This window comes from Typopeltis vanoorti, chromosome 4 (genome assembly GCF_054136105.1).
Source record: "Typopeltis vanoorti isolate ZY-2024b chromosome 4, IOZ_Tvanoo_1.0, whole genome shotgun sequence".
In the NCBI taxonomy this organism is placed as follows: domain Eukaryota; kingdom Metazoa; phylum Arthropoda; class Arachnida; order Uropygi; family Thelyphonidae; genus Typopeltis; species Typopeltis vanoorti.
The window spans coordinates 15,728,962-16,749,528 of NC_143552.1; the positions used below are offsets into that span (position 1 = coordinate 15,728,962).

Sequence of the window (1,020,567 nt, forward strand, 5' to 3'; positions counted from 1 at the left end):
AGGCAAAACGCAAATGTGATTCAAAATGGCAATGACCATAATATCCCAATTGCGCAATCTGTGAGTGCAACAAGAGGATCTTGCTATTTGAGCTGAGGATCTCGTGATAATAGTCACCCAGATTTTTGGTAGATCGAAGCAATCAAATTTCTTTAGATTAGGCAAGTGTTGTATAGCTGACAGATTCTGTATGGTGGAGCCGAGGTTTTTTTTTTATTTTTATTTTTTTTTATTTATTTATTTATATATATATATCTCATACAGATCCCAATTATCTTACATGTTCGGAATTTTGGCTGTTCTTCCGGATTGACCGAAATATATAAATTTGAAGGAGCAAAGAATATTGGAGAAATCAGGATGATCATGACAAAGGAGATATTTTGGTAAACATATGTCAGTAGCCAATTCAATTGGTAAAACATGAAAGGATAAGTAAATTTTTGTTGATTTCTTGAACGGGGAAAACGATTAGCTAAAAAGTGTCAGTCACATGTTGCATTTTTTTGTTTATTTGCCAAAGTTTTAACACCAGCATAATACTGAGAGAAGTAATAGCATCGTAGGTAGGGGATATACCTACTATTTTGAGTAAGTGTGCTGTAGACTATAAAGAATAAAGAACTATTGAATAGCTAGATAACTTGAGTGCAAGAAAAGGCAGACAACAGATTTCCTTTTTCAAAGGTAAAATGGATCTTGGCTGTTCTAATGCTTAAAATGTTTCTAGCATATCCAAGCCAAGTGAAAGTGGAGTTTTCAAAGTATTCCATGAACTTATTCGTGATGGAAAGAGAGAGAGAGAGAGAGACTTTAGTTTCTTTGCAGGTTTTTCATACCAAGTAAAATAACGAAAAAGTGAATATGAGTAATGCAGATTAGCGATTAGTGACATAGAAAAGGAATCAAGTTCTGTGGTTTCTTTTATTGGACATTTTTACCAAAAATGGAGGCTAAATGAAGCACACCATAATATCGATATCTTTCAGGGTTATGTCAATCAAGCAAGAATTGAAGTAGTGCACAGTTGTTAACGTGGGAGGAAGTGTCGACAGTAATGAGAGAGTCCTTATCAGTGGTACACCCAGAGGGGGGGGGAAGGGCCCCTGGCACCCTCAAAGAAAAAGAAAAAAACACTAGAAAATTTTCAAAAAATCTTTTCCTATTTAAAATTCATTTTGTTATTTATATTGTGTCTTGTCTTCTATTTCTATACTACTTCTGAATTAGCGATCATTGCAGACGCTCAGTCATAGGTCGTATGCGATGCATAGTGTGTATTCTCAAATCGTCTACTCAACCTCGTCACCCAACCCCAAGATTAAATTCCAAATGCGTCACTGGCCCTTATGCTGAGCTATTGACCTGTTTATAAGTGGGGAATAAATACAGTCGACTATGGATGATTTCAACAGTGTGTTCAAGTTTATTTGCCTTTGATAATCAATCCATAAATTCGCGTGTCTAAGATTATATGGCTTCACTTTTTGAATAGTTTCTTGTGGGCAGGATATAACAATATCTAATACATGGAGGAAGTGGATTAGCATCCACTTCCTCCATGTGTTCAGACAACGACCAAGCATAGTCGAAACGGACCGCACCCCGTCAACCCCCTTTTCCCCCCTCTAAAAATCAGTTGCGCCACTCTGACTTTAGCCCCGATTTTGAATACGACAGAACTGACTGGTTTCTCAAATCTCAGGTGTTAATCAATAGAAATATAGCCAAACTTACTTGTATAAGACGTGAATCGGTATTCCTAAGACAGCCTGTCAGGACCCAGATCGCCGTCGTATGAGAAGGCTAGAATGGACAAAGAGAACTTCTCCTGTGCAATAATTGACCAAAGCATTTAATCTAGGTTGTTTCCGACCATATCTCATCGAACTATGCGCAGAGAATTAAAGAGGATTGATATTAGCAGTTGCAGGCCTATACAAAAATCACTGATTTCTGCCAAGAACAGGAAAGTTCGTCTACAGTGTAGTCGGGAACATCGTGACTGGACACTGAAACATTGGCGGTAGTCCAATAATGCAATCAACCCATTTGCCTTGTAAACACAATCAAGTTTTCTGAAGGAGGGGTCGTGCTTTAGGGAATGTTGTGTTGGTAAGGAACGGGTCACTGATATTTCTATAAGGTCAGGTGTCCTCCAAGAAATATCTAAACATTGTTTGCTAATCAAGTCTATCTTGTAATGTTGACTTTTTATACAGCAGGTAAGGGTTGTTTCATGAACGACAATGCTATTGTTTATAGAGCAGGAATTGTTCAGTAAACAAGATAACAATTTCCACCGTATTCTATGGCTACCACAAGGCCTTTTCTGAACCCTGTTCATTGAGAATGTATGGCGCATGTTAAAAAAACGGTCTTGAAGCAAAGTTTTACTCCATCAAATCAACCATCACAGATAAAGGACTGTCTGATGAATGCCTGCTCCGCTGTAGACGTATATGCAACCCAACACCTTGTGGAATCTATGTCAAAGTGATTGTGTTGTGATTCGGACTAAAGAAGAGCCAACAGGGAAGTAAATAAAAGTTTCTAATCGAGTGGCCGGTATGTGTACATTCGCTATAGCAAACCACGAAATTCTGGCCTACTCAGCTGAGAACCGACATAATCATAGATTAAGTTACTCAAAACATGCTAAATCACAAACCTAATGTTAAATTTGAACATATATTCCAATTGTGTTCTGAGGGTTTTTTGCATTTCCAAATCAATTGAAACTTTTTTCCTCAAACGTCTGGGATATTCTTATTTTCAATAATTATAAAATCATTAGATTATTAAGTATTATTCAATTAATATGAGGTGTTTTTTTACATCACTTATGTTCTGTTATTTTCAGATTTAAATATTTGGAACTTCTTTTATCAAAAAAGAAAAAAAATCAGCTAATGCCTTTTTATACCCGTATATAGGGAGTAAGTTTAGCCCATCTAACTTTTTGGAGACTGAGTGGTCAGTTCAATCTCCACTAGCAGCCAATCAGAGATAGCTGGCCCAAGGCTATCACTAATTCAGTGGCACACAGTGAAGAGAGAAGGCTTAACAAGTGCCGCCATCTCGTGGTCCCTAACCCTGACACAATATATTTAATATCTGAAATAATGTGGGTTCTACGGTCGATTTTCTTGAGTTTACGTAACGAAAAACCCGAGTTTCCGGGAGAAAAAATCCGCTTGCCGTGCCACAGATTGACTAACTTGGAAACCAGTCAAAAAATGGCTTAGAAAAATTTCCTCTAGTCGACGACTAGATTCGCAACAAAGACTTCCTAGGTGCGATCAAGCGCCGTGGTGTGCAAACGCCACATCCAATGACTACACAAGCTCTGGCTACTTCTTTTAAGAGAATAATTATTATTATTATTCATATATTCTTGTGTATGTATGTATGTGTTTCTAGTGAGCTGTGTGTCATAAACTCGTCCCATTCCTTTCGAAATCATTGGTAGAGCTTAGGTTAGCTATTGTTAACAGCAGCTGGTGACAGACTCCCCCCACCCTTCATGAAGTTTGTTAAGCTAAAGAAGCTCTGGCTGCTTGCTCCCTTTCAGGGGAAAAAAGGAGTTATAAGTTTCATTTCAATTTTATACAGATTTGACAGTACTCACAAAAAAAAGCAATAGAGTTAGCAAAATTATTTTGCTAACTCTATTGCTTGCAAAACCTGCTTTGCAAACGCTATTCTACAATATGCTATGAAATATTTCCCGAACATCTAGAAGTTTTGTCTTTTAAGAAACAGTAAAAACAAAGCTGTTTCAAAGAAGTGGCGTAATTGAAATGAGAGGAATATCAGAAATTTGTTTGGTAGATTTTATGCTGTAAGGTAAATGGATATTGAACATCAGCTGGCACTATTCTTGTGTGTTCAAAGAAAAGATTGGAATAATTTGCAGCTTGTGTAAAATTGGTGATTTTTATCTCTTTTATTGTGATGTTCCGTTAGATAATTAATATCTTATGGTATATTAGAGTAGATTATTCTGTTTTTAGTGTATTTAGTGTTTTATAACACATTTTTGTCAAGATATTGCTATAATAAATATAGTTTAAAGTTGCGCCAACAATGCACAAGAAACGTAACGCAAAAATGAGTCGAGAACAAGAAGGCTTGCCTCGCTGTAGATTATTGAAGATATTGAGGAGGTTATTGAAAATGACTTGACTTCCAAAATAGGGAAATTAAAGCAGATTATTAGAAATGCTGCCCGGGAATTACATAAAGTCGAAAGGCATTTAAATGAACATAAGGAGGAAAAGAAAAGTAAGTAGAAAATAAGAAACAACGAAGCACAGAATCAGGTAAGTCGGTAAGTAGCGAAAATCAGCTAACTTTGTAAGCAGAAGGATGTTATTTGGTATGCCGACTATCATAAAACATGCTATTGATGAGCCATTGATAACTTCTAGTTTTCCAGTAGCAAAAATTAAAAATTTAAAGCAAGGAATTGAAAAACAGAAAAGAAAGGTACATGAGATCATAATTGTAGTAGGTAACTAGCGATAAGTTCAGTATGAGAAGGGACATGAAATGTTTACTGGAAGAGGTGAGAGTGAAGAGTGAGAAAGTGAAAAATAGCAAGTATAATATCTCGATACCTTAAAATTGAATGAATTAAGAAGAAGGGATAGGATGGCAAACGATCCCATGCATAGGCTGTGTAAAGGAATGCGAGCTTTAGGATGTGTGGTGTGAGTTTGAGGGAAGATTAGATTTATATAAGTGGGACTGCCTACACCTGAATCCGTTTGGCATCAGGAGACTTAAAAAACTAATAACTATTATGAGATCTAACAAAAAGAGTCAGAGAAACTAAATTGTAATGGGAGGAATGGTTAGCATGTGTGTGTAAAAACGACAGTGTTAGGTAACTGTGTTAATGAAGGAAATGGGCATCATCATGGGAATAAATACGAGGAGAGAAAGGTTTCGACTTTGTGTTCATCCCGTTCAGATAACTTGAATCCAGTTAGTGTTAAGGCCTATGATTGTAGTACCCATAATAGTATTTCATGTGGCAGTAAATTTAAAGCCATGTGGTGCGAGGTGGAATCTAACAACATCAATTGAATAGTGAGATGTTATTACAGATCTGGTGGATCGGTTGCTACTGATGAATAAATGCATCTCCAAATATAGAGGATGGGCACCAATAGAGTAATCATAATGAGAGCATGGGCCAATTAAGCCGACTGGGAGGTCCTATCAGTAAAATTTAGAGTGCCGATAACATTATTTTTTATATCGGGAAAATTTGACGGCATTTCTTTTGCAGCCTGATGTATGTGTGTGCGGCAGTAGAGAATTTGTCTTTACCGTCTATTAAAAGTAGTAGAAACTGTTCCAATTGATCATCGAAATGCGTAATAATATCTAAATCGTTCTTATAGAAATCTTTTAATTTTTCCACATAATTCTGGGTCCCTGGTCAGACACCGGTTGATCCCCCTCTGAATGGAAGACTTTAATTATCCAAATATTGATTGGCTAGTGGTAAAATTTCATAAGAAGAATAAAACTGAAGTTATTGAGCTGTTGCAAGACAACGTCTTCAAGCAGCATGTGACAGAAAGAACTCGAAGTCACTGAGTGTTAGATTTGATTATAGTGTAAGAGGGTGTTTTAGTTAAAGACAATTATTCTGCCTCCAATGGTGACAGTGATCATGCGGTATTCACTTGGGAAGTGACTAAGTTTATAAATGTTCCATTCAGAAAAGGTCAAATGCATAAATCAGGAAATTAGGACCAACTGAAGAGTATTTCAATTCAAGTGAATGGTATCGGTTGTGGGATGGGATGAATATCGATAGTGTGCGGAAAGCATTTAAAAAATACTTAGATGATGATGATGATGATGCGAGAGTTCGAAGAATAAATAAGGTAGGAGTCAAATGGATGCGTAATCTTATTAAGCAAGAGATTCGTAAGAAACGAATGATAAGTAAGGAATACCGTATGCATAAGGATGATGTGCGATATGAAAATTACAAGCAGCAGGCTAGAATAGTCACAACTATTTTACATAAAGCTAAGTCTGAGTATGAAAATGAAATTGGCTCTGTGAGCTAAAAACAACCCATAAGAATTCTATCCTTATGCTGTAAGTAAAAGAAAAAAGAATATGAAAGAATAAATCTTCTGAATGCAGATTGTGTGAGTGTGACAAATGCAAAAGAAGTTGTTCAACTAATGAGTGCCAGTCTTGCTAAAAGCTATCAACTGGTGCATGCAACATTGAGTTCACTGCTCTATCTCTTCACTGAAGGGAAGAAACTCAAGTGTAAGGATGAGGTATTAGAGCTGTTGCACAAACTGAATAAGAATTCAGTAATAGGGACTGATGGGATATCAACACCCGTTCTAAAAGAGTGTTCAGCTAAACTGGATATTCCTTCGACAAGGCTATATAACTTAAGTCTTAGAACAGGGATGAAAACAGAAAGAATGCATGGTAATCCCATTACTGAATGGTGGGTCAAAGACCGATGTATCCATCTATCCACCAATTTGTATCTCAGGAGTAATAATGGTGAAGATTTTGGAAAAATTGGTTGGGTCTTGCAATCAGAAATAGATTGATAGTGAATCTCTACTTTGCAATGAACAGCAGGAGTATATTAAGGGAATGTCATATTTTAGTAATTTGCTCACATTCTCTAATAATGTTACCACTGAACTAAACAACGAGAATACATACACCATGATACTTTTGGATTTTGTTAAGGATTTTGACAGAATACAGCATGGTAGATTGTTGCGTTAATTGAAGAATATTGGTTTGGATTATAGAATATTAGCGTGGATAAGAGGATGGCTGACTAATAGATATCAAAAAGTGGTATATGGGGCATGTGAATTTGCAAAATTTAAGGTAACCAGTCTTGTACCACATGGATCAGTGCTTGGTCCACTGTTACTCAATCTATACATTAAGCTATGATATTGGGAATGACTTAACAAGCGACATATAGCTATTTGCTGATGATACAAAGATTGGTAAGGTAATCAGGTATGCTGCTGATCCGCAGTACTTGCAGAATGATTTGAATAGGCTGGAGTTGTGGGCATGAAAAATGGATGTTAGTTCAATATCAGTAAATGTAAAGTCATTGACTTCGGCGTGATTAGATATTCAATGTCGTATTATATTGGTGGGATTATGCTAGAAGAAACTGATGAGGCTATGGATCTTGGAGTGTTAGTACATAGGAAGTTGAAGTTCAGGGACCATGTGGCAAAGCTTGCAAACACAACACAAAAGATAATTGCAATGATGAAACTATATTTCACATGTAACGATAAGGATGTAATTTTGTTTCTTTACAAAGCCTTGATAAAACCTCACTTGGACTCTTGTGCGCATGTCAGGTCTCCAGGTTTCCATTGTGATTCTGACACAGTGGAGAGAGTGCAAAGGAGAGTGTTAAAATGATATCACGATTGTGGAATACTGATTATAAAGACAGATTGAGAATTTGTAGACTGCAGACACTAGCAAACATGCGAAAAATGGATGATATTATTGTCTTTCATACTTTTGAAAGGATCATACAGACTTTCAGTTGATGTATGGAGGCCACATACTACACGCACCAACTATCATACTTATTTTATTGATGGTGATGAACGGACAAGAGGGCCTCCTTGGAAGATAAGAATGAATGCCGCTAATAATGTGTGTTGAAACTTAACGTGACAAAATGTAAGGTTATGCATTTTGGGGTGAAAAGATTAGCAGCAGTATACCACATTGGTGGAACTGTACTCCAGCAGATTGATGAGGCCAGGGACTTGGGAGTGTTGGTGGATAGGGATACGAAGTTTAGGGGGCACATTGCAAAAGTAGCTAAATCAGCTCATCAACTCACTTGGTTGTTGAAAAATACCTTAACGAGCAGACACAAGCAAGTTATTCTACCTCTTTACCGAGCCTTGATAAGACCTCATCTCGATTACTGTACCCAGATTGGGTCACCTCGGTTTCTTCTTGATGGGGAGGAGGTGGAGAGGATCCAGAGGTGAGTGACTAAGATGATAGTCGGTCTATGGAATGAACCATATGAGAACAGGTTGAAGATTTGGTTGCAGAAATTAGTTGATAGGCAGAAGAGGGGAGATATAATTGAGACGTTCAAATTGCTAAAGGGTTTCTATAGGATTAATTCAGAAGATATTTGTGAGATCAGGACTGGTGGTGGGAGAACAAGGGGACACCTATGGAAGCTGGGCAAGAGTGTGGTTAGCAGGGGTGTTAGAGTTGGGTTCTTTGCTTTTAGAGTGGTAAATGAGTGGAATAAGTTTCCAGAGTCTGTTGTGGGTGCTATGACAGTGAGTGAGTTCAAGGGAAGGTATGATAGATACTGTGAGAATGTCGTATAGTTGTGTGGACATGATGTTTAGGCCCTCCCTCGATGAGTCTAAGGACTCTCTGGAGTCGCCCGTAATAATAATAATAATAATAATAATAAATAAACGGTTTGAGGCTAGGGTTGTTGTTTGGATGTTGTTTGTGCAAAGCAGTGTAAATGATTTCAAGAATAAGTATGATAGCTGGTGTGTAGTAGTATGTCCTCCTTCGATGAGTTCCTGACTCCCTGTAAGTCTCTCTTAATAATAATAATAATAATAATAATAATAATAATAATAAAGTGTGGATTTCAGTTTTGTAGAATGGATTTAGAGGGACTTTTTTATTTTGAAAGTTCACTAGAAATGCTCGAAGTGCATTCTAAGTTAGACTGGTCATGAGAGGTTATAAAATTTTCGTAAAGTACAGAGTCTCAAGTGCTATGTAAAGTCCTGTGAGAAATAGTGTCATGATAAAAATCGAAAAACAAAATAAATAAAATGTATGATAAAATATATGTGTTCATTCCAAGAATGGTTTGGCTTTTAAATTGTGTTTAAAAGGCTAATTTAAAACATTAGCAATAGTATTATGATCTGGAAAGCTATATGATACTTGCAAGTAATAAGATAGGATTGTGTGTTCATCCTCGACGTTTATAAGGTATTCCTGCGTTTACGACATCTGATAGTCAAAATTTCAAGACACTGTTTAAGATGTGTGTTGAAACTTTTAATTAATACGCCCTACATTTGTTGAATGAAGGAGAGGAAGGAAACTATGAATAGGAATTTTGGATGCAATTGGTACTTTTAGAGGGAAGGGTGTGAATGAAAGTTTACAGAGTCCTGGGTATTCTGACGCTGGTCTGAACATCTGTCGAGAGGAAGCCACTACGATGCATTAAACGAGAACCTGCAATTCTTTTGACAGGGTGGATCAACTATCATATGTTTGGCACCCCCTATGATAGTCTCATAGCAGGTCTTTCTACAGTATGAGATCAAATGTCTTGTTAAGAGCCATAACAAGAGTTTCTCTACTGACTTGTGTCTCCTGTAAGGTAATGTTGGCGATTTGTTGTGGATCAAATATGGTGAAATACATATTATTGGCTCAGAGGTGGTGAAAAATTTGGCTACTGATGGATTGTGATGAACGGTCTGTCATTGACCTGTACATCCTTTTTTTATTGGTCTGAATATATAGGCTTACGTCCAACTTTAGGATAGATTCCATAGGAAAGCAGAAGAATGTTAAGACAATATCGGATTGATGTTAATTTTGGAGCACAAATTTTGACCACTAGTAGGAAAATACCATTCGAACCAGGAGACATGTTTGTTTACAAGTTATTTGGACATTTTTTCCATAATTTTTTCGTTATTTAAGATTTCAGAAGTCAGTTTTATCTTTGTGATAAGTTTCAACGTTTTCAAATGAAATACTGCTTGAAGGTTTTTATTTAAGTTTATGTCTATATAGCCATAAACTTAAATACATCATTTCTGTGTAGAAATGGTGTTTGATTCTATAACCCTGGTCAGGCAAAAAAAAAAAAAAACATGATAAGTTTGATTTTTATTGTCGACTAGAGCAGCGCTTCCCAAACTGGGGCCGTTAGTTTTTTTTTGACGGGGTCGTGAAATAGTGAAAAAACAAATATAAAATGTTTTAAGACTAACGGTGCCATGTCGAATGTGTAAGATGCTAAAATGTAATATTTGCATTTGTTTTGCAATATTCGCTGTGTATGTTTTGTATTGAATGTAAATACAATAAATATTATAATAATATATGTATGTATTACGATTTTTTTTTTTCGATGGGGACGTGAAATTTTTTAATTTTTCCAAAGGGGGCCTTTACATCCATTAGTTTGGGAAGCACTGGACTAGAGTAGAGTCGATTATTGGTACAAATAAGTGTCCCCCTTTTGGAAACCCGAGTTTTAATCTCCACAGCTCAAGAAATATCGACTGATGTATTCATACTAATTAAGAGAATAATATATACCGTTCAGAGCTAAAAAAACATGAGATGGCGGTACTTGTCTGCAATATTGAGTTCTTGAATGCTCATCAATATTTGACTGCTAAAGATGAAGGTTGACTGCTCACCGACCTCTCCTCAAACCAAGGGCTAAATGGCCTCGGTTATTCCCTCTGGGGAATAAAAGGTGTTAGATTATTATATTTATTTATTTTATATATATATATATATATATATATATATATTTTTTTTTTTTTCTAAAAACCTTGGTATTTCAGGGTCTAGCTACTCACTGAGGAGGCCTCAAAAAAGGTTGAAACCGGTCTGGGTAGTGACCCCCCCCACCACCCATAATGTATAACAGTATACATATCTTATTGAGATGTGTTTTAGGAAATACTAAGAATAATTATCAGAGCTTTACCCACCTTTACAATGAGTTGCCCTGGTGTTGTAACATCTTTAGACTTGAACTTTGTTTCAGGTGCAAACTTAATTGTTTGCATACTTGGGATTAGGAGTTAAAATAACCAAGTCTATAAAATTACTTGGTTATCCTTATATATATATATATATATATATACAGGGTGTTCGGGATAAATTTGACATATTTATAATTAATTATATTTTTCCGTAAGTTACATGTATTAACACACACTTCTCTTCATTTAAAAGTTTGGACCCTTCTTCATTCATATACAAGATGTCAGAAAGGATGGATAGCTGGAACCCACCTGAATCATGGAAGAGAATAACTTGTATCATGATGATTCGTGCCCGCCATCAAAATAAGGATATTACGACTGCTGCCCAATGCTCCCTGAATACAGTAAAAACAATCAGGCATGAACTAGAGACTTGCAATGGTGACTACGAGGATGTAGCAAGAAGAAAGATCCCTAGCAGACGATCTGATTGCGTTCGTACAGCAGAATTCCTCGCAAATCTGCAGGAACAGGTGTTGAAGAACCCTGGCATTGGAATTCGGGCTTTGTTCGTGGAGTTGCTAACTGTAGTCAAGCCCTGGATAACAAGGGTAGCCAATGGTAGGCCGTATGTATGGCAGCAGGATTCAGCCCCTTGCCACACCTCTGGGAAAAGTCAAAAATGGTTGTCTGAAAATTTCTACGACTTCACCAGTCCAAATGTTTGGCCTCCAAACTCCCCAGACTTTAACCCATGGATTATTTTGTATGGGGCGCAGTTGAAAAAGACACCAATCGCACTTCCAGTAATACAAAAGCCCAGTTAATGGATAAAATTAAAACAGTTTTTGCGGCCCTTCCCAGGGAGACTGTAGCATCAGCTTGTTCGAGGTTCCGAAGCAGAATTGAAGCTGTGATCGATGCTAATGGTGGTTATTTTGAGTAAATCTTGTTGATAGTATTGTAATTAACTCTGCCTGTAATGTTTTTTTGTCAATTCATTAAATTTAATAGATACAAAGAAGATTTTCTTTTTCCTTACGAAACTGTCAAATTTATCCCGAACACCCTGTATATATATATATATATATTTATATATATATATAAAATTACTTGGTATCCTTGGTATATATATATATATATATATATATATATATATATATATATATACCAAGGATACCAAGTAATTTTATAAACTTGGTTTTTTTTACTCCTTCTCGCAAGTAAGCAAAACAGTTAAGTTTGTGCCTGAACGTAGTTCATGTCTAAAGGTAGTGCAACACCAGGGCAACTCGTTGTAAAGGTGGGTAAAGCTCTGATAATTATTCTTAGTATTTCCCATAATGTAAAACACATCTCAATAAGATATGTATACTGTTATACATTATGGGTGGGGGGGGGTCACTACCCAGACCGGTTTCAACTTTTTTTGAGGCCTCCTCAGTGAGCAGCTAGACCCTGAAATACCAAGGTTTTTAGAAATATATATATATATATATAATAAATATAATACTCTAACACCTTTTATTACCCGAAGGGAATAACCGAGGACATTTAACCCTAGGTTTGTTTTTAATAAAAATCTCTGGAGGAGATTTTTATTAAAAATAAAAACACCTTTTTGCAACTTGTATAGGTAAAGGTGATAAGGCTCCGTATTACTAAAACCTTGGTATTTAGGGTCTAGCTACTCACTGAAGTGACCTCAATAAAGGTTGAAACCGGTCTGTGTAGTGACCCCACCCATAATGCATTGCAGTATACATCTTCTAGTGAGATGTGCTTTACATTATGGGAAAATACTAAGAATAGTGATCAGAGCTTTACCCACTTTTACAATGAGTTGCCCTGGTGTTGTAACATCTTTAGACTTGAACTTTGTTTCAGGTGCAAACTTAATTGTTTGCATACTTGGGATTAGGAGTTAAAATAACCAAGTCTATAAAATTATTTAGTTATCCTAATATACAATATCCCCAAGTTAAAAAATTTATTATATATATATATATTATTATTATTATTATTATTATTATTATTATTTTCGGGCTACTTCAGGGAGTCCTTAGACTCATCGAGGGAGGCCCTAAACATCATGTCCACACAACTATATGACATTCTCACAGTATCTATCATACCTTGCCTTGAACTTGCTCACTATCATAGCACCCACAACAGACTCTGGCAGCTTATTCGACCCATTTACCACTCTAAAAGTAAAGAACCCAGCTCTAACACCACTGCTAACTGCACTCTTGCCCACCTTCCATAGGTGTCCCCTAGTTCTCCCACCACCACCACCAGTCCTGATCTCAAAAATATCTTCTGAATTAATCTTATAGAATACTTTTAGCAATTTGAATGTCTCAATCACATCTCCCCTTTTCCGCCTATCAACCAGTTTCTGCTACCCACAAATCATCAACCTGTTCTCATATCTTAGTCACTCGCCTCTGGATCCTCTCCACCTCCTCCCCATCAAGAAGAAACCGAGGTGACCAAATCTGGGCACAGTAATCAAGATGAGGTCTTATCAAGGCTCGGTAGAGAGGAACCATAACTTGCTTGTCTCTGCTCGTTAAGGTATTTTTCAACAACCAAGTGAGTTGATGAGCTGATTTAGCTACTTTCGCAATGTGCCCCCTAAACTTCATCTCCCTATCCACCAACACTCCCAAGTCCTCATCAATCTCTTGGAGTACAGTTCCACCCATGTGGAACTGTACTCCAAGTCATTAATGTCATGCGCTTCCATCTCAGTATGGTATCGCTGATTGTTCATCCTGAACGGCCCAATTTATCAACAATTTGCCGAAAAAAATAGATCTGCAACATGGCATCTCATCACAATGCCTCTTTCAAACTCCATCAGTTCCCTTCTCTCAACATTTCACCAGGACGCAGTTGCACTGACTTGGTACGATGCACGTTGCCCGTCGCATGGGGTGTTTGTTGTCTTCATATAAAATCTGAATAGTGTTTAAATTTCAGTGACTTTTGTATTTTCTGGCCTTGGGTAAATGCTTTTTTTATTTATTTTTATTTTATTTTTTTAGCGAGCTAGTTTTATGCGTGATCCTATATCTTCGTTTAAGAGAGTTGGCAACATTAATGAAAATAACTTTCGGCACTTGGTGGGAGCTTTAAATTTAATTTTCTTGGTCTGCTGTTGCCATTTCGTATCATTAAGTTTCTGTGCATCTCATGAATCATAAGCATAGTAACATATTTTTCTCATTCTTCAATTGCCATTTTATTATTAAGAAAATGTATCTACTCTGTTATTGAGATCGACAGTGAAAAATGGAGTCTTCAGATAATTCCACGGATCGGAAGTTTATAAACTTTACTGAACTTACAAATATTTTGATTGGTCCAAATAAAATGGCGAGAGAAAATATAATAATTCCGCCATTTATAATTCCACACAAAATAAAATCAAGGGAGGAGGTTATGGTCGAGGCAGCTTTCGAAAGCTGTGCTTTTAAAACTGCTATGAGTTGTGTTTTGGGTAAGTACGTATATACACACATAAATACAGTTAACCCTTGACATTATTAATCCACTTTTCTTCCCTGGCATAAGAAGAATTCATTTCGCCATGTACAGGTTATTTTTCACGGAAAGGGAAAATATACCCCAGTCAAATTTTATATGGAATTTCTAGAAAACCGACACGCAAACGCAGTCTGCCTGTTTTGCAGATGATGTGTTGTCTATTTGGTCTAGGCACATCAACATACATTTTTAGCGCATTAAGAATATACAAAACTTTATTTCACTATAGAAAAAGAAACTGCTTTTTTCTTCCTAGATACACTAGTTCATGACTATCAAATACGTAATACTCCTTTTTTTTTTAATTTAAAAAAAATACCAAGGAACTTATATAAACATTCATTGTTTATATAAGTTTATATATTTGCTACAGAACTCAGTTATTTTTGTGACATGTTTTTTCTCCTATAATTACACAACAAAATTATTTGCATCCCCTATATATATGGAGTATGTCTAAAAAGATAAATATAATTCTCATTCCATTTTCAAACTACACATTCAGCTAGCAGCCATCATTCTCTGAAAGATCAGCTTCATCACTTCCTGGCACATATAAGGTTCCTTAAGACAAGATCTGAACATCCACATTGGAGAATAAGAAAATTATATTCACAATCTGTATGGCAATTCAGAACTGGCAAACAATGCTTTGGGATAATCCTTCATACAGGACTGAATAGAAGACAACTATGCTGCAAAGAAGTCACCCTAGGTTTGAGAAACTGCTGTTAGAATGAGCATCAGCTATAAAACATTCACACTAACATCAATTAGAGTGGCTGCATTAATTTTTCATCTAAGCCCACATTTTTAGCTTGACTTCAATAAATATCTGAATTATAGAATTATTTTTATCTGGCTGCTAGAGGGCACATTGATGGGATGTTAGGTTATATGCAGTAATACTTTGAATTATTTCTACAGCACTAATTCAATATTATATTTTACTGCAGTTGTAATTTGTGCTCAGAAGATGGTAGTTTGCAATTTAGTGAAATATTAGTAACTCAGTGAATTATTTAATTTGTTCCTCTAGTGTTGTTTATATAACTGAGGACTTCTTAATTTCATTGCTACAAAAATAATACAGTATTATCACATTTTTCATAAAAAATCTATTCTCATAAACCTCCTGTTTCAAATATTTGTTAAAAAATCCTTGTAATAGTTATTCATAGTCCACTTTATACTTACTAAACAGCCAATTCTTCATTCATCCTTTCTTCCTTTGAACAATGTATATATGTTAAGAAAACTATATACTATATTGCCTGTTTAAATGCTTGATGTTATCAGTCTTTTTTTTTTTTTTTTTAATCATAATCATCCATATATCCATGATGCAAGTATATTATATTTTCTTTCTTTCTTTCTTTATTTTTTTACATGACTCTTATTCCTTGAAAGTTTGTAAACCTGTAATACAGTAGCACTGCGAACTTATGATCTTTTTTGTATTTCATAATCCAGAAACCTTGCTCTGGAAACTGTGATCATTATCACCATTCTTTTGCCATATTGCCCACTGTCACACAATCTGTTTCTATATAACCACATCATGGTTTCTAATTTTGTTTTACACATCATTTTACCCATGTCTGTAAATCTTGGTAAGGCAGCTCCTGCCCATTCTATTTTCTTTTGGAGTGTCATTTCCTGTGCAAGTCACAGTTAAGCTTATATTTAGCTGGTTCTCCATCTGATTCTGACTAAGGATGGGTAGTCATATATATAACCATCATATATCCATGATGCAAGTATATTATATTTTCTTTCTTTATTTATTTTTTTACATGACTCTTATTCCTTGAAAGTTTGTAAACCTGTAATACAGTAGCACTGCGAACTTATGATCTTTTTTGTATTTCATAATCCAGAAACCTTGCTCTGGAAACTGTGATCATTATCACCATTCTTTTGCCATATTGCCCACTGTCACACAATCTGTTTCTATATAACCACATCATGATTTCTAATTTTGTATTACACATCATTTTACCCATGTCTGTAAATCTTGGTAAGGCAGCTCCTGCCCATTCTATTTTCTTTTGGAGTGTCATTTCCTGTGCAAGTCACAGTTAAGCTTATATTTAGCTGGTTCTCCATCTGATTCTGACTAAGGATGGGTAGTCATATATAGAGGCATTATCTTTTTTTGATTGTATTCTGTCCTATGCACTACTACTGCTTTCCCTTTCTTTGACATAAAGTAATTTTTGTATTGTGTGAAATCGAAGGGCTTGAAGTTCTACTGAAGAAATGGTTGAATTTAATTTACATTATTCAGTATAAGCACATCAATCCATAATTTGTTGATATTATCATTAGAAAGGCCCAGAATATGTGTTATTTGCTACATGTGAAGTCTTGTCAAGTATTATTGAGTGGTGGAGACAGAGTTGTAGAGTAGATGCTCTCCCTCGATGAGTCTTTGGACTCCCTGGAGGTGTCGAGTAATAATAATAATAAATAATAATAATTACTATTATCATTGTTATTATTATTACCATTACACCGGTATCTCCATGAAGTCAGAAGACTCATGAAAGGCCTACACCAACCATGATTCATACAGCACCCATCTCTCACAGCACTCACAACTACTTCTGGCAATCCATTCTACCCACTCACCTCTAAAAAAAAAAAATAAATAAATCTTGTCCATACACCCTTAATAACTATGCTCTTAAACAACTCAAGGGTTGATCCCCCAGTTCTCTCCGTTCATCATGTATTGAAAATTTTATTTTTTGTTAATCCTATAGATCCCTTTAGTAAATTACAAGTTTCTCTCATGTCCTCTCTTTTCTTGTCAATCACACTTGGTACCTTACACACCTTCAGTCTATCCATATAGGGAGCATTCCATAAACCTGTTACTAGCTTGGCCATTCATTTCTGGATCTTCTCCACTACCTCTTGATCCCCAAGAAACTCGGGTGACCAAATCAGGTGCACAGTAGTCGAGATGCAGCCAAATCATAGCGTTATAAAGAGTGATGATAAGAGATGATGAGCTATTTTGCCAACTTTTGCATGGCCTCTGAACTTCAACTCTGTCCATCATCACCACCAGATCCCTAGCCTCATCTGTTTTTTGCAATCTATTGTAGTACCATGAATGTGATACACAATTTGTAATCTTTTCATCTCATGAAAAAGTGCTTCTCATTAAGCACATAACCTTACATTTTGCAACATTAAATTGCAACATTATTCTTTACCCACATTGCCAATTTTTTAAAATCATCCTGCAGTATGATTTAAATAAATTGGCAGTCTAAGAAATATGTATCACCTTTATCAGCTGTTGCCCTTCCCGGCTTTGCATCACCAGCAAACAAATGTATATGTCCCCCTTAAATCATTCCCTATATTTTTAATATACAAATTAAAGCATAGTGGCTTTAATTAAAATTAAAGCATAGTGGCATGTGTGTGTCTAAAGCATAGTGGCCCTAGTATACTAAACCTTGGGGCATTCCACTAGTCACCCTCATTCTCCTAGATTCCACTCCACCATATACTACTCTCTGGTGTGTGTGTGTGTCTATCAGTCTCCTCCTCTCCCATGCCTCCAGCATCTTCACATCCATCCATTCCTATTTACTTCAGTTTATGTAATAGTTTTCATGCAGTGATATGTGAAATGCCTTTGCAAAGGGCAGCAATATCATGTTATAGCCATTTCCTATATGATTCTGTCAACCTATTATAAAATATGAGTAAATTACTAAGGCAGATCTACCTTTTACAAAGCCATGCTACCCACACACAGTATATTATATTCCTATCCACTCATTCCTGGATTTTACCTGTAACCAACTTTTCCAATACTTGAACCAGTATGTCTGAGATATTAATTGATCTGTAATTTGCTATTTTTGTCTTGGATTCACCTTTATCTAATGTTAATAACTTTAACTATCTTATCCTCTTTTCATCCCCTTGTCACTGTGACAGAGCTAAAACTTAAACAATTTTGCCAGAGGCACTGCAAGTTCTGTTGCACCTTATCATAGCACATGGGCCGACATGCCATCCATTCCACATGTATTCATATTGATATTTTTCAATATGCTGAGCATCTTACAATTATAAATCTATCTCACTTCTCACATCAATGTTTCATCAGCAACTGCAAAATATCAGGGGTGTCTCATCTACCTGGATGAGACACCCCTGCAAAACAATCACCCAGCAACTCAGCCATCTCTTTTGTCTCCATCACCTCCCCACTCTCCACCATTGACAATGATATTCCCATAATCATTTTCCCTCCACTTACTACATAGCATAAAAAGCTTCCTTCTTTGGACTTATCCTAGCATGCCCAACCAATTTTCTACTCACAATCTGATTTACCCTTCCTTACCATACCCTACAAGTTGCTCTTTGCTCAGTTCTTCTCTGGGCATGTCTATCACCCTTTTCTTCATATTCCCCACACAATGTTTTCTTTTTTTGCAGCTCCTGCTTTATGTTGGTTTATCCTCCTGACCCTGGGTATACAGTCAAGGTATACCAGCTTGAGTTTTACATGAAGCAGTTAGGGAATTGTCAATGCCATGCCTTTGACCATATTGTTTAATCTAAGTCTCAGCTCTAGGTTAGTCCTAAGGTGGTGGAAAGAGGGGAAAATTACATGAAGGAGGCTCCAATACTGATGCAAATTACTTACCTTATCAGCATATCAAGAGTTGCCAAAGTATTGGAGAAATTGAAGCAAAATACAGGAATGGACAGATGGAAATTGGATACTGTATGGGGGGGGGGATCACATTTTATAATACAGTGACATTTGAGTTGGATAAAGGTAATGTTTACAGTGATATTGCTGGACTTTATAAAGGCCTTTGATGGGATACCCCCTGAAATTCTAATAATTAAACTGCAGCACATGGGGATGGATGTGAGGTTGGTGAGATGGATAGGAGGGTGGCTGATGGAGAGATATCAGAGAGCAGTTTATTCAAGAGTCCAAAAGAAGGCCTGGACTAGTGGCATGCTGCATGGTTCTGTTCTTGGACTGCTACTGTTTAATTTGTTTACTAACGATATAGGAAAGGATCTGAGAGGAACTGTTCAGTTATTTGCCTATGATGCAAAGTTGGGTAGAGCAATAGTTAATACAGCTGATGTCACAATTTTGCAGGATGATTTAGATAGATTAGCAGACTGGGTAAAGGAGAATGGATATCAGTTTAATGTAGCAAAGTGTAAGGTTATGCATTTTGGGTAAAAAGATTGCCAGTTGTATACCACATCGGCAGAACTGTGCTCCAGGAAATTGACGAAGCCAGAGACTTGGGAGTGTTAGTGGATAGGGAGTTAAAAGTTTAGGGGTACAAAGTGGAAGGAACGAGGTCATTTTGGTTTAGTTATTTGTAACTGCAGGGAAGAGACTTGTCGAGTTTTATGCAGAGAAATCTTTGTTTGTTGCTAACACCTGCTTTAAACAGCACAAATGGAGATTGTATGCAGGGATATCACCTGATAGAAAATACAGAAATCAAAGTGACTATATAATTGGACAAAGACGATGGAGAAGTGCAATTCAGTCTGTCAAGACTTTTCCAGGTGCGGACTGTGGAACAGGCCATGAATTATTAGTGGCTAAGATACATATGAAATTACGGAAACTGAAAACATCACAAATGTCGATCAGATATGATTTTGGAAACATACCGGCTGAATACAATATTAGTATACAGAACAGATTCAACGCACTCAATTTGATGAAAGAGAACCAAATGAAATATGGGAAGAGATTAAAGATATAATTAAAACAGAAGCAAAGATGAATATTTCAAGTTTGTAAGAAGATAAAGTTTAAATGGCTGTCAGTAGATGCCATCAAAACTACTCAGGAAAGGAGGAAAATGAAGGCCACAGGATATTTGCAGGAAGTTCGGCATTTGAATGCAGAGTTTCAACGACAAGTCAGAAGAGACAAGGAAAAATACTTTAACCAGGAATGCCAACAAATAGAAGACCAAAACAGGAAAGGAAAAACAAGAGATCATTTCAAAAAGATCAGGGAACTGACAGGCAATTTAGTGTCAAGGTGACATTTTTGAAAAGTAAACACAAAGGATATTTTATAGAAGCTGCAGACATCAAAGAAAGATGGAAAAAGTAGAAGCCCTTTACAAAAAGGACTCCAAAATTGCTGAGAAATTTGAAGAACAGGATTATACACAGGAGCCAGGTATGGAGATACGACTGGAGAGTGAAGTGAGGTGGACACTGCAACAGCTATCCAGTAAGAAAGCACCAGGAAGGGATGGAATACCTATTGAGTTGTTCAAAGCCCTGGGAGAAGAGGCAGTTAAAATTTTAACAGCTCTATGTCAACAAATTTGGATCACAACTACATGGCCTAGGGAATGGAAAAAATCAGTTCATATACCTTTATTGAAGAAAGGCGATGCAAGAGAGTGTGAAAATTACAGAACAATAGCACTGATTTCTCATGCAAGTAAAGTCTTACTTATCATTCAGAAAAGAAGAACCATTCATGAAGAGCGAAATGCCTATTCATCTGGCATTTCGAAAAGGCAGACGAACAAGAGATCAGATCGCCAATGTGAGATGGATAATAGAAAGAGCACAAGAATATCAAAGTATGTCTATCTTTGTTTCCTTGATTATAGTAAGGCTTTTGATTCTGTAGATCATGTGAAACTGTGGAATATGTAAAAACAATGGGAGTACCAGAGCATTTCATTATCCTTCTGAGGAATCATTATAATAAGCTACTGTCTGAACAGATCTTGGAGAAACTGAATATTTCACAATAGGTTAAGAGGTGTGACAAGAATGTATTTTATCTTCATACATGTTTAACTTGTACAGCGAATACATTTTAAGAATAGCAGGGCTGGAGGAGTCTTCAGTTGGAATTAAAATTGGAAGAAATCTTAATAATTTGAGGTATGCAGATGATACCACCAAATGCATAAATGCAAAGAAGATTTGGAAGAACTTATTATGAAAGTTAAAGAAAAAAGTGCTAAATATGGCCTTAAACTTAACCTCAAAAAGACAAAAGTTATGGCAACATGTAAACTTAATGATTTTGAAGTAGATGGGGAGAAAATGGAGGAAGTTAACAGTTTTGTGTCCCTATGATCCCGAATTGATAAAGATGGATATTGTACTGAAGAAGTTAGAAGAAGATTATTACTCGGAAAGAAAGCAATGACAAATTTAAGCAAGATCTTTAAAGATAAAGCTATTAACCTCGCAACAAAAATCAGAATCATGAAAGCAATGGTATTCCCTGTGGTATTGTATGGATGTGAAAGTTGGACCCTGAGAAAGAGTGAAACGCTTACTAAGAATACCATGGACTGCAAAGCAAACCAATAAATCAGTGATAGACAGAATGAAGCCAGATTGCTCCCTCAAAGCTATGATCATCAAGCAAAAATTGTCATACTTTGGAATATTATACGAGCAAATGACAGTCTGGAGAAGATGATGATGCTTGCTAAAGTTGATAGAAGAAGAGGAAGACCAAGAATTAGATGGGTGGATGGAGTTAAAGAATCAACTGGAATGCACCTGGAAATTCTGAAAGATATGGCCAGGGGAAGATTTGAACAGAGAGTGTATGTTCATAGAATCACCAGGAGTCGAAAACGACTCGATGGAACATAATAACAACAACACGTTATGGTACAATGCAGTTAGATCATGTTGACTGGACATCACCTGATTATATGAAGTCCTTGTTAGTTTTGTTAGGGAAGATACGTGAACAGTTGAAAAGTTATATATTGGAATAGCCTCAGCAAAATTGATAAGTATCATCAGCGTAAGAAGCAAAGTGGGCTAGCAGAAGAATAGCAAACACCATGTTTGCATAACTGGTTTTTTAAGACTAAGATGATAAAAACAGATGAGGTCATTCTAAATAATTATAAAATCACGTTTTAAGATACTAAGTTGGACATTGTTGGACACTTTAACGATAGGTAGAAAATAAATTCCAGACATAGAATTATTTTGGGAAAATTTGAAAAAAAGGATAAAGCAAAATAAAGGAATATAAAGGAAAATAGTAAGCACCTGCTAGATTTTGTGCTCAGGATACAGGCTGGTCATTATCATTACTAACACCATTTACATGGGATAGAAGACGTACATAAAGTTTCATCGATTAAATTATTGTTGAGACTGATTTCTTAAAATTGGCCCAACATAAGGTGTATGAGATTTGAAAGAGTAAGTGATCACCACCTAGTGTTGAGTAGGAGAAAAAAATAATTCATCTTAATATTTAAGGGTGGAATGTTAAGCTGTATAACTGAGAGGAGGCCTCCACATCGCCTTTAAAGGAATGCGAAGAACCGACCAGGGCTTCTGACCTAATGTCCAGTCCTCACCTTCTCGCAGTGTACCCTGTTGGGTATCTACCTGGATACTGAACAAACGAGGATGGGCTGGCAATTTGGGATTTAGCCGACCAAATTGTAATTCTTATTGGTTTAAACCAAATTATAAAATGATGGTACAACATGACAAAATTTCATGCCCGGTTAAACAAGGCCCCCCCCCCATTGTTTTCACCAGGGAACCAGGGTGAACAGTGAAAAGTCAGCTATTGGAACAAATCTGAAAAAACACCCCACCTTAACATCACCAGAGTTAAAGATCGGTACTATCAACATAAGAAGCCTGAATGGCAAAGAAATGGAGCTAGCTGAGGAATTAGATAAGTACCAGATCGACATAATAGGGGTGACTGAAACCAAAAACACAAAAACTGGTGAGATCTTTCTGAGCAATAAATACAAAATGTTATATTCAGGCAATGACAATCAAGGAAAAGGAGTAGCCATTGTATTCAACACTAAATACAAGGCTAATCTTCTTGAATGGTAGGCAGTCTCAAATAGAGTGATGTGGACAAATATCAGAATGGGGAACTGGACAATGAGACTTATTTGTGCCTATGGTCCCACAGAATGTTCTATTAAGGTAGAAATGGAGGAATTTTTTAATGCTTTAGAGAAAGCATCTGACACAATGAAAAAGGAAAAGTTGGTCCTTGTTGGGGTTCTAAATAGCAGAGTAGGAAATGATTGTCAGGCATACAAAAATATATTGGGAAAATTTGGAGAAAAGAGCAAAGCTAATAATAATGGCAAATATTTGTTGGATTTCTGCTCAGGACATGGACTGGTTATTACTAACACTATGTTCCATCATAAAAATGTGCACAAATTCACATAGAGAGAAGAGGCAAGAAATAAGAAAAGTCTCATTGACTATATTATTATGCAGGACACCAGAGTGTACTGAGGATTTGAAATTGAAAGTGATCACTATTTAGTCTTGAGGAGGATAAAATTGAATTTTATATCGAAAAGAATAACATGTAAGAAAGTTTTAAAGCGAATAAAAGTTGAGCAGATCTCAGATGTGAACTGTAGACTAAAATACACAAAGAATATTGAAGAAAAAATGAAAGAATTTGAAAACAAGAACCAAACCTTGGAGATTCAGTGGCAAACTTTGAAGAAAACCCTGATTGATTCAGCCAGAGAAGCATGTGGTGAGGTTGTCTGCAAGGATAGAAAAATCAGAACTCCATGGTGGACACAGGAAGTTAAAGAGGCAGCGAAGGAAAAGAAGAAAGCATATCAAAAGTTCCTGGCAAATAAGTCAGCTTGTGCTCTTAGAGAATACAGAGACAAATGTAAGAAAGCTAAACACTGTAAAACTAGCTAAACAAATGTCATGGATAGACTGGTAAGAACATAGAAAATAAATATCAAGAAGGTGGCAAAATATTTTGGAGGTTATTGAAGAAGCTTAGAAATGGAAGAAAGAGTACCATAAAAGGAGTTAGAGATGATATAGGTGACATGAAAATGGGGAAAAAAGATATCCTTGAAGTATGGAGTAATTACTTCGAGAAATTGCTAAATGAAACAAGCACAGTGGTAAAAAACACTCAACAGACACACAGTCAGGAATACATATCCATACTTATTATTTGACACCTCCAGGGAGTCCAAAGACTCATGAAGTAGAAAAAGCCATCAAAGGCTTAAAATGTGAAAAGGCAGCAGGAGTAGATGATATTCGACCAGAAATGCTGAAGTATGGTGGTATAAAAGTCTTGCAGTGTCTGCACTGCATAGTTCAGAAGGCCTGGACAGAGGGACGAATTCCCGATGATTGGAGTAGAGCTCTCATAGTACCCATATATAAAATGGGAAAGAAAACTGAATGTGAGAATTACAGAGGTATTTCCTTACTGAGTGTTTCCTGGTAAGATATATGCAAGTATACTTGAGAAACGGTTGAGAAGAATTGTAGAAGAAAAGCTTGGTGAAGAACAAGCTGGATTCCGGCCAAATAGAGGCTGTCAGGATCAGATCTTCACTGTACGATAAATAGTGGAGAATTGTTAGATACTAAATGAAGAAATCTTGGAAAGAAATCATTCATTTGGAATCTAACATATAAAACTTGCTGACAAAGAGAAATACCTGCACATCAGCTGTAATTAAAAGTGAAACTTCTTCACTTTATGTAAAATTTGTATTCTTTATTTCAAGTGCCTTATATTTAAGCTGATGTGATTATATAAAGATTTCATTTTTAAGTATGTCTAAAAAGAGAGATAATGTGATTTAAATTTAAGCCTCATGTGTAAAATTTGTTGTGAGTCATCTAAAATGTTGCTAAGTAATAATTCCTGGAAGGCATAAAGCTACACGTGTACATCGTAACGCTAGCGGCTATAGCTTACTTGGAAAATTATGTTGCCACGTATTCTGTGAATCCAAGTATAACAGCGTTGTAAAAGTGAAGGATGAACCCAAAGGGGTGAAAAGATAAGGGCCGTGTGCAAAAAAGGAGACTGAGAAAAGAGGGCGCTCTATAGAAGAATATAAGGGGTTGAGCCCGTATCCGAAGACTCTCTCTGGTCATAACGTTTTCCTGTTTTGGTGGTTCGGAAGTTAGCGGGCAGTTTCGCATAATTGGGGGGGGTGAAGTCTGTGATAAGATGTCGGACTGCGAGCATTCTTAAAATGAAGTAGGATTCTATGCAAAGCTGAAGGTAAAAATTCCAGTCCTAGCAGAATCAAGCCGTCACTGAAAAGTCCCATTGAGTTGTTCCTATGTGGGCGTATGGACTGCCAATAGATGAGAAGTATCCAGACATACATGTGGTGCAGAACGATGCAGAAAAAGCTCAGTAAGGTGCAATTACTCTAATTTTGTGAGAAAGTTCATTAGAAGAGAGAAGATTGTTTACAAATGTGAAATTAAGAACTGTATTCTAAAGAACTCTGTGGGCAGTCTCTATTTAGAAAGTTAACCTCCTTTCAGAGTAAGAAGAATTGTTCGGAAGAGATCGTTTGTAATTTTGTATGTGATAGGATTAACTTGATGCGATAAGAATGGTAGAATTTAGTATCTCAGTAACGTTAGAATGTTTGTTAGTTTTCTCTTGCGAGTAATACTACTGAAAGGTATTTAGCTTAACTTCATATCATTTGCTATCTATCCCAATATGTAGTTACTGTGTTATAAGATTTAATTAATTTAGAAAGTGTTAACCTCTTAATTCGAGTTTTATTTAGTATTGAGCATAATTGAGTGTATGAATTTTGTATTGTGTTTTAGATATTCCAATAAACATGTCATATTTACCTGAACCTGAGTCATGCCTGATATGATTCCAACTTACCACTTATAAAAATAGAACCTATATTGGCAGGAAGGATTTAGAGAGTGAATATAAATATAGATTTTGGTCACGACTGCAATAATCTGAATCTATACAGTAGTTTAAATAAGATATTGTGTAAGAAAGCTAAGAATCTAGTATTGTCTCCCTGAGTAAGGATCTTTTCTACTATAGGATACTGGCTGGTGCAGCAAAATATAAATTTGCCAGTATCCAAAGAGGAAACAATCCTAGATATAAGATTAAAGTAAAAGAAGAAAGAATAAATAATGAAAGGTAAATATATAACAATAGAGCAGCTGGTAGGATTTTGATTGTTTAAGGTTTTAGGTAAGAAAGGATAGATATAAGTAAACAACTAATTAAGCATAAATCATGTATAAAACAACATTTTAACAAAATCATGGGAATATAACAAAGACCACTATTTGAGTTTTGTAGATCTGGAAAAGACATATGATGAGGTGCCAAGAGAGAAGCTATTCAATACGCTACAGTTATATGGTGCCAATTTAGCATTATATCAAGCAATACCTAGTCTTTATTTGAGTTGTAAGTCAGCAATTAGGATTGAAGTACAGGAAGGTGGTTTAGTGTTAAATCTGGTGTGAGACAAGAATGTACATTATCCCCTCTGTTATTCATTATCTATGTGGATCACATTATGAAGGAAAGTGGTATTAAACATGATATCAAAATTGGAGATGGTAATGTCATCTCTTTGCTTTATGCAGACAATGTTATACTTCTAAATAAATCCACTACGAGTCTGCAAGATTCCTTGACTAAATTGAATAACTGTTGTAATAGATATGGTATGAAGTCAGCAATAAAAAGACAAAGACAATGAAAATGGGCAGAATCATTGAAAATGTCAACTGCATTGTGAACGGTGAACCTGTGGAACAAGTAAAACATTTCACCTACTTAGGCACGATTTTTAGTGAAGATGGTAAACTAAATATGGAAATAGACAACAGAATCAATAAAGCTGGTATAGTAGGAAGTCAATTGAATAAATTCATATGGAATAAGAGAGAAATTAGCCAGAACACTAAATTAGCTGTATATCTGAGAGCTGGGTCAGAAGTAAAACACTTCTAACCCAGTAAAAGTAAAAGTATTAAAAAAAAATTGTTTGCTAATTGAAATTAACAGGCTAAAAACCCTATTATATTAACCTACCCATACTGGCCACTGAATTACAAACTTTTTTTTAATACTGTGTTGGACCTCCTTCACCCTGATGTGGCAAAAAGTTTTGCAGTGGTTGCACTACATAATTCAGAGGATCTGGTCAGAAGATCAAATTCCAGATGATTGGAGTAGAGTTCTCATAGTTCCCATCCATAAGAAATGCAATAAAGCTGAATGTGGGAATTGAGGACTACTAAGTGTCCCGGGTAAGATTTATGCAAGCATACTTGAAAAGAGGTAAAAATTGTGGAAGAAAAACTTGTAGAAGAACAAGCTGGGTTCAGGCCAAATAAAAGTTGTCAAGATCAGATTTTTCACTTTAATACAGATAGTTGAGAAATCGTGCGAATATGACAAGGAATATGAAAAGATTTGTAGATCTGGAAAAGGTATATGACAAGAGTACCTAGAGAGAAGCTATTCTATTCAATTCATTGTACTGTATAATGTTCCATTTATCCCATTCATGTGGGTTAAATGGAACATTATACAGTACAATGCAATACATAGTTTATATTTAAGTTGTCAGTCAGCAGTTAAAATTGAAGGAAATACAGGAAGATGGTTTGATGTAAAATCAGATGTAACACAAGCATACACATTTATCTCCACTCTTACTCATCATCTATATGGATTAAATTATGAAAAAAAAAAAGTGGCATTAAAGCAGTTAGTGGAATTGGAGATATCAAACTTGGCTCTTTATTTTATGCAGACAATGTTGCACTCCTAAACACATCCAGTACAAATCTCCAGAATTCTCTAACTAAATTGGATAACAGCTGTAACAAATTTGGCATGAAAATTAGCAATAAAAAGACCAAAATTATCAAAATAATAATGCAAATACTATTACTAATAATAATAGCAAATACCTGTTGGATTTCTGCTCAGGACATGGACTTAAATCAGTCTACTATCAGTGGTTTACAAAGTGTTTGCAAAAGTTTTAGCTCATAAGCTTTGTACGACTCTAGACCTAGCACAACCAAAAGAACAGGCAGGCTTTTGAAGTGGCTTTAGTGCAATGGACTATACTCAAGTGGTTATTACTAACACAATGTTTCAACATGACATAAAAATGTGCACAAATTCACATAGATGGGTATGAAAGCATATCCCCTAGGTGGCAGATGGGGGAAACCTTGACTACCACCTGTTGGACATCAGGGCAGCTCTGAATATATATAATTAAGAGCCGTGGACCAGTGGTTTTGGGACTGGCGATCCCATGTGAAAATATTGCCATTCACCAACCCGCACTGCACCAGCGTGATGAATCTATGGTCTAACCTTTCAAGATGAATCAAACAGAAATAAATTGATAAAATAGCCCTCATTCCCCAGAGGCCAGATTGTTACTACCTATGGCAGCAGGCAGTTAAACATGAAGGTAGAGGATGCTAAGAATCCCTGGATAACCAGATCATGCTACCATTGGAAACTAGACCTTGGAACTTTAAACTATAGGACTCTGAGCAATGAAGCACGGCTAACTTAAGAGCTAAAGCAACTAAAATGGGACATTCTCGGACTGTGTGAAGTTAAACATAATGGTGAAGAAATTTTTCAATTAAGAAATTGAGACATACTATATTATAGAAGCCAAGATAAGGAAAGAATCATGTATTCATGATCACCAAAAAAAAAAATCGAAGAACAGCATAATAGAATTTGACAGTATATCTGATCAAATAGCAAGTGTTGTTGTTCAGATCTCAAAAAGATACACTCTTAAGATCATCCAAGTCTATGCACAAATAATAAGTCATACTGACGAAGAAATTGTAGCCTTCTATCATGATGTATCCTAACTCTACAATAAAAGAAAACATCATTTCAGAATTATAATGAGAGAATTGAATGCTAGAATTGATATACAACAGATGAAAACTCAATGGGAAATTTTGGATATGGCATGAGAAACGATAGAGGAACAAGGTTAATAGAATTTGCAGAAAAAGAAAACCTGTACATCATGAATTCCTTTTTCAATAAAAAAAAAAAAAAAACACGTAGGAACTGGACATGGAAAAGTCCAATTGGAAAAACTAGTGAAATTGACTTTATCCTCAGCAATAAGAAAAACATCTTTCAAGACTGCTCTGTTATAAACACCTTCAACATTGGAAGTGATCATCGTAATGGTACACAGTAAAATCCAAATAAACTGCCAAAAAGAAAGAAGAAAGATGTTTTGAAGATCAAAGCAAAACATTGATGTACACAAACTCAACATTAAAAAAAAGATATATTCCAATATGAACTAAACAATAGATTTAAAAATCTTATTATAGATGACAATGCTGCTGATCCATCAGAAAGTAATGACATTATTACCCAAAACCTTTTACAATGCTCACTTGAAATAGCTGGTACCACAGAACAGAAACAAGCCAAAATATCTGAAGAAATGAAACAATCAAATAATCTACAGAATAAAATTGAATTGTGCAAAACGATCAGAAAACGTATCACAGAAGAAACAAGAAAATTCAATTGTTAATTCATACAACAAACAATTGAAAACAATCATAGTCTCAGAAAAAACCAAGCAGCAATATATAGATAGTTGCAGTCAAACTACAAGATGGGACTGTAACCAGAGATAAAGATGAATTAAATGAAGAAGACAACTACGAAACAACTGAAGTACCACAGATTCTACCAGAAGTTATATGGAGCATCCAAAGCTTGCAAAATGGGAATGCTGCAGGTGAGGATGGAGTTATAGTTGAACTTCTAAAAACAGGTTGAGAAATAATGTACAAACTCTTATCAAAACTATTTACTTTATGCCTCAAGAAAAATGATGTACCAAGAACATGAAAGAAGGCTACGCTAATTCTGATACATAAAAAAAAAACGTGAGGTAGAAGACGATGAACTACCAACCTATCAGTCTACTATCAGTGGTTTACAAAGTGTTTACAAAAGTCTTAGCTCATAGGCTTTGTATGACTCTAGACCTAGCACAACCAAAAGAACAGGCACGCTTTCGAAGTGGCTTTAGTGCAATGGACCATACTCAAGTAGATTATTGAACGATGTAATGAATATTAGTGACCATTATGTCTTGGTTTTATTGGTTATGAGAAAGCGCCTTTGATTCGCTAAAAACTTGTGCAATACTTAAAGCATTACCAACAAGTGGAAGAGCAATAAGTCAGAATCATCAAATCAGCATAAACCAATGACACAGCAGCAATTAATTTCAATAGAAACATCTGTAGTGGAAATACAGAGAAGTATAAAACAGGGTGACACAATCTCTCCAAAATTATTCACAGCATGCCTAGAAGAAATGTTCAAACTTCTGGATTTGGAAGGGAAAGGTCTGAAAATAAATGAAAGATATTTAAGCCATTTACGCTTTGCAGATGATATAGTTATCTTTACTTCAACTGCGCATGAATTACAGACTCGTATCCATGAACTCCAAATTGCTAGCAAAACAGCTGGCCTAAAGAAAATTCGAGTTATGTTCAATAGCTATGTTCAACCAGAAATAATAAAAATCAATAATGAGGAAATTAAACAAGCAGACCATTATCTATGCTTAGGACAACAGATATCAATGGAACAAAATATCATGGACGAAATTAAAAGACGCACGATACTTGGGTGGAAAGCATTTGGAAAATTACATTCAGTAATCAGAAGCCAACTACCATTATGCCTGAAGAGAAAAGTTTTTAACCAATGTATTCTTTTTCCTATATTGACATAGGCTGCGAAACATGGACACTAAATGCAAAGAAAATTCAGAAATTAAGAACAACACAATTTAGTATGGAAAGAAGTATGCTTGGTATCACAAGACTGGATCACAAAAGGAATATGTGGATAAACCAAACCAAACCAAAGTCTGACATCATAGGAAAAGTGAGACATCTGAAGTGGCATTGAGCTGGGCATATTGCTCGAAGACAAGATCAACGATGGACAAAAGAAATACTGGATTGTATTTCATAAGAGGAAAAAAACCCACGATGCCGCCCTAAATCACAGTGGATTGATGATATCATCGGAGTTGCAGGAGTGACATGGAAATGGAGAGCCATGGATGGACAGTTTTGGAGTAATCTTCGAAAGGCCTTCATCTAGCAGTAGATCAACAATGGCTGATAATTATGATAACTTGAAGTAGAAAAAAGCCATCAAAAGCCTGAAATGTGGAAAGGCAGCTGGAATAGATGATATTTGATCAGAAATGCTCAAGTATGGAGGTATAAAAGTCTTACAGTGGCTGCACTAGTTCAGAAGGAACAAATTCCAGATGATTGGAGTAGAGCTCTCATAGTACCATATATAAAAAGGGAAATAAAACTGAATGTCAGAATTACAGAGGTATTTCCCTACTGAGTGTTCCTGGTATGCAAGTATACTTGAGAAATGGTTGAGAAGGGTCAAACCAAATTAAAGATCTGTATTTAAATTGTGTAGATCTGGAAAAGGCATATGACAAGGTGCCAAGAGAAAAGTTATTCAAAAAGCTACAGTTGTATGATGTCAATGTAGCATTATATCAAGCAATACTTAGTCTTTATTTGAGTTGTATGTCAGCAGTTAGAATTGAAGGAAGTACAGGAAGATGGTTTAATGTTAAATCTGTTGTCCTACAAGGATGTACATTATCCCCTCTGTTATTCATTATCTATATGGATCACATTTTGAAGGAAAGTAGTATTAAACCTGATATCAAAATTGGAGATGTTAATCTCAGCTCTTTACTTTATGCAGATGATGTTATACTTCTAAATAAATCTGATACAAGTCTGCATGATTCTCTGACTAAATTGAATAACTGTTGTAACAGATTTGGTATAAAGGCCAGTAATAACAAGACAAAGAAGATGAAAATAGGCAGAAGCATTAAAAATATCAACTGCATTGTGGTTGGAGGACAAATATAAAACAGGTAAAACATTTCAGCTACTTAGGCATGATTTTTAGTGAAGATGGTAAATTAAATATGGAAATAGACAACACAATCAACAAGGCTGGTATGGTGGGAAGTCAACTGAATAAATTTATATGGAATAAGAGAGAAATTAGTCAAAACACTAAATTAGCTGTATACAAGACAATGTTCAAACCAATTTTAACTTATGCATCTGAGAGCTGGGTTAGAAATAAAACACTTGACCAAAGACTAGAGACCACAGATATGAGAGTCCTGAGAAAAATTATGGCATGTACAGATGGCATCAATAGCAATATTATATTAAAAACGAGGATATTAGGAATGAACTTCACATTGTTAGCATCCAGGAATGTGTTAGCAGTGCTAATCTCAGGTGGTATGGTCACTTAAACAGAATGGGAGAGGAAAGATTAGCAAAACAAGTGTTCTCTGCCAGGTTGGCAGGAAAAAGACTCACATGAAGACCAACATGCAGGTGGAATGATACAGTAAAAAGTGCCTTAGAAGACAGAAATATAAGATCCGATAATGTTGGAATCTTGACAGGTAACAGATTGACTTGGAGGAAAATTGTAGATAGGAAGTTAGTAATGATGTAAGTTTTTCATGTAATGTAGTGCTATCATATCCTATACATCCTTTGAAAGTACGTCAGGAATTTGATAATGAACTATCAAAATCGGCAGGAATGTACAAAACCTGAGTTGTATTCAGAATGGAAAGAATATAATCATAATCAGCTAATGCATTTTATTCCCTTATAGGGAGTAGGCAAAGCATTTTAACTCTATCTGGCTTTTTGGAAATAGAGTGGGCAGTTCAATCTCCACCAACAGCCAATCAGAGATAGCTGTACCATGACTGTCAGTAATTATTGGCAGCAACCGATAAAGAGATGGGCAAACAAGTGCTGTCATCTCTTGGTACCAAACCCTAACAGGATGTGTTACTGTCTGAAATAATGTGGATTCTATGGTCAATCTTGAGTTTGCAAGACAAAAAAAAATCAGAGTTTCCAGGAGAAAAAAAACTGTTTGCCTGTCCCAGAGTTCAACTAACTTGGGAACTGTCCAAAAAAAGGCTTAGGAAAAGTTCCTCCAGTCGACAACCAGACTTGAACTTGAGTCTATCTTCAGGTGGCTTAGTGCAGAGGATGCCTGCACCACTTCCACTAAGCTACACAGGCCCAGGAAAACCTATAGAACAAATAAAATAGTTAATCTATTTAGGCACAGTTTTTAGGGAGGATGACAAATTAAATTTTGAAATAGTCAACAGAATAAGCAAAGATTGTATGGTTGGGTTTCAGTGGAATACATTTATGTGGAATAAGAGAGAAATTAGCCAACACACTAAACTTATAATATAGAAGATGGCCTTCAAATTTAAATTATGGATCTGAGAGTTGGTTTAGAAATAAAACACTTGATCAGAGATTAGAAACCACAGATATGAGAGTTTGAGAAAGATTAGGGGAGTGCAGTAGCATCAGTGGCAGAATCATATTAAAAATTAATACAGTAGGATGGAACTTCATATTGTTTGCATTCAAGAATGTATGAGAAAAGCTAATCTGAGGTTGTATGATCACTTAAACTGAATGGAAGAGAAAAGATTAGCAAAACAGGTGTTTCGTGCCAAGATAGTAAAAAGACTCAGAGGAACATCAAAGTCAAACTCTCTGCCTACCGTTGGTGCAGAACGAGGTGTATCATGACTCGTCAGACCACATGACTTTTCTGGTCTTCCAGTGTCCAATCACGGTGTTCCTGACGCCAGTATAGACAAACACTCTAGTTCTTGGCAGAAACCAATGATTTCCATATAGGCATGTGACTGCCAATACCAATCCTCTTCAATTTCCTGCGCATAGTGATATGGTCAGTTCTGTTTTTCTGTACAAATTATGATGATGATCTCATTCCTGACAGACTGTTTTAGGGCCACAGTTACACCTCTTACACAAATAACTTGGATTATTATTCCACTGATTAAACACCTGCGATATCTCATGGTTTTGAGAAACCAATCAGCTCTGTTATTTTCAAAATCATAGCTCCAGCCAAACAGGTACCCACAATCTAACTCTGAAAGATCCTTTGTTTTCCCATTGTGATCAACACTATTAATGATTACTGAACAGCAACATTCTTAAGTTGTTGCCTAGAATACGTGTTACATTATTATTATTATTATTATTATTACCACGGGCTACTCCAGGAGTCCTTAGACTCATCGAGGGAGGCCCTAAACATCATGTTCACACAGCTGTTCAGCATTCTCACAGTATCTATCATACCTTGCCTTGAACTCGCTCACTCTCATAGCACCCACAACAGACTCTGGCAGCTTATTCCACTCATTTACCACTCTAAAAGTAAAGAACCCAGCTCTAACACCCCTGCTAATCACGCTCTTGCCCAGCTTCCATGGGTGTCCCCTAGTTCTCCCACCACCAGTCCTGATCTCAAAAATATCATCTGAATTAATCCTATAGAATCCTTTTAGCAATTTGAATGTCTCAATCATATCTCCCCTTTTTCGCCTATCAACTAGTTTCTGCAACCCACAAATCTTCAACCTGTTCTCATATGGTGCATTCCATAGACCTGCTATCATCTTAGTTACTCCCCTCTGGATCCTTTCAACCTCCTCCCCATCAAGAAGGAACCGAGGTGACCAAATCTGGGCACAGTAGTCGAGATGAGGTCTTATCAGGGCTCGGTACAGAGGTACAATAACTTGTTTTTCTCTGCTCGTCAAGGTATTTTTCAACAACCAAGTGAGTAAATCGTGAGAAAAGTTATTTTGCATGGGAAAGTTATTTTGCATATACACTGCTAAGTGATGTTTACTTTCATGTGCATAAAGGTTTCTAATTCAGTGGCCGTGTTCTACCAGATACACTGCTTGGAAAGAAGTCAGTGGATACCTCCCATGAGCAAGGTGCACCATGCCATGTAATGGATCACATGTTTGTAGCCAGTATAAATTGGGATGTTATGATGCTCCCAAGCCATTGCAGCTGTGTCCAGGTGAAATAACTGCAAGAATGGAACTGACAGTTTGAAAGAGGCATTTTGATAGAATGCCATGTTGCATACCTATCTGAAAAATTGCTGACAAATTGGGCCATCTCAAATTGACAATCAGTGATACCATACTGAGATGAAATTGCAGTGGACAACCCACGACTCTCACTAAATTTGACCATACTGCTATGAAGGATAATATGTAAAAACCACCATTTGTTGGCTGACATGTTGAATGCGGAATTTTGGGCATCGACTAAAACATGAATTTGCAGAAATTCATTCAGAACCAAGGCTCACAACATGAGTTTCCATGGTAAGATTGCAATATGCAAGTCTCACATTACTGCAACCACATTCAGAGTCATCTTCCATGATACAAAGAGCATGTATAATAGGACGTGGAAGCTTAGAGAGCTGTGTTTATAAAGCAACGAATCATGTTACATCCTCTACCAAGCAGATGGATGGATGTGGTTCTGGTTGATGTCTAGTGAACATGTCTTACCAAAGTGTGTAACCCTCAACTATGAAATTTGGAAGTGACGGTATATTGATATGGTCCTGTTTTTCCTAGTTTGGCCTCGGACCTCTGTTTGTTTTGTGGTGCCATGAATATTGAACTCCGAGAGGTATCTGAACAATCTGTACGATGCAGTGCTTCCTAGGTGGCATTTCTGTGGAAATGACCACTGTCTCTTTCAGCAAGAAATACACCTTGTTATAAGGCTGCTGTTGTAATTGCATTGTTTGTGGGAATGAATGTCATCACACTTGACTGGTTTCCACAGAGTGCTGATATCGACCCTATTGAATATCTGTGAGATGAACTGGAGCATCGGGTTGAGGTCAAGGGACATCTGCCCCGTAACAGTCCAGGAGCTCATTACATGCCTACACAAAGAATGGTCCAGAATTCCCATTGATCACTATTGGTGCTTTTGGAAAGTATGCTTTGTAGGATTGCTTCAGTTATTAAAGCGCAGTCCTACATCTTATTAAGGTGATGCTATGACAGTTTGTTCCTCACCCTTGACTTCTTTTCAAGTAGTGTATATGGGATTCCATGTATTCACAACACTAGTACTACTTCATTCAATTGTTAATAGTGTAAATAATAGACTTACAATCTTGTCAGACAGTTAGAAAAATTATCCATTTCTTCATAGGCTCATCCTTACTTTCAAAAGTACTTATACACTTTGATATCTTGTCTTTTTACTTTTGTGCCACTAAAAGAAGGAAAAGTTTTGCATCCATCATCTGTACTTGTTGAAATGGTTTGGAAGCTTAGAATGAGGTTTGGTCAGACTACACATGGAATGATAATTATTATTCGTGACACCTCCAAGGAGTCCGAAGACTCATCGCGGGAGGACACCTATTGTACAACTCTCTGTCTCCACCTCTACCACCAATCATCAACATCAGCACCATCTACTGGCCACTACCACCACCACCACAGCTAGTATTTTTTTTGTCTGTAAATTGCGTGTGTTCTAAAGGGCTGATTTGTCTGTATGCGGGATGAAAAACCCGAGTTTCCGGGAGAAAAAACCTTGCTACCTCTGTATGAGATCGGCTAACTCACCAAGTCTAGTGACTCCATGTAGTAATGGAGGTAGTAATGTTGATGTTAATGATTGCCCACTTTGCTAAGATATATCAACGAGGTGTATGTAACATGGTGTGCAGTGCTACTGCTACATTGGATGAAAAGTTGGAAGTTCATGAAAATGAGGTTGAGGAGCTCTTGCATAACCTGGATAAGACTTTGTCAAATAGGGACAGATGGAATGTTCAGCTGAATTGGCTAGGCCTTTTACATGTTTGTATAACTTGAGTCTCAGCTCAGGAATGATACCACAGGAATGGAAGGAATGTATGATAGTTCCATTGTACAAGGGTGGGGCAAAAACTGATGTGTCTAACTACTGACCTAGCAGTATCTCTGGTGTGGTAGTGAAGATTTTTGAGAAGTTGGTAAGAACTTGCATACAGAAATGGGTAGACAAACAAGCTATACTCTGCAAGGAGCAGCATGGATTTACTACAGGAAGGTCATCATGTTTTAGTAATTTTTTTTTTTTTTTTGAGTGTTATGGCCGAGTTGGATAAAGGGAATGAATACACTATTCCCTTTATGTTGGTTTTTTCTAAGGCATTTGATGGCATACCACATGAAAGGCTGTTGCATAAACTGGAGAATATGGGATTGGAATATAAACTCTTGGCTTGGAACAGGGGATGGTTGATAGACAGATATCAAAAAAGTGGTATACAGTGGGTGTGAATCTACTAGATTTAAGGTATCAGTGGTGTACCTATGGGTTCAGTCCTTGGGCCATTATTGTTCCATTGGAACATTAATGACATCAGGCAGGGTCTAACATCAGATGTGCAATTGTTTGCCAATGATGCAAAAATAGGCAGGGCAATTGGGGTGCTACTGATATTCAGCACTTACAAAATGATTTGAATAGGCTGGAAATTTGGGCAAATGAAAATGGCTGTCAGTTTAATTTTAGCAAGTGTAAAGTTATGCACTTTGGCTTGATGAGATTTTTAGTCGCATATTATATTAGTGGAGTTATTATGCTGCAAGAAACTGAGGCGGTAATGGATCTTGGCATATTGGTGGATAGGAATTTGAAGTTCAGATATCACATGTATTAGCAAAAGTTGCAAATACAAATCAGAGGATAATGAAGATTTATTTTCTTGATCCTGATAATTAGTAGTAATATTTTTGGTTTATCGATCAAGTGTTGATCAATTTTATTAACTTAACCAACTAGTTTTGCCAAACTTTAACTGTTGGCATCTTCAGGACACTTACGTATAGGCTGAAACAATCTCACAATTATGTGTAACTATAAAACTGACAAGAATAACTGTAAAAACCTGACTAGAATAATTACAAATAAAATAGTATCGAACGTGCGTGAAACACGTATCGTGTGTACAAGATTAGCTAGCTTAGATTAGATTGGCTATGTCAAAAACAACAGACAGGACATTTCTGGCCTATCGTCTCATTTCTTTGCAATTAATCATGTCATTGAGTGGGACAAAAGTTGTTCTCCTTACTTAGAGGAAGATTACCATTCCAGAATTTTCAAAGAAGCAGCCACAGTCGCCTGTTCTACCGTCAACCTTAACAGAAATCAAGGCCTAATACTCCCAGAAATATGGAAAATCCTAATCAAATTTTTAAAAACAAAAGAAATGAACTTTAATACAAACTACAGAAAGTTCCTTAGCAACAGCTAGCTAATCTTGTACACGCGATACGTGTTTCACACATGTTCGATACTATTTTATTTGTAATTATTCTAGTCAGTTTTTTACAGTTATTCTTGTCAGTTTTATAGTTACACATAATTGTGAGATTGTTTCAGCCTATATGTAAGTACTCTGAAGATGCCAACAGTTAAAGTTTGGCGAAACTAGTTGGTTAAGTTAATAAAATTGATCAACACTTGATCTATAAACCAAATATTATTACTAAATCAGAGGATAATTGCGATGTTGAAGCAAACCTTGACATCTAAGGATAATGAAGTCATTTTACCTCTTTATATGGCTCTGATAAGATCACGCCTGGATTATTGTGCACAGATTTGGTCTTCCAGATTCCAAGGGGATAAAGAAGCGGTGGAAAAGGTGGGGAGAGAACACATGGGGGCATCCATGGAAGTTAAGTTTGTTCACAGTCAAGAAAGGGATAAGAGCTAGGTTTATCTCTCTCTCACAGAGCAGTGAGTGAGTGGAATAATTTAGCTTTAGAGGTAGTGAGCGCATCTAGTGTGAATGAATTTAAGGGAAGGTATTACAGCTGGTTTGGGTGATTTATAGCTTCCTCGATGAGTTCTTGACTTCCTGGAGGTCTCAGATGATGATGATAATAATAAGCCACACGACAGCACACACCCAACCTATATGGGCACTCAATACCACTGAATATGAAGTCTATACTTTAATGGTCGATCAGACAAAGCTCACTTATAACTTAATCTGTATTTAAATGACTGCATGAATTTAAATTGCTACTCTATTCTATGCCTATAAGGCTATTTTTCTGCTGGCACAGATGATTATAGTCAACATTTTAGCCATGAGATGATTGAAAATTTTGCTGAATAATCTATCAGTTGAATTATTAGTACTTACAATAGCTATAATTACAAACCTAACACAGTTTCATATTTTTGAATGATATAACATTGTAAGGACATTCTTTACCATTGCAGGTTTTGGACTGGGTGGAGCTATTGGTCTGTTTTCAGCAAGTGTGGATCCTAATCTCTCTGCTCTGAGACCAGAACAACAGCAGCAGCAGACTGTAAGAGAGGTCCTGAGAGAAATGAAAACTAGGACTTTGTCTCATGCTAAAAACTTTGCACTCATAGGGGCTGTGTTTGCTGCTACTGAATGTGTAATTGAAAGTGTATGTCAGCATTTGTGCATTGTCGTTTTTATGCTTTGCTTGCAGTTTGCCATATTTAAAGATTTAACTTAATATGTTTTGTAAATGTTTGAGCTAAGTTTTTGTCACATATCAAAGATAAACATTTAATTCATTATACAGTGTGCACACACACACACATGCATGCGTGCTTTGTTGACAAAAGTATTTGGACACCTGGTTGTGGTCCAAAAAATGTGTTTTAATTGCATTTCTAGTACCGAGTGAGATGAGACCAAGTGAGGCCTGAATGATAGGGCATGGTTTCAATTAATTTCTGATATATCTCAATTAAATGATATTTCAAATAACCTGAAAGGGAATATTCAGTTGTTTCCGGATGATGCAAAATTAGGTGGAGTAATAGTTAATCAAGGCGATGTGGAGAGCTTACAGGATAATTTAAATAGGCTGTCAGTATGGGCAAAAGATAATGTGTGTGTCATGTGGAGAAATGTAAAGTTATGTATTTTGGGAAAAATAGTTACAAGCTGTGTATCACATTAATGGCACTGTACTCCAGGAAATAGATGAAGCTAGAGATTTAGGGTGGTGGTAGACAGAGGATTAAAGTTTAGAGGACATATTGCTAAGATAGCATATAAGATTACTTGGAAATAGAACACATTAACAAGTAGAAATAAGGAAGTTGTTATTCCTCTTTATAAGGCCTTGATACACCCACATCTAGTCTGGTCTCCTGGATTTCTTGGGGCGAAGAAGCTGTGCTGAGGATTCAGAGACGAGTGATCAAAATGTTGAGTGGCCTGTGGAATGTTCCCTCTGAGGATAGATTGAAGGTGTGTGGATTGCAGAAGTTGGTTGATAGGAGAAAAAAGAGGGGATACGATAGAAACATTTAAGTTGCTTAAAGGGTTTTATAGGATTGATGCAAGGGAAAATGTTTCAGCACTTGGCTGGAGGGGCCAGAATAAGAGATCATCCCTGGAAATTGAATAAAAGTGTGGTGTGAGTGCTTTGTCTGTTAAGTGGTTCAAGGAGAGGTATGATATATTGTGTGGATAGATTCAGTCTCCCACGATGAGTCTTTGGACCCCATGGAGGTTCCCGTATTATTATTATATCCAGCATCTTCAGAGCACAAGAACAATTTGTCACAGTACACAAAACAACAATTTGGTATAATAGTGGGACTAGTTTAAAAAAAAAGTGTAACAGACATCACAAGGAATTAAGTCCTAATTTGGTGCCATCTATGTTGAAAAAAGAGAAAAGACAAGTATTAATTAGATATTAAAATGACTGTCTCCCATATTTTTGGTAAATTTATGCAGCCATAATTGTTGAGGTTTGGAGTATGTTTTAAAGCTGCTGTTGATTCCAAAAACAAACTCTCTGATTTATAATGACTTCTGTGTATCATTTTTGTTTTCTTCCATTTGATTCTGTGTGAAGGAGTATTCAAGACATAGCCTGCTAGACCCGACTTGCCATAACAACAGTGCCAGATGTATTTTTTTATGTTCACCAAGGTGAATGTCAACAGTTCTTCCTGTCTGTGCTTAGTAAGCCAGATCACAAGAACCAGGGCACTTCATCAACTCCTGGATGTGATAAAGAAGACAGTTTGTTCTTAGGTGGATGGATGAGAGTTTCCAATTTGACATATGGTTTAAATATGGTGCATAGCCGATATTTATCTTTATTTATCTATATGAACATATTGGATGGTAACAGTTTTGCTGTAGTCTTGTGTGATAGGCAATGGAGGAGATATGGAGAAATTTTTTTATCACATCCAGGAGTTTACGAAGTGACCTGGCTTACTATGGACAAACCACACTGGTTAAATTTACCAAATATCTGGGAGACAGTCATTTTATGATCTAATTAATACTTGTCTTCTCTTTTTTTTTCCAACATAAATGGTCCAAATTATGACTTTAGTTCCTTGTGTTGTCCATTATAATTTTTTTTTTAAACTAATCCCACTGTTATACCAAATTATTGTTGTTTTGTGTGCTGTGACAAACTGTTCTTGTGCTCTGAAGATGCTGGATATTATACTAGCAAAATATCAGCTAATAAGTTTTCATAGTTAATAAATATTAATATTATATAATATTGTATAAATATTAATTATTTTATTATCGTTCTGTGTTGTAATTGATACCATGAAAAATAAACTAACATGTATTGCCAACACATAAGCCTTTCCACTCATTTTATTTTTTACATGGTACTTGAAACCATGCTTTAGCAACCAAACATCGAACTTTTTCAAGCCTCCAATAAGCATGACATGACTGTTTTCTCACACCAGGCAGGGAAATTCATCTCCCACACTTGTATCATGAATGGGCTATGGATTTATTTATTTTTATCAATTTTATATTTTTTTTGTATTTTTAAAATTTATTTTGTACCTGGTCCTGTGCTCTAGACCAAACATGGAGTCTAACTCTTTCAAGCCACTTTGAGCTTCCAGTGAGCATAAGTGTTCTCCCACTGGGCAATGAAATTCATCTCTCATCTAAAGACAATCTCAAATATCAATTCCGTGATGGGATTTGAACCTGCAGCCTGTAGAGAGCAGATATGCTAACTGCTTGGCCAACCAAACTGGTAAGAAGGTACTGTGATACTTTATATGATACATTATAGGAGGTAACATAGTTTTGTGAAGGGTAGGGTAGGTCTTACTGCAGGAATTATTTTACTTTTTATAATAAAATGTTGTATAGAAACAGAAATATACTGATCCTGTACCTCTCCTATTTCATCTTTGTTACTGAAGTGTGCCTGCGTGCACACATTTAATACCAGTGTATTTATTTATTCATGTGGCATTTCCTCACTTTTCTCCTCCGTTCCTATTGGGGCGAGTTGAGCCCCCCTCATGGGGGTTAAGTATTTATGTCTGTAGATTCGTGTGTGTTCACAGGGTTGGTTTGCCTGTTCTGGGGGACGAAAAACCCGAGTTTCTGGGTGAAAAAACTCCCTATCTCTGTATGAGACCGGCTAACTTTATCTGGTTTCAAAAGAAACCAGACAAAGGTCCCTCACGTCAAGGACGGGAATCAAACCCAGGTCTTTCCAACCAAAGGGCTTCATCTATACCAACTGAGCTATGGAGGCTCAACAACCTTAAAAAAAAATACCAGTATATCAATCCCTGAAGATGCCGATTTAATGTTGGCAAAATATACGAAGAAATAATTAAATATTTTAATTTTTGTTGTCTATGTTGTTAATTTCCTTAAACAGTATGATGCTGGAGAATCAGTGTATAAGCCTAAACACTAGGAGCATCAGTGAATAAATTCAAGGAGAGGCATGATAGGTGTTGTGTTAACAATAATTACAGTGGGTCTTCAATGTCTTTGACTCCATGGAGGTGACATATAATAATATGATCTGCTCTTTCTCAAATTTACCTTGCTTCACTTCTTCCTGGCAAAATTTCCTTCCTGGCTTTTCTGGCTTCTCACTGACCTCTTTAATTTTTTTTTTATCGCTGAATCTTCACAGACCAAGCTGGAAGGGGGAAGCTGAACTGTTTATTCAGTTTATCCTGTCTTGTCAAGTGTCATTTCCATCCATGACCTTGACTGTTATGGATCTCTACCTGAGATCTAAAATGTGCAATAAAAAGATAAGATGCTTGAGGCTCTAATCTCTTTCATCTTAGAGTTAGGATACTATGTCTGTAAATGCATGCATTCATGGGGCCAGTTTTGCCTGTTTTGAGGGACGAAAAACCTAAGTTTCCAGGAGCAAAAACCCTCCACCTCTGTAGGACTAACTGATTCACCATTTAATTGAAAATACCTAATAAAGGTTATTCTTTTCATAGATAGGTCTTTCCAACGAAAGGGCTCATCTATAACAACTGAGCTATGAAGGCTCACTATTGGCTATCAGTAATTATCTAACACAGAAGTATAACATCATCTGCATAAAGTAAAGAGTAAAGATTAACATCTCCAATTTTGATATCAGGTTTAATACCACTTTCCTTCATAATGTGATCCATATAGATAATAAATAACAGAGATAATGAGGGATAATGATGTACATCATTGTCTGACACCAGATTTAACATAAAACTATCTTCATGTACTTCAATTCTAACTGCTGACTTACAACTCAAATAAAGACTAAGTATTACTTGATATAATGCTCCAATGACACCATACAACTGTACCGTTTTGAATAACTTTTCTCTTGGCACCTTAACATATTCCTTTTCCAGATCTACAAAACTTAAATACAGATCTTTGTTATATTTCCATGATTTTTCAACTATTTGTTGTCAAGTGAAAATCTGAGCCTGATAGCCTCTATTTGGTCTGAATACAGCTGGTTCTTCACCAGGCTTCCCTTCCACAGCCCTTCTCAACTGTTTCTCAAGTATACTTGCATAAATCTTACCAGGAACACTCAGTATGGAAATACCTCTGTAATTCTCACGTTCAGTTTTATTTCCCTTTTTATATATGGGTACTTTGAGAGCTCTACTCCAATCATCTGGAATTCGTCCTTCTGAACTATGCAGTGCAGCCACTGTAAGACTTTTATACCTCCATACTTCAGCATTTCTTGTCGAATATCATAAACTCCTGCTGCCTTTCCACATTTCAGGCTTTGATGGCTTTTTCTACTTCAAGTATGGATATGTATTCCTCATTACATGCTTGTTGAGTGTTTTTTACTACAGTGCTGTCACTGATTTTTTGAAGTAATTACTCCATACATCAAGCATATTTTCTTCACCAGTTTTCATATCACCTTTATCATTTCTAATTCCTTTTAAAGCATTCTTTCCTCAATTTCAGAGCTTTTTCAACAACCTTCAGAATATCTTGCCACATTCTTGATATTTATTTTCTATGTTCTTACCAGCCTTTCCATGACATTTGTTTAGCTAGTTTTACACAGTGTTTAGCTTTCTTACATTTGTCTCTGTATTCTCTAAGAGTACAAGCTGACTTATTTGCCAGGAACATTTGATATGCTTTCTTCTTTTCCTTCACTGCCTTTTTAACTTCCTGTGTCCACCATGGATTTCTGATTTTGCTATCCTTGCAGACAACCTCACCACATGCCTCTCTGACTGAATCAATCAATGTTTTCTTGAGAGCTTGCCACTGAATCTCCAAGGTTTGATTCCTGTTCTCAAACTCTTTCATTTTTCTTGAATAATGTTTGTATATTTCAGTCTACAGTTCACATCTGAGAGCTGCTCAACTTTTATTCGCTTTAAAACTTTCTTACATATTCTTCTTTTCAATATGAAATTCAATTTTATTCTGCTCAAGACTAAATGGTGATCACTTCCAATTTCAAATCCTCTGTAGAGGATTTGAAATTTTAGTGTAGGATTCACATTATATGAATCCTACACTAAAATTTCAGGTTGGTCAAGTGGTAAGTATATCTGCTCCTTCATCCAACAGACTGCAGGTTGAAATCCCATTGTGGCCATGGATGTTTGTGATTGTCTCTAGTTGGGAGATGAATTTCATCATCCAGTGTCAGACCATACTTCTCTTGTTTTTGAAGGCCTTAAGTTGCTTGAGAAAGGTTTCCATGTCTGATCTCTAGAGTAGGATTCCAGATTATGTACAAAAATAAATAAAAATATAAAATATATAGAGTTAATAAAAATTGAAAAAAAAAAAAGCACGTTTAGTTTTTTCTATTTTGATATCATGATACCCAATGTACTACAGAAATTTTGTGAGTGGTATCCCCCCCCCCCACAAATCCTGCTCTGGAGACCAAACATGGAATGTTTTAGGCTTCAGTAAATAGAATGGTGGTCTGTATGACCATACCACTCATTGGGATTCATCTAGCACCTAAAGATAATATTTGCAAACATCTGCAATGAGATTCGAACCTACAAGCCTGTTGGTTGGAGAATGGAAGCATTATCTATTTGGTCAACCACACCATCAGTATTCTCTATTACATTCAGTTTAGATGATAGACATGGTTTGATTATGATCATTGTTTTGTAAACAAGCATTTTATGAGTTAGGTGAAGTGTTATTTATATTGCCTACATAATGCAATTGGAAGAATGCCAGTATATTGCATTCTTGATTGGAAAAGGCCTAAGTTTGATTCTTGTTCTTGTCATCACAAGAGGAATCTTTATATGGACTTTTCATTTGAAGGTGAGTTAGCCGATCTCATATGGAGGTAGCAGGGTTTCCCCCCCCCTCCTGGAAACTCAAGTCTTTCATCCTGCATACAGCAAATTGGCCTTCAGAACACATGCAATTTAAAGACAAAAAATGCTGTTGTGGTGGTGGTGATGGGCAGTTGATGATAGTTGTGTGTAGTAGAATTAAGTAGTAGGGGAGATGGTTAGATGTGTGTAGCAGAGTGGAGTAGAGTGCCCTCCTGCAATGAGTCTTTGGAGGTGCCACGTAATAATAATATTTTTTTTTTTTTTTTTTTTTTTTTTTTTTTTTTTTTTTTTTTACAGCATAGGGCAAAGAATGACTGGAAAAATGGAACACTTGCCGGAGCAGTTACTGGTGGTCTCATAGGACTCAGAGGTAACAACATTTAATACATAAAATACGATATCATGCTTTGTTTGTTTAATGCACTTTTCAGACCATTTAGAATTATAGTACAGTAAAATGATATAGTATCTAGCCACTTGTAAGCAACTTAGTATTCCATTTGTACTCCAGACTAATTGTGAGTATGCTACCATTGTCTGATACCTTGTAATACTTTATTCCAATAAGTAAATACTATAGTATTTACTTATTGGAATATGTCCAAGAAACTGTTGACAAAGTGTTTCTGGGTATTTGAGAAATAATTATTACCCTATATGTCGGCATATAAGATGACTCTCAAATACCACAGAAAACCCCTCTAAATCATGGGTCGTCCTATACGGCGAGTATAAAAGGGAAGCTTAATTTCTTGGATGAACATTTAAGTAGTTTATTCATTATATCGCCTGGTCGCATGCTCCACACACGTTATTTATCCATAATTTCACACCATTTTCGTCCATCCATCCTTTTTTGTGAAAATGTACAAAAACACCTGAAGGAAATTTTATCTTAGGTTTAGTTTTACGTTTGAAGATGATCATTGGTTTTAACTTGGTTCCATCAGTCAAACATGACAACACAACTGTAAACTTTGTTTTTTCATGACCTGTACTTCGAACTAGCACACTCTTACTACCTTTAGACTCCACTATTTCTAATATTTGACAATAGAAATTTATGTCCTTGTCTCAACTGAATAATAAATTTATGTAAACTGGTAAGTTTATGGTTAAGATCTGCTGGTAGTTTTTGAGCAATTTTCGTTTTTGTCATATTCAATCTTTTCGGAATCAACCGGATTCAATCTTTTCCATTTTAGTGCATATGCTCTAATCATATTTCTTGTAACAAGATAACCATTCTGCCCTTGTTCGAATACCCATTCTGCAATGTGATTTTCCATTTGTGGCCATCGGTTGATCAGCGTTCTCATCGCACATTTTTTGTTTGGCAATGTTTTTTAAAATACCTTCGTTCTTCCTCCATTCTCTTACCATCTTCTCGGTTATGTCAAACTTTTTTGCAGCAGCACAGTTATTAGTTTGCTTTGCCATTTCAATTACCCTTATTTTCAATCAAGCTTCATACTTTCTTCATTTTGTTGCTGGTTTCATGATTTTAAATGATAACAATTTTAATAATTCTAAAATTAAAAAAAAAAATGCAAAATTAATAATTAAAATTGGGGCTAATCACTTTTAATTAGGGTAATTTGTGTAAATACTAAATCTATACTATACAAAAAAATAACGGATATGCATAGATATAAAAATAACAGATATAACAACAATACCTAACGTTGCATTAATACAAGAAAGAAGAAATTGGGGGGGGGGTCGTCTTATACAACCAACATAAGCTTAAAATCTAAAACTAGCCTAAAATTTAGGCCTCGTCTTATATGCCAGTTGTCCTATATGCCGACATATACGGTAATTTTGACAGTACTTCTTGAAATAAGGCTGCCACCTTGAAGTTTTGCTGTGCAATCATATTGTGATTACATAGCGAAACTTGAAGGTGGTAGTGGCCAACAAATAGTTCTGAATGGTATTTCTGAAGACTGTTCACCCCTCCCCCTTTTTTTTTAAATATTTCGTGTAAATATTTCACAGAAAAAAAATTTCACATGTAAAAGAAACTCGTTAACAATGAAGTAAAGTGGATGGAAATTTACAAGAATACGAGGGGTGACTAAAAAGTTCTGATAAACATCTAGAATAAAAAATATTAAAGCAACTGATATAACCACTATCTTAAAACTCTTTAACCCCAATGTTTCATCAAATTGTAATATTTTGTTCTTTTTCTTTTAATATATATATTTATATAAGAAGATATGTCAAGTTCTTCATGGTGATTATCACAACTTTTCAGCACACCCTTGTATGTTTATTAATCCAGCCTCGATTTAATTACCTAACTATTCAGTAATCGAGTCCTTGAGTAAGTAGATCAGACATTGAAAAAATAAATAAAAAATCCCACCATTCCATCTGTTGTATAAAATTATTTTTCAATTTACTGAAGATAAGATTCTAAAAGGTTTCATCTGCTAAAAAAAAATTAGAAGAGAGAATGGAAGACGTTACAATGTGAATACATGGGTAGAATCTTTGTTTTATGCTTATTGGCTTCTGATTGTTCAGTATTGTGTCCTAGTTAGCCAGGTATTCATTATCTGAGTTCCTGTAGTCTCTACAAAAGTTATCATAACATAAAAATATCAACTAATGAATTGACCAACACCAATTTATGACATGGGAAGCCACTAGTGGCAATTATAGAAAGATGGTTATCCTATGGTCTGCAGCAAGATAAGTTAATTTTATATTTATTGTGTGACGATACTGTGTAATTTTTAGATTGAGTGTTGATGTGTGATATTAATGTGGTGTTTGATTAAATATTTCAGACAGCATTATTTTTAAATTCTTTGTTTCTTGTTTAGTACTTTGGAACAAAATGGCAGTGAAAGAGAAATCTTTGCAGAGGTCAGTATGAAAGACAAAGTGAATGATATTGATTTTTCAAGAATGGTATAATGCCATGAGTGTTTAATGTGTGCATGAGAAGATATTGTTGATGTTTATGTCAAGGGATTGAATAGAGAAAGCAGCAAATGTGGGTATGCATGAAGTACGAATGCTGATGGACCATGAGGCTTGTTTGAATCAGAGTAGGGGACATGGCACCATAAATGAAATGGATGGTGAGGAAGATTGTGAGAATATTAAAGTGTGTGAAACTTGATGGTGAAGATAAGAGTGTGACTGACCATAAGAAAGTGTGCAAGAATGATAAAGAGAAACAGAGTGCAAATAACAATAAGATGAGTGCGGCTGACACCAAAAAAGCATGTGTAACTGACCGTAAGATAGTGAGAGAGAATGATATAAAAAAAATGATGCAAGATTTGAAAGCCAAGTTGGTGAAGCTGAGGCAAGAGATGAAGCAGATGTAGAGTGAAATGAAGAGAACTGTAGACTGTGTATGGAAGAGTGAAGAAGATTGAAATGAATGATGTACAAATGAAAGAGGTAAACATAAGACTCACAAGGCATTGTATGGGGGTTTGATTATTAGAGGTGTGGTGAACAAGAAGATGCACAAGGTTTGTTTTCAGGGAGGTAGAATGAGTAGAGTAATTGAAGTATTGGATATACAGAGTAAGCAAGCAGAAGAGTTGGTAGTTGTAGGGGGAACAATTGACTTGATTGGATATCAGGAGGTTATTGAGAAGAATAATATAATAGTGTGATGGAAAAGTAGTCAGTGTGTTTCTCAGGTATGACAGTGATGAGTTGAGGTGGAGAGCAAGGATTATGAATGATAATTAGCAGAAATGTGTGAAGAGAAAGGAGTGTAGTTTGAATGTGTGGGATGAGTTTGAAAGATGAATGGAATTGTATGAGTGATGGACTTGGTGTGGGAGTACAAGTAAGAAAGAAATGATGTAGAATTGCAAAAGGGCGAGGAAGGAGGGATTGAAGTAGTGCTTGTGAATGGAGAAGTGGTAGTATGAGTGTAGAAAATGAGAGAGCAAATTTGCAAAATAGACAGGGAAACGGAGGGGGGAGGCAGTGTGAGAAAGGTAGCCGATGGAGGAAGTGAATGTTTGAGTAAACAAAAGAAAGGAATGGGATGTAAGGGAAACAGTTGGGTTTGAAGAGGTACTGGGATGGGTAATGAGAGAGAGAGGAATGGCTCGAGGAAGGCATGGAGAAGTCGCACATAATAAATGGTATCAATGAAATTTGTTATAGATTCAGAAATGAACTGTTATGTTTATACATGAATGCTAGAAGTATCACAAGGGAAATGAAATGGTTGCATTGATTGAGTTTGTTCACCCAAACATTGTTGGAATAAGTGAGATGTGGTTGGATGAGGACAGCATCCACAGGAATAGAAATAGAAGGGTATACTTCTTGTGAATATAGAAAAAGTAAAAAAAGGAGGTGGAGTGCTGTTGATGATAGAAAAGAAGATATATACATGCAAAAAGATGCAGTTGGGGAAAATAGTGGCAGTGGTGTTGAGGCAGTGTGGTGTGAGATAGAGGTGAATAGAATGAAATACTTGTTCAGATGTTGCTATAGACCTGATAATGTGGAAGGTAGTGACCATGAAATGTGTAAGCAAGTTAGCCAAGCAAATAGGAAAAGGGTGATCATTATGAGTGATTTTAATTATGACAATATAGATTTGAATGATGAGATAGCACCTGGAAAATCAGATGTCAAATCGCCCTCTAAATATATTCCAAGGGTCAGAAAGTTACCATATTTTCTGGTGTATAAGGCGCACTTTTTTACCTTAAAAATTCATCTTAAAATGGGGTGCGTCTTATATAATGAAGGTAAAGATTGTTTCCTCTTTTCAAAGTCATACGCACTCCCTTTCATGTTCCAAGATCTTTGTAGGCGGTTAATGGTGCAATCAAATTGATGCGTGACCTTCACGTGACTTCTAGCATGTCATTGGCTAAGAACGGGGAGTCCCTATTCAAGTTTCATAATATCTTATCCGAGTAATCAGTTACCGATGTTTATCAGTATTGAGTTGACGTGTTGAGATATTTTGTGTTCAGTTTGATATTTCCCCAAAGAAAGAGAAGAAATTAATGATGATAGAGAAGAGTCAGATGACAGTGACATGGGTTTTGCAGGTTTCTGAAAGGTCAGTTTACTATTAAAAATTACCTATTATTTTATCCATTTTTTTTAAAAATCATACTGTAGGAGCCTGTGTAGCTCAGTGGATGTGGCGTTTGCATACCACAGCGCTTGGCCACACGAAGGAAGATTTGATTTCGAGTTTAGTCAGCGACTAGAGGAAATTTTTCTAAGCCTTTTTTCGACTGGTTCCCCGAGTTAGTTGATCTCTGGCACGGGCAAGCAGGTTTTCCCTCCTGTAAACTCAAGAAAATTGACCGTAGAACCTACATTATTTCAGACATTAAATACGAGTGTTAGGGTTAGGGACCACTAGATGGCAGCACCTGTAGAGCCGTCTCTCTTCACTGTGTGCCGCTTAATTAGTGATAGCCTTGGGTCAGCTATCTCTGATTGGGTACCAGTGGAGATTGAACTGCCCACTCAGTCTCCGAAAGTTAGATAGGGCTTAAAATGGCCTCACCTACTCCCTATATATACAGGAATAAGAAGGCGTTAGCTGATTTTTTTTTTTTTTAATACTTTAAAGTTTAGGTTTTTTCCAGAAAATTGTATTAAATTTCTTGGGTGTGTCTTATACACCGGAAAATACGGTAAATAAAGTAAGTGTGAAATTGATGAAGAATTAAGCATACAATACAGAGGAGGTAACATAAGATGAGTGGTAATAATTTGTTCTTTGAGGAGTACAAAGAATAGGCAAGAAGGGTGAATAGGTTGGTAAGGATGGAAAGGTGCAGTATGAGCAGGTTGTTAGCTAATGAAGCCAAAAAAACTACTAGGGAGTTCTTTGATATGTAGCTAGCAGAAAAAGAGAATGATTAAAGAAAAAGATAAGAGGATAACTGCTGTGGCAGATATAGTTAAGATATTAAATGAGCAATTTATAAAAGTATCCTTGTTAATATTAATATTAACAAGGATATTAATGTTAATATCCTTATTAACTTGATGTTAATAAAGCTGTGAGACTTGATGATACATCACCATGTTTTGAGGGAATGTGTCAGGGAATGGACCTCTGTCTTGGCATATTTGCATAACATGAGTCTTACATTGGGTCTAAGTCCCGAAGGAGTAGAAGGAAGATTATACTTCTTCCTACGAGAGATGGCAGAACTCAAGCTTCAATTATAGACCAATCTGTGTGCCACATATTGTGGTTAAAGTGCTAGAGTGGTTAGTGAGAACTGGGATCCAGAATTGGGTTGACAACAGTGGTATTCTCTTTGATGGACAGATAGATTTGCTAAAGGAAAGTCATGCTTTTACTAATCTGCTTGCTTGTTATAATAAGGTGATTTGTAGCTAGGATTTTATAAAGGCTTTTGATAGATTGCTACATGATAAGATGATGAGGTTGGATATTAGATTAGTGCATTGGATTGGAGATTGGTTGTTTGTTAGATATCAGCAAGTTGTGTATGGGGAAGCAATATCCCAGAAGAGGAAAGTCATTAGTGGTGTGCCTCAAGGATCTGTTTTAGAACCATTACTATTTAACCTACATGTCAGCAAGATGGAGAAGATTTGCATGGGGATATTCAGTTGTTCCCAGATGATGCAAATTTCAGAAGAATTATGAGCAGTAAAGCAGATATTGTGGCTTTACATGTGAACTTGATTGGGCATGGGAGTGTGGGATTGCCAGTTCAGTGATGCATGGTGTAAGGTTTTAAAATTTGAAAAACAAAGATGGGATGTTGAGTGCACACTTGGTGGGAATGTATTGAATGAGGTGGAGGAAAGAAGAGATCTGGGTGTGATGGTAGATAGGAGATAAAATTTAGAGCACACATCGCTAAATTGTGACGATTCTCTCTCTTCGATCTCCTCATGTCTGAGGACTCGTGACCTTCCTGATGATGCTTAACCATTTCTTTCTCCCCTGTGCTTCTCTTATCAATTGTTCTAGTTTAAGTCTGTGATTTTTGATATTTGGTCAAGCCATCGGTTGGGAGGGGGTCTCATGTTTTCTTTTTCCACACAGTTTATCTTGGATGATTATTTTTTCCAGGCAGTTGCTTTCCCTTTTTGCATATGTGTCCAAAATATTGCACAATTCTCTTGTCAATTATGTTTGTCAGTGTTGTGTGGATATTCAGTTCTTCTAGGATACTTTTGTTTGTTCGTTTTTCTGTCCAAGACACTTAATAATCTTCTCCAGCACCAGAGCTGAAACACCTCAATTCTTTTTCTATCATCTTTTGTCATTGTCCAAGACTCAGAAGCATAGAGAAAGATCGAAAAGACTAAGGTTTCTATAAGCTTAATTTTGGTCTTTTTGAAGATGTGCATGTCTTTCCAGATCTTAGTTAAAGCAGTCATCGCTTTCTTAGATAGTGTTATTCTTCTTCTTATCTCTTATTTTGTAATCATCACTCCAAGGTAGTTGAAATTGTTGACAATTTCAATTCCTTCTATGTCTATCTCTTTTGCGTTGTTTAAAATCATTATTTTGGTTTTATCTTTATTTATTCGTAAACCATGGCTTAAGCTTTCCCATTCTAATTGATTTAGGATGAATTTTAATTCCTGTTTGTTTGTGGCTGTTATCACTGTGTCATCTGCATATCATAGGTTAGTGATTGTTCAGCCACCTGTTTTCATTCCACTTCTCTAGAGATGTGTTCATTATAATTTTGCTGTAAAGGTTGAATAGTAATGATGAGAGCATTCATCCTTGTCTTGATCAAATTGGAATGCAGGGGAGACATTGAGTTTTCAATTCTTACTGTTGCTTGATTTCCTTGATATAAGTTCTTTATGAGGGTTACTATACTCTTTTTCAGGTTATCTTGGAAGTAGCGGAATAAGCTACATTTCTGGCTTTTCTTACTATTCGTACTATAAGCTCACGCTGTATAAAATAGTTCCTTAAATTTTTGACGTTATCACATCGTGCAGTATTTTGTATATAATTATTTTATTACTTCCTTGCTGATGCTAGAATTATATGTTTCATACCATTAAATTGTTACATGGAACTTATTTTTGGAAAGTGCAGTTATCTGTCACAAGGTCTCCTACGACCACTGACTCTGGGTTTTGCCAATCTGTTGTTTCCTTTTTTCAATTAATTCTAGGGTTTCTTTTGTAATCCATGGACTACTATTCTTCTTTTTTATTAGGATGTTTTTAGCCTTAGGTTTTACAATGGTTTGTTTTAGGTGTGTCCAGTATGATTCTTTGCTTTGTACTTTAGGTGTGATTTTTTTTTTGTTTCTTGAGCTCTGATTCAATGTTCATTGTAAATTTGTTGTCCATTTGTGAAAAGTCATATCTTTTGTTGCTGTTATTCTTGTTTGCTTTCAGATGGATCTTTAGATTAGAAATTAATAATCGGTGGTCTTATTCACAGTCTACACCTAGCAGTGTTTTGATGTTATTGATTAATGTCCTCCATCTTCTGTTGATTAAAATGTAGTCAATTTGATTTTTACATCGATTCCCAGGCATTACCCATGTGTGATCTCCTCTTGTGCTGTTTGTACATAGTGTTAGTGATTGCTAATTCCCTTTCAATGCAGAACTCCAATAGTTTTCCTCCTTGTTTGTTTCTAATCCCAGTCCGTATTTTCCAATGATTCTATTTAAGTGATCATCCTTGGCATTGAAGTCTCCTAGAACTATTCGAATATCCTTTCTTGGTAAATAAAATAAAACTAGAGGTAATAAAATTATTACCTCTAGTTTTATTTAGGTCTTTGTAGAATTTCTCACTTACATCATCTTCTGCATTTGATGTGGGTGCATTGTTGGGATTGGGTTGTTGTTTAATCTTACTGTTATAATTCTGTCGTTGACTGGGTTGTACTTTTACTGCTCTACTTATGTTTTTATTAACAATGATGGCAACTCCCTTTTTGCTGTTATGGTCTGGCCCGGAGGGAAAAACCTTGTTTCCCGTATGACAACACAATAAATTCTGGCAATGATGTGGAGGATGTTGACTCGTAGAAGTAGATTCTGGTTCCATTGTGTAAGGCCTTGATTAGGCCACATGTGAACTACTCTCTACAGATTTGGTCATCTGGTTTTCAAAGGATGAAGCGATATTAGAAACAATTATCACAATTAATTTTATTATATAATAAAATTAATAATTTATTGAGTTACTAATATTTCACTGAATTTCGAACAAGTATCTTCAGAGCACAAAGTTACAAATCTGTACAGTTAGATTGTTGCAAAAACAATTTATATCGTAACTTAAAAGAACTGATGTCTTATTAAGATGTCTTCCAAGGACTGGATAAAAAAATGAAATTTATTCAAGCTAAATAGGCCATAGAATGGCTGTCTCTTAGACTAACAAACAAGAATAAAGGCAAGATACAAGAATATAATTTTCTGTAATAGGCCACCATCCAACCCTGCAATTTGGCATCCTTAAAACTCTTTGCGCACAGAGTCAGGATTATTTTTTCTGATGACAGACCCCTTTGTAATCTGTTCTTCAAAGGATAGCTTCATCTTCTTGCACATCCTGGGGGTGTATAATATTCCTCATGCCTGCAATGCAGCCTACTTTGGACAGACTGGTTGATCTGTTAATGTCTTCAATAACATAAAAACTACATTCACAATCATCTTCAAGTCAGGACTAGCAAATCATACATAGATAGAAATCATGTGCTACATAGAAGCCACTATAGGTGTGCGAGACTATTTTTAGAATCAGTATCAGCCATGAAACACTCCCCAACTTCAATTAGTATGGTTGCTTTAATTTCTCTAAGAGTTGGGAGACAGTCATTTTTGGACGACATTTAGCCTAACTTCTCTGAATAAACTGTTTTTTTTAAAAATCTGGCCTCTAGAGGACACTTTGACAAGACATTAGTTACAATTTGAATTGTTTCTGCAAGAACCTAATTGAATGCTGTGTGTCTTAGCAGAGTTGTAATTTTTGCTCCAAAGATGCTAGTTATAAATCCAGCAAAATATTAATAACTCAATAAATTTTGTTCCTCTGCTGTTGTTTAAAATGTAAAGCATGATTATAAATAACCACTATCATCCTATCATTACATTTAATGTATTCAGTCCCCAATTTGAACATCCCTCTGCACTCAACACTAGTATATAACTATGTCCATTGCATTAAAATATTTGTCACTCACTTGTGTAATGTCCCTATCTTATGATTTTTGTTAGTTTGTTTTACAAACTGCCTTCATCTATATTCTCCTAACTTCTACTTTCAAGTCATCACCAAATTTTCCACTAATATCAGAGTTATTGTTCCCCATAGTATCCCTAGTATTTGTATTTTAACTGCGCCCTTTGGGATATTTAGTTTAAGATATTTTATACATAAACAGAGAAAAGGAACTCAAATATCTGAAAGTGTAACTATTGCAGTCGTGACACTATTTCTTGCTACTCAACATTAATTCCCCGCATGGTTAGGCTCGAATGTTTCTAAGCGGTGCATTGGATAAGCAATATCAGACAACTTTTTTTATCATTAAACAAAAGGTTTATTATTTCTCTAAACATGGTACATATCAAAATACTCAACTAAATTACTTACACACTAAAATTAGCTTAATACAAGTAGTTGGGCTATGATTTAACAAAAGTTACTACGATCATGCCGCCACAAAATTTCATACAAAACATGAATTCACTTAACATGGAAAAATTAGATCACCACACATTATTAGATTATTCAACTTCAAGTACACAAACAAAATCATTAACTACTCTAGCACATAGTTATGACAAATTCCGATTCTCTACACATCACACTAGGCATTCAATTCCTCAGGCTACTTGATTACTCAATTCACACTAATCAAACTCAATATTAATAAAACCATTTACTTCATTAACACACAACTATGTCATTAACTTTCCTTTTACAAAGTAGTAGGCACTCAATATTCTTAGGACAATTAAATATTCACAAATTATCAACACTAGCTAGTTTACTTTTAACACTCTATCAAATTCTAAAGTCCTATTATAATTTCTCCCTAATCACTTTAACAGTTCCGTACTATGACAATGGTACCTATCACAAACAACTTTTAGTTAACATAAGACAAAGTTCACAATACCTTTAGCTTCACTTACGGGCCTTTACCTTCTACTGAACGGACTTGCTTGCATAACTTCTTTGCAATTCAGGGCTGTATGAACATCTGCGCCGCCGGCTGTACTATCCGAAACGAGGACATCGATATTTTCACAGCTTCCTATGACGCTATGGCATATTTCGCTTTCTACATAGGAATACGGGAATAGCTTTCCCGCTCACCTTCGTTTCCTTGTTGTGGCATGAGGATATAAGCCATATCTCTCCACTCAGGAACACCGTGAAATCCGCTAGAAAACCAAACTCAAACCACTGCGACTATCCAAACATTTCTTCTCCTCTCTGGCAAAAGGGCAAAAAGCCTCAAGCCTCCTTGACTATCTAAACGTCTTCCCCAAAAACCACAAGAGCCTACTCTCCCAAAGACAAGCCGAGGGGGGGGGGGTTACCAACCCTTTTATAGCTGCTCCCCTAACGGCGCCCTCTCTTACTTCTTTCTCCCGCCTCCTACTAGTTTTCCATCTATTTACCAATTGGATAGCATTTGGCCGCCATACGTCATTTTGATCGGCAACTCGTAACGAAGTTTCTATCCGGGTATAGGCCCTAAGCGATATTCCGTTATTTTTCTTGTTAGCCTCTATCTTAACCCCCTTTTAAACCTTTTCTCAGAATTCTACTTAATGCTTAATCTGTAGCCTCTTACATAGCGTATTTCATGACTCATTCTTTTATACTTATGGACTTAACTCTTTCATTCTTAATCGCATTACTATATCAATTCTTAGTTAGCTACTTAATTAATACAAATTCCTTGTTTAGTCATAATACATCTTAATACATTCTTTTCTTTTGTTATCTTGACTAAACAATAGACCTTTACATTTTAATCAAGTTATACTGGATGCAAGAATATTAAATTATTCTTTTCATGCTGGGGTTTTCATTTATGTTATCTGTTTTTCATGTTACACCATGATAATTGAGAATACTATATTCTCAAGATATCAGGTGTAACACTTGTTCATTGACTCTCAGCTGTTGTAAGTATATTTAATATTTGTTGCTTTCAGACAGAAATATTTTCAGAACAGAGTACGATGAGAAAACACTATGATTTGATGCAAAAATGTAAATGTTATGGTTCTGACATCCAGTTATTATTATGCAGACTTTTGCAGCAAGTCAAGGGCTCATCAAGAAAGAAGTACTTCTTCCAGATTCCACACTACCTAAAAAACCTACCATATTTAAAAATATTAAGTGAAAATGCTCTCATAACATCCATGGGATAGCCCACTCCACACACACTTGTTACACACCACAAGAACCCTAACCACAACCTTGCTCAGCTTCTGCAGATGATCCCCATAGCTCATCCTCCTTCACATGCACACACACCTCTCATGAGCTGTAAAATCATGTACACATTTCTGTACCTGTCAAGAATTTGATTATGATGAGATTCTTCATTTACTATGGTCTCTTTTCCATCTGTTATTGAAACTTTGAAGATCATGACCCTCTGCACATTTCCATAGGCCAAAAGAAGTTTTAAAATTTTTTGCATAATCTGGAAATCCTGCTTTTGAAATCAAACATCAAACTTTTTAAAGTGACTTCAGGCCTCCAGTAACCAGGATGGTGGTATCACACTGGGCAATGAAATTTGTTGCCACTTAAAGATCTAATTTCATGATGGGATTCAAACTCAGAGCCAGATGGTTGGGGAGTGGGTACATGAACCTCTTGGCCAGTCATGCTCTCAATATTTTAATGCATCTTTTAATAAATATGCTATTTTTAATATTTAATATTATTAAAATATTTTGATATTTTAATGTTCTTTCTCTCTTCTCCCTTAGCTGGTGTGAAGGCAGGATTGATAGGTGCTGCAGGATTTGCTGCATTTTCAACAGTAATTGACTATTACCTTCGATGACAATATACTTTCAGTGCACTGATCAAGACATATCCTGGTTTCCACATGTTGATTAGTGAACATATAGAAAAATTATTGTACATGTATAACTGCAGTTATTCACTGAGATGATAAATAAATGTTTAGTCATATGGAGAATTTAGATTTATAAATAAATAAATTTAATACATTTTATATATTAGTCAGAAGCAACATTCAAAAGTAAATGGTTCAGGAAAAATGAGATCCAAAAATAATTCAGAATAGTTAATGCCTGCTAAATTAATCTTAACAAACAACATTTGCCAAAACTATTAGAAAATATGTTTAAGTAAATAGAAACCTGCCTGACTAAGTGAAACGGCAAGTCTAGCCTCAAGTAAACTGATCATTAATAAGTATCCAAGGAAAAAGAGATAAAGTTTTCACTAAAAGCAGTGATAATCTTGTCTTTTTCCTTGAGTATTTATTAATGATCAGTTTACTTAAGGCTATACTTGCTGTTTCCATTTAGTTAGTCAGGCAGAACTATTAAAAAAAGACAAACAACTTGTCAAGATGTAAAATTGAATATGTTGACCTGAATAACTTCATAAAAAGAGAGATCAGAAAGGACGTGTGGAATACTAACACTGCATTAATAAGGGAACTAGTATTAGCTTAAAAATAGCAAAAGAGAGAATGTCTACTGGAAAAAGATGGATGAAACAACTAAAAAAAAATGGAAAAGGAGAACTCACAAACAGTGAAAAATTCTTAAAATTAGCAATTTCTATAAAAGTTTTTCTAATTCCAACCAACATCCTTGTGTCACCACAGGACTGAAATGATAATACAGAAACTCTCCTGTGATCAACAGTAGAGAAATTGAAAATGCTATATGCAAGATGAAAAATGGAAAACTCCTAGTGAAGACAAGAATGTTGAACTGTTAGAATTTTGTTTAATGGACAAACCTAGGTGTTTGAATGTTATTCATAACTTATTTTAACAGTATTAACAAAACCAATAATAACCTCCATAGCTCAGTCGGTATAGACGAAGCCCTTTGGTCAGAAAGATCTGGGTTCGATTCCCATCTATGACATGAGGAACCTTTATATGGTCTCTTTAGACTAAAAGTGAGTTAGCTGGTCTTATATGGAGGTAGAGGGGTTTTTTCTCCCAAAAACTCGGGTTTTCGTCCTTCAAAACAGGCAAACCAGCCCTACGAACACACACGGATCTACAGTCAAAAATACATCATTGGAGGGCACAACCTCAACCAGTTCTAAGGGATGGATGAGAAAAACTGGGGGGAACCCCCGTACGACAATAAAACCAACAAACTAATAATTAGTAAACATAAAAATTGATGTTTATTAACTGGCTTATATTTTTTCTGGATTTCAAAACAACATCTTCAGAGCACAAAACATGTTATTGTTTACATACATGCAACAATGAGTAAGAGAAACAATTCAAATTGTAATGGACAAAAGATTGCAAGTCCTAATTTGGTGCCTTCTGATGTAAAAAAAGTAGTAGTAGTAGTATTTATAGCTATGTTGGAGTTGATCTTAAGATAAGTTTTCCAAATTTTTGGCAAATTAATGCAATCATACTTGTTCAGGCTAGGAGAATTCTTCATAGTCGTGGTTGATTCTAAAAATATTATTTCTCGCCTGTAACGACTTATAAATAGCACATTAGTTTTCTTCCATCTAATCCTGTGTGTTCAAAACATGGCTTGCCATAATAATGGTAGCAAATGTATTTTATTTATTTATTTTTATTTTATTTTTTCTTCAAGGCAGATGGTAACAGATCTTGTCAGCCTATAGTAGGCCAAGTCACAGGCACAAGGAACTTCATACTCTCCAGGATATGGAGTTTATCCTTAGGAGAGCAGATCAGAGTTGCTAATTTAACATGCTGTTGAATGTGGTGCATAGGCTATGTTTCATTAGTACTTTGTCTATCTTTTCTGATGTAGAAATAGGAATAATGATGCTTTATTTTTGTGTGTTAGGGGAGGGAGAAATAATGAGGCTATGTAGTATTTTATCTATTTTGTAGGAATTCTAGCCATTGGCCAAGAAAGCATGGATGAAACAACTAAAAAATGGAAAACCCACAAACAGAATTCTTAAAATTAGTAAGTAATTTCTATAAGAAAGCTTTTCTACCTCCAACAACTTCTTTGTACAACCACAGGACTAAAACGATAATACAGGAACTGTCCTGATTAACAGTAGAGAAATTGAGAATGCGATATGCGAGATGGATTAGATGTAAGAAAACCAATGCGCTATTTAAAAGTTGTTACAGGTCAGAAAGATTATTTTTAGAGTTAACTGTGCTGAAGAATTCTCCTAACCTGGACAAATATGGTTGCATTAATTTGCCAAAAATTTGGGAGATATCTTAAGATCAACTCCTACAGAGCTGTAATACTTTTTTTTTTACGACATTAGATGGCACCAAATTAGGATTTTATAGATCTTTTGTTCATTACAGTTTGAATTGTTTCTGCTTACTTATTGTTGCGTGTAACAATAAGTAAGTAAACTACATGCTGTTTTATGCTCTGAAGATGCTGGTTTGAAATCTAGCAAAATGTCAACCACTTTAATAAACATATTTTTTATAAATTAGTTCATTGGTGTTGTTAATACTTTTAAAATAAGTTATTATTATTTTTATGACACCTCAAGGGTGTCCAAAGAATCATCAAGGGTGGGCACCTACTCTACAATGAACCGCAACTACCATCATCATCTACCAACCAATGCCATCTACTGCCTGCTACCACTAGTATTTTCAGACAATCACAAACATCCATGCCCATGGCAGGATTAGAACCTGCAGCCTTTTGGCTGGAGAGCCAATATGCCAGCCATCCAGGCTGGCAAGAGAAAATAACCTAAGAATGTTGATTCTTAGGTTATTTCAATGCCCAGCAGATTTGAACTCAGGTCCTCCACTTTAGAATTTCTCCCTATTCTGGTTAAACTTTGAATCAAAACTTTGAATTTTTGGCTAAATCAAAAATGAGCAAAGACATTGTAATTGAAATAAATCCCTCCCCCCAAAACTTATCTCAACAAAATGCCAAACTAAGCACAATATATGAAACATACCAGAAACCATAAAAGCACTTTTGCATCTGTTTTACCAACATAAATGACATACATCACTTAGACTTCTTGATCAGGCCTTATACTCTTGGCAGAAATCCAAACTTCAATTACATAAACTCAGTTCACCTTCAATGTTTAAATTATATACCTCCATAATCCTTTTGCTACATCGGCAGCACATGTTCCTTTAAGATCTGGCACTGCTTGCCAGAGAATGCCTATGTTAGAATTCTCTGGCTTTAAGGTTTCTTTTCTTCATTTTGCAGTCCACTTATCCAAACAGTGAAGCATCTTCTTTTTTCATGACTTAAATGTCTACAACTAGCATTTCTTTCTAACACCACTGAATAAGCTGGATGAGATGCCAAAGTTTTTGACCTACTAAAAATTTTATACATCAATGTACCCAAATTCATGATAATGCTTTCCACCCTCTGAATATCCTTCTTTAACTAGTTCTCTTTTACAGTACTGTAAAGGACCTCTCTTCTCAGTAACTCAAATCACAATCTTGTGCAAGTTTTCTCTAGCATAGAATTCCCTCCCTTCAACCACTCTCAATGTTGTGTCCTATTTCGTCACAAAGATAGTATTAAGTAGGATGAGCTCTATGCAATAGAACTTGTTTTAAATTACAAAAGATTGCAGTGCTATCAAAGGTGCATTATATATACAGATTCAGGAAGCTCTCTACAAGCAATAAGATGCCTGGAGCTGCAAAACATCTAGGGCTTTTTCATATCATACATATCCACTCTCAGTTATGGAACCTATATTTGGATGTGCGCTTCTGTTGGATTCCAAGCCACATTAGGATTAAGGAAAGTGAGGCTGCAGATAGTGTAACCAGGTTAGCTCTTTCCTTGAGCTTTCACCATCTGCCTGGCCTCTACATCAATTACAGGCAGAAACTATTATCCCCATGACAGTCATTGTGGAAGAGAGACCAGTAACAAGCTTCATCAAATCAAGCCTGAAATCAAATTATGGCAGTCTAGTCTATATTGGAACAGTAAAGAGGAAGTAAAGCTCGAATCTACATAGGTCATAGTCATCTTGTAAACTACATGCTACTGAGGGGCACAAAACTTGCACCTGCCTATGTGCAAGTTTTTTGTGGTACCAGACTAACCGTCATTCACATTTTAATTGACTGCCCTCATTTCATCGGTGAATGTAGTCGCTATTTTAGCCATATTCATAATCTGAACAGCTTACACTTAGGCATATTTTATGATTTATCAAGTGTTTCTTTTATTTTTAAATTTTCACAGAACATGAATATTTATCACTATATATAGATTGTGTATATATTATTTTTATTTATAAGATGTGGTTATTGTATTGTATATATAGGCTTTTAATTCCTGGTTGGTTTTATCTATGTGTTTTATGAACTTCTTGGTTTCTTTACATGCTTCATACTATTCCTTTATTTATAAGTAATGATTACCTTGTGTACTACTCCTGCAGTATCTTACCCATCCTTGCACCACTAAACCAAATTTATTTCATATTGTTACTTTGTTTTTCATGACATATTTAAAACAGCTTTATCTCCAAAATTAGAGTTTTTTTTTTTTATAAAAAATATTTCAAAAAAAAATTTACATACCACACATACACATTTATCTCTAATTTTTTTGATGAGTTCTTCAAATTGTAGTTTTAGTCTAAGTGGTATGTTCTGGTCATGTGCTTTTTTTTCTCATCATCATCATCAAATTCCTGCCATGTACCCTCAAGGGGTGTACAGGATATGATAGTACTACATGAAAAATTTACATCATTACTAACTTCCTATCTACAATTTTCCTCCAAATCAGTCTGTTACTTGTCAAGACTCCAACATTACCAGATCTTACATTTCTATCGTCTAAGGCACTTTGTACCGTATCAATCTATCTATATCTTGGTCTTCCTCTGGGTCGTTTTCCTGCCAACCTGGCAGAGAACACTTGTTTTGCTAATCTTTCCTCGCCCATTCTGTTTAAGTGACCATACCACCTGAGATTAGCTCTGCTAACGCATTCCTGGATGCTGACAATATCAAGTTCTTTCCTAATATTCTCATTTTTAATATGATATTGCCATTGATGCCATCTGTTCACGCCTCTAATCTTTCTCAGGACTCTCATATCTGCGGTGTCTAGTCTTTGGTCAAGTGTTTTACTTCTAACCCAGCTCTCAGATCCATAAGTTAAAACTGGTTTGAACACTGTCTTGTATACAGCTAATTTAGTGTTCCAACTAATTTCTCTCTTATTCCATATTAATTTATTCAATTGACTTCCTACCATACCAGCTTTGTTGATTCTGTTGTCTATTTCCATATTCAATTTACCATCTTCATTAAAAATCATGCCTAACTTGTTCCACGGGTTCTTCATTCACAACATAGTTGACATTTTCAATGATTCTGCCTATTTTCATTGTCTTTGTCTTTTTATTGCTGACCTTCATACTATATCTATTACAACAGTTATTCAATTTAGTCAGAGAATCTTGCAGACTTGTAGCAGATTTATTTAGAAGTATAACATCATCTGCATAAAGCAAAGAGCTGACATTAACATCTCCAATTTTGATATCATGTTTAATACCACTTTCCTTCATAATGTGATCCATATAGATAATGAATAACAGAGGGGATAATGTACATCCTTGTCTCACACCAGATTTAACATTAAACGATCTTCCTGTACTTCCTTCAATTCTAACTGCTGACTTACAACTCAAATAAAGACTAAGTATAGCTTGCTATAATGCCCCATTGACACCATATAACTGTAGGGTATTGAATAGCTTCTCTCTTGGCACCTTGTCATATGCCTTTTCCAAATCGACAAAACTTAAATACAGATCTTTGTTATAGTCCCATGATTTCTTCACTATTTGTCGTAAAGTGAAGATCTGATCCTGACAGCCTCTATTTGACCTGAATCCAGTTTATTCTTCACCAAGCTTTTCTTCCACAATTCTTCTCAACCGTTTCTCAAGTATACTTGCATATATCTTACCAGGAACACTCAATAGGGATATACCTCTGTAATTCTTACATTCAGTTTTATTTCCCTTTTGATATATAGTTACTATGAGAGCTCTACTCCAATCATTGGGAATTCGTCCTTCTGTCCAGGCATTCTGAACTATGCAGTGCAGCCACTGTAAGACTTTTATACCACCATACTTCAGCATTTCTGGTCGAATATCATCTACTCCTGCTGTCTTTCCACATTTCAAGCCTTTGATGGCTTTTTATACTTCAAGTATGGATATGTATTCCTGACTGCATGCCTGGCCAGTGTTTTTTTATCACTGTGCTATCATCACTGCTTGTTTCATTTAGCAATTTTTTTGAAGTAATTACTCCATACGGCAAGGATATCTTTTTCTCCCGTTTTCATTTCACCTTTATCATCTCTAATTCCTTTTACAGCACTCTTTCCTCCAGAATATTTTGCCACCTTCTTGATATTTATTTTCTATGTTCTTGCCAAATTCCTCCCATGACTTTTGTTTAGCTAGTTTTACACACTGTTTAGCTTTCTTACATTTGTCTAAGAGCACAAGTTGACTTATTTGCCAGGAACTTTTGATATGCTTTCTTCTTTTCCTTCACTACCTCTTTAACTTCCTGAGTCCACCAGGAGTTCTAATTTTTCTATCCTTGCAGACAACTTCACCACATGCCTCTCTAGCTGAATCAGTCAGGGTTTTCTTCAAGGCTTGCCACTGAATCTCCAAGATTTGATTCCTGTTCTCAAACTCTTTCATTTTTTCTTCAATAATCTTTGTGTGTTTTAGTCTACAGTTCAAATCTGAGAGCTGCTCAACTTTTATTCGCCTTAAAACTTTCTTACATGTCATTCTTTTCAATATGAAATTCAATTTTATCCGGCTGAAGACTAAATAGTGATCGCTTCCAATTTCAAATCCTCGGTACACTCTGGTGTCCTGCACCAGGGAGAAAACATCGCTATCAACAATAACATAGTCAAGGAGACTTTTCTTATTCCTTGTCTCCATGTGAATTTGTGCACATTTTTATGTTGGAACATGGTGTTAGTAATAACCAGTCCATGTCCTGAGCAGAAATCCAACAAATATTTGCCATTATTATTAGCTTTGCTCTTTTCTCCAAATTTTCCCAAAATATTTTTGTATGTCTGACAATCACTTCCTACTCTGCTATTTAGATCACCAACAAGGACCAACTTTTACTTTATTTCATTGTGTCAGTAGCTTTCTGTAGAGCCTCAAAAAATTCCTCCACTTCTACCTTTGTAGAATATTCTGTGGGACCATAGGCACAAATAAGTCTCATTGTCCAGTTCTCCCATTCTGATATTTGCCCAAATCACTCTACTTGACACTGCCTGCCATTCAAGAAGATGAGACTCGTATTTTGTGTTTCTTTGTCTTTTAATTCTTGTTTTTATCATTTATTTTATGCCTTGCTAAGTGTTTCAGGTAATATTTAAGCATTCATACTTGAGAGAAATCTAAGAACAATGTAGGTTCAGGCTAGGGGTTGTCAGGATCACATTTTTGCTTTAAGATAGTTGAGATATCATGGGAATATAAACAAAGATTTGTATTTTAGATTTTGTCTGTGCGGTTAGGCTAGTGGTTATGCGCTTCGCAACCATATGCCTGGTAAAGGAGTGTCCTGGGCTCGATTCTCGTTGCGGACATGAGGAGCTTAAGGATCTTCCTCTGCCATAGCCAATTTAGCCGGTCTTGGGTGTGGACAGCAGGGTTTTTCTCCCCAGTTTATCTGGGGTTTTTTCTCCTGCAAACAGGCAAACTGGCCCTTTGAACACAGATTACAGTCAGGAATACTTAAGACCCAGCAATAGGCCTGATTCGTCAGGCCTATGCCGGTCCTGAGTCCGGGTAAAATTTGGGGGGACTGAGATGGTAGTGTACTTCCCCGTAAAAGGGGCCTCACAGCCGTTATATCATCATACGAATAAAAAAAATTAAAAAATTTAGATTTTATAGACTTGGGAGAGGTCATCTGTATGAGAAAAGCTGTTCAAAACAGTGCAATTATATGGGATACATAACATTATACAGAGCAACACTTAGTCAGCATTTTAATTGAAGGGTGTATAATACAGTGTATGCTATTTGCAATGTTACCCACACATTATCAAGGAAAGTGCATCAAACCCAATAATCTAATCTGAAATATTCAACTAGTTCTTTCTTTACTTTATGTAGATGGTGTTATACTTAAAGAAATATTTAATTACCACAATGGATGTTAAATTTTTGGCTTCACTGCTATAAGAAGTTTTTATTGTTGATTTTCATACTTAAAAACATGCAAACATTAGCATATAGAATAAATTAAATATTCAACTCAATTATTTAGACACCAATTTTAGTAAAGATGGCAAATAAAAACTGGAAATGGATAATAGCATAAACAGCATTAGTAAGGTTGGGAAGCAATTGAATAAATCTATACAAAATATGAGAGAAAAATCAGCCCAAACACGTTTAACTTGAAAAATGTAAACCAGTCTAAACCTTTTTAACTTGGGAATCTGTGAATTGGTTTAGAATTTTTTTTTTTTTTTTTGATCAGCTGCTTTCAGCTGATCAAAAAAAACTAGGCCACAGATATGAGATTCTGGGGAAATCAAGAGAATGATTAGATAGCATGAATGGTAGAATTATTTAAAATGAAGGTATCAGAAAGGAACGTGGCATTATTGCAAATAGAGCTAATGTAAGGCAGTATGGACACTTAAACGGAATGAGAGAAGAAAGTTAAGAAAACAAGTATTTGATGGCAGGAGAAAGACTGAAGATAAAGATACAATCGAGGTAGATTGATGAAGTTAATGCCTTAAAAAAGGTTAAAACATGTAGGAATCCTGACAAAGATTAATTTGGAAGAACATTGTTGATAGGTAGCTAGCAACAATGTAAACTTAATTGCATAGTACTATTAATAGTATCTTGTACTCCACTTACTCATGAATTTAATGATCATGACTTTCAAAATTAATCCTCTGATTATTCCAAAAATATTATTTTAAAGGTATATTTTTTTTCTATGTATTTAAGAATTAATATAAGCAAAAGTTGGTTTGGATGAGAATGGAATGCTCATTATCTTAGTAGCACGATTCTTTTTGATTTCAAGTTTATAAAGTTCATATTGATTATCAGAAACATAGTAGTTCAATGTTTTTAAATAAAATTTATATCATTTTTTTTTGGGGGGGGGGGAATAGACTAATTGTAGAAAAATAGACTAATTGTAGTTTAGAATGAGCTATCTTTCATTTATGTGTTTATATAGCCATCATATAAGTTTAACTTGCTGTTTTGTTTTCTTGTTAACCTTATCCAGCTATAGTACTAAAGATAGCCAGGAAATTGGTAGAAAAGATGCTTAAAAAATTGTAAAAAATCACATAGTATTATCTTACATTTTGTTTGTTATTTTATTCATTATCAAGAACCTTGGTTCTGATGCCATCTTTATATGATTCTTCCATTGCATTCTATTTTGTGCAAGATGACTCAGTTTCAATCATCCCAAACAGCAGTATTTTTATTTTCCTCTCATTGTTCATTCTACATATATGGCCAAAGAGACATAGTTTCCTTTTGATTAATTTCTGGATCAGGTTTTCTTTTGGTTGTATTTGTCTGTAGATTTTCTCATTGTTCACTTTCTGGATCCAGTTTATTCTCAAGATCTTTCTATAGCACTTCCTCTCAAATGCTAATATCCTCCTTTCAGATTCTCTCAGGAGTACCCAGGCCTCACATCCATAGAGCATGCTGCTGAAGATACAGGTTTCTACATTGTGCAGTTTAGTTTGCATCTTTATAGCTAGGCTCTTCCATATTATGTCCATGGCTTTTAAAATAGTTGCTTTGTGACTATTCTAATTTTTATCTCTTTTTTTGGGGGGTCCAAGTCATATGGCATCCAAGATATGTGAAGTGTTCCACATTTTCCAGTTGAAATCTGTCTATGGTAACTCTATTCAGTAACTGCTGTTATCCAAATATCATTGTTTTAGTTTTTTCAAAGTTGACATTTAGTCCTTATTGGGTCTCCTTGTATTTGGTTGCCTTTCATTGGTTTGCCTTGACTAGTGGTAAACCAATCTCCAGTCGCACCTGCTATCCTGATTTTTGCTTGTGCTTGGCTGTTTATATCTTTCAGCAGGTGGATCAATTTATTGTCCACACCATAGGATTCCAAGACAGCCCATGTTTTATTTTGGTCAATATTATCAAATGCTTTTTGGAAGTCCACAAAACAGCAGTATATCTTTTTGTTCTTTCTTCAAGCTTTCTCTACTATTAGTCTTAGTGCGAGTATTTGTACTTCGGTCTTTTTGAAATCTGGCTTGCTCATCAGGAAGATGTGCCTCCATATGACCCTTCAGGCATTCTGTTAGTATTTTCATCAGTACTTTGCCAAGATGACTCATTAATGCAATAGTTCTGTAATTGGTGCATTCTAAAGCACTGCCTTTCTTATGAAGAACAACCAAGACCGATTTTTTTCCACTCTTCGGGGCATACCCTGATCTCCATATTTCATTACATAGCTTATGTATTTCTTTTACAACTGACTCTCCTCCATATTTTAGCATCTCGCCTATTATGTTGTCATCTCCAGAACTCTTGTTGTTCTTGAGATGTTTTATAGCCTTATTCACCTCCTTTTCCAAGATGCCATTTTCAGAGATCTCTGCTGGTGGAGAAATTGCTTTTAGCTCTTTGATTACTTCTGTTGCAGTATTTAGTTGATTTTTATATAGTTCACTGCAATATCTTGTCCATCTATGTATGATTTCGGTCTTGTCCATCAATACTTTACCATCTTCATCTTTGACCTACTGATCTTGTTTGCCACTTGCTATTGGCATTTCTTATAAGTCTGTAGACCTCTCTAGTTTTGTGTTCTCCATAGTACTTGTTCAATGTCTTTGCACTGGTCCTCCAACTATTTGGCTTTATCAGATCTTGCTGCTTTATGTACTTCATTGCATTTTTGAAGGTATAACTCATCTGCTGCCTCTGAATTATCTCTTTTCTCTTGAACCAATTTTAGGGTTTCCTGAGTTATTCATTTCTTGTTGATCTTTTCTCTTTCAGGAATTACTTTCTCTACTGCTTTTTTTAGCACTGTAGTCAGTCATTCTGCTCTTGTATTTATATATTGTTTTTCACTTGGGGACCTTAAGCTTAGTTTCCAATATGTTCTGATATGCTGTTCTTAGCCTGTCTTCATTTAGTATTGAGATGTCTCTAGCTTTTTGGAACTTTCCTTTGTACTTCTGTTTCAGTTTTAGTCTTATATTCGCAATCACTAAGTTGTGGTCTGAATCAATATCAGTTCCTTGTAATGATCTGCACTATTGAACTGAGGTTCTCCATTTCTGGTCTATTAATATCAGATCAATCATATTCTTGTGCTTGCCATCGAAGGAGCGCTATGTCCATTTTCGACAATCTTTTTGTTGGAATTTGGTATTGCAAATCATCAGATTGTTATCCATGGCAAATTCCAGATGCATCTTTCCACATTCATTTCTTTCTCCATATCCAAATTTTCCCATAACCTTTTGCCATCCTGTGTTATTTTTGCCAACCTTTACATTCCAGTCTCCTCCAATGATGAGTATACCCTGTTTCAGCACCTCATCAATTTTAGTTGTAGATCCCTGTAAAATCTCTCAATGTTTTCATCTGCACTCTCTGCAGTGGGCGCATATATTTGAATGGTCGTGATATTAAATGGTTGGGCACTAAATTGGCTGTTCCCATATTTTGTCCATGGCTTTTAAAATAGTTGTTGCTCCAGCTATTCTAATTTTTATCTCTTTTTTGGGGTCAAAATCATGCGTCATGTGGCATCCAAGATATGTGAAGTGTTCCACATTTTCCAGCTGAAATCTGCAACCATTATTCTTTCACTAACTGGTTTCTATCCTATCATTGGCTGATAGGCCTTGTTACTTAGCAGAAACCTATTCCTACTTCATGCTTACTTTCATTTTCTGACCAGAGAACTCTTCCACCATTTGATTCTTCTGACAATGTCCATCTCATTTCTGAAATATCCAATATATCACATCTGTATTTCTTCATTTCTTCTTGAAGCATCTGCTATTTTCCAGTTGCCCAGAGTGTATGGACATTCTATGTGCCAATTGATATTGCATGAGTTTGATTTTTTTTGTCTTTTATTATTATTTTGTCTGTTATTTTATTATGTGTAGGATTTATTTAGAATATAGAAAGGTAAGAGCTGACAATCTTGGAGACTTTGAGCAGTCTGAAAGGAAACTAATAATGAAATCCTAAATTGCAATAAATTTAGTATCTTGCATGTTCCTTGAGGATATATGTCATGAAATGAATTGAACAAAGTTGAAATACCATTTTGCAGGATAAAGAGCTTTGTAGTATTTCTTTTTTCATTTTCTTTTCTATGAAGCTTCCAGCCCTTAACCCAAATTAACAGTTTGGTTAAGGATCAGGGAAACTCTTAGCAGCAGCCAATGCATTGATTGTTTTATTTCACTGTTATTACAATTTTATAAACTTGTGACTCTGCTTGTGGACAGACACAGCTTCTTCTATCATGATCAGAATCTATGTATCCTCCAGGGATATGTATATATATATAAGATATTATGATAGTACTACATGAAAAGGTTGTATCATTACCAGATTCCTATCTCACTACATCTGTTAATCATTTTCTATTTCTCGGTCTCTAGAAACAGGTTCTTTATGACATCTTGCATTCATGTCATAAAGAACAAGTAACTTGCAAAATGTTAAGGAGGGGGGGAGCAATGTGTGAAAGCAAAAGGATGGCATTTTATGTCAGGCTAAAATAAATCTGTTGCAGTTATCATCATCAGATACCTTCAAGGAGACAAAGACTTATCAAGAGAGGCCATACATCACCAAAAAAATTGTCATATACCATGTATTAACCTCACTTGCACTCTCAGGTAAACCATTTCACTCACTCACTGCTCTGTTAGAGAAAAATCTAGTTGTATCCATTTCTTAACTGCACTCATACTTTCTGCAAGTGTCCCATTTCCTCTCTCCACTTTCTATCATCATGTACATTACGATAGTACTACATGAAAAGGTTGCATCATTACCAGCTTCCTATTGATAATTTCTGTTATGTCATTATTCCAATATTGTCAAATTTTGGTCTTCTAAGGCACATTTTACTAAATCAACTCACCTAGATCTTGAGCTTACTCTTGCCATCCTGTTTTTGTTGTTTTTTTTAATTGTTTTGCTAACACTCTTCTATTTTGTTTAAGGGACTATGTCACCTGAGATATACTCTGCTCACACATTTCTGAATGCACCCATTAAGTTTTCCCAATAATCTCATTTTTAATATGATTTTCCTACTGAAGACCACCTCTGTGGTTTTCAGTGAAGTGTTTTGTTTCTAACAAAGTTCTCAGTTGCATAAGTTACAACTGCTTTGAATGCTGCCTTTATATATATTGCTAGTTTAGTGTTTTGACTAATTTCTTTTTTATAACATATAAATTTATTCAGCTGACTTCCTACCATACTAACATTGCTAATTCTGTTATTTATTTTCATATTCAAATTGCTATCGTCACTAAAAAATTGTGCCTAAATAGCCGAAATGTTTTACTTGTTCTGTAAGATATGTACCCATACAGAATGCAGTTGCATTTTTAATGTCCCTTTGTATTTTTATGGAGTGCTTAAGGGCCAAAGCTGTATAACTAAGAGGAGACCTCCACATAGCCTTTAAAGGGAACTCAAACACAGAAAAGGACCAGTCAATTAGATGTATATCAGATGTGGGCCATATTCAGTATTATTCTCTGAAACAAAACATAAACTAAAAAAAGAAAGGCTCTAACAAAGGCCCTTTTGTTGCTGGGCCTTTACATAAGTCTTAAACAGTTACATCACCATTTAAATTTATAACCATTTTTATTTTTAAATTTTAAAAATACAAGTTCAATTACATTTTATTCATACTTTAAGAAAATTATTTAAATACATAATTTTGACTTACAAAAGTAAAGATTTTTATCTACGAGTCCTTTTTAATTTGATTTTGTCCTGAAACCTGACATCTTTTCCTCTGTACTAACATGCCAATATCTGCTTTTTTGTTTCGTGTTGCAGTATGAAGTATTGCATTTAATCTACAATCTTTTATCTGTGAGCGGAACTTTGACTTATTAAGTTTCATAATTGAAAATAATTGCTCACATACATGGGTGCTTCCAAAGATTGACAACATTTTTGCACAATAAATTTTATATTTGGGATATTTACTGCTGAGGTATTTATAAAAATTTGGTATGCCAACTTTGTTATATTTATTTTTTAGTTCAGTATTGCACTGGAGTTAAATTACTTCCATTTGTAATTCTTCGTCAACATTTTCAATATTAATTAAAAAGGTGAACTGAATAATAATAATTCATTTTCAAACTGGTTGAAATCAGGAAATCTTTTTTCAAATTCCATTTTTCAATTTGAGGAATGTACGTTTCAGCATCATTATTATTTCGAGAAATCGATTTAAGTGTAGGAAAGTTGGCTAAATTATTCTTTGCCAAAGGTAGTTTTTCCAGAAATGACTTAATTGAATTATACATATGATATATCAACTGTTCACTTCCTTGCAGAGCAGTATTCAAAGTGTTTTTGTGATCAAACAGAGTGTGCACCAGTTGATCTTTTGATTGTAGCCACGTATTTAGGTCATTCATATACAGTGGCGGCTCGTGGCTTGAAATCGTGGGGGTGCTGCAAGTTTTGAAATATACATGCACATGAAAAAATATTGTTTATTATTGATAAAATTATGCAGTTTGGTATAATTTAAAATTACTTAAAAATAAAATATATTCTTCTTAGTCATTTTTCTACTTAATGTCCTGTTTGTCCAAAATATAAGCTAAGGCACTCACTCACTCTGAACCTGGTAAACACCAAGGAGAGAAGAAAGGGACCATTCAGCTTCTTTGCACCAATCTTCATCGGTGAGCTGAGGGAATCAGTTTTCCTTTGGATGAAGTAAACATGTCAAATTCTTTTAAGAGTTAAAAAAAAATCTTTTTAAAATGATGCCACGACTAAGCCACCTAACCTCCGTATAATATAGCAGACTGCTGTATTGTGATTCATCCAACAAAGCATTGAATTGATGATTCAAGGCATGAGAGCATATTCAGTTTACTGTTTTAATTACTAGACTCATGACATGTTCCATCTTTAGTTTTTTAGCATAAAGTGACTCCTGGTGTATTATGCAATGAAACAATTTAAGTTTGTCCTTGCACAACATTTCCCTTTTCATTTGAAGTTTGTAACAAGTCTGGCATTAACACCAATCATAGCAGGAGCCCCATCTGTAGTCACGCTTGCTATTTTGACCAGTCTGCATGAACATTTTCAAGACTTTTCTGAATACACAAATATAAGTCATTTCCTGTTGTTGTTCCTGACGTAGGCACTATATCTAATAGTTCTTCAGTCACATTCATGTCGTCATCAGTGCCATGAATAAATATTGTTAACTGGGAAGTATTTATAATGTCTGTACATTCATCAGCTGCAATGGAAAACACTACAAAACTTTATTTTTTTCACGCAATATATCTTGGAAGTTCTCTGCTATATCTTCAACATGCTCCGCAGCTGTATTTCCTCATGTTAGAGGTTTAATGGAATATTAACAGCACTGAGAAAGGATTAAACTGTATTTCCTGATAGGCTTATACTTTGAAATACTTGTTTTTTTCCCAGACATATGATTTCGACTGCAGTTAATATACAATTTTTAATAAATTCTGCATCAGTAAAAGGTTTCGAAGCCCGAGCAATTTTTTCATTTATGACGTAACTACATTTAACAGCAGCATCACTTGTTGTGATAACATTTGAAAATATCCTCTGGATACAGTTCATTTTTTAAATCTTTAAGTTTGTCATCATGCATCTTTTCTGTATATTTATCACAGTTCTTATGGTTTGTTTCATAATGTCATTTTAGATTATATTCTTTCACCAGAGCGACACTTTGTCTACATATCAAACATGTTTTGCACAAAGAAATATGCCTTCTCCCATTTTTTTTTTTTTTTTTTGAAAAGTTCTGCCTTCTTGATCTGTGTTTCTTTTTTTAACTTTAAATTCAGACATTGTTATAGGGCAAAAAAAAATAAGTTATTGAGGTAACTTTTTATTAATACACTATAATATTACAATGGTAACCTGTAACTTATTGACATTGTATCATGTGGCTTAAAATGGCTGCGTGACAAGTAACTTCCATTCAGTGTTGCCAACATTTAATGATAGAAGCATGGTGGAAAGAATTATAGTAATAAGTTTTACTTTTGTTTAAAGCTGTCATCAGATATTTAGAAGTTTCAATTTTTTATGTTTTTATTTCTAAAAATCAATGTTTCTAACATCCTGTAGAGAATGTTAGAAACATGAAACATTGATTTTTAGAAAAGAAACCATTAAGGTCGCATGCTAGATACAGCCCGCAAGCTGCCAGTTTACAACCCCTGCTCTAAATTAAAGGAATGCGGAGAACCAACCAGGACTTCTGACATAATGTCCAATCCTCACTTTCCCATGGTGCACCCTGTTACGTATCTTCCTGGATACTGAATGAACAAGGATGGGCTGGCAATTTGGGATTTAGCCGATCAAATTTTATTCTTATTGGCTTAAACCAAAATATAAAATAATGGTACAACATGACAGAATTTCATGCTGGCTGGGGCTTCACCCAGTTAAGCAAGCCCCCCCCCGTTTTGTTTTTGCCAGGGAACCAGGGCAAACAGCTTAAAGTCAGCTACTGGAACAAATCTTAAAACATTCACACCCCAAGTCAACATAAGAAGCCTGAATGGCAAAGAAATAGAGCAAGCTGAGGAATTATATAACTGAATTGAGGCAGCCAGATTGACATAACAAGGGTGACTGAAACAATAAAGACAAAAACTGGTGAGATCTTTCTGAGCAATAAATATAAAATGTTATATTCAGGCAATTACAATCAAGGAAAAGGAGTGGCCATAGTATTCAACACTAAATACAAGGCTAATCTTCTTGAATGGCAGGCAGTCTCAAGTAGAGTGATGTGGGCAAATATCAGAATGGGGAACTGGACAATGACACTTATTTGTGCCAATCGTCCCACAGAAAGTTCTACTGAGGTAGGAGTGTTGGAATTTTTTGAGGCTTTAGAGAAAGCAACTGACACAATGAAAAAGGAAAAGTTGGTCCTTGTTGTGGATCTAAATAGCAGAGTAGGAAATGATTGTCAGACATACAAAAATATTTTGGGAAACTTTGGAGAAAAGAGCAAAGCTAATAATAATGACAAATACCTGTTGGATTTCTGCTCAGGACATTGACTGGTTACTAATAAAACATAAAAATGTGCACAAATTCACATAGAGAGAAGAGGCAAGGAATAAGAAAAGTCTCACTGACTATGTTATTGTTGATAGTGATGTTTTCTCCCTGATGCAGGATACCAGAGTGTACAGAGGATTTGAAATTGGAAGTGATCACTATTTAATCTTTAGCAAGATAAAATTTAATTTCATATTGAAAAGAACAACATATAAAAAGTTTTAAAGCGAATAAAAGTTGAGCAGTTCTCGGATATGAACTATAGTTTGAGAGCAGGAACCAAACCTTGGAGACCCAGTGGCAAACCCTGAAGAACACACTGATTGAGGCAGCCAGGGAGGCATTTGGTGAGGTTGTCTGCAAGGATAGAAAAATCAGAACTCCTTGGTGGACACAGGAAGTTAAGGAGGCAGTGAAGGAAAAGAAGAAAGCATATCAAAAGTTCCTGTCAAATAAGTCAGCTTGTGGTCTTAGAGAATATAGCGACAAATGAAAGAAAGCTAAATACTGTGTAAAACTAGCTAAAGAAAAGTCATGGGAAGGCTTTGGTAAGAACATAGAAAATAAATATCAAGAAGGTAGCAAAATATTTTGGAGGTTGTTGAAGAAGCTCAGAAATAGAGAAAAAAGTGATGTAAAAGGAATTAGAGATGATAAAGGTGACATGAAAACTGGAGAAAAAGATATCCTTGAAGTATGGAGTAATTACTTTGAAAAATTGCTGAATGAAACAAGTAGTGATAGCACGGTGCTAAAAAACACTCAAGAGGCATGCAGTCATGAATGCATATCCATACTTGAAGTACAAAAAGCCCTCAAAGGTCTATAATGTAGAAAGGCAGCAGGAGTAGATAATATTTAACCAGAAATGCTGAAGTATGGTGGTATAAGAGTCTTACAGTGGCTGCACTGCATAGTTCAGAATGCCTGGACAGAGGGACGAATTCCCAATGATTGGAGTAGAGCTCTCATAGCACCCACATATATATATATATATATATATATCTACTGCATTGTGAATGGAAAACTTATAGAACAAGTGAAACATTTCAGCTACTTAGGCACGATTTTTAGTGAAGATGGTAAATTAAATATGAAAATAGACAACACAATCAACAAAGCTGGTATGGTGGGAAGTCAACTGAATAAATTTATACGGAATAAGAGAGAAATTAGTCAAAACACTAAGCTGTATATAAGACAGTGTTCAAACCAATTTTAACTTATGGATCTGAGAGCTGGGTCAGAAATAAAACACTTGACCAAAGACTAGGGACCACAGATATGAGAGTCTCCTGAGAAAGATTAGGGGTATGAACAGATGGCATTAATGGCAATATCTTATTGAAAATGAAAGAACTTGACATTGTCAGCATACAGGATGCATTACCTATCAAGACTCCCACATTACCAGATTTATCTTATATTGGTCTTTTTCCTGCCAACCTGGCAGAGAACACATTTTGCTAATCTTTCCTCGCCCATTCTGTTTAAATGACCTTACCAGCTGAGATTAGCTCAGCTGGTAAGGTTTACCTCTGAGTTGTATTTACAGTTTTTGCTGTGTGACCTTTGAACTTCTTATTCACTAATTGTGTAAGTGTATATCAGTAACATTTCCGATTGTCTTACCTATCTTGCATCATTAATAACAATGGAGTATCTGTTGTCAGGTCCTTCCTAATATCATTAATATATATTATTATTATTGCATGGGCACCTCCATGGAGTCTCAAGACTCATTGTGGGAGACCAAACTATCCACACAATATCTATCATACCTCTCCTTGAAACCAATAACAGACAAAGTGCTCATAACTGACTCAGGCACTCCATTCCATTTATTCACCACTTTCCAAATGATAAATGCAGTCCTCATGCTCTTGACAGCCCCACACTTCCCAAATTCCAGGGATGACATTTTGTTCTGCCATTTTAGCCAAGTGCTGAATTATTTTTCCTGCATGAATCCTATAAAATCCTTATTATTAGCAAAAATTTGAAAAAAATAATAAATTATCTTTTTGCAGCATTATGAAGCAACATTGTTCACACCTTCTCTCACCACTCTGGTGTGCTTACACCAGAGTGGTGAGAGAAGGCAGAGTTCTTGTTGATAGTCAGTTGATGTTTGGTTCTTCATTTGTACAGCCTTGGCACATCTTTTGGAGAAGCAGGGCTTACTTAGGAGATGGGAATTTAATGTGGAATATGTGTTTCCATTTCAGAGAGGATAACTTCAGGATGCATTCAGTGCATATGCTTGGAAAGCAACAGTCCAACCATGGAAATCAGGCATAGAAATCTTGGAGGTCATCCTCACTTGGCATTCTTATAATGCCAGATGACTCTTGGTTGAGAATGGCTGTGTGGATGTTGCTTGGTTGGGGAAGAGATAAGCATAAGGTTGTGGTCTTAATTGCCTATCTCCTAAGGGAGATAGGCAATTAAGATTAAGAAATAGGCAATTAATTGCCTATCTCCTAAGGGAGATAGGCAATTAAGACCAATGCTGACAGTATATTTCTAAGGACCACTAGTGAGGAAGAGGGTCCAGAGTGTTTGGGATTATCTGGTACTCTGGGCTGGTGAACAATTTGTATAATGTCATCTACCTGTTTGGTTTGTGCAATTGGATAAGGAAAGCTAGTTGGTAATGTCTACATTGAAATCGACAAGGAAGATAATCTCACTATTAGGAAAGTTGTATTGAAGGAGTTCTGAGTGGTGTTGGTGGCATTGGGAGAGCAATATAGACAGCATATGAATTTGACAGAGTGGGGCAGAGAGATTTTCAGCCAAAGTAGATCAGGAGATTCTAAATTGAATGCTGTCTGGCATAGTATGTCAAAGTGAGCATATGCACAAGCACAGTCCTTGAGCCAAAGAGTGTGTATTTGGGGAAGTTCAGATGAGTAGTGCTTGGAAAGTCTGAAATGTGGGGTTTTGCAGACTGGAAGTGGACACTGTTGAGGTTGCCCAATCACCTTCATTACCGCTTACCACACATATCTGCTCTGTCTCAACTATCCTGCTCACATCCTGATCTATTCCATTTCTATGCTAATCATTCCCATTCACTACTACTCCCAACATCCACTCTCCCTATGCCATCATGTTTCCCTGTCCACCCAGGGTCCCCAATTTTCCCATTCTCTCATCGCATCTCTTACACTACTACTGGCAAGCACTTCAGTCTCTTCAATGCCACTCTCCTGATCTTTCACTTCACTTCTTACTTCAGTTGTCTTGCTTTCATCACAGGCTGCATCTAGCAATGCTTTCTCCATTTCACTCACTCGAAAGCCATTCAAATACAATCTGCCATGTCTATATAATTCCATTCTTCTCTCAAATACATGCTATACATTCACTAATTGTATTCCCTTCTCTTCACATAGCTTTACCAGCTTACCATTCATGATTCTGGCTTTCCATCTCAACTCATCGTTGTCATACCTTGGCAACATACTGATACTGTTATCATTCACTCTCCTAAGTAACCTGATATCCACCTTTACATTCACCTTATGTCGACTTAAATCATTTGTCCCTAAAACTACCATTAATTCTCTTGCTCATTTCCTCCTTGCATCCAAAGCATGAATTACCCTGCTAATTCTCCCTCATGGATAGTAGACTTTTATGGATTTTCTCATTAATCAATCCTTTAACAATGGAATCTCCATACTGTTATTCTTGAATGACTTGTCACCTCTTTTATCCTTTTTTCTTTTTCACTAAATGTCTAATATCACACTTTGCATATTCCTGATTTTATTTTGAATAATTCTTCAAATCTTGCATTCTGGCAATTTTACTCCATTGCTCATGTAGTCTCACTACCTCTGTTTCTGCCACACCTTATTTCCTTTTGTTCCCTTATCACTTACTTTTGCTTTATGCTTTTTCACCCTCTCAGTCTTATTAGCTTTCATTTACTGTTCAATCTCTCCATAAACACATCTTTCACATTTCGCCACATATACATGTTGCATTCATGACATCGAACCATTTTTTTAAAAACTGGCATTGTTAACAGCATTTGATTTTTGCATCACTTGTAGCTTACCCCAGTATACCTCATGTGTATACTGCTATTGTGTTCCATTCAAGGCAAGATCAAAAAATGCAGTAGCAAACCACGAGGCCAGTAATCATGCAGACATACTACGTTATCAAAAATAAACAATAGTATACTAAAATGCAAGCAATATCACCAATTATTACACAAAATAGCATATCTTTTCTGTAGCTCTTTACCAACATTAAGCATTTCGCATCTGCTCCAAAATGAATACCAAGTGAAGTTTTGCTTTTATGAGCCTAAGCAATAAAATCAAACACTGCACTGTTTAACTGCCTTGAAGTTTTCATTTCTCTTTTTAACTGATATGGTTTTACTTTATGTTGTGTGTGTGTGTGTGTGTGTGTGTGTGTGGGACTCACTGTATGCACATCTCAGTATAGAGATTTGAAAATATCACAGTGCTGAGAAAAACAACTACAGTTGTGTAGTGTGAACTGCTTACAAGGTTGGTATATACTCTGCATTCATATAGCTGAAATAGTTGAAACAAATTACATTTCTTGACCTATGATAGCATGTTGCTTGATTCAGTTCAAAAAGTATATGTGAAAATCAAAGCAGAAAGTACTTAACCAACTTCTTCAGATTAAATGCTACACTAAAGTAAAATAAATATTTTTGGTCATAGTGTGATGTCTGATCTGCTTGAGAAGAATAAAAAAATAAACTTTATAGTGATCATTTTATTATAAATGAAATAACTGAACATTTTTCACAAACAACCTTATTTTGCATAAGGTGATGTAGTGACTAGTTGCAAACTTGAAGCTGATAAATTTTGAGCTGTACAATAATATCATTCATTACCTTTCTATATTTCAAAATTTTATAACTTTTTGAAGTGTACACATCTAAATATAAAAATTATATTTAAGTGCATTTAGTAACAAGTCCATTTTAGCTTTAAAATATCTTTTGATAAAACTTTATATTGAATCATTCAACATGTTATAAAAGCTCAAAGCACCATATCTATTGAAACATCATTAAATATGTATCTGCCTTATTAACAATATAAGCACATAATTGAAGAGCCCATTTCACAATTCGAAGCTGATGAACAGGTACTACAGATTTATTTATTAATTTTTTTATTATTATTAAATAATTAAAAATGGCACCATAAAATATTAAGGCACTTCACAGCCAAAATGGCACAGAGCATATATACCTGTAAAAACTCAACAAACATTAAGTACCACAAAATAAAAAAAATATATCACAATTATTTTGGTGAAAAAATAATGCTTAGTGAAAGTGGTGGTGTGGGGTTTAAAGACAAAAACAGGAATTGGCTTTTTTTTCTCATTCATTAAAAACATAAATATGGTTGTCTTAATGGCAATATGAAGAATAAAGTATGGCAGTCTTCTTCTTCCATTATGGAAACACAGCAATCTAAAATAAAGAACAAGCAACTATTAATGCTAGCAGAATTAATATTTCATTAGGAATAATAATGTTTGCATGATAAACCATTTGGGGAGGGGAGGGGGGTTAGCCAAGTAATTCTTGAGTTACTTCAATAAGAAGTAAGGCACCAAAGAGCTTATGCTTTAACATTTTCATGCTGGGCAGTGTCTGCCATTTGTAAATTGCTGACGGGAACTAGCTTTAGTGTATGTATGCTGCTTCCTTGTTGAGCAGTCTCATTTTCAAATTGCAACTTTTTCAGTAGAATATATATTCTGTGCTGAACATGGACTAGTTATTACTAACATCATGTTCCAACATAAAAATGTGCACAAATTCATATGGAGAGAAGATAAAAGAAATAAGTCTCATTGACTATGTTATAGTTGATAGTGATATTTTTCAAGTGGTTCAAAACACAAGAGTATATAGAGGATTTGAAATAGGAAGTGATGACTATTTTGTTTTGAGCAAGATAAAATTGAATATTGAAAAGAGTGTGTGTGTGTAAGGAAGCTTCAAACAAATCCAAGTTTGAGCACCTTTTGGAGGTGAACTGTAGACTTAGATACACAAACATCATTGAAGAAAAAAATGAAAGAGTTTGAAAACAAGAATCAAACCTTGGAGATTCAGTGGCAAACCCTGAAGAAAACATTGATTCAGTCAGAGAGGCATGTGGTGAGGTTGTCTGTAAGGATAGAAAAATCAGAACTCCATGGTGGACTCAGGAAGTTAAAGAGGCAGTAAAAGAAAAGAAAAAAGCATATAGAAAGTTCCTAGCAAGTAAGTCAGCTTGTGCTCTTATACAGAGAAGCACTGTGTAAAACTGGGTAAAAAAAGTTATGGGAAGTCTTTGGTAAGAATATAGAAAATAAATATCAGGAAGGCAGCTATTGAAAAAGCACTGTAAAAGGAATCAGAGATGATAAAGGTGACATGAAAACTGAAGAATAAAGATATTCTAGATATCTGGAGTCACTTTGAAAACTGCTAGATGAAACAAGCAATATCAGCAGGGTGGTAGAAAACTCGATAGAAATGCAGTCAGGAACACATATCCATACTTGAAGAAAAAAAAAAGGAATCAAAAAGCTGAAATGTGGAAAGGCAGATGTAGATGAAATTCAACCAGAAATGCTCAGATATGGAGGTATAAAAGTTTTACAGTGGCTGTATTGCAGAATTCCAAGTCTCAATGTGTGAATCTCTGTAATTCTCACAAGAAATGTGAGAATTACAGAGGTATTTCCCTGCTGAGTGTTCCTGGTAAGATTTATGCAAATATACTTGAGAAACAGCTAAGAAAAATTGTGGAAGGGAAGCTTGAAGAACAAGCTGGATGCAGTAGAGGTTGTCAGGATCAGATTTTAACTTTCAGACCAACAGTTGAGAAATCTTGGGCATATAACAAGAATGTGTATTTGTTTTGTTGATCTAGAAAAGGCAAGGGTGCAAGTTATCTCCACGGATCACATAATGGAGGAAAGTCTGTATTAAATCTTAGTATTAAATCTGATATCAAAATTGGCAGTGTTAATCTTTACTTTATGCAGATGATGCTATACTTCTGAATACATCCAATGTAAGTCTGCAAGATTCCTTGACTAAACTGAATAACTGTTGTAATAAATCAATGAACATAGGCAGAAACATTGCAAACACAACTGTATTCTGAATGGTGAACTTATAGAACAAGTAAAACATTTCAGTTATTTAGGCACAATTTTTAGTGAAGATGGTAAATGAAATATGGAAATAGACAATAGAATTAGTAAAGCCAGTATGGCAGGAAGTCAGCTGAATAAAGTTATGTGGAATAAGAAAGAATTAGGCAAAACACTGTAAAAATAAATTTTAACTTATAGATCTGGGTTAGAAATAGAACACTTGATCAAAGACTGTAGACCTCTGATATGGTGATATGGAAGTTCCAAGAAAGATCAGTGGAGTGAACGGTATCAATGGCAGTATCATATTAGATATTAGGAAAGAACTTACCATGATTAGCATTCAGGAATGTGTTATGTAGAGCAAATCTCAGGTCATATGATCACTTAAACAGAACTGGAGAAGAAAGATAAGCAAAACAGTTGTTCTTTGCCAGGAAAAAGCCCCAGAGGAAGACCAAGATGTAGTCTTAGTCTTCCTCTGGGGCTTTTCCTGGCAAAGAACAATTATCGTCATCATCAAATTCCTGCCATGTACCCTCAAGGGGGGGGGTGTACAGGATATGATAGTACAACATGAAAAATTTACATCATTACTAACTTCCTATCTACAATTTTCCTCCAAATCAGTCTGTTACTTGTCAAGACTCCAACATTATCAAGTAGGATCTGTATTAAATACAGATCTTTGTTATATTCCCATGATTTCTCAATTATTTGTCGTAACATGAAGATCTGATCCTGACAGCCCTCTTATATTAAGATCTTATATTTCTATCATCTAAGGCACTTTGTACCGTATCAATCTGCCTATATCTTGGTCTTCCTCTGGGTCATTTTCCTGAAAACCTGGCAGAGAACACCTCTTTTGCTAATCTTTCTTCCCCCATTCTGTTTAAGTGACCATACCACCTGAGGTAGGTCTGCTAACACATTCCTGGAGACTGACAATGTCAAGTTCTTTCCTAATATCCTTGTTTTTAATATGATATTGCCATTGATGTCATCTGTTCACACCTCTAATCTTTCTCAGGACTGCGGTCTCTATTTTTTGGTCAAGTGATTTATTTCTGACCTAGCTCTCAGATCCATAAGTTAAAACTGGTTTGAATTGTATACAGCTAATTTAGTGTTCTAACTAATTTCTCTCTTATTCCATATGTATTATTCTCTTATTCCATATTCAATTGATTTCCTGCCATACCAGCTTTGTTGATTCTGTTGTCTATTTCCATATTTAATTTACTATCTCTACTAAAAATCGTGCCTAAGTAGCTGAAATGTTTTACTTGTTTCACAGGTTCTCAGTTCCCAACACAATTGACATTTTCAACGATTCTGCCTATTTTCATTGTCTTTGTCTTTTTATTGCTGACCTTCATACCATATCTATTACAACAGTTATTCAATTTAGTCAGGGAATCTTGCAGATTTATTTAGAAGTATAACATCGTCCGCATAAAGCAAAGAGCTGATATTAACATCTCCAATTTTGATATCATGTTTAATAGCACTTTCCTTCAGAATGTGATCCACATAGATAATGAATAACATAGGGGATAATGTACATTCTTGTCTCACACCAGATTTAACATTAAACCACCTTCCTGTACTTACTTCAATTCTAATTGCTGACTTACAACTCAAATAAAGACTAAGTATTGCTTGATATAATGCTAAATTGGCACCACCTGTAGCGTATTGAATAGCTTCTCTCTTGGCACCTTGTCATATGCCTTTTCCAGATTGATAAAACTTAAATACAGATCTAAACTAAATGGTGATTACTTCCAATTTCAAATCCTCTGCACACTCTAGTGTCCTGCACCAGAGAGAGAAAACATCACTATCAACAATAACATAGTCAATGAGACTTTTCTTATTCCTTGTCTCCATGTGAATTTGTGCACATTTTTATGTTGGAACATGGTGTTAGTAATAACCAGTCCATGTCCTGAGCAGAAATCTAACAGATATTTGCCATTATTATTTTAGCTTTGCTCTTTTCTCCAAATTTTCCCAAAATATTTTTGTATATCTCACAATAATTTCCTACCCTGCTATTTAGATCCCCAACAAGAACCAACTTTTCCTTTTTCATTGTGTCATTTGCTTTTTCTAAAGCCTTAAAAAATTCCTCCACTTTTACCTTAGTAGAACCTTCTGTGGGACCATATGCTGAAATACATCTCATTGTCCAGTTTCCCATTCTCATATTTGCCCACATCACTCTACTTGAGACTGCCTGCCATTCAAAGATTAGCCTGGTATTTAGTGTTGAATACTATGGCTACTCCTCTTTTTCCTCGATTGTCATTGCCTGAATATAACATTTTGTATTTATTGCTCAGAAAGATCTCACTAGTTTTTGTCTTTTTTGTTTCAGTCACCCCTATTATGTCGATCTGGTACTTATCTAATTCTTCAACTAGCTTCATTTTTTTGCCATTCAGGCTTCTTATGTTGATAGTACCAATCTTTAACTCTGGTGATGTTGGCTTGGGGGGGGGGGGTTAAGATTTGTTCCAGTAGCTGACTTTTTGCTGTTCATCCTGGTTCCCTGGCGAAAACAACAGGGGCCTTGTTTAAATGGGACGCCACAGTCGGCATGAAATTTTGTCATGTTGTACCATCATTTTGTATTTCGGTTTAAGCCAATAAGAATACAATTCTTAGAACAATTGTTTTGCTAAAAGGCAAAGGACAATTGTTTTGCTAATCGTTCTTCCCCACCGGATTGAATATAGTAAAAAGTTCCTTAAAAGATAGAAATATAAGATCTGATAATGTTGGAGCTTTTTACAGATATGATTAATTTGGAGGAAAATTGCCGATTTGGAAGTTAGTAACGGTGTAACTATCATAATTAGCCTTGTACACCTTGAGGATATATATCAGGAATTCAATGATATATACAGGTATCTGTTGATTAATGTTATTAATTAATCCCTCAATGTTATTGCATTCATCCATGATCGATTACTGTATTAATAATTCGTTTTATGTGGTACTCTTTTAGAAAAGATAAAAAATGAATGCAACATAAATGTTTAATAAATGCTCGTACCTACATTAGTTACTGCAATTTTTTTTATCAAAAAAAGTTAGTCGTTTGAACAATTTTAGTTTTTTTTTCTCATCAGCATAAATTCTACGATAAAAAGCAAAATGATTTTCTAGACCGTGGCAAAGCATTCTTCGATTAACATCTGAATCTGTATCCGTTACTTGCTACTTAAGCGATTCTAAACTGCAAAATATTCCATCCAGTTACCAATTATACATTTGGTTTAATGATTTATCCAAGTGTAGGCAAACAAAGTTTGCGCCTGAAGTATTTTCAGGACTGGAGCAACTTGTAAAGGTGATATAAGTTCTCATCACTTGCCTTAGTATCTCCTTGCAGACATGTATAATGCTATGCATTAAGGGAAGGGCCATTACAATGCATAGCATTATACATGTCTAAAAGGAGATGTGCATGGGAGATATCCAAGTGTATGTTTGCCCTACACTTGGATAAAGGATTAAATCAAATGGTAGCATAGCCAAGTGAAAATTCCATCCAGTTCTTTGATTTTTATTTCCTTTGGAATCTCATCTTCACATTCAATTTGTTCGTTGTCTTCATATGCATGTTCAATTTCAGGAAGATCATTGTCACTGAAATCTTTTGAATTTGAATCTAATAATTCTTAACATCTTCTGCATCAAAACCAAGGTCTTCACTCACGTTCACAGGATTTTGAAAACCACCTAAATCTAGCGCATTCTGGCAAAAGGATTTTCCAAATGGCTCTCATGCAGCTAGAAGACACTTGCTCCCACGAGTCGAATTTTTCCAAAATTCTTGGAGCGTAATCGCATTTTCTCCCGTCTTTGGGAATACCATTTTAAAAAAATAAGCTTTGCAATGACGTATTTGATGGAAAAAAGAAACGTTTCACATTCTCACATAGATCATTAAGAGAATTTGGATGACCAGATGCATTATCAAAAGCTATTTAACTTCTCTTGCAATAAGCTTCAACTGCTGGACAAAAATAAGACTTAAACCAATCTTCACATAGGCTTTGGATAACCCAAGCCTTCTGATTCGCCCACCAAATTACATGTAAATAGTTCTTGTTACATCCTTTTAAAGCCCTTGGGTTCTGAGTTCAATAGACAAGCTGCAGTTTCAATTTAAAATTTCCATTAGCATTCCCTCCAAGCATAACAGTTAAGCGATCTTGTGATACTTTATACCCAGGCCGCTTCTTTTTTTTGATATAAAAGTTCTAGATGGCATTTTTTTCCAACAGAGGCCAGTTTCATCTACATTGAAAATTTGGCTGTAATCATAATCATTTTCTTCGATAATTTTCTGCAGCATCTTCATCGGCACTTGCAGCTTCACCTGTTATTTTCACTTTAGTCCAGCCCTAGATTTAAAATTTTAACACCAGCCTTTGCTAGCTGTGAATTTTGAACTGTCGTCTTTATATTTAGTCCTTTAAGTCTTGAAAAGAGGCTTAGAGCTTTGGCCATGATATATTATAGGCACTAATTGGAATTCTCTTTTGATTACAGTCTTCCAGTCAAATAATCAACAGATCTTCCATTTCAACCATTATAGCACTTCGATTATGTGTGTATTGCATACTTGCAGATGTAGATACAACTTTTCCTTGCTCGCAATACTCATCAGCTTTGGATAAAATAGTTTGTTTTGTAGACTCGTTAAAACCAAATTCGCTTGCAATCTTACTTTTGCTTTCACCATGTTTATCTTTTAATTATATAAAGTTTTCTTTCCTCCTCTTTTTTCACTTAATGATCCAGTTGTGGGATAGCTCTTATTCTTTGACATAATTAATGGACTGTGAAATTTACGAAGAACGTAATTTGTAAATATATCCGAACAATTGGAGCTTGTATTACACCCACTCTTATGATTAATGGGAGGAATCACACCATCATGCTCACAACTTTCTTTCTCTCGGCCAGGAAACACTCCTCGAGCTTTGCATATTTTTGCATTGTAAATTTAAGTTGCATCAATTAAATCTCCTCAATTAATTTAGCTGCATTAATCAAAATCCCATGTCAAGCAAGGGATACCTGTATATACATTGAGCAATTTCTGTATTATAAACAGCTGTTCTATGTATTTTCTTGAATCAAAAATTTAAAAGAGGGCGTTAGGATAAATGTGTATAGTTCTATAACAAATCTGTTTTGCTTGCATGCATGCAGCAGAAAGTCTGTGGGAGGAAAGTGTTTTTTTCCTTTATGAGTGTCATTTCACTTGTCATTGTATGTCTATATACTCTGTTTAGTGATAAACAATGCTACTTGTTTTTGTTGCTTCTGCAGTATAGCATCTGTTGAGGTTGGAAAGTTTTTCATGGTACAGGAACTTTTTTATTCCATCTTCTGAAACAAATGTAGTAAAACTATCTATTCCTGAATAAAAATGAATACTTCTATGCATAAGTATTCATTTATATTTATTTTGTTAATCTACAACAAAAATACCAGCATATGTGAGATATTTATTATTGATAAGACAGAAATGCCACTGACAAAAAAAAAGTGATGAATGCAAGATCCCCCAAAATGTGGAGAATTCTGATAATAATCAGATATTAAGTAAATAGTACTGCATAAAATGTATACTGATCCTCAGTAAACAAACAAAAAAATCTTAGAAAATGAAGTGAAATCAATTCACATGTATTCCTACAATGCCTTCACCTGATCAAAATTATTAATTCATTGGATTAGTCAGTCCCTATAGTTATTTACTGAACTGCCGCATGTATACACAGATGTGTATTTATATTTTGCAAATAAATCTCTTTCCTCCACCTGTAAGTTTTTTATTTATGCCATCATAAATTCACTTATGCATGTCTAGAATTTATAGGATCACTTGTTATTTGCCAGTAAAGAAAGTATTTCTACTCCCACTTCCACATTCCTTTGCATTTCCTATTCTTGATTTATTAATGATAGTTCACATATTTACAAAATTGAGGAATTCACATATACCAACCAAATATCGTATTCCTATTCATTATTGTTTTATAATATATCCTAAAACAAACATAGTCACCTCCCTCATCCCATGCAGAGTGGTTAAAAAACCATTATGATGCATAACATGTCTGCTAAAACACAAGCATGAAATTTCTGAAGGACACAGTATTTTTTCTCATCACATCAGATAGTTAGGTTGATGGCAAGAGGATTACGTCCGCCCTGACATGAACATGTTAACAAATATTTCTATACACTCTTCTTTCTCTTCCAGACAATTCCTCTTTGGTAGTGTTAAATTTAGATCTTTCTGAAAAATTAGTGCTATGAGTGATAATTTGCTAGTAACTGCTGACGAATGCACTGCATACACTAGTTCAGTCATATCTTTTATACAATTCCAGACTGGCACCCATAATTCCCCTCTTTCTGCAGAAGTAGCAGCTGATCAACACCCACACATACAGGTAATGGACAAAAAAATGGAAATAGGTTATTGCTAGTTGCAATGTAGTATCTACAATGAACCAAACACAGATGCAGTTGATATGCAAATATGCTCCCAACATTCCTAGGGACATGTGTATAAATGAAAACAGAGGCCTGCCACCATTTATTGCATGTTAGAATGGAATCCAGAGAGGACCTCAGTGATTTTGAAAGGGGTGCGATTGTTGGAGCCACGCTGCAGATGTACCTGTGACCATAACAGCTGAAATTGTACATGTTAGTCAAGGAACATCTCTAAGGTTATGTTAGCAAGGCAGTTGACAGGATAAACATCATCAGTGAAATAAAATAGTGGATGATAGCGCTTACTGCAAGAGGGGAGACATTCAAGCATTAGTGCACTGTACCACAAAAAATAGGCAGGCTACTAGTGAGCAATTGTGTGAAAAATTCAACACCAGTCATGAAAAACCCATTTCAACAAAAACTCTGCTGACTGGGAACTACACAGAGCTGAATGCCACAGTCGGGTTGCCTTACACTAGCCTTTGATCATTCCCATCAACACGTGTCGTCACGTCCAATGGTGCAAAGATCACGGGCAGTGGACTACACAACAATGGAGGGATGTGATGTGGTCCAGTGAATCCACGTTCACACTTTTTTGCTGCTAACAAATGAATACGGTCAAAGGAAGCTTATCAGCGAGAGTGCTCATTTCCAACTGTGAAAGGTTTTGGTGGTTCCGTACTGGTCTGGGATGCATTGTCATGGCATGGGTCCACTTGTTGTACAAGGGTGGTCTGAAAAGTTCTCGGCCTAACAATGAAAAAACGAATTTATAATTTCAAAATTATTTTTATTTTTCAACATAACCTCCCTTAAGATTAATACATTTATTCCAGCGCCCTGTAGTGGTTCTCAGTAAGATCTGTGAAATACCCCTCTACAGCTGCAATCACCTCTTGATTCTAAGAAAAATACTGTTCAGTGAGGAAGAGGTTTAGTTTTGGGAAGAGATAGAAGTCAGAGGGAGCCAAATCTGGGGAATAAGGTGGATGTTCCAACAATTCATAGTGCAAATCCCTTAATTTTCCCATTGCCAAAACACCGTTGTGGTGTGGGCAGGTGCATTGTCCTGATGAAAGATGATTTTTTTCTTTTGAAAACCAGTTCTTTTCTCAAAAATTTTTTCGTCTAGTCTGGTTTAAAAGATCGGAATAATTATTATTCTGGTTATTGTTTTACTCTTTTCAAGATAATAAACAAAATGCCTTTAGCATCCCAAAACACCAATGCCATGACCTTTCCTTCTGATGGAACTGACTTCGTCTTCTTTGGCACTGAACAACTGGCTTCTGTCCACTGTTTTGACTGCTGTTTGGATTCTGGTGGTTAATGGTGAATCCAAGTCTCATCCATAATAATAAATCGACACACAAAATCAGTTTTATTCTTGTTAAAACGCTCCAAGCACTTCAGAGATTTTCATGCGAGTGTGTTTTTGATCTGCTGTGAGCAAGTGCAGCATCCATCTTGCACAAAGCTTTTTCATTTGCAATTCTTGATGCAAAATATATCCTACGCGTTCTTTTGAAATACCTCTAGTCTCAGCAATTTCATGCACTTTGACTCGACGGTCATCCAATACGTTGTTGATCAAGTGTCGTGCACTTGATCAACGAGATCTGGTGTTGTTACACTTTTTGGACATCCTTCACGTGCATCATCTTCAAGGCTGGTATGGCGCCACGTTTAAACTCGGCAGCCCATTTCTTAACTGTCGAAAACGAAGGATAAGAATGCCTTAAACTTTTATGAACTTTGAATTTCTTTTGGCATTAAACCTTCTTTTACAAAGAATTTTATAACTGCATGATACTCAATTTTATCCATTTCAAGGGATACAGACAATACTTTTGCTTCAGACAGCTGTATAAAACAAACTACTTGATAGAATGACTTGCAATTTCACATAGACTTATGACAGATGTACCAACTTAGGAAAAAAAATCTTGCCAATAGTGTTGCCATCATCTACAGTCGAGGCCGAGAACTTTTCAGACCACCTCTGTAGAGTGGCAGATGATTTGCAAAATTATGAGACCACCACCTTGCTTGTTAGAGTCTTCAAGTGGTTTGAAAAAAGTAATCTTTAGGTACCAGCGTTCCTGATTATCTAAACTGACAATACAAAATGTCCCATTTCCAATATGTTAACCTCTAAAATTCAAGTCATGAAAAGTTGTTTGGAAACTATTAACTGTTTCTGATTTATTTTTGACCACTGATTTCAAATATCTCTTCCATTTTTCTCTATCACATAAGGATTTTTCACAAAATGGATCTCAATATTACATAAAATAACTTTAAAATGTATTATATTAAGAAAAATAACAGTATTTAAAATTTTCCGTAAACATTTTTGGAATGAAAGTATTCTAAAAATTTTTTTAAATTAAAGTAATTAAAGATTAATCTTTAGTATATACTTTATATTTCGTTGTGGTGTCTTTTTCTTTTTCCTTCAAAGCTTCTTTTTGAACTTTTTCTGTGAAATTCTTTTCCCGGGTTGTCTCTGTGCAACATCCAGCAATAGTCCACCATCATGTTGCCATTCCACCTGCCCTGATACTTTCTTTCCGTTTCCTTGATGTCTTGGTGGAATCGGTCTCCTTGCTCTTCACTGACAGTTCCCAGATTCTCAGGAAAGTAGTCTAAATGAGAGTTGAGAAAGTACACTTTTAAGCTCATGGAGCATCCCAAATCCTTGAATTTCTGTAGCATGTCTTCCACAATCATTTTATAGTTGGGGTCCTTGTGACTAAAAATTTGGTCACCACCTCTTTCAAAGCTTTCCACTTCTTTTTCAAGTTGCCATTTTTTCTTCAAACAGTTTATCCTTCATAAGTTTTCTGATGTCGGGACTGATAAAAATCCTTCTTTCAATTTTGCTGTAGATAATCCTGGAAATTTTGCACAGATGTATTTAAAACACTCTTCTTCTCTTGACAAAGTCTTGACAAATTGCTTCATCAATCCCAGCTTTATGTGAAGCGGGGGTAAAAGGATTTTTTCCCCGAGCAACCAAAGTTTCGTGCAACACATTTCTACTTCCAGGTTCTAATGTGACTCTTTCTGGCCATTACTTCTTGATCCAATGTTGCTCTCGATCTTAGCTGTCCCACTCACACAAAAAGTATGGGTATTTGGTGTATCCTCTTTGTTGTCCCAAAATCAAAAGCCATTACAAACACCATTTAAAACACAGTTAAACGAATTTTAATGCGTGACATCAACACTATTACACAACACTACGTAAAAACATTAAAAAAACCGCAAACACACTAACTTAAAAAATATGCCCTCTTTCAAAAATATGATAACCTTAGTAGTCAATGACTAAAGTTCAACTAAAGAATCACACAAGAAAATGTGTCTCTGACAACAGGAAAATCATCCATTATCTCGGCGAATCAGATTCAAAGTAGCCACCCGCACTTTTATCTGCATTCCTCCCTCTCTCCCTTAAGAATGAGAAGTTTCGTGGAAATTTCTTTATTTACCATATCTTCATGATAACTAATATTTAAGGAATTGACAGCGTATACTAGAAATATAGATTAAATAAACTTTAATATATACTTTCCGATATTTCGGCGAACGTCACGTTGCCATCTTCTTGGGAACTTACTACAAAGACACGTGCACACAAGTACTAATAACAGCAAATGAGACTGAAGCTAGCGTTTTCCTAAAGTCCTGATGGTGCCCCCTGGCAGGCTATATTGGTAGTTCTTGGCCTTTGGGCTGAAGTTCTTCTGATAAAAGTTTCCCAAATTTGGGGCAGTTTCATGCATCCAAATTTGTTGAGGTTTGGCATGTTCCTAAGGGCCGAGGCTGATTCCATGAATAGTCTTTCATACTTGAACTTGCTGGTGTATTACTGTGGCTTTCTTCCATCTTATTCTGTGGCGAGTATCCAGAGCGTGGTCTGCAAGCCCAGAGTGGCTGTACTGGTGAAATCGGATGTAATCCTTGTGTTCTGAGATTCTGATATTTGCTGTCCTGCCTGTTTGGCCAAAGTAGGACAGTTTACAGCTGCAAGGGACCTGGTACACACCAGGTAGGTCTAGGGGAAGTGGTTAGTCTTTGGTGGAGCGGATAAGGGATGCCAGTTTTCTATGTGGTCTGTAACAAGTGGTCAAGTCATGTTTTTTTAAAATTTTATTGATTTAAAAAAAAAAAAAAAAAATCAATAAAATCCTAAAAAAACATGACTTGACCACTTGTTACAGACCACATAGAAAACTGGCATCCCTTATCCGCTCCACCAAAGACCAACCACTTCCCCTAGACCTACCTGGTGTGTACCAGGTCCCTTGCAGCTGTAAACTGTCCTACTTTGGCCAAACAGGCAGGACAGCAAATATCAGAATCTCAGAACACAAGGATTACATCCGATTTCACCAGTACAGCCACTCTGGGCTTGCAGACCACGCTCTGGATACTCGCCACAGAATAAGATGGAAGAAAGCCACAGTAATACACCGCAGCAAGTTCAAGTATGAAAGACTATTCATGGAATCAGCCTCGGCCCTTAGGAACATGCCAAACCTCAACAAATTTGGATGCATGAAACTGCCCCAAATTTGGGAAACTTTTATCAGAAGAACTTCAGCCCAAAGGCCAAGAACTACCAATATAGCCCGCCAGGGGGCACCATCAGGACTTTAGGAAAACGCTAGCTTCCTAGCTTCAGTCTCATTTGCTGTTATTAGTACTTGTGTGCACGTGTCTTTGTAGTAAGTTCCCAAGAAGATGGCAACGTGACGTTCACCGAAATATCGGAAAGTATATATTAAAGTTTATTTAATCTATATTTCTAGTATATGCTGTCAATTCCTTAAATATTAGTTATCATGTTTAACCAGCGTATAAGCCTCTCAACAAGAATACCATATCTTCAAAAAAGCATTTTACAACTAATTAGCTGTAAATAAAGGAGAATGAAAATAAATACCACTGCACTGAATTTAAATCCAAATACTACTAATAAAAATGATAAAATTGGTGGGTGATGAAATTTTTTTATTATTAATATTAATACACCTAAAAATCTATAAGAATCAATTATTACTTTTCAGACAACTTTTCCATCGCAGGCCTGTGTTATTATATATATATATATTATTATTATTATTATTTCAATTAAAGAAACAAATATATATGTCACAACTTCAGCTGTCCAGGAAGCAGGGAAGTGGTCTAACACTGGTTGATGAAATTCATGCTTTAATATACTTTCACACCACTTAACCATTGCTATGAAAATACTAACAGAACGCCTGAAGGGTCATATGGAGGCACATTTTCCATTTTCCTGATGAGCAAGCCGGATTTCGAAAAGATTGAAGTACAGTGCAACAAATATTCGCACTAAGACTAATAGCAGAGAAAGCTTGAAGAAAGAACAAAAACATATACTGCTGTTCTGTGGACTTCCAAAAAGCATTTGATAATATTGACCAAAATATAACATGGGCTGTCTTGGAATCCTATGGTGTAGACAATAAATTGATCTGCCTGCTGAAAGATATGAACAGCCAAGCACAAGCAAAAATCAGAATAGCAGGTGAGACAGGAGATTGGTTTGCCACTAGTCAAGGCACAAGACAAGGGGACCCAATATCACCACACATCTAGGAAGAACACTGGATAAGATTTAAAGAAGAAGGTGGAGGCATTTAAATAAATGGCATGAGAATAAACTACCTCTGCTTTGCAGATGACATCGTCCTGATTGAAGAAGACACAACAAGGCTGGAACAGACATTGCAAACACTATACACAGAAAGAAAAGATATGGACTAAATGTCAACTTTGAAAAAACTAAAACAATGATTATTATTTTTACAGCTATTTTAGCCTGGTTTCGTTTTGGAGTGTCCCTTATTTTAAATACATTGGCTTTTTACTCAAGAATTCATAGGGTATTTTAAGGGTAAATATATGCAGACTAATAGAGGAAGAAATTTTGCACATACTTGGATCAGGATGTCTTCATTCTCCATACTTCTGCTGTTTAGGCTGTTGAAGGGGGGGGGGGTGTTTGAGGCAAAGTGGGAAGATTAATTTGAAAACCCGGGTTTTTTTTTAATAATATATATATATAATTGAAATTAAGATTTACTCGGGATGTATACATCTATAAAAATAAATTTAACTGACTAGAACCCGAGAAAGTATAACAAAAACCTTTAATAAATCACGACTAGTTTCATCGGTGCTCTGACTTCTTCAGGTGAGAAAGAAAAAACATAAGACTTATAAAAATAACAAGGTAAAAAACAGGGACTTTCCAGCTTAATAAAAAGAAGTAGAATAGTAACAGTCATATTTGAATAGGTGACCGTGTGCTAACGTTGGCCTGAGTTGAATGTGTGCAACAGCTAATTTTAGAGTGCCAGTACTGGATTACTGCACTATGGGAATCAGGCAAATTGTAGCTTAGATTGTTGTTCAAGTGTGAAGGGTCCAGAACTATTTCTTTTGATTCGATAATTCTTCTTTCAAATTCATCCTTGCATATATATAAATTAGTAGTGCGTTCCCAATCAACTTGGTGTGGCCGTTCTTCAAGGTTAGAGTTTGCCGAGAAGAGGACATGACTGGAAAGGGCACTCGCTCAATATATTATATATAGGTATGTATATATATGTATGTGTGTGTATATATATATATATATATACACACACACACACACATATATACTTCGATTAACGCAGTTAATTAATCCCTCGATGTTACCGCTTATATCAAAATCACATTAATCAAGTCTAATAATCAATGGTAAAAATTACAATTCGTCCATGATCGATTACTGTATTAATAATTCATTTTATATGGTACTCTTTTAGGAAAGATAAAAAATGAATGCAAAGTAAATGTTTAATAAATACTTGTACCTGCATTATTTACTAATTTTTTTATCAAAAGAAGTTATCAAGATTGTTTGAACAGTTTTAGTTTTTTTCTTATCGCCATAAATTCTACGATAACAAGCAAAATTACTCTCCAGACCTTGGCAAACAAGCAATAAGACATAAAGAAAAACACTGCAAATATAATACATGATGGTACAAATTAAGTGGATATTGAATCCAACATTATTTCATAGCTCAATATTGAAACTACAAGAGTTTCTTGCCGAATATATAGAAACTAAAAGTTTCAACAGATGCAAGCATAAACAACCTTATGGGCAACTCGTAGTAAAGGTGGAGTAAGCTCCAGATCACTTTCCTTAGTATTTTCCATAATGTAAAGCGCATCTCCTAGAGGACATGTATGATAAATAAGCCTTTGGCTCTCTATTTCAGTAATACATGATGGTTTATTTATTTTCAGTTACAATCTAGAAATCATTGAACAAAGAATAATAATAAAAAAAAAACTAAACCATACTATACTGACATCGGGGGTCGCGGTATCTCTCAGATACAATTTACTGTCAAATATCACAAACCTTTACATAATGTGTTAAACAAAACTGACAGCAAAAAAAAAGTGTGGAATATCACTCGTAATATATGAATGCACAGCTACTCGTGACCTCCAAGCTATACATGAATTGTGTAAGAATATTTATATTAAACATTTTGCATGTATCTGTCAGATCAGCTGCGAGCTCTGCACGGTTAAAGGCGTGTTAATCAAAACTCTTGCTGCGTACATCAAGGGATTGCCGCAATTAATTTCAGCGCATTAATCAAATCCCGCATTAAGCAAGGGATACCTGTATATATATTATTATTATATTTAAGGGCGCTACTTTGGGGAAGGGGAAGAGTAGACCCTTCCCCAAAGTAGCGTCCTTAAATATAATAATAATAATATATATATATATATATATGTATTATTTAAAAAAAAACCGGGTTTTCTAATTAATCTCCCCATCTTGTCTCAAACGCTCCCCCATGTTTCCTCCCCCCAACAGCCTAAACAGCAGAAGTATGGAGAACGAAGACATCCTGACATCCAAACAAGGTATGTGCAAAATTTCTTCCTTTATTAGTCTGCATATATTTATCCTTAAAATACACTTATAATATCCTATGAATTCTTGAGTAAAAAGCCAGTGTATTTAAAATAAGGGACACTCCTAAACGAAAACAGGCTAAAGTAGCTGTAAAAATAATAGTTTTTAAGAGAAGTAACATGGGAATTTCCAGAAATAATACCTAAAACAATGATATTCAGATAACAGGAGTTACTGAACAGAGTTACGATAGACAGATTTCAACTGGAAAATGTGGAACACTTCACATATCATGGATGCCACATGATGCATGACTTGGACCCCAAAAAAGATATAAAAATTAGAATAGCCAGAGCAACAACTATTTTAAAAGCCATGGACATAATATGGAAGAGCCTAGCTATAAAGATGCAAACTAAACTGTGCATTGTAAAAACCTGTATCTTCAGCAGCATGCTCTATGGATATGAGGCCTGGGTACTCCTGGGAGAATCTGAAAGGAGGATATTAGCATTTGAGAGGAAGTGCTATAGAAAGATCTTGAGAATAAGCTGAATCCAGAAAGTGAACAATGAGAAAATCTACAGACAAATACAACCAAAAGAAAATCTGATCCAGAAAATAATCAAAAAGAAACTACGTCTCTTTGGCCATATATATAGAATGAATGATGAGAAGAAAAGAAAAATGCTGCTGTTTGGGATGACTGAAAGAAAGAACAAAAAAGGAAGACCAAACAGTGAATGGGGAGATGACATTGTCCAATGGTGCAGAAACTCTATACACAAACTGAGTCATCGTGCACAAAATAGAATGCAATGGAAGAATCATATCAAGATGGCATCAGACACCTACAGGCATTGGATCCATAGTTGTTGATGATGATGAACCATTGCTCATCTTGGCTAAAAATGAAATAACTAATTATCACCTGCATGGAAACTTATACATGGACAAATATCATTGAAAAATTCAAGGGATCGTGATATTTTTTTGTTAATAATTTGCCTTTAAATAAATTGGCAGCATGTGTAAAGGATAATGGGCATCACATTAATGTGACAAAGTTTGACTTTGAAATATTAAATACTGTTAGGGGTAATGGTAGACAGGAAGTTGAAGTCATCAAAGGAAACATCAGTAGTTTCTGGATCCTTACAAAGAGGGAACATAATAGAAGCTTAAAAGCTGAGTTACTAAATGGTTTCTATGATATTGAAAATTTTTTTAATACGTAACAAGCAGCGATAGAACAAGGGATCACCCCTGAAAGTTGTATAAGAGAGTGGTTAGTAAAGTTTAGAATTTTGCTTGAAGAGTTGCGAATGAATGAAAGTGCCAGATGTTGTTCTGAGTGCTGCAATAGTGAATGAGATTAAGAAGAGATAAAATATATGCATAATAGTGTGAACCTCTAGCAATGACTCTTCCAATGCCATAGAAATATCCGTGTATTAATAGCAATAATAAAACAATGAAATCTTAAGTAAATACAGGAATAAATATCAATCACCATATCATCAAATTCCTCATGTCTACTCTCAGGGAGTAAACATCATAAATTCATACCCTCTCTTGTTTTGTTTAAGTGACCATACCACCTAAAGATAGTTCTGTTGCCACAGTACTGAATGCTAACAATATCAAGTTAGCATTCAGTATTAAGTGCTATTTGTTTACTCCCCTCATCTTTCTCAGCACCCTCATGTCTATAGTTCCTAGTCTTATAATGTGTTTCCTTTCTTTGAATACTGCTCTTGTACAAGTAGTGTAGTGTTTTGACTAATTTCTTTCTTATTCTGTAAAATGTATTCATTTGACTTCCCCCCATACAGCTTTGCTAATTGTTCACTAAAAATTGTCCTAAATAGCTGTGTTTTCATACCAAATTTATTACAGCTGTTATTCAGTTTAGTTAGAGACTCCTGCAGACTTGTACTGGATTTATTTAGGAATATAAGTGAGGTCTTGATAAGACCTCACTTGGACTATTGTGCAGAGGTCTAGTTTAAGTTGTAATTCTGATGCAAAGGAGAGTATTAAAATGATATCAGTATTGTGAAATACTGATTATAAGGACAGATTGAGAATTTATAAACTGCAGACACTAGCAAACAGGAGAAAGAGGGGTGATAGTGTCTGCAGTCTACAAATCTGGAATTTTTTATTTTATGGAGGGTGGGAAAAGGCATCCTTGAAGCTGCGAATGAATGCTGCTAAGAAGGAGGTGAGATCTAGATTTTTCTCTCATAGTGTGGTATATGATTGGAATAGATTGCCATTGGATATTGTGTGTACAAGCAATGTGAATGAATTCAAGAATAAGTTTGATAGCTGGTGTGTGTTGTAGTATGTGGCCTCCCTCGGTGAGTCCCTGGCACCGGGAGGTCTCTCTTAATAACAACATAATATGCATAAAGTAAAGAGATGAGATTTGCTATCTCCAATTTTGATATCAAGTTCAATGTCACTTTCCTTCGTAATGTGATCTAAAGTGGAGAAAATTTCACACTTGCTTCATACCTGATTTATCATCAAACCATCTTCCTGTACCTCCCTTCAATTCTAAATATTGCTTGATATAATAAACGTACCATTTACATCACATAATTGGTGCATTTGAAATAGCTTTTCGCTTGGCACCTTGTTATGCCTCTACCAGAGCTACAAAAATCTGATCCTAACAACCTTTATTTAGCCTGAACCTAGCTTGTTCTTCTCCAGGTTTCTCTTCACAATATTTCTTAGCCTTTTCTCAAGAGCACCCAGTAGGATAATTTCTTGTAATTCTCACATTGTTTTATTTCCCTTTTTATAGTTGGGTACCATGAGAGCTAATCTCAGGTAGTGTGGTCACTTAAACAGAATGGGAGAGGAAAGATTAGCAAAACAAGTTTTTTCTGCCAGGTTTTGGCAGGAAAAAGACACAGGAAGACCAAGTATAGGTGGATTGATACAGTAAAAATTGCCTTAGAAGACAGAAATATAAGATCTGATAATGTTGGGGACTTGATCTGGAGGCCAAATCAATTTGCTCCAGATTGATTTGGAGGAAAATTGTAGATAGGAAGTTAGTGGTGATGTAAGTTTTTCATGTAGTACTATGATATCCTGTACCCCCCCCCCCCTAGAGGGTACATGTCAGGAATTTGATGATGATGACTATGAGAATTCTACTCCAATCACTTGGAATTCAAACCCTCTGACCAGGCCTTTTGAATTGTGTAACTTTCATAGCTCCATATTTGAGCACCTTTGATTGAATATCATCTACTCCAGCTGCCTTTCTCATTTCAGCTTTTTGATATCTTTTCCCAAGTGTTGATAATATACTACTTGATTCATTTAGCAAACTTTCAAAGTAATAATTCCAGACATTCTAGAATATCTTCAGTTTTTATGTCTCCTTTCTCATCGAGTTTTTTTACAGCACCCTTTCTTCCATTTCTAAGCTAATATCCTTCCCATTCAGTTACTGATACCAGTGAATTAAAGATAGTATTCTGCTAAGTTTGTCAGAATTTCTAGCATTGTATTTCCTCTGTTTTCACCAAAATCTTTTAATTCATTTTGCACATTGCTTTACTTTCTTACATTTTTCTTTGTATTCTCTCAGAGCACATGCTGACTTACTTTCTAGGAACTTTTGCTATGCTTTCTTCTTTTTCTTGACTGGCTCTTTAATTTCATGAGTTTTACTGAAGAGTGCTGATTTGCAAACACTTCACCATGTGTCTCTCTGGCTGAATGAAGGGCTGCCAACAAATTTCATACCAACAACGTTTCATTCTTGTTTTTAAAATCTTTCATTTTTTTCTTGAGTGATATTTGTGTATTTAAGTCTAGAGTTCATGTCTGAAAGTGGCACAACTTGGATTCTCTATAAAACTTTCTTACACACTTTTCTTTTTAATCCAACATATTAAATTTTTTCTGTTGTAAACTAAATGATGCTTAATTAAGAAGTTCGATCAAATTATTTCGGTTTTGTGACCACATTTTTATTAAAAAAGACTGTTTTTTAAAACTAAACAAGTACTAAAAAACAAACCTGACAAGTTTTGTTAGTTTGTCAGACTAACATCTTCAGGAGTAAAGATAACTAACCGTTTAAAGCACAAACTATAAGAAATTACGAAAAAAAACAAGTTCATTTGTTGATATTATGAACTTCAAAAAAGTTCGTTAAAAAACCGAATACCAGATCTATAAAACCGTTAATATGTGTTATAGTTCGCCCACTGTTTGTAGGTCTCTCCTTGTCATTTTGCCAAGAATAGTCGATTCATGCTGAAGGGGAGAAAGAAATGAAGGATGTACGAATTGGTCGCCAACATGCGAAATCACATGCTTTCTTGTCTGTCGCTGTACTAATACTAGCTTGATTTTTGTTGTCACTTTTTTGCATTTTTTTTTATTATTAATTTGTATGATGGATCCAGTACAGTCAACAAGTTCTGTTGTTAAACGTTTCAGTAGCTCTTGCAAAAGAATATTGAATAATGTGCTGACATTCTGTGAAAAAGAATCGTCAGAAAGCTGTCTCCTTGTTCCCCTTTCTCAAGTCATGAAACGTGCAATTGCGGGCATGTCGGGGTCAACTGTTAAAAGAATTCGTAGGGTATCAAAAGGTGAAGGTAAGCCAAAATTTAAATCTCCTAAAAAAAAAGCGCCAGAGAAAGAAAACCATCAAAACCGTAGCTTTGAATGATTTTGATGTAGATGTTATAAGAACTAATCACGAATTTTACATGGTCGAGAAAAGAGTGCCAACTATTCCGAAATTGATTCCTGTGCTTAAAGAAAAAATTAATTTTCCTTGGAAAAGAGAAACTTTAAGGAAAATACTTCATGAAATCGGATTTTGTTTTAAAAAGTCCCAGAATAAAAGGAAACTTATCATGGAATGAGGTGACATTGTTTTATCTAGAAATGCAGTATTTGAGAGCAATAAGACGTTTCAGGGAGGAGAAAAGACTGATTGTGTATCTAGATGAAACTTGGATTGATAGTAATTTAACTTATGGAAAATGTTGACAGGCTAAAGAAGAACGTGGAGTGCTACAAACCGGAAATGCCTCGCGGCTCATAATAATTTTGTGTGCGGGTGGAGAAATGGGTTTTTTATCGAATTCAACTACTAGAGATTACCATGGGAAAATGAATTCTACAATCTTCGAAAAGTGGGCAGAAGAAAAACTGATTCCAAACCTTTCTAAAAATGCTGTTGTTATAATTGATAACGCTTCATATCACTCTATTCGATTAAACAAAGTTCCAAATTGGTCTAATAAGCAAGTTCTTATAGATTGGCTCTCTGCAAATAACATTCCCCAGATATGTGAAAAATTGAATTGCTTAATTTGGTCAAAAGAAACTCGCCCACAACTAAACTATTTAAATTTGACACGATGCTCAAAGAGCATGGATTTCTAGCTTTGAGGCTACCACCATATCATTGCGATATTAATGCTATTGAGTATGTTTGGGTAGAAGTGCAAAGTTTCATTTGCCATCGCAACTTAACTGGGGATATTGGGACAGAGATGGAATTATTGAAGAATTATGCGAACCTTTGATGATCAGTTTAAGTGAAAGTGATGGCGATTCGGACACCGATTCAGATGACTCTGAAGATTAAAAGGATTTGATAATGGTATTTTTTTCCAACTTTGTTAAAAGAGTCAAAACAAGTCATAAATAATTAATCGGTTTAGGACATTAAAGTGTCGCAGTTCTCTCAACTGTAAGTTTAGAATATCTAAGTTCATTTGAAAAAATTTCTGTTTTTCTGTATAATTATTTTTATTTTATAGAAAACTTTCTTAAAAATAAACTTAGTTAAATTTTTGTTTTATGCTATACCTTTTTTAATTTTGTAAATACTCTAAGTACATTTTTTCAACTGTTATACAAGCAAAATAGTTACACTTTAAAAACAGCAATGTTCGTAAAAGAAAAGCTAAATTTTCCGACCTGTAATAATAAACAAACTCATCCCAGAAGACAGATTGATTACCCTATTATCAGAATGGATTCTCCTTTTTCTGAACATGCGCAGAAGCGTTGAGGAATCTCTAATCGGTGGGCGAACTATGGCTGGAAAAGCTATTTGATGTCGCGTTCACTTTCACTCTGTCCGAGGTCTGAACTGGGTAAATTTTTGATAAACACTGACCAAACAGTCTTTAATAAAAATATGGTCACAAAACCGAAATAACTTGATTAAATGATGCTTATCTTCTATTGCAAATTCTCTTGATAACTAATATTTAAGGAATTGACAGCGTATACTAGAAATATAGATTAAATAAACTTTAATATATACTTTCCGATATTTCGGCGAATGTCACGTTGCCATCTTCTTGGGAACTTACTACATAGACACGTGCACACAAGTACTAATAACAGCAAATGAGACTGAAGCTAGGAAACTAGCATTTCCTAAAGTCCTGATGGTGCCCCCTGGCGGGCTATATTGGTAGTTCTTGGCCTTTGGGCTGAAGTTCTGATAAAAGTTTCCCAAATTTGGGGCAGTTTCATGCATCCAAATTTGTTGAGGTTTGGCATGTTCCTAAGGGCCGAGGTTGATTCCATGAATAGTCTTTCATACTTGAACTTGCTGCGGTGTATTACTGTGGCTTTCTTCCATCTTATTCTGTGGCGAGTATCCAGAGCGTGGTCTGCAAGCCCAGATACTTGCCACAGAATAAGATGGAAGAAAGCCACAGTAATACACCGCAGCAAGTTCAAGTATGAAAGACTATTCATGGAATCAACCTCGGCCCTTAGGAACATGCCAAACCTCAACAAATTTGGATGCATGAAACTGCCCCAAATTTGGGAAACTTTTATCAGAACTTCAGCCCAAAGGCCAAGAACTACCAATATAGCCCGCCAGGGGGCACCATCAGGACTTTAGGAAACACTAGCTTCCTAGCTTCAGTCTCATTTGCTGTTATTAGTACTTGTGTGCACGTGTCTATGTAGTAAGTTCCCAAGAAGATGGCAACGTGACGTTCGCCGAAATATCGGAAAGTATATATTAAAGTTTATTTAATCTATATTTCTAGTATACGCTGTCAATTCCTTAAATATTAGTTATCATGTTTAACCAGCGTATAAGCCTCTCAACAAGAAAAATGCAAATTCTCTGTATGCTCTTTTGTCCTGTACCAGCATGAAGATATCACTATTAATGGTATTTCTTGTATCTTCTCGTGGTAGTAATAACTATCCCATTTTCTGAACAGAAATCCAGCAGGTACTTACCATTGTTGATTAGCTTTACTCTTTTCCCTTAGTTTCCCTAAAATATTTCTCTCTCTGATGATAATTTCCTACTCAGCTGTTTAGATCTTCAACAAGGACCAATCAGCATATAACATTAAATATAGTGCTTTTTTGATCGTACAGAATTCTGAGTTCTGTATATGATTACAGAACTCAGAAGATCCACAAAAAAGATCTGTATCATATCTAAGTACTGAATGATACAATTTAAATTTCATTCAAGAAAATTAAAACTGATATTCTGGGGTATCCCAGAATATCTCATGAAAACTAAAACAGTGATTAAAAACCACACCCTAGAAAAAGTAACAGATTTAATATTCAGGATGTTATACCACATTTGATATTGATAATGACGCAAGTATTAAAGTTTCCAAGAATTCTGCAATAAAAGTTCAACTCTATTAGGTAATGTTAATACCAACAATATTACATGATTCAGAAAGTTAGAATGAGAGAGAAAAAAAAAAATACACAGGCCAAAATTAAATTTTTAAGAGCAATGGATAAAATAAAAAAATTTATTACAGTGAAATGGACAGCTGTCCAAAGAAGTAATTAAATATAAATCCAAAGAGAAAAGTAAAAGGTTTGGGAAAATAATAAAAGCATAATCCTTTAGATGCAGAGTCATCTGAATCGGTGTCCAAATCGCCATCATTAGATAAATTAGACAAACATGGATATTTGAAGCACTTCAGACCTGCAATCAGCAGGATGGTGGTTTCACACTGGACAGTAAAATTTATCTATCACCTAAAGGCATTCACAAAACATCTTATTGCTGGTTGGAGAGCAGATACTCTAATCATTCAGCATGTTATATTGCAATATTAAGATGCATGTTATATGCTGCTAGCCATGTTGGCTAGCAGCATATAACATGCATCTTAATATTGCTTTCTTCTTACATGTAATTAAAAAAAAAAAAAAATAATAATAAATGGAGGTACAAAAAGAATAAACACTTACCACTATCAAATGACCATTTTTTCCTTTGGAAATAATTGGTTCCATTCCAGAACTAAAATCTATCATTCCTTGTTTCCCACTGGCTAAGTAATGAGAAATGCTGCAAAATATGATGTTACTATAACTACATGAATACATACTTAATTTTTAAGATTAGATAATTCTTTTTGAAACAGTGTTAACAGAAATTTGTAAAATCTGATTTCTGGTTATCTATTTAATTAAAACACATACGGCATATTATATGTATACACAGATTAATTAAGAATAAAGAACATAATATCTTCTATATTAGTTTTAAAGTATCACTTCTACTCTAACACTAATAAGTTAACAAACCTGATCACTACTACATGAGAGAATGTTTGGAGGAACATTGGAGTGCTGTTGACATGCACAATTTTTAGCATTGTCAGCAAGTGTTTTAAGCAGTTAGCTTAGTGAGTACAAAATGGGCAATTATAATGGGAGATTTCAATTATGATAATACATACTTATTAAATTACTTAAGGAATTTACAACATACAAATGATATAAATTAAAATTAAACTTTAATCTATATTACAATATTTCGGTAACGTCACATTGTCATTTTCACAGGAACTTAAAATAAAGACACGTGCACGCAGGCACTACACACAGTAACTGAGGATGAAGCATCAAGCTGTTGTTTCTCCTAAAAGTCCTGATGGTGCGGGCTATGTACGTATTCTCTGCCATTGGGCTGAAGGTCTTCTGATGTAAGTCTCCCAAATCTGTGGCAGTCTCATGCAACTAAATTTGTTGAGGTTTGGCATGTTTCTTAGGGTTGAGGCTGATTCCATGAATAGCCTTTCAAATTTGAATTTACTACGGTGTATTACCGTGGCCTTCCTCCACCGTATTCTGTGGCGGGTATTCAGAGTATCATTTGTAAATTCCTTAAGTAATTTAATAAGCATGTATAACCAACGTCTAAGCCTTTCTACAAGATAATATAGACTGGAAGGAGGAATTAAAGAAAATAGAGTGAATTTTTAGAGTTTCTGAAAGATCTTATAATAATGCCATAATTAATGATAATGGCCTTTATCCCCATTCAACCCCAAGTTCAACAAATTGTACTCCAGCTTCATACTCTGCTTATACCAAAGCATGCAACATATGTAAACCAGCCATCAACAGATCCAAATCAGGCTTTATAAAGGCAAATAGCAGAATTTTTTTTCTTTCTACTTTCTCCATTATTTTGGTGAGGTCCATCAATAGCCAACTTTTCCACTACTTAGGGACCCATCAATTAATCAGTAGTGATTACCAATATGGATTCCACCATTCAAGATTCACAGTTTATCTCATAGCTTACATCACCCACCACCATGATGGAAAAGTGTCATGGAGAGGTTTGTAGAAACTTGTGTTACGGTTCTTGACATTTCCACAACTTTCGACCATGTCTGCAATTGAAGCCTACTAAACACATTGTCTCATCCCTTGTTCTCCCTGCCACCCTCTGTAATTGGGTAGCTAGCTTTCTCTTTAGTCATTCTTTGCAAGTCATGGTAGATGGCTCCCTCTCTTCAAGCTTCACCAGCTGGAGTGTCTCAAGGCTCTATCCTATCACCTATCTCCTGTAGATAAACTACTGATTTACAATCGCCACTAATTCTATCCACAGCTTTGCAGACAATACACTTCACTCATCCTACTGATTACAAGATCATCTACAACTAGTGCCTTAAACATTGATCTAGATATTATTTTTCAATGGGGTGAAGACAATCTTGTCAATGTCACCAAAATACAGTCTTGCTTTTTTTTTCTCGCAAAAGAGAGTGCAAAACATGGTCAATTGTCAATGAATCCTCTCCACCACTTCCTCATCCCCAAAAAAAACTCGTGCAACCAATCATTAGTGATCAAGATGCAGCTGTATCGCAACTTTACAAAGAGGGATAACAGACTGAATGTGTATGTTATAAAGTAATCAGGCAGAACTTTTAACTATATCGAAATCCCAAATCTTCCCATGCTAAGAATACTGCTCGTGTTTGATGCGGTGCACCTAAAACTTCTGTTAAAATCCTTGATGCTGTCCAGAGGCAAGTAATTAGGTTCATAGACAATCCCTTTATTACAGATTCACTTCAATCTCTATCTCACAGACGTTTCAGCACTCTCTATTCCACAGGTACTTCAATGGAGCATAAGATTTCACATCTTATGCTCCACTGAACTGGCAACCATCATTCCTCCACTTTCTGTTGCATCTCTTAATACAAGAGCAACAGCTGCTCAGCATTCCTTTACTGTGCACCTGCAAACACACCAAACCTGCTTCTCCTCTATCTGGACCTTCCTCATGAAGTATTGCCAAACAACTACAACCCTTCAAAAAAAAAAAAACTTTTATCACAGTCCTCATTTGCACCCCACATGGCACTGATGTTATAAGTCCCTCGACCTCTTGTATGGAATCAATTAAAAAAAAAAAAAGTGCATACATTCTTAAGGCCCAACATGCCCAAAGTGGCTTTCATAACTGTAATTTTAGGATTAAGTGGTTTTAGCCTTATACCTAAATATATATCCTTTTGTGTAAGTTGTGTGTGTTCTCCTGGCTGGTTTGCCTGATTGCAGGATGATAATCCTAAGTTTCCTTCTGTATGAAACCAGCTAACTTAAACTGAAAAGCCTTCATAAAGGATTTTCACATCTTATGTGGGATTTCCACACCCAGGCCTTTCTGACCAAATGGTTTCAATGAAACTGATTGACTGAGCTATTACAGAGGTTCTAGATAAATATCTCGGGTAACATATAATGGAAGAATCAAAGGAATCAGGCATTCTAGACTTGTGTGGCATCAGAGAATTGCAAAAAGAGTGGAGTGATTGCATGATCTCACTAGAGATGTGCACAAAATGTTGGAGATACTCCCAAACAATTAATATTGTTTGGGAGCATAAAGGAAATTAATTTCATTTGGGAGCTAGTCAAGCAGCAAGAGTCAGTAGAACTAATTGGTAGTGAAGGTCAGAATATATGCTCAAATCTTGGAATGCATTCCAAGGTTTGAGCATAAATCTTGAATAATGTGAAAAATCAAGACATTTAGTTGTTATAAAAGAAATGTTAAGGACAAAATAGAAGACTGAAAGTAACTAGATGTTTTAAAGGAACATGCAGTAAACATTTCTATTTTTACTATCCGCTGATATTACATTCTATATTACATCATCAAGAAAATAATGTTGATAATATTAAAAATTCACCATCAAGGTCAAGCTGTTTTATGTGTTAGAGTCAGGCTATACAAGCAGAATGACGAAGTGATAATGGGTAGTCCTATTTCACCAGCTTTGGCTGATTATTTTATGGAACATCTGAGAAGTCAACCATTTTCCTTCAACCTTGTGGATATCTTCACAGTTTGGTCCTACTCAAAGAGAGAATTGCAACATTTCTGAATACTTTAATAATCAATATTTCCACAGGCAGTATTCAATTCTCTGTTTACAGAAAACCTTCCTTTATGGTAGATAGATACATCCATCCATCTTCCCCATCACGTGATAAGGTTATCAAAATTCTTACACAGCGCCCATGCAATCTGTTCTTATTCCCATCTGTGTTAGAAGAAATAAATAAAAATCTCCTTACAATTAATGGATTCAACCAAGCCACTAAGTTATTGATAGAAAACATCCTCCAACTAGACTACAATCTGATGTAAAAAGAGTTTCCATACCCCCTACCTTAAAGGAACAACCAGCACAGGTTCTTTGCAGCCTTCCATCTCTGTATTTCGAAGTGCAGAACTTTACATTTAGCTGTTTTAGGGGCACTTGTGCTGTAATAATGAGAGCTATATATGCAGACATAACTGAAACAAGAAAATAAAGTAAAAACTTTTATTTGCCAAATATTTTAAACCTGAGAATAACAGGTCATCTTCAGTAGAAAACTAATAGTATACACAAGGTAGGAAGTTAACATTCTTTCAAAAAACAATACCAGTCCCGTGATGGTATAAAGAGCAACCTATGAACACAGCATGGGACTAACACCAACCTGAAACAACCACTGAATCTTCTGATCTAGAATGCTCCTACTCCACTGATGCCAATCAAAAATTCAAATGTTTATTTAAAGAGAGTGTTGAAGCCCTACTGTAAAAATAATCATATTAAAAATTCTGAATATTTTTACGTATTAATTTTGCTTGTTAGTTTTTGTTTTCATACACGCAGTGTCTGCACTTGTGATGTGCTCGTTACGAAAATATTATGTTAGAAGTAATATGTAAAGAAGTAAAAATATTGAAGTACTTACTTAATTGATTATTTGTATTATTTATAAGAAAGTTTGTTGTATTTTTAAATGTTGAATTTTGTGTTTATGAAAGACTTTCTTCAGCGCTGGTGGATACAGCGAGTCAGCCATATTTTTACAATGCGTAGTTTCTGACGTTGTTGAAGTGCGCATGCTCCCGGAGTGAACTTGATGTTTGATTGACAGCTGACAAGAAAGCGTTGCGTATCCAAGTTACAGTGGTAAACAAGAGAGCGTTCGGAAAGTTTTTTAGAACACTGGCCGAGGAATATTCAAGTTGGGAGGAACTTGATTTTTTTGTGTGCGGCAGTCAAAAGGAAATTTCATATTATATTCCGAAAAAGGAATAGTGGAAATAATATGTTTCAAGAAGGAATAAGTACAGAAGAAAAAGGAAATCTTGAAACTAAGTTTTTATAGACTGGCCGAGGAATATTCAAGTTGGGAGGAACTTGATTTTTTGTGTGCGGCAGTTAAAAGGAAATTTCATATTGTATTCCGAAAAAGGAATAGTGGAAATAATATGTTTCAAGAAGGAATAAGTACAGAAGAAAAAGGAAATCTTGAAACTAAGTTTTTATAAACTGGCCGAGGAATATTCAAGTTGGAAGGAACTTGATTTTTTGTGTGCGGCAGTCAAAAGGAAATTTCATATTGTATTCCGAAAAAGGAATAGTGGAAATAATATGTTTCAAGAAGGAATAAGTAAAGAAAAGGGAAATCTTGAAACTAAGTTTTTATAAACTGGCCAAGATATATTCAAGTAGGAAGGAACTTGATTTTGTTTTGTGTGAGGCAGTAAAAAGGAATTTTAAAGGGATCCTAAAAAAATGAAGTACAGAACCTTGTAACTTCTGGAAAGAGCCTTAACAGGAAGAGAATAAGACTATGAACATTTTTTTTGTGATTGTAAAAAAAAAAGGTGTTTTGTCTTAAGAGTAAGTTTATATTTTTTTAATAAGGCCTTGGATCCATATAATCTGTAATTGTAGTTATGTATTTTTACTAGAAGTGTATATATATTGTTTTAAGTTTTATTAAATGTGTTTATTTTGTACTTGGTGTTGAGTCAATGATTAGCTGGATTCTGAAAAAGTGAGTTAAAGTCATTGCACCAATTGGAGTGAACTCTTTGTGCAAATATAATAACATATAGGGACACTCGGAGTCAAAAATAAAAATAATTGTTAGTAAATGAAATATTATTTATAATACACATTATAAATAAAAAATGGCGCAGCCTATATAGGATAAATTCATTAACTATTAACAATGGCGCAGTCGACAGGATAAATAAATTCATTAAATATTAACAATGCCGCAGTCGACGACAGGATAATTGGTTATGACTAAACTATTTTAGAATCCAAAAGGCAAATCTTGACTCAAATCAAAAAAAAAAAATGGCTACAGAAAATAGTAATATTAGTAGTAAAGTTCCTTCAGTTAATGATGAAGAATTTTTTAAGTTAATAAATCCAACCTTAGTAATACCTTCTTTCTCAGGTGATAGTAGTGAAAGCATAGAAACATTTTTTAGGTATGCAGAAAAAATTAAAGATTTAGGAAATTGGTCAGATTTTCACTTGTTAATTTTACTTCGTAATAAATTGTTGGGAAAAGCCAAAACATTTTTAAATACATCTCCTTTACTAAGAGATACTGACAATTATGCAACCTTTAAAAGTTTGCTAATATCAGAATTTTCAAATGTAAGAGAATTAGGGCCAAACATTTGGAAGATTCAACAGTGTATCCAAGGTAATAAGGAATCTGTTTCTGAATATTATCATAGATTGTGGACCATTGCTCATGGATTTAATATTTCATCTGAAGAGAAATCCTCTTTAGAATGGTTGCTCTTTAATCAATTTAGGCTTGGCCTCAAGGATAATTTAAAAGAAACAGCGTATAAGAAAAAAGTTAGAAACCTTGAACAATGTTTTGAGCTTGTTAAAGAAAAGGAAGAAAGATTAAGAGATATTTTTCATTCCTCAAGCAATAAGCAAGTAAATTGTTTTCAGCATAATCAAACTCATTCTTCTAGCATTGTGGGTACTGATAAAATGAGAGAAGAAAAGCTTCAAAAGGGTAAAGCTGAAAATAAAAAGAAAAAGTCTAAGGAAACTTCTGTGAATTTTACTAAAGATATTCCAGAATCTGATTCCAGGGTAAAATTACATGATTTGGAAAAATATGAGGAACTGAAAACATTTCTGAGTGAAGAAATAGAAAGACAACAGAGACCCATAGTACAAGGACAGGAACTTCTATTTAAGATGATGTCGGATTTAACAATATCCAAAAATCTTACAGATAATCAATCTTTTTCTTGTAAATCTGATAGCATTAACAGGAATAAAGCATCTCATAGGAGATACATTCCAAAATGTTTTAGATGCAATAAACAGGGTCATTTTGCTAAAGATTGTTATGTTAGAGATAGATCTTGTTTTCAAAATAAGAAATCAGAGAATAAAAGTAAATCTGGAATTAGTTATTATTCCAATATTATACTGGCAAGGACAGAAATGTCAAACTATTCACTAAACATGGGTAAAGCCAAAGACAGCTATAACCATAAAAGAAAGTTTGATGTAGCATTAGCTCCTTATGCTAATGAAAGTAATCCTTTAACAGTATTACAAGGATTTATTGAAGATGTACCTTGTGATATCTTACTTGACACAGGTGCACACATTTCACTCATTTCTTATAGCTTATTTAACAAAATTAAATCTCTAATTCCAAATGATATTTCAGTTTTAAGCAATCCAATTAAGTTAAAAGGAATATTTGAATCTGAAATTTCAGCTTATAAGCAAATCAATGTCTTTATTTCAATTCCTTGTTTTCCATTGAAAGTTTCTCATTCATTAATTGTTCTTCCAGAATCTTCAAATCCAAATGTACAAATAATATTTGGAATTGATTTTCTGAAACGTCATGGGTTTGTGTGTAATTTTGTTGATAATACAGTATCATTGTGTGGAATAGAATGCTGTTTGGATAGGAAATCAGGTGACAGTGGAAATTTAGAGCAGTCTCCTGAAGTTTTTCTAGATACTAGTGATAGTAATCAAGTATTTAATATTGAAACTCTAAAGAATAAGGATCCTAGTATACAAATTTGGGAAAAGGATAAGATTATCCAAGCTCAGAAGGATGATCTCATACTAAAAACTATTTATGAAGCAGTATTGAAAGAGGAAACTCAACTAGATACATTTTTGAATCTGGATAACTTGTATTTAGATAAAGATGGGTTACTCTTATCTAGACAAATGGAAGATGGAAAGTTGAAGGTGAAAATATTGGCACCAACTGAAATGATTCCTTGGATTATGTATACTTTCCATGATTCTGACTTAGCAGGACACCAAGGGTTTTCTAGAACTTTGGAAAGGATAAAGGATCGTTACATCTGGAAAGGTATGAAGAGTGATATACTCACGTATGTCAAGTCATGCCATAAGTGCCAAATAAGATCCCCTTTTAGAGGAAAAGCTCCTTTACAACCATTTCCAATTCCAACTAGACCATTTCAAGCTGTTGCTATTGATGTAGTAGGTCCTCTACCAATTACTAAAAAAGGAAATAGGTATATTCTAGTAGTCATAGACATGCTAACTAGATTTCCTGAAGCAGTATCAATGAAAGACCAATCTGCAAAAACTATTGCAAGAAAGTTTTTGAATATGATAGTTTGTAGATATGGAACTCCTCAGACCTTACTTTCAGATCAAGGAGCAAATTTCACATCTGAACTATTATTACAGTTATGTAAATTGCTTAATGTTAAGAAGATTTTTACAACACCTTATCATCCGCAATGTAATGGTATGTGTGAAAGACTAAATAGAAACATAAAGCAAATACTTTCAAAGTTGGCAAACACCAAAATGAATGATTGGGATACACATATCTCTCAAACATTATTTGCATGTAGGTCTGCTTTTCATTCTGCTATCAAAGAAAAACCATCTTTTGCATTATATGGTTTTGATCCAGTTTTTCCTAATGAACTTGTTTCAGTTATTCCAAATACAGGATACAGTGATATAAATGAATATTTAGAATTAGTAATAGATAAGTTTTCCACTACTCATAGACTAGTAGGTGAGATAAGTAAATTAAGTGCTCAGAAAACTAGACAATATATAAATCGCTTTAGAAATTATAAATCATTTGTACCAGGTGATTTGGTATTGTTAGATGATAAATCTAGTATTAAAAGAGTTGGGAAATTAGGAAAGAAAGCCTTAGGTCCATTTAGAATTTTAGACAATTTTTCTCCTGTGAATTTTAGAATTCAAGATGTCAATAATCCTAGTAAAATTTTAAATGTACATTCTGATAGATTAAAAAGGTACTTTTTGGGGAATAAAAATTTAGTTACTTTAGGTGATAATATGAATAACATATTGAAGGATGAATGTAGTTTTCCTAATACTAATTGTGAATCTTATTCAAAGTTAAATGATAGAAAAGGGAATAGATCTAATATTCATAATTCAAATATGCAGCGAAAGAAAAAATTAAACTTTGGTAAAGTGAACCAAAATACAAGAAATTTTAGAAATCCTAAGACACATGTTTCAGATGATGTACAATGTAGGAATAATGATAATCAAATTGATTCTAATATTGATGAAAGTATAGCGGAATTTCATAGGTTGATAAATATAGGATTAAATAAGAAAAGGGAAGTTAAAGATACCTCAAATTTAGTTAGTAAGGATAAGAAATCCCAGAAACTTTTAGAATCACAAAAACCTGTAGAAACTGATTCTGATGGTAAAGTGAACCAAAATACAAGAAATTTTAGAAATCCTAAGACACATGTTTCAGATGATGTACAATGTAGGAATAATGATAATCAAATTGATTCTAATATTGATGAAAGTATAGCGGAATTTCATAGGTTGATAAATATAGGATTAAATAAGAAAAGGGAAGTTAAAGATACCTCAAATTTAGTTAGTAAGGATAAGAAATCCCAGAAACTTTTAGAATCACAAAAACCTGTAGAAACTGATTCTGATAGTGATGATTCTATAGATTTAGGACATCATTCAAGTAGTTTAAATGAAGTGTTTGAAAGGTATAAAAATGAAATTTTTAAGTATACTAATTTGGAAGAAGAAAGTTCAGAATTATCTCTAGTGTCAGATGATTCTGAAACTAGTGATTCAGAAGATATACATAATGATTAGATAATTAGATTAGAACTTAAAATATAACGATCTAGAAATAAATATTAAAAGTTTGTTTAGACGTAGGTTAAATATAAAAAATTTTTTTTAAAAAAAAATTTTTTTCACAGAAAAATGAAACTGATGTAAAAATAATCATATTAAAAATTCTGAATATTTTTACGTATTAATTTTGCTTGTTAGTTTTTGTTTTCATACACGCAGTGTCTGCACTTGTGATGTGCTCGTTACGAAAATATTATGTTAGAAGTAATATGTAAAGAAGTAAAAATATTGAAGTACTTACTTAATTGATTATTTGTATTATTTATAAGAAAGTTTGTTGTATTTTTAAATGTTGAATTTTGTGTTTATGAAAGACTTTCTTCAGCGCTGGTGGATACAGCGAGTCAGCCATATTTTTACAATGCGTAGTTTCTGACGTTGTTGAAGTGCGCATGCTCCCGGAGTGAACTTGATGTTTGATTGACAGCTGACAAGAAAGCGTTGCGTATCCAAGTTACAGTGGTAAACAAGAGAGTGTTCGGAAAGTTTTTTAGAACACTGGCCGAGGAATATTCAAGTTGGGAGGAACTTGATTTTTTTGTGTGCGGCAGTCAAAAGGAAATTTCATATTATATTCCGAAAAAGGAATAGTGGAAATAATATGTTTCAAGAAGGAATAAGTACAGAAGAAAAAGGAAATCTTGAAACTAAGTTTTTATAGACTGGCCGAGGAATATTCAAGTTGGGAGGAACTTGATTTTTTGTGTGCGGCAGTTAAAAGGAAATTTCATATTGTATTCCGAAAAAGGAATAGTGGAAATAATATGTTTCAAGAAGGAATAAGTACAGAAGAAAAAGGAAATCTTGAAACTAAGTTTTTATAAACTGGCCGAGGAATATTCAAGTTGGAAGGAACTTGATTTTTTGTGTGCGGCAGTCAAAAGGAAATTTCATATTGTATTCCGAAAAAGGAATAGTGGAAATAATATGTTTCAAGAAGGAATAAGTAAAGAAAAGGGAAATCTTGAAACTAAGTTTTTATAAACTGGCCAAGATATATTCAAGTAGGAAGGAACTTGATTTTGTTTTGTGTGAGGCAGTAAAAAGGAATTTTAAAGGGATCCTAAAAAAATGAAGTACAGAACCTTGTAACTTCTGGAAAGAGCCTTAACAGGAAGAGAATAAGACTATGAACATTTTTTTTGTGATTGTAAAAAAAAAAGGTGTTTTGTCTTAAGAGTAAGTTTATATTTTTTTAATAAGGCCTTGGATCCATATAATCTGTAATTGTAGTTATGTATTTTTACTAGAAGTGTATATATATTGTTTTAAGTTTTATTAAATGTGTTTATTTTGTACTTGGTGTTGAGTCAATGATTAGCTGGATTCTGAAAAAGTGAGTTAAAGTCATTGCACCAATTGGAGTGAACTCTTTGTGCAAATATAATAACATATAGGGACACTCGGAGTCAAAAATAAAAATAATTGTTAGTAAATGAAATATTATTTATAATACACATTATAAATAAAAAATGGCGCAGCCTATATAGGATAAATTCATTAACTATTAACAATGGCGCAGTCGACAGGATAAATAAATTCATTAAATATTAACACTACTACATAATCCTAATTTAAATTGGAGGGAATGCCTCTCCTTACCAAAAAAATCTGGAAAAGTCTCATTCTTATCAGCCTCAGCCATTAATAGTGTCCCCCCCCCCCATCTATATATCAATTTCTACACCTTATCCATAATATAGCTACATCTTAGCTATATTATTCACATGGCTCATACTGCTTTTTAAATAGTCCATTTAACATTAATGGTCTACCATCTATAACTAGCCTGCCACTGAAAATTACTTAATATTCTGAGGTTGAAATATTTGGCAAATCAAAGTTTTTACTTTATTTGTTTAATTATTTTTATTTATTTTTTTTTTTGTTTGTATCTACACAAACAACACTCTCATCCTTACATTTAGCCATGCACTGTTATTTAACTTGTATATAAATGACTCCATAAACTGATTTGAGAAGAGAGAGACAAATATTTCTTTGCTGATGATACTAAGGAGAGAGAATTATCAGAAGTGCTGTCCTTCATTTATCTGACTAAACTGCAATTATTTCAAATCATCCTGAAGGACAACCACATCAGCACTATTTCTGATAATTCTCTCTGCTTAGTATTGTCAGCAAAGAAATCTTTGTCTCTCTCTCTTATCAAATAAGTTTATATAGTCATTTATGTACAGGTTAAATAACAGTACACCAAGCACTGGTTTGCAGTATTCCACTTGTCACCATTCTCCTTTCAAATAATGTTTCATGGGTGGGAACCACATAAAAACGTTTCGTATATAACTCTTTTGATATCTTTCTCTCAACTAGTCATCTCTCCAATCTTCAGTAATTACTCAGTTATTACAGTAATCACACTAATAAACCAATTTGCTGGACAGATAATTGAAAATATGATTAACAATTACATAGTGCTGTAATTACATAGAAATTATCTGGTACATCAAACCCATTAAAGGATTGTTTATCTAAGAACTTGGTTATTTCATGTCATATGGAATGTTGGGATACTTTTTTTTTTTTTTTTTGCCTTACTTCAAAATATCAACTTCTGAGGATGAAAACATTAATATTTAAATCAAATATTTTCCTTTCAATTTTTTTTTTAATATTAATCCTGTGCACGAGAGTTTGTTCAACTTATGTAGTATATTTGTACCATAATAATAATAATAAACTATATACCGACCTTGTGTGTGTATATATGTCCATAATTACATGCATGTGAAGTATTCATTCAAGTCAATATAACTTTTAGATATAGACATAATATAGATATGAAGTGTACATTTTTAATGATTTATCCATGTAGCTGATTGAGTGGTTAATAGATTTTGATGAGAAAAATATTTAGTAGAGGAGATCTTGTTGCCGCATAATCAGAGATATAAGAGTTTTGCATCTCTTAGAACTATAAAGAAAATATCTCAGGTTTAATGGAACACTGTGGCCCAACAACTACCTCACTAAATTGAAAATGCCAAGAAATCATATTCTTGTTTAATCCTTTCAAGTGTAAGCAAAGTTTGTATGTGAAGTATCTTCACAACCAGCTACTTGTAAATAGGGGCTAATGACTTCACGTTATTTCGGTGTGTATAATAATATGCATTATGGGAAGGGCCGCTACTGAGACCTGTTTTGAACCTTATTGGGGTACTGTTGAAGTGCTGGGATACCTGAGTAATGTACAACATCACTCTGATCTCACTTAGTGACCCTAAAGGATCACTACCAAACTCATCACTCCTGACCTGAATTACTCCAAAACAGGAAACTCAGCAGTGGCTCTGTACAGTAACACACAAAAACCTGCTACCAAGCAGGCCCAAAGATAAACATTATTAAACTGAGGTAAAGTGCAGAGTTAACTTTCCAAAAACTGAGTGATCTACAAGATCACTCTAATTATATAGTGAAACCTGTGTAGCATTCATAACTAAGCATTCACACGTAAACCACAGTAATTAAATTTTTAATAAATAAATATTTCGTCCTAAATATCTTAGGACATCATCAGTACAGTTATTACAAACAATACTAGGAATAACATACAGTTAGAGCACATGCTTATAATAGAATCCAACATGCAGTAACTTGTTATAGAAGTAAATTAAAATATAACTGATAAAATCGGATATAATTAGAAATAAAATAAAATACATAATTTTATTTTATAAAATTGAGGATGACAATTTCTCAGACTTTAGGGATAGTAAGAACATCATTACAGTTTAAATTGGGTCTGTGATGTAAGGCTTCAGCACTTTCTTTATATAAACTCTCATGTTTATATAAGGATCTATGTAATGATCTTGGTATTTTTCCATTGGATCCTATGGTTTGGGTTTTCAACTCCATGTTGTGCAAGGCCAGATTTGTGTAGTTTGATAAGAAGGATACGGTCTTGATTTTCAAAGATGTGTTTATTAATAGATCTTCCTGTCTGTCCATAGTAAGACATTTTACAGGAACATGGAACTTCATAAACGCCAGGTAGCATCAAAAGTGAGAGTTTGTCTTTAGGAGAAGGTAGCAAATTGTAGATCTGGTTGATTGGTTTGTAGGTAGCAGCAAGTTTGTATTTCTTCATAATTTTTGAGAGACATTCGAAGATGCCTTTGACATATGGTATGGGAGTCCTACGGGCTTGTTCTTGTCTAGGTTAATGCATAGGGAAGTGGCTGAGGATATTTTGAGTTGTTTTTGGATTGTATCCATTTAGTATGGCTGTATTTTTGATGGAGGAACAAAATCTGTGCGCTCTGGATTAAACCAAGAATTGAAAATCGTCAAAAATGCAGCCACATTAAATGGATACAATCCAAAAAAAAAAAAAAAAAACCAACTCAAAAAATCATCAGCCACTTCCCTATGCATCAAGCTAGACAAGAACAAGCCCATAGGACTCCCATACCATATGTCAAAGGCATCTCGGAACATCTGTCAAAAATTATGAAGAAATACAAACTTGCCGCTACCTACAAACCAATCAACCAAATCTACAATTTGCTACCTTCTCCTAAAAATAAACTCTCACCTTTGATGCTACCTGACATTCACGAAGTTCCATGTTCCTGTAAGATGTCTTACTATGGACAGACAGGAAGATCTATTAGTAAAGGCATCTCTGAACATCAAGACAATATCTGTCTTATCAAATCGCACAACACTGAGTTGAAAACCCAAACCATAGGATCCAATGGAAAAACACCAAACATAGATACTTATACAAACATGAGCGCTTATATAAAGAAAGAGCTGAAGCCTGACGTCACAGATCAAATGTAAACTGTAATGATGTTCTTACTATCTGTAAAGTCTGAAAAATTGTCATCCTCAATTGTATAAAATAAATTTATGCATGTTATTTTATTTTAATTCAATAACAAGCTACTGCACACATAGTGGGATTCCATTGTAAGCATGTGCTCTAACTGTACATTATTCCTAGTACTGTTTCTAATAACTGTACTCATGATGTCCTAAGAAACTTAGGAGGAAATATTTACTTATCATCATCATCATGCTTGTTGAGGAGTTAGGCCTGGAGTGGCCTGTTCCGACCTTAGAAGTCATCGTTGAATCTCTTAAGAGGACATCCTGGTTTTCTTTTCCCCTAATGGTTTGTAATTTAAATTTAAGACTTGTTTTGGGGGACCATGTATCCTCTAAGGAGTGCATTCCCTGGGTGGGATAGGGGAGCCAGCCATATATGAGGGTGGTCTGAAAAGTTCTTGGCTTCGACCATAGATGGCAATACTATCAGCAAGATTTTTTTCCCTAAGTTGATACATCTGTCATAAGTATACATTTGAAATTGCAAGTCATTTTATCAAGTAGTTGTATATACAGCATTTTATACAGCGTTTTATACAGCTGTCTGAAGCAAAAGTTTTGTCTGTATCCCTTGAAATGGATAAAATTGAGTATTGTGCGTTTATAAAATTCTTTGTAAAAGAAGGTTTAACGCCAAAAGAAATTCATTCGAACTTCATAAAAGTTTATGGGCACTCTTCTTCGTTTTCTACAATTAAGAAATGGGCTGCCGAGTTTAAACATGGCCATACCAGCCTTGAAGATGATCTATGTGAAGGACTTCCAAAAAAGTGTAACAACACCAGAAATCATTGATCAAGTGCATGACATGGTATGACTGGCGAGTCAAAGTGTGTGAAATTGCTGATACTATAGGCATTTCAAAAGAACGTGTAGGAATATATTTTGCATGAAGAATTGCAAATGAAAAAACTTTGCGCAAGATGGGTGCCGCATTTGCTCACAGCAGATCAAAAACGCACTTGCATGAAAATCTCTGAACAGTGCTTGGAACGTTTTAACAATAATAAAACTGAGTTTGTGTGTCGATTTATTACTATGGATGAAACTTGGATTCACCTTTACACACCAGAATCTAAACAGCAGTCAAAAAACAGAAGCCAGTTGTTCAGCACCAAAGAAGACAAAAGTTGGTTCCATCAGCAGGAAAGGTCATGCCATCGGTGTTTTGGGTTGCTAAAGGCATTTTGTTTATTAATTACCTTGAAAAGGGTAAAACAATAACTGGGGAATATTCTTCTGATCTTTTAACCAGATAAAAGAAAAAATTCACGAGAAAAGATCCGGTTTACAGAAGAAAAAAAATCATCTTTCATCAGGACAATGCACCTGCCCAGAAAGGTGTTTTGGCAATGGGAAAATTAAGGGATCTGTACTATGAATTGTTGGACCATCCACCCTATTCCCCAGATTTGGCTCCCTCTAACTTCTATCTCTTCCCAAAACTAAAACTCTTCCTCGCTATTCAGCGTTTTTCTTCAAATCAAGAGGTGATTGCAGCTTCGAGGGATATTTCGCAGATCTTACTGAGAACCACTACAGGGATGGGATAATGGCACTGGAGCATCACTGGAATAAATGTATTAATCTTAAGGGAGATTATGTTGAAAAATAAAAATAATTTGGAAATTATAAATTTGTTTTTCCATTGTTAGGCCAAGAACTTTTCAGATTATCCTCATATATATATACACCTGGTCGCCGACTTACGACCACAAAAAAAAAAAAAAAAAAAAGAATAAATTAATAATAAACCAGGCAGCTGCGTGTACGATAACTATGGGATACGATAGTTATATAGTTATTGTACGATAACTATCTCTCACATACACTCAGTCACTTTCACGCATCTGTTGTGTGTGGTGTATTAATTAAAATTCTACTGAAATACTACCATAAAATGTCTAGTAAAAGGAAAATGCTTTCATCTACTGATACGCCAGCTAAGAAGTCAAGGAAACTATTGATTTAGAGTGTAAAATGAAAGTTATCCAGAAGTATGAAGGCAGAAAGAAAGTGAATACGATAGCATGTGACTTGAATCGACGATACTTAAGGACAAAGAAAGAATTTGGGAAGCTGTGAAAGGTTCCACACCTATGAAGTCTATAATTTTAACCAAACAACAACAGGGACCCATCCATGAAATGGAGAAATTGTTGTTTATGTGGATGGAAGATTTAATACAGAAAAATTCACCCATGAGCCTTTGCACAGTGCAAGTGAAGGCTAGAAGTCTGTTTCAGAGTTTAAAATTATGCGCCGGAGATGATTACACAGAAGATTTTCGGGCTATTACTGGATGGTTTAAGCGTTTTAAAAAAAGATTTGCTTTGTATAATGTACGTGTCACAGGAGAAGCAGGAAGTGCAGATGAAGCCCAAAAATGTGTTGATAGTTTCGACTCTTTAATCAAAGAAGAAGGTTAACTACCGGAACAAATATTTAATGTAGATGAAACCGGCTTGCAATGGAAACGCATGCCTAATTGTATGTACATACACCAAGAAGCAAAAAGGATGCCAGGATTCAAAGCTTTTAAGGATCTGTTGACGTTGTTGCTTGGTGGGAATGCTGCAGGTTTTAAGCTGAAGCCTTTTCTCATTTATCGTTCTGAAAACCCTCGTGCATTTAAGCACATCAACAAGCACACACTGCCTGTTTACTACCGTTCAAACCCTAAAGCTTGGATGACTCTTGAAAAGGGTAAAACAAAAACCGGGGAATATTCTTCTGATCTTTTAACCAGACTAGATGAAAAAATTCACGAGAAAAGATCCGGTTTGCAGAAAAAAAAAAAATCATCTTTCATCAGGACAATGCATCTGCCCAGAAAGGTGTTTTGGCAATAGGAAAATTAAGGGATCTGTACTATGAATTGTTGGACCATCCACCCTATTCCCCAGATTTGGCTCCCTATAACTTCTATCTCATTCTATCTACTGCACTGTTCGAAGACTGGTTCATGAACTGCTTTATTCCCCAGGCTCGTGAATGTTATGCAGAGAGAGGTATCCCTTTTAAGATTTTATTGATTATGAACAATGCCTCTGGCCACCATCCTCATCTGGACGACCTTCAACATGATGTTAGAGTGGTTTTTATGCCACCTAACACAACCGTTCTCATTTAACCCATGGATCAGGGTGTGTGGCTTTCATAACTGTAATTTTAGGATTAAGTGGTTTTAGCCTTATACCTAAATATATATCCTTTTGTGTAAGTTGTGTGTGTTCTCCTGGCTGGTTTGCCTGATTGCAGGATGATAAGTTCTCATTTAACCCATGGATCAGGGTGTTATTTCAGCATTCAAGGCTCACTACCTCAGAACGACATTCGCACAAGCCATCGGAGCGATAGATTCTGATGCTGATTTATCTTTGGGAGACTTGGAAGCAGTACAACATTCTTCAGTGTATCAAGAATATTTCGACTGCATGGGAATGTGTAACAAAGAATTGTATGTCGGGAATTTGGAAAAGTGTCTAAAATGTTATGTGAATACATTTGAAGGATTTGAAAAAGGAGAGGAACTGGAAGTGATTACAGAAAAAGATAGTTAAACTTGCAAAAAATCTTAAATTAGAATGTGAAATAGAAGACATAGAGAAGTTGCTAGATTGTGAAGAGTTGAAGAGATTTCGGATGAAGAGTTGATTGAATTGCAAGCACAGAGAGTGTCAGAAGAAAAAGCAAGAGAGGAAGAAGAGGAGCCAGAAAAGATTCACTGCAAAGAGTTTATCAGATTCTTTTTCGCAACTGAATAAAGCTCTAGCCAGTTTCGAAGCAATGGACCCTAATGTCGAACAATTCACAAAGGGTGGACGTATCATTCAAGATGCTGTGCGTTGTTATCGTGAGATATATGAAGAAAAAAAAAAAAACTGTTCAAACAAAGCTCAGCATGTTCCTCATCAAGAGAACATCTCCTACCTCAACCCAAGAACATGACCCTGACGATCCACAACCCAGCACAAGCAAAGATTAAAAATCGATTTTGTAAATTTCATTTGTATTAATTTTTACATTAATTTTAGATTGTATTTTTGTGTTTACTGTACAGTATGTACAGTATTATTTTTCACATTATGTACAATACACATAATTATAAATTTAAAAGATTATAAAAATAAATTATAAAGATGATAAAAAGATTAAAGAATACTGTTAATAAATATATGGCCGACATACGACCAGATCGACTTACGACCTGTCAGCCAGAACGGAAGTCGGTTGTAAGTCGACGACCAAGTGTATGTGTGTAAATATATATATATATATATATATATATATATATATATATATATATATATATATGGTGGGGTGTTCCAAATAAATTGAATAAGGACTTGTAGATCAACAGGGCCATAAGGGGCAATCATCTTGATTGTAAAGGAAATGGCACTCTCATGGTCCCCTAGCTGTATCTAGAGGAAGAAGAGGATAGCCAACTCTTCTTATTTTATGACCCTTATGCTATTAAGAGTGCTCGAGAGCTATGAGGTCTTTCCATTTCTGACTAATATCTATGGCTCGTCTATAAACTATTCTACTATAATCTACTCCTTCCCTTTCAATATATCCTATTCCTCCTATGGGCTTAAATTTGGAAGCAGGCCAGTTCAGAAGCTTAGCAGCCCTACCACTGGACTATCCATCACCAGGCTAGTAATCTGACATGGAGAACATTAATCTACTTTTGAGCCAACAGAAAAAGGTAATATTTACTTATTAAAAATTTAATTACTGTGGTTTACGTGTGAATGTTTATTTAAGATCACTCTAAATCTCAATGAATGAGTCAAAAGGATCACTACTAAACTCGTGAAACTACTATTGGTAGCTCTACTCAGTGAAAGGCAAAAACCTGTTATCAAGCAGTACTGCTGTCCTTCCTGAAATCAAGCCCCAAAACAACATTATTAAACGTAATGAGTGGGAGCCAGACCCAAAAGAGGTAGAAAGGCTGAAGTAATTCAGAAGTCATATTTCCCATATACAAGTAGTGAAAACGGATACCGCCATATTACTAAAATATTCGGGATTACAGCTGGATGTACTAAGTTTTTTCACTTGGTTATAAAATTACATGAAAAATGCCAAGAAATTATATCCTTTATCCAAGTTTAAGCAAACAAAGTTTGCATGTGAAGTACCTTTATAACTTGTAGCCAGCAAAGTTTGGTTGATTGGTAGAGCCTCTGCTACTAATGGCTCACAAAAAGTTAACCCCTTAATGTACCAATTAAAAATCAGAAAGTGGTCGTTTTTCTGCCAATTTTTTGGGCGAGGGTGATTTGATGGATCAAATTCATCATTATTTGAAAAATAATGATGAATTTGTGCAAACGCAAACGAAATAGCCAATACACGGCGTTGGCAACTTTTCTCGGCTGAAAGGAAATAGGCACAAGATTGTCTAGCGTCTATATTTGGTTGTATTTATATGTGAAACTAAAATTCAAAATCAATTTTGGTGCAATAAACAAAAGACGTGTCACAGACGTCTTTGTATGTTAAGGGGTTAAGCAAGTTTGAACGCGGTTAGTAGTTGGAAGGACTCGCAAAAAGTTAAGCAAATTTGAGCGCGGTTAGTAGTTGGAAGGGATTCAATCGTTCGATGCTGTTGTAACACTTTCCGTCGACGAGTCTTTCGACTCGTTGGAGGTGTAACATAATAATAAGAAAATATAAAGACTAATGACTTCATATTAATGCAAAGCACACATCCTTTTGGATGTGTATAAAGCTTTGCATTATGAGAAGCAGGGCTCCAGAAATATGACTTAAATCTACCAGCCACAAAAAAAGTTTACTTGCCTATGCCAGACTCACTTTTCACAATATGCTTAGTCACATGATCTGGTCTTTGACTTGTCTCTACAAGATAACTGTATTTTTCAAGCAAAGCATTAAAAAGAATTTTTATTATGTAACATTTTCAAGCATTTAATTACATTAAGCTAATCCTTGTTGTTAGCTGTGAAAATAAGGGCAGTACTGTATTATGATAGCACACCTACTACTAGGCGTTGATAAAGGTGTTCATAATTTCCAGTTTATTTTGTTAATGAAATTATATTGTGAGAAAAATAAAACTAATTAAAAAAAAATTGATAGATTGTCTATTATGTATGCCATACTTAGAGTATATACGTGTAAGGTTAATATTGAATTAAATGAATGCATTGATTATTCTTGATATGAAAAACTTACTTGGTTTCTCACACACTTAAAATGTACAATATTTACCATTTTCAAATAAAGCACTGTAACTAGAACACATAATGATGGCTCATTTTTCTCTCTTCGTGACTGAAACATAAAAAAGTACGATGCGTAGTAGAGCATGCATGGAGTGAAAAAAACACTATAATGCTGCTGTGAGAGAACGAGATTTTGGAACTTGATAGCAGATAATGAAGTCTTTCATACAGAAAGAAAAAAAAGTTTAAAAGTTATCAATTGTTTGACATGAAATGTTGACAAAACAACCATTGGGAGAGAAGATATAGCAGGTTGAGGCTTTAATGACTGTTTGTTTTTTCATAGTCTTTCATATTAAAAATAAAAATAAAATAAAGTTCTGAACCTCAAAGGAGATAAAAGGATGGAAGAAAATGAAGATGATTTGCTTACATTATGACTTCTAGAGAAAAACTAGCAATTAAAATTGCATGTGTTTTTGTGGTTCTTTAAAGGGAATGCTGTAGTGTTCAAATTAAGGATTTCAGATACAGAAGTATTATTTCCAACTCTCTGGAAATAAAACTTCCTTAATAAATTCATTGACAGATAGCAGTGATCAAATAACTTGACGGCAAATTAGATGATGTTTTTAAATGAAACAAAAAAAAGTTTAAATTATACAAAGAAAATAATATATTTTGAATGCATTTAGAACAAGGCAGAAAATTCACCCACCACTTATCTCTGATAACTCACATCTATGGTGAGTGGATTTCTGGAGCCTATGAGAGATGGTGGAGAAAAAGCCTCAGCTCTTTTATATCATCATGTAGCTGATAGTTATCCTTTTTCATCAATCTCGTTAGCTGAACAACCAAAAGACCAATTTAAACAAATTCAGAGATGACTGGTACCCAGGTGGTTAGCTTTTGTAAGTTAACCACCTTGAGTTGGGCTTTCTCTTCCTGGGATTGCTTTCTAGTTCCCTGCAGTTGTTGATAAGACCACAGTGAAATAAGAGGATGAAACCATTTTAAAAACCTCTCATAATAAAAATAGGCAGAATTTTTATCTCCCTTGGTGAATATTGCATAATGTGAGTGGTCTACACCACCAAGCCAAAAATATGGTATTACTTAGAATGTTTTTTTCATAATACAAAAAATTGTTGGACTCAACAATAAAATTTCCGTAATGCAATATTGTGAAGCATTTGTGTCACATTGCTGGTTTTCAAATCCATATTATATCCTAACTTTCCATAAATGATATTTTAACACATTAATTATAAAAATCAAAATTTTGGCAAGAGTGTGGTTAGCAAGGATGTTAGAGCTAGGTTTTTTACTCGGAGAGTGGTGAATGAGTGGAATAAGCTGCCAGAGTCTGTTGTGGGTGCCATGACTCTGAATGAGTTCAAAGCGAAGTATGATAGATACTGTGTGAATGTTGAATAGTTGTTCTTGACATGATATTAGGGCCTCTCTCGATGAGTCTAAGGACTCCTTGGAGTTGTCAGTAATAATAATAATAAAATTTTCTTCCCACTGCAGACACATGACACACACTGTGTGTGTGTAGGAGGGGGGGGATTGCAAAAAAATAACCTGTTTTGTTCTAAGTAATGGAATGCCCAACACATAACAACATGATCTGTTCCAAATATCTAGGACAAGAGGGCAGCTGTAGAATAACGTTTTACTGTTTCCAATCTGTAACAGCTGTTACAGATTGGTGGATCTCCAATGTTCAAGTACCTCCATTTGATGGCATTTACATCCATTTCTCAAGCCAGATCCCTCCTGTTGGGATATCCTTGGAACTTTAGTAAGTTATTAAACAGTGTTATTGTTAGCACCCAACTGTGAAAGTTCGTGGCAGAAAAGATTAAAGATTTCCTTATATCAAGTTGTATTGTTATTATTGGAAAGAATATCAATCCCAGAAAGCTGTAGCAAATCTTAGAGTAAAGCAGAAAATGTTCCTGAATACTACATTCAGGAACAATCTTAGTTCTTGGTCCATTGTAATCATTTATTCCAAACAGCAAGAGATGAAAACAAAAGTAGTACTGGAGAATGTCTCATGTGTGATTAGTTTGCAATAGTTTACAGATTTTTGAAACTGTTTTGCTTAAAAACAGAATTTTTACAATGGAAGCCAAAAGCCTCCATGCTTCTTTGACAGTTGAAGTTCCTTTTTAATTTCTAGGTATTATCTGGACAAAAAAATTGTTCAGGTTTACTATATAATTTTTTCTTCAGCTTCCATAATGTCTGTAATATTTATTATATAAGGGGTGGGGGCTGAAAAGTTCTGATAAACATCTAGAACAAAAATGATATTAAACCAACTAATATAAACCAGAAGAAAGAACATATCTTAAAACCCTTTAACCCCTCATGTTTCATCAAATTGTAATAACTTGTTCTTTTAGGATATGTCAGAGGTTTTGAAGAAATTCAAAGAAACAGAGGTGCAGGCATCATCTAGTTTTTCGTGCTGAAGAAAGTCTGCAACTGAGATTCACCAAATTGTGTGAGACTTTAGGGGATTGTCCCCCAGCATATTCAATGGCTGCCAGATGGGTGGCCAAGTAAAACTGGGCATCCTGGGACTACAGATGACCCCCAGATCACAAAGACCTTCCACAGCAATCACACCTAAAACATTGATGCAGCATGCCATGATCCTTGATGATAGATGAATACCAGCCAAAAACATTGCAAGACTCTGGGGATATCCAGGAAACGAGTTGGGGTTATCCATCAACACCTGGACATGTAGAAGCTCTCAGCAAAGTGGGTTCCCAAATATTTGAATGCTGACCAAAACAGAGAACGTGTGCTGTCATCTCAAGGAATTTTGGGTCACTTTGAGAAATCAAATGCGAATTTTTTGGTTCATATTGTGACTTGATGAAACATGGCTTCATCACTATGACCCAGAGACCAAACAAAAATGAATGGAGTGGAGACACAAAGGTTCTCCACTGTCAAAGAAGTTCCGAACTCAAAAGTCAGAGAGAGGGTTCTTTTCAATGTCTTTTGGGACATTTGGTATAATCCTTGCCAAGTACCTAAAAAAAAGTGAAACTGTTACAGCAACAGTTTATTCAACAGCTCTAAAGGAAATGGAGGTACTAAAGGAAAAATGTTGTGGAAAACTGAGCAGAGGCATGTCGCTTTTGCAGGACAATGAGCCTGCTCACACCACTCATGAAACCCAACAAACAATACACAACTTGGGCTTTCAATGTCTGCTCACCCACCATAGTTGCCAAACCTGGTCCCATCTGATTATTTCCTATTCCCAAATTTAAAGAAACACTTGAAAGGAACAAAATTTACCACAGAATCTCATACAAATCTTTTTTTTTTTTTGCTGCAGAACAACCTACACCTACCAGTTCACAGTTTTTGTCCTTTGCCACTACAAGCGTGCAAACTGGAAGGACGTCTATGACTTCTATTCCTCCTTCCCATGGCCCAACTACTGCTTCAGTTCTTCTGATCCAAACACCAGCTCAGACTGAAAAACAGAAATCATCCTCACAGGAATGAAGGCTTTCATCCCCTATTCCACTCCAAATTCTCAGCCAACATCTAAGCCTTGTTCTCAAAAAAGTGTGCCGATTCTGTAAACGAAAAAATCCCTGCTTACCACAATTGGCTCAAGACCAAAACTCCACCTACCCTCTCCCTATACTGCAGCCCACAGCAGTTGCAAAAGAAATATCACTAAGTCTAAGTCAGACTTTGAAAGAGGGAAATACTGCAAACTCACCTTTTCATGACCATGACCATGGCAGTCGCTCCTTTTGGTCTCTTGTCAAGGTTAGCCCACCTAGATTTCCATTACTTTCACATCCACATAGTACTGTAGTCACTTCACCAAAAGACAATGCCAACTTACTTGCATCACTCTTCCCTTCCAATTCCTGCATTGATGTCCTGGGCAAAGTTCCCTCCACTCCATAAAGAATGGCTCCCTTCTCGTCTCCCATAGTCTTCCAACAAACAGAAATCCAAAGAATCTTAAATAACCTAAATACAAACAAGGCATCTGGTCCATCAGGACCAGATTCCTTGTTAAAAAATTGCGCCACCTATCCTGCATTGCCTCTTCAATCTATCCTATTCAACTAGCATCTACCTGACAACATAGAAACAGGAAATTTACCACAACCAGCCTATCCCAAAAAAAGGTGATAAAAGTCAACCAATAAATCACTGTCCAACTGCTCTCACTTCTGTTCTCTCAAAAATTATGGAGAAGGTCATCAACAACCAACTCTTGAACCACTTAGAGACATACCAACTAATCAGTGACCAGCAATATGGATTCTGCCACTCGTGATCTATAGCTGATTTTCTTGCTTTCACCACCCACCTATGGACTCAGGCCATGGAGAAATTTGGGGAAACTCACGTGGTTGCCCTTGATATTTCAAAGGCATTTGATCGGGTTTGGCACAGGGACCTACTCACCAAACTGCCATCCTATGCCAACATTCTCACAGGTCGCTCACTATGTGTCATGGTGGATGGCTTACTTTCCTCAGATTTCCTCACCAATGCAGGAGTACTCCAGGGTTCTGATCTTTCACCCACCCTCTCTCTCCCTCTTCTATGACCTGCTCTAACAGACTTCCAATCCTATTCATAACTTTGCTGACAATGGTACACTCCATTCCTCCTTTTCATTTGACAAACCTGTTAGTGCTTAAGTATTAGAATCCTCAACCTCTATCATGACCAGGGACCTGAACTCAGATTTCCTAGCTATATTCCAGTGGGGCAAGGACAACCTTGTAAACTTCAATGTCACCAAAACTTAGTTCTGTCTGATCTCTAACAAGAAAGAACTTGCATTCTCTCCATTAGCTTCAGTAATACTGAGATATTACTCATGACCAAACACGATCAGATCTCTCTTCTTGCACTGACTTGCACCTCCGATCTTTCCTGGCACAACCATATTTCAACTATAGCTTCTGCAGCAGCCAAAAAAACTTGGTGTACTTTTTCTCACAGGACACTACTTCATACCTAACTCTATACAAAACCCAAATCCACTCAGCCATGGCATATTGCTTCCATATTTGGGATGGTGCTCCAAAATCCTCTCTAAGATTGCTAGATTCTATCAAAAAGAAGGCAATCCAGCTAATTAACAATCCCTCTCTCAGACACTTTCAGTTTCTGCCTTGTGTCTCTTCTACAGATACTTTCATGAACAGTGCACTGCTGACTTAGCCACTATTATTCCTTCGCTCTCTTCCAAAATTATTAAAAGAATAGCCACTGCTAACCAACACATCCTTTTACAGTCCATCTTAAAACTCACCGAACCAACTTCACTGCCTCCTCTTTTATTCCATGTACTTCCATCCTTTGGAACAGTCTTCCCCACTCTGCCTTCACCAAATCTCACCAAACAACACAGTCTCAAGACTCCTAATAATAAATCTATCGAGATGCAAGTTATCCACCTTATATAAATCCTTCTTTCCATCAAAAAATAACTCCACACCATTCCTCCTGCACAATGACTCATTTGCAATCATCTCTCCAAGCACCTCTGTAGCGCAATTGGAAGAATGACGGTACATTGCGCCCTTCGATTGGAAGAGGCCTAAGTTCGATTCTTGTCGCGACAGGAGGAATCTTTATCTGGTCGATTTCAATAGAAGGTGAGTTAGCCGATCTCGTACGGAGGTAGCAGGGTTTTTTCTCCTGGAAACTCGGGTTTTTCATCCCGCATACATACAAATCGGCCCTTCAGAACACACGCAATTTACAGACAAAAATTACTAGTTCGGGTGGTGTTGGAGGTGGGTGGTAGATGGCGTTGATGGAGATGATTCGTAGTAGAGGTTAGGTGTAGAGACAGTTGTAGATGTCCTCCCGCGATGAGTCTTCGGACTCCTTGGAGGTATCAGGAATAATAATAATAATCTCAGCTCACCTCTATCATACTGTGACAACATACAACTTTTAATAAATTTAGTTTAATCCTTTATCCAAATGTGAGCAAACAAAGTTTGCACCTGAAAGTATCTTCAGAACTGGGGTAAGGTGGTACAACACCGGGCAACTCGTTGCAAAGGTGGAGCAAGCTAACATCACCCCTATCTCAGTATCTCCCATAATGCAAAACACATCTCCTTGTGGATATGTATAATGTTATACATTAAGGGAAGGGCCACTACCCAGACTAGCTTCGACCTTTATTGAGGTCTCTTCAGTGGGAGCCAGGCCCAAATGGAGATACTAGGCAGAAGCATTAGCAAGGTTATCTCTACCTATAGGAGTTGCCAAACGGTGTGCCACCTTTTTATTAAATTACTCTGGATTTTAGAGAAAGATGTTTAAAGTTTATTTTTCATTTGGTTAGACTATAATAAATTTAGTTTAATCCTTTATCCAAATGTGAGCAAACCTGAAAGTATCTTCAAGACTGGGGTAAGGTGGTACAACACTGAAGAGACCTCGATAAAGGTCGAAACTAGTCTGGGTAGTGGCCCTTCCCTTAATGTATAACATTATACATATCCACAAGGAGATGTGTTTTGCATTATGGGAGATACTGAGATATGAGTGATGTTAGCTTGCGCCACCTTTGCAATGAGTTGCCCAGTGTTGTACCACCTTACCCCAGTCCTGAAGATACTTTCAGGCACAAACTTTGTTTGCTCACATTTGGATAAAGGATTAAACTAAATTTATTATAGTACAACCAAGTGAAAAATAAACTTTCGACATATTTCTCTAAATCCAGAGTAATTTAATAAAAAGGTGGCTCACCATTTGGCAACTCCTATCGGTAGAGATGACCTTGCTAATGCTTCTGCCTGGTATCTCCACTTGGGCCTGGCTCCCATTGAAGAGACCTCAATAAAGGTCGAAACTAGTCTTGGTAGTGGCCCTTCCCTTAATGTATAACATTATACATATCCGCAAGGAGATGTGTTTTGCATTACGGGAGATACCAAGATAGGAGTGATGTTAGCTTGCTCCACCTTTGCAACGAGTTGCCCGGTGTTGTACCACCTTACCCCAGTCCTGAAGATACTTTCAGGTGCAAACTTTGTTTGCTCACATTTGGATAAAGGATTAAACTAAATTTATTATAGTCTAACCAAGTGAAAAATAAACTTTCAATACAACTTTTACTTTCTCGCGTGCACTGGCAACTCTTTCATATCTTCTTTCATACCACCTGCTAAGTCATTTGTACAAGCCAAAACAAACATCTTTTTCACCTTAACTCTCTGTATCCTTTATTTAGCTTCAGGAAAACATGATTTCATCACATTCTCCTCAAGGACTCCTTGTATCAATGAATCACCATACAAAATCTTTATTTTTCACACTTTCACACTTTGCTTCCTCTCCCCTTTCTTTTTACTTCTGTGTCATACTATCTACCAGGCATTTCTCCAACCACTCAATCTACATTTTGTTCTGTGAAGAACTCCATGTAAGTGAGCTATCCTTTTTCATGACTATCTGGTAATTCTCTTCATTTTCCACTGCGCTGTTTATACAGCCACTCACTTATACTGCTATTGATGGATTCACCATAACTCATTTGAATCCATCAGTTGTCATCAATCTATCTCAATGGCTTTAACAGGCGTTTAAGGCCCACAACCCTCCAAGCATGCTTGCATTTCGTAACCGAAATACGAGGATAGAATGGTCACCTCTGTGCCTCGAAGTATTCCTGGCTGTATCCCTGTGTGTTCACGGGACTAGTTCACCTGCTTGTGGGATGAAAAACGCCAGATAAACTGGTGGAAAAAACCCTGCTGTCCACACCCAAGACCGGCTAACTTGGCTATGGCTGAGGAAGATCCTTCAGCTCCTCACATCGTTGATGGGAATCAAACCTAGAACACTCCTTCCCCAGTCACATGGTTGCGAAGTGCAAAGTCACTAGGCTAACTGGGCAGACAGTTGTCATCAATGCTTTTTCAAAACATGCAGCTAGTAAATTGATCTTTTATTGTAATTGCATCATCATCAAATTCCTGATATGTACTCTTGGGAGGGGAGGGAGTACAGGATATTATACCGCATGAAACTTTTGCATCAATACTAACTTTCTATCAATAATTTTCCCCCACATTAATCTGTTATCTGTCAAGACTCCAATGTCACAATACTGAAGTTTTGACAGACAACAAATTGTAATTTTATGTGTTAGAAATAGACAATCCTGTAATTGTCCATGCTGATTTTCTTCTGATTTAAAAAAAAAAAAAAAAGACAAAATAAGAATTATCTAGGGCATCAAAATATTAATGGGATGAACAATCATGTTTATCAATCTGAATTTCCAATAACTGTGCTTGCATGTAAACAAATATAAAGGTTATAATCAGACTGTTTTAATAACCAGTTTTTGTAATTAAGTTACTTGTATAACTCAGACATTAGATTACTCATATAACATAACTCAGAGGATTTCTGCAATATTGAGAAGGACATTGATCATAAGACTAGGTGTTTCCATTAAATAAAGCTTTCATCTAACATCTGGACTGCTCAGATCTAGTCAATGGAATTTGGAGTTGATAAGGAAACCTTAGAAAGGGTGCAGAGGCAGGTAACAAAAGTGATTTTAGCACTGTGGAATGTTAGCTATGAGGATAAACTGAATTCACCTGCATAGCACAGAAAAAGAGACAAAAGGGATGATATTGAGATATTTAAGCTGTTGAGAAGTATTTATTAAATGGCCATAGGAGAGATTTTTCAAATAGTAGAAGGGACTATCCCTAGAAGATGCACAAGGTAGAAAGGAATAAGTTTTTTTTTTTTCTTAAATATCCCCTTTACATTAAATGCATTTCCAGAATATGTTGTGAATGAGCATAAGGTGCAATGTGAAATATGAAATACTGTTGAACCTCTCATATAAAAACAGCTAAAGAAACTGAAAACAATGCAATGAAACATGGAAAGAGTGATTTGGGGAATAACAGATAGATAAAAATAATAATAATTGGATAAGGAAGCAAATAAAGGTAATAGACACTGCATCAGTAATAAAAAGCAACAAACAGTGCTGGACAGGACGTGATGAGAATGTCTGACCACTGATGGATACCAAGAACCAGTTATTGGATAACCAGGTAGACAGTGGTAAGAGATGATGATATAAAAAATGTTATGGACATTTATGGTGGAGAGATGCATTTGTCCAGCAGTGGACTGAGGAATTGATGATAAAATGTAAGTGCTACTGGCTGAGTAGAAACTTCGTAATTCTGTGAAGTCCATGGAGGTTTGTTGTAAAATAGTGAACTGAACTACCAGAGGTAGGAGGAGTAAGAATATACTTAGATGCAGCACCTTAGTGTACTAGTTTGACAATACAATGATTCGTGATAAGTGACAATTTCCTTGGGATATATATTACTGCCCTGCATGATATATAGGACAGTTGCAAGTATTCAGAACGTATTCATTTCATTACAGTGAAATGAATACATTCTGAATAAATAGAAGGAAAGAAGGAAAAACATTTTATACAACAGAAAAACTGGTTAACTCTGAACACATACAGAACATCTAACACCCATGTTATTATACTGGTAGCTCAACAGAGTGAAGGACTCCTCATGTGATGCCCATTCTACATAATATCAGCTATTTACATCAATCGCTAGTGCCTCCATAGCTCAATCAGTATAGACAAAGCCCTTTGGTTGGAAATACCTGGGTTCGATTCCCATCCATGAAATGAGGAACCTTTATCTGGTGTCTTTCAACTAAAGGGGGAGCTAGCTGAGCTCATATAGAGGTTGAGGGTTTTTTTACCTAGAAACACGGGTTTTTCGTCCCTCAGAACAGGCAAACCGGCTCGTGAACACACACACACACACATCTACAGTTATAAAATACATACTTAATCCCTGATTAGGAGGGTTCAACCAGTCCTAAGGGACAGTCGAGGAACTCCCGCACGAATAAATAAATAATCACTTATTTAAATTTTAGGTGACAGTAAGAAGTTTCAGGGGATAACTCATATAGTTCACAATGCCTGTCATATATCTGCTTAAACTCATTCCCTGATGCTACATCTCTCTCTCTCTCTGACAAACACTTGCTCACTAGCTGCAAGGAGAAAAATTTGCTTTCTACTTTCTGTTGCTTCCATAAATGACCTATGATTATTACTCGTTCTATTATGTATTAATAAAAGTCTTCCTTATCTATCCTTATAAAATCTCCTTGTCAACTTATATATCTGTATCATATCACTTGGTGGGATGTTGTTATAGACCAGGTAATGTAGATGGTGGTGATAATGAAATGTACAATCAAATTAGCAAAGTAAATTAGAAAAGGGTGATCATTATGGGTGATTTTAATTATGGCAATATAGACTGGAATGATGAGATAGCAACTGGCAGTAAAGAAAATGAGTTTCTTGAGTTTTTGAGGGATAACTACCTCAGACAGTATGTAAGAGAGGGCACACGAGGATTGAGGGTCTTGGATTTGGTCATCTCATCAGAGGATGTAATTGTAAATGAGGTGTCAAATCATCCATTGGTGAGAGTGACCATGAGGTGATTACCTGGGTGGTTGCCAGCAGTGCGAGGACCTCTGTGAGAAAAGGGTATATGTGGAACTACAAGGGGGATGATTATGAAGAGCTCAGGAGACAGCTTGCGGGTGTAGCGTGGAATGAGGAGCTGGAAAAGATATCAATGCAGCATGGGGGATTTTCAAAAACTGTTTAGTAGATGCAATGTCTAAATGTATTCCAAGGGTGAGAAGGTTAAATAAGGTGGGTGTGAGATGGATGAATAATGAGATTAAGCATCCGATACAGAGAAAAAGGGCATTGTGGAGGCAGCATAAGAGAAGTGGAAATAACCAATTCCATGAGGTTTACAAAGACCACGCAAGGAGGGTGACTTGGTTGGTGAGGGTAGCTAAAGAGAGGTATGAACAGCAGTTGGCTAATGAAGCCAAAAAGAATCCTAAGGAGTTCTTTCGATATGTAGCCAGCAAAAGAAAGAATAATTATGAAAGGATTACATTGATTGGAGAAAATGGTATAAAGACAGCTGATGCAGAATGTGTGGTGGAGATACTTAATGAGCAGTTCATAAAGATCTTTCAATCTTGTGAATGTGACTTCATGGAGAGATTGAGAGCAGGTGATGATGGGGAGGAGAGACTGACTGTAAGTGAGCAAGAGGTGTTTGGGGAGTTGAGTAAACTAGATGTAAAAAAGGCTGTGGGACTTGATAATATATCACCGCATATTCTGAAAGAATGTGCTAGGGAGTTGACATCTGCATTGACATATTTTTTTAATATGAGTCTTGCACTCGGTCAAGTTCCTAAGGAGTGGAAGGAGGGCAAGATTGTGCCACTTCATAAAGGAGGTGATCAAACTCAAGCATCAAACTATAGGCCTATCTGTGTGTCAGGTGTTATGGTTAAGTTGTTGGAGAAGTTTGTGAGAACTAGGATCCAGAGTTGGGTTGATAATAATGGTATTATCTTTGATGGACAGCATGGATTTGCTAAAGGGAGGTCATGTTTTAGTAATCTACTTACTTATTACAATAAAGTGACTGCTTCCTTGGACAGAGGAAAAGGATACACAGTAATATACTTGGGTATTTCGCAAAGGATTTTGATAGAGTATCTCATGATAGGTTGACAGTCAAACTAGAGCAGATGGGGTTGGATATTAGATTGGTACATTGGATTGGAGACTGGCTATCTGATAGGTATCAACAAGTTGTGTATGGGGGAGCGATATTCAGGAAAAGGAAAGTCACTAGTGGAGTGCCTCAGGGATCTGTTTTAGGTCCATTGCTGTTTAACTTGTATATTAATGATATAGGTGAAGATTTGGATGGAGATATTCAGTTGTTTGCAGATGATGTAAAGTTGGGACAAACCATGAAGTGTAGTGAAGATGTTGTGGCCTTACAGGAAGACTTAAATAGATTGAGTGATTGGGCACAGAAATGGGGATATGAATTCAATGTTGCAAAATGTAAGGTTTTAAAATTTGGAAAACAAAGATGGGATGCAGAATTTATGCTTGGTGAGAATATATTGTTGGAGGTAGAGGAAATAAGAGATCTGGGGATGATAGTGGATAAGGATCTAAAATTTAGGGGACACATCGCCAAAATTGTGAAGCCAACACAAAGCCTTCTGGGAATGATGCGGAGGACACTGACGTGTAGAAGTAGGGAGATTCTTGTTCCATTGTATAAGGCTTTGATTAGGCCACACATGGACTATTGTGCCCAGATTTGGTCAACTGGTTTTTCAGAAGGATGAAGAGATGTTGGAAAGGGTCCAAAGGAGACTGACTAAGGTAGTTTCTGACCTGTGGAATGTCGAGTATGAGGAAAGCTTGAGAAGATGTAATTTGCAGAGTCTGGTGGACAGGAGGAAGAGGGGGAGATATGATAGAGACCTACAAGTTGGTAAGGGGTTGTTATAGGATCAATGCTGGAGAAGTTTTACAGAGAGTAGTGGGAGATTAGGGGAGAACCAGAGGTCATCCCTGGAAACTGTATAAAAAGGTTGTGAATAGGGGAGTGAGAGGCAGGTTTTTTTCGTGCAGAGTTGTGAATGATTGGAATGCCTTGCCTGAGAATGTGGTGGCTGCAAAGAGTTTGAATGTGTTTAAAACACGGTATGATGAGCTGTGTGTGTGATAAAAGGACCTCCCAGATGAGTCTTTGACTCCATGAGGTCTTGGGGTGGTAATAATAATAATATCACAAGGTAACTAACAATGATTCTAATAGTTACCCCTGTTGCTTTTTTTTTTTTTATGAAAGCAAAATATGGTGAAAGTGGTGTTAAAATGTTAATATCTGATACAACTAAACATTAATAAAAAAAAATGGAAACTAAAAATTAGTTTTTTTTTTCCTTTCTTTCCTCCTATGTATTCAGAATATATTAATTTCACTGAAATAATTCTTGCAACTGTTTCCAATAAAATAGGTGATGCTTTCAAAGTAGATATATATTATCTAGAAATTAGATGGTGGAGAAAAAGCATGGAGACTGAAAAGGCAAATTATTTGTGAATTTAAATTTGTGCAGTAGAAAAATTTATTAAAAATTTGCAATGCTATGAAAATTTATTACAGTGATACACATCATTCACATTTTGTATCCTTTCTATACATACCAGCCATGAATTAGGAACCTTTATGCAGTTGTATGTAAATGTCACTTATGCAGTGTATATGCAAAATACTTGGTCACATATATCACCACTTCTTCTAGGCAACTATAGGATGCTGCTGGTCAGTAATCATCAATAGTGTTGATCACAATGGGGAAAAACAAAGGATCTTTTGGAGTATGATAAAGGGTTTATTGTGGATGCCCATTTGGCTGGAGTCATGATTTTGAAAACAGCAGGGCTGATTGGTTTCTCAAAAGGTGAGATATTCCATGTGTTTAATTAGTGAGAAAATAACCCATATTCTTGATTGAGAGCTGTAACCGTAGTCCTAAGACAGTCTGTCAGAAACAAAATCACTATGGTCCAGGGGTGACTAACTATGCATCCTTTTGGAGCCAAAATAATTCTAGTAAGACTAAGAAGAGCCACAACCTTTGACCAATGCGATGGTATGGGAGTAAGTGAGTGTACGCATGGCGAGATGGGGGATGCAGAAGCTATGCCTGTCCGCCACAACATGTTAGTTGCACTTCCGGTGCTCATCTATCGGCATCATTCAATATATTGTTGCATGAGCCCATTGACAGTGCTTGTTATCATCAACAGAAGTTTTAAGTCAGAGTGGGAAGAGGAGTTTCTTTTTGTAAAACGACAAAGTAAACCAATGTATGCCATATGCCAAATAACACTTGCGCAATTCAAAGCCAGCAATCTCAAGCATCATAATGGCATGCATCACAGTAATTTTAGTAAAGAATTTCCTCTTGGCTCTGATCTGAGACAAACTAAACTTTCAACTTGGATGAGAGAACTGAGCCTTATAGTTGGATGGTGAGAGTAGGAAGCCGTCCACCATCATACATAGTGTGCATCCAGACAGAAAGCTGGCAATCCATCTGCAGAAGTCCTGAGACAGTCCAAATGATGGGAGTTTGCTTAGTAAGCCTTTGTGCCAGACCCGTCAAAGGCTTTAGAGATATCAAGTGCAACCACTTGGGATTCACCAAATTTCTCCATGGCATTTGTCCAGAGATGGGTGATATACGAGAACAGGTCACCTGTTGATTGGCATCGATGTAATTCGTACTGGTGATCGCTTAATAGCTGGGTACCTTTAAGGTAGAGTAGGAGTTAAGAATTGATGGTTTCTCCATCACTTTAGATAGGACTGAGGTGAGTGAGATAGGGCAGTAGTTAGATGGCAAAGATTTGTCACCCTTTTTAGGAATGAGTTGAATATAGGCCAATTTCCAGGCTTTAGTACAATATTGCAATTTCCATGATATTGCAACTGAACCATCTGGATATGATATTAGTGGGAATAGTGTAGGGCAAAAGTTACAAGCAAAAAAATTTAGAGATATCAAGTGCAACCACTTGGGATTCACCAAATTTCTCCATGGCATTTGTCCAGAGATGGGTGATATATGAGAACAGGTCACCTGTTGATTGGCATCGATGCAATTCGTACTGGTGATCGCTTAATAGCTGGGTACCTTTAAGGTAGAGTAGGAGTTAAGAATTGATGGTTTCTCCGTCACTTTAGATAGGACTGAGGCGAGTGAGATAGGGCAGTAGTTAGATGGCAAAGATTTGTCACCTTTTTTAGGAATGAGTTGAATATAGGCCAATTTCCAGGCTATGGTACGATATTGCAATTTCCATGATATTGCAATTGAGCCATCTGGGTATGATTTTAGTGGGAATAGTGTAGGGCAAAAGTTACAACCAATTAGTTGGCAAGAGACCAAAAGGCATGGCTGCCATTTGGACAGGCTGCAAGTTTCCTGATTTTTGCATTCAAATTCTGTTTTGGAAGCATTGATAATTTTCTTGCATCTGTTTCGGGCTTCAGTATAGGCATTGAAGGAGCATGGAGTTCTTGATTTGAGCCAGTTGTGGTATGCCTGATTTTTCATTTGTACAGCCTTGGCACATCTTTTGGAGAACAGAGTTTAGATCCAGTTTTTAAATTTGAACACATAATGAAAGTAGTTCTAAGAATTGTCAATTTTATTCGTTCAAGTGCTAAACACAGACAATTCAAAAGCTTTCTCGACGAGTTGAATTGCGATGTACCATAGGTTTGATTAGTAAGGTGGCTCTCGGTTCGGAATGTATTAAACAATTTTTTTTTGTTGCTGTTAGATCCAATCTAACAGTTTCTTAAAGAGGAGAAAAGTTTCCCTCATCTTTGAGATGAGGGAAAACATTGGTGAAAAATGCCATGTCTAATAACCATTGAGACATGGCATTTTTCACCAATGTTTTCCAGCATCTACAGATATTAAACGTTTCACTTTAAGGGAAAGAAAAACTAATAATCGATCTCGCACAGACCATGCTAAGCTTCCAAAGCAAACTGCAACTTTTCCAGAGAGACTTAGAAAATAAAACTTTCAATCACTTCGTTTGTCTGAAGAAAATACTGACAAATTTGGCAGGAGTGGAATTAGCAACAGGATCTTATGTTAGCAAATTAAATGATCTGGCAGAATAACCCAGCAACCGATTTTGCGACCTTTGAGAACTAAAGTCAACATTCGCTTTTTTTGGAAAATCCTTTCCTCGCGAATGTGCTTGAGAGCAGTTTCCTATTTCAAAACTAATTGTGATGGATGCAAAAGCTCCAGTTTGCAGCTGCAGAACTAGAGCTTTTGGAATTTCAAGAGGACAAAGGACTGAAGCTAGTGAAGTAAAGTGGATATTCCGTAATTGAGTTTTGAAAGCAAGTTCAGGACCAATGGTATCCAACACTTAAGCAATGTGCCAGAAAACTGCTCTCCATTTTTGGGACTACGTACTCCTGTGAAGTGCTATATTCGACTCTTAAATTTATTAAATCTAAATATAGATCTGTTTTAAATGATGAACACTTGAACGAGCTTGTAAGAATTGCTTTTACTAATTATACATTTAATTTTAAGGACTTTACTAAGAAATGGATACAAGGAAGGCCTCTACTATTAAATAAGTAACTGAAATTATTTTGTTTTGACTTTAAAATTATTTTAATTGTTTAAAGTAAACTTCATTTAATATGTTTCGAATTAAACTGTTTATTGCAGTAATTTTTATTAACCCTGTTTTTTTCTCTCTCTCTTCTCTCTTTTTTTTTTTATTTGTTCCTCTTTTTGTTGTCTCCTCTTCTCTTTTTGTTTATTTTTTCTCAGTACAGTGTGAAGAGTCATGTGACACATAGACACAAGTCGCATGTGGCTCATGAGCCATGTTGTGGCCACCCCTGCTATAGTCTGTGAAGGCTTATACAGACAAAGAGAGCTTCAGGGGCAGCAATTGACTGAAGCATTTAATGAAGGCTATTCCCGATCCACATCTCAGTGAACTATGTGCAGGGAATTGAAGAGGATCAGTATTGGCAATTGCATGTCTATATGGAAACCACTGATTTCTACAAAGTTTCTAATTCAGTGGCCAGTATGTGCTTGCTCAAACGCATGCACACACACACTTGAATTCATTACCAATTTTTAAAAAATTAATGAGATGTCTCAATCTGCATCAATATCTTAAAAAAAAAAAAAGAGCAATCAACATACAAAAAAAAGTAACGTATCAATGAAATTTATTTTTCAGAATTCTAAATAAACATACAGTTGGTATCACAGGTATAAACACATTTTCAATAGAAGTAAATAGGCCATGTCTGGCTGTTTTCAAAAGAATTTTAGGGTGGCATAATTTATATGTAACATGCCATCTTTGAAAAATAAATTATTGACAAATTTTATTTTCAAATCAAACAAAACATTAACATACCAAAAACAGGAGAGTATTACATTCAATAATATAAGCTTAAATGAAATAGAAAATATTTCAACATCATGCCAAAACTTATTGCAATATAGTTTAATAAAGCACTTCTAATACAAGAATGGAAATTAAAAACAAATAGTGTTTAAAAAAAGTGGGGAGGGGGTGAAGAGCTGTACTTATCAGCATTTTTTCCTTAAATAACTACATGCACTAAAGAAGTGATCTCACCTGATGAGAGATCATTTCACCTCTGGTGGTGAAACATAATATAATTGCCTCACGCTAGAAATCGCGGGAGCTGGATTGTACAATGATGGTAGCATATGAAGGTAGTGATTTGAGTGATATTTACAAACTGAATGGAGTGGATGTCCTATATAAGGATTAGACAATACAGTTCTCCTGTTCTAGAGACCAAAAACCATAAGGTATATTTTCAAGCTAATTCAGGCTGCCAATAAGCAGGGCAGAGACTTCACAACATGCAGTCAGAGAAGCACCACTTAAAGACTTACACAAACAGTTTTATCATAATGGGATTTAAACTATTCTAGAAAATTATAAATCTAAACAAAAATAACAAAAATAACTAATCTAAACAATTACAAACAAAAATGGATAGAATGTGTAAACCGAATGGCCAACACCTGATTGTCCTAAACAAATACTAAAATATAAGCCAATTGGAAAGGGAAGGCAGGGTAGACCACAAAAAAGAATACGGGATGGATGAGACTAGAACAGACCAATATGTTCTATTCCCATAATTAGCATTATGACGATTATGATGGATTTAAACTCACAGCCTTTTGGCTAGAGCAGATACACTCTCCTCACAAGCAAACTAAACTGGCAATGAGACAGCAGAATCATTCATTGATGTTATTAGTGAATTTAGAGAAGAAATTAGCAAAGAGGATGGCGGAACTAGCTATCAAAAATATGAAAGCTGGAAAAGCAATATGTAATGATGGGATTTATACCAAGATGATAAAGAGCATGAGCAGAGTAAGGACTGAAACAATGCTGAGATTAAGCAATCAAATTTGGGCTATTGGACTAGGTGAAGGCAATCTTTATACCAATCCATAAAAAAGGAAGCACTAAGAAATGTAAAAAGTATAGAATAGAACAACAGCATTAATCTCAAATGCAAGTAAAATCATACTCTATATTACGAAAGAAAGAATTAATAATCACTTGAAAGCTCATATATTTTAAGATCAGGTTGGATTTATTAAGGGATGAGGTACAAGAGATCACATCTCTAATCTCAGACACGTTATTAAGAAATGAAGAGAATTCAATAGCCCTATTTACTCATGCTTGATTGACTATAGCAATGCCTCCATTCAACTGATGTGGGAAATAGTGTCTAAGTCTGGCTTTCCCCAACATCTTATCCAGTTAATAAGTCAACTCTACAACAATAACCAAACTGCAGTAAGGACTGATAGCATGTTATCAGATTGGTTCTGTTTACACAAAAGGAGTAAGATGTTGAAAGTTTATTTTCCGCTTGGTTAGAGTATAATAAATTTAGTTTAATCCTTTATCCAAGTGTGAGCAAACAAAGTTTGCACCTGAAAGTATCTTCAGGACTGGGGTAAGGTGGTACAACACTAGGCAACTCCTTGCAAAAGTGGAGCAAACTACCAACACTCCCATCTCAGTATCTCCCTTAATGCAAAACACATCTCCTTGCGGATATGTCTAATGTTATGCATTAAGGGAAGGGCCACTACCCAGACTAGTTTCGACCTTTATTGAGGTCTCTTCAATGGGAGCCAGGCTCAAGTGGAGACAAGTGGAGATACAAGGCAGAAGCATTAGCAAGGTCATCTCCACTGATAGGAGTTGCCAAATGGTGTGCCACCCTTTTTTTAATAAATTACTCTGGATTTAGAGAAAGATGTTGAAAGTTTATTTTTCACTTGGTTAAAGTATAATAAATTTAGTTTAATCCTTTATCCAAGTGTGAGCAAACAAAGTTTGTGCCTGAAAGTATCCTCAGGACTGGGGTAAGGTGGTACAACACCAGGGCAACTCCTTGCAAAGGTGGAGCAAGCTACCAACACTCCCATCTCAGTATCTCCCATAATGCAAAACACATCTCCTTGCGGATATGTCTAATGTTATGCATTAAGGGAAGGGCCACTACCCAGACTAGTTTCGACCTTTATTGAGGTCTCTTCAGTGGGAGCCAGGCCCAAGTGGAGATACCAGGCAGAAGCATTAGCAAGATCATCTCCACCCATTATTAAAAAAGGGTGGCAACTCTTATGGGTTTGGCAACTCCTTTTGGGTGGAGCCTTCTGCCTGGTATCTCCACTTGGGCCTGGCTCCCACTGAAGAGACCTCAATAAAGGTCGAAACTAGTCTGGGTAGTGGCCCTTCCCTTAATGCATAACATTAGACATATCCGCAAGGAAATGTGTTTTGCATTATGGGAGATACTGAGATGGGAGTGTTGGTAGCTTGCTCCACCTTTGCAAGGAGTTTCCCTGGTGTTGTACCACCTTACCCCAATCCTGAAGATACTTTCAGGTGCAAACTTTGTTTGCTCACACTTGGATAAAGGATTAAACTAAATTTATTATACAAAAGGAGTAAGGCAAGGTTGTATTCTTCAATCTCTATGGCGAGGACATCAAGAAATCTCTGGATGACAAGAATAAAGGGCATGCTGAAACGGAGCTCAAGAATCAATAATTTAAGATATGATGACAAAATACTAATAACAGAAAATGAAAAAGACATGAATGAACTCCTTAGAAGAAAGGATAGCAAAGCTTGACATACAGCCTCAAGGTTAACATTAATAAAACACAGCTGATGTTCTTAGATAGGGATCATAATGAAAATACTTCAGAACTGCTTACTAACATAGATAAGGTTGATCATTTTACCTATCTGGGCTCATTGCTCTCTGCTAATGGGAGTCATATGGAGGAAGAAATAAGACAGATTACAAAGGGAAGATCTGCAATAATACACCAAGATCTGGATGAAAAGAATAATATATATATATTAAGTACTAATACTTAAGTACTAGTACTAATGTCGCAGGTAGATGTCTAGTGCCTTCCAACACAAGGATCAGACTGGTCAGGATTATTGGTTTTTCTGTAATTCTTTATGGCTAAGAGTGTTGAACACTGAACGAGGAAATTCAGAAGAGCAGTGCTTTTTAAATGTGTGCCTGGAGAAGGGTGCTTTGAGTTCATTGAACAGAGGAATAAATCAACCTGTGGATCTGAGATCACTGAAATTTTGAAATGGGTATCAGCAACATGATGGAGAGAAGAATCCTCTCTGGACACGTCAAGAAAAGAGGGAAAGAACATTGAAAAACCCCTTATGCAGGGAAAGATGCCAAGATCAAATTCCTCTTCTTACTGGACTATGGTTGGAAGATAGACATCGGGTCACAAACTCAGCCATGGAAAGATTGAATAAGAGAAAAGTGAAAAAAAGTTTTTTCATTTAAAACAGGGTCTTCAACGCATGGCCCGCCAGCCATTTTGAAAAAATGGCTACTTAACATTAACACGCAATTAAATAAAAAATAATTTCAATGAAGCCCAATGAAAATGGCTACTTAACATTAACATGCAATTAAATAAAAAATAATTTCAATGAAGCCCGTGGGCCACTAAGCTATACTGCGGTATTTAGAATTGTAAGATGCTTTCCAGATTCAAAGGAATGCTGTGCATTTGATACTTTACATAAAATCCTATAAAAATAAATATTAATCTTAATATTAATAGACATCTACCTGCGACATTAGTACTAGTACTTAAGTACTAGTACTAATGTCACAGGTAGATGTCTAGTGCCTTCCAGATACATCTCGAAGGTTCTTGATACTTCGTTATTTTCATATAAATACAAGAGGATCTCATCCACAGTCAGTCAGGAACGGTGTGATATTCATGTATAAGCGCAGGCAGGTTCGTCGTGTCAGCCATAGCCTATTGTGATTTTATATTGCCAGACTTTTTTCATTAATGTGAGACATATTCAGTGGATAATAACCATTACATGGCCATTTTGGATCATTTTTTGGGTTCACCTTCCATCACTATGGCGTCTACGAGTATAAAGCGTAAATCAAGTAATTCTTGTTGGATTTTTAATGAAAAGTGGACCAATTTGTACTTTTTTGTGCCGATTGACGATAAGCCAGTGTCAATATCAAAAGAATACAATATAAAACGACACTATGAGACAAAGCATGCATTCAATTTCGATCACCTTCAAGGGCGGCTTTGTGTGGACAAAGTGAACCATCTCCAAATTGATTTAAAATGCCAGCAGGGTATGTTTAAAAGGCAGAGGGAAGAGAGCAAAGCGTGCATCAAAGTAAGTTATGTAATAGCTGAAAAATTGCTAAAAAATCAAAAGCCTTCTTGGACAGCGAGTTTGTGAAAGAGTGTCTCTCATCGCTGCTGGGGATATTCTATGCTCAAATAATAAGGAAGGGGTTAAAAAACCAAGTTTGTCTGGAGGTAACTAGCACAACATCTCAAAGAACTTGCCAATGACATTGAAGGAACTTTATAAAAACGGTCGTCTGAATTTATGTCATATTCACTTGCTTTAGATGAGAGCACAGATGTGAAGGATACAGCACAACTGGCTATCTTTTTCCGTGGCACTGATCAACAATTCAATGTGACAGAAGAATAGCACTCGTACCTATGAAGGGAACGACAAAAGACACTGATATTCTTGAAGCCGCCAAAAAATGCTCCAGCGTTTCGACCTCAGCTTAACCAACCTCAAGGATGTGGTGACTGATGGTGCCCCTGCTATGGTGGGAAAGAACCGGAACTAGAAGGAAAAGATTTCATCCATTACCACTGTTTAATTCACCAAGAGAATTTGTGTGCAAAAACTATTGGATTTGAGAATGTCATGAAAGTTATTGCGACTGTCGTCAACATTATTAGGGCAAAAGGATTGAATCATCATCAATTCCAAGAGTTTTTGACCAAAGAGTGCGAAACGGATCACAGCGATGTGGTTTATTACAATGATGTGCGTTGATTGAACAGAGGAAAGGTTGTTAAACGAGTCTTTGACTTAAGGAGCGAAATACAGCAGTTCATGCAAACCAAGGAGAATCCAATTGTGGAATTTAATGATCCGAAGTGGATGACAGACTTTGCCTTTGTGACCGACATCTCATTGCATGTGAATGACCTAAATACGCGGCTACAATCCAAAGATCAACTGGTGCACACTCTGTTTGATCACATCAAAGCTTTTGTGGCCATTTGAGAGGCACAACTCCAAAAAAAGACTTCTCATTTTCAGCTTCTCGCTAAGTCCAATTGTCTGTCTCTTGTCTGTACACTACAAAATTAGCCATGTTGTGAAGTGAGTTCGAAGAGAGATTTAGTGATTTTCGTAACCAACAGTCTTCTTTAGATTTATTTTCAATGCCATTCAGTGTCAATGCTGCCGAAATGCCATGCTCAGTATAAATGGAGCTGCTTGAACTCCAAAACAACTCTTCTTTAAGAGAAAAATTATTCAATGTGCCCTTGCTTACATTTTACAAAAGACTACATTTCTGAGGATGCATTCCCTAATCTTTGCCGGCATGCTTTGAAGATGTACGCTTTGTTAGGAAGCACATACGTATGTGAGCAGTTCTTCTCCAGAATGAAGCATGTGAAGTCCACGACAAGAACTCAGATTACGGACTAACATCTCGAGAACACTCTGCGAATAGAGACTTCCAACATTGATGCCAACATCGACAAGCTGATCACGGAAAAACATTGCCAAGTTGCCTATTGACATTGTAAAAAATGAATGTTTTCTTCATTAAATTATCTTTTTTTTTTCAAGTATTGATTGTATTTACTTATCATGAACCAGACTCCTACCTATGCTCTTAAAGCTGAGTTTGTTTATTTTTATAGGATTTTATGTAAAATATCAAATGCACAGCATTCCTTATGAATCTGGAAAGCATCTCACAATTCTAAATACTGCAGTATAGTGGTCCATACTGTCTGAAAGGTTGAATACCTCTGATTTAAAACAAAACAAAAACAACAAAAAAAAAAAACTTACCATCCTGATCGTTCCACCGTCACCAAATTTTTATTGCCAGTGGCCATTATTATTTTCACTATAGCTTCCACTAAGTTTTGACCACAATCCAAGATTAAGTCACCCTATTAAAAAAAATGATATATATATATATATATATATATATATATATATATATATAAACACACACACACACACAGTAACCCTCAATTACCCTTAATGGGGAGAAAGCAATTTCCCAGTTGGATAAGTGAAGGTTGGGATAAATGACAGCACAACATTCTGCTATATCAGAAATTGGTTGACACACTAAACCATTCAGGGGTTAGTTAAGTAAAGATTTGTTCACCATTTGAATGTCAAATAACTCAGAGATTACTGTGTGTGTGTAACGTGCATCTCTCAGGTGGTGGATGAAGGAAAGGTTGCTTCAGATAAATAAACTTATTACTGTGGTTATGTGTGTCAATGAGTGTTGGACCATTCTGTGGACCGAGCACATCTGCAATCCTATCACTTCTTGCAGTAACTTCAATCCAAAATCCTAATATGATGGTACCTTATAACGAATTTTATGCTGCATTGTGCAAAATAAAGCTGCATTCAGGCCTTGGGGAAAGTGTCCTGTTTTTGAGAAGTATATCACAGTCTCAATAGAGGTCAGTGTTATTACCAGCAATGAAAAATACAGAAGATACACAGGATTATGTTGAGTATGTTAACAGTCCTAATATGGGCATGGATGTTTGTGATTGGCTTTGGGTGAGAGATGAATTTCATTGGCTGACGAAACTCCTACCCTCTTACTGGATGCCGAAGTGGCTTAAAAAAGTTTCATATTTGGTTTCTAGAGCAGAGTTTCTGGACTATGTAAAAAAGAAATTTTAAAAAAAAATATATATATACAGGTAATTCTCTTTTTACATGGCATTTTTTTTACATTGATTTCGAAATAACAGTTTAGAAAACAAAAGCAATTCTATTTTTGCACAGTATATTTTGATTTAACACAGTTCAAATGGTGCTTATTTTTAAAATTTCTGTTTGAATTCAGTTCTGTTAAAAAGGTATTTCCATTATAATTATCATTTCCTAGAACGGTATATATGTACTTAAACTTGAATTTTGGCCCCCCCCCCCCTTGATGTTTTAAATATCAGGGAATATTCTATGCTACAGAATGTAGACAACTGTGGCGACAACAAAAAAATCAATTTTTGTAATCACGATTCCCCGAAGTTAAGCCGTTATATGATTATCCATTATATTCACTTGTCATTGGTTCCTGGTAGCAGAAGGGTGCTATGCTGATTCCTCGAAGTTAAGTTGCCCTTTCATGAGATGTCTGCCTATATAAAGCTGCTTGGAAGGAGTTAAGCTGTTTGCTAAACAATCATTTCTTGTTTACAATTCGAAATGTTTACACAAATTGTGTTTAGTTCATGAAAGTTCTGTTTGTGCAATAGAGTTATATGGGTATGTATTAAATTTTGAAGAAGGTAAAAACCCTAGTGATGTGGATAGAAGATTGCTCACAAAAAAGGAATACCTTTAGATGGAAATGTCATCAAACAGATTCAGGAAAAGGAGCCAACAAGATCAAACAACAATTGTGATTTTTCTGCAAGTACAGGTTGGCTTACAAAATTTCTCAAAATATACCCGCTTCATAATGTAAAAATAAAAGGAGAAGCTACATCTGCAGATGAGCTGGCAGCTAGGGAATTCCTTTCAAAACTGTCAAAAAATTATTGAAAATGGTGGCTACACTCCTGATCAAGTTTGGAACGCAGATGAGACCAGCCTTTGTTGGAAAAAAATGCCAAGTAGAACTTATGTAGCAAAATCACAAACGTATTGGTGGCTTTAAAAGCAGCTAAGGATTGTATGACTATTATTTCACAGCAGTGCTTCAGGAGATCCTATATTTAAACCATTACTCATTAATCGATCTCTAAGACTGTGGGCAATGAAAGGTGTGGATTTTAACATGTTACCAATTCACTGGAAGACAAACAAAAAAGGTTGGGTTACAAAATAAATTTTTAATAAATGGTTCCAGAATCGATGTTTTGTTCCAGAAGTGAAACGCTATTTGATGGAAAAAAATCTGGACTTTAAAGTTTTATTGATTATAGACAATGCACCTGGCATCCTGTTTTAGAACATCCGAACATAGAATTTTGTTTCCTGCCGCCTAATACAAACTTACTACGTAAGAATATTTCAATACATTTTGGATAAACTAGATAAGGATATAGGTATTATTTCTGGGAAAATTCCCATGTTACTCCTCTTAAAAACTATTATTTTTATGGCTATTTTTGCCTGTTTTCGTTTAGAAGTGTCCCTTATTTTAAAAACATTGGCTTTTTACTCAAGAATTCTTAGGGCATTATAGGTGTATTTTAAAGATAAATATATGCAGACTAATAGAGGAAGAAATTTTGCACATACCTTGTTTGGATATTAGGTTGTCTTCGTTCTGCATATACTTCTGCTGTTAGGCTGTTAAAAGGGAAGGGGGGGGGTTAGGAAACATGGGGAGGGTTGAGGTAAGGTGGGAAATTAATTTGAAAACCCGGTTTTTTTAAAAAATAATATACAGGTAGTCCTCGACTTACGACGCCCAAAAATTATTATTAAAAATTCTCTAATTTAACTTTGCTGCCAGCATATACATACATATATCACATTGCTTTTGTATACGCATCACCGTATTTGACAATTTTAGGAAACAACAAGAAGATAAATATGGTGAGCATACATTTAACTCTAGTAAAAGTTGGTTTTATCGATTCAAAAGCCAATTTTACTTAGATAACATACGAATAACGGCAGAAGCTGCTAGTTCTGATTTTAAAACTGCCGAAATTTTCAAGAAAAATCTGAAAACGATGATAAAAGATGAAGGCTATTTGTTAGAGCAGATTTTTAACGTAGATGAAACTGGACTGTTCTGGAAAAGAATGCCAGAACGAACTTACATTCACAGAGAAGCTACATCGGCGCCTGGTTTTAAGGCATTTAAAGATAGGGTTACGCTTCTTTTTGGAGGAAATGCTGCTGGTTTTAAATTAAAACCATTTCTTGTTTACCGTTCACAAAACCGCAAAGCTTTGAAAAACATTGACAAGAATAAATTGCTGGTTTACTACAGGAGTAATCCTAAGGCTTGGATGACAATTGTTTTATTCGAAGACTAGTTCTTAAATTGTTTTATTCCACAAGTACGAAGTACGTGCCTACTGTCTTGAAAAAAACATCCCTTTTAAAATTCTATTGCTGCTTGACAATGCTCCAGGACATCCTCTTCACATCGGCGATTTGAATGAAAATATAAATGTGATGTATCTACCGCCCAATACAACAGCTGTGATTCAACCTATGGATCAATGTCCGATTGCTACCTTCAAGGCATATTATCTGAAAACTACATTTTCTCAAGCAATAGCAGCAATGGACAATGATGCTACAATATTATGCGATTTTTGGAAAAATTACGATATTAACAAATGTATCCGGAACTTAATGGAAGGAAGTATCGGAACAATATATGCAAGGAAGAGGAATTTGGAAGAAGTTACTACTGCAGGAGACACTCGAAGAGTACAATGAGCTTACTATGTTAGAACATATTGGTAAGAAATTGTTGAAATTGCAATAAAATGATCTAGAAATCAATATTATCGATATAGATGGTGAACTGACTGATCAAGACTTGATTTTCCGAAATGTAAGACTTGTAGCAGAAGAAAGGAATAATGCGGAAGATGAAGAAGAGAAATCATTAAAAAATTTTACTGTAAAAGGATTGGTTGAAATATTTTCTAAACTAAATCAAGGACTTCAGCTACTCGAAAATATGGATCAAGACACCGATCGCTTCGCCAAAGCAAATTCAAGAAGCAGTCAGATATTATCGCGAAATGCATGAAGAAGAAAAGGGGAAAAAAAAACAACAGACAACATTAACCAATTTTCTGATTAAAAAAACTACTCCTGATCACGAGAAATAACCATATCGTCCAAATGAGTTACAGTAACTCACCTGTTTAATTAAAGACATCGTTAATAAGTTTTCTGTTTATGATAACTAAAAAAGGAAACTAGATTTATTAAGGGGGGGGGGAGTAGATATACAGTCCTTAGGGAGGCAGTTGAATGTAAGAATAAATATAATATGCCCGAGCAAATAAGGACAACAAATCAGATTGGGATAGTTAATATAAGGCATCAAGGTAGGGTTGGGGCTAATGGGGGTCTTAAATTCATGTACACTATTGTTAGGAGTATTAGGAACAAGAAGGAAGAGTTTTGGGCCATGGTTGGCACTTCCAGGCCACAGGTTATTGGTATTAGTGAAACATGGCTGACTGTAGATGATATAGCTAGTGGGATTGAATGTGATGGGTATAGTGTGTTCAGGAATGACAGGGAGAATAAAATGGGGGGGAGGAGTATTGTTAATGATAGCTGATGAGCTGCAGCCAAGGAGAATAGAAGTTGAATTGCAGGATAGAGAAAAGAGCACATTTGAGGCCATTTGGTGTGAGATTGTGGCTAGCAGAATTAAATATACAATTGGGTGCTGCTATAGACCAGGTGATGGAAAATATGGTGGTGACAGTATGCACAGCAAATAGAAGAAATGAGTGGAAGGAGGGTGATTATTATGGGAGATTTCAACTATGGTTGCATTGATTGGAGTGGGGAGAGGACACACGAGAGGAAGGAATTGGATTTTATGCGCTTATTAAGGGATAACTATCTGCGACAGCATGTAATGGAAAATACTAGGGGTCAGAGAGTGCTTGACCTAGTAATTACATCTGAGGATTTGGCTGTAACAAATATGACCACATTGCCACCAATCGGTGAGAGTGATCATAGGGTCTTGACTTGGGAGGTGGCTAAAGGTGTAGAATTTTCAATTAAGACAGGGTACATGTGGAATTATTGGGCTGGAAAGTATGACGAGCTCAGGAGTTTGATTGGTTCAGTGCCATGGCAGGTACAACTGCAAGGACTAGAAGTCGAAAAAAAAAAACTATGGAGGGAATGTAAGGAGAAAGGTGACCGGCAGGCACACGAACGGTATAAAGCGCAGGCCAGAAGGGTAACAAGTGTGGTAAGAAAAGCAAAAAAGGATTACGAAAGAACATTGGCCATGCAGGTTAAAGAGAATCCTAAACAGTTTTTTAGATATGTAGCAAGTAAAAGGAAAAATGTATATGGCAGAATGATTTTAAAGAATGCTGATGGTAGGGAGGTAACTGAATCAGTTGATACAGTTGAGTTACTGAGTGAGCACTTTGCAAGAATATATCATCCAGGTGGTGACATTGCAGAAATGAATGTACCAGTAGATTATACGGGAATTGTGGTGAATGAAGTGGAAGTGAATAGTCTATTGCATAACATCAATGTCAATACATCTGTGGGATTGGATGGTATACCAGCTCGTGTTGTACGAGAAGCAGCTAAACAATTGTCAGTACCCTTGACCATTTTGTTCAATTTGAGTCTCGGGTCTGGGTTAGTCCCGAGGGGATGGAAAGAGGGGAAAATAGTTCCACTGCATAAAGGTGGTTCCAAGACTGCTGTTGTAAATTATCGACCGATTAGCATATCAGGAATCATTGTCAAGGTCTTAGAGAAATTAGTCAAGAAAAGAATACAGGATTGGATAGATGAAAATGGGATATTGTATGGGGAACAACATGGTTTTGTGAAGGGCAGATCATGCCTCAGCAACTTGCTCACGTTTTATAACACAGTGAAGGCTGAACTGGATAGGGGTAATGGGTTTACAGTAATACTACTGGACCTTGCCAAGGCTTTTGATAGGATACCACATAGAACCCTAATCAGTAAACTGGAGCAGATGGGGATAGATATAGGGTTGGTGAGATGGATAGGAGGGTGATTGAAGGAGAGATACCAGAGAGTGGTTTATTCAGGAGTGGAGTCTAAAAGACTGCTTGTGACTAGTGGAGTGCCACAGGGCTCTGTTCTTGGACCACTGCTTTTCAATTTGTTCATCAATAATATAGGAAAGGATTTGAGAGAAAGTGTTCACTTGTTTGCTGATGATGCAAAGTTGGGTAGAGCAATTATGAGTGCACAGGATGTCAAAATTTTACAGGATGATTTGGATAGTTTGGAGGACTGGGCTAGGAAAAATGGATGTCAGTTTGGTGTGCCAAAGTGTAGGGTTATGCACTTTGGGGTGAAAAGAATAGCAGCAGTGTATCGCATTGGTGGAGCCGTACTCGAGGAGATTGATGAGGCCAGAGATTTGGGAGTGTTGGTGGATAGGGAATTGAGGTTTAGGGGGCACATTGCAAAAGTGACTAAAACAGCTCACCAAATCACTTGGCTTCTGAGAAATACTTTAACATGCAGAGACAAACAAGTTGTTGTTCCTGTGTATCGAGCCTTGATGGGATCCCATCTGGACTACTGTGCCCAGTTATGAGCACCAGGGTTTCTTCGTGATGGGGAGGAGGGGTGGAGAGGATCCAGAGACGAGTGACCAAGATGATAGCAGGTCTGTGGAATGAACCTTATGAGAATAGGTTGAAGATTTGTGGGTTGCAGAAATTGGTCGATATTCGAAGGAGGGGGTGATATGATTGAGACATTCAAATTACTGAAAGGTTTCTATAAGATTGATCCAGAAGATATTTTTGAAAATATGACTGGTGGTGGGAGGACTAGGGACCATGAATGGAAGCTGGGCAAGAGCGTGGTGTTAGAGCTAGGTTTTTTATGTGGAGAGTAGTGAATGAGTGGAATAAGCTTCCAGAGTCTGTTGTGGGTGCTACAACAGTGAATGAGTTCAAGGCAAGGTATGATAGATACTGTGTGAATGTTGAATAGTTGTTCTTGACATGATGTTAGGGCCTCCCTCAATGAGTCTGTCGACTCCTTGGAGTTGCCCGGAACAATAATAATAATAACTAATATTTAAAGGAATTTCAAAAATGCACCATTTTTGATATGTGTTTATGTATTTATATGTATATGTGCTAATAAATAATTTATAAATGTTTATGTAAGTTTATATATTTTTAACCGTTTAAAGATAAACAGAAACCTAATTTATGAAAATATAACCGAAATCAAACAAATCAAGAATTTAAAAAAAGTCCTCGACTTATGACGGAGATGTTGGAATGGAACTCCGTCGTAAGTCGAGGCCTGTAAAAAACCAGGTTTATATTTAAAATAGCTTGGTATCTTTAACATTATTATACCCAAGGTAAAAAACATTCCACATATATATACATATATATATACATATACATACATACATAATATATAAAATTACTTGGTAACCCTAATATACAGTATCCCCAAGTTAAAAAATTAATTACATATACATACATATATATATATATATATATATATATATACATTACTATTATTATGGGCAACTCCAGGGAGTCCTTAGACTCATCGAGGGAGGCCCTAAACATCATGTCCAGACAAATGTATGACATTCTCACAGTATCTATCATACCTTGCCTTGAACTCACTCACCATCATAGCACCCACAACAGACTCTGGCAGCTTATTCCACTCATTTACCTCTTTAAAAGTAAAGAACCCAGCTCTAATACCCCTGCTAACCACACTCTTATCCAGCTTCCATAGGTGTCCCCCTAGTTCTCTCACCACCAGTCCTGATCTCAAATATATCCAATCATATCTCCCCTTTTCTGCCTATCAACTAATTTCTGCAACCCACAAATCTTCAACCTGTTCTCATATGGTTCATTCCATAGACCTGCTATCATCTTAGTCACTCACCTCTGGATCCTCTCTACCTCCTCCCCATCAAGAAGGAATCTAGGTGACCCAATCTGGGCACAGTAATCGAGATGAGGTCTTATCAAGGCTTGGTAAAGAGGTAGAATAATTTGCTTGTCTCTGCTCGTTAAGGTATTTTTCAACAACCAAGTGAGTTGATTAGCTGATTTAGCTACTTTTGCAATGTGCCCCCAAAACTTCGTATCCCTATCCACCAACACTCCCAAGTCCCTGGCCTCATCAATCTCCTGGAGTACAGTTCCATCAATGTGGTATACTGCTGCTAATCTTTTCACCCCAAAATGCATAACCTTACACATTTTGTCACATTAAACTGACATCCATTCTCCTTAGCCCAGAACTCCAATCTATCCAAGTCATCCTGCAAGATTTTGACATCTTCTGCATTCACTATTGCCCTACCCAACTTTGCATCATCAATGAACAAATTAAACAGCAGTGGTCTAAGAACAGAACCCTGCAGCACACCACTAGTCACAGGCCATCTTTTGGACTCTACTCCTGAATGAACTACTCTTTGATATCTCTCTATCAACCACCCACCTATCCATCTCACCAACCCTATATGTATTCCCATAGGTTGTAGTTTACGGATTAGAATTCCATGTGGAATCCTGTCAAATGCCTTAGCCAGGTTCAGCAGTATCACTGTAAACCCATTACCCTTATCCAGTTCAGCCGTCACTGTGTTATAAAACGTGAGCAAGTTACTGAGGGATGATCTACACTTCAATAAGCCATGCTGTCCTCCATACAGTATCTCATATTCATCAATCGATTCCTGTATTTTTCCCTTGACTACTTTTTCCAAGACAGTGACAACGACTCCTGATATGCTGACGGTCGGTAATTTCCAGCCGTAGGCTTGGATCCTCCTTTAGGCAGTGGAACTATTTTCCCCTCTTTCCACACCTTTGGGACTAAACCAGACCCGAGACTCAGATTAAACAACATAGTCAAGGCAGTGATAATTCTTTAGCTGCTTCACGCAAGACCTGTGCTGGAATACCATCCAATCCCAAAGATGTATTCACATTAAGGTTCTGTAATAGACTATTCACCTCCACTTCATTCATCACAATTCCCATATAAACTAATGGTTCATTAGTTTATACGGGAATTGTGATATATATGTACATACATACACACACACACACAAACAAACATATATATACACACACACACATACACATACATATATATACACACATACACATATATACATACACACGCATATATACAGGGTGTTCGGGATAAATTTGACAGTTTCGTAAGGAAAAAGAAAATCTTCTTTGTATCTATTAAATTTAATGAATTGACAAAAAAACATTACAGGCAGAGTTAATTACAATACTATAAACAAGATTTACTCAAAATAACCACCATTAGCATCGATCACAGCTTCAATTCTGCTTCGGAACCTCGAACAAGCTGATGCTACAGTCTCCCTGGGAAGGGCCGCAAAAACTGTTTTAATTTTATCCATTAACTCGGCTTTTGTATTACTGGAAGTGCGATTGGTGTCTTTTTCAACTGCGCCCCATACAAAATAATCCATGGGGTTAAGGTCTGGGGAGTTTGGAGGCCAAACATTTGGACTGGTGAAGTCGTAGAAATTTTCAGACAACCATGTTTGACTTTTCCCAGAGGTGTGGCAAGGGGCCGAATCCTGCTGCCATACATACGGCCTACCATTGGCTACCCTTGTTATCCAGGGCATGACTACAGTTAGCAACTCCACGAACAAAGCCCGAATTCCAATGCCAGGGTTCTTCAACACCTGTTCCTGCAGATTTGCGAGGAATTCTGCTGTACGAACGCAATCAGATCGTCTGCTAGGGATCTTTCTTCTTGCTACATCCTCGTAGTCACCATTGCAAGTTTCTAGTTCATGCCTGATTGTTTTTACTGTATTCAGGGAGCATTGGGCAGCAGTCGTAATATCCTTATTTTGATGGCGGGCACGAATCATCATGATACAAGTTATTCTCTTCCATGATTCAGGTGGGTTCCAGCTATCCATCCTTTCTGACATCTTGTATATGAATGAAGAAGGGTCCAAACTTTTAAATGAAGAGAAGTGTGTGTTAATACATGTAACTTACGGAAAAATATAATTAATTATAAATATGTCAAATTTATCCCGAACACCCTGTATATACATACACACAGATATATATATATATACATACACATACATATATATATACATACACATACATATATATATACATACACATACATATATACACATACATATATATACATACATATATATATATATACATACATATATACACATACATATATATATATACGCATACATATACATACACATACATATATATATACATACACATACATATATATATACATACACATACATATATATATACATACACATACATATATATATATACATACACATACATATATACATACATACACATACACATATATATATACATACACATACATATATACATACATACACATACACATATATATATACATACACATACATATATACATACATACACATACACATATATATATATACACATACATATATATATATATACACATACATATATATATATATACACATACATATATATATATATATATATACACATACATATATATATATATACACATACATATATATATATATACACAGGTATATATATATATACATACACAGGTATATATATATACACATACATATATATATATACACATACATATATATATATATACATACACATACATATATATATACATACACATACATATATATATACATACACATACATATATATATATACATACACATACATATATATACATACATACACATACATATATATACACATACACATACATATATATATATATACATACACATACATATATATATATATACATACACATACATATATATATACATACACAGATATATATATATACATACACATATATATATATATATACATACACATATATATATATATACATACACATACATATATATATACATACACATACATATATATATACATACACAGATATATATATATACATACACATACATATATATATACATACACATACATATATATATACACAGATATATATATATACATACACATACATACATACATATATATATATACACAGATATATATATATACATACACATACATACATATATATATATACACAGATATATATATATACATACACATACATACATATATATATATACACAGATATATATATATATATATACATACACATACATACATATATATATATACACAGATATATATATATATATACATACACATACATATATATATATACACAGATATATATATATATACATACACATACATACATATATATATATATATACACAGATATATATATATACATACACATACATATGTGGTGATCAGCTTTTACTCGGTCGTTGTACATTAGAAAAAAAATAAATAAAATAAAATAAAAAAAAATAAAAATATTATATTTAAAAAATATAATATCAGGACCTTCTTCACCACACTTCCTAAAATCTGTTCTCTAATCAGCCATTCAAAACCTACTCATCACAACCTTAAGTACCTTGGAGTATATAAATTGTGGTGCGATTGCAATATCCCATACTTTGGATAAACAAACGAATCTATAGAACAACGTATAGAAGAGCATAAGAGAGATATCTCTTACAAAAGATCTCATGCAACTGCATTATCTAGTCATGTTCTTTTTTCAAATAATCCTAATGATGACCAACAAAGCCACTCCGTTTGCTGGAATAGATCAGAAAATATTTTTCGCTGGGATGATGAGTTTGAGAGGAAAATTGTAGAATCAAGGGAAATCCTGCTGAACCCGGTCCACTTAAACAACAATTTAAGTTATAACATCCCAGATAGCCATGCTGCAGTTGTTCAATATTGGTGTTCACGTGAACCTGCACACACAATTGCAATAAACAATGGCACGCCAGTTGGCACAACTTGAAAAAATACAACGTTTTTATGTATTAGATTTATATTGAGATGTTCGAGGAAAGCTATTAGGGATTCATGTCCATGGCTCCAAACAATGAAGACATCATCCACATAACGTTTCCAAACTTTCATCAACTGTAATATCAAGGATATTACAGTTGATGAAAATGACATCATGGATAGCTTGGACATAACTTCTTTGTTCACTAATGTCCCAACAGATGAAGTCCTAACATTACTCAAGGACAAGTTTTCCAAAAAAATGTTAGTCTTGTTTACACATTGCATCAGGTCCGGTTACTTCAAATTTCAAGATAATATATACAAACAAAATCATGGACTGGCTATGGGTAATCCTTTATCTCCGGTTCTTGCAAATATTTACTTAGAAGATTTTGAAACCAAGGCTATCTCTTCCTTTATTTTAACACCTAAAGTTTGGAAACGTTATGTGGATGATGTCTTCATTGTTTGGAGCCATGGACATGAATCCCTTATGGCTTTCCTCGAACATCTCAATAGCCGACATCAAAGTATTAAGTTTACTGTTGAGCTTGAAACGGATAATTCCTTGCCTTTTATGGATGTCAAACTGACTCGCTCTTCTGGTAAACTAAAAATATCGATATATAGAAAACACACACATACCAACAGATATCTGCACAGTCAGTCCCATCATTTCCCTCCTCATAAGCTTGGAATAATTTCCACCTTGGGACATAGAGCCCGTTCTCTTCTTGATGATCCAAATGAACTGCTTACAGAAATAAACCATCTGAAAACTTCTTTCGAAGTTAATGGATATTATAAGAAAATCATTAACAAATTCCTTCTTAATCCTCCTAGACATCACCTCAGAAGAAACAAATAGATTCAAAAGCAATATATCTATTCCTTACATAAGTACTGTTTCACATAAATTAGCAAAAGTTCTAAAAAAATACAATATCAGAACCTTGTTCACTCCACTTCCAAAGATCCGTTCCTTAATTAGCCACCCAAAACCTTGTCATCAACTCAAATACCCTGGCATATATAAAATATTATGTGACTGCGATATTCCTTATTTCAGGCAGACAGACAAATCTGTCAAAATGCGTATGGAAGAACACATGAGAGATATTACTTACAAGAGACAGCGAGCAAGTGCATTATCAGGTCATATCCTTTTCTCGGCTAATCCTAATGATGATAACCAAAGTCACAAAATCTGCTGGGAAAAATCTACAAACATCTTCCGTTGCAGTGACGAAATAGAGAGAAAAATTGTGGAACCGAGAGAAATCATCTTCAATCCTGTTCATCTAAATAACAACTTAAGCTACAACCTCCCAGACAGTCATTCAGCTGTAATCATGTACTGGCATTCACGTGATGCAGCAAGCACGCACTCTCCCAACAATGCAACAAATGAAAGAACAGCTTCGTTCTTTCATTCAACGTTCCCAACAACGTTGTCATGCTAATTATGTATAAAGACTGTCTATGTTGTTCATAGTCTTTTAACCCTCAATGTTTAGTGTTTTTTCTTTTATAATGTCACCTGAAGAAGGCTGTTACAGGCCGAAACTAGTAGTGTGTTTATATTAAAACCTTTTTAATTAAATCTCGGTTCTAGTCATTCAATTTTTTCATAAAACTATGTATGTATGTATATATGTATAGATATATATGTATGTATATATATGTATGTTAGGATAACCAAGTAATTTTATAAACTTGGTTATTTTAAAAAATTTATTACATATATGTATGTATATATATATGTATGTCATGATATATAGATATATGTATCTATATATATATATATATATATAGATATATGTATATAGTGACCCCACACATTATGCGTGGGGTCACTACCTCATCTCACTAAGAGATGTATTGAACTATACATCTCTTAGTGAGATGTGCTTTACATTATGGAAAATACTAAGAATAGTGATCAGAGCTTTAACCACCTTTATAATGAGTTGCCCTGGTGTTGCACCACCTTTAGACTTGAACTACGTTCAGGCGCAAACTTAACTGTTTGCTTACTTGGGATTAGGAGTAAAATAACCAAGTTTATAAAATTACTTGGTAACCCTAATATACATACATATATATATATACATGTGATCATAGGCTTCTACTCGGTTGTTGTGATACATTTTTAAATATAGATTTAATGACTTAAAAAACCGAGATAACTTATAAAGATTTTAATGAGAAAAATACAACTAGTTTCGGCTTATAACAGCCTTCAGGTATTCATAACGGAAGAGAATAGTAATAAACATTGAAGTATCTAAAAAACTGGAAACGTATTTTTTCAAGTTGTTCTAACAGGCATGCCATTGTTTATTGTAAGTGTGCATGCAGGCTCACGTGAACGCCAATATTGAATAACTGCAGCATGGCTATCTGGGATGTTATAACTCAAATTGTTGTTTAAATGGACAGGATTCAGCAGGATTTCCCTTGATTCTACAAGTTTTCATTCAAACTCATCATCACAGCATAAAATATTTTCTGATCTATCCCAGCAAACGGAGTGGCTTTGTTGATCATCATTAGGTTTGTTTGAAAAAAGAACATGACTGGATAATGCAGTTGCATGTGATCTTTTGTAAGAGATGTCTCTCTTATGCTCTTCTATACATTGCTCAATAGATTCGTTAGTTTGTCCAAAATAAGGGATATTGCAATCGCACCATAATTTATATACACCTGGATATTTTAGATTGTGATGAGTAGGCTTTGGATGGCTGATTAGAGAACGGATTTTAAAAAGTGTGGTGAAGAACGTCCTGATGTTGTATTTTTTAAAGACTTTAGCTAATTTGTTAGAGACTGTGCTAATGTATGGGATGGAGATGCTACCTTTAAAATTAATAGTTTTTGTTGTGCACTGCTTAGGAGGATCCAGAAGAAATTTCTTAATCGTTTTGTCAGAGTATCCATTTTGTTTAAAGATAAGAGAGAGGTGATTTATTTCTTTTTGTAGTTCATCTGGTTCATTCAAGAGAGCATGCTCTGTGTCCTAAGGTAGATATAGTTCCAAGTTTTTGTGGTGGAAAATGATGAAAAAGATTATGCAGATATCTATTGGTATGAGTAGGTTTTCTGTATATAGAGATTTTTAAACTTTCAGAGCATCGTGTAAGCATGACATCCAGGAAAGGTAAGGAGTTATTATTTTCTAGATCAGCAGTAAATTTTATATTAGGATGTTAGATGTTAAGATGATGAAGAAAATCTATGAGAGGTGTGTGCCTGTGATTCCAAATAATAAAAATATCATCAACAAATCGTTTCCAAACTTTTGGTTTAAATGAGAAGGAAGATATGGCTTTCGTTTCAAAATTTTCAAGGAAGATGTTAGCTAGAACTGGAGACAAAGGATTGCCCATTGCCAGGGTTTGTTTTTGTTGGTAAATGGAGTCCTGATATCTGAAGTAACCAGAATGAATGCAATGTTTTAATAAAGCAAACATTTTTTTGGATAATTTGTCCTTTAGTAATGTAAGTATACCTCGTCTGTAGGAACGTTAATAAATAAAGATATAATGTCAAAACTTGCTAGAATGTCATTTTCATTGATGGGAATATCTTTTATATGAGAAACAAAATCTGTGGTGTTTTTGATGAAACATGAAGATTTATTGGAGAAACACTCAAGGTACTTTGCTAGATATTTGGAAAGTTTATACGTAGGTGAATCAATTCCTTCCACAGTTGGGCGAAGAGGGATGTTTTCTTTATGTATCTTGGGAACTTCATAGATACGTGGGATAAGAGAATTACAAAACCATACAAACAACTTGTTAAAGACTACGAGTGAACTTCCTCATAATGTTTGCCTCTCTTTACACTCTCTACATCCTCTTATCCCATGCATCTATGGAGTTCCCAAGATACTGATAAAGAAAACATCCCTCTTCGCCCAATTGTGGAATGAATTGATTCACCTATGTATAAACTTTCCAAAGTCATTCAATTCTTTATAAAAATATATATATGTATATATACATATACATATATCTATACATACATATACATATACAAGTTGCCTTGACTTGCACTACGTGCAGGCGCAAACTTTATTATTATTATTATTATTAAACAAGACCTCATGGAGTCAAAGACTCATCTAGGAGGTCCTTTTATCTCACACACATCTCATCATACCGCGTCTTAAACACATTCAAACTCCTTGCAGACACCACACTCTCAGGCAAGGCATTCCAATCACTCACAACTCTGCACGAAAAAAACCTGCCTCTCACTCCCCTACTCACACCCTCTTTATACAGTTTCCAGGGATGACCTCTGGTTCTCCCCTGATCTCCCACTATTCTCTGTAGAACTTCTCCACCATTGATCCTATAACAACCCCCTTACCAACTTGTAGGTCTCTATCATATCTCCCCTCTTCCTTCTCTCCACTAGACTCTGCAAATTACATCTTTTCAATCTTTCCTCATACTTGACATTCCAGAGGTCAGAAACTACCTTAGTCAGTGTCGCCTTTGGACCCTTTCCAACATCTCTTCATCCTTCTGAAAACCAGGTGACCAAATCTGGGCACAATAGTCCATGTGTGGCCTAATCAAAGCCTTATACAATGGAACAAGAATCTCCCTACTTCTACACGTCAGTGTCCTCCGCATCATTCCCAGAAGTCTTTGTGTTGTCTTCACAATTTTGGCGATGTGTCCCCTAAATTTTAGATTCTTATCCACTATCACCCCCAGATCGTTTATTTCCTCTACTTCCAACAATATATTCTCACCAAGCATAAATTCTGCATCCCATCTTTGTTTTCCAAATTTTAAAACCTTACATTTTGCAACATTGAACTCACATCCCCATTTGCTTACCCAATCACTCAATTTATTCAAGTCTTCTTGCAAGGCCACAACATCTTCACTACTCTTTATGGTTCGTCCCAACTTTGCATCATCTGCAAACAACTGAATATCTCCATCCAAATCTTCACCTATATCATTAATATACAAGTTAAATAGTAATGGCCCTAAAACAGATCCCTGAGGCACTCTACTAGTGACTTTTCTTTTCCTGGATATTGCACCCCCATACACAACTTGTTGATACCTATCAGATAGCCAGTCTCCAATCCAATGCACTAATCTAATATCCAACCCCATCTGCTCTAGTTTGACTGTCAACTTATCATGAGGTACTCTATCAAAAGCTTTTGCGAAATCCAAGTATATTACTGTGTATCCTTCTCCTCTGTCCAAGGAAGCAGTCACTTTATTGTAATATGTAAGTAGATTACTAAAACATGACCTCCCTTTAGCAAATCCATGCTGTCCATCAAAGATTATACCATTGGTGTCAACCCAACTCTGGATCCTAGTTCTCACAAGCTTATCCAACAACTTAACCACAACACCTGACACACAGATAGGCCTATAGTTTGATGCTTGAGTTCGATCACCTCCTTTATGAAGTGGCACACTTGACTGACTTATACATATATATATATATGTATAAGTCAGTCAAGCCTGTTTGCTTACTTCGGAAATGGAGTAAAAAAAAACAGGTTTATATTTAAAATAGCTTGGTATCTTTAACATATATACATATATTTCACAGAATAAATTTTAAATGACTTTAAACTGAGATAAAATATTAAATTTTAATGATAATGATACTAGTTTCAGCCTTTTACAGCCTTCTTCAGGTATCCACTAAAGATAGAACGCAGTAATAAAAAATTGAAGTTACAAAAAACTGAGAATTACAGTTTAATATAATATAAGTTTAATTTAAAATATGGATGGATCCACAATAGCCTCCATTTTAATATCTGATTTATGACAAATTGAAACATTTCAGCTCAAAAAATAATAAGTGATATATTTATTTGTACAAAAACATGTTGTAATAATTCTTCTGGAACTGGTGTTCCTTTCTTAAAACTAATAAATTTATTTGCCAAAAATTCATACTGGGAAATTTCTTTGCTGTGATTATTTTTCGCGAATTGTTTCTTCACTGTATTCATTTTAAGTTTTCTGTCGAAATGACACACATATTAAAAAGAAATGCATATTATAGAATACGTTTAAAAATATAATTTTTTTCTGTAGTATTTATTACATTTTATTTAGTTTTATATTATTTTTTTTGTTATGCATAAAGTTAAATTAAATATGTACAACACATCTCACTAGAAGATATAATGTATACTGTTATACATTATGGGTGGGGGGTCACTACCTAGACCGGTTTCAACCTTTTTTGAGGTCTCCTCAGTGAGTAGCTAGACCCTGAAACACCAAGATTTTTACTAATACAGAGCCTTATCAACTTTACCTATACAAGTTGCTACAAGGTGCTTTTACTTTGAATAAGAAACTCTGGATGAGATAAAGATGTGAAAATTTTTTTCCCTTGGGGATAATATATATTAAGGATACCAAGTAATTTTATAAACTTGGTTTTTTTTACTCCTTCTCCCAAGTAAGCAAAATAGAAATTTGCCGATGACGACAGCACGATCGAAACGGCTCGTACCCCGTTAGCCCTCTCCCCCGCCCGTTTCCCATAAAACCTTTCCCCAAAGAAGCCCTTAAATATATAAAATATATATATTATTTTTAAAAATACCTGGGTTTTCAAATTAATTTACCACCTTGCCTCAATCCCCCCCCCCTCCACTTTTAACAGCCTAACAGCAGAAGTATGCAGAACGAAGACAACCTGACATCCAAACAAGATATGTGCAAAATTTCTTCCTCTACTAGTCTGCATATATTTATCTTTAACATACACCTATAATGCCCTAAGAATTCTTAAGTAAAAAGCCAATGTTTTTAAAATAAGGGACACTTGTAAACGAAAACAGGCAAAAATAGCCGTAAAAATAATAGATAAGGATAATTTACTGACAGTTATTGATATATGGAAGAAATTTTCTATTTTGGATTGCATCAATCTTGCTAAGTTGGCATTAACAGAACTGAAACCATCAACTTTAACACGTTCGCTGCCACGCTACTTCGGCATAGTCTGTTCCCGTACGCCGAGCAATTTCACTTCTTCAAGGTCAGTACGATAATCTCGTTGCCGGTAGTAAGCGTCATACGAGTATACTCATAGCTGGCTTGTGTGGCTTGTTTACCAACTACAAGTATACTCGTAGTTGGCAGCAAATGTGTTAAATGCATGCTGAAAGCTATTTGGCCAGAATGTGTGATAAAGAAAAACTTGTACCTTTGCATACAACTGAATATCCCAATATCATCAGATTAACACATGCAGTTGGTGGAGAAGGATTTATGATTTTTCATCTGCAGATATTGAAGAATTGATGGTTGACAAGGCTGTTAGTGATGGCGAAATAACAGAAGTTGTCCTTGAGAATCTCGATGAAAAAGAAAAAGTGATGATGATGATGAAAAGATTCCACTCACTGCAGGATTAATTAAAGAAGGGCTTCAAATGACTATAAAAGTGCATAGTCATTTTCTTACACCTGATCCAAATACTGAACAAGGTAAACAGTTAAATATGAACTGAAATCATGTATGGTGCAATATGAAGAATTATACAAAGATCTAGTCAAAGCAGGATCTCAACGATTAATTACAGAGTTCGTGGTAAAAAAAAAATCAACCTTCAGAATTATTGGAAGTGAATGCTAATTTAGTTCCTTTTACTGAAGAAAACATTTGGCCATTGCAGTATGAACAGGACAGCCAAAGCATTAATTTAATTAAATCACTTCCATCACTTTCAAGTGATGGAAGTGATTTAATTCCAGTCTCGCACAAAAGAATGTGGCTATTGTCAGAAAGTGACGGTGAATAAAATTTAACTAATAACCATATGAGTGAGTGTATTTGGGCCTTTTCGAATTTCTGTTTTAATAGTGGCACACTATTTTCTTTAAGAAAGATACATATGTATATACTTTGAATAAGTATTTAAAATAAAAAATATTCCATTAAAATTAAATAGAGTTTTATTCAATGATTTTCATATATTTTGTTTGAAAATAACTTCAAATTGTTCATATCAGGTTTTCACATCTTGAACCATTCTATTTTTTCATATGCACTGTATTCTTTTTTACATGGTTTTTCTGGAACCAATCCACCGCATAAATCGAGAATTGTGCCTGTGTGTGCGTGTGTATGTGTGTATAAATTGAAGACTTAGTGGAGCTGTTGTTTTAAAGATAAAATAAAAATTATATTAAAACTTTTGTGACTCACTTGCACAAACATTCAAAAACTTAACACAATTGGTCAAATCCATTTTGACATTAAGTGCAAATTACATGCAAAGGTAGAAGTTAACATTTCAGTCAGAATCAGACCAGTGGCGTATTTAGGTATATCCTGCCCCTAGGCCCACAGAAAGTGCTGCCCGCCAATATTTAATGAACATGTTGATTTACGTGCATAACCTATTTATATCGTAAATTCATAATATAAATATAATTACAAAAATGAGAGCCCGGAAATTTCCGCCCCTCTTCAAAATTTGCCGCTCTAGGCCAAGGCCTATACAATTGGTCAAATGGTGCAAAGAAGAGTTACAAAGATAATATCAGGATTATGGAATGTAGCTTACGAGGATAGAATGAGAGTACGTGGGTTGTAGAAACTGGAGAAAACTTGGCTAATTTTACTATTGAAACTCCAAGCATGTCTTCCACATTAATCAAATACAGAACACAGTTATAACGAATTCCACAGGACTGCATATATTTGTTCGTAATAACCGTTATTCGTTATATCCAAGAAGGTCATAATTTGAGCGAATTAAAAATGTTTTCAGATTTTTCTCAGCATAGGTATATTGGGTAACATAAATACATATGTGCATACATACATACATATAAAGAACAAAAATTTATTTTTAAAACTTCACATTTTTACATAAAAAATCATCAAGCGTGCTTTGCTTTGCACAAGACGCATATTTCATACGTTTGAAATTGTTCCTTATACTACTAAGATGCTTGAATGTGTCGTCTGAACTTACAGATCGCAATTCCATAAATCTTGTTAAAATATTATTATTATTATTATTATTACGGGTATCTCCATGGAGTCAGTAGACTCATCGCGGGAGACCCAAACTAGCAAAACAATATCTGTCATATCTCTTCTTGAATTCATTTACAGATGAAGAGCTCACAACAAAGTCAGGCAATGAATTCCACTCATTCACCACCCTCCAGGCAAAAAACCTTGTTCTGACACCTTTGTTAACCACACTCTTCTTTAATTTCCAGAGATGACCTCTTGTTCTTCCATCACTATCACACAGCTGAAACATTTCCCCTGCATCAATCCTATAAAAACCTTTTAGTAATTTGAATGTTTCTATCATATCCCCTCTTCTTCGCCTATCAACCAATCTCTGCAATCCACAAGCTCTCAATCTATCAACGTAGGGAACATTTTTTATATCACTCACCAACTTGGTCACTCTTCTCTGAACCCTCTCCACAGCCTCCTCATCTCCAAGGAATCCAGGTGACCAGACCTGAGCACAGTAATCCAAATGTGGAAGTATCAATGCTTTATAAAGGGGAATAATAACCTCTTTATCTCTGGATGTAAAGCACTTTCTGCTTCACACCAGGTAACGATTTTCTCATCATTGCTATTTTCTTCCTCGGAGTCACTACTACTATTATCTTCTTCTGGTGTATGAGAGATTTGTTTTAAGATGTCAGCGTCTGTCGGTATACCCGAAGTTGCGACGCCATTATCATGTCTATAAAATTATCAATCTCTGTGCACGTTTCAAAATTGTTCAAGTTTTGCACTTTTAACCACACTGATAATGGTAAGTTATCCTCTTCATCTTCTTCAGATTCGCACTCGTATTCCGCAAGACCAGCTTTCTTAAGTTTTGTATCGTAGACGATGACACCAAATTCCAAGCATCACTCATGAAACGTATTGCATTAAGTACACCGATCTTCGAGTCGTAAGCATAAGCATTTTCTGTGGATTTTTCTCTGCGTTCTATCAGTTCCAAGACTAACAGACGGCGAAAATGGGATTTAAAACATCTAATTACGCCTTGATCAAGTGGTTGCAAGACAGATGTCACATTCGGTGGCAAAAAACAAGTTTTATGTTTGTTAAATTAGCCACTACAGGATGGGCAGGACAGTTGTCTATCAATAACAAAATTTTCTAGTTTTCACTGCGAAGATTTTTATCCCACTTGCGCATTTCATTTACAAAAATTGAAGATGTCATCCAGGCCTTCTTATTCGCTGTATAATCAACGGGAAGTTTCTTTATGTTTTTAAAGCATCCAGGCTTTGCCGATTTTCCAATTACAAGAAGCTTTCTTTTATCGCTACTGGTCATGTTCACACAAACTAAAACTGTGAGTCTATTTTTGATAAGTTTTCCGCCAATGCACTTTTCATTTTTAAATTGAAAAGTTTTATCGGGCGTTACATTATAAAAAACCCCCTGCTTCGTCTGCATTATAAATGTTGTTGTATCCATACCTTCGTTTGATGTCTGGCCATACATTCTTGATCCAGTCAGAAACAACGTTTTTGTCAATGGACAACGCCTCACCACTTACTTTTGCATAGACAATATTGTTTCTGTTCTTAAAGCGATCACTCCACCCATTGTTGCATTTAAAATCGCTATAACCAAGTTGAACAGCAAATTTTTCAGCTTGAACTTTCAAAATTGGTCCACTAATAAGTAAGCCAGCGGTTCTTTGCACTTTAAACCACGAAAGAAGTGTCTGGTCAATGTCACTTTTATTACACTTTCTAAGTTTTTTACACTTCGATAAATTGTTTTCAAAAGTTTTCATAGTCAACTCGCGATTCTTCCTAATTGTTGATATTGTAGATGGGGACAAACCATACTTCTTTGCTACTGTCAGATTTGATTGGCCACTTTCCACCTCCCATATAATTTCTACTTTTTCGGAAACTGATGAAATTTTCCGTTTGACTTCCGACATTTTTCCACAACCAGAAAATGCATACGTACGAAATGTCAGCAAAGGAACGACTAACGTGTATTATTTGTTCGTTATTCCCATGAAACGAATTCGTAATAAACATGAAATACATGCATTAAATCAAATGTAAGTCAAATATACCTTCAAAATTATTCGTTATAAACGTGAATTCGCTGTAACCGTTATAACCGAGTTCTACTGTATTTTGAGTTAATAAAAGTTCTCTGAGAGAAATAGCAGCAACAAATCTCCTTGCACACAATTACATAAGAAACGACAACTCATACCTCTATCTTCAACATATGCCTTATTACAAGGATATTCTGTTTTTATTTATAGTACCAGAAACATTAATATTTATTTCCTAAGTTTGAACTATCCACAATGAAATAGGATACAACTATGTTGTTCTTGTGTTTTTACTTGGCAGCCATTAATTTCATAAAGACAAAGAGAGGCTTTCTTTCCAAGCTTCAATCACAAACAAAATTCACATAGTAAAGGTACATTAACTTCTCAATAGTTTAAAAAAATAAGGAATCCACTGAAAATCACCATCTGTTCCTTATATAAATAAAAGCTGTGAAAATGGTGCAAAGAAGAGTTATAAAGATAATATCGGGATTATGTAATGTAGCTTACAAGACAGAGTATGTCGGCTGCAGAAACTGGAGATGCAATGAAGATAAAGTTTCTTTTCCACTTGATGTTGGTTTCAAGTAGTCAGCATAAAAAACGTCTACAGGCATTTTAATTCCAACAAGGCATGTAAATCTTGCCAATCTTGTTATTCCTGAAAAGAACTGTTCCAATCCATGACAAACTGTGAGGTGCAGTTAGGCTTCATGGCCTCACAAGTTGTAAAGAGTGCAACAGTTGGCCTGAGGGTGTAATCTGGAGGAACATAATCCCTGTAGTGAGGGACTATTGGAATTTGCTCATGATAAAAGATTTTGCTACTAATACCTGCTTCCAGATCCACTCACGATATCTGGTTCTTTGACCTATCAACCAAATGACAGGTCACCAGACTGATTATATCATAGAACCTCTGTGGCAGAAGACACGCATCTGCTAGTAAGGGCAAAGTAAGACTGACTAAAGCCTTCCAAAGTCAGCCTAATCTCACTAGACTGGATATCAGCTTAATCCCCAGAGTTTACAGAAGAAACTTGAAAAAGTTGGATTTTATTTCGAAAACTAACAAGGAGACCACACCTGAAATGCTCTGAGAAGGAATCAAGGTTATAATAGAGGGATGCAGCCAAGAAACATCTAGGCCCAGTTTAGAAGAATCAGAGACCAATGAATCTCAAAATCAACATAGGATCTGTTCAAAAGGAGTACATTGGAGAAAGAGACATGGGGACTAAAGAACATAAGAGATCATATAGAAAAGTCAGAAAACACATCAGGCAAAACAAGCACAAACATTATGCCAGGAAATGTGAAACGAGAGTTGCAGATAAGGAGGCACAATTACAAAAGGATGTTTCGGTTAGTTTGTGACCTTAGGTCAAACTGAATGTCATTAAGGAGAGGAATGGAGTAGTACTAATAGAAGATCAAAAACAAATGGAAAGAATGAGGAATTATGCAGCGGAGAGGATGAGGACAAATTTTGAGAAATCCCTTCCCTATAAAATCTCCAGTTAAAACCACCTCCACTTAGGCATGATGTTGAAAGGGTAGTTGAGGATCTTAATAACAATAAGACCTACGAGGAGATGGAATACAGGCAGAATTAATTAAGTCAAGGTTGAGGAATGAGAAGGTTTCAGAAAATGCAAGAGTACCTAAAACAAAGATCACATTCATTGAGAACAATGCTGATCATTGTTCTCAATGATCTGCCTAAGGCAAAAGAAGTATAGAGAGTTTACACTTCTTTTAGTAATGCACTTCATAGACCTCAAAAGCTTTCAACTGTGCTCAGCATGTGAAATTCTGGAAGGTAATGAAAATAACAGGTTTCCTCAACACATTATTAGATTGATTTTGTATGGGAATTTGTATGGTGACCAAGGAAGCCACAGTAAAAACCGGTGTTGGATTAACTGATTGGCTTCAGGTAGACAAGGATGCCTACTTTCTCCTTACCAATTCAGTATCCAGGACATAATGCATATATATAGAAGTGGATGACTAGAAACAGTAATTACAATAGGCAGCATATGAATCAGCAATTTGAGATATGTTGATATAGTTTGTCTGTAATAAGTAGGTTGAATCTTGAGAGAGTTAGTGAGATCAGCAAGAAAGCAGAGGACTCAACCCAAGATAAAGATTATGATTTTTGAAGGAAATTTAGACAGGAAATTTCCACAGGAAGGACCTTGAGAAACAAGGGTACATTAATGGAGAAATAAGTGAGGAAGTCAGCAAATTTGAGTATCTAGGATCCATTATATGGGGTGCCTAAGGGTCAAAGCTGTATAACTGAGAGGAGACCTCCACATAGCGTTTAAAGGAATGCGGAGAACCGACCAGGGCTTCTGACCTAATGTCCAATCCTCACCTTCTTGTGGTGTGCCCTGATGGGTATCTACTTGGATACTGAACGAACGAGGATGGGCTGACAATTTGGGATTTAGCTGACCAAATTCTATTCTTATTGGTTAAACCAAAATAAAAAATTATGGTACAACATGACAAAATTTCATGCAGGCTGGGGCGTCGCCTGGTTAAACAAGGCCCCTGTTGTTTTTGCCAGGGAACCAGGGCGAACAGTGAAAAGTCAGCTACTGGAACAAATCTGAAAATAAACCCCAACTCAACATCACCAGAGTTAAAGATCAGTACTATCAACATACGCCTGAATGGCAAAGAAATGGAGCCAGCTGAGGAATTAGATAAGTACTAGATCGACATAATAGGGGTGACTGAAACAAAAAAGACAAAAACTGGTGAGATCTTCCTGAGCAATAAATACAAAATGTTATATTCAGGCAATGACGATAAAGGAAAAGAAGGAGTAGCCATAGTATACAACACAAAATACGAAGCTAATCTTCTTGAATGGCAGTCAGTCTCAAGTAGAGTAATGTGGGCAAATATGAGAATGGGAAACTGGACAATGAGACGTATTTCAGCATATGGTCCCACAGAAGGTTCTACTAAGGTAAAAGTGGAGGAATTTTTTAAGGCTTTAGAAAAAGCAAATGACACAATGAAAAAGGAAAAGTTGGTTCTTGTTGGGGATCTAAATAGCAGGGTAGGAAATGATTGTGAGATATACAAAAATATTTTGTGAAAATTTGGAGAAAAGAGCAAAGCTAATAATAATGACAAATACCTGTTGGACTTCTGCTCAAGACATGGACTGGTTATTACTAACACCATGTTCGAACATAAAAATGTGCACAAATTCACATGGAGAGAAGAGGCAAGGAATAAGAAAAGTCTCATTGACTATGTTATTTAGTGATGTTTTCTCTCTGGTGCAGGAGGACAGAGTGTACAGAGGATTTGAAATTGGAAGTGATCACTATTTAGTCTTGAGCAGGATAAAATTGAATTTCATATTGAAAAGAATAACATGTAAGAAAGTTTTAAAGTGAATAAAAGTTGAGCAGCTCTCAGATGTGAACTGTAGACTAAAGATTTTTTACACAAAGATTTTTTTTTGAAGAAAAAATGAAAGAGTTTGAGAACAGGAATCAAACCCTGGAGATTCAGTGGCAAACTGAAGAAAACCTGGATTGATTTTTTCTGCCAGAGAGGCACGTGGTGAAGTTGTCTGCAAGGATAAAAAAATCAGAACTCCCTGGTGGACTCAGGAAGTTAAAGAGGCAGTGAAGGAAAAGAAGAAAGCATATCAAAAGTTCCTGGCAAATAAGTCAGCTTGTGCTCTTAGAGAATACAGAGACAAATGCAAGAAAGCTAAACAGTGTGTAAAACTAGCTAAACAAAAGTCATGGGAGGACTTTGGCAAGAAAATTAGAAAATAAATATCAAGAAGGTGGTAAGATATTCTGGAGGCTGTTGAAGAAGCTTAGAAATGGAGGAAAGAGTGCTGTAAAAGGAGTTAGAAATGATAAAGGTGACATGAAAATGGGAGAAAAAGATATCCTTGAAGTATGGAGTAATTACTTTGAAAAAGTGCAAAATGAAACAAGAGTGATCGCACAGTGGTAAAAAACACTCAACAGGCTACAGTCAGGAATACATATCCATACTTGAAGTATAAAAAGCCATCAAAGATATCAAAGCCATCATAAATATCAAGAAGGTAGTAAGATATTCTGGAGATTGTTGAAGAAGCTTAGAAATGGAGGAAAGAGTACTATAAAAGGAGTTAGAGATAATAAAGGTGACATGAAAATGGAGAAAAAGATATCCTTGAAGTATGGAGTAATTCAAAAAAATTGCTAAATGAAACAAGCAGTGATAGCATAGTGGCAAAAAACACTCAAAAGGCACAGTCAGGAATACATATCCATACTTGAAGTAGAAAAAGCCATCAAAGGCTTGAAATGTGGAAAGGCAGCAGATGTAGATGATATTCGACCAGAAATGCTGAAGTATGGTGGTATAAGAGTCTTACAGTGGCTGCACTGCATAGTTCAGAAGGCCTGGACAGAGGGACGAATTCCCGATGATTGAAGTAGAGCTCTCAGAGTACCCATATATAAAAAGGGAAATAAAACTGAATGTGAGAATTACAGAGGTATTTCCCTACTGAGTATTCCTGGCAAGATTTATGCAAGTATACTTGAGAAATGGTTGAGAAGAATTGTGGAAGAAAAGCTTGGTGAAGAACAAGCTGGATTCATGCCAAATAGAGGCTGTCAGGATCAGATCTTCACTTTACGATAAATAGTTGAGAAAACATGGGAATATAACAAAGATCTGTATTTAAGTTTTGTCGATTTGGAAAAGGCATATGACAAGGTGCCAAGCGAGAAGCTATTCAATATGCTACAGTTATATGGTGTCAATTTAGCATTATATCAAGTACAAGAAGGTGGTTTAATGTTAAATCTGGTGTGAGACAAGGATGTACATTATCCCCTCTGTTATTCATTATCTATATGGATCACATTATGAAGGAAAGTGCTATTAAACATGATATCAAAATTAGAGATGTTAATGTCAGCTCTTTGCTTTATGCAGATGATGTTATACTTCTAAATAAATCTGCTACACGTCTGCAAGATTCTCTGACTAAATTGAATAACTGTTGTAATAGATATGGTATGAAGGTCAGCAATAAAAAGACAAACACAATGAAAATAGGCAGAATCATTGATAATGTCAACTGTGTTGTGAATGGAGAACCTGTGGAACAAGTAAAACATTTCAGCTACTTAGGCACGATTTTTAGTGAAGATGGTAAATTAAATATAGAAATAAACAACAGAATCGGCAAAGCTGGTATGGTAGGAAGTCAATTGAATAAATTAATATGGAATAAGAGAGAAATTAGTTGGAACACTAAATTAGCTGTATACAAGACAGTGTTCAAACCAGTTTTAACTTATGGATCTGAGAGCTGGGTCAGAAGTAAAATACTTGACCAAAGACTAGACACCACAGATATGAGAGTCCTGAGAAAGATGATAGGTGTGAACAGATGGCATCAATGGCAATAACATATTAAAAATGAGGATATTAGGAAAGAACTCTGCTAACGCATTCCTGGATGCATTAGCAGAGCTAATCTCAGGTGGTATGGTCACTTAAACAGAATGGGCGGAGAAAGATTAGCAAAACAAGTGTTCTCTGCCAGGTTGGCAGGAAAACGACCCAGAGGAAGACCAAGATATAGGTGGATTGATATGGTACAAAGTGCCTTAGACAATAGAAATATAAGATCTGATAATGTTGGAGTCATGACAAGTAACAGACTGATTTGGAGGAAAATTGTAGATAGGAAGTTAGTAATGATGTAATTTTTTTCATGTAGTACTATAATATCCTGTGTACCCCTTGAGGGCACATGGCAGGAATTTGATGACGATGATGAGGAGGATCCATTATCAATATAGTGTAACATTCATAACATTGAAAGCTTTTCCACTTGATTAAACTATATTATAATATATGCCAGCAAAGGTTGGTCGATTGGTAGAGCCTCTGCTACTAATGGCTCACAAAAAGTTAAGCAAATTTGAGCACGGTTAGTAGTTGGAAGGGGATCAATCATTTGATGCTGTTAGCACACTCTCCCTCAATGAGTCCCTGGAGGTGTCATATATTTTTTTTTTTTTTAATTGTTCTTTCATATTATCATAGGTCAGTCCTATGATAATACAGTAAATATGTTAGGGCATTATTCAGGATTACAGGCTAAAATTAAGGAACGCAATAAATATTATATGCCATGTGTAGGACATTCCTTGAACCTTGTAAGTGTTCATGCAGTAAATAGTACCTTAAATGTCACCATTTATTTTGATTTTGTTCACAATCTTTACAATTTCTTTTCATCTTTGCCTTATCGTTGGGCAATAATGGTTTCGCATTCGGGATCTCAGCTTAAAGCAGTAAAGCAATTGTCAAGAACTCGGTGGTCTGCACATGCAATAAGTGCTATATACGAAGGTTATGAAGAAATCAGATCAAGTTTGGATGATTTGGGAGGGAGTCGGGAATCATCAGAAACATGGCTTACAGCTCAGGGTTTAAGAGACAAACTAGACAAACTAGAAACAATTTTCTGACTATTTTTTGGAATGACATAGTAAAATGATTTAACAGTGTGAGCCAAGTCCTTCAGAAAGAAAGCATGAACTTATCTACTTCTATGAAATTGCTTAAGTCCTTAAAGGCATTTGTAATTGAGAAAAGAAACTGTTTTGAAGACTATGAATCCCAAGCGAAAGAAAAGTCATTGGATAAGAACCAGGATTTGTATAAACGAATAAAACAATCCAGCAGCACCTAACATTTGTAGATGGTGGTAGAAACACAGACGACTCAGAACATGCAACTTAAGGGCAGCAGGAAATTTAGAGCGGACACATACTTACCCATCATAGATTCCTCGGTAACTAGTTTGGATATGCGAGAAAAGCAGTACGAAGAAATATTTAATAAATTTGGCTTCTTAGAAACTCTTCATACTTTAGATGATCAACTCACTGTGATAAAGCCAACTTCTATAGCGAAGACCTTACTTCTACAGAACTATTCATGGAATGTCTCCACTTTAGGTCACACATGATGATGGATATAGAATCAGTAAAGAAAGCAAACGTAGGTGATAAGACTTTAACCACAAATGAAGACTGTGTTACCATAAATACTAATGCCTGCGGTGAACATTCATTTTCTAAAATTTACTAAACAATGAATTAAGAAACAGCATGGCACAGTCACGATTAAACCACCTAAGTTTAATGAGCATTGAACACGAGATTTTACAAAATATTAACTTTGATAACTAATACATGATTTTGCCACATTAAAATAAAGAAAAGTCACTTTATAATGTTAGTTATGTTATGGATGTGGGTGGGAAGGAGTGAATTGTTGTGTTATTTTTGTTTTGAATATCGCCTTCACATCCACCAATGGAATTACTTGGGACTTCAAAATCGATGAGTATCTTATTATTATTACTGAACATTAGGAAATGTGATAGAAGGCCTCACATTTCTCTTTCTGCCGGGAGCCCAAGAAGGTATTGATTCAGCCCTGGTAAGACCTGATCAACTAATAGAACTTTGTGAAATGTAAATACGAGAAAGCATTGTATCTGCTGAAAATTAATCTATTGGATTTTCAATTTTAGCTGATGAAACCACAGATATTGCTGGAATAGAGCAGCTTTCACTTGGCATTAGCTTTGTTGATGAAAATAAATCTACGTAAATCAACGTAAATATAAGGGAAGAATTCTTAGGATTTACAAAACTCTATGATATGGATTCAAAAAGTATTAGTTCTGCTATTAAATTTTAAATAAATGTACGGAATATGGTTTGGACATGAACAAATTAATTGGACAAGGATACGATGGCTGTGCAAGTATGGCAGGAAAGGAAGCTGGTGTTTAAGCCCAGATAAAAAATATATATCCAAAAGCCAACGTACATTGTGCTTCTCACAGATTAAACCTAGTTGTGAATGACTTAAACATTGTACCAGAAGTTCACCAGACAATAGGAATTATAAAAAATTGATAGCAAAATTTTTTAGAGAAAGTCCAAAATGAAGAGCCATCATGCCAACAATTCCTATACTTTCAGAAACCAGATGGACTTCGAAATATCAAAGTATATCAGTTTTTTTCAAAGAATTTTCAACTCATTTTCAATAAATTAGAAGAAATGTCTATGAACTGGACAAGATCAACACATCAAGAAGCATATCATGTAGTACTTCAATGTTTATTATTTGTTTAAATATAATATCAAAATATTCTGCTATTCTTGAACCAATAACCCAGTGTTTCTCAACCTTTTTTTTGGATCATACCCCACATCAACGTCTCAAATATTTTGATGCCCCCTTCTAGCATAATAGTCAGACAAATTCTGATAAAGTATAATATAAACACGTACATTTTCTAATTGCCCTCAAAATATTCAAATTGCCCCCCTGTGGGGCATATGCCCCACATTGAGAAACACTGCAATAACCCAAACATTACAAGCCATAGATGTAGATTTACTAGCCGCTCACCAACATATTGAGGATTTACTTAAAATATTTGCATTTCATAGGGAAAAATCTGAAGAAAGCTTGAAGAGATTTATAAACTTTTGCTAGATATGGCTGAAAAATTAACAATAAAAATAGATGCAATTATCCTGGAATCACACCTGAAGACTATTATAGGCAATCAATATTTATTCCATACTTAGATTCTTTAATTTCATCCTTAAAATCAAGATTTTCCTCGGATAACGAAATAGCACTTTCAGTATTTCAGTTTCATCCCAAGGTTATTCTAAAAATAGATAAAATAAAGTTCCAAAACAACGTCAAAAGAGTAAGCGAAAAATGCAATTTACAATTTAGAAATAGAAGCAACAACGTGGTATGAAAAATGGACAAATTTTCCTTCGACTGTTATTCCCCAAACTTTACCAGAAGTTTTGGAACATTGTGACTATTTCCCTTCTATTAATTTAGCAATAACTAGTGGTATGACATTACCTGTTATGACCTTTATCATTGAAAGAATTTTCAGCACCTCGAGATATCTGAAAACATGGTTAAGGTCCAACATCTCAAAAACTCACTTATCAGGTTTATGTATGATAAGTGTGCACAAGAGGAAACTAGAAGAGGAAGTGGTAAATAAGAAATTTACTGAAAATGTCATCAATAGTTTTGCAAGCGATAGATGAAGAATTCAATTTTATAAGATATGTGATTATTAAAATTATTATTATCTATCTATCTATCTATCTATCTATCTATCTATCTATGCTGTATATACCCAAAAATGAGAAACCAGTTAACAATACTACCAACCCTAGCAGATCAGAAAATCAGAAGCAGCAAACAGCCAACCCCAAAAAAAACAGAGCATTCCTAACAAACAAGAAAAGTCTCAAGGAAACAACTCTCAGTCAAATACCGAGGAGACAAAATCAAGTAGCATTAACAAACCCCAAATTTCAGAACTTATACCAACATCGATTAAAAGTAATCCTAGAGAAAAAGAAACAGAAAACAGACAACTACCCATCTAAAAAAGATAAAAATAATGAAGAGGAGCAAGAAACAAAAGCGGAAAAACGGCCAAAGAAGAACCAGCACAGCTGCAACAGAGAATCATTGCTTCCAAACATTCCAGAACCCTCCCAACAGCCTGTAGATGGGAATGAAGAGATTGAGTTTCTTGAGTCCTCAGATGATGAAGAGGAAACTGGAAATGCAGGTCTTCCTCACATTGAGGGCCCACTAACAAATGAGCTGCTTCAGAGCTTTCTTAAGAAAGTTTGAGGCTCTTCACAAAAAATGCTGACACATGTGACTACACCGCCAACATCAGTGGCCTTATCATCCAGCTGTAAAAATTAAGAACCATTCTGGCAGACAAAAGAGGAAGAAAAATCTCAGGAAAGGAATATACTACCTGATCACCAGGCTTGAATCCCAGCGACAGGGTAACTATTCGCAAAGTGAGGATTACTCTGCCAAACTAAACCATAAAATGAGCACCTCAGTAAACCTCTCACTAAATGCTAGAGGATGTGCCACACCACTGAAAAACAGGCTCATCCTGCAGCATAACTTTTTCTGGAGGTTACTCAACAATACCAAGCAGCCTCAGGAGCCAAACTAAATGCACATAAAACCACAGGACTGTGGTGTGGCAAATGGACAAACCGAACCGATTCTCCAATGTCTGGTCACTGGTCTGCAGCAGGAAACAAGTACCTTGGGATTTACCTAGGAAACACACCCTCTTATTTGGATAAGAACTGGGAAACACTAATTAAACATTTCAAGCAAGGGCAGGCGGGTCTCTTTTTATGCGGTACATATGTTCCAAAGAAAACTTATAAAAACTTATAAAAAATCACACAAAACAGGCCTAAACTTATGTTGAAAAATCAGGGACATGTTCCACAATTTTCTGAAACTGCATAAAAACCGAAGCAATGAATTATTATTATTATTATTATTCCGGGCAACTCCAAGGAGTCGACAGACTCATCGAGGGAGGCCCTAACATCATGTCAAGAACAACTATTCGACATTCACACAGTATCTATCATACCTTGCCTTGAACTCATTCACGGTAATAGCACCCACAACAGACTCTGGCAGCTTATTCCACTCATTCACCACTCTCCAAGTAAAAAACCTAGCTCTAACACCCTTGTTAACCACATTCTTGCCCAGCTTCCATGCATGGCCCCTAGTCCTCCCACCACCAGTCCTATTTTCAAAAATATCTTCTGGATTAATCTTATAGAAACCCTTCAGTAATTTGAATGGCTCAATCATATCACCCCTTTTCCGCCTATCGATCAATTTTTGCAACCCACAAATCATCAACCTATTCTCATAAGGTTCATTCCACAGACCTGCTATCATCTTGGTCACTGGTCTCTGGATCTTCTCCACCTCCTCCCCATCCTTAAGAAACCCTGGCACCCATATCTGGGCACAGTACTCCAGATGGGGTCTTATCAAGGCTCGATACAGAGGAACAATAACTTGTTTGTCTCTGCATGTTAAAGTATTTTTCAGAAGGCAAGTGATTTGATGAGCTGATTTAGCCACTTTTGCAATGTGCCTCCTAAACTTAAATTCCCTATCTACCAACACTCCCAAATCCCTGGCCTCATCAATCTCCTGGAGTACAGTTCTACCAATGTGATATACTGCTGCTATTCTTTTCATCCCAAAATGCATAACCTTACACTTTGCCACATTAAATTGACATCCATTTTTCCTAGCCCAGACCTCCAAACTATCCAAATCATCCTGTAAAATTTTGACATCCTGTGCACTCACAATTGCTCTACCCAACTTTGCATCATCAGCAAACAAGTGAACACTTCCTTTCAGATCCTTTCCTATATCATTGATGAACAAATTGAAAAGTAGTGATCCAAGAACAGAGCCCTGCGGCACACCACTAGTCACAGGCCGTCTTTTGGACTCTACTCCTGAATAAACCACTCTCTGGTATTTCTCCATCAACCACCCTCCTATCCATCTCACCAACCCTATATCCATCCCCATCTGCTCCAGTTTACTGATTAGGGTTCTATGTGGTATCCTGTCAAAGGCCTTGGCAAGGTCCAGTAGAATCACTGTAAACCCATTACCCTTATCCAGTTCAGCCATCACTATGTTATAAAATGTGAGCAAGCTACTGAGGCATGATCTACCCTTCACAAAGCCATGTTGTCCCCATAAAATATCCCATTTTCATCTATCCAATCCTGTATTCTTTTCTTGACTAATTTCTCTAAGACCTTGACAATGATTCTTGATATGCTAATCCGGTTGGTAATTTACAACAGCAGTCTTGGAACCTCCTTTATGCAGTGGAACTATTTTCTCATCTTTCCACCCCCTCGGGACTAACCCAGACCCGAGACTCAAATTAAACAAAATGGTCAAGGGAACTGACAATTCTTTAGCCACTTCTCGTATCACACAAGCTGGTATACCATCCAATCCCACAGATGTATTGACATTGAGGTTATGCAATGGACTACTCACCTCCACTTCATTCACTACAATTCCTGTATAATCTATTGGTTCATTCATTTCTGCAATGTCACCACATGGATGATATATTCTTGCAAAGTGCTCACTCAGTAACTCAACTATATCAACTGATTCAGTTACCTCCCTACCATCGGCATTCTTTAAAATCATTCTACCATATACATTTTTCCTTTTACTTGCAACATATCGAAAAAACTGTTTAATTAAAATAAACCTAAAATCGCATTAAAAAAGTTTATGAAAATTCAGGAAAATAAGAATGCCTAAGGTTGTTTTAAAGCTTTATTCATTTAATTGTATTGAAAAGTAACATTTTTATTTTAGTTTTTAACATTCTGTCATTACAATTATGGTTGCAATTAGACAATATTCGGCAACGTTTGCTAACTGGTGCAAAATCACTTTCATCACCAGAATCAAATGAAAGCACACCAGATCTGTATGGTAAAGGCAATGGTTCTTCACAAAGAGAATTAGCTTCACCCTCATACTGTGCTGATTTTTTTCTTCTGACAATGTAAGCAGTGATTAAACTTTGCGATTAAACAAATTTTTTATACAGCTCACGATATCCAGAGTTCTTCAGCTCACGTTGGAATTTAAAGGCTTGTTCAGAATTTGTGTCATTAACAAGAAAATGATTTTCCCATTTTTTGCACAGTGCAACACCTTCTCGAATTATATTTGCAGTGAGGGGGACAGGTTTTTCTTCAGCTTCACTATCATTTTCTGGATCTTCGACGATATCTAAAGTTAATCAATATCCAATAATATCATCGTCACTTAAGGCATTATCCACAAGCAATTCATCTACATTGTTCTGGCTAAATGTATCAAAACCTTCTCCACCAATTTCATGTGTCAATGTAATGATTTCATCTGATAATGTAGATGTTTGCATGGTTGCACTGTTTACAATACATCCATGGCATGTACATCCTTGTCTCACACCAGATTTAACATTAAACCATCTTCCTGTACTTCCTTCAATTCTAAGTGCTGACTTACAACTCAAATAAAGATTAAGTATTGCTTCATATAATAGCCCATCGACTCCATATAACTGTAGCGTATTGAATAGCTTCTCTCTTGGGACCTTGTCGTATGCCTTTTTCATATCAACAAAAATTAAATATAGATCTTTGTTATATTCCCATGCTTTCTCAACTAACTGTTGTAAAGTGAAGATTTGATCCTGACAGCCTCTATTTGGCCTGAATCCAGCTTGTTCTTCACCAAGCTTTTCTTCCACAATTCTTCTCAACTGTTTCTCAGGTATACTGGCATAAATCTTGCCTGGAACACTTAGTAGGGAAATACATCTGTAATTCTCACATTCAGTTTTATTTCCCATTTTATACATGGGTTATGAGAGCTCTACTCCAATCATCATCAGGAATTCGTCCCACTCTCCAGGCCTTCTGAACTATGCAGTGCAGCCGCTCTAAGACTTTTATACGACCATACTTCAGCATTTATGATCGAATATCATCTACATCTGCTACCTTTCCACATTTCAAGCCTTTGATGGCTTTTTATACTTCAAGTATGGATATGTATTCCTGACTGTATGCCTGTTGAGTGTTTTTTACCACTGTGCGATCACTCTTGTTTCATTTTGCACTTTTTCAAAGTAATTACTCCATACTTCAAGGATATCTTTTTCTCCCATTTTCATGTCACCTTTATCATTTCTAACTCCTTTTACAGCACTCTTTCCTCCATTTCTAAGCTTCTTCAACAGCCTCCAGAATATCTTACCACCTTCTTGATATTTATTTTCTAATTTTCTTGCCAAAGTCCTCCCATGACTTTTATCTAGTTTTACACAGTGTTTAGCTTTCTTGCATTTGTCTCTGTATTCTCTAAGAGCACAAGCTGACTTATTTGCCAGGAACTTTTGATATGCTTTCTTCTTTTCCTTCACTGCCTCTTTAACTTCCTGTGCCCACCATGGAGTTCTGATTTTTCTATCCTTGCAGACAACCTCACCAGATGCCTCTCTGGCAGAATAAATCAATCACGGTTTTCTTCAACGTTTGCCACTGAATCTCCAAGGTTTGGTTCTTGTTCTCAAATTCTTTCATTTTTTTCTTCAATAATCTTTGTGTATTTTAGTCTACAGTTCACATCTGAGAGCTGCTCAACTTTTATTCACTTTAAAACTTTCTTACATGTCATTGTTTTCAATATGAAATTGAATTTTATCCAACTCAAGACTAAATAGTGATCGCTTCCGATTTCAAATCTCTGTACACTCTGGTGTCCTGCTCCAGGGAGAAAACACCACTATCAACAATAACATAGTCAATGAGACTTTTCTTATTCCTTGCCTCTTCTCTCCAAATGTGCACATTTGGAGGTCACAAAACTATGCACAAATGTGAATTTGTGCACATTTTTATGTTGGAACATGGTGTTAGTAATAACCACTCCATGTTCTGAGCAGAAATCCAACAAGTATTTGACATTTTTATTAGCTTTGCTCTTTTCTCCAAATTTTCCCAAAATATTTTTGTATGTCTGACAATCATTTCCTACTCTGCTTTTTTGATCCTCAACAAGGACCAACTTTTCCTTTTTCATTGTGTCAGTAGCTTTCTCTAGAGCCACAAAAAATTCCTCCACTTCTACCTTAGTAGCGCCTTGTGTGGGACCATAGGCACAAATAAGTCTCATTGTACAGTTCCCCATTCTGATATTTGCCCACATCACTCTATTTGAGACTGCCTGCCATTCAAGAAGATTAGCCTTGTATTTAGTTCAAAAGATATATTTCGGTGATTACACCAAATTTTTTATTATTCAGTTATACAAAATACTGAAATAATAGTTCCCGACAAGTTTCGTAAATCATAGTATTTACATCTTCAGGGGGTAAATTGTATAACTTAAAGTTTAATAATACAAATATAATATAATGCAAATCATAACCATCTGGCTATTCATAAAACTCAAATAACAGAATGCAGATATAAAACGTTATTGACGTTGAACAATACTGGACGATGTCACGTGTTCTTCTTCTCGTTCATACAGTCCAAGCTCAGATTGAGGTAGATTTTTTATTAGAGCTGACCACACTTGATGGAGAATTAAACCTTGATTTTTATTGCTTTGGGTTTGGTTTTTTAGCATATTAGCAGCTTCTTTAAATTTTCTTATATAACTGTTGTTTTCTATGTATGACATCGTCGTTTTTTGCCAGAGTACATCGTGTCCAATGGAAGTGGTATGGAAAGCAAGACCCATTTTTTTTCTCTTTTGTATTGTACGTCTTTTTGGTGTTCAGCCATGCATATTTCTCCAGATCTTCCTGTCTGTCCTACATAGCAAATCCCGCAAGAGCAATGGATTTTGTAGACTCCTGGTTTTTTAAGAGGATGATGAGGTGGTTTTGGTGGATGTAGGAATGTTGAGATTTTTTCCATAAATACAAATAATTTTCCATGAATACTATGGCTACTCCTTCTTTTCCTTGATTGTCATTGCCTGAATATAACATTTTATATTTATTGCTGAGAAATATCTCACCAGTTTTTGTCTTTTTTTGTTTTAGTCACCCCTATTATGTCGATCTGGTACTTATCTTCAGATAGCTCCATTTTTTTGCCATTCAGGCTTCTTATGTTGATAGTACCGATCTTTAACTCTGGTGATGTGGAGTTGGGGTGTGCTTTTAGATTTGTTCCAGTAGCTAACTTTTCACTGTTCGCCCTGGTTCCGTGGTGAAAACAACAGGGCTTTGTTTAACTGGGCGAAGCCCCAGCCGGGATGAAATTTTGTCATGTTGTACCATCATTTTGTATATTGGTTTAAGCCAATAAGAATACAATTTGGTCGGCTAAATCCCAAATTTCCAGCCCATCCTTGTTTGTTCAGTATCCAGGTAGATACCCAACAGGGTACACCACGAGAAGGTGAGGATTGGACATTAAGTCAGAAGCCCTGGTCGGTTCTCCGCATTCCTTTAAAGGCTATGCGGAAGTCTCCTCTCAGTTATATAGCTCTGACCCTTAAGCACCCCATTTAAAAGTGTACTTTAAATTTATTAATTTAAAAGTTTTATTAATTGTCAACAATTAATAAAACTTTAAAATCGAGAGTTTTTTTGCTTCATGTATGTTTCTACTTCTGGTACAAAGCAATTATTGAACCATTCAGTAAATACAGCAGTTGTTACCCAGGGCTTTGTATTAGCCATCCAATGTTGTACAGGCAGCTGTTTTAGATCTTTGTCTTTTAGAGCATGTGGTCTTAGAAATCGATTTACTAGGAGGGGTTTCAACATTTGATCTCCTGATGCATTGCTACAAAAGTAACAACGTTACTCGATCTTTGCTTCTTCAAACCCACTTGCTTTTTCCTCAGACTTTGCGATGTAAGTTCAACGAGGCATTTTCTTCCAAAACAATCCTGTTTTGTCAGCGTTAAACACTTGATCGGGACAATATCCAGAATCTTCAATAATTTTGACTAACTTCTCTTGAAAATTTTTGGCTGCTTCTTCATCTGCTGCTGCAACCTTGCCTGTGATCTTCACGTTATGAAGTGCATTCCTTTTTAAAAACCCGGTTTACCATCCTTTGCTAGCCCAAAATTCTTTATCAGCCTGGGACGCGGAAGTAGATAGCTCCAATTGCTCCATCTGTTCATAAAAACAGAAGAGCTTTTTGTTTAATTAAATAACCACTTATAGGAATTCTTCAATCCAAATTACGAGCGCTCGTTCCATGTTTTCTAATATGATGAGTACGATGATAATTTGGCACTTAGTTTTGTGCCAGAAATGACAGATTTTCTTATTGTGACTTCATTCTTTTTAATTGGTCTTATAGTAGATTCACTATAATGACCTTGCTTTAACCACCCATACAGAAAAAATATATCAAAACTATATGCTTCATATCCATATTATTTCTATAATATCCAAAATGTTATATTAACTTCAATGGACACTTTGTATTCATGTAATTATTGATGTATATAACAGTCAAGGCTGGTACAGTGGTTAAAGATTGAATGTGGAACTTTATAAAGTCAACTGAGTTTTCCAGTCATGCAGGTTGGTGAGCTCAGCACACTGAATGATGAAATTCATCTCACACTTAAAGATGTTCACAAAAGATTTATGTCCATGACAATATTCTAATCTGCAGCCTGTTAGTTGCAGAGTGGGTAAGCTAACTCAGTCAACTAGGCTGTCAATTTTGTAATTTTTGTAATTAACACAAATCCATTTTGATTTAATTAAAAAAGCTAACTGAAGTTTGCTATCTTTAGAATGTTTCAGCAGTCCCTGCTTTTAATGGATTAACTTTGCAACTGTTCTGTATAAAATAGCTATGACTTTTTCTACTATTTATTATTTTTTAATATTCATAATAAATATTAAACAAGTCAATGCATTTATTTCAATAGAGCAATCTGTATACATATATTATGTGTGTATACAAATCTAATTAAATTTACTAATATAATTGCAAATTAAGATTGAGTCTTACTTTGTCCTTTTTAAGTTCGTTTGGTATTCTGATAATCACTAAGCCATCGGTTAAATTACTCACAGAAATGCCTGAAAATTTGAAAATTTAATAATCAAAAATGTAAAGAAACCATTTGTAAACATGCATATGTACATACACACATGCACACAACACAAAGATTTAGGCATTTCAGAAATACTTAGTCTACACACAGTCAGTATGTTCAAACAATTGGATCTGAAATCATAAATTTAAAAAAGAAATCCTAGTCTAAAGATTTTTGGATTTTGAAACTCAGTATTTGTCAGTGAGAAAGCAGAGAAATTATGTACTACACATAATTTTCAATGCAATTTCTTTGGCAGCTGAGTGACATTTATACTAATAATTATTGACTTTGTGCTGCAAAAACAGTTTTCAAAAATGAAAAATGTGTAAAATCTACTATAAAACTCTCATATTTGGACCTTTTATTTTATTTTTATAAAACTTTCTTATGTTATGTCTACCCATGAAAAGTTGTAAACCTATAGTACATTAGTACTGTAGGTGGTCTAAGGATTTTTTTGTATTTTTTAAATTCATTTTTTACCTTATCTGGAAAACCTGCTCTAGAGAACAAAACGTTTTTCAAGCCCTTCAACCCTCCAATAATTGGGATGGTGGTCTTGAATTAATTAAATTCATCTACCACCTAAAAATTCAACAGCATTCAAACATGCAACCTGTTGAATAGCAGATACATTAGCCACTCATCCAATAAACATCATATAACTTCAAATTTGAGATATAATAATATGTATAATAGATAAGTTATAAGCTTCAAAATGCAAATTAAAATCACTACAAAAGTTTCAATAAAATGTGGTATTAGAAAAGAAAAAAATAATAAAAATACTTATAACGGGATGTGCCGAAGGCTTAGGTGTCAATGATCAGTCTTTTCATACTTAACAATATAAACACAATACCAAAGAACAAAATAAATGAAATTATCAATAAAAAATTTGATTTATTTTAAAGCTGCTAATATTTTACTAGATTTGAAATCAAATTCTTCAGAGCACAAAAATACTTCCATTGTTGTTCACAAAGGCACTCAATCAGATAATCTGCAAAAACAATTCAGATTGTATCAGAAAAAGAAATGATGTCCTTTGGAGCAAGACAAGGAAGTTTTTTCACAGTTATGTTACAGATAGTCTTAAAATGACTGCCTCTCAAATTTTTGGTAAATTAATGCACAGTCCATTAACATCAAGCACTTCCCTAACTTATTAAAGTTAGAAGAGTGCTTGGTGATTATGCTTACTTTAAAAATAGTTTTTACAATTTGCAATTTTCCATTTAATCCTGTGTGAAGGTGGGGGATATATCCAAAGCATCGTCAGCTAGTCCTGATTTATCATAATGATGACTAATTGCACATGTAGCTTTTATACTCTTCAAGACAGATGTTAACAGATTTTTCTATCTATTTATCTTGGCTTCTCATAGTAATAATCCCAAATGCAGTTATATGTTCTAAAGAGTAGTTGTTGTGAACAGATTTTCCTGTCAATTGATAATGTAGACCAAGTTACAGGCAAATGGGAGGAGTTATACTGGAGGAAGTAGGGGGGACAAGAGATCTGGGGTTGATGATTGATAGAAACCTGAAATTTAGGGGACATATTGCAAAGGTGGTTAAGGTAACACAGAGGATTGCTGCAATAATGAGAAGAACATTGACCTGCAGAGATAAAAGGGTTATCATTCCGTTGTATAAGACTCTGATCAGACCACACTTGGACTATTGTTCTCAGATTTGATCCCCAGGATTTGAAGGGGATACATTAACTGTGGAAAGGGTACAAAGGTGGATAACAAAGATGGTTTCAGGACTGTACAATGATAGTTATGAGGATTGGCTGAGGGAATGTGGACTGCAGAGTTTGGTGGATAGAAGAAGGAGAGGTGATAAGATTGAGACTTTTAAACTGTTGAGAGGTGGTTACAGGGTTGACACTGGGGAGTTCTTTCGCTTTGTTGAACAGTGGGAAGGAGTGATGACAAGAGGCCATCCCTTGAAGTTACAAAAGGAAACTGTGAGCAAGAGGGTGAGGAGTAGTTTCTTTGCATGGAGGGTGGTTGAACCATGGAATGCATTGCCTGATGGAGTGGAGAGAGCGAGAACAGTCAATGAGTTCAAGGATTGGTATGATAGACTTTGTGTTTCTTAGGGGGCGGGGACCTCCCCTTGATGATTCTTGATAGACTTTGTGTTTCTTAAGAAGGACCTCCACGATGAGTCTTTCGACTCCATGGAGGCCTGAATAATAATAATAATAATTTAAAAAAATAATTTTACACAATGTATTTTAGGTTATTAGGAATTATTAAGTATTTAGAATTATTAAGCATTAGAAAGTATTAGCATATTAGGAGGATAAATGCAATGAATGATGTGAGCTGTTAAAAGAAAAGTATTAGTAGTAATGAAAGATATGTGTTTATTTCATGACAATACTGGTATTTAAGTCTGCACTGTTCGAATTGAACGATTTTTTCTTTTTTTTGGTATAATTGTGTGGTATTTGTTTGGTATTTAGTTTGTCCAAAGTAGGCCAAAGTGCAGTTACAAGGAACTTTATACACTAAAGTATGTGTAAGAGGATAAAGTTGATCTTTAGGAAAATGGATAAAGGTAGCTAACTGCATAAGTAGTTAAAAAGTGACATGAGATCATATTTGTAGAGAACTTTAGCTATCTTATCTGACTCATGCTCAATATATATGATTAGAATAGTTTTGCTGTGACCCTGTGTGCTGGTTGTAGGAGGGATGGGGTGAATGTAGCATCTTGTTTTACATGGGTTATAGCCATTGGCTAAAAAAGTGTTAGGAATGTTGCTGAACTCGATTTTAAGGAATGTGTCATTTGAACAAATAGCCCTGGCTCGGTAAGTGTTTGAAGGATGCTATACTATTGGGATTACTGTATGTAGCTACCTTCCCTTATTGATTTAAAAATCAAGATGCAAGTGAAAGACATTATAATAATAAATAATGTAAGAAGTCACTTACACATATGTATTACTTATTTCTATAGAATTTTTTGCTATGTTTCATGACCGTTTTTGATGCAATAAAATAAGAAGAGACAAACATAAGAATGACTTGTCATCTTTAACTTATCATATAGTATAATCAAGTGAAAACTGTTTCAATAACTAGTCTAATCCAGAGTATTTTAGTAATAAAGTGTGACACCTTTTGATTACTTGTATATGGGAAATATATGGCTTTTGCATTACTTCAGCAATTTTATCTTTTTCTGGGTCTGGCTCCCATTGATGAGACTGCAATAAAGGTAGAAACCTGTCTGGGTGGTGGCCCTTCTAGTAATGCATAGTCTTTACACAGTCTTTACAGTAAGGATATGTGCCTTGCATTGGAATACTAAGGCAGTTGATGTGAAGTCATTAGCCTCTATATACAAGTAGCCCAGTATTGAATTTATTTACATCACACGCAAACTTTGTTTGCTTACACATGGATAAAGGATGAAATCAAGAATATAATTTCTTGGCATCTTTAACTTTAAGGGTGGTCTGAAAAGTTCTCGGCCTAACAATGAAAAAAAATGTATAATTTCAAAATTATTTTTATTTTTTGACGTAATCTCCCTTAAGACTAATACATTTATTCCAGCAATGCTCCAGCGCCATTATCCCGTCCCTGTAGTGGTTCTCGGTAAGATCTGGAAAATACCCCTCTACAGCTGCAATCACCTCTTGATTCAAAGAAAAACGCTGACCAGCAAGGAAGAGTTTTAGTTTTGGGAAGCGATAGAAGTCAGAGGGAGCCAAATCTGGGGAATAGGGTACATGTTCCAACAATTCAGAGTGTAGATCCCTTAATTTTCACATTGCCAAAACACTTTTGTGGGTAGGTGCACTGTTCTGATGAAAGATGATTTTTTTCTTCTGCAAAAGAGTCTTTTCTCAAGAATGTTTTTGTCTAGTCTGGTTAAAATATCGGAATAATATTCCCCAATTATTGTTTTACCCTTTTCAAGATAATTAATAAACAAAATGTCTTTAACATCCCAAAACACCGATGCCATGACCTTTCATGCTGATGGAGCTGACTTTGTCTTCTTTGGTGCTGAACAACCGGCTTCTGTCCAATGTTTTGACTGCTGTTTGGATTCTGGTGTGTAATGGTGAATCCAAGTCTCATCCATAATAATAAATCAACGCACAAAATCAGTTTTATTCTTGTTAAAATGCTCCAAGCACTGTTCAGAGATTTTCATGCGTGTGTTTTTGATTTGCTGTGAGCAAGTGCCACACCCATCTTGCGCAAAGCTTTTTCATTTGCAATTTTTCATGCAAAATATATCCTACGCGTTCCTTTGAAAGGCCTATAGTTTCAGCAATTTCATGCATATTGACTCGCCAGTCATCCAATACCATATCATGCACTTGATCAATGATTTCTGGTGTTGTTACACTTTTTTGATGTCCTTCAAGTGGATTATCTTCAAGGCTGGTACGTCAATGTTTAAACTCGGCAGCCCATTTCTTAATTGTTGAAAATGAAGGAGAAGAGTGCCCATAAACTTTTATGAACTTCGAATGAATTTCTTTTGGCGTTAAACCTTCTTTTACAAAGAATTTTATAACCACACGATACTTAATTTAACCATTTCAAGGGATACAGACAACACTTTTGCTTCAGACAGCTGTATGAAACAAACTACTTGATAGAATGACTAAATTTAACACACGTGAACCACAGTAGTAGGTTTTTTATTATGTAAATATTTCATCCTAGATATCTTAGGATATCATCAGTACAGTATGGCAATACTAGGAATGACAAAAAGAAAGGGCGCGTACATACAAAGGAATCCAAATTGCGTGCAGTGGTGCGTTGTGGCCCCTGAACTTAAATTAAAATTTAATTGAATTAAATAACTTAAATTAAATTAAAATTAATTACAGTTAAGTTATTATTTTACACAATTTTGTATGACAATTTCCCATACTTTAGTGATGGTAAGAACATCATTGCAGTTTAGATTTGGTCTGTGGAGGATTAGTTTAGATTAGGGCTTCAGCACTTTCTTTATATAAATGTTCATAATTATATGAAGATCTGTGTAGAAGTTTTGTCCTTTTTCAAATGGATCTTGTGGTTTGGGTTTTCAACTCCGTGTTGAGCGAGGCCTGATTTATTCGGTTTGATGAGGTGGATCTGGTCTTGATGTTCCGAAATGCATTTAAAAACTGATCTGCCTGTCTGTCCAAAATAAGAGAGTTTACAGGAGCATGGAACCTCGTATGCACCAGGTAGTAGCATAGATGAAAGTTTGTCTTTAGGCGAGGGTAACAAGTTTTGGATCTGGTTGATGGGTTTGTAGGTGGCAGCAAGATTGTATTTCTTCATAATTTTGAGAGCCGTTTGGAGATGCCTTTGATATAAGGTATGGGAATCCTATGGGGTTGTTCTTGTCTAGGTTGAAATGCGGAGAAATTGCTGATGATTTTTTGAGTTGTTTTGAGATTGTAACCATTTAGAGTGGCTATGTTTATAATTTAACTGTAATTAATTTTAATTCAATTTAATTTTAATTTAAGTTCAGGCTGCAACGCACCACTGCATGCAATTTGGATTCCTTTGTATGTACGCGCCCTTTCTTTTTGTCATTCCTAGTATTGCCATACTGTACTGATGATGTCCTAAGATACCTAGGACGAAATATTTACGTAATAAAAAACCTACTACTGTGGTTCACGTGTGTTAAATTTAGTCATGAATTCTCCACAGGTTTCTCCATATAATCATACTAGATAGAATAACTTGCGATTTCACATGGATGCTTATGACAGATGTATCAACTTAGAAAAAAAAAAAAATCTTGCCGATAGTGTTGCCATCTATGGTTGAGGCCAAGAACTTTTCAGACCATCCTTGTATAGTAAAAATGAACAACAATTAAATTGAAAGCACATGATATTATATGCACTTTGACTGCAGGAGGTTAACTCCATTTTCAATAATAGATATAAGGATAATTTAAAATAAATAAAAAATTAAATATAAAATATTTTAAATTTAAATAATTAATTAGTTTTTTTATGAAATACACGAATAGTGAGTATTAGTTAGGATAACTTCCAAAATTGAGATGGTTTAATGCAATATTTAAATAATGCATTTACATAGATCATCATCAATTTCCTAATAAATACCACCCCCAAGGAGTGTATTCAGGTTACTATGACTGCACTAAAATTAGTGATTTTTATCTGTTTTATTGTGTTTTTCCTTGAAAATTAGTGTAGATTTGTTAGTGTACTTTATGTTTTATAACATATTTTTGTAAAGATATTTCAATAATCAATAAAGCTTAAAATAGTGCCAAAAATGCATAGGTTATTGGAGATATTGAGGAGACCTCAAGGGGGGGCTCACTTTAGTGAGTATGGGCATGGCAAACCCGAGGTACCTGATGCTGGACCATGCCTTACTTCATGTAATATATATCTGTTATATTATTCTGTAGATTGGTCCCTCCCCTTCTTTCTTTGCTTCTTCCCCCTGATGCTATTAGAGTATTCGAGGGCTAGGGGTGAGTCTTTCCTATCTTGCTAAGTCATTTCATCTTATGCAGCCGCCGAAGGAGGCAAGCTAGTCTCAATAGGTGCCGGTCCTAAGCCCGGATAAATGCGAGGGATGATGTCAGGAAGGGCATCCGGTCGGAAAACTTCAATGCCAGCTCAAACTATGATTATGAGTCAAAGAGAAAATGATATAACGGCTAGGGCGTACCCCTTAAGCGACATGCAGCCACATCGCCCTACAGCTGCGAGAAATGGACGAGGGCTACCGCATCAAGGGCGGGTGCGGTTAAAGAAGCGAGCCCAGCAGGTGGACAGGATGTTGCGAGTGGGAACACTGACTGTTGGAAGCATGACTGGAAGGGGAAGAGAGGTGGCAGACATGATGAGGAAGAGGAAGTTGGACATTTTATGTGTGCAGGAGACAAGGTGGAAGGGGGGAAAGGCAAAGGAACTGGGAGATGGATATAAATTGTTCTACTCTGGAGCGAATAACGAGGGAAGAAATGGTGTAGGAATTGTGGTGTGGGGCAGAATGAAGGGTGAAGTACTGGACGTACGTAGAAGGAATGACAGGATCATGCGAATGAAATTGGGTCTTGGAAAAGAGCGGGTGGTCGTATTATGTGTATTTGCCCCGCAAGTTGGTTGTACAGCAGAGGAAAAAGATGGGTTCTGGAACGTGTTAGATGAAGAAATGAGGGAATTGGAAGAAAATGAGATGGTGATTGTCAGAGGAGACTTGAACGGACATATAGGAAGACAGAATAGAGACTGTGAAAGGGTGCATGGAGGCCACGGAGTGGGAATGATGAACCAGGAAGGAGACAGGGTTGTGGACTTTGCAGTAGCGTTTGATCTGGCAATTGTGAACTAGTTTTTTCTACAAGAGGAAAGAACATTTGATAACATTTAGGAGTGGTAACAACAGCTCACAAATTGACTACATTTTGACTAGAAGAAAACATCTTAAGGTTGTGACAAATTGTAAAGTAATTCCAACAGATCAAGTAGCACAACAAGCTGTGCGCAGACTTTAAAATAAGATCAAAGATAAGAACTTCTGGATGCCGTGGGATGAAGACAATTAAGTGGTTTCGCTTAAAAGAGGAGTGTGAGGAATCGTTTTAGGGAGAGGGTGTTAGAGAGGATTTCGGATGGACTGGAAAGTGTACAGGATTGGTGGAAACATAATTCAAACATAATCCTGAGCTGTGCAATCGAGGTGCTTGGTGAGACATCTGGAAAGTTTAGAGAGCAGAAGGAGGGTTGGTGGTGGAATGATGATGTACAAGTGGCAGTGACAGCTAAGAGGAAGGCAAAGCAGAAGTGGGATGAGTCAAGAGTGGAAGAGGACAGAGAGGTGTACAAAGAGAGAAAGCAAGAAGCCAAGAGAGTTGTGGCACAGGCGAAGGCCATGGCATATCAAGATCTGTATGATCAATTAGAAACAAAGGAAGGGCAGAGAAAAATTTACCAACTAGCGAAATGTAGAAATAAAGCAGCAAAGGACATCTTATATGTGAGGCAGATCAAAGATGCTGAAGGAAGAGTATTATGGAGGGATGTGGACATCAGAAACAGTTGGAAAATATACTTTGAGGGGCTTTTGAATGAGGAAAATGCAAGGACTCTCAGAGGAGATGGGCAGCCTTCTGAGGGGATGGTGCAGAACATCAGTAGAGTGGAAGTGACGGAGGCCATGAAGAGGATGAGGAATGGAAAATCGGTGGGCCCGACAGAATTCCAGTGGAGGCATGGAAGGCACTGGGGGAAGAGGGAATTGACCTGCTGTGGGACCTGTTCATGAAAGTTTGCCAACAGGAAAATATACCTGAGGAATGGAGGGAGAGTACTCTTGTCCCCATCTACAAGGGTAAAGGGGATGCACAAGACTGTAAAAATTACAGAGGAATAAAGTTGATGTCCCACACAATGAAGATCCTAGAAAGGGTACTTGATGGTAGATTGAGGAATGAGGTGGAGATTGCAAAGGAACAATTTGGATTCATGCCTGGTAGATCAACAACAGATGCTATCTTTGGGTTACGGCAGATGATGGAAAAATATCGAGAGAAACAAAGGGAGCTACATCTGGTGTTTATTGATCTGGAGAAAGCATACAATGGAGTGCCAAGGCAAGAAGTCTGGAGGTGTCTGAGAGAGAAGAAGGTGCCGGAGAAATATGTCAGGTTGGTGTGGGAAATGTACAGAAATGTGAAGACAAGGGTTCGGACCTGTTTGGGACAGACAGAAAGTTTTTAAGTAACAGTTGGCTTGCATCAAGGGTCAGCATTAAGTCCGTTTCTGTTTAATATTGTGATGGAGGTGGTAACAGAGGAGGTGAGAGAAGATGTGCCTTGGACAATGTTGTATGCAGATGACATCTTGTTGTGTGTAGATTCAAGAGAAGAAGCGGGAACTAAACTGGAAAGATGAAGAAAAGTACTGGAAGAGAGAGGTATGAGACTGAGCAGAAGTAAGACAGAGTATATGTGTTGCGCAGTCGGCGGCGGCCAGGAGACAGATCTGGAGCTGGAAGGAAATGTCATCAGGAAGGTGAGAGACTTTAGATACTTAGGTTCAACAGTGGAAGAAGATGGAGGAGCTGAGAAGGAAGTGGGATGCAGGATACAAGTGGGTTGGAGGAACTGGAGGGAGATGGCTGGAGTGTTATGCGATAAGAGGGTGCCGATCAATCTGAAAGGCAAAATTTATAGGACAGTAGTGAGGCCAGCTATGACATATGCTATAGAAACTTTAGCCCTGAGGAAAAATAACATCAGCAGGATGGAGGTAGCAGAGATGAGAATGCTTAGGTGGATGTGCGGTGTGTCCAGAAAGGATTGTCTGAAAAATGACTATGTCAGGGGAACAGTGAAAGTTACGAACTTAGGAGCAAAAATACAGGAGGCAAGGTTGAGATGGTTTGGTCATGTGATGAGGAGGGAGGACGAATATGTGGGAAGAAGGGTCATGCAGATGGATGTGCAAGGAAGGCGGAAGCATGGGCGGCCAAAGAAGAGATGGAGGGAGCTGGTAGAAGAGGACTTGAAGATGAAGAACTTGGATGTGGTGACAGCCCAAGACAGGAAGGTGTGGAGGAGACTCATTACAAACAGTGACCCCACTTAAGTGGGAGAAGCTGCAGAAGAAGAAGAAGATTGGAGATATTGAGGAGGTTATTGAAAATGAATTAACCTCCAAAATAGTGAAATTAAATCAAATTATCACAGAGACTATGCAGGAATTATGAAGGTGAATAGTCTATTACAAAACCTCAACGTCAATACATCTGCGGGATTGGATGGTATACCAGCTCGTGTCGTATGTGAAGCGGCTAAAGAATTGTCAGTGCCCTTGACCATTTTCTTTAATTTGAGTCTCGGGTCAGGGTTAGTCCCAAGGGGGTGGAAAAAGGGGAAAATAGTTCCACTGCACAAAGGAGGTTCCAAGAATGCTGTTGTAAATCACCGACCGATCAGCATATCAGGAATCGTTGTCAAGGTCTTGGAGAAAATAGCCAAGAGGAAAATACACGATTGGATAGATGAAAATGGGATACTGTATGTGGGACAGCATAGTTTTGTGAAGGGTAGATCATGCCTCAGTAACTTACGTTTTATAATACAGTGACGGCTGAACTGGATAAGGGTAATGCGTTTACAGTGATTCTACTGGACCATGCTAAGGCCTTTGACAGGATTCCACATGGAATTCTAATCAGAAAACTGCAGCATATGGGGATGAACATAGGGTTGGTGAGATGGATAGGAGGGTGTTTGATGGTGAGATATCAGAGACTGATTTATTCAGGAGTAGAGTCCAAAAGACAGCCTGTGACTAGGGTGTGCCACAGGGTTCTGTTCTTGGACCACTACTGTTAAATTTGTTCATTAATGATATAGGAAAGGATCTGAGAGGAACTGTTCATTTGTTTTGCTGATGATGCAAAGTTACATCTGTGGGATTGGATGGTATACCAGCTCGTGTCGTATGTGAAGCAGCTAAAGAATTGTCAGTGCCCTTGATCATTTTGTTTAATTTGAGTCTCGGGTCTGGATTAGTCCCAAGGGGGTGGAAAGAGGGGAAAATAGTTCCACTGCATAAAGGTGGTTCCAAGACTGCTGTTGTAAATCACCGACTGATCAGCATATCAGGAATCGTTGTCAAGGTCTTGGAGAAAATAGCCAAGAGGAAATTACAGGATTGGATAGATGAAAATGGGATCCTGTATGTGGGACAGCATAGTTTTGTGAAGGGTAGATCATGCCTCAGTAACTTACTCACGTTTTATAACACAGCGACGGCTGAACTGGATAAGGGTAATGGGTTTACAGTGATTCTACTGGACCTTGCTAAGGCCTTTGACAGGATACCACATGGAATTCTAATCAGTAAACTGCAGCATATGGGATGACTATAGGGTTGGTGAGATGGATAGGAGGGTGTTTGATGGAGAGATATCAAAGAGTAGTTTATTCAGGAGTAGAGTCCAAAAGACGGCCTGTGACTAGTGGTGTGCTGCAGGGTTCTGTTCTTGGACCACTACTGTTAAATTTGTTCATTAACGATATAGGAAAGGATCTGAGAGGCACTATTCATTTGTTTGCTGATGATGCAAAGTTGGGTAGAGCAATAGTGAGTGCACAGGATGTCAAAATTTTGCAGGATGATTTGGATAGGCTAAGAAAAATGGATGTCAATTTAATGTGCCAAAATGTAAGGTTATGCATTTTGGGGTGAAAAGATTAGCATTGGTAGAACTGTACTCCAGGAGATTGACGAGGCCAGGAATTTGGGAGTGTTGGTAGGTAGGGAGTTGAAGTTTAGGGGGCACATTGCAAAAGTGGCTAAATCAGCTCATCAAATCACTTGGTTGCTGAAAAATACTTTAACAAGCAGAGACAAACAGGTTATTGTTCCTCTGTATTGAGCCTTGATAAGACCCCGTCTAGACTACTGTGCCCAGATATGGGTGCCAGGGTTTCTTATAGATGGGGAGGAGGTGGAGAGGATCCAGAGACGAGTGACCAAGATGATCACAGGTCTATGGAATGAACCTTATGAGAACAGGTTGAAGGGTTGCAGAAATTGGTTGACAGGCGGAAAAGGGGTGATATGATTGAGACATTCAAATTACTGAAGGGTTTCTATAAGATTAATTCAGAAGATATTTTTGAGAATAGGATTGGTGGTGGGAGGACTAGGGGCCATACATGGAAGCTGGGCAAGAATGTGGTTAGCAAGGGTGTTAGAGTTAGGTTTTTTACTTGGAAAGTGGTGAATGAGTGGAATAAGCTGCCAGAGTCTGTTGTGGGTGCCAAAACTCTAAATGAGTTCAAGGCGAAGTATGATAGATACTGTGTGAATGTCGAATAGTTGTTTTCTTGACATGATGTTAAGGCCTCCCTCGATGAGTCTATGGACTCCTTGGAGTTGCCCATAATAATAATAATAATAATTACAGAAAGTTGAGAGATGTTTGAATGAACATAGGGAGGAAAGAAAATCAAGCAGAAAAATAAGAAGCAACAGAGCACAGAACCAGGTAATTCAGTAACATTGTTTGTAAAAAGAAGGATGTTATTTGGTATGGTGACTATCATTAAACATGAGGTTGATGAGCAGGTTATAACTTCGTGTTTTGTAGAAGCAAAAATTAAAGATATAATGCAAGAAATTCAAAGACAGAAAAGAAAAGTAGATGAGATCATAATTGTAGTAGGTACTAATGACTTAACTAGTGATTAGTTCAGTATGAGAGAGAGGACATAAAAGGATTGTTGGAAGAGGTGAGAATTAAGAGTGAGGAAGTGAAAATAGTAAGTATATTACTTCTTCCTAATTCATTAAAAATTCATTAAAAATCATAGCCCTAAAAATTTGCCATTATTAGGGCTATGATGGCAAATTATTCTATGTGCAGGCTGCGTAGAAGGAATGGATGTGTGAATTTTTGGATGTGTGGAGTGAGTTTAGGGGAAGATTAGATTTTTTTAAGAGGGACAGCCTACATTTGAATGCATCTGGTATCAGGAGTCTTGGAAAACTAATAATTGGTATGAGACCTAACAGAGAGTCAGAGTAACTAAATTATAAATGGAAGGAATTGTGAGAATATGAGTCTAAAAGTGGCAGTGTTATATAATTGTGCTAATGATAGGAATGGGCATTATCTTAGAAATGACTATGAGGAGAGAATGATTTTGACTTTGTATTCATCTGGTTCGGACCCATCAAACATGTGAAAAGATGTCTATAATTATTAGGGCACTAGAGAAGAATAGATATCTGCAAGTTGTTCAACTGTGTCATGCAGACTGTAGACAAGAGTATACAAAAGAACATGCAGTTAGATTATTATGTCTATACACGAATGCTAGGAGTATCGGAAACAAAGGGGTAGAGTTTTTGTTGCCTTGGTGAATATGTTTGGACCTCAGATTGTAAGCATTAATGAGACCTAGCTATCAGAATCAGACATACTGACAGGTCTAACAGGTATTGAGTGCAGAGGGTATAGTATTTTTAGGAAGGATAGACAGGATAGGAAAGGAGGGGGTGGGCTGCTGCTAATGATATCAAATGTTTTGAATCCAGTTAGAGTTGAGACCTATGACTACAACACTGGTAACAACTTTTCATATGGCAGTGAGTTTGAAGCCATCTGCTGTGAACTGGAGTCTAACAAGATTAAATATACAGTGGAGTGTTGGAACAGACCTGGTGGATTGGATGCTAGTGATGAAGAAATGCATCAACAAATAAATACGATAGATGCAGTGCAAAAAGAGTAATCATAACGGGGGACTCTAATTATCCGAACATTGATTGGGTAGGTATGAAATATCATGAGAACAATGAAACTGAATTTACTAAGCTGTTGCAAGACAACTTCCTCGAGAAGCATGTGACAGAAGGAACTGTGGTCAAACAGTGTCAGGTTTGATTATAGTGTCAAAGGGTAGCTATTCTGCCTCTAGTTGGTGACAATGTTCATGCAGTATTCAATTGGGAAGAGACTAAGTTTATGAATGTTCCATTCAGAAAAGGTTACATGCTGAACTACAAAGCTGAATAGGAAGAGTATCGAGAGTGCATGGGAAGCATTTAAAAAATACTTGAATGATGCAATATCAGAATGTGTCCCGAGAATTCAAAGAATAAATAGATGAAGAGTCAAATAGACGTGTAATCTTATTAAGCAAGATATTCGTAAGAAATGGATGATGTGGAAGGAATACCATATGCATAAGGATGTCCATTATGCAAATTATAAGCAGCAGGCTAGAATAGTAGTCACAACTGTTGTAGAGAAACTAACTCTGAGTACAAAAAGAAACTGGCTCTGCAAGCTGAAAACAACCCACAAGAATTCTATCAATATGCTTGCAAGTAAAGGAAAGATGAATATGAAAGAATAACTCTTCTGAATGCAGATAGTGTGAAGGTGACAGATACAGAAGAGGTTGTCCAACTAACGAGTCCCCATTTTGCTAAAAGCTATCAATCTAGTGTAAGCAACATTGAATTCACTGCTATCTTTTCACTGAACGAAGAAACTCAGGTGTATGAAGAGGAGGTATATTAGAGCTGTTGCACAAACTGAATATCAATTGAGCAATAGGGACTGATGGAATATCAGCATGGGTGCTAAAAGAGTGTTCACCTGAACTGGCTATTCCTTTAACCAGGCTATATAATTTCAGTCTTTAGAACAGGGGAGATTCTGCAGGAATGGAAAGAATGTATCAGTGGCAGCCCGTGAAGTGGGGGGTGCTGCCTATACAAAATAATTTTTAAAAAAATGTTTTTTTTCCTAATCAGTAACCAATTTATTAATAATAAATAAATCTACAGATTTATTTATTAATAAATTGGTTACTAATTAAGAAAAAATAATTTTTTAAAAAATTATTTTGTATAGGCAGCACCCCCATTTAAAATTCCACTGGCCGCCACTGGAATGTATGGTAATCCCATTGCACAAGAGTGGTCCAAAGACCAATGTATCCATCTATTGGTATCTCAGAAGTAGTGGTGAAGATTTTTGAAAAATTGGTCAGGGCTAGCAATCAGAAATGGACTGAGAGTGAATCTCTACTTTGCAATGAACAGCAGGGGTTTACTAAGGGAAGGTCATGTTTTAGCAACTTGCTCACATTTTCCAATAATGTTACCACTGAACTAGACACGGGGAATGGATATACCATGATACTTTTGGATTTTGCTAAGGCTTTTGACAGAAACCAGCATAAAAGACTGTTGTATAAATTAGACAATATGGGTTTGGATTATAAAATATTAGCGTGGATAAGAGGATGGCTGACTGACAGATATCAAAAAGTGGTATATGGAGATGTGAATCTACAAGATTTAAGGTAACTAGTAGTGTACCACAAGGATCAGTGCTTGGTCCAATGTTATTCATTCTGTAAATTAATGATATTTGGAAGGATTTGACAGGCAACATATAGGTATTTGCTGATGATGCAAAGATAGGTGGGGTAATCAAGAATGCTGCGAATATGCAGTACTTGCAGAATGATTTGAATAGGCTGGAATTGAACTGACATCCAGGAAAACTGGATGTCAGTTCAATGTCAATAAATGAAAAGTCATGCACATTGGCTTGATTAGATATCCAATATCATATTATATTGGTGAGATTATGCTGAAAGAAACTGATCAGGCTAGGGATCTTGAAGTGTTATTAGATAGCAAGTTGAAGTTCAGAGGCCATGTAGCAAAGATTGCAAATGCAACTCAAAAGATAGTTGCAATGCTGAAACAAACTTTCACATGTAAAGATAAGGATGTCATTTTGCCTCTTTATGAGGTCTTGATAAGACCTCACTTGGACTATTGTGCACAGGTCTGGTCTCCAGGTTTCCATTGAGATTCTAATACAGTGGCGAGAGTGCAAAGGAGAGTGTTAACAATGATATCAGGATTGTGGAATACTGATTATGAAGATAGATTGAGAATTTGTAGACTGTAGATATCAGCCAATAGATTTATACTTACAAACTTCTGAAAGGGTTACAGGATTTCAATTGATGGAATTTTTCATTTTATGGTGGGTGGAGAAAGGACAAGAGAGCATCCTTGGAAGCTGAGAATGAATGCTGCTAAGAAGGAGGTGAGGGTTAGGATTTTTCTCTCATAGGGTGGTGTGTGATTGGAATGGCTTGCTATTGGATAGTGTGTGCAAGCAGTGGAATGAAATCAAGAATAAGTATACAGCTGGCGCATGTAGTATGTAGCCTCCCTTGATGAGTCCCTAACTTCCTGGAGGTTTCTCTTAATAATAATTACTTGTGAGCACTCCAATATTGTCATCCACATGTTTTTTTTCCAATTCTTCTGCAAATTTGATTTCCTTACCATCAATACTCCTTATATTGATGGTTCCTATTTTCAGTTCTTTTGATATTGGGTTTATTCTCCTTTTTTTTAGATGTCGAGTTGGAGCTTCTTCCAGTAGCTGACTTTTCACTGTTTTGTCCTGGTTCCCTGATGAAAACAGTGTGAGCCTTGTTTAACCAGTCAATGCCCCAGGCTGGCATGAAATCTTATCATATTGTACAATCATATGCATTTGTGGTTCAAGCCAATAGATAATACAATTTGGTCAGCTAAGTCCCAAATTGCTAGCCTGTTCTTGTTCGTTCAGTATCCAGTTGGTTCTCCACACTCCTGATAGGTGATGTGGAGGTCTCCTCCCAGTTATTTGGTTTTGACACCCTTAAGTGACAATTTACATAGATGACTTTCGTAATATTATTATAATTACCTTCCTGTGTGGGTTTCTCTAAATGGTAAGTGATAATGAGACATTAGGAAGTCTTGTCACTAGTGCATCTAGAAAAGGGAGACAACTATTATTAATCATTTCTCTATGGTAAAATTGATTTTTGGATGCCAGCTGTTGAGATGTGCTAAATATTTATTCAATGTGCCTGGGCCATGTGACAAACACATCGTCATCAACAACATAGTGCAGCCAGACTATTGGTTTAAGTTGATTTTGAAAATGTTCCATGTAGATGGAACATTTTCAATATCCCATCTAGTTCTTTATATATTTTTCCTTTCCATAAGAAGTAACCCAGAATAAATGTTTAATTTTCATAATTAAATTATATAATAGGACTTAAGGTCCAGAGGCTCTGCCAGAGGTACACTAATGAATAGTGCAGTAATGTGAAGGTTCACTATGATGTCAGAATCTGCAATGGTTAAATTTTTTATTAAAGTTTTAAAGTGCAGTGATTTTTTTTTATATATAAGAGGGAGAGTTGCTTGTGAGGAGGAAAATGATTTGTGTAAATGTTTGGCCAGTTTGTAGGTGGTGCTGTCAACTATTCGATGAAGGGGGTGTATATTTATGAATTTTAGTGACATTATATATCCTGGGTGTTTGACCTGAACGTTTTTTTGGGCCAAGATGAACTTTTTAATAGTTTATATATGTTTTTCTTTGAGATATCATAGAATCCCAGCCTGATAGAGGCATTCTTAAGGAGATGATTCATTTTTCTAGATGATACATTTTTAGCACATCACAATAGTCAAATTATAATTAAAAAAATAATATTCAGTGTTTTGACCTCTGTATTGAGGTCTTCATCAGGAAAACATAGATATGTACAGGACACAAGCTATATGACACTCACAAAAGATGAATCTAAATGCTTTGTTAATCGCTTACCCTAGCCTGACCTCTGAAAAAATAATAAATTAAATTATAAGTAAAGTAATTATTCCAACACGTGTGTTTTTGTGTCTATAAATTATTCACTATGAATGCTAACCACCGTGTAACCTTAAAAGAAAGAATTGATAAAATACTACATGCACCCCGCCATCCCTCCTACAACCAACACACAGGATCATGGCAGAACTATTTCAATCCAGCATAATAAGCATACATCAGAAAAGAAAACAAAATTTTTCTATAAATATGATCTCCATGTCACTTTTAAACCACTTGTGCAGTTAGTAAGCTACCTTCATTCACTTTCGTAAAGATCAGCTTGATGAAGCACTCCATGCCAACCTTGATATGAGTATGGTTGCATTAATTTGCCAAAGATCAGGAAGACAGTCATTCTGAGACCAGATAGCCTGACTTCAAATTAACTACATGGTTAACTGGCCTGTAGAGGGCAAACTGTTAAGACAATAGTTCTATGTCAGTCGCAATTTGAACTGTTTGTAATGTTTTAGTGTAATGCCTGTGTGCTTGTTATAGTCATAATTAATTTTTGGGTGGGTGGATGATGCTGGTTAGAAAACCAGAAAAATATTAGTAAGCTCAAAATTTATTTTTTCATCTCTTGGTGTTGTTTATACTGTGAAGTACTAATACTGATTTCCTTATTCTATTGTGTATATTTAATTTTCTATCATCATTAGTTGACAGCCCAAATAGCTGAAATATTTTATGTTTTATAGGTTCTCCACTGTGAATACATATGTTTACCATGTTTTCGCCTATTTCATTTTTTTGTCTTTTTATTGCTGATGATCGTGTGGACAGTTAAAATATATACCGTTAAAATATATACCGGACAGTTAAAATAAAATGTATATATTTAAAATAATAAACAACATATTGCTGATGATGTTAATGAATGGGATTTGCTTTCTGATAGATAGACAGTTTTATATGGAGAAGTATCATGGAATATGAGCATACAAAAGTGAAGTACCACAGTGATCAGTGCTGTTTGATCTTTATGTCAATAGGAAATGTGGAAGGTGGTGGTGAAGAAATATGTAAACAACTTGGGCTATTTTACATGGGATGGGTGATCATTATAGGTGATTTTAATTATGGTAATATAGATTGTAATGAAGAGATATTTAGGAATAAGGAAAATGAATTGTTTGAGTTCTTGCCAGACAACTATCTTAGGCAACATGTAAAGGAGGACAAGGAAGGATCGAGAGTTTTAGATCTGATAATTTTATCAGAGGATATGATAGTCAGTGGAATGTTGCACTTCCATCCAGTTGGTGAGGGTGATCATGAAATGATCACCAGGGTTGTGACTAGCCATATGAATACTTCGCTTAGGAAAGGATATATGTGGAATTACAAGGCCAGTGATTATGAAAAGCTTAGGAGACAGCTTGGAGCTATAGGATGGAGTGAGGAGTTGAGCAGTAGGGAAATAAATCCTGCATGGGAACTGACAAATAAATAAGGTAATGAATGAATGAAGGAATTAAGCATTAAATCTGGAAGAAGGAGGCACTTTGGAGGTGGCATTAGATGAATAATGGTAATAATCAGTTGCACAAAGAGTAGCCCAGGAGAGAAGACTTAGTTGGCAAGAACAGCAAAATTGCAGTATGAGCAGAAATTAGCAAACCAGGGCAAGAAAAACCCTTGGGAGTGTTTTTGATATGTACAAGTAGAAAGAACAATGATTATGGCAAGTTTATGTTAATGAATGAAAGTGGGAGTTGGTGACTGCAGAAGAGAACATAGTCTAGGTACTGTGTGAACAATTCATCATGGTGTTTCATCCTCAATGTGAAATCAGAAGCTCACATGTAGAAATGAAATGAGCTAGCAAGAGGTATATGAGGAGTTAACACGTTCGCTGCCACGCTACTTCGGCATATTCTGTTCCCGTACGCCTAGCAATTTCACTTCTTCAAGGTCAGTACGGTAATCTCATTGCCGGCGGTAAGCGTCATACGAGTATACTCGTAGTTGGCTTGTACAGAGCATATACTATCTATGAGAATACACAGTTTTGATGCTAGCTCCACAAGCCAAGCATTTTCACTTCTTCAAGGTCAGTACAGTAATCTTGTTCCCGGCGGTAAGCATCATACGAGTATACTCGTAGCTGGCTTATGTAGCTGGTTTACCAACTACGAGTACACTCATAGTTGGCAGCAAACGTGTTAAGTAAGCTAGATGCCAATAAGGCTATAGAACTTGATGAGGTATCACCAGGAATCTTAACAAGTCTTGCAACAGAAAGAGTTCCAAAGAAGCGGAAGGAAAGTAAAAGTGTTCCATTTCACAAAAGTAGTGAATATTTGTTGGTATTTGTAGCCTTAACCTTCAAGACTAAGGCTACAAATCATAGGTTAATATATATATCTGGAGTTGCAGTTAAGGTTTTGGAGAGGTTGGTGGGAGCTTGGATACAGAAGTAGGTTGATACTGGCAGTATTCTCTGTTCTTGTCAGCATGTGTTTAAGAGGGAGATGATTTACCAACTTACTTATGTACTATAACAAGGTGATGAATGTACCGAACAAGAGAAATGCATATACAGTGCTATACTTTTTTTTGTAAGGGTTTTAATAGATTACCACAAGTTGGTAACTAAATTAGAGCAGATGGGATTGATGGTGAAATGGATAGGTGACTGGCTGTCAAATAGGTATTAGTGAGTTGTATATGGGGGGTGTGAAATCCCAGAAGGAATTTGAGGGGCCTGTTTTGGAGCTACCATGGTTTAACTGGAGACATACAGCTGTTTGCAATGATGCAAAATTCAGGAGAACAATGAGGAATCAAGCAGATGTTGCCTTACAAGAGGAATTGAATAGATTGTATGAGTGGGTAAATCAGCAGAACTGTCAGCTCAATGTTACAAAGTATGCATTTGATGGGGAAAATTTGGAAGAGGCTGAGAAGACAAGGGAACTGGTAGTGGTGGACAAGGACCTGAACTTTAGAGGTCACACTGCACAAGTTGTGAAGGCATCACATTAGATTATGTCAAAGATACGGAGGATCTTAACATGCAGAAATAAAGAGATTATGGTTCCATTGTATAAGACCCTGATCAGGCCTCATATGAATTATTGTGCACAAATTTGGTCTCTTTGGTTTCGTGGTGATGAGAATAAATTAGAAAGGGTTCAGAGAAGACTGACTAAGGTGGTAACTGGTCTTTGGAATGTGGGATATGAAGACAGATTGAGAGAATGAAGTTTGCAAAGCATCATGAATAGGTAGCAGTTCCATTTATAAATGTTTGATTAGACCATCTCTGGATTTCTGTGTTCAGATCTATCACTGGTATTTGAAGGGGATGAAATAACTTTTAAGAGGGTGCATAGTAAAAATAATATTGGAACTGTACAATGTCAGTTATGAGGACAGTCTAACGGCATAGAACTACAGAATTTGATAGAGAGAAAATGGAGGAATATGGTTGAGATTTAAGCTTTTGAACAATTATTAACTGATCGACACTTATCCCTGTAAGTTTTCTGGGCAGAAGTTGCAAAAGGAAGTAGTGAGTAAGAGGACAAGAAGTTATTTGCATGGAGAGTAATAAGAGAATGGAATCCATTGTCTGAGATAGTGGTAAAAGTGCAAAGTGTCAATGAGGTTATGGAGTGGTATGACAGACTATATTCTCTAGCACTGATCTCCCAAAATGAGTCTTATTGACTGCATGGTGATCAGGAAAATAATAATCTTCCTACCAAATCTGTTACAACAATTATAGTTCTAGTCAAAGAATCCTGAAGACAGGCACTGGGTTTATGCAGATGATGTTATAGTCTTAAAATAAAGCAAAGAGCAAATATTTTCAATTTTGATATCAGGTTTGATGCTACTTATCTTCAGATGTGATCCATATGGATGATGAAGATGGTGTACATTTTGTTTTACATCTGATTTTACATCAAAACTAGCTTTAATTTTATGACCTTACAAAGTAAATATACTGTATATAATGTTTCCTTTACCCATATAATTGTAGCATTTTTAAAAGCTGTTTCAATTTGCATTTTGTCATTTGCCTTTTTTTTTTTTTTTTTTGTTCCATATGCAGAAAACTTAAAATATAAATCTATGGTATATTCCTGTGGTTTCTCAAGTTTTTGTCTTAAAATGAAAATATCACGATGAGATTTTTGCTTTAAGACAATTTAAGAACAGACTAACTTCTACTTTGTCTGTTCTTTTCCAACTTCATATTCACAATTTTTCATAACAGCTTCAAAGTATGCTTTCATAAATCTTAGCTAGAACACTCAATAGAGAAATTCTCAGTAATTCTCACATTGTTTTATTGTCCTTTTTTACAGATGCATTTGATGAAAGCTCTACTCTGATTACAATAAATTTGACCTTCAGATCATGCTTCTGAGTTATGCACTGTGGCTGCAGCCAATGTAAAATTTTTATACCATCATATTTGAGCATTTTTACTGAAATATCATCTACTCCAGTCATTTTTCCACATTTCAGATATCTGATGACTTTTTATATCTCAAATACTGATATGTACTCTTGATCATATTCCTCTTGAAGATTTTCTACTATTGTTCTGTTATGCTTATTTTATATAACAGTTTTTCAAAGTGAAAAGTTATTTTCACTTGTTTAAAAAGTAAATTATGCAACACAAAAAATTATATTCTTGTTTTATTCCTTCACCCAAGCAAAAAATACTATCAACACAACTAGGCTACCTATATTTAAACTTTGTGAAAAAAGCTTTCTATAACAATTCAAAGTATTTTAAATAATATTCTGATAGGCCATTTGGTTGTTTGTATAAAATATGACTTCTGCATTGATTTAGCTTTTAGTATCTCCACGATGCAACCACAATAAAGATCAAAACTAGTCTGAACAGTGTGACCCATCCCATAAAGCATATCAATATAACTGAAAGGAAGTGTGCTGTGATATATGGGATACTGAGGAAACTGATATGAAGTGAAGAGACTCTATACAGAAGTATTCTAGTTGTGAATGTACTTCATGTGAAATGTTTGTTTGATTATGTTTGGATAGGGGATTAAAACAAGAACATAATTTGTATAGAATATTTATTTATCCTTCAAAATGCCTCCATGGAGTCAAAAGACGATGAGTCTTTTGACTCCATGGAGGCCTGAATAATAATAATAATAATAATAAGTGGTGTGCAAATTCTAGAAGTGATTGAACTTGAAAGTGTGTGTGAAGCATTGGCTGTTAATTGATCTTTCCTATTGCAATAGAAAAGGTTTCAAAGGAATAGACAATATCACTGCAAAAGGGCATTTCCAAGTGCATGCTCAATGTCAGCATAACACATAGATGATGAAAGTTTATGTCTAGTGTACATGCCACATGTAAACTATTTATTGAACAGTTTAAGTAGATAGTACACTAACTGGGCTTTGCAACAAACAAACTAACACTAACATTAATACAGAATATTTGAAACAGACTAATAATGTTGTGTCTGTGTGATTCATATTGTATTATAATGTGACTAGAAATGTGATGTTTAGAATGTCTAAGATCTGCATATGCCAGGTTTTTGATGAAAGATGGCCATACCTGTCTGCTTGGTTAAGTGGTTAGAACAGCTTTTCTCCAGCCAACAGGATGTGGGTTCATATCCTGCTCTGGCTGATTATCTTTGTGTATGAGATGACTTTCATTGCCCTATGTGACATCACCTCTCCACTTATTAGAGGACTGATGTGGCTTGATAAAGTTCATGATTATGTTTGATCTCAAGAGCATGGTTTCCAGATTATGTAAAAAATAAATAAAGACATAATTAATAAAACAAGAAAAAACCTTGATACTAATGTACTTCAAGTTTACAACCTTTCATGGTTGAGAGAGTGACATAAAAAAACTGTTGTAGAATCATACTTTGTTTTTTGTTATACTGATTAGGATTTTTTAACATTTCCATTGATTCTTTGATGGTCTGACAAAGAAATTGTGATTAATGTTAGCCATTTCTGTAGGGTGCTTTTGTTGATGATTTGTCTCTGTTTAAGTGCTGCTAGTCCTGATTTTTTTTTTCTTTTTTTTTCCTTTCCTTCCTTCACATCTTCTCAAGTATATCCTTCCAAATGAAGAAGAGGAATCATCAACAACAGCAAAACTATGAATAGGATTTTAAGTTAGAGAATTTCATTGATGCTTAAGAGGAAGAGTGTAAGTGAGAGTACAGAATACTAAGCTACTGCAGAATTGATAAAGAAATCTGATGAGAACAAGCCATCCACCATGACATGCAGTGAATCACCAGAAAGGAAGCTGTCATTGCCAAATACAATCGTATGCCTTGGAAATATGAAAAGTAACCACTTTTGTTTCTCCAAACTTTTCTGTCGACTGTGTGTACCCAAAGGTAGGCAAGGCTAACAAGAAAGTCTATTGAAAAAAGTGATCTGCAGAATCCATATTGGTAATAATTAATTAAATGATGGATCTCCAAGTAGTGAAGAAGCTGGTTGTTGATGACCTTCTCCATCACTTTGAGAGTACTGAGGGGAGGCATAGGACATGAGAGAAACATAAATGATGCCAGATGTTAGATTAAAGGAAGATGACAGTGACAGCTTATATTGGTGATACAAGATGGGTGTTAATTGGAGAGTGCAAGTTTTGAGCACATCTGGAGGAATACCACTTGGACTTAGGAAGCTTATTATTATCAAGACTAATGAGGATTTTTCTGGTATCCTTCTGGAAAAAGATATGGGAAGGCCTGCTATGACTAGTTTAGGAGGTAATATTGTAGGAAGTAATTCACTTTAGTTGTCTGTGAAGAAAGGATTGATGTCAAGAAGTCAACCTTATCTTTGGGTGATGTTAACACAGTGTGATCAGGATGCAAGAGAGGTGTAAACCAGAAAGAGCAGAAGTTATGCCCACCTTAGCACAGGAGCAGAAGCTTCAACTGCCAGTTCAGCAGGAGGTAAGCTTATTGCATTTGACTCATACAAAGTATGGTTTAGTTTTTTTGGTGATTTTATTACACTTGTTTTGAGCTGTAATGTAATCTGAACGAGAAATTATGAGTTTTTGACTTGAGCGAATTGACTATATGCTGAATATTTTCTGATAGTGATCATTAATGATAACAATATATTGAATATTTTATCATAGACTGCAAAGGATAAATTTTTAGAGAACCAAAACTTGGATAAAAGACAGGGGTTTGCAATGAAGTGGGAATGAAGCCCTTATTTAATTGAGAATTGCTTCAGTTATTTAGTCAGTGCAGGGTTTGGATTGGGAGAGCAGAAACAGTAATCCCACCATGGAAAAGAAGTAGGAATTTTAGAGGTCATGCCACTTAGCAAAGTTGTAGTGCCATCTGGTATGAGGCTGAGATTGGCTGGAAGGAGGTCAATCTATAGAATGACAATCTTATGGTCAAAATTTCTAAGAGGAGAGCAAACATCTAATTTGTATTTGGAGAGAGAGAACTTGTTAAACAAATGTCCAGAATGTTGGAAGAATGATGAGGATTATCTGGTATTTTTGGTTTGCCAGTGAAAAGAGTTAGATCAAGAATGGTAGCAACGATTCAGCTTCCCTTCTGGCTTGATCTGTAAAATTAGAGAATGGGAGCTAGTCTGTGTTGTGAACATAATGGTCTTCTAGGAAGATAACCTCACAGTTTGGGTAATTAGAATGTAAAATCAATTTTTAGAGATAAGTAGTCAAAAAGTACAGGTTGTCTGAATTATGGAAGCAATAAAGTGAGATAAAGGAAATGCTGTACAAGAGTAGATTGAAATGATTAAAATATAATGAAACTAGGGATTCCAGGTTTGATAATTTTTTAATGAGGAATGTCTGAATTGAAAAAATAAGAAAAAGAAAAAAAGAAAGCACTCGTTCCTCCTTTTTAATAGAAGGCATCATATAAGATGTAGTTATGATAGCTGAGGTGGATTGCAGTCTTCGAGGATGTCATTAAGCATTCAGTTAGGAATAATAGAGCAGCAGGTTTTGATGCATGTAAATGGTGATGTACATCCTTTCTTTTAGTGTTAAATGGTGATCAGCATTTATTTTATAAATTATGGATTTTACAACTGTGTTATAAATAATTTTATTATCTCGACGTTTCGATCTTCATATCAAGATCATCATCTGGAGCATACACAATTATACTATACAAGCTGTGTTACATTGCAAACTGCAAGCTAGAGAAACAAAGATTTGATCACATGTTATTCTACTGGCATGACCTCTAGTGATCTTGATATGAAGTTATAATCAAGCTAGAATTTAAATAAACATTCTTTCTTACAGATAGTTTTCTTTCAGTAACAGTGATGTCCTATTTTTAGTATTACAACTGTCATTTCTGATTTTTAAAAAAATTCTTTATAAATTACAACATGAATCAACATTCTTTTTTACAGATTTCTTCCTTAACAGTGATGTCCTATTTTTAGTATTACAATTGTTATTTTTGATTTAGGATCCTGGATTTTCTACAGTCCTGTTTATAGTTGTTCTTAGAGAGGAAGGATTCGTGGGACGAATATATGCCTTCCATACGTATGGGATTTTTAGACCATCATTATTGTTCAGATTGGGGTGGTTGATAACGATTTCACAGGCTTCCTTAAATTTGCGTTCATACCATGTTTTGGTGTGATGTAGATAACTAGTGCTTTTCCAGTCAATTCTATGTAGGGTGTTCAGGGCATGATCAGAAAGGTTCAGAAAGGATCTTCACCATAATTATTATATTTAATGTGTTGTTTATGTTCTTTTTGTCTGATGGGAATTGTGCATCCTGTTTCTCCTATATATGGTATGTTACAGGTGCAATAGATACGGTATACTCCAGGGTGGGCTAGCAGAGGGAGTGGATGTCTTTGGATGAGTTGAGTAAGCTTTTTAATTTTGCAGGAGGATTAAAGGTGGCTTTGAGGTTATATTTTTGCAGTACTCTGTTTATTTTGTCTGATGTCCCTTTAATGTAGGAAATGGTTATAGTTTTATTGTAATCTGGTTTGTCTTTGTTTTTTATTGAGGTTTTGTAGAGAATTTTGTTAATAGTGTTTTGGCTGTACCCATTTTTTGGAAAGTATTGCTGATCACTTTAAATTTGTCTTTCAGTGCCTGTTCACTGGAGCAAATCTTCAGAGCCCTGTTTTTTAGAGTAATGATGACACCTAGTTTTTGTGTTGGGTGGTGGTAGGAGTTTATGTGTATATATTGGCCAGTATGTGTCGGTTTCTGGTAAACTGTGAAGGAAAGATTGCCAGTAGGAAGATGTGTGACAAGTGTATCTAGAAATGGAAATGTGTTCTGTTTTTCAATCTCATTTGTGAACTGTATGCGTTTGTGTTGTTTGTTTAGGTGGCTAAGGAATGTGTCTAGTGTCTGGCGGCCATGAGACCAGATCGCAAAAACATCTTCAACGTATCTAAGCCAGACTTTGGGTGTTAAAGAGGAGGAACCTAAAGCAAGGTGCTCAAACCATTCCATATAAAAGTTATGAATAGGGGAGGATAATGGCGAGCCCATGGCTGTGCTTTCTACCTACAAAAAGGTAGAAGTTCTCATGGCCGCCAGACACTAGACACATTCCTTAGCCACCTAAACAAACAACACAAACGCATACAGTTCACCACTGAGATTGAAAAACAGAACACACTTCCATTTCTAGATACACTTGTATCTAGAAACTTCCTACGAGCAATCTTTCCTTCACTGTTTACCGGAAACCGACACATACTGGCCAATATATACACATAAATTCCTACCACCACCCAACACAAAAACTAGGTGTCATCAATACTCTAAAAAACAGGGCTATGAAGATTTGTTCCAGTGAACAGGCACTAAAAGACGAATTTAAAGTAATCAGCAATACTTTCCAAAAAATGGGTACAGCCAAAACACTATTAACAATAAAACTATAACCATTCCCTACATTAAAGGGACATCAGACAAAATAAACAGAGTACTACAAAAATATAACCTCAAAGCCACCTTTAAACCTCCTGCAAAATTAAAAAGCTTACTCAACTCATCCAAAGACATCCACTCCCTCCGCTGGCCCACCCTGGAGTATACCGTATTTGGATTTTGGTTATAAATTTTGGCCAGCTAGCATATAATGGAGCCTCCATAGCTCATGACATACTTACGGCCGTGATCTGAAACATTTGCGGCCTAACAATGAAAAAACGAATTTATAATTTCAAAATTATTTTTATTTTTCAACATAATCTCTCTTAAGACTAATACATTTATTCTAGCGATGCTCCAGTGCCATAATCGTGTCCTTGTAGTGGTTCTCAGTAAGAGCTGCAAAATATCCCTCTACAGCTGTAATCACCTCTTGATTCGAAGAAAAATGCTGACCAGCAAGGAAGAGTTTTAGTTTTGGGAAAAGACAAAAATCAGAGAGAGACAAATCTGAGAAATAGCGGATGTTCCCACAATTCATAGTGCAGATCCCTTAATTTTCCCACTGCCAAAACACCTTTGTGGGCAGGTGCATTATCCTGATGAAAGACGCTTTTTTTCTTCTGCAAATCGGGTCTTTTCTCTCAAATTTTTTCGTCTAGTCAGGTTAAAAGATCGGAATAATATTCCCCGGTTATTGTTTTACCATTTTCAAGATAATTAATAAACAAAATGCCTTTAGCATCCCAAAACACCGATGCCATGACCTTTCCTGCTGTTGGAACTGACTTTGTCTTCTTTGGCGCTGAACAACCGGCTTCTGTCCACTGTTTTGACTGCTGCTTGGATTCTGGTGTGTAATGGTGAATCCAAGTCTCATCCATAGTAATAAATTGATGCACGAAATCAGTTTTATTCTTGTTAAAATGCTCCAAGCACTGTTCATAGATTTTCATGCAAGGGCACCCATCTTGTGCAAAGCATTTTCATTTGCAATCTTCATACAAAATATATCCTACATGTTCTTTTGAAATGCCTATATTTTCAGCAATTTCACACACTTTGACTTGCTAGCTATCCAATACCATATCATGCACTTGATCAATTATTTCTGGCATTGTTACACTTTTTGGGCATCCTTCACGTGGATCATCTTCAAGGCTTGTATGGCCACGTTTAAACTCGGCAGCCCATTTCTTAATTGTTGAAAACATAGAAGACGAGTGCCCATAAACTTTTATGAACTTCGAATGAATTTCTTTTGGCGTTAAACCTTCTTTTACAAAGAATTTTATAACTGCATGATACTCAATTTTATTCATTTCAAGGGATACAGACTTTTGCTTCAGACAGCTGTATAAAACAAACTATTTGATAAAATGACTTGCAATTTCACATGGATGCTTATGACAGAAGTACCAACTTAGAAAAAAAAATTCTTCCCGATAGTGTTGCCATCTATGTTTGAGGCTGAGAACTTTTCAGACCACCCTCGTAGTTGGTGTTTTAACAGAGCCCTTTAGTTGGGAATCAATCACCCTGGACTGAAATCTACCCTTTAGTTTCATCCAAGGTGAGTTAGCCAGTCTCATATGGTGGTGGAGGGTTTTTTCCTCCCTGAAGGTCGTTTTTTTTCATTCCTCAAAAACAGGCAAACAAGCCCCCCCCCCACACACACACATCTACAGACAGAATATTACTGGACAAGGAAGGCAATGTGAAACCACCTTGTTTCATAATAATTCCATAGGAATGACGCATTGCTATCCCACCAACTATTGGGTTTGATGAAAAACACAGAGGACTTGCAATGATATACATTAATGAATTTTCCTAACATTCTACTTTTCCAACTCTGTTTTTCTGAATTTTTTTTTTCTTTCTAAGACAACCTTTTTTTTTTTAAATTAAATATTTAATTTTAAAAACTATTTTGATTGGTGCAATGGCGTTACCGGTATATTATTTCTGATATATTTATTTATTTATTCATATGGAGTTTCCTCCCTTTTCTTCCCTGTCCCTATTGGGGTGAGTTGAGCCCCCTCATGGGGGGTTAAGTATTTATGGCTGTAGATCCATTTTTTCACAGGTCCGGTTTACCTGCTTGCGGAATGAAAAACCTCAGATAAACTGGTGAAAAAAAACCCTGCTGTCCATGCCCAAGACCAGCTAGCTTGGCTATGGCTGAGGAAGATCCTTCAGCTCCTCACGTCGGCGACGGGAATCAAACCCAGGACACCCCTTCCCCAGGCATATGGATGCAAAGCGCATTGCCACTAGGCTAACGGCACAGACATTTCTGATATATATATATATATATATATATATAAAATAATAATAAAAAAATAAAATAATAAAGCACATCCGCAAGGGGATGTGCTTTACATTAAGGGAAAAATACTAAGGAAAGTGATCAGAGCTTAATCCACCTTTACCACGAGTTGCACTACCATGAGTTTAATCAGACTTGTACTACGTGCAAGCGAGCGCAAACTGTTTTAATTTAAAACAATCTTCCTAAAAATAATAATAAAAATAAATGTAAAAACACTTTTTAATAAGGGATTAAATGTGATTTGGCTTTTTATATAGTAGTTGCAAACATCGGGGAAAAACAGCAACAATGATTTCTAGAGTGATGCACTGCACTCTTTTAGTGATACACTGCAGTAGCAAAATCCTTCTCATCTAATAAATAAATGGCTTTGTTTGTTAGTATGAGGATTCTAGATCTTAGTTTATATCCATGATGGTCATATTTGGTAACCTGAACAGAGTAACTGTAATGTCGTTACACTCATAGTTAACCATGAGCCACATCGTGGTAGTCAACCTCCTAGATAGGAGACGATACATGAATGGAATGGCAGTAGCAAAATAATGAAAAGCAAGGAAAGAAGCCTGTAGTTGCAAGTTGTTTGAATGTTGAATTTCATATAACTTACAATTCACAATAGGATTAGTTACTTTAGGTTTTAAGATAAGTAACAGTTCATATAAATTTGAATGTCACTATATAATTTAATTACATAGCTTCATTTGAAGCTTTCACTAAATATGAACAAACAACTACAGGAAAATAATAACATATTTACAAAATATGCTATAATAACAAAATTTGTAACCAGAAATATTATCCAAAAACTTAGTTTGTACAGTCTTCTAATTATTTCTCATTTTACCTATTAGATCCTTTAGTGATAAACAGTGTTTCAGTTTAAAATCCTTCTCATCTAATAAATAAATGGCTTTGTTTGTTAGCATGAGAATTCTAGGTCTTGGTTTATATCCATGACGGTCATATTTGGTAACCTGAACAGAGTACTGTAAAACAAGAAAATAAAAAAAGCACTAAGCCTAATGCAATGTAATCAAACCTTTTATTATAAATGTAGATATCAAAATTTGAATAATTGTATACTCATGTTACATCATATAATTTATTAATTTATTATAAAGAGCTTTTTTTTTTACAACTCATTTTTGCTATGGGCTAACTAGCAGCCTCTGTCAATTAATAATTAGGCTTTTTTTCTTTCTTTCTTTTTTTTTTTTTTTACAAATTACTTTCTCATGCATTTGTTCAACCTAATTGTTGAGGAATGGCTTTTAATTAAAAACTAATTAAATCATTATAATGAACAAGCAACTTCAAATGCTATTTTAAGTATTTGCCACAGTAGTAACTATGTCTTGGAACTTACAGTATGCTGTATTCAACTGTAGCAAGAAAGTCAATCACCTAGATATACATAGGTTTCCATAAATTCAGTAAAAAAGAGAAAAATTACAATAACTCAAAACTGTATGAAGAATTTTTATGCAATTTGGTGAGAAGCAGTATATGAAAGGAGCACCAGCAAAAATTGTAATAGTTTAATTCAAGAGATCAAAATAAGATTGTCAGAATGCCTCAGTAAGAAGGTCACTGGTCACATCAATACAGTGCTCACCATGATATTTCATGCTCTTTATAATGATGTCCAGGAGATCAGTTGGCAATAACAACTATTGCTCTTGCAAAGCTCTCCTAAATCCCTCAAGGTTTTGGGAAAGAAAGTTGAGACCTACAACTTGTCAACCTAGAGCATCCCAGACATGCTCAAATAGGATTAAGGTCAGGAGACCTGGCTGGCAAGTCCATACATATGATAGCCCCTTCTTAAAGATATTGGTCCACGAGCTTCACTTGATGAGAATGAGCATTATCATCTTCTAGAAAGTTTTTTAACTTGGGTATATTATGTATTCAAGATACCAAGTAATTTTATATAAACTTGGTTTTTAATCCTATTTCCCAAGTGAGCAAACAGACAAGTAAGTCAAGTTTGCGCTTGCACGTAGTGCAAGTCTGAGGCAACTCATGGTAGTGCCACTCCTATGAGTTGCCTCAGACTTGCACTACGTGCAAGTGCAAATTTGACTTACTTGTCTGTTTGCTCACTTGGGAAATAGGATTAAAAACCAAGGTTATATAAAATTACTTGGTATCTTGAATACAAAATATACCCAAGTTAAAAAAACTTTTTACATCTAAATCTCATCCTGAGATTTTTTTTAATAAGATCAAAGCACCTTATGGCAACTTGTTTAGGTAAAATTCATAAGAAGCTCTGCATTACTTCACCCTTAGCATTGTCAGGTCTGGCTCCCACTGACGAGACCTCAATAAAGGTCAAAACGGTATGGGTAGTGACCATTGCCTTTAATGCATAGCATCATACATCTCTGCAAGAGGATGTGTTTTAAGGGAAAAATACTAAGGAAAGTGATCAGAGTGTAATCCACCTTTACCAAAAGTTGCACTACCATGAGTTGCCTTAGACTTGCACTACATGCAAGCGCAAACTTGACTTACTTGTCTGTTTGCTCACTTGGGAAATAGGATTAAAAACCAGGTTTATATAAAATTGCTTGGTATCTTGAATACATTATCTTGTAGGATAAATGTCTTCCCTGCTGTACCTATATATGGACAAACATAAGTCAAGGACTTCATCTCTATACTAAGGCAAGTGATGTGAAGCCAGTCCACCTTTGCCACGAGTTGTCCCAGTCCTGAAGATACTTCAGGTGCAAACTTTGTTTGCTTACACTTGGATAAAGGATTAAACTAAATATATAATTTATTATTCATCTCTATAAGCATTCATGGTACCATTAAGAAGAAGATACAAGTCAGGTGCATCCACTCAGCAAGATGCTTCCAAAAACCTTCCCGCTACCTCCATGATAAGTATCTCTTTCATGGATACCAGAGGGATGAAAATGTGTTCCTAGTTTTCTCCAGATCAGAGCAGGACTGGTATTGCTTTGTAGAGAGAACTAGGAACGCATGGTGGAGATAGTGTGATGGTTTGGGGGAGGCATTTCATTGAATGGATGCACTGACTTCCATGTGGTTCCTAGAAGAACTACTGAATGCTGCAAGTTATAGAGACGAGGTCCTCCTGGACTCCTATATGCATCCATATGTGGGTACAATGGGGGGGGGGGGCAGACATTTATCCTACAGGACAATAATGCTCATCCTCATCAAGTGAAGCTTGTGGACCAATATCTTTAAGGAGGAGGCTACTATATGTATGAACTGGACAGCCAAGTCTCCTGCCATTAATCCTACTGAGCACATGTCTAGGATGCTCTACGCAGAAATGTTGCTGTTCTCAACCACCCTCCCCAAAACCTTGAGGGATTTAGGGGAGTTTGCAAGCTGTAATAGTTATACAGGGTGTTCGGGATAAATTTGACAGTTTCGTAAGGAAAAAGAAAATCTTCTTTGTATCTATTAAATTTAATGAATTGACAAAAAAACATTACAGGCAGAGTTAATTACAATACTATCAACAAGATTTACTCAAAATAACCACCATTAGCATCGATCACAGCTTCAATTCTGCTTCGGAACCTCGAACAAGCTGATGCTACAGTCTCCCTGGGAAGGGCCGCAAAAACTGTTTTAATTTTATCCATTAACTGGGCTTTTGTATTACTGGAAGTGCGATTGGTGTCTTTTTCAACTGCACCCCATACAAAATAATCCATGGGGTTAAGGTCTGGGGAGTTTGGAGGCCAAACATTTGGACTGGTGAAGTCGTAGAAATTTTCAGACAACCATGTTTGACTTTTCCCAGAGGTGTGGCAAGGGGCCGAATCCTGCTGCCATACATACGGCCTACCATTGGCTACCCTTGTTATCCAGGGCATGACTACAGTTAGCAACTCCACGAACAAAGCCCGAATTCCAATGCCAGGGTTCTTCAACACCTGTTCCTGCAGATTTGCGAGGAATTCTGCTGTACGAACGCAATCAGATCGTCTGCTAGGGATCTTTCTTCTTGCTACATCCTCGTAGTCACCATTGCAAGTCTCTAGTTCATGCCTGATTGTTTTTACTGTATTCAGGGAGCATTGGGCAGCAGTCGTAATATCCTTATTTTGATGGCGGGCACGAATCATCATGATACAAGTTATTCTCTTCCATGATTCAGGTGGGTTCCAGCTATCCATCCTTTCTGACATCTTGTATATGAATGAAGAAGGGTCCAAACTTTTAAATGAAGAGAAGTGTGTGTTAATACATGTAACTTACGGAAAAATATAATTAATTATAAATATGTCAAATTTATCCCGAACACCCTGTATGACTAACTGATCTCCTGAACATCATTATAAACAGCACGAAACATTATTCTGAGTGCTGTACTGTTGTGAAAGATGATTACATTTGTTAGCAAGGCATTTTGACAATCTCATGTTGACCTCTTGATTCTGACCATTATCTTCATATACCAATTTGTTACTGAATTACAATTTCTTTGGGTGTTTCTTTCATTTTACATAAAAATTCATCATACAGTTTTTGAGTTAGTGATTTTTCTCTTGTTTTCTTAATTTATGGAAACCACTGTATTTCAACTTTTACTTTGGTCTCCTTTAGCAGCAAGGCAAATCTTTGACCATACTGCAAGTTAAAACTAGAAGTTCTCTGCCAGTAAAATGTACAATACTAAGTAGTATAGATGATGGAATGTGTGGTGTAGTATACCTTCCAATAGTGACTCCTTGGAGGTGTCACATATTAACAATATTTAACTATACCCTGGATTTGATGTAATAGTGGTTTAAGTTTTTTACCTGGTTCAGTAGCATATTATATTCAACAAGAAGGGTGATATTAGTGGGTGATGATAGCATAGTGACCATGACACAGAGGATAAAGTGTATTCATAAATAATTTATGCTACATTCTCTGTGCTAGTCATGGGTAGTTTGTCAGCATATGGCATGATGGTGTGAATGCTGATAAGCAACACTCACAAAGGAGGCAAATACTATAGAACACAGAAATAAAAGACCCAACGTCCTCTCACAGTTCAACTTCAAATCCAATAAACCAATTTCTCATTTCTCTGTTTCTGCCCTTTGTGATAGTATTCCTCACATAATGTTCCCTAACAGCTTCTAGCTGTTCAAGAAAAACAATGAGATAGGAAATGAGAATAGATTCACTTTTTTCTTCAGGAAATGACAACATAATCAATATTATTAATTATAAAAACTTTAATTAATTATCATTATCATTATTATAAGACCTCCATGGAGTCAAAAGACTCATCGTGGGAGGTCCTTTCTAAGAAACACATCTATCAAGACTCATCGAGGGAGGTCCCTCCTAGGAAACACAAAGTCTATCATACCACTCCTAAATGCATTGACCGTTCCCGCTCTCACCACTCTATCAGGCAATGCATTCATGGTTCAACCACCCTCCATGCAAAGAAACCACTTCTCGCCCTCTTTTTCACAGTTTACTTTCGTAACTTCCAGGGATGGCCCCTTATCATGATTCCTTCCCGCTGTTCAACCAAGCGAAAGAACTCCCCAGTGTCACCCCTGTAACCACCTCTCAACAGTTTAAAAGTCTCAATCATATCACCTCTCCTTCTATCCAAACTCTGCAGTCCACACTCCCTCAGTCGATCCTCATAACTAACATTGTACAGTCCTGACACCATCTTTGTTATCTGCCTTTGTACCCTTTCCACAGTTAATTTATCCCCTTCAAATCCTGGGGACCAGATCTGAGAACAATGTTCTAAGTGTGGTCTGATCAGAGTCTTATACAATGGAATAATAACCATTTTATCTCTGCATGTCAGTGTCCTTCTCATTATTGCAGCAATCCTCTGTGTTACCTTCACCACCTTTGCAATATGTCCCCCTAAATTTCAGGTTTCTATCAATCATCAGCGCCAGATCTCTTGTCTCTCCTACTTTCTCCAGTATAGCTCCTCCCATAGAGTAAGCAGCATCCCATCGATGTGTCCCAAAGCTCAAGACCTTACATTTTGCTGCATTAAACTGACATCCCCATTCATTTGCCCATCTATCTAGCTTATTCAAATCTTCTTGCAGAGCTACCACATCTGCACTATTACTAATAACCCTTCCCAGCTTCACATGATCTGCAAACAACTGAATATCCCCTTGCAATCCATGGACAATGTCATTGATATAAAGGTTAAACAATATAGGTCCCAGTACTGAGCCCTGTGGAACCCCACTTGTAAGCTTCTGCCTCTTTGATATTGCTCCACCATACACAACTCTCTGATACCTATCAGACCAGACAGCCAATCCTGAATCCAGTTGACCAATCTGACATCCAGACCCATGTGCTGCAAATTGAATATCAGCTTGTTATGTGGCGCCCTGTCAAATGCCTTTGCTGAGTCCAGGAAAATGGCAGTATATGCCTTTCCCTCATCTAATGCTCTTGTAACTTTCCATTCCATGGGCACCTTCCCCGCAGCCAGACTTTCATTGAAAATCCAGGCCAAAGGCAATGTCAGTTCCTTAGCACATTCTCTCAAAACTCGTAGTGAAATACAAGTTTTGAGAGAATTTTTGAATGAACCAGTCTCACAGCTTTACTAACATCCAGAGTACTCAGTATGTGGAACACACTCTCCTCCTGCACCTCTAAACCTCGAATCTGCCCTATCCCTCTAGTATTCAAATTGATCCTCCAGGATGAAATACTCCAAGAAAGTGTTTATTAAAGAATTTCACTATGTTCTCTGCATCAGTCACTCTATTCCCATTTTTATCCCACAATGTCATTCTTCCACAGTCATTTCTCCTCCTACTGGCCACATAGCTAAAAAATTCCCTAGGATTTTCTTTGGATCTTAGGGCCAATCTCCTCTCATATTCTAGTTTCATCTTCCTTATCATACTAGTCACTCTCCTGGCCTGTGTGTTATATTCTTCATGTATCTTCTCTTCACCTGTCTCCTTATATTTCTTCCATAGCCTCTTTTTCGCATGCAGTTCCTGTTTAATATTATTTGTCATCAACTTTATTCCAAATTGTGTCCTCTTCTTCACTCGTGGAATACAGCTTACCATTGCTGCTAACAAATATTCCTTCACAATTTCCCAAGCACTAATGATATCCTGAATAAGCTCCTGTCTCTTTGATACTCCTGCATGTCTATTCATTTTCCAAGTCAAAACCATATGGTCACTCTCTCCAACTGGTGGGAGAGATGTCATCTCAGTTATTATCAACTCTTCTGATGCTATAACCAAATCCAAAACTCTTGAACCTTTTGTTTCCTCTGTTACATGTTGCCTAAGACATTTGTCCCTCAAGAATTCTAGAAATTCCATTCCCCTATTGCTACATGCATCTTCCTCTCTTCAATTTATACTACTGTAGTTAAAATCTTCCATTACAATCATTCTTCTTGCACTTGCCAAACTTAACCGTCTAAACATCTCCTGGTCCTCATCCTCTGTGCTCCTGGGTCTGTAGCAACACCCCACTAAATATCCTGTCTTGCTTACCTCTACCTCACACCATATGCTCTCAAAATCATTTGTCTCACTTCCTTCCAAAGCCTCCACTCTTAGAGGACATAGGTCGACACTTATAAGCAGTACCCCACCACCACCACGCTTTCCTCTCCTATATCCTGACGAAAAATGCTTGTTTTGACAAAACTAGATTTACTTATGCACTACTTTATTTGACAGCATTTTTTTTTAGTGAAGGACACTTTTACTAATATATAATGCAGCATGTGCAGTGTATAAATTAATTTAAGTAAGACAATAGACTATTACTCACAAGCATCTTTTCATCAGGAGGTTTCACAGACATCTCAAAAACTTCTTTTCTTAAATGTTCTTGTTCAGGATCTAATTTTTTAAAAAAAAAATGTAGAACATTAAAAGTCCAAGATTATAAGTAGTTAATGAACATTTTCTAATAAACATACACCCTCTTTAAGTTTATGTTACAATTTTAACTGAGGAGAAAAAAAAGATAACAGCATGTTTTGAAAAATTCTTGCTAACTTCAACTCTACAACACCAGGAGAAGTGGAGTATTTATTGCAGGATAAGAAGTATAAAAATACTTCATCCCCTGTATTCATGGAATAGACAAAGCTGATAATGAGAAATTTCTTTTTTTTTTTTTATTAACAAAATTAATTTAAATGAGACAAAAGCTCTTGGAGTTGACCTCTTGTGCCGATTCATCTAAATTTTGCTCATAGTCTAAAACTGTTTAAAACACATACAATGCAGAGGTATATTGAGAATGGACACTATGAACGAAAAAGACCAGACCTTGAACAGATTTCAAGAAATTAGAAAAACGTAATTTACCATCATCATCCAATTTGTGATATATACTCTACAGGGATATAAAGGACACTAAGATAACTTTATATTATTAATAGCTTCTTATCAACAGTTTCTTTAAAGTTTTTATGCCAGGACTCCAACACTGTCAGGTTGATATTGTGTTCTCAGTTACTACTAATTTCATTAGGCCATTTAAATCTTGGTCATCCTCTGGGGTGACCAAGATTTAGATGGATTTTTTTCTACAAACACGACATCAAATGTCTGTTTCATTAACCTTTTCTCTCCCATTCTGTTCACATGACCATGTCATCTCTGATTAGCTCTGCTTACAAATTCTTGAATGTAATAATTCAAGATCCATCTTTATATGGATCAGATAAATGAGATTAACACTATGGTCAGATAGTGTTAATCTCATTTGGAGGTAGCATAGTTTTTTCTATATAAACTCAAGTTTTTTCATCTTACAGAAATACGCAAATCAGCCAGAGAACACATGTAATAAACAGACAAAAATGCTATGTAGCAGCTGGTAGACGTTAATGGAACAGCAGATGGTGATTCGTGATGGTGAATAGTGTACATTCTGTAATATAAAATGTCATCCTGCAATGAACACCTCTATGGAGTCCTTCTTGTACTCCATAGAGGTGTTGTGTCATAATAATAACAACAACAACAACTTACTTAGCCGGCTTATTTCAAATGGTCTGGGAACACTTGCTTGATAACTTTGCTTTTTATCCTTAAACAACTCCTCAGCTAAAACCTTCTGAGTAAGCTGCAAAACATTAAAACATTTCAGCAAAACATTTTGATACAAATAATTATATTATTTACAACATTTCCATGGAGTAGAGAGATCCAAATCAACCATCATACACACAAATCCTATCATACCTCTCCATGAAGGAACTCACAACCAATTCTGGCAATCCATTCCACTCATTCACTTCTCCATGCAAAAAATATGGTCTGCACACTCCCACTAACCACACTCTTACACTACTTCCATGGATGGCCCCTAGTTCTCTGACTAATTGTCATATCATATATTGAAAAATTTCACTTGCATAAATTTCATAAAATCCCTATAACATCTTAAAAGTTTCTATCATCTATCATGTCCCCTCTATCAACTAAACTTTGTAACCCACAAACCGTCAACCTATCCTCTCAGGAAGTATTCCACAGACCTTCACCATCGTGGTCACTAATCACTGAATCTTTTTGACCATCTCCTGGTCCCCAAAGAAACTCAGGTGACCAAACGTGTGCAGTAGTCAAGATGTGGCCAAATCATAGCCTTATAAAGAGGGATAACTTCCTTATCTTTACTTGCTAGCATGCTTTTCAACATCAGTAATTCATTGAGCTATTTTACCAACTTTTGCAATATGCCCTCTGAACTTTAGCTCTTTGTCCACCATTATCCCCAAGTCCCTGGCCTCATTAATTACCTGCAGGCCAACAACATCAATATGATACACTATATGCAACCTTTTCAACCAGAAGGGCATAACCTTACATTTTCCAACATTAAATCGACAATCATTATCCTTTGCCCACAATGCCAGTTTATTTAAACCATCCTGCAGGATATCTACATCATTGTTATCAACTATTGTTCTCCCCAGTTTTGCATCATCAGCAAACAACCGAATATCCCCTCCTAAATCTTTCCCAATGTCATTGATATACAAAGTAAAGAGAAGTGCCCTAGTACCAAAGCCCGAAGTACTCCACTAGTCACCATCATTCTTCTCGACTCCACTCCATGATATACTACTCTATGGTGGCTGTCCGTCAGCCATCCACCTATCCATACTACTGGCCTCATATCCATTCCCATACTATCCAGTTCTTGTAATAGTTTTCTGCGTGGTATTATATCAAATGCCTTGACAAAGTCTAGCAGTATCCATTACCTTTATAGAATTCTGCTGTCACTTTATTATAAAATGTGAATAAGCTAAGACAGAACCTACCCTTTACAAAGCCATGCTTCCCACTATAGAGTATTACATCTCTATCCACCCACTGTTGTATTTTACCTTTCACCAACATTTCCAATACTTTAACAAGTATTGGAAAAAAAAAAACTTTAACAAGCACTCCTGATATATTAATTCATCTGTAGTTTACTACCTCTGTCTCAGAGCCACCTTTATGCATTGGTACTATCTTACCCTCTTTCCACTCCCTTTGAACCCAGCCAATGCTTAGATTAAATTAGAACTTAGATTAAACAATTTTGTCAGAGGCAATGCCAATTCTCTTGCACATTCACATTGTATATGGACTGATATGTGTCCAGTCCAACTGCTGTGTTCACATCAGTATTTTTTAATGTGCTGAACACCTCTGTTCATCTACTTGAATGTTGATCTGCATCTCTGTAACATCAGCAGCTGTAAAATCACTACCTGGATGATACATCTTTGGGAAAAATCACTCAGCAACTCAGCTATTTCTTTTGGTTCAGTCACCTTCCTACCATGAGCACTGTTTAATGTCATTCCACCATAGTCATTTTTCTTCTTACTCGCTATATAATGAAAAAACTCTTTTGGATTTACTTTGGCCTGTTTGGCTAATTCTCTCTCATAGTCTGATTTGGCCTTCCTTACCAGTAGTCACCCTTCATACTTGCACTTTGTACTGCTCGTGAGTATGCTGATCACTTTTTTCTTTGTATTTTCTCCACAGTGTTTTCTTTTCTTTTTTTTTTTTTGCATTCTTGCTTTATATCCCTACTCATCCACTTAATTCCAACTTGGTTTATCCTGCTGGCCTTGGGTATGCAGTCTGATACTGCTACTGTCATGCAATCTCTGACCACTTGCCATGCACTACTGACATTCTTGCCTTGTAGCTTCTCACTGTTTCAAGATGACTCCTGAGTCTCTCATAATCACCAACCTTGTAGTTGAGCAAAAAGCCCCTTCTTGACAGAGAACTCTACGTATTTGGCTACTTCCTAGAACAAGACCACATGGTCACTCTCCCCAATTGGAGGCAGAGTGTCTACCCTGGTTATTGATACATCTTCTGATGCTACTATCAGATCCAACACTCTCAAACTCCTTGTTTCCTCTATAACATGTTGTTTCATGTAATTATCCCATAGCAACTGTATAAATCCCATTTCCATCTTGCCGTGCCCCCATTTCCTCCCTCCAATTGATGTTCCTATAGTTAAAGTCTCCTATAATAATTGTTCGGCCTACAGTCATTGTGCTGATTTGATGATACATGGAATCTACATCTTCCTGTAGACCCACAGGTCTATAGCAGTAGCAACAATGTATTTTGCCCTATTTGTCTCTATCTCACACCAGACAGCCTCAAACGAACCATATCCATCAGACCTAATATCCTCTTTAAATTCTAATTTTGTCGGTTGTAATTCTGCAGCTATCATCAGCAATACCCTACCTCATCCCTGAAAATGCAATACCCTTTACATTCTATTCCTGTAACTATATCATTTTTCAGTCAACCAGGTCTCACTGATGCCTATAATTTTTGGCCAAGTTGAGCTTAATGATGTCAAAAACTCCTCATTCCTGACATTTCCAGCATTCGTGTACATGCATTTTGATGTCCCTTTGTGCCCACAGTTACCCTTTTGTAATGTCATTACTAACCCATTTAAACTGGAGACCTGTGATATCCTTATCAGCATTGCATAATCATTACTGTACATTTGCGAGTGGTCAGACATATGCTTGATTTCTCATCCTTCCTTATATCTCTAGTTTTGCACTACCACATTCTCACTAAATAACACTTTCTCCAAACATCCAACTCCAAAACCATTTAAATGTAGTCCATCAGGCATATATGATACAAGTCCTTTTGTTTTTCAAATTCACCCCATACATCAATAAACTGCACAATCATCTCATTGACTCATTGGCAATCATGTCCTTTCTTCTAAGTCCTATCCTATCATACCGAGGCAGGAGACTCACAGTCATTACTTTCTTGCTCTTCAATTTCACTAACAGCTTTTTCATATATTCTCTCATTGCATATTTATCACCTTTCAAATCATTTGTGCAGCCAATATAATCAACTTGTTCGCTCCATTCTTCTGCATACTTACAGCATCACTAACATCCTTTATCATCACATATGGAAATCAAGTTTTCGTCACTTTCTCATTAAGTACACCTTCTATCATCCTCGTGCAATACTATCTATTTTCTCCCATTCTATTGCACTTTTATGCTTTTCCCATTCACTCTTTCTTTCATGCTCTGTTCTTCCATACCACACGCCAATCATTTCTCCATTCACTCCACTAACGTATTGTCCTGTATAAGCTTGTAATTGCTTTCCATGCTAACATCTCATGATCCATGTTACTTTCAAACACTTCCTTCAAACTCTCATTCATATTTTGTGCACTATCACTCACTGTTTCCACTACATTCTCCACAACACGTTGACAATCTTGCCTAGTATCCTTATTATCAGTCACTTCATTCTTTCACAACTTTCATTTTCTTATATTCAATTACAAAACATTTCCGACAAATATTTTCTCTGACAAAAATATTATCTTTACTTGTTGCCATTACATCATAATGGCAACAAGTTTTATGATGTAGTTAGTTTTTACTTTTTCACATTTAAGAATAGTCAAAGTTTCATGATTATTACAAACACTCAACAAACTGATATAGTATAATTCGGTATAAGATACATAATGATATGTTTACAAAAAAATCAAACAAAAAAGGATTTTAAATTATAATAACAGAATTAACTTGAGTAAATTATTCTTTATTCGTAGAATTTTCATCTGAGTATCATAGGCATCATCAGTACAGGTACTAAGGCTAATTAAACAATAACTGTTATTTTCACAAAGTGCCACCGAAGTAGCTAAGGTTAAATTTCCTAAATTTATTTAAAAAAAAAATTTTTTTTTTCCAATATATATAAATAGATATATATATATATATATATATATATATATATATATATGTGTGTGTGTATACAATTACAAGTTAGGAAAGATTTGCTGATTTATAGAGTACTATCTTCCACAAGGAGGAAAGACATAGACCATCAGATCTGTTTAGGTTAGGGGAGTGAAGTAACGTTTCACATGTTTCTTTGTTTCTTTGAAAAGTCATTCACAAAAGCCGTTCCATTAGGAACTGACTTTTGTGAATGACTTTCGTCTTGTTCCACCGAACTCTATGTCTTGTGTTGATGGCATGCTCTGCAAGTCCAGGCTGTTCAGGTTCAAGATACTGGATGTACGACTTATGTTCTTCTAACTGGATCAGAGCAGATCTTCCTATTTGTCCGAAATATGATAACCCACAAGAGCAGGGAATCTGGTAAACACCTGAATAGCTGAGATGAGGGAGCTTGTCCTTTGGAGACATGAGGAATATGGATTTTTTTCTGACGGGTCAAAAGGCCACACAAATATTTAGTTGTTTTAACACTTTAGCTATGTGTTCGCTAATGCCTTGTACATAGGGGATAGGTATACATGTAGGTTCTTCTGTATTTGAAGAGGATGCTGGAGCACAACTACTTAAAACTCTTTTTATGAAGGAATTCTTATAACTATTGGATATGAAGAAGGAATTAATATATTGTAATTCTTTTTGTAATAGTTCTTCTGAAGAACAAAAGGAGTGGGCTCTATGAACTAGTGTTTTTATGGTACCTGCCTTTTGACTAGGATGGTGATGTGATTTAGCATGGATGTACTGGCCTGTTTGAGTCTCCTTCCTACAGACTGTGAATTGTAGGTTACCATCTGGTTGGCAAGGAATTAAGAGGTCTAGGTTAATTCACAGTCTATAGAAAGGAGACTCATACAGGCCAGTACATCCATGCTGAATCACATCACCATCCCAGTCAAAAGTCAGGTACCATAAAAACACTAGTTCATAGAGCCCACTCCTTTTGTTCTTCAGAAGAACTATTACAAAAAGAATTACAATATATTAATTCCTTCTTCATATCCAATAGTTATAAGAATTCCTTCATAAAAAGAGTTTTAAGTAGTCGTGCTCCAGCATCCTCTTCAAATACAGAAGAACCTACACGTATACCTATCCCCTATGTACAAAGCATTAGCAAACACATAGCTAAAGTGTTAAAACAACTAAATATTTGTGTGGCCTTTTGACCCGTCAGAAAAATATCTACATTCCTCATGTCTCCAAAGGACAAGCTCTCACATCTCAGCTATCCAGGTGTCTACCAGATTCCCTGCTCTTGTGGGTTATCATATTTCGGACAAATAGGAAGATCTGCTCTGATCCGGTTAGAAGAACATAAGTCGTACATCCAGTACCTTGAACGGTCTGGACTTGTAGAGCATGCCATCAACACAAGACATAGAGTTCAGTGGAACAAGACAAAAGTCATTCACAAAAGTCAGTTCCTAATGGAACGGCTTTACAACGAAACATGTGAAACGTTACTTCACTCCCCTAACCTAAACAGATCCGATGGTCTATGTCTTTCCCCCCTTGTGGGAGATAGTACTCTATAAATCAGCAAATCTTTCCTAACTTGTATACATACATATATATTTATATATATTAAAAAAAAAAAAGAAAAAAACATTTTTATTTTTTTTTAAAAATAAATTTAGGAAATTTAACCTTAGCTACTTGGCACTTTGCGAATATAACAGTTATTGTTTAATTAGACTTTGTACTTGTACTGATGATGCCTGTGATACTCAGGCGAAAATTCTACAAATAAAGAATAATTTACGTGAGTTTATTCCGTTATTATAATAGTAAGTAATGTGTCTACTCACGGTATTTCCTTACTGAAAAAGAATTTTAAAGTTGTTGAAATATTTTAAAAACTACTGCATTATTGGTGATTAACCAGTATTCAGTGATGAGTAACACACACACACACACACACACACACACACACACACACACACACACACACACACACAGAGAGAGAGAGAGAGAGAGCAAGTTTACATAACAATTTTATATTTATAATTAAATTGTGTGAAACATGATACCGTATTTTCCATAAGAGCATAAACAAATTGTGGAAAGTAGTAAATTAGAAAGTTGAAAATATTAACATCATAAGTTTGAAGCAAAGGTTTCAGATGATATGTGAGGGGAGGATACCATTAATGACAGTCAATACAAAGTATTGCATACCATGTTTATGTAACAACCCTATATTATTATTATTATTATTATTATTGAGGCCTCCATGGAGTCAAAAGACTCATTGTGGGAGGTCTTTCCTAGGACCTCCAACCACCCTCCATGCAAAGAAACCATTTCTCACCCTCTTGCTCACAACTTCCTTTTGTAACTTCCAGGGATGGCTCCTTATCATCGCTCCTTCCTGCTGTCCCACCAAGCAAAAACTCCCCATTGTCAACCCTGTAACCACCTCTCAACAGTTTAAAAGTCTCAATCATAATCACCTCTCCTTCTTCTATCTACCAAACTCTGCAGTCCACATTCCGTCAGCCGATCCTCGTAACTAACATTGTAAAGTCTTGAAACCATTTTTGTTATCTGCTTCTGTACCCTTTCCAGTTAATTTATCCCCTTCAAATCCTGAGGACCAAATTTGAGAACAATAGTCCAAGTGTGGACTATTGTTCAAGTCCAACAATGGAATGACAACTCTTATCTTTGCAGGTCAGCGTCCTTCTCAGTATTACAGCAATCCTCTGGGTTACCTTTACCACCTTTGTAATATGTTCCCTGAATTTCAGTTTTATATTAATCATCATCCCCAGATCTCTTGTCTCCCCTACTTCCTCCAGTACAGCTCCTCCAATCAAGTATGCAGCCTCCCATTGATGGTTCCCAAACTTCAAGACTTTACATTTTGCTGCATTAAACCGACATCCCCCATTCATTCGCCAATCTGCCTAGTTTATGCAAATTCTCTTGCAGGACTGCCACATCTGCACTATTATTACTGAAGGGTTATTACTAATAACCCTTCCCAGCTTCACATCATCTGTAAACAACTGAATATCCCCCTGCAATCCACTAACAATGTCATTGATATAAAGGTTAAACAATACAGGTCCCAGTACTGAGCCTTTCTTCCAATTCTTCAAGAATTTTTCCCATTGGAAGACTTTTATTAAACAGCCAAGTTAATGGCAGAGTCAGTTCTACAGCACATTCTCTTAAAATACATGACAAAATTCCATTGAGTCTCCCACCTTACTGACACATAGCATATGCAGTATTCGGAATACATTCAATCTCCTCTTCATTCACTTCTAACACTTCACAACTTCTTATCTCTCTAAGAATAAAGTTTGCTATACCAGGATGGAACTCTAATAACGTGATCATTAAAAACTTCAACACCCAAATTCCATCTATATCCCAGCAAGGTAATCAATACATCCATAATAATTTTTTCCTCCTACTTTCAAAAAAAAAAAAAAAAACGTTTAAATTGCAGCACTAGTTTTCTCTCATATTCTAATTTTTCTCTCCTTACAATATTAGTCACTTTCCATGCCAGAGGAAATACTTACTCTTACAGGATGCAACAGAGGAGTAATGTGTCAGCTGCATGAATTCATTGTAACCCCCTAATCAGGGAACTCTACCTGTCCTAAGGGACGGATGGGTTGAAGAAAGAAAGAATACAGATATCCATTATGGGAAAGGTTACTATTCAGACCAGTTTCAACCTTTACTGTGGTCCCACCAGTGGAAGCTAAATCCACAGAGATACTGAGAGTTAAATGCAGGTTGTATTTACCATAACATTTTGAATGAGACTTTTTTTGCTTGGTCCAAAAGTAAATTACACTAGATAAGAAATCATATTCCTGTTTTAAAAGAGCAACACACGAAGCCTAGTTTCAGTAAAAAAATATACTCATATTCTTATTTTAATCCTTTACCCAAGCATAAGCAAACAAAAGTTTACATGTGAAGTTACTTATACAAGTAGCTCTATATATCGAGACTAGCTTCACATAAAATTGCATCAAATTTGAAGTCAACAGCTCTGTATACAAGCAACTTAATCATGAAGATATTTCATATGCATACTTGTTTTTTTATGCTTGAACTCGTAAGAAGGAGCAGAAACTGTAGTTCATAAAAGGAAAGTGTTTGAAACTTTAAATATATTTTGTGTTAATAAGGTTGTGGGAGTGGATGAGATATTAAGGGAATGTGCAAAGGAGTTAGTCATGCCCTTGTTGTTCAGCAGCAGTAGTTGTTCTGGTAATGGTCACAGTTCCTGAATGGGGGGAGGGGGGAAATAGTGCCACTGAATAAGGAAGCACCCCAGTCAATGGTGACAGTTTATCAGACATAGTGGTGAAGAGCATGAAGAAGCTGAGAGACAGAAATACAAAATTAGGTTAATGAAAAACTGACTCTTTTCAGAAAGCAGCATGGTATCGGCAATGAGAGATCTTATTTTAGTCACACCAATACATCTTATATGGGTGTAATAATCACACTGGAGAGAAGAGATGCATAAACAGTTATTTTTCTGGAATTTGGAAGGCATTTAATAGAATACTACATCATAAACTATTGTTGAAATGGGGGGGATCAACAAGCAGCTTGGATATGGGGTTGGATGGTTGGTTGATAGTAGCCAGCAGTTGTGCATGGGGGGGGCACAGAATGTTCAGAGTGAAAGGGAAACATCTAGAGTATTATACGGTTCTTTTCTAAGGTTGCTGTTGTTTAATATATATAAGATCTCTCAAATAGCTCAAAATGTGAGAGGAGATATTGCCAATAATGTCAAATTAGGGACAATAAAAGCAGAAAGATGTCTTGTTCTTTTTCTTGCTACAAGATTTGACTACATTTATTAATTCAGGCAAACAAATAGGGGATTTCTGTTCAATGTTACTAGTGTGAAGTTGAGCATGTTAGTCAAAGAAGATGATATGAGATGTACTGTATGTATGGACTTTTATTTCAGCAAGGGATCTGGATGTTGGTGAATAGTGAATTGAATTTCAGAGAATATGCTGTAAACATCACTCAGAAAATTGCTGCCATTATACAAAGGGCATGGGTAAGTAGAGATAAGGTGAGATAGTGGCTATATCAGTACTTCATAAACAGTAGCTACTGCTTATAAAGCACTCATCAGGCCACATCTGGAATTTTCCATGCATATCTAGTTACTTGGATATCTAGGTGATAAGGAAATATTAGAGACTCTAGCAATGAGTGAAAAAAAAAAGACTGGAATGCTGAATATGAGGACAGATTGAATGAATGTGCTCTGCAGTACTAGGCAAAGGAAAAAGATTGCTAATGACTGAAACATCAAGATGGTAAGAGAAGCCTATACTTCTGAATTATTGGGATAATAGGTGATGGGAGAAGGAGAGCATCCCTGAACGTTAAGAGCCACATGAGTGCAAAGTAGATTTTTTACAAGAAGACCTGGAAACAATGCTATTATACTTCAATTCTATATAAAATGGTAGATCAAACTCACACACACACACACACACACACACACACACACACACACACACACACACACACACACACACACACACACAGAGAGAGAGAGAGACACATATAATGCACTATTATGATATCAACTCTGCTTGAAAAAATATGAAATTGCAATATGCTGTCAATCAACTCAAAATTAGAAGCATATACTTGACATAAGATACAAATATAATTAAATGATATTATGATAGCTAATAACAAAAGGATTCAAAATGTCATATTTTACAAAGCTACATCTGTGAATAAACAACTACATCTACTAATATGCTGTTATAAAATCTGTTCTATTTTTTTTTCTTCTTTTTTTTGACATATAACAATAATATAGTCACCTGGAATTTCTTTTCTGGACTAATAGTTTTAACATATTTTCGTACTAGCCATGTTCTGTGCATACCACGCAGCAGACCTGATACCTAGAGGAATTACATAAAAAAAAAATGATGTTACATATATGTTACAATGATTTGAAAGGTGAGAAATATGCAATGAGAGAAGATATGAAAGTGTTGTTAAAAGAAGCAAAAATGAAGAGTAAGAAAGTAAAGATTGTGAGTCTGTTGCCTTGGTATGATAGGATGGAATTAGGAAGGGCCATGATTGTCAATAAAAAGATTATGTAGGAGGAATGGTGTGCAGTCTTTTATTATTATTATTGCACTCTACATGGAGTCGGCAGACTCGTTGTGGGAGGTTCATTCACCTGACAACATAGCAAATCTTAAAATCCTTAACACTCCTTGCATAAACAATACATTCTGGTAATATGTTCCATTCACTGACAATTCTCTATGTAAAAAAATCTACTCCTTAGATCCTCTTCACCACACTCTTACATAACTTCCAGGAATGACCTCTGGTTTTTCTTCTCTTGCCTTCTACTCTTTTTATAATCTCATTTGGATTAATCAGATAAAATCCTCTCACTAACTTAAGTGCCTATCATATCACCTCTCTTCCTCCTATCCACTAAACTCTGCGAATCGCATTTTTTTCAACCTCTCTCCATAGCCAGCATTCCAAAATTCTAATATTATCTTAGTTACTCATCTCTGGACCCTCTCCAACATTTCCACATCATACTGAAAACCAGGTCACTAGATTTGAGCACAATAGTCCAAGTGTGATCTAACCAGTGCTTTATACAGTGGTACAACCACTTCCTTATCGCTATATGATAGAGTACTTCTCATAGCAGCACTACAATGTGCAGCCTTTGCAACACTAGCAATATGTCCTCTAAACTTCAGTCTACAGTCAACCACCACTCCCAAATCTTGAATCTCATCCACTTCCTGCAGTACAGAACTGTCGACATAGTACACAGCCTTATATTTCTGCGCTCCAAAATGCAACACCTTGCACTTCTTAATAATAAAACTACAACCCCACTCCTTTTGTCCAAGTCTATTCAAATCATCTGAAGAGAATTAACATCAGCAGTGCTACTTATAATTCTCTCCAACTTTACATCATGAGCAAACAACTGAAGATCCCCAATCAGTCCACATGATATACTGTTTACAAACAATTTAAATATCAGCAGCCCAAGAACAGAACCTGGGGCACACCACTGGTTACCCTCCTTGTTTGAGACACTGCTTCATTATACACAACCTGCTGGTATTTGTTCAGAAAGCCAATCTCTCATCTAACCAATATACTATCTATTCCCATCCTCTGCAACTTGTACACCAACTCACCATGCAGTAATCTAACAAACACTTTTGCAAAGTCCAAGAATATCACTGTATATAATTCTCCCTTATCTAACACACTCATTCCCTTATCATAAAACGCAAGTAAATTACTAAAACAGGACTTATTCTTTACAAATCCATGCTGACCATCATAAAGAATGCTATGTCCATCAACCCAATCCCATATTCTATTCCTAACCAATCTTTCCAACACCTTCACCACAATCGCAGTTATATAGATGGTTTATAATTGGAAACTTCTGTCCTAGACAGAATGTGGAGTAAATTTGATGGACCTAAGGATGTGTATATGACTGATGGACTGCATTTAAACGGTTATGGAATTAGGTGCTTGGAGAAAGTGTTGTTCAGTGAGAGTTTGGAAGTGCAAAACCAGGGAAACTATTATTCAGGGGAAAGTAATCAAGCATGTGTCTAGCCACCCTTGGGATAGATAAATATGAGTGCAGAAATGACTATGAAGAGCAGAGTGCAGTTTTCCAGATTTCTAATCAGAATGGGCAGGTACATGACATTATGTAAGGGTAACTGTGGGCCCAATGGGGATGTCGAAATGCATGTACATGAATGCCCAAAGCATCAGAAATGAAGGAGAGGAATTTTTAGCATTGGTCAGCTCAACTTGGCCAAAAATTATTGGCATCAGCAAGACCTGGTTGTCAGAGAATGATTTCATTACAGATGTAATGAATATTGTATTTTCAGAGAAGATAGAAGACAGGAGGAGGGGTATTATTAATGACAGCTGAAGAACTTCAACCAACAAAAATATAAGTTAAGGAAGATTGTAGATCTGATGGAAATAGTTCATTTGAGGCTGTCTGGTATGAGATAGAGGCCAATAGGTCATAATATATTGTTGGTTGCTTCTATAGACCTGGGAGTCCAGAAGAAAATGTGGACAACATGTATCAGCAGATTAGTACAATAAGTGAGCCGAGCAATTATCATGGAAGACTTCAACTATGGTGATATAAATTGGAAGGAAGAAAGAGCACATGACAAAATGGAAATGGAATTTATACAGTTACTGAGGTAAAGTTACCTGAAACAGCATGTGATGGAAGGAACCAGGGGGATGAGAGTGTTGGAGCTGGTAATAGCATCAGAAAACTGATTTATAACTGCAGTAGCAACTCTACTTCCTATCGGAGAAAGTAATCATGCAGTTTTATCATGGGAAGTTGCTCAACATGTGTAAATTTCAGTCAAGAAAGGGTTTATGCAGAACTACAAAGCTGGTGATTATAGCAAACTTAGAAGGCATTTGGAGCAGTCCCATGGCATAAGAAACAGGATGGAATGTACATCATTAGTGCATAGGAAGTGGTCAAGGATTGTTTGAGCAAGGCATTATCAGAGTGCATACCCAGGGTCAGGTGGATAAATCGAGTAGGGATTAAGTGGATAAGTAGAAATAAAAAGCAGGCGCTGCAAAAAAAAAAAAAAAAGAAAGCACTGTAGAAACAATATAAATGACAAGTGATCAGCATGCCCATGAACAGTATAAAACAAAAGCAAGAAGAGTAACTAGTATGGTAAAGAAGACTAAAGCATATTTTGAGACAAAATTAGCTAAGCAGGCCAAACTAAATCCAAAAGAGTTTTTTCATTATGTAGCAAGTAAGAGAAAGAATAATTATGGAAAGATAACTTTACTCAATGCTGATGGTAGGAAAGTGACAGAAGCAGAAGAAATAGTTCAGTTACCAAGTGATCACTTTGCATGGGTATATCATCCAGGTGGTGACTTTGCAGTTACTGAGATGACAGAGACGGATGTGAGCATTGAAGTAGATGAACTGAAGGTACTCAGTGTATTGAAACATATCAATGTGAATATAGCAGTGGGCCTGGATGGTATGTCTGCTCGTGTGCTACAACAGCGTGCAAGTAAATTGGCAGTGCCTCTGACAAAGTTGTTTAATCTAAGTTTCATCTCTGGCAAGGTTCCAAGGAATTGGAAAAAGTGTAAGATAGTTCCAATATATAAAGGTGGCTCCAAATTACAGACCAATTAGCATCTCTGAAGTGGTGGGTAAAGTATTGGAAAAGTTGGTTAAAAGTCAAATTCAGGAATGGGTGTGGGGGTGGAGACATGGCTTTGTAAAAGGTAGGTCCTGCCTGAGTAATTTACCCATGTTTTATAATAAGGTGACAGCAAAAGTGGATAAAGGAAATCGCTACACCATGATACTGCTGAAAGGCATTTGACAGAATACCACATGGAAAACTATTACCTAAGTTGGAGTGAATGGGAATGGTTATGACATTGGTGGCATGGACAGGGAGATGGCTGATAGACATCAAAGGATGGTGTATGGTGGAGTGAAATCAAGGCAAATGAGGGCAACTAGTGGAGTGCCCCAGGGCTCTGTACGAGGACCACTACTCTTTAATTTGTATATTAATGATATAGCAAAAGATTTGATGGGGGACATTCAGTTATTTGCTGATGATGCAAAATTAGGGAGGACAATAATTTATAAACGAGATGTAGATATTTTACAAGATCATTTACATAAATTTGCAGTGTGGGTAAAGGACAATGGTTGTCAAGTCAATGTTGTGAAATGTAAAATGCACTTTGGGATGAAATTGGATTTACATCCCAAATCCAATTTCATCCAATTGGATGAAATTGGATTTGGGATTACACACTTCGTATCATATTGATGGTACTAGTTTATAGGAAATTGATGAAGCTAGGGATCCTGGTTTGATGGTGGATAGAGATTTGAAATTCAGAGGACATATTGCAAGGGTTGGCAGAATAGATTGGAGGATTACTCGGATGCTGAAGAGCACATTGAAAAGTAAAGATAGGGAGGTTATTATCCTTCTTCATAAGGCTATGATTATGCTACATGTTGACTACTGTGCACAGATCTGATCACCTGCACTTCTTGGGGAGTGGGAGGTAGTGGAGAAGATTCAGAGACAAGTGATCAAGCTGGTGACAGGTCTGTGGAATGTTCCTAATGAGGATGTGTGTGGGTTGTAGAGTTTAGCAGAGAGGTGGAGGAGAGGGCTATGATAGAAACTTATAAGTTACTAAAGGGACACTATAAGATTGACCCAGAAGAAATATTTCAATACATGGTGAGTGGGCAGAAAACAAGGGGTCACACTTGGAATCTGTCCAAGAGTGTGGTTAGTTAGGGTGTGCAAACTAGGTTATTTTCACGGAGAGTGGTGAATGAGTGGCATGGATTACTAGAGGTGGTTGTATGTACTCCAACAGTGAATAGGTTTAAGGAGATGAATGATAGGTATTCTGTTAATAGATAGAATGGGTTTACTGTGATGAGTCTTTTGACTCATCACAGCCCATATAAATTTTTTTTATTGATCTCAGAAATATTTATATATATATATATACAATAATCATCTTAAGTAGCATTCCAACATGTTATTTTACAAAGTACAGCAACTAAATGCTGCAGATTATGGTTCATTTTCCACATTAAATTTCTATAAAAAAAATTCAATAATTTTTATTATTGTATTTATACATAATATACAATCATAATTAAAATTATGATTGTATATTATGTGTTTACAAAACATAGTGTTATGTTTTTGTTTTTTTTTAACAATGAAATTCAAAAAAATTTTCCTTTTTTTTTATATAATATATTAATAATAGTTACAGTAGTTGGTAATTTATAGCCACGGTTGAATAAGATTACATTTTTACAGTATTTATTCAATAACAATAAATTATATATATTTACAATTTTTGCTTTAATGTGTTTATGTGCTGTAACTACAGCACTTAAATGTAATAAGTGGATTTTTCTTTTCTTTGTGTTGATCTTGGTTGTGATGTGTCTCAGCTTGCATCCTCAAAGCTTTTTAGTAAACTTATCTCACGATGCTACCAGTTAGTTATCGTTTATTGGTTTGATTGCTGTTTTGGAAGTATGGTGATGTTTGATAGGTCTGCTATTCACTACAACCATAGGATGAGAAATTCATTCATATATGCATACACACACACACACAACAATAATTTGGAATGTCATGATATGTCAATGAACTGGAAAGCCTGAACTAATATACTATGTTCCCATTAAGTTTTTAAAGTGTGTAGGGTGCATATTTCTTGTTCATAGTATGTCCTTAAGGTTCTTTTCAGGCAACTGTAGTTTGTAAGGTTCCTGTATTCAAAAGTGTAGAAGCTTCGAGTGGCCTTTCCGTAGTGATTATTATATTGATATATGATATAAATAGTTGTCTGAGGTCTTGTTATACGGTATGTATTTCTGGCTGTCCTGTAGTTGGCATTAAAATAACATTTTAGCATAGCTGCATAGTGACGTAAGTGTTTTGCTGTTACTATTTTGTGTTCTGACATCGCAGTGTATATAAAGCCAGTATTGTTTCTTTGTTCCCAAAAGATCAGTTTTATCATTAATGTAATGATATTAATCTTTTAGTTTGTAGTGTGCACAGAACACATACGTTGTTATAGCGTATCTTAGTATATTTTGGCATAGTCAAAGAAAATTCCAAGGTATTGTATTGTTTCAACCTGAGTGATGGTAGTGGTTTTATTGTTCTGTGTGATTTTTTATGTTGGAGATGGATGTTGGATAGTTATATGTACATATATTATCAACTGCTTGAGTCAGTGGATTTCTATATATCATTAATTTTGTCTTGTCAGAGTTTAGGTGTATACCATGCTGTGTATTATTATGGATGGATATTATAGTTGTATTGTCTGCATATTCGAAGATCTTGCCTCTGAGAGGTAGCTGCTTAATATCGTGCATATAATGTTGAATAGAGTTAGGGAGAGAACAGCTCCCTGTGGCACTCCATAGGTTACTGGTAGCACACTACTGTGGTTTGACCCAATATGTGTGATATATTTTCTATTTTGAAGGTAGTTTCTAAATCACCTGTGCAAAGGCCCATCTATTCCAACATGTCTTAGTTTTTCTAATAAGGTTTGAATGTGTGAATGTGTCAAATGCTTTAGTCAAATCGATAAAGACTATCATGAATTTTTTTTTTTTTTTTTTATCTAACGTGGTATTAATTACATCTGTAACATCTTCCAAGAGAGATGTTGTTCCCTTAATTTTTCTGAAAATCATATTGTGCTTTGGGGATAATATGAAAGTTCTCTGTATATGTTAATTTACGCTCCATAATTTGATTGATAATTGGTAGTGTTGCTATGGGTCTGTAATTGCTAATTAAATTTCTTTTTCCATGTTTGAATATGGGTGTGATTATGGCTAACATACTTGGTATTTGTCAAGTTTTAAATATTTTATTTATTACTTTTAGAAGGATAGGGCCTAGGTTAATTGCATGTTGCTTGATATCCTTAGGGCTTATACCATCGATTCCTGGGCCTTTGTTTGGTTTGATTTGTTGCATTACAGAGAGAAGTTCTGCTTCTTTTATGGTTGGGAATCATGTCTGTTCTGTTTGTGGTTCAAGTGGAGGATCACGTTTTGTGATTCGAGGCATATTTCTCTGTAGTTCTAGGATGGAATCTACAAAGTATCGGTTAAAATCATTTGCTAGTTGTTCGATAGATTTAGCATCTTTCACGAAGATGTGTTTTATGGTTTCAGAGTCAGTAGTATTGGGAGTACAGTCTAGCATCTCATTGATCAGATACCTGGCTTGTTTCATGTTATTTTCTGTGGTGGTTACGTTGTCTCTGTAGTAGTTTCTTTTTGCATTTCTTATTTGCATTGTTAGGCAATTCCTTGTTATCTTATACTTGGTTTTTAAAGCTGCATTATTTGGATGTAATTAATTGTTTCCATAAGATGTCCTTTCTGTGTATATCTAGGATTATGTTTTGCGTTATCTAAGGAATCTTTGCTTGTTCTTGAATGAATTCTGACTTTCTTTGCAGCTTTCTTATATATTTCATCCAGTGAGAGTTTAATGTTGTGGTATAAGGTATCGTTGAATCTGGTGATGCCACGTTTCCAGTTGATTTTTCTTATTTCGTGGGTGACTATTTCTTCATCTATTATTGTTTTGTGTTGCTTTTCATACTTGGAGCATTACATGGATATTGTCTTAATGTGCAGGTTTAGGCAATGCAGGCCGTGAAGCAATGGCCTGCTACTTTGCACTTTATGACTGCTGCAGTGTAACTATTTGGTGGTGCCCGAATGTTTATATCATCTAAGAGAAGCAGTGATAGCATGCATTTTGGACTATTTCTTCTCTAGTATATGATGTTATGGTTGGTATTAGGTTATACATAGAGTATCTAGGTATTGTACAGTGTTGTTATGGTTTTCATTCACAAAAATCTTTATTGAAGATTTACTTTCATGAAACAATTATTAATTTATTAAAATTTATTTATTTATTTATTCTTGAATTATTTGTTGTTTATAATTCTATTTATACATCACTTCACAGAATGATTACAGTTGCAACACTTGTACAGTTTTTATTTACACAAAACAAATAGTGACATTTATAACAATGTATGTTAGCTACAGTATTTGCAGCTAAGTTGCATCCCCCCCCCCACTCATTTCCAAGATTCATGCATTATGAATTGAAATAAACAGTTAAGAAACGTGTATTTGCTAAGCTCTCTGTGTAAAATGTGGCTAAAACAGTAGTAATTATAGTTATCCTTATAATTATTTTCGATATTCAGTGGCTGAATATCAGAAATAATTATGATGTGCACTTTCTTTTGAAAAATTGAAGAAAGAAAGAACAGTTGTAAATAATATTTCACTCTGACACGATCTCTCACTGAAAAAATAAAGTACTAAATATTTTTATTTGTATTATTATTTGGTATTTTTTGCAATAGAAAAATAAAAATCACTGCACTTTGAAAGATACATATCATCATCACGAACCATGGGCTCACTGCCCGTTGGTGCCTGATGCCTCCTTCACTATCTTCTTCCATCTTTCTTTGTCCAGTGCACAGTGTCACAGTTTCTGTACACCCATTCCACACCAGTCCTTTATGTCATCTATCCATGCTCTGTATTGTCTACCTTTAACTCTTCTGTTTACACCACCCATAATACTAACATGAATGTCTTTATCTTCCAGTCGTCACTCATTCTGCAGATGTGTTCCAAATAATTGCAGCTTCTGTTGTATAATCTTCTGCATTAGATTCTTCTTTGGTTGTATCTTCAATAGAGCTCTTCATTTGTAATTTTCTGTACTCATCCTATTAGAATATTCCTGTAACAAGTTCTTTCAAATGCCAAAATTATTTTTCTTGATTCCTTCTTTATCACCCATGTTTCAGATCCATACAGTACACCGTAAAAGATGTATATTTCCAGCACTCTTAGTTTTGTTTACAGGCTGATCAATTTACTTTTCCAGATGTTATCCATGGCCTTCAGATTTGTTCTTCCCTTTGCAATCCTAATCTTTATTTCTTTTTTACAGTCCAAATCATGTGTCATTTTACTTCCCAAATATGTGAATTGTTCTACATTTTCTATATCAATTCCATCTTTTGTATCTCTTGTATCTTTTGTTTCATGTTCTTCTCGCCAAATACCATTGTCTTTGTTTTTTCCAAGTTCATAACAAGTCCAAATCTCTTTCCTTCCTCATTTAACAATTTCAATGTTTGTTTGTAGTTCTCTTTCATCTTCTTCGATAATAACAATGTCATCTGCAAATCTCAGATTGTTAATTCTCATCCCATGTACTGATATTCCTTTTGCATCTTCCTTCATTTTATCCATTGCTCTTTCTAAATGTGCAATGAAAATACTTGGTGATATTGGATCCCCCCTGTCTAGTACCTCTGCTTCTTCTAAACCATTTCCCCAAATCATTACCTATTCTAACTGCTGCAACTGCATTCTTATATATATCTTTTAATATAGCAATTAGATACTGTCTATTCGATACTGTCAAATGCCTTCTGAAAATCAACAAAGCAAGTATATATGTTTTTGTTTTTTCTCCTAGCTTTCTCTGCTATTAACCGCATTGTCAAAATCTGTTGAATTGTACTTCTATCTTTCCTAAATTCTGCTTGCTTGTCTGCAAGATATGCTTCCAATTGTGTTCTCAATCTTTCTGTCAGTATCATCATCACCTTACCAAGATGACTTGTCAAAGCAATTGTTCTATGATTTTTACATTCTAGCTTATTTCCTTTCTTGTATAATGTCACTAATATCACTTTCATTCACTCCTCTGGCATTTTCCCTTCTTTCCATACCATATTACATAGTGGGTGCATTTCTGTAACCATACTTTCGTCACAATATTTAATCATTTCTCCAGTGATGTTATCATTACCAGGACTCTTATTGTGTTTTAGCCATCTTATTTCTACCTCTCCTCTTAAAATGTCCATATTATACTCATTACCTGGTGGTGATATCTGCTTCAATTCTTCAATCAGTTTCCCAATGCTATCTAAATCTAGTTTTTCTTCATATAACTCACTACAGTATCTTGTCCACTGCTGTACAATTTTATCTTTATTCATCAATACTTTGCCTTTTTCATCTTTAATTGTGGTCTATTTTGATTGCCAGCTTCTATTAATAGTTCTAATCATTTTGTACACCTCCCTAGTTTTATGCTCACCATAGTGCTGTTCTATATTATTGCATTGGGCTTCTAACCATTTCATCTTATTCATTCTGACTGCTTTTTTCACCTTATTACACTTTCTTCTATATTGCTCTTCTATTTGTTCTGATGTATCCTTTCTTATCTTCAACATTCTCTTCTCCTATACTAACTTCAATGTTTCTTGTCTAATCCACCAGTTCTAATCCACACTTTTTAGTTTCTCTTCTAACACTGTTCTGTACGTTGGAAGTTTATTTTCCACTTGGTTAGACTATAATAAATTTAGTTTAATCCTTTATTCAAGTGTATGCAAACAAAGTTTGCACCTGAAGTATCTTCAGGACTGAGGCAACTCATAGTAAAGTAGACCAAGCTCTCATCACTCCTTGTCTCAGTATCTCCCATAATGCAAAGCATATCTCCTTGCAGACATGTATAATGCTATGCATTAAAGGAAGGGCCACTACCCAGACCGGTATCGACCTTTATTCAAGTCTCGTCAGTGAGAGCAGACCCAGAAGAGGTGATACTAAATTTATTATAGTCTAACCAAGTGGAAAATAAACTTCCAACATCTTTCTCTAAATCCAGAGTAATTTAATAATAAGGTGGAACATCTTTTGGCAACTCGTATAAGTAAATATGACCTCTCAATTGCTCCTACCTTAGTATCACCTCTTCTGGGCCTGGCTCCCACTGACGAGACCTCAATAAAGGTCGAAACCTGTCTGGGTAGTGGCCCTTCCCTTAATGCATAGCATTATACATGTCCTCAAGGAGATGTGCTTTGCATTATGGGATACTAAGGAAAATGATGTGAAGTCAGTCCACCTTTGCCACGAGTTGTCCCAGTCCTGAAGAGACTTCAGGCATAAATTTTGTTTGCTTACACTTGGATAAAGGATTAAACTAAACATGCAATTTATAGTCTAACCAAGTGAAAAAACTTCCAACATGGACTGCAAAAATATTAACAGAAAGAATAAGGAAACTAATAGAAGAAAATCTGGAAGATGAGCAAACAGGATTTAGAAGAGAAAGTGTACTGTGCACCAAATATTAATGTTAAGATTGATTGTGGAAAAAACTCCACATAAAAATAAAAATGTTTATACGTGTTTTGTTAATTTCCAGAAAACATTTGACAGTACAATCAAAAAGTGACATGATCTGTATTCAAATCTTATGGAGTGGAGAGAAACGTAATATGTCTCTTGCAGAATATCAATAACAATGCAGAGACTACTGTGAGAAATAGGACAATGTTTCCAGATAGCAAGAGGCACGAGACAAGAAGATATGATATCTCAAAGCATCTTTTATCATGCTTTTGGGAAAAAAAAAACAATGGATGTAATAAAGGGATACTATAAGGGAAATTTCAATTCAATATATGAAAATAAACAATTTGTGATTTGCAGATGACAGTCGTTACCAAAGAAGATGAAGAAGAACTAGAAAGAACAGTGCTGAAGCTAAGTGAAGAAAGAAAGAGATATGGATTGATAATGAAAGTCAATAAAACAAAAATAATGACATTTGGAGAGAAGAAGATGGAAAAGCAAATAGAGGTCAATGATAAAAAGCTGGAAGAGGTTAAGAATTTCACATACCTAGTACATGATGCATGATTTTAACTATAAAAAAGAGATAAGATCTCAGATAATAAAAGCTAAAGTGAACTACAGGCAATGGACAAGATATGGAAAAGTAAATCAGTGATCCTTCCCATAAAGCTGAGACTGCTGGAGACATGCATATTCCCAAGTGCTCTATGGCTATGAGACATGGATAATAATCAACAAATCTGTGAGTTGAATGTTGGCTTTCAAAAGAACATGTTATGGAAAGATTCAATGCATTAGATGGTTGCAAAAGGTAACAAATGAACTGTATCGCAAAATAAACTGCAAAGAAAAATCTAATGCAGAAAATAATTCAAAGGAAACTACAATTTTTTGGACATATCTGCAGAATGGATAATAATAGAAAGATCAAAACCTTGATGCTTGGCAGGATCTAAGCAATTACAGTAGAATCTCTCTTAACCGGCAACAATGGGATTTCGCCAATTCCGGATACTAGATTTTGCTGGATAATTGAATATATATTTCGAGAACCTACCTGTTCATGTTTTGTGATGCCATCTGTAGAAATTGCAGCATGCAAAATTTGTTAGTTATGCTTTTCAATCCGCCGGCCATAATTAAATAAATAACATCAAAAATCATGTGGATTTTTTTTAAATTTAAAACACATACACATAATTTTATATTTCACAACATCAAATTTAAACAGCATTTAAAAATTACAGTAAGCATTATCACATGAAAGTTGTTGTGAATTTCTTAGTGTGACGACATAACATAACTTCATATGTCTGCCTGCTTACAAGATTGTCACCAGAGTTTTAAAAATTCACTGTGTATACAATGAGGTTTCATAACATCATGTGCTAACATAGTGAACATTGCTCGCAAATCATATGAAAGTCTGCAATCCTTCGTCAGCTTCATATAACTTTCTATGTAACTTTTTTGGTCTGCATGCCATTGTCCTCATCTTCATCCTCCTCCTCATCATCATCTTTATCCTTTCCCAGAAATGTGAGAACATTTCTCTTACGTTTTGTGGGAGTAACCATAGCAACACCATGTGGGCTAGGACTAGGAGTGTACACATATGAATGCAGCTTGTTGGCGCGAGTTCTGGCTGCACAACATACAAAACAACCCAAGTGATCTCTCTCAGCCAATGAGTTGCTGGGAGTATTGTGTGAAGCATGTGTTCAGGAGTTGTGTGCCCCATGTGGCTCAGCTATACATACAACAGTGTTGCCAGAACCCAAGCCCATTGCATATTTTTCTTATCTCATAGGCTTAAATTTTGGGTTTAAATTTAGGCCTTCGAAAATGCTGTTGTTTTGGTATTGCTGGATAATTGGGTGCCTGTTACAAGAGAATTTACTGTATAACTCCCCATAAAAAGCCCATTAAATCAACCTGTTAAATTAGCAAACTCTCTTACCTCTTGACAAGCACGAGGGGAAGGGGGCCATGACTTGTCCAAAACATTCTGAGGCAAATTTTGAGAAAGACGTCTTAGATATTCAGCTTTTAAATACCATATGAACTAAAAGATAAGAAGTTATCATTAAAATATAATAATAATAATATTGGAAATTCAGTTTATTACAGTGATCTCTCAATTATCCAGTTATTGTTATTAAATTTGTTGAATTTAATTTAATCGGTTTAAAGAATGGTTGGATGTGCATTGCACACAATGCACATCCAATCATGCTTGAAACTGATTCAATGTGTCTACATTCACAACACACTCAGGCAATGCATTCCACTCACCAACCGCTCTCCATGCAAAGAACCTGCTCCTCACTCCCGCACTCACACCCTTATTATACAGTTTCCAACAATGGCCTCTTGTTCTACTCCCCTCTCTCATTCTCTGAAAAATCTCTTCCATATCAGCCTAATAACAACTATTGACTAGTTATATGTCTCAATTATATCCCCCACCTTTCCTCTTATTTGCAAGGCTTTAAATTTACATTCTCTCGCTGTCCTCATACTTCACATTCTAAAGGCCAATGACAACCTTTGTGAATCTTCTTTAGACCTTTTCCAACATATTCTCGTCATCATGAAAACCCAGTGATCGACATGAGGCCTGACCAAGGCCTCATGCAATGGCATCATAACCTCTTTATTTCTGTATGTCAGGGTCATATTGGGAAACCAATCTGATAGTCTATTAACTGAAAGTATAGTTAAGCAAGCATTGTAACATATTACTCTTCCTTACATGCTTATCCATTCAAGGAATTCACTGAATGGAATGGTTCACTGGTTGATGGTTTGGCTATTTGAGAGATGAATAAATGGGAGACACCAATGGATGGATTCAATAGATTCATTGCAGAATGATCCACTTAACCATTAATATTTACAATACCCTGAGATATAACTAAAACTACACAAGCATTACTCTTGGTCTTCAGGCATATCTAAGACTTTTTTTTAAGTCCTGGACCTTTTGATCTTAAAACAATAGTGGTTAAACAGTACTGTTTTAAGATCAAAAGGCCCAGGACTTAAAATAGTCTTAGATATACAGATTTATAAAGCCTTCCACAAACCTGAAACTTATATAAATTATTAGGATATCCATCATTATCATTTGTTATTAATGTCATTACTAAGAACTCATTGAAAATCCATATATGGATGTATGTATTAATTTATGAAGAATTTATTTCTTAGCAAAGATCTTTAAAAATTGCCAAATTGATGTTTTTAATGTAACAAGAGTTCAACAAGCAGAGGATGTACAGCATACTTTGGAACTATACTCACTTTACACTGGTGTTCTGAGGTTCTATGCTAGTTTATGAAGTCACAAAAATTAAAAATATATTTAATACTCAATTTAATATACTTAATATTTAATAAGGGCCCTTAGAAATCAACATAATTTAAATAAATGCAGATGCAAGAAACTTCCCAAAATTTGGGAAACATTAATCCTCTGAGATTCCATTTTACAACCTAGGCTTCCTACAGATGCTTAGAGGGGATATCCCACCTAGTTAGGACTGCACCTAGTTACATCTATGTGGTTCATTTAGATTTGTATCCTTTGTGTGTAACTAGGTGGGGTGCCCTCTGTGGCTGTCTACAGGGAGTACAAAAGTAACTTGTGTTACTTTGTACTCCCCGAAGAAGTCTCTATGACTGAGATGAAATACTGGAAGAATTAAAATAGTTTTAATCCTTTCTCAGTTCTGTTAACATGCCATTAACCCTCCAGCATGATTTAAAATTCTAACAAAAAAAATTACCAGTGCCTCCAAGCCCATCCAAAAAAATAACGTGGTTAATCTATCCACATTGAATCATGTACCAACCAAAGATTACGTTAATCAGATCGAGTGTGGAATCTACAAACTTCTCACCAGTGAGGCTTGATGTAGCCAATATGCTATCACAGGCAAAACCTCCTGCAAGCAACCTATCCAACAGAGAATATATAGCCCTTCTACATCTAAGAAATAACAAACAAATAATAATCCTGAAAGCAAACAAGGGCAATGCTACTGTCATTTTAAACTAATACAGATTATAATAAAAAAAATGACCACACTTCTTAAAGACCAATCCACCTACTGCCTACTAAATTATGACCCCACCTACATACAGATCACAACCATCCACAGACTGCTAAAAATGTTACTTCTTGGCTAGCAGATGTGATCAACCAACTAAAATCCCACAATTCCACTCCCTATATTTATGGAATTCCAAAAATCCTTAAAGAGGAAGTATCTTTATGCTCAATTGTAGATAGTATAGACTCACCCACCTACAAACTAGCTAAACATTTGAAAAGAATGCCATAAATTCCTACCCCTTAAACCTACTATTTGAGTATGCTATGTGGATAATGTGTTACAATTTGGCCACGGGGCTGAGGCACCTTACATCTATGCTAAATTCCATTTGAACAGCTAACATCCAAGGATCCAACTCACAACAGAAATAGTAACAACAGTCTGTCCTTTCTAGACACCCTAGTTACAAGACAACCAAACATATCTCCGACCTTCACAGTTTACACACACCCACACACACACACACACACACACAGAGGTAAATACATCTATCAACAGTAACATCATCCCCCTTCCCAACAATTTGAAACTATAAAACCCTTAGTCCACTGGACAAAATTAATTTGCTCAGATAATATTGCACTCAACACAGACCACACCTCCCACCAAATAAAAAAGAATTTCAACACCACGACCCACACTTCTCCTCTCCCCTTTTCAAACACAGATTGCAGCAAATTGATCACCATCCCCTATATTTGTCATCTCAGAAAAGGAGGCCAAGATCTTATAAAAGCACAATCTTGTGACCACTTATAAACCACACAAAAAGCTAGCAACCATTATCCACTCCCCCAAAGACCAACTACAAAATCTGAATTTACCTGGAGTGTAGCAGGCACCCTGCAGCTGCAACCTTTCATATTATGGACAAACAGGTAGGGCAGCCAACATCTGTATATCTGAGAACCAGGATTACATACAATTCCACCACTACAGCCACTTAGGATTAGCAGACAATACCCTGGATACCTGGCACAGGATCCATTGAAAAAAAAGCCACCTTACTCCACTGAAGCGAATTTAAATTTGAGAGGCTTTTCCTCAAATCTGCTGTAGCCATTACCAAAAGTTACAGAAAGCTAGAGACATCTCAAAACTAAATGAAGACAGGCTAAGAACAGCATATCAGAACATATTGGAAACTAAGCTTAAGACCCAAGTGAAAAATACAATATAAACACAAGAGCAGAACGACTGACTACAATGCTAAAAAAAGCAGTAGAGGAAGTAATTACTGAAAGAGATCAACAAGAAATGGATAACTCAGGAAACCCTAAAATTGGTACAAAGAAAAGAGATCTGAAACTTAAAAGAGATAATTCAGAGGCAGCAGATGAGTTATACTGTCAAAAATGCAATGAAGTACGGGAAGCAGCAAGATCTGATAAAGCCAAATGGTTGGAGGACCAGTGCAAAGACATTGAACAGTACTATGGAGAACACAAAACTAGAGAGGTATACAAACTTATAAGAAATGTCAATAGGAAGTGGCAAACAAGATCAGTAGCAATCAAAGATGAAAATGGTAACGTATTGATGGACAAGACAGAAATCATACACAGATGGACAAGATATTGCAGTGAACTATATAAAAATCAACTAAATGATACTGCAACTAAATTGCAGTATCTTCAAAGAACTAAATTTTAGTTCTTTGAAGTAATCAAAGAACTAAAAGCAATCTCTCAATCAGCAGAGATCTTTGAAAATGACATCTTGGAAGAGGAGGTGAATAAGGCTATAAAACATCTCAAGAATAACAAGAGTCCTGGAAATGACAACATAACAGGCGAGATGCTAAAATATGGGGGAGAATCAGTTGCAAAAGAAATACATATGCTATGTTATGTAATGAAATATGGAGATCAGGGTATGCCCCCGAAGAGTGGAAAAAATTGATCTTGGTTGTTCTTCATAAGAAAGGCAGTGCTTTAGAATGCACCAATTACAGAACTATTGCATTAATGAGTCATCTTGGCAAAGTTCTGATGAAAATACTAACAGAACGCCTGAAGGGGCATATGGAGGCACATCTTCTGGATGAGCAAGCTGGATTTCGACAAGATCGAAGTACAGTGCAACAAATACTCGCACTAAGACTAATAGCAGAGAAAGCTCGAAGAAAGAACAAAAAGATATGTTGCTGTTTCGTGGACTTCCAAAAAGCATTTGATAATATTGACCAAAATATAACATGGGCTGTCTTGGAATCCTATGGTGTGGACAATAAATTGATCCGCCTGCTGAAAGATATAACCAGCCAAGCACAAGCAAAAATCAGAATAGCAGATGAGACTAGAGATTGGTTTGCCACTAGTCAAGACAGAAGACAAGGGGACCCAATATCACAAATCATCTTCATCACACATCTGGGAAGAACACTAGATAAGATTAAAGAAGAAGGTGGAGGCATTTCAATAAATGACATGAGAATAAACTACCTCTGCTTTGCAGATGACATCGTCCTGATTGAAGAAGATGCAGAAAGGCTGGAACAGACACTGCAAACACTATACACAGAAGGAAAACGATATGGACTAAATGTCAATTTGAAAAAACTAAAACAATGATATTCGGACAATAGGAGTTACTGAACAGAGCTACAATAGACAGATTTCAACTGGAAAATGTGGAACACTTCACATATCTTGGATGCCACATGACGCATGACTTCATCCCAAAAAAGAGATAAAAATTAGAATAGCCAGAGCAACAACTATTTTAAAAGCCATGGACAAAATATGGACGAGCCGAGCTATAAAGATGCAAACTAAACTGTGCATTGTAGAAACCTGTATCTTCAGCAGCATGCTCTATGGATGTGAGGCCTGGGTACTTCTGAGAGAATCTGAAAGGAGGATATTGGCATTTGAGAGGAAGTGCTATAGAGAGATCTTGAGAATAAGCTGGACACAGAAAGTTAACAATGAGGAAATCTACAGACGAATACAAACAAAAGAAAACCTGATCCAGAAAATAATCAAAAGGAAACTACGTCTATTTGGCCATATATGTAGAATGAATGATGAGAGAAAATTAAAAACGTTGCTGTTTGGAATGATTGAAAGAAAGAACAAAAGAGGAAGACTAAACAGAGAATGGGGCAATGACATCATCAAATGGTGCGAAACTCTACACAAATTGAGTCATCTTGCACAAAACAGAATGCAATGGAAGAATCATATCAAGATGGAAGCAGACACCTATGGGCATTGGACCCATGATTGTTGTTGATGTTGATGCTGTAGCCCTTACCAAATATCCCAACCTAAACAAATATGATTGTATCAAACTGTTTCTCATATGGGAAACCCTCATTGGCAGACAGTCAGCCCAACAGTCAAGAACATCCAACCAAAGCCAATAGGTGGTGTATTTATAGGACTTTAGGTCTTCATGTGACTCTCCTGTTCCATCTTTGTTACTGAAGTGTGACTGTGTGCATGTGTTTAATACCAGTGCATTAATTCCTGAAGTTGCTCATTTAACTTCGGCAAAGTGTAGGAAGCAATACTTAAATATTTTTAGTTATTATCAAGTCTACATTGTTAATTTCCTTAAACAATACATGATGCTTATCTCAGAGTGAACCCACTGTCTACATTTCACGCACATACACATATTCCTACTCCTCACCTGCAACACACATATCACGTGTATAGCAAGCTACAAAATCCTCTACTATGCTATGAATAAAGTTACAAGAGCAATAGAGGAAGGAAAGGTATATACTGCCATTTTCTTGGATTTGGCGAAGGCATTTGACAGGGTGCCACATGATAAGCTGATATTTAAGTTGCAGCACATGGGTTTGGATGTCAGGTTGGTCAACTGGATTCAGGATTGGCTGTCCGATAGGTATCAGAGAGTTGTGTATGGTGGAGCAGTTTCAAGGAGGCAGAGGGTTACGTGGGGGCCTACAGGGCTCGGTACTGGGACCTATATTGTCAATGGATTGCAGTGGGATATTCAGTTGTTTATGGATGACTGTGAAGCTGGGAAGGGTTATTAGTAATAGTGCAGATGTGGTAGCCCTGCAAGAGGATTTGAATAAGCTAGACAGATGGAGGTTTCAGTTTAATGCAGCAAAATGTAAGGTCTTGAGCTTTGGGACACATCGATGGGATGCTGCATACTCTATGGGAGGAGATATACTGGAGGAAGTAGGGGAAACAAGAAATATGGAGTTGATGATTGATAGATACCTGAAATTTAAGGAACATATTGCAAAGGTGGTGAAGGTAACACAAAGGACACTGACCTGCAGAGATAAAACAGTTATAATTCCGTTGTATAAAACTCTGATCAGACCACACTTAGACTATTGTTTTCAGATTTGGTCCCCAGGATTTGAAGGGGATAAATTAACTGTGGAAAGGGTACAGAAGCAGATAACAAAGACAGTTTCAGGAATATACAATGTTAGTTATGAGGATCGGCTGAGGGAATGTGGACTGCAGAGTTTGGTGGATAGAAGAGGGAGAGGTGATATGATTGAGACTTTTAAACTGTTGAAAGGCAGTTACAGGATTGACAATGGGAAGTTCTGTCACTTGGTTGAACAGCGGGAAGGAGTGATGACAAGGGGGCCATCCCTGGAAGTTACAAATGGAAACTGAGAGCAAGAGGGTGAGGAGTGGTTTCTTTGCATGGAGGGTGGTTGAACCGTGGAATGCATTGCCTGATAAAGTCGTTAGAGCGAGAATGGTCAATGAGTTTAAGGAGTGGACACATTTTGTGTTTCCTAGGAAGGACCTCCTGCGATGAGTCTTTTGACTCCTTGGAAGCCTAAATAATAATAATAATAATAGTCTTTAAATGGTGATGGGTTGGGTGACAATGTATTAGATGTGGTGGTCGGCATGTTAAATATGACAGAAATGGATACAATATAGAGACAATAATATCGTAACAAAAGACCATACCAATTATGTAAAAACTGTCAATTTCAATAGCACAATCTAAAAAAAAAAAAACAGTATTGGTAATGAAATAAACATGATAAACCCTTACTACTGATACTTTTTTTTTTTTAACAGCTCATGTCAACCAACTACACATTCTGTATAATTTCTATTAAATAAACTGTTCCTTTTTTTCCCCAATCTCTTTTATTAACTCAGTTGATATTCCATCACATCTCATTTTTACCATCAGATAGTTATTTTACTGCATTTACTATTTTTTCTTTAAATATACCATAATTTTTGGCCTTATAAGACATGCTTTTTAGTACCTCAAATTTATCTGAAAATTAGGATGCATCCTATAAGCCAAATGTGTCTTATAAACTGGTGTGTCTTATACACCGATGTGTTTTTTTTTTTTAATGCATGCACAGTTACAGTGCATCATGGCTTGTCAGTAATGTGTGATCAGTTTGAATAGTTGCACCGTTGTTAATGGTCACACATTTAAACTAGTAATCAATACATTATTATTATATTTAATTTTTTTTAAATAACCCATGGATTCTACAATGCACAGACATAGCTATATGATTGTGTTTAAGCATAGTGTGATTGAGTACACAAAAATAAATGGCAATAGGGTAGCATAGCAGCACTTTGGGCCTCCACCTACTGAAACTTGGAGGAAACAAGACCAGCAATTAATAGAAGCAAATTCTAAAAAACACAATCTCTGCAGAAAACTGGCAAAATAGCCAGAAACTGAAAACGAATTAAACACTTGGATAATAGATCAAAGAAGATCGGGTTGCTGCATATCTACAAAAATGATTATTCAATGAGCAAAATTATTGGCAACAGAAAGAAATAGCATCAATTTTACATAGTTGCCATCATGGTGCTTTAGATTTATGAAGAGAAATGATTTATGCATACGTGCATATTATGTCTTAGATTTTTAATGATTTGATGACTTTTTAAGAATATTTGTTCTTTTATCTAATAAACAGATAATACATGTATTACAATTTAAAATTAAAAAAAATAATATTTACATGAAAATCTTATACTGCGAAGATTTTTTTCACCCAAAAAATGTGACATGAAAAGTGTGATGTGTCCAATACAATGGTGTGTCTTATAAGGCAAAAAATATGGTATTTGGTGTTGCCAGAACAATGGCAGTCAGTAGAATACTGAAACAAAGATAAGTTTTATTTTTTTAGAATATTTTCGAAGAACTGTAAGCATTTCACCAAAAAACTGATTTAATTTGTGATACTGAAAGTGAATGTATATTAATTATCAAGATTGCTAGTAGGATTTGTAGTGAATTTTGTAAATAATAGTTAACAAAAGGTAGTAAGAGCATGGCACAACAGTTGAGTGTATTTAGCAGAGTAGACTTTACTAAGATAATTTGTTATTGAGAGTGTAGTATATATGCATAGGAGAATGTGGCAGATGTGTTTGTTGAGAGAATAAACAACAGAAGTGGGAGAATGAGGGTCTGCAGAAAGTGTAATACATGGACTACAGTGATTTCAATGAAAATTGTAAACAGGAAGTGAAGAATACCAAGCAAAAGGTAAAAGGCAGTGATGGGTGTAAGACAGAATGATAGCCAGAAGAATGAGAGTGAGAATATGAGTGCAGAGAATGTGATAGTGAATACAGAAATTACTGAAAAAGGAAAAGCGAGCATAAATGTGGAAGTGAATGTGAGTCTGACTGATGAAGCAAGAGCTCACATGACCAAGAATGGAAGAAAGACTAACTAATGGAGAAATAGCAGGAAATATTGACGGAATGTAAGAATTGAAAGGCAAGATGTGATGCCAGATGAAATGCAAGAATGACATGAATGAGAAATTAGATGTATGATGGAAGATTGTGAAAGGATAAAATGAAAGACTGTGGAGAAAAATAAGTGGGAAACTCAAGAGTAGTAATATATGGAGATTCTATAATATGCGGCATGGTGGATGAGAGGGTGCATCTGTTTTCCTCCTGGAAGAATGAACAGGGTGATTGAGGTGCTGAATATAAAAAGTGAGCATGTGAGAGAATTAGTGGTTATTATGGTTGGAACAAATGATTTTGGTTAGGTATAGAGAGAGAGAGAATATGAGGAGATTATTGAGTGATGAGTTGCTGTAGAAAGTAAAGATCTTGAATGGGATGTTAGCAGAAACATGTGAAGAGAAAGGAGTGCAGTTTGTGAATGTGTGGGATGAATATGAGTATTGAATTGAACTGTTTAAGAGTGATGGACTGCATCTGAAAGGTTTTGGAGAGAGTCATCTAAAAAGGCTGCTGCTGCCGGGAGGAAGTATAATGAGTGATGCAAGAACGGCATCGGTAGAGGTCAGAAACAACATAAATGAGCAGCAGAATGGACTTGGGAGACTGATGTGATTGTGAATGCAGATGAGCATGTGAGAACCGGAATGCAAGTTGAACAGGGAAGCAGGGTGGGCCAGGGAGACAGTGTAAGGAGAGTGGATTCTGAAAGCAGTAATGAATGTATATATGAGGATGGTCAGCATCGGAATGGAATGGCCTGGAATACATGGAGGATAGTTAGGTCTTTGGGAGGCGAAGGGATTATGGAACAAAGGATGAGCAGGCAGGAACAAGGGTATAAAAGTCACAGATGAGGGCCAGCATGGGTAGAACTGATTATAGACTAATAATTGAATTGTTATACTTATTTATGAATGCCAGGAGTATCAGAAATAACAGAGATGACACTGTCACATTGATGAGTTAATTTCTCCTATAATAGTTGGAATAATTATAACATGGTTGGATGAGAATGATATCATGATGGGAATAGAAATGGAAGAATATGATGTTTTTTTTTTTTGTATAGATGAAGGGCAAAAAGGGAGGGAGGAGTCACTGTGTCATTGCTGGTGTAGGTGTCCTCCCTCAATGAGCCTTTGGACTCCCTGGAAGTGTCATGTAATAATAATAATAATGATGACTGCTGGGGAATTGTGTACACACAAGGTTGAGATACAAGGGAAAAAAAGTGACAGTATTTTGAAAGTTGATAGAATGAGATATTTAGTTGGGTGTTGCAACAGGCCAGGGAATGTGAAGGGTAGAGACAAAGACATGTACTAAGCCAAGTCTATGCTTAGTAAGCAAAGGCTTGGCTTACTAAGCAAGCAAAGGATGATCATTATGGGTGATTTCAGTTAGGGCAGTATTGATTGGAATGAAGATAGCATTAGGGATTAAGGAGAATGAATTTCTAGAATTTTTAAGGGACAACAATCTTAAGCAATATGTAGTGGAGGGCACACAAGAGTTAAGAGTTTTAGATCTGGTTATATCATCAGAGAATGTTATTGTGAATGGAGTGTGTGATCATCTCTCGGTTGATGAGAGTGACAAGGAAGTGATTGCCTGAGTCATAGCCAGTCATATCAGAACTTCTATGAAGAAGAGAGATATGTGGAACCACAAGGCTGGTGATTATAAAAGGCTTAGGAGATAACTGGGAGCTATAGCATGGAAAGAGAAGTTAAGTGGAAAGGAGACGGATACTGCTTGGGCACTGATCAGCGCTATTGAAGAGCTGCAAAGTCTGAGTGTATTCCAGAGGTGAAAAGGATAAATAAGGTAGGAGTAAATTTGATAAATGAAGAGATTAAGCATAAAATCTGGAAGAAGGCACTATGGAGGCAACACAGATGAATGTTTGTAATAATCAGTTACATTTGACTTGGTTGGTAAAGACAGCAAAAGTGCATCATGAGAAGAAATTAGCCAATTGAGCTAAGAAAAATCCTAGTGAGCTCTTTCAATGTGTGGCAAGTAGAAGAAAAAATGACTATGGAAGAATGACGCTAGTGGACGATACTGGCAGATTGGTAACTGATAAAGAGTATATAGTTGATGTATTCAATGAGCAGTTTATCAGCATATTTCATCCTTTTGAAGGCAACATCATGAGAAGCTTGAGTGTAGAGAATATAGCAAAGGAGGGGTTGATGGTGAATGAGCAGGAAGTATATGAGGAATTAAGTAAACTTGATGCTACTGAGGCAGGAGGCTTTGAAAGTATATCATCACATGTCTTAAAGCAATGCTCCAACAAAGGAATTAATTTCACCTGTTTAATGTGGATCTTGCAGCAAGGCAAGTCCCAAAGGAATGAAAAGTGGGAAAAATCATTCCACTTCACATAGAGGAGACAAGACTAAAGCTACAAATTACAAGTAGATTTGTGAGTTGTGAGTCTGGAGTTGTTGTTAAGATGTTAGAGAACTTGTTGAGGACTAGGATTCAGAAATAGGTTAATAATAGCAGTATTATTTATGATGGTCAGCATAGTTTTGTTATGTGGAGGTCATGATTTAGAAATCTGCTTACAAGGTGACAAATTCACTGAATAAAAGATACGCATTTAGTGAATGCAATAGTTGGATTTTTCAAAGGCTATTGATAGACTGCCACAAGTTGGTGAGTAAATTGAAACATATTAGATAACAAACTACTCAGTGAGTTAGATAACTAATTGGCTGTCAGATAGATATCAGTATATTAGATATAGGCGAGTAGTCTCCCAAAAGATTTTTTTTCGTTTTTGGGATTTTGATTTGATTTTTATGGCACAAAGACATCAAAGGTCATACTGCATCACAATACAGGTTACAGCAGTACCTATGATAAACAGTTAGTAAAACAATCACAAACATCCATTCCCTGGGCAGGATTTGAACCAACAACCTCTTGGCTGAGAGCAGATATGCTAACTACTCACCCAACCAGGCCAGCGAGGAAGCTACTAGTGTATTGCCACTGGGATCTGTTTTGGGACCATAACTGTTTATCTTGTACACATTAATGGGATTGGGACTGGCTTAACTGGAGATATGAAGCTCTTTGACAATGATGTAAAGTTGGGAAGAAGTTTGAAAAGAAGAGCAGATGTGGCCTTGCAGGATTAAGCCTGGGCAAGTGAGTGGAGATATCAGTTTAACGTTGCAAAGTGCAAGTTCTTGAAATTTGGTAGGTAAGGTTGGGATGAAGGGTATACAATTTAATGGGGAATTTTAAAGGGAAATGAGAGATCTGGGAGTAATGGTGAACAGAGAGGAAGTTTCCTTTATAGTCCACATTGTAAAAATTGTTAGAACATTCCAACAGATTACAGTAAGGAGGAGGAGGACACTGATGAAGAAGCAAAGCGGTTATGGTAATGTCAGATACAAGGACAGACTGAGAGAATGCAACTTGCAGAGCCTTGTGAATAGAAGGAGAGGAGATATGATTGAGATATAATGAGGGGTTGTTATCAGATTAATGTGAAAGAGATTTTTCATAGAGTAGAGGGAGACAAGGATAGAACAAGAGACAATCCCTGGATATGCAATTGTAATATAGTTTAAAGAAGTAATATGGTATTGACAGAAGAAAAATAAGCAATATAGTATTCTAATAAGGAATATGGAATGAAGTAATATAGTATTGGGGAAAGCTTATTTTAACAATTCATAGCATGAATTTGCTTAGTGTAATTATATATTTGAACATTTTATATAATTTTCTATAATGGGAGCAAAAGAATGTAGAGACTGGTATTATTAATATAAGGTGGGATTGTAGATGTACAGTGTTAGCAGAAGCTTTGAATGATAGTGCACGAAGTGCGAATGTTAGTTCAAAGGAAGTGGTTGAAAGTAATAATGCAGATGGTGAGACCTCGTGTGACTCGAGTAACAGTTGATGTGTGGTACAGAACAATGGAGAATAAAAGAAAGAGTAAATGTGAAAAGCATAAAAGTGCAAGAAACTGAGAAAAAAGAGATAGTATCATATAGCAATTCAATGATAAGAGGTATACTTAATAAGAAAGTGATGAAAGCATGTTTTCCATGTGCAAAGATAAATGATGTTAGTAAGCATGCAAAAGAAAGAAGCATATGGGTTAATTGTTTTGGTAGGCACAAATTATTTGAAAGATGAGAAATATGCAATGAGAGAAGATATGAAAAAATTGTTAGAAGAACAAAAATGAAGAGTAAGAAAGTAAAGATTGTGAGTCTGCTGCCTTGGTATGATAGGACAGAACTGAGAAGAATGGCAATGATTGTCAATGAGAACATTGTGCATCAGGAATGGTGTGCAGTTTTTTTTATGTATGGGGCGAGTTTGATGGACGAAAGGAGATATATATGGCGGACTGACTGCATTTTAATGATTTTGTTGTTTGATGTGTGGAGAAAGTGTTGTTTAGTGAGAGTGTGGTAGTGCAAAACCAAAGAAACTAAAGATATCGGGGAGGACGAAATCAAGCACATGTCTGGACACCCATATGATAAATGAGCATGTGTATACATTAATGATTATGCAATGCTGAATGGGATTCACAGATTTCTGATTTGAATGGATTGGTAATGATATTACAGAAGGGTACAAAGGATGTTGAAATGCATGTACACAAATGCAAGAAGTATCAGAAATGAGGATGTGGAGATTTTGGCATTGGTCAGCTCGACTTAGCCAAAAATTATAGGCAGTGAGACCTGGTTGACTGAAAATGATATAGCTGCATGGACAGAATGTAAAGGGTATTGTATTTTCAAGGAGAATAGAGAGAACAGGACAGGATGTGAGGTATTGCTGATGATAGCCAGAGAATTACAACCAACAAAATTAGAGGATTTTTAGGTCTCAGGTAGATGGTTCGTTTGAGGCTGTCTAGTGTCAGATAAGAGGAAAATAGGACAAAATATGTTGTTAGGTCTCCAAAATATGGTTGTTAGACCAGGAAGTCCACAAGAAGATACAGATGCCATCTATCGGCAGATTAGCACAATGAGTGGAGGCTAAACAATTATGATGGGAGGCTTTAACTATGGGGACATTGATAGGAGGGAGGAAAGGGGACATGGCAAGATGGAAGTGGAATTTATACAGTTGCTAAGGAATAATTACATGAAACAACATATTATAGAGGGAACAAGGGGTTTGAGAGTGTTGGATCTGATAATAGCATCAGAAAATATGTCTACCTTGATTATGGATATATTCATACATTCTTCCTCCAGTTTGGGCTAGTAACCATTTGGTCTTTTTCTGGGAAGTTGCCAAAGATGTAGAATTATATGTTATATGTTAATATGTTATAATAATAGGGGTTTATGAGAGACTCAGGAGTCATCTTGGAACAGAGCCAAGGCTTAAGAAGCTACAAGGAAAGAATGTCAGTAGTGCATGTCAAGTACTCAGAGACTGCTTGAGAGTAGCAGTATCAGACCACAAATCCAAGATCAAGAGGATAAATCAAGTTGAAATTAAATGGACGAGTAGAGATATAAAACAAGAGTTGCAAAAATATGGTGGGCGAAATATAAAGAAAAAATTGATCAGCATACTTATGAGAAGTACAAAGTGGAAGCAAGAAGGTGACTAGTATGACAAGAAATGCCAAATCAGACTATGAGAAAGAATTAGCTAAACAGGCCAAAGTAAACCCAAAAGAGTTTTTTTCGTTATGTAGTAAGTAAGAGAAAAAATGACCATGGTAGGATGATTTTAAACAGTACCCATGGTAGGAAGGTGACTGAGCCCAAAATAAAAATAGTTGAGTTGCTGAGTGATCATTTTGTACAATATATCATCCAAGTGGAGATTTTACAATTACTGATGTTACAGAGAGACATATCAAAATTGAGGTAGATGAACAGGTGTTTAGCATATCAAAAAATAAGAATGTAAGATGAAGCAGTGAGACTGGAAAAATATGAATATCAGCCTGTGTATTGCATAAGTGAGCAAAAGAATTGGCATTGCCCCTGATGAAATTGTTCAATCTAAGTCTCATCTCTGGCAGAGTTCCATGGGAGTGGAAAGAGGATAAGATAATACCATTGCATAAAGGTTGCTCCAACATAGAGGTAGCAAACTACAGACCAATTAATATATCATGAGTGGTTGTTCAAGTATTGGAAAAGTTGCTGAAAGGTAAAATACAACAGTGGGTAGATAGGGATGCAATACTCTTTAGTGGGCAGCATGGTTTTGTAAAGGGTAAGTCTTAACTTACTTAACTTCCTGTCTTAACTTATTCACATTTTATAATAAAGCGACAGCTGAATGGGATAAAAGTAATGGCTACAGTATGATATTGCTTGACTTTGCCAAGGCATTTGATAGAATAACACATGGAAAATTATTACAGTAGCTGAGCAAATGGGAATGGATATGATGCTAATAGCATGGATGGGGGGGATGTAAAACTGGGGAGAGCAATAGTTGATAAAGGTGATTTAGATATCCTGCAAGATGATTTAAATAAATTGGCACTGTGGGCAGAGGATAATGATCATCAATTTAATGTGGCAAAATGTAAGGTTATGCACTTCGGGTTGAAAAGGTTGCATATGGTGTCACATATTGATGGTATTGGATTGCAGGAAATTGATGCTGCTAGAGACTTGAGATAATTGTGGACAGAGTTGAAGTTCAGAGGGCATATTGCAAAAGTTGGTAAAATATCTCTAAGGACTACTTGGCTGTTGAAAAACACAATAACAAGATAGAGAAGTTATTATCCTTCTTTATAAGGGATAATAACTTCTCTATCTTGTTATTGTGTTTTGGCTACATCTTGACTACTGTGCACAGATTTGGTCACCTGGGGACCAGAAGGTGGTAGAGAGAATTCAGAGATGAGTGACAAGATGGTGACAGGTCTGTGAAACCTTCACAGACCTGTTTGTGAAACCCACAAACCTTCAACCCATCCCTATGAGGATGGGTTGAAGGTTTGTGGGTTTCAAAGTTTAGTTGACAGGCATGGTAGAAACTTTCAAGATATTACAGATTGGTCGATTGGTAGAGCCTCTGCTACTAATGGCTCGCAAAAAGTTAAGCAAGTTGAGCGTGGTTAGTAGTTGGAAGGGGAACAGCATCGTTCGTTTGCCACACTCTCCCTCGATGAGTCTTTGAACTCCTTGGAGGTGTCACATAATAATAATAAAATAATAAATAAATATTAAAGGGATTTTATAAAATTGATGCAAATGAAATTTTTCAATATGTGACAAATAGGGAATAAGGATTAACCAACCTATTCTGTACGGTTTCGATTACAAATGCCTACATGGAGAAGTGTGAGTCTATGCATGAGTATAAACCAACAACAATGACAGGTAGTCAGAGAACTAGGGGCCATCCATGGAAGTTGTTTAAGAGTTTGGTTGGTAGAGATGTGTGGACTGGATTTTTTGCATGAAAAGTGGTGAGTGAGTGGAATGGATTGCCAGAATTGGTTGTGAGTATCCTGATAGTGAATGGATTCAAGGAAACCATGATGAGTTTCTGGACTCCATCGAGATGCCATAAAATAATAATAATAATAACGAGGGTGTGAGCATGGGAGTGAGAAGCAGGTTCTTTGTATGGAGAGCGATTGGTTAGTGGAATGCATTGTCTGAAAGTGCAGAGAGTGCAGAATTTGTGAATGGTTTTAAGGCACCTTTCAATGATCTTTCTGGATGAGAGAATATGGACCTTCTGCATGAATCCTTTTGACTCCACAGATGTTAATAATAATAATAACATCTGAATTATTTGAATTAACTCTGATCACAGATTTGCCTGGTCTATGGTCATTATACAGTTCTGTTAGATAATCTTTCCCTCTTTTTGTATCTTCTCTTCTGAATTTATAATAACATTGTTCTTCTTATATTTTATCTGTTGTTTGTTATTTTCTTTTGGTTATTAAGATATTTTATTTTTTGACTAACTCTACAATTTTATTTTCTTTATCTAATTTCTCTACTTGTGAGCAACTATTACTGATCTATCTATGTTTTTCCCTCTGCATTTATTTTTTTTGTCTATCTAATCTTTTATATTCTTCATTTCTATTCAGGTTACTTTCACAGGTTCTACTTTTATCCATTAATATATTAGTATATTTTCTGTCATCCATGGTTTTTTTTCAATTTACTCTTTTTCTGGTACACTTTTCTGTTACAGTTAATACTGCTTCTTTTATGCTGAACCATTTGTTGGGGGTCTTCTTTCTTTTTCAATATACTATGCTGTCTCATTTTGAAATAAAGTCTTGGTGTTACCATTAATTAATATAGCTGTATTCCACTTGAATGATTTAAATCTTTTAGTTTTCTTTTTTAAAAGTATATTTATTGTTTGTAGTTATCACAAGCCTGTGGTCTGATCCACAGTCAGAAATTGGAATAACTTATGCTTTTCTTATTCTGTTTCTATATCTCTGATTGATCATTATAAAAATCAATTTGTTTAGTGTATGTAATGTACTTTTTTTCTTTTTGTTCATAGAAGACGTTTGTGATTATCAATTTATGTTTAAAACAAAACTGAGTACATCTATCACCTCTATCATTTCTTATGCCATATCCATATAGGCCTACAACAGAACACATTCTTTTCTTTTCAATTTTGGCACTCCAGTCTTCCATAATGATTATCTTTCACTTTTCTAATATCCCAGATAGCTTCCTCTATTTTATGAAAAAAATTCTTCAATTTCCTCATAATCTTTAGCTGTGGTTGATGTATAAATCTGTAAAATCATCAGTAGCTTTGGTTTTGTTTCTATGAAAATGAATATTATTCTTTCAGATTTTCTATTAATATTAATAACTGAATATGATAATTCTTTTTCTATAATGAATATAACTCCTTTTCTAGACACTTCCTCCACTTCCCATAACTTCATATTCCTTTTCATTTTGAAGAGCAGTTAAAAAATTTCATATCACCTTTCAGAATGTCTCTGAAAACCCAAGTTTTTTAATATCTGATAGTTTCATTGCTCTACATACATTTGCTACATTTCAAGGTTGGGTGAATTCTCTCACATTCCATGTACAAATTTTAATACCCTGTTTATATCTATTATTTTTAACTTTCTTGGTTTCTACAGTAATCCATTTCTCACTTTCAGGCTGACAGGTTCCTAGATAGTGCTGAAGGCCAGTCAGATCATGTGCAAATTCTCCTTTCATCTCTGATCTATCATGATTAAACATTATTATTATTATTATTACGGGTATCTCCATGGAGTCAGTAGACTCATCGCGGGAGACCCAAACTAGCAAAACAATATCTGTCATATCTCTTCTTGAATTCATTTACAGACGAAGAGCTCACAACTAAGTCAGGCAATGAATTCCACTCATTCACCACCCTCCAGGCAAAAAACCTTGTTCTGACACCTTTGTTAACCACACTCTTCTTTAATTTCCAGAGATGACCTCTTGTTTTTCCATCACTATCACACAGTTGAAACATTTCCCCTGCATCAATCCTATAAAAACCTTTTAGTAATTTGAATGTTTCTATCATATCACCTCTTCTTCGCCTATCAACCAATCTCTGCAATCCACAAGCTCTCAATCTATCAATGTAGGGAGTATTTTTTATATCACTCACCAACTTGGTCACTCTTCTCTGAACCCTCTCCACAGCCTCCTGATCTCCAAGGAATCCAGGTGACCAGACCTGAGCACAGTAATCCAAATGTGGAAGTATCAATGCTTTATAAAGGGGAATAATAACCTCTTTATCTCTGGATGTCAGTGTGTTCCTCAACAACCAAGTAATCCTATGTGCAATCTTGGACACCTTAGCAATGTGTCCTCTGAACTTCATCTCCCTATCTACCAATACCCCTAAGTCCCTAGCCTCATCAATCTCTTGGAGTACCTTTCCATCGATGTAGTACACAGCTGGTAATCTTTTAATCCCAAAATGCATGACTTTACACTTTTCCACATTGAACTGACATCCATTTTCTTTTGCCCATTTTACCAGCTTATTTAAATCCTCCTGCAAACTTTCAACATCAGCTTGATTTTTTATTGCACTACACAACTTTGCATCATCAGCAAACAACTGAATATCTCCCTTTAAGCCATTTCCTATATCATTTATATACAAATTAAACAACATTGGCCCAAGCACAGAGCCCTGAGGTACACCACTGGTCACCTGCCTCATTCTGGACTCGGCTCCTCCATACACCACCTTATGGTATCTCTCCCTGAGCCATTCTCCTATCCATATCACCAATTTAATATCCATTCCCATCTGCTCCAATTTGCGTAACAGTGTTCTATGGGGTATCCTGTCAAAAGCCTTAGCAAAATCCAGAAGTACCACTGTGTAGCCAGTTCCTTTGTCCAACTTGGATGTTATTCTATTATGAATAGTTAATAGATTGCTAAGGCAGGATCTACCTTTAACAAAACCATGTTGGCCTCTATAGAGTATCATATCCTGATCCACCCATTCTTGAATTTTGTCTTTAACCAACTTTTCCAATACTTTTACCACTACTCCTGAGATGGTGATTGGTCTGTAATTCAATACCGCAGTTTTAGAGCCACCCTTATGCAAAGGAACCACTTTGCCTAACTTCCACTCCCTAGGGACCATACCAGAGTTCAAACTTAAATTAAATATCCAGGTAAGAGGGGTTGACAATTCATTTGCACATTCACGCAACACCCGAGCTGATATTCCATCTAAGCCTACCGCAGTGTTTGCATTTAAGTTTTGCAATATATTTAATACCTCTGATTCTTTAGCTTCAATTCTCACATTGCTATAGGTATAGAGATATCCTCACTTGGGTGATAGACTTTTGAGAAGTGATCACTCAGTAACTCGACTATTACATCTGATTTTGTCACCTCAATACCATCAGCACCCACTAAGGTTATCCTTCCGAAGTCATTCTTCCTCTTACTTGCCACATAGCGGAAGAACTCTTTGGGATTACCCTTGATCTCTTTGGCTAAGGTCTTCTCATAATATGATTTAGCTTTTCTTACTATGCTGGTAACCTTCCTAGCTTGAGCCTTGTACTGCTCATGGGTGTCCTGATCGCCCTTCTCCTTGTAAATTCTCCATAACATTTTCTTTTTTTGCAGTTCAAGCTTGATACTACTGCTCATCCATCTAATGCCTGCCTTGTTTGACCTCCTGACCATAGGGACACAATCTGATATTGCTTTCCTCAGATACCCGCTGATTTTATCCCAAGCACTGCTAACATCTTTCCCTTGCAATATGTTTTGCCATGGGATGGCTGCAAGCTCACTCCGAAGCTTGTTATAATTGCCTAACCTGTAGTTCCGTACATACCCCTTCTTAATAGAAAAATCCACAGATTTTGCAACCTCCCAAGTCAATACCACATGATCGCTTTCACCAACTGGAGGTAACGAGGACACCTTACTTATGCATATAACCTCTGAACCAATAACCAGGTCCAACACTCTCACACCACGTGTCCCTTCAGTTACGTGCTGTTTCAAGTAATTATCTCGTAGAAGATGTATGAACTCCATTTCCTTTTTGCTACATGATATTTCCTCCTTCCAATTTATATCACCATAATTAAAATCCCCCATAATAATCACTAAGCCTTCACTCATTGCACTAAGTTGCTGATGCATGAATTCAATATCTTCCCCCGTACTCCCTGGCCTATAGCAGCATCCAACTCTATATTTGGTTGCGTTGGTCACTATTTCGCACCAGACTGCCTCAAATGAACTCTCATTCACATGTCTATCATCATGATATACTACTTTCTTTGGCTGCAACACATCGGCTATCATCAACAGTACTCCTCCTCCTGTTCTATCTTCTCTATCCTCCCTGAAAATATTGTACCCTTCACATTCAATTCCAGTGACCACATCTTCATTAGGGCTGGTCCTGAATATATATCATTTTTTATTTATGATTTTTTGTGCATGGTGTGTGTGTGTGTGTACTGACCATGTGCAGTTTTTTCTACATGGTATATTGTGTCTCTTTAACAACAATATTAACAATGTTACAAGCAAAATTAAAATATATAGTAGAAAGCAAACTTTATTAGCAACTAAAAACTAAAGAAAAAACAATTACACGTCACTACTATGCTAGTCTTTAATGCAAATGGAATCAAGTCACTATTTTGGCCATTATAAAGAAGATAGAAAGAGACCTAAGAGACAAGTCTATTGACAAATGTACGAATGTGGTTGAACAGTGGGAAGGAGTGATGACAAGAGGCCATCCCTAGAAGTTACGAAAGGAAACCGTGAGCAAGAGGGTGAGGAGTGGTTTCTTTGCATGTAGGGTGGGTGAACCATGGAATGCATTGCCTGATGGAGTGGTGAGAGCGAGAACAGTCAATCAGTTTAAGGAGTGGTATGATAGACTTTGTGTTTCTTGGGGGGAGGGGGGAGACCTCCCCCTCGATGAGTCTTGATAGACTTTCTGTTTCTTAGGAAGGACCTCCCACGATGAGTCTTTTGACTCCATGGAGGCCTGAATAATAATAATAATAATAATAAATAATAATGTTATAGACAAAACATGTATAATAGACAAGCAAATGTTATACACAAATTTACATGTTTTGCTATTTTTTACATGTTTTGCTTTTTGTATATAACAAAAAGCAAAACATGTAAAATATACAGCATGTGTGTATGTGGGTATGTGGGGAGGAGGAAGTAAAGCTAGATAATAATCTAGTAAGTTTGTGAAGAACATCAGAAGAATAGAAAGGATGTGTTCTCATTGACACATATAAAAATACAAGAAAGAATGATAGTATTTTACATTGCCAATCAAAATATGCAATTAACTGACTGTTCTCACCCATCTCATATATCACTTAACTACATTTTGAAAGGTTTATGAAATCAGCTGAGTTATTCCTAGAGTACACCACAACAAAAATGTTGATTTTGGATAATGTATTTACACCCTGTAACTGTAGAAACATGGGCTACATGAGCCATAGCAACAAGGAAATTGACAATAAATCTGGCATTTGCTGTAAGTGAATATCAGTGGCATTATGAAATCTGATTTGAAAAATAATGTTTCAAAATTAATTAAACACTTTCAACATTTATTATTTAGTAACTGGGTTTCACATGAATATATAGTATACTGGATATTTTTAAGAGTACAACACTATATTTTTTGGGTCGTTTACAAATTGGTTCAGAGTTACATACTCATATATAACCTAGTTACTGAGCAATAAATATTTGGAAGTGTGCAATTCAGTTTTAAATACCCTGTATATCAATGACCTTCTCCAGCTAACTATAAATCCATTTTGCCACTTTTCTTATGAAAGTACCTTTTCTCTTTTGGCAAACCTTGCTCTATGCACACATCAAAAACTTTTAGAATATCAACTTCTATAATCCTGAATATGAATACATATCTCCAAGTCACTCTTCAATGGGGTTCTGATAACCTTGTTGATTTCAACTCAATAAAACTTAATTCTGTCTTAAAAAGAATTAACTCCTTTCTTGCAGTCTTACTTTGCCAATACTCAAATTAAGATGACAAGTGATGAACTTTCTCTTCTTGAGATAGCTCTAGCCCACTATCTTGGCATACACAAGGGAAATACGAGGGTGGTCTGAAAAGTTCTTGGCCTCGACCATAGATGGCAACACTATTGGCAAATTTGTTTTTTTTCCTAAGTTGATACATCTGTTATAAGTATCCATGTGAAATTTAAAGTCATTCTATCAAGTAGTTTGTTTTATACAGTTGTCTGAAGCAAAACTGTTGTCTGTATCCCTTGAAATGGATAAAATTGAGTATCGTGCGGTTATAAAATTCTTCGAAAAATAAGGTCTAACACCAAAAGAAATTCATTCGAAGTTCATAAAAGTTTATGGGCACTCTTCTTCTTCGTTTTTGACAATTAAGAAATGGGCTGCTGAGTTTAAACATGGCTGTACCAACCTTGAAGATTGTCCACGTGAAGGACATCCAGAAAGTGTAACAACACCAGAAATCATTCATGAAGTGCACGATATGGTAATGGATGACCGACGAGTCAAATTACATGAAATTGCTGAGACTATAGGCATTTCAAAAGAACGTGTAGGATATATTTTGCGTGAAGAATTACAAATGAAAAAGCTTTGTGCAAGATGGGTGCCGCGCTTGATCACAGCAGATCAAAAACGCACTCGCATGAAAATCTCTGAACAGGGCTTGGAGCGTGTTAACAAGAATAAAATTGATTTTGTGCATTGATTTATTACTATGGATGAGATTCACCATTACACAACAGAATCCAAACAGCAGTCAAAACAGTGGACAGAAGTCGATTGTTCAGCACCAAAGAAGACAAAGTCTGTTCCATCAGCAGGAAAGGTCATGGCATCGGTGTTTTGGGATGCTAAAGGCATTTTGTTTATTAATTACCTTGAAAAGGGTAACACAATAACCAGGGAATAATATTCCAATCTTTTAACCAGACTAGACGAAAAAATTTGTGAAAAAAGACCAGGTTTGCAGAAAAAAAAAAATCATCTTTGATCAGGACAATGCACCTGCCCACACAGGTGTTTTGGCAAGAAAAATTAAGGGATCTACACTATGAATTGTTGGAACATCTATCCTATTCCCCAGATTTGGCTCCCTCTGACTTTTATCTCTCCCCAAAACTAAAACTCTTCCTCACTGGTCAGCGTTTTTCTTCAAATCAAGATGTGATTGCAGCTGTAGAGATCTATTTTGCAGATCTTACTGAAAACCACTACAGGGACAGGATAATAGTGCTGGAGCATCGCTGGAATAAATGTATCAGTCTTAAGGGAGATTATGTTGCAAAATAAAAATAATTTTGAAATTATAAATTCGTTTTTTCATTGTTAGGCCAAGAACTTTTAGGCCATCATGAAAGCATTTCTCTACTCTACCTCTTAAAATTATAAATAACTGACTACTCCTCATGAGGTGGTGGTCCTAAGAGCTTCCTAAAAATACTATCTTCATTCACAGATCTATTTCAGTTGAACTTTCTACAAATATTTTCATGGTCATTGTTTAAATGTTTCATCAGAATTGTAAATGATAATCCTCCCCCCCCCCTTATCCATTCCTTTAATTCATTCATTTCATTCATCTGTGCCATCTTTGATCTGAAGATTGTGGCCATAGCTCTCCACTTCTATCTTGTGCACCTCTAAACATCTAGTTGTACTTTGATCTGTTGACTTCAGATGGTTCAGTTGTCTGTACTTTTTTCCACATAATACTGTCTTAATTGACTCTTCTTCTTCCTTGTAATTTTCCTGTGGGATCACTGTAGGTCCCTCCTTCCATCAATAGAAGGCAAACAGTTCAGTCTCCTGCAACATATGGCCTGAGAAAAAAATATAAGTTGAGATATTAATTATTAGTGATATATTACAATTTTACAGTAAACTTTAGTCTGGTTTGGTTGTAACTGAGTGTGGTGTGTCTGCGTTTGGAAGTTATTGAGTTTGAAGTACTTTTTCAGTATATTACTTAGTGTGTTCTTTGTGTATTGTACATTTTCATTCTTTCAATTATGGCAGCTACCATATCTCCATTTACTGATTTGTTATTGCCCAGCCTGCCACTATTTAAAGATCACATTTTGCAAAGTATAATACAGGATTTTATATCATGCTTTGCAAGTGGCATGTAGACTTCCCATAATTTAAAAATGTAGCGGGTAAAATAAGAGGGAGTGCATGTTTGCATGTAATGTAGACAGTGGGAGGAATTGGGTTATATTGATATAAGGATCTCAGGTTTTGGTAGCAGCCATGATACTAAGGAGATGTGTGCTTGCCAGGAAAGAGTTATGAGTAGCATGATCAAGAAGAAGGAAAACAAGCATCAGATAGTGTTAGATAGTGTGACTGGAGATATGAAGGATGGTGCTGACTGTTTCAGTGAATCTTGAGTCAAGATATAATGTGTAGGAGTTAACATTTACATTAGAAAACTAGAAAGGCTGATTGATGTGAGATGAACAAGAAGTGTGAGAGAAAGTTATGGGAATGATGGGAGAGAGAGAGAGAGAGAATGGGCAAATCAAGGAACAAGAAGGAATGAGAGAAAGTATAGGAGCAAGGGAAAGTGAGATGAGAGGAAGACAGATGGTAAGGTGGGGGGGGGGGGAAGCAAGGAGGGAGAATGTGAAGGAGAGAGAGTGAGTGAGGGATGCAGGTGAGCAAGGAATGAATGGATCTGTGAAGGGAGATATATAGAGATTTACTAATCCGTGGTGTGCAGAATAGACGTTAGAGGAATGCCTGCCTGGAGGAATGACAGAGAGTACATATATAGCAATAAAGCATGATGAGAATGTATATGATAAGAAAGCGATGGTTGGTAAAAATGACCTGAGAGGTCATGTGAATAAATTGTCAAGAGATCCGAGATTTCCTAACTTAGTTTTAGGAACTGTGCAATGGAAAAGTATGAGAGGAAAGATAGTGAGTATTTTATCCAGATATAATGATGCAGAGTTGAGGAGAGCAGCAATAATGAATGGTAATGGCAAGGTTATGTCGAAAAAGAGGTCCGGAATATGTGTATGCCTGGAGTGCATTTGAGGATAGAAGAGAGTGTATGCAAGAGATGGACTGTATTTGAACATAGAAGGCATAGATGTATGGAGGGATTGTTGTTCTTGAGGCAAGCGAGAGAATTAGGACATGGAAACTAGAGATGCCAGTGACAGGAGAAGTTGACAAGAAAATGCATATCTTGCAAAGTTTCAAGGGGAAAGGAATTTATGTGGAATTAAATAGCAAGCAACTATAATAATCTACAAATCAGCTTAGGAAAGTTCCATGTCTAGAAGAATTGCAAGGGAGAGATGTCAGCAATGCATGGGGGCTAGTGAAGAAATATTTATTGACTGAAATGGCAAATTGCATATCTCAAGTGAAAAAGATAAAACAATTTGGTGTAAAGTGGATGACTAATGAAACAAACATGAACTGTAGATGAAAAAGAGGTTGTGAGCAGTTGCATCAGGAATATAAAATCAGGCCAAGAAAGCAACTAGTATAGTAAGGAAGACAAAATGGAATATTAGGAAAGATTAACTCTACAATCCAAGAAAAATCCCAAGGAATTCTTTCATTTGGCCAGTAGGAGGAGAAATGACTATGGACAAATGACCCTATTAGATGGAAAAGGAGGTAAAGTGACCAGTGCAGATGATATAGTGGAGCTGTTCAATGATCAGTTTCTATTGGGTAATTTCATCCTGGTAAAATGGGTTTTATTTTGGAGTAATGGGAAGGACAATGCTTAGAAGTGCATGAAGAGAATGAGTTTCAAATACTCTGGAGGTCAATGAGGCAGTGGAATTGAATGGGATTTCACCATGTGGTTTTATATAATGTGTGTAGGAGTTAACATTAACATTGGCCCAGCTGTTCAATGAAAGCCTAACTACTGGGAAAGTGCCCAAGTGGAAGGAGGGTAAGATAGTGCTCTTACACAAGGATAGTGATAAAATGCAGATATCAAACTACAGACCAGTTTGTATTTCTTCTGTGGTTAAGATTTTGAAGAAATTAGTAAGGGATCATATACTGAATGGGGAAGGGTATGGGGGGGTAATTTTATCTGTAGAAGTCAGCATGGATTTGTTAACGAGTGCTCTTGTTTCAGCAGACTGCTTACCTTTTACAATAAAGTGACAGGAGAAGTTGACAAGAAAATGCATATCTTGCCTTTTTTTTTTATTTTTATTTTGCAAAGGCATAAGGTACCACATGATATGTTGATATTTAAGTTGCAACACATGGGTTAGATATCAGATTAGTGAAGTGGATTGAAATTGGCTATCTGATATATATCAGAAGATTGTGTGGGAGAGCTGTATCCAGGAAGAGGGAGGTCACAAGTGGGATTCCACAGGGATTAGTACTGGGAGCTTTGCTTTTTTAACCTTTATGATGCTATAACTGGGTTGAAAGAAGATATTCGATTTGCAGATCACATGAAGCTTCAGAGAGTTTTTAGTAACAGTGCTGATGTTTTGGTTCTTCAAGAGGATTTGAATAAGCTGAAAGGTGGGAGATCAATTAAATGCAGCTAAATGAAAGGAATTAAAATTTGGGATTCAGAAATAGGACACTGCATATTCTATTGGTCAATCTCTACTAGAGGAAGTGGATGAAGTAAGAGATGTTGTGGTGATTGTCAATAAAAATTTGAAGTTTAGGGTACATATTGCAAAGGTAATCTAGAGGACTGCTGCAATACTAAGACAGATTTTAGAGACAAAAGAGTGCTGATTCCATTGTATAAAGCCCTGATCAGGCCATATGTGAACTACTGTACCCAGATCTGGTCCCTGAGATTTGAAGAGGACAAATTAACCCTGGAGAGGGTCCTGTTCTGTCAAAGTGTCATTCAGGAGGTTGACTAATATGGGTCTCTATTTCATATATAGGTTCTTCTCATCATAGATGGGATGTGAACCTAGGTCTTTCCAACCAAAGCTCATGTACACAACTGAGCTACAGAGGCTATCCTGGAGAGGGTAGTAAAATGGCAGATAACCAAGATAATATCAGAATTCTAGATTGTTAGTTATGAGAATAAACTGAGGGCATGGAAACTGCAGAGATTGGTGAATAGAAAATGAAGGGGTGACATGACTGAGACATTTAAACTGTTGAGAGTTATTTACAGGATTGACACAGGGGGAGATTTTTCAAATAGCAGAACAAGGAAGAGAGACCATCCCTGTAAGATCCAAAAGGAGGTGATGAGTGGTAGGGTAAGAAATGGCAATTCATTGCTGATAGAGTTGTGATGGTGAATGGGTTTCAGGATTGGTATGATAGACTGTGTTGTCCAAGTCTTGACCGAGGAGTTATTAACTTCATGGTGGTTCAGAATAATTATAATAATTAATGTTCAACATAATTAACATTTAATAATTAATGTTCAACAATTAACATTTAATAATTAATGTTTAGCATAATTAACATTTAATAATAATTACTATAGAATATGTCAATATATAAATGACTACTTGTTCTGTGGATGACCTTTTTCAAGTTACATTTAGGTTTTTATCCATCCCTTTAACTTGTAATTATGGCTATCTTTGTTTTCTGTATTTATTTTTACACTGAATTTATCATGTCTCTATTAGATTACTAATTTTACTTTGCAGATCCTTTCTTTTTTGTGTTTCTATTTCTTGCATGACCTTTTCTGAGAGAATCTCACACAACAGTGGTGATAATACACATTCTTCTCAGACCCCTCTTTTAACATCTGTTCATTGTAAATATAACCAGAAATAATAAAAATCAATAATGATGTAATTAAAAAAGTAGATTATTACATATACTTAGGACAACAGATATCAGTGGAACAAAATATCATGGACAAAATTAAAAGACACACGATGCTTGGGTGGAAAGCATTCTCTCTCTCTCTCTCTCTCTCTCTATGTTCACTGGACATCTACAGATGCCGTATGGTCACTCCGATGCTCGGTGATGTTCCACACCAGGCCTCGCCATGTAGTCCTGTTGTTTGCTTTTCTGGCAGCCTGAACTCTCTGAAGATCAGTCATTCCACACACGCCATCCATCCATCTCATTGATGGTCTACCCCTGCCTCTTTTTCCAGGAACTTTACCTTCTATTACTGTTCTGAGAAGTCCTCCTTCCATCCTTTCTATGTGTCCAAAATATTTTAACTTTCTTCTGTCAATATCCTTAAGGAGCCTTAAAGTTCTACTAATCTTTTCTAACACCCATTCATTTGTACGCCTTTCAGTATATGATATCCTCAACAGCCTTCTGTAACACAACATCTCAAAAGCAGATATCCGTTTCTTATCTGACTTCTTTAGGTTCCAAGTCTCGCATCCATAAGTCGCTGTTGGAAAAACAACTGCCTCTAAAATCCTCAACTTTGTTCCCATGGAGATAGATCCATCCTTCCAGATTTTAGACAGGTCTCTGATTGTTGTTTTAGCCATTCCTAACCTTTTTCTGACATCTTCTGAACAGCAATTCTTCACATTAATAATGGATCCCAGGTACTCGAACTTGCTGACTTCCTCAATTCTTTCTCCATTAAGATACACTTGTTTCTCAAGAGCTTCTCTGTTTGTTTTTCCTTTGAGAACCATGATCTTTGTCTTGCTAGAATTGAGTTGAAGTCCTCTGTTATTACTGATCTTGTTAACTTTGTCAAAAATTAGTCCTAGTTCTTTCATGTCATTACAAAGGAGTACTGTATCATCAGCGTACCTCAGATTACTGATCAATCTACCTCCTATCGTAATTCCTGTCCTGAGCTCATCCAATGCTTCACGCATGACGTCCTCTGCATATATACTAAACGAGTGAGGAGAAAGTAAACATCCTTGTCTAACTCCTTTTCTAACTTGAAGCCAGTCAGTCAATCCAACACCTGTTCTTACTGTGGCTTCTTGCTCCTTATACAAGTTGGCTATCAACCTGATAGTGTGTTGAGGAAAACCCATTCTTTTCATTACTTCCCACAGTTTCACATGCTCAACACAGTCAAAAGCTTTAGAGTAGTCTAAGGAGCACATTACCAGAGGGAGTCTGAATTCTTTATATTTTTCTATGATCTGTCTAAGGCAAAGGATCTGATCTCTGGTGCCCCTACCTTTCCTTAAACCTGCTTGTTCCTCGGGCATCTCTGCCTCAACTTTGGCCTCAATCCTATTATTCAATCCTCAATCCTAATCCTATTGGAAAGCATTTGGAAAATTATATTCAATATTCAAAAGTCAACTACTATTATGCCTGAAGAGAAAGGTTTTTAACCAATGTATTCTTCATAAATTGACATAAAGCTGTAAAACATGGACACTAAATGCAGAGGAAATTCATAAATTAAGAACAACACAATTTAGTATGGAAAGAAGTATGCATGGAGTCAAAAGGCTGGATCACAAAAGGAATACGTGGATAAGAAATGAAACCAAAGTCTCTGACATCAAAGGAAGAGTGAAACATCTGAAGTGGCAATGGGCTGGGCATACTGCTCAAAGACAAGATCAATGATAGACAAAAAGAGTACTGGATTGGATTCCATGCACGATCAACCTAAATCACGGTGGATTGATGATCAGATTGACATGGGAAAGGAGAGCCATGGACAGACAGTTTTGGAGTAATCTTGGAAAGATCTTCATCCAGCAGTGGATTAACAATGGCTGCTGCTGATGATGATGATATATATATTATTATTATCTTTTAACTCCAGTCTAATGTTTTCTAAAATTCTAATAAGTTTATTATTATTATTATTAGACACCTCCAGGGAGTCCAAAGACTTATCGAGAGAGGGCACCTGCTCTACAACTCTGTCACTGCCACTCAATCCACCGACTGATCGCAACTATACCAACGCCATCTACTGCCAACCACCACCACTAGTATTTCCAAAGGCAATCACAAACATCCATGCCCACGTCGGAATTCAACCCCGCAGCCAGGCTGGTAAAATAATAAAATAATTTATTAAATACTATATTATATACATAATGTGAAAACCTTATAATCATTGTCATGACAAAATTAGTAATCAATAGTATGAACATTGCGATCATCGGGAGTTCTACAATATTCTGTAACCAGTTTTGTTCCATGAATCGTAAAATCCAGTAGACTACCAGCTGCCAGGTTACTCGCAGCAGAAAAAGACTGTAAAGGATAAATGCTAGTTTCTTGAAATAATGCCACAATGGATTTTCGTGAGATTCTTTGTAATCATAGCCACTATGAACTGCTTCAAGCATGTTAACTAACCTTAAGAAAACCTCTTGAATGGACCCTAAGCATTTCCAGTGCACATATCGATTATTTTGCTGTCCTTTTTTATAATGGAACTTATTTCCTGGTGCTTTTAGAAGACCTTTTTATGAAATTGCTTGGATCATTTGCTTAGTTGCTATTGTTGATGTAATTTTTTAAACTAATTTCTTCTTCTTCAACACTTTGTTTCACTTGCAGTAGACCCCATCTACTTACTGTTCTTGACAGCTGGTTAACATCACTTCATGGACGTGATGCATAGTCATTAATTTTCAAGTTTTGTGATCCAATTTGTCCAGATCTTTTTTTTTTTTTTCAATCTACAATGCACTCTGTATTGGATCACTGATATAGCCCAAGAGTTCATGTCTGAATTGTGTTCAGTCCATTAAGTTTTCTTCAAAGTCATTTGTTTCTTCTTTTGCAGAAATTGCTTTTATGTATTTCTCATGATCAAAATTAAAATTTAATAATGTTGGAGGTTTAATGGATTTTTTACAACACTCAGAAAGGATTAAAAAGAATTTAATACTTCTTATATTTCTTAATTTTCCTAGTTTTTCCTCATTTAATAGATAAAAATTGCACATTTATTCCAGCCAAATATTTTGATGCCCTGTCTGAAAACATGAACCATGTTCAGTAATGAGTATTTGCTGTGCTGATTTTCCATATAACTTCATTATCCATATACTGCAGGTGGGAAATTTTAATATTTTTTTTTAGGAATTTCATATCGACATTTTGCTTTCTTCAAAATCATAAAGAAAGGTATCCAAGAAGCATGGAACAAGGTAAGGGAATTGTTATAAACAACATTCAGCAGAAACATGGAATTTGAAGACATCCTAGTATCAAAACAAGGTATGTACAAATTTTTCCTCCTCTTTTATTCTGCAATAATTGCCTTCAATACTCACCCATAATGTCCTAAAATATATATATAATTTTTTTTTAATAAAAATAGCCAATGTGTCTAAAATAAGGGACACTTCTAAACAAAAATAGGCTATAATAGCCATAATATTAATAATAGTGTTTAAGAGGAGTAGCATGAGAATTTTCCCAGAAACAATACATAATACTTAAGTTTGTTTTTCATCTTTTTGTATTCTGAAGATCATTTTATCAATAAGGATCTAGTCTTCTGTTCCTAAAGATTTTTTAAAATTGCCCTTTTGTGTTCAATCAGATAAATTTTATTATCTCATAAGTAATGGTATATAGAATTTGCTATGTTTGCAGTGAACAGCTTAAGCATTGGCTATGTTATTGGATGATAGTTACTTGGGTCACACACTCTTATCCTTATCTTTCATGAATAGAAATGTATGCTCAGATATCATCCAGTCTTCAGTTGAGCCTGACTTAAACAAATAATTAAATTATAATAAATTTAGTTTAATCCTTTATCCCAGTGAGAGCAAACAAAGTTTACGCCTGAAAATATCTTCAGGACTGAATATAGTGTTGTACTATCTTACCTGGGTAAGTAGTACAACACCAGGCAACTCGTAGCAAAGGTGGAGCAAGATACCAACACTCCTATCCCAGTATCTCCCATAATGCATAACACCCGGTGTTGTACTACTTACCCAGGTAAGTTAGTACAACACTATATTCAATCCTGAAGATATTTTCAGGCGCAAACTTTGTTTGCTCTCACTGGGATAAAGGATTAAACTAAATTTATTATAGTCTAACCTAGTGAAAAATAAACTTTCAACATCTTTCTCTAAATCCAGAGTAATTTAATAAAAAAAGGTAGCAAACCTTTTGGCAACTCCTATAGGTAAAAATGACCTTGCTACTGCTTCTGCCTGGTATCTCCAATCTCCAACTCTGGGCCTGGCTCCCACTGAAGAGACCTCAATAAAGGTCAAAACTAGTCTGGGTAGTGGCCAATCCCTTAATGCAAAACAGTATACATATCCACAAGGAGATGTGTTATGCATTATGGGAGATACTAGGATAGGATTGTTGGTAGCTTGCTCCACCTTTGCTATGAGTTGCCTGGTGTTGTACTACTTACCCAGGTAAGATAGTACAACACTATATATTCAGTCCTGAAGATATTTTCAGGTGCAAACTTTGTTTGCTCTCACTGGGATAAAGAATTAAACTAAATTTATTATAATCTAACCTAGTGAAAAATAAACTTTCAAATAATTAAATTGTTTTGTCATTTGTCCATGTAGGCTGAGTAGATGATTTAACTAAAATCCATAATTCATCTTTGCCTGGGATACTCCAGTTTTATTTTAATTTCTAGCATGTGCACCGACCCTTTATTTTTCCAGTAATAATGACATTTTGTACTTGTTTTTGTTTCATTTCTGTTTCTTTAATCCATGAGGTATTATGTTCAATAGGATTGCCCCGGAATTCGAAAATTCAAGGGTTTCTTTTTTTTTCTGATGTTTGCATTTGTATTTCCCTGTAAAGATTGAAAGAAGTGATGCTTGTTCAGTGTTCTGAACAAGCTTGTTCCTGATCTCCATGGAGTCACAAAACTTATTGTGGGAGATAAATGCTAGATATCCCAAAGTTTATCATACTACTCCTTAAACTCATCCATCACTTGCACCTTCACCACCCTCTCAAGCACCGCACCCCATGCTCCCACAATTCTCCATGAAAAATATCTACCCTCTTTCTCACCACTTTACTCATCACCTGTTTCTGCACCTCCCAGGGATGACTCCTGGTCCTTCCTTTTCCTGCTTCTACCTTCTGTTATGAAAATTCTTCCCATTGTCAATCCATAATAATCTTTCAACTCTTAAATGTCTCAATCATATTAATGAGAGAAGGAGTGTAAAATGCTTATATGAAAATCTATGAAAAGCAGAAGCCCTGTTTTTGTGCAGCAACTGATCTTTCATATAGCACAAGGAGATTTAATATCGTATCACTGGTGTTTGTCCACTTTTCTTAATCTATTGTTCCTTGGCTATTCTTTTATTTATTAGATTTTGACATCTATCCAATATTATTCTAAGAAATAATTTCAGAGCATTGCTTACTAAACTAACTGCTCTGCATTCAGGACATCTCAGTGAGTTTGGCTTTTCTTGTACTGGACTGATTACTGAGTTTTTCATAATTTATTCAATCACATACTCAATTTTTGTTAATTAGATGACATCATATCCACGGTTTTTAAAAATTTCATTTGTAACTAAACTTGGAACTGGTATTTTATTTTTTTAAAAGTTTTTTGTGGTGGTTTTCTTGCTTTTTCAATTAATATCAAAGGGCCATCTGTTCTATATCAATACTTGTTTTCAGGTCTTCTCTATTATCTGAATATAGTTCTTTAATATATTTCTCCCAGTCTCATAGGATCTATGTGTACAAACAATACATATTTTTACTGCCCCCACCCCCTTTTCACTTTTTATACATTTCAGTTGTTTTTTTCTTTTGTGAGTTCCTTTATCTTATTGCATTTTTCAAAATAATGGTGACTGGCTTTAATTTCTTGACATATAATAAATAAAGATTAATAGTTGGGGTTACAGGGTATGAGGCATTTTGACTAAGTGTCTTCTTTGAAGCTATTCACGCTTGCTTCCTTTACCTCACATTGGTTATTTTCTATATTAATTTAGAAACTTTGGAGCTCGTGGGCACTTTGCCCATGAGCTTCAAAGAAGACACTTAGTCAAAACGGCTTATACCCTGTAACCCCAACTATTAATCTTTATTTATTATATTTTATCTTTCTCCTTTTTCTAAAAAAAAAAAAATTTGTACTTCATCCTTGATACAAGGCTATTATGAAATTACTATATGTATATTTCGGCTTCTAATTCACACATCTTCAATTTCCACAGTTTTAGTTCCCACATATCTTTATCTCCATATCCACCCACTCTGCTTTCTTTTTTGAGGGAAAAAAAAAAAAGCCCTAATGTATTTATCCAAATGACAGCAATAAATGGTAATAGTCCATTCTAAAGGCCTAAAGTTCAGTTATATAATTTCTATCAATACATTTTTGCCAGCCTGGTTGGCTGAGTGGTTAGCGTATCCACTTTGCAGCCAAAAGGCTGTGGGTTCGAATACTACCGTGGGCATGGATGTTTGCGATTGTCTGTGAAAATACCAGAGGTTGGCGGTAGATTGCATTGGTGTAGTTGCAGTTTGTTGGTAGTGGTGAATTGAGTGATGGAGAGAGAGAGTTGTAGAGTAGGTGCCCTCTCTCGATGAGCCTTGGACTCCCTGTGTCATGTAATAATATTTCTGATGTTGGAAGTTTCCCCCCCCCACTTGGTTAGACTATAAATTATTTAGTTCAATCCTTTATCCAAGTGTAAGCAAACAAAGTTTGCACCTGAAGTATCTTCAGGACTAGGACAACTTGTAGCAAAGGTGGACTAAGTTCTCATCACTTTCCTTAGTAACCCATAATGCAAAGCACATCTCCTTTCAGATGTATAATGCTATGCATTATGGGAAGGGGTCACTACCCAGACCGGTTTCGACCTTTATTGAGATCTCTTCAGTGGGAGCCAGATCCAGAGGTGATACCAAGGTTGAAGTAATGCAGAACTCATATTTCCATATGCCAGTTGCCAAAAGGTGTCACACCTTAATATTAAATTACTCTGGATTAAAGAAAGATGTTGGAAGTTTTTTTTTTCCACTTGGTTAGACTATAAATTATATATTTAGTTTAATCCTTTATCCAAGTGTAAGCAAACGAAGTTTGCACCTGAAGTATCTTCAAGACTGGGGCAACTCGTGGCAAAGGTGGACTAAGTTCTCATCGCTTTCCTTAGTATTCCATAATGCAAAGCAATCTCCTTGCAGACATGTATAATGCTATCCTAGCCTTTTGCTGTAGCGTGAAAAACATAAGTTCATAGAGGTCTATAACTTGACATGTATCTCATATCTCACTTTTCCTTTAAGTGCACTACTGTGGCTGGAATAATGTGAGGTAGGTTTCCAGGTCATTCCACGGAGGATGTGTATAATATGACTAACATGCTTTTGTCTCATTATAGGAGGGAATCATTATTCCTTGCTATACTACATTTAGTGCTCATCTGTTCTTATGGAGAATTTATTTGCCACTTCCACTGATCATGCCTTTCCCGGTTTAAATTTAATTATTGTTCAGGGTCCCTCTTTGCCTTCATAGCTACTGTAGCTACTTGGGCTCACAAAGTTCCCTCACCTCATAAAGCAATCCCATGCATGCATCGTCCATCTCCCATAACATGAATGTACTGAACTAGGCTAAAGTGGATACTCTCTCTCTCTCTCTCTTGTGAATCTGTTAAAATACATTGTGACCATTAACTCCTTTGTAGTTAAACTCCAAACTCTCAGAACAATTTAATTCTTCTTACTTATTCAATAATTCATTCCTTCTAATATTTGTCTTTAGGAACAATTCTCCTTCTAATGTATTTCCTTTAATTTCCTTTAAACAAGAATACAATCTGCAGTTCTTGAAATCCAAAATTAACAAGTTCCTCACAGACTTTCTGCCCACCAATGGTATTAAATTTTAATATCCCTCTTGCACGTGAGAGGCTACAAAGTTTCTAGCAAATCAATACAACGTGGGGGTAGGGGTCAATAGAAAAGTAAATTTCACTAAAAGTTTCCAGTAATAATTCAAAAACACAAAACAGGAACTGATAAAAATTGAACTCCTTTATGAAAGGACCTACTGATTTTGTTTTTCAGAAAAATCAAATTGAATAGATACTTACATATTTGTTTTCTTCATTTTCTGGTTGATTTCTATAGATAAATCCCTTAATAAACCTAAAATACACATGATAATAAAACTATACTTCAAAGAGTTATAATTTTAAAAAAATAGTAATGTGACTACTAGTATTTCTAACACTGTATACATAAAATGTTGCCAAACTCTGTTCAATAGTTAAGAAGCATATTATCATTCACTGCTCAGTATAATAGAAAAGCTGTACATAATCATATAGATAACTCACTCGCTTTAACAAAACATGGACACACTCCAACCAAAACAGCACAGGACGAATTCATCCTACTTTAAATGACATTCACTATAACATACATTAGAAGGAAAATTATCACTTAAAACAGCACATGATGGAGGGTGAAAGATGACCGAGTGTGCTAAGTCTGGTGAAAGCATCAGAGAACTTTTCCCCAACCAAAGTAGTCATTTTGACTCTGATATGGGAGAGTGATCAAGTATTCCTGATTTGGTTAGTGGCCAAGTACATTTTAGAGAATTTTCAGGTAAGATAGGAAATATGTGGAATTGCAGAGTGAATGATTAGGACTAGCAGAATACAGTCTGGAGCAATATCATATCAAAATTATTAGTAACATATGAGTAAAGGGAAGCTGAATCAGAATGTATACTCAGAGTTAGGAGGAAAAATCAGGTGGGAGTTAAATCGATAAATAGCATTACTAAATGGGAGCTATAAAAAGAAGAAACTGTTGTCAAAGGAATATAAAGAGAAATGTGATAAACAATCTCATGAATAACACACACAAAAAAAAAATAGAGACAAAGTAACTGGGATAGTAGAGAGAGAGAGAGAGAGGAATTAGTATGTGTGAAAAAAATTTCAGGTAAGAGAAAATTCCAAGGAATTATTTTGTCACAGGGTAAGCAGATGGGGAAGAATGATTATGGAATGACAGTATTAATGATGCAGATGGTGAGAGAGTGGGAGCAGCAGGGCAGATAACTGAATTACTAAGTGAGTGATCACTTTAAGATGGGGAATCAACAGGCTGAACATCAGAACATAACATGGGTGACTGATGTGATGGGGATAGTTGTCAGAGGGAAGAAAGCTGAAGGTAGACAGAGAAAATGTAGATGGAATATGAAATATAAAGCTGTGATATGGATGAAAGCATGGCTAAAGGATAATGGACAACCACTGGACACTGGCCTGGCATACTGCCATGCAGAATCAAGAGAATGGAAGTGGCTACTGATGTGTCATGTAATCGGTAAGTCATTATTGATATTGTAAACTCCTGGGGACTACTCCATTGTTTGCTGATAATAGGCTGGGGAAGGACAATAAACATACATAATGTAGAGATCTACTAGAAGTGCTTGAATGGACTGATATTGTGAGCAAAGAAGAATGGTTAATAGTTCAATATTGCAAAGTGTAATGTTTTGTACTTTGAGTGGAAAAGATTACAATACTGACAGAATCATGATACAAAAGAACTGATGAGGATGATGAAAGGAGGCATGGATTTAGGATTTGTTAAGGACATGCTGCAAAAGGATAGCATTGCAGTTTAACTGCTTGACTAAGTTTTTTAAGTCTAACTTCTTGAGTACATAGTTTTTATTCTTTGGTCCTTGAAGACTTTTAAATATTGCGAGTGTGAGCAAAAGATAATGGTTAGAAGTTCATCATCTGAACAATTTAGGTATAGGCTTTTTATGTCCTGTCCCTGCTCTACATGAGGTTGATCTTTCCATGTTAATCTTGGACGTCCATGGTCTCTTCTTCCTGTAGATTTATATTCTAGTGCTAGTTTAGGAATCATATTGTTATTCATTCTTTCTATGTGGTGCAGCCAATTTTGCTGGTATTTCTTGTATGTACTTGTTCCCTTATTTCTGTGTTTTTGTTTTTATCAAGTAAGCCCCAGGAGAGGCCTTAGAAACTTCAACTGTGCTGCTTCCGATCTTTGTATGTTTTTTTGTTTTAGAATTCAGGTTTCACTTCCAAATTCGACAGGTGTTTTAAAGCTCAAATCATGTAATCTTAGTTGGGTTTCTTTAGTCATTTATTTTCCAAAATTTCTTTTAATTATGCCATTCATTCTATTGTAAATTTGTAGTCTTTCTTCCAATTGTGAATCAGTATTGATTTGTGAGATTATATTTCCTAAGTATTTGAATTCTGTAACTTGTTCTATTATTTTATAGTTAAGCATAATTTTGACTTTTTTGAATGGTGTTTCCACACATTGTCATAGGTTTTGTTTCAGAGATTTTCATTTAAAATCTTTTTGCTATTTTATTTAGGTGGTTAGCTGCAATTTGGAGTTTATCTTCTGAATTTGAAATTAGTACTTGATCATCTGCATAAAGTATTGTATTTAGCTGTATATTATTGTTAGTTTAATTCCATCTTTGACAGTTGTTTTCTTGTTCTTTTAGGATTCTGCTTATATAAATGTTGAATAGAATTGGGGATAAGCCACAGCCCAGCCTTGTCTCACTCCTTTATTTATGGTTATAGGTTCTGATAATGTTCCATCTGAAAATTTGATGTAAATTTTTGTTTCTTTGTATTGCTTTAATTTAAAATCAAGAAACTCTTTCTAGTCCATGAATGAATGCTCTTCAGCTGCCTTACCATCAGCACCTGGCATGTGGAGAGAACACTGGTCCAACAATCTTCCAACAAATGACTTCCTGGTTGAAGATCCCTGTGCTCTACAGCCTGGTTTTGTCCTTCCTAGAAAGATTTGGTCATCTATCAACAGGATCAGAACCAGGGCAGATGTGGCTATCTACTACATAAATGGAGACTGTCAGACCACCCTTATTGTGATTGCTCTCACATTTCCCAGACGATTACTCATATCGTGAATGACTGCCCAAGGTACCAATTTCATGGTAGTGGCATCCAGGAAATCCATGAGGTGATGGATTGTTATCATATCCGCTCTCTAGCCAAACGGCTGTGGGTTCGAATCCCACCATGGGAATGGATGTTTGTGATAGTCTGTGAAAATACTAGTGGTGGTAGGCAGTAGATGGCACTGGTGTAGATGATGATGGAGATGGAGAGATGTAGAGCAGGTGCCCTCCCTTGATGAGTCTTAGGACTCCCTGGAGGAGTCGTGTAATAATAGTAATAATATATATTTATTATTTTTATTATTTATTTATTTATTATTATTTTTATGAAGAGGGGTAAAGGAAGTTGAAATAGTTGCAAGATGCATTTCGAAGTGCTCTGTCAGTGAATAAGTTTAAAGGAAAGACACAGCATGTATTGTATGAACAATGGTTAATATATACCTATTGCAATGAATCTTTAGATACTATGAAGATTTCCATATGATGATAAAGGTTGAGAACTGATTACATGTCTAACTGACAAAAGAAACTGGGAAATGGAACAGAAGCATCATTAGAAATATGCCTTTCCTTTAGTGTTACACGGTGATCAGCATTCATTTCAGACAAATTATGGAGACCACAATCATGTTATAATAAATTTAGTTTAATCCTTTATCCTTTATCTTCAGGACTGGGGTAAAGTGGTGCAACACCGGGCGAATCCTTGCAAAGGTGGAGCAAGATACCAACACCCCCATCTCAGTATCTCCCATAATGCAAAACATATCTCCTTGTGGATATGTATAATGTTATGCATTAAGGGAAGGGCCACTACCCAGACTAGTTTCGACCTTTATTGAGGTCTCTTCAGTGGGAGCCAGGCCCAAGTGGAGATACTAAGGCAGAAGCATTAGCAAGGTCATCTCCTCCTATAGGAGCTGCCAAATGGTGTGCCACTTGGGCCTGGCTCCCACTGAAGAGACCTCAATAAAGGTCAAAACTAGTCTGGGTAGTGGCCCTTCCCTTAATGCATAGCATTATACATATCCACAAGGAGATGTGTTTTGCATTATGGGAGATACTGAGATAGGAGTTTTGGTAGCTTGCTCCACCTTTGCTACGAGTTGCCTGGTGTTGTACTACCTACCCAGGTAAGATAGTACAACACTATATTCAGTCCTGAAGATATTTTCAGGCATAAACTTTGTTTGCTCTCACTGGGATAAAGGATTAAACTAAATTTATTATAATTTAATTATTTGTTTAAGTCAGGCTCAACTGAAGACTGGATGGACCAGTGGAGGAGTGGATCCTTGGATGAGTTGAGAAAGTTCTTTAATTTTGCAGGAGGTTTAAAGGTGGCTTTAAGGTTGTATTTCTGTAGTATTCTGTTCATTTTATCTGATATTTCTTTAATGTATGGGATGGTTACAGTTTTATTGTAGTCTAGTTTATTTTTGTTTTTAGGTGAGGTCATGTGAAGAATTTTGTTGATAGTATTTTGGCTGTAGCCATTTTTTTGAAAGTTATTGCTGATGACTTTTAATTTATCTTTAAGTACTTGTTCACTGGAGCAACTCTTCGAAGTCTTGTTTTTTAGTGCGTTAATGACACCTATTTTTTGTGTTGGGTGGTGGTAGTCTATGTGTATATATTGGTCAGTATGTAGGCTTCCAGTAAACAGTATGGTTATATGAACCTTTATCTGGTCTCTTTTGAAATGAAGGTGAGTTAGCCAGTCTCATATGGAGGTAGGGGTTTTTTTCACCTGGAAATGCAGGTTTTTCATCTTCAAGAACAGGCAAACTGGCCTGTGAACACACGCATCTACAGACATAGGACACATTGGGAGGCACAGCGCTAACCACCTTATTGTCAACATGGTAACAGTTAAATGAATACTTAAACGTGTGGACAGACTTATGTGTTCGTCGAACATGTTGTTTATTATTTTAACGGTATAACAGAACACAGAAACTAAGTAAATAATTAATTTATTAACTTGATGCTGATATTTCGCTGGTATTATAACCAGCATCTTCAGAGCACAAAAACACTGTTTGTCACAATACGCGAGACTAAAACAACATGGTGTACTTAAACAAAATTGTAGCAGCAACACAAAGACTAGAGTCCTGATTTTGGCGCCCTCTATCTGAAAAAAAAAAACAAAAAAAAAACGCTATCATATATTACTAGAGTCCTAGAAAAGTGCTAGTTTTTTCTTAATATGACTGTCTCCCAGATCTTCGGCAAGTTAATACAGCCATATTTGTTGACAAAACACTAAACAAAATACTAAACACTCCTAAGAAACCCCTCCCACCATCCACCACAGAGAACTACAACAAAACAGTCACCATCCCTTACATTAAAGGCACATCCGAAAAGATCTCAAGAATTCTCAATAAACATAAACTACGCACTACATTCAGACCATGTAGCAAATTAGCCACCCTCATCCGCTCACCCAGGGACAGCATTCCTCCTTTATCACATCCAGGAGTCTACCAAGTACCCTGCTCATGCAATCAAGCCTACTACGGTCAAACAGGAAGAACTGTGAATATCCGCATCAGCGAACATAAACGATACGTCCAGAATTATCATTATGGGAAGTCGGGCCTAGCAGACCATGCTCTGGATACTCCTGCACACAGGATCAACTGGAAAAACACAAAAGTACTACACAGAAACCCATATAAATCAGAGAGATTGTTCTTAGAGGCGACAGAAGCCCTAAAAGACACTCCAAATCTCAACAAATATGGCTGTATTAACTTGCCGAAGATCTGGGAGACAGTCATATTAAGAAAAAACTAGCACTTTTCTAGGACTCTAGTAATATATGATAGCGTTTTTTTTTTTTTTTTTTTTTTTCAGATAGAGGGCGCCAAAATCAGGACTCTAGTCTTTGTGTTGCTGCTACAATTTTGTTTAAGTACACCATGTTGTTTTAGTCTCGCATATTGTGACAAACAGTGTTTTTGTGCTCTGAAGATGCTGGTTATAATACCAGCGAAATATCAGCATCAAGTTAATAAATTAATTATTTACTTAGTTTCTGTGTTCTATTATACCGTTAAAATAATAAACAACAAGTTAAATGAATAGAAAATCTTTGACACTGCAAGGTAAAGAGGATGGAAAGAATAAGAATATTGGTCAGTATATGTAGGTAGGCTTCTGGTAAACATTGAAGGAAAGACTGCCAGAAGGAAGATGTGGGACAAGTGTATCTAGAAAAGGAAGTGTGCTTTCAATCTCAATTGTGAATTGTATGCATTTGTGTTGTTTTGTTTAGGTGGCTGATGAACGTGTCTAAGGTCTGGCAGCAATGGGACTAGATAGCGAAAACACTGTAAACATATCTAAGCCAGACTTTGGGTTTTAAAGGAGAGGAATCTAGAGCACATTGCTCAAAAGCTTCCATATAAAAGTTAGCAATTGGTGGTGATAATGGTGAGCCCATGGCTGTGCCTTCTTTTTTAGGTTGTTTTACCACAAAAATAGCCAGAACATAGTATATGTACTGGGACCAGGAACAAAGAGTGCTGTGATATCTGGAGGGAATTTGTCCTGTAACAGGAGAATTGTGTCATTAATTAGAAGAACAGTTGTGAAGAGGGAAGAGATCTCAAAACTGACTAATAAGTCACTTTTTTCCAGTGTGATGTCTTTGATTTGGTTTAAAAAGTGTTGTGTGTTTTTAATATATGAAGGGAATGACCTACCAACTCCTTGAGTGTTGAATGCTAGTTTCTTGGCTATATTGTAATTGGGGCTATCTATACCTTCAACTATTGGCCGGAGCAGTATGTTGTGCTTGTAAATCTTTGGTACATGGTAATTTCTCAGAGAACGAGCATAGTGCGGAAGTAATTTTTTAACTGTATCTTTGGGCTGAGAAGTGACTGATTTAAGTAACTCTTCTGTTTTTTTTTTTTTTTTTAATTTGGTTGGTTGGGTAATAGTTAACAAGTTGATAGGTGCTGTTGTTCGAGACTAATTGATTCAATTTTACTAAACATGTTGTTCGGATTAAAATAATTTTGGCACTGCCTTTATCAGCTCTAGTGATTACGATGTCTGAATTTGATTTTAGTGATTTCACAGCTGCCAATTCAGATTTGGTTAGGTTGCTAGTTATTGATTTCGTATTATTTAAATTTATTTTATCAGCTATGGTGGTTGGGAGAAATCCTAAGTTTCTTTCAATATGGTATATAAAATCTAGTTTGTTAATCGTCCTGGGTGCCACAGCAACCCAAAACCAGCATCTAATGTCTGGGACCAGATGTTTTTGCTATCTAGTCCCATGGTTATCAGACATTAGACACTTTCCTCAGCCACCTAAACAAAACAACACAAATGCATACAATTCACAATTGAGATTGAAAGGCAGAACAGACTTCCTTTTCTAGATACACTTGTCACACACCTTTCTTCTGGCAGTCTTTCCTTCACTGTTCACCAGAAGCCTATATATACACACATAAACTCCTGCCACCACCCATTTTTAGGGCTTTGAAAATTTGTTCCAATGAACAAGCACATAAAGATGAATTAAAAGTTATCAGCAATACCTTTCTAAAAAAATTGCTATAGCCAAAATACTATCAACACAGTTCTTCACAAGACCTGACCTAAAAACAAAAATAAACGAGACTACAATAAAACTACAACCATTTCATACATTAAAGGGATATCAGATAAAATAAACAGAATACTACAGAAATATGACCTTAAAGCCAGCTTTCAATCTCCTACAAAATTAAGGAACTTTCTCGACTCATCCAATGAGACCTCCTCCACTGGTCCATCCTGCAGTATACTGTATTCATTGCAAATGTAATTTATCCTATATAGGGGAAACAGGAGGCGCAACTTCTATCCAAAAAAGGAACATAAATGGCACATTAAATTTAATAACTATGATAAAGTCGGTCTTTCTGTTCATGCCCTGAATACTCTGCATAGAATTGACTGGAAAGGCACCTGTTGTTTACAACACACCAAATCATGATATGAACATAAATTTAAGGAGGCCTGTGAAATTCTTATCAACCACCCTAATCTTAACAGTAACGATGGTCTAAAAATCCCAAGAATATGGAAGGCACATATTCTACCCGCATAACCTTTCTGCCTAAGAGTCAATTATAAATAGGACTATAAGTAATCCAGGATCTTAACTCTAATATAACAACTCTTGAGGACATCACTTTTACTCTAATAAAACTATCTATGTGAAATTGTTCTCTTATGTTGTCATAAACAGAATATATTTTTGATGTATTTATTTTATTTATTTATTTTTTTAACTACAGGTCAGGTGCAGTAGAGCAACTGTTGATCAAATCATTGTCTCTTTGGCATACTGTATGAAATGTAATATAGCTTGTCTCTGCATATGTGTATAATCCAGATGATGACCTTAATATGAAGGTTGAAACTTCAGGAAATTAAAATAATTATTTCTAACATGTTGAAAGTTTATTTTTCACTTGGTTAAACTATAATAAATTTAGTTTAATCCTTTATCCAAGTATGAGCAAACAAAGTTTGCGTCTGAAAATATCTTCAGGACTGAGATAAGGTAGTACAACACCGGGCAACTCGCAGCAAAGGTGGATCAAGCTCTCAATTCCTTGTCTCAGTATCTCCCATAATGCACAGCACATCTCCTTGCAGACATGTTTTCTCTAAATCCAGAGTAATTTAATAATAAGGTGGCACACCTTTTGGCAACTCCTATAGGTAAGGATGGCCTCTCCTATTGCTTCTGCCTTAGTATCTCCACTCTGGGCCTCGCTCCACTGACGAGACCTCAATAAAGGTCGAAATTTGTTATGGCTCTTATTTAATTTTGTGAGAGAACCCTGAGGACTTGCACAAGGTGTGTTCAGGAGTACATTAGCATCTGCATAAAGCAAAGAGCTAAGAGTTTGATAAATTCAATTCTAATATCAGATTTTACTTACTATTATAATATGATCTATATAGATGAATAACAGTGGATATTCCTGTGTTTCCTTCAATACTAACTACTGACACACAACTTAAATACAGACTATGCATTGCTCCATATAATGTTCCATTTCTCTGCATATAATTGTAGTATTTTGAAAAGGTTTCTTTGATCACCTTGTTGCATGCCCTTTCAAGATCTACAAAACTTAAATATAGATCCTAGTAATATTCACATGATTTCTGAACTATCTGCTATTAAGTGAAAATCTCATCTCCACAACTTCAATTAGCCAAAACACTGCATGTTCCTCTCAAAAGTTTCTCTTCCACAATTTTTCTCAATCTGTTTTCAAATATTACTATTATTATTATTATTCAGACCTCCATGGAGTCAAAAGACTCATCGTGGGAGGTCCTTCCTAAGAAACACAAATTCTATCATGACTCATCGCAGCAGGTCCCTCCTAGGAAGCACAAAATCTATCATACCACTCCTTAAACTCATTGACCGTTCTCGCTCTCACCACTATCAGGCAATGCATTCCATGGTTCAACTACCCTCCATGCAAAGAAACCACTCCTCGCCCTCTTGCTGACTTTTTCCTTTCATAACTTCAAGGGATTGCCCCTTGTAATCACCCCTTCCCGCTGTTCAACCAAGCAAAAGAACTCCCCAGTGTCAACCCTATAACCACCTCTCAACAGTTAAAAAGTCTCGATCATATCACCTCTCCTTCTTCTATCCACCAAACTCTGCAGTCCATATTCCCTCAGCTGATCCTCATAACTAACATTGTACAGTCCTGAAACCATCTTTGTCATCCGTCTTTGTACCCTTTCCACAGTTAATTTACCCCCTTCAAATCATGGGGACCAAATCTGAGAACAATAGTCTAAGTGTGGTCTGATCAGAGTCTTATACAACGGAATGATAACTCTTTTATCTCTGCAGGTCAGTGTCCTTCTCATTATTGCAGCAATCCTCTGTGTTGCCTTCACCACCTTTGCAATATGTCCCCTAAACTTCAGGTTTCTGTCAATCATCAACCACAGATCTCTTGTCTCCCCTAGTTCCTCCAGTATAACTCCTCCCATAGAGTATGCAGCATCCCATCGATGTTTCCCAAACCTTAAGACCTTATATTTTGCTGCATTAAACTGAAACACCCATTCATTTGCCCATCTATCTAGCTTATTCAAATCCTCTTGCAGGGCTACCACATCTGCACTATTACTAATAATCCTTCCCAGCTTCACATCATCTGCAAACAACTGAATATCCCCCTGCAATGACAATATCATTGATATAAAGGTTAAACAATATAGGTCCCAGTATCGAGCCCTGTTGTAACTACTTATAACCCTCTGCCTCCTTGAAACTGCTCCACCATACACAATTCTCTCATACGTATTGGACAGCCAATCCTGAATCCAGTTGACCAACCTGACATCCAGGCCCACGTGCTGCAACTTAAATATCAGCTTATCATGTGGCATCGTGTCAAATGCCTTCACTAAGTCCAAGAAAATGGCAGTATATGCCTTTCCCTCATCTACTGCTCTTGTAACTTTATTATAAATGGCTAGCATATTGCTAAAACAAGAGCGCCCCTTCACAAATCCATGTTGACTCTCACAGATAACATTACCCTCATCTGCCCAATGTTGTATACGGTCCTTCACTACTTTCTCCAAGATCTTAACAACTACTGATGACATATAAACTGGCCTACACATATACACACATACACTTCCAGTCTGCTACAGCCCTTATGCAATGGCACTATCTTACCTTCCTTCCATTCCCTGGGCACCTTTCCCGCAGCCAGACTTTCATTGAAAAGCCAGGTTAAAGGCACTGTCAGTTCCCTAGCACATTCTCTCAAAACTCATGGTGAAATACCATCCAGTCCCAAAACTTTACTGACATCCAGATTACTCAGTATCTGAAGCACTCTCTCCTCCCGTACCTCTAAACCTCGAACCAGCCCTATCCCTCTAGCATTAAAATTTATTCCTCCAAGATGAAATACTCCAATAAAGTGTTCATTGAACATATCATAATAAGTAAGTAGATTACTAATATGACCTTCTTTTAGCAAATCCATACCATCCATCAAAGATAATACCATTGTTGTCAACCCAATTCTGGATCATGATTCTCGCGAGTCTTTCCAACACTTTAACCACAACACACCTGACACAGAAATTGGCTTATAATTTGATGCTTGAATTCTGTCACCTTCTTTATGAAATGGTACAATCTCGCCTTCCTTCCACTCCTTTGGAACTTGACCCAATGTAAGACTCATATTAAACAAATATGTCAAGAAAAATGTCAACTCCCTAGCACATTCCTTCAAAATTATGTGATAATATAACAGGAAGTCCCACAAACTTTGTTAATATCAATTTTGCTTAATACCCCATATACCTCTTCCTCACTTATAGTCATTCTTTCCTCCTCATCATCCACTGCTCTCAAACTCTCCATGATGTCACATTCACAAGGATGAAAGATCTTTATCCTTATGAACTGCTTATTAAATATTTCAACTGTATCCTCCATAGCATTTGTGGTATTTATACCATTTTTTCCAATCAATGCAATCCTACCATAATCGTTCTTATTTTTGCAGGCTACACATCGAAAAAACTTCCTGGAATTTTTTTGACTTCACTGGCTAACTGCTGCTCATACTGAACATTTGCTACCCTTACCAACTAAATCACCCTCCTTGCCTGTGTATTCCTCATGGAATTGATTATTACCACTCCACTTATGTTGCCTCCATAATGGCTTTTTTCTTTGTATTGCATGCTTAATCTCTTCATTCATCCACTTCACACCTACTATTTAATCATTTAACCTTTGGAATACATCTAGACATTGCTTGTACAGGATAGTTCTTGAATGTCACCCAAGCAGCACTTATCTCCTTTCCACCCAACTCCTCATTCCATGCTACAGTTCCAAGCTGTCTCTCGAGTTTCTCATAATCACCAACTGTATAGTTCCACATATACCCGTTCCTCACAGAAATGCTCACATTGCAGACAGCCACTCAAGTAATCACTTCAAGGTCACTCTCATCAACTGGAGAAAGATCTGATGCATCATGGTCTACAGTTCCACCCAACTCCTCATTCCATGCTACAGTTCCAAGCTGTCTCTCGAGTTTCTCATAATCACCAACTGTATAGTTCCACATATACCCGTTCCTCACAGAAATGCTCACATTGCTGACAGCCACTCAAGTAATCACTTCAAGGTCACTCTCATCAACTGGAGAAAGATCTGATACATCATTTATAATAACATCTTCTGATGAGATGATCAAATTCAAGACCCCCAATCATCATGTGCTATGTGCTGCATACTGACTGAGGTAGTTGTCCCTCAAAAACCTGAGAAACTCATTTTTTTTTTACTTCCAGTTGCTATCTCATCATCCCAGTCTATATTGTTGTAATTAAAATCACTCAATGATCACCTCCTTTTACCATTTGTTTATACATTTCCTAATCACTACCCTCCATATTACCAGGTCTCTATCTCACACCGTACTGCCTCAAAACCATTACCACTATTTCTCCCTTGCATCTCTACTTTATGTGGACATAATTCTTTTTCTATCATCAATAGCACTTCACCTCCAGTTTTACCTTTTCTTATCTTCATGAAATAGCCTCCCTAGCTCAGTCGGTATAGATGAAGCCCTTTTGTCAGAAAGACCTAGGTTTCATTCCCATCCAAGATGTGAGGAACCTTTATCTGGTCTCTTTCGATGAAAGATTAGTTAGCCGGTCTCGTACAGAGGTAGGTGGTTTTGTCATTTGGAAACTCGGGATTTTTGTTCCTCAGAACAGGCAAACTGGCCTAGTGAACACAATCTACAGATATAGGACACTCTGGGAGGCATAGGGCTAACCACCTTATCCTTGAATTATGGTTGAGAAGTCCAAGAATAGTGGGTTGTGAGCACTTAAGTGCCTGTTAGAACCACTAATGAATGAATGAATGAATGATTGAAGCATAGGGCTAACCACCTTATCCTTGAATTACGGTTGAGAAGTCCAAGAATACTGAGGTCATGAACACTTAAGTGCCTGTTAGAACCACTGATTGATGAATGAATGAATGAATCTTCACAAAATACATCATACCCTTCCATCTCTATTCCTGTCATCCTCATCCAACCAAATCTCACTTTTTCCAGCAATTTTTGAGTGAACAAACTCAATCAATGCAACCATTTCATTTCTCTTGTTTCTGATATTTCTAGTATTTGTATACAAACATAACAGCTAATTCCTGGATTTATAACAAGTTTCACTGATACCACTTATCAATGTGATTTCTCTATACTTTTCTCGAGCCATTTCTTTATCTCCTTACTCATCCCAGAACCCTCTTCAAATCCAACTATTTTCTCTACATCCTAGATTATCTCCTTCCCTTTTTGTCTACACACACATTCACATCCTTTTGGAGCATCAACCTTTCTCATGCTGTTTTCCTCTGTCCGTCTTCCTGTTTCCCTGTTTATCTTGTACACTTATTCTCTCATTCTCTACACCAGTGTTTCTCAAACTTTTTTTGACTACGGAACACTTCACAAATCCTGAAATTTTCACGGAACACCTTGGTTATTTTGTAATGTATAAATTAATAATTAACTGGAATTTAGCTGATTTTTTATTATTAATCAATAATTCATAATTAATTATTAATTAATTAAACATCATTTAAACCACAATTAAATTAATTTGTGCTGACAAATTAATTTAAAAATGACAAATTACAGAACTTCTCGCGGAACACCTATTCGCCTTCCACGGAACACCAGTAAAGAACCATTGCTCTACACTCATGCTACCTAGTTCTTCATTCATAAGTACCACTTCAATCTCTCTTCCTTACTCTCCTGCTCTTTCACATAACTTCTTACTTGTTCAGATTCATTTTCTGCACTCATTATTCTCCCAGCAGCAGCAGCCGTCTCTCCAAATGCAGTCCATCACACTCTTATAGAATTCAATTCTTCCTTCAAAAACTACACACATTAACAAATTGCACTACTTTCTCTTCACACATTTCTGCTAACATATTATTCATATTCTTACTCTCCACCTAATCTCATCACTGTCATACCTGAGCAACACACTCACCACCTTTCCTATCACACTATTATATTTTATCCCTCTCAACAACCTCCTTATATCCAATCTCAAATTCTCCTTGTTCCCAGTCAAGTCATTTGTTCCTCCTACCATTACCAAGCTCCTTTTCTTGCTTAGTCCTCATATCCAATGCTTCAATCACTCTATTCATTTACCCCCAGGAAAACAAACCTTATGCATCTTCTTGTTTACCACACCTCTACCAACATCATTTGTGTTAGTCTTCTTCCCTCTTCCATACATATCTACAATTCTCTTCATTTCACTCTGCACCCACCTCATCTCTCGCTTCATCTTCACCAACTTCAAATCTTGCATCCTTTTTTTTTTGCTATCATTCACTGTTACTATTTAATCACAAGTCACACACACATTTGTTCACCGTCAATCCCGCTCATCACCTTATCATTAACTGCACTCTGTTTTTCAACGCCATTATTACCCACTTTATCATTAATTTCAGTGTTTAATATCATATAAATTATCACCTGGTTTATCATAAATTGAACTTTTTTTTGCATCATTGGCATTGTAACTGCCATGACAGTTACAACAGCATGTTCACTACTCATATTTAAGCAAGTCTTGTGGTTGATCAGAATATCACATTTCCTATATACCTACACTCATTCTTTTCTCTTATTCAGCCTCTCTACATAAATATCTGGGAGATCTTCCCATGCATACATATTACATTTTACAGCACCGTACCATTTTTGAGAAATCTATGCAGTCTACTTTTGCCTTTCACTGCCATGTTGTATCAGTGTGCTAAGTTTAACAATTTTGTAAACAAACTTAAACAAACCAGGCCACACACTACAAACACACAACTTCTACTGCAACTCTTACACATAAACACACACTTAGGTATTTATAATTAATTAGTTTAAAAAAAAAACTTCTTTCATATCATAAAACATTCCTGGAATGTTACAAATGGAAGTTGTGAGCAAGAAGATGAGAATTGATTTATTTTATTTTATTTATTTATTTATTTTTTGCATGGAGAGTGGTTGAACTGTAGGATGAATTGCATAGGGTAATGTGAGCACAAAAAGTGAATGACTTTAAGGTGTAATATGATAGACTGTGTTTAAGAAGGGCGTTGTGCAATGAGTCTCGTGACTTTGTGGAGGGCCTGAAAAATAATAACAATAATATGGTCACTCCAAAGTAAAGTCTGGTAAGCATTTTGAAAATATCTGGGATAAAAAAGGATTGTATCAAATGTAAATGGCATGATAATATTCTTACGAATAATGGTGGTTCTACAAGTTGCTAAAACATATTACAGGTGAGCATAAAGCTATCACTTTATACAACAGAAACTATTGCTTCATCAAACATGATAATTATCATACTTTATTTGTCCCACAAAAATGGCAATAGATTTTATAACAAATTAGTAATAATGACTACCTCCCATTGTCATTAGTGAATGGAAGTAATTTTAAAAGTTTAAGGAGGGTTTTAACCTCCAGGTTATAATCTGCCATGTACGAACAACAGAATCCCAAAAAAGGATGAAAGAAAGAATTAATATACATTCTCAAAGGATAAACTTGTGCCATCACTGCTGGTCGCTGGACTATAGGAATAAATGAATGGATCCTTTACCATAAAAGACTAGTGATCAAAGTCCATTTGAAAACTTACATAATTGAAACCAAAAAAAGTACTTGACGACACTAAAGTCTAATATTGAGCATGACCTTTTGTATTATGTTGTTGTGTCGAAAAAAAATGATGAGTTGCTTTTTTTCCCACCCAACATTAAGTTATCTCAGAAGGAGTGGATAAGGACATGCTTATGCCTCTGGATGGGAAATGTACTGACTAATGTCCCAAGAATATGTAAATATCCAAGTGTGTAAGCTCTGAACAGTGTTAAAATAACCCATGAGTTTAATAGAGAATAGTTGTAAATGAATTAGAATATAAAATCATGTATAAATTGCCAAGTAAATATGTATAAGCTAGAGCATGTTTTAAACCATGTAAAAACAGTCCGTGGTCACGGCGTCCAATCGGCAGTCGCCATATGCGTGACGACACCGCCGAGTGAGGGAGCTGTTCTGAGGTATAAAGGTTTCGGCGGGGATTCAAATCGCTCTCTTGTCTCCGGGTTTCGTCGGCACCTAGTTTCCTGTTGGAGAGCTGTGTAGAGCTTGCCGCCACGTATAGCAAGAATCCCCCCCCCCCCCCTTGCTATGTATGCTACGTGGGCCAAGGCTGCAACTACAATATATTCAGATCCATAAGAAGAAAGAGCCACTGATGAGATCCACATCAGTGTTCAAATCTGTGTATGAGTGTTTTTCGGTTCATGTGGAAACAAAGGAATAGCAAGACCGCCATCAGTGAAGATACTGTAAGCAGACCAGAATATCCAGTTCAAGGCAAGAACGGTAAGTGTAAGATTTTCTTATGTTAAACGTTGGATTAAAGTAACTGTGGGGTAAGGAAGCAGAGGTTAAGGAAACATGCTATTTCCGTGTGGTGCTATAAGAACAGTCTGCGATTCGGACACTTTTGTCTGCGGTTGAGAAGAAAGCATATTAGGCTCCAGGCAAACAGGACGCCGAGGCCCGAACTGTTTGTGTGATTTAGGAACAGTAATATTATATGGTCAGAACGTAATTAAATGTTAGCTAAAAATTTTTGGAGGAAGGATTAAGTGAGAATAAGAAGTATTACTTTAGAGAAGTTCATGTCAGAATTATTGAGTTGTCTTGTGTATATATGCAATATTACATGTGTGATAATATTAGGTAACTTAGTTATAAGAGTCTGAGAACAGACGTATAGAAGTGAGAAATTTATGTCAAGTAAGGGACTATAACATAGAAGTTTTGGATGTAATTAATTAAGTAAAGGGAACCCAGGCTCTTTTAAGATTAAGGATTTGATTAACATGTATACTTGTCTTTGTGCCATAATAAATGTGTTTCTTTATATACAATCAAATGAGTTTGTCATCTTTTCTGCAAATTGAGCTACCGTTTGAAAACTTACATACCGTGCATTAAGGGGGAAACCAATAGTGGTATAAGAATCGGGACCACGACTGCATGCCTCATGATCCCTACATTTTCTTTAAGTATTCTTGGATAATGTATCAGAGTTTAGTTGCCGGCTGGCGAAGTCTTTAATCAATACAAATTTGTCGGCAAACGAATATCTGATATTAAGTGATACAAAAAATTTATGTTAACTGTAAAGTTAAAGTAAAGACAGTTAGAGATATAACAATAAGGCAGTCACATAGTCACACAGACAAAAGACAATATATAAAACTAAGAACCGAGAATATAACAATGTAAATAAATACAAAAGGTCATGCACAATTTATGTATTGTTGGTGCTGCTGAAATGTGACATTGATAGAAGGGAGAAGATGATAAATAGAATGGCATTTCCAGCAGCAGTCAGTTCTCTCTAACTAGATATAAAGCTCATTTTGAAAATCCACCAAAGTTCAAAGGCAATCAAGATCAAGAAGTTTAGAGGATTTTTAGTTGCAACTTTAGCATTAACTGAGAGATAACAACCAAATATTATTATTAAAAACTATCCTACAAGATGGAATTCCACTTACTGCATGCTTTCAAGGTAATGAATTAAGAAAAGCTGTTGTAGATGCAAGAAAACTAGTGAATCTTTGTTGCCCTGTCTTATGCTGATGGAAGTTGTCACAACAGCTCTTTCCTCATAAAAACAAGCATCTCTTTCTATGCTCTATGGCATTATCTTTGGATTTAATAACATTTTAAGAGTAGGCTGACGATAATTCTCTTGTTAGAAAAGATCAAAGAAGTGAATCTGTCCAAAGTTGAATAATAAGTGCAAAATAAATAGCAAATTCTGTACTAGTATACCTATCCTGTATTTAGATCCCCATTTCAAATTTTTACTGTTTCTCAAATTCTGAACAAAGAAATACTGTTTTTGTTGAAATAAGAAACAAACTTTCATTTAGTGTTTCTGATAACATTGTCTCTGCTACCATGAAAAGGAAGATTTAATAGGAAGCATGAGTGGAGAAAATGGAATTTCATCATACAGTAAGTAATCACTATATGAGGAAATACAGTGATCATGTAGTTATTTTTTTTTCCATAGGCAGGACTCATTATAACTAAATTAAGAGAAAGATCACCATCCCCAAAGCACAGCTGAGGCTACTTATTCTTGAAAAATAATGATTTTGAGTTAGATAATTGATTTGGATAATTTCTTCCATTACATGACTAGATTTATTTTTCTTTCTTGACTTTGGATAATGATTTTATTTTATTATTATTACCACCGCAAGACCTCATGGAATCAAAGACTCATCTGGGAGGTCCTTTTATCACACACACAGCTCATCATACCGTGTTTTAAACACATTCAAACTCTTTGCAGACACCACATTCTCAGGCAAGGCATTCCAATCATTCACAACTCTGCATGAAAAAAAACCTGCCTCTCACTCCCCTACTCACACCCTCTTTATGCAGTTTCCAGGGATGACCTCTGGTTCTCCCCTGATCTCCCACTATTCTCTGTAAAACTCCTCCAGTGCATTGATCCTATAACAACCCCTTACCAACTTGTAGGTCTCTATCATATCTCCCCTCTTCCTCCTGTCCACCAGACTCTGCAAATTACATCTCCATCTTTCCTCATACTCAACATTCCAGAAGTCAGAAACTACCTTAGTCAGTCTCCTTTGGACCCTTTCCAACATCTCTTCATCCTTCTGAAAACCCAGTAACCAAATATGGGCACAATAGTCCATGTGTGGCACAAATCTTGTTCCTTATACAACGGAACAAGAATCTCCCTACTTCTACATGTCAGTGTCCTCCACATCATTCCCAGAAGCCTTTGTGTTGTCTTCACAATTTTGGCGATGTGTCCCCTAAATTTTAGATCCTTATCCACTATCACCCCCAGATCTCTTATTTCCTCTACCTCCAACAATATATTCTCACCAAGCATAAATTCTGCATCCCATCTTTGTTTTCCAAATTTTAAAACCTTACATTTTGCAACATTGAATTCATATCCCCATTTCCTTGCTCAATCACTCAATCTATTCAAGTCTTCCTGTAAGGCCACAACATCTTCACTACACTTTATGGTTCGTCCCAACTTTGCATCATCTGCAAACAACTGATTATCTCCATCCAAATCTTCACCTATATCATTAACATACAAGTTAAACAGTAATGGGCCTAAAACAGACCCCTGAAGCACTCCACTAGTGACTTTCCTTTTTCTGGATATCGCTCCCCCATACACAACTGTTGATACCTATCAGATAGCCAGTCTCCAGTCCAATGCACCATTTTTCTCTGACTAAATTGAAAAATGCTGTAATAAATTAATGTTTGAAGTTTAATGGAGTGAAACAGCACTAGGAGGGGATTAAAAAAAGTATTTAATTCTTCCAATACTTCGTCTCAGTTAGAGAGACATCATTAGGTAATGCAATATGAAACTTGTAACACACACACACACACACACACACACACACACACACACACACACACACACAAAGGCATCACAAATCTAAGCGAAACATGCGGCTGAAAGACTATAGTCCTAACTAGGTGGGATGCCCTCTACAGACACATGTGGGTAGCATAGGATGTAAACTGGGATCTCAAAGTAGTGTTTCCCATATTTTGGGAAGTTTTATGCAACCATATTTATTCAAATTAGGCTGATTTAAGAACAGCAGCAGAGTCTAAAAATAGTCTTTCTTCTTAATTTACTGTGATGGAGCATGGTGGTCTTTTTTTCCAATTGATTCTGTGAGCCATATCCAAAGCATGGTCTGCAAGGCTAGATTGACCATAGTCATAACTGCAGATGAATTTTTATGTTCTTGCAGGAACATAGAACTCTATAGAGGTATGGGAATGCTAGAAGACGAGAGGATGGAAACAGTAGGAGACACGGAATGAGAGAGGGATATGGAAGTGCTAGAAGTGGAGAAAATGGAAACAGTAGGAGAGAGGGAATGAGAGAGATGTATGGGAGTGCTAGAAGAGGGGAGAATGGAAACAGTAGATATGGGAATGCTAGAAGAGAGAATAGCAGTAGAGGAGAGGGAATGAGAGAGACCTATGGGAATGAAAGAAGAGAAGAGAATGGAAACAATAGGAGAGAGAGAGAATGGTAAGAGGTATAATGTATGGTGACTCAATGATCCGTGGTGTTCAAGATAGGATGCGTGAGGAGTGTTTGCCAGGAGGAACAATAGAAAGGGTGGCTATGGCAATTAAGAGAGGTGAAAGGGTCGATGAGATGATTGTGATGGTAGGAACAAATGACCTGAGTGGTAATGTAAGTCTGGCAGCGAGAGATATGAGATTTTTGCTTGAGGCTGTACGGAAGAAGACAGAGAGAGGAAAAATAGTGTGCATGTTGCCTAGGTATGATAATGATGAGCTGAGCAGAAGAGCTGTGATATTGAATGGTATAATAGCGAGAATGTGTGACAAGAGAGGACTGGTATATGTGGATGTTTGGAGTGCGTTTGAGGAAAGAGAGGAATTGTATGCGAGAGACATAGGCATCTGGAGAGATTGCAGTTCTGAATGAGTCAGTGTGTCCCAGGAAGGATAATAGCAGGGGTGGCCTCTTGTGGGAACGGATACTTGGGAGTAGGGAGACTATGTCAGGTAACACTGAGCCCAGTGGAGTCTAGAAGGGATAATGCTGGGTATAGAAACAATGGTATTTATATGCTTTATATTAATGCCAGGAGTAAGGGAGAGGAATTGGTGGCACAAATAGCATCAGCCTGGCCAAAAATTATTGGGATCATTGAGATGTGGTTGACAGAAGGGGATATAATAACAGGAATAGAAGTCGCTGAGTATAGCATTTATCGTTGGATAGGAGGAGAAAGTGTGGTAGTGGGGTACTGCTTATGATAAGTGATGACCTATGTCCTCTAAGAGTGGAGGCTTTGGAAGGAAGTGAGACAAATGATTTTGAGAGCATATGGTATGAGGTAGAGGTAGGCAAGGAGGGATATTTAGTGGGGTGTTGCTACAGACCCAGGAGCACTGAGGATGGGGACCAGGAGATGTTTAGACAGCTAAGTTTGGCAAGTGCAAGAAGAATGATTGTTATGGGAGATTTTAACTACAGTAGTATAAATTGAAGAGAGGAAGATGCATGTAGCAATAGGGGAATGGAATTTCTAGAATTCTTGAGGGACAAATGTCTTAGGCAACATGTAACAGAGGAAACAAAAGGTTCAAGAGTTTTGGATTTGGTTATAGCATCAGAAGAGTTGATAATAACTGAGATGACATCTCTCTCCCACCAGTTGGAGAGAGAGTGACCATATGGTTTTGACTTGGAAAATGAATAGACATGCAGGAGTATCAAAGAGACAGGAACTTATGTGGAATTATAATGCAGGTAATTATAATAGTCTTAGACGTCAACTTCGGGAAGTTTCATGGAGGGAGGAATTGGAAGGCCGGGATGTCATTAGTGCGTGGGAAATTGTGAAAGAATATTTGTTAGCAGCAATGGTAACTTGTATACCACGAGTGAAGAAGAGAACACATTTTGGAGTAAAGTGGATGACAAACAATATTAAACAGGAATTGCATGTGATAAAGAGGCTATGGAAGAGATATAAGGAGACAGGTGAAAAGAGGCTATGGAAGAGATATAAGGAGACAGGTGAAAAGAGGATGCATGAAGAATATAAAGCCAGAAGAGTAACTAGTGTGGTAAGGAAAGCGAAACTGGAATATGAGAGGAGATTGGCCCTAAGATCCAAAGAAAATCCTAGGGAATTTTTTAGCTATGTGGCCAGTAGGAGAAGAAATGACTGTGGAAGAATGATATTGTGGGATAAAAATGGGAATAGAGTGACTGATGCAGAGGACATAGTGGAATTGTTCAATGACCACTTTATTGGTGTATTTCATCCTGGAGGAGTCAGTTTTAATGCTAAAGAGATAGGGCAGGTTCGAGGTTTAGAGGTGAAGGACAAGAACATATTCCAAATACTGAGTACTGTGGATGTCAGTAATGCTCTGGGACTGGATGGTATTTCACCATGTGTTTTGAGGGAATGTGCTAAGGAACTGACAGCTCCTTTGACCTGGCTTTTCAGTGAAAGCCTGGCTACAGGAAAGGTGCCCAGTGAATGGAAGGAAGGTAAGATAGTGCCATTGCATAGGGTAGTAACAGACTGGAAGTGTCTAATTATAGACCAGTCTGTGTGCCATCAGTAGTTGTTAAGCTCTTGGAGAAAGTAGTGAGGGACCGTATACAGCACTGGGCAGATGAGGGTAATGTTATCTGTGAGAGTCAACATGGATTTGTGAAAGGGTGCTCTTGTTTTAGCAATATGCTAGCCTTTTATAATAAAGTAGTTACAAGAACATTAGATAAGGGGAAAGGCATATATTGCAATATTCTTAGACTTAGCAAAGGCATTTGACAGGGTGCCACATGATAAGCTGATATTTAAGTTGCAGCACATGAGTCTGGATGTCAGATTGGTCAACTGGATTCAGGATTGGCTGTCTGATAGGTATCAGAGAGTTGTGTATGGTGGAGCAGTTTCCAGGAGGCAGAGGGTTACAAGTGGGGTCCCACAGGGCTCAGTACTAGGACCTATATTGTTTAACCTTTATATCAATGACATTGCCAGTGAATTGCAAGGGGATATTCAGCTGTTTGCAGATGATGCGAAGCTGGGAAGGATTATTAGTAATAGCGCAGATGTGGTAGCCCTGCAAGAGGATTTAAATAAGCTAGATAGATGGGCAAATGAATGGGTGTTTCAGTTTAATGCAGCAAAATATAAGGTCTTAAGGTTTGGGAAACATCGATGGGATGCTGCATACTCTATGGGAGGAGTTATACTGGAGGAAGTAGGGGAGACAAGAGATCTGGGGTTGATGATTGATAGAAACCTGAAGTTTAGGGGACATATTGCAAAGGTGGTGAAGGTAACACAGAGGATTGCTGCTATTATGAGAAGGACACTGACCTGCAGAGATAAGAGGGTTATCATTCCGTTGTATAAGTCTCTGATCAGACCACACTTGGACTATTGTTCTCAGATTTGGTACCCAACATTTGAAGGGGATAAATTAACTGTGGAAAGGATACAAAGACGGATGACAAAGATGGTTTCAGGACTGTACAAGGATAGTTATGAGGATCGGCTGAGGGAATGTGGACTGCAGAGTTTGGTGGATAGAAGGAGAGGTGATATGATTGAGACTTTTAAACTGTTGAGAGGTGGTTACAGGGTTGACACTTGGGAGTTCTTTCACTTGGTTGAACAGCAGGAAGGAGTGACGACAAGAGGCCATCCCTGGAAGTTATGAAAGGAAACTGTGAGCAAGAGGGTGAGGAGTGGTTTCTTTGCATGGAAGGTGGTTGAGCTGTGGAATGCAATGCCTGATAGAGTGGTGAGGGCGAGAACGGTCAATGAGTTTAAGGAGTGGTATGATAGACTTTGTGTTTCTTAGGGGTGACCTCCCCTCGATGAGTCTTGACAGACTTTATGTTCTTAGGAAGGACCTCCCACGATGAGTCTTTTGACTCCATGGAGGCCTGAATAATAATAACAAATATCAGTAAGTTGTAAAGTCTCATTGAGAGGTACGTTCGTGAATAGTGATTCTATCAAAGCTCACCATAAGATCAGCAGGTTGTATGGAGACATTTTTTAATTTGTCCAAGAAAGCTGCCGAGTTTTTTTAAAAAAGAACAAGAATTGCCTATATGTGATTTCAATAGGTTTGCTAAATATTTGGCTATGCAGTAAGTAGGTGAATGAATACAGTCTACAATCAGAAGGAGAGGAATGTCTTTTTTATGGATCTTAGGTAGACCCTAAAACCTAGGAGTTCTTGCAAAATGTGTTTTTAACTTTTCTATAGTGTCTGCATCTAAACTTATAACTTCGTCTAGAAGGGAATTTAATTTCTTAAGTTGCTTGTTTGATCCTAATAACTAACATTAATTTTTTTTTTTTTTAATTAAGGCAAATAGTGATATTTATGAAGTTAAATCCTAAGAAACCACTGGATACCACATTTATCTAAAGATCTGTTTAGTATGATATTAAAAATTAATTTTTTTTGGATCATAATATAAATTATATAATTATTTTAGAATCACTTTTATGATTAACCTTTTCTTTGATGAAGCATAACACTAATAGCGATTTAACATCATGTGGCTCGTACCATTTTGAATAACTCATTTGTTTGCATTCTACCTCGTAAAATGTGTACCACTGATGATAGTTTGTTAGTTTCAAACTAAAATATTTATCAGTATATTTAGTAAATATTACTTCTTGTGTTTGCGTGTAAATAATTTTAGATTAGCTAACAATTACAACATGACACTGAATCCTTTCTTGACCAAGTATGAAGAAGGAAAAGAAATGAGCAGTAATTTTATTTCTTGCCAAAGCTGAGAATACTTGCATTGCATATTTGGCCAAAATCCTTCATACCCACACTGCTGAAATTGTACTTGAGCTTCAAAGTCCTTTTTTAAGTCAATAAATTCTTCACACAAATTAGGATGAACAGAAGTGGCATCAGAAAGAAATGCATTTATGATCGAATTATGTATTTTAAGGTCATCCAAGTCATTGAATCTGGTCATCAAGTCTTCTTTCAGTGTCAGAAGATGGAAACAAAAACAATCCAAATCTGTATATTATCTAATATTAAATCATCACCTATTATTTGTAGACTTGGGAAGTGAAGAAAATCTCGTCTTGCTTGTAGAATGTTAATTTGCTGATAAAAGCATTTGTCATTCTTGAAGGCTTCATTCCTTCATTTGTGAAAGTTTTTTCACATATTAAGTACACTGGTAAATGCTCATTATTTATAGACAGAATAACAGCATATTTTAAATATTCACTTTAATACTGATGACACTTTCTTTTTTTTTTTTTCACTCATTTTAATTAGGTACAGTGTTATACAATATCAACGAAGTGCTCCACATGATATCACAGGCTACACTAGATGTATTTATTTTCAATATACACCCTCTGTCCAAAAAGAAACTGAACTTATGATAGAAAATAAAACACAGCACAATTATAATTATTCAAATAATTGACTTCAATCAATATACTCTCCCTCAGCTTTAATACAGCATTTGGCACGGTCAATTAATTCGTTAAATTAGTTTTTTATATTGGTTTTTGGGATACTGTTGAGAGTCCTGGTTACTGCCGTTTGAATGTTTTCAATGGTGTCGTATTGCTTTCCTTTCATTGGCAAATGAAGCCGGGGAAAGAGAAAGAAGTCACAGGGTGCTAAATCAGGTGAATATGGCGAGTGATCCAACACACAAACTTAGTTTTTGCTCAAAAACTGTCTCACAATGTTCGAAGGATGAGATGGTCCATTATCGTGCAAAAGTGATCAGCTGCCTGCATCACGATATTCATGCTGTATGCGACGAATTCTCGCTATCAATCACTTCAAAACTTCGAGATAAAACTCACCATTGACTATTTGGCCAGGTGAAACAAATTCTTTGTGGATAATGCCCTTGGAATCATAAAAACAAATCAGCATTGTCTTTACTTCTGACTTCTCCAAGTGACTTTTTTTCAGATGCCCCTCTTCTGGTGGTCTCTACTCAGCACTCTGGTGCTTTGTTTCGGGCTTATACTCAAAACGTTTTGTCACCAGTAACAATCGTTTTAAGGAAGTTTGGGTCCTTACGAGCAGTTTTAACAAGGTCCTTGCAGTGTTCAATTGGATAAATTTTTTTGGTCGTCGGTCAATTTGTGGGGAACAAATCGCGAATTCAATTTACGTAGGCCCAAACTCTCGGTCAAAATGTTGTGCACAGTTGATTTCGGAATCCCCAATTCATCTTCAATCAATCGCACAGCCAATTTCGGGTTCTCTTTGATGAAATCGTGCACTTTATGGATGTTAACTTCGTTCAGTCCAGTTTTGGATGGCCCAACTTTTCATCGTCCTCAAGTGTCTCATGACCACTTTGAAATCGCTTAAACCACTCGTAAACTTGAGTACAGGATAAGCATTCATCACCGTATGCTTTTTTGAAGCATTTGATGCGTTTTGGTAAAACTTTTACCAAGTTTAACACAAAAGTCAATCGCAGCCCTCTGTTTGAAACTCATTTTTCGACCGTTTGTCAAAGCACACTGTCACTCTTGGCACTATAACTCAGCTTCTAATGAAACAAATGTCATAAACAGTTGAGACAACACTAATGAAGGTTGCAGCTTTCAACAACAAAAAGATACAACAGGTGGCGCCACTAGTTTCTTCTATTTTCAAAAAGTTTGGTTTCTTTTTGGACAGAGGATGTAGAAAATTCAGACCAAAAAGTAGCCCAATTACTTACCTTTCAATGTAAAACTTCTAAAAAATAAGTAGCGAATAAATTTGAAGAGTATTGCTAGACATACAATATTCTGAAGAGTGTTGCCAAACACAATATAAACAGGAATGCTAGAATTTTTTTAAAAATGGAATGAAATGGAAAAAAATTGATTTTTTTTGCTTTTATTATATTAGTAGTATTATAATGCTTATTCCCCCCCCCCAGTGTTCACAGCATCCCCAGGAGGTGCTACTGCCCAGGTTAAAAACCACTGCTTTAGATGTTGCTTTTGGGCCAGCCTATGAAAACAAGTGGTTATCATCTGCAGAAAGTCAGCAACAGGTTGTGATTTTGAAACTCACAGTCTGTGAAAGTCTTGACATGGCAGATGAATTATCATTTGATATAGCACACCCACTGCTGTTCACTGGAGACCTGAAATGGTATGAAATAGACTATGTTTGGTTTCTTGGGTAGAGCATCAGATTACATTATTTGCCTACCCGTGATACTATGCAATGGAGACTGCAATGAAAAGAATATGTTATAAATTTTCTGAAATGATATAAAAAGACTAAGTTTGGTTTCTAGAGCAGGATTTTCATGTCATATAATCTGGACAACTTATGGCAGCACTTCCCAAACTGTGAGCCGTGGCCCCCTTGGGGGTCATAAGTTTTGTTGAGGGGGCCGTGAAATAATGAAAACAAATTTAAAATGTTTTAAGACTAAGTAGTTTTTTTTTTTTTTTAAATCTTAAAAGAAACGTATTTAATTTTTATTATTTTTTATTTCTTTTTTGTTATTTTTTATATTTTAATGGAAAAAAAATCACACATTGGTGTTGGTTCACAAATTTTGCTTCCTGCATATTTCAGCACTTAATGAATATTAGTAAATATATGCTGATTCATATAAGTTTCATGTCAAAGATATTGATAAGAAGCACAAAAAAGATTACAAATGCAAAATATTGAATATAAATTGTATTGAATATAAATACAATATATATTATAATAATATATGTCTGTATTAGGATTTTTTTTCAATGGAGGGGCCGTGAAATATTTTAATTTTTTCGAAGGGGGCCTTGGCATCCATAAGTTTGGGAAGCACTGACCTATGGTATGATATTCTAGATTTCTAGAATATCACACCATGGTTAGCCCAGATTAAATTTAATGGGTGATGTGCCATAAAACATGATCCAGATTGATGTCAGCCTAGATCATGCCTCATTCATGCTTAGATTGAGTATATAACAAACATAATAAATAGTTATAATTGGTTTCAATTCTGTAAATCTAGTATGTATAACTTACCTTCGAATAACTGTAACTGCCCACTTTCTTCTCTCAAACAACTTCAATGCTAAATAGCGCCTCCAGTAACAAGCAATTGTGGTCACTAAAATAAATAAATAAGAATATATATATATTCTTGTACACACACACACACACACACACATATATATGCAAATATATATAAAATAATACAAGTTTGCCAGCTTGGTTGGTTGAGTGATTACCATACCTCCTGTAACGATAAGCCAGCGATTTAAAATCCTGCACTGATGTTTGGAACTGTCTTTAAGTGGGAAATGAATTTCATCACACTGTGTAAAGCCACTGGTCCACTTACTAGAGTTGTAAGTGACAGGTAGAAATTCTGTGTTTGCTTTCTAGAGCAAAATTTCCAGATTATGTAAAATAAATTTAAAAATACAATAAATAAATACTTTTTAAAAAAAAAAAATCCTTAACCCACCGAAGGTACCACAGGTGTGAAACCTCTCATGGATGGTAGTCACATAAAAAAGAAAATGCAAAACAATAACACTCTTCACATTGATTGTATTCAGAACCATAAGGACTCTACAATTTCAACACAAATTTCTCTTAGTTTTCATCTTCAAGAACAAAGAAATACAACAAAAATATATAAACAGAGAAATAATTATTAGCTGTACATAGTGATGGTTTTTGCCAGCAAAGGTTGGTCGACTGGTAGAGCCTCTGCTACTAATGGCTCACGCAAAAAGTTAAGCAAGCTTGGGAGCAGTTGGAAGGGGGAGCCAATCATTCGATGCTGTTGGCACACTCTCTCTCGATGAGTCTTTGGGCTCCCTGGAGGTGTCAAATAATAATAATAATAGTTATTCCAACATCGAATTGTCTTCAAACATGAATAAATGTAAAGTTCGTTTCTATAATGTTACTTTTAAACTCTAGATATCAAAACAGATACTCTTCAGCAAGTAGCAATCATAAATAAGAAGTTGGCTATAGGCAATCATAAAATAAAGAATTTTTCATAACAGTGTTCTTGTATAGTGAGACACCCTACCATAAAACAATAGAACTTAGAGCTTAGCCTCTTTTTTTTTTTTTTTTTTTGTTATATATATTGCAGACAAATCTTTAAGGAGCTAGTTTTTATCATTAAAATTGTCTGCCAATGAAATAGTAAATTTTAATAGCAATTGTTGAAAGTTTTTTCACTTCTTGGTTATACTATAAATTAAAGATACCAAGAAATTATATTCTTGGATTCGTTCTTTATCCAAGTGTAAGCAAATAAAGTTTGCACGTGAAGTAACTTCACAACTGAGCTACTTGTATATAGAGGCTAATATTTCATAATGCCTTAGTATTTCATAATGCAATGCACATATCCTTACATATTATGCATTATGGGAAGGGCCACTACCCAGACCGGTTTCGACCTTTACTGAGGTCATATCAGTGGAAGCCAGACCCAGAAGTGATACCAAGGTTGAAGTAATACAGAAGTCACATTTCCACATAAAAGTAGTTCCATAATGCATTACGGGATGCTATGGCAACTGATGTGAAGTCATTAGTCTCTATATACAAGTACACCAGTTGTGAAGTTACTCCATGTGAAAACTATGTTTGCTTACACTTGGATAAAGGATGAAACCAAGAATATAATTTCTTGGCATCTTTAATTTATTTTAATAGCTATTGTAAATACCACATTCCATTAGATTCCAACAAACTACAGAGGAATTTTATTATTATTTTTATTATCCTTTGTGGGATCACTGGTCATCACCAGTGACCCCACAAAGAATTCAAGAACTCACCAAGGGAGACCAAACATCATCCATACTAGATATCATACTTTCTCTTAAACTCATTCACACTAGACTAGATGCACCCACGACTCCAACAGGAAACTGTTACACTCATTAACTGCTCTGAAAATGAAAAATCTAGCTCTCATCCCCTTTCTTAACTGTACACAATCTTAACTTTTCCTCTCCCCACCTTCCATATAATAAAAATTTCATCAATCAATATTTTATAACATCCTTTCAGAAGTTCGGATGCAAACCCATTTTGCACTGTTTTCACAGTGCAAAGATGGGGTTTACAAATGTAAGAAACCAAATCTTGAACCCTACAGACCAAATCTGCACACAGTAGTATGGCTGTGTTCACATCAAGGCCAAAACAATAAAGTGACTTCTTTATCCTTACATGTCAATGTTCATTTCAGCATTACAATTAACATCTTAATTGTATTTGCAATTTCTGGTCTCTGACTTTTGAACTTTACTTCCTATCTAACAAATTTCCAAGATCCCTAGTTTCCTCAGTTTTTTGAAGCATAATCATCAATGTAATATGTATTTGAGATCTCTCAGGCCAAAGTGCATAATGTTACACTTATTAACTCTGAACTAGTCATTATCATTTATGCACAGCTTCAGCCTGTTCAAATCATTTGGTAGGTTATGTATAAGCATAGATTCCCTGATTGCCATAGCAAACAATTGAAAATAACTGACAGTTATTTTCATTATCTGACAAAAAGCAAATGTATAACTGCATAGCAAGAGTTAAGCAAGTAAATAGAGTAGGAGTGAAATGGATGAACAGTGAAATCAAGCAAGCTGTGTTGGAAAAGAAATGGCTATGGAGGAGGTGCTAGACAGTTGGTTGGTGTGATTGGATCCATGAGATTATAAAGTGCAGGCTAGGAAAGTGACAAGCATGGTAAAGAAAGAAAATGTGCAGTATGAGAGGAGGTTGGCTGGTCAGGCCAAAGTTAACGCAAGGGAATTTTTCTGGTATATTGCAAGAAACAGAAAGAATAATCATGGCAGGGTGACACTGGTAGACATTCATGGCAGCAGAATAACAGTTGCAAAGGATATAGTAGAATTATTGAACGAGCACTTCATCAGTGTATATCATACTGGTGTAAATGATTGCAGTGCAATATATATAGAAGGGAGGAAAGTATTAGAAGAATTGGAAATGAAAGAATCAGAAGTGTATCAGGTGTTGATTGGATTAGATGTTAATAAAGCTGTGAGAATGGATGACATATCACCACATATTCTTAAGGAATGTGCACAACAGTGGACTATGCCCTTGATCTGGTTATTTAATGAAAGTCTTGCAGTGGGTAGGGTTTCTAAAGAGTAGAAAGAAGGCAAAATAGTACCACTCCAGAAACATAGTTCTAGGACAGACGTTTCCAATTATACACCACTCTGTATAATTGCAGTTGTGGTCAAGGTGGTGGAGAGATTGGTTAGGAATAAAATACAGGATTATGTAGATGGACATAGCATACATTATGATGGTCAGCATGGATTTGTATAGGGGTAGGTCCTGTTTTAGCAATTTACTTGCATTTTATGATAGGGTAATGAGTATGTTAGATAAGGGAGAATCATATAGAGTGATATTCTTGGACTTTGCAAAAGCATTTCATTACCGCATAATAAGTTGGTGTGATAGCACTACATGAAAACTTGGCACCATTACTGACTTCTGATCAACAATTTTCCTCCAGATTAATCTGTTATCTGTCAAGATTACAATATTATTAGATCTTATATTTCTGTCTTTTAAGGTGCTCTTTAATGTATCAATCCATATACAACTTGGTCATACTCTGGGTCTTTTCCCTGCCAACTGACCAAGAACAATTCTTTCCTCTCATATTCTGTTTAAGTGACCATACCACCTGAGATTAGCTCTACTAACACATTCCTGAATGCTAATAATGGCAAGTTCTTTCCTAATATCCTCATTTTTAATGTACTACTGCCATTGATGCCATTTGTTCACTCCACTAATCTTTCTCAGAAATCTGATATGAGAAGTCTCCAGTCCTTGATGAAGTGTTTTATTTCTAACCCGGCTCTCAGAACCATAAATTAAAATGTTTTGAACACCACTTTGTGTTTTGATTAATGTCTTTCTTATCTCATATAAATTTATTCAGTTCACTTCCTATCATACCAGCTTTATTAATCTACTATCATCTACTAATTTACCATCTTCACCAAAAATTGTACCTAAATTGATGTTTTCAATGTTTCTGCTTATTTTTATTGTCTTTGTTTTTTTATTGCTGATTTTCATACCAAATTTATTACAACAGTTATTCAATTTAGTCAGGGAATCTTGTAGACTTGTACTGGATATATTCAGAAGTACAGGTAACATGATCGTTAGGTTCCTAAAAAATGCTGTGTTGTGCGAATTCGTGTTATACGAAATAAAGAACTAGTACAAAAAAAACAGGGTTATGTTCCAAAAGTTAAAAAAACTATACTATTTTCTTTTTATAACTAAGAGAAATATATGTTTATTAAAACAATAATTGATCAAAAGTATTACATAAAGTTACATAATTACATAATGTTTTCTTTGTCATCACTACTAAGCACTATTAAAAGAGGGCGTTTTCTCTCTGGCAAAATGTCCTCATCTTCTGAGCTTTCTTCAGCATCATCTTGAGTTCAATGCTCTACTTTTTTGCAAAAATGTTATTTTCGATTGTTTGTTTGTTTTTAGCTGAGAGATTATCTTTATAATTCATTGTAAATTCTCTCTTAAATTTTGTGCTTCTTTTAAAAAGCTTCTTTTTTAAATCATCTTCATTTAGAAAATATAACTCCAATTATTCTTTCTTTATGCTTTTTAGGGTAAAATGTTTCACTTCATCGTTTCCATCTGTGCTATCATCCTCTGAATTAATTTGGTTTATCCCAGATGCCATTTCCACCAAATTTGCTTCATCAGTCTTTTCTTCCACCAGTAATTCTAAATATCTTCGACATTCATATCGTCAAAACCATCCTCTCCTAGAGACTTAGCAAGTTCTATTATTACATCCATTCTGTTTTCTGCTGGCTCGATTAGATTTTCGCTTTGAACTGACTCTGGCCATATATTTTTTTTCCAATAGGCATTTAACGTTGTCGGTTTTATTTCTTTGATGGATGAAGTTATGAGATTAATACAGTCCAAAATTGTAAAATGTTTCCATGCCTCCATAGATTCGTCGTCGACTTTATTCAAAACCCATTGCAACGATTTCCTGATGCAATTAGTTTTAAATGTAGCTATAATTCGCTGATCTAACAGTTGAAGTAATGAACTTGTATTTGGTGGTAAAAAATTATTTTGACATTTGGGTGATTTAAATCTTTTAGATGGCTGGGTGCATTATCCAATATCAGCAGAACTTTAAAATCTAGATTTTTCTGCTTTAAGTAGTTTTCCACACTTTGTACAAAACAGTTTAGAATCCATTTTTTAAATAAATCAGTAGTTACCCAAGCTTTCTTATTTGCAGTGGTAAAGCACTCTTATTTAGGTTTTTCATTGCACGAGGATTGAGGGATTTATAAACTAACATGGGTTTTACCATGTGATCACCTGAAGCGTTACTGCACATAAGTAATGTTACACGGTCTTTTGATGCTTTAAAACCTGGTGCAACTTTTTCATTTTTTGAAATAAATGTTCTCTTGAGCATTTTTTTCCACCAATGGCTCATCTCGTCGGTATTAAAAATGTGATGTGTTGTATATCCACCCTGTTCAATAATTTTTTGCAATTCCTTTGGATAAGTTTTGGCAGCTTCATTATCAGCTGAAGTTATCAGTGCTTTCCCCTTGTGTTTTTATGTTTTGTAATAAAAAGAGTTTTCAAAAATGGCTGAAACCAATCTTTGCTAGCAACAAAGTTGGGGTGGTTAATAGATTCGCCATTTTCTTTTAAGTAGTTGTAAATTTTTAAAGTTTCATGTTTAATAATATTGGTGTCCAGTGGGATCCATTTTTTGGAGCAGTCATCAATCCAAATACTAAGAGCTTTTTCCATTTTTTCAAGTATTGGTGCTATGGGATGAGCTGTCATATTTGCGGAGATGGAACAACCTGCAGCAACGGAAGCTCTAATTTTCTATTCATTTTTCTTTATGGTCCGGATTGTTACTTCATTTAAATCCAAGATTTTTGCAACATATGGTACTTTTTCCACCTTTTTAAGATGATCCAAAATCTGTATTTTTAATTCTAGCAAGATGAAATCTCTTTTAAGGGGTAATTTTTTTTTTTACTTCTGGCAGACATTGTTCAGGGCTACAAATTAATTCACAAAAAAGAAATATTTAACACTTCTTTAAAAAAGGTTCAATAATACATACAAATAATACAAGCAAAAAAAATAGTACCAAGAAGAAAACTGTGAAAGTCTTAAAATATGTTTAATACTTCACGAACAAAATGAATTTAAAATTCTAAAATTCTGTACACAAATCTGACATGACATACATGCTTGAATGAAAAATATCAAATGAGATGGTGCTTGCTGTTAAAAGCTCTCATCGTGTCCTGTGTTGTACAGGGATTTCTCCAATTCTCGAACCATGTTAGAGCGAGAATATGTTGCAGGAATGCAGTGTTATATGAGAGTTCCTGTATTACATCATCTGCATAAAGTACAGAGCTAAGATTAACATCACCAGTTTTGATATCAGATTTAATACCACTTTCCTTTACAATGTGATCTATATAGATAATGAATAATAATAGAGATAACATGCACCCTTGTTGTACACCTGATTTAACATCGAATCATCTTCTTATACTTCCTTTAATTCTAACTGCTGACTTACAGCTTAAATAGACATTATGTACTGCTTAATATAATGTCCCATTGACACCATATAACTGTAGCGTTTTGAATAGCTTTTCTCTTGGCACCTTGTCATATGCCTTTTCCAGATCAACAAAACTTAAATGCAAATCCTTGCTATATTCCCAAGATTTCACTTTAAGACCAATAGTTATTGGTCTTAAAGTGAAAATCTGATCCAGATAACTTCTATTTAGCTTGAATCCAGTTTGTTCACCAAGCTTCAATTCCACAATTTTTCATACTCAAGTATACTTGCATAAATCTTACTAGGAACTCTCAACAGGAAAATACCTCTGTAATTCTCACATTCAGTTTTATTTCCTTTTTTATAGATGAGCACCACGAGAGCTCTGATACAATCATCTGAAATTTGACCCTCTGACCCCACCTTCACAATTTTGTGATGCAGTCACTGTAAAAGTCTTATACATCCATATTTGAGCATTTCTGGTCAAATTTTAACTACTTTGGCTGTCTTTCCACATTTCAGGTTTTTAATGACTTTTTCTACTTCAAATATGGATATGTATTCCTGTTGGGAGTTTTCTACATCATGCTGACACTGCTTGTTTCATTTCACCATCTTTCAAAATAATTACTCCAGACACTAGAATGCCTTTAATTTCAGTTTTCAGATCACCTTTATCATTGGATTCTTTTTCAGTACTTTTTTTATCCATTTCTAAGGTTTTTCAATAGTCTCCAGACTATTTTGCTACCTTCCTGATATTTATTTTGTATGTTCTTACTTCCCATGACTTTTGTTTAACAAGTTTTACACAGTGCTTTGCTTTCTTACATTTTTCTCTATATTCTCCAAGAGCATAAGCTGACTTACTTGCCAGGAACTTCTGATGCACTTTCTTCTTTTCCGTCACTGCCTCTTTAACTTCCCGAGTCCACTATGGAGTTCTGATTTTTCTATCTTAACAGACAACCTCACCAAATGCTTCTCCAGCTGAATCAATCAATGTTTTCTTCAGGATTTGCCAATGAATCTCCAAGGTTTAGTTCTTGTTTTCAAACTTTTTCATTTTTTCTTCAGTGATGTTTGTGTATTTCTGAAAGCTGAAAAGCTGCTCAATCTTGATTTGTTTTAAAACTTTCTTAAACACTCTTCCTTTCAATATGAAATTCAATTTTATTCTGCTCAAAACTAAATAGTGATCACTTCCTATTTCAAATCTTCTGTATACTCTTGTCCTGGACCAGTGGAAAAACATTGCAGTCAACTATACCTTAGTCAGGGATCATTTTCCTATTTCTTGCATCTTCTCTCCATGTGAATTTGTGCACATTTTTATGTTGGAACATGGTGTTAGTAATAACTAATACATGTCCTGAACAGAAATCCAGCAGGCATTTGTTGTTATCATTAGTATCACACACACACTATTCCTGTGAAAATAAAGGAATGCCTCTCCTTTATCTTCTGTGATGCTCACAGTTACTGATATGGTATGAAAATAAAGTTGAGGTGATTTCTGGAGGTCTTCAAGAGAATTAAAGTTCAGCTAAGCGAGAATCATTTTAACAAGCAACTGACTGAAATGGCAAAGATATAATTTCTGGTTGAGTATAAAACAGTATCAATCTTTAGACCAAACAGATGCAAAGGAATATTGTATCAATTAACACAGTTGCTTGCATTATAGAAATAATGTTCTAGCATCAATGACTAGGGATGCCAAAAATAATTAAATGACTCATCTTTTTAAAGTTTAAGGCAGTAAACTCTTTACACTGTTGAGTTCTATATCTTCCCAACAAAAAATCTTGCAAAAAATAATCGTATTTTGGAGCAGAATTCAAGCATGAAATAAAATTTCAAAATGAATGAATGGAATTACAATGAATTCCCTCCCACTTCTTACAAAACCTACTTACCTGCCTACAAACCTAGCACATGGAAATAAACCCTGCAATTTCATTACATATTAGCAGCTTCCATATTGTCACTCCATTACCCAGTGATGAGTCACACAAATTCTTGCCAGGTAGCTGTATTCTAAACTTTTCTTGAACCATCAGCTGTCTGAAGACTCATTCACTCTTGAAACTAGGACAAGAGCAAACTCCATCTCACTGAGAGTCAGTCATCTTCCCCGTTCCCAGGTACACTATCTTCAATCTTCAATTCAAAATTGTTCCACCATGAAGGTGATGATAAGGCTGTGGCTTTAAATTATAGGCCAATCTATATATCTGGAGTTCTGGTGGAGGTACGAGAGAGAGAGAGAGAGAGAGAGAGAGAGATTGGCCTATAATTTAAAGCTTTAGGCCTTATCACCATCTTTATGCAGTTCCACTGCATAAAGATGGTGATAAGGCCTATGGCTTTAAAATAGAGAAATGGGTTGAAATTGGCATAAAAACGGAGAAATGGGTTGATAACAGCAGTATGCTCTGTGGTTATCATCATGGGTTTGTTAAGGGGAGATCATATTTTACTAACTTACTTATGTACAAGGTGACAAATACATTGGACAAGGGGAGATGCATATGCAGTGGTGTGCTTGGATTTTGCAAAAGCTTTTCATAGGCTTCCACATTACAAACTATTAAATAAACTGAAAAAGATGGGATTGAATAACAGACTTCTGAGATGGGTCAGTGACTGGTTGTCAGATAGTTATCAGAAAGTTGTATAAGGGTGGTGCAGCGTCCCATAAGAGAAAGGTCACTAGTGGTGTACTGCAGGGGTCGGTTTTGGGACCATTGTTGTTCAATTTGTATGTTAATAATATTGGGATGGGTTTAACTAGTGATATGCAGCTGTTTGCAGATGATGCAAAATTGGGGAGAGCAATGCAGAGTCAATCAGATATTATGGCCTTGTGAGGAGGACTTGAATAGATTGCATGAATGGGCAGATAAGTGGAACTATCAGCTCAATGTTATAAAGTGTAAGGTTTTGAAATCTAGATGTGGTGCACAAGGACCTACAATTCAGGGGCCACATTGCACAAGTTGTGAAAACATCACGTTGGATAATGGCAATGATGTAGAGGATCCTGACATACAGAAATAAAGAGGTTATGATGCCATTGTATGAGGCCTTGATCAGGCCTCATATGAATTATGCACAGATCTGGTCACTGGGTTTTCATGATGACAAGGATATGTTGGAAAGAGTCTAGAGAAGACTCTTTCCAACATATCTTTTTCACAAAGGTTATCATTGGTCTTTGGAGTACGAGGACAGCAAGAGAATGTAAATTCAAAGTGTCGTGAATAGGAGGAAGGGAGGAGATATAATTGAGACATATAAGCTAGTCAAGGGTTGTTATCAGGTTGATATGGAAGAGATTTTTCATAGAATGAGAGAGGGGAGTAGAACAAGAGGCCATCACTGGAAACTGTATAAAGAGGGTGAGAGCAGAGGAGTGAGGAGCATGTTCTTTGCATGGAGAGTGGTTGGTGAGTAAAATGCATTGCCTGAGTGTGTTGTGAATGTAGGCACATTGAATCATTTTAAGGCACAGTTGGATGAGCATTGTGTGCAATAGTGTGTACCTCCCACGTTGAGTCTGACTCCATGGAGGTCAGATGTTAATAATAATAATTACTGTTTGAGATCCTTCTTCCATTCTTTTCATATATTCAAAAGTACCTCAGATTTCAATCTGTCAATGCTCTTAGGGAGTCTTAAAGCTGTGCATATTCTCTCAAGGGCCAATCTCTTATAAAATCTCAATGTATATGAGATTTAATCAACTATAATACCACATCTCAAAAGCAGCTATCATTTTCCTATCAGACATAAGTTCCACATGCATAAGTTGATACTGAAAAACCAGCTGCATTCAGAATGCTTAGATCTATTCCTGTAATCTTGGATCTATCCTTTCATACTAACTGTTTTACTATTGCCTAGTTTCTTGATCTTAATTCACTGTTAATCTTCCTCTGATATCTTCTGAACAGCAATTTTTCACACTGATGATAGATCTAGATACTCATAGTTGCCAACGCTCTCAAAAGAGCATTGACAACTATGAGGGAGACTTGTTTGGCAAAGTAGGCTAGTCATTCTCTGACTAGAAGTCCTTCAATAATCATAAGCCTCATCTTATTAAGGCTGAGTTTATATCCTGTGCTCTTGCTAATCTCATTAACTCTTTAAAGGATTTGCTCTTCTCTGTCACTATAGATGAGCTGTATCATTAATGTATCTAAGATTGAAACCCATCTCTACCACCTATTGTAATCTTTAGTTCATCATGTCACAATGCCCACAGTACAGATACTGAACAGATGAGGAGAAAGTGGTTACCCTTGTCTAACTCCCTTGCCTACCCAAATCCAACCATTTAAATCCTGTTCTTAAAAAGAGGAAAGCCCATTAATTTCATTATTTCCCATAATTTCACATGCTAATCACAGTCAAAAGCTATTAAATTGTTTACGAAGCACATCGAAGTCTAAATTCTGTATACTTCTTGATGATTTGCTCAATACAAAAAGGATCTGATCTCTGATACTCTTATCTTTCAGGAACCTTCCTTGTTTCTCAGACATCTCACCCTCAACTTTGGCTTCAATGTTATCCAGAATAATCTTTAGAAGAATCTTGTTTCCATGAGAGATTAAACTAGTCTATACTTCTCTCCAGGCATGTGTAGCCCTATGGAAATGGCCTCTGCATTCATAGTGTTAGGTTTCCAGAAGAAATTTGATCCCATTTGTCTCTAAATTTGATCCTATTTGCTGAGAGTAACTTTTTCTAAGCTTTTCTTTTTCAGGTTCCAAAGTTTGTTGATCTCTGGCACATGCAAGTAGTTATTATTTTTTCTCCCAGTATCACCAGTTTTCTTGTCCCAACTCAAGAAAATTAACTGTAGAACTCACACTATTGTAGACAATAATATATTTATAGTGTTAGGGATTATGAGATAGAGGTACTTGTCTTCCATACTCTCTTCCTTGGATGCCAAGCCAATTAAACTGATAGTCTTGGATAAGTGGTTAAGGATAAAGATGGACTTTACCCAAATTCCAAAAGTTAGTAAGTTAGGACTAAATGGTTTCATCTACTCCTTTTGGGAAATAAAAAAAAAAGAAAAAAAAGCATTAGCTGATTCTTTTAAATGGATGGTTCTTGCCATCCTTCATATCTTGCTTAGAGTGCAGTAGCATGAATTCAAGTTTTCTGGTTTCTAGGCCATGCTTCTGTTTCTGACAGTCACTCCAAAAATCTCCTGTGGGCTTGGTCTATATTCCACTTACACCCAAGGCCTTACTGTTATTAAAATTCTTAATAGTTGTTTAAATTTCAAGCCTAAGTAAGAGTGGTTCCAATTCAAGATTCCCCTAGGGAGGAGGTTTATTCCTAATTTCCTTTGTTCCTTCCCTCTCTCTCTTTCCTGTACAGCTCCTCATGGTACTCCTTCCCCACAGATGGAAAAAAGTACTGTGAGTATTGTTCACTTCCTCACAATATTCTCTCCATATCTTTTTGGTCTCTGGTTCAGAATTCCATTAGCATTATTCTCTTCTTGGGTAACAGTACTAATGATTAACATGGAATTTGGGAATAAATTTGTGTTTAAGCTCTCAAACATTTCAAAACATTCTCTTGTAATCTGTCTACTCATCTCATATTTCTTAGCATGACATTTGTCCTTAATATTTGTCTTGCCTGATGTGTTTCCTGAATTCAGTTATAAATTTCAATTCATATGTTTCTTTACCCACTTCCTGTAAGTGGGCCAAAATATTTCTAGGCTATATCCGTATTATGTCTAACTCTCTTCCATAGTATTTCAGGCATGTTCTTCTATCAGTCTCCAAATGAGCATCCAACTTTTTTTTTCCCTCCCATGAACCCTCTAGGCAATTTCTCTCACTCAGGTATTCATTCTATTGGGATGGAACTCCCTTGGGAGGTTTCAGAATATTAGTCCTATTTAGCTCTTGCTACTTAATGGTTGTACCACAATCTACTTCCAGGCAAATACATCAAACATGCTTGTCTTTTATCACTGCAGTCCTGGGAAGTAATCAATCTAGTGTCAGAGACCATCAGTTTTGAAAGTCAGTGTAAGTCAGTCATTGGTACTGCTGGAAGATTAGCAGTAACCAATTAGTTAGTCTGAGCATGGGTGTTACTTTCCCCCTAAACAAAACCTGCCAGACCTCTAGAATGTAAGAGAACATCATTCCTCTACAGGCAGGCCAAAACACTAACTTTTCATAGAATTCCTCATTTTCTTCATCAGGCCAATAAAAATACCAGTAAAATACAGTTTAATCCCATTAAAAATAAATACTAAGGTAAACTTGCCAAGAAATTATATTCTTGTTTAATCCTTTATCCAAGAGTAAGCAAAGTTTGCACATGAAGTAACTTCACAACAAGACCACTTGTATATAGAAGCTGATGACTTCACATCAATTGTCTTAATATCCCATAATACAGAGAATACTTCCTTTTAGATGTGCATAATGCTATACAATATGGGAAGAGCCACTACCCAGACTGATTTCGACTATTATTGAGGTAAAAAAGTAAAACCATGTTCATCATAGGCCTAGAATACTTAATAAGGGGGCAAGAGAGCCTGACAGTATTAAGAGAAGAAAAGACAGATGACCTGACTACTACTACTACTTCTTTAGTATTCTGCAATTGAGCAGATTCTTCTTTTAGTAGCAGAAACTTTCCTTCCACTCTCTTCTGTTCTGAGCCTTCTCTTTCAAGGTTGTATACCTGTCTCCATTGAGCATATCATCTAGCATTGTTTTCCTTACTCTTCCTCTGGGTCTTTTTCCATCTATTTTTCTTTCGATGGCATCTCTGATGATTCCATTCCCTCTCAGAATATGTCTGATCCAGTTTCCCTTGCTTCTTTTTATCCTCCTTAACAGACTTCTTTCTTTCTTCTGCTGCTCTTTTTAAGACCTCTTCATTAGTTATTTTATCTGTCCATTTGATTTTTTTCCATCCTTCTCCAAATCCACATCTCAAAGCTTTCCAAAATCTTAATTTCTTCTTCCACACATAACATTTTATTAGTCTTTTCTTTTGGTTTCTATCCATTTTACTTCTGAATAAATTCCATTTTCTATTAAAGGCATCTCTTCCCATCACTATTCTTGCTTTTATGTCACTTTTGCATCTTCCATCACTGCTAATAACACTTCCTAGATATTTAAATGTCTTTACTTGATTCAATTTTCCCCCATTTATTCTGATATCCATATTGCCTCTTTCCTTGCTATTTTCATCACTTTTGTTTTTCTGATGTTAATTTTCATTCCATAATTGATACAGGATTCCAGTAATCTGTTCAACAGATGTTGTAGTCCTGAATATACTTGACTACTATGGGAAGGGAAAAAAAAAAACGGCCCCAGTTCTTTTATATCAACATGTAGTTCAAACAAAGACTATCCTTTTTCACCGGTCTCATGAAACTGAATAACCAAAAGATCAAATGAAACTAAACTAAACTTTGGAAATGACTGGTATCCAGCTGGTTAACATTATCTAAGTTAACTGCCTTGAGTTGGCCTTCTCTGCCTGCGATTGCTCTCCAGTCATTCATACAGTTGACCATAAGTCCACAGCGAACTAAGAGGATGGAACTATTTTAAAAAACCCTCTCATAATAAAAATAGACAGAATTTTATCTCCCATTAGCAAATATTGCATAATATGGATGGTCTAAAAAAGTGGAAGGTCCAAAAAGTTGCTATCTTCTAGAATGTTTCTTTTTAAATAGCAATATTTAAAAAGCTGAATCTGAATCTCATAAACACCAGCTAAAAATTGAGATGACAGTTTGTCTTTTATAGATGGTAACAGATGAGAAATTTTGTTAGTAGAAAAATGTGGGAATATGGTGATACTTTACTTTTACCTAATCCTCCCTCTTCTACCTTTTAACGGTGTTGAGGTTATTCTTAAGCTTTGCTACTAAGGAATATGGATACTTCTTCAAAATTCTACCAATAGGTTCAGAGATGCCAGAAATATAAGGGATTAGAACCCTGCAGTCTCTTGAAGCATCCTTAAGTGTTGGAACATAGGAGTCAATTATCTGGTGGATTTGATGAGAGTTGTAACCTTTAATTCCATTAAAGTTTTGAAAGTGAGAAGTTCCTGTTGTAAGCCTGAAGGAGAGAAGCACACATTCCAACACCTAAGGATGCTTCAGACTGAAGGGTTCTAATCCCATATATTTCTGGCATCTCTGAACCCATTGGTAGAATTTTGAAGAAATATCACCATATTCCCTGGTTGCAAAGCCTAAGAATTACCTGGACACTGTTAAAAGATAAAAGAGGGAGGATTAAGTAAAAGTAAAGTATCACCATATTCCCACATTTTTCTATCAAAAAAATTTCTCATCTGTTACCATCTATAAAAGACAAACTCTCATCTCTATTTTTAGGTGGTGTTTACTAGATCCTTTGTAAATGTAATTTGACATACTTTGGGCAGAATTAATGAACATCAATACCACATGGAATATGTGAAACCTCAAAAGTCTGATCTACCACAGAATAGGATTGACATAACACAGTAACCTGTGGGATGAAGCTTGTCTTCTCCATAGAATCAATTTTAAATATGAAAACTTTTTCAAAGAAAGTTGCGAAGCCCTTTTACATTGACCTAACCTGAATTGGAGTGATCATCTCTCTCTACCAAAAGTTAGGGAGATTCTCATATTATGTAAACATCAAAAACAGTTTTAATGATATTTATTAATATTAATTTCTAGCATGCAGCAACCATTTTTAATTGTTAAATCAATTGTTGTAAGTACCTTGTATTCCTATTCTTTTATTTACTTGTTGTTTCTACACACTGATGATGTAGCGCTATTTTTGGTATGAAATCTCTTTACTTTCATTAAAATTTATTACTGTGGTGATTGTGTAAATTTTTGTTTTGTAGTTATGCCACAGGTACCATTCAAAGATTAGACTATGGGAGATTAGATGGGATATTAGGACATGTTATAGAATAATAATACTCTATGGAGCAGTATGCCATTCCATAGGGAAGACCCTAAAGCAGTAATTAATTAGCCTTCTATAATAAAGTAACAGTTGAGTGAGACAAAGGAAATGGCTATACCATGACAGTTCTGGACTTTGCATACATTTGACAGGATAATGCAATGTAATATTATTGGGGTACCCTCCCATGGAGTCAGACTTGTGGGAGGCTCACGCAACCAGCAATGAACTTTGAAATTATATACACTCCCTGCATTCACAATGTACTCTGGCAATGCATTCTACTTACCACTAAATCTCCACATAAATAAAAAATCTACTCCTCACACCTTTCTTCACCACATCTTTATACAACTTCCAGGGATGGCCTCTCGTTCTTCCCATCTTAATGTCTACTCTTTTTATAATTCTTTTTGTATTAATCTGGTAGAATCCCTTAACTAACTTGAAGGTCTCTATCATATCTCTACTTTCTCCTCCTATCCACAAAAATATGTAATCCACATTCCTTCAAATGCTCTGCATAACCAGCACTCCAGAGTCCCAATATCACTTCATTTTTGGATCCTCTCTAGTGTTTCCACATCACAATGAAAATTAGGCAACTAAAATGTAACTTTTATCATATCGGCATGGTTGACTATTACATGGTAGACATATATCAGCATGGTAGACATAGTAGACTACTGTCTACCATCACCCAAAGATCACAAATCTCATCCAATTCCTGAAATACAGCTCCACCAATACAGTACAGTACACAGCTTTATATCTCTGCACCCAAAAGTGTAATACCTTGCATGTATTAAAACTATAAGCTGAAGCACATGGCAGGTGATTATGAGAGGTGGTAGGGAAAAGTGTTTTTAAGCGGTGTATAGTGTGAATTCTTTTGTGAATTGTGTTGCATTTTTTTCTCAGTAACACAAGTGCTATTTAGTGGTTCTACTTTTGGAGTTTTGTTGGATTACCGAGAAGGCAAGGTCACTAAATAACACTTGTGTTACTGTGATTTTATTTATTTATATATATATCTGTGAAACAGTGTTCATATATATATTTTTAGCGATTAGTTTAGTAGTTACGTAATCAGCAGTAAGGAATGATGGAAAGCGCAACTGCAATTACAAATGGCGTGTCATCGAGTCCTCCACCATTTAAGAACTCTATTATATAATATAATAAAGGACTTTGTGGTATGCAGTGATTGCGGCATGTACGCTTTGCGGGAGTTGGATATGTGGGTGAGAGAAGGGGGAGTGTGTATATGTGCAAAATGCAGAGAGTCAGAGAAAATTAATGAACTAGATATATCGATAACTGACCTAGTTGCTTCAGGGACAGGAAATAAATATCAGGAGACAAGTAGTGTGATAGGATAGAATGACGAGCGAAGTATGAATGAGAAAATAAGAGTTGGGAGAGTGGAAGGCTTGAGTTAAGGAGATGGTTTTGATTGGGTAAATGAATGGCGAGTAAGAGTGATTAACTTGCAGAGAGGGATAGATGAGCTGAAAGAGGAGGTGGAATATCTTGTGAACAAGATGAGAAGTATGAAAGATGAGATTAGGAGAATGAAAGAGATGTATGCAAGGCAAATCAGAGTAGGAGTAAGAGAAAGTTTGGGGAATGATAGAAGAGAAGAGAATAGAAGCAGTAGGAGAGAGGGAATGAGAGAGGGGTTTGGGAATGATAGAAGAGGAGAGAATGGGAACAGTAGAAGGGAGGGAATCAGAGAGAGTTATGGTAATAACAGAAGAAGAGAGAATAGGATGAATAGGATAAGTTGAAGAGAGGGAATGAGAGAGAGTTATGAGAATGATAGAAGAGGAGAGAGGGAATGGTAAGAGATGTAATGTATGGTGATTCAATGATCCATGGTGTGCAAGATAGGATGCGTGAGGAATGTCTGCCTGGAGGAAAAATAGAAAGTGTGGCCATGGCAATTAAAAGGGGTGAAAGGGTAGATGAGATGATTGTAATGGTAGGAACAAATGACTGGAGAGGTAACGTAAATTGGGCAGCGAGAGATATGAGATTTCTGCTCAAGGTAGTACGAAAGATGATGCAGAGAGGAAAGATAGTGTGCATATTGCCATGGTATGATTGTGACGAGCTCAGCAGAAAAGCAGTAATGTTGAATAACATAATAGCTAGAATGTGTCACAATGTCACAAGAGAGGATTGGAATATGTGGATACTTGGAGAGCGTTTGAGGACAGAGAGGAATTGTATGCAAGAGACCACTTGCGTTTGAATGAGGAAGTGAGGAAGCACGTAGGCATCTGGAGAGATTGCTGTTTGGAATGAGTCAGTCTGTCAATGCAGGGAAACTAGAATGTCCGAAGTGGATGGTAGCAGGGGTGGCTTCTTGTGGGAATGGGTACTTGGGAAAACATGGATAACATTAGGTAACGCTGAGCCCAATGGAGTCTAGAAGGGATAATGCTGGGTATAGAAACAGTGGCATTTTTATGCTTTATACTAATGCCAGGAGTATCCGGAATAAAGGAGAGGAATTGGTAGAGCTGATAGCATCAGCCTGGCCAAAGATTATTGGGATCACCAAGACATGGTTGACAGAAGAGGATATAATAACAGGAATAGAAGCAGCAGGGTACAGCATTTTTCGGCAGGATAGAAAGGGAAAGCGTGGTGGTGGAGTGCTGCTTATGATAAGTGACAACTTATGTCCTCTAAGAGTGGAGGCTTTGGAAGGCAGTGACACTAGTGATTTTGAAAGCATATGGTGTGAGGTAGAGATAGGCAAGATGGGATATTTAGTGGGGTGTTGCTACAAACCAAGGAGCACAGAGGTTGGGAACCAGGAGATGTTTAAACAGTTGAGCTTGGCAAGTGCAAGAAGAATGATTGTTATGGGAGATTTTAACTACAGCAGTATAAACTAGGGAGAGGAAGATGCATATAGCAATAAGGAAATAGAATTTCTAGAATTCTTGAGGGACAAATATCTTAGGCAACATGTAATAGAGGGAACAAGAGTTTCAAGAGTTTTGGATTTAGACATAGCATTAGAAGAGTTAATAATAACTGAGATGACATCTCTCCCACAGTTGGAGAGAGTGACCATGTGGTTTCGACTTGGAAGATGAAGGACATGCAGGAGTATCAAAGAGACAGGAACATATGTGGAATTACAGGCAGGTGTTCATAATAGTCTTAGACATCAACTTGGAGAAGTTTAATGGAGGGAGGAAGTGGAAGGATGGGATATCATCAGAGCTTGGGAAATTGTGAAGGAATATTTGTTAGCAGCAAGAGTAAGTTGTATTCCACAAGAAGAAGGGGATACAATTTTGCGTAAAGTGGATGACAAACAATACTAAACAGGAGCTGCATGTGAAATAGAGGCAATGGAAGAGATATAAGGAGACAGGTGAAGACTAGATACATGAAGAATATAAGACACAGGCCAGGAGAGTGACTAGTATGGTATGGAAGACGAAACTGGAATATGAGAAGAGATTGGCCCTAAGATCCAAAGAAAATCCTAGGGAATTTTTTTAGCTATGTGGCCAATAGGAGGAGAAATGATTCTGGAAGAATGACATTGTGGGATAAAAATGGGAATAGAGTGACTAATGTAGAGGACATAGTGGAATTGTTCAATGAACACTTTATTGGTGTATTTCATCATGGAGGAGTAAATTTTAATACTAGAGGGATAGGGCTGGTTTGAGGTTTAGAGGTGCAGGAGGAGAGTGTGTTCCAAATACTGAGTACTCTGGAATGTAAGTAAAGCTGTGGGACTGGATGGTATTTCACCACGAGTTTTGAGAGAATGTGCTAAGGAACTGATAGCTCCTTTGACCTGGCTTTTCAATGAAAGTCTGGCTATGGGAAAGGTGGCTGGGGAATGGAAGGAAGGAAGATAGTGCCATTGCTTAAGGGCGGTAACAGACTGGAAGTGTCTAATTATAGGCCAGTCTGTGTATCATCAGTAGTTGTTAAGATCTTGGAGAAAGTAGTGAGGGACCGTACACAACATTGAGCAGATGACGGTAATGTTATCTGTGAGAGTCGACATGGATTTGTGATGGGGCGCTTTTGTTTCAGTAATATGCTAGCCTTTTATAATAAAGTTACAAGAACATTACACGAGGAAAACGCATATACTACCATTTTCTTGGATTTAGCGACGGCATTTGACAGGGTGCCACATGATAAGCTGTTATTTAAGTTGCAGCACATGGGTTTGGATGTCAGGTTGGATTCAGGATTGGCTGTCCAATAGGTATCAGAGAGTTGTATGGTGGGGCAGTGTCAAGGAGGCTGAGGGTTACAAGTGGGGTCTCACAGGGCTCAGTACTGGGACCCACATTGTTTAACCTTAATATCAATGACATTGTCATTGCAGAGGGATATTCAGTTGTTTGCAGATGATGTGAAGCTGGGGAGGGTTATTAGTAATAGTGCAGATGTGGTAGTCATGAAAGAGGATTTGAATAAGCTACACAGATGGGCAAATGAATGGGGATGTCGGTTTAATGCAGCAAAATGAGCTTTGGGACACATCGATGGGATGCTGCATACTCTGTAGGAGGAGTTAAACTGGAGGAAAATAGGGGAGACAAGAGATCTGGGGTTGATGATTGATAGAAACCTGAAATTTAGGGGGACATATTGCAAATGTGGTGAAGGCAACACAGAGGATTGCTGCAATAATGAGAACGACACTGACCTGCAGAGATAAAATGATTATTATTCGGTTGTATAAGACCCTGGTCAGACGACACTTAAACTATTGTTCTCAGATTTGGTCCCCAAGATTTGAAGTGGATAAATTAACTGTGGAAAGGGTACAGAGGCGGATAACAAAGTTTCAGGACTGTACAATGTTAGTTATGAGGATCGGCTGAGAGAATGTGGACTGCAGAGTTTGGTGGATAGAAGAAGGAGAGGTGATATGATTGAGACTTTTAAACTCTTGAGAGGTGGTTATATGGTTGACACTGGGGAGTTTTTTCGCTTGGTTGAACAGCAGGAAGAAATCATGACAAGGGGCCATCCCTGGAAGTTACGAAAGTAAACTGTGAGTAAGAAGGTGAGGAGTGGTTTCTTTGCATGGAGGGTGGTTGAACCTTGAATGCATTGCCTGAGTGGTGAGAGCGAGAATGGTTAATGAGTTTAAGCAGTGGTATGATAGACTTTGTTTTTCCTAGGAGGTACCTCCCACGATGAGTCTTGATAGACTTGTGTTTCCCAGGAAGGATGTCTCGTGATGAGTGTTTTGACTGTTTGGAGGCCTAAATAATAATAATAATCCGACTCGTTTGTCCAAGCTAGAAGTATACAACGATGGAAGGTAAAAGATCCAAAAGACGGCCCAGAATTAGATGGATAGACAAAATAAAAGAGGACCTGAAAACCAAATCACAGCAAGCAACACCAAACTAGACAGAATTGTTCGGACTCTCCCGGGAGAGATAGAAGTGGAAAGAGTTCATTCAGCCTCATCATCATCATCCACGTGGATGATGGAAGAGAGAAGAAGAAGTATATTCAAATCTTCCTGTAGAGAATTAACATCAGCAATACAACTGATAATTCTACCTAATGTTGTATCATCAGCGAACATTTGAATAACCCCCAGTGAATTCACATGAAATATTAACAAATAAGTAGCACAGAAGAGGCACAAGAAGAGAACCCTGAGTCATGCCACCTTCTTTTTCTAACATACAGCTCCATCATACACAACTTGCTGGTATCTTTCAGAAGGCCTATCCTTTTGAAGCCAACCAATCCCATCTTCTGCAGTTTATTATTATTATTATTATTATTCAGGCCTCCATGGAGTCAAAAGGCTCATCATGGGAGGTCCTTCCTAAGAACATAAAGTCTGTCAAGACTCATCGAAGGGAGGTCCCCCCCCCCTAAGAAACACAAAGTCTATCATAGCACTCCTTAAACTCATTGACCATTCCCGCTCTCACCACTCCATCAGGCAATGCATTCCACAGTTCAACCACCCTCCAACTTTTATTTGCTTTAAGACTTTCTTATATGTTCTTCTTTTCGATATGAAATTCAATTTTATTCTACTCAAGACTAAATGGTGATCGTTTCCAATTTCAAATCCTCTGTACACTCTAATGTCCTGCATCAGAGAGAAAACATCATTATCAACAATAACATAGTCAATGAGACTTTTCTTATTCCTTGTCTCATCTCTCCATGTGAATTCGTGCATATTTTTATGTTGGAACATTGTGTCAGTAATAACCAGTCCATGTCCTGAGCAGAAATCCAACAAGTATTTGCCATTATTATCAGATTTGCTCTTTTCTCCAAATTTTCCAAAAATATTTTTGTATGTTTGATTCATTTCCTACTCTGCTATTTAGATCCCTAACAAGGACCAACTTTTTCTTTTTCACTGTGTCAGTTGCTTTCTCTAAAGCCTCAAAACATTTCTCCACTTCTACCTTAGTAGAACCTTTGTGGGATCACAGGCACAAATAAGTCTCATTGTTCAGTTCCCCATTCTGATATTTGCCCACATCACTCTACCTGACATTGCCTGCCATAAGGAATACTAAAGCTAATCCTTCTTTCCCTTGATTTTCTTTGCCTGAATATACCATTTTGTATTTAATGCTGAAGATCTCACCAGTTTTTGTCTTTTTTGTTTCCATCACCCCTATTATGTTGATCTGGTACTTATCCAATTCCTCAGCTAGCTCCATAAAAATAAACAAACAATAAAAATGGAGATAAAAGCAAGAACTATCAATTAGTATAATTTTATTTATTTTTATTTAGTCATCTAAATACAAAATGAAATTAGACATTCACTTAAATATATATTACTTCAAAAATTTAATGTTCAAAAATTAAGTGTCTGTGCCACAGGATAATCTGTGGTAATATTGCAAATCTGATTTTGCAAAAATCAGTTTTTGCTTAAAAGATATTGCACTGCACTTAATTTTTTCCAGACAGCTTGTTCACACCAACAGTTAATATGAAAAATTTTGAACATGAAATTACTCTTTTGACATAAGACTAATAAGTGTTTTCAATGTTACCTGCTTTTCTTATTTCCTGGTAATGTTTTTCCTGAATATAACGTCGAAAATATGCTTGGATTTTTGTAGCTAGGAGAGAAAGATAAAAGCTGATTATGTAAATTTTTATTAAAAATTCATGAAACTAACTATCATTATCATACTATCATATTTGAACATATGTACATAGAGCAAAATACAGAATTTTGGAGAACTTCACAAGTCTTTTATAAAGATTAAAAGATTACTGAGGGGGGAATTGTGAGCTCAGTGGATAGACGGATATTTCCACGATTTTTTTAAGCTGAAGAGTAAATCATATATAAAGTGATTCCACACCACAGCCATAAATTCATGGTTAAGAATTTAGGAAAACAAATCACATCATCATCATCAAATTCCTGCCAATGTGCCCTCAAGGGGTGTACAGGATATGATAGTACTACATGAAAAATTTACATCATCACTAACTTCCTATCTACAATTTTTCCTCCAAATCAGTTTGTTACTTGTAAAGACTCCAACATTATCAGATCTTATATTTCTATCATCTAAGGCACTTTTTACCGTATCAATCCACCTATATCTTGGTCGTCCTCTGGGTCGTTTTCCTGCCAACCTGGCAGAGAACACTTGTTTTGCTATCTTTCCTCGCCCATTCTGTTTAGGTGACCATATCACCTGAGATTAGCTCTGCCAACGCATTCCTGGATGCTGACAATGTCAAGTTCTTTCCTAATATCCTCGTTTTCAATATGATATTGCCATTGATGCCATCTGTTCATGCCCCTGATCCTCTAAGGACTCTCATATCTGCAGTCTCTAGTCTTTGATCAAGTGTTTTACTTTGACCCAGCTCTCAGATCTATAAGTTAAAACTGGTTTGAACACTATCTTGTATACAGCTAATTTAGCATTCCGACTAATTTCTCTCTTATTCCATATGAATAAGAGAGAAATTAGTTCTCTCTTATTATTGTTGATTCTGTTGTCTATTTCCATATTTAATTTAATATCTTCGCTAAAAATCGTGCCTAAGTAGCTGAAATGTTTTACTTGTTCCACAGTTCTCCATTCACAATGCAGTTGATTTTTTCAATGCCTCTGCTTATTTTCATTATCTTTGTCTTGTTATTGCTGACCTTCATACCATATCTATTACAACAGTTATTCAATTTAGTCAGGGAATCTTGTAGATTTGTAGCAGATTTATTTAGAAGTATAACATCATCTGCATAAAGCAAAGAGCTGACGTTAACATCTCCAATTTTGATATCTGGTTTAATAACACTTTCCTTCATAATGTGATCCATATAGATAACAGAGGAGATAATGTACATACTTGTTTGACACCAGATTTAACATTAAACCATCTTCCTGTAATTGCTTCCATTCTAACTGCTGACTTACAACTCAAATAAAAAGTATTGATCCATATAATGTACCATTGACACCATATAACTGTAGCATATTGAATAGCTTCTCTCTCTCTCTCTCTCTCTCTCTCTTGACACCTTGTCATATGCCTTTTCCAGATCTACAAAACTTAAATACAGATCTTTGTTATATTCCCATGATTTCTCAATTATTTGTCATAAAATGAAGATCTGATCCTGACAGCCTCTATTTGGCCTGAATCCAGCTTGATCTTCACCAAGCTTTTCTTCCACAATCCTTCTCAACTGTTTCTCAAGTATACTTGCATAAATCTTGTCAGGAACACTCAGTAGGGAAATAGCTCTGTAATTTTCATATTGTTTTATTTCTTTTTTTATATATGGGTAGTATGAGAGCTCTAATCCAATAATCAGGAATTTGTCCCTCTGGCCAGGCGTTTTGAACTATGCAGTGCAGCCACTGTAAGACTTTTATACCTCCATGCTTCAGCATTTCTGGTCGAATATCATCTACTCCTGCTGCCTTTCCACATTTCAAGCCTTTGATGGCTTTTTCTTCAAGTATGGATATGTATTCCTGAATGTATGCCTTTTGAGTGTTTTTCACCACAGTGCTACACTGCTTGTTTCATTTAGCAATTTTTTGAAGTAATTACTCCATACTTCAAGGATACCTTTTTCTCCAGTTTTCATGTCACCTTTATAATCTCTAATTCCTTTTACAACACTCTTTCCTCCATTTCTGAGCTTCTTCAACAACCTCCAGAATATCTTGCCACATTCTTGATATGTATTTTCTATGTTCTTACCAAAGTCTTCCCATGACTTTTCTTTAGCTAGTTTTACACAGTGTTTAGCTTTCTTACATTTGTCTCTGTATTCTCTAAGAGCACAAGCTGACTTATTTGAGAGGAACTTTTGATATGCTTTCTTCTTTTCCTTCACTGCCTCTTTAACTACCTGAGTCCACCATATAGTTCTGATTTTTCTATCCCTGCAGACAACCTCATCACATGCCTCTCTGGCTGAATCAATCAATGTTTTCTTCAAAGCTTGCCGCTGAATCTCCAAGGTTTGATTCCTGTTCTCAAACTCTTTCATTTTTTCTTCAATAACCTTTGTGTGTTTTAGTCTACAGTTCACATCTGAGAGCTGTTCAACTTTTATTCACTTTAAAACTTTCTTAAATGTTCTGCTTTTCAAAATGAAATTCAATTTTATCCTGCTCTAGACTAAATAGTGATCACTTCCAATTTCAAATCCTCTGTACACTCTGGCGTCCTGTCTGGAAGCAAATCACGTGTTAAAATAATTACTTTATTTAATATTAGGAAAGTAATATGTGACATTTCAACCTCTTTATTGAGGTCATCATCATCAGAAAAATACATATGTGTAAGGAGCAAGCTACATGCTACTGCACTTTACAAAGGTAAAATGAATCTAAGCTGCTTATTTTATCTAGTCTGACCTCTAGTGGAAAAAAAAAGTTAATAAATTAAAAAAATAAATAAAATAATATACAGTTTAAAAAAAAAAGTAAATATAAAAATAATTTAAAAACAGAACTACATTAAGCATTTCTAAAGTCTTCTCATATTGAGATATCCTTTTGGATTTGTTCCGGTGCTGTAAGGGTTGCAGATGGGTTCTCCACTTTCTTGGAATGATTAGTCCGTCATTTTTATCCGATATTTTCACCTTTGGCCCTGGGACCAAAGGTGAAAATATCATCGACATATCTGAGCCAGACTTTGGGCTTTCGGTTGGCCGAATTTAGAGCTTGTTTCTCAAAGTCTTCCATATAAAAGTTAGCTATTGGGGGAGGGGGGTAGTGAGCCCATGGCCGTACCTTCTTTCTGCAGGTAAAAATTGGCCCTACAGCCACAAAACATTAAACACATTCCTTTGCCACCTGAACAAACAACACAAACGTATCCAATTCACCATTGAAATCGAAAATAACAACTCTCTTCCTTTTCTAGACACATTCATCACACATCTTCCCTCAGGCTGCCTCTCCTTCTCAGTCTACCGCAAACCTACACACACACAGGTGAGTACATATACAAAAATTCATACTACCACTCAACACAAAAACTAGGAATCATAAGCACCCTCAAACACAGAGCACTAACTATCTGCTCGAATGAACAAGCTCTAAACCAAGAATTCGAAATCATTAACCATACATTTGTAAAAAATGGCTATAATAAAAAAAAAAAAATTCACAAGATCCTCCGTACTTATTTATGCTTATTAAATTACTTAAGGAATTTACAACGCACAAATGATCCCACCAACTCACAAATTAGAAAACTCCACAGGCTCCTTAAGAAGGTCACTTCTTGATCTGTAGAAGTCACCAACAAATTAAAACCGTTTACCCCCCCCCCCCCGCATATACGGACTCCCAAAAATACATAAAGAAAATGTGCCATTACATCCCATAGTGGATGGCATTGATTCCCCCACATACAAATTAGCTAAACGTTTGGCCAAAGTGCTCACACACTACAGTGGCAACACACCATCACACACATAAAAAACTCAGCCCATTTCAAAGCCAGCATAGAAAACCTTACACTCCAACATACTGACATAACAGTCAGTTTTGACGTCTCCTCCTTATTCACAAATGTCCCACTCAAAGAAACCTTAGAGCTAATCCATGCTAAATTTCCTCCTGATATCTCAGCCCTATTTCAGTTCACTATGAACTCAGGCTATTTCGTTTGGCAAGAAAAATCTACAAACAAATAGAGGGGACAGCCATGGGTTCACCACTCTCCCCTCCCTTGGCCAACTTTTTTATGAAGACTTTTGAAGAGAAAGCTTTAAACTTTGCCCCACAAAAACCAACATATGGCTTCGCTACATTGATGATGTGTTCGCTATTTGGCCACATGACTCTGATACACTCCTGTCCTTCCTACCACACCTAAACAACCAACACCCCAGAATCAAGTTCACCCTGGAAAAGGAGAAAAATAACAGTCTCCCTTTCTTAGACACACTAGTCATCCGACAGCCTGATGGAACCTTAGTTTTCTCAGTTTATAGAAAACCCACCCATACAGGCAGATACATTCACCAACAATCTACCCCCCTTCCCCCTCACAACAATATGGAGATATTAAGACACTACACAACAGGGCTAAACTTATCTGTACAAATGACAATGCCCTAACCACAGAACTAAACCACATTCTCAACATTCTCAGCCAATGGCTACCCACCCCAAAAAACCCAAAAAATATTGACACCAGTTAACCACAACTCCCCCTCACAACAAGGCTTATTCTAAATCCATCACCATTCCCTACATCCGAGGCACCTCAGAAAAAATTACCAAAATCCTAAAAAAACATAACTTGACCTCTTGTTACAGACCATATAAAAATTGGCATCCCTTATCTGCTCCACTAAAGACCAGCCACCTCCCTTAGATCTACCTGGTATATACCAGGTCCCTTGCAGCTATAAGCTGTACTACTTTGGCCAAACAGGCAGGACAGCGAATATCAGAATTTCAGAACACAAGGACTACATCCATTTTCACCAGTACAGCCACTCTGGTCTTGCAAACTATGCTCTGGATACTCGCCACAGAATATGGTGGAAGAAAGCCATAATACACCATAGTAAATTCAAATTTGAAAGGCTATTCATGGAATCAGCCTCAGCTCTAAGAAACATGCCAAACCTCAACAAATTTGGTTGCATGAGACTGCCCCAAATTTAGGAGACTTACATCAGAAGACCTTCAGCCTGACGGCCGAAAATATGTACATAGCCCGCTAGGGGGCACCATCAGGACTTTTAGGAGAGACAACAGCTTCCTGCTTCATCCTCAATTACTGTGTGTAGTGCCTGCGTGCACATGTCTTTATTTTAAGTTCCTGTGAAAATGGCAACGCGACGTTGCCGAAATATTGGAATATAGATTAAAGTTTAATTTTAATTTATATCATTTGTACGTTGTAAATTCCTTAAGTAATTTAATACGCATGTATAACCAACGTCTAAGCCTTTCTATTAGAATGAAAGATCCTCCATAACAATACAACTAAAAACAAAAAAAATTATAAGAATGCCATAGCCATACCATATGTTTGAGGTATCTCAGACAAAATAGACAGAACACTACATAAATACAACATCAAGACCATAAACACAACATAAATACAACATTCGAACCCCCGACAAAATTAAGAAATCTACTCAGCTTCCACACCTGGCCCACCCAGGGATTTACAAAATCCAATGTACATACAAGCCTATCAGACCACTCACTCCAAACATACCATAGAATTGACTGGAAAAGTGCCAAGTCCCTATACTGCACCAAAACCTAGTTTGAGAGAAAACTTAAAGAAGCCTGTGAAATGCTAAAACACAATCCAAACCTGAACAAAAATGACGGACTAATCATTCCAAGAATGTGGAGGATCCATTCGGAGTGCGAATTTTTACCTACAGAAAGAAGGTACGGCCATGGGCTCACCACTTTCCTCTCCAATAACTAACTTTTACATAGAAGACTTTGAGCAACGAGCTCTAAATTTGGCCAACCTAAAGCCCAAAGTCTGGCTCAGATATGTAGATGATATTTTCACTTTTGGTCCCATGGCCAAAGGCGAAAATGACAGACTAATCATTCCAAGAATGTGGAGGACCAATCTGCAATCCTTATAGCACCAGAAAAAGTCCAAAAGGATATCTCAATACGAGAGGACTTTAGAAATGTTTAATGTAGTTCTGTTTTTAAATTATTTTTATATTTACTTTTTTTTTAAACTGTATTTTATTTTATTAATTCTTTTAATTTATTAACTTTTTTTTTCCACTAGAGGTCAGGTTAGATAAAATAAGCAGTTTAGATTCATTTTACCTTTGTAAAGTGCAGTAGCATGTAGCTTGCTCCTTATACATATGTATTTTTCTGATGATGACCTCAATACAGAGGTCAAAACATCACGCTACTTTCTTAATATTAAGTAAAGTAATTATTTTAATACGTGCGTTTTGTTTCCCTAAATTTTTAACCATAAATGCTGACCAGCCTGTAACCTGAAAAGAAAAAAAAAAAAAAACACAGCCATAAAGGTTACAGAGGAATTTAACACCTTAATAATAATGAAAAGGCCTCACTAAATACAAACATGAGGGAACCTCACATTTCCAAAATATAGTGAGAAAATTAGGAAAGCATACTGCATATAATGGCATTGTATCCATGATGCTAAATGTAGTAGCACATAGACAACGAGATTGCAGTGGAAGAGAGTATTCTCCCAAACAGTTATATAAAGGGTCATTCATGAAAATTAGCTTTTTTTTTATACTATTTCCAGAAAGTTCATGAGATAATCATCATTTAGTATTTTGTCAGTCATTTCTACAACAATGTATGTGGTACCCAGGATTTCTCTTGCTTTTCATAGATGAGGTCATGTTCACTTGAGAAGGCATTTTCAATTATCACAACAATCACATCTGAACCAATAAATATCCACATAATGCTAATACAATTCTCCATCGATGAGGGGAAAGAGGGTGGAGGGGAGAGGTGATAAATCTGTCACTTCAGTGCCTCTAGAAGATAATTCTGTCTTTTTTCTTGTAATAAGGACTTATTTTTCAACTTAGTTAACAATCATTAACAGTCAAGAATAGATCTCTCTCTCTTCTTGGACTGACACTTAATTCTAGGCTTTCCTGGCACAAACCACAGAACATTTGTGCCAGAAAAGTGGCCTTCAAAAAACTTGCCATTCTTTTTACTTGGAACATTACTTGTTAAAATCTGCACAACCTTAGAATACACTCACATCTGGAGTGGTGCACCAAAATCTTCTTAAATACCCTTGATACTGTCCAAAAGAGCTATCAAAGACACACACTCTCTCTCTCTCTCTCTCTCTCTCTCTCTCTCTCTCTCCAGCCACTCTCACAGACAGTCTGTTTCCATATTGTGTGTTTTATATAGATATTCTCATTAGCATTATTCAGCAGAACTGATATCTATATATCCTAAATTTCTTCATCTGTCCAAAAGATCAATTCTGCTAATCCACTGAAAGTTTTACTCCACTCATCCTTCATTCCATCCACTTCTGTTCTCCAAAAGAGCCTTCTCCATAGACTACAACCTTCCGCCTTTTCAAAAAGATCTACAGATTTCCTCTCTCAGCCCCTGCTTGCTTGTGATCCCACAGCAAATCCCAATTTGCTGTGGGATTCATTACATTTTTTGTGATGCTAAATTACTTAGCCAGGTCAAGTCTAATACAGGGGAAGATGAGAATTAAGATAGCTCATTCATCACCACAAACATCGGCCAGTTGACTCAGTGGTGTAGCTAGAGCTGTTGCCGCCCGGGGCAGTCCCTGAGTTTGCCACCCCCTCTCAATACACACCAAAAAGACTAGAAAAAGTCAAAACGACGTATAGGGAAATAAATTAAAACACTGTGTTTATTTTTGAAGTAAAACTTTAATTTCAACATTCTAAAATGTTATTTTTCTTGCTTATCAGTTAGCAAAATCGTCAATGACACTGGCGAAGTCTATTTCATAGTAATGTAGGTAATTCTTAATCAATTTTATTTAGAAAAACTCCTCTCACAACTAGCAACACTTACAGCAATTGTGAGGAATATTCGCGGTGGTATTGCAATATTTGGAAATGAGCTCTCGAGACTATTTTAGAAGGTTCAATGTGCCACCCGGGATGGACTGCCCCCTCCCTAGCTACGCCACTGAGTTGACTGGTTTAAAGTAATAGGCTTATATAAACCAAATGAAGTGTAAAGAAAAAGAGGTAGATTTAGAAAACAACTCCAGAAATATATCATTGCAGTTTTGAACACTGGAAATTGTAGGACACAAAGAGATATCCACAATGTAGCTCAAGGAAAGGATAGTGTGTCAAAGAATCAGCCAGACTGTAATGTAATATTAAATATCAAGCAAACTATATATCTGTATATAATTACATTTGTTGCACTGTATTATCCTATTTAAAACAGATGTTGGAAATGAACTAATTATGATAGTGATGCAGTAAAAAGTTATTTTAGTTTGATAATTTAGTTTGAAAAATGTTGTATATATTTAAATTAAATTATATGCAGAAATTCTTACCTAAGTCATGTTTTTTGTGCTGGAAAGCATCTTCAGTTTCAAAAAGGGTCTTTGGAAATCGAATAAAAAGTTTCGTTCTGTAATTATAAGCAAATATTTAAAATATTACAAAAGTGAAATTTTATCATAAACTGCTTATTAATATGCTGTGTATTAATATTCCTTTATTGATGTCAGTTTTTAAGATGAAATTAATAAATGCTAGCTGTTGTTGTTTTACTTTATAATTCAACTTGAAGGTTTTTTATAATTTTTTTTCTTAAATTCAGTGATACACCCTTGAGTGTGACATCTGGTTAGTCAAAGAGATAGTATAAGATTTTCCAACCCACAGGCTATCAATGCAAATATCACTGCAGTCATGGATGTGTAAACATGTTTAAAACAGGTTTAACAATTAAAACATAGGTTTTAAACAATTTAAACTATTAAATCTGTGTTTCTTTCTTTCTTTCTTTTTTTTTTTTTTTTTATGTTGGACCCATATACGAGAGGTTGGCTGGTCAACCTATAGTACGTTAGTACCATATATGGGTAGTGGGTTGGGAAAGGAAACACTTGTTTACATTTGATTTAACAGCCTGTGTTGTATTCCTTGGGAAATACATCAGGAGGAAGACTGTTCCATAGCAGTAGCAGGGATGAAGGAGGAGGAGGAGGAGGAAAAGAAACTTGTTCTGTGTGTTTCAAGGTGTACTGTGAAAGGATGTTGGGCAGCAGCTGTATGTGTTCCAATGGGCTTAGTACAGAGTGGGGGAATTATTGATGCTGTTGCAGATGAACATTTCCCATGGAAATATTTATAGAATATATAAGTTGCATAGACCAAATGTCTATGTGAGAGTTAGGGAAGTGAGTTAGTAAGAGATGGGCCATTTATCAGTCTAATTGCTCTCCTCTGTATTGAGTCAAGAATTTTGAGGGAGCTTTTAGGAGCACCACTCCAAATGTGAGAGCAGTATTAAATAGCTGGGTGGATTTGTGATTTGTATAAGGTTAACAGCTGTTTAGAGGTGAAGTAACATCTTGAGCGAAAGAGAAAACCTAGTTTTTTGGAAGCTGAGGATGCAATGGTTGTGATATGTTTATGCCAGGAGAGGCTTGATGTCAGGGTAATTCCGAGAAGAGAAATCTCATCTTGTCTGGGAATTTGAGTGTTATCAAAAATAATGCTGGAGGGAAATGGTTATTTTTTTATGAGAAATAAGACAGAACTGGGTTTTACTAGCATTGAAGTTGACGAGGTTATCTGAGCCCAATGGAGGATAGCTTAAAGGTCAGAATTAACGGCAGTGGTGGTTGATGCTCTGTGGGTTGAAGTGAGTTGTGTAGAGTAGGGTTTGTCAAATAAAAGGGAGGAGTGCAATGTGCTGTCATCTGCAAAACTGTGTATTGGGTTGGAGGTCAACTGAAGTAGGTCATTGATATACAGAAGGAAGAGGGTCAGTGAGAGAACTGAACCTTGTGGGACCCCAGCATTAGTTGGATGGTGAGAGGATAGGGAGCCGTCTACCATCACACATAGTGTGCATCAAGACAGGAAGCTGCCAATCCATCTGCAGAAGTCCTGAGACAGTCCAAATGACGGGAGTTTGCTTAGTAAGCCTTTGTGCCAGATCAGGTCAAAGGCTTTAGAGATATCAAGTGCAACCACTTGGGCTTCACCAAATTTATCCATGGCATTTGAACAGCGATGGGTGATATATGAGAGTAGATTTCCTGTTGATCGGCATCAACGGAATCCGTACTGGTGGTCACATAATAGCTGGGTACCTTAAAGGTAGAACAGGAGCTGAGAGTTGATGGTTTTCTCCATCATTTTGGATAGGACTGAAGTGAGTGAGTGAGATAGGGCAGTAGTTAGATGGCAGTGATTTGTCACCCTTTTTAGGAATCGGTTGAATATAGGCCAGTTTCCAGGCTTTGGTATATATGTGCACAAACCTTCAGGACAATTGGAGGAATGCCATCAGGGCCAGGAGACTGTTTTTATGTCTAATTTAGACAACAGGTTTATGATCTCTTTTTGGCAAAAAGATACAGGGGCACTGTATGTTGGGCAGTTGGAATGACTGAAGGGCATTTGCTATTCCCGGTTATGTGTGCATTAGAGGTAAAGTGTGAAGCCAGAAGGTTAGTTTTTTCTGTGGGTGATGTTGCAATTGAGCCATCTAGGTATGATAGGGGTGGGAATAGTGTAGGGCAAAAGTTATGACCAATTGCCTTGGCAAGAGGATTCCCTACTCTTTCATTTAGATTCACAACAAGGACCAACTTTTCATTTTTCATTGTGTCAGTTGCTTTTTCTAAAGCCTCAAAAAATTCCTCCACTTCTACCTTAATAGAACCTTCTGTGGGACCATATGCACAAATAAGTTTTATTGTCCAGTTCCTCATTCTGATATTTGCCCACATCACTCTACTTGAAACTGCCCACCATTCAAGAAGATTAGCCTCATATTTAGTGTTGAATATTATGGCTACTTCTTCTTTTTCTTGATTATCATTGCCTGAATATAGCATTTTATATTTATTGCTCAAAAAGATCTCACCAATTTTTGTATTTTTTGTTTCAGTCACCCTATTATGTTGATCTGGTACTTATCCAATTCCTCAGCTAGCTCCATTTCTTTTCCATTCAGGCTTCTTATGTCGACAGTACCGATCTTGAACTCTGGTGATGTTGAGTTTGGGTGTGTTTTAGGATTTGTTCCAGTAGCTGACTTTTCACTGTTCACTCTGGTTTCCTGGAAAAAACAAAGTGGCCTTGTTTAACTAGGAGATGCCCCAGCCAGAATGAAATTCTGTCATTATTATTATTATTATTCCTGATACCTCCAAGGAGTCCGAAGACTCATCGTGGGAGGATACCTACAACAGTCTTAACCACTACATCGCACTTCTACTACGAATCATCTCCATCAACGCCATCTATTGCCCACCACAACTAGTATTTTTTGTCTGTAAATTGTGTGTGTTCTGAAGGGCTGATTTGTCTGTATGTGGGATGAAAAACCCGAGTTTCCGGGAGAAAAAACCCTGCTACCTCCGTATGAGATCGGCTAACTCACCTTCGATTGAAATCATCCAGATAAAGATTCCTCCCATCGTGACGAGAATCGAACTTAGGCCTATTCCAAGTTGTACCATCATGTTGTACCATCATCACAACATGACTAATTCATAGTCATGTTGTACCATCATCACAACATGACTAATTCATGGTCATGTTGTACCATCATTTTATATTTTGGTTTAAGCCAATAAGAATACACTTTGGTCAGCTAAATCCAAAACTGCCACCCCATCCTCGTTTGTTTAGTATCCAGGTAGATACCTAACAAAGTGCACCAAGAGAAGGTGAGATTTGGACATTAGGTCAAAAAGAAGCCCTGGTTGTTTCTCTGCATTCCTTTAAAGGCTATGTGGAGGTTCCTATATACAGCTTTGACCCTTAAGCACCCCACATTATTTATATTACAATTTAAATTCATTAGGAGTTGGTAATTTTTACTGACTGACTCAACGACTCCAATTCCATAACTCTGATTTGCACAATGTTCACACAAATCATGTTCTCCTACATGGATGCCCTTATGGAAAATGAACCAGGCTGACTGGAATACTTTTTCCCATCTTGCAAAATTTAATGCTCATACAGTCAGTCTAACACCTATGAAGCAGTAATGTAAGAAACTGCATTGTCCTGGCAGCAACAAAAACATCATTATGATTTCAACTCTATCCACAGCCTTGCTGGAACCAAGAATGCCAGACAGCCAAAAAATCTCAACACAGAGCGTGAGACATATTTTGTAGATACCCCACCATATCAAACTAAATAGCTTCTAAATGTGTTCAGGCCAAAGCATATTATTATTATTATTATTATGTGACACCTCCATGGAGTCCAAAGGCTCATTAAGGGAGGGTACCTACTCTACAACTCTCCATCTCCACCACTGAATCCAAACCGAATCATCTACACCAATACCATCTACTGGCCACCACTACCACTAGTATTTTCACAGACAATCACAAACATCAATGCTCATGGTGCAATTCGAACCCGCAGCTTTTTGGCTGGAGAGCAGATAAGCTAACCACTTGGCCAACCAGGCTGGCTAATGAGACCTAAAAATACTTCCTAACATGAGCCAATGCTACTGAAGAAGTCGGCTACTTCATCTAACCATCACTTTAGATCTTGGATCTAATTTACTTCATCAATTAATCAAACAACCAGAGCAAAAATTGTATGGGATAAAATCCAGAAAAATGAAAGGTAGATATGGACATGCTGTTTGTCTATCTTAGACCATAATCGATGTGTTGTTGCTGATCCCAAAGCTATTGTTGACACTTCGGGAGAAAATTCTGCCAGAATCTCATCAACAGCTTCACTGAAACAGCTATTATCGGGAATTTTAATAAAATTCCCGATAATGCTAACTCTAAGCTGAAAAATTCTATGTTTTTGTCTACTTAAGCATTTTTAGAACACATCTCCTGAATTTTAATGTATTTCTATTGATAACTGTTTTCAATTTGCATGAATCTTTTTTCTACATGCACACATTAAAGGGGGGAAAAAACACATAAATCATGACCACACTGACTTTTTAATGATACTTGTGACACAGTAATAATTATTAGGTGTTCACAAGAATAAAGAATAATACTTTCACAGGAATAAACAATAAAAATAAATAATAATAATTATCTGTTCTACCTTCACTTTGTGATTATGTGGATGCACTGATAGCCTGCTAATTTCATGCTGAAATATTTGCAATAATAATAATTATTCTTTATTTTTGTGGATATGTATGCATAATGATCATGACTGCACTGTATCTTTGGATTCTGCTTTAATTCTTCAATAGCTATGCACTGCTTACAAATGATGTATCCTCCTCAGTACTTTGTTATGCTTCACATACTCTTTTACATGTGAATGATCTGTTATGTGAAAATTATCACATGTAACTATTTTCTCAGTTTCTAATTCTTCATTTCAGTCAACCAAGTATCAAATCATTTTTAGTCAAACACTATACAAACGCAATATGTATGTATGATATACAATCAAGCACAGTGCTATGATGTGGATAATCAAAATAAACATTATTATTATGGCAAATGTATCTCCATGGAGTTTGAAAACATCATCAAAGGCCATTTACACAATACCTGTGATGTGGTCCTTCAACACCTCTGACAAAGTATTCACAACATGCTCTGACAACCAATGCTACTCATCTACCACTCTCTTTCTAAGCAAAAAAAATCTAGTCATTGGACCTTCCTAACCATTATACTTAAACAATTTCCAGGGATGACCCCTTGTTCTGTCTCCTCTAGCCAAGTACTGAAAAATTTCGCCTCCATCAATCATTTTAAAACTTTTCAGTCATTTATGAATCTCATACATTTCTGTCATATCTTTTTCAGTATCAACCAACTTCTGCAAACAACAAACCCTCAATCTATTCCCACCAAGAGCCTTCCCCAGATCACTCACCATCATGGTTGCTTACTACTGGATCCTCTCTATGATTTTCACATCCAAGAAACCTAAGTAACTAGAATAAATCATTATAATTTCTTATCTTTTTCTTCTTGAGTATTCTGCAATTGAGCATGTTCTTCTCTTAGTAGAAAAAACTTTTCTTCCACTCTCTTCTGTTCTGAACCGTCTCATTCAAGGTTGTGTACCTATCTCCGTTCATTATGTCATCTAGCATTGTTTTCCTTACTCTTCCTGTGAGTCTTTTTCCATCTATTTTTACTTCAATTGCATCTCTGATGATTCCATTCCCTCAGAATATGTCTGATCCAGTTTCCCTTTCTTCTTTTTCTCCTCCTTAACAGACTTCTTTCTTTATCTACTCCTTTTAAGACCTCTTCATTATTTTATCTGTCCATTTGATTTTTTCCATCCTTCTCCAAATCCACACCTCAAAGCTTTCCAAAATCTTAATTTCTTCTTTCTTCAATGTCCAAGTTTCAGATGCACAGAGGGCAACACTCCACACAACATTTTATTAGTCTTTTATTTAGGTTTCTATCCATTTTACTTCTGAATAAATTTCATTTTCTATTAAAGGCATCTCTTCCAATCACTATTCTTGCTTTTATGTCACTTTTACATCTTCCATCAATAACACTTCCTAGATATTTGAATGTCTTTATTTGATTCAATTTTCCCCCCATTTATTCTGATATCCATATTTGCCTCTTTCCTTGCTATTTTCATTACCTTTGTTTTTCTGATGTTAATTTTCATTCCATAATTGATACAGGATTAAAGTAATCTGTTCAACAGATGTTGTAGTCCTGTTTCAGTATTTGATAATAATGCCTTGTCATTTGTGTATCTTATTGCAAATATCTGTCTACCTCCAATCTATATTCCTTCTTCCGAATTCTCTAGTGCTTCTTTTAACACTGCATCAGAATACATGTTAAACAAAATTGGTGACAGAGAACAGCCTTGTCTTACTCCTCGTCCAATGATACCTGGTTCTGTTGTACCATATATGTCTCTCACAATGGCAGTTTGTCCCATATATAGTGAAATAATTAGCCTTCTGTCTTTCCAATCTATACCAATCTTTTCCATTACTTCCAACATCTTATCCCATTTTACAAAGTCAAAAGCTTTTTCAAAATCTATATAACAGATATTAACTTCTTTATTCACTTTCAGACTTCTTTCACTTACTATTCTTAACAGTCCAATCGCATCTCTTGTTCCCCTACCCTTCCTAAAACCAAACTGATCTTCTCCAAGAAATTCTTCCACCTTAGATGCAATTTTCATTACTTTTCTTTGGTACAGGTATAAATATTAAGGTCATAAAATCTTTTGGTAGTTCTCCTTTGTTATAAATTAAATTTATTATTTTGTTTATTTCTTCAGTTCCTTTCTTCTGAACTTGTTTCAGAAATTCTGCAGGTATTTCATCTATTCCTTCTGCCTTTCCACATTTCAGTTCTTTAATGGCCATTTCTACTTCTGTCTTCAAAATCTCTGGGCCTAGATCATCTTCATTTACCTTTTTTATATCTTCTAATGGCAACTCATTTGGTCTATTTTCCTTGTCATATAGATCTTCAATGTATTCCTTCCATCGCATTAGGATTTTATCTTCTTCAATTATGATTTCTCCATTCTTATTTTCTATGCCTCTAACTCGAATTCCATTTCTCTTGTGATTCATGCTTCTTGCATTTTCATACAAAAGATCATACCTTCCCACTCTCTCATAATTTTCCATTTCTTCACATTGATTTTTAAGCCAATCTTCTCTACTTCTTTCTGCTTCCCTTCTCAATTTGTCATTCAAGATTCTGTATTGCATTTCTTATATATTTTATAATTATAACTAACTAGATAAATTAGACATAGAAGATCATGTACTTAAGATTATAAAAATGATTTACACCAAACAGAAAATGCAGCTGTTTAACTCTGAGACTTTCACCAAATCTATTCAATATCTATAGTGAGACAGTGATGAAAAACATAAAACAGGAATTAGTATCAATGGTATAAAATACAACAATCTTAGATATGCTGATGATACCATTCTAATAGCAGAAAACAGAAACAAATTAGTCAAATTACGTCAGCTACTAATTGAAGAAGGTAAAGAATTTGGATTAGATATTAATGCAAAAAAAACCCCAAATTTGTGAAAATCTCAAAAGAAAGCAGATCCGTGCCAGAAATATTCATAAACAATATGAAAACTGAACCTACAACAGAATACAAATATTTAGGCACCTACTTTGCTGCAGATGGAAAGCAAGATAAAGAAATAAAAATAAGAACAGCCATAGCAAAAGATGCATTCTGGAAAAATAAAGATCTGCACAGAAGTTCTGTGAGTATCGAGACAAAGAAAAGAATGATAAGAACATTAGTGTGGCCAATTTTCACATATGGAAGTGAGACCTGGATATTCAAGAAGAGAGTAAGGCAACAGATAATGGCCTTTGAAATGTGGTGCTATAGGAGAGCTCTGAAAATCCCATGGACAGAACATGTGACAAATACAGATGTCCTACAAAGAATGAGAACACAGAGAGATCTTTACAGGAAATTACAGGAAATGATCTAGAGAAAGGTGAGATTGGCAGGACATGTACTGAGAGGTTCAGCAGGGCAGAGGATATTAACAGTTTTAGAAGGAAAAATTATGGGAAAAGCATCAAGAGGCAAAAAACAAAGGACATGGCTTGAAGATATAAGACCATGGACAAGATCACATGGCTATGCAGAAACAAAAAGGAAAGCCACCAACAGAGAGAACTGGAAGGACATGGTGCTGCACCCCTCTAACTGAGGAAGCTACATGAAGAAGAAGAATTATAACTAATTCATGGAATATAGTTAACCATTTGTTAACCAATTGTTAAACATTTTTGCTGTTCTTTCTATTTATAGTATTATTTGACAATATTTGTCTCTCAATCTCCAGCCTTTATTTTCATATAATTTTCTCTCTCTCTCTTCTTCCTCTTCAGTTCATAGCAGGTTAAGTTCTTCAAAGAAAAAATTTCACCATTTCTTTCCGTCTCCTGTCTTTTTTTTGTGTAGTTCTGTTATGGAGTTTAAGTGGGTGCTTTCTTTTATGCTGTCAATCCATCTTTTTCTTGATCTTCCTCTGCTGGGATATCCTTCAATTCTGCCATTTAATAATAAATCTGGTAGTCTTTCTACGGTTCATTTTTGAAACATGTCCAAACTAGCTTAGTTGGCTATTTTTCAGTGTTGTAATTATTGTTTCCTTGAAGTTAAGTTCTTCTTAATGAGTTTATCCATTTCTTTTTTTTTCTTAGGACCTAGCATTCTGAGCCATAAAGTATTGTGGGAATTATCACCGTTTTATATAGCTTTAGTTTGAGTTCTTTACTTAATCTTTTATTGTTCTAAATTTTTCTAATTTGCTCATTGTTATCCACCCATTACTGATTCTATGTTTCATGGTTTTGAAATAATTAAGAGATCACTGGGCCTAGGTAATTGAATTTTTTTTTTTACTTATTCTATATTATTGTCTCCTATTTTCACATTTGGTAAAATGTCATCATTTCATGATGACATAGCGATAACTACGTCATCAGCATACTTTAAATGTGTCATATTTCTTCCATTTACAGTTATGCCTTAGCACATCTGTAGTGCTTCATCTACTACTTCTTTTAGGTATAAGTTAAATAAATATGGTGACAATGGGCATCCTTACGTAACTCCTTTCTTAATTGCAATTTGGTCTGTTTGTGTATTTTTTTATATTACTACTACTTGTGTTTCTGAATAACAGTTCTTAATATAATTTAATAGGTATTTGTCAAACCCTCTATTTTCTAGAATTTTAATGAGTTTACTTTTGTTTATTGAGTCAAAGGCTTGTTTCAAATTCAAATAAAGCAGCAGTCGTTTTTTACTTTTGTCTCTTCATAAGATCTGCTAGTCTGTTTAATACGAAAATTGCATCTATTGTGCTGAATCTCATTTGATCTCCTTCCATTAGCTCTTCACAGGAATTTTTAACTCTGTTTTGAATAATAAGTATTATATTACATTGCAACTCCAAGGAGTCCTTAAACTCATCGAGGAGGCCCTAAACATCATGTCAAGAACAACTATTCAACATCCACACAGTATCTACCACACTTTGCCTTGAACTCATTCACAGTCATGGCACCCACAACAGACTCTGGCAGCTTATTCCACTCATTCACCAGTCTCCAAATAAAAAACCTAGTTCTAACACCATTGCTAACCACACTCTTGCCCAGTTTCCATGGATGGTCCCTAGTCCTCCCACCACCAGTCCTGTTCTGAAAAATATCCTCTGAATTAATCTTATAGAAACCCTTCAGTAATTTGAATGTCTCAATCATATCACCCCTTTTCTGCCTTTCAACCAATTTCTGCAACCCACAAATCTTCAACCTGTTCTCATAAGGTTCATTCCATAGACCTGCTATCATCTTGGTCACTCGCCTGTGGATCCTCTCCACCAAGAAGAAACCCTGGTGTCCAGATCTGGGCACAATAGTCAAGATGGGGTCATATCAAGGCTCAATACAGAGGAACAATAACGTGCTTGTCTCTGCTCGTCAAAGTATTCTTTAGTAACCAAGTGATGAGCTGATTTAGCCACTTTTGCAATGTGCCCCCTACTTCAACTCCTTATCCACCAACACTCCCAAATCCCTAGCCTCATCAATCTCCTGAAGTACAGTTCCACCAATGTGGTATATTGCTGCTAATCTTTTCACCCCAAAATGCATAACCTTACACTTTGCCACTTTAAATTGACATCCATTCTTAGCCCAGTCCTCCGATCTATCCAAATCATCCTGCAAAATTTTGACATCATGTGCATTCACTATTGCTCTACCCAACTTTGCATCATCAGCAAACAAATGAACAGTTCCTCTCAGATCCTTTCCTATATCGGTAATGAACTAATTAAATAGTAGTGGTCAAAGAACAGAACCCTGTGACACACCACTAGTCACAGGCCATCTTTTGGACTCTACTCCTGAATAAACTACTCTCTGATATCTCTACATCAACCACTTTCCTATCCATCCCACCAACCCTATATCCATCCCCATAATACTGATAAACATTTTATAACAGTGACTTAGAAGGATAATGGGCTTGTAATTAGTGCAAGATTGGCATCTCCTTTTTTGTGGATGGGTATGATTTGACCTGTTCTCTAGTCAGTTGGTATATTTCCTTCCTTTAGTAATTCGCTGAAGAGTTTTCTTAAGTAATGTATTGTGCTTTCCCCTTCCTTTTTCCAGAAATTCTTTTTGAATACTTCTATGAGTGGTGCTTTATTATTATTATCATCATTCAGGCCTCCACAGAGTCAAAAGACTCATCGTGGGAGGTCCTTTCTAAGAGACACAAGTCTATCAAAACTCATTGAGGGAGGTCCCTCCAAGGAAACACAAAGTCTATCATACCACTCCTTAAATGCATTGACCATTCTCACTCTCACCACTCCATCAGGCAATGCATTCCATGGTTCAACCACCCTCCATGCAAAAAAACCACTCCTCACCCTCTTTCTCACAGTTTCCTTTTGAAACTTCTAGGGATGGCCCCTTGTCATGACTCCTTCCTACTGTTCAACCAAGCGAAAGAACTCCCCAGTGTCAACCCTGTAACCACCTCTCAACAGTTTAAAAGTCTCAATCATATCACCCCTCCTCCTTCTATCCACCAAACTCTGCAGTTCACACTCCCTCATCTGATCCTCATAACTAACATTGTACAGTCCCGACACCATCTTTGTTATCTGCCTTTGTACCCTTTCCACAGTTAATTTATCCCCTTCAAATCCTGGGGACCAGATCTGAGAACAATAGTATAAGTATCATCTGATCAGAGTCTTATATAAAGGAATGATAACCATTTTATCTCTGCAAGTCAGTGTCCTTCTCATTATTGCAGCAATCTTCTGCGTTACCTTCACTACCTTTGCAATATGTCCCCTAAATTTCAGGTTTCTGTCAATCATCAAACCCAGATCTCTTGTTTCTCCTCCTTCCTCCAGTTTAATTCCTCCCATAGAGTATGCAGCATCCCATCAATGTTTCCCAAACCTCAAGGCCTTACATTTTGCTGCATTAAACTGAAATCTCCATTCATTTGCCCATCAATCTAGCTTATTCAAATCCTCTTGCAGGGCTACCACATCTGCACTATTACTAATAACACTTCCCAGCTTCACATAAAGTGGTGCTTCGCATAAGAGTGGTGCTTTATCATTTTTCATTTGTTTGATTGCTCTATTTATTTGTTCATTCAGAATATCTTTTCTGTCAGAAGTTACTTCTGGGTGAAGGACATCTTGATCTATACTTTCTTCAGCTGCAAATGTCTCTTTAAAGGGATTAGTCCATATGCCTTTTATTGTTTCACTGCTCCTTGTAGATCCATCTTTTTGTGATATTAAAACTGAGTTGGGTGAGTATGTTCTAGTTATTTCATTTCTAGTTACTTCTTCAGACATTCCTACTTTTTCTTCTAAATATGTGGTTTTTGCTCAAGTGCATTTTTTGTCTATTTCATTTTTCATATTTTTGTATAGTATTCTGTTTTCTTCATTATCTTCTTTTGAAAGGTTAATTTTTGATGTTTTTTTCTTTCCCATAAATCCATAATCTCTGGTGTAATCTAATATTTGTTTGAAAGTTTTTTCACTTGGTTATACTATAAGTTAAAGATGCCAAGAAATTATATTCTTGGTTTCTTCCTTTATCCAAGTGTAAGCAAAAAAAGTTTGAGTGTGAAGATACTTCATGACTGGGCTACTTATATATAGAGGCTAATGACTTAACATCAATTGCCTTAGTATCCCATAATGCAAAGCATAAATCCTTACAGACATCATGCTATGCATTATGGAAAGGGTCACTATTCAGACCGGTTTTGACCTTTATTGAGGTCTCATAAGTGGGAGCTAGACCCAGAAGTGATACCAAGGGTGAAGTAATGCAGAAGTTATGTTTCCATACACAAGTAGCCAAAAGGTGTCACACCTTATTACTAAAACACTCTGTCTGCATCTGCAAGAATATGTGCTTTCATTATGGGACAATAAGGCAATTGATGTAAAGTCATTAGCCTCTATATATAAGTAGCCCAGTCATGGAGTGACTTCACATGCAGACTTTGTTTGCTTACACTTGGATAAAGGATGAAACCAAGAATATAATTTCTTGACAACATTAATTTATAGCATAATCCAGTGAAAAAACTTTCAACATCTATCTCTAGTCCAGAGATAGATGTTGAAAGCAAACAGAGTTTTTAGTAATAAGGTTTGATGACTTTTGGATACTTATATATGGAAATATGACTTCTGCATTACTACAACCTTGGTATCACTTCTGGGTCCTCCAACTGACGAGATCTCAGCTTTCGGCAAGATAAGTACTTTGTTTTTCTTTAATTGCTTTTCACTTTGATTTTGTTTTACTGGTGCCAGTGGTGGTTTCATCCCCACTAGCACTGGCTATTTTTTTTTTTTTTAAATATTAAAATTGTTGGTAGTTCAGCTAATATCTACATAATGGGATTACTTTTAGAGGTATATGGCTGCCATTTTATAATAGCTCAAATAAAGCATTTGCTGGTGGTGTCGAATTATTCTGTATCATGGGATTATTTAATTCCCAGTCTTATGACTGAAAGGCTTTTTTTTTCTTACAATCAAATGCAGAGGTTATAGTCTTTTTCATACTTGAGATAATGGTACCAGTTCCTCCAAGGGTGCAAACTCTAGGAATTGAAATTCCCAGATATGAAGAAGCGAGACGGGTAATTAAGGTTTTATAAGAGATCGTCTATGCAAACAAGATTTACTCTTTTACCCCTTAAGGTGGAGGGAAATATTTAATTGTAGTTAAAGATGTGGAAACGAGGAACAAACTATTACAGCATTTTACTTTTGAAGGCAGCACAGTTATTCCTATAATGGTCGAGAGCCAGGTAAAAACAATAAAAATCAAAAGCTTTCCAATGAAATATATAGAGAACAATAATGAAATTCTTATACAGACATTTTCGAGATGGGGTAAGATTAGTAATATATGAAAGGGTTTACAAGTGAAGATCCAAATTGGTTTTCTGGTGATGTCACCTTCACAATAGATATGAAGGTGCCCATACCAAATTTTGTCAACATCAGTACAATCTGAGTTATGGTAAACTATCTCGGAGTACAATGGCTATGCCTGTGTTGTTGTCGGTCATATGATCACTTGGATGGTAACTGCCCCAAATCTAAATATTTAAACTGCATGGAGATTGGACATATCGCTAATGGGTGGCTCAAACCTTGTCAGAAATGCGAAAGTTCTGAACACCACGTTAACACCTGTCCTTTTAGAACCATATATATTAGAAAGGCATAATGAAAAGTTCCCAGATCTTCAGTCTAGTAAAGATGGCACTTTTAAACAAACTATACTAGGTAAAATCACAAAAAGTGTGCAACCATCAGCTAGAAATTAGGTCCAAAATTCCAGATCTGCAGGAGCAACTTTCCCAGTCAAATACTGATGGAACATCAGATCAAATTATCAATAATGAACCTAATATAACTGAACAGGTACAAAATGAAATGCAAAAACATGCAAGTGTTCTACAAGGAGAAACTGGAGAAGAAACAGAAAAGCAAGTAAGACAACTGAAGGAACTTAATATGCAGACAAGATCATCAAAAGGAAAGATGAATTAATAAAAAAAAAGTGAAGATAAACAAAAAAAAAATTAAAAAGAGGGACACATCTAAAAGAAAATGTAATAAAAAAATGTAAAGATGGAGAAGGCTGTGGATCATTAAATGAAAACTCTTCAGGCTCAGAAGATTTTATGGATTATGAAGAACCAACTCATGCTATAAAGAGAAAGCAAGAGATACAATTAAAGAAAATATAATAAAGTTTGCTCATTCAAAGTTTTCTCAGTGGAAAAAAAAAAAAAAGGGGTGCTTAAGGGTCAAAGCTGTATAACTGAGAGGAGACCTCCACATAGCCTTTAAAGGAATGCGGAGAACTGACCAGGGCTTCTGACCTAATGTCCAATCCTCACCTTCTCGTGGTGCACCCTGTTGGGTATCTACTATGATACTGAACGAACAAGGATGGGCTGACAATTTGGGATTTAGCCGACCAAATTGTATTCTTATTGGTTAAACCAAAATAAAAAATGATGGTACAACATGACAAAATTTCATGCCAGCTGGGGCGTCGCCCGGTTAAACAAGGCCCCCGTTGCTTTCGCCAGGGAACCAGGGCGAACAGCGAAAAGTCAGCTACTGGAACAAATCTGAAAACAAACCCCAATTCAACATCACCAGAGTTAAAGATAGCTACTATCAACGTAAGAAGCCTGAATGGCAAAGAAATGGAGCTAGCTGAGGAATTAGATAAGTACCAGATTGACATAATAGGGGTGACTGAAACAAAAAAGACCAAAACTGGTGAGATCTTTCTGAGCAATAAATACAAAATGTTATATTCAGGCAATGACAGTCAAGGAAAAGGAGGAGTAGCCATAGTATTCAACACAAAATACGAGGCTAATCTTCTTGAATGGCAGTCAGTCTCAAGTAGAGTAATGTGGGCAAATATGAGAATGGGGAACTGGACAATGAGACTTATTTGTGCCTATGGTCCCACAGAAGGTTCTACTAAGGTAGAAGTGGAGGAATTTTTTGAGGCTTTAGAAAAAGCAACTGACACAATGAAAAAGGAAAAGTTGGTCCTTGTTGGGGATCTAAATAGTAGAGTAAAAAATGATTGTGAGACATATAAAAATATTTTGGGAAAATTTGGAGAAAAGAGCAAAGCTAATAATAATGGCAAATATCTGTTGGATTTCTGCTCAGGACATGGACTGGTTATTACTAACACCATGTTCCAACATAAAAATGTGCACAAATTCACATGGAGAGAAGAGGCTAGGAATAAGAAAAGTCTCATTGACTATGTTATTGTTGATAGTGATGTTTTCTCCCTGGTGCAGGACACCAGAGTGTACAGAGGATTTGAAATTGGAAGTGATCACTATTTAGTCTTGAGCAGGATAAAATTGAATTTCATATTGAAAAGAATAACATGTAAGAAAGTTTTAAAGCGAATAAAAGTTGAGCAGCTCTCAGATGTGAACTGTAGACTAAAATTCAGAAAGATTATTGAAAAGAAAATGAAAGAGTTTGAGAACAGGAATCAAACCTTGGAGATTCAGTGGCAAACTCTGAAGGAAACATTGATTGATTCTGCCAGAGAGGCATGTGGTGAGGTTGTGTGCAAGGATAAAAAAATCAGAACTCCCTGGTGGACACAGGAAGTTAAAGAGGCAGTGAAGGAAAAGAAGAAAGCATATCAAAAGTTCCTGGCAAATAAGTCAGCTTTTAATCTTACAGAATACAGAGACAAATGTAAGAAAGCTAAACAGTGTGTAAAACTAGCTAAACAAAAGTCATGGGAGGACTTTGGCAAGAATATAGAAAATAAATATCAAGAAGGTGGCAAAATATTCTGGAGGTTGTTGAAGAAGCTTAGGAATGGAGGAAAGAGTGCTGTAAAAGGAATTAGAGATGATGAAGGTGAAATGAAAACAGGAGAAAAAGATATCCTTGAAGTATGGAGTAATTACTTTGAAAAACTGCTAAATGAAACAAGCAGTGATGACAGCACAGTGATAAAAAACACAGACCAGGCATGCAGTCAGGAATACATATCCATACTTGAAGTAGAAAAAGCCATCAAAGGCTTGAAATGTGGAAAGGCAGCAGGAGTAGATGATATTCGACCAGAAATGCTGAAGTATGGTGGTATAAGAGTCTTACAGTGGCTACACTGCACAGTTCAGAAAGCCTGGACAGAGGGACGAATTCCCGATGATTGGAGTAGAGCTCTCATAGTACCCATATATAAAAAGGGAAATAAAACTGAATGTGAGAATTACAGAGGTATTTCCCTACTGAGTGTTCCTGGCAAGATGTATGCAAGCATACTTGAGAAACGGTTGAGAAGAATTGTGGAAGAAAAGCTTGGGGAAGAACAAGCTGGATTCAGGCCAAATAGAGGCTGTCAGGATCAGATCTTCACTTTACGACAAATAGTCGAGAAAGCATGGGAATATAACAAAGATCTGTATTTAAGTTTTGTCGATTTGGAAAAGGCATATGACAAGGTGCCAAGAGAGAAGCTATTCAATACGCTGCAGTTATATGGTGTCAATGGGGCATTATATCAAGCAATACTTAGTCTTTATTTGCGTTGTGAGTCAGCAGTTAGAATTGAAGGAAGTAGAGGAAGATGGTTTAATGTTAAATCTGGTGTGAGACAAGGATGTACATTATCCCCTCTGTTATTCATTATCTATATGGATCACATTATGAAGGAATGTGGTATTAAACCTGATATCAAAATTGGAGATGTTAATGTCAGCTCTTTGCTTTATACAGATGATGTTATACTTCTAAATAAATCCGCTACAAGTCTGCAAGATTCTCTGACTAAATTGAATAGCTGCTGTAATAGATATGGTATGAAGGTCAGCAATAAAAAGACAAAGACAATGAAAATAGGCAGAATCATTGAAAATGTCAACTGTGTTGTGAATGAAGAACCTGTGGAACAAGTAAAACATTTCAGCTACTTAGGCACAATTTTTACTGAAGATGGTAAACTAAATATAGAAATAGACAACAGAATCAGCAAAGCTGGTATGGTGGGAAGTCAATTGAATAAATTCATATGGAATAAGAAAGAAATTAGTCAGAACACTAAATTAGCTGTATACAAGACTGTGTTCAAACCAATTTTAACTTATGGATCTGAAAGCTGGGTCAGAAGTAAAACACTTGACCAAAGACTAGAGACCGCAGATATGAGAGTCCTGAGAAAGATTAGAGGCGTGAACAGATGGCATCAATGGCAATATCATATTAAAAATGAGGATATTAGGAAAGAATTTGACATTGTCAGCATCCAGGAATGCGTTAGCAGAGCTAATCTCAGATGGTATGGTCACTTAAATAGAATGGGAGAGGAAAGATTAGCAAAACAAGTGTTCTCTGCCAGGTTGGCAGGAAAACGACCAAGAGGAAGACCAAGATATAGGTGGATTGATACGGTACAAAGTGCCTTAGACGATAGAAATATAAGATCTGATAATGTTGGAGTCTTGACAAGTAACAGACTGATTTGGAGGAAAATTGTAGATAGGAAGTTAGTAATGATGTAATTTTTTCATGTAGTACTGTCATATCCTGTACACCCCTTGAGGGTACATGGCAGGAATTTGATGATGATGATGATGAAAAAAAAAAAAAAAAAACAGCTTTCAAGTCAAGAACGATAGGCATGAAATTGAAATAATGGAAAGCAACTGTAAAAAAAACTGGAAAACAATTTACAAGAACCAGGTTACACAATTGCTCCTTCACAGATTGAAGACCTTATCGGGTTCATCCAAAATTTAGAAGTTAAAGACTTATCAGTGACACTTCATTAATCATAGCATCTCCTTTCTGCACTGTCTCACTAAATGTACAAGGATTCCGCAGGCAAATTAAACAAGAAACTGTATGGAAACTTATGCTATGCCATAATATCAGATTTTTGTTTCTCCAAGAAACATACTTCTGCAGATAATATTCTTTCCCCCCTCCTTGGGTTTTTTTAATATTCTTTCCCCCCTCAAGATTCTTTCTTCTGCATCCAAAGGGATGCAGAAGAAAGAATCTTGACAACAGACTGGAAATACAGTGAATGTGTAATAAGGTTTATAAATGTTTATGCTCCATCCAATGGAATAGTTTGACGAAAATTCTTCCAGGAATTGGAGTCATATTAATATGGTGTCCATTACCATCACAACAGCCAGATACTGGAATTGTATTGAAAACTCCACATTAGACAAAATAGGAGGACACCCCAGGAGTGGAAAAGTAGGATATGCACAGTTAAAAACATGTCTCGACAATGATCAACTAGTAGACATATGGAGGATTCGTAATCCTAATCCTCCAGGTATGCATACATGATTCAAGGTATTGGTACTCGTATTGATCGAATTCATATCTTTTTTCACTCATAAATAGGTCTTAAAATTCTGCTATTTAAGCAGTGCAGCTTCTAAAATCCATAAAACATTGCAGACTGATCCCATATGTGCAGACCTTCTCTGATACTACTTCGGTTTTCATCTTCCCCTGTTTGGAGTAAATGATTATACAGGTCCAAAAGCTGAGATTGTTCCTGAATACTACACCACTCTGTGCTTAACTCTAAGACTGCTAAAACACTCTGGAATTGGCATTATCTGATAATTCAGATAAAACATCTTGACATCAACATGTCAGATCATAATCCAGTTCTACTTAAGTTCCACTGCATGGAAAAAGTAGAGATCTCTTCTGGATCATGGAGACTTTCACCAAATTTTCCATAATCTTTTCAACTAAATTCCAGACCCTCTCAAATTGGAATAATGTTACCTGGAATTGGGATACGTGGTTAAAATTCGAAGTAGCAGTAAAGCAGAATATGATGGCATGGGGAAAGGTACAGGTGTTCCTAAAAAGGAAAAAGTTGAAAGACCTGTATAAAGATAGAAGCTGGTTCGTAACAAACCAATGCAATGGTATAGAATGTGGCAACATTATTAAAAGCATTAATATAGAGATAGAACGGGAAAGGTAGAAACAAGTAGAAGAAAAGCCCTTCAGCTGCATTCTTCAACAGACAATTAACAAAATTTTGCAAAGAAAGGACTATCACTCAAATCTGAGTTGATGGAGAAGACATGTCCACCACCACTCAAGACCTCCTTGACTCCTTTCAAAAACACTACAAAATTCTGTATGAAGACAATAGTACTGTTGGAAATTACAACTCTTGGAACATTAATGACTTTCCTGTTCACATCCAAGATGGGCTTGACAGACCCATTACAGTATCTGAAGTTACCACAGCCTATAAAGAATGCCAGACAAGAAAATCACCAGGACTTGATGGTCTAGGGATAGAACTTTACCGCAAGGCCTGGAATTTTATTCTTCCCATTCTATATACACTATTTAATTACTTTCTCTCATCAGGACACACAACAAGTGAATTTTTAGCAAGCCATACTGTCCTCATTCCTAAACCTAATAGAGATCACACCTTAATCAGCAACTGGAGACCTATTTCTCTATCTAATACTAACTACAAGATATTTTTCTGCATTATCAATAACAGGCTCAAAGTGGGAATGAGATACATAATTAAAAGCACGCAGGTGTATGGAGTACCAGGTTGAGCAGTAGAATTTCATCTATTTCTGCTGTGTGATCTAATCTGCTTAGTTAACACGAAAAAGAAATCGACGGCAGTGCTATCCGTAGACCTTACTCAAGCATTTGATAATGTCCGGCATCCATTTCTATTCCACATCCTCCAGCAAATTGGTGTAGGTAAAAAACTGCTATCCATTATCAAAAGAGCTTATGCCAATTCAACCACCTGCCTCCTAGTTAATGAGTTCCTGTCAGACCCAGTAAAAATTTGAAAAGGAGTCAAGTAAGGTTGCCCTCTCAGTTCACAGCTCTTTGCATTGTTTCTTGAACATTTCTTACAGGAAGTCAACAATACACAGTTGACTTTATAGTTAAAGGAATAACAGTTCCTTCAACTATAAAGGAAAATAAGGTATTAGCATATGCTGATGATGTAGTGAGAACTTTGAACGATAATGATTCCATATATATATTTTTTGGTATTTTGGAAAAATTCAGCAAAAGCAGTGGATTAATTATTAATGCAGACAAGAACAAGACAAAATTTAAAGTTTATGGAAAGTGGGATTTTGGAAGCATTCCTTTTGGACTAACCCCCTAAGAGAGAAACCCCTCATTATATTGGAATTCCCTTCTCCACTTACCCAATATTACAGGTCCAAGAACTTATATACAAGAACTTTGAAATGTTAGAAGACTGGAAAATAGGGCCACTCTCCTTTTCTTCTAAAGCTATAGTACTCAAAACCATAATCTTTCCTGACAACTTGTACATAATAAATATTACAGACATCACAGAAGCTGAAGAAAAGCAATTATATAGTAAACGACTGCAATTTTTTTGGTCCAGCCAATACCAAGAAGTTCAAAAGGAATTTCTTCAACTATCAAAGAAGCATGGAGGATTTGAACTTCCAGTCTTAAAATTCTGCTATTTAAGCAATACAGCTTCTAAAATCCATAAAACATTGCAGACTGATCCCATATGTGCAGACCTTCTCTGATACTACTTCGGTTTTCATCTTCCCTTGTTTGGAGTAAATGATTATACAGGTCCAAAAGCTGAGATTGTTCCTGAATACTACACCACTCTGTACTTAACTCTAAGACTGCTAAAACACTCTGGAATTGGCATTCTTTCCATTAAAAAAAGTAAAATTTGGTATAAAGAAATATTTTATTTCGTTCGCCGCGAAGTTCCACAGTTAGGTTATGGACAACAATATTTTGTTTCATAACTCGATGAATTTACAAGGGTACCTTAACAGGAGGGATCTCACTTGGAGAATTGTATATGGCTGCCTTCAAGTCAATGCCATCAGATGGAGGTATGTTAACATTGGAGATCCAATCTGTGACATCTGTTATCGATATTTGGAATTTGTTATTGCATATTTGGAACAGATTATGTAATGTGTTGGGCATTCCATTACTTACCACACAGCAGTTTTTATTTTTTCAATAACCACTGCCTGTCAGCAATGGGAAGAGAATTTTGATTTTTATAATTAATGAATTAAAATACCATTTATGAAAGGTTAGAAAGAAACATGGAGTTTGAAATCAGCAATATGACATAAATGATTTATAATATTGTACTGGGGAAATTTTAATGTTCAGTCAGATGATTTTTGTATTTAGAAAGAAGCATTCTAGGAGATATCAAATTTCTGGCTAAATGGTATAGACCAACCATATTATGCAATATTCACCAAGGGGAGATAAAATTCTGTCTATTTTTGCTATGAGAGGTTTTTTAAATAGTTCCAAACTCTTAATTCAATGTGGTCTTATAGTCAATTGCAGGGATGACTGTAGAGCAATCCCAGGCAGAGAAGGCCAACTCAAGGCAGTTAGCCAAGATGGGGTTAACCACCTGGGTATTCCACTTTAGTTTCAATTGGTCTTTTGGTTGTTCATCTATATGAGATTGGTAAAAAAGGAAAACTGATAGCCTTTGGCTATATCAGGGTTTCTCAAACTGTGTTCTGCGGAAGGTGAATAGGTGTTCTGCGAGAAGTTCTGGAATTTGTCATTTTAGTTTTCTAAGCATTTTTCATGAATAAATATTTTATAGTAAAAATATTCTGAGGAGAATAATATTCGTGAATATGTCAAAAAGCTCAGACCCAGAACATCTAATAACATCTGTGAATTGTTAATTTTCACACATCGAAACCTTTCAACATTTGGGAAAGGGAATGCCGGTGTTTATGATGGGTCATAAAAATTGCCTGCAAGCCCATTACAACAACTGGTGTCATATCCTCAGTTCTCAAAACTGAAGGAAATGAGTGTAGCAAATGTCAGTGACCAAGCAGCATATTTTTAAACATGGAAATATTCATGAATTATCATTAATTTTCACACATTGAAATCTTTCAACAATCAGGAAAGAGAATACTGCCGTTTATGACTGATCATAAAAATTGCCTGCAAGCCAATTACAACAATGGGCAGCGTGTTCTCAAAACTGAAGGAAATAACATCTGCGTTGCAAATGTCAGTGACCAATCAGCAAGGAAGTATAAAGAAAATTTTTCCACTGAAATCGAGTGCCGTGATTTTTTTAAAAGTAATAGGAATACAGAGTTAAAATCTAATATGAATAAGAGACAATGCACTTTGTTTAATTTTGGGATTAAGAAATCTCTTATTGAAGGTGTTTGTGATGGAACAGATAGTGAGTCATCCACCTCAAGCCTATAAAGATCTCCAGGATGTACAAAAGGAGGGGAAAACTACCAGCACACAAGAGAAATAGTCTGCATTCACCCGTAAGTACTTATAATATTATAAATATATTTGGTGATTTATAAATATCAGAATGGAATATGTCAATGAAAATTAGCACAAATTAATTTAATGATGTTTGCCTGAAGAAACTACAACATGCTACAAGATTTCATTAGTCCGGTGATTGATAACTAATTTAAATGTAATTTATATTTGTCAACATGCCAGACCATATACATAAGCGTACTAATACTCTTTATGATTATGCCATAATTAATTATTAATACTTATGTTAATATATGAACTTTAAAAATTTTTGAAAGGTATTTACAAGTAAATTTGTTGGGACCGGGCCCTCGGAAAAAAAAAAAAACAGCTAACGCCTTTTTATTCCAGTATATAGGGAGTAGGCGAGGTGGCTTTTAAAAAAGAATTCTTCTTACTCTTTTTAACGAATTTTATAATTAATATCTGATTTATTTCGAACTGTTTAATTTTTGTTACTGAACATTTTATCAAATCATTCTTATTACAATTGCTTTTACATTACTTGATATGGTTTAGTACTTTTCTTACAAGTATTGTTACAATTCATATTTACTTTTGTGTGTTGCAGTCTTTTTTTACTATTTTGCATTATTCATTTACTTTTATATTATTCGACATTTCTTATTTATAATCTTATTGTTTTTCATACTAAAGTTACTTTTACAACACAATTCTATTTAATAAATTAAAGACTTAATTCTGTATGTTAGTCAAGTAAATAATAGTTTAATATCTGACATGTTTCACTGACTAATATCTGTCAGCATTTTCAAGGATACACTGGTAAGCAATGGAAAGTAACAAAAACTAGGAAACTAACTGGCAATTCTAAAAATTATATAAAGTTATCACTGTGTGTGATACAATACGCATGTTGCAAGTACAACGTTTTATTTGTTGAGGTATTTATTGTAATTTTCATGAAAGTTCATTTCTTTTTGGTTAAATGATCTGATTAGAGTTTTCCATATAATCTGGTAGGATTAGGCCTTGATTCTTATTTAAGTTACCTGTTGAACGGGCGACTGTAGCAGCTTCTTTGAATGTTCTGGAATGGTAGTTCTCTTCTATGTAGGGCATATGACTCATATCCCATTCAATATTATGGTTGGTAGAGGCGAAGTGGGAAGAAAGGCCTGATATATCTTGTCTGTTATTCTTTATAGCCTCAAAACTTCTAGATGTCTGTCTGATGTAATTGATACCGTATGAACAGGGTATGCTGTAAACTCCATAGTTTGTAGAAAGGATGGCTATCTTTCAGAGATCTTATAAACTTTTGAATGGTCTCAATAGGTTTGAATGTTACTCTGATATTATATGGTTTTAGAAGAGCTAATTTTTTGGATATGGCACTAACAAATGTAATTGTTATAGAGCTGATGTATTGGGTTTCATCTCGTTGTCTTTGTGGTATGTCATTAAAGAGAATCTTGTTGATGATCCTTGTAGGGTAGCCATTTAGGGATAGATCTCTGGATATTTTTATTAATTCTTCTTGTAAGTCACCAGGGTCTGTGGTACACTGTATAGCTCTTCTTTTGAGCATATGGATAATGCTGAGTTTCTGGAATATGTGGTGAGACGAGTCGAAATGGAAGTAGCGTCCAGTGTTAGTAGGTTTTCTATATACTGACAGGTTTATGCTATTGTCAGTTTGTTTTTTAATAAGGACGTCTAGGAATGGAAGTTTATTATCTTTTTTCTAGTTCCAATGTGAACTTGATAGTGTTGTGGAAGCAATTAATTTTGTTTAGATAATCTATTAGTTCTTCACTTTTGTGATTCCAAATGATGAAGATGTCATCAACATACCTGAATCATGTGGTTGGTTTAGGGGTAATTTGGGATAAAATTTGAGTTTCCAAATTTTCCAAGAATAGGTCGGCACAAGAAGGAGAGAGAGAGAGAGGGCTACCCATGGCTAATCCAGTGAGTTGTTTTGTAGTAGGTTTTTTGCCATGTAAAATAATTCAAAGTTAAACAATGCTTGAACAACTTGGTGACATTTGGTGGGAACAAGTTTTCTAAGATGTCGATGACTTCTGAAACTGGGATATTTGTGAATAGAGATGTGACATCCATCCACCAATTACTATATCCAAGAAATTAAAAAACACCCGTATCTCTGAAGATAATATTATGGCTAGCCTGGATGTATTGTATTACGCACTGTGATAATTTAAATAACTTTCATGGTACTTCCATTTTGGTCTGTTCTTAGATGACTCTTGCTCTTTGATATAAGCTTTTGTCGGTTAGTTTCCTAGTTTTTGTTACTTTCCATTGCTTATCAGTGTATCCTTAAAAATGCAGACACATATTAGTCAGTGAAACATGTCGGATATTAAACTATTATTTACTTGACTAACATACAGAATTAAGCCTTTAATTTATTAATACTAGTGGTCAAGAAAAAGGTCATAATAACAATTCTATTTGTTTTTATTATAGCTCTGACAAATATTGGAATTTGAATATTATTGAAAAAATACCCATGGATTCTTGTTTAAAGACAGGAACTTTAACACAAGGAGGAGCAAATACTTCTGCTGACACATCTACTCGTATGATTGGAGAAGATATGGAATTGCAAACTATGGTTTCTTCAAAAGCTAATATTAAAGAGCAAGAGTCATCTGAGAACAGACCAAAATGGAAGTACCATGAAAGTTATTTAAATTATGGATTTACGTGTAATGGCAATACACATGCTCCTGATGCAATGTGTGTTTTATGTAATAAAATACTAGTAAACAGTTCTTTGGCTCCAGCTAAACTTCGTAGGCACTTCGAAACAAAACACACTGATTACAAAGGAAAAGATATACATTTTTTTAAGAGACGACGTGACTCGCTAGAAAAATCTAAACTTCAAATCGCTACAATTGCTACAACTGAAAATGCAACGGAGGCGTCTTTTCGCGTGAGTTACCGCATTGCACTTCATGGTGAAGCTCATACAATTGGGAGACACTCATTAAGCCTTGTGTGAAAGACATTGTATCATGCATGTTAAACGAGCAGGTTGCTAAAAAAATAGATGCAGTACAATTATCAAATGATACTGTTTCACGCTGCATCAAAGATCTTTCTGCTGACATAGAAAAAGAGCTAATTCATCAACTTAGACTTTGCAGTGAATATTCATTGCAAATGGATGAATCTACAGATGTCGCAGGCTCGCTGTATTACTAGTGTTTGTTCGTTACATATTTCATAAAAGTATTGAAGAAGATTTACTCATGTGCGAATATCTACAAAAAAAAACTACCGGAGAAGATATATTCAACTGTATTAATAATTACATTACAAAACAGGAAATCAGTTGGGAGAAGTGTACCGATATTTGTACAGATGGTACTCAAGCAATGGTAGGAAAGATGAAGGGAGTTGTAACACATATCCTGCAAGTAGCTATAAGAGGCACCAAAAGTCATTGTGTTTTGCATAGACAAGCACTAGTAACAAAAAGAATCCCTATATATTTAAAAACTATTTTAGATGAAGCCGTAAAAATGATCAACTATGTAAAATCTCGACCACTTCAATCCAGATTATTTAAAATTTTGTGCGATGAAATGGGTAGTGCACATAACGCACTTTTATTACATACTGAAGTGAGATGGCTATCCAGAGGAAAAGCATTATTGAGGCTTTTTGAACTTTGTAGTGAGTTAATGGTCTTCTTGATGTCACATAATTTAGGACAAAATTTTACTGAATTATTAAGAAATTCTTCGTAAGAGTCTTGCATATCTGGCAGATATTTTTACAAAGTGCAATGAAATTAACTTATCATTACAAGGAAAGAATATTACAATTTTTAATACAAGAGATATAATTTCAACTTTTGATAGGAAGTTGCAATTCTGGATTTTTACAGTTGAACAGAATAATTTTGATTGTTTTCCCACCTTGCATGAATTTTTGACTGAAATAAATTCTAAAGTAAATGAAGAAGTATCTAATGTAATGTTTGTAAAGTATCTAATGTAAAGAAGTATCTAATGTAATCTAATGTTTTTCCTAGAAAAACACAGTATCCTATTTTCCTAGAAAAACACAGTATCCTATTTTCCTAGAAAAACACATTTTCTAGGAAATGTGTTTTTACATTATGGAAAATACCAAGAATAGCGATCAGAACTTCCCCACCTTTGCAATGAGTTGCCCGTGTTTGTACTACGTTCTAGGACTACTTGCATTTGGCTCATGCTAGTATTCGCCGATACTTTTATAGTTTTTTATACTATATTCGGCATGAAACTCTCTGATTCCAATCTTCGAGTTTCTTATTCGGTTTAAAAACAATGTGGGATCTAATATCCCCTTAATTAAAAAAAAATGATGGTTTAATTGTTGTTTAATTATTAATTACTTATTAATTAATTATCAATCATTGATAATTAAATATCAATTATTAATTAACAATAAAATAAGCTAAATTACCAATTAATTATTAATTAATACATTACAAAATAACCAAGGTGTTCCGTGAACATTTCAGGATTTGTGAAGTGTTCCATCGTAGAAAAAGTTTGAGAAACCCTGGGCTATATGATGATATAAAAGAGCTGAGGCCTTATCTCTCTCATGCTATCTATCTGTCTTTCTTTCTTTCTCCTAATACTATCAGCAACCCTTTACTTTTTCACCTCAATAAAGGTCAAAACTGGTCTGGGTAGTGACTCTTCCCATAATGCATAGTATTATACATGGATATATGTGAAGTGACTGTTCTTGCAGTATCCTATAATCTTCAGGATAATTGGATACTAAGTCAACTACTGTGAAGTTATGTTAAAGATACCAAGCAATTTTAAACCTGGTTTTACTCCATTTTTCCCAAGTAAGCAAACAGACAAAATGTCAAGCCTGCGCCTGCAATTGATGCAAGACTAGCTGATCCCACAGGTAGTGCAAGACCAAGGCAACTCGTGGTAAAGGTGGAGCAAGCTCTGATCACTAATCTTAATATTTACCCTTAATGCCAAAACACATCTCCAAGAAGGGGATGTATGATGCTTTGTATTAAACATTCTACTTTCTACTGTGAAGTGATTAGCCTCTATATACATTAGTAGCCCAGCTGTGAAGTGACTTCACACACAAACTTTGTTTCTTACTCTTGGATAAAGGATGAAAGCAAGAATATAATTTCTTGGCTTCTTCAATTTATAATCCAATCTTTATTTGCTCTTGTCTGGTATCCTAAATGCTTTTCTGCACTTTAGGATCTATCATTTTACCATATAATTAAAAAAAAAAAAAAACATAATTTTACCTCACTGAAATTTCCATGTGCTTGTCTATTTCCAAGGTCCAGACTCCATGATTCCTCTTTCAACACACACACACACACACACACACACACACACACACACACACATATATAAATATATAAGAAAAAAAGAGACCACTTTATGTATAACAATATTCTCTGATATCCACAAATCTAACATTACCATCTAATCTCCACAATTATTCATCACGTTCCTTTAACACATACAGTGGTATCATATCCAGTTTTACCATCTTATTTAACATCGCAATTCTCCCCCCCCCTTTTTATAATTCTAATATGTGTTCAAAATCTTTCTTTCATTTGCTTCATATTATCTTCTGTGAAGCACTGCTAGATTTTACCTTTGATTTCATCAACAGTTAGTTGATATCTCATTTCTTTAGTTATTTTGAACCAAAGCAACTCAACCAAAAAATAAATACAAGAAACATGAACCTCCTGAAAATATTAGCACATTCATTCTCATTTCAAAATCATAAAAAATGAAAAACATCTTTTTAAATTTGTGTATACGTTAAAGATATCTTGAGGAATGAATTGCAGTATTTTTCAATAGATAACGCGCACCCCCAACATTTTCATTACTCCTTTTGATGTATAGATAACACACATGCGCCAACAAGCGGTACAGTTAGGAAGTACAGACAAAGGACAGAGGAATTCTTTAAAAGCACGTTGCTAGTTGCAGTGGTCGATTATTCCGTACATCCTGTTTTAAAATATTTCATAAAGTAAATCATTATTTGTTTATATTTTGTTATTAGATCTGAATTACCCATGGAAGACAAAAGTACTTCTCGGATAAAATCCTGCACAGCGCAGTTCAAGCTTTAACTGGTAGAAGTAGCAAAGGAAAAAGGGAATCATGAAGCTGGTAGATTGTTCAGTGTTGGGGAAAGTAGTGTTCGTGAATGGTGAAAGGCTGAAACAGTCCTGAAATGTTTACATACGAGGAAACGTGATATGAGGTTTAGAAGGTGCTTGTGGCCAACCATAGGAAAAAAACTGTTTGATTGGGTTGTTAGTAAAAGGCTAAAGGTATGAGAATATCTACTGTCCGTGTGTTGCAGGAATCAAAAAGAATTGGCAAAATGATAATATAAAGTATTTCAAGGCCTACCCATCTTTGGTTTTTCGTGATCTGTTGTAGCAACTGAAACCTCTTTTTCTCCCTTCAGATTCACAGTCCTAGAACTAGCCATGTCAAAACTTACGAGACCGCATTCATATTCTCAAAGTGACAAGCATCAACCCCACACAAGTTTTCTCTCAGAACAAATGTCGTGCAACTGGGAAGCAAAAGTAGCTAAATTTCGTTTGTTTCTGAGAGAAAACTTGTATGGGGGTTGATCCTTGTCACTTTGGGAATATGGATGAGGTTCCCGTAAGTTTTGACATGCCTAGTTCTAGGACTGTGAATCTGAAGAGAGAAAAAGAGGTTTCAGTTGCTACAACAGGGCACAAAAGGTCTAACTTTACTGTGGTTCTCTGTGTAACTGCAGATGGTTACAAACTGCCACCAATGGTGATTTTCAAAAGAAACTGTTACAAAAGGTTGTGATTCCAAAGATATTATTGTTACTGCTAATGATAAAGGTTGGATAAATTCTGAGGTTATAAAATTTTGGTTGGAGAATGTGTGGTGAAAGAGAAAAATGACATTTTTCAACCCAAAATCTTTGTTAGTGTTGGATTCGTGTAGGGCACACGACAGCAGAAGTTAAAACAATTGTAAGTATTCAAAATTGGCCATCATTCCAGGTGATTTAACAAAAAAGACTCCAACCCCTTGATCTTGCAGTAAATAAACCATTCAAAGATGCGGGCTAAGTGGGAAGACTGCATGATGAATGGCATTCATGAATATAAGAAAACAGGGCAGATGAAAAGAACATCATATAAAGATATAGTTATGTGGATTGTAGAAAGTTGGACTGCTGTAAGAGAAAACTGTGTTAGAATTGGTTTCATTAAAGCACAAGGGAATGCAGTGGTGTCCAGTGACAATGTTTATGAAGCTGAAGAAATACCAAATGAAATTTTTAATGCAATTGATTCTTTCAATATTGAGTCTGATGAAGAATTTTTTGGATTTGAATAGTGCAATGTTCAATAAATATCAAGTAATACTTCTATCTTAGTTTTCCTATTAGATTTGATTTACCTCTCATATCTTTTAATTGTATACCGCGCATGTTCATTTTTAACGAATTTAGACTTTTTTGTATAGATAATGCACACGTTATCTAACGAAAAATACGGTATATTTGGTCTTTTATCCTTAGACAAAAAGAGAAGATGGAGTGAACTAAGAATAGCATACAATACAATAAATAATTCATTCCAATTTAAACTCATTTTATTTAAAATCATATTCTATCGTTTTAAATTGCATGTGGTCTACAAATAAGGCTTTTATTTTAGTGAATATTAGCAGTTTAAGTAATTATTTTTGGTCATATCTTGCTTATTTTAGACTGTAATGTTGAGTGTATGCATGTGTTTGGGAAACTTAATATGGTATATTGTTTAGAAAGAATAGACAACAGAGTCAACAAAGCTGGTATGGTAGGAAGTCAATTGAATAAATTTATATGGAATAAGAGAGAAATTAGTCAAAACACTAAATTAGTTGACCAAAGACTAGAGACCACAGATATGACAGTCCTGAGAAAGATTAGGGGTGTAAACAGATGGCATCAATGGCAATACCATATTAAAAACGAGGATATTAGGAAAGAACTTAATATCATTAGCATCCAGGAATGTGTTAGCACAGCTAATCTCAGATGGTATGGTCACTTAAACAGAATGGGAGAGGAAAGACTAGCAAAACAAGTGTTCTTTGTCAGGTTGGCAGAAAAAAGACCCAGAGGAAGACCAAAATATAGGTGGATTGATACAGTAAAAAATGCCTTAGAAGATAGAAATATAAGATCTGATAATGTTGAAGTCTTGACAGGTAAGATATTATTATTATACCATTAAACAAGACCTCATGGAGTCAAAGACTCATCTGGGAGGTCCTTTTATCGCACACACATCTCATCATACCACGTCTTAAACACATTCAAACTCCTTGCAGACACCACACTCTCAGGCAAGGCATTCCAATCACTCACAACTCTGCACGAAAAAAACCTGCCCCTCACTCCCCTACTCACACCCTCTTTATACAGTTTCCAGGGATGACCTCTGGTTCTCCCCTGATCTCCCACTATTCTCTGTAGAACTTCTCCACCATTGATCCAATAACAACCCCTTACCAACTTGTAGGTCTCTATCATATCTCCCCTCTTCCTTTCCTCCACTAGACTCTGCAAATTACATCTTTTCAATCTTTCCTCATACTCGACATTCCAGAGGTCAGAAACTACCTTAGTCAGTCGCCTTTGGACCCTTTCCAACATCTCTTCATCCTTCTGAAAAGTGACCAAATCTGGGCACAATAGTCCATGTGTGGCCTAATCAAAGCCTTATACAATGGAACAAGAATCTCCCTACTTTTACACGTCAGTGTCCTCCGCATCATTCCCAGAAGTCTTTGTGTTGTCTTCACAATTTTGGCGATGTGTCCCCTAAATTTTAGATGCTTATCCACTATCACCCCCAGATCTCTTATTTCCTCTACTTCCAACAATATATTCTCACCAAGCATAAATTCTGAATCCCATCTTTGTTTTCCAAATTTTAAAACCTTACATTTTGCAACATTGAACTCACATCCCCATTTGCTTGCCCAATCACTCAATTTATTCAAGTCTTCTTGCAAGGCCACAACATCTTCACTACTCTTTATGGTTCATCCCAACTTTGCATCATCTGCAAACAACTGAATATCTCCATCCAAATCTTCGCCAATATCATTAATATACAAGTTAAATAGTAATGGCCCTAAAACAGATCCCTAAGGCACTCCACTAGTGACTTTCCTTTTCCTGGATATTGCACCCCCATACACAACTTGTTGATACCTATCAGATAGCCAGTCTCCAATCCAATGCACTAATCTAATATCCAACCCCATCTGCTCTAGTTTGACTGTCAACTTATCATGAGGTACTCTATCAAAAGCTTTTGTGAAATCCAAGTATATTAGTGTGTATCCTTCTCCTCTGTCCAAGGAAGCAGTCACTTTATTGTAATATGTAAGTAGATTACTAAAACATGACCTCCCTTTAGCAAATCCATGCTGTTCATCAAAGATTATACCATTGTTGTCAACCCAACTCTGGATCCTAGTTCTCCCAAGCTTCTCCAACAAATTAACCACAACACCTGACACACAGATAGGCCTATAGTTTGATGCTTGAGTTCGATCACCTCCTTTATGAAGTGGCACAATCTTGCCCTCCTTCCACTCTTTAGGAACTTGACCAAGTGCAAGAATCGTATTAAAAAAATATGTCAAGGCAGGTGTCAACTCTCTGGCACATTCCTTTAGAATACGTGGTGATATATTATCAAGTCCCACAGCCTTATTTACATCTAGTTTACTCAACTCCCCAAACACCTCTTGCTCACTTACAGCCAGTCTCTCCTCCTCATCATCAACTGCTCTTAATCTCTCCATGAAGTCACATTCACAAGATTGAAAGATCTTTATGAACTGCTCATTAAGTATCTCCACCACGCATTCTGCAACAGCTGTCTTTATACCATTTCCTCCAATCAATGTCATCCTTCCATAATCATTCTTTCTTTTGATGGCTACATATCGAAAGAACTCCCTAGGATTCTTTTTGGCTTCATTAGCTAACTGCTGTTCATACCTCTCTTTAGCTACTCTCACCAACCAAGTCACCCTCCTTGCCTGGTCTTTGTAGACCTCATGAAATTGGTTACTTCCACTTCTCTTATGAGAAGTGACCTTTTTCTCTGTATTGCATCCAAGTATATTACTGTGTATCCTTCTCCTCTGTCCAAGGAAGCAGTCACTTTATTGTAATCAGTAAGTAGACTACTAAAACATGACCTACCTTTAGCAAATCCATGCTGTCCATCAAAGATTATACCATTGTTGTCAACCCAACTCTGGATCCTAGTTCTCACAAGATATTGTTTTGGAAGAAAATTGTAGATAGGAAGTTAATAATGGTGTAAGTTTTTCATGCAGTACTATCATATCCTGTACACCCCTTGAGGATACATATCAGGAATTTGATGATGATGATGATGGTTTAGTGGCAACGACGAGAATGGACTTAATATATACCTAATGAAATATATTTAATTGGAATAAGAAGTTTAGAGAAAGTGTTGTTTATTGTAAATTTGGAAGTGCAAAACCAGGGAATGTAGAGATATTAGGGGAGGGATGCAATCAAGCATGTGAGTCTGGCCACTCCTGTGATAAACGAGTGTATAGAAATGAATATGCAATTCTGAATGTGATTTCACAGGTTTTCAATTCGAATGGATTGGTAATGACATTACACAAGGCTAATTGTGGGTACAAGGGATGATGAAATGCATGTACACAAATGCAAGAAGTATAAGGAATAAGGGAGAGGAATTTTTGGCATTGGTCAGCTCAACTTGGCCAAAAATTATAGACATCAGTGAGATGTAGTCAACAGAAAATGGGGATAGAATATAAAGGACATTGTATTTTCAGGGAAGACAGATGGAACAGGACAGGAAAGTGGGGTATTGCTGATGGTAGCTGTAGAATTACAGCTGCAGCATTACAACTAACAAAATTAGAAGTTAAAGAGGATATTAGGTCTGAGTGAAATGGTTCATTTGAGGCTGTCTGATGTGAGGCAAATAAGACAAAAGTTGGGTGCTGCTATAGACCAAGGGATCTAAAGGAAGATGTAGATGGCATGTATCAGCACACAATGAGTATAGGCTGAACAATTATTATGGAAGACTTTAACTACAAGGACATATAGATTGGAGGGAGGAAAAGGGACATAGCAAAATTAGTTGCTAGGATAATTATATGAAACAACATATTATAGAGAGGACAAGGGTTTTGAAAATGTTGGATGTGATAATAGCATCAGAAGATATATCCATAACCAAGGTGGACACTCTTCCTCCAGCTGTGGAGGGTAACCATGCAGTCTTGTTCTGGGAAGTTGCCAAACAAATAGAATTCTCTGTGAAGAAAGGGTTTATGTTCAACTATAAAGCTAGTAAAATTATGTCAGACTTAGGAATGATCTTGGAGCAGTGGCATAGTTTGAGAGGCTAGAAGGAAAGAATGTCAGTAGTGCAGGGCATGTGGTCAGAGATTGTTTGAGAGAAGTATCAGACTGCATACCCAAGGTCAGGAGGATAAACCAAGATGGAATTAAGTAGATGAGTAGAAATATAAAGCAAGAACTGGAGAAAAAGAAAATACTACGAGGGAATATGAAGAAAAAGGTGATCAACCTTCTCATGAGCAGTGTAAAGGGCAAACAAAAAGGGTAACCAGTTTGGTAAAAAAGGCCAAATCAGATTATGAGAGAAAATTGGCTATGCAGGACAAAGTAAACCCGAAAGAATTTTTTTGTTATGTAGCAAGTAAGAGGGGAAAATGACTTGAAACAATGCTCATGGTAGGAAGATGACTAAATGAAAAGAAGTAGTTGAATTGCTGAGTGATCATTTTGCAAAGGCATATCATCTAGGTGGTGATTTTGCAGTTTCTGATATTACAGAGATGCATATAAACATTGAGGTAGATGAACAGATGGTGTTCAGCATATTAAAAAATATAAATGGGAACACAGCAATGGGGCTGGATTGAATATCAGGCTGTGTACTATGTGAATGTGCAAGAGAAATGGCATTGCCTCTGATGAAGTCATTCAATCCAACTCTCAGCTCTGGCAGGATTCCTAGGGAGTGGAAAGAGTGCTAAGAAAGAGTGGTAAGATAGTGCCATTTCATAAATGTGGCCCCAAGACAAAGGTAACAAACTACAGCCCAATTAACATATCAATTAACATTGATCACATTATGAAGGAAATCAATATAGATTTAAATAACAGTGGAGATAATGTACACCCTTGTTGCACGCCTGACTTAACATCAAGCCATCTTTCTGTACCTCCTTCAATTCTAACTGCTGAAGTATTGGAAAAGTTAGTTAAAGGTAAAATCCAACAGTGGGTGGATAGAGATGTAATATTTACAAAGCTACCCTTTACAGATTTCACACATCTGATAAAAAAAATACTGCATGGAAAACTATTACAAAAGTTGGAGCAAATGGGAATGGATATGAAACTAGTAGCATGGATGGATGGATGGGGGGGGGGGGGGCACCAGACAGACACCAGAGAGTAGTATATAGTGGAATGGAATCTAGGAGAACGAGGGTGATTAGTGGAGTATCTTAAGGTTCTGTACTAAGGTCACTATTCTTTAATTTGTATATCAATGATATATAGGGAAAGATTTAAAGGGAATTCAATTGTTTCCTGATGTAAAACTGGGGAGACCAACAGTTGATAAAAGTAATGTAGATATCCTGCAGGATGATTTAAATAAATTGGCATTGTGGACAATTTAATGTTGCAAAATGTAAACTTATTCACTTCAGGTTGAAAAGGTTGCATATCATATTGACAGTACCAGACTGCAGGAAATTTATGAGGCTAAGGACTTGGGGATAACAATGGACAGAAAATTGAAGTTCAGAGGGCATATTGCAAAAGTTGGTAAAACAGCTCAAAGGATTAATTGGATGTCGAAAAACATGCTAACAAGTAAAGATAAGGAAGTTATTATCCCTTTCTGTAAGGCTATGATTCGGCCACATCTTGACTACTGTGCACAGATTTGGTCACTTGGGTTTCTTGGGGACCAGGAGGTGGTAGAGGAATTCATATATGAGTGAATAAGCTGGTAACAGGTCTGTGGAATGTTCCCTATGAGGATAGGTTGAAGGTGTGTGTGTGGGTTATAAAGTTTAGTTGTTAGGCAGAAAAGAGGAGATATGACATAAACTTAAGATATTAAATGGGTTTTATAAAATTGATACAAAGGAAATTTTTCTGTTATGTGACATATAGAGAACTAGTGGCCATCCATGACAGTTGTGTGGGGGTGTGGTTAGTAGGAGTATGCAAATTAGATTTTTTGCACAGAGTGGTGAATGAATGGAATGGATCGCCAGAATTATTTGCGAGTTCCCTGACAGTGAATGACTTTAAGGAGAGGTATAATAGGTTTTGTGTGTATAATGGTTTGGATTCCACAATGAGTCTCTGGACTCCATGGAGATACCATATAACAATAATAATATTCTAAACACTTACTTTCCCATCCTATAATCATCACGTTGATAGCCAATGTATTTAACTAACTCAGAAACACCATCTTTTGCACTACCCAGATAGCGAGGCCATGTTGCTGGACAAAGACATTTATATCTTTTTAGAAAGACTTCATATGGTCTACGGTATGCAAAACCAGCACGCCGAACCCTTAAGTTTTCCATTAGTCCCAAGTATTTGACTTGATGTCCAACTATTTTAGCATCAAAAATTGCTATATGTGAAAACAAAAAAAAGTACATTAATCAATTAAATAAATTATTTGTAAATATCTTGTAAATGTGAAAAAAAATACTGTGTTTAAAAATGCAGGCTGGATTAATTAATTAGTTAAAATCAAGGGTTAAAATAAATCCATTAAGATGTAAGAAATTCATTTTTAAGTCATTAAAGACTGTGGGAATGATTTGGGAAATTTGAGGGAAGAAGAGCAAAAGTGCAAAACAACTATGGCATAAAACCAGAAAGCATGACTATCCCCCCCCCCCCCCCCCAGCACACTCTAGGTGACTTCCACCAGCGAAGGATTTTGTAAACCTTAGTATACATACCATGGGTGTACTAAGGATTTTTATCTATTTTTATTAATTTTATATTTATGATAGAGGGCTGAAAAGTTCTGATAAACGATTAGAACAAAAATGATATTAAAGCAACTGATATAACCACAAGAAAGTACATTTAAAACCCTTTAACCACCATGTTTCATCAAATTGTAATAATTTGTTCTTTTTCTTTTAGAATATATAAGAAGACATGTCAGTTCTTTTATAGTGATTATCTTTTCCACATACCCTCATACTTTGTATTTTTTACACTGTCCAGAAATCTTACTCCAGAAACCAACAGTGGAAATTTTTCAAGCCACATCTGGCTTCCAATAAGCAGGCTAGTGGTCTCACACCAAGTGTTGAAATTAATCTCTCTCAAACCTGCAGCCTGTTGGTTAGAATATAGATATACTAATCTCTTGGTCAACCAAACTGGCATTTGAAAATGATTCAAGTCTCCTGTAATTGGCCCTTTCAAATTCAGTCCGCAGTGCAGACTGAATTTGAAATATTTGTAACTACTGGTAGCTTTAGTATATACAAAAAAAGATGGGCATTTCAAAAGAACGCCAATTACAATACAACTGATTCTTCTATTGTACAGCCTTGGCACACTTCTTGGAGAAACAAAACTTAGATATGGGATGATTTTAAAGTAGAACGAAGAATATTTCTATATAAATTATTTGGACAACTAACAGACTGATGATGCACAATATGCAACCTCTCCAAGTCAGCTCAATCCAGCCTTCTCAAGATGTGACATGTTTCCTCCATATGGAATCTGGCAACACAGAGTAGTTCTACTGTCACAGGATTCCTGATTGGAGGGAAGTGCTGGCAACATCTGCTAAGCGGTAGACAACATTCATCAGATGATGAAAACCTAAAGCTGCTTATTTGAGACCTGAAGCTCATGCTATAGTTCAGTGGTAGTGAACCTTTTTATGTGAGCATGCCAAAAATTTACAAATAATATTTATCGAGTTGATGACGTGTTGGGCAGTTTTTAATAGGGGAAAAATTAATAGAAAATTAATTGCACAATTTCATTGAGACAAGTTTAAAAATTAACATAGAATTTCATAAAAATGAACTCATAATTTGACATACACATCGTCGTATACAAATCAATATCAATATCGATCTATCAATTTATTAATATGATTTTTGCTGTTGTACATTCGATACCAAATGTTTTATATCAAGTTCATATTTTGTCACTTTCAGTAATACACATGCCGAACTAGATTCATCAGTCAATTTATTTCTTAAACTGTCTCTTATAAAATTGATTTCGGAAAATAATAACTAACAAGCATATATAGATGAGAAAATTGACAATATAGTCATCACTAGTTTTTTTAAACAACTAAAGGTGGCAGGAATGCCATTCAAAGTTCTCATTATTTCCTATATGCATTCTTTTTAATTGAGCCCAATAATCGATCATTATCAATTGTTTATAAGTAATTTCTCAAATCGACAAACTTTTGTTTCCATATAGATTGAAAATCGATTGATTGAAATGAATTGAAAATCGATCAATTGAATTTCTATATCTTCCAAATTCAGCCAGTCGAAAATCCCCAAACTCAGTTTATCCACTAATGTTGTGTCTGGTTGCAAAATAAATTTCAATGTCTCTGCAAATTGCCTGACCTGTGTAAATCTTGAAGAAAATTCGTTTATTATCGATTGAATAACTGTAGAAAACTTTGTCAATTTAACTTGATCTGTTTTTCATGAGTTTTTTTTTTGTATTTGGAAAATATTGGACAGCCCAAACGGATAATGAAATGGAAAAAAAGGACTATGAAATGGATATGGATCGGAACAGTAAATATAAGAAGCATCAATCACAAGACCAAAGTGGATACAGACATCATGATCAGCAATAAATGGAAAAACAAAATTGAATCATATAACTGGATCTCTGAAAGAATAATAATAACGGCTAGACTTAAATAAGAAATTTATTACAATCATAGGAATATGTGCACCTAAAGTAGGAAAAAAATCTGAAACAGAAGAATTCTATAAAAACCTCCAAAGAGTAATTCAAAACATAAATAAACAAGATTACTTAATCATTGCAGGCCACTTCACTGCTAGAATTGAATAAAATCCATTTAAAGATTTAATAGGTAATCAAGGAAAAAACACCATAAATAACAATGGAAGAAAACTCAGGAAATTTGTGGCCTATAATAACTTGAAAATCACCAACAGCTTCCTTAAACATAAAGATATGCATAAATATACTGTTGTGTCAGAAATAACTGGCCCACTATCAGTCAGCCATTTGTTTCAGACCCAAAATAAAAAAATAGTGACTTACGATAAAAACATGCTTATGCTCTCAAGAGGGGAAAAGAAGTAATAAATAAATTGTAATCAAAAGGTATATCAACTTAATTAATAATATTGTTGTAAAGTAGTCCAAATACTATTTTAGAATCATGCCCAATATGGGAAAATTATTCTGAACAAATAAGAATCGTATGTTAACCAATCAATGGAAGGTCAAATCACTACGTAATAGTCCACAATGACACAGCAGAAAACCCGTATAGTCATCCGGTAACCCTTGCCATAACAGTTCCGTCAAGAGAGGCATCAAGAAAAGGATATGACATCATCGATACCTGACTAATCAGAGATAGCTAAGTGAGTGACGAAGGGATGGTGCTCGCGGATGAGATATAAGGAGCGGCATGCACTTCAAACTCTCTTGTTCCTGCATTTTTCCTGTGATTCTGTTCAAAGGCCATGAGGGCTGAGGAAGCTTGTCCCCGGTATCCAGCAACTTTCCACGTTGCTGTGGGACCAGATGTGCACAAGACGTCCGACACAACATCGGGAGACCAGCAGACAGAGCCATTGGTGAATCTGCTGCCAATGTGAGGATGGCGAACGGGATCCTTTGAGAAGAAAGGAAAGAGATAGACAGCGGAGCGACAAGGGAATCTTGCCACGTCTGAGGAAAACCCGGAACTGAAGTTAAGGAACCACTTCACTAAGGAAAATAGCTGGTAAGGTGAATATCTTTTACCTTATATATATCAAGTATTGTAGAACCAGAAGTTTAATCAAAAGAAGGCGGCTGGAAAAACAAAGAGACACAGGGACTGAAGAATACAAGAGATTACATAGAGAAATCAGAAGGGCCATCAAGCAGCACAAGGAAAAGTTCTATACTAATAAATGTGAAGAAATAGAGTTCCAGATGAGAAGGCATAATTATAAAAGGATGTTTTATTTAGTTCGTGACTTAAAGCACAAGTTTAAGCCTAAATTGAATGTCATCAAAGACAGGAATGGATCATTACTAACAGAAGAGTTGGAAATCAAAAACAGATGGAAAGAATACTGTGAGGAACTGTACAGCATAGTGGATAAAGAAAATGTGGAGTCCTCACACCAAGAATATTTTGATTTGGAACCTCCTCCACTTAGGCATGAAGTTGAAAGAGCAGTTAAGCTAAACAGCAATAAGGCCCCAGGTGCAGATGAAATCCCAGCAGAGTTAATTAAGGCCACAGGGGATGGAGGGATAAGAGTGTTTCATAGATTGATTACAAGGATATGGGAGACAGGATCATGGCTTAGAGACTGGAAGAAGTCAGTTTTCATACCACTACACAAGAAAGGTGATAAGAAGGCATGCAAGAATTATAGAACTATTAGTTTGATATCTCATGCAAGCAAAATTTTATTAAAGATCATGCTAAATAGGATTGAGGCCAAAGTTGAGGCAGAGATGCCCGAGGAACAAGCAGGTTTTAGGAAAGGTAGGGGCACCAGAGATCAGATCCTTTGCCTTAGACAGATCATAGAAAAATATAAAGAATTCAGACTCCCTCTGGTAATGTGCTCCTTAGACTACTCTAAAGCTTTTGACTGTGTTGAGCATGTGAAACTGTGGGAAGTAATGAAAAGAATGGGTTTTCCTCAACACACTATCAGGTTGATAGCCAACTTGTATAAGGAGCAAGAAGCCACAGTAAGAACAGGCGTTGGATTGACTGACTGGCTTCAAGTTAGAAAAGGAGTTAGACAAGGATGTTTACTTTCTCCTCACTCATTTAGTATATATGCAGAGGACATCATGCGTGAAGCAATGGATGAGCTCAGGACAGGAATTACGATAGGAGGTAGATTGATCAGTAATCTGAGGTACGCTGATGATACAGTACTCCTTTGTAATGACATGGAAGAACTAGGACTAATTTTTGACAAAGTTAACAAGATCAGTAATAACAGAGGACTTCAACTCAATTCTAGCAAGACAAAGATCATGGTTCTCAAAGGAAAAACAAACAGAGAAGCTCTTGAGAAACAAGTGTATCTTAATGGAGAAAGAATTGAGGAAGTCAGCAAGTTCGAGTACCTGGGATCCATTATTAATGTGAAGAATTGCTGTTCAGAAGATGTCAGAAAAAGGTTAGGAATGGCTAAAACAACAATCAGAGACCTGTCTAAAATCTGGAAGGATGGATCTATCTCCATGGGAACAAAGTTGAGGATTTTAGAGGCAGTTGTTTTTCCAACAGCGACTTATGGATGCGAGACTTGGAACCTAAAGAAGTCAGATAAGAAACGGATATCTGCTTTTGAGATGTTGTGTTACAGAAGGCTGTTGAGGATATCATATACTGAAAGGCGTACAAATGAATGGGTGTTAGAAAAGATTAGTAGAACTTTAAGGCTCCTCAAGGATATTGACAGAAGAAAGTTAAAATATTTTGGACACATACAAAGGATGGAAGGAGGACTTCTCAGAACAGTAACAGAAGGTAAAGTTCCTGAAAAAAGAGGCAGGGGTAGACCATCAATGAGATGGATGGATGGCGTGTGTGGAATGACTGATCTTCAGAGAGTTCAGGCTGCCAGAAAAGCAAACAACAGGACTACATGGCGAGGCCTGGTGTGGAACATCATCGAGCATCGGAGTGACCATACGGCATCTGTAGATGCCCAGTGAACATAGAGAGAGAGTAGAACCAGAGGAAAAGAAATGAAGGAGAACTTTAAGCATAGCTCTGCTCGACCCATCTAATTGATCCGTTTTGGACTAATCGTCTGTGACAAGCCCTTCCTGTTGTAGCTTAAACTTTTGTGTAAGAGAGACACTATAGTAGGACAGTTATGAGATGATTCATTATATGTAATAAATGTGTGAAGTCACTGTTCTTTATATTAAGCCTATAACTTGTATAAGTTTTACAGCAAAGAGTTTTTAACTAGGATAATAATTGATAAATTGAGTGAACATATCATGTGTATCTAGCTAACATTTTATTACCAAAATTTGCATAACCACTAGAGTATCACTTAATACTAATGACAAGGACAGAAATAAGATTGATTAACTGATGCTCTTGGAATATAATCATATGTGCCTGTGTGTTGAGAAATATGTGAGAGTGATTTTAACGCTTAGAATTGAGTGAGTTTATTACAGTAGCATGAGTATTTGCTCATGACCTTATTTTCTATATTGTTATTACATGATTTCTGTATATGATTTTTAGTTCAATTAAATGTATTCTTTTAAATCAAAGCTTGTGAGTTCTGTTGTTTGAGACTGAATTACCACTTAGAAAAGTTCGGCCACGTGTAAGTGTGGGACATTTTATGCAAGGTAGAAAGGGGAGCCACGACTGCACACCACGTGATCCGTATGCTCAATCAAATTATCGAGATAATAAGCAGAGTAAACCTTAGTATTGACTATTAGTATATCGACTATGCCAGCCAGTAAACTAGTTACTGGCTGGCATAGTCGATCCTAAAATTTTGTCAGGGACTGATTTCTGGTACACGTGACTTAAGATATAAAACTAAAGTAAAGAAAAATAACAGAAGGTAGAAAAAAGGGAAAAGTTTTAATTAAAGAGGAACTAGCGACGATACAATGGCGCAGTGACGTTACAATACATGGAAAGCCAGAGGATATAAAAGCATCATTGACTATATAATAGTGAGGGAAAAACTAAAGAAGTTGGTAAGAAATTTCAGAGTATACAATATTGACTCAGACCACCATTTATTAATCAGTACTATTATGATCCCAAACCAGAAAAATATTATTATTATTATTATTATTATTATTCTGGCCTCCATGGAGTCAAAAGACTCATCGCAGGAGATCCTTCCTAGTAAACAAAAAGTTTATCAAGACACATCTGGGAGGTCCCTCCAAAAAGTCTATCATACCACTCCTTAAACTCATTGACCATTCTCGCTCTAACCACTTTATCAGGCAATGCATTCCACGGTTCAACCACCCTCCATGCAAAGAAACCACTCCTCACCCTCCTGCTCACAGTTTCCTTTTGTAACTTCCAGGGATGGTCCCTTGTCATCACTCCTTCCCACTGTCAACCAAGCAAAAAAAAGAACTCCCCAGTGTCAATCCTGTAACCACCTCTCAACAGTTTAAAAGTCTTAATCATAATCACCCCTCCTTCTATCCACCAAACTCTGCAGTTCACACTCTCTCAGCCGATCCTTATAAGTAACATTGTACAGTCCTGAAACCATCTTTGTACCTCTTCCATAGTTAATTTATCCCCTTCAAATCCTGGTGACTAAATCTGAGAACAATAGTCTAAGTGTGGTCTGATCAGGGTCTTATACAACGGAATGAACTCTTATCTCTGCAGGTCAGCATCCTTCTCATTATTGCAGCAATCCTCTGTATTACCTTCACCACCTTTGCAATATGACCCCTGAATTTCAGGTTTCTATCAATTATCGACCCCAGATCTCTTGTCTCCCCTACTTCCTCCAGTATAGCTCCTCCCATAGATGTGTCCCATAAGCAGCATCCCATCGATGTGTCCCAAACCTCAAAACCTTACACTTTGCTGCATTAAACTGAAATACCCATTCATTTGCCCAACTGTCTAGCTTATTCAAATCCTCTTTCATGACTACCACATCTGCACTATTACTAATAACCCTCCCCAGCTTCACATCATCTGCAAACAACTGAATATCCCTCTGCAATGACAATGTCATTGATATAAAGGTTAAACAATGTGGGTCCCAGTACTGAGCCCTGTGAGACCCCACTTGTAACCTTCTGCCTCCTTGAAACTGCCCCACCATACAACTCTCTGATACCTATTGGACAGCCAATCCTGAATCCAACCTGACATCCAAACCCATGTGCTGCAACTTAAATATCAGCTTATCATGTGGCACCCTGTCAAATGCCGTCGCTAAATCCAAGAAAATGGTAGTATATGCGTTTTCCTCATGTAATGTTCTTGTAACTTTATTATAAAAGGCTAGCATATTACTGAAACAAAAGCGCCCCATCACAAATCCATGTCGACTCTCACAGATAATATTAACTTCTTCTTCTTCCCAATGCTGTATACAGTCCCTCACTAATTTCTCCAAGATCTTAACAACTACAGATTACACAAACTGGCCTGTAATTAGACACTTCCACTCTGCTACAGCCCTCATGCAATGGCACTATCATACCATCCGTCCATTCCATGGGCACCTTTCCCGCAGCCAGACTTTCACTGAAAAGCCAGGTCAGAGCAGCTGTCAGTTCTCTTGCACATTCCCTCAAAACTCATGGTGAAATACCATCTAGTCCCACAGCTTTACTGACATCCAGAGTATTCAGTATTTGGAACACACTCTCCTCCTGCACCTCTAAACCTCGAACCTGCCCTATCCCTCTAGTATTAAAATCTACTCCTCCAGGATGAAATACTCCAATAAAGTGTTCGTTGAACAATTCCACTATGTCCTCTATTCCCATTTTTATCACACAATATCATTCTTTCACAATCATTTCTCCTTCTACTGGCCACATAGCTAAAAAATTCCCTAGCATTTTCTTTGGATCTTAGGCCAATCTCTTCTCATATTCCAGTTTTGCCTTCCTTACCATACTAGTCACTCTCCTGGGCTGTGTCTTATATTCTTCATGCATCTGGTCTTCACCTGTCTCCTTATATTTCTTCCATAGCCTCTTTTTCACATGCAGTTCCTGTTTAATATTGTTTGTCATCCACTTTACACCAAATTGTGTCCTCTTCTTCACTTGTGGAATACAGCTTACTCTTGCTGCTAACAAATATTCCTTCACAATTTCCCAAGCACTAATGCTATTACAGCCTTCCAATTCCTCCCTCCATGAAACTTCCCCAAGTTGATATCTAAGACTATTATAATCACCTGCCTTATAATTCCACATATGTTTCCGTCTCTTTGATACTCCTGCATGTCTATTCATCTTCCAAGTCAAAACCACATGGTCACTCTCTCCAACTGGTGGGAGAGATGTCATCTCAGTTATTATCAACTCTTCTGATGCTATGTCCAAATCCAAAACTCTTGTTCCCTCTATTACATGTTGCCTAAGATATTTGTCGCTCAAGAATTCTAGAAATTCCATTCCCTTATTGCTACATGCATCTTCCTCTCCCCCAATTTATATTTCTGTAGTTAAAATCTCCCATAACAATCATTCTTCTTGCACTTGCCAAGCTCAACTGTTTAAACATCTCCTGGTGCCCATCCTCAGTGCTCCTTGGTTTGTAGCAACACCCCATTTAATATCCCGTCATGCCTATCTCTACCTCACACCATATGCTTTCAAAACCATTAGTGTCACTGCCTTCCAAAGCCTCCACTCTTAGAGGACATAAGTCGTCACTTATCATAAGCAGCACTCCACCACCACGCTTTCCCTTTCTATCCTGCCGAAAAACGCTGTACCCTGCTGCTTCTATTCCTGTTATTATATCCTCTTCTGTCAACCATGTCTTGGTGATCCCAATAATCTTTGGCCAGGCTGATGCTATCAACTATACCAATTCCTCTCCTTTATTCCGGATACTCCTGGCATTAGTATAAAGTATAAAAATGCCACTGTTTCTATACCCAGCATTATCCCCTCTAGACTCTGCTGGGCTCAGCGTTACATGATGTCGTCCCCGTTCTCCCAAGTACCCATTCCCACAAGAGGCTACCCCTGCTACCATCCAACCTGGGTATTCTAGTTTCCCTGTATTGACACACCGAATCGTTCAGAACAGCAATCTCTCCAGATGACTACGTCCTTTCTCATTCATATGCAAGCGGTCTCTCGCATACAATTCTTTTCTGTCCTCAAACACCCTCCAAGAATCCACATATTTCAATCCTCTCTTCTGACATATTCTAGCTATTATGTTATTCAATATTACTGCTATTCTGCTCAGCTCATCACTCTCATACCTGGGCAACATGCACATTATCTGCATCTTCTTTCGTACAACCTCAAGCAAGAATCTCATATCTATCACCACCCAATTTACATTACCTCTCAAGTCATTTGTTCCTACCATTACAATCATCTCATCCACCCTTTCACCCCTCTTAATTGCCACAGCCACACTTTCTATCATTCCTCCAGGCAAACACTCCCCACGCTTCCTATCTTGCACACCATGGATCATTGAGTTCCCATACATTACACCTCTTACCACCCTGTTCCTCGATTGCTCACATTAATCCCTCACTTTCTCCTCTAACACTTTCTCTCTGTGTTCTCCCTACTTACCTGCCTTCCTGACAAATAGAAACAATACAAGAACACAAAAACAAAAACATGACCAATTTAAGATAGAACTGTTACGGCAAGACAGTATCAGAGAACTATATCCAAGATTTACAAATCATACAAAGAAAATAAATGAAGATACAGATATAGAAAATGAATGGCAAAACATTAAAAACAAAACTGCAAAGGAAAAGGAAAGAACTAAGAACCTGGAACCCAGAAATAGAATATTTAATAAGAAAGAAAAAAGAAATCTACCTTAAATGGTTAAATAACAAAACCATAGGAAATGAAATAGAATATAAAAGAATCAGAGCAATAACAAGAAGAGAAACCAGGAAAATCAGAAGACAAGACTGGGAAAAATTTGTATCAAGATTAGAGCATGACATAAATGCCTGAACTAAAGAGCTATAAAATCATAAAATAAATGACTCAAGAAACAAAGGATAATCTACAATTAGAAGCCCCCCCCCCCCTCCACAAAAGAATGGACCAATCACTACATCCAGTTTCTAAACAATAATAATCAAATTGAAATAAAACAAGTAATATATCAAGAAACAAATGAAGAACCAATACAGTTAAATCAGTGCTTCCCAAACTGTGGGCCGTAAGTTTTGTTGAGGGGGGACATGAAATAATAAAAACAAATTTAAAATGTTTTAAGCCTAAGTAGATTTTTTTTAATCTTAAAAGAAACGTATTTAATTTTTATTATTTCTTTTTTGTTCTTTTTTATATTTTAATGGAAAAAATCACACACTGGTGTTGGTTCACAAATTGTTTCTTGTATATTTTGCCGATTAATGAATATTAGTAAATATATGCTTATTCATATAAGTTTCATTTCGAAAGTATTGATAAGAATCACAGAAAAAATTACAAATGCAAAATCTTGATATAAATACAATAAATATTACAATAATATATGTCTATATTATAATTATTTTTTTGATGGAGCAGTGAAATATTATTTTTTTGATGGAGCAGTGAAATATCAGACTGTTGGGCCACGTGACTGACTGACATCATGCGTTTGAAACATGTACGATGCTCACACCAAATGTACAATACAATTCCTTATCAAATGCATAAGTTTGGGAAGCACTGAGTTAAATGATCTAAAGAAAATATTGGAAAAACTAAAAAATAGAAAAGCTACAGATGGAAGATGGAATAAATTCAGAACTATACAAATACAGCTCTAAACCATTTCAATTACGATTAATTAAATTCCTAAACAGAATATGGGAAGAAGGAAACATCCCACAAGAATGGAAGACAGCAATAGTCAAACAGTGTTGCCAATTTAGCTCTTTTGGAGCTAGATCTAGCTCTCTTTTTTTATTCCCTAGCTCCAAAAATTTTAATCTAGCACCTAGCTCCTTCAGAACTAGTTTCAGCTCTTTTTAGTTGTTTTTATAACTTACTGTTAAAGAATGACGGAGACGACAGACAGAGAGAAATGGAAAAGAGCTGCTCATCTGCTTCAACCCTCTTGCTAGAGGATGCTACCAGATGATGACTGTTAAAGAAATTGTTTTAAAACTTTTCCAGATGTTCGCATTTGATAAGGAATTGTATTGTACATTTGGTGTGAGCATCGTACATGTTTCAAACGCATGATGTCAGTCAGTCACGTGGCCCAACAGTCTGCCATTTTGTCACCTTAAAGTTGATAGCACTGCTACAAGTTAGTCTTTGCACAGTGTTCTGGTTGGTAGTTATGATAGCAAGTGGGAAGTTTTCAAAGACCGACTGTAATTCGTTGCAGTAAAGAGTTGTATACTTTCTTCAAAAATGAGCAAAAAGAAAAATATAGCTTACAAACAAAAATTTAGGAGGGAGTGGTTGCAAATGGAAATGTTTAGTAAATGGTTGTCTGAAGTTCCTGGTGATGCTACAAAAGGCCACTGTAAGTTTTGCAGATGAGATATAGCTGCTAAATATTGTCAGCTTGCAAAGCATAGCGAAACTAAGAAACATCTTGCTGCAGTTCCATATAAGGCTGTTCCTATTACAAATATGCTTGTGAAAAAGTCTCATGAGACTGCGAACTTTGAAGATAGGTTAGCATTATTTCTTTGTTGTCACTCATCATTCAACAGTTGCGATCATCTAGTAGATCTTTGCAAAAATATCATCCCAGACAGTCAAATTATGCCAAAGGTAAAAATGCACCAAACTAAGTGCTCTGCAATTGTAAAGAATATTCAAACTGAGCATTTTGAAGAAGATCTAATTGCGGACATTGGAGATGAAAATTTCAGCTTGCTAATAAACGAATCGAATGATATCACAGTGAATAACATTTCAGGAATGGCCATCATTTATTATAGCAAGAAATTCAACAAAATTATGCATACATTTATGAGCATGGTGGTTCTAGAAAAGTGTGACGCTAGTGGTATGTGGCTGCATGGAAAAAAGAGCTCTTGACTAAGAAACTAGACATTAAAAATATCATTGCAATTGGTACAGAAAACAACAGTATTATGGTTGGTGTCAATAATGGCGTTTATGAACAGCTGAAGGCATATATTCCCTCTTTAATTTTAATTAGATGTGTATGCCATTCATGACAACTGGCAATGTCTCACACTTGTGCAGAATCTCTCCAAAATTAGAATTTTTAGTTGCCGAAACGTATAAGTGGTTTTCACATTCTTCTTCAAGACAAGAAGCATATAAAGAGCTGTGTCAAACTATCAATGAAAATGATGCTCCTCTGAAAATATAAGCAATTGTGCAACAAGGTGGTTCTCCAATGAACCTGCAATAGACGGAATTCTCAGCCAGTGGTTGGAATTAAAAATTCACTTCGAAGTCATGAGTATGACTGAGAAATATTACAAAGTTCAAATTTTGTGGGATATGTACAAAGATGAAAGGAATCTGTTGTACCTTTTATTTTTGTCCTGTTCTAGTTCAAGTTCAGAAAGTTAACAAAATTTTCGAATCTAACAGTGCAGATAAGATGAGATTATTTGAAGACCTTTCTTGTTCGATTCGCTCTATTGCTAATATGTCACTGTTACCATCATCCACAGTCGACCCTCTAGAGTCAGAGATTGATGACTATTTGGATCCCAATCCAAATCTTGGTTACAGATTTGAAAGAAAAATTTCAGAGTTAATGATACAAAAGAAAATAACGTAAAATGATGAGCGAAATCTTAGAAGTAGAGCAAGATAGTTTCTTCTTGGTCTCTTCAAACAGCTTAAGCAAAGGTTGCCTAAAAACTTGAATATTTTAAGAATGATGTCTTCTTTTTCTGTTGACAGTACCCTAAAACATATAAAAGAACCTGTTATTACTCCCATCTTAGAAATAATGCTGAAAACAGAAAAAGATGTTGCTGCTGCTGAATACCAGAACAATACTATCCACTTAAATAAATGGACAAATATAGAAAACACTGAGCTATTCCGGACTGAAGTACAAGAATATAAAGATGCATCTGGAATGAATCAATTTAAAGAAATTGCTCAGTGTGCAATAAATTTATTAATGTTCATTTTTGGTCTAAGCTGTTAAAACTGAGAGCTTTTATTGTTAAAAGACCATAAGATTTACTGATTACAAATACAAAAAGCTAACAAGTTTCACTAGCCACTGTCTAGCATTTTCAACGCTGTACTGGTGTGAAAACAAATGCATCAAGTTACATGAAAACATACACTTTAGTAACTGTTAGGCCGTTACATTTGATAATTCATGTTTGATGGTGTGCATGCATTCGAAGGCTTCAGTCAGAATCGGGTACATGACCACGTATTGTGTAGTTTTTTGCGTATTGTAGTTCTGTTGAGCTGAGAGAATTGATGAGATATTTTCATATGTCTTTAAGAATAGCACCTTGATTTCTATTTAAATTATTGCCTGTGCGTAATACCACAGCTGCTTCTTTTAAAGTTCAAATGTATCTGTTGTCATTCTCGATGTAAGGCATAGAACTGTTTTTCCAATCAATAACGTGATTTGATGTTGAGAAATGATGAGCTAAACCAGATGTGATGATTCTATTGTGATTGACATCCTCCACATTTTTTTTTTCACACCAGTAAGGAACATGTGGGGGATGTCAATCAGATGTGATGATTCTATTGTGATTGACATCCTCCACATTTTTTTTTTCACACCAGTAAGGAACATGTGGGGGATGTCAATCACAATAGAATCATCACATCTGGTATAGCTCATCATTTCTCAACATTAAATCACGTTATAGAATGGAAAAACAGGTCTATGCCTTACATCGAGAATGACTACAGACACAGAACTTTCAAAGAAGCAGCAGTGGTGCTACGCACAGGCAATAATTTAAATAGAAATCAAGGTGCTATTCTTAAAGACATATGGAAATATCTCATCGATTCTCTCAGCTCAACAGAATTACAATATACGAAAAACTACACAACATGTGGTCATGTACCAGATTCTGACTGACTGAAGCATTCGAACGCATGCACGCCATCAAACACGAATTATCAAATGTAACGGCCTAACAGTGTATGTTTTCATGTAACTTGATGCATTTGTTTTCACACTAGTACAGCCTTGAAAATGCTAGACAGTGGCTAGTGAAACTTGTTGGCTCTTTGTATTTGTAATCATTAAATCTTATAGTCTTTTAACAATAAAAGTTCTCAAATTTATTAATACTGCCAAATTCTAATGCGGAAATTGAACGAATTTTTAGTTCCATGAATGTAGTTAAAACTAAATTAAGAAACAAGATGGAGTTGCCAATGCTGACAGCTATTTTGTCAGTCAAGTATGGCCTGAGGAGTAACAACAAGTGCTACAGACTATCATTTACCAGCATCTACACTGAGTAATATTGGAACAATGACCACATATAATAAAGCTGAAAATCTAAATGAAAACATGGGTGAATTAAGCACAGAAGACCACATGGAAGATGTATTTAGCCACTTATATGCAAGTATCACTTCAACTTGAATAAAGTAAGTAACTTAAAAGTATCAGCTACTACTTTTAAAATTTTAACTCCTTTTTTAGCTTTTTTTTTTTTTTTTTTTTTTTAAGATTTAGCTGTGTTTAGTAATTTTCATTTGGCAACACTAGTCATAAACATATTCAAAAAAGGAAACAGAAAGGGTTGCAGAAACTACAGAGGAATATCCTTATTAAATACATGCTATAAAATATATCTAAATATAATTAAAAGTAAATTAACGCCATGGGCTGAGGAAATTTTTGGAGAAGAACAGTGCGGCTTTAAGAAAGGAAGATCTTACACAGATCCCACATTAAACAAATTATAGAAAAAAGAATACAATTTAACCTGCCAACATATATGGCCTTCTTAGATTATGAGAAAACATATGATCAAATCAACAGAACAATATTAATCAATATACTGAAAGAACTGAAAGCTCCGCCTCAAACCACAAAATCAATAGCAAATATAATGGAAGAAAGCTAAAATTAAAATTAATAATGAAACAACCAAAAAATTAAAACCAATAAAGGTCTCATTCAAGGAAGTGGATTATCACCAATGCTCTTCAATATATATATATATTGAAAACATTTAAAGAGAATGGAGGGAAAACAAAATCATAGGAATTAAAATAGGAAATAAAGAATTAACCAGCCTATTGTATGCTGACAATCAAGTTATTTTTGCTGAAAATGAAGACCAATTACAGAAAAATCTACACGTATTGAACAAAATAATAGAATAGTATGACATGAAGATCTCATTAAATAAATCAAAATCAATAGCATTTCATAGTAAAGAAATTAAAAGATGCAGTCATCCACAAGAAAGTAATAGAACAAGTGAACAAATTTAAATATCTAGCAAATTACATAAGCTCCATTGGAGAAATCGACATTGCATATAAAAGGCAAAAATTCCTAGCAGTCATTGGAACTTTGAACAGACATTTCAATAAACAGATGTCCAGAACAACCCAAATAAACTATATAAAATAATAGCCAAACCAATTCTGAAATATGGCAGTGAAACATGGACTTGAGGAGAACAAGATAAAAGACAAGTGGAAGCTGCAGAAATGAAATTCCTAAGACCACTTGCAGGCTATAAAAGAAGAGACAAGATAAGAAACAAAGAAATAAGAAAACAGTTATCCATAATTAACATAACAGACAACATCACAAACTATAGAATGAGCTGGAAAAAACACATAGAAAGAATGAATGAGGACAGTTGGCCAAATACTGCCTGGAAATATAAACCAAAGAGACACAGATCAAGAGGAAGACCCAGGAGGAAATGGGCAGAGGACTTTTTAAATCCTTGGAAACGTTACAGGCAAACAATTGCCTAATAAGGGAAGCCAAGAAGATGAGCAAAATATTGGATGTTATTGGAAATAACGTCACGATTGAAAATTTGTAATTTAACTTCAAATGCTTTGATTAAATCAAACATGGAAATAACTGTCTTGTTAATTCCTTGCAGTTTAATTTAATTCATTTAAATGTAAACACAGATCAGTAAAAAAAACATTAATTAATTCCATGTTCATTAATTTATTGTGTTTTTCAATGATTTTCTCATTATGTAAAAAAAAAAATAAACATTCACCAAATCTTGGAAGAACTTTCCCACAACTTAACCATCGGACATTGTTGTACAGAAGTAAACCATTGTACACTGAATTTACCTCACTTAATAATTCTATAAATTTTCGTTTATTTAAAGCATGTGCCGAATAAAATTGACCAATTTTGCTACAAAGCTCATAATATCTTCCAGTGGCTTGAAACTAGCCTTTGAGCATAAAACTTGCTGATGTATAATGCAATTAAAACCCAGAAGTGAATGTCCAATATGTTCGGTAAATAAATTGACAAAATTATTTTCCTCTCCAGTCATACTGCGAGCACCATCAGTAGTTACTGATACAATTTTGGAGAGCGATCTATATCACTTTCAGCAAGTACATTTACAACTGCGTTGCAAATATCTATTCCTTTTGTTGTTGTTGCTAATGATGTTGAACTAATCAATTCTTCTTTGATATTATTCCCAACACAATAACGAATAAAAATTGCTAAATGAGCTGATCCAATTATGTCAGTACTGACATAATTGGATCAGCTCATAATTCGATCTCGTCAAGACAAAGAGAAATCAAACCAGAAGATTTTATATCTATTTTTTGCTGATGAGCTATATTTTTAGCTATTTCCAAGATTCTATCTTTCACCGTGTTTCTAGCCAAAGGCATATCTTGGAATAATAATTCAAAAATCTAAAATCTTCAAAGAGAACTGGTATGCATTTTAACCATGCATATTTTATATATTCCCCATCACTAAAAAGGTTTCCCATGTTTGGCAATTACGTTTGAGGCAAAAAAACTAGCAGCAGTTATATTTGAATGACTACCGATAAATTTCACTGGGGTTGTAGACTGAATATTTCTATTTTTAATTACCCAAGCAATAAATTCTTTCTGTTCATCCTTGTTTGTCTCAAGGAGAGATTTATGGTTTGTCTCATAATGCTGTTTTACTGATGATGTTCTGCATACAACTGTCCCGGAACATAAAACACATATTGCTTTACTGTCTTTGTTAATCATGCAATACTCTTCAGTCCACAAACTTTGGAACTCTTTGCTGCTTGATCGTGATAATTTTCGTTTTTTATTTTCACCAGCCATGTTAAGTAGAACTGGAACAAAATAATTCAAAACTGAAATCAATGCATTTTTTATAGTTTCAAAAAAAATCACGTGACATGAAATGCATAATGAACGCACGTGCGATTAGAGAGGGGAAGAGTCCGGGAATCCTAAGGATCAGTGGCTCTCAATTCCTTCTCTATAAGAGGTGGCCCGATCTCATCAAACTTACTCAAATACTTTTCCAATTTTTTTTAAAGGTCATACATTAAACTGACATAAGTATTAATAATTAATTATGGCATAGTCATAAAAAGTATTAGTACACTGATGTATATGGTGTGGCATGTTGAAAAATATAAGAGTACGTTTAAATTAGTTACCGATCACTGGACTAATGAAATCTTGTAGCATATTGTAGTTTCCTCAGGCCAACATCATTTAATTAATTTGACTAATTTAACTAATTTTCATTGATATATCCATTCTGATCACCAAAAATTTATAATATTATTCAGTGTAAAATTTATTATTGTATTATTAAACTGATTTTAATGATGTTGGTTTGAAAAAAAAAAAAGAAAAAAAAACGGTAGTGAGAAAAATATTTATGCATTGTAACTCACCACAGAAGTCAGCTGAGCAGGGGAAAACAGCATAAGGATGTCAACTTGTCAGCAAAATGCTTACCGTATTTACTGGAATATAACTTGCTCTCGCGTATAACTCACACCCCTGATTTTACTTTACGAAAGAAGAAATTTAAAAATTTTGCATATACCTCGCACACGAAAAATGCTTAAACATGTTCTCGTCGAAGTGATAGTAACTCGCTCCTGGCAGTTAACAACACACCCTCCCCAACAGCCATTATACTGCAGATGCAGGAAAAACAAGTAGTTTTATTCATCCCTGAATAAGGTACAGAGGCTTTTGCAGTCTGTGTCATATAATTTTCAAACAAAAGTGCAATTAGAGAGACAGCTGGAATAAAAACAGCACTAACTAATGAATCACATGTTGTCTATCACAGGAACTATGCTGTATAGACTCAAGCAAAACCATATATTGCACCGGAAACACAGTATCTAACTAACAACTACTGTCCAATTTTTCAATTACACGAAATAAGTTTTTGTTTTATTACCTTCGAAATTCTCAATGTCATTATGACGGATTACAAAGGTTAACTTCAAATAAAATTCTACCACGAATTGAAACATGCCATACGTGTTGAGTTTGCCTGCCAGCTCAAATGCAAACAAGCAGCAATAAAATTCAACCAAGGGTTGGAACTTTGTGTGAATTGAGCCCCCGGTAATGAGAAGTTCCATCAGAACGATAAACAACACCCTGTCGTGAATATGTTAAAACTAAGAAATATATAGTGAATGTTGTTATGACAGTTTCAGATGTTATGGAATTCGGTTGAAGAGAATTAGTATTTCAACTCGACAACTGTCAGCTGCCTTGTATTTGGGTAATGTGATCTTTTGTTAATACCGAACCAATCATATGCATGTCTTCATTACTGCTTTATTTTTTCTGGCCTACTGTCTGTTTCGGGCTATGCTTTCACTTCTCATTGGTCATTGATGAAGGATTGTTCATTATGTATTTCAAGTCTTGTAAATTACTGGTAATTTTTGCTTGAAATAACGGGGAAGAAGATGACGATGTTTAGGTTTCCGAAAATCCCTGCATATATCTCTCACCACAAATTTTTAGCTTTAATTATGGAGAAAAAAGTGAGAATAATATTCGAATAAATACTGTATTATCACATACACATGCCAAATATGTATATAGGCAAAGTATGTAATTTAATAAATAAAAATGTATGAATCTCTCAATTCTAAACACTAGTTCCAACACTAATTAATATTCTGAATTTAAAAACGCAGCACTTTAACACAGCAATTATAAGTTATTTAAAAAGTTAACTTAGTTTTTTTACTACAACTGAGTTTTTGAAAGTTTCATTAGGCTAGTGATACTTTTGTTGCTGTTTTCTGTCCGTTTATTAATTCTGGGATTAATTGAAGTGATAGCAAAACGGAGGCAGTCAGAAAGTTGCAGGAGGTTCCTCTGTTTCGTTATAAGTACAGTCATGACAGAAAACGTAGTTTCATAAAGATATGTAGTGGAAAAAGAAAGAAGAAATTTCATTTGTACATGTTTTGTTCATAAAGTATTACAAAATAAAGATTTATTGTTACATAGACCATATATTTATAACGTACTTAAGCTCTTACAAATTGCCTACCGGTTTCGCTAGTAACTGACTAGCTTTCTCAAGGCTTACATAGTACAAAAAAAGGTAAATGCAAAAAAGGTTTAAAAATACAAAGAACTGTTAGTACCTGTTAGGTAGCTAGGGTGACACGTTCGCGTGACATAACTACTCAGCATCATGAACACGCGTTACATGCAAATGAGTAATATGATTATTTGCTTACTGTAGCTCTGTTGAACTGAGGGAGTTAATTAGATTTTTCCAGGTATCGTTCAGAATGGCCCCTTGATTTCTGTTTAGGTTACTTGCTGTACGTAGTACAATTGCCGCTTCTTTAAATACACGATGTCTGTAATCCTCGTCTACGTAGGGCATGGAGCTGTTATTCCAGTCTATAGTGTGGTTCGAAGTTGAAAAGTGATGTGCCAATCCTGAGGTGATCGTTCTGTTGTGATTAACATCGCCCACATGTTCTTTCTGTCTTATTTCCAGGCTTCTCGAAGTCTGTCCAATGTAGGAAAGGCCGCACGTGCATGGAATATTATACACACCTCGATATTTATAAAATGGCACACTGTCTTTAGGAGATCTTAGGTTGGTTTAAATACATCAGGGTTGTATTTAAACCAACAAATAGATCTTCGGAGAGGATTTTGTACGTGAGGATTTTGTACGTGGAACTGGTGAGGATTTTGTACGTGGAACTGTCAGATAGTAAGTCGTTTAACTTGTTGGTTTAAATACAACCCTGATGTTATGTGTCTTTAACAATCTTGCAATTTTTGTGGAAGTTGAACCTATAAAGGGGATGACTGCTGTTGAGATTTGCTGGGCAACTGTTCTTTCTTGTTGGTTATCTTTGTATAGAAATTTGTTGATGATGTGTCTAAGATAACCATTTTGTGATAGAGTTGTAGCTATTTGAGACAGTTCTGTTTGAACTTCTTCCTCGTCAGAGATAAATTTTCTAGCTCGATTTCTTAACATGTGGATGATGCTGTGTTTCTGTGACCTATGATGGTTAGAAGAGTAATGTAGATATCTTCCAGTGTCCGTAGGTTTTTTGTAAATCGACAGTTTGATACTGTTTCCTTGTCTTTTTACTAGTAAGTCCAAGAAGTGTAGCTGTTCGTTATTTTCTACTTCTAGAGTAAATTTTATTTTATTGTGGAGTGCATTGATTCTGTTAACAAACATATGTAGGCTTTCTAAGTTGTCTTTCCATATGATGAAGATGTCATCCACATATCTCCACCATATAGAAGGTTTAGGAGTAATGCTGGTGAATATTTCATCTTCAAATTTCTCCATGAAAAGGTCTGCACATGGTGGTGACAGAGGGCTGCTCATGGCTAGGCCTTCTAATTGTTTGAATATCTTTGTTAACTTTGAAAAAATTTGATTGTAGGCAATGCTTGAACATCTTTGTGATATCTGCAGGAAAGAGATCTTTGATAATGTTCATTACTTCTTCTACTGGTACATTCGTGAACAAGGACACTACATCTAGGCTGGCCATTATGTCTGTTTGTGTAATTTTTATGTTTTTTAGTTTGTTCACAAAGTGTTGAGAATTTTTTAAGTAGGATTCTGTTTGTCTCATTTTTCCTTTAAGTAAATTCGCTAGGTGCTTAGCCAATAGGTACGTTGGGGAGGACCTGCCATCCACAATCGGACGAAGTGGCACTTCTTCTTTATGCACTTTAGGCGCCCCATACAGTCTAGGAGTGATGGGATGTGAGGATTTAAGTTTTCATTTTAGTTCTTCAGGCCAAGTATTCATGTTATGGATCAGGAAGTTTGTTTCATTGTGGTTCTTCGTTGTAGGATCTCTGGTGAGGATTTTGTACGTGGAACTGTCAGATAGTAAGTCGTTTAACTTCTTAATGTAGTCTTTTGAGTTAAGGATAACGGTGGCATTCCCCTTGTCTGCTTTCATAATTATTATTTCTTTGTTCTTCCTTAAGTCCCCAATAGCTTTCCTATCATGTGGAGTGGTATTCAGTTGTGTTTGTTTTGCTGTTGCTAGGATGATAGCACTTTTGAATCTAATGTCGTTGGCTACACCTTGTGGTAGTGGGTAGAGACTTTTTTCAATTCCACACATAAAGTCCATTTTTGGGATGTAATTAGGAGTGATAGAAAAGTTAAAACCTTTTTTTAGAATCTCCGATTCATGTTTCGAAAGGCAGTGATTCGACAGGTTGAAGATCACTTTGTTAACTGGGAGGCCATTGTGTGTCTAGTATTTTTTCTTGTACAGTTCATTAAATTTTCTAATTTGTTTGGCTTTATTGAACTGGAAAGTTTTCTCGTAGCTCTGTTCTAACATGTGGTCTATATAATTCCAGGTCGTATAATCAAGACTGTTGGAAATGTCATCAAAATATTCGCGGCAATTAATATCATTTATATTCAATTCGTACCTGATGTGTTGGATTCTTTCTCTGAGTAGTGCCAATGATGCCCTGTGGTAAATTCTTCTGGCTTGTATGGATTTAATATGCCCGTTGATTATAAGAAATTTAGGGATGATAGAGAAATCCCTACACCTTTTTAGGAAAGTTAAGTGGTTGAATAGCTTGGCCTTTCTGCATTTTTCCTTTTCTAAGCACCGAACTTTGTGTTTCATTAGACTATTTAAATTGTACATGTTTTGGTCATAAAGTATTACAAAATAAAGATTTATTGTTACATAGACCATATATTTATAACGTACTTAAGCTCTTACAAATTGCCTACCGGTTTCGCTAGTAACTGACTAGCTTTCTCAAGGCTTGCACAGTACAAAAAAAGGTAAATGCAAAAAAGGTTTAAAAATACAAAGAATGTGTCACCCTAGCTACCTGTTAGGTAGCTAGGGTGACACGTTCGCGTGACATAACTACTCAGCATCATGAACACGCGTTACATGCAAACGCGTAATATGATTATTTGCGTACTGTAGCTCTGTTGAACTGAGGGCGTTAATTAGATTTTTCCAGGTATCGTTCAGAATGGACCCTTGATTTCTGTTTAGGTTACTTCTCGTATGTAGTACAACTGCCGCCTCTTTAAAAGACCTTCTTTGTAAGAGCTTAAGTACGTTATATTACCCCAACGTACCTATTGGCTAAGCACCTAGCGAATTTACTTAAAGGAAAAATGAGACAAACAGAGTCCTACTTAAAAAATTCTCAACACTTTGTGGACAAACTAAAAAACATAAAAATTACACAAACAGACATAATGGCCAGCCTAGATGTAGTGTCCTTGTTCATGAATGTACCAGTAGAAGAAGTAATGAACATTATCAAAGATCTGTTTCCTGCAGATATCACAAAGATGTTCAAGCATTGCCTACAATCAAATTTTTTCAAAGTTAACAACAAGATATACAAACAATTAGAAGGCCTAGCCATGGGCAGCCCTCTGTCGCCACCATGTGCAGACCTTTTCATGGAGAAATTTGAAGATGAAATATTCACCAGCATTACTCCTAAACCTTCTATATGTGGAGATATGTGGATGACATCTTCATCATATAGAAAGACAACTTAGAAAGCCTACATATGTTTGTTAACAGAATCAATGCACTCCACAATAAAATAAAATTTACTCTAGAAGTAGAAAATAACGAACAGCTACACTTCTTGGACTTACTAGTAAAAAGACAAGGAAACAGTATCAAACTGTCGATTTACAAAAAACCTACGGACACTGGAAGATATCTACATTACTCTTCTAACCATCATAGGTCACAGAAACACAGCATCATCCACATGTTAAGAAATCGAGCTAGAAAATTTATCTCTGACGAGGAAGAAGTTCAAACAGAACTGTCTCAAATAGCTACAACTCTATCACAAAATGGTTATCCTAGACACATCATCAACAAATTTCTATACAAAGATAACCAACAAGAAAGAACAGTCGCCCAGCAAATCTCAACAGCAGTCATCCCCTTTATAGGCTCAACTTCCACAAAAATTGCAAGATTGTTAAAGACACATAACATCAGGGTTGTATTTAAACCAACAAATAGCATAAGACAGGTCCTAAGATCTCCTAAAGACAGTGTGCCATTTTATAAATATCGAGGTGTGTATAATATTCCATGCACGTGCAGCCTTTCCTACACTGGACAGACTTCGAGAAGCCTGGAAATAAGACAGAAAGAACATGTAGGCGATGTTAATCACAACAGAACGATCACCTCAGGATTGGCACATCACTTTTCAACTTCGAACCACACTATAGACTGGAATAACAGTCTCCATGCCCTACGTAGACGAGGATTACAGACATCGTGTATTTAAAGAAGCGGCAATTGTACTACGTACAGCAAGTAATCTAAACAGAAATCAAGGGGCCATTCTGAACGATACCTGGAAAAATCTAATTAACTCCCTCAGTTCAACAGAGCTACAGTACGCAAATAATCATATTACGCATTTGCATGTAACGCGTGTTCATGATGCTGAGTAGTTATGTCACATGAACGCGTCACCCTAGCTACCTAACAGGTACTAACGGTTCTTTGTATTTTTAAACTTTTTTGCATTTACCTTTTTTTGTACTATTGCAAGCCTTGAGCTAGTCAGTTACTAGCAAAACCGGTAGGCAATTTGTAAGAGCTTAAGTACGTTATAAATATATGGTCTATGTAACAATAAATCTTTATTTTGTAAGAAATTTCATTGATATTTCATGTAAATCTGGATATTCATTTTTCATTCTTATCCAGAATTTCGAATTACTTATAGAATTAAAAGTACTTTCCAGTCCTATGTTAGATGATAATTCAATATGTTCAAAGGTTTCTTCATGGGAAAGGGCTGTCTCTTTGTGTTCAACAAAGGGATTCACATATTTTGCCTCTGGGGATCCTCATGCTAAAGATAATACTTTTCAAACGACAACAATATCTTCCAGTGGGCTGCAATAATATCTGAAACTGAATTCTGTGAATGAATAGAAATCACCTGCTTCTATAATATAATCCGAGTATGACTGAAACATTTCATTATTTCTTTCTGAAATTATATTAAATCAGAGTTTAAGTTTCTTTTTGAACGATTCAATCTTGTTCCAAGCACTAAATTTTGTTGTATCTGGACCCTGAAGTTTAAATTCCACTCGTTTATGTAAGAAAATATACTGTTGAGATATGCCAGCCTGGCTACCCATTTCTTATCCTGGAAATAGTGGGACAGGCCATTTTTCTTATCAATTAGAAACAGCTCCACTTCCTTTCAGAGTTCATATAACCTCTCGAGAACTTCACCACAGGACAGCGAACAAACTTCCAAATGTTAAAAGATTTCGATGTCTGAAAATTCCCAATTACTCATGAATACTTCCCTGTTTAAAAATATGTGGCTTTGTCACTGACATTTCCTACATAGATGTTATTTAGGCATTCTGGGTGTGAGCTTTTTGATAATACATTCACGAATATTATTCTCCTCAGAACATTTCCACTATAAAATATTTATTCATGAAAAATGCTTAGAAAACTGAGATGACAAATTTTAGAAGAACCTCTATAGATTAGGCAATGCTTGAACACGGCCCGGTATAATTAATGATAGGGTCCAGCAGTTGAGAAACTCTGATCTACAATGAGTTGACTGACGCAAAGAAAAATTGTATTTGTTCACAGCCCACTGTAGGAAGAAGGCCTGGCAGATATGACAAATACGACCGCCATGTTACTCTTAATATTATATATTTAGAAGCCACGTGCTTTGAAAAAGTTGCAGCTGGTGACTTTTCATATGCTAAAAATATTAAAAATAATAAATTTGAGTTAATTAATAAGCTTTTAAATAATGAAAAGTTTTGGCGACTAAACATGATTTTTTATATCATCTGAGTCATGTCATTATGCCTCTCAGCCATTGGGTAGAGGTTCTTAACATCTGTAGTTTTTTCAGCTGCTGGACCTTGTTCCTACAGTAGGCTTTGTGTTTGTTGGTTAGTTTCTTTCATGTAAAACAAAATTTAACTTGTATGTATTGTGACAATTAAAAAAAAAGTTGAATAATTTATAAGCATATAAAAGGATATCATCTATAAGTCATTGACGTGCTAGCAAAATTCTCAGAAGTGCCACCTCTGGCACGTGTGTCATAGGTTCGGCATCTAGGCTATAGTCGATTCCTAAAGCAGGGATTCTTTCTCACATATGATACCCTTTGAGGACACGATAAATATCTAAAGCCTCCTAAATGTTTGATGGTACAGCAGTTAATCAGTTCTGCAGGTTGGATGCCAGATAGCATACAGGATGAGCCTGGTAAGCCATGTTTAGGTGACTTCCTGATCAGCCAGTACATAATCCTGCTGCACTCTACTCTATCAGATCATGCCAGGAAGAAGACCATGTTTAAGAGAATAAGAGAAAAGGAACATTCACCGGGAGTAGATAAATTCATACACATTCCATGTATAAAGAGTGTATCCAGTCTCCATGCCATAATGTGGCCATGATAGTGCTTCCTTTGCATTTTCTCTGCTCTTTTTCTCTTCATCTCTTAAAAAACTATCACGACAATAAACTCAGATATAGTATCTGCATTTAAAAACAAACTTCTCTCAAAAATTATTTTCTTCGGCATCTCGGTGGAGTCAATGACTCATCATCATGGGAGGCTAATGGGAGACTCAACATCAACCGTTGATGTTGAGTCTTCTTGCCTATCATACTTCTCCTTGAACTCATTCTCCAATAAAGAACTTGCAACATCTCTGACATCCCATTATAATCATTCAAAACTCATGAAGCGAACAACCATCTAATCCTCACACTCTTACATAATTTCGGGAATGACCCATTGCACTCTTGCTTCCCATCATACATTGAAAAAATTCTGTTAATCCCATATACCTTATTTTCTGCTTATCAATTTCTCTTTGTAAACCATAGATGTTCAATCTGTCCTCAAAGAAAATATTTCACAGACCTGTCACAATTTTATGTACTTATTTTAGAATCCTCCCCATCATCTTCTCATCTCCAAGATATCCAGACAATCAGATGTTGCCTCATTAAAGCTTTACAAAGTGGAATAACAACTCCCCTATCTCTTTCTACAAGTAAGTGGGTTCTTCAAGATTCAAGTAATCTGATTAGCTATACTGGCAATCTTTGTAATATGTGCTATAAACTTCAGCTGTCCACATCACTTCCCCAAATGGGATTGACACAAATTTTTTTCAATGTATGACAGGAAGTGAGAGTGCAATGGGTCATCCCTGGAATTATGTAACAGTGTTGTTATCACTGTGAGGATTAGATGGTTGTTTGCTTCATGAGTCATCATCATCAATTTCCTGTAATTCAGTTCCATTAAAGTAGTAAGTAGCTTGTGATCTCTTCTTTCCAAAGTGTATTACCTTACCCTTTGCTCATATTAACAGCCTTTAAGCTCAGTTTTTGATCATGCAGAATTTCCATGTCATCTTCATTGACTATTGTTCTTGCTCTTCACTGTTTTGCATCATCAGCAAATACCTAGATATTTTCTCTTAAATCAAGTTTTATATCACTGATGTACAAATTAAATAACAGCTGTCCAAATACAAGGCCTGCAGTACTTTTGTCAGTACAGCTGTCCAAATACAGGGCCATTAGTCACTAATCTTTACCTGGAATCAATTCCCCCATATACTACTCTCATATCTATCAGCCACTTCTCATCCATAATCATCAGATTTATATCCAACTCCCATTGTGCCCCAGTTTATAGAGCTCCAATCTTATCAAATACTTTGCAAAGTCCACCAATATTATTTCTTGTATAGCAATTTCACTTATCCAACTCCACAGTAAATTTATTATTAAAAAAGTGAGCATATTCTAAAATAATTTAACCACCATTCCTAAAATGCTGACTGGTCTGTGTACTTTGCTACCTCTGTCTTGGAGGCTGCTTTATGCAATGGTACAATGTTGCTCTCTTTCCAATCCCTTGGCACCTTAGCAGATATTAGAGTTACATTAAACACTTAATCAGAAGAGATTCCAATTCCCTTACACAATGTCATAATACATGGGTTGATATCTCACCTAAAGCCATTGGCATATATTAGCATTAAGATTGTGTGATATCCTAAGGACTTCCAATTAATTTCTCCAACTATTCTCACATCAGTAAACGTCACATCTGACAATGCAGTATCTCGCCTGGATGGTACATGCATCTTTGCAAAATGATCACTCAGTCACACTTAACTATTTCTTATGCTTCTGTTACCTGCAAACCATCAGCCATTCTTAAAGTTATCCTTCCATAGTCATTTTCCTTTTACTCACCACACAGCAAAGGAAGATAGTTTTTGATCTGCTCAGCTAGCCTCCTGTCATAATTTGTTTTTGCCTCCCTTATCACACTAGTCAAACCCTCTTTCCCGTGTCTTGTACTGCTCATGACTTGCAAATCACTTCTTTCTTTACATTCCCTGTGCCAAATTGGTTTGAAAGTACCAGTTCTCATCTGATCACTGAAGTTAAGCAAAACTGAGCCCAGTTAGTACATGCGAGGGTGATAACCTGGGAACCCTGGGTGCTGCTGGCACAACAATTTTTGTTTTGAACTATTCAGTTGTTTGCTTATTATGCAAAAGAAAGAGCAATAATTAATACAGATGTTAAAATTTTGCAGGATGATTTGGATAGACTAGTGATCAGGGCAAAGGATAATAGATGTCAATTTAAGGTGGCAAAGTGTAAGGTTTGAAAAGATTACCAGCTGTGTACCACATTGATGGAACTGTACTGCAAGAAATTGATGAAGCCAGAAATTTGGGGATGCTAGTGGTTAAAGTTCAGAGGGCATATTGCAGAAGTGGCTAAAGCAGCTCATCAGGACATTGAGAAGACAAATTACTGAAGGATTCTTACAAGATTATACAGAAGAACATTTTCAGAACAGGACTGGTGGAGGAAGAACTAGGGCCCATCCTGAAACTGAGCAAGAGTGTAGTTAGCAAGGGTGTCAGGACTAGATTTTTTGCTTGGAGTGTGGTGAATGAGTGAAATAGGTTGCCTGAGCTGCTGTGGGGGTACGATTACTGTGAATGAGTTCAAAGCAAAGTATGGCAGTACAAATGTTGGATCCTTGGCATGATGTTTAGAGCCTCCCTTGACAAATCTAAGAGCTCCATGGAGTAGCCCATAATAATAATAAAACTCCTGCTTAATGATGCTATTTATCCACCAAAATCCTACCTGATTTATCCTACTGACTCTAGGTAAAGTCCGATACTACTTTCTTCAAACACTCCTGGACCATCATCTGTGTGCTGCTAACACTTTTCTGTCTCCTCTCCAAATTCTTATTGCCTTGCTTCTGCTCTAAGCTGATCCCTCAGTTTACCATAATCACCTGCTTTGTAATTCCACATATATCCCTATTTAACAGAAAATTTTGTATGCCTGTCACTCTCCCAGGTCAAAACCAAATGAGTGCTTCCCAAAAATGGAGGCAGTGTAGTTACATTGGTTATTGCTAAGTTCTCTGAGGCTATGATCTGAGTACTCTTAAACCTCAATGTTTCATCTAATACATGTTGTCTCAGATAGTCATCTCTTAGTAGCTATATAGATTCCATTTCCTTCCTTCACTTTGATGATTCATCCTTCCAATCTATGTCCACATAGTTGAAGTTACCACAATAATTACTTGTCCTGCACTCAGTGCCCCCTCCCTGTCAGCCTACAGCAGCAACAAATATATATTTCACCCTGTTGACCTATATCTCGCATCACATGACCTAAAATATACTGCCCTCTGCATCAGCATCTTCATGCTGAACTACTCATTTTGGCTTCACTTCTGCATTCCTTTCTAAAATTCCTGTTCTAAAAAACTCCTATTTCCCCAATCCTGTTCTTTTCTTTGACCATACCATACCCATTGTATTCTATCTCTTATGTCTTCTATGACTCTTATGACATATCCTTCTCCATCAACCAAGTCTCACTAATGCTTATAACCTTTGGTGAAGATGAACTAATCAAATACCAAAAACTCCTCCTCTTTGTTCTCAATGCTTCTGGTATTAATATGCATAAACAGCAGTAGCTCCTTTGGCTGCCAACCTATACCTATCATTCAGCATCATTTGATCATTATTCCACTTACTCACATCATGGTTGCCTGCACTCAAGCTTGTTATTGGCAACCCCTAAAAAACTCCTATTTCTCCGACTCTACATCTCCAACCTCTTAATGAACAACACTTTCTCAATATGCCTAACTCCAAATCAATTCAAATGTAAACCATCAGCCTTATATAAGTCCTCTCATCCATCAAAATCATTACACATCATTCCTCCTTCACAACCTATGCTTGCCTCATTTGTAATAAAATCTCTTTTTCTACATTTGTTCTCTATCATACCATGGCAGTAAACACATAGTCTTCACTCTCACTCTTCTCATTTGTCTGTGCCAGTAACGCTTTCATGGCTTCTTCCATACCACAATTATTGCCTGAAAGATCATTTTTACTTGCCAACATATCGTCTGTTTTACTACCCCCCCCCACAACCTCATCCTAAAAGATTCACTAACATTCTTAATCTCTGGCACAGGAAAACATAATATGGTCCTATTCTTATGATGGAATGTTCATACAAAACTCTCTTCTTCCACTTCTTGTTTTGATCGTTCATATTCTTCCTTCACCTCCCTTGCACCTTCTCATACTTCTCTGCCATACTACTTGCCAGGAATTTCTTCAGCTGTTCACTCTGTTTTGTCCTGTGTAGGCCTTCACATAAGCCTCCTCTCTCTTTCATAACTACCTAACCAGTCTCCTTATCTTTTTACCTTTTTCTTTCATACTATCAAGTCCTACCTAATTTCACCATCACTTGCTTCCACCACCTTACTTTTAACAACAATCACAATGACATGCTCACTCACATTTTTCTGCATTTTGTCATTCAATCCTTTGCTGCCATGCTTCTTATTCTCTCCACAATTCCTACATATGTGCTCACCAGTGTTCCTTTCTTTCGACAAGTCTTTCACACTTTGAAAAACAAACACACTGTCTAGTGTGTATAGTGAACAAAATCTCACAGAGTGAATTTGCATACCATTCTTCTGGTATGCTCATAATAAAATTATATATATACATTTTACGCTGCTTGGAAAGAAGTCAACGGATACCACAGTGCGAGGAACAAACAGCCATGGCACCCACCTTAATAAGATGCAGGAACTTCACTGCGATGACTGCAGCAATCCTATGGGGCATACTTTCCACAAGCATATGATAGTGATAAATGGAAATTTTGGATCATTCTTCCTGTAGGCACATAATGAGGTCCTGGACTGTTGTGGGGCAGATGTCCCTTGACCTCACCCAATGCACCAGTTTATCCCAGATGTTCAATGGAATTAATATCAGAGCTCTGTAGAGACCAGTCCAGTGTGGTGACATTCATGTCCACAAGCCATGCAGTTATAGCAGCAGCCTTATGACATGGTGCATTGCCTTGCTGAAAGAGGTAATACTCAGTTCCACAGAAATGCCACAAAGCAGGAAGCATTGCATTATCCAGAATGTTCAGACATGTCTCAGACCTCAATGTTCGTGGCAATACAGAGGTCTGAGGCCAAATCAAGAAAAATAGGACCTTACTATCACACCGTCATCTTCAAATTTCATAGCTGGGTTATGCACTTTGGTAAGCAACGTTCACCAGGTAACTGCAACACCCACACCCATCCATCTGCTCGGTAGAGGGTGTAGCATGATTTGATGCTCCATAACATAGCTTTCTAAGCTTCCATGTACCACTGTGCATGCTATTTCCATCACTGAAGACAACGCTGCATGTTGGCTCAGGTAATGTGCAACTTGCATGTTGTGGTTCCATTATGGAAATCCATGTTGTGAGCCTCAATTCTGAATGTTTTTGTGCAGATTCATGTTTCACTTAATGCCTGGAATTCTGCATTCAATTTGCCAGCTGACAAATGGCAGTTTTTACATATTATCCTTTGCGGCACCCTACAGTCATATTCGGTAAGTGTGGTGGGTCAACTGCAAGTGCCACTATGAGTAGTACTTGCAGTTGACTCCCTGCACTTCCATCTCAGTATGGTATCACTGATTGTTGACCTGGGGTGGGCCAATTTGTTAACAATTTGCTGAAAAGATAGGCCCACATGGAATCCTATCACAATGCCTCTTTCGAACTCCATCAGTTCCCTTATTGCAGCCATTTCACTTGGACACAGTTGCACTGACTCAGGACCATCATATTTCTCCAATTTATACCAGCTGCAAACACGACTTGTTACATGGCATGATGCACCTAGCCCATAGGAGTGTCCACTGATTTCTTTCAAAGGTGTGTGTGTGTGAAATTATATTCTTGTTTTAATCCTTTACTCAAACATAAGCAAACAAAGAGACTATTGACTGAATCACATCAGTTGCCTATATATGGCATAATGCATGTCACAATTCCTTTTGTGTACATTGCTAGGCATTATGGAAAGAGTCACTACCCAACTTAGTTTCAACTTTTGTTGAGATCCCATCAAATGCCAGAGGTATCAGAAATAAGGGGGATGAAACGGTTTCAGTGATTGAGTGTATTTGCTCCAAAATCATTGGAAAATCAAAGTGAAAAATTTCCATTCCCATGACGATCATATCGTAATGGGAATGGAAATAGTTAACAGAAAGTTAACAGGAAGTTAACTTTCTGTTGACGTGGAAGACATATTTAGTTGGTGTTGCTATAGGCCAGGTGATGTGGAGAGTGGTGATGAAGAAATGTATAAACAACTTGGATTAGTAAACAAAGAAAGGGCAATTATTATGGGTGATTTTAATTATGTCAGTATAGATAGGAATGAAGAAATAACATTTGGAGATGAGGAAAATGAATTTCTTGAGTTCTTGAGAGATAACTATCTCAGACAGCATGTAAAGGAGGGCAAGCAAGAATCAAGAGTTTTAGACCTGATCATATCGTCAGAGAATACAATTGCAAGTAGAGGTTTCACACTTTCCTCCAGCTGGTGAGAGGATCATGAAGTGATCATCTGGGTAGAGGCTAGCCATATATGGACTTCTGTGAGGAAAGGATATATGTGGAATTATAAGGCTGGTGATTATGACAAGCTCAGGAGACAGCTTGGAGCTACAGCATGGAATGATGAGGTGAGCAGTAAGGAAATAAATGTTGCTTGGGAAGTGACAAAAAATATATATAACAACATCAATGTGTGAATGTATTCCAAAGGCCAAAAGGCTGAATAAGGTAGGTGTAAAATGGATGAATGAGGGACTTAAGCATGAAATCTGTGAGAGGTACTTTGAATTCAAAGTACCTTCTGGTAATAATCAATTAATGGTGGTAATAATAATAATGGTAATAATCAATTTCATGAAGAGTATAAAGAACAAGCCAGGAGAGTGACTCAAGTTAGTAAGGAAAACAAAAGTGCAGTATGAGCACGAATTGGGAAATAAGGTGAAGAAAAACCCTAGAGAGTTTTTTTTAGATATGTGGCAAGTAGAAGGAAGAATGATCGTGGTAAGATGATGTTAATGAATGAAAATGGAAGAATGGTAACTGCTGCAGAAGACATTGTTGAGGTATTCAGTGATCAATTTATAAGGGTGTTTCATCCTGATCAGGATGTGAATTATGAGGAACTTAAAAGTGTAGAGCACATAGGAGAGTATAGCTTAATTGTGAGTGAGCAGCAGGTATTTCAGGAAATAAATAACCTTGATGACAATAAGGTGATAGGATTTGATGACATATCACTTCATGTCTTAAGGGAATAGTCCAGGAAATTGGCAGTAGCATTGGCATGTTTGTTTAATAAGAGTCTTACAACAGCACAGGAACATTTTGCCTTCTTTCCAAGGGAGAAAGAAAGCAAAATTATTCCACTGCATAAAGGTGGTGATAAGGCTGTGGTTTCAAATTATAGGCCAATCTGTATATCTGGAATTGTGGTGAAAAGTACTAGAGAGATTAATGAGAAGTAGGATAGAATATGATTGAAAACAGCAGTATTCTTTGTGGTTATCAGCCTGTGTTTGTTAAGGGAAAATCATGTTTTACTAACTTACTTGTGTACTCTTAACAAGGTGACAAGTACCTTGTACAGGGGAGATGCATATACAGTACTTGGATTTTGCAAAAATCTAAGTACACCACTTGGAATTTTGATAGGTTCCAACAAGACAAACTATTAAATAAATTTAAACAGATGGGACTGCATAGCAGACTTCTGAGTTGTATCAGTGACTGGCTGTCAATTAGGTATCAGAAAGTTGTATATGAAGGTGCATTATTCTGTAAGAGGAAGGTCACTATTGGTGTACCGCAGGGGTCAGTTTTAGGACCATTATTGTTCAATTTGTATAGTGATGATATTGGAATGGGTTTAACTAGGGATATGCAGCTGTTTGCAGATGATGCAAAATTGGGGAGAGCAATGCAGAGTTAAGCAGTGTTGTGTCCTTGCAAAGAGAATCTGAGTAGATCGCATGAATGGGCAGTTAAGTGGAACTATCAATTCAATGTTGCAAAGTGTAAGGTTTTGAAATTTGGTAAGCAACGATGCAATGCATAGTATACTCTTGGTGGGGAAACTTTAAAGGAGGTAGAGGAAATGAGAGATCTGGGAGTGGTGGTGGACAAGTACACGAAATTCAGGGGCCATATTACACAAGTTATGAAGACATCACATTGGATAATGGCAATGATATGGAGGACTCTGACATAAAGAGGTTATGATGCCATTGTATAAAGCTTGATCAGGCCTCGTATGGATTATTATGCACAGATCTAGTCACCAGGTTTTCATGATGACAAGGATATGTTGGAGAGAGTCCAGAGAAGATTCACAAAGGTTGTCTGTGGTCTTTAGAATGTGGAGAACGAGGATAGATTGAGAGAATGTGAATTGCAAAATAATGCATGAATAGGAGGAAGAGTGGGGAGAGGGAATATGATTGAGACATAAGCTAGTCAGAGGATGTTATCAGGTTGGCATGGAAGAGATTTTTCACAGAATGAGAGAGAGGAGGGGGGGGGGAACAAGAGGCAATTGCTGGAAACTGTATAAAGAGGGTGAGAGCAGAGGAGTGAGGAACACATTCTTTGATTGGAGAGTGGTTGGTGAGTGGAATGCAGTGCCTGATTATGTTGTGAATGTAGACACACTGAATCATTTTAAGGCATGGTTGGATAAGCATTGTATGCAATACTGAGTACCTCCCATGATGAGTCTCTGACTCCATGGAAGTCAGATGTTAATAATAATAATAATAATAATAATTTCAGGTAGTGTGCATCAAAAATCTTCCTCAAAATGCTTAATGTTATCCAGATAAAAGGCAATCTGTTTAAAAATGACTCCCTCTCTCTCTCTCTCTCTTAGAGACTCACTCATAACTTTCTCCAAGATATTCTATTTCTGACTAATGCCTTTTCATGGGCAGCATGTTAAACTAGACAATCATTTCTCCATTTCTTTAAGTTAATAAAAACACAAGTAACTCTGAGAAATATCTATACATACTTCAAATTTACCAAAGTTAAGGTCGTCCTTCACTTTTCATGAGGTGGATGTGGTCCAAGGCACTAGAATGCTCTGTTCCCCTATTGGTTGAGGGGAACCTTACATTGATCCTAATTGTTTGGGGGCCCCTAGCTAGTGCACCTGTTAAGTATGGCCCTGACCAAAGCAACTTCTCATCCTCCTCCATCATTTCATCAGCTTCTGTTCTTTGAAAGAGAATTCCTCACATGGTTTTCCCCCCCAAAGGCAATCATCATCTTGAAATTCTTCAAGAAGCACATCAAGGTCTTGATTAAGGAGAAATCCTTAATAACTTACCCAAATTAATAACACATAGAACTAGGCATGTCGTATGTATGTTGCACAGTCTAGTATAGGTTTTGCTTTTCATGTTGATAAAAATCTAAACTAATTTCCGGTAAAATAAAAACAATGATATATGAAAATATGACAACAGATGTTAAATACATATATACAGTACCTGGCTGCTTAAAATCATTTGGATAAAATCTCTTAGAGACTCACTCATAACTTTCTCCAAGATATTCTATTTCTGACTAATGCCTTTTCATGGGCAGCATGTTAAACTAGACAATCATTTCTCCATTTCTTTAAGTTAATAAAAACACAAGTAACTCTGAGAAATATCTATACATACTTCAAATTTACCAAAGTTAAGGTCGTCCTTCACTTTTCATGAGGTGGATGTGGTCCAAGGCACTAGAATGCTCTGTTCCCCTATTGGTTGAGGGGAACCTTACATTGATCCTAATTGTTTGGGGGCCCCTAGCTAGTGCACCTGTTAAGTATGGCCCTGACCAAAGCAACTTCTCATCCTCCTCCATCATTTCATCAGCTTCTGTTCTTTGAAAGAGAATTCCTCACATGGTTTTCCCCCCCAAAGGCAATCATCATCTTGAAATTCTTCAAGAAGCACATCAAGGTCTTGATTAAGGAGAAATCCTTAATAACTTACCCAAATTAATAACACATAGAACTAGGCATGTCGTATGTATGTTGCACAGTCTAGTATAGGTTTTGCTTTTCATGTTGATAAAAATCTAAACTAATTTCCGGTAAAATAAAAACAATGATATATGAAAATATGACAACAGATGTTAAATACATATATACAGTACCTGGCTGCTTAAAATCATTTGGATAAAATCTCTTAGAGACTCACTCATAACTTTCTCCAAGATATTCTATTTCTGACTAATGCCTTTTCATGGGCAGCATGTTAAACTAGACAATCATTTCTCCATTTCTTTAAGTTAATAAAAACACGAGTAACTCTGAGAAATATCTATACATACTTCAAATTTACCAAAGTTAAGGTCGTCCTTACTTTTCATGAGGTGGATGTGGTCTTCCCCTATTGGTTGGGGGGATTCTTACATTGATCCTAATTGTTTTGGGGCACCTAGCTAGTGCACCTGTTAAGTATGGCCCTGACCAAAGCAACTTCTCATCCTCCTCCATCATTTCATCAGCTTCTGTTCTTTGAAAGAGAATTCCTCACATGGTTTTCCCCCCCAAAGGCAATCATCATCTTGAAATTCTTCAAGAAGCACATCAAGTTCTTGATTAAGGAGAAATCCTTAATAACTTACCCAAATTAATAACACATAGAACTAGGCATGTCGTATGTATGTTGCACAGTCTAGTATAGGTTTTGCTTTTCATGTTGATAAAAATCTAAACTAATTTCAGATAAAATAAAAACAATGATATATGAAAATATGACAACAGATGTTAAATACATATATACAGTACCTGGCTGCTTAAAATCATTTGGCTTGATACAGCGAATATACCATGGTTCTTTGGACATAAGAATTTCCATTAACTGGGAAAGACTATTTTTAAACTGAGTTCCTGCCTGCAAAAAAAAAAATAAATAAATAAAATAAATATATGTATACAAAATGTATTTCTTTAAATCTTGACATATGGCTAGAAGATAGGCAACCCAAACAACAGGCCGAGTTTAAATCCCAAGCATGAATGTTTTGTGCATGTCATAAGGTGGCTCAAACAATTTTCACTGCTTGGGCTTTTCACTACACTACTGTTTTATTGGACACCTGAACAGATTTAAAAAAAATATATCATTTGGTCTTTTAGAGCTGTGTTCCCAGATTATTTAATACGAAACTTATCTATAGTAATCAAATGTAGAACAGGTATACAAATGCTTGTTGACAGGAGGAAAAACCCTGCCACCTCTGCATGAGACCGGCCACCTCACCTCCAGTTATGAAGTCCTGATAAAGTTTCTTTGCATCCCACATGGGAATTCCAATCCCTGTCTTTCCTACCAAAAGGGCTTCTTCTATACCGAATGAGCTATGAGGGCTCCCTTTAATGTTCAGCAGAACAAAATACTAAATTTTTATATCACATAGTTTAAGCTATATAATAATTACTATTACAACTAATAATAATAATTATTATATGGGTATCTCAATGGAGTCAGAATACTCATTATTATACTCACGCTAATCATTATTTACACAATACCTATCATACCTTTCCTTAAATTCATTCACTGTCAGGGTACTCACAAATACTTCAGGCAGTTCATGCAAGTCAAATATCACTCTCTAAGCAAAAAAAAAAGCCAACATAATAACCACACTCTTATATAACTTTGAAGAGTGGCCACTTGTTCTCCCCCCCCTACTCTTCATATATTGAAAAATTTCATCTTAAAGATTCCCTTTAGAAACTTAAGTTCCTAATCATGTCTCCTCTCTTCTGCCTGCCAGCTAAACTCTGCAACACACACACATTCAATCTATTCTTATAAGGAGCATTCCACATATCAGTCACCAGGTTGGCCTGAGTGACTGATATGTGGTGAAGAGGATCCAGGTTTCTGGATCCTCTTCACCACCTCCTGATCTCCTAAAAAACCCAAGTGACCAAATTTGTACACAGTAGTCATAACGCAGTCAAATCATAGCCTTATAAAGAGGGATAATATCTTCTTATCTTTGCTTGTTAACATGTTCTTCAACATACAAGTAATCCTTTGACATAGTTTGTCAACTTTTGCATGCTACAGAACTTCGACTATCTGTCCACCATCACCACAAAAACCTAGTCTCATCATTTTCTACTACCATAATATGATCCTGAAGAGAGTAAAACATTTCACAATGCTAAATTGACAACCATTATCCTTAGCTTACATTGGTAATTTATTTATTATTATTATTCAGGCCTTCATGGAGTCAAAAGACTCATTGTGGGAGGTCCTTCCTAAGAACATAAAGTCTGTCAAGACTCATCGAGGGGAGGTTCACCCCCCCCTAAGAAACACAAAGTCTATCATACCACTCCTTAAACTCACTGACCGTTCTCGCCCTCACCACTCTATCAGGTAATGCATTCCACGGCTCAACCACCCTCATCATCCATCAGGATATCTACATCTTTATCAACTATTGCCATCTCCAGGTTCGCATCATCAGCAAACAATGAAATTACCCCTCATTAATATACAAATTGAGTAGTGACTCTAGTACTGAGCTCTGAAGCATTCCAATAGTCTCCCTTATTCACCTAGATTCCACTCCACCATATACTACTTTCTGGTGTAAGACAGACAGAGACCAGAAAGTATCATACAGTGGAGTGATATCTAAGCAAAATATTCCACCATCCAAGCCAATAGCTTCATATCCATTCCCATCTGCTCCAACTTTTTTTTACTAGTTTTCCATGCAATATTTTGTCAAACGCCTTTAAAAGGTCTAGTAACATTTCTGTGTAGTAATTTCCTTTATCCAATTCCATTATCACTTTATTATAAAAATGTAAAACAAATTACTGAGGCAAGATTTACCTTTTTAAAACCAGGCTTTCCTGAAAACATTATCATACTCCTATCAAACTCATTCCTGAAATTTACCTTTAACCAACTTTTCCAATATTTTAACCACCATTCCTGAGATATTAATTGGTCTGTAAGTTAACAATGCCAAGAAATTATATTCCCGAATTCGTGTAAGCAAATAAAGTTTGTGCATGAAGTAACTTCATGACTAGGCTGATTGTATATGGAGGCTAATGACTGACTGTAAGGATATGCGCTTTGCATTATGGGATATTAAAGCGATTGATGTGAGGTCTTTAGCTCTTGTATACAAGCAGCCTAGTAGTGAAGTTACTTCACATGCAAACTTTGCTTAAACTTGGATAAAGGATGTAATTAAGAATATAATTTCTTGGCATCTTTAACGTGTAGTATAACCAAGTGAAAAAACTTTCAATAACTAGTCTAATCCAGAATATTTTAGTAATAAGGTGTGACACCTTTTCATTACTTGTACATAGGAAATACATGATTTCTGCATTGCTTCAACCTTGGTAGCTCTTCTGGATCTAGCTCCCACTGATGAGCCCTTAATAAAGGTTGAATAAGGAAACTTATGCTATACCATAATATCAGGTTTTTGTTTCTCCAAGAAACATATCTGCAGATATAAAGATATAAACATTTTTACAGATAACTATCCACTTCTTTGGAAAATTTTACAGGACTGGAGTTCTTATTCTTGCCCCCCCCCCCACACACACACACTCCTTGGGTCATTCTGTAATATCCAAAGGGATACAGAAGAGAGAATCTTGACAATAGATTGCAAGTACTGTGGATGTGTAATAAGGTTTTTGTTTCTCCAAGAAACATATCTGCAGATATAAAGATATAAACATTTTTACAGATGACTATCCACTTCTTTCTTATTGGAGCTTTGGAAGATTTTACAGGACTGGAGTTCTTATTCTTGCCCCCCCCCCCCCCAACGCACTCCTTGGATCATTCTGTAATATCCAAAGGGATTCAGAAGAGAGAATCTTGACAATAGATTGCAAGTACTGTGGATGTGTAATAAGGTTTATAAATGTTTATGCTCCATCTAATGGAACAGTTCAATGAAAATTCTTCCAGGAATTGCAGCCATATTTATACAGTGCCCATTACATTATAACATCTGGAAACTAGAATTGTATTGAAAACCAAACATTCAACAAAATAGGAGGACATCCCCAGGAGTGGAAAAGTGGGATATGCACAGTTAAAAACATATCTCAACAATGCTCAACTAGTAGATATATGGAGGATTTGCAATCCTCATCTCCAGGCATACACGAATCAAGGTATTAGTACCGGTCTTGATTGATTTTACATTTCTTCTTCCCTTATAAATAGGATAATTCAGATGATGCATCATGACATCAACATTTCTGATCATAATCCAGTTCTACTTAAATTCTACTGCATGAACAAGCAGAGATCAGTTCTGGACTATGGAGACCTCTACCAAATGTTCTGTTGATCGTTTCCAAATTCCAAACTTCCTGTTCGAATTGGAATAATGTTATCTGGAACTGGGATATGTGGTTAAAATTCAAACAAGCAGTAAAACAGAATATGATTGAATGGGGAAAGGAACAGGCATTCCTGAAAAGAAAAATGTTGAAAGACCTGTATAAAGAGAGAAGCTGGTTTGTAGCAAACTAACACAATGATATAGAATGCATCAACATCATTAAAAACATTAACATAAAGATAGAGGTGGAAAGGCAGAAACAAGTAGAAGAAAGAAATTTTGAAATAAGAATACAGCACTTAGCAGATAGCCCTCCAGTTGCATTCTTCAATAGACAATTCACTAAATTCCATAAAGAAAGGACCATCACTCAAATTTGCATTGATGGTGAAGACATGTCCACCACTCAAGAGATCCTCGACTCCTTTCAAAAACCCTACAAAAATCTGTTTGAAGACAACAGTACTGTGGGATATTTTAACTCTTGGAACATTAATGGCTTTCCTGTTCATATCCAAGATGGGCTTGACAGACCCATTACAGTATCTGAAGTTACCACAGCCTATAAAGAATGATAGTCAAGAAAATTCCCAAGACCTGATAGTCTAGGAATAGAACTTCACTGTGAGACCTGGGATTTTATTCTTCCCATTTTAGTTATACTGTTTAATTCTTTTCTCTCGTCAGGACATATACCAAGTGAATTTGTAGCAAGTCATACCATCCTTATTCCCAAATCTAATACAGATCACATCTTAATCAGCAGCTGTAGACCTATTTCTTTATTGCATATTGACTACAAGATATTTTTCTGCATAATTAATAACAGGCTCAAAGTAGGAAAGATACATAACTAAAAGCACATGTGTATGGAGTTCCAGGCTGAGCAGTAAAATTTAATGTTTCTGCTACATGATCTGCTCCACTTAGTTAATACAAAAAAGAAGCTAATGGCAGCTATCAGGAGACCTTACTCAAGCATTTGATAATGTCCCACATCACTTTCTGTTCCATATCTATCCTCTGTTCCACAACTACCTGCCTCCTAACAGTTCCTTCAACTATGGAGGAAAATAAGGTATTAGCATATGCCGATGATGTAGTGGACACGTTTAAGGATAAAAGACTTCCATGTACATATAACATAATTCCGTATACATCGTTTTGGTATTTTGGAAAAATTCAGCAAGATCAGTGGATTAACTGCTAATGCAGATGAGACAAAGTTAAAAGTTTTTGGAAAGTGGGATCTTGGAGGATTCATTTAGGACTAATCCCTAAAAGAGAACCCCTCATTATACATGGAATTCTCTTCTCCACTTATCCAATATTTCCAGTTCAAAAACTTATATACAAGAACATTGAAACCTTAGAAGACTGGGTCAAATTGAGTCACTTTGTTTTTTTTTCTAAAAGCCATAGAACTAAAAACCATACATTTCCATGCTCATTGTACATAATAATTATTACAGCCATCACAGAAGCTGAAGGGCAATTACATAATAAGCCTGTGCAATTTTTTTGGTCCAGCCAATACCAAGAAATTTAAAAGGAATTTCTTCAGCTATCAAAGAAGTATGGAGGATTTGGACCTCCAGTCTTAAGATACTACTATTTAAGCAATACAGCTTCAAAGGTCTATAGAATGTTGCAGACCTTCTCCAGTACTACCTGGGTTTTCATCTACCCCTGTTTGGAGTAAATGATTATAAAGGTCCAAAAAGCTGAGATTGTTCATGTTCTGTACTTAACTCTAAGATTGCTACAACATTCTGGCATTGACATTCTTTCCACTGATAAAAGTAAAATTTGGTATAAAGAAATCTATAATCTCTTTCTCTGCAAACTTCCACAGTTAGATACCGACAACAACACTTTGTTATATAACTTACTGAAGTTCAAGATACCCCTAACAGGTGAGATCTTGCTTGGAGAATTACATATGGTCGCCTTCCAGTCAATACCATCAAATGAAGGTACGTTAACATTGGAGATCCAATCTGTGACATCTATTACCAATTGGAAATCGTAGAACATGCATTCTACAGCTGCCCTCTTGCCTTGCATATTTGGAACAGATTCTGTAATGTGTTGGGCATTCCATTACTTACCACAGAGCAGTTTTTATTTTTTTCAATAACCACTGCCTGTCAGCAATGGGAAGAGAATTTTGATTTTTATAATTAATGAATTAAAATACCATTTATGAAAGGTTAGAAAGAAACATGGAGTTTGAAATCTGCAATATGACATAAATGATTTATAATATTGTACTGTGGAATTTTTAGAAAGAAGAAGAATTCTAGGTGCTATCAAATTTCTGGCTAGATGGTGTAGACCAGCGTTCTTCAATCTTTTTACACCTGCGGACCGGGAAAAATAGGAGAAATATTTCGCGGACCGGCTGATGGCTAAGACAAAAACATAAACCAATGTAGTTAGTATTTTATTTATTAAATCCAATGTTACGAAATTACAATTTTTAGCTAGTGCGACATCTTCTGCTGCTTAGAGGTTAGAAAATTTGATATACATGGCTGGAGCATTATTTCTGAGAGGAGAAGAAATTTTTGGCGGACTGCAGGAAATTTCCACGGACCAGTGCCAGTTTACGGACCACAGGTTGAAGAACAAGGGTGTAGACCACCCACATTATGCAATATTCACCAGGGGGATATAAACTTCTGTCTATTTTTACTATGTGAAGTTTTTTAAATGGTTCGATCCTTTTAGTTCAATAGGGTCGTATGGTCAATTGCATGCATGACTGGAGAGCAATCTCAGGCAGAGAAGGCCAACTAAGGAAAAACTGATAGCTTTAGCTATATGATGATATAAAAGAGCTGAGGCCTTTTCTCTATTTCTCATACTATCTATCTGTTTTTTCTTTCTCCTAATACCATCAGGCTCTCTCTTGCACCCCTATACTAACTACTCTAGGCCTATGATGAGCACCCCTTTACTTTTTTTACCTCAATTCTTCTTCTTCTTCTTCTGCAGCTTCTCCCACTTAAGTGGGGTCACTGTTTGTTATGAGTCTCCTCCACACCTTCCTGTCTTGGGCTGTCACCACATCCAAGTTCTTCATCTTCAAGTCCTCTTCTACCAGCTCCCTCCATCTCTTCTTTGGCCGCCCACGCTTCCGCCTTCCTTGCACATCCATTTGCATGACCCTTCTTCCCACATATTCGTCCTCCCTCCTCATCACATGACCAAACCATCTCAACCTTGCCTCCTGTATTTTCGCTCCTAAGTTCGTAACTTTCACTGTTTCCCTGACATAGTCATTTCTCAGATGATCCTTTCTGGTCACACCGCACATCCACCTAAGCATTCTCATCTCTGCTACTTCCATCCTGCTAATGTTATTTTTCCTCAGGGCCACAGTTTCTATAGCATATGTCATAGCTGGCCTCACTACTGTCCTATAAATTTTGCCTTTCAGATTGATCGGCACCCTCTTATCGCATAACACTCCAGCCATCTCTCTCCAGTTCCTCCAACCTGCTTGTATCCTGCATCCCACTTCCTTCTCACCTCCTCCATCTTCTTCCACCGTCGAACCTAAGTATCTAAAATCTCTCACCTTCCTGATGACATTTCCTTCCAGCTCCAGGTCTGTTTCCTGGCCACCGCCCACTGCGCAACACATATACTCTGTCTTACTTCTGCTCAGTCTCATACCTCTCTCTTCCAGTACTTTTCTCCATCTTTCCAGTTTAGTTTCCGCTTCTTCTCTTGAATCTACACACAGAAAGATGTCATCTGCATACAACATTGTCCAAGGTGCATCTTCTCTCACCTCCTCTGTTACCACCTCCATCACAATATTAAACAGAAACGGACTTAATGCTGACCCTTGATGCAAGCCAACTGTTACTTGAAAACTTTCTGTCTGTCCCAAACAGGTCCGAACACTTGTCTTCACATTTCTGTACATTTCCTGCACCAACCTGACATATTTCTCTGGCACCTTCTTCTCCCTCAGACACCTCCAGACTTCTTGCCTTGGCACTCTATCGTATGCTTTCTCCAGATCAATAAATACCAGATGTAGCTCCCTTTGTTTCTCTCGATATTTTTCCATCATCTGTCGTAACCCAAAGATAGCATCTGTTGTTGATCTACCAGGCATGAAGCCAAATTGTTCCTTTGCAATCTCCACCTCCTCCCTCAATCTACCATCAAGAACCCTTTCTAGGATCTTCATTGTGTGGGACATCAACTTTATTCCTCTGTAATTTTTACAGTCTTGTGCATCCCCTTTACTCTTGTAGATGGGAACAAGAGTACTCTCCCTCCATTCCTCGGGTATATTTTCCTGTTGGCAAACTTTCATAAACAGGTCCCACAACAGGTCAATTCCCTCTTCCCCCAGTGCCTTCCATGCCTCCACTGGAATTCTGTCAGGGCCCACCGCTTTTCCATTCCTCATCCTCTTCATCGCCTCCTTCACTTCCATTCTACTGATGTTCTGCATCATCCCCTCAGAAGGCTGCCCATCTCCTCTGTGAGTCCTTGCATTTTCCTCATTCAGAAGTCCCTCAAAGTATATTTTCCATCTGTTTCTTATGTCCACATCCTTCCATAATACTCTTCCTTCAGCATCTTTGATCTGCCTCACATGTAAGATGTCCTTAGTTGCTTTATTTCTACATTTCGCTAGTTGGTAAATTTTTCTCTGTCCTTCCTTTGTTTCTAATTGATCATACAGATCTTGCTATGCCATGGCCTTCGCCTGTGCCACAACTCTCTTGGCTTCTTGCTTTCGCTCTTTGTACACCTCTCTGTCCTCTTCCACTCTTGACTCATCCCACTTCTGCTTTGCCTTCCTCTTAGCTGTCACTGCCACTTGTACATCAATATTCCACCACCAACCCTCCTTCTGCTCTCTAATCTTTCCAGATGTCTCACCAAGCACCTCGATTGCACAGCTCAGGATTACTTTTGAATTATGTTTCCACCAATCTTGTACACTTTCCAGTCCATCCGAAATCCTCTCTAACACTCTCTCCCTAAAACGATTCCTCACACTCTCTTCTTTTAAGCGAAACCACTTAATTGTCTTCATCCCATGGCAACCAGAAGTTCTTATCTGCGATCTTAATTTAAAGTCTGCGCACAGCAGTCGGTGTTGTTGTGCTACTTGATCTGTTGGAATTACCTTACAATTTGTCACAACCTTAAGATGTTTTCTTCTAGTCAAAATGTAGTCAATTTGTGAGCTGTTGTTACCACTTCTAAATGTTATCAAATGTTCTTCCCTCTTAAAGAAAAACGAGTTCACAATTGCCAGATCAAACGCTATTGCAAAGTCCACAACCCTCTCTCCTTCCTGGTTCATCATTCCCACTCCGTGGCCACCATGCACCCTTTCACAGTCTCTATTCTGTCTTCCTATGTGCCCGTTCAAGTCTCCTCCGACAATCACCATCTCATTCCCTTGCTACCTTACAAAGCTTGGATTTAGATTAAACAACTTCAGAAGCAATGAGATTTCTCTTGCACATTCTCATAGCACATAAGCTGATATGCCATCCAATCCCACTGCTGTATTCACATTAATTTTTTCAATATGCTGAACATCTCCAGCAGTCAACTCCCTCAATTCTTGCATCTGTCTTTGTCACATCTGCAACTGTGAAGTTGCCACCTCAATGATACACCCATGCAAAATGATCTTTATATTCCTTTATGTTTTCACTTTTTTTACCTCAATAAAGGTTGAAATAAGTCATGTGCCTTGCATTATGGGATACCAAGGCAATTGATGTGAAGTCATTAGCTTCTATATACAAATAGTCCAGTCATGCAGTTACTTCATGCACAACTTTGTTTGCTTACACTTGGATAAAGGATGAAACGAAGACCAGAATTTCTTGGTATCTTTAACTTATAGTATAACCAAGTGAAAAAACTTTCAATAATTTGTCTGTAATCAGCTAATTCTGTCTTTTGTCACCTTTAATGTAATGGAACTATCTTATCCTTTAACCTCTTTACATTCCCTTGTTACCTTACAAAGCTTGGATTTAGATTAAACAACTTCAGAAGCAATGAGATTTCTCTTGCACATTCTCATAGCACATAAGCTGATATGCCATCCAATCCCACTGCTGTATTCACATTAATTTTTTCAATATGCTGAACATCTCCAGCAGTCAACTCCCTCAATTCTTGCATCTGTCTTTGTCACATCTGCAACTGTGAAGTTGCCACCTCAATGATACACCCATGCAAAATGATCTTTATATTCCTTTATGTTTTCATTTTTTTCAGCTCCTGTTTTATATCACTACTCATCCATCTGATCCCTGACCACTTCCGACACACTACTTGCATTCTTTCCTTGTAGCATTAATTTATATCATGTAAATTAATGAAATCCTTAGTATTTTGTTTATGACTGCATTACAATAAAGAAGTCATTTTCATAATCATTTATTTCATAATCATAAAATGAATTGCCAGTCTCCATGAAAAATACTCACTTCTTAGTTACTACTACTTTTTACAAGTTTTATGGATGACCCTTGTTACTGTTTTCCTTTCCCTCTTCTACCATACAAAAAATCTCAAAGTGTTAATCTTCATGTCTCAATCATATTCCTCTCTCCCATCTATACACATAACTCTGTAGTATGCAAACCTTCAGTCTATCTTCATGACCAATATTGTATAGTCCTGATATCATTTTTATTACTCATCTCAAACCTTCTCCAAGGTTATTTCATCCCTTTCAAATTCTAGTGATCAGATCTGAACACAGTTATTCAGATGTGCTGAGATCAAAGCTTTATACAATGGAACCACTACACTTCTATCTCTTGTGGTCAATGTCCTCCCTCAATAATGCAGTGATTCTTTAGGTTGTCTTCACAACCTCTGCAATGTGTCCTCTGAACTTCAAATTTCGATCTGCAATCATTCCACAAGCCCTTGCTTCTTCCAGCATAACTCAACTAAATGAGTGTGAAGACTCCCATCTTTGGATCCCAAATTTCAAGAATTAAATTTAGCTGGATTAAACTGCTATCCTCATTCATTTACCCATCTTTATGTAAAACTTATTCAAATCTTCCTGAAGAGCCATAACATCTGTACTATTGCTAATATCTCTCTCAAGTTTTACATCATTTGCAAACAACTGAATATCTCCCTCTAGTTCAGTAACAATATCATTGAGATAGAGAATGAATACTAACAATTCCAGAACTGAACCCTGTGTAACTCGACTTGTAAACGTTCTACTTCACCGCATCTCTGATATCTATCAGAAAGCTAGTTATCAAATCAATTATCAACCAACCAGTTATTAATCCACAAATTTGATATCTAAATCCATATGTTCCAAATCAAATGCCAACTTGCTATGCAGCACATGCATTAAATGCCATTAAAAAATCCAAAAATATCACAATGTATGCCTTATTGCTCATTAGTCTATTATAAAAGGCAACCAGATTACTAAAACAAGATTGCTCCTTAATTAATCCATACTAGCCTGCATAAATGATATTGCCTCCCTTCATCTGTTCAATTCTGTATATGAGTTCTTAGTAATGTTTCTAAAATCTTAAGAACTATAGAAGAAACACAACATGTTCTATAGGTTGATATCTCCATTCTACCACTACCCTTCTTCCATTAACTGCAAACTTAGCACAGTTTCTTCCTCTCGACAGTGACTACTGAAATACAATTAAATGATTGTTTTTTTTCCTTTTCTTTGAAAACAAAAAAAAAAATAATAATAATACATGTGCACCCTTTTTTTTGAGTAAAATAATATATCTCCTTTCACAGTTCCCTTTTTCTATATGCTTGGAACACAAAGATCATTTTAAAGTACTCCTTTCTTCTTTTCCTTTCCCACCCTTGAGTACAAAAAAAAAAAAAAATCATCTCTTTCTTGTTCAAAATATTTAACAAGTTTGCTGCTTAATGTATCAAAAGGAACTGTCCATTACTTCATGAGAAACTATACAATTCTTCTTATCGCTTTCATCTACACGCCAACTTAGCTTCCTTTGCAAGAAATTCATCTGTTAATTTTTTAATTTTGGAAGAACTGTCGCTTCCCTCATAATCATCTTTTCCAGATTTTTTTTCTCCACTTAAACATCCTTTCCATTAAACTATATTTCACTTTCACACTTCCAACTTTCTGAACCTATTTTAATCAGCAGCTGCTCTTTTTACTCTCTCCCTATATCAACTTCCTATTCAGAAATGCAAATTTAGCACAAGCACACTACTATCTGGTGCAGCAAAACAAAAACAAATTCATTACTCGTTGTGCAAAAAAAAAAGACTACAGTTCTTTACTGGCATGAAATCTCATAAAAAGTTTTTTTTTTTTTTTTAATATTTTTCTCTCTCCAGTTTTTTTAATATTTTACAAAAATGAAATAACATTCATGATGAGATCCTTTTATTATTAAATATCGCAATTAAACAGTTTGAAAAAGGCCGTAACTATAAAGATTTCTCTCATAAAAATCATTACTCCAGAAATTTCTGGTTACAAGAAATAGCACATTAGCTTTTACATTTAGAGAAATGTTTACATATATAATACAACTAACCATTTTCCACCATTTTTTTTCTAAATTGGCCATTGCTAAATTTTTTTAAAAATGTAAGATAATCTGATATCACTAAACAGCAGATGTCCTACATCTTAACTATCTCTCCCATGCACTATTAATTTCTCTTTCTGCAAATTCTTTTATCCATTCTTTCAAATTCTTTCATTCTGAGTCTATTATAGTTGTCTGTCTTATAATTCCTCATGAAGTTCTTCTGCACACCTAATTCATCCTTCAAGTCAGGATAGCATTGGTCATTTTCACCAACTTGGGGACAAGTATGACATTTCAGTCATAATCAAATCCTCCGATGCTATAACCAATTCCTAAACTCTTGATATCCCATCTTCCTTCCACCACATGCTGCATAAGACAGTTGTTTCTCAAGAAAACCAAAAATTCAGTTTTCCTTTAGTACTATATGCTGCTTCCTCTGTCCAGTTCATAATGCTGTAGTTGAATTCCCCATAAAGATCATGATAAATATATTGTACTATTTACTTCGACAAATATATTCTACTATTTACTTCTATCTCACACTATACACCCTCAAAACCACTAGCATCATTTCCCCTTTGATTCTCTACCCTGCGAGGACATAATTCATCTTGTACCATGAGTAATACTCCATCACCCAATTTAGATGCCTCATCCTGCCGAAATATGCTATATCCTTCAATTTCAATCCGTGTCACAATGTTCTTCCTCAGTTTAAGTTTCACTGATACCAACAGTCTATGCAGAGTCTAACTCAATTTAGAGAAAGATGTTGAAAGTTTATTTTTCACTTGGTTAGACTATAATAAATTTAGTTTAATCCTTTATCCAAGTGTGAGCAAACAAAGTTTGCAACTGAAAATATCTTCAGGACTGAGGTAAGGTAGTACAACACCGGGCAACTCGCAGCAAAGGTGAATCAAGCTCTCAACTCCTTGTCTTAGTATCTCCCATAATGCACAGCACATCTCCTTGTGGACATGTATACTGCTATGCATTAAGGGGGGGGCACTACCCATACCGGTTTCGACCTTTATTGAGGTCTTGTCAGTGGGAGCCAGGCCCAGAGTGGACAAGGAGTTGAGAGCTTGATCCATCTTTGCTGCGAGTTGCACGGTGTTATACTATCTTACCTCGGTCCTGAAGATATTTTCAGGCGCAAACTTTGTTTGCTCACACTTGGATAAAGGATTAAACCAAATTTATTATAGTCTAACCAAGTGAAAAATAAACTTTCAACATCTTTCTCTAAATCCAAAGTAATTTAATAATAAGGTGGCACACCTTTTGGCAACCCCTATAGGTAAGGATGAACCTCTCCTATTGCTTCTGCCTTAGTATCTCCACTCTGGGCTTGGTTCCTGCTGACGAGACCTCAATAAAGATCGAAACTGGTATGGGTAGTGCCCTCCCCCTTAATGCATAGCAGTATAGTATACGTGTCTGCAAGAAGATGTGCTGTGCATTATGGGAGATACTAAGACAAGGAGTTGAAAGCTTGATCCACCTTTCCTGCAAGGTGCCCGGTGTTGTACTACCTTACCTCAGTCCTGAAGATATTTTCAGGTGTAAACTTTGTTTGCTCACACTTGGATAAAGGATTAAACTAAATTTATTATAGTGTAACTCAATAAATGACACAATCTCATTCCCTTTGCACAGCATTCCTAATGCACCTGGTATTTGTATACAGAAAAACCAGTGCACTGCCAGTATTTACATAGCTATTACTACTCTTTCCAATTAGCTCCACAATATGGTATACAAGCACACTACCCTTTCATTTCTCAAGTTATTGTCCTCAGAAGAAGCATCCCTGCTAAGTTCCAACTGTAGTTTCCCTGCCCTAACAAACTCACTTGCCCAGCAAACAACAGTCTTTCCAAATGCCTGCATCTATGTATGATCAAATGTAATCTGATCATACAAAGATGCAGTTACCCTCAATTACACTAGGTATCTACATATTTCAGACCTCTTTTCCTTCACTTCTTACTATGACTGTTCATTATCATTGCTCTTCTTCTATACTCCACTCCACATTATCGTATCAAGGTGGCCTACCAGCTATCTTCGCTCTCATATATTTCTGTTCACAACCCCTAGCACTAATCTCAAATCTCTCACTACATGATTCACACTACCACTCATACCAACCATCACTATTATCTCTCCTATGTTTTCACATCACTATTACTATCACTACACTATCATTGCTCCAAGCAAGCACTGCTTTTGCACTCCACTCTGCACATCCTGAATCATTGAGTTTCCATACATAACACTCCAAACAGCTTCATTCATTCTTCTTTCACTGTCATCCCTGATGCTTTATGCTTCTACCCTCACTCTTTTCTCTCCCACTCTCTCCCTCTCTTGACATTCTCTATTTCCTCTCTTTCCCTGCCTATCCCAAATTTTTCCCAAAAATTTCCATATTCTTGCATTAAGATCTCACAGTTGAACCAACTTTTCATTTTTCTTTATGTCAGATGCTTTCTATAATGACAAAAAATAATGACTTCTTCACATAGCATTAAATGGCGGAAGACATCAATATTACATATAAAGCTGCTATAGGTATCTGAGAGACTATTTTTAGAGTCAGCATTAGCTATGAAATACTCCTCAAACATCAACAACTATGGCTGCATTAATTTATCAAAGATCTGGGAGACAGTCATTATGAGATCAGATAGCTGACTTCTCCAAATTAACTTTGTAGTTTTCCAGTCCATAGAGGACACCAGGTTAGGATTAGTTCTGTTTCAGTTACAATTTGAACTGTTTCTAATGATTTAGCTTAGTGCCTGTATGCTTGCCACAGTTATATTCTGAAGAAAGCTGGGTAGAAAACCAGTGAAATATTAGTAAATTCAATAATTTTTTTTCTCCCTCTTTTGGTGTTGTTTTTTTACACTGAAGAACTATTATGAATAATCAACACCACCTAAGTCTTTCTATACATATATTATGAATGACCCAAAAAATTCATTCACTTCTTCCTTAGTAGAACTTTCTGTGGGACCAAATAAGTCTCTCACTGCCCAATTCATAATTTCAATATCTGCCTACATCACTACACTTGAAACTGTCTGCTACTCGAGTAGATTGTCCTCATGTTTAGTGTGGAATATTATAGCTATTCCTTCCAATCCATGATCATTATTGCTTGAGTATAACATCTTAACATCTTGTATCTGCTATTTAGAAGAATCTCACCTGTTTGTCTTCTTTGCTTTGGTAATACTAGTTATTTTTGACTTGGCACTTCTCTAATTCTTCTGCTAGTTCCACTTCTTTTTCATAGTACCTCTTCTGTTGATGGTGCCCATCTTGAATTCTGCTAGTGATGAGCCAGATTTTGTTTCAGAAGCAGACGCTGCGTTGTTTGTAATGGTTAACAAACAAAAACAGTGTGGACTTGTTTAACCAGCTGATGATATCTGATAAAACAAAAACAACCTTTAGCAGGAACTATATAACCTATGACCTTATTACAGGTCAGTTCTCAAGCAGAATCCTAAGTTATTTTCTAAAAAGTGTAAATTGTGATTTTCTTTACCTTCTTTTCTTACCTTTAGTGACATATAACTTCCTATGTAAGATGAGATTTCCCCATTTGAATTTTAGCCTCCATTCTTTTGAGACATATTGTTACACATACATATAACTTCCTCAATGCAGAAAAAAACCAGGATTTCTCTTTTTCTCTAAATTTTAGAGAGACATGAGGATAAATCATCTAGAAATGAGGCATGACTCCATGAAAGTGTGTAGAATAATACTGACAATAGGCATTTTCACAGTAAAATTTTACAGAATAAAATCCTATTGAGAACAAAAATATTTCAACAATTCAATTATATTTTGTCTTGTGACTCTATGGAGGTAGTGAATAATTTTGTATGAAAAATCCTACCTTATATCATAGCAACTGGGATTACTATTACAAAAAACACTAGTTAAAAGTAATACATAGTCATAAAAACTGTTGTATGCCTCCATTAAGAGAATACACAAGGTCTCTATCAATTTTGGTAAATATAAATTACTTACAAAAGGTAACTGATTATATTTTGGCCAAAATAACCAAAAACTAGCATCAAATGAGAAAAAAAAATAATAATAAAATAATAATAAAGCGTATATCACAATGTGTGTGTGTGTGTATATATATCAGGCATTTTAAATCTGATATATGCCCCATCATAACATAAAAAAATAGCATGAATGCTTATAACAGAAATTTTTTCAGAACGACTATGTATACTTGATAATTTAAAAGAGGGCAATTGGTTACATATCTAATTTTGATGTATCACAAAATGCAAGTTAACTGATTTATGTATTATTTGATTTAATTATTAAAAAGCTATCAGGAACATAGTTGAAAATATAATTATCAAGTCAATATTAATACACTGATTACTTAAATTATATTATTTTTTAAATTAAAAAAATGAACTTACAGTATCTGGTCTTTTCTTGCTATTTAATTCACTCACAGGAAACGTGGCCTTTATAATAACATTTGTAGAATTTGACATTGCCTGAAAGAGTAATGTGTCATGAAATTAAAATATAACTGAACAATTTTTTTTTTTAATTTGGTAAATTAATAAAATTAACTGATTTTCCAAATATTTTTATATTAGTATATAATTTTAAATCTATGAAGTTGCATTCTTCAACAGACATAAAAGCTACGTAGAGTTACAGTTTTAACTTGCTAATAGTTAAGGTTTTAACAATATTCTAAAACATAACTCTTAGAAAGATTGACCCTGAAGGACCAATTTCAGAAAAAATTTCTTAGTAGAATTAAAAGCATAAAGCCATATGCTGTCGTTGTAAATAATTATCAGAATTACGTCCATAAATAGTTAAATTTTATTTTGAGATCCATCTTGGAATCCTAAAAATAAAAATATAAAAATTTATAATGTTATGTTGAACTAATGCATTCTCTGCTCATCTACAATCTTAACAGCCTATTCCAGTTCTCCTTAGAGACGCTCAATCATACATCATCTGTAGCCACGTACCATCTCCATCCCAACCATCATATCAACTCTTAGATAAGTAGAAAGACAGAACTTTGTCATAACCCACCTACTAAGCAGTTTTAATGCTTGAACTTAAAACCAACAAATCACTTGTTCATTTTTTGTTGCTTGCATTTTCTATAAATATTTCCAGTCACTCTTCATCAGAAATGGCATCAGTATCTCACTCTCCTCTAAATCTGTTAGAAAGCATAAAGTCACTACTCAATACTCCTTCCTAGTTCAACTTCAAACTCACTGAACATACTTTCTTCTTTTTCTTCTTCATTCATTCATTACTTTAACTGGAACAATCTTTCATCTTATGTATTTTAGGTTCCCACTTACAATTTGCAAGTTCCCAAATTAACTTTGTTTCTTGGCTTAAACTTTGGCCAATCCCCAGTACTAATGTATTAAGAGCTGAACTAACCACAATCTCATATATGTGTGATTACCATAAAATCTAAGCACTTGAATTGAAGGATGGATAACACGACAGTCTGATGTTAAAATAAGACCATATTCACATCCTTGTAAAGATTAGGTAATGCTTGATAATTCTTAGGGATAAGTTTAAGGGCATGTTTCATAGCAAATGCTTACCTAAAATTAAACCTTCAAATATACAGCAGCTTCTATATAGTACTGCTGCTTTGTTCTATTTAATCCTTAGTGAAAGGATGTGCATATGTGATCTGCTAGTCCTGACTAGCTGTAATGAAGAGCAGTTATATTTTTCATGTTCTTCAAAAGGAATACTAACAGTTCTTCCTTTCTGTCCCTATTAAGCCAAGTTACACATTTTATACACTCTTAAAAGTGATAAATTGATGTAGTTTGCCTTTAGGAAAATAAAGATTGCTAGATTAACCCTTAGTAAGGGAATACCGTGAGTAGACATATAAATACAAAATTAATAACGGAAAATCTCACGTAAAAAGATTTTTTAATAGTATAATTTTCGCCTGTGTGTCACAGGCATCTTCAGTACATGTTAAGCTCAAATTAAACAATAACTGACAATTCCAAAACGCACCACCTAAGTAACTAGTGTAAGATAACTAAAAAGGTCAATAAAATTTCCTAAAAACTATATATATATATAATAAAAAGTTAGGAAAGATTAGCTGATCTGTAAGAAAGATGTAAACCATCGGATCTGTTTAAGTTAGGAGAGTGAAGAAAAGTTTCACATGTTTCTTTATAAAGCCGTTCTATGAGGAACCGACTTTTGTGAAGGACTCTTGTCTTTTTTCCGATGAACTTATGTCTGGTTAAGATGGCATGTTCTGGAAGTCCAGACTTGCAGAACATGCCATCTTAACCAGACATGAGTTCATCGGAAAAAAGACAAGAGTCCTTCACAAAAGTCGGTTCCTCATAGAACGGCTTTATAAAGAAACATGTGAAACTTTTCTTCACTCTCCTAACTTAAACAGATCCGATGGTTTACGTCTTTCCCCTTTATGGGAGATAGTACTTTACAGATCAGCTAATCTTTCCTAACTTTTTATTGTATATATAGTGTTTTTTTTTTTTTTTTTTAGTTATCTTACACTAGCTACTTAGGTGGCGCTTTTTTGGAATTGTCAGTTATTGTTTAATTTGAGCTTAACATGTACTGAAGATGCCTGTAACACACAGGCGAAAATTATACTATTAAAAAAATTTTTTACGTGAGATTTTCTGTCATTAATTTTGTATTTATATGTCTACTCATGGTATTCCCTTACTAAGAGTTATTGCAAGACTTTACAAAGAGTCTATTTCCAAACAATCTGCTAGATATGGTAAACGTTTTGGTAAAGAAGGCTAAATGCATTAACAGAATAATCTTCCTAAAGCGATGTAAGATGGCACAGGTTATTCCTACCTGTTGTAAAATAAAAGAAGTTTTCAGGTCTCCAAAAGCTCATCGGATCTATGTAAAAGCTAGTAAGTCTCTTTAAATTATCAGCTACATGAAGCTAAAAAGTCTCTAGCCCGCTTAAATAGAGAAATTACGGTCATCAAGAAGGCTCTAGAATCTGTTTTAACGGTTGAAATTTTTAACACTATATTACGTATATCTTCGAATTCTTACCTAAAGGTCTTTAATGATTCTCGTGATAAGTTAAAACATAAGTGTAAATCTCTGGTCAGCCTATCTAGACCCAGTAATAATGTTATTGATACAGATAAAGTAATTATCAATGTTTCTGGAAGTCCTCTAACAGACAGTGAACGTTTTGTTTTATCAAAAGGTTATGATTTCGCCGTTGCTCCTAATAAGATTCCCCTTATGGATTTTTTTCACAACATAGACAGAGGTATTCGATCTTATCTCAAAAAACAGCCAACAGGTTACGTTTTAAATGTGCGAAAATTCTCTTTAATGGCAAGCCTCCTCGTAATAATCTTTCTTACGCTGAATTTAAAGCATTGAAATCACTGAAGAATAACAATAATTTAATTACTACGAAATCTGATAAAGGGAAGGCTGTAATTCAAGATAGGAAGGAATATGAGAGAAAAATGTCCCTATTACACCGCGACTATTCAACTTATAGGCCTCTTACATCGGATCCTACTGGGAGTCAATTGAATAGACTTAATTCTCTTATAGATAATGTATCGACTTGGAATGAAGATCAAAAGAAAAAAACTTAGAACCTTCTTCAGTCATCCACTATATTGTGTGGTCTTCTGAAAGTTCATAAACCAGGCATTCCATTGAGGCCAGTTGTAGATTGTATAGGTTATTCCGCTTACTTCTTCTTGTTCTTCTACGCGTTATTCCCGCTTCCTGTGCAGGGTCCGCATGTCATTTAGATGCGACTTCTTGTTAGTACTACTCCCAACCGACCGGTCGCTTGGTCTGCCGCTGGGGGGGGGTGATATATTTTTGACTGTAGAGGCGTATGTTCACGGGGCCGGTTTGCCTGCTTGCGGGATGAAAAACGCCAGATAAACTGGCGGAAAAAACCCTACTGACCTCACCCAAGACTGGCTAACTTGGCTATGCCTGAGGAAGATCCTCAAATTCCTCACGTCTAGAACGGGAATCGAACCTGGAACACTCCTTCCCCAGGCATATGGTTGCGAAGCGCAAAGCCACTAGGCTAACCGCGCGGTTATAGGTTGTTCCGCTTACAAAATTTCAAAATTTTTATCAAATTTACTCACTTCCTCAACTAGAAGAACTGATACTTACATAAAAAATACTTTAGATTTCAAAAATAAAATTTCAGATCTTCATTTGGATGTTTCTGATATCATGATCAGTTTAGATGTTGTTTCTTTATTTACAAATGATCCTTTATCTGAAAGTATTGAATTACTGCAACAGGAATTTCCTTCAGACATTGTAAAAATATTTGATTTTGTAATACATTCTAGCTATTTTCCCTTTAAAAATAAGTTGTATCAACAAATTGAAGGAACAGCAATGGGAAATCCTCTTTCTCCTGCTATCTCCAACTTCTTTATGGAACATTTTGAAAAAACGCATCTTTGACAACATTTCTCCCAGACCTACTCGTTGGTTCAGATATGTCGATGACATTTTTGCTATTTGGAATGGCTCTTCTTCATCAGAAGAAGTTTTTCATTTAAGTTAAATTCATTTAACTCACTAAGTTAAATGCACTCATCCAAGAATCCAGTTACCCTAGAAATAGAATCAAATAAGCAGTAAGCCTTTTTAGATCTTCTAATTCTTTGCCAACCAGATGGTAACCTACATTTCTCAGTCTATAGAAAGAAGACTCATACTGGCCATTATATCCAAGCTGAATCTCATCACCATCCCAGTCAAAAGGCAGGAACTATTAAAACACTGGTTCATCGGGGCCAACTCCTTTTGTTCTTCAGACAATCTCTTACAGAAAGAACTGCAATATAGTACTTCTTCCTTTCTATCAAATGGATATAAGAATTCCTTCCTCAAAAGAGCTCTGAGTAGTTTTAATATGTCTTCCTCTTCAAACACATAAGAAAAAATGCACATTCCTATCCCTTATGTACACAGCATTAGTAAACGTATAGCAAAAGTTTTAAAACCACTGAATATTTTTGTTGCCTTTCGACCGGTCAGAAGAAAAATCTCCACCTTTCTCACTTCTCCTAAGGACAAGCTTTGATCCAGGTGTCTACCAGATTCCTTGCTCTTGTGGATTATCTTATTTCGGACAAACAGGAAGATCTGCCTCTATTCGACTAGAAGAACACCATTCAGTACCTTAAACCTGAACAGTCTGGACACTTGCAGAATATGCCATCTTAACCAGACATAAGTTCATTGGAAAAAAGACAAGAGTCCTTCACAAAAGTAGGTTCCTCATAGAACGGCTTTATAAAGAAACAAGTGAAACTTTACTCCACTCTCCTAACTTAAACAGATCCGATGGTTTACATCTATCCCCTTTATGGGAGATAGTCTTTACAAAACAGCTAATCTTTCCTAACTTTTTATTGTATATATAGATTTTTTTTTTTTTTTGGTTAGAAAATTTTATTGACCTTTTTAGTTATCTTACACTAGCTACATAGGTGGCGCTTTTTGGAATTGTCAGTTATTGTTTAATTTGAGCTTAACATGTACTGAAGATGCCTGTGACACACAGCCGAAAATTATACTATTAAAAAATCTTTTTACGTGAGATTTTCCGTCATTAATTTTGTATTTAGATTGCTAGTTTGATATCTGGTTTAAAAGTAGTGTGAAGATTTTGCAGTATGTTTTTTGTGTTTTATACTTTTTATGTTTGTTTATCTTTTCAATACCATATTTTCAGCTATATAGGTGAGAAAATTGTTGCTATCATGGGGGAAGATATGTTTTATCTATAGTCTGTATTTTGTTCATTGGCTAAAGAATATGTTATATTTACATGAGTTTAGACTGGAGCAGCTTTAGTCTGCCATAACACTATGTTATATGATATTGCATGATGGGCTGAATGATGAGATTGTTTTAGTATCTTCCATATTTATATTAACCCTGGGGAAGTTGCGGTCGTAAAAATAGGTCGTGTGTATCTGAGAGATACATTCATTACTAGTATGTGCTAAACTGCGATAAAACTTAAATAAAAAAAAAACACTGCAAATATAATACATGATGGTTTATTTATTTTCAGTTACAATCTAGAAATTATTGAACAAAGAAACAAAGGAAAAAAACAACAACTCAACCAATACTATACTGACATTGGTTCGCGATATCTCTCAGATACAATTTATGGATCAGAGCGCTGGGTAAGAAGTAAAACACTTGACCAAAGAATAGCGACTGCAGATATGAGAGTCTTGAGAAGGATTGGAGGCATGAACAGATGGCATCAATGGCAATATCATATTAAAAACGAGGATATTAGGAAAGAACTTGACATTGTTAGCATCCAGGAATGTGTTAGCAGAACTAATCTCAGGTGGTATGGTCACTTAAACAGAATGGGAGAGGAAAGATTAGCAAAACAAGTGTTCGCTGTCAGGTTGGCAGGAAAAACACCCAGAGGAAGAACAAGATATAGGTGGATTGATACAGTAAAAAGTGCCTTTGAAGATAGAAATATAAGATCTGATAATGTTGGAGTCTTCACAGGTAACAATTGATTTGGAGGAAAATTGTAGATAGGAAGTTAGTGGTGATGTAAGTTTTTCATGTAGTACTATCATAATATCCTGTACACCTCTTGAGAGTAAGTGTCAGAAATTTGATGATGATGATGATGGTAAAAAAAAATTAATTATAAAGTAGATACATGTGATGAGCCTCTGCTGCTTCAGTATAGACGAAGCTGTTTGGTTGGAAAGACCTGCATTCGATTCCTGGCAGTGATATGAGGAACCTTTATCTGGTCTCTTTCGACTAAAGGTGAGTTAGCTGATCTCATATGGAAGTAGGCAGTTCTTTTTCACCCAGAAATCAGGTTTTTCATCCCCCAGAAAAAGAAAACCGGCTCTGTGAACACATTCATCTACAGACATAAGGACACACAGGGAGGCCAGCTAAGGAACCTCAATCGTTCATGAAAAGCTTAAGACAAGACAAGATGCATGTGGTGTAGGAGTGAGAAACACAAACATATCTCTCACAAAGAGAGTATCCACTCTCATTTGTGATCTCGATAGTATCCCATATATACCACTATACTCCTTCAGGCATGTTTTGGCAAAGCTAGTGGCAACAGGAAAATTTGTGCACTGTTTGAGAAGTTTCTGGTGCATTGCCATCAGGTTCACATGCCACTCAGCTGCTCCTATTAACTAAGGAGCCAGTACCTTCTCAGATGGAGAATGTACCAGCTCCCTAGTTAACTAGGGAGCAAAAACCATTATAAAAATTGCACTTACAACAGTGAACTAACAAAAACTATTGAAAAAAGCTCCATAAGTACAATGCTATTCTAAAGAAATTTCACTGTGGCAAAGCTATCCACTATAACAAACATTTCCTGTGATCTTTATGAGTTTAGTATAGTAATAGACAGTCAACATATTTGGCATGCCCATGTAGAGCACTGTCCATAAGATGTATGAAAAGGAAAAGACAAAACTCAAAGGCCCTGATATGGACACAAAACACAGCAGCATCTCCTCCTCCTATACAAAAATAGTGATGCTTTGCAAGAAAATGAATGTTATCTTCAATCCAGGGGTATGGTTGGCATATCCTCCAACTAGGAAAGGTATGATTATAAGGGTGACTATTCATCTAGTTTTCCAGAGTCCTGTTTATAGAAACTAGCAACGCTATGGTAAAGAGTAACTGGCCTCGGTTAGAAAAAGTGTGGTGTGCATCATTCACGCTATATTAATGGCTTAATGTTTTCCAGTTTTAACTTTTCAACCTTCACATCAAACAGTTAGTGTTTATTAATGTTTTGCAAGCTGATAACTACATTCTTTTTTCGTCCAGATGATTGACTAGAAACTATGTTAACCGGGAACAAACAGTAACATGCAAAACACACATACACAACTAGATTAGCTATTGATGAAAGTTTGATTTATATGGATCTGAACTAAAGTGACTTAATATTCAGCCATTTTCATTTTATTTGCACATGTAACTTGATGTTACAGGCTAAGGGATATTGAAGAAAGTCTGGAAAAACTACTATTGGGCAAGAGTGAGCCAAACCAATGGCTCATCCTCCAAATGATGTTTATGCAATCTGCCAAAAATTCAGCCTCTTTGTTGCTAATCTCTTGTGCTGAATGGATGTCAAACAAAGTGCTCTTGTGTTTTGTTCATTGGGAATTTGTTTTGATAGTATTCTATATAAATTTAATTAAGAGAAGCCTAGAACTGTGTACATTTAATTGTCAATTATTATTATTAGTGCAGTAGAATTATTGGTATATTAATAAAATATTAGTTGTATACTGTAATAATCAGAACTTGCAATATTTATGAATATCAGAGCTTAATGGAATTTTAATATAAACTGAATTTAATAAATTAATAATAACACATAAAGTGATAATGCTACTGGCAGTGAAAAAAAAAAAAAAAACTGTACCAGAATATTCATAACACCGGATCAACAGCTAGATGCGATAAAGCAAGATGAAAGCAGTGCAATACTTTATTACACTGGTACCTTATGTATCATCAGGTACAAAAAAAGAAAAAATCAACAAAGCATTAAATCAGGTACATCATTATATGCTTTTAATTCCACATGCATGGGGTGAATATAATGGAAAGAACATAAAATTGTTGGCAAATACAGCAGAAACTTTACCAAAAGCATAAAATGTTCCATCACCCTAGGTTTGGCATCAGCAAAGGCGAAAAGCATCAGGAAAGGCTACATCATTTCTGTGTGTGTGTGTGTGTGTGTGTGTGTGGCTTCCACTCGCAAAAGGTTTTTGTAAACCTAAAAAATACTATCTCATCAAAAATATCCAGACATCTGGCCTGGTTGGCAGAGTAGATAGCATATCCACTCTCCAGCCAAAAGGCTGCAGGTTCGAATCCTGCCTTGGGCATGGATGTTTGTGATTGACTGTGAAAATACTGATGGTGGGCAGTAGATGCCATTGGTGTAGTTGCGGTTTGTTGTTGGTAGATGAGTGGTGGAGACAAAGTTGTAGAGGAGGTGCCTTCTCTCGGTGAGTTTTTGGACTCCCTGGAGGTGTCATATAATAATAATCCCTTTGTAGTAATAGTGGATATGGATATATATATATATATATATACATACATGCATACATACATACATACAGGTATACCTCGATTAACACGGTTAATTAATCCCTCAATGTTACCGTGTATATCAAAATCGCGTTAATCAAGTCTAATAATCAATGGTAAAAATTACAATTCATCCATGATCGATTACTGTATTAATAATTCGTTTTATATGGTACTCTTTTAGGAAAGATAAAAAATGAATGCAAATTAATGGTTAATAAATACTTGTACTTACATTATTTACCGCAATTTATCAAAAGAAGTTATCAAGAGTCGTTTGAACAGTTTTAGTTTTTTTCTTATCAGCATAAATTCTACGATAACAAGCAAAATGACTCTCCAGACTTCGGCAAATAAGCAATAAAACAAAGAAAAAATACTGCAAATATAATACATGATGGTACAAATTAAGTGGATATTGAATCCAACATTATTTCATAGCCGAATATAGAAACTACAAGAGTTTCGTGCCGAATATATAGAAACTAAACGTTTTGGTGGATGCAAGCATAAGCAACCTTATGGGCAACTCGTAGTAAAGGCAGAGTAAGCTCCAGATCACTTTCCTTAGTAGTTTTCATAATGTAAAGCACATCTCCTAGAGGACATCTATGATATGATAAATAATCTTTTGGCTCTCTATTTCTGTAATACATGATGGTTTATTTATTTTCAGTTACAATCTAGAAATTATTGAACAAAGAATTAAAAAAAAAAAAAAAAAAAAAAAAAAACTAAACCATACTATACTGACATTGGAGGTCGCGGTATCTGATGGATGAACCTAGGTTTGGCAGATGTCAGGAGGGAAACGATCAAACCAGTCTCTTGAACACACATATTTACAGATAGGAAACAATTATCAGACAAGAAAGAAAATAGTAAACCATGTTGTTCTACAATTATCCCCTAGTAACATTGCTTTGCTATCCCACCAACCATTAGGTTGATGAGAGAAGATGATGAGGAGAATAATAATAACCATTATTATTACTGAAAATAAAGAGCCAAAAGGCTTCACTTCAGCGATGCAAAATTATTCAAATTAAGTGGATATTGAATCCAACATTATTTTAAAGCCGAATAGAGAAACTACAAGAGTTTCATGCCAAATATAGAAACAATAAAAGTGTCGGTGGATCCAAGCTTAAGCAAGCCTTTCATGACAAGGGCAACTCGTGGTAAAGGTGGAGTAAGTTCTGATCACATTCAAGTAGTTCCCATAATGTAAAGCATATCTCCTTGCAGACATGTATGATGCTATGCATTGTTCCACTCAGTAACAGGCTCACTCTGCCACTGAGAAGAACTCTCAGCATTGTCTCTACCCCATGGCAAGCTCACCCCACCACCAAACAGAGCTACTCATTTGCTCATATGTCATCTGAGGTGTAACAGCAACAGCCGTGCCTCAGTTAACTTCATGGTAATGAACTGCCATTCATTACCCCCCACACACACACACACAGCCAGGACCTGCATGACAGCAACAGCCGAGCCTCAGGGTCTCATCAGTGGATAGGTAGACCCAGATGTAAATACCCAGGTTGAAGTGATGCAGAAGTTATATTTTATTATACGAAAGGTCTGTCATGAAAGATTTGCTTACGCTTGGATTTGCTGAAACTTTTATAGTTTCTATATTTGGTACGAAACTCTTGTAGTTTCTCTATTCAGCTTTGATGTTGGATTCAATATCGACTAAATCTGAATAATTTTGCATCGCCGAAGTGAAGCCTTTTGGCTCTTTATTTTCAGTAATTCTTGGTGCCTTTTGTGATGTGACACCTGTTGCCAACTTGTATGGTAAAGTATAACTTCTGCATCACTTCAACCTAGGTATTTACATCTGGGTCTACCTATCCACTGATGAGACCTCAACAACGGTCAAAACCAGTCTGGGTTGTGACCCCCCCCCCCCTCCATAATGTATAGCATCATACATGTCTGCAAGGAGATGTGCTTTACATTATGGGAAATACTAAGAAAAGTGATCAGAGCTTACTCCAACTTTACCACGAGTTGCCCCTGTCATGAAAGGTTTGCTTACACTTGGAACCGCCGAAACTTTCATGGTTTCTATATTCAGCACGAAACTCTTGTAGTTTCTTTATTCAGCATTATTATTACTACTATACTACTAACAATAATAATAAAACACCTACTATTAATAATAATTGGTAATAATAGTAGTAACAGGTGCCTTTAATTAGGAATGTAAGGTTTCCATGCAATAAATTATCCATGTCGATGATAAAGATTTTTACATAATCTTTTCAAGATTACGTAAAACCCGCAAAATACACAAAACACATAATGACTGAAAGAAATATCTCTAAAAAAAAAAAAGAGAGAGAAAGAGGGGGAGAGAAAATTACCACACATCTAACATATACTCGTATAAAGGGTATGACATCATGCTAAGCTTCAATTGCATCACAAGTGAATCTAATAAAAATTACAGTTCTTTTTATTAAATACACTTCTCATCTTATAATTCATTTTTCAATGAACTGTTCATTCGACGATTTGTAGTTTCAAATTGTGACTTTTCGATGAATTGCATTTTCAAGAAACTGCCTTTCAATTAATTTTTTTTTTTAATTTTTTTTATTAACTGTTGTTCAATGAACTGTCTTTCAATTTATGGTTTATTTCATTAATTGTTTTTTCAATAAATTGCCTTTTGGTAAATTGTCGCCCAACTTACGTTTTGCAGATGATATCGATCTTCTGCCAAAAAAGTAAAGAAGAATTAGAAGAGATAACCAGCCGCATTTTCAGAACATTAAAAAAATATGGATTATACATAAACCTGCAAAAAACAAAAACAGTGATAACCTCAAAATCAGACACTGAACCCTTAAAGATACAAATCGACAATAAACAATTTGAGAATGTAAACAAGTTCACTTATTTTCTGAATAGGAAGCATGCTGATTCAAGATGGTCGCTCCAAAACTAACATTAAATACCGAATTGCTAAGGCAACTGTGGTCCTACAAAAGTTAAAACCATTGTGGAGCGATAACAGAATGGCAATGACAACCAGATTAAGACTAATTGACACTTTGGTGAATTCTATCCTCTTGTATGGTTGTGAGGCCTGGACTTTATTGAGAGAAGATGAGAGGAGACTCCTGCCTTTTAAAATGAAAACTTACAGAAGACTCTTGAAAATTCTCTATACTGCTCACGAAAACAATGAAAATGTTAAACTGATTAATTTAATAGATGGGAAAAAAAGAGAAAATATTCTGACAGTCACCAGAAGAAGACAGATGAAATGGTTCGGACATGTGGCGAGGGCTAATGGCTTTCCAAAGCAAACACTAGAAGGAATCGTTCCGGGATCAAGAGTTAGGGGCCAACCTCTATTAAAATGGACTGACAACATCAAAAAATGACAAATTCCTGCCTTTCTCAACTGATATCAAGAACAAGAGACTGAGATGATTGGAGCAGGATAACAAAGAACATCATCAACTAGCCATGAATGACCCAACGGTCCATTTAGGACTATGGGAGAAAAGAAGAAATTGTCGTCCAATAAATTGTCTTTCAATAAATTATTTTTGGTGAATTTCTGAATACCCTTATAGCAGCAAAGGATGGACCAATGTCATCCTTAATGCCTTTTATGAGAGTTAGAGTTGGGATGAGCAGGCATCCAGATATTTTTGATCAGAGAGTGTGCATTCATACTGTGTATGAGCTAAGGATTTTTTCCTTTCTATTTTTTTATTTTTTTAATTTTTACTTTTTAAGTAGTCTGGAAACCTTGCTCTACAGACTACATATGAAAAATTTTTAAGCCACTTCAGTCTCCCAATAAGTGGAGCAATGGTCTCACAAAATGTGATAAAATTCACCCCCCCCCACTGCCCAAAGACAATCATAAATATCTATGCCCAGGGCAGGATTCAAAACCTGTAATCTGTTGATTGGAGAGCAAATGTGCTAACCATTCAGCCAACTAAACCAGCAATATCTGCAGATAATGACCTGCAGAAGAACTAAAGACAATTATTGAAGAAGACAACTACATGGCAGATCAAATCTTTAGTCTGGATGAGATCTATCTCTTCTGAAAACAAATGCTAAACTGTACCTATTCTATGCAACAAGACACACCATGTTTTCAGAGCCACTAAAGATGGCTGAAAAATCCAATAAGAAAATCCACAGGTGCTTAAGATACAACAACAGATACAACAAAATTTTCCTACCAATCTAGGTTTAAACATCAAGATGTAGATGACAATGATAAAATAAAGTAATGGAATGAGATATTATTTTAGGGAAAAAATTATGTAACATTTGTAGAATTTTTGGCTAGGTTTCCTCACATATATTCTTCACATGATAACATATATTGTCACGTGCTTGCAATTTTTAAGTATTGTGTTGAAAAGAGATAAATTGTATTTATCTCTTTTCAACTGTATCAACAATGGCTAAGAAACCTAGCTGAAAATTCTACAAACATTAAATAATTTTTGTAAGTGTCATTTGTAAACAATAAATAATGTAAGTGTCATTCCTTAACTTTATAATTTTATTACCAAGTCTATATGAAAATATGATAAGTGAATATGAAAGGATGGATAACAAATGAAATGTTCATAAATTGTTTTAGTAAAGTGATGCATGCAGAATGTTCTCTGCATAAATGGAAAGAACTGATTTCCAAATGCTCTTTTGTCCTGAGTACTATTATAAGTCATCAGTGATACATAAAATATTTGAATGAAACATCAAACTTGTTTTTCTACCACCAATAACTTCACTCCTGCAGCCACTGGATAAAGGAGCAATTAAGACAAATTATGTGCAGTCTGTTATGGCTGATACCATAAGTGAGGAATACTGAATGACAAATTTTGAAAGGCATTAATAATTACAGATGCACTTTCATTAATCAAGACTACACAGAATGAAATTCCACAGCAATGAATTTTCAAAAGGTATATGGAAGGATCTGTGTTCTCAATTCTTTCTATAACACAATGGGCACAGCCATTGGCTTAGATGAAGTCAATGAAAATAAACTTTTCTTGACTCAACAGAACTGAGCAATGAAGAATTGTTGGAGATGATTACCATGGAAGAAGCAGAAACGATCACACCAGCAAGCAACATTATCAACTTAATGGTACAATGAATAGAAATCTTCCAACTTCTTGAATTCCACCATATGATTTTGGAAGATGATGATGATTCCAATATGGATAGAAGCATTCTGATTAGGAGAAAAATATTGGAATATGCTAAACTATGCCAAGAAATCTGCCCTGGAAAGAAAAAATAACAACTCTAGACTACTTCAAGAAGTCATCCTCTTCTATTCTACCTGTTTCAAAAGATGAGAAGTCTCCCAGATAATTAATCTTGAAACACATGCAACTGATTCACCATCCCTCACTTCTTATTGAATTAGAAGTTCATGAAGATAAACAATGATCCTGTACCTGGGGAGGTTCCCACTCTCAGATATCAAAAAATTCATATAGGTTTCATTGTTTTTTGCAGGCAATTAATAATAATAATTTTCAATATTAATTTAATTGTATGTATTTTATAATTAAATAGCTCAATAAAAGTTGTGTATTAAATGTAGTTTGTAAACTTTCTGAATAGCACAATGTTTCCCCACTACTTTACATGCATTGGAGTGAGAAAAATCTGTTCTATTTATGTATTTTAAATTATGCAAGGATCTTCAGACTACACACATTGCATGCATAGTGGATCTAGTGTGTATATATGCACATGCACACAGTGTGCTGTAAAGGTCTAATATAGTGAACTACTCTTGCATTTCAAAAACTGTCACAAAGATTGCTGATAGGTAGTGGAGATCTGCTCAGCCACCTTGGTGAGTATTTACATGAACAGATGCTACTAAGTAGAATATACTGTAGCACAATACAAAGTGTTTTATCATTAAACATGTAGAATGCAAATGTCAAACACACCAAAAGTATCTCACTTTTGCTTATCTTACTAATGTGAGCAAGACAAAAAAACCGAACATTACAGAATCTAATGAATCAGTTTAAAAAGATTACAGCAACAGATGGAAACTCAACATCCCTATGAGCACCCATTTTGACAATAATTTGTAGATGGATTTCTGCCAGTATTACAGTTTACAGTAATCAGCTCACATTAGAACATAGCAATGAATAGATTTATTACCACTGAATTCATTTATTCAACCTCCTTAAATTTTACTGCGCTGGTACAAAAGCAAGCCTCCATAGCTCAGTTGGTATACAGACAAGTCCCCCCTTTAGTTGGAAAGACCCAGGTTTGAAGCCTGTCTATGATGTGAGGAACCTTAATGAGGTCTTTTCAATCAAGTGGTGAGTTAGCTGGTCTAATACAGAGAAATACAGAAACTTGGGATTTTCCTCTCTCAGAAGAGGCAAACTCGCCCAAGGGAACATATAGTTCTATTTTAAAATTAAAGATGCCAAGAAATCATATTCTTAGTTTAATCCTTTATCAAAGTATAAGCAAACAAAGTTTGTATGTTAGAATTTCTATGTAGAATAATAGAATTTCTTGGCATCTTTATAACCAACAGAAAAAACTTCCAATAATAGATCCACTGTCAATAAATTCCTTACCCTTATGCAGGGCCAGCTCAGATATTGTTTTTTCATGCCTCAGACCAAGACTGCACTCAGAGGGGCCCTGCACTTTCAAATTTCTAAGAAAATTTGATAATAGAATTTTTGATGTTTCAGAGATGTATTGATATGGGAAATATTTTAGTATATAACTATGTGTATTTAATGTTTGTAAATTATGTTTAATAAAATTATATGATTTTTTGATAAAAAATTTCCTTTTTGCAAATATTTTGGGACCCCACTAATAATTTTTTCCCGAGGCCCACAAAACCTCCAGCCGGCCCTGCTCTTATGGGATACAACAGAGGAGTGATGCAACAGTTGCATTAATTCATTAATCCCTAAATCAGTGGATTCTACTTCGTAAGAGACAGATGGGTTGTAGAAGTACAGAAGAACAATTTACAAAACTTGTTTTCGATGTAATTTTTGAATTACAAATAAGCATTCAGTGCTAAAAGTTCTATATCCTTATGATGAAGATATTGGTGTTGTTATATGATACCAATGACAAATTATCAGTAAAAATACTATTTTAAGTACTGAATGATGTTACTATTATGATAAATCCTAAAATTTGCTTTAAAATGAACCAAAGAAAGTTCAAAGCAATTTATGTTTCATGCAGGAATTGTTTCAATGTCAGAATAACACCTTTATTAAAAACCGATATGATAAAAGAATGTCACTAAAATGAAATTACCTTTTTCAAATCTCTAAAAAGTAGATCATTATTTTTGTCCAAAAATCCTAGAAAAAATTTAAAAAAAAAAGTGATCAGCTTTAAAAAATTGTTAAATGATCATTATCTTGTACATTATTAATAATAATAATAATCTGGTTTTTGGTGTACACCCTCAAGGGATATACACCAGATATTATGATAGGCTAATACAATGTTTCATTTCATGATTAGTTTACTATTAACAACTTACCAATTGGTTAATTATTTGTCAGGTCTCTGATTTGATCAATTCTTATATTCTGATCTTCTAAAACACTTCTAACCAAATCAATCTGCTCATATCTTGGGCTTTTTATTCTCATTTTGCTTCAAAGATTTGTTTTACTAACCTCTCATCCTTAGTTTTATTTAATTATCATTATGCACACACATATTAATCATTATATGCACACATGCACACACACACACACAATGTTACTTATTACAACCAGGGGTGACTGTTGCTCATCCCCCATCATATACTAAAAAATTTCTGTATCCATCCTATAGAGCTCTTTTGGAAGCTACTTATATTTCTAAGATTCCTCCTACATACACACACACACACACACACTTTTTTTTTCTGTCTATCAATTAAATTTTAAAGCCAACAAACCTTCAAATTTATCCTAATTGAGTATTTCACATACCTGTGATCACTTGCTTATGGATTCTCTGCAAGAATCCCAGACACCAAGTTTATGCCCAGTCCATATGTGGTCAATACAAGTCTTCTTGCATATACATTATAATGCATAAACTTCAATTCCATGTCTACAATTACCTCTAAATCCCTTTACTCAAATTTCCTGCTATGCAATCTCATCAGTATAATGCATGACTTGTAACTCTTTCACTAATGAAGTATTAATTATACACTATGCCATACTGAACTCATGATTATCAAAAATTATTATCTATTTAAATCAGCTTGCATCTACATCACTTATTAATTATTGCTCTTCCTAGTTAGTTTAGTATCATAAACAAATGACTGGGTATTCCCCTCAAATCATTAATATAAAAAATTAAATAAAACAAACCTAAGAATAGAATTCAGTCTGTAACAAGCCACTGGTTGTTTATTTTCTCCATGATTCTATTCCTGGGCCTAAAAAAACATTCTTCCTCTTTGAAATAGCCAAGAGAGATTACAATTACCTCTAGTGATAAACCTCAGAAACCTAAAATGCTAATGGATCTGACATTCTAGGAATCACAGTTTGGAGTATGCCAAACTTTAGTGAAATGCAGTCAGTTTATAACCAAATCCTTTGCCTACACTTTCATGTGGGCAGAAATTTCAAGCTGGAAGAAATTATCATCTATTTATGTGAATCCTATACATGAAAGGCCATTATACTACAGCAGTCAAGTAGTAGTAGTAATAATAATCTTGAAATTTCTAGAGACCACACATGAAGCCACTGAAGCCACTTCATGCCTACAGTAAGCATGGCAGTAGTCTCAATACCACAAAATGAAATTCATTTACCACCTGTAGGCAGGTGGTAAATGAAGTAATGTAGGCAGGGACTGAAGTTTAGTATCCATACCTCTTAGAGGAATACCAAAACTTTGCACAATGGAGGCATGAAATATCCAAAAACCATGTTTAGATTCCAGAGCAAAAGCTAAGTTTACTTTCTCCCCATTTCTTGCAGTTATTCTGTAGACTAGCTATAGTATACTATACACATCCAATAGCAATGGTTTAGGATATTTCAGCCAGAAAATAAACTTGCTGACATTAATCTGCCAGGAAGGATTCCAAGTATCAAATGAAGGACACTATTGAGGTCACAAGATGCAGAGGAGCTGGGTGAAATTCTCATGTATCTGGCTTAGTAAGGAACACATTGCTGTACATTCCATCTCTACCCCCCCCCCAATCTCAACTTAAAATGTAACTACAAAAAAAGTCAAGCAAACAGGATCAGTCTACATGCAGATGAAGAAAAACTTCCCAATGCCTTCTGGTATCACTTTGCTGACATGCTGATTTCCATTCTTCAATCTACAAAATCACACTTATTTTCTTACTAAACTTACATTTCAGCCTCTTCAAGAACTACTCAGAGTTTCAAACTTAGAATCTTCTCCTTTTGATCTCTGAAATCTCTCACTTTGTCCTATCTTATCAAGTTCATTTGTAGTCTTTATCACTCTAATAAAGCTGGCAATCATTCTAAACCTGGTGACTTTTGTTTTTTCAATTGCTGATTTTTTACAGTTCAACTTTCTTAATAGTAAAATTACCTACAGCTTGAAGATTTTAACATTCATCACACAAAAATAACTGGCTTTCATTTTCTAACTACATTAATTAATGTTTGTTTAGTGACAGAGATACAGAGAAATTTGTATTTACAATGATTTTGCACAAACTATATGCCTACCATAATACTAGATAACACTGATATTATGGTAGGCTTGGGACACATCAATGGGACGCTGCATACTCTACTGGAAGAGCTATACTGGAAGTAGGGGAGAAAAGAGATCTCGAGTTGATGATTGATAGAAACCTGAAATTTAGGAGACATATTGCAAAGTTGGTGAAGGGCTAGAACATTTAAATCGAATGGACAACAGCAGACTACCAAAAATATTAAACAGATACAAAATAAGTGGAAAAAGAAGAATCAGAAGACCAAGAAAGCGATGGCATGAGACCGGAACAGGCCACTTGGCCTAAATTCCATGTTAGAAAGAAGAAGAAGAAGAAATTAACTGTGGAAAGGGTACAAAGACGGATAACAAAGATGGTTTCAGGACTGTACAATGTTGTTAGTTATGAGGATCGGCTGGTGGATAGAAGGAGAGATGATATTATTATTATTATTATTATTACCCTATGACCTCATGGAGTCAAAGATTCATCTGGGAGGTCCTTTTATCACATACTGATTGAGACATTTAAGCTGTTGAGAGGTGGTTACAGGGTGACACTGGGGAGTTCTTTTGCTTGGTTGAACAGTGAGGAGTGACGACAAAGGGGCCATCCCTGGAAGTTACGAAAGGAAACTGTGAGCAAGAGGGTGAGGAGTGGTTTCCTTGCATGGAGGGTGGTTGAACCATGGAATGCACTGCCTGATTGGGTGGTGAGAGTGAGAATGGTCAATGAGTTTAACACTTTCATTGCCAAGCTGAAAATTGGAATTTCGTGTGGTGGCCAAATTTTTTTCCTTTTTTTATTTAGTTAGCGACGCCCACGCGATAACGCGTGATCGGCCATTCGGTGAGGCCTCGCATAACGCGATATCGCGTGATTGGCAATGAACATGTTAAGGAGTGGTATGATAGACTTTGTGTTTTCTAAAAGGAACCTCCCACGATGAGTCTTGATAGACTGTGTTTCCTAGGAAGGACCTCCCACGATGAGTCTTTTGACTCCATGGAGGCCTGAATAATAATAATATCTCTTAAAATCTCCAAACAATTCAGATCACTTACTCTCTAGTGACACTTCTAAGTATGCTGAGAATGCTGTCCTATAGACAACTGAGACCATAATCTAGTGTGTTGCTTTTTCCCCATGGGACAACAATCACACAGTTGTTCACATCATTATGTTTTCTAGCATTTTCTATTATATATAAAAAAAAGTGAATGACTTTTTTTTTTCCCTTTCATGTCTATGTTTCAGTCTGTTTGTTTTCAGTCTTCTGATAGAATATTTGCACTGAACATAGCTGCAGCAATTCCTATAGAAAGCAATTCTTGTACTGATACAAATGATGTGAAGTCAGAAGCTTCTATATACAAGTAGCTTAGTTGTGAAGATACTTCATAATCAAACTTTGTTTGCTTAAGATTAGATAAAGGATTAAAACAATATAATTTCTTGTCCTGGATAATTTAAGAAGTAATTCTTACTGGTACAGAAATACTTATTCTCCATTCCTCTTTAAAATCACATTCTTTACCTATGCCTTGGTTTTTAAAGTTGGTCAAGGCTATAGAAGAGAGGAAATGGTATATTATTATTAATTATTATTAACACTAGACCTCTATGAAGTCAAAAGACTCATTGCAGGAGGCAAAACCCAATAAACTGTGCTTTAAACTCATTCAATGTATCTGCATTCACCACAGTGTCAGGCAATGCATTCCACTCACCAAAGTGAGTGGAAGGCAATGCAAAGAACCTACTCCTTATGCCCCTGCTTACCCTACCCCTCCTTACAGAGCTTCAAGGAATGTCCTCTTGTTCTACCCCATTTCCCATTCTATGAAAAATTTCTTCCACATTAAAATGATAACAACCCTTTATTAACTTAAATGGCATAAACCCTTTATTAACTTTAGGCATAAAGATTATATGGAGTTCTAGGTTATATAATAGTGTGTAGTGTTCGTGCAAGCTCCTGATAAGATAAGTATTATTTTCAGTTATTGTTGATAAAATTACTTAATATTGCGTAGTTGTGTTTGCCTTGCGTATTTTAGTGCGTCTGTTTGTGTGTTTTTGGTGTGTTATAACTTATTATTTGATAAAACACGTTGCAAATAATTATGGCACCTGTACGAAGGAAAATGGCGGCCAGTAATGATGGTTTGCCATCTTTATCAAAGAACGGTAATATAAAAGAAATGAGTCAGTGTACTAGCTGTGAAATGTAAGCTTTGCGGAGTGTGGTCGGAGTGTGGATAGATGATAATAAAGGATTGAATGTGTGTAGAAAATGTAGGGAGAATGAGGAATTGAAGTGTATTTCGGATCGTGAGTGCGATTTTTTTGTCAAACCTCAGAATGAAGAAAATAGCGATATGACAAGAAACGGCAAGGTTGTACATGAGAATTATGAGAGTGTGAATGTAGAAAGTGTGAATGATAGTATTAATGGTTTCTCAGAGAATAAAAAAGATGAGATAGATGCATTGAGTGAGATCGCGTTGTTGAATGGTGCGATAGAAATGGCAAAACAGCAGCTAGAGTGCATGAACAAAAGTCGACTGAATGAACCAACCAATAATAAAAGGTATGACAGGAAAAATAGACATATGAATGTGAACATGAACAAAATGAAGGATAGAGTGCTGTATGGAGACTCGTTAGTACGAGGTGTGTTAGTAGAGGATTTGACAAAATCGTACCAACCTGGTGCGACCATGAAGGATGTAACTGAGTCTATTAGAGAGCAAAAGGAAAGGGTGAAAGAAATGATTGTTGTGGCAGGTACGAATGATTTGAAAGGAGATAAAATGGAAATGATAGAAGACCTGAATGAATTGTTTGAGGTAGCAAGAGAATAGAGTGAGAGAGTTAGAATGATTCCTTTCTTTTAGGCTTGCACGGTGATCAGAATGCATTTTTGGAAATTATGGAGACAACTACCATGTTTGAATAAAAACTTTAGTTTAATATTACTAAAATTTTACAATTTGATGTTTCGACCTTTATGTCAAGGTCATCTTCTGGAGTGTACAAATATACACAAGAAACAAGCTATACTACAATCATGCTGGTTCGTTAAAGTCACTCACTAACCGCTACCAATTGTTGGCCTGACCTCTGGTGAAAAAAAAATAATAATTTTTTTTTTTTTTTTTTTCACCAGAGGTCAGGCCAACAATTATCACCAGAAAAAAAAAATATTTTTTTTTTTTTTTTTTTTTCACCAGAGGTCAGGCCAACAATTGTGGTAGCGGTTAGTGAGTGTCTTTAACGAAACAGTATGACTGTAGTATAGCTTGTTTCTTGTGTATATTTGTACGCTCCAGAAGATGACCTTGACATAAAGGTCGAAACGTCGAATTGTAAAATTTTAGTAATATTAAACTAAAGTTTTTATTCAAACACGGTAGTTGTCTCCATAATTTCCAAAAATGCAGTTAGAATGATTAGTCTTTTGCCACGGCATGACAGTGAAATGTTTAAAAGGAGGGCCAAAATTGCGAATGACTTTATGCGTGGGTTATGTATGACGAGTGGTGTAGAATTTGTGGACGTGTGGAGTGAGTTTGATGGGCGAAAGGATCTATATAAGATGGATGGCTTGCATTTGAATGGTTACGATGTAAGAAGACTTGAGAAAGTGTTGCTGAATGTAGTGGATGTGCAAATTCAGGGAAACTAGATTTGTTAAGGATGGGGGGGAGTAGTTATACAGTCCTTAGGGAGGCAGTTGAATGTAAGAATGAATATAATATGCTATAGCAAATAAGGACAACAAACCAGAGTGGGATAGTTAATATGAGGCATCAAGGTAGGATTGGGGCTAATGGGGATCTTAAATTCATGTACACTAATACTAGGAGTATTAGGAACAAGAAGGAAGAGTTTTTGGCCATGGTTGGCACTTCCAGACCACAGGTTATTGGAATTAGTGAAACATGGCTGACTGTAGATGATATAGCTAGTGGGATTGAATGTGATGAGTATAGTGTGTTCAGGAATGACAAAGAGAATAAAATTGGGGGAGGAGTATTGTTGATGATAGCTACAGCCAAGGAGAATAGAAGTTGAATTGCAGGATAGAGAAAAGAGCACATTTGAGGTCATTTGGTGTGAGATTGTGGCTAGCAGAACTAAATATACAATTGGGTGCTGCTATAGACCAGGTGATGGAAAAGATGGTGGTGACAGTATGCACAAGCAAATAGAAGAAATGAGTGGAAGGAGGGTGATTATTATGGGCGATTTCAACTATGGTCGTATTGATTGGAGTGAGGAGAGGACACACGGGAGGAAGGAATTGGATTTTATGCGGTTATTAAGGGTTAACTATCTGCGACAACATGTAATGGAAAATACTAGGGGTCAGAGAGTGCTTGACCTAGTAATTACATCTGAGGATTTGGCTGTAACAAATATGACCACATTGCCACCAATCGGTGAGAGTGATCATAGGGTCTTGACTTGGGAGGTGGCTAAAGGTGTAGAATTTTCAATTAAGACAGGGTACATGTGGAATTATCGGGCTGGAAAGCATGACAAGCTTAGCAGTTTGATTGGCTCAGTGCCATGGCATGTACAACTGCAAGGACTAGAAGTTGATAGTGCATGGGAGGTAGTTAAGAAGTGCTTTCATGAAGCAATGGCTGACTGTATACCTAGAGTCCGAATCATAAATCAAGTAGGGGTTAAATGGATGAATAACACCATTAAGCTTGAGCTGCAAAAAAAGAAACAACTATGGAGGGAATTTAAGGAGAAAGGTGACCGGCAGGCACATGAACGGTATAAAGTGCAGGCCAGAAGGGTGACGAGTGTGGTGAGAAAAGTAAAAAAGGATTACGAAAGAACATTGGCCATGCAGGCTAAAGAGAATCCTAAACAGTTTTTTAGATATGTAGCAAGTAAAAGGAAAAATGTACATAGCAGAATGATTTTAAAGAATGCCGATGGTAGGGAGGTAACTGAATCAGTTGAGATAGTTGAGTTACTAAGTGAACACTTTGCAAGAATATATCATCCAGGTGGTGACATTGCAGAAATGAATAAACCAGTAGATTATACGGGAATTGTGGTGAATGAAGTGGAGGTGAGTAGTCTATTGCATAACCTCAATGTCAATACATCTGTGGGATTGGATGGTAACATAAAGATATGGTACGTGCACTAAGGAACTAACAAAGCAAATGAGGAAGAAAGTAAGAAACTAATTTTGTTCCTAAAGTCCTAATGGTGCCCTCTTGTGGGCTGATTTGGTAGTCTTGGCAGTTGGGCTGAAGTTCTCATAATGAAAGTCTCCCAAATTTGGGGCAGTTTCATGCACCCAAATTTGTTGAGGTTAGGAACGTTTTTTAGAGCTGCTGGAGATTCTTTGAATAATCTTTCGTATTTAAACTTGCTGCAATGTGCCTTAAAGCCTGAAGCACTCACCGCACTTTCACGTGGTCACAATTTCGCCCTAGCTCCTAAAAGGATATCGCAACCTGCCTAACCATATCGCCAACAACGTGAGACTGGATGTAGTCGGTGTTCTCACTAAAGCCAAACCTCCAAAATCCAACTTATCCAAAAACGAATATACAGCCCTACAAGAATTAAAAAACAACAAAAAAATAGTAATCACCAAAGCTGATAGGGAAGCGCCACTGTGGTACTCAATCAAAAAGACTACAAAGGTAAGCTAAATTCTTTAATACGAGACCATACTACTTACCTCCCCATTGAATATAATCCAACCAGCTCTCAGATTAGAACTATCCACAGACTCCTTAAGAAAGTCACTTCTTGGCCTGTGGAAGTCACCAACAAACTTAAACCTTATAACTCTAGACCCCTCCGATTATATGGACTCCCAAAAATACATAAACAAAATGTGCCATTGCGTCCCATAGTGGATGGCATTGATTCCCCCACATATAAATTAGCCAAACATTTAGCCAAAACGCTCACACACAACACTGGCAACACACCATCACACATAAAAAACTCGGCCCACTTTAAAGCCAGTATAGAAAACCTCACACTCCAACACACTGACATAATGGTCAGTTTTGACGTCTCCTCCCTATTCACTAATGTCCCACTCAAAGAAACCCTTGAGCTCATCTAAGCCAAGTTTCCTCCCGATATCTCAGCCCTATTTCAGTTCACAATGAACTCAGGCTATTTCATTTGGCAAGGAAAGTTCTACAAACAGATAGAGGGGACAGCCATGGGTTCACCACTTTCCCCACCCTTGGCCAATTTCTTTATGGAGACATTTGAAGAGAAAGCCTTAAACTCCGCCCCACAAAAACCCACTATTTGGTTTCGTTATGTGGATGATGTGTTTGCTATTTGGCCACATGGCTCAGACACACTCCACTCCTTCCTAACACACTTAAACAACCAACATCCCAGAGTCCAGTTCACCTTAGAAAAAGAGGAAAACAACACCCTCCCCTTCCTAGACACTTTAATCACCCGCCAGCTTGATGGATCTTTGGTTTTCTCTGTTTACAGAAAACCCACCCACACTGGCAGATACATTCACCAGCAATCCCACCACCCCCCCTCACAACAATATGGGGTGATAAAAACACTATATAACAGGGCAAAATTAATCTGCTCAGATGACAAGGCCCTGACTTTGGAACTAAACCACATCCTCAACACTTTCTTAGCCAATGGCTATAACCCCAAAAAAATCCAAAAAATACTAAAACCTGTAAACCACAACCCCCCTTACCCCCTCCACAATAAAGACTACACCAAGTCTATCACTATCCCCTGCATCCAGGGCACCTCTGAAAAAATAACTAATATCCTCAAAAAATATGACCTTACTTCCTGTTACAGACCGTATAAAAAGTTGGCATCCCTTATCCGCTCTACCAAAGACCAACCACTTCCCCTAGACCTACCTGGTGTATACCAGGTCCCTTGCAGCTGCAAATTGTCCTACTTTGGCCAAACAGGCAGAACAACAAATATCAGGATTTCAGAACACCAAGACTACATCTGGTTTCACCAGTACAGCTGCTCTGGGCTGGCAGACCATGCCTTAGATACCCACCATAAAATTCGTTGGAAGAAAACAAAAATAATCCATCGCAGCAAGTTTAAATACGAAAGATTATTCAAAGAATCTTCAGCAGCTCTAAAAAACGTTCCTAACCTCAACAAATTTGGGTGCATGAAACTGCCCCAAATTTGGGAGACTTTCATTATGAGAACTTCAGCCCAACTGCCAAGACTACCAAATCAGCCCGCAAGAGGGCACCATTAGGACTTTAGGAACAAAATTAGTTTCTTTCTTCCTCATTTGCTTTGTTAGTTCCTTAGTGCACGTACCATATCTTTATGTTCCTGAAGATGGCAATGTGACATTGCCGAAATATAGAAGTGATTCATTAAAGTTATCTTTAATTAATATACTTTACATGCGTTGTTAATTCCGTAAATTAATTACCAGTTGTTGTTCCTCTGTATCGAGCCTCGATAAGTCCCCATCTGGACTTCTGTGCTCAGTTATGGGCACCAGGGTTTCTTCGTGATGGGGAGGAAGTGGAGAGGGTCCAGAGACGAGTGACCAAGATGATAGCAGGTCTATGGAATAAACCTTATGAGAATAGGTTGAAGATTTGTGGGTTGCAGAAATTGGACGATAGGCGAAGGAGGGGTGATATGATTGAGACATTCAAATTACTGAAGGGTTTTTATAAGATTGATCCAGAAGATATTTTTGAAAATATGACTGGTGGTGGGAGGACTAGGGGCCATGCATGGAAGCTGGGCAAGAGCGTGGTTGACAAGGGTGTTAGAGCTAGGTTTTTTACTTGGAGAGTGGTGAATGAGTGGAATAAGCTTCCAGAGTCTGTTGTGGGTGCTACGACTGTGAATGAGTTCAAGGCAAGATATGATAGATACTGTGTGAATGTTGAATAGTTGTTCCAGACATGATGTTAGGGCCTCCCTCGATAAGTCTGTCAACTCCTTGGAGTTTCCCGGAACAATAATAATAATAAAAATGTCTCAATCGTATTCCTTCTCTTTCTGATGATATATTGGAAATGGTCTGGAGGGGACTGACTAAGATCATAACTGGTCTTTGGGATGTGAGGACAGATTGAAAGGATGCAGTTCTCACATCCTAAAGACCAGTTATGATCTTAGTCAGTCTCCTCCAGACCGTTTCCAATATATCATCATCAACATGAAAACCAGGGGAATAAATCTGTGCCCTATAATCCATATGAGCCTGATTAAGGCCTTATACAATGGAAACAGAACCTCTTTATTTCTGCACATTAAGAATCTGCATCATTGCCATAATCTGATATGATGTCTTCACAATGTGACATCTGTACTTCAGATACCTGTCCACCATCACTCCAAGATCTCTTGTCTCCTCAACTTTCTCCAAAATTTCTGCACCGAGTGTATGCCTAACATCTGATCGTTGCTAACCAAATTTTAGAATGGTACACTTTGCAACATTGAATTGATAGTTGCATACTGTTGCTCAATCATGCAACCTATTCAAATCCTCATATAAGGCCTCAATATCATCTGCTTGATTCCTCATCACTCTCCCCAATTTTACATCATTTTGCAGGGAGTTGAACAGGGGATACGAGATAAATACAACAGTCATTTTACCAATCAGTTGTATATTATCAATTAAACCCATCCCAATATCATTAATATACAAATTAAATAACAATGGGTCCAAAACAGACCCATGTGGCACACCACTAATGACTTTCCTCTTTCAAGATAGTGCCCCTCATACATAACTTACTGATATCTATATGATAGCCAATCACCTATCCAACTCACTAGTCTGTTATCCAATCCCATCTGCTTCATTTAATAACCAACTTGTGGTATGGCAATCTGTCAAAAGCATTTGCAAAATCAAAGTATACCACGGTATATGCACTTCCCTTATCCAATGCATTCGTCACCTTCTTATAGTACATAAGGAAGTTGGTAAAACATGATCTCCTTCTAACAAACCCATGTTGACAAGCACAAAGAATACCACTGTAATCAATCCACTTTTGTATCCTATCTCTCACCAACATCTCCAATACTTTAACTACTACTCCAGATATACAGATTGGCCTATAATTTGTTGTCTTAGCCTTATCACTGCCTTTGTGGAGTCCAACAATTTTGCCTTCCTTCCATTCCTTTGGGACTTATGCTGTTGCAAGACTTGTTAAACAGGTAGGCCAAGGCTGATGCCAACTCCCTGCAACATTCCCTTAAGACATGAAACGTGGTGATATGTCAACAAGTCCTATTGCCTTCCTTATTGGCATCTAGCTTACTTAACTCATATATTGAACCATCTCTTGCTTGCTCAGAATTGAGTCTTCTCTCATTTTGTTCTCTACACTTCAGTTTCTTAATTCACACTGAGGATGAAAGTGTGAATGAAGTTTGATGAAGTGTTCACTGAATACCTCTACTATGTCCTCTGCAGCAGTCACAAATCTCCCATTGTTATCAATTAGCATCATCTTACCATAATCATTCTTTCTATTGTACTTGTCACATATTGAAAAACTCATGAAGGTTTTTCTTGGCATGATTTGCCATCTTCATACTGCACTTTTGTAGTCCTTACCAACTGAGTCACTCTACTGGCCCCCTCTTCATACTCTTTGTGTAACTGATTATGACCATTACTCATCTTGTGCTTCTTTCAAAGTGCCTTGTTCCAGATTTCATGCTCCATGATCCCCTCATTCATCCATTTTACACATACCTTATTCAGCCTTTTGACCTTGGAAATACACATAATTACCCATGCTATCATCAGCAGCACTTTTCCCTCCCTTCTTGTCCTTTCTATCCTTGCAAAACACACTGTTCCATTCCATTTCAGTCAAGATATCATCTTCGTTCAACTTTGTTCCACTTATTCCAACAATTTTTGGTTGAATAAAGTGAATCAGTGAAATAATTTCATCTCCCTTATTTCTGACACTCCTGGCATTTATAAACAAACATAGCAGTTCATAATAATTCTCCTAATAATCATAGGTTTATAACCAGTCCTACCAAAGCTACTTGTTGGTTGTGATTTCCCCACCATACCTGCCCTTGTTCAATCATCTTTATCACCACTTAACGCATATATCTGCTCAGTTTCAACTACCTCACTTACATCCAGTTATATTTCAAATTCTATGCTGATCATCCCCATACTTACATTCACTACTACTTCCAGCATTCACTCTCCCTTTACCATGTCTCTCTGTATACCTGGGTTTCTCCCGTTTCCCTGTTCTTTTGCATTCCCTTTCTTTCTTCATCTCTCACACTATCACTGCTTATATTGCCAAGCACTTCAGTCTCTTCCATACCACTCTCCTGATCTTTTGCTTGATTGATCTTCCAGATCAAAGAACGAGGGATACGAGGCAAATACAACAGTTGTTTTACCTATTAAGAAATATTTGTACTTTCATTAAAATTTATTATTGTGGTGATCATGTAATTTTGTTATTTTATAGTTATGCCACAGGGACCTTTAAAGATTAGACTTATTATCCTTCATGGGAGAAGAATTTGCAACACTAAAAGGACAAGGTAAGCATCATGCTCACAATGTCGCAATAAGAAAGTTATTTCTACATTTTCTAGATTCAGTTGCCTGGAGTCTATTCAGTTGCCTGGAGCTCATGCAATTTATACTTGAGTAAATTTTTCCTTGGTACAGAACCAAATTCAAGCAGCTAAGAAAGATTAAGTATCTAATATTCAGTCCATTTTATATCTTGAAAGAAGGATTTTAGCTACTATGGAATCACTGGATATCATTCTATGTGTTTCAAAACAATCATTAACCTACTCTTATGAAAGACATTCATACAGACTGATACAAAAATATGAATCATTACATCATAACAAAAAATTTATTGCTGACAACACTCCTACTAGTAAATGGTTATTAACATTACTGTATGCCTGTTGTCTGATGCTGAGATTAGTGTGTTAGCTGGCCATGATTTTCCTGCCACACCTAAATCCATTCTGTATCTTGATTTTTTGCATAATATCGAATGCTATCTGTCAGAACTTTCAAGTGAGGATACTAATGAACTATGCTTTGAAGTTGCTGCTTCACTCTTTAGATGCAAATTACCTCTGTGTAATTTATCTTTTACTGAATTCTGTGCACTACTTTTATTAAAACAAAAGAACCATATATCTATTTCAAAAGATAAAGGAAAAGCTGTAGTGGTGCTGTAGTGGTAATGGATAAGGCTGACTATGAGAGAAAAATAGACTGCTTTTTACAGTATATCTCCATCTATCAAGAAATTAGCAAATAATTCTACCAAAACACAGTTTAAGTAATTAAATCAGCTCCTTGATAAACTGTTAGCTGAGATCAAAATACTTTGAATAAGTAGGCACTCATTTTAAAAAGACTCCTCATTTATATAGTCTACCTAACATTCATAAAGAAAGTTGTCTAGTATGACTCATTGTGAATTGTATGGACTTTCCAACATATAGAATTGGTAGTTTCAGGATAGTACTGGAAGAGAGGTATAAGACTGAGCAGAGGTAAAACAGAGTATATGTGTTGCAAAATGGATGGCAGCCAGGAGACAGATCTGGAGCTGGAAGGAAATGTTATCAAGAAGGTCACTGAATTCAGATACTTAGATTCAACAGTGAAACAGGATGGAGAGGTTGAGAAGGAAGTGGGATGCAGGATACAAGCAGGATGGAGGAACTGGAGAAAGATGGCTGGAGTGCTATGCGATAAGAGGGTGCCGATCAATCTAAAAGGCAAAATCTACAGGATAGTAGTGAGACAACTATGACGTATGCTATGGAAACTATAGCCCTGAGGAAAAATAACATCAGCAGAATGGAGGTAGCAGAGATGAGAATGCTTAGGTGGATGTGCAGTGTGACCAGAAAGGATCATCTGAGAAATGATTATTAAGGGGAACAGTGAAAGTTATGAACTTAGGAGCAAAGATACAGGAGGCAAAGTTGAGATAGTTTGGTCATGTGATGAGGAGGAAGGAAGAGTATGTGGAAAGAAAGGTCATGCAGATGGAAGAGATGGTGGAAGAGGACTTGAGGTGAAGAACTTGGATGTGGTTACAGCATAAGACAGGAGGATGTGGAGGAGACTCACTATAAACAGTGACCCTACTTAAGTGGGACAAGCTGCAGAAGAAGAATTGCTAGTTTTTTTTCACATTTATTAACTGTCCATATTAGACAATCCAAATCATTCATAAACAATTCCACAAAATTTCATGAAAAAGTCAAGGATATTCAAATGCAAGAGTCAGATATGTTAGTTTTGACACTGTTTCTTTATTTTCCAACATTTCATTATCTGACACTATTAGTTTACTATATGATGATTTCCCTCCTGCTGTTGTGAAGATTTCTGAATTTGTTATATAATAAGGATATTTCAGCTGGAAAAACAAGATTTATAAACAGATTGAAGGCACTGTCACAGGTCTGTCTCCAACTTTGGCAAACTATTTTTTGAACCATCTGAAATATACCTTCTTCTCATCCATTCATTCCCAACCTTCTCTTTGATTTTGTTACACTGATGATATTTTTGTTGTCTGGCCTTGTTCTGAAAATGAACTTACCACTTTCCTACATTGGATTAACAGCCTTCACCAATGCATTCAATTCACCATAAAAAAAGAAAATGTGAGTAGTTTGCCATTCTTGGATATCCTTCTTACATGCACAGCCTCTAGAACTTTGTCAACTAGTGTTTATTAGATACCCATCTTTACTGCCAGATACATTTATGTCTGCTCATCACACCTCTCAAAAAATTTATGTTATCAAGTCATTAATTAATATGATAGAGCACTTAAATTGTGCTCCTCTCCTTCAAGCTTACAACAAGAACTTCTCATTATCAAAACTACCAGAATTAAAGGGTTACAACCCTTTAATTCCAATTTAAATCCAACAGATAATTGACTCCTATGCTCTAACACCTAAGGATGCTTGAACAGACAGCTGGATCCCAATCCTTTATATTTCTGGTATCTATGAACCTATTGGTAGAATTCTGAAGTACCACCTTATTCCCACATATTTTCCTATCAACAAAATTTCTCATCTGTTATCATCTACAAAAGAAAAACTGTCACCTTTTTCTTTAGCTGATGTTTACCAGATCCCTTCTGAATATAATTTGTCATACTTTTGAGCAGACAGGCTGTTCTGTGGAAAAGAGAATAAATGAACAAAGTACTGTTATTTTCAGTATGAAATATTTGTACTTTCATTAAAGTTTGTTACCATGGTTATCATGTAATTTTGTTGTTTTATAGTTATGCCACAAGAACCATTAAAGATTAGACTTGTAAAGCTAACTGATTTTGCATTTGTACATAATATTGGTTTGGCAATGTGTTTGGACTAATATGTAGTTTCCATATAAGTGTGCATGTTATTAAACTTGAATAAACAACAGTTAGACATTTCTGTTGTTTATTTTATTATTTTTGGAAATCTTTTATATCTTGATTTTTTCTATTGATAATTCACATACCGTATTTCAATTTTTATATTTTCTGAGGACCAGTGGTTTTTTTAAGGACTGGTCTGGGCTCTGGACCACACTTTGGGAAATGTTGATGTAGGACATTAAAAAAAAAAGTAAACAAAACAAGAGTTGGTAAGCTGAACAGTTTTTACAATGAAAGTAAAAGTTTATTTTTCACTTGGTTAAAATATAATAAATTTAGTTTAATCTTTTATCCAAGTGTGAGCAAACAAAGTTTGCACCTGAAAGTATCTTCAGGACTGGGGTAAGGTAGTGCAACACCAGGACGACTCCTTGCAAAGGTGGAGCAAGCTACTAACACCCTATCTCAGTATCTCCCATAATGCAAAACACATCTCCTTGCGGATATGTCTAATGTCATGCATTAAGGGAAGGGCCACTACCCAGACTAGTTTCGACCTTTATTGAGGTCTCTTCAGTAGGAGCCAGGCCCAAGTGGAGCTATAAGAGATATAGGTAGAGATGACTTTACTAATGCTTCTGGCTGGTATCTCCACTTGGGCCTGGCTCCCACTGAGGAGACCTCAATAAAGGTCGAAACTAGTCTGGGTAGTGGTCCTTCCCTTAATGCATGACATTAGACTTATCCGCAAGGAGATGTGTTTTGCATTATGGGAGATACTGAGATATTGAGAAAATGAAGGCATATTATAAAAGCAACATGTAATACACAAGAGCAACAGTTAAGCATAGCAAAGTCAAATTGAGCCATCAACTTAGTTTGACCAGAGTCTGCTAATTTGTGATAAGTCATTACAATTTAAGGAATATTTATCATAGTTTCTACAGATTTTTTCAGAGGCCTCTCAGACTTAAACTTCTATCTAGCTAATCTTCTACATACCTTATTGGTCATTAAATATAGACTAATCTGCCAGTTGCAGAGTCATTATAAGTGTTCATATCATTTCAACGGAAGTAAGAGTTCATAACTTTCATAAAGTTTTCATGTTGGAAGAATTTGTTTTAAAGATTTTATTGATTCCAACATAGCCTTCCTACAAGTTTTAGATATGGAAGAAGATGAAATGAAAAATTTTAATAAGAAAGTAATTATTTCAATAAATACATGCCATGCTGCTGTAAAACATACTGAAAGTACAGGAGATAGGAGTAAATAAATATTTACCTTCTACTTTGTAGGTCACATCTCCAGCATAATGCACCAGTCTAAATTCCTATTTAAATTAAATAGAAAAAATAAGTTTTATTCAGATCTTTGAATGAAAACTGAAATATTTTCATGTTTGTTATGACAGTTCAAGTTGGATTACTAATCAACTAATGAAAAGTACTAAAATTAATAAGTCGTTTATTTAAGCTAGGCCCAAACATTTTTGAATTTTCAAAATGAGTCTTCAAAATTACTTATGCTTAAACCTGAAGCACGGTGTTTTCTTTACGTTCTTGAGGGGATTCAAATCAGGATCTTCCAAGCCAAGGACATCATCGAAACTGACTGAGCTATGGAGGTTCTTATTCTATAGATATCATCTTGCCTTGCATGTTTGGAGGAACATACTATGTAGAGTGCTAGGCATTCAATTACTCACAAAGAAGATTTTTTTTAATCATCCACTAGTTAGTAGATAAAAAAAATTGATAACTGTAATTAATAATTAAATATTAATTATACATAAACAAAAATTAATTAAACAAATCATTTATGGAAAGTTAGCGAAAACAACTTGGATTTGAAAACCAGCAATGTAACATATAAATGCTGCATTATAGAAATTCCAGTGTTCAGTCCATTAATGTTTAAACTTAAAAGTATCTAAAGAGATACCAGATTTTAGGTGAGGCACCGCAAGCTGCCATGTCATGCAATATTCAACAAAAGGAAATAAAATTCTGTCTATACTTAACATGAATGGTTCTTACATTGTCCTGTACTCTTATTTCACCATGACCTTATAGTTTATGGTTAGCCACAGGGATGACTGAGGAACAATCCCTGGGCAAATTCAAACAAAAGGTGGTTATTTTAATAATTGCTAACCACCTGGACATCCATAGATTTTGATAACAATTTGTTGCTTAGTCATTCAACTGCATGATTTTCTGGTAAAAAGAAAAACAGCCTCTGGCTGCATGATGATATAAAGGCGCCAAGGCCTTTTCTATACCTATTATCAATATATTTCTTTTTTCCCCATCATATTACCTGGCTTTTTTGTCTATATATTACTACCTATATTACAACCCCTTATGTTTTTTCATCTCAACAAAGAACTTCCTATAATCTGTGGCATTGTACATGTCCAAAAGGGTGCATGCTATGTATTACTGGATATAAGGACAACTTCATGTTAACCCCAAATGTCAATACATATAAATAGCCCCAACTTTTTTATATATGACTCTTGGCCACAAAAGATTATAAACTAATACATCAGTACCATGGGTGGAATAAAGATTTGTTTTCTATTTTTTATATGAAAAGGTTCTGGTTCCATTATATAAGGCCTGGATCAGGACTCATATGGATTACAGTGCACAGATTTAATCCCCTGGTTTTCAATGTGATAAGGATACATTAGAAAGGGTTCAGAGAAGCCTGACTAAGATGGAAACTGGTTTTGGGGGTATAGAATATGAAGACGGGGTGCTTAAGGGTCAAAGCTGTATAACTGAGAGGAGATCTCCACATAGCCTTTAAAGGAAAGTGGAGAACCGACCAGGACTTCTGACCTAATGTCCAATCCTCACCTTCTCGTGGTGCACCATGTTGGATATCTACCTGGATACTGAACGAATGAGGATGGGCTGGCAATTTGGGATTTAGCCGAACAAATTGTATTCTTATTGGCTTAAACCAATAGACAAAATGATGGTACAACCTGACAAAATTTCATGCCAGCTGAGGCGTCGCCCGGTTACACAAGGCCCCCGTTGTTTTCACCAGGGAACCAGGGTGAACAGTAAAAAGTCAGCTACTGGAACAATTCTGAAAGTACACCCCAACTGAACATCACCAGAGTTAAAGATCAGTACTATCAACATAAGAAACCTGAATGGCAAAGAAATGGAGCTAGCTGAGGAATTAGATAATTACCAGATCGATATAATAGGGGTGACTGAAACAAAAAAGACAAAACCTGGTGAAATCTTTCTGAGCAATAAATATAAAATGTTATATTCAGGCAATAACAATCAAGGAAGAGAGGTAGCAATAGTATTCAACACAAAATACGAGGCTAATCTTCTTAAATGGCAGCAATCTCAAGTAGAGTGATGTGGGCAATTTCAGAATGGGGAATAGGACAATGAGACTTATTTGTGCCTATGGTCCCACAGAAGGTTCTACTAAGGTAGAAGTGGAGGAATTTTATGATGCTTTAGAAAAAGCTACTGACACGATGAAAAGGGAAAAGTTGGTCCTTGTTGGGGATCTAAATAGCAGAGTAGGAAGTGATTGTCAGACATACAAAAATGTTTTGGGAAAATTTGGAGAAAAGAGCAAAGCTAACAATAATGGCAAACATTTGTTGGATTTCTGCTGCGGACATGGACTGGTTATTACTAACACAATGTTCCAACATAAAAATGTGCACAGATTCACATGGAGAGAAGAGGCAAAGAATAAGAAAAGTCTCATTGACTATGTTATTGTTGATAGTGATGTTTTCTCCCTGGTGTACAGAGTGCAGGACACCAGAGTGTACAGAGGATTTGAAATTGGAAGTGATCACTATTTAGTCTTGCGCAGGATAAAACTGAATTTCATATTGAAAAGAATAACATGTAAGAAAGTTTTAAAGCGAATAAAAATTGATCAACTCTCAGATGTCAACTGTAGACTAAAATACACAAAGCTTATTGAAGAAAAAATGAAAGAGTTTGAGAACAGGAACCAAACCTTGGAGATTCAGTGGCAAGCCTTAAAGAAAACCCTGATTGATTCAGCCAGAGAGCATGTGGGGGAGATTGTCTGCAAGGATAGAAAAATCAGAACTCCATGGTAGACACAGGAAGTTAAAGGTGATGGCATCGATGGCAATATCATATAAAAAACGAGGATATTAGGAAATTATATCAAACGTTCCTGGCAAATAGGTTAGCTTGTGCTCTTAGAGAATACAAAGACAAATGTTAGAAACCTAAACACTGTGTAAAACTAGCTAAACAAAAGTCATGGGAGGACTTTGGAAAGAACATAGAAAATAAATATCAAGAAGGTGGCAAAATATTCTAGAGGTTGTTGAAGAAGTAGACTAAAAAAGGAGAAAAAGATATCCTTGAAGTATGGAGTAACTATTTCGAAAAATTGCTAAATGAAACAAGCAGTGATAGCACAGCGGTAAAAATCACTCAATAGGCACACAGTCAGGAATACATATCCATACTGGAAGTAGAATAAGCCATCAAAGGCTTGAAATTTTGAAAGGCAGCAGGAGTAGATGATATTTGACCAGAAATGCTGAAGTATGGTGGTATAAAAGTCTTACAGTCGCTGCACTGCATAGTTCAAAAGGCCTGGACAGAAGGGCAAATTCCCAATGATTGGAGTAGAGCTCTCATAGTACCCATATACAAAATGTGAGAATTACAGAGATATTTCCCTACCGAGTGTTCCTGGCAAGATTTATGAAAGTATTCTTGAGAAACGGTTGAGAAGAATTGTGGAAAAAAAGCTTGGTAAAGAACAAGCTGGATTCAGGCCAAATAGAGGCTGTCAGGATCAGATCTTCACTTTATGACAAATAGTTGAGAAAGCATGGAAATATAACAAAGATCTGTATTTAAGTTTTGTCGATCTGGAAAAGGCACATGACAAGGTGTCGAGAGAGAGAGAGAGAGAAGCTATTCAATATGCTACAGTTATATGGTGTCAATGGGGCATTGTATGGAGCAATACTTTTTATTTGAGTTGTAAGTCAGCAGTTAGAATTGAAGCAATTACAGTTACAGGAAGATGGTTTAATGTTAAATCTGGTGTGAAACAAGAATGTACATTATCCCCTCTGTTATTCATTATCTATATGGATCACATTATGAAAGAAAGTGGTATTAAAAATGATATCAGAATTAGAGATGTTAATGTCAGCTCTTTGCTTTATGCAGACGATGTTATACTTCTAAATAAATCTGCTACAAGTTTGCAAGATTCCTTGACTAAATTAAATAACTCTTGTAATAGATATGATATGAAGGTCAGCAATAAAAAGACAAAGACAATAAAATAAGTAGAATCGTTGAAAATGTCAATTGCGTTGTGAACGGAGAACCTGTGGAACAAGTAAAACATTTCAGCTACTTAGGCACGATTTTTAGTGAAGATGGTAAATTAAATATGAAAATAGATAACAGAATCATCAAAGCTGGTATGGTAGGAAGTCAACTGAATAAATTCATATGGAATAAGAGACAAATTAGTCGGAACACTAAATTAGCTATATACAAGACAGTGTTCAAACCATAATAAATTTAGTTTAATCCTTTATCCCAGTGAGAGCAAACAAAGTTTTGCGCCTGAAAATATCTTCAGGACTGAATATGGTGTTGTACTATCTTACCTGGGTAAGTAGTACAAAACCAGGCAACTTGTAGCAAAGGTGGAGCAAGATACCAACACTTCTATCCCAGAATCTCCCATAATGCAAAACACATCCCCTTGTGGATATGTATAATATTATGCATTAAGGGATTGGCCACTACCCAGACTAGTTTTGACCTTTATTGAGGTCACTTCAGTGGGAGCCAGGCCCAGAGTTGCCTGGTATCTCCAACTCTTAGTGAAGATGGTAAATTACTTACTTACCCTTGGAGATACCAGGCAACTCGGGGCCTGGCTCCCACTGAAGAGACCTCAATAAAGGTCGAAACTAGTCTGGGTAGTGGCCAACCCCAGGATTTGAAGGGGATAAATTAACTATGGTAAGGGTACAAAGGCAGATAACAAAGATAGTTTCAGGAATGTACAATGTTAGTTATGAGGATTGGCTGAGGGAATGTGGACTGTGGAGTTTGGTGGATAGAAGAAGGAGAGGTGATATGATTGAGATTTTTAAACTATTGAGAGGTGGTCACAGGGTTGACACTGGGGAGTTCTTTCACTTGGTTGAACAGTGGAAAGGAGTGATGACAAGAGGCCATCCCTGGAAGTTGCGAAAGGAAACTGTGAGCAAGAGTGTGAGGAGTGGTTTCTTTGCATGGAGGGTGGTTGAACCATGGAATGCCTTGCCTGATAGAGTGGTGAGAGAGAACGGTCAATGAGTTTAAGGAGTGGTATGATAGACTTTGTGTTTCCTAGGAGGGACCTCCCATGATGAGTTTGATAGACTGTGTTTCCTAGGAAGGACCTCCGGCGATGTCTTTTGAGTCCATGGATGCCTGAATAATAATAAGCTATGAATAGAGTGGTTAATGTTCATTTCTTCTTATGTAACAAGCATAAATAATAATTGTATGTGATCTTACATAATAGGTCAGTGTTTTCCAAACTTTCACTACTGGCATACTGCTTTTAAAATTTAAGTAAGACTGGCATACCCCCCCCCTCCCCACATCTTAGTCAAAGGAAATTTGGGAGAAGTTATAATATTTCGTTCAAAGATGAATAATTATAAAGATATATATATATATAAATGGATGGAACACATTGAAAGAATGAAAACAGAAAGATTACCAAAACAAGCCTTTAATTACAAACCATTAGGAAAAAGAAAACCAGGACATCCTCTTAAGAGATTCAACAATGACTTCTAATGCCGGAACAGGCCACTTTAGGCCTAAATCCTTGCCAAGCATGATGATGATTATAATTGTTATTATTGCAATCATCATCATCATCAGAACTCCATGGAATCAAGAGACTCCTTGCAGAAGGTCTCACTCTCACATGCACAGCTCATCAAACCTTGACTTAAATGCATTCAATGTCTTTGCACTCACCACACTTTCAGGCAATGCATTCAAATCATCCCACCACCACCACTCTCCATTCAAATAATCTACTTCTTACCCCCTTGCTCCCATCTTCGTTATACAGCTTTCAGTGATGGCCTCTTGTTCTCCCCCTATCTCCAGACATTCTATGAAAAATCTCAACCATGTTAATCTGGTAATTATTCCTTCCAATTACCCACTCTCCATTCAAATATTCAAATAATCTACTCCTCACTTCCTTGCTCACATCCTCGTCATACAGCTTCCAGTGATGGCCTCTTGTTCTTCCCCTGTCTCCAGACACTATGAAAAATCTCATCCACATTAATCTGGTAATTATTCCTTACCATCCTATATGCCTTGATCACGTTCTCTCTCTCTCTCTCTCCTCCTTCTATCTGCTATGCTCTGAAATTTGATTTCTCTCAATCTGTTCTCATACTCCACATTCCAGAAAACAGAAACCGCCTTAGTCAATCATCTCTGAACCCTTTCCAACAACTCATCCTTTTGAAAACCAGACAGCAAATCTGTGCACAGTAATCCATATTTGGCCTGATCAAAGCCTTGTACAATGTAATCACAACATCCTTACTTCTAGATGACAGTGTTCTCTACATCATTGCCATAATATGCTGTTTGTCCTATCTCTGAACTTTCAAGATCTTTCATCTCTTCCGCCTCCAGTAAGATATCCCCACCAATCATATACTCTGCATCTCATCTTTGCTTCCCAAATTTTAAAACCTTACACTCTGTGACATTAAACTGACATCACCACACACTTGACCATTCAGACAGTCTATTTAAGTCCTCTTGCAAGGTTATAAGCTCTGCTCTACTTCTCATAACTCTCTCCAATTTTGCATCATCTGCAAACAGCTGTATATCACCATTTAAGCTCTTTCCAATGTCATTTACATACAAAATAAACAACAATAGCCCTAAAACAGATCCTCAGGGCACGCCACTACTGACTTTCCTCTTTTGGGTAATCATCCCCCCCCCCCCATACACAACCTGCTGATACCTATCAGACAGCCAATCATTAATTCAACGTACTAATCTACCATCCAACTGCACCCATTTTAGGTTAATTACCAGCTTGTCACATGGTAATCTATTGAAGTCCTTTGCAAAATCTAAATATACTACTGTATATGTATTCCCCTTGTTCAATGTATTCATCACGTCGTTATAATAAGTAAGCAGATTGCAAAAACACAGTCTTCCTTTAGCAAACCCATGCTTCCATTAAAGAGAATTCTGCTACTCTCGACCCAGTTTTAAATCCTTGTTCTCAGTAGCTTCTCCAACACTTTGAACACAACTCCAGACAAACAGAATGGCCTATAATTCAAAGCCTTAGTCTTATCACTCCCTTTATGAAGCAGAACAATTTTGCCCTCTTTTCACTCCTTTGGAAACTGGCCAATCTAAGACTCATGTTAAAAAGATAAGTTAAAGCTGTTGTTAACTTCTTGGAACATTAAGATATGTGGTGATATGCCATCAAGTCTCATGGACCTTTTGGCATCATTATGTTACATTCACAAGTATTTTATCCTTGTGATTATGTTACAATCACAAGGATGGAATACTTTAATGCATTGCTCATTCAACATCTTTACTATATCTTCTTCACTGCTTATCATTCTCCTATAATCATTCCTTCTCTGACCACATATTGAAAAAACTCCCTAGGATATTTTTTAGCCTCATTTGGAGGCTAAAAGTGGACTAAATCAGAGACTCATAGTGGACTAAATCAGCCTAATTTTCTCTCTTTCTCTCTCTCTCTCTCTGTGTTGAAAGTATCTATGATTTTTAATGAAGTTTCTGAGATGTCTCAGAGCCTTACACTGATCCAAGATTTGGACTGTGTACGCAGTTACTCAAAGGAAATTAACATTTGGTCAAAGCACACACTTTTTTTGGATGCCTGAAATAATTTAGAACTGTGTTTTAGAAGGATATTCAAAGTGGCTAAGTTATATCTTTCGTCACCACTGGAAATGGTGAGGGGGAGAGAGAATGACTGATCTGATCTGGCTACAAGTTCATATATAGTTTTCAATACATTTCATTATTAGCTGGTTGGGACTGATAAAATCAGTTAAAATACTTTATTATTGTGAAAGAATAATAAAATTTGGTAGTACAGTGTTGTATCAATTTTAAATTTACATTGGATTATATCAAAAAAAAAGTAAAATGTCACAGAAAAATAACCAGAGAGGCTTAAGTACATCATTTTAACTTATATTTGCTTAAATCATCATAAAAAAATTAAAGTACAATTATCAAAATATAAAAATTTTCATTAACTTACATCTCTTGCTAAAGTTTTTTTTGTTTTATTATCAACTAATCTGTGAGTAAGAAAATGTGGATGGCATCCTACAATTTCTTCTAATTTAGAAAGAAAGGTAATGTCAGTGGCATCCCCTGGTCTTAAGCATTCTTCATCCTGCATTAATAAACCTTTTATAAAACTCATAATTTTCTTTTAAACTTAATAAATGATAATTAATTATTGAAAACAGTAATTAAAAAACTATGGTATACATTTGATATAATCACAAAAAAAGCACACAAAAAAATGAAAGTTACAGTTTTGTACACTATAGAGTACAAAACCATCGAAATTATATTTGGTTAAAGTATATACTTTTAACAATAAACAGTAAAGATAAGGTTTGGCATCCACTGAATTCCAGACTTCTTATTCATATATCTTTTTTTTTAAAGGTAAATCTACCTATACAGCACAGGGCATCCAATTCTTTTAGCCTATGGCTACATTATCTATACAGTCAATGCTGTGGCACAACTGGTTAGCATCCAGTAATCATGAGACAGTACTTGGATTTGCATATTATTCAGTTCAAGCTTTAGTGGAAAAATTTCTTTCTTTTAAGGTTACATGGTGATCAGCATTCATATTTATCAATTTAGGGACACAAAAACACACATGTTGAACAGATTATTTTATTAATTACTAATAAAATAAAACTTGACATTTCGACCCCCGTATTGAGGTCATCATCTGAAGAATACAAGCGTATAAGGAACCAAGCTACATGCTCTAGCCCTGTATACCGGTAAACTAAATCTACATAGTTAATTAATCCTTTTCCCTAGCCTGCCTTCTAGTGATAAAAAAAAAAATAAATAAATAAAATAAATAAATAGAACTACAAGGATTATTTTATTAGTAATTAATAAAATAATCTGTTCAACACGTGTGCTATTGTGTCCCTAAATTTATAAATATGAATTTATTGGGAAAATGGCTATTTGTTTGGTGACTCCACAGTGCAGTCAGAAGAACAATGGGACATGTGCACTTCTAGTGAAAAAGACTCGGGTTCGATTCTTATGACGATGTGAGGAGTCTTTATATGGGCTTTTTAGATAAAGGCGAGATAGCCATAGTAGGGTTTCTTCTCCTGGAAAATTGAGTTTTTCCTTCTGAAAAATAGGCAAATTGGCCATAAAACATATGCAATGAAAAGAAAAAGAAATACTGCATAGGATGAGGTATTGCAAATGGTAGTTATGTACTGTGGATGATGGATTGTGTAAAAAGAGTGCAGTATTGTGTAATGCAGAATGGTCTTCTATGATGAGTCCTACAGCTTTATAAAGGCGTCATATAATCAGTAGTGTAGGTAGGTTTTTGATGCTCTTAGTAAATTCAAAGCTACACATTTTTGTGTATGAAAATTTTGATAATTAGTAAAACATGATGTCAATGGCATCCTCCTGACATCATATCTTTGGCAACAATCCTAATGCCGTAATATTCCTATACTACTGCATGCAATAACAGTAATCATCAATTACACATAAGCTGCAAATTGTCATATTATTGTATGTTTATTGTTACTAAAATGATCACACAATTTATTACTATTATGATATGGCATAATGAGACTTTGCAAGATATTGAATGCAATGGTCAACTTTTATAGATGGAAATATGGGACAAAACGTAAGATGAGTATCTTATGAGCAGAGCTTTTTTTTTTATTTTATTTATTTAGAAGATTAGATATTTATTACAACTTTCAGCTTTTTTCCATCAATGGAAAAGCATGTCTTACAACATATGGACATCCATACTGATGTTTCATAAAAGGCTTATATAAAGGTTAAACTGATTTTTGAAGCCTGATTTTAATTTCTTTGACACAATACAGTACAAGTCCTGCAATTTTCCCATTTAGTTTTAATCAATGGAAAAATTGATTAAAATTCAAAATTTCTTACTTGAACTAATCATTTCAAGAAGAAGCAAACTAAATATAATACTGTTGAAAGTTTTTCACTTGGTTATATTATAAATTAAAGATACCAAGAAATCATATACTTGGTTTAATCCATTATCCAAGTGTAAGCAAACAAAGTTTGCGCCTGAAGTATCTTTCAGGACTGGGGCAACTCGTGAGTTGCCCCAGTGCTGAAAGATACCCAGGACACCTCCAAGGAGCCAGGCCCAGGACTCTTTGGAGGTGTCCTGGGACTGGCTCCCAGTGAAGAGACCTCAAGTGAAGAGACCAAAACTAGTCTGGGTAGTGGCCCTTTCCTTAATGCATAACATTATACATATTCACAAAGAGATGTGTTTTGCATTATGGGAGATACTGAGGTAGGAGTGATGTTAGCTTGGTCCACCTTTGCTACGAGTTGCCCAGTGTTGTACTATCTTACCCCAGTCCTGAAGATATTTTCAGGTGCAAACTTTGTTTGCTCACACTTGGATAAAGGATTAAATTAAATTTATTATAGTCTAACAAGTGAAAAATAAACTTTCAACATCTTTCTCTAAATCCAGAGTAATTTATTAAAAAGATGGCACACCTTTTGGCAACTCCTATAGGTAAAGATGACCTCGCTATTGCTTCTGCCTGGTATCTTCACTTCTGAGCCTGACTCCCACTGAAGAGACTTCAATAAAGGTCGAAACTAGTCTGGGTAGTGGCCCTTTCCTTAATGCATAACATTATACATATCTGCAAGGAGATGTGTTTTGCATTATGGGAGATACTGAGGTAGGAGTGATGTTAGCTTGGTCCCCCTTTGCTATGAGTTGCCTGGTGTTGTACTACCTTACCCCAGTCCTGAAGATATTTTCAGGCGCAAACTTTGTTTGCTCACACTTGGATAAAGGATTAAACTAAATTTATTATTGTTAAAATTATTACTTTTAGCTCAATATTACACAGGCAATGGTTAACTACCTCTTCTTTTTTAACCTTTTAATGTTTTCATTATGGTAAAATTATGAGTATTAAACCATGTAGGAGTCTGAGTCATTTTAATTTCTATGTTTCAATCTTCATATGAAGTCACCGTATCTGAGTAAAGATGTATGCATACATATACAGAGGAACAAGTTACATTATACTTCACATAGTATGTCAAAGCACTACTAATTTGGAAAACTTTTGTCCTATTAGTCTGAATGCTGGTGAAAGAAACACTCAAACACAAATGCCATAGTCCTGTTTAGCAGATGGGTAAAAAAACCAACAAACAGCAGAGTTCTTTCAATGTTGGCTAGCAGAAGCCAGAATAATTATTGATAGATGCTGAAAGTTTTTATGCTTGGATACAAAGCATAATATACTCAACAAAGCATAAGCAAACCCAAGAATAAGCAAAGCTTGCAAGTGATGTATCTCCACCACTAGTTTACTTGTATCCAGAGACTTCTGACTTTACTTCACTGTTGGAATGCAAAGCACACTTCCTTTCAGGTGTATATATTGCAATGCATTATGGAAGGGTCACTAAACAGATTTGTTACAGCTTTTATTGAGGTATCATCAGCTGGAATTAAACTCAGGAAGATACTAAGGCAAAAAAAATGCAGGTCAGTTATTTACTTTCCACAGTGTCACCATATTATTAAAATACTTAGATCGGAGATAACTGAAGAAAGTTTATTTTACTCGGATGCAAAGTATACTATACGGATATTAAAGTTTATTCTATGTTGCTGTTGGTTGAGTGGGCCTCCCAAAATGAGTCTACTGACTCCATGGAGCTTACCAAAATAATAATAATTAAATACAAATGTAAAAAATATACATTATTTATGATTATATTTGTTAGCAGCAACAGTAGGCTCTATTCCACGAGTGAAGAAGTGGCAACAATTTGGTGAAAAGTGGATGACAAACAATATCAAACAGGAACTGCAGTTGAAAAAGAGATTATGGAAGAGATATAAGGAGAGAGGTGAAGGGCAGATACACAAAGAATATAAGACGCAGGCCAGGAGAGTGACCAGTATGGTAAGAAAGACAAAACTGGAATATAAGAAGAGATTGCACTAAGATCCAAAGAAAATCCTAAGGGATTTTTTAGCTATGTGGCCAGTAAGAGGAGAAATGATTGTGGAAGAACGACATTGTGGGATAAAAACAGGAATAGAGTGACTGATGCAGAGGACGTAGTGGAGTTGTTCAATGAGCACTTTATTGGAATATTTCATCCTGGGGAAGAAGGTTTTAATACTAGATAAACTGAGCAGATTCAGGGTTTAGATGTGCAAGAGGAGAGTGTGTTTCAAATACTGAGTACTCTGGATACAGGAAAGCTGTGGGACTGGATGGTATTTCACAAGGGATTTTGAGATAATGTGCTAAAGAACTGACAGCTCCATTGATCTGGGTCTTCAATAAAAGTCTGACTGTGGGAAAGGTACTCAAAGAATGGAAGGGAGGTAAGATAGTGCTGCTGCACAAGGGTGGTAGCAGACTGGAAGTCTAATTATAGGCCAGTTTGTGTGTCATCAATAGTTGATAAGGTCTTGGAGAAATTAGTAAGGGACTATATAAAGTGTTGGGTAGATGAGGGTAATGTTATCTGTGAGAATCAACATGGATTTGTTAAGGGCACTCTTGTTTTAGTAATATGATTGTCTTTTATAATAAAGTGACAAGAGCAGTTGATGAGGGGAGAGGCATATACTGCTATTTTTTTAGATTTTGCAAAGGCATTTGGCAGGTTGCCACATGATAAGTTGATATTAAGTTGCAGCACATGGGTTTAGATGTCAGGTTAGTCAACTGGATTCAGGATTGGCTGTCTGATAGGTATCCGAGAGTTGTGTATTGTGGGGCAACATCAAGGAATCAGAAGGTTACAAGTGGTGTTCCACAGGGCTCAGTACTGGGACCTGTATTGCTCAACCTTTATATCAATGACATTATCAATGGATTGCAAGGGGACATCCAGTTGTTTGCAGATGATGTGAAGCTGGGAAGTGTTATCAGTAATAGTGTACATGTGGCATTCCTGCAAGAGGATTTGAATAAACTAGACACATGGGCAAATGAATGGGGTTGTTGGTTCAATGCAGCAAAATGAAAAGTTTTGAAGTTTAGGAACCATCGATAGGAGGATGCATACTAGAATGGAGGAGCTATACTGGAGGACGTAGGGGGAGACAAGAGATTTGGGGGTGATGATTGATAGAAAACTGAAATTCATGGAGCATATTGCAAAGGTGGTGAAGGTAACACAGATGACTGCTGCAATACTGAGAAGGACGTTGACCTACAGAGATAAAAGAGTTATCATTCAATTGTATAAGACTCTGACAGACCAAATTTAGACTATTGTTCTCAGATTTGGTTCCCAGGATTTGAAGGGGATAAATTAACTGTGGAAAGGGTACAGAGGCAAATAACAAAGATGGTTTCAGGACTGAACAATGTCAGTTACTAGGGTCAATTGAGGGAATGTGGACTGCAGAGCTTGGTGGATAGAAGAAGGAGAAGTGATATGATCGAGACTTTTAAATTGCTGAGAGGCAGTTACAGGATAGACATTGGGAAGTTCTTTCACTTGGTCGAACAGCGGAAAGGAGTGATGAAAAGGGGCCATTCCTGGAAGTTACAAAAGAAGGCTGTGAGCAAGAAGTTTCTTTGCATGAAGGGTGGTTGATCTGTGGAATGCATTGCCTGAGATAGTGGTTTGAGCAGGAACAGTCAATGGGTTCAAGGAGCGATATGATAAACTTTGTCTTTCCAAAAAACGACCTCCCACGATGAGTCTTTTGACTCCATGGAGGCCTGAATAGTAATAATAATTTAGTAATCAAAATCATCATGAACTTCAAGGATATAGGCTTGTTATGGTGGCTTGTCCTCAAAAGCCATCAGTAACTCTTCATGAAAGTCATAAGGGTTGAAGATGTGCAAACAATAGGCTCCCTTGATCAACTGCAACTCCTCCTTCTAGGAGTATGAGTTATTGTTCCAAAAGATGCTCTGCAACCATGTAATGCCAGTATAACATCTTAAGTTGGACAAAATGCCAACTGTATACCCAATTCCTCCTAAGAGTTTAAAATTCAGAGGAAGGAAAATCCAGAAGTCTTACGTTAACAGCCCAACTATTAAGCTACCAATTAAAAGACTAATATGACATGGGCAATTTTATGTTACATTTAAGTCAATAAAGAATAAAATTCAAATGGACTCTTGAAATTATTAATTAATGACAAGAATACAATTTAAAAGAAATGTATAGTATACTTTGTAACCAATTAAAAGACCTTTCAACACTTGTCTGATATCCAGAGTATTTTAATAATATGGTGACTTATTTTTCACGGTATTAACAACACCACAAACACTTTTAATAACAAAGATGTTTTATTAACGCTTATATTTCGCTGATTTTCAACTCAGCATCATCAGAGCACAACACACATGTAAACACGACAGTGAGTGAGTGAAACAATATAATTGCAAAAGACAAAAGATCTAAAGTCCTATTTTTGGCGCCCTCTAACAAAAAAAAAAAAAAAAACAGCAGTTATCCAGGAGTTTTTCTTAGGATAACCATCTCCCAAATTTTTGGCAAATTAATGCAACCATATTTGTTAAGGTTGGGAGAATTCTTCAAAGCCATTGCTGACTCAAAAAATAATCTTTCAGATCTATAACGACTCCTAAATACCACATTCGTTTTCCTCCATCTAATCCTGTGTGAAGGAGTGTCCAAAGCGTGGTCTGCCAGTCCCGACTTGCCATAGTAATAGTAGCGAATGTATCTTTCATGTTCTTCCAGGCGGATGTTCACTGATCTTCCTGTTTGCCCATAATACTCGGCCACGCTACCTTGTAGCGTGGCCGAGTGGTCTAAGGCGCTGGTTTTAGGCACCAGTCTCAATGAGGCGTGGGTTCGAATCCCACCGCTGCCAAAGTTTTTTGGGTATAGAAACAATGGCATTTATATGCTGTATACTAATGCCAGGAGTATCCGGAATAAGGGAGAGGAATTGGTGGCGCAGATAGCATCAGCCTGGCCAAAAATTATTGCGATCACTGAGACGTGGTTGACAGAAGGGGATATAAAAACAGAAATAGAAGTCGCTGGGTATAGCATTTTTCGCCAGGATAGGAGGGGAAAGCGTGGTGGTGGGGTGCTGCTTATGATAAGTGATGACCTATGTCCTCTAAGAGTGGAGAATTTGGAAGGTAGTGAGACAAATGATTTTGAGAGCGTATGGTGTGAGGTAGAGGTAGGCAAGACAGGATATTTAGTGGGGTGTTGCTACAGACCCAGGAGCACAGAGGATGGGGACCAGGAGATGTTTAGACAGCTAAGTTTGGCAAGTGCAAGAAGAATGATTGTTATGAGAGATTTTAACTTCAGTAGTATAACTTGGAGAGAGGAAGATGCATGTAACAATAGGGGAATGGAATTTCTAGAATTCTTGAGGGACAAATGTCTTAGGCAACATGTAACAGAGGGAACAAGAGGTTCAAAAATTTTGGATTTGGTTATAGCATCAGAAGAGTTGATAATAACTGAGTTGACGTCTCTCCCACCAGTTGGAGAGAGTGACCATATGGTTTTGACTTGGAAAATGAATAGACATGCAGGAGTATCAAAGAGACGGGAACTTATGTGGAATTATAAGGCAGGTGATTATAATAGTCTTAGACGTCAACTTCGGGAAGTTTCATGGAGGGAGGAATTGGAAGGCAGGGATATCACCAGTGCGTGGGAAATTGTGAAAGAATATTTGTTATCAGCAATGGTAAGTTGTATACCACGAGTGAAGAAGAGGGCGCAATTTGGAGTAAAGTGGATGACAAGCAATATTAAACAGGAATTGCATGCGAAAAAGAGGCTATGGAAGAGATATAAGGAGACAGGTGAAGAGATGCATGAGGAATATAAGACACAGGCCAGAAAAGTGACTCGTGTGGTAAGGAAAGCGAAACTGGAATATGAGAGGAGATTGGCTCTAAGATCCAAAGAAAATCCTAGGGAATTTTTTAGCTATGTGGCCAGTAGGAGGAGAAATGACTGTGGAAGAATGATATTGTGGGATAAAAATGGGAATAGAGTGACTGATGCAGAGGACATAGTGGAATTGTTCAATGAACACTTTATTGGAGTATTTCATCCTAGAGGAGTCAGTTTTAATGCTAGAGGGATAGGACTGGTACGAGGTCTGGAGGTACAGGAGGAGAGTGTGTTTCAGATACTGAGTACTCTGGATGTCAGTAAAGCTGTGGGACTGGATGGTATTTCGCCACGAGTTTTGAGAGAATGTGCTAGGGAATTGACAATACCTTTAACGTGGCTTTTCAATGAAAGTCTGGCCTTGGCAAAGGTGCCCAGGGAATGGAAGGAAGGTAAGATAGTGCCATTGCATAAGAGTGGTAACAGACTGGAAGTGTCTAATTATAGGCCAGTCTGTGTGTCATCAGTAGTTGTTAAGATCTTGGAGAAAGTAGTGAGGGACCGTGTACAGCATTGGGCAGATGAGGGTAATGTTATCTGTGAGAATCAACATGGATTTGTGAAAGGACGCTCTTGTTTTAGCAATATCCTAGCCTTTCATAATAAAGTTACAAGAGCATTAGATGAGGGAAAGGCATATACTGCAATTTTCTTAGACTTGGCGAAGGCATTTGACAGGGTGCCACATGATAAGCTGATATTTAAGTTGCAGAACATGGGTCTGGATGTCAGATTGGTCAACTGGATTCAGGATTGGCTGTCTGATAGGTATCAGAGAGTTGTGTATGGAGGAGCAGTTTCCAGGAGGCAGAGGGTTACAAGTGGGGTCCCACAGGGCTCAGTACTAGGACCTATATTGTTTAACCTTTATATCAATGACATAGCCAGTGGATTGCAGGGGGATATTCAGTTGTTTGCGGATGATGCGAAGCTTGGAAGGATTATTAGTAATAGTGCAGATGTGGTAGCCCTGCAAGAGGATTTAAATAAGCTAGATAGATGGGCAAATGAATGGGGGGTGTCAGTTTAATGCAGCAAAATGTAAGGTCCTGAGGTTTGGGAAACATCGATGGGATGCTACATACTCTATGGGAGGAGTTATACTGGAGGAAGTAGGGGAGACAAGAGATCTGGGATTGATGATTGATAGAAACCTGAAGTTTAGGGGACATATTGCAAAGGTGGTGAAGGTAACACAGAGGATTGCTGCTATTATGAGAAGGACACTGACCTGCAGAGATAAGAGGGTTATCATTCCGTTGTATAAGTCTCTGATCAGACCACACTTGGACTATTGTTCTCAGATTTGGTCCCCAGGATTTGAAGGGGATAAATTAACTGTGGAAAGGATACAAAGACGGATGACAAAGATGGTTTCAGGACTGTACAAGGATAGTTATGAGGATCGGCTGAGAGAATGTGGACTGCAGAGTTTGGTGGATAGAAGAAGGAGAGGTGATATGATTGAGACTTTTAAACTGTTGAGAGGTGGTTACAGGGTTGACACTGGGGAGTTCTTTTGCTTGGTTGATCAGCGGGAAGGAGTGATGACAAGAGGCCATCCCTGGAAGTTACGAAAGGAAACTGTGAGCAAGAGGGTAAGGAGTGGTTTCTTTGTGTGGAGGGTGGTTGAGCCGTGGAATGCATTGCCTGATGGAGTGGTGGGAGCGAGAACGGTCAGTGGGTTTAAGGAGTGGTATGATAAACTTTGTGTTTCTCAGGGGGGGACCTCCCCTCGATGAGTCTTGACAGACTTTGTGTCTTAGAAAGGACCTCCCTCGATGAGTCTTTTGACTCCTTGGAGGCCTGAATAATAATAATAATAATAATAATAGGCCAAATCACAGTCACACAAAACTTCATACACTCCTGGTTGTGCTAAAGGGTGAAGTTTATCCTTAGGCGAGCGGATCAGAGTTGCCAGCTTGACATGAGGTTTGAAAGTGGTGCGAAGGCCGTGTTTCAACAATACTTTGGCTATCTTTTCCGATGTACCTCTGATATAGGGAATAGAAATGGTCATGTTGTGTTCTTGTGTATTAGGGGAGGGCAGAGTAATGGGCCTATGTAGTATTTTATCTATTTTGTAGGGATTGTAGCCGTTGGCTAAGAACGTATGGCACAGGTATTGGAGTTCAGTGGTCAGAGCTGTATCGTTAGAACAAATGGCTCTGGCTCTGTGTGTAAGTGTTTTTAAAATGCCGTACTGTTGGACTGGATGATGATGTGGTTATTTATGTAGGTATCTTCCTGTGTGTGTAGGCTTTCTGTAAATAGAAAAAGATAATGCACCATCTGAAAGGCGGGTGACTAATGTGTCAAGAAATGGTAAACAGTTATTTGATTCTTTTTCTACTGTGAAGTGAATTTTGGGGTGTTGGCTGTTTAGGTAGGTGACAAAAGCATCCATAGTGTCTTGTCCATGGGGCCAGATGTCAAACACATCATCTACATAGCGTAACCACACTTGTGGCTTGTATGTAGCTGTGGTAAGTACTTTGTTTTCAAAGTGTTCCATGTAAAAATTTGCTAAGGGAGGAGAGAGGGGGGAACCCATAGCACTACCATTAATCTGTTTATAGAATTTCCCCCCCCATTTAAAGTAACCTGCATTCATGGTAAATAGAAATAATTCAAAAATATCTGGGGGAAATTTAGACTTGATTAAATCAAGAGTGTCTATAAGTGGTACATTGGTAAATAAGGAGGTGACATCGAAACTAACCATTATGTCTGAATCTTTTAGGATTAGATTTTTAACCAGTGTTTTGAAATGGATTGAATTTTTTACAAAAGTAGAGGAGTTGCCAGTATGGGGGGCAAGCGACTTGGCTAAATGCCGGGCCAGTTTATATGTGGGACTATCTATGCTATCAACTATGGGGCGTAGGGGAATATTAGTTTTGTGGATTTTTGGTAATCCATAAATACGGGGTGGTTTAACATGAATTTGTTTTATTTTCTTGATGATTTCTTTGGGCCATTATGTCACTTTTTTCAGTAATTTTCGGACTTTTTTCTTTTGAGACATCGTAGGGTCTCGATGTATAATTTGATATGTGGAACTGTCACATATGAGATCTTGCATTTTTCTGTTATACTCTTCTTTATTCATGATAACTGTTGCATTTCCTTTATTGGCTTTTGTAATAATAATATTTTTATTATTACTTTATTATTACTTTTATTATTAAACCACCCCGTATTTATGGATTACCAAAAATCCATAAATACGGGGCACCCTGTCAAACGCCTTTGCAAAATCCAAAAAAATGGCAGTATGTGCCTTTCCCTCATCAACTGCTCTTGTCACTTTATTATAAAAGACAATCATATTACTAAAACAAGAGTGCCCTTAACAAATCCATGTTGATTCTCACAGATAACATTACTCTCATCTACCCCAACACTTTATATAGTCCCTCACTAATTTCTCCAAGACCCTAACAACTACTGACGACACACAAACAGGCATATAATTAGACACCTCCAGTCTGATACCACCCTTATGTAGCGGCACTATCTTACCTTCCTTCCATTCCCTGGGTACCTTTCCTTCAGCCAGACTTTTATTGAAAAGCCAGGTCAACAGTAGATTCTATAATTCAGTAGAATATGTAATGCAAATGTGCTGCATTTCGTTACGAGTCATGACTCGTGAGTGAATGTAGCGATATTATTATTAAGTGAGACCTCCAGGGAGTCAGGGACTCCCTGGAGGTCTCACTTAATAATATTGCACCAGCTATCATACTTATTCTTGAATTCATTCATACTGCTTGCACTCACAACATCCAATGGTAATCCATTTCAATCACGCACCACCCTATGAGAGAAAAATCTAGCTCTCACCCCCTTCTTAGTGGCATTCATTCTCAGCTTCCAAAAATGTCCTTTTCCCACCTTCCATAAACTGAAAAATTCCATCAATTGAAATCCTGTATGACGCTTTCAGAAGTTTGTAAGTCTCAATTCTCCTGTTTGTTAGTGTCTACAAATTCTCAATCTGTCTTCATAATCAGTATTCCATAATCCTGATATCATTTTTAACACTCTCCTTTGTACTCTCTCCAATATAAGTATATTGGAGACATAAGAATCACAACAGAAACCAGGAGACAAGATTTGTGCATAACAGTCTAACTGAGGCCTTATCAAGGCCTTGTAAAGACGCAAAATAACATCCTTATCTTTACATGTGAATGTTCGCTTCAGCATTGCAATTATCTTTTGAGTTGTATTTGCAATCTTTGCTACATGGCCCCTGAACTTCACCTTCCTATCTACTACACTCAAGGTTCCATAGCTTCATCAATTTCTTCAAGCATAATCCCACCAATATAATACGACATTGGATATCTATTCACACCGACGTGAATGATTTTACATTTACCGACATTGAACTGACATCCATTTTCCCATGCCCACAATTCTAGCCGATTCAAATCATTCTGCAAGCAATGCATACCAGCAGCATTCCTGATTATCCTATCTAGATTTGCATCATCAGCAAATAGCTGTAATTCGCTTGTCAAATCTTTCTCAATATCATTCATGCATAGATTGAATAACAATGAACCAAGTGCTGATCCTTGTGGTACACTACTTGTTACCTTAAATCAGGGGTCTTCAACGCATGGCCCTGTGGGATACAGGTGGCCCATGGAGCTCTTTGCTGTGGCCCACCGGCCATTTTGAAAAAATAACTACTTAACATTAGAACGCGATTAAATAAAAAATAATTTCAATGAAGCCTGTAGGCCACTAAACTATACTGCAGTATTTAGAACTGTAAGATGCTTTCCAGATTCACAAGGAACACTGTGCATTTGATACATTACATAAAATCCTATAAAAATAAATATTAAATAGACATGCTTCTTCAGCCATCTACCAGCGCCAAGCAGTACTTAAGTACTAGTACTAACGTCGCAGGTAGATGGCTGAAGAAGTGGTTCCTTCGAGTGTGCTGTCTAGTGCCTTCCAGATACATCTCGAAGGTTCTCGATACTTCGTTATTTTCATATGAACAAGAGGATCTCATCCACAGTCAGTCGTGAACAGTGTGATATTCGTGTATAAGCGCACACAGGTTTGTCATGTCAGCCATAGCCTATTGTGGTTTTATATTGCCAAACTTTTTTCATTAGTGTGAGACATATTCAGTAGATAATAACCGTTACACAGCCATTTTGGATCATTTTTTGGGTTCACCTTCCATTACTATGGCGAGTAAAAAGCATAAATCAAGTGATTCTTGTCTGGGTTTTAATAAAAAGTGGACCAATTTGTACTTTTTTGTGCCGATCGATGATAAGCCAGTGTGTTTAATTTGTTGCGAGTCAGTGTCAGTATCAGTATCAAAAGAATACAATATAAAACGACACTATGAGACAAAGCATGCATCCAATTTCAATCACCTTGTGGACAAAGCGAACCGTCTCTAAATTGATTTAAAATGCCAGCAGGGTATGTTTAAAAGGCAGAGGGAAGAGAGCGAAGTGTGCATCAAAGTAAGTTATGTAATAGCTGAAAAAATTACTAAAAAATCAAAAGCCTTCTTGGACGGCGAGTTACTGAAAAAGCATCTCATCGCTGCTGGGGATATTTTGTGCTCAAATAATAAGGAAGTGTTTAAAAAAACCGAGTTTGTCTGGGGTAACTGTAGCACGTCTCGAAGAACTTGCCAATGACATTGAAGGAACTTTAAAAAAAATGGTGGTCCGAATTTACATCATATTCACTTGCTTTAGATGAGAGCACAGATGTGAAGGATACAGCACAACTGACTATCTTTGTCCGTGGCATTGATCAACAATTCAATGTGACAGAAGAACTGCTAGTGCTCATACCTATGAAGGGAACGATGAAAGGCACTGATATTCTTGAAGCTGCCAAGAAATCGTTCCAGTGTTTCAACTTCAGCTTAACCAACCTCAAGGGTGTGATAACTCATGGTGCCCCTGCTATGATGGGAAACAACAAAGGGTTTGTTGAGCTGCTATGGAAAGAACCGAAATTAGAAGGAAAAGATTTCGTCCATTACCACTGCTTAATTCACCAGGAAAATTCGTGCACGAAAACTAATAAATTTCAGAATGTCACAAAAGTTATTGTGACTATTGTCAACATTATTAGGGCAAGAGGATTGAATCATCGTCTATTCCAAGAGTTTTTGACCAAGAGTGCAAAGTGGATTATGACGATGCGGTTTATTATGGTGATGTGAGTTGGTTGAGCAGAGGAAAAGTTCTTAAAAGAGTTTTTGATTTAAAGAGCAAAATACAGCAGTTCATGCAAACCAAGGGGAATCCGATTGTGGAATTTAATGATCCGAAGTGGATGACAGACATCGTCTTTGTGACTGATATCTCGTTGCATATGAATGACCTAAATATGCAGCTACAATCCAAAGATCAACTGGTGCATACTCTGTTTGACCACATCAACGCTTTTGTGGCCAATCTCAAACTTTGGGAGGCATAATTTGCCAAAAAGGACTTAGCTCATTTTCAGCTTCTTGCTGAGTCCAACTATTCGTCTCTTGATGAATATGCTACAAAATTAGCCATGTTGCGAAGTGAGTTCGAAGAGAGATTTAGTGATTTTTGTAACCAACAGTCTTCTTTAGATTTATTTTCAATGCCATTCAGTGTCAAGGCTGCCAAAAGGCCAGGATCAGTACAAATGGAGCTGCTTGAACTCCAAAACAACTCTTCTTTGAGAGAAAAATTATTCAATGTGCTCTTGTTTACATTTTACAAAGACTACATTTCTGAAGATGCATCCCCTAGTCTTTGCCAGCATGCTTTGAAGATATATGCTTTGTTAGGAAGCACATACTTATGTGAGCAGTTCTTCTCCAGAATGAAATATGTAAAGTCCAAGACAAGAACTCAGATTACGGACCAACATCTCGAGAATACTCTGTGCATAGCGACTTCCAACATTGATGCCAATATTGAGAAGCTGGTCAAAGAAAAACATTGCCAAGTTGCCCATTGGCATCGTAAAAAATGAATGTTTTCTTCATTAAATTGCCATTTTTCAAGTACTGAGTATATTAACTTATCATGAACCGACCCTTACCTAAACTCTTAAAGTTGAGTTTGTTTATTTTTATAGGATTTTATGTAAAGTATCAAATGCACAGCATTCCTTGTGAATCCAGAAAGCATCCTAGAATTCTAAATACCACAGTATATCTTGGTGGCCCGCAGGCTTCATTGAAATTTTTAATGCGTCCCACATTGTCCGAAAGGTTCAAGACCCCTGCCTTAAATCTTGCAGACTAACATCCCTAGTATACCACTTTTTGATATCTGTCAATCAGCCATCCTCTTATCCACACTAATATTCTATAATCCAAACCCATATTTTCCAATTTATACAACAGTCTACCATGCTGTATACCAAAAGCCTTAGCAAAGTCCAAAAGTATCATGGTGTATCCATTCCCCTTGTCAAGTTCAATGGTGACATTGTTATATAATGTGAGCAAGTTGCTAAAACATGACCTTCCCTTAGTAAACCCATGTTGCTCATTGCAAAGCAGAGATTCACTGTCAACCCATTTCTGAATGCAAGCTCTAACCAAATTTTCCAAAATCTTCACCCACTACTCCTGAGATACTAATTGGTCGATAGTCGGATACATCCATCTTTGCACCACCCTTGTGCAATGGAATTATCATACATTCTTTCCATTCCTGCAGAATCTTCCCTGTTCTGAGATTGATATTAAACAGCCTGGTCAAAGGAATAGCCAGTTCAGCTGAACACTCTTTTAGCACATATGCTGATATCCCATCAGTCCCTAGTGCTGAATTCTTATTCAATTTGTGCAACAGCTCTAATACCTTGTCATCATACACCTGAGTTTCTTCATCCAGTGAAGAGGTAGCAATAAGCTCAATGTCACGTACACCAGGTTGATAGCTTTTAACAAAATGGACACTCATTAGTTGAACAACCTCTTCTCTATCTGTAACACTCATGCCATCTGCAAGTAGAAGAGTTATTCTTTCATATTTATTCTTTCTTTTACTTGCAACATGATATTGATAGAATTCTTGTGGGTTGTCTTTAGCACCCAGAGTCAGTTTCTTTTCATATTTGGAATTTGCTTGCCATACTACAGTTGAGACTATTCTAGCCTGCTGATTATAGTTTTCATAATGCACATCATCCTTATGCACATGGTATTCCTTCCACATCATCCATTTCTTACGAATCTCTTGCTTAATAAGATTATACATCCATTTGACTAGTACCCTATTTGTTCTTCAAACTCTTGGGACACACTCTAATATTGCATCATTTAAGTATTGTTTAAATGCTTCCCATGTACTGCTGATATTTTTCCCATCCATCAACCATTCCCATTCCACTGAACTTAGTATACTTCTCAGTTGGTCATAATTTTCTGCTTTGTAGTTCAGCATGTAACCTTTTCTGAATGAAACATTCATAAACTTAGTCACTTCCCAAGTGAGTACTGCATGATCACTGTCACCAAAGCAGAATAGTTATATCTTTAACTGAAACACACTCTGACACTATAATCAAATCTAGCACTCTTTGACCTCGAGTTCCTTCTGTCACATGCTGCTTGAGGAAGTTGTCCTGCAACAGCTCAATAAATGTATTTTCATTCTTCTTATGAGATTCCACTGCTATCCAATCAATATTTCGATAATTAAAGTCTCTCATTATGATTACTCTTTTCGCTCTACTGGACAAGGAAAATGCATCTGCAGTGACATATTTAAATTTTGCCAAAGGCTTTTAATAGGTTGCCATCCACAAGTTGCTCACTAAACTGAAGTAGACTGGACCGGATGATGGACTAGCGAGTTGGATAAGTGAATGGCTCATAATAGGTATCAGCAAGTTGTGTATTGAGGGGGGGGGGGGAATAACTCTCTTGAAAGAGGAAACACACTACGGTGTGCTTCAGTGGCTTTGTATATTAATAATATTGGGATAAGTTTAACTAGTCATATAGAACTGTTTGCAGATGAGTGTGAGTGATGAGGAATCAAGCAGATGTGGCCCTTACAGGAGGACTTGAATAGATTGCATGTGCGGGCAACAGTATTGACCTGTCAATTCAATGTTGCAAAGTATAATGTTCTAAAATTTGGTAGGGATGAATTTGCAACAGGATGCAAAGTATACACTTCTCAGGGAAATTTTAGAAGTTCAGGACAAGAGACCATGGAGTGGTGGTGGTGGACAAAGATCTCCAGTTGAGAGGTCACACTGCACAAGTTGCGAAGACATCACATCAGATTATGGAAATGATGCAGAGGACCTTAACTTGTAGAAATAAAGAAGTTCTGGTTCCATAAGTCTTGATCAGGCCTTGTATTAATTACTGGGCATAAATTTGATCCCCCGGTTTTCATAGTGATGAGGATATATTGGAAAGGATCCGGAGAAGACTGACCAAGATCATAACTGGCCTTTGGGATATGAGGACAGATAGAGGGAATGCATTCTGAAAACCTTGTAAATAAGAGAAAGAGAGGGGATATGATTTAGACATTTAAGTTGGTAAAGGGTTGTTATCATGTTAATTTGGGAGAATATTTTTGTAGATGGGAGAAGGGGATAGAAAAAGAGGACATACTCAGAAGCTGTATAAGGTGTGAGTAGGGGAATCACTAGTAGGTTCTCTGTGTGGAGTGATTGGTGAGTGGAATGTATTTCCTGACATTGTGGTGAATTCAGATATATTGAAAGCTTAATTCACAGTTTGTTGGGCTTTGTGTGTAACAGTGTTTACCTCCTGCAATGTAACTTGAGTTTGCCTCATTGCAATCTTTGACTCTGTGGAAGTGTAGTGTTAATAATAGCAAATCTGATCATAACCTTGTTCATGTCTCCTTTTCTATAGATGGCTGTTCTCTCAGACAATCTCACTCAAATATTCTGTAGCACTACAAAAGTGCCAAATTGAATGACCTTTGGAATTTCTATACCTTGTTCCAAGGTGAGATCTTTCTAAGTGATAACTACAATATATTACATTCAGTCAATGACAAACATATTAACTATATTATAGTATTCAGCACTAAATATGAATGGCATATTTAGTGCTGAATTCCTCTTCTTGAACATTCTTTTTGAATGGCAGTGGGACCATGAGACTTATTTGTGCTTATAGTCTCACAAAAGGTTCTATCAAGAAAGAAATGGATGAATTTTTTGAGGTATTAGAGAAGAGAGCTAACACAATGAAAAAGTTGGTCCTTGTTGGAGATCTAAACAGCAGAGTAGGAGATGATTACCAGACATATAGAAATGTTTGGGGAAAATTTGGAGAAAAGCACAAAGCTAATAATAATGGTAAATGTCCTGAACAGAAATCTGCAGGATTTCTGTTCAGGACATGGATTAGTTATTAATAACACAATATTCCAGCATAAAAAGTGCAGAAATTCACATGAAGAGAAGATGAAAGAAATAAGAAAAGTCTCACAGACTATGTTATAGTTTATTGCGATGTTTTCCCACTGGTTCAGGACACAAGAGTATACAGAAGATTTGAAATAGCAAGTGATCACTATTTAGTTTTGAGAAGGATGAATTTGAATTTCATATTGAAAAGAAGAGCGTGTAAAAAAGTTTTAAAATGAGCCAAGGTTAAGCTGCTTTTAGCAGTGAACTGTAGACTCAAATACACAAATGTCATTGAAGAAAACAAGAACCAAATCTTGAAGATTCAGTGGCAAATCCTGAAGAAAACATTGATTTATTCAGCCAGAGAAGCATGTAGTGAGGTTGTCTATAAGGATAGAAAAATTAGAACTTCATAGCGGACTCATATTAACAGTTCCTGGCAAAGAAGTCTGCTTGTACTCTTAGAGAATATAGAGACAAAATGTAAGAAAGCTAAACACAGTGTAAAACTAGCCGAACAAAAGTCTTTGGTAAGAACATAGAAAATAAATATCAGGAAGGTAGCAAAATATCCTGGTGGCTGTTGAAAAAAAAGTTCAGAAATGGAGGAAAGAGTGCTGTAAAAGGAATTCGAGATGATAAAGGGGACATGAACACTGAAGATAAAGATATTCTAAATGGCTAGAGTAATTATTTTGAAAGATAGTGAAATGAAACAAGGTGATGGTAGAAAACTCCCAACAGGAATACATATCCATACCTGAAGTAGAGAAAGCCATCAAAAACCTGAAATGTGGAAAGGCAGCTAGAGTAGATGAAATTCGGCCAGAAACACTCAATTATAAAAGAAACAGTGGTTGTATTGCATAATTCAGAAGGCCTGGTCAGAGGGTCAAATTCCAGATGGGAGTAAAGAACTCAGAGTACCCATCTATAAAAATGAAAATAACACCAAATGTGAGAATTACAGAGCTATTTCCTACTCAGTGTCCCTCTTAAGATTTATGCAAATATACTTGAGAAATGGAAAAGAAAACTTGTGGAAGGGAAGCTTGGTGAATAACAATTGGCATTCATGCCAAAGAGGTTGTCAGGATCAGATTTTGACTTTCAGACAAATAGCTGAGAAATCTTGGGGATTGACATATGCCAAGAGGAAAGCTCATTAAAATGTAAGTTATATAGCGTAACTGGGACATTATATCAAGCAATACATAGTATCTATTTAAGCTGTAAGTCAGTAGTTAGAATTGAAGGAGGTACAGGAAGATGGTTTGAAGTAAAACAAGATGTGTAACAAGAGTGCACATTACCTCCACTGTTCCTCATTATTTATAAGGATCACATTATGAAGGAAAGTGGTATTAAATCTGATATCAAAAATGGTGAAGTTAATCATAGCTCTTTACTTTATGCAGATTATGTTATATTTCTGAATAAATTGAACAAGTCTGCAAGATTCCTGACTAAATTGAATAACTGTTGTAATAAATTTGGTATGAAAATAAGCAATAAAAAGACAAAGACAATGAAAATAGATAGAAACATTGAAAACATCAGCTGTATTCTGAATGGTGAACCTATAGAACAACGAAAATATTTCAACTATTTAGGCACAATTTTTAGTGAAGATGGTAAATTAAATATGGAAATAGACAACAGAATTAGTAAAGCTGGTAGGTAGGAAGTCAGCTGAATAAATTTATATGGAATAAGAAAGAAATTAGTCAAAACACTAAATTAGCTATATACAAGACAGTGTTCAAACTAATTTTAACTTATGGATTCAAGAGTTAGGTTAGAAACAAAACACTTAGTTCTGAGTTCTGAAAAATATTAGTGGAGTGAACAGATGGCATCAAAAATAGTCTCCATGACATATAACAAATTCTATATATCATGTTTGTTTGTTTTGTGTAAAGGGATGCCCAAAGCATGGTTCTACAAGTCCTGACCTGCCATAACAATGGTAGCAAATGCATTCCTTATGTTCTTCAAGGCAGATGTTGAAGGAGATTCCTGTCTGTGCACAGTAAGCCAAGTCACATGAAACTTCATACACTCCAGGATGTTCTAGAGCAGTGGGTCTTAACCTTTTTAGTGATCAGCACCCCCTTAAATCTAAAAATAAGTTCTCACACCCCCTTGAAAAACGTGTTTCCATTTCTTTATTTAAGAAATTACATCTATTGCAAGATAATTTATTTATTGAAAAATAAACACATACATTTACATATACATACAAAACAATATCTCAATTTTTAATGGCTATGTTGTTGTTGTTTATTCGCGTAAGTCATCACTTGCATTTAAGCGATTTCTGGCTTTTGTTTTTAAGTGCAAAAGTGATGAAAATCCCATTTCACACAGATAGGTGGTGGCAAATGGTAAAAGTGTCTGCAATGCTGCTTTTGCCAGCTGTGGATAAGGTTTTCTAACTGTGTACACCAGAATTGGTCAAACAATAACTTTTATTCATCTTTTAGTAAATAGCTGTCGTCCATCAAAAGTATGTTGTACGATCTGCTCTGTGAAGCCATTGAGATGTACAAACCGTTTGATGTCAAGATATTCTTATTGCCTGAGTGAGCAACATATGGCACTCTGTCATATCATCTACCTAAAAACTTACTATTTTTCCATATTCTCTAAAATGTTACTACATGTGAATGTTAATTTAGATGCAATAAGGTAACTGCAATTTTGAGGAATTTTTAATATCATCAGCTTGATTTAAATTGTTTTTGAAATTGATTGTGCCAACCTCAATGACTTGACATACAGAAACATAAGACATGATAATTAATAAATAGCATAAAAAAGATTTAAATTACACATATACTTTATTAGTATAAAATTTCGCCATACAGGCATATTCCTGTATGTCTGTCCAGAACCCATGCCAAATCTGTATCATAAGGATGGCTTAGGATGGTTTCCATAGAACCATACAACAGTCTGTCAATCAGGAAAAAAATAAAATCAAATGTTGGACTTTACATTCATCCTCTTTCATACCATCATAATTTTCAAAAACCTGGCAGCATTAAGACTTTAGTCCATTAAGAACACTCTTTTTGCTAACTAAATTGCTGCTCCCAAGAAATAAATCACATCAAGTCCACCTTCCTTACTAATGGCTTTACCAAATCATATGTTAACAAGATAATTATAGTTTCCTTGTCATCTGCTTCTCATCGCATCACAGTAGTGATATAGATGTGGTCTAACGTGTCATCATGCCTTATGTTAAAGGTTCTCAGAAAATATAGCCAAACTACTTAGATCCATTGACCTACAAATGTGTCCTTCCATCCTATCAACAAGATATCTACTTTTCTGGGCTCAGCTAAAGATAAACTTCTGCCTTTAGCCCACCCTGGAGTGTATCAAATTTCTTGAAAGTGTAGATTATCATATTTTGGCCAAAAAGTGGATCTGTAGCAGCGTGTTCCAAGTGCTCCAATATGCAAAAAAAGGATTTGCAGAGCATGCTGTCACCACCAGACACCTAGTTCTTTAAAGAAAGTTAAGGTTCTCCATAAAAGTAAAAATCTCTTGATATGTTTATACAAAGAGAGTAATGAGACCTTACTACATCAACCGAATATAAACAGAAATGATAGACTTAAAAATTATCCCACTTTTGGGAAATAGTCTTCTTCACAAATTCCAAAATTAATGTAAATTTAATTACAGTTATATCTTGGTTAACGTTACCTCTGATAACAAAGCCTCAATATAAGGAAGCCCACAATTTCAAGCCCCATTTTATGTAAAAATATTAAAATTTTAAGGTCAATGCCCAGCAATCATCTGAATGGCAAACAACGGCAACTCGTCACGTACTCCCAAGCTGTGGGTGTGTCTGTTTTAACAGTTTTGCACGTCATGTGTGTAATTTAGTCATTGCTTACATTTTGCAGGGCGTGTTTCAGTGTGGTGCATTGCAATAAATGGTGTATGTTCTTTGATAGCATTATTGTAGATTTTGTAAATATTAATATTTAGATAAAATGTCAGAATCAAGGAAAAGAAAAGCAATTTGTTTAGAAACAAAAAATACATATCGTGCAACGTGTTGAAAAGGGTGAAAGAAAATCTGATGTAGCACATTCTTTAGGATTAATGCAGTCAACTTTAACAACCATACTTAGTCAATCAAAAAATATAAAACAGTCTGCTCAGAATCGTACAGATGTTATAGCAGCCAAAGTCCAATTTTAGAAAAAAATGGAGAAAATGTTGTTTGTAGACAGATGATATGTCACAACGTCATATGCCTTTAACTCAAATGGTGATTCAAGAAAAAGCATTATTTTTGTTTAATCACCTGAAATTTAAGCAAACTGAAGAAACTGCGGAAAATTTTGAAGCTTCTCATGGTTTGGTTTCAGAAATTTAAAAAACAGGTCAGAATTCATAGTGTTAAATTATCAGGAAAAGATGCAAATGCAGATGTTGAAGCTGCGAATAAGTTTCAAGAAAAACTAAAGGAAATAACTGAACATGAAAATTTTTCACCAAATTTGGTGTTCAATGTTGACAAAAGCAGTTTGTTCTGGAAATGGCTACCATCAAAAAGCTTCATTTCTATCGAAGAAAAATCAGCAGCTGGGTTCAAAGCAGCCAAAGACCGTTTAACGTTACTCTTTGGATCAAATGCCTATGACGATTTTAAATTAAAATTGTTATTACTTTACCATTTGGAAAATCCGAGGGCATTAAAAGGTAACATAAAAATGAATTTACCTGTAATATGGAAAGCTAACAGAAATGAGTGGATTACCAAGGAGTTATTTACTGATTGATTTGTTAACCATTTTTGTCTAGAAGTGAAACAATATTGCCAAAGAAATCATTTTGAAGAAAAAGCTCTTTTGTTGTTGGACAATGCTTCAAGACATCCTACTGATCTTAATAGTACCATGCAAACACAATTTCCCTGATTCAACCAATGGATCAGGGAGTAATAGCAACATTTAAAGCTTATTATCTGGTGGTACGTTAAGCAATTTAATTGAACTAGAAGATAAAGAGTAAATGTCAATTAAAACTTTTTGGAAAAACTACCATTAAAGGCACAATTGAAAACATTAATAGCTCTTGGAGCACTCGGAAATTCTTAAATGGAGTTTGGTGCAAATTACAGCCAGAAGTTGTACTAGAAGAAGAAAATACCATTCAAGAGATTAGAAATGAAGTTATCCAGATGGTTCAATCAATAGGTTTCGAAAATTTCAATGAAGAGGATGTAAGAAATTTATTAAATGCAGAATATGGTTTTTTAGTGGAAGATTTAGAAAAACTTGTTAGCAATGAAGCCAAAGAAAATGAAGACGAAATTAAAGAAGTTCCTACCAAAAAAGTGTTAGCAACCAAAGATTTAAAAAGGTGCTTGAATGACATTGAAAATGTTTTAAATTTTTTCCGTGAAAATGATCCTGATTTAGGAAGAAGTGTTAATATCGGAAGATACAACCAAAGGAGAATCTAATGCAGAAGATTATAAAATGGAAGCTGCAATTATTTGGACACATCTGCAGAATGAGTAAAGACCGGAAGATAAAGACATTCATGTTTGGTATTATGGATGGTGTAAACAGAAGAGGTAGACCATACAGAGAATGGATAGATGACATAAAGGACTGGTGTGGAATGGATGTGCAGAAACTGCGACACTGTGCACTGGACAAAGAAAAGTGAAAGAAGATAGTGAAGGAGGCATCGGACACCAACGGGCAGTGAGCCCATGGTTCGTGATGATGATCGGTGTTAAATGCAATAAATCCATATAAGCAATTGTTAAATGAAAGAGAAAAAAAGCATAATCAACTTTAGATTCGTATTTCAAAATGTCATGATGTAATATTGACTTTTTATTTAATAAAGTTTTTCTTTTTTCAAAAAAAAAAGTCATTTTCTTTATGTACAAAACATCCCTATTATGGCCATAGTATTTTTACTTCTGAGAACGAAGTTTCGCTTAACAAAGTAATTTCATGTAATGCAACCACTTTGTTAATCGAGGTATGACTGTACATTTATTTATTTATTATTAAATTTTGTTAAAGTTATTTTTACTAGAACCTTAATTATAAGTAGATCGTGATACTCATACATCATGTATGAACAGTTCACGTGCATCATTATTGAATATACCAGTTTCTGTTCTTATTGTGAAATTTCAAAGTCATACTGAAGTGATTGACACCAAGGCAAAAATTTTATCATGATAAAAATATATGTGAAAGTTAAATCAGTTTTATGTTATTTATTAATTACCCAAAGATAAGGTTGCAGCGATTTTGTTTTCTCCACTTTCTATCCTTTATATAATCTGCATTTTAGTTTCTAACCATACTGCTTTACATTTTCTTGATCTACTGGAAAACTTAATATTATTTTATAAAAAGTAATAAAATAACTACATACAAGAAAAAAAATATGTAGAAATGTACCTATGGTGTGCACTGTATCGATGACCATCAAATACTTCTCTGCATAACATTATTATTATTATTTCGGGCAACTCCAAGGAGTCAACAGACTCATCGAGGGAGGCCCTAACATCATGTCAAGAACAACTATTCGACATTCACACAGTATCTATCATACCTCGCCTTGAACTCGTTCACAGTCATAGCACCCACAACAGACTCTGGCAGCTTATTCCACTCATTCATCACTCTCCAAGTACAAAACATAGTTCTAACACCCTTGCTAACCACATTCTTGCCCAGCTTCCATGTATGGCCCCCTAGTCCTCCAACCACCAGTCCTATTCTCAAAAATATCTTCTGAATTAATCTTATAGAAACCCTTCAGTAATTTGAATGTTTCAATCATATCACCCCTTTTTCTGCCAATCAACCAATTTTTGCAACCCACAAATCTTCAACCTGTTCTCACAAGGTTCATTCCATAGACCTGCTATCATATTTGTCACTCGTCTCTGGATCCTCTCCACCTCCTCCCCATCAAGAAGAAACCCTGGCGCCCATATCTGGGCATAGTAGTCTAGATTGGGTCTTATCAAGGCTCAATACAGAGGAACAATAACTTGTTTGTCTCTGCTTGTTAAAGTATTTTTCAGCAACCAAGTGATTTGATGAGCTGATTTAGCCACTTTTGCGATGTGCCCCCTAAACTTCAACTCCCTATCCACCAACACTCCCAAATCCCTGGCCTCATCAATCTCCTGGAGTACGGTTCCACCAATGTGATATACTGCTGCTAATCTTTTCACCCCAAAATGCATAACCTTACATTTTACCACATTAAATCGACATCCATTTTCCTTAGCCCAGTCCTCCAAACTATCCAAATCATCTTGCAAAATTTTGACATTCTGCGTACTCACTATTGCTCTACCCAACTTTGCATCATCAGCAAACAAGTGAACATTTCCTCTCAGATCCTTTCCTATATCGTTAATGAACAAACTGAAAAGTAGTGGTCCAAGAACAGAACCCTATAGCACACCACTAGTCACAGGCCATCTTTTGGACTCTACTCCTGAATAAACTACTCTCTGATATCTCTCCATCAACCACCATCCTATCCATCTCACCAACCCTATATCCATCCCCATATGCTGCAGTTTACTGATTAGAATTCCATGGTATCCTGTCAAAAGCCTTAGCAAGGTGCAGTAGAAGCATTGTAAACCCATTACCCTTATCCAGTTCAGCCATCACTGTGTTATAAAACATGAGCAAGTTACTGAACCATGATCAACCCTTCACAAAACCATGCTATCCCCCATACAGTATCCCATTTTCATCTATCCAATCCTGTATTTTCCTCTTGACTACTTTCTCCAAGACCTTGACAACGATTCCTGATATGCTGATCGGTCCGTAATTTACAACAACAGTCTTGGAACTTCCTTTATGCAGTGGAACTATTTTCCCCTCTTTCCACCCCCCTCGGGACTAACCCAGACCCGAGACTCAAATTAAACAAAATGGTCGAGGGCACTGACAATTCTTTAGCCGCTTCAAGTACGACACACGAGCTGGTATACCATCCAATCCCACAGATGTATTGACATTGAGGTTTTGTAATAGACTACTCACCTCCACTTCATTCACCACAATTCCCATATAATCTATTGGTTCATTCATTCCTGCAATGTCACCACCTGGATGATATATTCTTGCAAAGTGCTCGCTCAGTAATACATCATATACATTTTTTTTTTCTTTTACTTGCAACATATTGAAAAAAATGTTTCTTTTTTTACAGCTCAAGCTTAATGGTGTTATTCATTCATTTAACCCCTACTTGATTTATTATTCGGACTCTAGGTATACAGTCAGCCATTGCCTCGTGCAAACACTTCCTAACCGCCTCCCATGCACTATCAACATCTAGCCCTTGCAGTTTTACATGCCATGGCACTGAACCAATCAAACTCCTAAGCTTGTCATACCTACCAGCCTGATAATTCTACATGTACCCTGTCTTAAATGAAAATTCTACACCTTTAGCCACCTCCCAAGTCAAGACCCTATGATCACTCTCACCAATTGGTGACAACGTGGTCATATTCGTTACAGCCAAATTCTCAGATGCAATTACTAGGTCAAGCACTCTCACATTCCTGGTATTTTCCATTACATGTTATTGCAGATAGTTATCCCTTAATAAATGCATAAAATCCAATTCCTTCCCCCCGTGTGTCCTCTCCTCCTTCCAATCAATATTACCATAGTTGAAATCTCCCATAATAATTACCCTCCTTCCACTCATTTCTTCTATTTGCATATGCATACTATCTCTACCATCTATTCCATCACCTGGTCTATAGCAGCACCCAACTGTATATTTTGTTCTGCTAGTTTCAATATCACACCAAATAGCCTCAAATGTGCTCTTTTCTCTATCCTGCAGTTCCACTTCTATTCTCCTTGGCTGTAGCTCATCAGCTATCATCAATAACACTCGTCCCCCAATTTTATTCTCCCTGTCACTCCTGAACACACCATACCCCTCACATTCAATCCCACTAGCTATATTATCTTCTGTCAGCCATGTTTCACTAATGCCAATAACCTGTGGCCTGGAAGTGCCAACCAAGGCCAAAAATTCTTCCTTCTTGTTCCTAATACTTCTGGCATTAGTATACATGAATTGCAGAAGCCCATTTGTCCCATCCTTATTTTGATGCCTCATACTAACTATCCCCATTCTGATTCGTAGTCTTTCGTACTCGCTTGGGCATATTACATACATCCATACACTCAACTGTCTCCCTAAAGTCCGCATATCTACTCTACCCCCTTAATAACTCTAGTTTCCCTGATTCTGCACATCCACTTCCACTGCATTCGACAACACCTTTTCAAGTCTCCATACACCAAATCCATTCAAATGTAAACCATCCATCTTATATAAATCCTTTCGCCCATCGAACTGACTCCACACATCCACAAATTCCACACGACTCTCCTGCCTAATTCATGCATAAAGTCATTTGCAATTATGGCCCTCCTTCTATACTCTTCACTGTCATACTGTGGAAACAGACTCACCATCCTAACTCTCTCACTTTTCTCTTTTGCTACCTCAAACAATTCCTTCACATCCTCACTCATAGCCATTTTGTCTCCTTTCAAATCATTTGTACCTGCTACCTCACACCAAATAGCCTCAAATGTGCTCTTTTCTCTATCCTGCAGTTCCACTTCTATTCTCCTTGGCTGTAGCTCATCAGCTATCATTAATAACACTTTGCATCTTCCTCTCTTCAAGGATTAGGCACTTGTCTGTTCTAGCTTCACTGGTCCTCTCTCTCTCTCTCTCCCCACCCTTTAGTCTGTATTTATCCATCTCTTTTGATATCTGATATCTTTCCATCCAAAATAGATGCTCCTCTTTCCATTTTTCTCCATATTCCTTGATTTCAGTAAAATTATGGAGGCTACAACCGTGTTAGGAATAATTACCATGTTAGGAATATAATCCTAGATTGCTTACAGTCCTAATTATAATTAACCCATATACCAAAAGGTTAACTGGGTAGAATATGTGCCATCCATATTCTTTGGATTTTTAAACCACCATTATTTTGAAGATTAGGGTTGGTTGATAAGAATTTCACAGGCCTCCCTAAATTTACGCTCATACCACGTTTTGGTGTGATGTATAATAAAATTAGTTTAATCCTTTTTCCAAGTGTGAGCAAACAAAGTTTGCGCTGAAAGTATCTTCAGGACTGAGGTAAGGTGGTACAACACCAGGACAACTCGTTGCAAAGGTGGAGCAAGAACGAACTCTCCTATCTCAGTATCTCCTATAATGCAAAACACATCTCCTTGCGGATATGTCTAATGTTATGCATTAAGGGAAGGGCCACTACCCGGACTAGTTTCGACCTTTATTGAGGTCTCTTCAGTAGGAGCCAGGCCCAAGTGAAGATACTAGGCAGAAGCATTAGCAGATCCAGCTAATGCTTCTGCCTTAATGCATAACATTAGACATATCCGCAAGGAGATGTGTTTTGCATTATAGGAGATACTGAGATAGGAGAGTTGGTAGCTTGCTCCACCTTTGCAACGAGTTGCCCTGGTGTTGTACCACCTTACCCCAGTCCTGAAGATACTTTCAGGCACAAACTTTGTTTGCTCACACTTGGAAAAAGGATTAAACTAATTTTATTATACTCTAATCAAGTGAAAAATAAACTTTCAACATCAAAAAAATTGGTGTGATGTAAACAACAGGTGTCTCTTTCCAGTCAATTCAGGGCATGATCAGAAAGGCCAGATTACCATAGTTATTAAATTTAATATGCTGATTATGTTCTTTTTTTTTTTTTCCTGATAGGAATTGTGTGTCCTGTTTCCCCTATATATTGCAAATTACAGGTGTAATGAATATGGTATACTCCAGGGTGGGAGAGCAGAGGAAGTGGATCCTTGGATGAGTTGAATAAGTTCTTTAATTTTGCAGCAGGTTTTTAAAGGTGGAATTAAGGTTGTATTTCTGTAGTATTCTGTTTATTTTATCTGATATACCTTTAATGTATATCAGATAAAATAGTTTATTTTTGTTAAGTGATGTCTTGTGAAGAATTTTGTTGATAGTATTTTGCTGTAGACATTTTTCAGAAAGCTATTGATAATTTTTAATTCATCTTTAAGTGCTTATTCACTGGAGCAAATCTTCAATGTCCTGTTTTTTTGTGTGTTAATGATACCTAGTGTTGGATGTAAATCTGGCCTTTTTGATCATGTACTGAATACTCTATATAGAATTGACTGCAAAGGCACCTGTAGTTTACATCACACCAAAACGTGGTGTGAGCATAAATATAAGGAAGCCTGTGAAATTCTTACCAACCAACCACCATAATCTTAACAATAATGATGGTCTAAAAATCCCAAGAATATGGATGGTACATATTCTACCCACTTAACCTTTAGGTATAAGAGCTAATTATAATTAGAAATGTATGTAATCACTGTGTAACACTAAAGGAAAGGACTCTATATTCCTCGATTTTTTTTTTTTTTTTGTTTACATTGTAAATATCTAGCACTCTTCTGATGTCTTAATTTTTTATATGGTCTTGATTTTCTGCATTCTTTAACTGCTCTTAAAAATCTGATTTCTTTCTGCAGACCATATTTTACTTTCTACTTTCTTTTTTAACAGTCCATGTTTCTGAAACATATAATAGAGTAAAAATGATCATTAATTTATAAAATTTCAGTTGAGTTTGTCTGTTTTTCTGTTTTTTTTTCATTCAATGTCCTTTTAATTGTTCCACAGATTTCTGAATTTTTTTTATTTTTTCATCTATATCTTTATCTTTTAGATATGTTATTATGCAGCTAAATAATTAACCTATGTCAAGTGTTCTATTATTTTATTTTTAATAACTATTTGTGATGTAACATGATTTCAACCTTTAGATCTTATTCCTCTGCCATTCCAAGTACACTCGGGTCTCTTTTTATGCGTATCTTTTTTATGCGGTTTTGAAGTTGTGCAGTGCATAACTTCAAAGCTTATGTACCATAGTACATAATGAACAGCATGTTGCAGCACATTCTGGCATAACATAAGTAACGTGTAAGCAGTGAGTGTCCGTGAAGTTTAATTTTGCATGTGAATAAGTGTTTGTCTTTTCATTATCGTAAGTCTAAATTTTACTAATTTATATTTTAAAGATTTAATTTGGCCCAATGGAGGAAAAAAAAACCAAAGAAAAGCAATTTCTTTGGAAATGAAAATTACAATTTTAGATTGCTTAGCAAAAGGAGAGAGGGATCTATGGCAATTGGTAAACATTTTAATTTAGGCGAATCTACTATAAGAGCAATTAAAAAGAATGAAGTTGCAATAAGAAAATCTGTCATTTCTGGCACAAAACTAAGTGCCAAATTATCATTGTACTCAAGAGATGCTTTATTAGAAAAAACGGAAAACGAGCACTCTCAATTTGGATTGAAGAATTAACTCAAGAACAATTCCTATAAGTGGTTATTTAATTAAACAAAAAGCTCTTTGCTTTTATGAACAGATGAAGCAATTGGAGCCATCGACTTCCACTCCCAGGCTGATAAAGAATTTTTAGCTAGCAAAGGATGGCTGACCAGGTTTTTAAAAAGAATGCACTTCACAGTGTGAAGATTACATGTGAGGTTGCAGCAGCAGATGAAGAAGCAGCCAAAAATTTTCCAAAAGAAGTTAGCCAAAATTATTGAAGATGGTGGATATTGTCCCAATCAAGTGTTTAACGCTGATGAAACAGGATTGTTCTGGAAGAAAATGCCTAGTCGAACTTGCATCACAAAGTCTGAGAAAAAAGCAATGGGTTTAAAGCAAGCAAAGATCAAGTAACATTGTTACTTTGTAGCAATACATCAGGAGATGGAATGTCGAAACCCTCCTAGTAAATCGATCTCTAAGACCACATGCTCTAAAAGGCAAAGCTCTTAAACAGCTGCCAGTATAATGGATGGCTAATACAGAAGCCTGGGTAACAACTGCTGTATTTACTGAATGCTGCAATAATTGCTTTGTACCAGAAGCAGAAACACATATGAAGCAAAAAGCTCTCGATTTTAAAGTTTTATTAATTGTTGACAATGCACCAAGTCATCCGCATTTAGAACATCCAAATGTGGAGGTAGTTTTTTCCACCCAATACAACAAGCATTATTCAGCCATTAGATCAAGGCATAATTGCTACTTTTAAAAAATATTAGGTTTAGCACACTTTTCAATTTATATTGGATAAACTAGAAAATGAATCATTAACAGTAATTGATGTTTGGAAAAAATTTTCTATTTTGGACTGCTTAAATCATGTTGCATCTGTTATCGCTGAAATAAGACCACAAACTTTAAATGCCTACTGGAAAGCAGCTTGGCCTGAATATGTTGCAAACATTGCAACCATTCAAACATCTACCTTATCAGCTGAAATCATTACTTTGGTACATGAAATTGGTGGAGAAGGTTTTGATACATTTAGCCAGAATGATGTAGACGTATTGCTTGTGAATAATGACTTAAGTGACGATGATATTATTGGATATCGATTAACTTTAGATATCATCGAAGATCCAGAAAACAATAGTGAAGCGGAAGAAAAACCTGTCCCCCTCACTGCAAATATAATTCGAGAAGGTCTTGAACTGTGCAATAAATTGGAAAATCATTTTCTTGTTAATGACACAAATTCTGAATGAGCCTTTAAATTCCAACGTGAGCTGAAGAACTGTATGTCTGGATATCGCGAGCTGTATAAAAAATTAGTAAAATCATCATCGCAAAATTTAATGACTGATCACATTGTCAGAAGAAACAAAAATCAGCACAGAACGAGAGTGAAGCTAATTCTGTTTGTGAAGAACCATTGCCTTTACAATAAAGATCTGATGCACTGATTATCTCTTCTGGTGATGAAAGTGATTTCGCACCAGTTTGCAAAAGTTGCCGAATATTGTCTAATAGTGAAGATAATTCTGATGAAAAAAATGTAAAAAAAATTGTTACTTTTCAATAAAATTAAATGAATAAAGATTTAAAACAAACTTAGGCATTCTTATTTTCCTGAATTTTTATAAACTTTTTTATGCAATTTTAGGTTTATTTTAATTCATGCTTTCGTTTTATGTGGTATTAAAAAATTATGGAATGTATCCCTAATTTTTCAATGTAAGCTAGGTCTTTTTTGTGCAATTTTTTTATATGCGGTTTTCTGTGGAACTATTTATTATTATTTTTTTTTTTGAAAAAAAAAAAAGGCATTAGTTATTAAAATTATTGAAAATACAGACGTCTAATAGTTCTTGACCATTTTAATTCATGCAATTTCTCCATACTTTCCTAAGATATTTGGGATTGGATTATTTCTAATTCTAGCATTAAGATCTCTTGTTATTAATATATAGTATTTTTATTACATTTATTTAACTGTTTTTGTGGTTTCCTGACAAAATTGTTCAGAGTCCTCTTTTATACCTTCTGCAGGGATATACTGTTATGGTATTTAAATAGCTTCTATTTGTTTTTAATTTAATTGTTATAATATAATTCTAACATTTCTATTTTTCTATTTATTATAGATTAAAATGGCTACTCCACTAGAAGCTCTGATATGTTGGTCTATCTTTTGTTCCATGTAATTTCTTTTTTTTTTTTTTTTTTTTTTCTGTTATTACAGATATATTAATATTTTTAATTGTTTTGCTAATTTTAATTCCTTTGTTGTTATGCTTTGCACATTCCAGTCCAAGATTCCTAATCGTTTACCTTTATCCTTTCTTGGTCATTTTCCATTGTTTCTGTCTGATGAATCATCCAGTTAAAGTGTCTGAATTATAGAAATTTTTTTTTATTAGCCAGCCTTATGCAAAATCTCAAACCTGGAGGATCAGGGTATCTTTCTTAGTCTGGCACCTAAGAGATTTACATTTTTACATCTACATCTAAAATGCCTAATATAAACTTGTACATATAAGTTGGTAGATAACATTCTAAAGCCTATTAACTGCCAATTTTGTTATAAAGAAGCTTTGTTCCAGAGGATTTGTTAACAAAGTATTACTATACAGCTTGTCACATCCAGGATAGGATGTGAAAATTTTTCCAACCATAGAGCATCACTGATACTGATTGTGCCATGCTCTACAAGAATATAAAAGAAAGTGAATTCTTCATTTATTCACATTATACTCAGATTGAATCCAAACTATTTCCCTAAAATGTTGAAAGTCATTTAAATACACCAGTGAAGCATTATTATACTGTGAGATTTTTATGCAGCTGTTAAACTTTATAACACTTAGATATGAGGTGTGCATTACTTACCAGTATTGCAATAATTCCCTTATGACGCTCTTCAACAAGATCACAAATTATCTTGTTATTGAAAAACTGAATGGGTTCCCACTGTGACAAAAAAAAAGAAAGGAAGATGAAATTTCAGAAGAGTTTTACAACACTGATAATAATGAGAATGATAAGATATTAAACATTATACAATGCTCATGATTTTGGATTAGCCTACTTCTAACCATGATTGTTCTGAAACAACTGATATATGAATAGTTTATTCAAGCTGCCTGTACTGAACCATTCATACAGCAATGTTTGCTAATCTAAAATGTTGCATTTAGAACTTTTCATGCTGGAAGTTTACATTTGCAATATCAATCCAAGAATCATAATCTTGGAATGTAACACCTATTTTATTTATTAACTAACATAACACACAAGTGTAACACTTTAAATGAAATTTTATTAACCACTCTACCAGGCCATGGCAGATTTTTCTGTCATGCAAATCTTAGATGTGAAGTGTACTGTTGAAATTGAAATAAAGTTGTAAAAACATATTTCTCCTCACCTCCATGTGATTCAGGGAGGTGAGAAGAGGTATATTTTGTTTTCTTCTCTCAGAAGAAAACAAAATATACAAACAAAAAGGGAGAGAATATGATTTTCAGTATGACATATGGTGATATTAAATATATCATTGAGAGTATACATGATGCAAAAAAATATCATAAGCAGGAAAGAGACTGATGGAACTAAAGCAAGTGTGATTGCAGTAGTGGAAGAGTACAAATGAAAGATTTGAAGATCCAAATTGATCAGGATGAGAAATGAGAAGAGGTATATGCTGTTTGTGGACATGAATGAAAAGGTGCAAAGGAACAGAATGAAAGAAAAGAGGTGATATATGACTCAAATGTGAGGTGAGGAGAGTTAGGAGCTTATTGAAAAGAGTGAAAGACAAACAAATAACATGGTAGGAAAAGCTGTTGTGTGTTTCCCAAGTATGACAATAACAAGTTGAAAAAGCAAGCAAGAATCATGAATGGTATGTTGGTGGAGCTGTGTGAGGAGAAAGAGGGTGGACTTTTTTTCTTTTTTTTTTTTTTGTTGTTGTTGTTGCTTTCAATACCATGGGATAAGTAGTGTTAAAGATAGGTGGATAATGGCAAGAGTGGAGAAGTCACAGCTGAGAGGTGGCATGAGTAGAAATGGAACAGACCAAATTATGAATTGTTATGAACACAGACAAAAGAACCTACAGCTTCAACTCTGATGCTACAGGCTACAGATCTTTTGTCGGTGTTCTGGTTTATTTTCAGTTTGCCCAATGCTCTGTCACTTTCAGATCTTTATCGTTTCAATACAATACTGGCTGAAAAAAAAAGAATGTATAAATAATATATTTTCTTCAGACAGTATTACTTGACTAAATGAAGCATTTAGGCTTTTTTGTCAATATTTATGACTTATTCATTTAACAAAAGTTCAATAATGTAAGATAAAAATCTTTCAGAGATGAGACTTCTGCAATAATGAAATAGGGAATTTTGCCCTATCAAGGTTTTTACCTCTCTAAAAAAAGAATCAGGTTGAAGCAACTGTCACACCAGAAAAACCTTAATTAAATGCACTGACAGATAATGAATATACCGACTTATGGGCAACAGCATCTTTTCAGTAGTGCAATACATAAGCAACTCTAATGCTGAAAGCTGTACTCTCATATGTGCTATCATTTAAAACATTATAGAGGTTATTCCATGTGAAATCAGATGAAACATTAAACTGAAGCTGTATAACTTTGTATTTTGATGAAAATGAAATCTTTGGTTACCCTATTCTTTAGATGGAAGAAAAAAAAAATTAAGATTTTTTTTCCTGGCACCACATTGATTACAGGGGCCATTTTTATTTAGTGGAATCAGACAATTATTACAATTTTAGATGTTTTTAAATTAAACACAGCAAATTACCAGATTGCCCAATTTTTATTTTGTATTACTATCATTTAAATGCTCAAAGTGTATACCTTTTGACTTATTAAAATTTTCAAATTAATCTTTTTCCAAGATGAGGCCACCTTTAGGTATTAGAAAAAAAATCAAAAAATCTTACTGGCTTAAAGGGGCGAAGCAAGAATGCTTTTCATCTTCCCCCGTTATCTGTAGAGGGCAGTGTAGGGATAAGGTGTTATTGAGCTATTAAGGCTCTGATCATGGCCGGAGGGTAACAGCAATAGCCGAGCCTCAGTTAGAACTTCATTGGCTACAGCATTGCCATCCATTACCCTCCAAAGGTATTAATCACCGCATCTCACGGTCGATCAACCTCTTCTTCTCTTTCTCCTATTTTATATTATATCCTGCAGGCACCTGTTTGAATCCATGTCTGACTTTATACATGGTTTGTTTGTATGTGTGTGTGTGTGTGTGTGTGTGTGTGTGTGTGTAGTGGAATAAGTATAGTCAAAATCTTTGAAGTGTTTCTTCTATAGGAGGGGGGGGGGAAAAGCCTCAAAGTTTGTAAAAGATTAAAAATAGTTGACTTTGAAGTGCAAATAAGTGAGGTAGCCAAACCAAAATATTGATCAATTTTGCTCTAGAGTCACATTAACTCTAGATATAAAGCAAAATAGTCCCAATTTATTACTTTCATCTTTTCAGCCTTCCAAAACATAAAGAAAATTGCAATTTTTTTGTTGCATTTTCCAATGTATTTATCCATCTATCCAAGACATTTTTTTTGTGGGAAGGGTAGTGTGTTATGTGACAACAGCAAATGGTAAAAAAATAAATTAATGCACGTTCATTTTAATTTAATTATTTTTTATATTTTTATTATTTTATTTTCTAATATATTATATTTTATTTTTTAATATTTTAAAATATTTTAAAAATTCTTCTTCTTCTCTTCAAAGATTAAGCATTTGCCTGTTCTGGCTTCAGTGGTCTTTCCATCTTGCAACTGGTCTTTCTCGCTTTCTTTCTTTCTATCTTTCCCTTTGGTCTATATCTACCTACCTCTTTTGGTAGACAATATCATTCCATCCTAAATAGATGCTCTTTCCATCTCTCTCTCTTTCTCTCTCTCTCTCTCTCTCTCTCTCTCTATATATATATATATAAAAAAAGATAAGCCGAAATTTGAAACTTTTTTTTGTCTTACTCAGAACTCGAGGGGGTTGGGCACCATAGGGGCAGAGCCCCCTAGTATATATATAGTATATATTCCTTGATCTTTTCATTATGTTGTAAATATCTAGCTCTTTTCAGATGTCTTAATTTTTTATATGGTCTAATTTTGTACATTCTTTAATTGTTCTTAAAAATCTCATTTCTGCAGCTCCATATTTTACTTCGATCTTTCTTTACAACAGTCCATGTTTCTGATCCATATAATAGAGTGGAAGTGATCAATAATTTATAAAATTTTAGTCGAGTTTCTTGTCTTGTCAGTGTCCTTTTAATTGTTCCACAGTTTTTCTGAAATTTCTTTATTTTTTCATCTATATCTTTATCTTTTAGATATATTATGCAGCCAAAATAATTAAACTCTGTCATCTGTTCTATTATTTTATTTTCTATAACTATTTTTGATCTAACATGATCTCAGCCTTTAAATGTTATGACTTTTGTTTTCTTTCGTGAAAATTTTTAATTGTATTGTTGGATTATTTTGTTTAATTCATAAACTGATTTCTGAAGGAAATCTTCATTTGTCATGTAATCTAATCTGATCATCTGTATACAGCATTATATTGATGACAGTTCTTCTGGTTAACTGGCTACCTTGTTTTATTGTTGTTTTCCATGTTTTAATAATCTAATCAATATATATATATATATATATATATTGAATAGAGTTGGAGATAAGCTACATTCCTGTCTGATGCTCTAATTTATTTCAATCTCTTCTGTTAATTTATTACCTAACTGTTCCTGTATTTTTGTATCTTTATATAAACTTTGCATACTTTGTACAAATGTAATGAAAATCCTTGTTTTTTCATTATACTCCATAATTTTTCTTTGTGTATTTTATCACAAGCTTTCTCATAATCTATAAAGGCCATATGAGTGTCTAAATTAGATTCATTTTTTTTAATAATTTGTTTACTGTATAATAAGAAGTCATGGCTTAGCGTCTTATATTTTCCTCTTTCTCTCAGGTTACGTACCAACTTACTTGTTAGGAACATTCAATACACTTTCTTGTTTTCCACAAATGCTTCTAACTTTTACTATTACATAAGTTGGAGCAAATGGGAATGGATATAAGGCTGGTGGCACGGATAATGGAGTGGCTGATAGATAGAGGAAGGGTGATGAATGATGGAGTGGAATCAAGGCAATGAGAGTGACTAGTGGAGTGCTCCAGGGCTCTGTACTGGGACTGCTATTCTTTAATTTGTATATTAATGAGACAGCAGAAGATCTGAAGGGAGATATTCAGTTGTTTGCCGATGATGTAAAACTAGGGAGGGCAATAGTTGATAAAGATGATGTGGATATCGTATCTAACAAGATAATTTAAATAAATTGGTACTGTGGGCAAAGGACAATGGTTATCAATTCAACGTTGTAAAATATAAAGGTAATGCACTTCAAAAAAGATTACAGACTTCGCATCATACTGATGGTACTGAGGCTGGGGATTATGGTGGATAGAGATTTGAAATTCAGAGAAATAGTGCAAGAGTTGGCAAAATAGCTCAGATAATTACTTGGATGATGAGGAGCACATTGACAAGGTAAAGATAGGGAGGTTATTACCCTTCTTTATAAGGATATGATTCTAACACATGTTGACTATTGTACAGATTTGGTCACCTGAATTTCTTGGGGATCGCAAGGTGGAGAAGAAGAAGAAGATTCAGAGATGAGTGACCAAACTGGTGACAGGACTGTGGAATGTTCCCTATGAGGATAGATTGAGGATGTGTGAGCAGAGTTCAGCTGACAGGCAGAGGAGAGGGGATATGATAGAAACTTATAAGTTACTAAAGGAATACTATAAGATTGATACAGAAGAAATTTTTCAATACATGGGAAGTAGTGGAAAAACAAGGGATCACACTTGGAAGCTGTCTAAGAGTGTGGTAAGTAAGGGTGTGCAAGTTAGATTCTTTTCCAGGAGAGTGGTGAATGAATGAAATGGATTGCCAGAGTTGGTTGCAAGTACCCCAACAGTGAATAAGTTTAAGGAGATGTATGATAGGTATTGTGTTAATGGACAGAGTGGATCTCCCACGATGAGTCTTTTGACTCTATGGAGTGCACATATAAATAATAATAATTTCCAGTAGTTGACTTTTCACATGGGTAATAGTAATTTTCACCTGAATAATAATGAATTTCCAATTCATTATTATTCAGGCCTCCATGGAGTCAAGACTCATCATGGGAGGTCCTTTCTAAGAAACATAAGTCTATCAAGACTCATCGAGAGAGGTCCCTCCAAGGAAACACAAAGTCTATCATACCACTCCTTAAACGCATTGACCGTTCTCACTCTCATCACTCTATCAGGCAATGCATTCCATGGTTCAACCACCCACCATGCAAAGAAACCACTCCTCACCCTCTTTCACACAGTTTCCTTTCGTAACTTCGAGGGATGTCCCCTTGTCATCACTCCTTCCCACAGTTCAACCAAGTGAAAGAACTCCCCACCTCTCAACAGTTTAAAAGTCTCAATCATATCTCCTCTCCTTCTATCCACCAAACTCTGCAGTCCACACTCCCTCAGCCGATCCTCACACCTAACATTGTACAGTCCTGACACCATCTTTGTTATCCACCTTTCCACAGTTAATTTATCCCCTTCAAATCCTGGGTACCAGATCTGAGAACAATAGTCTAAGTGTGGTCTGATCAGAGTCTTATATAATGGAATGATAACCATTTTATCTCTGCAAGTCAGTGTCCTTCTCATTATTGCAGCAATCCTCTGTGTTACCTTCACTACCTTTGCAATATGTCCCCTAAATTTCAGGTTTCTATCAATCATCAACCCCAGATCTCTTGTCTCCCCTACTTCCTCCAGTTTAATTCTTCCCATAGAGTATGCAGTGTCTCATTGATGTGTCCCAAACCTCAAGACCTTACATTTTGCTGCATTAATCTTACACCCCATTCATTTGCCCATCTATCTAGCTTATTCAAATCCTTTTTCCTGTTGATTTTACCCAATGTGGTTTGGTCAAAAATATACAAGTATTTCCTATATACAAGTAGATGAAGAAAAATGACTTCGGCATTAATTCAACCTTGCTCTCTCTTCTGGTTCTGGCTCCCACTGATGAAACCTCAATTAAGTAGAGACTGGTCTGGGTAGTGACCCTTCCCATAATGCATAGCATTATACACATCTGAAAGCATATGTGCTCTGCATTATGGGATATTAAGGCAATTGATGTGAAGTCATTAGCCTCTATATACAAGTAGCCTAATTGTGAAGATACTTCATGTGTAAACTTTACTTGCTTATACCTGGATAAAGAATTAAGCAAGAATATAATTTCTTGGCAAGTTTAGTTTAATTTGTAATCGAGTGAAAAAAAAACGTTTCTGGAAAAAAATTATTTTCATACGAAATACAAAATTAGCAGCAGATCAACTTGGCTGGGAAAAAATACCAAGTTTAATCTGGAGTAGGACTGCTGCACTTTCTTTCTCATATCTCTGTTTCGATGCACAGATTTGATCACCAGGATTTCTTGGGAACAAGGAAGTGGGGAAGAGAATTCATAGGTAAATAACCATGATAACAGGTATGTATAATGCTTGCCATAAAGATACACAGAAGATGTGTGGGTTACAAACTTCAATTGATAGGCAAAAAAGAAAGGACATGAAAATTATCTAAGCGTATGATTAGCAAAGAAATGAGAACTACTTCTTTTGCTTGGTAGTGAAGGTGTGGAATGGGTTGCCAGAGATGGTCATGAGTGCTCTGTGCATGAATGAGGTCAAAGAAATATAATATGATAGATACTATGAGAATAATGGTTAGTGTAGATCTCTCACAATGGATCTTCAAGACTTCAAAAATATCCACATAATAATAGTGTTATATTTTAAACATAGCATGACCTAAACATTATATTTATGTTAAAACAGTGCACTAAAAATTAACCAAAATGTTAATATGCTTTATTATTAATAATATAATATTACAAAATTTCAACTCACTTCAATGCCTTCCCTATAATATTCTTCTTGTTCTGATTTTAAAGTAAGTTCTATAAACAGTTGTTGAAGCTTTTCATTGCAATAGTTTATACAGAATTGCTCAAAACTAAAATAAACAATAAATACACACACTTAATGGAAAATATTAAGTATGATTTATAATTTGTTTACTGATAATTGCATTTTTTTCACTTACACTTTGTAAGAATCTTATACCTCAAAGTCTTGTCTCTATGGTAATTATCAAAGAATTCATGAAATCTTAAATTAAAATTGAATAACTATAAGAAAGAGAAAATAGATAAAATTTCATAAAGATATTCACAGATCATATCTGATAAAGGCCAGTCTAATATTAATTACATGACGATATCAAAATACTCCACTTCATAAGAACCAGTAAACAAGATTTAGTTAAATCTACATTGCATATCCATGATTTAGCATACAGAATAAAGTGCTCATGTAATGGAAAACTAGTCAAGTCATCTGATCTTCCCATAGGTCCAATGGCTTATTGCAGCCAAGTAACTTGATTTTTCTTATAAACCTAATTTTTCTGTCTTTATGATGTATGTTTGTCAAGTGAAGCTTTCTCCAAAAAATCCAAAGTTCCTAAAAGGAACACTCCTGCCATTTCTATGTGGCATAGGTTATTTAATCCTCAGTTGGAAATCCTTAAAATGTTTCTCACATCTCTCAATAATTGAGATTAGTGAGAAGTAAATAATGAGAATAGACTAAGATATAGAGAAATTAATAAATTAACAACATAATAAGTTATGTTGTTAATTTGGAGGGAAATTTGGAGTAAAATTGTTGATCGGAAGTTAGTAATGGTGTAACTTTTTCATGTAGTACTAATATAATTATCCTGTACACCCACTGAGGATACATATCAGGAATATGATGATGATAAGTTATGTAGGAAGAGAGAGAGAAGAATGAAGTGAAGTCATTAAAAGAAAAAAAATAACAACACAATTGAAAGGCAAGATGAAATCATAGTATAGTGAGAAGGCTATTTTGATAATAATTTAAATGCTATTTAGTCTCGTGACATAAATGCAACAAGACTGGCTATAAACTATTATTATTATTATTGTGCAGGTGCCTCCATGGAGTCCAAAGACTCATTGAAGGAGACCCAAACTATCCACACATTCTATCGTATCCCTTTCCTTGAACCCATTAACAGACAAAGCACTCACAACTGACTCTGGATTCTGGCAACCCATTCCACTTATTAACAACTCTTCAAGCAAAAACCTAGTCCTCACACCCCTACTAACCACACCTTTATTCAAATTCCAGAGATGACCCCTTGTTCTGGCCCCTCCAACCAAGTGCTGAAAATTTCCCCTGCTTCATTTCTATAAAACCCTTTAAGTAGCTCCTATCATATCCCCTCTTTTTCTCCTATCAACCAACTTCTACAATCAGCACACCCTTAATCTATCCTCATAGAAAACATTCAACAGACCACTCACCATCTTGGTCACTCACCTCTGAATCCTCTCCACCACCTCCTCATCTCCAAGAAACCCAGGAGACCAGATTTGAACACAGTGATCCAGGTGTTGACATATCAAGGCCTTGTAAAGAAGAATAACAACTTCCTTATCTCTATTTGTTAATGTCTTCTTCAATAGCCAAGTAATCTTATGGGCTACCTTAGCAACATGTCCTCTAAACTTTAACTCTGTCTACCACCATCCCTAAATCTCTAGCTTCATCTATTTCCTGGAGTAAAGTTCCATCAATGTGGTACATGGCTGTAAACTATTTATCCAAAAATGCATAACTTTACATTTCTGCACATTAAACTGATACCCATTCTCATTTGCTCATACTGACAGCTTATTTAAAATCGTCCTGCACTCTCCAACATCACCTTGATTAACAATTACTCTTATTAGTTTATTAGTCTTCTTCTAGATGTTGAGTTGGTGCTTGTTCCAGTAACTGACTTTTCACTGTTCACCCTGGTTTCCTGACAAAAACAGAAGGGGCCTTATTTAACTGTGCAATGCCCCAGCCAGCATTAAATCTCATCATGTTGTACCATTATATGCATTTGTTATTTGTTTAAGCCAATGGAAAGTAAAATTTGGTCGGCTCAGTCCCAAATTGCCAGTGTCTACTAACTGGGCACACCGTGTGAAGGTAAGGATTAGACATTAGGTCAGAAGCCACAGTTGGTTCTCTGCATTTCTGAAAAGCAATGTGGAGGTCTCCTCCCAGTTTCTTGGCTTTGACCCATAAGTGACACCCTCAAAACTGACATTATTTTAATAATTAGTTACATGATTCTTGTAACAAGGCTTATACGTTGGTCATACATAACTGGTAATTGACTTAAGGAATTTATAACGCATAAAACGGATATTAATTAAAGGAAACTTTAATGAATACCTTCAATATTTCGGCAACGTCATGTTGCCATCTTCAGGAACATACAAATATGGTATGTGCACGCAGACACTAACAAAAGCAAATGAGGAAGAAGGCAAGAAACTAATATTGTTCCTAAAGTCCTAATAGTGCCCCATAGCAGGCTAATTGGGTTGTCTTGGCCGTTGGGCTGAAGTTCTCATGATGCAGGTCTCCCAAATTTGGGGCAGTCTCATGCACCCAAATTTGGTGAGGTTTGGAATGTTTTTTAGAGCTGCTGATGATTCCATGAATAATCTTTCATATTTGAACTTGCTACAGTGTATTATTTTAGTTTTCTTCCAATGAATTCTATGGCGGGTATCTATGGCATGGTCTGCAAGCCCAGAGTGGCTGTACTGGTGAAACTGGATGTAGTGTTTGTGTTCTGAAATCCTGATATTCGCTGTCCTGCCTGTTTGGCCAAAGTAGGACAATTTACAGCTGCAAGGGACCTGGTATACACCAGGTAGGTCTAGGGGAAGTAGTTGGTCTTTGATAGAGCGGATAAGGGATGCCAACTTTTTATTTAGTCTATAACAAGAAGTTAGGTCATATTTTTTGAGGTATTAGTTATTTTCTCAGAGGTGCCCCAGATGTAGGGGATTGGCAAATCTCCTACATCTAAAAAACTCAGCCTACTTCAAAGCCAGTATAGAAAACCTCTCACTCCAACACACTGATATAAATAAATAAATTCCGTGTGATGATACAGCGTTCCCCCTTTTTATGGGAGTTCACGATACCATCTAGTTCCCCCAAATTTTATCCGGGCTATGGAACTGGCATAAGCTGAAGAATCAGACCTACGGCTGGGTCAGTATTCCTGACTGTAATCTATGTGTGTCCTCGGACCGGTTTGCCTGCTTGCAGGATGAAAAACACCAGATAAATTGGCGGAAAGAACCCTGCTGTCCACGCCCAAGACCAGCTAACTTGGCTATGGCTGAGGAAGATCCTTGAGCTCCTCACATCGTTGACAGGAATCGAACCTAGGACAATCCTTCCCCAGGCATATGGTTGCAAAGCACAAAGCCACTAGGCTAACCGCACAGACACACTGTCATAATGATTAGTTGTGACATCTCCTCCCTATTCACAAATGTCCCACTCAAGGAAACTCTAGAGCTCATCCAAGCCAAATTTCCACCCGATATCTCAGCCCTATTTCAGTTCACAATGAACTCAGGCTATTTCGTTTGGCAAGGAAAATTCTACAAACAGATAGAGGGAACATCCATGGGTTCACCATTTCCTCACCCTTGGCCAACTTCTTTATGGAGACCTTTGAAGAGAAAGTCTTAAACTCTGCCCTACAAAAACCCACTATTTGGCTTCGGTACATGGATCATGTGTTTGCTATTTGGCCACATGGTTCAGATACACTCCACTCCTTCTTAACACACTTAAAAAACCAACACCCCCAGGGTCCAGTTCACCTTGGAAAAAGAAGAAAACAACACCCTCCCCTCCCCTTCCACTCTAATCACTCGCCAACCTCGTGGATCTTTGGTTTTCTCTGTTTATAGAAAACCCACCCACACAGGCAGATACATTCACTAACAATTCACAACCACCCCCTCAAAACAATATGGGGTTATAAAAGCACTATATAACAGGGCAAAATTAATCTGCTCAAATGACGATGCCCTAACCACTGAACTAAACCACATCCTCAACACTTTCTTAGCCAATGGCCACAACCCCAAAAAAATCCAAAAAATACTAAAACCAGTAAACCACAACCCCCCCCCTCCCCGCCTTCACAATAAAGATTACACTAAATCTATCACTATCCCTTACATCCGGGAACCTCTGAAAAAATAATCAATATCCTCAAAAAATATGACCTAACCTCTTGTTAATAGACCATATAAAAAGTTGGCATCCCTTATCTGCTTTATTAAAGACCAACCACTTCCGCTAGACCTACTTGGCATATACCAGGTCCCTTGCTGCTGTAAATTGTCCTACTTTGGCCAAACAGGCAGGACAGCGAATATCAGGATTTCAGAACACAAACACTACATCTGGTTTCACCAGTACAGCCACTCTGGGCTTGCAGACCATGCCATAGATACCTGCCATAGAATTCATTGGAAAAAAACTAAAATAATACACTGTAGCAAGTTCAAGTACGAAAAATCATTCATGGAATCATCAGCAGCTCTAAAAAACGTTCCAAACCTCAACAAATTTGGGTGCACGAGACTGTCCCAAATTTTGGAGACTTGCATCATGAGAACTTGCAACACCAGGCAACTCTGAGGAAAGGTGCACCACCTTACCTCAGTCCTGAAGATATTTTCAGATACAAACTTTGTTTGCTTACACTTGGATAAAGGATTAAACTAAATTTATTATAGTCTAACCAAGTGCAAAATAAACTTCCAATATCTTTCTCTAAATCCAGACTAATTCAATAATAAGGTGGTACACCTGTTGGCAACTTGTATAGGTAAATATGACCTCTCCTATTGCTTCTGCCTCCCACTGACGAGACCTCAATAAAGGTCGAAACTGGTCTGGGTAGTGGCCCTTCCCTTAATGCATAGCAGTATATGTGTCCGCAAGGAGATGTGATTTGCATTATGGGGGATACTGAGACAAGGAGTGATGAGAGCTTGGTCCACCTTTGCTCGGAGTTGCCGTTTGTTGCACCACCTTACCTCAGTCATGAAGATATTTTCAGGAGCAAACTTCGTTTGCTTACACTTGGATAAAGAATTAAACTAAATTTATTATATGACATTTGTGTTGCTTTCAGTTTCCGTAATTTCACATGTATCGTAGCCACTAATAATTAATGGTCTGTTCCACAGTCTGTAACTGGAAAAAGTCTTGAAAGACTGAATTGCACTTCTCCATCTTCTTTATATATCAATTTGATTTCTGATTTCTGTCCATCAGGTGATATCCATGTGTGCAATCTCTGTTTGTGCTGTTTAAAGCAAGTGCTAGATACAACCAAAGAATTCTCTGCGCAAAACTCGACTAGTCTCTTCCCTGCAGTGTTATGAATACCTAAACCAAAACGACCTGTTATTCCTTGTTCTTAGGTTTCTCCCACACTTTTTCTCCCGCAATTAGTATTTTACAATACTGCATAAAAAATTAAATAAAATGAAAAAAAAAAAGTAAAATAAAATAAAAGATGTTACCTTACCGATTACTTTGTTATTCTGCATAATGCCTATGCACTATTTAAATATAAATATTTGATGAAATATTCAATTATAACAAAATCAGTTAAAATCAACAAAATGGTTTGGAATGACCAGCATGCCAACAAGAATTAAAAGTGAGGTTAAAAAAAAAAAAAATTGTTAAGGGCAGTAAAATGAGCAGAAATTGGCAAATCAAGCTAATAAAAATTTGAGAGTTTTGCAGACATGTTGCACATAGAAGGAAGAATGATTATGGTAAGATGATGTTAATGGATAAAGATAGTAGATTAGTAACTGCTGCAGCTAACACAGTTGAAGCATTCAGAGAGCAATTCATCAAGGTGTTTCATCCTTGTCACTACAATATCATGAGAAATTTAAGTATAGAGAAAATGAGAAAGGATGAATGACTTACTTGTGAGCAAGCAGAAGTTATATGAGGAATTAAGTAAGCTTGATGCCAGTAAGGCAACAGGACTTGATACATCATTACACATCTTAAGGGAGTGTTCCTGGGAGTTGCTGGTAGCCTTAGCATATTTAATAAGTCTTGCAACAGCACAGGTCTCAAAGAAGAAGAAAGAAAGGTAAAATTGTTCCACTTCACAAAAGTGGTGGCTGTGGCTGCAAATTAAAGGCCAATCTGATTAAGATATCGAAGAGATCAGTGAGAACTAGTATGCAGAAATTGATGGACAGCAGTATTCTCTGTGATTGTCAGCAGTTTGTTATATGGAGATAAACTTACTTATTTACTATAACAAGGTGACAAATGTATTCGACAAGGGAGATACATATACAGTGGTATACATAGATTTTGCAAAGACTTTTAATGGATTTCTATACAAGTGGTAACTAAACTGAAATGGAAGGGATTGGATAACAGACTGGTAAGTTGGTTAGGTGAGTTGCTGTCAGATAGGTATCAGCAAGTTACATATAGGAGTGCAGGACCCCAAAAGAGGAAAGTCACTAGTGATGCACTACAGGGGTCTGTTTTGGGTGCATTATGGTTCAACTCTTTTAATAATTATATTGGGATAGATTTAACTGGAGATATTCAAATGTTTGCAGATGATTGGAACTATCAGTTCAATGCTGCAAAGTATAAGGTGCTGAAATTTGGTAAGCAATGATGGGATGCAAAGTATACTCTTAGTGGGGAAATTCTGAAGGAGGTAGAGGAGATGATAGATCTGGGAGTGGTAGTGGACAGGGATTGTTCACGCTGCAGAAGTTGTGAAATTATCACATTGGATTATAGCAATGATTTTGAGGACCTTTACATTGAGAAATAAAGGGGTTATGTTTCCATCGTATTAGGCCTTGTTCAGGCCTCAAATGTCAGATGGTTTTCATGGTGATGAGCAGGACTGGACCCAATAAATATACTTATCCACTTACCTGGGGAACAGATGTTGCCACCTAGCAAGTAGCATCAGATTGGACAAAATAGGATATCTATTTATTTAATAAAAGAATAACTCTCTAAACAATTTTTTTTAAAAGATAATACAGATGCAGCACATTACTAATCACTTGAAACCCCTATGACTATCTTGGGGACACATTGTTAAAAAATGAGAGGGTCTTGGAGAATGGTTAGTAAGATGAAAAAATTGCCTGAGAGTGTGGTGAATGCAGATGTATTATATGAGCAGTGTGTGCAAGCACAATTTGATGTGTCTGACAGTGAGTACCTCCTACATATAAGATTTCCATGGAGTTACGACTCCATGGAAGTCTGGCATTAACCACGCTACCGGCCAAGACATCTATAGACGTCAAGATTATCATGGATGCAAAGTGCATATTAAAATTGTAATACCATTGATATTACATTGAAATATATGATGGATACGAAGCATATGAGGATGCGTATTTGATCCATAATGGCTGGTAAGGTGGTTAATAATATTTACAACATAAAATTATGCCACAGTATTGAAATTACTTAAATAAAGCTAACAATTAAACTTAGAACTCACTTCTGATTTTTTTTTTTACTTGTCAGCTAAAAATTCTCACTTGTCACAGCCTAGCAATTTTTGAAGAATATGAAAAATGCATTTGAATATAAAAGAATAACAGATTTATGCTGACCACATTTCATAATTCAGACATCCTAATCACCCCACTTATGAAAGTCTTTTCATCTTTCTGTTGGGAAAGATTAGCATGTTCGGTGTAGGTGTGTAGTGTGTACATTATTGCATAGCACTTGTATAATCTCTTTAACATACATACAGTATGTGTGCAAGCACATGCAAAAGAGGCTGATGTGCTTTGTATTTAACTTCTCTTCAATGCAATGGTTAGGCATACAACTGCTCTTCTGGTAAAGTAAGGGAAGCTTCTGTTGTTTCAATACAACATATAGAATGGGCAATAAACAAACTGTACCAGTAGTTATCTGAATTCTCTGATGGTGGATAGGATCCAATCATTAACTTGTAAATGCATAATTAAGCATTAAGCAAATGAATGTAGTGTATATGAAGTAGGTAACAATGATCTGCACTGAATTTCTGCAAAGAATAGAATATTATTATTATTATTACTTGACACCTCCAGGGAGTCCAAAGACTCATTGAGTGAGGGCATCTACTCTACAACTCTATCTCCCAAACCCACAATCCACCAACTACAATGAACAACTACACCAACGCCACCTACCGTCCACCACTATGAATATGAAGGATATTCAGTACTCTCTTATGCTTTTTTCTTAGCTAATGAATGTGTGCAAAATGGAAGTTTTTTTTTTTTTTTCCATGTGTCAAAAATGATTTACAAACTTGGTTTCCAGCATTGTAGGGATAATGCTGAGTTTGCCCCAATCTTAACTGTGGTTGAAGGTAACTAATTCATTTTCTGTAAAATTGAATATATAATTTTTTCTACTGGAAACTTCAAACCATTATTCAATGTAAATGAAAGGACAGAATCAAACACTAGATGCAGCTGCATTTTATTAATCTTAATGCTACAGGAATGAGAGAAAATCATCAGCATAAAGAGTAATCATTAGTAACAGGAGGAGGAAATTCTTCTGCTAATGAGACCAAAGAGTGCTACATTTGGAAAGCATGAAAAATAAGGAACCAAGAACAATGCTCTTCAAAACATAGAATTATATGATGTCAATGTAACAATATAATAATAATAATAATAATTATTATTATTATTCAGGCCTCCATGGAGTCAAAAGACTCATCGTGGGAGGTCCTTCCTAAGAACATAAAGTCTGTCAAGACTCATTGAGGGGAGGTCCCCCCCCTAAGAAACACAAAGTCTATCATACCACTGCTTAAACTCATTGACCGTTCTCGCTCTCACCACTCCATCAGGCAATGCTTTCCATGGTTCAACCACCCTCCATGCAAAGAAACCACTCCTCACAATGTTGCTCACAGTTTCCTTTCGTAACTTCCAGGGATAGCCTCTTGTCATCACTGCTTCCTGCTGTTCAACCAAGCGAAAGAACTCCCCAGTGTAAACCCTGTAACCACCTCTCAACAGTTTAAAAGTCTCAATCATATCACCTCTCCTTCTTCTATCCACCAAACTCTGCAGTCCACAGTCCCTCAGCCAATCCTCATAACCAAAATTGTACAGTCCTGAAACCATCTTTGTCATCCGTCTTTGTACCCTTCCCACAGTTAATTTATCCCCTTCAAATCCTGGGGACCAAATCTGAGAACAATAGTCGAAGTGTGGTCTGATCAGAGATTTATACAACGGAATGATAACCCTCTTATCTCTGCAGGTCAGTGTCCTTCTCATAATAGCAGCAATCCTCTGTGTTACCTTCACCACCTTTGCAATATGTCCCCTAAATTTCAGGTTTCTATCAATCATCAACCCCAGATTTCTTGTCTCCCCTACTTCCTCCAGTATAACTCCTCCCATAGAGTATGCAGCATCCCATCGATGTTTCCCAAACCTCAAGCCCTTACATTTTGCTGCATTAAACTGACACCCCCCATTCATTTGCCAATCTATCTAGCTTATTCAAATCCTCTTGCAGGGCTAACATCTCCACTATTACTAATAATCCTTCCCAGCTTTGCATCATCTGCAAACAACTGAATATCCCCTTGCAATCCACTGGCAATGTCATTGATATAAAGGTTAAACAATATAGGTCCTAGTACTGAGCTCTGTGGGACCCCACTTGTAACCCTCTGCCTCCGTGAAACTGCTCCACCATACACAACTCTCTGATACCTATCAGACAGCCAATCCTGAATCCAGTTGACCAATCTGACATCCAGACCCATGTGCTTCAACTTAAATATCAGCTTATCATGTGCCACCCTGCAAATGCCTTCACTAAGTCTAAGAAAATTGCAGTATATGCCTTTCCCTCATCTAATGTTCTTGTAACTTTATTATAAAAGGCTAGCATATTGCTAAAAAAAGAGCGCCCCTTCACAGATTCATGTTGACTCTCACAGATAACATTACCCTCATCTGCCCAATGCTGTATATGGTCCTCACTACTTTCTCCAAGATCTTAACAACTACTGATGATACACAAACTGGCCTATAATTAGACACTTCCAGTCTGTTACCACCCTTATGCAATGGCACTATCTTACCTTCCTTCCATTCCCTGGGCACCTTTCCCGCAGCCAGACTTTCACTGAAAAGCCAGGTTAAAGGCACTGTCAGTTCCCTAGCACATTCTCTCAAAACTCGTGGTGAAATACCATCCAGTCCCAAATAATGGTACAATATAGATATTTTTTATTTTAATTATTACAATTTAGTTACTATAATTTTTATTAAGTTGCAAGGCTGCCATTAAAATTAAAAGAAGCACAAGAAGTAGAAGTAAAATCAGGTGTAAGATATCTCCAGTGTTATTCATAAACTACATGGATCATTTTATGAAGGAAAGCAGTATTCAATGATGATATCAAACTCTGGTTTTAATAAGTCCAAGGTGTTTCACTTTAGAGTGCAGAATTGTAAGAACTGCATACTGAATTGGTTTAACTGTGCTTCAGGATGCAGTAGTACACAATGCTTACATCTCTGCACTCCACTTATTAAGACTTGTTGATGAACTGCACTTGAGGATGCAGATGAGATTCAAGATCTGAAGGTGATAGCTGACAGTGGACTGAAGTTTCAAGGACACACTGCAGTGTTACAAAGACTACACCTCACACTGTTCCTATGATAAGGAGTGTATTGAAAAATAGGAATAAGCTGGTTGTGCAAATGTATCAATCATTGATCAAAACACACATGGACTACTACTTTGGACATCAATTTTTTTTTTTTTTTATCATGATGTGGAAACATTGGAGAATGCCCCACCTGATGCTTATTCTTCATTCAATGTATTTACCTGCCTACTACTCACACACTTATTTTGTTCTTCTTATAGTTCTGTAATCCATCCTTCTCTTCTGCAATCACTCCATACTTCAGCTGCTCTGCTTTCTTACCTCCTCTATCTCTCCAGTATACTCTTCTCTCCTAAAAATACAAATTTTCTGTCATCAAGCCACTTCTTCCCAAACCCACTTGTCATCCTAACTACCATTTATACCAAGCTACATGCCCACTTCTTTAGCATACCTTATATTCATTCAAAACATTTACATCAAGAGACTCCTCTCAATACCAAGATTTGCAAACACATGGATGTGATTTTTGTGCTTCTTTTACCTAACCCACTGCATTCTTCAAGTTGTATAGTACACAACAAAATCCCAAAGAATTACATCTAGACATTAATATAATGAAGTCTGTGCGGTTAGCGTAGTGCCTGTTTGCTTTGCAACCATATGCCTGGGGAAGGAGAGTCCTAGGTTCGATTCCTGTCGACAACGTGAGGAGCTTAAGAATCTTCCTCAGCCATAGCCAAGTTAGCTGGTCTTGGGCATGGACAGCAGGGTCCCCTCCAGTTTATCTGGGGTTTTTCATTCTGCAAGCAGGCAAACTGGTCCCATGAACACACACGGATACAGTCAGGAATACTTAAGACAATCCCTCCAGCCATAGGTCTGAATTGTCAGCTATGCCGGTCCCAAGCCAGGATAAAAATAGGGAGGATTGAGGTGGTGCTGTACCTCCACGTAAAAGGAGCTCACGGCCGTTGAATCATCATATGAAATGAATGAATATAATGAAGAAATGACATAAATAAAGACATGGATGCAGATAAAGAACTACTCCAGTATCGAGGCATCTTGTCCTATCACTTATGATCCAAACACAATTCTGAATAAATTACAAAACAAAGAACTACTTGCAAATTTACGCTTAAAAATTGCAAAAAGATACCTACGTGAAAAAAATTCTCACTTACCTATTTCTTTCAAATATTTCAAATCCATATATATCAAGGAGCCCCATCAGTGTCTTTCTGCTTTTTTCCTAAAATCATTAAAAAGATTATTAATCCTATCAAATAACAGCCAGCTCTCAGATTAGCAAAAACTGCTATCCAAAACAAAATTACAAAATACTTCATAAAGTAAATTCAAATTTAAAAAAATAAATAAAAATTAGCAACCATTATTGCAAACAAAATTTAATCTTGCTAAGTTCATGTTATATAAAATTTTAAACAGATTGTTGACTTTCACTTTGCAGCACACCTGTATCAGTAGGAAAGCAAATAATTACTGAACAAGTTGGACTGACATGTTGGCAATAGCCTTTAGCCAACCAAAGTAGTCTATATTGCCTGAAAAGAAAATTTAATCATAATCTTTAAATTCTTGATATGCATCTGGGAGTGCATAAGATATTATGATGGTAATCATAAATTTATACTATCACTAATACTGTGATGACAATTTTCTTCCAAATTAGTCTATTCTTTGTCAGGACTCCAATATTATCAAATCTTATGTTTGGTCTTCTGGGACACTTCTAATTTCACCAACTCACAAAAATCATGGTCTTCCTCTGGGTCTTTTTTCCTACCATCCTGTCATCAAACATTTCTTTTGCTAAACTCTTCTCTCTCTCTCTCTCTCTCCCTGATTATGAATCGTGTATGAGTGAAGCTAATCTCAGATTAGCTTTGCTCATACATTCCTAAATGCTAATAATGGCATGTTCCTTCCTAATATATTACAAAGAAACTTGACATTGTTCACAATGATGCCCCTAATTTTCTCAGAACTATCTGTGGTCTGATCTTTGATCCAATGTTTTATTTCTTGTTTAGTTTTTTTTTGGCTAAATGCTCTCTTTTTCCACACAAATTTATTCCACTGCTGCCCCATCATACCAGCTGTCTATTTCCATTATTAGTTTGCAATCTTCACTAAAAACTAGACCTAAATAGCTGAAATATTTTATCTGTTATATATTATATATATTTTATATCCCCCCCACCAAGCACAAGAGGTTCCAAGACCTATGGCATGACGAGTGTGAGAGATGAAAGAGAGAAATGTGTTTCAAGTGTTTTTTTCAAAACCTGAAGGTTGTAGATACTGGAAAAGACAATGTGGGGAAGACTGTTCCAAAGAGCAAAGGCATAGGAAATGAAGGCAGAAAGAGTTGGTTTGATGAGTTTGGAGTTGAACTGTAAATGGGTATTGACTGGCAACTGCTTGTGTTCATATATGAGTACAGTAAAGTGTAGAGATTGTAGTATCCAGTTCAGATGAGCAAAGCCAATGAAAATATCAGTAGAAGAGACATAATGCAGAACAGAATGTCTATAAAAAAGTGACTGGAGGGAGGTGGTGAAGGAGGATTCATCAATTAAGCAAACTGCTCACTCCTGTATAAAATCAAGCATTCTGAGAAAAGTTTTGGAAGCACCATCCCAAATGTAAGAACAGTATTCCAAGGTTGGGTACATATGAGCTAGTGTCAGAGTTAAGCAGGAAACAAGTACATTTTGGAACAGAAAAAAATAAGTTTTTTGGAGGCCTAAGAAGCTAAGGACTCTGATGTGTTCATGTCAGGATAGATTAAATGCAAAAGTTAACCAAAGGAGATGAAACTGGTCCTCGTTGCAGAGAGAAATATTGTCAAAAGTGAGGAAGAAAGCAGAATAGTCTTTCTTTCTAGAAATGAGACAGAGCAATGTTTTAGTGGAATTAAAATTCATTAGGTTTTCCTCACCCCACTTGAGAATGAAAAAGAAATCAGTGTTTAGGAGATTGGTTAAAGAAAATCTTGAAACATGAGTTTCCTGAGAACTACAATGCTTTGAAAATGAAAAAGAGGAGTGGAGAGTACTGTCATCGGCAGAGCTATGAATAGGACTGGACGTCAGGGAAAGAAGATCATTAATGTATAGGAGGAACACCATAGGTGACCATACTGAGCCCTGGGGCACACCAGGAAAATTGAGAAATCTGTTGAAAGGAAACCATCTACCATAACCTGCAGCAAATGACAAGAGACAAAGCCGGCAATTGCAGAGAAAGGGAGGAAAATACCATAGAATGATAGCTTGGTATGTGGCCATGATGACAGCCTTGGTCATGATTATATAGTTCTGATACTGAGAATGCAGTTGACATTTCCACATCCTGCAAGTTTTCACAGGTCACCTTTTTATTGCTGGCTTGCATGACAAGTTTGTTGCTGCAGTTATTCAGTTCAGTTAAACTGTACTAGTCCTAGTACAGTTTAACTGAACTATTTCAATCTGTCTTTGATTTATTCTGATGTTTTCATTTTGGAGTATTCTCACTATACATTATTTTTGATTTGTCCATATTTATATTCAGGTCTATGTTCAAACTTACTTCATTTAATTATTATTATTACATGACACCTCAAGGGAGTCCAAAGACTCATTGAGTGAGGGCACCCACTCTACAACTCTCTGTCTCCACCACTCACAATCCACCAACCAATGAACTGCAACCTTTACCAGCATCTATACCAATGCCATCCAATGTCCACCATCATTAGTAGTATTTTCACAGACAATCACAAACATCCATGTCCAGGGCAGGATTCAAACCCACAGCCTTTTGGCTGGAGAGTGGATATGCTCACCACTTGGCCAACCAGGCCAGCAATTCAAAGTCATATGTTCTTGATTGCTGGCAATTTTTTTGGGGCTGTTGCTATTATTATGAATGAGCAATTCATAGATCACTTAAGTATTCTCCATCAATATTTAATCCTATTTTCCTCCAATTTAGTTCTCAAAGCACATTCCAGGCATGTAGAGAATAAATTCAGTGAGATAGTCTCCAGACAGATTCTTCTTTCTCTTTCTTTCCATTCAAATTTATTATGCTGAAACTCTCTATTATACACTGATTTCCATAAATTAAAGAACAAAGAGAAAAATCATGATAACTCAAAAAAAAATGCATGATGATTTTTTATGCAATTCAGTGAAAAGTAGTATGATGTGAAATATGAAAGAAATACCCAGAAGAGTACATGAAGATAATTGTCAAAAACAAAAGGTCAAAATGAGATTGCCAACATGCTTCAAATAAGAAATGCAGTCACCTTTCACAGCAATACAGAGCTCATAGTGATGTTTCATACTATTTATAATGGTATCTAGGCACTCAATTGGTAATAACAACCACTGTCCTGCAAAGATCTCCCAGTTTTTTTTTTTTGTTTGTTTTTTGCAAGGGGGGGGGGAGGTTGAGAGCAGTAACATATCTACCTAGAGCATCCCAGATATATTCAACAGGATTAAGGTCAGAACCTGGCTGGCCAGTCCACATGTACAACAGTTCTTAAAGATATTGGTGCACAAGCTTTATTCAATGAGGATGAGTATTCTTATCTTGTAGGATAAAATGGCTTCCCTGTCACACTCACATACAAATGAACATAGGGGGGGGTCCAGGCCGTCATAAGTTTCAGCATTCATGGTTCCACTAGGAACATAGACAAAGATCAGTGCATCCACCCAACATGATATTTCCCCAAACCATCACACTATCTCTAACATAAGTGTTCCTTTCATGGCTATTAGAGGGATGATAATGTGTCCCTGGTTCTATCCAGATCAGAGCATGCCTAGTATTGCTTTGTAGAGCAAGGACTAATCAGTAAACAATCCCAATCTCAATTGTTCTTGGGTCTAGTTGATGTGTAGTTTGGCCCACTTCTCTCCTGTGGTGTAGCAATAGGGGCATGGAGACTATGGGTCACCTAGCATACCAACCACCACCACCCTCATGAAGCCTTCTATGCACAGTGGAATCAGATACTTATGTCCCTGTAGCCTGCAAGGTCAGATTATAGCTGATTCAGGATAGCTACGAGTAGGGGGAAGTCTATCCCCTAGGATAGACTCCCCCTACCCCCAGTTATTAAAATTTTTCTCTTGGATTCTTAATTTATGGAAACCAGGGTCTTTGAGTTAATATATTAATATAAATATTATCTAAAATTACTGACCACAGTAATAAACCTTAATGAAAAGATAAGACTTATAAATATCATCTATTCTTATGTAGTTTAAAGCTTCTCGCATTTTACATAAATCTATTGAATCAAAGGCGTTTTCATAATCTATGAAAGCCAAAGAAATTGGTATATTATAAATCTTTATAAACCAAAATATAAATCTCTAAACGAAATAAGGAAAGCATCCAGAAAGGACAAAGGAATATAGCATAACAATACGGGCAAGGAAATAGAAATAAAAACAACTAAAATACAATTCAAGAAATAAAACTCAAAATTAAGGATACAGAAATTTCAATCAAGAGGATGGCAATATGTTATTTGAAACTGAAGAAATAAAGAAAAAGTGGGTCAAACACATTTCAAACTTCAGAGATGAGAAGAGACATACCAGAGTTCAACAATATTGAAGGATAGTCCTCCTTCAAGATGACATTCATATAGATATGCTAAAAGCCCTAGAAGAAAGTGGAATAGAAGAGCTAGGAAACTAACACATATACATAAGTGGATATGTTACTACTGAACTCAGGATTCTACCTTTATAGGCATCTCCCTCCCCACAAAAAATGCCTAATGAGTCATGTGATATAATTACTAAACAAATTATATTAGAAAGAATAATATCAAAAACAGCAGATATGAAAAATAGAGGAAAAAGAGAGAGCCTTCAGTATCAGAATAACACACTAAAAAGAAACTTAGAAATGCAGACAGATGTTTATCTTTGCTTTATAGATTATAATAAAGCATTTGATAGGAACTTATATATTTTATATAATCTTAATCTTGATTATATACAATCAAGATTAAGACAGTGGTGCAGGGCTTGAAATGATTCAAAAATTAGATGATCAAATTTGAATCTACTGTGCTATTAATCTACTGTGAATACCCTATTTATGCACTCTTGGGATGGGGGAGTGTGACTGATTATGTAAATACCTTCCCATGTGTGTGGGTTTCCACATAACCACCCATCTCAACAGTATGGCATCTTCAAAACACTCACACTTCATTTAAAGGATAATGAACCATTAGGTCATTGCATTACTAATGTGTCTAGAAAGGGAAGACAATCTGGGAGCTCAGTTAACATTCTACTTGAAGATAACAAAAGGTACATCCATGATCATCTGTATGGCAGGTTTGGACTGGCAGACCATGCTCTGGACACTCCTTCACATAGGATTAAATGGAAGAAGACAACAGTATTACATACAAGTCGCAGGATTGAGAGACTATTTTTAGGATTCATCATAAAATATTACCAGAATCACTTATATTTAATTTAAATGTCTTTATTTCTAAAATGTTTGGCTAAGTTTCATAGCCAAATCACATATTTGTGATATTATGTGCACTATTAGCTGAAGGAAAATAGCTCCATTGCATTAATAGGTATTCAAAATAAATAATTTAGTTAATAAATTATTTTAAAAATATAAACAAAAAAAAATAATATAAATTAAGGAACACATGAATGATGAGTATTAGTCAGTATGTTGATATAAGTTTCTGGGGTTAAGTAGTTCTGTAGGTGGTTTTCGATACTGAGACCACATTATAATATAAAGAGTTTATTAAAAATAAACTATTAAAAAACCCAACAAGTTTCGTGCATTGTAAGACTTACATCAGGGGTAATTGTACATAAAAGTTTTATAATGAATACAAAATTATTTTATTCCCATTGTTATACTATAACTATAGTTTTATCTATCTATACAAGGAGTATGCCAGTTACATACACATTTTCAGGAGGTACATGAAGCATAAAAGATTGAGAACCACTGATCTAGAGAATTAATAAATGCAGTAAGAGAAATGAGTTTAACCTACAGCATGACTGGGATACTGTTAGCTGAGTGAAACTTCTCAAAGTGCATGACTCAACAGTGGTTTTGTTAATAACAAAATAATAGCTTTATTATTATTATTATTATATAAATATCTCTATGGAGTCAGAAAATTTGTTGCAGGAGATCCATTATTCACACAATACCTATCATAATCTTCCTTAAACTCATTCGTTGACGAAGCACCCATGACCACCTCTGCCAAAGCCATTCACCACCCTCCAAGCAAAAAAAATTCTCATCTAACACCCTTCCTAACTAGACAATTTCCAGGTGACCCCCCATCATTCTCTCCCTTCCTTCCATGTACTGAAAAAGTCTTCATTGTTAATCCCATAAAACCCCTTCAATAACTTATATGCTTCTATCATGTTTCCTCTTTTTTGCCTATCAGCTAGTTTTTGAAGCCCACAGACCTTCAATCTATTATCACAATGAACATTCTGTAATCATCCTCTGGAACCTCTCCACCACTTCATCTCCCAAAGAATCCAGATGGCCAGATCTAAGCACAGTAGTTGAGATGTGGTCTTATTAAAGCCTTATAAAGTGGAATAATAACTCCCTATTTGTGCTTGTGTCTTCAACAATCATATAATCTGATATGCTGTTCTGGCTACCTGCCTGCTAAACTTCAACTCAGTATCCACAATCACTCCCAAGTCCTTAGTGTGGTTCAGATCCTTCAATATATTACACATCTTATGATCTCTTAATGCCAAAGTGCATCACCTTACCTTACACTTGGTCACATTAAATTGGCAGCCATTTTCCTTTGTCTATACTGCCAGCCTATTGAAGTCATCCTGCAGCATCTCTACATTGCCTTCATTTACTATCAAACTGCCCAGTTTTGCATCATCTGCACACAACTGAATATTTCCTTTCAAATCACTTTTTATATCTTCTTCTTCTTCAACCTTCTGGTTCTGTCCACTACTGGTCGAAGGTCTCCCCCATGATTTTCCAGATCACTCGGTTTTCTGCCTCTCCCATCCACTCACTCCTGCAATCTCTCCACCTTCTTCTCGGTCTTCCTCTTTGTCTTACTCCATCCATTGGTCTCCACTCTGTTGTTTTTCTAGTCCATCTCACGTCACTGCATCTGGCAATATGGCCAGCCCATCTCCACTTAGTCTGGTTAATGTATTTTACAATATCCATGACACCTGTTTGAGATCTTATCCAGATATTTGTCTTCCTATCTCTTAATGTTATTTTTAGCATACTTCTTTCCATGTGATGTTGTGTTGTTCTCAGCTTTTTGTTTAGGGCTTCTGTTAAAGTCCATGTTTCTCCTCCATATGTTAGGACAGGAAGTATGCACTGGTCGAAAGCTTTCCTTTTTAGACTCATAGGGATGTCACTTCTGAATATGTCTCTCATTTTCCCATAAGCCACCCATTCAAGGTGAATTCTTCATTCAATTTCTTTTCTTTGGCACTCCTCAAAGGATAACAATTGGCCCAAATATACATATGAAGTAACCTGTTCTATTTCATGGTTTTCAACTTTGACAGTTCTATGGTTAATATATTTATCCATCATTATTTTTGTTTTGTTTTTTTCTCTATTTATTTTTAGTCCAATTTCTCTGGAAGCTTCATTTAGCTGATTTAGCCTTTCTTCCAGATCTTCAAGATTATCTGCTATCAAGGACAATATCATCTGCAAATTTCAGATGATGCTAACAGAACAATATCATCTGCAAATTTCAGATGATGCAGCCTTTCTCCATTTATGTTTATTCCTTTTGTTTCCCAATCTTTTTCTTCTAAAGACTTCCTCTAGTGCAGCTGTAAATAATTTGAGAGGTACGGTGTCGCCTTGCCAGATGCCTTTTTGTATTGAGAACTTTTCACTGTTTTTACATAATTTAATTACAGAAGTTGTATTATTGTAAATATGTTTTAGTGCTTCAATATATGGTTTCTCGGTTCCCTGGGTTTCAAGTGCATTTAGTGTTGCAGATGTTTTAACTGAATCAAATGCTTTTTTCACAGTCTATATAGACCAGACATAAGGGTTTATTGTATTCAATTGATTTTTCAATGAGCTGTCTTAATGTGTGAATATGGTCCAAAGTATTGTAATTCTTTCTAAATCCAGCTTGTTCACACGATTGCATTCCCTCTAGTTTAGATTTTATTCTATTATTTATAATTTTTGTGAAAACTTTATATATGGTGGGGAGTAGGCTTATACGTCTGTAGTTTTTAATTTCTTCCTTATTGCCCTTTTTAAAAATTAATATTAGAAGTGAATTGTTCCAATTTTTCGGAAATTTTCTCTGTTTTAGGCATTTATTAAAGAGTTTAGTCAGCTGTTTGATGACAAGGCTTCCTCCTAGTTTTAAGAAGTCTACCATAATTCCATCTTCTCCTGGGGGGCCTTTCTATTCTTCATTTCCCACAGTGCCATTTCCACTTCACCTTGTAAGATCTCAGGGGCATCATGTTCTTCCTCACTCGAGTTATCCATAGATGATTCTTGGATGCCCCAGTCTTTGTCTTCATAGAGTTCAGTATAAAATTCCTGAATGCTTTTGATTATTGCATCTCTATTTTTTATAAGTTCACCATTTTTTACTCTTACAGCAGCTATTTCCTTTGTTCCAACTGATGTACATCTTAGGACCTTCATATTACTATTGTTTCTTTAATTTTCCTAGTATTATACAATCTAAGTTCATGTTTCATCCTTTTACGTATAGTTTTACAAATTTCCGCATATTCTATTTTATTGGTGTCATTCAAATTTCTTTTCATATCTCTTCTTTTCTTCATCAGATCTAAGGTTTCCTGTCTTAGTTTCTCTTCTCCTTAGTGCCTTTTTACACCTCCTATTTCTAGTGCACAATTCAAGATAGATTTTGTTAATATTTCATTAGCATCATTGATGGTAGTAGCTGTGTTTAACTTTTTCAGTTCATTTTTGAGTGATTCTCTATAACAGCTTTTATTGTGGTAGAGGTTTTGTAGATTCACTAAATTGGACTTTTTTCTTATGAGCTTATTCCGTTCCATTTTTTGTTGATCCATACTTTTGCCCTTACTAGTATGTGGTTACTTGCTGTGTTAAATCTATTAAGCACTTCAGTATTATTTATTATATATCTTCTGTTGGAGAGGATGAAGTCTATTTCATTGTAAGTTTGTCCATTTGGACTTCTCCAAGTCCATTTTCGGTTGATTTTCTTCTTGAAAAAGCTGTTCATAATAAAGAGGTTATTTTCTTCTGCACATTCAATAAGTCTTTCTTCTCTTTCATTCCTCTGTCCAAATCCAAATTATAATCACTATTATTCTCCTGGACATGACTCCTCCATAAACTACTCTTTGAAATCTGTCCATCAGCCACCCTCTAATCCAAATTGCCAAATTCATATCCATTCCCATTTGCTCCAATTTATGCAAGAGAATTTTATGCAGAATTCTGTCAAATGCTTTGTAATATTTGGCAGTATAACTGAGTAACCATTTTCCCCTTATCCAACTCCACTGTCACTTTAAATAAAACAGCTTGGTGAAAGGAGCTGATAATTCTCATGCACATCCTTGTAACACAGAGGTTGACATGCCATCTAATCCCATGGGTGCATTCACATTGAAATCAATATTTTAAGCATCTCAATTTCTTCAACCTCTATTTTTCCATCAGTCAATGTTACATCTGATATTACAATGTCATCGCCAAGATAGTACATCCCTGAAAATGCTTACTTAGTAATTGAACTATTTGGGTTGCTTCTGTTACCTCCTCACCATCAGCACTTTTAAAAGTCATCCTTCCATAATTATTCGTCCTTTTACTTGTCAGATAGAAAAAGACCTCTAGGGTTTATTTTGGCCTCAAATAGATTTCTCTCATAATTAGCTTTGGTCTTCTACCCTATGCCTTGCAGGAATCCTCCTACATGCAATAAATGTGTGTATGATGATGATCAGGAAGGGAATAGGATGGACTGGGATATATGGGGTGTAGCTGAGTGTGAGAATATAGAGTAAGTAGTGATAAATGCATTAGGAATGGGGAATGCATGACCAACAAGTGACATGGGCAGGACTGGTTACAGACAAACAAAGTGAACTGCTGTGTTTATTTACTAATGCCAGAAGCATCAGAAATAAGGGAGATAAAATGGTTTTGCCAATTGAGTTTATTCACCCAAAAATTGTTAGAATAAGTGAAACATGGTTGGAATAGAAACTGAATATATTATATTTTTCGTGAGGATAGAAAGGATAAGAAGGGAGGGGATGCTGTTCATGATAGCAGGGGAATTATTTCCGTACAAAGTGAAGATGCGAGATGTAAACAGAGGCAATGATTCTGAGTGAGTATGGTGTGAGGTAGAGGTTGATAAGATGAGAGATTTAGTTGAATGTTGCTATAGGGCAGGGAAAGTAGAGTATAGCGATGAAGAAATGTATAAGAAAATTGGGTTAGTGAACAAGGGATGGGTGATTATTATGGCAGTATAGACTGGAATGAAGAGACAGCATTTGGAAATAAGGAAAATGAATTTCTTGAGTGACAACCATCTTAGGCAGTATGTAAAAGAAGGTACATGAGAACTGAGAGTTTTCAATCTGATTATTTTATCAGTCGATGTGATTGTGAGTGGGGTTCTGCACGTTCCTCCAGGTGGGGAGAGTGATCATGAAGTGATCACCTGAGTTGTGGTTAGCCATATGAAGACCTATGAGGAAAGGATATATGTAAAATTAAAAGACTGGTGATTATGAAAAGTTTAGGAGATGGCTCGGAGCTATAGCATGGAATGAGGTGTTAAGGAAGAGAGATATGTGTTGCATAGGATCTGACCAAAAGATATTTAACAACATCTATGTGCAAATACATTCCATACATCTACCGAATAAAGTAGGTATCAAATGAGTGAATGAAGAGATTAAGCAGAAAATTTAGAAGGGAATGCTGTGGAGGCAATACAAGATGAATCAATCAATATCAATCAATGGTATCAATCAACTGATATCACTGATTGATACCAAGGAGTATAAAGGAAAGGCCAGGAAAGTGACTCAGCTATTAAAAACAGCAAAACTACAGCATGAACAGAAATTAGCAAATCAGATCAAGAACAAAACAAGAGTTTTTCAAATATGTGGCAAATAGAAGGAAGAATGATTATGGTAATATGATGTTAATGATTGATAATGACAAAATAGTAACTAGGGTAGAAGATGTAGTTAAGGTATTCAGAAAACAATTTATATAGGAGTTTCCCATGATTCCATCCTCATCAGGGTGCAATCATGGGAAACTCAAGCACAGTAAAAACCCCGAAGTTACGTGGTAGGTGGGACCAACAAAAAGCGCATAAGTCAAATTTGCATAACTCGGGGTATAATTTTGCATGTAATTTATATATACAAACATACAATTGGGACCAAAGGTTTACAAAAACATCTATATTTTTTAAGAAATATAATCCTAATTGTAGTTTTTCGTACATAAAAAAAAGAAAGTTATTTCGATGTCGATGGTTTCATAAAATCTAATAGACTCGTCTGACGGCATAATGTCTTTTTCTTGTCACGCAAAATTTCTTCATAGCAAGCTAATGATATTTTTATTCCTTGCCTTGTGGCTACAATTCGTTCCTCATTAGAATCTTTGTCCTCCAAAATCTGTAAACCTTTCTTTTATGATTGTCCTTACTGTGGATTCCTGTAGATCGAATTTCTTTGCTAGCTCACAAATTTTCATTCTGCCTTCAAAATCCTTAATAATGTTGAGTTTTGTTTCCAAAGTCAATGTTTTTCTTTTCTTGTTAGCTGTAGAAGAATCGGACTTGCTTCTTTTGGATGACATTATTATTTTTTATGTGATAAAATTTTTATCAAGAACATAACATTAAACAATCGCAAGGTTTGTAGACTATAAAAATCTTGTATGAATGGAGACCGCGCGAAACACATAAGTGCTTGTTCACAGCATGTGCGAGACTGGCGAATGCGGACGGCACCTGAAAGATACAACTAGTGGTGAGGGTTGAAGCGGGACGGGAATACGTACATATAAGAAACTGCGTAACTCTGGATTCATGTAAGTCGGGGTATGACTGTATAGAGGAAATAAGAGAGAATGGCTTAATCGTGAGCGAGCAGGAGGTATATTATGGTAAATAAAAAAGCTTGATGCCAATAAGGCAATAGGATTTGATGATATATCACTACATGTCTTAAGGGAATGTTCCAGAGAGTTGGTGGTAGAACTGGCATGCCTGTTTAGTAATCCTTACAACAGCACAGGCCCCAAAAGAGTGAAAAATAGGTGAAATTGTTCTACTGCATAAAGGTAGTGATAAGGCTATGGCTATTAATTATAGACCAATCTGTACATCTGGAGTTGTAGTTAAGGTATTGGAGAGGTTAGTACAAACTAGCATACATAAATGGATCAATAACAGTAGTATTCTCTGAAGATTAACTGAAGTCATGTTTCACCAATGTACTATAAGGGGACAAATGTAATGGACAAAGAAATGCATATACAGTTGTACACTTAGCTTTTGCAAAGGCTTTTGATAGGCTGCCACACACTTCAGTAACTAAACTGAGCATATTGGATTGGATGATAAATTAGTGAATTGGATAGGTAACTTGCTCTCAGATAGGTATCAACAAGTTGTGTGAGCAGGTGCAGAATCCTAGGAGAGCAAAGTCAGAAGTATTGTGCTGCAGGGATTTCTATTAGTGCCACTGTGGTTCAACTTGTATACTAATGATATTATTATTATTATTATTATTATTATTAAACAAGACCTCATGGAGTCAAAGACTCATCTGAGAGGTCCTTTTATCACACGCACATCTCATCATACCGTGTCTTAAACACACTCAAACTCCTTGCACACTCTCAGGCAAGGCATTCCAATCATTCACAACTCTGCATGAAAAAAAAACCTGGCTCTCACTCCCCAACTCACACCCTCTTTATACGGTTTCCAGGGATGACCTCTGGTTCTCCCCTGATCTCCCACTATTCAGAGAATAGTGGGAGATCAGGGACTGAACTTCTCCACTTGATCTTATAACAACCCCTTACCAACTTTTAGGTCTCTATCATATCTCCCCTCTTCCTTCTCTCCACCAGACTCTGCAAATTACATCTTCTCAATCTTTCCTCATACTCAACATTCCAGAGGTCAGAAACTATTTTAGTCAGTCGCCTTTGGACCCTTTCCAACATCTCTTCATCCTTCTGAAAACCCGGTGACCAAATCTGGGCACAATAGTCCATGTGTGGCCTAATCAAAGCCTTATACAGTGGAACAAGAATCTCCCTACTTCTACACGTCAGTGTCCTCCGCATCATTCCCAGAAGTCTTTGTGTTGTCTTCACAATTTTGGCGATGTGTCCCCTAAATTTTAGATCCTTATCCACTATCACCCCCAGATCTCTTATTTCCTCTACCTCCGACAATATATTCTCACCAAGCATAAATTCTGCATCCCATCTTTGTTTTCCAAATTTTAAAACCTTACATTTTGCAACATTGAACTCACATCCCCATTTGCTTGTCCAATCAAGTCTTCTTGGAAGGCCACAACATCTTCACTACTCTTTATGGTTCGTCCCAACTTTGCATCATTTGCAAACAACTGAATATCTCCATCCAAATCTTCGCCAATATCATTAATATACAAGTTAAATAGTAATGGCCCTAAAACAGACCCTGATGCACTCCACTAGTGACTTTCCTTTTCCTGGATATTGCACCCCCATACACAACTTGTTGATACCTATCAGATAGCCAGTCTCCAATCCAATGCACTAATCTAATATCCAACCCCATCTGCTCTAGTTTGACTGTCAACTTATCATGAGGTACTCTATCAAAAGCTTTTGTGAAATCCAAGTATATCATTGTGTATCCTTCTCCTCTGTCCAAGGAAGCAGTCACTTTATTGTAATAAGTAAGTAGATTACTAAAACACGACCTCCCTTTAGCAAATCCATGCTGTCCATCAATGATGATACTATTGTTGTCAACCCAACTCTGGATCCTAGTTCTCACAAGCTTCTCCAACAACTTAACCACAACACCTGACACACAGATAGGCCTATAGTTTGATGCTTGAGTTCAATCACCTCCTTTATGAAGTGGCACAATCTTGCCCTCCTTCCACTCTTTAGGAACTTGACCAAGTGCAAGACTCTTATTAAAAAAATATGTCAAGGCAGGTGTCAACTCTCTGGCACATTCCTTCAGAATACACAGTGATATATTATCAAGTCCCACAGCCTTATTTATATCTAGTTTACTCAACTCCCCAAACACCTCTTGCTCACTTACAGTCAGTCTCTCCTTCCCATTATCAACTGCTCTCAATCTCTCCATGAAGTCACATTCACAAGAGTGAAAGATCTTTATGAACTGAACTGCTCATTAAGTATCTCCACCACACATTCTGCAAAGCTGTCTTTACACCATTTCCTCCAATCAATGTCATCCTTCCATAATCATTCTTTCTTTTGATGGCTACATATCGAAAGAACTCCCTAGGATTCTTTTTGGCTTCATTAGCTAACTGCTGTTCATACCTCTCTTTAGCTACTCTCACCAACCAAGTCACCCTCCTTGCCTGGTCTTTGTAGACCTCATGAAATTGGTTACTTCCACTTCTCTTATGCTCTCCACAATGCCCTTTTTCTCTGTATCGCATGCTTAATCTCTTTATTCATCCATCTCACATCTACCTTATTTAACCTTCTCACCCGTGGAATACATTTAGACATTGCATCTACCTAAATAGTTTTTGAAAATCCCCTAAGCTGCATTGATCTCTTTTCCAGCTAACTTCTCATTCCATGCTACACCTGCAAGCTGTCTCCTGAGCTCTTCATAATCACCCTCCTTGTAGTTCCACATATACTTTTTTTTCACAGGGGTCCTTGCACTGCTGGCAACCACCCAGGTAATCACCTCATGGTCACTTTCACCAATTGGTGAATGATTTGACACCTCATTTATAATTACATCCTCTGATGAGATGACCAAATCCAAGACCCTTTATCCTCGTGTGCCCTCTGTTACATACTGCTGAGGTAGTTATCCCTCAAAAACTCAAGAAACTCATTTTCTTTACTTCCAGTTGCTATCTCGTCATTCCAGTCTATATTGCCATAATTAAAATCACCCATAATGATCACCCTTTTCTTATTTGCTTGGCTTATTTGACTATACATTTCACTATCACCACCATACACATTACCAGGTCTATAACAACATCCCACCAAGTATTTGATTCTATTGACCTCTATCTCACACCATACTGCCTCAAAACCACTGGCCCTATTTCCCTCTTGCATCTCTACCTTGTATGGACATAACTCTTTCTCTATCATCAATAGCACTCCTCCCTCCCTTTTTACCCCTTCTATCCTCACGAAACACATCACACCTTTCCATATCTATTCCTGTCAGGATGTCATCCTCATCTAACCATGTCTCACTTATTCCGACAATCTTTGGGTGAACAGACACAATTAGTGCAACCATTTCATCCGCCTTGTTTCTTATACTTCTAGCATTGGTATACAAACACAACAGCTCATTTCTGGATCTACAGCTAGTTCCACTGATACCACTCACTCGATGTATCAGTGGTCTCTCTCCATGCTGGACTGGGGCCATTTCCCTTTCTGCTTCTTCATTTTAGAACCCTTTGCAATTCCATCTGTTTCCTCTTGATCCCTGGTCATCCCATTTCTTTCCTGCCTACACATGCTCTCACCTCCTCTTGGAGCATCCACCTTTCTCATGCTGTGTACCCCTGTCCACCCTGAGCCTCCCCGTTTCCCTGCTCCTCTTGCACACCCATTCTCTCATTTTCTATACTCATACCACTCACTTCCCCATTCATATCCACTTCTTTAATCTCTCCTGTCTTACTCTCCTTGGGATGGGTTTAACTGGTGATATGCAGCTGTTTGCAGATAACACAAAATTGGGGAGAATAATGTAGAGAAAAAGATGTTATGGCCTTACAGGAGGACTTGAAGAGATTATATGAATGGGAAGGTAAGGGGAAGTGTCAGTTCAATGTTGCATAGTTTAAGGTTTTGAAATTTGTTAAGCAATGATGGAATGCAAAGTATATATATACACTTGGTAACAAAATTTTGGAGGTAGAGGAGATGAGAGATTTTGGAGTGTGGTGGACAAGGACCTGAAATTCAAGAGCCACACTAAAGAAATTGTGATGTCATCACTGCCAATGGATGATAGTGATGATGCAGAGGAACTTGCATTCAGAAATAAAGAAGTTATGATTCCTTTATATAAGACCTTGATCAGGTCTCATGTGGATTATTATGCACAGAATTGGACACCAGGTTTTCACGGTGATAAAGATATGTTAGAATGGGTCCAGAGAATATTCACAAAGGTAGTTAGTGGTGTCTGGAATGTGGAGTACAAGGATAGATTGAGAGAATGTAAATTGCAAAGTCTTGTGAATAGGAGGAGGGATATGATTGAGACATATAAGCTAGTCAGAGGTTGTTATCAGGTTGACATAGAAGAGATTTTTCATAGAATGGAAGAGGGAGGTAGAACAAAAGCCTCTTGCTGGAAATTGTATAAGGAGGATGTGAGCAGAGGAGTGAGGAGAAGGTTCTTTGCATGGAGAGTGGTTGATGAGTGGAATGCATTGCCTGAGTGTGAATGTAGAAACATTGAATCAGCTTAAAGCACAGTTGGATGAGCATTTTGTGCAATAGTGTGTATCTCCAATGATAAGTCTCTTATTCCATGCACATCAGATGTTACTAATAATAATTATTAGTATTATTTGAAAATATATTAGTGCAGTTGTTATTATAGGATAACTATCAAAATCAGAAACATAAATTTATCTAGAAATTTTCATGGCAAATTTTTAAATAATTATTTAAATAATTATTTAAATAATTTCTGTTTAAATTTATTACATTACACTGAGGGAAGTGGGGCATGATGAAGTTACACGTACAACAGATGCAAATTATGTTGAATACAGAAATTCCTTATAATAATGCATTTTTAAAACATACTTTAAAATACAATATTTCTTAAAGAGTCTACATATTCAAGATGGTCAAGAATAGTTTCTAATATAGTGTTTCTATAGTTAAATAGTGTTTCTAATAGTGTTCCTTCTTTAAATTTTAAAGCAACAAGGTTTTCGAATGAGCAATTTATAGATAATAAATCTGATTTAATTCTATTTCTTGGTCTTATATTTAGTGATATATTAAGTTTTTTTTTTTTTTTTGTTGCTGTTATCTTCCAATCATGTCTTTGATAGGGATGATGAAATGATGAGTGTAATATAAGAAATAAAATTATATTTATCCTCCTTAAATGCTGATAATTTACATAAAATTAAAAAAAATATATGCCTGTCCAAATCTTGAAAACAGAAAAAGAGCAATCCAGAAAGTCATATGAATGTTTTTCCTTGCACAAGGTAAATGATGTAAAATGATAGTTTTAGGCTATATTTTCCAACTGCTAATTAGCAAAATAAATTTATGAAATTTAATAAAATTCAAGCACTAAATGAAAACTTGTTCCTATTTTCAGATGAAAAACACTAATGCAGATTGAAAAAAGCATCATCATTAGGTACTAGATGGTATTCTGACATGAAGGGAGAATAAAATATTTACCTTATTTTGTAAAGAGGTGTTAAGTTTCTCCACAAGCCATGTGAAAAGTCGCTCATAAATGGCTTTAGCTAGTGCATCCCTTGCATAGATAGCTTGATCTCTGTTTAGTGGGCTGCACAACTGAAATAGCATTAAAAAAAAAACCTCGTTGTGCCTAATTTTCAACTATAAATCAACAGAGATTAAAAAATTAAACACAAAAAATAAAATTATACAGTTTTATTTAAAATATCATGTAATAAGTTATCAAGTTTCTGAATAATCTAAACCTTAAACAGCACATACAATTCAGGATTCAGAGAAGTAATATTCATAAAATAATTTTTTCTGTTTATCTCATTTCATAAAAATAAAACCAGCTATTCTCACTCACCTGTGGAAATGTAGAGAAAAGCTTTGAGTAGTAAAATCTTAAAACTGAGAAAATAATAAAAGCTTTAAGCAAATTACATTATCAAGTGCTGTAGCACAGAACTCAAGAATACAAAAAAAAAATAATAAATAAAAAAAAAGAGGTACCATTATCCAGCAATAACTCCCAAACATAGCTCATGATGGTAGCGAGTTACGGATAAACAGTGTTTCTCTGTAACTCTTGATCATTCCATCTGAAGGACATTGTTAAACATGCCCTTCAGATGGGAAGATATGTATATGAATTACATCTAGGATGTGAAGAAACTTTATAAGAGCTTCAGCCTTTCCTCCATGTTACTCAGGTTTCACATAAGCAAAATTGTCAAAGATAACATGCAATAACAGTAACAGTATACTGGCCACAGTTGCTTCAGCTGTAACTTCAAAACAATAATTGATGACAATATCTTCTCCCTATTGATAAGGGAAAATTATCACAGGATATTGACAGAGGTGAAGCGTCAAGTGTGTGAAGCCTCAAGAAGAAAGGAACATAAACACAATGACATAGCCAGTGGATTGCAGGGGGATATTCAGTTGTTTGCAGATGATGCGAAGCTTGAAAGGATTATTAGTAATAGTGCAGATGTGGTAGCCCTGCAAGAGGATTTAAATAAGCTAGATAGATGGGCAAATGAATGGGGGGTGTCAGTTTAATGCAGCAAAATGTAAGGTCTTGAGGTTTGGGAAACATCGATGGGATGCTGCATACTCTATGGGAGGAGTTATACTGGAGGAAGTAGGGGAGACAAGAGATCTGGGGTTGATGATTGATAGAAACCTGAAGTTTAGGGGACATATTGCAAAGGTGGTGAAGGTAACACAGAGGATTGCTGCTATTATGAGAAGGACACTGACCTGCAGAGATAAGAGGGTTATCATTCCGTTGTATAAGTCTCTGATCAGACCACACTTGGACTATTGTTCTCAGATTTGGTCCCCAGGATTTGAAGGGGATAAATTAACTGTGGAAAGGATACAAAGACGGATGACAAAGATGGTTTCAGGACTGTACAAGGATAGTTATGAGGATCGGCTGAGAGAATGTGGACTGCAGAGTTTGGTGGATAGAAGAAGGAGAGGTGATATGATTGAGACTTTTAAACTGTTGAGAGGTGGTTACAGGGTTGACACTGGGGAGTTCTTTCGCTTGGTTGATCAGTGGGAAGGAGTGATGACAAGAGGCCATCCCTGGAAGTTACGAAAGGAAACTGTGAGCAACATTGTAAGGAGTGGTTTCTTTGTGTGGAGGGTGGTTGAGCCGTGGAATGCATTGCCTGATGGAGTGGTGGGAGCGAGAACGGTCAGTGGGTTTAAGGAGTGGTATGATAAACTTTGTGTTTCTCAGGGGGGGACCTCCCCTCGATGAGTCTTGACAGACTTTATGTCTTAGAAAGGACCTCCCTCGATGAGTCTTTTGACTCCTTGGAGGCCTGAATAATAATAATAATAATAATAAACATATGGGACTATAAGACAGGAAACTATGGTAGAGTCAGAGGATAGCTTGACAGGTATTATAAAAAGTATCTCACTTGGGAGTTAAGAAGTATCCATCTATCTGTTTATTGGTCATCAACAGATGCTTGGTGATGTGCCACACCAGTCATCGCCTTTTATTTCTGATGTATGATTTTCTGGAGGCTTCAACTCTCTGAAGCTCAGTCACTGTAGACAAACAACATCCATCCATCTCATTGACAGTCTATCCCTTTCTCTTCTTCCAGGAACATTACCTTCTATTACTGTTCTAAGAATTCCTCCTTCCATCTTTGCAATGTGTCCAAAGTATTTTAACTTTCTTCTGTCAATATCCTTAAGGAGCCTTAAAGTTCTAATGATCCATTCTGGCACCCATCCATTTGTCCACCTTTCATTATATGATATCCTCAACAGCCTTCTATAACACCACATCTCAAAAGCTGCTATCCTTTTCCTATAACACTTCTTTAGGTTCCAAGTTTCACATCCATAAGTCACTGTTGGAAAAAACAGCTGAATCCAAAATCCTCAAACTTTGCACCCATGGAGACAGATCCATCCTCCCAGATTTTAGACAAGTCTCTGTTGTTTTAGCCATTCCTAATCTTCTTCTGACATCTTTCGAACAGCAATTCTTCACTTCACTTTAATAATGGATTTCCGATACTCAAACTTGTTGACTTCTTCAATTCTTTCTCTATTAAAGTACACTTGTTTCTCAGGAGCTTCCCTGTCTGTATTTCCTTTGGAAACCACAATCTTACTAGATTGCACTGGGTAAATCTTGCTAGATTTATCTTGCTAGGAGTGAACTGAAGTCCTCTGTTCTTACTGATCTCATTAACTTTGTCGAGAATTTGTCCTAGTTCTTCCTTGTCATTACAAAGGAGTGCTATATCATCAGCATATCTCAGATTACTGATCAACCTACCACCTATCCTAATTCCTCTCTTGAGCTCATCCAATGCTATACACAATATCCTCAGCATAGATACTAAACAGGTGTGGAGAAAGTAGACATCCTTGCCTAATTCCCTTTCCAACCTGAAACCCATCAGTTAATCCAACACCTGTTCTTATGTGGCATATTGCTCCCTGTAGCTATGGACCTGATAGTGTATTAAGGAAAACCCATCGTTTCACATGCTGAACACAGTCAAAAGCTTTACAGTAGTCTTTTAAGCACACTACTATAGGGAGTCTAAATTATTTATACTTTTCTATGATCTGCTAAGGCAAAGGATCTGATCTCCAATACCCTTTCATTTCCTAAAATCTGCTTGTTCCTCAGGCATCTCTGCCTCAACTTTGGCCTCAATCCTGTTTAGAATGATCTTTAATAAAATCTTGCTTGCATGAAATATTAAACTAATAGTTCTATAGTTCCTGCAATCCTTCATATTTCCCTTCTTATGTAGTGGTATGAAAACAGACTTCTTTCAATATCTACGCCATGATCTTGTTTTCCCTTGTAATCTATAAAACACTCTTATCCCTCCATCCCCTGTAGTCTTAATTAACTCTGATGAAATTCCATCTGCACCAAGGACCTAATTTCTAACAAGTATGCACTGTTTAACTACTCTTTAAACCTCATGGCCAGACTAGGTATAAAGTATGGTCAGACCACACTTGGACTATTGTGCACAGATTTGGTCACCTAGTTTTCAATGTGATATAGAAACATTGAAGAGGATCAAGAGAAGAGTGGCTAAGACAATATCAGGACTCTGGAATGTTGGCTATGGAGGGAGAGAGAGAGAGAGAGAGAGAGAGGTTGAAGAAATGTGAATTGCAGAGGAGGAAAAGAGGTGATATGACAGAGACTAAGTTAGTGTGGGAATTTTATTAGATTAATCCAGAGTGGACTATGAAAAGAGTAGAAGGCCATTCCTTGAAGTTGTGCAAGAGTGTGATGAAGATGGTTGTGAGGAGAAGATTTTTTAGATGGAGAATTGTCAGTGAATGAAACACATTACCAGAATATGTTGTTAATGCAGGGAGCGTTAAGCATTTTAAAATTTGGTAGGACAGATATGTTGTCAGTTTAATAAAACTGAAAACAAATCTGTCCTACTAAATTTTACAATGAGTCTGCCAACTCCATGAAGAGTATAATATAAATTAAAGATGCCAAGAAATTATATTCTTGGTTTCATCCTTTATCCAAGTGTAGGCAAACAATATTAGTGCATAGTCATTTCATGATAGGGCTACTTGTATAGAGGCTGATGACTTCACATCAATTGCCTTAGTATCAGCCTCTATATACAAATAGCCGAGTCTTGAAGTGACTTCATGCACAAACTTTGTTTGCTTACAGTTGGATAAAGAATGAAACCAAGAATATAATTTCTTGGCATCTTTAATTTATAGTTTAACCAAGTGAAAAAACTTTCAATAATAATAATAATTTAACTATTTTTTATATTTATTATTATTATAATATGCTAACATCGTTTATTCCTTTATAGGAAGTAGGTGAAGCCTTTAAACCCTATCTAGCTTTTGGAGACTGAGTGGGCAGTTCAATCTCCACCAGCAGCCAATCAGAGATAGCTGGCCCATGTCTATCACTAATTATAGGCAACCACTGATGAAGAGACTGGTAAACAAGTGCTGCAATTTCTTGGTACCTAACCCTAACAGAATATATTACTGTCTGAAATAATGTGGGTTCTATGGTCAATTTTCTTGAGTTTACAGGATGAAAAACCTGCTTCAGAAATGAAGCTCAGACAGTATATAATTACAAGCAGTGAACATAAAGAAACTAACTTCTTGCAACTTTCCCTCACATTTGCTCATTTGCTATCAGTCTCATGGATGTATTTATCCTTAGGTGGAGTTTACCACCCTCTTAGAGCTGCACTTCCAAGCAACCTAACTCAAAGGAGATCACACCCGACGGAGACAGCATCAGCTATGAGCCTCACACCCACTCTGGGTCACGGCCCGTTCAGGGGGGGACTTAACATCATGAAATGAAGGAACAATTTCTTCTAAACTCCACATTTTTTCCCCCTCTGAGTGGTTTCACGCAGTGGCGTAGCTAGGGGGAGTGCGGAGGGGGTGGTCTGCCCCGGGCGGCACTTTGAACCTTTTTGAACTTTTGCAGTTAATTTTAAAATACAGTCTCGAGAACTCAGTTCCAAGTATTGTAATACTACTGCAAATTTTCCTCACAATTGCTGTAAGTGTTGCTAGTTGTGAGAGGAGTTTTTTTAAATAAAATTTGATTAAGAATTACCTACATTACTATGAAATAGACTTCACCAATGTCATCGACGATTTTGCTAACAGAAAAGCAAGAAAAATAACATTTAGAATGTTGAAATTAAAGTTTTACTTCAAAAATAAACATAGTGTTTTAATTTATTTCCCTATACGTCGTGTACTTTTTGTAGTATTTTTGGTGTGTATTGAGAGGGGCGGCAAACTCGGGTGACAACAGCTCTAGCCACGCCACTGGTTTCACGTACTGCTAAGTATAAAATTACTTATCAGATCATCAAAAAGCAAGAATAAAACCAATAATGAAAAAATAAATTAAGCAAAGTATATGAATTTAAAAGAACTGAATATAAAGAATAAAAGGAATGAAAAACCTGTTATTTAAATCAATATTAACTTAACTACGTATTCTTTTTTATATAGTGAAGCCTGTGGGATATCCATAACTATAGAATAACATGTATGCCACAGTAAATAACTTTTTTTATTACGTAAATATTTTGTCTTATATATCATAAGACATCATCAGTACAACTAACGAACAACAATAGGAATTGAATTCATCATCATCAGAAAACAAAAAAAACAGTAATGCACATGCTTAAATTGGAATCCCTCAACGTATACAGTCGTATACATAGAGGAATTCCAATTTAAGCATGCTTTTTTGAATTCATGGTGGGCTAAAATGAAAATTACTTAAATTAAAATATACCAGATAAATTATTGAATACAACTGAGGATAAAGATAATTGTTATCCTCAATTGTATTCAATAATTTATCTGCTATATTTTAATTTAAGTAATTTCAATTTCAGCCCAGTAGTAGTTTTCAATCCATGAAAACATGACTGTATATGTAGAGGGATTCCAATTTAAGCATGCACACTACTGTTTTTTGGTCTTTGAATTCAGTTCCTATTGTTATTTGTACTGATCATGTCTTGTGATACAAGACGAAATACATACATAATAAGAAAGTTCTTTACTGTGGCATATGTGTTATTCTATAGTTAAATATTCTTTCTTGATATATATATATATATATATATATATATATATATATGTTAAAGATACCAAGCAATTTTAAACCTGGTTTTACTCCATTTCCCAAGTAAGCAAACAGACAAAATGTCAAGTTTGCGCCTGCAAGTAATGCAAGTCTAGCTGATCCTACAGATAGTGCAAGACCAAGGCAACTCGTGGTAAAGGTGGAGCAAGCTCTGATCACTAATCTTAATATTTACCCTTAATGCCAAAACACATCTCCAAGAAGGGGATGTATGATGTTTTGTATTAAAGGCAAGGGGCCACTACCCAGACCGGTTTCGACCTTTATTGAGGTCTCATCAGTGGGAGCCAGGCTAGAAATACCAAGAATTACCACGAGTTGCCTTGGTCTTGCACTACCTGTAGGATCAGCTAGACTTGCATTACTTGCAGGCGCAAACTTGACATTTTGTCTGTTTGCTTACTTGGGAAATGGAGTAAAACCAGGTTTAAAATTGCTTGGTATCTTTAACATAACTATACCCAAGGTAAAAATACTTTCTACATTTATATCTCCTCCTGAGATTTTTATTTAATAAGGTTAAAACACCTTATGGTAACTTGTTTTGGTAAAATACTTACAAGCTCTGTATTACTAATTCTTGGTATTTCTAGCCTGGCTCCCACTGATGAGACCTCAATAAAGGTCGAAACCGGTCTGGGTAGTGGCCCCTTGCCTTTAATACAAAACATCATACATCCCCTTCTTGGAGATGTGTTTTGGCATTAAGGGTAAAAATTAAGATTAGTGATCAGAGCTAGCTCCACCTTTACCACGAGTTGCCTTGGTCTTGCACTACCTGTAGGATCAGCTAGACTTGCATTACTTGCAGGCGCAAACTTGACATTTTGTCTGTTTGCTTACTTGGGAAATGGAGTAAAACCAGGTTTAAAATTGCTTGGTATCTTTAACATAACTATACCCAAGGTAAAAATACTTTCTACATATATGTAGAAAATTTTTTACCTTGGGTATGCATTATGTTAAAGATACCAAGCAATTTTATAAGCAAGGTTTTTAATCCTTTTTCCCAAGTAAGCATTATATATACTTTGCATTCCATCATTGCTTAACAAATTTCAAAACCTTAAACTATGCAGACAAGTAAGTCAAGTTTGTGGTTGCACATAGTGCAACACTAGGCAACTCATGGTAAAGGTGGAGCAAGCTCTGATCACTTTCCTTAGAATTTTCCCCTAATGCAAAGCATGATGATGCTATGCACTACAGATACCAGTTTCGACCTTTATTAAGGTCTCGTCAGTGGGAGCCAGACCTAAAACATGCCAAAGGTGAAGTAATACAGAGCTTATAAATATTTTACATAAACAAGTTGCAATGGGTGCTTTGACCTCATTAAATAAAAATCTCAGGATGAGAGTAATATGTAGAAAGTTTTTCTGCAAGGATATGATCTTTGCATTACGGGAAAATTCTAAGGAAAGTGATCAGAGCTTGCTCTACCTTTACTATGAGTTGCACTACGTGCAGCCGTAAACTTGACTTGCTTGTCTGTTTGATTACTTAGGAAAAAGGATTAAAAAACCTAGCTTATAAAATTGCTTGGTAACTTTAACATATTATATACCCAAGGTAAAAAACTTTCTACATATTACTCTCATCCTGAGATTTTTATTTAATGAGATCAAAGCACCTTATTGCAACTTGTTTAGGTAAAATATTTATAAGTTCTGTATTACTTCACCCTTGGCATGTTTTAGGTCTGGCTCCCACTGACGAGACCTCAATAAAGGTCAAAACCGGTATGGGTAGTGACCATTACCTTAATGCACAGCATCATACATTTCCACAAGGAAATTTGCTTTGCATTAGGGGAAATTTCTAAGAAAAGTGATCAGAACTTGCTCCACCTTTACCACGAGTTGCACTATGTGCAGCCGCAAACTTGACTTGTCTGTTTGCTTACTTGGGAAAAAGGATTAAAAAACCTAGCTTATAAAATTGCTTGGTATCTTTAACACACACACATATATATATATATATATATATATATATATAAAAACAAACCACATGCGCATACAATAACTTTATTGTATGCGCATGTGGTAGTATTCACAAACCTACAACATTTCAGTACTGTGTGTGGACAAATTTGATATATCGATGACACAAATAATTTCTTTTGTTTTAATGTTGACAACACCATATTCAGTCCTGAAGATATTTTCAGGTGCAAACTTTGTTTGTTCTCACTTGGATAAAGGATTAAACTAAATTTATTATATTCTTCTGTTTTAGCATTAGTAAATATACATGACAACCTGCCACTTGGCTGATAGGTACTGACCTACTCAAATAAAACATTTGTGATGATTTTTCTGTGAACCCTCTTCTATTCTGTTCCAAAACGATACATCTTCTGTTTGTATCATCCTCTCTACATATTCATTTTTCAAATGCCTTATATTCAAAGCGACCAAATCTGGGCAAGTGCGACCCATAATGTAAACACAAATACTTCTTCTCTTACCTTATTACCAGTCTCTCTGGGACATGTATTAACAATGAAGCTTTGGCATTATTATTAATCCTATCATTCCATTCTCTTGGCCTAGCTGATAGTAATAAAGGGAAGTGTATATTATGAGAGTATGGTTGAATGGACTAGGGTGACTGCTTTGGGTGATGAAAAACTTAAGTCTCTTCCTTAGAAATGCATTTCATGTACCATGACAGGAGGAACCTATAATACCCTAATGAATAAGCCACAGTTGCTCTTTAGAATCAGAACAGAATTACACAAAATCACAGTTTAACATTTAATTAACTAAGAGTGGTTAAAGTACATATATTGTGGAACATATATCACTAACCACTGCCACTGTATTACAGTTGGAAATTTAAAAAACAAATTCAGACAAATGAAGGTATACATGGAGAATAGAATCTTTTCTTGTATGAAGTCGTGAGACAATCAGGTAAAAAACAATGCCAGTAGGATCAAATCATGTGTGTGTGTGTGTGTGAATAAAAAAAAAATATACATGAAAAATCTGTAATTTAGACAGTCTTAGTTAATTAAATATTAAACTGATTCTGTGTAACTCTATTCTAATGATTAACACACAGCTATCCCTTCATCAACATATAACAGCTCTTGCAAGTACAAATCCTTCCATGTATCCATACAAATGAAAGATGTTTCAAATATGAAGAAACCTTAATCCATATAAGAGTTCAAAGAAAAAAAAGCAGATTCATTTGTAACATATCAAAAATTATAATACATCATGGATTGTGCACTTAGAAGAGCATCAAGATTACATTCAATTTTCATGAGTGAGACAATTCAGGACTTGCAGGTCAAATTATCTTCCACACAGTATGTACTGGATAATTCTTAAATTATTATTACTAGAAAGACTGTACAGAAGAGCTGAAGATACGACTGGTCAGTCTAATTTAAATAAGAATGACTCGAATTTCATTTTGAGAAAGTTTTTTCTCAAAGTTTTCAGTTTTTTCAGTCTTGCTAAATATATCACCATGGTAACTATTATAATTGTTATTATTATTTATTCTATTATATTTTTTATATTATTTTTTTTGTACAGATGTTGCTATAACTGAGTTTACTTTTTTGCTTCAGTCTGTAACTGTACACAGATCAAGCTCTCCAGATTCATATAGCATCTTAAAATCTGTAATACAAGCATTCATGTTTCTTAAAAAAGGAACAGTACAACAATTAATTTCATAATTGCATTGAAAATGGTCAATAATTGACTAAATATTTTGGATGTGGAAAAAAAAAACATCCATAAGCCAACTATATTTAATTGTTACTATTAGACTAAAATATTTAATAATAGGAGAATTTTATTACTCATTACTTTACACCAGAGAAAATAATACTGGTTCATTTCACAACATTAATATTTTGGTGGCTCCATTAGGCCTTTAACAGGAGAAATAAAGAATGCAACTATGATGTTAAAACAAAAAAATAAATAAATAAATAAAACCAAAAGAGACAACAGCTAACAACGGTTTCAAAGAGGTAGCTGATACATGCCTGGCATCAGCTTTTTTTTTTTTTTTTTTTTGAATGTGTAGTTGCAGAAGTTAAATTCAGATGTATCAAAAGATACAATTAGCGATTTCCAGACACTAGTCATTCTGAGTAGTATCTGGATCTTGGTTTCTGTTAAGAAAGCTACATGAGTGAATGACCTGCTTAAGGATTATAACATTTGAGGAGCATACAAGCTGATCCAAATGGCTTATAGCCTCCTCAGACTTTCCAAGGATAATGTTCTCTTTGACAAACATCCAGGTGTTTACAGGAGCTCATGCTTCTGTGGTCTAGACCAGCGCCTCCCAAACTGTGGGCCGCAGCCCCCTTTGGGGCCATCAGTTTCATTGAGGGGGGGCCGTGAAATAATTAAAACTAATTTAAAATGTTTTAAGACTAAGTCAATTTTTTTTTATCTTAAAAGAAACGTATTTAATTTTTATTTTATTATTTATTTTTTGTTATTTTTTATATTTTAATGGAAAAAAAACACACATTTTTGCAGGATCACAAATTTTGCTTCTTGTGTATTTCGGCGCTTAATGAATATTAGTAAATATATGCTTATTCATATAAGTTTCATTTCAAGCAGAAATCTAAGAATTGCAGTTTCAAATATTTCACCTGATATTGACTTTTTGTGTAGCAGTATTGTCGTAATATAGACATATTATTATAATATTTATTGTAATATTTATTGTACACACCCATCACATTAAATTGTTAATAAACTTCTTTTATGTTTTTAATTCTTTCTTTATTACTAATCATACGTTTCATGTGCTTGTACTGCAAATGTACAACAGCAATATATCTATCTATTTATATAAAAATATGAGATAATGGCCATGTCAAATGTGTATATAATATGTTAAAATGTAATATTTGCATTTGATTTTTACAATATTCGCTGTGTATGTTTTGCATTGAATATAAATACAATAAATATTATAATAATATATGTCTATATTACAATTTTTTTCCGAGGCGGCCGTGAAATATTTTAATTTTTCCAAAGGGGGGCCCTTTACTTCCATAAGTTTGGGAAGCATTGGTCTAGACCAGTGCTTCCCAAACTTATGGATGCCAGGGCCCCCTTTGGAAAAATTAAAATATTTCACGGCCCCTCATCGAAAAAAAAAATCGTAATAGAGACATATATTATTATAATATTTATTGTATTTATATTCAAATACAGTTTATATTCAAGATTTTGCATTTGTAAGCTTTTTTGTGCTTCTTATCAATACCTTTCAAATGAAACTTATATGAATAAGCATATATTTACTAATATTCATTAAGTGCCGAAATACACAGGAAGCAAAATTTGTGAACAAACTTCAATGTGCGATTTTTTCCATTAAAATATAAAAAAATAACATAAAAGAAATAATAAATAATAAAAATTAAATGCATTTCTTTTAAGATTAAAAAAAAAAAGAACTACTTAGTCTTAAAACATTTTAAATTTGTTCTCATTATTTCACGGCTCTCTCAACAAAACTTACAGTCCCCAAGGGGGCTGCGGCCCACAGTTTGGGAAGCGCTGGTCTAGACTACATAGATCAGAAAAGTTTTGAAGTGAGGAAAAAAATAACCATCTCAGCAATGTTAATCATAAAAGAGATGAAAACTCTGGTCTGGATGAAATATCTAGAATAAAAGTCATTCTTCATATGTAAGTGATAAATTATACTACTGAATGAGATGTAGACACCATGCCATTAGAAGAAAGTGTTTTTCTCAACAAATTAAGGAATCTACCATGGTCATTCATTCACATGGCTCCCTTAATAGAAACCAAGGCCTCACCTTGAATGATGTCTGGAAATCGCTAATTAGATGTCTTGACACTGTCCTCCCTCGATGAGTCTTAGGACTCCCTGGAGGTGTCAAATAATAATAAGAATTTGACTTCAACAATCATCTACAGATTCTTGAAAGAGATAGGTGATATTAGTCACACATGGTTACACTTATTTTGTTTCAATTATTCCTGTTCTAATGATTTATTTGTGTTTTAGTATCAGCTGCTGTCTACATTTCTCCTATTATAGTCGTGAAGAAGCTAACGGAATACATCACTGGAAAACTAATTGCCATACTTTTTGCTGGTGTAAATCAACAATAATTTTTTTTATTATTATTATTAAAGTATCATAACTCCTACAAGTTCACTATAGCACAACAAAAACTTACAGATTCACCCTTTGCCACGATAGTTCGGTTTATAAGAGCAGCCCATAATATTTCTTCTGGACATCCTAATAGCTATAAAATAAAAGAACTAAATTCTTTGGTATTTGGTATACAAAGCTAACCATGGTTTCAATGAAACTAACTGGCAGTAAAACATTAACTAAGGACATTTTTTAAAAAAATCAAAACTTTGCAATTCAATTAATGTAATTAACTCAGAACAGGTCGTAAACTCACAACCGGAATTTCTTGACTCCAGTAGTAATACAGAATAAACAAATTCCTTATATAAGAATGAAATGAAAAAATAATAATAATAAAAATAAAGTGAGAATGGATGTAGGAAGAAAAAGGAAATAAATTCAAAGATTGATTTTAACACAAATAAAGAAACAATTCATTGATGTTTTAAATCTGCCTTCTTATGGGGAAAAAAAATTAGCATGGAAGAGCAAGAAATAATGAATATTCAAAATTAGAATCTGGCTGCAAAAGGACAGGGAAGAGAACGTAATGAGCCCAAAGAAGGGTAAAGTGAAAGTATAATATATAAAGGTGGGGGGAGGGGGGGGGGAGGGGGGGGGAGAGAGAGAGATAAGCTAGAATTAGTAATAAAGCTATGGTGCTTTCTCTGAAGCTGATAGGAATTCTAGGAAGCCCTAGCAGCTTCAGAGAAAGGAGCATATAATTAACTTTTAAAAAATTATGCTTCTCTCATATCCCCTTTTTACAGTCTATCACCCAAAATTTCTGATGGTTTCTGGTGAATTAGCTCTTGTGAATTCAAAAATCCATGAATCTGTTATAAAATCCTTGAATTTGCTATAGAATCAGGATATTTCAGCTAGAAAAATAAGATCTATAGATAGGTTGAAGGAACTGCTATGGGTAGCACTCTGCCTCCACCTTTGGCAAACAATTTTTTGAAGCATCTAGAAGATACCTTGTTCTCATCCATTCATCCCTGACCCTCTCATTGGTTTCGTATGATGAAGATGTTTTTGCTGTTTTGCCTCATTCTGAAAATGAACTTACCACTTTCCTACAATGGATCAACAGCCTTCATCTATGCATTCAATTCAATTCACCATGGAAAAGAAAAGACTGGTAGTTTACCATTCTTGGACATCCTTCTTACATGCACAGACTCCGGTAATTTATCAACCAGTGTTTATCGAAAACCTACTGTTACTGGCAGATACATTCATCAAAAGTCAGCTCATCACATCTCTCAAAAAATTGATGTTATCAAGTCTTTAATTAATAGAGCACATAATGTGTGCTCCTCTCCCTCAAGCTTACACAAGAACTTCTCACTATCAAAATTTTAATGGGATTTAATGGTTACAACGCTAATCAAATCCAGCAGATAATTGACTCCTATGTTTCAATACCTCAGGATTCTTCAACAGACTGCAAGGTTCCAATCCCTTATATTTCTAGAATCTCTGAACCAACTGGTAGAATTTTGAAGAAGTATCACCTTATTCCCACATATTTTACTATCAACAAAATTTCTCATCTGTTGCTATCTGCAAAAGGCGAACTGTCACCTCTATCATTAGCTGGCATTTACCAGATACACTGTAAATGTAATCTGACATACTTTGGGCAGACAGGCCATTCTGCAGAAAAAAAAAGAATTAAATGATCAATATTGTATTGAATACATGAAACCTCAAAAGTCTGGTCTGGCACAACATAGTATTGACACTAACACAGTATCTGGTGGGATAAAGTTCATCTTCTCCAAAGAAGCAGTTTTAAATATGAATGCCTTTTCAAAGAAAGTTGTGAAGCCCTTTTACATCGGCCAAATCTGAATTGAAACAATTGTCTCTCTCCCAAAAGTTTGGGAGATTCTCATTTTATGTAACCATCAAGAATAGTTTTTAAATTGGTAAACCATCAATTGCTGTATGTACCTTGTATTCCCATTTCTTTATTATTATTATTATTACACCCTCCATGGAGTCGATTAGACTCATCATGGGAGGTTCATTCAACTGACAACATATTTATCATATAGAATCTTAAAGTCCTTAACACTCCTTGCATTAACAACACATTCTGGTGCATTCCATTCACTGACAATTCTCGAGGTAAAAAATCTACTCCTCACACCCTTCTTCACCACACTTTTACATAACTTCCAGGAATGACCTCTGGTTCTTTCTACTCTTTTCATAATCCCCTCTGGATTAATCTGATAAAATCCTCAACCTAACTTAAACGTCTCTATCATATCACCTCTCTTCCTCCTATTCACCAAACTATGCAATTCACATCTCTTCAACCTCTCTCCATAGCCAGTATTCCCAACTCCTGATATTGCCTTAGTCACTTGTCTCTGGACCCTCTCCAATATCTCCACATCACACCGAAAACCAGGTGACCAGATCTGAGCACAATAGTCCAAGTGTGGTCTGACCAGTGCCTTATACAGTGGCACAACCACTTCATTATCCTTGCATGTTAGAGTACTTCTTATCATAGCAGTACTACGATGTGCAACCATTGCAACCCTAGCAATATGCCCTCTAAATTTCAGTCTACTGTCAACCATTACTCCAAAATCTCTAATTTCATCCACTTCCTGCAGTATGGTAAAATCGATATAGTACACAGCCTCATATTTCTGCACTCCAAAATGAAACACCTTGTATTTATTGATATTAAAATTACAATCCCACTCTTTTGTCCAAGTAAAAAGTCTATTCAAATCTTCTTGAAGGAATTCAGCATCAGTAGTGCTACTTATAATTCTTCCCAACTTTGCATGATCAGCAAATAACTGAAGATCCCATATCAGTCCACATGATATATCATTTACAAACAAGTTAAACTGCAAGGGCACAAGAACAGAACCCTGGGGCACACTACTAGTTATCCTTCTTTTTTAAGACACTGCTCCATCATACACAACATGCTGGTATCGTTCAGAGAGCCAATCTCTAATCCATCTAACCAATATATTGTCTATTCCCATCCTCTGCAGCTTGTACATCAACTTATCATGTGGTAATCTATCAAACGCTTTTGCCAAGTCTAAGAATATCACTGTGTATGATTCTCCCTTATCTAACACACTCGTCACTTTATCATAAAATGCAAGTAAATTACTGAAACAGGACCTACCCTTTATAAATGCTGATCATAAAGAATGCTATGTCCATCAATCCAATTCTGTATTCTATTCCTTACCAATCTCTCCAATTCCTTGACCACAACAGTCTGTATAACTGCAATTATACAGACTGGCCTATAATTGGAGTGGTACTATTTAGCTTGTGGAGTGGTACTATTTTCTCCTCTTTCCACTCCTTAGGAACCCTACCCACTGCAAGACTTTCATTAAATAACCAAGTCAAGGACATAACCAACTGTTATGCCCTTGACCTGGTTAATCACCACTTATGCACATTCCTTAAGCATAAGTGGTGATATGTCATCCATTCCCACAGCCTTATTCACATCTAACCCAATCAACATCTGATACACCTCTGTTTCTTTTGCTTCCAATTCTCCTAATACTTGCCTCTTCTATATATTGTACCAGATAATTTATACCAGCATGATATACACTAATAAAGTGCTCGTTCAATAATCCCACTATATCCTTTGCAGCTATGACTATCCACCAATGTTAGTCTGCCGTAAGTATTCTTCCTCTTGCTTGTCATGTAGCAGAAAAATTCCCTTGAGTTAACCTTGGCCTGACCAGCCAATCTCCTCTCATAGTGCACCTTTTCTTTCTCTACCATGCTCATCACCTTTCTAGCCTGAACCTTATACTCTTCATGAATCTGATCACCACCCACTGTATTGTACCTCCTCCATAACATTTTCTTTTCCAGCACAGCATGCTTGATTTCACTGTTCATCCATTTCACTCCCACTCTATTTCCTCGCTTTACCCTCGGTATGCAGCCATACATTGCTTTTTGTCAGATACTGTCTTATGAGTTTCCATGCATTATCAACATCTCACTCAGCTCATCTATAACGTACTGATGCTAACTGCTTACAGAGCTTCCTATAATCACCTGCTTTATACTTCCGTATGTATCCATTTTTGGCAACGAACTTTTCTTGTTTCATCACTTCCCAAACAAGTACCACATGATCACGCTCACCAAATGGCAGCAGGGTCAATACCTCTAATAATTACATCCTGTGAAGTTATCACCAAATCCAAAACATTAAAGCCTCTAGTTGTTTCAATCATGTGCTGCTTAAGATACTTATCTCTCAGAAATTTCACAAACTCACTCTCCTTTTTCCCATACACTATCTCCTCCTTCCAGTCTATATTCCTATAATTAAGGTCTGCCATCAAGATCACCTTCTTTTTTACATGCCCAACTAATTTATCTAAACATTTCACAATCAGTATTCTCTGCATTCCCTGGCCTATAACAGCCTCCTATCAGATATACTAACCTGTTTATTTCAAATTTGCACCACACAGATTCAAAATCCATGCATGCACCATCAACTTCCACACTTTGTGGCACAATTCCTCTGCAATCATTATAACAGCACTTCTTTGATTTGCTTGTTTCTACACACACACACACACACACACACACAGATGATGTACTGTTATTTTCAGTACAAAATATCTGTACTTTCATTTCATTAAAGTTAATTATTGGTTATTGTGTAATTTGTTGTTTATAATCATGCCACAGGTAATTTTAAAGATAAATAAGAAATCAAATAATATATTTGTTCACTTCATCTGCTGAGATTTCACTGGTTTTCTACCTAGCACCTTCAGAGCATAAACAGTTTGTCACCATACACAAACAGCAACAATTAGTTATAAGTAGGAACATTTAGAAGTCTTAATTGGGTCTATCTATTATTGAATACAGAGAGAGAGAGAGAGAGAGAGAGAGAGAGAGGGGCAGGGGTTGACATATTAATTTGATCTTAGAACTACTGTCTCCCGGATTTTGGGTAAATTTATACAACCATACTTGTTGAAGTTAAGGAAATGTTTTAAATCTACTGCCGATTCCAAAAACGATCTTTCTGACTTGTAATAACTTCTGTACAGTGATTTGTTTTCTTCAATCTAATCCTGCATGAAAGAATATCCAAGGCATGTCTTAAGTTCTCTGAGATGATGTTAACAGATCTTCCTGTCTGTCCATAGTAAGCCAGGTCAAAGCACAGGACACTTCATATACTCCTAAATGTGTGTTAAAGGAGAGTGTCATTAGGTGAAGGAATTTTTTTACATAAAAGAAATAAATATGTGTAAGGGGATCTTAGTGATTTTGCCAAATATTTAGAAAATTTGCATGTAGGATTGGTTTATATCATCAACAATTGGGTGTAGGGGTAGCTTCTAGGTGGCTTTACATGAAAAGCTTCAGTTTGTTAAGTATCTTAACAAACTGAAGTATCAAAGAAGTGACAATTTCAATAAATTTGCTATTCAGCAATTTTAGTAATTACCATATATTATCGCGTATAATGCGAAAAATTTATGGTAAAAAATACTACTTAAAGTTAGGGGTTCGCATTATATGCGGATCCTAAAAAATATAACATCTTATTAGACTTGCACACACAATATATACTACCTAATGCCCATGCAACCAAATCTACTTGACCCACTCGCATTCTGCGACTGAGCGCACATCATATCTGCGCATAAAGCTACTTACATTACTGGCATTATGCACAGATATGATGCGCTCTCCATTGCCGAATGATAGAGCACAGTGGGATAGATAGAGCACAGTTAGGTGTATCAGTTTAACCACAGTTCATTTTAAATATTATTTGTTAAACAAACCTAGCCTGAAAATGAGCCAACAGAAACGTAAACGTTCATCTTTTGAAGCAGGATTTAAATTGTGTGTCGTGCAGTTTGCAGAAGAACATAATAACAGTGTTGCTATGAGAGAATTTGGTGTAGCAGAGAGTAATATTAGACTTTGGTGTAAGCAAAAAGACAGTCTTGAAAAAATCCCCAAAACGAAACGTACTCGTCGTGGAGATGTAGCATCCTTTCCATAACTCGAAGAAGAGCTAAATGAATGGATTTTGATGCAACGACAAGATGGCATTATAGTAACAAGAAATGCAATTCGTTTTCGAGCTCTACAACTCAAGAATGGTAAATTCAAGGACACACCAGGTATTTCATGTTTTCTTGCTTCGCCTGGGTGGTGCAACAGATTTATGGAACGCAAAGCATTAACATTACGACACCGAGCAAAAATTGCGCAGAAGTTACCAAAGCAGCTTGAAGAAAAAGTGCAGTCCTTCCATAAATTTATCATAAAATTACGGAAGTGTCACGGATATGAACTTTCCCAAATTGGCAATATGGATGAGACGCCCATGTACTTTGATATGCCTGGGAATCGAACAGTAAACTCAGTTGGTGAAAAGGGTGTCTTCATAAAAACAATGGGACATGAAAAAACGCATTTTACCATTGTTCTAGCATGCATGGCAGACGGAACTAAATTAAAGCGAACAGTGATATTTAAAAGGAAGAAAATTCCGAAGCATATGAAATTTCCACCAGGTGTAATTGTTCGCGCCAATCAGAAAGGTTGGATGGATGAAGAAGGTGTACAATTGTGGCTGGATCAAGTATGGAACATACATCCAGGTAGCTTGTTACGTCAACAAAGCACGCTAGTCTGGGATATGTTCCGGGTACATTTAACAGAGGCAAGCAAAGAGAAAGAACGTGAGCTATGTACAGACCTAGCAGTCATACCGGGTGGTCTAACTTCCGTTCTGCGGCCGCTTGATGTCAGCTTGAATAAGCCATTTAAAGATCACTTACGTGAAAAATGGAGAGAATGGATGTCATCTGGTTTGGAGAAGATGACAAAGGGTGGGAATTTTCAGAAGCCTGAGATCACCCTAGTCACCAGCTGGGTTAAAGAAGCATGGGATTCGATACCATCTGAAATTATTCAATGCTCGTTTCTTAAATGTGGAATAAGTAATTCAATGGATGGATCCGAAGATCACGTCATATACGAAAGCGAGAATGATGCACAACAAATTGGAGAGCATGAAGATGATGACGACAACTGCTACACTGATGATGCAATCCTACAGATGAATTTATAAATGAAATGTTTGACGACTCAAAAGATGAAGAAGAATTTAAAGGATTTTGACATTTTGTTTTAAAATAAATATTTCTTTCGTTAATTCGTATTGTATTATTTATAATGTTATGGAACAAGATTAACAGATTGCATTATACATGGACATGGCATTTTAGGGATAGTTTTCAAACAAAATTTCTAGTTCGCATTATACGTGGATTGCATTATACGCCGCGATAATATATGGTACTGGTAAGTGGAATGCCTTGTCTGAGTGTGTTGTCAATGTAGACACATTGAATCAATTAAAGGCATGATTGGATGAGCTTGATGTGCGATAGTATGTACTTCTCACAATGAGTCTCTAACTCAATAGAGGTCAAATGTTAATAATAATAATAAATCTACAAGTGTTGCATATACCTTGTTATATGAGATTTCCAATCACACTCGAATACAAACCTCATTCTCAATTACTAATTCCATGTCACTTTCTGTACCATCCTTCTGTACTAACCTATTCAATGTAACAATGCCACATCAGAGCTTCCTGAAATTCCACTTCCCAATTTAGCTTCATTGGCAAACAACTGAATATCTACTCTCAAACTTGAACTACATTATCACTATATATGTCAAGTAACATTAGTTCCAGAACAGAACCATGTGATACCCTGTTCACCACCTTTCCCTCTAAATATATTGTATCCCCATACACAACTTACTACCATCCCGGTTATCAGGCTATCAAGTATCCATTCCTATCCTAGTCAATTTCAAATGCAGCCGTCGTGTGGTATTCCATTAAATGCCTTTGCAAAATCAAGGGAAAAAAATTACAATATAAGTATGTCCCCTTCCCAATACATTTATCACCCTTTTCTAAAATTTACACATTACCAACACAAAACCTCTCCTTAAATCCATGCTTCTCTCTAGAAAGGTGTATATTATCATCAATCCAAGTTTGTATTCTAAACCAGCTTCTCTAACACTTTCAATACCAAGCCAGATACACAAATTGATCTATACTTTGACAGATTGATTTGGCTTCTCTCTTATTGCAGTCACACTATACTCCTGGCACTGTTCTAATTGCTACATTATTGTTGAACGACCAAGTTGAATCCTTAATATATATGGTGATCATATCCCATTTACTCCTGCAGCCTTATGAACATAACTTAAAATTCCAAACTTTACTTTCCTGAACTTCTAGTATCCCTCTTCTTTTCACCCAGCCCCAACTTGAACTAAAGAGGAAAACAAAGCATCTTCATTCTTATTTAAATGAATTAACACAGGAGTGTGTTCATTTAGTATGTTTTAGCCATTTTTTTACATATTTTGTTTTTAAAAATACAAGAAACATAAACCATAAAATATGCTACATCAAACACCATATAAATTATATATATATAAGATATACTTACCTTACTAACAACCCTAACCGGTTTATCTAGGGCAATCACAGCTACTCCATTCTCCTCAACAAATCCAATATTACCCAGATGTAGTACTGACGCCACAATTGCAAATAATGCCTGCAATTTGAGATGACATTTATATTATTCAAAGTTAAGCTACATTTCCTAAGGAGGAAAAAAAATGTCTCAGATTTACGATTCTTATAATAATTATGATGTGACTATTATAACTGGCATAATTATCATATTAAATAATTGGTATCATAATTAGTATAAATGTTATTTCATATCTACATAAATATAGATGAAATACAAATTTATTAATGAAACAGAGTACAGTTGACCCTTGAAGAATGCGAGTTTAAACTGCAGTCCAATTTAAAAACATTTTTTTAATGAATAAATATATTGGAAAGTTTTTTGGAAATTTGTGACAATTTGGAAAAAACTCGTAGATGAACTATAAATATCGACAAAATTAAGAAAAAGTAAGGTATGTCATGAATGCCTAAAATATATGTAGATACTAATCTATTTTATCATTTACTACCATAAAGTATACACATATAAAAAGTTAAAATTTATCAAAACTTATGCCCACAAACAAATGTAAAGATGCAGTGTTAAATCATAACTGCATAAAATTAACTGTTATTAATTAGTTAAATTAATTAATTAGCATAAAAATTTTACAACAATTCATTCATTAGTGTATAGGCTAGGCTACCATAAAGCAATCGTATTGCTGCTTCTTTGTTATCAATGGATGAACCAAGCAGTGGTACTTGAAGCCAAATCCAATGAAAACAATGTCCTCAGTATTTCACCTGTACAATGCAGAGGCGAATCGACAACTCAACCTTTCTTTCTGTGGAAAAATGGTAGAATACAAACCTCACCCAAAATATCTTGGGGTGAGCCTGGACAGAAGCCTAACCTACAAAAGGCACATCAACAACCTCTCCAATAAAATTAAAACCAGAAATAATATCATTTCAAGGCTTGCTGGAACAACCTGGGGTTGTGGTACAGAAGTCCTAAGGTCATCTGCACTAGCCCTTGCATTCTCTGCAGCAGAATATTGTGCCCCTGTCTGGGAAAGAAATACACACACTAACATTATAGACACCTAGTTAAACTCTACCATGTGCACAATTAGTGGGACAGTGAGAAGCACCCTTCTCTCCTGGCTGTCTGTTCTATCTAACATTGCTCTACCACACATACAGAAAAGACAAGCCTTGATTAAGGAATTTAATAAAGCAATGAGCAACCCACTCCTGCCCCAACATCAGACTCTCATAAACCCACCTAGTCTTCGCCTCAAATCTAGAAAGCCTCTCTGGTCCATGGACAAACTCTCTTCAGCTGTGCTGCCATCAATATCTGACATATGGAGAGAATACTAGTCCAACAATCTACCAACAAACGGCTTCCTGGTAGAAGATCCCTGTGCTCCGCAGCCTGGTTTTAATCTTCCTAGGAAGATTTGGTCATCAATAAACAGGATCAGAACTAGTCAGGGCAGATGTGGCTATCTTCTACATAAATCGGGACTGTCAGATCACCCTTATTGTGATTGTTCTCCCGTGGCTCAGACGATTACTCATATTGTGTATGACTGCCCAAGGCACCAATTTCACAGTAGTGGCCTACGGCTTCCTGGTAGAAGATCCCTGTGCTCCGCAGCCTGGTTTTGATCTTCCTAGAAAGATTTGGTCATCAATAAACAGGATCAGAACTAGTCAGGGCAGATGTGGCTATCTTCTACATAAATGGGGGCTGTCAGATCACCCTTATTGTGATTGTTCTCCCGTGGCTCAGACGATTACTCATATTGTGTATGACTGCCCAAGGCACCAATTTCACAGTAGTGGCCTACTGGACATTTACAAAGTGACGGATGAGTTGTAGTTGGTATGGTGGTGGCGGTGGTTATGGAGGAAACAGAAGATCACGGTCCCATCTCACCATGAAGACATTATTCTCATAGTCACTCTCATAGTCCTTGTCATGGTATCAACAGAACTCTTCCTCATGTTAGAAGATGATGATGTAATGTGAAATGGGCCTCCTCTAATGGATCAAGTTTTCTCACACAAGACACAACTGCTCTCTAATTAAACCTAGGATACAGCTACATTTATGTTATGAAATGTTGTGAGAACACATGCAGCCTTGTCATGCTTGTTACAGCAGGATGATAACTGTCCCTAGCTTGATTATGACAAGTTACTTTTACTTTATTTATTAAAAAAAAAGGAAAGACTTAGAAAGCTGGTTGTGCCTTTTATGTAATGAACTTTTATATGTTAAGATTTTCATCATTTGTTGCTGGAAATTGTGATTGTACTTATCACTTACCAGTTTCATGTAGCCATAAGCATAAATAAATAAATAAATGGATGAATCGTTATACCTATAAACAAATATTAATTTCTTTTTCACATTATCTTTTCATTTTTGAGTAAAACTTACAGTATCGATAAATATAGTACAGTACTGTAAATGTATTTTCACTTCCTTATGATTTTCTTTAATAATATTTTCTTTTCACTAGCTTACTTTATTGTAAGAATACAGTATATATACATACATACCATATCAAATATGTGTTAATTGACTGTTTATGTTATTGGTAAGGCTTCTGGTCAACAGTAGGCTATTAGTAGTAATTTTTGGGAGTCAAAAGTCATACGCGGATTTTCTAACAATACGGGGGGGGGGGGGGGGAGTCAGCAGCCACAACCTCCATGTTGTTCTGTGGTCAACTGTATTTAAATAAAATGTCAGAATTTTAAAAAAGTAATAACTGAGCTTAATAAGAGATTCTAATATTGTCAAAATGAACTACATGAATGACATGTCAAAATAATAATAATAATAGATAAAAAAAAAAAGACATTAATAATTCAAGGTCAGGCATGTTTAACTTGTAATGTTGGAGAGTGACTCAGTTTGTTTATGTGAAAATGTTACAATGTTAGTATAACTTCCACCTTTGTTTGAGAATTTTCTTAGCTGCTTATCTTCAGCTTTTAATTTATTGTTTAGTAATTGTCCCCCCCCCCCGCCCCGCACCAAACAATGAACCCTACAACATTAATTCTAATAAATATTCAAAGAAAGGATTACCTTAGCAGAAAGGTTTCCAGTTGTGACAGAAGACAGAGAAAAATATGAAGGATATAATATCAGTGGGTCTACTTAATGAATCAATACTCCATGTCATTGCTGAAAAAATTAAAAATACATATAAAAGTTCCATGACTATGAAAGCATGTTGTGGCAGTTCATGGAAAAAATGAAAATGATTCTAGTTTCACGGATTACATCGAAATCAAAGAAATGTTCTCATTTCTGTTCAATTGATTCAAGAAAAAAGAACAAATTATTTATTATTCTTTAAAAAAGTGATTTTATGAGGCTATAGCATTTAAGGCAAGTGTCATATGGATTTAAAAATTCAAACTTTCAGTCGAACTACATGTATGATAGTACTACATGAAAAACATCATTACCAAATTCCTATCTATAATTTTTCTCCAAATCAATCTGTTACCTGTCAAGACTCCAACTTTATTGGATCTTATATTTCTGTCTTCTAAGGTACTTTTCACTGTATCAATCCACCTACATCTTGGTCTTCCTGTGGGTCTTTTTCCTGCCAACCTTGCAAAGAACACTCGTTTTGCTAATCTTTCCTCTCCCATTCCATTTAAGAGACCATACCACCTGAGATTAGCTCTGCTAGCATATTCCTGGATGTTAACGATGTCAAGTTCATTCCTAATATCCTCATTTTTAATATGGACACTCATATCTGTAGTTTCTAGTAAGTCTTTGGTCAAGAGTTTTATTTCTAACCCAGCTCTCAGATCCATAAGTTGAAATTGTTTTGAACATTGTCATGTATTACAGCTAATTTAGTGGTTTGATTAATTTCTCTGTTATTCCATATAAATTTATTCAGTTGCCCATACCAGCTTTCCTGATTTTATTGTCTATTTCCATATTTAATTTATCATCTTTACTAAAAATCATATACCTAGGTAGCTAAAATGTTTTACTTGTTCTATAGGTTCTCCATTCATAATGCTGTTAATATTTTCAATGCTTCTGCTTATTTTCATTGTCTTTGTACCAAATCTATTACAAAAGTTAGCAATTTAGTCAGGGAATCTTGCAGACTTGTACCAGATTTATTTAAAAGTACAACATCATCTGCATAAAGTAAAGAGCTGAGATTAACATCCTCCAGGCACACACTCTCCTCTGGCATTCTATTTTGCTTTCCACCACCTGCTTCTCTCTCTCCTCTGACAATTTCTCTGCTTGCCCTCCAACTTACCTGCTTCCTGTCATCTCTCCATCGCTAGCTCCTTCACTGTCTTGCCTTCCTCTCATTCCCTCTCTTCTCCTTGTTCTCCTATTCTCTCCTCTTCTATCATTCCAATAACTCTCTCTCACTCTTACCCTCATTCGCTTCACATCCATTCTTTCCAGTCTTCTAATCCTTTCTTTCACAACACTTTTTAACTCATTCCTCATAGGTTGCACTTCTTCCTTCATTGCATCTATCACTCTCCAAGCAAACTACTCTCACTCAACATTCATCGTCCCAATCAACACTAACTTCCATAACTAAGCCATTTTTCAAACCTACTACACTCCCTAATTTTTATATTCTTATGTACATGCTGCTCATCTTCCTCATCCTCAATCATGCTACTTGTCTCTCTCTCTCTCTCTCTCTCTGTGTGTGTCAGGATTCACTCATTTTTGATGTAATGTAACTCTGCTAAAATCTGTTATGCTAATTTCAATATCACCAAGTCCTTCCCATTTTCTACATTTTAAGCAGGCATGCACTGCCCAGTCTCTCACCTGCTACATTTCCAACTACTAAGATGCAAACATGCTGCAAGCACAGCATACCACAAAATCCCATAGTATGCTGTATAAAATGTAGTCTTTAAATGGTGGCAGACTGGGAAATAACCTATCAACAAACTGAATTGCAGCAGCCACCATTATTCAAACACTGCAACATAGAACACTAATAAAGATGGTAAAATGTTGAAATACAAATTCAACAACTGTAAGCTATCTGCAGACTATATATGTTCTATCTAAATCTGACTCCCTGTAAATATAAAGAAAAAATTCTAAATAACTGAAACATATATTTTTCGTTGTCACCTCTTAACAAGTCCAACTATAACTTCACCCTCTGGTAGATTTTTTTTTACCAGTAAAAGATAATTATTTGATATATTAACAGTTATTGTAGACCACAATAGAGAGGAAAGTCTTTTCACAATGAAATTTGGCATATATAAATATATTGTTCAGTATCTCACATACCAAAACATAGGCAATCTTCATCCCTGAAAAATTCCTAACTGCATCATTTACAAAAAAGAAAAAATATTGATAAAATGTTAGTTTAATAAATGTGCTGAAAAATTTGATTTCTTCTTACCTGCTCTTCTTCTTTGCTGAAATCTATAACTGCCAATGCATCTTTAACAACCTTAAACTGACTTGCATCATCTATACCAGAAACTTCACTGCTGTTGCCCTGCAATTTTATATCATATTAAAGTGAATAAACAATAATCTGAATGGACAAATAATATTATCAAATATGCATTTATTTACTATGCTATCTGATCGTCTGATGCATTAGATAATAATAATAAACAATATTTTGGTCTGTTATTTTATTTCACTTCTTTACCCAATTTAAAGGAATATTTGAGGTATAATTTAAATACTAATTCAGAACATTGGATCTTTCCAATGAACTATTAAAACTGGATTTGAAATACAACATAATGTAACATCTTGGCTGTTGCCAAAAGCAAATCGAATAGCAAATATGAGATCAAATAACATACATCATAATGCAAGCATCAAAACAGAAAATAATATATACCAACAAATCAGCTGTTATGAAAATGAAGATGTTGAAGAATTCTAAGACATAGTGTCGAATACAATATACTAGTAGCAAGGCTTATACGTTGGTCAGACATAACTGGTGGTCACATTCCTGAAGATGGCAATGTGATGTTGCCGAAATATAGAAGTTATTCATTAAAGTTACCTCTAATTAATATACTTTATATGCGTTGTTAATTCCGTAAACTAATCACCAGTTATGAATACAATATAGCAGGATCCTACACCCCATACAATAGTGTTGGGAGATTTTAAACAACTGGAAAAGCCCAAACCAGAAATGGACATGGATTACTCGAACAATCAAAGTGAAATAAATTATATTTTGTCATTTCATGTTTTAGTCAATAAATCAAACAAGAATAAGAAGTGATCGCAGAATAGTTAGAGGGAAAATAATAATAGAAGAAAAAAAGTTATATATTTTGTTTTATTATTTCATCTTACAAAGATAATTTCATCAAAAGATAATATCATCTTATAAAGATACATTAGTAGCCAAAAAATATTATATCAAGAAAGAATTGCAGAAAAACAGAAATCGACAAATGGGATAATATACAGGAAAATCTTAATCTACTTATCATAAAAGGTGCACATAAGATTGCAAAACATAAAAAGGCTAAAAATAAAAGTCCCTCAGAAGTAATAAAACTGAAATATATCTTAAAAGGTAAAGCATGTAAGTTAGTTTTTAAAAATAATGAATATCAAACAGCTTTCAGAGGTGAACTGTAGATGTAAATATACAAATACTATTTAAGAAAAATGACAGAGTTTGAAGACAAGACTCAAACTATGGAGACACACATTATCAAACTGAAGAAAACATTGATTAAACATGGTAATGTTGTCTGCAAGAATAAAAAAAAAAAAAAAATTCAGAATTCCATGATGGACTAAGGAAATTAAAGAGGCAGTTATGGAAAAAGAAGAAAGCATATAGAAACAGTCTAACAAATAAGTCAGCACAATCTGATCTGATAAAGTACAGAGAATAGAAATATCAGATATTATATACAAATGTACAAGAGTAGTACAAGTAGAAAAACACAACAGCATGTAAAAACCTTAACAAAGTCATGGGAAGACTTTGGTAAGAATATTAAAATTAATTATCTAAAATGCATAAAAATGTACTGGAGGCTACTAAAATACTTGAGAAATTGAAAAAAGTGCAATGTAAGAAGAATCATATGATAAAGAGGACATGAAAATTGAAGATGAAGATATAACAAAGTTTAATGGACTGAAAAAGCACTGAAAATTAATTAAAAATAGTATTTAATATTTCATCTCAGCTATAGCCACATTGTCAGGGAGTACCAAATGAGACCTCTCTCTCTCTCTCTCCTGCATACGGAGAGGGAGGGAGGGAGGAAGAGAGAGAGAGAGAGAGAGAGAGAACAAAACTAATTGAAACATGTGGACAAAAGAACTTCTGTGTTGTGTGGACTTCTACACTGTTGTGTATTAAGAATATTTTAAAATAAACTTGTTATATTTGTAAATTATTTTTATAACTTTATAATTTACCCAAAATAACCCCTAATTGTTTTGAGCAGTATATTAAATATAGTATAGTTTGATAGAATTTTTTTAGACAATTCCATCATTTTGTTTCTCTCTCTCTCTCTCTTTCTTTCTCTGCCTGTGTGTGTGTGTAAAACAAAATAAATGAATTATTATAATTTGTAAACAGATGGAATTGCCATTTGGGAATTTTAATAACAGTTTAGTTATGTTACACTTCTGCATAACTATCTGAATTGTTCATAATTCCATATACAGAGCTAAGAGAATAAAATTACAAATAAAATGAACAGAATAAAATTATTCAGTTTGATCTTGGGTTATTGTTATTCTTGAAATAAGTCCACAAAATATAAAATAAAATTTTTTATGATATGTGACATAGCAACATATTTATCTATTTCTTATGCAAGAAAAATTATGAAAATTGGTTGCTTTGCACATGCAAATTATTTTGTGAAAAAGTTTATAAAATTCTGTTACTCATATGACTTCTCCTGTGTATACTAAAAAAAGATGATGAACTTATAAAATCTATCCATAGATTTTGAAGAAATGTAACTATGGATAATTGGTTCACCTAAGTACTTTTGACTGAAGTCAAATTATACAGTGATTACTATATATTAGCAGCTATTTATTACAGACTAATCACCATCTGAGGAGTAGTGGTAAAAGTATTGGAAAAGTTGGTTAAAGACAAAATTCAAGAATGGGTGAATCAGGATATGATACTCTATAGAGGCCAACATGGTTTTGTTAAAGGTAGATCCTGCCTTAGCAATCTATTAACTTTTCATAATAGAATGACATCTGAGTTGGACAAAGGAACTGGCTACACAGTGGTACTTCTGGATTTTGCTAAGGCTTTTGACAGGATACCCCATGGAGCAGATGGGAATGGATACTAAATTGGTGATATGGATAGGAGAATGGCTCAGGGAGAGATACCAGAAGGTGGTGTATGGATGAGCCGAGTCCGGGATGAGGCAGGTGACCAGTGGTGTGCCTCAGGGCTCTGTGCTTGGGCCATTATTGTTTAATTTGTATATAAATGATATAGGAAATGGCTTAATGGGAGATATTCAGTTGTTTGCTGATGATGCAAAGTTGGGTAGTGCAATAAAAAATCAAGCTGATGTTGAAAGTTTGCAGGATGGTTTAAATAAGCTGGTAGAATGGGCAAAAGGTAATGGATGTCAGTTCAATGTGGAAAAGTGTAAAGTTATGCATTTTGGGATTAAAAGATTACCAGCTGTGTACTACATTGATGGAACAGTACTCCAAGAGATTGATGAGGCTAGGGACTTAAGGGTGTTGGTAGATAGGGAGATAAAGTTCAGGGGACACATTGCTAAGGTGTCCAAGATTGCACATAGGATTACTTGGTTGTTGAGGGACACACTGACATCTAGAGATAAAGAGGTTATTATTCCCCTTTATAAAGCATTGATACTTCCACATTTGGATTACTGTACTTGGGTCTGGTCACCTGGATTCCTTGGAGATGAGGAGGCTGTGGAGAGGTTCAGAGAAGAGTGACTAAGTTGGTGATTGATGTAAAAAATGCTCCTTACATTGATAGATTGAGAGCTTTTGGATTGCAGAGGTTGGTTGATAGGCGGAGAAAAGGGGATAAGATAAAAACATTTAAATTACTGAAAGGTTTTTATAGGATTGATGAAGGGGAAATGTTTCAACTGTGTGATAGTGATGGAAGAACAAGAGGTCATCCCTGGAAATTAAAGAACATTGTGGTTAACAAGGGTGTGAGAACAAGGTCTCTTGTCTGGAGGGTGGTGAATTATTGGAATTCATTGCCTGACTTAGTTGTGAGTTCTTCATCTGTAAATGAATTCAAGGAGAGATATGACAGATATTGTTTTGTCAGTTTGGGTCTCCCGCGATGAGTCTACTGACTCCATGGAGATACCCGTAATAATAATAAAAAGACTAGAGGTCAAAGCTGTATAACTGAGAGGAGACCTCCACATAGCCTTTAAAGGAATGCGGAGAACCGACCAGGGCTTCTGACCTAATGTCCAATCCTCACCTTCTCATGGTGCACCCTGTTGGGTATCTACTTTGATACTGAACGAACGAGGATGGGCTGGCAATTTGGGATTTAGCCGACCAAATTGTATTCTTATTGGTTAAACCAAAATAAAAAATGATGGTACAACATGACAAAATTTCATGCCGGCTGGGGCGTCGCCCGGTTAAACAAGGCCCCCGTTGTTTTCGCCAGGGAACCAGGGCGAACAGCGAAAAGTCAGCTACTGGAACAAATCTGAAAACAAACCCCAACTCAACATCACCAGAGTTAAAGATCGGTACTATCAACGTAAGAAGCCTGAATGGCAAAGAAATGGAGCTAGCTGAGGAATTAGATAAGTACCAGATCGACATAATAGGGGTGACTGAAACAAAAAAGACCAAAACTGGTGAGATCTTTCTGAGCAATAAATACAAAATGTTATATTCAGGCAATAACAATCAAGGAAAAGAAGGAGTGGCCATAGTATTCAACACAAAATACGAGGCTAATCTTCTTGAATGGCAGTCAGTCTCAAGTAGAGTAATGTGGGCAAATATGAGAATGGGGAACTGGACAATGAGACTTATTTGTGCCTATGGTCCCACAGAAGGTTCTACTAAGGTAGAAGTGGAGGAATTTTTTGAGGCTTTAGAAAAAGCAACTGACACAATGAAAAAGGAAAAGTTGGTCCTTGTTGGGGATCTAAATAGTAGAGTAGGAAATGATTGTGAGACATACAAAAATATTTTGGGAAAATTTGGAGAAAAGAGCAAAGCTAATAATAATGGCAAATATCTATTGGATTTCTGCTCAGGACATGGACTGGTTATTACTAACACCATGTTCCAACATAAAAATGTGCACAAATTCACATGGAGAGAGGCAAGGAATAAGAAAAGTCTCATTGACTATGTTATTGTTGATAGTGATGTTTTCTCCCTGGTGCAGGACACCAGAGTGTACAGAGGATTTGAAATTGGAAGTGATCACTATTTAGTCTTGAGCAGGATAAAATTGAATTTCATATTGAAAAGAATAACATGTAAGAAAGTTTTAAAGCGAATAAAAGTTGAGCAGCTCTCAGATGTAAACTGTAGACTAAAATACAGAAATATTATTGAAAAGAAAATGAAAGAGTTTGAGAACAGGAATCAAACCTTGGAGATTCAGTGGCAAACTCTGAAGGAAACATTGATTGATTCTGCCAGAGAGGCATGTGGTGAGGTTGTGTGCAAAGATAAAAAAATCAGAACTCCCTGGTGGACACAGGAAGTTAAAGAGGCAGTGAAGGAAAAGAAGAAAGCATATCAAAAGTTCCTGGCAAATAAGTCAGCTTTTACTCTTACAGAATACAGAGACAAATGTAAGAAAGCTAAACAGTGTGTAAAACTAGCTAAACAAAAGTCATGGGAGGACTTTGGCAAGAATATAGAAAATAAATATCAAGAAGGTGGCAAAATATTCTGGAGGTTGTTGAAGAAGCTTAGGAATGGAGGAAAGAGTGCTGTAAAAGGAATTAGAGATGATAAAGGTGAAATGAAAACAGGAGAAAAAGATATCCTTGAAGTATGGAGTAATTACTTTGAAAAACTGCTAAATGAAACAAGCAGTGATGACAGCACAGTGATAAAAAACACTGACCAGGCATGCAGTCAGGAATACATATCCATACTTGAAGTAGAAAAAGCCATCAAAGGCTTGAAATGTGGAAAGGCAGCAGGAGTAGATGATATTCGACCAGAAATGCTGAAGTATGGTGGTATAAGAGTCTTACAGTGGCTGCACTGCATAGTTCAGAAAGCCTGGACAGAGGGACGAATTCCCGATGATTGGAGTAGAGCTCTCATAGTACCCATATATAAAAAGGGAAATAAAACTGAATGTGAGAATTACAGAGGTATTTCCCTACTGAGTGTTCCTGGCAAGATCTATGCAAGTATACTTGAGAAACGGTTGAGAAGAATTGTGGAAGAAAAGCTTGGGGAAGAACAAGCTGGATTCAGGCCAAATAGAGGCTGTCAGGATCAGATCTTCACTTTACGACAAATAGTCGAGAAAGCATGGGAATATAACAAAGATCTGTATTTAAGTTTTGTCGATTTGGAAAAGGCATATGACAAGGTGCCAAGAGAGAAGCTATTCAATACGCTGCAGTTATATGGTGTCGATGGGGCATTATATCAAGCAATACTTAGTCTTTATTTGAGTTGTAAGTCAGCAGTTAGAATTGAAGGAAGTACAGGAAGATGGTTTACTGTTAAATCTGGTGTGAGACAAGGATGTACATTATCCCCTCTGTTATTCATTATCTATATGGATCACATTATGAAGGAATGTGGTATTAAACCTGATATCAAAATTGGAGATGTTAATGTCAGCTCTTTGCTTTATGCGGATGATGTTATACCTCTAAATAAATCCGCTACAAGTCTGCAAGATTCTCTGACTAAATTGAATAGCTGTTGTAATAGATATGGTATGAAGGTCAGCAATAAAAAGACAAAGACAATGAAAATAGGCAGAATCATTGAAAATGTCAACTGTGTTGTGAATGGAGAACCTGTGGAACAAGTAAAACATTTCAGCTACTTAGGCACAATTTTTACTGAAGATGGTAAACTAAATATAGAAATAGACAACAGAATCAGCAAAGCTGGTATCGTGGGAAGTCAATTGAATAAATTCATATGGAATAAGAAAGAAATTAGTCGGAACACTAAATTAGCTGTATACAAGACTGTGTTCAAACCAATTTTAACTTATGGATCTGAGAGCTGGGTCAGAAGTAAAACACTTGACCAAAGACTAGAGACCGCAGATATGAGAGTCCTGAGAAAGATTAGAGGCGTGAACAGATGGCATCAATGGCAATATCATATTAAAAATGAGGATATTAGGAAAGAACTTGACATTGTCAGCATCCAGGAATGCGTTAGCAGAGCTAATCTCATATGGTATGGTCACTTAAATAGAATGGGAGAGGAAAGATTAGCAAAACAAGTGTTCTCTGCCAGGTTGGCAGGAAAACGACCCAGAGGAAGACCAAGATATAGGTGGATTGATACGGTACAAAGTGCCTTAGACGATAGAAATATAAGATCTGATAATGTTGGAGTCTTGACAAGTAACAGACTGATTTGGAGGAAAATTGTAGATAGGAAGTTAGTAATGATGTAATTTTTTCATGTAGTACTGTCATATCCTGTACACCCCTTGAGGGTACATGGCAGGAATTTGATGATGATGACGATGATGATGAGTAGGAAGGTCACTGAATCAGTCGTTATAGTGGAATTACTGAGTGAGCACTTTGTAAGAGTATATCACCCAGGTGGTGACATTGAAGGAATGAAAGAACCATTAGTTTATAGGGGAACTGTGGTGAATGAAGTGGAGGTGAATAGGCTATTACAGAACCTTAATGTGAATACATCTGTGGGATTGGATGGTATACCAGCACAGGTCTTAAGTGAAGTGGCTAAAGAATTGTCAGCGCTCTTGACCATATTGTTTAATCTGAGTTTTGGATCTGGTTTAGTCCCGAAGGGGTGGAAAGAGGAGAAAATAGTTCCACTGCATAAAGGAGGATCCAAGACTACTGTTGCAAATAACAAACCGATCAGCATATCAGGAGTCGTTGTCAAGGTCTTGGAGAAAGTAGTCAAGGGAAAAATACAGGAATGGATTGATGAAAATGAGATACTGTGTGGGGGACAGCATGGTTTTGTGAAGGGTAGATCATGCCTCAGTAACTTGCTCAGGTTTTAAAACACAGTGACGGTTGAACTGGATAAGGGTAATGGGTTTACAGTGATACTGCTGAACCTGGCTAAGGACTTTGACAGGATACCACATGGAATTCTAATCCATAAACTGCAACATATGGGAATGGATATAGGTGAGATGGATAGGAGGGTGGATGATAGAGAGATACCAGAGAGTAGTTTACTCAGGAGTAAAGTCCAAAAGACAGCCTGTGACTAGTGGTGTGTCTCAGGGTTCTGTTCTTGGACCACTGCTGTTTAATTTGATCATTAACGATATAGGGAAGGATCTGAGGGGAACGGAACAGTTCATTTGTTTGCTGATGATGCAAAGTTGCGTAGGGCAATAGTGAATGCAGAAGATGTCAAAATTCTGCAGGATGATGTGGATAGATTGGAGGTCTTGGCTAAGGAGAATGGATGTCAATTTAATGTGGCAAAATGTAAGGTTATGCATTTTGGGGTGAAAAGATTAGCAGCAGTATATCACATTGGTGGAACTGTACTCCAGGAGATTGATGAGGCCAGGGACTTGGGAGTGTTGGTGGATAGGGAGTTGAAGTTTAGGGGGAACATTGCAAAAGTGGCTAAATCAACTAATCAAATCACTTGGATGCTGAAGAATACTTTGACGAGCAGAGATAAGCAAGTTATTGTTCCTCTGTATCGAGCATTGATAAGACCCCATCTCGACTACTGTGCCCAGATTTGGTCACCTAGGTTTCTTCTAGATGGGGAGGAGGTTGAGAGGATCCGGAGGCGAGTGACCAAGATCTATGGAATGAACCTTATGAAAACAGGTTGAAGATTTGTGGGTTGCAGAAACTGGTTGATAGGCAGAAAAGGGGAGATATGACTGAGACATTCAAATTGCTGAAGGGTTTCTATAGGATTAATTCAGAGGATATTTTTGATAATAGGACAGGCAAGAGTGTGGATAGTAAGGGTGTTACAGCTGGGTTTTTTACTTTTAGAGTGGTGAATGAATGGAATAAGCTGCCAGAGTCTGTTGTGGGTGCTATGACGGTGAATGAGTTCAAGGCAAAGTATGATAGATACTGTGTGAATGTCGAATAGTTGTGATGGACATGATGTTTAGGGCCTCCCTCAATGAGTCTAAGGACTCCTTGGAGTCGCCCATTATAATAATATTAATAACTAGGTAGGGTGGCCTCTCTGGATACCTGCCGACAGCCTAGGATGTAAAGTGGAATCTCTAAGTATTAATGTTTCCCATATTTTACGAAGTTTTATGCATCATCATCAAATTCCTGACATCTACCCTCAAGGGGTGTACAGGATATGATAGTACTACATGAAAAACTTACATCATTACTAGCTTCCTATCTACAATTTTCCTCCAAATCAATCTATTACCTGTCAAGACTCCAACATTATCAGATCTTATATTTCTGTTTTCTAAGACACTTTTTACTGTATCAATCCACCTATATCTTGAGATTAGCTTTGCTAACACATTCCTGGATGCTAACAATGTCAAGTTCTTTCTTAATATCCTCATTTTTAATATGATATTGCCATTGATGTGATCTGTTCATGCCCATAATCCTTCTCAGGACTCTCATATCTACGGTCTCTAGTCTTTCGTCAAGTTTTTTACTTTTAACAGTTCTCAGATCTATAAGTTAAAATTGGTATGAACACTGTCTTATATACAGCTAATTTAGTGTTTGTGACTAATTTCTCTCTTATTCCTCATAAATTTATTTAGTTGACTTCTGACCATACTAGTTTTGTTGATTTGGTTGTCTATTTCCATATTTAATTTACCATCTTCATTAAAAATCATGCCTAACTAGCTGAAATGTTTTACTTGTTCTATAGGTTCTCCATTCACAATGCAATTGATATTTTCAATGCTTCTGCCTATTTTCATTGTCTTTGTTTTGTTATTGCTGACCTTCATACCAAATTATTACAACAGTTGTTCAATTTAGTCAGGGAATCTTGCAGGCTTGTAGCAGATTTATTTAGAAGTATAACATCGTCTGCATAAAGCAAAGAGCTGACATTAACATCTCCAATTTTGATATCAGGTTTAATACCACTTTCCTTCATAATGTGATCCATATAGATAATGAATAACACATCTGCAGACCCAACTTTCTTCTACATGAATACAACAAAATCATGAAAATCAAAAATCTTCCAATCCATGAAGACATCCCACCCCTAGAAATCAACAGCCTAAAGTCAAGGTACCTTCCAATCTTAACAGCAAAAAACACTTCAACAGGGATCTTCTATGAATTAGTCGACCCAACACAGATACCTTCGGGTTTTGACCTACCTCGGAAAACTTGGTCTGCCCTTAACCGAATCCCCATTTGTAAAGGTGGTCTGCACAACTGCCATGATTGGTGTGGATTCTGAAAAAGCACTGAAAATTAATTAACTGGGTAAGGTGTGACTGTGGGGTGATCCACAGTCACAACTTACCCAGGTGTGACTGTGGATCACCCCACCAGACAATTAATCATATTACAGCAGAATGTGTCCTACATGCATACAGTGGAAACCTGTCAGACTTCATCCATGTTACACCAAGTGCAGTCGACTGGATAATCAACCTAGACATTCAGTTGTAGCCTATTCTTGATTCTTGAGTGTCTCTTTTATGACTGTATTATGTCTAATTATTGTACACATGTCTATTATTATGTCCATATATATTAGGATTAATGTAATGTAACTTTTCATGTGTGAGCCATATGCTCAATAAATAAATGATAACAGAGGAGATAATGTACATCCTTTCTGGCCAAATATCATCTACTCCAGCTGCCTTTCTACATTTCAGGCTTTTGATGGCTTTTTCTACTACAAGTATGCAATCAGATATATATTCTGATTGCATGCCTGGTAATTTTTTTTTACCACTGTGCTATCACTGATTGTTTCATTTAGGAATTTCTTTGAAGTAATGACTCCATACTTTAAGGATATCTTTTTCTCCAGTTTTCATGTCATTGTTATTATCTCTAATTTCTTTTACAGCACTTTTTCCTCCATTTCTATGCTTCTTCAACAACCTCCAGAATATCTTGCCACCTTCTTGATATTTATTTTCTGGGTTTTTACCAAAGTCTTCCCATGACTTTTGTTTAGCTAGTTTTACACACTGTTTAGCTTTCTTACATTTGTCTCTGTATTCTCTAAAATACAAGCTGACTTATTTGTGAGGAACTTTTGATATGCTTTCTTCTTTTCCTTCACTGCCTCTTTAACTTCCTGTGTCCACCATGGAGTTCTGATTTTTCTATCCTTGCAGACAACCTCACCACGTGCCTCTCTGGCTGAATCAATCAACATTTTCTTCAAGGCTTGCCACTGAATCTCCAAGTTTGGTTTCTGTTCTCAAACTCTTTCATTTTTTTTTTTTTTTCATGAATAATATTTGTGCATTTCAGTCTACAGTTCACATCTGAGAGCTGCTCAACTTTTATTCACTTTAAAACTTTCTAACACGTTCTTTTTATCAATATGGAAATTCAATTTTATCCTGCTCAAGACTAAATAGTGATCACTTCCAATTTCAAATAATTTATACACTATAGTGTACTGCACCAAGGAGAAAACATCACTATCAACAACAACATAGTCAATTAGACTTTTCTTATTCCTTACTTCTTCTCTCCATTTGAATTTGTGCACGTTTTTATGTTGGAACATTGTGTTAGTAATAACCAGTCCATGTCTTGAGCAGAAATCCAACAAGTATTTGCATTATTATTAGCTCTGCTCTTTTCTCCAAATTTTCCAAATATATTTTTGTATGTCTGACAATCATTTCCTACTCTGCTATTTAGATCCCCAAGAAGGACCAACTTTTCCTTTTCCATTGTGTCAGTTGCTTTCTCTAAGACCTCAAAAAATTCCTACACTTCAACCTTAGTAGAATCTTCTGTGGGACCATAGGCACAAATAGCTCTCATCGTCCAGTTACCCATTCTGATATTTTCCCACATTACTCTACTTGATATTGCCTGCCATTCAAGAAGATTAGTGTCAAATACTATAACTACTCCTCCTTTTCCTTGATTATTATTGTGCTGAATATAACATTTTGCATTTATTGCTCACAAAGATCATACCAGTTTTTGTCTTTTTTGTTTCGGTCACCCCTATTATTTCGATCTAGTACTTATCCTATTCCTCAACTAGTTCCGTTTCTTTGCCATTCAGGCTTCTTATGATGATAGTACTGATCTTGAACTCTGATGATGTTGAGTTGGGGTGTGTTTTAGGAGCAAACTTTTCGCTGCCCGCCCTGTTCCCTGGCGAAAACAACTGGGGTCTTGTTTAACTGGACAACACCCCATCCAGTATGAAATTCTGTCATGTTGCACCATCATTTTATATTGTGGTTTAAAGGAATAAGAATACAATTTGGTCGGAGAAATCCTAAATTGTCAGCCCATCATTGTTCATTCAGTATCCAGGTAGATACCTAACAGGGTGCACCATGAGAAGGCGAGGATTAGACATTAAATCAGAAGCCCTGGTCGGTTCTCCACATTCCTTTAAAGGCCATATGGAGATCTTCTCTCAGCTATACAGCTTTGACCCTTAAAGTTTTATACAACCATATTTATTAAAAATTAGGCTGATTTTTAAAAGCAGTAGCAAATTCTAAAATCAGTCTTTCTCTTCTAAATTTACTGTGATGAAGCATGATGGTCTTTTTCCAATTGATTCTGTGAGCTATATCCAAAGCATTGTCTGAAAGGCCAGATTGAACATAGTCATGACTGCAGATGTATTTTTTATGTTCTTCCATTTGGATTGTAGGTGATCTTCCTGTCTGTCCATATTAGGCCAACTTGCAGGAAAAAGGAACTCTATATACACTTGCTGGAATGAGAGGGAGGGAGTTTGTGTTAAGTGGAGCAGATAAGGTGGTTGACGGAGAGATATCAGAGAGTGGTTTACTCAGGAGTAGAGTCCACAAGACGGCCTGTGACTAGTGGTGTACCACAAGGATCTGTTCTTGGACCACTGCTGTTTAATTTGTTCATAAATGATATAGGAAAGGATCTGAGAGGAACAGTTCATTTGTTTGCGGATGATGCAAAGTTGGGTAGGGCAATAGTGAATGCAGATGACGTCAAAATTTTGCAGGATGATTTGGATAGATTGGAGGTCTGGGCTAGGGAGAATGGATGTCAATTTAATGTGGCAAAATGTAAGGTTATGCATTTTGGGGTGAAAAGATGGGAGGCAGTTTACTGCATTGGTGGAACCGTGCTCCAGGAAATTGATGAGGCACGAGATTTAGGAGTGTTGGTGGATAAGGAATTGAAATTTAGGGGACACATTGCAAAAGTGGCCAAATCAGCTCATCAAATCACTTGGTTGCTGAAGAATACGTTGACAAGCAGAGACAAGCAGGTTATTGTTCCTCTGTATCGAGCCTTGATAAGACCTCATCTCGACTACTGTGCTCAGATTTGGTCACCTAGGTTTCTTCTTGATGGGGAGGAGGTGGAGAGGATCCAGAGGCGAGTGACCAAGATGATAGCAGGTCTGTGGAATGAACCGTATGAGAACAGGTTGAGGATTTGTGGGTTGCAAAAATTGGTTGATAGGTGGAGGAGGGGAGATATGATTGAGACATTCAAATTACTGAAGGGTTTCTATAAAATTAATTCAGAAGATATTTTTGAGAACAGGGCTGGTTGTGGGAGGACTAGGGGACATCCATGGAAACTGGGCAAAAGTGTGGTTAGTAAAGGTGTTAGAGCTGGGTTCTTTACTTTTAGAGTAGTGAATGAGTGGAATGCGCTCCCTGAGTCTGTGGTGGATGCTGTGACAGTGAATGAGTTTAAGGCGAGGTATGATAGATACTGTATGAATGTCGAATAGTTGTGATGAAAATGATTTGGGGCCTCCCTCGATGAGTCTAATGACTCCCTGGAGTTGCCCGTAATAATAATAATAATAATAATAATAATAATAATAAGGGTAGCTAGTTTTAAGGGGCAAATATTGTATTTCTTTAAGATTCTGGATACCTTTTTCTGATGTGCCTTGGACATAGTGAATAGTAATAGTGTTACTAAAATCTTTCAGAAGAGAAGGTCATGGACTGGGAAAGGATTGATTTTTTTTTTTGATACTTTGGGAACTGTAGCCATTAGATAAAAAAGTGTTATGTATATGATTGAGTTCTTTTTCAAGAGCAGTCTTGTTGGAAAAAAGGTTATAAGCTCTATGGATTAATGTTTGTATGACACCAAGGCTATAAGCTCTATGGTTCCAGTATGCTGAAAAGAATAGGTTACCATTAGGTAGCAGATAACCAAGGTGTCTAGAAAGGCCAGATTATTATTAGTTACCTTTTCCATTGTAAATTGGATTCAGGTGAAGACTACTGAGGTAACAGAGAAAAGTGTCTAATGCATCTGGCCATGAGACCAAATCGAACAGATTATCTACATATCATAACTAGACTGAATGTGTAAGAGGGACTGAATCAAGAGCTTGTTTTTCAAAATTTTCCATAAAAATAATTGGAAGGGGAGGTGAGAGGGTAGACCCCATAGAGGTACCCTCTCTCTGTTTATATATTTTGTTCTTCCAAGAGAAATAACTGGAATGGATAGCTAAGGAAGAGAAGTCAATGATATCAAGGGGGAAAACCTTTTTTTTTTTTTTTTTTTAAAGTAATAAGGTGCAATTTAAGGGAATGTTAGTGAACAAATGATACTCTAATACTTCGCAATCTAAGTACATCCTAGGCCACCAACAGGATTCCATAGAGGGTGCCCCACCTCGTTAGGACTAGTCTTTAATCCATGTGTTTCAGTTAGTTTTGTGCTGCCTTTGTGCATGTATCACAAGTCTCATTTTGTACTCCTTGACGATGCCTCTGTAAATGAGATGAAATATTGGAAGCATTAAATACTATTTTTAATATTTCTTAATACTATTTCACTCCATTAAATTTTTATCATGAGTTTTTCCCAGCACTTAAGTCTTAACACACAGATGTCTGAAGTAATTAATTTGAAAGATTATTAAATGGAAAACAAGAGGTGACAAAATAGTGGTAAAAATATTCAAGACAATTCAGAAGTACATTTCACTATTAGAAGTGGAAAAGCCATAAAAATCTGAAATGTGGAAAGACAGTCGGGCAAGATGATATTTTATCAGAAATAGTCAGCCTGGTTGGCAGAGTGGATAGCATACTCACTCTCCAACCCACAGGATGTGAGTATGTATGTTTGTAAAAGCCTGCTCTGGATGAGCCTATATAGCTCCTTGAGTGTTTGTGAGGCTTGTCTTTTTTTTTTTTTAAACAGAATGCTCAAATATGGAAGTATAGAACTTTAACAGTGATTGATTATAATGCATAATCTAGATGGCCTTTTAACAGGATCTATTTCCAGATGAGAAGATTAGCTAAAGGGAAATAAAACTGAATGCGAGAATTACAGAGGTATTCCTTACTTAGTATTCCAGGTAAGATTTATGCAAGCATACTAAAAGACACTAGAAAAACTGTGGAAAAGAAACGTGTTCAGGCCAAATACCTATGTAGATTTTCAATTTAAAACAAATAGTTGAAATCATGAGAATGTAACAAGGTGCTAAGAGAAAAGCCAATCAAAACATTAAAATTACATGGTGTAAATGCAACATTATATCAAATATGTAGTCTACGTCTCAGTTGCAAGTCAGCAATTAAAATTGAAGGAGTTACAGAAAGATGGTTTAATGTTAATTCAGGTGCAAGACAAGGATGTGCAATCTCCACCATTATCACTTATATGGATCACATAGTGAAGGAAAGTGGCATTAAACGAGTAGAAATAATTTGGTATAACAGTGGGCCTAGTTTAAAAAAAAAATTGTAGCAGACAACATAAGGAACTAAAGTCCTAACTGGCACCATATATTGTTGGATAAAGAGGGAAAAAATAAGTATTACTTAGATGTTAAAATGACTCTCTCTCAGATTTTTGGTAAATTGATACAGTCATACTTGTTCAGATTTGGAGTACATTTTAAACATGCTGCTGAAAAAAACAATCTTTCTGACTTATGACTTTCATGTACCACTTTTGTTTTCTTCCATTAACTCCTGTGTTTAAGAGGTATCCAATGCATGGTCTGCCATAACGATGGTGCTGAGTATATATGTTTATGTTCTCCAAGGCAGATGCCAACAGTTGTTCCCCTCTGTCCATAGTAAGCCAGGTCACAAGAACAGGGCACTTCATATACGCATCGATGTAATAAAGAAGAGAGTTTGTCTTTAGATGAATGGATGAAAGATGCCAATTTGACATATGGTTTAAATATGGTGCATAGCTGATATTTATTAAGCACTCTAGATATCTTTTCAGATGTGCCTTGAATGTATGGGCACATCTGTAATAAGCAACAGAGGGAATTTTCAGGAAGCATTTAGTATTTTTTCTATTCTTTGGAGATTATAGCCATTGATTAAGAAGTTGTGATGCAAGTGAGTTCAGTGGTAAGAGAATTGTCATTGGAGTAGATAGCTCTGGCTATGTGAGTTAGCATTTTTTAGGATATCATTTGCTGAGCAGGATGATGGTATGAATGTTCATGCAAATATATCCTTATATGTGTAGGTTCTTCTATAAAAATAAAAATAAAACATAATCAGTTGATATAGTTGAATTACTGAGCGAGCACTTTGCAAGAGTATATCATCCAGGTGGTGACATTGCAGGAAAGAAAGAACCAACAGCTTATACGGGAATTGTGGTGAATGAAGTGGAGGTAAATAGCCTATTACAAAACCTCAACGTCAATACATCTGTGGGATTGGATGGTATACCTGCTCGTATCACAAGTGAAGCGGCTAAAGAATTGTCAGTGCCCTTGACCATTTTGTTTAATTTGAGTCTCGGGTCTGGGTTAGTCCCAAGGGGTGGAAAGAGGGGAAAATAGTTCCACTGCATAAAGGAGGTTACAAGACTGCTGTTGTAAATTACAGACCGATCAGCATATCAGGAATCGTTGTCAAGGTCTTGGAGAAAATAGTCAAGAGGAAAATACAGGATTGGATAGATGAAAACGGGATACTGTATGGGGGATAGCATGGTTTTGTGAAGGGTAGATCATGGTTCAGTAACTTGCTCATGTTTTATAACACAGTGATGGCTGAACTGGATAAGGGTAATGGGTTTACAGTGATTCTACTGGATCTTGCTAAGGCTTTTGACAGGATACCGTGGAATTCTAATCAGTAAACTGCAGCATATGGGGATGGATATAGGGTTGGTGAGATGGATAGGATGGTGGTTGATGGAGAGATATCAGAGAGTGGTTTATTCAGGAGTAGAGTCCAAAAGATGGCCTGTGACTAGTGGTGTGCTATAGGGTTCTGTTCTTTGACCACTACTGTTCAATTTATTCATTAACAATATATTATTATTATTATTATTATTTCGGGCGACTCCAGGAGTCCTTAGACTCATCGAGGGAGGCCATAAACATCATGTCACACAGAACTATGCGAATACATTCTCACAGTATCTATCATACCTTGTCTTGTACTCGTTCACTGTCATAGCACCCACAACAGACTCTGGCAGCTTATTCCACTCATTTACCACTCTAAAAGTAAAGAACCCAGCTCTAACACCCCTGCTAACCACACTCTTGCCCAGCTTCCATAGGTGTCCCCTAGTTCTCCCACCACCAGTCCTGCTCTCAAAAATATCCTCTGAATTAATCCTATAGAATCCCTTTAGCAATTTGAATGTCTCAATCATATCTCCCCTCCTCCGCCTATCAACTAGTTTCTGCAACCCACAAATCTTCAACCTATTCTCATATGGTTCATTCCATAGACCAATTATCATCTTAGTCACTCGCCTCTGGATCCTCTCCACCTCCTCCCCATCAAGAAGGAACCGAGGTGACCAAATCTGGGCACAGTAGTCGAGATGAGGTCTTATCAAGGCTCGGTACAGAGGTACAATAACTTGCTTGTCTCTGCTCGTCAAGGTATTTTTCAACAACCAAGTGAGTTGATGAGCTGATTTAGCTACTTTTGCAATGTGCCCCTAAACATCATCTCCCTATCCACCAACACCCCCAAGTCCCTGGCCTCATCAATCTCTTGGAGTACAGTTCCACCAATGTGGTATACTGCTGCTAATCTTTTCACCCCAAAATGCATAACCTTACATTTTGTCACATTAAATTGACATCCATTCTCCTTAGCCCAGAACTCCAATCTATCTATGTCATCCTGCAAGACTTTGACATCGTCTGCATTCACTATTGCCCTACCCAACTTTGCATCATCAGCGAACAAATGAATTGTTCCACTTAGATCCTTCCCTATATCGTTAATGAACAGATTAAACAGCAGTGGTCCAAGAACAGAACCCTGCGGCATACCACTAGTCACAAGCCGTCTTTTGGACTCTACTCCTGAATTAACTACTCTTTGATATCTCTCCATCAACCAACCACCTATCCATCTCACCAATCCTATATCCATTCCCATATGTTGTAGTTTACGGATTAGTATTCCATGTGGTATCCTGTCAAATGCCTTTGCCAGGTCCAGCAGTATCACTGTAAACCCATTTCCCTTATCCAGTTCAGCCGTCACCTTGTTATAAAACTTGAGCAAGTTACTGAAGCATGATCTACCCTTCACAAAGCCATGCTGTCCCCTGTACAGTATCTCGTTTTCATCAATCCATTCCTGTATTTTTCCCTTGACTACTTTCTCTAAGACCTTGACAACGACTCCTGATATGCTGATCGGTCGGTAATTTGCAACCGTAGTCTTGGATCCTCCTTTATGCAGTGAAACTATTTTCCCCTCTTTCCACACCTTCAGGACTAAATCAGACCTGAGACTCAGATTAAACAACATGGTCAAGGGCACTGATAATTCTTTAGCCGCTTCACGCAAGACCTGTGCCGGTATACCATCCAATCCCACAGATGTGTTCACATTAAGGTTCTGTAATAGACTAGTCACCTCCACTTCATTCATCACTATTCCCGTATAAACTAATGGTTCCTTCATTTTTTCAATGTCACCACCTGGATGATATGCATTTGCAAAGTGTGCGCTCAGTAACTCCACTATATCAACTGATTTAGTGACCTCCTTACCATCGTCATTCCTTAAAATCATTTTGCCGTGTACAGTTTTTTTCTTGCTTGCAGCATATTGAAAGAACTGTTTGGGATTCTCTTTTGCTTGCAAAGCTAGTTTCCTTTCATAATCCGCTTTTGCTTTTTTTACCACACTCGTTACCTTTCTGGCCTGCACTTTATACCGTTCGTGTGCCTGCAGGTCACCCCTTTCTTTAAATTCCCTCCACAGTTGTTTCTTTTTTTGCAGCTCAAGCTTAATGGTGTTATTCATCCATTTAAACCCTACTTGTTTTACTATTCGGACCCTAGGTATACAATCAGCCATAACAGCCTGTAAATGCTCCTTGGCCACTTCCCATGCTCTATCGACGTCCAGCCCTTGCAGTTGTACGTGCCATGACACTGATCCAAGCAATCTCCTAAGCTTGTCATACTTGCCAGCACGGTAATTTCACATATACCCTGTCTTAATCGAAAATTCCACACCTTTAGCCACTTCCCAGGTCAAGACCTTATGATCACTCTCACCAATAGGTGGCAACATCATGGTCATATTCATTACAGTCAAATTCTCAGATGCTATTACCAGGTCAAGCACTCTCACACCCCTAGTATTTTCAATTACATGCTGTCTCAGATAGTTATCCCTTAATAATTGAATAAAATCCTTTTCCTTCCTCACATGTGTCCTCTCCTCCTTCCAATCAATGTTACCATAGTTGAAATCCCCCATAATAATTACTCTCCTTCCACTCATTTCATCAATTTCCCTATGCATACTATTTCCACCATCTATTCCATCACCTGGTCTATAGCAGCACCCAACTGTATATTTTATTCTGCCAGTCTCAATCTCACACCAAATAGCCTCAGATGAGCTCCTTTCACTATCCTGCAATACAACTTCAATTCTCCTTGGCTGCAGTTCATCAGCTATCATCAATAATACCCCTCCCCCCATTTTATTCTCTCTGTCCCTCCTAAACACACTATAACCTACACATTCTGTCCCACTAACTATATCTTCTTCCGTCAGCCATGTTTCACTAATGCCAATAACCTGTGGCCAGGAAGAGCCAATTAAGGCCAAAAATTCTTCCTTCTTGTTCCTAATACTCCTGGCATTAGATAACATGAAATGCAGTGATCCCTTAGTCCCATCCCTATGTTGATGCGTTATTCTAAATGACCCATTCCCATTTTTTGTCCTTAGTGCTGGCTCGGGTACATTATATACATTCTTACACTCATCTGTCTCAGTGATGTCTGCATATCCATCCCCCACCCCCTCCTTGGTAGTTCTAGTTTCCCTGGTTTTGCACATCCATTTTCACTTCATTCAGCAACACTCTTTCCAGTCTCCGCACACGAAGTCCATTCAAATGCAGGCCATCCATCTTGTATAAGTCCTTTCGCCCTTCAAACTCATTCCACACGTCCACGAATTCCACACCATACCGTCTGCATAACCTACGCATAATGTCATTTGCGATTATGGCCCTCCTCCTAAACTCCTCTCTGTCATACCGCAGCAACAGACTAACTATTCTAACTCTGTCACTCTTTTCTTTCGCTACCTTTAACAATACTTTCAAGTCCTCTCTCATAAAAAATTTATCACCTTTCAATTCATTCGTATCCGCCACAATTATTAATTCTTTCACCCTCTGTTTTTGCACTCTAATACTCTCACTTACATCCTTAAATTTCGCACCCGGTAAGTACGATTTAGTTACACTGCCACCTATCATCACCCCTCTTAATAACGAGTCACCATACAACACTCTTTCCTTCATTTCAGAAACTCTCTCATTCTTGCACTGTTTTTTTACGTTAGCCGAATCACTCTGGAAAGAGTTTTGCAGGTGCTCTAATTGCAGCTGCGCATTTTGTATCACTGCGCGCAACCTAGCGATCTCACTTCCTACAAATAATTCCTCATTTTTATCATTTAAACCATTTTCTCTCTCACATATAGGAAAGGATATGAGAGGAACTGTTCATTTGTTTGCTGATGATGCAAAGTTGGGAAGAGCAATAGTGAGTGCACAGGATGTCAAAATTTTGCAAGATGATTTGGATAGTTTGGAGGACTGGGCTAAGGAAAATGGATGTCGATTTAATGTGGCAAAATGTAAAGTTATGCATTTCGGGATGAAAAGATTAGCAGCAGTATATCACATTGGTGGAACTGTACTCCAGGAGTGTTGATGGATAGGGAGTTGAAGTTTAGGGGGAACATTGCAAAAGTGGCTAAATCAGCTCATCAAATCACTTGGTTGCTGAAAAATACTTTAACAAGCAGAGACAAACAGGTTATTGTTCCTCTGTATTGAGCCTTGATAAGGCCCCATCTGGACTACTGTGCCCAGATATGGGTGCCAGGGTTTCTTATGGATGGGGAGACGAGTGACCAAGATGATAGCAGGTCTATGGAATGAACCTTATGAGAACAGGTTGAAGATTTGTGGGTTGCAGAAATTGGTTGATAGGTGGAAAAGGGGTGATATGATTGAGACATTCAAATTACTGAAGGGTTTCTATAAGATTAATTCAGAAGATATTTTTGAGAATAGGATTGGTGGTGGGAGGACTAGGGGGCCATACATGGAAGCTGGGCAAGAGCATGGTTAGCAGGGGTGTTAGAGCTAGGTTTTTTACTTGGAGAGTGGTGAATGAGTGGAATAAGCTGCCAGAGTCTGTTGTGGGTGTCATGACTGTAAATGAGTTCAAGGCGAGATATGATAGATACTGTGTGAATGTCTAATAGTTGTTCTCGACACGATGTTAGGGCCTCCCTCGATGAGTTTATGGACTCCTTGGAGTTGCCCGTAATAATAATAAATGATCCAAAATGGCAGACAGTCATTGTGAAGAGGATGTTGGCTACATAAATGCACTAAAAATATATATTCAATGTGTCTGACCATGAGGCTAAATAGCAAACACATAATCAACATAAAACAACCAAACCACTCATTTGAGAGCGGCTGTATTCATAGCTAGATTTTCTAAAGTATTCTATGCAGAAATTGCCTAAAGGAGGAGCCCACTGCTGTCCTATCTAGTTGTTTGTATATCTTCCCTTTCCATGCAAAATAACCCGCATGTACTGTAAATTTAAATAATTCTTATATATATATTGGGGGGGGGGATGTGACTTGAGCAAATCAAGAGTTGCAATTAATCACGGCATTAGGCCTGATATCAGGAATCAGAGACATCAAACTTGGCCCTTTACTCTATGCAGATACTATACTCCTAAATTAATCCAATGTAAGACTCCTGAATTGTTTACCTGAACCAAATAGTTGCTGTATCAAATTTGGCATGAAAATCAATAACAAACAGAAAGACTATGAAAGCAGAATATACAAAAAAAGGGGGGAAAAATCAAATGCATCCTGAATGGAGAATTAGGAACAAGTAAAACATTTTGGCTATTTAGTCACAATTTTTAGTGAAGATGGGACACTTAAGTATGTCAACAGAAAACAGAATTAGTAAAGCTGATATTGGCAGGAAGTCAGATAAATAAATTTATATAGAATGAGAGAGGAATTAGTCAAAACACTAAATTAGTATATACAAGACAGTGCTCAGAGAAATTTCAACTTGGATTTTAGAGCTGAATTAAAAATAAATCAATTACTAATTATATGAAGAGCCAAAGGCTTCAATTCGGCGACATGAACTTATTTAAGTTAAGGGATATTATATCCCTTCACTTAACTTAACTAAGAAACAATATGGGATATAATATCCCTTAACTTACATAAATAAATCAATTAAATATTAAGATATTAAGAAGGAGCTTTACATGTTAGCAGTCAGGAATGTGTGCTAATCTCAGGTGATATGATCACCTGAATAACAAAAAAAAGTCCCAGAGGAAGACCACGATCTAGGTGAATTGATATAGTAAGTACCTTAGAAAAACCAAAATATAAGATAACAGATAAATTTGGAAGAAAACTGTTAATATGAAGTTGGAAACAATACAAGTTTTTTTTTTTTTTAAGAACTATGCTGTATACATAAGGGTACATATCAGGAATTTGCTAATGATGAGAAATGAGAAGAGAATGAGGGAAAATTCCTAGAAGCTGTATAAGAATTTGGTTGGGGTGAGGAAAGGGGGGGGGGAACAGTTTTTTATATAGAGAGTAGGCAATTAGTAGGATGCTTCAGTAAGCATATTTAGATTTAGCATAGATTGTGCATGTTCAAGGTATAAATGAACATTTTACATGAGTGAGACCTTCACAAGTTTAAGGCCACTGAGGTCTGTTATTAATAAAATGAATGCTGAGAAGAGTTGTTTTCGGTTTAAAAAAAATAATTCAATGTTTAATAATTATTATTATCCTAAGACCTCAATATACAGTCGGAGATTCATCTAGAAAGTCCCTTTGTCATACAAACAGCTTGCATACACCTTAAACACATTAAAATTCTCTGCAGACACCATGCTCTCAGGAAATGCATTCCAATCGTTCACAACTCTAGATGCAAAAAACCTGCTTCCCACTCACTTGCTCACACCCTCCTTATACAGCTTCCAGGGATGATCTCTTGTTCACCCATTATTTTATGAAAAACCTCTTCAACATTAATCATATAATAACCCTTTACCAACTTCTACATTTTTTATCATATCAACCCCTCATCCTCCTATCCACTAGACTCTCTAAATTGCATCTTCTCAACTTTTCTTCATATTCAACATTCCAGAAACTAGTTAATAGATTAGTCAATTGTCTATTAACCTTCCCAACATCTCTTCATCTTTTCAAAACCCAGGTGAGTAAATCTGTGCATAGCAGTCCATATGTGGCCTAATCAAGGCTTTATACAATGAAATCAGAATTTCCTTGCTTCTATAATTCAGTGTCCTAGAATCATTACTAAAATTTATTGTGTTGCCCTTACAATTTTGGCAATGTGTCTTCTAAATTTAAGTTCTTTATTCACCATCACCCCAAGATCTCTATTTCCTCACCCTCCAACAATATATCCCCACCAAGAATAAATTCTACATCATAATCTTTGTTTTCCAAATTTTAAAATCTTATTTTTTGCAGCACTGTAACTGGCATCTCCACTCCCAAGCCCATTCACTCAGATTCAAGTCATCTTGAAAGGTCACAACATCTGCTTTACTCCTCATAGTTCATCCCAACAAACAACTGAATATCTTATTCAAGTCTTCCCCAATATCATTATCATACAGGTTATACAGCAAAGACCCAAAACAGACCCTTGAGGCACATCACCAGTGATGTGCCTCTTGTATGGTGATGTGCATACAGAGCTTGCTGACATCTATCAGACAGCCAACCTCCAATGCAAATGCACTAATCTAATATCCAACCTCGTCTGTTCTAGTTTGACTATCAATTTATCATGCAGTAATCTATCAAAAGCCTCTGCAAAAACTATGTACACTACTGTGTATCCATTGCCCTTGTCCAATTACAATAAGATGGCAATTGCCATCTTATTGTAATAAGTAAGTAAATTACTAAAACATGACCTCCCTTTAGTAAATCCATGCTGTCTATCAAAAAGATAATACCACTGTTATCAATCCAATTCTGAATCCTGATTCTTACCAGCATCTCCAACACTTGAATCACAATGCCTAACATGCAAATTAGCCTATAACTTGATGCTTGAGTTCTGTCACCTACCTTGTGAAGGAGTACAATCTTGCCTTCCTTCCACTCCTTTGGAACTTGACCTAATGTAAGATTCATATTAAACAACTATGTTAAGGTAGATGTGAACTCCATGGCACATTCCTTCAAAATACGAGGTGTGGGTTATTAAATAACAAGACAAGGTGCGCTGTGAATCATATACTCATAGCAGTGGGATTCATTTGCATCATGAAAGACCTTGAAGGTTCTAGAAGCAATTGAGATACGCATTGTTTGCTGTCACTCGTAGTTAGTCTGTAGGCAGTTATAAAAAAAAAATGCGAAGTCACTTTGCCAGAATAACGTCTAATGTTAAACTCGAGTAGCACATTCATCTCAAATTCCATGTGAAATTGAAGAAATTGCCTACCAAGCATTTGAAACTGTTGCAGGAGGAGTATGGTGATAATGTAATGTCATATGCACGAATGTTTGAATGGCACAAACACTTTTCTGAAGGTTAAGAACACGTTGAAGATGACAAACAACTGGGTTGCCCTGTCATGGCAGCAACTGAACAAAACGTTGCGAAAATTAATGAAATTATCTGCAATGATCGCCGATTAAGCATTCGGATGATAGCAGACATGGTACACATTGATAAGATGACTGTACGACAAATTTTGCATGAACAATTGAACACGAACAAAGCCTGTGCCACAATGGTTCCCAAAAACTTGTGTCAGGAGCAGAAAGATGTCTGGAAACAAATTTGCACTGACATCATGGAATGGCTGACAGCAGAACCAGACTTGCATGAGAAGATCATCACATGTGATGAGACATGGATTTTCCAATACGATCCAGAAACAAAGAGACACTGGAAAACTCTTACATTACCGAGAATGAAAAAAAAAAAAAAAAAAAAGAAGTCAAAAAAACTGAAGGTAATGCTGGTCGTTTTTTTTTTTTATATCAATAGCATGGTAATGGTTGAATGGGTACCAGAGGACAGTTCACCAACATTAAGCTTGAGATTCTGGCCAAGCTGAGAGAACGAGTGAGGAAAAAGAGACCCGATCTGTGGAAGAATAACACTTGGATTCTCCATCAGGACAATGCTCCAGCCCACAGTGCACTGTCTGTAAAGCAGTATCTGGCTGATAAGAAGATCGCAGTGTTGGACCATCCACCTTACTCGCCAGACTTAGCTCCATGCCTTACCTTTTTACAAAGTTGAAATCCGCATTGAAGGGCATCCATTTTCAGTCAGTGGATGAGGTAAAGGAGAAAACGGCAGCGCTACTGAAGCAGATAACACCTGATGATTTGCAGCACTGCTTCCAACAATGGAAAATTCGTATGCAACGTTGTATAGATAGAGGAGGAGAGTATGTTGAAGGGGATAACAAAACTAAGTTGTACAATAATAATAAACCACATTTTTTCACCAAGTCTCGTTATTTAATAGCTATACCTCGTATGTCAGAGACCAGATGGAATGGAGAAGGTCATTTCAAAAGACAGGATGGTAAGCTAGTTATTTACTCAGGTGGTGACTCAAAACATCATGAGGTAGCTGTGATACTGAAGACAACTCAGGCAAGAAGCCTTCTTGGTTATAACCCCATTAATGATAGGATACTCTCCATTAGACTTAAGGCTCAGCCTACCAATGTATCAATTGTGGTAGTTTATGCACCCCACATGGATAGGCCTGAAGACGAGAGTGAAGAATTCTATGAAAACTTGCAAACTGTTTTGGACTGCCTACCAAGGAGAGACATACTATACATCTTAGGAGACTTAAATGCAAAAGTGGGAAAGAGTATGAGAGTCAGGCCAGAGTGTGGCATGTTTGGTCTGGGTGAACGTAACACCCATGGTGAAAGACTGTTGGAATTTGCCCGTGCTAACAGATTAGTTATTACCAATACCTGCTTCCAGAAACATCCACGACGGACCTATACTTGGACATCCAACACTGATAGGTCAAGGCACCAGATTGATTACATCCTGGCTCTCCAGCGGTGGAAGACAAGCATCTGTGATGTGCATACTTGTCCTGGAGCAGATTGTGGTACAGACCATCAGCTGGTACCAAGAGCCAAAGTAAGACTAAGACTCTGAAGACTTCCAGGTCAGGCACATTCCACTAGATTGGATGTTAGAGTAATTCCTTGTGGATTCACAGAAGAAACATCAACTCGGCTGGATGATTTTTTGGAGACCAATGAGGAAATCTCATCAGAAATGCTTTGGGAAGGAGTCAAGATGATAATACAGGATACAGCGAAGACGTATCTCGGCCCAATAAGAAAACCAAGAGACCCATGGATATCAGATTCAACATGGGAACTAATCAAAAGAAGGCGGTTGGAAAAACAAAGAGACACGGGGACCGAAGAATACAAGAGATTACATAGAGAAATCAGAAGAGCCATCAAGCAGAATAAGGAAAAGTTCTATACTAATAAATGTGAAGAAATAGAGTTCCAGATGAGAAGGCATAATTATAAAAGGATGTTTTATTTAGTTCGTGACTTAAAGCACAAGTTCAAGCCTAAATTGAATGTCATCAAAGACAGGAATGGATCATTACTAACAGAAGAGTTGGAAATCAAAAACAGATGGAAAGAATACTGTGAGGAACTGTACAGCAGAGTGGATAAAGAAAATGTGAAGTCCTCCCACCAAGAAAATTTTGATTTGGAACCTCCTCCACTTAGGCATGAAGTTGAAAGAGCAGTTAAGCAGCTCAACAGCAATAAGGCCCCAGGTGCAGATGAAATCCCAGCAGAGTTAATTAAGGCCACAGGAGATGGAGGGATAAGAGTGTTTCATAGATTGATTACAAGGATATGGGAGACAGGATCATGGCCTAGAGACTGGAAGAAGTCAGTTTTCATACCACTACACAAGAAAGGTGATATGAAGGCATGCAAGAATTATAGAACTATTAATTTGATATCTCATGCAAACAAAATTTTATTAAAGATCATGCTAAATAGGATTGAGGCCAAAGTTGAGGCAGAGATGCCTGAGGAACAAGCAGGTTTTAGGAAAGGTAGGGGCACCAGAGCTCAGATCCTTTGCCTTAGACAAATATAAAGAATTCAGACTCCCTCTGGTAATGTGTTTCTTAGACTACTCTAAAGCTTTTGACTGTGTTGAGCATGTGAAACTGTGGGAAGTAATGGAAAGAATGGGTTTTCCTCAACACACTATCAGGTTGATAGCCAACTTGTATAAGGAGCAAGAAGCCATAATAAGAACAGTGTTGGATTAACTGACTGGCTTCAAGTTGGAAAAGGAGTTAGACAAGGATGTTTACTTTCACCTCACTTGTTTAGTATATATGCAGAGGACATCATGCGTGAAGCATTGGATGAGCTAAGGACAGGAATTACGATAGGAGGTAGATTGATCAGTAATCTGAGGTATGCTGATGATACAGTACTCCTTTGTAATGACATGGAAGAACTAAGACTAATTCTTGACAAAGTTAACAAGATCAGTAATAACAGAGGACTTCGACTCAATTCTAGCAAGACAATGATCATGGTTCTCAAAGGAAAAACAAACAGAGAAGCTCTTGAGAAACAAATGTATCTTAATGGAGAAAGAATTGAGGAAGTCAGCAAGTTTGAGTACCTGGGATCCATTATTAATGTGAAGAATTGCTGTTCAGAAGATGTCAGAAAAAGGTTAGGAATGGCTAAAACAACAGTCAGAGACCTGTCTAAAATCTGGAAGGATGGATCTATCTCCATGGGAACAAAGTTGAGGATTTTGGATGCAGTTGTTTTTCCAACAGCGACTTATGGATGCGAGACTTGGAACCTAAAGAAGTCAGATAAGAAACGGATATCTGCTTTTGAGATGTGGTGTTACAGAAGGCTGTTGAGAATATCATACACTGAAAGGCGTACAAATGAATGGGTGTTAGAAAAGATTAGTAGAACTTTAAGGCTCCTTAAGGATATTGACAGAAGAAAATTAAAATATTTTGGACACATAGAAAGGATGGAAGGAGGACTTCTCAGAACAGTAATAGAAGGTAAGGTTCCTGGAAAAAGAGGCAGGGGTAGACCATCAATGTGATGGATGGATGGCGTGTGTGGAGTGACTGATCTTCAGAGAGTTGAGGCTGCCAGAAGGGCAAACAACAGGACTACATGGCAAGGCCTAGTGTGGAACATCATCGAGCATCGGAGTGACCATACGACATCTGTAGATGCGCACTGAACACGGACAGACAGACCTCGTATGTGGTGATATATCATCATGTCCCACAATCTTATTAACATCAAGTTTGTTCAATTTCCCCATATACCTCTTACTCCTCCTCATCATCTACTGCTCCCAGACTCTCCATCATTGTCATCCTACCATAAACATGTTTTTTTTTTTTTTTTTTTTTTTTTTTGCTGGATATATATATATATATATATCGAAAGAACTCCCTATAGGTTTTTTTTTTTTTTTGGCTTCATTAGCTAACTGCTGTTGCTCATATTGCACTTTTTGCTAACCTTACCAACTAAGTCACCCTTCTTACCTGTTCTTTGTATTCCTTTTGGAATTGATTATTATCACTCATCTTATGTTTCCACCATCATTAACATTTTTAGAAATTCCCCAAAATCTAACAGCATCATGCAAAGATGATACAACATAATATAACAAGAAGAGTATTATGCATTACCTGACTTAAATAGAAATATGCAGAGGCATCTTTTCTAAGCTGGAGCTTTTGAAGTAAGTCATCATGGGCTCCAGACACTAGTTGATAAAATATATGAAAATTTCTTTCTCCTTTATTCTGATGTATCACTCTGGACTTTTCAAGCAAATAGTTCAATATATGGCCTCCAAGAGGTGTTCCCTAAACAAAATGGAAAAGAATATATTTCTTATGCATCAGTAATACAATATTTAATTACATAAAAAAGGAAAATTGTAATTTAAGACTTGCATATCTTTGTGATATGCAAGCAGCAAATTGTCTATTATCATAAATGAACTATTTTATTGTCCATACTGTTTACCAACATTGCTACATTTTAACAATTGAAACAGAAAGTAATATACAATATGATGGATGCAACTGCTAATAGTGATGTTGACAGTGACTGTATGCCTTCACATTATGCAATAAAAGACAATCACAAATATCGGTTCCATTGCAGGTTTCGTACCTGTGACCTATTGTTTGGAAAGCAGGAATACTGTGCTAACTAAACTAGCATTTAAGGAGAAATCAGAATGAATGCAGTCATACTATCACAACAGATTATCATTTAGAGCAAATGCTTGGCCTACAAATGGTACTAATATAAGTTTAGCACCTTTTGAGGATATGTTAATATAATAATGTCCGTACAGTTAGCCTAGTGACTTTGTGTTTTGCAACCATATGCTTGGGGAAGGAGTGTCCTAGGTTCAATTCCCATCAACGACATGAGGAGCTTAACCCGGCGTTAAGCCAGGTTAAGCTCCTCACGTAAGGTGGGGTGTCATAGACCCCAAAGATACAGAAAGAAATAACTGTGACACTGCCACCTTACTAACACCAGGTTAAGGATCTTCCTCAGACACAGCCAAGTTAGCTGGTCTTGGGTGGACAGCAAAGTTTTTTCTGCCAGTTTATCTGGAGTTTTTCATCCCGCAAGCAGGCAAACTGGCCCTGTGAACACACACGGATTACAGTCAGGAATACTGACCCAGCCATAGGCCTGATTTGTCAGCTATGCTGGTTCCGAGCGCAGATAAAATTTGGGGGGAATGAGATGGTGCCGTACCTCTCCATAAAAGGGGACTCATGGCTGTTATATCATCATACGAAAATTATTATTAATATAATAATGTTATATTTGTGAACTAGTAACTAGATATTGTCATGAATTTAAGTACAGAATAATAATTCTCTGCATACACTGTCCTGTGCAAGTCAATTTTCTGTAAACAGAGAAGACATGTATAGGCATCCACCTGGAAGATGATGAGACATCCTCAACACACGATCATATTACTGATTTCTTTTTTAAGTGACATTTATATAATGAGTACAATAATTGTTTATATGAATGCTTTATGCTAGTTTCCTTAATGATCAAAACTACATATTTAATTACATAAAAAAGGAATATGGTAAATTAAGACTTGCATATCTTTGTGATATACAAGTAGCAAATTGTCTATTATCATAAATAAACTATTTCAATGTTCATACTGGTTACCAACATTACTGCAACATTTTAACAATCGAAATTGAACAGTCAAAGCAACCTACATATAGCATATACGAAGGTACAGAAACAACTAGACCCCTTCTGCACATTCCTTACACATGCAATTGCATCCAATGCCTCAAACCTTCTTGTGACATGTTCATCTCCAAAAATAAGACTGGATTGACAAATTTGGACTCGATGAATCGACTGTATTCCATGTTGGCTTAAATCACAAACAAAACTGATATGTGATGCAATTTCATGCCACTGGGGAGTCATCCAGTTAAAACCTAGATATTTGTCCTGCTTCTCTGAACAGCACAACCAGTGAAAAGTTACCCAGAGCCACAACCACAACATCAAACAAAATTGAAGGCATGCATCAATTCAAGAAGCAACAAAAGATTAGTGGCACTAGAAGAGAATTGGTAAGTTACTTGCAAACAATTCAGCAGGTGTCCAAAGAAAATAGATATATGCAAGCTAAGCTTTGAATAAAAGTAGCTAAATAAAATTCACAAGAACACTCTGGTAAGGATAAAAATAAGCATTGTGTTCTGGAAGCTACTGAAGAAACTCAGAAATGGAGAAACAAGTACAATTATCTCCCTAATCCAAACCTCTTTAGTCTGAACCCTCCAGTAATCCGAACTGCAGTTTGAAAGAAAAAAAAGTTTTATTTATTACTATTACACTTTTTTTTATATAATGTTCGTCAAGTAGCTTTATTTTATTATCCTACATGTTTCGCCAATATTTTTCTATCGGCATCTTCAGGGAAGATATAGGAGGATAGTATTATTGAAGGATAATAAAATAAAGCTACTTGACGAACATTATATAAAAAAAAGTGTAATAGTCTTATAAATAATAGTCAAGAAAAAATTCAACACATTTTATTTATTACATATTATTATTTTGTGTACTATTATTTTTATTTTATAATTATTATTTTAACTATTATTATTTATTATTATTAGAGTACAGTATTTTTTTCATACTGTCGATTGTATGGTTATAGTGTAGGCCTATTTTGATTCATTGTGTGTTCACGTTTGCTTTTTTATACTGTACACAAATGTCTCATCATCATCTCATCTTCCTTTTTCCCTCTTTTATTTTACCTTGCGGTGTCGAGGATTTATTAATCGTTGGACCTCAAACTGTTCACAGGATAAGGTGGTCAAGTCCTATGCACAGGTGTATCCTATGTCCATAGTATTAAGTTCTCAAGGCTGGTTTGCCTGCTTTGTGGAATGAAAAATTCTAGGATAAACTTGGTAAAAAACCCTACTGTCCATGCCCAAGACCGGCTAACTTGGCTATGGCTGAGGAAGATACGTCAGCTCCTCACGTCATTGATGGGAATCCAACCTAGGACACTCCTTCCCTAGGCATATGGTTGCAAAGCGCACAACCAGTAGGCTAACTGCGTGGACTACTGTACACAAATGTAAATTTCACAAAGATGTTGTTACATGGATTACAGGTAGAACTGAAGTGAATCTGAAATCAAATCAGATGCTGAAATTATAAATATGATGCTACAGAATGAATAAGAAGACTATGATGATGATAAAGATCTCAAAAAAAAAAAAAAAAAAAAAAAAAAAAAAAAAAAAAAAAAACATGAAGAGGCAGTTGACAGTTTTATTATGTGTATAGAATGATATGCCATTCTATGGCGTATCATTGTTAATGGCTAAACAGAAAGATATGCCATGCCATCCCACAAAGTTTTATTGCTAATGCAGCTCTGAGAAGAAGCATTCGAAAAAAGTTTAGCTTACAAGAAGCAAAAGAAAATCAGTGACTTGTTTTACAAAGAAATAAAAAAAAAACTTTTTTGTGTGTGTTAGTATTTCAACACAAAAAAAAGTTTCACAAAATATTGTGAAACTTTTTTTGTGTTGTGTACAAGAAAGTGATATTTTTACACAAATTAAGTTATGTACTGAACTATACAATTTTATTAAATAAGAATCCTCAACAATATTTGTGTACTGTATCTTTTTTTAAGTTTTACATTACACTACACTAGTTTTTTTTTTTATATCATTTACTTCATTTATTTACAGAATTAAATTGATGTACCATTAGAATCTGATTATTTTTGTCTTAAATGCAGTTATTGTTGTCTCTTGGGGGAAAATTCACTAATCCGAACGAGTACGGTTTTTATTAGTTCGGATTAGCGAGATACCATTGTATTATAAAAAGAATCAGACATGATAAAAGTGACAAAAAATGAAAATATTCTGGATGTTCAGAATTACTTTGAGAGTAAGAAGTATTAAAAAAGTAGCCAAAAATAATCAAGATGAATACAAACAATCTGACATTCTATATTTGAGGTTAAAAATCTGAAAAGTTTCACAGTGGTTACACTGCATAATTCAAAAATCTTAGTAAGAAGGTTGAATTCCAAATTATTGGAATAGGATTATCTATTACTATGTGAAAGGAAAATGGCATGTAGTACTACCTATTTGATAAAGTTATCAAAGAAAAACTATGGGAAATCCTGGAAGAATATGAAATATCAAACCAACTCTTAAGGGCCTTATTTAATATATATCAAGATAATAAAATATCTGTGAAGTACAATAATTTAACATTAAGCAGGAAACCAATAAACAGAGGAGTATGTCAGGGTTGCTCTCTCTCACTGGTTTTATTTAATATATACATAGATAAAATCATAAAAGAATGGAAGATAACTAATGAAGGAGGATTCAATATAAACCGTAACTACAGATTGGCTACTCTACTCTACTTTTTCCTGATGACCAAATAATCCTTTGAGACAATGAAGATGAACTACAAAAATCATTATGCAGTCTAAATAATCTGATAAAAACATATGGTATGGAAATATCAACAATCAAAACAAAAGGCATGGCCTTCAATGGTGCTAATCCAATAAGAAGCAAAATAGTAATAAACAACGAAAATAATAGAGCAAGTAAATACATTCAAATACTTAAGATGCACAATGTCATATGAAAAGGAAGCTGATATAGAACCGAAGCTATCCAACTTTTTAAAAGTACCAGGCATTATAAATAAAATTTTCAAACCCAAATACTTGTGAAGACAACACAAAGACTTCTGGGAATGATGCATAGGACACTGATGTGTAGAAGTAGGGAGATTCTTGTTCCATTGTATAAGGCTTTGATTAGGCCACACATGGATTATTGTGCCCAGATTTGGTCACCGGGTTTTCAGAAGGATGAAGAGATGTTGGAAAGGGTCCAAAAGCGACTGACTAAGGTAGTTTCTGACCTCTGGAATGTTGAGTATGAGGAAAGATTGAGAAGATGTAATTTGCAGAGTCTAGTGGAGAGAAGGAAGAGGGGAGATATGATAGAGACCTACAAGTTGGTAAGCAGTTGTTATAAGATCAATGGTGGAGAAGTTCTACAGAGAATAGTGGGAGATCAGGGGAGAACCAGAGGTCATCCCTGGAAACTGTATAAAGAGAGAGTGTGAGTAGGGGAGTGAGAGGCAGGTTTTTTTCGTGCAGAGTTGTGAATGATTGGAATGCCTTGCCTGAGAGTGTGGTGTCTGCAAGGAGTTTGAGTGTGTTTAAGACACGGTATGATGAGATGTGTGTGATAAAAGGACCTCCCAGATGAGTCTTTGACTCCATGAGGTCTTGTTTAATAATAATAATTATTATTATGTACAAAAACACATACAAATAAAAATCTATAATACAGAAGCTAAACCTACCTTACTTTATGGCAGTAAGATATAGACAATAAAAAAAGAAGATGAAAGAAGAAATGAATCATCCAAAATGAAATTTCTGCGCAGAACTGAAGGAGTCACAATAATAGATAACATGAAAAGCACCAAAATCAGAAATAAACTTGGAATTACAAACTCCCTAAATGAAACATTATTTGCTACAGAGAAAAATGGAAAGAGCACATATTGAGAATGAATAGAAGCAGAACACCCAAACAAATTCTAAAATACCGAAAAGGTGTCTGATGCAGGCCACTTGGTCTATAAGCCTGGAAAGGAAGAAATTTCACAGTGGCTACACTGCATAATTCAAAAACCCTAGTAAGAATGTTGAATTCCAAATTATTGGAATAGGATTTTCTATTCCTATGTGGAAAGGAAATGGCATATAGTAATAATTATCTACAACAAGGAAGTAAAACAATGTGAAAATTACAAAGGAATTTCTCTACTGAGTGGTCCAGTGAAGATGTATTCAAGAATAACAGATGTTGTTACAGACCTGGTGGATCAGTTGCTAGTTGCAAAAAAATGCATCTCCAAATAAAGATGATGCATGTGAAAAGAATAATCATACAGTAATAGGGGAATTATCCAAACATTGATTGGGTAGCAGTAAAATCTTAGAAGAATGAAACTAAATGAATGAGAAGGAACTCAAGGTCAAAGAATGTTAGATTTGATTATGGTGTCAGAGGGTGTTTCAGTTAAACATGTAACTATTCTACCTCTGGTTCATGACAGTGATCATGAGGGACTCACTTGGGAAGTGGCTAAATTTATGAATGTTACATTCGAAAAAGGTTTCATGCTGAACTGCAAAGCAGGAAATTATGACCACCTGATGGGTATACTGAATTCAGCACAATGGTATCAGTTGCTGGATGGGAAAAATATCAACAATGCATGGGAAGCACTTAAAAAATATTTAAATGATGCAATATCAAAATGTGTCAAGGGAGTTTGAAGAATAAATAGAGTAGGAGTTAGTGGATGTGTAATCTTATCAAGCAAGAGATTCATAAGAAAAGGATGATGTGGAAGGAATATCATGTGCATAAAAATTAAGCAGCATGCCAGAAGACTCATTACTGTTGTATGGAAAGCTAGATCTGAGTTTGAAAATAAACTGGCTCTGTAAGCTAAAGACATACTCATAGATTTCCATCATTATGCTGCAAGTAAAAGAAATGAATATGAAAGAATAACTCTATTGAATGCAGATATGAGGGTGATAAATGCAGAAGAGGTTGCTCAACTAATGAGTGCCCATTTTGCTAAAAGCTATCAACCTGTATATGCAACATTGAACTCCACTGCTACCTCTTCACTGGATGAAGAAATTCAGGTGTATGAGGAGAAAGAAACAAATCTTTTGCAAAAACTGCATAAGAATTCAGCAGTAGGACTGATGGGATATCAACATGCTAAAAGAGTGTTCAGCTGAACTGGCTATTCCGTTGCCCAACTATATAATTGGAGCCTCAAAACAGGGAATATTCCATAAGAATGAAAAGAATGTATGGTGATCACATTGCACAAGTGTGGTACAAAGACTGATGTATTCAACTGTCGACCAATCAGTATCTCAGGAGTAGTGGTGAAGATTTTGGAAAAGTTGGTTAGGGCTTGCATTCAGAAATGGGTTGACAAAGAATCTCTACTTTGCAATGAATAACAGAAGGCCTGCCCAATGAATGCAGTGAGTAACTTGACTAACAATACTGGAGGGAGAAGAAATCAAGTTACAACAATGCTACCAAAAAACATCATAATAATTTATTTAGTTTAATCCTTTATCCAAGTGTGAGCAAACAAAGTTTGCGCCTGAAAATATCTTCAGGACTGACACCTACCTTACCCCAATAAGGTAGTACAACACCATATTCAGTCCTGAAGATATTTTCAGGTGCAAACTTTGTTTGCTCACACTTGGATAAAGGATTAAACTAAATTTATTATAGTCTAACCAAGTGAAAAATAAACTTTCAACATCTTTCTCTAAATTCAGAGTAATTTAATAAAAAGGTAGCACACCTTTTGGCAACTCCTATAGGTAAAGATGACCTTGCCATTGCTTCTGCCTGGTATCTCCACCACTGGGCCTGGCTCCCACTGAAGAGACCTCAATAAAGGTCGAAACTAGTCTGAGTAGTGGCCAATCCCTTAATGCATAACATTATACATATCCGCAAAGAGATGTGTTTTGCATTATGGGAGATACTGGGATAGGAGTGATGTTAGCTTGGTCGACCTTTGCTGTACTACCATACCCCAGTAAGGTATATTATAATAACGGAATTAACTCACATAAATTATTCTTTATTCGTAGAATTTTTACCTGAGTATCACAGGCATCATCAGTACAGGTACAAGGTTAATTAAACAATAACTGTTATATTCACAAAGCGCCACCTAAGTAGCTAAGTTAAGTTACGCGCCACCTAAGTTAAATTTCCTAAATTTATTTAATTATTATTAAATAAATTTAGGAAATTTAACCTTAGCTACTTAGGTGGCGCTTTGTGAATATAACAGTTATTGTAAAATTCTACGAATAAAGAATAATTTTATTATTATTATTATTCCTGACACCTCCAAGGAGTCCGAAGACTCATCGTGGGAGGACACCTACAACTGTCTCAACCACTACACCGAACCTCTACTATGAATCATCTCCATCAATGCCATCTACTGCCCACCTCCACCACAACTAGTATTTTTTGTCTGTAAATTGCGTGTGTTCTGAAGGGCCGATTTGTCTGTATGCGGGATGAAAAACCTGAGTTTCCGGGAGAAAAAACCCTGCTACCACCGTATGAGATCAGTGAACTCACCTTCAATTGAAATCGTCCAGATAAAGATTCCTCCTGTCACGACAAGAATAGAACTTAGGCCTATTGCAATCGAAGGGCACAATGTACCATAGTTCTTCCAATTGCGCTACGGAGGCATTTACGTGAGTTAATTCCGTTATTATAATAGTTAGTAAAATGTCTACTCACGGTATTTCCTTACTGAAAGTAAGGTAGTACAACACCAACCTTACCCCAGTAAGGTAGCACAACACCATATTCAGTCCTGAAGATATTTTTGGGTGCAAACTTTGTTTGCTCACACTTGGATAAAGGATTAAACTAAATTTATTATAGTCTAACCAAGTGAAAAATAAACTTTCAACAAAAAACATCATATCCGATGATATACATAATTTCAGTATGGACTTAAAAAATACTTACCAAATAATTAAATTCAATATCCATGTACTTTCCAAAACGACTTGAGTTATCATTCCTATTTGTTTTAGCATTGCCAAAAGCCTACAAAAAATAAATAAATAAAAGAATGCTAAACATATGCTCTTAGAATTCTTGATATTTACTTTTGCAAAAACAGAAAGTTTTCGATCAAAGTCAATACACATACTAAAAATATTGAAGAAGATAATTGTACATTATAATACAGTAATTTTCTAAAACTACAGTTTCATGTTGCTCCTATAATGATGGAAATAGCTAATAGGCTTGTGACGTGCGCAAGTATAGCACACGTCACAAGCAGCATTGCATGGGTCCTACAGATGTCTTTTATTTTAATGAATACTAGTAATTTTAATAATTAATTTTGGTTTAGAAAGTGTTTTTTCATGGAACTTGCATTAGACTTTATATTCATGTTTTTTCAACACCATCATGTCAAAAAACTCATACCATTAAGACTTATATGCTGAGCTCACTCTTTGTACTCTACTGAAGCACATTTTGGCAGACTGGCTGCTGCTTGTTCTGATTAATAGCTTGATTACATTAAATCACAATGTCTTATATTCTTCGCTAACTTTCAATGAGCTGTGTCAACAAACTGGTGATGCCTATAGGGTTTCCTTATCGTATATCTTGAGAAACGTGGTCCACCATGTTACCATTCCTTATGTTAAGCATTTCTGTAGAAATAGTGAAATTGGTTAGATATATTAGCCTTCATGTGTCCTTTCACCCTATTAGTAAGATTTCTGAGGGAGGAGGATCCACAAAGGGTTAACTTCTGTGTTTAGAACAACCTGGAGAATGAAACTTCATGGCAGTGTGGGTTTATCATATTTTGGCAGACTGGCTGCTGTTTGTTCTAATTAATATCTTGATTACATTAAATTCCACAAGCTAGAACAGTCTGGACTAGCAGAACATGCTATCTCCACCAAATTATTTTTTATTGTATCTCTCACTTTCCCTTTATTAGCATGAGATAGTTCCTCATAGTCCATAAACTCTTCTGAGTCTGAGGAATCTTCATTTGATGATCCATAACCTTCTCAATCTTTACATTTTTTATCATTTCTTCTTCTTTTAGACTTAGTTCCTTTTTTTAAGTACATCTTTACTTTTTTTTTGTTTAGCTTCATTTTTTTTTATGAATTCATCTTTTCTTTTTGGTGATCTTGTCTGCATATTAAGTTCTTTCAGATGTCTTACTTGCTTTTCTGTTTCTTTTCTGGTTTCTCCTTGTATAACAGTTTCATTTGTTTATCTGTTCAGTTGTCATACTAAGTTCATTATTGGTAACTTCGATTAATGTTGTTCAATCCATATTTGACTGGAAAAGAGCTCCTGCACTTCTGGAATTATAGGGCTAATTTCTGGATGATTTTGTTGTTTATACTTACTGTTAAGTTCTGATACACAATCTGACTGATATAATGAATCAAAAGCTTTCTCAAAATTTACAAACACTGAATATGCAAGAGGATAATTTTCATTTTTTTTTTTTTCTATGACTTAGGTAACGGTAAGGATATGATCTATCATAAGGAATCTTGCTATAAACCTGCTTGTTCATATGGTTGTACTTCATCCAAAAATCCTGTGATTCAATTTAAAATAATGGATATTTTTGCAGTTCAGCAAGCATTTTTATAAACTGACCTCGTCTCTGCTGCCTTTTTTATATAAGGTAATCAATGATTTATGCCACTGCCATGGAATTTTTTTTCTATAGTTAAAACACTGAACACATCCGACATGACCTTTTGAAATTGTGAACTTCCTGAATTTATGTATTTTGTATTCAATGTCCACCATCTAAATGAGTCAAGATTTTGTTTCTATGCATCTGTATATATTTCAACAAAAATCACTACATATTTTTCTATTGTACTGTACTACTCCTTGCTTATTTTTTACCACTTCTGAAATTCATTTTTTCATACTATGTAATTTTATTTGATATAATTTTTCAGTTTTTTTTTTGTTGTTATTTGTTTGTTTATTTTCTATTATGTTGTGTATTGTTCTTATATTTTCTTCACTTCTGATTTCTTTTTTGACTTTTGCATTTCTACAAATTCTAAAATGTCTGTGCTACTCCTGTTCCTGCTTTTCCTTAATTCTTCATCCTCTCTCTCTCTCTCTCACTCACAGACACATACTTTTTTTTAAAGATCAAATGTCCATACAGTAAGGTTTTCTTTGGATGTTCTGTTTGCTCAATGATTTTCTTAATCTTCAGTGATTTATTTTATTGCTGAAGTTATTTCCTTCATTCTCTCAGATGCTGATTCATTCTTTCTTTTAATTTTCCTTCCATTATTTTCTGAAATTTTTCTTTATGGTTTACTATTATTGTAGTAAACCATAAAGTAAACATATCATTGTAGTTTTCTCATTATCATTTCTTTTAAGCTTACACGGTGATCCGAATGCATTTTTGAAAATTATCGAGAAAACTACCGTGTTTGAATAAAAACTTTACTTTAATATAACTAAAATCTACATTCGACGTTTCGACCTTTATGTCAAGGTCATCTTCTGGAGCATACAACTATACATAGAAAACAAGCTACACTACAATCAAACTGGTTTGTTAAAGACACTGACCAACTGCTACAACAATTGTTGGCCTGACCTCTGGTGAAAAAAATAATAATAATAATAATAAAATAAAAATAAATAAATAAATAAATAAATAAAAGAAAAAAATTATACATCAACGCTAGAGTCCTATTATTGGTGTTATCTGTTGGTTGTAGAAATACATTGGGCACAACAACAAGTATCTATCTATATACATATATTAACATCATGTACATTCCAGCCAGTTGGTATGGAATGGTTTCTAATACTAGCTGAAGATTGGCTAGAGTCCTGACTTATGCTGAATCTTATATATTAGGTAGGCTGAATGTGTGCCATCCAGATCCTTGGAATTTTCATGGCACACATTCTGGATGGTACACATTCAGCCTACCTAATATATAAGATTCAGCATAAGTCAGGACTCTAGCCAATCTTCAGCTAGTATTAGAAACCATTCCATACCAACTGGCTGGAATGTACATGATGTTAATATATGTATATAGATAGATACTTGTTGTTGTGCCCAATGTATTTCTACAACCAACAGATAACACCAATAATAGGACTCTAGCGTATAATTTTCTTTTTGTTTTATTTATTTATTTATTTATTTTTATTTATTTATTTATTTATTTTATTATTTTTTTTTTTCACCAGAGGGAGGTCAAGCCAACAATTGTTGTAGTGGTTAGTCAGTGTCTTTAACAAACCAGTTTGATTGTAGTATAGCTTGTTTTCTGTGTATAGTTGTATGCTCCAGAAGATGACCTTGACATAAAGGTCGAAACGTCAAACGTAGATTTTAGTTATATTAAAGTAAAGTTTTTATTCAAACACGGTAGTTGTCTCCATAATTTTCAAAAATGCTTTCTCATTATCAATTTCTTTCTCTCAATAGCTTATGATAACTATCACAGATAAACTCACTGGCAACAGACATATTTTCATATTTCCATGCTATTCACCATAATATAATCAATTTCATTAAAATCTCACCATTTGGTAATCTCTGGGTCTACTTTCATTTGATATATTTGATTTCAATTTGACATACTATTAATATGATATAATACTTTCATAAAAGTATTCTATCATATTAATAGTACTATACACAATCCCTGACTCTCTGCATATGCAACAAGTCTATGTCCTATCTCATTTTTGGCCTGTGACTTGAACACCTAAAGCACTTTCTCCCTGATGTTTCTTTCTTATTTTGCAATTAAAGTCTCTCAATATATAATTTCCCAATAATACATTACCTCTAAGAGTGTTAAAGAGATCCTCACAGAAATAATCAATTTCTTCACCTGAATGAGCAGAAGTAGATGCATATATTTGTATTACACTCAAATCACTTATTGAATTTTTCAGCCAAAGAATTGCTGAATTGGTATAAATGAATTTCCATATATTTCTTTGGGCCAATAAGTATCTGTTACTGTTACATTCAGCTAGTTCCTTGAGATGTTAGAGACTGCACTGAGCATTATTTGAACTTTGTCATTCTTAGACTTCCTCCCTGAAGGTGTGTCTACACACATGCCCACCTGCACCCTCTTTAACAGCTTTAGTTTTCCTGATTTTGCCCCTTCATTCTTTCAGTAAATAAAACTTTTTCCATATGCCTAACCCCAAATCCATTCAGATGAAATCAGGCATGTATAATGTCTTTTTATCATATTCACTCCATATATTAAAAACACTGTGCATAATTCCTTCAAAACAACAAGCACATTGACTTATTTGTAATTATGGCTCATTTGTTACGTGCACTCCTGTTGTACAGGCAGCAATACACAAACTGGACTTCCTCACTCTTCTTTTGTGCTTCATCGAGTAACTCTTTCATATCTTGACACTCCACACTTAACACTGTTCAAATAATTCATATTTGCTAAAATTATTAATTCTTTCATATTCCCTCTTTGCATTCTAACAGCATCATTAACATCTTCAATCTCCATTTCAGCTTTTGTTATGCATTCATCAAGCACCTCTAATAATGGAATCACCATACAATATTGTTTCTTTAGTTTCTCTTTTTCACTCACTAATATTCTTACTCTTCCTTCTCACCTCTCCTGGATTACATTTTTCTGCTGTACCACTTGCCAGATGCTTCTGCAGTCACTCCAGCTGATGCTTTGTAATGTGAATGCATAAGCACACTATTTCACTCATTAAAGCCACCTTACTATTCTTATCTTAAACCACTTCTTTTGGGTTATTTTTCTTCTGACTCACACTTTGTCATTATTACTTCATTCACCTTCACTCAATTCCTCTCCTCATCCTTTAACAACATTCCTGTTGCTTTATTATAAAAAAAGCAAACAGATTCGTGAAAGAATGCTATTAACAAATCCATGCTTCCCTTCATAAACACATTATTTTCACCTGCAGAATTCTGTATATGACCTCTTACTAATTTCTTCAAAATCTAATAAAAAAAAAATATATACTGGTCTACTGTTTGACATCTCCATCCTCAACCATCCCTATGAAATAGCATTATCATACTCTCTCTTTTCGGTGGTTAGGGTCTTTCCTAGTTGCAAGACTCATTAAACAACCAGGTGAAAACCACCTAATGGTGGTTTTCACCTGGTACTAAGGAACTAATACATTAGTTCCTTAGTACATAAACATGGAAAAATCTCATCTAGTCCCACTGCCTTACTAACATCAAGAGTACTAAGCATTCATCATGTCCATATTCACTTCTAATATTTCTAGTCTCCCTATCTCTCTAGGAACATAGCCTACTTTACTATATCTCCTAATAAAGTGATCATTAAACAGACCACTATGTTATCTGATCTCCTACACCATATAGCTAGGTCATTCATCCACAAGAATTTCTTCTTCTACTGGCCACATAGCAAAACAACTCATTAGATCATAGTGCTAATCTCATGTATTCTAATTTTTCCTTCTTTACTAGTCATATTATTATTATTGTTATAAACATCTGAACTCCATGGAGTCAGACATTCATCGTGGAAGGTACAGCCTATCGCACAAAAGGTCATCAAACCATGTCTTAAACTGATTCAACGTGTCTATATTCACAGAATACCCAGGCAATGCATTCTACTCACCAGCAATTCTCTATGTAAAGAACCTCTTCCTCACTGCTCTGCTCACACCCTCCTTATACAGTTTCCAGCGATAGCCTCTTGTTTTATTTCCCCCCAACTTCCATATTAACCTGAAAACAACCCATGACTAGCTTGTATATCTCAATTGTATCCCCCCTCCTCCTATTCATGAGGCTTTGCAATTCACATTCTCTCAATCTATCCTTGTACTCCACATTCCAAAGACCACTGACCACCTTTGTGAATTTACTCTAGACCATTTTTAACATATCCTTGTCACCATGAAAACCTGGTGACCAAATTTATGTACAATAATCCATATGAGACCTGATCAAAGCATTATACAATTGCATTAAAACCCCTTTATTTTTGCATGTCAGGGTCCTCAGATCATTGCCATTATCCGATGTGACATCTTCACAACTTGTGCAATGTAGCTCCTGAATTTCAGGTCCTTATCCACCACCACTATAAGATCTCTGGTCTCCTCTTCCTCCTTTAAAGTTTCCCCATCAAGTGTATACTTTGCATCCCATCATTAATTACCAAATTTCAAAAACCTTAACACTTTGGAAAATTGAAATTAGGCAGGTAATTGGAACTGATAGTTCCAATTACCTGCCTATTCATGCAATCTATGCAAGTCCTCCCGTAAGACCATAACATCTGCTTGATTTTGCATTGCTCTCCCCAATTTTGCATCTTCTGCATATCACCAGATAAACCCATCCCAATATTATTAATATACAAACTGAACAATAATGGTCCCAAAACTGACCAAAGCAACACACCACTAGCGAACATCCTCTTTCGGGATACTGCATCCCCCCATATACAACTTTCCGATATGTATCTGACAGCCAGTCACTGATCCAATGCAGAAGTCTGTTATCCAAACCCATCTGTTTCAATTTATTTAACAGAATGCCATGTGACAGTCCATCAAAAGACTTTGCAAAATCTAACTTTACCACTGTATATGCATCTGCCTTGTCCGAGACATTTGTCACTTTGTACATACGTAAAACATCTCCCTTTAACAAACTCTTGCTGATAAACAGAGAATAATGCTGTTATCAACCCATTTCAGTATCCTACATCTCATCAATCAATCTCTCTCTCTCTCTCTCTCTCTCTCTAGTACCTTAACCACAACTCCAGATATACAGATTGGCCTATAATTTGTAGCCACAGCCTTATCGCCACCTTTATGCAGTGGAACAATTTTACCTTCTTTCCACTCCCTTGGAACCTGTGCTGTTGTAAGACTCTTATTAAACAGGCATGCCAATTCCCTGGAACATTCCCTTAACATGCGCATGGTGATAAAATCCTATCACTCATCAAATCCTATCAGCTTATTTATCTCATCATATACCTCCTGCTTGGTCACAATTATGCCATCCTATCCAATGTCCTGTACACTTAAGTTTGTCATGATTTCACGCTTATAAGGATGAAACACCCTTATAAATTGATCACTGACTATCTCAACAATGTCTTCTGCAGCAGTTACCATTCTACCATTTTCATCCATTAACATCATCTTACCATAAACGTCCTTCGTTCTACTTGCCACACATAAAAAAAAAAAACTCTCTAGGGGTTTTAATATCCCCTATTTTAATAATTTTTAATAGGGGTTTTAAAGTGGGATTTAATATCGCTTAATTTAAATAAACTCTCTAGGGTTTTTCTTTGCATGATTTGCTAATTTCTGCTCATACTGTACTTGTACTTACTAACTGAATCACTCTTCTAGACTAACTGAGTCACTCTCCTGGCTTTTTCTTTATACTCTTCATGTAACGGATTATTACCATTATTCATCTTATACTGCCTCCAAAGTACTTTCTTCTTTCACTTTTCATACTTAAGCTCCTCATTCATCCATTTTACAATTACCTTATCCAGCCTTTTGACTTTTGGAATACATTCACACATTGATGCTGTATTTCTTTTTAAGTTTCCAAGCAGCATTTATTTCCTTACCACTCAACTCTTCATTCCATGCTATAGCTCCAAACTGTCTCCTAAATTTGTCATAATAACCAGCCTTGTACTTCTACATATATCCCTTTCCTCACTGAAGTCAGCATATGGCTAGCCACAATCCAGATGATCATTCTCACTAACTAGAGGAAAGTGCAAAACACCACTCACAACTGCATCCTCTGATGAAATGATCAGATCTAAAACTCTCAATCCTTGCATGTCCTCCATGAGCCTTACATGCTGCCTGAGATAGTTGTCTCTCAAAAACAAGAAATTCATTTTCCTCATTCCCAAATGCTATCTCTTCATTCCAATCAATACTGCCATAATTAAAATTGCTCATAATAATTACTCTTCTTTTCTTTACTAACCCAAGTTTTTTTTCTTTTCTTTATCACCGCCCTGCACATTCTGTGGGGTATACCAATATCAACTAAATATGTCTTTTGGTCAACATCCGCCTCACACTACACTGCCTCATAACCATTGCCACTATTTAGCTCTTTCCATGTCTACCTTATGTGGATATAATTCCCCTGCTATCATCAGCAGCATTTCCCCTTTCATTCTTTTCCTTTCTATTTTTTCAAAAAACAATGTGCCCTTCCATTTCTATTCCTGTTAGGATATCATCCACCCATGTCTCACTTATTCCAACAATTTTTGGGTGAATGAAGTCAATCAATGCAACCAATGCCGGCAAAGGTTGGTCGATTGGTAGAGCCTCTGCTACTAATGGCTCAGTTAAGTAAGTTTGAGCGCGGTTAGTAGTTGGAAGGGGACCAACAGCAAGATGCTGTTGGCACACTCTCCCTCGATGAGTCTTTGGACTCCCTGGAGGTGTCAAATAATAATAATAATAATAATAATATCATTTTCCCCTGTTTCTGATACTTCTAGATTTAGTATACAAACATAACTCATTCCTGGATCTATAACAAGTTTCATTGATACCACTTATAAGATGTGACTTCTCCATACCATCAAGTCATTTCTTTTTCTTCTTACCTATTCCCAAAACCTTTTTCAAATCCAACTATTTTTCATACATTCCATGCCATCCCATTCATTTCTTATCTACAGACACATTCACTTCCTCTCTGAGCATAAACGTTTTCCACGCTGTGTTCCCTGGTCCTCCTTGAATATCCTAGTTTGTCTTATGCACTTGTGTTCTCATTCTCTACACTCATGCTACCCACTTTCCATTCATAAGCACATAGAAAGGTATATGAGGTAGAAAAAGCAGCTGGAGTAGATGATATTCAACCAGAAATGCTGAAATATGGAGGTAAAAAATGTTTACAGTGACTACACTGCATAATTCAGAAGGTCAAATTCCAGATGATTGGAGTAAAGCTCATAGGAGTTCCCATCTGTAAAAAAAAAAAGAAAATAAAGCTGAGTATGAGAATGACAAGAATTTCTCTACTAAGTGTTCCAGGTAAGATGGAAGAGAAACTTGGAGAAAAACAAGCTGAATCCATACCAAATAGATGTTGTCAAGATCAGATTTTCACTTCACAACAAACAGGTAAAAAAATAATGGGAATATTTACTAAAATAAAGAGCCAAAGGCTTCATTTCGGCGATGCAAAATTATATAAATTAAGTGGATATTAAATCCAACATCATTTCAAAGCTAAATACAGAAACTATAAAAGTTTCATGCAGGAATACACTGCTGCCATACTACGAGTTGCCTTAGCCGAACCTAATAGGAAAAGCACGAATGCTACAAGCACCCATATATTGCCTTATATTGTCCATTTTGATAGGTTTCACTAGTCTGACAACTGTTTCAAATTCATTGGTTTTCGTCAGAGACTAGGCAGAAACCTAAGAAAGCAAAAACTCTCAGTACTAGGGAACTTGAAGCATCGGAGAGGTGTAATTTCTGTAAGCGAACTCTCGGTCAGTACATAAAGTATTTACTAAAATAAAGAGCCAAAGGCTTCATTTTAGCAATGCAAAATTATATAAATTAAGTGGATATTAAATCCAACATCATTTCAAAGCCGAATACAGAAACTACAAACGTTTCGTGCAGAAACTATAAAAGTTTCATGTGGAAATTGACAAGAGAGCTTGTGGGTATCTCTGATGAAAACCAATGCGTTTGAAACAGTTGTCAGACTAGTGAAACCTATCAAAATGGACCAATAAAAGGCAATATACAGGTGCTTTTAGCATTTGTGCTTTTCCAGGTTCGGCTATGACAACTCGTAGTATGGTGGCGGTGTATTCCTGCAAGCTCTCTGGTGAATTTCGGCACAAAACTTTTATAGTTTCTGTATCACACTAATCTAGTCCTCACACCCCTACTGACAACACCTGTATTCAACTTCCAGGAATGATTCTTTGTTCTGGTCCCTCTAGTTAAGTGCTGAAACATTTCCCCTGCATCTATCCTATAAAATCCTTTAAGCAACTTAAATGTTTCTATCATATCTCCTCTTTTTCTCCTATCAACCAACTCCCATAATACACACACACACACCTTCAATCTATCCTCATAGGGAACATTCCACAAGCCACTCACCATCTTGGTCACTCACCTCTGAATCATCTCTACTCAGGGAACCAGATCCCTGGTCTAGTCTGGTCCACTGGATTTCTTCCCATGGGGAAAAAACCCAGGGGACCAGACTCGAGCACAGTAATCCGGATGTGGGCATATCAAGGCCTTATAGAGAGGAATGACAACTTCCTTATCTCTACTTGTTAATGTGTTCTTCAATAGCCAAGTAATCTTATGGACTACCTTAGCAATATGTCCTCTAAACTTTAACTCCCTGTCTACCACCACCCTGAAATCTCTAGCTTCATTTATTTCCTGAAGTACAGTGCCATCAATGTGATACACGGCTTGTGATGTATTTACCCCAAGATGCATAACTTTACATTTCTCGACATTAAACACCCATTAATTTTTGTCCATACTGATAGCCTATTTAAATCATCCTGCAAGCTCTCCAACATCGTCTTGATTAACTACTTACCTAATTTTGCATCATCAGCCAACAACTGAATATTTCCTTTTAGGTTATTTCCTATATCATTTATGTACAAATTCAACAGCAATAGTCCCAGCGCTAAACCTTGAGGTGCCACTTGTCACCTGTTTTTGCCTCGATTCTGCCCATCCATACATACAACTTTTTGATATCTGTCAAGCAGCTAACCTCTTATCCACTTAACCAGTGTCATATCCATTCCCCATTTGTTCTAATTTGCATAGCAGAGTTCCATGTGGTATTCTGTCAAATGCCTTTGCAAAATTCAGCACAATCATCTGTAGCTATTTACTTTATCCAACTCAGCTGTTTCTCTATTTATAAAAAGTTAGTAAATTATTAAGGCATGACTGACTCTTAACAAAGCCACGTTGACCTTCAAACAGTATCATATTTTTATCTATCCATTCTTGAATTCTCTTTTTGACCAATTTTTTTAGTACTTTTACCACCATGCCTGAGATGCTGATTGGTCTATAATTTGCTACTGTAGTCTTAGAACTTTCTTATGCAAAGGAATAATTTTTTCCTCTTTCCACTCCCTTGAAACTCTACCAGAGCTGAGACTTAAATTAAACAGCCTGGTCAAAGGCATTGCCAGTTCGCTCGCACATTCTCACCAAACCCTAGCTGATATCCCATCTAATCCCACAGCTGTATTTACATTCTGCAATATCTTAAGGACAATTCATCCACCTCTGTTCCCACATTAGTGTCTGTCACGTAGGTTAAAGCAGTAACCTTACTAGGAAGATGTATGCTTGCAAAGTGGTCACTCAGTAACTCAACTATATTATCTGCTTCTGTCTCCTCGTGACCATCATCACTCATTAAGGTTAATCTTCCATAGTCATTCTTCCTCTTACTTGCCACATAACAAAAGAACTCTTCGGGATTTCCTTTGGCCAGCTCAGCTAAATTCTTCTCATAATCTCATTTTGCCTTCCTTGCCATGCAGGTCACCTTTCTTGCCTGAGCCTTGTACTGTTCATGAGTTTCTTGGTCACCTTTCTCTTTATATACCATCCATGGCAATTCCTTCTTCTGAAGCTTGTGGTTAATGATATTACTCGTCCATCTTACTCCTGCCCGATTAACTCTCCTTATCCTAGGTATACAATTTAATACTGCTTTCTCTAGATGACCCTTAACTATATCGCATGCACTACTAATATCCTTACCCTGCAGTGTTAATAGAATAAGTATATGTACTTAAGTATTGTAGATCTGGAAAAGGGATACAACAAAGCGTCTAGAGTCAAAACACTACATATAATATATGGGATAGATGGAACATTATACAGGCCAATATATAGTCTATATTTCAGTTGCAATCAGCAGTTAGAATTGAAGAAAATATCAGAAGATGGGGTGATGTCAAATTAGGGATAAGCCACATTGGGGTGCACATTATCTCCACACTTATTCATCATCTGTCTAGATTACATTATGAAAGAAAGTGGCATTAAACCCTATAGTAGAATAGGAGATATTATACTTAGTTCTTTGCTTTACACAGATGATGTTGTACTCTTAAGCACATCCAGTGCAGTTCTCCAGGATTCTTTGAATAAATTGAATAACCGCTATAATAAATTTAACAAGAAAATCAGTAATAATATGACCCAAACTATGAAAATATGCAAGAATACAGAAAACTTCAGCTGCATTCTCAATAGAAAACCTGTAGAACAAGTAAGATAGTTCACTTAGGCACAGTATTTAGTGACAATGGCAAATTAAATCTGGAAATAAACAAGAGAATAACAACAAATTTAGTATAGTGGGGAGTCAGTTAAATAAATTTATATGGAATGAGAGAGAAAGTAGCCAAAACACTAAATTAGCAGTACACAAGATAGCATCCAACCAGTTTTAAGTTATCGATCTGAGAGTCGAGTTACAAATAAAGCACTTGGTCAAAGACTACAGAGCACAGATATGACAGTTGTGAGAAAAATTAGAGGCCTAAACTAATGGCATTAATGGCAGAATCATATTAAAAATGAAGATATTAGGAAGAAATTTGACATTCTTGGCATTTAAAAATGTGTGAGTAAGTCTAATCTAAGGCTGGGAGAAGAAAGGTTAGCAAAACAGGTATTTTTCCTGCCAAGATGACAGGAAAAATACCCAGAGGAAGACCAAGATCTAAGTGGACTGACTCATGTAGAAGTGTCTTAGAAGCAATTGAAGATACAATATTGGAGTGCTGACAAGTAATAGCCAAGGGAGCTACAACTTACCAAGTGCATTCCTCCAGTTCGCAGTTGAGGGACCTACTAGAATGAAATATGTTTCCCATTATGGTTGCTCTGAATATACTGAATAATTAGTTGTGGTCCATGTAGACTCAAAGCCAGACCATCTTATTTTGGGGGGATTTAAATATAGAAGTCTGATCCTCCTGGATGGCGGTTGAAATGAGAAACAAGAGTTGTTTGAAAAGTTTGATTAAAAAATAAGTTAAACACATTTTTTTTGGAAAAAATCATCTTTATTTCTTGACATAGTCTCCATCGAGGTCTACACATTTGGTCCAGCGAGTTTCCAATTTTTTCATCCTATCTAAAAAGTAGGATATGTCAAATTGTGCAAAATAGTCATTGACAGCCTTGATGACATCCTTGTTGGAAGAAAATTTTTTCCCACTAAGCCAAATTTTTAAGTTTGGGAACAAGAAGAAGTTACATGGGACGAAATCTGGAGAATGTGGAACCAATTCAAACATCAATTCATGCAATTTTGCCATTGCAAGGCTGATTTGTGGGACAGTGCATTCTTGATGAAAGAGCACTTTTCTGTGTGCCAATCTTGGCCATTTTTTTTCAGTTCTTTTAAATGGTCCAACAATGATGCATAATAGACTCCTGTTATTGTCTTATCCTTTTCCAAATAGTCTATCATAATAATTCCTTGGGGATACCAAAAAACAGTGGCCATCACCTTCCCAGCTGACAAAACAGGCTTTGCTTTTTTTGGTGCTCTTTCACCAGGCATTGTCCACTGTTTTGACTGCTACTTGGACCCAGGTGTGTAGTGGTGGATCATGAACCAACGCAAAAAATCCTGCAAACTGTGATTAAACATCACCAAACACTGCGTTGAAATGTTTTTCGCATGCATTTTTGATCAACAGTCAACAATCGTGGAACACATTGCTCACAAAGCTTTTTCATGTGCAATTTTTCGTAAAGGATATTATACACCCATTCAATTGAAATGCCTACAATCTCAGAAATCTCACGCACTTTCACTCAGCGGTCTTCCATAACTATACCATTTTGTCAATCATTTCCTTCATGGTGACTTCAGTTGGGCATCCGGAGCATGCTTCATCTTCGATGGACTTATCACCACGTTTAAACTCATTTATCCAAAAATAAATAGTCTTTAATGCTAGTGCTGAGACCCATGAACTGCATCTAACTCTGCTTTGATCTGCACGGCCATCCGCTTCAAATAAAAGTGTTTTATCACTGCATGAAACTCGTTTTTCTCCATTTTTATGAAAAATGTGAACATGGTCATGTTAAATGTTTGCCAAACGAGAACTACACGTTGCACGTGACTAAAATTTTGCCAGGGGTCACGAAAAAGATGATACATGCCGACACTGGTATGAATGAATGAATTGCCGCAGTCTATTAGAAAAGTACCAAACTTTTCAAACAACCCTCATATAAGGCAGCAGTACTTAAAGCATTCATATCAGAAATCCATTGATACAAATTAAAATGAAATTAGTGGCAGTACTAGAAACAAGCTCTGTGAAACAGAAATCCTAAATATTAGAAAATTTACAATTTTTTTCAAGTGGGAAAGAATAGAGACATTAAAGAGAATGCTTTAGATTTTAGACCTGTGAATGAAAAATTATTAGCAATAAGAATCAGAACAGAATTTTTTAATTTATAGATTATAAATGCTCATGCACCAACAGAAGAAAAGGAAGATATTGAAAACCAGGGGTTTCTTCTGCAAAATGGAGAGATTGTATAATTTAGACAATCTAAAGATAAAATGATTATTGGTGATTTCGATGACAGGATTGGATAGGAAGATATTTATGAAAGAACAATTGGAAAACACAGTCTAAATATGCACTCTAATGATAATGGAGAGAAACTGGTAGGATTTTGGTATAAGTAAAAATATGGTTATATCCGCTACATGCTTTCTTCATAGAGACATGCATAAAAGGACATGGATATCTCCAGATGATACAAAATATGATCAAACTGACCATATGCTTATATGAAAAAGATCAGCATCGAGTATTACAGATACAAGATCATATAGAGGAATTGTTGCTGTAATTCTGATCATTATCTGGTCAAAATTAAATCTAAGTACAAAATCTGAGTGAAGAAAAACGAAAAAAAAAATGAACTAGCACTAAAATTTAACTTGCAGAAGCTTAAAGAAATTGAAGTTGAAACCAATTTCCAGAACAAAATTAAACAAAATATACTGGTCAAAATTATAGAACAAGAAAATAATGTATGTCAAAAATTATAAACAATTTTGGACATACATTCTGAGAAACAAAAGTTAACAATTGGATGATGCCATTGTAACAGCATGGACAAACATCCCAGAGCAACATTTTAGATACAGCTGAATAAATGCCACAGAGCATAAAAATGTTCTTAAGGCAAAAGGGGATCCCACTTGTGATTAAATGCTGTTCTCAATAAAGTGGCCACTCAGTGTATACATTCAAGTTCGCTGAGTCTTTTATTATGACAACACTAACAATCAAACTGTAAGAGCCTGCTAAAACAACATATAATTGATCTTTACATGTAGTGATTTTTTCAGTCTTAGGTTTTGAAGACTTGTTGATGAACAATTCTTTCCCATTAACTTTTTTTTATATGCATCTCACCTATCTTGTTATTATTATGTTATTATTATTTGACACCTCCAGGGAGTCCAAAGACTTATCGAGGGAGAGTGTGTGCCAACAGCATCGAACGATTGGTTCCCTTCCAACTACTAACCGCGCTCAAACTTACTTAACTGAGCCATTAGTACAGAGGCTCTACCAATCGACCAACATACACTAGTAACATGACTGAGCTAAATGTCAGATAATCAAGAAATTATAGTGTATATATGGATGTCCTATCATTAGATGAATTGTAATGCATCATGTGAGATGACCATTCTACTTAATGGAAGTCTATGGCTTGAAAATGTTTCACATTTGGGTCTCTAGAACAGGAATTCAACCCATAAACTAATGTCAGAAGTTAAATTAGTTGAAGATGAAAAATATTATCCACTCAACCAATTAAGCTGGCAGAACGATGTTCATGGGCAAAATTATTCAAAATAATTAAGAAATATAAACACGTTAGCATGAGACTATTTTAATATTTGCCAAATATTTCAGTCTGAAATTAACAGACTATCCTCAGTGGATTGATAGGAACAGTTTTTACAAGGTGGAATACAAACAATTGATCATTCAAAAATAATATTCTTGTGCTAACATTCTATATTTCTTAATTTAATGTCACAAGTATCTCTCAAGAATAGTATGCAAAATAATAAAAAATTCTTCCATGGCAGATGCAATTTAATGAAATTTGGTATTTAGAAACTTTATAAACATTTGAAGTCATTCCAATTTTACATTCAATCATATGATTTTAAGAAAGAATTATGAAAAAAGAGTACACCTGTTGATAATGAATAGCATCACTATATCAAAATGCTGGCAAAGGTTGGTCAATTGGTAAAGCCTCTGCTACTAATGGCTCAGTTAAGTAAGTTTGAGCACGGTTAGTAGTTGGAAGGGAACCAATCGTTCGATGCTGTTGGCACACTCTCCCTCGATGAGTCTTTGGACTCCCTGGAGGTGTCAAATAATAATAATAATAATAATAATATAATAATTTTATATATAATATGAAGTCTATTATAATTTCCTTGTTTTCTTGCTTATTTATTCTGATAAAAAAGCATACTGTTTGTGTTATGTTATTAAGGGGATTACTGTTTACTTGCTTTGATTATAGTTAACAATTTTAATGATTTTGTGGGATGCAGTGTGAGGGATGTCCCTGTTATAGAGTAAATATAGTTTATGGTTTCAAAATACAAAAAATTACTAAAATATAATTACCATAAGTAAGATATTAAAGTCAAGGATATTATGGATCCAGCCATATTTTATAGACAAATGTAGAAAGAAACTTAAAGGTTTCAAAAATCTACCAAGAGAGCTTATCAGAATATAACCTTCGGCAATGGATTTGCCTTGGTTTGCACTAATTAAAAGACAAGCTCTGTCCAAGAGCCTGTATTTTTGCCTTTTATTAGCATTTAAACTAGGTTTAAACACTCATTTAAACATGGTTCTCATCAGAGACCATGCAGAAAGAGAACAAAAATTTTCTCATTTGGGAGGAGCATAACCAATTGAAGCCTTTCAACTTGGCATAAATAAGATACTGAAATGAATATATGAATCCAGTCATATTTTATAGCCAAACATAAAAAGAAACTTAAGTTTCAAAAATTTAACAGAGGCTAATAAAAGGCAAAATACAGGCTCCAGGGAAAGATCGAGTCTTAAGTAGTATTATGTGAGAAGCAGTACTGAAACTGTAAGTTGCTTCTGAGGCTCGATTTTTTACTATTTCGATCATCATTACTGCTTAAGCTTTGAACAGTAAGCCTTATTTAAATATGTAAATGTAGAAAATTTAAGTAATATTTCAGTTTATCATTAAAAAATCAGAATTTTTAGGTGACCCATAAGCAGCAGTGCTGCTAAAATCTGCAATTTTATATTACAGATACCATATACATCACAATACTACCTCTAAAACTGGATTAGATAGTAGTAATCTATCTTTGGTATTTTCCACAGCAGAAGAATGATGACTTGCAGCTGCCAGGTACTGAAGAATTGTTTTTGAAGCTTCTGTTTTTCCAGCACCACTCTCTCCAGAAATTAAAATACACTGGTCTATACACTCTTCTCTCATTGATCTGTAAGCTGAGTCTGCTATGGCAAATCTGCTCAAAAATTATAAATTCATTCAGTAGCTATGCTTTGAACATTCAGAAATTTAAAAATTTTAGAATAGAAGTAAAAAACCTGCTTAAAATTGATATTTAATAGAATGATAATTCAAAATAATCTAATCAAATTTTACAAATAAGTATTGTGCATTTAACAGATATTTAAATAATTTACTAATATATTTAAATGTTGAGACGAAGTTATGGATAAAATTTGTAAGTAATGGAATGACATTTACACCAGGAAAAATTATTTCATATTTGTAGAATTTTTAGCTAGGTTTCCTAACCATTGTCAGGCTGAAAAGAGATAAATACAATAACACTTAAATTTCAAATATATGACAATATATGCTATTAACTGCAGGAGGATAACTCCATCTACAACTATTAGAATTCAGTGAAATACATTTAAATTACAATTTTATGAAACATGGAATGAAAAATTGTTACTTTACATTCCATGTTTCATTCCAATTTTAGGATTATTGCTTCCTAAAATTGGGAAAGTTTAAGACAATTGTTTTTGTGGAAGCTTGGACTGTGAATGTGGGCTTCACAGCCTTCTTTATATAATCTTTCAAGAAGAAAATAACTTTTGTGTAGGACTTCAGTTTACTCCAATGAATTCTATGCCTAGTGGATAAGTCAGGGCTGGCTAAACCTGACTTAACAGATTCTTGAAGTAAAATATATTCTTGATGCTCTTCTACATGAATCATCACAGCTGATCAACATCTGCCCATAACATCAAAGGCTGTATGAACAAGGGGGTACATACTGTAAACTCCAAGATAAAAGAAAGAAGATATTTGTCTTTCAGAGAAGATAGAAAAGTATTTAGTTTATGAACTGGATGGATAAAAAAAAAAGTTGCAGGTCAATGTAGGCAGAGAAGTCTCACAATTTTCTCTGACAGTACTTTAACATTTTTTCCTAACATAAGTGTAATTCTATCACTTATAATTTTTATTATTAAATAATTTACTGTTATGTGACAGTAACATAGTAATATTCCATAGCACTTGTAGAAGATTGCATATCCAAGGACAGACAAGTTACACCCAGTGCAACCAAATGTTTATAGCTCTTGTGTCATGATATGAAAATTGACTTTAGGTGAATACTGCTTCTTGCCATCCTATCTACATAGGATCATCATCTTAAAATCGAATAATACCTATTCAAGGCATTATTGGAGTTCATTAATGATAAACTTAACACAATAACATTATGACCAGTCATACAGCCACGATCAGCCAAGTTTATGAAATAAGAGTTGGTTTGTCTATTTTGCATTAGTAAAAACTTTACCTTTAAAGGTAAAGCCCTTTCTTGGGGGAGACCACACTCCTACCAGGCGCATCCCCCGGGTGGCGGATGGGGGAATCCCAAATGGGTTGCTCTGAATAAAGAATAAAGAGCCGTGGACCAACGGATGTAGCAGAGGCATGGCAAGCTGGCTATATTACTATGCCAGTAACTTTCATGAGCAGGAGAAAGTCTACAAACTGAGATAGTGCTACTGCGTACAGGACAACCGATGTGCCTACTCAAAGACCACATAGAGTAGGTGAGAAATCAGCAATGTGGTCAGCCAAGGATGTGAAACATGTAGCCACCCTCAAAATAAGATCACTATACTGACCTGGAAAATTGCAATTAGTCCAGGAAAATTTAAAAAGACTGAAATGGAGTATTTTGGGTTTATCAGAGACACATTGGTGCAGAGATGGATTCATGGATTTACCAGAAGGAAGACTGTACTTCTCAGGAAGAAAAGATAACATACACAGAGAAGGAGTTGCATTACTAATTGAAAAGAAACTTACACACTCAGTAATTGAAATAAACCCAGTGTCTCCTAGAATAATAACAGCCAAACTTCAAGCAAAAGAAAAAGGTTAAACAATTAAAATAATTCAAATATATGCACCAGACAGTAACCATTCAGAGGAAGAAATAGAAAATTTCTATGAAGAACTACAACAGGAAATAGATAATCCCAAAAATAGAGAACTCATGATAGTGATGGGAGATTGTAATGCTAAAATAGGACAGTTCACAGCAGACAAAAAAGATGCGATGGAGAAATTTGGATACGGAGAGCTTAACGACAGAGGAGAACAATTACTCCACTTCTGTAAAGCAAACGATCTAACGATTACAAACACATTGTTCTATCAACGCCCTAATAATAAATATACATGGACATCCCCAGATGGTAATATTTAGAACTGCATAGACTATATCATCATAAACAAACAATGGAAAAGATCAGTAAATAATGTACGAACATTAAGAAGTTTTGATTTTGACACTGACCACGAAATATTAACTGCCAAAGTGAAGATAAAATTAAACAGGAAAAATAATATCAGAAAAGAAGAAAACATCAACCTATCAAAACTAAAAGTCAGCTCAAGCAGAAGTCGATTTTTAGAACAGATGTGCTTGAAATTAAAACCCTCCATCTTCCAGAACAGCGGAAAATACTGGGAAGAAGGAAAAGAAACAGTGTTATCAATTGCAAAAGAAACTCTAGGTTCCAAATCCAAAATAAACAAACAGTGGATAACCCAAGAAATCATAGCTACCATAGAAGAGAAAAGAGAGGCCAAGATACTTGTAAACCAACAAAACAATGAAGAGAATAGAGAAAAATACAGAGCACTAAAAAATAAAGTTGATAACCTATGCAAAAAAGCCAAAGAAAAATGGTTAGAAGAAAAAGCTAAGAAATGCCAAGAAGCATACCAACAAAACAACCTAAAAGTCTTCCATGATACTGTAAGAGAAATTACAAAGAAATTCTCAGCAAAAGCAGTAACAATGATAAACAACAAGACGACTGAAACCGGGAATATTGAATATATAACAAAAATCTGGTCAAACCATTTTAAGACTATCTTCCACCAAGGAAACAAAACTACAATGCCAACAATAGAAGAAAATAATGATCACCCAAAAATTTTACAAGAAGAAGTTAGCAATAAAACAGATGAAAAACAAAGCACCAGGCATTGATACTATCCCTACTGAACTGTGGTCATATGGAGGCAGCATATCAATAGAATATTTAACAACCCTATTCAATAAAATACTACAAACAGGAGAGATCCCAGATGACTGGAGAACTGGAAAGATCATCCCAATATACAAGAAAGGAGACAAAAGAGACTGCAGAAATTACAGACCAATCAATTTATTCCCTCACACCTATAAAATATTCATAAGAATTATACAAAATAGATTAAAAAACACCTACAAAGAAATGATAAGCATAGAACAAACTGGTTTCCGAGGAAACTATTCAACAATAGACCAAATTTTCACATTGCACCAACTAGCAGAGCTCAGCTGGGAAGACCATAAAGAACTATATTGTTGTTTTGTGGACGTTAAACAAGCTTTCGATAACATCAACAGAGAAATCCTTCTTAAAATTCTACTAGAAAAAGCAATAGACAAATATATAATACAGTTTCTGATAAAATATTACTCTAAGACAAATGCAATAATTAAAAAGGACACACTCACAACAGAACCCATAGAGATCCAAAAAGGAGTAATGCAAGGATGTCCATTATCCCCATGCCTATTCAACATATATCTAGAAGAAGTTGTAAAGAAAGCAATAGACAATGAGCCTGGAATCAATGTCAATGGTTTAAACATAAATAATATCAAATATGCAGATGATCTCGTCCTTCTTGCAAGAACCCCAAATGAACTACAAAAGTTGATCAACAAGTTAAACGAAACCTGTAAAACATATGACATGATGATAAATATACAAAAGACAAAAGTGATGAAAATAGGGAGGAACAGAACTACCATCTCAGCCACCCTAAACAGAGAACAAATAGAATAAGTAGACAACTTCATATACCTTGGATCAAAACTAACAGAAACAATAGATGAACTCAAAACAATCAAAACAAAATAGCGATAGGATGGACCACCATGGGAAAATTACAGAAAATCTGGAAAACAAACAAGATATCTAAACAAGCCAAAATCAAATTATATGAAGCAATAATTATACCAACAGTCATCTATGGAGCAGAAGCGTGGACAGTTAAAAAAAGAGAGGAGAAAAAACTGCTGGCATTTGAAATGAAATGCTTAAGAAAAATAAATAGAACAAGTTGGATAGACAAGAAAACAAACATCACAGTCAGACAAAAACTATTGTATAAAAAGACAATAATAGAAAAAATTAGAAAACAACAACCGAGATGGTTTGGACACACTGTATGCATGGATGCAGACAGACTTCCTAACATCCTAATCAATACTTTTCCAACTGAAAAAAGAAGACCTGGAAGACCAAGAATTACCTGGCTGAAATTAATAAAGAACATCTTGGGATGCAGAACATATAAGGAACTTTTTCGAACAGCAAGGAATAGAGAAGACTGGAAGATCCTACTCAAGAGAAGACTCAACCCGTCTTAGACGGAAAAGAAGAACAAGAAGAAGAAAGGCTTTACCCAAGCTCAGCTTAGTTCTGTTCTAAAAATAAAGACATCTAATAATTTCTTCCCATAATGAATGGAATCTGAATTCAGGTTTATTTTTGAGAAGCAAATGACATCTTAAACCCAATACACACTATGGAGATGCCATTTACATTAGTTCAACTACCCCCAATATAATACAGATTTATCTTTATTATTATTCATGACCCAACAAAGATAAAAGAAGCAGAGTTGGCTACAATTAAATCACTATATTTATCATGATTAACAAAGAAAAGTTTCTTTAAATAAAAATGTTAACACTCTTATTCATCATGCTGAAAAGGTGAATCTCAGAGTTACCATTAATAAGAAATACCATAAAACCTGAAATTGATATATATCGTCATCATATACCCAGTCATCACTGAAAATCGCGAACAACAAAATGAAGAAATAAAAAATAAGACATTAGTATGAAAGATAAGATTAGGAGAATGGAAGAGATAAATGCAAGGCGAATCAGAGTAGGAGAGAGAGAGAATTTAGGGAGTATGAGTGAGAGGTGTGGGGGTGCTAGAAGAGGAGAGAATGGAAACAGTAGAAGAGAGGGAATGAGAGAGAGGTATGGAAATGCTAGCAGACAAGAGGATGGAAACAGTAGGAGAGACGGAATGAGAGAGAGGTATGGGAATGCTAGAAGACGAGAGGATGGAAACAGCAGTAGGAGAGACAGAATGAGAGAGAGATATGGAAGTGCTAGAAGTGGAGAAAATGGAAACAGTAGGAGAGACGGAATGAGAGAGATGTATGGGAGTGCTAGAAGAGGAGAGAATGGAAACAGTAGAAGAGAGAAGTATGGGAATGAAAGAAGAGGAGAGAATAGAAACAATAGGAGCGAGGGAATGGTAAGAGGTATAATGTATGGCGACTCAATGATCCGTGGTGTTCAAGATAGGATGCGTGAGGAGTGTTTGCCAGGAGGAACAATAGAAAGGGTGGCTATGGCAATTAAGAGAGGTGAAAGGGTGGATGAGATGATTGTGATGGTAGGAACGAATGACTTGAGTGGTAATGTAAGTCGGGCAACAAGAGATATGAGATTTTTGCTTGAGACTGTACAGAAGAAGACAGAGAGAGGAAAAATAGTGTGCGCGTTGCCTAGGTATGATAATGATGAACTGAGCAGAAGAGCGGTGATATTGAATGGCATAATAGCGAGAATGTGTGACAAGAGAGGACTGGTATATGTGGATGCTTGGAGTGCATTTGAGGAAAGAGAGGAATTGTATGCGAGAGACCGTTTACATCTGAATGAGGAAGGACGTAGGCATCTGGAGAGATTGCTGTTCTGAACGAGTCAGTGTGTCCCAGGGAGGATGATAGCAGGGATGGCCTCTTGTGGGAATGGATACTTGGGAGAAGGGAGACAATGTCAGGTAACACTGAGCCCAGTGGAGTCTAGAAGGGATAATGCTGGGTATAGAAACAATGACATTTATATGCTTTATACTAATGCCAGGAGTATCCAGAATAAGGGAGAGGAATTGGTGGCGCAGATAGCATCAGCCTGGCCAAAAATTATTGCGATCACTGAGACATGGTTGACAGAAGGGGATATAACAACAGGAATAGAAGTCGCTGGGTATAGCATTTTTCGTCAGGATAGGAGGGGAAAGCGTGGTGGTGGGGTACTGCTTATGATAAGTGATGACATATGTCCTCTAAGAGTGGAGAATTTGGAAGGAAGTGAGACAAATGATTTTGAGAGCGTATGGTGTGAGGTAGAGGTAGGCAAGACAGGATATTTAGTGGGGTGTTGCTACAGACCCAGGAGCACAGAGGATGGGGACCAGGAGATGTTTAGACAGCTAAGTTTGGCAAGTGCAAGAAGAATGATTGTTATGGGAGATTTTAACTTCAGTAGTATAAATTGGAGAGAGGAAGATGCATGTAGCTATAGGGGAATCGAATTTCTAGAATTCTTGAGGGACAAATGTCTTAGGCAACATGTAACAGAGGGAACAAGAGGTTCAAAAGTTTTGGATTTGGTTATAGCATCAGAAGAGTTGATAATAACTGAGTTGACGTCTCTCCCACCAGTTGGAGAGAGTGACCATATGGTGTTGACTTGGAAAATGAATAGACATGCAGGAGTATCAAAAAGATGGGAACTTATGTGGAATTATAAGGCAGGTGATTATAATAGTCTTAGACGTCAACTTTGGGAAGTTTCATGGAGGGAGGAATTGGAAGGCCGGGATATCACTAGTGCGTGGGAAATTGTGAAAGAATATTTGTTATCAGCAATGGTAAGTTGTATACCACGAGTGAACCGACAGAAATCAGACCTAGGACACTCCTTTCCCAGGCATATAGTTGCGAAGAGCACAGCCACTAGGCTAACTGCACAGACAGTGAGGAACCTATTAAGGAATTTCACAGATGTACACAGAGAGAGAACTGGAGGTGGTCCTGTTCATGGTGGAGTAGCTATCCTAGTATGTAGTCATACCCCTTTCAATCATGTCCAGCTTAATACTGCTGTGGAAGCAAAAGCAATTGCTTATCTGTGGGATTTCTTATACTGTGATTTATTTACCACCAGGTTATGAGATAAATGAGATGGAATTTGATAATCTTATATTGCAACTACCTGAGTCAATACTTCTTATGGGTGACTTTAATTGGCACAACATTCAGTGGGGGTAGTGCCAACACAAATGGACAATGTTGTATCATTGAGTAAGTCTTTGACAATAATGACTTATCTCCTTTTGAATAATGGAATCAATACTTTCTTCCATGTGCCTGCCAACTCATTCTGCAATAAATCTTACAATTTACTTCCTCGCCATTTTTTTACTGCTCACATGGGATATCGAGGAGAACATATACAGAAGAAATCATTTTCCTTTCTTGCATAATCTCTTCACAGCAATCATGCTCTCCTACATATGGAAAATGGCCAGGCTGAATGGAATAGCTTTTATCATCTTGCCAAATTTAATGTCAAACATCTAACAGTGAAGCAGTAAAGTATGTTGCATATTGTATTGTCCAGGCAGCTGTTACCTAGACAATACAATATGTGACAAACTTTACTACATATGTGACATACAATTCCAAAAATATATATCATATACAATTCCAAAAATATCATATCGATTCCCACTCTATCCAAAGCCTTGGTGGAACCAAGAGTGCCAGCCAGCCAAAAAAGATAAAGATAAGATAATTTGCAAGAACAAGGAACCTTGTAAACACTGGGAACAGAGAGAGAGGAGGGAGATGATCCTTGGGAGGGCAGATAAGGGCAGCCTGCTTCAGATGAGATTTGAAAGCAGTGCAGAGATTATGTTTTTTTTAGAGTTCTGGCTATTTTCTGAGGTGCCCCTGATAAAGAGAACAATGATAACATTACTGTAGTCTGTACAGAGGGATATGAAGAGAAGGGAGGAAAAGCCGATTTGTTAATCTTTTTAGCAACCATTGGTCAGGAAGGTTTCACAAATAAAGGAGAGTTCAGCTGAAAAGGAAATCTGAGTGGAACACAGGTTGCAGGCTTGGTTGACAAAGGTCTTAATAACACCATACTGTTGAGCAGGGGCAGTGGAATGATGGGAGAGCTTATCTAACTATGTGGGTGGGTGGGTTTTCAGTAAACTGAAAGAAATCAGGAAGATGATTAGGGTATCTAGAAAAGACAGGATATTATTATTTTTTTTTTTTTTCTATAGTGAACTGGATTCTGGGAAGCTGGCTATCGAGGTGGAGGAGGAAATAGCCTAATGTGCGCGAGTCGTGATATATTTTGTTCTGATTTAATCTTTTATATTTGTTTTTCATCTTTCCACTTCTGACATGCACAGGAGTAAGCTGGATGATATCACTGACAATTGACACATTTAGCTTTCTTTGCAGAGCAAGATTGTTATTGTGCTCTTGAATACCACATTGGGCACAGATGGTAGAGCCATGACAGATAATTTGAGTATGTCCATGTTTCTGACATTTGAAGCATCTTAGTTGATTAGGAACAGGACAGTTGAGATACCATGATTTCAGAGATGGTGAAGGCTTGAGTGTATTATCAAAAGTAAGGATGATGTTCCTGATGGGAACCAAATGACGATTTCAACAAATCAAGATGCACCTCATACCTATAACAGTGACCTGATATTAGAATCATTTCTAATTATCTTATCCAATTTACCACTGTCATCAGTAATGTATAAATAATTGAATAAATAATGGTCCGAATACAATGCCATGTCGAACACTGCTAGTTACTCTCAACTCCAACAAAGCTATCTACACATATACACAAGTTTTGAAAACTTAAAAATTATGAGTAATCATCATCATCAAATTCCTGAAGTATACCCTCAAGAGGGTGTACAGGATATGATAGTATTATATGAAAAGCTTACATCATTATTAACTTCCTATCTACAATTTTCCTCCAAATCAATCCTGTTACCTGTCAAGACTCCAAGATTATCAGATCATATATTTCTATCTTCTAAGGCACTTTTTACTGTCAATCCACCTATATCTTGGTCTTCCTCTGGGTTTTTTTACCTGCCAATCTGGCTGAGAACACTTGTTTTGCTAATCTTTCCTCTCCCATTCTGTTTAAGCGACCATGCACCTAAGATTAACCCTCTACCACATTCCTGGATGATGATAATGTCAGTTCTTTTCTAATATCCTTGTTTTTAAATGATATTGCCACTGATGCCATCTGTTCATGCCTCTAATCTTTCTCAGGATTCCCATACCTGCAGTCTCTAGTCTTTGGTCAAGCATTTTATTTTTAATCCAGTCTCAGATCCATAAGTTAATATTAGTTTGCACACTGCCTCATATACAGCTAATTTAGTGTTTTGACTAATTTCCCTCTTATTCCATATAAATTTATTTAGTTGACTTCCTACCATACCAGCTTTGTTGATTCTGTTGCTTATTTCCATATTTAATTTACCATCTTCACTAAAAATCATGCCTAATTAGCTGAAATGTTTGACTTGTTCTGTAGATTCTCCATTCACAATACAGTTGATATTTTCAATGCTTCTGCCTATTTTCATTGTCTTTGTCTTGTTATTGCTGACCTTCATACCATATCTATTACAACAGTTATTCAACTTAGTTAGAGAACCTTGCAGACTTGTAGCGGATTTATTTAGAAGTATAACATCGTCTGCATAAAGCAATGAGCTGACATTAACATCTCCAATTTTGATATCAGGTTTAATACCACTTTCCTTCATAATGTGATCCATATAGATAATGAATAACAGAGGAGAAAATGTATATCCATGTCTCACACCAGATTTAACATTAAACCATCTTGCTCTACTTCCTTCAATTCTAATTACAACTCAAATAAAGACTAAGTATTGCTTAATATAATGCCCCATTGATACAACTGTAGTGTTTGATAGCTTCTCTCTTGGCATACGCCTTTTCCAGATCTACAAAACTTAAATACAGATCTTTGTAATATTCCCATGATTACTCTCAACTATTTGTCATAAAGTGAAGATCTGATCCTGACAGCCTATATTGCCTAAATCCAGCTCATTCTTCACCAAGCTTCTCTTCCACAATCCTTCTCAACCGTTTCTCAAATATACTTGCATAAATCTTACCAGGAACACTCAGTAGGGAAATACCTCTGAAATTCTCACATTCAGTTTTATTTCGCTTTTTAAAATGGGTACTATGAGAGCTCTACTCGAATCATCTGTCCAGGCCTTCAACTATGCAGTGCAGCCACTGTAAGACTTTTATACCTCCATACTTGAGCATTTAGCATTTCTAGTCAAATATCATCTACTCCACATGCCTTTCCATATTTCAGACTTTGATGATTTTTTTCTACTTCAAGTAGACATATATATTCCTGATTGCATGCCTGTTCAGTGTTGTTTTTTTGGTTTGTTTTCTTGGAGGCAGAATGAGTAAAGTGATTGAAGCATTGGACATGAGGAGTAAGCAAGCAGAAAAGTTGATAATGGTAGTAGGAACAAATTATTTGGTTGATAACAAAGAGAATATAGAAATGAATATCAGGAAGTTATTGAGGAGTGTTAAAGATAACAGTGTGACAGGAAAGGCAGTCAGTGTGTTGCTTAGGTATAAGTTTAGACAGCAAGCGAATATCATGGATGGTATTCGCAGAGCTGTGTGAAGAGAAAGGAGACATTTCATTTACGTGTGTGGAATGGATGGAACTGTATGAGGAAAAGAAACTGACTGTATTTAAAAGCTTTTGGTGTGAGTCAGCTGGAGAAACTGTTGCTGCAAAGGAGAGTGAATAATGATTACGATGAATAGAAGATCTAAGGAAGCAAGTGGTAATATGTAGGAGCAGGAAAGTTGGTAGGAGAATATCTGAATAGAGGAGTGGCATGATTGAAGGTAATGAAAAGAAGGAACACTAAACAGGGAAATGGGGAGAGGGGGGAAATCAGGCTGGACAGGGAGACACTGTGAGAAGTGCAGATACTGAATACAGAAGCAGATGTACAAGTGGACAAGAAATGAATGAGATGGCTGGAACTGTGGGGAGATGGAGAAACATTTCAGTCTGGGGGAGGGTGGGAAAGGATCATTGATGATCAAGTGGGATGGTGCAGGAGGAGGTTGAATCTTAACTCATATAGCCATATAAGTTAAGGCACCCATCCGTCCCATTTGGAATGAGACAGTCCCCTTATTACAAAAATTGTTTCAGGTCCCCAGACATGCTTTTAGGATATCAATGTCCTGTTTTTCAATATCTGATTTTCTAGATCAAATGTTTTCATGTAATATTCATAAAACAACTGTTGCAGATAATAAAGAGTATTATTACATTCTGATAACTTGTAAGTCATGTGTGGATTTATTTCCATTATAAGAAGTTGTTTTTCTCTTCTAATAAGTTTCAAAACACTTTCACAATGAAAACATTCCTTTTGAGAATATGAAAACCAATGCTGAAATTTATTTTGATACCATTCCATATGAGAGAGTGGGAAGGTATGATCTTTTATATGAAAAAGCAAGAAGCATTAATCACAAGAGAAATGGAATTAGAGCTAGAGGTATAGAATATAAGAATGGAGAAATCATAACTGAAGAAGAAAAAATCCTAATGAGATGGAAGGAATACATTGAAGATCAATATGACAAGGAAAATAGACCAAATGAGTTGCCATTAGAAGATATAAAAAAGATAAATGAAGATGATCTAGGCCCAGAGAATTTGGAGACAGAAGTAGAAATGGCCATTAAAGAACTGAAATGTGGAAAGGCAGAAGGAATAGATGAAATACCTGCAGAATTCCTGAAACAAGTTCAGAAGAAAAGAACTGAAGAAATAACCAAAATAATAAATTTAATTTATAACAAAGGAGAACTACCAAAATATTTTATGACCTTAATATTTTTACCTATACCAAAGAAAAGTAATGCAGTGAACTGCAAGGATTTTAGAACAATAAGTCTCATTTCTCATACATCAAAAATACTTGTGAGAAACTTAACACAAAGAATTGCATCTAAGGTGGAAGAATTTCTTGGAGAAGATCAGTTTGGTTTCAGGAAGGGTAGGGGAACAAGAGATGCGATTGGACTGTTAAGAATAGTAAGTGAAAGAAGTCTGGAAGTGAATAAAGAAGTTAATATCTGTTATATAGATTTTGAAAAAGCTTTTGACTTTGTAAAATGGGATAAGATGTTGGAAGTAATGGAAAAGATTGGTATAGATTGGAAAGACAGAAGGCTAATTATTTCACTATATATGGGACAAACTGCCATTGTGAGAGACATATATGGTACAACAGAACCAGGTATCATTGGACGAGGAGTAAGACAAGGCTGTTCTCTGTCACCAATTTTGTTTAACATGTATTCTGAAACAATGTTTAAAGAAGCACTGGAGAATTCGGAAGAAGGAATAAAGATTGGAGGGAGACAGATATTTGCAATAAGATAAGCAGATGACACAGCATTATTATCAAATACCGAAACAGGACAACATCTGTTGAATAGATTACTGGAATCCTGTATCAATTATGGAATGAAAATTAACATCAGAAAAACAAAGGTAATGAAAATAGCAAGGAAAGAGGCAAATATGGATATCAGAATAAATGGGGGAAAAATTGAATCAAGTAAAGACATTTAAATATTTAGGAACTGTTATTAGCAGTGATGGCAGATGTAAAAGTGACATAAAAGCAAGAATAACGATGGGAAGAGATGCCTTTAATAGAAAATGGAATTTATTCAGAAGTAAAATTGCAGAAACCTAAAGAAAAGACTAATAAAATGTTATGTGTGAAGTGTTTCCCTCTGTGCAGCTGAAACTTGGACATTGAAGAAAGAAGAAATTAAGATTTTGGAAAGCTTTGAGATGTGGATTTGGAGAAGGATGGAAAAAATCAAATCGACAGATAAAATAACTAATGAAGAGGCCTTAAAAAAGAGTAGATGAAGAAAGAAGTTTGTTAAGGAGGATAAAAAGAAGCAAGGGAAACTGGATCGGACATATTCTGAGAGGGAATGGAATCATCAGAGATGTCATCGAAGGAAAATTAGATGGAAAAAGACCCAGAGGAAGAGTAAGGAAAACAATGCTAGATGACATGCTGAATGGAGACAGGTACATAACCTTGAAAGAGACGGCTCAGAACAGAAGAGAGTGGAAGGAAAGTTCCTGTTACTAAAAGAAGAACCTCAATTGCAGAATACTCAAGAAGGAGACCATTCCATTGCTTCAGTAAAAAGTGTTCTCTTCAGTGAATTTATGAAGCAAGAAAAAAAAATTGGTTGCATCTAAAAACAGTAAAATCATTGATAATTATAAAACCCATTTCATGTAGTGTGATGATTTTAACGTGTAAAAAAAAAAAAACATTTAAAAAGATGCAATCTTTTGAAAAGTATATAAGTGGCAAGCTGCATCAATCACAACAACAACTTCTTACAAAAAAAACTGATGGAACTTCAAAACAGGTAAATTCTGAGGTATTTGCTTGTATTTAAATATCACCTTCTTATTACTAAAAATTAATACTAACTTAATATTTAGCTTTATTTACTATTTATTTTTACTTATTACCTTAGTTAGCTATTAAAATATCATAACAAGGGAAGAATGGTACCTTTTTAAATACCTAATTTTGTACCAATTTGCATTAACAATATCTGTAGTCAAAACAGTGAATTTTGGGTTGTTGAAAATATTTTTGAAATTTTTTGAGGAAATTTACTCTCTCCCCCCTCTCCTGGCTCACAATATCCCCCTTTTTGTTGTTTTAAATTATGGGCACCCTAATATAAATACTTCTGTGAGAAAGAGATATGTGGAACTATAAGGCTGATGATTATGACACGCTCAGGAGGCAGTCTGCTGTTATATCACTGTATAAGGAAGTAGATGGAAAGGAGAAGGAGATCAATGCTACTTGGAACCCTGTTCAGGAACTATCTAGAAGAGGCAATGTCTGAATGCATTCCAAAGGTCAGGAGATTAAATTAGGTAGGCATCAAATGGATGAATGAAGAAACAAAGCATGCACTTTGGAAGAAGAAGAGGGCATTATGGAAGCAACATAAAATGGTGGTAACAATCAGTTGCATTAGGAATACAAAGAGCAGGCAAGGAAAGTGATTCACTTGGTAAAGATAGCAAAAGTGCAGTGTGGGCACAGCAGTTAGAGCCAAAAAAACCCATATAGAATTCTTTCAGTATGGTCAATAGAAGGAAGAATGATTATGGAAAGATGATATTGGTTAATGAAACTAGTAGAATGACAACTACTGAGGAGGATATGGTTAAGAAAGTAATCATCCAGAACTTGAGAGCTGATTGCCAGCTCTATTTGCCATCTGATTGGGAAGCTCTGTGTACTGCTGGCAGCTAGCTTGAAAAAAACATTTTGCTGCTGTAATGTAAGAAGAACTGGCTACCTACTGGAATAATTACAATGCGGAGAGCATGCCCAGCAAGGCCACCATTCACACTGCAGGTAAGAAGAAATGGAGAGAAGAAAAACCAGAGACCCTGCTCTGGAGATGAAACTTGGTAATAGTCACTTCATCCCTCCAATAAATAGTGGGAGGGGAAAGGAGATATTTCAACAGGTGACAGATGAAAGTCATCAAGCATCTAGAGATGTAGTTAGTATCTGATTCCATTTATGGAAGGTATGCTTTGAAAGCAGCAAAGCCCACATCACAAGAACCCAATATGTGGAAACAGGACACACAACAGGAAGGTAGGATTGACTTTGCTGGAAAAGTATGTATTGTGCATTGCCAGTCCATTAATAGCCCAAATTCCAGAATTCAAGTTGGAGTAGAGCTCTCAGAGTAACCATTCATAAAAAAAAATACAATGGATTAAAAAAATGAAATAAAACAATTTCTTGTAGATAAACTTATACGTCGGTTATACATAGCTTTTAATTTTTCAGGAAATGACAACGTATACTAGCATATTAATTAAAAACTTTAATCAATACCATCCTATATTTTGGCATTGTTACATTGCCATCTTCAGGGATCACAAAACAATGATATGTGTACACAGGCACTAACACTAAGCAAATGAGGCTGAAGTTGGTCCTAGAGTCCTAAAGGTGCCCCCCTAGTGGGCTAAATTCGGTTGTCTTGGCTGTTGGGCCCATGTTCTTAGAATGCAAGCTTTCCAAATTTGGGTCAGTCTCATGTCCTAAATTTGTTGAAGTTTGGGAAGTTTTTCAGAGCTGAGGCTGATTCAAGGAATAATCTTTCATATTTGTACTTGCTGTGGTGTAATAAAGTAGCCTTCTTCCAGCATGACCATTGCATGGTCAGGTCCTGAATGACTGTATTGTTATTCAGATGCATTTCTTCACCTCATTTGCTTAGTGCTAATGATTGTGTCCACATATCTTGTTTTGTGAATCCTGAAGATGGCAATGTAAGATTTCCAAAATATAGGAGGGTACTGATTAAAGTTTTTAATTAATATTCTAGTATATATTGTTATTTCCTGAAAAATTAAAAGCTATGAAATAAAACAATGTAATATGGAGTATTTCCCTACCAAGCATTTTAGGTAAGAAGTATGCAAGCATATTTGATAAGTTAAGAAAAAAACTGTAGAAACTGTAGAAAAGAAACTTGGAGAAGAAAAGCCGGGTTAAGGTCAAAGTGTTATCATGATCAAATTTTTGAAAAATTATGACAATATAATGATCTATATAAAAGTTTTTTAGATATGAAAAAAGTATATGAAAAGGTTTAATGGAATATTATCAGCACTGAGAAAGTATTAAAAACAATTTTTATACTTCCAATATTGCATCTCCATCACAGAGACATCATCAGGGATTACAAAGAAACTTTTGTAACAACACACACACACAAATATAATACAATAGTGGTGAAACTAAAGTCCTATCTAGGTGGTGCACCTTCTATGGGCATTTGCAGGTGGCCTAGGATGTAAAGAGGGATCTCTGATAATTAATGTTTCCCAAATTTTGGGAAGTTTAATGCAACCGTGTTTGTTTAAATTCGGTTGATTCCCGAGTGAAAATGCAAAGAATAGTCTTTTTTTTTTAATTTACTATGGCAGAGTATGGTGGGTTTTTTCCAGGAGATCCTGTGGGTAGTATCTAAAACATGGTCTGCAAGGCCAGATTCACAATAATCGCGATTGCAGATGTATGACTTGTGTTCTTCTAACCAGATTGTTGCTGATCTGCCTGTCTGTCCGAAGTAAGCCAGTTTACAGGCACAAGGTACGCTATACATTCCAGGCACTGAGAGAGGAGGGAGCTGGTCTTTGGTGGAACAGATAAGGGTAGCAAGTTTACAGTGGGGGCTTAAAAGCTGTATGGAGGTTGTACTTTTTTTTAATGATCTGGCTATTTTTTCTGATGTACCACAGATGTAAGGTATAGTGATGGCAGTTCTGAAGTTCTTCTGCAGAGATGGTTGGGGAATGGGGAAGAACTTGATCATTTTTTTAATTTTAAAGTCACTGTAGCCATTGGAAAGGAAGGTGTTGTGTATGTGTTTGAGTTCAATTGAAAGGGCAGTTTCACTGGAACAAAGATTGTGGGCTCTATTGGTAAGAGTTTTAGTAATGCCATATTGCTGAGGGGGTGGTGGTGGTGGGAGAGGTTTTGAATGCATCTGCCTGTATGAGTAGGTTTGCTATATACAGAGAAAGAAAGGTTACCATTAGGAAGGAATGTTACTAAGGCGTCTAGGAAGAGTAAACAATTGTCATTTTCCTTTTCCATCGTAAACTGGATTTTTGGATATAGACTACTGAAGTGTGACCGAGGAAGGAATCTAATGTGTCTGGGCCATGTGGCCAAATAGAGAATACATCATCTACATATCTTAGCCAGATAGAAGGTTTTAGAGGGGAAGAGTCTATGGCTTGTTTTTCAAAATTTTCCATGTAAAAATTGGCAAGAGGGGGTGAGAGGGGGGAACCCATGGCAGTTCCCTCTATCTGTTTGTAGATTTTGTTCTTCCAAGAAAAATAACCAGAGTAGATGACAAAGGAAAAGAACTCTAAGATATCAGAAGGAAAAACGTTTTTTAAGAGTGTTAAGGTGTCATTTAGGGGAATATTGGTAAACAATGAGATGATGTCAAAGCTGACCAATATGTCTGTATTATTTAAAGTAAAAATTTCAATTAAGTTTTTAAAATGGATAGAGGTTTTTACATGAGATGTGGTAAGACCAGTGAAGGGGGGGGGGGGGGGATTAGCAAGCTGCTTTGACAATTTGTAGCAAGGAGCATTGGTGGCATCTATTATAGGTCTTAGGGGAGAATTAGGTTTGTGGATTTTCGGTAAACCGTATATACAGGAGGGGGAAGAGAATGGAATGTTTTGAGTTTTTTTGTAATGTTAGGAGGCCAAGAGGAACTTTTCTAAGTAGGTTTTTCAATTTTTTAACTGGAGGTTTTGTGGGATCATGTTCAAGTGGTATGTAGGTAGCGTGATCACGGAGAATAATATTCATTTTCCGATTATATTCTGAGGCGTTAAGAACGACTGTGGCATTACCCTTATCAGCTCTGGTGATGACAATACTTTTTCTTTCCGTAATTTTCTGAGGGCAGAGAATTGACTGGAAAAAAAATTAATTTTTGGAGGTGACAACCAGTAGAAGATGTTAGCTACATCAAGTCTGATGTTACTGGCTATTTCTGGAGCTAAGTGACAAATTCCGCGTTCGATGTTGTACATAATATTCAATACCGGAACTTCTTTAGGTGCAACGGCAAAATTGTGTCCGAGGCTTAGGGCACCAACAGCATCTTCAGTGAGTCTTTTGGACGATAGGTTGACTACTGTATGAAACGGCTGAACTTGAGGTTGCGGTTTAGATTTACATAGATATTTAAACTTTTGGATTTGCTTATTTTTTATTTTTTGGAATTCTTTCTGAGAAGAAGCTTCTGAGATGTCAAAGAGAATGGACCAAAGTTCAGGACTGAGTATAGCGGACAGCTCTGACTGTAACGATCCAATGGCAGCATTTGTCGTACCAAGGCTGGTGCATGTTACGGTAATCTGCTCTCGCAATAGTGCCAGACTAGCACGTTTTTATATCCAGAGGGCTTTATTTGACTTAAATTTGGTGTTAAGTCTAACACAGTTAGGAATAACTCTAGAGTCCCAACATCTTTTTAAAAATGCCAGCCGATTTAACTGCTTTGATAAACGTAGTTTTGACTTACTGTATTGTTTTGCTTTGCATGCTATTTCTTCAGCAGGAATGATCAGAATCCGTGTGTTGAGGCTTAAGTGCTGTGAAGAATTCATGTTGGAGGTTTAATGGAATATTATCAGCACTGAGAAAGGATTAAAAACAATTTTAATACTTCCAATATTTCATCTCCGTCACAGAGACATCATCTGGGATTACAAAAAAACTTTTGTAACAACACACACACACACAAATATAATACAACAGTGAGTGAAACTAAAGTCCTATCTAGGTGGACTAGGATGTAAAGCGGGATCTCTGATAATTAATGTTTCCCAAATTTTGGGTACTTTAATGCAACCGTATTTGTTTAAATTCGGTTGACTCCTGAGTACAGATGCAGTTTCAAAGAATAGTCTTTATTTTTTGAATTGACTATGGTGTAGCATGGTGGTTTTTTTTTTTTTTTTTTTTTTTTTCAGGAGATCCTGTGGGTAGTATCCAAAACATAGTCTGCAAGGCCAGATTGACCATAATCGTGATTGCAGATGTATGACTTGTGTTCTTCTAACCGGATTGTTGCTGATCTGCCTGTCTGTCCGAAGTAAGCCAGTTTACAGGCATGTACTCTATACACTCCAGGCACTGAGAGAGGAGGGAGCTGGTCTTTGGTGGAACGGATAAGGGTAGCAAGTTTACAGTGGGGCTTAAAAGCTGTATGGATGTTGTACTTTTTTTATGATCTGGCTATTTTTTCTGATGTACCATGGATGTAAGGTATGGTGATGGTATATCTGAAGTCCTTCTGAAGAGATTGTTGGGGAATGGGGGGGGGTATTTTTTTAATTCTCTAGCTGAGAGGGGTGGTGGTAGGAGAGTTTGTGAATGTATCTGCCTATATGAGTAGGTTTTCTATATACAGAGAAAGAAAGGTTACCCTTAGGAAGGCATGTTACTAAGGTGTCTAGGAAGGGTAAACAATTGTTATTTTCCTTTTCCATCGTAAACTGGATTCTTGGATGTACAGGCAGATATATTCACAAACTCTCCCACCACCATCCCCTCTCAGCAATATGGCATTATTAAAACTCTTACCAACAGAGCCCACAATCTTTGTTCCAGTGAAACTGCCCTTTCAACTGAACTCAAACACATACACAATACCTTCCTTTCCAATGGCTACAGTGACTACAGAATTAAAAAAATAATCAAGTCCTTCCCCATTTCCCAACGATCTCTTCAGAAGGACTTCAGAAATGCCATCACCATACATTACATCTGTGGTACATCAGAAATAAATAGCCATATCATTAAAAATGTACAACCTCCATACAGCTTTTAATCCCCACCGTAAACTTGCTACCCTTATCCGTTCCACCAAAGACCAGTTTCCTCCTCTCTCAGTGCCTGAGTGTATGGAGTACCTTGTGCCTGTAAACTGGCTTACTTCGGACAGACAGGCAGATCAGCAACAATCTGGTTAGAAGAACACAAGTCATACATCTGCAATCACGATTATACTCAATCTGGCCTTGCAGACCATGTTTTAGATACTACCCGCAGGATCTCTTGGAAAAAAACCACCATGCTCCACTATAGTAAATTCAAAAAAAAAAAAGACTATTCTTTGCATTTTCACTCAGGAATCAACCGAATTTAAACAAACACGGTTGCATTAAACTTCCCAAAATTTGGGAAACATTAATTATCAGAGATCCCTCTTTACATCCTAGGCAACCTGCAAATGCCCATAGATGGTGCATCACCTAGATAGGACTTTAGTTTCACTCACTATTGTATTATATTTGTGTGTGTGTGTTGTTATAAAAGTTTTTTTGTATTCCCTGATGATATCTCTGTGATGGAGACAAAATATTGGAAGTATAAAAATTGTTTTTAATACTTTCTCAGTGCTGATAATATTCCATTAAACCTCCAACACGAATTCTTCACAGCACTTAAGCCTCAACACACAGTATGTGAAAAGGTGCCAAGAGAAAAGGTGCTCAAAATGCTTCAGTTATGTGAAGTAAAGGGGACATTATACAGAGACTGCATTTACATATTCTAGGTATTACATACTGTACATTTAAGTCAGCAGCTAGAACTGAAATAAGTATAGGAAGATCATTTGACATAATACATGAGGTAAGACAAGGGTGCACACTATATCCACTCTCATCCATCATCTATATAGATCACATCATGCAAAAAAGAACATTAAACTTGATGTGAAAACTGCATCTCTTCAAATGCAACTCTCTGCATTATGCAGATAAGCTTCTAAATAAATCCAAAACAATCATTCGAGATTCTTTAACTAAACTGAACAACTGCTATAACAATTTCACAGGAAGACAAAAACTACAAAAATGGGTAAGATGGAAACCATCACATACATTCTGAATGGAGAACCTATAAAACAAGTAAAATACTTCAGCTATTTAGAATGGGCAAAATGGGAAAAATCATTTCTGAATTGAATAAGACACAGAGGGCCTCAACATATGTAGTCATTGATAGAGAACTCTGAAAAAATATGTGTTATTTTATGCAATAACTGCTGATATTGTTTGTATTGAGAAAGAAGACTGCGATGGTTTGGCCATGTGACCAGAATGGGAACAGAAAGACTAACATATAAAGCCCTGAATGCAACAATGGAAGGTAAAAGATCCAAAGGACGGCCCATAATTAGATGGATAGACAAAATAATAGAGGACCTGAAAACCAAATCACAACAAGGGACACCAAACTGGACAGAATTGTTTGGACTCTCTCGGGACAGACGGAATGGAAAGAGTTCATTCGGCCTCATCATTCACATAGATGATGGAAGAGAGAAGAAGAAGATTGTTTGTATTTTAGTATAATACAGTTTACTTATGACAGCTTAGTGTAAATGCCTGATTGTTGGGCTTCGTGGATTTGTTGCTGACATTTTTTTACTGAATTTTGCCTTCAACTGAGGTATGAAACGAGACCTACATGACATGCAGCACAAAGATCAAATGCTATTAACAATGCAGACTTTTTGAAAATGGTTCAATGTCACCAGAGCAGCATGAGTGCATGGCAAAATGTGAAAGAGGTGCTTATGTAGAGACTGAACAGGAGATGAGAGAAGATAAGATTTGTAGAAAGTAAAATATTTTGTTAGACTATGAGTTATCAACAAACTAAACACACTGAAGGAATGAAAGTTAGTGTGAATTTGGGTGCAAAAGATTATGAATAATTGAACAAAAGCTAGTCAGATTGAAGGAGCAAAATAAAATAAGAATGAAAAAATTAAAATGAATGATATGGAAGCAAAAGGAAGTAGAATGAGGAAATGGAAAAAAGATATGGCATAACAAGAAGAAGTGAGATTATGGGAGTGACAGAAAGTGAAATTACAAGCATGCAAGATTTGGAGAAACAGTTGAAAATGAAATGAGGCATAAAGTGATATCAGAAGTTTTAGCAGAAACAAAAGAAAAAGTGAAAAAGAATTTTTTAAAAGAGAGAGAGTAAAATAGGTGACAAAAGACTCGAGAATAGCAGGATGGAGAGATTCCATTATTAGAGGTTTGGTTAATAATAGTCCATAAGATATGTTTTCCAGGAGGGAGAATACAAGATAATTCATGCTTTGGATATGAGTAGGAAATGAGCAAGAGAGAGAGAGTCAGTAACAGTTGTGGGACAAATGATTTAGTTAGACATAAGAAGAATGTACGGATGAATATGAGAAGGTTATTGAGAAGAGTAAAAGATTGTCAGTGTGTTGCCAAAGTACGACAATGATGAGTTGAAATGGAGAGCAAGAATCATGAAATGGTATGCTGGAAGAACAGTTTGAGAAGGGCATGCAGTTTAGAGATATGAGTTGCATTTGAATGGCTCTGGAGTGAGTGAACTGGAGAAACTGTTGCTAGATGGAAGTGCAGGCAAGAGATCAGAAGATGTAAGAGGTGAAGTGAAAGATTAGTAGAGTGGAATGGATAAGACCAAAGTGATTGGTAATAGAAATACTGTGAAGAGAACAGGAACGAGACAGAAATGGAAGGAGGGAAAACAAGGGGAGACACAGCACAGGAAAAGTGGATGTAATAAGGAGTAGTGAATGTGTGTATGGATGTTTCTATCAGCATAGAAACAGAATGGATCTGGATGTGGGGGATGGGGTTGAGACTGAGAAGATATATATATATATATATATATATATATATATTTTTTTTTTTTTTTTTTTTTTTTTTGTTTTAATGTTGTGCCCATACACAAGAGGTTGGTTCATCAACCTATAGTACATTAGCACTGTATATGGGTAGTGGGTTGGGAAAGGAGGAACTTGTTTACATTTGATTTGAAAGACTGTATATTATATTCCTTGGGAAACACAACAGGAGGGAGACTGTTCCACAATACAGCAGTTGCAGAGATGAAGGAAGAGGAAAAAAACTTATTCTGTTTGTTTCAAGGTGCACTGTGAAGGGATGTTGGACAGTAGTTGTACGTATTCCAACAAGCTTAGTACTAAGTGGGGAAATTATTGATGTTATTTCAGAAATAACATCAATAATTCTACAAATAATTCTAATAAATAATTCTACAAATATTTCCCTTGGAAATATTTGCAGAATATACATACTGTGGGCAGACTTGTGATTTGTATAATGTTAACAGCTGTTCAGGAGAGAAGTAACGTCTTGGGCAAAAGAGAAACCCAAGTTTTTTTGAAGCTGAGGATGCAAAGGTTGTGATGTGTTTATGCCAGGAGAAGTTTGATGTCAGGGTAATTCCAAGAAGAGAAATCTCAGATTGTCTGGAAATTTGGGCATCATCAAAAAGAATAGTGGGAAAAAATGGTTCTTTTTTTTTTTTTTATGAGAAATAGGACAGAATTGGGTTTTACTAGCATTGAAACTGATGAGGTTATCTGAACCCCGTTGGGGGATGGCTCAGAGATCAGAACTGAAGGCAGTGGTGATTGATTTTCTGTAGGTTGAGGTGAGTTATGTAGAGTAAGGTTTATCAAATGAAAGGGAGGAGTGCAATGTGCTGTAATCTGCAAAACTGTGTATTGGGTTGGAGGTCAACTGAAGTAGATCATATATATATAGCAGGAAGAGGAAGAGGGCAGGAAGAGATCATATATATATAGTTGAATAGTGAGAGGATAAGGAGCCATCCACCATCACACACAGTGTGCATCCAGACAGAAAGCTGGCAATCCAATTACAGAAGTCCTGAGACAGACCAAATGTTGGTAGTTTGCTTAGTAAGCCCTAGTGCCAGACTTGGTCAAAAACTTTGGAGATATCAAATGCAACCACTTGAGATTTGGCAAACTTCTCAATGGCATTTGTCCGTAGATGGGTGACATATATATGAGCAGATCTCCTGTTGATCGGTAGCGACAGAATCCATACTGGTGGTCGTTTATTAGGTGTGTACCTTCAAGATAGTGTAGGCGTTGGGAATTGATGATTTTTTTTTCATTACTTTAGACAGGACTGAGGTAAGCGATATGGGGTGGTAGTTGGACGGCAGTGACTTGTCTGTCGTCCTTCTTGGGAATGGGTTGAATATAAGCCAGTTTCCAGGTTGTGGGATAGATACCAGTGGAGTAAAAGAGTATATATAGGCAACATAAGGTTAGGAGTCAGTTCTGGTGCACAAACTTTCAGGACAATTGGAGAAATGCTATCAGGGCCAAGAGACTTTTGTGTCTAATTCAGACAATATTTTTCTGATCTCTTCCTGGCAAAAGGATATAGGGGGGCATTGTATATTGGGCATCTGGAACAGTTGGAGGGCATTTATCATTGTCAGTTATGCATGCACTGAAATTAAAGTGTGAAGCCAGAAGATTGACTTTTTCTGTGGGTGATGACGCAATAGAGCCATCTGTGTATGATAGGGATGGGAATTGTGCTGGGCAGAAGTTACGGCCAATTGCTTTGGTGAGAGACCAAAAGGCTCGGCTACCGTTTGGACAGGCTGCTAGTTTCCTGCTTTTTGCTTTTTCGAACTGTTTTGGAAGCATTAATTGTTTTTTTTTTGCATCTATTTTGAACTTCAGTATAAGCTCTAAAGGAGGATGGGGTTCTTGATTTGAGCCAGTTACAATATAAACGTGTGGACAGACTTATGTATTCGTCGAACATGTTGTTTATTATTTTAACGGTATAATAGAGCACAGAAACTAAGTAAATAATTAATTTATTAACTTGATGCTGATATTTCGCTGGTATTATAACCAGCATCTTCAGAGCACAAAAACACTGTTTGTCACAATACGCGAGACTAAAACAACATGGTGTACATTAACAAAATTGTAGCAGCAACACAAAGACTAGAGTCCTGATTTTGGCGCCCTCTATCTGAAAAAAAAAAAAAAAAAAAAAAACGCTATCATATATTGCTAGAGTCCTAGAAAAGTGCTAGTTTTTCCTTAATATGACTGTCTCCCAGATCTTCGGCAAGTTAATACAGCCATATTTGTTGAGATTTGGGGTGTGTTTTAGGGCTTCTGTCGCCTCTAAGAACAATCTCTCTGATTTATATGGGTTTCTGTGTAGTACTTTTGTGTTTTTCCAGTTGATCCTGTGTGCAGGGGTATCCAGAGCATGGTCTGCTAGGCCCGACTTCCCATAATGATATTTCCGGACGTATCGTTTATGTTCGCTGATGCGGTTATTCACAGTTCTTCCTGTTTGACCGTAGTAGGCTTGATTGCATGAGCAGGGTACTTGGTAGACTCCTGGATGTGATAAAGGAGGAATGCTGTCCTTGGGTGAGCGGATGAGGGTGGCTAATTTGCTACATGGTCTGAATGTAGTGCGTAGTTTATGTTTAATGAGAATTCTTGAGATCTTTTCGGATGTGCCTTTAATGTAAGGGATGGTGACTGTTTTGTTGTAGTTCTCTGTGGTGGATGGTGGGAGGGGTTTCTTAGGAGTGTTTAGTATTTTGTTTATTTTTTGTGGATTGTAGCCGTTGGCCAAGAAGGTGTGGCGTAAGTGAGTCAGTTCAGCAGTAAGAGCCTTGTCATTTGAACAGATTGCTCTCGCTCTATGGGTTAGCGTTTTTAAAATGCCATATTGTTGAGAAGGATGATGGTGTGATTGTTTGTGTAAGTATCTGCCTGTATCTGTGGGTTTTCTGAAAACTGAAAATGATAAGGAACCATCTGGGAGACGTGTAATGAGTGTATCCAGGAAGGGCAGACAGTTGTTGGCTTCCGGTTCCATAGTAAAGTGGATTTTTGGGTGTTGGCTATTTAAATGTGCTAGGAATGTTTTCAATGTCTCAGGGCCATGTGGCCAAATGGCAAGCACATCATCAACATAGCGTAGCCAAAGTGTTGGTTTGAGAGTGGCTGTATTGATTGCTTGTTTTTCCAGGTGTTCTATGTAAAAGTTGGCTGGGGGGGAGAAAGGGGGGAGCCCATGGCTGTCCCATCAATTTGTTTGTATATTTTCCCTTTCCATGTGAAATATCCTGCATGTATTGTGAATTTGAATAGTTCAAATATATCAGGGGGGAAGTGTGACTTCAGTAGATTGAGGGTTTCTATTAGTGGTACATTTGTGAATAGTGAAGTGATGTCAAAGCTTACTATTAAGTCTGAGCTTTTTAGGGTGAGGTGTTGTAAGATGCTTTTTAGGTGTGCTGAATTTTTGATAAAGGAGGGAGAATTGTTAGTGAGAGTGGCTAGTAGCTTCGCTAAATGTCTAGCCAGTTTGTATGTGGGACTATTTATACTGTCCACAATTGGGTGTAGGGGTGTGCCTGGTTTGTGAATTTTTGGTGATCCATAGATCCTCGGTGTTCTAACATGGAAGGGTTTGAGTTTGTTAACTGTGTCTTTGGGCCAGGAAGTGACTTTTTTTAATAATTTTCGTGCCTTATTCTTTTGTGTGTTGGTGGGATTGCGATCTATAATTTTGTATGTTGACTGATCTTGTAATAGTGTGTGCATTTTGTTTTCATATTCAGCCACTCTCACTAACAATTCTCCCTCCTTTATCAAAAATTCAGCACACCTAAAAAGCATCTTACAACACCTCACCCTAAAAAGCTCAGACTTAATAGTAAGCTTTGACATCACTTCACTATTCACAAATGTACCACTAATAGAAACCCTCAATCTACTGAAGTCACACTTCCCCCCTGATATATTTGAACTATTCAAATTCACAATACATGCAGGATATTTCACATGGAAAGGGAAAATATACAAACAAATTGATGGGACAGCCATGGGCTCCCCCCTTTCTCCCCCCCTAGCCAACTTTTACATAGAACACCTGGAAAAACAAGCAATCAATACAGCCACTCTCAAACCAACACTTTGGCTACGCTATGTTGATGATGTGCTTGCCATTTGGCCACATGGCCCTGAGACATTGAAAACATTCCTAGCACATTTAAATAGCCAACACCCAAAAATCCACTTTACTATGGAACCAGAAGCCAACAACTGTCTGCCCTTCCTGGATACACTCATTACACGTCTCCCAGATGGTTCCTTATCATTTTCAGTTTTCAGAAAACCCACAGATACAGGCAGATACTTACACAAACAATCACACCATCATCCTTCTCAACAATATGGCATTTTAAAAACGCTAACCCATAGAGCGAGAGCAATCTGTTCAAATGACAAGGCTCTTACTGCTGAACTGACTCACTTACGCCACACCTTCTTGGCCAACGGCTACAATCCACAAAAAATAAACAAAATACTAAACACTCCTAAGAAACCCCTCCCACCATCCACCACAGAGAACTACAACAAAACAGTCACCATCCCTTACATTAAAGGCACATCCGAAAAGATCTCAAGAATTCTCATTAAACATAAACTACGCACTACATTCAGACCATGTAGCAAATTAGCCACCTTCATCCGCTCACCCAAGGACAGCATTCCTCTTGTATCACATCCAGGAGTCTACCAAGTACCCTGCTCATGCAATCAAGCCTACTACGGTCAAACAGGAAGAACTGTGAATATCCGCATCAGCGAACATAAACGATACGTCCGGAAATATCATTATGGGAAGTCGGGCCTAGCAGACCATGCTCTGGATACCCCTGCACACAGGATCAACTGGAAAAACACAAAAGTACTACACAGAAACCCATATAAATCAGAGAGATTGTTCTTAGAGGCGACAGAAGCCCTAAAACACACCCCAAATCTCAACAAATATGGCTGTATTAACTTGCCGAAGATCTGGGAGACAGTCATATTAAGGAAAAACTAGCACTTTTCTAGGACTCTAGCAATATATGATAGCGGTTTTTTTTTTTTTTTTTTTTTTTTCAGATAGAGGGTGCCAAAATCAGGACTCTAGTCTTTGTGTTGCTGCTACAATTTTGTTAATGTACACCATGTTGTTTTAGTCTCGCGTATTGTGACAAACAGTGTTTTTGTGCTCTGAAGATGCTGGTTATAATACCAGCGAAATATCAGCATCAAGTTAATAAATTATTATTTACTTAGTTTCTGTGTTCTATTATACCGTTAAAATAATAAACAACCAGTTACAATATGTTTGGTTTTTCATTTGTACAGCCTTGGCATATCTTTTGGAGAACCAGGGTTTAGTTAGGGAATGGCAGTTCAGAGTAGTGTGGGGAATTTATCTTTCCATGCCGGTTAGGATTACTTTAGTGATAAGTTCGGCACATATGTTTGGGTTGGAAGGCAGGAAGCAATAGTCCAACCAATATGGCATAGAAGTTGCAGAGGCTGTCCCACTTGGCACTATTATAATGCCAAACTACTCTTGTATGGGAGTGGCTGTCTAAGCGTTGTTGCATGGGGAGAAGATGAGCACTAGTTTGTGGTCAGAATTACCTAGGTATTTGGAAGGATCATTGGTGAGAAACAGATCTAGTGTGTTTGGGGGAGTGGTTAAGTTTATCTAGTATTCTGTTTGTCATCTGAACAAGTTGTGTAAAGTCGTTAGTGATGGGAAATGTTTCAGCATCTCTGCCTGCAACATCTGTACAACTGGAGGAGGAAAGCCAGCTTCTGTTGTGGACATTAAAATCATCTAGGAGGATAATTTCACTGTTGGGAAAGTGGGACTGAAGAAAATCAATTTCAATCAATTGAATTAGAGGAAATTAATTAAGAGCTCAGGTTGGTTGGTTGCATTTAGGGAGCGATATAGACAGCAAACAAATTTGACTGAGTGGGGAAGATTTTCAACAGAGGTCAAAGTTGGGCGATTCTAGGTTAGGTGCTCTCTGGCAAGGTATATCGGAGCGGATGTATGCGCAAATGCCACCCTTGGGTCGAAAGGAGTTAAAGAGTGTGTAGTTTGGAAGGTTGAGATAAATAGTGCTGAAGGGAGGTGAGATTTGAGTTTCAATAGTGCTGGGAGGAGGTGAGATTTGAGTTTCTGCCAGAAAGAGTTGGTGGGGTTTGGTAGACTAAAAGTGGTAGTGGACACTATTAAGATTGGAGTTTAGGCCACAGATGTTGGTGAAGTGGATATGCAAGATTCTGTGAGGCATATATTTGACCGCAAGGGTCTTGCACATTTCCTATGCAGTGCCTGTATACTGGTTTCCTTGGTAGCTACTAGTGGCGTCACTTGCTTTTTGTACCAATTTAACTGGCTTGTAGTCGATGATCCAACTAGTGTCTCCATTTTGACGTTTTTTTTTCAAGTTCTCTTCGAATATGGCGTCCTTGTTCCCTCTATGCAAATGTTAGGTCTGGTCAAGCACGTATTCACAATCAGGGACAAGTGTCTTTGAACTTGTTGTTGATCACTGTTATTAATTTAGATGTGCTTGTCGGAGTGTCACAAGTCACTTTTTACAAGGTGTGGAAAGTTTGTTCTGTCCTTTCTTTTATTTATGGGCCCAAAAAGATACCCGATGATATTTTTAGAATCGATGTTGCATTCTTCTGCTAATTTGTTGATGTCTTCTTTTAATGATTGTCCATTTTCCATTGTCAAGTTCAAACAATGCTAAATGTGACTGGGCAAAGGAAGGTGTGGTGGGGAAATCAAAACCAACAAAGTGGCTTGGGCAGGACTGGTTATAGACCTAAAAGTGAAGTGCTATGTTTATTTACAAATGTCATGAGTATTAGAAATAAGGGAGATAAAATTGTTTTACTAACTGAGGTGGTGACAATGGCAATGGTTTTGAGGCAGTGGGTTGACAGGAAGAGATATTTAGTTGGATATTGCTATGGGCCAGAGAATGTGGAAGGAGGTGATGAAAAATTTATAAGATAGAAAGGACAAGAAAAATTGGGGGGGGGGGGGGGGGAATAGTGAACAAAGTAAGGGCGATTAACAGGGTCAGCAGAAACAGGCCTGCATTGCAGGTGGGCCACTACAAGGTGGGTGCTGTTTCAAAGTGCAGGCGGGCACCGTTTCAAAGTGCTAGTATGAAGTTTCATTCTTTCTTTAAATTTTTGTAAATGAATTAAGTAATAATAATTAGGTAAGTCAATATAATTGCTGAAAATTTACAGTTACAAAAAGTTACAAATTTACAAAAAATTCTTGTAAATTCTTTCCACATGATTATGACAAAAATAAAAATAAATAAATAAATTGCCATTTGTTTGGGCGCACCCATTTCAGCTTTGAAGGCGGGCGACGTCCAGCCAAGCACCGCCCTGGCGATTAATATGGGTAAATTAATTATGGAAACATAGATTGAAATGAAAGATAAGCCTTTGAGAGACAACCATCTTAGGTAGTAAGTAGAGCACATGAACACTGAGAGTTTTAGATCTGATCATTCCATCAGAGGATGTGATTGTGAGTGGGGTTTTTGTACATCATTTCAGTTGGTAAGAGTTGTCATGAAGTCATAATCTGGGTTGCAACAAGCCATAAGAAGACTTCTGTGAGGAAATGATATATATGGAATTAAAAGGTTGGATTATGAGAAGCTTAGGAGACAGCCTGCAGCTGGAGAATGGAATGAGCAGTTAAGCAGTACGAAGGAAATGATGCTTAGGGACAGACTACGCTATACTTTTAACAGCATCAATGTGTGGGAAAAAAAAAAAAAACTAAATAAGGTTGGTGTCAATAGATGAATGAAATGATTAAGCATGAATGGCACCATGGAGGCGAGACAAGATGAATAATAGTAGCAATCTGCTGATGAAGGGTATAAAGAGAAGGTCTGAAGAGTGATTAAGTTGGTAAGGACAACAAAAGTGCAGTATGAGCAGAAATTAGAAAATCAGGTCAAGAAAACCCTAGGGAGTTTTTTCGATATGTGGTAAGCAGAAAGAAGAATTATTATGGAAAGATGATGTTAGTGGATTAGTAGTAGATTAGTAACTGCTGCAGAGGGCAGAGTCAAGATATTCAGTGAGCAGTTTATGAGGGTGTTTCATCCTCAGAGCAAAATCAGAAGAACAAATGTAAAGAATGAAATGAGAGATGACTGGCTAATGAGCAAGCAAGAGGTATGTGAGGAGTTCAGCAAGCTAGATGTCAATAAGACAGTAGAACTTGGATGACATATCAACCCCTGTGCCATAAGGAAATATTCCAGGGAGTTAGCATCAACCTTTGCTACCTGTTTAAAAAAGTCTTGCAACAGCACAAGTCTCAAAGGAGTTGAAGGAAGGTAAAATTTTTCTACTTCACAAAGGTGGTGATAAGGCTACAAATTATAGGCTGATCTGTATATTGGAGTTGAGTTTGCAGAGGTTGTGAAAGTTAGAATAAAAAACTTGGTTATTAACAGCTGTATTCTCTGTGCATGTCAGCAGATTTGTTAAAGAGAGGTCATGTTTTACCAACTTGCTTATGTATTATAACAAGGTGGCAAATGTATTGGACAAGGAAAATACATATACAGTAGTGTTAAACTGTGAATGAAATTATTTTGCATGTTTTTGTTCTTCATTCACATTTAACATAATCTACCATATACTAAGCAAGACTTGTTTATATATTATTTGTTAGTCCCATGCTTAAGATTTATTATTCATGTATTTTTCCTTGAAGTTCTAATAATAATTAATTAATTAAAGATATATAATAATAGTATTAGACTCTGTATTTAAATATTATTTAAATACAGAGTCTAATACTATACTTTTAACAGCATCAATGTGTGGGAAAAAAAAAAAAAACTAAATAAGGTTGGTGTCAATAGATGAATGAAATGATTAAGCATGAATGGCACCATGGAGGCGAGACAAGATGAATAATAGTAGCAATCTGCTGATGAAGGGTATAAAGAGAAGGTCTGAAGAGTGATTAAGTTGGTAAGGACAACAAAAGTGCAGTATGAGCAGAAATTAGAAAATCAGGTCAAGAAAACCCTAGGGAGTTTTTTCGATATGTGGTAAGCAGAAAGAAGAATTATTATGGAAAGATGATGTTAGTGGATTAGTAGTAGATTAGTAACTGCTGCAGAGGGCAGAGTCAAGATATTCAGTGAGCAGTTTATGAGGGTGTTTCATCCTCAGAGCAAAATCAGAAGAACAAATGTAAAGAATGAAATGAGAGATGACTGGCTAATGAGCAAGCAAGAGGTATGTGAGGAGTTCAGCAAGCTAGATGTCAATAAGACAGTAGAACTTGGATGACATATCAACCCCTGTGCCATAAGGAAATATTCCAGGGAGTTAGCATCAACCTTTGCTACCTGTTTAAAAAAGTCTTGCAACAGCACAAGTCTCAAAGGAGTTGAAGGAAGGTAAAATTTTTCTACTTCACAAAGGTGGTGATAAGGCTACAAATTATAGGCTGATCTGTATATTGGAGTTGAGTTTGCAGAGGTTGTGAAAGTTAGAATAAAAAACTTGGTTATTAACAGCTGTATTCTCTGTGCATGTCAGCAGATTTGTTAAAGAGAGGTCATGTTTTACCAACTTGCTTATGTATTATAACAAGGTGGCAAATGTATTGGACAAGGAAAATACATATACAGTAGTGTTAAACTGTGAATGAAATTATTTTGCATGTTTTTGTTCTTCATTCACATTTAACATAATCTACCATATACTAAGCAAGACTTGTTTATATATTATTTGTTAGTCCCATGCTTAAGATTTATTATTCATGTATTTTTCCTTGAAGTTCTAATAATAATTAATTAATTAAAGATATATAATAATAGTATTAGACTCTGTATTTAAATATTATTAAGTTTATTTTAATTATTGCTATGTTAATATTATAAGAATTTGTATTTGATAATTTAACTGCACATTAATTGAAATATAAATATTCTCTATTTATTCCTATTTGTAGAAGTTTAATGTTATGCAATAGCTCAATTTTATTATGATTTGTTTTGTTGTCATGGAGACGTATGTAAGTAAGTGAGCACGTTTTTGGAATACCACGTGAGGAGAAGGTTTATTGAAAAGAGTTTTAGAAAAGAAATCACGAGAATAATTTAGGCGAGAAGGATGGATATAAAAAGGGAAGAATGCTGAAAATATAGAAGAGAGATTAGATAGATTAAGAGAGAGAGAAAGGAGAGGATTGGCATTGGGTTGGAATCGGAGCATTCGGCATTCGGGAATCACAGTACGTTAATAGCGAATCGGCAAGTCACTCAAGCAGCTAAATAAAGTCTACTAGTCGAGAGGCGGTTAGCTAATAAGTTGTAGAATAACAATTATAGCTATGGAAGACAGCTGAGTGACTACTAATTAGACTAGCGATACTTGAATTAAGATATAATTTCAGGGCCGACCTGTCAAGGACACACAGAATCTTGAAATAAAGCATCGAGTAACTAGGGAATAGTAGAGGCTGTAAAATTGAAATTTACCGTTAGCTGTGTTTAGAATTATAGTGCCTAAAGAATTAATTGAACGCCGGAGGAATGAACAACTGTGCATATAAAACCTAAAGTTAAGGAATTATTGTGTGTTGCCTCATTTCATGAGTGATCAGTAGTACTTTGTGCAACAACATTTGTTTATGTGTATTGTGACCGATGATTAATTCAGTTATTGCTTAGAAGACTTTATTTAATGAGTGCCGTTTACTGTTTAAAGTGTTTACAGTTGTAAAAAGTGTATATGTAGAAGTAGATGAAGATAGAAGATTATCAGTAAGATTATTTCAACCATTAATATTTCTATACAGAGAAGTGTGCGAGTTTCATCCTAGAATTTCCTTATGTTAACAATAACTATTGCGAAGATTAGCTGAAGTGTAAATTTAAAAGTGTTTGCTTGTAAAGAGGGGTTACTGCGATTTTATTGTATTTGGAACTTAAGGAACTGTGAGAAGACTGTATTAGAGATAACAGATTTACCATTGTCTGAGTTTGTATGACAGTATTATCAGAAAGGCTGAAGTGTTTATAATAACTTAATTAGTGATTTGATCTTAAGTGTAAAATTTGTGATTCTAAAATTAAATGTTTGTTTTTGTTAATCAAAAGTTATATGTTTTGCCTGAACCTCTTTTACTGCACCATTCATAAAATATTCGAACCAAAGCGGGTGAATTAAGTAAGCTAAATATACTCGGCCAGTATATATAATATTAACACCTAAAAGGAGAGATAGTTGTGAGTTGGTTTTTCTTCAGTTCTTGAACTAATTCAGATATAGAGTGGTGCAGTCTTTAAATATACATTTTCTCTATATTTGAATTAGAAATCAACTAGCAACCTTCTATTTTGTTTAAGAACATCATAGTGATTAACATGTCGGATCCAAAGTATAGATTGAGAAGAAGTATGATCCAACAGTAGTATAGTTAGATTTTGCAAAGGCTTTTAATAGACTGCCACACAACAAGTTGGTAACTAAACTGGAACAGATGGGATTAGATGATAAATTAGTTAGTTGGATATGTAAGTGGTTCTCAGATATGCATTAGCAACTTGTATATTAATAATATTGGGATGGGTTTAACTGATGCATATGATGCAAAATTGAGGAGAACGATGCAGAGTCAAGCAGATGTTATGGAGGACTTGAATAGATTGTATAATGGGAAGTAAGTGAAACTGTTCGGGTCAATGTTGACAAGCGTAAGGTTCTGAAATTCAGTAGACACCAATGGGACACAAAGCACACACTTGTTGGAGACATTTAGTAGTTGAGAAGGCAAGAGACCTTGGAGGACAAGGATCTGTAGTTCAGAGGTCACATTGCACATGTGAAATTATCACATCAGATTATGGCATTATATACAGAAGACCTTAATGAGCAGAAATAAAAAGGTCTTGTTCCATTGTATAAGTACGTTGATCAGAACTCATATGGATTATTATGCACATATTTGTTGCCCTAGTTTTCATGGCAATGAGGACAAATTGAGAGATGGCTGACCAAGGTGGTAACTGGTTGGAATGTGGAATATGAAGACAGATTGAGAGACAGTTTGCAAAGCCTTGTGAATAGCACGAAGAAAAGGGATATGATAAAGACATTTAAGTCGGTAAAGGATTGTTGTTGGGTTTATGTAGAAGATAATTTTAATAGAATGGGAAAAGGCGATAGAATGAGAGGACATTTTTAGAAGCTGTATAAGGAGGGTGCGAGCAGGGGATAAGAAGCAGGTTCTTTGCATGTAGTAGTTGCTAAGTGGAATATATTGCTTGACATTATGCTGAATCTGGATACACTGAATGAGTTTAAAGCACAGTTTGATGGGCTTCATGTGTAACAGTATATACTTCTCACAATCAGTCTTTTAAATCCATGGAGGTCTGGTGTTAATAATAATTTACAAAAATTGCTGCTAGATAACTTTTTTTCTACTCCTCTCTAATGTTACCTAATCATAATCCCTCCTTCCCACTCTACTCAAGAGGGTAGCATAATTTATGGATAATGTAGTGTTAACAGGTAATACATATTACTGAAAACGTAGAATAGTAACACACACACATACACACACACAACAGGTTTTGTTTAACTAAGATGCTAGATGATACATATGCTTCCTGACAGGTACGTTTCTGCACAAAGCAGCACAAAATCATGATAACAGCTTTTGTTTTTAATTAGCAGCTTTTTTTAGCTGTTTATTACATGTTAAATTTTGTTACATTGATTATTTAAAATAATCAATGTAACAAAATTTGATTAATTAATGTTTTTCTATCTTAACCACATAACTGTTTTATCATTCAATTCCATTAAGCTTTAATATAGATATATTAAATCAATTTTTTTTAACGACCATGCTATCCACAAAATATTAAAAACTTACAGCACATTTTAATATTGTGAGTGGGACAAGAGTTAAATAATCCTTTGACAGATTTCACATCGAAGTTTGTTATATGAACTCAAAGGAATGGGCATGCTAAATAGGTTTATGAGATGGACAAGACAGTGCCATAATGAAAAGTATCAGAGCAACATATGAAAGTATCAAGTCGAGGGAGGAAGCAACTAGTGGGATATACAGAGTTCTGGATTTGACCTTTGATTCATTTGTATATCAATAATATTGGTGTTGCTCTTAACAATAATATGCAATTATTTGTTGATGAACACAAAGTTACGAATAGTAATGAGAAGAGTGCCAGAAATTCACTCACCACAAGCAAGTTATCAGAAGCAAGTGAATTTTCAGCCTTGTTCTAAATATATTAATTTCTTCACATAATTTACAATTATCTTTATAAAGAATAGGCCTATATAGCACTGTGGAAGTGGTGATTGCATCCACAGTGCTGGGTGCAATCACCACTTCTTTTCACCCAAAAAAAGCTGCTCTAGTTGACGACTAGTTCAAATCTAGTCGTCAAATAGAGGAACTTTTTTCTGATCCTTTCTTTGACCGGTTCCCAAGTTAGTTGATCTTGAGTACAGCAAGCAGGTTTTTTCTTCTGGAAACTGAGGTTTTTCATCTCATAAACTTGAGAAAATTGACTGTAGAACCCACACTATTTCAGACAGATAATACTATGTTAGGGACCACAATGTGGCAGCACTTGCTGCACTTCATTGTTAAAGCATCATCATCATTAGTGTTCTGTCTTTTGACAGGTCCAACAGTATCTCAGCAAATTCTCTTCCTCCAATTTCCTCTATCTCTTGCTTCCTCCTTCATTTCTTGATATCCTCTTGGGCTCATTACATCATCAAGCATTGCTAGTCATCTACTTCCTCTTGGTCACTTTCCTTCAATTTTCCTTTCTATCATTATTTTCAATGGGCTGTCTCCTCTTAATATATATCCTATCCAATTATGCTTTCTTTCTTATGGTCTTTAGTAAATTCCTTACTTCTTCAACTCTTTATAATACTTCTTCATTGGTAATTTTTTTTCAGTCCACGTTTTCTACATTCTTCTCCATTACCACATTTCAAATGCCTCCAACATTTTAGCTTCTTTATTCCCAATTGTCCATGTTTCTGACCCATATAAAGTCATACTCCAAATATAACACTTAATAAGCCTTTTCTTTACATTTTTATTCATTTTATTAATAAACAAATTCTTCTTACTATAAAATGTATATTTTCCTTTGTTAATTCTTTCTTTTATTTACATTTCACATTTTCCATTTTCTTGTAGTATGCTACCAAGGTTTGTCACACATTTGTTCTACATTTTCTCCATTCATCACCACCTTAACACTTCCTGTTTTCCCAGAGATTCTCATCACTTTTGTTTTCTTTGTGTTAATTTTCATACCATATTTTTTGCATATACTTTTAAATTTTTTTCATTAGATGCTGTAGTTCATTTTCAGTATTGGCTAATATTGCTTAATCATCTGCAAATCTAATATTTTGTACTGTTCTTCCTCCAATAGTGATTCCTCTTTTCTCTTCATCAAATGCTTCTTTTATCATTCCTTCTGCAAATATATTGAAGAGCATCGGTGACAGGCAGCATTCTTGTATTACACCTCTACAAATCACACATTTTTTAGTTTTTCCTACTTTTGTCTTTATTATGGCAGTCTGGTTCATATATAATTCAGTTATTAACCTTCAGTCTCTCCAGTGTAATCCTATTTTGCATAACAATTCCATCAGCTGAAACCATTTCACCAAGTCAAATGCTTTTCAAGGTCGACGAAACATATATAAACATATATAAGCCAGACAGTTGTGATTTGTATTTATTAATTCTCTTCTTTAAACTTTAAGTTATACTATTTACCCCCTGAAGATGTAAACCCTGCGATTTACGAAAATTGTCGGGAACTATTATTTCAGTATTTTGTATAATTGAATAATAAAAAATGTGGTGTAATCACCGAAATATATCTTTTGAACCAATTAGCCACAGAAATCTACGCCAGCAAATATATAAACTTCTTTATTTACTTCTATATTCCTTTCGCATATGGTCCTCATTACTCCAATTTCATCTCTAGTTCCTTTGTCTTTTCTAAATCCAAACTGATCATCCCCCAGAAAATACTCCACTCTATTATACAGTCATTGATTTAATATTCTTAGCAGTACTTTAGAGGCATGCAAGAGTATGCTTATAGTTCTATAGTCACTTCACTTGATAGGATTTTTAGTTCTATAGTCACTGCACTTTACAACTAGTATAAGAATACTCTCTGTAAAATCTTTAGGCCATTTTCCTGTTTTGTAAATGAGGTTGCATAGTTTCCATGTTTCTGTTATACCTTTGACCTCCAGTTGTTTTAGGATTTCACTAGGTATTCCATCCACTCCTATCTTTCCACTTTTTAATTCCTTAATTGCTGCTTCTGCTTCTCTCTTTAGTATTTCAGGACCCCTGTCTTCTATTGATATTTCACTTTGCTCTTCGAATTCAATTTTCTCTGGTCTTTCATTTTTGGCATAAAGTTGTTTGATGTATTCCCTCCAAGTTTCACGTTATATTTCAATATTACAAATAAATTTTCCTTGTTTATCTTCTAATGGCAGATTTCTAATGCTTTTCTTTTTAATATTTTCAAGTTCTTTGGCTTTTTCAGACATTTTATCGTATCATCCCCTTTTATCCATTTCTTCTTCAATTACTTTGCATTCTTCTTTTAACCATTCCTCTCTTGCTTTATCAGTTTTTCTTCTCAGTTCATTGTTTAATATTTTATATTTTCCTCTTTAGTGTTTACATTTGTCCATCATCTTCTTTCCTCCATTTTTCTTATCATTTCATTTGTAATCTATGGCTTCTTAATTCTTTTCCCTTCCACAAAGCCTATCTTTTCAGCAGCTGTTTCATATATCAAGTTTTTCAGTTGATTCCATTTTGCATTAGATCAATAGTCTCTTCAGATATATCTTCTTTGTTTCTTATTTCATTCTCCAATTCTTCTCTGAATTTCTTACCAGCATCTCTTTTGAGTTTTTCTAGGTCCCACCTTTTTTTGCTTTTACCTTTGTTTATTTTCTTAAATCATATTCTTAATTCCATAACAAGTAAATCATGATCTGAGTCAATATCAGCTCCTGGATATGTTAATATCTGTTTAACACTGTTTCTATACCTGTTTTGTATTAACATATAATGAATCTGGTATCTTGTGATATCTCTTGGCATTTTCCATGTATATCTTCTTCTTCTCCTTGGAAGTTTGAACCAAGAATGACCAATAATTAGTTTGTGTCTTTTACAAAACTCTAAAAGTCTTTTGTCTCTCTCATTCCTTTATCCAAGACCATTGCGAAATGCCATTTAGAATTAGTGATAGTCTTGAGCCAGCTACTACTGATACCAGTGGAGATTGAACTGTCTCCTCAGTCTCCAATGAACTTATTTAAGAAGTTATATTTCTGGAAAGTTGGAAATAAACCTTCTGAATCTGAAATCCTTAATCAAATACTACAGCATTCACTTTTAAAGAATTGCAAAAAACTTGCAATTTTACTTTGCTGATTTTCTCTAAAAGTCATAGTGCAAACCAATCATGTTCACTTACTTCCATCCTTTTATGAGACCTCCATGGATGGAGGTCTCATTCTCATAACATAACAATTGACAAGTTGTAAATGTTTTTCTTTCTATATAAAAGATTCCCTTAATTTCTCTCTCAGCAGTATTATAGCATTCTATAATACTGCTGAGAGAGAAATAGTGGTATGGCATATTCAATTACATACCACTTTCAGTTTTCATTTCAGTTATGAAGCAAGAAAAATTAGCTGCCACTGCATGTTATTGGTGTGGCACTTTACTTGAAAAATCTCACACACTTCAAGCGTGGTAATATTAGTGGTAATTTATATTAATAGTAATTTCTTTTGTGTAGTTAAAGTTTTGTATTTATTAAATTTCTGTGTTTCTTGTGTGTAGCTTTCAGTGTGAATAAAATGGCAGTAAAACAGAGATTGACATGAAAGACAAATGCAAGTAACATAGATTTTTCGAAAATAGTGAAGTGCCATGAATGCAACATGTATGTTTGAAGAGAGATTGAAGATATTTATGTGTAGAAGATTAAGAGAGATCAGAAAATTTGAGTGTGCAAGAAGAGTAGTATGCTTATGGAATACGAGATGTCATTGAATATGAGCAGTAGCAGACAAAAGATTGTGGACGTAGTTAAGGGAGTCAGTGGAGTTTATGGTATGGTCGAGTGCTTGAATGGTAATGGTAAGAGAGTGGGAGAAAGTGGCAGTGAGTTAGTAATGTTGAGTGGTAAGACAGTGCACATAGATGGCCACAATTTAGCAGAGGTGAGCAGTAAGAGAGCAGGCATAGCTGGCAATAAGTAAGCAAGTAACACTGTCTTACACAGCAGTAAGGCAGTGGATGTTCAAGGTAGAAATGCGATTTGTGCAAATAGCAGTGGAAAAGTAATTTAAGAGATGAAAGCAGAGTTGGGAAAGATGAGACAAGATTTTTAATTCCTCATTAAATGTATGAGGAATGAACTGAGGAGAATTATGGATTTGCATGGGACGAAAGATTTGAAAGAAATATTCAATGATTTGAGAGTAGCAATGTATAGTGGGGATTCGATGATAAGAGGTGGGGGGGGAAAGTGAAAGAGTCCACTAGGTTTGTTTTCCAGTAGGTAGAATGAGAAGAGTGATTGAAGCATTGGATAGTACTGTGTCAAATATTCTTCCATGCAGAAAGTGACCATGAAGTGACTATTTGGATGGTGCCCAGCCATATCAGGACTTTTGTGAGAAAGGGTTATATGTGGAACTACATGGTGGGTGATTATGACAAACTCAGTAGGCAGCTTGAAGTAATATCACGAAATGAGGAATTGGATGGGAAGAAAATTAATGCTGCTTGGTCCCTACTCACAAATTATCTGGCAGAGGCAACGACAGAGTATATTTCAAAAGTCAGAAGATTAAATAAGGTAGGTATAAAATGGATGACTGAAAAGGTGAAGCATGCAATCTGGAAGAAAAAGGCATTGTGGAGGCAGCATAGATGAGTGGCAATAATCAGTTACATTAGAAGCATAAAGAGCAAGCAAGGAAGGTGAAAATGAGGCTTAAAGAAATCATAGGGAGTTTTTTTTCGATATGTGGCTAATAGGAGGAGATATAGTAGAGGTGCTGAATAAATGAGCAGATCATTATAGTATTCCATCCTTGTGATTCTAACATAATGCAGAATGTGAGAGCAGCCAGAATGGGGAAGGAATCACTGAAGGTGAGTGAACAGGTTTTAAAATTTTGGAAGCAAAGATGAGATGGGATATAGGACTGGTGGGGATATCTTAGAGGAAGTGGAGGATATGAAAGATCAGGGGTGATGGTGGATAGGGGCTTGGAATTTCATGAACATTTTGCTAAAACTGTGAGAACAACACAGTAGATTATGGGAATGATGCAGATAAAACTGGCATGCAGAAGTAACAATGTTATGATTCCACTGTACAAGGCTTTGATCAGGCCACATATGAATTACTGTGGACAGATTTGGTTGCCTGATTTTCAAAAGGATGATGAATTGTTGGAGAGTGTTCACAGGCAACTGACAGTCGGTTTCTGGTCTCTGGAATATGGAGTATGAGGACAGATTGAGAGAATGCAAATTGCAGAGCCTAGTGGACAGAAGGAAGGGGTGGGAGGACATGATCGAGATATAAGTTGATAAGGGTAATTACCAGATTAATGTGGATGAGATTTTCCATAGAATGTCTCGAGACAGGGGGAGAACAAGAGGCCATCCCTGGAAGCTGTATAAGGCTGTGAGCAAGGAATAGATTTCTTGCTTGGGTGGGTGATTGGAATGCACTGCTGAAAGTGTGATAATTGCAAAGAGAGTGAATGCATTTCAGTCAAGGTATGATAAGCTGTGTGTGTGTGTGTATGTGAGTGGAATCTCTCACAATGAGTCTCATGACTCCAACTGAAGGTCTGATGATGATAATAATAATAATAGTAATAATATTTTGGCACTGTATTACCTGAAAAAGGCCCTCCCTTTTCTTGGACTCCCTGGAGAAGCCTGCTTAATAATGGTACCTTGAGCTAGATATCAAACATGGAAGATTTTTTTTTTAGTTCAAGCCACTTCATGCCTCCAGTAATCATGGGTGGTCTCACAACAAACAACAAAAATCATTTCCTATCTAAAAGACATTCACAAATATCCATGACACTGGAGAATTTTTATAAACATTCTAATGGACAAAGAATCAAAATGCCATCTCTCAACCAATGGTGTCAGCATTAGTTATTAATTCCAGCATGAATGGAATTAATCAATAATTTCACAATATTTCCCCTCAAGTTTCAATTTGACAAATAAATGTTGTTTCTTGTCAAAAATAAACAACTCAGCACTCAGGAAATTACCAAAACTCTAAAACCTAGGATGATACTAGCTGTGATGGCATAAGGAGCAGGTTCTCTGCATGAAGACTGGTTGATGAATGGATTGCAATGCTCAACACTGTGGTGAATGCAGATGCATTGAATGAATTTAAGGCATGGTTTGCAGCTTTGTGAATAGCAGTATTTGCCTCCAACAATGAGTCTTTTGAGTACATGGAGGTCTCATGTTAATAATAATAATACAGTACAATTGTTGGTTCTACACCCAAGTTTTAATCTCATACTAGTGTAATTATTTTTCATTACTATTACACATAAATTTATTTCTTTTGACATTTCAAACTATAATTGTATGTTGAAAACTACACTTACATATGTGGTGGAAGTTCATAAAAGTTAACATTCTGATACTGCTGTATATAACGCTTCCCATAAATATCAAGATTTCTATATGGATTTACAGATACCAGTACAGGACCTATGTATGTCTGAAAGAGGGGAAAAAATGTTATTCAAGAAAATATAATAATTTCTTCATCCACCTTCTGCAATTTTCAAATGATGACACACATAAAACATTTATTATACATAACACACACACATGCATGAGTGCACGTGAACGCATAGGAAGATACAGCTAGTAGAGATAAAGATATACATACATACATCTTTAAGGCCCACCTTTCCTAATTGGGTTGTGGGGGCAACAGCTGCAAGAGGAACTTCCAATGGTCACGATCCTCTGCAACCAAGCTCTGGTGTTCTGGTGGGATTCCCAAACATGTCCACCCAAGGTTTTGGATATAATCTATCCAGCGAGTCCTTGGCCTTCCACGTGGCCTCCCACCCTCTGGCTGGGCAAAGAGGGCCTGCTGGGGGAGCCTCTCTTGTGGCATTCTGACCAGGTGCCCGTACCAACGTAACTGTGATCTCTCAACACGGAGAAACAGCGGTTGAGTATTGAGGGTTTCCTGAATTGCAGAGCTTCTGACTCTGTCGGGTCTTGTCAGCCACGCAACCCCTCAAAGAAACCTCATTTCAGCTGCTTGGATTCATGCAGAAAATATATAATAACTTTATAAAATAAATAATTATATATATAATTTAAAAAATCACTAACAAGAATCCTTAATATTATCCAATATTAAGGAATCTACATAAAAAAAATTAGAATATATTATATAAGCCTCTGTAACTTAATCAGTATAAACGAAGCTCTTTGGTCAGAAAGACCTGGATTCGATTTCTGTCCATGACGTGAGGAACCTTTATCTGGTCTCTTTTGACTAAAGATGAGTTAACCGATCTCATATGGAGGTGAAGGGGTTTTTTCTCCCATAACTTGTTTTTTTTTATCCCTCAAAACAGGCAAACCAGTCCAATGAACACACATGGCTACAGTCAAACACTCATGGCAAGGAAAACAACAGGAAAACCACCTTTGTTCATAATCACCTCCCTAATAATTAACTGCAACCCTCTCAATAGAGAGGAGGCCACAGGATTAGGATAGTATATAATCTAATACAATAAGAAAGAAGTGATTGAAAGTACTGTGGATGATGAAGAGGTGACAGCAAGGAGAGAAATAGCACATTTATGCAAAGTTCTTCATATGACAAAATGTGAGGTAGAGTGACTGGAGAAACAATTGGTGTGTGGTACACAGCAGGAAGGAAAAAAAGAAAGAAAGAAAGAAAAAGAATGGGAAAAAAAGTAGTAAAGTACAAGAAATTGAAAGAAAGGAGAAGGAATTGTATGGAGATTTGATGATAACAATGGACTTAATGATAGTCTACTTAATGAAAAAACTGATAAAAGTACGCTTTCCAGGTATGAAGATCACAGATGTTAGTGAAGCTGTTAGTTTGCAGGGGGAGAAGTTTCCACCACGCTCACATTCAGATGGTACTTGCATCACCCTTCTCTACCAATTTCTGCATTGATGACCTAGGCAAAGTTCCCTCCACTCCACAAAGAATGGCTCCCTTCATGTTTCCCATAGTCTTCTGACAAAAGAAATCTGAAGAATCCTGAATAACCTGAACACAAACAAGGCATCTGGTCCTGATGGTGTCCCACCTATTGGCAGCTGCAAGTCAGTCCAAGAAGAGAAATCTGACTGTTTGGATATCTCAGTATTACTGAAGGTAAGGGGGAGGGAATGCAAGCTCTTTCTTGCGAGAGATCAGACAGAGCTCTATCCTATCAATCTATCTACTTCAATCTATCCTATTCAATTAGCATCTACCTGACAACGTGGAAAGAGGTCCACATCCAGCCCATCTGAAAGAAAGGTAATAAAAGTCAACCAACAAACTACCATCCAAATGCTCTCACATCTGTTCTTCTCTCAAAAATTATGGAGAAGGTCATCAACAACCAACTAAACAATGACCAGCAGTATGGATTCCACCACTCATGATGTACAGCTGATTTTCTTGCTTTCACCCCACCCACCACCTATGGACTCAGGTCATGGAGATATCTGGAGAAACTCACATGGTTGCCCTAGACATTTCAAAGGCATCTGATTGGGTTTGGCACAGGAACCTACTAACCAAACTGCCATCCTATGGTCTGCCTTCTTCACTCTGCAACTAGATTGCCAACTTTCTCACTGGTTGCTCACTACATGTCATGTTAGATGGTTACTCTCCTCAGATTTCCCGCAGGAGTACCCAGGGTTCTGTTCTTTCACCCACTCTCTTCCTCTTGTACATAAATGACCTGCTCTCACAGACTTCCAATGCTATCCATAGCTTTGCTGATGACAGTACACTCCATTCCTCCTTTTCATTCAACAAACCTGTTAATGCTCAAGTATTAGCATCCTCAAAATCTACCATGATCAGGGACCTGAACTCAGATCTCCTAGCTATATCCCAGTGGGGCAAGGACAACCTTGTAAACTTCAATGCTACTAAAACCCAGTTCTATCTGATCTCTCACAAGAAATAGCTTGCATTCCCTTCCCGTTACCTTCAGTAATACTGATATATCCAAACACAATCAGATTTCTATTCTTGGACTGACTTGCACCTCCAATCCTGGCACAACCACATTTCAACTATAGCTTCTACAGCTGCCAAAAAACTTGGTGTACTTTTTCGCACAAGAGACTACTTTGCACCTTCAAAGCTGATAACATTATACAAAACCCAAAACTGCCCAGCCATGGAATATTACTCCCATACAAGCCAACCTGGTTGGCCGAGTGGTTAGCGTATCAGCTCTCCAGCCAAAAGGCTGTGGGTTTGAATCCCACTGTGGGCATGGATGTTTATGATTGTCTGTAAAAATACTAGTGGTGGTGGTGGACAGTAGATTATTATTATTATTATTACATAACACCTCCAAGGAGTCCAAAGAGGACTCATTGAGGGAGGGCACCTACCCTACAACTCTGTCTCCACCAACTGCAACTACCTTCATCATCTACATGAACGGCATCTACTGCCAACCACCGCCACTAGTATTTTCACAGACAATCACAAACATCCATGCCCGTGGTGGGATTCGAACCCGCAGCCCTTTGGCTGGAGAGTGGATACACTAACCACTCGGTCAACCAGGATGGTGTTGGTGTAGATGATGCAGTTGGTGGATAAGGTTGGGTGGTGGAGATGGAGAGTTGTAGAGTAGGTGCCCTCGACTCCCTGGAGGTGTCAAATAATAATCGTAATATTTGGAGTGGTGCACCAAAATCCTCTCTAAAATTGCTTGATCCTATTGACCTATCCAGACTGCCTAATTAATGATCCCTCTCTCGCATTCAGTTTCTGCCTTGTGCCTCTTCCACAGATACTTTCCTGGACAGTGTTCTGCTGAACTGGCCACTATTATTCCTCCAGTCTGGAGAAATAATAAAATTAAATAAAAGAGCCAATGCCAACCAATACCCTTTTGCAGCTCATCTTAAAACTCACCAAACCAACTTCACTGCCTCCTCTTTTATTCCATCTACTTCTGTCCTTTGGAACAGTCTCCTCCACTCTACCTCCCTCAATGATTACAACCCTTAGCTGTTCAAGCAAAATGTGAACAGACTCCTCCTTTCTTCTATTCCTCTTGCCTACACACGACACTAGTGTGCTATAGGTCTTGTGGCCTTTCATGTGTGAATCAGATATATATAAAAAAATAATAATGAAATAATGGTTAACACTAGAACAAAACACTGAACAAAATATGAAGTAGAGGAAGATAAATTAGATGAAATTGCTGAAGAGCCAACAAAAGAATTCTCATTAAATGAACTTTTGATTTTCTTCCAACTGCTTCTGATTTTTTTTATGAACATTGATCCTAGCATTGAACAAAGCATTGTTCGGCATGCATTGCAAAATGCTATTCGATGTGACAAAATGAAGAAAAAAACCTGTTTATATAGTGTTTTTCCAAATGAAACTCGTGTTCAGTTATCAACAATAAAAATCTTCACTATTTTTTCGTTTTATTTTTATTATTATTATGCGACACCTCCAAGGACTCACAGAGGAAAGGTACTAACAATTCTTCATCTCCAGTACTTATTCCACCAACAACACAGAATGCTACTACCTTCATCAACACACAACACCGTCTACTACCTTCATCAACACACAACACCGTCTACTGCCTCCACCACCACTATCAGTAGTATTTTTATCTGTAAATTTAGTAGAAAAAAAAAACATGTAAAGATTCCTTTCATCACAACAAGAATCGAACTGGCCTTTTCCAATAAGAGGGTGAAATGTATGGTTCTTCTTCCAAATGTACTGCAGAGGCACTTAAATTCAATAAAAAGTTAAAACCACATAGAAAACTTCAAAAGAGAACAGCAGTCTTAAAGATCACCACTCAATTTTAATCCTTTTTAATTTTTCTATGTGCGTTAATTCGGTGAACTTGCAGTAAACAAATTATTTGTAATTATTATTATTATTAAAAATGCCAAGAAATTATATTCTTGGTTTAATCCTTTATCCAAGCATAAGTATACAAAGTTTGCACCGAGGCAACTGATGTGAAGTCATTAGCAGCCTCTATATAATAAAGCCCAGCCACAAAGATACTTCACGTGCAAACCTTGTTTGCTTACACTTAGATAAAGGATTCAACCAAGAATATAATTTCTTGGCATCTTTAATTTATAGCATAATGAAGTGAAAAACTTTCAAGATTTTTTTTTTTTTTTTCCCTACCAATACTGTATTTGTTTGGAGTGTATTATGCTATAACACATTATAATGTTTTAGCATGAAAACTTTTTCACCACCTATTAACAATGCTATAAAAGGTACTACCACGTTATGGTATGAGAGAAAATGCAAAGAGGCAAGATTATTATTACTTGTACAGGTACTCCCCATGGAGCCAAGACTCATTGTGGGAAACCAACGCTATCCATTAACACAATACCCATCATACATCTCCTTATTTATTCACTGTAGGGGCGGGCACTCACAAGAAGCCTCTGGCATTCCATGCATTCACCACGCTCTAAGTAAGAGTAACTTCCAAGTATGACTCCTTGTTTTCCCCCTACTCCCTATGTATTGAAATATTCTTTTATGTTAATCCTATAGAATCCCTTTAGTAACTTATAAGTTTCTATCATATCACCTCTCCTCCACCTGTCAGATAAACTGTGCAATCCACACACCCTCAATCTATCCTCACAGGGAACATTCCACAGACCTGTCAACAGCTTGGTCACTCATCTCTGAAAACGTTTTAGTTGTATGATTGAGAAAGATAATAAAGCATTATGCATTTTATGCTCTGAATCAGTTGTTCGTAGAACTTCTTCTGTAAAGAGACATTTTGAAACTGTTCATAAGAACTTAAGCAATAAAAGTGAGCAAGAACAAAGATAATTTCTCACAAACTGAGCAAGACAAAAAAACAGTCTGATTTCTGTTTATTTTAAGGTTTATTTTTTGTCTAGTTTTGAGGTTTCAAAAGTTATTGCCCCTCAGTGATGGGAAGTATATTAAAGAAGCACAGCTAGAATGTGCTTCTTTCCTTTTTGAAAATCTTTCAGAAAAGGTAAAAATTATTCAGCACATTAAAGAATTGTCTGTAAGTAGAAAAACAATTAAGGATAGGATACTTAAGTTGGAAAGGAATACAGCAGAATAATTAACAAAATATTTGGCTTCATGTAAGTTCTTTTCTATTTGTGTTGATGAGAGCAAAGACATTACATCATCAGCTAGGCTACCAATCTTTGCTTGATTTTGTAGGGTTGATGAAGTATGCAAAGAGATGATTAACTTTGTAACACTACCTGAGCATACCACTAGGATTGAAATATGTAAAGAAGTTATGAAGAAATTCTCTATTTCGCAAACTGATATTTCAAAAGTGGTATCCGTTACAACTGATGGTGCACCCAGCATGACTGGTAAGGAAGCAGGATTTGTAAATCTGTTTACAAAACATGTCGTTCATCCAATGATAGATTTTCATTGCATCATACATGAGGAGACTTTATGTACAAAAGCTGGCAAAGGAACTTCAAGAAGTGATGCAAACAATAAGGTTGTTAATTACATTTCTGCACGTGCTTTGAATAAAAGACAATTTCAGAATCCATTGAATGAGGTGGATTTGGTGTACAAAGGACTAATAATGTATAACAATGTTCGTTGGCTTAGTTGAGGTCTTGTTCTGAAACGATTTGTTGAATGCCTGGATGAAATAAATTTCTTTTTGACTAATCAACAAACTTCTTACATTGTGTGGGTTTGTAAAGTAATGTTTTTTGCGAACATTTAAATGACTTGTACCTTAAACTACATGGCTCTGGAAACTAGCAAGTTTCCAAAATATGTTGAAAAAACTTGAAAAAAAACTTATGTCTGATTGATCTTTATAAAAAACAAAAAAAAAAAAATTCAGAATTATTTACTCTTTTGATGATGTTAAAAATTGCATCTTTAAATTGTGTGGCTTTTATATAACAACTAGAATTACACTTAAAGGCAAATAAAAAATATCCACACTATCAACAGGGTAGAAGGACTTTTAGATAAACATTCCGTCACTAATTATTGCATTCATTCAATCTTATGACTTACAATAATCACAATATTCTTTGATTTTACCATTCTGGTGTGATTTTTGATTATTTGTAAAGGTTCTCCCAATACTTAAAAGACACTAAATAATAATATGTTCCCCAATATTTCAGTTGGCATGTGAGAAAATTTTGCATCAAAGATCTGGTGATTTTGGTACACACACTTAAAAAGGTTACCCACCCTCTTCTCTAGGCTCTGCCTTGTAATGTTTTAATTATGACTATCTTTTGTAATGGATGGTAGTGTAAAGTAGCATGTAGGAATCTCCTAGTTGTGAATGGTTTTCTTCTTCTGACACTTTGAGAGAAAGATGTCTGTCGTGTATTATTCTTTCTAGTTTTTTTTTTTTTCATTGATTAATAGTCACTCCTCTCTGATTCCTCTCCACCTGATCCCCAAAACACCTAAGTGATTTTGATTCAAGATGTGGTTGAATCATAGCTTTATAAAGAAGGATAATAACCTTCCTATCTTTACTTATCAATGTGTTCAACAGCAAAGTATTTTGCTATGAGCTATTTTGCTAACTTTTGTTACCCTCAATAAGTCCAATGACTTGCAAGACAATTATTATTATTATATGGGCATTCTCCATGAAGCCAAAAATGCATATCAAGGAGACTCACGCAAACCATTATTCACACAATACCTATCATACCTCTCTTTAAACACATTCACTGTCAGGGCACTCACAACTAATTCTGTAACCCATTCCACTACTCCAAGCAAAAAATCTAGTCAACACTCTCTTACAGACCACATTCCTACCAAATTTCCAGGTGTGAATGACCCTTTTTCTCCCTACTCATTGTGTATTTAAAAATTTCTTTTGCATCAATTTTATAGAATTCCTTTAGTAACTTATAAGTTTCTATCATGTTTTCTCTCTTCCACCTGTTAACTAACCTCTGCAACCCACGCACCTTCAATCTATCCTCATAGGCAGCATTCTACAGACTTGTTACCAGCTTCGTCACTCCTCTCTGAATCCTCTCCACCTGATCCCCAAAACACCCAAGTGACCAAAACTGTTTGCAGTAGTCAAGATGTGATTGAATCATAGCTTTATAAAAAAGGATAATAACCTTCCTATCTTTACTTGTCAATGTGTTCAACAGTGAAGTAATCATATGAGTCATTTTGCTAACTTTTGTTATTTGAATTCTGAATTTCAAATATCTTTCCATCATCACACCCTCCAAATTCCCTAACCTCAATTTTCTGCAATTCAACACATCAATATGATATAAAATACATAATCATTTCATCTTGAAGTGCATTACTTGCATTTTGCAATATTAAATTAACAACAATTATTGACTGCTCACAATACCAATTTAATTGAATCATCCTGATCTACATCATCTTTATCATCTGTTATATTGCCTTCCACAATTTTGCATCACCAGCAAACAACTGACTATTCTCCCTTAAACCATTCCCTATATCATTAAAATACCAATTAAAGCACACTAGTACAGAGCCCCAAGGCAATCCATTAGTCACCTTCATTCTCCTAGATTCCACTCTCCCATAAGCTAAACCCATGTCTGTCAGCAACCCACCTATCCATCCCACCGACTTCAGATCCATTCCCATTTGCTAAAATTTTATAATAGTTTTCCCATTTGTATTCTGTCAAATGTCTCTGTAAAGACCAGCAGAATAGCAGAATCACAGTGTGGCCATTTCCCTAATTCAGTATTCAGCCTGGCGCTATTATGAAATGTGAGTAAATCACAAAAGCAGGACCTACCTTTTTAAAAGCCATACCTCCAAATATATGGTTATTGTATTCCTATCCATCCATTGCTGAATTTCCTGTTACCTTTTACCAACTTTTACAATACTTTAACCACCACCACTGCTGAGAAATCAACTTCTGTCTTCTAATAACCTTTATATAATGGAACTACCCTACTCATTATCCACTCCTGGAACCTCACTAGAGCTAAGATTTAGATTAAACAACTTCATTAGAAGCAATGCTAATTCTCTTGCATATTCACATAGCACACTGTCCAACATAACATCAAGCCCCACTGATGTATTCCCACTGATATTTTCCAATATGCTGAGTACCTCTTCATCTACATCAATTCTCATATCAGTGTGTCATATCAGCAAATGCATGATATGCATTTGCTGATCTCTAATTGGATGAAAATATCCCTGCAAAGTTTTTGGATATACTCTGGCCTGCTTATCTAATTTTTTATCATAATGTGATTTAGCCTTTTTTAATGTACTGGTCACATTTCTTGCTTGTACATTGTGCTTCTCATGAGTATGCTGATCACCTTTTTTTTTTATATTCCTTCCATTATGTTTTTGTTTTTTTCCAGCTCGTTTTATATATCTCTACTCATCCACTTAGCCTTCACTTGGTTCATCCTCTCTGACTGTGGGGATATGCAGTCTGATACTGCTTCTCTCAAACAATCTCTGATCACGCCTCCAATTCACTACTCACATTCTTCTCTTGTAGCTTCTTAAGCCATGGCACTGCTCCAAGCTTCCATCTATGTATGTCATAATTACTAGCTTTATACTTTTACATAAACCCTTTCTTGACAGAGAATTCCACATATTGAGCAACCTACCAGTACAAGACTGCATGGTCACTTCCCCATTCAGAAATAAAGTTGCTATTGTAGTTATGGATATCTCTCCATAACTACAATAATTACCTGAAACTGCATATGCTGTTTCAGGTAATTATTCCATAGTAACTGTATAAATTCCATTTCCATCTCGGCATGCGTGCTTCCCTATTCCCAATCGATACCCCATAATTGAAGTCCACCAGTGAGGACTTGGCCTGCATGCATTGTATTAATCTGCAATGCATGCCACTCACATCTTTCTCTGGACCCCCAGACTTATAGTAGCAATCAACAATATATTTTGTCCTATTGGCCTCTCTCTCTTGCACCAGATAGTCTCAAATGAACCATCGTCCTCAGATCTTCACTCCTCTGGTTCCTCAGCTATCCTTAGTAATATCACTCCTCCTGTCTCATTCTCTCTATCCTCTCTGAAAACAGAAAATCCTTTGTCTATCCCTGTAACGATAGTGTTTTCTGTCAACTAGTTCTTACTGATGCAAAAATAATTTTGGGCCGAGTTGAGCTGACTGATGTCAAAAACTCCCCTCCTTAATTTCTGCTACCTCTGGCATTTGTGCATTTGAATTTCCACATCCTGTTGTACCCACAGTTGCCCTTGCATAATATCATTACCAAGCCGTTCAATGTGAAACTGCATTCTGCATCACAATCATTTCTGCACACACAGACATTTATCTCAGGGGTGGCTGAATCCACACCTGACTGAATCCTTGCTGGTACTTCTAGTTTATATGGTTTTGCACTTTGAGCCTCTCACTAAACAACACTCTCCCCAAACATCTAACTGCAAAACTGCTCAAGTCTATCAGGCATATACACGTTCTTTCATACATCAAGTTCATTCCATACCTCTATAAACTACACGTCATTCCTCCTGTAAAATCTTCTCGTTGATTCATTAGCAACCATTCAGTCATTAATTCAGTCTATCATGCTGAGCCAGCAGACTCACTCTTCTTGTTCACTTCCATCAGAAACTCTTTAACAGCTTCTCTCATTGCATGTTTTTCACCTTTCAAATCATTCAGGCCAGCAAAAACAATCAGTTCATTCACTTCTCTTCTGTTCTCCACAAATTAACAGCTTCACTAACATCCTTAATCTTTTCACCTTGGAAACATGCTTTCATCTCTTTCACAAGAGGTACCTCTGATCAATCTCCATACAATACCTTCTCCTTACTTCCAGTTTCTTGCACTTTTATACTTTTCCCATTCACTTTTTCTTTCATTCATTCATTCTCTCTCTCTCTCTCTCTCTCTCTCTCTCCCCTGCTGTGCCACACACACACACACACCAATCTTTTCTCCAGTCACTCGAGGTCATGTTTTGTCCTGCAAAGGACTTCACGTATGCACTCTTCTCGTCACTCTCACTTCTGTAAAATCTTGTATAGAATAAAAATAGATATATTTTTTTCTATGTCGATTTTACATGGGCAATTAAATTACATAAATTACTTGTAATTAACTGAATGTATAACTCGCTTTACTGTATTAAATCTGGTAACAAATTGTTAGAATATTTAATAAGAACCACTAGAATTATAACAAAATTTAAGCTCAGACAGGATTAGGCAAATAGACCTAAGGTTAGCGACAATCACGAAGGTCACTGGATTATGAGTTTTCCTGCCAAAACCCAGTGATAGCGTGGGTGACAGAGGAACCCTCCAGTAAATCTGGGGGACTTAATTTGAAGAAGGGCCAAGGTTTGGGAGAATGACATAAAAGGCAGAGATCGAGGGGCTAAAGGGCCTCTCGTTTCATAGTTTTATTCGTGTGCCAAGTTTTTTCTGAAGACGGAGAGAATCGCATTCCACGAAGAGCAGTTCCGACGAAGATGGGAAGTTTGATAGCAGCAGAGACGGTCCTTTTGAGATGCCCTACCATATGATTCTTCGATGATCTACGTGTGTGCTATATTATCGCAGTCGTAACCTAGTGCCCGATCAGAAATTTTTCTGGGAAGAAGCGGAACGTGCCCGTAAGCCTTTAGGATCTAGGACTGTGTAATGAACTGGCAAGATTGTAAGTAAAAATGATTTATGTAATTTCCTAGATTGTGAAGTTCAAACGTCGAATGTTGGTTCGGTTATCTATTAGTATACAAATATAGAGTTCTAAAGATTTGCTAATGTTGTGTAATGCTAAAATTGAATATGTTTTAAGTTTTGCCTTTTTCTGTTTATAACGTCAGTGAAGTTAAAGCGTGTTAAATTCTATCCAAGTGTCTGAAAATTTATGTGTATTTATAATGTCTTTGTCTTAAAGCTTGAGCGAAAATGCTTAAATGATCATAGGAATAGCAACAACTGACTAAAAAAAAATAGGAGTTGCTTGAGATAGAAGTAATTTAAGAGTTGTTTCTATGCTTAGCTGAATGTTTCATTTGTATGTAAGGGAAAGAGAAACAATTATTTTACGCAATCCTTAATGGCGCAGTTGAAAAAAAAATACATTTTTAAGGATCAATACTAGTGAAATACAGCAGAGTAGATTAAGGAATTGGTTCCAGCCAGAAGCTTTTCCTAAGTCTACAATTCAAGCACATGTAAAAGCATACTTATGGCCTTGTGAAAAGGGGGGAGTAAAACAAAGGTTATAGACTAAAGGATTAAAATAATTGGGAGTTTTGTGCATTTGAACTAGCTCAAGCAACTACGATCATAACAACGATGCAACTACGATCATAACAACGATACAACTACGATATAACTACAATATTACAACGTAAGAAAAAAATTTTACAAATTGCGCAGTCCGAAGTAAAGTCCGCAGTGCAAGTTTTGTGCATGAAGAATTGCGACAAGCAACTGCGATATTAACTACAATATAAAAATAAAATAATTTAATAATAAAAGATATTTTTACACTTCTTTATCCACGTTACTTTCATCCATTTTTATATACTCCCATTCATGTTTCAAATACTATCATTCATTCCTTCTGTTGCGTTCTGTTACCTTCGTTCTCTACAACACTTTCATTATCCACCTTACAGTGCTATTATTAATTACTTCAGTCTCCTCATTCTCTGACAACCTTTCAATACTACATGCATTTCTTGCACTCACTCAACAAACATTTAAAACACAAATCTCTCACCACTCACTTTTCTCATTCCAAATTCGAACAAAATTAGTTGCAATCTGCAAAAAATGTCTGAAGAGAGAAAAAAAAAGTACCATAAGCCATTCATTTGCTCTTGGCAATGAGTATGCCAAACACACACAAAGTCCCTCAAATTGAACATCGAAGTCATAAACGCCATTATTCTTATACCCATTGGAACTATAAGACTGCTGTTTAAATAATATCACATAATATGATGCACATCACAATTAAACAAAACTTACTCAAATACACAGTCTAAAATAAGGAAAATGCCACCAATAATGATTAGAGATCACAAATATTAGCTAAAATAAAGACTTATATAAATAACATGCAATGCGGCTGCTGCTTCAACTTGTTAGATTTTATTGTTATTTTAATACAACTAGTTCTCCTTAATAAGGATGTGGTCTCTATACTGGAATTCAAATGAACTATATTGCAATTTGGTTATAAATAATGAGGAGGTATCTGCAAAGGATGCAATTCCTTAAGTCTCCCTTTCATTTTTATGTAAATGCACTGAAATTCTTGGGAGGGGGATACATAAACTTTAAATTTAAACAAAATATCAGTTGAATTATGTGACCTATAGAAGTGTCTGTGGAGGATTCACCACATTCATTTTAATATCCAATTCAGGTCAAGTTAAGTTTGTTTGTTTTTTTTTACAGGAAGGAAGAACAGCAATACCAGTAACAAAGCTAAGTGTGGTTGAGTAATAAAAGGATGCAAGTCCTTCTCTCCCTATCGCCACTATTAAACCCTTTCAATTTTGTTTGAATTCTCAGTGAATTTTCTTCAGAGTGAGAATTCTCAGTCTGAATTCACATTCCAAATTCAGTCAAAATTAATTGCAACCTACAGAAATGTCTCAGAAATAAAAATAAAAATGAAAGTTTTGAACATTCATGTAATATAAAATGCCTCTAATTCTTGCATTATATGTTTCAAATTTGGCAGATTATCATTCTGAATATCAAATAAAAGACCAATAACATTTAACTTAGACCTCGAGATACACACAGCCAGTCAAATTTTAACCACATGATTCTTGTAATAAGAATAATCAGTGACTCACTATAGTTCTTAGCTTAAATTAGAGCAATTGTGATTCTAGAAAACTTAAAAATTTCATGTTCCATTTCCAAACTGCAGGCATCTGAAGAGAATCAAAATAACAAACAGCAGATACTACTACACATGAAAAGGAAAGACTATTTAAAAACAGAATTGTCCTTGCAAAGCAGGAAGTAGAATGGAATTTGGCAATTGTTCCTTAAGTACAGTGAAGGAAAATATGACATCGTTTTTATAGAAACTATTTCGCAAAAAAAAAGACACTAAAATGCTTATCTGGAATTAGAGTCTTGTGCTTAGAACTAACATAAAGATCACAGTACAGAAGCAATATCAGCATCTAAGTAAATAGTAATAATATAATACACATATATTGTATCCAAGATGCCTCACAAGGCAGCAATAAATCAAATATCATGACTTCAAAAACATTGAATCTTCATTGCATATGTTACATGCTTGTCAGGTGCCGTGCTAAGTTTGGGTATTTATTCACTTTCTGTATTGTTATAAAATTGCCTTTCAATTTCTGTTACTGCTCCCCAGATGAAAATGGTAGAATCTGCCTTTTAAAACAGGAAAATAAATTAAAAAAAAAAAACATCAACCACATATATGCAGAATGTTCGCATTCATATGATGAAGGTCAATGAAATATTTCTGACATTATTAAAAAAAGCATTATAATATTTGAAACAACATTTAATCTCAGGAAAATTGAAGTCTCCCATTATTTGCATTTTTCCTGTTTTATCTGTCTGAACTCTCATCAAAACCCACCACAAATTCCAACTATTAATCCAACTAGCATGCAGCAAATTCTGGCCATCCTAAAAGTAGTATGTGATGGCCCATGTTATAAGTGGTGAAGTTTTGTAAAAAAAAAAAAAATACCTATGTTAATAATTAATGCAATAAACAGCTTCATTTATATCTGAAAACTATCAATATGTTATAAAATCTATTTCAATTTTTTTTTTGTAACCTCCAGGGAGTCAGACTCATTGGGAAGGCCCATTCAATCAGCAACATGTCTAACATCATGAGCTTTGAAGTCATTTACACTACCTGCATTCACAATGCACTCTGGCAATGCATTCCGCTGACCAACAAATCTCTGTGCAAAAAATCTACTAAGCACACCCTTCGTCACACCTTAATACAACTTCCAGGAATGGGCTCTTGTTCTTCCTATCTTAACATCCACTCTTTTTACAATTCCTTCTATATTAATCTGATAGTTAATGGATTCTAACTTGAAGGTCTTTATCATATCTCCTATTTTCCTCCTATCTACCAACCTCTGTAATCCACATTCCCTCAAATGCTCTTCACAACCAATACTCTAGAGTCCTGATATCACTTTGGTCATTCATCTTTGGACCCTTTCAAGTGTATCCACATCATAATGAAAACCAGGTGACCAAATCTTAAGCTAAATAGTCCATATGTGATTTATAGGGCCATTGCTGTTTGTCATTAACAAACAGCAATGGCCCTAAAACAGACCCCTAATTCACACCACTAGTGACCTTCCTCCTTTGGGATATCGCTCCCCCCATATGCAAGTGAGCAGTTCATAAGAGTTTAATCCTCAGTGTGAAATCAGAAGCTCAAGAAGCTTATTATTATTATTATTATGTGACACCTCCAGGGAGTCCAAAGACTCATCGAGGAAGAGTGCGCTAATAGCATCGAACGATTGATTCCCTTCCAACTACTAACCATGCTCAAACTTGCTTAACTTTTTGCGTGAGCCATTAGTAGCAGAGGCTCTACCAATTGACCAAATATAGAGAATGAAATGAGAGAAGACTTAATGGTAAGCAAGCTAGAAAGAAGTATATGAGGAGTTAAGTAAGCCAGATGTCAATAAAGCAATAGAATTTGATGTCACATTACCACATCTTATGGGAATATTCAAGGAGTTAGCTTCAACCTTGACCTACATGTTTAACAAGAGTCTTGCAACAGCACAGGATCCAAAGGAGTGAAAGAAATGTAAAATAGTTCCACTTCACTAAGGTGGTGATAGGCCTGTTAGTATTTCTTCTGTAGTTGTTAAGATTTTGGAGAAGTTGGTAAGAACTCATATGCAGAATTGGGTAGATGAGGGTAATATTATTTATGCAGGCCAGCATGGATTTGTTAAAGGGGGCTCTTGTTTTAGTAATCTGGTTACCTTTTACAATAGAGTAACAAGAGCAGGAGGTAAAGATAAGGAATACACTGAAATTTTTTTTTTTTAAATTTTCCCAAAGCATTTGAGGGTGCCACATGACAAGTTGGTTTTTAAGTTGCATCAAATGGAGTTGGATATCAGGTTAGTGAATTGGATTGGTGAATGGCTCTCTGATAGATATCAGAGAGTTGTATATGATGAAGCAGTATCAAGGAGTAGGAAATTTACAAGTGGGGTTCCACATGGTTCAGTCATGGGACCATTGCTATTCAATCTTCATGTCAATGAGGGAGATGTTCAGTTGTTTGCATATAATGTGAAGCTTGAGAGGGTTATTAGTAATAGTGCTGATGTTTTATGAAAATTTTAGTTTTTAAAGTGGTAACTATTTTGCTTGTACAACAGTTGGAAAATTTTATGTATAAAGCACGTGATTTTGCATGCTGGTGACAAATTCATGCATTGCCTTATTTCTTTCTCCCCTTCAACATGAATTGACTCTTATTGGCACATTGCCAATTGAGGTTCTCTTATCTGTGGTCAGACAGTATGTATCTCCAAGGGATGTTCAGGTTACTATGACAGCACTACGTGATTAAGCTTACATCGTTATTAATCTCCTATCCAAAATTTTTCTCCAGATTAGTCTATAATTTGCACACTCCAATATTGTCATATCTAACATCTTGTGTTCTAAAGCACTTATGACTGAATCAATCACCTTGGTCTTCCTCTGGATCCCTTTGCCTCTTTTGCTAACCTTTCCTCACCCATTCTATTTAAGTGGCCATGCCATCTTAGATTAGCTTTTCTTTCTTGAATGTTAAGAGTGTCAAGTTCCTTTTAATATCTTCATGTTTAGTATGATTCTGCTGCTAGTTTACTCCCGTAATTTTTCTCAGAGCCCTCATATCTGTGGTTTCTAATCTTTGATCGAGCAATATGTTTCTAATTCACCTCTTAGATCCATAACTTAAAACTGGTTTCAACACCATCTTGTATACTACTAATTTGGTATTTTTGCTAATTTCTCTCTTATTCCATATAAATTTCTTCAGCTAGCTACCTAAGGTACCAACTTTACTTATTCTGTTGTCTATTTCTAGATTTAACCTGCCATCTTCACTAAAACCTGTGCCTAAATAGCTGAAATATTTTATTTGTTCTATAGGATCTCAATTCAGAATACAGCTGAAGTTTTCTATGTTACTGCCTATTTTCACAGTTTGGTCTTTTTATTGCTGATTTTTATTATTATTATTATTCAGGACTCCATGGAGTCAAAAGACTCATCGTGGGAGGTCCTTCCTAAGAAATACAAAGTCTATCAAGACTCATCGAGGGGAGGTCCCACCCCCCAAGAAACACAAAGTCTATCATACCACTCCTTGAACTCATTGACTGTTCTCGCTCTCACCACTCCATCAGGCAATGCATTCCATGGTTCAACCACACTCCATGCAAAGAAACCACTCCTCACCTTCTTGCTCACAGTTTCCTTTCGTAACTTCCAGGGATGGCCTCTTGTCATCACTCCTTCCAGCTGTTCAACCAAGCAAAAGAACTCCCCAGTGTCAACCCTGTAACCACCTCTCAACAGTTTAAAGGTCTCATTTGTTATAGCTGTTATTCAATTTAGTTAGAGAATCCTGGAGACTTGCACTAGATGTATTTAGGAATACAACATCATCTGGATAAAGCAAAGAGCTAAGTTTAATATCTCCAATTCTAATATCAGGTTTAATGCTACTTTCTTTCATAATGTCATCCATATAGGTGATGAATAAGAATGGAGATAATATGCATTCTTTGAAGATATTGTCACAGAATATCATGTTAGTAGGTTGGATTGATGACTGGCTCTCTGGCAGTATCAGAGTAGTATATGGAAGTGCAGTATCAGGCAGTAGGAAGGTTACAAGTGGAGTGCTACAAGGTTCAGTCCTGGGACCACTGCTGTTCAATCTTTATGTATGATATTGTCAAAAAGACTACATCACATTTCATATCATTTGGAGTTATACTGGAAGAAATAGAGAAAGCAAGGGATCCTGGGGTGACTGTGGATAGAGTTTTGAAGTTCTGGGAACATACTGCAAAGGTTGTGAGACAGCTCAGAGAATTACAGCAATGTTAAGGAGAACATTGATCGTGAGAGATTAAAAGTGTGCTAATCCGATTATATAAAGCTCCGAGCAGACCGCATCTGAATTTCTGATCTCAGATCTGGTCACAGATTGCAAAGTGATGGAGAGGGTGCAGAAACAGATAAAAATGATATCTAGAGTTGTAGTTTGGAGATGTTAATGAGAGCTAGGATAGAAAAGTGGGTTAATAGCAGTAGTATTCTCTGTGCTTATCATCAGGTTTGCTAAAGGACGAGTCATGTTTTACCAACTTGCTTATGTACTATAACAAGGTGATGAATATATTGGACAAAAGAGATGCATATACAGTATACTTAATTTTGCAAAAGCTTTTGACAGAGTGCCAAGTTGGTCACTAAACTGAAGCAGATGGTATTGGATAACAGACTAGTGCTTTCCATAGGTGACTGGTTATCTATAAGTATCAGCAAGTTGTGTATGGGGGGGGGGGCTATCTCAAAAGAGGAAAGTCACTAGTGGTGTGCCACATGGATCCTTTTTGGGAAAATTGTTATTTAATTTGTATATTAATGATATTGTGATAAGATTAACTGGTGATATACAACTGTCTGCAGATGATGCAAAATTGGGGAGGGAACTTGAGTAATCAAGCATATCCTTACAAGAGAATGTGAATGGCCACTTATATGTAGCTGTCAGTTCAATATTGCAAAGTGTAATTTTTCTGAAACAGTGGAGGTCGGTGAAAATTTTAAGTGGGGGTGCTGCATATACAAAATAAAAAAAAAATAAAAATAAAATAAATATTTTTTTCCTAATCGGTAACCTATTAATAAATAAATTTACATATTAAAAAATTGCTTTATTAAAAACATTTCACCACGAACAAACACCAATAATAAAAGTTTCGTATCTCACAGAAATAACGTGTGCAAGCATACGATACACTGCCCAAATGAGCAGTGTCGGAATCACTTGTAATGTGCAATGACAAGCGTAAATGAATATCGGCGAGTCTAGCTGCAATTGGCGCGATAATCCTCAAACTGCGTTAGATCGCAGTGCATTTGTTTCGTGTAACGATAATTGAAAAATATAATTCTTTTCATATTTTCAACAGTAACACTTGTCATAATTCAGCCTTGTATCTATAATAAAAAAAATAATTATATGTTATTTTAACAAAATAAAATAAGATTTACAAAAAATTGTTCACCCTCACCATGAACACGCGCCAATAATAAAAGTTTCGTATTTCACAGAAATAACGCACTCACACATACGATACACTGCCCAAACGAGCAGTGTTGGAATCGTTTGTATAGTTCGCCCACCAATTAGAGGTCCCTCGACACTTATGCGCATGTCAGAAAAATGAGAATCCGTTCCGATAATAGGATAATCAATCTGTCTTCTGGGATGTGTTTGTTTATTATTACAGGTCGGAAAATTTAGCTTTTCTTTTATGAACATTGTAGTTTTTAAAGTGTAACTATTTTGCTTGTACAACAGTTGGAAAAATGTACGTAGAGTATTAACAAAATTAAAAAAGGTATAGCATAAAACAAAAATGTAACTAAGTTTATTTTTAAGAAAGTTTTCTATAAAATAAAAATAATTATACAGAAAAACAGAATTTTTTTCAAATGAACTTAGATATTCTAAACTTACAGTTGAGAGAACTGAGACACTTTAATCCTAAACCGATTAATTATTTATGACTTGTTTTGACTCTTTTAACAAACCCATGCAAAAAAAGGTTGGAAAAAAATACAATTATCAAATCCTTTTAATCTTCAGAGTCATCTGAATCGGTGTCCGAATCGCCATCACTTTCACTTAAACTGATCACCAAAGGTTCGCATAATTCTTCAATAATTCCGTCTCTGTCCCAATACATATTTTCCAATGAGGTGACACGAAAGCAAAATTTTCCCTAGTTTTGAACTGTAATACTTTCAATCGCCTGTTCTGAAAGCTTAAAAAGTTTCGACATGAAAATATCTCCAGTTACGTTGCGATGGCGAATGAAACTTTTCACTTCTGCCCAAACATACTCAATAGCATTAACATCGCAATGATATGGTGGTAGTCAAAGCTAGAAATCCATGCTCTTTGAGCATCGTGTCGAATTTAAATAGTTTAGTTGTGAGCGAGTTTCTTTTGACCAAATTAAGCAATTAAATTTTTCGCATATCTAGGGAATGAGAAATGTTATTTGCAGAGAGCCAATCCATAAGAACTTGCTTCTTATTAGACCAATTTGGAACTTTGTTTAATGGAATAGAGTGATATGAAGCGTTATTGATTATAACAACAGCATTTTTTAGGAAGGTTTGGAATCAGTTTTTCTTCTGCCCACTTTTCGAAGATTGTAGAATTCATTTGCCTATGGTAATTGGCTTTGTATAGTAAGTTTGAATTCAGTAAAAAAACCCATTTCTCCAACCACACACAAAATTATTATGCGCCGCAAGGCATTTCCGGTTTGTAGCACTCCACATTCTTCTTTAGACTGCCAACATTTTCCATAAGTTAAATTACTATCAATCCAAGTTTCATCTAGATACACAATCGGTCTTTTCTCCTCCCTGAAACGTCTCATTGCTCTCAAATACTGCGTTCTAGATAAAACAATGTCACTTCGTTCCATGATAAGTTTCCTTTTATTCTGGGACTTTTTAAAACAAAATCCGATTTCATGAAATATTTTCCTTAAAGTTTCTCTTTTCCAAGGAAAATTAATTTTTTTTTTAAGCACAGGAATCAATTTCGGAACAGTTGGCACTCTTTTCTCGACCACATAAAATTCGTGAATAGTTCTTCTTATAACGTCTACATCAAAATCATTCAAAGCTATGGTTTCGATGGTTTTCTTTATCTGGCGCTATTTTTAGGAGATTTAAATTTTGGCTTACCTTCACCTTTTGATTCCCTGCGAATTCTTTTAACAGTCGACCCTGATACGCCCGCAATTGCACGTTTTATGACTTGAGAAAGGGGAACAAGGAGATGATTCTTTTTTGCAGAATGTCAGCACATTATTCAATATTCTTTTGCAAGAGCTACTGAAACATTTAACAACAGAACTTGTTGACTGTACTGGATCCATCATACAAATTAATAATAAAAAATAATGCAATAAAGCGACAACAAAAATCAAGCTAGTACTGGTACAGAGACAGACAAGAAAGCATGTGATTTCGCATGTTGGCGACCAATTTGTACATCATTTCTTTCTCTCCTTCAGCATGAATCGACTATTCTTGGCAAAATGCCAAGGAGAGATCTACAAATGGTGGGCGAACTATAATGTGCAAAGCGCAAACAAATATTGGTGAGGCTAGCTGCAATTGGCCTAACGTGATAATTCTGACACTGCGTTAGATCGCAGTGCATTTGTTTCGTAATCTAAAGCAATAATCGAACAATTCCAATTATTAACTATTCAATCAATGTCAAAACATAAGCTGTAACCTTTAACATGTTGTATTGCATTTATATAATGTTGTAAGCATTGTTATTATTTATAAATACAAACAAAATTTAATTTTTTCATTTTTTCCTTGGAGTGCTGCAGTGTCGCAGTGCTTATGTACGAGTCGCCACTGTTCTGAAATGTAGGCAGCAATGGGAAGCAAATGTAAGCAACAATGCTTGGAATGCAGTCAACGGATGTGAGAAACAATGGGAATTTTGGGCCATTCTCCCTGTAGGCATGTAATGAGATCCTGAACTGTTGTGGAGCAGATGTTCCTTGACTTCACCTGATGCTCCAGTTCATTCCACAGATGTTCAATAGGACTGAGATCAGGATTCTGTGGATACCAGTCAATTCGGGTCACATTTATGAGTAAAAAACCAGGAAGTTACAGCAGCCTTATTATTATTATGTGACACCTACAGCGAGTCCAAAGACTCATCAAGGGAGGGTACCTACTCTACAACTCTATCTCCAACACTCAATCAACCAACTACAATGAATCGCAACTACACTAACACCATCTACCGCCCACCACCACCACCACTAATATTTTGACATGGTGCATTGTCTTGCTGAAAGACATAATAGTCAGTTCCATAGAAACGCCACCGAAGTATGAATCATTGCATTCTCCAGAATGTACAGATATCTCTCAGAATTCAGTGTTTGTGACACCACAGAGGTTCAAGGCTAAAGCAGGAAAAACAGGATGACACCATCACACTGCCACCCGAATTTCATAGATGAGGTTATGCATCCTGGTAAGGATATCCACAATACCTGTCTAAACTATCACCTCGGCATGGGAGTGTAGTGTGATTCATTACTCCATAACACAGCTTTCCAAGCATCCACATCCCACTGTTCATGCTCTTTGCACCACTGAAGATGACACTGCATGTTGTTTCAGGTAATGAGAGCCTTGCATACTGCAGTCCTACCATGGAAACCATGTTGAGTGCCTCGGTTCTGAATGATTTTGTGCACATTCATTTTCCAGTCGATGCCCGGAACTTCACATTCAACGCACTATCCGACAAATGCTGGTTTTTACATATTATTCTTCGTAGCACCTTACCATCACGTTCAGTAAGTGTGGTGTGTCATCCACTGAGGCTAGCACCTACAGTTGACTCCTTGCGCTTCCATCTCAGTATGGTATCACTGAAGGAACAGTTATGTTTTACCAACTTGCACTTGAATTTCCAGGATGTGGAAATTCAAGTGCACAAATGCAGGGGTATCAGAAATAAAAGAGAGGAGTTTTTGACGTCGGTCAGCTCAACTTGGCCCAAAATTATTTTTGCATCAGTGAGAACTAGTTGACAGAAAACAATATCATTACAGGGATAGAATGTAAAGGATTTTCTGTTTTCAGAGAGGATAGAGAGAATGAGACAGGAGGAGTGATATTTCACCCAACCAGAGGGGTGAAGATCAGAGGAAGATGGTTCATTTGAGACTATCTGGTGCAAGAGAGAGGCCAATAGGACAAAATATATTGTTGATTGCTACTATCATCCAGGAATGTGTTAGCAGAGCTAATCTCAGGTGATATGATCAGTTAAACAGAATGGGAGAGGAAAGATTAGCAAAACAAGTGTTCTCTGAGAGGTTGGCAGGAAAAAGATCCAGAGGACGACTAAGATAGAAATACGATAGAAAAAAAAAAAAAAAAGAGATAATGTTGGAGTAACATTATCAAATCTTAAGTAAGAGAATGATTTGGAGGAAAATTTTAAATAGGAAGTTAGTAATGATGTAAATTTTTCATATAGTACTATCATATCCTGTACACCCCTTGAGGGTATATATATCAGGAATTTGATGATGATGATTTAAATGAGTAGATCATAATACCACTAAATTGTTATGCAAACTGAGCAAAATAGTTTACATGTCACAGTGAAGCCATCATTCTGGATAAAGACAAGTTATGTTATTTCTGTCAAAGACTTTTTTTTGTTAATTTGCATATTCCCATGCTTTGGTATGACAGTATACTGTGTAACTTAACTTTTTTTTTTTATAACTCATTTTGTTCCACTTCAGAGATAAAATTATCAAAAAAGTACAAATTGCAATCAATTTGCTATTGGCAAGTAGTATAGTAAATAGGAATTACTGCATTAATCCTATTAACATTGTAACATTAATCCACATTGTAGGTGCATACAACTTACATAGATAAGATTTTCCTTAAAGCGTTTTTTCATATTCTGCACAAAAGCTTCCTCCTTGTGGAAATCTTCCAAAAGAACAAAGTCTTGAACACCTACCCGATCTCGTACATGAAGCTCATTCTCCATACTAGTCTAAATAATAAAACAGAGATTACTGAAAGCAACTGCCTAATAACAGTAAAAAATAATAATCAGAACAGCACATATCCATAATATTTTTGTAGATAAATAACAAACAATATACACCCATAAATAAAATTATTTTGTCCCTTAAGGTACAAAATGAACAATTTTGCTCACTAAATGAATATATGAAATAAATGGTAATGGTATACTATTAGCTTATGCTGATGACATTGTTATCCTCAGACACTCTTGTGATGATGTTATACACATTATATCTAATTTAATCAAGGCAAATAAGCTTATGGGTCTTGAAACATGAAAAAAGAGTTAATATTAACAGCTATAATGACATGCATCACGAGATAGGTGAGAGAATTGAGGCCAATCGTGGTTATTTTGCAATTTACAACTCCTGAATTCTAGAATATTACTCAATGTAAAGAAAAAACTATTTAAGCTATATTATTATTATTATTATTATTCAGGCCTCCATGGAGTCAAAAGACTCATTGTGGGAAGTCCTTCCTAAGAAACACAAAGTCTATCAAGACTCATCGAGGGGAGGTCCACCTCTAGGAAACACAAAGTCTATCATACCACTCCTTGAACTCATTGACCGTTCTCGCTCTCACCACTCCATCAGGCAATGCATTCCATAGTTCAACCATCCTCCATGCAAAGAAACCACACCTCACCCTCTTGTTCACAGTTTCCTTTCACAACTTCTAGGGATGGCCCCCTTGTCATCACTCCTTCACACTGTTCAACCAAGCGAAAGAACTCCCCAGTGTCAACCAAGTAACCACCTCTCAAGAGTTTAAAAGTCTCAATCATATCACCTCTCCTTCTTCTATCCACCAAACTCAGCAGTCCACATTCCCTCAGCCAATCCTCATAACTCATTGTACAGTCCTGAAACCATCTTTCTTATCCGCCTTTGTACCCTTTCCACAGTTAATTTATCGCCTTCAAATCCTGGGGACCAAATCTGAGAACAATAGTCCAAGTGTGGTCTGATCAGGTTTTATACAACGGAATGATAACTTTTATCTCTGCAGGTCATTGTCCTTCTCATTATTGCAGCAATCCTCTGTGTTATCTTCACCACCTTTGCAATATGTCCCCTAAATTTCAGGTTTCTATTAATCATCAATCCCAGATCGCTTGTCTCCCCTACTTCCTCCAGTATAACTCCTCCCATAGAGTATGCAGTGTCCCATCGATGTTTCCCAAACCTCAAGACCTTACATTTTGCTGCATTAAACTGACACCCCCATTCATTTGCCCATCATCTAGCTTATTCAAATCCTCTTGCAGGGTTGCCGCATCTGCACTATTACTAATAATCCTTCCCAGCTTTGCATCATCTGAAAACAACTGAATATCCCCCTGCAATCCACTGATAATGTCATTGATATAAAGGTTAAACAATATAGGTCCCTGACCTGTGGGACCCCACTTGCAACCCTCTGCTTCCTTGAAACTGCCCCACCATACACAACTCTCTGATACCTATCAGACAGCCAATCCTGAATCCAGTTGACCAATCTGACATCCAGACCCATGTGCTGCAACTTAAATATCAGCTTATCATGTGGCACCCTGTCAAATGCCTATGCTACGTCTAAGAAAATGGCAGTATATGCCTTTCCCTCATCTAATGCTCTTGTAACTTTATCATAAAAGGCTAGTATATTGCTAAAACAAGAGTGCCCCTTCACAAATCCATGTTGACTCTCACAATAACATTACCCTCATCTGCCCAATGTTGTATACGGCCCGTCACTACTTTCTCCAAGATCTTACTAACTACTGATGACACACAAACTGGTCTATAATTAGACACTTCCATTCTGCTACCACCCTTATCTTACCTTCCTTCCATTCCATGGGCATCTTTCCAGTAGCCAGACTTTCATTGAAAAGCCAGGTCAAAGACACTGTCAGTTCCCTAGCACATTCTCTCAAAACTCGTGGTGAAATACCATCCAGTCCCACAGCTTTACTGACATCCAGAGTACTCAGTATTTGAAACACACTCTCCTCCTGTACCTCTAAACCTTGAGCCTGCCCTATCCCTCTAGCATTAAAACTAACTCCTCCAGGATGAAATACTTCAATAAAGTGGTCATTGAACAATTCTACAATGTCCTCTGCATCAGTCACTCTATTCCCATTTTTATCCCACAATATCATTCTTCCACAGTCATTTCTCCTCCTACTGGCCACATATCTAAAAAATTCCCTAGGATTTTCTTTGGATCTTAGGGCTAATCTCCTCTCATATTCCAGTTTCATCTTCCTTACCATACTAGTCACTCTTCTGGCCTGTGTCTTATACTCTTCATGCATCTTCTCTTCTCCTGTCTCAATATACAACTGATATTAACCTATGGATGCAAAACATGGTCAACCACAAAAGGAAATAATAGAAAACTTATCACATTTGAAAGAAAAGTACTGAGAAAAATTTTTGGACCATCTTACAAATCAAAATACTGCACGAATGGAGACATAATGAGGAACTACGAAACATGTTTCAAAGACCCAACATCCTATCATTTATACGAAGAAATTTACAAGAAAATCAAGTGGTTTGGTCATGTTTGGAGAGCAGAAAATTAATTAAACAAGTACTTACAAATAAGATTGACAAGAAAAGACACATAGGAAGACCCTGAACGTGCTGGATGGATACGGTAATGAAACTGAAGACAGCTGAATGAACACTTTACACTAGATGTAGCTTATGACAGAGAGCAATGGTGAAACCTAGTGATGGTAGTAGTTAGACCTAAATGGTCAATTAAGCCAAAGAAGAAATCTTAAAAGGTATTCAAATTTTTCTTCAAAACATTATCTATATAAACTGACCTCTGGAATTTTGAGTATGAAGAAAGATTGAGAAGATGTAATTTGCAGAGTCTGGTGGACAGAAGGAAGAGGGGAGATATGATAGAAACCTACAAGATGGTAAGGGGTTGTTATAGGATCAATGCTGGAGAAGTTTTACAGAGAATAGTGAGAGATCAGGGGAGAACCAGAGGTCATCCCTGGAAACTGTATAAAGAGGGTGGGAGTAGGGGGGGGTGAGAGGCAGGTTTTTTTTGTGCAGAGTTATGAATGATTGGAATGCTTTGCCTGAGAATGTGATGTCTGCAAAGAGTTTGAATGTATTTAAAACATGGTATGATGAACTGTGTGTGATAAAAGGACGTCCCAGATGAGTCTTTGACTCCAATAATAATAAATAAATAATTCTTCGATATCTTTTCATTCCCCAAAGAACAAAGGATCTAGTCTAGTCTAGTCTAGTCAAACTAGTCCAAAGTTCTAAAAATTAGTAAGCTCCAGTCTTCATTTATAGTAGTTGAGCAGTCACCTGCCACTACCTCATGTGCCTTCACTAGTCTGTGTGAAATATATATGCTGTTAGTTATGATCAAGTTTATTTGAATGCATAGCACAGGGAAGCATCTTTCCTTCTGAAAAAATCATCAGAAAAAATAGTACCACAGATGTAAGGTATGGTGATGGCATTTCTGAAGTTCTTCTGCAGAGATGGTTGGGGAATGGTGAAGGACTTGATTATTTTTTTAATTTTAAAGTCACTGTAGCCATTGGAAAGGAAGGTGTTGTGTATGTGTTTGAGTTCAATTGAAAGGGCAGTTTCACTGGAACAAAGATTGTGAGCTCTATTGGTAAGAGTTTTAGTAATGCCATATTGCTGAAGGGGTGGTGGTGGGAGAGGTTTTGAATGCATCTGCCTGTATGAGTAGGTTTGCTATATACAGAGAAAGAAAGGTTAGGAAGGAATGTTACTAAGGCATCTAGGAAGAGTAAACAATTGAAATTTTCCTTTTCCATTGTAAACTGGATTCTTGGATATAGACTATTGAGGTGTGACTGAGGAAGGAATCTAATGTGTCTGGTCCATGTGGCCAAATAGAGAAGACGTCATCTACATATCTTAGTCAGATAGAAGGTTTTAGAGGGGGAAGAGTCTATGGCTCGTTTTTCAAAATTTCCATGTAGAAATTGGCAAGAGGGGAGATCCCATGGAAGTTCCCTCTATTTGTTTGTAGATTTTGTTCTTCCAAGAAAAATAACCAGAGTTGATGGCCAAGGAAAAGAGCTCTAAGATATCAGAAGGAAAAACGTTTTTTAAGAGTGTTAAGGTGTCAATTTGGGGAATATTGGTAAAAATTGAGATGATGTCAAAGCTGACCAATATGTCTGTATTATTTAAAGTAATATTTAAGTTTTTAAAGTCGTTAAAGTTTTTTATATGAGATGTGGTATGACCAGTAAGGGGGAGGATCAAAGAGTTAGCTAGCTGCTTTGACAATTTGCAGCAAGGTGCATTGGTGGCATCTACGATAGGTCTTAGGGGAAAATTAGAAAAAAAATAAAAATAAATAAAAAATAATAATCAAGTCCTTCCCCATTCCCCGACCATCTCTTCAGAAGGACTTCAGAAATGCCATCACCATACCTTACATCTGTGATGCATCAGAAAAAATAGCCAGATCATTAAAAAAGTACAACCTCTATACAGCTTTTAAGCCCCACCGTAAACTTGCTACCCTTATCCATTCCACCCAAGACAAGCTCCCTCCTCTCTCAGTGCCTGGAGAATATAGGGTACCTTGTGCCTGCAAACTGGCTTACTTCGGACAGCAACCATCAGGTTAGAAGAACACAAGTCATACATCTGCAATCGTGATTATGGTCAATCTGGCCTTGCAGAATATTTTGGATACAATCCACAGGATCTCCTGGAAAAAAACCAACCACCATAGTAAATTCAAAAAAGAAAGAATATTCTTTGAATCTGCATCTGCACTCAAGAATCAACCGAATTTAAACAAATATGGTTGCATTAAACTTCCCAGAATTTGGGAAACATTAATTATCACAGATCTCTCTTTACATCCTAGGCCACCTGCAAATGCCCATTGAGGGCACACCACCTAGATAGGACTTTAGTTTCACTCACTATTGTATTATTTGTGTGCATGTGTGTGTGTGTTGTTACAAAAAGTTGTTTTGAAATCCCTGAAGATGTCTCTGTGACGGAGACGAAATATTGGAAGTATTAAAATTAGTTTTAATCTTTCTCAGTGCTCATAATATTCCATTAAACCTCGAACATGAATTCTGCACAGCACTTAAGCCTCAACACAAGGAAAAACGAAATAGATCAGGAAAATAATTCAATAAGCTTAGAAAATCATATACTTGAATAGGTAAACAAGATTCTATCCTCATTAATTTATCCAAGCATAATCCCACCAATACAATATGCCTTTGGAAATGTTATCATGCCAAAGTGCACAATTTTACACTTACATTGAAATGACAGCCATTATTATTTGCTCACAGTTCTGGCTATAATATTGCATATTTTAATAAACAATGATTTATTCTAAATTTAATTAATCACGTTAATAAGAGAAAAATTATGAAAAAAAAAATCAATCATTAAATCCAAAAAAGTTTGTTTGATTTTTATGATAAATCACATCCCTGAGTTGTAAACTTTTAGTACTGTGAACAGGCTAAGGATTCAATAGATGGGAACCATGCTTGACCAAAATCTGTACATTTTAACCCATTGAGGCCTCCAATAAGTATGTGATCAAAACTCATGGCCTATAGGTGAGACAGCAAAGACCATCCACCAACACTTTTTTTATATTCAACTATTGCAATAATAAATGAAATCCCTAAACCAGAACAGATTTATGACATGTACCTTATGACATCTACAAATATTACTTCCTTATTAGTATTCTGGTCATAAAGGAACATGGACTAAAGATGTACTTGGTATGTGTGTACTCCTAATACTGCATATAATTTTCATTAAAATTCTATTGAACAGAATAGAATACTATACAAAGCAAGTGTAAAATAACAGTAATGCAATGCATAGGGACCCCATCTTGAAATATTCAAGAACACCCAATTTCCCATACAGAGCATAATTAGTGATAATATTTTTTGTTGTTGTTTTGTTTTGGCTCAGGATGGAGAACTAGTTAAATTCTCCTCACGGTAGGAGAACATTAATAAGGACTTTTTGACTAATGGTAAGCCAGCCACCTGCAAAATTGCAAACTGCATAAATAGAAAACAAAATACATCTGTTTGCCTATGGAATTCCAGCTGTATTAATCTGCAAATAATCCATATGTGAAAACTCAATAATCCAAACCTGAAGGGTAGTATTTTTTCTCCCTCCTCTGTTAGATTGCTAATGTAAAGTTCACACATTCTTGAGTAAGGATATATTTCGATCTCTGACATTCCAACTTCAACCCGAAAACCAACTCTTACTGGAAAGTTCAGATGAAAATTTTTACCAAGGTGCATTATACAGCACTGGATTAAGGAAATTACTGTAAACAGAGAAAGCACAAGTGTAACTGAAAGGTGCTGTGATTAGTGAAATGAATTAATTTATTAATTGGCAAGATTAATTAGCATTTAAATATATATATATATATATATATATAAAGGGCAGTTACACTGGAAGAAAGATTGTGGACTCTATTGGTAGGAGTTTTAATAATGCCATATTGCTGAGAGGGGTGGTGGTAGTGGGAGAGTTTGTGAATGTATCTGCCAGTATGAGTAAGTTTTCTATATACAGAGAAAGAAAGGTTACCATTAGAATGGATATATATTGGATATAATTAAAATGGATATATATATATATATATATATATATATATCCATTTTAATTCTATATTTCAACGGCAGAAAGTCTGTTGAAAATTTATATTGTTGAAGATAAGAAATTCGCCAATTCTGAGAGGGGGGAACCCCCCTCTCAGAATTGTGGACGTCCAAGTCAACCCAAAAGTTTTTAACTGTCCCACAAAAGGCTCAGTAAGAGAAAAAAACAAGTTAAACCGTAGTAAAAGAAAAAAAAAAAGTGTGGATAGCTTCAATTCTGAATTTCAATGTAACTGTTCTTATCATGTACTTCATGAGCCATCCTGTCTAAGCTATCACTTACCTCGACAAGAGATGAGGTCTGCATGTTTATTCCTTCACAGGATATCCGCATGTTACTTCCGAATGTGAAACACACACACCTCAACAGTCACTGATTTTTTCATTCCTTCAGAGGCATAAAGCTGAGAAACAGATTTTAGATCTCAAAGCATTCGTGCGCACTCTCTAAAATCTAAACTTCGTACTCATCCAAGATAATCAGGTCACAGAGGGCATGATGCGGAAACATAAATGCGGATATTTAAATAGTGTAGATGACGCAAGCAAGGATACCAACAGCTCTAAAATGAAAACAAACGGAAAAGAAACGCTATGTCATGACTGAAAACACGCAACCCATGAGAACCCATAAACTGAGCTGCGGTACCGATTTCCTTCTTAGCACGTGGCTAAGCGACTTTGGCAACAAGTACCACTGCCAAGGCCAAGTGGCAACTTTAAAAGAGCGCGACAAAAGATTATTTATAAGTGACAGACGTGACGCGGTTCCCGAGCGCCGATTAGGCTACAAGCACCAAAGTGGGGCTTCTTGAATTAATGAAGTGACTAGCGAAGTATAACAGTTTCGCTCTTTTAGTCTGAGTCAAATCAGTTTCATTTCCTTAATCTCGACCAGTGAAATTTGGAGCGTTTTCCTTACCACCGAACCATGTTTTTGTCCACAATTAACTTAGTGTAGGTCCTAATCATCAATTATACATTGTAGTAAAAATGAAATACACAGGCATGACAGAATTACATGTTTATTATAGATCACAATGAATGATGAATAGAAATCCATCACTGTACAAAAACGAGTATTCTTGTGATCTGTTGACTATCAACTTTATTAGCTTAAAGCAGTGGTCGCCAAAGGGGTCTATATGACATTGTTAGGGGTCAATTTGGGCTCAGGGGGTCGATAGAAAAATATATGACATCATTATGTGGGTAATATTTAATTCCGTTAACTTGGATTACCTCCATGACAAAAGACATGGAGGTAATGATAACGCAATTAAGAGTAACTCGTGGGATCAGTATCTCCATCTTACAGGTCCATGAATAGGACCTGTAAGATGGAGTAAGGTTATGAAAATAGTTACTGAGGCCAATCAAGTAGGCCAAAATGACGTATTTACCAATAAACGGATGTTGGTGGTTCCTGCCGGCCGGCGCAGTGGGAGCGAGATTGCAACATGTGCGTGGTTCTTATTTACTGATACTTACAAGTATTCGATCCCAGTCTCATTTTTGCGCATCGACATACAAGTGAGCGTTAATGTTCTAAAATTCATCAACATACATATTATAATTCAATCGTTATTCATTCACGAACTAAACTTCTCTATGTTGAAGAGTTGAGCAGCGCTGGTAGTAATACCAGTAGTTTATTAATATCACTAGTAATACCAGTGATATTACTTGTGATAGTAATAGTAATATAATAATATATACTATATTATACATACAATAAACACTGTAACTATAAAATAAACAATCTAAAAACTCACATAAGCGTCTTTTTTTGCTTGTCCTATTATAATTACGTAATCGTAAAATATAGGGGGTTGATAAAAAGTCAAGAAACTCTTGAAGGGGTCAACGGGCAAATAACTTTGGCGACCCCTGGCTTAAAGGGTGAAGCAGATGCTTTTCATGTTCCCCACTATCTGATGAGGAAAACTGTGAGAGGGAAAATATTAATGAACCTGTTGCTCGCCCTGAGTGGACTTGAGGATTAATCATTTAGGTTGCAGTTTAAAATAGCTTTTGGTCTTTTGTACTTGGTGTAATCTGTTGCGTCGTAATTTGCAGCTAGTTGAATTAGATTATTAGGATGCACAGATGCTATTGAAAAGAACTTAGTTGCTATAGTCTGCATGAAGGTATAAATATAGGGAACTTCTGTGTCCCGGTGAAGTTGCACAGTGAGTACGAACCATGGTGCGTTCAGGATTATTCTGAGACATTTATTCTGCACACGTTGTACTTTGAGGATATTAGTATTAGCAGTATGACTCCACGCCGGAGAAGCGTAGATGAGTATAGGACGAATCATCAATTTATATATAAGTAACTTGATTCTGGTGCTCAATTTGCTGTTTCTGTTTATTAGAGGGTAGAGGTGTGCAATGATTTTTGATGTCTTTAGACATTGTAACTTGATATGGGAGCTGAAAGTCAATTTTCTGTCCAGCAATATGCCAAGATATTTGATCTCAGACTGCCAAGGGATTTCTGTGTTGAACAGGAGAACGTCTCCAGTAGGAAGCATTGATCTTCTGGCGAACAGTACGGCTACGCTTTTCTGAGGATTTATTTTGAGTCGTCATTTGGTGAAATATTGTTCAATTATCAGTAGATTTTCCTGCAGTTTTTTTATTGCTAGGTGAGGTTTTAAAGATCTGACTAATATCGCTGTATCATCTGCATATAAGGCTTTGATAGATGACAGTGGGTTGTGCGGAATATCACACATAGAATGGAGAAAAGAGTTGGTGCCAGTAGTGATCCTTGTGGGACACCAGCCAAGATGCGTTTTTGTATGGAGAGTGTGCCATTTAAATTAACTTGCATGCGCCTATCATAGAGGTATGATCTGATCAGATGAACCGCTTCCAATGGAATTCCAGATGTTATCATTTTATATAGCAAGCCGTAGTGCCAGACTTTGTCGAATGCACTGGCTATGTCAAGGAAAACAGCCCCAGTGCATTGACGCCAGTTAAATCCCGTGGTGACATATTCTACTAATCTGTATAATTGTTGTGCAGTACTGTGAAATTGTCCAAATTGCTCCTCAGGAAGAATGTTTAGTTTGTGCACTAGTTCTTGGAGTCTAGTGAGAATGACTTTCTCGGCAATTTTGCCTAGGTTGGAAATGAGGCTAATTGGTCTGTAGTTTTGATGTGATCGCAGGTCTCTTCCAAGTTCATGGATTGGGATTGCATCTGCTAGTTTCCAGTGGGAAGGAAAATATTTGTAGTGTAAGATGGAGTTTATAATGTTAGTCAGATGCACAATAGCTGTGCGGGGTAGTAGTTTTATCACCATGTGACATGTGACAGAAAGTTTGAGCGAAGATCTGACATATCGATGGACCTTGTATATGTGGTTGAAGTCGAGCTGGCCATATGAGGGTTTGCATTGCAATCTGTTGACAAATAATTCAGGTTCACTTAATATGTCAAACATCTCCAGAGAACTGCACGAGACATCCCCAGATTCTGTGCACAATGAAAACGATGGCAGCTAGTATGGAGGGAGGTTCAACACAATGCATTTTACTCGTTTTCTCAAGATACCAACTCCACATCAACATTTTAATCTCTTTTCGAGGGAAGTGATTGATGATGAAGAAAAAGCTGCACACTTTCCTAAAGATGGATATCCTCCCCTCCTTAGAAAGCCAAAGGAACTTCCATTCAAGATACTGTCAGGAAAGCATATGGTCAAATAAAAATTGACATTTTCCCCATAAAGTTTTTTCTATAAGTTACACAATCGAGCTTGGAGAAATGTTTCAGTTTATCATTTTAAAAAAGGATAAAATAAAAAAATTGACATTTATTGAATTTTTAAATGCTTCATAAATGTTTGAATAAGTGTTTAAAATGTTAGATATTAAAAAAAAAATTAAATAAAAAAAATAAAAAATAATAATAATAATAAAATGCGAGTTATCAAAATCACATTCCGGTTTGTGTTTATTGTCCCTATGCAAAAAAAGACCTCGGGTTTTACGACTCCTGGCTAATCAGATGAACTGAAAAGAAAACGTCAACACCAAATAACAGGTGGTAATCAAAGCATGATTCACAAGAGAGTTTCGTCTACACATACGATAAGACTGGCTCTTCCCAGCGATATCTTTTTTTTTTTTTTTTAATTTTCCTAGATACCACGAACTGATAATGATATCGTTGTAATTGTTTCCTAAAACAGACTGCTGATGAAAAAACCGGGTTTTAACAGGATGGCACTTATTACGAAACTCGTATATCTCCGGTGAATATATTGAAGATGATCATTTCCAAAAGTTCTGTATGCATACGAAGGAGAAGTTCGTTGGACATTTTTTCCACATATTTTTTAACATATAAATATGGAGCGTCTTTTTTCTTATATGAGAATATAACCACTGAAATCGAAATTCTATGAAATCACCTAGATATTGAAAGAACTATCAATCAAAGAAATAAATTCAATTTCTGCTATTAAGTCTGGTTGGTCGAGTTCAGCCAGCCTGGTTGGCGGAGTGGTTAGCGTACCGGCTCTCCAACCAACAGGTCGCCGGTTTGAATCCCGCCCTGGGCGTGGATGTTTGTGATTGTCTTTGGGTGGGAGATGAATTTCATTGCCCGATGTACTATGTAAACATAAAAAATAGAAAAAAATATATATAGAGAAAATTGAATAAAGTGGGGGGAGACTCCTTAGTCCACCTATGGTACAAAATTACAAGAGGTTTACAAAATTTTTTTCGTGAGTAGGAACCACATTTGAAAAAGAAACAAAAAGTCTACATAGACATAAGAAAATGACGTGTCTAAAGTATAAACGAAAAAAAGATAGTCTGTAATCGTTTAATTTCTTCACTTAAGTTTTATATAATCGAAATCAGGTTTTTCATACTGCATACAGGCAAATCGGAAAGAAAATACACGCAATTTACGGACGAAACAGCTTTATGTGCAGACAGTAGATTGCAAACAAGTCCCGCTTTTACGACTATAAATTTTGTATTATGACTGAAATGCTGGCCACAGAAGCGACGCATTAGGATATGTATCCTTCAATGACAGGTTGACAACTCATTTGGGGGTGGGGGCCCCCCCTTTAAGGCCCCTCAAAATGCTTCACTCAATACACATTTGGGCAATCAGACTGATTAATAATTCATCTCTTACCAACTCGCTCCGCCCACTTTCGCACAGGTGTTTGGTTTCTGCAATATGTATATTCCATAAATATTTCAAAGGCAATGTTCACATGAAATAGCATCAATAATTCTCCACTCAATATTAAGTCCGTTGAAACACGCGCAGCAGCCGCCCTTCAAAGTGCAACTCGAAATCCACAGAACAAGTTTCTTTTCCTCCTCCATCTCTGATACCACTGTATTGTGGAACCGTCATCCCCCTCACGTGTGTCCCCGAGGAATGCAATCTACAGACTTAACTGGAAACAAGTTCCTCCTTTCCCAACCCATTACCCATATGCTGTACAAACGTACTGTAGGTTGATTAACAAACCTCTCGTGTACAGGCTCAAAAACTTACTGAAATCGCCTAAAACAACTGTGAATAAAACATTTTAACTTAGTATGAATAATTTCAAATTGAATCAGAATGGTTTATTTTTATCCATTGGATATAACTACGTTTAACATCACAAAATATTGTATACACATCTACATTATATATTTAAAAAAAAAAAAATTGACTTTTGTCCTAAGGCATTACTTTACTAGAGAAAACTATCGAATCACTTCCCAAGAATAAAGAGGAATTATCGAAACAGCAGAGTACGGAACATCGAGTAAGAAATTGAAAAACATAATCAAATCCAAACCTTTAGATTAGAAACACGTATAATGCATTTTTAAAAACTGTTTTCGCTCAAAAAATAAAAATAAATAAAATAATATATATGTATATATTTGTGTGTGTATATATTTATATATGTATATATTTTGTGTATATGTATATATTTTGTGTATATACACAAAAAAAAATCCAAGTGTGTGTGTGTGTGTGTACACAAAAAAAAATCCAAGTGTCTGTGTGTGTGTACACACACACACACACTTGGAAAGTGATCATCTAAAATGGTTCGTCAAGGTCAGGAAATACCTTGTGCTAAAGGGAAATTTATCGGGACAAAAAGAGTTCAGAAGAAAATACGTATAGATTTATTTTAAGATACTGTAAATAGTAATTGCAGAATAATCAAATAAATATGCTTTACATCCCTCCCACCACCACACACACAGTAGCAGGTCTACATTTTGGGGCACTGAAGCTTAAACTCCTGGAAGGGTTTCTCTTAGCCCCCCTTTTATCAAAAAAATTAAAAAAAAGAAAGCGTTGGGCGGGAAAGAAACGTATTACAAAAAACAGTGGAAACTTCATGAACAGAAAAGCAACAAAAAAGAAACGATATAATCAGTTTATTAGCCCTAGTCTGGTAAATGACGGATTTAGCTTTACAAAATATTATTTTTTCTACACTTTCTGGGAGCGTATTCCTGAACAGTCTTGTCATCTGACAAGACTGTTCAGGTGTTCTTGCCATGTCATTTTTTATTCATAAGATACTCAAAGAGTTCAAGCTCTCTTCAACCACCGTAAAGCGAAACTTTTTTTTAATGAAAGCTTTGAAAAGTTTCTCTCTGTTTCACAGCTTGTAGTTAAAAAACTTTAACCCAGTTGTCAAATTTGGAAAAAGCTCATTTAAATGTTGCTGAGAAATCAACCGTATGAGAAATGAAAACTTGTATAATTTGCGAGCATTGCAAATTTTCTTGTATCTGTCAGCTTTGTCTATTATGTAAGCGTAACTACTCTTTGAATTGACAGTACTCGTTCAGCAACTTTTAATCGTCTTCACTGCACGTTTCACACTGATCTCGCCAATGTCAGAATTTTGAACTAAATCTGAAAGAAGCTTAAATCATTTTCGAATCTGCTCATATGAGTCAATCCTCGTAGTTAACCTGGTATCAACAATCAGAGTCTATTTAGGACTTCTACTCTAAATCTGTCAGCTCCTTTTAAATGAATCCTTGCTATCTGATCCGTCAGAATGAACTTGATAGGACTTCAGAACTTTCTAGTTCATTCTGATTGAACAAACAGCGAGGATTCGTTAAATAGAAGTTGACAGATCAAAAGTCCTAAACACACTTGGGGTTTTAAAAATTCACCCTTACGAGGTGAATTCTGTAACCAAGGGGGGGGGGGGGGGGTTGGGAATTGAGGCTCAAGCTTCCTAGGAGATTAGCCTCTGTATATACTTGTATAATTTGCGAGCATAAAATCGACCAGATAAACGACCTTTATCTGGTCGATTTCAATCGAAGGTGAGTTAGCCGATCTCATACGGAGGTAGCAGGGTTTTTTCTCCCGGAAACTCGGGTTTTTCATCCCGCATACATACAAATCGGCCCTTCAGAACACACGCAATTTACAGACAAAAATTACTAGTTGTGGTGGTGTTGGAGGTGGGCGGCAGATGGCGTTGATAGAGATGATTCGTAGTAGAGGTTAGGTGCAGAGACAGTTGTAGATGTCCTCCCACGATGAGTCTTCGGACTTCTTGGAGGTATCAGGAATAATAATAATAATAATAATAATAATAATAATAATAATATACAAACCTACACCCATCATGCCACATGCTCCAGACCTCGTATAGCGAATCACTGCATTCCCCCCCCACACACACACACTTGTAGATGCATGTAATGCTTAACGTTTTTAAGCGGTAATACACTGCTTCGAAAGAACTCAACAGATACTGTAGCCCCTTCACCACCACCACCCGGTTATCCGCGGTCAATCCCGGTCCGAAAATATTAAAAACTGAAAGAAACAATTTATAATTGCATCGGCAAAAATGGATATTAGATCCAACATTATTTCAAAGCCGGATGTTTGTAGAAACTATGAAAGTTTCGTAAGTTGACCTGAGAGCTTACGAGAATACAATCCTCGGCATTCCCGAGTTGCCTTAGCTACTTAAGTAATGCAAGCTAAGGCAACTCGGGGATACCTGGGGGGGGGGGGGGTAAGTTGAGTATTTGAGAATACACACTATACATTGAATACGACCTATGACTGATTATCTGCAATGATCGCCAATACATACCCGTGATCTCCTCTGGCCCGGCTCGGGCAAACGAAGTAGCGCTCGGTCTGCCCGAGCACTACTTCGTTCGCCTTGCGTTCACAGCGGCCGCGATTCCGAGAGCTACAGGGTATTCCCACCTTACGTGACCGCTAATTCATAAGTAGTATAGAAGACACGACACAACGTAAATAAAAAAAATGAATTTTAATTAGGAAAAGATTTTTGGAAAATTTTCGAGTATATTTTTCCTTTTTCTTTTGGAGGGGGGGGGAACAGGGACCCCTGGGTGCGCCACTGGGAACTAATATCCACTTTGTCTATGTAATTTTACATCGCCGAAATGAAGCCGTGTGGCTCTTTCTTTTAGAAATAGACAATTCCTAAGTTTTAAATTTGCCACCGTTCTGAGTAATTCTCGGTTATTAGATCGACGGTCGGGGTATCGCAGTGATTGCGTTTCAAGTAACCCTTAGTTTACTTAATAATGGCCCCAAAGCGCAAGAGAGGTGATGCTGGCAATTTGGATATGCCAAAGAGAAGCGGTAAAGTGCTTCTTTTTAAGTGAAAAAGGTGAAAATTCTCGACTTCATAAAATAATAAACAAATACGGCTAAATGGCCTCGCCTACTCCCGTATACGGGAATAAAAATGCGTTAGCTGATTTTTTTTTTTTAATTTAAAAAAAAAAAAACGAAGTTGCTAAGATTCCATTCACATTCAGGTAACTTTTATTACAGTATGTTGTTATAATTGTTCTATTTTATTATTAATTATTGTTGTTAATCTCTTACTGTGCTTAATTTATAAATTAAACTTTATCATTGGTATGTATGCAGGTATAGGAAAAAACACACCGGTAGTATATACGAGAGGTATTCGCGAGGTGGCTTGGAAAGTATTCCCCGTGTATAAGGGAAGTCTATCTATTTTACTCATATGGAAAAAGTGCATCGTGCTATGTAATGAGTCAAGCGTTTGTAGCCATTGGAGGAATATGATGTTCCCAAGTCACTGCAATTGGTCTGGGTGAAATGACTGCAAGAAAGGAACTGATGCAGTTGAAAGAGGCGTTGCGATATGATGCAATGTTGCCCGCCTGTTTCTTCGGAAAATTGTTGACAATTTGGGCCATCCCAGTTCAACAATCAGTGATACCATACTGAGATGTATACACAGGGAGTCAACTGCAAGTGCTATCCGCAGCTGATGACCCACCACACTCACCGAACGTGACCGGAGGATGCTACGAAGAGTAATATGCACTGTATATTATATAATATGTATGTTATCCAGGTATCGACTGGAACACGAATCTGCACAAAAGCATTCAGAATTGAAACTCACAACATGAGTTTCCATGGTAGGACCGCAATATGCAAGTCCGACATTACCCGAACCAACATGCGTCGTCGTCGTCGTCGTCTTAAGTGGTGCAAAGAGCGTGTGCAGTTGGCCATGGAAGATTGGAAAGCTGCGTTATGGAGCAAGGAATCAAGCTGCACTCTCTACTGAGTTGATGGATTGGTGTGGTTGAGGCGAATTCCCGGTGACCATCTCTTACCAGAGTGTGCAACATGCTATAAAATTCGGAAGCACCGGTGTGATAGTATGGTCCTGTTTTTCTTGGTTTGGACCCAGACCTCTGTTTGTGGTGTCATGAACAGATTGAACTCTGAGAAGTATCTGAACATTTTGGAGAATGCAATGCTTAATACTTTCTGGCGTTTCTACGGAACTCGCGCTGATCTCAATCCTACTGAATATCTGTGGGATGAACACTGAAGCACAGGGGTTAGATGAAGAGACGCCCGCCTCACAACAGTCAAGGCCTCATTACATGCGTACAGGAAGAATGGTCCAAAATTCCCATTGATCGCTACGCTTGTGAAAGCATGCCCCGTAAGATTGCTGCTGTCATCTCAGCGAAAAGAGGTTCTACATCTCATTAAGGTGGACGCCATGGGTGTTGTTCCTAACGCTATGGGGTTCATTGACTTCTTTTCAAGCAATGTACATATAATTGAGGAAAAGAAAGCATTTATTTAAAGTCAGATACGAAAAAGAAAATTTTCGAATTTTTTTTTAAACGAAAAAGTTGTAATGAATCGCTTGGCTTAAGGAAACGCGCCAACTAGTTTGGTCATCAATCTACATCATTACAAATCACTACAATTTTTTCCATGACAATGTTAATGCCATTTCGGCAATAACATTGTCACGTTTACGGATAACCGTAGTAGTAGCTTGTGTGGCATTTTCCAATTCACTAAAGAACTTTATCTTTGTTTTAAACCAGTGGTTCTCAAACTGGGTGCCGCAAGTATGCCACAAGGGTGCCGCGAAATTTTGAATCGCTTATTTGAAAAAAGCAAAATATTCAATTGCCACAAATAACTAAATCAAAAACAAAATATATATATATATATATATTGATTTTAATGGATGAAGCGTATATAAAAATTATCATTTTTTGTATCACTCTTATATTATATCCTGGGATTTCATTAGATCACCGCGTGTCGTAGTAACTAGATATGTGACAGCACATAAATACCGGGGAAAATGAACTAATGAATGGTTAGTTGTCCTGCTGTCTGTTTTAGTATTTCTCTGTTCAGTGTGACAAGTATTATACATGATCATTTCCCCTAAACAAAAATCATGAGTCTTTTGTCATCGGTGAGAATAAACGAAGTACGATATTAAAGTCGTTAAATTCAGTGAGTAGAGGTTTTTCTTATTGTTATATATTTCAACTATAACGAAAGACATCGTAAACAAATGTTTTTTCTTTTTCCATCCGGAAAAAAAATTATTTACTTGAAATAAATTTTAAAATAAAATATTAAAGTTACATATGTCCTTCAAAATCATGAATGATTTTTTCCTAAAAAAAGAAGTGAAGATTCTGACGATCAAGAAATGTCTACTTGTAACAAAGCTAACGAACCAATTCGCACTAATAAATTATCAAAAACTGATACTTGCATTAATGAAGATTTGACTATTTTTAACGTTCAGCAACAAAAAAAAAACACTAATGAAACAACAGAAACAGAATAAGTTCATGTAAAAAGGGAACAATGAAAAAGAATGTAAAAACTCGTATATATTAAGAGAGCTATCTAAAAATGGGATTCACGTGGTGTGGTGATAAATTAATTCCCAGACCTAAGTGTATTTTGTGTGGTTTGGTTCTATCAAATGAGGCTATGGTTCCTAGCAAATTATTGCGACATTTCTCCACAAAACATGACAACTTGTCGAATAAAAATCCTGAATATTTTAAAGAGTTAATAAGATTACAAGAAAAACAAAGTAAAAGTTTTGTAAGTTTACAATTTCCGACCGAGTTCAAGAAGCGAGTTATTTAGTCGCTGAAATAATTGCGAAGGAAATGAAGCCTCATACTATCGGCGAAACCTTGATTCGTCAGGCCTGTTCAGCAATTGTGAGAACAATTTTTGGTACTGAGGCAGAAGAAGAAATAAAGAAGATTCCATTATCAAATGATACTATGAGTAGACATATTAATGATCTGTCAGTCGATATTGAAAAGTCAGTTATAACCAAAATAATCAAATCAAAATTTTTCAGTTTGCAGTTAGATGAGTCAACTGATATCGGTGGTAAAGCACACTTACTTGTTTTTACTCGATTCATTGAAGATGATAATATTATCGAAGAATTTCTATGCTGCAAGGAATTCGAAAAAACTACAACGGGAAAAGATGTTTTTGATATAATGAACACATATTTTAATACAAATGGTCTATCTTGGAAAACTTGTGTGGGTATATGTATAGATGGTGCACCTTCTATGGTCGGAATTACAAAAGGGTTTGTTTCCTTTGCTAAAAAAGAAAATGAGAACATTATAACGACTCATTGCTTCATTCATCGTGAATCATTGGTGGCAAAGACAATAGGCTTGGAATTAAAAAGTGTATTAGAAGAAATCATTCAGATGGTTAATTATATCAAGGCCAGACCATTAAAATCTAGAATATTTGCAGGACTATGTGAAGAGATGCAATCTCATTACAAGAATATTCTTCTTCATACCGAAGTAAGATGGCTTTCAAAAGGTCGCGTATTGGATCGTTTTTTTGAACTTAAAGAAGAAATATTAATGTTTTTCCAAAATGAAGACAAACCAGAATTCTATAAATTATTATAAGATGATGTATATTATTTCTGGGAAAACTCCCATGTTACTCCTCTTTATAAACTATTATAATTACAGTTATTTTGCCTGCTTCAGTTTAGGAGTACCCCTGTTTAAATGTCATTGGCTATTTACTCATGGATTCTTAGGGCATTATGAGTGTAGATGTACTAAAAAGTATATGTAGTCTAAGGAATAGAAAATTGCACATACCTTTTTGCCACAACACCCAGAAAAAGGTATGTGCAATTTTCTATTCCTTAGGCTACATATACTTTTTAGTACATCTACACTCATAATGCCCTAAGAATCCATGAGTAAATAGCCAATGACATTTAAACAGGGGTACTCCTAAACTGAAGCAGGCAAAATAGCTGTAATTATAATAGATTATAAGATGATTTTTGGTGTTCCAAACTAGCCTATTTAACAGACATATTCGATCATCTGAACAAGCTGAACTCCAACATGCAAGGAAGAAATGAGAATATTTTGACATCTACAGATAAAATTAAAGTTTTTAAAGATAAAATAAAAATGTGGAAGATAAAATTAAGCACCAACAATGTAGAAATGTTCCTTAAAGTTGCCTCCTGAAAATGTAAGAATACTGATCTGCAGAAGCTTATTTACAGTCATTTAACATCGTTAGAAGAAAAAATTGACCATTATTTTCCAGACATTTCAGTCAATTTATACGATTGGATTCGAAATCCATTTGTAGAGTCAACATCAACAATGAGTGAGTTAAGTCTTATAGAAGCCGAAGAATTAATTGATATAAGTAACGATCGTACGTTGAGATTGAAGCATTCAGAAATGTGTCTGAATTCATTTTGGATAACAACTATGAAGGAGTACCCCAATATAGGATTCAAAGCACTTAACATCTTATTGCAATTTTCTACATCTATTTGTGTGAACTGGGTTTTTCTGCACTTGTAAATATTAAAACAAAGAAGAGAGAAAGACTAAAGGCCCTTGAAAATGAGATGAGAATATGTCTCTCAAAAACAAGGCCTAATATCAAAGAAATATGCAAATAACACCAGGCACATATTTCACATTAAGTTCATATTTTATTATCTGAACCTTTATAATAGTTTTTGTTTTGTTTGTTTTGGGGTTGTTTGAAAATAAACCAATTTAGTTTAAATAAAATCTGTTTTCTTTTAAACACGCTTTCCTTCATATCTTTAGTATCTGTAATATCAATTTATTTATGGGTTATATATGCGAGTCTTTCAGAATCAATTAATCGGCACTTTACTCTCTATAAAAAGCAAATAATACTAGGGGTGCCGTGAAATTTATTTATTGATTTTGGTGTCCCACCAGACAAAAAAGTTTGAGAAACACTGTTTTAAACAAATGTAACAGTTGTGCGAGAGACATATCTCAGCGTTCGATACACCATTCTCAATAAATTTAATCTTAGTATGTAATGTAACAGGGTATGTTATTATGTGACACCTCGAGGAATCGTCGAGGGTGGCACTCTACAACTCTCTGTCTCCACCATTTAAAACTACACAGAATGGCTACTACCATCAATTATCTACATACATCGTTAACTGGTGCCCAACATCACTACTATTTTTTCCCCCTTAAATTACGCGTGTTCTCAAAGCCGATTTGCCAATAACGCGATTAAAAACTATAGTTTTTAATCTTCTTCAGAACACACGTAATTTACAGACAAAAAATACTAGTTGTGGTGGGCGATAGATGGCGCTGATGGAGATGATTCGTAGTAGAAGTTCGATGTAGTGGTTGAGACAGTGTTAGGTATCCTCCCGCGATGAGTCTTCGGACTCATTGGAGGTGTCAGGAATAATAATAATAAAAATAATAATAATAGTTTTCGGGAGAAAAACTGCTGCTACCTTCGTATGAATCGGCTAACTCACCAACAATTAAAAAAATAAATAAATAAATAAATGAAAAACATACATATTCCTCGCGTCACGAAGGTAATTGAACTTATTGAACTTAGACACCTTTTCCAACCGAAGGGTGCAACATACTGTTGTTTTACCAATTGCGCTACGGATGAATCAAATGAAAATTAGAAATATTGCATCCTCAAGATAAATCCTCAAAATAAAATTGAATTGTTTCAATATGATTATCCGTAAAACCAAAAGCACCCTTACTTTTAATTTTAATAATAATAAAAGGTATATACTGTTTATAATAATAATAACAGGAATAATAATAATAATAATAATAATAATAATAATAATAATAATAATAATAATAATAATAATAATAATTCACAACGAAATACCAAAACAAAAGATGTAGCGAGCAACGACGTCATAAACAGTTACAGAAACTGTGCATGAGACTATTCAAATGACATTAATATCACTAAAGCCGTCGTATGAGCGAATGCAGCAGTGCCGAATTCTCCATGCTTGCTATGCTTGCTGCGCAGCAAGCTCAATTAATGAGCATTTATTTGCAAAATAAATGCATGCATTTATAAGCATTCCATTTAGGCTTTTATTTTTGTAGACAGAAAACGTCTTGTGTCGTAATAATTGAGCATTGCGTTGTGTATCGAAGGCCGATGCTTGCTCGTCTGGTCAAAGCTACCTTGGCTTGCTCGGTTGTAGGAGCTTCCAGATCCTCGCAGCACCACTGTGATTTCGTTCGCGCGCATAGCCATTTCACGTCGTCTCACTCTGTTGCTTAAACCACAGGCCATACGCAGTCAAGGTAGCTCTAGCCAGTGAGCTTCAGCAGCCTTTACAAGGGTGCGTGTTGCTTGGGAAAATTAAGTTACAACCAACTTTTTATGACGATGTTATTGACTAGTTCATAAAGAAGAACAGCAGGGTAGAATTTGTATTCAAGTAGCTAAATTGAAAAATATAGAATATCATTTGTAAAATAAATGTTGCATTTGTATGATTAAATGCACATAAATTTCTAAATATATAGTTTTCAATAGTCAGTACAGGTAACCCTCGTATAACGCGGTATACAACGCGGTTACATTATAACGCGGTCTACAAATTGTAGTAACTTGTTCAACGCGGTACTTATACAAACGTGGTTTTGACAAAAACACAGTCTAGAAATTGTAGCAAGCCTTTATCTTTTCATATATTTTTCACCGCGCGACTTAAAAATAAAATTTTATCTTCGTTAAATTTGTCTGCCCGTATCGCGCAGGTAGTAGCGAATTTATATTAGGGGAAACACCCTTTAACACGGATGTACGTCAATTGTATACCGTATAAAGTGTTTATTGTAAAATTGTCTTCGTTTTCTGCCAGGAAAGCGTATTAAAAATCATAAGTGTGTTATCTCAAGCTGAGCACTTTATTTTCTGGTGAGTTACATACATAATTAAAATGTAATGCTTTTTTATATAAAAAAATTATTTTTATAGTAATGGCCACAAATTGCACTGAAAGGGAAAAATGAATATTAAAAAGAAAATTCGTCTCGAAAAAAAAAAATTAAAATCATGGATCTGTTGAAAAATGAAGAAAAACCAGTTGTTGTAAGGACTTTGAATTTAAATGAATCAACAATTCAAACAATCAAACACAATGAACATAAAATCCGAGAAAGTGTTTATTGCTGGGTCAATGGTAAGTGCAACGCTCGTTGCTCGTGTACGCAATTTTCTAGGAGAAAAATGAAGAAATCTCTAATGATTTGGAAAGAAGATGCACTCAAAAGAAAATTCCTTTGGATGGAAATCTTATTAAACAAAAAGCTCTCAAAGTTTATAAACATTTATATTGCAGACGAGGTGTCAATGCTGATGAATCCGGGTTATATTGGGAAAAAATGCCAAAACGCACCTATATTTCGAAAAATGAAAGATCAACTCCTGGATTCAAAGTTTCCAAAGACAGAATTAATCTACTGTTTTGTAGTAATGCGTCACCTGATGCATTATTACAAAATAGTAGAGTAAAAAACAGGTGATGCATTAATCGGTTAATAAACTAATCGGTTATCATTTGTTATCATTCAGGAAGTGAGAGGTGTGATTGAAATCTGATTATCGAAATAATGAATTACAAGTAACCCTCGTATAACGCGGATGTTAGGTTCCATAGAAATGCCGTGTTATATAAATCGCGGTATGCGAGACTCAGATCACATTGAGGATCGGTTAATAAACTAATGTTTATTAACCGATCCTCAAATCCTTGTGCTATGAAAGATTAAAATATGCATTTATTTTTATTTTGCCTAAAACATTTATGCATTACATGCAATGAAGCTTAATTACAATTTGTAATTTTTATAATTTTATATTATGTATTTGTGTCATAGTTTATATGTTTTCTTAACTTGCATGAATTACCTGGATTAAATAAAAGCATATTTTTGTTGGATGTGTCATTGTTGTTTATATAATTAAAAAAAAAAAAACGATTTCGGAACATAACCCTACTTTTTGTATGTGATCTGAATCTCGCATAACGCGATTTATATTACGCGGCATTTCTATGGAACCTAACATCCGCATTATACGAGGGTTACCTGCAATTCATTATTCCGATAATCAAATTTCAATCACACCTCTCACTCCCTGAATGATAACAAGAGCAAGCGTGAATTTCAAGACCAGCATTCGCCCCTGGAATGCAGTGTCGTATAAAAGGACCTTGGTTAGAACTGAACAGCGTCGTACAAAAAGATTATCTTAAAGCTGGGTATTACTGTATGTGTGTATATACATACATACACAGTAATTTCATTACAGAAGTGCTAGATTTTAGTTTAGGTATGATATTATGTACTACAAACCTTTCCAAAAACTTAACCTCAATTCACAACTTATGGGAAATTAGGGTTAGATTTACGACGGCTTGCTTAATGAAGGTTGACAGAAACAATTCGGTCGTACAAGCTGGGGATCTACTCTAACTCCCTTCGACAGCTTCAGTTTAAAAATAGTAGCACTTTTATAAAAACATTTAAATCAGTGACAGTTGCGCTGTTCGATGACTATTTGTTGCTACATAGTTTTCTTCTTCTTGGTGCCGCACTGAGATTCCCTATAAAAGAATTTAAATTCCAAAAATGCAATTTAAAAGTCATCACGAATATAAAATAATTATATGCTGTTTTGACAAATACTCAATAAAATTTCAGCACTTCTCAAATTTATTCATAATATTTAAAGAAATTTTTCTTCACAATCTTTTATATTTGGGCGCTACAGCATGGAATGAGATAATTTCCTCGTAGCTTTTTTTTAAACCTACATCCTACTTCCACATTGGTCACTGTTGTCAATACTGCACGATGCCACACAGAAAAAAATAATAAAAGCACAGACTAGCATTGATCACGTTTGTCTCACACACACACACAAAGTTTCTGAAGAGGGAGCCGAAAGATTGAAAACATAACATATTTAGAACCGCAGTTAAATAATCCGAGAGCTGCGCTCAAGAGCAAACAAACTTTTTATCCGCTTTGGCTTCCAATTTACTGGCGAGATGATATCTCACACCGGACGACGAACGTTAACATCTCAAAACATTCACAAAAGATCCAATTTCCAGGTTCATTTGAGAGCGGAGATGCCATCCTCTAGGGCAACCCAGGCTAGAAATGTTCAAGCTAGCAAGAGAGAAGGAAATTACCGTGTTATATATTAGATGTCAAAATAACTGAATTTTGGGTCCACACACAAAATACCTTTGGAGCTCCCTTCTCACTTTTTCTTATAAGGGATGGATTTATTTTTTTCGGAGACCATTGAATTCGCTGGCCTGAATGGTCGTGCGGATAGGGTCTGTGATCTCCAACCACCACACAATGGATTCTGAAACTCTGTGGACATGGATTTTTCATGAAACTTTAAGATAATAGTCGATGACTTCGTCATCCAGCGTGAAACCACTACCTCTACTTATTCGAGACCTGAAATGGCTTGTTATTGATGCTTGGATTTACGGCAAAATCACTTAAGACTATGACTGTATTAGGTATGTAAATTTCGTGTGTTCTTCTGACCGATTTGCCTGCTTGCGGGATGAAAAAAACCTTTTCATCTCCGTATGAGATAAGCTAACTCACCTTCAGTGAAATCGTACTTCGCATCCCGGAGATGAAATTGGATTCGAACCCTGGGCTTTCTAACCAAAGGGTATTGAAGTGGCTTGAAAAGTAAATTCTAGTCTCTTTTGAAATCCATATCGCTCTATTATTTTAAATATCCTTGTTTGAAATTATAATATAATTTATAATATACAGGGTGTTCGGGATAAATTTGACAGTTTCGTAAGGAAAAAGAAACTCTTCTTTGTATCTATTAAATTTAATGAATTGACAAAAAAACATTACAGGCAGAGTTAATTACAATACTATCAACAAGATTTACTCAAAATAACCACCATTAGCATCGATCACAGCTTCAATTCTGCTTCGGAACCTCGAACAAGCTGATGCTACAGTCTCCCTGGGAAGGGCCGCAAAAACTGTTTTAATTTTATCCATTAACTGGGCTTTTGTATTACTGGAAGTGCGATTGGTGTCTTTTTCAACTGCGCCCCATACAAAATAATCCATGGGGTTAAGGTCTGGGGAGTTTGGAGGCCAAACATTTGGACTGGTGAAGTCGTAGAAATTTTCAGACAACCATTTTTGACTTTTCCCAGAGGTGTGGCAAGGGGCCGAATCCTGCTGCCATACATACGGCCTGCCATTGGCTACCCTTGTTATCCAGGGCTTGACTACAGTTAGCAACTCCACGAACAAAGCCCGAATTCCAATGCCAGGGTTCTTCAACACCTGTTCCTGCAGATTTGCGAGGAATTCTGCTGTACGAACGCAATCAGATCGTCTGCTAGGGATCTTTCTTCTTGCTACATCCTCGTAGTCACCATTGCAAGTCTCTAGTTCATGCCTGATTGTTTTTACTGTATTCAGGGAGCATTGGGCAGCAGTCGTAATATCCTTATTTTGATGGCGGGCACGAATCATCATGATACAAGTTATTCTCTTCCATGATTCAGGTGGGTTCCAGCTATCCATCCTTTCTGACATCTTGTATATGAATGAAGAAGGGTCCAAACTTTTAAATGAAGAGAAGTGTGTGTTAATACATGTAACTTACGGAAAAATATAATTAATTATAAATATGTCAAATTTATCCCGAACACCCTGTATATTATAAATTATATTATATAAATTATACCGTATTTAGTCGAATATAACTCGCACCCCTGATTTTACTTTACGAAAAAAGAAATTAAATTAAAAAGTTTCGCATGTTTTGCCGGCCTGGTTGGCCGAGTGGTTAGCGTATTGGCTCTCCAGCCAAAAGGCTGCTGGTTCAAATCCCGCCATGGGCATGGAAGTTGTGATTGTCTATGAAAGTACTAGTGGTGATAGTCGGCGGTAGATGGCGTTGGTGTTAGATGATGGTTGGTGGAGTAGTGAGACGAAAGTTGTAGAGTAGATGCCCTCCCTCCATGAGAGAGGACTCCATGGAGGTGTGATGTAATAATACAATAATAATAATAATAATATACTTCGCACAAGAAAAAAAACTTAAACATGTTCACGTCGGGCCGATAGTAACTTGCTACCTGCGGTAAACCACACTCCCTCCCCAACAGCCATTATACTGCAGACAGAAGAAAAAAAGTTGTATCATATCACTGAATAAAGTAAAGAGACATTTGCAGTTTGTGTGTTATATTTCTCAACAAATAATGCAATTAGAGACAACTGGCACTAACTATATACAGTATCTAACTAAAAAAACACAGTATCTAACTAAAAACTATCGTTCATTTTTTTTCAATTGCATGAAATAAGTGTTTGTTTGATTGCATTTTAAATTTTCGATGTCATTAAGACAGATCACAAAGGCTAACTTCAAATAAAATTCTACCACGAATCGAAACATGCCATATAATGTGTGAGAGAAAGAGTCCGCCCGCCAGCTTGACGCAGAAGTGGCACGCAAACAAGCAGCAATAAAAATCAACAGAAGGATTGAAACTTATGTGAATTGAGCCCATCCGCACGACGCGGAAGCGGTACACAAACGGTAATGAGAAGCTCCGTCGGAACGATAAACGGGAAAAACACCACCCCGTCATGAACGTGTTGAAACTATGAAATATATAGTAAATGTTGTTATGGCAGTTTTATTTATGAAATTCGGTTGAAGAGAATTAGCATTTCAACTTAACAATTTGGTCGGCTTGCCTTTGTGACTGGATCGCGTCATCTTTTGTTAATACCGCACCAATCATATGCAGGTCTTCACAGCAGCTCTATCTCTACTGGCCTACCACTGCTGTCTGTTTTGCGCGGTGCTTTCACTTCTCATTAGTCATTCGTGAAGGATTGTTCATTACTTCTTGAAAATTACTGATAATTTTTTGCTTGAAGAAAGTGAGCTATTTGGGTAGATGGGTCACAAGGAAGCCGCTCTCGAGGCTGGAAGCAGCGATAGCGAATAAGAGATACTTGGCAAGTCATACCCATTTTCATTTTTCCTGCAAACTTTAGTTCCGAAAATCCCCACAAATATCTCCCACCACAATTTTTTAGCTTTAGTTTTGGTAAAAAATTGTGAATTAATTCGAGTAAATACGGTAATATAATTTATAATTTATATAAATTAAAATGAAAATATAAGAATATTATTAAATATCCTTATTTTTGCAGTCGTCAATGAAAGCAGTTCTCATACTTTAAACCAACATTTTCTTAACTTAACTTAGCAGAAATATTTTTTTCCCTTAGTATTTGGCCTATCACATAAATACTTCTATACATGTTTGCTGAATTAAATCTACTCTATAATATAAAATGATAAGCCTTTTTTGTAACGTTTTTGTGTCAAGTTATTTGAAATGTTTTGAAACTCAGGGGTAACCTGAGTGTCGAGTCTTCAAAATTCGAGTAATCAGAATTCAAGGAGAACCGGCCTACCAGTCCGGAACTCGGGGAGTTGGGCGCCGGGGGGGGGGGCCTTTCGCTTCTTCAAAATTCTAGTAATCAGAATTCAAGGAGGCGTCAGGGGGCGGATCCCCCCCCCTAGTAAGATATATAATATCATAAAAATATTAGATACTAATTGGTATGAGAATAGTTACACATTTCTGTTTTTTATCGTTTACAAGTTGATTTCTTTATCTTCAAACTCACGGAATTTTCTGAAGATCTGTAATGTACATTTGTAATCCCCCCCATCCCCGAGGCTTTGATATAGCAAAAAAAGGTACACAAATTAGAAATGTTTATAGTGGAAGTTCGCCAGTCTGAACTTCAGTAATCTAAAGCAGATGTGTCTGCTCTCTCCATCTCATAAAACATCCAGAGAGCCTGTTTAGAGACAGTAGGGGATCAAATTCCAAGTGGGATGCATATCTATTCAAAAAGAGCGTGTCATTAAAGCAGAAACGAATTACAAGAGTCAATGCCTCCCCCAATTAGTTAGAACATAAAATTATTCAGAACATTCAGTTAAACACATACCATCTAAACTTTATTTAGATCGCATCGTAGCACGTTTTATAATTAAATTATTGGTACCCTTTAAATGACAAGCATACAGGCGACAAGACGTGGTTTGGGCTTCTGCACACAAAGGTTTATGCCGACTAAGTTTTAAGGCAAAATTATGAACCATAGTAAGTATAAAGAAAAGAGGAAGCAGTTGACCACTCGGACAGTATTAGTACTAATACGAACTAGGTATGCTCGCTGACTAAGCAAGAACTCTCAGTAACGGCGTTTAAAATTACCTTCCAAAAAACATCACACACACACAGATTACCAATAGCAAAGGGCACAAGGATGTACTGAAAAGTTGTGATAATCACCATCAAAGAATTGAGGTAGAACCATGTAACTTACACATTATTCTACATATTCCCCACGTATTATACACTTGTTACAACGCTGCTGAATCATTTGCAATCCTCTGAGAAAAAAGTCTGTCCCTTGTTACACAAACCAATCCTCAGCTACAGAAATGACTTCATCATCTCTGGTAAATTTTGTTCGTTTCAAGTGTTTCTTTAAATTTGAGAATAGGAAATAGACGGGGCCAGGTCTGGCGAATGTGGGTGCGGTAGATATTGAAAGCCCAAGCTGTGCATTGTCTGTTGTGTTTCATGAGCAGTGTGAGCAGGTGCGTTGTGCTGCAAAAGCAATACGCCTTTGCTCAGTTTCCCGTGGCGTTTTTCCTTCAGTACCTCCTTCAATTCATTCAGAGTAGCTGAACAAACTGCTACTGTCACAGTTTCACCCTTTTAAGGTACTTGGTAAGGATTACACCATCCATATCCCAAAAGACAATGGCAAGAACATTCCCTGCTGACTTTTGGATTCGGAACTTCTTTGGCAGTCGAGAATCTTTGTGCCTGCACTCCATTGGTTGTTGTTTGGTATCTGGGTCATCATGATAAAGCAATGTTTCATCAATAGTCACAATACGAGCCAAAATAATGCACCTGATTTCTCAAAATGACCCAAAATCCCTTGAGATAACAGCACACGTTCTCTTTTGGTCGGCATTCAAGCATTTGGGGCCCCATTTCGCTTCTGAATGTCCAGATGTTGGTGGATAATGACCCCAACTCGTTCCCTGGATATCCCCAGAGTCTTTGCAATGTTTTTGGCTGGTATTCATCTATCATCAAGGATCGTGGCATCCACAGCATCTCGATGTTTTCAGGCGTGATCACTGTGGAAAGTCTGCCTGACCTGAGGACAAGTTGTCTCAGGATGCCCAGTTTTAAATTTGCCCACCCATCAGGCAACTGTTGGATGTGTTGAGACACAGTCCCCTCGAGTCTTGCATAAAGTTTGGTGAATCTCAGTTGCGGACTTTTCTTGCAGCACGAAAAGCCTGATGACGGCCCCATCTCTGTGTCTTCGAATTTCTTCAAAACTTCTGACATCCCTTCAAATATATCCTTAAAAAAAAGAACAATTTATTACAATTTGATGAAGCATGGGGGTTAAAGGGTTTTAAGATATGTTCTTTCTTGCGGTTATATCAGTTGCTTTAATATAATTTTTGTCCTAGGTGTTTATCAGAACTTTTCAGTCCACTCCCTGTTGCTAATCGTTCTGCCATGATAGCAAAAAAGATATCCTTGGCTTCCCCTTCCCCTCATTACTTCTTGTTAAAAGCATGAGTTCCTGAAGAAGAAAAAAAAATCTGTAAATTAGAACACTAAAACATTTTATTTACAAACTGTTTACCCATATACTCAGATGACGTTAGCCTGAAATATTCTGGGTCTAATGTCAGTACTTGCCCACTTTCCATACACGTGAAATGTTTGAGGTTCTGACAGAGGCGTAGCTAGAGGGGGGCGACCCGCCCCGGGCGACACTTTAAACCTTTTTGAACTTTTGTAGCTAATTCTAAAATAGTCTCGAGAACTCGTTTCCAAATATTGTAATACTACTGCGAATTTTCCTCACAATTTCTGTAAGTATTGCTAGTTGTGAGAGGAGCATTTCTAAATAAAATTGATTAAGAATTTAAAAAAAAAAAAAAAAATCAGCTAACGCCTTTTTATTCCCGTATACGGGAGTAGGCGAGGCCATTTAGCCCTATCTAACTTTTTTTGGAGACTGAGTGGGCAGTTCAATCTCCACTGGTACCCAATCAGAGACAGATGGCCCAAGACTATCACTAATTAAGCGGTACGCAGTGAAGAGAGACGGCTCAAATGTGCCGCCATCTCGTGGTCCCTAACCCTAACACAATATATATTTTTTTTAATGTCTGAAATAATGTGGGTTCTACGGTCGATTTTCTTGAGTTTACAGGACGAAAAACCCGAGTTTCCGGGAGGAAAAACCTGCTTGCCCGTGCCAGAGATCGACTAACTCGGGAACCGGTCGAAAAAAGGCTTAGAAAAATTTCCTCTAGTCGCCGACTAGACTCGAAACCAAGCCTTCCTTCGTGCGGCCAAGCACGGTAGTGTGCAAATGCCACATCCACTGAGCTACACTTAAGAATTTTTTAATTCTTAATTAAAAAATTCTTAATCTTCGTCAATGTCATCGATACATAGGGCGGTCCCTGTGTATTGAGAGGGCAGCAAACTCAGGGACCGCCCCGGGCGGCAAAAGCTCAAGCTACACCACTGGGTTCTGATATGTTATTAACTACTTTTTCTTAATAAAGAAACTCTCAAAGTGCGAGATAACGTTCGATGGGCACCACTAATATCCTATGGGAACGATTAAATAGTAGGTGAATAACGAGTCACCTTAAAATAAAGGAGATAAGGATGTATGAAAATTAGTGCGAGAAGTAAACTTCAAGATTGCATTGATTGGAAGCGGAAAAAAAAAACGAGAAACAGAGAGCGCAATCAAAATCACCAGATTTTAAGTGTGAGCACAATCACAGTGAAAATATGTATATTGTTTCGCAATTACTAGAGGCAGGTTTACCGGTTTATTTATTCTTGATCCACATAATGTTAATGACGCGTTACAAGTTTCAAATCTTTCAAGAGCAAGACTGTCATGACAAGTAAACAACAGACATCCAAAAGATTGCGTTACTGAAGAATGCATTGTTGTATAGTAATACCATTCGTTCTCATAATAATGAAACGCACAGCTGCTTCTGGCATATATACTGTGGAGATAAATTTGTTTTGCCTAATTTGAGAACTGAATTGATCCAACTGAAACAGCAAAACAAATCTTAACAGTGATCATAAATACCAAATAAAAACATTGTCGTGAATTTTCAATAATAGCCAAAAGAGAAAAACAATATACGCAATATCTTAAATAATACGGGTTAATGCCGAAAACGTTCCTGAAACAGCACTTAGAGGAATACAAGTCATATTTATTTTTTCTACTTCTTTTAACGAATAATTATAGTTTTTAATGCCAGTGCAAAATAACAGATCCTTTCATTTCTTCGCTTAAATATTGTATCATCTTGGAAGACCAATGTCAATATTCTTTGATAATTATTTTAGTCGCAAATGCATTTCATTCTCCCAGAACTTGATTCAATATAATTATTTTTGTCAAACGATTATTTTATAAATAAATGAAAATCCGAATCTTAAAAAAATACAGCTTCCATCTGTTCCAAATTAAGTTCTTTATTTTTTATTGATAATCTTAGTTCGAAGATTAGTTCACAGATTGCGTGAAGGTTCGCACTTTTATGATTTTGCTTTTTAGAGAATTATACATAAATCTTGAATCATCTTGATATTATTTCCTTCATAGTCAAGGAACCTTTATGCTTGCCAACACATCTACAAGTTGAGTACAGTCCGCATTCTCTTGATACAGTTTGGAGCCAATTATTCAATGTATCTTGAACAATCAAAAATTTAGATACTATACATTCGTGAGAGAGATGTATCGATGAAACCCTTATGCCATTCAAAGGTAAATTGAAATGTCAGCAGTATATTTTCCAAAAGAAAGCAAAGTATGGGGTAAATTTATGCTTTGCGAAGCGCAAAGTGGATAACTTGGCGATTTCAAACCTTATACGGGAAAGAAGACTATACTGGAGCATGATAAATAGTACATGTACCGACAAGGATCTTCCCTTGATGCGTGTAGTAATGGAGTTACTAGATCCCTTACTGGGGAAAAGTTACCGAGTTACAATTGATAACTACTATATGTGTCCTGAACTCGCTGATTCGCTTTTACAGCATCGTACAGATAGTTATTGTACCGAAATGCAGAAAGGCGATCTGGCATCAGGAAAACTGTCGATGGATGAAATCCGAGTTTATCAGCCAGGGAAAGTCTTTACACTACGTTGGAAAGATTAAAAAAAAAAAGATGTTTTTCTGCTGTCTTCAAAAATCCATCACTGGAATCAGTGAAGAAGCATAGTTTCAAGAAAGACAAACGCTTTGCTGTATGAGGATAGGCTGAAAAGTTCTCGGCTTAACAATGAAAAAACGAATTTATAATTTCAAAATTATTTTTCTTTTTCAACATAATCTCCCTTAAGACTAATATATTTATTCCGGCGCCATTATTCCTGTAGTGGTTCTCTGCAAAATACTCCTCTACAGCTGCAATCACCTCTTGATTCGAAGAAAAACGCTGACCAGCGAGGAAGAGTTTTAGTTTTGGGAAAAGACAAAGTCAGAGGGAGCCAAATCTGTGGAATAGGGTGGATATTCGAACAATTCATGGTGCAGATCCTTTAGTTTTCTCATTGCCAAAACACCTTTGTGGGCATGTGCATTGTCCTGATGAAAGATGATTTGTTTCTTCTGCAAACCGGGTCTTTCAGAATAATATTCTCCGGTTATTGCTTTACCCTTTTCAAGATAATTAATAAAACATGCCTTTAGCATCCCAAAACACCGATGCCATGACCTTTTCTGCTGATGGAACCGACTTTATCTTCTTTGGCGCTGAACAACCGGCTTCTGTCCACTGTTTTGACTGCTGTTTGGATTCTGGTGTGTAATGGTGAATCCAAGTTAGTCTCATCCATAGTAATAAATCGACGCACAAAATCAGTTTTATTCTTGTTAAAACGCTCCAAGCACTGTTCAGAGATTTTCATTCGAGTGCATTTTTGATCTGCTGTGAGGAAGTGCGGCATCCATCTTGCGCAAAGCTTTTTCATTTGCAATTCTTCATGCAAAATATACCTTACATGTTCTTTTGAAATGCCTATAGTCTCAGCAATCTCATGCACTTTGACTCGCCGATTATCCAATACCATACCGTGCACTTGATCAATGATTTTTGGTGTTGTTACACTTTTTGGATGTCCTTCACGTGGATCATCTTCAAGGCTGGTACGGCCACGTTTAAACTCGGCAGCCCATTTCTTAATTGTCGAAAACGAAGGAGAAGTGTGCCCATAACTTATGAAATTCGAATGAATTTCTTTTGGCGTTAAACCTCCTTTTTCTCTATCATTTAGCTATCATTTTACTCTGTAATGAGCAAACATAAAAAAGATTACAAAAATGTATTTGAACATATACTGGATTTTATTATTTGGAACAGTTTCCTCCTGTACAAGCAAAAATCTGTCTACCCTAACATATCTAGAGTAGAAATTGTGAAGGCATTACTACTTATGCTCTTACTTCAGCAAGCAGGAAAACAGGCAGTCCTTTCAGACTTCTGTGGTTGAGTGCTGCTAATTCTGACCATTTCCCGGAAACTTTACCGCCTACCGCTGTAAAAAACAGCACGCAGATGTTGTCTGCGTAAAAAAAAAAAAATAAATAAATAAAAATCGGAAAGAAAAGAGACAATGTGGTGTCCTGAATGTGTGCGTTCACTGTTGCTTTACGATGTTCCATACTATTCAAGATATATAAATTTTTGAACTGTATGAAGACAAAAATGTTCTCTTTCAGGACCATCAAAAACAGTCCTTTTCCGGATTACAAATATTGATAGAGAAATACCTGACTGTTCTGATTCCAGTTTCTCTTCTAGAGGGATTTGTTTAAGTTGTGTTTATAACACACAGAATAATATATTGTTCCTCTCGAAGTGGCTAATAGAACCTCTTTTGAGGGAATAAAATAAAAATAGGGAGGACCATCAGGACACATGCCTTCTAGGTGCAAACACTTTTTTTTTCCTTTTATGTCCACAAATGTTTGGAAATCGATAGTACGCGAATGCTATATGTAGGGTAATTAACATCAAAGATAAGACTAAAAACATGTTTTTTCAAAACTTCAATAAACTGGGTGATGGCCTTGCACTATGCTATTTACAGAACCAAATTCATCTACCACCTAAATATTTTCATAAACATTCGTGCCAGTATGAGGATTCTAATCCGCAGTTACTTAGTAAAAAAGCAGCGACCATCTCCAGTTGCCTATCCAAGATTAGTTGTCTCAATCAGGAAAATGACTGAGTCGACTACGGTCGTGATTATGTTTTGCAACAGTAATATAAAAGGTGTAGGGTACTCCGTCTATTTCTGTGTTGATTATTTTGGGTATGGAGCCAATTGTATTGTCGCCAAAGTGCATTAGAGCCTGTCTTCTAAAGCTCTTTATGTGAGCGAATTCAGGCCTAGTTGTAGAGGTGCGTAGCGTTCGGATTTTACCTGTTACTGCGCCGTATTTTGATAGTAATCCGCGAAGCATTTGATGGCTTATTTCCGGTGGGACATTTGACACTGTTACTTTTGTGGGAGCAAGTGCGATTGGTGAGACATTCACGTGGCATGCTCCAATGTCTATTCCCTTTTCAATTAATGTCTCAGACCAAGATGCGTTGTTAAAGTACATTTGTACAGTTCCGGCAACTCTTGAAATGTGAGTTATATTTTTTGGGGGAACATGTTGAGCTACTGCGTCTAGATACTTTTCCAGTGGGGTATTTTCGATTGCGAAAATTACAATTCCGTTGTCTCGGGAAACGCAGCTGGCTAGGTGAACGTTTGTACACGCTGTGGTCGTTGTTGCAGTAGTATTAATTCGCACGGAGGTATTAGCTACAACGTTGGCATAAGAGACAGAGAGTACTGACCTTTGTCCATTGTTGTCCGGGGGGCTGAGACTCATGTCTTTTCCTTCTCTGGAGCTGTGGTTGGCGTCTATTCCTTGATCGGAATTCTGCGACCTTTGACTGATTCCTGCTAAGCTCGGGAGTATACCGGCTGCTGCTGGTGGTGATATGCTGTGCTTTATACTGGCCATTGCTTCGGGCGAATAAGGGGAAATGCAAGCTATCACAATTTCCCGGTACTTGAAGGCATACCATTGTAACAATAAGCACACGAACAAAATGAAGATTTTAAATTTTAAAATAATTTTCCTAGCTTCACAAATTTAGAAAACTAATCTTTTAACGCAATAGATTAGGTGCTCACGATTATGTAGGTATAAATCTTGGAGTTGATTGACGTATTCGACCGCACAAAATACAACTTTAGGCAAGAGCGACCTTGGACACGTCTGCACACTTCCGGATCGCGAATATAGATAGATGGATAGATCTCTCTATCCATCTATCTATCTATCTATATATTATCTTAAGTCGCGACGCTGAAGTGTGCAGACGTGTCCAAGGTCGCTCTTGCCTAAAGTTGAATTTTGTGCGGTCGAATACATCAATCAACTTCAAGATTTATACCTACATAATCGTAAGCACCTAATCTATCGCGTTAAAAAATTAGTTTTCTAAATTTGTGAAGCTAGGAAAAGTTATATTAATTTTTAAATTTTAAAAATCTTCTTTGTTCGTGTGCTTATTGTTACAACGGTATGCCTTCGAGTACTGGGAATTTGTGATAACGTGCGTTTCCCCTTATTTGCCCGAAGCAATGTCCAGTATAAACCACAGCATATCACCACCAGCAGCAGCCGGTCCATGCCCGAGCTCAGCAGGAATCGGTCAAAGGTCGCAGAATTCCAATCAAGGAAAAGACACCAGCCACAGCTCCCGAGAAGGAAAAGATTTCAGTCTCAGCCCCCCGGACAACAACGGACAAAAGTCAGTACTCTCTGTCTCTTATGCAAACATTGTAGCTAATACCTCCGCGCGAATTAATACTACTGCAACAACCACCACAGCGCGTACAAACGTTCAGCTAGCCAACCGCGTTTCCCGAGACAACAGAATTGTAATTTTCGCAATTGAAAATACCCCACTGGAAAAATATCTAGAAGCAGTAGTCCAATATGTTCCTCCCAAAAATATAACTCACATTTCAAGAGTTGCCGGAACTGTACAAATGTACTTTAACAACGCATCTTGGTCTGAGACATTAATTGAAAAGGGAATAGACATCGTAGCATGCCACGTGAATGTCTCACCAATCGCAATTGCTCCCACAAAAGTAATAGTGTCAAATGTCCCACCGGAAATAAGCCATCAAATGCTTCGCGGATTGCTATCAAAATACGGCGCAGTGACAAGTAAAATCCGAACGTTACGTGCCTCTAGAACTAGGCCTGAATTCGCTCACATAAAGAGCTTTAGAAGACAGGCTCTAATGCACTTTGGCGACAATACAATCGGCTCCATACCCAAAATAATCAACACAGAAATAGACAGAGTACCCTACACCTTTTATATTACTGTTGCTGCTCAGTGCTTTTACTGCCACGAAGAAGGCCATGTAAGGAAGTTATGCCCGTATATATCCAGAAATGAGAAACCAGTTAACAATACTACCAACCCTAGCGGATCAGAGAATCAGAAGCAGCAAGCAACTAACCCCAAAAAACAGAGCATCCCTAACAAACAACAAAGATCTCAAGGAAACAGCTCTCAGTCGAGTACCAGGGAGACAAAATCAAGTGGTAGCACAAACGAAACCCACCTTTCGAAAGAACCTCCACCAACATCGAGTAAAAGCAATCCTAGAGAGGAGGAAACAGAACACAGACAACTAACTAACTCTGAAAAAGATAAAAATAACAAAGATGAGCAAGAAACAAAAACGGAAAAACAGCCAAAGACAAACCAGCGCAGCTGCAGCAGGGAACCTTTGCCTCCAAGCATTCTGGAACCCTCCCAACAGCCTGTAGAAGGGGATGAAGAGATCGAGCTTCTTGAGTCTTCAGATGATGAAGAGGAAACTGGACATGCAGGTCTTCCTCACACTGAAGGCCCACTTACGAATGAGCAGCTTCAGAGCTTTCTTAAAAAGGTTCGAGGCTCTTCACAAAAACTGCTGACAGCCTGTGACTACACCACTGACATCAGTGGCCTTATCACACAGCTGGAAGAATTAAGAACATTCTGGCAGGAAAAAGAGGGAGAAAAACCACCAATCTCAGGAAAAGGATATACTACCTGATAAACGGGCTTGAATCCCAGCAGCAGCGTAACTATCCGTAAAGGAAGTGAAGATTATCGCACCAAATAAAACTAAACCATAAAATAATGAGCACCTCAGTAAACCTTCTCTCACTAAATGCTAGAGGATGTGCCACACCACTGCGAAACAGGCTGGTCCTGCAGCATATCCTTGCCCACCGGCCAGAAATAGTTATGCTGCAGGAAACTAACTTCCATTGCAACAGAAAAGCTTCATATCAACACTGGAAGAACTGGCCTTATACCGTGCACCACTGTCCTGCCATACAACTTCATGGATCTGGAGTCAGCATTGGAATTCACCAAAACAGCACTCTAAAAGTAGAAATAATCAATACCTTTCCTGGGTGTGCAATATATGCACTCATTACAACTCAGACAGGGAAGAAAATATATATCATTAACATATACATCCCACAAAATGAACAGCTTGCAGTGCAGGTACTAGAGTTTGTGCGAAACCACCTCAGCAAGGTGAATGACAACATCATACTTGCAGGGGATTTCAACTGCACTCTGGATCCTGCAATGGGCAGATAGCAATGCCAAGAACATCGACACGCACTAGCTCAGCTTCTCCAGGATGTAATAAATGACCTCGAGCTGACTGACACCTTCAGACACTTGCACCCACATGAGAAAGTGTTCTCCTGGAGAGCCAAAGGTGGTCCTACCAGTGTCCTATACCAGGCACGCCTCGACAGATACTACACTTCGATGCACACAATACACTACATCAGGAGAGTCAATTACCATCCATCTCATGCATCAGACCATGATTCCATCCTTCTTAGCATTTGCATTCCTGGACACACCAGACACAAAGGAGGAGCATACTGGATTTTTAACAACAGCCTACTAAAGGATACAGAATATCTCAGAACTTCCAAAATCTATATCGAAACTCTCATCAGAGATATACCTACTTCACAATCAATTTCTGAGTGGTGGTCACTTTTTAAATCCAAAGTTAGGGTATTCACCCAAAAATATAGTCACAGAAGAAATTTGAATAAGTATTCAGTCCTTAAAAATTTGCAACAACAACAGCAATTGTATCATCCAGAATCTGAGGAATACCAATCCCTAGGAGTCACCATACGCTCACACCTAGAGCACTCTGCAAGAGGAGCACTAATAAGAGCACGACGCAAACATATTAACTTCGCAGATTCCCCCAAAATGTATTTCTTCTCACTAGAAAAACGCCAACAAGAGTGCACCACTATATCTGCTATTAAAACAGATAATGGAAACATCATAGAAAATCATTATGAAATCCTCTTACATACCTTGCAGTACTACAAAAATTTGTACCAAGCCAACTCAACATCTATGGAGACCATGAATATAATTCTCTCCGATGTGAAAAGACTCTCACCAATAACAAGGAGTAACACAGAACTCCCCATCACGTTACACGATCTGAAAACTGCCTGCACCTCCTTACCAAAAGATAAATCTCCTGGCATAGACGGGTTCACCACTGAATTTTACCAGTCCTTCTGGAACAGCTTGGACCTATTCTCTACAGAGTTTTTGTCGACGCGAATACCAATGGCTTCCCACTCAATATGACAACATCAGTTATTAAACTCATTCCAAAGAAAGGAGACGCGACGAAACTAGGAAACTGGAGACCCATCTCTATCACAAACACCGACTGCAAAATTATATCAAAAGCCGTTGCCAACAAAATTAAACCCGCTCTGAGCGAAATTATAAATAGGCATCAGAGCTATTCCATCCCTGAAGATCAATCCACGAAAACTTACACCTCATAAGGGATCTCATAAGCATAGCGAACAACAACAGTGAAACAATGGGTCTTGTAACACTAGACCAAGAAAAAGCGTTCGACCGCGTTGAACACCTGTACCTCTTCAACTGCTTGAAAGCATTTGGCTTTGGTTCAGGCATCATTCACTCTATTAAGATGTTGTATGCCAAGGCACAGTTTTGCATGAAAATAAACAACAGGCTTACCATAACTGCACCATACAGCAGAGGTATTAAACAAGGCTGTCCACTCTCCGGTCCTCTTTACACAATTGCCATTGAACCCTTTTTGTGTAGACTCAGCATGCTGCTCAGGGCATGCCACCCTAACCTTCCCTACCAAACCATAACCCTGACAGCATATGCTGATGATGTTACAATCATAGCCCGCAAAGAAGAGGACTTCCATAACATACAAATGGCATAACAACAATATCAGGCAGCCTCAGGAGCTAAACTAAACACACATAAAACCGTAGGACTGTGGTGTGGCAAATGGAAAAACCGAACCGATTCCCCAATGTCGGGTACCTGGTCCACAGAGGGAAACAAATACCTGGGGATTTACCTAGGAAACACACCCTCTTATGTGGATAAGAACTGGGAAACACTAAACAAGCGTTTCAAGCAAGTTCTAGGAAAGTGGGCAGCAATACGAGCCTCTGCCTCCACAAGATGGAGAACAATAATCGTTAACCAAATAGCCACCAGTGTCCTTTGGCATACACTAAAGATTCTTATGCCACCAGTGCAATTCATCAAACAAATTAAGTCAACCATATATCGATTCATATGGAAAAAAACAAACTGGCTTTCCTACTCCAAGCTATGTACTTCTCTCAAAGATGGACGACAAAATTTGGTCTTCATTGACAACAGGATAACAACTTTCCGCGCTCGATTTCTCATTAATGCCCTACAACAGGAAATATCACACAAATGCACCACTGAGTATATTTTCACTTCTGCTACTAGAGGTCTCTCTCTCTCTCCACAACCTTAAGAATGACAACAGCTCAAGTGCCAGTAAATTTAACAAACTTCTACAAAGATGCCCTTCGACGATGGAAGAAGCTAAACCTCCAGCACACAGTGAAGACAGCATCCCTACCTGAAATCCTCATGGAACCCATCTTTCACAACACGATGGTAAGAAGCCCGATCACTTAAAAAGAGTTTTTCTTTCCTCCATGGAGCTGGCGAAGCGTGAGGATCTTGGGTGACATTCTTTCTCCAAGCCTCACCTGGCGCTTTCCAAATTCTCTCGAAAACCTGGAATATGGGAATCAGTCTGAGCAGATAGACAACGTAAAGGCCGCTTTTCAAGCCGCTATGCCTGATAGCATAACAGAAGAGGGGCTTAGCCCTCCCAACTCAGAAGATCTGGCGCCTATCTTTCTGATAAAAACCAATAACTCATGGGAGAAACTTACACCCAGCAACACCAACAAGATCTACAGCACTCTAACACAACAGTCGAACCAAAGCACTTTATTGGAAAATCCTGCAGCATCGGATCAAACACTATTTCAATGGGATCTACCATATCGCAGAAGAGCCATCAAACCTGACGCAGATATTCAGTGGAGAATGTAGCGCAATATATTACCCACTCCTACTATATTACGAAAATTTAACTCAAACTTCTCAGATAACTGCCTGTTTTGCTACCAATTAGGAACAGTCCGGCATATCTACTTGGAATGCCCAGTCAACACCCAATTAATCAGTTTGTCTCGGGAAACGGCAGCTCTCACCTGTGGTAGTCTTCATACAGAAGAGGAATATTTCAATTTCGTCAATGCGGAGTCAAATAACCATTCATTCTGCAACTACCTTTTCATCACCGCGAAAGCGGTAATATACAACTTCTACCTCAGACATACAAGACCAGAGAGCACAGCAACTTCACAGAGAGAGGCAACTGACCAACTCACTGCAGCCTTCCAACAAAAGGTGAGAAGTCGGATCCTACACGAGTATCACCACCACAGGCAATATAACAGCTTAGATCTTTTCCACCAAGACTGGAATCCACGGAATCAACTCCTGGCTGAGCAGGGCGACTGCATTATAATTCACTTTCCAGCATAGAAGTGACACCATCCCCCCCCCCCCCCCAAAGAAAGGGGAAAAAAGGATTGTTGTGCTTAACAGTGCGAAAAGTAATCAGCTGGCACTCTCATGTAAATAGACAATATTGTGCAATAGAAACTCCTATGTTCTTCCACTTTTATGATCTTATACAGTATCATGTTAGAATAACTCTTAATGGCTTTAATCTAAAAAAAAAAAAAAAAAAAAGTAATTTTCTTTTAAAATGACTTCGATGTAACATACCTCAACAGGAATATGAGCATGTAACCTCTCTGCAGAGAACCAAAAACCGGTTAATCCTGTAAATAAGATTGTTATGTTCACAATAAAAAAAAAAAAATCTATATATATATATATATATATATATAGATTTTTTTTTTTTATTGTAAACATAACAATCTTATATACAGGATTAACCGGTTTTTTGGTTCTCTGCAGTCAGACAGAGAGGTTACATGCTCATACTCTTGTTGAGGTATGTTACACGAAGTCACTTATAAGGCTAATTACATTTTTTTTTTTTTTTTAAATTAAAGCCATTAAGAGTTATTTTAACATGATAACATAAGATCTTATTTTAACATAAGAACATAAATGTGGAAGAACATAGAAGTTATAATTGCACAAAATTATCTATTAACATGAGAGTGCCAGCTGATTAACTTTCGCACTGTTAAGCACAACAATCCTTCTTTCTTCCCCCTTTCTTTTTTTTTGGGGGGGGGGGGGGGTAAAGGTGTCACTTCTATGCTGGAAAGTGGATTATAATGCAGTCGCCCTGCTCAGCCAGGAGTTGATTCCGTGGATTCCATTCTTGGTGGAAAAGATCTAAGGGTTGTTTTGCCTATGGTGGTGATGCTCGTGTAGGATCCGACATCTCACCTTTTGTTGGAAGGCTGCAGTGAGTTGGTCAGTTGCCTCTCTCTGTGAAGTTGCTGTGCTGTCTGGTCTTGTATGTCTGAGGTAGAAGTTGTATATTACCGCTTTTAGATAGATAGATCTCTTGGAACACACATATCTGACCTGCCCTGCAAACAAAGTGATAATCACCTATGCCCTGAATACCGCCTCTAGCACCTGTAACTACACACACAGCCAAGAAGACTACTGGAATTTAGTCCACACAGAAGAAAACAGACACAGAACATGCAATTTCATCTTCATCTGCGCTAAGGCCGTCATCTACAGCTTTTACCTAAAACAGACAAGAAGTACCAGCACCCATCCATCACTGAAACTGCACAAACCCTCATGCACATCCTCCGTCGGAAACTAAAAAGCAGGCTTCTATTGGAACTTGAGCACTTCAAAGAAACGAGAACTATCGCGAAATTCCTAGAGGAGTGGAATCCAACTGGTACCCTCTTCTGGATTGACGACGACAATGTGCTTCATCTGAATGATAACTCAGACTGAAACTGAACTGTTAATTTTGAATATTCATTTATTGCATTCGCTATTGTACACCCGAAAGGAAAATGTTTTCTTTCTCTGTAAATATATACTTATAATATGTAAATAGTCATTGTTGCCTATCGTGTAATGTTTATTTTAAAAAGTTAAATAAAAAAAAAAAATCATATATAGATAGATAGGTAGATAATAATTTACGATTATAATTTGTGGAATTGTTTACTCGATACCAGGGAGGAAAGTGTCCCGTTTTCTCCTCCCCCCCCCCTTTGCGGACGCCCATGAAGTGCACATGCTGTCCTATACTGTTGTTTAATTTTAAAGAAATTTAAACTTTAATTTAAAATTTTCCAAACTAAAGTAATAAAGTCCCTCCCTGAGTTCAAAGTTAAGAATATTAGCAAATGAACTCATTACAAAAAGACAGGTTTCAGAAGTAGGTTTTTTTTTCTTTTCCACTATGTAATAAGATTCAGCATAATTATCCAGTACACACTTTAATCGCAAGACGTATGGTGGAAATGCGTTTATAATGGCATTACACATTGTTAATTTATATTGCCTCTCTCGCGATACTATCATATAGACATATCGCAATGCTATGTAAGTCTATACTAATTGTGGCTCTATAGCAACCCAAATCGAGCTTTCCTTGGTTTTTTGGATTTGTTGCTTCCAACCCTATCTGTCCAAAACTTGACTTCTCCAGTTTGGACAATGTAGCATGATGTTGCTATCTTTGCTAATGGTGTCTAACCACATTGTTCTAGATTTTCCTTTTGGTCTTAATAAGCGGATAGGCGTTCGGAATCTGGCCTGCGCAATATAGCAGTCTCTTGTTTGATCAAGAACTTGTACTATGGTAGAACCGGAAGTTTTACTATGGTAGAATCGGAAGTTTTACTATGGTGGAATCGCAGAAAATAGCATGTATGTTGGATATGATTATTATTATTTTTTGGTTAAAAAAAAAAGGGCAAAATTACACGCAGTAATATCACAAATATCATACAAATCACTTTAACTATCCATGTATCTGCACTGTCTTCTAACCACCACGTACTTCAATGCGATCAACAATGGCCCTTAAGCAGAGGGAACCGAGAAGTTTCATTAGTATGATCAGCTTACAGACCATAGCACATCTTATTCAAGATGTGGTATGGTCAGTCTCCACCATATGAAACAGAAATGTAAACAATGAAAGCAAATACTGAAACAAGAAATTACTTTTGCTCTTTTAAATCCTCATGAAATCGATTGCAATTTTAGTCATTGAGTAAATGTCTAGCATGTAGCTATAATAAACACTTCCATATCCCATAATAAACAATTCATCATCATTTTAATTATTTATGATGAGGAGGGAGGAAGAGTATGTGGGAAGAAAGGTCATGCAGATGGATATGCAGGAGAAGAGGAAGCGCGGACGGCCAAAGAAGAGATGGAGGGAGATGGTGGAGGAGGATTTGAGGATGAAGATACTGGGATGTGGCTGCATCCCAAGACTGGGATGTGGTTAAAAAAAAGCAACAGTTATGGAGGAGGCTCACCACAAACAGCGATCCTACTTAAGTGGGAAAAGCTGCAGAAGATCATCATTTTATTATTGTTAAGTGATGGATAGTAGTTTCTAAAACTGGAAAACAGCTATCGGCAATGCCGCTATGAAGAAGCAGGCAGTCCTATCAAATGTAAAATTAGAGTAAATAAATTATATAGACAAATTATATTATTTTTGTTTAGACATATCTGATCTGATAATGTGGCTTCCTCTCTTGAGAGGGTTGCAGCTGATTATTAGGGAGATAGTGACGCAAGGTTGTTTCCCGTTGCCTTCCTTGCCTTGGTTTACAAATTATAAGAAAATATGAAACAACATTTAAAATATAGGAATTACGGTATTTGTATAAATCGGATTTCAGCAGTCTGGAAATATTTCCGAAGCATATGAGTGTGTTGGGGTGGGAGGGAATAAGTTCTTCGCCATAGATATTACAGAATAGAATCTTAAACACATATTAGTCAATTGAAATGTTGAATGCATCGTTGGTGGGACTGCCATTCCCTTAGTTATTTTTGCAGTAGGAATGGAGTTTGTGTATTCCTTATCTATGTAAGATTCCTTAATTAGCAACTACTTTCTGAAGATCTCCCGTTCCCATATAAGCAATAAAAAAAAAAAACACGCAAAAAAAAAGCAATTACTTACTTGACTCTCACTGTAAACAACACTGTAATGATCTCCGGAATTCCCTCGCATACTGGAAACAAAGAAGAGAGAACTCAGGTTATTCTATCAGTAAATCAGAACTCTTATGACTTCCGAACTTAAAAGCGTTTACGAGTGGTGCAGATAACGCATACGAACTCGCTATCAACCACTTTGGGATATTTGATTCACAATGAGCGTGGTCCACTACTACAGAGACAAAATTAAGCATACAAATAATTAACAGATTTTCCCGTTCATAAATATCTCGTAACAAAAAAAAAAAAAAAAAAAAAATCAGAACCAACCAGGAGAGTGGGGAGAATCCAAACTGTACTGAATGATGTGCACACAGTAATTTAATGGAAAATATCGAATGAGCTACTTCCGAACATTATTACCTGGAACGGTTTGGATTTCAAAATCCAGAATCCATACTATTCCAGTAAATTTCGGTAAATTATAAGTGCAAAAAAAAAAGCGAACTATTTAAAAACACAATGAATCCGCCTCTTCTTCCCATTTTATTCTGAAAAGATGTCACACCAATATCTGAATGTGCGAATCCACCCACACAGTCATTCTGAATATTTCATGAAGAAATGCATAAGCATGTAGATGAGTACCTGAAATATTTAACACATGCTTTATTCATCTGTTACTCCCGCTCTGCTTACTATACTACAAAAAAATTAACTTAATTGGAAAAAAACAGTTTCATTTTACAGCCAAATGGTGTTCGTCGTTCTAGCACAAAAATTAACTGTTAACGAAAAAATTATACATTATGCAAATTAATAGTGAATTTTATTTGCAAACATAATAATTTTAAGTGTGTTACCTAAGAAAGTATCTTTTTCGACGTTTTTTGGCGGGGGGGGGGTTTAACGTGACAGCTCTTTTCTAGAGAAAAACTTTCCTGACATTATCTAGTACTAATTGTTTACATGAATTTCACCCACTAAACGTGGAACATTTCGTATCCTCTGTCGGCTAAGGAGGAAACCTAGACTCAGTTGGAAAGCAAATACGCTGTCCACTCTGTCAATTAGGACAGCAAGTAGTTCATAAGAACTACACATTTTACTCAAAGAGAGCACATCGATTTGCATTACCATTCTGATTTACGCAGTGGTTCAGAAATGCGAACGACAGACTATTTTTTTTTTATTATTACTTAGTTATGTATGGTTGACGGATAAAGTGCGTATCCGTTCTCCAACCAACAGGCCATAGGTTTGAATCCAACTGCTGGCATGGATGTTTGTGAATATCATTAGGTGAACGATTAATTTTACAGCCCGACGTGAGACCACCTTTCCGCTTCTTGAAAGACTAAAATAGCTTGAAAATATTCTATGTTTGTTCTCCAGAACTGTTTCCAAATTATCTAACCAATCCATGGTATTCATATGCAACAGAACAGATGTGCGAACTTCTTGAGTAGGATTTATGTAAAAAGATGCGTGTGATTGGTGCAATCTTGCTATCACGTTCATGTACAAAACTGTGTATGGGACAATGAGGATATAAGAACCAGTCGACCAAAGTCCTGCGATATCTGGTTGATGAGAGGGTCACAAGACGGAAAATTATATACTGTATGTACAAAACACGCTACGGTATAGCTATTTCTGCGGTTTTCTAGACGAAAGGTAATGTTTCTAATTCTGACTTCTTTTTCTTTGAATGCACTCCAGTGTATTTCCCCCCTGCCGAGTTTCATCCGGGAGGGGGGGAAAATCCTGCATTAACGATCAACTTGACAAAAAAAACAAAAGTTTCTCAAGCCGGAGGCTTGTGGAAACCAAGTGTTATGGAATTATTACAAAGTTAATCTTAAAGTTAATCTTAAGGTTTTTAGCTTATTCAAAAATAAGCTAAAAACCTTATGTTTCAATAGATGATGCTAGACACTGGAACCAAAAGCATAAAATAACAAATAAGGACAGAGTCTTTTTCGCCCAAAGCTACTCAGTCGAACTCAATACTGACGAAATCTTCGATAAAAGGTACCGGTCTTTTCTAAAACGTGTTTTAAGACGATAATCGAATCGTTAGATTTGTAAATGAAGGAACCAAAAATAAAAAATAAAAAATGGTAAGTTAGTCCTTATATGTCTTCAATACTGCTATTTCCCCATTTCAACTTGTTATTAAGGACTGGCGGAAGGCTTAAAATACATTTAAAGCATTCAAATTACATTTAAATTTTGTTGAGGCCAACTCTAGTTTGTTAAGGTAATGCTTTCATACTTTACAAAAGACTGAGCAGTGTTTCGAAAACTTGTTAAGTGCTCTTTCCAATTTTCCATGTATCTGCGGTCTATACTTTATTATCCTTACGTAAAATAGGCGCAATTGACCCCCAGATATGCCTTAAAATGAATTGGTTCATTAATTTCCATGTGCGGCAGAGATCCTCTCTCTCTCTCTCTCTCTCTCTCTCTCACGCTTTTACATTATGAGGAGAGAAGACAACTGGTCTTCTCCTCTCCTCATCAATAATGTATTAAAGAAGATAACTGTCGAGTGTGCTGAGTTACAGGATTAAATTCAACCTCGGCAGAGAATTAGTGTCATCAACATAAATATTCAAGGAAAAGAAACTGAATTAGACGGAAGAATAAGGAAAGTACCAAGTCGACAAAACCAGGTGAGATACTACTAAACAAAATGACTCGATATTCGGGAAATGATCAGGGAAAGAAAGGAGCAGGCAGTAATTATCACTAACGCATAGATAAATTTCTTGAAAGGCAATCAATTTCAAGTAGAATGATGCGAGCAAATGTCAAACAGGAAATTGGATGATGATGAGACATTGGTTGTGCGTATGGTCCAACAGAAGGCTCTACAAGGAAAGAAGAGAAAATTTTGATAATAGAAAAAGCAGCTGACAAAAGAAGAAAAAAAAAGTTGGTCTTAGAGAGCACAACAGCAGAATAAAAAATGAATACCACATACATGCATTAACATTTGGAGAACATTGGGAGAAGAAACCAAAGCGATTATTATTAAATACTCGCTGAGTATTTAATATTTACAGTTTTAAAAGTGCTTGCTTACTCATATTCCAACACATAAAGATATGAATATATTCAAAGTGCAGACAGCCATAAGAAAGTCATAGGTATTGTCTAAGTTGAGAGTGATGACTGCTGATAGTTATATTCACTCTAGTTCAGGATATAAAGGGATTTGAGTATGAAACAGGAAATGATCACTGAGCAGGATAAAAAACAAACATTAAAAAGAAAAACATGTAACAAAGTTTTAAAAATAATCAAATTCCAGCATGCTAAACTCCAGACAGAAATAGCACTGGAGGGGAAAAATGAAGAGAAAACACGAAACAAACTTGAGACCCAGTGATAGAATCTGAAGAAAGCTCTGATTCGGCAAAACAACAATGTATGTCTGCAAGAATAGAAATATCCGAACTTCGTGGTGTGCTCAAGAAGGTAAATTATAATCATTAGAATGAAGAAATCAAATTGAAAGTTCTTGGTAAATTAGTCACAGCAGGCCTTGAAAGAAAGAATTAACGAAAGATAAATACGACGTAAGTAGCATAATGCTCTTTAGACCAGTGCTTCCCAAACTTCTGGATGTCAGGGCCCCCTTTGCAAAAATTAAAATATTTCACGCCCCCCCCAAAAAAAATCTTAATAGAGAGATATATTATTATAATATTTATTGTATTTATATTCAATACAAAACATACACAGCGAATATTGCAAAAATCAAATGCATATATTACATTTTTTGCCTCTTACCGTTTGGTTCTGAAGACGATTTTTTTTTTTAGTTTGTTTCTGCTTCTTCTGATTGTTCTTCTTCTTCTGAATTTTTTTTATTTTTTATCAACCACTTATCCATCTCAGGGTTAAATTTTTTAACGTAGAATAGATCAAATAATATCACCACTTACCGATAGTGGCACACCACAGACTGATAACATGAAATTAGTGAATATTACCTGAATAAGGGAATCCCCGGACCAGGAACATTTTTCTCTTTTGTGACTTTTCCCCCTTTAAGGTAATTAAGCCTAACGCGAAACAGACAGCAAAGGCAGGTTATTAAAACGTGCATATGATTGGTGCAGTATTAACAAAAGATCGCGCAACCGAAAGATAAAAGCATAGCTGACAATTGAATTCAAATGCCAACTCTCTTCAACCGAATTCCATATGTGAAACTGCCATAACATTCATTATATATATATATATTACTTAGTTTTAACACTTTTACGAATTTTAATACGCTTGGTTGAATTTTATTGCTGCCTTGGGAAATCGAACTCACACACATCTCATTAATAACAATAGTTTTTAGTTAGATACTGTGTTTGCCAAAGCAACATATGGTTTTGTTTCAGTCTATACAGCATAGTTTCTGTATGAGGGGACATGTGATTCATTAATTAGTGTGTTTTTATCCCAGTTGTCTCTAATTGCTCTATTTGTTGAGAAATATATTACACAGACTGCTCATACCTTATTCACTGGCATAATAAAAGTACTTGTTTTTATTGCCTCTGCAGTATAGCAGCTGTTAGGGAGGGCTTGTTGTTTACCATTGCAAGTGAGTTATTATCTCCCCACATGAACTTGTTTAAGCTTTTTTTTTTTTTTCATGTGTGAAGTATATGCGAAACTTTTATTGGTAACAGAAAACTAGCTCGGATGACAGTGATAATATAAAACGAGTTTTGATATGTATATAAAGTCAATATCAACAGTCCCTAATTAGGAAGCATGATGAAAGGGATGGGAAGATTTGGAGCCTCCCTGGAGAGCATTCGAAGTAAATACAATTAACCACTGCTTTGAAATGAAACATATGAATAAGCAATATCTACTAATATTCATTAAGCGCCGAAATACGCAGGAAGCAAAGTTTGTGAACCGCAACCAATGTGTGAATTTTTCCATTAAAATATAAAAAATAACAAAAAAGAAATAATAAATAATAAAAGTTAAATACGTTTCTTTTAAAATAAAAAATCTACTTAGTCTTAAAACATTTTAAATTTGTTTTCATTATTTCACGGCCCCCCCTCAACAAAACCTACGACCCACAGTTTGGGAAGCGCTGCTGTAGACTACTGACAAAGCTAAGTGGAGGAAGTAGTAACTTAAAAAGGCATCAGAGGTGATAAAAGCGATTTAAAAATGATGATCAACATATTCTGGATGCCTGAAATAATTACTTTGAATGACTTAACTAAAACAAGAAGTAACAGAACATTAGCAGTCTGGTGTAGCACAGCATGGAGATGACACCGACCACAGAATCATCTGTTCTAAGAATCTTCTACTACGCCGTTGCCATTTCAAATTTGTGCGTTTGTTCAAAGAGTGCTGAAGCGCGACTACATCGCCCCAACTATAACGACTGTCTTTCTGCAATATTTGGAAAGTCTTATTCTTTTTAGCTACACTAAAAGAAGTTTATTATTATTTTTTGATTCACATTTCCACTGTACTACTTGTATTGCAATAGACGCGTAAATCTTACTTCAGAAATCCATTATTATTCTACCTTGTTTGAAGTGTCTGTTCACTGAAAATTCCTCAGATTCAGATCGAAATATTTGATTGAATAGCGTTATTAGACTTCTTGCCTACGTGTTTCAGTTTTTGTTTTGATGTTAAACTATATAGCTGTATCTGCTTCAGGTGTAATATATCCCACAGTTATTATCTATGCAGATCATTATAAACGAACGCGGCATTAACTTTGTATAGATGATAATATACTCCTAAATAAAACTAAAACTATTAATACGCGTCTTCAAACCTGATAACAAATTTGGGATGAAAATCAGCAATAAAAAGGTGAAAATGAAATTATGAAAATACATACGAACATTGAAAATGTCAACTGCATTCTCAACGAAAAACCTATAAAGCAATTCAAATTTTCAACCATTTAGGTACAGTTTTTAGAAATTGCATATTAAATATGGAAACATAATACGCAAAGCTTAAATTAGTTGGTCCCACAGCTGAATAAATTTATATGGAGGGGAAAAAAAAGAAAAGAAAGAAACCTAAACAACAAAATTGTACCATATATGGCATTTAAATAAGATTCTAGAGGCGGTTAGATTTAAAAAATCTAATTATAACTTGGCAAGAAAGTTCACTCAAGGTTGCTTCTGCCTTTTATCCAAGACTTAGCAACAAAAGTTTGCATATGAAGCAACTTTATGACTACCTGTATATAGTAGCAGATAACTCTACACCAAATCGCTTTAGTATCCTATAGATCACAGCGCATTTGCTTTCGCAAGTGCATATGCATTATGTGATACTGGGGAAATTTGATATGAAGTCCTTTGTCTCCATAAACAAGTAGTCTAATCATGGAGTTATTTCATGTGCAAACTTTTCGTTGCTCACTCTTGGATAAAAAAATGAAAACAAAAATATAATTTCGTATGAAATATAATTTATTTTCCAAATAAACTTACTAAAACATTTGATCAAACATAAGAACACAGACAGAATATGAGAGTTCCAAGGAAAAATAGGGAAGTGAACATGGCATAATCATATTAAAAATGCAAATATTAGAAGGATTACTGTTGTTAGTATTCAAGAATGTAAACAAAGATGAACTATGGTGGTATGATCATTGGAGCCTCCATAGCTCAGTCAGTATAGACGAAGCTCTTTGGTTGGAAAGACCTGGGTTCGATTCCCGTCAGTGACGTGAGGAACCTTTATCTGGTCATGGTCTCTTTCACCTAAAGGTGAGTTAGCCTGTCTCATACGGCGGTAGGGTTTTTTCCACCCAGAAACTCGGGTTTTTCGTCCCCCAGAACACATATGGATTACAGTCATGAATGTCTCAGCCATGTGCTGGTCCCGAGCCCTGATAAAATAAACTACCCTATAAAAATCTCACCATGAATAACTTTGTAGGCTTTGACCACAAACTCACCTACAGTCGGAAACGACTGAAAGGGAAAATCAGTCAGTCAGGTATGATCATTTAAACAGAATGTGAGAGCAAAGGTTAGCAAAATAGTTGTTTGATACCAGGAAAAAAAGATCTAGATGAAGACCATAATGTAGGTGGATTGATGCAGTTAACAGTGCCTTAGTTACATATGTCAAAGATACACTCTGAAAGTGGTTGAAAAATGGCTCCAAAAAAGTTTATATATAGATTCGATTCTAATCACCCACTAATGGTCGTGAAGTTGAAAGTTTTTCCACTTGGTTATATTATTAATTAAAGATGCCAAGAAATTATATTCTTGGTTTCATCCTTTATACAAGTATAAATAAACAAAGTTTGCTCATGAAGTAATTTCATGACCGGGCACCTCGTATATAGAGGCTAATGACTAAAGGTAATTACGGGTATATCCGAGTTGCCCGGTCATGAAGTTACTTCATGCACAAACTTCATCCAAGAATTAGTTTGCTTACACTTGGATAAAGGATGAAACCAAGAATATAATTTCTTGGCATCTTTAATTTATGACTAATGGTCTTTCTTCTGTAGACTCATCGAAATTTAAGATAAGTGATAGGTTCCGCCGTAAATTATCCTACATCGTAATTTAAAGGAAAGCATAAATAATTTAAAAACAATATTTATACATTATGTTTGAAATAATAATTTTGTTCATAATTTCAAAACCAAATAATTGTTTTAAAAAAAATTATAAAAGTTACTCGAGCATTCCGAAATCGAAATAGTTATTAATGTTTACAATTTTGCCTTTGACGCCTACTATTAAACTTAATCATATGCATTATTAGGCACACATAAATATGCTGCATTTCAGCAGCCCAGTTATGTTCACTCAAGTTGGTATGAGGAATTTCTTTAACAAATATTAAATGTTAATGTAAAAACATGCATTAACATTAATGAAATAATCGTCCAAAATAATGTCATAAAAAAAAAAAAACTAATTTTGTCATCGGCTTCGCAGTTGACATGGTAGGTCAACTGCGAAGGTTGACCTACCATCCAAGACCTACGAAGGTTGACTTCGTAGGTCTTGGATGTCTGTAAATATTTAAGTGACAGAGGATTTTCTTCGCCCTGGCAGTAAGCTCACATTGCGCTGACACAGTTTGATTCCTACAGTCACCATCTCTGCACGAAACGTGCAAGAGGTCAAATGGCCTCAGGCCCCGCCCGCAATGAGGACCAGTGGTGGATTTAAAGTTTTATTATTATTATTATTATTATTATTATTATTACGGGCAACTCCAGGGAGTCATTAGACTCATCGAGGGAGGCCCCAAATCATTTTCATCACAACTATTCGACATTCATACAGTATCTATCATACCTCGCCTTAAACTCATTCACTGTCACAGCATCCACCACAGACTCAGGGAGCGCATTCCACTCATTCACTACTCTAAAAGTAAAGAACCCAGCTCTAACACCTTTACTAACCACACTTTTGCCCAGTTTCCATGGATGTCCCCTAGTCCTCCCACAACCAGCCCTGTTCTCAAAAATATCTTCTGAATTAATTTTATAGAAACCCTTCAGTAATTTGAATGTCTCAATCATATCTCCCCTCCTCCGCCTATCAACCAATTTTTGCAACCCACAAATCCTCAACCTGTTCTCATACGGTTCATTCCACAGACCTGCTATCATCATGGTCACTCGCCTCTGGATCCTCTCCACCTCCTCCCCATCAAGAAGAAACCTAGGTGACCAAATCTGAGCACAGTAGTCGAGATGAGGTCTTATCAAGGCTCGATACAGAGGAACAATAACCTGCTTGTCAACGTATTCTTCAGCAACCAAGTGATTTGATGAGCTGATTTGGCCACTTTTGCAATGTGTCCCCTAAATTTCAATTCCTTATCCACCAACACTCCTAAATCTCGTGCCTCATCAATTTCCTGGAGCACGGTTCCACCAATGCAGTAAACTGCCTCCCAACTTTTCACCCCAAAATGCATAACCTTACATTTTGCCACATTAAATTGACATCCATTCTTCCTAGCCCAGACCTCCAATCTATCCAAATCATCCTGCAAAATTTTGACGTCATCTGCATTCACTATTGCCCTACCCAACTTCGCATCATCCACAAACAAATGAACTGTTCCTCTCAGATCCTTTCCTATATCATTTATGAACAAATTAAACAGCAGTGGTCCAAGAACAGATCCTTGTGGTACACCACTAGTCACAGGCCGTCTTGTCGACTCTACTCCTGAGTAAACCACTCTCTGATATCTCTCCGTCAACCACCCTCCTATCCATCTCACCAACCCTATGTCCATTCCCATATGCTGCAATTTACTGATTAGAATTCCATGTGGTATCCTGTCAAAGGCCTTAGCAAGGTCCAGCAGAATCACTGTAAACCCATTACCCTTATCCAGTTCAGCTGTCACTGTGTTATAATACGTGAGCAAGTTACTGAGGCATGACCTACCCTTCACAAAACCATGCTGTCCCCGATACAGTATCCCATTTTCTTCTATCCAATCTTGTATTTTCCTCTTGACTATTTTCTCTAAGACCTTGATAATGATTCCTGTTATGCTGATTGGCCGGTAATTTTCAACAGCAGCCTTGGAACCACCTTTGTGCAGTGGAACTATTTTCCCCTCTTTCCACCCCCTTGGGACTGACCCAGTCCTGAGGCTCAAATTAAACATAATGGTCAAGGGCACTGACAATTCTTTGGCCGCTTCACGTACGACACGAGCTGGTATACCATCCAATCCCACAGATGTATTGACATTGAGGTTCTGTAATAGACTAGTTACCTCTACCTCATTCATCACAATTCCAGTATAAGCTGTTGGTTCCTCCATTTCCGCAAAGCCACCACCTGGATGATATACTCTTGCAAAGTGCTCGCTCAGTAATTCCACAACATCAACTGATTCAGTTACCTCCCTACCCTCAGCATTTTTTAAGATCATTCTACCATGAGCATTTTTCCTTTTACTTGCAACATATTGAAAAAACTGTTTGGGATTCTCTTTAGCCTGCATGGCCAATTTCCTTTCGTAATCTGCTTTTGCTTTTCTTACCACCCTTGTTACCATCCTGGCCTGAGCTTTATACTGTTCATGCACCTGATGGTCACCCTTCTCCTTAAATTCCCTCCACAATTGTTTCTTTTTTTGCAGCTCAAGCTTAATAGTGTTATTCATCCATTTAACCCCTACCTGATTTATTATTCGGACTCTTGGTATACAGTCAACCATTGCCTCCTGCAAACAGTTCTTGACCACCTCCCATGCACCATCAACATCCAGCCCTTGCAGTTTTACATGCCATGGCATTGAGCCAAGCACACACCTAAGCTTGTCATACTTACCAGCCCGGTAATTCCACATATACCCTGTCTTAATTGTAAATTCGACTCCTTTAGCCACCTCCCAAGTCATGACCTTATGGTCACTCTCACCAATTGGTGGCAACATGGTCATGTTCGTTACAGCCACATTCTCGTTGCAATTACTAGGTCCAGCACTCTCTGCCCCCTGGTATTTTCCAATACATGTTGCCGTAGATAGTTGTCCCTTAATAACTGCATAAAATCCAATTCCTTCCTCCCATGTGCCCTCTCCTCTTTCCAGTCAATATTACCATAATTGAAATCACCCATAATAATTACCCTCCTTCCATTCATTTCTTCTATTTGCTTATGCATACTATTCCCACCATCCACTCCATCACCCGGTCTATAGCAGCACCCAATTGTATATTTTGTTCTGCTAGATTGTATCTCACACCAAACAGCCTCAAATGTGCTTTTTTTCCCATCCTGCAGTTCAACTTCTATACTCCTTGGCTGAAGCTCATCAGCTATCATCAATAACACTCCTCCCCCCTTTTTATTCACCCTGTCACTCCTGAACACGCTATACCCATCGCATTCAATCCCACTAGCTTTATCATCTTCTGTCAGCCATGTTTCACTAATACCGACAACCTGTGGCCTGGAAGTGCCAACCATGGCCAAAAACTCTTCCTTCTTGTTCCTAATACTCCTGGCATTAGTGTACATGAATCGCAGAAGCCCATTTGTCCCATCCCTACTTTGATTCCTTATACTAATTATCCCATTCTGATTTGTTGTCCGTCGTACTCGCCCGGGCATAATATACTCATTCATACACTTAACTGCCCCCCCTAAAGTCTGCATATCTACTCCCCCCCTCTTAATAAATCTAGTTTCCCTGAGTCTGTACATCCACTTCCACATCATTCATCAACACTCTTTCAAGTCTCCGTACACCAACTCCATTCAAATGTAACCCATCCATCTTATATAAGTCCTTTCGCCCATCGAACTCATTCCACACATCCACAAATTCCACACCACTCTCCATGCATAACCCACGCATAAAGTCATTGGCAATTATGGCCCTCCTTCTAAACACTTCGCTGTCATACCGCGGTAAGATACTCACCATCCTAACTCTCTCACTCTTCTCTTTTGCTACCTCAAACAACTCCCTCACATCCTCTATCATTTCCATTTTGTCCTCTTTCAAATCATTCGTTCCTGCCACTATTATCATCTCTTTCACCCTCTGTTTTTGCAGTCGAATAGATTCGCTGACGTCCTTTATGTTCGCACCCGGCTGGTACGACTTCGTTAAACTCTCAATTATTACGCCTCTTAATAGCGAATCCCCATACAGCACTCGCTCCTTCATTTTATTGACGTTTACGTACATTCTATTATTTGCCGTCACAAACTTCCGCCGGTTATTTGTCGGTACGTTCAACACACATTTTTGCATACGCTCCAGTTGTCGTTCGGCTCTGTATATCGCGCCATTTAAACGGGCAATTTCGCTACTCGCATTTATCTCACCATTTTCATTATCGATCAAATCATCCATTCCTTCGGTGTTTCTACCTTCATTTACACTTTCAGCGACGCTCTCACACATATCTGGCACTACCACGCAATTCTCTAGTACACCGCCATTTTCTGCATTCTGACTACCGTTAACGATATCAGTCTCGATACACGAAACACGCTTGAAGTCCTCATTCTCTTTACACTTTCTACACATATTAACTCCACTATCACTTTCTAACCAGACTCCTACCGCTCTTCGCAAGGCATACATCTCACAGACAGCACATTGCATAAATTCTTTTACATCAAAACTCTTAAGCAAGCATGGCGACCTGGCCGCCATTTTTTTCTTTATCGGTGCCATGTGTACGCTATCTTTTCTTAAAAATAATAGTTAAAATAACAGAAAACACGCAAAAATTGCACAGACACACCAAGAAACAAAAAGCAAACAATACTACTTAAAATTCTGGTAAAATATCTAATGTTAACACAAAATAATACTGATCTTTTCAGGAGCTCTCGACAAGCCGACGATCTAATCCGTGCGACACCAAGCGACCTTTATAAGGAGGTAGGTTTCCAAACTGTGGCCAAGGGATATACTGATACTCCTTTCCCCAATTAGTAGGTCGCAACAAGACTAAATTTGCTAGTAGACCAACTCAGCCTACAGGAATTTTGCTGGCAGGTTTCAAACCCTGCAGGATTATATACTACTAGTAGTCCATCCAGGTCTACAGGATACTTTGTTGGCAGGCCCCTAGCCCTGCGGGATTATTCATACTGCTGTCACAATTTCTGCTGGCAGCAAATCGTCACTTTGATATGGAAAACATCAAAGAACAGATCCAGATCCTTAATAAGGAGCAGTACCTAGAGATACTGAAACTCATAATAGGCAAGCTCGAATCTGACTGGCCGGGTTTTATAAAACGGTACATTCACTCTAATGATCAGGATGAAGAGGATGAGGAAAATGAGATTTCACAAGATGAACTCATTGCTGCTCTGTCACCAAAATCTCCCTGTCAAAACAACTCTCAAGGAGAGCATTCTAACAAAAGAAGAACTACAGAGGACCAGATGGATGAAGACTCATTAACACCAGATGTCCGGAGGAACACCGAAAAGGTTCCGCCTGTTATACTAAGGTACAAGGACAAATGGACCACTGTCACATCAGCCATTAGGGAACACAAAATCTCATATTCGTGGGCTAAAAATCAAGATGGAGTCAAAATCCAGCCAGTCTCAGTCACTGACTACAGACAATTAACAAAACTGATGGATAACAAAAGTCTTCCTTATCACACTTTTGGTTTACCCAGTGAAAAGAATCTTAAAGTAATACTTCGAGGGGTAACCGAAGGTGTCACCTGTGAAGAAATCACCGCTGACCTTATGAGTCGGGGCCTAACACCAGTAAAAGTGAGCAGGATGTTCAGGTCACATAAACGGTCAATGCCACTGGTACTCGTAGAAATTGACACGGCACAGAAAGAGATATATGAACTGATGGCGATCTGTGGCCTCAGAATTTCTACTGAGCCACTAAGGAAAAAGTCGTCAGCTGGGTAGTGCCATAGGTGCCAAAGGTTTGGCCATGCCCAAAACTTTTGCAAGGCAAATTACAGGCGTTTAAAATGAGGCGAGGACCACCAGACCGTCATGTGTACCAAGCCAAGATCCACACCAGCAAAATGCGCCAACTGTTGAGGACCTCACGCCAACACCTCAGAAAAGGGAAAACAAATGCCTAAAACTTATGCAGAGGCAGCACTAACAAAGACTGCTACATCCCATGATCAAATTAGCTCAAATCTAACATCAGTATTAACTGCCTCACTAGCTACCATGTTACAAGAATTCAGAAGCATAAATCCATTGCCATCCTGCACGAAAAGATTTCTACAAGGTACCCACTCAATTCTGACAGCCCTCAATAATGAATAAAAGAAAATTCCATCCCAACTCTCTCGCAATCACTGCATGGACGCCAATGGACTTAGTAACAAAATCCTAGAACTGCAAGAGTTCACCCACAGACAAAATCCTGACATAATACTAGTAAATGAAACACATCTCAGGCCAGCTAATAACCCCAAGTTACGGAACTATATTATGTACAAAACAGATAGACTCACCAGCAGTGGGGGAGGAACAGCCATATACATTAAAAACTACCTAAGCCACAATGTTCTGACCAATTCACAAACCAAGACCCTAGAGATAACAGGCATTGAAGTTCATACCAACAATGCTGGCAATATCAAAATGTATGCTGTATACAATCCACCCAGCATTCCATTACTGGTATCTGACTTGGACACCATTCCCGGCTTCACAGACTCCATCATCATGGCTGGTGACATTAATGCCAAACATACAGCCTGGCATAGCTCCACAATCAACGACAAAGATCGAACTCTCAACCGTTACTCAACACAAAATTCTATTGTTGTAGCCAGACCCACAGAGCCCACCCATCACAGCTCAGCTGGAAGCTCAGATGTACTTGACATAGTCATCCTAAAAAACATCAGATACCAATATCAGCTGGAAACATTAAATGAACTTTCATCAGATCACAACCCTATTCTGCTTCAACTCGGTACACAAGAACAATTCTCCCCTCCCCACTCTTTCATATCTTGGGACAAACTCTCCAGAATTCTCCCTGATCACATTGGCCCAGTCAATGTTATTCACACTAAAGAGGAGATAGAATTTGCTGCAAACGACCTTACTAGTCAAATCAAAAATGCAATAAAGTCAGTTACCCAAACTAGTCTTTCACCCTAGTGGGCGGATCCCCGAAGAAATCATCAATTTAATCAGACTGAAAAACAAAACCAGAAAGAGGTACCATAACACAAGAGACCAGCAAGATAAAACAAATTTGAATAACTTAAACAGACAAGTCTGAGAAGCCCTCCAAAAACATCGAAACCAAGAATGGGAATCTAATCTAACTAAATTAAACCCAGAGGACAACTCCGTTTAGAAGTTCCTGAGAACCTTCTGCACTAAAAGGCAACTTTTACCCCCAATTCAGACCAAGACGTTAATAGCCCATACTGACAAGTAAAAGGCAGAGGCTATGTCAGACAGCTTGGAAACTCAATGCAACCCCTCTTATGAAAATTTGAACATCAATTTCATCTACAAGATTCATTCCCGACTCAGGCAAGCCATAACACAACAAAAGGATGACCTAGAACCAGTCACACCCACTTCTCCAACAGAAGTTCTAAATATCATAACCTACCTGAACAACAATAAAGCTCCAGGTTCGGATGGAATCACAAACAAAATAATCAAACTATTCCCCAGAAAAGCCATTGTACATCTAGCCAACATAATTAATGCCATCATCAGACTCAAGTACTTTCCCTTAACATGGAAGATAGCGGATGTCACGCCAATCAAAAAAATTGGAAAAAACACCCAGCTCCCCGAAAGCTACAGACCTATTAGCCTTCTGTGCAGTCTTGTAAAGATCGCAGAAAAAGTAATCCTTACAAGGCTTCAATCAGAAATAGATAAACTAGGTATAATTCCAAATAAGCAGTTTGGATTTAGAAAAAACCACACCACCATCCAGCAGATCCACAGGCTGATCGAATAATCTCCGAAGGCTTCAACCGGAACCTTCACACAGCTGCGGTCTTCTTAGATGCTGCGAAGGCTTTTGATAAGGTGTGGCATCAGGGTCTTCTCTACAAGCTCATCACATTCAATATGCCTACTAATCTAGTTAAAATAATTCACTCATACCTGAAAAACAGATACATGCAAGTCAAAATAAATGAAACTGTGTCAACCAGACGCAGGGTCCTGGCGAGCGTGCCGCAGGGTTCACTCCTGTCCCCCTTGTTGTTTTCTATCTATATAGCTGATATCCCTCAAAACCCAAGCTCAACAATCACTGCATTATATGCAGATCATACTGCATTATTAGCAAGATCTCTCAGCCCCAAACTAGCTATCAAATGACTCCAAAACAGTATTCACACACTAGAGAAATGGTTGATGGATTGGAGGATCCAATGAACCCACAGAAGAGTTCAGCCATACTGTTCACTAGAAAGAAGCCTCAAATCAAGGAATGTATACATTTACTAGAAGTTAAGATCCCATGGCAGAATACGGTCAAATATCTCAGCGTAATTCTCGACAAAAAACTACAATTCACCAGCCATATAAAACACATACGTTCAAAGACATCCAAAGTAACAGCACAGCTCTACCCCATGATCAACAGAAAAAGTATGAATACTAAGAACAAACTACTCATATACAAGCTGGTAATACGCCCAGTCATCACTTACGCATCTCCTGCATGGAGTTATAACTCGAACACAAATATTCAAACTCTACAAAGAATACAGAACAAATGTCTAAGAATGAGTTTAGAAGCCCCATGGTTTATCAGAAACTCCCAGATTCACAGAGAAGTCAACATTCCCTACATCACATCCCTCCTTCACGACCTAGCTGAAAAGTTCTTCATCAAGACAATTAATCATCGGAACCCGCTGATCAAGAAAGCTTCAGACTACAATGAAACAGATTTCTGCAAATATAAAAGACCCAAATAAATTCTATGCTCAGCTGAACACAGCTAATCTCACTGCCCTTTCAGGGCGATCTTAAAGCTCAATAATTTCTCCACTCAAAGAACTTTCCTTCTCAGACAAAGGGGAATATGAAAAACATTTATGCTTCACCCATCAAGTCAGTATCGTTATGCGTTATGCTTCGCCCTGTGTGAGACACCTCGGCTTTGATTACTGGAGGCTTCAAGTAGGTAACGTCTCAGTTAACAGCATGTAGGTTCGAATCCCAGCATAAGCTTGGATTTGAACCTACATGCTGACAAGGTGTGGCATCAGGGTCTTCTCTACAAGCTCATCACATTCAATATGCCTACTAATCTAGTTAAAATAGTTCTAGTTAAAATAACGAAGTGCTAACGAACGATATCAAGAATAGTCAGAAAAGTTTCACTGTGGAAAACGCAACAACAACACACATCTTTGTTCATTAAGTTGAAAAAATGCATATTTTCTGTTTTATATTGCTCAAATATTAAATCACCAAATGCTAACAGTTACACTTTAATTCCAAAGCTCTGAACTTACTTACTTATGTAACTGAAATTTATTTATTTTTCTTTCTTTAGCATTAGTAAGTAACGAAAATGAGACAAACATGGTTTTTTTCGCATTCCTAACTAAATAAAAATTAAGATGTTAAACTTAACATGTGTCTGAAAGCAGGGTTACCATATTTCTTGAAAACAATATGCAACAATGTCAACTATCAAAAAAAAAAAAAAAGAAAGAAAGAAAAATTGTAAAGAAAAATAAAATGTTTATTTTCAAATAAATATTTATGATCACAGGAAGCTAGAAATTCTCAGTTTTTCAAAGTTTTAGGATTCATATCCATGTTGTGATAATGAAAATAAAGAAAGAAAGAAAGAAAGTAAGAAAGAAAAAAAAATTGAACTAACCAGAGACTTTTTTTTTTGTTTTTTGGAAAATCCTCGGTGAATTAAAAGTCTTATTTGTTCATGCCAGCCGTCAAATATTTCAAGAAACTGTCAAATCTTGGAAGCAATAGGAATTGGGTATTAAATTAATAGCCAGAATTTTAGGTGGAGAAGATTTCATCTGAAAAGTCACAATTTTGTTTCTAGATCTGTAGATACCTCCACCAGACTAGAAAAAACGGTCGTACTAAAAGTACGACTGTTAGAATTTGGTTATTTTACAGAGAGACGGTAAATATTTTAATCCAACACTTTATTAAAACCCTTAAAAAGATTGCTGTAGAAAAAAGGTATGGTGTGCAGATAAAATGTGCAGATAAAATCAAGTGACTTGAGTGCGAGTCGAAACTTATTTCACAACATTACCACCCATACATTCTAATTTTGGGAAATTAAAAACAGAGACCAACGCAAATAATGGAATTGTAGTTTTGTGAACAAAGTACAAATGAACTGAAAAGTGACAATTTTATTACTACATCTGTAGATACCTTCACCAGACTAGAAAAAAAAACAGTCGTACTAAATTCTAACAATATGACTGTTAGAATTTGGTTATTTACAGAGAAACATTAGATATTTTAACCCATCAAGTTACTAAACTCTTAAAAAGTTTGTTGTGGAAAATAAAAAGGTATTGTAGCATGCAGTTAACAAGTGAATCAGCATGCATATATCAAATAACACTTGCCATTGGAAGAGAAAAATAAAAAAACATTAACGAACTTAATAGCCAAACCCGTTCTTCATTTAAGTGATACCAAATGATGAAAACAATATGGGTAGGAATTTCAAAACTTTGAAAAGCTGATGAATTTCTTGCTTGCTGTGATCATAAATATTCATTTGAAGGTAAACATTTTATGTTTCTTTCTTTCTTTCTTTCTTTTTTTTTGATGGTTGACATTATTGCATATTGTTTTCAAGAAATATGGTAAACCCTGCTTTCAGACACATGTTAAGTTTAATGTCTTAATTTTTGTTTAGTGGGGAATGTGAAAAAAACTTTGTTTCATTTTTGTTACTTCAACTTACTAATGTTAAAGAAAGAAAAATAAATAAATTTCAGTTACATAAGTAAGTAAGTTCAGAGTTTTGGAATTAAAGTGCGACTGTTAGCATTTGGTGATTTAATATTTGAGCAATATAAAATAGAAAATATGCATTTATAACTTAATGAACAAAGATGTGTGTTGTTGTTGCGTTTTCCACAGTGAAACTTTACTCGGTTATTCAGATTACAAGTTGATATAGAAATTCATAACATTATACCTGAATGCAATACTGTTTAATCATTGTAAAAAATAAAAAAAAAAATCGCAACTCTACGCTTCTAGAGATGCAAATTTGTTGGTCACTGGCTGATATTGGTCAGGAAAAGACATGTTGAGTTAATGGAAAATTGTTGCCTCTACTGTAAAAACCATAGTTCAACTCACTTGAATGCTAAAATCACTTAAGTCACAGTGGGGGACCGAAAACTAAAACCAGAAATTAATAAGTATTCTTCAAGAAAGACTAATGAAAATATATAAGCAGTGTAGGGAGGAAAAAAATTCACACACAGTTATTTATTTATTTATTGCTCAGTTATTCTGGCTAGAAAAATGTAGTTAACTGATTTTTAAAGTAAAATAGGGGAAAAAATTACGAGTCCTAACAAGAAATCTACCAGAAGCGAATTTGTCAGTCACTGGCAGATATTAGTCAGGTGGGAAGTATTATCAAATCTTCAAGTAAGACCAGAAGAATTCCAAGCCCACCAGTCAGAAAAGTTCACAAGTAGGGACAACAATTTGGCGAATGGAAATGACACAGTGCCACCATGAGTGATGGAAAGAAATGAAGCGCATATTAACCTATAAGGAAAAAGAGTCAACTGCATTTCAGACCTTGTGTTTTCGTGTTTTGTGCTGTGATTTTTTTTAAAAATCAACAATTTGGAATATTCAGAAAACCTTGATAGTTCCAAAATGTCCCATTTTGGAAAGTTAGTTAATCTTTTTTGTTTAACTTAAACATTGCATGTGATATTTGTAATTTCAATGACCAATGATCGTGTGTTTTGGTAAGCGCAATTCTCATTCTAATACACGACACTCATTACTGCAGGAAAAAAACAGCATGATCTCACATGCTGAAATCTAAAGGAAGAAGTACTCAACTAGATTTCAGGTTACAGTATTTACAGAAATTTCGTTCTTTGTGTTTTTTTTTTTTTTTGTGTGTTGTGCTGTGGATATAAGGTTAATTCAACTATTTGGATAAACTATCGGCATTCAGAAGACCCTTTCTGGAAAGAATGTAAATTAATAAAAATTATAATTGGAATTTTTCTAGTGATATTTTCTAATGATAATGAATTTTTAGACTATATACAAAAATTCTTGTAATCCGTTAAAACCTCCGTTTATTTTTTATTTCTTTTAAAAAAATGCCGTTTGGTTTTCATTAAAAAAACTCATTTTATTTCTACAGCTTGCTGCCATTCTTGACTGTAAACTAAGAATTCCCATATTCATCTATTTAGAAGAAAAATGTGTGTGTGTGTGTGTGTGTGTGTGTGTGTGTGTGTGTGTGTGTGTGTGTGTGTGTGTGTGTGTGTGTGTTGGAAGGGGATACCTGTGATATTTGTAATTAATTATTCAGAAATGTCTAAAGGCTGCCACCACCTCTTCACTGTAAATTAAAATTGCCATACTCAATTATTTATTTATTTAGTGATCTTTAAGATCTGAAATTCGTTCTTTCAACCTAGACGGCCAAAGACAAAACTTGAAGACAATGACAGATGTGTGTGTGTCTCTCCCTGGGAAATTCCAAGATATCTTATCTCTAAATATCACCCACAATTCCATAGGCAAACCAAAACATCACGTGATGTAACTGAGACATGTTCTCCAGAAATTTCCAAACATATAACGTCACGATTCCTTATCTCTAAACATCACCCACAAGGCCATTCGCAAAACAAACACACCACTTGATGTTATGGGGATCCCCCAGGAATTCCAAACATTCCATACTCTATCTTATCTCTATCATCACCCATAATGCCATACGCAAACCATTTACTTATCTACATCTCCTAACAACACGCGCATCCAGAACACTGACGTCGCTTCCCCCATTCACCCTATCCCTGTTTAGTTCAAAGTGTCCCACCAATCACGATACGAATCCTTAGTAGTATGGGGGTAACTTCTGACAAGATCAAGATTAGATAAGGAATTGTGACGCGATTGGTTGTTGAGATGATGATGTCATTGTTTGCATGACGTCATGAGTTTGGAAAGTTTGGAAATTTTCTATGGGAGCAACTTATGACAAGATCAAGATAAGGTAAGGAATCGTGATGTGATTTGTTGTTCATCTGATGACGTTATTGTGTGCATGACGTCATGAGTTTGTAATGTCTGGAATTTTTCTGGGGACCATCTATGTGTATGACGTCACGTTGTTTGTTTTGTTCGCGTATGGAATTATGGGTGATGATTAGAGATAAGGATTCGTGTCATGATTGATGGGGCACTTTGAACAAGATTGAGATAAGATAAGAAATCGTGTCGTGGATGTGTGTTGTTATCAGATGAAGATAAGTTACGTCATTTGTTAGTTGTTAATAAGTGACATTATTGTTTTGTATGGAAAAGGTTAGAGATAAGGATTCGTGTCGTGATTGGTAGGGTAGGGCAGTTTAAACTAAATTGGGGTAGGGTGAATGGGGGAAGCGATGTTAGTGTTGTGTGTTGTTATCAGATGAAGATAAGTGACGTTATTTGTTGGTTGTAAATAAGTGATGTTATTTGTTGGTTGTAAGTAAGTGACATTATTGTTTTGAATGGAAAAGGAAGTGGGGGAGGTGACATCCATGTCGTGGATGTGTGTTGTTATGAGCTGTAGATAAGTAAATGGTTTGCATATGGCATTACGGTTGATGATTAGTGATAAGATATCTTGGAATTATTAGGGTGACAAGCATCCGTCATTGTCGTCAAGTTTTCTGTTTGGTTATCTATAGATGGCAGTACTAATTTTCTAATATATTTTGGGGTATTTCTTTCCTGTTAAAGGCTATGGGAATTCTTAGAGTAGAGTAGAGTCGATATGGCGGCAGCGTTTAGGATTTTCTGAATAATTTAATTATATGCTGGTGTCCCTCAAACACACTTTTTCCCCATAGCTTAGACATTTTATCCTATATTCATATTCTAATTCGAATTCATATTTTATTCATAATTCATCCGAATATTTTGATTTGTCTAAAATTAAGATCTTCAAGTTCAATAAATGAATAAATAAATAAACAAATCGTGTGTGAATTCACTGTGATTTCAAAATTGATCTTATTTAAATATGCGTAACACATCAATGACACTGTTTGTTCTTTTAAGTTTACACATTTATTTCACAGATATTACTTGTATTTCTTTTCAGAATGGGACAACTTGCAACTATCGAGGTTTTCTGAATATTCCAAATTGCTGATTTTAAACATATATTCACAACACAAAACACACAAACACAAGATCTGAAATGCAGTTGACTCTTTTTTCATTATAGGTTACTGGGGCATTTCGTTTTTCCTTCATTCATGGGTATGTTTTTTTTTACACACTTCTGGAGTTTTTTGGTTTACCAAGAACTTTTGTATGTAGTCTAGAAATTCTAATGATAATTTAAATTTACTTAGTCTTTCCAGAATGACTCTTCTTAATGTGAATAGATATTCCAAAATTAGTAGAATTTAAGCATATATCCACAGCACAGCACAGCACAACACACACACACACACACACACGCACGCACGCACGCACGCACACACACACACACACACACACACACACACACACACACAGAAGCTTGAAAGAACAAAATTTCCGTAAATAACCTGAAAAGCTATTTGACTTTTGTTGCCTTAGATTTTCTGTCTGTTTGGTAGTCCGCTAATTCCTTCACATTGGGTTCATAGTATGTTTTTATTCCCACGGTGGTGAGTGTAAGCTCAAACTGTATTTTCCTGACTAATATATGCGGCAGTGATCGGTAATTTCGTATCTCTCAATGCGGATTATTTTTTTATATGGTTCTTTTTTTTTTCAAATGATTGGTTGTTTTTCTATTTTACTTTTAAAATTCAGTTAACTGCATATTATTATCAGAATAGATGAGTAAAATAATAAATAAATAAATGTGTGTGTGTGACTTTATTTTCCTCTGTCAGGTGTTATATTAACCTGACTCATTTGCTGTCACAATTTGTTGTACCTAGGTGAGAAATGTGTGTTTAGGTTGGAACTCTTCGTTCCCGTGGGTAATTGTTACTGTAGTAATAAATGCTTAAATTTTATTTTTTTTAAAACCAATACATATAATTATAATCAGAATAACTGAGCAAAAAGAAATAAATAAATAACTGATTGTCCTTCTCTATTAATTTTACCTTCGATCCCTTGTGCTCTTAATCTATTTCTGTAACTGAAATTTATTTTATTTATTTATTTTTCTTTAGCATTAGCAAGTTAAGTAACGGATATTGAGGTAAACAAGGTTTTGCACTCTCCGTTAGCGTTTTCTTTAGAATTTTTTTTTTGCCAGCACAACAAATAAGTAGTTATTTCTTATCATTTCAAATGAATATTATCTCAGTAGTATTCTGTACTTTGTAATTAGTTAAATTTCCACGTTAGCAATTTCCAATCATTTAAAACCTTAGACTATATGATATGTTTACATGAGTGTACAATGTATACTCCCTTTTGATGTTTGTGTGTTGTGTTCCTATGATGACACCATCATTCTATTAGAGATTATCAGTTCGGGATTGAGTATGTGAACGAAATGTTTACATATAACTCAAATAAGGTCAATAGGTAGAATTAGACAATTTTCTAATCACCAAATGCTAACAATCGCAATTTAATTCCAAACGATGATCCAATAGACTAGTCAGTTGGAGACATCTACAGATATTGTCACTATTTAATTCATTTCTACTTTATTCATTTCCAAGGACACAATTACACTTAAATTAAACATATTTGGTCGTTTGAAAATTAAACATACAAATTTATTGTTTTAATACTGACCCTATTGTAATGCATACAAACATCTTACATTCTTTGCCTACCACTTTCGCTAGCAAACTGTCTAGCTTTTTTAAGGCGTTGATGGAAAAGCATAAAAAAACTAGTAAATGCAAATTGAAAGGAACATAAAAACGTAAACAATCTATTAGCTAAGGTTACATGTTCGCGTGACAGAGACTGAGAGGAGTTATTGTTCTTATTCATTATCACACATGCATGTTTGTTGTGAATGCGTAATGTGATTACTGGCTAGCTGTAGTTCAGATGGATTTAGAGAGCGGGTCAGGTTTTTCCACGAAATGCTCAGAATTGTACCCTGATTTCTGTTGAGGTTTCTACCGGTTATTAACACTATTGTGGCTTCCTTGAATAAACGATGTCTGTAGTCATGATCCAATGCATTCAAAACAGCCCCATATCATGGAGCTGTTTTGCCACTATCGTGTGCTTAGACATACAGAAATGATGTGCTAAGCTGGAAGAAATACTTCTGTTGTGGTTTACATCACCAGCATGTTCTTTTTGTCTGATCTCTAAACTCTGTGAAGTTTGTCCGATGTAAGCAAGACCACAGGAGCAAGGAATGTAATATACTCCTGGATATTTGTAGAATGGCACCTTATCTTTTGGGGATCCTAAAACCTGTCTGATGCTGGTGGTTGGATTGAAGACCACTCTGATGTTGTAGGCTCTTAGTATTCTGGCTATTTGATAAGAAATTGACCTGATGAAAGGGATCACTACAGTGGAAATATTGTCTGGGGTTGTCACTGTATAGATATTTTTTGATGATGTTCGGGGGATATCCATTTTGTGATAATGTGTTGGCTATTAGTGAGAGTTCAGTCTGCGTATCCTCCTTTTCTGATATAAACGTTTGTGCTCTATTTTTGAACATATGGATAATGCTCAGTTTGTGTGTCCTGTGATGGTTTGAAGTATAATGACGATATCTTCTAGTGTCTGTAGACTTTCTGTAAATAGATAATTTGACACTATTTGATTGTCTCTTTATCAAGATATCTAAAAAATGCAGTTGGCTGTTGTTTTCCACTTATTGAGGTGATTTTATTCACAAACGATTTTAGGTTTTCTAAGCTGTCTTGCCATATAATGAAAATATCATCGACATATCTCCACCATATAAATGGTCTAGGGGAGATTGTGGAGAAAATTTGTAAACACAAATGGATAAAGAATTTATAAAGACAAACAAATTAAGAAATTCAATGAACTTTACAAGAAAAAATATTGGACACAGAACAAGCTCCTGGACGGAGAAGTGATCTTTAATTTGTCGAATCATAGTCTCACAAAAATGAATCCGACATTCTCAAAAAAGGTTTTAACTTTGCGATTATGCCCAAACACATTCCTAAAATGGATTTCATGTGTGGAATTGAAAAAAAAGACCTATATCCACCACTGCAAATCGTAGCCAACACTATTAGATTCAAAAGTACCATAATCCTAGTCAAGGCCATACAACCTATTCTCAATAGGTTGTTTGGCTTTGGGTTGATAGGAAGGTTGATAGAAAGGATTGCCTTTCTATCAACCTTATGATAGAAAGGCAATCCTCAACTTGAAGAAAAACAAAGATATCATCATTACCATAGCTGATAAGGAAAATTCATCAGTTATCCTTAACTCTAAAGACTATCATGATGAGTGAAACATATTACTATCAGATAACTGTACCTATAAGATCCTAGACAGAGACCCCACCATAAATAATCATAATGAAACAAACCAACTAATCAGAAATTGTAACATTTGGCCAGAAGAAGTGAAAAGAACACTAAAATCCTCACATCCCATCACTTCCAGACTGTATGGGACACCTAAAATACATAAAAAGGATATACCTCTTCGTCCAATCGTTGATGGAAGGTCATCCCCAACTTACCTTTTGGCCAAGCATCTTTCAAACTTATTAAATAATAAAATAAGATCAACAGAATCCTATATCAAGAATAGTCAGCAAATTGGCAAATGGAAATGACACAGTGTCACCATGAGTGATGGAAAGAAACGAAGTGCATATTAACCTATAAGGAAAAAGAGTGAACTGCATTTCAGATTGTGTTTTGTGCTGTGAATATATGTTAAAAATCAACAATTTGGAATATTCAGAAAACCTCTATAGTTCCAAAATGTCACATTCTGGAAAGTTAGTTAATCTTTTTTGTATAACTTAAACATTGCATGTGATATTTGTAATTTAAATGACCAGTAATCATATGTTTTGGTAAGCGCAATTCTAATACACTACACGCAATACCACAGGGGAAAAAAAAAACATAGCATGATCTGACGGGCTGAAATCTAAAGGAAGATGTACTCAAGTAGATTTCAGGTTACAGTGTTTAAAGAAATTTCATTCTTTGTGTTTTTTGTTGTGTGTGTTGTGCTGTGGATATAAGGTTATAATTCAACTATTTGGAAAAACTATCGGCATTCAGAAGACCCTTTCTGGAAAGAATGTAAGTTAATAAAAATTATCATTAGAATCTTTCTAGACTACATACAACAATTCTTGTAATCCATTAAAAACCTCCGTTTATTTTTTTTCTTTAAAAAAAAATGCAGTTTGGTTTTCATTCAAAAAAAAAAAACTCATTTTATTTCTAAAGCCTGCTGCCATTCTTGACTCTAAACTAAGAATTCCCATATTCATCTATTGAGAAGAAAAATGGGTGTTGGAGGGGGACACCTGTGATATCTGTAATTAATTATTCAGAAATGTCTAAAGGCTGCCGCCACCTCTTCACTCGAAACTAAAATTCCCATACTCAATTATTTATTTATTGATCTGTAAGATCTGAAATTCGTTCTTTCAACCTAGACGACCAAAGACAAAACTTGAAGACAATGACAGATGTGTGTCACCCTGGGAAATTCCAAGATATATTATCTCTAAATATCACCCACAATTCCATAGGCAAACCAAAAACACCATGTGATGTGATGTCACCGAGACATATGTTCCCCAGAAATTTCCAAACACATAACATCACGATTCCTTATCTCTAAACATCATCCACAAGACCACACGAACCAAACACACCACCTGATGTTCCTGACAGATGGGGACCCCAGCGAAATTCCAAACATTCCATACTCCATCTTATCTCTACAATCACCCATAATGCCATATGCAAACCATTTACTTATCTACATCTCCTAACAACACACACATCCAGGACACTGACATCGCTTCCCCCATTCATCCTACCTCCCTGTTTGGTTTAAAGTATCCCACCAATCACGACACAAATCCTTATCCACTAATATATCTTCCTTTTCCATTCAAAACAATAACGTCACTTATTTACAACTAACAAATAACGTCACTTATCTTCATCTGATAACACACATTTATGACATGACGTCGCTTCTCCCATACACCCTACTCTTATTTTGTTCATAGTGCTCCACCAATTGCGACACGAATCCTTATCTCTAACCATTACCCACAAGGCCATATGCGAACCAAAACACACAACCTGACCTCAATGACACATCTTCTCCCAGGGAAATTCCAAAGATTCCTATCTCATCACGTCACGGACAGCATCACAGTAGGGGAGGCACTCTGAACCAGATCAAGATAAGATAAGGAATCATGACGTGGTTCAGAGTGCCTCCCCTACTACTAACATTTTCCGGACACCGAGAGATGAAATTCGCCTACCCCTGAAAGACATTTACAAACATTCATTCACAGCGTGATGATTCGAAATCACAATCTGTTAAGCAGAAAGAGCCTATCCATGCTAGCTTTATTATTCATTAGGTAAAGTTTACTTAATATAGACCATACTCAATCTTCATCAGTGATGTTCTGTTTCCAACTTAATTACGGTCAGTTTTATTGAACCTAATCTAAATATGTCATATCATTAACTTGTTTTATTTCCATACAGTTAGATGGAATCTGCTCAATAATTCCAATGGTCAAGAATATTTGAATAAGTTGGACTTTAGAAATTTTCGCATTTTGTTTTATGACTTTTGAACTGTTTTTGCTATTTTAGAAGAGATCAGCGTTCAATAAGTTCTGCATTTTTCCTACTGAGTTTGTGTTGGGTAAGTCAGGAGGGAGGGAGGAGAGAGGTGGAGAATCACATCAGGTGCCACAATCCACATGAGGCAAAACCAAGAAAGATTTACATTAAATTTATGCTGCAGATCTGTCCTAAATAACTCAAATATGTAATGCCCTATTTAGCCAGCAAAGGTTGGTCGATTGGTAGAGCCTTTGCTACTAATGGCTCGCAAAATGTTAAGCAGGTTTGAGCGCGGTTAGTAGTTAGAAGGGGTTTAATCGTTCGATGGTGTTGGCACACTCTCCCTCTATGAGTCTTTGGACTCCTGGAGGTGTCACATATTAATAATAATAATAATAATAATTCTCCAGAGGAGATCGATTCAACTGACAGATGATCCCTCCATAAATTCCGAAGAATTTAAATAAGTTTCTTCTTTCCCAACCCTCGTATATGTACACCACACACTGGTGTGCTACAAGTTCTTCTGCTAATTGCTGTAAGGGTTTCTTTTGATAAAGAAAGAAAATTCTTCAGAAAAATGTGTGTGCATATGAAAATAGCAATTAGCTCGGGAACAGTTTGGAGACGAGAATAAATAACAATCATTCGGTCCAGGCAGCAAATTACCTAGTTAAGACACTGTGTGTTCGAATAAAGAGTCTTCTGCGAATGAGTTAATTTACTTTTTTCAGCTTTAGCCTTGTCAACTGTAGTAAAACGTGTCCCAAGAAGTGGTTCTTTCAAACTTGACTTTGACGCAGATCAAGGTGGAACTGCTCAAACAGGACTCGACGGGGGGGGGGGGGGGGCACTTGCCACCCATATTTTCCATATGATCAGATACTTCACGTGGAACATGCGGCCTGACATCCGAGTTGAGTCAGACTTCCTGATATTCTGAAGTCATATTTCGCGGAACAAAACATCGGAAACATAAAACTAGCACACACACACCATGTATTTATTCAGAATCTGCCTTACGAATTGCATGTAGGTGTAACCATTACATCATCTTACTCGCCACGCATGCGTGTGTGTGCTGAACTTTTGTTGTGGGTATCAATTTTCTATAGTTCGTCATCTGTTATCTAAGCACCGTCTAAGTCATTTGTGACAGTTCAATTCAGTCTCCTTATTAAGATTTCATGGGATACTGTGTCAAATGCTTTCTGAAAATCTACAAAAACTGCCAAGTTAGTTTGTGGTACTCTACGGAAGTATGAATTAAATTTGTGACATGTGCAGAGCATGCTTGGCACTTAATTTTTGTCTAAATTCTGATTCTTGCTAAAGTTCTCCTCTCTCTCTCTCTCTCTCTCTCTCTCTCTTTCCATTATACATTTCATTAATTTAATTTTTGTATATACAGGTAACCCTCGTATAACGCGGATGTTAGGTTCCACAAAAATGCCGCGTTATATAAATCGCGTTATACGAGACTCAGATCACATAGAAAAAGTAGGGTTAGGTTCCAAAATCGTTTTTTTTTTTAAGATTATATAAACAATGAGATATCCAACAAAAATATATTTAATTCAGGTAATTCATGTAAGTTAAAAAAACAAATAAACTATGAAACAAATACATATATAAAATTATAAATTGTGCGTAAATTTCATTGTACATAGTACATAAATGTTTCAGGCAAAATAAAATAAAGTGTATATTTTAATCTTCATCACTCTCTTTAAAACTAACATTTCGTATATGTTCTTTATTTTACGAGTGGCCGGACGTTCACCACTTGAAATCTCTTGGACATCATTAGCATAATTCTAATTGCATACCTCGGTTGGTTTAGTTATCAAAAGTCACTAACAAGATCTTATTTAACACTATGCTGCAATTTTTTATTAAGTTCATAATACGGAGCTAAACAAATATCCAATTGTCACGTGAATTTTCCGGAGCGCTCCATTGAGAGATCATTATCCATAAAATAACATTCTTGCTAAGTCCAATCCTTCTGCTAATTTCTTTAAACTGAATTCTTTAACGCATTCATCACAATCAGAATCTTCGGCATAACTTTCCCCGCCATTCGGTTCGATGTCATCTATTAATTGTACCAGTTCCTCCTCATTTAAATTATTTTCCCATCACTAATTTCGTTTTCAACCATATCGCAAAAGCGCTCTAAGTAGCCATTACTATAAAAATATTTTTTTTTGCATAAAAAAAAGCATTACATATTGTATGTAACTCACCAAAAAATAAAGTGCTCAGCTTGAGATTAACACACTTATGATTTTTAATGCGCTTTCCTGACAGAAAACGAAGACGATTGTCAACTTTATACGGTAAACAATTCACGTACATGCGTGCTAAAGGGTATTTTCCCTAATATACATTCGCTACTTATAACTACATGCGCGATAAGGGCAGAAGCAAATTGAACGAAGATAAATGTGATTTTAGGTCACGCGTTGAAAAATATATGAAAAGATAAAGGGTTACTACAGTTTGTAGACCGTCTTATATCGAAACTGCGTTGTATAATAAACTCACCAAAAAAGAAAGTGCTCAGCTTGAGATTAACACACTTATGATTTTTAGTGCGCTTTCCTGGCAGAAAACGAAGCCGATTTTCAACAATAAATACTTCATACGGTCAACAATTGGTCTGGAGTACAAAACTTGGAGTACAGTTCCACATTGGTGGAACTGTACTCCAGGAGATTGACGAGGCCATGGATTTGGGTGTGTTGGTGGATAAGGAGTTGAAGTTTAGGGGGGCACATTGCAAAAGTGGCTAAATTATGCTCATCAAAACACTTGGTTACTGAAGAATACTTTGACGAGCAGAGACAAGCAAGTTATTGTTCCTCTGTATCGAGCCTTGATAAGATCCCATCTTGACTACTGTGCCCAGATTTGGGCGCAAGGGTTTCTTGATGGGGAGGAGGTGGAGAGGATCCAGAGGCGAGTGACCAAGATGATAGCAGGTCTATGGAATGAATCTTATGACAATAGGTTGAAAATTTGTGGGTAATTGCAGAAATTGGTTGGTAGACAGAAAAGGGATGATATGATTGATTCATTCAAATTACTGAAGGGTTTCTATAAGATTAATTCAGAGGATATTTTTCAGAACAGAACTGGTGGTGGGAGGACTAGGGGAAATCCATGGAAGCTGGGAAAGAGCATGGTTAGCAGGGGTGTTAGAGCTAGGTTTTTTACTTGGAGAGTGGTGAATGAGTGGAATAAGCTGCCAGAGTTTGTTGTGGGGTGCCATGACTGTGAATGAGTTCAAGGCGAAGTATGATAGATACGGTGTGAATGTTGAATAGTTGTTCTTGACATGATGTTAGGGCCTCCCTCGATGAGTCTAAGGACTCCTTGGAGTTGCCCGTAATAATAATAATAATATAAGTACCGCGTTCAACAAGGGTTACTACAATTCGTAGACCGCGTTATATCGAAACCGCGTTGTATAAATACAGCATTATACGAGGGTTACCTGTAATACTTTTGAAAAAGGGAAGAAAATAGACTGATGTATTATATAACATAACACACATATTATTTAAAAACAGTTCCCCCTCCGCTTGGCATTCTGCCGATTTCCCCTGACAACAGTGGCATAGCTAGGATGAAGGTGATCCGCCCCAGGAGGCACTTTTTTGGGGGATTTCAGGTGAGACGCAATTTTATTTGTTGACGATTCTTTTATTTATGTTAAATTAGTAATTTTTATTACTTAATTAATAATTACTTTGTAACAACTATACTTACAACTGAAATAAATAAACTATAAATATAACAAAACCGTTACATTTCCCTATCATACTATAATTCAAATTCTTAAAAATAAAACGCATGGCACGGCGATTGATTATTGATTATACCGTGGTGGCTGCGTCTCAGCAGCGGGCACCGCAGTGAGTACATATTTGCGAAAACATTTTTTTTTTTTTTTTTAATTCTTCTTCTAATTTTGGGTATAACTAAAGCCATCGACATGATTTTAAAACCCCGGTAATAATAATATTTCTGCGGTTCCCTATTATATTAGGGTTTTTGCTTAACCCTTTTGATGTGTTTATGCAGTGTATAAAAATTAACAAGCATGATTCTGTTTTTACCCTAAAAAATGCAAAAATGCCTGATTCATCATTAGTTTTTTTTAAATCTATTACACATTTATATCATTTGGATCGTTGTCGAAACCGTTGCAAAAATATTTATTGTATTCTTTATGTATGGTTAGTCTAGAGCAGGGGTGAGAAACTCTTGGCACGCATGCCAACGACTTTTTTCTGGCACGCAACCCAAGGCTCACCTTAAAAAATAATTAAATAAATAAATACAAATCCACATATATACACACTTTAGAAAACGGATATGTATTTCAAACATATTTGCTGACTTAATAAGTAATAAGAAAATAAGAAACAAAGAACTGATGTACAAGTTTCGTCCAGTTCAGTTGTTGCATCATTCGTCAAGCAGCCAGGCATGGCGTGACTCCTTTACCATCGTTTGATATATCTTTTCGTGTATCATAAAGAACGTATCCGTTTTCTAAAGTGTGTATATATATATGTGGATTTGTATTTTATTAAATCGTAAGTCATTAAAATATGGATTGGAAGTATTTATTGTCATTGCCATAAACATAAATTAAAGCTAAAAATCGTGGTGCGAGATATATGTGGGGATTTTTGGAAACTAACAGTTTTTTTCGTAAAATCCCTATATATATATCTCGCACCACGATTGCTATTGCTATTTCCTGCCTAGAGAGCAATTTCCTTGTGTACATCCTATCCAAATAGTGCCATCTTCTTTCCCATTATTTCAAGCAAAAATTACCAATAATTTACAAGACTTGGGATACTTAATGAACAATCCTTCACAAATGACTAATGAACAGACAGGTAGTAAAGATAGAGCAGCTATGAAGACGTGCATATGAGTGGTGCGGTATTAACAAAAGATCGCACGAGTCAAAGATAAAAGCAAGCCGACAATTTTTTAATTGAAATACTAATTCTCTTCAACCAAATTCAATATCTGAAACTGCCATAACTGCCATAATAATGTGGGAAGGGGACATGTGATTCATTAGTTAGTGCTATTTTTATCCCAGTTGTCGCAAATTGCACTATTTGTTGAGAAATATATTACAGAGACTGCAAATGTCTCTGTACCTTATTCAGTGATAAAATAAAATGCCGTTTTTACTTGCATCTGCAGTCACTATTGGCTACTTGGGGAGGGCTTGTGGTTTATCAAGGGAAGCAAGTTACTATCGCCCTGATGTGAACGTGTTTAAACTTTTTTTTTCCCCTATGCGAGGTATACGCGAAACTTTTCAATTTCTTTTTTCGTAAAGTAAAATTAGGGATGTGAGTTATACGCGAGGGAGTTATATTCGAGTAAATACGGTGAGTTATTTTTAAAGCTATGTGAAATGTATTATCAATATTCAGGATTATAAAGTGTTATCTGCATGTGATTAGATTGTATGCATACCCTTCTCTTTCATTTGCATGTGTGTAGGTCGACTTATAATTGTACTAATTTTTGGTTTGCTTAAATGTGGTTGGTATATGAAGAGAGTGATTATGATGAGATTTTCTGAGTCCAAATTACAATTTTTGTCAGTATCTATATGTTTCTGTCCACATTTTTACACCCCCATAATCTGATTTTCATTAAAGTTAAAAGCTGTATGAAGAAAGCAATTATTTAATTGCTTTCTTATGTATTTATTTATTTGCTTCATGCTATTTATAGATTGAGTAGAATGTCACAACCACCAGCAAAGAAACATAGACATTCAAATGAATGGGATATCAGACAATTTAAAGAATACTGGACTGAAAAATTTGGCATGATTAAGAAAGATAATAAAGCATTACGCATTTTATGTTCCAAATCAGTTGTTCGTAAAACGTCCTGTAAAGAGACATTTTGAAACTGTTTTGAAAAGAACAAAGAGAATTTCTCATGAACTGAGCAAGACAAAAAAACAGTCTGATACTTTGATGAAATTTATTTCAGATAGGCCTAGTTACAACTTAGTTGCTGCTAGTTTTGAGGAAAACTCTAGCACATTCTAGAATGTGCTCCTTTTCTTATTTGACAATCTTTCAGAAAAGATAAAAATTATTCAGCGCATTAAAGAATTGCCTGTAAGTAGAAAAACAATTAAGAATAGAATACTTAAGTTGGAAAGGAATACAGCAGAACAATTAACAAAATATTTGGCTTCATGTAAGTTATTTTCTATTCGTGTTCATGAGAGCACAGACATTACATCACCAGATAGGCTACCAATCTTTGCTCGATTTTGTAGGGATTATGAAGTATGCGAAGAGATGATTGACTTTGTAACACTACCTGAGCGTACCAGTGGAGTTGAAATATGTAAAGCAGACGTGAACGAATTATCTATTTGGTAAATTGATATTTCAAAAATGGTATCCGTCACAACATATGGTGTGTCCAGCACGATTGGTTAGGAAGCAGGATTTGTAAATCTGTTTACAAAACATGTCAGTCATCCAGTGATAGGTTTTCATTGCATCAGAAATCATTTTTTTATTATGAACAAACGCTGACCTACAGGAACTTCAAGAAGTGATGCAAACAGTAACCAAGGTTGTTAATTACATTTCTGCACGTGCTTTGAATAAAAGACAATTTCAGAATCTATTGAATGAGGTGGATTATGTTCGTTGGCTTAGTCGAGGTCTTGTTCAGAAACGATTTGTTGAATGACTGGATGAGATAAATCTCGTTTTGACTAATCAGCAAATGTCTTATAAAGAAATGTATGACATCGTGTGGGTTTGTAAACTGATGTTTTTTGGAGATTTTTGCGAACATATAAATGACTTGAACCTCAAGCTACAGAAAATGAAAACATCTTCAAATAAACTTGCAGATGTTTTCGTGGATAAATATGGATTTTGAAATGCAGTTGATCGATTTTCAAAGTAGCTCAATTCGGAGGCAGGAATTTGTTGACCTCAGAGTTGACTTGAAAATATTGAAAAGGAGCGATTAGAGATGGGAGTAACCAGAGTCGGCCTTCTCTATAAAGGGGCCCGGATGCAAGAAACCTTTTGGGGCCCTAAAATATTTTTCAAAGGTAAAAATTAAAGGATTCGAAATAAACGTATTGTAAAACCTCTTACTGAAAATGATTTTGGCACAGGAAAACAACAACAAAAAAAAAACACATTCGAAATATAATACGTTTCTGCAAATGTGTACCGACTGTGCCCACTCGATCGTGGGGTCCGGGTGCATTGCACCCATCGTACCCCCGAGATGGCCGGCCCTGGGAGTAACAGAGAGAAGTGCGGAAAAAGAGGTACTAAGAACTTGGAATGCTATTCCCGAAACTTTTGTATGTTTAAAACATACAAAACCTTTGCAACAGCATTATTATCCATTTTTGCATCTACATATTCTTGTAAATCATTGTTCTCAGTGATGAACTTTGTTAAGTCTCCTAACAGGAGTAGCCTTACAGATGAAACTAGAAGCGCATGCATATCTTTAAAAGTTACAAAATATAAACCTGATATAAATTATCTGTCATTAGTGATTCAGCACCAGAAGTCTCATTGATGCTAAATAAATAAAATGTCCACTATTTTTCTTTCTCTAGTTTTGATTTGATATTTTCTGCTAAAAATGGTAAAGATTAACTTCTGTTTAATATATTATGTAGGTAAAATAACAGTTTATTTTGTCTGTAATTTTTGTATTACTCGTAAGGAATTAAGAAGTAATAAAATTATATCTTTAATTTTATTTTATTTTCTTGTGCTTTAGTCAAGTAAAACGATTATGAGATTGTGCACTGCAATATATTGGAAAAACTCGTCTGATTGATCTCTACAAAAAAAAAAAAAAAAAAATTCAGAATATATTGTTTACTCTTTTGCTGATGTTAAAAATTGCATCTTTAAAAATTGTGCGGCTTTATATGAATGCTAGAATTACGCTTAAATGCAAATAAAAAATATTCACGCTATCAACAGGGTAGAATGACTTTTAAGTAAAAATTCCATCACTAATTTTTGCATTCATTCAATCTTACATTACTTACAATAATCACTCTTACAATATTATTTGATTTTACCATTCTAGTGTGATTTTTGATTATTTGAAAAGGTATTCCCAATACTTAAAAGACACCAAATAATATGTTCCCCAAAATTTCGGTTGGCACGTGAGAAAATTTTGCATCAAAGATTTGGCGATTTTGGTACGCACACTTAAAAAAGTTGCCCAACCCTGGTCTAGAGTCTAGATTTAAACAAATCTATCATACTGCCCGGTCAGACTGGCTGGCGAAAACGCCCGCCAGTCTGACCAGCGTCAGCGGTGACGGTGACTAAGCCTCGGATTGTCAGAAATGCCATATGTCTTTGACTTTTTCTGTAGTATTTTTGGAGTGTATTGAGAAGGGAGGCAAACTCGGGGACCACCCCGGGCAGCAAAAGCTCTAGTTACGCCACTGCTTGACAAGACTAACATCAGTGCTAAAGTTTTAGAAAATTTAAGGCTAGGTAAAAAACTCCTAATTTCTTTCTCACATATAACAAATACATTATACATTATACAAATACAAATACAAATCTCACATATAACAAGTATAAAGTTATCATTGTTTTATCGGCGTGATAACAATAATCCTTTAATTTTCTGACTCTTTGAGTGAAAAAATGATTATGGAATTCAGATTTATTAAAACTCTCAAAAAAAGACACACCATTAATAAGTTTAATAATGTTTTTAAAAGATGTAAAAAAAAAGATCTCCGCATATTCACTGAATTGGACATCAGTGAGACAGTTGAGTGTAAGAATGTATATAATGTACCCCAGCTAAGGACAAAAAAATCGGAATGGGATAGTTAGAATAACGCATTAGGATACGGGTGGGACAAAGGGACCACTGCATTTCACGTATACTAATGCCAGAAGTATTAGGAACAAGAAGGAAGAATTTTTGGCCTTGATTGGCTCTTCCTGGCTACAGGTTATTGGCATTAGTGAAACATGGCTGACGGAAGATGATATAGTTAGTGGGATAGAATGTGTAGGTTATAGTGTGTTTAGGAGGGACAGAGAGAATAAAATGGGGGGAGGGGTGTTATTGATGATAGCTGATGAATGAACTGCAGCTAAGGAGAATTGAAGTTGTATCGCAGGATAGTGAAAAGAGCTTATTTGAGGCTATTTGGTGTGAGATTGAGACTGGCAGAACAAAATATACAGTTGGGTGCTGCTATAGACCAAGTGATGAAATAGATGGTGGAGTAGCATGCATAAACAAATTGATGAAATCAGTGGAAGGAGGGAATTATTATGGGGGATTTCAACTATGGTAACATTGATTGGAAGGAGGGGAGGAAAAATATGAGGAAGGAAATGGTTTTATTCATTTATTAAGGGATAACTATCTGAGACAGCATGTAATTGAAAATACTAGGGGTGTGAGAGTGCTTGACCTGGTAATGGCATCTGAGAATTTGACTGTAATGAATATGACCATATTTCCACCTATTGGTGAGAGTGATCATAAGGTCTTGACCTGGGAGGTGGCTAAAGGTGTGGAATTTTCGATTAAGACAGGGTATATGTGGAATTACCATGCTGGCAAGTATGACAAGCTTAGGAGATTGGTTGGATCAGTGCCACGGCATGTACAACTGCAAGGGCTGGATGTCGATAGAGTATGGGAAGTGGTCAAGGAGCATTTACAGGCTGTTATGGCTGATTGTATACCTAGGGTCCGAATAGTAAAACAAGTAGGGTTTAAATGGATGAATAACACCATTAAGCTTGAGCTGCAAAAAAAGAAACAACTGTGGAGGGAATTTAAAGAAAGAGGTGACCTGCAAGCACACGAACGGTATAAAGTGCAGGCCAGAAGGGTGACGAGTGTGGTAAAAAAAAGCAAAAGCGGATTATGAAAGGAAACTAACTATGCAAGCTAAAGAGAATCCCAAACAGTTCTTTCAATATGCTGCAAGCAAGAAAAAAACTGTACACGGCAAAATGATTTTAAGGAATGACGATGGTAAGGTGGTCACTGAATCAGTCGATATAGTGGAGTTACCGAGCGAGCATTTTGCAAACGTATATCATCCAGATGGTCACATTGAAAAAATGAAGGAACCATTAATTTATACGGGAATTGTGATGAATGAAGTGGAGGTGAATAGTCTATTACAGAACCTTAATGTGAATACATCTGTGGGATTGGATGGTATAACGGCACGGGTCTTGCGTGCCGTTATACCATCAGGTATATCAGTGAATTATCAGTGCCCTTGACCATGTTGTTTAATCTGAGTCTCGGGTCTGGTTTATTCCCGAAGGTGTGGAAAGAGGGAAAAATAGTTCCACTGCATAAAGGAGGATCCAAGACTACGGTTGCAAATTACCGACCGATCAGCATATCAGGAGTCGTTGTCAAGGTCTTGGAGAAAGTAGTCAAGGGAAAAATACAGGAATGGATTGATGAAAATGAGATACTGTACGGGGGACAGCATGGCTTTTTGAAGGGTAGATCATGCCTCAGTAACTTGCTCAGGTTTTATAACATGGTGACAGCTGAACTGGGCAAGGGTAATGGGTTTACAGTGATAGTGCTGGACCTGGCTAAGGCATTTGACAGGATACCACATGGAATTCTAATCTGTAAACTACAACATATGGGAATGGATATAGGGTTGGTGAGATGGATAGGTGGGTGGTTGAGGGAGAGATATCAAGGAGTAGTTTATTCAGGAGCAGAATCCAAAAGATGGCCTGTGACTAGTGGTGTGCCGCAGGGTTCTGTTCTTAGACCACTGCTGTTTAATTTGTTCATTAACGATATAGGGAAGGATCTAAGAAGAACAGTTCATTTGTTCATTGATGATGCAATGTTGGGTAGGGCAATAGTGAATGCAGAAGATGTCAAAATCTTGCAGGACGACTTGGACAGATTGGAGTTCTGGGCTAAGGAGAATGCATGTCAACTTAATGTGACAAAATGTGTAAGGTTATGCATTTTGGGGTGAAAAGATTATCAGCAGTATGCCACATTGGTGGAACTGTACTCCGGGAGATTGATGAGGCCAGGGACTTGGGAGTGTTGGTGGATAGGGAGATGAAGTTTAGGGGGCACATTGCAAAAGTAGCTAAATCAGCTCACTTGGTTGTTGAAAAATACCTTGACGAGCAGAGACAAGCAAGTTATTGTACCCCTGTACCGAGCCTTGATAAGACCTCATCTTGACTACTGTGCCCAGATTTGGTCACCTAGGTTCCTTCTTGATGGGGAAAATGTAGAGAGGATCCAGAGGCGACTGACTACGATGATAGCAGGTCTATGGAATGAACCATATAAGAAGAGGTTGAAGATTTGTGGGTTGCAGAAATTAGTTGATAGGCGGAAAAGGGGGAGATATGATTGAGACATTCAAATTGTTAAAGGGTTTCTATAGGATTAATTCAGAGGATATTTTTGAGATCAGGACTGGTGGTGAGAGAACTAGGGGACACCTTTGGAAGCTGGGCAAGAGTGTGCTTAGCAGGAGTGTTAGAGCTGGGTTCTTTACTTTTAGTGGTGTTAAATCGATGTTTCTATACTATGTGATTTATGCTTAATTAGTTGTTTACTTAAATCTATCCTTTCTTACCTAAAACCTTATACAATCAAAGTCCTACCGGCTGCTCTATTGTTATATATTTACCTTTCGTTAGTTATTCTTTCTTTTCTTACTTTAATCTTATTCTTATATCTAGGATTGTTTCCTCTTTGGATACTGGCGAATTTATATTTTGCTGCGCCAGCCAGTATCCTATAGTAGAAAAGATCCTTACTCAGGGAGACAATACTAGAATCTTAGCTTTCTTACACAATATCTTATTTAAACTGTCGTATAGATTCAGATTATTGCAGTCGTGACCTAAATATATTATTATATTCACTCTCTAAATCTTTCCCGCCAAAATAGGTTCTATTTTTATAAGTGGTAAGTTGGAATCATAATCAGGCATGACTCAGGTTCAGGTAAATATGACACGTTTATTGGAATATCTAAAACACAATACAAAATTCATACACTCAATTATGCTCAATACTAAACAAAACTCGAATTAAGAGGTTAACACTTTCTAAATTAATTAAATCTTATAAAGCATGCTAAATACAGTAACTGCATATTGGGATAGATAGCAAATGATATGAAGTTAAGCTAAATACCTTTCTGTAGTATTACTCGCAAGAGAAAACTAACAAACATTCTAATGTTACTGAGATACTAAATTCTACTATTCTTATCGCATCAAGTTAATCCTATCACATGCAAAATTACAAAAGATCTCTTCCAAACAATTCTTCTTACTCTCAAAGGAGGTTAACTTTTTAAATAGAGACTGTCCACAGAGTTCTTTAGAATAGAGTTCTTAATTTCACATTCGTAAACAATTTCTTTTTTCTAATGAATTTTCACACAAAATTAGAGTAATTGCACTTTACCAAGCTTTTTTCCCCCGTCGTTCTGCACCACGTGTATGTCTGGATACTTCTCATCTATTGGCTGTCCATACGCCAACATAGGGGTTACGCAATCTTCATTCCTTCTGCCGAAAACGGACTCAAATCTTTGCGTTGCGTTTCAGGAACAATTCGATGGGACTTTTCAGCGACGGCTTGATTCTGCTAGGACTGGAACTTTTACCTTCAGCTTAGCATAGAATCCTACTTCATTTTTAAAAACGCTTGCTGTCCGACATCTTATCACAGACTTCACCCCCCCCCCCTTAAGCGAAACTGCCTGCTAACTTCCGAACCACCAAAACAGGAAAGCGTTACGACCAGAGAGAGTCTTCCGATACCGGCTCAAACCCTATTATATTCTTCTATAGAGCGCCCTCTTTTCTCAGTCCCCTTTTTTTTACACGGCCCTTATCTTTTCACCCCTTTAGGTTCATCATTCGCTTTTAAGACACTGCTATGCTTGGATTCACAGAATACATGGCAACGTAATTTTCCGATATAGCCGCTAGCGTTACGCTGTACACGTGTAGCTTTATGCCTTCCAGGAATTATTACATAGCAACTTTTTAGATGACTCACAGTAAATTTTACATAGCTTAAGTGAGGCTTAAATTTAAATCAGATTATCTCTCTTTTTAGACATACTTAAAAATGAAATCTTAATATAATCACCACAGCTTATATATAAGGTACTTAAAATAAAGAATGCAAATTTTACATAAAGTGAAGAAGTTTCACTTTTAATTACAACTGATGTGCAGGTATTTCTCTTTGTCAGCAAGTTTTATATGTTAGATTCCAAATGAATGATTTCTTTCCAGGATTCCTTCATTTAGGATCTAACAGTGGTAAATGAGTGGAATAAGCTGCCAGAGTCTGTTGTGGGTGCTATGATGGTGAGTGAGTTCAAGGCAAGGTATGAGAGATACTGTGAGAATGTCGTATAGTTGTGTGGACATGATGTTTAGGGCCTCCCTCGATGAGTCTAAGGATTCCATGGAGTGGCCCGTAATAATAGCAATAAACGCCCATATTTTAAAATACTTCCATGGAGTGTGATTTTCAAAAATTAATTTCAATACGGTGTTCGGTCCATGCAGATTCGAGGTTTAATCGAATGAACGAAGATATTGTGTTACTTTAGTCGAAATGTATGATCCCGTTAGGGTACGAAGAGGGACAGTTGATATGAGGATGGGATCGGACGTGTTCGTTTCCCCTGGGTGCCCAGGGGGTCGTATGCGGGGAGAGGGGTCGTGGGGGAAGGAGAGGAGGGGCGAGGGGTTGTAGGGGAGGAAGAGAGGGTGTGGGGGGAGGGATGTGAGAGGGCGATGTGTTCGTTGCACCCAGATTTGTGGAGGGGAGGGTTAGTTAATTTGTTCGTATATACATTTTTGTTTATTTATTTTAATGCTCAATTAGATGGCATTGATATTTTGGATAAACAAATATTATTCTTGGGTTTTGCATTTCTTGCAGAAGATGGTTTAGTTATTTCAGATTATCACTGATTTCTTGAGGATTTAAAGAATTTTCTATATGTAGAATTGAATAATCGTAAGACTGTAACTGAATTATAAGTTAATTTATTTTATTGATGTTCAGATGCACTGGAGTGTAATTTCTTCAGGGTTTAATGATTTTTCGAGTATAGCGTTGATTATCGGACTTAAATAAAGGCCCTTTTTTACTCTTTCAATCCATGTAGTAACAAACACAGCATCTAATGTGTTGAAGGCATGTTTTTTTTCTAAAATTTCAACTTAACTAAGTTTTCTTGCTCTTCATGTTTTTGAGTGTGTTCATATATGTGTATTTTGATAAGTAAAGGGAATTTTTTTTGGAAAAACAAAAACAAGTCACTATTTCTAAATAGCAGATTAATACATAATGGAATGGACTTTTCTTTTCCTGTTTTACTTGTGTTTCGGAATGTAGAATTAAAATTTAATTTAACAAATAGACATTTTTGTTAAAACATTCAGTTTTAGCATATTGATTTTCTAAATTTCAAAATGATTTTGAAAAGTAAATACGGCGAAACTATTTATGCACACTGCTTCTCTCAGCAATAAAACATCTACCCGAAATTAAGTCTGAAAACAACAGCGCAGCTTTCTCTATGGCAGGCTTTCCCAAACTGTGTTTAGGAAACCACAGAAGGTGAATGTTCTCCTGAATTTGTCATTTTAGTTTTCTAAGCATTTTTCATGAATAAATATTTTATAGTGGAAATATTCTGAGGAGAAATATGTCGCAAAGCTCAGACTCAGAACGCCTAATAACATCTGTGTATCGTTAATTTTCACACATCAAAACCTTTCAACATTTGGGAAAGGGAATACCGCTGTTTATGACCGGTCATAAAAATTGCCTCCAAGCGGATTACAACAATGGGCGGTGTTCTCAAAACTGAAGGAAATGACATCTGTGTAGCAAATGTCAGTGATCAAGCGGCATATTTTTAAACATGGAAATATTCATGAATTATCGTTAATTTTCACACATCGAAATCTTGCAACAATCGGGAAAGAGAATACCGCTGTTTGTGACCGGTCATAAAAATTGCCTGCAAGCCGATTACAACAATGGGAGGCGTATCCTCTGTTCTCAAAACTGAACGAAATAACATCTGTGTTGCAAATGTTAGTGACCAATCAGCAAGGAAGAATAAAGAAAATTTTTCCACTGAAATTGAAGATCAATGTAATCTGTATTCGGTTCTCAGATCTAGTAATACTGAATACTTTCTTTGCAAGATCGTATTGTAGAATGAAAGTGCTTGTTTCGAAAGCGTAGTGCCGTGATTTTTTAAAAGTAATAAGCTACAGATTTAAATTTTAATATGAATAAGAGACAACGGACTTTGTTTATTTTGGGTGTTAAGAAATCTCTTATTGAAGGTGTTTGTGACGCAACAGATTCATCCACCTCCAGCCTACAAAGCAATGTCCAGGATGTACAAAAGGAGGGGAAAATTACCAACACACAGGAGAAAAAGTTTGCATTCACTCGTAAGTACTTATAATAATATTATAAATTTTTGGTGATCAGAATGGGTAATGTCAATGAAAATCAGCACAAATTAATTTAATGATGTTTATGTTTAATTGATGTTTAATTAATTATTAATTAATAATAAAATCATCTAAATTAACAATTAATTATTAATTAATACATTACAAAATAACGAAGGTATTCCGTGAAAATTTCAGGATTTGTGAAGTGTTTCATCATAGGAAAACTTTGGGAAACCCTGCTCTATGGTGTCCTCTGCATGGGTAATAAAAAGACAATAAAAATCTTGTGGAAGGGATGTGTCCTCTTCCTGAACACAGCAATAGCCAGCATGGGAAGAAACTGTAACCACACAATGGGTGATTAAACACCTAGACAACAAGTCTCCCTTCCAACCCAAAAAACTATTCAGAAATGTGAACAAACGCAACAGGGGTTGGTGAGTGCAAACCATACAGACGCCTTCATTTCTCAGGTCTATTACTGACCAGTTCAGACAAAGACAGCACTATAGAAAGGTCGTGTGTTTACGTCAGTCATTACAGAAAATGTGCAGAAATCAGTTTCTGAGTAGTGATTACAATGGAGGGAGGGAGAAAAAGCTTTAAAGTACACATTCTTTCGAAGTTTGTGCAAACGAAAACCCTACATGTTGCGTTAAAAAACTGGGTGCCAGCTATTATCCTTGAAGATAGTTTCACAGCAGTTACATTATCTCGTGAACAGTGGAATATTATTTGCCAAAAATTGATGGGTATAGAGAACTACTTACAACACGGAATTGCTCACGAACATTTTGTGGATGAAACTCTGGTTTGGAAGTAAATCTTTACCCTCAGCAAAGATGAAATAACTCGACTGTCATCAAAGTTGCAGCCTATACAATCTTTCCTTCTGCTCTTAGAATCGGAAAGTCCATCTTTCCGTATAATTGGTCGTGTAATTGCAAATCATCTACGAATTTCTAAACAACAAGACCTAACGGCATTCATCCAGTTCGACCAAGAAGCCTTGTTACCGATTTTTATACATATGAAATTATAAAGGACTTCACTGAGCTAATGAAAGTGAACAGGTTACAAAGTGGATTCAATTATTTTCAGATTTATAATGCTGTGGTGACAATGTTATCTGAGCTAAAATTTTAATGAGAGAACCATTTTAATTAATTTTTACTTTAAATGTTTTGCGTTTGTAAATAAACAGGTATGCTAGTTTACACTTCATCTCTTTTCTGTCATGCTTGCTTTCTTAATTACAGTATTTGTTTACCCTCAGCACAAGTAACTGAAAATTGTGCTGAGGGTAAACAAATATATTTATATATATTTGTTTACCCTCAGCTCATTTTAATATATTTATTAAATTAAATAAATATATTAAAAATATATGTATACACGGAAAACTTTATACTTTTGCTTTGTTTGAATATCAGAGTTATCGTAGTTGCATAGGGTGAATCGGAATCGATTCCCTGCATGTATGGGAGTTTGTTACTTGGTGGTCGAGATTTTATTTTTTTAAAGTTGTATTGTTGTTGTGTTTCTTACTTCATGTGGGTGATTTGAACTTGATTCTGTATTTCTCAATGTGTCATTCCTTGTTTAAGTCCGGTAATCGACGCTACAATAGAAAAAGCATTAAATCCTGAAGAAATTAAGCTCCAGTGCATCTGAACATCAATAAATAAAACTTATAATTCATTTGCAGTCTTACCAATATTCAATTCTGCATATAGAAAATTCTTTAAATTTTCGAGAAATCAATGATAATCTGAAATAACAAAACCATTTTCTGCAAGAAATGCAAAATCCACAATGATATTTGTTTATCAAAAACATCAATCAAATCTCACTGAGCATTAAAATAAGTAAAAAAAAAATGTATGTATGAACACAATTAACTAACCCTCCCCTCCAAGAACAACACACCCACTCAAACTCACTACAACAGGCAACTCAACTATTCTCCCCACCACACAAAAATATTATATGTATAGAATTCACCACCATCCCACAAAAATAGATATACCTGCCAGGGATTCCTACTCGACTCTCTCCTCTCCTCCAAGCACTGATACAATCCCACATGGCACTCCCTTACACGACCTGGTACACGCGGGCACCCTCCTCTCTCTCTCCCCCCCCAAGCAATCGGCAGGCAATCAGGGGAAGCGAACGCATCATCCCCCCCCTCCTCCATGAACACATCAGTTGTCCAGTGACGCTTCGAACCGAATTTGACTCCCTCAGAGGGAGGGTCATAAATTCGGTTTAAAGTGTTACTGTGACTCGGTCAGACAGGCAGATCAGTTGAAGAACGTATTTCTCAACATCATGTTATATTCATTACAGGTAGTATGGTGACCAAGTGTACAGGGTGTTCGGGATAAATTTGACATATTTATAATTAATTATATTTTTCCGTAAGTTACATGTATTAACACACACTTCTCTTCATTTAAAAGTATGGACACTTCTTCATTCATATACAAGATGTCAGAAAGGATGGATAGCTGGAACCCACCTGAATCATGGAAGAGAATAACTTGTATCATGATGATTCGTGCCCGCCATCAAAATAAGGATATTACGACTGCTGCCCAATGCTCCCTGAATAGAGTAAAAACAATCAGGCATGAACTGGAGACTTGCAATGGTGACTACGAGGATGTAGCAAGAAGAAAGATCCCTAGCAGACGATCTGATTGCGTTCGTACAGCAGAATTCCTCGCAAATCTGCAGGAACAGGTGTTGAAGAACCCTGGCATTGGAATTCGGGCTTTGTTCGTGGAGTTGCTAACTGTAGTCAAGCCCTGGATAACAAGGGTAGCCAATGGTAGGCCGTATGTATGGCAGCAGGATTCGGCCCCTTGCCACACCTCTGGGAAAAGTCAAAAATGGTTGTCTGAAAATTTCTACGACTTCACCAGTCCAAATGTTTGGCCTCCAAACTCCCCAGACCTTAACCCCATGGATTATTTTGTATGGGGCGCAGTTGAAAAAGACACCAATCGCACTTCCAGTAATACAAAAGCCCAGTTAATGGATAAAATTAAAACAGTTTTTGCGGCCCTTCCCAGGGAGACTGTAGCATCAGCTTGTTCGAGGTTCCGAAGCAGAATTGAAGCTGTGATCGATGCTAATGGTGGTTATTTTGAGTAAATCTTGTTGATAGTATTGTAATTAACTCTGCCTGTAATGTTTTTTTGTCAATTCATTAAATTTAATAGATACAAAGAAGATTTTCTTTTTCCTTACGAAACTGTCAAATTTATCCCGAACACCCTGTATATGAATTCCCATGCTTGGAAAGAAGTCAACGGACACTCCCATGGGCAAGGTGCATTGCGCCATGTAACCAGTCACATGTTTGTAGCTGGTATAAATTGGAGGAATATAATGCTCCCAAGTCAGTGCAACTGTGTCCAGGTCAAATGGATGCGAGAGAGGAACTGATGGAGTTTGAAAGAGGAGTTGTGATAGGATGCCATGTTGCAGACCCATCTGTTCGGCAAATTGGACCATTCCAGGTCAACAATCAGTGATACCATACTGAGATTGAAGCACAGAGTCAACTGCCAGTGCTCTCCAAAGTGGACAACCAACTACACTCACCGAACGTCACTATAGGATGCTATGCAGGATAATATATAAAAAACTGCCATTCGTCGGCCGACACGTTGAATGCGGAGTTCCAGGCATCGACTGGAACACGAATCTGCAGAAAAATATTCAGAATTAGGCTCACAAATGACTTTCCATGGTAGGAAAGCAATATACAAGCCCCACATTACCCAAACCAACATGCAGCATCGGATTGAGTGGTGAACAACGTGTGCAGTGGGACGTGGAAGCTTGGAAAGTTGTGTCGTGGAGCGACGAATCATGCAACATCCTCTACCGAGCAGATGGATGGGTGTGGCAGATGCCTGGTGAATGTCTCTTACCAGAGGACATCATCCCAAATATGAAATTCAGAGGTGGCAGTGTGATAGTATGGTCTTCTTTTTCCTGGTTTGGCCTCGGACAAGGTATCAGAATATTCTAGAAGAGTGGTTCCCAAATTTTTTCCACTTGTGTACCCCTTTTAAACCCATTTCTATAAATTGTATCCCTTGTTTTTAAAATAGCTGTTTTTAAATACTGACACTTTTGTTCAGTGCCTATCTTAATGTAAAATAGTGGAAATGAGGTAATGAGTTGGGAAAGGAAAATTACTACACTTAAAGTACAAACCACAGATTTAATTGGACAATATTCGTAACACAGAAATAAGTATAGCTTCATGTTAAATATTGATAATGATGATCAAGTATTTAACAAACTTTTGATTTATTATTAATAATATTTATTTGTGTTATCTGAAAAGTCTGTAATAATTGGTATACAGATCACTAGCCGATTAAAACATTGTTGGTGAGATCGCTAATGTGAGCTAGTTTTGAAGTATCTCCATTAGCGGTGATTCAAACAACTTAACATTTATTGTTCCATAACTAACGTTTTACATTTTGTTTACTTCACTTGTTTTTCCGCCATTACTGATTTTTTTTGTACCCCTGAACGGCCAGCACGTACCCCCCCCCCGGTTGGGAACCGATGTTCTATACAATGCAATGGCTTCCTACGTTGTAGTGTGTCTACGGAACTGACCATTGTCTCATGCAGTAGCCTTATGACAATATGGGTTGTCATAAGGCTGCTGCAACTGCGTGATTTCTGGACATGAACGTCACCACACTTGACTGACCTGCACAGGGCCCTGATCTCAACCCTACTGAGCATTTATGGGATGGACTGAAGCGTCCAGTGAGGTCAAGGGACGTCCAGGACCTCATTACATGCCTAGAAGAAGAATGGTCAAAAATTCCCAATGATTGCTGTCGTACACTTGGCGAAAGCATGCAAGAAGGATTGCTGCAGTCATCGCAGCGAAAGGAGGGTCCAACATCTTATTAAGATGTGCGCCATGGCTGTTTGTTCCTCACACTATGGTGTCCATAAGTAAAATATAAAAGATCCACACCTTTTTCCATACAAGTAGCACTTTCAATGAACAGTGCTATGCGGCAGGTGAAAACGTACCTTCAAAACCTGTCCGAGGCTTCCATGAAGCGAAAGGTTTCCGAGTGTTTGCGCACTCAATGCAAGTACAATAGCAGCATGCTGCAGTTCATGCCAAATACCTCGATGGCATGTTAGCCCTGGAAAAAAGCTTTGCCTTACAACGCAGTAACTGCTTCAAGTTCCAGCCAAAAGATGAGTTGTAAATAATGGAAATGATGAGGAGGTATCATAATAAAAACTCTACTGTGAAGTATTCAATACAGTTATACGACATAATCAACTACTTCTCTGAAATGAATAATCTGGAATATCTTGCTCTTTTATATTTTGATTCATTTCAAGAATACTCAGATTGCTCACACGTGCATATTTGAGTGTGATAAAATATATAGGCTTTGTTTCAATGCTATGGTACTTAAAACTGAGATATCCACCATCCATGCGCCATCAGAATTTAAGATCTTCATATTAGAACTTTATAAATATTTAACATGTTCAGGATTAAATGTGGCCTTGCTTGAAATGACCAAATTCTGTACTTTAATTTTGTCAACTCCTGCCATTAGCGCCTCTGTCAAAAGAACCTACTCAGCAATGAAATGGATCAAAACCTACTTCAGCAGCTCACAAAAACAAGAAAGATTAACCAAATTATCGTTAATTTCCATTGAGACGAGCCTCTTCAAGTTTTAAAAATATACGTTTCTATTTTTAATTAGGTAAAAATGCATTTAAGTAGTGTTGTGTGCATGTTCAAGCAAACAGAATTCAGATAACATTTTTGAAAAGGCCACACTCCACCACAAACTGTGGGAAGCCGATTTAGAACTATGGGTGAAATTATTGATTCTGCTTAGTTCTGGAAAATACACGATTTGGACACAAATATCTTTACCAATGGATTCTCACTTGGGGAAATTAATATACAGATCAAGAAACATATTTTTTCATATTCTAGTAAATCCATATAATCTAACGCCCCCGTAGCACAGTTACAAAGACGGTGTAACTTTTTGCTTTCTTTTGGAAAGATTTAGGATCGAATCCCGTCCACGACAGGAGACACCTTCATAGGGCATTTTCATCTGAAGATGAGTTAGCTGATCTCATACGGATATGTCATTTTTTTTTTTTTTTCCAGCCAGAAATTCTGGTTTTTGATCCAGCATAAACACTGGCTAGAGAATATACACAGTCTGCTTCATACTATTAGTTAATTCAATTGTAATTCCAACTAAACCGATCCATACAATCTTGGAAAGAATATATTGCTCAGCAAGTCGCTGTAAAGCACGAAATTATGATAATACTTATCTAATATAAAATATAATGATAATAAAGTGTAATCTTGTCTAGAACACCATCCACTTGTAAAATAAGGTTGAGTAACAGTGCAACCTCGAGACAGCCATTGGATAAGAGTTATAATAACCTACTATAAATCGACATTTTCAGTTGTATATTCAATTTTATGTTAATAATATTTTGATATATAATTTTTAATATAATTTTAATAACAATATCGAATGTTAATAATATGCTATAATGCTATATGCGATCATTCCTCAATTTATTGCATTTTTGCAAAACAGCATAAATTAATTAAACGATATAAATAATAATTTTCTTTATCTTCGCCCTACATTTCTGCTAAAAATTCTTCTCATTTGATCTCGAATATTTGTACGATTAGCAGTTTTCTTAAAGTTTATAATGGTCCTCTGGACATTTAATCAGTCATTTGTGGAATTTACCTTCTCTTACGAAAAGAGATGGCATGTTCCATTTCTTTCTTGACTAAAAACAACAAATATTTTAGATTTCCTCAGGTGTTAAATAAATCAGGTGTCCTTTAAATATACTCGTAATTTACTACCACTGAAATGTTCAAAGATGCGAGTAACATACCATTTATAATTGATCTTCTGACGTTTCGGCATCCCTTCCCCCGCGATCGCCTTAGATTTGAATTGTAAAATTAATTAAGCATCCTAGTTTATTTGTGTCCCATACTTCCCCCTGCAGTGCACAGCTTCGATATCATCATCCTTTAGGTTAACTTCTATTTCATTCATGAAATGCTACAACTTTTGAAAGTACGGCGAAAGAAACTTAAACTATGATGGCTGGTATATTATATTTTAAATTGCGAGTTTTGTAGAATTAAAAAAGTTTCGGGGAGGAAAAATCCTGCCATTCATCCATATCAAATTTTTTATTATTTCACATACATTTTCAAGGACAGAATCTGATAGACGACACATTCAGAAAAGCTTTCAAGCCAAGTGCTTCCATGTGGCAGATATACTCATATATCCACAAGTTGTTCGCCCTCGCGTGGCATTCCTTCTACACGCAAACACTTCTCTCCAAAGCGAACTATGGAAGGAACAAATAATTACAGTAAATGCATACCGAAAAACTTCTTAGAAAAAACAAATCATTAGAATAAACATCTACCAAAAATAAAGAAAGAAAACAATAAATAAAATAACAGACCGAAAACAAAAACTCAATATCCACTCCAAAATTCGATCTCCGTGCAAGAGATGCACTGCCACTTCCAGATATCTAAACGTGACTAGCTTCTTTTAACAGAATCACTGCCGACTGCAACATTTACTCCATCCCAACTACACTGCATCACAATTGTAGTATTTATATTAAACTGAATAAAAAATAAAGCCTCCCTTCTTTTTTTTTATCCAACTACAGTAAAGAAAGATACTAATTAAATGGGATTATATCAAAGGATTATTAATTTTACATACATGTTGTATATTTTTGAAGGGAAGATTATATAGTACTTGGAACAGTAGTATATATATATATATATATATATATATATATATATATATATATATATATATATATATATATATATATATGTTAGATCACACCTAAAATCCTCGGTTTTCTGATTCTGACTCAACGGATTTCTTGTCTTGTTTTACTGCGATCATTTGCTGTCTTTCTAAGTCTCCAAAGTCTCATTTAAGTTTGAGTTTCTGTAGCCCAGCTGTCCGCACCGCGAGGTTATTCTTTGGATACTTCTGAGTCCTGAACTCGAACTGGCTACTTTTCTCAATTTCACTAATTAAAGTGAAAGAAACACCGAAGCATTTATTGTTGTTAGTAATACCGATGTAAGTTATTAAGCAGAACAGCAGATTATCATCACCAACTTCCCAAACACAGACTACTTTTTCTCTTTCCTTTCTTTTAAATTAGTTTTCCTTCCAAATATACTTTGGGTATCAACCTCTTCTCTTGGAAATGAAGTAGGAGGTTTCTCAGGGAAATTCCTGAACTTTTAAATTATCGCACCAAAAAGCGCTACTAACTGCTCGTTTCATATACTGCAATCGCGCTGCAACATTGGGAAATGGCCTAGAGCAGTGTTTCTCAAACTTCAGATATCCGCGGACTCCTTCTTAAATTTTCATTATTACCAAGTACCCCCTAATTAATTCAACAATAAGTTAATTAAATAAATAACAAATAAAGTAATTAATTAAATAATAAATTAATTGATTAAATAATAAATTAATTAATTAAAAATAATTAATTAATTAATTATTCCAAGTAAGTAAAACTTTATAATATCTTTATATCTTTATAAAGTTTGTTCTATTAAAAATAAATCATATTTTTTGTTTACATGAACATATAAATTCAAATAAAATAGATACTTAATTTTTTAATATTTTAAATTAATTAATAAATTAATTTAAATTAATAAATTAATTTAAAATATTAAAAAATTAAATATCTATTTTATTTGAATTTATATGTTCATGTAAACAAAAAATATGATTTATTTTTAATAGAACAAACTTTATAAAGATATTATAAAGTTTACTTACTTGAAATAATTTATCATCAATGAGAGCAGTGAAATTGCTTATGGTGAGATAAAATTTGGTCAGCAAAATTTGGCTCTATAGTTGTTAATTTCAATCTCAGATGCGGTTCAACATCTATAATGCGATTCCTCTTCTTCGTCTTAATATCTACAAGGGCCGAAAATCCAACTTCGCACAGATATGAACTTGGAAATAGAAAAATTAACCTTAGAGCTTTATCTGTTTAATTCAGGAAATTCATTCTGTATCTGGCCAAAACGATGATAACGTATTCTCGCTGTATTTATTTTTTAGGAAACCATCAGAAGCTAGTTCTAAAAGTTGTTCTTCTTCTATTGACGACAGACCCTTTGGCATAAATTTGTTTTTATTGAAAGGGTATCTTATCCACTCAATATTAATGTCCAATTCAGGGAAATACTTTTCTAGATTCATTTGTAAGCTTTTTAAATGATGCATGATAGTAATTTTCACATCATCATCAATTTGTTCATTTGAACTCGCGAGCAATTCATGAAGCGATGGAAACGCGTCAAATTCTCCATTACCAACCCGCTTTTGTCATAACTTCATTTTTGCCAACGTGGCGTTCACTTTATCTTGGACATGAAATATAGAAATTTCCTTGCCTTGTAAAAATAAATTAAGACTATTTAATACAGTAAATATATCTGCCAGGTATGCTAATTGACTGAGCCATTTCCAATTATGTAAATACTTTTTCAATTCAAACTTTTCATCAAGAAAACTTGTAGTTCATTCCGAAGTTCAAATAAACGAATAAGCACTTTTCCACGAGAAAGCCAACGAACATCGGTATGGAAAAGTTGTGTATAATTGCTTCCCATTTCTTTGCAAAGTTGAGAGAAAAGTCTGACGTTTAGAAGACGGCCTTTAATATAATTTATGATTTTTATAGCTTCATCAAGAACTTTTCTTAGGTCTGCAGACATCATATGTGTAGCCAAAGCCTCCCTGTGTATGCAGCAGTGTGTCGACTTTGTATTTGGTGCAACAGCTTGAATCCTTGAAACAAGCCCTTTTTTAGATCCGACTATGGATTTCGCTCCGTCCGTGCTTATTCCAACACAACTTTTCCAATCAAGCTTGTTTTGATGCATAAAGGTATTTATACTGTTGAATATTTCTTCTCCTGTTGTATGTTCTGGCAAGGGTTGGCAATATAAAAGGTCGTCATGAATTTTTTTGATTTTTTTCGTACCTAACGAACACTAGAAGATTTGCAAAATTTGTAATGTCGGTGGATTAATCTACCTGCAACGCATAATAACGACTCTTACGTATATCGGATAACAATGTTTGTTTTATATTTTCAGCCATTTCAGTGATTCTTCGATGAACGGTATTATTTGATGAATGGCAAATCCAATCAAAAGATCATTTTGCATTATCTCCGATCATAATTTCCGCTATTATTTTTGCTGCAGGCTTGACCAAAGTTTCACCAATTGTTTCTGCTGCACCACTTTTTGCTATTAATAGCGACACACGATATGAAGCTTCTAAAGCCTTCATGTTTTCACCTCCTGATACAATCGACATCACTTTTTGAGATTCTTTTAAATTTTTTAGTTTATTTTGAAAAAATTCGACAGGTTTGTCCTTGCATTCATCATTATGTTTCGATTCAAAATGGCGATTTAAATTACATGGTTTCATGCTTTCATTTTTTAAAGTTTCCCTGCAAATTACACATAATGGAATAGGTTCCTCTTCATTTCCCGTCCATGAAAATCCACATTTCAAGTAATTTATATCGTACTTACGAAGTTTTCTCATCTTCTTCCTAGTTGGTTCTTTAGAAATGTCAGACGACACACACACACTTATCAATTTCACTTGATCCAGATACAATATCAACATTTTCTTGTTGCTGACAGCTACTTGTATCTACTATGTTCCTCTCTTTTGCGCATTTTAAAAATCCAGTCTTTAACCAGTGATCCATACTTAAGAATTTAAAAAAAATTACCGTATTTAACGAACAGTCCTTCAACAAATGGCTAGTGAAAGCAGAACTTGAAACAGACAGCAATGGTAGGCCAGTAGAGATAAAGCAGCTATGAAGACGTTCATATGATTGGTGCGGTATTAACAAAAGATCGCGCTACTAATTGACAAAGGCAAGCCGACAGTTCAGTTGAAATGCTAATTCCTTATATAATATCTGAAACACATTCACTATATATTTCTTAGTTTTAACACGTTCACTCAAACAAACCATATGTTGCCGGTGTGCATATGGTTTTGATTGTCTACTATACAGCATTTTATGTGGGAGGGGTAATGTGATTCATTAGTTAGAGCCAGTTGTCTCTAATTGCACTGTTTGTTGAGAAACATATTACACAGCCTGCAGATGTCTCTGTACCTTATTCAGTGATACAATAGGAACGTTTTACGATCTCAAACTTAAATTTTATTCCATGCGTTAATGATGCATAGCCGAAAATTGCCACGGACCCCCTCGGGGTCCGTGGCAATTCGCGTACCACACTTAGAGGAACACTGGCCTAGAGAAAACCGCTTAGTTATTGTACTACGTTTGTTTGTGTCAACACATGTTTGATGAGTCTGGAGATTGTTTTTTAATTTTTTTTTAAATTAAAATTAGCAATTTTCATGATCAACGAATTTGTGTGAAGTTTTGCGTCAAATTGGGAAAATCTTTCATGAAGACAAGTAGTTATGTAGCCCCGTGGCGAAGATTTAATAGGGGGACTTAATTCCTCCCTTATCAAAAAGTAATTAAATTCACCCCCCCCCCCTCGATATGGTTTGAACTGCTTTATAACCAGTCTGACTGGCTTCGTTTTGAGGTCAATGTGTGACGTCATGTACACGTGATGACTGTTTTTGTATCGGTTGGATTGGTTTTGTTTCGAGCATCGTTTCTAGCGTAGTTTTAATCGGATGTAGCTCTGTGGCGAAGATTTAATTGGATCAATGTGGGGGTTTAATTCCCCCCTAATCAAAAATAATTAAATTCATCCCCCTCGAACCGGTCTGAACTGGATTCTATTTAGTTAGGTCACATGATTTTCGACCCGAGTCACAGGTCAAACCATCCATTAAAAATACACAAAAAAAACCTTCCCACTTCTCTTATGGATGTCATCATGTACGTTTTTGAGGTGATCAGACTAGATGTCATTATCAGTTCTCTTAAAAGCTTTTAGGGTAAGGTAGTGATAATGAAATAAAAATATCTAAAAACTAATATTAAATCAAGGTATTACATTTTTATTTTATAAAAAATTGAGTAAAAAATCTAAGTAGACTTAGATACATACAGTACAAAAATAATGAAATAAAAAATAAATGAACAAATATCTAAAAACTAATATTAAATCAAGGTATTAAGTATGTTATCCTCTATCTCCAGATTTTTTAATATTTATAGTAATGCAACACTAATGTGGAGCACTTTAAATAACTCAGGTATAGAAACTTTCCAGATTAATAAAATAAATACGTTATTATTTGTAGATGATTAGTTAATAATATCAGATAAGGAAGACAATTTACAAAGAGCAATATATCTATGAAAAAAAAAATAGACCTATTTGTAGATGTTAAATTTAAGAGATAGCTATAAATACATACAGATCATTAACCATCAGCTAAAATACGTTTCCATCAAATCGGTTACAAAGAGAAAAAAACCGTAAATGACAGGAGAAGATGGAATAATCTCCAAACTGTTATAAATTTGTTGGAAACATGCCCTCGGAGGTTATTAAATTTTTTTAATAAAATACATTCAATATCCCTACTGTCAAAATGATTTCTAAAAAAAAATGCACTAAAAAACCAAAACCATGTTACCCCTATTATGGTGTGAGGCGAAAAATAAAATCAAACAGGGCTGAATATATACCCACATTAAATTGTGTGAACATTAAACTCTTCAAGAAAAACACCCTTACGATTCAGAAAAGCTGTAATTGGAGAAAGTCAGCATATAAGAAAGAAATTTAAAATAAAAAATAAAAAAACTCGATCATTAGGAGAGAGAGAAATTGAGACATCAATCGAATCTGATAGAATAGTACTGAGAATTTTATCCTGTGATATATCAGAGCAAACGTATGTGCTCGTAATAATTATATATATATATTAATAAATGTGTCTCATTTAATATTACTGGTATTTAAAGTTTGTAACCTTTATTCTGAAAATATTGACGATTCTTAAAAAGTAACTACCCCTGACATTGTTTTTGAACTTAAAGTCAAATTCATTACTTGAATCTTTTTGTTTGTACGTGTTCCGAGGTTGGAAAGTTTTAATTTTCTAATATTGTTTTCAATGAAGTAATGATTCCATCATCTTTTCTCTAGTTATATTTCAGTCATCAAAATCGCAATTTTTAAAAAAAATTAAAAAAAAACGATCTTTCTATTCTGCTTTTTCTATTAAAATTTCTTTAGATACGTGACAGACCTTTAAAAAACCGACCGGTCGGTCGGTTTTTTTTAAGTTTTCCGTTTCAACCGCCGTTTCAAACGGAGCCATCCGTTTTAACCGCCGCTTGACTGAAGAGGTAAACATTTCAAAAACGGTCTGTATTCTTATCTTACGAAAGTTTTAGGCATGCATCGCAATGCAGTCAAATTTGTGCCTAGACTATTGACTGATGATCAAAAACAAATTCGAGTTAATGTGAGCAAAGAGCTTATCAGTCGAGCTTGCGAGGATGAAAAGTTTTTAAAAAACATCATTACCCGAGATGATAACGTGGGTTTACAGCTATGGCGTCGAAACAAAAGCTCAATCATCATAGTGGGTGTCAAAAGGGTCAACATGACCCAAAAAACGCGAAACAAACGTCAAAGTGATGAGTTTTTTTTTTTTCCCCCAAGGCAAGACAGTGAACAAGGAGTATTATCTTGAGGTAATGAAAGTCTTCCTGAGGCTATATACAATGAATACAATGCTGTATGCTATCAGGCAAAAAAAAAAATAATAATAAAATAATAATTTCACCTTACACTTCCGCTTTTTTCACCTCCGCTTACATTTTGTATTATCCAGCTGTCCAAATCCGGCCTGGTTGGCCGAGTAGTTTGTTAGCCTATCCGCTCTCCAACCAACAGCTGCGGACTCAATTCCGCCGAGGGCATAGATATTTGCTACTGCTTTTAGACAGAATATGATTTTCGTTGCCTGGTGTGAGACCACTTCCCCGCTTATTGGAGGCCTGAAGTGACTTAAAAAGTTTCATGTCTAATCTCTACAGTAGAGTTTCCGGAATTATGTAAAAAAGATAAAATATATAAAATTATTAGAAATATAAAAAAAATCAATAGCACACCACAGATGCGAGACCTCTCGATCCATTACGATAACAGGATAATCAATGCGTTTCATGGGATGAGTGTTTATTATTATATACGGAAAATTAGCTTTTCTTTTATGAAAATTCCAGTTTTTAAAGTAATAACTATTTTGCTTGTACAACAGTTGGAAAATTTTAGGTATAAAGCACGTGATTTCGCGTGTTGGTGACGAATTCGTACATCACCTTATTCCTTTCTCCCCTTCAACATGGATTGGCTCTTTTTGGCAATCTGCCAGCCAGGGTTGTAGCATCTGTGGTCGTACAGTAATGCACTATACCTTTACCACCCTTAGTGAGTATAGTTGTAACTACTAAACATTTCATTTCTCTTCTTTACGGATGCTAATCCTGAAAAAAAAATTCAAAATCCAACCAAACTCTGCTATTCTCGGGTGGTGGTGAAGGTATAATTTAAACTTTTCTAAAAATTCTTGATACTGTCCAGAAGAAAGCGATTTGGTTAATCGGCGACATCAACTTGATATTTCGCAGATAACTTGCTTTACGTATATTAATATTATTAGCTTATCACCAGAAAACAAACTTACGTCATTCTAAAGTGGCAACTGACGAATTACCAAAATTTATACTTTACATTTTACGATACATATCACTATTACTGAAAGTGTTAGAGATCCGTTTGATGTTTGTGAGAGAGAAACTAGAGCAATACCGAGCCAATACAATAGGAGACTGATTGACTGATTGAATGAACAGCAAACGAACCATACACGGGATAATCCGCACCCCAAACGCTATAAGCTTCACCGGTGAAGTATATGCTAAATTATGTATAATCACTCATAAGCTTACCTTCACCCTCTCCATTCTCTTGCGTCTATTATTATCCATTTTTACTTTATTTTCACACAAACACATAACAATACAGATAAATTGCAATGCTAAATTAGATACCAATTAAACACATTTTTCTTTACTTTTTCAGCCATAACAATTCTAATTCTTTTAAAGTTAGATTACTTCACTGCTTCTATAATTCATTGCTGAAGCCCTTCAAGTAAAAATTGAATTTCGTATGGTTGTTCTCGCTTTTACACTATTCTTTATTAGTTGTATTACGCTAGCTCATGTGCCCTAAACTAATTTATAAACTTCAATTACCGTATATATCCTCTCCGTTTCCGCATTCATCGGCCTTTTTCTAAGCCTTTATGGCAACGGGGATATGCATCTTTTCTCAATTCAAGTATATACCTAGGATCCAGTTATTTTTGTCTGTCCCTTTTGTTCAGTCTACTTCCAGTCTCTGAAATAGCTTTCCTCACATACAGTTACCTCATCGCAAGCAATCTTTAACTGCTCAAAAAGAACATAATTAAGTTCCCTTTTCTTTCCAAATTCTAGTCCCCAACACTAATATGATTTTTCTTATTTTCGAGAATGACAACCAGTGTAAGATTTATTTACATTTAAACTGTATTATACATAATTAATTTTAAAAAAAAAGTATTTAACTGAAAATTCATAATAGTTTGCATTGATTTCTTGAAGGGAAGATATCCCCCCCCCCTCCCCTCTAAATGCGTCAATAATGTCGACTAACTAAAGATGGTGATTGGATAAAAGCTACGTTAAATGAGATATTGAATTTTGTAAATCATCGATCGATCCATTGCAATAATCTACTGAACCTCCTCGAAAAATTTTCCCAGACAGGCCTCTGAGGTGGTCTCCGACAACGGACAGTAGTTACTACTTGTTGGAAACGATGGGTATCGCCGTTCTAGATACTATATATTTTCCAACAGGTAGACTGATGTAGGAAAGTTTAAACTAACCTAGAAACATATCTTGTAAACACAAACATCGAAAATGTTTTGCACTGAAATTAGGAAAAATTATTTTAATCATTAAATAATCAGTATAAAGTGTCCAACTATTAGTTAACTGAGTTGACAATTAATTAACAGAAAGCGTGCAGGCCTGGTTGGCAGATTAGATATCGTAACCATTCTCCAACCAAGAAACTAAGTGCGAATCCCACTATAGGTCTAACCTGGCGATTCCTTTAGGTGGCAGATGATTTTCATCGTTCGATGTGAGGCCACATGCTTATTGGACGTCTAAAACAACTACAAAATGACCTATGTTGGTCTATGAAGCATTTGCTTCCAGATATTATTGAACACTTCATCCACCCGCTGTAATAGTGGGCGGGATTCACAACGCCAAAAAGTGCAGAATATTGTTTCACTGCTCCATACACGATATTTCTTATATTGCTTTTTCAATTTTCTGCTTATTAAGATGTGCTTACAAGCCTTTAAATACGTTTGATATTATCTTGCGATACAACACGGAGAAAAACAGAACTTATACAGCTCATTTGGTTTTCGGCATCCTACGGAATATACTGAATCCTTACGAAAACTTTGTAATATCCAGTTTTAACAGGAATATCGCTTTTAAGATTTTTTTGTTTGTTTGTTTTTGTTTTTATGTGCAACGACAGCAATTACCAAACGATTATTAAGTGATAACTGCTATCTCTTAATGTAAAATTATGATCTTCTTAAAAAATAAAATAACGATACGCCACTTCCAAATATATTCCAACTAAATACAATAATTCTAATTTAATTTTTAATCTATGCTAGTGTTTAAAAAGGGAAGTAATCACATACCAGAAAAATCTTAAACTTTTATAATCCTTCCAATCAATTAACGATAAGAAGTCTGAAATCAAAGATTAAACCTTACAAATTGCTACAAAATTCGAAGCTCAATAAAAGCAAAAAACAATCACTGTTCTGTAATAAGCATCACACAACGAGGCACAATGCTGGTACCTGAACGACTACTACAAAATTGCAAGGACAACCATCTGTTTCATTACGAAACAATACAGGTGTGTTCCATGCATTCTACTCTAACTAGTAATACTGCTACATTTCTATATTCACATGAATATAATATAATGCACGGACTATAACAATTAGTAAATTAGATGCGTGTGATTGGAGAGAGGAAAGGAGATAATGCTATCATATTATGTAAATAACACTAAAAGAAACATTATTATTTTTTTCTTTTAGTAATCCTGAATTTTCTCAAACTGAGCAAACAAGAATTTTAAAAAGAAATCACTCCTAAAAATTCCAGCTCTCTACACATAATAAAATTCTGAAAATATAAAAATGGAAAAACCGGAAATGAGTGGCGAAATACTTGATATCGAATGCTTGTCTTGTAACAGTATTGGTAAAGTGATGGTTTAATCTAAGGATTTTTTTTTTAGTGGTATTTGATTGTTTTATCATTTATTTTGTAATTATCGACTTTCTTCTGATAATCTGTGTGCAGACAGATGGAGGAGAGATTACATCTCCTAAGCCAACGAGCTTCTTGTTTTGCGTCGCAACTAATTGCCCCGCTCTATAAATATTCCCCATATTCCACTACATGAAAGATAAATAAAAAAAAATTAAAAAATTATAGTGCTCCTGCATGGCCCCCCACAAGGACTCACGGGGCTCTAGCCTGGGGGCCCGGAATTAAGGAGGGCCAGTCTTGTTGGGTCGGCCAGTTAAGTGAGACTAATAAAAGACAAAAAGAAACTTGATAAAATAAGAATGAATATGTGCAGAGAGGAACTACTAGATTTTGCAATTGTTTCCATCCCATTATCCATCTTTTCAGACTTATGGTTACGCTTCTGAACTTCCCATTTGAAAGGATTTACTTTAGAAAGATTTTTACCTTGGGTATATATTATGCTAAAGATACCAAGCAATTTTATAAGCTAGGTTTTTTAATCCTTTTCCCAAGTAATCAAACAGACGAGTAAGTCAAGTTTGCGGCTGCACGTAGTGCAACACTAGGCAACTAGGGGTAAAGGTGGAGCAAGCTCTGATCACTTTTCTTAGAATTTTCCCCTAATGCATAGCATCATACATTTCCGCGAGGAAATGTGCTTTGCATTAGGGGAAAATTCTAAGGAAAGTGATCAGAGTTGCCTAGAGTTGCACTACGTGCAGCCGCGAAACTTAACTTACTCGTCTGTTTGCTTACTTGGGAAAAAGGATTAAAAAACCTAGCTTATAAAATTGCTTGGTATCTTTAACAGGATTTACTTTAGTTTTCGTTTTTCGTTCGCCCGTCTCGCTTTCTATGCACGCCGTTGTTTCAATGCCGACGCTGCCCCGATGTTACCAGCACACTACCCTACCGGTGCGTATGCTACGGATGCTGAGAGAATTTTATTTTATTCATAAAAGAGAAAGCTTTATTTGATAGGTTTTAGTTGGCTAAGTTGATCTCGAGAAACAGAAAATTTTCTACAAAATTCTTTATTTGAGAAGAATTTGTCTTATTTGAATTAAAATTTTGCTAGTTAGTAAGTAAAAGAAAATATAAAGTTTTCTAGTTATGATTTTTTTGTATGAAACAAACTTTTTCCAGATCATACAAATTTGAGATATTAAAAATATTTAAATAAATTGCTCTCAAGCAAGCAAAGACGTTCTAGTTAAAATAAATAAAATCCCAATGTCTGATTTAAAGTACAAACATAAGTCCGGAGCTAAGAAGAGGAAACTTAAATCCGAGAGAGAGAATCTAAAGCATCACGAGGTCGTCAATTTATAACGATTTTAAAATCTGAAAATGAAAAGGACATAGTTACCAGTACTGGTCATAGTGAATGTGGTGATAATGTTTGTGACATTGAAATCCAAACAGAATATCAGTGTCAAATCGAAACTCATAAAGCAGTCGAAAGTCAAGCGACTGTTACAGGTGAACCTCTTGCAACGGAAGAAAAGGCCGCAAGTGAAAAACCTGCAGGAGGAGTGACTATGGAAGAATATGATACAGTTGATTCTTCAGTTGCAGGCCCTGTTGAAAAATCTGATATAAAATATGATGATCCTGGTATTTGGCTTAGAGTAATCTCAAACAATATGCGGCAAGAGACAGTACGAACTATCAGCTTTCAAGAATTCCAAAAGATTTATAAGGAATTGCCAAGAGACCTTAATGGTATGAAATTTCAAGATTTTTTTGCTCTATACGAAAACGAAAGATGAAAGAACAAGAGAACATTTTCCAAGAGAATGGTTAACATTGTGTGTATCGAAAGAAAATCTTTTTGCGGTTCTAATAACAAAAACTTAAGCAACTTAGCCCAAGAAGGATTTTCGCCTAGAAATAAGCATTGGAAAAAGTTGTATAGTATGTTGCCTCTTCACGAAAATAGTGCCGAACACAGAAAACAATATCTGGCTTGGAAATCCCTTTTGAAGTCATTGAAAGGACATGGAATCGATAAATACTTACAACTACAAATTCGATATGAAACGAATAAGTGGAGAGCACTTCTGCAATGGATTGTATATGTAACGTTATTTTTATCATCCAGAGGTTTAGCATTTCAAGGAGAGAACACGAAGATTGGAGATGTTCATAATGGGAATTTCTTAGGTATATTAGATATAGCCAAGAATGACTTTATCCCCTAGTAATTTTGTGCATCTAAAATGATTTGGCTAAGCTTTTGTGTTATCATTTAAACTAATTGATCCTAAACCCTGTAGAGCAATGTGTTGTCCTTAACCTGAGCAACAGGTAGGGGGCCTGCCAAAAATCCTGGCCCTGGGCTCCTGCGGTTAAAAGAAAATCTCACAAAAACTAAAAAATAATCAAAAATACAACTGAAAATTGCAAAAACAATAAAATATACCCAAAAATGCAACAGAATTTCATGCAAAAAATTAATAATAATTCCACATAGCCTTTACCAATAGTAACGACATCCATTGTAGATCGGTGATTCAATGAACCTCAATGGGCATCCTATAAGACTACAGCTCACCGAAACATTCCGCATTATATCACTGTAAAATATAATAATAGCCTTCCGAAAAGATGGGTACAACATGAGCTTTTCTCAGGTCTGATATCCTGTGACAAAGATTATCATGCCTGGAATATCCTTTGCATGAACTGCTTTGAATCAAGATTTCCTTGACTCATTTTGTTACCTGCATCTGTTCTTTTACCTCTGTCCTAATTCTGATGACCAATACACCGACCTTTCTGATTATCTCTGAGAGTTGATCATATGCATTCTAATTACCGAAACAGTGGTAATCCTCCATGGAGATTTCAAAGCACATAATTCCGATTGGCTGTCCCTCTATCTTCACAGAAGCTGAACTGTTTGCTGTTAATAATGATCTAACTCAATTCACCTATCTACCAGAATACCAGATAAATCATCATTCGCACAACCCTGGACAAACCAGCTCTCTCCAAATTACACTGCTGACGTTGTATGTCCTCTTTGCAAATCTTACCATAACCTTGTCTATGTTTCTTTTTCTACAGACTGCCCATCTCCCAGACAATCTTAGCCTAATATTCTATGGCACTACAATGGTGCCAATTGGGAGAACCCAGGATTTTGGGATTTCTATGACTCTTTACCATCGTCTGATTATTGCTTCCGTTCTTATGATCTTAGCACCTGCTCCGATATAATAATAAATTATTCTTGCCGGGATGAGTGCCTTTATTCCTTGCGCTTATCTAAGTCTTGGTTTTCAAACAAATGCGATAAGGTATCCAAGCTAAAACGCAGTATAAGCTCAACAGCTAAAGTTAAAAACTCCAACTTCTCACTCAGCTTGCACTACAGCCCGTAATAACTACAAAAGGACAAATGTTGGCTCTAATATCCACTTTGCATATGTAATTTTACATCGCCGAAATGAAGCCGCATGGCTCTTTCTTTTAGAAATAGACTTATAAGTTTTAAATTGCGCGCCGTTCTGAGTAGTTCTAGGTTATCAGATCGGCTGTCGAGGTATCGCAGTGCTTGTATTCAAGTAACCCTTATTTTACTTAATAATGGTCCCGAAGTGCAAGAGTAGGCAATTCGGATATGCTAAAGAGAAGCTATAAAGTGCTTCCTTTTAAGTGAAAAGGTGAAAGTTCTCGACTTCATAAAATAATAAATAAATAATAACGTATGCTGAGGTTGCTAAGATTCCATTCATATTCAGATAACTTATTATATGTTGTTATAATTGTTCTATTTTATTATTAATTATTGTTGTTAATCTCTTATTGTGCCTAATTTATAAGTTAAACCTTATCATAGGTGTGTATGTATAGGAAAAAAACATACTATATATATATATATATAGGTTCGGTACTATCCGCGGTTTCAGGTATCCGTGGGGTATCTTGGAACGTATCCCCTGCAAATGAGGGGAGACTACTATATTCCTATTGTCTGAGAGATTTTCTTTACGCGGGCTTCAGCAAAATTAAAGAAAGACATGTTTAAGGAGACTTGCTTACTTCAAGAATGCAAGTATATTAGTCAAGTGAAATCTTCACATTTTACTGTGATAGCAGGAATGACTGAGTGGAGAGAGCGAAGGTAGTTCCTGTACAGTCAAGGGAAACTACAGAACTTTTAGCTAAAAGCTAATATTCTTGTTTTGTATAGTATTCGATGTTATCTCTCGGAAATTAATTTGTGAGTCAGAGAATGTAAAATTTTCTTTGAGCTCACATCATGTAATTCTAGAATGGCTATATGTTACCGGCAAAGTGTGAAAAGCAGGCATTGTATAGAATGCGTGACGTTTTTAGGCAAAGTATGAAATGTCTGTTTTATTTTAATATTTTACATACTTTCCCTAGGCATTGTATAGAATACCTAGGCATTATATAGAATGACAAATGCTATTTCGGCAAAGTATGAAAAAGGCTTTTATTGAAAAGATGCATGTGAAAATGTAAGAAGTACAAAATATAAGATCCGGATTTTTCTACAAAAAGAGAAAAAGTGAAAAAGAGAACCAGTGTTGAACTACTTTTTGCTTCAAGGTAGACTGGAATGACATTTTGAATTGCACTCAACTGCCTTTCTCATACAAAAGTTCTTCAAATTTCGGCATTTGGTCTTGCAAGTACACCTCACGAACCCTTGGCCGCTACCCGTGGACTGAGCGGAAGCGGCTGACCGGAGAGCTATTTCCTAGTCAGGAACGTCTCCAACTCTCAGTAAGTCCTTGGGACATAAAGTGAATTGCGATCTGACATAGTGTTGGTTTAAAATTCTTTCAGCAGTTCCAAGTCGGTAAAAACCATCGTCTGTCATACTCATAACAACCGCCATTTTTTCAGGAGGAAATTTTTTTGTCGGAATCCATTTTCATTTTTATGGCCTGTATTTCCAGATTCAATTTAGATCGAATTTTACCTTCGACAGCATTCTCAATATTGAAGCAAAGAGTACACAAAATATTAACATCATCACGTTCTATTTTCTCACTTCCATCGTCTTTACTCTCATGTCCACAGGCGGCATGAACTCTGTTTGAGGCGAGCGTTGAAAGTCACGTGACTCGCCTTGCGACATTAAAAATCACTGCCGGGAGTATTTTATACTTTGCCGATTTGCCTTTTTGGCATTCTATAGAATGCCTAGGAAATGTATGAAAATCTAAGCGTTTCATACTTTGACGTCCCACTTTCGACATTCTATACAATGCCTAATTTCACACTTTGCCGGTAACACATATAAATACTGGGGTAAACTCACGACACACTTTGTCCAAGTATCATTTAGCACTTTTGATGGTATACTGAGCCTTGGTTGAAGGAGGAAAACCTTCAGAAATAAACATCAATAAACAACAAGCAATTGGTTGAAATGTGGATAACACATGCTCACTTCAAATCTGACAAAACAGCAAGGGAAGACAGAAGCAATAAAGTATATTGTTGTTCATTCTCCCCCCCCCCCTTATTATTCGTCATTCTGTCGCTACAAATTATTCTAGTGCCAGAATGAAGAGTAATAAAAGAGGGGCGAAGTGAACAACAATATACAGTAGTTTTATTGCTTCTGCCTTTGAACATTCTGACGCTATTTATTGTTTTTATCAATAATTTTTATCAATTTTGTTTGGATAACTAAAAATATATATTTATTTAATTAAGTCTGCCTGCAGACCATCTGTCCCATCGTCGCAGACCACAGGTTGAGAAACACTGTGCTATATCCTTCGATTTCTATCCCCGTTAGAATATCCTCCTCAATTAACTAAGTTTCACTGATACCAATAACCTTTGGATAGACCAAGTCAGTCAATGTCAGAAACTTATTACCTTTATTCCGAATGCTCCTAGCAGGGCCGGCCATAGAAATGTGATGTGAAGTCATTAGCCTCTATATACGAGTCACCCAGTCGTGAGTTTACTTGAAGTGAAAACATTGTTTGCTTACACTTGGATAAAAGATTAAACCAAGAATATAATTTCTTGGCATCTTTAATTATAGTATAATCAAGTAGAAAAATTTCAAACACCTTCTCACTCCCTTGTTCACACCCTTCTTATATAGTTTCCAGGGATGACCTCTTGTTCTCCCCTGATCTCACTCCATTTTATGAAAAACCTCTTCAACATTGATCCTATAACAACCCCTTACCAACTTGTACGTCTCTATCATATCACTTCTCTTCTTCCTATCCAGTCAACTCTATAAATTGCATCTTCTCAACTTTTCCTCATATTCAAACATTCCAGAGATCAGAAACTACCTTAGTCAGTCACCTCTGGATCCTTTCCAGCATCTCTTCATCCTTTTGAAAACCAAATGACCAAATCAGTGCACAGTAGTTTATGTGTGCCTTATCAGAGCCGTATACAATGGAACAAGAATCTCCTTACTTATACAAGTTTGTGTCCTCTGCATCGTTCTCAGAATTCGTTGTGTTGTCCTCACAATTTTGGCAATGTGTAATCTAAACTTTAGATTCTTATCCACAATCACCCAAAGATCTCTTATTTCTTTGCGCCTGAAGTAACTTTTTGAAAGGCAACAACATCTGCTGTACTTTAGATTGAATTCTAGATTTTTTACAATCATGTAACAATGTCAATTAATATTGCATACTAACAAAAAATTCTTGCATTTTCTATGACACATTTAGGAAAGACCCATCTATATCACATTTGAGAAAATAGGAAAGTAAAATACCATTTCATTCCACCTTATACAATAAATTCACGTTCTTTTACACATAACGTTTGCTATAATGAAATGCATTTTTAATGAAACACACGCAGACAGTGAGGGGAATGCCTAAGGTACTGTTTGCTGATATCTCTAGTGCAGTGTTTCAAAAAGTGTGGTACGCGAATCCCCAGGGGTACGCCAAAGGTCTTCAGGGGTACGTGGCAATTTTTGGCTATGCATCATAAACGCATGGATTCATTATATTTCTCAACAAATAGTGCAATTAGAGACAACTGGAATAAAAACGGCACTAACTAATCTATCACATCTCTCTTCCAACAGAAACTGCTGTATAGACTCAAGCAAAACCACATGTTGCACTGGCAACATATAGTTTTGTCTGACACCACCCCGTTTTGAACGTGTTAAAACTGAGAAAGATATAGTGAATGTGTTTCAGATATTATGGAATTCAATTGAAGATAATTAGCATTTTAACTCAACCGTTGCAATGCTAATTTGTCTTTGGTTCGCGCGATCTTTTGTTAATACCGCATCAATCATATGCACTCAAATCTTGTAAATTACTGTTAATTTTTGTTTGAAATAATGGGAAAGAAGATTATATTTGGATAGATGACTTTGACCTTCCACACAAGGAAACTGTTCTCGATGCCTAAAGTAGCGATAGCGAGTAGGAGCTTCTTGGTAAGTCACACCATTTGCAGTTTTTTTTTTTTCTGAAAACTTTAGTTTCTAAAAATCCCGCATATATTTCTCACCACAATTTTTTAGATTTAATTTTGGGGAAAAAGTGTGAGTTATATTTGAATAAATACGTAATTTTTTTTTAGCTTTCAAATTCTTAAGTATGGATCATTAGATTTATAAAACTCACAAAAGAGAGCAATATAGCAAATACAAGTAGCTGTAAGCAACAAGAAAACGTTGATAATGCATCTGGATCAAATGAAATTGATAAGGGTATGTCGTCTGACATCTCTAGAGAACCAACTAGGAAGAAGATGAAAAATCTTCTTAAGTATGATATGAATTAATTGAAATGTGGATTTTCATGGACGGGAAATGAAGAGGAACCTATTCCAAATTTTGTTCTATTAAAAATAAATCATATTTTTTTGTTTACATGAACATATAAATTCAAATAACATAGACATTTACAATGAAATATACTTTATTTATTTATTTGATAAGGGGGTACGTGGTAATAATGAAAATTTAAGAAGGGGTACGCGAATGTCTAACGTTTGCAGGGGCGAATGCTGGTCGTCTTGAAATTCACGCTTACTCTTTTTATCATTCAGGGAATGAGAGGTGTGATTGAAGTCTGATTAGTAGAATAATGATTTACTGACCATTTAAAACTATGTACAAGTAACCCTCATATAACGCAGATGTTAGGTTCTGCAGAAATGCCACGTTATACAAATCGCGTTATGAGAGTCTCAGATCACATAGAAAAATTGGGGTTATGTTCTGAAATCGTTTTTTTTTTTTTAAATTATATAAACAACAATGACATATCCGACAAAAAAAAAATATTTTTATTTAATTCAGGTAATTCATGTAAGTTAAGAAAACATATAAACTATGAAACAAATACATAGTATAAAAGTATAAAAATTACAAATTGTACTTAACTTCATTGTCCGCGCGGTTAGCCTAGTGGCTTTGCGCTTTGCAACCATATGCCTGGGGTAGGAGTGTCCTAGGTTCGATTCCCGTCGGAGACGTGAGGAGCTGAAGGATCTTCCTCAGCCATAGTTCCTCAGCCAAGTTAGCCGGTCTTGGGTGCGGGCAGTAGGGTTTTTTCCACCAGTTTATCTGGTGTTCTTCATCCCGCAAGCAGGCAAACCGGCCCCTTGAACACACAGGGTTACAGCCAAGAATACCTTGAGGCATAGGAGTGACCATTCTATCCTCGTATTTCGGTTACGAAATCCAAGCATGCTTGGAAGGTTGTGGGCCTTAAAGGCCTGTTAAAGCCATTGGGATAGATAGGACTTAAGTTCATTGCACATAATGATCTTTCATTTTATTTTGCCTAATGTTTTAGGCAAAATAAAAAAGTTCATATTTTAATCTTTTGGTTAATAAACACTGGTCTTGTCATGTAATCACCTGATGCATTACTACAAAACAGTAGAGTAATTCTATCTTTTGAAACTTTGAATCCAGGAGCTGATCTTCATTTTTCGAAATATAGGTGCGTTTTTGCACTTTTTTCAATATAACCCGGATTTATCCACATTGAACACCTGGTCTACACTATATATGTTTATAAACTTTAAGAGTTTTTTTGTTTAATAAGATTTCCATCCATAGGAATTTTTTTTTGAGGTGCAATCTTCTATCGAAATCATTAGAGATTTCTCATTTTTCCATTAGAATATCGCGTACACGAGTAACGAGCTTTGCACTTATCGTTGACGCAGCAATAAACACTTTCTCAGATTTTATGTTCAATTAAATAAAACTATTTTTTTATTTAATTAAGGTAATTCTTGTAAGTTAAGAAAACATATAAACTATGACACAAATACATACTATAAAATTATAAAAATTACAAATTGTAATTAAGCTTCATTGCACGTAATGCATAAATGTTTTAGGCAAAATAAAAATAATTGCATATTTTAATCTTTCATAGCAAGATTTGAGGATCGGTTAATAAACATTAGTTTTGTCATGTAATCACCTGACGCATTACTACAAAATAGTACAGTAATTCTGTCTTTGGAAACTTTGAATCCAAGAGCTGATCGTTCATTTTTCAAAATATAGGTGCGTTTTGGCATTTTTTTCCAACATGACCCAGATTCATCAGCATTGAACACCTGGTCTGCATTAAAATTGTTTATAAACTTTAAGAGTTTTTTTAAAGATTCCCATCCAAAGGAATTTTCTTTTGAGTGCACCTTCTTTCCAAATCATTAGATTTCTTCATTTTTCTCTAAGAATATTGCGTAAACGAGCAAAGAGCTTTGTACTTACTGTTGACCCACCAATAAACACTTTCTCGGATTTTATGTTCATTGTGTTTGATTGTTTGAATTGTTGATTCATTTAAATTCAAAGTCCTTACAACTTGTTTTCTCCATTTTTCAACCGATCCATGATTTTAATTTTTTTTCTTTGAGAGAAATTTTCTTCGAGACAAATTTTCTTTTCAATATTAATTTTTTTCCCTTTCAATGCAATTTGTGGCCATTACTATAAAAATAATTTTTTTACATAAATCAGCATTACATATTAATTATGTATGTAACTCACCAGAAAATAAAGTGCTCAGGTTGAGATAACACACTTATGATTATTAATGCGCTTTCCTGACAGAAAACGAAGACAATTTTACAATAAACACTTTATACGGTATACAATTGACGTACATGCATGCTAAAGGGTGTTTCCCCCTAATATAAATTCGTTACTTATAACTACTTGTGTGATACAGGCAGACACAAATTTAACGAAGATAAAATTTGATTTTTAAGTCGTCGCGCGGTGAAAAATATATGAAAAGATAAAGGGTTACTACAATTTCTAGACTGTTTTTATCAAAACCGCGGTATAAATACAGCGTTGAACAAGGGTTACTACAATTTGTAGACCGCGTTGTATAAGTACCGCATTATACGAGGGTTACCTGTACTGACCATTTAAAACTATGTATTCAGAAATTTATGTACATGTAATCATACAAATGCAACATTTATTTTACAAATGATATTCTATATTTTTCAATTTAGCTACTTGAATACAAATTCTACCCGACGGTTCTTCTTTATGAACTGGTTAATAACATCGTCATAAAAGTTGGTTGTAACTTAATTTTCCCAAGCAACATTCACACTTGTAAAGGCTGCTGAAGCTCACTGGCTAGAGCTACCTTGACTGCGTTTGGCCTATGGTTTAAGCAACAGAGTGAGACGACGTGAAATGGCTATGCGCGCGCATGAAATCACAGTGCTGCCGCGAGAACCTGGAAGTTCCTACAACTAAGCAAGCCAAGGTAGCTTTGACTAGACGAGCAACCATCAGCCTTCGATACACAACGCAAAACTCAATTATTGCCGCGCAAGCTCAAGACGTTTTCTGTCTACAAAAATAAAAGCCTAAATGGAATGCTTATAAATGCATGCATTTATTAACAAATAAATAGTACTTCTTTCTCAATTAATGAGCTTGCGCAGAAAGCATAGCAAGCATGGAGAATTCGCCACTGCTACTTATAATTACATGCGGGATACAGGCAGACACAAATTTAACGAAGATAAAATTTGATTTTTAAGTCGTGCGGTGAAAAACATATGAAAGGATAAAGGGTTACCACAGTTTGTAGACCGTGTTTTTATCAGAACTGTGTTGTATAAGTACCGCGTTCAGCAAGGGTTACTACAATTTTAGACCGCGTTGTATAAGTACCGCGTTATACGAGGGTTACCTGTATTTAGAAATTTATGTACATTTAATCATACAAATACAACATTTATTTTACAAATGATATTCTATCTTTTTGAATTTAGCTACTTGAATACAAATTTTACCCATAGTTTTCTTTATGAATTGGTCAATAACATCGTCATAAAAAATTGGTGGTAACTTAATTTTCCCAATCAACACGCACACTTGTAAAGGCTGGCTGAAGCTCACAGGCTAGAGCTACTTTGACTGTGTATGGCCCGTGTTTAAGCAACAGGGTGAGATGACGTGAATGGAGCGGAAATGGCTATGCATGAAATCACAGTGCTGAAGCGAGAGCCTGGATGCTCCCACAACCGAGCAAGCCAAGGTAGCTTGACTAGCGTCGGTATTCGATACACAACGCAAAGCTCAATTATTGCCGCGCAAGCTTAAGACGTCTTCTTTCTACAAAAATAAAAACCTAAATAGAATGCTTATAAATGCATGCATTTATTAACAAATAAATAGTGCTTCTTTCTCAATTAATGAGCTTGCACAGCAAGCATGGAGAATTCGCCACTGGAAGTTTGAGAAACACTGCTGTAGTGCCTAATGTGCTGTGTGCTGATGACTAACCTATAATGTAAATCTTAAAACTTAAATCTGTTTATTAACCAGTGCACAAATAAACCTATGCCAATAAATAACATGACTATATATATATATATATATATATATATATATCTTCTTCTTTCTTCACGTATTAGGCCTAGTGGCCTGTTACGGTACTAGGATGGCCAGATGTACCCTAGTACCGCAGGCCAGATTTCGGGGTATAATACCCCATTTACTGCATTAACTTTATAAAATACCCCTTTTGTAAAATCTTAAATAGGGTACGAAAAATACCCCCTTTTCGGACATATCCATTTTGTAGTTTTCTGTACTAAATAAATAAATATTGACTATTGCCTTTACTGTGAATGCCACCAAGTAAGCAAAATGTTAACGCTCCAAATCATATAATACCAAGTTTAGTTGATTATATAAGAAGAAACTTAGCCGCAGGTAAATATTTTGATTTCATTGAAATGCATTCTCAAGACTCAAAAAACAACTTTGTATCCTACTTATATAGATCGTTATAGGATATTTATATTATGCTTACTTTGTAATGCTCGGCACCTGTCACAGGCCCGACACGAGGGGGAGTACGGGCTCATGCGGTCACTATTTGAGATCTTTTTTATTTCATTGAATTAACGTAAGGCAATAAATTCTATAAATACTACTTTAACCCTTTTCACAGATTGTCCTCTTCATCGTCATCAAATACGGAAGAAGAAAAAAATACAGAGGTTAAATCAAGAGAAAAAAGAAGATAAAACATCAGAATTATTTCAATGTGGAGTGGCAGAAAACTGGCGCCTGAGTGATTAAAGGAAGAACTGTTGGTAAAGCGAAATGTTTATGTTGCAATTGTGAATTTTCCATAATAAATGGAGGTGTTTATGACCTTAAAAAGCATATGCTAAGTAATAAGCAAAAAAAAAAGGAGAGAATTAGCTAGTAATCCAACTTTAAATTCATTTTTTATTTCCTCGACATGGTTATTAGTTTCGACTGAAGAACAAAAGCCTGTTGCCACCGAAGCTATATTTGCCTATCACACAGTGAAACATGCGCATAGCTATCGATCATCGGATTGCAAAACATTATTTACTGATTCAAAAATCGCTTCTCAATTGACATGCGCGCGAACAAAAATATCTAAAATAATAACAAATATTTTAGCAAAATACTGTATCTACAATTGTCGAGAATTTAGGAGAAAATCAGCCATTTTCAATTGCAACAGATTCATCAAATAAAGGAAACATTAAAATGCTTCCTTTAATGTATAAATAGTATTCTAAATTTAGTGGAGTTCAAACAAAACTTTTGAGTTTCTTTAACAGACAGTCAGAAACTTCAAAGGATATTTCACTTTGCTTACTTCAAAAGTTGAAGGAGCTGAATTTAAATCCCGAGAACATTATTAGTTTTTGCGGTGATAATGCTAATATAAATTTTGGTATTAATCAGAGTATATTTACAGAATTAGAGAAATTTAATAAGGATTTAATAGATATGGGATGTCTTTGTCATGTCTTACACAATGCAACAAGCTGTTTAGAAGTTGATATAGAATGTGTAATTTTAAAAACATATAATGAATTTAGTTCACATAGTAAAAGGTTAGAAAATTTAAAAGAACATTATGGATTTTGCGACCTAGAATATTCAGATCTAATGCGTCATGTTCCTACAAGATGGTTGTCATTCCTTCCAGCAGTAGGTAGGCTAAACAAAAATTTTGAGCCAGTGAAAAACTATTTTCTATCTTTGGAAAGATGTCCACCTATTTTACAAGATTTTTTTTCGAACGAATTAGCTGAAGTCTACCTTTCTTTCTTTTCGAATACAGCAACCTGTTTGCAAAACGTAATTTGTAAACTAGGGCTGGATGGTCCAATTATAATAGAACTATTTAACCTAATGACCGATCCAAGAAACTCTCTACTTGGGACATCTATGGAAGCTGGGCAAGAGTGTGGTTAGCAAGGGTGTCAGAGCTGGGTTCTTTACTTTTAGAGTGGTAAATGAGTGGAATAAGCTGCCAGAGTCTGTTGTGGGTGCTATGACAGTGAGTGAGTTCAAGGCAAGGTATGATAGATACTGTGAGAATGTCGTATAGTTGTGTGGACATGATGTTTAGGTGCTCCCTAGATGAGTCTAAGGACTCCCTGGAGTCGCCCATAATAATAATAAGACTTTCTAAATTAAATGATCATTTTTATGGATTCGTTGCTATACAAAAATTGAAATCTTATCACAAACCAGTAGAGATAAATTTGTTTAAGAAAAGGGCAGACGATTTTCTGAAAACTTTAATTCAGTATATTGAAAAAAGATTTAGTTTTGAAAATAATAAGTATGAGTATCTTAATATATTCAAATTACATGAAGTGGCACATTTTGATCTTTCCTTAAAAGTTATAATTTATTTACAATTTCCAATATTAATATTGATTTGCTATATGAAGAGTACGTCCTATTAAAATCGTTCCATAAAAATATTGACGCAAAAGAACTCAAAAATATCACAGATATTTGGAAAAAAATTTTAAATGCATACGATGTACCTAATATTGAAAAAATTATTAATTTTGTTTTTGCTTTGCCTCACTCAAATGCAATGAGTGAGCAAGTATTTAGCTTAATGTTCAACTCTTGGAAAAAGGATAGGAACAGATTAGACCTAAAAACTGTTGAGGGAGAATTACTGGTGAAAACCAATTACAATATGTCATGCAAAGAATTTTATGCAGTTGTATTAAAAAATGAAAAATTGCGAAAAGAAATTCGCTCTAATAAAAAATATTGTTAGGTAAATACTTCTCTTTTGATAAAATAAATCAGGTTTACTGAATTTATATTGTAAATGATTATGCAAAGCATATCATGAGAATATTTCTAAAAGTTTACATTAGTGTTCATAACTGCCAAAATAAAATATTTAAATTTTGTTTAAAGACTTGTTATTAATTTGACTAATTGTACCAAAATTTGACCGACTCTGTGTTTCATGCATTTGTATATTGTGAAAATCTACAAATATAGAAATAAGATAATCTTATTATAATTGATTGTTCTTTATGTTTGATAGTGCGATTATCCCCAAGGCTAATAATGAATACCCCAAAATCTACGTATGATACCCCAAAACCAAATTTTTAATCTGGTCACCCTATACGGAACTATCCCTAGCCCTTCTAAGCCGTACCTGTCCCGAGAATAAGGTGGCTAGCCATGTGCCTCCCGTGTGTCCTATGTCTGTAGATGCGTGTGCTCCGGGGCCAGTTATAAAAAATAAAGTTGCCAGAGCGCTGCGAGAAAAGAGTGGCGATTTTGATGAGAACGTACGTGTTATTTTAGACTGAGCCTGATTACATTGCATACAAGGTTTCTCAGTAATCTCACATTGCACTGGTGCTAACACATGTGATTCCTACTGTTTCCCCCTCTGCACGAAATGTGCAAGAGGTCAAATGGCCGGCAGGCCATACCCGCAATGAGCACCAGTGGTGGAATTGCGGTTTTATATGGAGGTAGGTTTCTAAACTGTGGCCAAGTGAGATATTGATACTCCTTTTCCCCAATTAGTAGGTTCTAACAAGACTTTGCTAGTACACCAACTCAGTCTACAGGACACTTGCTGGCAGGCTTCAAGCCCTGCGGGATTATACACTGCTAGTAGTCCGTCTAGATATACAGGATACTTTGCTGGCAGGCGCCTGGTCCTGCGGGATTATTTATACTGCTATTAACCAATTTCTGCTGGCAGGAAATCGCCAATTTGACATGGAAAACATCAAGGAACAGATTCAGATCCTTAATAAGGAGCAGTCCCTAGAGGTACTCAAATTCATAATAGGCAAGTTAGAATCTGACTGGCCAGGATTTATAAAACAATATATTCACTCTAATGATCAGGATGGAGAGGAGGAGGAGGAAAATGAGATCTCACAAGATGAACTCATTGCTGCTCTGTCACCAAAATCACCCTGTCAAACCATCTCTCAAGGGGAGCACTCTAACAAAAGAAGAATAGAATACCAGATGGATGAAGACATACCAACATTAGATGTCCCGAGGAACACCGAAAAGGTACCACCAGTAATACTAAGGAAAAAGGACAAATGGACCACTGTCACATCAGCCCTTAGGGAATATAAAATCTCATATTCCTCGGCTAAAAATCAAGATGGAGTCAAAATCCAGCCAGCCTCAGTCACTGACTACAGACAGCTGATAAGATTAATGGACAACAAAAGTCTTCCATATCACACTGTTGCTTTACCCAGTGAGAAGAATCTCATGGTAGTGCTTCGCAAAGTGACCGAGGGTGTCACCTGTGAAGAAATAACTGCTGATCTCATGAGTCGGAGCCTAACACCAGTGAAGGTGAGCAGGATGCTCAGGACAGATAAACGGCCAATGCCACTAGTACTCGTAGAAATTGATAAGACACAGAAAGAGATTTGTGAACTGACAACGATATGTAGCCTCAGAATTTCTACTGAACCACTAAGGAAGAAGTCGACAGCAGGGCAGTGCCATAGGTGCAAAAGGTTTGGCCATGCCCAAAAACTTTACAAGGCAAATTGCAGGTGTTTAAAATGTGGCGAGGGCCACCAGATCATCATGTGTACAAAACCAAGATCCACTCCAGCCAATTGTGGAGGACCTCACCCTGCCAACTACAAGGGATGCATTACACACCCAAATAACCGAGGGTCAGGAAAAACTACCCTTCCAACACATTTCAGCGATGCTCAAGACAGCCGTGCAAGTCACACCCCCAGTCCAAATTATCTCCAGCTCGACAACTCAACAAAGGAAACAAATGCCTAAAACTTATGCAGAGGCAGAACGAACAAAGGCTACTCCATCTCATGACCATATAAGCTCAAATCTAACATCAGTACTAAATGCCTCACTAGCTACCATGTTACAAGAATTCAGTTTAACGAATCCTTTGCCGTCCTCCACAAAAAGATTCCTACAAGGTACCCACTCAATTCTAACAGCCTTCAATAATGAATAAAAGAAAATTCCATCCCAACTCTCTCATGATCACTGCATGGAATGCCAATGGACTCAGTAACAAAATTCTGATGCTGCAAGAGTTCTCTCAGACACAATCCTGACATAATACTGATAAATGAAACACATCTCAGGCCAGCTAATAAACCGAAATTACGGAACTATATTATGTATAAAACAGGTAGACTCACCAGCAGCGGAGGAGGAACAGCTATATATACATTAAAAACTACCTAAGCCACAATGTTTTGACCAATCCCCAAACCAAGAACCTAGAGATAACAGGCATTAAAGTTTATACCAACAATGCAGGCAATATCAAAATCTATGCTGTATATAATTCACCCAGCATTCCATTGCTGGTATCTGACTTGGACTCCATTCTCTGCTTCACAGACTCCATCATCATGGCTGGTGACTTTAACACCAAACATACAGCCTGGCATAGCTCCACAATCAACGACAAAGGCCCAACTCTAAACCATTACTCAACGCAACATTCTATTGTAACTGGACCCACAGAGCCCACTCATCACAGCTCAACTGGAAGTTCAGATGTACTTGACATAGTCGTTCTCAAAAACATCAGATACCAATTTCAGCTGGAAACAATAAATGAACTTTCGTCCGATCACAACCCTATTCTGCTTCAACTTGGTAGACAAGAACAATTCTCCCCTCCCCACTCTTTCATATCTTGGGACAAACTCTCCAGAATCCTACCTGATCACATTGGCCCAGTCCCTGCTATTCACACCAAAGAGGAGATAGAATTGGCTGCAAACAACCTTACCAGGCAAATCAAAAATGCAATAAAGTCAATCACCCAAACTACAGTATTTCACCCAAGTGGTCGGATCCCCGAGGAAATCATGGATTTAAATAGACTGAAAAACAAAACCAGAAAGCAGTATCATAACACAAGAACCCCTCAAGATAAATCAAATTTGAATAAATTAAACAGACAAGTCCGAGAAGGCCCTCCAAAAACGTCGAAACCAAGAATGGGAATCTAAGCTAACGAAATTAAACACAGAAGACAACTCAATTTGGAAGTTTCTGAGAACCTTCCGCACTAAAAGACAAATTTTACCTCCAATTCAGACCACGAAAGGAATAGCCCATACTGAAAAGGAAAACATAATTAATGCCATCCTCAGGGAAAATAGCAGATGTCACACCAATCAAAAAGATTGGAAAAAACGCCCCAACTCCCTGAAAGCTACAGACCTATCAGTCTTCTGTCTAGCCTTGGAAAAAGTAATCCTTACTAGGCTTCAATCACAAATGGACCAACTACGTATAATCCCAAATGAGCAATTTGGATTTAGAAAAAACCACTCCCCCGTTCAGCAGATCCACAGGCTGATCGAATAATCTCCGAAGGCTTCAACCGGAACCTTCATACAGCTGCAGTTTTTTAGATGCTGCAAAGGCTTTTGATAAGGTGTGGCATCAGGGTCTTCTCTACAAGATCATCACATTCAATATGCCTACTAATCTAGTTAAAATAATTCACTCTTACCTCAGAGACAGATACATGCAAGTCAAAATAAATGAAACTATCAACCAGACGCAAGGTTCTGGCAGGAGTGCCGCAGGGCTCACTCTTGCCCCCCCCCTTGCTGTTTTCTGTCTATATTGTTGATATTCCTCAAAACCCAAGCTCAACAACAACAATTATATGCTGATGATACTGCATTATTAGCAAGATCTCTCAGCCCCAAACTAGCTGTCAAAAGACTCCAAAACAGTATTCACACATTAGAGAAATGGTTGATGGACTGGAGAATCCAATCCAATCCACAGAAGAGTTCAGCCATACTGTTCACTAGAAAAAAGCCTCAAATCAAGGAAGATATACATTTACTAATTGTTAAAATCCCATGGCAGAATACAGTCAAATATCTCGGAGTAATTCTCGATTAAAAAAAAAAAAAACTACAATTCAATCATATAGAACACATAAGTTCAAAGACATCGAAAGTAATAGCGCAGCTCTACCCCATGATCAACAGAAAAAGTAAATTTGATACTCAGAACAAACTACTCATATACAAGATGGTAATACGCCCAGTCATTACTTACGCATCTCCTGCATGGAGTCATACTTCGAAAACAAATATTCAAAAGCTGCAGAGAATACAGAACAAATGTCTAAGAATGAGTTTGGATGCTCCGTGGTTTATCAGAAACTCCCAAATTCAGAGAGAAGTCAACATTCCCTACATCACATCTCTCCTTCACGAGCTAGCTGAAAAGTTCTTCATCAAGACAATTAATCATCCGAACCCACTGATCAAGCAAGCTTCAGACTATAATAAAGCAGATTTCTGCAAATACAAGAGACCCAAATCAATTTTATGCTCAGCTGAACACAGTTAATCTCACTGCCCTTTCAGGGAGAGCTTAAAGCTCAATAATTCTCCACCCAAAGAACTTTCCTTTTCAGATGGAGGGGAATATGAAAAGCATTTATGCTTCACCCATCATATATGCTTCACCCATGATGAGTCTTCGGACTCCTTGGAGGTATCAGGAATAATAATAATAATAATAATAATAATAATAATAATAATAATAATAATAATAATATCAGTATCGTTCTGCGAGGTTTTATTCAGTCTCATGCCGCGCTAACTGTTGTTCACCTTTCTCTGGCGAGTAATAAATTCGTAGAAAATGGATGGAAAAAAACCTCACATCATAATAATACAAGAATTTTAAATAATATTTTTTGAATTGCCTATCATTGCTAAGAAAATTCAAACATTAATTTTAAAAGAAATAAATCTCGGAGCACTTCCCCACTTTATTCGTGCTTTAAAGAGTAAGGCTATTTCTTATATACTGTAAATCTCAAACTATCAGTTAAATGAAGTATTACGAGGATTGCATCATTTTACATTACACGCAACAAAATTCGAAAATGCACGGAATGCATAAGTAAATGAAGCCCACATTCGCAATATTAAGACATCTTACTCAACCAAAGGCAAGATGATCAATACATCACGTGGAAGGGCGCGATTAACATCCCGCGGAATGATTAAACTCTGGGGCTTCCTAGTAACTGACTCTAGAGTGTGCGTTGCTGGCGCAGTGAAGTGTTTGGTCTTCATGTGAAAGTGACAATTACTATTATTGAATTTTAAATATTTGCAATTATAGTGGATACTGAAGTTTTTACAGATTATTATTTTAAAGCTAAACTAACTAAAACTTAAAGTTTACCAGACGGCTTATTGAAAATATAACCTTGAATTGAAGATGCCTTGTATTTCACTACTAAATAGATACGGACTCTGCTCAGGAGCCCATTCCATTCGTTGGTGCTTTTGATTATTTTGGTATTCATTTACAAGTACACTGTAAACATTTAAAACTGCTTACATTTTCCTCTCATATTAAAAATATTCAGTTTCATCAAATCCGGTTCACCCGATCTCGAGTTGTTTTGACAGATGGACGTACTGTATATGAAGCGTGTGGGTGCTGTTTGTGAACGCGCCTTAAAAGGGATATTTGAGGAGTGGCGGTCAGATAACTAGAACATAATGGTCTGAGAAGTTTATTTATTATTATTTTATTTTATTTATTATTATTATTATTATTTATTATTATTTTTTTTTGAGGATTATGCATTTTCTGAAGATCGCCAATATCTGTATGGAATTATCTGATAATCAAACAATAGTACACAGTAGTATTCTACTAACTCAACATTAATGGCTCTTGGTCTATACATATAGATCACAATATGCACATACGATATGTTGCATTGGGTATCACACCGCTGCAATACTTGGGAAACACTTAATGCGGAAATCAACTTTTCATTCCCTTAATCACCAGTGGCTCATTTATATTCAAAAGATTATTTCTTACTTTTCTGTTACTCTGTGCACATATATGTCAGTAAAATTCAAAGGTCTGCAAGTTAGGAGAAAAGTATTTATAAGTTTGAAAGACAAACATGCAACGTTATAAAAATAATAAAAGTATTCTAAAATGGATTTCTGGAAGATTCCTTCTGAGAGAGTGTCACTGTAATTTATGTTCCTCTCCCCCCCTCCCAATATAAAAAAAAATGAAAAAGTGGTCCCAGATTTCTAGACAAACAAACTGACACTGACAACATTTCTTTACACAATCTAATGTCTGTGTATTTCTGATATTAACTGCATGTGCCCTCTGGACAGTTTGCCTGTTTTGCGGGGAGAGGTGGGGGGGCTATTCGTCATTAGGTGAAAAATGAAAGTCATATTTAAACTTCGCTTCACAAATATGGGTCAAGTTTACTGTACTTTTTGTGATAAAAAAAATCCTTTCACCTATCGAGTAAGCATTATTATAAAGTATTAGCAAGAAAAGAGATATCGTTACTATAAAACTTACTTTTATAAATAACCAGTATTAACCTTGGATGAATTACTATCCCTAACATATAATATGGTGACAGATGAAAAAACGAGTATTCATTCGTCAGTAAACTCGTTGAAACATGACAGAAAATACGTACATAATAATCTTCTAAATACATGCAGTTTTAAACATGTAGAAATCCAATTATATTTCACCCAAGTGACTTACCTTCTCTTATGTATGAAAATTACTGTACAAAAAATTATAACGGATAGATGAATGATTATTCTCTAAAAGGGTTATAATTCATTCCATAAACATACAAAATTCTATAACCAAAGAGAAGACGACAAATAACTTTCAGTTAAATCACAGTAACATTTCAGACCGTTAACACCTTACTAAGTTCAAATTAGGAGACCTGTCTGAGAGCGTGTTCATTGTTATTGAGGGTAGGAAATTAGGATTAAATATGTCATAAATGTTTATTATCTGTCCCTTTACGTGGTCATAAGACAGTATTAGCAACAAATACTTTTCTGTGACCAAACATTTTCTGTTAACTTATAAGTAATGGTGACAGATGAAAAAAACGCATATTCATTCGTCAGTAAACTCGTTGAAGCAAACAGAGAAATACGAACTCACCTTAAGACTGGAATAGAATTTCCCGGAATATCGTCACGCCGGAAACAAAGCTATCCCTGAAATTCAAGGGATCGTGGTGTGTATGTTGTAGCGGATGTGATGTCTAGAAGGTATGGATATCTGTAATAATCTTTACGTGATTATCAATAATATTCCTGCTAATTATCATTCATGCGACTTAAGGAATTTTTTCTCAGAGTATACTGAAACCGAAGGTTTTGACTGCTTTCATTTTAAACACAGACCAGAAATCCAGCAGAAAAACAAATTCCCTGATAGCCCACTTAGTACTTATTCTGAAATTAATCCACATAAAGAAAGAGATAAAAATACTACTTGTTGTGTAATTCGTGTTAAAGAAAGTTACCTGGAAAAACTGATTCGTATGTACAACAAAAAACATTGGTTAGATGTCGACGGTCAAACTCTGAAGTTGAAGTGTTTTTTAAGAAGAATAAAAGTTGTTGACAAAGAGCAAGGCGCAGGTAAGTCTGCAGTCTTTATTGCTTTAAAAGTTCAGTAGGTTATAGGGATTTTTTAGTAGTTAAGCATATTCCATCAAGATTAAGGATTTAATCTTGGGGGGGGGCGAGTTGAATAGATTTGAGAATACACATCGCATACGACCTATGACTGAGCATCTGCAATGATCGCTAATTCACAAGTAGTATAGAAATAGAAGACACGATACAACATAAATAAAAAAAAATGAATTTTAATTAGGAAAAGATTTTTGGAAAATTTTCTAGTGTTTTTTCCTTTTTCTTGGGGGGGGGGGGAGGCCCCTGGCTCCAGTTCAGTGTAGCTTAAACTTGTTCAAGAATAACTTATACAATTTTATGATTTGGTTATTACCTTTGTCATTCCCAAATACTCTATAGTGGATGGTAGTGTAGCAAGTATACTAACTGCATGACTTTGTGTCTTGGCACTCCATGGAAGTGCATAATAATAATATTTGCATGTAAATATTAATATTATATAAAAAAAAGCGAAAAAATTATTTCGGTGAATGATTTCTTGTAAACTTTCACCTTTTATTCTGATTTAGTTTAAATTGTGAGGATCTGTGGAGAATGCAGTGTTTTGAAAAAACTGTAGCATTAAAAGTTCTGAGCTTAATAATTATTATTATTAACCCTGAGTTTGAGCTAATAATGATACTGATATTATTATTATTATACTTGTATCTCCATGGAGTCAGAAGACTCATCGCAGCAGAGACAAACTATCCACACAATATCTATCATTGAACTCATTTACAGACAAAGCATTCGCAACTGAGTCAGGCAACACATTCCATTCATTCACCACTCTCCAAGCAAAAACTCTAGTCCTGACACCCTTGTTAACCACACTTACTTAATTTCCAGGGATGACCTCTTGTTCTTCCACCGCTATCACACTGCTGAAATATTTCTCCTGTATCAATCTTATAAAGCCCTTTAGTAATTTAAATGTTTGCATCATATCTCCTCTTCTCTGCCTATCAACTAACCTCTGTAATCCACAAATTTACAATCAATATAGGGAGTATTCCTTACACCACTCTCCACTGAATCTTTTCTACCACTTCCTCATCACCAAGGAATCCAAGCAATCAGACCTCAGCACAGTAATCCAGTTGTGAAAGTATCAATGCCTTATAAAGAGGAATAATAACTTCTTTATCTCTGCATATTAGTGTGTTCTACAATAACCAAGTAACCCTATGAGCTATTTGGAACACCTTAGCAATATGCCCTCTGAACTTCAGCTCCCTATCCACTAACATCCCCCCAAGTCCCTAGCCTCATCAATCTCTTAGAGTACCATTCCATCAATGTGGTACACAGCCAATAATCTTTTAATCCCTAAATGCATAACTTTATACTTTTCCACATTGAACTGACATTCATTACCTTTTATTTATTTTGCCAGCTTATTTAAATCATCCTGCAAGCTCTCTGCATCAACTTGGTTAATTATTGCACTACCCAACTTTGCATCATCAGCGAACAACTGAATATCTCCCTTCAGGTCATTTCCTATATCATTTATGTACAAATTAAGCAATAATGATCCAAACACAGATCCTTGAGGCACACCACTGATCGCCAGCTTCATCCTGGACTCTGCTCCTCCATACATTACTTTTTGATATCTGTCCATGAGCCATTCTCTTATCCATATCACCAGTTTAATATCCATCCCCATTTCTTCTAATTTGCATAACAGTATTCCATTGGATATCCTGTTAAAAGCCTTAGCAAAATCCAGAAGTATCACTGTGTAGCCATTCCCCCTGTCCAACTCAGCTGTCACTCTATTATAAAAAGTTAATAAATTACTAAGGCATGACCGACCTTTAACAAAATCATGCTGGCTCCCATAGAGTATCCTATTCTTATCAATCCATTCTTAAATTCTGCCCTTAACTATCTTTTCCAATACTTTTACCATTACTTCCAAGATGGTGATTGGTCTGTAATTTGCTACCGCAGCCTTAGAGCCTCCTTTATGCAAAGGAACTATTTACCCTCCTTCCACTCCCTATGGACACCACAGAGCTCAAACTTATGTTAAATAGCCAAGCAAGAGGCGTTGACAATTCCTTTGCACATTACGTAATATCCGAGCTGCTATTCCATTTACCTACAGCAGTGTTTGCATTTAAAGTCTACAATATCCTGAGTACCTTTTGATTCATTAACTTCAATTTTTATGTCAGCTATTGCTACAGAAGAAACAGAAATATCCTCATTCAGGTGATACTTTTGAAAAATGGTATGATATGTTTAAAAATCACGCATGTTTCATAGGCAGATTTGTACAGCAGACATCAAGTCAAGATCTTCTAATTGTAATGGGGGACTTAAATGCAAAAGTAGGAAAAGACTGGTATACCTGGCCAAGAGTAATCGGAAAGTTCGGGTATGGAGAAAGCAATGAACGTGGCGAAAGACTGCTAAACTTCTGCTCAAATAACATACTAACAATAACCAACACTCTCTTTAAACAACCAGAACCCCAAAGAAAATGGACATGGATATCACCAGACAGACAAACCAAGAATATGATAGACTATATTATTGTAAACCAAAGATGGAAATCAAGTATCCTAAATTGCAGATTCTTTTCTGCAGATTGTGGATCAGACCATAAGTTAGTATTAGCAAACCTAAAAATAAAGTTAAAATCTGAAAGCACTTTTAGAGTCAAAAGGAGACTGAATGTAAAAAAACTACAAGCAACAGTATTCTAAGGAAATATCAACTAGAACTAGATAAAAACCTGAAGGAACTATTAAACAGAATATAAACATCGAAGAACATTGGTGCAAATTAAAGGAAATAATATTAAAATCAGCAGAAAATACAATAGGTTACACAGAAAGAGAAAGTAAAAAGGATTGGATCTCGAATGAAGTAAAAAGTTTAAGCGATCAAAGGAAAAGCATGAAACTATAACAGAAATGAATATAATAGATTAACCAGAGAAATTAGAAAACTTGTTAAAAGAGACAAGAATAACTGGTTAGAAGAAAAATGCAAAATGGCAGAGAATCTATCAAAAGAAAATAACCTTCATGAATTATATAAACAAATAGACCAAATTAGTAAGACACAGACAACAAAAATGATAATGATCAAAAAAAAGAGGGACAACTAATTGAAAGTAAAACAAAAAGAATGGCCAGATGGGAAGAATACCGCACGGTTAGCCTAGTGGCTTTGCGCTTCGCAACCATATGCCTGGGGAAGGAGTGTCCCAGGTTCGATTCCCGTTGTAGACGTGAGGAATTTGAGGATCTTCCTCAGGCATAGCCAAGTTAGCCAGTCTTGGGCGCGGTCAGTAGGGTTTTTTCTGCCAGTTTATCTGGCGTTTTTCATCCCGCAAACAGGCAAACCGGCCCCGTGAACATATGCCTCTACAGTCAAAAATATATCCCCCCAGGATATTACTGTTCCAGCCACTGAAATGGAAGAGGAAACAAATATCTTTACCAAAGAAATAATAGCACACAGCATAGAAGAACTATGTAAAACTAGGAAAACACCTGGTATTGATCAAATATACACAGATTTCGATCAAAAATCAGGAAAGGAACAACTTTTGGAACCATTAAAAACATTATTTGAAAGGAACTACAAAAATGAAGCAGTGTCTACTGATTGGACCAAATCAGTTTTAACTCCTATATACAAAAAAGGAGATAAAACAGATTGCGATAATTACAGAGGCATTTGCTTCCTCAGTATTCCAAGTAAGGTTTTTATGAAAGTACTCCAAAAACAAATTAAGCCATATATAGAACTAGCACTAGGAGAAGAACAAGCGGTTTCAGACCAGGACGAAGCACAATTGATCAACTATTCACCTTAAGACAGCTAATAGAAAAAACACTAGAGTATAACCAAGTTGCTACATAAATTTCATAGACTTTCGTCAGGCATTTGATTCAATCTGTAGAAGAGAACTATGGAAGAATTTGGAATTCCCAACAAAACAATAAGAATAATAAAGAATCTGTATGAGAAATCTGAAAGTGCAGTATGAATTGAGGACACATTAACCAACTGGTTCCACACAGAGAGTGGAGTAAGACATGGATGCAATCTGTCACCAGACCTGTTCAATCTTACACTGGAAGAAGCAGCCAGTAAGGCCTTAAAAAATGAAGACTCCGGAATCAAAATATATGGGAAAAATGTAACAAATTTAAAATTTGCAGACAACATTGCATTACTTGCAAACACAGAAGAAAATCTACAGCGAATTTCTGATAAAATAAAGGAGGAGTGTATAAAATTTGGATTAAACAAAAATTATGCAAATAGGAAAAAGAACCACCAATCTGAAAATTGAAATTGATAGTAAGAATCTAGAGCAGGTAGAAAACTTCACCTACCTTGGAGGAGTTATTGAGTACAATGGTGAAATTACAAAAGATAAACAGACGAATCAGTGAAGTATCCCAAACTTTTGGACGACTTAATAAAATATGGAATTCAAGAGACATCAAACAAGTAACAAAAGTAAGAATCTATAATACAATGGTCTTCCCAATACTCCTGTATGGAAGTGAATGCTGGAATCTAAAAAAGCTGAAGAGAAAAAATTATTAAACTATTGAAATGAGTTGGCTAAGAAGATTACTTGGAGTATCTTTGCTGAATAGACTAAGAAACGAAGACATAAGGAAGCGACTAAAGCAAGAAATAACAATAATAGACAAAATCCAAGAAAGAAGACTGAGATGGTTTGGCCATGTGACCAGAACGAGAACAGAAAGAGTACCATTTAAAGCCCTGAATACAACAATGGAAGGTAAAAGATCCAAAGGACGGCCCAGAATTAGATGGATAGACAAAATAAAAGAGGACCTGAAAACCAAATCACAACAAGTGACACCAAACTGGACAGAATTGTTCGGACTCTCCCGGGACAAACAGAAATGGAAAGAGTTCATTCAGCCTCATCATCGTGCACATAGATGATGGAAGAGAGAAGAAGAAGATCAGTATGAAGTGAATAGAATAAAACCACACCCAAACAATAGGACAGTTGTGCCTTACTAAAATATTAGTGTCCCAATATTTTAATAAGACACAACTGTCAATAATACTAAATTCCCAGTTGAAATAAATTAATATTATTACGTGACCCCTCCAAGGAGTCTGAGTCATTGTGAGAGGGCATACTGTATCCCCTACTTAAACTACACAATGATATTACTACTACCATCAACACACAACACCATTTACTGCCTACCACCATTAATAGTATTTTTTGATTATTATTTTTTTTTTTGTTTGTAAATTGCATGTGTGTGTTCTCTTGTCTGGCAGGATGAACACTAATATCCAGGAAAAAAAACCCTGCTATCTCTGTGTGAGATCAATTAACTTGCCATCAGTTGAAAAAGCCCACATAATGATGAGAATTGAACTCAGGTCTTTTTTAATCAAAAGGTACAATGTCCCATTTTTCTTTCAGTTTTTCTATGGAAATGTCAGCATATACAGGGTGTTCGGGATAAATTTGACATATTTATAATTAATTATATTTTTCTGTAAGTTACATGTATTAACACACACTTCTCTTCATTTAAAAGTTTGGACCCTTCTTCATTCATATACAAGATGTCAGAAAGGATGGATAGCTGGAACCCACCTGAATCATGGAAGAGAATAACTTGTATCATGATGATTCGTGCCCGCCATCAAAATAAGGATATTACGACTGCTGCCCAATGCTCCCTGAATACAGTAAAAACAATCAGGCATGAACTAGAGACTTGCAATGGTGACTACGAGGATGTAGCAAGAAGAAAGATCCCTAGCAGACGATCTGATTGCGTTCGTACAGCAGAATTCCTCGCAAATCTGCAGGAACAGGTGTTGAAGAACCCTGGCATTGGAATTCGGGCTTTGTTCGTGGAGTTGCTAACTGTAGTCAAGCCCTGGATAACAAGGGTAGCCAATGGTAGGCCGTATGTATGGCAGCAGGATTCGGCCCCTTGCCACACCTCTGGGAAAAGTCAAAAATGGTTGTCTGAAAATTTGTACGACTTCACCAGTCCAAATGTTTGGCCTCCAAACTCCCCAGACCTTAACCCCATGGATTATTTTGTATGGGGCGCAGTTGAAAAAGACACCAATCGCACTTCCAGTAATACAAAAGCCCAGTTAATGGATAAAATTAAAACAGTTTTTGCGGCCCTTCCCAGGGAGACTGTAGCATCAGCTTGTTCGAGGTTCCGAAGCAGAATTGAAGCTGTGATCGATGCTAATGGTGGTTATTTTGAGTAAATCTTGTTGATAGTATTGTAATCAACTCTGCCTGTAATGTTTTTTTGTCAATTCATTAAATTTAATAGATACAAAGAAGATTTTCTTTTTCCTTACGAAACTGTCAAATTTATCCCGAACACCCTGTATATTTAATGAAGGGGGATTTACTTGGTTATATGACTTAATAAAAGAAATTTAATGACTAGAAGCCGAGAGATATCAAAATAGAAAAAACTATTTATACTATGACATCCAGAACTCTTTCAAATGTCAGCAATGTGTTTGCAAGCCATACACTACCATCATAAGGAATATTAACTTCCTTTCGATGAGCAGATTAAGGAAGCACTATTTCCTTTAAGGGAGATACATGTGATCTATCTGATCTGTTGAGATTAGGACAATTTCATAATGCTTCACAGCTTAATTTGTGAAGTTTGTCCATAAGAAATTTGCTCTTGTGTAGGACTTTTGTTTCCACATGTTTTGAGGAAATAGCATTCTCTGTGGGGTCAGATGTCTGTTATACTCTTCTTACACATTTACTCACAGTGCACTCGCTACTACTAATGCTAGCAATCCATTCCAACCATTCCACACAATCCAAGCAAAAAAAAAAAAAAAAAAATCAAATCTTGCATTCCTGGTAACCATGCTTTCAAGTAATCCCTCTGTTCTATTTCCTCTAGTATTTGAAAAATTTTTCTCCTAAAACTATTCTATAGAATAGTTGAAGAAGAAAATAGGATTACCTTGAAAGTATGGTTAACATTATGTGGCCTGTTTTCTACCTATCAACCAATTTTAGTAAACCTTCAATAAATATTTTAATAAACCTTTTAAATGAAAAGCCAAAGGTTCATAAGTAAAGGGGATAAAAATCCTTTATTGTTTTTCAGCCAGTATGCAAAACTTTAAGATCGAAAACTACGATCTAAACGTTTCTTCCCGATGAACTGTCGGCGGATCCAAGCGTAAGTGACCACTTGGTAGTGCCACACCAAGGCAACTCGATGCAAAGGTGGAGCAAGATCACTCACTATTCCTGATATTTTCTCATAATGTAAAAACACACAGCTCCTAGGAGATGTAGTACTGCTTTTCATTATGAGGAGAGGTCACTACCCAGACCGTTTTCAACCTTTTTTGAGGTCTCATCAGTGAGTAGCTAGACCTAGATGATATCAAAGTTAAGTGAAAAGAACTTACATACCTTCGCTATACAAATGCCAGAAAGGTGTGCCACTATATTATATTATAACATATTATAACTAAGATGAAAAGCCAAATGGCTATTTTTTCTGGCAAGGTAAAGGGGATAAAAATCCCTTATTGTTTTTTTTCAGCCAGTATGCGAAACTTTAAGATCGAAAACTACGATCTAAATGTTTCATGCCGATGAACTGTCGGCGGATCCAAGCGTAAGTGACCACTTGGTAGTGCCACACCAAGGCAACTCGATGCAAAGGTGGAGCAAGCTCCCTCACTATTCTTGATATTTTCTCATAATGCTCCACCTTTGCTCAAGCTTGCTCCACCTTTGCATCGAGTTGCCTTGGTGTGGCACTACCAAGTGGTCACTTATGCTTGGATCTGCTGACAGTTCGTTGCCATGAAACATTTAGATCGCAGTTTTCGATCTTAAAGTTTCGCATACTGGCTGAAAAAAAACAATAAGGGATTTTTATCCCCTTTACCTTGCCAGAAAAAATAGCCATTTGGCTTTTCATCTTAGTTATAATATGTTATAATATAATATAGTGGCACACCTTTCTGGCATTCGTATAGCGAAGGTATGTAAGTTCTTTTCACTTAAACTTTGATATCATCTAGGTCTAGCTACTCACTGATGAGACCTCAAAAAAGGTTGAAACCAGTCTGGGTAGTGACCTTTCCTCATAATGAAAAGCAGTACTACATCTCCTAGGAGCTGTGTGTTTTTACATTATGAGAAAATATCAAGAATAGTGAGGGAGCTTGCTCCATCTTTGCATCGAGTTGCCTTGGTGCGGCACTATCAAGTGGTCACTTACGCTTGTATCCGCCGACAGTTCGTCGGCATGAAACGTTTAGATCGTAGTTTTCGATCTTAAAATTTCACATACTGGCTGAAAAACAATAAGGGATTTTTATCCCCTTTACAACCTTTTAAATATTTTAATAAACCACCAACCTTCACATACAGAGCATTTTGTAGGCCTTACACCATCTTGATGACTTGCCTCTGAATTCTTTCTAACAATTCCTCATCTCCAAGAAGCCTGTACAACCAACTCAGAGTACAGTAATCCAGATGTGGTCATATCAAAACCTTATAAGAAAAAATGTTAACGTTCTTATCTCCGCTAGTTATTGTGTTTTTCAACATGCAAATATTTCTGTGCTGTTTTATCCACTTTTGCAATATATCTTCGGAACTTCAAGTCCTGGTCTCATTATTTTCTTTCAGTGCAGTCTATCAGTACAATGCAGAGTTTAAAACGTTATCAGATCAAACTTCATACCATTACATTTTTTCACATTGAACTGGCAACCATTATCCATGCCCACAGTGTCGATGTTTGTCATCCTGCAGAATCTCAACATCAATTTTATTTGCTGTTCCCCCCCCCCCTACCTCTCTCTCACACACACACACACATGCATATGCATCAGCAAACAACTGGATATCATCCTTCAAATTATCTCCATAATCATTATTGTACAGCAGTGGATGAAGTATAGAACCTTGTGGTCCACCAGTGTTCTCTCTTTTCCTGTCTGTGTCACCAGCTTCATATCAATCCCCATATGGCATTCTATTAAGTTCCCTTTGCAAAATCTAGCACTACTGTTGCATAGCAATTTTTCTTTATTGAACTTGACTCTCTCTATTGTAGAGAAAGCAAATTGAAGACAAAAAAAAAAGTTCCATTCAAATATAAGATATGAAAAAATCATAAACTACAAACACTAAATATAAAGGTGAATTAAATTTACCAGATCATTAAACTATTTTTTTTTAAGCTATTGATGTAATCTATGCAAGTTCTTTTTTGATCTAAAACTGCACTGTTCACTTATCATGCCTTCATCCAAAATAATAGATTCGTCATCAAGTTCCAGATATGGACCCTTAAACTTTCTAGATTTGTATTATTACTGGTTCCTGTTAACAGTTTTCTTTCAAATTAATTTTTATTTGTTAGACCTTCACAATATTGTCTCATTGTATATACCAGTCTTCTGAGAGAATACTAACAACTTAGATCCACCTAGATCTTGGTCTCTTTGCCAAAACAGGTGTCTTACCACTGAGATGAGCTTGCTGACACATTCTTGAAAGTTGATGGCATATTCATTTCTGATATCTTTGTTTTTAATAAGATTCTGCTATTAATTCCATCTGTTCATAGCATTTATTTTTCTCAGTCCCTCCATATGTGTGGTCTCTAGTTTTTAATGAACAAACATCAATCCATCAAAATGTTGGTCTCCTCTAGGTCTTTTTGTTGTGCCATTAAATACCTGTTTTGCAAGCCTTTCCTCTCCCATCGTGTTTAAGGGATCATACCACCTTACCTTGGCACTCACACATTCCTAAATGCTAATGATGTCAGATTCCTTGGGGATGAGAAAGAGATGGAGATGATCCAGAGTCAAGTACCCAAGGTGACATGCCCATGGAATACTTCCTTATGAGGATGGATTGAAGACTTACTGAGATAGGCTTACGTGTTGGTGAGATTATTCTTAGCAGCATTTTACAATGTTAACAACACACTGGGAGAAAATAATTGATTGAATATGTTTGCTCTGCTATTTTTAACTAGTATCTTCAGAGTACAGATTACAACATGAAACACATAGCATTCAATTAGAATGTGCTAAAAACAATTAATATTGTAACTGAAAAGGAAAGAATGTTTTATCAGGATATTCTAGAGGCCAGATAAAAAAGCATTTAATATGGAGAAGTTAGGCTACATTATTAAATTCATTAAACCATTCATTCATTTATTCATTCATTAAATTATTTTCTTCTGATTTGTTATTATTAATAATTAATTATTATTAATTAATTATTATTAAGACCATCATCATGATCATCAAATTCCTGATTCGTCATTACTAACTTCCTATCTACAATTTACCTCCAAATCAATCTGTTACCTATAATTAATTTAGTTTAATCCTTTACCCAAGTGTAGGTAAACAAAGTTTGCACCTGAAGTTGTTCAGGACTGAGGCAACTCGTAGCAAAGGTGGACCAAGCTCTCATCTGTCCTTGTCTCAGTATCTCCCATAATGCAAAGCACATCTCCTTGCAGACATGTATAATGCTATGTATTAAGGGAAGGGCCACTACTCATACCGGTTTCGACCTTTATTGAATTTCATGAGTGGGAGGCAGACCCAGAAGTGATGATACTAAGGCAGAAGCAATGGAGAGGTCATATTTACTTATACAAGTTGCCAAAAGGTGTACCACCTTATTATTAATTTACTCTGGATTTAGAGAAAGATGTTGGAAGTTTATTTTCCACTTGGTTAGACTACAATAAATTTAGTTTAATCCTTTACCCAAGTGTAGGCAAACAAAGTAGTTTAGGACTGAGGCAACTCGTAGCAAAGGTGGACCAAGCTCTCATTATTATACATGTATAATACTATGCATTACGGCAGTGTTTCTCAAAGTGTGGTACACGTATCCCTGGGAGTACGCGAAAAGTCTTCAGGGGGTATGTGGCAATTTTCGACAATGCATCATTAACGCATGGAATCATTATTAAGAAAAAAATAATTATTTTAAATTTATATATTTCTCAATAAATTATATATCATGTATGAATTCTCCTACTGAACATTTTGAGTTACTATTGCCACAACATTCATGTCCTGGCAATAATAACTCTCTCCCTGCTGTAAACAACATGAGCATCACATGTTGTTTACTGCAGGGAGGGAGTTATTATTGCCCTCCCCAAGAGCATCACAATACTGAAGATGCAAGAAAAACAAGTAGTTTTATTGTATCACTGAATAAGGTACGGAGACATGTGCAGTCTGTGTAATACTGTATATTTCTCAAGAAATAGTGCAATTAGTGACAACTAAGATAAAAACGGCACTAACTAATGAATCTTATATCTTATAATAACTAACAACTCCCTCCAACAGAAAATGTATAGACTCGAGCAAAACCATATGTTGCCTGTTCAACATATGGTTTTGCTTGGCACCACTCAGTCGTGAACGTGGTAAAACGAAGAAATACAGGGTGTTCGGGATAAATTTGACATATTTATAATTAATTATATTTTTCCGTAAGTTACATGTATTAACACACACTTCTCTTCATTTAAAAGTTTGGACCCTTCTTCATTCATATACAAGATGTCAGAAAGGATGGATAGCTGGAACCCACCTGAATCATGGAAGAGAATAACTTGTATCATGATGATTCGTGCCCGCCATCAAAATAAGGATATTACGACTGCTGCCCAATGCTCCCTGAATACAGTAAAAACAATCAGGCATGAACTAGAGACTTGCAATGGTGACTACGAGGATGTAGCAAGAAGAAAGATCCCTAGCAGACGATCTGATTGCATTCGTACAGCAGAATTCCTCGCAAATCTGCAGGAACAGGTGTTGAAGAACCCTGGCATTGGAATTCGGGCTTTGTTCGTGGAGTTGCTAACTGTAGTCAAGCCCTGGATAACAAGGGTAGCCAATGGTAGGCCGTATGTATGGCAGCAGGATTCGGCCCCTTGCCACACCTCTGGGAAAAGTCAAAAATGGTTGTCTGAAAATTTCTACGACTTCACCAGTCCAAATGTTTGGCCTCCAAACTCCCCAGACCTTAACCCCATGGATTATTTTGTATGGGGTGCAGTTGAAAAAGACACCAATCGCACTTCCAGTAATACAAAAGCCCAGTTAATGGATAAAATTAAAACAGTTTTTGCGGCCCTTCCCAGGGAGACTGTAGCATCAGCTTGTTCGAGGTTCCGAAGCAGAATTGAAGCTGTGATCGATGCTAATGGTGGTTATTTTGAGTAAATCTTGTTGATAGTATTGTAATTAACTCTGCCTGTAATGTTTTTTTGTCAATTCATTAAATTTAATAGATACAAAGAAGATTTTCTTTTTCCTTACGAAACTGTCAAATTTATCCCGAACACCCTGTATATAGTGAATGTGCTTCAGATATTATGGAATTCGGTTGAAGGGAATGCTAATTTGTCTATGGTTCGCACGATCTTTTGTTAATACTGCACCAATCATATGTGCTGCCCTCCATATCTCAAGTCTTGTAAATTGTAATTTTCGCTTGAAATCATGGGAAAGAAGATGAAGCTATTTGGGTAGATGACTTTGACGTTGCACACAAGGAACTGTTCTCAATACCAAAAGTAGCGATAGCGAATGTGAGCTTTTTGGTAAGTCACACCATTTTTTTTTTTTTTTTTTTTTTTTTTTTTTTTTTTTTTTTTTTGAAAACTTTAGTTTCCAAAAATCCCCACATATATCTCGCACCACAATTTTTTAGCTTTAATTTTGGGAAAAAGTGGAAGTTATATTCGAGTAGATACGGTCATTTTTCTAGCTTTCAGATTCTTAAGTATGGATCAGCGGTTAAAGTCTGGATTTATAAAATGCACAAAAGAGAGGAACATAGTACATACAAGTAGCTGTAAGCAACAAGAAAATGTTGATATTGCATCTGGATCAAATGAAATTGATAAGGGTGTGTCGTGTAACATCTCTAGAGACCAACTAGGAAGAAGATGAAAAATCTTCATAAATATGATATGAATTACTTGAAATGTGGATTTTCATGGACGGGAAATGAAGAGGAACCTATTCCAAATTTTGTTCTATTAAAAATAAATAATTTTTGTTTTCATGAACATGTAAATTCAAATAAAATAGACATTTACAATGAAATATACTTTATTTATTTATTTATTATTTTGATAAGGTGGTACTTCATAATAATGAAAATTTAAGAAGGGGTACGTGGATATCTGAAGTTTGAGAAACTGCATTAAGGGAAGGGTCACTACCCAGACCGGTTTCGACCTTTATTGAGGTCTCGTCAGTGGGAGGCAGACCCAGAAGTGGTGATACTAAGGCAGAAGTAATGGAGAGGTCATATTTACTTATACAAGTTGCCAAAAGGTGTACCACTTTATTATTAAACTGAGTTGCCTCAGTCCTGAACTACTTCAGGTGCAAACTTTGTTTGCCTATACTTGGGTAAAGGATTAAACTAAATTTATTGTAGTCTAACCAAGTGGAAAATAAACTTCCAACATCTTTCTCTAAATCCAGAGTAAATTAATAAGGTGGTACACCTTTTGGCAACTTGTATAAGTAAATATGACCTCTCCATTGCTTCTGCCTTAGTATCACCACTTCTGGGTCTGCCTCCCACTGACGAGACTTCAATAAAGGTCGAAACCAGTCTGGGCAGTAGCCCTTCCCTTAATGCATAGTATTATACAGGTCCGCAAGGAAATGTGCTTTGCATTATGGGAGATACTGTGACATGGAGTGATGAGAGCTTGGTCCACCTTTGCTATGAGTTGCCTCAGTCCTGAACTACTTCAGGTGCAAACTTTGTTTGCCTACACTTGGGTAAAGGATTAAAGTAAATTTATTATAGTCTAACCAAGTGGAAAATAAACTTCCAACAATCTGTTACCTGCAACATTATCAGATTTTATATTTCTGTTTTCTAAGGCACTTTTTACCATATCAATCCACCTATACTTGGTCATCCTCTGGGTCTTTTTCCTGCCAACCTGGCAGAGAACACTTGTTTTGCTAATCTTTCCTCTCCCATTCTGTTTAAGTGACCATACCACTTGAGATTAGTTCTGCTAACACATTCCTGGATGCTAATAATGTCAAGTTCTTTTCTAATATCCTCATATTTAATATGATATTGCCATCTGTTCATGCCCCTAATCTTTTTCAGGACTCTCATATCTGCAGTCTCTTGTATTTGGTCAAGTGTTTTATTTCTAACCCAGCTCTCAGATCCATAAGCTAAAATTGGGTTGAACACTGTCTTTTTACAACTGATTTAGTGTTTTGACTAATTTCTCTCTTATTCCATATAAATTTATTCAGTTGACTTCTCACCATACCAACTTTGTTGATTCTGTTGTCTATTTGCATATTTAATTTACCATATTTACTAATACTGCCTAAGTAGCTGAAATGTTTTACTTGTTCTATAGGTTCTCCGTTCACAATGCAGTTGATAATGTGAAGCACTCTTCTGAAAATTGAAGATTTGTATGACACAAAAATTGATTGCCGGACAGAAAAGGGAAGGAACATGATTGACATATAATTTACTAAAAGGGTTTTATAGGGATTGATGCACAGAAAAGTTTTCAGCACATGACTAAAGAGAGGAGAAAACAAGAGGATATCAAGTAATGGTGTAATCAGAAAGAACACGATGGCTAGATATTTAATTGGAAAATGGTGACTGAGTGGAATGGGTTACCAGTCATTCATCAGTGCTTTGTCAGTAAATGAGTTCAAATAGAAGTATTACAAATATATTGTGCAAATGCTAGTTATTGGTTGGTGAAATGTTTAGTTTGGGCTCGCATGTTTTTCTCGACTTAGAAAATATTAAAAAGGATTGGGGGACATTAACAAAAAATGGAATGTTACATGCTTCTGTGAACAACATCAAGTCTTTGTTCAGATATTTGCTAATATCATTCATACACTTAAACAGCAAGTTAAAAGTGTGTGTGTGTGTGTGTGTGTGTGTGTGTGTGTGTGTGTGTGTGTGTGTGTGTGTGTGTGTGTGTGTGTGTGTGTGTGTGTGTGTGTTTAAGTTGTAAAGAATAGACCCTTGTGGTGCAGAACCAGTGGCTGTCCTCTTCTGAGATATTGCTATTTCATAGCAGGCAGCCAGTATCCAACCCCTATCGGCTCAACTCCAGACATACAGATTGGCCAATAATTTCTTGTCAAGTATAATATGCTTCTTAACCATGCAAAAAAAAAAACTTTCATTGGCTAACTTGATCCAGAGTATTTAATAATGTGTAATACACCATGTTACTACTTATGTATGGAAAATATACAACTTCTGTATATTTGTTGATATTAGTTAGATATGAAGCGGGTATGATTTAGATATTTTTGGTTGGTGGATATGGGGGTGGAATAAGAGTTCGGTTAAGATTTTATATTAGTTAGATATGAAGCGGGTATGATTTAGATATTTTTGGTTGGTGGATATGGGGTGGAATAAGAGTTTCGTTAAGATTTTATAGGATGTGCATTCGTACCGTAAGTTAGATGCTATCGAGTGTTGATATCTGGTCTTAGAGCTACCGTGGGAACATGTAAAGACTTCGTTTCTCACGAGAATTCGCCGTAAAGTATATATTTCCAAGTCATGCTGTTCATTGTCATTCGAGTGTGTTTTGAGTGTTGATTGCGGTCTCACGATAGTCATTTAGTGTGATGTATTTTGTGTTTATACGCTATACGGAAGTCCTTGAGATCCAGCTCAGTACAGAGTCCTGTAACAGTGCCGGTAAGACTACAACTGCACGGTAAGCGTGTTTTTTTTTAGATAGATACTTCACATTGATAGTTATGGAAAATCAGCTAAATGAGACAGTATTCGAGGAGGTATATAAAGAATTTATAAGACTGGGTGAACTACTTAACAACAATTGGCTGGGAAAAGTGAAACTATACAACACATTTTCCCCGGAAAGTGTCACAGACGTTATCGCAGAAGGTCAGTCAGATTCAGTGCCTTCTACTCCTTCAGACTTTGTAGAAGTGCAAGCACGCAAAAAGCGAAGAACAACAGAAGAACCACACAATGACAATAATGAAATGGAACAGGATTCTCAGGGTTCGGATGCCGCTATTTCTCTCAAAGAAAAGGTGCCTCCGATCATCCTTAGAGAGAAGCAGAAGTGGGCAGCTTTAAGATCCACAATGTCCAATCTGCACATTGGTTTCATTAAGGCCAAAAACATGGATGAAGGCATAAAGATCCAGCCAGCAACAGTGACAGATTATAGAAGGTTGACCAAAGAGCTGGACGACAGAGGCATCCAGTATCATACCTTTGCGCTCAGTTCCGAATAAAACTTAAAAGTGGTCCTTCGTGGTGTCTGTGAAGACATTGACACAGCAGAAATAGCTGCTGACCTGAATTTTCAGGATCTGCCTCCAGTCAAGATCAGCAGAATGTACAAAGCAGACAAGACTCCCATGCCATTAGTCCTAGTTGAGATTCATAAAATATACAAGGATATCTACAACTTAAAAACAATTTGTGGTCTCATCGTCACACCAGAACCACTCCGGAAAAGATCATCTACTGGGCAGTGCCACAGGTGCCAGAAGTTTGGCCATGCCCAGAATCTTTGTAGAGCAGAATATAGATGTTTGAAATGTGGGGACAGCCACCCAACTAATACCTGCACAAAGCCGAGGACCACATCGGCCAAATGTGCCAACTGCTGTGGCCCTCATCCTGCAAACTACAAAGGATGTACTCAGCACCCAAAGAACAGACAGATGGAGGCAGTCAATCAGCCCTCCTCCTACAGTACCAGAACAACAGAGGCCCAGGCATCAAAACCAGAGACTCAGCCACCACAGTTGGAGACCTCCAAAAATAGAGACACCCAATAGCAAACAAGATGTTATGCCGATGTGACCCGTACAAATAGACTAATACTGGAACAAAATCGACCAACAGCACCTAAAAATCTAACAGCTGTTCTTAAGGCCTTACTAACAAACATGCTACAAAATTTCAGCCTATCAAACCCTACTGAAACTTCCACTAAAAGATTTCTTCATGAAACGCAGGTCATCCTTACAGCTCTCATGAATAATAATAAACTCATTCTAGCATCTCTTCAGATAGTTGCTTGTAACGCAAATGGCCTCAAAAACAAAATTCTGGAACTCCAAGATTTCACTTATAGGTATCAACCAGATGTTATTTTAATCAGTGAAACTCGTTTAAGACCCTCAGACAATCCTACAATCAGGGGCTATCACCTATACAGAAATGACAGACTACTCTATAGAGGTGGCGGCACTGCCATCTTCATTAAAAACTACATTAAGCACCACTCTGTGAGCAATCCTTCAACCACTATAACCTTGAGATCACAGGCGTGGAAGTAGTCACCAGCTCCACTGGCAAACTGAAAATCTACTCAGCTTACAACCCCTCCCCAAAAATCTCTGCTTCACTCTGACCTAAATGCCATCTTAAGCATTAGAGAGCCCACCATTATTGCCGGGGATCTGAATTCCAAGCATCCTGCGTGGAATTGTACAACCACAAACAAGAATGGTTGCATCCTTTCCAATTACTTAGGATCAAGCAACGCTGTTGTAGCAGGCCCCACCGAACCAACTCATCTCAGTACATTCGGTACTGCTGACATCCTGGATATAGCTATCCTGCAGGATATTAAACTTCAATACAGCATCATATCTATGGATGAACTATCATCTGATCACAATCCAATTCTACTACAGCTGGGAAATCAAGAATATCTGTGTCCTCCTTCTCACTCCTACATTGCATGGGAAAGACTGTCAGCAGCACTCAAAGATTATATTGGACCTGTTCCTCATATACGCACAAAAGAAGAAGTAGAAACTGCAGTTACAAATCTCAGTAACCCCCCCAGATAGAGTGATCAATAGGAGAGATAGAGGATAACTTTTTATCCCAAACTTGGTTTCTATGAGTTATAAGTGCATCTCTAACTGCCCCATTTATTCTGTTTAGAGCTGTTTTATCTTGTGGTGTACGCATGTTACGGAACTTTTCCTAGCTCTGTTTTTGTCTCTGATCAAGTTCATGATGTCTTCAGGCAAATGATCTGGCTTGCGGGCAGATTTGTAGGCGGTAGCTACCTTTATAGCAGAATTAATTTGTTGTGTGAGATTTGTAACTGCAGTTTCTACTTCTTCTTTTGTGCATATATGAGGAACAGGTCCAATATAATCTTTGAGTGCTGCTGACAGTCTTTCCCATGCAATGTAGGAGTGAGAAGGAGGACACAGGTATTCTTGATTTCCCAGCTGTAGTAGAATTGGATTGTGATCAGATGATAGTTCATCCATAGATATGCACTACAGCTTTCCGAGGCAGCAGCTTGATCACCCTGTTTGAGATGCCATCTGGTCCAGGAGCTTTATTGTTCTTAAGTTTTTTAATAATATCATATAATTCAACAGGTGATGTGGTTGCAATATGGTCAGCACTGGTATCTGGGAGGGAATTGTTTTTATTTCTGATACCAGTGCTGACCATATTACAACCACATCACCTGTTGAATTATATGATATTATTAAAAAACTTAAGAACAATAAAGTTCCTGGACCAGATGGCATCTCAAACAGGGTGATCAAGCTGCTGCCTCGGAAAGCTGTAATGCACCTGACCAGTATAATAAATGCAATCTTAAGATTTCACTATTTTCCTTCCACCTGGAAACTGGCTGATGTAATTCCTATTCATAAGCCAGGCAAAGACCCACACCTACCGCAAAATTATCATCCAATCAGTCTTATCTCTAATCTGGGTAAGGTTGCAGAGAAGGTCATCCTCTCACGACTCCAAACCTCAGTAAATGACCTAAACATCCTCCCTAAAGAACAGTTTGGTTTTCGGCAACACCATAGTACTACTCAGCAAATCCACAGAATTGTCGAATACATCACTACCAGCTACAACTGGCACCAGTGTACGGGAGCTGTTTTCCTAGACCTATCCAAAGCATTTGACAAAATCTGGCATTTTGGTCTCCTGCACAAACTTCTCAGCCGGTACATCACTAAAAATGGTTCATCTAATCCATTCATATCTTCAGAATAGATCAATGCAAGTGAAAATCAAGGTTCTACATCGTCCCAGCACCATATCTTTGCTGGAGTGCTGCAGGGATCTCTACTGGCTCCATTGCTGTTTTCTGTATACACGTCAGGCATCCCGCACTTCCATTTTGGCCCTGTATGTGGACGATACGGCAATACTAACCAGATCTCTCAGACCCCATTTCATTAACAGAAAGCTTCAAGAAAACCTTCTAAAGCTGGAGGGCTGGTTCTCCAAGTGGAGACTGGAAGTCAACCCCCTGAAAAGCTCAGCCGTTCTTTTCTCAAAAAGGCCAATGTCTCCTGCAGGAGATGTTACTATTCAATACTAAAATTCCCTGGCAGACAGAAACAAATTACCTGGGTGTAATTCCTGACAAAAAGCTATCTTTCAACCAACACATCAAGTCTGTGTGCACAAAGGCATCTAAAGCCATAGCTCAGATCTATCCGCTAATTAATAGAAATAGCAAGCTCAGCAACAAAATCATATTGCAACTATACCAGATGATGATTCGTCCTATAATCACCTATGCTTCTCCGGCCTGAAGCCACACCTCTAATCCTAATATTATCAAAATACAGCGAGTGCAGAACAAGTGCTTGAGAATGATTCTGAATGCCCCGTGGTATGTTAGAAACAATCAACTCCACAGAGACACAAATATTCCCTATATTTTCTCTTTTCTACAATCCTTAGCATCCAAGTTTTTCCTCAAGATGTCCACACATCCCAATGATTTGGTTCAGCAAGCTGCAGCATACAATCCAACGGACATATTCAAATATAGAAGACCAAAAGCTATATTAGCCTCCTATAGCGATGCATAATCTCCATGCCCATTCAGGGCGAGCAAATTGCTTATAAATTTTACCCCTCACTGTAACCACAGCAGATAGCGGGGAATATGAAAAACATCTTGCTTCACCCCTAAAGACATAAATGTCAGTTGTCATTAGTTAATTTGCTGATATGCCATGTTGATAGGTAAAGGCTATCAGCATGATATATGCAACATTGAGCTCACTGCTAGTTCTTCACTGGATGAAGAAACTCAGGCATATGAAGAGGAGGAGGTACTAAAGCCGTTGTACAAACTAAAGAAGAATTTGGCAATAGGGATTGATGGGATATCAGCATAGGTGCTAAAAGAGTGAACTGGCTGTTCCTTTGACTACGCTATATAATTTGAGTCTCAAAACACAGAAGGTTCACATGAGTGGAAAGAATGTATGATAATCCCATTGCACAAGGGTTGTGCAAAGATTGATGTACCCAACTATCAATCTATAAGTATCTCTGGATTGAAGGTGAAGATTTTAGAAAGGTTAATTAGGGCTTGTATACAGAAATGGATTGACAGAGAATCTATACTTCACAATGAACAGCATGGGTTTACTAAGCGAAGGTCATGTTTGTACATACTGCTCACATTCTACAGCAATCCCTCGATTAGTGCGTCATTTTTTTTCGATAACCAAATTCGATTAGTGCACCTATATACATATTAAAAATAAATGTTAAAGATTTCAAAATTTTCAATCTATACATTTTTTATGGCTAACTATTTTAAAAAATCAGTCACCAGGATGGAATAATTTAGTTACCGATTTAAAACATTTTACAAAGTTATTTTTTAATGGCATACCACACCATTTCCATGCACACTTGGTTCCAAATTTATGGCCAAAATTTATGTCGTCTGCTTTACATAGCATTTTGCTGATCATATCTCATTTAAATTGTTTTCCTTCCTTTTTTATTTTATATTATTTTTCCTAACCTTTAATCATGAGTAAAAGAATTAGTGAGCAAAAAATACAAGTGTGAAAATTATTCAAAAAGTAATCTGCTTGAAAGAAAAACTTGAAATAATAAAGAAAAATGAACAAGGCGAGTCCAGAGCAAAGATAGGACAAGAACACAAAAATGGGTGAATCAACTGCTGAATACAAAGAGAAAGGTAAGGCTGCTTCAAGTTCATCCTGCATGCACTCGAAATCAAAGTATTGTAATGATTGAATTAGAGAGACTTCTTTTTACATCGGTCGAAAATTGTAACCAAAAATGGATCCCGCTGAACACTGGCCTTATTAAATCAAAAGTATTGTCTCTTTGTAACCTGGAAAGAAAGGGCTATCAATGATGGAAAAGAAGAAGAATTCCACGTTAGTGCTGGGTGGTTTGAGCTTTTCAAAAAGATAAATAGCCTACATAATGTTCTAATCACAGGCGAAGCTGCAATTGCAGATAAGGAGATATCCAGAGATTTTGAAGAAAATTGTGTAAGAAGGGGACTGTTGTGATCAACAAATATTTAATATCGATGAAACCAGCCTTTTTTTGGAGCAAATGCCTTCCAAGACTTTTCTAACAAAATCAGAGAAATCTCATATTTTAAGGATACTTGTGACATAAAGATTGTATAATATAAACACCTACACACAAGAAAAGTTTATTCAAAGAAAGCGTAGAGGCCTTACTCCATCGTCCTAACCTGAATCGGAATGACTGTATATCCGTATCAAAAATCTGGGAAAGTCTAATCAGGATAACCCATTAATTCATATTAATTTCATGTTATTTAAAATTATTGAAATTATTAATTAATATTTTTAATTCAATCATGTCTCTGCTTAAAACTATTTCTCTTTAATACTTAGTGATATAACATCACACAGCTTGTTCTATTTATAAATGATCTATTGTTAGTATTCCACCTTATATTTTAAAACTGTTCTTGTATTGCCACTGAAGATGGTCTGCAATTTTCAGACAGAAATATTTGGCTAATTAAATATCTTTCTTGTGTGTATGTGCTTATATTATACAGAGAAATCTCAGCCTGGTTATAAAGTCGCAAAGTCGATTGAAATTACTGCTAGCAATATGCGAGCCATTTGGAAGCACATTGTGCAAATGATTTTAGAGGCTTTTTCAAATTAATCTAAGTTAATTAAATCTCATTCTGAGAAGTTGAGTGATTCCGACCTGCTAAATTTAGATGCATAGTGGGAAGATCCCGAAGAATACAAAGAAAATTTAATCACTGACAAGCCCAAAGAGGTTTCACAGAAACAATTTGAAAATAGTTTTACTTTTGAATTTTCTTTCGAATCGAAGTTTTTAAGCAGCAATGCTTAGAGACTGACTCTGGTGAAGAGAAAACCAGTAAAATTTGCAGAAGAGGCAATAGGGCCATACCATCAGTTGTATAAAGAAAAGAAACAGAATTGAGCAAACTACGTTAGCTCAATTCTCTGTTAAGAAACAGAATAATAAATTTATATTCTGAATATGTTTTATTGTCTTTGAGCTTCATGATTTTCCTTTAACTAGGCCCTGAGAATACCCTAATTCTTTTATAAAGAAAACTTAACGGTCCAAAAAGAAATCCGAGGAACGAATTATACATTTTCCCATAGGTTACTATATTCGATTAATCAAGGGATTGCTGTATAGTTCTGTTACTGTTTAGTTAGACAAGGGGAATGGATTCACCATGATACTTTTGGATTTTGCTAAGGCTTTTGATAGAATACAGCATGGAAGAATGTTGCATAATTTGGAGAATATGGGATTGGATTATAAAATATTGACATGGATATGATGATGACTGACTGACAGATATCATAAAATGGTATGGGGATGTGCATCTACAAGATTTAAGAACTGAGCACGTCAAAGCACATTAGACTGCCGAAGAAGAAATTCTTTGGCAGTCTAACATGAAAAGATCCTCGCCGCTCATGAGATCGAGTTGATGGCTCAAGGGATAAAGAACATCAGTGAGGCTTTATTTAAGGTGTTCCCATTAAGATCTTTGGATTCCATCAAGTGTCGTAGACAGAAAGCCAGTTACAAAGCCTTAGTTCAAGAATTGACAGCCCATCCGCGTGGTAGGGACAGGTAATATCTCCCTGTCTCTTGTCCCTGCCCTTCCATCTTCCAGTCACCATCCTGCTATTGAAGAAGAGACTTTGATTGTTAGACTGACATCATCTCTAGATGATCCTCCTCTTCCAGAATATAAGCACCAAATTCTTAAATCATCTCTCATCCAGACTCATCTTCTGGGAATGGACATCACAGATCAGTTAAATGACTACCTCCATACTGAATTCTCAGAACACTTGATTCCTCGTCAACATTAGCCCTCATTTTACAATGACTTTGTCAAATAGGAAGCAGAGAAAGACGGCCTATGCAGCTATGCAGGCCCTCTATAAAAAGAATAGAGGATAATGTGCCAAGACCATCCTTGACGGTGCTTCCCCTACACACCTCTAGCAGACTTACATGTTGATTTTGTTAAATTCTGGAGTACAGTCTTTTCTACTCCACCTCCACACTTCCCTGATGATGACCAACCTACGATATTGAGGTCCATTCCTGCCCTTCAAATATACCAGCCTGTCTCCATCCAGGAGATCAAAGCAGCTCTTCCATCCAATTTCTCTGCCTCCAGACCTGATGGCTTTCCTGCGGCTAGGCTTCGGAAGGTGCCGTTGAAGATTCTTCAACACTTATTCTCCTTTCTAGTAAAGCAATACCACCATACCTATGCACTTCAGAACAACCTTCATTCCAAAGAAAGAAACTTCAAGCCATGCATCTGACTTTAGACCTATTACCATCTCCCTTGTGATACTTACTCTATCATAAAATCTTAGTCAAACGACTTCAGCAACATATACAGCATGATTATAGACAGAGAGCTTTTGTCCCTTCAGATGGCTGTACCAAGAATATATCTTCTTTCTTCTCTTCTCTTCTCTTCTCTTTAATTCCTGACACTGCCTTAAGCCTCTATATATGCCATCGCTGGACCTCCAAAAGGCCTTTGATAGCATCTCCCTTCCTGCTCTCCTTTGAGTGCTGTCTATTGCTGGATGTCCAGAACCCTTTCTTTCCTATGTTATGGAGTTATACTTGGTAGCTCCTTCACTATCACTACAGGGTCCTGTGCGACTTCTAATCCCGCAGTGCGGGGTGTTCGCCAGGGTGATCCTCTATCTCCCCCTTTTCTTTAAATGCATTATAGATGAGTTTCTTCATTCTCTTCCTAGTATAGGCTACTCTCTAGGCGCTTCTTCCTTTAATGCTGTGGCCTTTGCGGATGATCTTATTCTCATAGCCTCTACTAAGGTAGGCTTGCAGGAACTCCTTGACCGGGCAGTTAACTTTTTCTCTATTCGAGGCATTTCTGTTAATGTAGAGAAGTCCTGCTCTTTAGCTCTTGTCCCCCCTTTGGTCATGACAAGAAGCTTAAGGTCGAGACTATAGAGTTTTCCCTGCACGGGAGGCCGTTGCATGCTTTGACCATCCTGGAAGAGTGGAGATACCTCAGAATCATGTTCACCCCGAAGGGAAGGTCTTCTGTCCCTTCTATCCTAGAAGCTGGGATCGCTTCTTTGAGGAAAGCTCCTCTCAAGCCCCAGCAAAGACTGTTTCTCCTTTCCCACTATCTCCTACCATGCTTTTACCACACGTTAGTGCTTGGTAGTTCATATATCTCAGTACTGTCCCGAATGGACAGGGCTATCCATTCAGCCATGAGATCATGGCTCTGACTGCCGCCTGACACCCCTACTGCATATTTCCACGCGAGGGTAAAGGACGGCTGGCTCGGGGTCCCATCACTTAGATGGCTGATCCCATGCCTGCGGCTGTCCTGAATCACAAAGTTAGAACTATCTTCTTCCCTTATCTGCAGAGAGACTTTCTGTAGCCCATTAATACAAGAAGACTTTAGGCAGACTAAAGGCTGGTCCCATTATCGAGGTACCTTAATTGAGTCAGCATCCACAGAACACAAGAGATGGGCATCTCTGCTGCACTGTTCTGTAGATTGTGCTCCTTTAAAAGAGTCATATCTGGTGCCTCCCCAGCATGATTGGGTAAGGGATGGCACCAGACTCCTCCCTGGGTTTGAGTATATTGACTTTATCAGGATGAGGATCAATGCCCTGCCCGCACAACTCGATTGGGTAGTGATTGTCTCATATAGCCCAGTGTTGCTTCCGCACCCATGGGGTCCACATGCGGAGGCATGATGCCGTGGTCTCTATTCTGAATAACCGCTTTAAGAACAAAGGTTGGGAGACCGCATTAGAACCACATTATAGAACCTCCGCAGGTTTGCATAAGCCATACTTATTGATTAAAAGATATGGTGACGTTTGGGTATTCAATGCCCAGGTGGTGGTAACAGAGTACCCACTAGCCTATAGCCATAATAATATGGTAAACTATTATAAGAATAATCAAGATATAGTTAGTAAGATACGGGAGGAGCATGGGGCAACTCCGAGGTTTACCAGTGCCACCATCTCTTTACATGGGGTATGGAGCGCAGATAGCTATAACGACTTAAAACAGCTTGGGCTTATGCAGAAGGATATAAAAGTTCTTTGCTTGAGGGCCCTGCAGAGCACACTGGTGGCATGGCGTTGCCATCAGAAAATGATAGAACAGGCATAGGGTAAAACACTTGTAGAGGCTTAGGCCTATATCAATTTTGATGAGATGTCTGGACGTGATATAAGGGTAGTACTGCCCATAGCCAGTACAAAGATTAAAAAAACAAACAAAAAAAAACAGTGATATACTATAAGGGTGGTACACCACTGGTTACCTTACAAAGGAGAGTGTTATGAGCCAAGGATCAATTCTTGGCCCATTGTTATTCGATCTATACATTAATGACATTGGGAAGAATTTGACAGGAGACATACAGCTGTTTCTGATGATTCAAAGAATGGCAAAGGAATCTGAAATATGTAGTACTTGCAGAATGATTTGAATAGGCTGGAATTGTGGGCATGTGAAAATGGCTGCAGTTCAATGTTAGTAAATGTAAAGTCATGCATTTTGGATATCTTATCACACCCGTGTCATACTATATTGGAGGGATTAGGCTAGAAGAAACTGATCAGGCCAGGGATCTTGGAGTTTTAGTTTATAGGAAGTTGAAGTTCAAGGGCCATATAGCAAAGATTGCAAATACAACCCAGAGAATAGTATAGTTGCAATGCTGAAATGAACCTATAAAGATGCTGAAATGAACCTATAAAGATATATAAAGATAAGGAAGTCATTTTGCCTCTTTACATGCCTTGATATGACCTCATTCGGACTATTATTGTGTAGGCCTTATCTCCTGGTTTGTGTGGTGATTCTGATGCAGTGGAGAGAGTGGAAAGGAGAGCATTAAAAATGATATCAGGTTGTGGAATACTGATTATGAAGACAGTTTGAGAATTTTTACATTGCAGATGCTAGCAAACAGGAGAAAGAGGGGTGATATGATTGAGAGTTATAAACTTCTGAAAAGGTCATATAGGATTTTGGTAGATGAAATTTTTTATTTTATGGAGGATGGGGAAAAGATGAGAGGTCATCCTTGGAAGTTGAGAATGAATGCTGTCAAGAAAGGGATGAGAGCTAGAATTTTATCTCATTGTGTGTGCAAGTAGTGTGAATGAATTCAAGAATAGGTATGACAGCAGGTCCAGTTGGTATGTGACCTTCCTTGATGAGTCCCTGACTCCCTGGAGGTTTCTCTTAATAATAATAATAATTTGTTGATTGTTACAAAGATATCTTCACAGAGAACTCAGAAAGACTTTAGCCATATGATCCTGAAGTTATCTGCATTCCTCGCTCATCTTGGGTGTGATAAAGTTGACAAATTCAAACCTTTCCCATTTCTAGATACTTAGATGTGCCAGTTATAAAATTGCATTATGATTTGCCAAATCATTTTCATAATTATAATATTATTTATTTTGCAGATTCCACAAAGCTGTACAAAACCAGAGGTGAATGTAAAGTCATTCCTTCCGATAGAACAATATTTACTAAATCAGATCTTGAAAAAATGCAAGAAATGCATCCTCCTGTGGAAATGCCAAATGGAAATGTAGGAACACCTACCAAAGTATTTTTAAAATTAATTAATGAATGCCGTTTACCTCCTTCAATAATAAAAAAATTAAGTCTGGAATTTCCAAGAACAAGACGCAAAAGACTTTACGGCAGTGTACCCTTTGATTATGGAGGAAATGTTCAAAAGCTAGTTGAACCTGCTGATAGTCTAATACAGTTAGTTAAAAGTGGAAAAGGAGAAATTCTTTCAGATATCTTCGTTATCCATAAACCAAGTTCCGAAAATAGTGCTAATAACCAAGATATTACTCAAGAAAGTAGTGAAGTAATTAATTTTATTATTATTATTTAATAAACATCTTTTCAAATCTGACATGGTTTTTGAAATACTGTGCTGTCTTTCACAATTTAGATTCAAACAATGCCTACAAAGCCTGTGATCATCTCATAATAACACACAATTTCAGATTGCTTGTTGAATCAACAGTGCAAAAGTTTATAACAAACAATGAAATGTTTTGTTTTTATATGTGAAATAACTAGAAAGGTGATACCCAGTTAATGTACTTAATGCCAAGTTCAGAAAATACGTTTTCAAATGAATTAATTTCTGAAACATATTTATATACTGCATTGTTGTGAAGTCTGCAAAAGACACATTATGTTTTTAAGAGGTTACATGTATTCTTATTCTTATTACATGTATACGTTAGGGAATTAAGGTACAGTGCTTGCAGAAAACTCTGCAGAGAGACATTTCAGTATGGAATATGTCCACTATGATCTGCAATGTAGCTCTCAAAATGTCATACCATGAACAGCACCAAGTGATTCAGGAGTTCTTGAGGCAAAGCACCTCAGGAGCACAATTGGAAGAATAATGGTACATCACATCCTTCGATTGGAAAGGTCTAAGTTCAATTCTTGTGACGAGAGGAATCTTTATATGGGAATTTTTCAATTGAAGGTGGTTAGCTGATCTCATATGGAAGTAGCAGGGTTATTTTCTCCCAGAAACTTTGGTTTTTCATCCTTCATACAGACAAATCAGCCTTCAGAACACATGCAATTTACAGACAAAATACTAGCGATAGTGGCTGCCACTACCATCTATTGTCAGGTGTAGTTGGTAGATTAAGTGGTGGATACAAAGAGTTGTTGAGTAGGTGCCCTCCCTCGATTAGTCTTTGGACTCTTTGGAGGTGTCTTTCTTTCTTAATCCTCCTCTCTACCTTTTACATTGTTGAGGTTTTTTATTCTTAAAACTGCAACCATCTTGAGGATAAGGTGGTTGGCCCTATGTCTGTAGATGTGTGTATTCGCTGGGCCGGTTTGCCTGTTTGTGGGGGACGAAAACCCTCTACCTCCATATGAAACAGGTATGCAGATACCTGTCTCATATGGTGGTAGAGGGTTTTTCTTGCCAGTTGACCTACAATCATGCATTGCTTATGTTTTGCTGTTATAACCAAAAATCTCTCTTCATGTTTTGTTGTAGAGTAAGGCAACCTCTTAGCAGACATCTGAAATACATTTCATTGGTTTGAAATGATATCCAGAGCCAGGATACCATGCTGTGTGAGATTTTAATAATGTGTGACATCTTTTGGCTACTTGTATATTGAAATATGACTTCTGCATTACTTCAACCTTGGTATCACTTCGGGGGGTATAGCTCCCACTGACGAGACCTCAATAAAGTTTGAAACTGGGCTGGGTAGTGGCCGTTCTCATAATGCCATAATGCATATCATTGTACATGTCTGCAAGGATATGTGCATTGCATTATGGGATATTAAGGCAATTGATGTGAAGTCATTACCTGTATATACAAGTAGCTGAATTGTGAAGTGACTTCACGTGCCAACTTTGTTTGCTCACACTTGGATAAAGGATGAAACCAAGAATATAATTTCTTGGCATCTTTAATTTATGAGAGTCGTCTGACAAGTTCTCAGCCTAACGATGAAAAAACGAATTTATAATTTCAAAATTATTTTTATTTTTCAACATAATCTCCCTTAATACTAATACATTTATTCCAGCGATGCTCCAGTGCCATTATCCCTATAGTGGTTCTCAGTAAGATCTGCAAAATACTCCTCTACAGCTGCAATCACCTCTTGATTCGAAGAAAAATGCTGACCAGCGAGGAAGAGTTTTAGTATGGGAAGAGATAGAATTCAGAGGGAGCCAAATCTGGGAATAGCGTGGATGTTCCAACAATTCATAGTGCAGATCCCTTAATTTTCCCATTGCCAAAACACCTTTGTGTTTTGGCAATGGGAAAATTAAGGGATGAAAGATGATTTTGTTTTCTTCTGCAAACCGGGTCTTTTCTCACGTATTTTTTCGTCTAGTCTGGTTTAAAGATCAGAATAATATTACCCGGTTATTGTTTTGTCCTTTTCGAGATAATTAATAAACAAAATTCTTTTAGCATCTCAAAACACCAATGCCGCAAACTCTCCTGGTGATGAAACCGATTTTGTCTTTTTTGGCGCTGAACAACCGGCTTCTGTCCACTGTTTTGACTGCTGTTTGGATTCCAGTGTGTAATGGAGATTCCAAGTCTCATCCATAGTAATAAATCAATGTACAAAATCGGTTTTATTCTTCCTAAAATGCTTCAAGCACTGTTCAGAGATTTTCATGCGAGTGCATTTTTGATCTGCTGCGAGCAAGCACGGCACCCATCTTGCACAAAGCTTTTTCATTTGCAATTCTTCATGCAAAATATATCCTACATTTTCTTTTGAAATGCCTATAGTTCCAGCAATTTCATGCACTTTGACTCGCCAGTTATACCACAGCGTGCACTTGATCAATGATTTCTGGTTGTTACACTTTTTGGACATCCTTCACGTGGATCATCTTCAAGGCTGGTACGACTACGTTTAAACTCGGCAGCTCATTTCTTAATTGTCGAAAATGAAGTAGAAGAGTGCCCATAAACTTTTATGAACTTCAAATGAATTTCTTTTGGCGTTAAACCTTCTTTTACAAAGAATTTTAGAACTGATGATACTCAATTTTATCCATTTCAAACAATACAGACAACACTTTTGCTTTAGACAGCTGTATAAACAAAACTACTTGATAGAATGACTTGCAATTTCACATGGATGCTTATGACAGATGTACCGACTTAGAAAAAAAAAATCTTGCCAATAGTGTTGCCATCTATGGTCAAGTCTGAGAACTTTTTAGACCACCCTCATATATTATAACCAAGTGAAAAATCTTTCAACAAGGTGGATAGTTAATTTCAATGGGCACTAAATTAGCTGTCAAATTGGAAAGCACCAGAAGTGGACAATTTACCAATTGAACCATTTAAAGTTCTACCAGCAGTTGGCAATAGGTATGGGATAAGATTCAATGCCCAAGGGAATGAAAAAAATGATTGATGTTTGTTCCTGGAGAAGTTTGAGAACATACAGTCTACCAGACAGCTGCATTGATTACCTGTGAGCAAAGTTATGCTTAAGATGATGCTTGCAAAGAGAACTGTTATGTGCACAAGCAGAATATAGAGATGGAAGAAGAATGAAAGATCAGATTTTCGGCATGAGGTGGATAATATGAAGGGATTGAAAAAGAAAGTGTACATCTGCTTCAGAAACTTCTGTACAGTCTTTGATTGTGTGTATCATGAAAGATTTGAGAAATGTTTAAGGAGGATGGGAGTCTCAGAGCATTTGACTTTGCTCTTAAGGAATCTCTATAATGGACAAGAGGCTATGTGAAGAAAATTTGGAGTTGCTGAGTAGTTTGATATTAATATGAGCATGGATAGGAATTTTTTGCTGTCTCTATGCTTATTTAAAATGCACAGTGCATGTTTGAGAATGTTAGATTATTCAGTGGAAGTCACAGATTGTATTAAAATAGGAGGTCAGAACATCAGTAATTAAGATGATGGAGACAGATACCACTTTACTTGCCTGAAAATTAAGATCTATGAAATTTCTATCTCAGGATAAAAAAAAAAAAAAAAAATGCTGAAGCTGGTTTGAGATTTAAAATAAAGAAGACAGAAGCATTGACTGGATTGCTCAAATTTTAAGATTGATTGTAGATTTATGCTGGAATTGAAAATCAGAGTTGAGCTGAATTTTGTTTTCTTTTTAAAGCCATCAAAGGCTTGAAATGTGGAAAAGCAGCGGAAATTGATGATATTCGACCAAAAATACTGAAGTATGGAGGTATAAATGTCCTACAGTGGCTGCACTGCATAGTTCAAAGGGCCTGGACCTTTGAGTTACAGAGGTATATCCCTACAGAGTTATCCTAAGATTTATGCAAGTATGGTTGAGAAGAATTGTGGAAGAAAAGCTTAGTGAAGATCAACCTGGATTCAGGCCAAATAGAGGCTGTCAGGATCAGATCTTCACTTTACGACAAATAGTTGATAAATCATGGGAATATAACAAAGATCTGTATTTGAGTTTTGTACTGTAGATCTGGAAAAGGCATATGACAAGTTGTCAAGAGAGAAGCTATTCAATACGCTACAGTTATATGGAATGTATCATTGGGGCATTATATCAAGCGATACTTAGTCTTTATTTGAGTTGTAAGTCAGCAATTAGAATTGAAGAAGATACAGGAAGATAATTTAATGTTAAATCTGATGTCAGACAAGGACGTACATTATCCCCTCTGTTATTCATTATCGATATGGATCACATTATGAAGGAAAGTGGTATTAAACATGATATCAGAATTGGAGATGTTAATGTCAGCTCTTTGCTTTATGCAGCTGATGTTATACTTCTAAATAAATCCGCCGCAAGTCTCCAAAATTCTCCGACTAAATTGAATAACTGTTGTAATAGATATGGTATGAAGGTCAGCAATAAGAACTTGCTTTATGCGGACGATGTTATACTTCTGAATAAATTCGCTACAAGTCTGCAAGATTCCCTGACTAAATTGAATAACTGTTGTAATAGATATGGTATGAAGGTCAGCAATAAGCAAAGACAATGAAAATAGCAGAATCATTGAAATTGTCAACTGCATTGTGAATGGAGAATCTATAGAACCAGTAAAACATTTCAGCTACTTAGGCACGATTTTTAGTGAAAATGGTAAATTAAATGTGGAAATAGACAACAGAATCAACAAAGCTGGTATGGTAGGGAGTCAATTGAATAAATTCATATGGAATAAGAGAGAAATTAGTCGGGACACTAAATTAGCTGTATGCAAGACAGTGTTCAAACCAGTTTTAACTTATGGATCTGAGAGCTGGGTCAAAAGTAAAACACTTGACCAAAGACTAGAGACTGCAAATATGAAAGTCCTGAGAAAGATTAAAGGCATGAACAAATGGCATCGATGGCAATATCATATTAAAAATGAGGATATTAGGAAAGAACTTGCCATTTTTGTCAGCATCCAGTAATGCGTTAGCAGAGCTAATCTGAGGTGGTATGGTCGTTTAAACAGAATGGGTGAGGAAAGATTAGCAAAACAGGTGTTCTCTGCAGTCGCGTGTAGCTAGAAATTTTGCTGCCCCTCTCAATAGACACCAAAAATACTGCAAAAAGTCAAAATGACGTATAGGAATGTAAATTAAAACACTATATTTATTTTTGAAGTGAAACTTTAATTTCAACATTCTAAAATGTTATTTTTCTTGCTTTTCTGTAGCAAAATCGTTGATGACATTGGCGAAGTCTATTTCATAGTAATGTAGGTAATTCTTAATCAATTTTATTTAGAAAAACTCCTCACACAACTAGCAATAGTTACAACAATTGTGAGGAAAATTCGCAGTAGTATTACAATATTTGGAAATGAGTTCTCGAGACTGTATTTCAGAATTAACTGCAAAAGTTCAAAAAGGTTCAAAGTGCTGCCCGGGGTAGACCGCACCCCTCCTAGCTACGCCTCTAGTTCTCTGCCAGTTTGGCAGGAAAATGACCCAGAGGAAGACCAAGATATAGGTGAATTGATACGTAAAAAGTGCCTTAGACAATAGAAATGTAAGATCTGATAATGTTAGAATCTTGTTTGGACACAGACTTATTTCGAGGAAAATTGTAGATAGGAAGTTAATAATGGTGTAAATTTTTCATGTAGTACTATCATATCCTGTGCATCCCTTGAGGGTACATGGCAGGAATTTGATGATGAGTTGTGCTGAAAAGTTTAAGCAAAATATAATGTTGGAAAGAGCAGCAGTGATAAATATAAGATGCTGAATGATGATTCTGTGACAACTAAGTTGGTCCTTGAAAAAAAGTAAAAGGAAAAAATGGACTTGTTTAAATTGTGTTGCTAGTGAGCTTACCTAGGATTCTAATGTTTATTGGAAGTGAAAAATCTAGCATACTCCAAAGCGTATGCCAGCTTGACCAGATGAGTTTATAATACATATGCTTAAATTGCCATGGTTTGACTATGCAGTGAGAGCAGGCTACTCATCATCATCATCATTATTATGTGACACTTCCAGGGTGTCCAAATCTTATCATGGGAGGGCAACACTACTCTACTTCGCTAAATACATCTCATCCTCTCCACTACTACCATCAAAGCCATCTATCGCCCATCATCAGCAACAACAGTATTTTTTGTTTGTAAATTGCATGTGTTCTGAAGGGGTGAAAAACCTGAGTTTTCCAAGATAATCAAAATTGAAACTGGATAATGCTGAACAACATTGAAGGAAGGCAGAGGCAGAAAAGGATGCTCAAGAATAGTCAAGCTTAGAAGTATAAAGGTTAAGAAGAGGTGTGGAAGGAATATTGTGAGAATAACAGTGAGAGAAGTTATGAAATATATATAAAGTGCAGGGTAGAAAAGTTAAGAGGAAAGCTAAGTTGGAGGAGTATCAAAGGAAATTGCAGTGCAGCGAAAGGCTACGCAATGGAATTTTATTGTTATACTGTAAGTAAAAGAAAGAATGAACATGGAAAAGTAATTTTACTGGATGTAGATGTTATTCTTGTGTCAGAAGCAGATGTGATTGTTCAAATAATGGGAATTCACTTTGCTGAGATCTACCACTACGTTGGATGAAGAGATAGAGGTGCATGAGAAGGAGGTTCTAGAACCTTTGCATAACCTGGATAAGAATTCAACAATAGGGACAGATAGGATATCAGCATGTATGCTAAAAGAATTTTCAGTCATACTGGCTAAGCCCTTGATATCTTTGTATAATTTTAGTCTCAGCACAGGAAAGATCCCACAGGAATAGAAAGAACGTATGGTAATCCCATTGTACAATGGTGATGAAAAGACTGGTGTGTTTAACTATCTAACTCTCAGTATCTGTGGAATGGTTGAGAAAATTTTAGACACGTTGCTAAGAGCTTTGAAAAACTAAAGATCGAAACTTAAAATGTGAAATAAATTTATTAGCTGTGAAATTTTTGCCTAAGTATCAAAGGAATCTTCGGTATTATAACAACAATGGAACACAAAATAAATTACATTAAAATAATACATATTAAAAACCACCAGCATCAGTAGGACAACAGACAGTAAATTCCAAGTTAAAAATAAAAAATAAAATAAATATAATAAGATAATAATCAGGAATTTGAATAAAATTGATATAATAGGATTTCCCATAAAAGAGATAACCGAAGGCTATCAGATCTGTTTAAGTTTGGTTGGTTGTAGAAATGACTCTCAGCTCTTGTATAATCACTAATGAGGAATCTGCTTTTATGCAAAAGTTTAGTTTTCTTTCAAAGAATAATCCCATGTATAGTTGAGATGGTATATTCAATTAGGCCAGACTGTCCAAAGTAAGACATACCACAGGAACAGGGGAGCAGGTAAACACCTGGAAGCTTGTCTTGGTGAAGAAAGAAAGGTAAATATCTGCCCAACAGGATGTAGGATACTGTGATATAAAGAGGTCTTAGAACTTTAGCAGAACATTCAAAAATTCGTTTGATATATGGGACTGGAATCCAAGCGATATCTTCAGGAGATCTATAGACTAGTGGCCTAAATTTAGCTGTTAAAGGCTTTCTTGATAAAGGATTCATTAATGCCATTTTTTGTAAAAGCAGATATGATATAATTCAGTTCTTGCTCTAAAGGTTTTCAGTGGAACATACTATGAACACAGCCTTTAGTAAGAAAAAAGAAAATAAATGTCAGGATGGTGGCAAAATTATTCTGGAAGCTATTGAAAAATCTTAGATTGAGGAAATATTACTGTAAAAGGAATCAGAGATGATAAAGGTGACATGAAAACTGAAGATAAAGGTAGATATTCTAGACATCTGCAGTAATTACTGAAAGATAGCTAAATGAAACAAGCAGTGTCAGTAGTGGTAGAAAACTCCCAGCAGGAATGCAGTCAAGAATACATATCCATACTTGAAGTAGAAAAAGCTCAAAAACCTGAATTGTGAAAGGTAGATGAAATTTGATCAGAAATGCTCAAATATGGAAATATAAAAGTTTTACGGTGGCACTGCATAATTCAGAGGGTTGAATTCTGGATGATTGGAGTAGAGTTCTCATAGAAATAAAACTGAAGGGTAAGAATTACAGAGGTATTTCCTGACTCAGTGTTCCTGGTAAGATTAATGCAAGTATACTTGAGAAATGGCTAAGAAAAATTGTGGAAGGGAATTTTGTGAACAACAGGATTCAGGCCAAACCGAGGTTGTCATGATCAAATTTTTTGATCCTGACAAAAAGGCATTTGACAAGGTGCCAAGCTATTCGAAATGCTACAGTTATATGGTGTCAATGGTGCATTATATCAAGCAATACTTAGTCTTTATTTGAGTTGTAAGTCAGCAGTTAGAACTGAAGGAGATACAGAAAGATGGTTTGATGTTAAATCAGGTATGCAACAAGGATACACATTATCTGCAATGTTATTCATTATCCATATGGATTACATTATAATGTCAATTGGTATTAAATCTGTTAATCTTTACTTAATTAGTTAATCTTTAGTTTATGCAGATGATGTACTTCTGAATAAATTCAGTACAAGTCTGCAAGGATTCCTGAATAACTGTTGATAAATCTGGTATATGAAATTCAGCAATACAAAGACATTGAAATGTGGTTGTATTGGAGAGCCTGAAGAACAAGTAAAACATTTCAGCTATTTAGGCACAATTTTTTGTGAAGATTGCAAATTAAATATGGGAATAGACAACAGAATTAGTAAAGCTGGTATTGTAGGAAGTAAGCTGAATGCATTTATATGGAAATAATGGAGAAATTAGTCAAAACACTAAATTAGCTGTATACAAGATGGTGTTCAAACCAGTTTTAACTTATGGATCTGAGAGCTAGGTTAAAAATAAAACACTTGATCAAAGACTGGACACCACACATATGAGAATTTTGAGAAAAATTAGAGAAGTAAACAGTTGACATTAATGGCAGTATCCTTAAAATGACATTATTAGGAATGCACTTGCCATTATTAGCATCCAGGAATGTGCTAGCAATGCTAATCTCAGATGGCATGATCATTTAAACAGAATGGAAAGAGTAGAAAAACACCACCAGGTTGGCAGGAAAGAGACCCAGAGGAAGGCCAAGATGCAGGTGGATTGATACATTAAAAAGTGTCTTTGAAGACAGAAATATAAGATCTGATAATGTTTCGGTTTTGGCAAATAAATTAATTTGGAGGAAAATTATTGATCAGATGTTAGTAATGGCTGTAACTCTTCCATGTAGTACTATCATAATACCCTGTACATCCTCTGAGGGTACATATCAGGAATTTGATGATGATCATCATTCCAACTTTTTGATTGGGATGATAATGAGAAGTGGCATGGATATAATGATACGTATGAGTTTCTGATCTAAAAACTGAAAATTATAAACTGCCATCTGGTTGATAAGGAAGGAAAATATTTAAAAAGGCCAGTTGATTGTTTTTGTCCTCTTCTAAAGTAAATTGAATTTTTGTGTGACACATTTATTTTCCCCATCATCATCAAATTCCTGATATATACCCTCAAAGGATGTACAGGATACGATAGTGTTACGTGAAAATTTTACATGATTACTAACTTCCTACTACAATTTTCCTCCAAATCAGTCTGTTAAATGTCAAGACTCCAATATTATCAGGTCTTATATTTCTGTCTTCTAAGGCACTTTTTACTGTATCAATCCACCTATATCTTGGTCTTCCTCTGGGTTTTTTTCCTGCCAACCTGACAGAGAACACTTGTTTTGCTAATCTTTCCTCTCCCATTCTGCTTAAGTGACCATACCACCTGAGATTATCTCTGCTAATGCATTCCTGGATGCTGACAATATCAAGTTCTTTCCTAATGTCTTCGTTTTTAATATGATATTGCCATTGATGCCATCTGTTCATGCCCCTAATCTTTCTCAGGACTCTCATATCTGCGGTCTCTAGTCTTTGCTCAACCCAGCTCTCAGATCTATAAGTTAAAATTGGTTTAAACATCTAAATAATTAAAGCTTTAGTTTATATATATAAACTAAAGCTATATAAACCTAATTGGTTTATACAGCTAATTTAGTGTTTTGGCTAATTTCTGTCTTATTCCATATAAATTTATTCAGTTGACTTCCTACCATACCAGCCTTGTTGATTCTGTTGTCTATTTCCATATTTCACTTACCATCTTCACTAAAAATCGTGCAGTAGTTGAAATGTTTTACTTGTTCTATAAGTTCTCCATTCACAATGCAGTTGATCTTTTCAGTGTTTCTGCCTATTTTCATTGTCTTTGTCTTTTTAATGCTGACCTTCATACCATATCTATTACAACAGTTATTCAGTTTAGTCAGGGAATCTTGTAGCGGATTTATTTAGAAGTGTAACATCATCCGCATAAAGCAAAGAGCTGAGATTAACACTTCCAATTTTGATATCAGGTTTAATACCACTTTCCTTCATAATGTGATCCATATAGGTAATGAATAAGAGAGGGGATAATGAAGATCCTTGTCTGACACCACATTTAATATTAAATCATCTTCCTGTACTTCAATTCTAACTGCTAACTTACAACTCAAATAAAGACTAAGTATTGCTTGATACAATGCTTCATTAACACCTATAACTGTAGCATTTGGAATAGCTTTCTCTCTTGGCACCTTGTCATATGCCTTTTCCAGATCTACAAAACTCTTAAATACAGATTTTTTTTTTTTTTTTTTTTGAAATGAAGTTACAGAGATACTTCTGGAGACCAAGGATATAAATCGAATCGAGTGTCTAGCATGCTTCCCCAGATCTCAACCCCATAGAACACTTTTGGGATATAATAGGGAGACATTGCTGCTCGCATGAAGCTTATTAGCTCTTTATATTTAAGTAACTTAATGGTTGCACCTGTTTGGAATCTCTTATAGCAGAGTATATAAGTTCTTTTTGCTATACACTTTGGTATCAATTTGGTCTAGCTACTCACTGATGAAGCCTCAAAAAAGGCTGAAACCGGTCTGGGTAGTGACCTCCCACCATAATGTAATAACAGCATACATTTCCTAGGAAATGTGTTTTTACATTATGGAAAATACCTAAGAATAGCGATCAGAACTTCACCACCTTTGCTGCGAGTTGTCCGGTATTGTACTACGTATTAGGGTCACTTGCATTAGCTCACGCTAGTGATCGCCGATACTTTATAGTTTTCTATATTCGGCATGAAACTCTCTGATTCCAATCTTTGAGTTTCTTATTCGGTTTTATAACAATGTGGGATTTAATATCCCCTTAATTTAAATAATGTTTATATGGCCGAAATGAAGCTTATTAGCTCTTTATATTTAAGTTAAATACAGATCTTTGTTATATTCCCATGATTTCTCAGCTATTTGTCGTAAAGTGAAAATCTGATCCTGACAGCCTCTATTTGGCTTGAATCCTTGTTCTTCACCAAGCTTCTTTTCCACAATCCTCAACCGTTTCTCATGTATACTTGCATATATCTTACCAGTATATTTTTACAGGAACACTCAGTAATGAAATACCTCTGTAATTCTCACATTCAGTTTTATTTCCCTTTTTTATATATGGGTACTATGAGAGCTCTACTCCAATCTGGAATTTGTCCCTCTGTCCAGGCCTTCTGAACTATGCAGTGCAGCCACTGCACGACTTTTATACCTCCATACTTGAGCATTCTGGTCAAATATCATCTACTCCTGCTGCCTTTCCACATTCCAGGCTTTTGATGGCTTTTTGTACTTGAAGTATGGATATGTATTCCTGACTGCATGCCTGGTCAGTGTTTTTTACCACTGTGCTGTCATCTGCTTGTTTCATTTAGCAGTTTTTCAAAGTAATTACTCCATACTTCAAGGATATCTTTTTCTCCTGTTTTCATGTCACCTTTATCATCTCTAATTTCTTTTACAGCTTTCTTTCCTCCATTTCTAAGCCACTTCAACAACCTCCAGAATATGCCACCTTCTTGATATTTATTTTCTATTTTTGTCAAAGTCCTCTCATGGATTTTGTTTTGCCAGTTTTACATAGTGTTTAGCTTTCTTACATTTGTCTCTGTTTTTATTTTTGAAATTAATAGTTTCAACATTTCCATTCTGTCAGAAAGAAAGAAAAGAAAGGTAAAAAAAATTGTTGTTTTGGCTGGAACCAGTGACCTGAGAAATGAGAAATATTATGTGAGAAAGGATGTGAAAGAGATATTGGAAAAAGCGAAAAAAAATGAAGAAGGTGAACTTTGTAAGTCTTCTTGATGTTGTGATAAGTGAGAATGAGTGTGATGGTTAATGATTCAATATAGAGGTTGTGCAGAAGGAATGATATAGAGTTTGTGGGCCTAGGACTGAGTTTGATGGATGGATAGATTTTTACAATGTTGCTTGATTGCACTTAAATGGATTTGGAGTTAGTATCTAGAGAGCTTTGGTCACTGAGAGTGTGGAAGTGCAAAGTCAGGAAAACTGAAGAAATTAGGGCTGAAGCAGGTGAGTGTGTATGAAGCCACACATAAAGAAGGTGAGTGTGTGAATGAATAAAAAATGCGGAATCTAGTCTCTGAGGAAACAATAACAAATGGTGTAGTCATTTCAGGATGTAAAGGTGGTTGGGGACCTAAGGGATGCTACAGTTGTTATATATACTAATGCTAGAAGCATCAAGAATAAGAGGGAAGAGTTTTTGGCATTGGTTAGTGCAACCTCGCCAAAACTTTATAGGCATTAAGTGAGACTCGGCTAACAGCAGATGACGTTGTTACAGGTGTAGAATGTGATGGATTTAATATTTTTTTGACAAGACAGGGATACTGTTGATGATAGCAGATGAATTGCAGCCAAGTAGACTAAAAATCAGTCAGGCAGATGGAGTCAATCTGATGTGAGATTGAGGCCAATAGGACAAAATTTAAAATTGGTTGCTGCTAATAGGCCAGGGATGATGTGGAAGACATGTATCAACATATTAGTACATTGAGTGCAAATGAAGTAATTATTATGAGTAATTTCAATTTTGGAGACATGGATTGGAAGGAGAAAAGATCACATAGCAGGGAGAATGAATTTATACACTTACTGAGAGATAATTACTTGAAGTAGAATGTAACGGAGGGGACTCGGGATATTATTATTATGTGACACCTCCAGGCAGTCCAAAGCCTCATTGAGGGAGAGTGTATCAACAGCATCAAATGATTGAACCCCTTCCAACTACTAACTGTGCTCAAACTTGCTTAACTTTTTGGGTGAGCCATTAGTAGCAGAGGCTCTACCAATCCTTGCTAGTATGAGAGGGTTGGAACTGGTTGTAGGATCCAAATACCTGTTCATAACTAACGTGCCTACTACTCCAGCTGGATGAAAGTGATCTTGACTTGGGAGATAGCAAAACTTGGAAAATCCAGTTAAGAAGAAGTATACAAGGCAGATGATTATGATACACTTAGGCAGCTTGAAGCAGCACCATGCATAAAAATCTGCAAGGAAAGGATGTTCACAGTGTATGGAGATAGTCAAGGGGTATCTGGAGGGAACAATAGCACACTGTATTTCCCAATTTCCCAACTCAGGAGGATATGTCAGGTAGGAAGCATGAGCTGCAAAAAAAAAAAAAAAAATGTTGTGGAGGATATATAAGGAGAATGGCGACCAGTTAACTCCTGAACAGCACAAGGATCATGCAAGAAAGGTAACCAGAATGGTAAGGAATGCAAAATCAGATTATAAGAAGAAATTAGCCAAGCAGGCAAAAGGAAATCCCAAACAATTCTTTCGTTGTGTGGCAAGTAGGTAGAAGAATGACTATGGAAAGATAGTGAAGATGTTGTTATGGCAGAGGTGACAGGTACTGATATGATAATGTAGCTTCATGAATTGGAGGTGCTTAGGATATTGTAGAATCTGAATGCAAATACAGCTGGGGGATTTGATGAGATATTGGCTCTTGTTTCAAGAGAATGTGCAGGGGAACTGGCTATGCTGTTTAAGTCTGACTTCTGGAAAGGTTCCAAGAGAGTGGAAAGAGGGCAGAATAATTCCTATGCATGAAGAAGGATCTAAGTCTGTAGTGGCAAATTATAGACCAATCAGTATTTCAGGAGTGGTGGTAAAAGTACTGGAAAAGTTGGTATTGTGTTGATAGTTTGAGTCACCAACAATGGGTTTTAAGACTTCATGGAAGTGCCCATATAATAATAGTAATAATATTGCACTTTTTTCTTTAATGTTATCAATCAGTCTGATCTGACTTCCTATCAAATTTATAAAATCAATAAACTGATTGTAGAAAGTATTTTACCTTGGGTATAATAAATGTTTATTATACCCAAGGTAAAATACTTTCTACATTTGTATCTCCTCCTGAGATTTTTATTTAATAAGGTTAAAACACCTTATGGTAACTTGTTCTGGTAAAATACTTATAAGCTCTGTATTACTAAAATCTTGATATTTCTAGCCTGGCTCCCACTGATGAGACCTCAATAAAGGTCGAAACCGGTCTGGGCAGTGGCCCCTTGCCTTTAATGCAAAGCATCATACATCTCCTCCAGGAGATGTGCTTTGCATTATGGGTAAATATTAAGATTAGTGATCAGAGCTTATTCTACTTTTACCATGAGTTACCTTGGTCTTGCACTACCTGCAGGGTCAGCTAGACTTGCATTACGTGCAGGCGCAAAGTTGACTTATTTGTCTGTTTGCTTACTTGGGAAATGGAGTAAAACATTCAATAAACTGATTGATAACATCTCCATTTGGGATGAAGAATTTAAAAAAAAAAAAAAACTTATTTTTTTTATGCTCATCCATGCAGATTTATTTAGTCTTCCTATGATACATAAACAAGGTGTTCCATTAAGACTAGTAATATATTACATCAGCTTTCCTAATTGTAAAGTTTTTAAATACTTCTGAGCATTACTATTTTCATTTACTGGAAAATCTGCTTTTCACATTAAGAACTCCTTAGAGTTGAAAACAAAAAATTTGTAATCTTTATTTAGAACCTTCAGATATTATGATTAGTCTTGATGTAATCTCTTTTCACAAACATTCCTTTGACAGATACTGTTAACTTAAACAAGATTATCCCCTGGATATTATGAAACTTTTTGACTTTTAATCTGCTCCGATTATGTCGGTATGCAAGTTAAATTATACCAACAGATTGAAGGCACAACCATGGGTAGTCCCCTCTCCTACTTTTGACCAGTTACTACATGAAGTAATTTGATGATCATCTCCTTAAAGACATTTTTCCTATACCTGCAGTGTAGTATAAATATATGCATGATATTTTTGCAATATTCACCATCAGATTTGAAATTATTCTTTTCAAGAATAAATGTGCTTCACCCAAGAGTTCAGTTTACCTTAGAAGAGGAGAAAAACAGCTGGCTCCCCCACCTACAGACAATCACAAACATCCATGCCCACAGTGGAATTAATCCAAAATGCCCAGAATTATATCTCTTGATTGGATATTCTGGTTTTTCTAGATATTCCCTTTGTTAGTTGAAGTTTTCATTTACGCTGAAAAATTAACACTGCCTTCATTGTAATCTTTCAAATAGTATACCTTAGCAGTGAGCAGCCCCCCCCCCCCCATCCTCCTTGTCTTTCAGCAGCAAATCTGTGTAGGAGAAAAATTTCAAGTCTCAAATCAGCTTAAAACCTATTTGGAGAACATATATGGATAACATATTCATCTGGAAGCATAGTGAACCTGAAACTTTCCATTCCCTTAACATAACAAAACACAAGCTGTCCACTCTTATATTGATCCCCTGCTAAAAGATTTTTAATGTTACAGTTGGTTATAAATCAGTCCCAAAAATGCTTAGTCTCCTGAGATCTCTTAAATAAGTGTCTTTAAAATGTACTTTTCTGCAGAGAGCCTTAAACCTGAAGAAATTAAAGTGAATGTTATAGAAGTGTTGCTCATAAATGAAATCGAAATGAGGTTTAACACCTTGTATATTACATTTAGATTGGAACATAGCCACTATGTTATGTTCCAAAATGAAAATTTCTTATGATTTTTAAATAGGGAAGTTATTTGCTCATATGGGACACTTAATAAGGATCAGGACTTATTATTATTACACCTCCAGGGAGTCAAGGACACATCGAGGGAAATCATACATCACCCACACAAGCTGTCATACCTTGAGCTCATTCACACTAGATGCACTCACTTTCAGCAAACTGTTCCACTGAATTGTGACTCTCTTAGAGAAAAATCAAGCTCTTATCTCTTTCTTAATTGCACACAAACTTAGCTTCCACAGATGCCCCTTTGTACTTTCCTCACCTTCCATATAGTGAAAATTTTTATCAACCAATATCCTATAACACCTTCTCAAAAGTTTATAGACCACTATCATATCATCCCTCTTTCTAATGTCTTCCAGTGTCTACAGTCCACACACTCTCAATCTATCCTCGTAATCTATGTTCTATAATACTGATATTATCATCTTTCTAACTCTTCTTTGCAGTTTTTCCACAGCTTCTTTATCCCGTTGATACCCAGAAGATGCAATTTGCGCAAAGTAGTCGAGATACAGTGGTATCAAAGTCTTGTAAAGATGCAAAATGACTTCCATATGCTTATGTGTTAATGTTTGTTGTCAGTGTTACATATAAGAGAGTTTGTATATAATTATTCACATAATAAAGTGCTGGATGTTTGATAACTTTGCATGGAATGTATAAATATTTTCTTGTGTTTTGATAACTTAAGGTGATATTTATCAATTTGTTAACTTTCGATCTGAATCATTCAGGAAGAAGAAGATGATGACAACTTTGAGGAATGGGAACGACATGAAGCACTTCATAATGATGTCACATTACAGGATCGCACTCATGAGAGATTATATGAAGAACCAATAGAATTACAGTGGGAAAAAGGTGGTTCTGGTTTGGTATTCTATACTGATGCCCAATACTGGGATGCAAATCATGGTGATTTTAATGAAAATACAGATGATTGGAACATTGATACTAGTATATATTATGAACATGGTAAGTTATTTATTCATTTTGCATAATGTTGTTCAGTAATCCAATAATATTATTTTGATACTGAATCAAATAGCATAATAATTTGAATGTGTTAAAATCATCTTAACGTTTGTTCCAGGTTACTATATACCAGGGGTCAGCAACCTGCAGCTCAGAGCTGCATACGGCTCTTTGAATGAATAATTGCGCTCTTTTCGTTATTAAACAATCTATTTTTGAATAATGCAAAATGAATGTTATTTATTAAATTATAAACTAAAAACCCTAAATATAGCAAACAAAGTTTGCACCTGAAAATATCTTCAGGACTGAATATAGTGTTGTACTATTTTACCTGGGTAAGTAGTACAACACCAAGCAACTCGTAGCAAAGGTGGAGCAAGCTACCAACACTCCTATCCTAGTATCTCCCATAATGCAAAACACATCTCCTTGTGGATATGTATACTGTTATGCATTATAGTGGCCAATCCCTTAATGCATAACAGTATACATATCCACAAGGAGATGTGTTTTGCATTATGGGAGATACTAGGATAGGAGTGTTGGTAGCTTGCTCCACCTTTGCTACGAGTTGCTTGGTGTTGTACTACTTACCCAGGTAAAATAGTACAACACTATATTCAGTCCTGAAGATATTTTCAGGTGCAAACTTTATTTGCTCTCACTGGGATAAAGGATTAAACTATTTTTATCATAGTCTAACCTAGTGAAAAATAAACTTTCAACCTAAATGTAGCATTTGCAATAAATTAAGGACATTTTACATTTAATCAAGGACACGTTACATTAAGTCAAGCGATGCTGAAAAATTTAATGATTTCATGTTTGAACTCTGAAATCATATGCGATAATCCTTCTTTACATTCGTCTTGGATTATCATGGATAATGCAAGAATTCATAAACCCATTGATTTGTCAAATATTTGTTTTAATTATTCATGCCAATTAAAATTACTTAAGTTATGATTTATGTTGTTTTAATTTATTAAACCAAATACATCATGCTAGACTAGCACATGTAGCGTTACAGTAACCTTGCCTGTCTGAATACGCCCATTGTCTTCACATATAGTGCAGGTGTGGTCTGTAAATCTGCTCACTTTGTTAAAATAAGTAAAGGTTTTGTAGTGGACGTTGCAGTGCTTTCATTTACTGGTGATTGTGTTAGGTAATGTAAATATTGTAACATTAAATTAAATATTAACAAAATAAAAATATTTTTATAGTATTTAAAATGTCAGTAAAGAAGAGAAAGATAGAACAAGAAAATAAGGAGTTTAAAAGTGAATGGACCGGAACCTACGCATTTGTAGCAAATACAGTAGGATTTCTAATGCATTTAATATGCCATGATTTTAATATACAATAAAAAATCAAATATACTAAGACATTTTTTAAATAAACACGATACATTTGACAAAGCATATCCACTGGGAGATGAAAGAAAAAAGGCAGTAGAAGCACTGCAGTGCAAAGTAAACCCAACTAAATGTTCAGTTTCCAAATGGATAAAAGCATCAAGAAATACAACTATTGCTAGTTTTGTGGCCGCTCAAGAAGTTGTTAAATGAGGAAAACCTTTTACGGAAGGCGAATGTGTGAAAGAATGTTTTATTAAAATGTCCGAATTTCTCTTCTGCAATTTTAAAAACAAAGCGGAAATAATTACAAAAATAAAACACATGCCATTATCTGCTAAGATTGTAAGGGACAGAACTATATAAATGGCAGAAGATATAACAAATCTAAATTTGCTATATCTTCTAAATTCAGATTACAGATCTAAATTCAACACCAGGATTCTCTATTGCCTGTGACGAATCATGCGATGTAGATGACATTGCACAGATTGTACTTATTTGTAGACATGTAAACTCTCAAGGACCTCGGGAAGAATTACTCGATATACTGCCACTTACAGGAGAAACTTGTGAAGAAGACATTGAATCTGCTGTTACCACTTGCTTGAAAAGTAAAGGTAATAATATTAACAAAATAATATCTATTGCGACCGATGGGTCGCCGGGCATGAAAGGTACAAAAAAAGGTTTTTTTTCTTTATTTAAAAAAAAAATTTTTTGCATGACGTGTTTTCCTTTCACTGCATAATCCATCAAGAGATACTTTGTGCACAAACTTTTCCAAAAGAGATAACAGTAGTGATGGATTTGGTTGTAGAAATTGTTACCAAAATAATGGCAAGATCGCTACATCATCAGTAATTTTGTGAACTTCGTAAAGAAATCAATTGCGAATATTCCGATCTTCTTTTGCATAACAGAATAAGATAGCTTTTCAGAGGTGCGGTGTTGATGCGATTTGCCACCTGCCTTGGAGAGGTTAAGTTGTTTCTAAGACAAAAAGACCTTGAATATGCACAGTTAGAAGATACTCATTGGTTACAAAAATTCTATTTTATGGTGGATATGACTTCCCATTTAAACACACTAAATAAGAAACTACAGGGAAAGAGAAATACAGTTTTGCTTTTAGAAGTGATTTCGTTTGCACAAAAATTATATTTGTTTGCGACAGACTTAGAAAAAGGCACATTATTACATTTTCCTATGTTGAAGAAATATCAACAAGAACAAGCTGATAATAATTCCATAAATTTAACCTTTTTCAAAGAAATTGTGGTAAATATGCAATCTGAATTTAATTGGAGGTTTGAGGAGTTTAGAAAGAACAAGGCAACTATGTCATTTTTATTGTGACCACTTGAAATTGATCCTACCGAATTAAAATTTTCACCTTTTGCTGGAATTGATGAGGCTGCATTTCAACTTGAGTTAGAGGACCTGAAAACCAAGGATTTCTGGAATTCAAAATTTAGAAATCTTGAAGCTGACCTGGAGGAGTTGGAGAGACAAAAATCTACCCTTGCAATACAACACAAATGGTCTGAAATAGAAGATCTTAAAAAGCAAGATCAGATTGTATTTGACACGTGGAATTGTTTACCGGACACTTGCATTCAGTTAAAAACATATGCATTTGAACTTCTATAAATTTTCGGATCGACATATTTCTGTGAGCAAATATTTTCTAATATGAATTTTATTAAAAGTAAGTTGAGAAATCAACTAAACAACGTGAGACTTTTGTCATGTTTGAAAATGAAAATTACAGCGTATTCACCGCTTATTGAGAAACTATTCCAAGATGTTCAACAACAAAAGTCGCACTAAGAAGATATTTTAAATTAAAAAAAATTAAAGAAATAGGTATGTTATTGGATTTTATACATATGTTTTTGCAAGGAGGAGGAAATCTTTGTTTTATTATTTAATATTTAAAAATATCATATAATTTCGTGTGACATGCCACTCCCTGTGTTTTACAAGTATGATAATGTTTTACTGTTAAAAAAAAATGGAATAAATAATTTAATTATAATATTTTTCAATGTACTTTCTAAATTTAAAGCGGTGATGAGCAATTAAATAGTAAATCAAATACTCGGTTCGATCCGCATAAAGAATATTTTCTTTTTCTTTGATAAGAAAGTATTAATTTATTTTCCATTATTTAGGTATATTTTAATTTTTTAACCTGCACAAATAAATCCACATGTAAAAATCAACATTCATAAAATAGATTTTTAATTAAAATATACTAATTCTGACTTACAAAACAAACACCGTGAACCGCACAAAAAACCCGAGAGGGCCGCATGCAGCCCGCGGACCATTGGTTGCGCATAACTGCGTGTGGTTCCCTAAATTTTTTTTTAACAGATATAATTTTAAAAATGGCTCTTCACTCCAAAAAAGTTGCCGACCACTGCTATATACTATTCATGTCACCATCCTGCTTTTTAAGTTCCTTGGTTTATGAGTTGTTTTTTTCAAGTATCAAGAAAATCAAAAATATGAACATTAATTGCATTAAGTAGATATTGATAAATAGATGATTAACATCTATTTATTGCATTTCAATTTATTTATTACATGCGGTGTTTCAAACCACACATGTAGCTGTACAATACAGTACTACTGTGCTCAGTTTACTGATAATTTTGAAGGAATTCAAGAACCACCAGAGATTGTACGGAATGAAACAAAACATCAGTGCTCATTAATATTGCTAAACCAGTTCCAGTTTTTTACAACTAACATCACCGATCTGCTTCAAGCACATGCGGAGAGCTCAGAAATGAAGATCCCCTTGAAATGTTAACATGTGAAGCTAAGGAAGATTTAGCAGCTAAAATCCCCTTCACTCTCAAGGGATTTGATGAAGCTTTTCAACATGTAAAAAAATCAGTTGAGATTTCAAGTCACAAGATTCAAATTTTGAGCCCACCAGAATAAGATTTCAAAAATGTTTATGTATGGTGTCATAAAATTTATATAGAAAAAAGTCTAGACCTGACTTGGAAACAACTCATCATAATTAATTTGATTTTAAAGGGTACGTTTTCATGCTTGGAATTTTTCTGAGAAAAAAAAAATTGATTTTCATATCTTTATGACCTTTATTTACTATGATCACATTTCGCTGTTGAGAACATGACCCGTTTTTTAACATTATGTCTGTGGGAAATAAAATTCCCAATTTACGAGTCTGTGTGCTCAGAATGAATTAATCCATAAACACATGTGAATATACTACTACACTTCTTGTTCCACTCTTCTACAGGACACTTAAATTCCAACATAGTTGAGATTGAGATTTTCATCTTCTAGTGTTCCTGGTATCTAATAAACTGAAATTAAATAAATATAAATTATTCCATAAAATTTAAATATCATTGACCTTCAAATTAAAACATACATTCAGGAAAAATAACACTTCCTCATTTAACATAAAGGGAAGACTGATCACAAGACTATTAGATATATATAATATTATGTAGCATCCAATTCCAACATGGTAGTCAAGAAGAAAACAGTAATAACATAGTTATCTTGTCCTATGGGCAAGTAAACTCCTTTTTCCATGAAGAACACTATGAAAACTACCTAAAGAATAAAATACATAAAAGCAGCAGCAACAACAAAACAATCTTCATGCCATTATCACATAAAAATGTCAAAGCATTTTCTGAGAAAATTAAAAATTTTTCAGTTTAGCACTTAACTATTTAAAAACCTGAAATCATTCAAGACAAACTAAATGCTGAAAGACGTACACAAAAATGATGATTTATAACTGTGTCAAATTTCATTACAGTATTAAATTTTTGTTGCTATAATATAACCAGAAAAAGGTATATTTCAGGGCAGTATTGCTTTTAATATCAGAAATATGTACTAACTTATTATTGCACAAATATGTATGCAAAGTGCAAGCCATCATGCTTCACAGAGCCTGTGCTTCTAAGTATTATAGGCCCTGTAATAATTGCAGACCATACTGCCATACAATTATTAAAAGACAGTTTGTGGTACATACATTCCTTCAATAAATTCCTTCAGATTTAAGTATCGCATTATGAAGTATCTGATGATGTTTGTTTAAATACGTTTAAGTGCTGTGTTGGTATCCAGAAAATTAACCGAAAAAAATTTATTGAACCACAATTTACCAAAAGGTAATTCATTAAAAAACAATTAATCAAATAAATCATAAATTGAATGACAGTTAATCAAAAGAACAATTAATCAAAAAGCCGTTGCTCAAAAAAAAACAATTTATCGAAACTGCAAATCATCGAATGAACAGTTCATTGAAAAAAAGAATTATAAGATGTGGACTGAAATGTTTTTATCAAAAACAACTGTGGTTTTTATTGGATTAACTCGTGGTGCAGGTGAAGCTTAGCATGATGTCCCCTTGATATTCCTTTTAGTCAGTGTGTGGGTTTTACAGAATCTGGAATAGATTGTGTAAAATCTTTATATTGACATGGATACTTTATCTAATGGAATCCTTACATACCTAATTAAAGGCATATATATTAGTCATTATCATTATTTTTAGTAGTAGTAGTAATAAAAATGGTTATTATTATTATTCCCCTCATCATTTTCTCTCATTAACCTAACGGTGGTGGGAGAGCAAATTACTAGGGAATAATTATAGAACAACATGGTTTTCTATTGTCTTTCTTGTCTGATAAGTGTTTCCTGTCTGTAAACGTGTGCATGTTCATTTGACTGGTTTGCCTGTTTCCCAGAGGGAAAACCCTGCCATCTCTGTATGAGGCCTGCTAAGTTGGCTTCATTTGAATACGACTGATAATAATTATTCGTGTCATAGACAGAATTCGAACCAAGTCTTTCAACTAAAGGGCTCCGTTTATACTGACTGAATTATGGAGGCTCCATTATTATCGTGATTATTATTAGTAGTATTAGTATGCGACTTCTGCATACACACCACTTATATGGGATTGAATTTTACTCAGATTTTGTATTTGAAATTTTTACAAAAATTTGTCAAACCATCTATTTTTCAGTTCAACTATATTCAGGGCTACAAAATGACATGTCGAAATTATTATTAAGAGAAAGACCTCCACAGAGTCAGTTGACTCATCGAGAGAGACCACATACTACATGCACCAGCTATCATACTTATTCTTGAATATATTCATACTGCTTGCACACAAAACATTGATGACAATCCATTTCAATCATGCATGACTCCATGAGAGAAAAATCTAGCCCTCACCACCTTCTTAATAGCATTCATTCTCTGCTTCCAAGGATGTCCTCTTGTCCTTTCCCAGCCCTCCATAAAACAACATGAAATCTGACATCCATTGACTGAAATCCTGTATGACCCTTTCAGAAGTTTGTAAGTCTCAGTCATATCACCCCTCTTTCTCCTGTTTGCTAATGTCTGCAGTCTACAAATTCTCAATCTATTTTCATAATCAGTATTCCACAATCCTGATATCATTTTTAACACTCTCCTTTGCATTCTTTCCACTGTATCAGAATCACAATGGAAACCAGGAGACAAGACCTGTGCACAATTGTCCAAGTGAGGTCTTATCGAGGCCTTGTAAAGAGGCAAAATGACATCCTTATCTTTGCTTGTTAAAGTTCATTTCATTTCATTTCAGAATGAACTTGTTAAAGTTCATTCCAATTAGCTTTCAAGTTGCATATTTGCAATCTTTGCTATATGGCCCCTGAAATTCAACTTCCTATCTACTAACACTCCAAGAACCCCAGCCTGATCAGTTTCTTCTATCATAATCCCACCAATATAATGCGACATTGCATAGCTAATCATCCTTATGCACATGGTATTCCTTCCACATCATCCTTTTCTTACGAATCTCTTGCTTAATAAGAGATTACACATCCATTTGATTTCTACTGTATTTATTCTTTGAACTCTCGGGACACATTCTAATATTGCATCATTTAACTATTGTTTAAATTCTTCCCATCCAGCAACCAATCCCATTCCACTGAACTCGGTATGCTCCTCAATGGTCATAATTTCCTGCTTTGTAGTTCAGCATGTAACTTTTTTTCTGAATGGAACATTCATAAACTTGGTCACGTCACAAGTAAGTACCTTATTATCAGTCACCAACTGGAGGCAGAATGGTTACGTCTTTAACTGAAATACCCTTCTGTCACATGCTGTTTGAGGAAATTGTCTCACAACAGCTCATTAAATTCATTTTCATTCTTCTCATGAGATTTTACTGTTACTCAATCAATATTTGGATAATTAAAGTCATCCATTATGATTACTCTTTTTGTGTCATCATCTCTATTTGGTGATGCATTTCTTCATCACTAGCAATCAATCTGCCAGGTTTGTAACAACATACCACAGTGTAATTGATCTTAATAAACACAAAACTTATTCTTATATAAGACCATCTGTTTAATACAACTATGTATTAAACAGATGATTTTATATAAGAATAAGTTTTGTGTTTATTAAATATACAAAGACCAAATATGAATAATTTAAATGTAATTGATCTTGTTAGATTCCACCTCACACTGTATAGTTTCAAACTCACTGCCATATGAAATACTGTTACCAATACTACAGTCATAGGTCTCAACACTAGCTGGATTCAAGTGATCCAATATCATTAGCAGCACACCCCCCCCCCTCTCCCATCCTGTCTATCCTTCCTAAAAATACTATATCCTTTACACTCAATACCAGTTAGTATGTCTGATTCTGATAGCAAGGTCTCACTAATGCCAACAATCTGATGTCCCAACATATTGACCAAGGCAACAAACTCTATCCCCCCCCCTTGTTTCTGATACACCTAGCATTCGTGTATAGACATAATAATCTACCTGCATGTTCCTTTGTATACTCTTGTCTGCAGTCTGCATGACACAGTTGGAAAACTTGCATGTCTCTCTTCTTCTCTAGTGCCTTATACATGTAGACATCTTTGCACACATTTGATGGGTCCGAACCGGATGAACACAAGTCTAAATCATTTCCTCCTCGTGATCATTTCCATGATAATGTCAATCCCCGTTTGCTTATAATTATATATTACAATAACTCTCTGACTTAATGGAATTTAAAGAAATCTGCACAGTCACTGACATCCATTTTCCCATGCCCACAATTCCAGCCTATTCAAATCATTCTGCAAGTACTGCATATCAGCAACATTCCTGATTACCTAATCTAACTTTGCATCATTAGCAAATGATGCAAAGTTGCAACTTCTTGTTGTGCACGCTATTACAAAGTTATCCACCTGAATACTGAACATATGAATCCTGAGATGAGCTGGTAGTTAGCTTAGTCAACTAAATTGCATTCTGTATTGGCTTAAACCACAAATACACGGTATGCCCATTAAGTAATGAGACAATAATTATTATTGAGACCACATGTTTATTAAACAATAAAAAATAAAAGAGTAAAAAACCCAACAATTTTCAATCATCATAAGACTTACATCATCAGTGGCAATGGTGTATAAAAGTTTAACACAACAATCAAAGATTAATTGATAATTAATAGTCCATTAGATGTTTTTTTTTTTTTACTTCACAACTGTTCATTAATTGAGAACCCGAATACAAAATGATACATTTGTTACTGTATGCTTGTTGAAACAATGCACATAGATGAAGCACAATGAAGAATTAGACTATCTGACACAGAACCTCACACTTAATGGTTTTGAACCCAAGACAATCAATAAATCCTTAACACAGCTCCTGCAAATCCCTTATCAAAACAAGATTTCAAGAATGCAATCACACTGCCATACATCAAGAATGTCATGAAAAATTGGCTACATTGCCCCACAAATACAACAAAACCTCCGCATCATCCCATGAAAAAACCAGGCATCTATCAGATTCACTGTTCCTGTGGCATCTGTTACATAGCCCAGATGGGAAGGTCAGGAGAAATCCTCATGGCTGAACATATAAAAGACGTTGAAAAAAGAAGGAAACACAAATCAGGCTTGGCATTCCACACAACTACTACTACTACTGGCCATCGAGTACTCTAGCAACAGGCAAACATGTCATATGTTGATAAGAACTGTTTCACAAGAAAATTTAAAGAAGCTGCAAAAATGCAGAGAATCCCTACACAGTGCAATAAAAATCAACGCCTGATTTTACATCAATTATGGTCTGCCTTCATCAAAAATTTAACAACCTCGGATATAACACACGTGAGCCACAGAACATGGCAACAACTAGCATTGTTCCATCAAGCATACAGTAACGAATGTATCATTTGGTATTCGGGTTCTCAATCAATGAAAAGTTGAAGTCAAAAAAAAACATATAATGGACTATTAATTATCAATTAATCTTTGATTGTTGTGGGAAACTTTTATAGACCATTAGCCCTGATGATGCAAGTCTTACGATGAACGAAACTTGTCGGGTTTTTTACTCTTTTATTTTTTATTGTTTAATAAACATGTGGTCTCAATACCAGAAACTATCTCCAGAACTGCTTACCCATAGAAACCTTCGCTTAATCATCATCATTATCAAATTCCTGCCATGTATTTTCAAGGGGCATACAGGATATGATAGTACTACATGAAAAATTTACATCATTACTAACTTCCTATCTACAATTTTCCTCCAAATCAGTCTGTTGCTTGTCAAGACTCCAGCATTATCAGATCTTATATTTCTATCGTCTATGGCACTTTATACCGTATCAATCCACCTATAACTTGGTCTTCCTCTGGGTCGTTTTCCTGCCAACCTGGCAGAGAACACTTGTTTTGCTAATCTTTCCTTGTCCATTCTGTTTAAGGGACCATTCCGCCTGAGATCAGCTCTATTAATGCATTCCTGGATGCTGACAATGTCAAGTTCTCTCCTAATATCCTCATTTTTACTATGATATTGATATTGATGCTATCTGTTCATGCCTCTAATCTTTCTCAAGATTCTCATATCTGCAGTCTCTAGTCTTTGGTCAAGTGTTTTACTTCTTACCCAGCTCTCAGATCCATAAGTTAAAACTGGTTTGAACACTGTCTTGTATACAGCTAATTTAGTGTTCCGAATAATTTCTCTCTTATTCCATATGAATTTATTCAATTGACTTCCTACCATACCAGCTTTGTTCATTCTGTTGTCTATTTCCATATTTAATTTACCATCGTCACTAAAAATCGTGCTAAGTAGCTGAAATGTTTTACTTGTTCCACAGGTTCTCTAGTTGGCATTTTCAATGATTCTACCTATTTTCATTGTCTTTTTATTGCTGACCTTCATACCATATCTATTACAATAGTTATTCAATTTAGTCAGGGAATCTTGCAGACTTATAGCGGATTTATTTAGAAGTATAACATCGTCCACATAAAGCAAAGAGCTGACATTAACATCTCCAATTTTTATATCATGTTTAATATCACTTTCCTTCATAATGTGATCCATATAGATAATGAATAATAGAGGGGATAATGTACATCCTTGTCTCATAACCAGATTTAACATTAAACCATCTTCCTGTACTTTCTTCAATTCTAACTGCTGACTTATAACTCAAATAAAGACTAAGTATTACTTGATAGAATGCTCTACTGACACCATATAACTGTAGTGTATTGAATAGCTTCTCTCTTGGCACCTTGTCATATGCCTTTTTCAAATCGACTAAACTTAAATACAGATCTTTGTTATATTCCCGTGCTTTCTCAACTATTTGTCGTAAAGTGAAGATCTGATCCTGACAGCCTCTATTTGACCTGACTCCAGTCCAGCTTGTTCTTCACCAAGCTTTTCTTCTACAATTCTTCTCAAGCATACTTGCATAAATGTTACCAGGAACACTCAGTAGGGATATACCTCTGTAATTCTCAAATTCAGTTTTATTTCCCTTTTTTATATATGGGTACTATCTCTACTCCAACCATCAAGAATTCGTCCCTCTGTCGAGGCCTTCTGAACTATGCAATGCAGCCACTGTAAGACTTTTATACCACCATATTTCAGCATTTCTGGTCGAATATCATCTATTCCTGCTGCCTTTTCACATTTCAAACCTTTGATGGCTTTTTCTACTTCAAGTATGGATATGCATTCCTGTTGAGTGTTTTTTACCACTGTGCTATCACTGCTTGTTTCATTTAGCAATTTTTCCAAGTAATTACGCCGTACTTTAAGGATATCTTTTGCTTCTGTTTTCATGTCACCTTTATCATCTCTAACTCCTTTACAGCACTCTTTCTTCCATTTCTAAGCTTCTTTAACAACCTCCAGAATATTTTGCCACCTTCTTGATATTATTTATTTTCTATGTTCTTGCCAAAGTCTTCCCATGACTTTTGTTTATCTAGTTTTACACAGTGTTTAGCTTTCTTACATTTGTCTCTATATTCTCTAAGAGCACAAGCTGACTTGTTTGCCAGGAACTTTTGATATGCTTTCTTCTTTTCTTTCACTGCCTCTTTAACTTCCTGTGTTCACCATGGAGTTCTGATTTTTCTATCCTTGCAGACAGCTTCGCCACATGCCTCTCTGACTGAATCAATCAGGGTTTTCTTCAAGGCTTGCCACTGAATCTCCAAGGTTTGGTTCCTGTTCTCAAACTCTTTCATTTTTTCTTCAATAATCTTTGTGTATTTTAGTCTACAGTTCACATCTGAGAGCTGCTCATCTTTTATTCGCTTTAAAACTTTCTTACATGTTATTCTTTTCAATATGAAATTCAGTTTTATCCTGCTAAAGACTAAATAGTGATCACTTCTAATTTCAAATCCTCTGTATACTCTGGTGTCGTGCACAAGGGAGAAAACTTCAGTATCAACAATAACATAGTCAATGAGACTTTTCTTATTCCTTGCCTCTTCTCTCCATGTGAATTTGTGCACATTTTTATGTTGGAACATGGTGTTAGTAATAACCTGTCCATATCCTGAGCAGAAATCCAACAGGTATTTGCCATTATTATTAGCTTTGCTCTTTTCTCCAAATTTTCCCAAAATATTTTTTGGGAAAATTTGGAGAAAATTTTTTGGGAAAATCCCCAACAAGGGCCAACCTTTCTGTTTTCATTGTGTCAGTTGCTTTCTCCAAAGCCTCAAAAAATTCCTCCACTTCTACCTTAGTAGAACCTTCTGTGGGACCATAGGCACAAATAAGTCTCATTGTCCAGTTCCCCATTCTGATATTGAACGAGACTGCCTACCATTCAAGAAGATTAGCCTCGTATTTAGTGTTGAATACTCTGGCTACTCCGTCTTTTTCTTGATTGTCATTGCCTGAATGACAATCATTTTGTATTTTTTGCTCAGGAAGATCTCACCAGTTTTTGCCTATTTTGTTTCAGTCACCCCTATGATGTCGATCTGTTACTAATCCAATTCCTCAGCTAGCTCCATTTTTTTGCCATTCAGGCTTCTTATGTTGATAGTACTGATATTTAACTCTGGTGATGTTGAGTTGGGGTGTGTTTTCAGATTTGTTCCAGTAGCTGACTTTTCGCTGTTTGCCCTGGTTCTTTGGCAAAAACAATGGGGGGGGGGGGGCCTTGTTTAACCAGACGACACACCAACCCTCATGAAATTTTGTCATTTTGCACCATCATTTTGTATTTTGGTTTAAGCCAATAGGAATACAATTTGGTCAGCTAATTCCCAAATTTCCAGCCCATCCTCGTTCGTTCAGTATCCAGGTAGATACCCAACAGGGGTGCACCTTGAGTTGCACCCCTGTTGGGTATCTAGTTGCTCTGGTTGGTTCTCTGCATTCCTTTAAAGGCTATGTGGAGGTCTCCTTTTAGTTATACAGCTTTGACCCTTAAGCACCTTTGCTTAAACAATCATTATATCAAAATAAAGAACTTTATTTGGAGTTGTCAATTACACAGATTCGAAATAACCTATCTCCAGCTTCACGCAGTGTTTACATCTGTCATACAGGTGCTCAAAGGCACAAATGGGAACCTTCTTCAGTCTCTGGGCCACACGGCATTAAATGTCCTCAGTGTCACTGAATCGCACCTCTTTCAAAGCACATTTCATGTTTGTGAAGAGGAAAAAGTCTATGGGATCTAAATCTGGTGAATGGGGGGGGGTCAATCACACAGATCAACCGAAGCCAGAAACTGCTTCGTGGGCTTCACACAGTGTGCGGGACCATTGTCTTGCAACAGATACCAATTGTTGTTGTGGTACAGTTCTTTCCTGACACGTCACATGATATGCCTGTCATGGGCAAGAATGCCCTAGTTTCACCACACCACATTTTCATTTGTTGGTGCAGAAACTGGCCATCCACAGCATGGTTCATCCTCCAAGGACTCCCTCCCCTCTTTAAACATTAAAAACAGTAGAATACCTGTGCACAGCTCAGACTGTCATCAGCGTAAACTTTTTTTTTTTAGGTCTTGGTCCACTTCTGTAGCAGTTTTTCATAATTTACCATAAAATTTTATCACAGCTCTTTGCTTCATGATGCAACTTCTGACACTCTCCACTCACACACTCTTATTTCAATGGTTGCCACGTGAAAACTCCTGCATCACCCGACTTGAAAGTTGCACCTGCAATTATTAATACACTCTAGTGGTCAAAACTATAAACACATTTGTTACTTTTATTCAAAGGGTTGTACTGTAAAAAATCAATCTCATTACTTAATGTGCACAATGTATATGGTGGTACATCGTGATTAAATATCATGTTAGCAGGTAGAGCTTGGTTACACACTCCACTTCGTTTAAAAAGGAAAATGACTCAAGAGGAAAACCAGAGGCTAGATTGATTGATAAGTGGAGTCTTGAAAGATTGAAGTGTCAAATCGCACAGTACTGAAGCACTGACAAATAACAATTTGTTCTGTATGTCACAAATAATGAGACAGCCAGGTAAAAAAAAAAAAAAACTGATATTATTAGGATCAATGAAGTGTGCATCCATGAGATTAAGAACGTTGAAAGCATATTTGTATGCATTGACCGTTTGACCATGTAATAAAAACTTACATAATTATATGGTATAGTTCTTAATAATTTCCCAGATTTTTGGCATGGAGATTCCATTCTCCGTATACCTTCATTCTTGTTTAATTTTTTAATTTTCAGCTATATTACACTGACAATGATCCACAAAAATGTGAATCATAATATCTGTAATTAATCTATCTTTATTAAATATTTTTTAACAGTGTGTACAGAATTTACATGACATTGTAACAGTTCATTAAAATTGCTTTGCCTCAAGTTCTACCCCTAAATACTTTTTTCAATAATTATATCTTTTCAAATTCCACAGAGCCCTGAAAAAATGAGATAAGTTTTTTGAAAGTACATTTGTAGTAAATGGTGTAATTTCATGATATTCTTATTTGTAAATGCTATTTACAAAGCGTAATTGCATTTGGCAGCAAGCCTGTCCATCACCTTGAGTTTTCATGATAGTTGCTCAGTGACTTAGGGCATGATCAACCCACAGCAAAATCTTATGTGGTAAGTTATTTTCCCTACAGTATTTTTTAACCTTATATTTGTCCACTATTTTGATGGTGGACAAACCAATCTTCGAACATTACTTGAGTCACTCATACCTTTGGCTTTCTGCACAACAGGCAGTGAAGTCTCTATGTTTCTGAAGTTCATAAGTTTTTTTTCTCTATGGTATAGTAAACGTGTTTTATTTTTAAGTCTTGACCAGTGTTTTTAAAATTTCAGACTGTTTACTGTGTCCTTCAAATCCTCAAATCCTGGCATGACCTGTTCATGATATATATGTACTATCTGGCATCCTTTTTCCACTAAAAGTCAGATTGATAATGTTCATATTTGATGATTTCAGCAAAAGTGTAGGTAAGTATATAACTTCTACTGTGTATTTGTAGCAGCCTCAGTATTCACTGTGTTGCGCTGCAGATTAGCAAGATGTTGATCCTTGATATTATCCCTGAATTGTATTTAATTTAGTACAAAAGTAAGGATGAGAGTAAACAGCATTGCAGCAATATTGCAATTTTCTATGTTTGTCTTCTATTCAAGCACTTAAACTTTTTTTATTATTATTATTACACTTGCCTCTCTTGGAAAAAACTGTATACTTCATTACCACAGAATTTTTTATATGCTGCATGATTCAGTCTTTATCTTTTATGTCCCTTCTTCACTTTTTGTATCATTTAATAATGTCCATATTAGTTTCTATAGTTACAGTGCACTACTACTTACATTTGAGCATTTGAAAGTAGTGAAAATTTTTGCTACTTTCCCATTTATCAAATGGGTTGAGTGTTTATATTTTAATTATGACAAATGATGCATAGTGGCAGTAATGCAACATAATTTTCATGCAAAAGATAGTCAAGAGAGCAAAAGATGTTGCATATGTATTTGTATTTGTGCATAACTCAAAGTATGTAAATCAAAATTTCTTAAGTAGTCTTCTTTGTCTGTATGTGAAAGGAGAGAGAGAAATCGGGAGATTTTAATTTGTTCACTGAAAATTTGTTCATTACAGATGGTGGTGATGCTGATGCAAGAGATCTTTTACAGATAAGAAAAGAAAAATTACAAATCTATTCTTGGGAAAGCAAGTTAACTGCTTCCAAACTGGGAAATTTTGAAAAGCATACTAAGGTGAGGAAAGGTTTAACATGAAAAAAATGCAAAGTATTTTTTGACTAAAGAATATGTTCCTGATTTGTTTTTAGTTCTCTCAAGGGTATTTTAATTAATTTTCTGGAGATATTTCATTTCAGACACTTGAAATATCTTTCCAGCTTCATTTCTGACATGTTTCAGCTCAATAGAGAATAGTGGGAATGATGATTGAATTATACAGCTTAGGCTTCAAATGTTTTATTCATAATTTTTTGGATATTTTTTATAATTTAGTTAAGTAGTTCATTGTATCATTTTTTAATAGATATCAGGCCGGCTTGGTTGGCCGAGTGGTTAGCATATCCACTCCCCCAGCCAAAAGGCTGCAGGTTCAAATCCTGCTTGGGCATGGATGTTTGTGATTGTCTGTGAAAATAATAGTGGCGATGGTGGACAGTAGATGAGGCGGTTTGTGGATGAGGTAAAGTCAGCAGCAAACGCAGATAGTTAAAACTATTTACTTTAATCGATTTACTTTACTTTTACTATTACTTTAAACTTTAATCGATAGTTTAAAAGTATTGTTACGACCACTGTTCTTCCTGTCATCATTATTTTTGTTTTATTAATATTAATTGACATCTTATATATTTAATAAATATATTATATATCTATTACACACACGTTGATGCTTGGAGGGCATTTGAGGGCAGAAAGGAACTGTATGTGAGAGACTGCACATTTGAATGAGAAAGGACATAGGCATCTGGAGAGAGAGAGAATGCTGTTCTCTGAACAAATCAGTGTGTCAATGCAGGGAAACTAGAATTATCAGTGTGATGGTAGCAGGGGTGGCCTCTTGTGAGAATAGGTACTTGGGAGAAGGGAGAATACATCCGATAATGCTGAATCCGGTGGTGTTTGGAGGCGATAATGATAGGTTTGAAACAGTGACATTTTTATTCTTTATACTAATGCCAGAAGTATCCATAATGAAGGAAATGAATTGGTGGCACTGATAGCATCAGCCTGTCCAAAGATTATTGAGATCCTGAGATGTGGTTGATGGAAGATTTTCAACAGGATAGGAAGGGAAAATGTGGCGGTGGAGTACTGCTTATGATAAGTGATGACTTTTATCCTCTCAGAATGGAGGATTTAGAGGGTAATGGCACTAATGGTTTTGAAAGCATAGTGTGTGTGTGAGGTAGAGATAGGTAAGACAGGATATTTAGTGGGGTTTTGCTACAAGCCTTGGAGTATAGAGGGTGAGGAGTCGGATATGTTTAGGCATTTAAGCTCGGCAAGTGCAAGAAGAATGATTGTTATGGGAGATTTTAACTACAGCAATAAATTGGGAAGAGGAAACTGCATGTAGTAATGAGGGCATGGAATGTATAGAATTCTTAAGGGACAAAAGTCTTAGGTAGCAGTATGTAATAGAAGGAGCTTTGAGGTTCAAGAGTTTTAGATTTGGTCATATATCAAAAGAGCTGATTATTGGCATCTCTGCCCCAGTTGGAGAAAGTGACCGTGTGGTTTTGACTTGGAAGATGTATAGACTTGCAGGAGTATCAAAGAGATGGGAACATATGTGGAATTATAAGGCAGGTGATTATAATAGTCTTAGACGACAACTTGGAGAAGTTTCATGGAGAGAGGAATTGGAAGGGCAAGATATCATTAATGCTTGGGAACTTGTGAAGGAATATTTATCAGCAGCAATAGTATCCTGTATACTGTGAGTGAAGAAGAGAACACAATTTGTGTAAAGTGGATAACAAACAATGTCAAACAAGAACTCCAGGTTAAAAAAGAGGTTATGGAAGAGATATAAGGAGAGGGGTGGAGAACAGATGCATGAAGAATATAAGACTCAGCTCAGTCACTCTCCAGATTCTGGAGAGTGACTAGTATGATAAGGAAGGCAAAACTGGAATATGAGAAGAGATTGATCCTGAGATCCAAAGAAAATCTTAAATAATTTTTTAGCTATCTGGCCAGTAGAAGGAGAAATGATTGTGGAAGAATGACATTGTTGGATAAAAATGGGAATAGAGTGACTAATGCAAAGGACATAGTGGATTTGTTCAATGAACATTTTATTGGGTATTTCATCCTAGAGAAGTAGGTTTTAATACTAGAGGGATAGGGAAGGTTTAGAAGTGCAAGAGCAGAGTGTGTTTCAAATATTAAGTACTCTGGATGTCAATAAAGCAGTGGGACTGGATGGAATTTTGCCACGAGTTTCGAGAAAATGTCTAAAGAACTGACAGCTCCCTTAACCTGGCTTTTCAATGAAAGTCTGGTCAAGCGAAAGGTACCCAAGGAGTGGAAGGAAGGTAGAATATATAGCATTGGGTCAACGTGTCAAAGTGAGAATCAAGTAGACAAAGGAATGATGAATGCCACCCACTATTCGGCCAGACCACAATGCCTGAAATTCTAAGAGCCCGACATAACTTCCTAGCAACTGTTGAACCACCTAAAAACCCTCCAGAGACAAGACTTCAACAATGGCTTACACTATATCCTGAGAATAATACTTATATCCAACAGCCGAACATCTTCCATGTGGTGCCCACTTGGACTGGAATACTTGGAAAAACCTCAACAGACTTTGAACAACAGGACGCTGCAAACAAAACCTCATCAAATGGGGCTACCTCACTGAACCAGATAATTGTGAGTGTAGGACAACCCAGTCCATGGAACACCTTCTTTCTTGTCTCCTTCTTCAATCACCTTGCACAAAAGAGGACCTTATATCCTGCACAGAAAGAGCAGAAGATACTGGAGGAACATCTGACCGTATTTATTGTATATAACTTATGTATAGTTTCTTTCTTCATATTTTACTTGTTATTCACTGTATAATTCACTTATCAAATTTAAGCAGTTCTCATTTGTAATATATCCTAATTTGTTGTATATAATGTTGTACCACTTACTTACTACTGTACCACTTGTGTTTCGATACAAAATAAATAAAAACATAGCTTTATTAAGGGGCGTTTTTGCTTTAGTAATATGATTGCCTTTTATAATAACGTGGCAAGAGCGGTTGATGAAGGAAAGGCATATTCTGCAATTTTCTTAGACTTGGCGAAGGCATTTGACAGGGTGCCACATGATAAGCTGATATTTAAGTTGCATAACATGTGTTTAGATGTCAGGTTAGTCAACTGGATTCAGGATTGGCTGTCTAATAGGTATCAATGGTGGGGCAATATCAAGGAGGCAGAACGTTACAAGTGGTGTTCCACAGGACTCAGTTCTGGGACCTGTATTGTTCAACCTTTATATCAATGACATTATCAGTGGATTGCAAGGGGACATTCAGTTGTTTGCAGATGATGTGAAGCTGAGAAGAGTTATTAGTAATAGGTCAGATGTGGCAGCCCTCAAGAGTATTTGAATAAACTAGACAAATGAATGGGGGTGTCAGTTTAATGCAGCAAAATGTAAAGTCTTGAAGTTTGGGATACAGCATACTCTGTTGGAGGAGCTATACTGGAGGAAGCATGGAATGCATTGCCTAATAGAGTGGTGAGAGCATGAATGGTCAGTTCAAGGAGTGCTATGATAGACTTTGTATTTTCTAGGATGGGCCTCCCATGATGAGTCTTTTTATCCATGGAGGCTATAATATCCTGAATAATTATAATATATATACATATATATATATATATAGTAGAGGTGAGAGTACAGAAACATTGAAGGGATATTACAATTTTGCACCATTGCTTTGGTGTTTTAATAAGATTCATTAATATTTTAAGCATTTTATTGTCTATATCTTCCTTTAGGGAGTAAATTTTTTCTGTTAACAGAGTGAAAGTCCCAAACAGCAGTCTCAAATGCTTGTTCAAAATTGAAAAAATTGCATGGTCACTTGTCTTTTTTCCTGGTTCTTATTGCAGTTCTGTATAGGGTAAGGCAGAGCTCAAGAAATCCACTCACCAGTTATGAGAGACAAGTGGGGAGTGAATTTTCAGCCTCATTTTAAATGCTTTCCAAATATATTTACTTTGCATAATTAAATTTTTTTTTTTTTTTTAATGCATAAGCCTCTGTGGCCTTGTGGAAGTGGCATTTGCATCCATAGCACTAGTCAGCTGAAGAAAACTACTCTCAGTTCAAATGTAGTCACCAACTAGAGGAACCTTTTTTGTGATCCTTTCTTCAAGTTCCCAAGTTAGCCGATCGTGGGCATGGGCAAGCGGATTTTTTCTCCCGGAAACTGGTTTTTCATCCTGTAAACTCGAGAAAATACAACCTACACTATTTCAGACTGTGTTAGAATTACAGACCACAAGATGGCAGCATTTGCTCCTTCTCTTCAATTAGCAATAGTCTTGGGTGAGCTATTTTTGATTGGCTACAGGTGTAGATTGAACTTTCTCCCCCTCTGTGTCCAAAAGTTAGATAGGAGTAAAAAGGTCTCACCTACTCCTTATAGGAAATATTATGCATTAGCAGTTTTATTTTTTAAAGCATCAGTTCATTCAATGCGAACTATAGGTGTGAAGATTATGGGTGTTGCCAACAAATTTATTAGAGAAGTTTTATTTCCAAAGAGTTAGAAATAAAATTTCTGGATCCCAAATCCTTAATTTGAACACTACAGCATTCCCTTTAAAAGAATCACAAAAACATTTAATTTACTTCCATACTTTTATCTTCTTTATTATTATTATTATTATCCAGGCCTCCATGGAGTTAAAAGACTCATTGTGGGAGGTCATTCTTAGGAAACACAAAGTTTATCATAGAACTCCTTGAACTCATTGACCATTCTTGCTCTAGCCACTCTCTCAGGCAATGCATTCCATGGTTCAACCACCCTCCATGCAAAGAAACCACTCCTCACCCTCTTTCTCACAGCTATGGCCCCCTTGTCATCGCTCCTTCCTGCTGTTCCACCAAGCAAAAGAACTCCCCAATGTCTATCCTGCAACTGCCTCTCAACATTTTAAAAGTCTTGATCATATCACCTCTCCTTCTATCCACCAAACTCTGCAGTCCACATTCCCTCAGCCGATCCTCATAATTGACATTGTACAGTCCTGAAACCATCTTTTTTATCCGCCTCCGCACCCTTTCAACTGTTCAAATCCAGGGGACCAAATTTGAGAACAATAGTTTAAGTGTGGTCTGATCAGGGTCTTATACAACTGAATGATAATTTTTCTATCTCTACAGGTCAGCATCCTTCTCGGTATTGCAGCAATCCTCTGAGTTACCTTCACCACTTTTGCAATATGCCCCCTGAATTTCAGTTTTCTATCAATCATCACCCCAGATCTCTTGTCCCCCATACTTCCTCCATCGAGAATTATGCATCCTCTCATCGATGGTTCCCAAACTTCAAGGCTATATTTTGCTGCATTAAACTGACACCCTTATTCATTTGCCTATCTGTCTAGTTTATTCAAATCTAGACAGATAGGCAAATGAATAAGCTAATTTGAATAAACTAATAGCGCATTTGCGATATTACTAATAACCCTTCCCAGCTTCACATCATCTGCAAACAACTGAATATCCCTCTGCATTCCATTGACAATGTCATTGATATAAAGGTTAAACAATACAGGTCCCAGTACTGCACCCTCTGAGACGAGACCCCCCCCCCCTCTCTCTGTAACCTTCTGTCTCCATACTGCCCCAGCATACACAACTCTGAGACCTATCAGACAGCCAATCCTCAATCCATATGACTAACCCAACACTTAAACCCATGTGCTGCAACTTAAATATCAGCTTATCTTGTGGCACCCTGTCAGACAGACGCCTTTGCCAAATCCAAAAAAAAGCAGTATATGCCTTTCCTTCATCAACTGCTCTTGTCACTTTATTATAAAAGGCAGTCATATTACTAAAGCAAGAGCGCTCATTAACAAATCAATGTCGATTCTCACAAATAACATTACCCTCATCTGCCTAATGCTGTATATAGTCCCTCACTAATTTCTCCAAGACTACTGATGACAACTACTGATGACACACAAACTGGCCTATAATTAGACACTTCCAGTCTGCTTCCGCCTTTGTGCAACGGCACTATCTTACTTTCCTTCCATTCGTTGGGTACCTTTCCTGCAGCCAGACTTTTATTGAAGAGCCAGGTCACCAGAGCTGTCAGTTCTTTACCACATTCTCTCAAAACCCGTGGTGAAATACCATCCAGTCCCACACCTTTACTGGTATCCAGAATACTCAGTATTTGGAACACACTCTCCTCTTGCACCTCTAAACCCGTAACCAGCCCCCTATCCCTCTGGTATTGAAACCTTCTTCTCCAGGATGAAATACTCCAATAAAGTGCTCATTGAACAACTCCACTATGTCCTTTGCATTAGTCACTCTATTCCCATTTTTATCCCACAATGTCATTCTTCCACAATAATTTCTCCTCCTACTGGCCACATATCTAAAAAATTCCCTAGGATTTTCTTTGGATCTTAGTGCCAATCTCTTCTCATATTCTAGTTTTGCTTTCCTCGCCATACTGGTCACTCTCCTAGCCTGCATCTTATATTCTTCATGCATCTGCCCTCTACTCCTCTCCTTATATCTCTTCCATAATCTCTTTTTCAACTGCAATTCCTGTTTGATATTGTTTGTCATCCACTTTACATCAAATTGTGTCCTCTTCACTTGTGGAATACAGCTTACTCTGCTGCTAACAAATATTCGTTCACAATTTCCCAAGCACTAATGATATCCTGGCCTTCCAATTCCTCCCTCCATGAAACTTCCCCAAGTTGATGTCCAAGACTATTGTAATCATCTGCCTTATAATTCCACATATATTCCCATCTCTTTGATACTCCTGCATGTCTATTCATTGAACAACCAAAGTCAAAACCACATGGTCACTCTCTCCAACTGGTGGAAGAGATGTCATCTCACTTATTATCAGTTCTTCTGATGCTATGACCAAATCCAAAACTCTTGAATCTCTTGTTCCCTCTATTACATGTTGCCTAAGACATTTGTCCCTCAAGAATTCTAGAAATTCCATCCCCTTATTACTACATGCATTTTCCTTCTCCCAGCTTATACCGTTGTAGTGAAAATCTCCCATAACAATCATTCTTCTTGCGCTTGTCAAGCTCGACTGCCTAAACATCTCCTGCTCCCTACCCTCTGTGGTTTGTAGCAACATCCCACTAAATATCCTGTCTTGGCCACTTCTACCTTACACCATATGCTTTCGAAACCATTAGTGTCACTGCCTTCTAAAGCCTCCGCTCTTAGAGGACATAAGTCATCACTTATCATAAGCAGTACTCCACCACCATGTTTTCCTTTCTATCCTGCTGTAAAATGCTGTACCCTGCTACTTCAATTCCTGTTATTATATCATCCTCTGTCAATCATGTCTCAGAGATCCCAATCATCTTTGGCCATGCTAATGCTATCAGCACCACCAATTCATCTCCTTTATTTCGGCTACTCCTGGCATTAGTATAAAGCATAAAAATGTCACTGCTTCTATACCTATCATTGTCCCCTTTCAACCCCACTGGACTCACTGTCACCTGATGTAGTCCCTCTTTTCCCCCAGCACCCATTCCCACAAGAGGCCACCTGTGCTGCCATCCACCCTGGGAATTTTAGTTTCCCTGCATTGAACACTGACTTGTTCAGAAAACCGCAATCTCTCCAGATGCCTTTGTCCTTCCTCATTCAAATGCAATCAGTCTCTCGCATACAATTCCATTCTGTCCTCAAATGCCCTCCAAGGATCCACATATTCGAAGCCTCTCTTCTGACACATTCTAGCTATTATGCTATTCCATATTACTGCTCTTCTGCTCAGCTAGTCACTATCATACCTGGCAACATACACACACACATGCAATCTTTCCTCTCTGTGTATTCTTTTGCACAACCTCAAGCAAGACTCTCAGATCTCTTGCCCCCGATTTACATTGCTTCTCAAGTCATTCACACTCAAGACCATCACAATAATTTCATCCATTCTTTCACCCCTCTTAATTGCCATAGCCACATTTTCTATCAGCTCTCCAGTCAAACACTCCTCTGGCATCCTATCTTGCACACCACAGATCATCGAGTCTCCATACATCACACCTCTTTCCACTCTGTTCCGTGATTGTTCACCTGCATCCCTCACTCTCTCTCTCTCTCTCTCTCTCTGTGTGTTCCCTACTTACCTGCTGTCCTGGCATCACTCTATCCCTGGTTCCAGCACTCCCTTGCATTCTTCTCATTTCCTCTCTCTAACTGTTTCCATTCTCCCCTCCTCTTACATTCCCATACCTCTCTCTCATTCTCTCTCTCCTACTGTTTCTATTCTCTCCTCTTCTATCATTCTCATACCTCTCTTTCATTCCCTCTCTCCTGCTGTTTCTATTCTCTCCTATTCTATCATTCCCAAACATCTGTCTCATTCCTTTTCTCCTACTGTTTCTATTCTCTCTTGTATCATTCCCAAAACACTTTCTCTCTCCTGCTCTGATTTGCCTTGCATTCATCTCTTCCATTCTCCTAAGCTCATCTTTCATATTTCTCATCTTGTTCACAAGACATTCCACCTCCTCTTTCAGCTCATCTATCCCTCTCTGCAAGTTACTCTTACTCACCATTCATTCTCCCAATCAAGACCATCTCCAAAATCTTCACAGTCATTTAAACCTTCCACACTCCCGACTCTTATTTTCTCATTCATATTTTGCTCGTCATTCTCTCCTATCACACTACTCGTCTCCCGACATTCATTCCCCATCCCTGACGCAACTGGGTCAGTTATCGAAATATCTATTTCATTGAATTCCTCTCATTGCCTACATTTTATGCATATATGCATTCCCCTTCTCTCACCCGCGACACAGCCAACTCCCGGGATGCATACATGCCGCAAGCACTGCATGCCACAAAGTCCTTTATTATGTTACATATAATAGAGTTCTTAAATGACAGAGGACTTGGTGACATGGCATTTGTGATTCCAGCTGCAGCCACCATCATTCCTTACTGCCGAGAAACTACTAAACTAAAACTAAATATATATAAACACTGTATTATATATATATATATATATATACGAGGTGGTATCAAAAAGTTTCGAGACTAGGTTTGTAACACTCCAACAAATGGCAGCACAAGGCTGCACGCACAGTCACAGGGAGCACCTACCTTCATAAGTCAGTGCGCCAAAAGACATCATCCTGTGTACATCGGAAGCGTGCAACTGATGCTATTCTGACCACCTGCGTCACCACATCTGCAATTTCATCATGGACAGCAAGTTAGAACAAAGAGCAAACGTCAAATTCACGTTTGAGAAAACATGAAATTTGAGGATCATTACCGGTGATGAAACTTAGGTGTACGGGTACCACCCTGAGACAAAGCAACAGCCTTCACAGTGGAAGAGCCCATCATCTCCATGACCAAAAAAGGCGAGGCAGGTCCGCAGCTCGACCAAGTGCATGCTCATCATCTTTTTCGACATTCGCGGCATTGTGCATCGAGAATTCATTCTCAGGGGCCAGCCCATCAATAGCAAGTTCTACTGCCAGGTTTTAAGGCATGTGAGGGAGGACATTCAGCGAAAGTGACCAGATCTGTGGTGCACAAAAAAACTGGATACTCCATGACGACAATGCACCTGTCACCGAGCTCTCCTCACATGAGTTTCTCACCAGAAACAACATGATCTCTCACTTCCGCACCCACACTACTCGCCAGATTTGGCCCCTGCAGACTTCGCCCTCCTCCCGAAGATGAAGATCTAGCTCAAAGGTCATTGTTTTGACACCATTATGGAGATCCAGCGCAAATCGCAGAAGGTGCTTGACATGCTTCGAAGAAGACTTCCAGGACACATTCCAGAAGTGGCAAGAACGCTGCTATCGCTGTATTGATGTGCAAGGGGACTATTTTGAAGGTGATAGTGTGTAAATGTAGATAAATAAAGTAATTTCTCATAAACAGAGCTAGTCTCGAAACTTTTTGATACCACCTCATATATATATATATATATATATATATATATACGTTATATTCAACTATACTAAATAGCGAAAACTTATCTTCTCTTCCACCGTGAATGCTGCCAACTGTGACCTCGCCTTTTTGGTAACCCCAAAATAACACAATATATAATAATGAAACTCCAAAAGCAGAACCACTAAAGGACACTTGTGTTACTGAGAAAAATATGTAGCACAATTCACAAAAGAATTCATACTATACACCGTTTAAAAAACACTTTTTTTTTTGTTTAAAGTTCAAAAAACTTCATTTTTCTTTCTATATGAAAGATTAAAAAAAACTCATTAAAAGCTCAACCTACCATATGCTCTTTCCTCAACAGTTGTCCTGTTATCATTCTCGTAGCATAACAGTTTATAACTTTTGGGTGTTTTTCTTTTTTTCTGTATGAAAGATTTCATAATTATCTGCTGTTGAGTTCCAAAAATACCCCCTCATTTCTCTCCCAGCAGTATTATAGTATTATTTTTATGACATGCATGCTCAATTACGTGTCACACTTTTGGTCCTCCTTTCAGTTATGACGTGAAAAAAATAAGCTGCCATTGTGTGCTATAGTGTTACAGTGCTTTACTTAAGAACAGGAATTCTTGCACACTTCAAGTGTGCAAGAATTTTATTATTTGTTTTTCCTATTAAATGATTGTTTATGGATAATTTATAAATTCAGCATGAACAAAAAAAAAAAAAAAAGAAAACACAACCTGAGTTGTGGTGAGCTGTTGTGGCATACATTTTAACTCCCCCACACACGTTAAAGCATATTTTTATATAATTATGTGTAATGTATAGTGAGAATTAAAGAATGTATTATTTTATTTTGTCATCATGACATTATTTATTTTATTTTTTTAAACATTACCTGTAATATTATTTATGTAAAGTAGACCTTGGGCAAGTAAAATTTTTATGTGGTTAGTAGATTTAAGTTGCATTTCTGGAGTCCTGGGATAAGATATGATAAATAATTGACCAATATATATATATATATATATATACATACATACACACACACATTAAATCTAGCATCTTCTTCTCATGTGAATTTTTCATAAGTTTCAGTTATTTGGTTCTGTAGGATTCTGATAAAAGAAAAAAATTACATGTGGTTATTGTGAAGCTCCTCCAGAAAGTAAAACACATCAAGGGAGTGCCTGAAATATCTCTCATATATTTTCTGTAAAAATATTCACTAAAAGTATACTCACAACATATCCAGTTAGCCCATTCCACAAGCTGTGCATACCATGAGAAGCATCTCAATCTCATGTGCTTTTCTGTTTATGTTGTAACATCCCCTTAGCAATATTACAGAAACGTATGTTTCTGTAATATTTTCTCACTTCCATCTATTACTCAAACTTTGAAGAACTATATACCCACAGTCTGTCTTCATATATGCAATTCCATAGGCCAGATATTGTTGAAATACTCTCCACTGAATGTTTTAAACTGTTTCCTCATCTCTTCTGAACTTATCTGAGAACAATAGTGAAGATGTGGTCCTATGTAAAGTGAAATAACTTCTTTTTCCTACAAGCTGATATTCTCTTCAACATAATAGCTATCCTATGTGATGACCTTTATAGAAATGTAGGCTGTAAATTTTAATTTTCTGTCTACCTTAACCCACAAGTATCAAGCTTCATTGATCAGTGATTATATAACACTAATTGATATTAGTGTTATATTTAACACTCTGCCTGTAATGTCCTCAGTCCAAAATGCATAACCATACACTTCACAACATCAAACAAATGTTTTATTATTTGCTTATAAAACTGGTCCATTCCAATCCATTAATATTATCATAATATCATTAATAATGATAATGATCTTCTTCTTCTCTCTTCCATCATCTATGTGGATGATGATGAGGCCGAATGACCTCTTTTCATTTCTGCTTGTCCCTGGAGAGTCCAAACAATTCTGTCCAGTTTATAATAAAAGAGGACCTGAAAACCAAATCACAACAATTCTTGTTGTGATTTGGTTTTCAGGTCCTCTTTTATTTTGTCTATCCATCTAATTCTGGACTGCCCTTTGAATCTTTTACCTTCCATTGTTGTATTCAGGGTTTAGTTGGTAATCTTTCTGTTCCCATTCTGGTCACATGCCAAACCATTGCAGTCTTCTTTCTTGAATTTTGTCTATTATTATTTCTTGTTTTAGTCGTTTCCTTATGTCTTCATTTCTTAGTCTATCCAGCAGAGATACTCCGAGTAATCTTTTTAGCCAACCCATTTCAGTAGTTAATAATTTTTTCTTTTTTTTGATTCAGTCTTTTTGAGATTCCAGCATTCACTTCCATAGAGGAGTATTGGGAGGACCATTGTCTCATAGATTCTTACTTTTGTTACTTGCTTGATGTCTCTTGACTTCCATATTTTATTAAGTAATCTAAAAGTTTGGGATTCTTGACTGATTCGTGTGTTTATAACTTTTGTAATTTCATCATTGTACTCAATGACTCCTCAAAGGTAGGTGAAGTTTTCTACTTGCTCTAGATTCTTACTATCAATTTCAATTTTCAGATTGGTGTTTCTTTTTCCTATTTGCATAGTTTTTGTTCTGTCTATATTTATGTTTAATCCAAATTTTATACATTCTTCCTTTGTTTTATCAGAAATTCATTGTAGATCTTCTTCCGTGCTTGCAAGTAATGCAATGTCATCTACAAATCTTAAATTTGTTATATTTTGCCATATATTTTGATTCCAGAGTCTTCTTTGTTTAAGGCCATACCGGTTGCTTCCAGTGTAAGACTGAACAGATTGCATCCCTGTCTTACTCCACTCTCTGTATGGAACCAGTTGGTTAAGGTGTCCTCCACTCGTATAGATTCTTTATTATTCTTATGGTTTTCTTGGGAATTCCAAATTCTTCCATAGTTTTTTTTTCCATAGTTCTCTTCTATGGATTGAATCAAATGCCTGACAAAAGTCTATGAAATTTATATAGCAACTTTGGTTGTACTCTAGTGTCTTTTCTATTAGCTGTCTTAAGGTGAATAGCTGATCAATTGTGCTTCATTCTGGCCTGAACCCTGCTTGTTCTTCTCCTTATGCTAGTTCTATATATGGCTTAATTTGTTTTTGGAGTGCTTTCATAAAAACCTTACTTAGAATACTGAGGAAGCTAATGCCTCTGTAATTATTGCATTCTGTTTTATCCCCTTTTTTTGTATATAGGAGTTATAACTGATTTGGTCCAATCAGTAGGTATTGCTTCATGATTCTTTCAAATAATGTTTCCAATGGTTCCAAAAGTTGTTCCTTTCCTGCTTTTAAGAATTCTGCATGTATTTGATCAATACCAGGTGCGTTCCTAGTTTTAAGTTTATCTATTCTGTGTGCTATTATTTCTTTGGTAAAGATATTTGTTTCTTCTTCCATTTCAGTGATTGGAATAGTAATATCCTGTGAGCTGTTTTTATTTATATAAGTTTGTAAAGTATTCTTCCCATCTGGCCATTATTTTTGTTTTACTTCAATTAGTTGTCCCTCTTTGTTTTTGATCATTATCATTTTTGTTGTCCATGTCTTGTTAATTTGGTCTATTTGTTTATATAAACCATGGAGGTTATTTTCTTTTGATAGCTTCTCTGCCATTTTGCATTTTTCTTCTAGCCAGTTATTCTTGTCTCTTTTAACTAGTTTTCTAATTTCTTTGGTTAATCTATTATATTCATTTCTGTTATAGTTCTTTTAATTTCATGCTTTTTCCTTTGATCGCTTAACCTTTTTACTTCATTTGAAATCCGATCCTTTTTACTTCCTCTTTCTGTGTAATCTGTTGTATTTTCTGCCAATTTTAATATTATTTCCTTTAATTTGCACCGATGTTCTTCAATGTTTATGTTCTGTTTTGGTAGTTCCTTCAGGTTTTTATGTAGTTCTATTTCATATTTTCTTAGAATATTGTTGTCTTGTAGTTTTTTTTTTTTTTCATTCAGTCTCTTTTTGACTCTAAAAGTGCTTTCAGATTTTAACTTTATTCTTAGGTTTGTGATAATAATAATGATATCATTAATAGTATCATTGTATATTAAGGATATCACAGAGTTCCGAATACAGAACCCTCTGATATCTTTCTTCTGTTTTTTTCTTAAATTTAGTCAGTCACTCTCAACTATCCATGTCACAAGCTTATATTGTATACCAATCTTGTTGAGTTTGGCAGTACTTTAATACTGTAATACTTTTGTTCACCTTATGCGACTCTGCATTCATTCTCTGATAAAATGTGAGCAATTGCTGCAGTTAACAAGCCCTCACTTTAACAAAGCCACTATTCAGTGGCTTTGTAGAGGATTCTGTTCAAGTCTTCCCTTTAACAGCACTGTTATCTGATGCAATGACTTAGCCACCTTAGCAGCATGAACTGCTTAGGTTATTAAGTGATTGATTGCCTCAGATAACATCTGCATTCCTTATCACTCTCCCTAACTTATTCTTAAGACCCTCCACAATTTCATTAATATATATATATATATATAAGCCTGTGTAGCTCAGTGGATGTGGCGTTTGCACACCACGGCTTGGCCGCACGAAGAAAGACTTATTGGTTTTGAATCTAGTTGGCGACTAGAAGAAATTTTACTAAGCCTTTTTTCAACCAGTTCCAAAGTTAGTCGATCTCTGGCATGGGCAAGCGGGTTTTTTCTCAAAACTTGGGTTTTTCGTCCCGTAAACTCAAGAAAATCGCCTGTAGAACCCACATTATTACAGACATTAAATATGAATGTTAGGGTTAGGGACCACGAGATGGCGGCACTTGTTGAGCCATCTCTTTTCACTGCGTGTAGCTTAATTTGTGATAGCCTTGGGCCAACTATCTCTGATTGGGTACCAGTGGAGATTGAACTGTCCACTCAGTCTCCAAAAGTTAGATAGGGCTAAACAGCCTCGCCTACTCCCTATATACGGGAATAAAAAGGTGTTAGCTGATTTTTTATATATGTGTGTGTGTAACAATAATAGCCCGTGGCTAACTGATACCTGTTTGTTAGCCACTCTCCAATCCATGTCACCAGTTTTTTTTTATAAATTTTGAATTTTTGTAAGAACTTCCAATGTGGAATCCTATCAAAATGGCTTGGCAAAATCATGGTATATCTATCCCTCCCCCCCCCATTCTGCTCTCACTATTATAGCAACTTGATAAAGCAAGACCTACCTTTAACAAAACCATACTATCCTCCTTAGAGGATCCTAATGTTGTCTACCCACCTTTTGGATGCGATTCCTAACTACCTTTTTTAATAATTTGATGACTACACCAGAAATCTTAATCTGTTTATAATTCACTGCATGTGTTAGCTCCATGCTTTTATAATGGAATTGTCATGTATCTTGCTTTCCTTTCTTTCATTAGAAATCTTGCATGTGCTGAAACTTAAGTTGAGCGTCCAGGTCAGCAACTCTTTAGCACTTCCTTCAGCACCCATGCTCTTGTAACAGCTTTAATACTTCTAACTCTATTTCTATTCTTTTGTCCAGTTTCTCTCCAATATTCAGAGAGCTAATGGACTGCCCAAGTATCTTACTAAAGTGAACATTTAACAACCCAGCTTTTTATTTATTTATTATTTTTTTTTTTTTTACCTTACACTTTTCTTCCAACTGCATTCACCAAAGTTATTCTTCTTTTTAATTGCTACTTGATAATGAAATTAATTCTCTTAGATTTCCTTTGGCCTGTTCAGCTGACTTGTTTTCATAATTTGATTTCAGATCCACAGTATTCTCCCTTTCTATGCATCTCTTGCATTTTCCTCTGTATTCTCTCAGGAAATATGCTCAGTTACTTACTAGAAACTTTCATTCTGTTTATTTATTTTCCTGGACTGCCTTTTCTTAAGTCTACCAGGAAGTTTGGATCTTTGCAAATAATCTTGCCACATACCTCCCCGTTCAAATTACTCTGTCTTCAGAGTTTTCTACCAACTCTCCAAGGTTTAGTTTTTGTTTTCAAACTCTTTCATTTTTTCTTTAATAGTATTTTGTATATTTGAGTCTGTAGTTTATCTCTGAAACCTGTTTAACTTTGATTCTCTTATACGTATTTTTCATTTCAGTGTTATGTGATTGGAATTTTACTTTCATGCCGCTCAAAACTAATGCATGATTGCACCCTATTTCACATTCCCTATATATGTTAGTATCCTGAAAATAGTGTGAAAATATTATTGACAGTAACATAGTGAATTAGACTTTCTTATTTTTTTTTTTGTTTCTATCCATTTGAATTTATGAATATTATTATGTTGGAACATGATGATGATTAGTCATTACCGACATTATGTCCTGAATGGAAGTCCAGCAAGAACTTATCAAATTTGCACCTTTTTTTTTCAAATTTTCCTGAAACCCTTCTGGTATTTATTTGTGCAGATTAGATCACCAACAATAATTATATTTTCCTGTATAATACAGTACCCCCCCCCTCCCTTCCATTGGTTCGCTTTCTGTGGTTTCAATTACATGCATTCAACCCTGGTCAGAAAATATTAAATGGAAAATTCCAGAAAGAAACAAATCAATAAGTTTTAAATTGCATGCTGTTCTGCGTAGCATGATGAAATGTCATGCCATCCTGCCTGGAACGTAAACTATCCAATTATCCAGTGTATCCATGCTGTGCTGTATATGTTGTTACCCACCCGGTAATCACCTAGTAGCAATCTCATTTATCAGATAGACAGTCACGGTGTTGCAGTGCTTGTATTCAAGTAACCCTTATTTTACTTAATAATAGCTCCAAAGTGCAAGCATAGTAATTCGGGGCAATTTGGATATGCCATAGAGAAAGCTGTAAAGTGCTTCCTCTAAGTGAAAAGGTGAAAGTTCTCAATTTCATAAGGAAAGAAAAAAAACGTATGCTGAGGTTGCTAAGATTCCATTCACATAACTTTTATTATGTATACGAGGGTGTTCAAAAAAAAAGAACTTTTTAAATAGTGCACGAACTGCACAGAGAGCACGCTGCGGCTACTGAGCACACCTAACAGCAGGTTTTGATGATGAACGTGCCATTTGCCATGTCTGCTATGAGCATTAATCGTCAAGTTACATCCAGTAAAATGAGCACGTGCACGAGCTGTTTGTTGGATTAGTGACATGAAAGAGCTTGAAGAACAATGTGTGTGCGTGTGTGTGTAAAAGTTTGCTCCAACATGGTAAAAATTGTACAGAGACATTTCAGTTGCTTAACTAAGCATATAGGGAGGGACTGTATGAGCCAAACACAGTGCTATGAGTGGTTTAAGCATTTTAAAAAGAGCAGAACGTTGGTCATTGAAGATCCCAGGCCTGAACGACCTTCCACACCAACAGACAATGACTATGTCGAGAGAGTTTGTGTTGTGATTCATGGAAGTTATCGTTTAACTGTCCAAGAAGTTGCTGATGGTGTGGGTATTGGCATAGAATCTTGCCATCAAATTTTGACTGAAAAACTTCAGATGCGTCACGTCAGTGCAAAATTTGTGCCGCGTTTGTTGACTGACATTCAGAAAGAGAACCGTGTTGAAATCAGTCCATCCACCCTATTATCTGGACTTAGCCCCTGCAATTTTTTCTGGGGGCTTCCCAAACTTAAAACCACTTTGAAAGGACGTCATTTCCAAACCGTAGAGGAGATTCAGGAAAATGAGATAAGAGAACTGCATGCCATCACAGAAAATGCATTCCAACAATGGGAGAAACATTGGTGACAGTGTATTGCCAGTAGATGGGGACTACTTTGAAGGGGACAGTGCTTGAAATGTTGTAAAATGAGTAATAAAGTCTTTATAGCAAAAGTTCGGTCTTTTTTTGAATACACCTTGTATTGTTATAATTGTTCTATTTTAGTATTAGTTATTGTTCATAATCTCTTACTGTGCCTAATATATAAATTAAACTTTATCACAGGTATATGTACAGGAAAATAACATAGTACCCAATCCTTTATACATATACTATCTGCAGTTTTAGGTATCCACTGGGGGTCTTGGAATGTATCCCCTATGGATAAGGGGAAGGACTACTGTAATTACTTTCCCTTAAGATGCAAAAAAAAAAACCTCTCAACTGTTTCCTTAATAAACTTCTGTGGGATTATAGTCACTTAAAATTCCCAACATTCTTCACGTTGGCTATTTCAAGTGACTATAGCCCCACAGAATTTTTCTTCATGTTTTGTTAGAATTGTTAAGTAGTATGCAGTGTAGCTGCCTCTTCCTTTCATTGATCACTTTTTTCCTGAATATAACATTTTATAGTTCTCGAAGAGTATCTTTCTCTTTTTTATAACTTCAGTTATGTCGCTGATTCTTCTGCTAGTTCCACTTTTACATTCATGATACCTCATTTCTGCTGTTTTTTGTGAATGTTTGTTTTCTCTTCTCTTCTCTGAATGAACTATCATAGTATTCAGCAGACAGATTTCTCGATAATACTATGCTTCTTAGAAAATCTGGCTAATGAAGAATCGTCACATTGTACTTTGCGTCAATGAATTTTTTTGTATTTTTTTGGTATTTTGTATTTGCTTTGCAAGGAAAGAAAAGAAGGTGTATAAGAAAGGCAGTAAACAAAACAAAAAAAAAGCTAATTATGGAAACCTTTTGAAAAGTGTATTTTTGAGGTTTGATGGCTCATAACACCACTTTTTTTTCACCCCTGAATGTAATGCAGGGGTGGCCAACCTTTTATAGTTCATGCGTCAATTTTTTCATTTTTTAGTTAAGATGCGCCATACAAACTTTTACCACTTTTCAGCGCTTTTAAAATATGGTAATATGGATATATTTAACAGTTATGCATAAAATGATTTATTATATATATGGTAATATAGACACTTTTAGCAGTTTTAAATAAAAGAATTTCATATAAAGACAAGATAAACATTAATTATTTTATTGACTTTTGAAATTGCTTTGCTTTTGCTAAGCTTGTAATGTTTGGAGTTAAATCCGTTACAGAAAGCATCAAATAATTTTTCAAATTTGAATCAGTCAGTCGCGACCGTAGTTTGTTCTTAATCATTTTCATTTATGAAAATGCTTGTTCGCATCTGTATGTAGTTCCAAAATGACAGATATAACTCTGAGCAAATTTTCTCAGTTCTGGAAAATGTTCACAGGGTAACGATCGCCAGAAATTAATTATATCAGAAGCATCTGGGAGTGATGGAAGTGCATTAAATTTCATTTTCAATAAAGAATTGGTTCTGAGATCAATAAGTTTCATTTGTATGTTACTAGGCATCATCAAGATTTTTTGTTCAGTAAGTGAAAAGGGATTTATAAATGCAAGTATGCAGTCTCCTTCTTCGGCAAAGTCGCTAAAACTAATGTTAAGGGACTCTTGTAATAATCTGAGTTTCTCAGTATATTCTGTAAAGTTGCCATTATTTTCAACAGATTCACTATGTTCTTTTAAATGTGGAAATTGACTTAAATCCCCATTTTCTAACTGGAAGATGAATAGTTTTAATTTCATTTTGAATGCACTGATGTCATTTACTAAGCTAGGAAGCAGTTTGTTCTTGCCCTGCAGTTTCATCATTATAAATCATCATTTAGATAATTGAGGTGGCTGGTAACATCAACTAAAAATGCTAAATCAAATAGCCATTTCTCATCACACAACAGGGCTTTTTCCTCATGCAGCTCATCCTTGAAAAGAAAGTGTTCGTAATTCTTCCTTGTCCTTTAGAAAGCCAGTGCACCTCACAATGAAGGATGAGATCACCATATTCCATATCTAGCAGTTCACAATATTCTCTGAATTCTCTTCTTTTTAACCCTCTTGCTCTAATTTTATTCACACAATTTACAACTGGTATCATAACATGCCTCAAATTTAAAGTTTTTCCACACAGAGATTCTTCATGTATAATACAGTGATACTTTAGTAGAGAACGACCTAAAAACCTTTCAAATAAAGTTACAGTCCCAGAAACTCTACCTATCATTGACAGCTCCATCAGTGCAAACACTGATGAGCTTACTAGAATCTAGTTGTTGATTTTCTAGACATGGCTTTACTTTGTGAAATATGTCTGACCCTCTGGTTTTTCCATGAAGTGACTCAAGACCAATAAGTTCTTCAACGATGTTAAAATTACCATCAATTCCTCTTATAAAAATGCTTAATTGGGCTACATCACATATGTCGGTAGATTCGTCCAAGGCTAAAGAAAAGAAAGAACAAGCATGAACATGGTCTTTTAATTGCTTGGACAGAACAATTTGGTTTACTTTTCTTACAACATTCTTATCACCAAGACATTTTGCAAATTTTTCGAGACATGGCTTAACAACTTCCTCTCCATCAGAGAAAGGCTTGTGTTTTTTAGCCAACACAAAGGCAATTTCATAACATGCCTCCAGCATTGCCACACTTTCACAACTTCGTTTCACAAGTATATTTTGTCTCTTTTTTATTTCTTCCTTTTTCTTAACCACCTATTCTTTCCGCAACTCAGACCCAGGAACTAACTTCAGTTTCTCTTCTAATTCAGCTTGATGTTTTCTATAGTGTCTGTTAAGATCATGTCTTCTATTATCTGAGAGAGTGCTTTCACAAACAATGTACAGTGGTTTTCCTGAAGGACCTGCAATAAATAAGAACTAATTTTCCCATAGTTCATTAAACTTTTTAAATTATTTGCTATCACCTTCTGCTTTTCTTTTGCAAAGTAATGGGTAACTGACTGTAAAAAAAAAATATTTCAAAAAGTAAAGCTTATTATTAAATAATTTATTTAAATTATTTTATGGTTTTAAACATTATGAACATTCAAAAACAGTTCTACAAGTTTAAGATAAGATTCCTGTTTTCATGAAGGCCTGATGCAGTTCTATAAGTTTAAAAATATATATATATATATTTTTTCACAGAGTGTTTTCGTCTCTCTCTCTCTTGTAATATATTATGTCCAATGAAATACGAGATCGCTTCCTGCCATAAAACAGTCGATCAGCTGGCAATCACACACACAACCCAAACCTCCTCATTACGAAAGCTTTGCTGATGATCAGTTAAATTTTAGGAATAAATCTACTATATGTAAATAAAAAGGAAAGATACTGTATAAAAAAAACATAAAAACACACACATACAAATACACTGAATAATTGCAGGTTTCGGTATCAGCAAATTAGGGGAGTGGGCAAGAACTTGCAATACGCATTCAAAATGAAAAAAAAAAATTATTTTTAAATTTACAGAACTATATTAAGCCTTCATGAAAACAGAAATTTTATCTTAAACTTAAATAACTGTTAATAAAAACATATAAGTTCGAAAACACAGAATTGTTCACTCACATCGAATCAGAAGTTCATCTAACGTTATGACGAGAGTCAGCTGTAAACTGATTGAGTAACTGGTGATGCATGTCAGCATTGGCCGGTGCCTGTTGCTTCAAGATCAAACAAGTATAATAAGTGCGCACTCTAGAATTCAGTGGTGGGTTAATTGTGTGTTTATATATATATATATATATAAATCGTATACAACATTTTTTAAAATTTTTCTCTGGGGTTTAGTGCGCCACTTCTAATCATGCAATGTGCCACTTTTGGCACATGCACCATAGGTTGGCCACCCCTGATGTAATGCAACAAAGTTTGTTCAATTATCTGTATTCTATGAAATGTTATAGCCAAATAATCAGAAAAAATAAGCACAACTTGCTTAGGTTGATATGAAGTAGCTTTCCTTCATTTGAATGTAGCCAATGAGCATGAGTGTTTAGAGAGCCAATCAGGTGTCATCTTGTTTTGGCAATGAGCCAATAAGGTCACAGTAGGATTCGGCTATTGATGTCATGTATTGGAGGACATTTGTCAGTGTGTTATGTGATTGCTATCAAGTTGGTTGGTTTTTTTTTTGTGTTCTTTCATTTAGTGAGCTTGTAAAACGTAATAAAATTAAAGAAATGGTGCAAACAGTTGACTTGTCACCCAGAAAGGGATGTAAAATAATACTATTAAGTGAACAAGACTACAGTTATGAAGAATAGAAGAAAAATTGGTGGAAACTCAACCAAAGGTAGCATTTCTTCTATACAGAAGAAATGTACAGATGATCTTCTTCTATACAGAAGAAAATCATCTTTGTGTATACAAGATGAAATGGCGCAATACAATGTGAAGTTGAGTGCAAGGATTGTTCGGTGCAGACTGCAGAAATTTGGTCTGAATGCGAGAATTCCACAAAAAAGGCCATTTTTATCTCTCAAACAAAGGTTGAAAAGATTAAACTGGGCTAAAATCCATGTTAACTGGACAGTGGAACAATGGGACAGTGTTATTTGGAGTGATGAGACCAAAATCTCCCTGTTTGGTAGTGATGGCATAAAATATGTAAGGAGAAGAATCAGAGAAGATTTGCATCCTAATTACATTACACCTACCATGAAACACCCACTTAGTGTTATGATCTGGGGTTGTATGACATCAAAAGATGTGGGCAGAATTTGCATGATTAATGGGAATATAAATGCCCAAAAAGACATAAATGAAATACTTGAGCCCAAACTGAAGCCTTCTGCCTGTGATCTTTTCCAAGATAGTGAAGCATATATATTTCAACAGGATTCAGCTCCATGTCATGTTGCTGCTGTGTGCAAAAAGTAGTTTCAAGATAATCATATTCCACTGCTGGAATGGCCTGGGAATAGCCCAGACCTTAACCCAGTCGAAAATCTATGGAGCCGACTAAAGAAACTTGTTAGTCAGAAGCAACCCACCAATAAAACCCAATTAATAGAAGCAATAATTCAATCTTCGTTTCACATTATAACAGCTGCAGAACTAAAAAACTTGGTTCACTCCATATGAAGGCATTGTAAGGCCGTAATTAACACCTTACAACGGTTACCCAACTAAGTATTAACTCACATTGTGAGAATTTTTGTATATCTCATTTTTTTTATGTGTTTCATTTTTCTTCTTTATAACTGCTGTTCTAATAAAAAATCCTTCATAAAAGTTATTACATTACATTCTTGATTAAATTATCTTTCCATTGATATATAATTTTATGGTATTAGACCAAAAAAAAGTGGTGGTATGAGCCATCAAACCTCAAAAATACACTTTTTCCAAAAGGTTTCCACAATTTTGGCTACTAGTGTGTGTGTGTGAGTAAAAATTTACTCTGATCTCATCTAATTTTACAGATTGTTTGTAATCTGATAATATATAAATTTACAAGAGCATAGCATATATATAACTTTCTTGTTAATTAAGAAAGTTTTATATAATTCCAGGTAAAAAATGTCTTTTATTTTTTAGCAGTCTTCCCAGCCTAAATAGGAAATGCAAAATCCTAAATTCATGCCAGGTTTCAAGTGATCTCACTGTAGTAATTCATTAGTATAATTTTTACAGCAAATACTGAAAAAAGTCAGTTACTTACTTTATAATCAGTAAGTTAGTGAATTATTGAGGAAAGTGTTGCTATAATCCTTAGGTTCTAATAATATCTGAATTTCTAATATTGTTATGTAAGTTGATACGGTCACTATGCAATAAGCAGTGGACTGCTGCTGCTTTCAAAGCCGACAGATATTAAAATGAAAACAACATAGGTTTTATTCCCTGCAAAAATACTTCCATAAAATATCACTGATGCAGTATGAGAAATATTCTGGCCAATAAAGAAAACATTTTGGTCAATCTGGAAGGGCTTCATCCATTAGAATGCAAGCACATATCATGATTACATAGATAGGATTGATTTGGGAATTTCAGACAAGCACCACAGGCTACCACATCAGTTTGAGACAAACTTGGATTTTATTTGGAAGCTCTAGCCAAGAAGGATTTTTTGAAGAGTTGAAATTGGCTACTGAAAAAACAATCCACCTTTGATCCAATGCTGTATAAGTAAAAATCCTGAGAAGTTCCCGAGGCCATTATCTATGTCCTTGGGAACTTCTCAGGATTTACACTATAGATCCATTGCAAAACTATGCCAAGCTTCCAAGATCAATGCACCATGCAGCTTTGTTGCTCTTGTATCATTTCTTTCTTCTTCTTTTTTTCTTGCCTGTGGCTTTTCACTTGCTCTTTGTTATCCTAGATATTTTTTCCAACAGATGGGACTCTTGGAAATCATTCACAAAAAACATTACATTCCGTTTGCTATATTGACTCTTAAATTCACTCTGATGCTAATTCTATGCAAAAGGAGATCTCTCATATTTTTTTACTTAAGATAATACTCATATCTTCCGACAACAGGTAGCTCTAATTGGATTATTATTGTCTTACTAATCATCACCAACATGGAATTGTTGATCAGGAACTTATAAAAAACTAAGGTGACAGATATTGGTAACCTACCATGACCAATTGAAGGAAAGAGAAACTGCGTGTGCATCAGACTTTGTTTTTTGTTACTCTTGATAGTGTAAATTTTTAGTTCCTAAGCTTAGGAAGATAAATATAGTTAAAGTGAAATAGATTGAAATTAAAAATTAAATCAATTTTTAGTTCCTAAGCTAAGGAAGATAAATATAATTGAGATGAAATAGATTAATTAAAATTATGCAGGAGCTGCAAATAAAGAAAATGCTATGGAGGAAGTATAAGGAATGGGGCACTATTCATCGGTGTGAGTGGCTAAGGTTGCAAATCAGAATCCTACAGAATTCTATAGATTAAAAAAAGGGGGCAAGTGTGGAAGCCCAATTTCATTTGTTGGATATTTTGTTGTGGGGGGGGGGAGTATTATTGGATAACAATAGGAAGGAAGAGGAGAGTGATTACAGTTCAGGAATGTAAATATTTAGAGTTTTAACTAATCTTGATGCTAATAAAATTGTGGGAATCTAGGACATCGCCACATATATTAAGGAATAGGAGCTGACAGCACCATTGACCTTGTTGTCCAATAAGAGTCTAGCAAGAGGAACATTCCCAGAAGAATGGAAGAAATTGTGCCACTTTATAAAAGAGAAATCAAGTCCTTAATTTCAGACTGTAGGCCATTTGTGTATCAGTTGTGATGGTTAAGGAGACTGATTAGAGATAGAAACTTGTATATATAACGTAAGAAATCTTTCTGGAGTGCAAATGGATTTGTTCAGTAAAGATTTTGCTGCAGTAACCTTTTATATTTTATAATAGAGTGAAAAGTGTATTCAATAGGGGAGATGCTTGCTGAATTTTCTAGATTTTGCAAAGGCCTTTGATAGAATACTGTGTGACAGACTACAGTTTAAATTGAAAATTTAATGGATTGGATACCTGGTAATGGTAGACTAGTGATGTGGATTGCTGGATGATGTGCCTCTATGAGTGTACAATATCTTGAAAGGTAAAGGTGACAACCAAACACCACAAAATTATGATCTGGAGCCTCTGTTGTTTAATTTATATAACAACAATATAGGGATGTATATTGTCATTATATTAATAAGTGAATATTTATCTAATATATGAGACATGCAGTTTTAATGCCAAACTAGGGATTGCCATATAAGGGAGCTCTGATATGATGCTGTTATGCACATTGTCTTGGACAGATGAATTGGGATGTCACTTGAGTGTTGCAGGGCGTGAAGTTTTATGCACTTTGGCCAGGGAAGACGAATAAAGTGTATTGTACTGGAGGACCTCGCTCCTAGAGGTGAGTATTCATGAATAGAGGCTGAGGTTCATGCGCATTTTGTAAAGGTTACTTTGAGATATATAGTTTCACTGTAAAGGACACAAATCAGGCCATATCTGGATGTTTGTGCATAGATCTAGTTACCTGGATATCTGGTAATTAGAGAGTGTACAGAGATGAGTGATTCTCAGGACTGGAATGTTAAGTACAAAAACAGATAAGGGAATGTGTGTTGTGCAGAGCTTGGCAGATAGGAAGAATAGAGATGATAATGATTGAGACGTACTGTATAGCTGGCCTGATATCCTGTGAATGAGATATTCAGCTGGCCAGATTGAGAACAGATAGTGTATCTACTTTCCAACCAAGGAGGTGTAGAAGATGAATCTTATTGTCTAATGTGAAACCACTATCTTGTTTTTTTGGAGGCCTGTATTGCCCTTGAAAAAAGTTTCTTGTTTGGTCTCCAGAGGAAGGTTTCTAGCACCGTGATAATAATATACTGTATGCTTACATCCTTTCAATGGGTGGTTTTGCATTAAAAGAAAAAATAAATTAAACAAACAACAAAAAAAAAATATATATATATATATATATATATATATATATATATACAGTTATCCCTCAACTTACATCAGTTCGAAGATACGTTCGTGATCCAAGGGAATAAATAACATTTTAGACTATCTTTTCGAACAAGACGCAAGTGAATGTAAAGTAAAAATGTTTCTATTTAGCAACAATGCAAGCACAGTGACAACAGCGCATTCAGTAGCAAGTTCAGGCAGCAAAATCATCATGTCTTCAACAGTTCCTCTGTTGATTTTGTGTTTGAGAAATAGGTTATTTGTGTGTTTATTATTCAATATTTCAAGATATTTTGTGCATCTTGGGCCCCCTACATGCCAAATCAAAAAACCTAGTGAAGAATCACAGGAAAAGAGGCAAGAAATTGATCTTGAAATGAAGTTGCAAGTTATAAAGCAACATGAAGCTGCTGATAAGCCCATCACTGTGATTGCACATGACTTGGGATAATCTCATTCTATAGTGACTGCCATTTTGAAAAATAAGGTTAAAATCTTAGAGGCTGTGAAAGGATCTGCTTCCATTAAATCGACGATAGTGACAAAGCAACGACAAGGTCCTGTCGGTGATATGGAAAAGCTACTTCTAAAAGCTCTTCTACTTCTAATACCCCTTAGCACTATGACCATAACTTCTAAGGCACTAAGTCTCTTCAACATGTTGAAGGAGAAAGCAGGACCTGATTATGACTACAAGTTCAACATTTCTGCCGGTTGGCTCATGAAATTCAAGCAGAGTTTTGCGCTGAATAATGTGTAAATGTATGGTGAATCTGCAAGTGGTGATGAAAAGCCTGCCGAGGAGTTTGTGGAGAAATTGGATAAAATTGTTACAGAGGAAAATTATTTGCCACAGCAAATATTTAAAGTACATAAAGTACAAGTAAACATAAAGTACAAGCCATTAGGAAAAAGAAAACCAGGACGTCCTCTTAAACGATTCAACGATGACTTCTAAGGCCGGAACAGGCCATACTAGGCCTAAATCCTTGATATGTATGATGATGATGATCAAATATTTAATATGGATGAGACCTCCTTGTTTTGGAAAAAAAATGCCCAAGTGGACATTCATCCACAAAAGCTAAAATCTATGCCTGGTTTCAAGGTTCTTAAAGACCATGTTATGATTCTGTTTAGGGGTAATGTGGCCGGATGTAAACTGAAACCATTTATGATATGGCACAGCGAGAATCCACGAGCCTTCAAAAATATTAGGAAGCATACTCTTCCAGTTCATTATCGGAGCAATAAGAAGTAGTGGATGACTCAAAAACCTTTACCTTACATCGGTGATCTTCACCCCAAGATCAAGGTCATGTTTCTCCCTCCAAACACTACTTCATTGATCCAACAGATGGATCAGGGAGTTTTGCAGTGTTTAAGGCTTATTATCTATGGAGAACGTTTTCACAAGTCATTTCTGCCACTGATTAGACTCTCATGCAATTCTGCAAAGCATTCAATATTTATCATGCTTTAAAAATATTGCTGTGGCTCAAGACTTTGTCCCGAGCCACAGCAATTTTTCCATATGCCAATCAGTGTATGAGATGCATATGGAAAAAGATATTAAAAAGGTTTGTACACAGTTTTTGGAAGGTTTGAAAAAAATGAAGACCTTTGTAAATTGAGTGAAGAAATAGTGGACCTAGCGAACAATATGAATCTCGAAGTGAATGATGATTCCATAGTTCAACTCATAGAAAGTCCCCGTGAAGAGTTGACCAATGAAGAATTGGTCAAACTGGAGGAACAACATGTTGCAGAATAGGGAAAAGAGAAACAGGAAGAGGTAGTTAAACAATTCAGAGTGAAGGGTCATGCAGAAATGTTCTCTGAAGTTATCTATGTTCTCAAAATGGCTGAAGACATGGACCCCAATATTGAATGCTACTTATTATTAGAAATGAAAGTACATGATATGTTGACTTGCTATAAACGAATTTATGATGAAAAGAAGAAGAGGAATAAGCAAAGCACATTGGACATTTTCATCAAAAAACAAAAGGTCACACCAGAAGAGCTGCAGCCTGGTCCTTCGCATAGGGAAGGTAATGAAAATGTAATTGTGGAGGAAGATTTGGGCAGTTATTGTCCTGTTTTATAGTGGCAGTAACTCACAGTGCAGTTTTATAAGGTTTAAAGATTAAAATGACAGTACACTTATTATGGTTGTTAAGTCCCTAACCTATGCTTCCATTCCATTCGCAGGATGCAAGTCGATACATTAACTCTTTTGATTTAATGTATCGACTTACATTCTGCAGGATGGAACGGAACCCCGACATAAGTCGAGGGATGACTGTATGTATATATATAAGATGGTGGAAGGAGCCTATTATATAGATTAAAGGAAAATATTGCATAAAGTAATATGTGGTAGGAGAACAAGAGAACCTTGAAAACTGTATAAGGGTCATATGAGAAAGGCAGTGAAAAAAGATTTTTTGGTATGGCAGGTGCTGAATTTAGTGGAGTGCACTGCTGGAATAGGTGGTGAATGCCTTAACATTAAATGTTTTCAAGTTAAGGTTTGATAAGAATTGTGATCTATAGAAAGTTTTGCTTACCATGATGAGTGTTCTGATTCCATGAAAGCTGAGAAATTATAATACAACTTTTTAAGCTTTTTTTTTTTCTCCAGAGGTTATCAAGTAATTGAATATGGAGTAATATTGAATGACAATAATTATTATAGATAATAGTTGATTGCAGTTAATTAATAGTTGATAAGTGGTAAAGAAGTGATATGATGGAAACTTATATAAAGGAATTCTATAAGATTGACACAAAAGAAATTTTTTGATATATGACAGCGACGATGAGAATTCGCCCCTGGAAGTTATGTAAGAGTGTAAGAACTAGATCTTTTACCTTTATTTAATGTGTGAGCAGAATGGATTGCCAGAATTAGTTATGAGTGCTCTGACAGTTCAATGAGTTTAAGGAGAGGTATGATAGGTATTGTGTATATAAATGTTACTGTGATGAGTCTACTTACTGCATGGAGATACCTGTATTATAATAATAATAATTGTAGTTATCGATCCTCTGCTGGATGAAGGCCTTTCCATGATTGTTTGTCAATGGCTTTTCTTGCCCACATCACTCCTGCAAATCTGATTATTTCACATCCAGTGCAATTTTAGCTAACTTTGTTGTTGTTTTTCCACCTGTGAATCCAATCTAATACTTCTGTTGTTCATCATTAGTCTTTGTTTTCAGCAACATGCTCAGCCCATTGCCACTTCAGATGTTTCACCCTTTCTGTAATGTCAGACTTTGGTTTGAGTCCTTATCCCAGTATTCTTTATGTAATCTAATCTTGTGATACTAAGCATATGTTTTTCCATACTAAATTGTGTTGTTCTTAGTTTTTGAGTTTCTTTTGTATTTATTGTCCATGTTTCACCATACAGAGAGATGCACTCATTGAAAATTGTCCTTTACAAGCAGCATAGTGGTAATTGGCTTTTGAATATTGACTACAATTTTCCAAATTTTTCCAAGCATTGTCCATCTTTTGACTTCTTCCATAACATATTGATCCATTGGTATCTGTGGTTTTAAGTATATGTAATGATCCACTTGTTCGATTTCATCGTTATTGATTATTATTTCTGGTTGTACATAGCTATTGAACATAACTCCAGTCTTCTTTATGCTTATCTTTAAGCCAACTGTTTTGCTAGCAATTTGGAGTTCACAGATAGGAGTTCATACAATACCTATCAGATATGAGTGTAATTCATTTGGACATCAGATAAAGATAACTATGTCATCTGCAAAGTTTAAATGGCTTAAATATCTTCCATTTATCTTCATACCTCTTTCTTCTCAATCAGAGAGTTTGAATATTTCTTCTAGGTATGCTGTGAATAGTTTTGGAGATAATAGTTTGTCACCTTGTCTTATGCCTCTGTGTATTTCCACAGTAAAGATGTTTCCATTGAAAATGAATTGTCGCTTTTGCATTGGATGGTCCTGATATATTGCTCCTCCAGCTGCTAGTTTCATAGTGCCTTATGTATTCCACAAGTTTTTACTTGGAAAGCTTGCCTGTTCTTTTGGTTGTGCAAGGTCTAGAGTTTCACAAAGCCCATGGACCAAGATGTAAACCACCAGCAGTAGACTGATGGCTCAATAGTTCAAGCCTTCTACTTCACTTTTTTTGTGTATCAAAATAAGAGTAGCCTTTTTCCATGCTCTTGTACATCATTTTTCTTTCAGTCATTGTGTAAAAAAAGTTTTGATAAGATGCTGTCAGAAGTTTAGCTATGAACTCCATCTTTGCATGCCTTGGATGTTCCACATAACTTCTGGTAGAATTTGTGACACTCCAGTCATTTTGCAGTTGTCTTCTTCACTTGCTATGTCATCTTGATGTAATATTGAATAAAATTCTTCAGTCCTCTTTTGCTATAGTATATCTGTCTCTATTCATTATGAAGAATTTATAGGGACAAAAACACACACGTGTTGGAGTAATTACTTATAATTATGAAAATAACACTTGACATTTCGACCTCTGTATCGATGTCATGATCACGAAAACATACATATGCACAGGGCACAAGCCACATAACACCACACAAAAGTAAGGTAAATCGAAATACTTTGTTAATCATTTACCCTTGGTGAAAAAGATATATATATATATATACACAATAATAATAATAAATAAATTTATACACAAATATAAATTAATTATCAAAATAAAATAAATTTCTTATACCTATACAGGCATTCCTCGATTAACGCAGTTAATTAATCCCTCGATGTTACTGCATATATCAAAATTACGTTAATCAAATATAATAATCAATGGTAAAAAGTACAAGTCATCCATGATCGATTACTGTATTAATAATTTGTTTTACATGGTACTCTATTAGGAAAGATAAAAAATGAATGCAAAGTAAATGTTTAATAAATACTTTTTATTAAACATTTACCTACTGTTGGATCCTGAATGCAGAGCATTACAAGTAAATTCTTTATTCAGGATTTAACATGACAAACTACTACTTATTAAGGAGATATCTGCACATCGGCTAATAATTATAAAGTGTTGTTTTATGTCTTGTAATAATATATAGTCCATGCGTGCGATATAGTGAGAGTTATTGCTAGGTTATTTGTAATTCCCAAGTAAGCTGTCTAGTACTTTGCAAAATTCCGAGAAAAGTTTATAATAGTAATCCGGAATAATCGCGTATAATCGGTACAAGTCGAGCGTAACAATGGAGGCTATACCTATGCAGAAATATGACGTCAGAGCGCCTACCTAGAATAATGTAACCGGACGGGTTAGCGAGATAGGATCACCCAGGGAGCAAGAACGATGGGGTTCGTGGGTGAAAACCGCATTGAATAGAGGGTGCCCGAATTGGGCGAATAAAGGACGATGCACGCCGTTTTATGGGGCCTTTTGACCTTTTGATCTTCGAGTGCTGGATTCAAGTTTTAGGGGGAGTTTGTCGGAGGATTCGTGAGAGAGCGGTGGGTCGGCTGCGGTAATGACGGACGGCAGGTTCTTTTCTTGAGAATGCGTGAAGATTTTCAAGCGGAGCTGATCGCGATGTGATGGCCTATGTGGAATCAAGCCTTAGCAGAATGTCCCATTGAAGAAAGTTTCCTGCGGAGCGGTAGACAGCACGTAGCAGTCAGAAACGATTAGAAGAAAAAGCGTAGTACATCGCCAGGTGCAAAGACAGCCGAAGAATATGCAGTACAGTAATCCAGACCTACATGAGATGGCGGCATGAAATCTGAAAGGATCCGGTAATGTAAGAGTTTTCGTTCTATGTTAAAAATTTGTTTAGAAGAACAGGAAATTTGTGTGTGTTTTAACTAAAGGACACTAGTAGAGAACTTTTAGTGAGAATTTGACTGAATTAATTAAACCCTTGTGGAACAAAGAAGAGTTGTTAAATAGGCAGTGATTTGTGAATGTCTAGACTTGCTTAAATGAAATTTAGAATTAAGATAATCATTGATAGAGTATTAATGAAAGTGTTCAATAAGTATTCTGTGAGTAATTTGTGAAAGGAGTTATATAGTAGTAGTATTATGCTTAAACCTAATCCTTTCATAATTGAAGGATTTAATTTGCTCTGATTCATTGTGATTTAGTATAACCCTTAACTTAGAGTGAATTTTGATCCATTGAGTATTTAAACTTATATAACTGTAAAATGTTTTGTTTTTCCAATAAACATGCTTTGTACCTTATACCTGAGTTATGCCTGATTACGAATTCAAACCACCACTTATGAAATTGAACCTTTTTGGTGGTAAGAAATTTAGATATAATTATTTAAGTGAGATTCGGTCTACGACTGCTAACTGAATCTGCACAGCACTAGCGTGAGATAAATTATTGTGTGTATCCTTTTAAGTTTTGAATTATTTCCCTGAACAAGAGTCTCTTCTGTTATAGGATATTGGCTGGCGCAGCGAAATATAAATTTTGCCAATATCCGAAGAGGAAATAAATCTGAATTAGTAATTTAGGAGCACGACAATAGATTAGAAGGAGAGTTATTATAGAGATAGAATAAGATATAATATAGAGAGATAGCGATATAACAATAGAGTAGCCAGTAGGATCTTGATTGTATAAGGTTTTAGGTAAGTGAAAGGATAGATTCTAGAAACGGTAAATTAATGTATAATAAGATTAAACTTATGATTTACGAATAACATTTTATAAAAGTAAGGATATAACAATAACACAGCCGACGAATTACAGATTTAACACTACATTATTTACTGCAATTTTATTTATCAAAAGAAGTCATCAAGAATCGTTTGAACAGTTTTGTTTTTTTTTCTTATCAGCATAAATTCTACAATAACAAGCAAAATGACTCTCCAGACCTCAGCAAACAAGAATTCTTCGATTAACTGGATTAACTGGATCCATATCCATTACTTTCTGCTTAAGCGATTCTAAACTGTGAAATATTCCATCCAGTTCTTTGACTGTTATCTCCTTTAGAACCTCATCTTCACATTCTATTTGTTCGTCGTCTTCATATGTGTGTTGTTGTTCAATTTCAAGATCATTGTCACTGAAATCTTTTGAATTTGAATCCAATAATTCCTTAACATATTCTGCATCAAAACCAAGATTTTTACCAATTGCAACAATTTCTTCAATCACATTATTGACAGGATTTTGAAAACAACTTAAGTCTCGACTTAAGCGCATTCTAGCAAAAGGTTTTCCCAAACAGCTTTTATACAGCTAGAATACACTTGCTCCCATGACTCATGAATGGTTTCAGTTGTGTGTTTAATGTTAAATTTTTTCCAAAATTCGTGGACCGTAATCGCATTTTCTCCCGTTGTTGTTTCTACTGCCTTTGAGAATGTCTTTTTAAGAAAATAGGCTTTGAAAGTTGCAATGATGCCCATGTCCATGGGTTGTAGCAATGATGTCGTATTTGGTGGGGAAAATAAAACTTAAATAAAATAAAACTAATTTCTTTCAAATCAGGTTTTGGTGTGGTGTAGGGACATGGTGCCTTTCCAGTTGATTCTCTGACATGTTTGAAGTGCATGGTGTAATAGGTCTGTTTTACCATAGCAGAGGAATTTAATGTGATATTTGTGTTATTTTTTTTCTTATTGGGATGGCTGCCTTGGAAACCCTTTATAGGATAGGTTGCAGATGCAATGATTTTTGTAAACACCTGGATGGGCAAGGTAGGGAAGGGGATCTTTGGATGAGCTGGGTATAGTTTTTAATTTTGCACATGATTTGAAAGTTGCTCTAATGTTGTATTTATATAGTGTTCTATCTATTTGTTTAAATTAAACAGATTTTTAAATGTTTAATTCATGTTGGAATATTTCTTTTTTAATGATGAGTTACATCTACGCTTTACTTTAATCCTTGAAACAATTTTCCTTTTTCTTTTTGGCAATTTAAAAGTAAAAAAGAGTAAAGAGTTATCGAAACACCACTCGAAACAACTTGGAAAATGTAATTTTCAAAAGATAACAATTTCTTTTTATGTTTCACACAAGAACACTCAGGTTTCAGTTAGAATCAGAGCAACCACTTAATGAGTAGAAATTGTAAATTTATACAAAAGAAACTTAATTATTTTGGACAAACCATTATAAAAGTACTTGTAGGACTTGCCTTTGTTTTTCTTGTTTTTGAAAACTCTTCTTATCTGACCCTGTTATGTACATTGATTGTTTTTTTTTCCTTCATATGCAAACTTCTCTAATTAACCTCAGCTAGCAAAGAAGTTCTTCGTTGTAAAAATAAACACATCTCCTATAAACAACGCCCTTTAATTATAGAAGATTTTATACTGTAAAAGTTCATTGAATAACTTCTAAAATCACCACAAAGAAGTACCTTTTTAGGAAGTTCCACAAAAAACAAAAAAAAAGGAAATGAAATAAGTGTTTTGTATAGGAATTGGATGAGTATTGCAAAGAAACATTAGTTTGGTGACATCACTTCTACTGGTATCCAGAACGCACACGCTTCCTCATGCTTTTTTTTAAGTTAGTTGTTCTAGACTTCTTTTTAAGGGGATTGGAGTAAAAGTTTGTTTTTTCCTCTTGTCATGGATTTTTTTCAGAGTATTTATGGCTGTTAAATGTATTTTTTTACTATACATCATCCAATACTATCCACAAAAGGATGCATGCCCTTCATATAGAAAGACCCTTGTTCAATTTCCACCTAGAACATAAAAAAATATATAAGGCATATCGTTCAATGCTGTTGGCACACTCTCCCTCGATGAGTCTTTGGACTCCCTGGAGGTGTCAATAATAATAATAATAATTATTATTATTATTATTCAACCATGCGGTTAGCCTAGTGGCTTTGCGCTTCGCAACCATATGCCTGGGGAAGGGGTGTCCCAGGTTCGATTCCCATTGTAGACGTGAGGAATTTGAGGATCTTCCTCAGGCATAGCCAAGTTAGCCGGTCTTGGGTGCGGTCAGTAGGGTTTTTTCCGCCAGTTTATCTGGCGTTTTTCATCCCACAAACCGGCCCATGAACATATGCCTCTACAGTCAAAAATATATCCCCCTCCAGCGGCAGACCAGGTGACGGGTCGGTTGGGAGTAGTACTAACAAGAAGTCGCATCTAAGTAACACACGGACCCTGCATAGGAAGCAGGAATAACGCGTAGAAGAAGAAGATTATTATTATTATTATTCACTTCCAATGTTAAAGATCAAGTCAGCTAGTTTTTCCATTTGGACTTTTCCATGTACACTTCCTATGCATTTTCTTCTTGAAAAAAATAATTATGTAATGCATCCCCCCCCCCACACACAAATTCTATTAGTCTTGCTTCTCTATCATCTCTCATGCCATATCCAAAATTCCCCATTGTACTTTCATCTGATTCTTACTTACCAATTCTGGCATTAAAATCTCCAATGACAATTTTGATAAATTGTTATACATGATGTGTATAACATATACAAGTGACATCAAACAACGCTTATCTCAACTGCTTCTAGACCCTTCAAGGTCATTCATGGCGCAAGTGCATCCCACTGCTACGAGTACATGGTTCACAGCACCCCTTGTCTCATTATTTAATAGCCACACCTCATATGTATATAACAGATGTATAACATCTGTTATACACATATACGCTGTGATACATCATGATAGAAGTCTTCAATTTCTTTATTAATATGATTTATTGGTTGCATAGACTTGGATCACCTTAAAAGCATAATCTTTTTGAGACCTGGTCAACAGTACTTGTTATTCAATCAGTTATGCTGTTAAATTCTATTATGTTGTTATTCAGTTTTCTGTTGACCGTGAACCCAACTTCATGGAGCCTTTCCTTCTCATCCTTGCCTCTATAGTACATTGTCTCAGTTGTTTAATTGAAGAATTTCTGCACTATTACATCTAACTTCATACAGTTCAAGAATATCCCATTTTATTCACTTTAGCTCTTTTGTTAATTCATTTAGCTGTGCTTCACTGCTCACAGACTTGCAGTTTAAAGCTCTAAGGTTTCATTTCCAATGGCAGCACTGATATAGTTACCTTGGAAGTCTTAACACTCTGCCTGCTGTCATAGGTAGTAACAATAGCCTCCAGGGAAGATATAATAGCTATGATACTTGAGTTAAAAGAGATCTATAAATTGAAAGAGATGTGCAATGAAGAATTTTGTTATTCTTTCCCCTTTCTCGTTACAGAATTGACTGATGCATTGGAGGAAATGAAGCCAGGTAAGACTCCAGGGTTTGATGGAAATCACCCTGAATTTCTATGCCACTGTGGTAAATATGCAAGTTTCTGGCTATCAAAGTTTTACTCTGATATTTTAAAGACTGGACATTTATATCTCCAGAGTTTAAAAGATCAAAAATAATAGCTATTTTGAAGCCAGTTGAACCAAATGAATAGGTAGAGAGTTATTGACCAATCGCTGTGTTAAGCACGTGTCTCAAATTATTGGAGAGACTTTTACTGAACAGAATAGGCCCAAAAATACTGTAACATATACCTATTGAACAGGCAAGTTTCAGACCAAACAGAAGCACTGTAGACCAGGTCCTATCTTTAACTACATATATAGAAGTAGGATTTCAGCAGCTCCTTAAGACTTCAGTTGCCTTTATAGACCTCACTGCCACCTATGATATGGTTTGGAGGCAGGGCCTCATTTATAAACCACTTAAAGTTACAAGATGCAAAACAACAACTGCGCTTATCAATAATATGCTCAGTAATAGGCTATTCCAGGTTGTTATAGGAACCAAAACAAGGGGAAGCAAATTACTGAATAATGGGCTTCCCCGGGGTTCTGTCCTTTCTCCGATGTTGTTTAGCTTATATATCGCTGACATGCCAGATACCATATCCAGGAAATTTGGGTATGCAGATGATTGGGCTCTGGCAATAAGTAGTGGCTCAATAGAAACTACAGAGACAACACTGATTACTGACCTGGACTTCCTTGGTAGATATTTCAGGAATTGGCGTCTTCAACTGAATACTAACAAGTCTGAGATCTGTTGCTTCCACCTTAATAACAAACTTGCCAATAGAGAACTTCAGGTTTACCTTAATGGACAACTTCTTCGACACAATAGTACCCCAAAGTACTTGGGAATAACTCTTGACAGGTCTATGACATTTAAAAAATACCTCATGAACACATCGGCTAAAATCAAGACTCGCAACAATATAATTCAGAAACTGATCAGAACATATTGCAGAGTTCTGCAATGACACTTAGATGCTCAGCACTTGGCCTTGAATTTTCCACCACCGAATATGGAGCTCCAGTGTGGATTAATAGCGCACAAACAGCTCAATAATACTATGCGTCTTATTTCAGGGGCAATCAAGAGTACTCCTATAGAATGGCTCCTTATTTTAAGCCATATTCCTCCTCCACCATTAAGAAGAGCCAATGCCTTATGCAGGGAGTATAGAAAGATCTAGGAAAATCCCCATCTTCCTGTGCCTAGAGATGTTTCAAATTTAATAAATAGATTGAAATCAAGATACCCTCCTGTTAGAACTGCTAGAGGACAATTTTGACGTCAGTCAAGAGTAGAGACGCCAATGGGAGGTGTTTGCAGATCCAGACCTGCATTGAAGAACAACGGACCACCTGGATATGACCTTCCACGTAAAACTCGGATTACTCGAAATCGGCTAAGGACTAACCATGGTTGATGTGCAGACTTTTTTTTACAAGTGCCAGAAAATTTGTTCCCCACAATGTGACTGTGGAAGTGAGAAGCAGACCATCCGTCATATTTGCCAAGAATATGAGACAGTTCCAACACTTGTGACTATTGACTGGATTAATAACTTAGATATAAACTTGTAATATCTGACTGATAGAAGAATCTTAATTTTCGTATTTGTAATTTCTACTGGTTTTTTTTGTATATTTAATGTGTTTGTGCTATATACATATCTTTAGAGATGTCAAGTTTAGATTTTTTATACACATACATGATAATTTGGAGCAGGCAAGAATGAAAGAGGTGAAATTTTGATAGAAAAAGAGAAGATATTACAGAGATGGGAAGAATATGTAGGTAAACTGTATGAAGACAGAGAAAGAGGAGAAAATCAAATGAAAGAGGTATAGCAGGCAGAGATTATACATCATGAGAGAGGAATTGAATCTAGCAATTCAAAAGATGAAAGAAGAAAAATCACCTGGAATAGATGGTATACAGATAGAACTTATAAGAAATATAGGTGAAAAAGGTATGGAAGAGTTATGGCAAATTATTAATGGAATTTACGAGGGACAAGAATTATCAGAGGAGTTTAGAAGATCAATTTTTATCCCCATTCCAAAAAAGACGGGAGTTTTAGACTGTAATAATTTTAGAATAATAAGTCTTATAACTCACACAGTAAAAATTCTGGCACAAATCATTTTGGAGAGAATTAAGAGTAAAATAGAAAAAGAAATGAATGAAGAACAGTTTGGTTTGCGAACCAACAGAGGTGTTAGAGAGGCTATAACTTGTTTAAGAATTATTGGGGAGAAAACACTTTCCACATGGTGGAAAGGTGTTTTTAGGGTTTCAAGATTTTGAAAAGGCATTTGATACAGTGAAACATAAAAGGCTTTTTGATATTCTAGAAAATATAGATATTGACTCATATGATTTGAAAATCTTAAAGAGAATATATTGGACACAAACAGCGTCAGTATGTGTAAAAGGAGAGGAAAAAGAAGAATTCCCAGTGGAGAGAGGAGTTAGACAAGGATATAAGTTATCGCCATTATTGTTTAACCTTTATAGCGAACAGATGCTTAGAGAGGCACTTGAGGATGTAAAAGAAGGAATAAAAATAAATGGAAGAATCATCAATAATTTAAGGTATGCGGATGATGTAGTGGTGCGATGGCTTACAAAATGGATTACAACAAATGTTCAAAGAATTTAAAACTCCTGTAAAGAGTATGGACTAAGGATTAACACAAAGAAGACCAAGATAATGACAATGGGAAGAAAAATAGGAGATAATACAAAGATAACATGTGGGGGAAAGATTTCAATATTTAGGTAGTTGGATCTCAGAGAAAGGAACTTCAGAGTTGGACATTAGAAATAGAATAGGTAAAGCTAAATTGGCATTTATGGAAATGAAGAGAATTTTAATAAGAATATTAAAACAATTGTGAGAATTGGAATAGTTAAAGCAAGTTTGGAGTATTGCAAATTATGGAAGTGAGTCATGGACACTCAGAAAGAGAGATATGGAAAGAAATTAATGCATTGAAAATGTGATGTTATAGAAGGATGGAAAAGATTAGCTTTACAGAGAGAATATCAAATCAAGAAGTTTTAAGAAGAGTTGGGATGGAAAGAACACTGCTTAAAAACATTATGCAAAGAAAGACCAGATTTGCAGAACATCTTCTGAGAGTTTCTTCAGGACACCTGATAAGAACTATATTACAAGGGAAAGTTGAAGGAAAGAGAAGACGTGGAAGGTCAACCAAAGAGTGGTTTAATGAAATCGTGGAATGGATTGGTTTAAGAATGATGGAGGCAACAGACCGAGAGAAATGGAGAAGAGCTGCTCATCTGCTGCAACCCTCTTTTTAGAGGACACTACCGGACGACGATGAACTCATTAAGAGATTGAATCTTCAAACACCTTATAGCCAATATAAAAATCTTTAATTTACAAAAGAATACAAATATATCCATATACCCACTATGCAAGTGCCAGTGTATTCTCCAAATCACAAAAAAAAAAAAACTTAAATATGCATACTTTCCTTACAATCACACAAACCAACAATTATCCTATATGTACAAAACATCTGGATTTCAATTTCTTGCTTCCTACAGAAACTTTTATTATTTCTTGAATTCACACAGGAGATAGCCTAACATAAAAACTGCGCTCTCTCTCTCTCTCTCTCTCTCTCTCTCTCTCTATATATATATATATATATATATATATATATATATATGACAGCAGCATAAGTGAAACTCTTCTCGCATCTCAATCTCAAAAAGAACAAGAATTGTAAGTAGTTATAATACTGAACAAGAATGTATGTCAAGTGTTTATGTTTATGAGATAATGTATATTAATGTTGAATTAGGCTTAAACAAGGTATGGCTTATATTCAGTTAATGTTATGCTAAAACTAACATTAAAACTAAGGTTAGATTAGAAAGAATTGAGACTAGCAAGAGAATTGTAATGACATTGTATACATATGTGAATCATTCTGTAAATATTTCCTTTTGACTTAATTAAATGGTTTGCGAACCACAAATTGGACTGATTCTGTCAATGCACCATCCTAAAAAATTCGTACCTGCATAAGATAGAAGTTTATGGGATTTATAATTAAGCCATGACTAAAATAAAGTAAGGATATATATATATGAGCAGGGAAAAGAAATGATATCTGCATTGTCTTTGGTTTAAGATCTTATAATCTTGCACTCAGTATATAGTCTAATGGGTGCAGTTGCAAAACAAGTAAATTTGTTAGACTATAGAACATGGGAAATGATATAGTAGAAATAGATAGATGGTGGCAGTTGACCATTCATGATAATTAAGTAAAGAGAAAACAAAGACAGGTCAGGGTTAAAGTAGAGTAATATGAAAAACAGAATGTTTATAAATATAACACTTGTGTAGTGCTATACAGGGTGTTCGGGATAAATTTGACAGTTTCGTAAGGAAAAAGAAAATCTTCTTTGTATCTATTAAATTTAATGAATTGACAAAAAAACATTACAGGCAGAGTTAATTACAATACTATCAACAAGATTTACTCAAAATAACCACCATTAGCATCGATCACAGCTTCAATTCTGCTTCGGAACCTCGAACAAGCTGATGCTACAGTCTCCCTGGGAAGGGCCGCAAAAACTGTTTTAATTTTATCCATTAACTGGGCTTTTGTATTACTGGAAGTGCGATTGGTGTCTTTTTCAACTGCGCCCCATACAAAATAATCCATGGGGTTAAGGTCTGGGGAGTTTGGAGGCCAAACATTTGGACTGGTGAAGTCGTAGAAATTTTCAGACAACCATTTTTGACTTTTCCCAGAGGTGTGGCAAGGGGCCGAATCCTGCTGCCATACATACGGCCTACCATTGGCTACCCTTGTTATCCAGGGCTTGACTACAGTTAGCAACTCCACGAACAAAGCCCGAATTCCAATGCCAGGGTTCTTCAACACCTGTTCCTGCAGATTTGCGAGGAATTCTGCTGTACGAACGCAATCAGATCGTCTGCTAGGGATCTTTCTTCTTGCTACATCCTCGTAGTCACCATTGCAAGTCTCTAGTTCATGCCTGATTGTTTTTACTGTATTCAGGGAGCATTGGGCAGCAGTCGTAATATCCTTATTTTGATGGCGGGCACGAATCATCATGATACAAGTTATTCTCTTCCATGATTCAGGTGGGTTCCAGCTATCCATCCTTTCTGACATCTTGTATATGAATGAAGAAGGGTCCAAACTTTTAAATGAAGAGAAGTGTGTGTTAATACATGTAACTTACGGAAAAATATAATTAATTATAAATATGTCAAATTTATCCCGAACACCCTGTATATATATATATATATATATATATATATATATATATATATATCAGTGGCGTCGCGTGCTCATTTTGGTTGGGTGTGCTGTCGTGTGGGTTATGCAACCCATGCTACAAATATCACATCAATATTTGACCGTATGCATGAGCACCCGTAGAAAATTTCTTTTTTTTGGGGGGGGGGGGAAGCTTGGTGACAAATAATTACATCAATAAATTTTTATAATTATTGATGTAATTATATAATCACATGAATAAACGTCTTTTAGCATTTTTTAATGTAATTATTTGTCGATGTAAACCATAAATACATTATTTTAATTTTACATCGATTTTAATGATCTTTAATTCTTGGGGGAAAAAGTATTCTGAATTAATACAGTTTTCAGCACAATTTCACATATAAAAAATTGACCACCATATTTTATTAAAAATCAACTAATTAATTAATCCCAATATCCTAAATTAAATTATTTCAGTTTAAAAGCAAAAAAAGCATAAAACTAACAAGTAAAATAATATTAAATTACATACACTTGTCTTTTAAAAATGTATTTTTCTGTTTAAATTTGTTTCACTATAAATTTACAATTCACACTTCACTCAGTGACTCACTAGACACAGAGGGCAAACGAACTGGTTACTGTTCACAACAGTAATGAACAGTTTTTTTACAAATCAGAAAAAGATGAACCAAAAACAGGAACATGTGTTTTATTGTAGCAATAAAACACGTGTTCTATGGCTACCCTGCCATGGGCTGAAACAGGCCAACCCATAATAAAATTTTAAGACAGACAAAGCATCTCATGGTCGAGGGTGTAAGATTACATATCTCAATCACTTTTACGATTATAATTTGTGGAATTTTTTACTCGATCCCAGGGGGCAGTCGCAGTTTTTTTACTCTCCCCCCCCATGGATGCCCATGTGCATTTTTATCGATGTATGAAAGTTTTGAGAGTGCATAGCACATCAGTGCTCATCTTAATTGGTCCAGTGCAATTAATTGCAGCATAACTTTGAATACTTCTGCATAGAGTGGGAGAACAATCGGTTTGTTTTAGGATTTATTAGAAAACAACAATGAAGGAGAATGCTATATTTGGTTGGTATATTTGAAATACTCAAAGATGAAAATATATGAACCATCGTTTATAAGACATGTAATAATAGGAAATGAAAAGAAAGAATAAGTGTGAGTAGAAACACTTTCATTAATGGTAAACGAATTATTAATAATTAGCATTTGTGATATGTGTGTCCTATAAGTTGCTGGGTAGAGCTAATAGCACAATCCTATAAAGTCTAAACATGAATAAGTAAATTTATGATGGCATAATTTAAACAAACAAAAAAAAAAAAACTTATGAAGAGAGAGAGTATTGCAGGAATAAATATGGTTTGATGGAGCAGCAAGTCATCTTGTAAAATTTGTTGCATATGTTATGTGTATTTCGAAGCTAATATTCTAAGTAAATGGATGATGACACAGAGGAATCCGCCGACTTCAAAGCTTAACTTAGGTTTTCTGAAACCAGTGGGATTAACGAATATGTGTATGTTAGCCCTCCCAGCCTCGTCATTTCAATGGTTTAAAAATACTTAGAATTTGAGGGCACAGCAGGTCAAATACTAAGAATTTGACCTGCTGTGCCCTCTTTACTTCTTTTCGAAGGGCTCAAAGGTGTATGCATTTTGAAAGCCCATCCGGGCTATTTAATGCAAATGCGATGCAATGTGTTGTGCATCAAAAAGTGCCTTCTTCATGAAGCACTAACGCTTTATTATCCTCGTGAAGAGGACAATGAAGCATTAGTATGTTGTGTTCAATTTTAGGAATCGCGCGAAGTCTGCAAACAATTAGGGAAGTCTTTAACAGGAATAAATACAAAAATATAATATCGGTGATACTGATATGTCGTGGATGAGCATTGCACACCTAGCACGCATGGAATATTCGCCCTTCATAAATATATATATATAGTTTGTAATTAAAAAAAAAAAATTCAGACTTGGAAAATGCTTGTGTACTGCTATATATATATATATACATACACACATATTCTTATAACTTCAGTGTTCTTTTGTAAAATAGGTTATGCATTTTTTTTTTTTTTTTTTTAAATAATAATAAGCTTTTTTTTTTTTTAGGGAATTGGGCGTAAAGTTTTGGAAAGACAAGGTTGGAAAGATGGCAAAGGTATAGGCAAAGCATTAACAGGAATTGCTGAACCAATTGAAGAAACAGGCCAGCACCCATGGAATAAAAAAGGATTTGGGTATTGTGACATATGTATTCAAATAATAATAATTCACTTTCTTTGAATAGCTTCAGTTCATAAAAAAAAAAAATGCTGCTTTGTTTACTACGAATGCCTCAGATTGTTTATTGTCAAATACTTGACAGTAATTTTGTGTTGACCTTTCACCCTGTATTATAATATTTAACATAAAAGGCCACAAGAAATTATATTTTTACATTTTAAGACACAACAGTTATATTTAACACTGATAAAAGCACTCAAACTTGAAAAAGCAATATGCAGTGCCCTTTTTTTTTATTTTTTTTTTATTGTGTTTCTAATTTAAAAAAAAAAAAAGTCTTACAAGAATAAGAAAATTTTTCTTCTTCATTTCCGGTTACAAATGGCTGATTCATGTTTCATTTTCATGTTCTTTCACTAGTAATTGGCTACATACAATTTTCCAAATTTTTATTTGGCCCTTTTTGAAACTTTTGATCTATGCTCTCTCTGCATAATAAGAATTAAGTCTCTCTTCAGTTACTAGTGGGAAATGCTTGAAATCCTAAAAAAGATAATAAAAATGCTAATTTTGGTTGCATACAAAACTTAAATAGTTGAGAACAAGAAAATACAAGTCAAATTAAAGAGAATGTAGAGGCTCTTGGAAGTAGAAGTGAATCCACTATCCCCAGATGTCATCTCTGTCTGTGAAAGACAGTATTGGTTATTATGAATAAAAAGTGTGGTATAATTTGGAATGTATATAGTATAGTTCTCAAAACAAGTTAAGTTTGTTTCCTTTCTTTCATAGTCACACAGTGATCAGCATTCGGTATAGATAGAGCCCTTTGGACAGAAATGCCTGGGTTCAATTCCTGTCCATGACGTGAGGAACTTTTATCTGGTTCCTCTCGACTAAAGGTGAGTTAGCCAGTCTCATATGGAGGATTTCTTCATACGGAAAACTTGGGTTTATCGTCCCTCAAAACAAACAAACTGGCCTATGAATACACACTGATCTACACTTATAAAATACATACCTCATCCCTCATTAGGAGGGCTCAACCAGTCCTAAAGGACATTGAGGAAAGGGGGAACCCCACAAATAAAAATAAAGGTAAATTATGGAGACATACCATGTTGTCTCCATGAGTAATAACTTAAATATTCAAGTGAAGTTTGTAGTAAAATTCTAGAAATATAAAATACTTTGCCATTTTTACTCCTCCAGTAATGCTACTGTAATGAAGCTTTCTATCCATGAACTATGGATCATTATGCTAATAAAACTGATAGTGAATTTAAAAAATAAAAAAAAAAGAGGGAGGAGAAGTTCAAGTGTGGTCATTCAAGTGAAGTTTGTAGTAAAATTCTAGAAATATAAAATACTTTGCCATTTTTACTCCTCCAGTAATGCTACTGTAATGAAGCTTTCTATCCATGAACTATGGATCATTATGCTAATAAAACTGATAGTGAATTTAAAAAATAAAAAAAAAAAGAGGGAGGAGAAGTTCAAGTGTGGTCATTTTTATATATGTCTTATTGATATATGCTTTTTATTTTAATCTAGGAAACAAAAACTTTGTGTTTTTTTTTGGAATCCTCTGATATTCTCCTTAAGAAGTTACTAATGTCTTCTCTTCTTAAGTATTTTGCAAATGAGCAGGTTCTTCTCTTAGTAGCAAAAACTTTTCTTCCACTCTCTTCTGTTCTGTGTCTTCTCTTTCAAGGTTGTGTACCTGTCTCCATTCATTATGTCATCTAGCATTGTTTTCCTTACTCTTCCTGTGGGTCTTTTTCCATCTATTTTTCCTTCGATGGCATCTCTGACGATTCCATTTCCTCTCAGAATATGTCCAGTCCAGTTTCCCTTTCTTCTTTTTATCCTCTTTAACAGACTTCTTTATTCTTCTACTCTTTTTAAGACCTCTTCATTAGTTATTTTATCTGTCCATTTGATTTTTTTTTTTTTCCATCCTTCTCCAAATCCACATCTCAAAGCTTTCCAAAATCTTAATTTCTTCTTTCTTCAATGTCCAAGTTTCAGCTGCATAGAGGGCAACACTCCACACATAACATTTTATTAGTCTTTTCTTTAGGTTTCTGTCCATTTTACTTCTGAATAAATTCCATTTTCTATTAAAGGCATCTCTTCCCATTGTTATTCTTGCTTTTATGTCACTTTTACATCTTCCATCACTGCTAATTACATTTCCTAGATATTTAAATGTCTTTACTTGATTCAATTTTTCTCCATTTATTCTGATATCTATATTTGCCTCTTTCCTTGCTACTTTCATTACCTTTGTTTTTCTTATGTTAATTTTCATTCCATAATTGATACATGACTCCAGTAATCTGTTCAACAGATGTTGTAGTCTCCTGTTTCAGTATTTGATAATAATGCTTTGTTATCTGCAATGAATTCTCCATTGCTTCGGAATACATGTTAAACAAAATTGGTGACAAAGAACAGCCTTTTCTTACTCCTTGTCCAATGATACCTGGTTCAGTTGTATAAATATATGTCTCTCACCATGGCAGTTTGTCTCACGTATAGTGAAATAATTAGCCTTCTGTCTTTCCAATCTATACCGATCTTTTCCATTACTTCCACCATCTTATCCCATTTTACAAAGTCAAATATACAGCAATGCAAAAGTTTTTTTTTTTGCATTTAAGTGAGTGTATTTATAGTAATCTACCATTTATCTGACTCTCCAGTTATCAGAACAGAAAGTCCTTATAATTGCAGTGTCAGATGATTGAAATAAAACGCATGGTGCTCTACCAGAAGTCACTTGATGTATAAGGGTTGGTTAACTGAAGGGTCATTGTTTTGAAGGTCAGATAAACAGTATATCTCTTTCTGTCAAAAGTAAAATCAGTTTTAATAAATATATACCAAAAAATTACAAAAACATTAAATTAGTAGCATTACTTGCTGCACAAAATACAAGAGCATTATGATTATTATGCAAAGTTTTCTGAATTGCTAAATGTCTATATTATTGTTTTAATCATTTTCCCAAGCATAAGCAAACAAAATTAGCTTGCAAAGTATCTTTACAACTAGCCTGCTTGTATGTAGAGGCATCAATTACCTCAATATCCGATAATGCAAAAACATCTCGCCTTCATTGAGATCTCGTCATTACTTAGACTATCCCTCCTGTTTATGGCTAATTAATGCAGAAATCTTATATTTTCTATATATACAAGTGTGGTTCCATAAGATTCCAGCATGACTTACTTTTAGAGGTGATAGAAAAAAAACAACTGTGTCACTTTTCAACATAATCTCCCTTTACTTCAACACACTTTTCACATCTTTGAATTAACATTTCTGTGCCCTTGAAAAAATAGCCTGTACTTTTGTCTGCAGAATGGCATAAAACTGTATCTTTCACCTCATCATCTGCAAATTTTCTTCCTCAAAGGTCTTCCTTCAGTTTCAAGAAGAGGTAGTCACTGGGTGCTAGACCTGAGCTGTACAGTGGATGTTCAATCTCCTGTAAGCCACAGTCCTTCACTGCAACCTTCACAGCAATAGCCATATGGACTGGAGTATTGTCGTGAAGCAGGCAAACCATGACTCGGCATTCCTCGTCCCTTCTCCTTTATGGCGTCATGCAGCTTGTGCAGGAATGAAACATAATATTCTGTATTCAGTGGTATTCCTTTCCTTTAAGTCAATCAAGAGAATTCCCTGGCAATCCCAAAAGATTATTGCAATGATCTTCTTGATGGATTTGAGTGACTTTGGTTTTCCTCGCGATGCTTTGCCTGGTTTGCACTACTCGATGGATTCTCTTTGGAAAGAAGATCATAATAGAGGACAATGGTTTCATCCCCAGTGATAATAGGTTCCAGCACTTCCTCTGATTCCCTTGGCAAAGCTCTAAACACTTGCGGGAACAGAGCTCCTTCTGAATCGAAGAGAGAAGTCAAGACATCCACCTTGTGCTGACCTTTGTCATGTTAAGCTTCTCGTGAATGATATGTTGTTATAGAAATCCCCAACCTTACTGAGATTTCTTTGAGCTTCAGCTGTCTGTTATTGAGCAGTTCCCCCCCCCCCTCAGCTGTCTGTTATTGAGCAGTCCCCCCCCCCCCCAACAAGATAGACAATTTCCTCAGTCATCACTTCCACAAGCCGACCATTACAAAGATCATCTTCAGTGCATCTCTCTTCCTATGCGAAACTGTTTAGCCCATTCTTTCACAGTGGAATATGAAGGACAAACTTCCCCATAAATACCATCCAACTGCTTTTTGATAGCACTTGGAGAAAGCTTCTTTGGTGAAAAACTTGATCACATCACAGTACTCAGTTTTTAACATTACGGCCACTTAGCTTGCCACATGTTAGTCAAATGAGTGTCTCCAACAAACTGAATGATGCAGGTAGAGAGTTGAAATTGGTACACTAAGTTCCCCATCTATGAGGAGCTTAGTCATGCATGGCATTTTAAAATTGGCTCGATTGCATGTCATCCCAGAAACTTGTAGAACCTACCTTGTATCGTTCTAGGTAAATGTTATGAAGTCAAGAACATCTATATACAAGTAAACTGGTTGAGAAGATATTTCATGTTCTGACTTGTTTCCTTACTCTTGAGTAAAGGATTAGAACAAGAATGTAATTTCTTTAGAAAAGAGTTACACAGAATCACAGTTGAATGTTAATTAACTAAAACTGATTAAAGTTCAGTTCCTCCATGAATGTGTATATTTCTTAAAGAAATGTTCCCATTCATGGAGGAACATTTGTATCAAATGAGCAACATTCCAGAGGATCCTGTGGATGGTATTAATAATCCCATGTTCTGCTAGACCTAGTTTGTTGCTTTTCTTGGAGGCAATGTAGGCTTGATATTCAGAAATTCATATAAAAACAGATTGGTCTGTTTGTCGAAAGTAGAATAACCAACAAATCTTTATTATTATTATTATACATGTCACCTCCAAGGAGTCCAAAAACTCATCATGGGAGGGCACTTTACTCCACACCACTACACACATCTCACCATCTCCCCTACTACTTAATTCTACTACTACACACAACTACTATCAACACCATCAACAACAGTTTTATTTTATTTTATTTTTTTGCCTGTATACAGGATGAAAAACCCAAGTTTCCAGGAGGAAAAAACTCTGCTACTTCCATACGAGATAGGCTAAGTTACCTTTCAATTGAAAAAGCCCATATAAAGATTCCTCTCATCACAACGAGAATTGAACTCAAGTCTTTTCAAATCGAAGGGCGCAATGTACTGTCATTCTTCCAATTGCACTATTGAGGTGATTGAAAATAAAAATCTAGCATGACTATCAGAGAAGTCAATATTTACACTTTCACGTCTCTTAAGAAATTTAGAATTAGATAAGTATGGCATTATTATATGCCTTCTTTCAAGAGTCCATATCATCTGTTCCTTGTCCAAACTACTTAAGAAAGAAATTTCTACAATCAAAGAAACAATTGTTCTCAACAGTTGTTGAGAACAGTTGTTTCTCAGAACAATAAAGAACATTGCCAACCACATGTCTCTGACCTCTATTAGAAGAGATGACTTGCACAGAATCTTCATCCCATGCATTAAAGGCATTTCAGAATACCTCTCTCATATCTTAAAGAAGTTCACTATCTCTGCCACATTTCATATTAATTCAATCAGCTCTCTGATATTTTCTCCCAAAGGTAAAATTCCATCTCTACTGCTACATGTAACATATTCAGTCCCATGCATCTTCTAGTTATTGCCTTAAAACACCACAGATAGCGGCAGGAATGTTTCATATTTGTACTTTGCCCAAATAAGGATATTCAGCAATAAATTTCAGTATTACTCATTGTTAGTTAAAACTCAAGATCATCATCCTCAAATTCCCGATGTGTATATATATATATATATATATACCCTCAAGGGGTGTACACGATATGATAATACTACATAATGTGATTCTTTCATAATGTGATCCATATAGATAATGAATAAGAGAGGGGATAATGTACATCCTTGTCCGACACCAGATTTAACATTAAACCACCTTCCTGTACTTCCTTCAATTCTAACTGCTGACTTACAACTCAAATAAAGACTAAGTATTGCTTGATATAATGCCCCATTGACACCATATAACTTTAGCATTTGGAATAGCTTTCTCTCTTGGCACCTTGTCATATGCCTTTTCCAGATCTACAAAACTTAAATATACAGATCTCTGTTCCCATGATCTCTCAACTATCTATCGTAAAGTGAAAATCTGATCGACAACCAAACTTCTCTTCCATAATCCTTCTCAACCATTTCTCGAGTATTCTTGCATATATCTTACCAGGAACACTCAGTAGAGAAATATGTCTGTAATTCTCACATTCAGTTTTATTTCCCTTTTTATATATGGGTACTATGAGAGCTCTACTCCAATCATCTGGAATTTGTTGTTCCTCTGTCCAGGACTTCTGAACTATGCAGTGCAGCCACTGTAAGACTTTTATGCCTCCATACTTGAGTATTTCTGGTTGAATATCATCTACTCCTGCTGCCTTTCTACATTTCAGGCTTTTGATGGCTTTTTCTATTGAAGTAGAAATTATTCCTGATATTTGGACTGCATGCCTGGTCAGTTTTTTTTTACCACTGTGCTGTCATCACCCAAGATAGTGATTTAAAATAATAATAATTACATAAAATAGCTTAAGTAAGAAGTTTCAAACAGAAACCAGCTGTTTAGCACATTCCTGTTCTTGCAAACCTGGACTTTACTTGGGTTTTCCCTTCTACAGGCTATTCATATTTTGGTATTAGTAAGTAAAGGATCGAGTCAATTTTTCCAAAAAAAAAATTGATGATGAATTATTCCAGATCTTGGAATAATTCATCATCAATTTCCTGATGTATACCCTCAAGGGGTATTCAGGCTATTATGACTGCACCATTATTAACTTTACATTATTATTAATCTCCTATCAACAATTTTCCTCCAAATTAGTCTATTATCTATCAGCACTCATATATTGTCATATCTGTCATAACTTTTTGTCCTTAAGGCACTTCTGACTGAATCAATCCACCTGGACCTTGGTCTTCTTTTGGGTCTTTTTCTTGCCATCTTGGCACGAAACACCTGTTTTTCTAATCTTTCCTCCTTCTCCTGTTAAGTGACCAATACCACCTTAGATTAGCCTTTTCACACATTCCTGAATGCAAACACTGTCCTCATTTTTAATATGATTCTGCCATTGATGCCATCTGTTCAATCCACTATCATATCTGTGGTCTCTAATCTTTGATCAAGTGCTATATTTCTAACCCAGTTCTCTGATTCATAATTAAAACTGGTTTGAACACTCTTGTATACTTTTAGTTTAGTGTTTTGACTAATTTCTTTCTTAATCCATGTAAATTTATTCAACTGGCTCCCCATCATACTGGCCTTGCTTATTCTGTTGTCTATTTCCAGATTTAATTTTCCATCTTCACTAAAACTGCACCTAAATAGCTGAAATATTTTACTTGATCTGTGTGCTCTCCATTTAGAATGCACTTGATGTGTTGAATGTTTCTGCCTATTTTCAGAGTTCTGGTTTGGTCTTTTTATTGCTGATTTTCATGGCTAATTTATTACAGCTGTTATTCATTTTAATTAGAGAATCCTGGAAAGACTTGCACTGGATGTGTTTTAGGAGTGTAACATTATCTGTATAAAGTTAAGAGTTAAGTTTGATATCTACATTTCTAATATCACATTTAATGCTACTTTCATAATGCAATCCATATAGATGATAAGAGTAGAGATAATGTGCATCCTTGTCTTACACCTGATTTTACATCAAATCATCTTCCTGTATTTCTTTCAATTCTTAACTGCTGGCTCACAACTTTAATATAGACTATGTATCATTTACCCCATATAACTGTAGTGTTTTGAAATGCTTGTCCCTGAGCCTGGATCTACAAAACTAAAGTACAGATCCTGATCATACTCCCATAATTTCTCAACTATTTGTTGTAAAGTGAAAATCTGATCCTGACAACCTCTGTTTGGCCTGAATCCAGCTTGTTCATCTTCGAGTTCTTTTCCACAATTTTTTCTCAGCCTCTTTTCAAGTATGCTTGCATGAATCTTACCTAGAACACTTAGTAGAGAAATTTCTGTATAATTCTCACATTCAGCTTTATTTCCTTCTTTATAGATGGGGACTGTGAGAATTCTACTTCAGTCATCAGGAATTTGACCTTCTGACCAGGTCCTCTGAATTATGCAGTGTAGCTACTGCAAAACTTTTATACCTCCATATTTGAGCATTTCTGGTCAAATATCATCTACTCCAGCTGCCTATTCTATGCTGAAAGTTCCCAGAAGGCAGAAAAATGTTCTAGAGGCTATTGAGAAAGCTTAGAAACATTGAAACTGTAAAAGGAATCAAAGATGATAAAGGTGACATAAAAACTGAAGATAAGGATATCCTAGATGTCTAGAGTAATTACTTTGAAAGACTATTAAATGAAACAAGTGACAGAACCATACTAGAAAATATTCAAGAGGAATATTTTCTGGTATGGTTTTTTTTTTTTTTTTTTAGTACACATTTCTAGTACACAGGAAGGTAGCATAATGTTCCTCCAGAACATTTTGCCACCTTCCTGATATTTGCCTTCTATATTTGTATCGAAGTCTTCCCACAACTTTTGCACATAGCTTACATTTTCTCCTGTATTCTTTTAGGGAATCTGCCGGGAACTTTCGGTATGCTCTCGTAATTTCCAGGACTGCTTCTTTAACTTCTTGTGTCTACCATGGGAGTTCTTAATTTTCTATCATTGAAGACAACTTCACCGAATTCCTCTCTTGCTGAATCAATCAGTGTTTTTTTTTTTTTCAGAGTTTGCCAGTGAGACTTCAAGGTTTGGTTCTTGTTTTTAAACTGTTTTATTCTTTCTTCAATAATGTTTGTATAATTGAGTCTACACTTTGCCTGTAAAAGCTGTTCAATTTTAATTCATTTTATTTATTTATTTATTTATTTTTACATATTGTTCTTTTCATTGTGCTATTCAGTTTGATCCTACTTAAAGCTAAGTAATGGTCACTTCCAATTTCAAATTCACTATACACTGTTGTATCCTAAACCAGCATGAAGATATCATCAACAATAACATAGCCAATGAGGTTTTTCTTATTTCTTGTGTCTTCTCTCCACATCATCTTGTGCACATCTTCATATTGGAACATGGTGTTAGTAATGACTGGTGCACATGCTGAGTAGAAATCCAGCAGATGCTTACCATTATTATTGGCCTTGCCCTCTTCTCCAAATTATCCCAAAACATTTCTATATGTCTAGTGGGATATAATTTCAACTTTTTTGTTTAGACTCCACCAAGTACTACTTTTTCCATTTTCTTGATGTCAGCTGCCTGCTCTAGTGACTCAAAAAATTCCTCTACTTCTTCCATAGGAGATCCTTCTGTGGTACCATAGGCACAATTGTTTCATTTCCATTGGCCCATTTTGAAGTATGCCCACATAATTCTACTTCTACTTGAAACTTCCTTCCAATCAAAAAGTTTATCTCCATTTTTGTTGTTGAATGCTACTGCTACTCTTTCCTTTCCTTGATCATTATTGGAAAATTGACTATTGCATATAAGCACACTGTATATACAATCAATAATATAATATTAGAGAGGAGGTGAGACACTATCTGCTATATTATTTTTCTTACTATTCATCACTCAATACATTGGCAAAACATTTTAAAAATACATTTATAAAATTAAATTTTAAAAAAACGTTTTACTTAAATACGGAAGAAATCAAAGATTATCCTGGGCAATTATACAGATGTATCAAGTAGGGGTTAAATGGATGAATAGCATCATTAAGCTTGAGCTGCAAAAAAAGAAACAACTATGGAGGGAATTTAAGGAGAAAGGTGACCGGCAGGCACATGAACGGTATAAAGCGCAGGCCAGAAGGGTGACGAGTGTGGTAAGAAAAGCAAAATAGGATTACAAAAGGACATTGGCCATGCAGGCTAAAGAGAATCCTAAACAGTTTTTTTAGATATGTAGCAAGATAGAGGAAAGAGCACATTTGAGGCCATTTGGTGTGAGATTGTGGCTAGCAGAACTAAATATACAATTGGGTGCTGCTATAGACCAGGTGATGGAAAAAATGGTGGTGACAGTATGCACAAGCAAATAGAAGAAATGAGTGGAAGGAGAGTGTTTATTATGAGAGATTTCAACTATGGTCGCATTGATTGGAGTGAGGAGAGGACACACGGGAGGAAGGAATTGGATTTTATGCAGATATTAAGGGATAACTATCTGTGACAGCATGTAATGGAAAATACTAGGGGTCAGAGAGTGCTTGTTTGTTATTGCAGAGAGGTTATATTTGTTATTGCATAACAAATATGACCACATTGCCACCAATCGGTGAGAGTGATCATAGGGTCTTGACCTGGGAGGTGGCTAAAGGTGTAGAATTTTCAATTAAGACAGGGTACATGTGGAATTATCAGGCAGGAAAGTATGACAAGCTTAGGAGTTTGATTGGCTCAGTGCCATGGCATGTACAACTGCAAGGACTAGAAGTTGATAGTGCATGGGAGGTAGTTAGGAAGTGCTTGCATGAAGCAATGGCTGACTGTATACCTAGAGTCCGAATAATAAATCAAGTAGGGGTTAAATGAATGAATAACACCATTAAGCTTGAGCTGCAAAAAAAGAAACAACTATGGAGGGAATTTAAGGAGAAAGGTGACCGGCAGGCACATGAACGGTATAAAGCGCAGGCCAGAAGGGTGACAAGTGTGGTAAGAAAAGCAAAAAAGGATTACGAAAGAACATTGGCCATGCAGGCTAAAGAGAATCCTAAACAGCAGAACAGCAGCAGTATATCGCATTGGTGGAACCGTACTCCAGGAGATTGATGAGGCCAGGGATTTGGGAGTGCTGGTGGATAGGGAGTTGAAGTTTAGGGGGCACATTGCAAAAGTGACTAAAACAGCTCACCAAATCACTTGGCTTATGAAAAATACTTGCAGAGACAAACAAGTAGGTGTTCCTCTGTATCGAGCCTTGATAAGACCCCATCTGGACTTCTGTGCCCAGTTATGGGCACCAGGGTTTCTTCGTGATGGGGAGGAAGTGGAGAGGGTCCAGAGACGAGTGACCAAGATGATAGCAGGACTGTGGAATGAACCTTATGAGAATAGGTTGAGGATTTGTGGGTTGCAGAAATTGGACGATAGGCGAAGGAGGGGTGATATGATTGAGACATTCAAATTACTGAAGGGTTTTTATAAGATCGATCCAGAAGATATTTTTGAAAATATGACTAGTGGTGGAAGGACTAGGGGCCATGCATGGAAGCTGGGCAAGAGCGTGGTTGACAAGAGTGTTAGAGCTAGGTTTTTTACTTGGAGAGTGGTGAATGAGTGGAATAAGCTTCCAGAGTCTGTTCTGGGTGCTACGACCGTGAATGAGTTCAAGGCAAGATATGATAGCTACTGTGTGAATGTTGAATAGTTGTTCCAGACATGATGTTAGGGCCTCCCTCGATGAGTCTGTCGACTCCTTGGAGTTTCCTGGAACAATAATAATAATAATAATAAAATATCTGGATTATCTATATTTACATCAGTATATTTTTGGAGTTCAATTGAGGGAAATGGAATGCGTTTTTATAGATCATTCAGGAAAAACAAGAATAAAAAAAGAGCTAAGCAATTCTAATTCAATTTTTATTAATGTTTATAAATAATTACATTTTATTTTTATTAAAAAAATAAAATTTAAGAAAATTTGGTGTGTTCAAAGATGCCTGATAGTTTTGAACAAACATTTGTGCAAATATTTGTTCCAAATAAAAGTGCTCTTTCAGAATTTGTTGATGCTGGCTGAATTATTAGCAAAGCCTGATATAATCTTTCCAAGTTTTCTTTTCTTTTCATTTTTGAATAAGAAAAAATTCATGTTTCAACTTATAAAATGTTTCTGCCTCTGAGAATGCCAATACTAAAGGATTTTTTGCATCTTCTAAAATCTGCTTATCTTTGATTGCTCTTATTGATATGTTATCAGCAGTGGTCAGTTCAGAAACATTTTGCTATAAAAATAATGCTACGTTTTTAAATTTATTATTGTTGAAATGTTTCCATCTTTACTTCATACCTTTGTTAAGCATTTAATACACTGAGGTTCTGAATTGGCTACCATCTTGAAACGTTCTGATACTTTTGATTTCTTTGGCATATTTAATTTTTTATATGCTAATCCTTTTTTTGAACATTACAAATTAAGAAATTTTTCAAACTTGAAATAAAAATAGAAACCTACTCCTTAAATAAAAATTTACACATTCATCACCACACAATGCACAGACTGGGAAAAATGAACATAATAGTCACGAATTCCTATAGCACATGTGCATGCGTAAAGTTGGCTTAATTTTGTTGAGTTTGATTTTAAATGTCAAGAAAATAATTTTTATTACTTGAATGTTAGTCTCAGCCACAAAATTTTTTATGTTGTCAATTATTGAATGTATTGGAATATAAAAAGCAACATAAGATTAGATATTTTCTACATCCAAATTCAATATTATGGGTAGTGCTAGAATTGTAGACATGATGATAAACAAAGCATTATTAGCAAAGGTAAACAAGAAGTACAAGTTGTAAAAATCGACAAAATACAATGAGTTTCTTGAGTTTTTGAGGGACAAATACCTCAGGCTGTATGTAACAGAGGGCACATGGGGATTGAGGGTATTGGATTTGATCATCTTATCCGAGGATATTATTATAAATGAGGTGTCAAATCTCTCTCTCTCCAGTTGGTGAGAGAAACAATGAAGTGATTACCTGGGTGGTTGCCAACCATGTGAGGACTTCTGTGAAGATAGAGTATATGTGGAATTCCAAGGCTGGTGATTATCTGAAGCTCAGGAAACAACTTGGAATGAGGAGTTGAGTGGAAAGAGGATCAGTGCTGTTTGGGTGATATTCAAGAACTATCTAGTAGAAGCAATGTCTAATACCAAGGGTCAGAAGGTTAAATAAGGTAGGTGTGAAATAGATGAATGAGGAGATTAAGATGCAATGCAGAGTTAAAAGGCATTATGAAGGCAGCATAAGAGGGGGGGGGGTAGTAATAATCAGTTCCATGAGGAATACATAGAACAGGCAAAAAGGGTGATATTGTTGGTAAGGGTAGCAAAAGTTCAGTATGAGAAGAAGTTAGCTAATGAAGCCAAAAAGAAACCTAAGGAATTTTTGATATGTAGCCAAGAAAATAAAATAAAAAAGAATGATTATAGCAGTGTGACATTGATTAGAGTAAATGGCATAAAGACAACAGCTGCAGAAGATATAGTTGAGATATTTAATGAGCAATTCATAAAAGTCTTTCATTCTTATGAATGCGACATCATGGAGAGTTTGAGAGCAGTTGATAATGATGATGAGCAGGAGAGACTGGCTGTAAGTGAGCAAGAGATGTATGAGGAATTGAGCAAACTTGATGTTAATAAGGCTGTGGGAGTTGATAATATATCACCACATATTTTGAAGGAGTTCTTCAAACATGAGTTCTTTAACATGAGTCTTGCACTGGGTCAAGTTCCAAAAGTGGAAAGAAGGCAAGGTTGTGCTGCTTCATAAGGGAGGTGACAGAACTCAAGCATCAAATTATAAACCTGTGTGTGTGTGTGTGTGTGTGTGTGTGTGTGTGTGTGTGTGTGTGTGTGTGTGTGTGTGTGTGTGTGTCAGTTGTTGTGGGTAAAGTGTTGGGGAGGCTGATAAGAACCAGGATCCAGAAATGGGTTTACAACAATGGTATTAATAGATTACCGCATGATAAGTTGATAGTCAAACTAGAACAGATGGTGTTGGATATTAGAGCATTGGATATCAGAGATTGGTATCAGCAAGTTGTGGAGCAATAGTCCACAAGAGGTTCGTCACTTGGGGTGTGCCTCAGGGGTCTGTTTTATGGCCATTGCTGTTTAACCTGTATGATATTGGGGAAGATTTGGATGGGGATATCCAGTTGTTTGTAGATGATGCAAAGTTGGGATGAACCATGAGCAGATTGTGGCCTTACAAGAAGACTTGAATAGATTGAGTGAATGGGAATAGGTTTGGGGATGCCAGTTCGATGTTGCAAAATGTAAGGTTTTAAAATTTGGGAAACAAAGATGGGACGTAGAATTTATACTTCTTCAAGATATATTGTTGGAATTGGAGGACATAAGAGATCTTGAAGTGAAGGTGGATAGGATCTAAAATTTAGAGGACACGTTGCCAAAATTGTGAGGACAACACATCAAATTCTGGGAATGATGCGGAGGACACTAACTTGCATAAGGACTTGTTTCATTGCATAAGACTCTGATAAGGCACACATGGACTACTGCACACAGATTCAGTCATCTGGTTTTCAAAATGATGAAGAGATGTTGGAAAGGGTCCAGATGCAACTGACTAAGGTAGTTTCTGATCTCGGGAATGATGAATATGAGGAAAGGTTGAGAAGATGCAATTTACAGTCTAGTGGATAGGAAGAAAAGGGATGATATGATAGAGACGTATAAGTTGGTAAGGGGTTGTTATAAGATCAATGGTGAAGAGGTTTTTCATAAAATGGAGTGAGATTAGGGGAGAACCAGAGATCATCCCTGGAAGCTTTATAAGGAATGTGTGGACAAGAGAGTGAGAAGCAGGTTTTTTTGCTTTCAGAGTTGTGAATGATTGGAATGCCTTGCCTGAGAGTGTGGTGTCTGCAGAGAATTTGAATGTGTTTCAGGTGTGGTATGATGAGCTGCATGTGTGTGTGTGTGACGAAGGGATCTCCAAGATGAGTCTTTGACTCCGTGGGGGTCTTAGGGTAATAATAATAATAATAATAGATTATCATGGTCTGAAATTTATATATTTTTATTTTTTAAAATTTCACTAGGTATATTGGAAAGCGACTCAATAGATATCCAATCCAGAAAAAACAGAAATGGAAAAGACGGAAGAAAATGGATTGTGTAATTTCAACAGTTTATGATGATCCTACAGAAACAGATCCCCCAGAATCTCTCTATAGATCTAGCCTTCCTACTCTTCTGAAGTATCGAAAAGAATTTTTAAAAGGAAAATGTTAAATAAAGAGTTAGGAATTATCACCATATCATCATTATCCCTGGGGTGTATATATATGTTTAATTTATAGTATTTTGACTATTATGGGCATTGTAACATTGGTAAATCATAAAGAATCCACACAAGTCGCAATAAATTACTGTGGATTGGCACATTATATGCCGATTCAGTTTACATAGTTTTATTTTTGCACCATTTAATTGCTAGATTTGTAAAACGCTTTTCCTGTTTTCTGTCATTACTATCTCCTTTATATATCCTCAAGTGATAGAATGAAGAAGACAGTACCGTATGCTATCATGTTGGTTTTCTGCTCAAGTGCTAAACAGTTATGTTAGCATTAGCACTAGAGGCAGATTAAAATTTGTTTCAATGAATTATTATACTTAAATCAAAAGTTATGCATAAATAACAGCTTAGGTGTAATTCAGGTATGGCTGAAACCATCCTATACAATTATTTATATAGGATGGTTTCAGAATTATTTAGAATATTTTGATTTTAGAATTATTTTGATTAATTCTGTAATCAAAGCATCACATGTACATTTAGCTATTCCCCAATGTTTGATTCAGCATTGCAGTTTTCTGCTAAGTGCTATTTGCACCTTTCATTGTGTGATTTCTAACTTATCCAAAAAAAACACCAAGATCCCTATTCTCATCTGTTTCTTGTAGCATACTTGCACCAATAAAATATGATGTCAGAAATCTCATCATGCCAAAATGAATTATTTTACACTTACGAGGGTGGTCTGAAAAGTTCTCAGCCTAACAATGAAAAACCAAATTTATAATTTCAAAATTATTTTTATTTTTCAACATAATCTCTGTTAAGACTAATACATTTATCCCAGCGATGCTCCAGTGCCATTATCCCATCCCTGTAGTGGTTCTCAAAATACCCCTCTACAGCTGCAATCGCCTCATGATTCGAAGAAAAACGCTGACCAGCTAGGAAGAGTTTTAATTTTGGGAAGAAACAGAAGTCAGAGGGAGCCAAATCTGGGGAATAGGGTGGATGTTCCAACAATTCATAGTGCAGATCCCTTAATTTTCGCATTGCCAAAAAACCTTTGTGGGCAGGTGCACTGTCCTGATGAAAGATGATTTTTTTCTTCTGCAAACCAGGTCTTTTCTCACTAATTTTTTCATCTAGTCTGGTTAAAAGATCGGAATAATATTCCCCGGTTATTGTTTTACCCTTTTCAAGATAATTAATAAACAAAATGCCTTTAGCATCCCAAAACACCGATGGCATGACCTTTCCTGCTGATGGAACCGACTTTGTTTTCTTTGATGCTGAACAACCGGCTTCTGTCCACTGTTTTGACTGCTGTTTGGATTCTGGTGTGTAATGGTGAATCCAAGTCTCATCCATAGTAATAAATCGATGCACAAAATTAGTTTTATTCTTGTTAAAATGGTCCAAGCACTGTTCAGAGATTTTCATGCGAGTGCATTTTTGATCTGCTGTGAGCAAGCATGGCACCCATCTTGCGCAAAGCTTTTTCATTTGCAATTCTTCATGCAAAATATATCCTACACGTTCTTTTGATATGCCTATAGTATCAGCAATTTCACGCACTTTGACTCACCAGTCATCCAATACCATATCATGCACTTGATTTCTGGTGGTGTTACACTTTTTGGACATCCTTCACTTGGATCATCTTCAAGGTTGGTACGGCCACATTTAAACTCGGCAGCCAATTTCTTAATTGTTGAAAATGAAGAAGAAGAATGCCCATAAACTTTTATGAACTTTGAATGAATTTCTTTTGGTGTTAAACCTTCTTTTACAAAGAATTTTATAACTGCACGATACTCAATTTTATCCATTTCAAGGGATACAGACAACACTTTTGCTTCAGGCAGCTGTATAAAACAAATATAAAACAAACTACTTGATAGAATGACTTGCAATTTCACATGGATGCTTATGACAGATGTACCAATTATGAAAAAAAAATCTTGCCGATAGTGTTGCCATCTATGGTCGAGGCCAAGAACTTTTCAGACTACCCTTGTACACTGAATTCATAGCATTATTACCTTCCTACAGTTCTAGAATATTGATATCATTCTGTAAGTGCTGTATATCAGTAGCATCCCTGATTGCCTTGTCCATCTTTGCATCAACAAACCAATGGACATATCGTATCAGGTCCTTCTCAATATCATTAACATATAGACCAAACAACTATGATCCAAATGCTTATCCCTGGAGTCCACTACTGGTCACCTTAAATCTGGCAGATTCACATCTTCATATATTTTCTCATATCTGTATGTCAGATACCTACTTATCCAAGTTAATAGTTTATATTCTATCCTCTGTCCTCCATTTTATTCAGCAGCATTTTGTGTGGTATCCTAACAAATGCCTTAGCAAAGTTCAACAGCATCATTCCCTTTATCCAACCTAGCCATAACAATACAGTATTATAAAATATGGGCAATTTACTCAAATTACTCAGATATGATCTCCCTTTAATAAACCTGTGCTGTTCCTTGTAAAGTACAGCTTGTCTGTCAGCCCATTTCTCTATATGAGCCTGCCAACCACTTTAGAGATAACTGATAGGTTGTCTACACATCACTCTTTGCACCACCCCTGGAAATGGGATTACCATACACTCTTTCCATTCCTGTGAGAGCTTTCAAGTGCTGAGACTCAAATTATAAAACTATCTAAAAGGTTGAACCAACTTGCTGAATTCTGAGCTCTTAATGATGTTATATAACAGCTCTACAACCTCATGCACCACCATGCAAAGTAGTGGTAGCACTGTGTGCCATGTAACATACACAGGTTGATATATCTTAGCAAAGTGAGCACTCATTATTTGCACAATCTGTTTTTGACATAAGGATCTGCATTTAGTATAGTTATTCTTTAACATTCATTTTTCTTTTACTTGCAGCATTAAGATAAAATCCTTTTGGATTGCCTTTAGCCTGTGCAGCCAATTTCTTTTCATAGTCTCATTTAATTTTCTGTATAATACTGGTAAATTTTCTGGCCTGTGCTTTATTTGACTCCACTCATCATTATTCTCATGCTTTCTTTCCACATTACTTATAGATCTCTTGCTTAATAAGGGTATATATCCCTTTCACTTCCCTATAACTGTAGTCTTTCTTTCCACATTACTTAAAGATTATACTCCACAGAAAATTGTATTCTTGATTGTAATGATTACCCATGCATAAGTAAATAATAGTTTGCACTTGAAGTAACACCACAACATCAGCTTTCTCTTAGCATTTTATCACATGCCTTTTCAAAATCCACAAAACTTAATAGATTGTTATTATACCTGCTTTATGATCATAATTTACAATTCTGATTCTTTTTTACAATTATTTCTCTATGTTAATATATCATTAGTTTTGGTTCGTAACATGTACTTCAGCACTCATGATGTGCCTGTTATCGATGATGATATGGTCAAAATGAAATGTAAAGCATTTGAAATTTTGATGTATTTACTAGATTCTGATAGTTGTGTTATCTTTAAATTTTTTTATTGTAATTTAAAATTGGTAAGTGTTGAGATATTGGTGGTGGTTTGTTTAGACATTCTATTTACGCTAATAGAGACGACATGTCAGCCATCATACGTAACTTCTTGCTTGCTATTTACGAAGAGAGCACATGCTCGCCGAGAAGTTTGATGGACGATTATATGGACGAACTGACAGAGCGTTCGGTATCTGAGTAATGATGAAAGCAAGAGAGCTAATGGAAGTCTAAGAACACAGATCGGAAAAATTTTGTTCTTATGAAGTTTTTAAGCTTTACATGACAGTCGGCAGAATATTAATAGATGATTCCAAAAATGTTCTTCGTACGACGTTGAAAGCTTGAACGAGGAAGCCCCGTGCTCACCTGGAGCGCTGCCAAACAGTGTCACCTATCACTTTCGGGTGGCATTTCCGGTCATCATGCTTTCCTATGTGAATATGGTTGATTTTGATGTTCTCTACCTCCCCTTAAAGTTTGTACGTAGAATTTTGAAGCACCCTGTATAAGAGAGATTAAAAAAGATCCCATAGAAAAGAAGTAGAAAAATTTTATATTTTTCTACTTCTTTTCTACTTCACGCCAACCAGACGAAAACAAGGTGTTTCGTCTGGTTGGCGTGAGTAAGTATATGTCAAACATTCCAATAATAGAATGAGTCAGAGAATGAATTATTTTAATATTTTGGGTTAGAAAATCTCTAAAGATAGATTTATTTTATTAGGCCTTGGATCCAGTTAATTTTATAGTTATTTATATACATTTTATAATATATACATTTTAAATAAAATTACATAAATAACTATAAAATTATGGTTAAAATGTTATGGTTAACTATAAAAAATGGTGTCAATGGGGCATTGCCCTCTGTTATTCATTATCTATATGGATCACATTATGAAGAAAAGTGGTATTAAACCTGATATCAAAATTTGGAGATGTTAATCTCAGCCCTTTATGCGGATGATGTTATACTTCTAAATAAATCTGCTACAAGTCTGCAAGATTCCCTGACTAAATTGAAGAACTTGTAATAGATATGGTACAAAGACACTGAAAATATTAACTGCATTATGAATGGAGAACCTATACAACAAGTAAAACATTTCAGCTACCTAAGGTACAATTTTTAGTGGAGATGGTAAATTAATATGGAAATAGACAACAGAATCAACAAAGCCAGTAAGCAGGAAATCAGCTGCATAAATTTATATAAAGAGAGAAATTAGTCAAAACCCTAAATTAGCTGTATACAAGACAGTGTTCAAACCAATTTTAACTTATGGATCTGAGAGCTGGGTTAGAAATAAAACACTTGACTAGAGACTACAGATATGAGAGTCCTGAGAAAGATTAGGGGCTTGAACAGATGGCATCAATGGAAATATATTAAAAATGAGGATATTAGGAAAGAACATGACATTGTTGGCATCCAGGAATGTGTTAGCAGAGCTAACACATTCCTGGATGCTAACAATAGAAAGTGCCTTAGAAGATAGAAATATAAGATCTGATAATGTTGGAATCTTGACAGGTAACAGATTGATTTGGAGGAAAATTGTGGATAGAAAGTTAATAATGATGTAAATTTTTCATGTAGTACTATCATATCCTGTACACCCCTTGAGGGTATGTCAGGAATTTGATGATGATGTATATTTGTTTAGTTTCGTTAAATTAAGTGTGTGTGTGAGAGAGAGAAAGATACCAAGTTATTTTAAATATAAACCTGGTTATTTACTCCATTTCCCAAGTAAACAAACAGACAAGTCAGTCAAGTTTGCACCTGCAAATGTTGCAAGTCTAGCTGACCCTGCACGTAGTGCAAGTCCAAGGCATCTCATGGTAAAGGTAGAATAAGCTCTGATCACTATTTTTAATATTTACCCTTAATGCAAAGCACATCTCCTGGAGGAGATGTATGATGCTATGTATTAAAGGCAAGGGGCCTCTACCCAGACCGGTTTTGACCTTTATTGAGGTCTCGTCATTGGGAACCAGGCTAAGAAATACTAAGTTTAAATAATACAGAGCTTATAAATATTTTACCAAAACAAGTTACCATAAGGTGCTTTGACCTTATTAAATAAAAATCTCAGGATTAGAGATAGATGTAGACAGGTTTTTACCTTGGGTATAATATATGCTAAAGATGCCAAGCTATAAGCTCTGTATTACTGGCTGAGTCTAGAACTTGTTTTTCAAAATCTTCCATAAAAATTAACAAGGGGATGAAAATACATCTAAAGCATGGCCTGCAAGGTCTGATTGACCATAAGCATCACTGCAGATGTATCTTTGTGTTCTTCCATATGGATGTTGGCTGATCTTGTCTGTACATAGTAGGCCAACTTGCAACGAAAAGGCATTTTATAATTTATATATACTCCAGGCACAAATAATTGAGATAGCTGATTTGTAGTAGAACGTATAAGGATAGCACGCTCTCAGTAGGGCTTGAAATTATTTGAAATGATTTCTTTAAGACTCTGGCTCAAAACACCACTTTTTTGTCACCAGTAACGATCGTTTCAAGGAAGTCTGGGACCTTACGAGCGGTTTTAATGAGGTCCTTGCAGTATACAATTCGATACATTTTTGGTTGTCGGTCAACTTGTAGGGAACAAATCGCGAATTCAGTTTACAAAAGTCCAAAATCTCGGTCAAAATGTTATGCACAGTTGATTTTGGAATCGCCAATTCATCTTTAATCAATCTCATGGACAATTTCGGGTTTTCTTTGATGAAATCACGCACTTTTCGGGTGTTAACTTCGCACAGTCCAGTTTTTGGACGGCCCTGCTTTTCGTCGTCCTCAAGCTTCTCACGACCACTTTGAAATCGCTTAAACCACTCATAAACTTGAGTACGATATAAGTATTCATCACCGTATGCTTTTTGGAGCATTTCGGTAAAACCTTTACCAAGTTTAACAAACGTCAATCGCAGCTCTATGTTTGAAACTCATTTTCCGACCGTTCGTCAAAACACATTGTCACTCTTGGCACTATAACTCTGCTTCTAACGAAACAAACGTCATAAACAGTTGACATGACACTAATGAAGGTTGCCGCTTTCGAAAACAAAAAGATACAACAGGTGGCGCCACTAGTTTCTTCTATTTTCGAAAAGGTCGGTTTCTTTTTGGACTGTGTGTGTTAAAGATACCAAGCAATTTTATAAACTTCGTTTTAATCCATTTTTCCCAGGTGAGCAATTTCCACTTAACTGCATAGATAACGAAAATAAATTTAATGATTATCTTCAGTTGGACAGATCAGCATCACTCTTTGCATAATTATTGATATTTGGCCTAATTGTTGATAAACACAATCGCAACTATTTATCGACAGTCAAACGATTTCTTGCTTCACTCTTAATATTGAATACTCATATATATATATATATATGTATTATATGTGTGTATTAAAATTTATAATATAATAATAATAATATATCTTTAATAATACATGAAAATTTTTTGAGCTGCTGCAGCTCAGTGGAAGTTGTGTTTGCACTTGAACTTTAGTTCAAATCTAGTTGCCAACTACAGGAACTTTTTCTAAGCATTTTTTCAAATGATTCCCTAGTTAGTCAATCTCTGGCACAGGTAAGCTGGTTTTTTCATCCCATGAACTCCAGAAAATCGACCGTAGAACCCACACTATTTCAGACAATAAAAATATTGTGTTGGGGAGAGGGATTACGAGCTGCTTAAATTAGCGATAACATTGGACCAGCTATCTCTGATTGACTATCAGTGGAGATTGAACTGCCCACTCCTCCAAAAGTTAGGGCTAAAACGGTCTCGCCTACTCCCTATACGGGAATAAAATGCATTAGCTGATTTTGTTTCCTCTTAATATTTGTCACACATGAAAACCTTGTTTGCAGAGACAAGAAGTGGAATACGAGTAATATATGCTAATGATATCAAAAAACAAATCAGCTAATGCCTTTTTATTCCTGTATAGGGAGTAGGTGAGGCTGTTTTAGCCCTATATCTAACTTTTGGAGACAAAGTGGGCAGTTCAATCTCAACTGATACCCAATCAGAGATAGCTGGCCCAAGCCTATCACTAATTAAGCAGCATGCAGTGAAGAGAGATGGCTCAACAAGTGCCGCCATCTCGTGGTCCCTAACAATACATTTAATGTCTGAAATAATATGGGTTCTACAGTCGATTTTCTTGGATTTACAAAACAAAAAACCCGCTTGCTCGTGCCAGAGATCGACTAACTCGGGAACTGGTCGAAAAAAAGGCTTAGAAAAATTTCCTCTAGTCTCCGATTAGATTCGAAGGCAAGTCTTCCGTCATGTGGTCAAGCACCGTGGTGTGCAAATGCCACATACACTGAGCTACACAGGTTCCTTGCTAATGATATTGGATGAAAAATATCCAGATAAAGTTCAGACCTATGATTGTAATATTAGCAGGGGTGTAGTCCTAAAAGAAATAGTGTCAGGGCTCTACCTTGGAAACAAAAATCCTGAGCACGAAGTGCAGCATTATTATTATTGTGATGGCCATAAGGCAGAGTAGTGGGCCTGGATCTGAGAGGGGAAGAAGGCTTGTGGTATGCCCTACGAGATGAGAGAGATCGTGTGGTTAATGCCCGACCCAACTGGGTGGGATAATCTGACAGACTAACAGAGAACAAAAAAATAACAGTGGACAAAGGATTACCCTAAACACATGGTTAACTAGAACCCAGACAGTACCATACATAAACAAAAATTATTATTATTACGCCCATACCATTATGTAATTCTTTCATTGTTTTCATTGGAATAATTTTAATCATCCAGCAGCCTGCATTGATGGTGATTTATGTGTTACTTCAATTAAAATTATAAATAATGCACTATTAACATTTAGGCTTAACTTGTCAAAATAATTTCCAAATTTCACTGCTCTCATCTTTCTTCTCTGCTACATGTCGCGATTGTCGACCTTCAGCTGAGCGGTGATGCACTAGCCATGACGACGTAAGGAAGCCCATTCCATGTGGAAAGTGGAGGTCCATTAAGCTTGATGAACATCGCAGCAGCAACGTTTTTCATTAAGAGTTTTGTGCGTAACTTTGTAATTATAACGTTCATAGCACTAAATCCTCGTTCACACTCAGCTGTGCTGCATGGTATAGATGTAACTGTATTTGACAAAGGGGCTAAAGCAACGGGCATCTTCCCTCCTTCGAAATACTCTCGAAATCCATGTAAAATGGATCGCACATTTTCAAGGCGGAATCTTGTGCACATTCTAATATTTTCTTCGCCATATACTAGGTTTTTTTTTCCATCTTCAGGCCATATGTTAGGATTTTTATTATTATTATTATTATTTGACACCTCCAGGGAGTCCAAAGACTCATCGAGGGAGAGTGTGCCAACAGCATCGAACGATTTGACCCCTTCCTACTAACCGCGCTCAAACTTACTTAACTGAGCCATTAGTAGCAGAGGCTCTATTGGAAGAGTCCTAGATTGTCTTTGGGTTGCTGGTAGTTTGAGATCTGTGTATACAGTATGGAATGCATATATAGCATTAATTGTTTACTTCAAAGAAGCAGCTTCTGATTCTAGACGAACAGCCAATGAAAGAAAAAATTCACTGGGCTTTATAAATGCATGGAGTATATCGAGTTCCTGAAGGACTTGGCATTAATGCATGATGTTTTGGAAGAACTGAAAAACTTGTCTCTGCAGCTTGAAGAGAGAGAGAGAACCTGCACCATGAGTCGTGCAGACAAATTGATCAAAAGAACAATTCAGTATATAGGATCACTGAAGGAAAAGCCAGGAGAAAAGGAAACAGAAGCCGAGAGAGCATCAGAGAGCATGAATTATCTTAGGATCTCTTTGACGAATAATAAAAGAATAATAAGTATTGATAGATTTCAGTTCCTTACAAGCATTATTAATAATCTTGAAAGACGTTCTACCACTGTTGCATCACATCGAAAAAGTAAAGATGGCAACTATGAAACTGAAAGTTATAAGCAAATGTTGGCTGATTTTTCAAGCATGAGGCTACTGTTTGCAACTCTGTCACAATTTCTGGTGATTGACTAAATAAGGCATAAATAGTGTCAATGAAACTTCTGAAATGATTAGTGGCATTCATATCAGCAATACAGTCAAGAACAGCCAACTCCAAACGATGATTAAGACAGTGTCAAATAATAATATTGAGTTGTTGCAGTTTATTCTGAAGCAATTTCCCAACACCAGAGGATCTATCAACTAGGACACTTGCACAGTCACATACAAAGCAAATCAGGTTTCTCTTCAGGTAATACTCAGTGAAACCATATGAGCAAAAGCATTTAAGAAGTTCGTTAGTGATTGTTTCAGCATTTTGATTTGCAAGCGTAATTAAGTCAAGAAATATAATTTCATCTTTGCCATGTCTGAAAGTTTTAATATAGACTATTAAATAAAGCAGATTGTTTGCCTAATGTTGTTGACTCATCTATTAAAATGGAAATTTTGTGATCAGCACCTGTAAGTTCTGATATCAGTCTCTTTAAATTCTGATGCAATATGTTTGATTACTTCGGCTGCACTGTAACATGAATGAATAATTATCCCAACATCAAGTCCATTTTTCTTTTGCAATTGAATTGATTCTTCATGGTCCATCATTCTTAACCAATGGTTGATCGTTCTTAACCAGGTGATAAGCAGTGTTAAAACTTTTTTCTGATGCACTGACATGATGCTCTTTTTGTTGTAATGTTAAACTTTCTAACAGATGTTTTAGACTCGGCTAAAATTGACTCGCATTTTTTGTGTGCTATAGATGCCTGTTGGGCAGATATTTTAGTTCTTAGGGATTTCAGTTGCTGAGTTTTTTCTGTACCGTTAAATGTAGTGCAATTCATTCATTCGTTACTGAGAGATAACCCCTGAGTTTTGTGAAGACCTAAGTACCCTACTGATGAACAGTCACTACAACCTAAATATCCATTCTTTGCTATGAGCCACTTATGTTTGTTCTTGCATTCAAGCCACTGTTGCTCTGACCATACTGCCGGGTATTTTGCATTTATAGAATTAGTGTCAATTGCATTACTTGGATGTTCTTGATGTCCTGTGATAGCTGAAGATACACTTGCAACATTGCACAAGTTATCTTGCATTTCCGGTTTTTCTGAAACCATCGAAGAAGGAACACGCTCGCAGTCATTGTTCTTAATTTTCCGCAGACATTTTGCATAGTATTCCGAACTCGTACTAGAATTTTTAATATAAAAAAAAAAAAAAAAATCAGCTAACGCCTTTTTTTTTCAATCTTTGAGAAGTAATTGGTTAATTTGTTTTCATTGGTTCTCTTCATATTGTTGATACATTATTAAACTTTTCTTCTTAAAATACTTTCTCCAACACCATATAGCAAACTATAGCGAGGACACAGTTACACAGAGCACAATATAGTAGGCCCACAGATTCGACACTTCTGCGCATGTAAAAAGAAGGAAAATCCATTCCGATTATAGGGTAATCAATCCGTCTTGTGGGATGGGTTGTTTATTATTACACGTCGGAAAATTAACTTCTCTTTTATGATCACTGTAGTTTTTAAAGCTATAACTATTTTGCTTCTATAACAGTTGGAAAATTTTACGTATAAAGCACGTAAATTCGCGTGTTGGTGACCAATTCGTACATCCTCATTTCTTTCTTCCCTTAAACATGAATGGACTCTTCTTGGCAGCTTGCCAACGACTATACTGTGGTCGGATTATATGCGTTTTAATTCGTTAGGTCCATTGAACTTGTTAGGGATGTAGGGATGACAAACGACCAACTGCGATGTAGCATTGGGTGGAGGTGCAAAATTGCCAGTTTTCTTTGGTTTTGAAACTTTTAAACCGAACATTGACGCAGGTTTTCTGAAACGAAAATGACTAGAGCGACAAGCTGCTATTTTTTGACCGAAAGCTGGAAATGCGTTATAAGTCTCATTATTATAATTCTTAATTTCTTATAATGAATTTAAAAATTTTGATAGTTTTAAAAAAGTACTGGCCCGACTACACCCCTGAATATTAGTAAAAGCATTCCCATGTGGCAGCAATTTTGAAGTCATCTGGTGCGAGGTGGAGTCTAACAAGATCAAATACATAGCGAGGTATTGTTACAGACCTAGTAGATCGGTTGATGGCAATGAATATATGCATTACCAAATAATGATGAGTGCAAACTGAATAATCATAATGGAGAACTTTAATTATCTAAACACTGATTGGATAGCCGTGAAATCCCATGAGAATGAAAGGAATTCATTGAGCTGTTGCAAGACATCTTACTGAAGCAGTTTGTCATAGATCTGATTAAAATATTGGGGGAGGGAGGAGTTTAGTTAAAGCTGTAACTATTCTTTCTGTGGTTGACGACAGTTATCATGTGATGACTTGGGAAATGGCTAAGTTTATGAATGTTCTATTCAGAAAAAGTTACAGAATTACAAAGTAGGACATTATGACCAACTGAGGAGCATACCTGGTTCTGCATATTGGTATCGGTTGTTGAATGCGAAGGATATTGACAGCGGATGGAAATCATTTTAAAAAAATAGTTAAATACTAGTAATAGTTAAATTCTATAAATGCGGCCCACCAGACGGAGGGCCGCATTTATACTTTTTGAGGCCCTACGCAACATCATAATGAGACCCCAAAAGAACAAGTCTATTTCAAATAATCAAATTCATACGCTTTTTTTTTTTAGTTTATTGAAAATAAAAGTCGATATTTCCATAATAACTCATTTTAATAAACTAAAAATAACACAACATTGGTATATATTTGCATTAAAAAAATAAAAAATATATACATATATTTTAATATAAACTGACTAAAAATCCGAGAATTATAACAAATTGAGATTTATTTAAAAACGCAACATGTTTCATCGAGAATGACTTCATCAGGCGTTAAGAACATAGAAAGCTATTACCTTTCTATGTTCTTAACGCCTGATGAAGTCAATCTCGACGAAACATGTTGCCTTTTCAAAAAAATATCTATATATATATATATATACACACACACACACACACACTCTATAATATAAAATGATAATTAAAATTAAGTGATATTACATCCCATATTGTTCCGCTACAAAACCTTCGTATTATACCTAGGTCTACCTACTCACTGATGAGACCTCAGTAAAGGTTGAAATCGATCTGGGTAGTGACCTCTCATAATGAAAAACAGTAATACAGCTCCTAGGAGTTTGGCGTCACCTTATGGGTAAATACCAAGAACAGTGAACGGAGCCCGCTTCACCCTTACTATGAGTTGCCTCTGTGTTGCACTACCAGGTGGACTATGAGTTGCCCTGGTGTTGTACTATCCAGGTATTTGCTTCATATCAGTTCATATTAAAATTAAAAAAAAATAATCACTAATAACTAAAAATAATAACTATCCAGGTTTGCTGGATAGTTATTATATAATAACTATCCAGCAAACAATTATTATATAATAACTATCCAGCACAGTTACTAACTGGACAGTTATTATATAATAAATATCCAGCAATTCTTTGCTGGATAGTTATTATTATATAATAACTATCCAGCAAAGAAATGATACATTTACATACATTAAATGTGTGTATTAAATGTGTGGATGTTGAGTAGTTGTCTAGGGAGGTCCTAAACAACTACTCAACATCCACACAGTGAACTCATTGACAGTCATGGCACCCACAACAGACTCTGGCAACTTATTTCACTCGTTCACCACTCTTCAAGTAAAAAACATAGTTCTAACACCCTTGCTAACCACACTCTCTTGGACTAGGGGCCATCCAGTTTCCATGGATGGCCCGTAGTCCTCCCAACTATAACTATGCTGTGTTTTTTTATTGTTCTCTGTGAGGAGTAAGGTTTTTCTATGTGGCCTCCCATAGAGAGTGAGGCCCCGAGCTTGCGCATCATGCGCCTAATGGTAAATGCGGCCCTGACCAGACACAATGTATAATTAGTGAGTCTTCGACCAGCTATCTCTGATTGGCTATCAGTGGAGATTGATCTCCCCACAGCTGTCTCCAAAAGTTAGGTAGTGCTAAAACGGTCGCGCCTACTGCCCTTACGGAAATGGGTTAGCTGATTTTTTTAATATTTCCCGTAAAGGGAATAACCGAAGCTGGAATTCGATGTTTAACAAGAAAGTGACGAAATCATTTTTTCCAGGTGCGAAGATAAAGGATGTTAGTGAAGCTGTAAGTTTGCAGAAGAAAGAAGTAAACAAGATAATTGTTTAGGCATGCACAAGTGATTTGAAAGATAAGAAATATGCAATTAGAGAGTATATGAAACAGTTGTTGGAAGAAGTATGCTGCCTTGGTATGACAGGATAGAATTGAGAAGGGCCATGAGTGCCAATGAGAAGATTGTGCAGTAGAAATGGTGTGCAGTTTCTGTATGTGTGCAGTAAATTTAATGGATGAAAGGACATGTACAGGGCCATCGCCAGTTAGATCGCTCCCTGAGGCAAACAATTAAATATCGCCCGTGATAGATTATAAGACAAAAATATAAGAAAATCTGCAATTGCTATTTCTTTTTTGTTACAAGAGAAAGATTAATGCAAAACGATTACATAATAATAATTAAATATTTCCTCTATGGGGATATCGCACAACAACTGTTTCTAAGCTCTTCTAAATTTAAATTATAAACTATGTCCGCCTCTATCGATATAGTTGCCAGACCAACAAGTCTTTCTTGGGTCATTGCTGTTCACAAGTAATTTTTAATCATTTTTGGTTGGAAATACTTCTTATCGCAATTACTACACTTAGCGACGGCGCCTACCCAGTGGTGGGATTCAAATAATTTAAGAACCGGTTCGCTGCCTTATGACCGTTTTAAGCATAAAAAAACGATATATCGAAAGGTAGTTTATTATTTCATTCAGTTAATACTTAAATAAGGACAATAAAAGAAGTACACAAAATTAGATTATGTTATAAGAAAGCGTTTTAAAATATTAATGAATAAATATTAATGTGATAAAAATGTGAAAAACTTGTAATAAAAACGCAGCTTTTTATCACACGTTTTCCCACGGCTTCCGAAATGGGCGATAAGATAACCCTTGAAATCTATATTTCTATTGGTTCATTGTGTCCTAACTTCCTATTGGTTTTACCGATCAGGGAACACCAGCACACTCATATCTCGTAGGAATTTTGGGCGTAACACAAAGCTGAAACAAATGAGTGTGTCACCCCCTGGTTGTTTGGCACTTTTTCTCTTTACATTATATGTTTGTTTACTGAAGTAACAAACGCAAGGGAATAAAAATGTGGTATTTCATCAAAGGTATAACGAGTTTTATGAAATGAATAAATAAATATTACAAGCATAGTTCGGTCTAATTTTTTTCACCTATGGACGGAATGAACATTTATAGAATTAGTGTCAATTGCATTACCTTCTTGATGTCCTGTGATAGCTGAATATACAATCGCAACATTGCACAATGTTGCGCGTGTATCTCTCAACTACGGGCGCTTAGAAAACGCTGTTGAGCAGATGAACGTTAAAAAAGAGAAGAAATATAAATTTGTAATTTCCACATCGGGTGTCTGCCAAGGTGACCATCTTAAAGAGAACCCTGATTACAAGTGACATTTTAACAACCGGTTCGCCGAACTCAACAAAAAATTAGGTATCGGTTCTGCGGAACCGGCTGAATCCCACCACTGCGCCTACCGCAATATGGCTGAACGAGCGTCCTTATTAAGCCGTGCCGTCAGGCAGGCTACCTCTATTCTATACTCTGTCGACGGTACTGGACATGTATATTCCTAATGGACTGCATTTGAATGGTTTTGGAATTAGATGCTTGGAGAAATTGTTGTTCATTGAGTTCAGAAGTGCTAGCCTGGTTGGCCGATTGTTAGTGTATCCGCTCTCCAGCCAAAACGCTGTGGGTTCGAATCCCGCCGTGGGCATAGATGTTTGTGATTATCTGTAAAAATACAAGTAGTGGTGGGCAGTTCGCTGTAAGCAGATGAAGTTGGGGTGGATTGAATGATGGAGACGGAGATTTGTAGAGTGGGTGTCCTCCATCGATGAGTCATTGGACTCCCTGGAGGTGTCACGAAATAATAATAATAAAAAAAAAAACCAAGAAACTAGATATATTGGGGGAAGCAATTAGCTTATGTCAAATGATGGCCTGGTTGGTCGAGTGGTCAGCATATCTGCTCTCCAGCCAAAAGGCTGTGAGTTCGAATACCGCCATGGGCATAGATGTTTGTTATTGTCTGTGAAAATACTAGTGGTGATGATGGGCGGTAGATGGCATTGGTGTAGATGATGATAGTGGTTGCGGTTCATTGTAGTTGGTGGGTTGAGTGGTGGAGACAGCTTTAGAGTAGGTGCCCTCCAGTGGCGGCCAGTGAAAAGTTAAAGTGGGGATGCTGCATATACAAAATAAGAAAAAATAATTCATTTTTTCCTTATCAGTAACCAATTTATTAATAAGTGAATTTACATATTACAAAAATTGCTTCATTAAAAATATTTCACCCTCACTACAAACATACACCAATAATAAGTTTCGTACACAGAAATAACACGCGCAAACATACAGTTTATCTGTAGTGACATTGCTCAAAGAGGCAGCGTCGGTTTCGGCATTCCGACACTGCATTAGATTGCAGTGCATTTGTTTCATGTAACGATAATTGAGAAAATATCATTTAATTGTTTTCATATTTTCAACAGTGACACTTGTCATAATTAAGCCTTGTAATAAATAATTATATGTTATTTTAACAGCATAAAATAAAATTTACCAAAAATATTTCACCCTCACCATGAACACACCAATAATAAAAGTTTCGTATCTCACAGAAATAACGTGCGCAAGCATACAATTTATCTGTAGCGACACTGCTCAATGGGCAGTGTCAGATTCAGTTGTTGCGTGCAGCGACAAGCCCAAACGAATAGTGCTTATGTACAAGTCGCCACTAGTGCCCTCGCTCGATGAGTCTTTGGACTCCTTGGAGGTGTTACGTAATAATAATAATAATAAATGAGTGAGTATAGGAATAATTGTGAGGAAATAGCTGCCCTTGGATAGAAGAGTATTAATTTATGAACAATTCTGAAGAGTTGGGAACAGATTCACAGGTTTCATTACCTGGACAGGTAACGACATTATGTAAGCGTAAATGTGGGCTCAAGAGGATATTGGAATGCATGTACACGAAATCCCAAAGTATTAGAAATAAAGGAGACGAGTTTTTGGCAGATCAGCTTGGCCAAAAATGATTGGCATCAACGCGATCTGATTGTCAGAATATGGTGTAATTACTAGGATAGAACATAATGGATATTTTATTTTCAGAGAAGAAAGAGGGAGAGGAATTTTAATAATGATAGCTGAAGAGCTTAATCAGCAAAAATAGAAGTTAAGAAAGATTGTAGATCACAGGGAAATGGTTCAGTTGAGGCTGTCTGGTGTGAGAAGATAGACGCCGATAGAACAAAATATATAGTTACTTGCTGCTCTAGACCTCAGGAACCAGAAAAAGATGTTGATGACATGCATCGGCAGAACAGCACAGTGGGTGTAGGCCAATCAATTATAATGAGAGACTTCACCTATGGTACCAAAGATTGGAAGGAGGAAAAGGGCACATAGCAAAATGGAAATGAAATTGATAGTTACCTGACACAGCACGTGATGGAGGGGACCAGAGATTTGACACAAAATTTATCTATAACTAAAGTAGCAACTCCACCTCTGATGAGGGATGGTTACCAGGCAGTCTTTTCCTGGGAGATTGCTCAATATGTGGAATTTTCAGTCAAGAAAGGATTTATGTAGAACTACTAAGTAGGCAATTATGGTAACCTTAGGAGGCAACTTGAAACAGTGCCATGCCATAAAAAGCTACATGGAATGAATGCCATTGGTGCATGGGAAGTAATCAGGGATTGTTTGAATGAGGCAGTATCAGACTGCCTACCCAGGATCAGGAGGATAAACTGAGTAGGAATAAGTGGATGAGTAGCAATATAAAACTGGAGATACAAACAAAAGAAAAAAAAGGAAAGTATCGTTGAAAAAATTATAAACAAAAAGGTAACAGCATGCTCATCAGCAATATAAAACACAAGAAGGGTAACAAATATGGTAAAGACGACAAAATCAGATTTTGAGAGAAAATTAGTTAAGAGGCTAAAGTTTAAATTTATTTCGTAGCAATTAAGACAAAGGATTATGAAAAGTTCCTAAGGGATCACTTTGCAACCGTATATCATTCAGGTAGTGACTGCAGTTACTGGCTAACATGAAAATTGAGGTAGACGAACTGGAGGTATGCCATATATTGAAAAATATCAATGTGAATACAGCAGTGGACCTGAATGTTATGTCAGCCTGTGTGCTTTGAGAATGTGCAGGTGAAATGGCAGCCTCGCTGATGAAGTTGTTTAATCTAAGTCTCAGCTCTGCAAGTTTCCAAGGAGTGGAAAGAGAGGTAAGATAGTTCCATAAAGGTGGCTTCAGAAGTTGCAAATTACGAACCAATTAGTATCTCTGGAGTGATGGTTAGAGCATTGGAAAAGTTGGTTAAAAGTAAAATTCAGGAATGGGTGGATAGGAATATGATACTCTATAGGTAGTACCATGGCTTTGTAAAAGGGAGGTTCTGCCACAGTAATTTATTCACTTTTTATAAGGTGATAGTAGAAATTGAAGGGAATGGCTGTGCTATGATAATGCTGGACTCTTCAGAAGCATTTGACAGAATACCACATGGAAAATTATTACATAAGTTGCAGTAAATGGGAATGGATATGAAGTTGGTGGCATGGATAGGGCAATGGCTTATAGATATATATCAGATGGTGGAGTGGAATCAAAGTGAATGAGAGTGACTAGTGGAGTACCCTAGAGCAATGTGCTAGGAACACTATGCTTTAATTTGTACATTACTGATATAGCAGAAGATGTGAAGCAGGGATATTCAGTTGTTTGCTGATTAGCAAACTTAGGGAGGGCAATATATTTGATAAAGGTGATATATATTGTAGGATGATTTAAAGAAATTGGTTTTGTGCAGTTGATAATCGTTGTCAATTTAATATTACAAAATGCAAGTAATGCGCTTTGAGATGAAAAGATTATCTACTTTGTATCCTATTGGTGGTCTAGATTAAAGGAAATTGATGAGGCTAGGGAGCTGGAAGTGAGGGTGGATATAGATTTGAAATTCAGAGGACATACTGAAGGAGTTGGCAAAATAGCTCAGAGGATAACTTGGATGTTGAGGAATATATTGACAAGTAAAAATAGAGAGGGTATTATCCCTCTTCATAAGGCCATGATTTGTTCACATATTGACTACTTTGCACAGATTTAGTCCTGCATTTCTAGGGGGACAGGGAGGTGGTGAAGAGGATTTAGAGATGAGTGACCAAGCTTATAACAGGTCTGCAACCCATACACCCTAAGAATATAGATTGAGGGTGTATGGGTTGCAGTTTAGCTGTCAGGCAAAGGAATGGTAGAAACTAATAAGTTATTAAAGGGATTCTATAAGACTGAGACAAAATACATTTTCAGTAAATGGGGAGTAGCGGGGAAACAAGGGATCGAACTTGGAAGTTGTCTAAGAATATTGTTAGTAAGGGTGTGCACACGACGTTCTTTATTTAGGAAATGGTGAATGAGTAAAAGGAATTGCCAGAGGTGGTTAAAATACCTCTCATACATCTCCTTAACCCCTAAACGTACCAATTTAAAATCAGAAAGAGGTCGTTTTTCTGCCAATTTTTTGGGCGAGTGCGATTTTCTGGATCAAATTCATCATTATTTGAAAAATAATGACGAATTTGTGCAAACGCTAACAAAATAGCCGATACACGCCGTTTGCAACTTTTCTCGGCTGAAAGGAAAAGGAAGAATATGTGAAACCAAAATTCAAAATCAATTTTGGTGCAATAAACAAAAGACGTGTCACAGACGTCTTTGTATGTTAAGGGGTTAAACAGTGAATAGCTTTAAGGAGATATACGACTTTGCTAATGGATACTGTCGATTTCCCTTGATGAGTCTTTTAACTTCATTGGACCCATATAAATAATAATAAAACCTGCTCTATAAGGAATCTACTTCTATGTAAAAATCTTAGTATTCTTCCAAAACACTGTTTTTAGTCAAGACAACATATTCTGGTTCATGCTACTGGATGTAAAATTTATGTTCTTCATGATAGATGGCTGCAGATCTGTCAGACAAACTTTATGAGCATGCAATCTAGTAGACACTTGAAAAGTTGAGTGGAGAAATCTTGTCTTCAAGTGAAGAAAGGAAGGTAGAAATCTTCATGACAGGATATTACAATATTAAGAGATTTTAGAATTTTAGCTATATGTTTCAGAAATCCCTCTAATATGAAGGATGTACAGTAATCCTTCGATTAATGCGCCCCCAATTAGAGCGTCATTTTTTCGATATCCAAATTAGATTAGTGCGCCTATATACATCTTAAAAATAAATGTTACAGATTTTAAAACTTTTCTATCTCTACATTTTTATGGCTACTATTTTAAAAAATCACTCACCAGAATTAAATGGTTTAGTTTCCGATTTAAAGCATTTTAGAAAGTTATTTTTAATGGCAAACTACACTACATCCATGTACACTAATTCTTCTTCTTCTTCTGCAGCTTCTCCCACTTAAGTGGGGTCACTGTTGATAATGAGTCTCCTCCACACCTTCCTGTCTTGGGCTGTCACCACATCCAAGTTCTTCACCCTGAAGTCCTCCTCTACCAGCTCCCTCTATCTCTTCTTTGGCCGCCCACGCTTCGCTTCCGCCTTCCTTGCACATCCATCTGCATGACCCTTCTTCCCATATATTCGTCCTCCCTCCTCATCACATGACCAAACCATCTCAGCCTTGCCTTCTGTATTTTCGCTCCTAAGTTCGTAACTTTCACTGTTCCCCTGACATAGTCATTTCTCAATATCCATGTACACTACTGTATGTTCCAAATTTTTATCGCAAAAATTTGTCGTCTGCTAGAGTATGCTCACAGATTCGAGACCCTTCGACACTTCTGAGCAGGGCTGGATTAACCAAAAAGCAAAATAAGCACGTGCTTAGGGCATCATGGAAAGGGGGGCACCACAGAATTTCTGCTTTAGCTAGATGACGAATTTAATTTAAATTAACTTTTAATTAGTTTTTCATTGTTTTTATCTTTTCTTACTCTTACCTACTTTGTTTCAAAAAATAATGACGTGTAGAAGGCCTAAGAAAACTCTAACCACGTGCATGATGGTTCGTTTACACCGTATTATCGCTCACGACGCTTTCTGTTTTATTTTCCTGTCTGTTTTAGGTCTTGTTTTAATAAATTGGCTTATAAAAGGCTCCAGAAGCAAATATTATTATTATTCCTGATAACTCCAAGGAGTCCAAGACTCATCGCGGGAGGACACCTACTATACAACTGTCTCAACCACTACATCGAACCTCTACTAAGAATCATCTCCATCAACGCTATCTAGCACCCACCTGCACCACCACAACTAGTATTTTTTGTCTGTAAATTGCGTATGTTCTGAAGGGCCAATTTGTCTGTATGCGGGATGAAAAAAACCCGAGTTTCCGGGAGAAAAAAACCTGCTACCACCGTATGAGATCGGCTAACTCACCTTCGATTGAAATCGTCCAGATAAACATTCCTCCCGTCGCGATGAGAATCGAACTTAGGCCTATTCCAATCGAAGGGCGCAATGTACCGTCGTTCTTTCAATTGCGCTACGGAGGCGCTTGCAGGTGATATAAAACAAATCACGTGGTTGTCTAAGAAACGCGCCTCCGGTAAAAGGCCTAACTGTCGCAGAAATGCGACTCCGGTAAAATAAGAGTTAAAGCACAAGATTCAGCTGTAAGCCGAAAATTAAATTGTTCGTGTGATTTTTGCCTGTAATATGTGCAACTGTGTTGATTGCCACCTAATATTCAACAAAATGTTTTTTTTTAATTTCTGTATTTAACAGATTCCAGGAACCAAGATGAAATGTGTTCAGTTAAGTGGTGCACAAAAGCAAAAAGTATCAAAAAGAACCAAGAGGAGACTTTGGATTTAGATTCCAAGACTGCAAAGCTGACTGATTTTTTCACACAAGTTCCACAACATTATATACCAATTCCTGATCAGAACCAACCTCCGTCATCAGAAGTGGACACAAATATCACTTTCATCACTTCAAATTCAAAATATGATGTTGGAATCATCAAGGTTTCCCAAGCAAGTTCGTCTAGCACGTCTCACTACTGACCTCACTTTGTAAATTTTTTTGATATCTCTACTGCAAATGTTGATGCAAGTTGCTTTAGAAAACATTGAGGTTGAAATAATTGCTGAAAATGAACGTTTAGTGGGCCATGGTGATGGTGATGAAATGATTCACTCTGCAAAAGCTGAATAAATATAGCAAAAGATCCAGGGTTGTGGCTTGATTTCTCTGCTGATGACGTGGCTTATTGGACTGCTTGTAAACCCAGTGACCGTCAACACCACAATGGGCTATTTGACAAGTCTTACCGACATTTCAGTAGTGGCAAACCAGTAAGATACTATTCGCAGAAACTTTTTGTTGGGACAAAAGCCAATGGTGAGGAATACAAGAGAGAGTGGTTATTGTATTCACCATCAACGGGATCAGTTTACTGTTTTGTTTGTAAACTGTTTGCTCCTAAAAATTTCTCACATTTTGTTACAAGGGTTCAGTGACTGGCGAAATATTATTGTAATTGATCAATATGAAAAAAGCACTACTCACCGGGACTATTCTAACATACTTAACTCACAGACAAGGTGGTTTGGGACAACAGTTGGAAAAACAAATTCAGGAAGAGTGCGGTTACTGAGAACATGTCCTGAGGCATGTCATAGCTGTTATTCATACGCTAGCTGAAAGTGGTTTGGCTTTTGGAGGAACAGAAGAAAGATTTTGTGTCATTGCAAATGAGAACTTTTTAGAGCTGCTTGAGCTCAATTCAGTTTGGTCCATTTTTAGCAGTTTGATCCATTTTTAGCAGGTCATATTGTGAAATATGGAAATTGTAGCAAAAGAAATCCTTATCTGTCCAAAGCCACCTGTGAGGAACTCATTCAACTGATGGCTCAAAAGGTCCATGTGCTTATTGTTGTTGAAGTAAGATCTTCAGCTTATTTTAGTTTGTCAGTTGATTCAACACCAGATCTGTCACATATCGACCAGTTAAGTGTTGTACTTACGTACTTAAAAGATGGACAGCCTGTTGAACGCTTTTTAACCTTTCTGGAAATGAAAAGCCATACCGGTGAGGAAATGGCAAATCAGGTGTAACTGCAGTACTTACGTAAAGTTTGTCAGCTAAACTTTCAAAATGTCTTATGACAATGCTGCTAACATGTCTGAGCATTATAAGGGGATGCAGCAAAAAATTTTAGAAACAAACAAGTTTGCTATCTATGACCTGTGCAGCTCATTCACTAAATTCGGTAGGCCGAAGTGCTGTTGACTGCTGTCAAGAGGCTTTTAATTTCTTCTCTACAGTGCAGTTGCTCTATACCTTTTATTCAGCCTCAACCAGCCGGTGGACAACTCTTAAAGGTTGTATTGTATTGGAAATGAAAATGTCTTAAAATCCCTCTCTGATACCAGATGGGACGCACATGCTATGGCAACAGCAGCAATTTTGAAATCTTTCCTTCAAATTTTAGAAGCGTTAGACTGTATAGCCGAAGACCAGTCACAAAAGGGAGACACTAGAAGAGAAGCAGATAAGAATTCGTTTTTATGTTGAGATTTTGCAAAATTTTCATAGAGTAAGCCAAGTTCTACAGATTGAGGATGTCAACTTAAAAACATGTGCAGATCTGTATGGATCATTAGCTGACCAATTGAGCACTTCACGAAATGAATTTGAAAGATATGAAGCAGCTACAAAGGAAGTGCTACCAGATGTCGATTATAAGGCAGCTAAAACTTGCAAACGTATCAGAAAGAAGGTATCCAATGACGGAGATGCTCCAGAAGTATATCTGAATGCTAGAGATAAATTTCATATCACTACCTTTTACACAATTGTTGACAAACTTGAAACTGAGATGAGAAGAGGAGAGCTATATAAAGAAATATCAGATTTTCTTTATTAAGTGATGTGCCACATAATGCTACTTCAGTGACTTCATCATCTACTGAAATTGAAAGGTATTCTCAGTGTTGTCAAAAGCTGATTGATGCTTACTCAGAGGACTTGAACATTAATTTCTCAGCTGAGCTTCAGCAGTTTCACTCATATGTGCATCATAAGTTCAGTGCAACAAAAATTGTAAAAACAAGATGTAGTCATGCTGAACTTTATAAAATAATTGTAGAAGACAATATTGAATGTGCCTTTCCAAATGTAGACATTGCCTTTCGTATATTTTTAACATTAATGGTCACAAATTGCTCAGCTGAGCGTTCATTTTTTCAGTTGAAGTATATTAAAAATCCCATCACAACAACTATGCAACAAGGCAGGTTGAATGCCTTATCTCTACTAAGTACAGAAGCAGATGTGTTACATATGATTAATTTTGAGGATCTGATGAAAGACTTTGCAATTAAAAAAAAAAGTAGGAGAAAACTTTTCAAATCTAAATAAAGTTGAAGTATACAAAAATAAACATTATTTTCCATCTTACTGTAAGTTCTGTTTCACTTTAATTTGAAAAATAAAAATTTATTTTATGGTTTATATTTTAAATTACATATATATGGTACATCAAAATCTTTTAAGTGCTTAGGGCCTCTATGGGTTTTAATCCGGTCCTGCTTCTGAGCATGTCACAAAAAGGAGAATCCATTTCAATAACAGGGTAATCAATCCCTCTTCTGGGATGAGTTGTTTATTATTACACGTCGGAAAATTAACTTCTTTTATGATCAGTGTAGATTTTAAAGTGGTAACTATTTTGCTTGTATAACATAACAGTTGGGAAAATTTATCTATAAAGCACGTGATTTCGCGTGTTGGTGACCAATTCGTACGTCCTTCATTTGTTTCTCCCCTTCAATGATAATTGAAGAATTGAGTAATTCTGACCTGCTAAATTTAGATGCACAGCGGGAAGATCCTACAGAAAATTTAACGACTGATAGTTCAGCCAAAAAGCCTGTGTAGCTCAGTAGAAGTGGCGTTTGCACTCTATGGCACTTGACTGAACGAAGAAAGTATTTGGTGGTTCAAATCTAGTCGCCAACTAGAGGAAATTTTTCCAAGCCTTTTTTCGACAGGTTCCCGAGTTAGTCGATCTCGAGCACGGGCTAGCAGGTTTTTTCTCCCGGAAAATCGGGTTTTTCGTCCCGTAAACTCAAGAAAATCGACCATCGAACTGACACTATTTTCAGACATTAAAAATATTGTGTTAGGGTTAGAGATCATGAGATGGCGGCACTAGCTTGTCACCTTCTTCACTGCGTACCGATGAATCAGTGATAGCCTTGGGCCAACTATCTCTCTGATTGGCTACCAGTGGAGATTGAACCCCACTCAGTCTCCAAAAAGGTAGATAGGGTAAACGGTCTCGCCTACTCCCTATACGGGAACAAATAGGCGTTAGCTGATTTTTTTTTTTTTTTTTTTTTTTTAGTCAGCCAAGAGATTTCACAGAAACAATTTGAAAATATTTTTCGTACAATCGGAATTTTTAAGCGGCAATGCTTAGAGACTGACCCTGATGAAGAGAGAAGCAGTAAAATTTGCAGAAGAGGCAATAGGACCATATATTTTTCATACAATCGTCGGTTGTATGAAAAAAATAAACAAAATGCCCGCCAAACGACGTTAGCTCAATCCTTTGTTAAGTAGAATAATAAAATTTATATTCTGAATATGTTTTATTGCCTTTCAGCTTCATGGCTTTCTTTTAACTAGGCCCTGAGACATACCTTAATTCTTTTATAAAAAAATTAAGGTTCAAAAAAATTGAGGAACGAATTATACTTTTTCCCATAGGTTATTATATTCGATTAGTAGGTTTTCGATTAATGCGCCTGTTTTGAAGAACGCATTAGGCGCACTAATCGAGGGATTGCTGTAATCTACTGAGATGGACCTAATGTATCAATATCAAGTATTCCTACAGAGAACTTTTTGTGCAGTTACGTCTAATCCTAATATTGCAGGATCTAAAACAGAAACAATTTCTATAGGTATTTCTAATGCAATACAATTTATGAACAAAATGAAAAGAAAAATTACCACTTGACAAACATTATAAGAGTGCAAAGAAAAGAAAGGAAAAAAGATCTAGAAAAGTACAGATTAACAATGGAAATTCACCAGATATTGATGACCTTTCTGCATGAAATAAATTTAGGATAAAATCCTCCATTCCTATCATGGATTTTTTAGAATTATTTACAAAGAGCTGAAGTCCATAAGAATATTTCTCAAGTTTTCATTTCCAGTAAATTCTGACCAGATAGATGAAATGCTGAGAGAAAAATATAAAACTCAGTAAATAATTACCCCATAAACATACGAGGGTAGTCTGAAAAGTTCTCGGCCTCGACCATAGATGGTAACACTATCGGCAATTTTTTTTTTTTTTTCTAAGTTCGTATATCTGCACTCCTCTCCGTCGTTTTTTGACAATTAAGAAATAGGCTGCAGTTTAAACGGGGCCGTGCCAGCCTTGAAGATGATCCACGTGAAGCATCCAAAAAGTGTAAAAACTCACAGATGATAGCTTATACAAAGATATGAAACATTTCCATCTGTATAGAAAAAAAAAATGAGTATGATTATCATATGTATGCACTATAATAATTCAAGCAAAATACAGTTCAGTTTTGCCAAATGTAGATAATATATTTCATTTTTCTCACCTTGATAACTAATTGCTCTGTAGAAAGATTATTTAGCAGATCTTAGGAGGCAACGATGCTTAAAATCAAACTCTTCCTTAAACATTTTATATTTGCAAAGTGACAAGCTTATCACTTGAATATGTGGTTTCAGATTTTGCAATAACAAAATCACAAAAACAAATATTATAAATAATTTGATTTAGTATTTCTTTTTATTATTAATAAAATTAATTTATTAATTTCATATTTATTTTTTACAAGCAAAAATTCCATCATATATAAAGCTAAACATGTATTATATTAATTAATATAACTGTTATCATTACCAATGTCAAAAATATCTTATTTTTTAACAATGAATAAAAGCATATGTAATGTATGCTGTATTTTAGACTTGTCCCTTTGATGAAAAGAAAAACTATTAAAATAGCTTGGAAAATTTTTTTAGTTTAATAGCATGAAAAGTTATTAAACCTAAACTTTAGAAGGGTTCATATAGGTTATAGCTTAGGGTTTAAATAACTTTAATTTTGGCCATAGGATAATGGTATACTCTCCTTGGACCTAAATCAGCAAATGAAAAACTGCAAAACGTAATCCTTGAACTAGAACAATGGTTCAAAATATGGAAAATTGATGTCAATGCAGACAAGGGCACTACAGTGCCATTTGCGAGGAGACAAGTATCCCCAGTAGACAAAATGGTCATGTTTGTGACAACCTCTCACCCCAATTTCATGGCAACCAATAGCCAAATACTTGGGGTACAACTAGACTTGGCTTTATGACTCATGCTGATCATGTCTGCTCAAAAGCAAATATGGATAGGACAGTTATACTCATTAATCAACATAGCCAGCTAAGCATAAATACAAAATACTAATCAGTTCAGTCTTGACATATGGCTCACTTGCATGGAGTTACACAGCAGATTCAAATATTAGCTGGAAAAGAGATCAATGCAGCTTGGGGGATTTTTAAAAACTATCTAGAAGATGCAATATCTAAATATATTCCAAGGATGAGAAGGTTAAATAAAGTAGGTGTGAGATGGATGAATAAAGAGATTAAGTATGCGATACAGAGAAAGATGGCATTGTGGAGGCAGCATAAGCAAAGTGGAAATAACCAATTTCATGAGGTCTATAAAGACCAGGTAAGGAGGGTGACTAGGTTGGTGAGGGTAGCTAAAGAGAGGTATGAACAGCAGTTAGCTAATGAAGCCAAAAAGAATCCTAAGGAGTTCTTTCGATATGTAGCCAGCAAATGAAAGAACGATTATGGAAGGATGGCATTGATTGGAGAAAATGGTATAAAGACAGCTGTTGTGGAATGCTTCGTGGAGATACTGCTCATTAAGTATCTCCACGACGCATTCCACATATCTAAATATATAGGTCTTTCAATCTTGTGAATGTGACTTCATGGAGAGATTGAGAGCAGCAGATGATGGGGAGGAGAGACTGACTGTAAGTGAGCAAGAGGTGTATGGGGAGTTGAGTAAATTAGATGTTAATAAGGCTGTGGGACTTAATAATATATTGCCATGTATTCTGAAGGAATGTGCCAGGGAGTTGACACCTGTCGTGACATGTTTTTTTAATACGAGTCTTGCACTCGGTCAAGTCCCTAAGGAGTGGAAGGAGGGCAAGATTGTGCCCACTTCATAAAGGAGGTGATCGAACTCGAGCATTAAACTATAGGCCTATCTGTGTCAGGTGTTGTGGTTAAGTTGTTGGAGAAGCTTGTGAGAACTAGGATCCAGAGTTGGGTTGACAACAATAGTATCATCATTGATGGACAGCATGGATTTGCTAAAGGGAGGTCATGTTTTAGTAATCTACTTACTTATTACAATAAAGTGACTGCTTCCTTGGGCAGAGGAGAAGGATACACAGTGATATACTTGGATTTCGCAAAGGCTTTTGATAAAGCACCTCATGATAAATTGATAGTCAAACTGGAGCGAATGGGGTTGGATATTAGATTGGTGCATTGGATTGGAGACTGGCTGTCTGATAGGTATCAACAAGTTGTGTATAGGGGAGCGATGTCAAGGAAAATGAAAGTCACTAGCGGAGTGCCTCAGGGATCTGTTTTAGGGCCATTACTGTTTAACTTGTATGTTAATGATATAGGTGAAGATTTGGATGGAGATATTCAGTTGTTTGCAGATGATGTAAAGTTAGGACGAACCATGAAGGGTAGTGAGGATTTTGTGACCTTGCAGGAAGACTTGAATAAATTGAGTGAGTGGGCACGGAAATGGGGATGTGAGTTCAATTTTGCAAAATTTAAGGTTTTAAAATTTGGAAAACAAAGATGGGATGCAGAATTTATGCTTGGTGAGGATACATTGTTGGAAGTGGAAGAAATAAGAGATCTGGGGGTGATAGTGGATAAGGATCTGAAATTTAGGGGACACATAGCCAAAATTGTGAAGACAACACAAAGGCTTCTGGGAATGATGCAAGGAGGACACTGACGTGTAGAAGTAGGGAGATTCTTGTTCCATTGTATAAGGCTTTGATTAGGCCACACATGGACCATTGTGCCCAAATTTGGTCAGAAGGATGAAGAGATGATGGAAAGGGTCCAAAGGCTACTGACTAAGGTAGTTTCTGACCTCTGGAATGTCGAGTATGAGGAAAGATTGAGGAGATGCAATTTGCAGAGTCTGGTGGACAGGAGGAAGAGGGGAGATATGATAGAGACCTACAAGTTGGTAAGGGGTTGTTATAGGATCAATGCTGGAGAAGTTCTACAGAAAATAGCAGGAGAACCAAAGGTCATCCCTGGAAACTGTATAAAGAAGGTGTGAGTAGGGGAGTGAGAGGCAGGTTTTTTTCATGCAGAGTTGTAAATGATTGGAATGCCTTGCCTGAGAGTGTGGTGTCTGCAGGGAGTTTGAATGTGTTCAAAGCATGGTATGATGAGCTCTGTGTGTGTGATAAAAGGACCTCCCAGATGAGTCTTTGACTCCATGAGGTCTTGGGTAATAATAATAATAACATTAATAACCGACAAATGTTTATGAATGACATTCAACACAACATGGTTTCTAAGAAATGTACAGCTTCACCAAAAAAACTGGTATAAGTCTTTAATCCAGATATTTTAATAATAAGCTGTTACACCTTTTCACTACTTGTATATGGGAAACATATGGCTTCTGCATAACTTCAGCCTTGGTATCACTTCTGGATCTTGATTTCACTGATGAGACTTCAATAAAGGTAGAAACTGGTCTGGGTAGTAGCTCTTCGTATAGTGCAAAGCATTATACACACCAAAAGGATGTGTACTTTGCATTATAGGATACCAAGGATAAAATTAATGTGAAGTCATTAGCTTTTTATATACAAGTAGCCCAGTCATGAAGATACTTCATGTGCAAACTTTGTTTACTTACACTTGGATAAAGAATTAAACAAGAATATAATTTCTTGGCATCTTTAATTTAAGAATATAATTTCTTGTCAAGTATAATTTACTTTGTAACCAACCAAAAAAAACTTTCTTCAGCTCTCTCTGATCCAGAGCATTTTAATAAAAAGCTGAAACATCTTTTTACTATTTGTATATGAAAAATATTAGTTTAACCTTGGTATTTTCCAGAGTCTGACTCCTACTGATAGTATCTCAATAAAAGTTGAAACCAGTCTGGATAATGACACTCTGCATAATACATAGCAACATATATACCTGAAAAGTGTGCTTTGCATTATGGGATACTATGGCAATTGATGCGGTCAATAGCCTCTACACAGGTTGGAAAGTTTTTCTCCACTTGGTTAGACTATAATGTATTTAGTTTAATTCTTTATCCAAGTGTAAGCAAACAAAGTTTGCGCCTGAAGGCAACTCATGGTAAAGGTGGACTAAGTTCTCCTCACTTGTCTTAGTATCTCCCATAATGCAAAGCACATCCCATTGCAGACATGTATAATGCTATGCATTAAGGGAAGGGAACTACCCAGACCATTCCCTTATTGCATAGCATTATACATGTCCACAAGGGGATGTGCTTTGCATACATGTCTGCAAGTAGCGATGAGAGCTTGGTCCACCTTTACAATGAGTTGCCTCAGCCCTGAAGATACTTCAGGTGCAAACTTTGTTTGCTTACACTTGTATAAAGGATTAAATTAAATTTATTATAGCCTCTACACACAAGTAACCTACTTGTGAAGATGCTTCACATGAAAAGTTTTTCTGTCTACACTTAGATAAAGGATTACACAAGCATATAATTTCTTGTCCATATATAATAATAAATGGTATATATATTATATGCTTGTAATAAATATAATTTCTTGTCCTTTGGATTAGATCATCTCACATTCCATTCTTCCACGTCAATAAAAAAAAGAAAACAAAATCCACCTATTTCAAATCTTCCATGACAAAATTTAATACAAAAAAAAAACAACCCATATATAGTAACAGTTCAATTCAACATCACCTCTTCATACTTATCCAACTAAAAATGGCATCAATGAATCTTCACAAGATCACAGAACTGTACAGTTTTAACAGCCATTACATTCCAAGGGCAAAAACACCATTTCCATGAAACTTTCAGTTCTGCAAAAAAAGTACTTCTCAAAATTAGTATCCTAGAGACTTTTCATACAAAGAGAGTTGCAAAATCTTGCTTCCACCCAAATCTGAACAGAAATAGTCTACAATTATGCCTATTATGGAAAACAGTTCTCTACACATTTTATCATTATCATCATCAAATTCCTGCCATGTACCCTCAAGGGTGTACAAGGATATGATAGTACTACATGAAAAATTTACTCAGTAGTTTTTTTTTTTTTTTTTAATGAATTAATCGTCCCATTTATATTTGCACAGTTAGAACCTTAATGTATTTTAGATTGTGGGACTATATTATGTGCAAGTAGTCAAGTAGGCTTGCAAGTAGGCTTTTTCTTAATTTTAAAGTCACACTGAGGATGCTGTATCCATAGTTAGTCATTATTATGTTATGACTCATGTTCCTATCTATCATTGTTTATTTTATCATCCAGTTTTACCTTGTTGCTTTTCTTGAAAAGTCAAAATATGCTAACAAATAAAAGTCACTATGGTACCATCAGTTCAAAAAAGTAATTTTTGACACAAACCATTTTTTTTTTTTTTTCAATAATTTGAAAAAAGTCACTTCCTGGTCTAAAGAAACAGTTAACAAACCCGAGCCCTTCCACGTTAAAACACCCAGGATATATGGAATACCAAAAATTCACAAACAAGGTACACCTTTATATCCTATCTGGACAGTATAAACAGTCCCCACATATAAACTTGCTAGACATTTAGCCAAGCGACTAGCCACTCTCACAAACAAATCTCCCTCCTTTGTTAAAAATTCTACCCACCTAAAAAGTATTTTAGAAAATCACATCTTAAAAAGCACAGACATAATGGTGAATTTTGAAATCACCTCACTATTCACAAATGTACTGTTAATTGAAACCCTTGATTTACTAAAGTCACACTTTCCCGTGATATATTGAACTATTTAAATTCACAGTACATGTAGGTTATTTTACATGGAAAGGGAAAATATACAAACAATTAGATGAGACAGCAATGCACTCCCCCTTTCTCCCCCTTAGCCAACTTCTACATAGAACACTTGGAAAAGCTAGCTATCAACACAGCCATTCTCAAACCAGGGCTTTGGTTTGAGAGTGGCTGTATTGGATACACATTGGATACATTCTTAGTACATTTAAATAGCCAACACTCAAAAATCCACTTTAACAATGGAAGTGAAAGCTAATGACTGTCTGCCCTTTCTGGATGCACTAATCATGCGTCATCGATATCATTCTCGGTTTATAGAAAATGCACATATATAGGGAGATATTTATGCAAACAATCACACCATCACCCATCTCAACAGTATGGTATCCTAAAAACACTAACCCACAGAGCTAGATCGATTTGTCCCAATGACATTGCTCTCACTGCTGAATTCACTCACTTAAGTCACACCTCCTTGGCCAATGGCTATAATCCAAATAAGATAGACAAAATACTAAATGCTTCCCAGACCCCCCCCAATCACTGTTTACCACAGAAGACTACAACAAAACTGTCACCATCCCATACATTCAAGGCGCATCTGAAAAGATATCTAGATTGCTTAATAAATATCAGCTATGCACTGTATTTAAACCATATGTGAAATTGGCAACTCTCATCTGTTCACCCAAGGACAGAGGAGTCTATGAAGTGCCCTGTTCATGTGATCAAGCTTACTATGGACAGACAGGAAGAACTGTGGACATCTGCCTCAGTGAACATAAAAAATACATCTGACACTATCGCAAGTCAGGTCTAGCAGGTCATGATTTAGATATCCCTGCACAGGATCAATTGAAAAAAAATAAAGTGCTGCACAGAAGCTTTTATAAGTCAGAGAGAGAGAGAGAGATTGTTCTTGGAATCAACAGAAGCCTTGAAACATACTCCAAACCTCAACAAGTACAGCAGTATAAATTTGCCAAAGATTTGGGAGACAGTCATCTTAAGACCAAACTAATACCTGCTTTCTCTCTCTCTGCTTTTTTTTTTTTTTTCCTCCCAACACAGATGGTGCCTAATTAGGACTTTCGTTTTTTTTGTACGTTACAATTCTTCAAACTAGTCCCATTGTTTTACTGGATTGTTGTTGTTGTCTCGCATACTGTAACAAACTGTTTTTGTGCACTGAAGATGGTGGATAGAATACATGAGATATTAGCAATAAGTTAATATATAGTTTTTTCTTATCAATCTGTGTTCTCATCTATACGTTAAAATTAATCAACAAATATTTCTGATGGTGAATACAACAACGCTGTTGCAAATTTGTTATTATTGTGTGTAGGAAATAACTGGCCCACTATAAGTCGGCCATTGGTTTCAGACACAACATGAGCGAATAGTATCTTAACATAAAGACATGCTTAAACTCCCAAGAGCAGATGCAGAGAGGTAATAAATAACTTGTAAATGAAAAGTGTATTAACTTAATTTATAATATTCTTGTTGTATAATTCAAATACTGTTTTAGAATCATACCCAATACAGGGAAAATTATGTTAACCAATCCGCAGAAAGCCTGATCACTACGCAATAGTCCATGACAGCAGAAAACCCGAAAAGCAATCCGGAAACCCCTGCAGTAACAGTTCCGTTGAGAAGGCCACCGAGAAAAGAAATGACATCATCATAATCTGACAAATCGAAGATGGCTAAGTGAGTGACGTAGACAGAGAGTGAGGGCGCTCGCCGCTGAGATATAAGGAGTGGCGCACTCTTCAAACGCTCTCTTGTTCCTGCATTTTCCTGTGTGGCAGTTCGAAGGCCGTGAGGACATAGGAAACTTGTCGCCGGTGTCCAACAACTTTCCACGTTGCTGTGGGACGAGATGCATACAGGACATCCAACTGAACAACAGGGAGCCAGCAGACAGGGCCACTGGTGAGTTTGCCGCCAATGTGATGATAGTGAAGAATCCAACACTTCAAAAAGAATGAATAGAGAAAGACAGCGGAGCGACAAGGAAATCTTGCCACATCCGAGGAAGGACCAGACTTAGAACGAAGGAACCACTTCGCTAAGAAGATTAACTGGTAAGGTATATATCTCTTACCCTATATGTATATCAAGTGCTGTAAAACCAGAGAGAACAAGGAAAAAGGGGAGAATCTTAAGCATAGCCCTGCTTGACCTGACTAGAAGATCCGTTTTTGGACTGAACGTCTTGATAGGACCTTCCTGTTGTAATTTGTAAATTTGTGTTTGAGTGAAACTATAATGGAACAGTTAAGATTTGAATTATTATATGAGATACAATGAATGAAGGCACTGCTCTGTACATTAAGCCTGTGACTTGCATAAGATTTATAGCAAGGAGTTTCCTTTTTACAAAATTTGTAATTGATAAGATTGAGTGAACATATCATGTATAATTTGATTAATCTTGTATTGCCAAATCTTGCATAACAACTGGAGTATCATTTAATCTTAACGCAAACCACGGAAATAAGATTGGTTAACTGATGCTCCTGGATTATAATTGTATGAGCCTGCATATTAAGAAATACGTGAGAGGGATTGAGTGAGCCTATTGCAGTTGCGTGGGCATTTGTGCATGAACTTATTTCTTATGTATTATTATTACATGATTTCCTGTATATGAATTTTAGTTGTATTAAAATGCATTATTTTAAATCAAAGTTTGTACGTTTCTGTTGTTTGAGACTGACCTACCACTTATAAAAATTCGAACCTGTGTAAGTGGAGGGAAAAATTTGACGTAATATAAAGAGGGGAGCCACGACTGCATACCACGTGTTCCCAATGCTAAGTAATATTGTCGAGATAGTTATTAAAGTAAGCTTAAGTATCAGGAAGTAGTTACCGGCTGGTGCAGTCAATCTAAAATAAATAAATTTGTCGGAAGCTAACTTCTGGTTCAAGTAAGACATATGTTGTAAACACATAACCATAAAAAGAGGAAAAGTAACAAGATATAACAACCTGCTTTCTCTCTCTCTGCTTTTTTTTCCCCCCTCCCAACACAGATGGTGCCTAATTAGGACTTTCGTTTTTTTGTATGTTACAATTCTTCAAACTAGTCCCATTGTTTTACCGGATTGTTGTTGTCTCGCATACTGCAACAAACTGTTGTTGTCTCGCATACTGCAACAAACTGTTTTTTCTCACATATTCTATCCAGCATCTGAAGATGCTGGATAGAATATGTGAGATAATTAGCAACAAGTTAATATATAGTTTTTTTTTCTTATCAATCTGTGTTCTCATCTATATGTAAAATTAATCAACAAATATTTCTGATGGTGAATACAACAACGCTGTTGCAAATTTGTTATTATTGTGAAAAATAGGATGCCCAGCCTTGTGGAAAGACTTATATGGTGGCTATTATAATTGTATTTTTTAAGGAAATTACAACTTACACTAAAAGATTAATTGCAAATAAATTTAATTAGTATTTCTGATATGCAATGTAGATTATGTGTTTTCCATTTGGTCACGTGGCTTCGATGCTTTCAACATTTTTTAACTCATCCAGGCAACCAATATCCCAGGATCTGGTTCACGTTAGAGAAGGAAAACAAGTCTATCTTCTTCCCCATCTCCCATTCACTTTGATTACACATCAGCTTGCTGGATATTTGGCATTCTCCATTTACAGAAACACCACAAAAAAAACATACACACACTGATAGATACAATCACCAACAGTTGCTCCCTACCTCTTCAAATTTTTATACAACAAGGCAAAATGAATTAGTTCTGATAATAGTGTCCTTATCACCTTCTTAATCAATGGCTACAATCCTCACTTCAACATTTTTCACCAAAAATGTTGAAATCCCTGAACTACACCCTCCAGAACAGAGATTACATCAAATCTATCACCATTCCATATACTTCGGGAACATTTGAATAACTAACAAAAATCTTAATAAAAAATAGAACCTTGCAACCACTTACAGATCATAAAGTGGGTATCCCTTATTCACTCTGCCAATGACCAGCCACAGTCCTTAGAACTGCCAGATTCCTTGCAGATGTAAATTGTCAGGAGGACTACATATGGTTTCATCACTATGGCCACTTAGAATTTGCTGACCATGCTTTGGATATCCACCACAGGTTACAGTGGAGAACTGTAGCAAATATAAATATGATATAAATATGATAAACTATTCCTGGAATATGCCTCAGCATTAAGAAACTACCCAACCACAACCAGTTTGAGTGCATGAAAGTGCCCCAAATTTAGGAAGCACTCATCCTCATAACTTCAGCCTAACAGTCAAAAACACTTTAGCCCCAAAGGGACTATTTAGCATTTTAGGCTCATCTTTGGTTGCCACACTTCAGCCTTCATTTACCCAGTGCCTACACTTACATACACCAGGTCAACAGACTTGGATAAGGGAGCACCCATTTAGCCAAGATCTATCAACTTAGTGCATCTGTTTCTCATAGAAGGGTACTGTCTGCATTCAGTAAAGTTATTCTTCACATTCTTTCTTTCTTTTATTTGCAGCATAATGATAAAATTTTTAAGGTTTGCCTTTAGCCTGGGCAGCCAATTTCATTTCATACTCCAACTTACGAGAGTGGTCTGAAAAGTTCTTGGCCTCAACCATAGATGGCAACACCATCGTCAAGATTTTTTTTTTCTAAGTTGATATATCTGCCATAAGCATCAATGTGAAATTGCAAGTCATTCTATCAAGTAGTTTGTTTTATACTACTGTCTGAAGCAAAAGTGTTGTCTATATCCCTTGAAATGGATAAAATTGAGTATCATGCAGTAATAAAATTCTTTGTAAAATAAGGTTTAACGGCAAAAGAAATTAATTCAAAGTTTATGGGCACTCTTCTTCTTTGTTTTCGACAATTAAGAAATGGGCTGCTGAGTTTACCTTGGCCGTCCCAACCTTGAAGATGATTCACGCGAAGGACGTCCAAAAAGTGTAACAATACCAAAAATCATTGATCAAGTGCACAATATGGTACTGGATGACCGGCAAGTCAAAGTGCATGAAATTGCTGAGAGTATATGCATTTCAAAAGAACATGTAGGATATATTTTGCACGAAGAATTGCAAATGAAAAAGTTTTACGCAAGATGGGTGCCGCGCTTGCTCACAGCAGATCAAAAATGCACTTGCATGAAAATCTCTGGACAGTGTTTGGAGCGTTTTAACAAGAATAAAACTGATTTCGTGCGTCAATTTATTACTGTGGATGAGACTTGGATTCACCATTACACACACAGAATCCAAACAGCAGTCAAAACAGTGGACAGAAGCCGGTTGTTCAGCAACAAAGAAGACAAAGTCGGTTCCATCAGTGGGAAAGGTCATGGCATCGGTGTTTTAGGATGCTAATTTTGTTTATTAATTATCTTGAAAATGGTAAAACAATAAGTGAGGAATATTATTGCGATCTCTCAACCAGACTGGATGGAAAAATTTGGGAGAAAAGACAAAATACCCAGTTTGCAGAAGAAAAAATCATCTGCCCACAAAGGTGTTTTGGCAATGGAAAAATTAAAGGATCTGCACTATGAATTGTTGTTACATCCACCCTATTCCACAGATTTGGCTCTCTCCGACTTTTATCTCTTCCAAAACTAAAACTCTTCCTTCAGCGTTTTTCTTCGAATCAAGAGGTGATTGCAACTGTAGAGAGGTACTCTGCAGATCTTACTGAGAACCACTACAGAGACGGGATAATGGCACTGGAGCATCGCTGGAATAAATGTATTAGTCTTAAGGGAGATAATGTTGAAAAATAAAAATAATTTTGAAATTATAAATTAGTTTGTTTTCATCGTTAGGCCGAGAACTTTTCAGACAACCCTCGTAGAAGCTAATGACTTCACATCGCTTACCTTAGTATCCCATAATGCAAAGCATATCCTTATGAATTGGGATTGGTTTAACTAGTGATATACAGCTGTTTGCCGATGATGCAAAATTGGGGAGAGCAATGCAGAGTCAAGCAGATGTTATGGCCTTACAAGAGGTCTTGAATAGATTGCATGAATGGGAAACTAAGTGAACTATCAGTTTAATGTTTCAAAGCATAAGGTTTTGAGACTTGGTAAGCATCGATGAGATGCAAATTATACACTTGGTGGGGAAACTTTAAAGGAAGTAGAGGAGATGAGAAATCTAGGAGTATTGGTGGATAAGGACCCGAAATTCAGGGGCTACAATGCACAAGTTGTGAAGACATCATGTTGGATAATGGCAATGATGTGGAGGACCATGACATGTAGAAACAAAGAGGTTATGATACCATTGTATAAGACCTTGATCAGGCCTCATAGAGATTATTGTGCACAGATTTGGTCATCAGGTTTGATGGTGACAAGGGTATGTTGGAAAGGGTCCAGAGAAGATTCACAAAGGTGCCAGTGGTCTTTGGAATGTGAAGTATGAGGACAGATTGAGAGAATGTAAATTACAGAGCCTCATGAATAGGAGGGGGGCGGGATAGTCAGCAGTTGTTATCAGTTTGACATAAGAGATTTTTCATAGAAAAGAAGAGGTCATCCCTATAAACTGTATAAAGAGGGTGTGAGCAGTGGAGTGAGGAGAAGGTTCTTTGCATGGAGAGTGGAATGCATTGCCTGCAGTAGTGCACCCAGAGAAGGGGGCCCTGGCCCCCTCCAAAGAAAAACAAAAAAACTAGAAAATTTTCCAAAAATCTTTTCATAATTAAAATTCTTTTTCTTTTTTTTAATATATGTTGTGTCGTGTCTTCTATTTCTATACTACTTATGAATTAGCGATTATTGCAGATGCTTAGTCATAGGTCATATGTGATGCATAGTGTGTATTCTCAAATCGTCTACTCAACTCGGGCCCCCTCCAAGATTAAATCCTGAGTGCGCTACTGATTGCCTGAGTGTGTGTTGTGAATGGAGACACATTGAATCAGTTTAAAGCACAGTTGGATGAACACTGTGCAATAGCGTGTACCTCCCATAATGAGTCTTTAACTCCCTGGAGGTCAGATGTTAATAATGACAATAATAATAAATGATCCTTCCCATTCAGTAATTAACTAATACCATAAGACCAAAGATAATATTCTCCTGAGTTTGTCATAATTTCCAGCTTTATAGTTCAGCATTTAGCCCATCGTGACAGGACAAGTGTGATTGCCTGTTTTATTACTGAATGTATACTGCAGGAATAGAGCTTGTGATTATTTGTGTATTGATGGAAATTTTTGCATTTTTTTTTCTTTCCCTATAGACTATATATTAGCTTTCGCATTATGTGTCAATTCGGTTCAAAAAAATTGTAATCTATTGCACATTTTAGTACCATGAGTGGGCAAAGGGATAATTCAGAAACTCTGCTCTTATAAAGACTGAACATCAAATTTTGTAAAGTCACTTAAGGCCTTCAGCAAGCAGTGCTGGGAGTCTCACAGTGGATGATGAAAATCATATATAGACCTTCACAATAGGATTTGAAACAGCTGATTGGAGATGTTATCCAACTGATCAACCAGACTTGTAATGATTGGCCAAGTGGACTTAAAAAAAAAAAAAAAAAAAAAAAAAAAAAAAAAAATTATCTGGACTATAATAACAGTAGAGCCAGATTTAAAACCTGAAGTGTAAATCTGCCACTGACAGATTAAATCTTAACTATGTTTCCTTTCACCAATAATCCAGGTGTGGCAAAATCAAATCCTAATGGAATAACTTTTTCTATCTATATGTGTGGTTTTGTGCTTCAGAACTACAAAATCCCTCTCCACTATAACTACACTCATTATTTTTCTCATTTTCACAAGAAACTATTACACTGTTCAGTTTGAAAGAGAATACAATCTTTGTTTATTTTTATTTTTTTTTTCAGAATATACATATTATGTACACCTTTAAAACAAGGTTACAAATAGAAGTATTACAGGCAACAATTACCATGTAATACCCAGCAGTGCTAACTGACATCTGATTAAAACAGTTATAAAAAGTGCATGAACTGATGATGAAGCAGCTTGCCTACTATGGCAGTAACAGGTTGCAAAGCTAAATTATCAAATAACATCATATGAAGTTTACATATATATATATATATATATTTATTTATTTATTTATTTATACAGTTCAGAGGTTCCCAAATTTTGCAGTTCTGGGCACCCTTAATGTTTCAGTAATTTTTTTTTAATGGCATCTCTGGGCTAAAAGAAATACCTAACAGTTTCATTTATTAAATAATTAGATCCAGACTACTTAATAATTATTTGTGAGTTTGTTAGGGTGCTGTAGCACACAGTTTGGGAACCAATGATATCATTTATTTGGTAAATTTAAAAAAAATTAAAGTAAAAACTTTGGAAAACAATGGTTCATTATTTATGTTCCAAAAATATATTGCAACTCATGAAAGTGGTTTAAATCCAGAGGCAGCTCAAGTCATCTGAATTCAGTTACACCCACCACAAACTATTGAATCGTAGGTTTACTTAACAATTTCTTTCCTAAATGAATATGTAAAAAAATACAATTTGAATGTGCATTTCATTTTTTTTTCTTTTGTTCCTTTAGTCAAAATGATTCTCTTTCAGTACAAATTGAATAATCCACCTGTAAACTAGTACCATAACTAGTAAATGTTTAATATTGTACAAAATACAATAATTAAGCCTTTCTTGGTTACTAATTTAAGGTTCAAGAAAAGTGTTATGTGTTCATAAAATGATTTAGGAAGAGAGACAGGGTGTCTGAACAGGGCTTGGTTATATTGTTTATAATTGAAGCTGAAGCAACTAAGGCTATGAGATTACTTAATTGTGTCTGCTAATTGCATGTGGTCTTCTAGCCGGTAGCCTTTTTTGTGTGATGAAAAACCTGAGGTTATGGGAAGAAAAACCCTGCTGCCTCTGTATGAGACCAGGGAATGTGCCTTCAGGGAATGTGCCTGATTAAAAGTCCTTATAAGAACCTTTTGCATTCTAGGCACCTGAGTAAGAAATCATTCAGGTTATTAAAAAACTATGACAAACTCAATGAAATCATGAGAACCAATCTTATACATAAGATTAGTTCTTATACATAATAAGAATGAAAAATACTATATCAGAATTAAAGTTGCTATATCTTGTATATAAAGTAATGTAACATCCATCAATAACAAAAATTCAATTTGTTTGTTAATAAGTAACAATAACTGGAAGGAGAGAGAGAGAGAGAAGAGTTACCATTTACAATCATGAAGTGTCTGTTATGCTATAATTACAAGGGCACCTTTCCTGGGTGGGAGGTGCCCTTGACTAAGTGGCACATACAGTATATATTATACTCTGATGTTATTTTCTGACCACCATGGAGTGACAAGAGTTATTGTGGGACATCAGAGCTAGTCAACACAAAGTTTATCGTGCCATTCCTTAAACTCATCCACTGTTTGCACCTTCACCATCCTCTCAGGCAATATGTTCCATTGATCCTACTACTCTCCATGCAAAAACTTACTTCTTACTCACTACTCCCTACTTTATCACTACTTGCTTTTGCAACTCCTAGGGATAGCCCTTGTCCCTTCATTCTTCCATATAAAAAATTTTACCAGTGTCAATCTTATAATAACCCTTCAACAGCTTAAATAATATATTCTGGATATTTGTCCTTCTACAGTTCTTGTTATATAACTGAGCTTAATAGAAAACATTCCTTTTTTAATGCATGGAAATATGTTACCTAGGCCTTATTCAGTGATTTTTTTCTGGAGGTACGCAGTATCAGCACCTTTTTTTTTAAGTTTTTACAAATTTGTGATTTATTGACAGCAAAATGTATTATAAATATTCCGGTAGATGGTACTTTGTTCACGAATTGAATTTTCAGTTTTGATTACTCATAAGTTGGTACCCTGCTTTCCTGTTTCATAGGTTGGTATTGTTGTGTCGGAAAAAGTGCCGATTCACTTTTAATGAGTCATCCTATTTCCGACCCAACATAAGGTAACGTTAAAAACCATGGATATGGACTTGCTTATGCCTCCAGAAGAAAATGTGTATCTTGGTAATTCAGAACTATGTCTAACCATTTTTCTAGTAGATATTAAGTGATTTTTGAGAAACCCATAATTTAAATAGATAATGTTTGTGGATCATTTAACAAAGGAACATTACGTATAAATGCTGAAGGATGTATATAAGATTTATTGAGCCATGTCAAAAACAGTTCGGAGATGCGGTGACCAATCGGCCGCCGCTATATGCATGACGTAGTCACCAAGAGAGGGCCCTCTCATTGACTATATAGGTTTCGGCGCATAATTCAATCGCTCTCTTATTTTCTATTCCTTGTTCCTGATCCAAGTGCTGGATAGCTGTGAAGCTTGCTGCCGTACCCAGCAACATTCTCCCGTTGCACAGCAACGAGAGAATGTTGCTGGGTACAGCGGCAAGTGTCGACCATAGCCACAACTGAGGAATGCAGCCAGAGTTCCAGAAAAGAGTTGTTGGTTAGTCATGCCAACGTATAAATCAGTGAAGAGGTGATCCTTCGAAAAGAATGGAAGTATGTCGCAGACAGCATAAGAAATATACGGTGAGGAAACCCGGAAGTCTAATTAAGGAAGTCCCAACAACTACCAGAAAAGCAAGAACGGTAAGGTGCAAGCTTTCGTATTAAAATTGAATAATAACTAAAGAGGGTATAGGAACCAGAGGGTTAAGGAGCTTCATATAGTCAACTTCCATTTTGTATCTAAAGAACTGTCTACGTCTAAAGAGCAAGTGACACCCTAAGCTTAAGCTGAGCTGGGAACCAAGATTTCGAACTGTTTATGTTGGAAGAAACATTTATATCATTGTGTTAAATTTAAATTTGAATATTAACTGAATTTTGGGGGAGGATAAAGCCTAAGCATAAGAGAGAACATTGTCCCATGTGAATTTTGCAAGATGGAGTACGTCTGATATGCTCCATATTAGGATTGTAGAATGTATCTATGAATATGTGTTATTCCTATATATGGGAACTGAGCACTCTGTAAGAATTAACCGAGCCTGAACGTAGTTACATAAAGAAGAGTATGAGATTGCTAGTATAAGATTTTGGAGTAAACCTTATGGATACATTAACTAAAAGGGGGGGGGAGTTCAGGCTCTTTAGAATTGGAATTTCTAACTAAAGTGTATATATGTATTTGTCTAAATAAATGTATTTCTTTAATTCAAACCTCATGAGTCTGTCATTGTTCTGAGAATTGAGTTACCACTTGTTAAACTTCGGACCATGCATAAGTAATAGGGGAATCCATTAGCAACTAAGAAAGGGGGACCACGACTGCAAACCACTTGATCCCTATGTTGTTTTTCAGTAGTTTTAAATTGTGTGTCCAAATTCAGTTGCCAGCTGGCGCAGTCGACTTAAAAGAATATAAATTTGTTGGCAACGGAATAGCTGAGAATAAGTAAGATAAGTAAATAATATAACTGATAATAACAGGGCCAGTACGAAGACGTAACAGTATGCAACCTGAAACAGGAAGTCATGTTCACTTCCAATTGCTTCCAATATCAGTTTATCGGTTCTATATTCACTCTGCAACAGGCAAGTGTTCACGTGAGTTTTGAATTAATCTAAGTTAAATCAGTGCAATCATTGTTCAAAATGAGTAAAATAAGTAGTTACTTTATGTCAATGAGTAAGGGAGGCTGAAGAAGAAGAAATTGTTGAATATACTTGTGATCCTGTAAAACAGAAAACTAGCACTGAAAATGCACTTGGTGAAGAAGATCACGAAACCAAGATCAAAGATCCACGTGGTCAAAAAGGAAGCATATTCTGATAATGATTTACCCGAATGTTGGACACTTTTGCAGAAAAATGACTTCTCTGAGATAAATGAGTGGCTGTATGTCAAAAATAAAATGTCGGGCTGCAAAATGCGTTGTTATGTCGGAAGTCTTGTCGTTGATAAACACATGGGAACGAAAATTTCAGTGGAGTGGGCAAATGGTAAAATCAGTCATTTTGGAGAATCTTGCAAACAACAGTTAATATCATTAAGAAAAAAGATTTAAGATCATAAGGAGAGTGCAGCGCACAAAGCATGGCAACAAAGCAAGACGACGAAGGTATATCGGAGGATATGTTAAAAGTGTGGAAATTGTAATAATAACATCTTCATGGTGAGTACCGCCACCTTTTTTTTCCAGAAAAAAAGCACTGGCCTTCTTAATATAATTTAAAAAAAAAATTAATCCCATAGATAAGAGACCACAAAATTTATAACACAACAGTGCCGTCTGCATGTGAGCAAGTGGTCAGAGAGAGAAAGAATTTCTTAATGTGTTTCTTGAAGAGCTATGGATAAGGTTGTTACAAAAAAAAAGGGGGGGGGGGGCAGAAGCAAATTAAAAGAATAAAGAGGATGAGATGTTGATTGAATAAGTTTGGAGATGAACTGTAAATCTATGATGACAAGCAGCTACTGGTATTCCTTCCATGATAGAGGAAAGCTGAAAACAGTAGTCGCCAGTTCAGTAGAGCATACACATGATAATACCAAAACTGATGACAGACTTGTAGAATGTTCACTATAAGAATAAACCAAATGTTTGTATTTATCAAAATTTGGTTGATGAGCATATGATACAAAACGTGTAAGTTACTAAGAGAATTTCATAGGATAGATGCAGATAAATTTTCCAATACATGACAGGAGGGGGATGGGGAAGAAACATAAACAAATATGTTTACTGAAAGATTACTATGCATTATTCATTCTGTGTAAGTTACGAGACACACTTGAAAAATATTTAATTAAGACAGGTTAACTACAGATATTTCAATTCACGTATCGTGAATCATCATCATCAGTGTAACATAGTTGTAAATTAAAAAAAATAAACAACAATGAAGATATATGGAGAATGGAATCTTCTCTCTTTATATGCAGTTGTGATACAACAGAAAAAAAAAACTATTAGAATATGTGAATTAAAAAAAAAAAATGAAGTCTATGTGCACATGTAATAAAAACTTATGCAATTAAACAGTATAGTTCTTATCTTTAAAGGTACCTGTGGCATGACTATAAACAACAAATTACACGATGACCACAGTAATTAACTTTAATGAAATGAAAGTACAGATATTTCGTACTGAAAATAACAGAACATCATCAGTACGATAATGTACTGAAATATCTGTACTTTCATTTCATTAAAATTAATTACTGCAGTTATCATATAATTTGTTGTTCGAGTATAGTTCTTAATAATTTCCCAGATTTTGGGCATGGGGAGTCCATCATAAGATTAAGATTTGGGCGATGCAGAAGTACTTCGGAACTTCATCCAACAAACCTTCGATATGACTTTGGTATATGGATGATGTGTTTGATGTTTAGAACAATTTATGTGAACAACTAGAAGTCTTTTTACCAAATATCAGTAAACTTCATCACAGAGTCAATTTTACTATGGAACTTGAATCAAATCGAACTATATCTTTCTTTGATGTTCTTATAAAAAGAAAATTGGACAGTTTCTTTTCAACATCTGTTTATCAAAGCCTTCCTTTTTGGATCAACATATCCATGAGATTTCAGCTCACCTCACAAATATAAGGCATTATTAAATGCTTCTTTCCAGAGCTAATATTATGTGTTCTTCATCTGATCTACTTCAAAAAAAATTTCTACAATTAAAAAAACTGCCATTCTCAATGGTTCCAACCCCAAAACAGTAGAGAATGTTAACCATTTTTCTCCATCCTCTATCAGAAGATTAGACTCACAGAAAATCACTATCTCATACATTAAAGATTTCCATGAGCATTTCTGGTACCTTAAAGAAGTTTAATATTTCCACAACTTCCAAGCCTATAAATTCAATAAGCTCACTGATACCATCTCAAAAAGATAAAATTCCATCTCTACTGCTACTTAGAATCTATTTAGTTCCATGCAACTGCAAGTTATTCTATTTTGGACAAACAGGCTGATCTGTTTCTATATGCCTTTCTGAACGACAATCCTACATTTCCTCCAAGAAATTGGAACAAATGAAGTCTAGTAAAAGGATCCTTTTACTAGACTTCATTTGGATCCTCTGGAGCTCATAACTATGAGCTCCAAAGCATCATTCAAATCTAAATCTCAACCTTAATGATGGACTCTCTATGCCAAAAATCAGGGAAATTATTATTAATAATAACATACTCTTTAATTATATAAGTTTTTATTACGTGTAATGTTATGCTTCAATTTTTTTTCCCCACACCCAGCACATTCCAAGACGATCGTAATAATATCTGTTTTTTTACCTGGATCTCTCGAGAATGCATATAAGATATTAATTTTTTAATATCTAACTGTGTTACACTGATGATGATTCACAATATATAAATTGAAATATCGGTAGTTAATTAAATATTTTTCAACTGTATCTACAAGTACCTTGGATATAGAGACTGACTTCCTCAATATCTCATAATGAAAAAACATATCATAGGAAGGTTCTATCCAGATGATTTGATCTTTATTGAGGTCTCATCAGTTGTGCAAGATCCATGAAAATACTAAGATTAAATCAATGCAGAAGTCATATTTTCCACATACATAAATTCTAGGCAACTGATAAGAACAGCCTCTTTATAGTTGTGAAGATACTTCATGCAGACTTTGTTTGATTATGATTGGGTAGAGGATTAAAATAAGAATATACATTTTTGTTAATATATATAATATACTTTCTAACCAAGCAGGAAAAATTTCCTACACCTATCTCTGATCCAGGGTAATTTAATAATGTAGTGATACACCATTTTACAACTTTTATGTGGAATATATATGGATTCTACATTGATTTTTAACTTTAGTATCTTCCAGGGTCTAGCTCCCACTGTTGAGATCTCAACAAAAGGTTGAAACTGATTTGGGTAGTGATGCTTTCCATAATATTTCTGCATTCATGTGAAGCCAACAGCCACTACATATAAGTAGACTTTGTTTGCTTATGCTTTGGTCAAGAATTAAAACAAGAATATAATGTCAAGGATGATGAACTTTGTAATTGAACAGAAAAACTTTTTAGAACATGGTTCACCTGCATGTTCTAACATACTCTTACACTTGGAAGAAGTGTAAGAGTATGTGTGAGGACAAGATTTTTTTTTTCTTTCTTGGAGAGTGGTGAATAAAAGAATGGGTTACCAGACATTGTGAATGCTTTGTTAGTGAATGACTTTAATGGAATGTATGTCAAGCATTGTGAATAATGTTAAATGAGAGCCTCTGACAGTAAACTTAGGACTCCATTGAGAGGCTCAGATAATAATAATAATAAAAACTGTTTTTAGATCTGGAAAATATAACAGAAATATGCATTTGTATGAGCATTTATGAATGAGGTCATGGATTTAAGGTATGTTCAAAACACCTATCTAGGCTACTCTTCCATTATGGTCATGTAAGTAAACTGATGTCAAAATTGTGGGATGACTGCACATAAACAAATCAACAATTTGTAGCAAAGTTTGATTCAGCTTGCCAAATCCAGAAAATATGTAAACTGCAAAGTTCCTACCACCTAGTCACTGTGAAGTGGCTGACAAGCTTATCAAAGCACTGATATTGATAACTTATTGGCATCAACCAGTGAAATGGGGAAGCAAAAGCTCCTCCAAATTTTTCACTTGCAAAAAGGATATCACATCCTTTCCTATCCACATGTGGCATGTTATATAAAAAAAATGCATTTGAAATTTCTTGGAACTGTCCCAAGACAATAACAAAGCTGCATTTCACATTTTTCTTATGATTATACCCTAAATAAATAAGCTAATAAGATGAATTATTTTTACTAGCCATGGGAAACTAAATTACTATATTAAGTATGATTCAACACACTACCCAACACAGACCTTGTTAATGACCACTTATATCACGAGGATATCCTCCTACACAAAAATACAGCATAAAACAATTATGAAATAAAATATAATTCATATATTTCAAATTATCTAATATATTTATAACAATATTCCATACATAAATTTATATTCATGACTCATAATCAACCAGGTTTGATTGTAGACTTTTTTTCTTCATTAAAACTAAAACTGAAGGTTTCTCCGATTGTTTCGCTGTTCTATATGGATAACAGCATCTTCAGGAAGATATTTAACACACACAAAATGTTTTCCAACAGTCATTATTTCTATAAACTGAAAAATACTGGACTAATACGTATCATTAAGCACATCATGTACAATCGATACATTGTTGTGTAAACTATGTATGTGATTGTTGGCATAGGAGAGGTTGTGAATGTTACATATACTAATTAATGACTTCCAGATGTCATGAGGTACAAATCCTTGGTTTCTATTCAGTGTGCTGTGTGAGTGAATGACCTCGGAAGATTCGTCGAACAATCAGATGAAATTATTCACTTCTAAGTTAAGGTATGAAGGAAGCTTGCCAATTTATTGTATGGCATTCTGTAAGGATGTGTGCTGTGAATCTGCTTTTCTTCACTCTTGTTTTCAACATTACCTACATGTTCTTTTTTTTTTTTTTTTTTTTTTCTTATGGATTTCAAAACTTCTCCTAGTTTGACCTACATACACCTTGAGAATTAGGACAGATAGTCAGTCTGTGAATTTACATGCAAGTTAGAAGGAGATGTTAATAGAAATAAGAAATGTTACATGAATTAATTAATGAAGAAGACAGAATGAGGAATCAGTTTGTTTATTTTTTAATGTAAATCTGGTGACCAATGAGATATTATGCTGCTCTAACAACAGTGATGATGCAACATATGATACTAGAACAAATATAGAGGAGAGAGGAGGAATATGGACATACGTCTAGTAGAGAATGAAAAAGCATTAAGGAAGATGAATATTGAAAAATCCCCTGGGCATGTCACCTGCCTGTTGGCCTGATGAGACTTCGTAGCTCAGTAATGAAATGATTTTGTGACATCTTTAGACTAATCTGGAGAAGATGTTATCTGGTCAACAAAGGGGATTACTGTCTCAATACACAAAGGAGTTTTAACAAAAGAGTGTAGTAACTGTAGATGAATACATTGAGTCACTGTGCAACATGTAATAGAGGGAACAAGAGGTTCAAGAGTTAGGGATTTGGTCATAGCATCAAAAAATTTGATAATAACAGAGATGACATCTCTCCCACCAGTTGGAGAGAGTGACCATGTGGTTTTAACTAGGAAGATGAACAGACATGCAGGAGTATCAAAGAGACGGAAACATACGTGGAATTATAAGGGACGTGATTATAATAGTCTTAGACATCAACTTGGGGAAGTTTCATGGAGGGAGGAATTGGAAGGCCAGGATATCATTAGTGCTTGAGAAATTGTGAAGGAATATTTGTTTGCAGCAATAGTAAGCTGTATTCCAAAAGTGAAGAAGGGGGCACATGGAAACATCTAAGACTCTTCAAAGGACAACAACAAGAAGAAGACACAATTTGGTATAAAGTGGATGACAAACAATACTGAACAGGAACTGCATGTGAAAAAAAAAAGAGGCTACGGAAGAGATATAAGGAGACAGATGAAGTGCAGATGCATGAAGAATATAAGACACAGGCCAGGAGAGTGACTAGTATGGTAAGGAAGGCGAAACTGGAATATGAGAAGAGATTGGCCCTAAGATCCAAACAAAATCCTAGGGAATTTTTTAGCTGTGATAAGTAGAAGGGAAAATGATTGTGAAAAAATGACATTGTGTGATAAAAATGGGAATAAAGTGACTGATGCAGAGGACATAGTGGAATTGTTCAATGAACACTTTATTGGTGTATTTCATCTTGGAGGAGTAAATTTTAATAGTAGGGGGACAGGCAGGTTCGAGGTTTAGAGGTGCAGGAGGAGAGCGTGTTCCAAATACTGAGTACTGACATCCAGAGTACTCAGTATTTGGAACAAAGCACTGTGGGACTGAATGGTATTTCACCAAGAGTTTTGAGAGAATGTGCTAAAGAACTGACAGCTACTTTGACCTGGCTTTTCAATGAAAGTCTGGCTACAGGAAGGGTGCCCAGGGAATGGAAGGAAGGTAAGATAGTGCCATTGCATAAGAGCGGAAGCAGACTGGAAGTGTCTAATTATATGCCAGTTTGTGTGTCATCAGTAGTTGTTAAAATCTTGGAGAAATTAGTGAGGGACCGTATACAGCATTGGGCAGATGAGGGTAATGTTATCTGTGAGAGTCAACATGGATTTGTGAAGGGGCGCTCTTGTTTCAGTAATATGCTAGCCTTTTATAATAAAGTTATAAGAGCAGTAGATGAGGGAAAGGTATATACTGCCATTTTCTTGGATTCAGCGAAGACATTTGACAGGGTGCCACATGATAAGCTGATATTTAAGTTGCAGCACATGGGTTTGGATGTCAGGTCGGTCAACTGGATTAAGGATTGGCTGTCTGATAGGTATCAGAGAGTTGTGTATGGTGGGGCAGTTTCAAGGAGGCAGAGGGTTACAAGTGGGGACCCACAGGGCTCAGTACTGAGACCTATATCGCTTAATCTTTATATCAATGACATTGTCAGTGGATCGCAGGGGGATATTCAGCTGTTTGCGGATGACGTGAAGTGGAAAGGGTTATTAGTAATAATGCAGATGTGGTAGCCCTACAATTTGATTTGAATAAGCTAGACAGATAGGCAAATGAATAGAGGTGTCGGTTTAATGCAGCAAAATGTAAGGTCTTGAGGTTTGGGACACATCGATGGGATGCTGCCTACTCTATTGGAGGAAGTAAGGGAGACAAGAGATCTTGGGTTGATGATTGATAGTAACCTGAAATTCAGGGGGCATATTGCAAAGATGGTGAAGGTAACACAGAGGATTGCTGCAATAATGAGAAGGATACTGACCTGCAGAGATAAAAAAGTTATCATTCCGTTGTAAAAGATCCTGATCAGACCACACTTAGACTACTGTTCTCAGATTTGGTCCCCATGATTTGAAGGGGATAAATTAACTGTGGAAAGGGTACAGAGTCAGATAACAAAGATAGTTTCAGGACTGTACAATGGGATTTATGAGAATCGGCTGAGGGAATGTAGACTGCAGAGTTTAGTAGATGGAAGAAGGAGAGGTGATATGATTGAGACTTGAATTAAACTGTTGAGAGGTGGTTACAGGGTTGACACTGGAGAGTTCTTTTGCCTGGTTGATGGAGTGATGACAAGGGGGCCATCCCTGGAAGTTATGAAAGGAAACTGTGAGTAAGAGGGTGAGGAGTGGTTTCTTTGCATGGAGGGTGGTTGAACCATGGAATGCATTGCCTGATGGAGTGGTGAGAGCGAGAACGGTCAATGACTTTAAAGAGGGTATGATGGACTTTGTTTCCTAGGAGGGACCTCCCACGATGAGTCTTGGTAGAATTGTGTTTCCTAGGAAGGACCTCCCACGATGAGTCTTTTGACTACTTGGAGGCCTAAATAATAAAATAATATAAAAGTGCATGTACATATATCGGAACAAGATTAACCTTTGAGTCTCCATATATCAGATTCACAAGCAAATGTAATTCATATACATTCTTCTAATGACAAATATCCTCCTCTCTATTATCCAGGAGTTAACAGAATTCCTTAATCTTGATGCATCTCTACATAAAGACAGGCTGGTCTGCTCAAATGCACTTAGAAGAACCTAGATCTGAATAAATACACGTTATCTGCTCATATACACCCAACTTGATTATAATAAGTATGGTATGGCTAGTCATATCATACCACATGTACAAGGACAGTTTATTTATTAAAACTACAACCCCACAATAGAGTGGGGTTGTAGTTTTAATATCAATAAGTGCAAGGTGTTGCATACTGCAGAAAGTGGGTGAGATTAGAGATTTGGGAGTGATGGTTGACAGTAGACTAAAATTTAGAGGGCATACTGCTAGTGTTGCAAAGGCTGCACATCGTAGTGCTGCTATGTTAAGAAGTACTCTAACATGTAAGGATAAGAGAGTGGTTGTGCCACTGTATAAGGCACTGGACAGACCACACCTGGACTATTGTGCTCAGATCTGGTCACCTGGACTTTTTTCAATGTGATGTGGAGACAGTGGAGAGGATCCAGAGGCAAGTGACTAAAACAATATCAGGACTTTGGACTGTTGGTTATGGAGACAGGATGAATGTAGATTGCAGAGTTTGGTAGATAGTAGGAAAAGAGGTGATATGATAGACTTTTTAAGTTAGTGAGAAAGGTTTATCGGATTAATACAGATGAGATTATAAAAAGAGTATAAGGGGCGAGAGGGGAAAAAACCAGAGGTCATCGCTGGAAGTTATATATATAAGCGCCTGGTGAAGAGGGATGTGAGGAGTAGATTTTTTACATGGAGAACTGTCAGTGAATGGAATGCATTACCAGAATGTGATGTGAATGCAAGGAGTGTTAAGGATTTCAAGATTCGATATGATAAATATGTTGTTAGCTGAATGAACTTCCCACGATGAGTCTGCTGACTCCGTGGAGAGTGCAATAATAATAATAATAATAATAATAAATAATTTCAATATCCTTTCATTGAATCCTGACAGTTAATGAGCAATCATGCATTATAATTTTTAATTGCCATTCTATTGTGTTTTGTCTCTTTCATTGTCCACACTGAGAAAGTTCTTGAAACCAGATGAAAAATTTGTTCTTAATAAATATTAATTTCTAATGTGAGTGAATTGTGTAATTTATTTACTTAAGGTAATTTATTAATGTACCGAATAAACAATTAGATCAAATACCTCAACACATGGAAGTCACAGTATTTTCCATGAGTTTCAAAATTCCAGAATAAGAGATAAGCATATGCTTAATGAAGAACTACAGTCATATTATAGTTGTAGTTCTTATTAAGTGATAACTTCATATTAAATTAAACTGACATGATATTAAATTAAATTACTGACATGATTGGCTGAGTGGTTAGCATATCCACTCAACAACCAAACCAACAGGTTGTAGGTCTGAATCCTGTCACAGGCATGAATGCTTGTGTTTAGGTGGGAAATGAATTTCATTCCCCCAGTGGGAGATCACTTCCCTACTTACTGGAGGCCTGAAGTGGCATGAAATAGTTCCATATTGGGTCTTTTAAAAAAATAAATAAAAGATACAAAAAAAAAATAGCACCACCAATGGTACTTGATGCACTACATGGACTCTACAACCTTTCCTGGAAGAGAGATACATTAAAATAAAAGCTGACATGATATTAAATTAAGATTGTATACTGATTGTATATTACAATCAATTTTCTTTTTTTTTAATGTAGCTCCAACCAAAGAAAGTATTTTTTTTCTATATTTATCCTGTAAATCTATATTTATCAAATAAGTGTAACAATGTAATCATAAGTAATGTAATCTGATTTTTTTTTTACAAGATAGTAGTTTATTGCTCAAAGATTGGTTTGATCAAAATTGCATATTAAGAAACCAAGGCTAATATATTAAGCCTGTTAACCATATATTATTATTTATTCATTTATTATTACTATTTTGTTATTATTATTATTTTTTATTTTTTTTAGAAAAAAAAAAATTAAAGTTACCTGGAGAGGAAAACTCTGCTGCCTCTACATGAGATTGGCCACCTCATCTTTGGATGAAAAGTAGTTATAAAGATTTCTTATATCACAGAATTCAAATATTTCCAACCAGGGACAGAAAACATTAACACTTCTTTCTAATCACTTGCCCACACATGGCACTACCATGTTAAAAATCTTAAGACCTCTCAGATGTGTCAGAATTAATCTCACGTGTGTGAAATTAATATATTTATATTTATCACGTATTTTGGTGACATTAATACAGAGTTGGAGAATATAATGACATTAATATTGAATAATTGAGTGTTTAGGATAGCAGAGTAAAAAAAAGCAAACAAATTGTGCACACTCTTCCTAAAGATTTATTTATTTTTTTACTGTTTTAGAAAGTTCTTTTCATCTAAACAGAGCAATTTTGGCACAATGGTTTGCAACATGAAAATGAACAGATTTTTGTCAATTAAAGAATAGTAGTTGCAGAGTGGTATTTTTATTGAAGAACACCTGAGTCAGTCTTCATGGAATTAACTTTGGCTGCATCAATGCCTATCTTTTCACAGAATGAACAGAGAATTTTATTGATTTTATATTAGGAAGGAAGATGGGTGATAGTTGATTTTAAGGAGCACTTGTCTGCTGAATATGGAAATATATTTGAAATACATTTGAAAAAAAAAAAAAAAAAACATTTATTTTATTTTGCTTTAGTTTGGTTGTGGCTATTTTCTTGACATCAAAATGAGCAGATTTTTAAGTTCAATAGTCATAAAAATTGTCTGGAAAAAATAACCTTTTTTTCCCTCAAAGGAAGATATAGCTATTGGTTCCCAATTTCTCCCTCAGTGATAAATTTTTACATGGATCTTTTGGAAAAACAGATCTAGACCCCTTCCTCTTAAAACCAAGACTTTGACCCAGATATGTGGATGATGCATTCATCATCAGCTGCATGGTATTCAAGCTGCTGATGTTTTCCTTTGCCACCTGAACAAATAACATAAATTTCATGTTTCAAGTTTCAAAATTCTTGTCGTGATGAGAAGAATCTTTATATGGGCTTTTCTGATTGAAGGTGAATTAACTGATTGGCAGACTATGCTTTTCATATAATCCTTCACACATGATTATATGAAAGGAAACCAATGTGCAATATAGAGGATTGTTACAGATCAGAAAGATTATTTTTAGAATCAGCAATGGCTGTGAAGCATTCTCCTAAACTTAACAAGTATGGATGCATTAATTTACCAAAAATTCAGGAGACAGTTATGCTAAGTTCAATTCCTACACAATTGTAACACTTCTTTTTTACATTAGAGGGTGCCAAATTAGGTCTTTAGATCTTTTGTCCATTACAATTTGAAATGTTTCATTTACTCATTGCCATGTATTAACTGTAACATGTTGTTTTGTTCTGAAGATGATGGTTTGAAATCTAGCGATATATAAGCCATTTAATAAACATTTTTTATAATAAATGAACTATTTATTAATAGTTCATTTGGTGTCTATATAACAACTCAGTCAAAAGAAATGCTGACAACAAAGGGGGGGGGGGGGAGAGTGAAGTACAAAAGTACAACCAGGTGACTTTCAAGTCACCCTCAAAACTTAGGAATGTCTTCAGTGCTAAAAAGATCACCTCCCCATTAGCCCACCAGGGAGTGCTACAAAATCTGTTGCATCCCCTACATCAGAAAAAAAAAAGAAAAGAATAAAAAGAAACAGGAAGTATTGTAATAAGACAAGAGGAACAATGGACACATAAGATATCTACATCCAGGAAAACAGGGCTATAGGCCTTGCCACTGACTCATCCCTTTCTGCGAGATTGACAAAATGTTCTTACATTTTGTCAATCTCTCATCCAATGGCAAAAGCAGAATGCTAGGTTAGGAGACAGGCCCATCCCATAGCAAACGGAATTATCACAGTTTATTAGTTATTTCTTTAAACTTCTATTTCTGTATATACTCAAAAAGGCAGCCATTGGCTTGGAGGCTGAAAAGTCAAAAAAAGTTATTTTATTTTTGTTACATTTTTATTCTCAAAACAATGGATGAATCTGTTTAGTTTTTAGCATCAAATGCAGCACATCATTAAAACATGTTATTAAGAAAAGGTATATATATATATATTGTTTTTCCAGATTGTTCTCTCTATACTAGTCATCATTATGGAAGAGGCATTATATGATTATTGCTGACCACTACCCTCTGATATTATCATTATTCTTATCATCATCATCATCTGACCTCCATGGAGTAAGAGACTCATCATGGGAGGTACACACTATTGCACACAATGCTTATCCAACTGTGCCTTAAACTGATTCAATGTGTCTATATTCACAAAACTCAGGCCACGCTTGAAAACGTTTGCATGTCTGATCTCTAAAATTTATACCGTATTTTTCAATAGATAACGCGCGCGTTATCTATACAAAAAAGTCTAAATTCGTTAAAATTGAACATGCACGGTATACATTTGAAAGGTACGAGAGGTAAATCAAATGTAATAACAAAAATAAGGTAGAAGTATTACTTAATATTTATTGAACATTACACTATTCAAATCCAAAAAATTCTTTGTCAGAATATTGAAAGAATCAATTGCGTTAAAAATTTCGTTTGGTATTTCTTCAGTTTCACATTCATTGTCACCAGACACCACTGCATTCCCTTGTGCTTTAATGAAACCATTTCTAACACAGTTTTCACTTACAGCAGCCCAACTTTCTACTATCCATGTAACTATATCTTTATATGACATTCTTTTCATCTGCCGTTTTTTTATATTCATGGATGCCATTCATCATCCAGCCTTCCTACTTATCCCACAAATTGTCTTTGAATGGTTTATTTACTGCAAGATCAAGGGGTTGGAGTTTTTTTTTTAAACCAACTGGAATGACAGTCAATTTGGAATACTTACAATTGTTTTAACTTCTGCTGTCATGTGTGCCCTACACGAATCCAACACTAACAAAGATTTTGGGTTAAAAAATGCCATTTTTCTCTTTCGCCACACATTCTCCAACCAAAATTTCATAATCTTGGAATTTATCCAACCTTTATCATTAGCAGTAACAATAATATCTTTGGAATCACAACCTTTTGGAACAGTCTTTCTTTTGAAAATCACCATTGGTGGCAGTTTGGTACCATCTGCAGTTACGCAGAGAACCACAGTAAAGTTAGACCTTTCATGCCCTGTTGTAGCAACTGAAATCTCTTTTGCTCCCTTCAGATTCACAGTCCAAGAACTAGGCAACCCAAAACTTATGGGAACCTCATCCATATTCCCAAAGTGACAAGCATCAACCCCACACAAATTTTCTCTCAGAAACAAACAAAATTTAGCTACTTCTGTCTTCCATGAATAATTCAGATCTAATATAAACAAATAATGATTTACTTTATGAAATATTTTAAAATAGGATGTACGGAATAATCGACCACTGCTACTAGCAACTCACGTGCTTTTAAAGAATTCCTCCATCCTCTGTCTGTACATCTTAACTCTACCGCTTGTTGCTGCATGCACATCATCTATACATCAAAAGGAGTGATGAAAATGTTGGGGTGTGCGTTATCTATTGAAAAATACTATAAAAATAAACTTGTCAATTTTTTGCGAGTGGCACTAAGATGGAAAAAAAGAGAGAAAAAAAATTGTTGATTGCTACTTCATTTTTCTCTACACAGATGTTAATTCCTAAATTTAAGTTTATACATGTGTTTGTAATGTTTGATCAAACTGAATTTTGACTATACTTGTCTTTGATTAATGCAATGAATGCAGGTCAAGCAATTATTATGGAGGACTTCAGCAATAGAGACAGAGACCAGAGGAAGCAAAGGTGGGGGACATAGCAAGATGAATGAAAGTGAAATTCATACAGTTTCTAAGGGATAATTACTGAAACAACTGATCACGGAAGGGACCAGTGGTTTGAGTGCGCTAAATCTTGTAATAGCATCAGAAGATGCATCCATAACCGAGGTAGACACTCTGCCTCTAACTGGGGAGTGACCATGCACTCTTGTGGGAGGTTACTAAACATGGAATTCTCGGTCAAGAAATGGTTGATGTTGAACCATAAAGGTAGTAATTATGATAGACTTCGGAGACATCTTTGAACAGTGTCATGGTTTGAAATGCTACAAGGAAAGAATGTCAATAGTGCAGGAAAGTGGACAGGAATTGTTTGAGAAAAGCACTGCATACCCACAGTCAGGAGGATGAACTAAATGGTGTTAAGTAGTGAGTAGAGATATAAAGCAAGAGCAGGAAAAGAAAAAAAAAAAGAAAGAAAACATCGTGGAAGGAATATAAAAAAAAAGGTGATCTGCATACTCATGAACAGTAAAATGTGCATGCAAGAAGGGCAACTGTTTGAAAAAGTAAGAAAGGCCAAATCATATTATGAGAGAAAATTAGCTAAGCAGGCCAAAGTAAACCCAAAAGCACTTTTTTGTTGTGTAGCAAGTAAGAGGAAGAATGACTATGGAAGGATGACTTTAATCAGTTACTAAGTGATCATTCTTAAAGAGTGTATAATCCAGGTGTAGATTTTTCAGTGTTGATGTTAGAATTGAGGTACACAAACTTGAGGAGTTCTGAGCATATTGAAAATATCAATGTGAATCCAGCAGTGGGATTGGAATGTGCAAGAAAACTGCCAGTTCCCTTAACAAAACTCTTTAATCAAAGTGTCAGTTCTGGCAAGGTTCCGAGGGCATGGAAAGAGGGTGAGATGGTTCCGTTACATAAACATAGCTCCAAGACAGAAGTAGCAAATAACAGATTAATTAACATCTCAGGAGTTATTACACAGATTTAATACTTGTGGTTAGAGCATTGGAAGAGTTGTTTAAAGATAAAATCCAGCAGTGGGTGGATTAGAAATACAATACTCAATACTGGTGGGGAGCATGGCTTTGTAGAAGGTAGATCCTGAGATAGTAATTTACTCACATTTTATAAAAAGGGACAGCAGAATTAGATAAGGGAACTGGATACAATATGATACTGCTGGACTTTGCAAAGGCATTGACAGAATACCACATATAATATTATTACAAAAGTTTGGGAAAATGGAAATGAATAGGATGCTGGTAGCATGGATGGGGGGGGGGGGGGGAGGAGGGTAACTGACAGAGAGAGAGCGACAGACAGACACTAGAGAGTAGTATATGGTGGAGTGGAATCTAGGAGAATGAGGATGGCTAGTGAAGTGACTGAGGGTTCTGTACTAAAGCTAACTCTTTAATTTGTATGTTAATAATATAGGGAAGAGCCTCCGTAGCTGTCAGTATAGATGAAACAACCCTTTGGTTGGAAAGACCTTGGTTCGATTCCCATCCATGATGTGAGGAACCTTTATCTGGTCTCTTTCGACTAAAGGTGAATTAACTGGCCTCATACGAAGGTGGAGTCCTCCCCCCACGGTAACTCGGGCTTTTCATCCCCCAAAGCAGACAAACTGGTCCCATGAAAACACACCGCTAAGTATATTTATGACATAAGTATATTTATGACAAGGAAGGCAATGGGAAACCACCTTGCTTCATAATCATCTGCCTGGTATAGTAGTGTATTGCTGCCCCACCAGTCATAAGGCTGAAGGGGATGGTCACAGACAATATTAGGAAAAGATTTAAAGGGGGGAACATTCCATTTGCTGATAACGCAAAACTGGGAAGGGTAATAGTTGATAAAGGTGATATATATATATATATATATATATATATTAGGATATATTAGGATAACCAAGCAATTTTATATGCTTGGTTATTTTAGCACCTAATCCCAAGTATGCAAACAATTAAGTTTGCGCCTGAAACAAAGTTCAAGTCTAAAGATGGTACAACACCAGGGCAACTCATTGTAAAGGTGGGTAAAGCTTTGATCACTATTCTTAGTATTTTCCCATAATGTAAAGCACATCTCACTAGAAGATGTATATATACTGCAATGCATTATGGGTGGGGTCACTACCCAGACCGGTTTCAACCTTTTTTGAGGTCTCCTCAGTGAGTAGCTAGACCCTAAATATACCAAGGTTTTAGTAATACAAAGCCTTATCAACTTTACCTATATAAGTTGCAACAAGGTGTATTAAGTTTTAATAAAAATCTCTGGAGGAGATATTGATGGGAATAAATTTTTAACTTGGGTATATTGTATATTAGGATATATTAGGATAACCAAGCAATTTTATATGCTTGGTTATTTTAGCACCTAATCCCAAGTATGCAAACAATTAAGTTTGCGCCTGAAACAAAGTTCAAGTCTAAAGATGGTACAACACCAGGGCAACTCATTGTAAAGGTGGGTAAAGCTTTGATCACTATTCTTAGTATTTTCCCATAATGTAAAGCACATCTCACTAGAAGATGTATATATACTGCAATGCATTATGGGTGGGGTCACTACCCAGACCGGTTTCAACCTTTTTTGAGGTCTCCTCAGTGAGTAGCTAGACCCTAAATAGTGACCCCACCCATAATGCATTGCAGTATATATACATCTTCTAGTGAGATGTGCTTTACATTATGGGAAAATACTAAGAATAGTGATCAAAGCTTTACCCACCTTTACAATGAGTTGCCCTGGTGTTGTACCATCTTTAGACTTGAACTTTGTTTCAGGCGCAAACTTAATTGTTTGCATACTTGGGATTAGGTGCTAAAATAACCAAGCATATAAAATTGCTTGGTTATCCTAATATATCCTAATATACAATATACCCAAGTTAAAAATTTATTCCCATCAATATCTCCTCCAGAGATTTTTATTAAAACTTAATACACCTTGTTGCAACTTATATAGGTAAAGTTGATAAGGCTTTGTATTACTAAAACCTTGGTATATTTAGGGTCTAGCTACTCACTGAGGAGACCTCAAAAAAGGTTGAAACCGGTCTGGGTAGTGACCCCACCCATAATGCATTGCAGTATATATACATCTTCTAGTGAGATGTGCTTTACATTATGGGAAAATACTAAGAATAGTGATCAAAGCTTTACCCACCTTTACAATGAGTTGCCCTGGTGTTGTACCATCTTTAGACTTGAACTTTGTTTCAGGCGCAAACTTAATTGTTTGCATACTTGGGATTAGGTGCTAAAATAACCAAGCATATAAAATTGCTTGGTTATCCTAATATATCCTAATATACAATATACCCAAGTTAAAAATTTATTCCCATATATATATATATATATATATATCCTACAGAATGATTTAAACAAATTAGCATTGTGAGAAAAGAAGGATATTGGTTATCAATTTAATGTTACAAAATGCAAGATTATGTACTTCAGGTTGAAAAAGTTACACATTATGTATCAAAATAATGGTATTGGATTGCAGGAAATTGATTAGGCTAGGGACTTGGAGGTAATAGTGAACACAGAGTTGAAGTTGAGAGGACATATTGAAAAGCTGGTAAAACAGCTCAAAGAATAACTTGGATGTTAAAAAATACAGTGACAAGTAAAGATAGGGAAGTTATTATCCTTTCATCTTGACTACTGTGTACAGATTTGGTTACCTGGATTTCTTAGGGAGGGGATCACAGATGAATGAAATGACCAAGCTAAGTTGATGATAGGTCTGTGGAATCTCTATGAGGATAAGTTAAAGTGTGTGAATTGCAAAGTTAGTTGATAGACAGAAAGGAGGAGACATGATAGAAACAAGTTATTAGAGGGATTCTATAAGATTGACAGAAAATAAAATTTTCAGTACATGACACACAGAGAGAGAGATATAGGGGTCATCTCTGGAAGATGTGTAATAGTGTGGTTAGTAAGGGTGCATGGAACAGATTTTTTGCTTGGAGAGTGGTGAATGAGTGGAATAGATTGCCAGGCAGAATTAGTTGTGACTGTCCTGACAGTCAATGAGTTTAAGGAGAAGTATGATACATGTTGTGTGCATAACAGTTGGTGTAGGTCTCCTGCCATGAACCTTCTAACTTCATGGAGATACCCATATAATAATAATAATAAATAACATAAAGAAAGCAATACAATATTGCTTATATTGTACTGCTTTCAATTACATTCAATTACATTATCTAAAATTCCGGAGTGTTATTTAGGTGATTCAGAGAGAATTTTTCAGAATACATACTCTTTATGTTATTAGGACATAAAATATTGCATTCAGCTAAGGCTTTGACAAGATTTTATCTGCAACAAATAGCTGAAAAATCATAGAAATATTATAATGACCTCTGTTTAATACATACTTCCTAATTAAATTGCATATTATTATTATTACTATTAAATATTATTTTCCTGACCTCCACTGAGTAATAAGACTCATTGTGGGAGGTCAAAAATAGACAACACAATGTCCACTCCTTAAACTCATCCACTATTTGCACTTTTATCACCTTCTCAGGCAATGCATTCCATGTTCTTAGTACTCCTCAAAATGTCTCAGTTATATTCCCCCATCTTCTATCCACCGAACTCTGCAGTCTGCATGCCCTCAGTCTATCCTCACAATCACCTCTCTTTTATCTCTCATGGTCAATGTCCTCCTCAATACTACAGAACTTCTCTGAGTTATCTTCACAACTTTTGTAAGATGTCCTCTGAACTTCAAATTTCTGTCTACAATTACTCCCAGATCCCTTGCTTCCACTTCTTTCAGTATAACTTTGCCAAGTGAGTATGAAGTATCCCATCTGTGGATCCCCAATTTCAAAACATTAATTTTGAATTTTAAATTTAAATTTAATTTAAATTTAAATTTTGCCTTAAATGGAGATTCCCATTCAATATATGACATTCAATAAATAATGCCCACCCACTTTTCTGGCTTATTTAAACCATCTTCACAAGCCAAAACACCAGCACCTATTATTAACAACCCTGCACATCATCTGCAAACAACTGAATATCTACCTGCGGCCTCATAGCAATATCATTGACATAAATATTGAATAGTAACGGTGCCAGTACTGAATCCTGTGGAACTCAACTTGTAATCTTCTTATTTTCTGTGATACTGCTCCCCATACACAACTATGTGATATCTATCTATCTATCAGAAAGCCAGTTACCAATCCACTAATATAGAACCTATATGTTGCAACTTGAAAACTAGCTTGTCATGTAGCACCCTGTTAAATGCCTTTGCAAAAAGACAGTATATGTTTTATCCTCATCCACTGCTCTTGTTGCTCTATTGTAAAAAGTTACCAGATTACAAAAACACGAGTGCCTCTTAAGAAATTAATGTTGGCTTGCATAAATAATCTTGCTCTCATCTGTCTAATTCTGTATACGTTCTTACCTTCTCAAAAATCTTAACTACAAGAGAAATACAAACTAGCTTATAGTTTCATACCTTCATTCCATCACCACGTTATCCCCCTTCCACTCTCAGGAACTTGTCCTATTGCAAGACTTATTAAACAACCAGGTTATTGGTGCAGCCAGTTCCACAGCATTCCCTTAAAACCTGTGGCAAATTTCCATTTAGTCCCCACGCCTTACTGACATTTAGCATACCTATATTCAAAATACATCCTCTTCTAACAATTCACCACTCCTTATCCCTCTAGGGATCAAGGTTGCTGAGCCAGGATGGAACACTCTAACAAAGTGATCATTAAATAGTTCAATCATGTCATCTGCATTGGTCATCATCCAGGTTTAATTTCCATCCAGCAAGGTAATCTGTCTACAATCATTTTTCCTTTTACTGGCCACATAATGAAAAAAACTCTTTGGGATTTCCTTGGATTGCAGTGCTAGTCACCTCTCGTATTTTAATTTTTCTCTCCTTACTGTATTAGTCATCTTTCTAGCCTGAGCCTTATATTTCTCATGAAACTGTTCTCCACCTCTTTCTATTTATATGCCTTCCATAATCTCTTCCTCACCTGCAATTCTGTTTATTTTCTCCAGTCATTAATTTCATTCCAAATCAATTTATCTTCTTCACTCGACACATACAATCTGCCATTGCTGACAACAATTTTTTCTTAAGTATCTCCCATGCACTACTGATCTCTCTTCTTTCAAATTCTTTCATTCATTGTATTGTTCCACCTAATTCCTTTTGTCTTGATACTTTTACATGCCTATTCATCCTCCAAGTCAGGAATATATGGTCACTCCCACCAACTGGGGGCAAGCATGACATCTCAGCCACAATCAGGTCCTCTGATGTATGACCAAGTCCAAAGCTTCTGAATCCTCATGTTCCCTTCACCACATGCTTCTTAAGACAGTTGTTCCTCAGGTCCAAAAATTCAGTTCCCTTAGTACTTGTATGCTGTGTTTATATTGCTCTTGCCAAACTAATTTGCCTGAACATTTCCTGCTCATCATTATCTGATCATTATGTATATAACAACATCCCAATAAATATCTTATTCTATAAACTTCTGTCTCCCACTGTATACTCTCACAGCCATTGGTGCCATTTCCACTCTGATTTTCTATCCTGAGAAGCTACAGTTTATCTCTTATCATGGGTAATATCTTACTACTAAAGTTTACCTTCCCTATCCTGCCACTATATGCTGTATCTTTCGATTTCTATTCCTGTCAGAACATCCTTCTCAATTAACCAAGTTTCACTGATACCAACAATTTTTGGAGAGACTGCATCAATTAATGCCTGAAACTTATTCCCTTTATTCGTAATGCTCTTGGCATTTGTATACAGAAAAGCTAGCGCATTCCCAGTATTCACATAATGGCAATGCACTGGTTCTGCAATATAGTATACGCTCTTTCATTGCTCAAGCCACATTCCCCTAGATGAGGGAATTATCCTGTCTAACACACTCATCTGCCCAGAAAACAACACACGCTCTCTCTCTCTCTCTCTCCAAATGCTTGCATCCTTCTCTGTTCAAATATAATCCATCTGTTGTATACAGCTCCCCTCTATGTACAAATGTACGCCACATATTCCAGACATTTCTCTTCCTATAGATTCTTGCTCTCATCTCATTCATTATCACTGCTCTTCTCCTGCACTCTAAATGATCATATCAAGGCAACCTGACACATTTTTGTTGGACATATTTCGCTGGTATTCTATCCAGCATCTTTAGAGCACAAAAACAGTTTGTTACAGCATGCAAAATAACCACAATCTGGTATAACAATGGGACTAGTCTGAACAACTGTAACATACAACACAAAGACTAAACTCCTAATTAGGTGCCACCTATGTTGAGGGGGGGGGGAACTAGAGAAAGCAGGTATTAATTAGGTCTTAAGATGACTTCTCCAAATCTTTGACAAATTTATACAGCCATATAATTGTTGAGGTTTGGAGTATGTTCAGGGCTTCTGTTGATGCCAAGAACAATCTCTCTAACTTATAACAACTTCCGTGAAGTACTTTTGTTTTTTTCCAATTGATCCTGTGTGCAGGGGTATCCAAGGTATGGTCTGCTAGACTTGACTTGCCATAGCGACAGTGCCAGATGTATTTTTTATGTTCACTGAGGTGGATGCCCACAGTTCTTACTGTCTGTCCATAGTAGGCTTGATCACACAAACAGGGCATTTCATAGACTCCTGGATGTGATAAAGAAGAGATTCTGTCCTTGGGTGAATGGATGAGAGTTGCCAATTTGACATATGGTTTAACCCTGCAGAGGTCGCAGTTGATTTGACAGATACAAACAAATTTTAATATAAATATTCTTACACATATCCAGTGTATAGCTTGGAGGTAATGAGTAGCTGCATGCATATATTACAAGTGATATTCCACACTGTTTATGCAGTCGGTTTTGGTTTAACACGTGTTATGTAAAGATGTGTGATATTTCATAATAAATTGTATCTGAGAGATACCGCGACCTCTGATGTCAGTATAATATTGGTTTAGTTCTTTTTTTTTATTATTTACCATCAAAAATGGCTGTAAAAATATATAAATTGGTAATCCATCAGATGTTGAAGAGATTCAGCGATTTTGTTACTCAAGTCTGATGATGAGAATGATAGAGTCGAATGTGAAAGTGAGAGTGATATTTGATAGTAAATTGTATTTGCTAGAGATACTGAGAACTCTGATGTCAGTATAGTATTGGTTTAGTTGTTGTTTTTACTTTGTTTCTTTGTTCAATAATTTCTAGATTGTAACTGAAAATAAATAAACCATCATGTATTATATTTGCAGTATTTTTTTTTTTTTAAGTTTTATCGGATTTTAGCACATACTAGTAATGAATGTATCTCTCAGATTACACGTGACCTATTCTGCAATTTTTTCGTTAAATACAGTGTGCAGATGATATTTCTTAAGCACTCTAGATATCTTTTCAGATGTGCTTTGAATGTATGGGATGGTGACAGTTTTTCTGTAGTCTTCTGTGGTAGATAGTGGGGGGGGGATTTCTGGGGAGCATTTAGTGTTTTGTCTATCTTGTGGGGATTATAGCCATTGGCTAAGAAGGTGTGACATAAGTGAGTGAGTTCAGCAGTGAGAGCATTGTCATTGAAACAAATTGCTTTAGCTCTGTGGGTTAGTGTTTTTAGGATACCATACTGTTGAGATGCGTGATGGTGTCATTGTTTGTGAAAACCCTGTACATGTGGGTTTTCTATAAACAGAAAATGATAGGGAACCATCTGGAAGACTAGTGTATCCAGGAAGGGCAGACAGTCATTAGCTTCCAGTTCCATTGTAAAGTGAATTTTTGGGTGTTGGTTATTTAAATGTGCTAAGAATGTATCTAATGTGGCTGGGTCCTGTGGCCAAATAGCTAGCACATCGTCAACATAGTGTAGCCAAAGCACTGGTTTGAGAGTGGCTGTTTTGATAGCTAGTTTTTCCAAGTGTTCTATGTAGAGGTTGGCTTGGGGGCATTGCTGTCCCAAATTGTTTGTATATCCTGCATATGCTGTGAATATAAAAAGTTCAAATATATCAAGGGGAAAATGTGACTTTAGTAAATCAAGGTTTTTTTTTTTTCCAATTAACAGTACATTTGTGAATAGTGAGGTGATATAAAAATTCACCATCATGTTTGTATAAATGTGTAGAATAAATTTGCCAAAGATTTGGGAGACGGTCATCTTAAGACTTAATTAATACCTGGTTTCTCTGTGTGTGTGTGTGTGTGTGTGTCTGTTTTCCCCAACATAGATGGCACTTAATCAGGGGCGAACCAGCCATATGTGTAATGTGTGCGATGCACAATTCACTTTAAATAAAGTGAATTTTGTCAGCAAAATACTGCAGTCTTCATCTATGAATCTCCAACTTACTTTAGATACAGTGAATGATCTAAATCAATTTTTAAATGATTATAGGTCTGATGAAACTTTCAAAGAAATTGTAGAAAGCTAAAATTAATTGCAGCAAAATTTGAGGTGAAGTAAAAAGACAACACAATTTGATTACGAACATGAAAATGAAAATATAGGTAGATCCTGAAATTAAAGTAAACTTTTTTCTCTGCATAATAGATCAAACATTAGCATCTTTGCAGGAAAGATTTACCTTATTAAAAGAACATATGAATTCATTTGAGTTTTTGTATTTGTTAAGTACTTCACAAAATAAAGAATATTTATTATCTTGTAAAAAGTTACGACAAAAATTAACACATGAGAATCATTCAGACATTCATGCAGACAATTTATGTGAAGAAATTTATTTTAACTGTCAACCATTTATTTCTAATTTTAAAAACGATATATATCAGATAATTCAGTATATTTATTCAAACAACTTAATCGCAGTTTATCCAACCTTTACAATTGCTCTTCGGATTCTTTTGTCATTACCGGTATCTGAAGCATCTGCAAAACAGTTCTTTTCTAAACTTAAAATTATTAAAAACTACTTGCGCTCCACAATGGTACAAGACAGACTTTCAAATCTTGCCATTAATCAACAGAGTCAGATATTTTGGATCAACTTGATATACATAATATTATTCAAGAATTTTCATTATTGAAAACTCGAAAAGTTAAATTTACTAAGTGATTGTTCTTTCTGCTTAAATATTTATTTATCTATTTCTTTACTCAATAATGTAATAATGTCCTATTTTATATACTTGTAAGTTCATCTGTTTCTTATTTATACCTATACAAAGTGCAAATGACAAAGTGATTTTCTTGCAAATAAAATGCAGTATAGTTAATTTTATTTTGTACCAAAAAATATTTAATATTTTTGTTTTTATAAAATTGTAAGTTTATCTGTTAATTTACGTTAAAATATATAAGGTGCAATTCACAAATGATTTCCTTGCCAAATAACATAAATTACTTTATTTTTTTCCAAATTATTTTTGTTGTTTTTTATGGGGGGGGGTATAGGGGTGCTAACTAAAGTTTTGCACACAGGCGCTGGACATTACTGGCGTGCCCCTGCACCTAATTAAAACTTTAGTCTTTGTGTTGTGCGTTACAATTGTTTAAACTAGTCCCATTGTTATACTGGATTATTGTTGTTTTGTGTACTGTAACAAACTGTTTTTATGCCCTGAAGATGCTGGATAGAATACCAGCGAAATATCAACAATAAGTTAATAAATAGTTATTTTCTTATCAGTCTGTGTTCTCATCTATACGGTTAAAATTAATCAACATCTTAATTCATTGCCACTGACATACTCTCTATTGTTCCTTTCAGTAAGCATTCTTCTGGCACTATACTCTGCACACCCTCAATTATCTGTTACAAAAATGAAATACTGTGGGTAGGCATACTAAGAATAAAATGCAAGAATAGAAAACTCAAGTGGAGAATTTTGATGCTTATTTGTAAAATTTTTGCCAGTATATAAAAGGAATACCAATTAAACAATAACAGAAAATTCTAAAAATTGCTAATGTAAGATAAAATAAATAAAAAAAAAAAAAAGGTAAATAATTTTCTGAACTAAAAAAAAAATTTAATTATATATTAAAAGTTAGGAAAGATTGGCAGACTGAAAATGTACATCATCGGCTTTATTTAAGTTAGGATGATGGAGCAATGTTTCACAAGTTTCTTTATAAAGACATTCCATAAGAAACTGGAATGAAGGATTGTTGTTTTATTCCAGAGATGCTTGATGGAGATGGCATGTTCAGCAAGTATGGACTATTATTCAGGCTCACGTTATTTGCCATAGGACTTATATTCTTCACGATGGACAAAAGCAGACAATCTTCCTGATTGTCTATAATAAGATACCACAAGAACAAAGAATTTGTAAACACTTGGAAAACCAAGAGGAGTGGCTTATCCTTAGGAGATTTTTCTGACAGAACAAAAGGCAACAAAAACGTTCAGAGGTTTTAAAATTTTCGCCATACATTCAGAAATTCTTGTATATAAGGAAGAGGAATATGAAGGATTCCCTCTTGAGCAGAAGAGTCAGCAATTCTGTAACTGTTAAATGCTTTTTAGAAGACTTCAGTAAAACTATTTGATAAGAAAGTTGACCTAATGTGTTGTAATTCTTTCTGTAGAAGTTCATGTGAAGAACATAAAGAATGAGCATGATGCATTAAGGTCTTGATAGCCCAACTTTTTTTTTTTTTTATTAGGATGATGTTGTGATTCTGCCTGGATATAGCAGCCTGTATGAGTCTTTTCCAAAAAACTGAAAACTGTAGGTGGCCATCTGGTTGACAAAGAATTAGTAGATCAAAAAATACTATTTGATTGTGTTCTTCTTTTTCTAAAGGGTAGTTCTATTTTTCCAACTACTGCCAACTTTTTTATGTGACATTCCGACTGACATCTTCTTGACAATATTTCACCAAGACTTACAAGAAATGTCAATGACATTTCTGCAATTTGGAATTCTTTTGAGCTACAGAAGTTTCTATTCAAAATAAATACACGTTATCCCAGGATCCCATTAACTTAAGAAAATGACAATCAATTAGGCTTTTTGGATCTATTAATTCTTCACCAACTACTACTCCCTACATTTAATGCACATATACATAATCTTGTTCCTGCTATATTTTTAACTCATGGGATGTGTATGTGCCACATGAGTAGCAGGCTACAAAATCCAGTCTCTAAACATAGCAAGCTGAGTGGCAGTGTGTTGGATCTGGTACCCCCCCCCCCCTTCCTATGATAAGACAAGAAATTTATAGCAAAAATCTACACCAATCATACAAAAAACCCAAAACTCTTAAAAAACTTAAAAACTGTTATTAGTAAATATATATAATATGCAAAAAAAAAATCATTTCTTAACACTGATACTTATTTTTTTTTATTACCTCACACAGATCAACTGCTTTATCTTCATGCACTGGTGCCCTCTCAAATAAGTATAGTAACTATTTAGTGCAAATCAGCAGATTAGAAATAAAGAACGTAGAAAGAATATGGCATGTAAAAGGTATAGTTGCATACTATCTCCAATATTATTTATATTTTGATAAACCTGTTCAATTAGAGATTAATTAAGCTTAGTTCTTTACTACTCTATGATATTTTTTTGAAAACTTTCTACAAGTCTTCAAGTGTCTTTAGCCAACTTAAACACTTGTTCCAAATCTGGTACCAAAATCATCAATAAAAAAAAAAGAAAACTATGAAATTAGGCAGGAAAACATCAATTGCATTCTTAATAGACCTTATAGCGCAGGTTATACATCTTAACTATTTAGGCATAATTTTTATTAAATATGTTAAACTATATATAGAAATAGATAAACAAAATAAGTATAATGAGAAGCAATATGAAAAAATGCATGTGGAACAAAAAGAAAATCAGTTAAAAGATCAAATTACAAATGTATGCATGGCACAGTTCAGACCAATTTTAACATATAGATCAGAGAACTGGTTCAAAAATAAAATAGTTGATCAAAGAATGAAAGATTCAAGAAAAATTAGGGGATGAAATCAGTAAAGAACCATATTGACATTGCAGATATCAATATTATTAACCCCAGCCATGATGTCTGTAGATGTCCAGCTAAATCTGGATATGATTCTGTAACACCCGTTGAATAACATGGATAAGAAGTGCAATTTGGTCTCACTATTTCAACTCCCTCGGCCGGTAGGGAGGTTAATATTCAAGCATGTTTAAGTAAAGCTAATCTAAAATGGTATAGTATGGTCCTTGCACAGAATGGAATCTGAATGAATAGCAAAATGTATTAGAGGCAATAAATAGATTCAGTGAAGATGAGTTGATGCAGTTAATTAATGGTGTTTTAGTGGATTAAAATATGAGTCGATCACAGGGACCTGGCAAGATCACTTTGAAAATGATGATGGTTAAAATATCATGAATGTGTATGTATTCAGTTAAATCTTTTATGTTGTCTCTGATATAAATTGTTTTGTTGCATTATTATTATTATTTTTTAATCTTATAATTCAAGCACAATTCTAATCACAGTTCACAAGAATTCATACTATCTAATATTAATTCTGGATAGAACCTGTGAATTTAGACATCATTGGGAACAGCTGTCGTAATGTATTTAAGTCTTAAAGAATGCAAGCAATAGACAATCACATGATGTACTGATAAGAAGAGAAATGGAGGAGGGGATGCATATTCTAGAAAGAAAGAAAGACAGCTCAGAGTAGACATTATTCTTGTTTCATATGTGCACTTTAAGTAAAGATAAGGAAAGAGGATAGTTTTAGTAGCACTAAAGTTTGAAAAAATATGGTGTTAAGTAGAGATCAGCAGGATGAGATATTTAGCAAGGTACTGTTATAGGCTTGGATATGTTTGCCAAATTAGTTTATTAAGATTAAGTATGAGGAGGATGATCATTATTGGGGGATTTCAACTACATTAATATAGACTGGGAGGAACCAGCATGTAGGAATAAAGAGAGAAAATTTGAATTACTCAGAGAGTTTTGGTTGTCAATAGCATCTGAGGGTCTTGGATGCAAGTATTAGAACAAAAATACACACCTAAATGAAAATACAGGGAAGGGGAGTATGGTACAATTGGAGAATGCTCCACAGGTATCATGCAAACAGAAGTGAAAGAAATTAGCATTACTTGGAAAGTAGTTAAGAAATACCTGAAGATGGCAAATGCTGATTGGATATCATTTGGTGAAAAGAATACATACAGGAGAACATAATCTGGATGATGTTGAAATTAAGCAGGAATTATGGGAGATGCCAAGGTTATAGAAAGAGTATAAGAAAAGTAGTATTGAATATTTGCATGAAGAGTATAAAAGCACATGTTACAAAAAGTGACCGGTGTTAAGGAAGATGAAGTTGGAATACAAGATGCAGCTGGCTATCTTGGCCAAATGAAACCTCAGAGAATTTTTTCCTTATACAGCCAGTAGAAGAAAGAGGACGTGATTATGGTAATTATTATTATTATTCAGGCCTCCAAAAGACTCATCGAGGGGAGGTCCCTCCCCTCTAAGAAAAACAAAGTCGATTATACCACTCCTTAAACCCATTGACCGTTCTCGCTCTCACTGAAGATAGTAATTAACTGACTAAGACAGAAGACCCAGTATAACTATTTAGCGACTGCCCCATCAGGGTATTAACATGAATGATGCTGATGTCATTACCAAGGAAAGAAAAGGAATTCAGGAGATCGAAGGTAGCTAAGCCAGAGATTTTTGCAGCTTGAGTGTGCTTTCATTGTTAGTAAGGCAGTAAAATGGAATGTTTAAAAATGAGAAAACTACAGAGTAAACATGTATAATGACTGCACTGAAAATTATCTACAAATAAGATGCTGTAAGCCTATTCAGTCTTGCCTTGCACAACTAAGTAGGCTTGAACAATAGTGGAAAGAAATTGAAATCAGGTGGACACACAAAGGTAGAAAACACACAACTCAAAAAATCCTCTCAAGGTGAGAAGCATACTGACAAATAAAGACAGAGAAGGCTGTCCTGTAGTAATCAGTGAGCCCACACCTTGTTTACTGTGCACAAATCTGGTTATTTGGAGAGATGAGAAGTCTCTCCTGAGACTTTAGAGTCATAAAAAGATAATACAATAAAATATGTAGTACCTGATGAATAGAAGAAAAGGGTGTATATGAGTGACCTATAAATGGTTGCAAGATGCTTAACAGATGAATATTATTATTATTCAGGCCTCCAAGGAATCAAAGACTCATCGAGGGAGGTCCTTCCTAAGACATAAAGTCTGTCAAGACTCATCGAGGGGAGGTCCCCCCCTGAGAAACACAAAGTCTATCATACCACTCTTTAAACTCACTGACCTTTCTTGCTCCCACCACTCCATCAGGCAATGCATTCCACGGTTCAACCACCCTCCATGCATGCAAAGAAACCACTCCTCACCCTCTTGCTCACAGTTTCCTTTCGGAACTTCCAGGGATGGCCTCTTGTCATCACTCCTTCCCGCTGTTCAACCAAGCGAAAGAACTCCCCAGTGTCAACCCTGTAACCACCTCTCAACAGTTTAAAAGTCTCAATCATATCACCTCTCCTCTCCTTCTTCTATCCACCAAACTCTGCAGTCCACATTCTCTCAGTCGATCCTCATAACTATCCTTGTACAGTCCTGAAACCATCTTTGTCATCCATCTTTGTATCCTTTCCACAGTTAATTTATCCCCTTCAAATCCTGGGGACCAAATCTGAGAACAATAGTCCAAGTGTGGTCTGATCAGAGACTTATACAACGGAATGATAACCCTCTTATCTCTGCAGGTCAGTGTCCTTCTCATAATAGCAGCAATCCTCTGTGTTACCTTCACCACCTTTGCAATATGTCCCCTAAACTTCAGGTTTCTATCAATCATCAACCCCAGATCTCTTGTCTCCCCTACTTCCTCCAGTATAACTCCTCCCATAGAGTATGCAGCATCCCATCGATGTTTCCCAAACCTCAAGACCTTACATTTTGCTGCATTAAACTGACACCCCCATTCATTTGCCCATCTATCTAGCTTATTTAAATCCTCTTGCAGGGCTACCACATCTGCACTATTACTAATAATCCTTCCCAGCTTCGCATCATCCGCAAACAACTGAATATCCCCCTGCAATCCACTGGCTATGTCGTTGATATAAAGGTTAAACAATATAGATCCTAGTACTGAGCCCTGTGGAACCCCACTTGTAACCCTTTGCCTCCTGGAAACTGCTCCACCATACACAACTCTCTGATACCTATCAGACAGCCAATCCTGAATTCAGTTGACCAATCTGACATCCAGACCCATGTGCTGCAACTTAAATATCAGCTTATCATGTGGCACCCTGTCAAATGCCTTCGCCAAGTCTAAGAAAATTGCAGTATATGCCTTTCCCTCATCTAATGTTCTTGTAACTTTATTATAAAAGGCTAGCATATTGCTAAAACAAGAGCGTCCTTTCGCAAATCCATGTCGATTCTCACAGATAACATTACCCTCATCTGCCCAATGCTGTATACGGTCCCTCACTACTTTCTCCAAGATCTTAACAACTACTGATAACACACAGACTGGCCTATAATTAGACACTTCCAGTCTGTTACCACCCTTATGCAATGGCACCATCTTACCTTCCTTCCATTCCCTTGGCACCTTTGCCGAAGCCAGACTTTCATTGAAAAGCCAGGTTAAAGGCACTGTCAGTTCCCTAGCACATTCTCTCAAAACTCGTGGTGAAATACCATCCAGTCTCAAAGCTTTACTGACATCCAGAGTACTTAGTATCTGAAACACACTCTCCTCCTGTACCTCTAAACCTCGAACCAGCCCTATCCCTCTAGCATTAAAACTGACTCCTCTAGGATGAAATACTCCAATAAAGTGTTCATTGAACAATTCCACTATGTTCTCTGCATCAGTCACTCTATTCCCATTTTTGTCTCACAATATCATTCTTTCACAGTCATTTCTCCTCCTACTGGCCACATAGCTAAAAAATTCCCTAGGATTTTCTTTGGATCTTAGGGCCAATCTCCTCTCATATTCCAGTTTCACTTTCCTTACCACACTAGTCACTCTTCTGGCCTGTGTCTTATATTCCTCATGCATCTCTTCACCTGTCTCCTTATATCTCTTGCATAGCCTCTTTTTCGCATGCAATTCCTGTTTAATATTGTTTGTCATCCACTTTACTCCAAATTGCGTCCTCTTCTTCATTCGTGGTATACAACTTACCATTGCTGATAACAAATATTCTTTCACAATTTCCCACGCACTAGTGATATCCCGACCTTCCAATTCCTCCCTCCATGAAACTTCCCGAAGTTGATGTCTAAGACTATTATAATCATCTGCCTTATAATTCCACATAAGTTCCCGTCTCTTTGATACTCCTGCATGTCTATTCATTTTCCAAGTCAACACCATATGGTCACTCTCTCCAACTGGTGGGAGGGACGTCTACTCAGTTATTATCAACTCTTCTGATGCTATAACCAAATCCAAAACTTTTGAACCTCTTGTTCCCTCTGTTACATGTTGCCTAAGACATTTGTCCCTCAAGAATTCTAGAAATTCCATTCCCCTATTGCTACATGCATCTTCCTCTCTCAAATTTATACTACTGAAGTTAAAATC

General features: G+C 36.1%; 3 protein-coding genes and 1 non-coding gene across 8 annotated transcripts; 3 read left to right on the plus strand and 1 right to left on the minus strand.

Moving 5' to 3' along the window:
• Positions 1–13,896: 13,896 nt before the first annotated feature.
• LOC150107126 (mitochondrial import inner membrane translocase subunit Tim22) lies at positions 13,897–59,041 on the plus strand. The gene is made up of 4 exons (XM_090391015.1): positions 13,897–14,298; positions 39,474–39,670; positions 46,149–46,221; positions 58,827–59,041. The coding sequence occupies exons 1-4, from the start codon at positions 14,091–14,093 to the stop codon at positions 58,901–58,903; spliced, it is 555 nt and encodes a 184-aa protein (XP_090247141.1). The 5' UTR covers positions 13,897–14,090; the 3' UTR covers positions 58,904–59,041.
• A 22,178-nt stretch (positions 59,042–81,219) lies between these two features.
• On the minus strand, positions 81,220–825,304 carry Myo61F (unconventional myosin 61F). 5 transcript variants are annotated; one of them, XM_090391651.1, is made up of 32 exons: positions 825,240–825,304; positions 697,321–697,452; positions 673,837–673,952; positions 631,402–631,600; positions 613,837–613,917; positions 605,314–605,493; positions 576,020–576,118; positions 570,541–570,651; positions 562,014–562,085; positions 549,595–549,714; positions 531,996–532,063; positions 520,068–520,173; positions 512,905–512,985; positions 479,216–479,353; positions 471,122–471,170; positions 454,001–454,047; positions 437,893–437,973; positions 421,267–421,372; positions 383,917–384,148; positions 347,726–347,802; positions 339,202–339,270; positions 316,523–316,607; positions 288,823–288,877; positions 252,363–252,467; positions 239,376–239,459; positions 229,223–229,316; positions 228,009–228,079; positions 221,053–221,194; positions 190,595–190,665; positions 150,121–150,224; positions 106,418–106,517; positions 81,220–81,952 (listed from the first exon to the last, which is right to left on the minus strand). In XM_090391651.1, exons 2-32 carry the CDS (start codon positions 697,444–697,446, stop codon positions 81,935–81,937), a joined length of 3,087 nt encoding a protein of 1,028 aa, XP_090247777.1. In that variant the 5' UTR covers positions 697,447–697,452; positions 825,240–825,304; the 3' UTR covers positions 81,220–81,934. The 5 variants fall into 5 exon arrangements, with proteins under 5 accessions (XP_090247777.1, XP_090247774.1, XP_090247776.1 ...); XM_090391648.1 differs by lacking the exon at positions 825,240–825,304 and adding an exon at positions 824,820–825,018; XM_090391650.1 differs by lacking the exon at positions 825,240–825,304 and adding an exon at positions 739,388–739,405.
• On the plus strand, positions 486,029–486,109 carry TRNAL-UAG (transfer RNA leucine (anticodon UAG)). Its single transcript has one exon. It is a non-coding gene; the product is annotated as a tRNA-Leu (tRNA).
• Positions 825,271–946,196, plus strand: LOC150107129 (G patch domain-containing protein 3-like). Its single transcript, XM_090391652.1, has 6 exons — positions 825,271–825,724; positions 852,707–853,125; positions 870,029–870,269; positions 886,150–886,268; positions 930,209–930,336; positions 945,291–946,196. Exons 1-6 carry the CDS (start codon positions 825,352–825,354, stop codon positions 945,481–945,483), a joined length of 1,473 nt encoding a protein of 490 aa, XP_090247778.1. The 5' UTR covers positions 825,271–825,351; the 3' UTR covers positions 945,484–946,196.
• The last annotated feature ends 74,371 nt before the right edge of the window (positions 946,197–1,020,567 follow it).

Excerpts from the sequence above, each read along its gene's own strand:
- LOC150107126 (XM_090391015.1), top strand. The coding sequence starts at position 14,091 with ATGGAGTCTTCAGATAATTCCACGGATCGGAAGTTTATAAACTTTACT. Across the intron at positions 14,299-39,473 it reads TGCTATGAGTTGTGTTTTGG|GTTTTGGACTGGGTGGAGCT; the intron begins GTAAGTACGTAT and ends TTACCATTGCAG. Across the intron at positions 46,222-58,826 it reads TGGTCTCATAGGACTCAGAG|CTGGTGTGAAGGCAGGATTG; the intron begins GTAACAACATTT and ends CTTCTCCCTTAG.
- Myo61F (XM_090391647.1), bottom strand. The coding sequence starts at position 704,524 with ATGCGGATATCCTGTGAAGGAATAAACATGCAGACCTCATCTCTTGTC. Across the intron at positions 570,652-576,019 it reads TCAGCAAAGAAGAAGAGCAG|GCATTATTTGCAATTGTGGC; the intron begins GTAAGAAGAAAT and ends CTCAAATTGCAG. Across the intron at positions 229,317-239,375 it reads GTCCAGAAAAGAAATTCCAG|CTTACTCAGAAGGTTTTAGC; the intron begins GTGACTATATTA and ends AATGTTTTGCAG.
- LOC150107129 (XM_090391652.1), top strand. The coding sequence starts at position 825,352 with ATGGATATCTGTAATAATCTTTACGTGATTATCAATAATATTCCTGCT. Across the intron at positions 825,725-852,706 it reads TGACAAAGAGCAAGGCGCAG|ATTCCACAAAGCTGTACAAA; the intron begins GTAAGTCTGCAG and ends TTTATTTTGCAG. Across the intron at positions 930,337-945,290 it reads TGGAATAAAAAAGGATTTGG|GTATATTGGAAAGCGACTCA; the intron begins GTATTGTGACAT and ends AAATTTCACTAG.